Source organism: Lasioglossum baleicum, chromosome 7, assembly GCF_051020765.1.
Source record: "Lasioglossum baleicum chromosome 7, iyLasBale1, whole genome shotgun sequence".
Lineage (NCBI taxonomy): Eukaryota > Metazoa > Arthropoda > Insecta > Hymenoptera > Halictidae > Lasioglossum > Lasioglossum baleicum.
This window is the reverse complement of record NC_134935.1, coordinates 15,163,219-16,301,372: the sequence shown is the minus strand read 5'-3', so window position 1 is coordinate 16,301,372 and position 1,138,154 is coordinate 15,163,219. Positions and strand designations below refer to the sequence as shown.

The window sequence follows — 1,138,154 nt, the reverse complement described above, 5'->3', positions numbered from 1 at the left end:
GAAGACCCGGCAGCCCTCTCCTCTCCTCTCCTTTCTCGCGATTCAACGATGTTCCTCTTCTCGCGAAACTCTCGACGATTTCGTATGGTTTTCGCAAGGCGTCCCACGTTGGCGTAGAAACCGGGTCGGATCTAGTTCGATGATCGAACGCCTGCGAGTGGTAAGCGTGCGAATGCCTTCTCTCTGTGGAAAAAATCACACAGCGCCACCGCAATGTCCGCTCGCTGCGAACGTTTAACGACGGCTCTTTAAGAGCAATGGCTTCCACTAGGCTAGACGGAAAACGCATCCGGTAGGCCTGCGATAACCGTAGGCGGACCGGAAGGCTTAACCCTTCAGGGGCGACGTCGGTACACCGTACGTACTCTGACGAATATAATTATTAGACTGCGGATCACTCTTTATGCAAAATAAAAATATTTTTCATCGATTGTGGGAGAAGCTTGAATAACAGAAAAATTGATTTCATTCCTTAACGACTTTGTTACATTAAAAGGAACATTACGTCATTCTTGAGTTTCCTTAATTTCTCTCTTTCCACTTTATATTTCATCCAATCAATTTCTTCGTAAATGCATAAAAATCCGCAGTCTAATGATTAGACTGCGGATTTTATTCATTTATGATAAAAATGGATACGCACAATTCAATGCAGTGGTCATGTTAAAAAGATTTAAGGACATCGGTGAATTAGTTTCAATTCTATAAGATAGTTAAGAGAATAAAAAATTTTTTATTTGGCTCCTGTGTGTCTTGCAATCAATGCGAACATTTCCTATTTTGCATAAAGATCCGCAGTCTAGTAATCACGCGTAAAAAGCTTCCAAACGTTTGCCGCAGCCTGTAAAAATGAAATAACAAAAAATAAAACAAAAAAATTTCATTTCATTTAAATCACCAACAGACTAGGATTTGTTTCTAAGAGGAAAGGCATCCTCGCAGACTTTTATTTGTGACATTTGTGGTCGAACGTTGGATTCGGAGCGTTGTGACAGAGTCCTCGATGGAAAGCAAGGGTTGTACGACGCGAACGGAGATTCGCAAGGGCGAAGAGGTTGAACGGTCCGACCTCCCGCGCGGTGATCGTGGATCCGACTATTTTTCACGCGTTCTTCCGATATTAATGGCGCGTACGAGTCGTCGTCGTCGTCGGGGCGGCCGCGAGCTCGACGTGCGCGCGAGTACGCGAGCACGTTGGGAAGAGAGCGCGTCGGATCGGATCCGGACGGTCCCGCGCGTCGCTACTTACTGATATTTATTGCGGCCAGAAATGTGTACGGGCCGCCATAAATCTCCGCATTCACACGGAGTTCCTAATTTACATATTCTCCAGCGACTCTCTCTCTCCCTTTCTCCGTCTTTCTTCGGCGCGGCGGGCTGCGTCGGGCTGCCGAAGGAGGCTCGCCCCCTCTTTCTCGTCTTCCGGCTGTTCCTCGGGTGTTATTCGGCGACGCGGCCGTTCCCGTCTAGCAGCGGCGACACGGAATTTTCTGTGGCTCGCGGCAACGCGCTCGAGACGCTCCATCGGCTACCGTTCTCCTCGCCCCAGCTGGCGAAGCTGTCGGCTCCTGTTCGTCGACTCGTTCGAATCCGTCGCGCGAATCGGAAGATTTGGTCACGAGCGCCCCTGTAATCTGCTTCTTAATGGAGCATTAACCTTCGCCGGCCCTCGGACCAGCTCTTTCGGTTGCAATTAAGGTATCGATCGTGGCCGGAGGACCAGTGTAGGACTCTCGACGTTCGCCGAGTCTCGCGTTCCCACCGGGAATCTCGACAGCCCGGGACGATCGCGTATTAAGAATTCGAACATCCGTGGCGCGGACATCTGCCGCTGGATTTCATTAAAGTCGTTTCCACGTCCCGCGCGACATCCTCCGCTGGTCTGGCCTGGATACGCAGCACCCGCGGTCTCATTCATTATTCATTCGAGCGATTCGTCGTAGCTGCGGCGCCAATTTCGATCGCGACGAGGGTGAACTCGGCTGCCGGTAGCTGCTCGCGAGAAATCGGGACGGGATCGATCGCTGGCTGGCACCGGCGGGATAAGGATTCGGTGGTGGACGCGCGCGAAAACGCGTCGAAAAGCGAGGAGAGAAGCCGAAACCGGCTGCTCGATGCGTCGCTGTCGCGATAGTGGGGGTGGCTGCGGTGGTGGCGGTGGTGATGGGGCAGTGGCGGGTGGAGCGTCTTCCCCGAGAGCCTCGTAAAATGGAAATCAATTACATCTACGCTTAACCACTTAAACTGGTTTCGCCACGGTCCTAAAGCCCGTTTACTCGTTGCGTGGGGATGAGCAACGCGTATGGTCGGTACGCGAAGGGAACCCGGACGGTCCGTGCTGCTCGACGAACGAGCACCGACCAACACCGACGAGGCCGGACGAGGGTTCTTTCCCCTCGGAGGAACAAGGATCGAGATAAACGAGCGAGCAGACGGTTACAGAGAGGGAGAGAGAGACAGAGAGAGAGAGAGAGAGAGAGAGAGAGAGAGAGAGAGAGAAGGAGAGCAGCCGGTGAGCACCGCTAGAGGCTTCATCTCCTCCCCCTTCTTTTGCTTCTTCTTCCACCTCCTTTTCCTCCTCCTCCTACTGCTCGTTCGCCTTCTTCTCCTGCTGCTTCCCTCGTCGTCCCTCTCTTCGTGTTTTCGCTCCTCTGCTTCCCTACGTCGGTTTGCGGCTCGCCGCAGATCATTCGTATCAACATAATTACAAGCTCGGGAGCCGCCTCTCTGTTTCTCTCACCTCGCTCCACCCATCACGACGTAACACACGATCGCTTTCGCGCCCCGGTGGAACCTTCCTCCTCTGTTCCTCCCCGCCGTCCTCCTCCTCCTCCTCCTCCTCGCGTTCTTTCTCTCTCTCTCTCTCTCTCTCTCTCTCTCTCTCTCTCTCTCTGCCTTGCTCCTTTCTGGCCTCTTCTTCTTTTGCTTCTTATCTTCCTGGTTGGACGCGGTGATTCCGACGCGGCCGGATACACGATACACTTCGTGTCCTCCGACGATCCCGAGATACCGACGAATTATCGTGTACTCGTTCGATTATAACCGAGACGAAAACTTACTTTCCCACGGGACCGCGGTCTCGTCGATCTCGATAACGTCCGCGAGTTTTTCCCGTTTTTTTTCTTTTGGACGGCGCGGCGGGTCCGCGCGTCGGTCCACGGGGAACAACGGTCTTGTTCGCGCGCCGATCGAAAACCCGAGAGGGAACCGGCGTGCTTCTGGGCTGCGCCGAAGGGCGAAGGGTCGCGAGAGAGCGCCGTTGCTCGTGGAACGAACCGGCCTCAAACTGGCTGCATCGAAAAATAATTGCTCGTTGACAGGCCGTGAAATGAATTTATTTAATTTCAGATAGGTATAACAGAATTACACGGCAGTTGAAGGTGCGATGAAGCCTGGGCTGGCGTGACGAGCCACTCGATGAGATGCGGAGGCAAGTCCAGTCGCCTCGGGAAACACGGGCCAGCACGACTCGACTCGGCTTCGAGTCGACTCTCCTCGAAACCGGCGCGGCACTGGCCAATTGTATTCAGGTGTTCGACGTCGAAGTTCCTCCGACGATTTAATTCGTCGACGAGACGGACGGACTCCTCAGGTGCTGGGAATTTCGGGAATGTCGGAATCGGAGCGGAGCAACGAGAAGATCGGGCGCGTTAATGAAAATTCGTTTATTTTGATCCGTGCTACATCGAGAACACGGCCGTTGACGCTATACGCTACCATAAAAGATTTTATGTACAAATTCCAACGTCTCGAGGGGAGACGCGTTAATACTATCGTGGTATATGTTACAGCTAGGACTCTCGCACTCTTTCTCTCGCACTCTCTCACTCTCGCAAGCACGCTCTCCTCGCACACACACACACAGGATCGCGATCGCGCGTATAATACAAATCGACCGCGAGGCCGTTCGCGGTACAACGACGAGTCGGTTCCAGCTGATTCTCGCGGGAACGCTTCGATTATGTACAAGATCGCTCGAGCTCGGAAACGGAGAGCAGACTATCCGACTCCGAGACCGGCGACGGAAACACGTCTACGGTTACATTACGCGGGGACACAGAGAGCGAACAAGTACGGGCCATTTCCCTACGACTAACTTACGAGTAAGTGTAAAGTTATAGTCGAGCAACGAGGTGATCTGTGCGGCGAATAAAAATAAAAACAATGAAAATACATATGTACTTTTTCTTTAGTATGTGTCGAAATGTTGTAACGAATGTTGCTTTGTGTTCACCGCGCCGCTATCATCGATGCTCGCCGCTCCACTATAAATCCACGCTAAGGGTGGATTTATAGTGGAGCAGCGAGGTGAGCTGTGCGGTGAAAAACAAAGAAAATACATATGTACTTTTTCTTTAGTATGTGTCGAAATGTTGTCACGAATGCTGGTTTCTTTTCACCGCGCTGCTATCATCGATGCTCGCAGCTCCACTATAAATCCACCCTAAGGTTCGACGGAGCGTCGAGCTTTCCGCTGGCGGGGGAAGCGCTCGACTCCGCATCGAACCGCGACGAGAGGCTCGCCGAGGAGTTGGGAGCGATACGCAAGATATCGATACCCAAGATCCTCCGAGGCGACAGGTTCTCGTGTTTCCGCTCGCGCGGAATTCTTTGGCTGAGGCGACAGGCGACAGACAGACGACAGACAACAGGACGAGGTACGGGTCGCGTTATCAACGGCGAATCGAGAGGGTGCGCTAATTGGGGGTGGTCGGGCGAGTTCTCAACGGCGGAGGTGTGCTCGCCGGTGGTGGGTACGGCGTGTACCTGAGGGAAGGAGCGGTCGCGGTGGGGGGCGAGGACCTTCGCGAAATCATCGCGACGGGTGGCGGCTGCCAGGGCCAGGGTAGGGCCGCCGGGTAGGGAAAGGGCGCGGTGGCCGCCACCGCGGGGTACGGCGAGGAGGCCCCGGTCGCGGGCCTGGTCCCGGGGTGAGTCTGTCCCACGGTCCCGTACAGCAGAGCCGTCGAAGGCGTCATCCATGGCGGCAACGCGTGCGCCGGACTATCGTGCTGCGACTGCTGCGGCTGCTGCGACTGCGACTGTTGATGGTGATGCTGCTGGTGATGGGGATGATGCTGTTGCTGGTGCTGAGCTCCCAGGGCGGCCGCCGCGGCTGCCGCTGCGGCTGCTGCTGCCGCAGCCGGTGACGACATCGCGAGGTGCTCGTACAACCGGACCGGAGCCACGCCGCATCTCACCAGCTGCTGCTCCATCAGCTCCATCGGATCTCTGAAACAGCCATCGGAAACCCAGCCGATCAGGATTTGCTTCGCCGTTGTCGGCGTTACACGATTTTCAACCCTCCGTCGACATACCCGTGTCACAGTTTGAGGATTGATAGTGCTCGAGACCATTCTCAACTGTGCTATCTCAGTCTTTTGCAACACTTTTTCGAAGGAGCTTCTTGTAGCTATGCTAATCCCTAGTAGCATTTATGGCTAGCGTTTTATAAGGGAGGGCGGGCACCCGGAAATTCGAAAATTTATATTGTTCGGTAACAAGTTCGGCCTGACTTCGACTTCGGGTACCCGAGTATCAATAATTTGCCAATCTGAGGCTCGGTCTTTGAGCAATCGCCCAAAAAATTCGGGTACCCGCGCACCCTTAACATTTTATCGAGCCTTCGTCGCAGTATTGATCGTTGATTTTTTTGTTTGACAATTAGCAAAATTGCTTTATAATTCCTAATAAACGATCGAACCGTTGCGCCGATAGCATTTATAATTTATTCGTTGCAGTATGGTTGGTCAACCCTTCGAATTGTCGCTTTTGTATGCAGGAGAGCCAACGTAATGATTACATACCACATAAATAATAAATAAACGATGTATACCACCTTCAGCCAACTATAAACGCTACTAAGGGTCTTTCTATCGTTCTTAACCCTCATCCGTCCCTCTCGTGTCAATTTTACACAGTTTTTCCGAAATAAGTTATGCTGTTCTGTTATTTGTAGGTAAGTTCGTCCGAAACTTCGTGACTTTTATGTTTTTAATAGAAACCCGTAACCGAAAAATCTAAGATCTAAGTATTAACTCATCAATTTGAATAAAAAAAACATCGAAAAATAACTGTTTACCTTGTTATTTTATCGATTTTTTCATCACTGTGTCAATTTGACACCGAAGGACAGATTCAGTTCCTGAAATGAGGGACGGATGAGGGTTAATGGAACATCTATTTACTCAATCGACTAATTAGAAATCGAGTGCTTAAAGGACGATATGGATATTGTGGGTCGCGAAGATTTCTCGCGGATAATCGGAGAGATAATAAGAAAAGAGTAGAGGACAGCGACGTTTCCTCGCCGACATCTTGCCGACCCGGAACCCCGACGCGCTGTACGAGGGCGCGCGCGAGAGAGGGCTTAATAAGGGTTAATTAGCAGCGATTGTGCGTTCGAGTGGACGGCCGGACGCTATTGGCGGGAGCGCTGCTAACGAGCGAATTATTGGCTAGCACATGTGGCTGTGGTTGAAAAGAGCACGGCACGACGCGCGGCGGGGTGCGTTCTCGCGTGATACTCGCGATAATTAATGGCCGTTGGTATCACCGCGAAGCGGCGCGGACACGTTGCACCGTCATTTCCTACTTTCGTGATTACGCGCGGGAGTGGTACGTAAACACTGTACGATTATCGCCGAGACCATCTCGATTATTAAGACTTCATTGTCGAACGTACCGGGGAGGAGGGAGAGAGACGGTGACGGGACGAGGACGATCTCCGAGTCACGGAGACCGGTCCCACTTTTGCGTCTCTGTGCGAGCGCGAGGATACGAGAGACTCCTCGAAATAGGAGCTTCTCTGTCGGCTGGCGGAGCGAAGAACCGATAGCCCGAGAGTCGAGAACCGCGAGACGGTCCGACCCGGACCGGCCCGGCCCGATCCCACCCGCGTCGCTCCTCGAGAAAGCGATCTCGATGCCTGGACGCAGTTCGGTAGTCCCTGAGCAGCCGAGTCAAGTGGTGGAAAGAAAACCTGACACCGCGGCGCTCGTCGGATAATTTCACCACGGCCCGGCCAACGATGATACCGCCTATCGATCATCCCGGTTCCTCGAAAGCTTCCAACTCCAGGCTACCCGTCTCCCGAGAAACTTCTACAGATTCTCTTTCGCTTTGTTCGCCGATCAACGAGCTACTTCGGTTCCGCGCGAATTCGAGACTAGCCTGCCGCGAGTCGAGTTACCGGGGAAGCTGGACGCGACACTCGGATCGGACCTTGATCCTGAATCCTGGCGAGGACGACGATACGCGTGTAACCGTCCGCGACAGTGCTGGGTTAACCCTGAGCCGTACTTTGACGAGACAGACTCGTGTCTAACAAATGTGAACGTTAAGAGTTTCAGTTTAGATGAAATGAAATTTGATTCGTTTGCGATCAGCAGACCGCGGATCTCTTTGTGTAAAATAAAAATGTTTTTTATTGATTGTGGGAAGCGGGAATAACGTAAAAATTGATTTCATCCCTTAACGAATTTGTTACGTTGAAAGCATTGAAACCATTCTTGAATTTTTTCAATCTTTCACTGTTTTATATTTCGTCTAATTTCTTTATAAATGCATGAAGATCCGCAGTCTGGTAATCAGTATTTAAGCATTAAAATAAATGTAGCCATACAAAAAATATACATTTTGTTTTCCCTTTTACGACATTTTTGGGGTTATCCTTGGTTCGTCGACAACCCATTTCACCGACCGATTAACGTTCTCGTTATTCACTATAGTCTGTAATGTACATTATGTTGCAATACTTGTAGGAAATTTTCTAATGAAGAAGAAGATATTGTGAAATGTTTATGTTTGTGTGTATACGAGTGGAACATGAAAATCTTTCTTAAAAACACTTTCCAGTCAAATTATCAGAAATCGTACAGGTCCGGTATAAAGGGGCCCCACGACCTTTCAAGTGGTCGAAGCCTCTGAAAGGTCTCGATCCGCCACTGGTCGACGAAGTACGCCACTTTTTCAAGACGAAAGTCGTTGGAGAGGCGAAACAAAGTGGTCTTTTATGCGTGATACAATCCCTACGACGAAGAAAGAGCGTAACGCGACACCGAGAGACCTGCGAGTAGACGAATTTCCACGAGCGAGGTTCTTGTTTGCACGGGCCAAAGGGGACCGACGGAATATCAATTACGCGACTTCTGTTCGAAGCGTTTGAGTAACTTTTGGGGTAACTCCAGCAGGGCAGAAGCCGAATAGAAAGGAAGGCGGAAGGAAGGAAGGGAGGAAGGAAGGAAGGAAGGAAGGAAGGAAGGAAGAGCTCGACAGCGCGAAGGGCTCCGAAGAAACGAGCCCTGACTAAAAGAGTCGAGGGATTAGGGGAGAGGGGAGAAGGCCCGGGGCTAATCGCCCCGTTCGGCGTTCGTTCCCTCGAACGTGCCGGACCACACACCGTCGCGCCCCGTCCACGGCCATTTCTCTTCTCGTTCTTCTAAAATATTGCTGTCAAACCCCCAAACTCTATTAGTCGACGCGTATGGGCGTCGATTACGGCGCCGCTTCCAAAGCGATAGCTTCCAAACTGTCGAAGAGGCTCGAGGAGGAATCGCGAATCTTCGTCCGTGTTCGCGAGAACGGAAATGACGAGTCGAGTCGAGTCACGGTGAGCCTCGGACGCGTTAACCCTGGCTGCGATTCACTATGCCGCCTGCCGGCCTTGAATTACATCCTTAATGTTTTAATAAAGCTTCCTTATGTACAGACAATAAAAGCCCTAATTGCAGTGCCCGCGGCGCAGCCGACTATTACTATTTGCTCGGCGTCGAGAGCCTTCCGTAATCGTACCACCGACCATTAAATATTTCTCGTCGATCCGACGGGGGCTGGGAACGTTTTCCTCGTAACACTGTGGTTACACTCGATATGTTGTAACTACGAGAAACACCGATATATGGTTGCGCGTTCTACGGCCGAGAGACACCATCGGCGACACGTTCCCGAACGGTAGGCCATTTTTTTCGCTCGGTTTCGCGACGAACGCACGCGCCGCGACGCTCGACGAGGGTCGATCGTGTCGACGAGGCTGCTCGCGTGTCCAGTCTTTTTCCCGACCAATTCCCTCGGTTGTTCGGGATCGTCGAAAGCCAGCGGAGCACAATGTCTTTGCGTGGCCTCGCGTTCCGAACCGCTCGCTCGGTCGCGGCCGGTACCAGTCAAAGGATCTCGGAAGCGAGAGAACGTCGTGCTTCTCACGCGAGCCGCCTCGCGATCACCGGTGCGCGCCTTTTTGCGACCGAACACGCTCGCGGCTGTTACGCCTCGCGGAATAGAATTTCCTTCGTCGGTTCGATACCTTCCTGCACGAATTCTCTCTCTCTCTCTCTCCCTCTCTCTGTGTTTTATGTCAATATAAGGCAGAGGCTGCAATATAATACCTGTATATTCATCTTTAAAGCTTGAAATGGCTTATTACCGAAATACATAGTAAATAAATTAAAATTAGTAGGTACAACACTAGTGGAAGGCATACCCGCCAGGCCAACAATATTGTTATCCAATTGAGTCGAACGAGCAATGCCAAAACAAGTTTATTTTATAACGGGAGATAAAAACCTACAATGAACTATCAGTAGAAATTAAGAACAGTAAGAATATTGAGGAATTTAAAAGAAAACTGAATGAATTTATACGAAATTTTTATACTAGATGTAAGTAATTATTAAGTTAGAAATAAGTTAGTAATAAGATAGTAATAAGCTAGAAATAAGTTAGTAATACCATTGTTACAGTAAAACAAATAGCTGTGAAAGCTAAATAAAGCTGAATCTCTCTCTCTCTCTCGAAGGACCGATTCGCGGAGACTGAAGGAATAAGCATCCGATATCGCTGTGGAAATAAAGAGGTCGAACGAAGCCGGGAAAATCGGGAGAGACGATCGGGAAAGATCGGCGAAACGGAATAAAAGAAAGCGAACGCTTTCGATTTCACGTGAAACGGGTCTGCGGTTGGACGCGGCCAGCGATATTAGCGCGGAGGGGATTCCATCGAACGGGGAGCCTGTTATTCTCCGCCTCCCCCGAGGCTGACACAGGGCATTAGGTAAGTGGTAGATAATAATAGGTTACACCCCACCGATGGCCGAAGGTAGTTCATCGAGCGACGCGGCTTCGCAGGACGAACGTCGGTTCCCCGGCATCGGTTGTAGCCGCTCGTAAGCCGCGTAGCATGTTCGAAGTTGACCAGAGAAGGGAGACGGTCCACCGCGTATCGCGTTTGGAAACGTTTCTGGAAACGGCGAGTCGGGAATACGCGCGGAAATTGGAATCGGGAGGACTGGAAAGAGTCCGGTCAGTGGATTTGGCGAGCGACGAGTAGAAAGGGGGCCGAACACGATCGAGAAGAACCCGAAGAAAAAGGAGAACGGTAAATGAGAAACGACCGGCGGATCGCACCGAAACACGGGTAAGAAGAAGGTTTGAAGCGAGGAAGCGACCGAGAAAGAAAGAAACAAAGAGAAACGAGCAGAAAGAGAGAGCGAGAGAGACGGGGACGTATCGAAAGGAAGAAAGGAGGGAAGGCAACGCGCGAAGGGAGGAAGAAAGAACGAAAGGGAGAAAGGGGAAGAGAAAGAGCGAGTATAACAGTGAAGAAATTAATAGCCATAAAATATGAATAGAAATTAGCAGGTTCGGGGTGGCGTGACGCGTTTGCTCGCTCATTTCCTTTCGGCGCGTTGAAAAACAACAAAACAACACAAAATACGGTCGAGCCTGTAATTTACCCGGCTGCCGCCTAGCAGGCCGACGCGCGATCGAGCCGGCCTCCGTGTGTATGCGGCCCTCGCACACCTCCGGCCGGATCGTTTCGAGCGGTGTGTACGTGCAAAGCCGAGCGCAGCCGCGTCGTGTACGTCCGTGGTCTGTAGCGAGTAGCAAGCCGGTGTGAGTGGCCTCTCGAGAACCGGAGAACGCGTACGCGCGAGTGAGCGAGCGAGCAAACGCTCCTTCTTCGACATCGTCTCGTCTCGTCTCGTCTCGTCTCGTCCCGTCTCGACCAGACTCGACTCTCGAGTCTCGCGAGTCAGGCCATCATCGTCGTCGCACGGTAGGTATGAAAGGTAATGATCCGGTAATGACCCTGCCGTGTAGGACAGCCAGCCGATATACGCGCGGCAGCGTTCACGGTGCTCTTCCGTTTCTCCTCGCGCACCCAAACGGATCGCAGCCTGGCCGAAACCGAACCCAAAATCCCAAAAAACGCGCACTCTAAACATCTGTATTTGCGTTCTAAACGCCGGTTATATCAGCTGCCCCGTTTCCGCGACGCTGATCTTCGCCGATCTACCTCCGCGGATCTACCAATGGCTTGGCGGATCACCTAGAAGCTGTCTTGGTTGTCGTCGCGACGCCAACTTTCGATGCCGATGTCCGCGAAACCGAGAAACGAGCTGGGGATCCTTCTCGCTCGAGGACGATGCTCGAGACAGAACGGGAACGGGAACGATGGAGAGAGAGATAGAAAGAGGCCGACAGAGATCGAGAGAAAGATAGAGAGAAGGAGGAAAGGGAAGAGAGAAGGACGATGGGCTTGCGAGGGGGAAACGAGGAAGAAGACGGCCGGAGCGGCAACGGTAATGACAGGCCGTCCGCTCTCGAAGCTAATATAGATGAATGCCCTGCCCTCCTTGCCCTCCGGAGCCAGCAGAGCCAGCAGAGGGAACAACGTGAAATCGCTCTCTTTCCCCGACCCCGTCCTCGTCGTCCTCGGCTCTCCGACACTCTTCCCGACCGTTTCGACCATTTCTGACCGTTTTGTGTTTCGGCAACCTGAGAAGAACGCGTCCTCGAGCGCACCGATTGCCGATCGCGAGAAGACCACGCGATAAACGTCGACCTTCGCACGTTTCCCTCTTCGCGATGCCGCGCGATCGAGACGCGTGACTTTGATCGAAAAATAACAACGAGCCGCGTTTGTCGGGAGGATCGATACCATCCTTCGATCCTCTTGGAACGTTCTCTCTCTCTCTCTCTCTCTCCCTCTCTCTCCGGACGTTCCTGAGAGCACGCCCGTACCCGAGGAGTCGAAGCAATTTCGAGTTTCTCGCGGCAGCTGACCGTAAATTTGGAGCCGCGGGACGAGAGAGGCCGAGTCGGAACGCGAGAAGGACGGGAGGAGGAGAAGAAGAGGGACGAGACGCGACCGCGTTTTTATAAACGGTTCTTAAATTTTCGCAGTTACCGTAATATCTTTATAACAACGATTTCGGGGCTTTTTGCGGGCACGTATGCGAGCGCGGACCCGATGATGGTCGGCGAAAGGGCCGTAACAGTCGAGGGAACGGGGTACGGAGAGAGAGAGAGAGAGAAAGAGAGGAGCAGGCTAGGGCAGGGGGTGTGAGTGAAAGGGAGAAAGAGAGCAAGAGAGGATGGAGGGGACGGGAAAAAGGGCCGGAGGGGCATCTATCTATCAGCGGCGGCGTGAAGTGGGCGGGAGCATGCGCCGTATTGCCCCGTACGGCCGCTCTCTCATTAACTCCGGACGCCGCCAGAGCCGCATCCGTGCATCCGAACACGACTGCCGTAACCGCCAAAGCCGCGCGTTCCCTTCCGTTCCGTTCCGCTCCATTCCTCTTAACCGACCGAATCGAACCGTTTTCTTCGATCTTGCACACCCTCTTATCGCGACCGATGCGTTCCGGCGCGGACCCGAGCGGACTTGACCTTTGCCGGTCTTTCGATGTCCCGCGAGCCGCCTCTTCTTCGCGCGCGTGCTGGGAAAATCGCTTTCCTCGGTGAAGTTTTCGGACAGGACTCCCGGAGACGTCGAGAACTCGAAAGAGAGCTCTCGATGGTCGGCCGCTGGCCGACGGAATGACGGGGCAAGATATTTCGTGATCTCGGTTAGGCAGGTGCTGATTTGAGGAGGGTCGTGGTGGACGGGGACCAGTGATTTCGGAACGATCGTCTTTCCTCCAAACTGCCGTGTCATTAAAGTGGTCGATCGACGCGACCATACCGCGTCGCGTCGATCCGTTAAGAGTCGAGTTTAGCCTGGACAAACAACGGGCCCACGACCTTCCCACCCCGTCGGAGCGTCATCGATCGTGTTCTCCGGTGATTTCGTCGATACGAAGAATAGGAAAGCTTGTCGAGAGACTCGTCTTGCTCGTCTCGCTCGTTCGGTCTGACGTTTCACGAAAAACGTTGAAAAGCCTGTCACGCCCACCGGTTCTCGGAAACGCGTTAAAACTCGCGGCGAACGCATTAGTCGAGGAAAGGACTCTGCGGTTCGAGCGAGCTCTCGACACGCCTCCGATTTGCACGTGATTACCGGCGAACCGCTCCTTCTCTTCTTCTTCTTCTTCTTCGTCTCCTCTCTTCTCTTTGCCTCGTCCCAGCTATCCTATCCGTCTCAGCGAACTGAAACACGGCCGTCCGGTATAGCCGGCGGACGGTCGTCGAACGTTTCGACTTTCCTACGAAATCTGGGCCGCGCGACACGTTTGTCCGAATTCCCCGAGCGAAACCGGTAGAGTTACAGCGGCGGTGCTAAAATCTTTTAATTATCGCTCCATTACGGCCGAATCAATTCTGCAATCGCATCGATTGCACGATCCCCGAGGCAGCAGGTGTTTTGCCGCAGACGGCGCACACGATCGTGTCTCGGAAGGACGAGACCAGAGACGAGAGAAGAGAAGGCGCGCGATGTCGCTTTCGCGAAAGACGACTTTATTGGGCAATCGTGATAGATTCTCCGCGCCGAGGTGCTCCGCATCGCCGCGCGCCGGCCGCATTTGCATGAAACCTTGAGTCGCGATCCGGAGATCGTCGAGATCGGCCGTGTAAACGATTATAGTGGGCGTATTCGCACCCAAGAGCGTGGTCGCCACTGTTCGGCCGCGTTAATTGAAGAGAAACGAGCGGATAACCGTTTCGACGGGACTCTTCGCGATCGTTGCTCCTGCGGTCGATCCCCGACGAGACCCGCGCGACGGGATCGGTCCCGCGAGGCCAATCGAAATCGATCCGGCCGGAACGGTCGATTATCGCGCGACGCCGCGCTAGCCGGCCATCTGCCAGGATTAATGAAAACGTTGCTAATTGGGGCGTTAGTTTGTCGCCGTTAACGGCCGTGCCATCGGCGCTTTGCTCGGCATCGCGGACGCGAGCAAACGAACACGAACACGGCCAAGTGCACGCACCAGGGAAAAAGAATACTTCTCTGTCACGCGTGTACCGCCCTGCTCGTAAACGCAAACGCAAACTGAAACGCGAAGGCGCGGCTCGGCTCGGTGCGACGACTAGCGAGCGACCGAGCAGGTGCATCGTCATTCATGTAGATAGATGATCGCGGATAACTCGGGGAATCGGCCGACTGTGCGCGCACGCTTACGCCCGGGATCAAACGCGCGCGCCTCTCCTTCAACATTTAGCGTTGTATAAATTTCCACTTTTAACGAGATCTAAGAGATCGCGCGATAATTCGGCCGGCGCTATGATTAAGGTGCCGACGTTATAATGGCGCGTAATGATCGCTTCGTCCGCTCCGGCTAGCCTCCCGTCTCCTCGCGCCGTCTCTCTCTCTCGCGATCAACCCGCGAGAGAAACAAATTGACCGATTCGTCGACCAGCTACATACATCTGTTGGCATCGCATTCGCTGCTTTCTTGCTACCTACCGATCAAAGTCCGTCAGCCTCGACGAGTCCCGGAATCCCTTGGCGAACGGGTTGCTGTCGATCTTCAGTTTCGTTATCTGCAACACCGTCGTAATCCGTCGATTAGGGGAAGCCCAGTGTACGGTTTGAACGAGTTCGAAGGGAACGTTAACCGGGCATCAATATTTACGGTATTTTATTTGTTCGTTTACGTTTTCGATAGATTTCTATTTCGGAAGCAGTGCCGCCAGATCGGGGAAATCGTGGAGAATACATTTTACCACCTCGCTGATTTCCATACTAAGGGAACGTGCACAGTGGACCCGTTTTCCTGCGATTTGACCGATGTTCGACGCATCTTTCTCTTTTTTCAAGCGTGCGAAAAAGAGACACAACGTCGGACGTCGGCCGAAACGGGTCCACTGTGCGCGTTCCCTAATACGTGACCAGTCTACAGTCTTACAAGGAAAGGACCCCAAGTGTCCGACTTTGATTTTGATAATCTTTTGTGAAACGATGGTATATGGATCCCTAATGATGTGTGCAAAATATTAGGTATAGTTACTCAATAGTTTTAAAGATATGAACAATTAAAGTTTAAATTTATCATGGTATCATGGTACATCAACTAGGCATGAAACTTTAATTGTTTATATCTTTGAAACTATTGAGTAAGTACAGCTAATATTTTGCAGGCATCATTAGGGATCCATATACCATCGTCTCACAAAAAATTATCAAAATCGAAGTCGGGACACTTGGATTTCTTCCCTTGTTAGTGTGGAATGTTGTAGTATGCTCATGGTGCTGGAATGGGAGAAGGAGGAGAGGAAAAAAATCGACCAGTTTCGGTCGATTCTGGCAGCACTGTTGGCTCTAGGTGAAGGATTCCGGAGCAGAGTCACCAGATTAAGACCTGTCTCCCCCCTCTACCTTCCCCTACGTCAACGTGTCACAATATCACGTGACTGGTCCGGTACTGTCAGAGAGAGGGAAACTTTTTCCCCTCGTCTGGCGACTCTGTTTCGGAGCTAGTCCGATCCGACAGAATTTTCGGTTGATCGGCAACGTTCAGCCTAACTCGTGAACAGGAAATATCCGGTTGCAACAACGTGGAGGCTTTGAAGAAACAAGATGAATTCGACGGTGAGAAAGAGATGTTTCTGGTCGTGGTGCTCACCAGCTGATTCTGGTAGGCCGTCACCGCGGTGAAGATCGCCTCGGGGAATATGAAGGTTTTGTGCTCCTCCTTCTGCAGATCGGTGATGTGCAGATTGTTGTCGTCCGTCTGCCGGCAGCGGACCAAGTGTATCCTCGGCTGGTATCGGTGCATCGAGTTCAACACGATCTGAGAAAGAGAACGAAACGGGAAGAAACCGTGAAACCAGATATATGTCGATTCGTGATTTATAAAGTCTTAATTAGAGTCTCGGGGGAAATAGGCGGAAGCGTCGTATAAATCCTGTTCGAGTTCCGAACGTTAACAGGCGACGACGGGTAATAAGTCTTGCTCCGTTCGCGGGGAAAAGAGCGATCATCAGTCTCGCTCGCTTCAGCTTGTTCTCGCTCGCTCTCGAGCGGGCTGAGCACCGCGCATCGTTATCGTCGCTTATCTAATAATCGACGAGGAAATCGAAACGATATCGCGATTTGCATTGGACGACCGCATCGGGGGACCCCGTTGCGATTCAACCTCGTTTCGCAATTGTTTCCGTCTATTTTGCGATCGCAACAGGTACTCGGGACTAATTCGACGATATACAATGCGCACGAATTTCGGTGGATCAACCAAACGGGACAAATTCGACGATAGGTAGGGTAAAGTGCCCGTATACAGGGTGACAAGAAATAACGGTGTTAATCATTTCTTATTATAATTCTGTCAAATTGACGAATTTCGAAAAACCAAATGATAACAACCATAACATGGACCTTTAGTATTCATATATTTAAGAAGTTTCGAAAATTTCGAAACACGTTTGAGCCTCTGAATCGGCTCAAAGGGTGGCCACTTCGAAACTTCTTAAATGTATGAATACTAAAGATCTATGTTATGGTTGTTATCATCTGGTTTTTAAAAATTCGTCGATTTGACGGAATTATAATAAGAAATGTTTAACTCCGTTATTTCTTGTCATTCTGTATAAACCACTTTTTGTTGATGTCATTTTTTGATTATCGTAGAATGCTCTTTTCGACCAAAGAATTGCCAGTTGTAGTCGCATTTCCTCCCTATAAGATTCTAGGACCGAGTTTATTTATATGTTAATACAGCTTGGGAAAAATATTCTTTTTGCGGTGTGTCATTTGCAGGTTCCATCGAAAGGGGTTCTTCATATGGTACACTTTGAGTTCCTAATATGTGACACGAAATCGAACGCGAAAGCTCGGTCTTCGATTTCCTGTCCGAAAGAATACGACGCGACAAGTTTCCCCGTGTAGATCTCGGCCATGCTCGAGTAACACGTAAACCTCGAACTTAAAGACCTAACGTTTCTCGACGCGACTGCAACAGCAACAGCAACTTTCGTGACGTTCTAGCTCGCTGATTTTTCATACGTGGAACTTCGTTGACCGCGCGTCATCTTTTCCTAGATCTCGGCTAATCGATAGTTTCGCGGTCTTCCACGGAAATCTAGAGTTTTACCGTGAGCCACGAACCCGTGATTCCATCGACGATCGATTATATCGTTGGCTGGACGGTCGGGCCGGGAAACGCGAGGCACGAGTAGAGGCGACAAGAACGTCGGTGACGCGCGAAACTCGTCCTAGTTAGAAACGGAACACGAATCGTGAGAGGACGGGACCGAGTTTCGAGTCTCGAGCGGATCCGACGGCGGCGCTTTGCTACATAGGCTATCGGTGATACACCGAGGAACAAAATTGAGCCGTTTATTTTGGAAGTGGCCTAAGTTCATTTAAGTTTGAAATGAGATATTTAAGAGTTTGCGTTTCAATTAATGATACGAATGTATTACACTCCTTAAGTGTATATCTAAGAGAGTTAAATTTTAATTCCCATTAAATCAATAGCAGTTATTAAGTGGATAATATGTGTATTCTTATCAAGAATGGACTTAAGCCACTTTCAAAATTAGCAACTAGATTTGTCATAAAATTTGAAGCAGCCCAAGTCCATTCGATATAATTTAAAATGCTTCAAATTGAAAAACAGTGTATTCAATTAGTTATATTTCATTACAAAACTTGAAAAACACCATTTATGCAATTCAGCGATCTTCGAAGTATATAAATTACATAAGAATTTACTCCTCATTTGCATTTTGTGTATGCGGGAGGGATTTGAAGAAGTCATGATAGTAAGTCGATCGTATCCTTGTATTTCGCTGTTGTAATTTGTCTTGTATTTTTATAAAGTGGTGTCAATACAATATTAGCGAATTTTCTTGGTCTACCCCGATGTGTTAATAAATTCAGTATTTTAAACTCTGCATTCTTATCCATTGCATTCTCATCCAAAAAACGCATCCAGCATATTTTTAACCAATTTATCATTCCTCCGTTAGAATTCTTTACCCTTTTAAAAATTGCATCCAAAAATCTTGTTGATACGAAATCCTCTTGTTTCATCTCATTTAAAATAAAGTTATTAATTTTCCGGCACTTCTTGATAACATTATAACAATCTTGAGGTACCACCTTAACATCGAACAACTGACAAATGTGGACTTAGGCCACTTTCAAAATGAAAATTTGTATCATACTATTAACCAGCTAATTTCCTTGTTACAAAATCTTTGCGATTTTAAATATATTAGTTACAATTCGCTTCAGAATGAAAAAGATAACGTAAAAATGTGAATATTAAAATTGCTAATGCGATTTTTCTCGAAAATGGACTCAGTCCACTTTCAACATAAACGGCTCAATTAAAGAATCGCTAAAAATTCTCCGCGTTCGACTCGTTGCAATCTCGTGAAAAGAAATCGCAAGCTGAAGCCGCCGCTTTCACCGTCCCGAGTTCATCTTTTTCCGGGAAAGTTTACAAAATCGAGCGTCTCCGCAAAGTTTGAACAAACTACAAAATTCTCGTGGAAGATCGAGATCTCTTTCGGAATTCGTTCGATTCAATGAGATGCCGTGAAGCTCCCTTACAGCTGTGTCGCCAGATGAGGGAAGGGAGAACGAATCGAGGGGAACAAGTTACCCTCTCTCCGCCAGTTACCAGGGTCACGTGACGCGGAAGTTAGAGTGGGGACACAAATCTTGCCCGAGGACCTTCTTGCATCTCACCACAGCAGTATTTCATTGGAGTTTTATCTAATTTTCTAAATTAACTTTGTTCTTCGCGAGTTGCTCATTACCGATCTCGATCGGTCGAAAGCTAGACCGTATCTCGCACCTAATTGGCGAGCGGAGAGAATTAGGCTCGTTGGTCGCGCAAGATTTGTCGCGTGTCGCAGCAATCGTCGAAGGTGTTTCATTAGGTTTCGTTTTATCGGTCACGGTTCCATCGAAACGGGAGCGTTATCGGTCTGTTAGCGTTGTTATTAAGGTCGAGGATCGTTGGGAAAGTTACGGCGCCGCGTGCATCCTTGGGAAAGCGTTATTAAATGCGATTTTTATTAGCGACAAGATTATCGCTGAAAATATATCTCCGATATCTGCGGCCGGGATCGCGCGTTAACACGCTGCCAGACATCCAACGACACGAATATACTACCGTGTGCCGCTCCGGCTTCACGAAAAAAAAAAGGTACGCCGCGAACACGACCTGTCCGAATATCGCGTGAAGCGAAACACGCGTCGTTATCGCGTCGTTCGATAATTAACTAAACGTCTCAATTTTTTGTCGAGCGCCGCCCGGACACGAATCGGCAACGTATACATATAACGTTTAACGAACCGCATCCCGAGCGAAGACGACCGTGTTCGAGTCGCCTCTCCATTCCGAGTTTCCTCCTTTCGCGAAATTGTTGACCTTGCCGAGTCGATCGATAAATTCCACGTGCTGCCAAAAAATTTCATAATTCGCCGCTCGAGTCGTCCTTTCACCGGTCGCGATTCCCGGCGCTGATAAAAACCGCAGACTCGAATTTTCCTCGATGTCTCGAGATCCTCTCTCGTCGCCGATGTCCCCGATCGCCGTTGCTTTCTTAATTATTAGGCTGGCTCGAAAGCGTACAGCTTTATTTCCCATCGACACGCTTTCCTTTCCCATTACATACCATTGTTTCCGATTATCGCGCGCGCGTATTCGTCTCCAGTTTCGAACTTGAAGCTGCGTCCACACTGCAACTTTCTGTCGCGTCTTCTCCTCGGTAAAAGAAGGAGAAGGCACGTTGCTTCGGTGTGGACGCAGCTTGACGTTGAAGAAATTTCACTTTCGATAAGTTTTCTCTGTCTCCTTCTTTGTAACTCCAAAACAAAGGATTTCACGCAGCCGAAAACAGTGCACGAGGCTGTAATACGTGGTATGCAGTACCTCGGGACATTTCTGTGCGGTTCTAGCGGATGAAAAGCGGGTGAGATGATGACAATGGTAATAACGCTGCGGAACGCCAGCATAGGCGATCGACGGGCGCGGGCTCCGAAACCTAACCCAGACCTTGAATCGCTTCGTGTCAAGGAACGCGGTTAATTTCGAGCGAGAGACAGAGAGGGAGAGAAAAGAGGACAGGAGACTTCGCGGGAAGCCACGCAGTTAACGCGCGTCGTAATCGATGAAGCGGACACCGGACACCGGGCCACCTCGACACCTTGAATCGAAATTATACATACCCTCGACCGGTTAATCGACCGGTCTGGTCGCGACGCGTGGAAACTCCGGGGCTACGGAGGCGATCGTGGTCGTGGGACGCGAAAGGAAACGTTGGTTTCCTCTCGCGGGACGACAATAATTGGCGACGCGAGAATCTCGGGCTAACGGTTTCGGTAAATACTCGTGCAACCGAGCTCGGCGAGGCAGCGTGCAAACGGAAGGAGGAGGAGACCCTGTCGCGTCGCGGCGTCGCGTATTAATTTCACGGCGTAATCTCTCGTTAGAAAAATAAATTACGACCGCGGTGCGAGCGGATTAAGTAACAAAACGTTCCACGGTTCTGGGCTCCCGGGGACGCGGACAGGGACGGGTCTCTCCCGATCGTCTCCGTCGTCGTCTCCGCTCGAAGCATGCTCTCCTACGGTTCCTCCGCGCTCTCCTCGCGCCACGCGGAAACGAGAAAAACGACCATAAATCGCGCATGTAATACCGCTATCAGCGTGTATTACATAGACGCGGCGCGTCGTTTGATGAATCGTTGGATGCAAATTACGTTCGTCCGACGATGAGACCGAGATCGAGCGAGTTCGGCACGAGAACAGGCTGTACGCGCGGCCGAACCGCTATTTACCGCGATAATTTCGATTTACGGGAACGTCGTGAACGCATACGCGGCCGCGGGAACGCACGCGAGGCCCCCGACACACACACACACACACACACACACCGTCTAAGTACGCGTTACGCACACGCTAATGCTAACGCGGCAGCCTCGCCGATTGTCACGACACGAACAATAAAAACCGACCGGGTCGAACCTTTACGTTTCTATCATGTCGGATGGAAACAAACCAGAAACCGCGAGACAGCTCTACTCCTATTTTTCTTCTTTTTTTTTTCTCTCGTTTTCTTTAATGGCAGCGTTACGTCGCATCTGGTGTGCTACGTTATTACCGACGATATCGTATGATATAAATTTTATGGTAGAGGTTGGCGTCCTTTGCACAACGTTCGAACCTGGAATCTTCCGCGCTCGTGCGTTAAGTGGACGATCGTGATCTCGCCCCGCCGCAGATCGTGGATTATTGTATTATTGTACGTAGAATGTCCGGTCTACAATCTCCTCGCGACGACCTCCTCTGTCCTGCTGCCGCCGTCCACAGCGCCACCTACCGAGGCGTCGGGCTCAAGTAGAATCGGGACTAGCTCGGGTCTTATTTACGATTCAGGCGATCAGTGTCGCTCTGAAGAAATATTTTTCATCTCGGGGACGAGCCTACGGTGAAACCTACGGTGCGATCGACGGTGGATCCCAAGCACGATTAGACTGTGGATCTTTATGCAACGATAAACATTTTATTCGTCCGTTACGGGACGCTGGAACCGCGCGGAAATTTCTTTCTTTCTTTCAACAATTGTCTGTGTGAGGTACGCATTTCTTTAAGAGTTCATGTGAAGCATTCTTTGTTGTTTTAAATTGTTGAACAACAGTATCTTAGACTCTTTTTTTTTTAGAATATCGCCAATGAGATTTAGTACAACATAATGTACATTGCGGGCTATAGTGAATAACGAGAACGTTAATAACATTGTGACAAGAGAAAAAAATCCTGTCGAAACAAAAAAAAATATATGTTGATTCAATAAGATGTACTATTGAATAGTGCCAATATCATATGAACTTATTTTAATATTTAATACTATTGAATTTCAATAGCAAAACTCATTTCCGCCAATCATATAAGCGAATAGCTTATGTTTTCAAAAAAATAAGATATGGCCTCAAACCAATTCCAGTATAAATCAATACATTTCTCGAATTTTTTTAACAACATATCTGATTAAAGGAAACAGAGAAATATTACGAATAATAATGTCCGGTATTGAATCGAATAATATTTTCAATCATTTCATGATAGACAATTCAAATACATCACGATTTTCTTCTAAATTTCATACCTATTGAAAAGAATACATTGATATTCATCGAAGTAAAAAAATTACAATAACACGCGTGTTATTGAAGTAACTACTTTTTTTTCTCAGTGCAGGCTATTCTCCCATAAGCATTCCGATCGTGCGCGATAGACTGCTGTCCACGCGATGGCTCTTTTAGGGCGAATCGAGATATATATTTCCAGTCTCCCGTTCGACGGCAAACTTTACAGGCCGACGCGGTTTGTCCGGGTTTGTCGACGACGGTATTGTTTCCTCGATTGCGCAATCGCTCGTAAATTATCCGTTCACGTAGCACGATAGACGGTAGCGCGGGGACAGGTCTTGAATGGTGGAAACCATGTTCTCGGGCGCGAGTGCGCGACCTTCGGTCCCGGGATTGTTCGGGCGGAGAGAGAGAGAGAGAGAGAGAGAGAGAGAGCGCAGAAGAAAAAGAAACAGGAGCCTCGAATTTAATTCGAGTCCGGATAACGAGTACGCGGTCCCGGGGTCTCTCGGGTCCCAGTGCGTGGACCGGACCGTAGGTTTCCGAGCGGGCAACTTTATGCCCGTACGATTATAGGTGTCTGGGATCCCGGGGTGCTGCCCCTATCCGTTTTCTCTGCACCGTTGGACGGTGGGACACCCCACTGCAACCTGTCAGAACTCCAATTTGCTCTACTCTGTTCGGCTCGTCGGTGTGGATTCGCCATCGGACGCACACACCGGAGTAAAACCGAGCGGAGGCTCGCGATTCGACCACGTAAGCCAACCGAGAAACGACATTCTTCCGTTGCTTTTTATTCGGCGTAGTTTTAAACGATTCGGCCGAACGGCTCTCGCGATGTACACCCTCCTCCCGACGACGAGTCCCACGATAAGAAAACGCGCGCGGGAATGCTCGCGTAATACGCGCGCGAAAGGGAGAGGACAGCAGGGACCGCATAAATTTGTCGTTGAATTTATCAAGCTCGCTCGGCCGCAGGAAGCCGGGACGCGAAATTTAATACCGGTGTGTAGTCGCGGGATCGTGAGAGTCTCCCCGCGCGATTCCGCCTTCCCGATCGCCTCGACCCGATCTCGGCCGAAATTACCGAACCGAGGCAGCAGCAGCAGCGCGGCAGCCTCGCGCGTGACGCGAGCTTCGAGACGCGAACGACATCGATGCGAGAGATTAAAAGTGATTTATGAAGTGTCCGTCAATTTTTTCCCGGTGCACGCGCGTCCCCGGCCCTATCTTTCGCGAGTCACGAAGCCCGGCCTTTGCCCATCCCGGTTTGCGATGGCGGAAGAAGAAGCCTAGATCAGACGAGCGCGCAATAGTTTCTTAACGCTCTCGATCCTAAAGCGATAAAGAAACGACATCGATAACGGTCGAGAGAGCTTAGCGTTTCATCGTATCGATTCGTACCAGTCGACGCCTTCCAGCCGACGACTACGCCGCGATTTCGAATCGATGGAGCGCAATCTGCCCGCGGGATGGATCATAAATCCTTTTTAATCTCAATATTATGGGCGAATAAAGCCGCTGGCATCTCGAATGCCACGAGCGCGCCGCGTTAAGAAATTATTAATATCCTTCGATTTCTGCTTTTCCCGGTGCTCGCGCGCGCGTTCCCTCATATTATTCCACAGACCCCGTCGTCCACCGGTCTTTTTTCCTCTCCTTCTCTCTCTCCCGTGGCGTGTATCGCTCGCTCGCTCGCTCTGTCCGCGATGAGTCAGTCACGGTAGACTGTCCATAGAACCGATTACGGCTGCGTTCCACGAACGAAAAGAAATCGTTCTTCTTCGGTGTATTTTCAACGGAAATGTCAGAAGCACATTGAATCGCCCCGGAGACGGAAGAATTTTATTATAAACGCGTCTCTCTCCTAGTTCTTTGTTTAGACGATCCACGATCCCCGATCGACGATGACGATGCCGGACGTTGATCCTCTCGATCGACCGGGAAACAAGAAGAACGAGAAACAGCGGAGGAGAGGCGAGAAACAGAAAAAAGGAAAGGGGAAAAGAATATCCCGTCGACTTCGCGTTGTGTCGCGCGGGTCGTACCTAAAAACGTTTTTCGCTTGGCGTTTCCAGCCGCGATAATTTATATTTCACCCCGAAGTGAAAAGTCTCGGCCGATCCGAGATTCCAGACACGCGTGTATAGAGAAAGAGAGAAAGAGAGCGGCCCCCGAGTAACTTTACTCCCCGCGGGTGTCGCGAGAGAGGACTCGACGTCGTCGTCGACGTCGACGTTACACGCGCGGCTCGCCTCGACCCGGCTCTCGGCCCGACTCACCTTGTCCACGGTGTGTCGTGGTCGCAGGTGGACGCCTGCTTTTGGACCACCGTGTAGTAGCCAACACGCAGGCGGGGGTCTTATAATATCGCGTCATACGAAACGATGAAATAGTGGCCGTAGCGAAGGAATGTTCCCTACCACTTGAGTCGTCGAGTTGAGTTGACTGGCGTTGCGTGGCTCTCCCGGCTCTCCCGACACTCTCCCTGCTCTCTCCCTGCTCTCACCCTGCGCTCCCGGCTCGGCTCGGCTCCGCTCGGCACGACTGCTTTTAACCGGTGTGTCTGTTCCTCGACACTCGGCTGCCTAGCTTTTTCTCCGTCTCTTTCTCTCTTTCTCCTTCATTCTTTACTCTCCGCGCGGGTTCCTCCTGGCCTCATATGCCCCGGCCCCTCGCGCGCTTCCTCTCGAGCGCGCGTTCCCCGCGATACACGCGCGTTCTGCCACGGAGCCATTTCTCGACGAATCGCATAAAATCTCTCGCACAGACAACCATTTTTTTCTGCACGCAGCTGTACACACCGATACCCGCAGGAATTTTCGCGAGACTGTTCAAACTTCAGGCACCAGTCCCGTTCTTGCGCTTTGAAACCGATGCGAAAGTATTATACCGGAGCATCCCCGTTTTAGCTAGTTTCAAAATGGCTGCAACCTACAACTACACCGACCGATACCCGCAGGAATTTTCGCGAGACTGTTTAAACTTCAGACACCAGTCTCGTTCTTGCGCTTTGAAACCGATGCGAAAGTATTGTGTATACCGGAGCATCCCCGTTCTAGCTAGTTTCAAAATGGCTGCAACCTACAACTACACCGCGACCGATACCCGCAGGAATTTTCGCGAGATTGTTCAAACTTCAGGCACGAGTCCCGTTCTTGCGCTTTGAAACCGGTGCGAAAGTATTATACCGGAGGATCCCCGTTCTAGTTAGTTTCAAAATGGCTGATACCCTCGCGGACGCTTCGAGCTAAACGATTAAAGTACAGTGAACTCCGCGACTAATTCGTACCTAGTTAAAACAAACTCGGAATCAGTACGAATCAGATATAAATTATAATTGCCTGTTGAGTTTATTGTATTACGCGTTTGTAAGATATACCTTGTCCAACTCGACGAGCCAGTATCAGCGCGCGTCCTCGACTATGTTTACGTTCACCGCCTCGTCTCGTTGGGCAAGATACGCGGCGAATTAAGGTACTTGGCAGCAATCTGGAAGACATTTTTCTGGTCCAGTCATTGTCGCTGCGTGTTGCAAGTCCTCGAGTCCCGGGGCCCGTGTGTAAAACGATGGAGATTGGGTCGCGATAGAACCGGCGCGGCGAGGCAGGTCTTTACCGTCGGAATCGTAAGTCTGAATCGGCGCGAGAATCTCGCGGTAACGAGCGTCTAATTACGCTGGTTCGAACCGCGGTTGTTCGTTCCGAACGCGTGACCGCATAACGCGCGGATACGAGTGCGAATGCAGTTGCGATTGCGATTACGAATCCGAGGCGAACGGAACGCTGAGCGAAACAGTTTGCGAGAAGAGCAAGATGGAGAGAGAGAGAGAGAGAGAGAGAGAGAGCGCGAGAAGAGAAGTGGGAGCGAGCGAGAGCAAGAGGAACAGGCTGTGTGGAGAGAGATTCAAAAGGTGCTCAACGGGCCAAGCGTGGGCTACTCGTGATCATCATGACAAAAGCTCCGGGCAAACATCCATTCAATTTATTAGCTTATAGGCACGCCGTCGTGCCTACTATACACACCACCTACGACACCACTACCAACCGCCTATAATGCTCGTAACATTATGGCCAGTCCGCGAGTGGATGGTTCGCGCGACCCTTGTCTCGCCTCTCTCTTCTCTCCTTGCTCCCCCTGCTCTTCCTCTTTCTCTCGCCTCTTTCCGGATACACTCTTTTCGCCGTAGAGTTACACTTTTTATGGTGTTAAGTTGCTCCGGCCACGAGATATTTCACCGGGCCGAGAAAGAAACTGACTCGGCTCTGTTCCCGTCCGCTGCGCCTTTTCCTCCCGCGAACACTGAAAACGCCATCTTCTTCGTTTTGTTCCCGAGGTTCTTGTAACCCTGGACCGCGCGTCGGCTTGGCCAACGTGTTCGGTTGTTCGAGTCGAGTTCGGCGTATCGATCCCGACACGCTCGTGTCCACGGATCCACGCGAGACCGTAATTAAGCAATACGGAGCCGCGGCGGGAGTACATAGAAGAACGCTACTCTCGCGAGGAAGGTTTAACACGCGCGCGGAAAGATTGGTTTGTCATCGATCGGCCGACACGACGATGGAATATTACGTTTCACGGGCTGGCAGCTTCGACGCCCACGATTAACGAGCGGTGTTGATGATAACCACGCCTACGTGTCCCTCGGTAACGCCAGGTATCCGTTTTACGAGGCCATTCTCGATGCGCGCGAACGTCCGAAATCTCGTCAACGACGTCGTACCCGATGCCTCGCAGCAGAGAGAGAGGAGCGGAGGCGAAGCAGAGCGTGGCGGAGCGAAACTGCCGCGATTCCGCCGCGTGAAAAACGACACTGTAATCCGTGAGCATCGTCGACGTCGTTGACACCGGTCGTTCGTTAAACGGTCCGCCTTATTTCGCGCGAAACTTACGCAAATCACCGGGGCCGATCGACGTGAAACCGCGCGAACGTGCGAATTTACCGATAAACAACGCTTACGGCGCGCGCTGTCACTAAGCGGCCGTTCGATCGTCCGGCCCCGAACAACGGACAACGGTCGCGACCGTGGATTTTTCGTAGAGACCGAACCGCTCAGATCCAACATTGAACGCGCGGCGCTGGTCGCTTTAAAACTGTCTAGGGAATGCTCGCGAGAGTACGCGTCTACGGCGAAAGATTTCTCTTACCTGTCCGTGTTTGTCCATGTCGTTGTTGGTCAGCTTAACCTTCTCGAACGAGACCACCTGCTTTCGAAGCTGATCCCCGGTGAACGGCGAGTCCGGGTGCACGTAGAGACGGGCCGGTGCCGGAGGATCCGCTTTGCCCGCAACCAACCAACAGCTCCTGTGATACGCGTATCGGTACCGCTTGTTGTCCACCGGCACGATGTCCATCAACACCGCGTACTTCCCTTCCGACTTTAATCCGCTGAACGACACCCGGCAGGTGGGGAACATTCGTCTGGAAAACACCCGACGAATTTTATTTCAAATCGCTCCGTTCGTGATGGCTGCTCTCTTCGACACTTTCATCCTGTTCAAAGACTCTTTGGGATCGAATAGGAATAATTCGATTGCCGTCAGTCGATAAACACACGAAATTCGGAAAGGTGCTTCAGTTATTGATCCCTTGACGTTTCTTCGATCTTATCAATTCCTTCTTCCTTTAAAGACTGACGGCAATCGAATTATTCCTATTCGACCCGAAGAGTCTTTGAACACATCCCTTAGTCGGGAATGTATAACGCGTGTATGCCACTTGCTGATAAACTCGAGTAGAAAGTTTTAAAACAACAAGTTATGTTTCATTCAGAACGTCACGTTTTAACTTTGCACTTTGCACTCGAATGGCGAGTCTGAGGCGCCATTAATAATTGCCATACCATTATTCAAAACAGTTTCAACATTCTTAAATTTGTCTATATTCTATAAATTATAAAAAGCTCGACTGTTATATATATGAAAACAGGTTCAATTTGATGTGCACAATGTAAAAAAGATTACAGAGAACAAAAATGATCTGGGTTGAAACAAACATCTTGATTTTGGAGTTCGAATTGCTTCGAGTGTAAAGGGTCAACCCTTTGAACTCGGAGCTGTTTTAACTCGAAAATTAAACATTTCTTCCGGCCTGGAATATTTCCATTCCCAATGATTTTTTAAATTTGGTGGATACGAAATTTTGATATAATACCTCATGCAATATTTAGATGTTTAATAAATTGATTAGTAGACTGCGGATCTTTATGAAAAATAAAAAATATTTGCATTGACTGCAGGACACAGGAGCCAAATAAAAATTGCAATCTTCTTTTAATTCTCCTATCAAGCTGAAATTAATACACTGATGTCCTGAAATGTTGTTAATTCGTCCAGTGCTTTAAATTGTACGTGTCCATTTTCGTCATAAATCCATAAAATCCGCAGTCTATTGATTAGATACCAACATATCTAATAATGTAAACAATATTTTAAATAATGGTACAGCAATTTTTAATGGCGTCTCAGAGGCACCAGTCGAGTACTAAGGGTTAAAGAAACGCAAGAGTTATTTGAAAGTATATGGAAATAGAGTATATTGAGGAATTTCCACCCTGAGGAACGTGCGTGGGTTAACACCTTCAGTGCCGTATCTCTCAGAAATGGGAGACGAGAATATTTGCCAAACTTGCTCACTAATTTTCGCGTTGTTGCATTCAGTATAACAAATATTGTAATTTCACACGTCTTAACTTTTCAATGTTCGTTTCGTTCCATAAATTACTTCGATTGTACGGAATTTCTGAGACTCTGCGTCCCCCTGCCTTACAATATCGCGTCTGACTCGTGATGAAGATTCTGCACAGATTTCTTTCAATCATTTCTTTCAAACCGGAATAAAATTCTATTTTGGTTTCGTTAATTGTGCAGCAGCTGGAGAACATATAGGCATACAATTTATATCAATTTTCTCCTTTCTTCCCCCAAAATCTTCTAATCTCTGAAACCGTAAAATAAACCGCAGGGCAAGGGGCTAAACAATACATCGAACCGATCGTTGAAACCATAGTCGGCGCTCTCGCCGCGGGGAATCTCAACAAAGGACGGCGAGTCGCTTATCGCGATGATCGAAAGGACGGAAGTTGCTCGCGAGTCGTTCGTCAGACATGGAAAATTCACCGTACAACCTTATAACCTCGAAGACCGAGAAACGAGAAGAAGTATGGGGGCGCGAAAACTTGCGGAGCGCGGTTAGCCAACGGGACTGGAGCCGAGTCTAGAAGAGAGGAGTCGAAGAAAGCGGGGGCCCGGTTTCTGGAACCGTGGCGAGAGAGTCGGTCCCGAATTCTCGAGTTCTCGAGTTCGACGTGAAGGCTCGTCCAACTGCATGGTAGTCGGTTTGATTGAAAGGAGCGCCCGCAGGCCTTTCAAGCTTCGTTACGAGCGGGCGAGTCACCCTTGAACCTCGTTATATGCAGTCAAGTTTTCAACACCTCGAGCGTCGAGGCGCACGCGCCGGCAGATGCGCGTCCTCGTTGACGCGGATGCGCCCGAGCACAGCGAACACTTTCATACGGCTTCGGGGACGCTTCTCTTACTCTCTTTCTCTCCCACGGAAATCAATCGGGAAGGACGGCGAGAGAAGATCGGCTGACATTTCCAACGAGCGCTCACCGTCCCGAAAGATCCGACAGATCCTAGAGAGCCGAGGATGAGTCGATTGCAAGAATGCCCGGGCCCGTGCAACCCAAAGAACAGAGCCTGTCGAAGAGCGTGCGCGCAGCACTTCGCGGCGCTGCTCGAGGAGCTTCCTCCGTGTATCCGCGCGAGATTGTGCGCCGATGACATCAACCTCCTCCGGAGACCTCCGACCTATCGCGACGTGTCTACCAGCTCGAAAGAACTTGAGAAGAAAGGGAGGAAGGTCGTCGAAGAGCCAACGACGAAGAAAATTCCGCCGTCCGCAAAGCAAGGCGCGGTGTCGGCCGTTTCGTCGCACGTTACGACGGAGATCTCGTCGGAGAGCTCGTCGGACTCCTCCGCGAACGAACAACCGGCGGTAGGAACAACGTGTCAGACCTCCGCAGAAGAGGAAGGGAAAGTCACCGTTCGCGGGCTTGAAGCGGAAACGCAAACACCCGGATCGGAAAGCTACGCGATCGCCGAGAGACTCGATCTGATTCGTGCTCGCGCCGCGAACATTTCTGACACGTGCAAGCAGACGATGTCGCGGCTGGCGCGTATGCTCGGTATCGCGTTAGCGGGCTGCTCCTGTCGCGCAGTAAACATGCTGATCTACACGGGCGTGTTCCTCTTCCTGGCGAAATTCGCTCGGAACACCTCCTTCTACGAGCTCTTTCTGTCCAGTCAGATCTGCGGCGTCATCGTGGTCGTCTGCTGGAAGATCTCCGGGAGAGTACCGATTTGATCACCGTTCGCCGAACAGTCTCAAAGTCCCCGCCGATCACCGATTTAACGACGATCGCGTGGAACGCAACAAATTGCGAGCGCTCATTGAAAGACGGCCCGAGATCGTTTCGAGACCATCGAAACCGCAAACGCCGCGATCGTTGCCGAGTCCGGGCGACCGCAAGCGTCCAGTCACGGACGAACGAGCCCCCTCGACCGCTCCTCTTTCAGCATCGAGGAACATCGCGGAACACCGGGGAACGCCGATCATCTCGATCGGACGCGAGAGCGGATCTAGTTAGACGCCGTTCAAAGAAGAAGCTGTCGAGATCCGAAGCACCCGCAACGTCCGCCGGAAACGCTGCGCCGCCCGCCACATCCCTACCTCTCCCACACACGCACGCGCTCTCGTGTTCGTAGCGACAGAGCGACGCGATATATCATCGAGAAAATTAGCCGTCTCGGAGGGTGGTCTCCCCTGTATCCGAGATAAGTGGAAATACATTGAAAAGACTATTAAGCATCGATAGTAAGTCAATCGAGCGTTCCCCACCCCCCATTCCTAACTCCTCGCCCCATTCCGCGTTACGCTTCGAGCCCCTGCGTGGATCGCAATCCCCAACGACGCGACCCCGTTTATCTTTACACGAAATCACGACCGACGCGACGCGCGACGAGTCAATTTGTCTCGAGTCGAATCGCACCGCTGTTTTTTTTTTTTTTATTTCGCGCGATTTTACGCGATCCGCCCGATAAAACCCGCCCGCGAATCAAGCGAAATTTAAATCATAGGGAAACGAAGCGCGACGCGATTAAACGAAACGATTCGACGATTCGACGAACGATCGTTCGCCCGTATCGAGAATCACGAGAAAAAATCGCGCTCCTGCTCGGCCGCCGCGTTTCTCTTTCTCTCGTTGCGGCGCGGTTCCCGGTCAAATTAGGCAGAAACAAACAGGCTAGGCCCTCCATGGGCCGTGGCTAACGAGCCCGTAATCGCAGGAACACCTCGACCCCAAACCAACCCCGAATAGACGAGCACCAACACACCAAGCGTATGTATTGCCGCATCTGTTTCGCCGATGCCACCCCAACGGTCTCGCATTCCGCCCCGTGCAATCCCTGTGTACCAGCTAATTCGTTCGATCGGCTGACCTTAAATTACGCGGAAGCTGTTCGTCGCGCGTCGCCTGTCGCGTATCGTATTTCGTGTGTCTCGCAGGAACATCCGAGAAACATCGCAGTAGAAATTTTTACCAATTTCGAGGTCAGGCTACTTCGAAATTCACGTTGATCTCTCCTTAGCGGAACATAAATAACTAGACAGAGAATTTTATGCGTCTAGCTAGGACAAAAATCAGTACACCAAATGTAAAATCGTGAAAACGTTTGAAGAATTTGAAAATTGTTTTGTTTTTAATTCGATGAAATGATTAACAACAGAAGTGTCTACATGTAGCTCCTGTAACTTGTAATTGATACGGACAATACTTGTAAATTGACTGGGAATCTATATGCAAAATAATAAAACCATACATTTTCTGTTGTCTGTTCGTTTTTACTATACTTGCATAAATTCCGCAGTGTACTTGTAAAACGATTTCATTTTTCAAATCATTTATGTGTTATGTCTTACAGTAACTATATTTTTGTTGTTTGAAACCGTTTAGACAGAAGATCAAAATTGTACCTACACTACCGCTCATAAGTGTTTAAATACTGCTCTTTCATGATAACTTTTTTAATATTGGACCATGCGATTTGAACTCTTTTTGGGAAGCTAGAGCAATTAGTTTACTACAGGATGTGAAAAGATATTTTTTCAAAAATTGTAATAGATCGGAATTGTAGAAAAAATATACTAAAAGTTGCATTTTCAACTTTTTATGTGTTCCTATTTAGACTAATTTGGGCTAATTTAAAAAGTACGTTTTGTAGATCTGTGCCAATTAAACATATTCTGAAAATCTCGTCGAAATCGATCGACGTTGCAATACAACGAGCTACAGATGTTTAAAGATGGTGAAAGCTGCAATTTTTCACGATTTTCGGCCTGTAACTGCAATAAATCTAAGGATTCTTACATCTTTTAATGCCTGTCGTTTTCCCCCGCATCAACCGATTTCGATGAAACTTTCATAGTGCATATAATTGACACAGATCTACAAAATGTGTACTTTTTAAATTTTCATTATAGGCCCACATAAAAAAGTTGTAGAATGAAACTTATAGTATTTTTTCTACAATTCCGAGCAATTGCAATCTTTGAAAAAATTTCTTTTCACATTCTGTAGTGAACTAATTGCTCTAGCTTCCCAGAAAAGTTTCCCGAAAAAGTTCAAATCGTATAGTCCAATATTAAAAAAGTTATCATGAAAGAGGAGTGCCTAAACACTTATAAGCGGTACATACCAATTTTCCAATGGCTAGATATCGATTACAACAATATCGAAATTTATTTTGGTTCAAGGGAAATTAATTGTATGTTTAGTAGATTCTAAAGGTGTGCGAGAACCCGAAAATTTCGAGTCGGGTCGAGACGACAATTTTTTTCGAGATCGAGACGAGTTCTCGAAAATTTTGAGACCTTGGAGAATCTCGAACATTTTCGAAAATCTTGACATAATCGAGAATCCCGTAATTTCCGAGAAGCCGACTCCTCGTCCCGACCATCGAGATCTTTACATTTTCGTGTCCTCGCACAGCCCTAACTAGATCCTATTCGACTTCTTCATCGCGAGAGACATCGACGAAGGTCGCGTCGGTACGTTCTCCCGGCGGACTATCTAGAATCTAGGTAAAGACGTAGCGGATGACAGTGTGCAGTTTGTTCGGAGAACGGATAATTTACGAGCGATTTAAGGTCCTCGAGTAGTCGCGTGAATCAGCCTGCGCGCGGTTTAGGGTCGAACGAGTGTGTCGGAGAAGCCATCAAGCCCTGGGGTAGGATGGTTCGTGGCGAGAGAGAGGAAGCGAGAGGCGAAAGGGAGAGGGAGGGAGAGGGGGAAGCACGGCGGAAGGGCTCGCACAAATGGATTACGGAAGCAGTGGATATTATAGCGATCCGAACACGGCCATCCGAGTTACTTAAATGTTTGCCGAGCTAACGACTTCGCAGCGGCGCAGCAGGTGCTGTCGCCGTTATAATTATTATGCCGCGCGAGCGCGCGGCTCTTTCCTGCCGGTACGTAGTGGGTAGATTTTCGAGGATTCGCTCGCAAGGTTCGCTCGCTCGAACGAACCCGGCTAATCGTCCGAGGGCTGACCGACGGGTACCGACGAGATCGACGATCCCCTGGAATTTTCAACGCGACGGCGCACTTGTCTCCTCCTCCTGTTTGCTCGAACCGTCGATATGCACGTTGCGAGCCGTACACGCATCGTAGTTACCCGCTCGGGTTTTCGTTCTGGCCGAGGAGACCAAGTAACAGGGATAAATAGACGTTTACAGGCCTCTCTCTCTCTCTCTCTCTCTTTCATTCTCTTCGCTCCGGGTTTCTCTTTATCTGTGTTCCCAGTGTTGTCTGTATTTTCACTGCGACGTGCACGGTTGTTCGGTTCTCGGCGCGTCGTGTTTCGCGATCCGTGCACGTCCTCGCGTAACGTGCACGTTCACCCCGCGAAGCCACGTGTGAGTGTGTAACGTAGGTTGCTGGCACCTTGATGAAGGGTTCGCGTGACGAGTACCCTCTATCCGCCGGTATCCTGTCTCTCCCTCTTCGCTGACCCGCTCTCTCGTCCACACCTCCCTATATTCCGCGCGCTCGCGCTCACAGTCTTCGCCTTCGCCACCTTCTCCCACCCCTCTCTTACTCTCTCTCTCTTTTTCTCTCTGTCACCTACTTAAACTTCGAAAAACACACGAACGGCTGTCGGCTCGGTAAACTCGAGAGTACGAGTGCGCGATTTTGCTCGACTTTCCGACATTTTAAGGTGCGAATGCACTAGCTAAATAATAACTCGCGACGTTTCTCGCGAGAGCACCTTGCACAAGCGTACGGTACTGCCTTTGCAAATATTAGGGTGGATTTATAGTGGAGCAGCGAGGTGAGCTCTGTGCGGTGAAGAAAAAAAGAAAATACATATGTACTTTTTCATCAGTATGTGTCGAAATGTTGTCGCGAATGTTGGTTTCTTTTCACCGCGCCGCTATCATCGATGATCGCACCTCCGCTATAAATCCACCCTTAGAAATCTATTGTTCAGCTCTTCGAGAGCAACTGTCGCGAAGTTCAACTTGTCGGCCGCTGCCTCAGGGACGTTTAATTGTGCCAGAACATGTTTCAAGGTACACTCGCTAGCGTATCCGCAGCTTTAGTTGCTTCGTTTTGCTCCCCGCTCCGCGCCGCGCTCGGCGCGAATAAAGAGAAGATAAAGGTTCGTTATTGGGTCAGGTGGATCGGGGATCGACGAAAACTCGTTGATTATACGTTCCGAGGCTGACGGACAGGGCCCTCTGGAACAGCCTTTCCTTAAACGTTTCGAGCGAGTTACCGAGCCGCGCTCGCGCGCTCGATCCTTTCGCTCTTCATTCTCTATCGTCATCACAATGACGTCGTTCGACTCTTTGCACGCTCGAAATTGCCTTTGTTCGTCGCGCCGAAATCGAGGCCTACTAGCGGCAAGGACAGCGACGCGAAGAGTAAAGAAAGCGTCGAGGGACTCGGAACAGAGAGAAGTAGAGAGGAGGAAAGAAAGAAAGGGAAAGGGAGAGAGGCTGAAAACTGGCGGATGCTAACGTGGGAAAAAGAGAGGGCCCCGTGAGCACAGCTAGTCCTCGCGGAAGAATCGGAGGAGCGCATGGCCCCGGCACCCCGCGGGGCCAGACAATTCCACCTGATTGGTCCGAATTCGTATTGTCACTCGACGGAGTGACGTTTTCGTTTAGCCTTAGCGGGGATTTCGTGGCGAGTTTCTCGTGCTAACGACGCTATTCGTGCATCGTCGCGTTCTTGATATATCGATCGTCGCCAGGAAGAGGACGTCGGCCCACCGGCACGCCCCGGAATCGTTTCGAAAATTCTTTTTTTCGACGCTCGACGACGTCACCCGTCCGATCCGATATCTGTCCAACAACGAGAGCTCGCGATCTGCTTCGCGTGTACGCTTCAAGGCTGTTCTACTGCGCACTGCGCAACCACCGAATGCATCTACGAGCGCATGCACGCACCTCTGCGACCTTCTTTGACCGGATAAACTTCGGAATCATTCGGAGCGTGTGATTCCTGATTGCTCACGGTTGGCTCCACCGGCTAGTTTACAGCGAATACGCATCGATCGACTACTCTCTCTCTCTCTCTCTCAACTATAGCCTGGTTTCTTCAAAGAAGCGATCGTAATAGACACCCGTCGCGCGTCGTATCGCCGTCGCGCGTCGTATCGCCGTCGCGCGTCGCTAGAATCTACTCCAGCTACTAAAACATTAAAAAATGCTTTCTACGTGAAAATACACACGCAACGTTTGAAAACATTCCGAGATCGATTCGAAGGCAACGTCGCGTCAAACTCGCTGAACTTTGTTGATTACCACCTGTAATCGCGCCAACTTCCAACTATAAGCTTTGTTCCCCAGCTTTGCTTCGGATTTGTAATTTTGTAGCAACCGGCGCGTTGGAGAAACGAATTATAAGCGGTGTTATTTTTGCATGAACAGACGACAACCCTTGCTCGACGTATAGCAGAACGTGTCCTTACACCTTCATCCTTGTTTGGGCGACCAGAATATACAGAAAAGAGTATAGAAAATTTAGAAACTTCGCTGTTCAACGTCTTTTAAAGGCATTATTCGATGCGATAGCGAACAACAATGGGTGTGCAGATCAGTTTTGTAATATTTTTAGGAAAACAGAAAATTCAGCAGCGGATATAGGACTTTATTGGATGGCCAGATTAAGTCTTGTTAGTCTTGTCAGTTACACATCCGCCGCCATGGAATATGGAATAATAATCGTTTAAATATTGTCTCTGTTGTCACAGCAAACGCAGAAAATGTCTCTTTGAGAATGATCCACATAAGGATCGAAACGTTGAGAAGCATGTTGAATTAATTGCACATTTGCTGGTTTTCTATAAATGATCGAACCCTGCGCCGAAATCATAAAATTTATTGTATATTTAATTTTCGATCGAGAAGAATTCACCTTTGTTAAGACTTGTGTCCGGCACTGGCAGAGAGGGGGTTACTTTTTCGACAAAAAGGCCACGACTAACCGAAATTTTAGTTCATTTGGGTTAATTGGCTAGGCCCCCAAACAATGTTCGCCCGGGGCCCTGAAACTAAGTGAATGGGTGAATGAAATGGAGTAGATGGGTCGCCGGGTACCCGGTTGGCTGCGCAGGGGTTAATCGGTGCGATAAGACTTTTCGAGCCACCCAGCGCTATCGAGACCATCGACGATACGGTGATCTCATTTTTTTCAGATCGATCCGATCCAATGCGGTCGAACGAGCGACAGCCAGCTCGGTTCGAGCGCAAAGCGTATCGTGTAACGCGTAACGCGCAACGCATTACGCGTCGAGTACCGCGAAATCGCGTTAGACTCCGGAGTTGTCGTTTTACGAGAGGACAGCGGTTCGGAGGCGAGTTCTCCCTTGCGTACAAATATCTCGTAACACGGATGCGGTCACGCATCCTTAGAGCGCGCAGCTGCGGCCTCCAGTTTATTAGCATACCTATAAAAATGAACGCGCGCTCGCGCGGTATATCCACAAAGGGGCATAAATTGCCACGATAAATTACACCCGAAACACCCTTAAATATCTCGTAAAACGTCGCTCAATGAAATCCATTAGTTCGAGTACGCACCGTTCGAGCCGAACTTTTGTTTGAGCGGCCGCAATTTCCTCGTAACTCGAACAGAGCCGACCGAGCCCATAATGCAGAGGAGAGGCCTGCCCTCGGTTGTCACGGGAGTCTAATAATTAATATGGCAGCGAACGATATAACGATGCGTAATTGCGATCCCGAAAAATTTCATTTTCTCCGTTGGGCAGACACGCGGCCGTGTTTTTCGCTCCTCGACCCTTCGAACGTGTGTTCGCACGTACTAAATTGAGGCAATTAGGCGAGTCGTAACTCGAACGAATGCCAAAGTCGATCTCTCTCTCTCTCTCTCTCTCTCTCAAGCTTTCCCCCTGGTGTGTTTGTCGTCTTTTTTTCGTCGCACGATCCCGTCTCGCGATCTCGTCGCGATCTCGCCGGAATCGGTTAACGTCGAAGCGAGACAAACGTTCATTTACTCTCGCAATCGCGTTTCCTCGCCTCGCGTCGACGCTTCGTGCCGGTCTCGGCCATCTTCCGGTGCACCTGCGCGGCTGCGCGACTTCGCTACTGCGCCAGCCACACTACCGAGTTCTCGTCCCCGAAGAGAACACCGATTCGTTTTCGTTTGGGTTTCAGTTTCAACCAAGTCCTAGTGAATCGGTCGACCGATATTTTGCTTTGAAATACATGTAGGAAAGGCTGCGAGAAAACGGTGGATTACCCGAACCTTTAATACTGGGAAGGCGTTGTTCATCAATTTTTTAAAGATATTTCTCTCATTGCACCCGACTGCGCGACTTTCGATTGAAATTCATCAAGCTAATGGATGGCTAGGTGATGAGTTTAAAACGCTGGGTTTAAACGGACCCGGGGATCCCGTTAGATAATCATCAGACTGCGGATTTTATGCATCAGCGACGGAAATGAATAGGTCAGATATAAAACTGGAAAGGCAGCAGAAGAGTTTAACACTGTTAGTGCTTAAAAGAGACAGTAAGTACATTTTCACGTAACTTCGATTTCTCATTATTAACTTGTTCAATTATTACTAGACCGCGGATCTTTATGCAAAATAAAAAATGTTTGCATTGATTGCAAGACACAGGAGCCAAATAAAAATTTCATTCTACTTTTAATTATCTTATTAAGGCGAAACCAATACACTGGTGGCCTTAAATCTTTTTAATACCTCCACTGTTTTAAATTGTACGAGCCCGTTTTTGTCATAAATGCATAAAATCCGCGGTCTAATTATTACTCTATGCAGTCTAATAATCGTTAATAGAAAGGCGCACAGAGCCCCGAGAAACAGTGCGTTCGAGGGTTGAACGTTTGGAAAAGGTGCTCGCCTCGAATCGTTGGAACGTAGGCAAGTTTTACGGGGTACGGTTCCGTAGTTTTTGGGTCAGGCTCGAGTTCGTAAAGGGAACGGCGCGGCGCTCGAACGACGCTACACAGTGATCCGACGCGGCGCGACGGGACGCGACGTTACGTTCCGTTTCAAAGTCAAAGGATCCGAGAGAGAACCTACTGCGAGTCGAAGATACGAGTGAAATACAACACGGCTTACCTGCCGGTCTTGGTGATGATCATCTCGGTGCCAAGGTCGTTGAACTTGTCCCACAATTCCTTGGTCTCGAGGTGGCACTCGACGTCCCGAAGCTCGTCGGAGTTGCAACTGGTCCTGAGCCGGTGCTTTCGTTCGTGATCGCCGTGGACGTCCTGACACTTTCTCCCGGAGGTGACGCTGAGGTCGTCGGGCGCTGCGTGGACGGGCCCGTCGTCGACGCTGCTGCACTCCTCGACGTCGACGTCGACTTCCTCGTCCTCCTCGTTGCCAGACTTCTCGGTACCCTCGCTCTCGCCCTCGCAGTTCTCGACCTCGTCGTCGGCTAGCAGAGCCTCCTCCGTCACGACGGTCGCAGTCGCCACGATGTTCACCGGCGACGTCCTCAACCCTGCAACATCGTTCTCCGCGTTGTACGAATCCATCCGACTACGATAAGTCCGATAAAATGATACTCGCGGAAGGAATGCGAGAAGAATTCGCGAAGAAACCGCCCGATTGGTCAGGTGCGCGCACAATTCGGTCTCGCATCGCGTGACGGCGAACTTGTTCGCTCCCTTGCTCCTGCGCCACGTTATGAGACACGGACGGTACATAGGACGTCCGACATCGGCATAAAGACGCGAAGCGAGTAAACCGTTTCCCTTCCGAATATACGGAGACCGACAGAGAGGCAGATAGATACGCGTCCGAGGGCCGTGTCGCGCCGAAGGGGAATTCGAAAAGGTGAGACCGAGCCGTTCTTTATCGACGCGTTTACCATTAAGCGTGTCGATTTAACCGAGTGAGATGTACCGGAACGATACGCGCGGAGTCGAGTGTCGGAGGGGCGAAAGAGCGAAGGGGCGGGGGTAATTAATCGAAACAGGGCGCGCATCTGCTACGTAGAAGGTGGCGCCTAATTAAACCGTCAGATTTCAAGAAAGCCAATCCACCGCGCCAGTGTACACAATGTTAATTGCTCCGGTCACGATACCGATCTGTTAATTTGTACTATTCCGCGCGAACAATGCGTCTTCCGGCCTCGTATCTCAAATTGGATCCGCTACCGATACCGTGCATTTACGTACGCTCGCGCGCCACCGCCGCCGACTCTACGCACACCACCGTGTTCTTGTAGACGAATGTCGCGATACGCCGAGGAGAAAAATTACTTCTGCCGAGAAAGTATTACCCGAGACACAAGGCGGACCGGACCCAAGTTCGTGGCCTCTTTGTCTCCGGCGATCGCGCCAATTTCCTCCGGGGCACCGCGAAACGAATCGTTCCGGGCGTCCTCCGAGGAGAGGGGGACTATCGACGAATCTTCTCAAGGGTTCCTTCTCGCGAACGTGGTCGCAACGGTATCGAGAAAACGTTGCTAGCCGCCGTTACGCGCAAGCACGGTGCGGGCCACGCGTGCTCAAACCGGTTTTTCGTCAAATTTTCAACGACGCGCTTTTGACAGCGATGGCGTCGACCAATTACTTTCACCGTTTCGCTCTAGGGGAGACCCGAGGGACGACCCGAGCGCGACGCGACCGTTTTCTCGTTTCGTCGAGTGTGTACAAATATTTGATAGCGCTCGACGCCTCCGTGCAACCGGTTTCAACTCGAACATCGAAAACAAACGTTGTTCGAACGATCTTCGAGTAGATAATCGTACGAGAGAAGAGAGAAGCGACGCGGCGTCCGTGTACGGAGGGGGCGAGAGCGAGTACCGGGTGAAAATTATACCTGTTGGTCGGTCGACGATCGTCGAAAACACGGAGAGCGAATTTCGGCCGCGAATTCGCTCGACCGAGGAGAAACGGCGAGGACGCGCAACGCGCGTTAAAAAGGAAGGTAAGTTAGCGGGGCATCGCGTGCGACCCTCGGCCGTTGCGTGCACTCCCGTGCACTCCCGTGCATCTGCGTGGATCTGCGTGCACGTACGCACTCACGCAGGCCGCGCTCATTGTCATCGGCACTTGTCGCACACGCAAGTACGAGCGGGTTCTTCTTTGCTCCTCTTTGATCCTGGCTTGGCTCTCTCGCTCTTTCCCTCTATCTCCCACCTCGGCTGCCTCGTCTCACCTCGACCACTCTCTGCTCCGGGAGAGTTTCCCTCAACAATAACGATAATAACGTATCCTCCAAGGTTGGCTCGCGGCGACGAGAACGGCAACGAGCGTTGTTCGCCTCGCGAGAGTTTTTCGACGGCAAGTTTTCGGGACGAACGGTGCCGGAGCCGCACGCCGCGCCGGGTGCTCCGAGTAGGCGTGGCTCTGTTGTTCTCGCTTTCTTCGGTGCCCGAGACAGTGCTCCGCGGAGAGCAATCGGTGCAACGATCCTCCGGATCATAGAACATCGACGCGAGCGACGGTATAGCATCCATCTCGTTCTTTTTTCGACGGCTCCGATGATTTCTCTCCGTGTACAGTAGCAAACACGATTTCGTGGCTTCGTCGGAGCGAAGGCGCTGCCCCATGGAGCGATCTGTGCCCATTCCTGTTCCAAAGCGCCGCTGCTAAATAACGATAGGTGAACAGATATGCAGAATACTGTTCATTTCGCACTTTCTTCGCGTAACGCGGCCAGAGGTGTGGCTTGGTTGCTCTAGCTTTCGACGAATCGGTGCCCCACGGGGCCGCCCGTGCTCGTTGCGAGGAGCGTCGTTGCGACATCCTCGTGCGGCGATAGACGAAAATGACAAAATCATCCGGGTGCCATTGTCGCGAACTAGACGTGAATTTCGCGAAACGAACGAGTTCACTCGCAACGGCAATGGCAACGGCAACAGCCGGTCGACAGCGGCAAGCATCGGGGAAAGCCTGGCGTTAAAATTAACACCTCGACCGTGCGTGTTGCGTGTTGCGCCTCGACCTCGACGTTCTTTCACGAACATCACGCGTTCGCGGTTTTCATCTCGAATTCCTGTTTCACCTCCGTAAGCGGGCTCTCTCCCTGCACTCCCTGCGCTCCCTGTTCAGTTCCTCGCGTCCCTCTCTCTCTCTCCTGTCCCGTTCGGATCCTCGGCTCGTCCCGGTTTCTCCATCGATTCGCTCTCGGTAGCGTTTACCGCGCGACAATTGTTCCGGCCAAGGTGAGTCTCTCTCGAAACGGCTAATTTCGTTTTGCCGGCGCGAATCACGATCGTAATGGGCACATACGCGGCCAAACACGGCCGCAACAACAACCTGCTACTCGCTCCCCCGAGGCGTGCCTGTGTGTGCATTAATAATCTTCCGCAACGACACGCGAGGCGAACAGAAACGAGGAGAGGCGAGGAGAGAGGAGAAGAGGAGAGAGGCGTTGCTCGTACGACCGCGAACCCATTGTTGTGTTCCCGCGTTCTCGTTGCACAGTGAGTTGCCGATATTTGCGAACCGTCCGAGGAATCGCGTGCAGCGAATCCTGCGAACAGGAAGAAGATTTCGGGCTGGCAAACAGGAAAAACAATCGACTCGTTGTCGAAGACGTTTCGCCGAGGAAGGACCGGAGCGCGGTCGGTGTAAAATATTCGCGTAGACTTCGAGCCGATTAATTGGTCCGGGAGATCGCGCGAAGGAGTTGGCTAAACCGGAAGTGTTGGCGGTCGGCCGATCAGTGGCTCGCCACAGAGAGGTGGTCCCATGTTCCATGATCTTAAGGCAAGAAGAAATATGACCGAGCTACTGACGTCAGCTTCCTTTTGCCACGACCGACAGCCGACCACCCAGAATCCTGTCACCACCCAGCCGTTCGAAGGACGGTGCTCCAACTTGAGAGGATCGACGGAACGAGCGGAGCGACGAACCTGGAGCACTCTTTCGATTTCCGAAAAATCGCGGGAGAACGCGATATCCGCAGGATCGAACGGCGGCAGTTCGATTCAGCGTTTATCGTCGCCGGACATACATACGTCGTTGCTCGCCGTGCTCGGCCAGTTGTTATTATCGCGCGCACGCCACACCGCCGTCAGGCCGAATTGATTTCGCGTTGCCGTCTCGCTACACGGCGCTTTTGTACCGAACTCCGAGCCGTTCGCGTGCACACATTTTTCTTTTTTTTCTCCCTCGGCGTCCCAGCCGACAGCGTTGCGCGATATACGCGCTCTCGCGAGACAATGATTACACGTGACGGCGGTACGAGATCTTATGAATCTAATTGCGGGTTGGTATTTAATGTTTTCCACCTCGGCCGCTCCGCTCCCTTCTCTCTTGCTCCCTTGTTCCCCTGCCCCTCGCCACTCTCGCCTCACTCTGTTCGCTATTCTCCGTTCTCCGTTCTCGTGTTGCGGTCTCTCTCCTTCGTTCCTTCTCCGCCGACACGGCGAAACTTGTTCTTGGGAACGATTAAGAATCTCTAGATTGCCACGGGAGCCGTAATGGCGTCGTTAAGTGCGCTAATGTGATTACCGGCTGAAAGCGGCGAACGGTCGAGCGCTCCGAGACAAAAACAGGGGCAATTTACGTTCCCTCGTCGGAAAATTGGCCGGTCGTGTAACAGCTCGCCTTTTTCCACTTCGGGAACGCGCGCGCATCGACGTTTTCCGCTTCGCCGAGGCATCGGGAAAAGCGTCGAGTCGTCGCGCGTCCCGTCCAACCAATTTTCCGTCCACACGCGCGCGCTGTCTTCCTCCTCGGGCCGAAATTACACCGGCGCGACCTCAAAGATAGCTCGCCGATCGTTAATTTCGGTGCGAACAGGTAAAATTTACGCGCGATCCGTTGGCAACAATTAGCCGCTTTATTTTCTGGTCCGCGGCGCTCCCGTTTCGCCCGCTAATTATCATCGGTCCTCCCGCCAGCCGTCGTCTCCTCGACTACGCTGCCCACCGTCTATTTTCGGCCGACCGATGGATCGTGAATTTCTAATTAAACGGACGGAGAACGAGCGAGTCTGACGCGCTCGGATCAACGAACGTCCGCGAGAATCGAGCGCCGCGTCTGCACCGGAATTACATATTTCTCGCCGGTATTTCGCGGGCGGACGTGATTCGCTATCGTCCCCTTTTGTAAGCGAGTATAATCTGCTCAGGATTTTACAAAACACGGGCATCGACCGTTTCCGAGAACGCCGTCTTTCCGAGAAGCAACGCCCGAGCGGCCCGAGACGGTCCGACGGTAGAGGACCGCGGTCGGCGCGAGTTCGCATTCAAATTCAACTCGTTTCTGCTGGCTTGGAACGAACAATTCCGCGAGAATCGAGGCGAAAGAGGACATTGCCAGTCTCTAAATCAGCTGTACTCCTCGCTCTTGTTTTTTTGGAGCGATTACGATGAATAAATAATGAATAACTAAACACGACGTGCATGTTCCCGTTGTCAGACGTGCGAAAAATTACTTAATAATGAATACGAGTGTCTCGAACCGCACACAACTTGGCGTGCCGCAGATTGAGTACGACTGATCTAACTAGTAATTTCTCTAATTCTCGCTTCCGTCGATCGTCGATCGGACGGCAGGTAGAGGAACAAGAAACTTGCAACGGGCAGAAAAATGAATACAAGACCACAAGGCGCGAGATTAAAGCGACACGGGTTAACACGACTCGACCGCTGCAGGGACACGGATACGATCTTTATCGCGGTTTTTTCCCGACTCGTCCGTAGAAACTTGTCGACACCTAATCCGGCCGAGGGGACCGACGCGACGTCTCTTTCAGGAAATTGAACCTGTTAACCGGATAATTTTTGAGACTGCAGGCAGCACGATTGCACGGGGGCCAATGTCATCCATACGCGAACGAACTCGAAAACGCGTTGGAAGGGAACCTGTCCGAAGAGTCGTTGACAGGCGTGAAAGGGTTTCCTGGATGTTGCTGGTTGGTCCCGACGCGACGGGGTAACTTTCGCGCGAAAGAGGTTATCGAACCGAGACGAAGAAAAGAAAGAAACAAAGAAAGAAAAAAAAGGAAACTTACGGTGATCGAGCGCGGAATTGGCGACGAATCCTCTGCCGGTCGGACACTCCAAGTTGGTGTTAGCGGTAGCGGCGGTGTTGCCGATGCCCTGCAGGTGGTAATGCCCGAAGGACGGACCCCTGGGCGCCATGATGGCCGCGATGCTGAAGTCCGTCGCTTTTCCCCTTTCCCCTTTCGTAGGCATACCTTCTCGCGCGACGACACCTCGATTTCCAACTTTTCCGAAAGCCTTCCGACCTGTTTTTCTCGAGTGGTACGTGTCTCCTGAAAGCTGGTCCCTCTTGTTCTAGGGTCGAGCGACTACGGTCGTCTCTCGAACGCTCGATCTTTCTCCGGATATAATTGGTACGGTCGCGCAGGGATCACCACCGTGTCACTCGCGAGAAGACGCGACGCGGCTCGTCGGCCTGATCGTTTCGCGGTCGACGCGTCGCTGCCGTCGACGATACGGCGATGAACCGCGAGACGACGACGCACCTCCACTTCCCATCGACTTTCGTTTCGTTTCGGCGATCGCGAGGTGCGCGAACGATTCGAATACTCGGACGTCCGGTCGTGAGATCGACTGATCGACGTCGATGTCGAGACGTTGTCGTCGCTGCGAGAGGATATACACGCGTTGCTCGACGCGCAGAAGATATGGCCAAGACTAGGATCGGATCGTCGCGGAGCAGAACGAACGCGTCTGCGCTGCTCGACTTCCCGAACTCCACTGGGCCGCCGCTACTCCTCCCACGCGCACCGTTCGCCCCACCAAGCCGACGAGGGTGACGGCAACGGCGCTCGATCCTGGCCGCTCACGGACCTCCGATAACGCGAGGAGACGCGACCATGCCGAGCCCTCGCGTGCAACAGAGAGGGAGATTGCGCGCGCCCCGAGGGGGCGGGGCCTCGCCCAGTTCGAACGAGGCGGGCGACCGAGCGAGATGGATCTGGGGCTGGTCGAGCAAAGCGAACCGACCAGCCACGCCGCGATACGTACCAGCTGAACCGAGGGGCGGGCTTCGATTTCCTCTCCCTCCCCCCACACCGCGCCATCTCGATCACGCTCCCCGTCGACGGGCCACGCCCCCGTTTAACCACCGACACGACCACCTCGCTTCGCTACCTTCGACCATCGTCGTCGACGCTACCACCACCACCGCGATCGCGCAGCCACCTCCGCCACCTCCACCACCTCCATCGCCATACCCGGCACCGATACCGGAGGTATCTCGAAGCAGCGTGGCCGCGCAACGACGAAAGAGAGATCGATCGACCCCTCGCGCACCGGATGCCCGGCGTTCGTACCTATCTGCGTATGTACCACGACTCTACGAACAGTGGCGTAGCACTCGGTCCACCGGTTCTCGAAAGACAGCGTTTATTCTCTCTCACCAAATATTTCGCTCGCAACCTCTTCGCCCAGGAGAACTATTTGGTAGAAACATTTTTGTATTTCGATCGACTTCCATTCGAACAGAGGTGAGAAAGCATAACGAACAATTTCGTTCGGAGTCGACGATCCGCCCAACTAAAAACGATCAGGATACATTGTAAATTTACAGAAAAGTTGTGTTTGAATCGTCGCGACGAGTCGCACGAAATGCTCCAGGATCTTGAAGCGGTCTGTCCGACGAGCAAAATTGCTTCTCCCAGCCTCCGACAGCTCGGGTATCGCGATTACGCCACTGGCGTTGGCCCAGGCGTCGCGATACACATACATACGTATCCACACCGGCCGCTAATAGAGGCGTACACCGTGTTGGATCGACTTTTCAGGCGGAATCTCGCCTGGTGAATTTATTCGAGGCCGACGATTCCGTGTTCGTCGAGACGGGATGCGACGAGTCGCTGCGCTGTCTGCTCCACCGATCTCACGGAACGCTCCAAGTCGAGCGAGAGAGAGAGAGAGAGAGAGGGATGAAGAGAGAAAGGTGTAGTAGCAGTAACAAAGCGTAAAAAGGAGAAATCGCGATAAAAACCGTTGCCGGTATCTGGCCGCTCTCGTCCCGATCGATCAAACGTCGCCGGGATCGAGGCTGACGGCTCGAAAAAGGGCGCAACTTGGATGCGGCTCGCGTACGATCGCGGAGAGACCTCCTCTCCTCTCCTCGGATCGTGGAGAGCACCGGGGGAGAGATTTACGGCGTGTGTTTAGGCACTTGGCCGGTCTACGTAGCCCCCCTCTTTATTATACTAATTTCTCGGGCATGTCAAAATACCTATCGTGTACCGGCCTCCTGAATTCTATTCGACACGCTGGGTGCCCCCGTAGTCGACCGCATAAAGGATCCCCATCCCGTATAAAATATGAAGACCCGTCTCTTCCACCTCCTCGCCTTCTTCAGGTAGCTGAAAAGGACGACGCGTAACACTCGACGGGGCGAGAGAGGGAGAGAGAGAGATAGAGAGAGAAGGATCGAGGAGTGAAAAGTCTTTCGAACCGCAGGAACGAACGAGCTGTCCCAGGGACCCCCCGTTCGCTTTGGCATTCGAATGTTTTTAAGGCAGTTGCGGATGCTCCGAGGTGTCACCGTCGCCTTTCAAATTCGTCACCCATGGCGAAACTCGGCGTTTAACGGGCTACGACTGTATCCACTTAACTCGAGTTTCTTGTAGCAAAATGCGCAACCTCCCACGGGTCGAGGTTCGCCCGGTCGGAGATCCAACGTTGTATACCTGCGGTTAACCATGGACCGACGACGCCGTCGCCTCGTCGTCGTTGCCCTCGTTCCGACTCATTTACGAAGAGGCGCGCGCCATTGTTTGGACGACAACGCGGGCAACCGAATCCGCATCCGCATCCGCGCCGAGATAAATGATTTCCATTGTTCTGCGAGCCACGATCACCGACCGAAAGTCGACTTTGCTACACACTCTCTCTCTCTCTCTCTCTCTCTCTCTCTCTTTCGCGAGTAGAGTGGCGCGGTGGCAATCGTGGATGCAAATCGTCCGTTTGTTCGAGCGAATCGACGGAAACGGAAGAGAAAAGGTGGGGAGAGAGGAGACGCGCACCAGGACCGAATGCGAACGAGTCGAGCCAAGCGACTGAGAGAAGACGAAGCTGCGGGGAGAGTTATACGAAAGTCATTCATCATCGGAAGAGAGAAGAGAGGCCTGCGCGAGCTGCCTCGCCAGCCGGTAGTGGTTACCGTTGCCGGAGGAAGGTGGACGCTGGACGGTAGTGGTGGTAGCACAGGCCACCCACGCAGCGCGCGCTCGAATTCGGTGGCGAGCTCTCGATTATGTTCGATGATCGCGTCGAATCTCTCCCTCGTACAGCTACCATGCCTCTCGTCGGTTTCCTCCGGGTCGCGCAGAGACTCGGGAACGAGAGCGAACACCACTTCTGAACCGTGAACCGTGCGAGTTCGAGTTCTGGTCGACATCGATCACGCCGCCGAAAGAAAAGACGTGTTCCACTCGAGAGTTCGGTCGGCTCCCTTGCATGCGCACAGCGTATAGCACAAGCACACGGACCGAGAGCGAACAGAAGCAGCACACGGTAGGCGGAGTATAAACGAAAATGTTTCGTGGCACGAGCTTCTCTTGCAGCGTCGAGTGGCCGGCTACTCTGGAGAGGGTAAACACACGGTCTCTCTATTCCTCTCCTCTCTGGGTGTTCCTAATAATAACAACGAAATTGCCGTTCGCGGCGGCGATAACGAGGAGACGATGTCGAGGGAAGACCAGACGAGTAGTAAACACGAAGGGCGAAAAATGAACAGGACGAGTTCGGCGTGTCTTTGTGAAAGGACATCGGGTTCCAGCTACTCGAGAGCCAGACGAGAGACCTCGGCCAGACCGTCGAGAGCGTCGCGGCGCCAGCTCTCGCGTCTCAGACGCTTTCGGCCGAAGAAGCCCGCGTAGAAAATGTAAACTGTCTCGCGTCGGAACCGGCCCTTTACACATGAAAATTTCCCTCGGTTTTTACGATGGCGCCTCTCGGAAAGGAGTAAGCAGTCGGGCTGCGCGACCCGTCGCAGAGAGCAGATATACTCGAGCGAGCATCTGCCGCGAAGGATAAAGCCGCGAGATAACGTTGCCAGCCGAAAGCGAACGGGCGAGGCAACGAGCGACGATTATTCAAATTAAAACAGATACGAATCGCCGAAAAGCCTCCAGGCTCGCACAGGAAGGATTTCTCGGTTGCAGCTCGCCTCGCGAGTTCCGATATCGGTCTTCTTGCTCGGTCTTGCTCGATCTTGCTCGCTCGCTCGCGCGCCGACGAACCGAGCGCACGTAATGCGGCCACATGCCGCGCGCGACACATTCCTCCTTCGCGACCTTTTTCTTTCCTCTTCTTTTCCTTTCTTTTTTTTCCACTCCCTTCCCCTCCTTTGCTTCTCCTCCGCAGCGCGCATCAACGAGATTACAATGCGTGGGCTCTCGAAAGTAGCCAGACCCGAACGCAGAAGAAAAAGAAACGACGCTGCAAACAGATTCGGAGGATGACTCGGGAAAAGAGGACGACCGCGCGCATAGCCAACCACCCCGGAAAACCATATCCTGCCACGGCAATGTATCGCTGACGGCTATCCGTGGCAGACACCACCGCCCCGACTTTGGTAATAACCCATCAACGGCAACCTTTCGATGCACGTGGAGATGACAGAAATGGAAAAGAAAGAACCCTATACTTAACCTTTGATTATTTATTCCCCGTAACGCGTAGGAAACGTGACAATTGTATCATCATTCTACTTTTCCTTTTATCTTTATGACTGGACTGGCAATTTATGTGCGAAATACAAATCTCGGAATTCATCACAACATACAAAGAGCTATACACGTGTTTCACGTGTTACACGTGTTTTTTAATGAGTCCGAGATAATGAAACAATGTTTGTAGATTCTTCAAGTAAATTCTTCAAGCAATTTTATTCATAACTATACCCGCTATACTATACGCAATCTTTTTTCGTTGAAATATTTTTGAGAATGGGGAACACTAGGATTGTTAATAACTGAGTAAAAAAGTATTGACCTTCATTAGCCCTAAACCTAATAATTAAGAGTAATTTCACTTTATCTCCTGAAAATTTTGCTCGTTAATTATTAGGTTTAGGGCTAATGAAGGTCAAAACCTTTTTACACAGAGTTCGACATTCTTTCATATTTTGGTACAAAAAACATAATATTCCATAAAAAAAAAAACAAAGTCGACCTTCAAATCTCCGAAACACTTCCACCTGTAAAAAACATAAATACACCACATAATGTACCCCTTCAGACCAAGCAACTTCTGTGTACAAAACTTTCTCGTGCAACGCATACTTTGGAAATTATATAGGTGTGTGCAAGTTGCGTGGACCACCCGGTATAATTTCTCTACACCCCGTACGCGTATTAGCAATAATTTTCTTACATTTTTCGAAAAGGTAAAGCATCTCTCGGGCATCGATAGGCTGCCGTTAACAAATCATTATCGCTGGTATCGAGCACCGGTGCCGTCGGTGAACGAATTTGCATCGCGAGAGGCGACAGGCTGTAACGAAGCCGCCATTGGTTGTAGGCACATAGATACCGCGCGAGCAATTTTGCTGATCGCGACGCGACAGCCGCGAAATATCCAGCAGTGGTTGACGGCACGGCGCGGAGCGTCGAACTCGAGCGAACTCGATTAACCTCGCAGCTATCGTCGACAACTCCGGAGCTGGAGGAAAGTGGATCTAGTCTCTTGACGCGATAAACGCGGAAAGTCCAGGCGCGAGATCCGCGGACCGCGATAATGATCGGCACGCGAACGCGTGTTAAACAACGCGTTTAACAACACGCGTGTTAAACAACTCGCACTACGATACGTTTCCTACGATATGCACCCTGTATGTTCTCCAATGGCTGTGCATAACAGCAAAACTTTTAGGCCGCGCTCGAATGGAAGCGCGCATCGCGCGTCAGTCGTGTTTCCGAAATGGCCGATACTAATATCGAGGCGACTATTAATTACAGGCTGGCAGGCGAACGGATATAATGAAGTCGGCATTTTATTGCCGCTACCGGTAGTAAGTTCTTCCCTGGGAAGAACACCCGGTGTCTAGGAAGCGACGGAGTTGTAAATTTCGAGGAAGGGAGACCGCGTTGTCCGAGAAGATCGCTCCGGGCAGATAAAAATCTCTGGTTCGGAGATACTGGTCCATTTTCACGGCGTTTCGCTGGCTCTACGGAACCTCGTTCGAGGGGGCAACCTGTCGAAAGTCGAATTTTCTTCTCGTTTTCGAGAGCACGGCTTTGCGGATCTAGATGTAGAATAAATTGGAGTCGCGTAGAATGTGAACGAAAAAGTGATGGATGGAATTGGATGATATTGCCTCTACTCGCATTGTTGAGGTATTAGGAAAGGGATAAACACGAAAATCACGTTTCGGCACCTGTATAGATTCGACGGAGGTGTAGCTGGAAGTGTTCGACTCCGTCCGAATCGATGAAACGCTTTTCACCGAGCGCTAACGCGACAGCTTCGTTCCATCCGGCAGGCTGGAATTCCAGGAGGACCGGTGGACCCGGCTACGAGTTACAACGTGTTTCACACTTCGGGTTACTCGCCCACGCCCCCAAACAAACGTATAATGCGACATTAGAATAACAAATACCGGTTGAAGCATCCACGCCTAAGAGCCGCGGGGTGCCACGGGCCACGGCCCGTAGCTACGCGCCAACATAAATACTAATTCGCGCATAAATAAATATGTATATATCTTTGGAGCGATTCGCTCGGCAGGCCTCGGCAGGCCTCGAGAGAATCGGGGAAAATTCTGTGCGGATCTTTCGAAAGGTAGAGAGATAGAGCTTCGTCGAACCTGGCGTGTTTTTAGGCTGCTCGGAGTACGAGCCACTATCCGTACACGGTGGTTCCGCGTTTTCTGCAGACGCAGGGGAGAGCCAAGCTCGTTAATCAAGAGACAAACTCTCGGGATATTTTTCTGCGGGCTGAACCGCGAGACACCGTAAAAATTCGAAGCTTCAGAAATTGCTCTCGGCTTCCTCTTACTTTGTTCTTTACGCAACGCGGCCACCCGCACAACGCCGGGGTACGAAGTTGGAAACGCGCAACTTATCCTCCACAGTTTTTCACCCCTCGCTGCCGATGCCCCGCGGCTTGTACTTACACGATACCGAACGGCCGCTCGGGGACTCTAATCGAAATTAGTTTTTTAATTGGGGAGACTTTTTTAGCCATTAGGAGAGAAACAGCAGGGGTGAGAGAGAGAGAGAGCGAGAGGGTGGAAAAGAGGGAGAATCGAGTGGAGGAGCGCGCCTGGCGGAAGAAAACGGGATGCTCCCGCGTAGAGGCTAATCGTTTCGTTCTTTCCGCCGTCGCGCGTTAGTTTCCGGTGACCCAGTTTACTTTGGTTCTGCCCAGGTCGGTAATTAGAGGCGAGGCGGCAACGTCGGAGGTGGTGTCGACGCCATCGACGATGGAAAATTGAACCGGCACACCTTCGAATGGAAATGGTCCTGGGAGACGATCGTTCGGATCGTCGCGGCCCCGACGAGGACGAGTCTCATTAACACGGAGTAACGTTTCTTTGAACGGCGGCAAATGCGAAGACGCCTCTCGCTATTCACTATTCGCAGCGTTGAACGCGCGCCGGAGGTGAATGGGACCCGGGGAAAAGGGGGAAGCCGCGTGGGAGGGAGGCGGGAGGGGATAATGAGCAGGACCGAAGGGAGTAGCGGTGTAATTCGCGCTCAAATATTGCTCGAAGAGGCTCGACGAACCGAGCAAGAGGGAGAGAGCGATGGAGAAAGGGAGTAGCCGTGTTCCTGTGTACGCAATTTCATAATTAGCGGGAGGGGGGTGGCCGAGAGGGGCGCAAAAAGCGAACGGCGGCTGCGAGTTCCATTAGGCCGCGGAGAAAGCGGAGGAAGCGGAGCTGCTGGGAGGGCCCTATTCAACTGAAACTATTAAATGGAGCCTCCCTCTCGGCCCCCGCGCCGCCAAAAAATTATAAACGCGCTCGTTTGCCCGCGATCTATAGCAGCGAAACCGGCCAAGAGGGTATAGGTACCTACGTATCTCGTGGTCGTCTCGCCTCGAACGAGGGAGATGAGTTACGGCGCGATACTTTTTTATCGATTCCATTAAATGGCGGAAGGAGCGGCGAGTCTTTCGAACGTAGCAGACGTTGTCGAAGGATCGAACGCGTTCCTCGGGGCCGAGACCGCTCGGTACTGGTCGTCGTCGGTCGGCTCGAGCGTTTTTCGTTTAACGAGCCCTTTCACGCGTCGCGAGCCCGAATTTTTCGTAAATTTCTCCGGGAGGAAGAGGACGGAAGAAATTTACTTTGCGAGTCTTCACCCTCCGCGAACCGACTCGTAAATCTGTGTAAGGTCAGTGGAATGGGTACCGGGGAAAGGTCGGAGGTGAGGCGCGGAACGGAGTCACCCTCTTTCGAGATTGCTCTCTTCGAGCGGGACAGCTCGGTCGATAAAACAATTGCCGGGGGGATAATCGGCATTATTTACGCCGGATTCTCCGGCAGATAGGCGAGGGTAGCAGCTGGGGTGTGCGGGGATCGGCCATGGTACCCGAAGGGGCGGCAAGAGGGTTGCGTGTCGTATCACGGCTCACGGCCCGGAATACTCTTGGTATAGTAGAGTGTAGAGTATAGAGTGTAGAGCGTACAGTATAGAAGCAGCCTGTGCCTGCTTCTGCTACTACTTCTGCCTCCGCTTCCATGGGGTGGCTGGAAAAGAGAGGTCCGAAGAGAAGATTCCCCGGCAGTTATAAGCCTGGGGTGATCTCGTGCAGCGGCTTCATCGGCTTACGGCTTATCCTGGTGATCCGCCCTCGCCGTTAAACTGCTCCCAATTAGATACGTCACTGGATTTCGATGTCAACTGGCTATATAAACCCGCGATTTCTCCCTCGGGACAAAACCGACCGACCGACCTGCCTGCCTGCCTGCCTGCCTGCTGCCCGCTTGCTTTGTCCCCGTGCCTGTGTGCTTCGATGCCTACCTTCCCACAAAGCGAACCGCTCTTTTTCGATCGATGTCCTCGTAGCTAAACTTCTTTTTTCCTGTTGTTTTTCTTTTTTTTTTTGTTTCCCGCCAGGTTGCTGCAGATAACTCGATGTTCGATAAGTTGGCCAACGGACGGGCAGCCCGAACGAGAACCGCCGATAATTTCGCGGCTAGAAATCGACGCGGACAAAGGACAAAGCGTTTAAACGAGAAAATTGCATCCTAAGTAGACGTGCCCCATCGGCCGAAAACGATGCGGCGAGCGCGGTCGTATAACGTTGTCAGAGAATTGGATCAATTTCGGTGACAAGCAATTACGAGGAGCACGCGAGAGACTTCGAGTTATACAAGGTAGAATCGGTCTGCCGCTGCCAAGCAGCTCCGATTAGCTCCGGTTACCTCCGGTTAGCTCTTCGTTTTCGTCAAATCCAATAGCGTTGCGGTTCGATTGTCTTCCGGCTACCGGTTTTTGCAGAATCCCGAGCGTCCATTGTGTCGGGGACGCCGCGGCAGAACGAGAAAGACCGATGTCCACGCCAACCAAATGTTCTACGCAACCCGTCATTTCGCCGCGTCACGAGTTTAGCTGACCGATGCGACGCGAGGCGAAACGACGACGCGACGCGACACAACGCGACGTAACAGTTGCTGGTCAAAGATGGCCGACACAATGGCCGCTGTTTCCCCGAGGCGTCGCGTCTCGCCCCGTCTTCTCTAATGCTCCGGCAAACCTAAACGAGTACTGTTTCCTTTCGCGAAAACGATGACACGCGATTCCTTTGACGCGTCAGCCGCGCGCTCCTTTAAACGCCAATTTGCTCATCCGTAATCGGTCACGATCCTTTGTCCCGTGCTTTCACGCCGCAGCAGAGATCGACGGCGTCCTCTCGACTATTCTGCGGACCCCGGCTCGTTTCCGTTTCCCTTTTTAGCACGTCAGCTTTCTTCGATCGAACAACGAAGCGCTAACGAGTCGCGTTCTACTCGGAACGGTTTAGCCGCTCCTCCATTTTTTTCTCCGCAATCTTATTCTCGGTCCGTCGCACGCGAAACTGTCGACGGATCTCGTGCTCGGCCGTCCGTTATACCCGCGATTAAAACGTCGCAAATACTGATGATTTATTCCGTGTGCAGTTAACCCTTCGCGCTTGAAGCTGTTTTCACCGGAAAATCCTGATGTTTCGTCTCGCGTAGAATATCTTCGACTGAACTGCGGATCTTGGTGCAAAATAAATATATTCTTTATCAGTTGCAACAGACAATGATTCGAATACGTTGAAAGCAATATGTACATCAGTTACATTTGTTTAATCTGTGTCTGCTGCTTTAAATTTCACTAATTTTCATTATAAATGAATCATCGAGTCGATGTATAAGATCGAGTGTAGATTCGCTGGTATCAGATCCGGTAGAACGTTCAGCAATTTATTAAACACAAAGACATTCCACAACGCGCAGGTACCGTTTCGAATTCTATCGGCCGTTTAATCAGCTCGCCAATGAATCGCGGAAAATAAAAGCGGCGCAGGCCTTAAAAGCTGTTCAAACCTCTGCTAAAGAAACTGCATGATAAACATTGGATTCGATGCTCGAGTTGCCATGAATGGGCTCGTTAAGCTTGTCTCTGAATCTCGGAACGTTCGAATAATTACGTGAGCCAGTTTCAGAAGCCGACGCTTCGAGCAATCGTATCGTTTTGCGAAATCGTCGAGAGCAAAACGTTCGCGAGAGATCTCGTTTAACTTTTCTTTAGGTACCTCGAAAAAACACTCCCCTACGACGATAAACGATAGACGATAGGTTTGGGTTAGCGATCGTGGCAACACGCATCTCCGTTTACACGCTAGTACCTATTTGCACAGCGCCGCAGGCACAATTGCACGGGAAGCGAGAAGATAGGCTCGTCGATCGGCCGGCAAACGAATCCTTTTTGCCGGACGGGGTGCATGCGTAATAAGGCAGACACGGGCTTTCCCGCTCCCTTTTCTCGCGTCCCATCCGGTGCGGTATCGTCTTCGAAATCCCTCCTACTCGCCCTGAATACAGCCACCCTAACGGAAGGTAGGCGGAGTGGTCGGTCGTGTCGCGAGGGCCAAATCCTCCGGCAAATACGCCACCGTGTGGCAACTGTTCGCCTCGAGCTCGGATTCGAATTCGGACGCACAATGGCTCCGATATCGGTATGCAAATTAAATGCGAAATCGACGCGACGATCGACGCCGAGGACTGCTTCGGCCGAAGAGGGTCGCGACAGCACACGCATCGGGATGGCTTGGCTGTCCGTTCGCCTTCTGTCAAAAAAGGGAAAAAAGCTAACGTCTCCGCGCGGATGCTACAAAAGACTTTTTCGGTCCGATCTGCGGGAACATTGTGTCCAGGGGATGGATCGCCGGACCGAGCTCGCCCACAGAACGAATGACCTTTCTTCTCCTCGTTACCCAATCGTTCAGCCCTTGTTTGGATAGAGCGTAGCCTAACCGAGCGGGGAATCCTCGAGCAAACAGAGAAAGGCAAACGGTAAACTGTCAAGGGATGTGACGGGTTTGCCTGTCGAATAGCCGGTTGCTTCGAGGGGGCGGATCTCGCAGATCCGACCCCTTCCCGCGTAGGTACCGTTTCCTAATTATCGTTCCGTCGCGCGTCGCGGCGAATAGCGAGTCTGCCGTACGCGTTGAAAATAAATGCCAAGAATTAGAGCGGTCCGCCTGTCTCGCTCTCTCTCTCTCTCTCTCTCCCTTTGCTACGCGGACGAATCGCGAGAAATAAAGGACCGGGAACGTAAAAGGGAAGCCCGTAACCATTCCGAGACTTTTACTGCAGAGAGTTTTCCTGATGACAGGAAACATTACTTACACGTGCATGCGGTTGGATGTGCGCCGCTTCCGTACGCCTGACCGTACCGCACCGCTTCTAATCATGAAATTAAGTCCGACTCCAAGAGTACGCGGTGCGTAAGTTGCCGTATCGAACGAGAGACCGGAAATATCGCGGCGAATTGGACGAGCGACTCGGCCCCATGCTTACAAATTTACGCGTTTCGTCGAAGAGAGCTCGATTTTCACGAGCTCCGCTCACTCTCTCTCTCTCTCCACACAAACCCAGGCATCCTGTCGTTCTCCGGTTTCAACGGAGAATGACTTCTCCACGCGCGGAGAATGGAAATCGAGAATCATGGAACGAAAAGTACAATGGGTCGCGTTATCGAGGCCACTCCTTCCTAATGCGACGGAGATCCAGATCGCCCGCAGCGAACAACGAATTCGTAGATGCTCGTTTGTCACCTACGTTTATCTTCCCTCGCTGCGCTCTCAATCTTTCCCCGCCCCCTTCCAGCAGCATCGATCATCCGTGATTCGATGAAACACGAGAAACCGACGTAATCTCTTTATTACGCCTATACCGATCGAATCGCGATTGTATACGCTACCGTTCGTGCGATCGAAATCTAATTACGAGCTCTTTATTTCTACATTATCATCGCGCGACCCTAAATTATTCAGCTGTCGGTGGACGCTTCGAGAATCGACTGTCTCCTTTCCCCTATAAAATAATATAATAAAATACAATAAAAAGCAGTTTAACGATCTAGAACGAAAACGTCTTGCAACGAATCGTCTGAACCATTTTGTTTCCATTCTAATTATTATATTGTGCATCTTTATGCAAAACAAAAATTTTCTGCACCAACTGCAAGTGGCCATTTTAAAAGTGGCCCTTTAATAATCTTGGAAAATTGAAAATGGTACATCGACATTCTTAAATTCTGTTAATCTGTTTATTGCCTTAAATCGCACCAATTCAATTTTGTTAGATATTCATAAAATCCACAGTCCCTGATCATAGAAAACTGCACGTCCACGAGGCGGCGTCGAATATCATTTTCATCGTGCGTCTCGACGTGAAATGGAAGCGATAAGAACGGTTTGATCGGGGATGTCCGATCGAAGGAACCGTTTCTTCCATATCTGTCGGAGAAGTCGGAGTTTGTGCGAATCTTTGCGAACGGTAGCGTACATTCGAGGGTGGTGCTGCCATCTAGAGACGCGGTCGGAAACCGAGCCGCTGGTTTAAGGGATGAAACGCGAAACGCTTTCCCTGTTGGTTCTTTCCGACTTGGAAACGGCCGAAGGCGACGACGATAGAAAAAAGAAAAATCCGAAACCGAATTCACGGTAGAGGGATCTCGATGAAAATGATGGACAATGAATGGCCACGCGAAAAGGGAAATTTCGGGTAAAGAAGTTTCGGGAAGCTGGGTCGCTGGATCGACCTCCCGCCATTGGACAATATTTCACGATATCTTCTGGAATTGTTCTCGGATTGTTCTTGGATCGCGGGGCTACGGGAGGACCCCCTATGGCCACCGGCTACACTCTACACGAAAACATATACGTCACTGACGCGCTGTTCGCGGTGATTCCGATGGATCCTGGGATTCGATGGGAACAAAAGAATGTTGGTTTAGCATGGAAGGCGTGTTTGTTATTTTGATGAGGTATAATGGGATGGATCTTGGGTGTTGATGCATAGCGCGTAGCAGGGTGCCGAGTCCAGAATCCCGTGGATCCAAATGGAGATTGGTACGGGGCCCCGTAGGCCCCGTGGGCTCTCGTCCGAGACCCCTGTAGACAGGGGCCGCAACACGTCCATCACGTGTCACGGTTATGTATTTAGACATATCTCACTGCTATCTTCTGTATCGTTCTTCCTCTCGCGCTCTCTCTCCTTCTCTGTTCCTCTCCCCGTTCGCCCACCGTTCCCGTGCCTCTCGTTCGGCTCTGACCTTTCGTTTACCATTTTTCTTCTTCCTTATACGATCCTCGTATTCGTCTTCACTTGCTACCAGCTTATCGTTACGTTCCCTTCCCCTTGAATCCCTCGTAATCGAGACGAGAAACCGCTACAAAAATATTACCTTGTCCGTAAGTGATTCCGAGCTGAGGGCCCGCATACCACGAGACGATACAACGATGTTCGGCATCCTCGACATCGGGACGATACGAACATCCAAAGAATCTTCGGACCGTTGCTCTCGTTTTCGTTCGGACCTCTTCTCTCGCTCCTGCGCTTCTTCCTTTACGGTCGCCCGTCGTACGCTATATCTCAACGTTCATTTCCCGTACGGTGATGCATGACTCATCCGTCTCGTCGTGTATCCGTCTCTTTTCCTCTCTTTGGATTCGCTCTTCGCCCGTCCTTTTCTAATTCGGAATAATCGCGCGTTCGACCCAGCGATCCTCTATTGCCGCTCGTTAATATTGCCCCGTGCATTCTGTAGTCGGTAGTCACTGCCGATTCAATTTTTTACTAGCTCCACACAGAAGCCTGCTTCGAACCGGTATGCCGTCCGATCCGTTGCCTCCACCGCGCCAGTTTCCGAGAGGCTCTCGCTTCGAAAAATGAAAAACGAACTCGCGCTTCCCGGCCACCTCGCGAACATACATTATTGCGTACAAAGAATAAAATAACAGAAATAAATACTATGAACACGACGATAATTCTTAACAGTAATCTCTCGGCTGGCTCGCGAAAAGACATCGTAGAAAAGCGCAGGTACATTCGGGAAAGTTTAGCCGTACAGCTCGTTACTCGCCGTTCGCCACAGGTGCCGCCGCTTTCACCATGAAGTTGACGAAGCCGTCGACGTCCTCGAGCTCTTTCGAATAGAATTTCGCGGCGATCGTCGCACGGCCCTCGAACTTCGGCACCATGGAGAACGAACACTCGGCATCGGCGTCGACTTCCACGGTCTCCGATAGCTTCAGCTTCAGCTGCTCGTCCAAGCCGGGACCTTCGATCAGGAAACGGCATTTCTTCAGCGGTATCGGCAGCGGATTCTTGAATTTGGCTCTCGCGTTCAAGGTTTCGCCGACTCGCGGCTCGTCTTCGATCTGCAAATGCGGCCAGATTATCGTTTCCGCTTTAAAAGTGTAAGGAAGCGACGTATTGTTTGTACTCACGATGATTTTAATGTCGGGTTTCCTCACGCGGAAATCGTCCTGTGCAAAGTACTCGAAGTTCGTGTCCTTGACGGTCGCCAAACAGGCGATGTTGAACGCGCACTGGTTCATCAATCGGAGACCGTACTCTTCCCAGGACACGTCCATCCGCACCTCTTCGAGCACTCCCGGTCTCACCAAACGATCGATGTTCAACCTCTTGACCGGGTCGCCGACTCGGCCAGTGTACAGCACCGTCTCGACCCTCAAAACCACGGAGACCCGGTACTCGTTGGAGTTGCTCCTATTTTTGATCATCAACACCACGCTGGAAAAGTAAAGCGAGATCGATGTTACATCGAGCATGGTATTTCCGCGTTTTATCCAAAATAGAACGGCAATTATAATTTCAAGAAGAAGAAGAAGAATACCTGAACGGTTGCCCGATCACGATATCGTCGCGGAGCTCGAAATGGAACGTGATGTCGTTAAACTCCTCGTTCAGGTAGTAACGGCTGAACAACGATTGGCTTTGACGGAGCGCCCTCAGCATGGCAGCCCGCTCCTCGTCCGATCCTGCAACAAGAGAGGTTGCCTCGTGAGAGCGTTCGATCCGGCAACAGTAAGATCTCGCAGCTGCGGACAAACTTTCCGCAGAAAGTTTGGCAAACGGTAGTCTTTTTTGGATTGTAACTAGAAAGGGACTAGAATCTTACTAGATTTTGGATCGAAACATGGTTTTGCGATATTTCGCTTAATGTCCTTGTACGAGCTGGGTGAGGGCTCATTCACCGCATGGTGCTCTGGTCATCTCATCAGTCAAAAAAGGCTTTCAGAGACAGAAAAATACATTGAAATCTGCGGGATTTTTTCTCGATTTTTTCCCTACACTTTGGACACTCATATTATTAGATATAAACATAATGCTTTGAGATCTCGAGCAGGTTTTCAAACACTTAAATGCAAATCCACATATGGATTAATAAATCCTATAAATCGAATTATTGCGAACTCTCCGACACTCTATATAATAGTATTGATTATTTTAATGGGTCGTTACACACTTTCGAAAAAAATTACGCAGGATTAACTTATAATATCAGTACCTTTATACCAACAGTTGTTTTTTTATGCATGTCCTTTCTTAGTAATTTATGTTAAGTCTTTGTTCTATTGTAAACATTTGTGTAAATGGACCTCGGTCCGTTCATAATAAATAATAAATAATAATATAATCTCGTTATAACTTCTTGACCAGAGCACCATGCGGTGAACCTTCCTCTTTCCAATGAGCCCTCACCCAGCCCAAACTTTGCTCGTACAAGGACATTAAGCAAAATATCGCAAACCCATGTTTCGACCCAAAATCTAGTAAGATTGTAGTTCCTTTCTAGTTACAATCCGATGGTATACTACCGCCACGTGGACTTACTTTCGGGATACTTGTAGGTGTAAGTGATGTCCTCCCTGGCCCACCTTCCGACCGCCTTGGTGCTGATAAATTGCCCGATTCTGAAAATACCGTAGATATAGAGGGACCCAAGGGAATGGTATGGGAAACCGATCGTCGAGACTCACCCGAACTGGTCCTTCCGAATCAGTTTCAAGGGCTGCGTCGGTCCGTTGTACCGCCAAAACACTTTGTCCGCGTTGACTTCGGCGAAGAGGAAGGCGTTGTCGTAAGGGCGAAGGACCTCGCCCTTCTTCACGGCAGCGACGGAGGCCGGACCGCATCGATACGCGTCCTCGCTGAGCTCCTGAGGAGTCGCGTCGATCGCCTGCCAACCGGAGCAGTCTGGTGACAAATCCAATCGCTTCATCCACACCTCGTTCCACACGTGGAAGTTCCTGCGGATGAGAAAACCGACGAGAAAAATAAGTTCGCGTTCTCAAAGGAGATCGGAGTGACACGCTTCGCTACTCGCCATATCGAGTCGCTGTTCAGCTCCTCCAACACGCTGCCGTCGGCGTCCACGAAGTAATCGACGGTCAGGCTGCTCTGGGTGTCGTGGGCGCTCGAGTAATTGGTCACCACGCGGCAAGGCAGACCAAGGGTGCGGCATACGGTGGCTAGAACACCCGCGAACACCCAGCACTGTCCGTATTTAACCGGCTTCTTCGTCTTGTAGTATTGCTGCAGGATCTTCTGGGAGCCGAGCCACTTGGTCGGCGGCGTGCCGCCCCCGAAATCGTCCGACCAGTTGCCCATCACCGCTCCGTTGTCGTCCGGAGAGTTCACCTGCAGCGACAAAAGCGATAGAACCGACGAAGATTCCCGGGATAAAAGTAATTCTCGGTGTACGCACGCTCGCGGACAACACGCGCGATATCACCACGGGGTCGCTCCTGCCGGAGATTCGAACTTTCCCGACCCGAGTCATCAGATGCAACGCGCAGTCCAATATGTCCCTCTCGAACTGCGAGTACTTCCACACCGTTGGTCGCAAACGATTGTAACTTCCGCGCCATATCAGCCCGTCCTCGGCCATTACATACTCCTGCCGCTGATCTTCACCTTCCAGGTAGACCACGTCCTCTGAAACGTCGCGGCGCGATCTTATAATTAGACTATCTATCTATACCGATCTTTCGTTATTTGAGAAATGTGGCTCGTTGCCAAACATTCTCGATCGTTACCTTCCGACCACGGATTGAAGATCAGGTAGAACGGGTCACGCATCGAGTAGCTGACAGCTCCGTCCAAGTTCTTGTTCTTGGTGTCGATATCCATCTTCCATTTCCCTATGATGGCGTTGGCATCCGGAACGATCTGAGAACACGAGAGTATGTTATTCGCGACGACTCGCGATGTCGGGATTGCTTTCAACGAAGCTTGCCTTTAAACGAAGAAAATTCGATTGAATCGCGTCGATGGTCGCTTGCCAGGATCCTTCGGAGACCTCGCCCGGATAGAGGACAGGCGCCGCAACCAGAGTTCCGTGGCCGTACTGCGGCTTCTCAACCCCGTCCACGGTAAACACCAACGACATACCGTCGAGGTTCGGATTATAGTCTCTGGACAGAGTGAGGTGCACGAAGAAAGGTTGTCCGCGCCTGACGACCAGCCGGGCCTTGTCGTCTTGCCGTGACATCAAATCATATCTCGACGTCCTGTGGCTCTCTCCATTCTCCGCTAGGCACGGATCCACGTCCGCGATCGTCAGCACGGGAACATCGAAATCCTCCCCTAAACACAGCAGAACGTTAGTCCCAACAAAAACGATCGCGCCGCCTGTCGAATTACCGGATGAAGATGAGGAGAAATGATTTGAGAACGCACTATTCCCGCCGGGATAATATTCATCAGAAAATCATTCACCTTACCAAAATGGTACATATACATATATAAAGAGAACACTTCGCGGATCTCGTGAAGCGGAAAACCTCGAGCGAAGGTCTTTTCCCGCGTCGATGGAACAAGAAGCGGATTGCCGCAACTAACTAATTATATGTTGAGACGAGCAATTAGAGAATGCGATCGCGGAAAAACAAGAGCACTCACAGTAGAACCGGTACGGGAACGGCCTGAAGCGACCGACATCGTTGAAAGGCCGGTAGCGGTCGTAAAATCTATAATACATTCTTCGAGGCTCGGAGGAGGCGAACTCGTCGTCCCTTGAAAACGAACGAAAGACTGAATCCATCGATGACAGTCGCGACGAAGTCTTTTAGCTGTTCAGGGAGTTCCGCGAAATCACTCTGACAAATCGGCACCTCCTTGACTCGAGACGAAGAGGAAGGAAACACGTCGTCGTGTCGGACGATGGACGACGACGGCCGTCTCTCGAGCGTTGCGTCTTTGCGTCGAGGGTAGGGCTTTGCGAAGCGCGCGACGCAACGCGTTGCAGCGTGTGTCGGGTGGGTTGCTGCGTTCTAGGAGAGCCCCGAAGGTCGTTTCTGCATCGGCGAACGCGGCCATACATGGTGTCATCGATGACTTTGGTACCAGTAGGTGTCGCCTACTTTTCATTCTGTCAATTACTCCTTGTAATTTATTTACCGACGCCAAACGAGTCATTTGCTTCGCAGAGATGTCGATTCCTCGTATCCGTTACGCTTCGCTTAAACTGCTCGGATCGGCCGACTTCTGGGTGGAAAGTCGCGGAGAGGCTAACTAAACGAGTCAATTAAGAGTCCTTTCGTTGACAGAGTCGTTACCGCGAACCGGTGACAAGCCCACCGGTTCTGGATGGGATAATTGATCGATTTACGATCGCCGTAATCGATCCGAGTTTTCATCGAGGCTCGATTTAGAAAAATCTGAGGCCAGCTGATCGGTTCTCATACATCCATGTACGGGAACATTCGCTCCGTCAACGTTTCGAGGAACGAACGGAGATGATTTTAGATTCTGTACCCACGTGCACGACCAGCAAACCTCTCAAAGTAAAATTAAATGGAGCGCCTGCTCGCATAAGCTCGCCCAACTTTTCATTCTCGCGTCCAGAGATTCGTAGCGCGAGCAACGAATCACGGTTCCGGTAAACCGCTGGATCCGATCGCCGAACAGATAAGCGAGAAACACGCATCCTCCTTCCGGACAACCGGTTGATTACGTTACTTCGATGCTATACGTATCTATACCGGATCGGTTCTAATCGGCGAATTTATAATCTTTTTATTTCTAATCAGACTAAATTTGAAATGATTAGAGATTGTCCATCGTGGTGTCCACCCTCCGCCGTGGATATCCATTAACGCGAATATAACAGCCCGCTGGCTCGATCGCCGGTAAATATTGATCGATCGCGTAATTACGGGAGCGATAGTCGGCCGGCCGGCTAATTATGTAATAAATATCGTGTCAAACGATAGCGATACAAAGTACCCGCGGGTCGATCGCGCTTCGACCGGTTTCGTACGGAACCGGTGCGACGGTGTTTCGACGATTTAATCAGTCGGGCTCGAAATTATAACGCGTACACCACGCCCACGGATATTGTTTCATGGATCTACTTCAGGTCTAACAATAAGCGCACGTGCACGCGCGAGCCTTCGAAATCCAGATTATCCGTAACGATCGATGACGCGCGGTGGCAATTTCGTCAGACATTAATACACATTCGATATACTACCGTGCTCGAGTGCATTCAGTCAGCCCGGATGATCGAGCACCGGAAATCGATGGCTAAGATACCTTTTTGTCTCCCTTTTCGAGAGTAATGTGACATTCAGAGCCCGTTCAGGCTACTTCAGACACGGCGGAAACCGCGCGATTTTTGTTTTTGATTGTTCGACCGCGCGGATGCGTGTGAACGAATCCATATACGCTAATGTAAATAAGGTCCGCGCGTTTCAAATCGCGCGGTCGAAAACGCGCGGATTCCGCCGTGTCTGAACGGGGTCTTAGTGGATCATTCCGCGGCGCACGGTGGACCAAAATCGCGAAAAGCTGGATAGAATTCGTGTTAATTGTTAATTACAATTTTATAGAACACCGTGCGACGCCAGACGTTCGTTCGAAGGCTCGCCCGAGTGTCGCAAAGAGTCGCGCGACATATTGATAAGCATTGTGCAAAGATCGCAACAGGCGTATGTAGACAGCGCGCGAACAACAACGACACTCGCATAAAATTAGCATCCTAGATCGTGGATGCGAGCTGTTGTTGGCGTGTCGCGCGCGAAACATCGGCGGATCTCGCGCCTCGAACGAACACGGAACTCGCGAGATACCTATCTCGTGACAAATTGCAGTGTTCGCGAGTTAATCGCGGATTACTTCGACGTTATCCGCGAATATCCTGCGATCGCTCGATCGATAGAGGACGTAAAACCGCGAACGCGTCCCGTTTGGAATTTCGGGGAATGCTTGAATAATAGAACTCGGCCTTGCGTAATAAGAGGTGACGTAATGTTACACGACGGTCAGGGTACCGCTTGCGCGATCAACACTTTCATTCATTCACCCACCGCGAGGCGGATAAATACACGTCGAAATCGTAATTGCCTTGTACTCGCGAACGGGTGTCGACCGATCGGCAAGGCATCATTTGGATCGTAAGACCGCGATCGGTTGAATAAATAGGTTTACGAGGAAACGAGAGCGATCGTTCGTGAACGCGAGGCGCCAGAAGATGAGATTTCCCATCTGGCCGCGAGCCCAAGTTTATTTTCCTTGGTGAAGCACCATCAAGCAAATCTTTGAGCAACGGACGAGGCGTGCTATTCGCACGATTTTTGTTTGCTCTTAATTACGTTCCACGGGCACCAGTTGGTTGGAAATTATTTCCTCGAAACGGCCTTGCCTCGAGGCTCGCGGACGCTCGAGTCCGGAAATGAGAACGAGAAGAATGTCCGAGAACGCGACGACGTTGAAAGTGGAAAGTTTTGTGCGCGAGCTTCAAAGATAGTCGCCGCGCCTTTAACAAATTAAAGAAATATTGTACTTGGGCGACGGTGCGCGATGACATCATCGGCATGAAAAGCGCGGAACGCGGGAATTCGGTACGCTTCGTAAACGCATCGAGAGAAGATGATTGGAAACACGTTTCGACAGGATTGAGTACCGAGCACGGAACTTCTTAAAATAGGTGTTGTCGCGATTCGATGCTCAGCGCGGAAGAACAATATCGACGCGTTCACGCTGGAAATTTCGGAAAACTTTTCCTCATTGCCGACCGCTACCAACGCGAATGCTATAAACGTGTATTAATAGTAGCATCTTAACGAAACATTCCATTCTCATGATATCGCTGATGAAACGCCTTCAGGTCCGTGAAATTTTAGCCGCGACGCATGGTGGTCGGAAATCGCCAAAACGTGGCCAAAATAGGAATCTGATGTCAAAATTACAAATTACAAAATAGCGGATTCAATATGCCAAAGAAATTGTTGTTGATGTTCAAAACATGTATCGGAAAATTCTATAAGTGGAACCATGCAATGCTTATTTAACAAATTTTATTATATCTTCTAAATTGTGTTCGAGAAAACATGCTCGTAACTAGTACCGTGACACTGCATCACAAAAATAGAGCGCACGACCATCCGAGCACTTCTGGGCAGCTACTTTTTCACAAAAAAGATATTCACTTTTCGTAAAATTACAAGCTTCACACTTGTTTTTTCAAACCGTAGTTCACTGCACGAAAACTGCGTGACGACTGAACGCTATCGATTTTTGTACTCCCAATTTGTAAATAAATGATAAGACCTTTTTTGGGTTTGCCAAATCGGCATTATCTGAGTATCCAGTACGGCAAAGGCCATACGCCAAACGTGAAATTCATTTCTTGCATTTTGGCCACGTTTTAGCGGTTTCCGACCACTGTGCGACGTGCGACACGAAGACCTAGATTTTTCTGCTGGATCTCTCTCTCTCTGGACCTTCCATTCCTACCGTGTTTTTCTCTAATCGCCGCATTCACGTGCATCGCGCATACGAAAACTGCGAAGCAAACGAATAACTTGAAAATTTATCGATTCCGATAATCGCATCCGAAATCGAACTATCCCCTGCGGAGGATATTGACCCGAAAGCACGGTATCAAAGTCGAGAGAGTAAGCTAGAGCTTTCACTTGAGCGATATACTTATAGTTTATCTCGGGTATGACATCGTTGACCCTACAGTTTCCATCGGTACAGTTCTCCTCCGAGCTATCATTTTCGTAAGACATAATGGCCAGTTGACCTTGTTCGACTATGGGTCAATTTACGACGGCTGTGGTCAATCACGTCAAAGATACATCGAACTGCCAGGTGACTAATTTCTAGGGGCACAAGATCAAACTGTTCGACTTCGGCGTTATCGTATCTTCAACAGATCAAAAATAACGTTCGCGAACCTTCGATTTTGATATCCATAATGTCCTTGAAATCCAAAATGTTTGCATCGATTCTAACAAAATTTAGATGATTTCGGCGCACTGGTTCGATCAATTGTTATTTAAACACTATTTGCAAATTATCACAATATCTTTTTTCGACGTTTCGATCTTACTTTAGATCATTTTCAAGAAAATTAGAAGAATTGCGTCTGTAAATTAATGATCAGTATTACTTTTTATACTGTGTAAATTTAATAAACAAGAAGAAGAAGAAGAAGTTTGCATCGATTGCAAGACACGATTGTAAATCTTTTTAATATGTCCGTTGCTTTAAATTGTACGTACTCATTTTTGTCATAGATGCATAAAATCGACAATCTATATATAATAGTAAATATAAGTCTCTGTATATAATATGATAAATTATTATTATAAGAGGAAATTACCTGAACCCACCGTGGTGGGTGGACGCGGCAAGCACTCCGGTTTGGTGCAGGTATACCTCGTGGTGCCATCCGTTGTATCGGTTTGGGGTTTGAAGACCGCTCTGAATCGCGAGAAAAAGGAACAACACTTGCCCATTTTGGTTCGATCTGTTTGGTTCGGCGATGCGATGATTTACAACGATGGCTGTTCCACAGGTGTTTTTTCCCGACGCGACACCGCGTCACTGTTTTAAATCCGCGCGTCCGCGGTGTGCGTCTGCTATTCGCACGTGTTCGCGTTCATCTCGGCGCGCGTTACCGCTCCTCCGTAGGTGGACCGAAGCATGTATTGTCCGCAGCACGTATCTTGGTCGATTATGCGTTCGTCGGATGTCGCCTGGTTGCTCTCAACTTGGCGTACTCTTGAGAAAACCTGAATGCCGCGGCAATAATCGTCCAATCAAGGGCATCCAGTGTAAGTAGACAGACCATCGATTCATCCGCGCAAAAAATTCACGCTTCGAAACGATTTCCTTGACCGTCCACGCCGACAATCTCGGACAATTTCGAATTGCTTTCGAGGTACCGACGATCTATCTTATCGCGCCTTGTTTGAGCACGAAAAAAAAAAGACTGGCACCAATTAAATAGACTAGTCGGTGATGATATCACGAGGCATTTTAAGCGCGACCGCGAACCGATCGAGAGCACGCGTTCCGTCGATCTGCTCGCAAGTAGACGAGCGACTGTCAGACCGCGAGCTACTGGCATCCGCAACGATGCGACGAGACGTGACTCGTGTTCCGAGCTCAACCTTCGGTTGATTTTTAGGCGAGTTACTAACGATGCCTGCAATTTTTCACGTGGGAAGATATTCCATCGTGTTCTCCGCCTTCGTAATTCAATCGTGCGAAATTACCGCAGAAAAATGTCCGTCGCGCGATGATTAAGTCCGCTCGGACTTCAGACTCTCAGTAATAAAACGCGTTTCCGATGAAAGCACGGCGCTAACTTTCCTTCCATGAATTTATGAAACACAACTATTTTAAGAGTCGCTCGCTTTAGAAAGAAAAACTGTTACTCATATCCTTCAGGGAAACCGACCGCAGCGCGTATTGGGCATACAATTAGTCGTGACTATTTCGAGACTGTTAGTCGCGAATAAACACAACACGTTCTCTCCACGAGCATCACGGTTTTATTCGCAAAAGAATATTCGTATTAAATGCTGCAGATCACTGTCTGCGAGCACACCTGTATATACAATATATCAAACCTACTACTCGAACGAGTTGAGAATATTAAATTATATCAAACTCCGTGTCGATAAGGTGGCTCTGTCCCTCTCTGTTATCTTCTATTTTTATAGTAGTTTGCATGATATCATCTATTAGTACGTACAGGTATCTGTACACATAATCGCCCGATTCGTTCTGCAATCAATTTGAACGTGTTAGACGACTCTACGGTCTAAAACAGACCTGGGCGACGGTGGCCCGAAAAACACATGTTGCTACTACTCTGAGACTGTCTTACGGAGCAAGAGAAGGAAAGAAACAGCAGCATGTGTTTTTCGGGCCACCGTCGCCCAGGTCTGGTCTAAAACGTGCGACCCTGCAATTACTTACTTCTTGTACTTCTAACGTCACTGTGCCGCGTCTCCTTATGCCTTGGACATAAAATTGCATTCTCATGTGCCGGACTCCGTCTTTCACGAAGGTAACGTGACTGTAAAAATTATGCGTTTGAACAGAGCATGAATAGAGCGACGTACAAAGCCTACCTAACGTGGTTACGTCTACGCCGGTGCTCCTCTCCGTAACCTCTTATAGGTTCTCCGAGAGCATCTTTCACTTTAGGTTCTAACTTGCAGCGTTTCAGCGCTTTACTGTAAACGTTATTCGGACTTTTACTGGAGAATAGTTCGTTGAATATCGCGTAAAACATTAAACCTGTGATTCCTATGCCACCGATTATTACACTTAAATATCCAACAGATTTTGTGTTCTCTTTAACTGAAAAATAAACGATGTTGAATAACACGGATTATTCAGTGACTCGCGCCATGGGATAACCATATGAAATTTACCTACTTCCGCAAATCCAACTTGGAGCCTTTTCTCTTGCTCGACCTCATTGGTCTTTGCGAGCGTCTTCCTTGTGCAGTAGGAAGCGTTTGGCGGAACATTAGACTCCGGGTAGCAACGAGAACAAATACGTGCATTCGATAGACCGGAGACAGCTACTAGTCTCCTAAATGGAATATAATTAATCACCCTTACAGAAACCATCTCCTAAAAAATAGATACACTTTAACAAGGTTATCATCGATTTCGTTTAATAAAATAAACTTAAACGAATGTATCGATTCGTTGCTTACTACTCTAAACAGAAATTCTATTTGAAAACCTTGCTGCGAAAACCAGGAATGTTCATTTATCGGTAAAAATGTACTTGTCATATCGTTGATTGTTTGCAGTGAGAAATAAACAATTGTCAAAGTCTGATCTCACCCGGTTTCTATGTCAAGATCTTCAATTATAGTTACATTTTTAGAGTTGTCGAGTGCGTTGCACCAGAACCGAATTTGTCATAATTAAAGATCAACTTACGACTGAAAAATGTGTCGCCTGCAGAATCCTACAACGTTCGCATAGAAAAACCGATAATAAGGTATCGAAGAAGAGTCAATTCAGAGAATCCGACTATAATCCTCGATCATGTTTGCTCATTACACGATCTGCGAACGTACACGATGAAATTATAGGTTATGATGCTGAAAGACAAGACAAAACACAACATAACCTTTCGTGAAAGCGAACTGTGCTGCGTTCATCGAAACGGTTGCCCTCGACGCAATTAGAGATCAAGAGGTTGAATTTCTCGAATCAGATCAAGTGGATCAAGTTCAAATTCGCAATGAAAACTGCTCCGCATCAAAGGCTAGTGATGGTTGGTGATCGTGATGGGCAAGTATTCGCATTAGCTATTTTATCGATTATCAATTTTGATATTACTCTACGATCTTGATCATTCGAATGTTAATTAGATAAATCGACTCCTTTAATTCGTGTTTGTATTTTCTTAATCTTGCAATAAAAGTTCCAAAATCGTTACAGTTGACTACAATAAAGAACAGTGACTTACCGTATTGTTGTTTCTATTTTAGGCTGAAAGAATTATTGCGTCGGCGTTTGGTCGAATGTGGTTGGAGGGACCAAGTAAAATTAATCTGCAAGGAATTAATCAAAGAACATGGTCACGATATCACGTACGATAAGCTACTTTCTGTGGTCACAACCAAAGCGAGAACGCTCGTGCCGGACTCTGTGAAAAAAGAGCTTTTGCAAAAAATTAAGAATCAGCTTATCGCGCAAGAAGAAAAACTGAAAATGTAACGAATCAAAATCATTTATTTGTAACCTTTCATGTTCCAAGAAGAGAATCTATGGCCAACAACTGTGTTCGAATCTCGATATACCATTTCCATATGTACGACGTACGACTAAATACGTGTGATAACTATATATATGTGTAATTATAACTTGTAATCTTACGGTATAGGTAGCTAGAAATAAATTGTATGTACCACACAGAATTTAAAGCAAGCGTTGTTTCATTTATGACAGCAGAGGATTATTGCATTTGAACAATAACCTCAATAAATTCAATACTTTTAGTTATATGGGATACAAATGATATCATTAAAATAATAAATCGAACATAAGAGTAGACCCAGTCACCATGTGGCGCAGTCAAAAATCAATAACTTAAATAGTGTTTGGTTAGAGAGGAAGTTCTCTGATTTATAGTTGATGTTGAGTCAACATTGTTGACTGATTATCTGATTATTGATGATGTTGATCCGTTACCATTGACTAGATAAAAGAATAGACGTAGCATGCCGTGTTCCAAGATTACTGCATCAACCAGATGATGGATGTGGGCAAAGTGCTATAAAATGTTTGTGAAAAGATATGTGTCACTGTTTTGTCGTTCCTTACAATTCTTTGTGCAACAAGTTTGCACCATTTTTCCAAATGTTTACGAAGTAATGCATAAATATACTTGTATATCTCGCTTTTATATCGCTATATGTATACCGTTTTGAATTATCTTATGACGTGACTTGTGGGCTCCAGATACTCCGTTATCTTGGAACACTGCGTCTATAAGTATATAAGGTTTATGGTTACGATAAAAAACCAGAGAAGTGGAGTTCTAATTCTAAATCCATAGATTACCATCAGATGGAGACACGAACGACTTCAACCGCCTATAGTCGAATAGCGTTTTTCACCGAAAGCACAGGTGATTCGCGGTAGAAGTTTGTGTCAATATTTAATTTATAATATTATAATAATTACCCGGTTACTTCATATAACGCGTGAAGAATGTTGATTAAAGTGAAGGTAAGAACAATTATCAGCGATATTGGACATAAAACTGTTATAATCAGACCGGAAAATATTCTAACCTTGTTTCAGACTCTCACAGGGAAAGAGGCAAGTAATTGCAAAATGATATAATAAACCTTCCATCGATTTGCCGTTACGAGCGCGCAGTTACAGTATTTCGATGTACTTCTCAAAAAACAAGTAACGGGAACATTCTTTTCAGCGAGATTGTTTTTGTCATCCGAGAATAGAAAAGTTTTGACTTTTGATGTGTTGTTTAATAACTAATCGACTTCATCGAGTTTTCATATCCTTCTATGCATTGTATCGTTCTAACGTTGTATTATGTTCACATATTTTATTGAAAGATTAGGCAAACTCGCGAGTCTCACTGTTATCAAGAGTGTTGTTGTTCTCATAGATCGAAATAGATATAGAACCCACAGATAAAGTGGAAAGGATCAAGGAAAGGGTAGAAGAGAAGGAAGGTATACCTCCGCAACAACAACGATTAATATTCTCTGGAAAGCAAATGTAGGTATAATTGCAAGTAGAAATATTTATACAGTTGTACAAGAAAACACGTTCTTTATAGAGAGAATTAGGCTCGAGAATGCTTTATTTAAAGTCTTGCATGGTATGAAAATCCTTGAAGCAAGGCGTTACGCATAATCCTACATTACAATAAGCACAATAATATCGTGATTCCTTTCTCACTCCTTTGGTCGCGCAAACCTTACATCTTCTTGTAGCGTTAATCTTCTTCGGAGTTGACGGAATGTACTCTGGAAAGTGACTTTGCGTAGTCCTTACTGAATCTGACTCGCATAGTGGTTTCGGTCTCCTTGTCCCTGTTCCATCAATCACGATGTTTCAACGTTATTTATTCCAGCATTTTTGTTTAATTGTTTGTTTGTGAATCAAAATTATGCATCTTATAATTACAATGAAACTTATAAATTGCATGAACCGTGCAACATATTTGTGTCTTTGGGATTCGATTAAATTCTAAAGCAATCTAAAACGTGATTTGAAGGGATATAAGTATAACGGGATGTTCTGTTGTTTTTCTAGGAGCGATGACAAAACGGCGCAAGACTATAAAGTCCAAGGTGGATCGGTATTGCATTTGGTACTCGCGTTGAGGGGAGGTGTACAATTACAATAACGACATTCCTCAGTTTTGATACGCTGATACGACGAACGTTAAGAAATGTACAAGATCAGCCACGAAAATATATTCAGATATTTTCCAACGTTATTTCATGCGCACTGTGCTTGCAAGGACTCAACGATCATCTTTGTTTCTCAATATGATTGACGAACGGTTACATCTAGAATTTGAAATAAATATTTAATAAAATGATTCATCCATAGAGCCCTAGTGTCTCTCCGTTTCGATGAAACGATATAATATACTCGACAGGATCCGTTTGCGCTACGAACGCGTCCCTCTAGTCCCTCTCTCGTCCTACCGGTAGTAGAAAATCTTGGAAGCCTGTTCTGCGTACAAGCGAGACCCGATCCGTAATTCGTAATCCGCAATTCGCGACTCGCAAACCGAGTGGAGGATAGACCAACAAGGACTACAGCACTACGATATTCGACCCGCACTCAGTTCCTATGATATTTGCTGTTATGAGTGGCCAAGCTCCACTTTGTTTTGAAAAATCGCTGGCAGATATTGCAGTACGCGGTAGAAGTTCGTGATTCTTCGTGTTTCGATGTAATGTGCCGTAGAAGAGCGTGCTGCGTTGTAAACGTAATACCGCATTTATCGCAGAATGATCCTGGCGAATGCAAACTCCATGCCGGTGTCCTTGCGTGTGACTCTATAAATTTTATTTCTTCTTATAAACTAACACTATATAACGGAACAGGATAGTTTGTTTGTTTTTTGTTTTGTCTTTTCATTTTATTCTTGTCGCGTTTAATAATATCTCGTTCGAGGCAACGTTCTCTCGTGACCATTCAAAAATTACTCTACGGTCGTTCTCATTTACGTAAAAACAGTTAGCCATTGATGCGTCACTACCATTCACCTATCGATGCAAGATTGTACTCGAACAAGAAAGAAAACATGAAAATGTCGAAACAAACGATGTCAGTGTGTCTATTCTCTAAACGCAAGAACGAGCCACGTTTCTACGAAATCGGTAAATCGACACGAAGTAACGAGGGATTTCCGACGAGCTGGGATTCTTGGATCTTCGCGAACTTTTGCTCCTCCCCTCGATCAACCACCCTTAACAATTCCTCTCGCCCGATTACGCGTGTTGTCCGACTTATTCAAAGCAGTCTCCAAGAATCTCAGCGGTCGTTCCGCGAGGAATAAACAGTCGAGAATAGTTTGTGCAGTTTCCCAAATTCGCGCAACGTGTAAGCAGAACACTGTTAGACGCCAGCACTAGTTCAAAGTACGCCGAAGCACCCGCTCGCTGAACGCACCGAAGACCGAAGACAGTGTGCCGAGCCGCATACGTATAGTATGTACTTATGTATAATATATTCATTAACGATTCCTCGCGTCGCGCGTCGCGTCGTCCTCCGCGTTCCGTGAAAAACATCAAGACTGAAGCTTCCATTGTAAATCGATTTATTTACATTGCTGTAATAACATTTTAAAGCATAGTTTTATACCGCTTTTTTTTTTGTTTCTTTGAGTTCGCTTACAAGCTCACAATGAAGTACGTACACGTAACAGAATCTATCGAAACGAAAAGTTTGCGACGATCGACGATATCTACAGCGATCGCTTCTACGCGATCTGCGCGTTCAAGCACGCCATAGTTTCCCAACGTGCAGGCTGAACGGGGGGTGCGTTCGAGATTCTATTTACTTTCAATCGGATTTTTTCACATTCTATCTACCGGAAGCCTACGATGTAAAAATATTTAAACAATTCCTTTCAGATAACAATCCCAAATGATATAACTAAACCGTGTTACTGCAAAAATCTGTTTGACCGATAAAAAAATTCTAGAAAGATGCTACAAGCCGAAAAACTTTGGGAAACTATGAGGCACGAGATCGAAACGAAAAATCTTACGAAAATATAGTGTACCGTTTCTGTGTGTTTGTTTGATTGTGTGTGGCGTGTGTGTGTGTGTATGCGTGTGTAGATATAGTGTGTGATATTTACCCATGCGTCGTGCTGCGTTCGCGAAAACTTTCTGACTTTCCGAACGCGATTGTTTGTTGCAAACTGATCGTTTCTCGTAAATGCACTGATCCTTGGACACGACGGACGAAGTATCGTTCGATCGGTACGACGACGAGACGGTGCCCGTGAGAATGATCTATCGAACTATCGTTGAAATTGTTAGCGTGGTCTATCGCGCAGGACACGACACAAACTCGCACACCGTCGTTCTACATTGTACCTTACTTACGGGCTAAGTCTTACGAGCTAAGAGAAAAACGTCTCGCACCAATCAAGTACATGTTCCGCTCGACATTCGATTAATTACAACGCGACGAATCCGACGCGATTGATTGCTCGGAAAGAGTTCTCTCTCTCTTTCTCTTTCTCTCTATCATTCGTTCGTTCGATCTCTCACGCACTCACCCGCACTCTCAGCCATTCTCTCTTCATCGAAGCTTCGTGCGATCTTAACAGCGAACAACTACACTTTTTTTTGTTTCGTTAATCTACGTAAACCTACGATTAAGTGCTTTATCCTGCGGAAAACACATTGTTCCAGTTCGAAAGAGGAAAATCAAAAAGAACTCTTGTACGGTACGATTCGTTTGTTAGAGGATACGGCGTGTGCATAGAAATTTCACGAATTTATCGCATATACATTGCTCGGCGAAATCGACGAAAAATTACGCGTGCGCGCGCATAATCGATCAATCTCGGTCGAAAAGAAACGGTGAATTTGTCGATCTACGAAAGAGAACGGAAAAAAAATCGAACTTTCAGAACCTTTCTAGAGGTTCGCGCCTTCTTTTTTTTTTTTATTATCGTAATTACATCGTCGCAATGACACGTTAATGAAACATCGTTTCTTTATTGGATATAATATAACAACGTACACATAGGACTTATATAGCGTAAGATTCTGAAGCAACGTTGATCATTGAAATCGAACGAATCGCGATAAAGCGGTACACAATGTTATAGCCAATACGTAAAAGTTCGACTTTTTCGAGTGAGATCGCTATCGTCGACGATCACGAAAGAGAGCTTTGGGAAAACTCGCGAGGAGCTGCGCGACGAGCTTTCCGAAATCCGATCCTCCTGTTCCGTTCAAGAAACTCGCGCTTGTTCTTCTCGACATCGGCAACGATGACCGCGATGATCGCGAGGAAACTAAGGATTCGAGCGAATGCAAAGGACAACACAGTCCGTTCGAAACAACGGAACGGAACGAAATCGAAAGCAGCCCTTGGTCGAGGGCTTTTGGGGGGGGGGGAATCGTGTTTCCACTTCCGGGAGTAGGAACGCAACGAAAGGGTCAGGGCCGTAGAACGGATTCGTAGCTTTCACACCGGATCGATCGATCCTCGAAATTCTCTTCCACGTCCTATAGACTACAGATCGTAGACTGTAGACGGTAGATCATAGGCGAACGAACAAGTATTCTCTAAATTTTCATCGAATCTCGTACACACACAGAGACAATGTTTACACGAAGCCACCGGCGAAAAGAATAAAGGAATAAAACTGTGTTCGGTTCTCTTATAGTCTCTCATACGCGTTCAACTGTGGTAAACATCTGGAAAGTCAATACTGTAGAATCTGTAAAACTATATTCGAGTGTAAGGCACTGTCTATGCGCTCCTTCGAAGCAGCTAAAATCCATCTTGGTCGCAACGAAAAGGTCGAGTATATGCGAACAACGGACGTGTAAACAGAGTCGGTGTAACATTCCGATTGATTTTTCACCGTAACGTGTGACCCGCGTTCGTAACATTGTAATTCTCTCTCTCTCTTTCTCTCTCTCTCTTTTTCTCTATTGATATGGACATCTCACAATGTAGTCTCTAGACGCTATTTATTTGTCAACTAACGTAGAATATTCGTTTTGCGCGTCATTGGTAACGATCGCTTGTCGAACAACTGTTTCATCTTGTCGTTCTCGGTCTCGAAACGATAGCTGTACCTAATCTACCTAGTCGCACAGCACAAGCTTCAACTTACTGAAAAATTTTGCTTGCGGCCTCGTTTGGAGGACTCTGGCCCGGCACTGTGCCGTCGTCGATCGAACAAAATCTATCGTCGGTATTTCGAACACTTCGGACAAGATCAAATCAGACGATGTTTCAGCGACAACGCTTCAGCGCCGTACAGTAATGACTAGAATCGATACAAAGTCGAGGACGAGCTATTACACTCTGAACTAAATAATATGCATCTCGATCCTCATTCGCGAGGCTCGCGTCCGCGGATCAGAAGATAGGTGTATATCTCGCCGCGAAATCGTAACGGAGAGGCAAACGAAACGGTAGATAAAATAGAAGTCCGGACGATCAACGAACGTCGACGGTTCGGGTTGTTGGACGTTGGACAACTACTCTCTATTGGAAACCGACAGTGAGATCGGGAAACGATAAATAAGATTAAGTCTCATGTTACTGTCCTCGAATTTCTGGTTCCAAGGATTCGCGCGTCGGACGTTCACGCTAACAGTTTTTCACCACGCAACACAATGATCACTGTCCAAAGAAGAATCGCGACCACGTGAAATTCCTGCCCCCGTCTCTCACGACGAATTCCGTGCGGCGTGTCGATCACGCTTAGTCTTTCCACGGATATCTGTTTAAGACCGAATTTCATTGTCTTTTTTCGTACGAAATAGTTCTTGTTCGCTGTACAAGTACGGAGGTATTTCGAAATCCCGTACGAAAGGGGTTGATCGTGGAAATCGAACGTAACAATAAGAAAAAGGCGGGAGAACCCCGCCATTGCTGCTGCCGGTGCTGTTTGTTGCTGGTGCTACCGTATTCGACGCGGATGGGAAACGAAAGCCGAAAACTCGAAAGGAGAAAGTAAAGGGTAGTCGACGCGCGAGTAACTCGACAGGAAAGGAAAGAATAAAACCAGGGCGGAGCGAGAAGCAATGTTCCTCGGCGCATCAACGTTCAAATCTACGAGTCCAATTCGTTTTTCGAGCTGCGCTGCTTCTGGATCGTTTTTTGCAATTGCATGTTATGTTTCAGACGCATGTGACGCCGCAGGTCGGTTCTACGACTGAGAGTGGTGTGACATAGGATGCAGGTTGTCTGGTTGCGATGCACTTCAAGGTGCTGGGTCAGCGAAGCAAGGTGCTTGTAAACGCTTCCGCAGAGTCTGCACGAAAAACGCCCTGGACCCTGCATCACCACTTGACCAGTTGTATCGCCAACATGCTTCCGATTGCGTCCCACCCCCCCTGCAACACATTAACAGCCACGTCACCCGCCGATTCCTCATTCCTTGGTTTCTAATCAATTACATTTGATCAATCAGTCAGACAATGGGGGACAGTAACACGTGTAACACAGACTAGATATACTCGTAGGCTCTACCTGTGCTGGCTGATACTATTTTCCCTCGTTTGCGTCGCACTTCTATCCCCATCCACCCCTGTCCAATACAGCCGATCCTCTTCGTCTCTTACTTAGTTGGCGACCACCCCCGATCCTCGGCCGATCCGGAAAACTTGTTCGTTTCTTTCCTTCTTTCTTTACTCGCTAGCGTTTGCTTCATTGCTTTTAATGCTTGCTCGCTTGCTTGTTTCTTTGTTTCTATCCCCCGCAATCGTGCGACGCTAACCAGGGAAAAGCGTACCTGTTACCGCGCCTGTTGTCTCGCCACCATCGATTGTGATCGTGGATCCTCGGTTGATTCGGGATCGACCGACGATCGCACTCCGTCCAACAAAATTTTCCTTGCGTTCCGATAATCGGCAGGCGATTTGCAGGTCCTGCTTCGATCGTGAAGACTACGCGAATTTTTCTCGCGCTCTCGAGACTATTTCGAGTTAGCTAGGACCGTCCGGGGTAGTATCGTTCACGCGTAAAACATGTAATTTCGTTTTTATACCTTGTCGAGCGAGACGAGGCAGTAAACGTAGAGTTAGTAGACTGGCACAGCACTGTCTCGTCTCGTTCGACATAGAACCGTCTGAAGTCCAAGGAATTTTGTAAGAAAGTTTCGCGTAGCTTCCCAGATCGAAGGGCAAGAAATTCTGAAAGTTGAACGTGGAGAGTATCGCTTCGCCGAGCGATTATCGGAACGCGAAATGGGTGTGCCGTTCGTATCGAACGGCGTCAGCGTTCCAACGAGTTCTTCGGATTTCTGGTTCTATCGCGACAGCTATAGCATCAACCGTGTTCAGACGGCGATGCGTCTCGATTGCTATTAGTGTGCCAACATCGAACAGAAAAATAGAGAGACGTGGCAGTGAGAAGCGTGAAGATTTCCAAGCGTAGTTTGATTTACGCGACACGCGATAGGGATTGCTGGAGGTGAAACCCAATTACACCGTGCGACAACACCGTCTTTCAAACAAAACCACCACACACCGGGCTCCCGTAATCCATGACGCCGTGAAATCAGGTCTCACGGGGACAATGTTCCGCGGCGAAAAGGCTCGATCATTTGTTTCTTTTTTTTTTCCCCCGCGCTCCGTTGTCCGTCGATCGATAAATCGCGCGTTTGCTCGCAGACGCCGATCCGCTAATTTTTCTCTCTGTGTTTGTCGCATCCTCGCCATCGCGATTTGCGTTTCTCGTAACGATCTCGAGTCTCGTTCGATCGGTCGCATACTTACTTCACCGACATTTCGTTTAACGATGCGCACGACCGATTTTTACAACATTTTTACACAGCGTGATCGTATGAAAATTTTGACAAGATACCACGAGATATATATATATATTATATTATATTTTGTATTCAAGAAAAATGACTCGGTTCAATTCACATGTTTAAACTTTATTCACACATAAATTTTTTTGTTCCACTTACATCGTTAACTCGCATAAGCCAAACATAGGATTACGTAATGATATATTATAATATTTTTACGTGTATATATATGTATATATATATATACTTTCTTTCTATATATACACACATATATATATATATATTTATAGATTTATGTATATATATATATTTATATATATATATATTTATATAGATGTTTCTTATTTTTATAAATAATCAGAGAAAGAAATATCAATTCGTCTAAGGTAATAATTGGCAATCTTGTACTTATTTGTATTATGGCTTCTGAGGAATGTGCACATTCGTTTCCTTTAAATTAAATATACGTGTCTACCATGTACGTGTGTGTAAATAAACGCGTGTATGCATCTCTCTATGGTATTCCCGGTTCTTCGCAGAACTCAACTTACATCTTAACGTAAGCTAACATAAATAGAAAAAAGAAGTAGAGTAATCAACGTACAAAGAAATATATTCGTATTAGTACGTGTCTGTGTTTGGGTTGGTAGGTGGGTGGATCGATTCTGTGTGTGTTCGTGTGTGTCCGCGTGTATCGCGCTAAACATCGATTCGTGCCACTAGCGAAGTGTTGCTAATTCCGATAAAATACGTCGAAATTATATAATAAAATTGTAAACGTGCAAGTTGTGCGACGCAAAGTAGAACAAGCACGAAACGTATCGCATGCGATCGCAAAATGTAAACGCAAGCACTATTGATCCTTGCTTGGAGGAAGATTTGCTATTTCGTTAAAAGCCTCTAGAACGAATCGTTCAATTCGGACTGTTCGGGCAACTCGAGCGATAAATGGAGTCACCGCCGCCGGTCACGATTCGATTCCTATTCAAAACTGAAATTGAATAACGCGCGCGCGACTAGCGACTTGCGACTTCCCACCGATTATTGTATAGATCAGGCCTGGGCAACTGGTGCTCCGAGAGTCGATGACGTAGGATAGGCTACTCCCAACAGGCCACCGGAGCGCGATAGTGGGAGTTCGGAGGCGCACTGATTGCCCAAGCCTGGTATAGATACTACACGAGAACAAAACGACGATCAACGATCGATCGCCGAGTTGTCCCAATCTCGCGTCTGCAAACTAGCTTCGATTTGTACTTGGTCACGTCGCGATCAAGCTGTCGCGTTCTCTATAATAGGTACTGTAGGATTTTCGAAAAAAAAAGAGGTTGCGACCTCGAACTCTCCGACTTTTTATCTAATCTCCGTACGTATTTGGTCTGGCGCGATATCCCACAGTACTTTTATGTATATAATCGTATACTATATACAGAATATACGCGGTATAGTTTTCCGACTCGTTGCGCTCGATTCGCAACGTTTCGTGGCTTTGGCATACAGCAAAGATTGCATACGAAAAGGAAACGCGAATAAGAGATCGCATCGTGGATGCATCGTTTCCATTGTCGATCCAGCAATAGCCTCTTTGTAATTGCACAATAGGAAAAAGGAAATAAAAATAAATTGAAAGGGTATTCCCAGTGTGTTCAACACAAAAAACAAAATTTTTTTCTTCGCACTTTCCTCGCGGTTTCGTATCTTAAAAATCCATTTCCGGAGTTTTAATGTGGAACCGTGAGATTTCACGTTGAACGAAGAATTGCACGTGTCCGAATTGCTTCCAATCGACGGATGACTCTCGGAAGAGAGTTGCTAAACGGCGTAAACATGATTCCGCGCGTAAACAGACATCAGAGAGATTTCAAATTCTGACAAGAAAGGTATTTTGATCCCGACGAAATCGATAAGTCACTGACAAATTTCAAGAAAAAACGTGACGCGCGAGCTACTAGGAAAACCCCTCGAGCGAGGATGGCTGGCTCGCCGCGTGCCAGGGGCAAGGTTCTTTGGATTAAAATTCAGTTCTAATGGCGTCAGGCCGAAACGTAAACGAAATTCCAACGAAAAAGAAAGTGAAAATGAACGTGAGAAAGGAAAAGAACAAACAATAAAGCACAACAAAAAATTAAACGAGAAGACAGGCAACATAAAAATAATATAGAGCGAAGGTGTTATAACATTCGCGTCGACGACGCGATAAACATATAAACGAAAATAAAATTCTGTGTAGAGATATACATATACGTGACGCGTATACGTGTCCGTGCGGTACGGATACGGTCACCGGGGTATTATAGAAATATACATCTATACGTATACGCGGTTAGGACCGCGAGTACGGAAAATTTGGCGAATTTCCGAGCTTAAAATTAAAATATACGAGTATGTTCGATACACGAGCGAGCAAGTGCGACACGTGCTCACCGTCAAACAATAGATCAGGGAAAATGGCACGATCTTTGGTACTAGATTGTACATACGATTAAAAGAAAAACGAAACGTTATCGTCTCTCTCGGTACCGCCGCGCGTAGAAAAATAGTGCTAAAGCGATCGCGCTGTTTCGAACAGCGGGGCTCAGTTTCGGCTCCGTCGAGACGTTCGATGCTTTGGTAACGAATCTACCTACGGCTCTTTTCGGCGACGCTGTGTGCTCGCCGAAAAAAAACGAACCACGGAGAAGGCTGACGTGCGATCCCGAAGGGTTTCGCGATCGTGGGTTCCCCACGGAATCGCCTTAGGAACAGATCGAGATCGAAATCGAAGCGATCGGAGCCTCGAAACCAATTAAACGAATTACTGTTCGGTTGCGCGTCTCGCCCAATCGTTTCGCGGTCGTTCGATCGATCGCACGAAGAAAGATGCACATTCCTCCTTAACGCTATTAAGTACCGAACTCATTTGACTAGATAAAATAATTTGCTTTTTTTTTTCTTCCCGCCTGTGTACGTCTTTGGTTACAAAATCGTTTACTTAGGAGTTCCGCGGTTGGCCGCGGGCACACGATCTCTTCTCATTCCCGTCAACTCTTTAATCTTCGTCTTCCTCCTTCGTCTCCTTCTCCCAGTTTTCCCTCCTGTTTCTCTTCGGTTACTCTTCGTTCTCCTCTTCGTCTTTCTCTTTTCTTACATGCATATACACATATACATAAAGGTAGGTGCGACACGCGCGCGCGCGCGTACCCGCAAATGACTAGGGCGTACGTACAGTGTAAGACAGGCATCTTTTTTTTTTTTTAAATAGGTTTCCCGTCGACGACTAGAGTGGAATAGATTGTAGGTACACGATGAACGCCGTGCGCGGCGGTTGCAACGACTTTCGATTTCCCGCGAGACGCGAACGAAAATCCGATTATTTTTGAGTCGCGCGAACACAATCGTGAACCGGTACGTCCGATTATCTTATCGGAAAATTGTTCGCTGGGCGAACGCGAGTCGGACTCCGTAACTAATAAATAATCTACACGATGACAAGATACGCGGCGGTCTAAAACAAAGACTAAAATCTAAAATTCGTTCCGGAAACGACGGAGAAAATGAGAAGCAGACACGAGGGGGGGCCGTGCTGCTCGAATTAAAGGACGAATCAAATCCTTTCGCTGGCAACGACACGAACGTTCTCCGGTTCGAAGAATCGTTTGTATCGCCGACAGCGACGAATATACTCGAGGTTCGGATCGTCGAGAAAGCGATGGTCGTCCGTGCTAGATCCGATTCCTCGTAACACGTCGGATGGTTCTCCGATGCTGGTAGTTCCGTTGAAACCCACGTTCGTCAATTTGAACGTTGGTCCGACGAGTTACGAGGAATGATCGTTAGAACGGACGCACATCGGTCTCTGGAAGAAGACTCTAAACAGGGTGGGCGGCTATATATCTCTCGACTATCCTCTCTCTGTAACGTCGACGGGTGTCTCTACGTGGTGATGTAGGTGGTGGTGGTGGTGATAGTAGTTGTAGTTGTCAGAGTTGTAGTTTTCTGTGGTTTGTCGTGGCCGGCTTAGGGAGAAAATTCGCACTAAGGAATAGGACTAGAGGTGATTCGTTCGACGCTGCTCTCCCTAATGCGTATGGTGGTGTAGGTGGCGCTGGATTCGAGGCCGTCGGTGGGACTTCCGGCGTTTTGTCGGGCGATGGCCGCGGAAGAGACGGAAATTGGGGTCGGTGGATGCGGAGCGGGCGTCGCGGCGGATGCGTCGACCGGACAGCCGGGCACGACGCTCGCGGCTGTTGCGTTGCTAGTCACGACGGCGGTGGTAGCCGCGCTCGCTGTTGCGGTCGCGGAACTCGCGGCCGACCCGGAGGCGTTCCCTCCTACGGTGGCTGCGGCTGCGGCTACGGCTGCGGCGTTCGCGACTGCGGCTGCGGCTGCTGCTGTCGTCCCCATCCCCAGCCAGCCGTGCCGATTTTTTAAGTGTCTCTTCATGTGGGTGGTGCGGCTCAGCACCTTGTGACACACCGGACACTGTGTCGTTCCCTTGTGCATGTTCATGTGTTTGTACATCGAGTCCCGATTCCAAAACGTTTTACCGCAGAGTTTGCACGAATGCGACGGCTGTTCGATGACCACCGTACGAGAATCTAAATCAGATATAAACACGTTCATGTGGTAGTGCGTGCGCCCGATGCCCGATCATCGGTGTGTCTGTATCCCTATCGTGTCGCGTCGTGTGGTATTCTGTCGTATTCGCGTCCGTAATCAGTGATCTGTCGTCTGTGTATTGTCTATTTTCTGTAATCGTCTCTCTGTTTAGTAGTGTTTAGCAATTTTCGTCGCGTTCCGTCAGATCGTGGTCGTGTACGGTGCCTAGTGTTTGTCTTTCGTCGAGGAACGAAGAAATCGACCATTGAACAACACCACAAGCTACATCGATCGAGTAACGAGTTCCGGCAACGTCGCGCACGCACCTATTCCCTTTTATCCGTTTCGTTCGATAGGTACATATTTCCGTTTTATATTTTGTTCTCTAATCTGGTCTCTAATCATCGTCATCTCGGTTTCCTCGTTAATTCGTTCTCTTATTCTCGGTTTCTCTCGTTTTCCAACGGACGCGTCGTGTTCCCTATCTACATTGCACTCTCACTCGCTCACTACTACGTCTCCTTCGATCCATCAACGGTACCAGGAGATGAACGGCAAGATAAAAAAAGGCAGCACACACGATCAGTCGTATACAAGGAAGAGCAATCACGATGCGATATAAAACACGCAATCGTAAAAAACTGGTTGGAGCGATTGTCATGCTACTGTGTACGGGGTGTTCTGTGGAGGTACGGGGGAGAGATATAATCAAAATAAAAGAAATGTCAACGACAACAAAAGTAAAAAAAAAGAAACAACGTGTGTACGAACAAAAGAATATTCAATGTTCAATATTCATGCAGAAGAATACGTATTGTACAGTCCTATTTGGAGAAGTGTGCGGCGTCGATCGGTTGCAGTTAGATCGTGAATGCAAATTGAAAAGTCACACATCAAGCATTTGTTTTTTTTTTTTGTTTGGTGATTACGGCGATCGTACGACGGCGCGCACGCGCGCGCGTTCGGAGAGCGCGATCAACTATATCAACATCGATCGGCGATCAGGCACAGCGAAAACACCCGCGGACGTTCCCGCGCTTCTCGTGCGCAAGTGAACCGACAATCATGTACTCCTTCTCAAGCCGATGCTCAATCGCGTCCTACGCGAGCGTGGCTGGTGCGTGATACGGAATATGTGAATCATCGGTCGCGAACGATCATCCGCGATCCGTTCCGTCCCGCGCAGCATCAAAAAATACAAGCCATTTTCTACGTGCTGTTTATTTCTCAATGTTCGTAAATACAAAGGAAGATCTCGGGCGATCCGTTGTGTTCGCAACAAATTGTACGCTGTCTACGGTGTACGCATTCTCGTAGCCTCCCTCTCCTCTCCTACTTTCTCCTATCCTGTTCGGCACCAACGTCGCGTCATTTCGATCGTGAAGAGCGAAGACGGCAGCGGCGAGCAGCCCTGGGGAGCACGGAGAACGCTCTTCGTGGAGCATTTGTGCGCGCAAAACTAGCTCCGCGGTACTCGCAACCGCGTTGTCGAAATCACGAGGAAATCAGTCTATCCGAGAAGGAACTCTCGCCCCTTCGGGACGAAGCGCGGTCGAAAAGAAACCCGACCGAATTTACGGAAAAATCTGATCGGCGTCCTGACCGGATTCGTCGCTTCCGAAATTTGAGCAGCTGTGTATCGAGACCGTTGTGTCGATGCCAGGAGATTACTTTCGATTTTCGTGTTTCGGCGGGGCGGGGAACATTCGGTCCGGTTTCTTTTCGATAGCCGCTCGTAGAATGGAAAGCAACGGGAAGGACGAAGTGAAAGACGCGCTCCTTTTGGCCCTCGCCGGGCGAAAATAGAAAATAGAAAATCTATCCTAGGATCGCGAGGCGTTGTCGCGATTCCGGTCAGTCTCGTGCTATTTGACGCCGTGTACGTTCAACATGTGACACCGCATCGTGTACTTTCGGGTGAAGACGACTTGGCAGATCGGGCACACTGTGTCTCCCCTGTGTATGCTACGGTGGTGAGCCAAGGAATCGCCTCGACTGTAAGTGCGACCGCAGACGTCGCACACCCACCGACCTCTCTCGTCGTGCAGTGGCTTAGACCTGCGCCTTATCCTTTCGAACCCGATACTCGTCTGTTGTTGCTGTTGTTGTGGTTGTTGTTGCTGTTGCTGTTCCGACAGGAACGACAGTTCTCGCTGTAGCTGTTCGTGCGGTGGTTGTTGTGGCTGTTGTTGTTGTTGTTGTTGTTGTTGCGGGTAATCTTGCTGCAGTTCCTCGCGAGGATGCTGTCGATGATGTTGATGACGAGGACGATGATGATTCCCAATAGGCGTGGTATCGTGCTTTGGTTCTGCGCACACAATCCAAAGTGTTCCCATACACACAGACAGCCTCATACTTATGGGATATAGGTTCGGCGGGGTTGTTCGGTATGCTTCGAACCTCGAGAGCACGAGACTTTGCTTCCCGTCGCCAGTACTCGTTGCTTGTCTTTTCGTTTAGCTTTTTTTTTATTGCATTTTCGTTCGCTTTTTGTCCGTCCCGTTTGTTCTACGATGGATCGGTCGGGCTTCGGACAGGAATGGTCGGTTTATCAAGAAATAGAGAGAGAGAGAAAGAGGGAAAGATAGAACGAGAGATAGAGAAAGAGAGAGAAACTAATCAAAACGCTCGAAAAGCTTTAGAAGTTCGGAATGGTGCGAGCTTTTTCTCGGCGCTGCGAAACGTCTTTTCGGTCGCGTGTCGTCCGGCTTGTCTTTCATTCGCCCCCTCCCCACCCCCGGTTTTCCCAATCATTTCGTCTCCCGTGTTCGTGACTAACTGATGAAACTAGTTTGCATTCAGTCGTCAAGTTATTCGTGTTGTTCGCAAACGACTGGACTATACGGATCCCTACGGTTCTTTAGACTAATTCATAAAAATTGAGATCGCAACGAAATTTTTTTCCTCTGTCACGCGGTCTACCAAATGGCGTAAAAAACGAACGCGTAAAACCGACAATGTAAAAGGAAGAATGCGCGAGATCGACGGAAAGGACGGATAAGGGTGGATTCACCGCGGCGCGGTGAAAAGAAACCAACATTCGTGACAACATTTCGACACATACTAATGAAAAAGTACATATGTATTTTCTTTGTTTTTTCACCGCACAGGTCATCTCGCTGCTCCACTATAAATCCACCCTAAGAATTGAACGCGTGCAGCCACCGCGAACGACATGACAGTCCTACTGTGGTGAGGTGACAAGAAGGCAGTGTCGCCAGATCGAGGAAATCGAGGGGAATACAGTTTGCCCCCTCTCTGATAACCAGATTAATACCGTGACCAATTTACGGTCTTAGTGGAGGATGTTGGAGTATGCTCATGGTGCTGGAATGGGATAATGGAAGGGAAGTTTTGGTCGATTCTGGCGACACTGCAAGAAGGTCCCCGGAACAAGACTTGCGTTCCCACTCTACGACGCTATTCCCCCCGCCGCGGCTTGGTCACGTGACGCGTTTGGTCCAGTACTGGCAGAGAGAGAGTCTTGTCATCTCACCACAATACGCATGGAACGGATCGCGAGTTCGACGAAGCCGATCAAACCGAAGAAACGAGAAACGCGTTCGCGTCGGCTGAAAAACCTCGGATTTGGAAGCGTGAAGCGAGTGAAACAAAAGGATGCATATACATATACGTATGTACATCGTATTATGTATATATATACATAAATATATATATTTGTTCGGAGAGTTTTATTGAAACTTCCTAACAATAATTCTCAAATATCAACGTATATCTCCCTCGAGACTGTTTCGTCCCGTCTAGCAAAATCGTATACAAACATCCTGTAATAATATGAAACTTGAGTTATAAATAGGTGGAACGCGTTGACGCGTAAACATAAAAAATACGAACGGAGGTACGCAACGCATATTATACTGTTTAAGGTTTACGGAATGAAGTGAGCGTGATCGCGCCGATCTACTCGAACGTAGTAAAACGTAAAGAAGAAGAAACCTTATTCGATAAGGCCACGGTGCGGCAGCGGGGGTAAAACGATTTCAAACTCCTCGAGTCTCGATTAATTTCTACGTACTTTCTACGCGTCTTTCTGAGGAACTTTACGTATTTTCGCGTCATCTTTCGTCGATGGCACCTTACGAGTCTTCTGGCATATCAGTCTGTCGAACGCGTACAGAAGCGACGCTTGCCTCGATCTGATCGAGCGGCAAACACGTTCGGCGAGTATTTCGGTCGACTTTTATCGCGGGAACCTCTCGGACTGGTTCACAGGCTTAATCGTGTAGGACGTGAATGCGCTAAGAGCGTGTAAAACTAAGTAAAAAAGAAATATAAAAAAGATAGTACGAATAAGAGCAGGTGGGAAAAAGAAAGTTGTGGACGAACGACGACGGCGGGATTGGCAAGCGACGCAAAAACGATATCACATATCGTTGTATATCGATTAATGGATCGCACAAGGTTCTTTTTTGCTCTCTCGTCGATCGGTACCGATCCGTTCTCGCCGTTCGAACGAAAATTCCCGCGCGTTAAAACGATCGAACGGGACGATAATATCAGTTGCGAAAGTTCAATTTAGCGTCGACACTGAACGTGCACTTGTGGATCCGCAGCAAATGCGCTTTCATGTCGTAACTTCGACTGAAGATGCGCTGGCAAATCGGACACCTCGTTTGCCCCGTGTGCAAATCCTTGTGCAGTGTCAACGACATCGGATGCTTGAAACCCTTCCAACAAATTCTACAGCGAAACAACAATTCAGTGTCCGTGGACTGACCGTAGTCATCGTCCGAGACGAGGTCCGCGGTTCCAGGACCGCCGCTACCACCCCCGCCCCCAGCGGTATCTCCTGCTCTGGTATATTCTACAAATAAACATAACAAACACACAAGATCACCTCTGGCGTTAACCACTCTCTGTCGCGCACCTTTACCGTCACCTATACCTGTACATGTATACCTGTACCTCTAGCTATACCTAACTCTACGAAACGGGAGGACTGGACACAAACGCACGAACTACGCGGTACCGGTCGCAAGCATTTCGCACGAACTCTTCGACAACTTTTATTTGACTTACAGGTTTTGTAGTCGAAATTTGCCACCTTTTTACCAATCATAATCCATCCTCTCGAAATTTAATGCGTTTCATCGCGTGTAACCACGAACCAGATGTGGAATACAAAATCTTTGGAAAATATGATGGTAAAAATAGTGAAGTGTATACATATTGTAGAGGCTACTACACATTTTCTCCAGATTATGTACATTCAATTCATGTAGTAGTCTCCTAAAGAAGTTCGCAAAATACTTGAAGAAACCGTGAAGGGTTTGCCTTTTGGGTGCAAAGTATTGTTTCATTCTCGAGCCACCCACAAGATGAATTCGCAAGTGTTAATTTGGTCTGTGCAAGGATGAATCCAATCTGTAAAACGGTGAATTCGGTCCGTGTACAAAGAGTTAATTTCGAGTGGAAAGCCTGTGTACCGCGGTCCCCATAGTCTCGAATACTAGTATGCTGTGTTCGATTTACGATCTGCCAGAAGCGTCGGAATATATCCGAAAGAATTTCGATTCGATCCTAGCCAAGGTTACAAAATCTTGCGAAAATGATAATGCCGATGCAAAGCGGTGCATTCGAGAAGACGTGACCGACCGTCGACTGGCAGTGAATACTACATACTCTGTGACGCGGTGATATCGATCGAGTCGTTTGATCGTGGATTTCCACGGATTTTGGCGTAGTCTGGTTCCCTTGCCGTGCGTAGAAAGCGCAAGCTGAATAGAATAAGTCCGATCAGACCAAACAGAGAGACAGAGGGCATCAAATCTACCGAATGGATACACCACCGAAAAAAAAAAATAGATTGAAGCTCGCCAAGTTCCCAGGCTGCCGAGATACACGTCGGAAGTGACAAGAACGCCTCGAAGCCTCCATCGTCCGCCATTTGCCGATCGCTACCCGCCGTCCGTCGTCCACACAGAGTCGCCAGATCGAGGCTTGTGTGCCCACTCTACATTCCCCTTCTACGACGTTATGCCCCCGCGGCCAGGTCACGTGACGACGCTAACCGGCAGAGAGAGGGTGAGACATTCCCTTCAATTCGTGCTCCCGCCCCTGATCTGGCGACTCTGCGTCCACTATCGGCTATCCTTCTTGATGCCGACCGAGTCGCAACATAGGTTTCGGGAAAAGGGTAAGCTCTCGTCGATTACAACTGATTCGGTTCCTTTTTTATTACAGATCTGTCTATGCATCTTCTCACGTATTTCACAAAAATTGCCTGCCGCGAGACCATTTGCCGTCGAATTGCGCGGCGTCCCGTTACAACGTTTTACGCTGCGTTCGATCGACGATGTCGACGGAGAAAAGGTATATATAAATATATATATATTCGGCAAAGGAAAAGACAGAGAACGGACTGGACGGCATATATATATCGTTCGAATTCTGGGTCTCCCCGAAGAGCTACGCTACAGAGAAGGTTCGAGCGCCGGGCAACCTTCCGAGTACTACCGGATCCGCAGATCAACTATGTCAGTCTGTGAGTGCTCCCAAGAGAGAGAGCATTCGTTACTCGACTCGACGAGACGTAGCGCGCGAACTTACTTCTAAGAGATCTTCGTAACGTTGGAACGGCAACGACAAAGAACGCGTCGACTCTCGCGGAGATACCGCCGCGCGTACGGTACCCGTCCATTTTCCTTTTTCGTTGGACGCAACGAGAATACAACAAGAAAAAACCGGACGAGTACGCGATCCTAGAGATTATCATTAAAACAAAGAGTTATCCGGTCAACGAGTTCACCTCGTCGCAGTCTTATGTATACAGTCAAAGATAAATTAATACGACCTACGTGTCAACCTAAAGGTAATCCTATCGCTAACGCTGAAGTGTACAAAAACGGTTGCCGAGGAGAGCGTCATCGTCGTCGTCGTCGTCGTCGTTGTTCCTGCGAATACTAGTCTAACCGATAATTTACAATAACACGCGAGTTATAAATAAACGTTATGAGATAAGCGAACGATACGAATCCGAGAATGTCCGAGATGGATCCTCGAAACCTCCGGTGCTCCGAATTTCAAAGGGAGTCTCGTTTTCGACGGAGGAATCGCGAGGCACGCGACGCACGCGAGAACGATCACCGGCAGAGGACCGCCCCCCCCCGTTCGAACCTCGCATTTCCACGGCAACGCGCGGCCACGGGCGAGGCAAACGGTCCGTTTCTCGGCCGCGAGCGAAAAAAGAACGTCATCGTTTTCCGTATCGATCGCAACGAGAAGGCACCAAACATTTCCCCTCCCATCCTCGATCTCCAGTCCTAGTCCCAGGGTACCAGTCCCAGTCCCAGCCAACGTCCCCCTCCTCCGCCTCCTCTTACTCACTCTCTCTCTCTCTCTTTCTCTCTCTTTCTCTCCTATTATAGTTTCCTGAATTCGCGTATCGCCGGGGTGAAAGAGCGAAAGAACGAAAGGATCGAAGGAAGAAGAAGAAGAAGACGAAGAAGAAGAAGAATAATAACGATACTCGAACATAAGCACGGAGGACACCGATCGTAATTAGTTGAGTAACGATATTAACTCGACGCGGCCGGAGGGGGCGAGTTGGTGCTATGGGGGCGGGATGTGCGGTATGGCGCGCATTTTATGGAAATCGACGAAACATGGCCAGCGGCACAAACAGGCATTGCAGGGCCAACATTTGAAGCGCGTCTGCCTGAGCTTTCCACGTGATGTGACCATTCCGCGCTGCTTGCAGTGTACACATACTTTTCCGTGGCCGTTTGCTTTGCTGAGGCTATGCGGCTGACCAGATACGTACGTAATCCCTCCTGGAGAAAACACATTGGCCAAACACTTTCGGTTAGTCAGATCTTAAGTATATGTGCACATGCAGGCAACCATTAGTAAGGAAATGTCTTTTTGTAACTTATACACTTTGATTACCGTTTTTGCATATGTTCTCAATACATCTTTATCGCATCTAATTTGTATTTATTTTTTTTTCTGCTTTTGTTTTAATGACCAATCCCAGCACCAACCAATCCCGTAGCCGTGAAAGCCAGTCTAGAGTATATCAGCGATACACCAGTGAACCACCCGCGAGATGTGTTCTGTACGTAGATACATAGGTGTATATATTATATTGTACATATATATATATGTATGTATTGTATATATATATATGTACAATATACGCGTGTATTGTAGATGGAAACATAGCATCGAAGATTCACAGGTGTTCCGGGTGTGCTAACCGAATCTCTCGCATCAGTCGTTCTCTTTTCTCTCGTTCGGTCTCTCGTCGGTCTCGCGAGCTCGCAAACCTCTCTCCACTCCGTCCCCGAACCACGAAATCGTTGTCGTCGTCTACATCTTCTTCTCTGTTCTGTTTCGTTTCGTTTCGTTCCCTCCCCACCCGTGTGACCCAGCCCTAATTCGTTCATCCGATTCGCAACAACGCAGCCTGGCAAACACGATCGATTCGTGAAATCTTCTCTCTGGATCGCAAACAGGATCGTCTCGTCTCGTCTCGGAGATATTCGTTCTACTCCAAACGTTGGTCGAACAGCGTGTGTATACGTTTAGTCGGTCCGCCGTGTTCCAGCGTCAATGTTCACGTGGGGAACGTGTGAATCGGCCTTGTTGGGTAAACTCTTCCACTCGGGAACCGTGAGACACGGGCATCGTGTGTCGATCTCTTGGACATCGATGTACAATTTACGATTCACACTTTTCCGATTTATTTTTGGTTCGGTCCACGATTTCTCGGGTTGCGACGTCTCGAGCACGCCGCAATCGCAACTCACTTCCGCTTCCGTCTATATTGGTTCACTCAGCGTTCGGCTTACAGTTTTCATTCGTTTCTCGCAGAAAGAGAGTGAATGAGAGAGAAAATCAGAATGAATGAGAGAGAGAGAGAGAGAAAGAAAGTGTGAGAAAGAAAGAAAGAAAGAGAGAGAGAGAGAGAAAGAAACGGAAGGAAATCGAAAGGAGAACGCTTCGAGGAGACTTGGTTTTTTTGTCCGGTGGTTTTCGACCGGTTGCGGATCAAATGCATCGGTCGATTCGTGCTCCTGCTTGGACCGGGTAGCAACGATCGACGCGAGGATGTTCTGCTTACCTACCTGCCAGAATTCTTGTCTAAGTTGATACGAATCTCGGATCGGGTCGCGTTATCGCTTGTTATCGCGTCGAGCCGAACCGGGGCCGAAAGAAAAGACGATTACGCGATCGCGTGTACATACGAAAGACCGAGCGTGTCGCTCTATCGATCGAACGTTGATGACGGCGAGTCAGCGGTGTTCGAATTCGTTCGCGTTCGGGTTCTAGAGGCGTTATATCGATTCGACCTGATTATCGGATTCCCACGCACCCATATATCGATCTCTTCAAGTATCGCGATGCACAACGAGAAGAAAGGATAAGTATACACACAGAGAGCGAGGTATTAAAGTATAGAAGAAGAACCGTGTAAATACATGCTATTATCGACAGCACCATCACCGTTGCTACGTCAAATTAGTCGTCTGGCAAGGCTACAAGATTTTCGTAACGATAATCAATATGTTGTGACTAAGGTCTCGCAAGTTAATCTTAAGTATCGCCGTTAATAGCAATCGCCGTGTTTTCATTTTATTCCAGACACACGTAACCGTAGAGCGAACGGATCGCGAATCGCAGCGTCAACGACGACACCACAAGGAACGCGGTACGATCGTTTCGGAACTCGACTATTAGAATCTGAGCCCGCGACTCGTTCAGGCCTGACGAAATCCCGACAGCAACGGAATTCCCAACGATTTTAAGATTAACTTTGCATGCAAGCGATGCGGCATGTGCGACAGCGAATGATACACGCGCGCGCGCGCCCGCGCGAGCGATCGAATATTGCCCTGTACAGTTCTACGGTTCTTACGGAAGTAAATCACCCGATACCAGCATTGAGAAAGTATTTTAGTGTATACAGAAGAGTATGCTTACAGTTAGTGCGCATAAGGAGTATAAATGATAGGTGGCTTTGTTGTTTGAGTTATTATAGGAATGTAGATGATTGTCGGCACACATACAGCACTTGGCAATGCTCGCTAATGTCTACGGTTCAACCTACACCCCGAGTGCCTGTACACCATTTAACGTTTATTCCAAAAACCATGCATTCTGTACTCGCTATATAGTACAGTATTTTCTTTTTTTCTATACGATTAATAAGAGGTAAAGTGACTTTCTAATAACACAGCAGGAAATGCATTTCTCCAAAAAATTTCTTGCAAGACGTTCTCACGTCTGCACGGATCGTCGACGCCGCGCGCGATCGTTTCGTTAACGCGGCAGTTCATTTATATCGTGTTTCTCTTTTCGGTTTTTCCACGAGTCGAGTGACAAACAAAAACAATGGAAACAACTAAAGTGAACGAAACAGATGAATTGCAGTTACAAGATCGTTATCGCGCGCGCGTCCGATGGATCTTAATTTCCTTGGAAAACTTCTCTCTTTTCCGTTATCCCGCGAGATTCGTTCGAGTCCACGAGCGAATCAAACGCGTGCTAACGTTCGAACGCTGTTTTTGATGCTTTTATGCTTGTCGTTAGGAGTCTTTGAAAAATTTTGGTACCCGTTCGAACGGTGCGAAGCAGTTGTATTGCACACACGCTACCGAATTTCTTGCACGATTTTCCGTTATCAAAGAATAAGTTCACGCAACTATTCCCACGGATCGATCAAAGAAATTAATCCCCTCCTACACCGCACAATTCAACGTCAAACTCGACTCAATCTAATCCAAGTTACGTATAAATTATATATGTAGGTGTGGAAGGACTGTTTTGTATCCACGTGAACGGAGAATGCGCCGCACGCGCGTTGCATCTGCATCTCGATAGAATACTAGAGCTTTGCCAAAGGAGACAAGATTTTTTGTTCGGTGTGCGAACGCAACGCAACGCGACGCGACTCAACTGTCCGCGACTGTGCTCGACTTGGAGCCGACTGCGAAGGACTGTGACCGACTGTGATCGCCAGTCAATGGTTCGCGGAGAAAATTTGTCGATCGACAAATATTAACGGGCGCGATACGTGGGCACAAAACATAAAACTCACTGCCATGCCATCTCTTTTAGTTTGGGGTAACCGGAATTTCGCAAAATATTATCAATTTCGAACAGGCTTCGCCGAAGTATACTATCAAAGTACGAGTCACCGGTCGAGATCTCCCAAATGTTAAAAGATATGGCAAAGCATAGCGTTTGCATTCTGCAGACACAGGGAAAGATAGCGATTGAGAAACACTTACCCTGCACTGCTTCTTGCGTTAATCTTTCCCCGGATGTACCAGGTTTCGAAAGTAGGTGTCCTAATTCAAACACAAAATTACGATATTACATTATAGCGCGTCGCAGCGTTACGATAACACTGTCCAACAAATTGTAGTTTTTCCTCGCGCTCCGGTAATCGAGTGGTGGCGATTCTCCGTGACTATTCGACAGATCGAATAACGAATGTTCATTTCGCAAGACATAAAAAGATAATCTACCCGACTCCGTTTTCGACCAGAGGACACAAGTGTGGCGGCGGCTGAAATGTGTGGGAGACGAGGGAAAGGAAATGGAGCGTTTCGTCTTGGGCTTGAGACATCGTAAGGTAGTAGCGGGAAAGGTGTTGTCCAATTGCCCACCTGCTGGCAAGCGCAGATGGCCACCACACCAGAAATCGGAACGTGAAGAAGAAAGAAAAATTTGTTGGACGGTGCAAGATGGTCGGCTGTTAATCATTCATGTATACGCACTATTGTACTTCTTACCGACATCCGTTGATTGTTTGAGATCCAGATTATCCGAAGTAGATTGACTACTCGAATAAAACGTTTGACTGATATCGGGTTTCTGGTCTTGATCAGGCGTATTGGACGACGTGTCTTCTATACCCATCTTATTTAACGAACTGTCTCCTAAACTCTGATCCTCGTAACTACAGCTACTTCCGTCTTGTACTAAATATTCAGGCATTTCCAATTTCAAGTTCGGCATTAGAGGAATTATTTCAACGGGATCGGAACCGGTCGACGTCTGATTCTCCGAGGTTTTGTTTTCAGAGTCTTTCGCGGCCAAGGCGTTACCAGCCGCCTTCTCCGTGTTCGCGTTTGCGTTCGCGTTCGCATTCTCTCGACATTTTCGTCTTTTGCTTGGTGGAGCATCTGGTTGCAGATCGACTGCGTGATAAGGCAAAGGAGACGACGGTGACTTGTTCCTTTTGCTATCCGTTGATTTACTAGACGTGTTCTGAAGTTGAATTTCTGGCTCGTTGGGAATTTCCATCTCCTCCTGAAACGTGATTTTGACGTTAGTCAAATTTCTCCGACAATTATTCGATGGGAATGCGACTCAAACGGACGTGCCTCCACCAAACTGTCGTTATCTTTTCCTGTGCCATCTGTCAGACCTTGTACCGCCAATAGTTCCGCCGTAGTTAGAAAACTGGCTAGTTGTTCTTGAACCACGTTCACCTCTCCCTGATACATGAAATCGACCAACGCCGCCAAATCGTCAAACTTTACATTACGAAATATTATAACTGGATGCTGACACGGATTTTCCTGTGACAAATCAAATGGTATCAAGAAGGAGTTTCTGATATGTATATAAAGTAATATATATATACAACAGCCAATATTGCTCAGCTTTACCTTAAACAAATCCCTGAAATATGTACTACACGCGGACAGGAGCATCTTATGTGCCCTTATTCTCTTTCCCTCGCAGCTCAACGTTACATCGACCAAGTCCTCTTCTGTCCTCAACGTGTCGAACGCACAAGTAATGTGCTTTAAATAATTATTCCACCTAAGAGAGAACTGTTGGCTCGAACCCATGCTGCTTCTCTACAATAACATAGATATACCGTTGAAACGATCAGAAAACTTCTCCGTTTGCAGAGACCGAGAGAGAAATAAAAACGTAACACGCAATACTTTTTCGTTTTGTTCATGCGTTTAATACTCATAAACGATGTTTTACCGTTTCTTGCAATGATCACGCTCCCCAAAATAATGCGAGTGAGGTCGAGAAGTTTGTGGCTCTTAACACGTAGCACGATTACTATTGTCGATTAGCGGTCGCACGATGTGTCCGTCGGAACGATTTAGTTATTAAATGTATGTGGAAGTGGCTCTGTCGCGTTACTCTCGATACGTTCGCCGAAAAATAAAAACTGTAAACAGTAAAGCGGAATAGAATTTCATGGCACTATGGAAGGTTCACGGGTTCCGCATGTAGATGAAAAGTGGCGTCGATCTACCAAACGATTTTAACGTTATGTAATTGCATCGTACTAAACGGTCTTTATACGCGGTCGAACGACTTTTCGCAAGATTCTGTGTCACTTTAAAAGCCACACTTCTCGATTAAATGACAGCTGGTAGCCATTTTCCTTCAGGAAAACGCGTAAGATGCGCGAAAAGAACTCCACTTCCTATAGAAACCACGCGCGATGCGTGGGACGTCGCGATACATGTGTGGAACACCGTGCAGACCTTGTCATTGGTGAATTTTTCTTTCTACCGATTTCTATGAACGTGAACGTTGTTTTTATATATATATATATACATATTTTTATTCGATCCACAAAGATAACGATTGAAAAATCTCTCATAGTATCTTACAATTAATATTTTCATTGTGATTCATCGAGTATAGCTATTTTCTCAATAACTTATATATAACAAATCCTCACTATGTACATATAGATATCCGCGTAACCATTTTCTTGAAACCAAGTAGAAAGAATTTCATCGTGAACCAATAACAAGTATAGTCGTTATTGTTTATCATTTCTACAGTAATTCCTCATAACTGAAATATATAATTGAACAGAGCATTTTGTCTCTCTCACACGCAAACATATATTTTAGGGCCAGTTCACAGAGCCAACATTTTCACAGAGTAACGCCTTCGTAATTTCTCTAGATTACCACTATGCCATCATAATCATTTTCAAATTATAATCCACTTACCATAAAGTACATTTTTCCCTTCTTCAATTTGACCCCTCAGAAATGAAACAATCTCGCGAGGGAAGCATCGAAATGTTGTCTTATGTTCGAATGTGAATGATTCTTGCCACTCTTGCTATAAGACGAAATGCAAACTCCGACAAGAATCATATGCCCCGTTCGGGGGTCCGTACAGCGTCATTCCATGTAGCGACGAAACACTCAAACTGCTAGCTGAAAGTCTCGACGGATAACAAATAGAATTATCGCATTGCTTGCCTCGCCCGGCCGATTATATATAGAATATCCTACAAAATAATCTATACAATTAAAAAGAAATAAGTTCCGCAAGTTAAAAGAAAACACATTTTCGCTAATGTTTATTGATAAAATATGATGAAACCACACCATAAAAAGACACAGCCTGTCTAGATCTACAGATTTTGCCTAACATATTTTTCAACGCGGTAAATAGTTTAGAAAATATTCGAAAAAGAATGATTTCGACAATAAAATTTGTTTATTGAAAAATTTTATGGCAACCAACGGTTGCGGTAAGGAATCTTGCCTATCGGTCGAGCTCGATGAATGTTTAGCAATGCGTAGTGTCTGAGTTTTGTATACGTGTCGTACTGTTGCGTATCTAAAATTTGGTATCTATGTTTATTAATATAATATTATTGTACTGATAAAGATAATTGTAGATATATAACATAATGACATCAAATAAAGAAAAATAATTTGAACATATAGTTATAACATCTCTCTCTCTCTCAAAGACACAACTCGTTAGCCATTCGTATTTTATCGTTTTCGTGGATCTAAAGTATTTATATATATGATTCCAACATTTATATATTTATTATTGATCTATTATATTCGATTTCAATTGACGTTCCACAGTTCCACCTCTATTTAGGAATAATAGATCAGTATACACTATGGCCAATGATCAAGATGGAGGTTAGGATTATCATTGTGACAGGTGACAGATGCAAAGTTCTTATAAAGTAACTCAGTGTTTCCTGTATAAAACAATATTTCTTGAGTGCACATTATGGATTTGCCCGTAAATCAGCAGAACTTGGAGCACATCCTTGAAAAATTATCGGAAGATGAGGTTTGTATCCTTATCTTGGCGTTTCTTCCGTTTTGTTTCGTTAATAGAATCGGATCGAATAACAACTTTTATTTTGCAGATTAAGACGAGAAGAGCTTTGGAAAGTATACTTTCGAGACAATGCCACGTGGAAGCGAAATTGCAAAACATAAGCAGGGTATTACCTAATGTTATCATAGTACGAGAAGAGGGTGAGAAATTTTACAATATGATCGCACGAACTAACGAGTTGGCTAAGAATGTCAGTGCGAAAGTGAGACAATTAGATCTAGCAAGGGTAAGTCGAATAACGACAATGGCTTTCATTCTATTACAAATTTTTAACTGTAAACATTTCACCGATAGAGTAGAGTTTGCGAATGTCAAAGACGAGTAAACGATATTCTCGATTTACAATTATGCAGCGAAGGTGTGGCTATGGCATTGCGCAACGAAGATTACGAACAAGGAGCTGCACACGTACATCGTTATCTGTCGATGGATCAGCAATTATTGGAAAGAACAGCCGAAGATATTTCAATGGACCATACTAATATAAGCAGTTCTTTGATCACTTTACAGCAAGCAGCGCTACAACTTAGAACAGTAGTTACACGCAAATTCGACGAGGCTGTCAAATCGGAAGATCTAGCTTCCGTCGAAAGATTTTTCAAAATATTTCCTCTGTTGGGAATGCATTCTGAAGGGCTTAGAAAATTTTGCAGTTACTTGTGTTCGAAGGTAACGTTGCAAATAACATATGCTTTCAACTATGTTACTAAGTATTCCATTAAAGCTCAATATTCTTGATACCAGTTACATGAAACAGCACAAAAAAATTTGAAATCAGCTTTGGAAATTAAGAGCAATGACAAAAGAGCGCCTGTCATTTTTGCCGATACTATGATATTGTTATTCGAGGGGATTGCACGTATCGTGGAAATACACCAACCGATAATCGAAACATACTATGGCCCTGGAAAATTATTGATGACAATTTCTATACTACAGAAGGAATGCGATAGGTAAATACGAGTATATGCGTGTAATTCTGAAAAATAATGTAAACAATTCTCATTATCGTTCGTTTCTTCAATAGGCAAGTGAAAAAGATTATAACAGAGTTTACAAAACACAGAGGTATATCGAAAAAGTTACAAATGATAAATGATCATCTCCGAAAATCGAGTTCGGAAAGAGCTGATCCAAAAGAATTTGATTTATTACTAGGAGAAATGATTATAATGCACTCGCGAGCTGATTTGTATATACGTTTCTTAAGGAGACGAGTTAAAGTAATGCATCTATTGTATTTTATGCCAACCAATTTGTTACATTTAATCTTTTGCATACTATCAACCATCACTTTCATTGTAGAACGATATCGAAATTAGTGCACAGGACGATGCACAGTTCAAAGATTTAATGAATGAGTTTGAAAACATAATCAGTAATTCCGACTTAGCGCGCGGAATGCAAGATCTTCTGGGTACTTACCTTGCGTTGGAAAGGTATTTCCTTGAAGAAAGCGTAAATAAAGCATTGGGAATGGATACCTTGGATCAGGATCTAAAAACGTCAACCATGGTGGATGATGTTTTCTTCATAGTACAAAAATGTATAAGGTATTATATTCATCATAATGTAAAGATTCAAAATGCGTTTTCTTTATTCGAATTCGATTCGAAATTGTCTTGTTTAGGCGTTCCATGTCCAGCTGGAGCATAGACGGTATCTGTGCGGTAGTTAATATGGCTTGTGGTATATTGGAAGGAGAGTTTGCGAATGGATTAAGGAATCGACTGCGTCAAGGATATCCAGCTGGATACTTGGATTTGGCTCAAGCATATAGCGCCCTTCAAACAAGTATACAACACGGTCGCTTGCAAACTTCGGATACAGAGCTTGCTCGTCTAATGTTTTTGGTAATATTAATTACAATTTCGAAGATCTTTCTTTTCAAATACAGAAATTCATCGTACATTTTATAACCCGACACAGGCTTACTTAAACAATACCGATGTTAGCATCGAACACGTTGAAACGCTGTGTCAAAGTCTAAATGCTTTAATAGACGCAGCGTTTCCTAATATGCAAGATAAAGATAGAGGTAAAATTGATAGTTGTTTGTCTGGTCTGAAGAGTGTTATATCGATTTTACGAGCCGTTACAGACTACGGATTAGAACAGCTACGCGTAAGTGCTGTTAAACCAAGAGTTACTCCCTGGGTAGACGCATTTTTATCCGTGGATCATCATATTAACGAAGTAAATTAAACAAAGAAATTAAAAAGTGATCGCGCCCATTGTGATCCTTATTCGAATAAAGTATGAATATTTCTAGGATGATCTGTTACGATACGAAACGGAAGAACCATTTGTACAAACTCTAGTTATGAATTTAGAGGGTTTACTACGAAGTTTTAAAGACGGTTTAACCACGTCCAATTACGATGCTTTGATTGGCCTTCTCACCGCCGAAGTCACAGCCCGATTAGAAAAAGTCGTTTTGAAGTCCACATTTAACAGAGTATGTATAGCTGCTACTTATTATTTGCATACATTTAACACGCTTACTTTTTTTGAATTGTTTAGGCAGGAGGCCTCATACTCGATAAAGAAATAAGATCATTGGCAAGTTATTTAGCTGCTGCTACATCCTGGTCCATACGCGACAAATTCGCAAGACTAACGCAAATAGCTACTATACTAAGCGTTGAAAAAGTGGAAGAGTTAGCAGACTATTGCGGCGCAGACGCAATAGCTTGGAGACTAACTCCTGCCGAAGTTCGTCACGTCGCATCTCTAAGAACTGATTTTCGTCCGGAAGATATAAAAAGACTAAAGCTTTAATTTGAAGTACGTTCATCGTATTTGTTAATATGTGTATACAATTGTTTCATTTAAACAAAGGGTCAAATACTATTCCAATCAATGCTAAATGTCTTATCAATGAGAAGTCTTCTATGAATCCTAGTATTCTTTTCTATTGCAGTATTTAGAAGGGGAAATATTGATAGATTTTTAATATTAGGTTCAAGTTAATTTTCGTTTATTCACAAAATTTTTTGCATTAATGGTACATTAGAATAAAAAATACATGCCGTATTTAAATATAAATTGTATATTGTATACTTTTTACGCATGGAATTATAAGATATTGTATATACATATATATATGGATGGTTTTATCACAGTTAATTTATTTAAAATTAAATATTACGTATAATGAACTTAAATTAAGATTATAAAATAAAAAATTGAATAATAACTGGAATTAAAATTTCGTTAGAATGTTAACAACTAAGATTCTGCGATTGTAGACCTAGAAACACAATCGCATAATCCTGAATGTCCCACGATGTCCTGGTTCTTCTTGGCTGTCCCACGATGTCCCACGATGTCCTTGCTTCTCTCGGGTGTCCCACGAAGTCGCCGCCCTAGTCATCTTCCATGTAGCACGAAGTCGTCCTCCTGGTAATGCTTCGATGTTCCACAAAGTTGCGGTTCTGGTTCTGCTTCGATATCCCACGATGTCCCACGAAGTCGTCCTCTCGTTCCGTTTCAGTGTTCCATGTTTCAACTAATTGTAAGTCATTGCTATGCTGTCCCAATGTCCTAAAGTTCAATCTAGTCATTTATTTATCTAAGAATTTATTCTCTTCACCAATCAATTGATACAACCAAAACGAAATTTCCAAACTATTGTTACTTTCCAACACTTTATCTTTAAATTTTAAACAATTGTTATCGATAAATTTTTTAAATTATTTCAGAGTACAATATGCACAGAAAAAATTTAATTCTAAAATAATATATTGATATCGACACGAACATAAATTTACCGTGACAATCTACTAGTATTATAAACATTGCAGTAGAGTGACTAGTTGTGATGAACTGACAAACTATTAATTTTTAGAAGCTGTTGTGCTTGTAGTATACAACGACCTACCAGCGATACGATTTGTTTTCGCTTGCTGTATTGTTTTGTTAGCCGGTTTCTTTTCTCAGCTCGCAGTTGAAAGTACTGTATCGAAAATGTCTCCTTTCTCTTTCTAAAAAGTCCTTACGTCTACAATTTCTTTTTCTGCATCTAACAAAGTCCTGCACCAATTGTTTCTTCATTTAGATATCACGAACTTCTGAATCGTCAGCGTCTTCGTCTCTATTCTGAACATCTCTCGTCAACCATTTCTTCTTGCTCTTCTTACAAAGTTCGACATCAGGAGTTCTTTTCTCCTTATTCCAAACAAGTTTTGCATCTACGGTTACTCCTTTCTGCTTTCATCAAAATCTATCAACGTCAGCTTCTTCTTGATCACACCACTGTATCCTGTATAGGTAGTTCTGCCCGTTTAGTTTTCTCTACTCTTCACAACGTCCCACGTTAAGAAATTTTTCTTCTGTTCTTCTTAAAATCCTGCGGCTACAGTTAATCCTCTGTTCCATAACGAGAGGTTTATTCTGCTCTTCACAAAATTTAACGACGCCAGTTTTCCTTCTGCTTAGTTTAAAGTGTTACAATAACAGCTCCTTACAAAATGCGATGACGTCCAAGTTTTCTTCTATTCTTCACGACGTTCTACGACGATAGTTTGCTCTTCTCCATCCCACGAAGTCCCACGATGATATTTTGTCCTCTTGTATTACACAAACTCGCGTGGCGATAGCTCGTTCTTCTTCGTCTCTCGAAGTCCCACGACGACAGTTTTATCGTCTTCAGCCCACGAAGATACTTTGTCCTCTTGTATTACACAAACTGGCGTGGCGATAGTTCGTTCTTCTTCGTCTCTCGAAGTCCCACGACGTTGATTTCTTCTCCCTCTATCCAGCAAATTTTCGCGATGTTGGTTTCTTTTTCTTCTTCTTCTCCAGCCCACGAAGTCCCACGATGTTGTCTTCTTTCTCCTCCATCCCGCGAAGTCCCGCGATGTTGATTTTTTCTTCCTCCATCCCGTGAAGTCTCGTTCTTCCTCCATCCCGCGAAGTCCCACGACGTTGAATTCTTTCTCCATCCCGCGAAGTCCCACGACGTTGATTTTTTCTTCCATCCAGCGACGTCCCACGATGTCGAGTTCTTCCTCCATCCCGCGAAGTCCCACGACGTTGAATTCTTCTCCCTCCATCCCGCGAAGTCCCACGACGTTGAATTCTTCTCCCTCCATCCCGCGAAGTCCCACGACGTTGAATTCGTTTTCCTCCATCCCGCGAAGTCCCACGGCGTTGAATTCGTTTTCCTCCATCCCGCGAAGTCCCACGACGTTGAATTCGTTTTCCTCCATCCCGCGAAGTCCCACGACGTTGGATTCTTCTTCCTCCATCCTGCGAAGTCCCACGACGTTGGATTTTTCTTCTTCTTTTTCTCGAACACATACAGCCTCGTGATATCAGGTTCGGTTTCTCCAGCTCACGAAGTCCCGCGACTATAATTTGTTCTTCATCATCCCACGAAATCCCTCGATGACTGTTTCTTCTTCAACCCACGAAAGCTTACGTTGACAGATAGTTTTTACTCTATGACCCGCCTTATATCGACAATTTTTCTCTCATACATTTATAGCTTTTTTATGTATCCTTAAAATACGAAGTGCCACGTTAAAGATTTTTTCACGTGTTCAAAAACTCCCAAATTTTGTTTAATGTATAACGCATATGCCATCTAGAGGCATATATTGTTAATTCCCCTTTCCTTGCATTTGTCTTGTAATACAAGACTCTTGCCCAAGCTTCTCATCCATTTTTGAAATATTTATAATTTGAGTTTGAGCACCTAAATCCTATAGGAAGTACTTTTTCATAACTGTTACTATAACTTCATTGGGAGCGTTCACAGTGACTTCGAAGATGTTTATGCGTATCGTGCTATTGATTAATATTAGCAAAGTTGATAATTTAAAATGCTATTTCCCTTGTACTAATGATAACGTCATAATTTCTCTTCCAATCTATTTCAAGCTAGTTCAACGCAAAACTAGATAGAAAGCAATTAAATCTGAAAAGAGATACGATACCATTAATTCGTTTCTGCGATGAATGTATTGTAAAAGTGTTTCGACAAAGGCTTATCTTACTTTTTCTATAGGGGAAAGAGACTTTTCTGCTGGAACTCTGCATCGACGACTTCGCACGCTGTATCGCACCGCAAAAATCCGCAATCCGTGTTTAAAGCCTGTCGAAAACTCGAAAAGAAAACGCATGGCCCCTCGAATCGCCTTCTGCTTCAATACGACGCAATGGTAACTCGCAATCCCATCAAAGATCCCATCAAAGAATGTAAACGAATAATTCAGCCACGAAGTCAGTCCCTCCTTTTCGCATAGGACACTGCATAGGGTAATGATGCACCGCGGTGCATTGTCAGACACATCCTCGCCGGATCGGACCACAGGAAAAAGTTGAGTTTCATCGCGACTTCCGTTATCCCAGAGCCTTTTCCAAGAGGGTACATCCTCCAACTATCGATAGAATGACGGACAAGCCAATAGGACCACAACTCCATACGCATCCGTACCCAGATCGCCAGAGGGTGGAAGAACCACGGATTCGGACTCGGTAAGCATTACTCGATGGAGTCACGACAAATCATGTCCCTCTCGACCCTCTCTTCGTCCACACGGAACTCGATACTCGGTAAACAGGTTCTAAAACACTTGGTTAGCTTTTCCGCGACGGCAACACGAAAAATACCAAAGTAACTCACGCCTACAAAGGCCCATAGCAGAATCTCAGAGATGAATTCGAAATATTTTGTAACATAACAACCCATTCCTTGACCCATGTCCTTTAAACGAATTTTTTGAAATTTTATACATAGCGTCCTCAAGCATTTCATTCATCCTAATTGTTGGCTGAACAATCCATCGCACCATTTCGGTAATTAATTAGAAGAAACGTTTATGCTGCAGAAAACTATTCTGTAATATACGGAACTTTCGTCGGGTTAATGCACATCCCCCACCCCCTCACCTGATATATCATATATTATACATACATTGTATACTCGTTTAGAATTATACACAAGAGAATCGGCAATAGAAAATGAACTGTAGTAGAAGTAAAATGTACAGCACATTCTAACTATCTTCATGAGGAAAAGCCATCAAAGCATAAAACGCAACACTTAGAGCATTACAATAAAATCATAAGAAAGCTATATGGCAATGTGTGTCATTCTAGACGCTGTCTATATAAAAGAACTATTAGTTGTCCGAAGAAAGTAGACATGGAACAATTACGCACTCACCAAAGTCTTTGAACATTGAAACTGACTTTCCTAACACATATACTTTTAAATTATCCAATGTTAGGTAGACTACTGTGTACAAAGCATCATTCACATTCACTGTAGGCTTTGTTATCGTAAAGCTCGAGCTGCTGCATTCTCCGTAACAGTGTTCTTGTTTTTGCATAACGACAAAACGATTTGATATATGTATATCAATCAAGCACTATAGCGGACAGCAAAGATACGGTGTAATGCTATTTTATGGTCTTTTATGCACTTTCGTAACAACACGCTATTCGACTGAACTTGAAATGCAATTCATTTTTCACAAAACAGTTAATGCACATGAAAAAACAACAATTTCCATTGATCGTTAGTTTCGTTTTCATACGTAATAAAGGAATTTCCTTTGAATCAGAACGATCTTGCTATCAAGAAATAATTGATCACGTGTTAATGTTGTCTCACGGAAAAAGAAACTCTAGCACGAGCAATGAATCTGCAATAGTTAGGTCAACAGTCTCTTCAGTATCGTGGTAAAGTCTAATTAAAATTATAGTTAGGTGCTGTTACCTGATCGAAGTCTGGAGGATGTTCGTTTGCTCATTTCTCGTCTATGCATTACTTTGTACTCAAAGCACAAGCTATATTATTTCATAAGGACTTGCCATGTTTGTACTCGAACCACGATGAAATGAATCCACAGGAATATATAGTTTTTGTACTGCTAAATCGACCGTAATATGTCTTCTTCCTAACAACGTGATATAAAAATAATGTGGATCCGGGCAATACATACACGTTTCTCGAGAGAAGTGCCCTCCGCTAGATCAATGGCTCTTTAGAAAATGTCTAGTTTGAACATGATATAATTTCTTCTACTTTCCAAGGGGAAGACCAGAAAATCCACTCGCCGACAAAGTATCCCCCAACGATTCTTGTTCAAGCATTATATAAACTATCCTAACTCGGTGACCAAATAATACCATTATATACACACACATATATAGGTATATCGAAGAGTTTAACGCTATCGTGCTCTGTCATGCTTCGGTTGATTTTAGAACAAAACTTCAAACACATGTCCACCTGCTAATATATGTGTCTGTGAAAAAAAAATTCAAAATTGTTTATATCCAGCCCCCGCCCCACACAACATGTTTCTCCAAGGCACGAATGATTACACAGTAATTTCTAACAAATAAGTCTAAACTATTTGTACGCACTATATAAGAAAATATATTAAAAATGCATCACCTGGTTCAGCTAAAATACCTTATGAAGATAGCGCGCTATAACGATAATTTAAAACGAAGCAATTTTATAACACAGACGTTCCTTCTCCTATTTGTTCCTCGGACGAGTATCTCCAAATCGTGTTGAACACCTCTAAACAACCAGGAGAAACGAAATGTGAAGGGGCTCGCTCGCGTACAGGTGCCATGCTTGTTAATTGCAATATAGTTGTGTGCTCGTTTAAATATTACTGAAATTGTAGGATGATAGTCTTGCTGCTACTACACAGAAAAACGAATGGCGCGTCCCAACATGAAGAGCGATCCCGTTTCGATAATCTTATCCACTGCGATGCAGGAGGTATGTACAGCTTCGGTCCTGCAGCTTACACAAAATTGCATAGCCCATCCCCAAACGTTTTTCCCCACGTACGTCTAATATTTACATAATACGAATTGTTCAGCACGTTGTTAAATCGTTACCTTCGTTCAGAGAATTTTGTACATACACATCTGATTCATTGAACATACTATCTTTCTGAATATATCCCGAATTCCTCATAGCAAAGTATATTCGGCACGATTACATATCAGGATCCAGTTTAAAATTCTAATGTAACCAGCTTATTAGTGCGAGTTGATTTACACGAGTGTGCTTTATAGTCAGTCTAGCTGAAACATAATATTTTCTCCACACCCCTCTCCCATCCTTCTACTTAAACGTACCATAACACGTGCCTTTGGAAACCTGACCGCGATATATATCCAGTAACAGAAAATACCAGTTTTCTAGCGGTAGTTACAGAGCTGTGCATCCAAAGTACGAATGTTTCACGTATTCCTGCAGTATAAAAGACATCTGAACAGAAACTACCCAACCAACACATGTATGTAGTATATATGTATACTTAGAAACGCAATTCATAAAAATGTTATGAATATATTATTATAGTACATGATGATACCGTGCCCCGGCATGCAGGAGCAAATTTCTTTCGAACCATTCGTATACCAAACCTTCAGCAGTTCTCATATTCTCAATGACAAATGCGTGATTACGAAATCTCTCCTGTTTCTCAAGATGTCCTGATTACTCGCATAAACGCTTCTTCGTGTGGTCAAACGAACACTGCACCACTTCGTTCCATTAAGATAAGAAACCTCGTTTAGGTAGTACTACCATCGTACCATCTGCCGATAGCTGCGCCATAATGCCATTGTTTTCCTATTCGTAGCGACTCGGACGAATTGTTTTCTGCGATGAAGAAAATGATCTCAAAATACCCCCACCCACCCATCCCTCCCTTCTTCCCTCCTCCCAGAAGTTTAACCAGAAAATAACCTTTCGAACATGTTCCTCGAGATCAACGTGTTTTAATTTTAACTGTAATGTAAACTGATACCTCTCGTTTCTCTCTTTTTGCGCGACTTCCGCCAGAGCTCTCTCTCTCGTTAGCGTAATCTTACTCTGATCTAAAACACACTTTACACACATATCTTCTCGTCTTTGTACTCGAATAACGAATTCAGCATCATCGAATCTGTGAAAATAATGATCTGGTGGCGTGATGTCCACAAAACAATGTTACAATACCAGTACCACGCGCATATAAGAATCGTATACTCTGAGCCTTCGTCATGGTAATATTCGCATGCTCTTATTGAAAATGAATTGTGTGCTACTTGCGATAAATATCTGGCGTTTCTGGGTCGTCTCAAGTCGACAGACATGCAACGAATTACTCATTTTCTTTCTCTCCATACATCTCCATATACCTTCATACCTCGAGGCCCTTAGCCTAATTGAAATGGGTCACCTATGCAGTGTTCCTGGGCTAGCCAGCTTAGTCGACGTGTTCGCGTTCTATTGTCAATAAGCAGAATAACTTGTGCACCGTATAACTTTGTGATGCGAGCGTCACGTTGGGGGAAACCTTTTCTGGACCTGAGAAAATACGTTTGCACAGGTAACGGAGAGAAGGGAATAGCTCACCAAACGAGGCTCGAGTTTTGCTGCCGTTTGTCGCAATGAGCCCTGAGCGCTGAACCCGAAACTGTGCATCACAACGGCCGGATGACGTTTGGGAGAATACTTGATGCTTGGTCGAGATATGGAAGTGTGTGAACGCTAGGTGTTTTCTATGACTTGATTCGCCATGTAACTCAGCCGCAATACTTGCTGCGCAAATTTCTAGAAACAAACAGTTTGCCCCTTTCCTCATCCCATACTAATAAGCCTCTCTCACCACCACTCCTCTCATCTCATCTCATTCTTATGGTTACATAGATAGGCCACTGACGTCGGAGATGACGAGCAACAGCCTGGACGACATGTGTGCGGTATCTCTTGCGTGCGATACAAGTTTGTAAGGTGTATGCCATACTGAAAAGGATTGCTGGTATTAATAATGGTCAATTAAGAGTGTCACAGAATAAATTATCAATTTCTTTTCATGTCCACATTTATTAATCTTTTCCATCGTTCCTCTTCTGCTATATCACAATTCTTGTACAAATGTTTCAATTGACGCTTTCCATTATTCTATTAAATATTAAAACTACACGAACGAGTCTCTCGGTAAATTTTTGGAATAACAATCGGTCAGTACCGTTTCACTGCTAAATCTATCTGTTAAAGTAAATACGTATTGTTGTACAAATTTCTACGTTTCTATACAAATGTACATTTATGTATTAATGTCTCGACAGTAGCGTGGTAGCTCTGGAAAAAAATAAAAATATCCGAGATCAAATGTTCTTCGAGAGTATATAATAACAAATTCGAATAGTTCCGTTATTCGTATCTCATTTCAATACTAAAACTGCAAAGAGAAATACATTGGTTCCGATACAGGTTACAAACCAAACTGGAGAAAGGCGTAGAGACTAGAACATGGAATCCCCCTTGCGGTGTGCCCCCAGCATCACTGCAAACAGCAACCTCTCCCTCCGCCTGTCCCATTGCCATCTCAAACGGTGAGACTGCAAGTAAAAAACAGCCAGATATACACCAGGATAGTGATGCGACTTCTAGCCCCACAACACCGACACACGGTGCCGAGCATTGGTTTCGAGTTGATGTTTAATCACGACGTTGAAATGACCAGCAGCTGGCCAACGACGACGGCGACATCATCTTCGATGATTCTGGATTCTGGATCAGAGACGCTATTCAAGGTTTTTCAAACCAAGACGTCCAATTTTGGTCTTTCTTCATCGCTGCAATGGGACTTTTATTTCGCCCAACTTCGACATGAAAGAGTCCAAGCTGCTCAATTCAGGACACAAAGGACCTTGCCAAGGATCCTCCTCTTGATAAGATCTAGAGTCCACGCCGTTATAGAAATCACAGCTTGCGTAGTCTGTCTCTCTTAGGAACTGCTTCTTGAACTGCTGCCATTTTGAAATCCTGGACAACTGCTTGCTGCGCAGTTCGTGTTCGGCTTTGAAAAGAGCACAAGTCAGCACCGCCTCGACGCGTAGATCACGTTTTCGGTTTCGACGGCACATCAGCTTCTTACAACGGACTCTACTGATCCAATTGGCTAACTGTTCAGTATTACTCGGTCTGTCGATGTCTATTTCACGAGGTCTTGTCGAAGCCACCATGATGAGCCCCAGCTTGCGCTCCTCCTCTCCTCTTTTCTTCTTGCGTAGACACACCGTAACGAACTGTTCGTGTACTTTTCGCTTTGTTTTCTCGAAAGACCAGAGAACGGACAAAGCTCTAACAGCAGTCACGCCTCGCACGTTCTTAATAAACTCTGACCTAATTACTGAATAAGTAAGAAGGACACCAACCTGTATCAAGCTCGTGTTTCTTGTCGACGGAAGAGAAATCCCGTGGTAACTCAAGAGAAAGAAAAAAAAACTACTGCAAGCCAGCGAGCAAGATACGGCCTTCACCGGTTGAGGATGACTCAGGAAATGCCAGGGCGCCGCCCGATGGGGGCACCTTATATACCCCCAAGCTCCCTACTAACTGGTGTACCTCCGCGCGATCAATAGAAAATAGTTCCCAGCAAATCTATTATTAATATCATTTCCTAAATGTATTTTACAAATATCTTTACTCGGTCCATCCTCTGCTATACACGTAACATTTTCCATAGAAAATTTTCTCTACATTTTGCGACACTTATCAAGATTCTCAAACTCTGAAAATTATTAGCCGCGTAGGAATACGTTCTACGGCCACCGCCCCTCCAACGGCGTACTCTTCTTCAGCAGCGTCGTGTGGTTTTCCGTTGCGGATAATCCGCAGCGTTGCCAAACTTCTTCGCGTCGTTTCGATCAATGGTTCAGCTTTTGGAGTTCTACGTAAATGCCTATATATGCATGCATGTACCGTTATAGAAATGTCCATTTTCGCATTTTTATCGCAGATTTCGTTGGCAAAATTGAATCTTCAAGAAAACTGAACTAAATATATGTATATACGTTTTCTATTTAAAGATTTCTATCGTAATAAAATCGTATCGAATGAACGTTTCTACAACGTTGAACAAAGACAATTGTAATAATTGCAATTGTACGGTTCTCACGCAATCACGATTTCATTAAAATGTACAATAATATACGTATATGAACGTAGTGTAAATAGTGAGAATTTGGAGTAAGGTCAAAAAACGAGATACTTTGTGTATTGATTGCTATTACTGCAATTAAAATTTATTGTTTAATATAGAATCGTTGGTTTCTTTTGCAAGTATACATACTAACAATAAGACGTTACGCAAATGGAAGTATATACTTTAGAAAAATATGAACGTATAATATGTATTTTAGTTGTATGGACGAGACAGACAAGACGCGGCAACGCTGGAAAAAGTAACTGTGTATATATATTTGCCAGAAAGGACGCTTTCCTTTCTGTATAGGTATATATATACATATATTGCTTTCGTTTTGTAATGAATAGAATAGTCCTTACTGAACACATTAAATTAATCAATGAATTAAAAAAAGGTCAAATAAAAGAATGAACCACCAAAAATAAGTTATATACACATGTACATGTACAGTTATACATATAACTTATAAACATCCACGCGAGGTATATATTTATAGAATAAAATGTGTCATATTTTTTATAAAAATTCCACGTTTATTCATCCTTCTTTCATATTAATATTACAGACAAGTCACGTTAAACTATGCCCTGATGACGAATTTACTTTTTATATCGCAATGACGCAATAAAGGAAGCACGAACCACATGACTCAGTAATGACGCAAAAAGATGCGCATCGATCTGGCATTATTTAGAGTTCTTAAAAATACATATTTCCTTCAATATATTATGGACATAAGCTGCACTTTTATATTTATTATGTATAATGTATTAAATTCGTATACATTCTCGTTTTTCCGTAACAAAAACTAGCGTAATAAAAATCGTCTATTTTTTAACATATATATAACTCCATATACATAAATATAGCAAACGACCAAATGTATATATTAATTGATTTATTTCATTTACACGCAAACAAAACATAGAATCTTTACTTATGTAATGAAGTATAATTACTATAGATGGATTCTGTTTATTTTAGTTATGTACATATAAAAATTATATAATGGCAGTTCGAGTGTTGCTGTTGTACAATAAATTTACACAACCACAGCAGCATAAAGTAATACTGTATTCGCACACAGTATGTATACGAGTAACACTGTGATTGTAAGGCATATATTCTACAAAAAAATTTGTACATTCACTTGCGTGACTCTTTTTACGATGAATTCATTAGGTATTGCCAGAAAACATTTCGTTAAATTATTCTAAAATAAAGTTTTTGTTAAAAAGCATAATGATTGTTATTCATAAGTGATTCTATGGATTCTTTGATATTAAAATTTAATGCTCCTAAATATATATAATATAATGATAATTTAAATAACGACCATTGTTTCGCTATGGAGAGCTTCAAACTTATCCAAGTATTTGTGCATAATTTTAGTCGTTCTCCGTAAACAGAGTGTATGCAACATTTCGACATTTCCAACATTCCGAACATTCTGGATTCTGTCTTTAAGTTGTGTTCGATAGAACGTACAAGATCGTTTGTTTTGAGAATTAACAACATTTGTCTGTTCACTTTTTCAAGCACATTGCTAATCTCTGGTAACAATAGTGGTATTTCTTTTTGGAATTCTTGCTTTTCCTTAACATCGTATTTAGTTTTCTGTATGCCCGCCATAATGGCATTCCAAGACCTACCCGATACCATGCAAGCTAGTAACCCGTATAGATCTGGAACACCCAACTTGGCGCAATGCGTCTGCATCGCATTTTTGTCACTATTAAATATTGCTAACCACAGTTTCGAATACTCCCACCGAAATTCATTGGAAAGATCAGCATACAAGCCATGATCCAAGAGGACTATTTCTGCTTCGTTATTTTTCTTTCGAACTAAAATGTTGCCAGGATGGGGATCAGAATGTACAAAACCGACAATAAATATCATGTGACTGTACAGTCGGCCTAATTTGCTACTAACTTCGTAAGCGTTTAAGTTGTTGTTCTGGATATATTTCAAATCGTTGACTTGACCTCCGTCTATAAATTCCATCGTTAATACACGACGCGATGAAATATCCCAGTAGATCTTTGGTATTTTCAACCAATGGTAATGAGAAAATATGCTTTTAACTTTCTCTGCATTTTTCCCCTCCTGTAAGAAGTCTAATTCTCTAGGAATGTTCTTCTTAGTTTCATCCACGAGCCAATCGAATTTGAAGTCAGGAAAAACTAACGAAGTAATCTTCACTAAGGCTGACATAGTTTTTATATCCACGTAGGAATTCGTTTTAACAGACCGATGTTGAATTTTAACAGCAACAACGCTGCCATCTTTTAACACAGCTTTGTGAACTTGTGCTAAACTAGCTGTTCCCAATGGTTCGGGATCGATACTTTCAAATATTTCGTAAGGATCTTTCTTGAAGTCTTCTTTGATCACGGTCAATACATCTTTGAAACACGATTGTGGCGCAGAACTATGTAATACTCGCATAGTACTGACATACTCTGGTGGTAGCAAATAATCCAATGCCCCAATATGTTGACCTACTTTGATATAAACACCTTTATTTTCACAGCAGAGCTCTAAAAGCTTCTGTGCTCCGAATTTGTGTACTCTTGATTTTAGATCCAGATACTCTGGACTATCTCCTGTTAATTTACTCGCGTATAATTCGTTTTTATAATGTCTACCTATTACAAAAACTTTAACTGCGGCTCGTCCAAGTCTTACGATGCCTATAGATCCTAAATCGTACTCGTTAGCTCTCAGAGAGGCCAGCGTACCAAAACCGATGATTCCAAATGCAGTTGTTCTCAACAATCTTCTAGAGATAAACATTGTCAGTCGATCGTAAATAAAACAATAAGATTTCTCAATAATTTCTTCTATTCAGCCTGAAAGGAAATATTGTTCATGAAAACACTGCAATCATGACATAGATACATGTCATTTAAATAGATCTTGTCATTGGGCGAACTTACCTTAAAAACGAAGCTGATATTCACTTTTCCTTGGTAATTAGTTTTTACACGATAAAAAGTTACGTAATGTATTTGAGTTTTCTGATTCAAAAATTGTTCATTAAACTTCAAAGGTCGCGCAATAACCTAAACTATTTACATAAGAAAAGTAGGGCCAAATTTTTCACTAAAAATTATTCTATGTATATAATATGATTTACTTTTTCAGTTTCTCCTTTAAAAATACGCAATTTGTTTCATCGTATGATATTTTACGAATCTGTTTCTTTTGGAAAAGTGACATGATAACCTGTATCCATCCATGCACTGTTAATCTTTGTACACGTGGTACATACGACGAAAATTTCCATAAAACATATTCAATTTGCTTTGCATTCTGAAGTTTGTTACTACATACGTAATCGTATGTCGTATACTTACATACATCAAAATACCAAATAATTTGATGTGTATTTACATCTGTTGTTTTCTTTTTTTAGAAGTTCAAACAATTTCTTAACCTAAGCATATCGAATATGTCATATTTATGTAAAAAATTTATGAAAACATATTCCTGTTGTTCAGTATTTAATATTGCAAATATATTACAAATTTGTATTTACATTATATTACTTTAAATAACTAGAACTAAATATATAGATTATATGCGACAAGCGGGACCATTGTAAGTCTTTACTGTAAAGACGGTGAAAATACGATGTTAGAAGACTAGGCTTTGCGTCAACTTTTAAAACATCATTGACTTACTGCTTTACCAGATGCATGTTGTATCAGGGCTCTCTGAAATAAATCATATACATAGGACTTCAAACAATATAGGAAAAAGAGAATGATCTATTGGGTTGGCAAGAAACTAGTTTTGGATTTTTTATTCGAGCCATGAACTTTAGTCAATAAAATATTTTCTTATTTATTCTTCTTGGCAAAAGATCATCGAACAAAAGGGAAAATATCTTATTTATTAAAATTCATTGCTTGAATAAAAAAATTTGGGCTCTGTTTCACCTTAAAATACCGAAATTACTTTCTTGCCAACCCAATAATTCGTCTTTGCTTTGTTATTTGTGTTTCACCTTTAGTAATGGAATAGCATTCGTCAATTGCAATCCTAAACTCCTCGCGAGGACGGTGGGAGCCGCAGTTCCTTTGTATAGCCGATGTAACGCGTCGATCGCAAGCATCGTTGGAACGTTGTATCGTTGTCTCAGCGTTTCGTATTTTCTTAGATACATTATGTCGCCTAAGCAAGCTCCATTAATTGTAGCTTCTGCGAGAAGCTGGACCAACAGCGTTACATCTCCAAAACCCAGATTAACACCTTGACCAGCTAATGGATGGATTCTATGTGCTGCGTCCCTAAGAATTTAATCGTATGTAAGTATGTATATATGCATCCATTACCTGCTGGTGAAAGTTATTAAACCATAATCTATGATGTTATTTTTTTACAAACCCAATCAAAACAGTTCCTGCTTGAGCATATGATACTGAATGACCAAATTGTAAAGGAAAAGCTGCACGCGATCCTTCAACGATAGCCGATATCGACGGTTGCAATTGTCTCACTACACCCGTTTGTAACGACAAACCTTCGAGTAATTGTTGGAGGGCCCGCATGCCACTTTCAACTATTCCATCTTTCGGATACAATCTCCATAAAGCATCGTTTATGCTGTCAACAAATTCCTCTTCGGAAACTTTTAAAAGTCTCTTCGCTTCGTCCATCGGTAGCGACCATACGAGTGAACTAAGCGAATCTGTTAGCTATCGTGAAAGTAAGGGTCAGTGTGTAATATTTAGCCCGTTCAAACCAGTTTATAAGAAAGCAAGAAGAACTTGTAAAAATATGTAAAAATTACAGGTAATAATGCTATTGGACCCATTGGAAGGAATCTCTGCCACGCAACAATGTTTTCTGTTGGCTGGAACACAAATATAAATTATTGTGGATTTCAGTAAAAGATTAAGCAATATTTGAACAGCACAATCCTGACCTCTGATAATTTAAGAGTAGCAACAACACCCAGTTGATTATAATTCCATTTCACATATTGCGTACCCATAGATTGCCGTACCAGTGAATTGCCACCGTCTGCTCCAACCTGCAATAAACCAAGTACTCTTTAATGTTTATTAAAAGATTTACTACTCTATGGTGACTAAAGAAATGATCGAATAAAGGATCAGAGAGAGTGAGAGAGAGAGAGTCCTATAAAGATATTGGTAGTGCTGTGCCTGTAGGAAGGGGAATTCTCAGTTATGAGACTTGCAATATGTCTGGAAATAACTTCAGTCCTCTGCTACGCTTGAGCAGAAGTACTGAATGCACGCTTAAACTGTTTTACACTTGACCTTGCTGAAATGAATCACTTTTTAGACACTATTCTTATATTATGGTAAATGTTCCAATTCCATTCATTGTAAAGTGTAACCACAATAACTGTATAGTTTTATGCTTACGCAAGGGTGGATAGATACAATACGACTGGAATTTTAATTTAAAAAATTGTGTAAACACTGTACTTCATTTTGAAATAATATACAACCTATGTTTGGTATTCCAAGGAAAGTGTAACATGTAAATACAATTGGTTTCCTCGAAAAATGTCTTTATCAATTACAAGAATAAGTATGTGAATTAAAAGTGAAATAGTGTAAAGTACATAGAAATTTTATGTACGATTCTTCGATCTGAATGCTAGAAGAAAACTTGAGGAGAGAAAAAAGTTTGTAACAAGGAAGTTTCTCTTGATTCATGTGTCCAGCAAGAAGTAGTAGGAGCTAAATATATGCCAGTTCTGTTTTCTAAACACTGAGGAACATGTGTGCTCTTGTTCCGAACCATACAGGCAGCTGAAGTGGTTTTCAAGTACTTCAGAATTTGGAGCAGTGCACCATGTGCAGGTACCATAGCACTTTTATTTCTTAGGCATCGAACAACGAAGAAGAACCGAACGCTTGCGACGTTTTAAGTTTTTAAACGTAGCTTAAACAAATCCATACGAGTTGACATGTCAGTCCAAAAAAGAAAGCCTCTCCTAAGTAGATTTTTAAGTAGTCGCATTTCTCATGAAGAAACAAATACAGCCGATGTAATGGCAACGCCGTCTATTATCCTGAACGATACCGTAAGTATGCACGAAGCGTTGTTTAAACTTCTTTCAAAATAAGCTTGCCGAACGTAAATCATTTCAGGGAGACTGCGAACGCATTTGGATGGACGATAGAGAAAATAACAGTATAAGTTCCGAAAATAGTTCCGATTCGGTTGCTTATCACATGAGAGAAAGACAAATGACAAAGGAACAACCATGGAGCAAAGAAGAAATTGTTTCAGCTCTTTCTAATTTGCCAGTCGGGGAACATGCTCTTTTCATTGTGCCGACTCTTTACGGCGATACGTTGCATAAAACTTTAAATGAATTTTTAAACGACAACGGCAAAATAGTGACGCCAAATATTAGGAAAATTTCTATACCTCCGTATGAAAATGGGTAAAACGATTATTGTATTCGTTGTCGGTAACAATTGCATTGAATACAATTTGATTGCGTACTGTTTGTGTTTAATATAGAAGCGTACAAACTCCATTATTAAGCATTGATAATGATGCGATTAGTAGTGTGACCGTTTCGCGAGATTTAAAGAACTGGCCGAATACTTATCTCTTAGTCTCTTGTTTTCTGGGTCATGTAGAACTGGTGCAAGTTTTATTGAAAAGAAACATGAACCCTTCAGTTAGAGACTGCGACGGCAGGTATAGAATTAAATAAGAAAAGAATCATGTTTGAATATGATAAAATCGTTGTCGATAATTTATTCTATAGGACACCGTTGCATTTAGCTGCTTGTTCAGCTTCGGTGAAAATCTTGGAAGAGTTATTAGAATACGGCGCGAGTCCAGGTGAATGGGATTTCAACAAGATCTGTACACCTTTACATTGTGCTGCTGCTACCGGGGACATCGACTGTGTGAAATGCTTGATAAAGGCAGGAGCAGATGTGAATGCTGGACTCTCTGGAAAAACTCCGCTTTATTATGCCGTTTCAAGCAACGCGGGAGACTGTGTCGAAGCTTTATTACAAGCAGGCGCTTCCCCTAACAATCCTCAGGTACTTGTGTTCAAGTCTATCTTATTATGCCGGATTCAAAGCGTAACACTTGGTGGGTGTTGATATTTCTCGATTAACATTGTCTCCACAGGTTTATACGGAAACAGCGTTACATGTAGCGGCAGGTCTCGGTTCTGTTACGTGTACAGCATTGTTATTAAAATACGGGGCAGACGTTAGAGTCCAGTTTAGTTCGACGAGGTCGACGCCTTTGCATTTAGCAGCTGAAGAAGGCAGCGCGGAATGCACAAAATTATTACTAGAAGTTGGCGCGACCTGTGAAGTAAAAAATTCACGAGGTCAAACGCCACTGCACTTGGCAGCTTTATCCCAATCGGCAGAAACTTTAGACGTGCTTCTAAACGCTGGTGCGAATGTCAATACAGAAGATAACGACGGTCGTACTCCGTTGCACTCTGCTGTTGCAAAAGCTACCAGAGGAATAGAATTGGTCAGAATTTTAATGCAGGTCAGTTTACCGGTTTAAAATGTTCCGTGGAAAGTGTCTTGCACACATTTGTAACCACGTACATTTCTCCTTGAAAAGGCTGGTGCTTCGATCAACAAGCCAGACAAATTTGGCTATACACCGTTGCACATTGCTGCCCTAAACGAAAGCTCGTCGACAGTGATGATGTTATTGTCAAAAGGAGCAGACGTAACTGCTAGAACCAAAGGTGGTATTTCTGCGTTGAGTTTTATCGTTCGCAGAACGCCTGATGTGCTACCACGATTTATTTCACGCTTGGACCAAGCGATTTCTTTACACGATCACGAATTGGGCGACGTCGATTGCGAATTAAGATTAGACTTTAGACCTCTGGTACCAGGCGGTAGAGGTGAAATGGATTTAATGTTGTGCCTTGTAGAAGTTGGACAAAGACATGTATTAAAACATCCGTTATGCGAAAGCTTCCTCTACTTGAAATGGTTAAGGATCCGTAAATTTTTCTTGTTAAGTTTGATATTTCATTCCATTTTCGTTGCATTTTTCACCGCGTACATAGCAGTTACATATTTCTGGAACATCGAGAAACTCCGAAAAATAGTTTTCTGGCCAGTATTGATGTTCACCGTGACACTTGCCTGTAAAGAATTCTTTCAAATGGCACACGGTTTATGGTCCTACGCCAAAGGATGGGAGAACTGGCTCCAGTGGAGCGTTATTTTGATATCCGGCATAATATTGATCGAGCCGGTTTTTCATTGGCAGCACCATATAGCAGCGCTTGGCATACTTTTAATTTGGATAGAGTTAATGATGGTGGTTGGGCGATTTCCAATGTTCGGCCTTTATATACAAATGTTTACACAGGTCTCGATTAATTTTTTCAAATTCCTTGGTGCTTACATGTGCCTTATAATTGGCTTTTCATTAGGTTTTAGCGTATTGCATAAGAATTATAAATCGTTTGCTAACCCTTTGGTTGGTCTATTGAAAACAATTATAATGATGTCTGGAGAATTAGAATTCGAGGACGTATATTTCGACGAAAGTGCACCAATATTGTATTCCGGTACGGCACACTTAATGCTTCTGAGTTTTGTCATCTTAGTGACAGTAATTTTAACGAACTTAATGATGGGCCTTGCTGTATCGGATATACAAGAATTGCGAAGATGTGCTGGATTAGACAGATTAGTACGTAGAGCAGAGTTAGTAGCACACTTGGAAAGCATGTTGTTTTCAAAGATTTTGGATCGCGCTCCGAGTAGAATTATGGAAACGTGTAGACGAGGAGCACTTCTTTTACATCCACCATATCATTGCGCGCTTCATATACGTCCGAACGATCCCCGCGAAAATCGTTTACCACGAGAATTAATAAAAGCTACGTATCGCTTGGTGAGCGAGAAAAAGAATCGTAATACAAATATTAGAAGCACATCTGTATGTAATAGAAGCAATACCGAAGCCAGTAATTCGAAATTAAGCAGACTCTATAGCACAACTTCGACCAGCGATAACAATCAACAACAGTTCAACGAATTGGCTGCCGAATTAAAAAGGTGTTCATACAATATTGGTGCACGCCTAGACAATTTATCTAATAAAGTAGAAAGTGTCATTAGAGAGTACAATAATTGAATAAAATGCGTGGCATTTGATATATTAAATTTTTCATTAACTTACCAATAACTGAGTTTTGTATTTTTTTCCATTCTGCAATTGTATCTTTGCGGCATCTCCTTGATGTTTGGGTAATTTAATATCTTCAACTTTAGACGCATAAACTACGTTCACATTCTTCTTCTCAACCAGTTGTTTATTTACCGCGTATAGCAACAGATCATTTTCAACAATATAGGCAACTTCTTCTGATAAATGATCTTCGTTGAATTCGATCATAGCATCGGAACAGGCATCCCATATCTACTAAAAGTATCATATTTAATGCAATGTGTATTACAGTATGTAAAATATTAAAATTTTTTATGATACATCATTATATATTATTTCAATTTTGTACAATACCTGCATTTTTCGTACTGGGCAATATCGTACTGCTTCTATGTGCTGCCATGCTCCTATACTTGACAGTAAGGTACGTGTTTGTTGATTTAGAGCAACCACACGATTAGAATATTGTTCTTGTAGTTTGTATTCAACTTTGTTGCTACCTTCCAGCAACAGAATGTTCTTACATTCAAGTTTTCTATTGTTGGCTACCACAAGGAAAAAGTATTATCTATGACAGTTATTGTAACATCAATTTTTAGACAATAACAAGGTATGTATAATAATAAGGCACAACGAACGAAAAGAAACTAACCTAATGCACAGGCAAGTGTGGTTCCAACCATACCGCCACCAGTGATGATGATATCGTAATTTTCTACATCTTGAGCAGTTGTACACAAATGTTTCGATACAATCAACGATGCATTAGGAGCAATAGATCTTTTCGAAACTGATATTAAACTTCCGCAATGCGAGAATTTTTTTATCAAAGTCGCCATTTCTATTTATGCTTTGTATTGGATTGATTGTATCGTATATCGTATCTGATTGTATCACTGTATGTTATGAATATACGACGCACTTTTACGAACGTACGACGTACTAATGTATTTATACATGGATTCTATATAAATACATATTTAAATATATAATATATATTTATCTACAGTCTACAGAACATATACACGTGACAGAAATAATGGTGTAAGTTTGTAATACATACCATCTCGCGTGATCTCGCTCTCGCTTTGTTTCACTTCGTTTGGGGTGTATTTATATTATAAATAGAATGAAATTGTTGTCTTCTTTTGTTTCTTTCTTATATGTATATGTATATCTGTACATATACATATATTCAATAATCACCCCGACAGCACAGTCTGCCCGAGCCCACCGCCGGACCCAGCTAGCCGAGCCCCAGCCCGACACGTTACGGGCTAACGCAATGCTTGGCTCAGCGTTGAGACCAAATCAGGACGATTTAGCCTGGCCCCTGTGCACAAAAGGGCGCGATTTTCACCTGCCGGGGGCTCGAGCCCAGAGCCTGACGGCCGGGCTGGGATTCAGCCTGTTTTTGAGAGGGCAGCATGGTATCACACTAATGTGGCCAATCAGTGCTTCGATTGGGCCCAACTTTTCTCGCGCATGCGCGACACAGGGCGGGTCGCATCAATGTGGCAGTACTTTGCAAATGCGTAGCAGTCTCCCTTGTTACCGACAAAAGTATAATAAGTTAATAAATAAGACCTTTGAGGGCGATTGCTGCCTAGATTGACCTTTATCTGGCGTTTTTGACTACTGAAAAAACCCGTGTTTGTATTATCACGCAATGAGAACGCGAATCCCGCACCCTTGCAATCTTGCAAATCGGCTGAATCCTAGCCCGGCCGGCAGGCCCTGGGCTCGAGCCCTCGGCAGGCGGAAAACGCGCCCTTTTGTGCACAGGGGCCAGGCTGAAACCGAGCCGGTGTGCCGTCGGGGCAGAGATGGCTCAATGTGGCTCAACTGTCAAGCTGTTGTTAGTTGAGCAAATATTTTGTATAAATAAATATTTAGGTATATATATGAATAAATATGTATGTGTATCAATATACAATATATTAGTTTATAAGCGAATAAAAACGATATTATTTATACATTACTAATATTTTACAAAGAAGAATTGATAAGATCTTTTTCGTATTATCGTTTCTTCTGACAGAGAGGCTTCTGATTTACCATGGTGACGAATATATCAGGAAGATTAAATACATTGATCTTTTCCAAGTGTGCTTCGCATAGCGAGCTCATTTTGCTGATTTTTCGATATATTTGTCAAAAATGTTGCACAACGGCGATAAATTAGGAAGATATATTGCGAATTGTATATCGTAATTCGTATAAATCATTTTCAAATATTTCCGCCGATAATACAACACGCGAACCGTATAAAAAGACTGGTAAGTATTAGTTACCTATACTTATATACCTATATTATCAAACAACAAAGTTAGACGCTTTTCATTGTACGAAATAATTCGATGTTAATGATTCTAGGTATAAAAGAACAATTCTTTCTATTGTTTGAAAAAGTTTGTTTATTTTTTAATAGATAATGGCAGAGCATAGAGGCACATCATTTTACAACTCCTGTGTAAAAGTTCCAGTGGATCCTTGCAGTAGGCAACCAACTCCTTCCTACGAACGTCCCAGACTCGCAAGAAGTTGCAAAGACAACTACACCAACAAGGGAAATAAGATAAACTTTGCATCGGACAGTCGTATCGTCAGCAAATCAGAGACATCGAGTCCCAGAGAAACTGTAGACAACTTTCTAGAATTTTTGGAGAGTATCCCGGACTATGGTCAAGTTCATCACTTGTCGAATGAACAGTTTAAGCAAAAGGTTGAGTATTTAAAGAGGAAACAGAAGTTGTTATTGAAAAATTTGGAACATTCGCTTGCTGACGATGAAGAGGCAAATATATCAGGGTCATCCATATCGAAGTATGATCAGAAATCAAGAGCACAAAATAAAAATGTTACAAACGACTTGAAATTAAATGGTAAAAAATGTTATCTGGAAGAGTTCAGGATAGCTACTCCTGTACTTGATTCATCTGACAAGTTTCTTTACCTTACGGAGGATCAAGATTTTCCAACGACTAGGTATGTGCAATGAACTAGGTACAAGCTCGGTGTATTCATTTGACTGTACTTTCTATACCATGCCTGCAGACATAAGCAAAGGGATAAAGAGTCTAAAACAATATGTAACGAGCAAATACATTTGGCCGATAATAGTTGGGGACTGTGGGACGAATCAAAGAGTCAAGATAATTCGGAAAGCGACACGGATAGTATAGGAACAAGAAGTTTGCCAGCCAGTATCTCCAAAGAGTGGCATCCTACTGTACCTAAGCCATTTAGCTTTACTTTAAGGTAACATATACATAGATATATATGTATAAGATTAAAATGTATGTATATAATGTAAATCGACTGTCGAATGTTTCAGAGAAGAAGCAGAAAAGTATATGGAGCAAGTTGAAACGGGGGATACGCAGCGCAAACACTATGGGAATACCGATAAAAGTCCTTGCAGAAAGCGTCGCATAAGACCGATTCCGCTTACATCGAAAATTCCACTTTACGACAAATTATTAGCGAAAAAAGAAGAACGGTTTGATCTCGTTTGCGTTTTACTCACAGGTTGAGTCAATAAGCAATGTCATGTGAATCATTGGTTTATTTTCGAGGCCCAAAGTCAATTCAATTTCGAATTAGTGGTTTTTGCCGATTCGATTTAAAAGAAATACACAGTGTTAGCCGACGCAACCTGTCTATCTTATATAAAACAAATTTATAGCAGTTTTATTGATTCATCCAGTATATATTTCCTTTTTTTCACGATAGCAAACAGATCCAAGTTACAAGATACCGTATTTATTTTGTAGAAGTCGTCTGATTCGCGAAGAAAGTGCCTTAAACCTAATGTCTCAGGTGCGTCCGTTTCGGCTCGAATGCGATCGTCGAGCACGGAGATCTTTGGTACGATCTAGCCCAGAGATTCGCAGTAAAAGCGTGAACGTGTGCACGAAATTCAAAGCTAAACCCGTACCGAAGAATCTCTTCAGTACCGATATATACGATCGTATGCTCGAGGACGAATATTACAGGTCAATAGAATAGATCAATTGTCTAGAAACGATTGACTCTACGCAGGCATAGCTAATGAGAATCGGCTGGAATGTTCAGGCACTTGCAGAAAAGAGTCAGAGCGGCAGAGTTGATGAAGTCCTCTTCTTTGCCGCCGTCGATGGCGAGGCGAGAACGCGTGAAATCCGCGTGCACGCGTTTCGAAGACGCAAAGAAAAGTTGCGACGAGAATCTGGGCAGCAGGAATTCTCTCCGGTCGTCGAACGTTACGTCACCGCCGCTAGAAAGATGCAGATCAGCGATGTCGCTTTTGCCGCAACGAGGAAATAATTTAGCGGCTATTTTGAGGTGTCAAGTGTCACGGTGCTTATCGGAACGCTGTTTGTCTGTTTGTTGTACCGGAATCGCATCACGCTAATCGCACTCTTGTTTATGTTTCAGAGAGAAACTCGAGCGCGAAATAAAGGACAAAATGGAGGAGAAACGTCGAGAACAGGAAATAAGAATGAGAGAATCTTGGATCGGACGGAATCCCGTGTGGAGAGCTCTGAGGTCCGCGGCAAGGTACGACTCTCTTCAAGTAAGATCACCGTACGCGTATCATTTTAGCGCGAGACATTCTCACGACGAGTAGGTACCTACAAGTGTATACATTTTGAACATAAGGCACGATCATCAGAGGGACCTTAACATCCGAACCTCGCTTCGTCGCGACGAAGCGCGCGAACAAGCGGAACGTCATCGATTACAGATGGAAATGATGCTGGATCGCGTGACTCAAATACCAACTTTGTTCGAACGTCACTCTCAGGTGAATCGAGCGAACTTTGACGCACCGGATCACGGAAAACCGTTAACGAGGCTTTTGTTTCAGACTTACCAGGTGCTGATGGAAACGCAACAAAAAGACGGACCGAAGTTGCTGCAACGAAAGAAGAAAAGAAAACAACAGAGGCAACAGTCGTGCATGGTTGGCATGAACTCGTATATCGACTACGATAGCATTTGTAGACCGGATTCTGGATCACTCACCAGCTCCTCCGGAACGTTATTGTCGGCCAGTCAATCGTCAAAATCTTCGGACGCATCCATGTCGCATGCTTCCGACAAATCGACAGCGAAATCTCAGTGTTCGTTTTCGAAAAAGAGAGGAGACCGCGGTCAATTGAAGGTTTCCATAAACGAGACGGCGGAGCTGATCAACGATCAAACTGAACACAACGAGTTGCACGACGAATTACACGACGATCAACGTTCTTCTAGCGACGAGCACAATGAGAACGCGTCGCAAACCGGTAACCACGATATCGAGAGTAACGGTAGCGTCAATCGATGCTGATACATAATCATAGCAATGACGTTATATGTACAACGCTTCCTTTGGTCGTTCTGCTTACGATTTCAATACGATTATGTTTTTTGGACTTCGAATGCACAATAAACGGTTCTTTAATCAATAGTGATTTATTGTTGACGTTATAGTAAAATTTACAATGGTAAAAATATAGAATCGGAAATTACAGCGTTGGAAAGTCGGTTGAAGCGTTTCAGCGAAAAGAAACGCGTATAAAAGATGTCAAAGTCCTAAGAAAATGTCGTGTACAGTAACCTAAGGTCTAATGATGCCCAAGATCCAGTCTATGTAATAGACAACGTTTGTGTAAACGCCGGGGACTCCTTCTATGGCGCAGCCACGTTGTCCGAAGCTAACGATCCCGAACTGAACGGATTTCACGGTGTCCTTGAAGACCGTCGGTAACTGGAGCGGTCCACCGCTGTCTCCGGTGCACGCGTCCGTAATTCTGCTGCCGCCAGCGCACAACTGCTTGTGCCAGATTTGCACTTTGCCCCTGTAGACTTGTGCACAATCCGGCAAAGTGGCGATCGTCAATTTCACTTGCAGCAGGGCCTGACTGCGCATACCGCTCTCCGTCGTACCCCAGCCCGTCACTACCACCTGTCGTCGAAACAATCAGAGGAAATGGTCACGAGAACGCTTCGAGGAAAACTAAGCTTATTCAAAGCTGACAAAACTTACCCTTTTCCTTGGCAGAGTAGCGTTGAAACCGACCGGCAGGCAGATCGGCCTCACGTTCTTCGGCCTGTAATCAGCGTCTCCGTTCAATCGTAACAGGGCGATGTCGTTCTGCGCCGATCTCGTCGTATAGTCAGGATGAAAATGCACGCTCTCAAGGCCAAAGTCTTGATACCTCTCCGCGCAGGCCACCTCGAGACCCCGGTCGTCTTTGTCGCAGTCGCGTTCCGTGGACAAATCGTGTTCCCCTATCCGTACGCCGATCAGTCTCGTACCTAAAGACAATATATTGGTTGTTCTATTTTTACTGCTTCGGTGGTAGTAGTAGTAATAATAGTATCAATAAACGGGACCCTCGTCCTTCCGAGGTTCAGGTGCCGGATTAACAATAAGAACCGCGCGGTTCGGGACGGAATGGTGGCTTTAATTGCCCCCTCATCGGGGACGAAAGTCTTTTCTTTGGAAAACGGAGAGTTTTTTCCACGCTAGGCTACCCAATAAACGGGACCTCCGCCCTTTCAAGGTTCTGGGGTCTGGACAAACAATAAGAGCCGCGCAGTTCAGGATGGAATGAAGGCTTTAATTGCCCTCTAATCGGGGACAACAGCTTTTTCTTTGGAAAACCGAAAATTTCGTCGACGCTAGGATACTCTTTCGTATGATACATATTTGGTTATCGAATACTGACTTACCAGAGGGTAGCCTTGTGACGCAGTGGGCAGCGGTTAGCACGTATCGCTTGTTGATCAGCGTTCCACCGCATTTGAAGTCCGGGACACCGCTTCCGGAATCGTAAGCGAGCAATGCCATCCATGGAAATTCGAACACGCTGGTTTTGTCACCACCGATGATTTTTTGCGTGTAAACCGGACCACACGAGTCTTCGTTTATCAGATTTAAGTTCGGGTGGTTTGAAACGTCCGGGGGTGCGGGCAGGTTTATGAGATCGACCTGCGGGCTCGGAGATTCCGTTGACGTTGGGGGTGGTTCTGTCGTTATTACAGGCTGAAACCATTGTTCTATTATTCACCGCAACTCCTTTGTAGCGATCAGCTACTCAATGGCGACACATCACAGCTACGATGAAAAATCAACAGTATCGAAAACAGAAATACAGTAGAACCTCGATTATCTGTGTTAATTAGTGGAACATGATTGTATGCACCCGAATAATGCAAATTACGTCTCGTAAACGAAAAAATAGGACTTTTGAAGGCGATGGCGGCCTAGATCGACCTTTTATCTAGCGCTTTTGACTACTGAAAAACTCTGTTTTTGTATCCTGGAAAAACGATTCTACTCCATTAACGCAAAATAATTCTTTGTGGAAAGTATATTCAGACAAAGAATAATTCAGATAAAGAATTCGAACATCAGAGGTCCGGATAATCGAGGTTTAACAATCGAGGCTGTACGTTGTAGTTGTACACGGCCCGTACACAGGCCAGAGATGGGCAAAAATGTATCTAAAATTTTCAAATAAAAGATAAATGAAAGTTATCTTTTATTTGTAGTTATTTTCCTGAAATACATATTCGACACAGTGTATCTGTAAGATACTCTCCAAAAAATTTCATTTGACATCTGTAGGTTATCTGAGCTCGAAGTAACTGCGTATGCGTATTCAACGCCTCTAGCGGCGAGAAGTTATTCAAGAGGCACTATCCGTAAGATACAGCGTGAGAATTTTCAGTGTATCTTTCACAGTTATTTGAGAGTCGAAGCAGCGCCACCGTGTATCTTGCGGTTGTATCCGTCAGATTTTGGCTATTGGAAATGTATCTGTGAGATTTCAATGGGACGATTTCATCTTAACCTTCAGATGTATTTGAAGCTCGACGTAGCAAGATACTTTATTCAATTTTTTTATTCGTGACGAGTATTTCTCAGAGATGAAATCACATGTATCTTTAATCGTAATTTGTATTTGATTTCAAATACATCTTGATGCGACGTTGCCAAATCGTAACACTAAATGTACAAATGATCGGTTTAAAAACTGTGGAGCTCATAGAACAAGGGGAGCTTGTAGGCTCCTAAAATTTCTTATTTTTGAAGGTTAAACGTTACCACGGTTATGTACGAAATATTGTAAAAGTTGTGAAGTATTGTCAATATTTAATTTTGTACCTCACACCATATAGATGCATTTAACTAAATACATACAAGTCATAAGTAAGGGAAGGAATTGGTAAAAGAAAGAAATAATATGTTATTAATAAAGTAATTCAGTTTATATTTGTCAGTAATTTTTAAAACAATTTTTGCTCGTTAAATAACACGATAATTGTAGATTCTATTATAATTTTTGCAGGGTGTATAAATTATCTCTATTTATTTTTATTAATAATTTTTATTCGTTTGAATACATAAATTTTACATTTGTGCATAAATTTATACAATTTATACTAAATTATTAATAATTTAATAAATAACGCAAGGAGTTGTTAAAAGAAAGGAATAATATGTTATTAATGATATGTTTTTATTATAATTTGTGCAGGGTGTATAAATCATTTCTACTTATTTGTGTTAATAATTTGAAACTGTTTTGTTTTTTTCCATGGTCCTCCGCTAATGTAAGTCACATCTGTATGGAAATACTATTTTCTTTCTGATGAACTGATGTTTTGGATATCTTCGCTGCATCTAAAAATTAGAATTTCTTGGTGAAAAGCATTGTCCAATAAACGGGAAGATTTTTAGCATGAATATATTAGGTTGGAGGGAAAGCTATGTCGTATTTTAAATAAACAGGTAATTTTGCTTGTAAATCAAAACACATGTTAACTAGCGAGTCATGGGAAAACAGGAATTGACAGGTTATCTGAGAAATGACAACATATTGTAACAAATAATGAAAATTATATAATTGAATAATATTAAACATGTATTTTTATAAATTGAATCAAATGTTTTCTTTAACGCTAAACCTACCGAGCCTCAAAAGTAACTGGTACACACATGTTCCCTTATAAAAATGATAAGATTGATTTTATTTAGACTTTGTATGGCTCCTATTGTAAAATGTGCACTACTACAGATATCTATACAATTGTTTCTTATGAAATCAGTATTATTAACTTTCTAATTGTAAAATAAAAAATCTGGAACTGGTCATCTTGACCGCTGTTGGTAGGATTAGTGTTAAAGTTAAAATACGCTAGAATTTTCTCTCCAACCTAATAATATTTTTTAATTTTCCTTTTGTCAGTAATGTTTCAATGTCTGAGAAAATAAATATAAAATAAAAACTTACCTGAAATGACAGTGACAAGTTTCACCAACACAATACCAAGTCATCGGAAATCAGGAATTGACAGGTTAACTGAAAATGTCAACATATTGTTACAAATAATGGAAATTATATATCATATCAATAAAATAAAAACTTACCTGTGACAGTGACAAATTTCACCAACACAATCGCGTGACAGGTGGCTGAAGTTACCGAATCACTTACACACGCTTTTTATTAATTGGAATACTCTATTACAAACACGTGCACAAGCATGTGCTAAACTAACTTCACTACACGTAAACTGACGTAAACCCACGGCGATGCAACGCGACGGGCGCTCACCTGTCGCGTAAGCTTATTTGTACGGTCCCCGATATATACATAAATTAATATATTGTTATAAATATATATATATATATAAGTATGTACAAAATAAAAAAATATAAATATTTATATATATTTTTTTAATAAAAATTTATTTGTTTAAACAATTGCTTAAATAATAAACAGTTATTTGTTTAAACATCTGTTTAAATAATAAAATGTATTTGTTTAAACAATCGTCCAAATAATGAAAATCTATTTGTTTAAACATGTGTTTAAATAATAAAAATTTGTTTGATCAAACAATCGTTTAAATAATACAAATGTACTTGTTTAAACAATCGTCCAAATAATGAAACTCTATTTGTTTAAACATGTGTTTAAATAATAAAAATTTGTTTGATTAAACAATCGTTTAAATAATACAAATGTACTTGTTTAAACAATCGTCCAAATAATGAAACTCTATTTGTTTAAACATGTGTTTAAATAATAAAAATTGTTTGTTTAACCAATCGTTTAAATAATACAAATGTATTTGTTTAAACAATTGTTATAGTCCTTATTAGAGTATCCGAATATGGAATAATAATGAAAGTCACTGTAAATGTAAATACGTTCCTCGTATTACATTACATATGTATTACGACGTGGCAACGTCGCATCAAGATCTCAGTGTATTTGAAATCAAATAAAGATATCAAATAAAGATACATGTGATTTTCATCTCTTCCAGTTACTCGTCACAAATACAAGCGTCAAATAAATCGTCTGGCTAAATCCAGCTTCAAATAACGAATACAAGATGACGGATAAATCTCGCGCGACATCTGGGGATTCAAATAATCCATATGATTACGAATCTATTTCTTCAAATAAAATCTGACGGATAACTCTGCAAGCAAGTTAACGACAGATACAACCGTAAGATACATCGTGGCGCTGTATTCGACTCTCAAATACAAGTCGAAGATAACCAGAAAATCGTCGGAGAGACAGATGAATAAACTCTCCAAACCGCAGCGCTCGACAGATGAAGTTACAGATACATTGTGGCGCTGCAATCGACTTCGAATACAAGGCGAAAGATACAGGTTATTTGTATCTAGAACGTATTTGAATAATTTTGTATTTAGATACTGCCCATCTCTGACACAGGCACCTGTTTAAATTTACCTGCTGTGCGCAACAAACTATGGGAGTCCTGCCGTCGAAGCCGCATTGCAAGCTCCGCAAGTAGTCCTGAATTTCTTTGGTCAAGGGTTTCTGTTGCAAGAGTTGAACCACTGCCGGACAATTCCGCGCATTGATGCACAGACCGGGTCTATTCTCGGGCGTGGAGCACCTGTCCTCTATCCGGAAGAAGAAAACTCAATATTATCGGACATAGCTGGAAGTTTTCGCGGAGTGTTTGGAAATCGAGGTCCGTCGGATCATCGTCGGCTCATTGGCTCGTCGGATTCGGTAAACGCGTTACGTGCTTATGCGAAATTATACTCACGTGCAGTACACCACTGCAGAAGAAGAACCACCAGCACGGAGAGAAGAATGTGACGAGTCATTCTTGTGCAGATTCTGTCAATCGCGCTTCTCTTTGCTTCGGAAAGACGTTCAAAGATCAGCGAGACACTCCGCGCACTGTTTGACCGTGGATCGTTCGCAGGAGTGCGTCACACGATTCTTTCTCCCGTTATACCGATCTGATTCAATCCGATCCGATACAATTGTTTGAACAAACACTGACATCAACAAGGAAGACGAACGTCACGTTCCGAACGATCCGCTCCCATTCGACAATTGTCTGCAGCCAGTGATTTTTCAAACCGCGTGCGAAGCAGACAAACCTGTTTCGGAAACTGTTTATTTTCTGGTTCTGCGGAGAACGGATACCCGCGCGACGGTCCTTGACGTTCTAACTGCTGCCATCTGTAGACTTCCGTGAATCTTCCGAGTAAGCGAAAAAATAGTCTGCAGAGGAGGGGGCTAACAGGAAAATTCTTCCAGCTAATGAAAACGCGCGATGCAAGTTTTAAAAGTCTGACCCCTGCTCGGTTCCGGTCGCGCGGTCACGTATTCGCGGCCGTGACCGCGCTCGCTCTTTTCTTCTTCTTATTCGGCTAAACCGGTTCCGAAGCTAACGTTGTTCTTTCTTCCGAGATAATTTCGAAAAATACAGTTGCACTTCTGTAAATCCACCGATGCAGGTACACTCTATTTGCCCATTCCCATCGAACGAACCCGACAAATTTTGGTCGCGGATTACTACATCCGCGATGCGTTGCGATCGTTTAAGTATTCCCAGCAATTCCCGATAATTCCTAATAATTCCCAGCGTTTCCCAGCACGGAGGAAAAAATTACGCGTCTCAGAATGAGTCATTCGTCGCGCTTTATTTGTTGCGGTGCGGCTTCCGCGAGTATAGGAAAATAATTGTTCGCAAACAGAACCGCGCTCCCATTACATATACGCGTGTGTACACAACTGCAGACTACAAACCACTCGCTCAAAACGATAACCTCTCGAACCGATTACGATAGCGATGGATTGCAAAGAAAAACATTCTCTTCTCAACGAATTGGACACGTTAAATCTCGTTGAGATTTCTATTTAAAGAGTGTATACTTTATACTGTAGAATGTAGGTCAGGGAGAGGCAAGGGTTGGTCGGGGGTATGACCACGGTACAAGTACAAAATAGTACAAAAAAGTGCAAAATTCCCTGCGCAGAATCGGAATTTTTCATTCGAGTTTCAAGGTCTCATCTTGCTGAGTATCCAAGGCACGAAGTCGCTGACTTTGGTGTAGACGCCAGGCCATCAAGGCATACTCTTGCCGAACAGTTCCGCGCATTGATGCGCAGACCGGGTCTATTCTCGGGCTTGGAGCACCTGTCCTCTATCCGGAAGAAGAAAACTCAATATTATCGGACATAGCTGGAAGTTTTCGCGCAGTGTTTGGAAATCGAGGTCCGTCGGATCATCGTCGGCTCATTGGCTCGTCGGATCCGGTAAACGCGTTACGTGCTTATGCGAAATTATACTCACGTGCAGTACACCACTGCAGAAGAAGAACCACAAGCACGGAGAGAAGAATGTGACGAGTCATGCTTGTGCAGATTCTGTCAATCGCTTCTCTTTGCTTCGAAAAGCCATTCAAAGATCAGCGAGATACTTCTCGCACTATTTGATCGTGGATCGTTCGCAGGAGTGCGTCACACGATTCTTTCTCCTGTTACACCGATCTGATTCAATCCGATCCGATACAATCGTTTGAACAACCACCCACGTCAACAAGGAAGATGAACGTCACGTTCCGAACGATCCGCTCCCATTCGACACTTGTCTGCAGCCAGTGATTTTTCAAACCGCGTGCGAAGCAGACAAACCTGTTTCGAAAACTGTTTATTTTCTGGTTCTGCGGAAAACGGATACCCGCGCGACGGTCCTTGACGTTCTAACTGCTGCCATCTGTAGACTTCCGTGAATCTTCCGAGTAAGCGAAAAAATAGTCTGCAGAGGAGGAGGCTAACAGGAAAATTCTTCCAGCTAATGGAAACGCGCGACGCAAGTTTTGAAAGTCTGATACCTGCTCGGTTCCGGTCGCGCAATCACGTATTCGCGGCCGTGACCGCGCTCGCTCTTTCCTTCTCCTTGTTCGGCTAAGCCGGTTCCGAAGACAACGTTGTTCTTTCATCCGAGAAAATTTTGAAAAATACAGGTGCACTTGCACTTCTGTATTCCACCGATACAGGTACCCAGTAAGCAAAATGCTCGATTTTGGACGGGAATCTGCTCGGGCATAATGCTGGCCGCTCGGTCCTGGATTCTGCTCGACAGATGGGCTGGATTTCTGCTCGAGGCAGGCCTGGCTGATTGGGTACGTTCTATTTGCCCATTCCCATCGAACGACGCCGACAAACTTTGACCTCGGCATACTACATCCGCGATGCGTTGCAATCGTTTGGGCATTCCCAGCAATCCCCGATAATTCGCAGCAATTCCAGCGCGGAGGAAAAGACTACGCGTCTCATTGTTAGAGTTAGTTATTCGTCGCGATTTATTTGTTGCGGTACGGCTTCCGCGAGTATGGAGAAATAATTGTTCGCATATCGCCCAAACAGAACCGCGCTGCGGTTACATACGCGAGTGTACCGTGTACACAACTGCAGACTGTAACTACTGGCTAAACACGATAACCTCTCGAACCGATTACGATGGCGATGGATTGCGAATAAAACATTCTCTTCTAAACGAATTGGACACGTTAACTCTCGTTGAGATTTGTATTTAAAGAGTGTATACTTTAACTGTAGAATGTAGGTCGGGAAGAGGCAAGGGTTGGTTCGGGGGTATGAGAACGGTACAAGTACAAAATAGTACAAAAAAGTGCAAAATTCCCTGCGCAGAATCGGAATTTTTCATTCGAGTTTCAAGGTCTCATCTTGCTGAGTATCCAAGGCACGAAGTCGCTGACTTTGGTGTAGACGCCAGGCCATCCAGGCATACCGCAGGGCGATGGCCCGAAAGAGACCACGCCGATCGCGGACCACTTTCCTGTACCCTCCCGAGTTCTCTCCAAGGCCATCAAAGGTCCTCCCGAATCTCCTCTGCACGAATCCTTGCCCCTTTGTCCTCCGGCGCAGATTTGGCCGGCGCCGAGGTTGACACCCGCATTCCTGTAAGCCACCTGGCATTCATCCCTCTCGACGTAAGGAAGCGAGACCTTCAGCTTGACGTTCGACGCCGTTTTATTCTCCGTTTTCCCCCAGCCAGCGGCGTACAACTTTTGCCCGATGGAATCGTTCGGCGGTAGACAAATCGGTTTCACGTAGTTGGTGAACGAAACGTCCCTGGTTAACCTGAGCAACGCGATGTCGTACTTCTGGTCTTTCGGGTCTGGCCGATAATTCTCGTGCGCGATCTGTTCCTCCACTCCGACCGTGATAGGCTCGTCCGCACAGATCAGGATCACGTCTCCGTCCTGTAAGCAATCGGGGTTGGTGTTCGTGTCGTATTCTCCTAAACGGACGTTCTCCAATCTCCAGGTCTTGGGCAAATCCTTGCCCTTGACACAGTGCGCCGCCGTTAGGACGTAACGTTTGCTGATCAGCACTCCTCCGCAAGCCGTTGATCTTCCGTTCGCTAGAACATACCTAATCGTTATCACGGCCTAACTACGTTTAATTTACAACATCTAAGCTAAGGGACAACGATTTTTACGTTTCGCGTATTCCAAGAGGGCCATCCAAGGGAATTCGTCGATGTCGGTGCGTTCTCCGCCAAAAATTCTCTGAGACAAGTCCTTGCCGCATTCGGTTGGGAGCAAGGGATTGTTGGATAGGTCGTACGGTGCGTTCGGATCTGCGACGGGTCCAGGTCCAGAACTCGGATCAATCCCCGGGTAGTACGGATTATCCTGATCAGTCCGAGGAGGCATGGTAACGTTCGGTCTTCCGGTTGGACAGCACACGCGAGGATCCTTTCCTTCAAAGCCGCACTGCGATTGCCTCAAAAACTCGACCGCTCCTGGTGGAAGTGGTCGCGTTTGAAGGATGTTCAACAATACCGGACATTGTCGAATTCCAATGCACACGCCACTCGAGCCGTTCGGTGTTACGCAGCTCGATCCTGCAGATTCCGCATATTCTGAAAAACCAGATGAAACAAGGGAATTGTAAAAAATTACGTTATATGTCGAACGATCATCCTGCCGGCTGGCCTTGACGCGATGACATTGTAGACAATCAGAAAGTATCATCGTCGGCTTTGCTGTTTAGATGATTGCCTTGATACGGCGGACGGGTCTTCCCATCGTTTCGTAATTTTATGCGCACCAGTCGAAACCGCTGCGAAAGAATCGCTCGTTCTTTCGTGAACGACGCGTTATCGTTAGCGTGCGATTTCTTTACCGAGTGCAGCGATTATCTCCGATCTTCGAGACGCAGATGTTCCATATTGGTAAATTCTCTTAGTGTTGAAACCAATCAAACTAATTTTACTTACGTGCATTGACAGAGTACAGTAGCAACGCTTGGAAAAACACACTCGAGATGAACAGGTTGATCATTTCCGATGCGTCGCTTCACGCGGACAGAATGATTCTTGTATTTCAGTCCTCGAATGAGATCCTTGGATAATTCGATGCGCCAGCGAAATTCGTGTCCGTTTTGTCGAAGATCGGGATGCAGACTGACGATACGAATGGGCAATGTTAGACTAACCGGAGTCACGGTCAACTGGTTCCCCCACTATTTGAAAATGTTTCGTTTAACTAATTATTGATCCTGGATTTTTCATGCTGATCACCGGCGCCTTTGTGTTCCCTGTAAATTACCGATTTGCTATCAAATTGTTTTCTCGGTCGATCGGTTCAAATTAGCTCGAATCTATGCTCGGACTTTTCGGCTGCAATTGAATTTCAACGATCGGTCGCGCGGTTTGTCTGCGTCATCCGTAGGATGTGCTCGATAAGGAACGAGGAAAAACGAAGAGAAACGAAGGAGAACGAGGAAAAGGTCGATATACTCGTCTTTTTTACCTTTTTCTCCATCCATTCTCTTTCTTTCTCGCAAAATTCGTTGGCTCTTTTGCGGAAAAATTATAGAATAAGGGAATATTCGAATCGAGAAATTAGGTACTCTTCGTTATCATAATTTCAGGTCATTTCTACGATTCGAAGTATTTTTTAAACAATTTTCAACCTTTTATTTTTGTGTTATTTCGCTACAATTTGTTGAATTGTGTACATATACATACATAAGCTGCACCCGAAACAATTTTTACGTAGCTAAATGGAAATATTATGCATTTTAGTTTTGCAATTGCAATTGTCTATGTTGTCGTTCGACAAGAGAACACCGGTATCGATGTCCTTCGATTTTGTTTACGTTTAAATTTCCAGCTCCAGCTAAATTTTGTATTCCGCGGATAAAACTGAAAATGTCCGCGGAATATGGTATTCGTTCGTCCTCGTCGTCCACTTCGTTGTCGAGTCCACTTTCAATCAAGGAGAAGGAATTTTGCGCAAATGTGAGCATCGTTGATACATACATAAATTATGTTGTACAACGAGAACAGTATAAGTATAAGTGTAATCATTATTTCCAGCTTACGCCGCGCAGATGTTGCCGCAAATCGTATTACGTGTGCCTGGGAACTTTGGCGCATATGGTACACACGCAAATACAAAGAAATTACACGAAAAGCACACGTTTATACTCGACTGGTTCAAAATATGCGCAAGATCTCTATATGTGTGTGCGCCAATGCAAGTACAAAGAATTGCTGGTAGATGACTTTTACAGGTCGTTTATCGCTTCGGTAGCCCTATTTGCATTGGGCGCTAAACTCGTCAACGAATTAACAGAATGGAAAGTTTCTTGATATGCCTGGAACATATTTTTGAAAATAACAATAATATCCTCGAATGAAATACCGATTAATATTTTATTACGCAAACACTTGTACAATATTACACGCAGAATACAGAACAAAGAACTTATATGGTATTGCTATTAGGCGACACTTCACCTCTGGGTTCCGCCGAATTGAAATCTAAAGATTTGCTGCGATTTATCAGGACAGTATCTTTGTTCGATGCTGGCGCGTTACTTGAATCTTTATTGTCTACTCGACGATCAGAACTGTCTTCTGAGTAATTACTTTCCATCCCGGTTACATTTCCGCTAACTCTACCGCTCTCGTCGCTAGAGTGTCCACTATCGTTTGACAATCGTTCAGTTTGATTCGTTTTGACAGCTGTTGTTTCTTCATTGCTGCTATCATCGGAACTATCCAATTCGTCTGAGTCGATATCGATATCCAGTAATGTTCTCTTCTTATTCGGTTTAAATTCTTCGTTGTGTTTTCTTTTCAGTCCGGACTCTCCAGCGAGTTTGAACCCTTCCTCCACAGCGTTACCAACTCTTTCCGTTAAGGCAGATCTCTCACGATCATATGTATGATCTTTGAATTCATGTTTCGGTTCGGCGCAAAGTCGTTCCAATTTCCTTTTCTTACGTTCCACAGCTTCCTCTTCTCGCTTTCCTTGCTTCTCGATCCAAGCCTTTAATCTCTTCTCTTCGTTAATGTCGCGGAGTCTACGGCCACTCAAGTCTCTGCAAGCCTCGCGATTCGTAGTTTTCTCGATTTGTGCACCGATCGCGCGCAACATCGATCCGAAGCCTCCTTTCCCTCCGAGCAAACGTGGAACGATAGAAACGCATCCATCGTAGCAAGTGGCATTTTCATCCACAAGTTTTCCATTGTGTACGATATAAAAGTTGTCTTGCGATAAATTCTAAAACGGAGAACTTTTTGGTCAGTTGAATGCAACATTTTAAGGTTAGATCAAGTAATTGCGCTACTTACCGTTAAATCTTCAATCCGATTGCGCAATTCAGCAATTTTAATAGATGTGTCAACGGCGAAAATTTGCTTTACGCCAGATGCGGTACTTATTTGTACATTTATCATTTTGATCACTTACAGGAGAGCACTGTCAATATATGACGTATACGCAACGCTTCAAACAATGCTGAACAATGCGAACCAATGCGAACACATCAACACAAGATATTTCACCCCTACCAGTGAGTTTACTTGATCTTGATCTAGATCTAGATAGGCCTGAAAAGCGCTAAATAACAGTGGATCTCGGAACTAAACAAATTCTCTGTTTGGTTACCGACTGCCAACCTTATGGAAGATCGTGTTACTCAAATAATTCGGTGTTTTCCAGGTGTTTTCTTACACTCACAATCTACCACAATTGCTCTATTGTGCTCTATCATACAATTGCTCTCAATCTACTAGCTGACTTGTGGGCACCAGAACTCCGTTATCTTGGAACACTGCGTCCTATTATTAGAGCAGAGATATCCTCTCTGACTTGTGACACTGGCATACATAAATAAATACAGGATCTTGAAATGGGCGAGGGTGGCGTCGAACAAGCATTGATAATGGAGAGCGAAAGAGCGGATACATCGAAAAAACGAAGAAAATAATTCTATAGCAACTTGATATCACTTGATATTGCTTGATATCCTCGTGCAGAGAGGAATATCCTCTTTGATCCTCTCTGCCTGGCGTTTACATCTTCCTAACCCAAGTGGTGCGATATTTGTAACCGTTAGTATCAACTTGGTATTCATATTCAGTAAGAAATAAGTTTTATATGAAGATTATTCGCTGTGATAATTTCAATGTATTTTTCTAATTTTATATACGTCACACACACATGTATGTATTTATAATGGTGAGAACGAAAATACAGATTTTCATGTTAGAAGTGATAATTATACGATTGTATTACAGGAAATTCGATTAAACTATACAAAGTCGGCACAGCAAGGAGAATTACGGTAAGGTATTCGTTCTCGTCGGCTGAATTACAAAGGAATAAATGATAATGAATGTTCACAGTGAAAGAAAGAACATGTTCAATAAGGAAACAAAGTTCAAATAAACAGACCGTAAGCGAAGCCTGATATGTACAATTGTCTGTATGCCGATTAAAGTTCGATAGAATGCCCACAATAGCCAGTTCCTCTTTAACATACGAAATTCTCATGTACCTAAATTCATTTTATTTCGGTATGTTTGCTGTTTGCGAAATAGGCATGGGATTCTTCAAGGCTGCGAATTTGCCTTCACCTGGTACGAGCACAACATTGACCGAGTTTGCACTTTTATTCTTCCTCATAGTCACCGAAGGAGCTAGAATTTATCTCGGAAGGAAAGGAAACTTGACTGAACACGGATTACCAATTCTTATCGGAGTTGTTTTGACCGTGCCTAGCTCTTTGGCGACATTGTATTTTTTGTTCTGGCAAAACTATGTGCTCAGGCTAGAAGTAATACTTTGCAGCATACAATTAGTTTTGTTGGCATCGGAATTAATCATTTCAATCTTGTGCCTTATAGCTATTTATCGACCACCATCTCCCGAAGAGTAAGCTCATGCTGAATTCTGTATTCATTTATAAGCGTAACCCAAAGTTTCAATATTACAGAATTTTAATGTATACAATATACAGATAAAAAAGAAATGAAAACGATGAAACCTGATCCGTATTCGATTTTTATACCTTCAGTACTATGTAACAAGCACTTCTATGTGAACATTTGTCAAAATGAAACCTCTATATTAACAGTTTCTTTTTCTATATATAGAAATGATTAAATCATATAGAATATTTACATAAAGTATAAAAAAATAAACGCAATCTTAGTGAACAAGTTATGTTTTTTGATGTAAAAAGTTGCAGTAAGAATTCTAAATTTTGTCTTTGAGGTATATGTAGTAAAATATTAAACGTTCGAGTTCTCAATTGATCGCGATCGATACGTTATAGGCCTTAGGCAGTAATCGATTGAAATCAAGAGCAATTCATCGGATATGTGTTCGAAGAATAAAATATTCTTAAAGAATATACCTATTCTCTGTATTTTCATGATCAATCTTTTATACTGTTACTCGCGGCTCTACGCCTCCTAATTGCACGCAATCTATTATTACAATATATTCGTAAAAACACAGAACCAAATACTATTAATATACCAATTATTCCGATGACTGTTACCCGATGATGATATATCAAACACGACAATAATATTGCTAGACCCTGAAACAAAAGAATAAATTTCATTTATACATTTACATATTTGGCATACGAGATATAAGTAACTTTTATTACCTGTCGGATTGTCATTATTATAACAAACGTCACTGGGCCGAATTTCGAAATTGTGTAAAATATGTATAACTGGCCGGTCGCAGAACAGATCGAAATAAGTAAACAGTCGATAATGAATCTGGGATACTATAAAAAAGATGGTAACATTTTCATAAATTATAGAAAAAAACTTATTCCATTAGTCCATTTTCATTTGAATTACCTTTGTCATGAACGAAAGCATGAGAGGAAAACTCGATTGTTGGAATAAAGACATTGCGGTAAACAAACAGGAGAACATATTAACTACACACATCATTTGTACGCTCGTTGCACCGTACTCTGTAAATAGTGCATTTTGCCAGGTACTTGTAAAGCTATCTAATATTAAGTAGCCTCCTAAGAGAATGATACCAGAGACAGTAGTCGCGTTGCCTGAAAATATTCAAATGCAAAAGAGTGATCAAATTTCAAAGATAATGTGATTGATATGAGAAACATTACCATTTCTGTAATCAGAACTATCTAACATAAATAATGTCATCCCAATTGAAATAAGTATGGCTGTAACATACTCATAATACTCGTACGTAGTACGTGAGATTATTTTTCCCATGACCATAACTGGTATAATTTTAGAAGCTTTCGCCAACACCTGAAACATTTAAGTACCGGTATAATTTTTCTATATGAAAGTTTCAAAGGCTAGCAATAATACACCAACTACCTGTGTCGGAAAGCTAACATATTTTAATGCTTCGTACTGACACCAACTGCTCATGATATTTGACAAAGAACAAAACGCATATTTATAAAGCGGTGCTTTATGTTGCGGTTGTCTTTGAATCATCAAGTAAAATCCTGACATTAAAAATGCCAAAATTCGATTAACAAATACTAGAAATTGGGAATCTTTAAAACGATCCTTATTACCATTAGCATCTTCGTATTCCTAAGAAACAAATATTTTTATATCGTTAGAACCTTCAACTCTTAGAGTCGTTATTGGACTGCATTATGTATTAATGATTTTATCTCTATAGCACTTTTACCTTCGCTTATACTCACTTATATCAGTACTGAAAATAATTTCCAGACCATACCTGTGTCATTATCTTTTCTTGTAAATAACCCCATGATAAGTAGCTGACTTGTAAACCAAAGAAGCAGTACAGAAGTAATAAGGCATCTTGCATAAAAGTACGCTGATTAAGATTAGACGGCGAGGATGTATAAGAAGAGTCCAAGAGTCCCGTTTCACAGTGACCCATAAAACATGAATGTATCAATCTTGGAAGATATCCTTTCCCTGTTTCGCAAGTAAACAGTATTTTATATAACAATTTATTTTACAATTCATAATGTCTCTTTTGTTTCTTTACCTCCTCTTTGTATGTATTTGGTGTGACGAACATATTTATAGATGAGGTAACCTGGTAGCAGTACAGTGGCATAACTCAATAAATTTAAACACAAACGAACAATCCAATTGTAAGAAGAAGATTCTAAGAACTTTTCTCCGGTATTCACCAGGGACTGAAAAATTTCACTCGCTCCAAATATAAGGCTTACCGAGAGTAATAATAATATGCTATAAAAAAATCATTGTAATATATTTTCATGTTATCCAGAGTTCGTTACAATGTACAATTTATACCTGTTACTTACCAAATAATGAAATCGCTCACAAAATTTCGCATTGTTTTTATTATAATTTCACTTACAGTGTAAAATGGATAATTACTGATTGTTTTACAATATTGATGGTTACCAATTGTTTTGCAACCTTGGTCAATCGACGTCGAATGATTTTCGATTGCGAAAATGTAATATTTCTATACGAATAATTTTAAAGTAATATCGCATTACATATTGCGTATATACATGATACATAATATCTTTAAATCATAATTTCATAAGATAGAAATTTCTTCTTATGACAACGTAGAAAATTGATTAAGCATCATCAATGAAAACTACAACGTGCTACGTTCCGATTGATAATCTCTAACGATCCAAAAATGATCCGTCAAATCATTTTTTAAAGAAAATTGTGTCGTACTAACGAACGTCAAATCCATATCTAAATACTAATGGACACGACATGTGAAATGATGCATGTGAAATCTTAGTATCGATTGTTGCCGTTCGACACCCGCGAACACATGTTTTGAAATTGTACTGAATGAAACTTATTTCAAGGACAAACGTATTCCACTACCTATATACATAAGTATGCATTCGCTAATACAAAGCGAAATAAAATTTATTATTCATTCTGTTTATAATGGCATAGGGTGTGTCACGTGTAGTGATGGCGTGCAAAATCACTAACCGTGATTTATCACAGTGATCACAGAATCATGATCACGGTCGTAATTGAACGTAATTTTTTAATCTAGAGTAAATTTGCTGACTGCCATCCTCATTTTTCATCTTTATTGAATTAGTTCTGCTTGCATAATAATATAACATAAATTTAAAATTACAGCTTTCTTTTCCGTACCTTATTTCAGTATTTTAGAAATAAAATAATTCTTCCACTCGATTTCGAAACAGTGTTGGGATATTGCACGGCTTTTCGCGCATGCGCGACGATTTTAGCGTCAGTAAAGTACAAAGTTGGGCGAAAATGGGGTACCTTGGTCATCCCAATAATTTCGCAAGATTTGTTATGATTTGATTTTGAAGTATGACTGTATAACATGTGTGTGCTGTATTAAAATTTAATATGTATGTACATATAATATATAATATATAAATTTCTGAACTCTCTTCCGGTACTTTCCTACCAGTAATATAGTTTCCCACTATATTCGCCACAAAAGGACGTAGAGACCAGTAGAGACGTTCCTTGCGAAACTAGCACATGCGCGAAAAAAGCGCACAATATCTCATCACTGTCTATATAGCACGCGAACAACGATACGAACCGTCACCAGTGCGCCCAGATTATGACCGACACTGAATACCAGAGAGTATTATTCATTCTGTTTACATTGTGTTACATTCAGTTACATTGTTATAAACATGGCATGTACGCCAAAAAGACAGCCACTATCAATCGAGATAGAGCAACATAGTATATATCGACATAATTTACAAATATATAACATCCCACCATCTGGAGATATAAAATTTGAAGAGTTATTAAAATGGTGTGTTGATAGACTAAGAGGTAAAATAGGAAAACAATTTGAAAACATACAGGATATCCCAGTGGGACACTCTGTATGTATTTAATTCTTCGGTATATTAAAAATCAATAGAGTTTGTTACAGAAAATAGGAAATATTGTAAATTTATAAAAATGTTTATTTCTTCTATCCTTTTGTAAAAGCTTTATATCTTAACAAAAATGAAATTTTATTTTATAGTTCTAACAATAGTAGAGCAAATATCATCGCAATATCGTACAAGATCGACCAAAAAGTATGTACCGATTTTAATAAGTGAATTGGAGAATAATGGTATGCATGATTTTGCAAATCTCGTAAGTACGGATAATTCCCAAAGAAGAACAAAACATTTGATAAGAAATGATTGTACGTCGCACTTTATGTTAAGGTCTGCATTCTCGTTTGAGAATACACACAGACGATGGTTCTTCACACAGGAAACAAAATTATTCAAATGGAGACTTTCCTTATTAAGTGCAGACGACACAAAAAGATTCATGGATATGAATGGACTACAATTCTCTGCGGTTGGTATTTAATATACCATATATATACTCTATAATATAACTAAAATAAACTTTTCTTTTTCCTCATCATAGATAAGTCAAGAAGAAAAACAGGAAATCCAAGAAGATTTGAGGACATGCTATGCTGAGATTAAAGATGTTGAGAAGACAACATTTTACAAAGTACATTTCACTAGTGTAATGAAACCAGTTCGAAAACGACAAATATTTTTAAAAGACGGTATTGCCTATGTACCAGAAACAAAATTGTTTTGGTTAATTCTGGCTGAATTTAAGGAAATATTAAATCAAAGTTTCGCTGTAAGTGTAGAGCCATAATACATTAGTTAAATGATCTTAAAAATTTAACATTATTTTAGGGTGCACGAGAAATTGTTTCGTACACTTATGATGAGAGGATAAGAAAAATTTTAACATTACCAGAGCATGTAAATACTCAAAAACGTAATTATGGTAAATACAGAGAGGTGTTCGCGAATGAACTGGATGAGGTATATTTCAGATTTTATGATGTAAGATATATTTATAATTAAAAACACGTTAAAAATTAAAATTTCATTTTGAAATTCAATTAGCTATCAAGGATATCTTATCCGCTATGTATGAAAGTACTTCATGAAGCATTGAGAACAAAGCATCACCTCACAAATGGTGGAAGAGTTCAATATGGCCTGTATCTTAAAGGAATAGGACTTAGCCTGGACAACGCAATAAAGTTTTGGAAAGATGAACTTACAAAAACAGTTGACGAGAGAACTTTCCATAAAGAATACCAATATTATATAAAGCACTTTTATGGGCAGATAGGAAGATGCGCAGATTATGATCCATTTCCTTGTTCTAAAATATTCAATTCTACAATTGGTGTAAGAGATGATCATGGTTGTCCGTATAAACGTATGGAATCACATGTACTTCAAAATACGCTTTCTAAATGTGGATTAGTACGATCAGGTAATCGACATTTTGAATGTTTGCCAAAGAGATGTCTTATTTTGACTGCTGTAGGTACAATTAACACTAACCGTACCGGGTACAAAATGTGTCCTTCATATATTGTTTTGTAAAAATTGCAAGACTGTATTCAGTTAGATTTTTCACACAATTTTTATAATAATACATGCTCGAATAAAGAAATTTATTGAATAATTTCTAATGGAAGCATCTTTAGAATTTCAATAATTAAAAAATAAAGAATGTGAAATTGCGGGGTGATTTGCCCGGTCGTGGTACGGTTAGTGTTAATATATCTTCTCGCTGTAAACTGTAATAGGTGATTTGAAAAATTGTTGCCATTTAAGATATAGACGCAATAGTTCAACATTCAAAAGAAGGTCACTATTTGGAAGCCTGTAAAATATACTACGAAGCTACTAATAATTCTATGATAGAAAAGACATTCGATCATCCAAATGTCTATTTTGCACACAGTCTTAGAAAGATTGAAATTGTATGCTCAGGTACGTTTTATAATTCTACATGTACATTTTAAAATATTCTTCAATCATATTTTTTAATCATCTAAAATTTAGTTACTACATATATGTATACTGATTGCTTTAGATACGGAAGACTAAAACGATGTCTGGGTTATATCATTAATTTTAAAAGATATAATCTTATTAAGATTACGATTTTGCCAATCGAGGGAAATGTTGTCAAGATGATTGTCAAAATCAACAAGATTTTTGTATAGCCCCGCTTTCAAAAAAAGAGTACTGAACATCCATGTGGATTAATCCTTTATCATATGATATACTGCAAGCATGAAAATACAGGAATTTTATATTTATGCAAATATAGTAAGTGATTTGAAAGTTGTCAAACATTTTACTTACTCCGTTACATCTTTAAGCTTCCATTTACCATCAACGTATTGTGAGACTCTTAAAGGACTTGAACTTATTTTTTCGAGTTTTATTTCTCTATTGTCCACCTATTAACGAAAAGAAAACAAATAGTAACGAATGTTTAAGAAAATCTAATTCCATGATATTTACCACAACAAGCAGGCCATTTCCGTAATTTTCTACTATTTTGTCCACAATCCTATGGGCTGGTTTATCTGTACTATATACAAAACAATGTTCGGTTGTTAATAACAATAATAAACAGTGAAAACAGTAAATCACCTTAGATCATTTATAGTTTCATTTGCAAGATAATAACCTGCAATTACTAAACCTTTGCTCGTGGTATACTGATCAACCTAAAAACAATATTTATTATGAATTACGAATGATATGTAAAGTTCTAAAAAATAAATAAGAATAATAATAATATATAACTACAAAACACACACACAGTCATTAAGTTAACATTTGTCATTTATTTCTAAATGATTTTGTTTGACAAAGACACGTTTGTCAACGTATCCCGATTACCTGTGGCGGTTCGGCGTATGTAAATACCATAGACCAGGCGTGGGCAGTGATGCCGAAATCGTGGTACTGTGGTACTAAGCCGTGGTACGAGACCCCCCCACTATGCCCTACCGTTGCCCCTACTGGCCTTCTCCAACTCGCTCGCGCGCTACACTCACCAACGGATACTCCTCAGTGATGCCGAAATCGTGGTACTGTGGTACTAAGCCGTGGTACGAGACCCCCCCACTATGACCTACCGTTGCCCCTACTGGCCTTCTCCAACTCGCTCGCGCGCTACACTCACCAACGTACCTCTCATATCCTAGGAGAGGTACGTTGGTGAGTGTAGCGCGCGAGCGAGTTGGAGAAGGCCAGTAGGGGCAACGGTAGGTCATAGTGGGGGGGTCTCGTACCACGGCTTAGTACCACAGTACCACGATTTCGGCATCACTGATACTCCTATCGGATAGGAGAGGTACGTTGGTGAGTGTAGCGCGCGAGCGAGTTGGAGAAGGCCAGTAGGGGCAACGGTAGGTCATAGTGGGGGGGTCTCGTACCACGGCTTAGTACCACAGTACCACGATTTCGGCATCACTGATCACTGGGCGTGGGCACGGTTGGAGCCCCTCAAACGCCTGCTACCCCCACCAAGCTTCCTTTCGGTGGCGCTCCTCGTGGCTCCGATGCACGAGGCCTGCGCACTGCTTGCGACAAGCGAAACGCGTCCTTCCTACATAGTAACGGCGGATGCTGGTGGGGGACAGTGGGCGCTACGGTGGGGACTGTTTTGCCCATAGACATATAGAGATAGACTGCGCCGTCTTATGGGCGAGTTGAAGCCCACAATGGCGGCGCGCGGTACAAAGAGTGAGAGAGAGAGCATTAGCCGGGGTCCATATCGCTCTCTTTCCAATTGATGTATTTATTGATGTTTTATTTTTGTTTTTTGCCGCCATTGTGGGCTTCAGCGCTTCGTGCAGGCCGCGCAGTCTATCTCTATATGTCTATGGTTTTGCCTCAATTGAGGCAAAATTGCCCACGCTTGCCATAGACATATAGAGATAGACTGCGCCGTCTTATGGGCGAGTTGAACCCCACAATGGCGGCGCGCGGTACAAAGAGTGAGAGCGAGAGCATTAGCCGGGGTCCATAGCGCTCTCTTTCTAATTGATGTGTCGACACATCATATATGCACAATGGACCCCGGCTAATGCTCTCTCTCTCTCGCACGCCGCCATTGTGGGCTTCAGCGCTTCGTACAGGCCGCGCAGTCTATCTCTATATGTCTATGGTGACTTATTTATTTGTTTGTGGCACGAAGATTCTGGCATAAACTCGTCTAAATCGCGTGAAATGAATATGGTAATGGGGTTACGTGGCCCCCGAAAAGTGGACCGGAAAAATAAATCGGATGATGATCTATTCTTATATCTCGTCGGTGATAGCAACTACTGATTACTAGCAATTACTAGTCTATGTATACGAGTATTCTAAGGCTGTTACATCGAATGAAGCAACCGACAAGGGAAAAAAACATTCAAATGTATTGATCTCTTTACAAATAATACGTTGTAAAATAACAAACATTCAGCAGTCATGACTTTCATTGGTAAGTTTCAAACGATTAACTAGAATATTTAAAGTCGGCATGAAACCCATACGTACTCGCAAGTGTTTTGTGACAGTGGTGTAACTTATTTGATCATTTTAATTTATCGAAGTGGGTATATCTTTCAGCATAATTATAGTTCCATAACAATTAATAACGCGTAATATAAGAGTTCATGCGATATTTGCAATTTGTCACAACGTAAATATATCTACGCGGAAGCATGCGGTGAACCTCCATTAGCCGGTTTTTTTTTGTCGGCAGGAGTGTATCTACTCGCATTAACTTATTTATATTTACGTATGCATATCCGTACCTTGAATTTTTTAAAATTTTTATTGCAATAATTAAAAGGTGTACATATATTGTAGATTCTCTTCGTTTAAAAACATGTATTTTAGTGCGTCACACGAACACGCCGTGCAAACATTACACAGATTCTTCCGGTGCTTTCCCGCCAAGATCATTGCCCCACTATTTTCTCTTCATATATAGATACGTTACTGTTTTCATCACTGATACGGTTGTGTAGTTGTGTTAGTGAGAGTTTCGAGAGATACCTTCCCGCCTAAACAACAGAAGTCTCGGTTTTCGTGTTCATAGCGTAGGTCGACTAGGTTTCTTCCTTTTAAAGAATTTTCTTAAAGAGTTTTTGTTTCATTTCGAACGGTAAACAATATTCTATGAACTTTACAGTAATTCAAAATGTTTTCGAGTGACAATACTTCATGTGTATTTCTTGTACGTTCACAGGGAAGGCTGTGGTCACAGTACTGTCAAAAATGACTAACGTACCTTTTAAATTATACAAGCGACCGTTTACTGTGTGCATAGAGGGAAACATAGGAAGCGGTAAAACAACGTTCTTAAGTCACTTTAAACAATTTAATGATACCACGGTCTTAGAGGAGCCTGTAGAACTCTGGCGCGACATAGCTGGAACTAACTTACTGGTAAGCTTTCAGAAAATTCAATATATCAACGTTAAGTTACAAAGAAACTAAATTAACGAGCATGTATCATTGGTGTTTAGGAAATGATGTACACCGATACGTCTCGTTATGCTTTCTTATTTCAATCCTACGTGCAGTTAACAATGTTACAATTGCACACACACAAAACTCCACACCCATACAAAATTATGGAAAGATCCGTGTATAGCGGAAGATGTTTTGTCGAACACATGAAACGTAAAAAGATTTTGAATGTGACGGAAGCTGCTGTTTTAGACGATTGGTACGAATGGAGTATGAATAGTGCTAATATAGAAACCAATTTAATAGGTAACGTATCGACGATGTTTTATAGGATAATTGTGCTGTTGTAAGCTAGAAGTAAAATATTAACTGTTTGTATTAACGCTGTCTGTATTTTAAAACAGTATATCTAAGAACATCTCCGGACATTGTGTATCAGAGATTGAAAGCAAGAGCAAGGAAGGAAGAGAAGCATGTGTCGCTGGAATATTTGGAAGATATTCATAATATTCACGAAGAGTGGCTGTATCATAAAACATTATTTACCTTACCAGCACCGGTCTTAATATTGGATGGAGACAAAACTTTAGAAGAAATGGTAAACGAGTTTCAGCATTGTAAAAATCGTATTTTTGGTACTAGAATAGAAGGTAAAAGTTGCACAGGAAACATAGATGTTCCAGTAAGTCCCACGTGTTCTGAACCAGAAGTTAAAACATGAATGTCCAATTAACAATTGTAAATTTCAATTAGCTAAATGATCACCTGACTTAATTAAATATATTTTATTTTGACTCGATCACATATATATATATATAAATATATATATCAGATGTTTGAATAAGTTCGTGCCCGATTTTTATAGATGTCACAGCGGAGTGTAAAAATATATGGTCACCATTCTTTTATAATTGCAGAGAAGAATGGTAACTATATAATTGATTAATAAAGCTGTACTCTTTAAAATTTAAACATTGAATTTTATTTTCAAATCGGGGGGCACGAATTTATGCAATCATCTAATATATATATACGATCAATATACAATTTCAATCAAAATGAATTGACAAAATTTTGACATGTATTGCTTGTACGATATTAAAATAGTATATTCGAGAATATATATACATATATTAAAAATATCTTTAGTTTTATAAGCGATTACTAGTTCAATTTATCTTCAAAGACTTATGAATTTATAAATAAGTATTAAAACTTGTACAAATTTTATGTAATATGTATATCGTAAATTGCGATTATAAAAATTGAATCTTACATTTACATTTATCCATGCATTGTCTCATTTGTTTACATTGAACAGCATTAAAATAAATTTTCGGGTTTCAAATTGAATCTTTCCGGGAAGACGCTAATCTCTTTGCACAATCGTATTCTTGACAAACCCAGAGTGCATTCGTTAAATGACCAATTTCAGCGGCCTTTGTATTAGCCTGTTTCCAGTCTAAAAATATCTGATAGATTACCTGAAAACCATTATTACATTATTAAAACCAATATTAAAAGAAACCATAGCAGGCGCGATCTCATGTAGTAACTCGATTTACTTCGCTTATTCCTCTGAATGCATAATTTTCTTCAAATTGTTCGATTTGACCATCCGAATAGAATAATCTTCTGGCAACGTCTCTCCAGCCATGTCCAATATGAGTCTTAACAACGAATATATCTTCCAGAGTAACTTCGTCAGTGCATTCGCATAGATGTTTTACATTCGCAGGCATTTGTAATTCCTGTGATTTCGACTTGGACTCGTCCGACGACGCGGTATCTTTTTTAGGAAACTGATTAACGTTGCAAATGTAACTGGTTCTCGAACCAATTTTTACTCCATTGGAATTGATTATATTATAATTTACAACACGCGCTGATTGTGCTAGAGAAGTAATTAATACACGCAATAGAAACAATCGAGTCGAATCGTTCCTTTCCGAGGAAATAATTTGCGACAGTTACTCCATACTTACGGCATTGTTTCGACTTTGTTCTTGTACTACTAGTTTTGGTATTAGATTTGCGACGTTGTCTTGAATCGCAAGTGGGAGATTTTTCTTTGTCTTTTTCTGTCGTCTCAGAACGAGTATTTGTTGGCGCAGAGTCATCGACTTGTGATTTGTTAATTTCCGGTGTTGCATTCGATTTTTCATTTGTCTCGTCGTTTAAATTATGAGTGTACCCTTTAATCTCTATGCGTGGTGGTTCAGGTATCGAATCCGTTGTCAACATATGAAATCGTCGAGACAAATTGGAAAGTATCGGCATTTTATTTTACCGAATGTATTCTGTTCAAATATTAAATATCTAGGATTATGAACCTCCAAATGATTTCTGAATTGAAACCACGCGTTATCGTTTACACCAATACACTGTATTATCAATTCATTCTGCGATTGTGACTGTGACAACTGACCAACTGCTGACAACTGACATACGGGATGCAACGATGCAAGGAAGCAACAAGTTGCGGGGATGTCCTCTCTACTTTAGCGACTTTAGCCAACTTTAGCCAAAGAGTAGGGTGGAGTAGGGATACAGCAAAAGACACTGATTGGACACTGATAAGTATATTATTAGCAATTATCAGTGGCAAGAGACGACACTCCGGGCGGTACTTTGGTCACATCTATTTGATTTATAGTTTATGGTCATCAAGAGATAAGTTCATACATTTTGCCGTCAATGGCGCCACGGACGTTTTGACCAATTTATTATGTTCAAAGAGAAATAAAATATTTGTAAAAAACATTAAAAACAGTACCTGTTATTGCATGTTACCATTTCAGAAAAATTCCATAAATATTCTAACACTATTGCAACAAAGTATTTAATCGTAATTTTTTATTCGAATCAAGGCAGAGACAGCACGTGTGATCACTTGTTGGTAATTCTTGTCCCCATAAGTTGTTGATGTTTGTTTATATCGTTCATATTTTAACAAAACAATGATTGCATTAGATTCATCAGTTAAACTCGGAAAATCTCCGAAAAAACCACAAGGTGGGTAATCAGATTCATTTTACTATTAGTCTGTTTTCGAAAAATATTGTTTCGTTTGTGTACCTAACCTCCTCGAGGTAAAAATTTTTTTAAGCACACGTTATAAACATGTTATTAATTCTAGAGTCTTATCTATTACAAGAAAGATTGAATTTAATTTAAAAATGATTTCATTTCAATATCTTCTACCTAGCTATGGTCACCTTTGACATGAGAAATTCATTATCGTCGGCTAAGTATTTTTGCAGTATTTATTATATTTATGTGTATTTCGATAATTGTAGTGGAATTACGAGAAGACAGCGATGACAGCGGACAAGATAGTAGTGATGACACCATGGAAACAGAAACACAAGAATTGGAAGGTGCGGGAAATGGATTCAGAGAAACAGAATCCGAGGAAGACGAGTCTAATACTCAGAAAGTGGATGGGAATCCTAGTTGGGCAGATGCCATGCAAAAGATTCTGAGGACGAAGAAGCCAAAGCGTAAAAAAACCATAGTATTATCCAAAGCTAAAAAGCTATCCGATGTTGTAATAAAGGAGAAGAGTGAAGAGCCATCCTTCGAAATCAAGAAAGAGACGGAGGAAATAAAAACAGAGGAGGCAGAAGATGTTGATAATAGTATAGAAAAGTCATTGAAACAAGTGAAGGAGAAAAAGAAAGATCATTTGGGTATCAGACTGAAGCCGAGTATAACAGACAGAGAACGTGAGAGAATGTTGCAGAAAATTGCAACCAAGTAATTATATGTTATAGTAACAGTAGGGATAGTATATTATTTATTTGGTTAAAGCAACTGAATTATTCCGTTTTTTACAGAGGCGTGGTGCAATTGTTTAATGCTGTAAAACAACAACAAGGTGAAATTAAGAAGAAGTTAGCAGAGGCTGGCCCATTAGAGAGAAAACGAGAGCAAGTACTTAAACACATTGATAAGAATTCGTTCTTGGACGTTCTTATGGGCGGAAGCAAAAGTATTAGAGTAGACAACGACGTGAAGGATGAAGAGCAAGCAAATAAAAATGTTAAAGAGAAGGTAAATATATCGTATATTTTATAATTCTGTCGTTTATAAATTAATATAACAATTCATAAAAATTAATCTTCAAAAGGACAAAGAAACATGGAACGTCTTGAGGGACGATTTCGTAATGGGGACGAAGTTGAAAGATTGGGACCGTAAAAATGACGAGGACGAGGATTCGTCGGCGCCAGAAGATATGGACAGTGATAATTAAATTATACAAATATGTAAGATATTTTTCATCTTGTAACGATGCAATTGTTATCAAGTATGCTCATTAAAAGTGAGTAAAATTACTGCTTTGAATTTATAAAATAATTACTCTTTCTCTCTCTTCAAAAAGCATCGATTTCATATTAAATATTTAAATTTATATCCGATATCTTTCAAGCTACTCAACAACGGTAATAATAACGTGTACAATGTATAATTTCTCATATAATTTATCATATGTTTATAACGCATACATGATCCTATCTAACGTTAATTCCTATTGTTATTTTATTTACGCCACGTGATCGTGGCTGAAGAATAGTGCCATAATATTTTCTTTTTCCCGTAAAATGACACAACATATATCTTGTGTACTGAAGCCACAGCTTTGGAATAATAAAATTCAAATTCAATTTAGGGATATGGTGACATATACATAGTCTGTACATAGGACTTGATTTGTCCAACAGTTATTCTATACACATCTTACTTTTATTTGTCTTGTCCTTGTCACTTTTAATGATATCGTCATGTTACCGACTCGACACGAACATGTACAAATACAAATCATAAGCATCTCGTGCTATACTGGTATCTTGTCGCGTAGTCATCACGCTGCGTCTCGTAGTAAAATAATACAAAAAAAGCAAATGTATAATAAATAGGTTCTAGCATGATCCACTAATAACATGTACAAAATATTTAACTTGACTTACGGTGATTATTCTCTTAATATATACTGAATCTAGTGTGTAGATTAACCCTTGGACGGACTGACCTAACATCATCGTATCATTTCCCTTCGATTATTGTGCCACAATGAAATTGATTGTACATTTTGTCGTATATAAAATTATGTTTAGAACCTCGGTCGTACTATAATCCATGATTCTGTTAGGTGGTTTGCGTAGAATGCAGTAGCGTCAAACTTAAAATTACATTATCTGTACAATTTGTTACAGGCTTTCCCGGAGTATCACAGCTACTGTAACAACCGATTAAAATATTCTTTAATCCCTTTATTCGATGCTTAAAACAACAGCAATTAAATTCAGTCAATGAGTTCTACCGTCGTGTCTCATCAAAAATGTGTAATTTAGAGGATGAATCGATATAAGCACCAGTGTATTCTTCCACAGGGTCCAATCATTTCGATCTGCCTTTCGAAGAGGAGACCCGAGCGACCAATAGCTGACCATTCCACAGTGATCAGTCTTGAGTGATTATGGTGGACTCTCGACAGCCATTAGGAGAAAATATTACAGGTCTCCAGTTTCAAGAACAGAACATAACAACATCTCTCTCTCTCTCTCGGCCACTTCAAAGTAAAATATTCTTTCTAAATTTCTAGATCTCGCGTTACACGCGACTTTCACGGATGTCAGCGAGGGCTCCGAAATTCCTGGTCTCCTCGTCAGAATAATTCGACTCCGTTTCCCCTGCCTGTGACCTGCCGGCATCGTCGGAGCCCCTATTTCTAATATAATATCCTGCCGGATTAGATTCGTTGTTGCAGTTTGATTCGTTTACTTCCTGGCCTTCGAAGTGCACGTTCCTGTGACTAGACGGTTCCTCTTGGTCTACCTGCGACCTGGACCTATCAGTCTCGTTGCACCTTTGCGAGGGTTGCCCATGACCATCTCTCTGCGCATTCTCCACGTTGTTCCTGCTCTCCTGGCTGATCCTCGACAGGCTCCTAGCTAGATTTCTAGAGTTCATTACCTCGTTCGCCGGGACTGCGTTTCTGGATACTTCTCCGGGCCCGTTCATGCCCATTCTTTCGTTGTTTCTGACAGTGTTGTCGGTGGTGGAGCAATAGTTGCCATTTTCGGGCAACGTCTCGCCGTCTCGTTGCTGGTTTCCGTTCCCATTGGCTATGTGGAACGAGGTCTCGTGCTGATAAGTTCTCAACGCCTCGAAGTTCGCGTTGCTGAACACACGGGGTACCATGCCCTGCGTCATACGGTAGAACTCCAGTTCGTTGTCCACGTAGTAGCTGTCCAACGGGTTGCTGATGATCGAGGGGTTCCTGGAGACGTTCCTGCGCGGGAAACTCTGGCTAGAGAAGTTCGTCATGTAGGGGAACGCTAGCGTGTCCATGGGGTTGCCTAATATATGGGGACAGCCGTCCAGACTCTGCATCTCGATCTCCTCTTTGCCGTCGTGGCAATAGTTACGCATGTCTAAGTCGTGCGGAAGATTGGCGAACCTGAAGATAAATCGTGCCGGTAATTGTGAAACTGATGTAAGTCATATATTAAAAAGAATTTGACAAAGAGACTGTTGTTTTTTATAGTGAAATAAGTGTCTATGATTAGTGCGTGCAGAGCTTGCTCTATTGACAGGTGTTACGTTGAACGTGGATGGTTGAAGTTGCACGGGGGCAACCACTGTTGCTCGTGCTTAGTTTATAAGTTTAAAGGACTTTTCAGGATGTACCTGTGCAATAAAATGTCGGAGTACGATGGCGGCATGTCCGACTCCTCCTTTCCGTAGATGCTCTCGTACGTCGGGGGTGGGAAACAGCCTACGGACCCTAGACTATCTTTGCTGGGCGTCTCAGCGTCCATTTCTAGTATGCTACCCTGGCTGTTCTGCAGCTGGTGCCGGTTTATACTTCGTGGATTCCTCTGCGCGCGGAGGACGCTGTCGCCGAGCTCCACCAAGTCTAAACCTGTTAATCAACGAGTTCATGATCACTTGACGTTTAAGACGAAGAGGGTGCAATTGAAAATATAAAATACTGTTCCATTATTTTCCGCCTACATAAACATATTCAGTATAAAAGTTTAATGATAACGTATCACCATAAATGTATACTATGTCCATGCATTTGTAACATACCGTTTGTGTTAACATATCCAAGGTTACTCACAATTGCTCCAAGAAAATATTAAAAGAATTAACAAAAGCACGCTCTCGCGACATTTGCATCAATTGTATCGAATTAAATAATCTCCGGTATTCGATTTTACGATTCTTCGTGTGCCCGTTTCCCTTTTGCACATGCAAGGAGCTAACAGGTGCGGGGGTCGGGGTAGCATGTCAGTGGCCTTGAACCGGAAAGGAACGCCTTCTTGAAAAGCGGGTCAAAGATATAAAACGAAATAGCTTAACGCGGAGCTCCGGTTCCGAGAGAATTGATTTTAAAAATTCAGCTGTCGTAACAAGGGCGTTCTATTCTCTCCGCTAATATCGGAAACATCTTCTCATCATTTCAGTAAGTGAAGCTTAGTGTACGAATTTATCGCCTAATAAAGCCAATCGTAACATCAATATTTATGAGAGGATGAATGCGTTCATGGTAGCACAAAGTTTCTGATGCGACCGTCTGGGTATGGTCACGGTATCTAGGGGGCTAAACTTTACGAAGTGGCAATTGCGGTAAGCAAAGAACAGATTAAAATACAAACAACAAGCGCCGAGTTCTACGGAAAAAGTTGGACGTAACTAATGGAGGTTTGAGGACGTGTGTATTGCATCTCGGTACGCTAAGGGTTGTAGTATCCTAAGGACACTGAACATTGAATACGGAAGGATCTAGGATCTCCGTGTGAGGGCCAAGGGCTAGTATCCAGTTGCAATCTCACCAGTGGGATCGGTTTGGAACTGCGTGAAGATTGTGCCGTCCACAACGAGCATCCTACCGTGCGGCAAGAGGATGATGGTAGGCGTTGCAACCATCGCCTGGTCGCTGTTGCCGAATCGGGAGTCTGGTTCGGGGTCCTCAAGCCGGCAGCAACAGTACCGTCTGCACAGGGATCTGCAGAAGGGAGCGCCCCAGCAGCAGTACGCGAAGATGAAGCACAGAACCGCCAGCATCACCAGTAGGGCAGCTACCCCTTGGCCCTGCTGAGCGGCTGCGAGGGTTGGCCCGCCGGCGACGCCGACGCCTACGCCGACGCCGAACCCTAACCCTCCGCTGCTGCTCATCTCGCCTGGAACGTCGTTCGAGTCCATCAGTCTGTGTCTAGCGGGACAATGGACTGTATCAGGACACTTCAGACATGGACACACTTCACGGTCTACTGATAATCTTCCCTAGGGGGTGCACAGTTATTACTTCGTCACTTTTAGGATTGTGTAATTCTCTTGGCTCGATTTTCAATTTTTGAAGGTGGTTTCGTATTTGAGGCAAGCACAAGATCATTGTTAACTGTTAATATACATGTTTTACTCTACTCTTAGGGGTCGTCTTTGCTTCAATCACGTTTTTAACACGATAACATGTTCTTTCTTCCCTAACATTGTTCTCAGCGGTGGACATCAGTGGTCCTCAAAAAGTAATCAAGTGGTTGATTTATTATTATTACAGCCGTAAAGAAGGAGATTTCAAAAGTGATGGCTGCTCGTAAACGGTAGGTTCCTCATAAACTCGAGAGGAATTTAAACGGCAGTTAACAGGCGACGATTCTCGAACTTTTTCGGTTAAGACGCATTTAGAATCGTGCGTTCTCGCGTTAACACCAAAGTCGTTTCTCGCGAGCAATAAAAGGTTTCGATCCGCAATGCGGAGCACATGGCAAGCACTAACGTACGTGTTCCTGGCACTAGTCCAGTGATGATGAAGTTTTCTAAGTCTGATTCAACCTTACTCTCCCGTCTATCCCCGTTATCGCCGTTTTCACTTGTCTCGCGTATCCGAAAGATCACACTGTCCATTCCTCCCATGAAAGCGAGTGTTAGTTTCGGACATCACTCTCTCTTATGCTAATAGAATAAATTTCGTTCGACGCTCGGAAGAAAGGTGAGGTGAAAGTAGAAGAGTGCGGTAATCTGGTCGTATTGTAATCGGTCCCAGTGGGTCAGCAATTTTTTGAGAAAAACGTGACTGACAATGAAGGCCGTTCGAAAGTCATTCGAAACAGATGCTTTAAAAAGTCTAGAAGTTTAAAAGTCCATTTGCAAGCTAAATTTTCAATGACGAATTTTATAACGATGCTTGCTTGAATTCCAATAATTATAAAATGAAAAGTGTGAAACCGGTTGTTCGATCGATCGTAATATGATGTTAGTGTTAAAAGAAGATTATTAAACTTGTTTCACATTCAAAAAATCATTAATAGGTTTATGCGTGTATGCCCAATACGCAATTCCAGCAATACCCTGCATCAATTATGTTGTTTACTACATGCGTACAGGTTTAGAATCTATTAATATGTAGAGCAAGTTGGCAATGTAACGAAAACAGTAAAGAATAGGTTGCTATGTTTCTGTAAATGTACTATACACAATTTCGGTGACTCTATGTATCACTTGTCTTGTTTACTACGTGCGTACAGATCAACAGTCTATTAATATTTGAAGCAAACTGCGAATGTAACAAGAATAGTGAAGAATGACATTTCGTATTATCCTGTGAATGCAAAACGCACAGTTCGATCAGCCCCATGCACGAACTTACGCCCATATTATAGCGCAATACCTTGGGTGGTGATATTGTAGAGCCAAGTGGTGCCCGTCGTGGTTGCTGGTTCCGATGCCTTGCGCGTCCCGAAAACCATGTATGCAGAAAGTCCTCTCGTACCCCGAGAAACGGCGAACCCTTCTCTCCTCAACGGTTTCGAAACGCGAGGCGATCACATTGACAGTCGTCGCGTGTAACGCGTCGCATCACGCGATCAAGCTTGTATACAGCGGCCGACTATCCAATAACCCGAGAAACCAAATTAAAAATGGCGCTCCATGAAACGAGCCAATCCATTTCTCCGTTTTGCTCTTTATTTCCTCTTGCTCCCTCCCTCCGACTGTATTAATCGGAACTCAACAAGTCCCGGTGCGCCGGGCCGTTAATAACATCGTAAACAACAAACGGTGTCGCCGGTGAACAACGGCCCGATATTGTTTCCCCGTTTCTATTGACGATCCTCGGGACCAGTCCGCAACAGGATCAATCCGCGAGGAGACGTCGTGCTTGAGATCGAACGGTGTGCACTGTCATCGCAAAGACACTCTTGACCCATTTCAAATTGTCTCCCCACTTTACTTCAGACCCGTTGGTTTTCGCCGTCGACGAACCTCTATTCCATAACAGGGGACCTCCTTGTCCACCTTGTCAATACGTTTCTTTATCTGTACTTTTGACCAGCCCCCATCTCTCAACGAGCGCCTTTTTCCTCGTCCTCGAGATCTATTATTATGACAGAACATTAATTCCTTCGACCCTGTTTACCACTTTCCATCCGCTTCTCACCCCCGTCAACGTTTCTCCTCTTACCGTGTGTCGGCGTGTTCCTCCTGCTCCACGGTGTGCCAACGATTGCGATCAGACGCAATGCAGTATTTAAATAACAACAGGTCCGAGAGCGGTCCTATAAACTTTGCGAAACACTCGATAACGTCGTACGTATAGCTTCCGGCCGATATATACATATATGTATCTTAATCCTCATCGGTTATGTATCCTATATACGCTCTCTATAAATGTTTTACTTACAAGTAACTAGACATGTTCCTTGTGAACGGTGTCGCACGGTGGATCGTCCGTCGTCTATTGGCTCATTAACGCAAGGCATTGTTCAAACCACTGGCATCCCCTCGCGTTCCGTGAGTTTGACGTCACCGACTGCAGATGAAGCCGCGCCATATTATTTACTATCGATGCATTGTGCGTTCACCAGATACCCCCTTCAAACACCCTCGCCGAATTCATAGTGTTCAATCTCAGCGAAATAATCCCACATTTTTTGTATATGAATACGATCAAGCAAGAATTTAACTGACGTCGCTGCCGACGATAGTCAACAACCCCTTCGGGATTGGCATTGATTGATCCACACAGTATCGTGACGACATTCGAGTTACATCTGCACACACAACGAATTCACGGAGAGACTTTTTCACTGTTGTCGCGTCAGCTACACGGTATCTCCATTCGAATATCGATTCGAACGAAATGCTTCGACGATATTTTTAACCTAAACCCGTCTTCGGTTTTGTTCTCGTTCGATTTCCTCCACGGGCACCGCCGATCACGACACCTTCGCGCGACAACCTGGTCGCACGCTTGTTAATATGTGGGTTACCATGGGGTTTACCAGGCCAGTGTGTCAAATCTGCGACCACCGTCGAAATTCGCTGCAGTTTGTAGGGCGCAGCGGTCTCCCCACAACCCCTCGAGACACTGGCCAACGATTCGTCGATGGCCTCGTCGGTGGCGCTTCTTTTATTTTTCCCACCCCTGTGCTCCGGATGAAAGCGACTTCTTTCGCCCTCTCCCACTTCGATCCCCACCGCCCCCTTAATTCTAATCCCCACTCTTCGTTAACCTGTTAACCGGAGATGACGAGGACACTCGTCATTTGCATCCTCTTCCACAGCTGATACTTCCTTCCTCGTATACGTATATTGCATACATAGATAAATCATATCCACATCGCTAGAAAGCAAAATACAATTATATACAGAATTTTTTCAATTCTGTTACCAAAGCATTCGATTGATGCTCGGCTTTCTATATTTAACCCTTTGCACTCGGAGCTATTTCAACACGGAAACCGAATTTTTCTTCCGACCTAGAATACTTCGATTTTATTCATATGAAACTGATCCAATTTACACATACAATACTTATAAATGTTTCAGTAGTTTCTTAAACACTAATAATAATGTAACAAATATTTTGAATAATTATGCTTCCATCGCGATTTCCTTAGTACCAGGAGATTCCTCTCTAGTACCGCTAAATGACGAAAATTATTTAATGGATGCTAATGTTTGATCAATTTCTTTATGATGTTGATTTGGCGCAGCTAATTGATTTAACAAATGAGTGGTTCATATCACCGATTTTATTTATTGTTAATCAAATCGCTACACATCATTGCCGTACTTACTTGCGTGTTCACGTAGGTGTTTGCGGTCGGAAAATCACCTGATTAACCTGTTTAACCGGTCAGGTACGCGCAACAGGATAATTAAAGATAAACAATAATGATTCAGAGCGATTTACTTCGTAATGAAACATTTTTCTCATCGATAAATGAGAAATTAAATGACAGTAATTCGGTCTTTTCAAATAAAATTGTCAACAATAGAATGGTGAACTACAATTATGTTGCACCAGCTGCACACTGTTCAGCCTACGAGAAAATCTTCTAGAGTTTAGTCTCAATAGAGATACCGCTATCTTTGTTGCGTCACTCATGTTTATAAAACGATAACGTGATCGTATTAATGTGACTGTATCTTCCTTTCCAAACATGTCTCATAGCCAAAGGAAGCGAAGAGATACGGTTTATTCGAGATATTGACAGCAAGTATACAATGATTCCTTAATGGTATATACAAAAATAGAAATTTTACTTTTCAGGCAAAACCTCTAGAATCCACTTTTTAAAGGATTTGATTTCGGATACAGTTAATTCGTGGTGTGCACCCTTCAGTTCTGTGAACTGGCCTGCTATGCCCAGTTCTTTTAAGTTGTTATAGGATTCTGCTCCCCATTTTAGTGGTACCAGCTCATCTTCTGTGCCATGATATTGTACCAGAGGCGGTGTTCTTCCTCGATTCGTTTTTAGATACTGAAAAAGAAATTGTATTGTTGCCAACCAAGAAAAACGAGTACAAAGGTTGATTCTATTGTACGCGTACCTCGTATACCACTGAGTTTCTGTTGAGGAAGCAGGACATAGCAACGCAACCTGCTAGAGATGTTTTATATCTGTATGCTAAATGCAACGACAATGCACCACCCATGGAAAAACCAGCAACAGCAATATTTTCATATGGAATTCCCTTGGAAACCTCTGTGTCCATCAACTCCAATATATTTGTACACATAGAATTTATGGAGTCCAATTCCTCGGGTACATTTATGTGTATACTCTTGCGATCGAACCATACATTGCTAAGCTGGAAAAACAATTACTTCAGCTGTCACCAATTTCCACTTGCAAGTTGTAATGTAGGTATATCATAATTGACTTACCATTCTATTATTAGGCGTGTAAGGTTGAGCCGGTGCAGTAGGGTAAACAATTTTTATGTGTGGGAACTGCAAGTCTTCTTTTAGCTTCAATTCAATCCATGCTTTCATATCATCTCCAGAAGATCCTGAAGTTTCATTTTATCGAAGTTAATACAGAATTAAAAATAGCAAGCTTAATTATACCTAACACCTTACCTGAGCCATGAAAGCAGAACAAAGTGGCTCTGTGTTTCTTCGTCGCGTTAACGATATTAAACTTCGGTATCTTAATGATCCCTGACATGTCTCTTCATCCGTTGTTACATAAAAGTCGGCGAAAACTGAAAGTTAATTCAAGAATTATCGCTCCGTTTATCAGCATCGCTCGGTGTTTAGATTCACATAACCATTACATCCAACGTTCGAAGTCCATAGTTCCTAACCGAACTCAAATATTCCTATGATTCAACCTAGTCCACATTGTTGAGAGCGGAATTTCCTCTTTTCAATTTGATGTAACATTACGAAGTACACAACACTAAAAAGAATTATACACAAAGTATTTACTTACAGGTGTTATAAGGTTAGGATAATGTGGGAGGTCGGGAAAGTAAATATATATGTAGACTGTCCAGCTATATACGTAATAAAATCTGCCTTATATAAGCTGTATATATATATAAGCTTTAGGGATTGACAATGCAATTTTCGACATAAATTATTCATTTTATTCATAGACATATATATATGTCTATATATATGTCTATGATTTTATTGATCGTGTACTCGAAATATCTTGTACACCATTTCGAAAAAGATTGCACGAGATAAAAATGGAAAGTTATTCTTATATTTTCGGTTGTTTACACTGGCGCTTCTCATAAAGAATTTGAATATTTCGAAATTTTCGACTCCTGGGTAATTAATTAAAAAATTAAAAATTTTATTTGTTAGAAAGTTTTTAAAATAGTATTTTATGTAGAGGATTTTCAAAATAGTGAGAATTAATTTATTTTTTCTCGTAACGATTAAATTTTATTTCTGAAAATCTTAATGTACAGCGTGTATAAGAAATAAGACTAAATCTCGTCGTAGTGCGATTCTATAATCGGTGGAGATTTGTAAAAAAAATCGTGCAAAATGTCCTTGACCTGGATTATTTCAAGGTCAAACAGTTTTTCATTGCATCGTAGAGTAGTCGTAACGAGGAACAAAAGTCTCAAGGAACCATATACATTGTAAAATGAACCTCTCTTGAAAACGACTTTCTTTCGTGAACTATTTTATTCCATACATCTGCAGGGTGTTCTAGCATTGAGTACAACCGGGGAGGGGTAATTCATCTACATGAGGAAATAAGTCGAAGATTTTAATTAAATTATGATTTCTTGCAATCTAATATTACCTGTTTGCTCAATCTACTTCCATCGTCAAGGTAATCTTTTAAATACTATCCAGCGCAAAGTTCAAATATACATATATTTTACGTTATGTTTTAGATTATGAAAATATTTCATTCGCGGAAGTGCCCCTTACTATTTAAAATCGCTATTTTATTTGAATTGTGGAACAACGGATTATTTCAAATAGTAATTGAAATATTTTTTCTCCAAAATTTCACCTGACTCTGGAATTATGTTTGAATTTCGAACCGAGCGCACACCTGCAGCTTTTATACGTCCTTGGATCTTAAAAAGTGTACGGTATGAAATATCAGTTAGCGTCGGCAGCATTCGAACGGTTAGCGGTCGGATTGGATGTTGTTTGAATGGTTTCGCGGCGGTTCTGTTCGCAGCGTTGATCGAGTTGTTTATGGGAAGTCGTTGCTCCGCGGGACCGTTGACATAACCGTGTTCCTGCGCACGCATGTCTCGATTTCTGCTCGAGCCTCTTCCGAGATCGTTTGAAAACGCTTCGCAGACGGCCGGGTCTGTGTTGTAGTTGTAGCACAGTACGAGTGCACACGGTTGCGTTGACAAGGGATACACACTCTGGTAGTTTGTCGCGTTAATGGATACGTCGGCGGTGGCTCGCTGATTCTCGTCTCACGTTGCTCGGCCGACAGAGTTATGTTTAATGAGTCGTCGTAACGATCCACCGGAACGATGCAGCGAAGTGGTGAGTAAACGATCAGTCTCTCTCCTGTATCTTCTCTCGATTCCCGTGGAAAACCGACGGCGACCATTTTGAAGGCGCCAAATTTTTGCGTCAATACACAGCGCCGTATCTGCCCGGTCAATACGACAGCCAACCTAACCTACCAACCTATTCCACCAAGACCACCGCTGCTCTTTTAACTTAAAACCATTTCGACCGTGTCATTTTCCAAATTTCATAACCCCCTCCAAAGTTTCGCATACACGAATCTATTGAAACCAGAGGTTCAAAACGACACTTATTGCCAAAATCTTTTTAAAAAACGTCATTCATTGAAAATGAATACCAGTTATCAATGAACCTCAAAGAAATTTTCCAAAAAATGATATGTAATATTTAATATTGAATGACAATCATTGTTCATGAGAACAAAGCTTTTTAGTTACCGCATAATCAATGTCGTCGATAAAAATTGGTTATGGTTACCATTCGACTACCGCTATCATTACTACTTCGTGACTAGACGAATTTCCTTGAAATACTGTATGACATTTGCATTGTTGTAACTAGTTAACGACGCGTGACATGTCAATGCGTGACGGTGAATAATTCTTTTTGCTGGGAGGTTCGATGAGTGTACATATTACGACACCGATCCCATCGAGCGCGTTGGGCTGGGCAGTTTGAACTTGACGTGCGTAGATTTTCGTGGCATTGACCTTTTAACAGAGTTGAATGGTTCGCTATGATTTTATATTTTCGTTCTCGCTGAGGTATGACGTACATTGTGAGCCAGCGGTGTCTTCTCTCACTTATCGCCGACACTTATTCAGCCAGACTCGAGTTAGTCTAAATAACACGGTGTAGATTGCCAGCTCGAGTTAAACGGAAGGGAAATCAAAACAAACGGGCTCGGAGAGAGATTCTCTCTCGTCTTCCTGTTTATTTCAAGTGCATTCTTCGGCTGGTCTGCACTCGCGTGCACGCAACAAGAGCGATACGAAATTTAGAGTGGTATAGAGGCGACTGCAGTGATTATCGATTCTGCAGAGTCGAATAATTAATCTCCACTTAATTGTGTTTATGCTTTTTGCGGTACGTTAATAAAGTAAAATTTGCTTCGATAATTGATAGCAGAATAACAATCTGGTACATCATGTCTAGAGATAAGGAATTTTAGAAATATTTTTTTGTGAAAGTATATCAAAGACACAGTTGATTATTTTAGCGATGATGTTGCCGTCACATGTTTAGATAGTCGAGTCATACGTTGCTCTAGTCGGGCTAGTTTCCTTCTCTCGGCACATGAAACATTAAACTATTATTCCACACGAGTCGGTGAAATCATATCTGCCTTCGTACACACTGGGTTTAGAAGTAACGCAATAATGGCAAGCTTAACATCTTGTACAACCGTTGCTTTCTTTTCAAACGACGCACTCGTTCGTTTCGTAGCGGAAGAAAGCTGCGAACGTTCACAGCGGATGTTTATGCAAAATGAAATTTCTATGCGTCAACTACAACAGACAGGATAGATAGACGTTTATTATTGTTACAAGTGCATAAAATTCGCAGTCCACAGTAATCGAACTTCCTCCGATTTTTGCGCACGATCGAAGATGACTTCTTGCTCCGAGGAACGATCCGAAAAACAGGGGAATAACGGTCGGTTAGGTCGTTTGTTCGCGACGCATTCCAAACATACATAGCTTATTGCACATTCATTTGTCTGACCTCGGTAGCTCTGGCGTTGAATGAATAGCAATCTGTATTTAACAGCATCTCTGGCGTCTTCTCGCGTATTGGAGCTGCATTGCGTTCTTATCTGTTACGCATTGATAACGGATCGATTAGGTTATTGAGATGTCGATCACGAAGCTGTATTAAGGTTTCAAACGTTGTGGTTAGGATCGCAACTCCAAACGTAACTGTGACTAAAATTCCGAGCGCGTACTGCCCCTTCGCAATACCAGGCACGAACACTACAGCAATTCCAACTGAAAATTCCAACACCAACCATTCCCTTTTCTCGCAATAACGACCGTGATTCTCGGCACAAACGCAGTCGCAATCTCGGATCACAATTGGAGCGACAATTCCATGCTGCCGGGTTTTGTTTGTAGTTATTGCAATTGCGATTGCGAATGACCCCCGAGCCATGCAATTGTAATTGATCTTGCACGATGAATTCCGCGAACAAAGGCAGCTGCAATCTCAGATAACGATTCGCGCGACAATTCCATCATGTGGGTTGGTTTATACACATAATTGGAATTCATTCATGGAGTTGAAACCGCAATTCCATGCAGTTCGTAACGTCTTCAATGCAACCGCAATTGCAAGCTGAATTCTGAACGCGCTGGTAATCGCATTCAAAGTATTTCGAAGCTGGAAATTCAAGTCTAAAGCATATCGCACGAGAGAGTAACCCCGTTTCGCGCAGCTTAGAAGATGGTGGGGGCGCAGCGAGCCTATCATCTCTCACTCCACTACCCACTCCCCACTTTCTTGAACCAATTAGAGCGGAGATGCGCAAAGACGAACGAAAACTGGCCTTTCCGCGGGGTTACTCTGGAATTGCGATCAAATCACAGTCGCAATTGCAATTTCAATCTCCAGGAGAACTCTCATACTTCGAACAGACATCGCCACCGTTCCTTGGAATCGAATCATTCTATCGAGCTCGAAGATTCGATCATCGCGAGTTCCTGCGACGCGAATGGAGAACCGTGAGCGAACACGGTCGCGAACCAGAGACACACCCGTATCGCGAAAAAAGAGAATTGCGAGCGTCGTGCGTGGCTCGGATTGCGGTGGTTCGATTTCCGATCTGAGTATCGGGGTAAGAGAGGAGAGAGCATCTCTCTCTTTCTCTGGGAGCAGGGCGCACAGTGATAGATAAGTGTGGAAACTGGGATAAAAGAAATTATTTTAAAATTGGATTTATAACTAACAAAATTCAAATAAGATTAACAGGTGTATTCAATTCTGCATATTATACGCGAATAGATTGAATTTTCAAGTCGCACTGATTTTTGCCCCACTTTTTCGAGAAATCGATCATTGCGGGGCGGCCCGTAAAGTGGTGCGTAAAATCGAAAAGAGGGAAGGATGATAAAGGGACATAGAGCAGGGGAAGCGAGGGAGGGCAAGAGAGAGAGAGAGAGAGAGAGAGGTCGGTGCGTTTAACATTATAATTGTCTCGCGCCTCGAGAACAGTCGTGCACTTCTTCGCCGGCACGTGAAACACGCGGAGAGCCTCCGAGAGGCCGGCTGCCGATCGTGAACCGCGAGTGCCTCCGGTCAACATTTTAGTACACTTTCTGTGTTCGACGTGTAAACACGCCGAGCACACCTCGGCCATCGTTCCCACACCGGCGTACTGTGGCAAACAACTATACGTGTTCCTCGATTGTGCGTGTGTTCGATCACGGATCGGCAATTGCACCGGCAATTCCTTAGACTCGTCTATTTACACTGGTTAACTGAATGTGCTCGGATGAAACGCGATCGACGAAGTCCGTGTAAGACCCAAGTAAATCGGTAAAAATAACGTGACTTTAGGGACTGTCTTTTTAAATGATGATATAAATTTTTCTTCCATTCAAAATCTGCATTTCTCCAATTCTTCGTTCGAGGTTTTTGATCTCTTACAACCAGGATGTTTCACTTAAAAATTTGAATTAAGTACAGTATACGTATTTTTTTTTCATTTTATATAACATGGTTTTTTTATGTCCTATCAAATGGTCCGAATGGTTATGCGGCTATACCCTTTGATTTCCGAAGGGTGACTTCCTGGTGCAAAACCTGAAGATGGAATTTCGATTCGAGACTTCAGTTACTCAGCGTGACAGATCGATGGTCTAAAAGCCGAACTTTTTCGCCCCGGTGTCTTGAGTCTCCCCACCCCGAAGAGCCGTATCGTTTAGTCGGTGATCGATCGCGTCTTGCCAACGAGTCTTATCATTTTCCAGTTGGTGCCTCGTGGGAGCTGGGTCCGTGAATCCCAGTAGGTAGTTTTCATTCCGTACGAGTGCCCGGAAAACCCGGGCCGCGTCCCGGTTCGGTTCCCGGTAATCCAATTTGAACTTTTCCGCTTTTGTAGCAGTGCGAAACCATAGGAATCGCGACTGCACTTCGTCGTTGATCCGTGCAGACGGTATTGAGACCAACGATCGATCGTCTCGATCGCGATCAAAATTATTTAACTCGGCTCGGCGAGTTCTCTGCCGGAACTCGCCGCACATTCTGTATTCGCGTTGTCCGCGTTCATGTTCCTCCGCTCGAAGTGCAGAATTTTAAATGCGTGATCATTGGACGCGGGCAGTGTCTCTGTCTGCAAGAGAAACAGAGACTTCGTTGGGACAGTGACCTTTTCGGGGTTCTTCGTTGTTCGAAGGGGAATCGGTGATCTCGAGATCCTCGGTCCCTCGCGGAATTTTCGCGGTTCTCTTTACTTTTTGCGATATCTATTTTCGGTCGGTGTTCGCGAACGAAGCCAGAGCAGTTCGTGGTCGCGATTCGCGCGAACGCTAGGAGAAAAAGTTCGATCCGCGGGTTCTTTCGGAACTCCCGCTCTCGCCGAGTCTCATGATCGAAATGGAAACGCCGACTGTCGTCTTGGTCCCGCACAACACACGTAAGCCTTCATCTTGTAGGGTTAACACGATGATTGCCGAATTATTATTAATAGTATTATTAGACTGCGGATTTTATGACTAAAATCTGATACTGACACTTAAGGGGATAGACTCGCGTTTCCGATAATGCAAAAGATCAATCTAGGCCGCAATCGCTCTCAAAGGTCCCATTTTTACGTTTACGAGATGTAATTTGCATTGTTCTGAAACATAAAGCTGCGCATATACCTATTTTCATAAAGCTTGGCTTTTCTAAAGCTAAATAATGCAAATTACGCCTCGTAAACATAAATATAGGACGTTTGAGGGCGATTGCGGCCTAGAAAACCCCATATTTGCATTATCCCGCACCCTTGCAATCATGGAAACGAGTCTACCCCCTTACCACATTCAAACTTTTGTCTTGTACTAATAAGTGACAATGGAGGAGGGGGTATTAGACCAACATGACATTTCATTAATAACTAGCTGTTATCAATTGTTGTATTTGATTTTGTATAACAGTTATTGAAAGAAAATTTTCGTTTCGCCAATAATTTTCAACTTGCATGGTACATACTTCCTTAACCCCTTGCCGTACCATTTTCTTTACAGTTACAGTGATTAAAACGTCTTTATGTACAAAAATGTCGTAGAAATGTCGATCAGAATGTCATCAAATTTTATTTCATCTAAAATGAAACGCGTAATATTTGTCATATTTGTTAGACTTCGTTAAAAATCTTCGTCACGAGTCTGGCTCGTCAAAATACAGCAAGGGGTTAATATAGTTCGTAGCAACTGTGGTTTCCGCGGAGCGTCAATGGGAGGGAGGCTGTAAGAAAGAAATCCTCGTTGAAGACGTTTCAGAATCCAGAGGAGAGCTCGGTTTAATTGTTATTTCAATGCATTTTAATTGATCGATGCTCGACCAATTGCTTTCACGTGGTTCTGGAGATAACAGTGTCGGCGGGGCGCGTCGAAACGCTTAATAACGATTCGGCGTAATCGTGGCACGATCTTCCTAAGCTGACTTTCGCCTCGGGCCGCCTCGGGTCGGCGCAGCCCGGCGTTTCCGCGGAATCGAGCAAACACAATTTATCGGTGTTTGTCTCCTATCGGAACCCGAACGAACCGACCAATGAACGAACGAACACGGGAACACGGTGCATTATCGGTGTTTCGATTAAATCGGTCCCGCCCGAACCAACATTTCAGACGGGCCTTTTAATTGGATCGTCGCGGTTCATTACAAGTTCCGCGCAGAACGAGACATCGAACAGATACATTTAATGCGCATCGATCCGCGCTTCGTCGGATAATTTTTTACCCCGTTCTTCTTCCTCTGCTTTTTCGTCGCTTTTCCTCAAAGTTCTGTCGGAACGGGGGATCGTCACCTTGCCGGAATAACAATTACCTTAACTCATTGCCGGGGTGACCCCGTTTTCCAGACAAGATCGAAAGACATCTGTCACGGTAACGGAACGGTTTTTCCTCCGCTCCCGATTATATCGATTTGCCCCGCGAACCGGGACGTATTAACCTGTTAACCGACCAGGACCAGAAAGATCGTACTTTTTGCTCCGACGGGTCCTTGTAGCTTCTTCGACTTCTTTGGAAGTTCCTCTCTTCTCATCGCTTTTAAGAGGATGCTGTTTCATCCCTCTGTTTCTTCGCTTCTTTTTTTGGGCATCTCTCCCACACGATGAGGAACAGGCTTTACTAACGTATCTTTTTTTATTTTCATTGTTTTTAAGTATATGGATGCACTATTGTAAAAACAATGTTGTTTCTCCTACGTTACCCTACTTTGTGCTACTTTCGATGAGAATTTAATAACGATTACAAAAGGATAAAAATTTATGTTGACCTAAAAGAAAATAGTACCTTTACATTTAGCAGAGTCTGTTTGAAATCTCTTAAAGACTTCTGCAACATCATGTTCAAAAGTTCCTGTAAAGGAAACAATTCTTGCACCACGCAAACACAGTTGTCCCAGTTACAGGATCAGCGAGCACCCGCTAAATTTACGCGACAAAGAATCTCGGTGACGCCTCAATTATTAACATCGCTGCCGGGCCATTTCTGGGATGGTACAGGTTGGGTTAATAATTGAGTCCGTCGAGGAGGTAGTTATGAATCGGGACTAATTAAAATCAATCCTCTGTATCCTTGCCCGTGGTTCCCCCCGGTTCTTATCCTTGCTCCTGTTATCATCCGTTCCTATCGTGTTCTTGTCCCCGTCCTCTCTCTCTCTGTCTTTCTCTCTCTCTCTCTCTCTCTCTCTCTCTCCTCCATTTTGTTTCCGGTTTCGCGCGGATGTCGGACGACCGCATGCAACACGATAATCTGTTTTCACGACGACAACGACGACAACGACGACGTCGACGACGATGATGATCACCACGACTACGTCACCGTCGGACACCACGGCAGCGGTAAGTCTCTGATAAGGCTAGTCACATTCCAATTGCCGAGCGACACGCGTGCTAGCGCCCAGCCAGTCGTGATCGCAATACTAAAATCGCAACGCTAAATCACGGACGCTCATCGGATCACAGTGGGAGCCAAAATCGCGAACCATTGTGTTCAGTCGATCGGCGATTGTCCGAAATCGGTACGGTTTTTTTCAGTCGGTCTTGATCGGTCGAGAACGATGCACGGCTGGTTTGTAGATCGTTTTCCGGAAGCGGGTCTCTGTAATCGGTTTGTTTGAACGATATTCTTCGCTGCGCTCTGCTCGATATGATGAGACACGTCCTCGGATGGGCGTTTCCTGCGTGTCGCACAGGAAGTAGCCGGCATAGATTCTTTTAACCTGTTCAGTAGGTTAGTCGTTCTTGTTTGTTTATTGATAATTAATGCGGTTATGGTCCGATTGCTGGATTGATGGAAAATGATGTTGAATCAACCCTTACGGCATAAGAAATACGTACATTGAATAAAATTTCTATTTAAAGATTTAAAGATTTATAAAGGAAATATTATTTATTAATTATTGGGTTTTGAAGAATCACTTTTCAAAAATCCACACTTTCGAGGTTTTCGCAAATTTTCTAGTTTAGTAGAAAATACACTGTGCGACTGTAAAAATCAAATTTGAATTTTATTATAGAATTCCATCTCTCGAAAAATATGGTTGAAAGACGTTTCCTCTGCAAAATTTAAATAAAACTGCTCCGAGCCATCCAGTGGGGTTAAAGCTAAAAAAAGCAGCAAATAAATTCATTTTCACGATTTGCGAATAGGAAAATGGAAGGTCGGTAAAAAGCACGCTGTAAGTAATTCGTCCTGTATAGTGAGCAGGTTAGAAGAAATCAATTATCCGGCTCTGTAATTATTTCTGATGCATTTAATTGTTGTTCAATAGCATTCTCGGGAAACGATCGGTACAATCGTAACCGCGATTGACGAACCAGCTAGTGATCGACGACACTGACTCAGGTGTTGAGCATGTTATAAGTGTAATTTTTGTATCCATAGAATATATCCGCAAGGTGGGAGTGTGATAAGAACGATTATCACTCGGAGCGTGTATTCTTTACGCGATAAAACACAGTGGGGACTTATAGTGTTTCGCGAATCGTCGACTCTCGGATATATGTAGCAAATTTAATTCGCGAGTGTTTCTATAACCAACAGTGGTGTGCTCGGCGTGTGTTCTCTGTTGGACAGAGCTTAACAATAGAACTACCAAACAATTAAAACCCCCTAGCTGTAATTTCTTCGAAAAATCAATTCTTTACAAAATCAGGTGATCAGGGTGAATTACAACTATCAGTTTATAAGTGGTGCGAGTCCATTTATTACCCGAAAGATAAGACGATGGTCTAGTTAATCACATTCAAAAGTTCGTGTTCTGTCCTTGCAGAAGGACCTAGCAAAATTTTTCAATTGACCTGTTCGAATATCTCGAGAGTAAGATGGATTTAAAAATGATCAGATTAATTGTCTTGTTATCCGAGTAAAAGGGGATTGATCGAGTTGACCTGTCTGGTAGTTGTAATGTTAACACGGTGATCGTTGGTGCACAGAAGCTGCAGAGGGTTGCAGACGTCAGGGGACGTGCGAAACGCGACGTTTTTTCGATGATCGGACGTGATTCCGGCGAGACTGACGAAATTAATAAAGCAAACGGTAGCGATTCGCCCGGAGTCGTGGTAGGATCGTTAAAATGTCAGCGCCGACGGCGTCGAGACGTCGTTTGAACCCGGCGGTCCTCGCCAGATACAATGGCCAACAGCGCGGTCCCTCTCAACAGGTAGCTACAGCCGGAGAAAAAAGGTGTTCGTACGCGATTGTCTTCTGCTTTCAAACCACGACCATATTTTTCGCTTGGCAGTGCAAAATGATTTCCCTCGAAATTATTTTCGTCGGCCTTCTACAGCAACCCAGAATTTGTATCTTTTCTTTGCATTGCGGTCACCATTGGCGACTAGACAACGGATTTTATGCATTTATCACAAGAATGAGTAGGCGTACTTTGAAATAGTAAAGACTAAAGACACTAGAGAAGTATTTAAAATGTTTTACTATTTTAAAGAAGCAATTTTAACATGCATAACATTTTCATTTATTTTAAAAACATAAGTAAAAAGAACATAAAATTGTCAGAAAATAAAGATACTAAAAATCCGCAATTTTCAATAGGAACGCAGAAAATATGTTAAAATGAGCACACAGTTAAATTTTATAATGATCAAATTTCGAAACTGAGAAATTTGTGAAAGGATCAATGAGATTCTTTGTGTTGCAAATCGCGCTACAATTTGGAGCAGAAGTCATCGTCGTGCGAATACATTTTTCTCTTATTGCGTATCACCCGACTGTATTCTTGCATGATTGCGAGCTTTTATCGCGAACGTACCACTGAACCACATTCGCCTGTGCTTGGTGATATCATAAATTATTCAATGATTCAGCATCCATCAGTGACTCTCCTTTCGGTGGGGATAACCTGAGCTTCCTTTCGTCTGATCATAAATCATTCCATAAAGTATATGACTGAATTTATCGCTATGCGCAGCGAAATAAATAAAACCTTATTTCGTCTCTCTATTGCTTTCTCGGAATATACGCAACTCTCACGCATACTACATAAATGCAATTTATACGCGATATACATATACTAGCGTGTAAAGTGTAAACGTAAGAATCAAGGAGATTTGAAAGAATCTTAATTAGCCTTTGTTCTGTGTTCTCGGCTTAACGCGGATGATTTTTGCCGGTCGTCGCAGTGCACCATATGGCAAGGGCGGTACAAAATTCCCATGCATCTCTGTTTTTAGTGCTTGCAGATGTACATCTCGATATACAAAGCCTGAAGACGTTCTACCTTTATCTAGACACATTTTCCAGGAAGTATTTTCTTTTTCTTTCGTTCTCATATCGCGCGAACAAGGTAAATGTCCCATTACAAACTGCATAAAATATTGTTTTGTCTCGAGACATTCTTGCAGCTGTCTCCAATTTCGAATAACATAAATTTAGCATCTAATATAGGAGCGTGGAGTCGCGAATAGGGACATTTACCCTACGGATACATCGAAGGATACACCAAAAGCGAACGATGGAAGTGGGTTAACATTTCTGCGAGACGCATTCATTGATTTTAAGAGAACAACGGGTTAAAAGAATAGGGGGAGGAAAATGACTGTCCGGGGAACGTTCCGGTATCCCGGAGGACGCTTGTTCTTTTCGAGGGTCCTCAGGAGGGACTGCCTTAACGAGGCCGATCCGCATCTTCTCGTGCAACTTCATTTTTCACGGTGTCAACGGTCGTCGTCGACGTTCCCTTGCTTGGTATTCTGTCGCGACACTAGGAAGTACGCGGCAGAATGCATGGAGTATCATTCTGGCCTTAATTGGACTCCGAGCTAATAAGAGCATCGAACTATTAAGCTACGTGTATCGTTGTGTTCGCGAACGCCACCTGCATTCGCTCGCGTGCTATTTCTGCCGCCTCGATGCTCATCCCCTTTTGCGAACCGTTCTCCCTTTTCTTCCTATTTCGCGCAAAGAATGCCCCGCTGAAACATTGTCACTATGTATTCCATATTCGCGAGTCCCGATTTATTCGCGGGAAATTGTTTCTCTATAAATCGTCCTTTAATAGATAGTAGAAGTAGATTTTCAACTCATTTATTAGAACCCATTCCTTCGAAATCGACATTGATCTTCTGATTGAATCTAAAATACATATTTGAGCTGACCATTAGAAAATTACAATTTAAATAGAACGTTTATACACTCTGGATCAAAATAGACCCTAGTCCCTACATTCTTAATGCTGTCTTAAAATTTTACCAAATCTATTTTTACCGTTCGCATCGATTTCACTTCAGTTCTTGTGAAGCGAAGACGAACTTATTCCTGGATATTTCGACCCAGAACAAAGAGAGATGATTGTTATTTCTTAATGTTTTCACATAAATTTCTTATGATTTTCTAAAGGTATTGTCTGGACTAAAAAAAATAAGGGTTGGAAGTACATCTGGCCGGAAAGTGCAAGGTGTTTTTAATTGCAACATGCACTTCGCGCGTGCCGTTTTGGTTTGCTAACGATCGAGCGAGAAAAAAATCTCTAGTTAGCATGCAGCGCCACCAACGAGACGATGGTTGTCGCGCGAACTTTTATTTTACACTGTATTCGCAGAAACGGGTCGGTAAACGAGAGCGACGTTCCCCGTTTGTTTTTAAATAACCAATAACCTTCGCCATTATTTTATATGCAAATAATTCATCGTTTACTTGGTATATTTTATCCGCAGCCAAAAATGAACAGATGAAAAAACCATGATAAAATATTTCGATCAGTAAACGGTGCAATTTGAAATCGTGACATTTCAACGAAAATTCAATCTTAATATTTTTTGTACGTCAGTGAAAAGAAGGATGGCATGGTATACTTCCGTACAATATTTTTTCACACTGTTTTCATGAAAACAGTGAAGAATTTAGAAATCTGGATCGAAAACGATTATTTTATTGTCTGTCGGCTGAAGTCGAATAAAATAATCCATACCCAGAAGGTTAAAAAGTACAATATTTTCCTCAACATCAAAATCAGTAAAAAGAAAGAAAGAATAGCTGTCTGCGACAATATTGAGACTATACATAAATTGCCTACAATATCAAGAGTGCTCGAATTGAATGAAATACGAATCATCGATAAAAGTTTAAGTAGATGAGTCCTGTGCTCCTGAAAGGACTCTTCGCCGCTGTAGGCTGCGCCGATTGAGGATCCGCCAGGAGCCGGGCGTGTTTATCAGTAGTGGTAAATGGTAAAGCGCGCGACATCTCGCGAATATAAGGCAAAAAGGAAGAAAACGTCTCGGTGGAATTCGCGAAGCAGATGTGTACCGTTTCGAGTGCGGGAAAACGGTTCTAAGGGCGAGGATTCGAGACTGTCCGAGTCGTATAGCGAGGACAATATGTTTCGTGATCGTACAGGCTGCTCGCGGCGGCGTCGCGTGATTGGTCGACGCGTTTCCTCTGGACGCACGCGCAAGGAAGAGCGGCAGCCTCGTTGGTTTGCCGGACGGGCACGAACGCCGTTGTCGTGGATTTACCCCCACCCCGGCCGGTGGCTGCGTCAGGCGTGGTCGTTCGTTAGGGACCGCAGTATATCCGAGTCGGGCGCGTCGTATTTATCGGTCCGTTGTTGCCTGCCTCAGCTACGTTGGTTAGAAAGAGGGAGAGAGAGAAAGCAACGTGTGTGCGTGTGTTACCTGAGTGCTGTGTCTCCTGTGTGTACATATATATATATGATATATATATACATATACATGCGTACGTGATATAGGAGAGAGATCGCGCGCGCGCCCCCGGTGAACAGTGTGCGTGGTTTGCCAAAGGTCGTTTAACTTGTTCTACCCCCACCACCCCCGCCCCATCCCCTCGAGAAGTTGTTTTCTTTCGCTTTTTCCGTGCGGGGCCCCGTGTGTGACACACACACACACATCCACACACATATATATATATACACACGCGAAGGAGAAAAACCGCGGCCGGGGTTATATTTTCGTCAAGGGAAGCAGAGGACACAGGGTACGCGACAATGAAACAATGCACAGAAAAGTGAGAGTGAACGTGGCCACGTTCGGCCGGTTTGCCGACAGCGTGAATCACCAGCAGCGCCGGCGTTCATGAGCCCACGCACCCGCCGCGACCCGATGCGCGACTTCTCTCTCTTTCTCTCCTCCCTTGTTTTGCGCTTTTTCGTGCACTCCTTCATCTCCCTCTCGATCCTTCCCCTTCTACCCCGCGTCTCCTGCTCCGCGAGTCCGTGCGTGCACACGCTTACGTGAACTTTTCCTTTGAACCTGACAGACACGGCGCGCGAGACGCGCGTACAGTGTGAGTACCCGTTGTTTTCTTCCGAACGATTAACCCCAGGGCTGTGCGAGAACCCGACAATGTCGGCTCGGGATGGGCCGAGAATTTTATTCGAGGTTATTCCCGGCAGTCCGGATATATTCGAGAATCCCGAAATGTTCGGGTTCTCGAATTTAACCCCCTTGCTAGACGCGCGAGTTCATGGGATCGAATCGAATCCGCGGGTTTTTGCGCCCGACAGTAACACTATACAGGCGATGTCTATGACCGTGATACGGTTTCTGTTGATCCTAGCCGGCAAAGGCGTTTCCAAGGGCAAACCGTGGCTTTCCATCGCCACCGGGTCTCAGACACACATCAGTGTCGAGGACTCTCGAGCTTTTGCATTCTCTCTTTACTGTTCTTCCCCTACGGGTCCATTGTTTCGTCTACGGGTTTTTATTTTCGTTTTTTCTTTGTTTTGTTACGTCGTAAAGTCGAATGACACTGCAACGCTCGTGCCACGGCCGTGTCGCGCGCACGATAATATTTCAAATCGATCATTGTGCTCGCTCTCGCCGCCACCTTTGTTGAATTCACCATTCAACGAATCCTCCCGAGCAACAGGATCGCGGAAACCGATATCCGAGAGTGTAACAGATTTCGGCACGTTACGAGCCGAGAGAACACCTTTTATGGCAGACAACGCCCGTTCCTCTTTTTTTCTTATGGTGCTCCGCGTGATTCTGCTCCCATGGAATCGGACCCGATAAACGCGCTTATCTTTTTCACCGCAGCGATTATTAACGCGTCCTTGATTCCGCTAATTCTGCCCTCTTGTCGAATATTATCTGATCGATGGCTCGATTAACCTTTATCGATTCTGGCCGGACGGTTTTTCTTCCACATAACCTCGTTTTCAGAAAATAATCCGTGTATCGTCGAAAATAAGTTGCAAATAGTTCGTGTAGGAAAAAGAATGATCTCAATTGCTTTTTGGTTATGTCAAAGTTATGTTTTATAGGAAGTTACGGATATTGGGGCCAGAATCTTTTCAATTGTTCCTAGGTTATGTCAAAATTGTTTTTTTGTGGGAAGTTGCGAATTTTTTCTTGGTTATGTTGAAATTGTGTTTTATCGAAAATTGCGAATTCTGTACAGAATATTTTACGTTGTAACGTATTTGCCTGATTCTTTTATTCGTGTCAATAATGTGAACAATTTTATATTCCCGCCATTGAATTTCTCATGAAAACGACGGTCATTGGAAGAACAGGCTAATAGAAGGTCAACTTCCATGAAGTTTCTAGGTTGAGAATATTTGAGGGTTTGACTTGAAGTTCTAGCAAAACACAACACAGCCACGTGACTCTCTCAGGAACATTATCGCAACATTGATACACTGAAGAAAAAACAAGAATCTTACAAACACATCGCATAAGGGCAAAAACAGCTGCTCAAACCTGACCCAATTGTCAATCTCGCATTTCGCCCAGAGCAAGAAGACAAACTCGTAAAGACGGTCACACACATACACACGCGCGCACACACGGTCCTTTAAAAATAGAATAATTGGCCTGGCTTTTTACTTGCGAGAATGAAGGAGCTCATTAACAGCTTTTGCAAAATTTAGTTGGTCGCGAGAGAGAGTCGGGGGCCAATGAGTGATCCCTCACGCGGCCAGCCGCCATTGTGTAGTGTTTTGCTCGAACCTTCAATTGAACGGACGATAAATTCGCTCGTTAAGTCGAAAGAGCGGGGCTTGAATACTGTTATCGATTTCTGTTCTTGAAACGATTACGGGGAACCTTTATCCGGATAACGGTTACAGAGAAATTAAGTTTCCATCTGTTATCTGTAGACAGCGAATTTTATGCGTTTATTACAAAAGCGAGCCCATTGAAAGTCAAAGTACAAACATTAAAGAATTTTAAACATGTCCATTATTTTCAACTTGTTAAAATGATTAAAGAAAGAACGACACTTGAACTTTGCTCCTATTTATAATTATCAACGCACAAAATTTTGATTTGGCCTTAAAATTGATTCTAAACTCTCAATGGTTGTAAACGAAGTCGGACATGATGAATAACATTCTGCAGATAGGAAAACCGCAAGCGAATCAGATAATAGCTGGAAATTGCGATTCTGAGTATGTAACAGTTATTCTGAGTATAGGTCTTTAAGGATATTCTGGAGGTATATAAAAACGTAACAAAATTTTTGAAAATTTGACAAGATATAATTCTTACTAAATTAATGCAATTACCAAAGTTTGGGTTCGATTCACTGCACCGTTTAAGGATTATAGCAACTTAAAGTTTGCACATTTTAACACGTCTTCTTATGGAGAATTCATAAAATTCCACTTCAAACCCTATTTAAACCTTGAAACAACGCAACTAGAGACTCCAGATTTTTTTTATATGTAGTAAAAATTATGTAATTAATTATGCTCAAAATTTATTAGGATTCACTAACTAGTTAGAGCAAAAAAATTATAAACTGTTACAAAACGTCAAATGTATCGTGTTGTCTCTCACTAGCATGGAAACGCGACAAGTGTAGACCACTCAATATAGCTACAGAGGGTACAGTATTCGCAAAAGTTTGATGCAAAATATACTCGTGAATGTCTTTCATTGCCAATATATTGATGGATTTCGAATTTCGTGTACTTTTGTCTCCCATTGTACCTCCAGAACATCCTTAAGAACGTTTTAATCAGAACCTCTGTAGAGGGTATTCCATTTGAAATGATCCCCTCGAATATATTTCTGAAATGATTGATATCGATGGGAGACGGTTTAACGATTCGCTGTCAGTTTGCTTGGCGCTAGAGACAAGAGAAAGAGAGACAAAGAAAGCTGCGCTGGTGACGAAGAAGGAGAGATAGAGAGAGGGGTCGTAGAGGGACAAAGAGAACCGCGTTGGACCCTCGAGTAGTCACGTGACACCGGTTGGAAAATGTCGACCGAAAATCAAAACGGTTCGGCCGGCACGCAGAGCAACGGGATAAAGGCGACGATCGGCGTGTCGTCGACGGCGAGGAGCACGTCGAACAACTCCTCGTTCCTGTACAGCAGCAACTCGATGCTGAACCGCGAGAAGCCTCGTCAGGTGCCGCCGCCGACGTTGCCGAAATACACGTCGAGTTTCAACGCCGGTTCCAACGGCAGCGGTACGACGGAAAGATTGAACAGAGACCGGGACGTCGGCGGCAGCTACAGACTGGCCAGCCTCGAGAGGCTAGCCCTCAGGCAGAGGATACTAGACGGGGAAAAGGCGAACGGCGACACCACGTCGGTAAGCTCTACATTTATTCCCGCCCTCCCTTTTTCTACCGTTACTCTCCGCAAGAGAACAATGATCCTATCGAGTGTTTACTGAACGATCTGTGTGTAAATATTGAGGAATGCCAGCTCCATCTGTGGCTAGCCCATAAACAGCTAAAGCATATACTCTTCTATTTTGACTATACAAACAGTAGTTTTTTTACGCATACGTATGGTCTACGTTCGATGAATACGTTGCAAATGATATTTTTCTGTTGACATCATACCGATAGAGGCTTACAGGAAGCCTAACTACAGGAGTTAAGAGGTTAGGAGGGTACATAACCTTGTGCAATTAATAAATACATCATTTGTTGTGTTTGTTAGAATAATTGGGAACTTTTTTTTAATATCAATGAACAAGCGAAGCTATCTATCGTTGATGGTTTATTTTGTACGCGTAATGAACCGGGGATTAGTTCTTGATCCAGATTTGAAATCGATCAACTTAACCTGGAACGTTTAACGAGCCGGGTCGCGGAACTTCTAACCTCGGCTGTCGCGTCCCAAGCGCTTCTCTCTGTAAATCTAAAATCGATAAGTCTATAAAAAAAACAGGGGATCTTTAATTATAATAGGGATCAATTACCCTAGTCGGAAATTCTGCTGGATTTCATTATGTCGTCATTATCCTCTGGTGTACCAATTAGGTAAGCACTATTTCTAGGATGGTTGCGGATTTTTAGTGGAAAGTGTCGATCCATTTTCCTGTGATTTACATTGTTGCAATTCACAAATTTTCTACATTCATTTAGCATAAATTCTAAAGGAGATAACATTCGAATTTTGAACGGTCTAGTTACTTTCGCACCCCTCTGAATCTGAGTAAAACACACTAGGGATGAATCCAAAGTTAACCAGGATTGAAAGCAGTGGCAATTGGGGAATACAATAACGGAATGTATTTAAGGGATACAACGTGCTATTTCGGAAGTTTTCGAACGCAACCGTTGCAATGGCGGTCTTTTTGAACTTGTCTTCGGAGAATAGGGTTTCCTGTGGGAGTCGTTGTAGAGTCTGCGTGGAGGAGAGTTGTGTCCTGTTCTCATCGTGACTCTGTAACTCAATCCCGGTTCTCGAAGAATCAAATTTTCTACCCCTGGCGCACAGTGGTGGTCACCGCTCGTGCTTCTCCCGTCGCATGAAAGACCACGTGATCTTCCCGTTTATTCCGTTCTCTCGTGGCTCCGTGAGAAAACGGGCTATGACTCACGGAATCCAGTCGAGTCGAGTCGAGTCAGGACTCGATGCTCTGCAAAAACGACGAAATATATACCGTTTCTCGGTTCGCCACGATATACACTGCCGTACAAAAGTATACGCACGCTTTCTTAATACTTTTGGACCACCCTGTAAATTTCGATAATACTTAAATCGAATATCTTGCAAATAACAACAATATTATTATGTTTTATTTCATATATACAAGGTGTCTCAGTAAAATGAAGTCACTTAAATATCTCTTTGAAGAATGATTAAATCTTTCAATCTCATGTTCTATTCGGTGTAATTATAGGTATGTATTTCAAGGCCTTTTGTTATAATCAATTCATTAAATTCAATTCATTTAGTTCAAGATCATACAAATTCGAGTGAAGCAATTTTCGGACTTCGATTTTTGATTGAGAAAAATCACATTTTGAACATTTCTGAAATTCCAGCATGTACCCGACGGAAGACCAGTTTTTTATTGAAAATGTTCGAAATTAATTGGAGGGTACACCCGGTATATGAGTGGCCGTAGCGAACCTCGCATAAAAATGGCAAATACTAGAAAAGTAAAAGGGAACATTTCGCGCATAGTGATTCACGAACCGATCACCGGTGCGTTGAACAAGTTCCCCGACAAGTTTACGTTCCTGATAAAAATGAGCAATTAGAACGACCCGCATGTTTATTGCCGTGTTTTGCTACGATCCGTGTCCTTTTGCGTCAAACACAGAACACGGAGAAATATAGCACAAATCAAAATAATTCATAGCTGAAATACATTTAGCCAAACATTTGTTTTTTACCTGATAGCCGCAAACCTGTTTCCGACGTATTCGTACCGCATGACTAAGATTAGTCATTTCACCGGTAATCACCAACGACCTCATGAAATGTGACTAATATTAGCCATATTAGTCATTTGTGTCTTGATATAACTTTTAGTGCTCCGTAAATTTATTGTTCACCCCTTGCCTTACAATATCGTGTCTTACTCTTGATGAATATCCTGAACAGATTCTGATGAAGATGTATGTTAATAATTTCCTTTAAACCGAAATAAAGTTCGTATATAATAGATTATAATAGATATGTATAAATTTTTTCCTTTTTTAGGAAATTACGATCTACAAAAAGTCCTAATCACTGAAACCGTAAAATAAATCGTAGGGCAAGGGGTTAAAGAAACTGGTGTTACAATTTATTTAGTGCACCACTAGATTAAAAGAGCACTAAAAATATTTATTATGTACAACTAACAGGAGTGCATTGCATCAAATTTTCAGCAATTATTATTTCAATATATTTCCCCCAAAAAAATGTATTTAAATAAATTCTCGTAAATTGTACCGTGCATTTTTAGTGCAATGCACACCAGGGTCTCGAGCGACCCAGAACCGGCTGATCGAAAGTTGCAGCCAAACATCCGAGAACCATTTATCTCAAATTCTAAATTTGCAATTTACAAAATCGAGACTTCCCTGATCGTTATTTGCACGTCACTCTCGCGCAAGTGCGTTCCAGATGCAACTGCACCGAGAGTCTGCGGGATTGTTATCAATTAGGTTTAAAGATTTATGGTCGTATTAATGGAGTAATTGCACGACGTGGATGACTCATAGAGACTGATGAGAATCTCTGTCACGAACACGTGGCAAGTTTACCCGGCGTGGCCCACTCTATCACGCTGTTGTGCGCAAAAGAGTGAGGGAGAGTGTTGTTCGAGAGCGAAAGAAAAAGAGAAAGAGAGAGAGAGAGAGAGAAATGATCCGGTAGTGGGATGGAGAGAACGCTGCGAGGGAGGAACATATGGCCGCGTTCTTATCTCAATTTTCATGGGCTTTTGCGAGAGGGACTTAGCTTTTAATTCCTCTAGCCTCCCTCTCTCCCCGTCTCTCCCTCCCCCTCTCTCGTTTTCCAACGTCAAGCATGTGCTCTCGATTCTTTAAACCACGCCCCTCCAGTGTTATTTTTACTCCCTTTGGAGAGGAGAATGCTCTTTCAATCCCGGCCTATTTATTCCGGGAAACGTTCGTTCTGTTTTGCATCACAGACGATTGAACGTTCGGCTCGTTTAATTCGTTAAGTACCCACAGCAGTGAGTACACAACGACCCAGTCGTCGAACAAAGCCAGGGCACAACCGTGAGAAATGTTTACCAGCGATTACCGAACGAATCAAACTCGAAAACCACCACTGAAACTGTCTACTCGCTCCAGAACACATAACTGAACACGTGGTACACCTCTGCATTCTCTTCATCATTGAGATTTAGACGTTCTAGTACAGTCAGTCTCATAATTGATGGCACACTCTTTAAATCAAAATAGCTTTTTTATGAATGGACCAAACGACTTCAGTATTTCTACCAAGCTCAATTGATTAATTTACTAGGTGGTATGTAACGAAAATTTTGGAAAAATTGCGCCTAGTCTGAATTACAACATTTTACAACTTTTTTATTTGAGCTTGTAACACAAGGTTGAAAAATGTGTTTTGTAGATTCATATCAGATACTTGGAAACACTTGGCAATATTTTTAAATGCTTCAGATATTTTTCAGATCACGGATCCATAAAATTGCCGTAGTCTAATGATAAGGAACAGTTTGATCAGTGAAAGAGAGTTTTTCCTTATTTTTGTGAAACGATCCGAGGAATTTGCATAAAGATTCCCAGAGTCTGCTCGCAGAGACACAGTTCCAAAGTTTCGGATCGCCTGACCCACTTTTGCGAACAGAAATGGGGTTTTCCACTGTAACAGGGGACGCCGGAGCACTTGTCGCACTTTTTCCATTTAGTTTTGTAGTTTGAGAGCCACTGTTTGAAGCGCACATGGCCACCCTCGTTCAGATATTTGGTCGAAGGGCCAGGGCTCGTGTAACCACGGGGGCGAGGGTCCCACCCTCGTGCAGAGACAATAGCAAAATACACTGTAACTCGTGAGTCACGGACCTTGCGGAAGATCGAAGTGCTGTCCTTCGAATGAATATGGTGACTCTGCTGGAAACACTCAAACTTTAAACTATTTTTGACTGTCTGAAGGCTGGAGCTTCAGAATTCATTTTTAAACGCTAGCCTAAAGCACAATGCCAATAGAAAGAATGATAGATTTAAAATTTTATTTTTTATATTGAAACATTTTTTTAAAATCAATTCTTCGTAATAACGTAATATCGAGTAACTTCTTTTGAGGCTGTTACTTAAAGGAACGTTTTTAAGCTAGTTTTTGACAAAGTATAATTGTGACAAATCTTATCAAGATTTCTGGTAGACAGACTCGAATTTTTACTTTTTACCCTATTTTTTACCACGCTTATATTAGCTTGCCGAGTTGTCGTTTTTATTGTATGCCTCAAATCTTGTAATAGAATTTTAAACCACTTCCCGATGAGCTAGAGACTTGAAACTTTAAACATAGCTCAGAACTGGATAACAATGCAATATTAAAAAACAAATTTAAAAAAAACTGTGCGTCCAGGAGAAAAAAAAATTTTTATATTAACCGTCACACCTCACCGCGCGACGCTCAGTAGTACATCATCGCGTTCAGCGACCCCCACTCCGCGCGCCAGCGCTCCCTACTCCACTACTTGTTCCCACTTCGACTCATCCCCACTCCACTGGCCCACTTCGCACCGAAGGAGCTCAATTTGGTGTTCCGTTCATTCTGTTCGATTCCGTACAATTTGGACTCGCGTTAATAAATTTAAATAAAATCATGACATTAGTGACTATAAAAATAAAAGCGTGGAGCACCCATGAAGATTACGTCAATATAGTTTAGCGCTCCACACTTTTATTTTTATAGTCACTAATGTCATGATTTTATTTAAATTCATATTAAATTTTTGGGATAACCAGGAAAAAAATTATTTTCTCCTTTTTAGTGCATTTTAATATAAGCGTAGTTCTTAAAAAGTTTTTCTATATATTTTTTAGGGTCCATTTTTCTCGAATCATAGTTAATCGAACGAATCGAGCGATAAGCCTCGATAAGTAGTAAACTGTTGACGGCGATAGGTCGATTGCCAGTCGAATCGCGGTAAGAGACACTCCGATTCCGCGTGAAAGGACGGCGGAACGTTTTATCTCCGCGCATGATCGACCCTTACGACTCTTTTACCGACCACGAAACATACATCGATGATGAAACCGGCTTTGTGGATATAGGTTCCACGAAAGACAGAGAACGCCCGGGCTGTGTGCGAGTCGATAAAATGGAAATTTATGACTTCCGCGGCCTCCGTGGCTCCTAAATGAGATCATTGTTCTGTCTTCGATAAGAACGCCCTTATTAAAAGTGCCCTTTTTTCTTTAAAGTACGTACCGAGTATATACTAGGTGTTCCAGGAGAAACCGTAGTGTTTGGAAGATGGAGGAGAGGGATAATGAATATTTTAGGGGATGAGGGTAGATTTAGGAGGTGTTCTTCTCTATTATTAAGAGTGTATTCATTTTGCGAACGTAAGGAGGTGGTTTCATACTAGTCTACAGAATTTTGAGGGCACATATAATATTTTAAGGGATAAAGGGGGTAGTTTTGGTACTCAATTTTTCCATTAAACCTGTATCAATTTTACGATCGACTTACTGTGTGTAGGATGATTCATACCAGTCCACAAAATTTAGGATGCACCCTGAAAGGAGCATTGAATATTCAAGGGGATGAAGGGGTTAGATTTAGTCCGGTTCTACTATTTATAGTGCATTAATTTCGCGAATGAGTTGCAGACTCTAGAATATTTCACAGTAAAAAATCGTTTCTATCAACATGTTTAATAAAAGCCACCCTGAAGGAATTTTGAATATTTTACGAGATGAAGAAGAGGGTAGTTGTAGGTCCTCGTTGTCCCCATTAAAACGCCCATTAATGAATTGCAGCGTTTACGGGGTTTCATGCTGGTCTATAGAATTTTGGGAACAGAATGAAGAGATGTTCAATATTTAAGAGATGAAGGGGTGAATTTCCGGTCTTCATTTTCCGTATTAAATTCGTGTTAATTTCAGACATCAAAGAATTTAAATTGCTTGTTCAACCTTCTCCAATCTTTCAAACAAAAAGGTTACACCAAAAACAATCGACACGAAAATTCAGTTGTTGCATTTTTGAAACAATTGCTTGACATAGAGTACATTTATATCACTCTGTCTACGCTGCTTGCAATCGGAAGAAAAATACGTATACCGAGGAACCCCGCAGCGAAATAATCATCTAAATCCGACCAAAGAACCGTGTCAGTCCCGGTACAAGCGACTCCGCAGTGAGGCTGCAAAGAAATGTACACAAAGAACGCAGCAGCTCTCATGCAACTGTCTGCCACCGTCAAGATTAATTACAACGCTCGAAGATACCAACCGGAGAGCGAGAAAGAGGGGGGTAGTGCTAGTAGTCGCCCACGACCTTCTCTCTCTTATTTTTTCCTCTTTTCTCTTACGAAAACCTTGAGTTTCGGATGCACCGAGGGTAGAAAACGGAAACGAGAAAGAGAGACAGAGAGCACCCCTCCAGAAAATGTGCAAATGCACGCGAATGACCCTGGCTACGAATCCGTGGAACGCGAAGGGAAACACAAAGTACCCTTTCAGGAAAGCAGGCCGCGTCCCACTTTTCTCCCTATTTTTTTTCCCCAAACAAGCGGTATTTCCACCCCTTCGTGCGCCTAACCGCTCGTAGCATGTTTTAACGCGAATGAAACGGGAGCAGCGGGGCACGGCGAGCTGTGGAGGGATGAAAACGAGGGACTCCCTCGATTCGCGATTTCCGCGGAACAAGAGCCGCCGCCAATTGCAAATTTCCCCGCAGAAAGGCTTCTCCGATCCGTTTACTCCGTGCAAATTAATCATAATTAATTAGCCACAATGAATCACTTGTTGAATCAATATCATTCGAAAATCATTGTGGAGATTTGCAGGGTAGAGTAAATTCATAGAAACTGATGGATAGATAGCGGCTCTTTGTGTGAAATAAAAATTAATTATTTATACATAATAAAACAATTATCGACAAATTATAATTTATTGTCAAACCCAATAAAATTCGCGACGGAAGATTTTCCGTGGGGTTGCTCGAGTGAGAAATAACGTCGCAGAGGGTGCCTCGCGCGAGAAACAACTTCGCAGAGGGTTTCTCGCGCGGTTTTTGCGCGGGACAATCGGCGGAGAGGATTTTTTTCGCGTGCAGAAGGACTCTAGCTGGAAGAGTTGCTCTCTTGGCGGGTTTCTTGCCCCGCGGAACGGTTCCGAGAGCTTGTGTAATTGAGCGTTTTCTGGCCTGGGCGCATTCCGCCAGCTCCCTCATTAATGTAAACGTACTCTCCTATCTTCGAATTACCGGAAAGCTATCTTCGCGCATACCTCCGCGCAATTTGCAACTCCCTGGGCCATCTCGCCGAGGATTATTCCAGCGAGATGGTTCCGGCGGCGGAGGGATCATCATGGTTCACTGCTGGTGTTCGGATCATCGACTGTGCTCGACGGCCTATTTGGTCTTTTGCGTTCTGCGGTTGTTAAATAAGCTGACTAAATAAGAGACATCGGGCTAATTAAATATTGCTGTAATGACCGTGCATTCGGAACAACAATTTTTCTACTTCAATCAAATTCAACAGAAATTTTCTATTTCAATCAAATTCAACACAAATTAACACATGTAGTGACTCTTATTAATATTCAGACATTTGGGATCTAGCAGACTAATTGTAACAATGGTCCAGCGGCCCCATCCACAATTTTTATTGATATTGTGTGGAAAACACAATGTTTGTTTTAGGTTGACAGATAACCCCTAAAATTTTAAGTCGCTAACCCTTCGTATAAGGATGATATGAGAGTAAATACCCTTAAATGTATGTATCGTTTTTTTTCTCGGTTGTTAATCAAGATATTCAGATGAATAAAAAACGAAAATACTCGAACGTACCTCCTTCGTATCATATATTTTTTTCACAATTGTGATCAAATTAGTAAGGATAGAAAAAAATCATTTAATTTTTTTAGCGGTGAGGATTGCAAGCAATTCTTCGAGTGACCACTTCCAAAAAATTCTAGAAGAATGTTCTGTTACCTATCTAATATATACAAAAGTTTCAAGATGATCGGATAGGTGGAACATAATAATAATAATATTTTTTAGAAATGGAATACTATATTTTATTCTTCAGAAAGTACTATGTAGCAGGTACTGAGACAAATCCAAACAGGTGCTATATGATATTATTCTGAGTTGATTAAAGGTAAATCGTTAGCTTACGCCAGCAGCCGCTGCTGAGTGGCGTCGAATCAGCCATGAATATCTTAATTAATAAGTATTTACCCTCATATCATCCTTGTATGAAGGGTTAGCGACATTGTAGGTGGTTATCTTTCAACCTAAAACAATTATTATCCACACAATATCAATAAAAATTGTGGGTGGGGCCGCTGGACCATTTTTAGCTTGGGAAAATTGTAGTTTGTCAGAGTTGCGGAGAAAATGCTAAAAGTTGTTATTTAAAATCTTTGTTTTGTGGGCCTATATTTTTGGGGACCTTCTTTGGGACACTCGGTACATCGGATATATCGTAGTTCACAGCGTAGTCGGGAGCGTTCGCCTAATCGGCGCCTGATGGGTGTAGCAGGGGAACAATTGATGAAAGATTGACGAGACGACACCGAGGAGGCGCTTTGCCGCTTAATCTAGCAACGGCGGCTCATTTGGGAACGCCCATGTCCTCCCAGGCGGATGTTAATTGAACGAAATTAGGCGAGACGTTGCGCTGGCACGCGCCTAACGCAAGTTAGTCTTGCCGGTAGAGTTTCCACGGGGGCGTCGCGCCCTTATGAAAGAGCTTTAATTAAGGAGATATTCGTGTCCGGGTCGAGGACACGGGAAACGCGAGAAGACTCCGAGACGTGGCACTTTATGCCCGGCGAAATTCGTATAAAGTGGGTCGTCTTCGCAGAAAAATCATCGAGTCATAGCTACACTTCTTTTAGCAGTTGCAAAAAAAAATTGATGTTTCTGGAGGTCCGTGGTTTGCAATCAGGATTTTTCGGTTTAGAATCAGAACTGTGTTCAAATGAAAGGTGGACCAGGTGGACATTGGTCAGATGGTCGTAAAAATTGAAGGGCGTCAGGAAAAACCGGGCCAACAATGCGTGGAACTGTGGACAGTCGTTAGCGGGAGGTTGAGGCTTGTTAAAAATTCAAATTCTTCTGAAAACATTGCTTGTTGTCGCAAGCCCTCGATGAATCACGAGGGGTTGAACGCACTTGAAAGGTCCATCCACCTTTTATATCGCGAACCGTCCTATTTATACGTTTCACTGTTGCCTTGGCAGGTATGTTTATATACCACGTATAAATAGTTTTTCACAACAATTGAGGCTGTTGATCTACCCTTGTGTCAGCTCTGAAATTTTTTACTATACGTTCCACAATATTGTAGTATTCAAATATCCTTCTTTATGCGCATGTTGCCCTCAAATTGGAAATATTAAATTCGTAAAAATTCGTATTGAAAAACGTCACGAATAAAAAATATACATTAGAGAAAAAAGTTTAGAAAAATTTATTTCCGTCTTCAATATTTTAAGGGGTCAATATGTTTCTTCTATCGATCGTATTTGCTGTTAATAAATTTTTCAATGCTTCCGGCGCAACGGTTACGAATTATAAAGCAATTTTGCTAATTGTCAAACAAAATCAACGTTTCGATCCTAGTTTGGATCTTTTTCAAGATTTATTTGAATCGCGTCTGCAAAGTAAATACGTTACTATAATTTTAAAAAACAGGAGTCCTTTGAAGGGATCCTTTTGCACAGCTTTGACCATTATTGCTCAACTTCGGGCTCGTTCGGATTGTCCCCCAGATCGTTGGACCTTCTATTTAGAACCAATTTGCGGATTATTGGGCAATTTTTGGCAGATTCGGGCGCGGCGAAGTTTCCAGCCCGCAATCGAAGCTTCAGAAAAATTCGATTTCGCTCTATGGGAGAAACGTCATCGTTTCGCGCTTTGAAAACGAGGGTTTTTTTTCGGTCGGTGAGTCCTTCGACGAGGGCGAATCGAAGCGGATGCTGGCCCGAAGGGTCGCAAAAATTGAAGGACGCTTGCGAATGGGGGGAGAAGCGTGCGGGGAACGTTCGTCGACCGAGTTATTGGGTTACGCGGGATATATCGTGCGCCTAGCTCGGGCTCTCGGACCTAGTCGCTCACGTAGAAACCGAAGCGATCACAAAGGCGATTTCAAATTTCCCTTCTTGCTGCGATCGCGACGTGTATCGATCCTGTGGTCGCGCGCCGATCCTCTTGGTGCTGGCTAGCTTTGCTACCATTTCCGGCGGGAATCGCGCTCGAACAAAGAGATATTGGTATACCAACTTGGAATGTCGTTCGAACAATTTTTTAAATAAATTAATTTAGTGGCAAGTAGGTTATATTAAAAAAATTCGATCTCTTTAGCGAGACATTCGTGAAGCTACAGTACAATCACTTGTACAAATTATTTCTCGTTTAATACGAATGATGTTCACTCATTCAGATCAGACAGGTCCCCCTAACTCTTTTTATCAGCCCTTGCACAGCCAGTCGAAACTCCGTAGCGAGTGGATGCTCGTAAATCGGCCGTGTCTCGCGCAATTATCGTCTCCGCTCGCGCGTTCTAGATTTATAGCAAGAACGGAGGCTCACGGTGCCGTTTAATTTGCGTGGAATTCCTCGGGAACGATGAATTCCGCGTCCGTCGTACAGCGTTCGCCATTCGATCTCGCGGCGAAACTGGTCTCGCGATTTAATAGCACGAAAGTCGCGTAAATCCTCGGGATCCTCGATCCTCCGACAGAGATCGTCGCGGCTTCATTCTTTCGAAAAACCTTCGCTCCATTGAGTCCGAATACCGCTCATCCACGGCAGGCGATGTTTCATCCCTTATGCGCGTTGAATGTCACGTGAGTTATACTCGATTCATTCTATCCTTGGACTCGATGCTATAGATTTTGTGTGTGTGGTTGGAGTCTTGGAATCTTCTATATGTGGGATTCAATTTAAAATGTTTCACAAACAAATTAACGAAGATCTGCAAAGAATTCTCTAACTGACGCTGCAGACCTCAAGTTTTCACAGTTACGGAGAGAATAGTGTAAATCCTGTATTTCCAGTGATTTTCCGAGGGGAAAAATGTGTAAACTTTTTATAGCTGTTATACAAGAATTCACCCTTAAAAATTGCGTTTTATTTGAATTATTGTGTCGATATTGAAAAATGTGCAGTGAAACTCGGCGTCGATAGAATATCGCTCTTCCTCCCACTTCCCGCGTTCTTCTCGCGCTCTCTCTCGGTCTCTCGGTCTCTTGGTGGCGTTGAAATCGATTCGGTGACGCTTTTCGAAAGTTCGCCGATGGAGGTTCATCGTGAATTTCCGCCTCGTGCCGTCGCCGTGGAGACCAGCATGCGGAAAAGAGTTCTCCTCTCGCGATCACGCCGCGACTTTAGCCACGACAGAACCACCCTCCTCTCTCCTCGTTCTCTCAGGTTAATGAGATCGCTGCCTCGTGTTCGACTAAAAGCGATCCGACGGCAGCGATAAAGGGCAACCGGCGATCGATTCGTGGGCAATTCGTTGTTGAAAATAAATCCGGACAGGGTTCCCGAGATGGCCGTTTCGCTGGACGAAGAAGCGGAAACCCGCAGCCTCTCCTCTCGAAAATAGATCAAAGCTGTCTCGTTCAGCGTGCCGCACCGTTTCGACGCTTATTTACTGCTCGGTTTTTCTGTCGCGGACACCCCGGCCCCTTCAAATTCAATTTCTCTCACGCGCGCACGCTCTTCACATTTGCATCCCGAGCTGATCTTGTTAGGCGCGAGTGCGAGCATTATTCGAGTCTGTCAGAAATTTACACCTTTTCCGTATGCTAGCCTCGTACCAATTTTCATTACTTTAATTCCTTGCCCTGTAATGAGTCTGACTCGTCATGGTGATCCCAAGCAAAATCAAAATCTATGACATGTAAAAGTAAATATTAAAGTCAGTGTAGGTAACGAAATCTAGAAGTTGATTGAAATGAACTGAGAAAATATATACATATTCAAATTGGAAATAACTATCATTTCAAGTGTTAATAAGATGAAACGGCGACACCGTCAGAAATTATGTATAATTATAGCATTTACAGTAAATCGTGTATAAACGCAAAAGACTCGGGGGAATTCGTTTGCATTTATCGTAGACGGGACACTATTTTTTTTTGAGCTTCAAAGGCCGAGCCGAACAGAACAGCGCGTGGCCGAAGCGACTGCGACCCTCCGCATCTCTTTCTCTCCCGTACGCTGTCCTTCCTTGCGCCCGAAACGTACATCGTCAATTAAACCGCTAAATACAGTTGAAATTATATCGCGTTTGGTCTTATTTTAATCAGAAAATTGCCACAGATATATCGGTGAAAATCTCATTAAAAAATAAGTAATAATAAACAAGATTTAATATTAGTGTTATATTGTGAGGACGCACGGGCCTTTGAACTGTGCCGAAGATTGCGACTCTCCGCGTCGCATTAGTTAGTGGTTCATACCGTTATACCCGAGCTGAGATCAGATTACTACAGCGGAGCGGATATTTCTTTTGCGTTTATCGTGTACAGCCTTTTTGCGTTTATAGAGGATTTACTGTATATTTATTTATAAGATTATTCAATATGTTAATTTTACCTTTGAATTTTAATTTTAAAAACGCTACGGACTCTCCTGCCAACCTAATATAAAGCATGCTACCATGATATGCATAAAGAATGAATGCAGATAATGCGTTGGCAAACAAAATAGTTCAAAATTTATATTTTAGCCACGCATGACCCTCTACGAGTTCAGCGATCAATTAACGGTGCGTTGTTCCGTTGTCACCACGATTTCGCTTATAAATAAGTATGAATTAATTGATTCATAGTGTGGTGGGGGTAACGAGCGCGCTCGTTTCCGCATCTAATCGGCCATATCGCACCGCGTGTATAATAATTCGCGTCACAACACCTCGCTTTGTTGTCCTTATTGCGTACCAATGATGGTAATGGAATCGCAGAGCTGATAACGAGGCCTGGATTTTTTCATAGTGACGCGTTCTACGTTGATCTACTTCCATTCGTCCTCTATGCGACACAATCGGAATAACAAGAGGCAGACAACAATAAAAGATGTGTTGCGAGACAGTGCAGAACATCGTGTGCTAATCAGCTGGAATAGAATCATTAAAGTAACGTGATCAACAATGACAATGATGGAACAGGAACAAAATAAAAATGTACCTTCCCTTCTGACAGTTTTAATAAATGCATACTGTCCCCAGTATTGTAATTATTGTTAGCTTGTTTATGCAGATTGTTGCACATAGAAGCCGAACGAAGAACAGAAATGATTAAATTCGGTATCCCGAGCAACTACATATTCGCATCTGTTTATTATAACAGCTTTATCGTTACTTGGCCAGTCTGCGATAAAATATTTCAATGTTAATAGTGCGGTGATCATATGGACCGTAACGACTGCAACGGGGAAAAAATAGTTTTGCCAGGTTTTCGACAAATGGAAATCTTCCAGGTGACAGAGTAACGCGAAACGGCCGGAATTTTCGTCGACGAGAGACACGGTGTATCGAGTACGAGCGCGTCAACCGGATTATCCGTTCGATTCAGTCTATCAGCGTAAATTGAATCTGATCAGGATTGAATCTACACGGTGTTCGGATATTCTGAGCCTATCAGAAGCTCGTGTAGCCCGGGAATATACACTCGACGGGGATCCGGGCAGGTTCAAGGCGTGTTTACAGACAAAACTCGTCGGTGTTTTCCGTTCCTCGATAGACGTCTACGTTCCAGCAGATTCTCCTCCGAACTCTTATTCCGAGTGTTTCGTTCGACTTGTACCTCGTCTTCAGAAACTGTCTGAGGCTCTCACAGAGACGAACGATCTCAAAGACGTATTCTATCCCATAAATTCGAGAAACGATTTCCGCGAAATAGTATTTTTCTTTGTATGGTACTCTTGAAGATAATCTATTTGATCGATTGGTTTCAAACCCGCACCTTCAGCACACGTAACGATACAGTTGGTACTTCGGATGAATTCGAAATAATTTTATAAACTTTCTTTTTTAGCTGTGATCGCTATGTTCAAACTTGCACTAATTATGAACTAAATAAGAAGCAGCACTCCCACTGTTTTATTAAATATCTTCTGCATCCAATTGCTGGAATATGGCAGTCATTTTCTTTTTTCCGTCGACGTACTCGATGGCTTGTAGCGTGCACAATTTTGGTTTCTCCTTTATTAAAAAAATTCGTGGAGTCAGTACTAAGTTAGAACTACTGCTGAATTCGTTTCTTTTATTAAATTTCTTCTTCATTCCAACAGAATTGCTGGGATTGTGGTACATATGTAACAAGTTAGGTACCAGTTTCCTTTTCCCATAGGTGCCGTTGATGGTTTACAGCGGGCACAATCTTGATTTTTCATTTATTAAAAAATGTATGTAGTTTGCTTATACATGCCTGGAAATCTACACGGAAGTCCAATATCAAAAGCTGCTGTAGTTTGATAGTAAAAGAATAACAAGCCTATGGGTTCAGGAAAAAGAATTGCAGTAATCGCCAGGACCCTCGACTAGACAAAACGTACACGAAGTATCGCGACCGGAAACTCGAGCTTCCTGGCCACTCGAAGCCTCGTTTTCCCACGTTCTCGCGGAAAAATCACGCCGCCGGATTTTCCTCGGGGAAATCAACAGAATTATCGGGTCTATTTTCGCGTCCGAGCACTGTACATCGTGCTCGCTGTCACGAGTATTTGCAGCTACAGATGGAAATTGGGGATAATTAATGGAGAATTTTCGAACTTCCGGCATTCGTACCTCCGCGTTTTCCGAAGGTTCTGGTGCACGTTGTACGCCAATAATCGAGGAATCTAGAAATATTCGAGCCAAACAGTTTGATTAGATTTGCTTCTTTAATGCTTAATTAACCTGGAGTTCGATCCTCGATATTCTAAACAATTTTATGAATTTTTTAAATGTAACTAAACACTGGAAAAATAAATACCTACTGTTCATTCTGGATTTTTATTTTAATCCTAAAATATTCTGAGGTGTCAATCATTTAACAATTTCAATTATGTATTTTCATAAAGTTTTGTAAAATATTTAAAAGACTAAGAATGTAAAGAATTAGGAAAACTTCTTACAAAGATCCGAGATCATTTGCCTAGCAATTTCAGCACAGTTTCGCTTAATTTTCGATGAGACTACTTTGGAATTAGGATAGTTCAGGTTATTGTTATATCGAATGGTATCATCTGCGCCACTTTTCGATCAGTCTCTCGCCGCGGCACTAGTACATAGTATCGTCGTCACTCGAGCGACTTGTCTTTTGCACTTAAATCTCTAACACGTGCACCGTCAGCTGAAAGCAGCTTTAGCCTCGAGGGAATCGCCCAGGTTTTATCAGATTTCCCGTAGCTCTGCGCTTCACAGATTTACCTGAGAACGTGTATTCGGACAATAGCCGACAACGAAACACCCCCGTCGCAACAACTTTTCTAATTTCGAAGAAGTTTCTCGATCTTTGTTCGGCGGAACGAATGATATTATCCATGCACCATTCGTTATACAATTAAGCGAAACATTATACAATTTTCCAAGACCAACTTTGAAATTTATCGCTGTAGTCTGACAAAGCAAGGCACGAGACAAAAAGACACGTGACTCGAGTGGGAGGTCCATTAACCCCCCACTTACTGCTTAACGCGCTGTCATTGGTCGGGAGCAGCCAGTCAATTCAAGTGGGCGGGACTTTCGAGCTATTTAACAGACTAAACATTGCAATTTACCACTGGATTTTAGAAAAACCAAATTGAACCTCCACTTATGAACTCTAATGAACCCTCCAATTATTGGTTCACGCGCTGTTATTGGTCGAATTAGTATAGAAGTACAAGCACTACAAAAAAATTTATATGTTTATACAAGCATTGTATAAAAATGTCATACATATAAATGATTATTTCTCTACAATTTAGTATATTAACCCTCAGAAAACGTAACTTTTACACGGTGATTTTTAAAGGCTGTTTCACAATGACGTCAAACGAGCACTGTTTAAGTCCGCCTTTCAACAGCGACTAACAAAACGATCAACGCGATTGTTCGATCATCCCAGCATCGAGTAACGAGAACAGGACGAGTCCGCGTAGCATAAGTAGCGGATGAATCCGCAGAAGTTTCGAATATCCGTCGAGGACGATATTTTTCGCGGTCGCCGCGGTCAGCTCGAGTTTTTCCTCCTCGTAATTTGTAATACAGATCTGCGGGTCTGGCCGCACGTAACATCCGCAGGAAAATATACCACGAGGCCACACCGAAAAAGCAACAAAAAAGAACCGAGGAGATCGAAAGAGAGAGAAAAAAAAAAGAAATCGAGAGAGAGCAGCTGGTAGAACGGTCCTCGTGTTTGCTGTTTGCTCCTTCCGCGTTACGGGGAACGAGCGCGGTGTATCGCGCGGGTAGTTACAATTTAGCTTTTTAAGTGCTCGGGGAATGAATAGTCGCGATGCGCAGCCGTGAAAACTGGCAAAAAGGTCGAGCCGACGATCGGTGGTCGCGCACGAGGTTGCCGTGGAAACTAGTTTCGTTCCTCTCGTGACTCCAACGCGCAAAAAACCTGTGCTCCGATATCGTCGGCACACAATGGAGAGCCTCGAAAGCGCGTCGTCAGGCTGCGCAGATGGGTTTCGCGATCGTTGAACACCTGTCGTGCGTGTTTTCTCGGCGAGGTGCGCGCCGATAGCGCTCCGATAACAACGACAGAGCCACGCGCCCCGTTTCCCCGAGCCAGATGTTAACAGAGCTCGGACAGATGTTAACTAAACTGGAATCGACTTGGCCAGGATGCTAATCGATCCAACTAAACGCCTCCTGATCTGGGGCAATCCGATCTTCAGAAACCCATGCGAAATCTTACGAACCAACTATTACATGTTCTTAAATTACTGCCTGCTCTTTATCTTTGATTATTTTCCCATGAAACTTGCACTGGCGTATTCGTCACAGTTTTGCGAAGAAAACGATGTCCAACACGAAACAATTCTGTTCATATTTACTCGTTTTATCCACGATATTGTGGGACCTCTGCTATCCGAACTAGGGACTTGAGAGAACTTTTAAAAAATCGGAAGAACGCAGATTTCGCATCGAAGTTGAAGAGTTACATCATATACGCTGTACATGAAGATCAGCAATGTAATCTCAATGTAACCTGTGAGATCATTAACCTCCCTGTTAATCGAATTACAAAGGCCAGCCGGTCCAGAAGAGCAACCAGCAGCCGGGTCTCATCCCCGGAGCAGACTAAACAGTTCCTCGGCCGGAGGAAAATTGCAGTCGAAGAGAATAATCTGCCGACTCGTCGTCGTCGCGAATCGACAATCGATTCCCGGTTGAATAGCGGGCGGGAGCTGAAACGTCTTGTTCTTTCGAATCGCTTTTGTCCCGTGGACCTCTCCGCCACGAGTGGCTCTCGTTTCCGCTTTGCGGTGATTCCCGATCGGCGAGAGAGCGGATCCCGGTAAACTCTTAATTAGCGGCGGGCTAAATCCGATCCTCTCTTCCGTTGTCCTAGGGCATCGTTACCGTTCCTATCCGCGTACCGGCAACGACGGCGACTATATACCCCTTAACCGACATCTTATTCCGTTGATACATACTATGTCGCTGGTTTATTTATTAGGTCGTGAATCACCGGCCGCGCGTAGTGTCGAATAAAAGCACCGACCGGCCGACGACGTCGAGATTGGACCCGGGGTAACGGTACCCGGTTCTTCAGATCGGGTGTCCCATTTCTTGCAATCTCCTCTCCGACAAACGCTCCTCGCGCTGAAAGCCCCCGTAAAACGAGACACTTGCCTCCGGAGCAGCGAAATTTCCATCTCCGTCGAAAGCCGATCGCTTCCAACCCAAAACTTCCGCGTATCTACCATTATTCAGTATTTATTGTGCGGCTCCGCATCTGGGAAAGTGGATTACTTTCTTTTGAAACTTACACCGGCGTATTCGCGACAATTTTCTCATAAAATTACACCCAACACCGAACAATTTCGATCATATTCACTCGTTTATCGTCGAACTTGTCGATTAGATTCGAAGGGATTAAAACAGAGACCAGATAATGATTGAAATATCATCAGGGGACTTGAGCGTTCGGATAAAAGAGTTCCGTCTGTATCGTGGACTAAAGCGACAAATGTGTTCCGAAGTACGTCGTGTTAGGACTCGTTTTAATCGGGAAAGCGTCGCGAATACGATGCCACAGCTTTCATGTAAAAATAATGAGAATTGGTTTTGTAAACAATGGATTCATATTTTCCGGGTCAGGTTCCTGACGACAAGCAAGCGTCATAACGGTTGGTCCACGCGATCGTGAAGCGCCAGAGTCAAGCTCTAGCGTGGTGTCTTCAGATCTCGATCCCCTAATCGCGGCGGAACGTTGACTCCGTTGTCGATTCGGCTGTTCCCGTTGTCTCTCTCCCGGCGATTTCCACGAAAACTGTTGGAACGTTGATCACAGACGGAGTCCCTTTATTTGCGGGTACAATGCGACAAAGAAAATGCGGCGGCACGGGCGCGTTTTCTGTGCGACTCGTAAGAGAGACCGTCTGAGAGGAGTGCAGCATCGCGGAACAGAAACCGGTCCAGTGCGCAGAACAGACTGCAACGACGAGAGACATACAGACCCGTTCCGGAGTAGTCTCTTGGAGCAGCGAATCTCGAAGGTGGCTGGCGCCGATTGTACTATTGTCTCTGTCGGAGCGGAGTGCAGAGAGTTTCTGGGGAAGGGAGGGGGGAATGTCCGTGGGGACGAAAACGGGGCCGGTCAATAGAGAATGGCTCTACGCGATTCGATAGAGACAGGTGCGTTCCCCTGGACCGGGAACATGGTCTACCTTTTCGGGAGACATTCGGGGATGGACTTGATCAAACGGCGAGGAATGGATTGGCTTCCTTTCGTTGTATTCTGAGATATTCTCCTTTTGTACTTTCCAATTACACTGTCCAACACCTCTAAAAAAGACGATAACTATTTTAATATTGTACTATACGATTTGAACTTTTTTAGGAAGCTAGAGCAATTAAATTACTACAGGATGTGAAAAGAAATTTTCTCAAAAATTGCAATTGATCGGAATTGTTGAAAAAATACTAAAAGTTGCATTTTCAACTTTTTTATGTGGGCCTATATTGAAAATTTAAAAAGTACGTTTTGTCGATCTGTATCGATTAAATATATGTATTCTGGAATTATCAAAATTGGTCGATGTTGCAATGAGCTATTGTGATTTATTCCACTCTAAAAAACCGAACGAATTTATTTGCCAACCCAATACAACATTAAAATAGTTATCGTCTTTTGTAGAATGTCCTTGAACTTTTGTCCACTACTGTATCTACTGTGTTATACGAGGTTTACCAGTACTCTCAATTTCAGAAAACGTAAATAGGGTACATAGAGAACATAGGGTATAACGGTATGGGGGTACAAGATATAATGTGAATAGAGCATGAGAAGGTGTAGGAGTTGAAGAATAAAAAGAAAATGATGCTTGACTAGGGGCGTATGAGTAGAGCATAAGGGTGTATACGAGTTGAAGTTGAAGTGTATAGTGTCACTGGGCAATTAGGGAACATGTAAGTAGGGGGCGAAGCAAACCCAAGTAGAGAACAGTGGAGTGTAGTAAAATTGACGTTGAAGTGTAGAATATAGTAGAAAATTTTAAGGTAACTAACTGAAAAGTATACCTATCTGATAAGGCATTTATAATGAGAATATGCAAATGATGTAGGAAAATAAAATAGCCAAAAATAAATGGCTAAGTAGCTTTGAATATACAACTAAAGTAGAATAATAAAATATCTGAAGAAAGATGGACGCGCAAGTAGCTTCGAATGCGCGTTCGGATCAGAGGAACAGAGTATATAGTAGCCAAAGGAAGACCATAATCAGACCAATGTATGCAGACCGACCATCTACGCACCGCAGCAATCACGCGACGTCCGTCTCACCTACATAGAAACCCGGAACAATGGGAAATCTTCTTGGAATGTAAGAATATTCCTCCTTTCCTCCTCCGCGCTGCCGCAAACTCGCGGTCGAGGATGAGCTTTCAGACCGAACAATGCCAAAGCGTGCTCGGTGTGTCGTTACGCAACCGGCGTGCGAGTCGTCGTCGTCGTCGGTACGAATCAACGAAATGGTTAGAGGAGAATAAATCGCGCTAATTGCCCTGGACTCGATATAACTCATCATCCGGCCACCGGGTCAATAAAGTGCCACGAGTATTCACGCGACTCGGGCATCGATAATTTGTTCTGTCGCGTTTTCTGCAAACATTTACACTCGCGTAATATTCGCGCGAGGGCTCTCCTCTTCTCACCGTAAATATCCGACGCGGACTACGAGCTCGGTGCAATTTTATCAGAGACTCCTCTGCATATTTAATTGGCTGCGAATGGACTCGCGGAATGTCGCGAATTACGCAATAATGATTTTCGGTGACCGAAATCAGGAAATATAGAGGGCAAGCATTTATACTACATTATAATAATTAATACCGCTTTAGATTATGCCATTTGCGACTACAGTCACGCTCGCAATAGTATTCGGACACTATTGGAAAGACGATAAACGAGCGTTAATTTTAGCATTAATATATTCATATTTAACGGTGTTCATTTTATGACGATAATTTTTGACTCCATGCCGTTCTTCACTGATGATCCCCACAACACCCAACGTGTTAATAAATTGTTAAAATGTTTGAAAAGATAAGGATTCGTCGCAAAAAGAGGCAAATTAGGGATAATTGAAAATGGTGTTCACTTGAGGCTCCGTTTCCAGGAAAATCGAACACGAGGGCTCCTTGGCAACGCGTGATACTAAACAGGACTATGCTACTTGTCTGTCCATCGCTCACCTGTTCTACTTGCAGTTGATCGCCCGCTCATTCTAGTACGATAATCAATCTTCTCTAAAACTGAGCCTTTGCTAAGAATATTCCCTGTGAATTAACAATTTCTAGATCGGTAAGAGAATGACGTTTCCCATTTCCAAAAATTTTGTTCTTCAACGGATTTTTACACAAAATAAAAATTGGCTCGCAATTTCATTAGGACGTATATTGGATTTCATCAAAATTCTTCATCTATTGACATACGGGAACAAGTCTGCTGATAATTCGAAATAAAATTCATTGAACAATTTTGAAAGTTTGGAAATTGGTTCGAGCGTGAACATTGCCAAGTCCCATGATGCATGCGCCATGTATTATCCGAAACCATGGCGGTGCACGCACACAGGTGCAGCTTTTTTCGAGTAGCCCGCACCGTGGCCGCAGTCTGCCGTTGACTGCGGCGCGTGCACGTGTAAAACACCTTTAAAGTGCAATCGTCGGTTCGTTGACTCTGCGCCGCTTCCGTAAGCAAAGCGTTCCACCCGAAACAGAGTTTCCATGTGCGCGACGGAACGAACAACACGCCCACGTACACACCTTCACCCCCCGAGAAAAGCATTCCTGCGGAAGCAACGCCGAGCCGAAACGCTAACGAACTCCTTTGACAACGATATTACGCAGATTACTAATTAATAATTCAACGAAAGCGATCCCTGAATCTCTGCACACCGGAGGTCCCCGAAGACTAGAACTTCGGAGGGATGGGAGAGATTCCTACATCCATTTTGTTCTTCTAGATTGTAGACTTTGCATCCGACAATTATTGTTGCGGAGTCTGGAAATCCGGTGCAACTATTATTGCAGTCAGGGTTGTTCATGTCGGATGAATTTATTTCTTGTCTGTTTAAATGAATGAGTTAATTTCTTGTTCGATTAAAATTGTTACTGTATAGCCTATTTAAACAGTCAACATTCGACTGTCCTTATTTGTATGATCAGTCAGTTAATAATACATCAACTCCGAATATAGTTGATTATTAATTTAATTTTTCCTCCGAGATAATTCTTTTAAAATGACGCAAAATTTACACAAAAAATTCATGTCGTATACCGAGCAAAAATTGTCACGTCCAAACAGGACGTATTCCGAATTGGACGTACTCCAAAGCAGACGTATACCGAGGTATGTACCACTGTAGAACTGGATAGACTACCTAACAGGATGTTTTAACTGCTTCTTTGGAACCAAAAAAATAAATTATTTTATTCAGAACTGGATAGACTGCTTAACAGGATGAACTAATTTCTTTCTCGTTGCAAATGTTCATAGCACAGCCATTAATAAAATCAATTATTTTATTTGAAAGTGAACAGATTGCCGAACAAGATAGACCATCTAACCGGATGATCCAACTTGGTGTTCGATTAAAATTGATTAAAAACGTCTAATAAATTCTATCTAAAATGGGATAATGTAAAATCGTCACCGCATAGTATATAACAAAGTCAATTACTAAATTCGCAACCACAGACAGGTTTCACGGCAGGAAGATCAAATTCTTCATTTTTCCAGGAAGAAAGAAAGGCGAGACACCGTTCTCATGAAATGAAATTACGGTTCTCGTCCCACGGAGAACACCGGAAGTCGATCGTCCCATGAAAAAGCCGTTGATTACGCGTGTAACGAGCGATCGGAAAATGTGTTTGTGTCGCTCGTTTCCGCCTTGACCTTACGCACGTTCCGCCGCGCCTTAACGAGCCCCGATTCGCGCGATTTATATTCCGCTGCCGCGACCCGATAGTAACGGAACAGAACCGTGGCGATATTACGATTCGGAAAGCGTGAGCCACCACCCCTACCCCGGCCACAGAGTTACGAGTTTTCTTTTGCTCGGCCATGGTTCAGCCATTAAACCGCGACGGGGGTGGGAAATGCTCCGGGAAATTTTTCTTTCCTTTTGTTCCGCTCTCGTCTAGCCCCCGTAGAGAGCGCCTCTCTTTGACGCCGGGCTCTATGCAACGAGATCGCGAAAAGCTTCACACGGAAACGCTTTCCGCGGAACGGTCGTCTTTTTTCGCTTCTCTTCCGTTCCGCCGACGCCAAAGCTAAACTTCCGTCCCGCGATTTTCAACGAATTTTTCGTACCGAAATGGCTGGCGCGAATCCGCCGCGTTGGATTTGCCAGTTGTGCGTGCTAATTGTAGTAATTAAATTCGTGACCCTTCGCAAATTTATTGTTTGTTACGGAATCGATGTATTGGGTTGCTGGACGAGAGAAAATCATAAAATCGTTTGACAAATATAAACAATATATAAAAAATAACTTTTTAAAAAACACGCTTATATTAAAATTCACTAAAAAGGAGAAAATAATTTTATTAGACATTAGTGACTATAAATAAAAGCGTGCAGCGCTAAACTATATTGACGTAATCTTCGTGGACGTTCCACGCTTTTATTTGTGGTCACGAATGTCTAAAAAAAATTATATTCTCCTCTTTAGTGCATTTTTTTATATATTTTTTTATTTTCTACTTTTTAGTCTTTTTTAAATGGAACGCAAGATATAGAAATACCGGTATGAAATAGTACGATATGGAAATACGCGAGATAGAATGAGGGGATGACTCCGAGAGACGACGTCTCTTGATGGACTCCGAAATTATCCGAAATGGAACTGTATGAACGGAACACTACACTGACTGAGCTCCTTCGGTGTGAAATGGGTCAGTGGAGTGGGGATGAGTCGGAGTGGGAACGCGTAGTGGAGTAGGGAGCGCTGGCGCGCGGAGTGGGGATCGCTGAACTCGATGACGTTCTTCCCAGCGTCGCGCGACGAGGTGGACGGTTAATATCAAAAATTTATTTGTCCTGAACGCACAGTTTTTTTTCTTAATTTGTATTTTAATATTGCATTATCATCCAGTTCTGAGCTATGTTTAAAGTTTCAAATATCTAGCTCATCGGGAAGTGGTTTAAAATTCGGTTACAAGATTTGACGTACTTAACGACAACCTGGCAAGCTGATATAAGCGTGATAATAAAAATACAGTTGCGTTGTTCCCAACTCATTAAAATTAAGAAGAAATAGCCCACGTGGCTCATGGACGTTGATTTGTATTTTCCATAAAAATCCGCTGTCTATCCAATAGCGCGAAATGGCTTTGATAGTGAACCGGAACCGGAGGAAACAAATTCGAATGCCTCGTCCATTCATCGTCGTTCGACTGCAACTAATTCACGGTATCGCGGGAATTGAGCGTGGAATCGCACGGGGACGAGGATCACGAGTCGATGAGCATTATTATTGCCTCGGCCCTGTATTTAGTGTTTCGGACAGCGGCCACTTCCGGCCGGATGTTCATAAGACACTGCGCCACTCGAACCTGACCTGTCTTGCTATATGCAAAGCATATCGATCGCTGGCAGCGCACCGAGTCTCGGTTGGCTCCGCGATGCGCTGTTATCTTGTCTCTCTGTCCTCCTGTTTGTGTTTTTTCGACCGCGTCTGTTGATTCCAGCCCGCGAGAACACCCCACTTGCGCCTACACGCAATTATCGAGCTTGAAACAAAAGCAATCCGACTCGAGAAAAAGATTGGACCGTGGAAACACCTTGCGCGATACGTTTTGCCGACTCCTTTCGCACAAATTCTGCTCGCCATTTTTGTTGCATCCTCCGGCTGCAGCAGTCTCTCCGTAACCGTCGTACCGTCGGGTTTGCCGAGCGACAGTTACGGAAGAGGTGCTACATTCATTTTAACCCTTACATTATTAACTATGTTGGTATCGAATCAATTACTAAACAGTTAAGTATTGTACGAGGTATTATATCAATTTTTCATATCTATTAAAAGAAAAAAATAATTATAAAACTACAAATATGAAACCCGTCATTTGACCGGTCGTAGTCATGTCAATATGTTGGTATCTAATCAATTACTAAACATTTAAGTATTGTATTATATCAATTTCATATTCATACAAAGAAAAAGATTAAAATAGAATGAAATTATTCTAGTTCGAAAGAAATGTTTAATTTTCGAGTTAAAATAGCTCCGAGTGCAAAGGGTTAATATTGGACCATACGACTCGGTTCTGTTTTGAGAATTTAGAACAATCGATTTACTACGTGAAAAAAATTCCGATTAGTCGAAATTGCAGCGAATATACTAATAGTTGTATTTTACAACTGTTTTATGACGGCCTGTATTGCAAAATTTACGCTCCTAAGGGTCGCTAATAATTCCAAATAGTGCAAATTGAAACATGCAATTGAATAAACTTCTTTTGCTACTCAAACGACATACCAGTGAAGTAACGCAGAATTGGATGTACGAATCTTTCTCGTAATTTTCCGGACGGAAACGTAACACGATTTCAGCAGGAACGGTGAATTTTTGCAAACAAGAAGATCGTTCGGCAGCGAATTCGACTGCGCCAACCGAGGTCGAATCGTCCTTAGAAATCGAATTTGTGGGAGACATACTCTCCGGGGCTGAACTAGCGCAGCAACGTAGCAAATGTCACGCTCGATCTGACCGTGTTTCAACCCCCTTGTACCCGGAGACACCCCCTTAGCCGCCTTGTTCTTCCTTTAATGAAATCAGAATGGCGTTTGATCCAGTTTCGATTCCGGTTTCGTTGCAGAGACTGCATAACGAGGCGTTTGTTCGTACCTAGGCCTGTACAATTGTTACCAGACCGTTATAGCATTAACCTAGTGGCGAACATTGATCCGACCGCGCAAATTGCACCGCTCGGACATGATCGCGCCTCTGCTAGGGGCTGCATAATGAAATATGCAACGTGGACTAGAAAATCCCTATCGCAACACCCCGATTTTCACGATTTTATAGCAACTGGTACGAATAGAATCTGGTAATAGGAATTTGTTCGACGTTCATTCCGAATAACATCTTTAATTTGCTGAATTATCACAAATGTTTAGTCATTTTCTCATTTTTCAGAATTATTAAAAAATCGTACTCTACATTGAAGATAATCAATTTTCGTTTAAGTTAACACAACAACGTTTTATTTCTTACATCCTTATGTGATAAAAAAATATGGAAATATTAGATTATGTATTTAATCAAACAAAATTAACTTAATGGAGTTTTATTAACACAACTATGAGCACACAGAAAACACGTCTATTGGATTTAAATATCACACGTCAAGTGAGAATCATTCGGGCTAGAAATCATTGAACGATACATCGAACAAATAATTAACGGGTTTATAAATAAACTGAAATATACACAAATATTAAATCGATCGTTCCTTGAGTGAAACAACAGATTCATTTTGACATATTTCAACAGGAAATAAAACTAAAACGTTGCTTAACGTTCCCTGAAAAAATCTTCTCTGGTCACAGTAGGTATCTTTGCATGCGAAAGAAAGTTAGATCTACTCCATTTTATTAGGTTCGCAGGGTTGCATACCCCTTGATAAGATTGTACATCTGTATCTTCTGTGGCGGTGAACGTACACACCTTTTACATGTTTTGTACATTTTTCTATCACGTTGTACAAGAGTCTATTAGAGAGTCTATCTAAGAAAGAAGATGTCTATTAGCCACAATTTGCTAATGAAACATCCAGTTGTAGTGGGAACCCAATCTGTTGATACTTCGTAGACCCTTAGACATTCGAGTTAACGGCTGCCCGTTCAGAAAGCTAGAGAGAGAGAGAAGGCACGCATAATTGCCGTTCATGCCAGCCGTTGGACCGCGAAATCGTGTGTTTGGTAATAAGACCGAAGTAATAAAGTTTCTCGAACATTGCAAGTCACGGAGTGGATTCTACCTGGACAGCCAACAGCATTACGATCCGATTTGCACCGGCATAGTTCGCCGGATGCAATAATGATACACGATGAAATTCGGTTCTCCGAGTCGAGACGCTCGAACGATTATAATTCGCGACATCTGGAATTTCCACGTTAATGCTACTGCGAACAATTTCGCGACTCTGTATAGTCGCTGAATCGAGGGACGAGGAAATAGCTCTTCGTATCGGCTTGGATCAGGCTTGGCTCTCCTCTCTCTCTCTCTCTTTTGCTCTCTTTTGCTCTGCTTTATTAAAGCTACTCTTGATCCGCGTATCATGCCAGCGTATCCGCCCGAGAAATATCCATCTGCGCCAATAACCGTCGGCGACGCTCGAAAATAATATCGCCCCGGCTCACTTGATTCGCATTAGACTGGTGACTGAGCTCTCGTCGCCTAGTTCCGCTTATGCCACCCTTGCCGAGACGTATTCGCTCGAACCAGTCGCCTATCTTTACAATTATTCAGATATTTGATGTGCAAAAGCATCAAGATATCAGATTTTTTGTTAAAACTACAAAGGTTTAACTTAAGTTAGAATATCAATCGTTTCCCAAGCTAGAATAAGTACACAGTCACGTGCTTCTTAGGCTTTTTGGAAGCTCGTCTTAATAGATACACACATCATGATTTTTTGAGAGAATGGGTTCATTCATTCAATTGTATTCCTCACTGTATCTCGCATATTTCATTTATCCTCTTGTCATCATAACATCTTTATTCCCAAAAATGTCGTAGAAGAGAAAAGAAAATTTCTGTTTCTTGTATGGCTACATTTATTTTACTGCTTAAATATTGATTGCAAACGAATCAAATTTTGTTTCATTTAAAAAGGAAGACGTACCATTCATATTTGTTAGACTTTGTCCAAAATCTTCATGACGAGTGCGACTCGTAAAATAGAAAATAAAAGAAGAAATGCGTGGAAAATGAATAGTATGCTAACAGATGTAATGTTGTTGTTGCAGATACAGGCGAAGCGCGAGCTGTTCTTCAAGGGGGACAACGCGGGTCTAATATCCTCGCCTACGGTTCCGTCAGTGCCACCCCCGCAACCTCCGTCGCAGGCACCGTCGTCGGTTAGCACGTCGACGACAACGAGCACGACGACGACGCTAGCGTCGCCAAATACGGCGCCGTCAGTCCCGACGACCGGTTACACGAGCGTGACCTCTTCAGCGGCGTCGATCACGAAGCCCCGGTTACCCTCGTCGAATCAAATCCTGAATCAAAACGATGGCTCCGAGATCGACAGTAACAAACGAGACTCGAACCGGACCAACAACGACAGCAACAAAGAGGCCGCTGTTCTTCATCATCCCAGACCCACGCCGCTGACCAAGCCGAAGGAGCTCGACGGATACGTCGGGTTCGCGAACCTGCCCAATCAAGTCTACAGAAAGGCGGTCAAGAAGGGCTTCGATTTTACTCTGATGGTCGTAGGTCAGTCGCCCTTCGACCCTTCATTCTTATCTACTATTTTACAATCTATTTAGGATAGATTGCTGAAAGACACGGTTAACAAATTGGCTGGCAAAATCAAAACCGAATGGTTATTGAAATCAGTAGATTGCGGATCTTTCTGTGTTTATAGCAAAATTGAGTAGATGAAATACAATATCTCGTTGAAAATTTTTTCAATTGGACACGTCAATATACAGGGTCATCCGTTTTTAAACGGCCAAACGTTAACCAGCTATAGAGGACCCCAAATGGAACAACTTTTACCCCTATCACTTTTTTTGTTTCGGCCTTGATTTCCAGATAATTGCAAAAAACCATCATTTTTTGAGTTTATCGATTTTTGAAATCGATTTTTGTGAACAAAACTAATGTAATAATTTTTGTCAAACCAGATTTGAAATCAGCGTGAAAAAATCTACGGGAAATAGGACACAAGAAGTTCTTTTTTTAATGGAACTCTTCCGATCATATTCTCTCACTGTCGGTACGTGGAATTTATTAAGAATGCCTGTCTAAGCAAAATAAATTTTCTGCAGAAACAGCAACTGATATGTTATGAGTCAACGGTGTATTGGATCGCAAAACGAGTCTGCGTTCTTGATATCAATCCAATGTATTCGTTAAGAATTTTAAAACATTTGAAGAATGTTCAAAATTGTAACTTCGCTGTAAACTCGGTCAAAATTGCTCTGATCTTGAGAGGATTCTTTATGTAAATTTCAGAATGCATTCTAGCTTGCAAGTTGACCAATTTAGCAAATGTGGGGCTCATTTATAACATTTCGCTCAGTATTCGAGCTACGAATAGCATTGTAAGGCAGACCAAGGGAGAAATAGGTTGAAAAGTCCATCTAAAAACGTTGATGAGAAAGTATATCCGGAAAAGCTGACGAGCGGGGGTCTGAATGGACCCAGGCGTGACAGGCTGCGCAGCCGTCCATAACATTCCCCGGTTCCAAGGGTTAAAACCATCCACTCGGCTTTCTGCCGTGTATACTCTGTTTATTCTGAACTGAACTGAATTCGTTTTCGCGAATGGGACGCTGGGCGGAATTGCATCGCACGACGTCCTGCGACTCCCTTCATTAACGTCCATTGTGTAAATGGACGTACAATGGCCGGGTTTGTATGTATATGTCTGTGTACGTTTTCTTCTTTTTTTTTCGCTGTCCCCCTCCTCCTTCGACGAGGTTCCCGAGATCGAGAGACAAAGAGATATATCCCCGTTCCTCTCCCGGTTGGTATTTCAATTTCACCGAGGATATTGCCTTATGAACTTCCATCTGCTTAACACGTGCAGAACTCGCCCGTTTCACCCGGCTGGATTAGGGCTGTCTTCAAGTAGCAGGGGCTCTCATTTGCGTTCCCCTGGGGCGCTCGCAACCCGCTAAGCGCCGCACAGTGAGCCCAAAAACCGAACTTTTTGGACAAAAAAATACTTTATGGTATGGGCGGATGAAGTATCGAGTTATTGGGTTTTGTAGATAAGGATTCTTGATTTCTTGTGACAGTTAACGATTTTCGCGCAGCACGTCATCAAAGTATAGTCCTTCACGAACATTTAAAAAAAAATTCCAATTAAATCGATGAAAAACTGAGTTGTCGGCAGATTTTTGTCCAAAAAGATCGGTTTCTCGCCCACTGTGCGCCGGCTAGATAACTAGCCCGTTCCTGCATCGCAGAACGCATCGAAAGATTTTAAAAAAAATTCTATTCTACCTCTCCAGACCCTTTCTCCATTCATGCGACATAAAAATTGGCTGCGTTAATTGCAAGATCATTGCTTTTCTTCGGAAAGCGTACAAGAGTCTCTTTTAATTCTCAGTTGTTGACTTTTTGCAGTAACTCCATAAAATCCGCATTCAGTTCGACTAGTACAGGTTGTTCAGAATGGAATTGCCAGATGATAGGGATAAATTCCGAGAAGATGGTTTTACGTCCCACTTGTTATTGGCGAAAGCGAGAACGGCGAAAAGTTTTTCCGGTTTCAACATTCCAGGCTCGCCACTGTTATTCGGTAACAGTGAGTGCAGTGGCGCGAAAGTTGTCGCGACGAACGTTGGTCGGGATGAAAGTTTGAAATTTGAGAATATAAGCGGTCCGCGGCTATTATTAGCGCTGTTATAAACAGCGCCGTTTTCTCCGTAAATAGAGCAATTGAAGTGCTTAGCCTTGAGAGAGAGAGAAGGCGCGGCACTTTGGCCAGTTCAAGGTACCCAGACCGAAAGGTCAGGACACCGTTTGGTATTTAGAACCGTGCCCTGAAAAAAACTGTACGACTACCCGTTGCTATAAACTCTACGAACACCAAACACATCATGGTTCATGTTTGAACACAAACTGCACCTTGATCTGTACGATTTTTTTCAAAACACAAAATAATATACTTTAGGATAAAACTGTTTGCATCCGAAAGGTTGTATCTTCGAGCAATCCTCATATTTTTCTCATTAAAAAATATTAACATTTGCTGAAGATGTGGTCGATATTACTAACATTTATTCGTGTGGTTTTCAGGGGAGTCAGGACTTGGCAAATCGACTTTGATCAACTCAATGTTCCTGGCCGACATATACAGCGCCGAGTACCCAGGTCCCAGCCTTAGGATTAAGAAGACTGTAGCCGTAGAGACTAGCAAAGTTTTGCTGAAGGAAAACGGTGTGAACCTCACTCTGACTGTTGTCGACACACCAGGCTTCGGCGACGCTGTTGACAACAGCAATTGGTAACGTGGAACTTGTCTCGATGAACCTGCAACAAAGCTACTCACCCTCCGATTTTGGAAATTGAAATTTGTAAAACTAGACTGCGGATGTGTATGCAATTTTCAAATTTTGTAGATACAGAATTTTAAGAAAGTGGGACCAAATAAAATCCTGTTCTCATTGGTAACAGCCTTTGTAGATCCAAAACAAATAAAAATCTGACTAAATTCTATCGAATTTTATATTCTAGCATTTCTTGAAAATTTTTATAAGCCACAGATGTATAAAGATCGGCAGTCTATTTATAACAAATCGAAAAATCATCAAAATCGGAAGGTAGGTAACTGGCAGCTGATTTTACGGAGATGTATTCACGGATTCTAATTTCAGTTGGGTGCCAGTAATCGAGTACATCGAGTCGAAGTACGAGGAATTCCTGAATGCCGAGTCCCGGGTAGTCAGAAGACAGATACCAGATAGTCGGGTGCACTGCTGTCTTTACTTTGTCGCGCCCTCGGGCCACGGCTTGAAACCATTAGACGTTGAGTTCATGCAACGTCTCCACGATAAAGTGAACATCATACCTGTCATTGCGAAGGCAGACACCATGACACCCGACGAATGTGCTCACTTTAAGAAACAAGTATGTCCGTGACGTATACTCTCGTAGTCACGCACTATTGTGCATGGAAAATATCTATCTGCGTTTTCGGAATGACTGATTCTTGAATCTTGCGAAAATAAAGAGTTTGTTCCCACTTGTTTAGATTCTGAACGAGATCGCACAACACAAGATAAAGATCTACGAGTTTCCCGAAGTCGAGGAAGAGGAGGAGAGCAAACTGCATAAAGTTCTTCGAGATAGGGTCCCGTTTGCGGTGGTGGGCGCGAATACCGTCGTCGAACAGGACGGTAGGAAAGTTCGCGGAAGGAAGTATCCTTGGGGAATCGCGGAAGGTGCTTACTCTAATAAATTTAAAACTGGCTTACTAGAGAACATACCGAACTGGCATTCACAGATTACGAAGAAACTTTGATGAAAATACTTGACTCATCTTTTTCCTCTGGGAACTATCAAAAGTTGAGAACTACTGAAGCTAGGACAACTCTTTAAATACCAAAACTCTGTAACCTTTAATAAGAAATCTAAATGTCCAAACAGATCCCTGAGAATTGTGTTCGTTTCAAAACTACTAGCGAAAAGAGATTATAATTTTAGTAGAAACAGCTTTCGAGCGAAGTTTCATGCAAATCTGTGGAAGTCACGCAACTATGTTACCTTGTTGGAGCACATTATTGATTATTCTGAGGTTTGATGCAACTCACGTCCTTTTTCATTCGACAGTGGAGAATTTGGAGCACTGCGATTTCATCGCCCTTCGGAATATGGTAATCAGAACGCATCTACAGGACTTGAAAGACGTGACGAACAACGTGCACTACGAGAACTTCCGGTGTCGCACGTTGGCAGGCATCGGCGTTGATGGAAAGCCGACGAAAGTCTCAAATAGGTAAGCTGTGCACAATATTCAAGCCCCATCCAGAATGAGAACATTACATACTTCGACTAGAGAACGAGGTGAGCCTGCAGAACAGCTACACACCCTTCAATTTCGTTAATTTTTGGATATGTTATGGATCCGAACATTTTGAACAACTTTCTCCTGTGAACAGTAAAGGAAAAAGTCCTTCAAAATATCAATTTCTACAACGTATCCAAAAATCATCGAAATCGGAGGGTGGGCAGCCGTTCTGCAGGTTCATCGAAAACGAAACCGACTTCGGAGATACCGTCCAGTTTATTTTTGAAATTGAAAGTGCGCGTTCAGGTCAGCGAATACAGGTCGATCAATATAATACAGAACAGTACAATATATGGTGAATATAACACTACGATCCTGTAATAGGTCGATCACATCAGTTTACTTTTCCTTTTTAGCGCAAAACGTTTGACAAAATGCTTGTAGCTTGTTTTTTCGTTTTTACTGTGTAAAAATTTCGAAAAGCTTGTGCATGCAAACTATTAAGAGAATATTGTATACAGACCAAGAGTAAGATATGAGATTGTCGAATAATAATAATAATTAGCGGCCTGGTTTAAGGCGCGCGTTCATAGAAAATAAGCTAGAGAGGAAAGTGCTCCTGAAAACACATATTTCCAATGGTGTACATCCTCTACTTGAATTTTAATGCTGGTTTCTTATTGGTTAGTTTGTGCCCCCCAGGAGTGATGAACAGTTTCATGACAGTGTGGTAAGTCTTTCAATAAGGCCAGGGTATCGTGTAATATAGTTTTGTGTGCACAAGCCTTGTCCAGTTTCCATTTACTGCGTACTATACATATAGTGTCTATAGGTGTATTTAGTTGAAGGGGGGTTCACTCCATCAATTAATTAATTAATTAGCTATACGATGTTGTGTGCATTCCGTTCAGGATAGATCAACGGTGGCAGTGAACCCTCTAAAGTCAAGCATTTAGTTTCTGTAAGTAGATTGCATTAGAAAATATTTTTCATGAAACTTTGTCATTTTCGGTTTAACATCATGTTGCTACCTATAGTCAGCGTCATTAGGTATACCATAGGGTCATTCCATGCCAAATCGATCACTTTTTGCAGACACCTTCGTGGATTTTGTTCTAAATGAAATATGTTGTAGTCCATGTGAAATTAGGGGGGGTTTAAGTCATCATTTTGTCGGTTTCGAATTTTTTTAGAAATGGCAGGCCTTCCAAGTTTTCAATTTTTGCCCATTTCGGCGAAAACGGGCATCGCTTACGAATTTTTATCTCGGGATCTGTTTGTCCGATTGAGTTACATTTTTTTTGTTTTATTCGGAAAGGACTGGGCTATTACAAAATAATTTTTTCAACCTCGAAAATCAACTTTATAATGTCGAAAAATTTAAACAAATTCTTTTTTTCCGATGAGGGGGTCATACCTGAAACGGGGGTAGATGGCGGCCTTTACCAACTTATTGTGACCCCAATTTTTATGGCTCCATCTTTTTCAAGGGTGCATTCTAAAGGGCAAACTTCAAGGAATATAGCCATATTTTTTTCAAAATTTAAATCACTCTGGCCCCTCATCGAAAAAAACGTAAAGAAAGAATTTGTTTAAATTTTTCGCCATTATAAAGTTGATTTTCGAGGTTGAAAAAATTATTTTGTAATAGCCCAATCCTTTCCGAATAAAACAAAAAAATGTTGCTCAATCGGACAAACAGTTCCTGAGACAAAAATTCTTAAGTGAGTGATTTTCGCCAAAATCGGCAAAAATTGAAAACTTTGGGGGCCTGCGATTTCTAAAAAAATTCGAAACCGGCAAAGTGATGACTTAACCCCCCCCCCCCCCCCTAATTTCACATGGACTACAACATATTTCATTTAGAACAAAATCGTCGATGGTGCCTGCAAAAAGTGATCGATTTGGCATGGAATGAACCCATACTGATTCTGCTTGCTTTCTAGAACAGACTTTTCTGGGGTACCCTGTGGCCCAATTTTAACGATACTTCAGTGTAGTATGAAACTCGAAAAAATATTTAACATCTATTCCTTTTTACAACTATCGATCACCAGATTGCAGATTTTTCTGAATCAGTTTATGGGTACTGAAATGCTGTAAAAAAAGTTTCTGCTCTGGTGCTCATTTAGGGGGTGGAAATCACCCTCGAGAAGAGAGAATATTGTACAGTTCAAGTTCATTTTCACCCCCTGAATGGAAATAACAGATGAAAAAAATATTTGTATATTTTTTCACGTTTTATATTATACCACTTTATATTATAAAGGAAACTATATTCCTTTTTAATCAACGAGTACTCGTACCCATCCAAAAAAAAAGGAAATTCTGTTTTCCCCCCTTCCCGTGTAGATAGATTTCAAAGAACACAAACACAAACCAGAAAGATAGATGAGAAGAAGAACGGGGCTTCGATAATTTGATTCTTTGATGTACAGTTACCTTAATTGAAGTTATTCTCGTCTATTTTATAGGAACCCGTTGGCACAATTGGAGGAGGAGAAGAGGGAGCACGAAAATAAAATGAAGAAGATGGAGATTGACATGGAACAGGTGTTCGAGATGAAAGTTAGAGAGAAGAAGCAGAAGCTTAAGGACTCCGAAGCAGATGTATGTATCCAGTGATCTTGCAACTACATAAACATTTATACAAGTTGAAATCAAAAAGATCATTTTTCTTAAGCATGACCAGTTAGTTCAGAGACTGCTTTCTTCATGTACACAGATCAACAGATCTACAGGGGTGGCTGAAAAGTTCCCGGAATTTTTTAAAGAATTTCAGCAACATAAAAATACCGCACAAACGAATGAATCCACACACTTGACCGAATAATAAGTTTTATTACTTCATTAACAATGAAATGAACCAGAAACATTTACAACAAATGTTCGAAATTGCCTCCTTTCGATTCGATACATTTACGGACCCGCTTTCTAAAATTCCGGACGATGTGTGGATTATTTTTATGCTGCTGAAATGCTTTAAAAAATTCCGGGAACTTTTCAGCCACTCTGTAGTTCCTAGTTTTCCTAGCGTCCTTTCAACTTTTGTCGACGTAGCTGGGTATTAACTAAGGAAAAAAAATATTTTTCCAGTTGCAAAGAAGGCACGAGCAGATGAGACGCTCCCTGGAGCAGCAGGTCCGCGAGCTGGATGAGAAGAGGCGAGCATTCGAGGCTGAGAAGTTATCATGGGAGCAACAGACCGGCCAGAGTATCGAGGAGCTTCGCAGACGCAGCCTGGAGGCCAATTCAAAAGAGTGAGTATTGTCCGTGACCGGCACAGGTCCGCTTTATAGTTGTTCGTACTACGATGTTCGTCACGTTGCCCATTCTTCTATCGGTGTGAAACGGTTATTTGAGAATAGAAACCAGCCGCTTCCTGCACGAGTGGAAAGGTATTTCCCAAAAGAACACGTAGTACATTTATACATTGTTTATATATTTATAGGTAAATGGACAAACCGCTACGATCCACCTGTGTATAACAAACAGATCAATTTTGACACGGGTTAAAAGTATTGTCGAGTCGCTTGAGTCTTTGCTTCGGAAGTTTTCTATAATGTGCAATATTTCACGTGTGCAATAAAAGCATTCGCAATTCAAAAGCTTTGCAAACGTAAACAGAGTATATCGTAATTCGATTCGCTGCTATACTAATCAGCTGGATAGAATTCAATGCATATCAGAGTTCCGTAGACGTTGATCCATGGCATACAGCTTCTGCTATAATTGCAGGAAACAACTAATCATCATTAATGAGCATGTTTAGCATAACCGTCTTTCAGAACTTCGTTAAAGTCAATTTAGTAAATGTTATCCATTAACGTTGTCTCATTCGGTGGTAATTAGAGTGGTCGAATCTGTCAACGCGGTAGCCGAGATCAAACATCGTTTTCCTATATTGAATATTTTATTTTTCTACATTGAACATTACTTTTCTAGATTGTTTGTCGTGTCTGTTCGTTATTTGCACCATTTTAAGAGAAACCAGTGCGGGACAGGTCCAGAAATCTCGTGTCACGTGTCTGGAGCAAATTCGGTTTGAAAATTGACGCTTGTGGCGCCATCTGCGAAGAACAACGTCGAAATTTTGAACTAAATTCGAAATTCTTGCTGCAATGTCTCTATAAAGTTGTTAACTAATTTTGTCGAAGTTTCTTTGTTAGTTTTAGGGCCGTAGATTAGGATCTCTTGAGATACGTGACACAAGAACACTTGCGACTGTCCCCCATTTTATTTATGGGGAAGATTAAATCATTCGATCAACATAGGGTGTCTTGGTAAATGTGATACAATGAGGAGAGAAGAATCTTTTACGTGGACATTGATGTTAGATTGTTGCCATACATTTATGTTGTTATATTTTATAATTCCTTTCCGATTGTATCACAGTTAAGAAGACGCGCTTGTCCTTTGGAACACTTTTTTAAAAGTTAGCACTGAATGTCTCGTGCGATGTAACACGTACGTTGATGATATGCACAGTGTTTTCTCGATGAAAGCCTTTTAAACATACTCAACAATAAATATACTATTTATATTCATTGTTCGCTGTAGCTGAATTTAAGTATTCGATCACTGTACTAACAATTTGCTTCGGCGACCGTAGGGAGTGTTGAATCTGTTCGTCGTGCTTTTTATTGACCACTAGTGATTGTCCATTTTGGTAATTTCATAACACGAAAACAAATTTTGTCGACTGTACATTTGTATTGTTCTCTGTACTGTAAATCGTGCACTGTGCTTTGTGAATTGTGTTCGGTGTTACAAAATACAAGAAGGAGATGCCAATGAATGCAAAGATAAATAAATAAGATAAATGGGCGATTCGTTTGCAAATGAAGCTAGTCGAGAGAACGCTGTGCGTAGACGAAGGAAAGCTTTTCAAGGTACGAATGTAAATGTCATGCTTGCGCTTGTTTGTTTGTTGTGTGTATACCATATCGGGGTGTCCCTAATTTAGGACGGGATCAGTGTCTTCCGAGGGATCTGGCGGTGGCGGGGGTACATTGAGGGGTTCCCGAGGGATAGGAAGTCTCCTACGCCGTCACACCAGTTTCAAATCACCTCAAGACAGCCCTACACAGATACAGCTTGTCATACAACATCCCGAGCATCCTTAGTAGATCGTAGAGAGTCTGTCTACATTTACTTACAAAAACAGAATGCGCTGTAAACGCCGCTGTGTATCGATGGACTGAAAAAAAAGAAAAAGAACCAAACAACAACAAAAAAACAGAAAAACATTAACAACCAACAAAAAAAAACAAACCATTCCGAGCAACCTCGATCTCGATACTCGCAGAAAATACGTTCGATGCGTGGGCTTGTTTTACGATCATCGACACGATGAACACCAACGATGCGTGCAACGTTTTTTGCGTACATTTTCATTGAACAAACGAACGTTCGATTCCATCGCTACTATGAAGGGGCTGGGCAAAGTACACACAGTACTTTGTCGATTTTACTGGCGGACGAAATTGAATTAAATCGAGAAATTAATATACACAATTCGAACCGTGTACTTTTGTCTATAAATTTTGTAAATTTAATTGAAACGTTGATAGCATTGACGATGTGGCAGCGAATTTGTGTGAGACGTATCTTTTCAAGACTGTTTCCACAGTGATTTTCGATGAAAATTGTTTATTTCTTGAAGCGGTTGGAGTTAGCTTTCGTAGTAATCTGTTTAGAAAATATTTTCTTTTATTAAACTGTAGCTTTAAGTGTGTAGAAGTCATAGAAAACAGTACTTTCCAGTGGAGTTAATATTACGAATAATGGTATTTCTACATCGAAAGGCTTCGTTTTACATTCGCATTTCAAAATTGGACATTACGCGTGCACCAACCCACTAATTTGAGATTTGATTTAAGCAACGAAAGTAGACACTTCTGACCCCTTTTCATTTTCTTTCGGGAAGAGGCTCATCGAACGTGCTTGAACACTGTCGAACGTACACCCTCGCTCGAGGGTGATAAGTGCAGCTATTGTACCGACGATCGTCGAATCGTTCAAGAACTGAACGCAGACGAGAGATCTTTTTGCAGCGACTAATATAATCCTATATAGTTGACAAGATTTTTATGTACGAAACGAGCCGGAAGGAGGATCAATAGACTTTGTGCTTTTTGCGTGAGAGAAGCTGAACCTTTAGATAGATAAAAACGAAAAGCTGTGGAGCAAGTTTCATATCGAAGAGGAGAGAGAACGAAAAACAGAAAGAGAAAAGAAAAGGGAATTTTGATAGTATACTTACGTTAGCCCTATATAGACATATATTTAGAGGGGGCGTATTTTTGGCACAAAAGTTTGATAAACTTTATGTAAGAGACGCGGACGACCGTTTGTACTCCTATGAATGTCACTGTTTTTTATATTCACTGCAACTATTTTGCGTTTACGCTCGTTAACAAACGAAAAAAGAGAAAGAAACACATAACCGTCTTCTGTATTGAGCCCGAGTAACACTTAACAAGAGAGAACACGTTTGTAGGAGAGAGTGAGAGAGAGAATGAGCGAAAGAGAGAAAAAGAGAGTGAGAGCTAATTATGTAAACTTTGAGCAAGCTGTCTACACATTTTCGTTTTCCATATACATCTATATAGCGTCTTTTTTTTCTCGCCGTTTGTTAATCGTATACATTCCAAGTGTTCTGCTCGCATGCGTACGACGTGTATGATAACGATTATTATACCCATGACTCGCATATGCAATTTTTGTTGCTCGAAAATTGATAACCACGCGACACAGACAGCTTGACAAAGGGTGGTGAAAAAGTCGAAAAAAAGAGCCACAGCCGGCAAGTAACACGCCGGCCGACGGTGAACGAATGCTCGCGAGAACGACTTTTTTTTATTATACATTGTTAATTGACAAAAACATTGAATCTTTTTCGCAAATAAACGTAATGCTTTCCTAAAATATTTTACTAACCATTTTCGTCCTCATTTTTAGCCTATCTGCAATGCTCACTACCGTGATCCACGGAACCACAATGTCGGGGACGCGTTGTCGCGCCATTGCTTTTTACCTGTTCAATATTCAACAACGAGGACCAGCTCATTCGTCGCTGCACTTTTATTCTTCTTCTCTATCGTTTACTGGACCCCTTGCACTCTGGAGATACTGGAATATATTTGATCTCGTTTGGAAGAAATTTATGCAGACGAATGCTACGGTGTTTTGTTAACATGTGACACCGATTTCACCGGCGGACTATAGTCGCAGAAACAACGAGAAAAAATGACCTCGTTCCCGAATTGTAACCATCTCTTTTGTACTTGATGATTGCGTACGATCATAGGAAAAATTTTAATTGATATTGTGTGGAAAACAATGGTTTTAGGTTGAAAGATAACCCCCTAAAATTTTAAGTCGCTAACCCTTCGTATAAGGATGATATAATACTCAAACTTACCTTCTTCATATCAAATTAAATTATTTTTTTCTACCCTTAATAATTTGATCACAATGGTGAAAAAAATGTATGATATGAAGGAGGTAAGTTCGAGTATTTTCGTTTTTTTTTATCTGAATATCTTAATTAACAACCGAGAAAAAAAATGATACAGTTAAGGGTATTTACCCTCATATCATCCTTATACGAAGGGTTAGCGATTTAAAATTTTAGGGGTTATCTTCCAACCTAAAACCATTGTTTTCCACACAATATCAATAAGAATTGTGGATGGGGCCGCTGGACCAATCTTAGTCTGCTAGATCCAAAGGATCTAGACTCTTGACCTTTCAAAGATTTCCATTTCGTGTTAAGATACAACAAGGCATCGGGCACGAACTTTTGCACTGACTCATTGCAGTTTTCCATTTTCAAAGAAGTGTATACTTAATTGAAAATTGTATTTTGTGTGTCTCTTCATCATATTCTTCGAGGAACGAATAATGTTTAAAAAATGAGGAACGGATCAAAGGTGCGAAATTGTTTCGATACAAAAATGCCCACATTCGCGAAACAAGGTCGAACAAGAGGTCACACTGCCGAAATGGGCATCACATATTAAAAAAACACCGTCCACAAGTCCCTATAATAGATGAATCGTCTAACAAAAAAGAATTCCTGGTCGACAGTACACAGAGAAAAAGAGCACAACGACTCTCCGACATTTTCTAACGTTGCATCCTTTGTACTCCTGCGTTTAACATTATTAATCACCGAACGGTACAATAATTCCGTGCGTTATTTCTGTTCGAGAGTTGTGTCTGAAGCTAGACCATAAAACGCCTCGTTCGTTATGTAAAACTGTTCCGAAGTGCGCCGCATCGCTTCAATAATTCATCGACCCCTGAACTTTATGCAAATTCACATTTTTATCGAATGAATCCCGCGGCACCAAATTTACACAATATTCTGTTTTCAACAGAAAGGACAAACATACAAGAACTTTGCATCTCATTAGTCGAAAAATTTGTATACATTGTAATGCGTAAGACTAGAGACAACCAATCATTGTATGTCATCGTCAAGGCTAATATTATTTCTGACCAATTCTCACGTTCTTCACATGTGCAATACACGTTTTGCGCTCGGAACTATGTTAACTCAAAGACCAAACATTTCTTCCGACCTAGAATGTTTCCACTCAATATGATTTTATTCATTTTATGCATCATAACAATTTTTAGTGGCAGTTTAGAGTCGCTGCTCGAGTGCTGAGGGTCAACATCGAAATATGATTTTGCATAAAGTTAACAGTCTAGTAATTAACAGACAAGCGAGACAGGAGCATGTGGCTTCGATGCAATCGATAAGTCGGCCATGGAATCGTACATATCTGGAAGCATGATTTTGTTGGCATGACTAGATCTGTATATTTTGCCCTCTTGATTGCTGTTCAACACTATCGTGAACTTGAGTGCACAATTCCACCCATGTTTTTCTGTAGCTTATCAATGCGAGAACGATAAGTCTCGCGTAACTACCTCGTCCTATATGCAATGCATAATGACGCGATTCGAGTCGTTTGTTATTTTAGAACCGATCCGAGTAACCCACGTGCGTTCAATGTCGAATTTTACATTCAATCGGCACGGTCGTTTTTGCAATTGAAACGACCGAGTTAATATAGTGTGTGAACAGGAAAGCACATCAGTATTCTTTGTTAGAGAAAGAGAAAGAAAGAAAGGTGTGCAACCCCTATGGCAGTTAAAAATATAGATAAAACTGCGACTAATTACGTTAACACTGTAAGTGACGCTGCCATCCGATCTCTCGGCAGTCAGTGTCCCGTTCTACATGCAGTTTCCTTTTTTCCAGGGCCGTCGACGGCAAGGACAAGAAGAACAAGAAGAAAGGACTCTTCTAAATCCGACTGCAGAAAGGTGACGTGAACAGATTCCTTCTCCCCGTGTAATCGACCGGGCTGATCGTACATGAAGAGATGTTGTCGTCCACCTAAAAATAAGTTAAAGATTCGTCGACCGTCCTGTGAACTGCACCGCAATCGTAACCGCGTTCGATTTTTCCACTATATAGTCGAGAGAAAGAAAAATTCAAATGCATGCTGAATGATTTAACGCTGGAGGTCTTGAATTTTTTTCCAAATCGAACAGTCATTATGTGCATCGTAAACTACATACTTCCATCTATATTTTCTGTAAATTTGATTAACGTGTTCATCAAATTATAGATATAGCAGCGTTTTTTCTGAAGCAAATTCTGCGGAGCCTAAAAATAAATTCTTTTTCATGCCACAAAAATGCACCATCTACAGGAAACACTAGGCAATTTTATTGAAAATCCCTGCACAAAGTTGCAACTGGTGCACCAATTTTTCAGATTGCATTTCAGGGTGTTCGAAGATAAATTGGGAAATTGATTTCTGTTTTGGTCATCCGCGAGACGTCGGAAAATTGTCGAGTGTAGTTCAGACGGCCCGTTGACGAATAGAATGAATATGTGTTGCGTAAAAACACACACTCACACAGTCGACGAATATACTGTGTATATCGCTCCCACGTTTGTACCGCTTCCTCGTTTCCCTAAGCATAACGCGTTTATGCTTTCAGGAGTGAGATGTGAAAGAGTGTTTCTTCTATCGTGTTCGCCTGTGCTTCTTCGCGCTTCCTACTATTACTACTCAACAAATCACACTAGCATAATTCGAACTATGATATTGTACAAAATGTAGACATAACTTCAACGGACGTGGTTTTGTTTAGCAAGGGTGGTCAACAATCATTTTCCAACAGCCCATCTTCACTTTCGATTAAATAAAATGATACCTTGCTGACTGGACTAAAATGTTCTTAAAAATGTGATGAACACTTTCAAAGAATGAACAATTGCTAGACCGTGGATTTCTTAGATCGACGACAAAAATCGATAAAATATATCAACAAGTAAACAGGAAAGTTTTATTTTGCATAAAGTCACGTATTTTGCTGAGAAAAACTTCAACAGAATCTGCTAAATACGTAAATTATTAATTCTCTTTAACCCTTAAATGCACGATATTTTGTTTACAGTTTCTATTTATCAAGCATTACTAAAAAAAATGTATATTAAGGGAAAATAAGGGAAAAAATCACATCTTTGTGAAAATATTTTTTATTACAAAATTATCATATGTTGCCGTATTTGAGGTTAGAAAATCTACGACACATGAATGGCGCGAGCGGTTTGTTGCCTTGTGGTTACAAATCGCAGCCTACAATGCGTAAAAAGCATCCGAACGTTCCTGCAATGAATGTGGAGCCAGAACAGAATGCATTTAAGGGTTAAATTGGAATGAAATTCTATTTTATTGTAGTCAGTATGCAGCCATTGGAGAATACGTGGGCATACATATAAATATAAATTTTCTTTTCGTGGTAAATTGTAAACGTCGAAGGAATTCGAATCATTGTAATCGTAAAATAAATCGTAGTACAAGGGGTTTGAAATGACGACGAAAAGTTCGATGGGACAGTGTTGATCGCTCTTGTGCAATCGTGTGTACCATACATAATCAGAGTAACAAATCCAGGTGGGCATGAGTTCGAGTATGTCGATGCCGAAATCATTTCACACCGGGTAATCTCTCCGCAATGGTCCGTACACTCGAGGGGGGGGGGGATAACGTGCGATACATCGTCGACCTAAATATAGGCGTACAAAAGTCTCTGTGTCTAGGTGTAGGATAAACGAATCGCATCGATGTTTAAATATCATTTCGTATCGTTTAAGATAATAGTGCGACCGTAAGCGTAATACTTGTCCTAAGGAACAACAAATTGTACAAAGAATTATTTCGCCACTGATCGCTAATCTTCCCCAGCTCGGTATGCATTTTTTAATGATCACGACGGATCCGTTATCGAGCTTGGCGATATCGAAATCATCCTGATTACTGTCGCCGGCAACAAGTACTGAAAATTCCAATCTTCAAACGAAAGTGATTCTCTCATTGGACGTGGAAAATGTTTTCTGTAATAGTGGTTAATAAACTGCGGAACTTCATGCGTATATACAGGTTGCCCCAAAAATGTTGTACCTCTTTGAAAGGAGTGATCCCTGGAGCTACAACATTTTTGGGACACGTATATGCTCTCAATAAATTACAAAATGAAAAATTTCATTCAGTTTTGTTTTTCCGATTTATGGAAACCGCTCATTAAGAAAGTAGAATTCAACTTCAGTTTACTTGAGCTTGTTCGATGAATTATCTTCCGCAGTTTAGTAATAAAAATCGAAAGAAATCATTGTCTTCGTGTAGATAACGTCTTCGAATAATTATAAAATACAGAATAATTATCGTCGATGATCTACAGCGATTAGAAGTCAATTTTGATCGATCTTTTGCCAAAGATAGTATGACAGAGATGGAATATATCGCTCGCGATCAAATCTACCCGCCATTTTCTTTTCGTTCAACGTCGTTTCGCGACGGAGGGTTGAATGTGATTATAAAAAAAAAATGCAGTGGCCATATATATATATACATATGAATATATATTTATGTATAAATGAATCGAAGAGACCTTAAGGATAAGCCCGATTCGTGTAAATTTAAGTTGTATCGATAGCAAGGAAAACGCAAAATCGTTAAGATGAAATTGTATAAATAAATCGTAAGTGTGATTCTTCGTCTGGGTTCAGGACAGCTCTCTGTCAAACTGTTTCGTTTCGTTCTCACCGTGACAAACGACGCGATTATCAATGATCGTTTGATAACGGTGACATCCGACCGTTTAAATAACAATCGAATGATACGCGACAGGTCATCTTGTTAACCGGCACGACTTTTGTACCATCGAGAACGGTATATGAACATTCGGAAACAAATAAGTTCTATATCGACTTATCTCAAACGAATGCACACCTACGTCAACAAGTCCCAAAGTCATGTTTATACAAAACAAAAGCAGTCGCAATCGTGTCGAACAATCTGACTGTTTTTATGCAAGATTGCGAATCTAAAATCTGCAATCAATGTCTTTTTGCTAGATTATTTTAAAATACAAAAACATTTACGACAGTAATTAAAAATAATACATTCATTGATGACTTAAAGGTGTTGCGGTAAATCTGAGGTGATTGTATTTGGAGATATATACAAATAAGATAATCGAATGAGCTAATTAATTCAAACCGGTTGACGAGTAAGGGAGCTGTCCCGAATCCGTTCGCGTATACGTGTCGGTATTCGCAACAAGAATGGGCAAATCAACGGTACAGATCTCCTGTAATTTTTCTAACCAATGCATTTGAATATTTTCGTTGGCAGTCCCCTGGCCAATGGCGATTCGAGATTAGTTTGCCCACTCTTGGTTCTGTACTCTAAGCTAATTGAATTACTCGTGTGCCAAGACGAAAACGGAGAAGCATTTTCTAAAGCTAGTACGTGAAGCCATTCAGTTAATTGTAAAGTAAGATCCACACGCGGTTCTCCATGCAACCTCGGGCCCCCGAAATCCCTTCAGGGGCGAGTCCCACGTGTTACATTCCTATTTTGTACGCAGTTTTCTAGTTAAATCTCGTGTCAGCTGGACAAGCGAATTTTTTGCAAAACGAACATTTCACGAGATTTCACGATCGAACGATCTTTCGGGTTACTCTGCACTGATAATGTTAAGCTCGATTCGTCGAAGTCCAAGGCTTTTCAAGAAGCTACCATATACAGGGTAGCCTGCCCGTTACGCACACCTGCGAACTTCGTGTCTATATATTGCTTAAAAAATTGTAAACTTCATACAGAAGACTTTGCTTCTACTTGTTTCTAAAGAGGACATCGACGGAATTATTTCTAGCAATTTTTTAATTAATAAGCGATTATGGAGTCGTGGCAGGTGTGCGTGGCAGGTGGGCCACGCTATGTATATTCGTCCAGACACGCGCCAAACGCACACAGATCGCCCGTTCTCATTCTTCATGTAGAAATTTCGTTTCCCGGAAGCAGTCTATCCGGAGCTTTTTTACCTGAAACGGCAATTAGATCCACACCGCACGTCTAAAAGAAAAAGAAAGGTGGCTTTTCCTGATGGATAACAATTTCGAGCCCTTTCACAGGTTTGTCCTCTAATTTGCCGTGTAGTCCAACGTAAAAGTTCAACGCGCTAACTGGATGCATCACTGGCTGTTGTTTAGATAGCACCTCTATCGTCGAGGAGTATTACCGAAACTGTATTATACACGTGACGTTCGTTCTTATTAACCCTTAAATGCACGATGTTTTGTTTACAGTCTTTCTACTTATCAAACATTACTAAAAAAAGAGTGTATATTAAGGGAAAAATAAGGAAAACAATCACATCTTTGTGAAAATATTTTTTATTACAAAATTATCATATGTTGCCGTATTTGAGGATAGAAAATCTATGGCGCGCACCATATACAAATACATGTGAGCGGTTTGTTGCCTTGTGGCTACAAATTGTAGCCTACAAAGCATCCAAACGTTCCTGCAGTGAATGTAGAGCCAGAACAGAATGTGTAGCCAAACGGCAACACACAATGCATTTAAGGGTTAACTTAGACCCGGAAGTTTGGGGCGTAATCTTGTTTGGAAATTATCGAAGGGTGATGAATCGAACAAAGGTACTTATTAAATTTGTAAGATACGAGAGATATTTCTTTTATTCTTCTGGGATCGTGACCCAGTCTCGGCGAGATACATTTCTATCGACTTTTTGTTCCACTGTGAAAGGATTGAAGGTTGTCTGCCACACTTCACCGTCCCTTCACCGATTGCAGGATTTCTGGTCTGGGTTTAGCAATCTTCGCGGCAAGACTTCAAATCGTTTTAGTTAAGATTCGTGAGATTCGAGAAATAGTGGAGGATTAACACCTCCGTTATTTTACGGACGATAATCCGTCAGTCGAAGTGTCGAGGAACACGGAGACAAACGAGGAGATTGCGTGATAGAATACTTGAATCCTACTTTGGTTCAAGATGTAGCTGCAGGTAACGGTACAGTGAGTTGTCGTCCATTGTGGTCGTAAGCGGAATCAGAAGAACCTGTAGCAACTCTGAAATTAATTTTAGAAGGAGAAAAATCTCGAGGATTTTTTAATACTTTCAAATAAAAGGTACTCCTCGCCGAACATACAATTGCATAATGGGTCCGAGTAGATTCTTCTCACTGTACCTGTATCTTCAGATGTACATCGGATCTTGTACCCCAACGTAGATGAGGCCGTTGATATTAACACTGGAAGCCCCGAGCAGTCAAAGTTGACAAGCATTTTCAGAAGCGATCGCCTCGCTTTTCGAGGTCCCACCTGTCCGATAAATCGAGCATTCTGATTCATTTAATTGCAGCTTTGAATTGCTCTGGTAGTCCCAGCGAGAATATGCAGGTTATTAGGCGACCTAATACCATTTCGACGAGACGACGAAGGCTATAGTGCTTATCCGATCGTTGAAACAGTGTCATAACACTTTGACGCCGCCTCGCGCAAAGATCTTATCATTCTTTTACGATATACATTAATTTTTGCCGGGACAAATATTTATTTCGTTAGACATCGTCATGCCCACGTGACAGCGGCCATCAAAGTGTTGAAACTTGTCAGTGGTCCCTACGCGTACGCTGGAAGGGTTGCATACACCTAGGCGCGTTAGAAATTAGGATTAAGACTTATCAAATTATATTTTTTATTTGTTGCTATTAAAAAATACACAGTTGTTTCTGTACGCTTCGTTCAATAAACATATCGGGTACATTGACATTGGTGCTAAAAAAATTTAAACGAACTATTTCACTTCTCGAACTTCGAACAGTTCAATGGACAAGTCTAATTTTAGCGAATTCGAACGTTATTTGCGACTCTGTAATTTATGTGATATATTCTTGGACCGGCTGAAATATATTTTTAGATTAAATTGTTTACCTTTCTTTTTAACATCCGAGTGTATGCAACCCATTACGAAACGATGCTCTTTAAATACGCGTTTCGGTGTTCCGTCACGATCAATGTAGCTATTAAGATTCCGGGGATCGACGAAACGGAACTGTATCGATTATTGTATGTTGTACTTTACTCAGTGACACTAACGATATTTCTATAGGATAATCGTCGGGATCACATTGAACAGAACGGCATTCACGATCATCGATCGCACGTGTCGGGAGAAAAGTATTCGTACGCGAAGGTAGGTGGTACACGAATACTTTTCCTCTCTCTCTCGAAATTACGCGCGTGCGTGAATCACGGAAAATTCAGGCGAAAAAGTAGATAAAAGACAAAAAAAGGAAGAACAAACTATATTTTGCCGTGCCAGAGACGAAAACGAAGCTGCCGCCGCTACTTGTAGAACACATTGTAATAATATTATTAATAATAATAATAACAACAACAACAACAACAACATTAATAATAATCATGAGATCACGATTAGTATATTATTATACTTTAGGATTATGTATTCAGTAAATTATATATAAAACGATCACCAGTGTTTTTGAACCCAAAAAACGACGCCGCTATTTTGCCTGAAAATATATTACAGTAAAGTCGCGATCCAAGTCGATTCTCGGTTCTGTGCTGTGACATAGATAGTGAGGGGATACTAAACGTGCCAAACGTAGAAAAGCATACTAAATACAGTTGAAATTATATCGTGTTTAGTGTCATTCGAATCAGAAAAATGCCACGAACAAGTTCGTGAAAGTCCCATAAAAAATAGTGACAAATAAAGAAGTTTTGCAATTGGATTAGTAGTGGTTTACACCGATATACCCGACCCGGTATCGGATTACGTGGCATGTTTACACTGCTCGGCAACCGAGGCAGCTCAAGCTTCATGGTGGAAGGGGTAGGCGAACTTACTTACAATTGGAACGACCACCTCCATCGTGCTTAGATCGTGACTTTACTGTATTTCCTTTCCTAAAGCAATCAGTGTAGTAGATAAAGGCTGTGACTCGTTCTATTCACTATCTCATATTACAGACAGCTATATCTTCCTTTCAAAATCTATTACAATAAAACTATTTATTTCCAACCGTGTAGCCTAATAAATTACTAGACAGCGGATTTTCTGCACTTATGATAAAAATGAGTAGATCAAATGCAAAACAGTGAAAATATATTTATGTTATTTAAAAATATTATTGTATCATTTCCCCGTTCCACTCTAAAATTATTAAGAAAAGAAACGAATGCTTATATGCAGCTTTATGCCTCGCAATGAATTCAGACAGTTTTTATTTTGCGCAAACATCCGCAGTATAGTAATTGCAATTATATACGAGAAGATCTTTTAATAATCATGCATTGCTATATGTATGTCGTTTTTACTATCGTTCTTTTCTTTTTTGCGACCTCTCCTGGTCTACTTTGTAACAGCGAGGCGCGCAATTCGATTTCTATGATATCGCACTCTTTCTCCTGCCATATTATATATTTACAAAAATTCCGAACGAGACGCGATCTCCGCTCGAAGCATCGCACTTTGACACAGATGCTCTCACGAAATAAGAGCTTGACATCGGCCGATTCAGATGCAAAGCAAAATATATAACAAAAATGATTTTTCACGTCCGCAGTTCTGCTGAATTATTTATGCCCGATGCTAATTCTGAGATACATATATTTCCATCCAATCTGATAACTCTGAAAGTCCCTTTAAATGTTACCGATAATAGTACAGAACTCGTTAAGTATATATAATTACCATTTTTCTTTTGTTGTCTCAAATCACCATTTTCAAACGTAATTGCTATTATCACTATTCCGTATTTTCAACGGATTGACCACATACGTTGAATGACCTACTTCATATTATTTATTTTAATTGTTACATAAATGCATACAATAAAAATCCCGCAAAATTGTAATACTCCCTGCTATTTTTCAATTACATTGCAAAACATTTTTAGTGCTCGGTACCCCCTAGTGTTAATGTTATACACTTGACCCGGTCGAATCGTTACGAAAAATTATGTAAATCTGTGTAATAAATTACGTAGAGCGCATGATAATTCCTATTGGTCGGATTCGTGCATGCATGCATATAGTGGTGTGTTTTCAATGTTAGATTGTAAAAAGGTGAAAAAAATAAGTGTGACGCAAGTGTGAGCAGGACCAGGATTAAAAGTGAAATTTTCTCGTAGCTCTCTATCTAACGATTAATTCCATCACTGGCATCCGGAGGCACACGTGTTCGCTTCCATCCAAGGTGGTACCGTTCGCTTTCACGAAAATTCATTCCGTACTATGCTTGCTTATTTTCATTAGTACCGTTACATGTTACGTCAAACGCGCACCCGTGGTCCAACTTGTACACACAAATCTATAATTATTTCTCATGAGAAACCCCCGATGAAAAACGGTACGTTCGTCGGCCAGATTTCTCCCAGAATACCCGTCGTGTAAAGGCATTTTTATGGGCCCTCAAGTATGTGGATATTTCCAATTTGACCAACCCAGTCAAATACTTATATCTCGAAGAGAGCGAAATGTTCGATAATTTGAATACATAGAACATAGTTGAACATGTTGAACAGAGAAACCGATTTAACCAGAGCTGGACTTTTAAAAATAATATATGTGTATTTCATTCGTTAGAAGAATTTTATTTATTTTAATTAATTCTGTCCCTTATTTGTAGACAGCGGATTTTATGCATTTATGGGAAAAATGAGTAGGTGTAACTTAAAACAGTGAAAACATTAGAAGAATTTAAAAATACTGTTATATTATTTTCAACCTGCTAAACATATTGAGAAAGAAAAAAATAAATTTGTATGTCACTCCATTTGTTGCGATTCCGGTGGAAAATTTTTACTTTGCATAAAGATCCGCTGTCCACTTATTTGTAATGATCAAATATTATTTCTACAAATATTTTCATTTGGCGCCTCGGTTTCGAGAAAGTCGAGTTCGAAAATATTATTGCTATCTCATATTTTCAGCGTCAAGAAATATTATGTTTTAAATGACCAAAATAAAACTATTCCATTTGCGGAAACTGAAATGATTATTTAAAACATATTTTCTCCAAACCTCACCCAGCTCTGGATACACGCCGTTCATGTTCGTTCGCATCAATTGTTGTTTCTGCCAAAAATATTACGTATGCTGCATAGCATTTAAAATTGAAGGACAGGAAAAACGTCCGTATAAATGAAATTGTAAAAATATTTCACCGAACCTTTCTGACGCGGCCTGCATAATGGAACCGTAAGCCGCGAACACAATCAAACGAATTTGTTATCCCCTCCAAAACGATCCGGTGGCTGGTTGAATAAGTGGCGGCAGTCCGGCGAGCAGCATTTGCACATGGAACGTTAGTTTGTAAGTTTGCGTCCTCGGAAGGCTGATTTAGTCGGACAAGTCCGACGAGCGGGAAAGGAAGAGCAGAGGATCTTGTGAGCACGCGATAGGAAGCGAATCGGTGACCGTAATTTTCACCTGTCGAGTTTCACTTCTAACCTGAATTCACCGCCGGGCTTGCCTCTAGTAGTGGCCCGTCCGCTGCCCTCGAAGCACACATTTTTCCTGACTGAAAGGTACGAACCCGACGAAAGCAGAATTAATTCCGAGCAAACTATTCGCTGATAGCCTGTCCGTTCTGTTCGGTGCTGTCACCGTTATCTATTGCCACCAGTGGACCATTACATAAACCCGACAAAAATTTTCGACTGCTTTATTCGATCAACCGGTGTCACGTGTATCATTCTCCAAACACGTTCGCAGTTGTTCCTGCGTATTGTCATGAATAAACTGCGGATCTTTATGCTAAATAAAACGTGTCTTGACTGATTGAAATTTCAAAATTTCTTTCTTCTTTGAATTATCTCGTTAAGCTACTGCCTCCTAATACGTTCCCCCTAAATCTTGTTAACGTGTCCACTGCTTTAAATTTCGCATATTCATTTGTCTTATAAATGCCCCAAATCTGCAGTCTAGTCATGAATATACACTTTTAGCAGCCGCACGAGAGGAACATCGCCTGGGACAATTGACGAGGATTACACGGAGAAGAATATCAGGAAAAACGAGGCATCATGTGGCCGAAAGACGTCGGTATCAAGGCGATGGAAGTATACTTCCCTGCTCAATACGTCGAGCAAACGGAGCTGGAGCAGTTCGATGGAGTAACTGCTGGAAAGTACACCATTGGACTGGGGCAGTCCAAGATGGGCTTCTGCAACGATCGTGAGGATATTAACTCGTTGTGTTTGACGGTGGTGCACCGGTTAATGGATAGGTACGGCATTAAACCAAAAGATGTGGGCAGATTAGAGGTCGGAACGGAAACGATATTAGACAAGAGCAAGTCGGTAAAGTCTGTCCTTATGCAGTTATTTCAACCGCATGGCAACGCAGACATAGAAGGAGTAGACTCTACGAATGCCTGTTACGGAGGTACCGCTGCCCTATTTAATGCAGTGTCTTGGGTAGAGAGCAGCGCGTGGGATGGCAGGATAGCTTTAGTCGTCGCAGCTGACAATGCCGTGTACGCTCCTGGAGCTGCTAGACCGACTGGCGGTGCCGGAGCTATTGCAATGGTTGTCGGTCCAGATGCTTCGATAATACTCGACCGTGGGACAAGATCGTCCTATATGGAACATGCGTATGATTTCTATAAACCCGATCTGAATTCGGAGTATCCTATCGTGGATGGACAATTGTCGATCAAATGCTACCTCAATGCTGTGGATAAGTGTTATCAGACTTATTGTGACAAGGTCAAGAAAAAGTACAAGGAGAATATAAGTTTAGATAGCTTCGACGCGGTATTGTTTCACTCGCCGTACGGTAAACTGGTACAGAAATCGTTCGCCAGATTAGCTTATAATGATTTCTTGAACGTGCCTAAGAACAGAGCGGCTGAACAATATCCAGACTTAGTCAAATTCCATGACATGAAGCGCGAAGACACTTATTCCAATAGAGACATCGAAAAAGCGTTTACAACTATAAGTAAAGCAGCCTTCGAAAAGAAAACGCTGCCGTCGTTGCTTATATCGAATCAAGTAGGGAATATGTACACTCCTTCCGTATATTGTGGATTAGCTTCCTTACTGGTTAGTAAACCTGTAAAAGAGCTAGCAGGATCTAAAGTTGGATTGTTTTCCTATGGTTCGGGTCTTTGTTCCACTATGTATTCGATAACGATAACAAAAGACGAGTCCAAGTTAGCACAACTTGTTTCGTCTCTTTCATATATAAAGACTCAACTGGACGCTCGTGAAAAAGTTTCTCCCATAGATTACACAAAGGTATTGGAGTGGAGACAACAAAATTGCCATAGCGCACCGTTCAGTCCTAAGAGCAGCGTTTCTAGTATGTTCCCGGGAACATATTACCTCGAACAAATAGACGAGAAATACAGAAGGACTTACAAGAGGGTATGAGACTCGATAGTTTCGAATGTTTAGCTAACTGTTAGATAATTTACTTAACATGGTAACAAAGGAATCATCTGGGGCCTCCAGCATCACTGAGAGAAAAAGAAGTTCCATACGGTGCATAACAATGTTTCTCTATGCAATCTAAGAACGTTTACTGTTAAATCAATATTTCCTTAGTGCCAAGATACACTATGATTTTGTATTGATACGAGCACTAAGTTAATATGACCGTATATATGTTTAACTTTTAAATTATTTTATAGATACAGAAGTTACTAAATAAATTATTTTTAATATACATGTAAAGAAGATACAATTATACAAGAGAATATAAAGAGTACGAACGGTACGAATGTTATTCTTACAACAAGAATTTGTTTTATACATTTGTTTGTTATGTACATTTTTCAATCTATTTATTATGTATATTTTATATTTTTAGTAAAAAAGAAAAATATCGAAATCAGTGTGCTTTATTATTATGGAAACATTACACAAATAAAAACATGTATCATACTAATGTAAACTAAAAACAAGAGAAAACTACTTTGTATAAAAAGAAAAACCCTGACTACGTATTGTTCTTACAATATCCTTATTTATTGTATCACGGTGCTACCAGAACTGCCTTAAAAAGCGTGCTTCAGAGGCGAAATATTTTTAACGTTCAGGAATGTTATAATCAAATATATGTGTGTATATATATATATATATATATATATATATATATATATATATATATACTGTACTATATACACAGATATCGAAACGCGACAAGACTGTAAAACATAAAAAGCTAATGGAGTATATCAATTAAGTATTCAGGAAGATGTTAATAAATAATCGCTATTATTCAATCCATCTGCTGAAGTTTTATTGCGATAAAATCAATAATATAATGATATTAAAACATTGTAGAATAGTGAAATATTCACCTAAAAAAATATATTAATATATTAAGTGTTTATTTAGAGATTCGTTATATATACATGTATGTATATATGTATATAAAATCTATGAGTTTATATTTACAGATGTCTTTAATACTCCATCGAAAATCTGTGATAAAACTGTAACTACACAGCAATAATTTATGAGTATAACTTGTCATGTGTAATTTCAGGCAGGGAATGATCTATAGTCTTCAATAATATATTACCCTCTCTCTTGTACTTCTATAAAAAGTTAGTGTTGAGTATCACATCTTTTTTGAACTTTTACAAAAATATTGTACTTTTTCCCCTTATTATATACAAATTTGAACTTCGAAATTATGCAGTAGTCATTTGTTAGAGAGCCATTATTTAAAATATCTTGTAGGAGCAACCAGAACAAGAAGACAATTTCCTTCCTGCGCCAAGTCTAACAACTTCGTCTTCCTTAGTACTTATTTGTCGATTCTCGTGCCTTCTCTAAAAATAGGTGAATGTATATTTTACATTTTTATCTAGTCTAACTTATCTTCGAAGAATTGTTAACTCACTTTAAGCTCGGATGCCAAGTAAAAGAATACGAAATCTATATTGGTGTTTTCTTTGGCTGATGTTTCCACTACTTGTAAAACTTCGGGAAGATACTGACGTAGAGCTTCTGCCTCTTCTTTCTCAACCTCTCGTAAATGTTCTAAATCGCATCTATTACCTGAAGTATTATATATATGCATACAGCGTAAACAAATATTTTTAATTCTATGCAAAACGGAAAGCTTATCTTACCCACTAACACTAACAACACATGCGACGAAGTATACCTTCGCACTTCCTCGACCCAATGTTGTAAACTTAAGAAAGTCGATCTTTTCGTAATGTCGTAGACTAAAATATACAGGCGTAATTAATTAAAATGGTTCGACCGAATAAGATTTTTATGAATTATTAAATCAGCTGTTACATACCTACAATAACACCATTGGCCGATCTGTAGTAACTCTGACGTATCGTACGAAATCTCTCTTGACCCGCTGTGTCCCATATTTGCAACTACAATGTTGACGAAACAACTCTGAATTATTCATCGAAACAATCGGGATAATGGTAACCCTCTTGTTACGAGTGTGTTAATAATATAGATCGTCATAGTTGGCCGATTGTGACAAGCGTTCTGTGCAAGGCTCTTTACAACAGGTAAAACGTGTTTCTAACGCAAAATGTATGCTCTTGTTTCTTCTGTTTGCGGGATAAAAGCGTGATTGTTTTAGGTTGCTGTTAGATTAAATCGTGTTAGTATCGACGACATCCCATAACACCTGATCGCGAGCATGGATTGAGCAAGCTTACCTTGACTTTCTTGTCATCGATCAGCACGGTTTTCATGGAAAAGTCTACGCCGATCGTGCTTCCGTGTGTTTCGTTGAATGTTCCGAATCGAAATCTTTGCACGAAACATGTTTTCCCTGTGCCACAGTCACCGATTAGAACGATCTTGAACAGGTAGTCAAAACTCTCGTCGTTCGTAGTCATCAAATTATCCGGATCGCGATTCGACATTTCGTTCTGAATTGTCGACACAGTTCGCGGAATCGATGACGCTCTTCTACATACGTCCGCGCATTTAGGCTTACTGTGCAGAACTGGAAAGTTTGCGTGCAGAAAGCATGCGTGTCTGATTGGTGAATCGGGTACACTTAGTACAGTCACAGACGAAAAGATAGAGCACGCCTCGCGGACGATTTAATTACTATTCGCCAACACGTACAGCGCGGCACTTATTTCGGATCTCTATGCAAACTAAAAATCAGTTGGATCATTCGCAAGCGCATTATTCTTTTTTCTTGAATGATCTCATCGTTTTTGTCAGAATAGCATAAAATCCGGTACTTATTTCCGGAAAAATCTTTCCGTTTTGTGTTTACTCATTCAATAAAAAGCAATTTTTTTGTATAACTTTCGAAATCTCAGAACAAGTCTGCTCAGAAACTATTATAATTCTTCAACTAAATCGTGATTACGTGTGGATATCTCTAAGAAAATGAATAACGTCCAGTGTAGCAATTTTTAGCAGAATGAACTAAACAATTGATAATGCCATTTTATGATTCAGACATAGGCAACCGCCCTCTCATTAAACTTTTTAAAGCATAGCGACGATAATAATTTAGATAGGACAGTTTTAAATCCTATTCTTGGCTCTGGGAATTCAACGTTATATAACGAAGAGGTTATGTAAATCGACAAATTTGTTGTGTTCGTTGATCGTTTAAATGTAACTACGAGAACATTGTAATTTGTTAACTATCTTTATTTGAAATAATGCTAGAATTATTGAATGCAATGGAACCTGTACATGAACATAGCACATACATTTATTATAAAGAGGATCTTAAACAAGTATATATTCTATCGCTGAACAATTAAAATTACAATGGGAATTTCGGTGACTGGGGTTGCTTATTTTCCGGACGTGAACTTTGAAAGTCCTTCTAGTAAACTAACATACGCCGTATGTTCGTAGTTCGTACTAAGCTCGATCATTTTCTCTGCGAACTCGTTTGAAACACCCTTCTCTTCCAGGTAGTTCATCAACAAATCGTACAGATACTGAAAGCATAAATATTATATGAATAAATATAAAAATGATACGTATTTCAATCAAAATATGTATTAAGAGTCCAGATAAATTTATTTGTTACGTTCTCTAACTTCGATTTTCTAGAGTACAATAAAAATCAGAAGAAAAAAAGAGAATGCATTACTTTTCCAAAGATTAATATTCAAAATGGTTATCGGATGCCCCATTTTGTACTCAACTCTTTGGAGTAAAACGAATAGAGATTAGCTTACCCCGTCAATAATTTCACCAGCTACCGCGTACACTTTGTCGCTGTGCTCGCCTTCGTACAGAGTGATCTCATCTATGCCAAAGACATCGTCTGAAACCAAATAATTCTGTAAAATTTGTGTACAAACAGAGATCTTGTACGTTATAAATAGAACCTGGGAGGAAAAGGAAAGAAAAGATTACAGAGAAAGATAGCTGTGCAGAAGGATGTGAGAGTTAGCAGGAATTGTAAACAGAGTCCTTTTTTATGGCTGAAAGGCTAAAAATAAAGCATTTCTATTCTATAAATAGAACCCAATTACACTTACTATAATTATCGTTAGCACCAGATGCACCAGGCTCACTGTTGAACGAGCAGATGAACCCAAGAGTCTGGTTTCCTCTCTTTATATCTACTGTGAAGTTGGGTTTACTTTTCATTTCACCAATGTCTGGGCTATTGCTATTCATGTCAAGTTCTGGTTCTGCCTCAGAGTCCACGGTGTGGTTTATGTTGAATGAGATATTAATCCTGAATCAGAAATTATTTTGTTGAAGTTGAGGATATACTTTGTCCTAAGAACCATTTAATTGAATTTTCCTTACGTTTCATTGTCTTGTTTCTTTTCTAGATTAACATCCGCACCATTGAGAGACACTTTGAAACCATCAAGCTCGGTGGGAATAGTTTTCAACTTTTGAGCCTTCTTCTCCGCTACGATCTCTTCCGCCAGGAATTCTACCAGTTCCTTTTCAGCTAAAAAGAGTATAGTTTTTTATACAGAAACAAATAATTAATATACAAGGTGACTCAGCGATTATAACATGACTGAGATCAGGATTGTACACAGAAAAGCTTTGTCTGTATAAATAGCTTTTTAGTTAGTCTTCTATAGTTTAATTATTACTAAATTGGTATCAATTCGACGAAGTATTTCGTCATGAACGATTTTATTTTATTGCACCACAGTTGTTGGGCCATTTGATGTATAGCAAATTTCTTGGTAACAGTTAATTTTAATGAATTCGTATAAATAGTTCGTTCGTTATAGTTCTCACATAAAGTTTTCCACAAGTAGTTATACATTTGTTGCTAAAAGTATTCGTATATATATTCCTATACTGAGTGATCGAATCGATAAAATATATTTTATTATTGTAGCCAATCATTGACAATACTAAAACGCAAGAAAGCATGGGTATACCTTTGGTGTGCGTGCTTCTGCAATTGCAACAATTGCAAAGAACATGCCGATGTTTTAACATGTTTTGCGAGGCGAAAGCCGTGAGCTCGGTTTGTCGCGAGGATATTTTCCATAACGTCCGCAACTGATTTTTCGCGATTCCCGTACTAGTGGCCGACGATAGAAGATTCCTGATTGCCGTTGATCGCAACGTGTTTCTGATGATACCGTTCATTTTACTTGTTTCGTTGAGGAAAATAGTCACCACGAGTTAGCCGGTAATGGTTACAAAATGGCTTCGCATCAGAGATCAGCACGAGGACAGAAGAATGAGTACGTCATCGAACACATAAACTTTCCAAAGCAGACAGAGAGTGTCCATGCCCGGGGTTTCGCTGTTCTCGGTACAGTGCTGCCTCTAGTCTAATTTTTAGCCTGGATCAGATCTCAACTGGATCTCAACATAGCAATTTGCCCACATCCGTCATCTGGTAGACGCTGTAATCTGGGAACAAGGCTCTGAACAAGGCATGTTTATGTTTGTATATGTGAAGCCGGGTCTATAAGTATATACAAAATTAGATATAAATTTTCATATTAATTTAATGATATTTTAAAACAATATTAAATAGTCTGAGCCATATTCTAATTCGAATACGTTCGCTGGAGAATGTAATATTTGATGATAATCTCGTCAGTGACCTTCTGTACCAACGAGATAGCGTTGCTGGTTCTAATGTTTCATACTCTAGCCGCAATATGTCCTAGAGGACGTTTGAAAACAGCGAAATTTTTGAGACGAACCGATCTCCCGATATTCGGGAACGAAGTCTCGAAAATGATACCGAGCGAGGCGAGGCGACACAGGTCGTTCTATTCGCAGACCAACAGATGTCCGTCAGATGCGATTTTTCGTGAAGAGAGACGGACGAGTTGACAGATGTCGTGTCGGTCGACTGTTCGACCGAAAGTTGGCGCTCGCAGTCTTTTCGTTGTCAATAACGGACGCAGTGTCCCGGCAAAAAATTCCGGAAACATCTCGTTTGTCAAATTCGGCGACCATCCGGATGTGATTTCGTGTTGTCGCGGGTTGATTCGGACGTGCGGGTAGATTGGCAAAGAGGAGAAGCGTTGTCGTGCGCGACAAGAGGGCCATCGCTCGAAGAAATTCGCAAAACGGGCGTGCCTTGGATACTCGGCAACGAGACGGTACGAGACGAAGCGAAACGGGACGGTACGAGACGAGACGACGTCCCTCGCGCGAAATATCTACAACGGCGGCACGAGACTGTACAGGACAAGACGGGCAACGATCGCGACTACGATTGCAACTGCAACTGCAACTGCAACTGCGGCAGCCCCTGCGACAGCGACCGCGAGCCCGACCGCGACCAGGACAAAGGGGACGATACGAAGGACAGGAACGGTCTGTTCCACGGGAACGACCACGACGACGAGGATCGAGCGAAACCCCTCGAGGACGAGGACGAGGAGACGAGAACGAGATCGTGGCCGAGGACGAGAACGAGAACGAGGCTAAACCAGTGCCAGTGCCAGTGGAGGCTGAGCCAACGCGACGCATCGCCGCGCGATTTTGAATACGAGCGAACCCGTAACTGTCAACGGTCAGATTCGGAACGCTCGCGAACAAACGCCATCTCTCTTTCTCGCGTTTATCGCGATATATCGTGCTCGTTCGGTTACCCGGTGAACAGTCGGCTATTGCACGGTGGTGGCTACGTGAGGTGGCGCGAGAACGTATACTAAATGACCATGGATCACAGCATGTGCGACATCCAAACCGGATACAACATTAATATCAAGAGGACGGACGGTGAGTAGATTCGCGCACCGCAACCTAGGTATTTTTAGAAATTACCCTGAGCGACCGATCGGTCACCAAAACCAGACGGAACGCAACGAAACGGGACGGGACGGGACGAGGATTTCTCCCATTCGTACGGGTAGTATGACAAACGTATGATGCGACCTAATCTAGCCCTCGCGCATACCTAACCTAGTCAGCGGGGGGACCGGGGTATACCTCGCGTATTCTCGGCCTTAAACGAACATTTGCTAAGATCGGTGCGTGGGTCGCGCGACGAGCAACGGCTCACGGAAACGCGCGGCTCGGACCGGTTTCCCGAGAGAACGCACGCTCGAAACCATATCCGTAACACGGTGATTCGTATCCGTTGCCCGCGTCGCCCGACCTACCAATTTACTGGTCGCGTCCACGCACACCTGTTTGTTTACCCCGTCGATTTACATATGTATGTATCGCCCTTGCTGCGAGATCGGGAACGTTTCGCCGCGCCATATTTGTTTTCTCCTTTTGTTTCTCGTTTCAAATTGGCGCGTTGCGGTGTGTACCGTGGCATTGCAGCGGCGCGGTGCGATTCCGCCGGGAGAATCGGTTTAGCTGGAAGAGGAGGAGCGCGCTCGGAGATCTCGGGGCGACAAAGATATCCTTTCACCTTGTGTGCACGGTATCCGCGTGCAACGAGACCAGAACGAAACTCGTATTCCTCGAGTCATTGATCGCGCTTCTCTTACACGCTCCAGATTTCCGTGCGAGTCAATTTCATGTCTAGAAACGGCGGTTCGCGTGCCTCGAGATCTTTTTTCGGGCCACGCGTCGTCGATCGCAAACTCGAATTCGAACGACGCAAATAGAACCGACTCGGGCACGATTCTACTCTGCCCGACCAACCGAGAGGGCAAACACCAGTGTTAACCGGTTCGCGATCGATAGACAGCGTCGAGGAAACCGTACGCGGAGAGGGAGCGGATTCGATCGCGCCCGGAGAACACCGAAATCGCCGACCCCTTCTTCGTTCGCGACCGTTACTACCACGAAACACACGTTGCGTAAGAGGGGTACGGTCGAAACGCAACGCAACAAGTGGCCGGGACGCGATGCGTACGGATTTTCATAGCCGAGGAAACGATCGGCCTAACGTCGCGCGTCGACGAAGAAGGATTCTTGTCGCGCTCCTCGCTCGTCCTTGCCCGAAAGCGAGTGCGCGTGATTGGCGCGACACGCGAGCGTGGGCGCCGCATCCTTATAAGGACGTCCGAGTCGTAAGATTCCTACCGCGGCGAACCTTACCTTATATCTTATCCGATCTTGCGTCACCCGGGATCGGTTTTTCTCAAGATTCGTCGGATCGACTCGATCGTGGACATGATCGATTGGCAAGGACAAGGGCCCAGGTGCAATGCACAAGGGAAAAGGGTCACGCGTTTGCTAACACCAATCGGACGTTATTTGTTACAGGTCGCGTCCACTCGGCTGTCGTTTCCGGCGTGAATTGGGAACAACGGTCCGTCACCGTAGAATGGTTCGAGCGAGGAGAAACCAAAGGAAAAGAGGTAACGACGAGATCGGTAAACGATCTCAAGGATTCGGCTAAAGTATCTTTCTCGATGAATTTTGCAGGTGGACATCGACGCGATACTCGCGCTGAATCCCGAGCTGGCGATCCCGAAGGCGATGGCGCCGCCGCCGCCGCAGATCAACAACGCCGTCGTGTCCTCCAGAGCTAGGGTACGTACAGGCTCTCGATCAGATTGGAGACAGCCAGCCGCGCGACGCTTCGCGGGAAGACCGCTTCGCCATTCTCCGATCTCGCTGTGACGCGTCGCGACGATTGGATTTTTCCGGCGACTCGATCGTCCGGTTCATTCGATTTTCCGGTCGCTCGTTCGGCGTATAGTTTCGCCATCTTCGCACCCTCTCGCGCGAAACTTTTTCTTCGATCTGAGAGTCGAGACTCGCGATTCGTCATTCGTGATTTGCGATTCCGCGTTTTGATTCGTCCGAGAAAGCGCGCGTGGGCGGCGCGACGACTGCACCGACGAAGCCCCGTGCGCTCGTCGGCGTCGACCTTGACCTCGACGTTTCGTTGTCTCGTCGTTCCCGCTACTAACACGTTAACATCTTTTTTCCTCCATGGACGCTGCTCATTATCTCGGACTTGGGTCGACGATGGATCATCAACGACCTCGGAATCCTCTCCAAAAAAACCGATCGAATCCTAACGCGACCTCGCATCTTCGTCGCGGCCGCTATATCGGAAATGTCCGTCGGCGTTTCGTCCGGATCACACCTCCACTTGTTGATCCACCTCGATATCCACCTCAAAAACCATCTCGATCCATCTCGATCCAACAACATCGATCCGCGCGATTCCGTTCCGGGCCGGGTGGGCGACGAGTCGGGTTTCGCGGTTGTTGTTGATGCGCGGAAAAAAAACGATCTTCACGACACGCGCAGGATTCTTCCGGCGACGAGGACGAGGGGATGGACGAGTCGGAAAACCACGAGGAGGGCTCCCTTGGACGACACGGCGGTCACGCGACAAGAAACGGCCTTGCGTCCGCAACGCTTCCTGTACGAGTCACGTCTACTCTTTCGGTAAACGCGGATCCCACGCTCCGCGCTAAACTCTTGTCCTCCACTCTCCTTTCCTTATTTCCCGTTTTTTGTTGTTCTTTATTCTCTGTGTTCGTTTCTCGTTCTTCGTTTTTTTTCCGCTTCTCGCTTCCCACTCCTGGATCACCGAGGATCCGAACCGCTCGATCGCGCGAACCGCGGACACGCTGTACAACATCGCATCGCACCGCACCGCACTCCACCGAACTGCACCGCACCGCACCACACCGCAGCGCATCGCATTGCATTGCATCGCATTTTCTTTCCACCCCAGTAACATCGATCGTGCTCGATTATGCGCGAGCCGTGAATCGAGGAACTCTCGTCGCCGACAGAACTAGAAACGTATCTATCCGTTGCGCGCGTTCGGATCCTCGAACTTTATTTCTACCACAGCCTGTCGCCGTTCGTTTTCTTCTCGATCGGCTTAGTCGAATAGTTTGACCGTGGTTTCGATCGTTTCCGCGTGTCTCGCGTCGTCGATATTATTCGACTCGTCGTACCGTCGACCTCGAGTCGCGTTCGCCTGGCGAGAACGCGGATTTCGAGCGTGTCTATTCCAACGCTGTTCGATCGCGGTACGCTAAGCTTTACCACGCCACCGCATTGTCTCTGCATCTTTACAATACGTTTTTGTATTTCTTTTCCAGCATTCTACGAAGCCGTCGATTCCAGTGAAAGGTACGTTGCGCGGGTGCAAACGCCGCACTATGCGTCCCAAAAACTTCTCCCTCGGAATCGCCTACGATCGTTCGATTTCCAACAAGAAAAGCGATAACGCCGAGCTGCTCGCGTCGCGCGCGTTCACCGAGCATCGATTTTTCGACTCGCCGAGTTGTTGGCGAGCATGTGCCGTTAACACGCGGTGCATGTCCGCATCGAACCAGCCTAAGCGGACAGTCTGTTCGAGTACGAGGACGGGGTTCGTGGCTCTCGCTTCGGACTATCGACGTTTTCGCGGCACATGCACAAGAGCGCAAGGGCAAGGACCTTGATGGTGACAAACTTTACGCGATCACGTGCTGGCTCTTGCGAACCTTTCCTTTTCACGCGGTACCCTTTGTTCACTTTCGATTTGTTTCGGTATCGGCTTTGTCTTTGTCTTCGCTTTTTGCCTTTGCCTTCGCCTTTGTCTTGGAATCGATCCGTGGAGGTGAAGCGAGGCGAGACGAAGCGAGGTCGTCGCGATAGCCGTCGTTCGTCATGAAATTCGATCCGTTGAGCTACTGTTTCGGGAAAAAGAATAGAGTAACCAACGTAGATGACGGAAGCGGGGAGGACGCGCGGTCATCGCCGTCAAGCGCCGAACACGGTAACGTCGCGTTTCGTTTAATTTCGAGACCCGGACCGAGGATAAGAGATTCGTTCGATCGCTCGCGTCCGCTGAAAGATCTCGTGGTTAACGTATCGTTTGCAGCGGGCTCCAACAGGCAATTGTCGCGGCAGACCAGTCGTCCGACCAACATAATGCCGCCTTCTACGACCGTCAATGGACACGGAGATTCGGTCACCGGATTAACGGCCCGGCGAGAGCTCGAGAACATACCGCCGACGCCTACAACCGCTACAGTGTCTTTCAACGTAAACGCGCAGGGCAAACCGAAGCAGCAGCAGCTGCAGCAACAACAGCAACAACAACAGCAGCAGCAACAACAACAGATACAAACTCAACAGCAAACAGCGGTGGAGAATGGTCGAGGAAGACGTTCGAATGTCGTCAAAGAGGTAGAGAGATTAAAGAAGAACAGGGAGGAGAGAAGACAGAGGCAAGCAGAGCTGAAAGAAGAGAAAGAGGCTATGATGAATTTGGATCCGGGCAATCCTAATTGGGAGTTTCTCGCTATGATAAGGTAGGTCGATCGATATCTCTTCTTCTTCTGCTTTTCGGCTTGTGACCGTGTTCGTTTTCTCGTTCGCAGAGAGTATCAAAACAGTATAGACTTCAGACCGTTGCGAGACACGGACTCCGTCGAGGACCATCAGATCACGGTGTGCGTAAGGAAACGTCCGTTGAACAAGAAAGAGGTGACGCGCAAGGAAGTCGACGTGATCAGCGTGCCCAGCAAGGATCAAATGGTGGTTCACGAGCCGAAGGCCAAAGTCGATCTGACCAAATACTTGGAGAATCAGATATTTCGGTTCGATTACGCGTTCGACGAGACCTGCACCAACGAGATCGTCTACAAGTACACCGCGAAGCCGCTGGTGCAGACCATCTTCGAGGGTGGGATGGCCACGTGCTTCGCGTACGGTCAAACCGGCAGTGGAAAGACGCACACTATGGGCGGCGATTTCAACGGAAGGACGCAAGACTGTAAGAAAGGCATATACGCGATGGTCGCCAAGGACGTGTTCAAGTGCCTCAAGATGGCCAAATATCGGCCCTTGAACCTAGTTATATCCGCCAGCTTCTTCGAGATCTACTCTGGCAAGGTGTTCGATCTGTTGGCGGACAAGGAGAAGCTCAGGGTCTTGGAAGACGGGAAACAGCAGGTTTGTTCTTTCTCTTCTTTTCCCTTTCCTCTTTCCCCGGCACACGTTCTCCTAGTCGCTTCCCCGAACGATAACCGTCTCTAGACACGTTGCTCGTGACAATTGCAGGTACAAATCGTCGGATTAACGGAGAAGGTCGTCGAAACTTGCGACGAAGTACTGAAGCTGATCCAGCACGGGAACAGTGCCAGAACGAGCGGCCAAACGAGCGCAAATTCAAACTCTTCGCGATCGCACGCGGTCTTTCAGATTATAGCTCGATCGCCGGGCACCCATAGGGTTCACGGGAAATTCTCCCTGATCGATCTTGCCGGGAACGAGAGAGGAGCCGATACATCGTCCGCCAACAGACAAACTCGTGAGTATCAATGACGGATCGCGTCCTCGTGGACGAACCTGTTCCTCCTCACTGTTTCCTTCGTTTTCAGGAATGGAGGGCGCGGAAATCAACAAATCGCTGTTGGCTTTGAAGGAGTGCATTCGAGCGCTGAGTCGCAAGGGCACGCATTTACCGTTCAGAGCGAGCAAGTTGACTCAAGTGCTCAGGGATAGTTTCATCGGCGAAAAGTCCAAGACTTGCATGGTAATTGTCGTTTGCTTTCACTCTAATGCATCTAATTCTACAACGATTCGTCCTCATCCTCGTTCTCGTTCGCAGATTGCGATGATCAGTCCAGGGATGAGTTCTTGCGAGCATTCGTTGAACACCCTGAGGTACGCGGATCGAGTGAAGGAGCTAGCCGCGACCGATCCAACCGAAATGAAAGTTTCCCCGACGGATGAAGATCGTGAACCGACGATCGAGGAGCAATCCAACACCAGCGTTCTGTCGGACAGCGATCTGGCGCAGCTACGTTCGCTCAACGTGAGTCCTATTCGCTTCGAATCGTAAACGTGCCGCCTACGGTATCCCCGATAACCCGATTCCGTTTCCAGGAAGGGGAGATCTCTCAGGATCTGTACACTTTCCACGAGGCGGTGTCGGCGTTGCAATTGCTCGAAGAGGAAGTCTTGGACACGCACAAAATGGTCATTGAAAATACCACCGAGTTTCTCAATGACACTCGCACCATATTCAGTGGAACGCACGAAGTAGACTACGATCAAGAAGGTAAGGTTCAACGTAAAATCCCTCGCGTCTCTCCGGTACGTTCGCGTTCGCTTCCGCGCGTGTCTCTCTATCTATCTATCTATCTTTACTTTCGTTTCCGTCTTGCAAACAGTTTTCCGTCGGCAGATTTTCTCGCTCGAGCTCGAAACGCGGAACCTTGTTGCATGGAAGCTTTATCGATCGGTACCGCGCAGGCTTTCGATTACTACGCGAGTCCGTTTGCTCTTTCGAGGAGCGTCGACGAACGAGTCGACGCGAATGATTCGTAGCGTGGGTGACAGAGAAAAAAGAATGGGTGGAGGGCAGAGAGTGGAAGGCGGATATGGGCATCAGGGTACAGCGTGATCGACTATGAAATTTTGCAACAGATTCGCGCGGTAAAGGTAAGGCATATGCGAGCTGCTCGTTAAAATGGAACCGGAATTACGGCAGAACGACGACTGCTACGGATACCGATACGGATACGGATACGGATACAACTACTACGTCCACTCGAAATACGCCAGTACCAGTGAACAGAGTTACCTACGTCGCATCGCACAATTACTCGTGGTCCGAGCTAAATAGGATCGTTGATAAGGCTACAAAGGACTTGTTAAAGTCCCCTTGGAAGGACGAAATGGAATACAAAAGCGACTCCAGCTCGCACAATACCGACCACGAATCGAACGACGTCTCAGTTCGAACCGCCGACAACTCAATATCGTCCATCTATTCGAATGAGACGTTTCCGATTGCCACGCGCGTTTCGAGAAAAAACGCGTCGAATGAGTGCTCTTCTCGGAGAATGAAGGCGACCCGAACGTCGCACGGTGGGCAACTCTCGTCCAGAAAGACCAGAACTCCGGCCAAATATCACTGGTCCGGCACGTTCAACGATCGCGCGAAAAAGTATTTGAATTTTGGCCACGGTGATTGCCACGGGAATTCTTTTCGTTGGTCGCGCCAGTCTCCCGCGACGAATCGTCGGAACGACGACAACGGCGGTACCGATTACAACTACAATTTGGAAACGTGCGATACGGAGAAACCGTCGAAGAAAATGAAATTGGTTTGCTACGACGAATCGAAACTTGACGTACGAATCGGAGGCGACGAAAGCGCGACAATTGACGGCAATGGAGAGACCATTGACGAATCGGTGCACAGTGCCGAGACACGAAACGACAAGAACGACGCGAGATTTCGAGCAGCAGACCGTTTTCGTTTTTATTTTCGTTTCCGTGGTCGTCGTTCGTCGTTCGTAGTCGATACCGACGAAACCGATCGCGACGCGTCTCTGTCGAAACGTTGCCTTTTACCTCGGAAGTCATCTTACCTCGAAGCTTTCAGATTTGTTCTAACGGTCGTGAAGAACCTTCTTCTCTTTTCTCTTTTGCCCACCGCGTACGTGGCCTTCTTCCTCTACGTGAACGAAACGCGACAGCAATAACGAGAAAGCTCAATGAACCGGTACGAGATCCAATAGCTTTATCGTAACATTATAACATAGCCGCGGTGTCCTGCGCGTTCAGTTTTAGAAGTATTTTATCTTTAACGTACAGTTGTTAATATTGTAAGGTGTATACTGCATAAGTCGACGAATTAGCGAAACGATCGATCGCTTTTTACTGCCACCGACTATCGAATATTTCCGCTCACAGCGTTCAGAATTTGTTATAAACCACTTGTTGCGATTCTCGATACGTCTCTGAGAAGAGAAGATAAGAGACGAGAAGAAAAACGAAACAAAGGACGAGTCAAATTTAATATGCAATTTAGGAAGACAACTCGATTTGGTCGCTCCACCGATACGCGCGACGACCATTACTTTGTAACTAGTCGTAAGGCGAGCCAACCGATCGACAAGTTTTCACCGTAACGTCACGAACCGTTGCAGATTTGAGACGGAAAAGAGCAAAGTTTGAGACGCCCTACCCAAGGAGATTCTCGTTGCGTAGACGTCTGATAGAGAGAATGCAATTTTCCGACGGTACGAAACCATCATTCGATTCGCATTCACAAAAGTCATCTCGATCAAATCGATTGGCCGCTTCTTGTTTTAATCCTCGCGCTAGAAGCAGCTGTACTAATCGTCGTTGCCCGCGAACATAAGCGGTAGCATCGAGCCGGATACAAAAATCCTCAAAAATAATAAGAAATTGCTTCCAGTACACGAAAAATGGGTATCGAAGCAGGTTGGCGGACGGCTCAACTTCCTTTTTCTTGCCGTCCGTGATTTCTGCGATCCCCGTGATCTCCGAGTCTCCATATGTACCTTCATATGTATGTATATCCCCGATTCTCCTCGGTTCGTCCTGTTCACGCGTGACCGAGAGAATCTGGATCGATTTACGGGGATCCGAAGCACAGTTGTTATAGCCTTCAATAAACGTTATTTTTGTGGATTGGTAATCTAACGGTACATCGTGTCTCCTTCGCACTAATGCCAGAGAATAACCGATAACCGGATGAGGCGGAGCAATAACCTCCGTCTCTCCTATTCACCTTGTTCTCATCCTGTCCGAACTCTTCGTGTTGCACGCTACCGATCGTCCGCCGATTTCCGCCCGTTCGCTTCGGTACGGTTTCGGTACGGTTCGACGCGTCGGTTCGCGACAAAACTCTCTCGCCAGTGTTCACGCAAATTCATTAAAACCTTTTTCGACTCACGATCGCCGAGAATCAAGGTCTCGGAGCCGAGCACTCAAAGCGTCTTGTCTGTTGCAGCGTATGCCCAAAAATGGGAACAACTACTGGTGCAGCAGCGCGATATCTTGAACGCCGCAATAGATCAAGTGAGTCAGTTTCGTGGACAGCTGGTGCAAGAGGAACAGATCAGCCAGAAGATGACGCGAACTCGTAACTTGCGGCACAACTAAGCTGGATTCTATCGCGAAACCGACTGAGAGAACGCGAGGCGAGGGGCTAAGCAGGTTGGAGGGAAATCCGAGAAACAGAGAAACGGGAGAAAGAGAGAGATCATGGTGGAATCGATTGCAAAAGCGTACCGCGAACACTGTGAGGCAACGACTGTTCGAACGGAGAAGAAAATCGAGTCCAAGAAAATTTCGACAGGATGGCAACGATTGCACGGCCAAGAAGACTTTCCCAAAATATAGATCACCGTGACAAGACACCGTATACACAGATATTATGCGACCAACAATTCGCTCTTTGATCCCGCGACGGTAGCTAAACCACCCGGAATATCGTCCGCTGCTTCGCTCCGCATTCATCGTGCGTCGTTACTTTTTCGTTCTACCTCCGTTTTGCTTATTCGTCGCCATTCCCTTCCCATTTCCTCGTCTTCTTCTTCGTTTCTCCGCTCTTTTTCTGTTCATCCCCCGCCTACTTCGCCTTTCACCCCGCGACATTTTGAGCGTGAAAGTCCGAGCGTATCGCGCGTGTCCAGTCGCATCGAGAGCATTCCCCCGATGGCTCGATCTCGATGGGCACGAGCGTTTCACTCTTTCCGAAGGAGTAGCCGTCATCTACGGTGTCGGTCGTACATATCCGTCGAAAAACGCGCCGAGAAACCTGATTATGTTCGTGGTCGGCACGCGGCGCGTTTACCGTATGTAGTCTACATTGTATGTGGACATTCGCGAAACGAGCGAACGTCTCGCAGGAAGACGAGACCGAGAAGACGGTGATACCAAAATCTCTCGATGCTTTTAGAGCTTTCTCTCTCAAATGCAAAAATCCTCGTTCGCTTTTCGTCCGGGCATCTTGCTTGTCCACGGTGCGTCGGTGGAATCACTATCCTCGACCTGGTCGTACTAATTTAACAAGAACGAATTTTCTATTCGAGTCTGTCGATCCTCGTTCTCGAGACCACCTTTTATTCTAGCTCTTTAACCGATTCTTCTTGCCATTGCGCCGTTTGACTAACCGAATGCGAGGGAACGAACGTCTGTGACAAACTTCGATCGATACAGATCCAGATTTAAATCTAGAACGCGACGAACTTTGCGGGGGTCGCAATGAAAAGTAAAAATATAGGGTTAGCGAGCGATGCCTCTTCGCATACTAATTTAGCTGAAAGCCCACGACCAATCGACCCCTGTGGCGAGAACGCGATCCGTGAAAATTCGATTCAATGATCTAGAGTAGCCTCCACGATTATTTTAGACAACTCTTTTTTTTTTTGTTTTGCCTTTTTTACCCTTTCTTTCTTATCGTCGGATTCCCCGATAACCGCGACGCTTTTCGTACATCGCGCGAGTGAGTTTTATTTAGAAACCGGAGCTACTCTGAATCGACGATTGTCCATCGTCGTGGACGTTCTAGTTTGCGACGGTGAACCATCGAACAAGTTTTTCCCTCTTCCGAACAATCTCGTCCAAAACAAAGTGGACAGAGTACGGAGAAAGAGAGAGAGAGAGGTCAGAGAAATATCAAACGAGTGTAGAAAAAGGGAAGGAGAGGAGGTATGCGAGAAAGAGGTCGAATATTAAGAAACTCGAGAAGGTAAACAGTCTATTCGCGTTGTTGGTAAAGTATGATTTTTATAGAAATGTATTTATATAGGTAACAGCGTCGTTGCAACGCATATATGTATATGTATAGAGAGAGAGGGAGGAAGAGAACATATGTGCGTGGATGCGTGTGTGCGTGTATGAGCGCGTGTGCGTGAGAAAGAGAGAGAGACTCGAACGTTTGGCGTATCGAACGCAAAGTTTCTGTTCACTTATGATACGTATTAAAACTAAACTCGCTTAAACAAATGGTCAGAACTGCCTTTACGTGTTTTTCTCCGACAAAGCACCATCTAGATTTCGTAGTAACGGCAAACAGGAGCATTCATAGACGCGACGAGTTCGAAGTCTACTCTATACTTTTCAAACGAATCCAGCTGGAAAGAGAATCATTTGGCTTTGAATCGATGGATCGACTCGATTTCAACTTGTCGGTACCATTCGGTTTTTGAATCGCGTCCGCGCCAACGCAACAATTCGTTTGCTACGGTATGAAGTCATCGATGGCGACCGCGGTGCTGCTAGTATTTTTGATAAGAAACTCGTTGCGAGAGAAAACGGATGGAGTAAAAACATAACGAGACTGCCAAACGGCAGCAATCATCGTTCATTAGCGTTGCGCGTTTCCTTGCCTGCTCGAACGCATCGCCGAACTTCGTTTACCATGTTCCTCGAGGAATAAGAAAAATGGCAGGTCCGTTTCACCTACCGGCGAAGCGTATTTCTAAAAATCTGTATCGAACAGAGCCGTAACAAAATACACGAACAATGATTTCTAAAATAATAAGTTTATTAAAAGCCGCGTATATATATATGTATATTATATTTACATTCGTGCATCGCAAACGCCTTGACCAGCAAGCGACAATTGCGAGGACTTGTCGTATCAACGAGACTCGCTCGCGCCGATTCGATTATACGCGCGTGTACCACCTCGACACGATATCTCGGAAACCGATCCCGCCTGCGAGAAGCATCTGGACAAGAATCGCGTACGCATCTGCCGCGCGTGATGCGGGGCTACCGCTCTAATCGGAAAGATCGATACGAAACGAGAAAGAAAAACCGATTTTACCCTGTAGAGAAGCAGTTGTCGGATTCGGATCACAAACGAATGCGTCTACGCGTCGGGTCGGTCCCGCGATGACTACTCGCGTCTTTGGCAACACGCTTCGCGCATTCTTATATAAAGTGATCACAGTATCTCGTCATGTGTTTCGCACTGTAGTAGCTCATTCCCGCCCGTCGACTTCGCCTATGTATAATCGTACATTTCCGGTACAGGAGATAGAACGCAGCGAAAATTAGTGGAAGCATTTGATTCCGGCGAACGGAGGTAAAGATACACGTTGTCAAGTCGAAATTACGAGAGAATCGCTAACCGACGAAATTCGCTATTGCTCTTTGGTCTAGAAAATACTCGAATAGGGGCCGAAGACACGGCGAACGGTCGTCGTTTAATCGTCGGTGAAGGTGTCCGAGAGATCGCTGACTTCCTCGGCGACGATCGTTCTGCTTCTCTCGGGAAAGAGAGAGTCCTGACTGAGGGCGGGCACTTGCCTCGAGAACTCGCTGGTTGCCCATAAAAATAAATCGAGCGTCTGTTCGGTGCACTCGGCTATAAATCGAACGAACGGTCGGAGGTCGCCCGTGTTGGCTATTTCGAGGTTTTCGTAATAGGTGTGCCGATGCTGTTTGTGGATAATGACGGGCGGGTAGCCGGCCTGCATGAGGATCATGTTCATCAGCAATCGGGATGTTCTGCCGTTTCCGTCCGAGAACGGATGTATTCGTACCAACTTGTAGTGCGCCATAGCCGCGTACCTGCAGTAACGAAAGCGACGAAAATTAGTAGAATCAGAAATCGAGACGGTACGTACACTACTGTGCAAAAGAAAGAAGCACCCGGTATAATTAGAAGATACAATGATTTCTCTACTTTGGGCCCTCATATTATTAGTTATAAACATAATCTCGTCAACCTCATGACTGGAGCGCACTGCGTCTAACCTTCCTCTTTAGAATGAGCCCTCACCCAGCCCAAAATTTGCTCAAATAAGGTCAAACAACGTTAAGTTCCGGACCCATATTTTCAACCCAAAATCTAGTAAGATTCTAGTTATTTTCTAGTTACAATCCTAGGCTATACTAGCCCCTTAGATAACCCGCAATAACACGTTCTCAGAACTATTCAATCAAACAGCGAAACCCTTTTCAAAATTTACTGTGTTCTCGTTTGATCTTTCACGCTTTTCTATTAAATATGACCGGGTGCTTATGTGCCAGTAGTGTATGTAGCAAAAGGTATGTAGTGTAGAAACGGTCGCCTACCTAACGGGATGCATTCGAATGGCGGTCTCGCTGTTCAACCAGAGGGCGAATTCTTCCATGAGATAGTGTATGTCGCCGGGACCGGGAGGAACGTGACCACCAACGTAGACCTGAGTGCGACGAAACTGGCCGCCTTGAATCGGATCCACGTATCCGAGCACGCGCTTGTGTATCTCCAGTATGTCTTTGATGGAGATCGAGCCGACCCTGTTGACCAGAGTGCCGTTGATGTACTTCATCGCCGCGTCCAGACCCAAGATCTCGTTGTGCTCGTCGATGCTTTTACCGGCGACTGCTGTACGCGTCTCGACGATGGCTCTGGTTTGAGCCAGGTTCATCGTGTTCCCCTCGATGCCGACCGTGTGATAGATGTGCTGAAAGTAAGCCTCCTTCTTGGCGCGTATCAGGGCTACGTTCTTGTCAGGAATCGCGGCGAGCGTGTCCCGCTTCTCGTCTATGCGTCGCAGAGTTCTACGATCCAGCTCCTCGACTACGCGGGCGGTTCTCTGACTGTTGATCAACGCCTCTTCGTGATTCGGCTGATAATTTAGGGCGCGCACGTAGTACTCGTTCGCTTTGACCACGTTGTTCTGTGCGTACTCGAGAAACTCCCCATAGCTGTTCAGAACGTCGGGATGCCGAGGAGCCAGCGCAACAGCATGCTGGAACAGCTTGACCGCTTTCTTCTCCTTGCCGGACAGCTTCATCTCCAGAGCCAGCTGCAGAGACGTCAACGCTTCCGCGGTCGAGGTTGCCCTGTTGCGAGTGGTAGTCGCGATCTCACCGATCCAACCATTGGCGCGGGAGGTCGGCACGGCAACGTCCAAACTGCCCTCTTTCAACTCAAGCTCCAGCTCCAATTCTAGCGTGTTCAACGCGCTCTCCGACGGAAGCGGGACGAACGCGCGTCGATAGTCCTGTTGCTCTGAAATACGTCATTTAGATATAGCTGAGAGTTAAAAGCTATTTAATAGGTATACACTGCTGTGCAAACGAAAGAATCACCCGGCCATATTTAATAGAAATGCGTAAAAAATCAAGTAACAACACAGTAAATTTTGAGAAAGGAGTCCGCTGTTTAATAAATAGTTCTGAGAATGTGTCATTGCGGATTATCTAGTACTTTAAGTGCAATAAATCAATCATTGTACTATACATATTCTACATGAAGATATCGTTTGACATTATATCTTATAATTGTACTGGATGCTTCTTTCTTTTGCACAGTAGTGTACACAGGGAGAGTCTCCCTTCCTCGAGAGCTGGGCTCTCCTTTTACGGCGTGGAAACTCGAAACAGAAAAATTGCATAGGGATAGGTAACCGCCGTGACGAGGTTAGGGTCGCCTCAAAAAACCTCCAGCCTCCAGTTCGCTGCTTACCTGGCATCTCGGCCGACGACAAATGTTCGACGTAGTAGCGAGACAAAAGCGCACTGATGGCTGCTACAGCAATTCCCGATGCCAGTAGCAGAAACACGACCACGCGATTCACCGTCATAGCGACGCTGCTCGCATTCTTTCGATCTCCGCGGTTCTTGTTCAGAAGGACGGGTTCGTCGTGAATCGCGCAAACCAAACTTGGCCGCAACACCGACATGTCTTCGCGAGGAACGGATCAACTTGACAGCAGAGCTTCTTTCGCGTTGCGAGTTTCGACATGTTTCCAGCTACTTCCTCGACGCGCTGCCCTCGCTCTCGAATGGCAACGGGTAACGTCGCGCCGTTGCGGACGAGCGGACGAGCCTCGAGAATCTGGTCGCGCGACTCGATTCTCGAGATCCTAGCCTAGCTCACGAGTCATGTGGTTCTTCGCGATTGGCTAGGACGGACTCGGACTCGGAGCCCGACTCCTCCCTACTCGCCATAGACTTATTGTAGGATAAACTGTATTTACATTAGCACCCTAAGCTAAAATCGTAATAAAAATCTTTTTATCTTTTTTTAAAATGTTTAAACGAGCTTAACTTTCTATTATTATACGCTAATAGAGATTTTTCAGCAAAATCAAACAGTTTTAGGTGTCATAAAACTGTAATTACGAAATTAGTTATCTTATTAAAGAGAAACCAATACACTGCATGATGTCCTTAAATCTGCTTTAAATTGTGCGTAGTCATTTTTATAATAAATGCATAAAATCCGCAGTCTAGTGATGAGATATTGTGCGCTTTTTTCGCGGATGCGCGACGATTTTACCGTCAGTAAAGTAGTAAGTTATTGTTAATAATACATAAACTTCTGAATTCTTTCGGTACTTTCCTTATTCTACTAATAGTTCCCTACTACTTTCCCCACAAACTTAGGACGTACGCACGTCCCTGGCGAAACTCGCGCATGCACGAGAAAAGCAATATCTTATCACTGCTCTCAGAGTCTCAGAGCCCCCATACCATTTCGGTGCTGTGATGCCAGAAATTGCGCAACATTTCACGCGCATGCGCGACGATTAGACTCAGTATAGTATAATTCTCGATGAAATGGGGTACCTTGAGCATTCCGCAGAATTTTAAAAAATTTATATGATTTTATTCTGAAAAATGAATGCATAACAAGTGTATTTGTGTATATTCTGTAACTCGTAGGACACGTCCTGGAGTCTTCTTGTCCGGTAGAGATTGTTTCGGTGCATTCCTGCGAATATAACTGCTTCAGGGCTCTGCTACCTCATCATAGATACGTTACTGTTTGTCGCGCATGCGCGTGAAATGTTGCGCATTTCTGGCATCACTGTTTCGGTGTCGCGCCCAATGTTACCGACAGTTCGCGTATTCAGGCGTATTAGCGAGAACCGAATATTCCGTATACTTTATTTCTACGACATATGATTTGGTGTGGCGAAAATAATCCATATAAATAAACTAGGTATGTAATAATGAAGTCTGTGCCTACTGGCTCGTTCGTCGCGCCATCAGATGTGTACGCCAAGTGTCCACAGATGTCTCCAGGGGTTCGCGCAGGTACATCTGCAAGCTGCAAGTGCTGCGAGAGCAACCTTCTCGGAAAGCAGCGTTGCTCTTTTCCCCGACACTCCCCACCGTCCGTCTCGCTCACGATTTTGTGGGCGGCGGGGTAGAGAGCGGGGAGCCGCTGCGAAACTTCGTAGCAAGGAGGAGGCGAAACGAAACGAAACGAAACGAGGCGAAAGGATGCATGTGCAAGCCGCTTGCGATTCAGCGAGAACGGGGGAGGCGGGGGTAGAACGAGAGGTAAGTCGACGCGAGCGAATAATAGTCGAAACGACCCTGAAACCGAGGTCATCGTTGTCCGTTGGCCCGAACGACGCTCGAGCGCGTTCGTTCCTCCTCGAGCTTTGACGCGTTTCACGCCGCGAACGTAAACGCGCGCGACGCCTTTTTTGCGTATTATTCGGTCAACAGTCGCGCGAGTTGCAAATTCAGAGATTCGATGTCGTTTCGCCTGTGCCCGGGGGCGGCGGAGAGATAAACCGAGAACGATCGGATAATGTCGCGTTACAATGCACCGTCTCTATTCGCCGTCTCTGTCGACGATTCGTTTCGAATTGGTTGCGGCCAGTTTCTCCCGGGTGTGTCGGCGCGACAAAGTCATTCGGGTTCTCGATTTTCGGGGAAAAGCGACTACGAGCGAACAGTCGGTCTCCGCCCCACGAGCACGAACGCGCCGAGCGCAATTCGTAGCGCGCGGCGTAGAGAAACGCTCTTCTCTCCCCTTTCAAGCTGTTCGTAGCACCGACCGGTTCTGCTCTAATTGCGTTTCCCGCGTACTTCGATCCCTTCGTTCCGTGTTCGGTCGTCCATCACGGTTCCTCTTTCACGAATCGAAATTTTAACGAAACCCAGCGTCGTGGAAACGCGATCGTAATAGGAGAAGGTAATCACGGTGCTTTAAACGACGATGATGCTCACGGGACCCCAGAGTGTTTTTCTTACAATTACACGACCTATGGCGACTCTTCCGCCGCGATAGATCAACGTTTCCGGTTCGAAATGCGCGCGTTCGCTTCTCGCTTTTCGCTTTCGCGGGGAACGGACGGAGAATCACGGAGCATTCGCGCGAGCGAGGTTGCGGGGTCCACGCGTCGGCGGGTCAACGTTCTCGATCGTTCAGCCGGGTCACGTTCGGGATAAGCGCGAGGAAAAGAGAAAGGTTCGACCGATGAGGACGACCGAGACGAAACAGAACGCGACCCTTCCCGATAGCACCGCGAACAGAGATTACCCGAGGACGCGGACCGTTTCTGTCGGGTTTGGTTTTCGTGAATTTCTCGCGTGTCGAGGTTGCAGCCATCGCGGAGCTCCTCGGGTTTTATAGGAGCGGGCAACGAACGGATTCGCGTGGGCCGATACGTACGAGGAAACCGCGCCACGCGATTCCTCCTCGGCTACGACCTGTCGGGATGTCCCGCTGCGGCGGGAGAGGCGAAAACGTTCCCCTCGACGGCGACCAGAGCCGAGGTGCAGAACGGCAGAACGACAGAGCGACAGACGGCCGGCAGCGAATTGCTTGTTGCTTGTTGCGGGACGTGCAATGTGCGCGGAGTCAGACGTACTCTGACCTACTCGCGTCGGAACTGGGGATCGCCACCACCTCCGCGTCAGAGGTGGGAACGACCAGCGGTTTCTGCGCACTTTGGGAGAACCCAGTGACTCTCAGCGGCCGCCGTTCGGTGAAAGCTGAGCGTCCTTCGCTTGCAGTAATCGAGGGTTGATTCCTCTCATCGTTTCCCCTCGTCGAGCAGAGTTTTGCGTGTCGATGGTTTTTCGCGGTTCCTCGGACCACCCGAGAGCCAATCCGAGCAGACCCGCGAGCCAACGCGCGAGCTCTCGCGTTTTACGAAATATAAAAGCGAACTTTACTTTATCGAGGAAACCGTAAAAGCGGCAGAGCAATATCGGAGCGGCGTAAACTTCGCGGTCGTCCTTCCTCGAGAGCTTGGCTCTCCTTTTACGGCGTGGAAGGTCGAAACGGAAAAAAGCGGTTCGTGGAAGGCGTCTATGTCCGATCCTCGGTCGGCCGCTGGCCGCTGCCCGTCGCCCGTCGCCGCGCCGCACCAAGCGGCGGCCACTTTGTCGGCGAGTTTATTATTCGTAACGGAGAATCCGAGAGGATCGACTGGATTATCGTGAAGGTTCTCTGTTTCTGACCGCTGCGCGCTTTCCAATCGGTTCGGTTTCGTTTTACGTTTACGCGAGTCGTCGTGTTTTCGCGTCGAACGCCGACGCGGCGTCCCTTTCGAGCGCCCGGCTTTCTCCCGAATATACCGTCGAATAAGATTCGGTGCTTTCAAACTTCTAGGGACAGATGAATTAATTTCGTCTGCAAATATCGAAAATTTCAGTCTCTCGAGCAGTAGAAGAAATTGCAGCCCCGCGTCGCTGCACCCGCGACGTACTCGCAGCCTGCCGAAAGTCCAGACCGTTCTCTTCGCTCGGCGAGAAGAAGAGACGACGACTTCGAGACGGCCGATGAAATTCTCGATCGGTCCCCAGTGGTTTCCGCAACGCGTCTCGATGATTCGTTGCGTTTCGATTAGTGCGCGCGTACCCGACTAGATTTCATTTTCCCACGAGAGAAACGGAAGAGGGGAGATGGGTTTCGTCGAACGGCCAGAGGAAAGTATTCGCCAAGATTTACGAGCGGGTCTCTCGCGTCTCGCATTCTCGGTGTTTTATCGACGAGCCAATTTCGGAATAACTCGGGCAATCGTCCCAGCGCGTACAACGCGCAGCGCGCGGCGTTTCGATACTGCTGCTCGTGGAGAGTCGTTCGACGATCGATGATTTCGCGTTGATCTCTAGTTCGGAAAGAGAAGAAACTCGCCGGTGGCGTAGTCGGGTTTTACTGGGCCAGGTTCGCTTCGGAATCGTGCGGTTCCTTGCCGCCTTCCAAGGGTCCACGGTCCCTCTCGTTCCCGCTTCTTCTGCTCTCGCTCTCGTCTTCACCTCTGCTCGCTCGTCTTTCGGTTGTCACGAAATCGGACGTGGCACGGCCATTGAAACTCGAGATTCTCCGGAGACGGGCCATTCAAAATGCGCACCGTCCCGTACAATCTCTTTTTCCCTTTCTCTCGCTTTATGGAACCTCGTCTTATGAAAAGGAACGAGGGTCGAGGATTCCGAGCCCGAGGATCGAAATAAAGAAAGGTCGTTCTTCTGGAGCCGACGCAGCGGGTGTGGGTGCGGGTAAGCGAGAGCGAGCTCACGGGTACGTACGCGCTCGAGAATGGTCTCGAGAGTCGGTATTCGAATTGTCGGGCACGGATGTCCGAGACTGGGTAAATCTTTGGTTCGTTCGTCTACCTGCGGATTCTAGCGGATCGGAGCGGATAGATTCGGCCGCCGAAATCCGGTACCTTGTTGGTCCGCGCGGTCGAAACGCGACAGCTGTTCGGAACACTCGCTGCGTAGAGTGCGAACCGAATAGAAGAAGAGAGAGAGAGAAGAGCGACAGAGCGCGTCGGAAAATGAAGCGCCGAGAGCGATACGAGGACAACGCGAGACGCGACGGGGTACCTTTTTGCTCCTCGAGGCCCGACGTTAGCGTTTCGTAAACTCGAAGCGGTTCAACGCGCGAGCAAAGACCGATGACGCACGGGAAAACTCTTGCTTCGTCTTGGTCGGTACTTTTTTTCTCGCGGATGCGGCGAACCCTGATTTCAAGTACCGTGGAAAGCCCGCGCCACGAGATCGTTTAAATATAACTCGCGCGAATTCTCGCCTCTCCTCGATCCACCTCGTCCCCGTTCAGCTCTCGGTTACTACGCCGTAGACTGTAGACCGTAGACGAGCGTTTCGTTCGAATGCTCGTAAACACGCGCGCATAAAGTTGGACGACAGCGTGGAAACGGGGGAACGGTGGTACGCTGCACGTTCGAGCACCGTTCGAATCTCGATCTCGTTCGGATATCTCGCGCGAGAGCTGCCTGCTCTAGCCTACGCGACCGATCGTTTCTCAGCAGAAAATGGAAACCGTCTGCGATCGTCGCGTCGTCGACTACTCTCCCGGGCTAGGTTGGGGACTGTTGGGCGCGAGGGACAACGATGAACGGCGAGGCAACCAAGGCGAGGGCTTCGTCGAGGGCCACGACGAATCGATACGACCAAGTGCAAAGGGGAAGCGAGGCATCCCGAATTTGATTCGGCAGCCGATTCCCTCGCGGAGGGTCAACGAGAGCGCGCTAACGCTTCTCGTTTCTCGCGGGTCGCGGCTCCAGCGGCACGGTACCCCCGCGGCTTCCTTAGAAAATTTGTTCTCGCGGTCGTTCGTCGATGATTCCCGGATGGATGACCTACTTTCGAAACACGTGTCGCTTTACGATCGTCGCCACCCGGCCGAAAAAACGTGTGCCACGGTGCCTCTCAAAGAGCCCCGAGCCAGCTCCGTAGCTTCGGAACAGGGGTACCATTGTACCGGGACGACAGCTGCGTCGCGAGCATTTAAACGCCGCTTTATTTAGCGATCTCGTAGGGTCGTAGAACGTCGTCGTCGACGGCGGCGGTGGAGGCGCCGGTGGTGGCGACGACGGTCACCTAAGACCACGTCACGATTTCCGACGATATCTCTTTCCGAGACTCGCGATTCTTTCATCGCCTTCGCTCGTCTTCTCGGTATAGTTGAAGGTAACGCGTTTCCGTTCGCTTCGTAGGAGCGCCACGACAAGGGGAACCTTAATTCGCGTACACGAATCGCTTTTGCTTCTCGGAAATCGAGGGAACGCGTCAATCCGGTCGCGATCATCGAGAACTTTGTCCATTCGCCCATGACGAACCTACGGTAATCGCGTCGAAGCCCCGAAAGATTAATCCGAAAGTATTATAGTTCACGCTGCGACGGGACGGCAATCCGCTTGGTCGGCTCGCGCAATCCGTAAAGTTCTGTCGGCCTTTCTCGGCTATTCACCCTTCCCTGGTCACCTCGCAGACAAAACCAGCCCCTTCGGCCCCTTCATTCAACACCCCCGACGAATCCTCGTCCGACTCGAACTCGCGGGCTCTCGAGGTCTCGCTAAAGTTTCATCGTTGATCTGTGTGTTGACGGTCAATTGCTCTGGAGAGCACTTCGACATGGCAATTCGTAAACTTTGATGTCATTTCGGCCGTCTCAGGGTGGCATGACCACCGAATGTCCAGGTTTCAACGAATGATAGGCTGATCGATTGTGCTGGTTGTTAATTTGATGCGAGGAGCAGCGTGACTCTCGCGTTCGAACATTGGCTTGATCTTGTACGTACAATGATTCTTGCAGTGGGTATTTCCCGACCGGGGTCGAATAGTGTTATCGTTTTATGGTCGGGCCCTGGAAGCGCATGTGTCCGCCAACTGATTGTAGTAAAACGATTACCAGGGTCCTAGCCCGACGTCTGTTTCCGATTTTCCAGGGTTGACCTCGCGCCTCGCATAGGCGAGAGTCAACCAGATGAAAACTCTCGTGTCCCCACTCCACCTACCCCTTCTACGACGCTATTATGTACCCACGTTTCCGTCGCGGTCCGGTCACGTGACGCGTTCAGTCTCTGTCGTGCATGTGTCCTGGTGCCGGCAGAGAGAGGGTAACTTTTTCCCCTCGATTCGTGCTCCCCTCATCTGGCGACACTGAGTCAACATCGTATTTTCGTGTTTTTTTTTCCCCCCCGGCGTGCATACACATAGTGCATACACACTCTTCCCGTTTCTCGCGATCCAATGCGCGACGCCGTAACTCCGTTCGATCGGAGAAGATACAGTTGTCGGATAAGGGAACAGAATGACAGAATCATAGTTCTGTTCGGGGTATTCTTCTCGGAACGGCACGTTCGACGAAACTCCTTAATCGCTCGATTTTTGCATTCATGCCGTGGACGACGCGGATGGCTTCGTCGCTCTCTCTCTCTCTCTCCCGACGATTCTAGAAATAGCGGTGTATTTTCCCTCGGAGGGAATCGAACTCGCGACCTTACCAGTTACACACCTCGACCGCACCCCGTTGTATTTTTAGAAGGTAAACCGAAAGACGCGACCACCGTTCTCTCGACTCGCATTCGCGTTCGTATTCACGTTCGCCCGCAACCCTTGCCTCGTCTGCGTCCATCGCGATTCACACCCCTACAAGAACACCCCGCCGAGGATTTCCGTGAAACCCATGCGAGATTCGTTGCATCGTTATTCGTCGCAGCAATTCCCTCAATGAAAAATCTACGAGTCGAGCAGCAGTGGTTTCCGCTGCCATTCGCTGCCATCCGTCGCCGTTCGCCGCTATCTGCCGCCTGCCGGCAACAATTTTGCATTCGACGGAGGGGCAGGTATAACTGCCGAGGACGAAACCTATTTCGTAGAACCAGTTCCGTCGGAGAAGACGGGAGATTTACGACCGTTCGGGCCCCCTTTCGAATCGTGCCCGTGCTCGTCCCGTCTCCGTCCCCCATCCTCGCCCCTGTCTCCAGCTACGTTCGATTCGGTTTCACAGAGTCTCGCCTTTGATTTTCGCTGGATTCGCGGACAAACGTCATCGTTCGAGACGCTCGTTGATCTATCTGCAGTCTCGCGCGACTGGTGCGAACCATTTTGCTCGTTCATATCGTTCTCGTATCGTTCGAGTCGGCCCGTTCGTATCCTAAACGCGTTCAAGGTCGCGCCCGCCGAGCCAGACGCTTGGCGCAACATTCGATCCATCGCCGCGAGACTCGACTCTTACGACTTTAATTCTTTCGCTTCTCTCTCGCTCTCTTTTTCATCTCTCTCTCTCTCTCTCTCTCTCTCTCTCTCTCTCTCTATGATTTCCGTTTCCGTGTCTCGTTCTGCAATCGTTCCGAGCCGCTCGAAAATTAATAAGATTTATCTAGCTGTTCATCAGGCTGGACGATTGTCCACTGCCGCTTGCCTGCTATCCTCTCGGTCTACCTCCCTGTTTACCTACCTGCTTGCCTGCTCGCCTGCTTGCCTGCTTGCCTGCTTGCCTGCCTGCCTGTCTGCCTACCTACTTACCTTTCTACCTACCTACCTACCTAGCTACCTACCAGCCAACCAGCCGAGTTACCTGCCTCTCGGTTTGCCCGTTTACCTGCATGTCCGTTTCTTTCACCTTTTCTCGCGTGCCATATTTCGTGGCTCTGAAACATAACCGAATATTCGATCGAGACTCCGTGAAAATTGAAGGCATAACGGCCACGTACGAACAGGGGCGATCACAGTGGATAGCGACACAGTTGAATCACGACCATATAAAATCAGAGAAAACTACGTAAGTCGCCGATGATGGCTTTCCGGTGTGTGTTTCTCTGAAAACTCGACCGTCGAGTCTTTCGAACGCGTCATCCGTCCTTCGACGTTGCACCGTGTGTTCCGTGTTCCGTATTCCGTGATCCGTATTCTCGATTCCATAGATCTCGGTGTATTCTCATTCGAACCTATGCCCGTACTCGTCCCTGTATCCGCAAGCATTCGTATCGCTCGCGAGTAGGATCCTTCGCTTTCACCGAGGTTCCTTCGAACGCGAGCCTCGCCCGTTCACGGTTGCGTAACCAACAAACTATACGACCTGGTTCCCATAATTGCCCGATGCTCGTCTGCGTTCGTCTCCCCGACCGATCCTAAGACGTTCAGAAAACACCGTGTATGTACCCACATAAATCGGAATTCGAGGGATCCGAAAAAAGGTCCGCGAAGTTTGCGCTTTCATCGTGATCAGAGGTTAGCGAACGCGAGTCTTATTATTGCACGCCGGTCGACGCATGCCACGCAAAAAGTTTTGCTTCTCGAGAGTCTCGCGGTTTTCGAGGAGGTGTCGCGAGAAGGTAGACGCAAATAATATTTTTACGAGGGAGTCGTGGTCGCGGCGCGCGGCCAACCTCTGCTCTGACGGAGCGCGCGGCTTTCCGCTCTTTCGTTTTTACTTTTTGCTTTCCAGTCGCTTTGCCGCGAGAGGGAATGAGTTTTTTCGGTCGGTGACGCCTGTCCCGTAGCCCTCTCGAATAACTCTATGGTCGGGACGCGTCTGTGCCCATGCCCGCACCAGCACCCGCACCCGCGCCGGTCTTCGTGTCCCTCGATACCGAGAACTCGGCCCGGTGCTCGCCCTCTGGCCGCACCTCCGAGCTCCCGCGAAAAGGCTTCTCCTTGTCCGTTCCCGTTGCTTCCGTTTCGCGCGCGCGCTTCGGTCCACGCTCTTCTCCTCGTTGCGTCACGTTTATCGACCATTCCAAACCTTTGCCACCGTTTACCCATACTAGATTAAGATTAGTTATCGCCAAGCGTCGCCGATACGATTCGACGATTTTGCTAGATCGCTTGTTTCTTCTCGGAAGTTGTCGATCCAGCCCTCTTCCTTCTTCGGCCAGCTCTCACCTCGTGTTCGCCCGACCTCCGTCTACCCGCGGTCGCCTGATCTTTCCGAGACCGCGAGCGGCGTGGGACCATGACTCGTGGAACAACGACGAAGACGATGAAATAAATGAGGACCGCACACTAGACAGAGACTATGCGAGATTACCTGATCGATCCCGAGAGAATTTATCCTTGTACTTGTTGCGTTTCTCTGCGGTCGTATGAATTTTCGTGAACGACAACGATAACGAAATATGTACATGAGGACCACGGACTACAGAGGCAATGCGAGACTACTACCTGTTCGATCCAGAGCAAACCGATGCTCAGATTCAAGTTTTGAAGCTGACGATGATGACGATGAAATAAATGTGAACCGCGCACTAGACAGGGACAATACAAGATTACATGATCGATCTGGAGCTAACCGATGCTCATCTCCAAGTTTTGCCAGCTTCTCAGAGATCGGTACAATTTTCGTGAACGACGACGACGAAATAAAGGAGAATTACGCAATAAATAGAGACAATGCGAAACTACCTGATCGATCCCGAGCGAAACGATCTTCATCGATGCTCCGCTTCTCAGCGATCGGTACAATTTTCGTGAACAACGACGACGAAATAAATGAAAATGACGCAATAAACAGACGCAATGCCAGACTACCTGACCGATCCCGAGCGAAACGATCTTCATCCATGCTCCGCTTCTCAGTGATCGGTACAATTTTCGTGAACAACGACGACGAAATAAATGAAAATGACGCAATAAACAGACGCAATGCCAGACTACCTGACCGATCCCGAGCGAACCGGTCCTCATCCATGTTCCGCTTCTCAGAGATCGGTACAATTTTCGTGAACAACGACGACGACGAAATAAATGAGAATGACGCATAAACAGAGACAAGGCGAGACTACCTGCTCGATCCCGAGCGACTAGATCCTCAGCTACTCGATCCTCATCCATATTGCGCTTTTCAGAGATCGATAGAATTATCGTGATCAATGACGATGAAATGAACGAGTATACAGAGACAAACCGAGATTACATGATCGATCTGGAGCGAACCAATCCTTATCCAAGTTCCGCTTCTCAGCGATCGGTAGATTTTTCGTGAACGACGACGACGCCGACCAAACAAATGATAACCACGCACTAAAAGCCTGATCGATCACAAGCTTGCGAATTTTTGTGAACGAGTCGACGATCGCTTCGCCGCGAGCACGAGCACGAGCACGCGCGTCATTGCCAATTCTCGCATTTCCCGTCCTACAGATGGGTGCACCTATTAATAACCGAGCTCCGCGAATCGCTCGACGAACCGTAATGACGTTGCCGAGGACCTCGTTTATTCGCAGCGAGGAAGGTTAACGAATCTCTTTAACGTACGCGCCCTTGGCGAACTGCCACGCGGAATTTCAAGCGCGGTCTTCGGAAATCTCTCGATTCGTGTCCGCGTCCGCGTCCAACGTCGTCGATGTCACGCCAATGAGATTTTCTTCGCGATCGACGAACCTCAGTCTCGACCTTCGACTACTTTCCCTCGCGACACCGAATCGCTTTTTACGGATCAGCTGGCCGCGACGGACAACGAATTCGCGTCATCGCTCATTTGCATAGAATCCTTCGCGTTTCGAGATTCTTGTCTCGTCACCGACGCGAACAACGTTTCTCTCCTAGAACAAACAAATTCGACGTGTTGTGGTGAGATGACAAGCAGATTCCTGGCAGCAGTGTCGTCAGATGAGGGGAGTGAACACGAATTCAGGGGAAAAGTTACCCTCTCTCTCTGCCAGTACTGGATTCGTCACGTGACAGAGTCGTGGGGAGTAATGTCGTAGAAGGGAAAGGTAGAGTGGGGGGACAAGCAGAGTTCTTGTCATCTCACCACAGTATATTTAATTTTGGCGATTCTCCCTGAGGGGGGAGCCTTCCTCTGCAGTCTTGCATCCTTAAAAAAATAGACACGTTTAGTTGAATTCAACGTACAGTAAGATCGTTTTAGACAGCAGTCTCGAGACGATTAATGGGGTACACTCGGGCAGAGTATTTAAAAATGACTAGTAGACTAATGAAATCCAAATCCACATATGGAGTAATATATCCTTTAAATCGCATTATTGCAAGCTCAAACATACTGTATAATAATAATGATTTTTTTAATGGCACGTTACAGGAATTCAAAAGAAAATTACGCAAAATTATTTGTTAATATCGTACCTGTATTTGTTTAGTTTCGTGCTTGTCCCTTTTTATGTAAAGTTTAGGTTAAGACTTTTTTTTTTGTTATGTTTCTTTTTGTTTTTATCAGTTCTACTGTAAACAACTGTAAACATTTGTATAAAAGGACCTCTGTCCGTATAGAATAATAATAATAGTCTTCTTGAATGTTAGTCACAGCAAAAAAGTCATTAGTCAAAACTCTTTGATTTGTTAGTGATAAAACTAGACAGGATTTTATGCATTTATATAACAAATGAGTGGGAGCAATTTAAAACAGTAGAAAGGTTACAATGATTTGCGACTGTAAAATATATTTTTCTCAGCTTGTTAAAATTGTTAAAGCAAGGATAAACTGTTTACGCGGCTGCAGTCACTTGCAATTGGTGCAAGCAATTTTTATTTTGCATAAGGATCCGCAGTCTAGTGATAACTAAACGGCAAATAGTTAGTGAGAGCTCTAAGTAATTGTTAGCTATTGCTTTTTAGTGAATTAGTAGTTGATAATAATCAGTCATCAATCTTTAGCCATCAGTCACTACTGTGTGATTAACATACATTAATATTATTAATTAGTTATCACTAACTAATCAAAAAGCTTTGACTAATAACTATTTTGCTATGACTAACATTCAAGAAGACTTTTAGCCATGTTTAAATATTAGTTGATTATTGCCCTACTCTGCACTCGAGTTTCCAGAATTGCAAGGGTGCGGGATGCGCCTTCTCAATTTCTCGATAATGCAAACCGAGGCGAATTATATTATTCGGCAGCATGTAGCTGTCGCAGCTTTATGAAAATAGCTACATGCGCAGCGTTATGCTTCCGAATAATGCAAATTACGCTGCCAAATAATGCAAATTACGCCTCGCGAACGTAAAAATAGGACTTTTGATGGCGATTGTCTCCTAGATTGACCTTGTATCTAGCGCTTTTGACTACAGAGAAACCCCATCTTTGCACTATCGAGAAACGAGAAGGCGCATCCCGCACCCTTGCAATCCTGGAAACCCGCAATACGGGGACAACTTTCCGTTCCATAGCGCGCGAACACGTCGGAACACGTTTTTTCTCTTCCGGCGAGAACCGATCCCGTCGATCGTTGCCGAAAGAGACGAGTCGGTTTTCCGATAGGTCGATACGCGCATTCGGTGCACGATCGACGGGGATCCAGACAAACATCCGCATCGGCTACGTTTTCCAATGCCGCTCTCAAGGTCCGCCGTGACGACGAGTCTCGAGCATCCCGAGACAACAGCGTTCCGGATTGATTCATTCGGATTTCTGGTGGTCGTGGTCCACCAGTTCGTTGGTCCACGAATGTCGTTAAATGTCGGAGTTGACATCGTTTAACCCGTCTTCCCGTTGCTCCCGACACTCGGGCTCTCCCGGTTGTTCGTTCGTTGGTCTCGCTCGCGTCTCGCTTTTCGCGGGCTGCGAGAGTCGCGAAGTTAGCGGGCTCTCGCAGGCTCTGACTCGCGCCAGGGCCGTCGGTGCGAGGTCAACGGCAAGCGGACTCGTTGCCTGCGAACGCGCGATCTCGTCTCGCTTCACCTCTCGTCGGTTCGCTACTTGTCACGCATGGTTCCTCTTCTTGTCCGGGCATCGCGCGTCTTTTCCAAACACCGCGCGCGGCCAGCAACACGCCTTCCCCTTTTTCCTCGATGCGCCGCGCAGATATCGCTCGGGTTTGCCAACAGCGTTCCTCCGAAGAAAACCATCGCCGGGCGCGATCGCAGAAAAGCTTCGCAAGAATCCCGAAAGCCCGAGCGAACGAGCGAACGAGCGAGCAGCAATCCGATCTGGAACGTACGGTTTCGATCGGTGATCTTGTGACAGAGTTGGGCAAAATGTAATTACAATTACAATTACAAATTACTTGCCAATTACTGTAATTTGGAATTGCAGAAATACAATTACAATTACATGTAATTAATTACTCATGCAATTAATTCCTGGCCAACTCTGTCTTGTGATCTTCTTCTCGTTGTGTGTACGTACAGTCTCGCGCGGACGCGAATCCGATCTAAATCGTAGACGGTCGATCGGTCAGTTGGTCGATCGAGCGAGCGATCGAGAGAGGACGGACAAGAAAGCGAAGAAGCGCGCGCGCGCGCGCGGTGTGGAGGAGAGGCAACCGGTCGAACGGCCAGCCAGTCAGTCACGGGCGGCTATATACGTATAGCTGTGCGCTATACATATACTGTAGATATACATAGAAGATGGCCAGTCGGTCTTCGGCTATACAGCCGCGCTGTATGTATAGCTGCGCGGTTGTTAAGCTATACAGGCAGCTAGCTGGCCGTGCCGTGCCTCGTTTTCAGGCAGGCATCGAGGCTGCCCCCTGAACCGGATCGCGGCATTAACCTCCGCCGGCGTTCTATATCGCTGTACGCCCCTGCGTCCCTGCCTTCCGCGCCACTACCCTATCAACCGTCGACCCTACCATTACCACCGTGACCACCACCCTCTCTTGCGCGTCTCCCGTTTCCACCCCTTCCCACCAATCTCCTCGTTTCTCGTTTCTCGTTTCTCGTTTCTCCGTCCTCCTTCCTTCCGTTCCTCGATCTCATCGACCACCTTCGCGTCGATGATTCTTCCCATCTGCTCGCGGCTCTCTACGTCTCCCGACTCCGGCTACGACGATTTCCCACAGTCCCGCGACGTAAAAACGTCGTTGCAGACCGCGACGCCAATTTACACGGAACAGCTTAGTTGCTCGAACCTCGTCTCTCCAGCTGCATCCTCCAACAAACCCGACGGATACGCTGGCTTTTCGCTCGGGATCGAATCGGAACCGTTTGTTCGAACCCTTATCGATCGGTTAAGAGCAGATCGATGGTCGCGGATCTACGGAGAATCGGATACGAGAAGAGAGTAGATCGACGAGACTCTGCGAGACTGGCGGGTCGGTACGGTACGGTACGGTGCGGCACGGAACGGATACGGGACGGTACGGGACGATACAAGAGACAGGATGGGACGAAACGGGACGGATGATGGAACCAGACCAGGCGAACCGAGGCGAACCGAGGCGATGCAAGGCCCGTTGCGAGCCGAACCACGAGGCTGAAGCACAGCCGAGAGAGGCGAAACGAGGCTGGACGAAACGAGCAGAGCCGAGGTTAGGCGATGCGTGTAGAGAGGGGCGCGGAAGAACGGTGAACGTCGCTGAGCGGGGTCGAGAGGGGCGGAGAGAGAGGGAGAAACAAGGCGAACCGAGGTCGCCGACGGATTCGAGTTCGAGGGAAGCTGCCGACCGAACCGAGGGCTACGATCCGCGATTATTCTATCATCCGTGCATATTGGCCGAACCGTTTCGGTTTCGAAACGAACGCGATCCTCGACTACGGCGAATGCCATGCGCGGAAACATCAAACGCGCGCCGAGAGCTCTCGATCGCGTCTGTCGACTGCGCGATTCCAAGGTTAACCCCTCTGCTCGCGTAAAATCCTTCGCGGTAATTGACCGCCGTGAATCGTGTCCCTTGGTTTTCGTGCGACGCGACGCGTCCACGTCCTACCCCCCCCCCCTTCCCCTCGCGCCGCTTCCGTTATCTTCTCGTCGTCGATCTCGCCGTCTTCCCGAATCTAACCGTCGCGGAAAACGGAAGAAGGACAGCGAGCAAGATGAAACGCATCGCCGTTCGGGGAACATCTAGGAAGCGATGCGGCGATGGCGGATAATGCGCGAAACAGGGAGGAAGCAAGGACGAAAGAAGGAAACCGGTCTCTCGCGAATACAACGAGCACGTATCTCATTTGTTCTTGTACATTGGGAATCCTCTCCTGTTGCCGTTGATCGACGAGATCGACGGAAGAAAGAGTCATCGCTGCGAGGAAAAATGATGCAGATCAAAGATAATCGAGTGGGAATTAGGCTGTGTCCTAAATTGGCAAACGCGACGAGTCGCGCAGCGTGGCGAGACGAGACGAGACGCAAACAAGAGAGACCGCTCGTGAACTTTGACCTTGCGCTCGCGAGGGCAAGGCCACCGAGAGAGCCGCAACGTTTACTCGAATCGCATATCGGCTCCTCGATACACACATCGTAGCGGCGATCTATGGTGGTCGCGGTTCTTTCCTTGAAGAACTCGCCGCACCGGAACAACCATTTTCGTTTTGTCCCTCGAACAAATCCGGCACGGTGTGTTACGGTCGAGTTTTACGGCTCGAGAGTTTTTCCGGCGACCCAGGTGTGTCTGGTCTGGCTCAGTGGAGCGTGTTCTCGGCTGCCTGCTAGACCTGCCAGTGCACCGCACGGGACGAGCTCCGCGAAAATATTGTCCCCGTGATCGCTGGAAACGCGTTGGTTGATTCGCGGGAGTCATGACCGTAATCGCACAAGCGTACGTACCCGATACGAACTCGCCGGAGTTCCGTGGCGCGTCGAACGCCGCCGAACATCGAGTCGCGGTGGTGACTCGCGCGATCCCTTCCACGGAAACCTAGAATTCGAATAGACAACATTTTCCCCGTACTTTTCGACTCGGAGCGATATCACGCTTCACGATCAGGTTGGCGATGCACGATGCAGTTGGTCACGCGGTAGCGTCGCATAGTGGTCCCTTTCAGCGATTTAGCTGGCCAAAAGTCGATTTCAAAAATTTACCTAAAGTGTGAAATTGTTGGTGCTTGCTGTAAGTTTAATATATGGGGGACAATGTACTAATATTTTTTTTATCATTCAGGCACCCATGAAAGTTAAAGATTTTCGTGGTACGTGTCTTGCTGCTAAAATTCGATGAGACAGTTTTTATATGTTTCAAGTAAGTTGTTCACATTTCTTTCCAGTATAAAAGTTTTGCAAGTAAGTATGGACTATACTTTCAACAATTTCGTATCTTTTTATTGCATATCTTATGGTAATTATTTACATTTCAGCACGATTAGTATGTAAATAAGATTTGTTACGATTGTAACACTTTATGAGTAATTATGTTGTATATCTCAGGTTGCGTCCGAGAATTTTTTTAAGCGCGATTGTAATTGTCAAAGGTTTGGGCTTACAGCAAAACAAAAAAAGGTTGCACGAGTCTGCACCTTTTTTTTTACAGCATTTTGTTTATCGCGCTTGTTTAAACACTTGAGATGAAATGATGCTTTTGAAATACTTAATCAAATACAAAATGATACTATATGTGATTTGAAAATGTTGCGGGATCATTAAACATTATAAATAATTTTGGTCAGCTAAATTCAATGAAAAGGTTCGGTTCGGAAGCTTTTCGGTGCAAATGCCCAATTGTCACCACGATGTTATGAACATTTCGGATAATCTGGCAAGAAAATGTTTCGAACAAAAGTTAATCGATACTCGGTCATCTATAAATTCCAATAAAAAAATTTGACAAAAATTTTCTTCTTAAATAAAAAATATGATCACGTTAATTTTTTAAATGCTACTAAGTATTTTTTATTTCATATTGTTGTAGCTGATGTCAAGACGAACCCAATGACCTACTTAACTACGGCTTTAAGTCTTAAAATAATGCTAGAATAATTTTGTCCAGCTAAATGGCCCGTTTAGACCACTGTGCGTCGCCTCGCGTCCCGACGATGTTCCGTAGAAAGAGAGGACCGGCGAACGTTTCGTAGTGTCACGCGACACCTCGACAACTTGTTTGTACCGGCGGCGCGGAGGCACCGCGTCCCGGTCGTCGACGGTCGTTCGTCGCGCGTCGTTCGATTCGCGGCGCATCGCCGCCTGATTCTCGAGAGTCGGGCTCTTTATCGATTCGCCGTTCGTTGACTCGGCACACGCGTTCGCCTCTTTCCCTCTTTTCCTCTTTTCAGCTGTTGATCGACGAGAGACGCAGTTCCGAACCGAGACCGTTTGCCGGGGCGCAGGCCGGTGAATTCGCGCGATCGTACCATACGATCGAGGCAGGTCAACGAGCGCACGGTTGGCTGCTTTCGGCTCGCGGTTACCGAGGTTGCAGCGGAGATCCGCTTCGGTGGATTCGCTCGATTCGATTACCTTTCGATCGCACGCGCACCACCATCCAACATTTCCAATTCTCTCGACACCGCCGCGAACCTACATCGTTCCCCTCCCCCGAAAATCATTTATCTCTCGTCTACGCGACGCGATATCTCGTTCACCGTTCGATCTTCCTTCCTCTTGGAAGAATCGAATCCCAGTGATTCGATCCCGATGTGCCCTGTTAACCGGAGCGGGCCCGACCCGGCCCGGCCCGTCTCGGCGCGCGTGATCGCCGAGCCGGGCTTGTAATTACATCGTAATTTATGCGTGTTACGGTGTACCGGTCGGCTCTCTCGGTCTCCGGCCCTTCGAGCATCCTTTCCTCCGACCATTCTTTTCCCCCCTTCGCCGACACTTCGTCCCAGTTTGCAGCTGTCCCTCCCCTCTCCCTTTCTCTCTTTCTCCCTTTCTCTTCTCCGCCTCCGCTTCTGCCTCCGCCCGCGATTCCTCTAGTCGGTCTCGAGCAAGAGAGTCCGTGTCCATCCGCTGCGATCGGCCAGGGCAATTTCTACGGCGCAGTTCAACTTTCGTAGAGTCGCCGCGACGAGCCGAGGCGAGCCGAGCCGAGAGACCAGCGAGCGAGCGATTCGCAGACGAGGCGTCTGCTCGTGCGCGCTCTCCGCTACAACAGTTCGATAAGATAAATACGAAACTCGCGAAGGCTCGTCGCTGATTCATCGATAGCCGTTCGCAACTGCGTAATACCGGAATGCTGTGTTCGCGGTCGCGCGCGCGAACCAGATCCAGATCCCCCGATCCCAGACGAAAAAGATAAACGTTATCGCCGCTCGACAGATAGATATCGGTCGATACACCTCCGTTACGATCGCGATACGCTTCTCGACCTTCGCGATGGATCGATCGACCGCGTCGCGACCTTGAGCCGAAACACGGGCTGCTCTCGCGCGCGCGAGCGCGATCGCTCGACCACAGACAAGAATCCCGTCCTCGCTAAAACGAACCGAGAGGCGTCCGTGATTCGAATCGGTACCGCGTCACGTCGAATTTCGCGAATTCGTCGCCGACGGGAAAACGAAGAAGCTTCGTCATCGACGGCCATGAAACTTCGCGGATCGTTTCCAACGGTCGACGAACCGTCGTCGTCGCAGGGAGTTGTTCGACGCGGCGAGGTGGACGAGACGGGGAACATACGGAACGGAGCCGGAGGAATTTCAGTGTACATCGTCGCGCGGCGAAAAGGCCAAACGGTCCGGAGGGGCCAACATCGGTCCAGCATCGTACCCGGTCGGATTTCCTCGCGGCCCATCGGACCCCGAGAGAGAATCGACACGGGCCACCGTGCGAGTAACCCGAAACCAACCGACGAGTTTTTCTCGTCTATTTGTTCCCCGTCTGGTGTGTTGCCTCGCTCGCTCGTTTCCTCCTCCGTTTCACCTCGGAGCGTTCGTGGAAAATGCGCCACCGTCGCCGTGTCGCTAATCGTTCCCGCGACGCTGGAGAGAGACAAGATCGCGGGAGAGAACGCGTGGACACGCTCTCGAAGCCCACGAGCGCGCCTGTTCTCGGCCCCCGATTGGCTCGAAAACGTTTCGAGGTATTTTTCCGATAAAACGTGCAAACAAACGAGGGAATCGCAGCTGGCGACTGCGTCGCGATACACGACGCGCGGCATTGCCAGTGCTAATGCACCGAGGTCACCAGGAAGCCGCTATCTAAGGCACACGCGGTTGCGAGAGCTCGATATCGCTCGCGCTCTTTCTTCGTAGCGAACAGCTGGTCGAGCTGAGTCAGTGGTACGGCCTTGATTGCGCCGTAGCGGAAGATCGGTCTTGCTTTCGTCGCCGAGCGAAGCGGAGCGACGCGGGACGCCGCGCCGACTTGGATCCGTGTTGCTCTCTGGCACGCATGTACCTCGCCGTTTCTGCGTTCTGCATCGTGCGTCTACTCTCGCCGCAGACCGATCGATTCGTTTCTGTATTTTCGCCGGTTTTTAACCGACTTCGAAAAAGGAGGAGGTTATTAACCGATTTCGAAAAAGGAGGAGGTTACTCAATTCGATCTGTATGTGCCTTTTTTTTCGCTTTTTTTTCTATGTATGTTCACCGATTACGTCGAGATGGATGGACCAATCGGAACGAAACCTTTTGCATCTTGTAGAGTATGTTCCCGGGATGGTCCCCCGTGCAAAAAAAATTTTACATTTCTTTATTAATTATACGATTTTATTTGCGAAAATGTAGGGTGGTGATACCGTAGTGAACTCCGCTGAATGTTAGACATTAGGAACAGTAACTACGCGACGTCGTTACCGCTATCGATTGCCGCTTTCAGATATTTATAAATTACGATTTGGAATGTGACGGCTGACAGAGATAATAATTAGTGAAATAAAAAAAAACTTTTTAAAAAAAGATTAAACCGACTTCGAAAAAACGCACTAAAAAGTATAAAATAATTTCCATTTAATATATGTGAATACACACGAACTTAAATACAATACAATCCTTTCGGAGAGAGGCGGCGCAAATATATTATTATTTAAATATAAATATATTATAGTATTTAGAACAATTTAAGGATTTTCGTAATTTCCAGTGTCGAAAATTTTCAATTTTGCGCCGCCTTCGAAAAGATTGTATTGTATTTAAGTTCGTGTGTATTCACATGTATTAAATGGAAATTATTTTATACTTTTTAGTGCGTTTTTTCGAAGTCGGTTTAATTTTTTTTTTTAAAAGTTTTCTTTTCACCGATTTCTTCGGCGAAGATTATAGATTATAAATTGCCAGTTGTGCTCGTGCAACCGTGTCCTCATCGTCGCGAGAAAGACCTCGTGTTCTGATTAGGGCTGTATACTTCTCCGAAGCTTCGAAGACTTCGAAGCTTTCCGTTTTGATGTTTCGTAATTAAATTAAATTTAAAAGAGTGCATTCTATTAATAAATTTCGGGATCATATATATATCACGAATGTAATGAAAAAATAATACACTTTGCAGACACAAAATTTTAATGAGTTTTATTAAATTCGCTGAAATCGGATATCGCGGACTAAATAAAAAGAAAGGCAAGACAGGCTTGGCGCTTGACAAAACTCACGTGTATGTATTCAGTAGGACTGTAACTTTCCTTCGAAGGTCGAAGATTTCGAAGCTTCGAAATCTTCGACCTTCGAAGGAAAGTTACAGCCCTAGTTCTCGATCAGTCTCGATCGAGTCGCCGCTCGTTTGGCGGATCGGCCAGCGATCGCGTCACCCGTATCGCTGCGACACGAGATTTTGCAACGCGCCTCGGATCAGCCGTCTTATTCTACGACGTAGCTGCCGTTGCCCGTGGATGTCGGCATCGCGGAACTATCCCGTTTCCCTTGTCGATCGGTCTCGCTGGTTCGCAAATCGCGGCGAGTTCCCTCGCGGCTTATCGGGTCATTCGTAACGCGATCCACGCGAGTCGCAGATAACTCGTTCCGAGAAGATTATCGGTCACTCTCGAGCTCCGGCCCGAGCTCGAAGCTTCGAACGTGCGCGACTCCCAAACACCTTATCGATCATACGTCCGAAAACCGTTCCTATAATGCAGCATCGCGTTTCGGCTACGACTCGGATACGAAATATGTATCTGTAATCCAACTCGGCGAACTGCGAGACACCGGTGAAAGCTAAAAACGTAGGCGCGCGCGCGCGCTTGCACAGTCGGGGTCGAATCGATTTATTTCGATCTGCCGAAATAAAAAGCTCGATAAAGCGCGCGTGCAACGTTCGCTTTACAAGACAATAACGATCGCGCGGTGATTCACGGTGACCGATAAAGATGGATACACCGTAACTGCGTCTCGTACTTTGCCCTTGCTGTCACGAGCATAACGTCATTCCCGATGGAACGATCACGTCGTATCTCGTCCGCAGCTCGTTAGCCTGCTCGTTTTTCCCCTACCTTCCGTTTTTGCCGGTTCGTTTTGTTCCAAGCGATCGCGACGGCCATCCAATCCGCGAGAGCACAACCCTAATACGAAAGAGAATGCCGTGACGCGACGCGACGCGCATTTCCGTTGCCGGATCCGGATCCCCGACCTCGCAGCAGGATTCCGGCGTTCGAGAATCCTCGATCGCGTCGATCTCAAGCACAGGGTCACCGAGATTCTTCAAAGCAGGCCCGAGGGGCTTCCGTTCTGCGCGCGCAACTTCCTCCTACTCGGAGAAACGCGCTCACTGCTCGCACTCGACAGGGTCTCGTCGCGTAAATGGCTTTCGATTCGGCTCGGTTCGCCACGGGCCGCAACGAGCCTGAAAGCGTTCCTGGAAATTCTGACTGTTGATATTTAATCTTAAACGGCGGCCAAGAGTGGTCGAAGGAGGCCGAGATTTTTTACGGTATACTAGTTCAATGTTACACCTCGGCGGAACGATCAGTGCCGGAAGTCTCTTAACAGATTTAAGGTTTGCTTCCACGAGTAAAAACTTGCTTCCGGGTAGTCCATATTACTTAATGTCGATCAACCTTTTCGAAAAATTGTTTTTGCCAGTTAATAGTTTAACCGTCAGACAACGGACGATTTTTATAGCTATATAATTGGCAGTGCTTGGGACCGTTCACAGCTGTAATTAATAATTTTTTTAAAATTTACTTTTGACGATAACTCGTTGATTTCACGTGTAGAGTAAACATGGGCGAATTATCATCCTAGTCTCGAGGAGCGTGTGAGGGTTAAATGACAATTTGGATGTTCCCGGTGAAAAATGACTCCGGCAAAGCACTCGGAGGTTTAAGCTGCGCGTAATAACCCCTTAGAATTAGAAGATAAGATTGTTCACCGCGCGTACACCTCCGTAAAAGATTCCTGTTCACAAAATCGAACCTCGGCAATACTCGGCCAGTTTTCGTTTTCTAATAAAAATATAGAAAATGGTTTTTTTACGGCCTCGGCACCACCGTGGCGGTGCGGCGCGACTCGCTCGTGAATCACTCGTCCCAGTGAGTCACCGTGCCTCGACGGAGGTGCAAAGTATCGCGTTGGATACGCTGACGGAGCAACAACTCTTTCTCCTGCGAGCTCGAACTTTGTCTCTCGCGAGTCATGCGTTTCGGTTTGTAAGGATTGCGAGCGAGCTCGGTACGCGTTCTCTCGAAAAGGAGCAACGAATCGATGAGCACCGGCTGTCGATCGACGATCAACGATCGGCCCGAACGATGCGATGGGTCGAACGGCGAAAGGTATCGGCTGCCGTCTGCCGCGTCCACCGCTTGCCGGCTGGCGGGCCGAACGGCTGGGCTGCCACATCCAGCATACACACCACCCTCGCACTCCTCGCCTACGCTCACGCTCACGTTCACGCTCACGATCGCGTTCGCACCCACACCCCTATCGACTTTCTAGCCGGCCTTTCTCCCGCGATCGGCGTTAAACCCGATCGAACCTGGTTCAACGTTTTCGATCGTCGAATCGATCGCTCGGATAGTTTTCGGCAGCGTCTGGTACAGTAGCTGCATCGACGATCGACATGGGACGACGATACGGTATTCGAAACACGCGAGGAAAGATCGCGCGCAGAATCCCCGGGGCGAACGCGATAGTCCGCGTACGGTTACGCGTTTTCGCATGCAAAAGGGAAACCGTTTCTGCGAGGAGGGACTGCTCCGACCAGAAAGAGAGAATGAGCGAGAGAGCGAGGGAGGGGTGGGAGAGAGAAGGGAACAAGAGCCGCGGTATCGAGAAAGAAAAGAACAGAGGCACCGAGATGAACAGATGCGGGAACCGACAGAGAGAGCAGGAGAGGAGAGCGAAAAACCTTGAGGCTAGCCGGGTGGTATGGCCTCGACTTCCCTCCTCGGAGACCTTCGTCGCGTTTCCGTTCAAAGGCAGAGCTCCTCGGTCTCGCAGACGCTTTCGACCGCTTTCCGATTGCTTTCCTTCGTAACTCGAACCGGGGGAAAAAACGATTACCGACTAGTATTCGACAAGATTCGGGAGGATAGTTGTTACAAATCCTGGCCATCCGATGGCTCGCATCGATCATTCGTCGCTCGAGCGGTAATCGATTCGACGGACAGGCCAACATTCGCATGAAGAGGATATACAAACGTATTCGCGAACCGTAAACTTCCGCAGGGAATCGGAAGGGTCCGGGCGCGCGGGTTTTCGAACGCCGAGCGTTTTCTTCGCGGAATCGCGAATAAGTAGGTCGCGCGTGCAAACTCCGCGCTCGAGTCGCTCGTGCAACGCGCCGCCGCTTGCCGCTCGAGCCCGAGAGCTCGAAAGCCGCGAACTAGCGAGCTAATGTCGCAAGCTCTGACTAACGGACGCGATTTTTCTTCGCGGGACTAGTCGCTCTATCGAGACAACGCGGCTATCGAGGCTATTCGTTTCAACATCGCGCACACCCACGCACGGCTCCGCGTCGATACGGCCGCGGACAAGATCGGATACGATACACGACTCGATTCGACTCGATGCAATTCGACGAGTCGAGAAACGGTACCGACGAGAGAATTCGGAAGCGGGCCGAGTATCCCAGATCATGGTTCACGGATACAGCGACTCCGCGGTATAGTAGATCGAGCTGCGACGAGGATCGCGACGGCGAAGTAGGAAACGATGCGTCGCGCGTGGAGCGACGCGACATCGCTCGAGTCAACGTCAGGCGGAAACAAAGAAAAGACCGAAGGAGGATGAGAACGCGTACGAAGAACGAGTCGGGTTTACGACGTCCGACTTAAAACCGTCCGCGTGATTCATAGCGTTCGTCGCGCACCGCCGCGCCGCGCCGGTCGGCCAAGATCGTTCTCTCTCTCTTGGGCGACCGGTTTTGGCAGCAGTCTGCGGCGCGATACACGTGTTTCCAATAAGCTTTTATCGACGAATAAATCAGTCGCGACCTTATCGCGAGATTACGATGTTTGCACGCGTCGAAACGAGCGATCCGTCGACGGAACGGCTTCTCGCTCGGCACCATTCGTCGACCTTTGCCCTCCGTTTCTCCGTCATTTCCTCGTCCTCCTATCTCTAGTTCTATATTCCGAATCCTTCCCACGACATCCTCGTGGACCGTCGGACACCGACCAACCCGGATTATCCGTTTTCAAGAACTCTCCTTGTTCTCGGGAGAGGTGGAGCGTCTCGCGCCTGCTACGGCCGCGCGAGAAAAAAAAAAGAAAAACGAAAAGCCACCGGCGGCTCTCGTTCGCAGAGACCGCGAAGTCTTGGCCTCGAGAGCCTTCCACGAACGGGGATCGTTGTTCGCGAGAGGAAATGCCGAGTCGCGTTGAACCCTGCCGCGAGATTCGAACTCGGGACCTTGGACTAACCATTGACCTCGATAGCTATACGCTACCTCGCGGTATGCAGCCACCAGCATCCCCTACCCACGCTGCGCGAACTCTTCGCTTCAACGATCGCCATTCGTCCTCGGTTCCTCCGTTTCTCCGTCTCTCTGTTTCCCTGGTTTTCCGCTTGCTTGCTCGGAAACGAATCCGTCGAACGCTCGCGAGCGCGAGCGCGCGACCTCAAACGTGGCCGCTACGGACACTCTCGAGAACTATACACACCGACTGTTTACGTTGCATGTACGTTATCGTCGATCGGCGAATTCGAAATAAAACCTCGACATTTATTGTTGCCCACCCACCTGAAAGGGAGCGCCGTACTTCGAGGTTTCCTTCATACCGGCAACAGCAAAAGCACAAGCACAAATTTAGCGAGATCTTGTTTCGTTTCCCATTTAGATTTCAATTTCAAAAAATTGGGACATTCATTATTGCTCGCCCCCTGAAAGTGAGCGCCGTACCTCGAGGTTTCCCTCATACCGGCAAATAAAACCTCGACACCTGAAGCATGGTTTTGACGTTTCCTCGGATTTTTTCCTCTCCTTCTTCTGCGAGAGAGCATGGACGGAAGAGCGTCGCGACCAACGCGGACCTCGTACGCCAGAGATACGAGTGAAAAACACCGAGCGATTACCGCTAAGAGTACCAGGACGAGGACGAAGACGTGGACGAGAAGGAAGACGGATGGAAAGGGGACGCGAGGAGAACGGCGAGAGTTTGAGTTCTCTCGGCGAAGAAGGTGGTTTGGCAGCGGTTCTGGCGCAGACGATACTGGCGGCGGCGGGGGCGGCGGGCACGAGGGGGTCGCGAACACGCTCGCGCGCGATGTAAACAGTGCACGGCTGTTGGCAGCCCTGCAATCGGATGGGTGCAACGCCACCGCGGACCTTGAGCGATTATTTTACGACGGAACTCTCGGCACCGCTGTGCTCTGTCCGCGCGCGAAGCGGCTGCGTATCGCGTTCAAGCTTGCTCTGGCTCGCTGCTATCGAACTCGAATGATCCGAGATCGTACTGCCACAGTTCAGCGATGGTTCCTGGTGGGAATTGGAAATTTCAGCGGACGCCGAACGCGTTGTCCGTCGCCGGGTGAATCCGAAGGAAGCGAAGAAGCGGCTCGATCGAATCGAACAGAACACTATATTGGTCGTTTTTAAATATTTTTTAATAAGTTCGATAAAAAAATTATATAAATCGAATACTTGATAACAAGGTAATAAGTATTATAAACAAAGAGCTAAATACAAATGTACAGTCGTTACGAGTATAAACTTGTTAGCGCGATTAACTCCACTATCATTTATAAAGGAAACTTAAGCCTACGAGATACATGTACATAGCACGGACGCGTGGTCGCTCGGTTCTTCACCGAAAGTCTTCGACGCTCGTGTTTTTCGATGCTCGTTGAATTTTTGGGGACGCTCGCTCGCGCGCGCGCGCGCACCGTTTTCGCTCGAAAACTTCGTCTCGTTGCAGGCGATCTTGTCGCGATCGCGATTAATTCGCCGCGGTCGTAAAAAAATGTAGAAAAGGCTCGGAGGGGGGGAAAGACTGGGAACGGAGTATCGAACGGAAGGCGATTTCGAGCGAACGGTGTGTGGATGGCGACGACCGTCTCCAAAGGCCTCGCGCGGTTCTAATTATATCCGTGGAAAAATATTGGCCAACTTTCGCTGGCCATCTCGATAACGGCATTCCCTCGTCTCGCGTATACATACAAAATCGCAGTTGAAAAAATACCATTCCAGTTTGTAGGATCGTTACACGATGTATAACACGTTGGTACACGCTTTCGTATACGTTCTTCGTCCTTTCCGTTGACGCGCGATCATCGGCGGAGACCCCAGTCTGCCGTATCCTTCACGGCGGTTTACAACAATCGGCATTCACGAATACGCGCGCACGCGTTGGCGTTTCATATTGCACTTTGGTGTGTTCCTCTATCTCGACCGAATTCGGATCCTGCAAGGAAATCATGAACTCTCGGTGACGCGGTGATCTTTCACTGTTCGAGATGTCTCGTTCGAGACACGTATTCAAACCGAATGGAATATAATCGCATCGCAGCGTGCGTCGAGGATCGCGCGTCGGAGCTCGAGCGACAAAAATTGTTCAAGTTTCGAGAGGAAACTCGTCGACGAACGCGTCTCCGTCCCGGTCGGTTGCGTTTGCCGAACCGTAATCATCTCTGTCCGTTCTCTATCGATCGGTCGATCCAACGGATCCGTCGACCGAAAAGTATTCACAGCCTATTTAGTCGTAAGGGGGTTTTTCTACTTTGGTTCTCGGTACGGTGCTTGGTTGGTCCACTCGAACGAGTTCGATTCCTCCGGTGAAGAAACTCGCGAGAGACCGAGTCGTCGATGAACCGAGCGGCGATCTTCGTAATTGCGATACGCGCGCGACATTTCTTACGATTTCGAGTCTCGAGCAGAGTCGCCGGATCAAGATTTCCGTCCAAACTCTACCTTCCCCTTCCGACCTGGTCACGTGACACGTTTTCCATCTCTGTACCGGCAGAGAGGGGGCAACTTGTTCCCCTCGTTTCGTGCTCCGTCCCCTGATCCGGCGACTCTGCTCTCGAATCGGTGAAATCGATGAGATCGAACGGGAGAATAAAAGAATCTCTTCACTCGTTAACCTTGGCAATAGTGCGCGCGTCAGGATGACGCGACTTCCGCTGTCGGAAGTGGCGAAAAGAAGAGAGTTGAGGGAGCATCGATGCGAACGTGTCGAGGCTAGCTCTGGCAGTGGAACCGCGTAATTTTCGCTTGGATAATCTATTTGATATGACAGTTCTGTGTTCGACGAAGTCGCGTCGCGTCGAGTCGAAACGAACACGCGTCAGTTCGCGCAGGACAAACGTTACACGTTCAACGTTACGAGCAACAACTAGTTTAAAGATAAAAAGAAAGATGAGATCAAACGTTTGATATTATACGCAGACGTTCGTTTCGGCGTTTGGTATATGGTGTTTCGTGGCGACAGAGATCGTAGATCGGACGATAGCATTGGACCAACGAACCGGGGGGTAACCAAGCACGTATACCGTTGCGTGGTTGTGTAGTATTGTGTGTAGTCTGGTATATAGTGTAGTGTAAATAGTATAATTTTCCGTTTTTCGCCAACGATGTCGACGGGTCTCGTCCGATGCAGCCTGGTGACGCCGTGCGTTTCTTACGTATGCGTATGTGTGTATGTATGTATGCATGTACGTGTGTATGAATGTATGTACGTATGTATACATATATATATATATATATATATTACTACTCATGCATCTACGGATATTCACATCGAAGAACGATCGATCTGGCTCGCGCTGATCGGAGATCGTTCGTTAAACGGGTTCATCTCTTAAGTATTAAATTACACAGTAGAAAAAATAGTAATCCTAATATGCTACAGTGGATGTACAAAGAGACTCTCGCGTCGTTTCCGAATCCGAACGGGGGTCGATGATGTTCCTCTTACTATAAAAGTAGGTATATCCGCGCAGAGAGCGGGGCAGAACAACCGTCGTCGTCGGAATTCGAGATTGTTTCTAACGCGACTACGTACGCGTCGGAGGGGTGTCGGAGATACAGTCCCGGTCGAGGTATCGCCGCGCGATAACGAGAATCGAAAAACGAAAATGGGCTATGCAAAGATAAAGAGTGCGCGTGCGCGTTCATGTTTCGCGTTCTCGTTCCGCGCGTATCGAAACTCGGCTAGCGCGATCCGATCTCGTTCTCTTTTGTTTTTTTTTTTTTCTTCAAAAGCTGACCCAGTCGTTGCCGACGCCGATCGTCGACAGCATGTCCGTCACGTCGGGCGTGCAGGAGAACTCAAAGTGCGAGCCGCTGCTCGAGCTGGCGGTCTCGAACGTATCTAGGTCGGTGGTTATCGTCTCCATGTCGAGATCGATCTTGAAGTCGGACGGCTGTATCTGCAAAAGATCCGTCAACGAGTACAGATCCGCCAGAGTGGGATTGATCTGGGACTCTTCGAGTTTGATCAACGCGGTCGGGATGGCGGTGGGGACGGTGGTCGCGGCGTGGTCCGTCGAGCAACCGTCCTCGATCGAAACCCGGGTGGACAGACCGTTGACGAGCTCGTGCGGCGCCGACGCCGACGCAGACGCAGACGCCGCCGTCGACGGACTCCTCGAGCTTGTTGACATTGAAGGGAGACCGGCGGGAATCGCGGTCTTGACCGTGGACACCGTGACCGACACGGGTACGGGTACGCGAGGGGCTGCAGATAGAGAACAAGTGGACGCGCGGTCAGACGAATCTGCGAGCGACGCCGGCGACAAGGCTTCCGTGTCCTGTTCCGTTTCCATGTCCATGTCCATATCCATATCCATGTCCATGTCCATATCCATGTCCATCTCCGGTTCCAATTCGGCCGGTTCCTCCTTCACCAAATAGCTGGCGGAACGGCCGAGGCGACAGGTCGTTCGATCGCGAAAGCTTCGTTCCGCGATCAGTCCGGTCATTTCCTCGACGGAAGAGGAGAAGGTGACCGTCGCGTTGCCGACAGAAGAGAGAAGTCGGTCCTTCGGTTCGAAGGTTGCTTCGTAGTCTACGTCTAGATTGGCTTCTCGCTTGATCTCGGCGGTGATGTCGGCAGCGATCTCGGCTTTGATCACTGCGGCGGACGAGGCGGAGGTGCTCGCGGTAGAAACAGAGGCAGAGGCCGAAGTGGAGGCAGAAGCGGAGGCGACGCCGGAGGTCAGTCGTACCGACGAGCCACAATCGAGGAAACTGTCTTCGTAGAAACTGGCGGACTCGGGAGAATCGGGCGCGACGCAGGAAGGACTGCTCGGTATCTTGGCGGTGACGATCGGAGGGGTAGGGGTGTAATCGAGCGGAGGTCGCTTGTCCAGCGCCAATCTGACCTTCAATCGAGAAACTGGCTTGCTACCATTCGATTGCGGTTGCAATCTCTTGACCGTCGCGCCGACCACCATCCCAGCACCACCGACGCCGCCGCCGCCGCTCGTTTGCATGTTGTTGTTGGTATCGTTCCGCGCCTGTCCCAGACCTTTCGTCGCGGACAAGCCCAGACTCGACGGAACGACACTGCTGCTCGAGATCGACGACGATTTCCTCGATTTCTTTCCCCCTTCCTTGCTCTTCGGACTGGCTGAGGCGGTCGGCTTCGAGGTTTTCTTTCTCGGCCGGTACTTGTAATCCGGATACTCCATCATGTGCAGCTGCCTCAGCCTCTCCGCTTCCTCGATGAACGGTCTTCTCTCCGCCTCGTCCAACGTTTTCCATCGTCGGCCGAGGCGCTTGCTGATTTCCGCGTTGTGCATGTCCGGCTGGATCTCGCAGATCTTTCTCCGTTCGATCTGCGACCACACCATGAACGCGTTCATCGGCCTCTTTATGTGATTCGGGTTGTTCTTCTTCGTCTGAAACAGAACAAGGGGCAATCTCGTTTTAATTATGCGCGATAACGACGTCGTGTTCACTGTCGTCGTCGTCGCCACTGTCTTCGCATTATGGTTTCGCCGTCGAATTTCGTGAAGCCGCGAGAAACCAGGAATTTGTCTCGCTCTCCGCGAGAGCGCAATTTGCGTCGCTTATTGGACTGCGGCGAGCGGCGTACGCGCCGAGCTCGCACTCCTTCGCCATTATACTTTTAGATCGAGATGATTACTCGACTGGCGTTCGAGTGGAAATCGGAAGACTGGATGTGGGTTAGTAAAGTGCGACGGCGACAGCGATCGTCCAGTGTTATTCTTCATTTCGGTATAAAGAGGAATAACAGCGACGGTTGTCGAACGAATCAGAAGCGTATCGAGAATTATCGTCGCTCGCCTCGAGAGCTTCACCCGGGGTTCGATTCTCCCGTCTCTAGAAAGGTACATTCGAGTCGGACGGTGGCCGAGCGGGCGCGGGCGCGCACACGGTTCGGCGTAATTTTAAACGCGAATTACAGTTCCACGGTTCTCGCGTCGGTTATCTCATCCCGCGTCCGCAACAGGTGCAACGAAGCAACGCGTCGATTCACCGAATAGAAAGTGCTCGTTCGAGCGACTGAAATTGAACGGCGTTGTTGCGAAAAACGCGTTTCAACTGACCTTCGAGAAGCGAAAGAGCAAATTACCGTTACGATTCCAACGGTCGGACACCTCGCGAGCTATCGGGGATCGTTCAAAATTGACTTTCCCGCGACCGATCGATCGTGTCGAAACGCGACGGTACTATGTATGGGAAATCGAGACTTTGAAGTTCGAACAGCGAATGACCGACGTCAGCGACGGTATCTCGCGAACGTTTCGGCTGATCGATATTGGCTATTACGTATATGTACTGATTCATCGAGTAGAAACAGCAGAATCGCGAGGAGACGGTAAACGTATGGGAAAGAAGAACGAACCAAGGACGAAAATAATCGGTTCTTCGTTCGACGACGTTTCGTCGTTACCAAAATAAATAGGCGAAGATGCATGCCGCGCAAGAGTTTACCAGGGTTGTCCGTGTTTTCACGGAACACGTTCCTCGAACGCGACTACCGGTGTCGAACCAGTTTTCGGCGGCGAACCGGAGGAGAAAAGAAACCGAAACCGAAACCGTGACGGCGATTGCGTTTGGCGCGATTTCCACGAACGCCGCGTATCTTCGTTCCGCGTCAATGTTACCGGGACGACGACGCGACGCGCTACGTCACGACGCTTCGGCGTCTACTCGACCAGAAATCTCTGATGGCCCACCGCGAAATCGCAGAAACCGATGGAGAGTCGAACGGAATGAAATAAGAAGCTGTAAATACCTGCGTAGCATCCGAGTAGGGTGTCGCTGAATTTTTATCCACGAGCAACGATCCGAACATAGGTATCCCCGAACTGGTGGGACTATCTTGCTGTTGCGGCACCATTTTCGACTTTTCGATTCGTGCGAAACTCTGAATCACCTCACTTTTCCACTGCACACTTTCCAGAAGACGAAGTCTCCCGTCCTGTCTACTCCCGTGACGTCGAATCTCGAACCGTTCTGATTTTTTCCTCGAAGAAACTGTAACGCGAACAGTGCGATATTATCGTGTCGCGTCCAACTGTTCGACTATACGTGATTCCTCCGGCTAGCGCGGTGTTTTCGTTCGGTCTCTCCTCTGGTTTTTCTCGTGTAAACAACAACACGGTTTTTCTGGTCGGACTGGTCGACCGACCGTTCCTCGCGTGCACGACCAAGCGGGAAAACGGTGAATGAATGTGCGAAAGAGACGGTAACGGGAATGGCAGTGATGACAACTCATCGGCCGTGACAACAACAACAATGGCAGGCAGCAGCTTCAGCAGCAACTTGGCAGTGGGATAAGGATCCAACGAAGCGAATGACGCGCGTGCTACACACGGTCGGGATTCGCGTTCCACGAACAGACGAAGACACGCGGCGCTAGCAAAACTTCCTCGCTTCGGACGATCGAGAAACACGAGAACCAACCGGGTTTGCTGTACCAACGCAGAGAAACGACGATCATCCGCTGCTGTTGGCTTGTTGGTTGCTGGCCGAGTTGGGTACAAGCGCGTTCGCACGCCTACACGCTGTGTGCACGCTAGCTGTACGCCGAACTGTTCGGCTGAATCGCGGCTAAATATGTAGTGATACACGCGTGACCACGCACTGTTTTAATCGCGTACACACGGCTTCTCAAGATCCGACGATCGCTCGTCGATCACGAGATGTCATTATCGCTCGACGACGCACCGACGCAACGACGCTCGCTCGAGGAGCGCTCACTCGCTACTAACTCGCCCTCTCGATCAACTGGCTACCTCTATACAACTGCCGCTCAGCTGAGACGACCGCGTACGTATCCCCCACTGTCTCGCGTAAACACGCTGCCGTCCAGCCAATCCCGACGCGCACCTTCTTTCCTCCCTCTTCAACCCCGAAACCTTCCACGTTCTTCTCTCTTTTCTCTTTCTCTTCTTTATTCTCTCTTCTCTCCCTATCCCTCTCTCCTCTCCTTTCTCACTCTCCCTCTCTTTATCCCTCCTTCGCCTTTCCCGATCCCGCACCGATTCCCCCCCCCCCCCGCTCAACACCCCGACCGTATCGCGCCGCATCATCCCACCGCATCCCATCGTCCATCACCCTCCGGCACACCTACATACCCACTTGCGAATGTGTATCTCTGTTTTGTGTACGCGGCCGACAGAAAAGAAAACAAAATGTTTTTCCGAAGCACGTGTCACACGCGAGACGTTCAATTTCGAACGTAGAAATTTCGTTGAACGCGCGCTGCCCCCGCTTTTTCTCGTGTCCAACGAGTTTTCCTTGCCCAGCACACAGAAAACTATTGTCGCCGATCGACCGGTACCGTCCGCGAACTCGCTGAATATTTTCTCTTTGCGTCTGCAGTCGTTCAAGGTCATATTTAAATCGTTCTGCTTCGATCCCCCTCCATCCGTTCCTACCTTGCTTCTTCCTGTCTCCTTCTCCGTCTCCTCGCATCCCCCTTCATCCTAGCTTCCCCCCCTCCGAATCCCTCTCGCTCCCCTTTCTCGGCGAATTGCGAGTCCGAGTGCGCGCTGTATCGCGATCGAATTATCCCGATCTTCCGTGGGATTTTATCGCAGTCGCGATCGTCTGCGAGATTATCTCGATCGTGATGTATTACCGATACCGGTTACTGATATCGATATCGTTACCGATGCACACGATGCATCTTGTTTTTTTCGACAAACGGATGCGAATCGAAAGGTTGGTCCGCGTTTCGCGTGCAATGGGATCGCGAGCACTCGCGATTCTTGTCCGTCGCTTATCCTCCGATTTTCAAGGACTGCCTCTGTCGAGAGTTAAATAGAATCGTTCCAGAGACGACGGAATAAACGTTGTACGGTCGATCGGTGGGTGCGGCTGTCGCCGCTTAACCGGATGCTACCTGCAGCTCGAGAATACTAAACGTTCGTGTTCGATGTAATGTATTTATTTACAGCAACAGTGTGTCCTAGTCGACGCAATCGTTCCGCGGTCGTCCAAGTGGTCTCGCAAACCCGGGACAACCTCCATATCCCGGAAAGACGATCCCACAGCGAGCCTGTTTCCCTTTTCGTTCCGCTTTTCTACAGCATGCGCTTGATCCATCGATTAGGAAACGCGATCGTTCGGTTGCCACCACTGCCATCGATATAATCCGGAGATCAATCGCGGATACAATTTGCCTGGCTAACCGATTCTCTTCGCGTGTTCTCGGACCCGCGAGCAACGCTCGTCGAGCCAACGTTCCGGGGAGGGTTTCGGCGGGTAGGGGGGTCGGCGGTAAGAAAAATCGGCCGCCCACTCTTCTAAATAGCGATAGGTTGCGAAACGACCGGTTCGAGCGCACTCGGTCTACGACCACGACTATCGCCGAACACCCGCGCCGCATTTCACCCGCCTGAGTCAGCGTATATCGCGCGACCCGCGACTCGATTTGCGCGTATCCTCGCGCAATTCCCGGACACTCTGCGGAACGTAAGCACATCCAAACCGAGAACCGAGTACCGAGGAGTGTCGTCGTTCTCTTCTACCATGAAACGCTCTAGTAAGGCCGTTATTAGACTAGGCCACTGGTGGCGCGACTCGGTTGCGCCACCAGTGGCTCAACACGTCGTGGGGCATTGAAACAAATGTAACCTATTAGACTACGGTAACTGGTGGAGCCACCAAAAATAGTTGCCGATCTGGTGGACGGCATCGGCAATCGGCCGGGCAACATTTGGTGACGCCTCCACCAGCCGGGGTATTGATTTGAATGTAGCCTATTAGACAAAGCCACCAAGTTGCGCCACCAGCATCGCGAAAACATGAACAATTGACGTTCAAATTACCACCACATTTATCGTAAAATACATAAGAACACGACACAGCGTTACATCAACAGCGGGAATGAACGCTTGGTGGTACCACCAGTTACCGATTCATAAAAGCTCTTCAATTCGGTGGCGCCACCAAGTTGCGCCACCAAGTTGCCCACCAGTGGCCTAGTCTAATAACGGCCTAAATCTCCAAGTGATATATGAACATCGAAAAGTGCCCCCAAATAACTAAATTGATGTTTAGTCAGACCATTAGCTCCCGAAGAAAAGTTTCGAATCGGTACCCTTAACACACGGGTAGCAATTCTGCTCTATTTCTTCGGTTTTGCTCAACAAAAAATTACGAAAAAATTCGTCAACATTCTACCGAATGGCATACATGACAGTGAATTATTTCAGAATTTTTGGCTGTAGAATTGATTTTGAAAAAAATCCGAAAGCATAAAATTGCCGAATTTATATCGAAGGTTTCAAAGCATCACGTGTATATTGTTAGGTTCGTTGTGTCTCATCGTGATTATATTAACCCTTTGCACTATGACGTATTTTTCAATTTCAGACGTTCCAGTAAACAAAAAATCAAAAAATATCGAGTGTGACTCGACACAGGGGTTCCTGTGATGGAAACTGATGTCGAGCCACTAGGGTTGCCAGAAATGTTCCATCCAAATATAGAAGAAGTAGTGAAAACTGGAATTATGTATACATGAGGTAGGCTCAAAACATAGGAGTTCAAGTAAAAGAGGTACACAGTACATTTTAAACTGTTTTATTAAAAGATTTTTGAAAATTCAAATATGATATAGGAGATCAAGTTCAAATATAGAAGACTCATATCAAATATAGAAGATCTGGCAACCCTACGAGCCACACTCGATAAAGAACTGCAAAGGGTTAATATGTATCCACCTCTTCCGTTCTGCTCAACAAAAAATTGCGAGAAAATCGAAATCTCTTCGGTCGCACGCGATTTCGTGTTCACGTGACGCGCCGGATCTACTGACTCCGTCGTAAACAGAAGAAATCGTCCGCGAATGTCCTCGCGAGAATCGAGCAGCTTCGAAAGACCGGCAAGATACGCTCGAATGTCTGCCGGAAGACGTACCCTGTCCGTGGGAACCGAACGAAAACCGATCCGGTCTCGAAGGCTTTCGAGAGGCCCGCAGTCTCCATACTAATTCATACTCGTGCACGCGTTATTACAGAAACAAACGCGCATGACGCGACGTACGGCCTCCCATACGGAGTCTCTGCCGATTCTGTAACCGAATCGTATCGGTTGGTCGGAATAACTGGAGACTCTCCGATCCGAACCACCAGTGCGAACTTGGGCATCCAACTTCAGACTTTGCTCGAAGGAAGGATGTGGTCGAACGGAGAACCAGAGAGCAGGTGTTTTCTTCCGTTCCGAGCCATTCATCGCGCCATTCGTGTCTTGCGCGTTTTCGGCGTCGCACAGTGTGATATTTCGATCATTTAGGGCAGGCATGTCAAACTCTTTTACCACCAAGAGCCTCATTAAGTATTGTAAATTCATTCGAGGGCCGCAGGGAAAAAGCGATCTCGAAATAAAAAAGAAACACATTTCTTTCAATATCATTGCAGTTACACATATGTATAAAATAACATACGTACAAAACAATATTACGAAAATACATATATGAAGTATAAAAGCTGTTTCCTTTTCAAGTTTACTTTATTTGGACAAAACTATTTCATTTTTGTTTCGAAGAGACTTGGCGACGGTTTTCAGTAAACAAATTCTCAAAATTTTGTTGAATTTGTTCAGCTGTAATCATTTTTGAAATTGATTGTACACGTTGGCCTGTTAATCTTGACCTTTCCGCAGTTTTGTTATTTTTTAACGTTGAAAATAATGGTTCGCACCCTATATGTGCTACCACTGCTACCGAACATGGCTGAAATACGCCTAATTGCCAGTAATTACGCATAACAAATCGATCGATAGATAAGTAATTGTAGAAATGTGGAATTCCAACATCCATTTAATACAGCATTACACTGCATTTCGATTAATTACAGTTGTAAGTTAAAGTGGGTTTGAAACCCACTTTATTCGGAATTTTTATTTTAATAAAATTTTTGTCCAACTCTGGACATGCCTGATTTAGGGGAATTTAATTCCGTAATTGAAAATGTTTTAAAAATTGTGTAGTTACTCCTGCATTGAAAGCAATACCACCGTACCCCGAGTCACTACATATTGTATTTAATTGTTTATCGCATTCAGATAAGAAGAGAACTCTTCTGCCTATATACAAATGATGAAACTTTATTAATCGTCAGTGGTACTTTACCCGAGTAAAAGTGTGTGTATTCGAACTTTAATTGCCACTGTATTTATTTTAGTGATTATTCAATTTTTTATGGTGTGTTTTCAATAGTTTTACTTTTTAAATATTGTACATATAAATCATGGTTAATAATCATACAAAATCAAAGAACTTCTCAGTATTTACCAACGTTCTATAGAGTAAAACTTCATTATATGGGTGAATATGGAGTTTAAACTACACTGAAAGCTGACATTGAAGTCCTGTCCATGGGCCAAAATCATCATATTTTGAGTAGCTTCGACAAAATGCATGATAACAAAAACGAAACAACATCATTAAGGATTTAATTCCCCTCAATGACCGAATTATCACACTGTCCGTCGCGTTTTCCCGACGTAGTCGACCGGTGAAACGTTGTGAAATTGTGAACCAACAAGGAAAAACAGATATTTTAGCAACGCGCAGTCTTGATCATTCGTATGTGCGATGATTGGATTAGAATTGGCAATCGCTAAGCTCCCCAAGAGCCGATGCTAGACGATGCGATACGAGACGCGGCGCGGCGGGGCGAGGCGGTGTGGGGCAGGGCGAAGCAACACGAGGCGAGTCGTAGCGACACGACACAACGCATCGAATCTTACGACCGCGAACAACTTATCGATGGAATGTACGTGGAAACGGATATCGGTCCAGCTGTCCAACAGCAGCTGTGTACTTCACCTGTCGTCGTATCGCCGCTCGCGTGTACGCGTATTGCTATGTACGCGCGGGCAGCGGGTTGGGGGCAGGGGGTGGCGGGCAGCGTGCAGCGGGTAACGGGCAGCAGGCAACGTGCACCAGGGCAATGGTACAACATTTCGTATACGTATCGGAAATTCTGAAACTGTCGTCATTCTTCCTCTAATTGCCGTGCTCAGTCGTACTACTGGATACACTCGGCATACACTAGAGCTACATAGTACCCTTACCCGGGTGTGTGAGATACCCATGAGGTACCCGAGTATCTCATGAGATAGCCGAGCACTTGGGTACCCGGATATCTCATAAGTAGACAGCGGATCTTTATGCATTTGTGAAGAAATGTTTATTCCGGTTTCTCTTAACATTCGTCTAGAAAAATTGAAAATTGCATAAACATCCGCAGTCTAATAAGTAATTAATCATAACAAATAAATCCGCATAAAATAAGTAATTCGAATATGTTTTCTGCTTCTTGCAATTGATGCAAACAATTTTTATTTTGCATAAAGATCCGCAAACTATTCACGAGATACCCGGGTAATTTTTCTTTACCCGAATACCCGGGTATCTCACAAGTACACTGCGATCTTTATGCATTTATGGTTTCCAAAAACGTTCAAAAAATGCCAGAATATAAAATTCCACAGAATTTAATGCGACTTTCATCTATTTCAGATTTCTAAAGGCTACTACACACTGAAGATAAGATCTCATTTGTACCCACTTTCTTAAAGTTCGCCGACAAAACTTGAGAATTCCATAAACATCCGCAGTCTACTCATAAGTAACAGCTGTAGTATATACACTCGACCCGCGACGAAGCATCTTCGAACGACATCGAACCATCGAACGCGCAACTGAGAACCAGCAGCACGTTTTCGACTCCGTTCCCCCTGGATTCTCAGAGAAACATCGCGAGATGATTTCAAGACAATTTTCGCAATCGCCACGGCGAGACGCGCTCCGTCACGGTACAGAAGTCAAGGGACAATGATTTTACGTATCCGGCTATTTCGCGCCAGCTACGCTAAGCGTTCTTCCTGCTCGTCCATCCTCGAGTACTGCTCTCGTCGATTCCCGATGTATCCTGGATCCTCGTCAAGTCGTATACGCCAAAATGATCTCGATCGTTTATTACTCTACGATCTCCTCGCGTTTACCGATTGGTTGTACACTCGACGGAATTGATACGTGAAGCTGACAGTGGGTAGATGGACTTACAGGCGGAGCAGTCAGTGGCGACTTGACTAGATAGGTGGGCACAGGTAGGTAGGAAGGTAGGTAGGTAGGTAGATAAATAGGTGGGTAGCTAGATAGACAGATAACCGGCTAGGTAGGTAGGTAGGTAGGTTGGTAGGTAACTAGCTGACTGGATAACTAGTTGCTGGAACAAGCAAAGAAGCAACGCAAACAGAATCAAGAGAATTTTTCGATTACACGGCAACCACGCGGAAATCAACTCGAAATTTATCCACGATGCACCTGTTCGTATCTGCATCCGCGTAGTCTATTTATCGTTTGCACATTTTCCGTCCGTGCAGCTAACGCGTGAACGAAGATCCGACAAATATTTTAAATAAGACTAATTCCTTTGCGCTCAAGTGCAGGAAACCGGATGGAAAGTACATTTTATTGGTTTATACGAAAGATCGGACAGGTGCGGGCTGCCGACGATGATACACCTGCGCGAGTAACCGTAAAGCGCGCAGCGGTTCAACCATTCCGCCTTGCTTCGCCCCGAGCCTGCGACGTCCGTGCCAACTTTGAATAGAACAAACGTATCGAGTGCTCGAGGACCACAGACTCCAAGTCAACGTGGAGGATTCGACGTAGCCTTCGAAACTGCGAGATCGCTGGATTCGCTACTTTTCGAACGATCCAGTAACGATCGAGCCGATCGTTGCAAGGACAAGACCGTCTGCGGCTGCGGGTACCCCGATACCGCCATGCAACTTTTTGCTTTTCAAAAACAACGCACTGCAACGCGGGGCTACGCAGGAAACCTGCAAGTTCCGCGAAATGCGAGGAACGCGTGTCAGACAATTGGAAACATAATTTAAATTGCATTTAAATTGCAAAATTGCTTCGTCTTGATTTTGGATCGAACCTGTGCGCCGATAACAAACTAATTTCTATTAATTCGTACCTTGATACCGCCATGCAACATTCTACTTTTCGAAAACAACGCGTGGCTACGCAGGAAACCTGCAAGTACCGCGAAATGCGAGGAACGCGTGTCAGACAATTGGAAACATAATTTAAATTGCATTTAAATTGCAAAATTGCTTCGTCTTGATTTTGGATCGAACCTGTGCGCCGATAACATAAACTAATTTCTATTACTTCGTTACGATCGACAAAACGGAATATTTAATTAGAAACATACGTTCCGAAGGGTTTTCATTTCAAAATTTTCGCGCGTCACGCGGCGTCGATATTGCGAATCTTTCCTTGTTTTGCGATCGATAGGCGCGCGTTCGTTTCGCCGATAAAAGCAATTCGTTGACCCACATTCAATCAATATTCGATGATACTTCTGTAAACGCTTCTGGTCTGGGCTACAAGCATAAATGGTTGATACATACAATGATTTTCCTCTTATCGAGTCTCAAAGAACGCGCACCCTCGCGTCCCGATCCGCTGCGCCGTCGGTACGTCTTTGAACGCATACCGTCGGTCGGGAATGTAAATTTCTACTCATCGTTCGACGATACGGTACCAACGCTGAAATCATTCTCGTACATTTTTCTGCGACGCGCGGCGCGGCGCGGCGTCATGCTCTTTATTCCTCCAAATAGCAAACACCGCGACCCAACTCTATCGTCGGATGCCTTTTTTTTCCTCTCGATGTCCCGAGGTTGTTCCTCGAGCTCGTAAGCAGATTACAAATGGGTCGACATTTACTCGGACTCGATTATCGAAAAACCGTGAAATAAACGTTCGTAGTAGGCAAACACGGTTTGCGCGAGAAAATTTGCGCGTCGACAGGTTTATTCGGACCACGTATATTCGCAGGCTACGCTATCGAGATTCATTATCGAAGGTAAAAGCAGTGGTCACGTTTTAGCGAACAGTCGATTTCGCGTTTCCATCGAATAACGAGCATTTTAACGATTGATTTTTTTTCTTGAGGCCGTGGCAGAGCGTGCGCGTGTCCGCCGATACGTCGACGCTGTTCAGCTCGAGAGGATTTTATCAAAAGCTGTGCATACGCTTGCGATTTAAAGTACCGAGCAACAGCAACAACAACGGCGACGATGCGTTTGCGACAGCGAACGTTAAGTCGATTCGCGTTAGCTGAACTCTTCACGTTAGTTACGAGATACGCGCACCTACTCGATTTCCCTTCCGTTCGACCGCGCAAGATCGTCTACACTCGATCGAGTACAAAAACGATAAATTCTAATTACAAGACGGGAATGCCACGGCGGATGCACCGTACCCGTTCTTCGGAATCGCGTATGCGCCAACTGGAGGGTGTAACGCGTAACAGGACGCTTAGATTATCGAGCAACTCGGAGAGAAAAAAGAAATCGAAATTCAGAGTTAGGATGTAGGGAAAATTGAATTAATCGGGCAGCAACTCCGGGCTCTCGGAAATTTCAAACTGATTAGTTACTGCTCGGTAGATCTGGAAAATCGTTGGTCCGTTTTCCGTCTCCCCGGGGGACGTACTGCCTCGGAGACTAAACCGCGACCGAGGAACTACGAGTTAACTGATTTCACGAGGAATCGGTCTCGATCGCTCAAAGTGGTGTCGAACTGTTCCCGCAGGGGAATCGCTAACACGTCGAAATCCTCGATATCGATGCTAATATCGATAAAACATGTTCGAACCGGCAACAGAATTCGGCTTTAACTAATAGATATAACACCCCCGCCGTTGGCGCGCGTGTCGAGTGTCTCGTCGATTCAAAAGATCGGGAATAAACGTATCGACGACTGCATCACCCGTAACAGATTGATTTCCAGTTTACGACTCGACAAATATTCCATAAAACCGACGGTGGTATTTCGTTTAAGCGCCTAACGGTATCATTTTTCCTGACGCGACGTCGACGATGTGACGCGCGTCGCTTCGACTCCGCGTGGCTACAACATACGCCTACATGTGTATCGATGGGAGGAACAGAATCGTCGTAAGAAATTCGATCCGCCCGCCAGCAAATATATTTTCGTTACAAATTCACGAATCACCCCGTGACGAGCTAATTCTATGATTGTCACCGTGTTCCCCTAAGCAGCACCCCTTGCTGCAGCAACTGATAAATCGAGAACCGATAAATCGACCGATTTCACGAGATTAACAGGAATGCGACCGCGCGAACACCGTCATCGTCTCAATCAATTTAAAAAGTCGGAAGCGATTATAATCGGTTCGCCGGCCGAGCAGACAACGCTCTTGCTCGATTCTTGCTCCGTCCACCCTCCCATTCGTTTCGCCCCTTCGTTTCCTCAAATTTCCGCTGCTCTGCCTCCGCAGCATCCGTCGCTTCACGATTTTCCCGTCGCAAATGATCGATTCTACTTGTATTTTCGCGGAATACGAAAGCGTACGGGGATCCGAAATGTCTCGTAACCAGGAGTCGGGAACAGCGAACCGGGTGGCATGGCGTGGATGCGACACTTGTTCGATCGACGCGAGACACGCGGTGTGACACGACGCGTGTACCCGTGCATGTATCGCGTGTCCCACTGCTGGCACTGTGACCGCTTAGGTCTCTTAGTTAGACCGCTTAGACCGCTTAGATCGCTTAGACCGTTTAGACCGCCGCTCGGCCTGCCGGTTTATACGGTCGTTTATAGCGAGTTATGTACGATACGGCTATTTGTCTCGCGAGACCACCGCCATTTCATGGACATTATTAAAATGGGCTATTAGGTGATTTGCATGCCGACAATGGTAGACGCAGCTTCGAGATAGGGGGAACTCCGTAGGCGCCACGCTAAGCGGTGGCATGGCGGCGGTCTTTCGAGATCTTGCAAACGATCCCGACAAAAAAATGGGCAAGGCTACGAGAAAGCGAGGGTGGAAAAGACGATTCGACGACGCCGCGGATAAATTGGATATGGAAAGTCGACGTTGCAGTCGAATTCAAGTCGAAAGTAAATAGTATTTGTCGTTGACAGCGGTGTTACAATTATGCCCAGGGCTTCGAAGTCGGAGTCGGAGTTTGGGAGTAATTGCTGATGACTGGAGTCGGAGTCGGATTAAGAAAAAGCTATATATCGACCCCCGGAGTCGGAGTCAGCGTTGGCATTCCTTTTCTCTCCTTTTCGTAGAAGATCAGGCCGATCGGACGTTAGCAGTTCTCGTAGTCTCGCTGTTAGATCCGAATGTCGACGTAGGAGGCGACAACGATCGCTCTGTTACAATTTTCTTGTACAAATACAAGAAACAGGCGAGTACTCGCGAGTATCTTGGCCAAGGGAACTTGTCGTCGGTTATCACGTGAACGCAAGCACGTTTGCACGCCTAATGGAACCCGCTTCGTTCAATCGCAGCTACGTGTCTCTAGAATTACCGATGAATCAAACGTGACTAATAACCGACCGTTCCTCTTTCCTTCAAACGTTCTTTCACTTACAGCCGCGCGTGCACGTATTTATACGCGTTCGGTCTCCCATCGACTTGAATTCGACCGTACCCTTCGGCGTAATCGGAGTCGGAGTTGCTTTTGTTTCAACGAAATAAACGGAAACAATGAAACAGAGTAACATCCAAACCGAAAAGTCGTTCAAACTTTCGACAATGAAACGGCGATACGCGTCGCACGGATAACAGCCAACCACCACGGTTCTCGGTTGCTATCTAATCCGATGCGGTCCCTACACGCGTCAATGAAAAATATGAATACTTGTCTACGTTCGAAGGTCTGATCAGTGCGATTCCGATTTTCGATTCTGATTCCGATTGGGATCTCGAGTGTACGAAGACGACGAGGACGAGGATGAGGATGGCGACAGCGTCGGGCAGAGACGGCGACCGCGACGGCGACGGCTCCGGGTACGGCCGAGTTCGCGTCACGCTCGTTGGTGGTTACTGGGACGATACAAGGGGTTGGTGGTAGGATGCTTGGATGGGGTAGAACACGAGTCCATTCGATTGGACGAGGATGTTTAGATACAACAGGGTGGGGATAGGGATGAAGCGAGTGCCGCAAAGTCGCGGGCTTATATAAACCGACAACGAAGGGTTCAGATTCGCAGAGCAGCACCTCCCTTCGTTGAGGCACCTAGTCTGTCGAATTCGACATCTCGTCAACAGATTCGCAACCAGGTAAGTCGCACCATATATACACGATTATTTAACCTATTTATTCAATCTATCTTCCACATCGCGATCCATACACCACAATCGCTGTTTATTCTTAAAAATCTCCTGATCGAGATTGCCATTTTGAGATCACCGCGAAACGATATCTCGCGGATGTTCGAGAATCATTGAAATTGCGGAGAACTCCTCTCCGCGGTATTCGTACGCGCGGCTGCACGCGGACACTCGAAGTATTAATTTGTGCGCTGGACGTAAACTCCGACCGATTTCAATAAACTGGAAACGAAGCGCGACGAAACAAAACGAAACGAAACAAAAGAGAACGAGACGCGCTTGAACAGTGGTCGCAAGAAGCTCTGTCGATTTTGACAAGAACGATTCGCAACACGTCCGTTCCATCCGTTTCGCGACGAAACAATTAGCCGTTGCAACGACACGCGGTTTCGTTCGATACACGGAGCATTTCCGAATGGTGAGACCGACAGAGCCAGGCCAGAGTCGAGTGCATTCGTTACCGGGTGAAGCAACACGGTGCCAATATCGGCTTATGTGTACCGAATCCTCTTTCTTGCTCGTAGAATTCCTCGTAGTCCTTCGAACTTTTCCTCGAACGCGTTCGGTCCAACGTGTCTATTTCACGCCAATTTTTATTTCCTATATTGCATCGCGTCGGTCGCACTAGCTTCAACATCAGCGTCGAATGGAACTCGATCTTAGATTGGACCTAAACGTCAGTTTAGGCGAAACGATTGATCATCTCGTCTTTGATCACGATTACTCCACAATATTAAACATAGTCAACCTGGAAACATTGTCTGCTCGCAGAAGAGTATCCGACCAGAGCTTTATTTTTAACAACTTTTCCAATTTTTTAAAATCTAAACACCTAATTCGGACTACAACGAACATTTAAAAAAAAAAATTAGCCAAATCGGTCCAGCCGTTCTCCCGTGATGTCGTGACCAACGAACAACATTTGTTTTTTATTATATAGATTTAATTAATAACCATATAGATTTTTTATCCATCTCTCCTTATGCAAATCAATTTTTACGCACCTGAACGTGCTTCGAGATCACGAGCAGGTTTTCAAACCCTTAAAGCCAGATCTACCTATGGGATTAATTAATCCAATAAATCGCATTATTGCAGACTCTCTAACACTCTGCATAATCGTATTGATTTTTTCATCGAGTCTTTGCACATGTTTAAAAAAAAAATTACGCAGTATTATAGGATAATACCATGTAGTTAGTATTTTAGTTTTTGTGCATAGTAATAAATAATAATAATCTTACGGCGCGATGCACCACTCCGGTCCATCTCGATCACCGATTTTTATTTTTCGACGCGAGCAATTATCGAACCGCGAATACAGTCGTCGAAATAACACGTCGTGACGTCGCACGCGTGTCTCAACCACCCTTAGGCCCGCTACACACTGTTTTTCTAATGTGCGGTAACGGAATTGCAGTAAATATTATAACCACGGTTTAGTATTTCAGTATTTCTAGTATTCATGATGTTTCAGACCGCAATTCCGGTACCGCACGGTCGCCGCACGTTTAAACAACGCATGTAGCGGACCGAATAGTCTCCCTTTTCGAGTCTCAGCTTCGTAAGGCTGCGATCATAGTGGATCCGATGCCGGACGATTCGACCGACGTCCGACGCTTCTGTTTCTTTTTTCAAGCGTGCGAAAAAGAGACAAAAACGTCGGACATCCGATCCACTGTGATCGCAGCCTAACGCGTTTCTTCGTCTGTTAATTCATCCACGCATACAGAGACCAGTGATTTTCTTTCGCGTTCGCGACACAACCGAGAGCCACCGGCCGCCAAGTTGTCGCGCAACAGAAAAAGGATTACGCGCAAAAGCTTCGCTGTTATTAAGTAAACACGGTGGTAGCCGTTTTATCTCTTCGATCGGGAAAACGGAATTGCTACTCGACCGCTAAAAGTCGCGTAAACTCGACCCGAATTCGCCCGTTTCTCGGGAAATACTTCGCAACCGTAACCTTTGCCTCGACCGACACTGCTTACTTTATTTTCTACATACCAACAAACCGCGAGCTTACGTCCGCTACACGACAAGATTTTCAAAGGAGATTTTCCCAAGAGAGGAAACTTTACTCCAGCATAATTGTATAGATGAATTCTTCAACAGACAAACTTATGCCCGGAATTTCATCGAATTCTTCCTCTTGTGCTTTCCTCCCACCGTCTCTCTCTCTCGACCTCTTTCGATCGCCATCCAGTTTAAAATTTTCTCGTGATCCAACGATTTATCTACCGCAAAGGCTCAAACGGACACGCGCAACAAGTGCGTGCTTCTGTACCCGAAGAAATATGCGAGTCGGAGGAGCGACGCAGCTGCTTCATCGGATTCGAATTTGACGCGCGCTCGTGCCCTCCTAAACGAATCCGTCTTTCCGCGCGTTTCCTCGTCGAATCCGTCGGAACAACATCCATACGCGACAAACCGGAGGAAAGGAAATGAGAAACGGGCTACGGTAAACGGAAAACGCAAATTGCTGAATAATAACCGAACGCTACAGGAACTGGAAGTCGAGATCTTGCAAATTGATGAAAAAAAAGATATCGACGTTTTGGCGAAACGTTCTCAACAAAATTTCGAGTAAGAATTTCGAACAAATCAACCTCGCTTCCAACGTCCTTGACGGAATCAAGTACAACTCGCGTCGGGAAGTACCGTTCAACGTAACGAAAACGACGAATCCAATTATTTCGTGTTACGGCGAATCGGTACGCTCAAAGCGACTCGTGATTGCCGCACCAATAAAACGCTAATTCAACGAATATTGAAACCGATAGCAAACTGAAAGGCGTCGCTGTAATCCACACCGTGCGATTAAATCGTCCCTGTTGTTTCGATCGCGATTGATAATTATCAAACAGTTGGCCGGCGGTGGTCGCACGAAAATTAACGCGTTTCGGACGGGAGTTGTTTGACATTAAGGCCGTTGCATCTCGTTGCACAACCTCGCGGCCGCAGCTTGCAACCTCTCCGTTCTGAATCGCGGCTTCAATAGTTTGTTAGTCGCCCTGCTCGAACACGAGTACACGTCGCCCCGCTCTTCTAGTATTCTGAAACAATATGTATTCCGAATGCGGCAGTATTCCGTGCAATCTTTTTCGCTTATTCTGCTTCCTGCACCTCCTCCTTCCTCTGGTTTTATTTTTTCTTTTTCGATTCTTCGAAAATGTTACACAGCAGCGGCTAGGCTGCATAGTTAGCACTTGTTCTCGTCATTAAGTAGTTAATTGTCTGACAAGGTAATACTACTAAATAAATTTTGTCTGATTTCCAGAGAAGAAACACCGCTGAAAATGCATTACCAAAGATCAACTCCGTTCTGCATATATTTGATAGCTGTAGTCGTTGCGCTAGCCATCTCGACGACTACATTAGCTCAAGCTGCACCGTAAGTTCTTCCGCGTGACAGATTTACCATTCACCATTCTTCCGTTTAGGTATACATGCCAAGTGATCGGGAACAGTTGTGCGTTATTCGCGGGCAACGCGGTTTTATACCAGAAACGTCTTCGATAAACGGTGATCGCAATTTCTAATAGGTTCGAGTGCTCAAAGTTACACTTCCGAATTACATTGTGCGCATGTAGCATGTGCACACGTATGTTGGCCGTTGGAAGAAGAAACGGGAACGTAATAAAGACAGCGATATAGACCGTGAAATAGCAGAAAAAGGGACACGTACGGAGTATGGGCGCAAGTGAACGCGAAGACGCATCTGGCTGCGTCAGAAAGTTTAACCCAGTTCCATTTGACGAGCCGTCGTTTAATGAGAACTGGTTCCTCCTATCCGAGAAAAGTAAAGAGTGGTATTGTTACGACTTGTCGTTACTAGAATCGTGCATACCAATGAGAGGAGGAGTTACAGATTCGATCGTCTCGTAAACGCAGCTAAGATGTTTCTTCGAGTCTAGTCTCGTGCGATTCGTGAAACGACTGTTTATTTTCCGAACGATCGGCGATAGATTGGCTGCACGCTGTATCGGTTCTTCGTGAACCTCGGTGCAACGGAAGGAAAAAATTAATTGTTGAAAGACGCGCGGTCAAGTATTTCAACGAGGAATCATTTCAATTTGACAGGCAGCAGAATTACTGGGGCCAGCAGACGATTGACGATCCGGAAGCACTCATGGATCTGTACGAACGGCTAGAGCGCACGATAATGCGCAATCCCGAGATGGAGAAGTAAGTGAGAAAGAAATCGATATTCTTGATCGATCGAAACGACGAATTATTTTTCAGTAGCAAACGAGGCCTGGATCTGGGATTGAGTCGTGGGTTTAGCGGCTCACAAGCGGCAAAACACTTGATGGGATTGGCGGCAGCGAATTACGCCGGGGGACCCGGTCGGCGACGTCGTTCCGAGCAACCTTAGATCGAAACAGATCTGCTTGATGGATCGCTACGTGATCACCCACCACGATCTACACCCGAATCTTTGTAAATGTTCGCTCGTGTTCGTTCGTTCGTTTGTTCGTTCGTACCTCGTAAACTGTTTGTCTATTGCTCGTTTATGGACGCGTATGCGCGAGTACGCTCCATACTGCAAACCCGCAAATCGTAACTTGTATGTTTCCTGCGCATATCAATGCGTATTGTTCTCGATCGTAACCCATTCTTGTCCTCCGGCCTAGCATAGATTCTCTAATTCGGGATGCGAGGGCAACCTTTCGCGTTAGTGCCCCATTGCGCGCGCTAGTCCGTCGTAACTGGAAACTTGTTTGCAATGTGTCACGCCATTCTCACAATTTCTCTCGAACGTTTATTGCTTCTGAATTTCTAGTCATTATCGTACCAAAGAGACCCTTTTCTGTTAGCACGTGTGCGAAAGGATGAGAAAAAGTGAGAGAGGGAGAGAGAGTGTGTGTGTGTGTGTGCGCGCCATTGGGAGCGCCATCACAAATCGCGCATTGCACATCGCACCGCGTCTCCCATCGCTTTCGTTGTAAAATCGACATGTGCGGTTGTGACCATGAAAATTAAATGTTTAATTGCAATTTAAAATATATACGTTTGAATATATTCCTTCACTATCCTTCATCTATTCGAGCGACGCAAGCAGTGTGCATACCTGTTGATTCCCTCTCCGATTGTAAGATCACGGTGAACGTTACGCGACATCCAACGTTGCTGGACATAACGTTCGCGTGTGTGCCATTCGTTTTCGATTATACTTTAGATCGGTTTTTCCCGTGTATCGGGAAAAGCCTTTCCTACGTTATTGCGTATTGTTTCACGCGCATATATACGTGCATGTAGATTATACACATAGTATACGCGGAGTTGTTGCGAACGCGAATGCAAATGTCATGCACCCACTGTTCGGTTTGTCTTGCGAACGGACGAACAAACGAGTGCGAAGCTAACGATCGTTACGGTTAATTGAAAGACACGAGTTGCGCTGTGCGCGTTCTTATGCGTTGCGTTATTCACCTCTCTGCCTCTCTTATATTTTTAACTGTCGATGTCGGCGAGAATAAACGGTGTATATTATAAATACCTGGATCTCTATCGATCAATCCATATTTTCGAACAACCACGCGATCATTATTTATTTTCGCGTTTCCGTTCCTGTAGAAAGATTTGATCAGTTATCAGTAGACTGCGGATCTATCTGCAAAATAATAAATGTCTAGATTAACACTTTACCTACCGGAAGCCTATTAATAGGATTTTCAATGATTGTGCCGTACCAAAAGAAAGCATAGAAATTTTCTTTTATATTGCAATCTTAAATGAAACTATTCGATGATGTTATTAAGGTTGACTTGTTAGTTCATAATGAAAATTGCTGTTGCTATTGAAGGTTTCATTAAAAAGTGTTTAGCCATGTACCATAGATTCTTCAAAATTATGCAATAATCGCCGGACGGTAATGTGTTAATTGCAAGACACAGGAGCGAAATAAAAATTTCTTTCTTCTTTGAATTATCTGATTAAGCTGCAACCAATACGCTGGTGTCCTTAAATCTTTTTAATATGTCCACTGCTTTAAATTGTGCTTCGTTTTTACCATAAATGCATAAAATCCGCAGTCTAGTTATTAGTTATCAGCGAGAGGCATCTCGACCGATACCACCAAACACAATTTGGAATGAATGATTTACAACAGAACTTAAAAAATGAAACGACCGGAAGACAGTACAGTAAATGGCCGCACGTGGCGTGACGCGTCTGCTTTCCGCTCGTAACGCAATGTAATGCTTGTCGGTGGTACTGCAGGCGAGCTGCAATTTCAGTTGAATTTCTTTTACACCGCTATTTACACCGATCGAAACATTCTTGATTTTAGTGTTTGCGCAGTGTTCCCAGCGAGATTGATTTTCCGACGAAGCAACAGTGCAGTTTCGACGAACGATACCGCAATATAATATCCAGAGTATCCAGAATCTAGCAATCGTGCAAGAACGTGCGACTCGAGTTTCTTTTAGTTGTTCCGACGATACAATATTCTATTATAATAAATATTAAATATTCAGGAACACTCTTGCACCAAGAGGCGCCTTCTTTCACCCGACAACTCGTTCATTTGTTCATTGTCTCGCCGAACAATTGACACTGGTCGCCGTTCGATGATCGCTGGTTGAATTGAAACATCATCGAATGTCCGTCCGTCCGATCCGTTCACTTTTCACAGTGCCGGTGTCAGCACCACTAGCACCCCGGGCGAATTAGCACCCATGGCGCCCAACGGCATGAAAATGAATTAGCAGCTAAACAGATATAAATATAAATGAACGCAAGAATTCTTAGAAGTTTCCTCAGCTTCGCCGAGAGCTAACGACGTAGACAACAAAGTTTTGCAAATCCTTTTTTGTTTTGTATTTGTTCATTTTGTGTCTTTTTCATGTTTGAACAAGAACTCGGATTGAGCTACGTGTTTTAAAAATAACCGGAGTCTAATCAAATTTAGCTTCTCGGGCCTTTTTGTCGGAAAATAACGATCAAGTCAGCGAAATAATTTTCCAACAAGTTGATTTTCAATTGAGTGCATAGCTAGGTTAGTAAGTCTTGATTGTGGCATTGTTGATTTAAATACGTTTTGATTAATTTCAGTTTTGAAAAACTGAAATTGCAATCCATACATTCGGATATAGTTCCTGAATATATTGTGCTGCTTTATGAAGTTTAAAACGCGGCGGACACAGGGTGTGTCACGTGACGGGAGAACCGAAAGAGGGGGAGTATAAGGCAGCGGCGTACAGTGGGCAATTTGGTCGAAACTCGATTCAAAATCAAAGAACTTGCGATAGAAATGAGGTAGAGCGATTAAATTTTTTAAAAATTAAAGCTGAAACTTTGCAGAATATGGGATAATTATGGAGATTGTGTTATTGATGCTAATTAGATCTCTTTATACAGTCTCCACAGTAAACAGTCCACGGTCTCCACGTACAGTCATACAATTTGCCATAAAAATCGATTATTTTTACAATTTTAGAATCGATTATTTGTAAAAATCGGATATTGAAGAATCGATTCTAAAAATCGATTTATTTTATGAAAATAATCGATTTTTTAAATAATCGATTAAAAATCGACATCCCTACTGCAGGTCTGGCGCCCCGGGCCATCGCCCGACTGCGCCCTACCCTAACGCCGGCACTGCATTCGCAATACGCATCGCTGAGACTACTACATACATACATACGCGCAAGTGTGCGACATCCAGCATGCGTGGACTCGTTAAACTCGGTAGGTAACGGTTGAACATGGAGCCACAAACGAAGTAGCTACGTTGCACGTATCTCTCGTTTCGTTTATGACCACATGACCACTATATACCGACGCGACACGACGCGACACGATGCACGGAACAGAAAGAAATCGGAATAAAAGGAAGGCGTGTTTTTAGTATTTACACACCGTCCATATAGTATTCTTACATGTACATATACACGTATAGTTGTTATCTTTTATACTCTGTGCTACACATAGAAAATATATACGGCAACGCGGTTCGTTGGTAGATCAGAAGTGGGAGAACATCTCGATCGGAAGCTGCTTTCGGTTTTGCCTCGCGATAAGCGAAGATATGGATAGCGCAGCTGTTCGTGGATCACATTGCCGTGATCGACAGAGTAGTAAAATGGATGTTCGCGCGACAGTTATCATTCTCGGTATTGGAATCGGTTCCACGTTGTTCGCGTACACGGCATTCGCAGCCAGTCACGACGCACGTAATAACAATTCGTTGATACGTCAAACAATATTCGTAAGTATATTCCTACGATCCTATCCGATCCTATCCGATCCGAACCGAAACGTGATTCAAAACCTAATTCTATTCGCTGTCCGGTACTCGTGATCACTCTCCGTTCTTTCCATTCATTGGTCTCGATTAATCGTTTGCGACAGGTATTTCGCCATGGAGATAGAACACCGACGGAAACTTATCCCACGGATCCTTATCGCGAATACAACTGGGAGGATGGCTTAGGAGCTCTGACCAAGGTTAGGGAATCTATACATATAAGTATCTAGACATAAGTAGACAGCGGATCTTTATGCAGAATAAATAATTTTTTACCCGATTTGCAACAAATTGGAGTGAAATAGATATTTATTTTTTTTTTAATTCTTTGCACTCCATTGTCGAGTGTGACCAGGGCCCGCTCCAGGCGGGAGCAACCCGGACACTTGTCCGGGACGCGAAAGTTTAGGGGCGCCATTTTGGCTGTAAGTGCGAGAAAAATATTGATGTGTTAAATATCCAATTAATAGAAATTGCTTTTATTAAAATTTAAATAAAATGATTTGATTTTTATTGAAGATAAAAAATATGTACCTTTATTTAAAAAATATATCTTATATATTCTTAAGGGGCGGCAATTTGTTTTTTTTTGTCCGGGGCGACGTAACGGGGGCCACTATACCCGATATACCACCACCCGGGGTCCTACTCCTTGCATTTACTCACGTGGTGGTGGGCGACTCATCGTATCTTGTCTCCTGCATCCTCATTGGGCTCATCCTTTTCCGTAAGGGAAACAAAATGACCTGGTACGGACCTAGCGACGAATGTCCCTTTCCCCGCTACACACATCCGTTTTTCTAACGTGCGGCGACTGTGCGGTACCGGAATTGCGGTCGGAAATACTATGAATCCAGTTAGGCGCTGCACGTTTGTTTGAACCGTAGTTGCAGCGCCGCAATACAAAATTTACCGCAATTCCGTTACCGCACGGTTATGTTCTGTCTCACCGACACGGTCAGGTGGACGCTAATAGCAGGCTTTTCTCTGTACGTATAATTCCACCCAATCAAATTTTGCAAAAACTTCAACAGCTTATATCTAATAAGTATTTGTTTAAGACATATGGTTCCTTTCAAACTTTTTCTCTCCTCGATTAGTAGAAGATGTTGATGTAAGAACAAACTTTAACAACAATTTTAACAAACTTTAACGTAACATTATGTATGTAGAGTTTGTCGTTAAAAACATGTACGCTTCCGTTAGCTGGTTCGGTAAGAAATGTGGCTCCGCGCGATACCAAAACCGTTTAAAATTTGAAATCTGTAATCGTTGCGTAGAATGGCCTGCGTCGAATGTACAACGTCGGCCAATGGATACGCGAGAAGTATGGCTCGGTAATTGGCGGCAAGTACGAGAGCAGGCTGTCCCTGGTTCGAAGCAGTTACGCGGATCGGTGCTTGATGTCCGCGCAAGCTCTACTGGCCGGTTTGTATCCACCGACGTCCGATCAAACGTTTGTAGAAGGATTAAACTGGAGACCCGTCCCCGTACATTCAACTCCCCGTGCCTTGGATAAGGTGAGTAACTATGTACTCCGTTTTGAACATGTACTAAAATACACGTGAAATAGATATCTCGCTAAATGGGTATGTAGAATACAGAAACCGATTCCAGACGATCGTGGTCAAGGCACCCTGTCCTCGATTGGAAGAAGCTCTGAGAGAAGCGTACAGGAACGAATCTCTGCGACCGGGAACTCCGTCGAACAAATATTATCATCAGCTTTCCTCGCACACCGGACAAAACATCTCTACGATCACCGACGTCGAGTTTCTGTACAACACTCTGGAAATTGAGGAACAGCATGGTTTAAAGCTACCCGATTGGACCGACGAATACTATAATAGTAACATGCGAGACATCGCGGCTCGTAGTTTGGCCATATTTACCAGTAACAACTTGCAACAACGACTCCGCGGAGGTTCGATCGATTTCTCAGCGATTCCAATCCCATCGTACGTCCCCGAGTTCCCTCCATTGCCTTGGTTTTTCTACACCGTGCTCCAAACATTGCAGGACCGTTGCTCAAGGAAATTCTGAAGGGTATGCGAGACGCCGAAACTGGCGAAGACACCAGGCGTGTCTATCTTTACTCCGTGCACGACATAACTCTCGTTAATTTACTGCGAACCATGGGATTTACGAGCGAGTACTTTAAACCCGGCTACGGCGCGACTCTCATCTTTCAACTGTACTTTAGCCCCGACGCTGCGGACGACAAACACGCCGAAATAAAGGTACGTGACCATGTGAATTCTAATTCTATCGATAAGATTACGCGTAAATATAGTCGTTTTTCGATCTCCAATGCCGTGTTGAGATCTTCATAGTTCATAGGCACTCAAACGATCTTATACAGACTATGTAGTCGTTTCAACGTAATGCCTTCTTCCGCTACTCTGTTCTATACGATAATATGCTGTATTCTAATTTTGCAGTTAACCTACCTGAACGACACGGAAAAGTTCACAACGTATCCCATGGAGATACCAAATTGCGGCAAACCGTGTCTACTCGAAACCGCGAACGATCTATGGAAAGACGTGCTCCCCAATAACTGGGACGATGAGTGTTCGCTAGAATGATCGCTTCTATTGTGTATAATATATATGTATGTATAATATAATAAGCATTATCTCTGTTACGGAATCTCCTGAAAATTCATGTTGCAAAACTAAATTGGCGCACTCACCGTTCCCATAAGAACGTTACCAGACACTGCGCTTACACTTCGAACCTTTCTCGACGCGTTGGTCCAACCACCCGATGGACCATATTTTTACTCGATTCAAGCGCGCGAAAGACTGCGCGCAGCGCAGCATAACGCGATCAGAAGCGCAATGCGTTAGCAGACCGCACGTATCGTGCGAATCAATTCTAATTCGAGCGAAGCTGGTTAAGATTACTAAATTGGCACAAAATCGTTTAACCAGGATGTGTCCGCGTTGCTTACGCAACAAATGACACTGGATGTTTTGCATGTCTCGTTACGCAATGCGAGAACGATTATTACAGAGCAGTCTTTCCGTTGAATTCAAATACTCGGACGGAAGATGGATCAACATTGATTAATTAATCGTCGACTACATATACAGTGCGTATCGTCTCGATCGACATCTATCGCGGTACCATCGAACAACGCGAAATACGTCAATTTCTTATTATCGACCTTGCCCTCATTCTCGTTCTTGTCTTCGTCGTCGTCATTGTCGTCGTCGTCGTCATCGTCATCGTCACCGTTAATAGACGGCCGGATATACAATTTTAAGCGCGTCGATTCGCATAAATGTATCCATTTCACGACGATTAGTCATTCTACCTCTGCGGTTCCATCGAGTGCTCTTCCTTCTTCAAACTATTTCGTTATCTCTCTGCGAGATTGTACTGCTCCGTCGTTATCCAACAATAACCAAATAAATCGATGGAGCGGAAGCAAACGCGAGGAAAGATTGTGTACGTTTAAATAATAAAATAGCGCCTCTTCGATGATCGATCAGCCTCGAAGAGGACAAACAATCACTATACACGCATAGGTATGTATTTATATATGATTCATCGAGATTCAAGTCCGCCCGTACGATTAGCCAGCAAACAGTTTGGATTATTATACTTTTTCCGAATAAAACGCGTTGGACTTAGGTCGAAAGTATGAGAATGCAGCACACAATAAACATTTATTGTGAATAACTTTACATACTGGTAATTTGCTATGAGATATCGGTGTTGTCGCGTACGATAAGACGAGCGGCAACGAGAGGGCAGCAGAGTGATCGTTCGAAATCGGGAACGGTGAACGGTGAACGGTTAATGGGGATTGGGATTAGGGGAACGGGGACCGGGGAATGGGAAAACGAGAGTCGAGAACGTGGAATAGAAAGAAGGAGGAAGAGGAGGAGGAAAATCGAGATGCGCAGTCGTATCCAGTCGTATCGGTGCAGGCTTATCTACGACGTGCGAGTTCAGCGGTCGGATCGCGATCATTCGATCTCGCGATCGACGCGACCGAGCAGCACGACAAATCGAAAAACCAACCAATAAACGGTATAGTCGGTCTGAGTCGGACTTCCGGAACAATTCGAGATTGCTCGATAAAAGAAATTCGATTTATAACGATTCTATTATATAGACAGTTTTCTACTCAGTTTGATAGTCGAGCAACGTTATCGACCGACGACATCCCAGCAACAATTGCACACGCTGTCAGTTCCACCGAATGATAGCTTCAATCGTGTTCATCGTTCGCTCTTCAACACTCTTCAATCAGTAAAAGAGGTTAGTTTCTCGTTTGCATTATACTCTTAAATACGCTTTTATACATATATTCATTTCCATTTGTTTTCTGTGTGTGTGCGTACGTGCGTGTGCGTGACTGTGTGTTTTAAATAGACCCGTCTATGAAGCCTAACACGTACCGAGTTTCTTTGAAATTTATCTATTATTTATACGAGGAAACGCGTATCCTGTGGCTAGGCAGTTAGGCGTTGACGAAGGTCGACTCGCTTCGACAACGTCACCGTAGCCGTTTCTGATGGCACATTCTAACCAGAATACAGTCTCGATAATATTTTTGTCTACGATTTCTTTGCAGGATCGTTCATTGCGATCCCGGTCCGCCGCAAGATGTTCAGTTGGTTAAATAGGGAAGACAGTGACAAGCAGAATGTTTTCGAAAGTGTCACCGATGGTATCAAGAAGATATACAAAACGAAAATGCTGCCTCTGGAACTGCACTATCAGTTCCACGATTTTCATTCTCCCCAACTCGACGACCCAGATTTCGATGCGAAACCAATGATTCTCTTGGTGGGACAATACTCTACGGGAAAGACGACCTTCATCAAGTATTTGCTCGAACGAGACTTCCCTGGAATAAGGATCGGTCCCGAACCAACGACAGATCGCTTCATTGCAGTTATGTACGACGAAAAAGAAGGCGTGATTCCTGGAAACGCTTTGGTCGTCGATCCCAAAAAACAGTTCCGTCCACTTTCCAAGTTTGGTAACTCATTCCTAAACAGATTTCAATGTTCCACGGTGGCATCCCCAGTCTTGAAAGGTATATCTATAGTCGACACACCTGGTATTTTGTCCGGAGAGAAACAAAGGGTACATACATGCTTTCAGAATATACAACATATATTTGCTTGGCCATTGTGCGTAGACTTTGAATTTACCAAACTTTTTCCCTCTGGCATTAGGTCGACAGAGGCTACGATTTTACCGGAGTTTTGGAATGGTTCGCGGAACGAGTGGATAGAATTATTCTGCTGTTCGACGCGCACAAACTAGATATTTCTGATGAATTTAGGAGATCCATCGAAGCATTGCGCGGCCACGACGATAAAATCAGAATTGTCTTGAATAAAGCAGACATGATTGATCATCAACAGCTAATGAGAGTATACGGAGCGCTGATGTGGTCTCTTGGTAAAGTACTACAAACTCCTGAAGTAGCCAGAGTGTATATCGGGTCGTTTTGGGACCAGTCCTTAAGATACGATGTAAATAAGAGGCGAGTACTTTTATTTGCCTCGTATTACAATGCAATTGTGTTTATCAAATACGCAGTTGTTCTTTTTTATTCGCGGAAACGCGTTCCCACGGCGATCTTTCCCGAAAGGGAAGGTAACCGCGTTCTTGTTGGTTTCTGTCTATGAATATATTATAGTTGGATCGATTCAAACGAACCTTTGCCAATGAACCACTTATGCGTTTATGCATAATACGACAGCACATCGTTGTTACCCAAAACTTCTTCTTTCAGATTATTCGAAGACGAGGAACAAGATCTCTTCAGGGATATGCAGTCGTTACCCAAAAACGCGGTGCTTCGAAAGCTAAACGATTTAATTAAACGCGCTCGATTAGCCAAGGTGAGAAAAAAACTCGAAAATCTGCTTATCGAACGTTGTTCGGTCGCTAATCGATCGACATAGACAATGCACACTCTATTACTCAATGATATCGTCTGTACGATACGAACTGAATAATGTTCAAACGCATGTTCGTCGAACCTTAGGTACACGCTTACATAATCAGCGCTCTTAAAAAGGATATGCCTAGCATGTTTGGCAAAGATACAAAGAAAAAAGAACGTATCAAAAATCTGGGTCAAATCTATGACCAAATACAAAGGGAGCAAAACATTTCGCCCGGCGATTTTCCAGACTTGAAAAAAATGCAGGAATGCTTAGCGCGTCATGATTTTACTAAATTCAATAGTTTAAAGCCTAAATTATTGGAAGTAGTCGATAAAATGCTTTCCGAGGATATTGCAAAACTCATGGACATGATACCGCAAAACGAACTCGGTACAGCGTCAGACTCTTTAGTCAAAGGTATTTTTTTTTCTCTATATTATATCATACTTTCCTACGTGTGTCCTTCGATCGAGAGATATCGAGACGTATCGAGAAATTTTTATGGAACGAACGAAAAAAAATATTCGCACCGATGCCCAACCCATTCTCCTGCTCTGCTCACAACTAATTACGTAATCGTCAATGAACATTTCGCGGAAACATAATATCTCGAGTGTTGTGATAAAGTTGAATTGCCCGCGGTATGAAGCTCGTAACGCACACGGCTTTTTATTACATACGTAATCTATACCGGTCATAGTTACGAAGTTACGTAATTACGCGTGCGATCTTCCGTTTTCATCTTTCTTTGTTCTTACAAACTTTGTGAATTTTCAAATATCTTGTCGTAATATTTATCATATCGTGATTTAACCATTTACAATCTCGACTACAATAGGTGGCGCGTTCGAGGGTGTGGAAGATCAAGTAAGTCCTTTCGGTTACAAACGAGGAGAAGGAGTCGATGCTGGGGCGGGCGAACCAGAATGGGTCGTTAACAAAGAGAGACAAAAGTACGATGCCATTTTCCAATCACTTGAACCGTGCGACGGAAAAATTGTGGGCTCAGGTAATTTCTTATCATACGCGCTCCTTCTAAACGAAACGATAAATTTGTTTGATGTTCCATGTGTACATGTTGAATCACTTGAGCATCTTGCACAATTACGATTAAAGTATATACTGTGTATTTGCTTACGCCGAGATAGTGTACGCTCTATCGAGTATCGAGTGTATACGATTGCATCGGTGACGTATATTTAACTCGTTTCGCTGATTATTCTGCTCATTTCCAGTCGCTAAAACGGAAATGTTAAAGTCCAAATTGCCGAACAGCGTGCTTGGGAAAATTTGGAAGTTGTCCGACGTCGACAACGATGGATTCCTGGATTCCGACGAATTTGCTTTGGCGATGCATTTAATCAACGTTAAGCTCGATGGCTATGACCTCCCTATGACATTACCAGACCACTTGGTACCACCAGCGAAAAGAAATTTATAATCTTCAATTACCTATTCTATTTTTTGTAGAATACGTCCGTTGTCGATGTCAATTCACCGATACGTTTCTATTTCTACAGTCACCTTGCTTCTTACTTCTTATGTATGTAATTAAATTATAATAATTTACATCACGTCATAGTAATTTGGAAATAACGACCAACTTAGCCACACGAACAGTATTTGCTCTTTCCAATTGTTTGTCTTCTCTAGAAAATGCTTCTAACTATCCGTTTATCTGTTCTTTAACCATTTCGTACCACACAGCGCTTCTCGTAGCTTATCAATTCTATTCGTATGAGTCGGAGATGTGCAAATAAGTTTCTTGAACGACATTAGAAAATTCGTATAATATATTAAATGTAATAAATTATGATTGCTTGGTACTCAAATTTTCTTGCACGTACACAAACACAATAATACTATGCTGTACTATACATTGAAGTTCGAGCATAAATTTCGTGTCTCTTTGGTTCAACGAAATGTCTAGTAATAATTGCTTATACGCGAAAATGGCCGGAAAACCGTAAAGGTTCATGTATTCATGTATGTATGTATTATAAATCGCAAATATTATCCAAAATGATATTTCGCATGGCATACGTATGTACGATCTTCTCGATTTCCTCGAATATAATTTTTACTGAGACCATTGCATTCGTCAAGAGATTCGTTATTGTCAACTTGATCATCTTATAATTGATACCGTCGTTTTACAGAAATATCTCTACTGTTCTACACTCGACTTTGAACCGAATCACTTGATACGTAAAAATAAAAATTTTACAAAAATGCTGTCACGCACGAAATGAAACAATGAATAGGGAACAAAGATGACTCGACAAACATTTTCTGTCATTGTTACATACTAAGTTTCATCTGCACGTTAATTTTCAAGCATTTAGCACGCAAGCAAGCGCGCGCGCTCATCCATAGTTTCGCGTTTTCCGCAAAAAGTATCGCATTACTAACAGCAGATCGCATTTTTTACAATAGAAAAGAAAAGAAATAAGAACACTATGAATCTCAGAAGACAGTTACGTTTAATACATTTAATTTATTAACACAGCCACGTTTATATTTGCAAAAAGTAGTGAAATCGCATCGCATCGCATCGCATTTCAACGCATTCTATCAACACTGCCTCCAAGTGATGCGTTTTTATGTGATATATGTAGAGAAAAAACAAATATTTTTAGATTACAGTTCATACACAGACAATATTAATTTTCGATGTGCATGTATAATGAATTTAAATAAATCGTACTGCTCGAGGGGAATTATTGTATCGAAAGATAGAATTTTCCACTTGAGACATGATTCTACATATGGAGAATGAAAGAAGTCTCCCTCCTTCCCTCGATCAGTGTATGTATGGGACATTTGTAAGTCAATCCTGTCCACGAACAATTCTTTTTGACACGCGGTTTTCACTTTCTAATTCATCATATATTGTATTTACATGTATTACATCTGTATAAAAGGTTACGTACTAATTGTAATAAAATTGTAAAACATAAACACCTATAAATATATATGTATGATACGCGGAAATGATCTGAAAGGGAGGAACTACTACTATTTATACTCGAAACGTTCGCAAAATCTTGGACAGGACTGGTATCGTGATTAGTCCACGCGAACTGTTACTGGGTCAGTTTACGTGAAAAAGCAAAATATTTAATACGATATCGTAACTTTTATAACGACGACATAATCTACTCGTACTGTTCTATCTATAATATGTATAACACATGTATTTGAAATCTACAAATTCCTAATTCCAATCTAACTTTTTTATATCGGCGTCGTGTTGGTGTGGTGTCGCGATGTCGATGTCGATATGTTTATATGTATAAAAAAATTTGTTACTATATAAAAGGTATTCCGCTTTGTAACAGCTACGCGAAATATGCGATCTACGACGACGGCATAATATACATGTGGTTTTTCTGAAGCTATCTTAGCGGAAAGAATTTAGCAAACAAAAGAATTTGATTCGATGAAAAGCATATACAGCTCGAAAACAATATTGATACAAATAATACAGATTTTTTTATTTTATGTGAAAGACTTGAAGACATTTTATGTAAGCTTGAAAGACTATGATGACAATATGTCAAAAGAAAAAAATATTGGGTTGAAACGAAAGTTCGTAGTGTTTGTAAATTAAAAATTGAAAGCTAAAATTAATATATTTATTCATGGAAATTTATTCAATAACACATTTTCCATTCTGTTCTATTACTTTTTGCCATTTTCGAGGTAACTTTTCGTGTTATTGAATAAACATATGAATAAATACTTTAATTTTATCTTCGGTTCTAATTTGAAAACGCTATGAACTTTCTTTCCAACCCAATATACTTGGATATACATACAGGGTGTCCAAAAAATGTTGTACTTCCTTGAAAGGGATGATTTCTCAGATCATTTGACCTCTCCCGGCTACAGTGGACGGATTCCAGCTCGACGACAAGTTCAAAGTTCAACTGAACGTGGCGTTGGTATTGGCTGATGAGCCGGAATTCATCCGCTGTAACCGCGCTCTGATTGGTCCATGCTTTTCATTAATTTCAAAGTCGACCTTTCAAATTCACGGAGAACATTTTTGCAAAGGAAAAAGTTACTTCAAATAACGCCAGAAATCACCCCTACTAAGGAAGTACATCATTTTTGGGACACCCTGTATGTAGGGTATATATATATATTTTTTGTATATGTTGATGATCGATCACATGTCAATGGTATTTTGTATACATCAGAATTTGTTGTCATCGACACAAGCGATGGATGAACTTTGTATATGTAGGTTCCACGATTTTTGAATTTGTTTGTTGAATTGTTCTGACATCTAAAACAACTCCAAATGACACCTAAAATAAAAGTGAGAAGGTGGATTAGAAGAAAAGAAGCGGAGAAGACGTCAGATAAGTAATAAATTTGTTACGTGGTATTGTTACCAATACTTGTAACAATATTATATATTTTGTATATGGATTATTCAGTTTTCTTTATCCCCATTGATCACAAAATTTTGAAGTCGTGAATCTCGCGAAAACTGTATCATAAAGCAGTAGGCAGAAGCTAAATAAATATTAGGCGCGAAATAACCTCAAATTTGAAAATGTTTTCACATGACAAATTAAATACATACAAGGTTCCCTTAAATATTGATAACTGGTGCGTGTCCATAATTTTAATATTGAGACTTCACGTGAACAATCACAAGAGCTTTAAATTATTTTGATCACTGTCGGTATCATTTCGCTGTCGCTTCTTATATGATTTCTGATTTGCAGCATCATGGACACATAACACATCCATGGAAGCTGTACGGTTAATTTTAAGAGTGATGCTGTCCTCTGACAAGAAAAAGCATTGCAGGATGGCATATGTTAAAAGGCGATCCTGTCTGCACTATGCTGTCTGCTCATGATTGAGGACATGAGACTGATAAAGAGGCTCGTCTCATAAGTCGGAATGGCAAATTGAGTACATTGTTATAGAATTTTGTACGTTTGGTGTGGTAAGTATACGTAATTTTGTCATTGCTATATATATATGTATTAACATATATATTAATGTTTCCTTATTTTTTTTAGGTACCCTATTTTTGCTACATATATAGGAGGACACATTCTAAAAATGCCTCGTTTAGAGAGACTATCACAGTATATTCTCGTACACATATAGCATAAAGAAGAGAAGGAAGAAGACAAACTGTAAAAAACAGCACTTTTCAGTGCTAACTTTATAAATAATTTTCACGCTGTTTACACTGTCTATGCTAAGTGTAGAATAAAATGTTTTTATCTTTCTTTCCTTGCATTATATAAAATATTAAAAGTACAATAAACCACTTTTCTTTTCTTTCTTCTTGTAAATATTTGAATTATCGAAAATAAATAACATAATATTATATAATGCAGAAGTTTTAATAAAATTCCATTTTCCCTTCTACAGGAAGGTTTACGTTTACAGTTTACACCCGATTTTGCTCGATATTTACTTTTAGTGCGACCGACCTGCCCTCTACACGAGACCAAGGTTTAGCCTCGATTTGCCCTCGATTTGAATTTCTAAAATTGTAAAGGTGATTTACAAATTAGTAAGTAAATTATTTCAATTATTTGTTTCTTGGTCACATGACATTTCACAATTCGAAGACATGTACTGTAATAAACGATCATTTTCCTAGGAGGTTGTTAGTCGACAATTTCGACTGTTCAATAGTTTTGGAAGACATATAATTCTATTCTAGGATTTTCAGCATCATTTATTGATACAGCACGATATATATCTCATACAGCGTGTTATAGAGAATTGTATTTTCACGTTTAAATTAATTATTATTCGTTTCGTTCGTGTTTCTTTTAACATTTTATCTATCGAAAGCTTATTAACAGGATTTTCAATAATTAATACTGGACCAAAAAGGGGCTTGAAAATCTTCTATATCCTAACAATCCCAAATGAAATGATTAGATTACGACATATAGGAGGCTACTTGTTGGTTTACGATAGATATTGCTATTGCTGTCGAAAGGTCTATTAAATTATCCTCAGCCATGAATTATAAACTCTCAAAAATTAAGAAATAATCCTCTGCAGATAATGCGTTGATTGCGTATCAATAATCATAAATTATTAAAAAAAACGCTGCGGATGAAAGTCACGGTGAATCGTATTGCGCGCTGAAATCCTTGAGGCACACGAGGCGAACCCCGTAGCGCGTTGTTGTGATCTAACATGGCGGAGTGTAGTGTTGTGGCTGTTCAGTGTCTATGTCAATTTTAGAGTGATTCTGCTTAATAAGAACGAAGGAACTGCCATGGTCGGCGATCACGGTACGGCGGAGGATCGAGCAAAATAGACGTGCGTGTGCGAGCGTTCGTATCACGAGAGGATCGAGATTAATTGCGCTGTTGTTTGTCGCGGGAACCGTATACAGCGGCGAGAGAGCACGCAGAGTGCCGTCTTCCCAGCAACGAAATTCTCTTCGGAGCTACTGGGAGAACGAGTTCCCACGCAGGATCGATTCCACGCACTATCGTGGTCTCTTAGGGTCTTGTAACCACGACACGTGAACGCGAGAACGCGCGCGACGTGAAGTTTTCCCGCGCGTCCCGTGAGCTTTTCTTGGCGCAAGAATCAAGGCTTATGCAACGAAGAGCGCATAAACATCTATTACGGTAAACAATCCCGTTCCGTCAACCGAGGTTCAAGGCATGCGAGCTACGCGACGGCTGATCGTCGCTCGTACGGTATCGCTCTAATTGATAACGAGGAGACCCCTGTCGATATCGTTTTAAATACGGAGGTATTTTACAATTAATAAAAATAAAAAAAAGCACGTATATATATACACATATATATAGAAGTGAATGGACATAGGCTAGCAAAGTCTGTCAGTGACTGGTTGCGAACAAGCAAGGATACCCTTATGGCGTTTTTGTTCGCTCAGACCGGTATCGTTGAATTGTTCAAATCGTCCGGAGAGCGTAGCTGTCTGCACTGGTCTTAAGAGATCCCTGCTGCCAAACGGTTGCTCATGTCCTGTAAGATAGATATTCTAACAAGAAGCCTTAATGGGTTACAAGAGAGCAATTGACGTATCGATATACGCAGACCGTTGCACATTCGTCGATTCATTGAGTTGAGGTAGCACATCTAACAATATTTTCAAAAGCCAAAGAGTCGGTGAAATTGGAAAGGGATGCGAGGTTGTTGGTGATTTTCTAGGACAGCGTGCATAAGTTAGCTTACAATATGACGGATACACGCAGAAGAGTAAAGCTGTACGCGCTTAATGCAGACAGACAATGGGACGATCGTGGCACGGGTCATGTATCCTCTTCGTACGTAGATAGATTGAAAGGAATTTCGCTTTTAGTCAGAGCTGAGAGTGATGGTTCTGTTTTGTTGGAAAGTAGAATACAACCTGACACTGCATATCAAAAACAGCAGGTAATGGCATTGTTATAAATTATGAATTTAAATAGAAGAAATACTAATTTTTCGTTGTAGAATATGAGAATATATAAATTATGGATGAACTGATTACAATAATTTGTTTTTCGTTTCAGGATACATTAATAGTATGGTCAGAAGGAGATAACTTTGATTTAGCCTTAAGTTTTCAAGAAAAGGCTGGCTGTGATGAGATTTGGGAGAAGATCTGCCAAGTTCAGGGCAAGGATCCGTCTGTGGAAATCACCCAGGATATTGTAGAAGAATCGGAAGATGAGCGGTTCGATGATATGCCGGATACTGCACCCCCCATAGAACTGCCTCCGTGTGAATTAAGCCGGTTGGAAGATATTAACGAATTAATAGGAAATTGTTTATCTTCTCAGATGAGGAAAGACAAGTTGGCGTTAGCATTAGAATCTGAGGGCTATATCAAGAAACTGTTGAATCTATTTCATACGTGCGAGGATTTGGAGAACATCGAAGGATTGCATCATCTCTATGACATATTCAAGAATATTTTCTTACTCAATAAGAACACTCTGTTTGAAGTAATGTTCAGCGATGACACGATCTTCGATGTTGTTGGTTGCCTGGAGTATGAGCCGACATTACCTCAGCCAAAGAGGCATAGAGAATACCTGCGACAGTTAGCCAGATTTAAGCAAGCGATTCCTATCACAAATGCGGAATTGTTGGCGAAGATACACCAGACGTACCGGGTTCAGTACATACAGGACGTAGTTTTACCAACGCCGAGCGTATTCGAGGACAACATGTTGAACACGTTGAGCAGCTTTATATTTTTTAATAAGGTCGAGATAGTGACCCTCATACAGGACGACGAGAAGTTTCTCACCGAATTGTTCCGTCAGTTAACGGACGAGGCAACATCCGATAGTAAACGACGGGATCTAGTTCTTTTCTTAAAGGAGTTTTGTAACTTTTCTCAGAATCTGCAGCCGCCAGGGAAGGAGGCCTTTTATAAAACTTTAACAGCCCTTGGTATTTTACCGGCACTGGAAATCACATTGGCAATGAACGATGCCCAAACGAAAACAGCCAGTATAGATATATTGACATACATCGTCGAGTATTCACCGAGCGTTGTCCGTGATTATACATTGCAACAAATAAACAATACAGAACAGGACCAAATGTTAATAAACGTGATCGTCGCTCAGCTGGTCGGCGACAGCGATCCGGAGCTGGGTGGAGCAGTGCAATTAGCTGGTGTGTTGCGACTGCTCCTCGATCCAGAAAATATGTTGGCTTCCGTTAACAAATCAGAAAAGACTGATTTCTTGAACTACTTCTATAAAAATAGTATTGGAACATTGATAGCGCCGCTGTTGGCGAACACGATTGGTGATCGACCGGCAAGAGAAGATTACAGAACAGTACAGCTTTTAGGATTGATCTTAGAGTTACTATCATTCTGCGTAGAGCATCATACATACCACATCAAGAATTGCATTCTGAACAAAGATCTGCTCAAACGGATACTGGTCTTGATGAAATCGACACACACGTTTCTAGTATTGTGCGCCTTGAGGTTTATGAGGAAAATAGTTGCTCTGAAGGACGAGTTTTATAATAGATACATCATCAAGGGAAACCTATTCGCACCTGTATTCGATGCATTTGTAAGAAACAACGGTAGATATAATCTATTAGATTCAGCTATTCTTGAAATGTTTGAGTTCATTAAATTGGTAAGTATACGCGAATTTTGCTGCTCCGAAGTGTCTTGTACAAAAATCTGTTTGTTTATGTGCTCGCTTGACTTTTCCAGGAGGACATCAAATCCTTATGTTCGCATGTTGTCGAGAATTTCTCCAAAGAACTAGAAGCAATCGATTATGTACAGACGTTCAAAGCTCTGAAATTGAGGTACGAACAGCATCAAGACAAACTGAAGGACAGAGACAGAGCGGCTCTTGACAGGTACATACAGCGATCTCTGAAGGGGGTGTTGCACTATTTTTAATAGTTTACTGTTCGCAAATATTTTAAAGTAACAAGTTCATTCGCACCGACTACAGCTGTATGTTCCGTAGTACACCGATTCGAAAAGAAGTTGTGGTTTGGCGTCCAAATGACAGAATAAAAAACCGATAGCTGTACGATTATGCATTCAGCTAGGGTTTCTGATTAAAAAGAAAAATGTTTTTCGATTCGGTCTATTCCATAGGGTTGTCTTTATCGCTACATAACCTCAAATATTTTCAATACTCTGTTCTAAATTGCTCATGAATGTGCCCACTATTGACGGTAGAAAATATCACGTTTACGTTTACTTAACCGAATTCGGAAAGAACCATTGATTTTAGTTGTCCAATAGTGCTATACCCCCTTAACCCCTTGCACTACGATTTTCTATACATTTACAACAATTAGAACTTCTCTGCCGTTTATAATTTCCTATAAGAGAAAGAAACTATATATGTATTAATATTTTCACTAATAGTTAAATATTGACAACAGAATTTCATTTCTGCGGACTGCGGACTTGCATTTATGACGAAAATGAGTAGTTCAGATGTAAAACAGTAAAAACATTTAAAGAAATTACAAATACTGCTGCATCACTAAAAACTTACTAAATTTTAGCACCTATATCTTGCAATTAATGCAGAAAATTTTTATATTTTGGATGGAGGTCTATAGTCTAATTATATGGCAGGGGGTTCAATCAATTTTGCATCGATGCGCTTGAAATTAATTTGTTAATATTCATGGTTGTTCAGTGTTCCATCCATATTGAGAAATAGTCGATACAGAAGGGACCAGAGACAGTTAGACGAAGAGGAGGAAATGTGGTTCAACGAAGAGGAAGACTTTGATGAGGGTGAGGCGGTCGTACCCGCAGCAGCAGCAGATCTTGTGCCTCCGGCTTCTGCTAAGAAACAGTCGTCAACTTCAAATTCTGCACTTAATCCTGCTCTTGCAGATTCGAAAAGCCACCATCAGCAGCAGCAACAGCAGCAGTCTGTGTTGAACAATAACACTGCTAACAATAACATTACCTCGCAGCAATCGCAAATCAATAACAGTACAGCAGCGACGAACGAGTCACCGATACCTTCGGAAGTTAATCCAAACTCGACTACTGGCACGGTGGAGAAAACTGGTACTGCATTATTTAAAAAGGTATATTCTTTTGTTCGTTGCGCTACAATCTACATCGTACTTTGCCACCGAGGCCTCTGCTACCATAATCTCGTCGAAAGGAGTTAATTACTTCGGCACAGATCTCAAAGAGAACACGAGAATACTTTTGAGAAGATTTGGAGCTAGACAAGACTAATTGCCATCACTTTAGGGTAATGCAACTGCTATACTTCGTCGCGCCTGCAATAGTTCCGCCATTCTACTAATGCACGAGCGACACAAGATTGGAACTTGGAATCTCACGTTGAAGTAGAGCTAATTTAATATATTTTCTATAACAATTTTTTATTAGATCTTTCTGATGGCTCCTGCTGTTCATTTTGGCAAAACATTACTCCGTTCAGATGGAGTAACTGCGACGATTTAGCTGATTATAGTTTTGGGTGAACCTGCAGAATGGGTCTCCGATTTCGATGATTTTTGGGTATATAAAGAAATCTCAACATTTCGAACAACTTTCCCTTTCTACCACTACAGTAAATTTTGTCTAAAAGAAAAAGTTGTTCGAAATATCGGATCTACAAGATATCCAAAAATCATCGTAATCGGAGGGTAGGTAGTTGTTCTGGAGTTTCACCTAGTTTAGCATTTTGCGGTACTCTCTTCGTAACTGTGAAAAAGTTAGAGTTGTATCCCTGGACCGAGGAACACTACAAAGAACGTAGTAGCTCCTCTGTAAATGTGACTCTGCAGACCCAAAGTTTTCACAGTTACGGATCAAGTACTGTACATTCGAACATTGTCGAAGAGAGAACTCGCATTGCAGCGAGCGAGTTCGGGCTCAGTTCAAGATGCACATTAAACGGATGATTTTTCAGGGTTTGGTGGATTACGAGGCCGACTCAGACGAGGAGGACGAGGACACGGAGGTGACGCCTACGCCGAAGCGGCCGAGATTGTCATAGTAGATTGAACCGCTGCTACCATTTCTGGCTACCACTACGTGCACAAAGGACTCGAGATCCGGAGACAGTACAATCAGCCCGTCTTTTTTTCTAAACAGAAAGAGGAAGAAGAAGAAGAAGAGAACGAAGATCGGTTCTTCTTGAAGTGAGTGGACGCCCGCGTGGAGGCTCAGGTGGTTTTACAAATGAAAGTGGTGGAACAGAGTAAATTGCTATACCTCTTTGTGTGTCTCGGGTTTGTGTATATTACACGAGAGAGAGAGAGAGAGTGAGAGTGAAAGAGAGCGAACGAGAGAGAGAGAGAGAGAATATTGGTAATCGAACGTGCAGGTGGGTGAAAAGGTCCGAGAAATGGGGGCGTACACACACACGTGGCCGAGAGAGGGGGGGAGGAGAGAGAGAGAAATAAAGAAACAAACAAACAAACAGGAGAGCAAAGGGAAACACGGAAGGAGAATGGAGCCAACGCGAATACATACACGGAAAGGAAGAGAGAACTTTCTTGTGCCGGAGAAGAACGTCGTAACCGACGTTCACATAGTGAACACAAGGTCGCGTTTGCGGCCGCACGATGAAATATCGCATAACCGCCCCCGCGAATACGCGTTGATCGCTGGTTTAAGAAAACAAACAAACAAAAAGGAAAACGATTCGCAAAACAAATATATAGTCCATTCCACGCTGTCTGGATGAAACAACACCCCGTTGTACTGGGAGAGAAAGAGAGGATGAGAGAGAGAGAGAAAATCATTTCGCGATTAACAGGCTAAGAAACTCTAGCCAGGCCTAGTGGTTCTTACGAGACGCAGAGCGTTCTAAGCGCGCGCTTAGATCCCATATAACGATTCAAACGAGGAAGCAAAGCAAAACGAACGCGAGGTGGTATCGTGACTGTACGTTGTACGCATCTATCGCATCTATCATGGAAACGAGAACGATAAATGAACGAAAGGAAACCCGTTAACTATGTATAAAAATGCAATGCATACCAACAAACGAAAATTCACCATGTAAAGGTACATGATGTCCCGCACAAAAAACAACCGAGTGTTTTTGTTTTCGCCATCCATCAATTTTCTTATTCACGTGATAGGTAAATTGAAAAATTAATTAACAACCTTGTGTCTCCTCGACGCATGGACTGAGGGAACGGGGCGGGGAAGGGCTGGGGAGGGGGGGAAATTATACATAGACATCATGAAAACTTTATCCGATTCGAAAGAAATAACAAAAGAAACAAAAAAAAAGATCACACAGAAAGAAGTAGTATTTAGTTTGTATATATATGTATATTTGTAACGATTGTAAAACAACCATTCGTGGGTTAAGCAGAGTATAATGCGATTCCTTTACTATACATTCAGTTCCCTTTTAAGGTTCTTTCAACGAGCTTTTCGGTTGTCAATGTAAGTAGTAGAAATTGTACAATAAACATTTGATTTGTGTATATTCACCAGTTTGCACTTCATGCCCGATAATTATTAATCCTTGACGTGGAAACGAAGCAAAACAAAAAAAAGAAAGAGAGGAAGAACGAGAAAAAACGAAAACCAGAACGAAAGATCAAGTGTCTTGCATCGAATAAAAACCGATCTGTTCTATTAGCATAAATGATTCGTGAATCGTGTATGGGCAGAATAGAGGCCGTGTGGTGTCCCGTGTTTTGTAAAAAGAAAAATCTAACAAGCGGAGAGAAACACGTTAATTAATTGTACGCAATCCGATTCTCGTGGAATTTTTATTGTAACGTTGCGCCACTTCGTTGACACGATTTTTAATCGAAATTTGATTCATTAATTATTTTGGTATATTAATTTAATGAAATGACGAGGTGAATATAGCGAAAAATTCTTAGATGGATGCTTCACACGGAAGAATTGATTTTATCTTTTCGAAACGCGCCGATTATTGTCATATCACGACGAAGCCGAACGTTCACCGAATCTAACTCAGCTCCAGATAATGTCTACTCGATTTTCCGTTCGAACGAACTCGACTACCGTTACAACCGAGAAAGCTGATGTTTTAAGAGTCTGATAACTACATACACACACACACACTTATCTTCTTTATTCTTTGTCGTTTTGTTTGTCTAATCCGAGATTGGTCTCACCGTTGTTCTATAGACCGTTTACTTTCGATGTGCGCCCAGACTGATTTCAGTTGACCCGATGATAGAGCAAAAAAAAAAGAACGAGATAAGTATTATAAGCTAATGTATAGATTTTTCACGACGCGCGCCCCCGATAACCGAATAGAGTTTTTAAGACTGCTTTAGAAACTGTTTGTATGTTGGACATTTCGTAAATAGCATACGTGCATACGTATGCACGCATAAAACTACGCATACACAGAGCCCCCGCCGGTTTTCACGTCTGAACTGTATACCAGTATGCTCTACGGATCAAAATAAACAAACAATGTTGTGTAAACACGAGCTTATCGAGCATTTCATTTACGCTTTCGTGACACGGGTCTTTTCCGAGAGCGAAACTGAAACGAACTTTCTCTCGACTCGTTTCATTTTCATAATATTCTCACCGTTTCATTCTGAATGAAATATTTCTCTTTAGCGATAAATCTCTTTAGAATAATTCTCCTTACTTTTAAGCCTTATTTATTTTAATCTCTTCTCTCAAATTATCTCCGAAATCACAGATAAATTTCTATCGTATTTTAATGGATTCAAGAATGTATCAAATATGAACTTGCTTATACATTTATATGAGAGAAAAATTCAACTGGAATTTATCTTATGATTTATTTTTCTATGGAGGAGTCTTCTTTTCTTCAATTATATATAAATATATATATATAGATCTATATATTTTTCCCGAGCGAAAGATATCGACGTCTCAAATATACAGAGTTGTATTCATGCACGTTTGTTTTATTTGTACCCGTAGATCGCAACGGAGCCGTTCATTCGTCAGAACCAGGGACACCCTATATATATTAACTTCCGGAACACGGATTCCGGAAGTTGGTTCAGTCATGTCACAGAAGCAGAACCTGTGAATATCAAAGTAGGCAAATTCACTGGAGCTGAATACGATATATATGTACATAAAATTAAACTAACAAAATATGAAATGAAAGAGTTCAACTTGGACTGATCACAGAAAGAAAAAAATGGGGAATGGGGGGAAAGCGAGAAAGAGAGAGAGAGAGTGAGAGAGAATGAGAGAAAGGACGCGAGCGAGAGTGGATTGTAACAAAAGCTAATTATTAATATAATTAAGAGGATATCGAGTAATGTTGTTCTTTATGTGTTTTACATGTATTCACAATTTATATTCGATAACAATGGGACGAAACGATAAAAGTTAGAGAAGAATGGAACGTTCGCGTGGATTAAAAAAAAAAGATGAAAATGGGAATATGTAAGTAATGCGAGAAAATCGGAGGAAGGAAGAGGCGGTGAATCGATATCTAAGTGATACTAGAGTAAAAGAGCGCGTGTACGCTATTTAAGCTAAATTTAACACAATACTTATATGGAGTGTTTCAGACTTGTTCGTTGTCGCGACGCTTTCATTGCTGTTTTATTTAAGGGGTCTTTCTGCTTCGACTAGGCTCGTCGATTGGAATTTTTTTCGAATTTCGCGCCTCCTTTTCGCCAGCAATTTTATTTGTAACATTTCTTTCAGTTACTCTCAGTCAAAAATTCGTATTTTAATTTTATTTTCACAAAAAGAGTGCACTCGTTCCTTCATAAAATTCTAGTCATTAAGGAACCCATTAACCAGTCCAAAAAGGATTTAAAGAGAGATAACGATCTCGGTATGACGATTGCATTACATACAAGAATAAAGTTTCAAGTGTTGGACGTTTTATTCGATCTTTGAGCGCAAATGCTTTGAATCAGGAGGGAAATAGGGTTAAAAGAATTCTGTTCTTTAAACGCCTGAAGCAGGAAGATCCCTTAACGTGATCGTGCCCGTGCTTTCGCCGGTGCTTCTCGAATCTATTAATCGTAACCGATAATTACGTTGGTATGTATATTTCGTTCTCTGTTCTATCCGTACTAACGAGGTATTTTTGGTGCAAGCCGAAGCTTCCCTATGTTTCCAACAGGAACACGTTACTCGAGTATTCGAGGGAGAGGGGGGAGGTGGGAGATACAGCGTTATACTTTTCTTCGTGGAAGGATACACGAATCGCTGTAACTTTGTTTCAACCTAGTTTCCGTTTCTCGTGCGAGCAAATACCGTGAACGCCCTGCGACGGAACCCTGTCTCCACGGACTGCGAAACTTTGTGCGAATTCTACGAATTTCAGCTGGAACAAGGTCACGTTTCCATTCGACTATTTATTTTGCAGTTATTGAAATCACCAGATTGCTCTTCTGGGAAATTACCGAATGAATTTATATATTTACACGAGCACGTGGAACATACATTGCGCGAAGTTTAAATTAATTTTGTAGGTTTAAAAGATTAATTAATCTGCGAGAAATTCTTCCGACGAGTCTGCTGCGAAGAAACTGGAGATAACAAAGTGCACTCCACGGATGGAAGATGAAATGGAACTGTATTAAAGTTTAGTTTTTATTGGCGTTAAATCTGACACTTTTGAATTTGTTCACGGGGTTTCACGGATCCGATTCTCTCTTTAATTAGATGTACAAATTAATTCTAGACCTTCGCAATCGATCAATAATAATCTAGTTTTTATAGACGATCTCGTAGAAGATTCAACGATCACTAGATCGTGGATTTTATACATTTATGGCGAAGATGTGTGGGTGAAATTGAAAATAGAGAAAAAAGCAGCAATTTAATAAGTCAATGTTATGCGTACAACCTATTAAAATTATTATCAGAAATTTTTCTGTAACTCTTCTGTGTTGGTAACCTGGTATAATTCTTCTAATATATTTTTACTGTTTTAACACTTTACCCACCGGAAGCCTATTAATAGGATTTTCAATAATTGTGCTGTACCAAAAGAAAGCATAGGAAACTTTCTTTTACATTGCAATCTTAAATGAAACTATTAGATGACGTTATTGAGGGTGACTTGTTAGCTCACAATGAAAATTGCTGTTGCTATTGAAGGCTCCATTAAAAAGTGTCTAGCCATTTACCATAGATTTTTCAAAATTATGTAATAATCACCGGTCGGTAATGTGTTAAATTACACCCACTCTTTTTTGCCATAAATGCATAAAATCCGCTGTCTATTAATTATCAGTCGAATGAAAGATTATTTCGAAGATGGCGTACATGCAGAGAAAGTGACGAAGATTATTTTCTACAGTACAATGCATCACCTCTATCGCGTGTAAATATAATCAAGAGATTCACGAGTGAAGGGGCTACGAATTCAATTTGTACATTTAATAGTCTGTTCGAGCCGAAGTATTCACTGTCTAAATAGAAGTATAATATTATTCCGGGATTATTCGTTATAGCAGGTGTGTTTGATATGTAACCGAGCCCCGTTCATTGTTGAGACTAATTCCTTTGTTTTGGTGTTTCCTTGCCGATCGAGAGAGAACTCTAAAACATTCTGTGTAAGATCAGTGCCGAGTGCCGAGGTCGCAATCGATATAGAAAACTTTTACAGCCGTCGCATCGATGTAATGTTGATTACACGATTAAATGAGAGAGAAAGTGAGAGAGTGAGAGTGAGAGAGATAGTGAGAGCAAGAGAATGAATGATAAAGAGAGAGAGAGAGAGAGAGAGAGAAAGAAAAGCATTGCACACATTGTACAATACCACGTGTTAATAATATAATGCGTTCCCCTTTGTATGCACACATATGTATATGTATAGAAATATATATAAAAGAACAGAAAATCGAACGCTTTTTGTCTCTGGAAAATATTTATATATATACGTATATGTGTGCATATCTTGCGGACGCACTCATACATATATATACACAGACAAAAAGACACCTTTTTATATGAGAAGCTATTCGTAAAACGTGTGAATTAAGGACAAGCATATGGGGCAAAAAAAAATGAAGAAGAAGATACATGAATCGTTCTGTGTGTAGTATGATAATAGTTGAATGGAGAGCACGTGAGAAATATTTTACATTTTATTCCAGTAAAGCGTGGATGATCGGACAAGCTATGATTTGTAGGGATCGAGTGGAGGACTTGTGGCGGGCTGCAAGCGATTATTCGAATTTGATCGGATTTTCTGAATTCTGGAAAACTGTAAGATAGTCTTCGTCTTGTTGGTAATTGTGTATTTGAGTTGGCGCAACCGTGGCAGGAAGTGTTCGTCTGATTAGATGATGTTATCTATTGATAGTAATTTTAGAAAAAGATAAATGCGATTTTGTTGATGTTCGTCTATGATAAAATCTCAAACAATACGAGCAATCTGTTTTTTCTTTTTGACACCATGACAACGTACAAATTTTGCTTAAAATATTTTTTTATGCAGTCAACAATTTACGAGCAGTTTTAATTTATAATAAGAAACTTCTTGAAGCAGAGTCACACTATCTGAAGGGGTGCACGTAACGACGAAGGAAAGTATCTTTTCTCGAGGTCATTTCTTAGCGAGATTTCAAGGTCGTTGTTACATTTTTCAATGAAACTTGGTTCTGGAGCGTGAGATTTTGTGTCTTCGAGTTGCAGGAATTTTCTTACATTCGTAACAAAAGTTCAGGCTACAGGGGGTTCAGAAATGACCTTGAGCTACCTACCCCTAGAGATAGTGCAGAATACTATTCTTCATTTTGAATCTTCGGCCAAATGTTTACTCCGAGAACTGCAATGGAATGCTTTCTGCCAAGCGTTGTCAGCGATTTTGGATTTCGTAAAATGTCAGTGAATTTTTTGTGAAAATATCATTGTTGCGTTCCGCCACGAATTCGAAATTCCGTTCCGCGGTAATCGAACGGCTAAGGCGTGCGAGAATGATAAATGTGTGTGTTACACGGGATAGAAAGTGTGTTGTAGAAGTGCGGAGAATATTTAATTAAATAAAAACCTAAAATTAGACGAATTGGTTAACGAACGGAGTTGTATAACTTACCTCGAGACACGGCCCGCCTCGGCGGGAAAGAGGCCGTTCTGCGATTGTTACCGGTTTATTTCGTTCCACTGTCATTGTGATTTATACGATCTACGCAGCTAGACAATTATATGTACAAAAGACTTTTTCCAACGAGTGTCCGAGCTGATTATTCTTTTTCCGAAGCGTTTTTTCTCTTTCACATCGCCTCGCCGATCGCACTGTTCAAATTCCGGTCTGCAACTTCGGGTGAATAAATTTCTGACTTCTCTTAATTCTTACCCAAATGTAACTCTATAAATCTACTTTTTTCATTCTTGTCTTTATCCTTATTATTTACGAGAAAATCAATTTTCAAGAGAAATCGTGAATGTTCAACTTTGTGCAATTTTTGTGCTGTGCCAGTGAGAGCTTTGCAGTTCTAATTTGAGTGGTGGTATTCTGTGGACTCTCCCGAACAAGATGATACAGTTTAATGTTACGTTACAAGTGCAGAAAAGTTTTTAAATAATAGTTAAAGTGAAAAGAAATTACAGAAATTTTTCGGAAACTGTTTTGTTTCGAAAGATTCTTTTATTCGAGTGTTACATCTATTATCCGAAGTAATCAGTGCTTGATCTAATTTATTTCTCAATCAGGAACGTTGACTCAACGTTACAAATCCGAGAAACAGTTTATGTTGAACAGTGTTATCGCGTCGCGTTTCACAGACAGGTTGGGAAATCGGATGAGACTTTACAGAGCTAGGAGCATACTTGAACGGTAGGCTAACTGTTCCTTTATTCGTATAGTTAGTATTTATTATAAAGTAGGACTCTTCGTCCTTTATTCTAGTTTCATCTCAGCGGCACACCGACATCTCACACGCTGGAAACTTATGCAGGTGGTGATCCTGCGACGGTAGCGCTCGATAAACTTTTATTGAAATGTTTCAACAAAGTTTTCGTAAAATTACAATAAAATTCGTAAATCGGTATCTGCCCTGCCAGCCTAGAATTTATTAATTCTAGTTCAGCAGTTCGACCGAAACGTTTCTTTCTCGCAAAATGGAGTTTCCAGAATGTACTCCTAGAAAACAATCTCTAAAACATCGCCCTAAAATAATTAAATAAAAAAAATTAAATTCCCTACTTGTCAACTTAAAAACATAGTCACTAAATTCTCTTTTTGTGAACTAAATTCTTTTCTAAGAATTAATTTTCCGGACACTCATCTCAAACGAAATCATTTCTGCTTTCCACAGGTGTGCTCAATCGTTCATATCGATCTCATTTCTCACTCCAGCTACGTACAAAAAATCATGGAGTTTGCTGAAATGCCAATGAAAATGAACGTGAAAGTCCGACAAAAGAAGGTATGTAGTTCCACTGTACAAAAAATCCCGAAGTATGCTAAATCACGGTGGCCGTGACAGTGAAAGAGTCTTGCGTTCTGCATAAGTTTCAACTTCCTCGGACTCTGTCAGCTAAAAGTCTTATCTAAGATGTCCTCTTAATCATTAAGGCTTTTCGAGTAGACTCTACAAGATAAACTTGTTATATTACCCTGTTCGATTTGCGCAGGGTAGTCAAGTTTCTAGGGCTTATCACTATTTCGCATGAGTACGGACTACTTCGGCTTGCAGGCGAGCTGCCAGTGCTTTCCGCACCTGGAGGATAGAGGGTTCTAGGGGTTCAGGTAATTTTAGCTCCTGTTCCCCCTTTATCGTCGCCTGTGCGACCTTCCGGGCCGAGCTCGGCCTTGTCGAGTTCATTTCCAACCTGTGGCTCCTGGCCTCCTTCTTCAGGGCCACCAGCTTGTCCCTTCGGGCCTTCAAGTAGGCCTGCCTCTTCTTGATCTCCTCTTCCGAAATCTGCAACAGTGATCACATTCGTAAAAATGAAGATCTGGAGTGTTTTCCAAAATTGAATTTACATTTTGGTCCTCCGGTTTGGATTCATCCGAAGACACCGAAGTGGATGGAGTGATTCGGTCAATTTTTTTAGGAATTTTCGGTCCTTCTACCTCCTCCTCTTCTTCGTCTTCTTCTTCCTCCTCTATTTCTTCGATTCCTGGAGACGAGATCTCGGATTTCGGACTCTTCTCACCCATTTCTTCTCGCGAAGCTTTCAGAGCTTCCTCTAAAAGAGCTCTCTCGGTGTTATATTTCTCTGCGAGGCGTTCGTGTTCCTTGATCAACGTGGTTTCCGACGATAGATCCTGATCCTCTTCTGAATCGTCTTCCATAGCGTGCTTTCTGAAGATAAAACGTGGTTATTATAATTTAATTTTTCTAGCAGATAGCGACCGAGATTAGGCGAGTTTCTGACAGGGATTTTCCAATAATTCCAAGTGAGATTACGGTAGAGTGCGATTTTTGAGGTCGATTTTGATCTTTCAAAAGTTTAAACATTTCTACGGGAACACATTTTTAAGTTGATTCGAAGCAACCTCTCAGAATCTAGTCATTCTTTTGGATTTGTCGATTTTTTCTTATGATTTCGAATTTTCCTGTGAATCTAAATCGGTCTATCACAAAGTGCGGACCTCCATCTTTAATTTAAGCCTTCGGAAGTTACAGAATCCCAGCCGGAAAGAATTTTAAAATCGAATTGAAGCAAACATCTTCGGAGCTTACTGAATGATTTCTTCCATAACCAAAGTGTCATCGTTCGATCCATCTGCCTCGTACACGAACGATGCAGGTGTGAGGCCATACTTCTGCTCGATCATGTTCAAAGCCTGCAACTGCAGCTCCAAGTTCTTCTGCGTCATCATCCGCTTAAATATCTCGTACTCGTTCGCTGCCCATATCTGCTCGAACAAGTTCTGAAACACAGCAGCGAACAAATCGAAACATGCTAGAAATTTACAAGGGACATTATCCAGGTGAACAAATTATTTGTTTGAACAATATTTGAAAAATTCAACATTTTTGTGAAACCTAAATTTGTATAATATAATTATATATAGTATTATGTATAATATACATACTCCTTTATTTTTAATGGCACAAAAAAATATTTATGGCATAATTTTAATGGTGTCGAAGGAGGAATATCATGAAAGAACAATTTTTATTTGTCCGGTTATGTAATCGGTACCCTAATAATCGTTTCTTGATTGATACACGCATTTTCAAGAAAACATCTGAGAAAAACTTTTATTTTTTTGTGTACACAATCTGAATATGCAATAAAAAAATACCAGGTCCCATTTAAAAAAACGACTTTCGGTCAGAAAATCTCATTTCCGGTTAGTACCGGAAATTGCAACTACCCCCATTCGATAGAGCGTACTTGAATTAGTTACTAAAATTTTTATAAACAAGCCTCTAGCTCATCGGGAAGTTAGTTTAAAATAAATTGCAAAATTTGCCACCGAACAAACAAGAAAGCGACCTAATAAAAACGTGGTAAAAATCACTTTCTACCACTTTCATAGGGGTGGACGGTGGTTTAGGACACCCCGTACATTTGTATAATATGTATAATCATCTGAAATGATTCTAAAACAGGGGCCATACCTGCTGGAACTGTATCGGCATTCTCGTATACTTGTTCACGGTGCAAGCATTCTCAAACTGTTCCGGAGTGATCCCTATGTCCTCCATGAAACAACCAAGCAGCAGATCCACCAGGTTTTTGTACTCTTGATAAGTCTTCCGGTACTCGTTGCTGTCTTCGACATCCGCTTCGAATACTTGAGTAATTCGCGACAAAACGAGATAGTTCAGAAAGAAGATTGACAAAACAACACGTGAAATTAATTAAACATATGAAATAAAATTATCTTTACAATAATCGCGAATTAAAACATTTCAAACCTGTCATTTTGACAGTTCACTTAGGCTCCAGTGTCAAACAAACTATTACCAAAAAATCTCTGCTCTACAAAAATTTACGATCCAGATATAAAAAATGAGTGACCCAACAAACATCGTAGAATTTCCAGGAAAGGTCAAGATCAGCGAAATAGCGTCCTGTGTGTCATCCTAATCGTCTAAATAAGTTTGAACTTACTGAGCGACTTCTCTTCGATGAAGGTGATCAAAGGCGCCGACCATATTGGTCCCTGAAGAAACCCGATCAACGAGTCGAAGACCCAGGCGCTGTCCTCCTTGTCGTTCATTTTACTTTCCGAAATAACGATTCAATTTATTTACTTGCGATTTAGCAGCACGGTAAAATGTATACGTTCGTGTTCGTCATGGCGTAGTCATAGTGACCACGGGCAAAACACTTTGGCCGCAGACTTGCGCCGTCGTCGGTCGTCTTCGCATTTTAACTTTCCATCGTTTATTCGGGCAACAGATTTATTTCTCGTACAGAAAAAGAAAACATCGAAAAAACAACATGTTCTGCTTCTCTCGCGGTTTATTCGCTGTGTAACGCTCTCTATGTTACATGTATATTTATAATCAAAGTAAAAGAAGACGTATGGAGAGAGTAACGATATAATTGACGTTGGTCACCCAACTATTTTTTCAAATCGATGCAGAAAAATATAATGAAAATATAATTGTGTAAGTTTTGAGATATGTACAGCGGATCTACAAATTAGGGTAAAGGTGCCAGTGCCCCACCCAGTTATCGGACACAAAACAAAAGAAATTAATAAAAATAACATGAAGTATTACATAATTTTTTAAAATAACATTAATGTTTCCCCTTCGTATATAAATCAAAAGTATTCCAATAATTTCTGTTTAAGATATAGAAAACGTTATTTAAAAACCTTATTCTCCGAGACAACTCAATTTTTAGTTTCCGATTATAGAAAATGCTAAGAAACTGTCATATACCGGAGGATAATAAAATAATGATTTCATTGTGCTAAGGCACAAAAATAATTAATTTGTTATTACAAATTTCTAGTGTCCGGCAAATGGGATCAGAAGTTTGGATTAAAACTTCGTTAATATTTCTTTTGCTTTTTAACAAAAAAATTGACGATACAGAAGAAAGGCTGCTAACTAATCGTTCATCAAAATTAATGCAAAATAAATTACAGGTGCCTTCAAATTAATAAAAAACTAACATAAATATCCGGTAATTGGTACCTCTACCCTATTTGAACATAAAATTTTTGATTCTCGAAAAATTTACGATATTTTGAGTCGATTTTAAAGCTTGAAGATTCTAATTTCGCACAGCATTGTTCAGTTTCCTCCGAGACATTTTCAAATCACGTAAAAAAATAGTTGGGTGTATTATTGGGTTGGCAAGTTAAAGTAAGTTCGGAGTTTTAAGGTGAAACAATTGAATCAATGAAATATTTTCTTATTTGTTCTTTTTGACAAAAGATCATCGAACAAAAGGGGAAATCTCTTATTCATTAAAATACCGAAATTACTTTCTTGCCAACCCAATATATAAATTAGTTTGTGTACAGTACGATTCAGGCGCGCGTGGCAGTCTCGATTTTGACTTCAAATTCAGACTTCAAATTTCCTGAATATATATATATATATCAGTTTACATTGTTTTGTGGTCGTATGTATATGTACACGCACGATGCCAGTAAGAATCCGCCAGTGTCAGCGCAAAACAAAGCGATTGGCCTGATTTCTTACTGGCTCTCTCGAACGCTTGGCGAGCATAATTCGTAGAAAATCGATTACAAAATAGAAAACGCTGATACATGAGGATTACGGGGAAACTCTTATGTACAACACACACCCAGTCTCTCTCTCTTGCAAGTCCGAGTAAAATATATGTACAATGTGCAACGACTCGGTGAATCGATTCGACGATCACGAAAAGTGGATCGAACGTGGATTTCCATGAGTTATTAACTATTGGACGGCGGTGATCGGGTCCGTTCTGACCCGGAGTATCAAAATTAGTGTTATAGTCTGTTTTCTGGCGAGTGATTCTAATTGGAAGCTATTATGTTAACCTTTATGCACTATGCAACTGTATTTGAGCGAAAAGTAAACTTTTGGTTTAATAATGTTGTTGTGGACATATGTATTTATTTATATGAATTAACTTAGTGCAAACTGTTTATACAGGCTGTCTAACATGAACGTATCACCTCGGTTATAATTACTGCATTCTTCATTGAATGTTGCGTGATGATTCAATTAAAATGAACAGGGGCCAAGAAAGAGTGTTTGAAAAAAATTGGTAAATAAATTTGTAGTTGGTCCCACACACTATCAATGATGTGCATGTCAATAAAATCCACAGTCCAAAAGTTAATTGATCTTTGATCCTGGATCGGAAAGCGTTTTAACGCTGGTTATCAGCTGCAACGGTAACATTGATCACCGGGACGGTAATTATTATTCTATAATTGGAAATTGTGCTGGGAATGGTTCAAGGTGTTCGTGGACATTGTATGGGCCGGATGGGAGGGTGCGGGGGTGTACAGACTATGATGAGAATGGGATTTCGCTCTGGACAGCTCACTATAGCGGTCCTGTTCCGGCGGAGCTACCAGTAATACTGGTCTCAAAGACAAGGACTTCCGGGATCCTGCGACGCTCTGCGCTTCGTTAACGTATCCTGGATTCACCTCACCTGCAAAATACATTTCTTTTTCAACACTGCTGTCATTTTTCAAAAACAATTTTCCTCGAGAAGTCGCAGCAAATCATTTAACAAAACCGCGACTGAAAAACGAACACTAGACCGCTAAACATTCGCAGTCTAGAGATGATTATCGACCATTGGAAAATTCTTTGGAAATCAATGAAAGGATTTTCTCGCATACTGGAGTTTTGAATGACTCTTCAGGTGTTGGGAAATTTTTAAAAAAATTGTACCTTTGTACAGGGAGCCATTGTTGAAAGGCTCCGGCTGTAGCCTGACGTGTCTCGACGCCAGAATGAAAGCAAGCGCTGCTAAAGTAGCGGCATCGAGTGCCGCGATCGCTGCTAACGGTATCGCCCATCTAACGGCGCAAGCCCCTGGATTGTATCTGCCAAAGAAAAATTTATTATCGTCTTTTTCCGTATTGTCTTGAGGAAAGCTGAGTATATATATAATATAAGGGGGCTCATGCATGGTTACCTTATAGCAGAGTTGGGCATTAATCAATTAACATTTCAACCAAGATTGATTAATTAATATGTACGATTAAGAAAGGTAATCATTCAGAAAAATGAACGATTGATGAAGTTAATCGTCCATTAACGATTGAAGTAGAAATTTATTCGTCAATCATTGATTAAATTCTTGCCCAACTCCGCCCTATAGAAATTGGTATAGATTATTATATACTTTATAAATGAATAACAAAATGAAAGAAGGTCCACAAATTAATTAGTACAGCAAATGAATTGAAACAGACCGAACAATGCCCGAACAGCGAAACGTTTCGCCATTTACCGAGCAACAGCGAGTCGAATTCGATTCTGTAGTTGGAAGCAAGTTTATTGTACAGACACAGGGGATCGGATTGACAAAGTAATTGATACCTGGATGCAGCTGCACCGCAAACGGCTCGTATTATCGGCGAATCCCATCCGAGCGGATAGACGCAAACTCCGATCGCCATGGATATCGCTAGAAAAAGCAACAATTTTCACCATTTTAAGGAGGTAGACTCGATTTTCTCATTTCGCATCGATGTTTTGTCTTATTTAGTATTAGTATTAGTATTAGTATTTACTATTAGTCTTGGACAGAGTTGGGCAAAATTTTTATTTCAATAAAATCTTTGCCCAACTCTGGTCTTGGAGAACAATATGTCATACAAGACGTCCTCCTCTTCTATATGCGCGAATATTTTAGCATGTCGATTGGAGCAACGCTCTTCCGAAGGCTGTAATCGCTATAGTGCAAGGCTGCAAACGCTATCGTCGAATGGAAACGAACGCGTAACAACGATGGCATTTGCGAACAGTACCCCTACACGCGGATGTTGCACGCAAACAGAGGTCAACAGTGAAAGGTAGTGGGAACCATTAGCTTTTCCTACGCTTATTTATCATCTTTCCGCGAGGTGCTCACGACTCGGCTGCGAATCTTTCTGCGTTTATATGCGAGACTATGACATTCAAGGAAAATCTATTGTATAAGGTTATTCAGAGGCATGGAAGTAATTGTGAAATAAAATAACACGACATTTGAAATATTATTTCAGAAGTGTCCTAATCCGACAGCGAGAGGCACGGAAGTAAGTTTCATCGGAGGAAACGGTACCGCGGATGTCGGCACGGTTCCACGCGGACAGGAAACGTTCTTTTGCGATTCCACGATTGGCGGACGATTGCCACACGTTACAATGCGCCGAGAGTTGGCTTCTGGGTGAAACCGTTTTCCTCTTGGAAGAGAACCGCCTCGCATTTCGAGCCAGTGACTTTCACTGTCCGCGGTATAAGCGAGCCGGAATCGTCGGTCATGCCGTCGATCAACGACCGATCGACTGTTCTAACTTTCATCACGGCCGCGACCATCGTTGTTCTTACGTAAAACGTTTACTTTTACTTATGGTCGCTCTGCGGTGTCGTTGTTGGTCAAGATGGGTCGCGTTGTTGCCGCAGAACACTTTCCGACAGGCCGAAATAATTCAGGAAACTTACAGGAAGATAAGAGATCAAAGGATTCCCTACCTAGATCTAAAAGAGTCCCGCAGAATATAGCATCCTCAAGATGTAGAGTTCAAAGTATAAGGAAAGTTGGGGGATCAAAGGATTCTGAACCCAGATCTAAAAGAGTCCAGAAAGATATAGCACTCCTAAGGATCTACATACAGTTCAAAGTATAAGAAAACTTAGGGGATCAAAGGATTCTCAACCTAGACCTAAAAGAGTCCCGCAGGATATAGCACCCCTAAGGATCTAGAGTTCAATGTATCTGGAAAATTAGGAGATCAAAGGATTTGAAGGGACCAACCTAGTGATAAAAGAGTCTCGCATGATAAAGCACCTGTAGGGATCTAGAGTTCAATGTATCTGTAAAGTTAAGGGATCAAAGGATTCCCAATCTAGATTAAAAAGAGTCCCGGAAGATATTATAGCACCCCTAAGGATCTAGAGTTCGAAGTATAAGAAAACTTAGGGGGTCAAAGGATTCTGAACCTAGACCTAAACGAGTCCTGCAGGATATAGCACTTGTAGGGATCTAGAGTTCAATGTATCTGGAAGTTGGGGATCAAAGGATTCCGAACCTAGGCGGAACAGAGTCCTAGGCGAAAGGATCTAGAGTTCAATGTATAAGGAAAGTTAGAGGATTAAATAGTCTAGAATCCAGGAACCGATAGGCAAGACTGGTTGACTAACAGTTTCCGCCAGGCTCCTTACGATCCAGGAACTGGGGAAATCGCGAGTGCAACGAGGCGTGAACATTATGCACGTAATTCGCTACAGGACGAATCGAGCGTGTCAATGGTCGTGAACTGGGTCAACGGTACTCAGACGGCGACGCTTTACAAACGTAGCCGCGTTTATGGTCGTACGTGGACGGGCCGATTTACCATACCTCGACATTGACTACGGTCGTCCGATCGCCGCGGCCATGACAGATTATGCGGTCTTACGTTGCACAGCGCGTTGAATGCGGTAGTGTCTCGATAATAGGCACGCGTAGAAACAATGTGAAATATCTCCCGAACTATTAATTTCTTTGGCGTTGAATCAGATGATATCAAAAGATTCATAGCGTGCGACTTAAAAATAAAGTGCAATTGCACTTTGCGACTGCACCGACGTATTTACTTAAAAAATTGAACTGCTGATGATATAGAGCTTAATAAGCGATGCAATATTGCTCTCTACAATTTCTTTTCTAATTAAAGTAGAAACGGAGTTATGGCTTTGCGTAGTTACTAGATTCATCTTGTGCTACCTGTCGAGGTAAAAGTGCGCCTACGATGGAGACACTACTGTGATTTGTGAAATTGTGGCCAAAGAGAAATTTACTAGTTCAGAAATATATGTCTGATCCTTCGCCAACGAAACTTAAATGGTGGGAACGAGTCTGCGTCTACTATCGAGACAAAAATGCATCCACTACCGAGGCACTACTGTAATTTGTAAAATGATGACCAAAGAGAGAAATTTATTATTTCAGAAATGTACATATGTCTGTTTCTTCGCCAACGAAACTTAAATGGTGGGGATGAGTCTGCGTTTATTATCGAGACAAAAATGCATCCACTACCGAGACAATACTGTAATTTGTGAAATGGTGAATAATGGAGTGATTTCACCGCGGCTAACGGTGTCCCCGTAGAACACGTGCATCGCGATCGACAATGATAGGTCTGTCGCAACGAGAGCGTGGCACAGAGTCGGTTGCATCACTTCCTGACCCGGTCGCGTCGGTGCATCGCTTGCATCGCTGCAATTTTCAGCTGCGCCGCGCGCGCTGATAACGCGTTACGCGAAAATTACCGCAACAACCGAGGAGAACGGCCACGCCGACGTTATACTTTCTAAAACGATGCTAAACGCCGCTGAGTCTCTGTCTTTGCCTTTGGTCCGGTGTGTTGGTTATACAACGGAGATGATTACGTTAAACAGCCCCCTAATATTTCCTTTTGACTAAGGAGTTTCTTTAACCTTTTACGGGGGGAAAATTGTGAAGAGGATTTCAAATAGAACTGAATGAGCATGTCGTTAGCAGACTACGAATGTTTATGCAAAATAATAATTTTCTATCTTAATTACAACTAACAGGAGTCAGATAAAAAATTTCTTTCCTTTATAATTTTAATAAGTCTGAAATTCTTTTAATTTAAAAATATATTTTCTTAATTTGATTTTAATCTTTTAGCTATTGTTTGAAACTTCACTCGCTTATTTCATCGTAAATGCATAATATAAGAGAGAAAATATAAACGGTGGATAGAAATTTTCTCTTTTCCTTGGTTGAAAGTATGAACGTGTTCTAAATCGATGTACGTAAATGTGCATGTGCGAGAATTACCTGACACGACCTGCATCCATGCGCAGAGATAGAACACGGTGGTGCTCTGGCAGAAGAAGAACAGGAGCATGGCGCAAATTGTCAACAATGCGATTATGACAGCGACGCCCACCAGGATCGTGCTCGCCCTGAATGGAACGTTCACGATCGTCGATAAATCGTCCAATCTTCCGATGCATTCTTCTCCGAGTTCACCTGATAAACACGCAAAGGGAAAAGTTATTTTAAAAGATCTCAGGAATCAGCACTTTTACAGAAACACATTCTTGGGACAACATGTGCAATGATTAGACAGCGGATTTTATGCATTTATGACAAAAATGAGTAGGTGCAATTTAAAATTAGATGAATTTGGGAATGCTGTTATATTATTTTCAACCTACTACACATATTAAGGGGGTAGACTCGTTTCTAGGATTGCAAGGATGCCGGATGCGCCATCTCATTTCTCAGTTAAACAAAAGATGGGGTTTTCAGTAGTCACAAGATCAATCTGGGCCGCAATCGCCCTCAAAAGCCCTATTTTTACGTTTACGAGGCGTATTTTGCATTATTTATCGCAGCTTTATGAAAATACCTATACATATACACAGCTTTATGCTTTCAAATAATGCGAATTACACCTCGTTGCGGCCTAGATTGATTTCTTGGCTACTGAAAAATCCCATCTTTGTAATCCTAGAAACGAGTCTACCCTCTTAAGAAAGAAAATAACTGTCTATTTCACTCCGGTCTGTGTTGCAATTCAGGTAGGAAATTTTTATTTTGATTAAAGATCCGCTGTCTATGATGAATGGAAACTGGTTAATTGTTTGGATGTTTACCATTGCCACCATAGCTGCACCTGGTCCACAGACCAAACCTGCCAGGGTTCTCGTGTTCCAGGTCACCGAGCCATTCCGGTGTAACAAAAGCCACAACGCCGATGATGGCGTAGCATATGGTGAATATACCCCATAGGACACCAATCGCTTTCGAATTACGGATGTAATTCGTCGCGTACATGTGCGAGGACTCCACGTACTCTATCTTCGACCCCATTCTATCGAGAAAACCAAAATACTTTATTCCCTCCAGACTGCAGAATTCAATATTTTACAAGAATCAGAACAAGAGAAATATTTATCTCGTCAACCAAAATGTTCTTTATGGCGAACACGAACTAAACTGTGTGTAAAATAACAAGTTCCACGCCATTGCTATGATTAGACTGTGGGCGTTATGCACGCATGGTAAAAACGATATGTATAATATTTACACTACTGTGCAAAAGAAAGAAGCACCCGGTCATCTTCATATAATAAAAATCAAATGCTGTTCGTTGGTCACGACATCACGGGAGAACGGCTGGACCGATTTGGCTAATTTTTTTTTAATGTTCGTTGTAGTCCGAATCAGGTTTTTAGATTTAAAAAAATTGGAAAAGTATCACGGAAAAATGAAAAATTCGGGAAAACTAAAAGTGCTTTTAGAATCATATTTCAATACAACAAAAAAACGAACGTCGTAGCTTTTAATCAATATTTCAATAGAAATTTACATTATTGACGTCTGTTTGCATTATCGACATTATAAATATTTAATAGAAAGGCGTAAAACATCAAATAAGAACACAGTAAGTTTTGAAAAAGGATTCCGCTGTCTAATTGAATAGTTCTGAGAATATGTGTTATTGCAGATTATCTAATACTTCAAATGCAATAAATCAATCATTCTACTATGCAATTTCTACATAAAGATATTGTTTGTCATTATACATATGTATGTATCTTATAATTATGCTGGGTGCTTCTTTGTTTTGCACAGCAGTGTACACGAATAAAAATTGTAAATTTTTAAATATTCTGTTTTAGTTGCAAGCGCGTGTGCGAATAATGTTCCAGATAAGATATGGATTCTGCAGAGCTGCGCTGCATTGTGACACTGTCTTTCAGTAGAGTTTTTACTGTGCCCAAGTGTGTTACGAGCACATAAACATCCGCGGTCTAATCGTTAACTATTCATTATACGGGACAAGCTCATTAGAAAGTAAGAAACGCGCAACTAAAATAATGTATCGTATAAACGACGTACTTGTAATCCGCAAGTATGCAAAACTTCGAGACCGTGTATAACGGATTTTTGGAGACATGTGCGTCACGAGGTACATACTATTATTTTTCCGGTTCAACGAGAATTTGAAATTCTTATGTTTAAGACTTTCTCTTATCCCGTAGAAAGGGAGGCTTGGGGTTTTGATAAACCTCGCAAAACGACGTTCATGTGAGCTTCCTTCAAGCTCCAAAAATTGGAGTTCACTTTTGTTCAACACATCATCGATTGGGTAAATATTTTTACCCGACTTGAAAATTAATTTTCTTACTGAAATCCATTAAATGGAACAAATTCCGTTCTCCAAAATTCATTGTCATCATTAGACAGCGGATTTTTATGCAATTTAAAAATGTTCTACCTGACTTTCAACAAACTGGAGTCAAATGAAAATTTATTTTCTTTCTTATTATGTTTGATAGGTTGAAAATAATATAATAGACTTTGAAATTCTTTACTATTTTTAGTTGTACCTACTCATTTTTGTTATAAATGCATAAAATCCGCTGTCTAGTCATCATTGGACTGTGGATCTGTCTAGATATTTATTTCTTCATCTCTGAATAATTTTGATAAGTTCATTTCTAAAGTGCACAATCTTTTTCTCCAAAATGCATCGAATTCCTTCTTCCACTACCTTTTCCTCCAACCTTACGATTTTCAGTTTCTGGCACCAACGAAATAACCGGAAGTCTCCAAAGACACACCGCGAATGACCACAATATGTATGAGTCGTGAGACAAATCCGGATCTACCAAAGAGTAAACGAGCCATCGACCCTCCTCAATTTCCTCTACCTCCTTTTCTCGCATCGCGTTTCCATTTCTGACACTACCTGAATCACCAAAAATTACACGAAGACACTCGAATTAGCACCGAAGACGATCGCGATATGGATCCGACCGTGGGACAAATATGAATCTCCCAGGAAACTCAAGAGCCTGGGAACTTTGATCCCCAGCCGAAACACTATCAACTCTCCCCGAAATCGAATCCTTATGATCTCGGAATCACCGGAAGAGATGACTGGAATTTTAAATTAAATCAGCATTAAACTGAGTAAACTGAGATTGTGAACAACTTTTTAAAACTTAGAGAATCTCTGGAATTTTAGAGAATTAATGAGATCTTGAAGAACGGATGGAATCTTAGAGGATCTCTGGGAGAAATCCTACGCAAGTAGAAGTTAGAAGATCTTGGAAAATCTCTAAGAGAATTTCCGAGGTTTTCTAACAATTTCTTAAATCGTGGAGTAGCTCTAGGATATTGAGAAATGACTAAGACCTTGGAGAACTGCTGAAATCGAGGTTTTGGAGAATCACTGGTATTTTGGAATATCAACAAGGTTTTGGAGAATCACTGAGATTTTAAAAAACCTGTTTTGCGTCTTCAAGAAACCCTGGGATTTTGGAGAATCACTGAAAGCTTGGTATTTTGAAATATCACCAAGGTTTCAGAGGATCTCTAGTAACTTGGAAAATCGTGGAGGTTCCGGAGAATTCCTTGAACTGTAAAGAACCTATTTCAGAGAATAGCGAGGATCTCGAAGAGCCGCGGGAAACCTTGGAGAACCACTGCAGCCTCGGACAGTTGCTGGGAGAAGTCTAAATCCAGACGGCACGTACCTTCTTTCTCGCGAAATCCGTTTCAGGACACTGTCGAAACCATGGACACGACTATCTCACCGGCGACGGAGAAGTTCGTAGTCACACCTGCAGCGAAGGGCTGCACTTAAGGGTTGCACCAAGGGACCGGGGAATCGCGACAGACGGAACCGTGACAATCGGTTGCATCGGGTTGCACGTCGGCGCGAGTTGACGCGGCTGATCACCTCGAGCGAATGGAAAATACGTGTAAAGAGGACGCGAGACCGCCGTTGCTGCGCGTACACCTCAAGATGGCTGTCCCAGGTAGACCGAGCACGCAGGTAGGGGACTACAAGCCACGAGCAGAGCCGAGAAGCTGCCGAGACGAAAGAGAGAGACGGGGTTCGGGGCCCGGCTCTGAATGGGGCCTCTTACTGGAGCCTCGGAGAGAAAGGCGACAAACTGGTGGGGGTTCGATTCGTGTGCTGGCCTCGGGACTTGCCCATTATTCTAATAAAGCCGCCTCGCTGATTGCTGTGCCAATTACAGTAACGTCTCGATAAATGTAAAAGAGATGTCCACAAAACATTATTTTCAATTATTTCCGTATTAAAATTTTATTAACGTATTCGTGATAGTTTCCTTACTAAAACGAGTCCAAAAATTACATCATTGAATTGAATACTCCGTTTTCACTTTTGGTAAAAGCGATTCACTTCGTTAATTGCACAGCTGGAGAGACATGAATTGAAATGAATTTTAAAGGAGCATTCAAAAGAGTAGATTGTGTGTTCGTTGTATGAGAAAAATTGGCTTTTCCTGTTCCCAGAAAATTGATAGAGAGCGACTGCAGTTTCCGATCTCACCAATTCAATTGTTTCCGAGATTACCTGCGAACACATTCGTGATAGTTTCGACTATGTATAATACTCGAGCACAAGCTTCTTCAGCAATACATGAAACGTTGCATTAACAAAGAAAATGTGTAGAGAAAGGAAGGAACGTGTTTCACCGTGCTCGGCGTCAGAAGAAAAGACTCCAGTTTCCTTCTGACATTTAACACTGCTTACTGTTCCCGCCTACTTCGAGATTTCTTCGAATGTCTGCGACTCAACCATTAGTTGATATCACTACTCTAATCCTTTGCATTATAATATCGTGTCAGACTAATCTACTAATTCCCACATTTACTCTAGATCCATTACGGAACTCCATTACAGGATTATAATGAATGCACAAAAAATCTAAATGCAAGAAGAATTTAATAATTGAAAAATTCCTTGTAGTAGAAATAAAACAGAAATGTCAACGACCTTTCTCAGTGTCCACGTTTCCTGATACTTTTCTTCGAATTTGCAAATGCTAAAATATTGAACGTTGAGCCATTCGACTACGCGAAAAGTCAACGCGTTTCACAGACTCTCTGTAACCTGTTCTTTAGGCGTCACAGTATTGTGCATACTTTCCCGGTGACGCGTTAACACAATGCTGACTGCACGCTTCTACTTTTATCGCGATCTGTCCAATGCATCTGTACACCTTCATCATTCGCATTGTTCTTATTGGAACTCTCGTAAAATCCTTGCAATGTCCGCCTTCGTTGTAGTCCGGAAGATTCCGTCACAATTAAAGCGCTGGACACGTAAACGAACCTATTTCTCTCAAGTTTATTGACCATTAGTATAATCTGACCGTTAAGGCAGCAGACAGCGTCTTTATATTCATGTGAAAAACGTGCAACTTTCCTTGCTCCGATTTCTACAATTTTGAAAGTCAAGCGGCCGCTAATCTGACTTGTGCGTGTGCGTGAAAAATTCAGTATCACCTTCTACTGCCGTTTCATCTGTTATAATCAGTTATAATTGTAAATTGTAGTTCCATTGCTATGCGTGTGAAGATAGATATCATCATATATGTATAATTAGACAATTTATTTGGGAGCATTCCCCACACCACCGACCATCGACTGTAGGTTCTGATCCAAGCTAAAGATGTTGTACGATCTGATCGAGGCTAGAGATGATCACTAGCACGGACGAGATACTATTGGCATACTCTCTGTGCTATTGGCAGTCTCGTATCTAGACAGTATTTCAGTATCTCGTCGGTGGCACGGTCATTCAGCGACATAGGCAAGTGAACACAGGTGGGCGCGGGGATAATGTGGAACTTACAGCGATCTGAAATACCACAACACTAAGAGTTCTACCACCGACGAGATACTCGTCAAGTAGAAGAAGAATGATTTAGTATAGAATGCTCACATTACCCATCCTGTAATTGCCTTATAATACTATCACCGACGAGATACTATCTCGTCTCTTTACCTCAATAGAACCAGACGATATATGACATTGTTCACGCCCGGGGCAAATCAGCTTGGATAATACATATATTTTGATCTGAAGGAAGGTAAAATTGCAAAATGTTGTGAAAGACACAATAGGTATAGGAATAGAATTTATTGAAAAATCAACATATTTATTAAATGTGCAGCTATTAGCTCAATATTATCCTTTATTCATAAGACACTAAAAGTTCTTACAAATAAAGGATAATACCGATTGCCCAGGTCTCACTACGAGGAGGTTGCTGCACAAGAGACCCGAAAGGGAGTCAGAACGAATGCAATATTCCTTCTGGCTCCCTTTCTTACAACGATGGACTTATACTAAATTAAATGTCGAGTAATTATCGCGGAGCAAAAGGTGTGAATCGGAGAAGAAGTCTCCGATCCAGGGGGGATCGAAGGCGAATCAGGCAGAAGGCTCTGATTCTTTCAAAGTGAAAAACAAGAGCGAACTGTTAGTCGTGTTGCCGCATTTTAGGCGGATTTTTAACTAAATAACGAAGCCGAAATCGCAATTTCTTATTCTTCATTTTCGTCTTATATTATTGTCGAGAACCATCCCTTAAATTTTCTCCCACCTGTAGTCGAACACCCTATATATTCCAGAGAGCGTAAGAAAACACTGAAGTTCCACAATATTAGTTTTTATCGATACGGTAGAATGTGACACGGAATGGTAAGGGGGCTCTAGAGCCCCCCGAACGCGAGACAGAAAAATACTTTGGGTGATTGATCTACTCTTATACCTCGTCTGTGTTTATATGGTCCAAGTACACAGCATAATTCTAACCTCAAAGTGACGAAAAATGGCAAATCGCACTGTAAAAGATGCAAAATCAATTCGAGGTACGAATCCCCAGTATTTGGTGGAGAAAATTATCAGATCTCGAGTATACGATTCAAAATACTGGAAAGAAGAATGCTTTGCCTTGACAGCGGAGCTTTTAGTCGACAAAGCTATGGAATTGAGGTTAAATAACATTTTCTTTTTTCCTTTATTTTCTCATTACGCTCAAATATATATCATTTCGTTCTTGCGCTCTTTTCTGTTATATTCTATAACCTATCTTATATCTTAGAGAAAATTCAATCTGTGCGTATAATTTGTTCGATAAAAAATAACCTATGTACTGTTCAACGAAAACAGACATGTATCATATATGTACTATTACAGGTTTATCGGTGGTGTTTTCGGTGGAAATGTCAAGCCTACACCATTTCTCTGTCTAATATTAAAAATGTTGCAAATACAACCTGAGAAGGACATTATAGTCGAATTTATAAAGAATGAGGAGTTCAAGTATGTCCGTGCATTGGGAGCGTTGTATATGAGATTAACAGGCTCGTCCCTAGACTGTTATAAATATTTAGAGCCATTATTCAACGACAATAGGAAACTTAGAAAGCAGAGTAAGCAAGGTAAATTCGAGCTGATTCATATGGACGAGTTCATAGATGAACTTCTGAGAGAAGAGAGAAGCTGTGATGTTATTTTACCAAGAATACAGAAGAGGCATGTACTGGAAGAAAATAACGAATTAGGTAGGCTTTCGTATACAGTATTCTCTAGTAGGACTATTACTTTTCCGAAGCTTCGGCTCTTCGAAGAAACGAAGGAAACTTCAATGTGTTTGAAATTTCAAAGTCTTCGAATTGTATGAAGCTGTTACTTACGAGTTTCATGTTATGTTATGATTTTTGACAAATAAACATATAAATAAAAAATTTGACAGAACTTCCACAGAATATAAATACAGTATTGTAATAATTAACGAAACCTTTCAGAGGGGAAGGTGTCAGCGTTAGAAGATGACATGGATGAAGGAATAGAAACATCGGAAGACGAAGATATTCCGCCAGTTAAGGAAGACACACGAAAAAGAACGGATGATCACGAAAGAGAAAGAGACAGACACAGGGACAGAGACAAGAGGCACTCACGATCGGATAAAAAATCTGACAGAGAGAAACAACGGTCAAGAAGCAGAGACAGAGACAGAGATAGACGAGAACGGAAGCGTAGCAAATCACCGAAAAGTCATTCCTCCTCGCACAAAGATAAAGACAGAGATAAAGACCGACACAGAAGAGACGACAGGGACAGAGACAGAGACAGAGATCGGGATCGAAGACGGGATCGTGATCGAGCTCGACATTGAGTGTAAATGTCGCAGAACTTTTTTACCGAATGTAATATACTGTGCGGATTTTTATGCATTTACATAATCAAAAAAATACTTGGATTTTCTGTCTCGTGTGATATAATGCTGCTATAAATTAATCTCTGAAACAGTGAATCTGCATACAAATCCGCAGCCTCGTAATAATAGATGTTTTTTTTAATAATAAGGAAAATAAAAATTTCCGAATGCTACAAGTCTTGAATTCGTTTATTGTGTGTACAACACTTCGGTCATGATTAACGTGGTGTGTAACATTTACAGGGAATAGTTTCATATTAAAATTATAGTACTCATCGATAGAAACGCTACATAGTAGCATACCCGTACAATACGCGTTCCAAGTAACATTATTTGTTCTTCATAAACTTACGTTATTCATTCGTTCTGGAATCATGTTTTCCTTTCTCATCGATTTAAAACTTACAATGTAAATATTATTTACAAAAGAATAGAGAACATTCACCATTGCGATCGTTGATAAAGAGTTATTACAGAGTGGACACGTTTCGTGAACGATATAAAAATTTGCTTCTCAGAGTTTATACTTTCTAAACGATGCAATGGCAAATCTTCTCGAGCACCATGTAATAAAATAAAGTGGATAATGTCATAGCCTGTCTATAAATGTAATCTATACAATTACACGCGTGGTATATTTTAAATATATACATTTCCACATAGTACCATACCTCGCAGTACTTTCGTAATTAAAAGTAATGAGCAAAATTATAGTGTCGATATATGAGAAAAGAAAAAGCAACATGAATGCATCGCCCACTTTCGATGCAGTTTCCTTTGCTATTATTCGTGGTACTCCCATCTAGCCGACATAAACTGCTCTCAAACAATGCACTGCACGTTTTCAAACGTTATCTATCCGATGAATCGTGTTTTTCTTAAAACGTCGGCGGATTTAAAATAAATAATCTTTCTTCCTCTTTCTTGATCCACTTCACCAATTTGCTTGCTGATTCAATGGCATCAGCTTTGGTTACTAACGGTTCAAACGTGACGTACAATTCGAAACCCAGTGTTACCTGCAATGCATATCCAATTAGATTAACGCATGAATTATGAATAGACAGCGGATCTCAAAGATTAATCACATTCGACTTACCCATGCTAACATAGTCTCTTTGTCCAATTGTTGGAATATAAGTTTCAATGGTCGATTTGGTGCGTATAGTCTATGGTGCAGACACTGGTAAAGACCCAGCAATCTGTGAACAAAATGTTGCAATTGTAGAATTATAGTTGTTTTATGTATTCAATTTTTATGAATACGCTGGCATTAAAGCAGTGGTTTCCAACCTGGGAGGACTACTGCCAGGGGAGGCACCAAAATTTTTTGTAATAAAGTTTTTATTATGATGAGCCTTCAAACGCGCTAGATAAAAGATCAACCTAGGCCGCAATGGCCCTAAAAAATCCTATTTTTACGTCTCATAAACGTAAAAATAGGACTTGAGGGCGATCGCGGCCTAGATTGATCTTTTATCTAGTGCTTTTGACTATTGAAAAGCCCCATCTTTGCACAATCGAGAAATGAAACAACGCATCCCGCACCCTTGCAATCCCAGAAACGAGTCGATTCTTATTATATCTACTAAAAAAATAAATGGTAGGGAGGCCCGGAATGTAAACCGCTGCATTAAAGTGTATTCATTAATTTTGCACGCCAAGTACCGTTCTATCTCTTCGTCCGTTGTGTACGGAGGCTGAAGACCAGGACTCCAAAACTGAGCTGTACTTTTACATTTGTACAAAACGTGTCGCATCTCTGGCAGTCCGATGTCAGCCGTTGTGACCGGTGGCTTGTTCATGGACTCGTTGATTGCTTCCAGACAATTCGTTCGTCTCAATTTCTCGACGATTTTCTGAAACGAAGATTTGGTAAAACGTTTTTGAAAATCTTGGAAAGAATTTGGCAGACGAACCTGCAGAGCAGCTACCTACAGGTTCACCATTTAACGTTAAATCACCTGTTTCGCCTCGGACAGTATGAAGAACACGTCCCGATCGACAGTGAGCAACAACAGACACGCTTGACAGTCCTCTGCCAAATAGGATACATGCCCGTGCATGTAACCGTTGGCGTCGAACTTCGGCAGACATATCGGTGTCCAGCTCTCGGCTGTTTTAAGCGACTCTGAACTGTCGACCAAATTCTGTATTATATGCAAGTCCACCGGATGTAGAAAAAATTTGTTCATTCTCACTAACGTTACCAGTTGATTATTAGCTAGAAGTATTGCAAACACTAAATTCTGGAAAGCGTGACTGGTTAGTACAACGTTTAAGAGAGATCAAAACAGTATCCTGAACATCCGATGTACCTTGATCTTCCCGCATGTTTGGATAATGGTCTGAGCAATGGAACTTCGCATCGAAGGAAGTAGGGGTAAACATTTAATGGCTCCTAGGAAAAATGCTGGTTCTCTATCCATGAAATTTAATAGGTGATCTATCAGTCTTTCGCTGCCGGATAACAATCTTCTCAAGTCGAAATTCCTACGTTGATCATATACTCTGGTTAACTGAGACTGTGTCAACACAGAGACTATCTGATTGTACACGTATCTGAAATGAAAGACCGTTTGTTAGTACACAGAGAAGTAAATTGGTATTTCAACAGTGTACGTACGTTAATTGCAATGTAAGTTGAGGTACACTTTCAAGTGTTTTGGAGACTGCAACTAGTATCAGTGGACCTTTGACTACGAACACAAAATTAGTATCTCCCGCGTGCACAGATCTAATCATATCACTGCCTGCTTGGACGAATGAAACAAGGGCCTGCATGACACCCATTACTGTGACTAGCTTATCCTCAGAACTATATCTAGAATATATAGGTTTTCCAGCCTGGCTTAAAATAAATATATGTTTCCTTTGAGCCAGCCATATTTTGCAACGTAAGGGATCCGAATCTAAACTACTCTGACCTATTCGATGGGCGACATCCTCCTAAAACAAAATGAACATTAACCGTTTTAGTATCAGAATTCATAACACGTTGAACAGTGCCGAGCAGCGTAATCCCGCTGTTCCGTTTCTACGTCGATAAATGCCAAGCAGCATGATCTTACTGTTTTCTATACCATTTTCGCAGTTCTCGTACTACGGATTGAACATAGCAGCTGTGACATTATTTAATACGAAATCTGAACAGCATGCTCACGCTGCGTGGCACTAGAACCAGCCTTTAAACAGCTAACGACAACGAGTGGGTGTCACCCTAAAAGATAATATGGCTCCAACTTGATTCAAAACAGTTCTTATGATTAACAGAACATATCGGTAGCCTAACGATCAACGTAAGATATCGCCGACATTTTGATGGAATCTATTAACTTGAAATTGAATTGAATGTAAGGTGTTTCTTCTGGAAAAGGTTATGAAACCTACTACGTCGGAATCATCGAGAGAAGCTGTTTTCTGAAGATCTCGCGAGTTCGTCGCATTGGGTGTTATCGGAATGTCTTGGGCCTCTTCCTGGATCTCGGAGATGGTGCTCGTTGTGCTTTCTTTCATTTGCCTGTCGTCGATGCTGCTGCTGATCTCCTGCTCGTACTCCTCAAAACTGTCGGTAGTGACGAATATCGTTTCGGTCGAAGCACCTGGCTTGATCCCTAGATCCCCGATCTCATCGTCGATAGCAGCAGGCTCTTTCTCCGCCATAATAACCGATGAAACACTTTCGACCTGCCACTATTTCAAAAATCGCTCTTCCAGTTGACATTTAACGGCTAGTCGTGACGGTTCAGCCGCCATTGTTGGTGCGGCTTATTTGGAACACAACATCGAACCGACCGACAGTCCGGCCACTCTTGCACGCCCCCGCAAGAAATTACTACACAGCACACTGGACAGACTAGGCACAATTGTTTATTCACTGTTTATCAACTGTTTATTCACCCATCTTTTTGACTTTACCCACCGGCAGTTCTCTTGAAAATAACCGTGGATGTGTCAAGAGATTGTTCGATAACTGATTGTAACACTTTGCTCACCAGCAATTTTTTAATACATTGAAACTATAAAGATCAAGATCGTTCAGAATTTCTCTATTATATCAGTCAAAAGAATTTTCACGTTATTAAAAAACTTTGTGTACATTTAATAAATTATTAAACGTTCAGGTATACTATCAGTAAATACTAGGGGTGGGTGGGTATCCGAAAATTAAGTCGCGGGTCGGGTGTGGTTCCTCAATCTGATTTTATGCGCATATTATTATTCTTTCAGATTTTTATAAATGTTTTCGGATTTTATTTAAATAATATAAAATATAAAAAAAAGAAAACAGTGCATCGCATTGTACGAAAACTATTTTATTTTAAATTTTTGTGAAGAAAACACAATTTTTCAGCTCTTCTTCCTTTTTGTATAATTGAAGGAAGAGTAAAATCCAATTTTTTATCGGATTCGGGTACTCGAGATTTCCGGGTATCGCGAATTTTCGGGGCCCAACCCGAACCTGAATTTCCGGGTACCCGTCCACCCCTAGTAAATACACTCGATTTCGTATAGCAAAATGGAAAAGGTTGAGGATTGCAAATTTTACGTATAAAAGTGTTAAACTATGAGAGCTAACAAAATTATACAGCAATGCCTTTCAGAAAATGAAAGTCGTCGTATATAATTTATAATATTTATTGTTTCATTACAATAATATAGAATCCAAAAATAACTTCAGAAAAGCGATAAGTGTCGTGCGTTAAAAAACTATGTGGCTGTTGAATATACGCTCTAGCGATGCTCTCGTTCGAGCAGGAACGAGTCAAAGGCAACGATCGTCGAAACGGCGTACAACTGGAGTTAACAACAAGTAATATAACTGCATACATAGCCGAGCTACATATATTGCCAGATTGATTTGCGCGTTCTACATCGTGAATTCAAGTGCGAAAGTGGACACATGTTACGGGCATCGACTTGTCGATGAATTCGCTTGCAGCTAGACTAGTTTGCACACATATGAGATTCATGATCCTCTAATACACGTCCCCGTTTTCTCAATAAAAAATATTGACTATCATCATGAGATTCTCTCATCGAAAAGAAACCGCATCGTTGTAAATATTTTTTACAGATAAATAGTGTATTGCTTTAACGCTTATTATGATAACAACAATATCATATAACATTGCTTTTTTCAACATTGAACACAGCTTTCCGAGAATAAGATCATTCAAGCAATTATGAAAATTCATCGACGAGTCGGCGCAGCGTTGTTTAATTCTGATCTGTCTCGGCGTAATCTCTGCTCGATTACTGTGAAACCATGATCTCGTATTCGGGGAAGGCGACCTCGGCACCAGCGAATGCGATATAGCAGACGCTATGGGACGGCTGGACCTTGCCGATGGTCAAGGTGCCTTCGTGGTGCACGCGGCCGACGAAGAGCGGCTCTCCGTCTTCGGTTTCGCCACCAGGAATCGCGTTGGGAGGAATGTTGTTTCCGGTGGTTGGAACCCAGCTAGGGTGGCAGCCACAGAGGACCTGCAATAGCAATGTTTTTGTTGAAGAAATTCGATGTGTTATGTCAAATAACTACAGTCAGCGGCAATATTAAGTGGACACCCTTAAAAATCGCATAAGTTTTTAGAAATTGGTCCAAAGGACTTGAATTTTTTAAAGATGTTAGACCGGCTAGTTCGCTAGAGAATAAGTGAACCAAAATTTATTACGATTGCAATTGGTAGGAATCATACAAAATTTAAAAAATGATGTTTTGTCAGGCTGAAAATCTGCGACTTTTACGCTTAAGCTCTCATCTTTAAACGTATGTAGCTCATTGCAATGTTGACCGATTTCGATGAAATTTTCAGTATGCATATAAGTTACCGAAATCTATAAAACGCATTTTTTTTAAATTATCGTTACAGGCCCAGATAAAAAAGTTGTTATAAAAGTTGTTGATAAAAAAGGTGTCCACTTATTATTGTCGCTGACTGTATACGGAGTGAAACCACTCATTTATTGCATTCATTTGAGGGGTATTACCTGGTAATCAGACTTTCCGTGTTCCTGACCACCCCATGCAACATAGCAAACGGAGTGTGCAGGCTTCACTTTTCCAGGCAGAAGAGCACCCTCGTGGAAAGCTCTGCCTACAAACAAGGGCTCATCATCGTCCTTTCCACCTTCGACGGCAGCTGGAGGCACCATGCCACCTGTTGCATCACACCAGCACTCTTGGCCAGCTTCTAAACCTTGCACTGGTGGAGGCGGAGCAGATGGGCTCGTTGTATCTGAAAGCAGGTGCGTTGGAACATTAAGGAGTATACTTAAACGACGACGGAATCGGCAGTGCAACACAAACAGCGAAAAGAGGGTACATCGATCCTTCTTGTAGCTATAGATATAATTTCGTATGTATGTACAATGTTTGAATATTTTTCTTAATTATTCAGGTTTCACCACCGATTTAATCAGCGCACACACATGCCACAAAATATTGCAACCAGTGAAAGGAGCATTTATACATATATGTTCCAATTAACGTCGCGCTGATGACATTGAAGCGATGATGCGTGAATATCAATGGGACATAAATATCCTAATCGCTTTCTTTCAATCTTCTCATTATGGGGATCCATTGATTAAAGGGGACCGCTTGGAAAATTACATTAAAATCAATGAAAGTCTCGAGATGAAGAAAATTATGCGTCTGCGGGAGATAATGATAGGACCTCGGCATACTTGGTGCTGGTGTTAGATAAGCATGGTCGTGCACAGTTAGCAACACAGAACATAATCACGCCAAACTCAATCGAGCGTTCAAGACCATCTCCTCAAACCATTCCCTTCAGCCATTTATCAAACTTTCGAGGAATAAATTTCCATACAAGACGTTCGAATCTGTTGTCGCCAGCCAAGCGAGAACAATTGCTTTTGCTCAATGATCCCGAGTTCCGTCGATGCGCTGGATGAGCAAAGAGTATAAACAATATCCGAGTGTCGAAAATAGGTTTGCATTTTAATGCTCCTCCTCGAAATAAATTCTAAATGTACAATATTACCCCGGTGCATCCAATGGAGGGGCGGAACTACAATTTTACTAAAATTATCCCTAATTTAAATTGAATTAAAAGTATAATATAAATTGTCTTTTTTCTGGGTGCCCGAAATTATATTTTTGCGACCGAAAATTTGTAGTTCCGCCACTGATCCAATGTTTCCCAAAGTACCACACCCTCTTTGCCGAGGCAATACTGTACTAATTCAATTTTTCAGTGTTGTTTAGTTCGGGTAATCGAGGCCAAGCTTCCACATGTTCGCAGCGGTGTTAAAAAGAATTTCTGTCCCGACAAAAAAAATACTTTTCAGTGAAATTACTTTTAGCACCGGGTCTCGGAAGGGGTGGATAGTGTGCGGTACGAAGTTGCCATTTCCCGGTTGCACCCCAACCAGTGCGCACGCCCACGTAGCTCACGCCGATCGGCTTAGGATCCCGCCATTCCATGATCACGGGACCGTTTAGATCGCCATTCCTAACCGTGATCAAGCCGTCGAGCCAAGTGATCGCGAACTTCTTCGACTGGCTCTCGTTCAGTAGGTTTGGCGTGTTTACGCGCACCTGTCCGTGCAGAATCAGCCGTTTAGGGCGGGCCACTCCTTGCCGAAGCCGGAAACGCGAGGGTTCCTTCAACCCTTCGTGTCTTTGCGATACACCTGTCCAATTACGCTTTTCGGCTCTTTGATACGTCGACAGACGCGTTGGTCAACGTAATTGACGCAAATGCACTCTTAGCTTGGTTGACTCGCGAGTTATTCTAACCCATTGCTACTTTTATTTAGAAGGAAAACTTGAGTAATCGGCTGTTCAAGTAGCATAACTTTTTTAACCCTTTGCACTCCGAATTATTTTTCAATTTTGTTGCCAACAACTTCCTACCACACATTTTAAATTTACTTCAAAGGTCAGTTTCTCGACTGCTACTTATTTTAAATAATTTTGTTTACTAATTATATTAAATGTAGCTCTCAAACTTTGTTGTAATTTATATTTGTGAAACTTATATTTGTTTTTAACTAATAAATAAGAAATCAAATGAATAAAGGAAGAACCAAATACACATAATTCTTTTTCTGATGTCGAGTCACATTCAACAAAGAAGTGCGAAAGGTTAATGGAAGTAGTGATGGGTTAGAACAACTCGCGAATTTACAAGACTAAAGGGCTGAAGGAACAACGTTGTTCAACAGCGAACCTTGTCGGGCTGTTTGCCATCGTATCTGATTACGGACGCCATGTTCTCCCAACCCCCGAGCATGATCTCGTACATAGGGGAGGATGCAGACTTTTTGTTGGTCAAGGCAATGTGAGCGTTGCTCTTGGCCTTCACGTCCAGGAGGACCGCACCGCTTCTTACGTTTCGAAACTGGTAGACTAACTGATTCCGCGTTGACAGGGAGCCGTGTCCTTCACAGAAAGGAAAGAAAAGCATAATTCCCACCCCAGATTATTATCTCGTGTCCTGTCCCTGATCGTTTCAGTTCGATTTTCTTGGCCACAGCTCTTAAAGTGTCTAAAACTAAATTGACAAGCATGACTTTGCTTCTTGTGCAGGTGTTTAAATCAGGTCTAATTGAATTGGACGGTACAAAGGCGGGGGGTCAAACGTGCTAGGAACAAATCAATCATATTCGAGCAGAAAAGCTCTATCTAAGGGATGCAACTACGTTTCTCCGGTCAAGCTCCGTTTGATATACGTACAACGATCGTGATCACCGACACAGATGGCTGTGTGGACGATGGTGTATTAGTAGATCATCCATCCGACGTCCGATTAAGTACCAGGAACAAGATCGTGTTAATAAATTGTAAAAGATACTTGAATATCTGGGCGAAGAACCTTATTGTGCTGCGAATTGTCTATCGTAATAATATGTACACTATTTGCAAAATATTACTTCTATATCATTCAAAGCAGCATAATAATATACTTCAGAGGTTACTATAATAGAGAGAGCTTCGGAAAGACCCTATCCTTTATACGAAAGGACACTTGCTTTAGAGTATTGATCTAAACTACTACAAGAGAAAGCAATTCTAGTAGAACCTTCTAACCCCGAAGAGAGCATTAAAAATAGAATACCTTCAATCATCCATTCACCGGAGGCACCCCAACCAGTGCACACTCCAAAGTAACCGATTCCGAAGGGATCCGGATCGGTATAGGTGAGGAATGCGCTCGGTTCGCCTTCTTTGCCCACGGAAATAGCACCGTCGCCCCATCTGAAAGAATTATCATGTCAGAAATCACTCTTGTGACAGCCAGAATTGATTCCAGGCCGCCTAGTATCGAGTCTATCACCTTGACATTCTATAAACGTCTCGAGAATAGAACCGTTCATAATAAATTATTATCTTATTGTTAGAGAGTTCCTTATACCATTCGCATAAATTGAAAATTTTTGCTATAATTATATAGTCCAGTCAATGAATGCTCATAAGGGGGCTGTAGGAGGAAATGGAAGGAACATAATTTTTAAACATACTAAAAGTCCCTATTCCTAGGAGGTGAGCGGGGTACAGTGGGGCACGTAGAACCCCCTTTTTCGGTTTTCCGCTTATATCTCGGAAACTATGCGTCCTAGCGATAAGATCATTCTATACAAAATTGAAGCTAACAAAATGTGCCATAAGATCGATTCGATTCAGTTTTTCGCTATCTCGCATAGTTTCCGAGATATGCGTGCTCAAATTTCACGTTTTTTGTCTTATTTGACTAGCTAACTCTTCAGCACAATTAGTGCACTTTCAGCGCGGATATCTCGGAAACTATGCGAGATAACGAAAAACTGAATCAATCAATCTTGTGGCACATTTTGTCAGCTTTAATTTTGTATAGAATGGTCTTATCGCTAGGGCGCATAGTTTCCGAGATATAAGCGGAAAACCGAAAAAGGGTCCAAACAAAGACCCGAAGTTAAAAATTGTGTTCCTTCCATTTCCCTCTACAACTTTTCGTTGACTGGACTATTATGTTGGTAGCCACGTGTTTGCAATCTAGCATTTCAAAGGCTGTTGTTTGCCAGCTACACCTATGGATACAGCTCCGTTTCTATTACTTTTTATTACGCGCACTTGATCAATTCGATCTCCTCGAGTCTCAATTACAGAAATATATATGTACAGCCCTGCCTTGGAGATTTGAATGCGTGGTGAACCACGACCGCGCGCGGCCGCTAGAGGCCAACCTTAGAGCATCCGAACCATTGTATACTTCTCATTCTAGAAGCTATCAATATCGACGTTTATTATTGTATACCCCACCTGATCCAAAAACCGCGGAATTCATCGGGACTCAATATACCGGGTGTCTCTACTTCCGCGGCTTCGGGTTTCGTCTTGTTCTTGCGAATCACGGATTTGGCGTTGCTCCATCCACCGATGAAAACCTGATTGAATTACATATGTCATTGTTGTTGTTATGTGCCGGATGGATTTGTTTTGATTATATTTTGATTGTTTTTACCTCGTACATGGGTTCTCCCTCTGCGGGACCAGTGGTGAGAGCAACGTGGGCATCATTGGCTGTTTTTACCCGGAACTGAAGCTGCCCGCTGGCTACCGGGTAGAATTTGTACTCCAACTTGTCCTCAGTGGAGAGTGCTAACAACAAAAAATTGGAAAATTGTTGTGTTAATGTTGATTAACTGAATTTTCCTATTTCCACTACAATGTTAAATTCCGAAGGATCTTCAGAGAATTTCGGAGAGCAAGGGGAGCAGTTTTCGAGAAAGAACTGTTGACCTAGTCTAACACGAGGTTCCATTGATCTTCTACAGAGAATTCTCGACACAAAAACCCCGACAGCTGCTAAATCGTCCCAGTTGGACTTCTCGAAGACTGAAAAGCTACTCGATCGATCCTCTCACAGCAATGTGTGCTTCATCACCAAACTCGAAGTCTATCGACCGTGCTCTGCTAGAGTGAACAGTTACGTAACTATTGTTTTTGTAATATTATGTTGCATATCAGTTCATTATAAAACCAAAAAATAAATGCTACAATTCCGATCAATTTAATAAGCTTCAGGACTTTTGTATGTATACTACTAGAGATAGCAATTCATCATTAATTTATTCAACAATATTCCACGAACATGTATGCCCCAAATGAAATAAAAATGTCATTCCTTATTCATTCGATAGCTTCAGCGTTAGTGTTTAAGACAAATGGATTTTCTGACCGAATTCTGTCAGCCAGAGGTAGCAATTCTTCTAACGACCACCTTAAAGTACAATAAGGTCCATTTACCACGCGAAACGAGCAAACAGGCGAATTTTCAATCTACGAAAGTGGAGCAACGTTTTTCCTAGAACGTCCAGACGTCTGGACGCCAGTCTGACGATATCACGAACGAAAGTAGGACAATGCAGGACTCGCATCGATCAATATCCCGGTGGCCGCCATAATTCCACGTCTAGATCACGTCTCGCGTGATTAGAAATCTTCGCCGATGATCTCGACACAGTCGATAAACGTCTGGAGGGATTAAACGGTCTTGGTGCTCGAAGGACGAGTGCCAAGATGATGACTTCATGCACAATAATAACGTTATAACTACACTCTGAATGTTAATATAAAAGCAAAAATTGTGTGCATCAATATCGTGCATTTGTGTAGTTCAAACGAAGTAATTCATTCGGAAAGTCACGAGGAAGCCAACGACGATAATTGTAAAAAGCAAAGGACCCAGTTCAGCAAGACAAGTTCGCCACCCCTCTATTTCTAGTTCGCGGAGAATTTATGGCCGCAAGTTGATTGTCTTCAATTAAACGCGCGGGTTTTCCTCGACGGAAATGGAATGCCGGCGTCGACGAGTCAGATGCGAGTTCTTTTTCTTCTTGTTCCTACTGCCTTCGAGCAGAAACGCCGGCTGCAAGCGATTTCGTACACAGCCATAAATTCAAGTTGTTCGCGACGCATCGAATCAACTCCCAGCCCGAACCCTGATTGGTAGATATCCGTTTTTACGATTGAACGTTGCGATGGTAAACGTTAACACGTTCGGCTTTTAATTACGTAATTAGACGCGCGACTAACGTTTGTTTATTGGACTTTTTCGAACGTTTCACGCAAGCATGTTTTGTAAAAGAAGCACAACGACATGAAGTGATTTTTTACCGGAGACAGAAAAAGAACGAAAAGTTACAGGCCGATTTTATTATTTGAAAATACTGTAAATGCTTCAAATTCTTTGACAAATGACACCACGCAATAATTTCTTTTCCTGATGGATTGGGAATATTTACCTGACGGATCGAACAGAGACCACAAATGATGGCCCACGTCCGTGAAGATAAAAATCAACAGCAGTATAACAGTGTTCAATAAAAAGTTCCACGGTAACACGCTACGATAGAAGTTAGATAGTCTACGGTCGCGAGATCCCATTATACTGATTATTTACAAGATTGCAACGGGTCAGTCGTGGACACGGAACATCCTTGGCTTCATGTTAAATAGTCACGTGTCAATATTGGCGATTAACTTTTCTTTACTCGACTGTTTCACACGCGTGAACACTTATGCGACTGAATCGACTCGTTTCTCGAAATTCTATCGATTTATTAATATACACTATGAACACTTTGTTATTTATTACCACCTTAACAGTGCATTAAACATTTTAATTGACTTTGTCAGCTCAACGAACAATCCTTGTTTTATTACATCATATTGTTTATGTACACGCAAATTACGCTGCGAATTGATTTGCGACTGTAAGTCTTGATCGCATCGATTTTAATGGTCCGAGAGTTACATCATTGCGATTGTTTATAGTCGTATGATTACACGATTCACAAAATTGCGTTCGGACATTTATGTAATTTTCCCATTGTGGAATAAAGCAGCTGGTTTAAGGTCACTATTTCGGTACAAGATCACTCGATGGAATGCGCTGACCGGCACGGAATTAACGAACGATCGGTGATCGATGGAACGATCGTCCAGAAGGTTGTTTTCGCGCGTACTAGCCATCGAAGCGACTACCAATTCACCGAACACTTCGTTTTGCGGAACGAACGAAGGAACGCAACGCTTATAAATAGTGACTTGTGTCACGATGGCCGTGTTCCCGTTGCTGACATCAGCATGTCATCGTAACATTAAGAAATCAGTAATTTGGGGGTCGTCGTTTTTTAAACAGCGATTGTAGATTCTTCCGCGAGACGCTCGCCCATTCAAAACGATTCCTATCTGAAGTCTTATCTCCACTGCAGGCACCTTTTAACTTTTTTACTCGTTCGCCAAATAATTTATCGACAATTTTACTAAACATCCGTTTTTTATATCTGTTTGCAAAACATGTAAAATTGCTTGGCAAAGTCTTTCGTCAACAAACTTGAAGATCTCTCTTGAAGTTGGTCTGTCTAAGAAACGTCGTTCTTTCTTAATGGAAGTAGTGATGGCTTCGAACAATTCTCGAATTCCCATTTCATTTTTTCTAATCAATTCAATATTTAGTCTGGATCTGGATATTGGTTTTAAATGAAAGTAGTGTTGGGTTGAAACAATTCTGGAATTCTCATTTCATTTTTCTAAATCAATTCAATATTAGATACTCAGTAGAAGTTGTATTGTTAGTCTAGATCTAGATATTGATTCTTAATGAAAGTAGTGATGGCTTCGAACAACTCTCGAATTTCCATTTCATTTTTTCTGATCAATTCAATATATAGTCTGGATCTGGATATTGGTTTTAAATGAAAGTAGTGATGGGCTGAAACATCTCTCAAATTCCCATTCAATTCTTCCTACTCCATCAGATACTCGACATTATTAAAACATTGTGTAAAATCATGACCATTTTACACATTCTCACTTCGTTACGGTGAGTTTCTAGAATTAACTCGACTTCATTTAACGAAGTGATTCAAACGTGAACGTGACTTAAATTGCCACTTTCAATATATAGGGGTCACAAGTTTCCCCCACCGGTGGACCCCATAACGCTCGTCACTATAAATAACTTGTATGTTGTCCATGAACATTCTCACATCCGTTGAAATCGCAAGTCCAGCACGTCGATAACAAAATTAAAGATAATAGAAAGTCGCGTTAGACGAGGTCAGAAACGTCATCGCGCTGATGTCACTGCTGTTTCGATGCCAATTACTTCACATTACGGTACGTCGATGATTCAAACTGATCAGCACGACGAACTTTCACAGCGAGATTGTTCCGGTCGCAGAACCGCGTCGCCGATAACGTAAGTGATATTATAAAACGCGTTCAAATCATTACTTATCTCCTACAATAGTTCTACATCATTTTTCTCACGGCAAAAGTTACCAAAGAATACATTTGTCTTGTTCATTATATGTATAATATAATACAACATTTCTTTTAAATCCACTTACCGATATTTTTAAATTCAGTATATTTTTGTTATTTTCCGTAATTATCGTGTGACTTTTCTAATTGCAGCATCAATGGATGCCTGAGAGTCTTCCGATTAAAACGAGTCCAAACACGGGGTAAATCGGACGGGGTAAATTTTACCGATTCAATATGGAGGACGCTACGTCATAATAATGCACATAAATCGATCAAGATACATAAATAGTCCGATTTATCTCGTGTTTGGACTCGTTTTAATCGTGAGAATCTCGGCTATCTGTTGATGCTATAATTATGATGGTAAGCCGACAAACACTGAAAATGACATTTCTTTTATTGCATGTTTATTTTGTTCAATCACGGTCTCCCTTGGAAATGCGCCTCGGTCGCCTATATTCAACGTATGAACTACGTTTACCTCGCTTCTGTTCGTTGTTTGATTCTCTCACTTCGTCGAGGCATGCTCGAGTCAGTCCTCGAGAAAAAAGATGTCCAGCCCGCAAGAGTTTACCTAGCTGCTGGCTCCCGAACTGATGTAAATTTAACCGTGTACTACCGTAATTCGAATCCCCGCGTGTGTCTAATTACGTGTGCTTAACCAAGTTCTCGCGCGTTCTCGTGTGGACCGAGTCGCTCTTCCTATTCCATTAATAGTAATTTCCGGCCCCCGGTGCTGCAAAGATGGCAACCCAGATCGCAATCAGCCGCAGAATGTTAATATCCCGGCGAACCGATTAGACCACACAGAGCCTGTATCGCGCGAGGCGTGTTACAATTAACATAACAATGCGAAAATTAGAGTCATTGAGTCAATTTCCCATTGCGCAAGATCGGCCGGGTTATATCTCGCCGCTAACGTAATTTGTTAACGGTATGCACCTCGAAGAATTAATCTCAATCGTCGACCGACATTAATTACCGTTGCCATCGACGATACACTAATTCCTTCATCGAATTTCCCCTCGAAATTACCGGACACGTGTCACAACTATAACGTGGTCGATCGCAGCAACAGGTACTTTGTATATTCAAGATGGCTCCCGAAGCAATAACAATAAATTGCACACATGTCATTGGACTCGCTTTGGTTGCGAAAAAGAACGGCTGCAAGCGGCTAGACACGCTCACCTACGGAGTCTAGCGTCTATCCTCTCTGTCACTGACCTCGCATAGCAACCGTCTTCCTTTTGCCAGCAAGGTAGATACATGACGTGACCGGTGGCCACGAACGGCCGCTGAAATTTCAGCCGAGGAGAGATCGATTAATAACGTCCAGATTTTTCTCATCTGCGGTCCGACGAGTCCGGTTTGCGTTGTAAACATATTCGACCTTCAGCTTCCGCGGTCAGGATACGTTATACGGAAATAAAGAGGTTTCTAAAACCTGTAACACGCGCGGCTAATAATAAACTTATCATAACCTGTTCGCCGTGGTACAGTCATAATAGCTGTCCACTCCACGTCTATAATGTAAGCCAGAAACAACAAGACTAAATAGTGAGGACAGCTATCTTATTACTAGCCTGCTGATTATCGCGACAAAAATGGGCAGATAAAATTTAAAACAGAACGAGGATTAAAAGAATATAAGAACTATTCCTCGTAATTGATACAGAAAGAAAAATTATAGCACTCTCTCGAGAAAAATTGCTGTACCGTTATTCAAAATATTGTTTAAATTATTAAACAAGTTGGTATCTAATCGATTACTCTAAACATTTAAGTATTGTATAAAATTATTCTAGGGCGGAAGGAATGTTCAATTATGTATTTCGTTAAAATATAGCTCTGAGTGCAAAGGGTTAAATTCGGTGATACAAACGGTGGACGATAATTTATTATTCATCAAACGGGCGATTAAAACGGTCAAAATAAGAAGTAAATGAAATACTAGAAGACTTGGGCTATAAATAGTGTACAAAGGAGTGACAATTCGCGTAATTGTCCTCAGACCTCCAAGACGGAATTGCTGATGATAGGGGATCTCTGAGAAGTCGTGTTTTGTCGCGATGATGCTATAGCGGTATAAGAAGCAGTAACGGAACTGGACAGAGCCTAACCGTGAAGATGCTCCGTGACAGTTTCGAATTCTAGGTTAATAGATCCCGTGGCCTCGTGAAATCGCATTGTGAGTTAAGAAAGCCGGCCGGCTTGTCAAACCGGCAACGGCCGCGCCCGTACACTATATTTAGCTGAACACAAGAAAAGACAGTCTGCGAAAGCGTATAAACACGTAACGGTCCGAGGACGGCGAGGACTCCACTCGCAAAATCGATGATCGATACATCGGCTGCAATATACTCGTTGGACCCGTAAACATCATTTATAATTTACAGATTCAATATCACGTAGCCGCCGATACTTTCTTCACACAATTTTCAAGTTAGCAATTTATATATTTCTTAATATTTAGATATTAAAATAAATCATTGGGTTACGTATGCTACCAACGACAACAGTCGCAGGATTTAGGGTCCTTCGAGTTCGGAGAAATGCTGGAATACGTTAGTCAGATTAGAATCACGGAGCGCTGTGCAGCGTATGAAATAATAGAGAGCAGTGGTAATTCAAGATCATGCTTCGGTAACCTTTGCAAGAAACGGCCACGCTGGAATTCAATAGAATATCGAATCCAGTCGATAAATATAGACAAGCACCAAGAGTCACGCGAGGAATTCTCGGTTGTGCTTCACTTCCTCCGAAAATACTATGTGTTCTCATCCTTTGAAGTAGTTCGATGACAACCGCCTATTTATGAGACCAGGGTCGTTTACTGCATGAAAGTGTTACTCAAAATAATAGGATACTCGGAAATTGACCGAACTCTATCTTGAAAAAAAGGATGTTCAAATAAGGAAGCCGGTAAGCATACCAAGTGCAACGCAATTCGTTTATGCACAGAAAGAAAATTCTAACAACTTCCACTGAATCGACATTAACAAATGAAATAAAGCCACCAACATATTCGTACAGTAATTTCATAAACTCCTGTTCGGGGTAATGCGAGATTTCTCGTGTAGGTGTTGCAACTTCCGGTGTCGGATACCGGCAATTAGACAGAAGACTAACTTGATATTTATATACGTATATATTTTGATATTCAGAGAAGAAAGATGATTATTATAAACGAAAATGTGCTCACAGATAGCCATGCTGTCTTCTTTGAAGAACAATAAACGAAATCTTCGACACGAAAGGGAATCGATACACACTCTACAAAGACTGAATTCGTACTGCGTTATGCCGCGTCGTTTTGACGCTCTACGACTATGGAGGCGGTTCAGCCGCGCATGCGCACTGAAGATATGCAACGCCGGCGATTTGCAAGCGATAATTAATCTGACTAGAGGAATGGTATGAGTCAGAAATTATTGATGCAAATTCGTCTTTACTTTGCAGAAACGCTAAAAAAAGCAGTACTGCCTACAAGACATATACGAATACATACTCATCGAAAAATGTCCTAATAATGAAGCAAAACTGTAATTAAGTTTCTATCACGATATTTATAACCGCGGTTAAATAGTTCAACGTAATACCGGCGAATAATTCTTTTTAAATCGTACCATTGACGTCTAAAGATTAGTATAAGTATACCATATGTATGGACGACGTAAACAGTTTTAGAAACATATTAACATTTTCCAATAATTAATATTTATACGGACTATGGCATGTTGAATAATTAGTATATGCATTGCGCTACTTAATCCCTAAATATAGCAGCAAACTAAGCAGTGCAGTTGTTAGACTACTCCAATTATATTCGAAATATTAATGATGTCATTGTTATAAACAGTCGTCGAATCAGTCCACGTGTTTGTCATCAGTCCACATCGGAAGTAAGTTCTATATAATTCACCGGCGAAAATTTAATGTCATGAATTCAGAATTTCGGTGACCTCATTAAACAACAATCTATTCCGCGTAATAACAATTCGAATGAGTCATTCCGAATACGCGTAGGCGCCACGGAATCTATAATAGATTATGTTACTTTGTAAGATTATACACGGAATTGTTTGAAACATGGTGTCGTATATCTTGACGGCTAGTCACGGTTATTGGTAAAAACAATTAATGCAAATATAGATCTAATATCTCTATGCACGATGAAATGATAGTAACGTTATTTACATTCATAATGAATGATTATTTTCAAAATGGAAGTTTTATATGATATTATCGACTCATGGTAATGTAGTTATTCACCGGAAAACATTTTTAAAATAATTTTTATTTTATTTGATCTGAAATCGATTTCAAAGAACTCTGAAGTTCAACAATTCTACGTTTTACCTGAACATCATTGTTTCACGGTTGGTTTATTCGAAACAACCGTGCTGTCTAAAACTGACTAGGTTATGTTACCGCAACCTGACCAATAACACTTCATAAAGACCAAACAAAACTCTATTAACTAATATTTAATATCTACTACTATTTTTTTGTTTAATATATTTAAAATGTATAAACAGAGAGGATATCTCTCTGGTATAAAGTAGTGTCGATCTTTTTGGCGCCAATAAAAGTGGCGGGAAATAACGTATCAGTAAGGCCAACCTTGCAAAACCATTTTGGAAATGTCTTTTATCGAACTGTCAATGTTTGAATTATTTTTAACTTGTAAAAAGCGATTGTCTCGAAATTCCGTCGTTTTCTGTGAAGCTGTAATTAGTATTTACGTATAATAAACACCTTTAAAAGGAACAGATTTGTTGCACTATTTAAATAATGTGTGGAGACAGAGGACTGCAGAGGACTCTCTTATTCCAGATAACTCTGTGGCATTGGATGAGCTCGTCCATCTACATTTCATAATATCATAAACACACATAAACAGCAAGGTCGAAATAGTTCCCTTTGATTTCGGAGTATCGTTACTTGTCGCGAACGTTTCAAGTTAAGTTTATTATTGTTGAAAATGTATTCGCTCACTGAAGGATCGATAGATGTAAGTTTCGAAATATATTTCGTTCCTAACAAATTATTTGACTTCTTCTGTATTTACTTCTAGAAAATTATGAGCGGCGTGGATGTTGATAAGCCGGTCTTACAAATCCTGGTAAGCATTTCATATGTATGTGTAACGATTTAAATCGATGACATTATTAATGTTTATTCTGTATGTACAGGGAAACAAAAAATTAGCAAGCTCGAACAGTGGAGAACGCTACAGGCTGCTTGTATCCGATGGAAAGAGAATAAATTCATTCACAATGCTGGCCACACAGTTAAACACAATGATAACAGATAATGTGTTAACTGACTATACTATTTGTCAGATAAACAGATACGCAATCAGCATGGTCAACAATGCTGGAAAACAAAAGTAAACAATATTCATTTTTTATGTAGTGCTTCACAACTTATCATATTATTTTAATTGATATACAGCTTGTCAAATCTAGCTGTGCGGTTGACCAAAACTTAGGAATGCGTAGAAAAAAACGAAGACCGCACTCAATGAGAGAAGGATGCAACATGTGAACAGTAAGGTACACACTTTGTCAAAAGAGCGTACTGTCCATTATTTCTTACAGCAGTAAACATAGAAAACAACTGTTTATATGTTTGTGTGAATACACTTGCGTCACTTTACTTTTTAACTGAACTGTCGCCACGTGCATCGTTTAACAGGTGACGATCAGTTCTCTATCGTTGCGAAGTTCCGCCTATTTACCATTGCGCAGCGGGGTCATTTCCCCTTGCGGGGGTCATTCAGTCGCACAGCTAGATTCGACAATCTGTACTCCAGTCTTTTACAGTGAATGATTTTGTGTGTTCTCTAATTTAGACGCGTGATGGTGATATTAAATATAGAAGTAAAGGTTCCCGGTGATCAGGTTGGTCACAAGATTGGAAACCCAACCAATGCAGAACCTGAACCTGATTCTAAACCAGCGCAATCAGCACCGCTTACAAGACCTTCGCCACAAAAAAAGAATGGTAGTATTGAATTAGTAATATGATTTGTACAGTTCTTATGAGATAACAATAATTGCAAGTCTTATTGTTGTTTCGATAGATTTCATGCAAAAACAAACTTCAAATCCTGCTTCCACCAATGACATATCGACAACTCCAATTGTTGCTCTGAGTCCTTATCAAAATAGGCAAGTATAAACTACGTTATCCCGTAAGTCTCGCCGTTTTTTAACAGAAACCTTAAATACAAAATAGTTTTACAGGTGGGTAATAAAAGCACGAGTTGTCAGTAAATCCGATATCAGAACCTGGAGTAATTCTCGTGGTGAAGGAAAACTATTTTCCATGGATCTGGTCGATGAGAGCGGGGAGATTAGGTGTACAGCGTTCAAAGATCAGTGCGATAAATTCTATGATATGCTTGAGGTATTATTTTAGGTATAATATGCTCTCCGCAACAGTAAAAAGCTCGGGTCTAACACAGAGAATACTGTATCGCTGTTGCACATTCTTCAAATCTTAATACGAAATATGTATTACAGATTGGAAAAGTGTATTACATTTCCAGAGCTACTTTAAAAACAGCGAACAAACAGTTCAACAATTTGAGAAACGATTACGAGATGACTCTAACTGGAGACTCAGAAATCATTCCATGCCACGATGCTGGGAATGATATTCCTTCTCTTCAATTTGACTTTGTGCCGATAAAAGACGTTGAAATTAAAGAGAAGAACGATATAATAGGTACTTGAATGATCGTTTGATTGTGATTCATTAGTAGACTGTGGATATTATGCATTTACGACAACAATGAGTAGATGCAACTTGACACAGAATTCATTAGTGTGTATTGCTTGTATTGCATAGTAATAAATTACAGATATTTTGGGAGTGGTTAAGTCCTGCGGTGACGTACAATCGCTGACATCGCGAACCACGGGCAGAGAAATGAAGAAAAGAGATGTTAATCTTGTCGATGAAACTAACACAATGGTGAGTTACCTTTAACGATGAACAACTACCTGCAGAACAGCTACCTACCCTCCAATTTCGGATATTGTATATTATGTATCTTCAGGTCACTCTTACGTTGTGGGGCTCGCAAGCCGAGACCTTTGAAGGGTCCACGAATCCACTGTTGGCGATCAAAGGAGCACGAGTCGGTGAATTCAATGGCGGAAAAAATCTATCTACTCTCAGTTCTTCCGTTCTCCAACTTGACCCAGACATTCCAGAGGCACATAAATTACGTGGTTGGTTCAACACAGTTGGTCGCAACGAGGAAGCGAAGTCACTGTCTAGAGCACTTGGAGGTGCTGGCGGTGCAAGTGGTCCATGGCTCACGTTTAAAGAAGCTAAGGACCAGGAATTAGGCTCCAAAGGCACTGATATATACACGGTGAAGGCAACCGTGAACATGATTCGTATCGAAAATGCTCTTTACAAAGCGTGTCCTTCAGATAGTTGCAAGAAGAAGGTAATTAGTTTTGTCAGCTTCATTTTATAACAAGGAAAGATCTGATTAATTAGCAAGTTGTATTCTACAGCTGATCGATCAAGCCAATGATATGTACAGATGCGAGAAGTGCGATAAAGAGTATCCCAATTACAGATACCGTTTGCTGGCTAGCGTGAGTATGATATTATAATTTTATTACCTTTTAGCGAACAAGATATTTATGGGTATTTAATCGTTCCAGGTGAACTTGGCAGATTGGTCAGAGAATCAATGGGCCTCTGCCTTCAGTGAAGATGCAGAAAAGATATTAGGCGCCACAGCTCAAGAACTTGGAGAATTACAGGAGAATGATAACGAGGCATATCTCGAGAAATTCGGTGATGCGACGTTCAAGAGTTTCATATTTAAAATAAGAGCCAAAGTAGAAGTATTCAGTGTAAGTTACTTACAGCAACATCAAATATAACTGTGTTGTACCAGGTTCGAATAGGTTCGGAATCTTAAAGTGATTCTTATTTGCAGGATGAACATAGATTGAAAGCCACTTGCATTAATATATCCCCGATGGATTACAAAGTGTACAACAACTACTTAATAACTCAGATCAAAGAGTTAGCTGGCATCGAAAAGGCTTGAGCATTACTTATAGTTACCTTACATGTATTTACAAACCAAGTATTTTCTTATATCGTTAATATCTTGTATATTTAATAAAGTCAAGCGTATCTTTTCTAAAATTGCGAAGACTTCTTCCAAGCAATTACAGAATGGACAATGTCAGCATTCTACATTTATTTATTACCTACGTCACTGACACAGTTTTACGTAGTTCACCATCAACTATTTCGATAGAAAGCGCGGAGAACCACCGACGAGTATCTCAACAAACAACAAACTGTATGAAACTCAAGTTTTGTTTATTCTGTTTTCATCTAGATACACCATTGTTCCGACCACGGTGCATTATACAGGTGTGCCGACTTCCCTCAAAAAACTGAGGCAGATGAGTAATTCTCTGGCCGCCGCCAGACGGTGCATGGTCCCAGGTACTGTACATGTGCGAATGAGATTGCGCTGCTGAATACATACACACAATCACACTCTTCGCACACGTACGGTACCTGGAACCATGCGCCGTCTGGCGGCGGCCAGAGAATTACGACTCATCTGCCTCCAAATTTCAGCATTACAGAGATGCTAAGTCGTGGTCGGCACACCTGTATAATGCACCGTGGTTCCGACTACTTGGAAACCATGATTTTTTGGATCAACGTTTTCAACTGTTCCAGATCGACGTTTGGCTGGGACTCGCAAAGTTCCGCGACGAGCTGTAACCTGAAATCGATTTTACGTCAGAGGAGTCAATAATAAGATGGATCAAGAGCGATCTTGAAATCGATTCTTACATGTTCCCACGTCCGCCAACACGCGAAGGAAGAGCGTTGCGCCTGATCGACTCATATACCTGGAAAGCAGAAAAATCTTGTTCAATTCGGAGCGTTGCGCGCTGGTTATACTTCCGAGCGAACTCTACCTGTAAACTTCGTTCGACGATGTTTTCGTCCGATCCGGCGACCCGGGCCGCAGAGTGAGCGAAGCTGCGCGACACGCTGCCGCTGGTCAGTCGATGCAGAAGCGTCAACGAATCGTTCTCATCGACGACGAACTCGAAAGTCTGCGAAGCAAAAAGACGAAGCAAGAATGGAGCCAGACGAACCGAGAATGTCGAGAGACTACAGGGTGGTTCACCAGATAATACCACCTCGATTTTCATCATTATGGTTATTCGCAGCGAAGAATGTTTTTACATATAAGGTTGAATGGTTTCGAGAGATGCATACTCTTTGATGTTGTGAGTCTAGTAAACGATTACCTGCAGTTCGATCAACGGCGTTTGGGGGATCATATTGAGAACAGCGTGCGCGTGGGTTGCTGTGAAAATGTGCGGACACTGTTCTCCCCTAGCCGCGAAATCGCTGAGCACCGCAGCGACCAGCGACCGACCGCTCGATTCTGTCGTTCCTCTCTCCAGCTCATCCGTGAGCACCACAGAATTGGCAGTAGACGCTTGGAGGGCCATGTTGATCTGAAATTGGAACGAACGACGATCGAATTGATTCAACAATTGCGAGAGCATTCTATGCCGAACCTGTCGAAGTTTTTGCAAAAAGGAGCTCGCGTTCAAACCGATGCTCTCCGTGTTCGATATTTGGGTCAAGATGCGATCGACTATTCCTATCGTGGCCGATTTCGCGGCCACGTATGAACCGATATGAGCCATGAATATCAGCAGCCCGATCTGTTTCAGGTAGACGCTCTTGCCGCAGGAGTTTGGTCCGGTCAAGACTTTGATCAGGCTTCCTCCGTTTCCGGATCGTACATCGTTCGGAACGAAAGTCGTCGAAAACTCGAGCAACGGATGCCGCGTTTCTTTCGCGTCGATCATTTTCGACCCTATTATGGTTGGCTTCGCGTAGTTGTAGTCGCGCGCCACCCTGGCGAACGCCATCAACCTACAACCCAAGCATCTCGCGAAAGATTGGTGTGTTTCAAGTACGAATGGATATAGGGAAGGACATGGGATATAGGATATAGAACATAGGATATAGGCTCTATTCCTATCACCGACTAGATATAAAGATAGACCTGTCATCATTCACGCGATTTAGACGACTTTATGCCAGAATCTTCATGCTACAAATAAACAAATAAGTCTATTTCTGTTCTGAATCGTTATTTCGCGTGCTGGATCGCTTCATCTGCATGCAAATGTGGGCCGCAAAAATAAATTGGATGATAGGTCAATCCTTATACCTCGTCGGTGATTCCATGTCCCATGCTGTAGATTGTAGATGGAGAACGTGATCTACATGTCAAGTTCCGCGCATTGATCGATCGCTCGCAGGATGGATCCCGCGTTCTTCTTCACGTATCGCGACAATTTCTGCACGATGCGATTCTGCCGAATCGCTATCTTCAGGATTATGTCTCCCACGGTCTCGTCCAGTTCTAAAACGAAGCAGTAAACGGCGAAAGTTGGAGAACAACGTTTCGGCGACACTACACCAACCTTTTGCCGAGAAGCTTTTGTAGTAGTGCACGTCATTTATGCTAAATTTGAACTCCAAGTCTGGGATTTCCACGTCCTCCGGTGGAGTTGGCTGCCATTGATTTATCGCCAGGACGTAACCGATGTTTGGCAAATAGACCATGTTGCAGCCGGTCACCGATGCAGGAAGATGTTCCCGCAGGTCCTTCTCCCCCATTTGCGTGAGCAGCTCGGGCAGGGTGCGTCGCGTCTGGTTCACTGACGAACGATCGGATTATTCGGGATCGGTTCCGCTGCAGCTAAGAAGGTGGGATCTTGCTTACGTTTGTCCAGCAACGGGTCCACGTTGGGCTTGACCACGAGCTTCCTCTCCCACCTGCTTTGCGCGAAGTCCACTATGTATTCGATAAAATATTTCACGTATCGCATTTCGTTGGTCACGCTGTTCGTGATGCGTCTGAAAATCTCGATTCCGCCGGTGTGCCTTTCGCACAAGTCGGCGATGCGGATCACGTGCGACACGGTCTGGAAAGAAAATGAGTCGGTGAACGGTTGTTCGGTGACGAGAACGAATCCGGGAGACAGAAAACGGAGATCTGGTGTTGCCGACCTTGTGGAGTTTGTGCCAATTGGAGGGTTTCGCTCGCGGTCCCGAGGAACAGGCGAGCACGGCGCTGGACAGGCGATCGACGTGATTCAAGCAGGACGACAAACTCTCGACGATGCTCTGATTGCTCGGATTCAGCAAGAATTCGACTGCGTTCAATCTTTCCTCGAGCAGCTTGGCATCGCGAGTTGGATGCTGCATCGTTTTCCAGAGAAACAGAGCGCCGGGCTTCGAGCGACAGTAACTCTTGAACAGGGAGAATACGCTGGTGCCGCCGCTTCTCGTACTCTGGCCAAATTTGAATAGGCTAGGATGATCCCTGTCTTGCACGATGTTCAGCGCTCTGTACGTGTCGTCGTCCACCATCACCAGATCTTGCCTGGACGGGTCCGGGCGCAACGAGCATAAAAATACGTAGGTATAAAAACGTGTAAGCCTTCAAAGGTACACTCTACAAAAAGATTTGGTCGCTTACAACGCCATGTGGCCGAGGGAAAGGAAAGTAGGCTTGCCGGATAGATCGAGAGTGATCTCGTTCCAATGTTTATCAATGAAGAGCAGCAGCAGCCCGAGTGCGTGGATCATGGCGGCGGACTTGAAGTTCAGGATACTGTTCAGGAAAGTGATCCTGTCGACGTTGCTCGCGTTCCTCGGCTCCGATGCCAATTGGAGGCACCTGACTCTGTGCGAGCACCGCTCGAAGCTGTGCTCCTTCTTGGAGACGATCTTCAAGTAGTCGTTGCACGGAACATCCTCCTCCGTGGCGGATGAACACGATCGCTCGGCATCTCTCTGCGTTGCTACCGTCACGATCGCTTTCTTCAAGGTGTTGATGAACGCGGCCGGCGAGCCGGCGATCGTCACCAAGTAACGCGGTTTGTACTGCCTGTACAACGCCTTCACTACATCGAAACTCTCCGGACCGTCGATTGTGTCATCCATCACGCTCAACCTGGACATCATGAAGTCGTAGCACGCGGCACCCAGCCAACGATTGTTCCTCCAGAGTGCCGTCAAAATTACCTGCCAGACGGACAAGCGATTAATTAATATACATGTGTAATATTTTTTTAAGTTCAACTTATATAAAATGATTAAGTGAACCTACACTGCTTTGCAGAAGGAAGAAGCGTCCGGCCATATTTAATAGAAAAGCGTAAAAAATTAAGAACACAGTAATAAGCTTTCAAAAAGGATTCCGTTGTTTAATTGAATAGTATTGAGAATATGCGTTATTGCGAATTATCTAATACTTTAAATGCAATAAATCTATCATTATACAATTTCTACATAAAGATATTGCTTGTCATATTATATATCTTATAATTATTGGATGCTCCTTCCTTTTGCACAGTAGTGTATATATTTATTTCGCACAACAATTCCAAATTTTTGTAATATTGATTAATAAAAACATTAATACAAATGATGATATTCAAATACATTATGTGTTCTACTAATTACATTGTGACGAATCACTTACTAATAATAAAAGAGTGTGTACTCATACATGAAACACACTTATATTATAAAAATGATATGAACCTATAATTATTTCGTTCACTATATGTACCCTACTAGCTATTATGTATACATATACTCACCTCGTTCGAATCTTCGGACACCTCCCTCGGGTAAGGCAAGTCGGAACTGATCGGATTCGAGGCTGCGGCAGTCTCGACCCTTGCTCTCGCGGTTTTGTTCGCGTTTGAAATCGCAGACTGTTCCTCCTCGTCGCTGCTCTCCGACAGCAAACCTTCGAATTCGGAGCGTCTACGAGCGAGCGTCGGATTAACGATAAAACGCGAAAGATGAGAGATTAACCCTTTGCACTCGGAGCTATTTCAACTCGAAAATTAAACATTTCTTCCGACCTAGAATAATTCCCTTCTTTCATTTTGTGGATATTAAGTTGATATAATACCTCATACAATTCGTAAATATTTAGTAATTGATTAGATATCAACATATTTAATAATATGAACAATATTGTGAATAATGGTACGTGGATTTACTGGTGACTCTGAGTCACCACTCGAGTGCTAAGGGTTAATGGGTCGGTCGAGTCAGCGACTTTCGTGGGGAACGAGGGAGAATATCGTAGAAGGTGTTGCTCGTACAGTAGGCCGATAGAAATCACTGATCGGCGAGTTCCACCGCTTTCGGTTCCGTTGTCGAACGAACCCGATGCTCCGCTTCCTAGAAATTCCTTCGTAGCGTCGTACATTTTGCGTTCAACGATTCGCAATTCAAACGACTCGAATCCGTTGGCTACTATGAACTTACCGTGAACGATTCCGTCGATCCACGCATGCGCCTGCGCACGCGCACGGTATAGGGTCGCTTTCGCGCGGCATCAAAGAGAAAATTCAAACGCAACGAAGTACTCTGTGTTTTATTGGAGAAAACGATGCAACAAACCGTAGTTTTACTGGTTCTATTGCTGAACGAAGCCGATGCTCCGCTTTCTAGACATTCCTTCCTGGCGTCGTACATTTTGTATTCAACGATGCGCAATTTAAACGACTCGTGTATGGACTTACCGTGAACGAATCCGTCGATTAACGCATGCGCCTGCGCACGCGCACGGGATAGGGTCGCTTTCGCGCGGCATCAAAGAGAAAATTCAAACGCAACAAAGTACTCTGTGTTTTATTGGAGAAAACGATACAACACAACGTCGTTTCACCGTGTTATCGTACAACGAAGAAATCTTGTATGCCAGAATGAGGGAGCTCGCGCGTTATCGCTCTAACGTCGATTCCTCGAATCCAGCGAGCAAGGCCAGACAGGTCTTCCGACGTTCGCGGTCTAGGAACGATCGACGAACGGCCGGACTCCAAACAGCGGACTCCGAAATCCAATCAACTCGGAACGGACGGCGGCGGCCGAGGATCGAAAGAAATGGGTCGGTAACTTCTCGTCCTCGTAAAGGGTCGCAGTCCGCTAAGCGCAAAGTCGTGCGCAGGGTTCCTCGGTCGTTTCGCCGGCTCCGGCTCCACCGGAGTCTCCTCTTCCGATGTAGCCGCATCTTCGCTTCGTTCCCGACTTGCCGACCTGCTCAACGTTCGTTCGCTGTTTTCGCCGAGATTCGAAACGCTCGCGCTCGAAGAGCGACCGAAGCGAAACGCCGCTCTGCCGTGTCGATCGGAATTGCGAACGCGAAAAGCGGTTCGCTCTTATCTATACCGAAGCGTCGTCGGATGACTAGAGGGGTTAACGTAAACTGGTGCGTATCTGTTGCTCGTCGGTCGAAATTCCCCGTTCCCTAAAAGAGAGCTTGCGCTTTGCGGATCGAGGAAAAACGACGGTATGCATGCGCGCGGGCGGTAGGTGCGTTTCGCGATCGGTCCTGATCGAGATCAAGGATTCGGAGGATCTCGGAGGCCGGGTGTTATCGAGGGTATCGTTGAACGTACCTAGATCGATGGGATTTCGTCTTAGCGGCAGTTTCTCTGGATTGCGGTCTCGTGTTCGGCTGTGAGAGTTCGCTGTCGCTGCTCGCGAAAGACGATTTAGCTATCAGCGCGCCGTGTGCGAAATCCTTCCTACGGAACGAAACGATCGCGAGATTAGCGAGCCTCGGTGGGCTAGATTAACCCTGTGCGATCGTCTCATCGTCTCGTCGCGCCGAGTTCGAGGAGGAGCACTCACCTGTAATTGTCAGATCTGGGAGTGGAGTCGGACGTTGTCGCTAGCTTGCCGGATTGGATGTTGAGGTCCACGAAAGCGGGAGAACTTTTCGGGATATCGCAAACGACCTTCGGATGGACGGTGGTCTGTTTGGTCTCGAGGTGCGACGACGCGTCCGGCGCCCAGTCGTAATAGTTCGGCCGGTAGCCGCTGGCTGGTTCGCCGCGACGTTGCTTCGAGTCGGAACCCGAACCGGAACCGGAGTCTCTCTTGCGACGAAACTCGTTGTTCCCGTCGAAATTCTTTCCCGGCGACGTCTTCAGGTTTCCAGCCGGCTGCCAGGTCGGCGAAGAGGCGGTGGAAGAGGGCGCGCCGTCCGGTTCCGCCCGCGGTGCCCGTGAACTGCTCCACTCCGCGCTCGTCGGGTTGCTATAATCGCGAAACTCGTTAGAAAGCTCGTCGACAGGGATCTCGAGTTACTTTCCGGGTCTTACTTGAAATTCTCCTCCATTTCCTTGAACAAACGCAACTGCTGCCTGATGCTCGCCTTCTCTTTCGCGCGTTTCCGCTGAAACTCTTCTTCCACTTTCTGCATGGCTTCCAGCTCGCCCTTCCTCTGACGTTCCTTCGCCTCGGCCTCCCTCGACAGCTTCTCAGCCAACCTGCGCCTCTCGATCTGCCGGACCGTCGACTGGAAAGTGAAGCGTCTGCTCTTCGAGCCGATCTTTCCTTGGTGCTTCGTCTCTTTGGACGTGGACGACGTTTCCCGACCGTTGGCGAGCCGAGGAGCATCTCGCGAACGAACGAGCGGCTCACGCCTCTGCTTGGACTCGCCGTTGACGAAGTTCTCCGCGGCTCCGGTCGTCCTCGGACGTCGCTTCGACGAGATGCAACGGTAACTCGTGTCCACGGCTTGTTCGACCTCTCTCGCGGAACTTTTCTCGCGATCTTTCTTCGCGTCGCCCGTCTCCGGCAAATACATGACGCGACCGCTCGGCGCCAAATACGAGAAGGACGGAGATATCAATCTTACGGGAAAGTCGTCCGCGAACCTTTCGATCTCTTTTTCGGTTTCCGCGTTCCTCTCCGGATTTCCCTCCGCCTCCTCCTCGTCTTCGTCGTCGTCGTCATCATCCTCGTCGTTGCCGTCGTCATCGTCGTCATCGTCCTCGTCCTCGTCATCGTTGTCAACGCCGCGACCGTCGACACCGTTGTCGCAACGATTCTTCGCGTCGCCAAGCTTGTCCTCTCGTTCGCGTGTCCCGATCGATTTCCAGCAGGACGAGGAGGACGAGAATCTCGCGACGTCGATCGCGATCGACTGTCCGTGCTGCAGCGAGGTCGGCGCGCTCGTCGACAAGAACCAGTTGTCGTCGAGAACGTCGTGCGAGTGTTTCCTTCGGAGCTCGTGGGCACCGATCCCGAACGCTCCCGACATCGATCTCTTCAGCTTCTTCAGCGAATTGAAAGTCGAAAGCTGTTCCCGCGTTCTCGACTCGGGCAACGCAAGGTGCGCTGCTCTGTGATCCTCGCGAGGCAAGGACAGGGAGAAGACGCGCGTCCGAGGATGATAGTTGAAAGGAGTGGCTAAGGGCAAGGACAAAGGCAGGGGCAACGGCGAGGGAGAATCGACGCCCGCGTCGCTGCTCGACTCGTCGTCGCCCAGATCCTGTTGCGGCGTCCAAGCTGGTCTCGTCGCGGACGTTTTCGGTCTGTTGATCGTGCTCACGTCGAACGAGTCGTCGTTTCCGGCTCCGGCGTCTCCGGATATTCCGGAATCGCCGGACTTGTCGTGCGAACTGCGAGGACCGGGCGCGTGCATTGGTGGCGGCGGTGGCGGCGGAGGTGGTGGCGGCGGTGGCCTCGAAAGTCGTTCGATCCTCTCCTCGAACATCGTCTGGAACGCGAACAAACCACGATTTTTCGCAATGACTTTGACCTTGCCTACCGACCGGAGATCCCTATTTCAGTAGTAAGAATTTAAGGATCCGCGAACACGGATCCGTTCGGCACGTTCAAGTTCGACAAATGATGCGTTATTATTTTTTGATCGAATTCTTTTCGACTGTTGATGTTAGAAGTGAGACGGTAATAAAGTCGCGGAAAATTGTTCGACGTTATATCACCGTATATTAAAATACACGCGTGAAATAAATACATACACGAGTTTCTCGACATTATAAAGTTGATTTTCGAGGTTGAAAAAATTATTTTCTAATAGCCCAATCCTTTCCGAATAAAACAAAAAAAATGTAGCTCAATCGGACAAACAGTTCCTGAGATAAAAATTCGTAAGTGGGGCCCGTTTTCGCCAAAATGGGCAAAAATTGAAAACTTCGAAGGCCTGTAATTTCTAAAAAAATTCGAAACCGACAAAAATGATGACTTAAACCCCCCCCCCCCCTAATTTCACAATGGACTACAACATATATTTCATTTAGAACAAAATCGGCGATGGTGCCTGCAAAAAGTGATCGATTTGGCATGGAATGACCCTATTGTCTCACTTCTAACATCAACAGTCGAAAAGCATTCGATCGGAAAACAATAACGCGTGAGTTGTCGGACTCGATCGCGCCGAACGGATCCGTATTCACGTACCGCGTGTACCCGTATATTTTAGTACACGTTCAAATCCGTGATCTCCAGTTGCAAGCGGGTTCTACCAACCGGCATCTCCTCGCTGGCGGTACTCAAGCTCGGTCCTGGCGTTTCCAGCGCGGAAAGCAACCTCCAAGCGGCTGACGGCGAGAACCGTGGGATCTCCAGCTGCTTCTTCGGCAAAGTCGGCCGCAACTTCAGCGAAATGTCCTCGGCAACGTTTCGCCCCTGAAACAATCAAACAAACGAACATGAACAGGGACACGCGAGAAGCAGAACTCGTAACGGACCAACCAGCTTACAGAAGTATCGTCCGTATCATCGGCCGTGTCCATGGAAGATCTGCCGTCCTCCGCGTCTTGAAACTCGGTCCGCCTTTCCCGCTTGTCTCGCTTCTCCCGCGTGCCGAGCTTCTCATGGTCCAACCTATGCCGGGACTCGTTTGGCGGTACCGACAGCTCGTTCATACCAAAGTAAAAGGTTTTCGGGGCGACGTGTGTGTATCTATCAACGAGGAAACGATTAGTTATCGGTCGATGTTGGGACAAACCGTAAGCGGAACAAAGACACTTACGGCTGATCGTGTTCTGGAGCTTGACGTTCTTCTGAAGCCATCGGATCCTGCTTGTCGTCTAGCAGGCATCGTCGAACGCGACCGCCATTAGTTGAATTGGCTGAATTAGCCGAATGAGCCGAACGGGCCGACTCCATCGCGCCATTCCACCGACTGGGATCCGAATTTTCCTTGTCTCCGAGCTCCTGTCGTCGCCTGGTTTGCTCGATCCTTCTCGGAATCCATTCTCGACCGTCGGCCGCGTCTTTCGTTAACCGCGACGGCAACGAACGATCGGACACGTTCCAATCGACCGCGGCGGTTCGATCGTTGCGAGCGGGATCGGGATTCGTCGCGCGCTTTCCCGATCGATCGTCGCTCGATCGGCGGCGGTCGTTGGCTCGATCGGACGATCCTTGAACGGTGTCGACGTTCCCCGGCTCGGCGAGGTTCGAACGACCGGACGGCTTACCGTGGTCCTCTACGGTCCGCCCGAGGTGTTTGTCGAGGTTGGTCGGTCGACCCCGAGATTTCGCGTGCTGAGAAACCCGTTCGTTCTCGATCTGGATCTCGATCGGAGGTCGGTCGGGACTTTGCGCGTCCGTCCGTTCGCCGGTCGTATCTCTCGAGCGAGAACGATCGAGAACGCAAGGGTCGGCAGCCTCGCAGCGGCGATCCAACGATCGTGTCTCGGCACCGATCGATGCCGGCTGATCGACGGTAATGGCGGGGCTGGTCGTGCACGCGAGTTTATCGCGCACTCTTCTGGCTACTTGGATCAGCTCGGCTTGGAACTCGGGACTGCTGACGCTTCTCCGGAGCGTGTTCTTTCCGTCGAATCGGTCCGTTGGGGATCGTTTGCGTTGTCGATGTCGGTCGACGTCGTCGGCGATGGCCTCGGTTTCGGCCACAGCTTCGGCTTCAACTACGGCTTCGGCGTCGGCTTCGGGAAGACAAGCGTGCGATTGACTCGGTTCGAGTTCACGATATCGCCGATTCTGCGCGTCGATGCCGGACAGGTGCCAGCCGACTCGCGCCTTCTTGGTTTCGGCCCGAGTTTTGAAGAGGCGCGACCTCCTCGGAGGTGGTTGGACGTCCCGCTCGTGGCGAAAGCGAGCGTCGACGTCTCGCTGACCGACCGAGATCGAAGTCGAAGTCGAGGTCGAGGTCGAGATCGGGTCGTTGGCGAGCTCCAACAGAGCGGTCGGCGGCGCGGGAGCTTTGTACTTTTTCCTGGCTTTGTATCGACTCTCGGCGCGATCCTTGCAATCTCTGTCGATCCGACGACGATTACACATCGATCGATCCTGTTCCCCGGCGAGCGGATTCCCGAAGCCCGATCGGTCCTGTATGTCGGGCGTGTAGCGCAGATCGGGTTCGCTCCCGAATCTCTTCAAGTCGGACGGCGTCGCGTCCGATCGTCGTCGATTCGCGTCGACCTGATAGCGGCAGCAAGCACGTTCGATCCTTGTCGATCGAGGCTCCGGGACGCGCGAGGCTGAAGTGCTCCTGCAACGGAACGGTCCGTCGCGATCGCGCTGAAACCAACCGCCCGACTCGTAAGCGTGCCAGCTTTTTCGCGACTGTGCGCGGAATGGTACTTGAAATGGTACGTGGAATGGTGCGTGGAACGATGAGTGAGACGTCGGTGCGTTTACCTTGGCGAGATCGCGGGACGACGCGAACGTCGGTGCTCTACGGCCGCTTATGGTCCCGCCGTTGTGGATGATGTTGCCGTTGTCTGTCGGTCGTAATCTCTGATTCGGTGGCTCCGGAAGGACCTTCCGCGCCGCCGCCGTCGCCGAGGCCGTTGTCTGAGAACGATGCCTGGCCAGCTCCCGCGGGAACGACTGGGACCAGCCGCGGTTCGTCTCCGGAATCGGTAGCCCGCTCGATCGGCTGGACGCCGTCTGTTCGTTTCGCGAGCTGCTACCATTGTTGCCCATCTTGTAGTTTGTCGCGACGCGTCTCGGTAGGGCGACTAGTTAGGAGATCCGCGACTCCTCCTCCATTCTGCACCTGTTGGCAATTCCTCGATTATTTCGCGGAAAGACAAGGAACGGAAACCGGAGCGTCCGTGATTTTCAGTCTGTCTCGAAGCGAAGCGAAACGACGGGTAATCGCGATACCGGCGATAACGGGTTTTACCTAACGGGTTCGAATTGGTTCGGGAAGCACGATCAATCGACGAACCGTCCAATCGTCGGAACGAACCAGTGGCTCCGGCATCGACTCGGATCGGATTTAGAAACGTAGCGCGCTTGTTGGAACGCGAACGCGAACGGGAACGGGAACGCGTAGGATGCGGCACCAGTATCTACAGGCACCGCGTTGCCAGTTCAGCGTCGACGTCGCTTCTGCGTTCGGGAACGGAAAAATTCGACGTTGCGTAAAGTCCGAGAGAAAGTTACGCGAGCGCGCATCCACCATCAGGGACCGATCCGCGTTTAGTTGGTTCCCTGTCGTCGACGTCACCACCGTTTTCGTCCGCTGAATCGAGCAGCGCGACCGCGATCGGATCGAATCGGATCGAATGAATCGGATCGGATAAGATCGGACAGGATCGGATCGGTTCGGATCGAGGTCGCGGTCTTCGCGCGAAAAAGAAAGTCTTCCTGGGGCGCGGACGAGCACGAGATCCGGTAAATCCGGTGAGAGCGGACGAGCCGCGACTCCCGTCAGCTCGTTTTTGCCTCCTCGTCGTCGTTCTCTCGTCGCTTTCTTCGACGCAGCAGCCGGTCGCACCTCTCGATGACCGAAATTCGTTTCACGAGAATCCATGAAAAAAAATATCAGAAACTCGGTAAACGAACGCGGAACCGGTCTTCTCCGCGAGTATAGAAATCGAGCCGTTCGACGAGAATCGGAAACGATCGCGGACGTCGGCCGCGATTCCGGCGCGGACGCGGACGGCACGCCTTTACGCGCTCCTAACTGGCACTAGGTCTACAGATCACGGACAAGCACGTACGAGTCCAATGCAAATACCGGACAACCGCGCCGCGCGTCCACGCGTGCACTCGAGGAGACATGCCGATCTCTACGACCTACATTCCCTTGGAAGGTTTCTAAAGATCGGTGTTGCGTAAAGAGACGATCCGGTGCGTCGACGTGAGACGAGACGAAACAAGATAAAACGAGAGGCGACACATCGAAGTATTCCACAGAGCTAACGGAGGTTTAGGGAGATCGGTCTCTGCGTTTCGAATCGCGCGCCCCGGAACGATCGAACCTGTCGTTCATTTGCTCTTACGATTAGACTCGGATCGTTGACTCGCGCCGTGGAACGCTTCGATAGTTTCGCAATCTCGAAACCATCCCAAGCGCGAATCTTCGCCACGATTTCTCTCGTAACGCCACGGATGCTGCGTTCCTCGATGTCGCAGCTAGCTCTCGAACCTTGGGAGGTCGCGTCGTTCAAACCAATTTTCGACGAGATGGAAAGGAACGGGTTAACGAAACGAGACTAGAGATCCAGATCGCTAAACGTGTTCCCGCGATCAGGAATAACTCGCGAACGCGAGCAGATGAACAAAGAGAAGGAGCAAAACGTCCGACCGGTTATCGTTTAACCGGCCGTAATAGTTGCCTCTTGTCTCTTGCTCGCACCGGAATTCCGATTTTTTCCATTTACTCCGTTCTCGCGACCGACCGTCTAGCTCGAACTTGTCTCCGCGAGCGTGTGCCTATACGTACTCGTCGAATTCGCTTAGACTGGACGCATCGACTGCGACCGAATCGAAACGATTCGTCGGCTAGAACGGAGTTATCCGTTGCTGCCCCTCGGTGAAACGGGTCGGACGAATTTCCCCGTAGCTCGGGGCAAATGCTTCGCGTTCCGCCGACTCGACCTCGACAAAAAGCTCTTTGCTCGTCAAACACGAAGCTGTCGAGGCCGAGAGCGCGCCTATTCTTCAAGTTGGAGATCAGTCTGTTTGAATCCGGTCTGCCGTGTTTTACAAAATGTAAACGGATTAGTCGATCGTCATTAATTTCACCGTTTCGATAATAAAAAAGAAAGAAAACGGAACAATTGCGCGAGACGCGTACCGAACAGGACGATGACGGGAACAAGAAGAGAATGGGAAGGAGAAGGAGAAGGAGGAGGAGGAGGAAGAAGAAGAGTGGGGCAGAGAACGGCAGGTTGTCAAGAACCAGCACGGATGGGTTTTATTCGCGAAGCATGTGGGTCAGGCGCAATCGCGCAAGTGCACCGTGACGCACCCATTTCTCTCGCACCTGTGCGCATGCGCTTCACCCAACACGATCCTAGAAGTTGATCGACGATCGAGCAAAATAAAGCGGTGTCGAACGATCTAGGCACCGAAATGAAATTTTTGTCGGACAAGTCGTTAACAGAACGACGCCGCCTTCGGCTTTCGTTTCCTGTCATTTCCCGACGTTGATAGAAACCGGCGAATGTAATTTCACAGGAATTTCGGTATGCGGAAGGAAAGCTGCGAGTCGAGTCGCGTCGAGTCGAGTCGAGGCGTAGCGAGGGCAATGATTGAACGAAAGGAGGAGAGAACGGTAGGGATCGAGCGGCGGTAGCGGTAGAACGAACGTCCTCCGCATTCGCGTCTGGATCCCTGCCAACCTCTATCGCGGGGAAACGGCTGATTACGGGACGTTGGAGAGGACGAGTAGACGCGCAACCAACGACGCAGATATGAATAGAGATGTTTCTCCATCTATCTTTACAGTAATGTTCGTAATTCGCGAACAAACGCTTGTTAGATTCGAGGAATGCAAAGAGCGCGAGCAACGCGAACCGACAGGGCACCCTTAACGGCGACGGCGACGGTAACGGAGTCGGAGAAACCGCGCGAACCAACGAAAGGTGAAAGTTGCCGGCGCATACGATCGCGGGTCCGGCTGCGACGGAAAAGGTGGCTGAAATTCGAGCGTGGAAACAACTACGTGGAAGGTGTTATCCCAAAAACATTCGACACGCGGTTCGTCTGCACTTTCTCCTGTAGCGGATCCCCGATGCGCGCGAGTTCGGCGCGAATCGCACGGGATAATGACGACGACGCGCGACGGTCTCGCGAAACGAAAGGAATCGGTGACGACGCGGCGAACGCGACGGGATGGGACGGAACGGTTCGCTGACCGTGAGGACGCAAACGCATTCTCGGTGAAACCGAGGAAAAGACGGTGAATTTGCGACGCGTGAGATACCTGTGCGTTAATTGGAGACGCAGCGGCGAAAGCACGTATCGCGCGCGAAACTCTACGTATTCCGGGAAACGAAGACCGCGTAGTTCTTTGAATACGATCGTTCAATCGATAGGACGACAGAATTCTATTGGACAGAAAAGACAGAAACAGTCGTTACAACAGGGAGGACCGCTATCGGAATTTTCTCGTAGCTAAGAGTTCCGCGCTTCCATCGTCATCGCGAAGAAACTTGCTCAAACTCGAAAACGTTATTGGGAAGGCATGGGAGTTGCGTGATCGCGATGCTGCGCAACGCTACGCTACAGGGAACAGCACGGCACAGCACGCGTTCGAATAACAGCGTAAGGTTCTGCGAGAAAAAGTTGCCAGGTTTCTGGTATGCTCGTTACTAGTTCGCGGAGCTGGCGTAACAAAGATCGTAATCGCGCGTTTTCGCGATTCTCGTAACCAGCAAACCGTTCGAGTCCGTGTAGGCGCGGCTATCGGCTCGACGCTGGACCTCGCTTTGCCGAGATCGAGTGTAAACAAGGCTCGCGCACGCGGTTTTGCTAGCAGCTGGAACGTCGAGCGCGCGGAACATAACGGGTCAACGTCACGCCGCGTGAACCTCTTTCCGATTTCGCTTGCGAGCCATTCCGTTCTTCCTTCCTTCCTTCCTTTCTTTCGTTTCTTCTGTTCTTCCTTCATTGAAAACTAACGCGAAGTTGAAACGAAAATTCGGTTGAATGGAGAACAGTTTTCCGGAAGACTCGTACGGACGGCGTGAGAAAACGAAAGAAACGAAGGGTGGTAAACGTGTCCGCCGCTTTCGTTTCGCCGCGCGCTCAACGAAATTCCACGCATTGTCTTCGAACGAGAACGCGTTTTCTTCCGCGAGCATTGTTTCGCGCCGCGAAATCTAGCGTGTTTCGCTTCCGTTTCCGGCTCACGAACGCGTTGTAATCGGCGAATCGCGACCAATTTTGGATCCGCGATCTCACCTTGCTCGCGAGATTCGAAGAAAGGCCCGCTATCTAGATCGGCGAGCGAAATCGCGCTTGAAAAACGAAACATCGTACACACCGATCGTCGACTCTCCTAGCTTGTGGTTCCACTTTTCTTCTGATCGGGGAAATCGGCTCGTGGTTCAACGCGAGCCATCGGTCGATGTCATTTCGAGCCGAATCGGATCTTCCTCTCGAGCATCGGAGCACCGAACGATCTCAATGGGTGATCCATCGATCGTGCGGTCACTCTTAAACGGCGAATTATCCACTCCGCATCCGATATTTCTTTTCCCAAACACTTCAACACCCGCGGGTTCGCGGTCGCGCTCGTGTCCGCCGCCTAAAAACCGATTTCTTCGATTAAAGAATGCCGCGACACTTCGACGGTACTTTTCCAGTACTATGGTTTACGGTACGACTGTGATACTATCGGGCCTACTTTCGAATATACGACGGCGAACGGCGAACGGCGAACAGCTTGCCTTTTTCCGTCTTTTTAGCGTCGAAACACACCAGTTCGCGAGAGTTGTGCAAACATTAGAAATTCGCGCGATTACTGAGAACCAGAAGGGAGAAGGAGGAGCAGGAACAGGACAGGGGGAAGGAGAAAGAAAAAAAAGGAGAATGAAAATCAAAGATGCGAAACGGTACAACGTATCGATTGCTCGACGTCTCGGAGAGGAGTGCGAATCGCTCGCTCCCTATCCTCGAGCTCGAGCCCGAGCGCGACGCGAAATCAGGACTGTACGGCGACCCTCGAATCCCCACCCGTAAATCCTCGATCCACGGCTCAAAAACCATTCTCCTACCTTCGCTCTAACTTTACTTACCTACTCCTACCTATCTTGCCCTATTCCCCACTACCGCGGAACGCATCCCATTGCTATCCCACCGCCCCTCTCTATCACCCCGCTCAGAGAGGAACTCCTTCCTCTCCGCATTCCTTTCGATGCCGATGCCGATGCCGATGCCAATGTCAGAGCTTCTGTTCGAGAATCGTTTCTCGTTCGAACGGGATACACCCGACTCGCTTCCAACGTCGTTTTCTAGTCATCTTAAAATTATCCTTTTTTTCCCCGAGTCGGCGAAACATTTAACGCCACCCTGTAAACTGACCTAGAAACTAACCAGCTTGAACACCCGGTACTATATGTTTGTAAATATACATATAATAGCTGCAAAAGTTTATACGATATTTATTTTTCAAACAAGTAGCATCGGGGACACGATACACACTTCGATCGAAGGTGTCTCGCAAGGGCTTAGAAATCTATGGTTTTGCTCTATGTACAAGTCTGTTCTATCGGATCTAAATTATTTATGAGGTGGCCACGTCCACTGATGACGAGGAGCTTCCTCCACTAAACTTTCCCATGTTTTCCAATTCGTCATCTGCTCCACCAAGTTTAACTCCTTCTGCGCTTGCAATATAAGCTCTTCGACCTGGCCGCAACCTATCTTATCCTCTATGGTAGACACGTCCTCATTCTGTAAATTGTAAAACATCCTATTAAGCTATCACGTTTGCACGAAAATGCAATGCCGAACATCAATAAACGGTTTGTAACGTTACCTGTTCTACAATACTATTTCTTTCTTTGATCAGTGCTTCTGTGTGTCTTTTATAAGCAGATTCTGACGGTAGTCCAGCTAAAGCTTTCATAATTCTCGTGTACAACAAGGTTAGATCGCGACGGGGATTTTCGGCTACAGCGAGACCCGTCAGCCCTGTCGTCTAAAATGGAAATGTACTGTCAACATGCGAACCATTCACCGAACCAAACAACGTATTGTCATTGAAGCGGTTATGTTTCGAACGATCCTTGATCATCGTTCGATCGAGAATTTCGAAAGCAGCTTGCTTTCGTTGATCTTGACAGATGCGTTACCTTCTTTAATAACTTTGCCATGATCGTTGTCGTAATTTGATCGAACTCCGATTACGCGATCAACCTCTAACCAAATTCTACGCTTAACCTAACCTGGCGAGGAGTATTTCGATTGGTGATGCTGTCTCCATTATGTTTCCATGAAGTATAAACGTGCACGTATATAGACGAGCGTACCTCCGAATCAGAATTCACTACGCGTCTTGTATCGGAGTATTCGATGGTCATGCTTTATTCTTGGAAAAACTCACGAATGCCGCGCAACTTGCGATTAAATGTATCTCAGGTTTTTCAAGTTGCTGTAAAGCTCAGCTGTTGCAATTTTAATAAATGTTTCATCTCGGAATCACTACTTACAAAGTAACTTCGTATTCGTACCGTTGGATGGTAGCACAAGCTCCCTTAAATTACCGATTAGACCAATCGCCGCGTATGGCGTCGTCTCTTCTTACTGAAAATACTTGAAAATTCGGGATTGATCACATGATTTTCTTTTCGCAGACAACAGTCAGTCGAAAAAATTATGTGTTTATGTAAATAAATGTTTTTTCTCCTATCACATAAACTTTAGTTTCCAAGGCATTTCCGGAGACACCTGTACGATCGATCAACGATCATACAAACCTCCGTATAAATAGAGTTGCATTATCAAAAATTATCTGCCACCGCCTGGAGCCTGACCCTGTTAAACATTAAACTCAAAGAAATGATCACGGATTGAATCTTGATCATAGTCCATTCGTATCTTCCTCCGCCTCGTTCGCTGAATCCTTCCCTAGATTATAATCCACGTCCTAGTTTCTGCTTCCTAGAATCTTTCCTACTACCTATTGTTATGCATTCCACCTTAGAACGTTGTGGTTTTGCTGGTCTGCTGGTCCACTTGCACCCAAGTGTGTAATTGTACAAATAGTCGATACAGCCTGACTCCAAACTTTGGGGATCATCGGTAGCCACCTACAGAGGTCTTTGTTTTGACTTTTTAAATTAAATAAAATCTCCCTTTCATTTGAACTAATTTTAATTTCGTCGATTATACCTCGTCGATGATTAAATATTAACGAAATTTCAAAAATTTCAACCATTATCGCTAGTCGATAGGACTCTAGTGATAAATTAAGTATTGTACATACTAAACGTATTGGATCATTGACTCGCAACTTCTAGCCAGAGGAGTAAGTTGTAATAAGGAAATCTTGTTCAAAGGTAGAACATTTATTTGTATATTTTTACGAAAAAATGGTGTTTATCGGTTAGACTTGGCGACACGTTCAAGCTCGTCCTTCTTTTTGATCGCGTATGAATTCGACGAACCTTTCGCTGCGTTGATGAGTTCATCAGCTAAACATTCCGCAATTGTTTTGATATTACGGAAGGCAGCTTCCCTAGCTCCGGTACACAGTAACCAGATAGCTTGATTCACACGTCTCAATGGAGACACATCGACTGCCTGTCTCCTAACTGTACCAGCACGACCGATACGCGTAGAGTCTTCCCTCGGTCCAGAATTAATGATAGCCGTCACAAGAACCTGATCGAAATTTCCAAAAATGAATATATGCATGTACAAGATAAGAAAACAGATACAAAAGTATTACTTACTTGCAGAGGATTGTCACCCGTAAGAAGGTGAATAATTTCAAAGGCATGTTTCACGATTCTCACGGCCATTAACTTCTTGCCATTATTTCTACCGTGCATCATTAACGAGTTCGTAAGACGTTCCACTATGGGGCACTGAGCTTTCCGAAATCGTTTTGCTGCGTAACGTCCAGCAGAATGTGGCAAATACTTTGCATTCTTCTCTTTGACGGCGATATAATCTTGTAGCGACATATCGTTTACTTGTACATCGTCGCAATTCCATCGACCGAATAACTTGATTTCTGGTAATTCAGCAGAAAGCGTCACCTGTAAGGCTGTCGCAGTGGGAACCACCACGTCGTCAAACGTTTCCATGTCTGCCATGGTTTATCTGTAAAAACATTCACGACATTCAATTCTACGTGGAACAAATCGAATAGAAGTCTTGTACTACAAATACTATACAAGATAAATAAGAAATAACGTCGAGAGGAAAAGTCAATTATACACGTAGCCAACACATTATTTATAACTATCTGATCGTGTTGTGTACATATCAAGAAAATTAAATACAAAGAAAATAGAATCGTGCGTGGAGCATCGTTTTTGTAAAAGATTCGAAAACATCGAATAAAGCTTCTTTATGTCAGATGTCAATGAACAAAACGTATCCTCCACGAAAAAAGTAAGCGTAAAATTTATCCAACCGGAGTAGAAACTTTTATCGGTCAACGTTATATCGAAGAACTTTTTCTAAAGCCCACGTGTGAAATACGATTTATTCCGAGGTGAAAATTTTATTCGAATAAACACTTTTTCAAAGTTCTGTTGATACAAATGCTATGAAAACCGTGGAGACATGTGGCCATGTGGTTACGCGGATTCTAGTAACTCTTCTGTTTCGTATCTTTCGCAGCATAAAAGAACATTTACAATCACTGGAAATCTTCGAAGATTCGGCACGCTTTGAATATATTTTTGATCACAGAACCGGCAGGAAAATCCGAGTAACATTCGAATTTCTTACCGCACACTTACGTTCACGTCTTCGCTGGAATAAGCGTGAACAGGAAAAGGCCATGACAGTGATGGCGCTTCGATCAGTGATTACCGGATTTCGATCGCGCTAGTCAATTTCGATACAGGACGCAATTAGAATTCGTGTTTCTGGCGTGTCTCGATAACGTCGAAGCGACAGAATTTATTCTAGAAATAGTGTTGATCGTTTAACCGTTCGAACTCGTTCCCCGCGATAGTTGTGTAACAAGAAAAACTATACGGATCGAAAGTCCTTCGTTTGACTACGAAGTGTTTACGGCAGTTCTGTAAACGCACAGAGACGATAGGTTTGTGAGTTGCCATTTTGTGCGTGTATTTACGATTAATTTCGCTCGAAACTTGCACAACCGCGGAATTTCGATAGTTTTCCATCGGGTCGTTGTAATCTTCTAGTAGTGCCAGTACGAAATGATCGTTTTCAGTGCGTGATATGTGGTTATTATGTTGTGTTCGGGGTTAGTACCGGTTGCCGAGTAAACCGGTACGTATTTGGGAGGAAAGTTCGTGTTAAGTGCGGAAGATGTCACCACCGGAAACTCTGAGGCAATTTCCGGTTCTTCGAGGAAAACGGTAAGGTTCGTTTTCATTTGTGTGTTCGATTCGTTACGTTATAAGCGACACGACCATCAATTCGAGCATGGTAATGCAACTGCATTGCATGCATGCGTATGCAATACTTTACACGCGTATGTATGGAGCTTCGCTGGAAACAAACGGACTGTACGTTCGTTAATATACTCCGTTTCTAAGATAATTATGTTCTAAACAGTCCAACGTGTATAATCGCGGTTTAAGTATGCGTTAATTCGGATATGAGGATAACTGTTATGTGCTGCGAGCTACGACCGCGTTTAAAAGAAAGAAAATACGAAACATTTTTCATTAGAAACTTGATCGAATCGACATGCAGTCTGGTTTACGGTACGCAAACTGTAGACAAGATTGTTTTGACTGGAAAGGTAGAGGGGGTGGCTCGGTAGCTCTTTGGCCTTTCCTCGCTAGTATCCTCAATCCTTACCCTCCACTCCTCACCCATCTTTCTCTATCAGCTACTGAGCGAGCATTACTTACTTAGCCAATATTGCGGGACACTATGGAAAATGGGGAATTGACCAAATTATTATTCCTTTTAATTGGTTCGCGTGGGGAAACACAACTCATCGTTTGAACCGATATAAAAGATAATATCATAGAACATTTCGTACGAGTTAGATGGGGAATAGGCGTGAAGTGTACACCGGAGATTTGGTGGGACAGAGTCTATCGTTGGTGTGGTCCTCGGAGATATAAAGCAAAAGTAGTTGAACGAGTACTGACAGTCTAACCGTGGGGGTTCGAGCCAAGGGTGTATCCTAGCAACTCGACGAATACTACCGCTAGAGGGTAGTTGTTCAGTAACGTAACCACAATACTCGGAACCTAATGAGAGCATTTTTTTTTTATGTTATTGCTGTTCGATAACGGTAATTTATTCTTGATGCGTTTTTTCTATACTTAACAACAAGTGACAATCGCTAGAAGCGAATTTCCCTCTCTGTTATACGGACGAACAAGCTTCCGTTCAATTCTGAGGATACGCGTAATAAGTAGGCTGCAAAGAAGGCGGCCGGATGGCACGGGGGCAAGAGGAGGCACTACCTGTTCATAATTTGATTCCCCGACATTGTCGCTTCGTCCACTAGCAAAATGATATGTGTATGTACTTACCTAATTACTAGACAGCGGATCTGTATGGAAAATAACATTTTTTTTACCAGAATTGGAATGAAATGGAAATTCATTTTCTTTCTTAATATGTTTAATAGGTTGAAGATTATAAAAAAAGAGTATTTTGAAATTCAGCTCTAATGTTTTTACTGTTTTAAATCACATCTATTCATTTTTGTCATAAATGCATAAGATCCACTGTCTACTCATTACCAATCGAAACATTCCTTCCGGTTGCCTTCATTGCAGGGTGCTGAGAGAACGTCAACATATTTTTCAAACATGACTGTCGTTCTGCAATTTTATTTATACAATCCATTTCACGCTCGATCATCGTTGCTGTTTAGTCTCTGTTGTAACGACAGTGTTACGAGTTCCGATCGATACTTTTTGCTGCTTAGTCACTGCGGGCGAAGATTAGCTGCGTATCGGGAAGGGCCTGGGAAGTCGCGTTTTCATAACTAAATACATACGACGGACGATTCGATACCGCGTCAAATTGAATATTGTCATATCCGTAATGGACGACACAAATACGCAAGGGATCGTTTAAAATTTTGACAGTAGTAGGCAAGGGACACGAGGAAGGTGAGGAAACAAGCACTGGAAGATTTCGTGGCGGAAAAAAAAAGAGAAATACGTTAAGTACGTTCCAGAAGTTTGTATAGAGCAATTAGTATTTGTATTTACAAGGGGTAGAGGTGTGGGTGTGGTAGGCAGCAAGTTGAAACCCCGGAGGGAAATTCGGTCCGAGCAATAAGAACAGGAGTACGAAATTGCTGCGCGGAGATGGATGTGGATAGAAACGGAACAACAAGAGGGGAGAAACCAGTGAAAAAGGATCGAGAAGGGGGTTGACGGGACCACATGCTGCGAATACTGTGCTCCTCGGTTCTCGCTCTTTGCCTCTTCGTTCTTCGCTCTCTCTGTTCCCTATTCCCTACAGATCTCCTCGACCGTGGTCGCAGGACTGTTGTGCTTCTTTTCCGTTGTTCCACTCGCTACACCCTCTAGATTCTAGATCTAGACTTTCAAACATTTTTCGAAATTGGTCCTATCTTGTGAGAACACGGGGGTCGCCAAAAATTCAACTGTGCCAAAGAAATTGGAAAAATATCGTATTTTCAAGTACATACTCCGAATCCGCTGGTGGCGCTAGGATAATGCGAGACGGCTAGGGGACGGAGCAGGCGGACAGCGCGATGGTCAAGATGCAAAGTTGCAACAAACTAGCAAAAGTAACGGTTCACTGATTCGGTCGGGGAAAGTAAAAGGGCATAGTTTGCGATATAAACACCGATGGAGGGGGTAACGGCTTCCGTGTCCTCTGTGTTTTTGCGTGTAGGCGGAGGCCATCGATCGCGGTTGAATTCACGTGCTAAGAATTAAAGGGACAACGATAAAACGCGTTCACCGATCACACGAAATTATCGTGTTTGGGAATTGCCGGTGCTGCCAGTTTCGATGGCGAAGCGTTCGGTTCGACTGTTCTCCGACGCCATCACGCGAGACTTCGAAATCGGTTCGAGCACGGCTTTCGAAGGGACTAAATCTTTTTCGAGTTCGAATATCCGGGGTCGTTGAGAGATTTAGCGTTCGTAATAGTATCTGCGAAGATCGACGAGGCCACGCCCATCCGGGTATCGATTCGTTGACAGGGGGTCGCTTTTCATTCGCGCTTCGCCCATGCCGAACTTCCAACTGACAACAACGTCATGGTTATTAGTTATTATGAATCGCCTTTGCCGCTACTATACATTTACTTCACACTTGAACATGGTAAACAAGTTGTAGCGTTCCCCTTTCTGCCCGGCGCGGCGCTACTCGGCCGAGAGCATCGACTTTGTAGGATTTCTGATTTTGGCTTCCCTCGACACGAGGTCAAACATCAATATCGACTCGTATAACTTGTAAAGAATTACGGGTCGAAGGTTGGAATGAGTATTTCGCAAGTTGACTCGATGGGTCCCGTACGAGGATATGTTATACAGTTTAGCCTCCGTGATCGTGTGGTCGCTTCGATGATCCTTCGCGTGTCCACACGATGTACACAACAACGCCGTGAGCGGCAGGGGAGAAAATTGAACGAAATACGTTTTACCAAATAATATCAATAAGGTGACGTAGCAACACGGGTGCCTTGCATCGATTCCTAAATATGTGCATCGTCGTGTTTGTATTTATGTACATTCGAAACATCGCGCACTCGTGTCGTCCTTTCATTTCGCTGCAACGATTCTGCGTTAGGAGACATCGAGGACAATCGCGTCGGAGTATGCCCGTATAAATCTTATGACGACGATTTACCGTATACTTTATCGAAGTAGTGAGCTACCAATCTTGTCACGAATGCGTTTGAAATTGAGTCAACGCGGTAGAAAATGGTCGGCGACATCCCGCTTTTGAGACGATAAATATTGGTGCCGATACGGCGTACGTAATTTTGTTATAAAGTCGGAAACAAGATAGAAAGCTTTTACTTCGAGCAGATTAGATAACGCGGCGTAATAATTCGCCTAATTATTGCGTCGATAAGCGTTCGTTTCGTGGATAAGAAAAACGAGAAGGACGATGGGACAACGTTACGAAAGAATCGCCACGAAATGGATTTCGACGGTAGTTTCGACTGAAGCCTTTAAAAGGTCAAGTTTCTCTAAAGCTATTATTAATGGGACGGGGAAACTGCCACGTCCATTTGCTCTTAACCACGAACCACGTCGTACGGTTCATTATGGGAACTAAGAATCGTCGAGGAGAAAGAGATGGTGCTCGAGCGTGGTCGTATATGCGCGTGCGTGCTAGACAGAGACGGAGGCGTACGCATACACACAGAGAGAAAGACAGTGTGAGAGGAGGGACGGGGGAGTGAGCTCCGCGGTAGGTAGAGGGGAGCCGGGAACAGCGAGAGGAGAACGGGAGCAGAAGAATGAAGCAAGGGTTGAAGTGGCACGACACAGGAGGGGGAGAAGGTTGGGACGAGGAAAGACAATGCGAATAAAAGAAACAAGAACAACAAAGTCACGGAAGAAAACAAAAATCTTCTGTATCGGATAACGTCCAGAGAAATACGCGTATTTCACGATAGCTGTTACGAGTCGAATAGAACGTATGCAGGATACGTAATCGTGCATCTGCTCGTGTATCCTATTAACGCGATCGAAGAAACGTACACGCGATGCTTCGCGTTTAACAATATTCTTTCGAAAAAGAATCAGATCTCCCCAGTTTGCTGACAAAATGGTAAAAAATGCTGTGAACGACGACGACAGACGGACAGTATAGAGAAGAGCTGGTAGAGCGTAATAGAGGGACGAAGAAAAGAGAGAACAGTTTTGTTTAGATGTACATAGTGCATACGTATATGCATATAGGACGAAGCCGACGAGTAGGTACTGTAGGTAGGGCTGCTTCTGGTTTCGGCGAGGAATAGAAGGAGGAAGATGCGAAAGAGATGGAAAAGATGGAAGAGACGGAGGAGTTGGAGGTTGGGTCTTGCAGCTCCTTCGGGCTCGTTCGTGCTCCTTCGTATTTCTTCAAGCTCCTTCGGCTTCTTTTCTTCTTTCCGGGTTTTGCCACGCTCGCCGTGACACCACACGGCCTTCGGTGGAAGACGACGGAGGACGCCTGTGCAGAACCCTCGCCCTGTTTCTAACGGTTACCCATCACCGGAAACCCAAGATCGGGTGCCCCTTTCCTCCGTTTTCCACCTTCGATCTCTTTCCTTCGGTTTTCCCAATTTTTTCATATTTTCAAGAATGGATCCAGGCGCATCAATGATAACCTTAGACTATCATATACATATATGTATTGAATGTACATATACACTTTTCGTACAGTCTCGCATTCTGGAAAATCGGTGAAGGATGAAAATTCGTGGGTATCGATCGATCGACCGACCGACCGAACGTTTATTTCTCGCAGCGACCTCTTACGAGCATTTACATCGGCAACGCGTGCCAGGGAACGGGAATAAAGAGCGAAAGAACGATCCCACCGAAATTAAATTGATCTCGGCTGCATTTCTATAGGCGATAAATCGTTCCTCGTTGATGATGGAACGGGAGGAAACGTTGAATCGATTCCCGAGAATGTTCGCACGACGATAGGAGATGATTTCGTCGAGTGAAGTGGCGATTTGCGCGGCGACTACGGCCCTGGCCGAAGTTGCCCGAGCACGGTCGGGGACGGCCGATCTTGGTGGAGGCCCGTAGCCATGTGTTGCGGTCTGCCGTGAGTGCTTTCTGACAAGGGAGGTGCGGTGTCTGGGATTTTGCTTTACTCGTCGGAAACTAGTACTCCACGATTTTTCTGGACTGGTGGATAGAGTGCAGGCGACACCGAAGAGTGCCACTGGGGAGTCTCGTCGAAAAGTTCGCGGTGCAATCGAACCCGTGAACCACGAGACATTTTGGAAAGAAAGTGTGTGTATTTCTCGCGGCGCGGCGTCGGCCGAACGAGACGACGAACAAGGAGCTGCTGCTATTTCGTCTCTCGACTCTCGACGTGTATGAGCGAGCCTGTGCTCTTGGTGCGTGGTTGTGAGTGTGTGCGATCGAAACCAAAGCCACCGATTCAGGCCAGTCAAACACCGGTAGACACGTTCGTGAACGCAAACACCGAAAACAGAGTCGTCCAGTGCGAACACCAAGAAAGAGAGAGTACGCGCGATAATCGTATCCTCGATAGCTGCCGGATAGAGACGCGCAGGGTGCTGCGTGCAAACGTCTTTCTCTTTCTCGCTGGCAGTGTCCTCTCTCTCTCTCTCTCTCGCTCTCGCTGTGTCTCGCTCGCTCGCTCCGAGCGTTTCTGTCCATCTCACTCCGAACCTCGTTCTGACTCTGTCACCGTCCCCTTCCTCGCCCCATCCCCGTTGCCTGTAGTCCTCGTACCTTTTCCATCCTTCTGTTCGCGTCTTTCTCGATACCTCTACCTCTGTATCTTGTGTGTGCGCGCGTGTATCGGAAGATGAGCGCGCGAGCAAACGAACAAACGAACGAGTGCGCACGGGCATGCTCGTTTCTGTGTTGGTATTAGCATCGGCCCGTTCGCCGTGTTTTGTGTATTCTACTTGTAGCGAGTGTCGTCTGGACGTATCGGTATTCGCGCGAATAATGCTCGTCCATCGCATGTCCCGAGCTACGTGGATTCGTGGCTAGGATATCTGTTTGGCCGTTTGGTGGTTTGGTGGCCGGGGGACCCTGCCGACAGAGAGAGAGAGAGAGAGAGGGAGAGAGAGAGAGCCTTTCGGATAGGATCGGATCCATAGGAGCTTCAAACGATTCTCGTTGTGGCGTCGAGAAAGGAGAACTTGTGCATCGAATATACAACAACCAATTTGTATCCTCTCTGTGTGCACATCGGGAAAGGTGCCTACGTACGCGTTCGTTCGTTTGCGCGTTCGCGAACGCTTCTCCCTCTGTCTCTCTGTGTGTAAAGTTGTCGTCATCGTCGTCAGTTTTTCGAGTTTACCGAGTGCAACGGGAAGAGTGGTTTCCTTGCGATCTGTGTGTCCGCGTTAAGAGATAAAGCGGATCTCGATAGAGATTAAATGCACGGTTCGAGGGGGAACACGAACGGAGGAGGTGTGTGCGTGCTGCTGCGCGTGTACGTGTAGAGAGTGCACGAGATGCGGGAAGAGAGACGAAGGTGAATCGACGGAGTGAGAGTGAACGTGTACCAGAACGGAATCGATCGACCATCGCCGAAAAATAATACCAACGGGCGATCCTGGGAAAACCGACTCGGCTCCGATTCCTGTCGAATTTCACTGTAGGACGCGCGATGCTACGCTTCCCGTGTGTAACGCGTATTTAATCGTCGATTCGCTCGCGACTGGTGCAGCATTGAGATCGAGTGATTCGAGTTACGAGTTACGAGTACCAGTGCAACGGTCTTTCTGTGTGCGTGCGCATGTATATATACGTGCGTGGGAACAGGGTCGTGAGGTGAATTTGCCGCGTGTCACGAGACCATCGACGACGCTCTCGACATCGCGTCGGGAAATTGATTATCTTTCTTCTCTCGCGGACTGGATTACCTCGTGGAATGCCCTGCCATCGGCGAATCCGTTCCTACGACCGACAGACGTACAACATCGGGGAAAGGAGGAGAAATACTGTGAGAATGGCTGAATTTGGCCAACGCGTGTACGTCTAGTCGTCGATACGCGCGCACAATGGTAAGGAGCCCGTACTTCCGTCGATCGTATACTTCGAGTGCGTGCATGCCTGCGTGAGTGCGTGCGTACTTGTTGTTCTGTGTGCACAGGCACACGGACGCGACCCTGTGCAAGCTTATATCGTGCGCTATATACTATACATATAATAGCCACCACTTGACCGTTGCGGCGTTGCAACGTGTGTGCGTACTCGTGGTCCGAGTGTATGCGCTTCGACTTGACTCGACACGACTCGCCCCGCCCCGCCCCTCCCCACTTCGGCCCTATTCGGCTCGATTCGCCTCGCCTCGCCTCGACTCGGCTCGTCTCGCATCGCTTCGCCCCACCACTCCCAGAGCAACCCAGAGTCTCGCGGCAAAAGCGAAGCCGGTACGCGAACGTAATACGTGTCGCCCGCACACATTTTCGACTCTGTCTGTACACCCGTAGCCGTAGCCGTAGCGAAACGCTTGCTCTCTTGTCTTCTTTCGAACCGATATCATGTATTTCGCAGTATGATGCGCGTTATTACCTTTTGTTCGGGCCATTCCACCTGGACACACCAGTACATCGCTGATTCTCCGATTCAACACGATCACCGATTCGGCTGCTCGCTCTTTTCCCCAGTTTCCGTGATTCTCCGATGGTTCGTCGGACCGTCTTCTTTCTCGTTTTTCCGGGGCTAGGGTTTTCGGTAATTCACGAAGTTCAATTCGTTCCCGCATTCTCTACGTTCCACATCGCGAGTAGGCTAGGTTAGAAGCTTTCTCGAGTTGTATGAACCGTTTACCTTTAATCAGTTTCGATTCGACGCAAGAGCGCAAAGTTTTGTCAACCGTGATGCAATATTGCAGATTTATCGCTCGACGCCGCCCGACCCGAGAGGAGTGGGAGGCGTTGTATTTCAAAAACCTTCAAATATGTATTTGCCATTGTAGAGCTTGAAGACCGTTCACGGAAATGTAATATATCTTTTTTTGAACAATCGTTTTACCAATGCCGAATACAGAAAGTTTATGGTTGCGCTGCCGATCAACAATTTGGAGCCGTCGATCGATTTCAGAGCTGTCGCAATTATCCGAGGTTACACGAGTGTACATAATTATTTCCTCTCACATCGATTCGCAAAGAGGTTCGAAACGTTTGACCGGCAGCTTGTACGAAGTCTGTGAACGCTTTGTTGAAATATTTCAATAATCTATAGCGGAACGTTCGGATATTAGGGTACCTGGCCACGGGGAACGCCTGGCGCAGTTTGATCGTAACGATGTTACGTATCGTCATCGAAGCGTCGATTGCATCGTCGGCTTTCGTCCTAGCATAGCCACTATGCACATGTACACCTACATAAATACGTGCAGCGACTGGAGGTCGTTATAATGGTTGGCGAGTGCGATCGTTTAAGACTCGTGCGTTTCGCAGCTTGACTTGTAATCGCATAGCGTTAACTGTATGCTTGCGAGAAGTTGCTCGCGCCGGGAGAGCTCCGTGTCGAGGCTCGAGGACTCGCGGTGCACCTTCGGCGTCGTCCTTGCGCCTTTGTTCGGACGCGTCAATTTTTCAGAGAACACATTCCGAACTGATAAGCAACCTCGAGCGACAGGATTTTGTGCAGGTCCGATGTATACGGTCTGTGCACGTGCACCTGCAAGGTACATGTACACTGGGATGGCTCTTATTTAGTCTTGTCGAAAATTTTTGTCAATATTTCTTTTACAGCGTCCCTCAGCATTGTACCAAATTATTAAAAAAAACGCTGTGCGTAGTTTGAGCTCGATCGGATAACGGGAAAACGTGCCTCAAGACGATTCAACATGAAAACAATTAATTTAACACATTACCGACCGGTGATTATTGCATAATTTTGAAAAATCTATGGTACATGCCTGAACACTTTTTACTGGAACGTTCAATAGCAACAGGAATTTTCATTTTGAACTAACAAGTCACCCTCAATAAAAAGTCGTCTAATGGTTTCATTCAAAATTGCAATGTAGAAGAAAATTTCTATGCTTTAATATTTTAATAGGCTTTGTTGAAGTGTGGTTTCATTATTTTTTATCAGTAACCATTTTTGATCTTGCGGAACTTATTTTAGTGTTCAATCGTCTAGGGACACGTTTCCCCGTTATCCGATCGAGCTCAAACTTTGCACAGATGTTTTTTCAATTATTTGGAGCAATTCTGGGGGGCACCGTAAAAGAAATTGTGAGAAAAATGTTTGACACGAGTAAATATGAGCCGCCCTGATGTACACGTACCCACAGGCGACTACGTAGGTGTACGGAGATAGGTAGATACGCGGAGCTCCGATACGATCACTATTGTCGGTTTATAACCGAGAGAGCGGTGAGTGAACCCAAACGATCTTCGTGGAGAGTAATTAGCGGTGGTCGTTGGTGGGGTGATGGAACGACGGAACGGTGGAATGGTGGAACGGCTACGTTACCGACCTCGAGGTGTCGTTAACGAGCGGTTTCAACGGTTGTCCTTTCCGAGAGAACGAACGCGAGATGTTCGATCGATTCCACGCAATTCACGCAATCGACTCGCGAACGTGTCATTCTTCTTCGACTTCCCCAGTTATCTCGACTGATTTCCACTGAATTATTCTTTACCGATCGTTCCCGTTGACGCGTTTCGTCGTCTCGATTTGCGTCGGCGGTCGCCGGACGGATTACAGGTTGGATCGGTTTGAATTAATGAAGACGGTGCGCGCGCGTGCATGCGCGACCGCGTGTATTATTACAATCTAGAGGCGATTAAACGGCCGACGTTAGACGCATGCTCATCAGGCGATTGTCTCGTTTACAAGCGATAACCTCTTGTCGATAAAGGCATCTGCCCGTAGCATTGCTGAATCGTTATTTTCGCTGTGCCGTTAGCTATTTGTCGAGCGTCGGTGTTCGCGTTACGCGACGTTAGGTCGTAAAAATGTTTTACGATTTTCGAAATCGCGTTATTCCTTTGTGGTACATTCGGCTTAAAAACACGAGAAGTCGGTGATCTCGTTGGAAAGTAACGTTGAACCGTTACCGTCGAGCTAGCCGCGAAAGCGCGTTGGCAGGACAATGACAAAGAGGAACCGTTTCTACCGATTGGATTTGAAAAGTTGGTTGGACGCGGTCCAAAGGAATCTCGTTGTTCGCGACGGGTGCAGCTGGATTTTTTGGACAGAGTTCGAAAACACTCGCGCCGCTCTATTCAGGGTTGGGCGTGCTTTACGAGATTGCGTCCCGATAACGTCGCACTGGACGCGCTCCGAACACGTGTTTATACTTTGATGTATCGGCGACGCAGCCGTTCGCTTTTTCTTCCTTTTGGATTCTTTTGTTTGGACTCGCGACGGCGTGGCAGCGGGGCGCATTGTCACGCGATATGATTCAACGTTGTCAATGACACGAGGGTTTTATTCGATCGAAGGGAAGAAAAATTTTTAAAAAATACGAGGAAACCAAGAAATAGAGTATTTCGCGTGGAACTAATTGCTCGGATGTTCGTAACCGCTGCACCGTTTCCGATATCGATCGAAATGAAAGCATTTCAGGGAATAGGATAGGTTCGACCTCTCTCTCTCTCTCTCTCTCTCTCTCTCTCGAATGTTGCGACGACGCATAAATCTTGGAACGCTGAAACGTCGGTCGAAGAAATTGGTGTTCCGAACGAATCATGGCCAATACTTTCTCGGCACAGGGACGTCGAGTCTACGGGCAAGCACAAAATGGCTGCCAGCAGGAGCGATCGACCGTGCGTGCGTGCGAGTAAGCGAGTTAGGCGATGTTGTTTCTTCCCCTCTCCCGGTTTCTCTCATCGTTTCTTCGTAGAATCGCGCATGCACGCGCTCACGCTCGCCGTACACGTAGCCTCTTCTTCAACTTTACGCTCACGAATTTCGTTACGCTGTCCCTTTGCTGGTCCCTTCTCGTTGAACCGTGTGCGACGTCTTTTTCCCCTCTCCAGCCTCTTCCCCTATCCGGCTGTTCTCTCATTCGCTGCCCGCTACCCTCTGCGTGGCGGAGAACTTATCGTTCTGTCGCTTCCTGTTGCGTCGCTTTTCTTTTGACACGTTAACACGGTCATGCACAAGTCGCCGGTTTTCGCGGTCGCCGCTCGCATTCCTATTTTCCCGCGATTCTACCATTCCGGGAACATCGCCACTCTCCGAGTCGCTCTCCTCTTCCTTCCTCAACGTCTCTCTTTTTCTCTGTTGAGCGCCTTTTGTCTCGTTCGACACGACAGCATTTATCTGCCTGAATCGGCACGTCTCCCCGCGTATCTTCGTTAATTACGTGCAGAAACACACGCTGTCGAGTGGGAGACGCAATACGCAACCGATATACATATGTAACTTCGAAACTCCGGGATTTACGGTAACAATGTTGAATTTCATATCTCTGCCGCTCGCAGCGATGACGGGATTAACCGACTCGTGGAGGGATGCTCTATCTTGTAACAATCGTACGCAGTGTCGCCAGATCAAGAGTTGTCCCCCTATTCTACCTTCCCCTTCTACGACGCTATTCCTCACACTTCCGCCACGGCTCGGTCATGTGACGCGTCCCGTCTTTGTCGTGCATTTGTCCGGCACTGGCAGAGGGTAACTTTTTCCCCCTCAATTCGTGCTCCCTTCCCTGATTTGCCGAAGTAAAATATCAGTTCACTATTTTTTCCCAAGTTGTTACAGATATTTCCTAAACAAATATTAACGGTTGTCCTTTCATCGGAATCTCGCCGTTTCTTCGACGGAATAGGAACAATCGCGAGAGGATACGGCGGTAAACGGATCGTGTTCTTTAATAGGTCCGACGGAGAGACCATCATAACATTCGGATCTGCGATTAACCGCAGCCACAACCGCGATCACGACCGCAAACACAACGGAACTCGGGTCGCTTGACTTGCGCGAAGCTGTTGTCGAACGCGAAAGCTCGATTGAACAAAGTTTTACGTGTTTCACGAGCAGTCGACTCGTCAACGAGAAAGAATAGGGAAATACAGGCGAGGTGACGTTGCCGACGGATCTGCCCTACCAGCGAGGCTGAATCTTGGATGATTCGTTATCGACGTGCCTCCTTGATAAGATCTAGGAAGTTCGTCCCCTATCGTCGAGCAATTCGGTTTCGGATAAACAGAAGCCAGAAGGTCGCGTATCTTTGTCAACTTTCTTCGATCCGTCTCGTCCCGTGATCTTTGCGAATTGAAATTGCATTGCCAAATTCTGTTTCGAATGAAAATTTGTACTGACAACAGATCGTGGTCGTCGTCATCGTTGTCATTGTCTCTTTGTTGTGTTAATCGATGCAAGCGTAGCCGAAAGTTTCGATCTACGTCGTACACGCGCTATGCGTCGTTTCGGTGTCTCGATACCCAGATGGGATATCGCCAGACGTTATCTTGACGTTATCGCAACGTATATTTGGCTCGTGAGGCGAGACAAGACAGCTATCCGGATCATTTCCTCGACCGGTTCGCATTCTTTGATCGTCTTCCGGACGGATACGGAAAACGATATTGAAGTACGCGTAAATCGCGCGATTTAGATGTAGATTGTTCCAGCCAGGGCTTCGGAGTCGGAGTTTGGGAGTAACTGCTGATCACTGGAGTCGGAGCCGGAGTAAGAAAAAGCCATATATCGACTCCGACTCTGGCTCTTTTGTTTATAAATCATTAATAGATTTATGTATACATAAATAAATTGCTAATATTCGATCTACGGTATAGACGTATTGTATTGGGTTGGCAAGAAAGTAATTTCGATGAACTTTCATCAATAAAATATTTTCTTATTTGTTCTTTTTGGCAAAAGATCATCGAACAAAATGGAAAATATCTTATTCATTAATGGTCATTGCTTGAATAAAAAAATTGGGCTCTATTTCATCTTAAAATACCGAAATTACTTTCTTGCCAACTCAATATATTGTATACCTCAGCACTATGTAGAGGAGAAACAGTTAAAGTTATGGTAGTACAAGTATTTTCTAACTATTTCCTGAAAGTGAGAAAGTAACGGTCGTGTTGTGTTGTATCAGAGTTATCTGTTCCGTGTTCTTAGACTTTAATACAATATTTCAACTGTTTATTCAGTTTTGTTACAACTCTTAATTATTTTGAGTACACATTTTTTCAATTTGGAGAGTCGGAGTCGGAATCGGAGGAAAAAAAAGAGGACTTGGAGTCGGAGTTGGAGTTAAGAATTTTGCGTACCGACTCCGAAGCCCTGGTTCCAGCCAAAGTCGTCAGACTTTGTCCCAACTCTACCTCCCCCTTCCTCTATACTCCACACACTTCGGTCAGATGACTAATTTGGTACTGGCAGAGAGAGGATAACATTTTCCCCCCAATTCAAGTAAATTCTCCTCATCTGACTCTGGTTCCAGTCGAGAATAGACGAAAGCCCGTTATGGACTCGGGAGGGAGGTCGATCGCGGCCATCACGAACCGACGGGGTAGGATACGAGAATAGAGATACACTATGATGTTGTACGTGTGCGCAAACAACTACTTAATACCGTTGTCGTTAGCTCGAGTACTCAGGGTCCCCTTCCATTTCATATCTACCGATGAACATCGACATTTGTCGGACATCTCGTATTCCGATCGCTCTGATAATCGTCGAAAATAGGTAATCTGGCTTATTAAAGCGTTGATTCGGTCGAATTCGTCGCGAGTGTCGATAGAAAGGATAAGATACGTGTTGGTAAATGTTATCGTGATTTTGGTCGTGCACGTTTCAGGGCGGGTCTTGCAATCTTGGAAGAAAAATGAGAATCCGTGAGCACTGTAGGAAGAAAGTACATATTTCGAGTACCTCGCGATACCTTTTACGTGCGACGATAAGATGGGACGTGTCGGGACGGGACGGGACGGAAAACTCATCGAAACGAACTGGGAGACTACATATTCTGCTGGAAGCATATGGCAGCGGCGGTGATGTGCAGTCGACTAGAAAGGAAACAAGCTTTCGCCATTCCGCTTTCCTCGATCGTTCAATTATTCAAGAGAGGCTGTTGTCTAGAGTGAGCCCGCGCGACAGTTACGACGGACAAGCGTAATGAAATATTAACTTGTCGTAATTTGAATTCAATCCGACGAGATATCGTTCTATCCCGAATCGTGATACAGCCGGACACACAGATTCGCGGCGGAAGCAACCGTCGTGGACATACAAGTTCGTAGCGCTACCGTGTCCCTGTTAATTAAGCCATTGATAGTTCCGAATCAGCGTTATCCCACACGGGTCGCACAAGTTAGCTGACAGGTAAAAAAGACAGATAAGGACGAATAATAGTTTTACTTGATCTCACGCGATTTACTGTCTGGGACGACAACACCGACACTGATACCTGCAGCGACATCGACGCGTATACGCCGACACGACTGGACCGTTGCCAAATGCCACCGGTAAAATTAATCGTTCCCTAACACGAATTCCCCTCTAAGTGGGAATAGCAATTCTTAAGTGAGAAACGAACGTCCGATAGGGTTTCGGGAGATCGTGCAACCCTGATATGTATCGATAAAGATCTCGCGAGTCGCGATGCTTCCTTGGTGGTCGTGTCAAGAAATCGCGTAACGATTCTCACGATACTTTATTAATTGTTCCACGGATCGCACGTATTGCAACGCGTCTGAAAGGATTCAATGTTTTGGTTACAGATCGACGCTACGGCGAAGGGCAGGAGCACGATCGTGGTTTTAGCGTTGGGTCGGAAAGGGAGACCGAGTCCGAACCCGAGACTGAAGCTCAGTAAACGGACGAAAGGTAGATCCACCGAACGGGTCTAGGGAAGAGAGATCCGTTAGTCTGCGACAACGCGTCATTTAGCGGGAAGAAGAGAAGAGACGAAGAAAACGCGAAGAGTCGACGGTGTTGCGAAAAGTGTTGTCGAAAGGACGACGAAAGAAGACGGAGAGACGGGGGTGTCGGTGTTGGGGGAGGAGGAAGAGGAAAAGAAACGCGTGGAGAACAAGAGAGGAGGACCGTGTACCCCCGTGAGGTCCTAAACAAGAGAAGACGGAAGAGACGAACGCAAACGGAAGGTGCGGGGACCCCGCGCGACGGATAACAAGGGGGAGTCGGACAACGCGCTACCGAAGAGGATAAGGACAGAAGAAGAGAGGAAGAGAGCGCGGTGATCGAAGCAAGGTCGAACTAGAACTCGAGACCGGAATCGGATCCGGAATCGGCGTCGGGACCGGAAGCGGAACCGAAACCGAAGCCGAAACCGAGGAGAAGGACGGCCGGCGGATCATCCGAATCTAGGGAATATCGGTGGAGGACAGAGCTGCGAGACAAGTAAAGTGATGTGTTCGATGGACGACGCGCGACTGGCGGGCGGAGGTCGGGGCATAACAGACGCGTGTCGCGCGCGCTGCGATTGCTTAGAATCGGTGAGAACAGGCGGGCAGTCGGTGATCAGGCTGGCGGGCGCCGGGGAAACGTTTCAAAGGGCATGGCGACCACGCCACTAGGCGGTCGCCTCCCTAACGTAAACCGCAAAGGACCATCTCCGTTCGTCGGTGGTGGTGGTGGTAACGACGCTAATTACGGCAACGGTAACGGTATTGGCAACAACAACAACAACAACAACATCGACGACGACCGTGGTGGCGATACCGTCCATCACCACAACAATAACAACAACAATCATAGTAATAAGAACAACAATCACAGCAGCAGCACCAGCGGCAGCGGCTGCAATACCACCAAAAGCCGCGTCGGCGGACACGGGAAAGCTAGCGCGACAGAGAGTGGCAACGGCAACGACAACGGTAGTGAAATTGATCTTGTTGCTGGTGATAGTAGCGGTAGAAGCAGCTGCTGTAACAACAACAACAATAACAACAACAACAACAATCACCATCATAGCAACCGCGGCTGCAGCGGTAAGCACAACGACGGTCAAGTCGTTGGCAACTACGGTGGAGGAGGAGGGGGAGGGGGAGGAGGTGAGGGTCAGACGTCGAAGAGACAGGAGCAACATCAACGAGGACCGGTAGGAAGAGAACATCGAGAGCATCGAGATCATCGTGATCATCGAGGTCGTGATCGTGATCGTGATCGTGATCGTGACCGTGATCGTGATCGTGATCGTGACCGTGATCGGGATCGTGATCATCGGCACCATCACCATCACCATCATCATCATCACCACCATCATCACCACCATCATCATCATCAAGGTCGGGACAGGTCCTCGTCGTCGTCGTCGTCGTCGTCGTCATCATCGGGACAACAGCGAGACGCTAAAGCAAGCACGGTGGCTGCAAACACCGATGAGCTGGATCCGGCCGCGACGAATGCGACCAACAATTTCGAGTACGACGACAACGAATGGGACATTGGAATAGGAGATTTGATAATCGATCTTGATGCGGACATTGAGAAGACGAGGGACGAGAAATTGAGCTCAGGGACAGGTATGGCTTCTACGCCTGCCTCGGCAGCATCGGCTTCAAATACCTCGAATCATCATCACCATCATCATCATCATCATCATCAGCTTCAAAATTCCACGAACGGCTTAACTTCCTCCGGCCTGTCTTCGTCCGTTGCGTCGACCGGTGGCTCGAACGGTTGCGGACAATCATCGAACTCGTCGTCGTCGTCGTCTTCTTCGTCGTCCTCCTCATCGTCGTCGACGTCGGCGTCGTCCTCCTCGGTGTCGTCGTCGTCTGCGTCGTCTTCCTCGTTGCCGACCTCGGTGTCGTCCGCGTCGTCTTCCTGCGGCTTGAACTCGTCCGGACGGTCGAACAGTCCCGGCAACGGAAACGGAAGTGTGGTGGTGAGCGGCGGCGTTGCCAGTAACGGTACCGGCGGGACCGCGAACGGCGGTTCCTCGTCCATCATACCGGGGACCGGTGGTGGCAAGCATCAGCACCAGCACCAGCATCAGCATCAGCACCCGCATTCGCATCAGCATCAGCAGCATCAACATCAGCATCAGCATCCCCATTCGCATCAGCATCAGCACCAGCAGCATCAACAGCAGATTAACGCCGTCGCGAGCGGTGTGAACGCCGCGCACGGAAATCCAGGAAATCCCGGCAAGATGGCCGTTGAACACTCGGCCACCGTCGACAAAGGCCTCAAGATGAAGATCAAGCGCACGAAACCGGGCACCAAGAGCAGCGAGGCGAAACACGAGATCGTCAAGTCGAACGAGATGAACGGAACAGTGTCCGCGCAGGAGAGCTCCACCGGCGGCGGTTCGGTGGTCTCGGGCGGTTCGTCGTCATCCTCGGGCGGATCGGCCGGCTCGTCAACCGGCGCGACGATCGGACAGAACGTTCAGAACTCGGAGTGCGCCGCGGGACACGGTGGCAACGGTGCCGGTGGTGGTGTCGTTGTCGGTGGTGGTGTGGGTGTCGGTGTAGGTGTGGGTGTCGGTGTCGGTGACGGTGTTCGAATCGGTGTCGGTATCGGCGTCGGTGTCGGTGTCGGTGTCGGCGTCGGCGGTGCCGGAGGCGGTGGAAGCGGAGCTGGCGGTTGTGGCGGTGCCGGCAGTGGCAACGGATCTGTCGGTTGCGGCACCGGAACCGGCTCGAGCGGGACCGTCGCCGTCGGTGTTGGCGTCGGCGGTCCCGGCGCCGCCGGCGGAATCGTCGGTGGGCCCGGTGGCGGCAATTCAGTCCAGTCCTCCTCGTCCTCGTCCTCGACGTCGTCCTCGTCCTCGACCTCGACCTCGTCGTCGTCGTCGTCCTCGTCCTCGAACAAATCGAAGCCAAGCCATTCGACTGGCACGGCTGGTGGAACCGGAAGCGCGACGTCCTCGGCCGCGGGTTCGAAAAGGGGGTCGAGCGGGCATCGGCGTGATAAAGCGCGGGACAAGCACGAGAAGCCGCAAAACAATCACGCGTCGGCGCAGCAGAACAAACCGGAAATGAACGGTACCGCGAGACCGAGCGGCGGTGGTGGTAGTGGAAGCGGTAGCAGTGGTAGCGGTAGTGTCGGCGGTGGGGCCGGTGTCGGCGTCGGCGGTGTGACCGGTACCGGACAGAGTCAAAGTTCGAGCGGGCCAGGACCGGGGCCGGGACCAGGGCCGGGCTCGGGATTCGGAGCCGGTTCGGGGCCTGCGGGGGCGGCCGCGCAATCTCAGGGACCTCCGGCGGCCGCGACCGCCCCTCAGCAGAACCAGGGACCACCACCGAGCTCGCGGACCGTCTTCTCCGTTTCCCAAGGATCCGGTCCGCCGTCCGGCTCCGTGACGGCCCCGTGTCCACCGCCGAGTCCGGCTAGCGCGACCGCAGCCGGCCCGGCTGCCAAGCCGGAACAAACCAAACTTGCCGCGGTACCCGGCAACGGACCCTCGATCATCTCAACGACCGACGATGCCATGGATACCGCGGCCAGTCCTCCGCCTGCCAAGAAATTCAAGACTTCTGCATCCGAACCAAAGGTAACGTTTCCAACTTTTCTCGTTTTCCTTTTTCGTTCTCCCCCGGGAAACCATCGCTGTTTCCGTTTCCTTTTTATTTCATTTCGCGGTATACATAATATGCATCATAGTGTGGCTCGAGTATCGTCTCGACTGTTTCGCGTCTCCGTACGTAATACGTAAACGTCTGCGCTCAGTGGCGACGCTGATAGATTTTACCGCGAAATTTGGATGGTCGGGTGAGCGTAAGAGATGGGTGGCTGTTACGAGTTGAAATCTCAGCTCGGGGACTAGGCGCTGTTGGCTCGGGGGACGGAACCGACCGAGGGGCACGCGAAGGGGGTGAAATCAATACTCTGCGGTCTCCGCCCCCGAGAGTACACGAACGAATACATAGAGACAAATACGAGTAGCGGCCAACCATCAGTCCGTCTGACCGTGTTACTTGTTTCACTGTTCTCCGCAACTGTCTATTTCCTTCCAATTACAACTTTCTTCTACGATGTGCTTAAACGGCCTACAGACGATACGACTAATCGTAGGACAGAAGTCACTTCACCGCGATGATTGCACCGTTGGTCGCGCTGTCGTGCGACCATTTCGTGGCAAAAGTGAATGCGATCTGTCTATGCAACCTGTCGTACGACGTGTAATGCGACACATCGTGTGTAGGCCGTTGTAGTCTTCTTTTCGATTCGACGATTGCCCGACGAGTTCCCGAATCGATTTCTAATTCGAGTGGGCTCGGTCCTGTCCATTGTTCGTTGTCCGTTGACACGCGGATCGTCGCGGCTCTCTCTCTCTCCGAGCGTTATTCTCGATAACGCGCGCTCGCAGTTATCGTTCGTTGAACTCTGTTCCGACGATCGGCGGTCTAGTCGACTGCGAGTCGAAGGAGCACGACGATGTCCCCTGCTTCGCGCGCATTACGAGCGCATTACGCACAGTCAAAAGACAGATGGCGTGAAATTTCCCCAACCTCCACGTAAATCGATATTTCTATGGGTACGTACCGCGTGTTACGAGATGCCGCTGTCCGTCCCCGTGTATCCAGCGACGGCGACAGCGGCTGCTCGTTTCATCTACGAATTCCGGTACAATACGAAAGACGATTACCTTAGCACATGGTTCCACGTGCACACGTATATATTTTGCGGCGCACGCTACACGGGAGACAACAAACTTTGGCCCGGCACGCGGACGATACTGCAGTTCCCAACGCAAACCAAAGCGCCCTTATTATTTTTATTAGTCGGCATTGATTCTCGTGTTCTCGCTAGTACCGAAAGAAATAACCGGAAGTAGTCCAGAAGGTTCGAGTCTCGAAGCACTTTCCTGATCGGCGAAGGTAGAACAAGAATATGAATGAAATCGCCGTAGATCCTTGTGTTTCGGTTCGTTGGGACACGCACCGGAACCATTCTTCCAGCTCGGCAAGGCGAAGAGATCAGTTTCCGATAATTGTTCGCGTTATCAGAATTTCGACGTAGCTCGATCTTATTGAAACGCGACAGCACGGATGGGACAAAGTATATGGCACGGACGACGGCGAGCAAATACCGTTTAATCGGTAGGCTGCAGCTGGTAGGCTGGTTAGCGGTTTAAGCGCGAAATAGCAAAATATAAGCGGTGGCGTCGTTTGACGGTCGAGTAGAGATACGAGATACTATGGAAGGGGTAATGGCTCCTGTAGGGTATTACGGTACATAGGGGATATAGAGTAGTTGGATCGACATAGGACGGGATGTCCCAAGCCGAGGGGTTGAGAGGGACACGGGTACGACGCGTAAACTTTCTAGGGGGGTTGGTATTGGTCCGCGACGAGTCGGCTCGTCGTCGCCATCGATCGAGATCAACGAAACAATATCCACCCCCGCCGAAGTTATCGACTCGTTGCTTACTTCATCTCCGTTTCTCCACAACCGTTGACGAACTGTGCAATCGATCGCTCGGCTATAGCATCGTGCTTCGTCGACGTATACCGTGTAATCATAATCCGACGGACCGTGTAAATCATCGTTGTCGCGATGAAAATGTGCGGAGTAGAGCTGTTTGCGCAAGTAGTAACCGATTAGCACGTTGCACAGAGGGACGCGTTTCCGTCCCAATTCGAAAAACAGCGCAGCCGTGAATCGTTGATCGTCGATCGCGTCTCGATCTTGCATAGATCGAATGATAAATAATGCGCGCGACGTTGCAGGACATGTCCGACGTGTGCGTCGGGACCAGCGTGGGGACCATTACCGAGCCAGAATGTTTAGGACCCTGCGAGCCTGGTACATCGGTTACTCTCGAGGGTATCGTCTGGCATGAGACCGAAGGAGGTAAGTTTGCTGCAGTTATCCTACCGACCGTATACGGCTCCTACTTTAAACGTGCTTATTCGATTGCAGGTGTGCTGGTGGTGAACGTGACGTGGCGGGGGAAAACGTATGTGGGCACGCTGTTGGACTGCACTCGCCACGATTGGGCACCGCCGCGATTCTGCGACTCGCCGACCAGCGATCTCGACGCTCGGACGCCGAAGGGTCGCGGAAAGCGCGGAAGGGCCGCAGCGAACGCGACGCCGGGCAACGACTTGAGCAACTTCACGGAGACAAGGAGTTCGGTGCACAGCAAGTTGCGAAACGGCGGCGGGAAAGGACGCCGTGGCGCCCAGGGCTCGCCGGCGGCCAGCCCAAGTCCGGCGGCTTTCGTTCCACCGCGACCGGACCCCGCGGCCAAGCGGAAATCGCGGGGGCCGGAAGAAGAGGACAAGAACAAGAGACGCGCTCCGCCTCCGACGCCTCCCAGCGGCTCCCCTCCGGCGAGCCCCGTGTTGCTCGAATGCCCGGAACCGAACTGCAACAAAAAGTACAAACACATCAACGGACTGAAGTACCACCAGAGCCACGCGCACGGCTCGGCGGACGATGACGATACCAAGGAGGGTATCACGAGCATGTCGGAGAACGACGAGAGCAATATCGAGGCGCCGAGCCCAGCCACACCGGTCAAATCCCCGGCCGACAAACCGGATGGCACGCCGTTGAGGCCGTCCAGTCCTCCAAGCTCCAGTTTGCCACCGGAAACGCCTCCTCCACCGTCGCGGGTCGCGTCGCCCAGTATAGACACGACCGCGACGACGGTACACAGCCAAGATAAGAGCATCGTGAAACCAGGCGTGCTCAGATTTGGCCAGGACGATTTGCCCGCTCCGCCACCGACGATACCGAGCTCCGCGAGGCAACAGTCCGTTCAGCAACAGCAGCAACAACAGCAACAACAACAACAGCAGCAGCAGCAACAGCAGGCGCAGCAGAATCAATCGTCGTTGGGTAGTTCGAGTTCGCCGCAGAGTCCTAGTCCTCGCGCCAGTCAATCGCCCAGGCCGATACCGTCGCCTCATCCGAGCGCGAACAATATCCCTCCGCAGTTGAATATTCCGCAACCGCCTCAGCCGTCCCAAATGTCGCAACATCAACAGCAGAGTTCTCTGCTGCAGCAGACTCAGCAATCGCTTCAAACCGGCCAGGCAACGGCGGCGTCGCAGCAACTGCAATCGAGTCAGCAGTCGCAACAACTGCAGTCGGCCGTGCAGCAACAGCAACAACAGCAGCAACAACAACAGCAACAGTTGACGTCCGCGCACCAATTATCCGTGCAGCACTCGCTGTCTGCGCAACTTGGACAGTCGACGCAAGCTCACATGGTGCAACAACAGGCCGGGATGCAGCAACAGCAACAGTCCCAGCCAACCGGTTTGCAGAGTATCGCGAGTCAACATCCGGGTCTCCAGGGTTTGGCCGCTCAGGTGTCGCAACAAGCGGCGTCGGTGGTAGCGGCGTCCGGTCCTCCGCAGACGGGGCATCCGGGACAGACGGTGCAGTCGCATCTGCAGTCGTACCAGAGTGTCTCGTTGCACGCGAAAATGCCACAGTTCAAAGTGAAACCGACCGCAGCTCTGATGCCCGAGCAGGACAAGAGCAAAGATCCGCGAGCGGCGAAACCTCCGAGTTACAAGAAGAAGTCGAGAAAGTCGCCCGGAGGTAGTCCTCATCCATCGCCGTTGGAAGCGCCGATCGTCGATTCGTCGAGGGACGACGTACAGAGTCCGGCCTACTCTGACATCTCCGACGACGCGGCGCCCGTTCTCGAGGCGGAGCCGACCGACAAGTGCAAGCAAACGCAAGAGAAGGACGGGAAAGCTTCCGCGGCTGCTCACCTGCCGGCGCACTTTAGCATGTATCCGTATTACGGACAACCGCCTTATCTAGTGCCGAGCGTTCAAGAGAGTAAACCGATCGATCAGAAGCCGACCGATCTCGTTCCGAAGCAAGAGATGAAGCCGCTGAACATACCGCAAATGCCGACGATGGCCAGTTTGCAGAGCGTGGTGGCGGAAAAGGAGAAGAAGGAGTTGAGTCAGTCGGTTCCACAACCGCAACAGCAGCCGCATTATTACGGCGGTTACGGCGGTTATATGCCGCCCGGTTATCCTTATCAACCGCCGCAGTCGGTGTCGCAGCAGCAGCAGCAACAGCAGCAACAGCAGCAGCAACAACAGCAGCAGCAGCAGCAACAACAACAGCAGCAGCAGGAACAAGAATTTCACGAACAAAAGGCGAAAATCAAACAGGAGCCACAGCCACAGCAGCCGAGTTTGAAGGACAAACAGCACGAGAATCATCAGATACTAAAGGAGAGTATTGAGATGAAGAGTCAGATGAGCCCGTATCACGTGTATCATGGGTCTCAGAGTCAAAGGGCAGGTCCTCCACCGCCACCGCCCGGTCCCATGCAGGACGACCGAAGGTATTACCTTTATCCGGGTGACCAGAGGCGAAAGGAGGAGCCGAGCAAGCAGAGCCAGCAAGCGAAACCGCCTCCGCCAAGCCCGAAGCATCAACCGAAACAGGAGAAACCGCAGGATCTGGGGAAGAACGAGGACTCGAAGAGCAAGCAAGAGGGTGTCAAGCCTACGATGGAGACGCAAGGCCCCCCACCGCCGACGTCTCAGTACGCGTACATCCATCCGAGTTACATGCAGCCGCAACATTATGGCGCGTTACCGTTCGACCCGGGTCATCCGGTGTACCGTGGCCTGACTCCTATGCTCGTGCCGGGGCCGTATTCCGGTAATCCGTATCTCCACCAGCTGCCGAGGTATCACGCGCCAGAAGATCTGAGCAGACCGCCAGGCGGAAAAGCGTTGGACCTGCTCCAACACCACGCGAATCAGTATTACTCGGCGCACAAGATACACGAGCTGCAGGAGCGCGCGCTCAAGTCCCCGACTCCGAAAACGTCCGCGGCCTCGGCGAGTCCGTCGTCGGCAGGGCCGACACCCTCGAGGCCACCCAGTGGACCGCCGAGTTCGGTAGCGGGTGTGGCCGGAGGTGCCGGGCCCGGACCACCGCAGCCTCAGGGACAGCAACCAACCGCCAAACAACAGAATCAACCGGGAGGCCAGCAACCTCAACAGCAATCGGCCGTCGATGCCGGGACCGGGACATTGCCGAAAGACAATAGGTCACCCCCGCCTCAGCGACACGTACATACGCATCATCACACGCACGTGGGCTTAGGCTATCCCCTACTAACTGGACAATACCCCGCCCCTTACGGAGGTAAGCCTCTCGTCAGACCCTGACAGTAAAAGTCTCGATGCGCGACAAATATTCCCGAGATATCGCCGACGCTTCGCGGATCGATTTGAAACACAGAAAACTCGTATCTCGTATCGACGATGATACATGTATATTTGCGCCTCCGTCTCCATCTCCGCCTTCGGATCCGTCGTCCTCGCTGTCGCAGCTGTTTTCGGCCTCGGCCCTCGACTCTGGCGCCCGAACCTCAATTTTATTATCCCGCCACAACCACACACCGTCGTATTCGCCTTCGGGAACGTTCGAGGAACGCGCACGAGTCGTCGTCGTCATAGAGGAGCAGTTTTAACCGGAACTGTTGTCACGCGATTCCAAGGATTAAGCATTTTGAACGGTACCGCAAGATATTCGTGCAGCGATCGAGAACGCGAAAGAACGCAGCGACCTCGTATGTATCGTCGACGCTTGCTCGTTCAAACGTACGTACACCATATTGGTGCATACGATATAAAAGTATCTCTGTTCCGCATCGATGAAACCGACGAACGAGTTGCGACTTCTTCAGCTCGTTACTGGAAAAGGCACTCTTCTGTTTTAACCATTGATTTTGTTGTATTCGTCATTCCCGGTGGGGGCGCAAATTCCACGTATACGCGGTAAACCAGTAAACTCGTGTAAACGTGTACTCGCGATCCTGAACGTGTCTCGCGAGAACGACGATTCAACGTCTTCGACTACGATAGGAAATATGTATATAGTCGCAATCGTATTTACGACAACGGCGAGCACGAAATTGCGCTAGCTACGCCAGCGAAGTGCAAGCGAGAGATTTTTTTAACGATTCACTCGGAACTAAATAACGAGTAAGAGGTAAATAAATATGAGTACATACGGTGTGTAAATATACGCGGTTAGACGATTCGTCGGCCGACCACGAACTGGTTACTTTTTTTTCGGAATAACGTTAGGGTACGACTACGCGACGGTGAAAAGCGTAGGGACGTACGAGTCGCGTCTCGTCCAGCGAGTCGGGACTCGTAGAACGCATAATTAGATTTATAGTTCAGACTGTGATAAATTGTAATCGTCGTGCTCGTTTCCGAGTTCGGAAGACGACGAGAACGATTCGACTTGTAATGAATTCCTACGTGTTGCGCATCGATAGGGAACAACAAGGGTTAGGGTAGTGGACGAAAAAAATAGCCTTACACGACGATACATCCTCCCTCATCCGCGCGAACTTTTTCAATAGTCTTCCACCGAAGATCTCTCTTGCTAGAAGGACAAGATCAACGCGTTTGTGGAAACCTTTCCGAACGGAATCGCGCATCTCGTGAATGGGAACGTACCGTCTGGTTAGCTGTACAAAACTCCGCGACTCTTTTTTTTTCTTTTTCTTTAAAACATTTCTCGTTCCTTCTTTTCTCTCCCGGCCCCTCCCCCTCTTTCTTTCTCTCTCCCATCGCATATCATCCTTCGCCCGTTTCGCCCTTAGCCTCTTCCTCTCATCTTCTTCTGATTCTAAACTCTCGAGATTCCTGAAGTTTCGCTTCGACTTTTCTTCCGAAATAACTCGTTCGTTCCTGCGCGATACTTGGGCTGGAGTGGCGCCGAATCGGCGAGGAAAAACTCGCGACGAACGTGAAGAACGTTCGTCGGAGTTTGATAGCGAGGGTCTCGATCGAGAAGCGGCAAACGAAGAACGAGAAATGAGAAATGAAACTCGAAAACAAACGAATAGACAAATACGCGATCCCGCCCTATCGTCCACGGAATCGAAATCGAAATCGCGAGAGGAGGCAGCGACGAGGCAATGACGAGCTATAAGCTATAAAGCATTAATAGGACGGTGTCTATCTGTGTGTGTTACAGCGGCAATGCTGGCGAGTCAGCAGGCCGCCGCGGTAGCCGCATCGGTGATCTCGCCATTCCCGCCCAAGTGACCCGCGGCCCCCGGTCCCGTACTAGCTGCCGGAACAACCGGACCCACCTCCGCACAAACTCACCACACGTCTCATCATCCTCCACCGGTCAGCGGAGCGACCGCTGCGGGACATCCGCACTCAGCCACTGCCGGCAGGCAACCCTAGGATATGGCACCCTTCGAGAGTACCGCTAATTCGAGCCTGCTACTTCTTCTTCGATAATGCTCTCGACGAGATTCGCTGGCCTGGCCACCGCCTATCAATTCCATCTGCCCTCGGTGTGTACCAGCTCTCGCCGTCGGCGTTCACCGGAGTGTCGCTCTACCGTCGTTCAACCTACCATCGCTGCGTACTGGCCTTTAGCCTTCGTCATCGCCACCTTCACCACCTTCACCGCCTCCGTCTCCCTCTCTAAACAATCGCACGTCTGCGACGTCGCTGCGAGCTTCCCAATCTTCTATTACGAGTGAGAAACTCCCTGAGAAAGAGGGTGAGGTGAGAGAGAAAGAGAGAATCACAGAAGAAAACGAGAGTAGAGTCGCATCGAGAGGCTAACAGAGTCGGCGAGCGATTCTTTGCATTTCATTAGGTAAGCATATCGGTTTGAGTATCGTTCAAGACTCGCCTCTACTTTTCGAATACGAATCGATCGCCAAGACAGAATAAACAAGTTCGAAGCGAACAATTGCATTTCGACGTGACGACAACGCCCGAAACGTTGTCTCGGTGAGACCGCGAAGCGATACCAGAATATGTACTTAAAATCCGATTAGAGTGTACAACGTACTTGTACCTATTCGTTCGCAATTCTCGCTGGTCGTGGAATAAAAGAAAATATCTTGAATAGAGCATTCGATCCGAAACTGAAGGAACACGATACCGATAATCGATTGGGAAGAATGTGAACGAACAGGTGACATGTGTCCGCGAAATTGTCAGCATTTTGCAAGCGTGACGAGAGACAGTCTACGAAAGGCAGCGATTCGAGAACGAAGGTAGCGACGACAGCAATGCGTTGCTCGATGCGACAATGAAGCCGAGAAAAGTACGGGATCGATCGGATCGAATAGAACTCGAACGAGGAGTGAGAGCTAGTGACATCGTGGATAGTCGGTTGGTTGGTGAACGTCTTTGAAATATCGAGAACGTTTCCAGCAGTTTCCAGGCGGAGAATGTGCGAACGAACACGAAAACGATGTAAAGAGGAAAATGCGTTGATCTTGTCTCGGGCACCGATCTCCTCGATGCCTGTGCGGCTCTTCGTTGCGTACGCAGCGATAGCGGATAGCTAATAGCACGAGGCGAACCTCCTGGACCGCGCGCCACGAACCAATTTCAATTCTCTGCGACGCGAAACCCCGCTTTCGCCCTCGAACTTGTTCGCAGTCGGACACTCCGAGTCGGAGCAACATTTTTATCGTACGTAGAAATTTTTCGAGTAAAGCGTGTGCGAATGGAAAAACCGCCGATGCCCCGCGAAATCACCGAGAGAAACGCGTACGTGCGTGGCTGCGCGTTGTATGTTGCGTGTTGCGTGTTGCGTATTGCATATTGCGTGTTGCGTGCATGTTTTTGTGTATACCGCGTACGAATGTTTTAACGAGAATGTTGTGTATAACATTGACATTACCTACATTATAGATCGTTGTATTTTATTGTAAAAAAGAAATTTGCGGATACGCAAGCTCGACATTTTTGTAGAGAAAAATTGTGTAACTCTTGGACGACGATACGATTCTTTCAGACGATTTGATTGCCTATCGATGTACTGTGTCGGTAACGATATCAAAGCAAAAAAAAAATATGGGAGAAAAAAAGAAAAATTATAAGATACTCGTCTCGCGTAGGAGAGTATAGCAGAAAAAATCGGGATTCTAAATAATGATAATGCGACAGTATGCGAATTGTACATTGAATACGCTAGAACGCTATTTGTTTACTAAAAAAAAAAAAAAAATAACGGTAGTTAGCGATACGCGAACAACGTAGAGAGGGTGACACCTGAACGAAAGAGATCGAGAATCGGATCAAGATCGAGATCGAGAGACAGTGCGAGGATGAGAGAGGGTAGAGTAAATGCGTGCAAAAAAGTGATTGAGAGTAAAAGGGTGTAAGAGAGAGAGAGAGAGGGAAAGAGGGAGAAAAGGAGAGAGTGCGCGCGCGTGTTTGTGTGTGTGTGTTTGGTGCGTGTTGCGTGCGTGCGTGTGACAGAGAGGGAGTGAGAGAGAGTGAGAGGGGAAGAGTGAGGGGATGAACGGCCAGACAAAACGAAGACTAAGACTAATTAATGAGAAAAGGAAGAAAACCTATTAGGTATATAATTAATGCCGTCACGGTACACTCGCATAGTATCCTGGCGGCTACCTAACGTTAGTTCAGTATCAATTATTATCCTTGTATCTTTTATTACGATTATTCATTAATAATTATTGGTTACATTATTTTATTATTATATCGACGAGAGATGAAATGCGTTGTACAATTCGAACGATTGGTAAAACGCGTTGCCGAGAATCCGAAAATAGTTTTATCATGCCGTGCATACTATCGCAAATGCCAAATAAAACAGGAAAGAGCAAGGCGTGGTTTTTTTGTTTTCTATCTGTTCGTTTTTCTTTTTTTTTTTAATTCGAGTAACACAACGATTCGTTTCTATACGTAGCAGAGTGCACAGAAACGCGGTGAAACATTCTCGTCTCAGTTTTAATGAGGCGTCCGAAGGAGATACGGGCAGGCTTTAAAGTAAAATGCTGGTGCTGTGCTGTGATTTTTATAAAAACAAACGAAACATGGAGGGAAGAGAGGAAACGGGAAATTACGGACGACCGTGAGAAATTTTTTTGTGAAAATATGCAGATAGCCTAAGTACCTGGACCTGCCCTGGACTCTCCGAAAAAACGTAAACTCCTGTAGAAAGAGTGAGCAGCGAAAATATGGAAAATGAGAAAAAGAGAAAAAACGTGAAAAAGGGAAAAGAATATGATAAACGAACTTGTACGGATTGTATAGGCTGTAAAGTGTATTTGCTTTTAAACAAAATTTAATGTAGATCGTTAATCGCAGATTACGCGAAAAAAAAGGAGCTGTCTCCAATCGTCAAATATCAGAACGTTCCGTTCCATTCCATTTCGCAAACTATGCAAACGCGCAAACTCGCAAATTCTCGCAACTCCCGAGGCCAGAGCTTCTTCTCTCGCAGACCAACACGATCCCAGACTGTATCCATCATAAAAGGCTTCATTGTTTTGTTTTCGAAACCGCGCGCGCGATCACACGGTCATTCTTTCGCTCCTCGATATATCACTGTCCTTGTGTCCTTGTGTCCTGCGCCCCGTGTATATCCCGTGTTCTGCGTTCCACTTTGTACTCGAACTTTTCCATCGAATGAGAATTTGAACCCTATGAAACTACGCGAACCAAACGGATGTAATTAGCAATTGGAGACAACTTCCAACTAAGGATATACTTTAGCGAGTACTGCGTATTTGCCACGATGTTGCATAATCCATTGCGAAAATTCTTGATCGAAGAAAGAAAGCAAGCGACAACATAAGATGGACTGAAATGTAACGTAACGTAACGTAACGCAAACCTAATAAACAAGGACCCGTATTCTCGTCTCCTTTTTTTAGAATGATAAAAATAGCGAGTCGTTGCGCTTTATATATTATACACTTCGAATATATGAATATACGAGTAACATTACGTACAGAAAGCAAGTACAGAAATGCAGGCATCTTGTCGTTAAATTGTAAGATATTGTGTTCAAGCTCCAGAATGTATTCTGATCCCCTTCCTCAGACTACTATATATTAAATATATTGTGCACTATGCTCCAACTTGTCCATACGAATAAATACATTGAAAAATCTCACTAAACGATATCTTCTAGAATCTCGTTGCAGTCTGTTCGTTGAGCTTCTCGTTGAGCGTGTCGCGCGCGCGTTGAATTTCCCGCGCATTTCGCGGAATCTCTCGTGGCGCGAAAAACGAATTATTCAAATCATTAACCGCGCTACAAGCTATGTATGTCTACTTACCTGTCTCGTACCCCATTTCGGCACAAGTCCCTCGAAACTGTGCAACTTTTCAAATCAAAGTTGTGATTATTGCGAATAATCGTCGCAATTTTGCGACCTTTTAAGACTGACAAAAAATCGAACGTCGAAGGGAACGTTTTTAGATATTAATTGTAATTCTAGGTTAGGTGTTATAACCTAAAACGCTTGTTTTCGTCCAAGCATCGAACACCGATAACTTTGTTTCTATATACGACGACAAAGAATGAACTTGTTTCCGCATTATTTTTAAGAGATGCTCATAGAATTCCGTACACAGAATTATCCGATATAAGAATATATTTTATGTGAAATGGACGAAATAGAATACAAATTACAATCGGCAAATCCTGTTTTAATATCGCACGTGAGTTATGCGCCTTTCCTGAAATAAATATGTATTATTTTGCCCCGTGTCGCTTCTTCTAATGTGTTTCTCCTTGCAGGCAATATCGAAACTGTTCGATTCGATCAAGAAGAAGAGACACGAGAATGCTGCCGATAATATCTCACAAGTAAACTAATTTTTCGTGATAGCCTAGTCACAACAACGATTCGACTATCTAAGCTTTTTTTTTTAATGTTTTCGTTACCGACAGATACCCGAATTCAAGTCACTGTCGGCGAAACGAGACAGTGCGAACGTGACGGTCAGCATATCTGCTTGTCAGGCCCTTGTAGCGCTAGTTGAAAATGGACTGTGGAATATTGGCGATGCACTGTCCACTTTTGTGTCCAGCCTTTCTTCTATCAAGTAAATTTAAGCTGTTTAATCTAATCGTTCGAGTACCTCTTCTTACACGTTACAAGTTTCATCGAGTCTATGTTATGCTTTAGAAATTACACGGTTGCTGCTACGGCTATCGGGCATTTATTGACCATGCATCTGAAAGCCAACAAGGAGGACGACGCTATATATCCATTCACTCTTGACGCGCCTCAACATCCCTTCATAATGATATTGAATCAAGATAAATACAGTTGGCAATGTGTGTTGAACGAGATGGCTGGCATTATGAATCATCAAGATTCACGGTACGTAGAACAACATTTGTTCGTTCGATACACATTTGTACTGATACTAACGGTCCAAGTATTTCAGAATCAGAGAAAACAGCATAGAAATGTTACGCCCTGTCTTTCTATATATTTTATGTAATCCTTTTTCGAATCCATTGGACTGCTGTGCTCAACGTACTTGGCAATTGTTGCTTAAATCGGAACATGGCCTATGTTTGCAGACAGAAGTGTCGCTTTGGCTGTACACTGCCGAGGCTTATTCTTGTATCAATACGAATTATAGAATTTTAGAAGTTGCGGAGAAAGCATCTCGAGAGAAGAACGAAGATTTCTGTACGGCGATTGCGCCCGTGCTAGCGTCTTTATCTCTGCAACTGTTAAAACACGGGTCAGACCCAACGTTAAATTTTGACGCGTTACTCGTGATTATAGATCAATGCGATACCCGCATTGGAGATTTGATGTTAGCATTAATGGCAGAAATAATAATTGTATGTCCTGCTATTTATTTACATAGCACCTTACGAATATGTAAGCACTTTATATTGTCAAAAGCAGATTAATGTTCGTGCTCCCAGTTTTCATTTAACTAAACGATGTTGTAGGTGCGATGATAACAAAGAGAATGTCGTGCAACGACTTATTTTTGAATACCGTAACAGCAGCGATCTTAAAATGGATGGCTTACCCGTCGTTATTATGTTCGGACGCATTGGACATGGCAACAAATTTATTGAGAGAAATGTTCGTTCAACGGCGTCCTGCGTACGATAGTACGACGGTTACGAGCAAAATCTTTGAAGAGTTTACAAACTTTGACCCGTGTCTTCAGTTCTACGCGGAGATCACGCGTTGCCTAAACATCTCAAAGCCGAACGATATTTTACAGTGGTTGAAATCTATGTCGCAAGTACCGATCGATTTAAAAAACAAGTGTAAACTATTATTGTCTGGCCTCTTTATAGAAACAAATGATCCGACGGTTGCCGAGCTAAGCTGCAACGTGCTGGTCGACGTCTGTAAAGAAGTGAAAAGCTTCGAGTCGCATCTACTGTCTCTAGTATTGCATAAATTAACCAAGTCGAAAAACAGCAGAGAATTGAAGTATCTGTTGCTGGTTGTACCCGAGCTGGCAACTAGCAAAGAAAACGTGCCGATTATTACCCATACGTTGGACACGCTGTTACACGGTGACAAGCAGTTGAGATGCTTCGCCATTGAATTGTATTTGAAGACACTGAAAGAGCAGCCGATGTGCTATAGATTTGTTTCAGCTGCAATAATTCGTCTAATGAAAGCCGATCACTCCTGGTATTCGGATGCGACTTGCGCAAGGGCCATGAGATTCATTTGCGAAAATCATCCTGAGCATGGAGAAACGTTGGTACCGTTGCTATCAGAGATATTGAATCGTTCGACGGACACGAACGGCGGAACCGCGAGCGCACTCACTCTCAAAAGTATATCTGCGCTCTGCAAAGCTTCCGTGATAGATATTTCTTCGACGTGGAGGGTGTTGGAGCCGAAAATGGAGAAGGAAAAACGCGCCGTTGTCTTGGAAAGTCTCTGCGAATTGTTCGGCGACGTTGCATCGTATCCGTCGACTTTGGACGTCGAAGCATACGATCAACTGATCTTCGATATAGTGTCGAATCTATGGACGTACGCGACATCCAATAACCCGAGAGTCATCGAGTCAGCTCTCAAAGCTCTAGCTTCGTTTCGTCTAGAGCGTATTCCTCTGGAAACGTTACCGGCGAACTTTCGATCTCATCTCGTGGTGCTTGACGACTCAACCGAGAAACTGGACACCGTGCTTCAGTATGTACCCGCTAGCTGTTGGACAGAAATGCTTCGAAATGTTAATAAATTAGCCTTGCCAAGTGCTGGGAATCTCCTAATTTCTTTCGTGAACGAAGAAGTGGAGAGCTTACGATCTGGAATTTATAATTGGCCTTACGGCGAGCCACAGAATTTCAAGTATCTGCCAGAGAAAAGCGTTATAAGAGGGGTCGGTGAATATTTGAGACGGTCCGACAAATCTGAACCCAATAATCACCGTATTATCACGGAATGCTTGAGAATATTTGCTCATAGGTACACGAAACCGTTACCCAACGTTAATTGGAGTTTCCTCGAAGACACGATCAATCTATCGCCCGAAGCTAAGAAATATACCCTCGCCATCGCATGCCGCCATGCAAAGGTATCTTTGTCCGCGAAATCTTTTATGGAAAAGTATCTGTCGACGTATCAATCCGAAACTGACGCCGACCCTGATTTCAATTTGAGAAACAACGAATACACCGCGGTGTATCAGAACCTCCATGATTTGTGTCAAGCTGTACAACCGAACAACATGAAACCATTTCTAACAACCACATTAGAGTACGTACTGGAGAAGATGACGTTCGGTAACGAACGTTTTAAAAGCTTGTTTGACATTATTATGTCTTCGTATGCTCAAACTTTAAAAAACCAGCAAGCGTACGACGGAAATTTAACGCTCTTGTCCATTCTGCTGGAAACTTATTTCGATAAAGTCGACTTAACGTGTAAACGTTTCGAGTCTTACGTTACAGCAACTTTAGAATTGTCAGCGAAATACATAGAAACGATGACATCTCCTAGAGCGTGGCCCGAGGTAACACTTGATAAATTAAAAAATGCAATTACAATCAGAGCCGAACTGGCTATAAAGAAATGTTCCGAGACTTCGTTGGCGTTGTTCAATGAACTGATCGATGAAGCTATGTCTATGCCTAGGTAAGCGCAACACGAAATAACATTAAGCGTCGCAATTATTTTAATGTACCCCGAAAAACGTTTATTTTATTCCGTTTCTTCTAGTATACAGGTGTTCTTTCTTGAAACTGTTCAAAAAGTACATGTTGAAATGCATTCTGTTAAGACCGTTATAAAATGGATACTAGAGTTCATGGTAAAAATTCAGGTACTGTTGTTGGATTCGATGCAACATGACAATAGGAAAATCGAATTCTACTGCTGCGTTTTATTTATTTCTATCATCAGTTTGTCCGGTATCGACCGTACTTTAATGAAACAAAATTTGTCGGTGACGTCGGCAAATGTTCGGATTGAAACATTTACTCGAGCTCTCACGATTCTTTCCGATAGACAAGACTGGAAATGTGCGATGCCACAGGTATTGTCCTTCTTTCTTTTCTTTTTTTGTTCTCCGAGGAAGAATATTTTACATTATAAAAACCGACAAATATTTTATTATGCGTTACACATTTCAGATTATGGAATGGTTAAACCATATGAGGACGAGTATTATTTCTAATGATTACAGACTGGCTTTTCATCGTTCGTTAATATGTTTGAGGCATAATCCATATTATAAGGACGTGTGGACTAAATATTTATCAATTAAAACCGAGGTGTAAATAGGAATTGTGTGCGACGAAAGTTTCTGGAATGCAATGGAGAAGAATGTTAACGATCGCGCATCTTGTACATGAACGTTTTTGACAATGCTAAACAGATGTTTCGCTATTGTCCAAAGCTATAACTGTCAGAGTGTTCGGCCTTGATCCAGTCAACGTATGATCTTCTGGTAATTTCATCCTAGGTTCCAATATGTTTCGTTTGGTCTCAACATTCTTTTTTATGGGTGTACGACTTGGACTAGATTTTCTACTACTTGGATAGGATTTTAATAAACGAGCTCTAAAAAAACAATCGAATTTAGAATTGTGCTACGTTATATGTAAGCATTTTTGATAACTTTTAGTTTTCTTGCTGCATTAGAACCACGGTACTTACGCATCCATTAATTTAAGAAACAATCGAGTGTACACTTGATACTCTTCGTCTCCGAATTCGGTTGGATCGTGTCTAGCATGTTCGTACAAGTCGCAAAATTGATGAATTAATCTTTGCCCACTTCCATTCAACGGAGTAGCTAACGTAGAGAGCAGATAAGCTCTTAAATTTTCAGACGGATGCCTCTTGAGACAATTATCGTACTTTGTAATTTCAGCTTCTATAGTAAACGATACAGGAAAAATCACATATCCTTCGAGTTATCCTCTAATTACCGATTTATCGCAAGGAACATGAAGAAGATATAGTTACCCAAAGCTCTGATATCGTCTACCGCTTTCAGTCTATAATAATGCGGTGGAACTTGTGCACGAGGAGTCACGATAAATCGTGGATCGCTAATAAGTTGCGGTTCATACTGAATTCTTGGTATTACTTCTATTCGCCTTTCAATTTCCTTCTTTAGAGACTAAACAATTAAATGGACGTCACGCTTTTGACAATAACATTAGAAGCATCTGTAATCGTTAGACAGCGGATCTTTTAATATGTTTAATAGGTTGAAAATAATATAACTTTTAAGAATTTTTCAATTCTTTTAATGCTTTTACTGTTTCAAATTACACCTACTCATTTTTGTCATAAATGCATAAAATCCGCTGTCTAGTAATCTTTCATACCTTCCTTGCATCGTGTCCGATCGGGATATGAGGGCCACGACGTGATCGTAAAGCGAATCTCATAATTTGACGTTTCGCAAAAATAAATAGCAATAGCATTGTTAATACACCAGCCGCGATAAATATGACTATCGTTACACCAGAAAGTTCCTCCGTCATCTTTACATTATTATACCTTTTCGCTTTTTCATTCCTTCTCACTCGAAGAAGAGGTTATATATCATTTGACATCCCAGCATCATCATATGCAATTAATGACACGATATAAGCTACGATACTTTTCTAATAGCAGCTTGGCCATTAGATCTGTCTTTCAAGTTCTTATCTGCGAGTATGCCAGCGACGTTTCAGCTCACAAACACAATCAGTGCATCCGACAGTAAATGTTACATGACGCTGAACATTTAAAACATTCTTTACTATACTTGGTCAAAGAGTAGGGATACTATACAACAAGAGGCGACACTTAGTTAGAAAGAAAACGACTTCTTAGGTAGAGAGAGACAACCCGTATAACCAATTTAAAGGTCCATTCGGTAAGGATCGGTAAATTTCGGCAATGCTCGTTGAATTCTCGTATATATTTTACGATACATATTGTAATATATTTAAATTATTATATAAGAGCAAAATTATATTGTATAGACATTGAATGAGATAGTATGATGGGTGTGTGAAGTTAAAATTATAAATACATGTACATACTTATATGTGTACATGAATGTATTCATATTGTTTGTAAGTAATGTTTTCAGTGTATGCTACGATAATTTATTTTTAACATATTTGTAATAAACATTTTTGTGATATATTTCGTAGATATATATATATATATATATATATATATATATATATATATTTATATTTCGTAAAATTAACGTAAATACTTCGAAAACCAATGTTAATAAACGGTACATTCTAAATTAAAATAAATAGATTTTTAGATATTGACATGAAATAAGAATATTAAATCCAGTGCCTATACAACCACAGTCGAACGAACGACATCAAAGGATTCAAAGGTGCCGCCTCTTGTTGTATCCCTACCCTTCGACTTGGTGATGGTTATCGATAGTACTCACTATCGCGCGCGAAAGGTATCGATAATACTCACTATTGAAAAGTGTCGATAGTACACACTATCGAAAAGTATAGATGATCAAAAAACCGAAATGATACAAAATTACCACGATTGAGTTTTACAATTAGTGAGTTTTACATGGTTTTACAACGCAATAAACTGGGTTCTAGTTCATGCTAACGAGGAATAAATTGAGTTCTGGTCCGCTTGATGTATAATGTATACGAAACCTGTACATAATTCTATACATATATTAATTACCGTTCAGTGACAGCTTATAGGAGATCTTTTAACATGTTTTGTATAGGTTTTTTGAAAAATGTTTGATTTATATTAGCGATTTCCTGCAACAAGAATTTCTGCTGTTCAGAAAAATTTACATTTATTTTGATGAATAACAATACCAGCTTTCCAAAATTTTTCTCTTTAGAAAATTCAAGTGCCTTTTCGGATATTAGTTGTATGAATTTCTGTTTTGTTGAATCGTCTAGTCTGACAGACATTAAATTATGTAAAACAGGAAGATGCCATAGTTTTAATTCTTTGGCATACAACAGATATTCCCTGCAAACATTGTTAAGATTAATGAAACTCCTAATAAGATATTTGGCATTAGATGTTTTCAGATAATAATTTTTATACATACGAAATCAAAACAGAACTACGTTGATATTCAAAAGTATTTGCTATAACATTGACAATTGTTGTATCTTTTAAATCGATGTTCAGCAGAGGAACAAAAATGAACTTTTGAATATCGTCTGGAAATTTTTGTACGCTTTCTACGATAACGGATAACAACATCCTCGAAGGTCCTTCCATAACAATTATCTAGAACATTTAAATTAAGTGTGTTATGGCAATATTAATAACCATCACAGAGCGGGTGAATACAAATATTAATCACCTTTGGTAATAGTAAATCCGTATAAAAAACTGATGTATATTTCATTCTATCTTCGGTGCTCATATTATTCAAGGAGCAACAAATGTTACAGGTACCTGTCATGCTTAATTTTTTCTCTAGGCCACGAACGACCTCTAAAAATTCTTCATCGTTTAAATCTTCTAATAAAGTTACATCCAGCTTTCCATTGGGACGTTCCAGACTTTCAAAAATACATTCTACGATATCACATTTTTGAACGGCTGTTTGCCTAATTTCCCTGTCAAGGTCATTGCCAAATTGTGTACAATAAAATTGGGTCGATTGATGTTGAGTACAATTAGGCATTGCAGATGAACCGTTGTCATCGTCTTCGTCGCTTTCATCTGTAGTTACTTCTTCTATGTGCATTTCATTTTTCTCCTAAATAATATACGTCTAAATATTAATATTCTTACGCCATACTGATAGTACCTTTTACCAGCACAAACCTCTCCTATTACAACGGTCCAGAAAGAATCAGCCTGTTGCATATTCTTTTCCAATGCTTCCTTAATCGGTTTTAACTTCTCTACAGCGTACTGTGATAATACATATTGTTTTATAATATCTTTGTTACTCATGATTTTGATTGAACAATTTATTTCTTGTAGAAAATTATAAATCGCTTTTTATCGCATGTCTCCCACTAAAAACGAATTAAACAATAGTGAAGTATTTGCAACAATCAATTGTGTATTTATAAAAAGTACGTTCACATTGATTTATTATTAGACAGCGGATCTTTATGCAAAATAAAAATGTTTTGGATTAATTGTAGGAAGCAGGAACAACTTAAAATTTGATTTCATTCTTGAATTTTTAAAATCTTTTACTGTTTTATATTTCGTTCAACCAATTACTTCATAAATGCATATAAAGATCCGCAGTCTATTTATTATACATGAAAATAATTACGTTTTATTTTCAAATATCAGTGTAAAAATCACTTGAATACCATTGGATGCGTTTACGTCGCGCCTGAAATACAAACCAGTTGATTGTTGACAATACGTGTACGTGTAGGTGTAGGTACACAAAACTAAATATACACACATTACACATGACACTTTCGCGGCGATAGTCAAAATAGGTTATAATATCGAAATAATGCAGTAAATACACTATCGTGTAACATTGTTGAAAAAAATCTATTCTCACGAAGTAAGAATAATTTCCAAGTGAAATAGGAGGAAAAAGTATTTCAGTTTAAACGCTTGAGTATAGGAAATCTGTAATTCTATATTTTAGAATACTTTCTTCATCGGATAAGTTCGAGGGTATTGAATAGAAAACTTCGTGCATCGAATTACCAAATTCTCAAGTAAAATGCAATCCCTGTACGATGCATTTCATACAGTGAAATAAGCTCGTAATATAGTATATTTCAAGTTCCTCAAATTCCTTGACATAGAACAGAGCGTGATTCATTTTATCAGCCCGAAGTAACTTCTTTTTCTAGAATTTCCAAAATGTTGTGCAAAATTAACTAACGTAATTAATTTTAAATCTATTCAGGTTTCTGACAATAGTTTCAAACGTTGCAAACGTTAAGTGTAGCTCTATATTTAGGCAACGGTAATTTAGTAGTAGGTAATTTACAATTTAGTAGTTAGGTCTATAGGTTTTATTAAACGGATTTATACATTGCGTAGAAACGATTTACGCAGCAGGGTCATCGCCCTTGGTTGTTCGAGTGTAAATCAGTTGAGCATGGTGTTGCACGACTTGTTTGATGAGTCCTTTCTGTTGCAATTCAATCAGCGCTCTCCTGGCGAGCGATCCGCGGATTTTTAGTCTTTCACTGACGATGGATGGTGTGACCAGTTTGTATTGTGGCACTTCCGCCAACAATTTGTCATATGTGCTTTTGTCGAATAGGACTTGGTTATTCAATTTGTCACGTACTTTTCCTTTGGACCACTTCTGCAATAACAAATTGAAGGTGTTAATACTCATCCATTGAAGTTAGATCTAAAGCTATGCATTGAAACATTATTTCAGTCTCATTAAATCAGTTTTTTCTACTTCCATGGTTTATCAAAGAGATAAATTTTCATCAGTAAAGGATTCTCACAAAATGTTTGAAGATACAAATAAACGAAAAGAAAAATACGAACCTTCTTTTTGGCTTTACCGCCAGATCCTCCCTCCTTCTTTTTCTGGGTCTTCTGGGGTTGCTTAGAAGACCCCTTCGTATCCTTCTTAGGCGGCTGAAACGTAAAGTACAATTAGATCAAATGTCCAAATAACTTTAACTGTATTCATACAAACTGAATACGAATCAGGCTCATTAAATCAGTATTTTGCTATCACGTATATCTAGCATGAGTCTTTCATCACGAAAATCTTCGGCAGAATCCTTTGTCGTGTCAACAAACAAGCATACAAGCTGTTTTCCACGCACATACAAATATAGCGAACGTTTATGTACCCTAATTTGTTATGTTAAAATTAAAATCAAAATTATATATATCACATATTAATTGCTACGAAAAGACTTCTGGTTAAAAATATCAATACTATTTACACCATGTGGACGAAGACACTGACAAAGGTTAACCGATTAATCACAAGCGAAATTTATGCTATTTCCCATAAATTTCTTTAAACAGAAGCATCACTGTGCACTTTTAGCATAACTTTTACTTCACTCACGTGGTTACTTTAACTAATTACAGTAGAAAACAATGCGAAAAAGTATACGGCGAATACTCACCATGATGGCTGTCGACTCGGAAAGAAAAGGGAAGTACGAAAATCGCCATATCTAAATCATACTTCTATCAGCGACCTCTGTTTCACTACGCTAATCAATATTACAATTGATTAAAAATATAGATCGTTTCTGCAGAAAGAACAATCACGAACAAATAAATCTTTAGCTAAATTAAAACCAGTTTTTTCATTGGTTCATTCAAACAATTACAAATGGAAAATGTTACATGTGTCGAAACCTGATGTCGAGCTGTCATTCGCTCGAGCATGGAACACGTTACGTATAGATTCAAAACTAATTTTTGAACACTAACTTCTGGTACGCGTGCGCACACAAGTTTATACATAACTTCAGAATTATATAAAATAAATTATAGTGCTAATATCAATTGAAATATACTGCTTTATAATTTAATAACATGACTACATCTACTCAGACTTCATATATTATAATTTTTAGTGTCATGTGTGCTTCAATGGAGAAGTTTATTCGAAAACTGGTGGAAACATTTTTATAATTTTAGTAATTCCTGGAAATGAGTATTGAAAAACTCTGTATGTAGGATATCAAGGTCACTCAATTTCGAGGCTGAAAATTCGATACGAGTTTCCCCTCTGGCATAGTAATGTGTGGCTCAGGAGTGGCTGCAGCGTGTTAAGCATGGCGCTCTGCCAGGCATTTTCGGAGCCCGGTTTTCTACCTTTTTGACGCGTCCACAACATGTATTCGCTTTAAGAATACCTTTTGATGTCGTCGAATCCATCCTGAGTCTTCGTTTTTATACACAGTCTCGCACGAAAAAGGTATTTCCCACCGAACAAACTGAACCCGTGTAAGGTTAAGATACCTTTCACCGTTGCGACGTGTCAATTGTGTTTTTATTTGGTGCAAATTTTTTAACGATCTGTGTTTGATTCGAGTAGTGCGATCAACGTCTACGTGACAGGTTCTTTAAAATAGCGCGATTTTTTCGAGAGGACAGTTCAGGGTGTAATTTCGACCGGTATTGTTCGCTGATAAGCGAAGCGCTCCTGTAATCAGCTGTGCGATCAACGACTTTACTCGGAACATATTTCTAATTAACTCTGACAATTGTTCTTATCGGATCGTCTAATTCGCGTGTAAACTGTCGTATCGTCGCGCATATTGGATTAATTAAGCAATGTTTATTCAGGAAAACGTTATTTTCGAGTAACATATGTGGCACCTACAGTCATCCACAAAAGTTTACATAGACTCGCATAAATTTTAAATATGATCAAAACGATCAATCTAGCAAGTCTTTTAACATTGAATTAAGGTATCAACAATCGATCGCAGACACGTGTTAACACGACAACGTTGTTTATTGTATTTATTAACCTTTTGCACTGTAATTTTCTTTATATCTACAATGATTAGAACTGAGTTTGCATTTATAATTTCCTACAACAATAGGAAAATTTACATTATTTCCATAGCAAAGAAATGGAACTTTATTTTGGTTTGAAATTTTTATTGCAGGGCAAAGGGTGAACAAGAAAACAGGAGAATTGTTGAGATGAATGTTAAAAAATGTATATAATATTACATTAATATTTTGCAGGTCCCCCAGTGGCACCAATAACAGCTTGCAATCTTCTGGACAAAATTAAAGGTTTGTAATATTCGCTATAATTTTCACAGCTGTGTAAACACTTCTGTAAATGACTAATATTCTATTAAAAACTCCTTCCTCCGCAGGAAGAATATCATTTGTGGAAGCAGCCCTGCCAATCTTGCAAAATGCTTCCCCTATCGCACAAAGACTCGAGGAATCTGGGGAGCCGGATAAAGGAGAAACTGTTGGGATGGAAGCGTCTAATATTTTCTGACAAAAATACCAGGAATTTGTTTCTGTTTCTACTGCTGAATCTGTCCTTTGCCTTCGTTGAATTGTCGTACGGAGTATGGACGAACAGTCTGGGCTTGATCTCGGATAGTTTTCACATGTTCTTTGATTGCACAGGATTATTGTTTGGCTTAGCCGCGTCCGTAATTACAAAATGGAGAGCGAACGAGCGATACTCCTACGGATATGTTAGAGCAGAAGTCTTGGGAGGCTTTGTAAATGCTCTGTTGTTATTCTTCATTGCTCTGTTCATCATGTCGGAAGCGGTGGAAAGGTCTATCGAACCGCCGGAGGTCAAACACGAGAGACTCCTTGTTGTATCTATTTTGGGACTAGTAGTTAATTTAGTAGGAATATACGTGTTCCATCACGGACATGGGCATGGCCACGGATCAGGCCATGGCCACTCTCACTCGCATTCTCACGGTGGCCATGGACACTCTCATTCGAACCATAGTCACAGCCACGACCACCATGACATCGAAATCGACCCCTCTTTCAGCGGTACGAACTCTCAGATTATGAAAGGAGTATTCCTGCACATTCTAGCGGACACTCTGGGGTCTGCAGGCGTGATTGTATCTGCGATACTGATGCGCCAGTTCGGCTGGTTTATAGCTGATCCAATCTGTTCAATGTTGATCGCAGTATTGATAGTTTTAAGTGTGGTCTCACTAATGAAAGACTCGTGGGAGATATTGATGCAGAGACAGCCGGCGGCGATGGACCAAGTCCTACCGCAGTGTTACAACAAAGTGACCCAGCTGGCTGGAGTATACAGTGTACAAGAACCGCATTTCTGGACCTTGTGCTCGGACGTTGTTGTCGGGTGTTTGAAGTTGGAAGTGGCTAGAACTGTAGACCCAAAGTATGTCGTGGCGCACACACAGATGATATTCCAAGCAGTCGGAGTAAGGCATTTAACGGTCCAGCTGGATTACACAGCCATGTGATCTAGGAAAGACGTGAATGTCATGAAGTGTTCTTACAAGTGCTCCAAGACTGTATCTGTCTGCGGAGTCTGCCAGAAGCAAGCGAGGAACATAGCCATTGCGCAGAACATCTCTGCCATTCTGAAGCTGTGCAGACGCATCATTCTGAGCAACAGCGAATACCAACTCGGATTGCAAATCGTTTAACACCTTGAGTGCCGCGTCTCCTCAAAATGGGAGACGGAATTATTTTCCAATTATGTATCTTTAATTGAAATTCAATTTTTAAATTCGTATATTTAGCGTAGCAAATTCGATTAGAACCTTGAAAATGCAAGAAGCTTGGAAAAACACTTGATGTCGTAAGTCTTAATTTTAATCCGTGTTTCGTTGAATAAATTATTTCGATTTTGTGGAGTTCTCGAGGTTGATGAATTGACACTCAGAGTGTTAAAGACCGTCAGGACACAGGACGCGAGACATACTCTTAAGGACTGTATTTCATTTACAATTCTCATTCCTTCATTTTTGCTATTGTACATATGTAGACATTGAACGACCCATAACTCGACTATACACACACCTTTGCCGAATTCAACCGATCTTCGTTTTTACGGGATAATTAGATAATTATTGCGACAGCTAGGACACTCGCTCACCAAGAAATTCACCGATCAACTTTTGTATCTACTCATCGAAGCCTTTACATAAAATCGCATTTAAAAACCTAGATGGAAATCACTGCTGGTGCATAGTATTAGATTTTTTTACGATCACAGATCTAGCTCGAGCCGCGTTAACGGGTTTTATCTGCATTTCGTTATCAAACTTTGTCTATATCGATCTTGATAACGCGAAACTCGAGCGTTACGGTCGGATCTATCGCGTGAACGGGTTTCATTAAAATATATTGCGTTTGAAACACCGACGCGGCCGTAAACTTTTGCCGACAGCTGTAGACAGCTATTCATTACTAACGAAAGGAAATATGAAAAAATGTGTATAATATATATATTATATATGATATATGAATGCAACTTTATAAAATGTAATATAAATTGATATTCTTACGTTTGCGTGAAGTTATACTTTCCTCAAGATTACGTTCACGTTGTGCGCTCTGTTGAGTGGTATTTATTCAACGACTAATTAAATCGACTCTGGAGTGACGATGCCTGGGTCCGTTTTGATCCGGCGTTTTAAAAGGAAATTAGCTACTCATCTCCTGACAATTGAATTAATATCGCGTAATATCAAAATCACTGTACCATAGAAAATTTCTGTAAAAAAATTCACTTTACCAGACCTCAGCGAGTATGTATGATTTTTTAAAATGGTGATCCGCTTCATTTTTATCATTCTCAATGAACGAGAATTGTTTATTGCAAACCTAGGGCCGTATCGATAAGGCAGAAAATTAGTTAAAAGAGGCACGAAGAGAAAGCTTTAAATTAAAGATGGTTACAATTTCGACTTAGTCGGTAGAATTTTTGTAATATCAGAGAAAATTTGTAGGTACGGCTCTGCGTAAATCGTAGGCGTAATCAGGACATTCCATGTAGCCGAGGTATATTATGGTGTATACCTGAAGTTGTGATGATGCTAGGCCAAAATCCCATGGTAGAGAGGAACATCGATAGGAACAGATAAGAGTAACATAATACATTTTTCTATTGATCGTCGCGCGTGTGTGTGTGTAAGAGCGAAACATGACGCACATCGGACTCTTTTAACTTACGAAGTATGATGCGATTTTCCAGGATGAAAGTGACCGTTGTTACGTTTTATTGACATTATTGTATAGATCGAGGACAGAGGAGAGGAACCTCAGTGTCGACAGAGTGTAAATAATAAAGAAACATACTTGTACTTATCCTGGATTCTTTTCTATATAATAGCAACGACTAATAAAATCGCTCCGCTTCATAAGAATACTGAAAACTGTAAACGAATTCTTATTTCGTGAACTTTACCTAGAGAAGTTATACCTCTTGAAACATTTTTTAAAAATATGGCCGCATTTTTCCAACCCTCGCCTACATGATACACTCCTCAAAAGAATTAAGGGATCACTTCTGCGAACCCGAAAAATTGCTACTAGTTTACATGATCATAACTTCGTCAAAAATTGCTGTATCGATATCGTTAAACAATGGTTTGATAGCCTGAAACCTCTAGTTTCAGATGCTGCGTTTCAAGTTGTTGGTATGTTGGTTTTTTACAAAGTTATAGCAAGATGAAGACAACATTGACGGTTAACAAAAATTTTGTGCAACTTTGGAACATCACACGGGGAGCAACAAATTTTTTTTATAAATCGCGTTAATATCATTTGGAAGGGCTATCTTTCCTGTGTAAATTGTGTGGTTGTTGATTATTGTGCGATTTTTTTTATTCGAGTTATTCAACATTGAAGTAAATATGGGCTTTTTAACTTTAACTGGCCTACTTCTCAGAAAGTGGATCGAAATGACAAAATTCAAAGGTTTGCATTTTACAAACAAAATCGAAGTCAGCAAAATGATGATCCAATTTTTAGTGTGCTGTCACATCGTATTATTCGTTTCGTGTCGAATTTCCAGTTGCAGGCAATGAAAAATGATTACAACGCGGAATGACCGCAGCGAGAAATGATTGGACGGGCGTGAAACACATATTACATTTATTTGAAGGATATGTATACACATATAAATACATAAATATTTATAATAAAATCGCTGAAGCTGATTCCACGCGCGGGGAGACATCGCTGGACGACACGCGTTTGTGGTGTCAGCTTCAGGCTTCACCCGTGGTGTCAGCGTTCATCGTTAAAACGGCTCGCAAATATAACAGATCGTACATTTAAATATTTCCATTCGTCCTGTACGGCGTCAATCAATGCGTCTTTTATATACATATAGCAAACTATCAAAAATGAAAAACCGTGAGGAACGCTTGCCCATGGATATCGAACGAGGGAGCTCGCGCAAAGCGTTGCGCGTCGATTTCACAAACAACAAATTTTAATTAACTCTTTGCACTCGGAAAATTTTCTCGAAACTCCCAGCAACCCAAGCGTATCCATTCACAAAAACCTCAGTAAACCTCAAATAAATACTCTAGTTAAATTCGAAAATGGAGGTTCTACTAAATCGAGGATTAAACAAGCAAATCTGATCCAAGTCGTGTCGTGTTTGAGTTTCGTATATTATTTATTCTATTCAAATGGAAAATTATTACTACACTTAAATGAGACATTTTGTTTTCTACCATAATAATCCTCAGAATGGACTGCTGAATTACTGGCTGACTTACAATGTTTCTTTGGAAGAGACAGTCAAATGCAAAGGGTTAGAACAGAAAAATCGTAAACTTGCCGAGCCGAAAGACATGGCAGAGAACAGCCCCGGGTTACTATGATTCTCTTCTTTCGAAGGATAGTGTCTATAACAAATGTCTCCTATAGAATTGTTTAAAATCGATCTATGAAATATTGGATAATCGTCGAGTAACGCTTCGCGCGGATCCCTCGCGATTGGACGCTAAAAGGTGATCGAAAAGGTCCGCGGATCTCGCGAAGAGAATCGCGCGTGGACCGAAGAGGAAACACTGTGTGGTTCGTGGAACTGTTTTCGCGTGAAGCTGAACTGAAACCGACCGAATCGTTTGCTCGATTGTTATCGCAGGTGCGTGGCAGTTGCAGCGAGCCCCTGTTCTAATCTGCTGGCCGCAGATTCGCAGGAAGATCGCCTAAAATCGCACCCGGCATTCATTCGGCGATCGTCGATCAATAGAAATCGCGGAATCGCACGCTTATCCTATAAAGTAACGAACGTTGTGATTAATTGTTACCGGCCTAGATCGCGGTCTACGATTTTACGATTTTGGCAGTCGTGTTTGCACGTCCCATTTTACTCGAATCCTCTCATTTTTTTTTACAATACAATAGCCGTTGTTCTTAATAATGCGTAACACTCCGGACAGGTTTCTCTACACGCTACTATATAGAATATAATATCTATAAAATTTCTTCAAGTCCCCAACAAACGCGCTCTCGTAAAGCCATTCTTCGCTCTCTCGGATCGTTCGAATCGATCGTTAACATTCGATAATCGTGATTCGGAATACGATAATAGTAATGACGATAGTACAATAATAATAATCAGTGATGACGGTGATCGCGGTTAATGACGGATAATCATAATAATATATTACTCTGAGTCGTATTTTACAGTTCCATCTAATAACAACGAACGTATCTAGTTTTCGCAACAGCCTCTTTCATGCGTGTTCATCTCGCCCGTTCGGTGTCCGTCGTCGGTGTGCAAAATCCGTGTTGGTCGATCGCGAGACGATACAAAATCTTCTCCAGAAATGAAAAAAGAAAAGAAAAACAAGGACACCTAGATCCCGGATCCAGAGACAGACAATCTCCGGTCCAGCGTAGTCTACGTCGCGTTTGAATGAACTGGCGAGCTGATAGATCGCTACCAGTCTACGTGTAATCTATCGTTTAGGAGGGCGACCACGCGCCGGAAAAAGGAAATCACAGTAAGACGGAGATCCAGAAAGTGTCGGCCCATCGATCCTCTCTCTCATTTTCTCTCTCTCTCTTTCTCCCGCACCGCGTGTCCTTGATCTTCTTACCCTAGGCTGCCTCTTATGGCTAAAAATCGTCGACGAACGGGCGCCGCGTCTCTGAAATACTCGTTTCGTCCTAAAAGCTACTCTCGAACGTCCTCTAGCTATCCATCCCGAGATCCGTTTCACCGGATCGATGGCGAAAAGTCTCCCTCTCGATCCTCTATCCTCTAATCCTCAAGATCGATCTCCCATTCTCCGCGATCCTCTGCTAAGAATCCTCTATATGTCCCTTAGAACCAAGCGTTCCTCCAACTGGCCTTCACTTCTTCTTGGATTTGCCGTTCTTCTGGATCTTCGTGATCTTCAACCTGCAGTTGGATCCACCTGTGTAGACCACTTCAGCTCTGCCACCTTCTTCAGCAGCGGTTACCAGAGCCTTCACCGATTTCACGTGCACGTCCTTGGCGCTGATCTCCAATGAAGTCCCGGGGAATCGGTCTCTGACGCATTTTCCAACGCTGGAGGCTTGCGTCTCTGTTAACTCCACTCCGTCCAGGCACAGCCAGGTGAGATACTGCAGGTGTGTCAGCAAGGTCTGCACGAACACATGCTCCATCTGCACCTTCTTCGCGCTGTCGGTCACGATCAGACCGTTCGCCTTCAGGAAGCTCAAGTTGCATAGCTTCAGGTACTTCGCGATCTGACGCATCGTCTTGTCGCTGTCTTCCAACGTCACCCGCCAGAAGTTGATCCTCAACGATTGCAGATTCCTGAAATGCGAGGACAAGCAGCTGAAGAAGTGCTGCAGGATCTTGTCGTCGATGAACAACAGCGATCCGCTGCTACCGCCGATCGTGGATTTGTCCAGAGAGAGGTCCAGCTCGCTCAATGCGGTGAAGCCCGCCAGGAAAGGCAGGAGGAGCGGACCTCTCAGCGCCAGGCGATCGTTCACTGTCACCTGGAATCAGAAATAATGCTCTCAGCTTTGTCCCTCGCAATTTTACCCTCGTTTTTTCCTCCCCAAACCTGCGCTCTCTCTCTCTCTCTCGCTCTCTTTCTCTCACTCAGATACGGGTAACGAAGACAAATGGGAATTTCCCGGCGAATTCTGATCATCCGCCTGGGCTACAGTGAGGAATGGCGTACCGCGCTTCGGGATTGGATGGATTGGACTGTCAAGGTCAGAGGGCCTAGTCCGGCTCCTTCTTTTGCAAGCTGATTTTTCTTACGTTTTCTATATTCCTCTTTTCGCAAACCAAATTGATCAGTTTAGTTCGTGCCAGCATGGAATTCAGCTGTAAAATACACTTATAAACAATTTACACATAGCAAACGCAGGATTCTCTTGAAGATGATCCATACTTGGATCGAAACGTTGAGAAAAATCTTTTAAATTGCAAAATTGCTTTGTCTTGATTTTGGATCGAACTTGTGCGCCATAAACTAATAATATAAGCCACATAAACTAATTTCTATTAATTCATTACGATCGACAAAACGGAATATTTTTCAAATTGATCTTCTTGTGCAAAAATTCAAATTTTTATCCAAAGCTTATCCCGATTTGAACGATGTGCCATCAATTATGTGAACGACTGTGTATCATAAAATAATGTTGTCGATTTCTCGGTTACGAGCGTTTCACGTGTACATTAAGTCGGTTTGCTTACACGGAAACCAGTTCCTCACGGATGGACAACCACGAGCCAGACCGCAAACGAATCATCCTCGGCCTCGAATTACGTATCATCCGGTTCAAAAGAGCTCGAATGTCTCGATCCTCGGGAACTCGATACATACGATTTGAGATCTCTCTGACTAACATTCGTACTCGCCTGACACATTCCGTTTCTGGTACATGCGTAGCTACTAGCTACTTGGAGCTGTACAGACTCGAGGAACATCGATGGTCAAAGCGTGTTGCGTTTAGCATTCGCTCTTCTCGATTTTCAAGATCTTGAAGATGCACTTGCGCATTGGGCTAACCTACCATCACCGGTCAAAATGACCATTCCAGATTTTGTATTTTACGACTATTGATATAATAAAAATAATTTCATAGGAAATTATTGTATAGATATCTTTAGTGGAGCATATATTACAATAGGAACTGCACGAAGTCTAAATAAAATCAATCTTGTCATTTTTATAAGGGAATATGTGTGTACCAGTTACTTTTAAGGCTCGGTAGGTTTAGTGTTGAGGGGGTAGACTCGTTTCCAGGATTGCAACGGTGCGGGATGCGTCTTCTTATTTCTCGATAATGCAAAGATCGGATTTTTTAGTAGTCAAAAGCGCTAGATAAATGATTAATCTAGGCCGCAGTCGCCCCCAAATTTCCTATTTTTACGTTTACGAGGCGCAATTTGCATTATTCGGCAGCATGCAGCTGTCGCAACTTTATGAAACTAGCTACGTGCACAGCTTTATCGTGATTATTCCTGATTTTTGTAAAAATTGAATATATCGAAGAAAATATCGAAGAAAAATACGCATTCTTTGATAAAAAATAATACAAAATGTAAAACATACTGCTAGTAGGTTTTTTTACGAGTTAATCTTCCTTGGTTGTTCTAAAGGCATTCAGTTCTTCTTATAAACCTTCTGTTTCTCTGAATTTACATACTTTGGTGATTCCAAACTTTTGGCCGGTAGTGTATGTATATTCTGAGCAAAACAATTATACAGGGCGTCTCAAAAATGTAGTACTTCCTTGAAAGGGGTGATTCCTGAGATGATCGAAAGTAACTTTTTCCTTTCCCGTGACCGTAGCCTAATTCGTAATTACGAAACCCCGGGGGCGGAGTTGGATGAAGAGGATCCCTTTCATCGCGCGCGACGGACAGACGTTGCCAGTCGGAAAGAGGATTACTTACTTGAAAACCGGCCAGCCTGAGGAACACAATTGCGGGACAGGCGGGAGGTGGTGCAGCCCTGAGGAGTTCTGCTCCGGCGTCGTCCCGACGCCCTAATCGCGCCAAAGGACCCTCGTGCACCGCCAGATGCAGGCGAGCGTTGCAAAGGCTCAGCTCGCGGACACTGGTGTAGCGGAGAAGCTCCGAGAACACTGCTAGGCTGTCCGATTCCTGATGAAAAGCAGAATTTTTCATTACAGCTACCTATTGAAAAGAATCTTCAAAAAGTTCGGAAAATGTGCAATAACTTAAATGCCCCTATGATTCTAGAATTTTATTTCTAGCTCTCTGGCTTAGTTAAATGTCTATACAGGCAACTCCACCTTTTTAAATGCCACACCTGAGGTTTTAGAAATCTGTCTACAATTTTTTTGTGATAGGTCTTCACAGACAACTCTGCCTTTTTAAAAGCCACCCTGAGGTTTTAGAAATCTGTCTATAATTTTCTTGTTAAATCTTTTTACAAGAAACTCTGCCTTTTTAAATGCCATCCCTGAGGTTATAGAAATCTGTCCATAATTTTCTTGTTAAATGTCTTCACAGGTAATGCAGCTTTTTTAAATGCCACGCTATCACAAATGAAGGGAAAACATGGTAGAGATTCGTGTCGAAAGCCGTCGACGAGGAAACGTCGTTAATAATTACAGAGGAACGTTCTGGAACGAAAGCCGATTCGACGAATGCACACTGCCGCTTGTCGAGGCACACAGAATAGTTAACTCTGTGGATTTGCACAGTCTCGCGCAGTCTGCAGCCACACGACAAACAAGTGCCACGTTATAAATGCACGTCTGCGAAACTTGTTGCGTTTTTCCAGGCTCGCGAGCATCTTAGCCTCTCATCTGTTCGTTACATCAATTGAACATATTCATTATTTGTACAGGATTCGAACAATTCTATTTTAAGGAAAAAATTCGGACACATTGTAATCATCGAGCCACACATCAGGGAATTTGTCTGATTTTTCAGTTGCAAACTCTGGACGTGCAAAATGAAGAAAGGCCAAAAAATACGGCGTGAAAAGAAATTTGAACTCTTTACACTCGCAGCTATATTTTAACTCGAAAATCAAACATTTCTTCCAACCTAGAATAATTCCACTGTACATGATTTTTTCGTTTTATGGATATGAAATTGTTATACTACCTCAACAATACTTAAACGTGTAGTAATTGATTAGATACCAACATATTTAATAATGTAAACATTGAATTGTATAATGAATAATGAAATAGCAATTTTCAAGTGCTAAGGGTTAACTTATAACAAATATAAATAAGATAAATAAAATCGTACAAGGTGATAAGGTAATTTCCGACTGTCCATACACTTATGGCGGCGTGAATAAGGCATCTTGGCCCGTTCGACGATTTCGCACGACCGATTCCCCCGACGAAGCGGTGGGTGTTCGCTTAATCGCATCAGTAACGAGGGTAAACTGCACAGGGGGTTGGTATATGCGGCAATGTGCTGAGGGGGTGTGCGTGGGGGCTCGAAAAGCGCGTAATTCGCAGAATATCCCCGGATAAATTGTACAACCGTAAAATCCTGCTGGTGGCCCGGCGATATCACGCGCGGAAACAATGACCGGTAGGGTGGACGGGGGTCGAGTCGGCCAGATTTAATTTAACGCGCGGGGGTGATTATAAACAATGCAGCTCGTCCGGAGCCCTCTCTTTCGCTCGGCGCGCGACGTTCTCGCGTTATTGTTCGGGCTATCAGCAGCCGGGCCGATTTCCATTTAAAAGGAACGGTGCCACAACCCGCCGAGTCATCGGATTTATGCGACCGCTTCTGGTATTTTTCATGCGACGCCACTAGGGAAAACCCGTGTGCTAACCCACGGGTCGGTTTAACATATTTTCCGACGATTCTCAAAAGTCTGCACCGTTCGATGAGGCTATCATCTTCTAGCAGCGGAACCATTCAGTGAAAACCAATATGGCGGCGTTCTAACTCCTGTCAGAAATATGAACCAATGAACTCTTGCCCCATTAAAACTTACATTTCTGGCAGTTTCAAAATTTATCTAAATTATACAGTCGAACCTCGACGACTCGAATCTTAAGGGAAGAACTGCAATCTTCGAGTTTCAACTTATCGAAGTCTTCGAGTAAGAGAGGTGTACTCTACGAAAATTTGCTGATTGTAATAGCTTTTAGGAAAGAAATGTTCAATTTTTGGAGATGAGTTATTCATTATTATACATAACAGTAAATACAATAATCTACTATGAGTTTTGATTAGTGTGATTTTACTCTGCGTTAATGAATTAACAGATTGTTGATCAACGGTATTTTCAGCGGTAACCAAAGCAGAGAATACATTTTCTTCAATATCATCGCATCTTTCTACGAAACTTCGTAAAATATTTACTGTTGTTTGTTTTGGCTTGTTTAGCTTCCACACTTGTGGAAAATTCGAGGTTTTAAAGTGCAGCGGAAGGGAATGAACACAATTTTCGTCTTATAGAGGTTTTCGAGTTAAAGAGGTTCCACTGTATTTAAAAAATGTATAAATTATATTAAAAGTTGAAAATTCTTGGTCTACCAAAACAGTGGTTGAGAATTCCCCGACTAGATAAAAGGCAAACAATCAATTCACAATGCTCGAATAGATCCCGGAGTGCCGTGGAGAAGCTCGCCGAATAGATCATCCCCTAACCGTGTCCCTCGATCGCGCGGCGATAGGGCGCGTCGTTCGGTAAATTTAATTAAAGCGATCGGCGTCGAGTGTTTTGGTTGGCTGGTATGAAAAAAAGGGACGGTTTCGAACGTTCTCCACCCCACTGGGCGACCCTCTGGGCAACCCCACGGATCTGATTTATTTAAAAGCGAAGCCCGGTGAGCGCGGATCTACGCCGTGGAATAAAGCACAATATACCGAACGAGCACGAACGAACGTAGATGCTCGCCGGAAGCCGGGGCAAACAAGATATATGTCCGCGACACGGCCAAATGGATTCTCCATTATTAAAAATGCTCCCGTGAGCACTCTCGGCCGTGTGATCCAATTTACTTAAATCTCCGGGGCGAGGCACGGTGGGCGAGGCGTGCTCTCCTCTCTGTCGCATTGTGCCCCGAAACCAGTTTTCCACCGCGGGAAAATAGAATACAGGAGAAATGGCGCATTAAACGGACGAATCGATCATCGCCGAGAAGTTTAACGACCCGACCATTACCCAGAGAACGCTTCTTCGAGTGGAGCCACCCTTATTTATCGTCCCCGGGATCCGCGGCATGCAAAACGCCCCGATGATTTATAAACTACGCTTTATCCGTCATTAGCTCGTCTGAGAAACTTCTTATCCTTTCGAACTAATGGATTGACGGCGGGAATACGTCCCTGGGACACTTAATTATTTCGCTGTTCGGTCGTCTGGCAGATATTCTTCGTTTCTATTGCGAGACCAGCAGAAATACAACAGTCTAAGAACGTTAAAAGAATTTGGAACTATTGTTGCGTCGTTCATTTTTCTTCAACACTAAACCTACCACTACTTACGGTTTATATTTTTCCTTCTTACAATTATTGAAATGATGAAGTTGCTTATATGGAAATTGAGTCGGTGAATTTCTTTATCTAAGCACACATTATGATAAAAATTGCACAAAGACGAGCTAAATAGAGCCTTGTCCTTTTTTGTAAGCTGAAACATTTTGATCGCTTTTGTGCTCGGTAGGTTAAGTGTTAAGTACATGGTTAAAGGGGATTCATATTTTAGTACGTGTTAAATTTTTTTATGTAATTTTTCGTCAACATTTTTTTAAGGTGGGGAGTAGGTATTGATTTGTTATTATTGCGATACCTCGGTAAATTGAGGTAGTTATTTTCCAGTTATGACCTTGTATGACCTTGAAGGTTGCTGTGCCGTATAAAAATGAATTTGTCTAGGCACACGCTTTCATACGATATAAAAAAGAAAATCATTCCATTTAAAAAATTGAAGATCGCAATCATTTCTAAGAAAACAGTTCCAACACAAAAAATTATCCTTTTAAATTAATTATCCTGCTAAATTGCACTTGCTCACAAATGCATAAAATCCGCAGTATATTAACCCCTTGCCTTACAATATCGTGTCTGATTCGTGATGAAGATTCTGAACAGATTCTGATAAAAATTAAACTGAAATGAAATTCTATTTTGGTTTTGTTAATACAAAGCTATTGCAGAACATACAGACACATAATTTATATCAATTTTCTCCTTTTTTGGGAACTTGCTATCTACAAAAAAGTTCTAATCACTGAAACCGTAAACTAAATCGTAGGGCAAGGGGTTAATTACTATAAACTGAATTCCCGCTTAGCATCGAGCAAGCTGAAAAATAGACCATCTATTAATAGCGGCAATCTTGTTTCTCATGATCTCGAGAGTCTTTCTTCTTGCTCGCCCGGTTCATAGACATTTATTACCGTCCCGAGGAGATGGTCTCAATAATCAGATACGAAACGGATTCGTACAACGTGGAAAGGAATAACTTAAAGGAAACTAGGGCACGGAGTGATTCCGTCGAACGAAGAGGTATTTATAGGATTCCTCTCGAAATTTATGCCGGGGGTATCAGAGAGAGAGAGAGTGGGCGGGAGGGGTGGGGGTTAGGAATTTCACGGGGCCGCAAACAGTGTTCGACCCTTACCTATTCTGCCCAATCAAGAAACAATTTATTGAAATTCCTCGGTGGAGAGCAGTCGGTGTACGCGGATCCCGAGCCGCTATAAAATACTTTTCTTAGCGGGGCCAGTAGCTTCTTCCATCCCTTTAGAAACCGTCCCCGGCGATATTGCCCGGCGATAAATTACATGGCACCCCATTCCCAAGCGACAACGAAGTATCTACACCCCCATATGCGATCCTGACCACCGCCAGTACGCGGAGATTCTTGAATATTTCCATGAGAATGTGACTGACGTAGACCGGCCAGGATCCTCGGTAGCATTATGCAAACCGATTCCCCCGTGCGTTTATTCCGCGTGGGATTCTCGATGGGGGAAATGTCTCTGGCGGAAATCGGTACTGGAAACTATCCATTGTTGTTTATACCGCCTCGCTTTACGGAGTTCCCGATACGTTGGGAAGATGCTCTTCTCCACCATGCTGGTGCAACGGTTGTTTCAGAGAATTGTTCGTTGTTGTACGAAGTACAGTCGTGTCGCGATAAATGTGATACTCTCCTGCACCAGGGGTGGGCACGTTTGCCATGATTGAGGGGAAACCGTCCCCACCCTAGCACCCACGTCCCCTTCCAGTGACGTCGTTACCATGGTGACTGCCTTAGACTATACATACTTATAAATCCGGTTTCAAATAACATGTGTTCCAAGATTACTTCATCTACTGTATAGATAACGGATGGGGGCAAAGTCTGTTGAGAAGTCGCAGTGCAATTTTATTGTATCACTCGTTCATTTTTACTTTTCTCCTATTATTTTAAGTATAGCGCTAACTCATTTTGACGATTATAATTCGGAAAAAGTGCAATTTTAATATGTAGATGTTGGTAATATGTAATCTGTATTTATTTTTTCCTCACAACTTACTTTATTTTAAGAAAAGAATAACGAGGATATTATACAGAGTGGACCACATAACTCTTAACAGCTCAATATCTCGAGAACTATGCCATCGATTTTAACACAAACGGACAAAGTTGACTGGTAAACTGGGGCTCGTACGATATCAAAAAAATTTTGTTTGTGTGTAATTTTTTTTAGAGTTATGAAGGTCACCTTCATTTTTTAAAATGGAATGAGGTATTTTTTAATACGTCAATCGATGCAGCTGGACATTCGTTACAAACAAGTACTAACCTATGTATGTCGAAAAGTTAGTATAATAGTTCAGGAGATATTTCGAGGTCCTATTGTACTAAACTGAGTTCAATCTTTGGATTAAATTATAATTTGTTGTTAATTAATACCGCCAATAAGACATTTCTCTTTTCCAAGACATACTGCCAGATTGTAATAAGACTGCAACGTTTATCTTTCGCAAGACACACGGCGAGATTGAGTTTATTAATTAATTAGTACCGCAGCGGGCCTGCAAATATTTTTCTTTTCCAAGATTCATACCGACTCAATTTATAAGCTAATTCGATCGCATTTTTGCGCAGTTCAGGATACGCACGTCGCTACACGACCGTTTGTTGTTCCAATTAGACCGGAAGTTTATGCAAATGTACGCTTTCACGGGCAAATTGGACGAAATTGAAAAATCAGGAGAAACTTTCTTTCCCTCAGAAATATTTCCAGAGCGAGTTGAAAATAGAACGGAGTTGAATGGAATTCCCCATTAAATCTCGAGTTTTATTACCGTGCACCACTTTTATAATAAACTAGTCTTCCCAAATGGAATTGTTTATTTGCTCGAGTCTAGTTGCTCCGAAATGATGAAACGCTCGAAACTTTAAAGCTGCGAAGTTCATTGAATTTATATTGTAACTATGAAGCACAACGCGCATACACGTGTACCACGAATATTTCAATAGTACGAAATAATTGATACTTGAACTGGGCGAATCCGCTGTACGATGTATCAACAGTTTGTGAATTTAATTAAATGGAAGTTGACATTTAATTAAACGAAAGAACTCGTCTGTAACCCGATTGCGATTCGCTTTACAGCAAAAATATTCAATTAATTAACAATTGATCTTTGTATTGGAAATGGAAAATTTGCTTCCTGATGAAATTGATGCACACAAGTGGGGCTGCATATTTGCCAGCTTTTCTATTAAAAGTTTTTTCAATAACCAAGCTCAACAATACGCATATAAATTAATAAAAAAGGACACAGATGTGGAAATATTTTTCAGAAGCTCTCTAAAAATGGGTCGGTAAATACTACTTCGCTATGTTTGCTCGTCAAATAAATTTACCGTTTGAACGCATTTCGTTATTTTCGCAAAAATTAGAATTTAGGGGATGGTGTCTTCTCGTGCAATCTCTCTAAGGTTAAAAGGAGTAGTTCGTCATCCATTGTGCCATTTGTCTGCAGACAGGGCCAGCTCCCACGCAGCCATTAGCAGCCTTTCGGCGCGCGGTGGATTTAAATAAATAGGTCGCATTGACGTCGCGACGCCCCCGCAACACGCTCTGAATAATGGATCAGGGGACCGCTTATAAATCCCACGGGAGGAAAAAGTGCGATGGACGTTCGCCACTCGAACACGGGATAAACCGTGACCCATCTTAAGCTGCGGTTGCACGCGAAATTACAAAATTGCTAAGAACCTTTCAAAAATACCATAACATTGAATACCATTGCATAAATAAAACCGTAGTGAAAGGGTAAATAGTATGTTTGAGGACTTTTCGAAGTAATTTTTCCAGGTGTCCATCAATTTTCTTGTACATAACGTGACTGCGCGAATGGCAGACTTCATTCATGTAAATCTAATGTTATGCAGTAATATTTATCTGGTGAATCATCCTGCACAACCACCTACATACACAGTTGGGCAAAAATTTTATTTAACCCGGCGTTAGTTAGGTGAGGTCTCACAGACCCCAGAGATTTTAGATTGAGTTGAGTGGGTGTTAAACGCACTTTATTCGAAATTTTTGCCCAACTCTGCCTACATACGTGAGATATCTCGTCCATTGTACGACGAAATCGTGGTGACGAGATAACTCGTTCATTGTAGCGCAAGGATTAAGGAAAGATTGGTACCTGTAGCAAGCGATCGCGACTTCTGTCGAGCACAACCGCACCCTTATCATCCAGACGACTCGCCCGAACCCGTCTCCACCCTCTTCGACACTTTCATCATCGTGAAACAGTGTCGCAAGAGCGCCGTGAACGGGATACGAACTTTAAATCGAATCGAATGGAGACGGCAATTTGATGCTCGGTACAAAAGCTATCGGGGAAAATGGGGGAGGCTGTCGGAGGGTGGAGAATCGAACGGGGGGTGCGAGGAGAGGAGCAGCCGATCATTCGAAACTTTATGAAACTCGAGCGATCGACTACTTACGCTTCCACGGGTTTATACGAGTGTTTTACGAGCGTCGCGACGCGTATGCACGCTTGCCACGGATAATTTTGTGACTGGTGCTGCAGGCGATACCCTCGCCATTTTTCTTCTTATTTTATCGGGACTCTAGAAGCCTCTTCTCTGTTTCCTTGCTTTGCTCATCCTCGTGCTCGTATTATGCGAGGAATAAAGGTTAGCACGACATACAGCCACTAATCAAAAAAATAGGATCACGATTTTCAATATTTCTTGCGTGTTTTTAGAAAAATTTTTCATTTATAATTTTAGCTAGTTCAAAATAATACAGTAGCGTTTTTGGTAAACTTGTCGTATTTTTCGAATACGACGGGCTTACCGTATTTTTAAATTCTTGAAATGTGTTTGCAATAATAAATTCATTTATGTGATCATGTGTGTTTGTGGTCAGGCCCTATAGCCAGACTCGTGACGAAGGTTTTTAACAAAGTATAACAAATATGAATGTTACGCGTTTCATTTTAGATGAAATAAAATATTTGATTCGTTTGTAATCAATATTTGTGCATTAAAATAAATGCAGCAATGCAAAAAATATATATTTCCTTGTCCCTTCTACGATATTTTTGAGCATAAAGAGACGTTCTAATCACTGTAACTGTGAGAGAAAAGGTACGGCAATGCTCGAATCAGTAGTAGAGGCTGACATTAATGCAGCGACAGTGGAATAGGTGGTGTCTTGGTCAGACGGCCGACCTCCCCACTCTACATTCCCCTTCTACGACGTAGAAGACGCGTTCCGTCTCTGTCGAGCACGTGTCGGAATGTCACGTGACTAATCCGGCACTGGTAGGGAGGGGGTAATTTTGTCCCTTCATGAGGTGTCTCTTCTACAGGGTGGTCCGGATATCATAGTACAGTCGGACACATAAAAGAGTAAGAAAATAATTTGGTATAACCTTTTTTATACGAGCTTCGTTTTCGAGAAAAGCATGTTCGAAAATGCAGCGAATACAGCTGTTGCATATGAATCGTCTGATGCATCTGACCGTGATCTCAACCAATTCTACTTCCTGCATATACAAAAATATTCGGACAAAATTGCAATACATCAGAATTGTAGAAAAAATACAAAAAGTTACATTTCACAACCTTTTTATGTGGGTCTATATTAAAAATTTAAAAAATACGTTTTGTAGATCTGTGTCAATTAATATTCTGAAGATTTCGTCAAAATCGGTCGACGTTGCAATGAGCTACAAACGTTTAAAGATGGAGAAAATTGCAATTTTTCATGATTTTTGGCCTGTAACTGCAATAAATCTAAGGATTCTTACATCTTTCAATGCCTGTCGTTTTCCCCCGCATCAATCGATTTCGATAAAACTTCTACAGTACATATAATTGACACAGATCTACAAAATGTACTTTTTAAATTTTCAATATTGTCCCACAGAAAAAAGAATTGAAAATGCAACTTTTAGTATTTTTTTCTACAATTCAATACAAAATTTCTTTTCCCATCCTGTACTAAACTAATTGCTCTCGCTTTCCAAAAAAAGTTCAAGTCGCATGGTCCAATATTAAAAAAGTTATCGTCCTTTTAAGAGTGTCCCAATATTTTTGTGACCGACTGTACTAAAGCACGCGAACCCGGCGGAACTTTAAACTCGATTTTCTCGAAAACGAAGCGTCAAACGATAAAATGTTATTCCTTTTTTTCGACTTATTTTTACATGTAGAATCATCATCTGCCCAGTTGTACTACGATTTCCGGTCCACCCTGTATAATTGTCGCTCGGCAGTAATCTCAGCCGTGAAAGCGAGTAATGTATTTATCGGAATCACTTTACCGGAACACTTTCTCCTCTCGCTGTCGGCGAAGGTTCGCGAACGGACATTATCCATTTCCCCGGGATAAAATCGGGGGATCTGGTATATTATTCATGCGGCCATTACAGGCATTCCGAAACGGTGAACGAAACTAATTAGCGAAACGTCTCGCAGCAGCAGTAGTCGCCGCCGCCGTCGGAATTATCGATGATAATTCCCTTGTTGCAGTTCTCGCGATAGTTCGCGAACCAAAGCCCCCGGCCTTGTAAACAGGATCCCCCGGTGAGCCGATAACGACGAAGAAACAATCTCCGTTTCCCGTCGGGACATAATGGTCGAAGGGAATCGAAGTTTTCGCCCCGCGATCAGCCGGGGAAGCAAATCTAAAGTAGCTTCGAATCTCGTCCGATAGTTTCGAAACCGTTTCGCAAGCAATTTCGTCGAGTGGAACTATATTTTTAAGCCGCCTCGGATATCTGGGATCGAAACCTTTGCAAGTACTTAGCGCCAGGAGCTTCTCTGTGTAATCGAACCTTTAAGTCGAACCCTTTATGAGCTGCTGGAAACCGTAGTTTTCTGATCGTTGCAAGTTCTAGCAGGGCTTCACAGAAGTTCTACCATTTCGCTACACTGTCCTGCAGCTACAAAATGCTTTGTGCTCAAACGAACTCGTTTGTTCTATATTTACAGAAGCAATTGATATCATAATTCTGTTATTTAACAGAGTTAATCTGTTTCTTTATAAGGTGTAGCATCTTTGTAGCTAAATAAAAATTGTTCAATTAAGAAATTATTCATGGAAGAAATACATGAACACCTACCCTCTACACTTTCTATTTTGTACAAAGAGCCACAGTGCAGTCACGACAGAGTGTGATAGTGAGAACAGTGCACGAGAGGAGTCAGTTGATTTCACGTATGAGTATGTGGTACATAACATAAATAGGTCGTCTAGTTGTCCCTTCTATTGAACCTCTTAGCCTCTCCCCTCCCGCCTCTATCTCAGCGAAAAGCCATTGTTGGCGACGAGCCATTATCTCCGTTGAGGTACGAGTGCTTCAGTTTAGAGGAGAAAAGACACCCGAAAATCCTTTGGGGGAGGAGACGGTGAACACGGCCACGGGATAATCGCAGCAGGTGCATCCGTGGATTAGCCCCAAGACTGGGTAATTAATTATCGCCGATTTCGCGACTGCTACGCTGGCACAGAAAATAGAGATAAAGGCTCACCCGGGGCGTGTGTACAGTTTAGACTCTATTCCTGATTGGTTGGGGAACAAGGTCAGTGGGACTACAGCTTCAGAATGCATTTTTCAACAGTGCATATACCATTTTAGAAGAACCTGGACTCATTGTCAGTTTATCTCATTGAACGACAAATTTTTTCAAATTTTCTTGTCAAATGCACACCTTCGTATGCATTTTTAAATTGTTGTAAATGTTTGTACTATTTTTGTTGAAGGATATGATTGAAGTGGAGTTCTTCTCTAATTAAAAGGGACAGCCTAGTTAAATTGGTAACTTTAACATTAAAACTACCGAGCACTGAAAGCGATTCAAATGTTTCATCTGATAAAAATGACAAGGCTCTATTTATTTAGATTTTCTGCGATTTTTATTAAAGTACGTGCTTGGATAAATAAATTTATCGAATCAAACTGAACGCACAAAAATGTACCGCTTCCGCAGTTCCTGGGTTTTTCTCAAATCGTTTTACTTGTAGCCGTAAAGGCGACAGCTTGACTTTCCTGGATTCGAGCTTTATTTGAACAATTTTAAATCGCCTCTACTCATTTTTGCCATAAACTCATAAAATCCCTTTCCGCGGGAGTTCCACTAAAATAGATAGCTTCTCTCAATAATTTACTCAATGCAGACAATTTTTATTTTCCATAGAGACCCGCTGTCTACTCCTCTCAAATTAAATGAGCGACAGTTTACACACGGCGACTGTATAGTACTGTGAATCGCGTTTTCGCTCGAAAAACTTTCGTTTCCTTAACGATCGGCCGAGGAGTGGCGTGTGTCGAAGGGATTAGCTCGTCGGCGAGCGATGATTTGCAAAGGAAAGAGGAGATTCGTATTCGCTGAGTAAACCGAGAAAGCTCCGGAGGAAGTCTCTGGAGGAAAAATAAAGGGAGGGGCTTCGAGCGAGAACCGTTCGAGAGAGAGAGAGAGAAAGCGTCCGTGCTTCCTCCTCGGTGGCCCGGCAATTCCGAGAGTGCAGGCTCTGGTAATATCCTGCTGCACCTCGACGGCTGCCCTCCCGATGCACCACAGAGTTGCATAACGTCCCGACCGCGTTCGACGACCAACGAGAGCACAGAATTCCAACTAGCCGTCTCGATAACAACGTTTGAAAAGTTCACCGTGTCGAGGCGTAGCGTCGCACCGCTCAAATCTCCTTGAAATCTCGAACGTTCAACCGGAAGTATGAACGCGGAGGAATCCTTTATCACAGTCAGCCGCTTACTATGCCATAGCAGTGCACAATAAATGCGTTCGAGGTCGGAGTCACTCGGAAATTCCTTTCTTTAATTTTTGTTTCGGTGGGGAAGTGTTCACACTCTTCAATCTTCAATTCTTTTATTCTTTCTACTGCTTTGATCTACAACTCCTCATTTTTGTCATAAGTGCACAATATTCACAGACTATATATAATATTCACCAGTAACAGCTGTGGACACAGAGTTGGGCAAAATTTTTATTTTTATTTAAATAAAAATTTTGAATAAAGTGGGTTTTTTCCAAATTGGTTTTAAACTCACTTTAATCGAAACTTTTATTCAAATAAAATGTTTGCCCATCTCTGGCTGTGGATTTCTGTGCAAAATGAAAATTATCTGCGTCAATTGCAACAACAGCCACCGAAGAACTTTCTTTCTATAATGAATAATTTTAAACTCAGACAAATTTTGATCTGTTTCTTATCATTAGACTGCGAATCTTTATGCATTTATAGGAAAATTTTGAAAATTGAAGATGTTCCGTTACGGGAGGCTTGTACAGCAAGAACAAATTTTTTGATTTTCGTGAATTGCCAGCGCCCGGTTTCGCAGTGCTGGTTTATTCGCAGAGACCGCAGGACGTCCGAATTAAATAGGATCCGCGGACAGAGCAATCGATATCGTGAATCGCATACGGGATGTCGAAGACGAGCGACACAGACGAGAAGACGGTTCTCCGGTTACACGGTCGAGGTTTCGAAGTTGGGATCCGTGAAAGAAACTGATGGGGCATCTCCGGGTTCTGCCAGCAGTAACTCGGAGCCTCGTAAAAAGAATCGCTCGATAACTCTGCGGTTTCCAAGCGCAGTATTCGCGGGTTCTCGCAGCCGAATTTTAATGGGCAGGGAGGATCGCCCCTCAAGATTCCGCCGTTCTCATGGGCCGACGATCCTGCGGAAGATTTTTACCGCTCGTCAAACTGTTTACCCGCAAAAACCAGCTGGTCGAGCGTTCAACGGTGGTGATCCGGAAGGAAAAACCTTCGGAGAAAAACGACGACGCTCGGCAAACACACCGGCGCGGTGCTCTCGCCTGTGTTTTCCCAGCCGAATTTCCCGCGATCCTGAGAATACCGTCCGACGGTTTCCGCCGCTGAGATTGCGGATCTCGCGAGCGATTACGTTCGGCTTTCACGAGCAGATTTACGGGCAGATCGGGGAAAGATCGTTTTGACACGTACCGGTGACCTGTGCACGAACTCGAGGAAGCAACGCGTGCGTCTGAAATCACGGGAAATCGAGCGCGTATGCTGTTCTGCCAGCGTCTGTCAGTGAGGCAGCTGCATGTTACGTCCAACTTTGATTTTGGGAGAGGGATATGCATCTCTCGGTGGGTGGTTGTGCAGGATGGTTCACCAGATATTACTGGATAACATTAAATTTACATGAATGAAGGATGCCACTCGCACAGTCACGTTACGTATAAGAAAATTGATGGAGACCTCGGAAAATTACTTCGAAAGGTCCTCAAACATACTATTAACACTTTTATTACCGTAGTCGAGACACACTACCGCCCAAAGTATGTGGACACTTGCGAAATGTGTAATAGCAACGCCTAAAAGTTACTCAAGTATCCAAAATAATGACTAAAATTGATCAGTGTCCACATACTTTTGAGCGGTAGTGTATCTCGCTTCAACGATTTCGAAGAAACGATGCTATGGACGAGATATCGTGTATCATTATTACTGATATGAAGTGTTTTCATTGTAAGTTTGACACAAGTAATCGATTTTTAAGACATGTCAGCGTTGGTGGAAGGTGCTTAAAGATGATAAGTATAAAATACTCAATATTTGACACAATTAGAGTTTTTATTGTTTGTTTTGTATGGAATGCAGAGGGATAATTGTAATCGATGTAGAAGATTTCATATACAACAATAGAACGTGTAGTTTGCAAAAAAAAAAATGGCCGACGGAAGGAAACCAGATATTTCCGTAAAAATTGTTCAGTCACATTATGCACTTCACCATGCTTTCAAGCATTTCATACGAAATAAACAATAAAAACTATAATTTAATATAATTATATCCATATAATATGGAGTATTTTATGTTTGTCATCTTTAAGTACCTTCCACCAACGCTGACATGCCTTAAAAATCGATTACTTCTCTGTCAAATTTCCAAATAAAACACTTCATATCAATAATAAATAGACCGTGGATCTTTATGAAAAATAAAAAATGTTTGCATTGATTGCAAGACACAGGATTGAAATAGAAATTTCTTTCTTCTTTTAATTATCTGATTAAGCTGAAACCAATAGGCTGATGTCTTTAAATCTTTTTGTCATAAATGCATAAAATCCGCAGTCTAATAATAAAGATACACGAGAAATTCGTCCATAGCGTTGTACAACGAGATCATAGTGACGAGATATCTCGTTCATAGCATCGCTATTGTAGTGAAAGGGTTAATTATGACAAAACAATCGAAAAATAATAAGATCATGTTGAACTTCATCCAGTACAATCTTACTGAAAAATGCACTCATCCAATTTTTACATCATAGTGTCCAATTAAATTGTCAAGGAGTAGAGTATTTAGGATGTTCTTAACGTACAAGATCAAGTGGCCTAAATTGTATAGTAAGTGGATTGGCTCACCTCTATTCTGAAGGTCCATCCCTCGAGGCTGAGGAGTTTAAGGGTGGTGTTTCTGGCGAGGGCGTGACACAGCAGCCGAGAAGGATGATCGTCGAGGGCGAGTCGAGGGCTAGCTAGGTCCAGCAGCTGCAGACATGGCGCCTCTGTCAAGGCTAGGACCAGTGGCATCACGTCCGCAGGTCTGGACGCCCCAGCAGCCCTTAAAGCGTCCAAATTGCGCGCCCTTCTGACGGTCTCCCCTAAGCAGCCCGCATCCAGTCCGCCGAGCAAACACTTGGACACATTCAGGGACCTCAGCTTGCAGTTTGGCTCTCTGAAACATAGGACAAACCGGCGCCGATTAATTCGATTGTTGGGGTTGAACGAAACTCGGTTGGCTTCCACCCCTTTGTTGTGGGAAGAACTTTAATCGTTTGATGTGCGGAAGAAGATTGAATGTCAGAGCTGTGTCTTCGATCCCCTTGTGCACTGTTCTGCTCAATGGGACATCCGTGTCTTGGAAATTTAATTGGATCATGGTCGAGGGGAGGAAACCAAATATTTAAGCTAATTGTAAGTCTTCAGTATTGTTTCGGCAAAATATGGAAAATTAAATTAAATATTCGAGTTTTCAATGTTTGTGCACATCGGGTTAGCCCTCTGCACTCCCCAATTATTTTTCAATTTTGTTGCCAACAACTCCCTAACTGTTCCAAGTGTTTTATTTGAAATTTACTTCAGAAGACAGTTCCTTGACTCTGCTACTAATTTTAACCCTTTAACTGCGGGTACTTTTAGCACAGCCGTAGTCCTGATTTTAAATTATATTACTGAAGTGATATTCTATTATATTTTAAAAGATTCTTTTTATTGAATTTATTTTATTTTTATTTTAGCCGCTGTTTTGATATCAGCAAAAATTAACATGTTCTTTATATATCACACCCGCAGTTGAAGGGTTAAACAATGGTATTTACTAATTATATTAAATATAGCTCTCAAACTTTGTTGTAATTTATATTTGAGGAGCTTATACTTGTTTTTAACTAAAAGATAAGACGATTAAGTACATAAAGGAAGAACTAAATCCATATAAAAACCCGTTTTAATTACATTTTTCCTTCTCTGATGTCGAGTTACACTCGACAAAGGAGTGCAAAGGTTTAAAGTAAAACATTTGGCGTTTTGAGAATTTACACTGAACTTTAGCCCTTTATATGGCGAGGGGTTGATATTATTTTATTTTTTGTGTTAGTTTTCTATTAAAATATGCTACAATAAAGTAGTAACCGGAAATTTGTTTCGCCAGAAACTCGTAACACAGATTTTTCAGGGAAAAGAGTCCTTTGAAATAGTTATCGATAATCGAAGCTACTTCGACATCTGCGAGCATGGTAAATTGCTAGCGGAAAATTTTACCAATAAGTTCTCATTGCGTAACGAACGACTTCCTCGTAATAAAACCAGGTCCCAAGGCGGATTTCCAATCTGCCTCCAATTCCTTGTGGATTCTACGACGACGACGACGACGACGACATGTTTTCTAATAATACTGCAAACGTGGCCATTTGGTATTCAAAAAGCGTATTGCTTGGTCCTCTTTTTTCGCGAGGAACATTGAGGAGTTTATTTGATCACTAGACTGCGGATTTTTATGCAAAATTAACATTTTCTTAATTGCAAACACACTCACGCAACAATTTTTGAAATATTTTAGTACACGATGAGGAAATTTCTAAATGTTCATCAAAGATTGCATTTCATTTAACAATTGCAAGGATTGAACAATTTTCTAAGTCTGGACTTAACCGATTTTTGCCCTGAGGTGTCCAATTATTTCACTGACGCATAATGAAGGAAAATGAAGCGCGACAAATGAGGCTCTGCATTCTTAATAATCATATTTTTATCGTTGCAGCAACATTTCATGCAAAGCTACAGAAAGACAGGAAGAGACCGGAGGCCAACAGGGGGACAGAAGCGATTTAATCAAAGCAACTGACAAGATACTAATTACACGCGATCGATGGGGCTGGCCCCTTTATTAATCGAGTAGTTAGACTCTTAATAATGCATCGTTCTCGCCAAATTCGTCTGGAGGAAAGGAAAAGTCGTCGGAAATAAACTTGACTGCGATTCGAGAGACGAAATAACATCGCCCGCACGTGTTTCATGTATAATTCAAATTGATGTAAAATTCATCCGAATGTTTAAATTAAAAAAAAAAATGCATCGAATCTGTTCACCTAATATTTCGCGAATGCATGACCCTGATGGATGCATAAAGCGCGAAGAAAGTATCAAGGCATTGCCCAGGGAGCTCGCGAACCGCAATAAAGCGGACGCGTGAGAACGTCACGAAACTAAAAATGTCACGCCGAAGAATATTGCCTTCTTTTATGAAACTTTTTATTTCGCAACGCAAGCAAGACCTTTGGGAACGCCATACTAAGATAAGAATTAGTCGCAAAATAAAAATCGTCGCTTGGAATATCGCTGTTCGTTGTAAACTAAAAATTAGAGACCTTCAGAAATATATCAGGCTAAAAAATAAAAATTATTTGCAGTCATTTTAAGCTACAGCAGTTACATAGAAGTTCTCTTAATCATTTTAAGATTGGAATTTTAAGATCACTTTCAGATGTTAATTAATAGACTGCGGATCTGTATGCAAAAACAAATGTTTTACATTGATTGTAGGAAGCAGGAATAACATAAAAATTGACTCCATCCCTTAACGGTCTTGTTACATTCAAAGCAACATTATAACATTCTTGGATTCTTAAAATCTTTTACTGTTTTATATCTCACACAACAACTAAAAAATTTACCAAAAATCTAATCATTCTATTATATTAAATATTACTCAAACTTTGTTGTAATTTATATTTGTGGAACTTAGATTTGTTTCTAACTAAAAGATAAAACAATTAAATAAATAAAGGATGAACCAAATACATATAAAAGCCTGTTTTATTTATATTTCTCTTTCTCTGATGTCGAGTCACACTCGACAAAGGGTTAATGTGAATGAGGGGGAGAAGAACATTTAAAAATTTTTATTTTGCACGAAGATCCGCAGTCTAGCGATAACAGTAGCAACAGTAGGATCCTCGGACCAATACAGAAACAAGCTACTCAAGCAATCGGAAGCGCCCTAACGCTCTGGACGATGTACCCGCAATAAAGCGGACGCGGATGGCACTGGAGCAGAGAGATGTGGACGCGTGGGAACGTCACGTAACGGGCGGGTACCGGGTACAGGGTACAGGGTATAGGGTACGCGTACCTGCGTTTAATAGGAACAATTCAAGGAGGTCGATTGTCGGGATCGCGTCTGGATTTAATGGTATATACCGGTTCGGACGATATTTACTCGGCTATTAGGGTGGGCGGACGGGGGTGCGGCTAATGGCGCGCCTTTAATGGTATCCAGCACGGGTAAATCCGCTCGAGTACCCTCGACGTGTCTATCCGAGCAAAAATACACCAGCCGCTCGTGCTTTGAATCCGCGGCGAAAATAAACATTTTATTCGGCCCGCGCCCGCCAGCGGATAAGCCGACGGGCCAATAAAACTGATACCCTAAATCAAACCTCGTATCGGACCCCTTCTCTCTCTCTCTCTCTCTTTGCCTCTGTATCTCTCTATTTCTCTTTGACTCTCAGACTCTCTTTTTCCAGGTCGTCTGCTCTGCTTGGTTTACATTATTCATCTGACATTACTCATTTCTCTTATGTCTCACACCATGTCCTGTTTCTTAACACATTATCGACCGGTGATTATTGCATAATTTTGAAAAATCTATGGTACATGGCTAAATGGAATTTTTAATGGAATCTTCAATAGCAACAGCAATTTTCATTGTGAACTAACAAGTCACCCTAAATGACGTCATCTAATAGTTTCATTTAAGATTGCAATGTAAAAGCAAATTTCTATGCTTTCTTTTGGTACAGCAGAAATTTTGAAAATTTGAAATGAATTGAAGTGAACTTTTGAAAACTGTGAAAAGATTAATTGCAGTTAGAAACAACAATTGTTTCCAACCCACTAAAATTATTAAAGAAAGAAACAACTTTCTGCTTGGCTGATGTTCCTTAAAATGGTGAATTTTTGAAAACTGTGAAAAGATTAATTGCAGCTGGAAACAACAATTGTTTCCAACCCACTAAAATTATTAATGAAAGAAAAAACTTTCTGCTTGGCCCGTGTCCCTTGAAATAGAGGTACATACTTTTTGCATAAATATCCGCAACATAGTGATAATCGTTTCTGCATCAAAGGCGACACTCATCCGCAACGGAACGAATTAACTCTTTGTCTGTCTGTTTCTCTTTTTCCAGTTCGTTGCTCTGCTATCTCACTCACTCTGATTCTCTCTGTTGCTAGTTCTCTTCTAGTTCCACGTTCTTCGATTTTAACCATTCGGCAGAGGAAACGTTCTCCTACGGTTTGCCTCCGCCGGAAATAAACGGCCGCGGGAAAAGCAATGGATCACGGGCCGACGCGTTTTAGATACCGCGTTTCGCAGTCCCAATGGCGAATTGATTTCCCCTTTGAAGAATGGAACGCTCGGAACACGGCACCGCGCCACGGAAATTGTAGATTTCGGAGGGCTCTACCCTTCCAGCTGAAATTTATCGAATTATCGGATTTATTGCGATTCTGCCGTACAATCATCCGTGTCCGCTTCTACGCGCTTCGAGTCTTTCAGCTTGTTTTTGTTGGCGGTGTTCGTATCGCTGTTTACGCTGTTCGCTATCGTTTATTTGTATATTATGTCCGCGCTCGATTTTTGGTAATATTTCCACATATTTATGAACCTTCGTATCGATGTGTACTCAATTCGTTTCTTTTTCTACATTATTTTCATTATTCATTTATCGACAAATTGTTAATGTCCAAACAAAGAAATTTGTTCAATAACTACCGTCGAAAGCATCTTTAAAATTCCATCAGTTTCCATCATTTTTATTACAAAGCGTCTATGCTTCAGATTTCCCAGCGAAAATTTCATTTTGATATCTCCCGGCAGGAGCCGTTATACGGTTATACCAAAACGTCAGAAAATTCATCGATCCTGCGAGGCAGCCTCGAGGCTAAAAGATGAGAAAATAATGGCGCCTAGTCGTGCACCGTGCTACGTTCCACCTGGGACGTCGAGGGAGTAGAAATTTATTGAGCAATTCATGCGATGACTGGATCAAATCAAATCTGCTGCGACACGGTAAAGGGCCCTTCGGTTTTAATGAAGCAACAGATCAATCCAGACGGGGCTGCCATTTTTCAAGAACGCCTTTTGGAAATCATTCTGCGGGCGCTTACGAACTCGATCCAAAAACAATGTACAAAACGTAGTAAATCGATCGAGGATTGTCTCTTTTCGAATTGATAAATTTATTTTTAACCGACCACTATTCTTGTTGATTTATCTATGATAAACACATATGTACATACAAAATATAGTAACCATCCAACTGCGGATCTTTATGCAAAGTAAAAATGCAATACAAATTGTTTGTATCAATTACAAGGCTTAAACAGAAACTTATTTATTTCTTCATCACTTTAATAAGTTAGTAATAATGTTATCGTATTTTTAACATTTTACATTTTTCTTCTTTCATCCACATTGTATGTAAAAAAAGAAAAAGATTTTCCAAATAATTATAATTGACAAGGTTACATGCAAAAATAAAAAAGGCATTTTTTAAAACTTGTTTATTTGGGCCCTTAATGAAAATTTAAAATATATGGTTTGTAGATCTATGTTAGTTATACACATACTGAAAATTTTATCGAAATCGGTTGACGCAGGATAAAATGACACGCATCGAAAGATGAGATTCTGTGGATTTTAAGCATAAAACTACGATTATTACCATTTTTAACTGTTTGTAATTCGTGTGTATGTTAATCGATTTCGATGAAATTTTCAGTATGTGTATAACTAACATAGTATATAACATTAATTTTCATTAAGGGCTCAAATAAAAACGTTTTAAAAAATGTCTTATTTATTTTTGCATGTAATCTTGCAAATTATAATTATTTGGAAAATCTTTTTTGCATATCATTTAGTAAACCAATGCTTCTAATTGTTTAAAAAGCATCAGGTCGTTTTAAAGGGCGTACGAATACTTTTTACACTCACTGTATGTGTACATACAATATTGCGCAATGTATTTCATTTGCCCATTTTTCTTAAAAATGGTTGCAATCATGGACAACTTCCTCAAGTAAAAATGTTTGTCAAAAACAAAAATGTCTTTCACTCGTTGATTTTTGAAATCTTTTCTCCAATAATGGCATAAACGTGCAAAATGATAACTCACTAACCGAAAGATAACTTTAAGCACATCGGCGTCTCGCATTTTACTATCTTTCGACTACGATGCGATGTACCGCGATTTTTATGCGGCGTTTCCAAAGTCGGGAAATCGTGAATACCGTTGCGTGTTCCGGGGGTGTTCGCGGGAAATGAGCGGAATTTAAGCAACGCTGTATATCCCGGCGCGCGATAAAATTGCCGTCGTAAGTCAAAAGGCCACGAGGCTATTGCGTTTTCAGACGTGCTCCAGTTTCGACAGCTTTACTGCCGGGGATTTCGCCGCCGCCGCGCCGATAGCTGGCGGAGCCTCGAGTGCTCGACACGAAAAGACATTTTTATCGCGTTAACTCGCTTTATCGTCCGCCGTCTCTTCTACGCGGGGATGTCTCCCGCCTCTAAAACTCGTCGACGTGCCTCGCGAAATCTCGAAACGCCGATTTTTTCCCCTCGGTTTTAACGCGAAATTGATGGCGGCTTCGAAAGTCACGAAGCCCTGGCTTTTATTTTAATTTGTGAACATTGACTATGTATTTTTGACTTGTCTGATTTATTTCAGCCGTGTGCTTGAAAAAGCACCTTCTTTAACATGTACTGTGAACCACGAAAGTATTTGAACGCACTTTAAAACAGTATAGCTTTTTTATAATTGTACCAAACGACCTGATTCTTTGTAAGCAATTAGAAGCATTGGGTTATTAAATGATCTGCAAGAAAGATTTTCCAAATAATTATAATTTACAAGATTACATGCAAAAATTAAAAAGGAATTTTTTTATCTGGGCCCTTAAAGAAAATTTAAAAAATATGTTTTGTAGATCTATAGTAGTTACACACACATACTGAAAATTTCATCGACATCGATTAACATACCCGAGAGCTACAAGTAGTTAAATGTGGTGAAAATCATAGTTTTCCGCGACTTTTGTCAGTTTGCCAGTTTCTGCTTAAAGTCCACAGATTCTTAAATATTTCGATGCGTGTCGTTTTTTTCTGCGTCATCCGATTTCGATGAAATTTTCAGCATGCGTACAACTAACATACATCTACGAAACATATACTTTAAATTTTCATTGCGGACTCTAATAAAAAAGTTATGAATGTCTTCTACTTTTTCTCATTTAATTTTTTTTATAAGTCTCTTTTACTTTCTCATGTAATTCGTAGTAATAGCAATTTCTCCAAAATCTTCTTTGCATGTCGTTTGCTAAATAAATTCTTCTAATTGTTCAGAAAAGATCTGGTCGTTCGGTCCGATCATAAAAAAGTTATACTCTTTCAAAGCACGTTCAAATACTTTCACGGTTCACTGTACGTTTTATTAAATAAATAATTCCTGTTTGTCTAAAATCGAGAATTTCCCGGAATGATTAACATGAATTGCACACGAAAAATATATTTGTAGAATAATCGGCTCAACAAAGATAACCAGAGCAGATTGAAGCTGAACGCGGCGAAGTCTCTCATTGCGTGGCAGTAAGATAGAAGTCGATGGGGGAACACGTAGTCATTGTATCGCGTAACGAGATAATTGCGCTGCTCGAGAAGTTCAAGTCTTCCTCGTAGTTTCCCTTTAACTACCCCCGAAGAAGATTGTCCGTAGTTCCGAGCCGGCCTAAGTATAACCCGGCCGTCCGGATGCTTAACGACGTTAACTGCCGCCGCGTTTCCAACGATACTTTTCCACTTTCCACTTTGTTCGTTGCCGCTCTTCCGTTTGCGAGCTCGTCGGGCCTCGCCGCCCACCAAACTCAAACGAAACTTCGCGATGGAAATGGCCCTTAACCTTTCAAAAACGACGTCCTGCCCCCGTTTTCTTTCCATGTGCCAGAACATTCGTGTTGCACACGCTACCATGATCTGGTGACGATTTATTGTTAACCCTTTCACTACAATGGACACGAGATGTGTCTCGTTTCCACGATGTCGAAGACACGATGCCAGTCAACGAAAAGTTGTAGAGGGAAATGGAAGGAACACAATTTTTAACTTTGGGTCTTTGTTTGGACTAGTTAGGAGGTAAACATACTAAAAGTCCCCACTCCTTTTTCGGTTTTCCGCTAATATCTCGGAAACTATGCGTCCTAGCGATAAGACCATTCTATACCAAATTAAAGCTGACAAAACGTGCCATGAGATTGATTCCATTCAGTTTTTCGCTATCTCGCATAGTTTCCGAGATATCCGCGCTCAAAGTTCACTAATTGTGCTGAAGAGTTCTATTTCACAATTAGAGAACTTTGAGCGCGGATATCTCGGAAACTGTGCGAGATAGCGAAAAACTGAATAGAATCAATCTTATGGCTCATATTGTCAGCTTTAATTTTGTATAGAATGGTCTTATCGCTATGACGCATAGTTTCCGAAATATCCGCGCTCAAAGTTCACTAATTGTGCTGATGAATTCTTTTTAGTTCTTCTAGTATAGTTCTTCTACTAGAAGTGTAAAGATAATCCTGTTTGACTAATTTTAAGACAGTGTCACAGCCACACGACGATGTTCCCAGATAATCAAATCGTGCTGATCTCGGCGCACAGGTTCGATCAATTATGAAACACAGCAATTTTGCAAATTCATAATTGATCGAACCTGTGCACCGAGATCATCACAATTTAATTTATTTCCCAGACAATGTTACCGAAGATCTAAACACACGAGACTCAATTAAAAACTACCACAGCTCGCAAACAAGCCAACAGAAGATCATCTTACAAATTCTGGAGAACCGCCAGAGTGTCCAATCGTGTTGGCGCCCGAAGATAAAAACTGATCCACTTCACCCGACAAAGAAACTTCCGATTGAAGTGCACTGCTCGAAACTTCGACAACCAGGCATCGAAACACAAAAATGAGGTCGCGGGAGTTGGCAGTTTTTCAATTTTCCCGACCCGACCGGACCCGACCCGACGCGACGCTGCACGGAAAGGCTGTCGAAATTGCTTTAAAAAAAAATGAAAAATGCACCCTGTTGGCCGAGCCTTTGAGACGCAACAAAGTTGCACACGTTTCGTTACACGGAGGAACGCAACGACGCGAACAGAGTTGCATTCCTGCGTGTTCGTCGCGTAGCTACACGCGTCTCCGTTCTCTTAAATTTTCCAGCGGACCGGGAACGAGCGAGGTTGGTGCTTGCTCTGGAAGATACGCTTGTATGAATGGCGACAGTGATATTTTTAATTAAAAACAGGGCGACCGGACCGGGGCCTGTCCGCAGCGAGTAAATTGGACCACCGCCGAGGAAAATATTTCCCGGGATTATGCATCTGTGCTCTTCCTTCGCCGTCCGGCGCGTCTGCTCGTTCGTTTCCGGTCCCGAAGCATTCAGCCAGTAAACTTGCATGCTGCTTGTACAACATTCTGCTTGCATTTTTCAACGAACAACTGGCTAATCTGCTGAAAACACCATTCCTGTAAGACTGAAATGCTGCCATAGGTTGTACTGGAACTTTTCGGGGGCTGAAGTGAAGGGGAGGCTTTGTTTTTAAAAGCAACATTAAGATGAATCGAGAAATACAATATATCGCTTTTTTAACCCTCTGTATACTGTGACGGAGTCTATTTTGACCAGGAGCATCCAAATTGTCATTTAAGTACTCATTTTGTGGCAATTAAACTAAGGTGGAGTGGGGTAAGTCCGTTAATTGGTTATTTTTATTATCATATGAACGAAATTTCTCCAGCTTGTATTAGAAAGATTAATGTGTCTACACGAGATATCGTAAAAAGTAAATTTTCAATGTCCGTTATAATAATAAAAATTATTTAAATTATTATAATAAAAATCGTCCGTTGTCCAAGGGTTAAATAAACTACGAGGTAATCTGTTGAGGATATTATTTTTGCAAGGGTGAAATGTTATAAAACATCGTACAGAGACTTTTTAGGGGTTGAAGTGAAGGGGTGATTTTATTCCACAAAGCAATTTTAAGGCGAATCTTGCAGAATAAGAAGAAAGAAATACTTAAACGTCTCCTATTTCTTGTAATACATAGATGCAGGCAATTTTTATTCCGCATAAAAATTCGCAGTCCAGACTGACCAACTACTAATCTTATAAAGATCCACATTTCGCATCCGCAGCTGCAACCAAATTAATTATGCAGCTAATGAAAGCCGTACCAGTCGGTATAGGTACGCGTACAAGCGCGGGAAATTCGAAACATCGACCCTGTCGCAAAAGAGCATTATGATTTCCGATGAAAGCCGGCGGAACAAAGACTAAGGATAAAGCAAAGGATACAGGGCGTGCTGTGTTTCTTGTGTGCACGGGCTGTCGGGGGATCGAGGTCTGCTCGCAAACGAGGAAACAATGGGTCTTGGGCTGTGCTACAGCCGTCGCCGCCGTCGGACGACTTCCGGTGTCCCTCGTAAACGGATTCATAATGGCGGCAGTGTTTTTCTTCCTGTCGCCTTTCCATCGGTCTCCGACGGTTACAAACGGTGTCGCCTGTTCCCCCAGCGATTCTTTTTCGCTTTCAAAGTTTCTTCTCCTTTACTTCATTTCGAGCTTCGGGCACATTAAGGTAAATTGGAAAGGCTGCGTTTCCACCTTAACTTTTCGCATTGACTGTTTGCAGAAACGGTCGCAGTGTGCCAGAACTGTGCAAAGGTTGCGCGCTGGAACGAATTACGGGAACAGAAAGGTAAACAGAGTTGCAAACTGGGGTAGAAATTAAAAAGCAGATTTTTCGAGTTTCTGGAAGCTATGATTTGTATAGTCTGCATATCGTTTGGTTATTGGATACAGTGTCCGAGGATTGTGGAAGGATTGTAGTGTTTTGAACGATATAATTATAGTCTAAAATGAAAAATTGGAAAGGATTAGTGGGCTGATTGATTGAAATACAAAAACGTGTAGAGTTTAAAGAAAAATTCTACACCCTACGAAAACTGGGTCAATAAAAACAAAGAGAGGTTGTTGGGCTAGTTGACTGAAGCATAACAACGCACGTCTATGGTCTACGAAAAATTGGTAGACCTTACAGAGTTAAAAAGCTAAAAAAGGGGTTGTTAGGGAGCTTGGCTGGAATACAAGAGTGCCTAGGGCTTGCGAACACAATTCTAGGGCTCGGGAAAATAGGACCAACAAACATAATAAAGAGTTGTTGCGGTGGTCGCCGCGAATACGAGACTAGCGTTAAAAAAAAGTAGGGCTCAGGCGAAGAACGTTAATAAAAATAGAACCGTTGTTGTTGGAGTGGTTGGCTTGAACATTGAAGTGTCTGGGGTCTACAAAAAAATTATAGTACAGAAGAAAGTAGGATTACTGAGAAGAATAAAGCGTTGTTGAAGCGTCTAGAAAATAATTTTCTAGTTCACCACAAAACAGGATTCGAAAATAAACAAATATCAGCTCTGGCAGTATAGCTGATCTTATTATGTCAGCCAGAGGGGGGTTAGAGCCACTATGGCCAAAGATTGAAAGGGTTTTCCGATGCCACAAGCGAGAACTACAACAAGAACAATACCGTCCAGGTGACGGGCAGGTGAGGTATGAAATTAACACTGAATTGCATGAAAGCAACTGCCAGGTGATGGCATCCTTTTTCCATATTATAAAGACCATTGTGAGATCAACATACAGGAACGCTTATCATTATTAATTTATGAATTCTGTTTGTGAAGTTCTTTTTACGGGAACCAAGAAACCCATTAATAGATCCGCGGTCGGAAATCCCGAAGAACACAGAACTTCCGGTCTTAACAGCGAATTTCGAGGCCGAGGAAGTTCGAGATTCGCAGGAGCCATCCTTTCGGCAGCGGCGAGAAAGCGCGACGACAAGTTTTGCAATTTCGACGACCTTGCGAGCACGATGTTGATGCGAATCTCTCTCCCCCTTTCTCCCCTCCCTCGCTCTTTTCTCTTCCAGCTTCTCTACTGGACTTAAAACTCCTCGTCGTCCGACAACCGTCCATGCGGAAGAGCAGGGAACCTCGCGGAACTTTCCGCCGGAAGTTCGCATAATTTCCTGAATGGCCACTCTCGTTCGTCTCCTTAATTTCCATAACTCATTTACCGGCCGTTCGGGACGCAAATCTTGGGAACTCGCGCGTAAAAGTTCGTGCTGAAACGTGGCGGAGGTTTCGCGAAATTATTTCGTTTTCAGGTGATGGTGGTCTCGTTAATGGGCTCCTCGAATGAATTCATTTCTTCCTGACAAGACAATGTGTTAGCTGTTAGAGTATTATCTCCGTAACTGTCGCGACGGTCTCTACCGTAACTGTGAAAATTTTATCCCCACCACTGTTGGCATTTCTTTCATAAATAAAGAACAAAATTAATCAATTATTTCTTTAGAAGGAAGACTCGGTCTACAGTTAATATGTATATTGTATATTGTTGTTGTTTATTCTGTTTTTCACCTGAGCGTTCCTCATTCACGACGTTTCTTTCGAAGTGTAGAGACGTGCCTCTCAACGTGCCTCAAGTATCGTTTTAAACCTTTGCACTTGGAGCTATTTTAATTCGAAAATTAAACAATTCAAACATTTCTTCTCTATGATTTTTTAAATTTTATGGATATGAAATTGGTACAATACCTCGTACAATACCTAAATGTTCCGTAATTGATTAGATACCGATATATTTAATAATGTAAACAATATTTTGAATAATGGTACAGCAATTTATAGTGGCGCCTCAGAGTCACCATCCGAGTGCTAAGGATTAATAAACTTATAAGTGCAAATACTCACCTAATGGCATTGAAAATCTCGTGGAATCCAGTTCCCTGATGGCTGCTGACATCGCAGGTTGGCAGCGGGTGTAACAGTGGCAAACGATGACACAGCACGCTGTCGCTGTTCCTCTTGCTACTGCCATTACTATCTCTGTCTCTGTCATTCTGTGGAAGTGGTCCGTTTCCGGTAGCGGGTGCAGGACCAAGGCCAAGACCCAGAGGAAGCCGTGGTAGGGTTGCTGGCCTGGTTAGGCTACCGTAGACTGCCAAAGCACCCCGTGGCAGCGACGAGTAGCACCGGTTTAATGGTAGTGTGCCTAAAGTACTGGATGCGCAGCCACTGCTTCCTGAACCTGAGCCTGAACCTGTAACAGTTTCGAACGTGTTAGCATCAAGCCATTTTTGATACAATCAAAAGAAAAATATCAAGCTGTGTTAATTTATGGCAGGGTTTTAGGGTTTGTCATTTTGTCAATTCAGGGATCCATCCTCTTGAACGAGGACGCTCAAAACTTAATTTCACTGAAATATACTGGGTTTCCTATTTGAAGCTTTTTGTACACAATGATTTTTCAAAATGTTCCTAACATTTCAAAATGTTTCTAAAATTTCAAGGTGACCTTTGTTTTTTACGGGCAATGTCTTTGTTATAGTTGGAACTATCGTGTTTTTATTCAGGAAGGTTCCTCGTGCTCGTTTCTCATCTTCGAAGGTCATTCAATTACTCTTTAATGAGAATGAATCAAAATAGTAAACGATGAGCAACGTAATGTTGCACTGTCTCAAGAACAACTACGATTGTTCCAGGATGATCCAGCTAGAATTGGGGAAGTCGATGGCGCCACTTGCTAAGAGGACTGGACCACAAGGTGCTTACTTACTTAGCCCAGAATCCCCAGAGAGCAGGGATCTTCCAGCGATAATTCGAAAATTTCTGACAAACGTGTTCTGGTTTCCGGTGGCCGGATGCGCCCGAGGAAGTTAGTTCAGACTTTAATTGCTGGTTAAGCGAGTCCGATTGGCCGCGGATCTGCTCGCCTAACGTTGCAAGTTTACCTCGTTACCTCCCGCGGAAACAAATTGGAACAACCGCTGTTGACCTCTCTGCTCCGAATCGATCTTAACCCATCCTCGACGGTTTATCATGCTCAGCAAGTTTCGACTTCGATGCTCGTATTATGCAAATTAAAAATTGGATGCACTAGTTACAAGGCTAGGGAGCTGCGCACACATTTATTTCTTTTGTTACTCATGTTTGTACGTGCGTAGATGGAAAAGATCGGTGACTCGACTTTTTCTCACATCCGTGCTAGGTAGTTAATGAATTCTATAATTTCTGTAAATGCGAAGGCCTCGGGGGGATTTCTTCGCATCTATCGCATTTGGTACTATTTTTTGAGCTTCAAAGATCGAGTCGAACGTAGAGAAGGACAGCGCGTTTAAAGGGAGACCACGCCAACTATCCGCGTCTCTTTCTTTCTGATGCGCTGTCCTTCCTTGCGTTCGAAACTCTCATCGTCGATTAAACCATTAAATACAGTTGAAATTATATCGTGTTTGGTAACATTTTGCACTAGAAAAATGCCAGGAATATGTTGCTGAAAGTTTCATAAAAAAATAATGAAACATAAAGAAGATTAAATATTGGTGTTACATTGTGATGACGCACTGGCGTTTGAACTGTGCCGACGACTAAGACTCTCCTCGTCAGGTTAGTAGTGGTTCACACTGATATACCGAGCCGAGATCAGATTACTAAGTTGGGGGGGGGGGGGACATTTTTTCGCATCTATAGAAAATTTACTGTAATACTAATTCATCAGTAATAACTGTGGCAAGAGTTTGATACCAAGAGCGTGAAGTTTTTACATACCAGACTGAAAAAATACATCAGTTTAAAGTCTAGCTTTGCAAAAACTAGTGCGCACTTACTCCAACCCACCTTAATTTTGTATTTGGTCTAATTCTATCATAAATGTATAAAATCGCAGTCTAATCGAGGTGTTCACCATGAAGATTCGTGTCGGGGACCGATTCGTCGGTCAAGAGTTCCTTGAAGATCGTGAAAGAGTAAGACGCGCGAGGATTCCGTGCGGCTGCATAAACCTAAGCGACATTAGACAGCATAGACTGCATTAGACGGGACACGGGTGAGCCCTTAAGCGCGTTCAGTCGAGTTTACTGGCCGTAAAGCCTCCTCCGCGTGGAATTAATATGAACGAAGTGTACAAGGGAGAAAGGCAGCGCCGACACGGCTTCTACGTTGGTAAGCGGCTCGTAAAATAAGCGACAGACTCAGGGATGTGCCGGCAGGAAGCGGTTATACCAAGGGAACTCTATTAAGGGGCCTCTCTCTCTCTCTCACACACACTCCGCGTGTCTATTTCTCGAACACTGCTCCAAGATAATGGCTTGAATGACGAACAATGCGCGCGGACTGTTGTCGGTTCTGTCGCAGGGTTGAACGCATTGCGTCGAACGGAATCGGTCGACATCGCGGAACCGATGGCCACAGTATTTACCCGTTCAAATACTGATTTAATGATTCTACGTTACATTGTTTTCGTGTTACGGATTTTTTGGTTCATCCCCCGCCGCGGCGGCGAGAATTTTATCGAGAGAGAAGTACATTTTTCAGAATTGGAATTTATTTTATTGGACGAAATGGGGTGAGTTTTATAAGCGGCACTGTTTTTAACATTTTTAAGTGAGCATGGAGATTCATCCCATTGAATCGAAAATATTTAGTTAGAATGTATCTACAGGTCACATTTATCTATATAGAAAGTCTAATATTATGTTTAACCAACCAACAAACTAAAATTTACATCGCGCTTGATGGACATAAATTTTGTACTCCATTTCGTTTTCAACCGAGTGTATATTTTTCAGAAATAAAATATTTTACACGCCGCGGAACCGCGTTTGACATAGCTAATATTGAAAATCACATTTTATTTGAAGAGTGTCGCAGCTGTATGTGCGCCACTTGGAAATATTTATTTTGATTTGAGGTTTGTGTGAAACAATATTACCGAAAATGTTTGCGCTTGTTCAATGCGCAAAATAACACGCGAGACAATGCAAAAACCGCTAACGTTTGCTAAGCGTACATAAAAAGTGCGTTTGTTCGTAAACAATTCAACATTGTGCAGTGTAGAATCACATGGACGTCGATGTTGGTTGTAATAACAGTTGAAAAAGAAATTTACCATCAAGGAAATCTATATGAATTCAGTCTTGTCATTTTAACAAGATAGAACAAACAATTGTTTAATTCTTGGCAGATTACCGGTGGACAGAATATGAAAATTGTATCGTCAGCAACAAATTTCCCGAGCATTTCTGAAGCCACTCCACGTTCCACTCTCACTGCTGAAAAAGCAACTCAGCTTCCGGCGGAAGAATGTTGGCCATCAATGACGAGGCGGGTCGAGAAACAAGCAAAAGTTTTCGCGCGAAGTTTTATCGGCTGGCCGACAGCCGACTATATAAATTCTTTCGGCCCCGATCCAACCAACCAACCACCCCTCTGCTTCTATGCACTCGTAAACATTTTACGCTTTTCATTCGGAGTCGATGCGTGCAACTTCGCGATAAACTTTTTTCAGTATTCATGATCGTATCGTCGAAGACTGTTGCGGGGCGAGGGAGCCATACGAGGAAGGGGAAGACCGTAAAGCAAAAGGAGCTGGCTGCTTGTAAAACGGAATACTCTCCCCTCGATACTCTTCATCATAACGTCTGCCGTCTTTCTATTTTTATTGGCAGACCTTGATTCAGCAGATTATATATTATGCATTGAAAATAAACATGTCTCGTAAAATATCTCTTATAGAATGCCAGAGTTGGGCAAAAATTTAATCAACGATTGACGAATTTCTACTTCAATCGTTAATCGCAATTAACAATTAAACTCCTACTTTAGTCGTTAATTGATGTTAACGATTATTTATTAACGATTTAATTGAAACGGATCTACAAAACGTATGTTTTAAATTTTCAATATAGGCCCACATAAAAAAGTTGTAAAATCAATCTTTTAGTATTTTCTCTACAATTCCGACCAATTGCAATTTTCGAAAAAATTTCTTTTCACATCCTGTAGTGAACTAAGTGCTCTAGCTTCCGAAAAAAGTTTGAATCGTATAGTCCAATATTAAAAAGATTATCGCGTTTTTTAGAGCGTCCGAATATTAATGGGAGTCACTGTATATATCACACCTTTCCACCCCATGCTCGACAATAATCGATTGAACAATTCCGTTCCAACGACTCCCATTTCGAAAAGCATCACAACCTCGCGAACGCCGATTCAAACAGAAAGAAGCCTTTTCCCAAAATCTTTGAAAGGCGCTGGCACCCTAATTCTACAATTCCCATTCAATTCCGTGACCCATTTTCCCCAGAACATCCTACGTCCTTGGTCCCTAAGCTATGTAGATTGGAAATGGAGCATTCGCGATCCAGAAAGCGTCGATACTTTATGAATGTAGATTCGCGTGACTCGATTAGTCGCGGAATCGATGCGGCCAGGTCCAGCACCGGGATCTGTCCCGTGCGATTCCGGGGTGCGGAATCGTGTCCGGCCGGGAACGATAACCTTATTATAACCAGGGACATCGTCGAGGAAGCTCGGTGTGCCCGCGATAGGTTTAATTCGAGAGATGGAGAGAGAGAGAGAGAGAGCTCGGGGTTCGAGCAGAGTTAACAAACTCCTTTTCGGACGTGATCTCATAGAGAAGAGGGCTCTCGGGTACGTGCCACCGTTCCGTGAATTACCAGAACCGGAAATTCGAGGAGCTCTCGCCGATTCCACAGTGGAATATTAATTCCACGTGAATTTTTTTTCGAGTCTCGAACCCCGACGAATTTCATTAACTCCGCGTCGCTGATTCGTCCACCCTGATAACCAGACTGCAAAAACTAGATTCTATGCGGACACCATCGAAATGAGCCGCTGTGGCTCGAAACAGCAGCGAGATTACAAGTAGCCGGTATCTAGAATAGTTTCCGTGCTTTCTTGTCTCTAACAATGCAATTTTCACCTGACGGAAATGCATTTGATTTACACTGACGTTCAACAATTATTACCACGCTTATATTCGCTTGCCGAGTTGTCGTTGTTGTTGTTGTATGCGTCAAATCTTGTAATCGAATTTTAAACCACTTCTCGATGAGCTAGAGACTTGAAAATTTAAACATAGCTCAGAACTGGATGACAATGCAATATTAAAAAAGAAATCTAAAAGAAAACTGTGCGTTCAGGAAAAAAAAATTTAATATTAACCGTCACACTTGGTCGCGCGACGCTCGGTAGTACGTCATCGCGTTCAACGATCCCCACTCCGCGTGCCAGCGCTCCCTACTCCACTACGCGTTCCCACTCCGACTCATCCCCACTCCATTGACCCATTTCGCATCGAAGGAGCTCAGTCAGTGTGGCATTCCGTTCATTCAGTTCCATTTCGGAGAATTTCGGACTCCATCAAGAGACGTCGTCTCTCGGAATCATCCTACCTCATTCTATCTCGCGTATTTCCACATATCTTGCGTTTCTATATATCTTAATATTTCATACCAGTATTATTATATCTTGCGTTTCATTTAAAAAAGACTAAAGTGTAGAAAATAAAAATATATTTGTTAGAAGATTTCAAGGCGAATTCGGAAACGTATCATAAGATTTAAAAAAATTGCAAAGAAGATCGCAAAAAATTGCTTTTGAAATGTTTTTTTCACAAAAAACTTGCTATAATCACGTGAAAGTTCTTTTGAAAGCATGTATATGTGATAAAAACATTTTCGATCGGACAGCTAATAACAGAGTAATTTCTACTGATCACGATCCGTGATTCACCCTGCATAAAATATGAGATTGCACAGATTAATGTCCCTAAAACTATTTAACGTGCAACCCCACTGTTGCGGGAGCAACGTCGTCTGTTAGAAGCGTGTCAAAACTTTTGCAATGACCCAATACATCGTATCAGGGATATCGTTAGGTGCTGAAAGGGTTAATATTTCTGTTGATTTTACAGAGGCGTCCTCGAGTTAAGAGAATGGAGGGAGTCGTATAACCAGTCCAGGAAATGAAAGCCTCGTACAGAGAGAAATAGATTGAGCGACCCGGGGAGAGTACTGCTCTTGCTGCGAGGAATTTCTGGCTGTCGAGACTCGTTAGAGCCAGCCCCCGGAACGATTAGTAACGAGAGCGTACAACCGGCCTGAAAGTAATAAGAAACCGCGGCCCGCTGTGCGGGGATTAATTATTCTTCATGGCGGAGAGGATGAGCGTTATGTCTGGAATTTATGTCTGGAAATGGAGCTGTCCATTTCGTTCATTGATTGTTCAACGAGAGCTTCCATCGAATTGACTGAGTGGCAGCGCGTTTGCTACTTGTTGCTGGGCCTTCTTTGTGGATCAGCCATTTTGGGACGGACCGATATTTCCAGCGAGTTCGGATAGCAGAGGTTTTACAAAGTGGTGGATTAAATCAGTGTACGCGATCTGAATTGTGTCGTGTGAGGTATCGTATTACTCAGAAGAGCGTGACGAATATGTTGGTAAAAGTTTCATACAATAATAGTTAGAAGCAAAAGAGATTTTTCATTAAATGTCGAGAAAAGAATAATTTTCTACTTGCGTTCTGTTTCTCTCTTGCAATTGACATATACAATTTCTATTTTAACTCACAGTGGAGTAGTGATCAAAAACTGGGGATTTTATGAATTTATTACAAGAATGGGTAAATTAAATCGAAAATAATTTTCTGCTTGCTTTCTGTTTCTTGCAATTAACGTAGACAATTTTTATTTTAACCCGCAGTGGAGTCGTGATCAAAAACTGGGAATTTGATGAATTTATTACAAGAATGGGTAAATTAAATTGAAAACGATGGAACTATATAAATTCAAAAATATCCTTGTATTATTCTCTTTCTAAACCAATTAAGCAAAGAAAGAAACATTTATCTTGCAATAAATGTACAGAATTTTTATTTCGCATAAAAAGAAAGCAGTCTAGTCGACAGGGTCCAGAATCATGAATAATCGAACATGATTAATCATTCCAGAGGCAGAAACGAGTGGCTGGTCGGTTAGGTTTCACGTCGACCGCGTTTCCGTCTTATTCAAAGCGCACCTTCTCGTCTCGTGTTACGGTGGACACGTGAAACGTGGTCGCGTGTGTGTCCACCGGTGGATTAATTACGGGAACCAGGTGGAACCAGGTGGGCTTAGGTGTTCCGCGGCTGCGGTTCCGCACGCAGAAAAGCCTCCATAGAGGAGAACACAAGCGATTTATCGACGGAATTTACCGGGCAGCAATCGAACAGGACTTCTCTACCCTCCCGTGACCCTCTAACGGCTTATGGACCGGAAACAACTAATCCTGGGAGACGAATCGGGCACCTAACTTGTTCGGAACGCTCGTTGAAAAGTAAAAATTGCTTTGGTCCGCCGAGACCTCGACGCTGTTCCCTGTTAGGACAACGGGAACCGGCTTTGGAATAAATTGCTTGGAACTTTTGGCTTCATAGTAACGTCTGTAACTGATTCGTTAAACGCTATTTTAGATCGTATTCTAAAATTGTCTAAGCTGATGTCTCTAAAACTTAACCCTGTGCACTTCTTTGTCGAGTGCGATTCCACATCGGAGAAAAGAAAATGTAATTGAGGGAAATGAAACGTGTTTTTAAATGTATTTGGTTCTTCTTTTATTTACTGAACACGTGTATCACATCATTTACGTGTAACAGAAGCATTAAAACTTCTTAGTGCTCCCAACTCCTGACGAAATTGTATGGTTTTAACTATCGGCACCGACTTAAATAGTGGCAATGGTTTCTTCTTTACGATTTTTCGTCGTGTTTTGACGAAAGTTTTTGTACTAGTCCTTGTTTTTTTGTACAGATTCTCCCTCAATTTAGGGATAGACGTACCAGTAATTTATGTAAGTATACTAGACAATCGTTTTCGTCAGGAGCGTCCCTTTTTCAATTAATTACAAAGCGATAAATTAAAACTTAGACTTGTTGTTTGACACACTATTTGTTAACATCATACACTTTAATTAATTCAAATAAAATGTAAAACTATTTCGACTAAGGTAGAAATTAATAAAGAAGAATCGAACATAAAACCAAAAGAGAAGATCATAAACAGTCCTGAAGATTCTGATAATCATTGTATCGAATGTTTACTTCGATTATTCAACCACATCTAAAGAAGATTGGATTTGTTGTTCCTCAAATGACTATTATGTAAACACTTAAAATAATAGGGAGTTTGGCAGCAAAATTGAAAAATAATTCGGGATGGAAAGGGTTAATAGACAAGCAGCTGCCTCAAACAAAGCAACTCTTCGGCCCACTCCAGCATCCAAAACAAACCACCGGAATATCTAGGAAAATTTCCAGTAAAATCTCTAACAAACTGCAAACCTCTCGCAAGCTGAGACCAAGTTCTCAGCAACCCGAAACCCGTTGGGGATAACAAATTCAGCGACCCGAGAGTTGACTCCTGCCGCGTTAAGCTCAGGTTCGAGAAGTCGTTGGCGAACCTCGCGAAAGAAGGCTATCCGTCAACACGCGCCGTCACTGTTTGCGTATCACTCGAAGTTTGCGAACTTGCGGCATTAATAACGCGAACTTTCGTTCGGGAAGTTACGCGGCTGAAAACCGATCCTTATGGGAACAGAAACAGCGAGAAAATTATGATATCGATTTCGAAACGGCTATGATGAGCCCTGAATAATAAGCATGGAAGAACTACGAGCACCAATCGCGGGGAACTTTTTATGCATTTCAGACAACAGTGGTTCGATGAAATTTGAAACGGGAAATTAATGTATTCATTTTATTGAAATATTTCAATCTCTTTTTATCCCTACTTGATTAAAATCATATATTTAACCCACATACACCCCCAAGAATAGTTGCATAAAAGAGATCAGGATAATAATTCACCCATGTCTGCTCTACACGTGAAATCAACAAATTATGTTCCATTTGTAACGTCACATTTTAAAGAAATACATCTCGCAACAAAGACATAAGAGTGTCTCCTTTATTTTAATGGCACAAAAAAAATATTTATGGCATAATTTAAATGGTATCGAAGGAAGAACATCATAGAAGAACAATTTTTGCCACTTATGGCATAGATATTTTTTGTGCCATTAAAAATAAAGGGGATACTTAGGTGGCCGCTCCTTCAGCTGAAACACCCTGTATAATACATTTTGTGAACTTTAAGAATTTTTGTAGATGCAACGAGTGAAAGGATCGTTCTAACAAAAATATAAGAATGTTTATCGACCATCAGTTGAATAGAGAAATTGAGGAGTTGGACCATTAAACAATTTTTTGGATATCTCATTGCACACGAGCCAATTTATAGTCGATGAAAGCAATTGGCACGTGTTACTTTATAAAAATTGAATTTATTTCTGTTTTATGCAATTTTAATTGGATTTATTTGAAACATGTGTGTGTTTTGGAGTATTTTGTATACTTAAACGAATCAGCAGACCTCCATTCACGGCGAAGGAACATTAACCACCGTGTTGTTCTTCTCGGATACCACGGAACCAGTTAATAGTTTCGACCGAGCTCGAGTTCATCGAGTTTCGTGCTGCTGTTTGCTTATGCTGCGCGCCGGTAACCGGATCGATCGGCAATTTGTCGCTGTATGCCAGGTTTTCAAGGCATTATTAAACTCGCCAGCCACCCCGGAAACGTATGCGTGAACTTCCACTGGGTTACCCACCCCCTGCAGAGTTTATTATCGGCGACGGTGAAGCGTGGACTCTAAATTTCAATCGGAATGGTCGGAGTTTCGCAATCGCGCGATCTAAGTTGCGATTTCCATGGAAACGCTCTCTGTTGCCTATACTGCTTCTATTCGGAAAGCTTGATACAGATAGATTCTTCACGAAATAGCGAGATATTTCAGCATTTTTCCGAGTCGCGCCTTAGGGGGTTAATTTGAGGATAAAGTAATTTAAAATGTAAAAATGTTTAAAGAACAGAACTAGTGCTTCCCAAACTATTTTTACTCGCGGCGCACTTTACAGCAAATGAAAAAATTGCGGCGCACCTATTATATATACAGTAAGTGTAAAAAGCATTCGTACGCACTTTAAAATAGAATAACTTTTTCATAATTGTACCAAACGACCTGATTTTTTATAATCAATTAGAAGCACTGGTTTACAAAATTATATGAAAAATAGATTTTACAAATATTATAATTTACAAGGTTACACGCAAAAATAAAAAGGCATTTTTTAAAACTTTTTTATTTGGGCCCTTAATGGAAATTTAACATATTCTAATTGATTATACAAAAATCAGGTCGATTGGTACAATTATAAAAAAGTTATTCTATTTTAAAGAGCGTACGAATATATTTACACCCACCATATGCAGAGGTGTGCAAAAATTTTATTGAAATAAAAATTTCAAATAAAGTGGGTTTAAAACCCACTTGCAAAAATTTTTATTTTAATAAAATTTTTGACTAACTCTGTATTGTAGTAGCTAATTATTGTAATGATTGATATTGAGAATATTATCTCATATTTTTCTCATTTTTAAAAATTCAGAACGTATAAAAAGTGTACGTTTTTTTAAAAAAGAAAGTACAAATGCATTTTGACAATGAATTTACTGTTTTAATTTTTATTTTAATCTCGCATATGTACCATCGGTTGCACGGAAACACAACACAGATTGTTATAATTATTATCATCAGAGTGCCCGATCAAAATGTCACTGACAAGAGCTGCTCGATTTCAATCACAGTAACGTGAATTTTGTTTATCAGCAGCGTCATTCCACTAAATAATCGCTGAAGACAGATAATGGAAACACACGCGCGGATTAACTCTTCCACTACCGCGTCAGCCAATTTATTGTTGGCCTGAAAATGAATTTTAATGATAATGCATAAAGCAAACGAAATTCCCTTCTGATCTACGAGCGTTTACCGTAAATACGAATTCAGCGATATACGAGCCAGTGAGTAAGTGCTTCGAATAAAATATCTTTGTTTGGAAATGACTTATCAGACACATAACTTTCCGCATCTGGAACTTTATGTGGAATCATGTTTTAAGAGAGGATTTTCGTGCAGCTGGTTGAAAGAGTTTGATTTTTTTCTGATTTCCCAAAAATAACGAAGTTGCCACAGGATAAATAAAACTTTTCATGTTTTTTGCAGTATAATCACAGTATAGTCACAGCGTGTTCCACCGAACTTTAAGAAGATTATTCATTTATTCATTCAGTTTGCATTTGCATGACTGTGACAGGTGCTACACGCCAGCCGATATTTTAAGTGTTGTAATTCCGTAAAAAGCAATCGTACCGAAATAAACGTGGACTCATCTCGAAGCTTGAAAATTCTACTTTCATACCCCGTTACTTATTTTACTCTACAATATTTTTACATGATGTAACAAATGAAAAACCGCAGACCAATTTTTCCTCAAAGATGCTATCAATTGAATCCTCTGTAAAAGCAACAAAAAATTTTTTTCTTGAATGAGTCTTTCACAGATTTGAAGATTGAAGCCTCCCCTTTACAACGTGATCCAGAAAATTAATGTGCGATTTTTTTTCTCTATTTTATGGAGCAAAAATGAGGACCAAGTTCGGTGATTAAAACCATCACGAGGTGCACTGAATTAAAAATTTTGAAAGAAATCTGATACATCGTAAACATTCAGCTACACAGGAAATTCTTTCCGCTTTTCCAGTCGCAGTCTCTGGACGCGAAAAATGAAAAACTCGAGAAAAATGCAGCTTTCCATGATGAACAAACTTTAAGACGTGCAATAAATATAAGCTTGCTTTAAACACTGCGTGACGTAATTGAGACACGCGATGCATAATTGAGAAGTGCAGCTTCCCGCTGACAGAAAGAGTAGTAAAACAAAAAGGGGGGATGGAAAGATAGCAGTTAAAAAAGAAAAAGGAGAAGCGGAAACGTCATCCGGGAGTATAAGGTGTCGCTTGGCGAAATTGCATCGCGAAGAAATTGAATCCCCGCGGCGTTATTAACCGGTGTTCGGCTCGCTGTGAACTGCACTCTCTGATAATTATTTCCTCGGGACGAGGAGGATCGTAACGCGAGATCGCGCGAGCAAGAAGAAAATAGTTCGCGAGCCCTTTTGTCGCGAGACGTCCGGAGAAGCGAAAACAAAAAAAGGTAAAGCACGCGGAGCTGTGCCATCCTCTTGTCTGTTTTTAACGAATTACGTAATTATCCTGCGAGACGTGACGCGAACCATTCCTCCCGACTTTAATGAAATCCGGGAGGGAAGAATTAAACGGACCAAGACGCTCGAGATCGTTTATTATTCCCTTTGCGATTCCGCTTGTTCACCGGTGAGAGCGAATTAATTTAGATGCGACCGGGACACCGGTGACGTTCTTTGACGAGCTCGGGCCCTTTGAGCCACGAGTGCCAACCCTTAACTCGTCCACTGACTCGCCAACACCCCCTAATGTTCCCGCGAAGGATAATCAGCTTTTTAAATGGAACCGGAACGCCCCATTGAACTTTATCTACATTGCTCGGAAGTACAAGCGGCTCTTACATTTACGATATTCAAACTGTTACAGCTTGGTAAAAACAAATAATACACAGATAAACTTGGACTCATTTCAAAGCTTGAAGCCTGTACTTTTACCACCCATCGTTCAATTTTATCTAAGATATTTCTGTCCGATAGAGCAGGTGAAAAACTGAGGACTTGCTTTTGGTCCAATATGCTGCAAATTGAAGTTGGTGTTGAAATACATTTTGGATTCGCCGCAGAGGATCGATGCCTGTAATTTAACGCGCAAAGAAGCAAGAGAGCCGATGATAACCGCACGCGCGGCGCGGCGAACTATACTCGAGTGCAGTTGCAACGCAATTGAAGCACTTTGATGCAACGTTTCGGTGCAAGAAGCGCGTTGACCTATAAAACTGGCGCGCTGCTAAACAAGCATCGACAAGGACGGTATAATTACACTGGATTATTTGCAAACTATTAGAAATGAGGAACGCCATCTCGTCAACTTGAAGTATCATCTTATCGAACAGATAGTACAGTGAAGTCTTGAGGATCTAAGAAAATGGTTTAGCCACTCCCCTCGAGTAAAATTGCACGATCTAAGAAACAGCACGGACCCGAAGGTTTTTCTTAGACTTTGCAGTATTTTGATTTCGTAGGCACTCAAGTGACATGAATATAAAGCACATCTGAAGCGATTCTGCCTCCCGGTTCAGAAGATACAACAAATGTGACGCTCAGAATTTCGCATTGAAGTTAAATGTGCGATGGTACTACAATGGAAGGCTATCGACAGGAGGACGGAGAGCATTTGCGAATTATGCGAGTACGTTCGTGGAGTACCGGAACGTATGTAGCCGGAATGTAAAGAGCAAGATCAAAAGGAAAGGGAGAGCAAAGGTACGCGTCGTAGTGGCTTCTCTTGAGAAGTGGAAAGGAAAAGAGGAGAAAAGGTGGATAATGGCGCGTGGGAGAGTAAGCGTGGCTGAGCCAGCTGAGGAGTGGAAAGATAAGGTACATTTTGAAAACTAAGTAAGCCCTTCCTCCGGGCCGTGAGCTCGAAAAATAATACAATTCTTCTGCAGTCGAGGTAAGCACTCTGTTTTCGATGATTTGTCCCGACAAACGTAGTTACAATTCCCGGGAAGCTCCGAGGAAAGCTTTTGTGTTTCTTAAAACCTTCTACAAACGGTAAATAATACCGAGCAAACTGAAAAGTGAATTACAAAATAGAAATGTTCGATGAGACAAAGAAAATACTAAGCACACTTTCTCTCATCGAAAACCAGGAATTATACAATTATGCAATTATGCAAGCAGCGTTTCACTATGGAAGTTGCAAGAAAGCACGCTACTTTAATAAACGTTTTTGTCAGGAGAATATTAAATCCCGCGTCTCTATTGTTGAAATTTTCATCTCAGTGGACTTTGCTCAGCGGCGTTTACTGTAAATGCTCGAACGATCTGCTGCTTTGCAATTCCGGGGCGAAAGGAGGTCGATCGTGAAATGAAAATAAAAGATAAATCGATGATATCAATGCAGGACGAATTAGGAGCGAACCGTATCGATACTCGCGGGAGACAAACCGAAGCGAAATTGCACTCCCAGTGTCCACAGACACTGCAATATTTCGGACATCGCGAAACAAGTCCTTATTGACACAATATATTGCGCAAAAGTTCAATATATACCCTCCGGACAACAATGTTCCGCGATGATAAAATTTCGCTGGGACGTTATTGCTCGTCCTGGGTTCCAATTCAGAACTCAGAGGTTCAAGGTCTATTTAGAACCTTTTTAATCTTCAAAATCTCAATGTTAACCTGCCTCATTATTTTTCTACCGGTCAGTGCACGTTTTTTTATTAGTTTAACACGAAACCTACCACCACCGGTAAAAATGACCGGTTCCAGATCTATCATTTTACCATTATTTAAATAATAAAAATGATTTTATAAGAATTGATTGTATAAATATCTTCAGTAGAGCACGTATTATAATAAGCGTTGTTTAACGATATCGATACGCCAATTTTTGATGGAGTTATGATCACGTAAAGTGGGATTAATTTTTCGGGTTCGCACAAGTGATCCCTTAATTCTTTTGAGGAGTGTATTAAAATTTTTTTTTTCTCCTGAACGCATAGTGTTTTTTTAAAATTTGTTTTTTGATATTGCATTGTCATCCAGTTCTGAGCTGTGTTTAAAGTTTCAAGTCTCTAGCTCATCGGGAAGTGGTTTAAAATTCGATTGCAAGATTTGACGCGTACAACAACAACAACGACAACTCGGCAAGGTAATATAAGCGTGGTAAAATAACGTTCAACAAGGGGCAAAATCTATACTGTCATCGTAATATACGTAACAGTACATTTGTAGCGGTACTAAATCGTCAGCAAGATTCTTGGAAGTTCAAGGTTCGGAGAAAGAACCTTTTCAATCTTCGACAAGGGACGAGACCGCGGAAATCAGAATTTCGACTCGCCTCTCTATTTTCTTTAAACGGATAACGGCGGGATCAGGTTTACTTCTGACGGGCTGAGAGAAGTCCCCCAAGATTACCCACCCTTGCAACACACCCCCGAAACCCTCTCACCCAGCCTCGAATCGAAAGCAATCTTTCTCGAGGCGACGTCGAGTCTATAGCACCGTAGACAAATCGAATCTTTCGGTTTGACGGTTCCTCGAGAGAGGGGGGGAGAGAGAGTTCCCAACATTTTTCGATTGTTTCTCTATGATATGTGCGAGAACAACCCTCGAGGACATCGCGAAAAACCAGGCGTCCCTTGCCGAACACGTCATGTTCCTCTTTCTTAGGCGTTGAAACACTTTTTCTGAATTTAAGGGGATGGATTTGTTTCCAGGATTGCAATGAGGGATGCGCCTTCTCATTTCTCGGTAATGCAAAGATAGGGTTTCTCACAAGTCCTATTTTTAGGTTTATCAGGCGTAATTTGCATTATTCGTCAGCATGTACATAGATATTGCAGTTTTATGAAAGTAGCTAGATGCGGAGCTGTATGCTTTCGAATTATTGCAAACTAGACTGCCGAATAATGCAAATTACGATTCGTAAACGTAAACATGCAACCGATTTCAAGTCTCTAGCTCATCAGGATGTTAGTTTAAAATCAATTTGAAAAATTTGCCACCGAACAAACAAACAGACAAACAAACAAACAAGAAAGCGAGCTAATAAAAACGTGGTAAAATAGGACTTTTCAGGGCAACCGTGGCGTAGATTGATTTCTTATCAAGCACTTTTGAATACTGAAAAACCTCATGTCTTTCGCCTGTCTCACCTATGGTCGGAGTGAACTTGGAAGCCAGAGAAGTTCTCGGAGGAGGGACTCTGGGGTGTTACGTCAGGTGTTTGTAATTGCCGGGGCTGCGAGGGAGCAACAACCCCTACACTGCCGACGGGGTTAACACGCGCGACGTTGTTTACCGACACCGACCGCGACGATAACATCAACCGCGGAGACGATCCACCGTTTATCTAAGTCGACGAGACAAGAGATCGTCGAGGACTGAAGAAACTCCGGGGGTAGTTTCTCGAGTGTTAGCGGCCCCGAGAAGTGGAACGGCGCCCACGTGTTTGCGTACCGGTGTTTACCTTGCCGCCGGTGTGCCTGCGCACCTTTGAAACATTTATTCCGCTACCTGTTACCGTGCTGGGCGCCTCTGTTCACCGGTTGTCCATTATTCGGTTGTTCTACAATTTTTCTCCCGCTCTAGGTAGCAGATAGTAAGATGAGATCGCCATTCTTTTTGTTTCCGTTGAACATATAAACCTGAACTAAGAGTGCCACAGTGCAAATCGTAGTCAGAGTCTGTTAAACTTACAATTAACTAAATTCGCGACCTTCTGTTCCGTAATTCTTTTATTGTATCATTATAACCCCATTCAGTGACCATTCCTTTTGATCTGTATATCATTGGAAAGCACTGAATTTTGCGATTAGTCTATATATATATATAAAAATTAAATGCTGTTTGTTGGTAAACGCATCACTTGAGAACGGCTGGACCGATTTGGCTAATCTAACAAAAAAAAAATGTTTGTAATAGTCCGAATAAGGTTTTCAGGGCAAGAAAAATTGCAGAAGTTGCCTGGAAAAATGGAAAATTCGGGAAAAAATGAAAGTGCTTTTTTTCTATGGGACTTTTGTCTGAACTCAAGCTAATAGCGCTATTGAATTATCCAATTAAGCCTCTCTATACTCGCACGAATTCCCAAAACGATTGTTCACCGTACCATTGAATTAATGCTAAACTCCAGGAGTCCTTGCGCGTCTACGATAAACATTAGCACAGTCTCTACGCGTTGAAGGCAAGGTTATTGTTAGTAGACGGCCGGCGTAATTGAAATCCATTCAGAATTAGATCCTCTCTTCTGAAACGTCGCTTGCCAGAGGACAAAACTGGTCGCGAGACGTTAAGATCCGTCCGTCTAGGCGTCCACTCTGCTGGCAAATTTACTTGTGCTTTGCTCCCATAGGGGACTTTGGTGACACAGCCGGACAACGAGCGAAAGACGACTGGGTCAGAACATTAAGGGGTTGTTGAGAGAGTGATACAGTGAGAGCCTGAGAAAATGACACAGAGAGGCAGCGAGAGAAAATTGTGTAAATTGAGTTATACAATGTTTCATTTAAATTGACTCGAGGAGGTAGACTTTCCAGGATTGCAACGGTGCGGGATGCGCCTTCTCATTTCTCGATAATGCAAAGATGGGATTTTTCAGTAGTCAAAAGCGCTACATAAAAGATCAATCTAGCCCGCAGTCGACCTAAAAAGTCCTACTTTTACGTTTACGAGGCGTAATTTGCATTATTCGAAAGCATACAGCTCCTCATGTAGCTATTTTCATGAAGCTGCAACAGTAAGTTTATGTTTATGTAAGTTTTGTATACAGAGTAGGATAACAACTATGTCGACCTTGAATATATCCGTTATTTGTAATGGTATGGAAAAATGTTATAAACAAAATTTGCACGGTACAGAATAGGGCATATTGTGACATAAACATTTTCTGCGTGGGTAGACCCATATAGTAGATTTCAAGGTCACCTTGATTTTTTTTTAATGGAAACACCTACTTTCTGTATCGTGAATCGATAGACTATCGAATTCTGAGTAAAAATGTATTGACCTCCATATATCCTAAATCTAATAATTAACGAGATATTATCGAAACAATTTTGTTTCTTCTTTGCATAATATCTCGTTAACTATTAGTTAGTAATAATATCTCGTTAGCCTAACACTTTTATACTCGGAATTTGATACTCTATCGATCCACGGTATAACAAGTAGGACATTCCACTAAAAAAATTACGGTGACATTCACATTTCTAAAAAAAATCACATAAAAAGAAAAATTTTTTTGTTATCGTATGAGCCCCATTTTACCATTCAACATTGTCCTTCGGACATTTGACGTAGCTTTCAAAACAACAAAGATATTTGAGGTGGCAACGTTAGGTGACTCACCCTGTATAATTTTAATTTTCATGTATTTTCAATAACCCTGGAGAATAGCACTGTGGGTCTCAGAAACCCAGAGCGTCATTAATTATAACGTGACGTGCGCATGAGTGGTTTGTTTGCATTTTAGTGAAAATCGAGGTGGGATACTAAACGATTAAATATTCACGTTTCTTGCTTTCTTTTCTAAAAAAAGAACTTTGCATTTCCGAGACCCGAGTGTTAAGTACATGTCTCAAAAATAAGTGTTATGTTCCAGGGATAATTTAATTCCGTTTTCCCTGAGAACAGAGAAAGAGTTACCGAGTGCGAGTAAGAGAGAGAGAGGGAGGGGGAGTAAGGGCGAGTAAAATAGAGTGAGGGAGAGATTGAGAGAGTGTGTGAGAGGGGTGGGAGGACGTAACAAAGGTCCGTTCCACAGGGGATGATTAATACGTTATTTCGGAGCGGAAATTCAGTTGGAAAGTGTCGTTTGCACCGTGGTCTACTGCAAAGCAGCCCCGTTCGTCTTCCCCGAGACGAGGATTCGGTGTTGTCGTCGCATCCCCACGGAAATATGCTCGATCCAGGCCACGTAACTTTTTCCTGGCTACTCGTATAACAGAGAGGATCGCCCTCTTTCGGTGACGAGTTTATACGGCGAGTAGCTTCGTCAAATCAGGTGAATTCGAATGCGGGGGAAAGCGGGTTACGCTCGTAAACTTTATTCCTCCCAGTGATTTACGAGGGATGCGACGATTCACCGCGAAGCTTTGCCATAATCGGTCCGATCGCGGACCCAGTCGATCACGATTTTCATTCACCGAGCTCACCGAGAGCAGCTTCAGCTTGGCCATTAACCCTCTCTCGTCACTGGTTTGCGTTAATCATTATACTGCCGATTTTATGGGTTTGCGAGAAAACGAATTGATCGAATATGAAATTATAAAGGCTCGGTGTAAAGAATTTATGGATATTAGTACTGTACTTTGTTGCTGTGATATTAAAAGAGGAAATACGTTTTGGACAATTTTTTACGACTTGGACAATTTTTTGTATATTTTGTGTCTCAGCTGAAGGAGGCCACCTAAACATCTCCTCTATTTTTAATGACACAAAAGATATTCATGGCATAATTTAAATGGTATCGAAGGAGGAATATCATGGAAGAACAATTTCTTTTGTCCGGTTATTTTTTCATAGTTTTTTCAAGCTCGTCGTTATTTTTTTATCGGGAAAACTTCTTCTTCATTATTCAATTTTATAGCGGATGAAAAAATACAAATGTATTCAAATGAATATGCTTAACTCGTTAACAAGATGGAATAAAAAAAAATAACGATGATAAAAACTATGAAAAAATAACCGGACAAAAAAAATTGTTCTTCCATAATATTCCTCCTTCGATACCATTTAAATTATGCCAAAAATATTTTTTTTGTGCCATTAAGAAGAAAGGAGATATTTAGGTGGCCTCCTTCAACTGAGACACCCTGTATACATATAATAGTTCCATGCAAAATTCCATGTAATTAACATTTGTAAATGTAATACGTCGTTTTTTATGTAAAAAGTTGATCAAATAAATTGCTGTGTATAGATTAAAATGATTGATATTGTAATTTTTACAAATGAATCTAAGAATTAGAATGTGTTTTGTATTATTAATACAAATTTTAGAATTGATGGGTAGCTGATATTATCACCTTTTCAAATGATTATCAACGATAAAAACAATTCTCGCAGCGATTCCTGTTCCACCAGAAATTTCTTCCAGGTCCTGCAAATTGGACAACCGAAAGTAATATTTGCGAACCTATCTAGTCCACTCATTTCCAAACTGTCATCTCAAGTACGCCTTCGTTTCGTCGCGCTCTAATATGTACTCGTTTGCATGGAAATTGGGTCAATTTCCCAAAACGGAATATCAGCCAAATTTGTCTAGATTGCTTTCGGAAAAAGACCAAAAATCTGCGCTGCCGCGACAAAATGTTCCATGGTTCGTTCAAAAGCCACGTACAAAGGATATTTCTCAAGCCGATGCACAGCGGTGAAAAAATCGAAACACAAAGTTCGTAATTTGCCGAATCGAATTGGTGAAATTAATTCGTGACGTATCTGTGCATACGGTTCTATCAATTTTAACGTTTCAGCTGCAGCGGTTCAGTTCAAAGCTGATGGAAATTTATAAAATAATTCTTCACATTTGTTCTCGGAGTATTTAATCCGAATCAGTTAATACGCGAGTTAAATCTGTGAAAATAAACACATTTTTTTTGCATTGGACTTATGAAAAGGTTAACGAGCAGCAAGATTAAACGCTGAACTTTCAATAATATTATATTATCATTTTTTAATATACTGTACCATTGCAGTTTTTGGTGACAATCTGCCATTTTGTATTATGAATTTTGTGCACATTGGTACTCTACTATAATTTGTAATTGATTCGAGAAAAACGCACTGAATTTGGTTGTACTGAATGATAGATGTACTGATACATAATTGTACTAAATTTGATAACGATTGTACTACATTATTTCAATTGAAAATTCAATAGTAGATGCATAATTCAGCTATAATCTGTCGCATTAAAAATATCATTTATATACATGTGTCTATATTAACAACGGTCAAGTCAAAATTTACATTCTGATTATAATAATAAATAGACTGCGGATCTTCATACATTTATATAAAAATTGACTAGATAAAATTCAAAATTGTAGGAAGATTTGGAAAATTGAAGATGTTAATATATGATTTCTCCTCTATTAAAATTATTAAGGGAAGAAAGATGCAGATACTTGTTATTTTAATTATTATTTATATAATTAATAAATTCATTTTATGCATTTATCGCTTATAAAATTTGTCAAAAAATGCTGGAGTATTAAATTCAACAGAATTTAGTACGATTTTTATTTATTATGTATCCACAAATGCTATTGCCAATGAAAATAGAATTTTATTCGGTACCACTTTCTTAAAGTTTGTCTGCAAAAGTTGAAAATTGCATAAACATCCGCAGTCGACTGATAATAAATATAGCAGATCACCCAGTGAAATCCTAATGAAGCATTTAAAATGTTCCAATGATTATTTTCAATTACCCACCAGCAAATTTTCACCTATACAAAATAATGGGAACAACCATACGCTAATCTGTGTCGTACAATCTGCGCATCGTTTCAATAAACCCGTTGTATCACGATCCCACGATCCATTGTTCCCGACAATCGGAGCATCGCAGTCCGATGAACCGTTTTTACCGTGTCCCGACGAAACGCAACTACGAACCTGGGCATCCCGGAATTCTCTGGGAGATCGATCGCCAAGAGTTTCGGGACGGTCGAGTCATGAGGACGTCGCTTAAGCTTACTGAAGCACGGTTCATCGGTCACTCGATCAACAAGCGGGATCGCGAGCGTGAGCTTAACGAAGCCTCGGGGAGCCGAATTAATGATCGCACCGGGTACCCGCGGGTCAAACGACCCGTAACTCCACCGGCCGGTCGCCTAACTTCGATCGACTAGTCGACCTTACCCGAGGAAAAATCCTAATCGATTTTACTCCGAGGGGAACTTCAAAAAGGAACGGAATTTTCAGTGTTTCAACTTTGACCAGCTCGATTACTGCAGCAAGTTTCGATGTTGTTTGATGCATTGAATAAAGACTTTTATCCAATAAAAAAAATAAAGATCACCTGAATCTTTCTTTCACTAATCGATGCACCTTCTGGTCCTCTTTATTAAAAGTGTGAGGGGTATTTTAGGTCACTCGGTGCTATTTTAACTCGAAAATTAAACATTTCTTCCGGCCTAGAATAATTCAATTCTATTTTATGTTTTTCATTAAAGGAAACCACGGACCAAAAACAACAGTTATTCAAAAATTTTCTACGATACAAATCATTAAAAAGAAAGTTGATAATTATTGAAATTAAGACAATGCACACAAAATATAAAGAAAAAAATTCGAAGAACAAAATGGTTGAAAAATATCGATTTTTATATATTTTTGGCTATAAATAACAGTTATTAATAGACTGCGGATCTTTATGCAAAATAAAAAATGTTTACATTGATTGCAAGACGTAGAAGCCAAATAAAAGTTTCATTTTTCTTGTAATCATGTTGTTAAGGTGAAACTAATACACTGGTGGCCTTAAGTCTTTTCAATACCTCCACTGTTTTAAATTGTACGTACTCATTTTTGTCGTAAATGCATAAAATCCGCAGTCTAGTTATTAGTGTTCAATTAATTGGATCGTCCTCTAATCACCGGTCGGTAGTGCGTTAATCTGGCGATTCCGGGGGACAAAATAAAAAAGTAAAAAGGCAAGGTTTTACCCATACTGATTCCAGAGCTGGACGGGTCCTCGTTCTTCGCTCCCCAGCTTCCGGCGAGGTTCAGGGCGAGCAGAGGCCTCTCCTTGAGCAGCTCGGCGACCGAGGCCAGACCCTCGCAGCCGCATCCCAAATGGGGCAAGTGCAGCGCCTGCACTTGAACGCAGCCACGAAGTGCATCGCAGACTCGGGACACTTGCTCACCGGACAGATTCATGTCGAGGACCAGCCGGGCCAAACTGCTCGACGCGTGACTCAGTCCGCGGCAAAGGGCGTTCACCACGCACTCCAGCCTGAAACAAACCGATCAATCCCTTTGTTACAAATGCTAGCGAATTCTTGTTTGTTGTTGTTGATTTCGTTGACCCGGGCCGGGCCACTCGATAATTTGACGCGCGCGGGCGCTAATTGTCACCAAATCAACGGCCGGCTTGATTTAATTCGGATCGTTAGTTAGCTCTGCTCTGCTCCTGGCAATTTAGTTCCAGCGTGTTTGTCGGTACTCGAAAGTGCTTTGGAATTTTACTGTTTACAAAATACCGGCTCTCCAATTTTTAGAAAGAAATGATCGAATACGTTGTACGTTTAAGCAGGATGTCCAGTGGCGGACCTAACGGTAAGCGGACTAAGCGGATGCGTGGGGCCCCGGGATATCATAGGGCCACGAATTTTTAAATAAATTTATTTAATGTGTAACGGCATGAAAATTTTCATTTTCTTTTTTGTTAATAAGTTTATGAGAGTTTTCTTGCAACTTCTATATCTAACTTGAGTTTAAGGGCCCACTGGGGATGCCCCATTAGAAGTTTCACAAAATCTAGGTGGACGTACTTTCGAGATTTCAAGGTGACCTTTGTTTTTTTTATTAGGGATGTCATTGTGTTTTATCAGGAATTATCATGCTCTTGTTTAGGCTGGTTTGTGGCTTGTCTCATGACGAATTCATTCAAGGTCATTCAAGATTGTTCATCGATATTCGTTAATTTATGTTCGGTAACCGTTCTTGAATTTTATATTCACCAATATATGTGATTCACACCGGTGAATTCAATATTATTAGACTACAGCACTAGTTAAATTAATTATAATTGATCATCGTCATGTAAATCGGATAAAAAAGACTTCCAAATAAAAGTTGGTCAATAATTATACTGAATTGCAATAAAAAAATACAGGTCACTTCAATTTCTTTTTCATTAATCGATGTTTGTAAAGAGTACTACAGAACACGAAGCCTGAAGTGATTAATAAACATACTTCCAGCTCTTTGTAAACAAAAGTTGAAGAGATTCGTCCGAATTCAGGCTCGTCCCAGATACCCAGATAGATTCGCAGTGGCGTAAGTCGTTCGTCGGTGTATTCGAATGTTCGATGAAAGGACCCCGGGGGGCCATTCGATTCGATGAGCCGCGCGCGGCTTTTGTATGAAAACAACCGGCAATGCAGATCGGACGGATAGAAAAGCCGCGGCCCCGAAAGTTAAGGAAGCGTTGCAGTTTTCCAGCGAACGTTTCGCAACCGCCGCAGTTTCCTTCATCAGTGGCTGCTTGACACAGTGCAACGCCGCCGCGCCGCCGCCGAGTCGAGCCGCGCCGTTGCATCGAGCAGCCGATACACACAAGGAACTGCAGTGTTTGCGAAACGTCGGCGAAGATGCTGAAAATGTGGCCGGCACCCGCGGATCAATAGAAAACAAGTTTGACGGAAACGACCCAGATAGCCCCGGGTTATCGGGCAATCAGCAGATTCCCCGATAGATATTGCTTCCCTCCCCTCTCCTTTTCGAAAAAAACCCACTTCAATCACGCGAAACTCGAGCACGCAGTTACATTTTTCGTTTGTTTTCCTTTTTTTGAGCCTGGGGAACGAAAACAGGTAAACTGTTGAAACGGTAGCGATAGTTATATACACAATTTTGACCAAGTATCAGGTTTGTAGGTAATCTTTTGCGTTGGCGATTATTTGTGCCAGTTCCCGTCGTTTCCGAACCAGGTTGCCATCTGTAATGGTTCGAATTTCATTTTTAATTATTTGACAATCTTAGTTCTTGCCATTTTTCCATTTTTAAGGGTCGTAATCTTATTTTCCGTCATTCTTCCAATTTTGTTTCTAGCCATTTTCTACTTTTAATAGCTTCGCAATCTTAGTTCTTACCATTTTTCCATTATTAATGGTGATCACCTTATTTTCTGCTATTATGCCAATTTCAATAGCTTTGCAATTTCCTTTGCTGCCATTTCCATTTTTAACAGCTTTATATCTTATTTTCTGCCATTTTTCTCTTCTAATGGTTGCAATCTTATTTTTAGGCATTTTAAAAATTGTTCATTTCGTTCATTATCGCTCATTTTATTAAATTTCCTCCACTTTCATAAATAAGGATGCAGTACATCGTTTTTTAATTCTCCAGATTGTAAGATCGTATGTAACAAATAATTTTGAACGTGATAAAAATAAGAATAAGGTATCACCGGATGTTAAAGAATTTGTTGATGAGAAATAAGTTAAAAAAATTTTACCTTACTTCCTGTGTAAATGAAAATATAATCATGGATAATAGTTATCTAATTTAAATTACAGTCACACATAGCCTACAAGGAGTGCCAGCGGCAATCGCAGCGATACATCGGCTGATCGTTCGTCAAGCGATATGCGTCAAATAAACGTTCAAATACTTCATTGTGTTTAATTTTATTGTGTTTTATATATGAGAATACAATATACCTTCAAACCAGTGGGTTATCAAATCATTTCAACGAAAAATTATTACATTAGTTCTATTCACAAAAATCGACTTCTTGAAAAAACCAGAGATCGTAGACAAATTTTGAGACCAGATTTGAAATCAGCGTGGAAAAAATCTACGAGAAATGATATATAGCAAAAATTAAAAAAAAAATTTTCCGCCCGTGGTAACGGAGAAACCACATTTTCTTGAAATTGTGAAAGTTTAACGAATTTTCTCAAGGTTAAAAACCGTTCGTACCGTAATCTCCCTATTTTTCCCATATTCTGCAATGTTTCAGCTTTAATTTAAAAATAAATTCATCGCTCTACCTCATTTCTATCGAAAGTTATTTCTTTTTGAATCGAGTTAGGTCACTTTTCCCCACAGTGCGGCGCGGCGCGTAGTGGCGCGCGTGTTATGCAAAAAGCGTTGGCGCGCGGTGGCATCGGTCCGTTCCTCGGGAGAATTGCAAACGAGAGCGCGGATTTCCTGGGCGCGGCACGCGGAGTTTCCGCGTTCAGGATTTCGCAGGGCGCTCTCGCGATAAGCGAAAAGCGACGGTAGGCAAGGGAGGCAGGGCGGCGGCGCAGCGTTGCGAGCATGTTTCCCCGGGATCGAAAAGAAATTTTTATCTCGTTGCCGGCGATCCTCCGGAAAATGTTATTGCAGCCGGCGACGGGAAAACAAAAGCTCCTCCGCCTGTCGCGAATATCAAGCGCTCGCGCGCGCATATTCATGAATCGCGCGTTATTTGACAAATAGAACCTCGTCCCGCCTTCGATTATGATATTTCTGCGAAATTCGATCGGCATATACGTTCTCGTTTCACGAAGTTAATTAAAGTAGCCGGGGTGTGTTGCAGTTAGCGGTGCCGTTTTAATGGACGATCAAACAATTGGCCAAATCCATTTAAAAAAAAAAAATCGTCCATTGAAAACCCACCCAATGCACGCGCGACGCGTCCCGAACGATGACACCCGGAAAATTGACATTTTTCCACTCGAAATCGATTGGCCCAACTAATTCTGGAATTTCTGAGTTCAGGACGACGGGATTACACGTTTTTTTCGGTGTTTTTTTTTTTTTAGCGATCGCGGTTTCGCAACGAAGACACGCGCCGATGGTTTTTCATCGGCAACAATGTACCGGTGGGATCTGAATACCCGAATTCGCCGAGCGTTGATTTTTTTTTTTTGCGTATACATATATGGTAAAACAAACGAGATTTACTCGCGCGGAGGGTCGGTCGGGATTTTTATAGGGAAAACCGGGGGAATTTTTTATACCGAGCTCTGCGGGATTTATAAATACCATTAGACGACGCGATGGACGCCCGCGGACGAAAGGGAAATATTGCTACTGAATTTTGAAACGATGTCGACCTATTTACCTTGCCGTGTTGCACTGTATTATTGTTCGGCCGAGGATAATGCGTGGATAGCGATGTAAGTTGCTTTTTTCTTTTGAAATATATTTTCAATGATAAATCCGCGTGCTCTCTCTCTCTCTGCCTTTAAAAATGGAGTTGTGTGACAATATTGTTTAATAAACCCTTCCAGTTCTCAGAATAAATTTGAATTCGAGAAATAATTTAAAAATTTTTAAATAGAGGAAATGTACCATTGTATTTCCGTGAGTCTGCAGAATCATATTTAGTAATAATTTCCGAAATAAATTTGGACTAATTTAACAGAAAGAAATTGATGGTTTTAAATATACGCAAATGTTGATAATCGTATTAAAAAATATACCATTATATTTGGAAAAGTCTATCGAATGATTCCACGTGAAAATCAATTGCATAGCTCTCCTAGTGAAAGCATGATAAATTCACAAAGTTAGAAGGTTCTACGTTTCGAAAGGTGAATATTTGGCTTCAAAATGAATTTTCACAAAAATCAGTTTTCAGAGTAAAGTTCAGTTTACCAAAATTTATAATATTCATTGGTTATTATACCGTGCCCAGCTGAAACAGGCTGGATAATATTAAATTGAAATTGTTGTATAAAGGTTTTGGTTGAAACAGTTACGAAACGCCTTTATTCTGAATAACTGCGACGCAGAATCGAAATTTCCAATTGTTCTCTGCTTTAAAATCTTCTCTGATTTCACTGAATCATTTTTGAATGTGCAAAAAGTACAAGAAGATATTTTACGAATTTGAATACCTCTAATGGAAATGATTTTATTATGTGCTACTTTATTTTTAGATTCATTGTAATACGAAATGAAATCAATATTGTAAACAAGATATTTGTTAACATCCTACCATGCACGATGCAACGTAAATAACGCTTTGTTATAAAACAATGATACGTATCAATGGTCCTCCTCTTCCACTTGCACGTATATACGTAATCTGCAGCTGCAATATCAATTACGGAAAAATCGATACGACAATTTTGTTCTAGAACAAATAAAACCGTAAAAATATAACATTTACAGTTAAAACGAAACAAATAATAGTTGTAATATTCTTTATCACAGTTAATAAGAATAAATTGTTCTGCGTAACTGTTTCTAAACTCGATGTTGTACCAGTGTTTCTGCCCCGCGCGCATGAAAGTAAACGATGTCTGACCAAACACGTCTTTTACTACTAGCGTGAAAATGGTATCGTTAAAGTGTACGTAGCTGTTTTATTTATTGCAACACTTTGTTACAAATTAATGGTACATATAAACGTTTCTCCTGTTTCCGCAATGATTCTGTAAAACACAATGCACGTATTTAATAATTTAAGCAACAATTATCAGTATTATTGGAAATTCATAAAAATCTCATGTTATATCATGTTATAATTTCAATAATTTTGAAATAATTGGATGTTTGCTTTTCATGAATGCGTGGATAGGAATGAATCAAACCACGTCTGACCATACACGTCTTTTACTACTGCAGATGGAAATTTTACGAATATCATACGTTAAAATAATGTTACTTTTACCGCGCTTATATTATTAGCCTGCCCAGTTGTTGTTGTATGCGTCAAATGTTGTAATCGAATGTTAAACCACTTTCCGATGAGAAAGAGACTTGAAACTTTAAACATAGCTCAGGACTGGATGACAATGCAATATTAAAAGACAAATTAAAAAAAAACTGTGCGTTTTTTCAGGAGAAAAAGAATTTTAATATTAACCGTCACACCTCGTCGCGCGACACATGATAGTACGACATCGCGTTCAGCGATCCCCACTCCGTGCGCCAGCGCTCCCTACTCCACTATGCGTTCCCACTCAACTGACCCATTTCGTACTGAATGAGCTCAGTGTAGTTGTGCTGTTCCGTTCATTCGGTTCCATTTCAGACAATTTCGGACTCCAGCAAGGGACATCATCTCTCGGAGTCATTCCCTCATTCTATCTCGCGTATTTCCATACCTTGCGTTTCAATATCTTACTATTTCATACCAGTATTACTATATCTTGCGTTCCATTTAAAAAAGACTAAAAAGTATAAAATAAAAAATACATAAAAAATCTTTTTAAAAACCACGTTACATTAAAATGCACTAAAACGGAGAAAATATAATAATATTTTTAGATATTGGTGACTATAAATAAAAGCGTGGAGCGCCCACAAAAATTACGTCAATATAGTTTAGCGCTCCACGCTTTTATTTGTAGTTTTATTTGTATTTATAAATGATCGAACCCTGCGCCGAAATCATTAAATTTATTATATATTCATTTTTCGATCGAGAAGAATTCACCTTTATTTGTAGTCAATGTCTAAAAAAATTATTTTCTCCGTTTTAGTGCATTTTAATATAAGCGTGTTTTATAAAAAGTTTCGTTTATATATTTTTTTAGTAAACGATTTCGCGAGTGTGTCAATAAAAATGAATGTTCTTCGTAAACGTTTGAAGAATCGCCATTGTAACACTTCCCGAGCTGAATGCGCTCAGGTAAACGATGTCTGACCAAACACGCCTTTCACCACTAGCGTGAAAACGGTTTCGTTCCGCGGCGTACGGGTACAGTCGAAAATAACCGTGAGCCCTCGGACTCGATCTTCATTTTTCAACGGGTCGAGAATATTCCGCGTTTGAATATCGAAAGCCCGTCCGACCAAGCACGCCCGCTATCACTTGCACGCGCCGACCACTGGAAATATTCCGTCAGCTGTCAGTCACCGAGATCCCGGGCACCAGCCGGGGTTTTATGAAACGCGGCGGCCTCTTCATCAACGTCAGCAATCCTTCCAGATTAGAATCGGCTCCGAACGCCGGCAAATTAATCGAACGATACTATACCGGTCGATTTTTTTCCGACCGAAAACTGCAATCGCCCGCGAAAATCCTCGCTTGCAAATTCGCTGACTTTTCTGCTCTCTACAGAATCGCCTGTTAATTTTGCTAATTTTCACAGAGATATTCTACACAAGTTTCCAGAAAATTTTTGAATTTTTCAAGTTTGGATTCTTTCATAAAAAAGTCTATTTACATCTTCAGTTTTAAATGAGATTTAAATACGAATTCTATAAATTCAAATCAACCTGGTAAAATTATTAATAAATTGCGGATTTTTATGCAAAATAAAAATTGTCTGCAGTAATTTCAATACGTTATACAACAATTAAAATATTGACTGTCGACTTGGGTAATTATATGAATAACAAAGGAATTTATTAAATAAATTTCCTTTTGGTGTACTTCATTTATTAGCAGAAAAGTTAATTTTTTAAGTTTAACAATCGTATAATTTAGAAGATTGGTTAAAAATGTCGTCTTCTATAGTTTGCATGAAAAATTCATGGTTCCAAGGGTCGGTTTCCGTAAAAATGTTTTATTCAACGACGCGTTAAGAATCAACCCTTACCGAGGACATCTCCGAACGCTATTTTTCTTCGACGAGCACCTCGCTACAGGGTGCACCTTATTATTTAAACGTTGCATTAGCGCAACCTGTAAACCCACCATCCACAAGAAGGAAATTCTTGTCCAGCCGTAAGAAGCCGAAGGGAATGAACTTATCCTTCCGCAGTCTGTTGGAAAATTCTCGGTAACGTTGTTTTCCCCGTTTAACGAGAAACCGCTGCCTTAAACCTGCCCCGTGTTATTGTTCTCGAAGGATTTCAACATAAAGTGACTCCGCCTCTGCGTTAATTTCTTTGAGAAACTGGTTGCTTTTATGTATTCGATAATACTTGTGCTTGTACTCGATTTTCCCCTTTGCGCAACATTTTCTTGTGATTTTAGGTGACTCATAGCGGCTGAGAAGGTAGCATAGTGTTTTCAAATTTATGTTTTCAATATGTAGGGAGTGAAAATTGAAAGTGGAGAGGGGTAGATGTAGTATACAGTTTATGCTTCGTATTTTTAACAGGGAAAAATTGTGGAACTGTGTGTGGAGGAGTAACTCATCCCTAAATAATTTTTAAAAAATGTGTGTATATATCAGCCCTTAAATATCTGGGTGCAGATAAGTTATCCCTAACAAAAATCCATTAATGTAGCATTCATATAAAAATTATTATCGTGATTATCCTACCCTTATATTTATTACCCATTGAATAAAATTTCGAAGGCGGTTGGTGGACTGTAGAAAATTTTAAAAATCGCGAAACTGTGCGCTGGAGGAGTAACTCATCCTTATATAATTTTAAAAAAATGTGTGTATAGGTAAATATAACTGACTGCTAATAAAAATCGATTTATGCAGGATTTAGATAAAACTGATTACCATCATTATCCTACCCCTACACTTATTACCTACTGAATAAAATATCAAAGTATAAAGTGTGTTTATTAAAGATATCCATGGAAATTTTAGATTGCAAAGTTTATAGTGCAGAATAAAAAATCTGCATATCACCCCCATCATAAGCCAATTTATGACAAATAGAATATATCAAAATAAAGTTGGGACTTGAAGATTATATTACGCCGTAAAAACTAGATAAACATATTCTACGAGGGGGAGAATTATGCAGTTTCTCAAGTGGCAATGTGAGCTCGTAAAACCGTAGCGCATCGCAAGTAAAAAATCTATTTATGTTAGCAAAGAAGCATAAAGAATTCTCAATTTACTATATATATTGCAAACAAAGCCTCCAAATTTTCAAAATTTACAATTTGTAGACTGATCTCCACAATTTTCAGAATTTTCGAGTAACACAAAAATGTCCAAAACTGACGGTTTTTTCCGGTACCATCAAAACAGCGTTTTCCGATAAGACCAGAGCGAGTTCAGGGAATTCTGGCAAGTCCGCCAAGTTCTCGAAGCAGCCCGCGATCGAATAAGAGAGCCCGGCAGCTAGGGATCTTCAGGAAACAGCGAGAAATGAAATTACGAGGCAATCGAGGAGTTGGAACAAGCCGCGAAGCACCGGCGCGGTCCTCTTTCCGCCGCGGCGTGTTCGCTTTCGTCTCTTTTCAGCCAGGTTCATACTTGACGCCAGGGGAACAAGAGGAGTCCTTGTATCTGCGGCGATCCATCGATCGGCCGGCGTTCTTTCTCGCGCGTTCATCACCTAGGAGACCCGACGTCGATCTCGAGTGGTTCTCTCGTCGGCGTCGGCCCGAGGAATGCCGACAACGGGAAGTGGAACGAACGAAAGTGCCGAGAAAGGGGCGAAGGGCTGTCTCGATGCGCAACAATGAGCCGATGGGTTGAGAATGTTCTGCCTCAGGGCGAAACCGGCTGTTGGATGTTCGCTCTTGCATACCCCGAGGCCCTTTTGAATAGTCGCGGTGCGGTGATTCTTCCCTTATGGTAAAGGGCTTGGGATTCAAGCAGGTGCAACTCATGGAAAATTGCTGGAACTTGATTTTCTTCTTGCAGATTTTTATGGGGTGATAGAGTCATTTTATAGAGGGATGTTTTAGGAAGATTGTAGAGCAGGGCAATACACCATGTGGTTCCCCCGGTACCTTTTCATTGACCTTTTCCCCAATCTTTCATCCTTTTTCGGTCCTACTTCCGAGTTCTTAGAACTTAGGACCTGGGGCCTAGGGCTTCTCCAATTCCTCCTCAAGTTTTCAGTACCATTTCCCTAGTTCCTAACCTATGTCCTTTCCTACTTCCTCCACTATAGTTCTCAGTCTCTCTCTTAGATCCTCCTCTATTTGCTAAATCCTTCTTTAGTCCCTAGTCCTCCCTAGATCCCTCCCTAGTCCCTGGTACCTTCTGTAGTTCCTTCCGGAGCTCCTAAATCCTCCTTCCCTAGTTTCTAGTGCCTTCTCTATATTTTTCAATAGTCCCTTCTCTAGTTTATAATTTTTTATCTCTTCCCTAGTTCCTTCCATAGAGTCTTTCCCAGTCCTCCCCCTAGATTCTTTCCTAGTCTCTTCGTTAACCCATTCTATTCTGACGTTTCTTCTTTAGTCTTCACACGAATAATGGACGAGAATCATAAACTAGTTTAAAGACTACCAACTATCATAAATAAAATCCGGCAATTCCATCACAGCCCTGGATAAAATCGTCCGAAAAATGAACATCTCCGAACTGTGTCGTCCTCGACCACGATGTCACGCGGCGAGTGAAATTATGAATCGCCCGAGGAGCTTGAACTTCTCGAGAACTTTCCAAGCCAGCGGGTAAGGACTTACAAAACAAGGGACCGTCAGAACAGCACATGGTCGCCGAAGAATAGAAAAGAAAGCAGCCAGAAGGGTCCACGAAGACTGCGGTACCAAGACGAATGAAACAAAACGCGAGTACCGCGGGGGTTGGGAAAGGGGCGAAGACCGGAAGCAAGGACCACGAAAGAAGGTTTCGGGGGTGGAAAGCAGTTCACACCGGGACGGGTCCAAAAACGGTCGCCTGCTATGAAAACCAGCTCGCGTTCTCTTCTTAATTTCTCGCCACGGGCCACGACACCGGCCCTTCATCACCCTCGAACGCACCCTTTAAAAACCTAGAAGAGCCGCCCCCGTCGTTCTCTACCGTCGCATATTGTTCCACCACTTTCTCGGCTTTTTCGCAGTCGGAGACTTTATGCGGCCGCGATTCAACCCCCTCTTGACAGCCGCTCATTGTTACACCGCTCTTGCTGCCGCATTCCGCGTTTCGCAAGGGGTGGCCCCGCGCGGCCGGCACCGTTCATGCTTTGAATATCGAATCCTTGTATTTTGCTCACCGGGCCAACGGTGAAAAACACTCAGATGATGTACGGGGTGGTCATGCGGTTGTGTGTGTCGCGGTGAGTCCATTTCCCAGGAAGAAGTAATTAAAAACTGTATATTTAGCGTGAGTTCTTCGTAGGGGTGGTTTCAGAGACAAGAGAATAAACTGATTATTTTGGTGAGGTATGGGTTGTTATATTGAAATGTTGGGTCAAGAACCTAAACAAAGGGAGGAAATAATTAAAAACTGTATATTAAGCGTGGCCTCTACGTAGGGGTGGTTTCAGAGAGAAGAGAATAAAACGATTATTTTGGTGAGGTGAGGGTTGTATACTGAAATGTTGGGTCAAGACCCTAAAAGAAGGGAAGAAATAATTAAAAAATTGTATACTAAGCGTGGCCTCTTCGTAAGGGTGGTTTCTTTTCTGTTCTGGTTTCTTGTCTCTCTAAAGAGAAAAGAATTAAATTATTATTTTGGTAACAGTTGAGGATTGTTATACTGAAATGTTGGGGTCAAGAGAAGGAAACAAAGGGAAGAAATAATTAAAAACTGTACATATATTAAGCATGGCCTCTTCGTAAGGGTGGTTTTTGTGAGAAGAGAATAAAATGATTATTTTGGTGAGGTAAGGGTTGTATACTGAAATGTTGGGTCAAGACCCTAAAAGAAGGGAAGAAATAATTAAAAACTGTATATTAAGTATGGCCTGTTCGTAAGGGTGGTTTTTGTGAGAAGAGAATTAAATGTGTGATTATTTTGGTGAGGTATGGGTTGTTATACTGAAATGTTGGGTCAAGAGCCTAAAAGAAGGGAAGAAATAATTAAAAACTGTATATTAAGCGTGGTTGGTTCTTCGTAAGGGTGGTTTTTGAGAGAAGAGAATTAAATGTGATTATTTTGGTGAGGTGCGGGTTGTTACATGAGCTGAAATGTTGGAGTTAGATTAAAGTACTTAATACTGTTCTCTCGACCATATTTGTGTTCGTGAAATACTTGTGGAAACTGATTTCGTTCCCATCAATCTTGCTGCCTCAATTTTCCGATGTAAACTTTGACCCTGTTCCTAGAAGAGACACCCAGTGTACAAACTTTTTGGCAGCAGTCTTCAAGAAATTTCCACAGTTCGGAGTTCCCAAGGACGGACAGCTTGCGAGGGAATTGAAATTTTTTTCGGCAGTCACCGGTGGGATATGAGAAGCTCGTCCTGTAAATGAATCTCGGCTGCGCGAGAAACTGCTCGAAATTGCCAGTTCGTTTCCAGCGTCTATGTTCATTTTGTAAGATCCCAAGAGCTTGGGACTTGTCTCAAACGTGTCCTCGAACCTTCTTCAAGATATTCACCAGTGTATGTTTTAATAAACTTTCTCCTTGTGCCAAGACATATTCAACAAGTTCACGATTTGCATATCATATAATTCGAATTGGGATACAAATCAATTTATTTCGAGGAGTGAAATAAGTACCTAGTTTCACCTAAAAAATTATTTTTATTAAATAGGGTGAGCACGCTGAGTACACACCAACCTGGCGACTTAAAATCCCTCAACTTTACACACGCATAACTTTTGAACCAGCGATTTCGAATCATTTGTTCGTACAATAAATAATATTTGTGATCATGTTACGAGACTCATCCTGTATAACTTCTAAGTAGACTGCGGATCTTTATGCGTTTATAGCAAAATTGAGTGGATGAAATTCAAAATTATTGAGAAATTTAAAAAATTGAAGATGTCCATATATGATTTCTTCGCTATTAAAATCATTAAGGGATGAAATAACATTTAATTTGGTTTCTACTTCTTGCAATCGATGCAGACAATTTTTATTTTACATGAAGATCCACAGTCTACTTATTAGAATCTTCAAAACACAATCTTCTGTTACAAACTCGAATAAAAAAATTATGTGACAAACAACTTTCTCAATTTTTTCCGTAAGTCAGTTATGCATTTGTTCATTGCAATCCTATTGTTGCAGAAATAATACTATCTTGGAAACGTATCAAGACTTTTGCAATGAGCCAATATTTTCTTTCGTCTAGCATATCCAAACGTCCGGTGAGGGGTCAGAAAGTGAATTAAAAAGTGTACTCAGCGTTTGCATGGCACGGAGAGGAAGACATTCGCCGTTAGAGACAGAGGGTGCAGAGAGTAAAAAGATCGTGTTTACCCTGCGTGCTGGTGTGGTAGGAAGGTAGGCAGAGGGTTGCCGGTGCTCGCCGTTGCCATTTGCATAAACGCTCTGGTTCCCCTCATGTGTGCGCTCCCATTGGCCGTGTTAGGGGATCTGCTTTCCAACGTTTGTTTTCGCGAGGCAGCGGACACGCTGGGAAATCGAAACCCGGGGCAAACTCCACGCAGCCACAACAATAATTTCCGAACGTTCTCCAGATAAGTCGTGTACGCAGCTCGCGTAAAAATCTCGCAATTCCAGTTCGAGGGAACGCTTCGAAACTGGGTTAAGAATATTCTTCTTGTAAATTGCGACAGAGATTTATCCTCGGGGAACTCGTTATTTGAAAAAATGCCTCGTACGAAACTTCTTCTGTTCCGAGGGGGATCTAATCCGCTATTTTCCTTGAAAGTGTACTCGCGAAGGACGCATGAAGGTCATCCTAATTTTTTAAAATCATATAGGGCGAGCTTGCTCAAGTCGTATCACTTGAATTTTGAACGAACCATGGCGACAACAGCACATACAACGTCGATCAAATATACATCAGAGTCAACCAAGTTGCTTTACGTATTATTGTCTGCCATAAACTAGCCTCATTATAAATCCTGTCATCGAGTAAGTTTATCTCAATTTTCTCCTAATTTTCTGCATATGTTTGGTAGTTAATCTTGCAAGTAAATTATTGATAAAATTATGTTCCTTATTAAATATAATTTCAGTAGAATTCACATAATCGTTTGGTCGAAACGAAATCGTTAATCGTTAAACGAAATGTTAGGTTATGTTTACAGTTTAAAAACTTGTGCCGTGTCTTAAGTCGTACCCATATTAGATTCCTAAGTCGTACTACCTCGTCAGTCTAAATAACGTCAGCGTAGAATAAAGAAAACATAAAAAATGCGGCAAATAAAAGAAACGCAGTAATCAATGAAAAACCACGCGCGGCAGAAGTGAAACTTCTTGCAGTCTAGTAATGTTCAGAAGACAATTAAGATTGGAAATTGTAAATAATCCTAATGAGAAGCGACAACAAGATCAGAAACAACTCTCGATGCAGTGTTTGCAAGACATTTAGACAAAATTGAATCAAGAATATTTATATTATATTTTAGCTATCACACAAGCCAATTGTTTCAATGATAGAATCATAGCAAATCATTTTGAGGAGTGTATATGTGTAATGTGTATGTTCAAAAATTATTACTTTGGGAGATATTTTAATTTTAATCGAATTTGCAATTTGCGCCTACTTACGAGATGTAGTTACTGCTCAGAATGATTTTCGAAAGCGATGTTTACCAATTTGCGACCGTTTCACAGAGCAAATGTTTCAGCAACGAAGGGACGAAAGGCGCCGACCAGAGGTGAGCGACTTTACATCGCATCCGGCGGCTCCTTTCACGCGGCCTCCAACTAAAAACTCATTTCACGCGCATCCGGTCTGCCTTCAATTTTCAGAGACACGGGGACGTCAGAGACCGCAAACTTTCCTCGATACGCGCGGTCGTTATTGCTCCCCCCGGGCTCGGAATTCGCGGGAAAACACGTGGAAATCTCGGAGCGCCCTCAACACGTTCGCAGACACCCGGTGAAATTGCTGCGACCCCGAACGCGTTCTATTGTGACTACCTCCGAAAAACAAGGCAGACATCGTTCGTGACGAGACTCGCGCGTTACAGCAATAACATTAAGGGCTGGGGAAAGTTTTTTAAGGGGAGGGAAACTGCTCGTTAAGCTCTCGGACGGTCGTGGACCTCCGCTAATGTCGGAAAGTGGATTAAAAAAGTTTGCTCTGATGCTTACCTGCACGAATACACCTGCACGCTATCGGGCTCTGCTTTTACCCCCGAGATTGTCACGCGACGGAGAAGTGACATTAGTACAGACGTTAATCTAAACCTAACTCAGAGGCTAGCTGGACTTTGGGGACCAAAAATTTTCAAAGGAAATTAGCAACATGTTCATCAAGAGTCTGATTCCTACATGTACACTTAGAACTTGCAAAAGTAAGCTAATCTCTCTCACCTGTCATGCGCAGCTTCCTCCAGACAAGTAATGACAAGTTCGAAGTCATTCAGCTTCTTCTTCCCCAGAACACTCTTCAGGTGTCCAGCCAATCTCTGGGCCTCGTCAGCGGGGAACTCCTGTCCAAGCAACGACGTAATCCTCACAAGCTTGACACTCTCATTCCCAGCTAGAGCTTCGAAGAAGTCATCAAGATACCTCGGATCTGATCCTCTTTCCACTTGGAACACCACTTCAAGCGCTTCAAGAGTACAAGCTGGACTTTCAAGTATCCTGGCCCATCCCTCAAGCTCTAAAGGCGAAGTATGAACCAGAGGAGCAGGGGGTCTTTCATTGGGGGCTGGTCCGAAGCCTGGACCAGCTCCAACTAGTCTGCAAACTGCACTGATGTTACCATCCGAGGCTCCAGCTGCCTTCAGCAAAGAGAACACAGCTCTCGGAGGAACTTCAAGCGGACATAATTGGTTCAAAATCAGGTGAGTCTTGGGTCCCAATAGACCTGCCAGATGACTGATGATGCCAGTTGGCAGACCCTCCAACTCTCTTCGAAGGATGTTAGCGTACTGAGCCACTGATGTCAAGTAATAGGCAGCTAGAAATTCTGCCACCGCCATGTGGACCGGGGAATATAGATCAGGTTTGCGTCTCTGTCCGAAGGTCAAGCCCTTGGTCAGGAAACCTAATCTGGTGACCTCGATGCCACCTCCTCGAGCCCTCAGCTCAGCTTCGGTGTAGCAACATCTGCCCTCTCGCAACGCTGCCAGCGACAGCTTGCCAAAGTCCTCGAGCCTCTTCCTACAATGACCTGGAATTTCCTCGTTATAGGGCACAGGAGGGTCCAAGCTCCTTTTTACGATGCACTTCACGGCTGCTTGCACCAATGCACTCGTCTCCGAGGGGAAACTGCCCGAGTCCTGGAACAGGAAGAGCAGGAGTGGATGAGAGAGGGTTTCTGGAGTCCTCTTTTTATGGTCCCTGTATGGCTGGGCTTTTATGTGGGCGTAGGGGAACTAGGGTTTAGTAGCTGCCCTTAGCAAATCAGGGTTGGAGCATTGGGTTTATCGCTTTGTTAGCCGAGGATTTGTTCTAGTTCAGCTTCACTAGTAGGAAATTGGGGGATGATGCTGATGATGTAAATACTAACACATCACTCAATAAGTCCCCGGTCTGACACATATATGGCAACATTGTTGACAGACCCACGTGATTTCCGGATAGTACTAATCTTCAAACAGTACGTGTCAAAATTTCATGGCATTCTGACCGTTAGTTTAGAGGTTACAGTCGTTTTAGTGACCCCAGTTTTGTAATTTTCAAGACAATGGACAGAAAGGAATTTCGTGTGTTGATTAAACACTGTTTTTCGATGGGGAAAAATACTGTTGAAGCCAACCAGTGGCTTGATAAGCATTATGGGGACTCTGCACCAGGGAAATCAACTATTATTGACTGGTATGCTGAATTTAAACGCGGTCGTACAAGCACCGATGATGCTGCACGCTCTGGTCGCCCAAAATCAGCAGTTGTTCCGCAAAACATAAAAAATGTCCAGAAAATAGTTTTGAAAGACCGTAAAATGAAGTTGCGTGAGATAGCTGACACCTTGAAGATATCAGAAGGCAGTGTATTTACAATTTCACATGAAAATTTGGGCATGCGCAAGTTGCTTTCGAAGTGGGTGCCGCGTTTGCTCACACCGGACCAGAAACAACAACGCTAATTACGCTTCGAATTGCTTCCCCACCCACCGTACTCTCCAGGTTTGGCCCCCAGCGACTACTGGCTTTTTGCAGACGTGAAAAAGATGCTCCAGGGAAAGAAATTTGGCTCAAATGAAGAAGTGATCGCCGAAACTGAGGCTTATTTTGAGAGCAAAGACAAATCGTCTTACATAAAGGGCATCGGAAAGTTAGAGGAGCGTTGCAATGAATCAATCACTCTTGAAGGAGAGTGTGTTGATGAATACAGTGGAATTTCTAAAAAAAAATTTTTGTTTTTCTTAGTTAGACCGGAGACTTTATGAGTGATGTGTTACATTTTGATAAAGGCAGAACCTGATACCTGATAAAGGCAGCACAGCATGATCCATCCGAGCGGGTGCTGTCCAAGCTGCTTGACACTCTGCGGCTGCACGTTCAATGCTTCAAGGAACTCGCAAGCCTTCTCTGCGATATCATTGTGGATGAAATAAGCTACACAAAGTCTCTCAACATGAGGCCACTCGAGCCCAGCCAGGTGAATCCTCCTTTGCACAAGAGGGGACAAGGCAGCAGCATTGCTGGGCGAACAGGTGACCAGGATCCTAGCATCGGGGAACAAACGACCTTCGAGGAGGTCCACTGCGTCTCCCAAGGACGCTCTTCCTCCAACGCACTCGTCGTAGCCGTCTAAAATGAACTGCACCCGATCCTCCATCAGGTGCAACGTGCGCCACACCTGGGCCACTGCATCCCCTAACGCTGCTGTCCTGGGGAACAGCTCTCGGGCCAGATAAGTTAGCACTGGGCTTCCTCGAAGCTCTCGCAAGGGAATTATGAATGCTAGGGCTGGACCATCCCCTTGGATCGCCCATTGGTGCAATAACCGGAGACATAGGGTTGTCCTGCCACTTCCTGGACCTCCTTCGATCGCCACGCGGCGGGGAGCTTCGGATACTGTACCGTCACTTAGCTGTGAACATACGAAAACGGTTGAGTTAGGGGTTGTCGTCATTTTTCATAGAGGTTTTTAATTTTTACGGGGTGTTGGTCTTGGAAGTTTGCTCTGGTTGAATTGGGGTACTTTGGGACATTTTTCATATGGTTTTGAGTCGGTGAAAAATTTGTTTAAAATTTGGTGAGGTACTTTTGAGTATGTAGTTTAAGGTTATAAAATTTAAATTTCATTAAATGTTTAGAAAGATTGTATTGTGGTGTAATAATTATCCTTCACGGATGATCGATAGCTCAATCCACGCGAAGTGATTAAATTGTCCCGTATTTAATTGCAGCTGCTTATCAGAGCTAATTCCACGTTCACGCGTGTCCAGGAAGTGTTTTCCTGCCGGTTCGAAGGCTGCTAGAATATCAATACGTTGCGCAACAGTGAACAAGAGACCCGGTCAGCTCTCGGAGAAACGGACTGCACCGTCGAATAGGATTAGCGGTTCGCGCTGGAGGTTTTAACTTCTAATTGGTAGCCGGCCACGGGATCAGGAAACCGAGAAGTATCCAAGAAGCTGGTCACGAAGCCGCCAACTTCTCTTCTTATTGCTGGTCTAGTTGCTTCTCGTCTATCCTCGACGAACGAGCTACGTGTACACAACCGAACTGTCCTTTCGAGCATTTCTCTTATTTTTCTACGAATTCTTTGGACACCGCCAGAGATTCGTTAAGAGGTAACGAGAGAAAAACGTTCTTTTCATTTTTACGGAACGTTTAGACGAGTAACATCGCGAGACGACGGAATCAGCAGTTTTTATACTTGTGAGAAATTCAATTAGTTTTAATGTTACACTTTGAAAAATTGAAACGGCGTTCAACTCTCGGATAGCAGACTTTTTCACAGCTATAAAATGGATGTTAATAATGAAGACGATGATCGAAAGAGAGAATGAGAAAATTTATTAAATTATTATTCATTCAAATTCAAATACCAATCATTCTATTGAATCTTTGTTTCTCACAATCAATGTAACAACATTTTCATCTTGCAAATGAGGATCCTTAGTTCAGCTATGAATCAACCCTAAAGAGATAAAAAAGTTTAGCTTTGTAGCCTTTCAGGATTTTTTGGAATTTTTATAAATAACGAAGTACAGAAATTTTTATAAAGTTTGTGGATTTAGCAGAAGATTTATAGTCCATCGGATGTTAGAAAGAATATTAAACATTCAGAGCATTGATCTTAGAGGAACCAAGGAGAGATAGTTTCTCGAGGCCATTCTTCAACGCGTTGACTGCTGACCTGGCTCCCATAAAAATCGCACAAAATCGAAGCAATTTACTTAATGAGGTAGAAACTGGAAGAGCAAGATTTATTATAGCGGCTGTAACTTACGTTTGAACTTTGTTTGACCTGATATAAATTTTAATATAATTTTTTTCGCTCGATATATCACCATAAAGTTTGAGCTTCGATCTTTGAAGAATTGTATTATTTATATCGAACCACACACACCTGAATCTCACAGCTGAATTATTCCCGAAAAATTTATTGAAAACACTTCCGACATAATTATAAAAAACATTTTGTCAACACGGCCCATTAAAATGGCCCTTTCCAGATTAATTTCTACAGATTACTCTTACATTTTCGCCAAAGAAATTTCTCTTTTCGTACCCCGCGCAAAAATAAGAAGATCGCGCGCGTTCAGATCAGACTCGATCCGGAGCGTTTCGCAAAAACGTCTCGGGCTATTTTTTCGCAAAAATACTTCAGCGTCGACAGCGTGTCGAACTGTGCTAACGAGACACGGCGGCTTTTAATTGCCACGGGAGCTACGTTTTTTCGGACCGGCTGGCGAAAAAGGAGAAAATGGAAAAGGCAAGAACCAGCCAGAAAATTTCCTCCTCGTTCCCGGCACGTTCCCCTTCCCCTTCTAACCCCTCTCCGCTTGGGTCGTTCTTTTTTTCACTAACCGAACGAATTTAATCAGTGCCCGGTGATACTGTTTTTCCCCCCTCGAACGACGTGCTGTGCGCACGGACACGCGTTCCCCCATTGTTCTTGAAATTTACTGCGCACCGCCATGGAGCTAGAACAATAAACCGACTGAAAATCGTTTGTACCCGGCGACGATCGATCGGCCGACGAGCGATACGACGTCGAGCGTCGCGACGACGCTCGCGAAATTGTTTTCGACGAGTATTCCGATCCAGAAGCGAAAATGAATTTTTCCGCGATTTTTCTCGAGATTGTTTCGCGTCTCTGCACCCGAAGTTGCGTTAAAAAATTTTTCGAAACGTGCAGCTCTAAAAAATGAATTATTTTGTGGTTTTTGAAAGAATGCTTTTTGCCAAAAATTGTGTCAAAAAATTTTCCGAGGGGATGTTGTAGTGATTTAATGTTTCACTTTTCTGGAGAAAATTGTTTTGGTATTAGTTTCTAAAAGCGGGTTAGAAAGTTTTTGAAAAATGAATTTTTCTAAAGGAGATTGTTTGTATCCGCTCGTGGAATTGCGTTAAAAAATGTTCGAAATTGACGAAGTTACATCGATTCGAAGTTCCAGTTCATTGAAAGCATGGTGCACAGGAATTCAATTATGTTTCGGGAAGCTGTGCTTGGCAATTGAGCTTAATCTCGTTGTGCAGTTTTGGTACATCTGTCGGTGTTTGCGTCGGCAAAATTGCATGTCAAAAAAACAACTTTTATTTCGTTTTTGTATCACCAAAAAAGGATTAATTGACGATCTTAAAAATGCAATTTTTGCAATTTTTAATTCTTTTATTAAAACTAAGATGCTAAGTTCAATATTGCAAAAACTATTCCAAGCACAATGAACTTAGATAAAACTAGAAGCTTCAATCTTTCAAATAAGCTGAAGTTTGTGACCATCCGGTTTTTTGTTACCAAATTATAGCTGTTTAAATATCAACAATTTCGAGAAATGTTAGAATCACATATTTCCAGGTGTTACGGTACGTCTTGTATAGAAGGTGATAGGGGTCGCCTGCCATAAGTTCCAAGCAATCTAACACGGATCACAATGACTCTAGATGAAACTAGAAGCTTCAAGCTTTCAAATGGATCCAGATTTATCATTAGACTGCGGATCTTTATGCAAAATAAAAATTGTTTGCATCGATTGCAAGACACAAGAGCGAAATAAACATTTCTTTCATCGTTTAATTATCTAATTAAACTGAAACCAATACGTTGATGTCTTTAAATCTTTTTAATATGTCCATTGCTTTAAATGGTGCTTACCCATTTTTGTCGTAGATGCATAAAATCCGCAGTCTATTTATCATCGTACGATCTTTTTCTCACCAACAGACAACAGATTAAACATCAACAATTTCCAAGTCCAAATACTTTCAGGTGTTAATGGGGATCGCGTGCCACAAGTTCCAGAGCAGCGTAACACGGATTACGATTATCGAGCGCGGGTGTCTCTGGATCGTTCGATCATCCGTCACGGGTTACGACCTCGTTAACGATGTTGGCGGTACGTGATACGCCGCTCGAACATGCCCGGAGGAAACGCGCGCACCAGTACGAAACTCTTGTTTGGAAGAATGTTCCGGCAGTTCCGTTGACTGTCGTCTCGACGCGAAGGTAACTTCGAAGCTGAGCAGAGAGGAGAGAAGGCTATGGAGATTCCGCGGCAGCAGCGTGGATCTTGATACCGAGTTTCCGTGCAACGAGCTCCTTCCATAGTCCGCGAGATACGTTTTCGCTCGTTGAAACGCCCCTTCTCACAAAACCATATTTCCTACACCAAAATACTTTCTGCAACAATCCCCAGCGAAATCCACTTATATCACTTTAGCAATAAATATTATAATTCATCGATATTTTGCAAATTTATATTTTATGCGACTCGTTGCGGCTGAGATTTTATTTTATATTGCAACTCTCTGATGGAATTTTATTTCGTTATCTATACGGTTTACTGTGTTTTATTTGTACTCTGGATTTATTTATTGTAATTGTTTTATTTTATGTCACTGTTCTTTTTCATTTGATTTTCATTGTGTTTCGCTTGGCGTGTTTCTGGATTTATTTGTTTTAATTTTTCGATTTGATGAAGCTTCTGGGACGCGGTATGGCTCGCAGTGGAGGGGGTAGGCAAATTTTCTTAGATCCTAGAGCCACCGTTTTCTTAGATCAAGACTTCACTGTACTGTCAGTTTGTATTTATGCTTTGCGTTTAATATCATTTGATTTGCAACCTCTACGAATTTATTCCGATTGTTATATTTTGTTTGCAGTTCATTTCATTCGACTCGCAATATCCACGGATTTATACATTCTAATTTGTTCAACGTTACGCGTTTGTATTTTATTTACACTTGATCGTACTTCTCTCGCAATATTTGTGTATTAATAACTTCGTACTGTAATTCTCCGGCATTATAAATATGAATTGGATTATACGTTTTACACTGTGTTACGCTTAATAAAACATAAACTTATTACTTTATTAAATTGCAACGCAAATTTTGGCTTATCAATTTGCTGTGTGCGCGCGCGCGTCTATTATGCACGAAACGACAAATTACACAAACACAATACACGAGCTGATAAAATGCAAGTTAATAATGCACAAGCATGATAATAAATAAGCTCGTGGTATCGACGAATCGCAATGTGAATTATTTCAAATAATGTACGCCATTGTTCAAGAGATCTTCCAAACAGAGAAACAAGGTGTAACGCGAATCATTCACATACAGACTGTACAAGTTCTATTAACGTTATTATAAAATAATATTATCCTTCCTCAAGTACTACGGAATATAATCCTTTGGCAGCAGTATGAACGTGTATTCCATTGTTTAAGAGATGGTTCGTTTCTTCGTTAACAAGGACCGGGAAACATTCTCCGAACATTTAATGAAACTCACTCACCGAAATGGAACGCAAATATGATTCATATAACCGCCGACTCCGCAACGTTTGCCACATCGTTACAAAATAATGTTATCCTCCTTCATTAATCGTGACTCCTGCTGCCATAATTTCGGCTGGCCGTGCGCGCATTTAATTGTAACAAGTGGACTGCGGATTTTATGTATTTACGGCGACTGGGGACGCACGAGGTTCCGCTAAATGAACAATTTCATTGAAGTTGCAAATGTAACTTTTATTGTAACAAACCTTTATTTGCCTCTGATTATGACGAAGTGAATTAATTCACAGATCAAACAGATATTTCGAAATTCATAAATCTAATGACGAAATTTGTTTGTTTTTAAATAATTCATTGTGAAACTTTTAATAGCGTGGTCGGTGACGTTTCCCTGATTAAAATGAGTCCAGACACGACACACTTTGGATCATATTTACTCGTTTGACACTAACCGTACCGGCTACAAAATATGGCGGATATATGTACATCGTTTTACAAAAATTGCAAGACTGAACTTATTTAGATTCTTCACAATTTTTATAATAACAAGTGATTAAATAAAGAATTTATTGAATCATTTCTGACGAGAGCATCTTTATAATTTCAATAATTAAAAAATAGAAAGTGTGTTAATGCACGATAGAAGATTCGAGCGTCATCGGTTCGGATAGTCGAGGTTCTACTAAATCGTGGATGAAGCGAGCAAATAAAATCCAAATCGTCCCGTGTTTGGACCCATTTTAATCAGGAAAATCTCACTGATGTTCCTATAAACGTGTCATAAAACGTTATTATAAACGAAAAAGTTATGTCACTAATTGTCTCGTCATGTGTACACGGTGTAAACACATTTTGCTACATAATCAGCCAGGAAGGAATGTAGTTGATAAAGAAGGCTCTGTTAAGTATTCGAAATTGACAATCGAGTACGTCGGAAGCGATACAGACGCAGCAATTACGGGAACAATTAACAGGGGTCGAACAACGGTCGAAGTTTCAATTACTTTACGAGTTTCGCGAGTCCCATCGAAATCGTGTGACACTTAGCGTTCCACCAAAGTACGTCTCCCATTATAAAGGGAGCTATGTTCCTTCTCGACTGTCCCGCTCAGTTATGTAGCTGCTTCACCGCAAGAGACTAGCTCCTCTCCTATGATCCATTACCCATGTGATCCCAACCCCTGTTCGGTCTATTACTTGGTCCAGCACTCTCTCCTTTCTCTCTCCCTCGCTCTCTTCGTCCCCCATTAGAGACTCATGCAATTCTCTAGTATATTATTACTTCTGCTCCCGCTGTATATTCTAATGCTCCCATTACCAGATCCATCTAGCCGGGTCTTTAGCCAGGTTCCTATGATTTTCCAGCCCCTTTGCGTCCCGTCATTCAAGTACCGTTGCGCCAGATCCTTCACTGGGACTAGCCTAAGCGCCTCTAACCTATTATTCGAAACCCTTTGCGTTATCGCAAATAAACCGGCCTTTCCATCAACTGATCATTCGTGATCCCAGCTGCAGGAATTATTCATTTTGTCGACATACAATGCAGCTCAAACGTGGTGGACACTTGCCATTTTTTGAGAAACTGTCTCATAAAGCTCATCATAATGTTCTCCGTCTAGTTAGTTCATCATCTAGTGTATTCATCATAATGTTCATCGTCTAGCTAGTTCATCATCTAGTGTATTCATTATAATGTTCATCGTCTACTTAGTTCATCGTCTAGCTAGTTCATCGTCTAGCTAGTCCATTATCTAGTGTGTTCGTCATAATGCTCATCGTGTACCTAGTTCATCATCTAGCGTGTTCATCATAATGTTCATCGTCTAGCTAGTTCATCGTAATGATCGTCATAATGTTTATCGTCTAGCTAGTTTATCACACTGGTCATCATAACGTTCATCGCCTGGCTAGTTCATCAAGAGACAAAGGACCCCAACAAACCCCTAGATTTTCATGTAGAGGTCCCAACGACAGCTAAAAAGTCGCTAGATCCTGCGAAGAGGAAAACGGGAGTTTAGCTGTTCTTTTACGAGAGTTCCGGCTTGGAAAAAGCGTCGCCATTGTGACGAAATATTCCGTCGGACAGGCCTCGAACAAGCATCAGAGACCACTGAAACAGACCGTCGCGAACAATGAGAGGGATCGATAGCGGGGAATCCGTGCTTGTCGCGCGAGCGTGGAAGGAGCTTATCCTGTAACGAGCTTACGATCCTTCGTCCGGATCGTCGCCGATGTTGCAGGCTTCATGGATTTATCTTTGGGGACCAGGTAGCTCTGGCATTCACGTACGAAGAATGCCAGAGACTGCTTCCCTGGCTAAACGCTTTATCCTTGCGATTTACCGGGAACAATTGGTTCGATATTTTTCGCGATATTTTCCCCACGGGGAAAATATCTCTCTCTCTATCTCTCTCTTCTTTTCATCTATTTTTCCAAAACAATAGGAACGAAGTCTACGAGTCCCGACGACGGGCTACAATAAAACAGCGTCGATTTCATCAGAGCAACCTACTTCCTCGTATCAATCAATTGACAAACGTTAACAAGAGACCGGCTCGATTCGCTGTCAGGGAAACTGGCGTAGCTTTCATCGAGACGCCAGCCATTCTGGAAGCTCTGCAATTCCTGCAAGCTCTGCCCGTGATTAGCTCCAACAGAATTAGGGCGCCTTGATAGATAAACGAGGCGCACGCCGGGATTAGGATCGCTGATACGATGCGTAAGGCATGTAGAGGATGATGCACACGGAGCGGAAGCTTGATAAGAGTCTGATATCATTCACACCTTAAAGCTAGTCCGAGGTGGTCCGGAACTGCATTTAGGCTTGTCTGTCGGGACTGTTCATCGTAATGTTCATAGTAGATGAAGTACATCGCGATGAAGACATAATGATTAACATTTAGGTAAATTAAGGTAAAAAATTTGTAGTTTTTCATAAAGATCTGCGAATAAATTAGCCCTTAGCAGTCGAAGGTTGACTATGGGTGGATATGTTGGTGTCCAATCAGTTACTACACATTTAACACTAAACCTACCGACCATCAAAAGTGACTACGTATGGTGTTATAAAAATAACAAGATTGAATTTATTTATATTTTGTGCGACTTTTACTATAATATTGGGTTGACAAATAAGTTCGTTCGGTTTTTGTGATTTATTCCAATGTAAAAAACCGAACGAACATATTTGCCAACCCAATATATACGGGAGTCAAAAAATGTATTCAATCAATTCCCATGAAACCACCTTTACCGCGTGCTCAATTCCGCGGGCAACTTGGTGTAAACGCACCCTAAAATGTTTTAGCTGATAAAAATGACAAAATGACTTTATTTAGATATCGTGAAATTTTTATTACAATATGCGCTCGGATAAAGAAATTTATCGAATCATTTTCCATGTAAGCAACGTCATAATCTCAATAATTGTTAAAGAAAAAATCTAAAATGGGTCATTTGACCCCTAGTGGTAGGATTTAGTGTTAAGTATTATATGAGAGAGAGAGGTATTATATCAAGTTCATATCCATAAAATGAAAAATATCATATACACAATGGAATTATTCTAGGTCGGAAGAAATGCTTAATTTTCCAGTTAAAATAGCTCCGACTGAAAAGGGTTAAGTTTTGAAAACATACTAATTTTTTGTGCGACATTTTCGAAAAATCGACCGCGTGCGACGTTCCGTAGTCGAGCAGGTCGATAGCAGCGAAACGCAGACAATGCGCCACGTCGTCGTCCGGATACGCGCGCGTCGAAAAATGAGCCTCGTAACCGTGTCATCCGGAAACCCGGTGAGAAAGGGCAAGGGACGACACACGCGTACAGGTGCCGGCACTATTACTATACTATACTATCCAAGTGGTACTATCGTCGAGCACGATGCGCGTACGAATTCGTGTCAGAGGACGGATGTGCACGCGCGTGAAATAACCGGATCGTCGCGTCGCGTCGGCGGGTGGCTGGTACGCTTTTCAGACTCGTTCCAGGTGCTCCCGAGTTTGATTAAACGCCCATTGTCTGGGCAAAAGTGCCGGAGAATTTGGGCAATTCGAACGATGGACCGTTTCCGCGGGGAAACTGTCCTTCGGCCATTTTGGCTTCCGGTGGACACGGATCTGGGAAATTACCGGGAACGGACCTACTCGGGGATCCTCCAGTTTGTTTAGTTGTCATCATAATGCTAATCGTCTGGGGTTAGCTCATCATGGTATTCATGTATACTGTCTAGTTAGTTCATTATAATATTCGTCATAATGTTCCTCACAATATCCATCATGCACTTCACTCATCGTAATATCCATTATGCACTTCGTTCATCATGATATCCATGATGCACTTACTTCATCATAATATCCATTATGCACTTCGTTCATCATCATCTGTGTTCACCATAATATTGATTATAACTTTTATCATAATGTTCATCATATGAGTTTATTTCATCATGATATTCATCATGTCCACTGTCTCGTTAGTTCATCATAATATTCATCAGGATATCCATCATAATATTCATCAGGACATCCATCATTATGTTGATCAGTATATCCATCATTATGTTCATCATAATATCCACCATACACTTCGTTCATCATAATGTTCATCATGATACATATCCATTATGCACTTAGTGCATCATAAAATCATTCATCATAACATTAATGTTCCTCAGAATGTTTATCATAAAATTGGACATCACAGCCAGGTATTATTTCCAACTTCATATAAAAATGCATAAAATCCGGCATGTGTTTATAAAAGAGGAACAAAACATTCCTCCAGAAAAATCCAAAAAGAGATCAGAAGCATCCAAAAATAGTATCAAACCTGTAAAACGTCCCGAAAGAAATCTAACAAGCGTCTCCAATATCATTCACGCTACACATGCTCGCCCGGTTGTATCTTGCACGGTCCCGTTGCATTTCGCGCCGCATCGGTGGATCTCGCTAGCGTTTTTCCGGATCACCGGCGCGTCCGTTGAAGCTTGACGACGTTTTCCCTCGGCTTCGAATATCATTTACATTTTCCCGGAGACGAATGCGCCCCGAGACGAGTGCGCTCTCGCCGAGTGGAAGCGATTCCTTTGTCTCGCGCGAGCATAAGCGTTCACGGGCTGCTTGGACGAGGCTCGTCGACTGAATCGCGGACATTGTTCCCTGCGCCTTTCACCTGTTGTTGTCTCGCCGTGCTCGAGAAACCAAGGGCCATCGTGGCCCCGAGCCCCGTATTTGCCGACACGCGGCGCTGACACGACCGAATATGATGCACCGATGCACCCGCTGCACGATTTAGCACTTGTCTCTTTGCAACGTCGATTTGCGCTTCGCCGAACGATGCTTTGCGTTGATTTAGCGTCGTTTGATGTTTGGGCAGAGAATTCGGCCTGCAAACTTCGGATTATTGCAAATTTGTTGATCCCAGAGGTCTTTGAAAAGCGAGATCACAGATGGTTGAAAAATTGAATTGGTTCAGAATCAAAACATTGAGAAGTGGAGTAGAGAAATTTTTCTGCATTTTTAACTAATAAAAATTTTCGAAATTTAAGGCCAGGAATGATTACTAATTTTATGCAGTATTTATTTGTAATCGGTGATGTTCGTTTAGGTGTAAGGAATATTAATTTCTTTTATGCGAAAATGCAAACAACATGGCATGACAAAATGAAGAATATTCGGGCGTAAATATGACTCGCAGAAGGGTTTCGCATGTCGTTTAGTTTATAAAACTGTCCGGAGTAGCGCAAGCACGTTACTTAAAGGAAATAATACGCACAAAACTCGGAAGTCCGCTCTGAAAACATGCATAATACACGCTTTGAGTTTCTCTCTCGCGTACGTATCTCTGTGCTACTAAATTTCGTAGCTCGTTCTCATACATCGCCCTCCATTATTACATTCTTTTACCTAGTGAATTACGCGCACTTCCAGCTTTTTCTTTATTTAAAAAATGCATGGAGAGAGTTCCTACGCGAGCTCACCACCATTTAGGAACGCTTCATTCAGTTCGCCTTTGATGCTTTCTTACGGTTCCGTTTACGTAATAAGTTTCATTCTTTGTTGTCAGCAATGTTGCTACCAATATTCGTACGTATCGGCAATCGTCTGTCTTATACGGTCTTTCAAATTATGTAATTATTTTCCGTAATAATATAATATAATTTAATCTGTAATAATTTGTAATTGGATCCGTAATAATTTGTAATTATTTTCTGTAATTCTCGATGTGTAATAATTTGTAATTTGATCTTGAAGAATTTATCATTTTTCCTTCTCTATTCTCTCGGTGAGTTTTTATTTTTTAAATTCAGTAAAACATTCTTTTTAATGTATCATGGTTACGGAACAAGATTTACTCGTGATATTGCATGCCTAAGTCACTAGAGTTCTCCGAAGAGCTTATAACGAGGGCCGCGCTCTTTGTTCTCGTTAGTATCCGAATCTCCCGCGATCGTCGTATATTTCCGTCGCGTTAGCTCTCGGCGTACGATCGAGAAATCGAACCGGACGAGGTCCGTAGCTTCCGGTTAGCGAGAACGGAATACGTGCACACGGAAGATAAGCAGATTCCGCGTCTGGCGGATTTATCGTGGCTTCGATAAATCTTTGGTTTGCAAGGCTGACGGTAGATACTGCGCTACGGCATTAAGGCAAGGGAGATTGAGATGTTTAGCGACTAGGCGGACAGAGGGGAAATCGAAACGACCGGTTCCGACGACGACCGATACGAGTTTCGTGTGCCGGTCTTCCGAATTGACAGGCTGTTTCGGTGATCGATGCTTCCGCCTGTCTTCTCTACGATTGATTAAGCTTCGTTTGCCAACCCTTAGTAACCCTTGTAATCTCCACTGTAACGAATACTATTCATGGACGTCGGGCGAAAATCGGGTATGGGATCCTGCTCGATCTTCAAGACTGAAATATTGGATTTTAGTAATTTTTTAATGATTGAGCTACATGTTTCCTCATAAACGATTTTTATTCATTATTAATCGATTTAATCGTTGCTGGTTGGTGGATATTTTAGTAATTTTTTCATGATTGAGCTAAATGCTTCCTTGTAAACGATTTTTATTAATTATTATGAAGAAAATTTCAAGATTGAAGAATTTCTTTTTTTAATTTGATTGTTGCTAGTTGGTAGACATTTCTAGAAATTTTTTAATGATTTGACTAAATGTATCCTTATTGAAGATTTTTTATTGATAATTGTGACGAAGCATTCAAGATTGAAGTACTGACATTTTTAGTAGAGTTTAATTAATCGTTCCCTCGTAAACGATTTTTATTAATTATTAATTGATTTAATCGTTGCTGGTTGGAGTACATTTTAGTGACTTTTTACCGATTGAGCTAAATTCTTCCTTGTAAACGATTTCTATTAATTATTATGAAGAATATTTCAAGATTAAAGAATTTCTTTTTTAATATGATAGTTTTTAGACATTTTTAGAAATTTTTTAATGATTTGACTAAATGTATCCTTATTGAAGATTTTTATTGATAATTATGACGAAGCATTCAAGATTGAAGTACTTAATCAATAATTGTAAGGGAACGTCAAGTTCAATGCACTTTTTAATGAAAACTCGTCTTTTCTGGCAAACAAGTGAAAAAATCCTGGCACATTCAATAGAATTCCGATTTCTGATGGTCGCAGCATTGCAACAGAGGTTGTCAGCGTTTCGAGAAACTAAAAAAGACCTTTCGCGAAACGTTAACGAAGCAAAGTCAACCATCTTATCGAGCCGAGACAGAACAATGCCTCGTTACTGGAGCCTGAACAGGCGGTTCGCGTCCCGTTCCCGATCGTCCTGCGCATCTCTTTGCACTCGTCGCGATTAAAACCTTCTTTATTCGAGGACCGCAAGACTTACGCTCTCACGACGACACTATGCCCGGAGATATTATCGCGGACAAAGTGAAAACATGCTTGGAGACCGCACGATTCCCCTCTTCGGTCCTCTATCTTGAACTCATCCTTTTCTTCCTTTTATCTTTTTTAAATTCACAGAAGTTCCTCATTCAATTTCATTCGAGCTCCAAACAATTCTTCAGTGAAAACCTAACTGTATTGAAATTTTCTTTAAAGAAGTATTGCTACTTGCAAAGATACATTTACAAGCTGGCAACATTATGTGTCGCACGGATGAAATAAACGTATATTTATTGTTCTGTAGCTTTAATAAGTTTAACATCAACTGAATGCAACAATTTTTCATAAACAAATATCCACCGCAAGCTGTCTGTGCCAGCAAACAAACATTTTTACTTTATCAATTTTACAAGTTGTAAAAATGTTAAAATCAACAGCCTAATTGTCACTAATAAAAATAAACCTCTTAATATAAAGATTAACTTGTTTTCTTCAACTCTAAAAATTCTAAAAATGTACAAAAATCCAATTATGCCAAAAAAAATTTTTCTGCACGTCGAAAGCAATACCTTCCGTTCATAAACAAATATCGAATGAATGTTGAGGCTTTCAGTGATCCAAACACTTGAATAAAACACTTCCAGCCTCTCCGAACCCTCTCGTAAGAAATCCGTTCAGCAGAATCAGCGCGCCAGTTAATTTTTCTGAACGAGGTTCGCGCTATCGATCGAAAACGCTGTTCCCTCTCGTGGAAAACTGGAGGAAAACATCGAATTTCCGTTTCGCCTTGGGCTCCCTTAATTGCGGCCCGGATAGATCCAGCCTGAAGATATTTGTTCTATCCGATCGTTGGGGCGGTCCGCGATTTTTCCCGGGAAATTTGCATTCCTCGGGGGCTCTCGCTCGAAGAAATTTCGTACGTGGCAGGAATGTCGGACAGCCTTCTTCTTCTTCTTCTTCTTCTCATCTGATATCTCCGCGGACCTCTGCTTAGTCCGCCATTTTCATGTGTTCCAGCCAGGAGCTCGAGATTTATCTTTGATCAGCGACGGATTACCGATTTCTAGAATGGAACTTTACGAGTCTTCGTAATTGTTGAAAGACTTCCTCATTGGAGAATCCAATTATTTTTCCATGTTGCATCTATCAGAACATGACTTAATTTTTAAAAACTTTAATGAGACCCTTTTCACCCTTATTGCCCTCTTAGCAACTAAATCTCTATTCTGTTGTATACCAACGTTATTTCATTCCACATTGATACCCGGCTTCCAGTTTTTAGTATACAAACTCATGATTTCATCCCCAAACTCTGCCCCATCATGGACCTCTGTTCTTGCCGCATCATATTCGACCAATTTGCGTGGAACACGTCATCTTCAAAACTCTGACCGTGTCATCCTAGCCCTTACAATTCCTAAACCCCCATCATTCAAATTAGAACCTATATACAGGGTCTTTCCTACTTTTCCGGCAAGATTGTAGGAGCATGAGATCTACAAGTGAAAATACGAAAAAAATGTTATATGAAGTTTATTTATAAACGCTTTATTGCAATATTATAGGCAAATATTGAATGTAGCCTGAATAGGTGCGGAACAACAGATTTAAAGCTGAATAATACGGTGGGTCGATTGTGTTTACTTTGCCTGTACTTACGAGATATTTTTTAACGTACGAGGATCGTTAAAAATGTTTAAATCATCATTTCAAAATGACCACCTTCTGCATTGATACAAACTTGACATCTTTTAGAAACAAACTTCATATAACATTTTTTTCGTATCTTCGTCCATTACCAGCTGATTGTGACGCCAATTTTTATGGTTCCATCTTTTTCAAAGATTTATTTTAAAGGGGAAACTTCAAGGACTATGACCATATTTTTTCAAAATTTAAATCACTCTGGTCATCGAAAAAACGTAATAAAAAGAATTTGTTTTAATTTTTCGACATTATAAAGTTGATTTTCGAGGTTGCAAAATTATTTTGTAATAGCCCAATCCTTTCGGAATAAAACAAAAAAGAATGTAGCTCAATCGGACAAACAGTTCCTGAGATAAAAATTCGTAAGTGAGGAAAAAATGGGGAAAAATTGAAAACTTGGAAGGCCTGCCATTTCTAAAAAAATTCGAAACCGGCAAAATGATGACTTAAACATCCCCTAATTTCACACATGGACTAAAATATATTTCATTTAGAACAAAATCAACGATGGTGCCTGCAAAAAGTGATCGATTTGGCATGGAATGACGCCTAAGTCCTAAGTACTCATTAATTTTCATTCGACTAACGTAGACTACTGTATATTTCGCTAACGTACTATATATTGTCAACGTGTTAACGATTAAACTCCGTTGTATCGTACGAATAAAATACCAATTCACGGAATACAACAATTCTTTCAATTCCTCAATTCCAAGAAAGTAATGGTTAATTAAATAATTGAGAAATTCAGATATCGGCAGAAAGGTTGAATCAGAAATTTCGAGAGTTTAATGGGTTTCTGCAAATTGCTAGAACAGATTATATACATATTATACAATAATACTCGCTACAAGGTTTGCACAGCCTCTCGTTAACAAGCGCATTAACATCATACAATGTTCTCCGGTTCAATAATTCTAAACTTCCGGCGAACAGTGTGCACATTAACACAATTGGACACGAATTATGTAACCATGACACTATTGATTGTCAATTGGGTCATGACAATATGTCGCAGTGAATGTTTTACCGCGATCACCGAGTTCGTAATCGTTGCGGACCTAACTATGCAATTATGCTACAAAACATTCATTGAAAGACTCTCCAGTGAAGAGTTAAAAAAAGAATAATAAACAATCATGAGATTATGATGAAAAATTGATAAATCCAGACCGTTGTCTCTGGTACTTCACGTCAATGTTAAAATATGTTTCCATAGAAAGTTTTAAACTTTTGAGGTCTCGAGAGAAAGCTGAAGAACTACAGTTTATGATTAGACAGCGGATCTTTATGCAATATTAAAATTTTCTATCTAAATGGTAACAGTCAGGAGTGAATTAGACATTTACTTTTTTTCTTAAAACCTTTTATAAGTTGAAAATAATATAACAGTATTTTAAAATTCTTCTGTTTTTACAGTTTTTAATTACACCTACTCCTTTTTGTCACAAATGCATAAAACCCGCTGTCTATTTATGATAAGCACATTCACGATTACAAAATAATCCGCGAGACCACTTAATATTATAAAACTTCATTTACTAAAAGTAATTTCCAACTCAATTACTAAATAATTCCACATAAATGGTCTTAAATATCATCAATCGTCCAGTTAGGCAAAATGGTCGACGGTCCAAGGTAAAAAATGTCCAAAAATCCGGTTTTTCGCTTCATTCAGGGGTTGATCGAGAAGAACTAGTTTTTGCACCTAATACGTCAACTTCAGAACAGAAAACAACAACCTGGACTTTACTGCAGGGAGAGAGAGAGTAAAAAAGTGGAAGGATGCGGTTAACAGCGAGTTGCACGAAGAAGTTGCACGGCAAGATGAACTTTGACAGAGAGCCGAGGGGTAACTTGGCTTTCAGGTTCGGCAAGTTTTCGCGTCCGACGAGGAAAATCGTCGTCGCGACGTGCCGGCTGTCGGGGAAGCCCGACTTTCGCAATTACGTAGTCGATATCATGTAAATCCTACAGCCGCCGGCGGCGTGTGCGCTACAATTGACGAACGACGAATCCTGCCTTCGCTGAAACTTTTCCGTGGAAGCGCTCCCCGGCTAATATCCCGTGGGGAATTCGTTGTCACGTGCGCGCCGATCCTGGGCACAAAACACCGAAAATTCAATTTCCATCTCGGCGAGAGATCACGGAGATGAAATATCAAGTGGAGCGGATACGGTTCTTTCGTTTTCGGAGATCTGCCAGAGAGAACATGGAGACAGTTCTTATGCTTTCATCAAATTAGAGGAAAAGTGTATTTAAGAATTTATTTCCAGAAAAGTAAATGACCTAGAGGTACGAAACCTTCTGCAATTTGTTTAGGCATTGTTTAGTAATATAAATTAATTTTTGTAGTATATTGCACCTAATGGTAACTGAGCTGTATGACTTTGTCCGACCTCATGGCAAGAATAGTCTTTACAGCACCAGCTTTTAATTATTGTTAATTTTATTCATATATTAATGTAATATTAAATATATTAAATTATTTTTATTTATTTTAATTAAATATTAAATGTATTAAATTATTTTTATTTATATTATTTTAATATATTATAGTAAATATATTAAATTATTTTCATTTTTTTTTTATTTTATTTGAATATTAAATATATTAAATTACAATATTTTTATTTATTTTATTTGAATATTAAATATACTAAATTATTTTTATTTATTTTATTTTAATAGTAGTAAATAGGTTTATTTTTTGCCTTCCGCTTATTTTAATATTAAATATATTAATTTTAATTCATTAAAAAATAAAAACCCGAGGAAAACATCCCCCAAGTTATCCACCTTAGAGAAAAGGGGTAAACGTGATGAAGAGCGTGAAGGGGGTAAAAGAGGTTCCTCAAGAAATTGTCTCAGGGGGTAAAACAACTTCCCCTTCATCCCCAGGATTCAACTCCTCCTTCCAGTGCGGGTGCATCGCGAGAACCAGTCTCGGGGAAAAGTTTTACGAGCTGTTGGTGCTCGCGAGTAAGCGAGGCAGCGGGTATGATTTATGACACTCACCCTGACGGGGGCGAAGATCTGGTCTGGCTTGATGTTCTCGAGCCTGTGTTCCTGCTCCCCTTTGTGCAGCAGCTGCAGGTGTGGCTGGAAGTGCGCCGGACAGAGGGTGCCTAGCGGAAGCGGTGACGCCCACGCGGGCAGGTGGGGTGGATCCCGTGTGCCCAGCTCCCTGTAGAAGGTCTTCAGGAATCTGGAAACAATGAGTTTTCAAGTTAATTGCTGCTATACTGAGCGAATTATGCTTGGAAAATTTTCAGTGCATATGGGTCGAGTTAAGGGATGCTGAGGTAATTATCCTTTCAAGATCATGTTGTTGCATATCGTTGAACTCGTCTTGGTATCAACTATCATGCTGAGACGTTTAAAATGTATGTTGCTGATGAAAAATTATCGATGACCTTGAAATGTCCTTGAGAAGAATGGAAAGTAAAATGTCTGTGTAGATCATTGCATTTGCACCCTTGAACAGTATTGCTTTTGTCTAGGGTCTTTTGAACCAGCCTGTGTAGAGTATTAGTGAAAATTGTTTAACAACTTGTTTGATACTACAAGCATAGAAAAGAGAAAATTTATTTGCGTAATATTCTCTCACTTTGTACGTCCTAATAAAATTTGGTTCGCTTAATAGATTGTAATGAAAATTGATTTTGAAGTGGAAGAAAAAATTGTTAGTACGACTATGTCTGCACGTTGTATGTTCGTGACGTGAAGTGCACGCTGCTGGATAAGCGATTATTGAATTTCTATTATTAACAATATAATATTCCATGAAATTCTGTTAAATCGTAAAAGTCTTCTGTTGAATCTTTTCGAAAGCTTTCACGTGCAAGGAAGACATGTAAAGTGTTGCGCAATCTAGTTATAATATTTAATGAAAAGAAGGACCTCCATTTTGTTCCCGTAAATTCCGCAAACGTAACGTTTCGCCGTTTATGTAATTCAAGTGAAGCCACACAGTTACAGTACACCGCGTAACGCAATTATTAATCCATATTTATTTGAAATTACTGCTTCAATAGCTTTTCTCCTCTGAATGCAAATTTTACCATGGAAATTTAATTACCTACGAGGAGACGAAATATTATGACCCTCGAAGTGCAATGAAATAAATTCAAACGTTTCCAGTTACGCGGCGGAAGAACCCGTTCGATGTGTACACGAGCTAGAGGGAAAAATCAATGAAATGTTACTGCTAATTAAAATAAGAGATGGAACGAGCATTATTTGTATTTTACCTCGTAAACCGTAATTGCTACCTCTGGCAAAAAGTATTCTATCGAGCCAAGCCCCTGTTACAGCAATTACTCAAGTATTGCCGGACAAAAACAATTTCACTAGCAGCAACAAATTTTAATTGGAAGCTGTCTAATAGTTGATTAAAGTATTTTTAATATTCTCGGAATATTCAATATTATAAACATTGTTTCAAAGCTTTTTTAACAGTGTTCTAATTATTCAAAATTATCAACTGTAATTTTTTATTCTGGAAGACTATAATAAACCGAATAATTCACGAATGAAGGATAAAAAACGAGAAAAATAGAGACACACGGTAGAGGAGTAAAAAAGTTCAACACTTTTACTACCTGCTCGGCGAGTTAAAAAATAGCGCGGTATTAAAAAACTTTTCTATTCATTAACTGTTACATTAATTAAAAAATAATGATTGATGGATTTTTACACGAAAGAAAAAATTGCAATCAGAGTCTGCGAGACTGCACGTTCGTGGCAAGGTGACAATATTGTGGCGTTCGTGATTAAGGGTTGGTTTTTCGATTTTCCAGACGGCAAGATTAATATTCGAGGGTTGTCAACGGCCATCGAATTCGAGTCTGTCGATAACCATAGCGGACACAGGGCAAACCCATGAAATCGGCATGGCTGGACCTGTCGAAGTAATCGGCCGGAAGCCGTAAAGCCAGTCCCCATCCACGTCCGGTCCCTTTCCACGGTTGATCACCTTCGCACGGGCTCCCGGCCGAGATCATCAATCTTCGTACGGTACCGCGTATACAACGAATGCATCATTCAACGTGAAACTGCCACTTAGCGTGACTACGGTTTCGTCGCTTGGGAAATTAACCGGTCACTCGATAAGCGAACTACTTCGGCCGAACCAGCACGTTCCCTCAACGCGAATTAATCGCAGTTTTGCGTTAGAAAATCACCTTTGGAGCAAACCACCTTAATCTTAGCTTCTGAACACGTCTGAGCCTTCTTCGGTATCGACCAGAAGGTATTCACTGTATCCCTTCAAGTATTATTTATGTGTCGAGTTAAAATGATCACCCGGTATATTAAACACTGTACAATCGCACGATTTATCGCCGAAAATCGTGAAAATCTACAATTTTTACCATCTTTAAACGTTTAAAGATAAGCTCATTGCAACGTCGACCGATTCTGACGAAATTTTCAGAATATGTTTAATTGACACAGATCTACAAAACGTATTTTTTAGATTTTCAATATAGTCCCATATGAAAAAGTTAAAAATTCAACTTGTAGTATTTTCTCAACAATTCCGATCAATTGCAATTTTTGAAAAAATTTCTTTTCACATCCTCTAGTAAACTAATTGCTCTGGCTTCCCAAAAAAGTTCAAATCGTATAGTACAATATTAAAAAGGTTATCGCCTTCTTTAGAGCAGTCTTAAACTTTTGTCCGCTACTGTATGTACTGGACCACCCTGTATATGATGGTTTATGTAAATTTTCCTCTACTAATTTTATTCATAGTCTAAAAAACAAAATATTTTTCTACTGGACACAGGTGGGACTTAAATGGGACTTGAATGTGAGACTCGTAACCTAAATTCGTTAAAGGACAATGGTCCTCCAGCATGTCTACACGCTGGTAGAAAGTGATCCGGAGGTGTCGTAAGCGTCGAACAATTCCCAGATACTGAAATCTTGATTGTAGGATGTAGAAGAGCAAGATGTTCGAACTGACCTTAAGAGTCTTCCCAGGGGATCCCTTTCCGGAGACGGGGGGCCTCCGATTCCACTTCCGGCGCCGAGTCTCCTCGAGGAAGCACGTGCGCTCGATATGTAAGCGGCGGGAGCTGGCGGCGGACTGCAAGGCGGGCAACAAACGGGGCTGCTACCCCCGGGGGTCGACAGGGTATAACTCCTCTCCAATTCCTGAAACAAAAGAACAGAGAAAAGCCGTCTTAGTAAGTCTCTCGAACTTGGTTTGCTAGTTTTCCATCCATCCTCCAACCCCTTCCCCTTTAGAACTGTTCGTTTCAATACGCGCGGTATGTCTTGGACAAATAAATGTCGTCCATGTTGTTTTCAAAGACGGAAGCGGTGTTTATGAATCGATATATTATATTTGTACTGGGAATATCCTGGGGCAATGCCTCGGGACAATGTCAAAAAAGAATACTCCAGATTGTACAGGTTACATTTGTATTGTAAAGAGTAGAATGGAGAATCATTTGAACGATGGGTTTCCTTTGAATATTATCTAGGACGATTGAAAGGGGCGTGGCTAATTTGCTCCTGATTTTTTGAAACTATTAAATACTCAATGTCATTTAAAAATCTAATCGTAGATTGTAAAATTACAATATTTTCTTTTCTTTGAATATTGTATAGGACGATTGAAATGGGCGTGGCTAATTTGCTCCTGATTTTCTGAAACTGTTAGATAGTCAATGTCTTTTAAAAATCTCGTTCTAGATTGTAAAATTACGATGGGTTTTCTTTGAATACTGTATAGGAGGATTGAAAGGGGCGTGGCTAAGTTGCTCCCGATCTTCTGAAAAATCCAGAGCAGTGCTCCACAGAGTAATCCATGCGTTATTAAATTTTAATGTCTCCACAAAATCTAGTGTAAAAGATTCCAATAATTTTTCTGTAAATATTGTAGGTACATGATGATTTCAAGAGGCGTGGCCACATTGCCTTGAATCTTAATGGACCAAGGCCAGTGCCCTACGGGGCAAACTACGTCTCCATGCTCAGTCTAGGCGTGGCAACTAATGGTTGCAAGCATGCTCGACTCAACGCTCGAACCATCAACCTTCTCGTTGACCGGAGGTAATCGATGGTTAAATGCCGAGTCGTTAGCTGCGAAGGTGCTCTAATTAACGGCCCTAGGGAGCGAGTCCCTGTGCTCCATGCTCGCTTCATTTGATCGGAATCCTCCGGATTGCTGAATATATTATTCAAAATACCTGGGAAGTCACCTGTTTGATCGGGCGCGCGGTCCTGCGAGCCTGACTTACACACATTACCATACAACGATCACTCTAAAATGAATATTCGAAAACACTAGTATAATTACCATTATTTAAAAAATGTCATTCTTTCATTAGAATTACAATTTAGAATTACAGAACGGCAATTCATCTTGAAAATTTTGTTTCATAAAGATCCACAGTCTAGTCTAATTACCATTATTTAAAAAAAATTCAGCCTTTGATTAGAATTACAGACCTACAATTGATTTTAAAAATTTTGTTTCATAAAGATCCACAGTCTGAGCACTTTTAATGGAGTCAATGGAGTCTAGATCGTAGCAGATCAGTTCCGCGAGCACTCAACCAAGTTTCCAGCCGTACATTTCAGACCAAACCGGTCACGTTCGCGAGCGGGACACTTTCGTCGAGTGGCGAATTCGTTAGGTGGAGCGAATCGAGGATAATCTGCGGGACCCAGTAGCATACGTTGTCCCGAGGCCCGTTCTTCACCTTTACGGTTCTGTTCGCGCGAGCTATCGCGAATTCGTGGGAATTCGTGCGGTCACGTCGCTGATCAGCTCGCAAGAAAGCGCTTACGGTCAGCGATAGCAGCCACCATTCAATCGCAACGGTACGTGACCCGAGATAAGTCGATCAAAAACAGCGAAAGCTAAGAGCGCCTCTCGTTTTCACCTGCGCGTTCTCACCTGAGGCCGATTCACCCTTTCCTTGCAGACACGCAGCGGCATTTCCTCATCAACCCCTTTTATTTCCTCCACTTTATAAATCTCTTTCACTGTGATTAACCAGTAGATAATTATTTGTGAATCATACTTAAATTTTTTTTGGTTACTTCGTAATTGCAATTTTTTATGCAATTTCACAGATATAGAGATTGTTGAAAATATTGGGAACAGTTTCCTCAGGGGATTGAATCAACGCCATCAATTTTGAAATAATAATTTTGTTACTGCAATAATTAAATTACAATCGTCCTTGAAGGGTAAAAACAAAAATAGGTGAAATGTGAAGATTGTCTGCACCAACATTATTTGGGAAAAAATATTGAAAAAAATACAATCGACAACACTTCACTAATTTCAATGTAATCAACTGGAGGTAATCAATGTAATCAAACGTTAAAAGAAAGACTGTCAGACCAGTTCCCACGCAGTCAATTTTCGGGGCAGTTTTCACCCCATAAATTCGCATGGCGGATAAAGAAACAAGTCCCCGCTGTTCGTATCTGCTACAGACTCGGTTTCATCGGAGCCAGAAGAAGATAGCAACGTTCCTTGCGGAGTATGTGTTTCCAGAGGCACGTTTCCCGCAAGAAACACGTCGGCGAGCGTACGCGGATTAAGTTGCATCCGTATCATCTCTCCGTGGCGCATTTCGTTGACCAAGCTCGTGGTTGTCGTTTGGCCAACTTCTACCCGGGACCGGAGAACGTGGAAAAAGCCGCAGGGAGGATCAAACTGGAGGGCAGGAGGTAAATAATTAAACGTCGGGAAACGCGACCCGAATGGAGCATGGGGTTGGAACACCGGGTCGAACAAAAACGGGCCTGGGACGGGCTGGTTCGGAGGAATAAACGCGGCGCGCCCGGAAACTCGGTTGAAGAAAGTGAATTAGCGAATAAACAAGAACGTAATGGCTGTAGAGTTGTTGCTCCCCGAGGTGTGTGGAATTTTTTTTAAATTTTGGATCGCCAAAAATATAAAAATGTTTGCCAAAGTAGAATTAAAAGCTTGTTTTAGCGAGCCACAGAAAATAATATAATGAATAAACATGAAAGTGATGTTTTTGGGGTTGTTAGCACTTTGGACGAGGGGTGTGTGGATTTTTTTTACAGTTTCCAAAGCCAAAAATATAAAAATGTTTGCCAAAGTACAATTAGAAATCTGGAAGCTCACTCTACTTTAAAAGTTAGAGCTCGTTTTAGCCAGCCACAGAAAATAAAATAATGGATAAACAAGAACATAATGGCTGTAGAGTTGTTGCTCCCCGAGGTGTGTGGAATTTTTTTTAAATTTTGGATCGCCAAAAATATAAAAATGTTTGCCAAAGTAATAGAATTAAAAACCTGCAAGCTCACTCTACTTTAAAAGTTAGAGCTCGTTTTAGCGAGCCACAGAAAATAAAATAATGGATAAACAAGAACGTAATGGTTGTTGCCAAAGTAAAATTGTTGTAAAAATGTTTGCCAAAGTAGAATTAGAAACCTGGAAGCTCGCTCTACTTTAAAAAGTAGAGCTTGATTCAGCGAGCCACAGAAAATAAAATAATGAATAAACAAGAACGTAATGATTGTAGAGTTGTTGCTCCCCTGGTCGAGGTGTGTGGAATGTCTTTTAAATTTTGGATCGCCAAAAATATAAAAATGTTTGCCAAAGTAATAGAATTAAAAACCTGCAAGTTCACTGTACTTTAAAAGTTAGAGCTCGTTTTAGCGAGCCACAGAAAATAAAATAATGGATAAACAAGAACGTAATGGTCGTAGAGTTGTTGCCAAAGTAAAATTATTGTAAAAATGTTTGCCAAAGTAGAATTAAAAGCCTGCAAGCTGACTCTACTTGATAAAGTAGTGATAAATTTTGTAGTTTTTATTAAATTTTGGGATCGGTAAACATTTCAAATATTAGCATAAACAGAATTAAAACAATCCAGTGGAAATAGTCGTGGAACTTGTGGTTGCAGAATTGTAGTACACACCTGAGGCAGGGTGTCCAAGCAATTTTTAAATAACTGAAAATTTCAAATATTCGCAAATAACAGGATTAAATGGTGGAAGTGAATCTCCGCGAAAGGGAGGAATGGCGTCGGAATAATTGTCGCGAACGCATTTTATTTTCGTTCGATGATACTTCCCATTGACTTGGCCGCATCGAGTGTTCCAGGGCAGTACGGTGCCGCGCAATTACGGAGATAACGAGCCGCATTCACGCAGCGGGGTTCTATTAAAATCATGAAAATTGTTTTCAATGGAGCGCGCGTCCCCTTAACGAGCGACTTCGATGACAATTAAACTATATATATAGAGAGGATCCTCTTTGAAATCTCGGATCGATCGAGAGGTCTCAGGGGGTGGCAACACCGAGGTTCGAGGGACACCGAAATGCACCGGGCCCGCAATTAAACCCGCTAATCGTGTAACTCGCGGTTATTAATCCCGTCGAGAGAGCGTAACGACTTCGGGCCGAGTCTCGCCAGGATAATCGATCAAATTAAATAACGAAGCTGTCGGGTCCCGAACCTCGTGTCCGAGTTAACACCGGATGAATTCACTTTATCCGGTATCTGTTCCGCAATTCTTCCGCGAATTAACCTGAAATTGATCGGTATTACTTGTATCTGTCCAGTGAATAATATATTGTCAGCTTATAAAAAGAAATTTATTATACCGTTGATCTTTAACGACCTTGAATGATCTTGAACTACAGATTATCACATGGAAAGACGTATCATTCTATTTAAGAAAATGGTGTTGACCTTTTCATGTTCACAAAGAAGTTTGAAAGCAATTTTTCTTAAGAAAATGAAGGTGACCTTTACGCGATTATCTATAAAAAGCTACTGTTATCGAATCATGTACTATGTAACATTTATCTGATACAGTTTTCCCATCGCCATCAATAACGTATTAAATGCAGAATTTTAATAAGCTCGAGGTACAGTCGCTGCGGAAAGCATGATACGTCTCAAAAATGCATATTTTCTATTTTAAATGAATATTTTAGGAATTAATCGAAAATATATAGTATTATACGTCCATATAGAATACACCCAATCACACGAATTCTTACACACAATGCTGTCAATATACTTTCCGCAATCGATAAAAAAAGTCATCTAACTTTTTCTGTCATTATTGTAAATTTTATGTCATCTTCGGCGCTACACATACTTCATAAATCATTCATTTAAAATAGAAAATATGCATTTCTGAGACGTGTCAACATACTTTCCGCGGCGACCGTATCCACCATCATTATACTTTACAATTATGGAAATCATAAAAATTCATTTGTGTAAAATAATGGAATAAATTTCCTTGTCCGAGAGCATCTATTATACTCAGTATATCTAATAAATGTAGTAGTGTTGCCATTAACTAGATGCTTTTGATCCCAAAGAAACCTCTCTGCGAACCGCGCAGCTTATGGTCCACGGAGCTTTCCATGGTGTTCCATGGCGGTGGTTTTCAGCGCGTCCCCTCGGAAAATATTCGGATGCGAGGACGGATGTCGCTGGCAGACAAAGCTCGTTGTCGTCCCGGGACAATGGCTTTGCAAAACTGCGGCTCGCGGAAGGTCTCGACGTCGCAGCCAGACGAGAGGATGTTCGACGGCATTAATTCGAGGTAATTTCTGCTGCAGACGACAAAGGGCTTCCGCGAGTTCGATGGAGTACACGCGTCGTCTTGGAGGGGGGCTAACATGCGGAGGCTCGAGCGAGTATAAGCACGTTAGAGCGAGTGGGAGCGAGTGGGAGCGAGTGGGACCGAGCAGAAGCGGACAAAGGGTTTCCCTTGGCGGATTACCGGAGACGAGCGTCTTCGTGCTTGTCAACGACGCGCCCTATACCGTGTAATACGACGGGGTAACTGCGGAGCAAATACGTCGTTAGAGCATTCCCAGAGCCGGCAACTTGAGAAGAACGACGGCGATGGCCCGTTCAATTACCTGTGACGCTACTCGCGAGACGTTTACGATCATCCGACGCCTGAAATTCTCGACAGGTGCGTTGCGCTCGCGATCTGAGGCTTCTGGGAGACGGTGTTTCCTTGTACACGAGTCCTCTTGGTTTAGGAATGTTTAGGGCGAACTGTTTAGGGTACCTTGTCAATTATCGCACGCTGGCTTTCATTGTTTCGTCGTGTCGTTATGCATTTATGACAAAAATGAGTGGCTGCAATTTAAAACAGTGAAATGGTTGGAAGACATAAATATTTAAACAGATACTAACTGTAATTATAAGACAACGAGGTTTTACTTTTCATTTGTTTAGGGTACCTTGTCTATTATATCGCACACTGGCTTTCATTGTTTCGTCGTGTCGTTATGCATTCATGACAAAAATGAGTGGCTGCAATTTAAAACAGTGAAATGATTGGAAGGTCAAAAATATTTAAACAGATACTAACTGTAATGATAAAACAACGGGGTTTTACTTTTCATTTGTGCGATAAATATGCAGCATCGAATAAATTGCTAGCGAGCATTGTTCACGGCATAGTTTAAAGGAACTTGCCATTCGCGAGCACAAAGTGTTAGAACAATACGAGCACCGTGAACAATGGACGGGACGAAGCGTCTCCGTTCAGGGTCGATTGTTTCCCCCATCGATATTGAATATTAAAGCAGCCGGGGCCGATTAACCGGGAACTATTTCATCCCATTGATCGTTCAAAGTGACGTTAATTACAGGCTGCAATCTTTATTTCAGCCGTAGTCGCGTCATATCGGCTGGTCCGACGGAATTGCCGGCTGAAATTACAATTAGCGTCGTAATTCAATATTCGGAGGCAGCTGGGAGAACGAAAACGAAAATCGCCGCTTCGCGTCGCAACGGTACGTAACGCGTTATTATTTCATGGGAAGGCCTGTCGGCGACAAATGAAAAATGAACGGCTCCAATTATGGGCGGCGAACGACTTTCCGACGACGCTTCGAAATCAATTTCGCCGCAAACGCGATCCTAAAAACGTATACCGACGCACCAGTGGTCCGGATCGGAAAATTGAGTGACATTTTGTCGCAAAATGAGCAAAATGAGACCCTGTACAGAACATGTACAAGGTTTGTATTGCTTCTTAAGGATCCATCTACCTCGAAAATAAAGAAATTAATATAATATAATAAAAATTGAAATAGTAACGAACACTTGAGGATGGATATTTTGAAAATAGTATGTCTCGCAGAGGAAAGATGTCTATCTTTATCTGGATGCCCGGCTAACCTGTTTAATATTTTTCTCTGCTCCTCTATTAAAATGCAGAGCATTCCTTTACGATAGGAATTTACACTGGCAATGAAAAAGTAATTTAAATAATGTTTTAAAAAAATAATGGGTAGCGGAGGTACGGAAATTGTTAAAATCCCTCATCTTTGATAAGGAATATCTTTTGAGTTTCAAATAGTACTGCATTATCACAAATTGTACTATTTTCAGTAGACTTAGTTATGCACGATTTACTTCCCACATTCGATGACATTTTACGATAATTCTTGAACCATAAGAACCGATGTGTTTGGTTGTAAATTTCTTTGTATTTCTTGAAATATTCCTATGAAGACCAAATGTCAAGAAAAGCATCTTTGATTTTAATTATCTGGAGAAGTACTAAATAAGTAACGCGAGTAAACAATTTTAGATATTATTTGAAGACAATAAAAAATTTAAACAATGAATTACAAAATATATATATTTATTACGATAATTATCAGTAGATAGGAGTATATTTGTAATGAATTTTAGTGGAAATTTCATCCGAATATCTCTTACGGTTCAAGAGTTATAGTAAAATGTCACCACTGTGCGACGTGTACTACCTGAATCAATCCCGAAACGTCTTAGCATCATGGCTCTGTATGCACTTTTGATATAAACATTAATTGTATGTATTTCGATGAACAATTATGTTTCAAGTTTTTGTATAAAGTTGTCCAGAAAGTCTTATAATCTGATTAAATAAAGACTACTTGTGCATTAATAAATAATACTGACGATAACGAAACAAAATGTCCTGTACAATGATATTCTTAAATGGTGTCAATCTCCGTACCACTTGAACTGGCACCCACTAATTTCCGTGTCGGAAATACAGAAAATCCGCAATCAATTAATCACCTTTCCACGAACTCAGCATCGAATTAACACTGACTATCGCTCACAGTCCACCCCGAACTCCCGAAATTGCTCACTTTTCCAGACAACGAGTCTCGCATTCAATAAATCGACCGATAGATTACGCGTCGCCGCGTGGTAATTAACAACTTTCGGCGAATTAACGTCCCCCGAAAATCGAGAGTACCGTCGAGAGAGGGAATAATAGCGATCGGGGCACAATGCCGGGTAAAATGATGGTCGTCCATGATGAATCGGGTATCGAAATCGCGTGACAAAGGCGAGGACTGTCTATAGGGGTGGATGAGCAACGTTGTTAACCTCTTAACATTTTCCTGCGTGCTTGGCGATGGCGAGACTGCTTAGGTTGGCAACAATACTTCGTTAACGCTAGGTTTAAAACACTAAAAATTAGTATTGTGCATTACTTTATAAAAATAAGAAAAATGTACGTTTTTTTCCTGCGTTAACCGATTTCGATGAAATTTTCAGCATGTGTATAACTAACATAGATCTACAAAACATACAATATATTTTAAATTTTCAAGGATAGTTGCATAAAAGAGACTCGGATAATAATTCAGCCATGTTTGCCCTACACGTGAAATCAACCAATTGTGTTGCGTTTGTAACGTCACATTTTAAAGAAACACATTTCTCAACATAGACATAAAGGGATCAATGATTTTACAGTATACGTAAAAATAGTAAGTGGTGAATTTTCACCCTGAGGATCGTATAAGGGTTAATGGCCCAAATAAAAAAGTTTTAAAAAATGCCTTTTCTATTTTTGCATGTACCCTTGTAAATTATAATTTTCGGAAAATCTGTTTTGCATATCATTTCGTAAACCAATGCTTCTAATTGCTTACAAAACATCCGGTCACACACACACACACACACACACACACACACACACACACACATTTGGTACAATTATAAAAAAATTATTCTGTTTTAAAGAGCGTTCGAATACTTTCGTGACTCACTGTGTATCTATCTAACAATAAGATACCAGCCATTTAAAAAATAATATAGTATGTCCTGTAAAATAGAATAACTTTTCTACAATTGTATTAATCGACCTGATTTTTTATGAACAATTAGAAGCATTGGTTTGATAAATATAAACATCCAAAGAAATAAATTTGTTGAATAATTGCTCACAGACGCATTTTTACAATCCCAACAATAGTAAATTAAAAACATTAGAACCCGCCATGTTGACGGATCCCGTAAAACTAGTGTTACGAAAACACTTCCTCTAAAAAATGGCGGACCGTGCGTATCGGGAACGTGGACTGCATTAAATTCGTGTAATCTTAACAAACGTCGAGGGCGGACGAGCGTGACAAGGGATGAAAATCGTGGACGGGGTTGGGTGTTGAGGAATCCCCGCGCGCGTTAAAGTTCCATCACTGCCGGAAGTTAATTTAATCCCGATCCAATTAAACCGGATAGAACGCTAAGCCTGCCGGTGGGTGCAGTTGGGCGCGTCGGCAGTTAACGTGCCGACGCTGGTCGTGGCAGTTAACCACTGCGTAAATTGGAAATTGGCCTAGCGTCCAATAAATATCGGATTAGCCAATAAATCGGACGGAAAACGGCGAGGCGTTATGCCTGCTCGTACAACGCCGAATTAATGTCGCGGCGACGACAATGCCGTTCGTCTCCCGACGGTTTTTCTTGGTTTTGCAATTCTACTTCCATCAGGCTGCTGCATACGATATTCTTCTGAATAAAATCTATCGGTCCAAAACAGGCAGCATTATAATAAATATATGAATAAATTACAAGTTTTTATCGATTGAACTATGGTATAAATTGAATTTCGTTGCTCGCTGTTTATTTTCAAAATTGTCATCTTCATTTTAGAGGTTTTTCTACCATAAATTAACATTTTAACTATCGCGGACGAGATACTTCGTTTCCACGATGTAAAGTCGATATTCTTGTCAAACAACCTGTGTTCTGCACGGACAACTATCGCATACCGCGCCGAAAGTTCAAACGGAAGCCGAACGCAGAGAAGGACAGCATGAAATACGGATCGAATGTACAAAAACTTCTTTAATTTTCATTACTTTTTTATGGGACTTTCACCAACTTATATCTGATATTTTTCTGATTAAAATAACACCAAACACGATATAATTTCAACTGCATTTAGTGGTTTTATTGACGATAATAGTTTCGGGGGCGCAAGAAAGAAAGAAAGAAAAATCTTTCTCATACGCTGTCCTTCCGTTCTGTCGGCCATTGTTTTTTGAAAACTATACATTCTATTGTTGGATGAAATTCTTTTCTGTGAGTTGTATTTTTGCGTATTAGATTTTCTACGTCGATTACAATTATCTCTTTGCATTCCATACAAAATAAACAATAAAAATATTTATCCTCTTGAAGCACCTTCCACTAACGATGACATGTCTTAAAAATCGATTATTTGTGACAAATTTTCAAATACAACGCTGCATATCCATAATAAATCATCGTATCTTAATATTAATACCGTAAATAATGTATCATCGCTTGATGTTATCACTAGACAGCGGATTTTCATGGAAGATAGACAAACCTGATCCGTCTCGTTGTCTTCTTATCATTGCGCTTGATAAAACAATATATTCCCAGGACTAGCAGTAATTTCTACAAACGCTCCACCGATTCGACCGTCGCGTCCGTGTAGATTCTACAAAACGTAAATCCGTCGGAATGGGAACGTCTAAAAATTCGTAACGGTCCCCACAAAACCCATTGCGTCCATTTCGGTTCATTCGAGCATCCGTCGCAGACGCAGGTTGTCGCATTAGCCGCGATTTATGCGGCCCGTAGTCGAGCATTTTCTTCGTTAGAGGAATTCCCGCGGAAACCACTCCGTCGTGGAAACGTGGCAGGAACCTCCGGGCTTTATGGAGTCCCATGTTTTTCCATGGGAACAGCGTGTCGGAGGACGTTTACGCCCGAGCGTCACGTATAACCCGCGCGCGTTACACCAGCTACGTGCTCCTCTGAAGCGAGCGTAGACACGCGTGCTCCTGTTTAATGAAACGTCCGTCGTTTTAATTGCGTTCCCTGGTTCCAACGCTCACCTTCTCTGCCTCTTCTTGCTCGACTGTTGCGTTTTTCCAGAAAAAAAGCAACGTTTTGCATTGTCCTTTTCGGCGTGGACGCACTGAGCGCGATTTTCGATCGAAATGAGTCTGCAAAATTTGGAGCTGGAGTAATACGATCTTCGTGGTTGTAAATTATTAAAAATCTGTTTCCTTTCGTACACGAACAACGTTTCGCAGCACGTTTCTGGTTAATCTAGCGATAATTTTGCTTCCCATGGATATTCGAAGGCTGAAGTCACTCTAAAGAGCAACGATGGCATGGAAAGCGATATTATTACAAGAATGTCTATATACACGGTGATCAGAATCAAGATAGATGGTCCAGGACCTGCATCGGGCAGGATATCGCCCGGAAATATAGATGAAACGCATCAGGACTGGCGATGATGAGGACCCAGAATTTACGGGCGCTATTTAACAGCCGCCGAAACGCGGATGGCCGATCGACGATCGCAAATTTACGGTAATAACGGCGATCATTCACTGCCTCGATCGCCACGTCCGTCAACAAACCGTTCCCATTATCTGGCAATGGTTCCCGCAAACGATTTCATCAATGCATAATCAATAGACAGCGGATCTTTATGCAGAATAACCCGAAATTGCAGCAATCTGGAATGACCAGTAATTTTCTTTCTTAAAAAAATTGGTATTAATCTTTTCTAACTACAGCACACCCTAGCTAATAATATGGAAAAAAGCGGGGATAGTGTTAATGAGAGTATCGTATTATTAAATCAATTTCCAGGATATGAAATCCGTTTTTCTCCAATTTTTCTTGGTTTTTCATTTTCCAAAAATAATTCTTGAATATGTGCTTCGATATGCTGAACGTGCCAGATTTTTTAAAGAATTTCTAGATGTGATTTTAAATGGGGAAAATGGGGCAAACACTGGGATTTCCTTTGGAAATCCTCTGGAACTTCGTCCAATTCATTCGCAGACCTCGCAGCCTCCAATCAAGTATGATCTATTAAGGTTTCTTTTTAAATCTTATAAATAAATTACAGTTGGGATCACGTACTCCCCCTCACAGGCCAAATTAATTACCCTGGTCGTGACGAGGGTGTTAAACCGATAGATCCGACGACTATGATCAACCAGGGAGCTTGTGCTATTGGGAACTTCGCGAACTTCAGAAATCCGATCTTCGGAAATCTCCTCTCCCGGAAAATCCGCTCCGCGATCTCTTCTTCCGACGTACTCGGGACCACGTTTCTCGAATAATCCCGATGTTTCGCTGAGAAATGGACGTTCATTAAGCACCGAGCTCGTGTCGGGGCACTCAGAGTAAATTTTAAAATGGAACGACGGAGCAGATATGGCCGATACTTTGTTATCAGCAGGTCCGGATCGCGAGGAATCGAAGGTATGGGGGCAGCGTAATTGAAAATCGTCTTATCGTCAGCGCTAATTCCGGACGCGCCGGTGAAGAGTCCTCTCGTTTAATCAAATGGCCGTGTAATAATCCGAGCGGCTATCTTCCTTTTAATTGCTGCCGCGAACTTCCGTCGCCTTTGTTCACCGCTCCGGGATGGAACGGAAGCGGCGAGAAATCGGCCTCGTTAGTTCTTGGACCACTCGTTCGCCTGGACGCGCGCCCCTAATTAACACGCTAAGTGTCGCGCGAATTTTGAACGTTTTCTGCGAATTGAATTTGTTTCGGTCACTGCGCTGATAAGCGGTTGCGGTTACTGTTATTGGTTTGCTCGTGACTGTGTTTGCATTTAATACTGCTACCTGGTCGATTACGATATTTGTTAGTACAGTGCGAATTTTTATGAGGCAAGATAAATATGTTCTGACCGTGGCCAATCGAAGTTGAATGAAAATGTTATTTGTTCTCTCGTTAATCTTTCATGTCAAATATGATGTAATCCATTAAGGGAATTAAATTCTTCTTTCTGTTTTCACAATTTCTCTGCTTCGTGCACATACGAGGTGTGTGAAAAAAATAATGGGAATTTCCATTTAAGAGAAGCAATATGCACTGAAAAGGAGAAAATAATTTTTTTAGACATTACAGCGACAACAAATAAAAGCGTGGAGCGCTAAACTATATTGACGCAATTTTCGTGATGGCGCTCCACGCTTTTATTTATTGTCGCCAATGTCTAAAAAAATTATTCTCTCCTTTTTAGTGCATAGTGATATAAGCGTGGTTTTTAAAAAGTTTTTCTTTTTCTTTGCTTCAGTTCAAACAATTTCAACCATTAGGTCTCTCCGATTCAGACAACAGGGATCACGGGTTATGATACCAGTGGCCCAACAATTTGATGTTTGCGTCCAGTGAAAATCCCAGTATAAAATCGGGGAAATATTGCAATATTTTCAGGATTCGTCGGAATAAGTGCAGGCGGCTCGGGTGTCGATGGTCGCGATAAATCCCGCCGTGGAAATGTTTAATCTCCACCGGCTAGGTGAACTCAGTTGTTGAACGGGTCGTGCGTCTTCCGGTAAAAAATTATTTGAACGAGCTCGCCCCAATTTCTGATAGGAAAATAGATATTCCCGCGGCCGTTTTAAGCGTTATTTACGAGGGACTCGGCTTTCGGCTCTGGTGTGCCGGGCTGCGAAATTATGTGGGCCAGCGAATTGCTGGCGGATCCAGAGGAGCTCGCGGCCGAATTCCCGCGGAACGAGTTTGCAGGTGAACGATGGCCCCTGGCTACGTGCACGATTGTTATGAACGGAGACACGTGCGCGAAACTTCGCCATTTTTCTGCGCCGGTTTTTTTTTCGAACAAGGCCGCCATTTGCACGCGCGAGCCTTAGTCCTCGGCTCGCCATTCGTCAAAACACCCAACCTTTCGGTGAAATAGTAATAACTATAAAAATTATTCATCCACTGTACCTGGCCACCAGTCAAACTGTTATGGCGGAACTCCATAATTGATCTTTTTACTTATTTGTATTTTACGTCGTTTGACTGCATTATAATTGGACGAAATAACAATTCTTCATTGTGAGAATGTTCTTTCTATTTATGACGTATATTTTATTTGTGTCGTATACCAACATATTCGTCTTGCAGGTATTTTCATATGATTAGACAGCGGATTTTATGCATTCATGGTAAAAATAACGATGCACAATTTAAAGCGGTGGTCATATTCAAAAGATTTGAGAATATCAGTGTATTGGTTTCAGTTTAATAAGGTAATTAAATGATGAACACATTTTTTATTTGTCACCTGTGTCTTGTAAACGACGCAAACATTTTTTATTTTGCATAAAGATCCGCAGTCTATATATGACGTAAAAAAAGTATTCTGTTTAAAAAATTCGAGGTCATCCTCATCTCTGAGAAAAAGTAGTGGAAACACAAACAAAATGCATACGCAATTACGTTGCTTGCAAAGGGCAATGTTACTTTTTCCTTTTCCATTTATTTCTAATATTTATTATTCCCAAGAAAAACTGTATGTACATATGTTCAAAATGTAATTGAGATCGTCAGGAAAATGCAGGAGAGATTTTGTTTGTCGAACAGTGCCGCCTATGGCGGGCCTAGAGGGGTCGATTGTGCAATACATTTTCAGGAAAGAGTTATCACATTTCGCCGTCGTTCAACGTAGAGGAGCAAGTCGTGTTTCAGCCCGAAAAATATCGCGAACCGTGCGCCTCGATTGTTTCGCGTTCTCGCGAGCGTGGGTGGGCCCGTATCGCGGTCCATTTGTTTCCGCGACGACATTGAGAAACGTTGTTTCTTTCAGGCGGACCACTACTACCCGGGTCAATGTCTCGACAGTACATAAATACATGGGTCTCTGGATCCCGAAACGCTGTTCTTTTCGTGCACGCAACACCTGTGCGCCCTCCGAAAAGACGGGCTTGAAAAATGGGGCGCGCGAACCTTCGCGAATTTTTGCAATTCTCAACACTAGGTTTACGGAACACTGAAAGTGACTGTTTTACATTGCTTTAGAAAAATAACGAGAATTTCTGTGTGTCCAAATTGTTCGAAAGAAACAAATTTGTTAAATAATTCCTCGTGGGTGCATCTTGGCAATCTCAATATTTGGAAATTAAAAATATTAGGACTCGTAAGGCTCTTTAAGCCGATTAACCCTTTGCACTAAGAATTATTTTTCAATTTTCTTGCTAACAAGTCCCTACTATTTTAAGTGTTTCATTTGAAATTTACTTCAAAGGGCAGCTCCTTGACTGCTACTTATTTTGAACAATTTTGTTCACTAATTGTATTAAATATTACTCGCACTCTTTGTTGTAATTTTTAAATGTGGAACTATATTTGTTTTTAATTAAAAGGTAAGCCAATTATATGTATATAAATAAATGAGGTAGAGCGATGAAATTTTTTTTAAATTAAAGCTGAAACTTTGCAGAATATGGGAAACATAGGGAGATCATGGTAAGAACGTTTTTTAACGTTGAGAAAATTCGTTGAACTTGCACAATTTCAAGAAAATTGTGGTTTTTCCAATACCACGCGCGGAAAAAATTTTTTTTGAACATGCCGTACTTCATTTCCCGTAGATTTTTTCACGCTGATTTCAAATCTGGTCTCAACATTTTTCTACGACCTCAGGATATTGCAAAATCGATTTCTTGAAATTCTACATGTTTAACGAATTTCTCCCATAATTTCTTCCCTATTTTTCCCATATTCTGCAAAGTTTCAGCTTTAATTTTAAAAAAATTTCATCGCTCTACCTCATTTCTATCGAAAGTTCTTTGATTTTGTCTCCGGTTTGGACGAAAGGTCCACCGACTGTTGATAGGGTCATAGTGATCCCCATAAACCTGTTTTGCGAATGATTTTATGATGTCTGACACGCGCAATCTTTTCATGTTGGACACAGGTATCCCGTAGCGTCATCAACACATCGAAGAAAGCGGTGACCACTGGAAACCCGGTTCGTAATGTCTTCAGGAAAACTATATCATGGTTTCCGTCGTGGGAGGATGGGGATTATGAAAGCTTCTCTTCCTCCCCATCTCTCTCTCTTTCTCTCTCCGTTGTTGTTTATCTTCCCGCTACGATGTAATGAACCCTTTTGCAACCAGGTCACGGACTTTTCCTACCTTGCAAGAGAAGCCCTGCATCATGGGAAAACGCCGTGAGAGAGAACGGGAGAGAAGAAACTTCATATATTTTCCACCCAGACGTCCCTCGTGAATCTTCCCCCCCTCCGGAAACTTAACGCCACCGGCCAGGTGAAAGCTTCCTCTATACACACCCGTTACAGTACCCTCAGGAATATTTTTTCTTAATATATGAATGGGTGGAATTTGTTAATTGATAAGCTCTCTAAACTCTTTTCAACTTCATTCTTTAACAAGATTTTGTTATCGATTTCATTATTTTAAATTGCAGTCACATAGAGTGTGAGAACATGAGAGAAACGATATGATCCTGTTCTTCCTTTCGTCCGGAAGACACTTCCGGAAACGGAACCAAGTTTGAGGAAGTTAAGCAAAGAAACCCGCTATACGAGGTTCAATGAGACGTCGAGATATCCTCGGAGAATAATATGCAGTATAATTCCGTGGTAGTTGGGATCGGATGAGGTCATGTTTCGAGAAGAATATTTCCCCCCATTCTCGTGGATCCGGGGAATATTTTTTATAATTTACAAATACGACGGAAAGTTTAAGTTCTCGCGGGAATATAATCGCGAAGTCCCGAGAAATTGAGAGAAAAATCCATTTTCCGAGGTGGTCTCCGGGTGGGTCTCGAAAACCCCGGCTTTCCGCGTTGAAAGCAGGAACTCTGCCCACGAAGCCATAGAGGGACTCCACTTCTTACTCTGCTAACTTCAGCTATTCCTGCAATTGTTATCTCTTCCGATCCGAATTTTATTCTCATAAGAAACTGAGGTACAACGTATCTGTTCTTACTAGCATCGTGTACCGCGAGTGCTTCCGTAATTTCTACCATATTTTCTGCACGTAGTTTCACTAATTATTGAAATAATAAATTACTGGGAAATTGCTTGGTGAAATTCACAATTGTTATTTTCAGAGCAATATGCGCGTTTCAAATTTAATGTAGAGGACAGACTCTAATTTTTTTTCTTTATAAAAATAATGTTCATTAGTAGATTGCGTTTGTGATATAAATTTTTGAAACGCGAAACGGTAGGAGCTTCTACAATAATTTGGGAATAATTTTATTCCTGGTTTATCATAATTCCTCAGTTGAGGAAACAAATTTTATTTCAATCGCTATACCTTTCGATGATTTCGGTCAATTTTAATTTTGCACAAAGTGTTTATAGAACATTTCTTAGAAAATGATTGTAGATTTTTTGACAGAAGAGCTAAATGTCTTTTGGCAACCAAAATGGCCGACAGACGTTTGGCGAAGAGAATCCTGAAAGGACCACCATTTTAAACGATTCCTTATACCATTATTCAAAATATTTGTTGCATTATTAAATGTGTATTCAATCAATTACTAGACGTATTTAATATTTTACTAAATCACTGAAAGTATTGTACGAGGTATTATATCAGTTTTATATCGATAAAATTAAGAAAATCATATAAAATGGAAATATTTCAGGCCGGAAGAAAAATTCGGTTTTCGAAATAGAATATTTCCGAGTGCAAAAGGTGAATAAGCAATTCAAGACGCGTCTGAACAACTTCAACAAGCCTGCCCACACCTAAACTGATCGAAATTGCTCAACTACATCTTCTCGAAAGCGACTTCATTCAGAACCTGTCCGAAGAAACACTCAATGCCTGATAAAGGTCCGTAATCACCAGGTCAGATTAAGCCGGTGCATCGAGCAGCGACTGCACCCACACACAAGTTGCATCCAGTGCATTCGCAGAGTTTCCTTGAAGATTCCTCGGAGTTACGACTTCCTGGGGGAAGCTTAATCCCCGATGGAAAGGGATGGGAGCTGCAAGGATGAACGTGGGCAGCCGAGAGACCGTGTGCACCGTTCGTCGGTTTTTCTTCGTGTCCGAATAAAATAAGAAAAACGAAGAAAAGGAGGAAGAGCGAGACACGAAAGCGTTCCACGCTGTTAAAAGCAACTCCGTATGCATCCGCGGCGGTTGTTCCCCGGTGGCTATTCGCGTTTTACGGGGCGCTTTTAATAATTCCGTCTGTTCCGAATGGGACACGCAGTTGCGCAAATTGGCCCCATCTTTCCGGACGTGACGGCATGACAAAATGCCGGATCCGACGAGTCGCCTATCCACGGCGCTGGTCCATTATCGCGGCTGCCGGCTGTTCCAGGAAATGACAGCCGCTCTTCTTTTCCGGGAACCGCGTGGATAATCGTGTCGGAGCGATTGCGACTACTGAGGATACACTTCCGGTCTCTTAGGGGAGCTGGAGGGCACCTGCGCGGTGGGGATTGGTCCACTACACGGCCCCATATCGAGATTTTTTAATAAAGATTTCATTAAAATTTTTATTAGATTATTTGGCTCATATTTCAGGATGTCAAAACGCGATTTTCACTGGTATCACAAGTTTCACGCTGGCAACGACAGCCAAATAATTTAATAAAAATTTGAATAAAATTAAATATCAAAGCATAATTAAATAGAGCGTAAAACAAGCTTTAAAATAACATATAACTCGTTAAATTAAGGTAAATATTTATCGGTATAAAATTGCAATTAAAACGAAGGAACTAATACACACTATAATTTGTTTTAATGCTTCATTTTGATTCTGCAATTTGAAACGCAACATATTTGAAGATTGTATTATTGAATTTGGTTCAGTACAACGAAACCTTAAAAATTGACGTACGATTCTTTTTTGCCGGCCATTTTATTGAATTTTGAATGGAATGTGTCCGCCAATTTTGCAAGAATGTACAGTACTTCGCGAGGATTTTATATAACCGAACCCGGTCGTCATTTCTGTTTTATAAATCAGAGAAAAAAAAATCGTGCATTGATTTTTAAGGACTCGTTATAAAGAGCAAGCTTCAATCTTCAAATTCGTGGTAGATTCAGTCACGAAAAATATTTTGCAATTTTTTTAGAGACGTCCGAATTTGTGTTTCCGAGAAAAAACATATTTTTCAGAAACCAGTGACCTAATCTGATTGAATATGCGAAGTGTGACGGATTTAAGTGTCAAGAAATACGACACTAAGAGATAAAAATATTTCGTGGTGTCCCGAATGTCTCCAGATCGTTCATCCTCGTATCCGTCTCGTTTTCCAGGCCGATATCCCTTCATTACGTGGCGTGATTCGCTGCAACGACGTCGCCGCGCTCTAACTATCTCGTTAGTTTGCCAGTTAGCCTAGCGAGCACGCATTGCCTCGCGGAAAATCGCTCGATCAATTACCTAACGCAGACCAGCGAGCTTGCTATCGCGTTGCTATCGCGTTGCATCTGCGTTTTTTGTATAATTACTGCGTTATCGGACGCGCGGGCGGCTGTCAATGTTTTGGCAATGTTTCGCTGGGAATTCCGCGAAAACGTTGGCTTTTCTGCGCGTTGGTGCTCGATGTTTGCGGTTCATCCACTGAATATGTTTATTCTCCAATTTCGTTTAGATACAAATGCATTTTTATTCGACTAAATAACTGTCTATGATTTTTTTAATTGCGATGGAAAAAAATTGAAAGAAGGTCAGTTTTTGTGTTCTATTTAAGGGAAAAATATTGAAAAAAATTAGAACAACATTTTATCCAATGAGATAAAATGTGTAGAATAGTAAGAAAACACATTCTTAGTTTACTATGATACTAAATACATATACAGCGTAGTCCAATAAGATTTAAATATTTCCATTGTTTTGGGAGATTAAAAAGTATTGGCAAAATTTCTTATGATTCCATTGAAAAAAGTAAATGTGACCTTGAAGTTAGAATATGATAATGTAGTTTTTGACCATCAATAGCAACGGAGATATTTAAGTGTTTAATTATTTTAATTATTTAACGGTCGCAGTAAATATGAATGTACAGTAAAAATAAATTTTCATCGTCGTTTTAGGGAATTGCCAAAGATCCTAATTATTAAACATTCCAATGAAATAATCCTAATTAGCGGAGCTGCGAAAGTAATGCCGCGGATTAAGGGTTGAAACCACTTTGTGAAGATTAGCATTTGAAAGTTGGCTTGTAAATTGTAAAACGTAAAAAGAGTGTGTACATTTTTAAGCAGATTATTTAAATTCGAATTAAACGCGCGTCACCAGGAATTGTCTTTTTTTTTGGAACGCCGCTTGGGGGAATCTCGATGATTTTATGCAGTTTTTAACGAACTGTTACCGTGTTTCAACTTCGTTTAATCCCGGGAAGTTCCGTTTCCGCAAATCGGCACTTTCCACCGGTGAAATATTTTAATATGCACCCCCTCCGCCGGCCTATCTCATAATTGGGGAGATCATTAGCGCGATTCTTGCTCCCGCGGGGAATTGCGATTAGCGGACCTCCTCATTTTTGCCAATTACCGACGCAAATAAATGTTTATCCGTGACGTCGGTGGATGTTGAAGCTCTTCAAAATTGTTATGACATCAATTCATTAATCATCATTGATCCAATAATTCTGCTATTGACGCTGTGCCTGTGCCAGAAACAAATTCGCAAGCGTTTAAGTAATAATTTGGTACATTCAAAGGAAGTTTAATAATTTCCATCTGGACAACAACAACAAAATAATAATTAAACTTTTCCCTCGAGAGAGAATTTATTATTTTAAGCAAATTGAAAATTGTTCGTATCAGTATTAAACTACAGAGGCTACATAAACATTTATTTGTTCCCTGTATAATTTTGTAGAATTAAATACAGTGCGACAGTATTTTTAAATGCTGCAACACTAAATCCACCGGGCAATAAATGCGATTAAAATGCTTCAGCTTGTAAAAATGACAAGGCTCTATTTATTTAGATTTTGTGCAATTTGTATCCCAATATATGGTTGGTTGAAAAAATTTATCGAATCAATTTCCATGTAAACGACTTCATAATTTCAGTAATTGTAAAATGGGAAATATAAAACCGGTCATGTGACCGGCAGTGGTAGGTTTGGTGTCAAATATTTTATTTGCATCGGAGCTACTATTATTTTTCATGAATATAGAAAATCACAGTGTGAAAAATACATATATTCATTTTCAATGTGACAGATAGTAACGTCTAAAAAAGAAATTGATTAAGCATCCTTCAGAACAATTGTTGATTTCTAAATTTACAAAGACTTTCAAGTCATGGTTTCAATGTTAATTGCAACGCAGAGTGATCTTGTCGAAACTGAACGTTTAATTAATCGTTTCAGCCTCCATTAGCCGTGTTCCCACCGCTGGAGCAAAGTGAAAGAGGAAGAAAGAGAGCGCAGTGTTTACGTCGCGCATCGGTTACCAAAGTCGAATCTTTTTAAAAGGCACGGAAGGGCACGGCGGCAGTGTGTTTGTCGTCGGTCGTTTACCTCGTTACGAGGTTTGCGCGGCTTTAAATGTCAAGAGGCAGCCGACTCGCACCAGTCTGTACACTCGTCGCCATTTCTACACCAGCTACCCACCCACACCACCCTCCACGCTTCGTCTTTCAACAGTTTTCCCTCGCCGACAGTGTTCTCGCGCGTTTAGGAACCACTCTTTTCGTCTCTGACGTTTCTCACGAGAATTCTTTTTCAGACTCACTCTTGCCCGTACGCTTTTCCATAATTCATGCTATTGCAAAATATACCGTTTTAATCGTATCCGTTTCTGTTGGCTCTTTTATTTATGAAAAAGGAGAACTAGGATGTTTAGGAACAAAATCAAGCCTACAGAAAATATTATTGAAATTGGTCCAGTGGTTTTTGAGATACACTGGTGGTCAAAATGATGAGGCACCACAAGGTTCTCAGCAATGAACATTCACATTTGTACATATATATATACGTAGAAAGTGAATATACAGCAAAATAAGGTACTAGCTTTTATATAATAATACTAAAAATTAGGTAACTCGTTCAAACCATTTATTATTTCCACAAGGACCATCCAAATTTAGTTTCTTTTCATCCGTGAATATAAATCGTTTCCACTGAGATGTCACGGCATACACAATGAAAATTTGTGCGTGTACAACGATGCCTTATCATTTTGTCCACCAGCGTATGATGATTAACGCTTTGAAAAACCGTCTCGTAAGCGTGGCTGCCACTCCACTTTTATCGAATATATTTTTTTCGATTTCCAATGATTTCTTGTGGCAGCGAGAGGAGGAACATTGTTGAGCCAACAGTGTCAGCTTCTCGATTGCATCACGTCCCGCTCAAGGATACAAAGAACGTCGTTCATCGCATTCCGTGTTCGCACAACCGATTTGGTTCTTGCATCGCGACCTTCCCGCTAAACGCATCTTGCGTTTCGCGGCGGCGGGAAACTGAACAACGTCGTATCCATTATTTATTGCGTGACTCGTGTTGCACGCCGTGGTGTTAGATTTCCTCAAGGTCCTCCTCTTCGCAGATCCGCGTTTCCGCGTACACCTGGATCTTCGGCAGCGTCTCGCATTCTTGGGAGAGGAGGAATTTTCATATAAAAAAATTAAACTGACTTCGAAAAAACGCACTCTAAAAAAATCAACTAAAAAGTATGAAATAATTTCAATCTAATTCATGTGAATACACACGAACTTAAATACAATACAATACAATACAATCAGTTTAAAGTCCAACTTCGCAAAAACTAGGGCGGACTTATCCCACTCTACCTTATAATATATAATCCTTAATTGTTGCTGAACTCCTTCCCATGAATTTAAAAACACACCAACACATTAAATGCATATATTTAGTTAAATGGAGCACGCGACGCATAATTACAAACTAGAACGCTCCGCTGCTATATCGAAGAAGGTTTTAGAGCCAATTGTCGGTTGCAGATGCACATTGTGTGCATTATACATACGCATACACTGCGGTTGGTGTTAAAAGGTAATCATTGCACAAGCACGATGTAGTACAATAATAGAGCAATTAGCATTCAGCGCTTTTAACGTTGCACTAAGCGCGCGACAATAATTTCGCTTTCGTTCGAAAGTGCAGCGAATTAACAGAGTTCGGTTCATTTCTCTCAATTAAAAAACCAATTTTCTCGGCTTGCTCCTTTTTACCACGTTTTTATTTTTTATTAATAACGCCGAGAGAATGCCGTGCGGTTTCCCGCGGATGCGACACCCGGAATAAATAGTCGGTCGAGCCGTGGGTTTAATTAGAAAACCTCCTTCTCTCTCTCTCTCGAAACGCAGTTGCGCAAACATTAGCAAACTTTAAACACCGTGTGGCGAGCGTGGGACGCTCCGTGCCCGAAATCCTTCGAGTAACTGGGACACGGAGGCAAGTGCACATGCCAGTCAACCCGCAAAGTGTCCGTTAATTGCGGTCCTTTATCAACAATCGCCGACGATCACCGCCGCACGTGAGCCGATGCCGACTTTTCCACCTAGCGCGACGACGATGCGCTTTCTCGCGCCATTTTGACGAAAGCGCTCATCAAGAAAAATTGAATTCTGCGTTCTGCTCGATCTCCTACACCTGAGCATGTATAGAATAGCCATTTTTTGCGGGCAGCGCCATTTTTACCAATTTTAAAGAAGTTTTTCGGCTAATTATACGCGAAGTTCTTTCTCGGTTCTGTAACATCGATGCGTTCTCTCGCGCCATTTTGAAGAAAAAATCTCCGACAAAAATGGAATTCAGCGTCTGTTCGATCTCCTACACCTGAACATGTGCAGAATAGCGTTTTTCTGCAGGTAGCGCCATTTTTACCGGTTTTAAAGAAGTTTTTCGGCTAATTATACGCGAAACTCTTTCCCGGTTCTGTAACATCGATGCGTTCTCTCCCGCCATTTTGAAGAAAAAACCCACGAAAAAATGGAATTCAGCGTCTGTTCGATCTCCTACATCTGAACTTGTGTAGAATAGCCATTTTTTGCAGACAGCGCCATTTTTACCGGTTTTAAAGAAGTTTTTCGGCCAATTATACGCGAAACTCTTTCCCGGTTCTGAAACATCGATGCGCTCTCTCGCGCCATTTTGAAGGAGAAATCTCCGACAAAACTGGAATTCAGCGCCTGTTCGATCTCCCACACCTGAACATGTGTAGAATAGCCATTTTTTTTTGCAGACAGCACCATTTTTACCGATTTTAAAGAAGTTTTTCGGCTAATTATACGCGATGTTCTTTCTCGGTTCTGTAACATCGATGCGCTCGCTCTCTCCATTTTGAAGCACATTAAGCTGAAACTAACACATTGATGTCCTTAAATATTTTTTACATGTTCACTGCTTTAAGTTGTACACACCCAAATTTTTTCATTAATGCATAAAATCCGCGGTCCATTAATAATATATTAATGATAGATTTAAATTGTCATTTTCAACCCCGTCTTCCCCTACTAAACTTGAAGATCGCGACAGTATTTCTCGATTAAATCGCTTCGCAGCCTTCGCATTCTGAAATGGAACATTTCACATGCAACGACCTCGAAATTCTCGGAAAAATGGTCGAGAAAAATAATATCGCGCGTTTGTAACGCGGTTCCGTCGGCGAACCAGCACGACGATGTTCGCGTGGCTCGTTCCAGGAGCCGATTGCCGGCTAAATAATTGAAAAGCATCCAGAGTCGCGAAATCAAAGCGTGGTGGGTTCGTAGAGCCGTAGTCCGTCAGTCTGGCTGAAATTAAAGTCGAGCTCGGGGCTTGGTTACGTAAAGGGAACCGGATATCGGCCCTTGCGGCCGGTACATAAATGGCGATATTATTGCGGAGCACTGCGGAAAAATATGTGTCCTCTGCGGATCGATAGCCACGGGTTCGTATCGCCGCGTGTTCTCAGTCTCTCGGGGTCTCTCTTCTCGTATATCGAAATAGTAGACGACCGTTCGCGGTTTTTCTTCTGGCCACCCTGTATCGATGTCCTCTCTCTTCACCATCCTGCCCGGTTTTTCACATCGCGAACGCGTTTCGCCCGACCGAAACGTTATTCGTTTGTTCGACGACCCAGTAAATGCTTTTCTATTTCTTTCTCAGATCTATCCGTGTGCGTATCTCTGTGCACAGCTCTCTACGTCTGTGTTTGCTGCTTTTTTCTTGCTGTCCTCAAATTTCATTTCGCTCAACCGTTCCTCCGTTTTCTACTGTCTCGCGATTCTTTCGTACCCCCTTGATTTGTTCAATTAAAAAAGATGTGCCTGATACGTTACATTTTGATGGAAACTATCGTTTAACGACTAACACTATCAACAACATTAACAATAATGGCATTATTTATCCTCGTATGCGGAGCGAGGAGCAAAATTTCTAAACAGAGGGAAATTGCACTGGAAAAATTGCATTTTCGACGATAAAAAATATATAAAAAAAAAAATACACTTCCGCGATGTGAAAACACAGGCTTCATCCTGTGACATGAGCCCAGTTTCGAAATTTTACAATGTTTTCTCGCGAAGATACAGCTGGTCGAGCTTGAACCGAACAATGGAATTTCTAAATAGAGGGTTGGAAAAATTGCATTTTCTACTTTGAAAAAGTCTTTAAAACAAAAACCTTCCGCGATGTGAAAATAGAGGCTTCACCCTATAAACTGTACAATTTTTTCTCACGAAGTTATACCCGTTCGAAGATGCAAAAAAAACAGTCCTATCAAATATCACAGATCTTTTAATTAAAACCATGAAATTATTCAATCATTTAATGTATCAGCAACAATTATGAACAATAATTCGTACTGCCAAGAAGGGCGTAGCTGTCCAAACACCAACGGACAACCCTTCACGCCCAAAACAGGAAGAAACGGAGGGAACCATCGAGCAATTGGCAGTAGCCCGACTACGTCAAACGGAAAACGGTTCGAACTCGGTCTCAGCGTGGATTCTCGCGAGAATCGAGATATATAGAAAAGCGTGTTGCTTGTCCGGCCCAGACGTATCGACCAGTTCGAAACTCCGTCTCGAGTGTTGCGATTTCGACCTTCGAGACGTCAATCCCGTGAAATTACACGGCTAAAACCACAAAGCTGCGCACCGATGGCGTCCGTTTTATCCGAGAATTGATAAACAGGAAACGTTGAAATTCGATTCAGGAGAACTGGAACACAACTCGCTCTCTCTTTCTCTCCGTGCAAGCTTATTCACCGGCCTTCTCCGGGCGTTCCCCGCAAAAAACCATTCGCATTGTTTGAATATCATTATTCATTGTCAATCGTTTTAGCTACGGACGTACGCGCCCTTTGATACACGGCGCGCAACCGTATTTTCGTACGCGTGGAAAGAACCGGAAATGCGCGCGAGGCTAATGAGAATAAAAGAGGAGCCCTGCGAGGAAAAACTGCGAAAACAGAGGCGAAACATGCTTGTTTACTGAATGGCGATACTTTGCTCGAGAGCCCGCGAATTCCGTGTATTTACGCGGTCATGTTATCTGTGTGCAGACCTTTTTTTGGATTTTGGGAATGGAATGGTGCAAAGGTGGAAAGTGTTTTATCTGTGTGCTACAGGTTGTAGAGTGAAATGTTTAACGCGGTTTATGGCGGCTTTGTTTCGTTAACTGTTTTCTACATTGCACAGTCGGTTATTTGGCCGAAAAACCGGTACAGTATGCATATAAAATTTTTGTTGTTCGTCGTACCTAAAGGTCTGAAGAATAAGGCTTCGATATTGTTATATCTTTCAGATATGCTTTTTCTATTTGTACTTTATCGAAAGTTAAGAGATTTGAAGGTGCGCTTTGCGTTCTTAGCAGTCTCTAAATCAGCGTCCGTTTATTGACGATTTTCAAGCGTTTTAAGGAAAATTGTGTAAATTCTTGTATTACAAAAGTTTTTCAGGTAGGTGTACAGAGCACTTTCGCATGGATTTCATTTTGTTATCATCTAAATTAGTATAGTTATTAATATTTGAACATTACCAATCATTCTGTAAGTTTTTTACGGTTACAATACTTTATTGACGAATTTGTTATATTATTGAGTTAAATTGAGCACTCTTTCTTGTACCTTTACATTCGATAAAGGTTTGTGATCATAGTCCAAAAAGAATTGGCTCCGGATTGAAGAGTTATGATTAATTTAAGTAGAAATGAGCATCGAAAGTCGCAGCGTATCACGTAGTACGCCTGTACACAGAACTCTCGCGTTCGAACGCGTTCTTCCGGTCCTCCACGAGATATTTAGAGTCTTTATGGGATGCTGCAGATAAGCTTCCGACTAAATTGTCTCCTTGTAGTCAGTATTCAGTTGAGACAGTGCCAGCAGAGAGCGTCTATTACACACGCGTCTATTTCCAGTTCTAATTTTATTTAGTGTTTATACATAGTCTCAGATTCAAAGTTCGGTTTATATTTAGCGTGTTACCTTGTTTACTTTGTTCATTGTTTAAGATCACTAGTTAAATTCGTACTTGAATGTAAGAAAATCAATAGTGAGAATTTAAAAATTTCTTAAAATATGTATTGCTCATTAAAAAGTTACGTATCATCGCGATTTTCCAAGGGTTTCGGACAATCCGAGGAAAAATGTTTCCAATAAAAGTTGAACAGCATTTAAACATGTACAGATTTATATAAAATTTCGAAAAAATGTTGCTTGAACAAAAAATAAGAATCATTTTGATTTTTTAAGTGTTGAAATACATTTTTGATTTAATGATGTTATAGCTGACGTCAAGACGAATCCAACGACCTATTTTTTATGACCTTGAGCCCATAAATAATGCTGGAATATTTTTTTCCGGTTTTTCGGCCGAATACCCAACTGTGCATTGCTGCGTTTTTATTTAACACGTCGACCATCATGAAAAACAATAGAACTGCACGATTTAGGAAACAGAACTGACCCGAGGGTTTTTCTTAGATCCAGACTCCACTGTATTTGAACCATCCTAATTAAAATAAATACATTTTTTGATAAAGTTGCATTTTTAACACACACACAATTTTGAAGAAATTCCTACATTTGCGCAAGTTATGAGAAATTAGAGTGCACAGTTAGAGTTCAAAAAAGAATCGAAGCATCGATTAAATTAGAAACGCGAGCTACGTTCGACAGATCGCTACGATATCGATGGAGCCAAGGGCCGACGTACACCGTCTGTCAGAGACAATATTTTCATCCGGGACTTGGACGCCTGAATTGTATAATCGGATTATTAAATAATACTGCACAATACTACGTTCTATCATTCCGGGATAATACCCACGTAATCCTGACAGAAAATTGTTCTGGATTCAACGTTCTCTTTCAAAGAGATTAATGGGCCGGTCGAACGTCCACAAATTCCCCGGATTACCTGAGCTCCGGCTCCTTCGAATCCGGTTACAAAATACACACATCTACGCATTACTACGCTTCAACGTTACATCGTTCGTAAATACTGTTGACTGTCGGTTTTCTACAACATGCATTTGTTTATAGGAGCTGACTGCTTTGTAGGGATTCTCTGCTTCTCTAGGGAAGCTTCGGTAGGGTAGATTTGAAGAATGAAGTCTCCCCTTTACAACAGTACGAAAAAACTTGATGTACGATTTTTCTTAGTTGTTTTATTAAGGTTTAAATGAAGAGTGTACATTCAACTTTACGGAGACATAAGCTACAGCATAAGGGTTTTACATTCCCGAACTTGGTCCTTATTTTTGCCCCATAAAGCGGTGAAAAAAAATCGTACGCTAATTTTTAAGATGTCGCTGTAAAGGGGAGGTTTCACTCTTTAAATCTGCGGAAAATTCATTCAGAAGAAAAATTTTTTAATGTTCTCATAGAGGGTTCAATTTGCAGCATTTTTGAGGAAAAATGGTCTTCGGTTTCTCACCTGCTACGTCGTCTAAAAATATTTTGGAGAAAAATTAATACTGGTATGCGAAAGTAGAATCTTCATGGATTAAAACGAGTCCAAGTTTATTGCTGTACGATTGTTTTTTTACAAAATTGCAATAGGTTCAATATTGCCAATTCCTCTAGAATCAGAAATTTTAAGTTCAAAGACTTTTGGATCCCCTGTCCATATCTCTGAACTTCTATATTTTTTGCACGCTTTTTGAGGAACAAATCTGGCTTATAAAAAAAGAGTGCAATTTCGAAATTGTCGCTTTGAAACCGGAATTACTCCAGTCCGAGAGGTACCAGCTCCACAAAGGTAAAAATTCCGCAGTAACATTGTCACGCGCAACTATTTAAAGTCCATCGAACCCGAAAGCGTGATGCATGGTCGCATCGATTGGGTCGCGTGATTTCAAGTGTGGGCGTGCGTTCCGTACGCACAGACGTAGCTACAAAGCGAGATGAATCCGTGGAAGCTCGTCGACAAAAAGTGCAAGTTGCAATATTTCGTTGCGCAACAAATGGAAAGCTAGCCGCCCGCGGCGGCGATACTTGGTCCAACGCGATGGAAATCGAGCGAACGCTATTTCGAAGCGGATCCTCTCCCTCGGCCCGGGAACAGCCCGTCAGAACAGGGTGAGAGGGGGGTGGCTTTCACGTTTTGCGGGGGTGGGTACGCGGAAAAACGAATCGAACGTTACGACAAACCGTTTCATCGAGTTATGCGGCCCCGGCTCGCAATCGGAGTAAAACGTTCTGTCATGCCGGCAGTCGATAAGCTCGTACCTGCGAGTGTTATTTACGCTCGGCCCTCGCGAGCGGTACGACGTGTTTCGCTCTCTGTTTCTCTATTTTCCCTGTCACTCCTTCTCCTCCTCTGTTTCTCTATTTTTCTCCTCTTTTCCTCTCTCTCCCTGTTTCTCTATTTTCCCATCTTTCCCTTTTGCTCTGTTTCTCTATTTCCCCCTCTTTTTCTCTCTGTGATTCTCTATTTTCCCCCTCTTTTTCTCTCTGTGTTTCTCTATTTTCCCCTCTCTCCCTTTTACTCTGTTTCTCTATTTTCCCCTCTTTTTCTCTCTGTGATTCTCTATTTTCCCCCTCTTTTTCTCTCTGTGTTTCTCTATTTGCCCCTCTCTCCCTTCTGCTCTGTTTCTCTATTGTCCTCTCTTTTTCTCTCTGTGATTCTCTATTTTCCCCCTCTTTTTCTCTCTGTGTTTCTCTATTTTCCCCCTCTTTCCCTCTCACTCTCCTTTTCTTTCTCTCTTACATTATGTTTCTCTTTCTCTCTGTTTCTCTTTTGGTGGCGGCGGAAATTGTGCGAGAGAGAAGGAAAGGGAAAGGGACTGTTTCATCCTAGGCCCGTTAGGCCCGTTACTTGGAAATTTCAGCAGTCAGCGTTAATCAATTATCCGATTGACGATTACAATTGAAAAGAATGTGATCGTTAACCGCAATTAACGACTACAGTAGGAGTTTAATTGTTAATTGCGATTGACGATTGAAGTAGAAATTTATTCGTCAATCGTTGATTAAATTTTTGCCCAACTCTGCTCGCGACCTGCAACGTATAGGCTCTTTTTTTTACAACGTTCTGGCGAATTTGATTGTCCCGGCTGTGCAATTTCCGCGATAAGTTCCGGCAGTGGCGATCCAATCCTTTCTTTTTGTTCACATTTTTGTTATTTTTGTTCACGTTATTGGTTGTTCGCTTCTTTTGTTCATTTTGCCCGTTTTCGAATTGCGAAACACACTGTTTGCTATTTTCCGGGCTCGTTCTCTGGGCAGTGTTTGCTTAACGGAAATATGAAAGGTGGGGATGAGAGAATGGATGTTTGCAGGGAAATCGAGTCGCTGGTGGACAATGATTTTATATTGGAATCCAGGCTTTGGGTAAATGGTAAACTGTTTTTTTTTGTAACTTGTGGTATATTATATTTTGTTGGGAAGGGTTTTTTTTAAACTGCTTTTTGAATTATTTTTTGCTGAGGACGTAGAGAGAGATTTCAGCTGGAGCAACATCGAGAAACTTTACCGAGCGAAATAAACAGAAAAGAAGGGTTGTCCCTCTCTTTCAGTACTAAACTCAGCACATTTTTGCACAGTCTACGAATCACGAAGAAGTCCACCCAGCAAGCTTGAGCAATTAAGGGAAGCAATAACGCGGCGGCAGAATTAATACAAATTACGAGCTGCATGGGACTCATTATTTCTGCCGCTATTACGAACCCCGCTAATGAGATGCGTTTTTCCTCGTGTTTTGCATGCTCCGGCAAACTCGCAGTGATATACATATACAAGTCTTTTGATTAAACATCAAACCAAAAAGCGTCTCCACTGAATTTAAAACCGTCACACAATTATAGGATAATAAATTCGGGACGATTTAAAACCACATTATATATCATACGGTAAATAATTCCTTGTTGGGAATGATTAAAAATTAACCTATTCAGACCAGTGTTTCACACTCTACCTTACCCCTACCACGACGCTATTCCCCACTCCTCGGCGACGAGCAAACCCACGCTTCGACAGAGAGGGGGTAACTGTATTCCCCTCAATTTCCCCTGATTGGCGGACACACTTTAATTGAATAAAATTTTACGACTACGGAACCTTTCAAAAGCAGAGTTATGCTAATTCAATTACATTGTAATTCAATTACGCAATTGAATTAAACTGTATTTCAATTAAGTCGTAACTGAATTACAATGTAATTCAATTACTCTGTAATTATAATTCCTGGAGTAATTCCATTGTAATTCTGCACAACTCTGCTGAGAAGTTACATCGATAGTTTCTTCAACGCAAATACATACAGGGTGTCTCAAAATTCGTGAACCTCCCAAAAGGGGGTGGTTCCTGAGATCATTTGAAGCAACATTTACCTTTGCAAAAATGTTATCCGCAGCTTTGTTTAGGAGTTATTAACGAGAAACACGGACCAATCAGAGCGCGACCTGGACGCGAATTGCGAGTTGTCTAGGTCGCGCTCTGATTGGTCCGTATTTTTCATTAATAACTCCTAAACAAAGCCGCGGATGACATTTTTGCAAAGGAAAATGTCGCTTGAAATGGTCTCGGGAAGCATCCCCTTTCGGGAAGTTCACGAATTTTGGGACACCCTGTATAATAGAATTATAAATGATGATAAAAAGGTAATGAGCAATAATTTGATAAACAATTTCGCAATGAAACTCCAGATGGTATATACTACGTAATACAGAACTCTCGATCCAGTCCACCTTTCTTCCACGTTGCAACCGTCTTACCTTGTCTTCGTCGAGTGTTTTCGACGACTTCCCATGATCCTCCAGCCGCCTCTTTCTCTCACGGTCTTTCGCCAGGCCGTTCAGGCTTCTGTAGGACAGCAGGCGACACATGTCGCTGGTCAAGTCGGGCAGACGACTCTTGCACTCGCCGCACTGGAATTTTTGCTGCGGCATCGCAGCCTCGCCGATCTTCTCTCCAGGGAAAACCGGAACTCGCCCCGAGACCCGACACTCCTCATCATCTTCCCCGCATCCGAGACACGCTCGAAACTCGCTCGAGCGACGTCGCTTTGCACTTTAATTGCTTTCTAGAGAGCAATGGCCTCTCTTCTCGATCCTAACCACTGTGCAACAATGATCCGTCACTCGCTATTCCTCGCGGATTAAACAACAATCACCGAACACCAACCACACTGATGTTACGAAGTTCAACAGTCACAAAGTGTCATCGATGGTCGTCGATCTTTTGCGAAGATTTGCTTTGAAGATTTTTTATGAAAATCTCTTATGAAGATTTTTGATGTCGGTCTTCGACATTTGTTTGTAGAATGTGTATTTGGTTTATGGAAATTATGATCGGTTCTGAAGAATTTTATTGCTGTTTAACACTGGAACTACCGAAAATATTGAACACAACCGATGTATATTAATTTTTAGTAATAGAACCATTTTGCCTTATTGGATTATTGCAATATTGAATTCGTTCAGATATTGTACAATTTTTAACACAATATTTATTTCATTTATTGTACAATTTTTATCACAATATTGAATCTGTTTAGATGTTGTACGATTTGTTATGTATTGCACTATTAAATTAATTTATATATTGGACAATTTTCATTACAATATTTAGCTTGTTTCGGTAGTATACAATTTTCATTGCAATATTGAATTTCGTAGTAAATGACAAGTAATTTCGATCCATCCGGTAGTTCAAGTGTTTTAATACATTTAATTAATATACTCTACTGCAAACACATTTAAGATGTTTGCTTTAAGATTGAGAATGGCCTGCAAATGTTGACGGAACGAGGATCTTTGATCCTTGAAATTAGCTTGCAGCTTGTTTACTTGGTTTCTGCCGTGTAATGTAATTCTGAAGAAAGTTGTTACCGTTTAATGGACATAATGGAGGAAGTAGTTCTTTTTCAATTATACGTGTAAGTGAAAAATGTCGAGAAATGATGATAAAAATAATCTCTACAGCGTATTAGTCCGTCGATATTAAACAGCATAAAAAATTTTTGTTATACAACTTAATCACCAATTTAGGTGGTTTCCTTTAACACTAAACCTACCGACCATCAAAAGTGACTACTATACAGGGTGTCCCAAAATTCGTGAACTTCCCAAAAGGGGAGTGGTTTCTGAGACTATTTCAAGCGACATTTTCCTGTGCAAAAATGTTCTCCGCGGCTTTGTTTAGGAGTTATTATCGAAAAATCACGGACCAATCAGAGCACGACCTAGACGCGAGTTGTTTATTGGCCGACTGTGGCAACTTGCGCTCTGATTGGTCCGTGTTTTTCGTTAATAGCTCCTAAACAAAGCCGCGAATAACATTTTTGCAAAGGAAAATGTCGCTTGAAATGGTCTCAGGAACCACCCCCTTTTGGGAAGTCCACGAATTTTTTGGGACACCCTGTAGTAAAAAAGTTTGTGTAGTACTCTGTAAAAATAAAAAGATTAAATTTATTTATATTTTCTGCGATCTTTACTATAATATATACTGGAGTAAAAAAATATATTCAATATGTTCCCATGAAAACACCTTTACAATTTCAATAATAGTCAAATAAAAAATCTAAAATGGTCCATTTGACCCCTCGTGGTAGGTTTAGTGTTAAGTGGTCCACTTTTTGTATATGCTAGTTCTTTTAATAAAGTATTATGGCATATTTAGTGAATCCAGCAGACGCAGTGAGAAAGTGTCATCCAAGCAGGAAGATTGCGAGGGTTGCGTCACGGGATCTCTTCAGGGGTGGAAATCGGGGGCGATCGAAAGAAGAGAACTCGGCCCGTTGGCACAGTTCCGTGAGATCGGTGGACAGTTTCCACTTAGTTTCTTGCCCCACAGTACACAGACCCCTTTCCTTTGGTTTCCTCCGCTTTCACCGGGGGTCGGTGTGTTCCCGACTTTCTTCGCGGCCAGGCACGGCTGAGGAATGAAAAATGAGGGTGGCCACCCCCCGGTTCCTCCGCGGATATTTTAAGAAATCGGGGACAAGGCGATGACCCCCCCCTTCACCTTCCTCGCCATCAACGAATTTCACGAGAGCGAAACTTCTAGATTCTACAGATATCGGGCCGGGATCGAACAATTCCATTGAAAGCTCACGAATGGAGGACAACGCCGCGATGGTTTTCACTTCTTCGAGTGAAATGCCGATTTTCCTTGTTGGAGAGTCGAGCACTGGAGACGGGGAACCATGTCCGAGCGATTTAATCCTTTGTTCGGGAAGATGTCACTCAGAAGCACTGATATTTCAACGGAACCAGATGCTCGGGGTAATACAAAATCAGGTTTCTATCGATCAATCTCTTTTCATGATCTGAACGGCTCTGATCAGGTTCGGGTAGGAACTGTGCTAAAGTTACACGTGAATTACGGATATACGAGCCTCGTGTCGGGCTGGCTAGGGTTGGCTGGGATCCGCAAATTGGGTTTAGGAGGATGAGCATGATCCAGCGGTCCCACCCACAATTTTTATTGATATTGTGTGGAAAACATTGGTTTTAGGTTGAGGGATAACCCCCTAAAATTTTAAGTCGCTAACCCTTCATATAAGGATGATATGATTTTTTTTCTCAGTTGTTAATTAATATATTCTGATAAAAAGAAAAACGAAAATACTCGAACTTACCTCCTTCATATCATATATTTTTTTCACATTTGTGATCAAATGATTAAGGGTAGAAAAAATTATTTAATTCTTTAGGGGTGGGAATTGCAAGCAACCCTTCGAGTGACCACTTCCAGAAAGTTCAAAAACAATGTTCTGTTACCTATCTAATGTATACAAAAGTTTCAAGATGATCGGATTGGTGGAACATAATAATAATAGTTTATTTTTTTTAATGGAATACCATATTTTTTCTTCAGAAAAATCGATTAACATACACACGAGCTACAAGCGGTTAAAAATGGTGAATGTGACCTTGTAAGTTATAATTTTTTGGAGAATCTTTTTTGCATATCATTTCGTAAACCAATGCTTCTAATTGATTATAAAAAGTCAGGTCGTTTGGTACAATTATAAAAAAGTTATTAGTTTTTAAAAGGTGTACGAATACTCTGTACACACCCACTGTAAATTGAAAATGAGACATAATTGTTTCTGAAAATTTCTATTGGTCGTACTTGCGAAAAAAGGTAAAGGTCGCAATTTTGACATTCTTAACCTGTGCCTATAATGAAAGGTTAGAATTTTTTAAAAATCTAGTTTGCACGTCATTTAGTAAATCAATTCTAATTGCTCACAAAAAATCAGGTCGTTCGGTATTCACTAGGAACCAACGCGAGAAAAATCGAACGATGATCCACGGGCAACTGGCGAGTCAAAGCTAAGATTCGTCGATCGTCTTGGAACGTTTAAAAATATCCAGAGAAGGTGGGCTGGGTCACTCGGATGAGACAACGTGCCGCGGAAAATGAAAATACAAAATTCTTGGGAACTCTGGACTCGCTTACGCAATTCTGAGAGAATTTCGAAGGGCAGGGCCGAGTTGTGTAATTCGAATGTTGGAAATAGAGCTTGGGAACCTTGGAAAAAAGAATAAACGATTCTATAGAAATTGTAGAGTTGCACGAAGGAATTATAGAGTCTTCGAAAAAGTGATAAATAGCGCCAAGACAGAACTGAATAATTAACAATTGCACAGTGCTAACAATTTGCTAATGAATGACAGTACTAAAGCGTATAAGAACCTGACACCAGAAACCGAAATGGTTTCAATCCGTGTACCAACTTTGAATTAAACACGGTCATTATCGATTGTAATGAACGCCTAATTTATTGATCATTTAATTCCGTAATTAGTACAGCGGTCTAATTGCGTTCATAATTTATTCGCGAGTCCTGTCCTCCGTCATGAAGTTAATTATTAACCCTTTGCACTCCAACCTAGTGACTTATTGTATAATACACCAACAATTCCAGCACTATAATTAGTTACAACTGTGTATAAACATACATAATATAATATAATATATATATAATAAAAAAATACGGTTGCTGCAATAAAACAAAATATTTATTCCTTAGCTACGTTATATAAAACAAGTTCAAGTTTATAAATCTTCGAAAAAATGAAAATTTTATGTTGTGTAATAATTTAATGTTCATATATCAAATGTCGCCTCTCTCTCTTGTCAGCAACAACGGAGTGCAAAGGGTTAATATTTGATGCTCGGGGCAATCAATTATTTACAACCCTTTGTCCAGCGACTTTTTAATCGAGCGTATTGTTCCGGGATTGGTTTACTAAATGTTTGTTCGTTTGCACAGACGGGCCGGCATGCAGCCGATCCTTTGATTCGGTGTAATGCGATATTACAACGACAATATATTTCCTAGGTTCATCGTAATTTATTTTACCGTTGTACAGTGTAGTCTGTACCTGCTGGTACGCGAAAACCAACACCCTCCCGCGTTTGATTCTTCGTATTCATCCGACGCGTGCACGCGTGAACACGACAGTCATGCTTTGCCGCTCGCAGAAGTAATAATACACTCCCGTTGCCATGGTCGTTGGTTTATCCGCAGCGAACTATGCTGAGAATGGTAGGAGGGAAAATAAGAAAACAATTTCGAAGCTAGTCCCACCCTTTCCCTTGCCATTTCTCTCCGAGAGATCGTTAAAAACAGTTTAGTGGTCGCTGTTTGCCAAAAACAGTTCCTTATTTATCGAATTTGAGTCGAGCAAGAAACCGTGTTGCAATTGTAGAGCATTTCCTAGAAACGGTCAAATGTGGGATTTAGCATTATTTGACTCCTAAATTGTTCGATTAGTCGAAGGCAAATAATATTAGTAAATTCTACATGAAACTTTATGCGATTGCAATGCATCAGGATTTCCGAAAAATTATAAAATGCAGGGTTCTGCGTTTACCTACTCCAGGCCTGTCCAATCACTCAGTCTGTTCCCCTATTACTTAAATTGTGGGGGACGTCACCTTCCACCTTAGCCAAGGAGTGGGGGAATGAGTCAAATGTGGTTCGCCAGCCGTCAGTTTTGTTCAGACCTACCAAATATTTTATGTCGGAAAAGTTTCTCTAGCAAAACGTTGCGATTACTCCGACTAATAATTTTCAGAAAATGATATAACACAGGGATAGCATCAATTGACTCCCAAATGCTCCGATTAACCTAATTGGGGTGTTGAATGCACCGCTGGCTGAGTATATATATATAAATGGTACCGCGATTCCGCGTGTTTACCTGCCCGAATTTGAAACTTTGAACACGCTTAGATATGCCATTAATAATTAATCGTGTGTTGAAAATCCTCAAATAATAATAGAATGCAGGATATAGCATCAATTCTGAATAGGCATTTACAAAAAAGTGAAATAAAATTAATTTCACTGCTGAAATGTACAATTTCTAAATAAATTATTCGTTTCTAAAGGGTGTATAATGCTCGATTTAATCTTTATCGATTTATATAATACAATAAATAGTGTTGCATACGGATTGCCTTAAAGTTGAAGCTTGTTGAGACAATGGAGACTTCGGATGTCAGATGTTCATTCTATCGAGGTTCTGTTGTAGTATAATAGTCAGCTGATTGCGTAAGTTCGTGCCCGATTTGAAAATAAAATTCAATGGTTAAATTTTAAAGAATACAACTTTAGTAATCAATTATATAATCACCATGAGTTAATGCAATCATCTAATATTAATTTTATTTTTAGGAATGACAGCTTGACGGTCAATTTATTAGGTTGGCAACTAAATTCGCGAACTTTTGTTGCGTAATTCTTTGATTGTATCATTATAACCTCATTCAGTGACCATTCCTTTCGAACTGTATATCATCGTGAAGCTCTGAATTTTGCATGTAATTTCGTATGAAATAATCGTGCTTAAAAAATATATATAAATGACTTTGTTTGAGAAAATGTGGTGGTCGCGAACTTACAAGGAAAGGACCCCAAGTGTCAGACTTCGATTTAGGTAATTTTTTGCGAGATAATGGTATATGGATCCCTAATAATGTATGCAAAGTATTAGGTGTAGTTACTAAATAGTTTTAAAGATATAAACAATTAAAGTTTCATACCTGTGAATCACGCAACCTGCTTACACGGCTAATGGAACTTCGATAACTACAGCAACAAGGTATGAAACTTTAATTGTTTATATCTTTCATATACCATCATCTCACAAAAAATTATCAAAATCGAAGTCCTCCCTTGTTAGTTCCAAACTTAATATATTCCATATAATTTCTTCAACACAAAGTTTAATCCAGCATTGAAACAAATATCGCCAGTGAATATTCGCTCCATATTCGAAAGCGACTATGGAGTGAAAATGGGAGGCGCATGCCGTTTAATTATTGAATAATTCCGAGGTTTACGGGGCAGGACCAAAGTCAGAGCTTTCGAAGCGAATAGCAGAACCGATAGGAAAAGTGGCCAGAGCGGCAAGAAGAATCGACGCCGATCAAGAGGTTAATTTGACATTAATTGCGCGTTTCTCGCGACGCCGCCTGCATAAACCATAAACTAGCCTCTCCTCTCGACCACCTCTTAATTACCGGCGAATCCAATTACTCGAGCTTGGGGGGCCGGGTCCGCGTCGAAGCCAAAAGAAACAGAGAGTTCCTCACCATCCCCTCCACCATCGGTTCACTTCGGTCGAGAAGACGGGGTAGATATGGGGGAAGGGGATTGGAGAGACTGAGAAATCAGCCTCGATGTATTCAATTAGTCGGCGAACGACCCTTCGCGAGTAATTAGCATCGGGCCGCGAGTGGCCCGAATCGGTTTTTCCCGAGCGTTTCGCGTGAAATTTTGTTTGCTCCTTCCCACGCCGATGGCTGCGCTCGAGACGAGCTTTTATTGCCTTTCTACCCCCGGTAATCGTCGCAAGATGGTTTGTCTTTTTTTACTGAAAATGTCTGCTGAAAGAGTTCAGACTGCTCGTCGACCGGAAATATCGAAAAGAATTTTCTAAATTAAAACTATATTCACAGAAAATAGTCCACTTTATAGATTTACAAAAATTCAGCAAATTAAGATATCAAAAAATTTGAACGCCACATAGAAAACAGCCTATTTTTCTTTAACCCTTTGCACTCGGTTGTCCCCTCTGAGGCACCACTAAAAATTGCTGTACCATTATTCAAAATATTGTTTACGCTATTAAATATATCGGTATCTAATCAATTATTAAACATTTAGTTATCGTATGAGGTACTATACCAATTTCATATCTACAAAATGTTAAAAATCACAAGGAATGGAAATATTCTAGATCGGAAAGAAAGTTTAATTTTGCAGTTATAATAGCTCCGAGTGGAAAGGGTTAATACAATAATTTTTTATATTCCGGTCACTTACTGGGTTAATATTACACAACTACATCACATTGCAATTTTATGTGATAAAAATAATATGAAAATAAAGCTGAAATGTTGCTTAATGTTCCCGGAAAAAGTCTTTCTTTTTAGGGTATTTTTATATGCGAAAAAAATGTCTGGTTCGCTCCGTTTTATTTAGGCTTACTGGTTTGCATACCAAATTGATGATTAACCAAATACGTTTCCGGCAGCAACAATTTACCGAGACCTCCTGATCTCGCACTCGGAGAACGTCGTCAATCCGGTCCGCGACGGTCTCGGAAAAATAAAATTGGTCCTGTCGACGACTTCCTCGCGTCGCGTCTCGACGTCAGGCGTCTCCGGGGAGCGTCCCGACGACGGTGGCGTGTCAGATATAATGCAATCACGGGAGTGGCTCGTCCCGACGTCGACGAGTACGCGACGAGAGTCTAAGTTTGTTAGGGGAGCCGCTTCGTCCTGGATAAAAGGATTCAAGCGGAATCCTGGCCGGAAGAGGAGAGAGAGAGAGAGAGACTCGGGCGAGATACGAAAACTCTTTCGAAACTAATAACTGAAACTTTCGACCCGTCGACGATAAATCGTAAACGGTGTTACGAGCCTCGCCCCCGGAAACTTTCGTCTAATTATCGCCGGTCTGCGTTTCATTATACCTTGTCGGCGGATCCGGAACTATTATACTTCTTTCCGCGCGGGAAATCCCTCTGGGAATCTGGTAATCGCTCTCAAGTATTATTGCGTTTGATAAATACCTATGCCTCGTAGTGGTGGGGATGCGCTTTTTTCTTAGATCCTGCAGCTCCCCTTTCTTACATCAAGCTATACCGTATATACAGTTGTTTCAACAATGAACAGTACTTTCTTGATTAGACAGCGGATTTTATGCATTTATGACGAAAATGAGATGGGTGCAATTTAAAACAGTAAAACATTAGAAGAATTTGAAAATACTGTTACATATTATAATTTTCAGCCTACTAAACATATTAATCAAGAAAACAAATTTCTATTTCATTCCATTTTGTTGCAATTACACTCGGTAAAATAAGTCTCCGTACACCCTTTAAAACAGAATAACTTTTTTCTAATTGTAGCAGACGACCTGCTTTTTATAATCAATTAAGAGCAAAAATTATAATTTACAAGGTTACACGCAAAAATAAAAAAGGCATTTTTTAAAAGTTTTTTATTTGGGTCCCTAATGAAAATTTAAGATATATGTTTTGTAGATCTATGTTATAGTTATAGACATGCTGAAAATTTCATCGAAATCTTAATTTTAAGCAGAAACTGATCAAAAATCGTATTTTCACTATTTTTAACCGCTTGTAGCTCGTGTGTATGTTAATCGACTTCGATGAAATTTTCAGCAGGTGTGTAACTACTATAGATCTACAAAACATATACTTTAAATTTTTATTAAGGATCCAAATAAAAAAGTTTTAAAAAGTGCCTTTTTTATTATTACATGCAGCCTTGCAAATTGTAATTTTTAGAAATTATTTTTTACACATCATCCAGTAAACCAATACTTCTAATTGCTTACAAAACATCAGGTCATTTGGTACAATTATCAAAAAGTTATTCTGTTTGAAAGGGTGTACGGAGACTTATTTTCCCGAGTATATGTATATTAATCTTGCACACAATCGATCATTAACATGCCAATGTTTCGCAACTGTTTCAAGTAATGTTCAAAAACCAATATGTCCGACCACTTTCCAACCGAGGGTTCGCTTGGAAGAATTTGTCGTCGGGTCGTGAACTTTCGTGCGATCCCGAAGAAAGTCACAAACGTTAGTAAAGTATAATAGAGAAGAAGAGAACACACACACAGAAAGAGAGACGGAGTGAGAGAGCACAATCTTGAGGATAATAACAGTTCTCGGTGGCGATTCTTTCAGGGAAGGCGAGCGTGTCGGCGTCAATTCCAGGGAAACAGAAACAATTTCCATTACCGTGAACCGTGTCGGCGTTACGGTGGCCCGAAAGGCGTAAAATTCGCTCGGGTTCGGAGCGCGAAAAGCAGCCGTAATTATCCCTGGACGCCCCCCGCTCACCCTCTCGGCGATTCTCGTTTCACGAACTCTGCGGCGAACGAATTCGCAAGAACGTTGTCGTCGTCGCGGTTTTGTCACGGCGGGCACGGCGCGTTATTTCCTCGTCCCGAGGCAACTTTGCAGCCGTGATTTTAATCCAGATATCATTTATTTGCGGACCCTGGTAGCGGGGACAGAGAGAGAGAGAGAGAGGGAGAGGAGAGGTAGCCATTGTTCCCGCAATTTCTCGCGACGGAGTTATTGCTCGCTCTGCAAACCCGTGGCCAGGTATTAGACGACGGGTATTCGTGTAGCCGTGTTACGGCCGAGCAGAGTTTCTCTTTCTTATTGAAATGCTAATAATTCCGCCTCCTCCCACACTCGTTCTTCTCTTACTCCTACAGGCTAGCGTATACCTTCCTTTCTTCGTTTTCTTCGTTTCCGCCTCCTCGCAGTCCCCCTCTCCCACTCATTTCGAGTTATCTTCCGCGAGAGAGCGACTTCAACGTTATTGGGTCAAACGGGCGCCATTCTCTAGTACGCTCCTGTATATTCGAGCATATTCTAGTATATTCAATTTTATTTCGGTATATTCTAGTGTATTTTGGTGTATTCTAGCAGATTTTAGTATATTCTAGCACAGTCAAACCTCAATAACTCGGAAACTATGCACAAGACCAAAATTTTGTTCGTTCCTTCCCGCTGTACTTTAAAAACCTCTGTAAATCGAAATAAGACTTCCTGTAACTCGAATTATTTTCCACAAGTGTGCAAGTTAACAGCAGCAAAACAGCAGTAAATGTTTTACGAAGTTTCGTAGAAACCTTTGGTTACCGTGGAAAGTACCATTATTGTGCCATTGTAGTAAAATCACAGATTTCTTTAATACGTAAGAGTCTAGTAGATTGTATTTATCATATATAACTCATCTTAAAAAATTGTACTTTTCTTTCTTGAAAGCAATTACAATCTCAGTAAATTATTAACTCGTGCACAAACCACTGTACATTTTAGTTCTTCCCTTGAAATTCGAGTTATCGAGGTTCTGACATATTCTACTATATTTTGGTACATTCTAGTACACTGTAGGATATTCTAGTACATTTCACTACATTCCTAATAAACATTTTCTACATTGCTGATTTCTCTGAATTCCGCGAATCTGGAGTGAAATGGAAAGTTAATTATTTCTTTTTATACGTTTAATAACCTGAAAATAATAGAGCAGCATTCGTTTTACGTCAGTTATCATTTTTTGAGGATAAGGAAAACGATGGAGAAATTTCTGTCTTCATCGAACGATACACCGGGAAGCTTCCCAGGACTCGATTCCTCCGGGTTTACGACTGGCATAAACGTCTTCGACCGACCGAGACCCTGTCACGGTTCCTCGGCTCTATCGCAACAATTTTAACGAGAACACCCGTTAAGTACCACAATGTTCTCTATCACGTGCTGATTTGTTCGATAGTACCTCGAGACTGAATGGCGAATTTTTGCCGCGAGAGAAATGGGTCGCATTCGAGCTCGAGAAATCTTGATACCGCTGACGTAACCCCCGAAGTATGTTTAACAACTCTGATTAAACGATTCGAACGCTCACCGGGAATTCTGTTTCACCTTGGGTTCATTGATCGGGGTATGGTAAGTGGCTAACTTGTTGCAAAAGATTATTATGCCGAGAGACGTTGGAAAGATAATTTACAGAAGTGTGCAAATATTTCCGATTTAATAATGATTATCCCTGTGCAAAGGAAAAATTTCTTGCTGGAATAGCTTTTCATAAATTTCCTTCGAGATGGAACAAAGAAGAAACGGAAAGTCAGTCAGTAACAGCCTAACAAAGCCGGGGAATTCACTCCAATTGACGGGAAAGAGTTACCCCCTCTCTGCCAGTACCAGTGGAGTCACGTGACATGGACGAAACTCGTCACGTGACCGGGCCGTGGCGGAATGGCGTCGTAGAAGTCTTAATCTGGCGATCCTGCATTCTAATATAATATTTAGCGCATGTTTATGCAAGATAAAAATTATCAGCATCAATCACAAGAGACAATAACGTTTTTTGATCATTTTCGTAAATCAACAATAACATATTAGCATTCTAAAATTCATTTAATCCCTCCACAGTTTTAAATTGCATTAGCTTGTCTTAAATGCATAAAATCTATCTCTAATAATGTTGTTTAACTGAATCTCATAAAAAGAATTTTTTGTATAATTTGAGTTACATTGAGAGAGCCTAAATTGATATAGAATATCATATTAATAACTCTCCGGTGGGATTTATGAGAGGAATATTGAACAAATCCGTGAGAAATTGAAGGCCCTCGACGTCTAATTATATTCGAACGAGCGCCGATTGGATTTCCGGGGGCGCGTTTTCAACGAGCCTGGGAAAAGCCGTGCGGAGTTTTCCGAGGGAAATTTCGATTTAGAACAAGAGCGGCGTCGAGGAACGACGACGACGACGATGGTGAAAAATAACTGGAGGGAACTTTTGTCTTTCGATTGGGAATCGATATTCGGGGACAATGCCGCGATCCTACCACCGTTTTATTTACGATCCTGTTCCGCGATCGTCCGTAGACGGAGCTCGCCATACCTTTTGCTCAGATTTTATGTAGGTCACGTTGACTTCAACCTCGCGGCTTTCGTTCAATGATTTTACGACAGCGAAACTGTGAACCGGCGATGATCTCTTTCGCAATGTGCCAGGGAATTGCGAGAAGCTGGATTGAATTCGTATCTCTAATAAGACGGTAGATATTAATTCGATATTATTACCAGACCATGAATCCTTATGAGAAATCATGTTCTTTGTTTAATGAAATAAAGTGTGTTAACTTATGCATTTTTTATCAAAATGAGTAGTTGAAATTTAGAACACGAGATCGACGAAAAGAATTAAAAAATGCAAATGTATTATTTGCGCCTTATTAAAATTATCGAAATAAGAAATTATTAAAGCAGGATTATTGAAATAAAAGCAGGATTATTGAAATAAAAATGGCAATTTTATTTGGCCCCTTGTTGACGCAGACAACTTTTATTCGAGTACGTTGTATTCAATAAAACAATTCAACAATGAATTCAATGAATTTTTCAATGGACATTGCTTTACAACGAACATTACTGTTCATGCAATTTTTATTGGGGTCAAAGCACAATATTTCTGTGCTAAATTATTTCAGTACTTCATAAACGAGTCGTTTTGTACTTAATGAAAAATTTCAACAACAAAGTCAATGATTTTTCCATTACGTCTACGAACTGCACGAACATCTTCCTAAAATCAATGAAAACATATTGTGTCCCAAGTAAAATCACGGTTATCGAGTCAGTTCACATAAAATCGGCAGCTAAGGAGCATAAGCTGGACCATGGTCCGGCAATAAACAAAAAGCGTAATAGAGGGTGTCCGAGCCCGGTCCTGAAACATCAATTCTTATTTTAACCGATTCGGGGGAGCATAAATTCGATGCGTGGTAGAGTACGGGGCTCGAAATAAGGAAAAGACCTCCAGGAATTTGTTGGTCCAATCACGCCCCTGTTTCGACCCTGCCGTAAAATGCAGTCACATTATCGACCAGGATCAGCGAGTCCTCGCGATCCCTTCCACGAGGAACTTAATAATCCCCCGTTGGATGGAAGTTCGAAGCGGCTCAACTTTCCAAGGGGGTTTACGTCGCCGGGAAAATTTCCGGAAAACTTCTGCGCCAGTGTCTACGGTATATAAACGCCCTGGGCCACGTTATGGTCCTTGGAGGTCTTGGATCTGGCATGGGAAAGGAGCTTTCTGCACCGAAGACCTACGGTGGCCCTTGAAGTGATGCTTCTGATGGTGGAGAAGGGATTGCAAGGGGAAAAGGCAGTTTGTTATTAATTGTAATTATAATATATGTAGTTAATATTTATCCCTCGCACAATTTTCATTGCTATACAGACTGGACCACCTATTTCCAATATGAAGGGGTCTCTTCAAATGGAATGATTCTCCAAAAACCATGTTGGAAGAAAACGACCGGAAAATTGCAAACACAAAAATTCTTAGAACACTTGCAGACAGTTTGCCTATGTCATAATTCGCATAAAAACGGGCGAGATCGCGAGAGAAACTCGGCGAACGATGTTCTAGCAGGTGCGCGCATTAGCCTAATTGGTCCCGCGTTAATACGCAATTACAGAACAGTGATTCCCCGGAGCTGCGCCGAGAAAGCTCACAAGAAAAATAAGAAGAGAACGATCCTGGATAACCGCGAACGAAGATCGCAGGAATCCTAATTGTTACAAAGAAAAAGAAAAAAGTCATGGAATAACAAGTGTTTCATCGACTAAAATCGTATTGGTTACAAATAAGGATTATAAGTAACCGACAATTTTTTCTCTGGTTGGTAAATGTTATCGTTGAGAGAAATTCATTTCGATCGCTCATATCAGTTATCGATGAGAGAAATTTATTTCGAACGCTCATAACAGTTATCGATACGAGAAATTTATTTCGATCGCTCATAACTAGACTGCGGAGCTTTATGCACAATAAAAAATGTTTGCATTGATTGTAAGACACGGAGCCAAATAAAAATTTCATTCTTCTTTTAATTACCTTATTAAGGTGAAACTAATACACTGGTGGCCTTAAATATTTTTAATACGTCCACTGTTTTAAATTGTACCCATTTACCACGGTTATATTAGCTTGCCGAGTTGTCGTTGCTGTTGTTGTATGCGTCAAATCTTGTAATCGAATTTTAAACCACTTCCCGAAGAGCTCGAGACTTGAAACTTTAAGCATAGCTGAGAACTGGATGACAATGCAATATTAAAATACAAATTTTAAAAACAACTGTGCGTTCAGGAGAAAAATTTTGTTAATATTAACCGTTATTCATAGTCACTAATGTCTAAAAACATTATTTTCTCCTTTTCAGTGCATTTTAATACAAGCGTGGTTTTTAAAAAGTTTCTTTCATATATATTTTTTTGTCATAAATGCATAAAATCTGCAGTCTACTCATAACAGTTATCGATACTTTTCTTTTTGGTCCCTGATCATTTCAGTTTCTCTGGAACACTTGTCACCCGGTTCTCCCTGCTGCGCCGCTATTCCCCCACGCTTCCGCCGCGGCTGGTCACGTGACGCGTTACGTGGTGCATGCGTCACAAGGTCACGTGACTAATCCGGTACTGGAATAGAGGGGGTAACGAGTCGATTCTGATCTAGCGATTCTGCTGCAGCAGAATGGGTCCGATACGTATTTTGAGAAGCGCATTGTGCATCCACGTGCAATTGCAACTCGCGCAGATCTTACGGACTTTCGCGCGATAGTTTCGCCGGAGAGGAGCTGTTCCAGCTGCCGTATAATTTCGGGTTTCTCGTTAGTTGTTTGAGGCGAGGGACGGGGGTAGCTCGCGTTAATTATTCAGCGACGTTTTGCGCGAGCTTCTAGCCGCGACTCGGTTTAATAACGGGCCGCGATAGCGTTATCTGCTATCAAATATGAAAGACGCCGCGCTCGTACGTTAATTTTATCAGCATTAGCGCCGCGCCCGGCTCGGACAGTGAAATATTTTCCGGCACGGTGTGTCCTCTCCTCTCTCCTCGTCTCTCTCGTTCTCTCTCTCCGAGGAGTGATAAAGCTCCGTTCGGACCCGTCGCCGGTAACTAATAGGCCGCGCGAAATTAATTGGAACCACGAGGATCGAGCGCGGCAGAGGTCGCCTACCGTTTGCCTCCATTTTTCAACGTTCGAACATTTTCTCGGGCCGATACTAATGTGTCCTCTCTTCCCGGGCTTCTCAAGACGGTCCTTTATATTCCGAGATTTATTAAATAATTTTTTATTGCGGCGTCTTAATCCTTCGAGGCGGAGAAGTCTCTTGAAAAAGGATTTCTGAGGTGTTCGTGATACTTTGATTCATGGTTTTGGAGATAGTAGTGGAGCGATTGATCTGAAATTTTGCAAGTATGTCGAGAATACGTGTGGTTCATGTGTGAATTTTTGTTATTAATTTCAGACCCCTTTGTTTTTGAATTTTTTGGAAAATTGAAGTGGCGAAAGTTCGTATATTTTTGAAGGGCTTATAAGAATGCAGTGAAACAATTAATTTGAAATTTCTTAAATTTGTTATTAACCTCGAATCATTTTTTGTGGATTTCTTTGAATGTTGAAGGTGCTGATAATTCATTTGATGATATTTTTATGAATATATTTGAAGGAAAAAGGTATTCCAATGTACACAATTAAATTGCATGTTTGTAACTTCAGGAATTAGATCGAAAACTGTGAATATGTCGACGTTCGTTCTCAAAGGGTTAACAAACAAATATTCAAGCCAACGTTTAACGGAACTTGTTCGTATATTAAATGTATTTGATACCAAATTGTAGTAAATGATTATACCAGAAACGACGGAATTATGCCTCGCCTAATAAGCTCCGTAATCTACCAATAACTCGGAAGCAACGAATTCCTCGTCGACCAAAGCAGATTAAGCAGGGACACGAGTGCTCGGTTTCGAACCAGTTAGGTTCGTTTTCGGCTAGCCGTGGGTCAAACGAATCGACCGAGGAAGTAGTTACGGCCGGTAGAAGTTCGGCCATCGCTAAGTAGAATCAGACTGCAGTCAGACCACGTTTGGCTTCGGTATTCTACGGTAATTTCGATATCTACGCCACTCCACGGAATTAGAGTATCAATGACTTATGAGAGGATAATTTTCGATCCTCAAGCTTCTATGATTTCGCCCAAAAAAATTTTATCATCTACCTGTGCTCATTTTAAATCGTACTCTACTCTTCCGACCTACAATTTCATTTTTTCGAAAACCCTACTTCGTTATAAATCACAGTGGGAAACTAGAGTGTCTAAAATTAGTTAAAAAATTAATCTTCATTCAAATTTTACAAATGTGAACTTTACAAATTTGAATTGATTAGTAGCAAATTTTAGCGTCATCGACAAAAATAAGTCTAGAGCAGTGGTCGGCAAACTGCGGCTCTTTAACGTGATTAAAATTAATTTATTAATATATGTTTCTTCTATCGATCGTATTTGCTTATAATAAATTTTTAAATGTTGTCGGCGCAACGGTTCGATCGTTTATTACGAATTATAAAGCAACTTTGCTAATTGTCAAACAAAATCAACGTTTTCGATCCCAGTTTGGATCTTTTTCAAGATTTATTTGAATCTCGTCTGTAAATTAAATATGTATGCTGTAATTTTGGAAAAAACAGAAATATTAAATGATTGATTGTACGAAAATCTTTGGGTTGCATGGTTTATGATCTTCTACAATGATATTATATTAGAAATCTCCCACACCTCTTTTGACTAATGTGTAGACTGCTGGTGTTAATGAAATTTTTGTAGAAGAATTTTAAGAGAGAGAGAAACTCGAATAAAATAAAATCTTATTTTCGGTGGTAGTAGTCTCTTTAGATCTGAAAGAAATTAAAATCGTATTAAATTCTGTCGTATTTTATATCCCAGCATTTTAAAAAAATTTTCAAAAGCCATAATTGCATAAAGATCTGCAGTGTATTAATGAATTTGCCGACCACTGGTCTAGAGGAAAATGATTTTTATACAGAAACGAATCGAGACGCAGCGATTTGGATAACAAGGCGATATCAAATTATTCTGTATTGTCCATAAACGTAACTTTTTCACGTTGCGTATTGTATGAACAATGAGCGGAGCGTGTTACGAACCCGGAAACCGTCGGATCGACGTAATCGGTAGAAACTTTCGCGGTTGTTAACGATAAGTCCTCGGATCGTAAATCTCGGTGGGCCGACGTGTCCGGAGGATGGATACCACGGAGAAATGAAAATCGCGCTTCGATGCGATACTTTCTATCGGTGGAATTCCCGCTCGTTCAATTCCGTTCTGTTCACGCTCAGCTGATTCTCGGATCGTTCCCCTTCGGAACCCGCACACGCGTGTTTGAAATGCGTATTCGCGCGGCGCGGCGGCGAGATAATTGGATGTAGAGTTCGCACACTCGGTGCGTGCGCCGAGGAAAGTTCGAAAGGAAGGCACGTGCGAATCTGACCGGAGAGGATTTCATCAAATAAATGAACATCGGGCGAAGTAAGACGATGTCGTATTTACGCAGTTGTTTAATTTAATTCACTAATTACCGTAATTCTATGGAACTGTTTAGATCGCTGGGCTAGTTAGCAGTCAGAGCATCAAGCAGCATTATGGATAAAGAATATCTCTCGAAATAAATGAGCATCGAGAATAATGTGTAGAATAAGACAGAAGCCGACGTATAATCAAAGCAATTATTTTCTCGGCTCGGACAATGCCAAGATGATTTTTCCCGCAGGTTTCCCGCCGCTGGATTTTCCGCGGTGGATTTTCGCGCTTCGCGTACGTTCCGCTTATTTCCGGAAACAAATTGCGCTGGCGCGGCGCCACGGAATTTTCGGAATTTCAAATGCGACCGTCCATGCGTAAGACAAACCGCGCGAGTTTTTTTTTCGAACAACCTAGCCTAGCAGTGTTGCATGAGCCAGACACTGTGTATTTTTAAAAAATCGGGAACGGTAAGAGAGATTACAAGCGGAATGTCTGCGGGATCGATGCCGGACGTCTTTGGTCAGTCGCGTGACTCCGGAATCCGCGGTATTTGAAAGTGAAATGTCCGGCTTCTGGAAAACTGTCCATTCGAGAGCGTTCCTGGCTGCCAGATGCTCGAATTACAAGCGTGTTCGCGATCTGTCCACTCCTTTCGTTCGTCGATACTCGTGGATTTTCATGGTGCGCCGTAATGTTTCATTGTCGAGGAATTGGGGCGATTTTTCTGATTGGCCACTTGTTTCGAGGTACAAAGGTTCGGTTTTTTGACGGTGTTGGTATGCTGATTGGGGGTTTATTGTGCGAGATGTACACTGGATCAAGGGTTTGCTATTTTTTGAGTATTTTCTCATATTTAGTTGATCAAGTTCTTCCATTTAAAATAATGTTGAACTATAAAACCTCACAAGGGGGATGATTTCGATGATTTCACGGCAGAGCCATTCAAGTTTCTACTTACTAGTTTGATTTTACACATTTTTATAATAAATATTGTAGCAGAATATATTGCGATTCTTTCAAAAACGAATAAAAATAACACTGCTTCAAATTCCACCCAATTTCTCTTCTCAAAGAATCTCAATCACCTTTCGAAACGCACCAGAAAGACACCGTCGCAGCACACACAAAAATGCACAGCTCCAAATATCCAAATAAGCTGTCAAAGCTTCCTAAAACTTCAAGTCCACTCGGCGAACTTCCTCCGGAGCTTTGCTCTCTTCAAACACATGGGCACATGGGCCAAACACCTGGATCGAACACCTGGGCACGTATCACGGCTAGCAGACTTCAGAACACTTCAGAACAAGTTCGGAACCGTCGCGAATATCGCGGGAGGATCGGCCTTGGGACTTCGCGAAGTGTGAATCGATCTTCAGACCTAACTCGCGAAGGGAAAACGAATTTGCGGGACTAATTCGTGAGGAGAAAATTGATTCGCACCACTAACTTGCAAGGAGATCGATTTAAAGCACCAACTCGCGAGGAGAAAATAGATTTTCAGGACTAACTCGCGAGAAGGACTCAATCTTCAACGACAAGTCACTAGAAAACCGATCTCCAGCACTAACTCGCGACGAGGAAACCGCTCCGCAGGAGCCACTCGCGAGGAGGACGATTTCCCGGAGAGCAACTGGCAAGGAGGACGATTTCTCGAAGAGCAACTAGGAGGAAGCCGATTTCAGTAACTCGCGGCGACGACGATGGACTCGCCTCGAAGAACGTTGTCCAACGCCTCTCTCTGCCTCGATACAATCTATTTACGAGTAAAAGCACTCGCGTTGCATGCCAACGCGCGGCGTGCACTGGCGTGTGCCGGCTTTGCTCCGCTCCGCTCCGATCCGCTCGGCTTCGCTCAGAAACCGCCCTGCCTCTCTGGGACAAGTTTTCGCGGCGCGCACGTGTACCGAATCGAGACGATGACACATCGATGAATCATGGCGCCGCGTTGACTTTTGTTCGTTTGCTTTTTCGCCGATTCGCGCGCACGGAAATTTGCAATGAATGGACCGCGTTGTGGGGAGCAATTGCGAGCAAAGTGCGCGCACGTAGAGATTCTCATTAGCAGTTTGTGGTTTGGCGATTTCGCGGAGAAGTTAAGTGTATAAATAAGCAATCCCTACTGTTTTGAACACTGTGAATAATGTGAATAATGTTGAAAATGTTGAGTATGTTGATGAATAATGTGAATATGACAATGCTAGCCAGAGATGAATATGATAGACTGATGCTATGCAGGTTTCGTGGAATCAACAACAATCTTAATTCATCACTAGACAGCCGATTTTATGCATTTATGGCGAAAATGAGTAGGTGTAATTTAAAACAGCAAGACCATTAGAAAAATTTAAAAATGATGTTGTATTATTTTCAACCTATTCAACATATTAGGAAAGAAAATCAATTTCTACGTCGTTCCAGTTTGTTGCAATTCACGAAGAAAATTTTTATTTTGCATAAAGTTCCGCTGTCTATTCATCAAACCAATAATTTTGAACCCAAAGAGTAGAGAATATTGAAAGAATAATTATTGAAATAAAGATGACGATTTTATTTGGCCCCTTGTTGATGCAGACTATTTTTATTCGAGTACGTTGTATGTAATAAAACAGATTGTCATTGAAATACTCAATTTGTGGCAATCAAACTAACTGAATAGCTGTTTCATTGAGGATACATATATTGCTTTTTATGATACATTGCCAATTATAATACATTGCCTCTTAAAAAGACGATAACATGTATAATATTCGACCATACGATTTGAATTTTCTTCGGAACTTAGAAGAACAGGTTTGCTATACAACGTCACAAAAATTTTTGAAAAAAATTGCAAGTTGTCGGAATTGCAGAGAAAATACTAAAAGTTGTATATCGCAACTTTTTTATGTGGGCTTGTATGGAAACTTTAGAAAACACGTTTCTGAAAATTCTACAAACGTTTAAAGATGGTGAAGATTGCAGTTTTTCGCGATTTTCAATAACTGAAATAAATCTGAGGATTGTTGCATCCTTCGATGCCTGTAACTTTCCTCCGCATCTACCAATTTTGATGAAATTTTCAGGACATGTATAATTGACACAGATCTACAGAGCGTATTTTATAATTTTCAATATGGGTCCACAATTAAAAAGTTGTAAAAAGCAACTTCTAGTATCTTCTACAGAATTCCGACCAATTGCAATTTTTGAAAAAATTTCTTTCGACAATATATAGTAAATTAATTGCTCTAACTTCTCAAAAAATTTAAAATCGTGTAGTCCAATATTAAAAATTTTATCGTTTTTTTTTAGAGGGCCCGGATATTAATGGTAGTCGCTATAAAAACCGTAGCTATAAAAATCGTCCGTTGTCGGAGGGTTAATAATGTTGAACCCAAAGAGTAAAGAACATTGAAAGATGAACGAGGAGATGTACCACGTCAGAGCCAGTATAGATTGCCCAGAGTTTTGGCCCAGCAACTTTCGAAGACACTTTCGCGTACAGTATACACATAGCCACATACATGCACTTTTCCGTTTCGACTTTAGGTTCTTGTCTGTGGACGTGGGCGAAGCTGCACGGCGCCCACCACCTACGTGTCTCTCGACTGCGAGTTCTCACTGACCTGGGCCAACTGCATCGTCGCGAACCCGTCGTCTCTGCATCGTACTCTTTCGAGGGCGGTCCTGGGGCTAGGTCTGTGCACCGTCATTGCACCGGAATGCCCTCGCGTGGTGCTGCACATGCATCGGCAGACGACTCGCGCTCGATTGAATCAATCCACGCGGATCACTTGATTCTTGACACTTCGGGAGCATTAATCTTTGCGTCGCTGGGTGCATTCAAATCTCAAGTACTTGACCAGCGATTGTTTAAAGTCATGTTGATGTGGAGGATGATCTCCTAACTGTGGACCACCATCCATTAAAATCGAGCACTTATTTATTATTAGACTGCGGATCTTTATGAAAAATAAAAAATGTCTGCTTCGATTACAAGAAATAGAAACTAAATTGAATGTTATTTCTTCCCTTAATGATTTTAATACACGAGAAATCAGATATTGACACCTTCAATTTTAAAATTTTTCCAACAATTTTGAATTTCATCCACGCAATTTTGCTATAAATGCATAAAGACCCACAGTCTATTTATTATGCATTAATTTATTTTTTAGCTTGTTGCTGAACTTGCTTCTTCAACATCGATGTGGTTCTTTTTATTGGGGTCCAGAATATTAATCTTTGCGTGGCTAGGTTCTCTCAAATTTTGTCTTGCAGACTAAAAAGTATTCCATTTTGAATAGCATTTGATACAAGCAATGGCAAATCAGAGTTTGAGGATACATACCCTAAATTCCGAATGTTGTCTTGAACAGGAGTACAATTTACTGTTGTATTTTTTACTGGAGGAATTTTGTGCGACTCTCTTCGCGTGAAACGTGGAGAGAGAGAAATGTTTGCGGGAGATTTTTTGCCACGAAACAGGGATTTGACGTGCAACAAAACTCGCATGTTCGAGGGCGAGCAGGAGATCCCTCGGCCGGATATCGACGACCACGCGAGAGCATCGTTTGACGGATGTCGACGTCCACCGTGAAATATCGTCGACCGACGCTGCCCGATAAGGTGCGGTTTAATAACCCTTTTCTTCTGACCAGGGATTGTTCGTGATTTATGTAGTCATCCATGGACATGAAAATCACTTTTTGAATCCCACGGATATTGATACGGACGTTCTGTAGAGGAACGATGCTCCGACACATCCGGGAATCATTTTTATGTAGGTGAGATAGGCTTTATATCCAACGTAGCCGGTAATTCAATAGCGATAATTAAAAGCGATAAGCTGGACATTTATGCAATTTTTAATCTGCGAAATTTCAATCTTCTGTCGGACGATGTTCATTAGAGAAATTGATATTCCATCGAATTTATGTTCTCTCTAATTAAAAAATGCTTGCGCAGTTAAACTGGCATCAAGATTGTAGAAATAATTATTGCAAGCCTTGTGTTATTAATAGACAGCGGATGTTTATGCAAAATAAATGAATTGCAACAAGCTGGAGTGAAATAGAAATCTATTTTCTTTCGTAATATTCTTAGTAGGTTGAGAATGATATAACAGTATTTTTAAATTCTTTTAATAATTTTACTGTTTCAAATTGCACCTACTCATTTTTGTCGTAAATGTATAAAATCCGCTGCTAAGTGACATCGATTCATTTGTCATATTCAAATAAGAATATATGTAAAGAATTTTTTTCATTTAATATTTTCTAACAAAAGATTCAATGATGACCACCAGTGACCATCATAGTTGCAAATGTGTTAAGTGACAGCTAAGCAATGCGTTAACCATTTCTGCAAATATAATCAGCAGTACTTAACGCCGCATTTTAATAGAAATTTCTGCATATTCGGTTTCTGCGTCGTAAAATAATCTGGAATACGAAGTCTGTTTAACTTCTAGAAAATCGAATGTCGTAGGCTTAATCTACTTGCTTTGAAGTACTGTGAAAAATTTTTACAAAATTTTTTGAGAGGTCCTATTGTCATTCCCCAATCCTCAAAGATAAGGTACAAATATGTACCTTGATGTCTGTACATTGATTTTGCCTAGTTTATCGCAACATAATATAAAATATAAACATCGTTTAAATTTTATCGAGGAAATCGAATATAGTAGCATTAATCTACATGCTTTGAAGTACTTCGAAAAATTTTTACAAAATTTTTTGAGAGGTCCTATTGTCATTCCCCAATCCTCAAAGACAAGGTACAAATATGTACCTTGATGTCTGCACATTAATTTTGCCTAGTTTAACGCAACATAATATAAAATATAAACACTGTTTAAATTTTATTGAGGAAATCGAATATTGTAGGCGTAATCTACACACCTTGAAGTAGTTTGACAAATTTTTTACAAATTTTTTTAGAGGTTCTATTGTCATTCCCCAATCCTCAAAGACAAGCTACAAATATGTACCTTGATGTCTGTACATTGATTTTGCCTAGTTTATCGCAACATAATATAAAATATAAACATCGTTTAAATTTTATCGAGGAAATCGAATATAGTAGCATTAATCTACATGCTTTGAAGTACTTCGAAAAATTTTTACAAAATTTTTTGGGAGGTCCTATTGTCATTCCCCAATCCTCAAAGACAAGGTACAAATATGTACCTTGATGTCTGCACATTAATTTTGCCTAGTTTAACGCAACATAATATAAAATATAAACACTGTTTAAATTTTATTGAGGAAATCGAATATTGTAGGCGTAATCTACACACCTTGAACTAGTTTGACAAATTTTTTACAAATTTTTTTAGAGGTTCTATTGTCATTCCCCAATCCTCAAAGACAAGCTACAAATATGTACCTTGATGTCTGTGTACATTGATTTTGCCTAGTTTATCGCAACATAATATAAAATATAAACACTGTTTAAATTTTATCGAGGAAATCGAATATTGTAGGCGTAATCTACACACTTTGAAGTACTTTGACAAATTTTTTGGAAGGTCCCATCGTCATTCCCCGATCCTCCACATACCTCTTTCAAAACTCCAGCTATTAACATTCCCGCATTGCCCTCGCTCGCACCCCGCGAGCAAACTGGAGCAAACGAAGTATAAAAATCACGTCATGAATCACAGAGACGCTGAAGAACGGCGCCGAAGAACCGGGCAGTTCAATGTCATTGCTCAAAGTGCAACCTCGCCTCGGAAAACTCGTGGATTCTTTACCAATGATGAACGACACTTAGGTCGCGGTTCAACGAGATTACGCGGAATCGTTGCGTGTAGTTTGCTTCGTAAAGCGTATCGTTTCGTAGTAAAAGCGGCGTTATGGAGCGTATCGTTATACCGAACGCGAGAAATCCGCGTTTAAGTTGCCGCGTATACAGCGTGCTCGGCCACTCCCGCTCGTTAATCAGCTTTGAACGAATGATTAGCGCGAAACGCTCGACTCTCGTAAATGTTTCACGTCGGCGTGCACATCGACCGGTTCTCCTTGGAAGTTCAGCAAGTTCGGGGCTTCTGGGAATTCAATGCGACCGGCTAGACCGACTAGAATTATCGCATCGGGGAAACGCTATTCTCGCGATTCCGCGAATCTTCGGCGAACAAATTAATTGGATGGACGGCGGCGCTGGGAGTTGATTTTAATTGATTGAATCACATTCGTGATGTAGATTTTGAATATAATGGATGTTATTGTTTTTCTTTAAACTGAAACGATATTCCATTTGTTTGCTATCACGACGAACTTAATTAACCAGTCTGGATAACGCCCGGACAGTAGTATCTTTAATCCAGAATGTTAACAAGAATTTATTGTATCTATTTTATCAATAATATCTAATAATCGAATTATGTATAGCATAATATCTAATTTATCTTTTGATTTTAAGGGGTGGTTCTTCTCCGAGGCGTTGTTGCTCTGAGCGGATTCTCGCTCGGCCAATCCCTATGCCGCGCTCAGCTGCAGCCGCGCTGCGATTGGTCCGCGCGTTTTTCGTTAACCCTCATACTATCCTCCGGCTGAAAATTCCCCCCTTTTTCCTTTTTTACATATTGTAAAACGCTTGAATTCTTTTTGTAGATTTAAAATGTGAAGTACGAGGGGGTGAAATATTATTCTAGGATCTTTTGTCTGAGAGTTAATAACTCGTGAACGGGGCACCTCGAAGAGGATGCTCGCAAAGGAAAAATTTACTTCAAATAACTTCAAGAATTATTCCTTTTAAGGACGTGCATTTTTCGTCACTCTTTATAAATATTACACGATGATTACTGAACTGCGGATTTTATGCATTTATGACAAAAATCGGTGGATGAAATTTAAAACAGTGAAAACATTAAGACAATTCAAGAACGCCCATATGTTATTCTCGATTTATTAAAATTGTTGAAAATAGGAAGAAAGTTTTACATGGTTTCTGTGTCTTGCAATTGATGAAGACAATTTTTATTTTGCATAAAGATCCGCAGTCTAATGATCACATTGATCGATACAGAGAGTGGTCGGTACAACCGAATTCCATGTAAGAAAAAATAAGTAGAAAATACACAATAAAATTTGTTTATCAGATCTATCTATTTGTTTGTCTTTGTTTTTGAGAAAATCGCAGACGAAAGATAAGTATAAAAAATTCCGCAAACTCTTCGCTGAGGTGAAATTTACAGTCGAGGGTCAAGTTGGCGCGCCGCACAGTTTTCGGGTATCTTTTACGAGCTGCGGACACATAAAGACCGTAGTAATTAGCGAGAAGAGCCCCGGCACCGAGCAATTCTGCTCAAAGAAGCATACCAGCGGCGGCCAGGGTGTCTCCGAAATAGAAATGTCCTCGCGTGTTCCCGACAGTGTCCATTTCCGAGCCGGGGCAAAAAGGCAACAAGCATCGTCGCCCGTTATTACTTTGTGCCCGAAAAAGAAGGGAAACGATGAAAAACGAAGGAAAGCCTGCCACCTCTGCCAATAACGTTTCGCGCACCAGACACGTAAACGCGTCGAGATAAATTTACGTCGCCCGGCCGGCGACGAATGTCGACTGTATGAACAAAGCTGTATTCGCGAACGTTGTGTACGTTGCAGAAAGGATCAATCTCCAATTTTGCACACGTACAGTGAATCACGAAAGTATTTGAACGCAATTTAAACCAGTATAACTTTTTTATAGTCGTACCAAACGACCTGATCTTTTGTAAGCAATTAAAAGCATTGGTTTACTAAATGATCTGCAAAAAAGAATTTTCAAAAATTACAATTTTCAAGGTTGCATGCAAAAATAAAAAAGGCATTTTTTAAAACTTTTTTATTTGGGCCCTTAATGAAAATTTAAAATATATGTTTCGTAGATCTTTGTTAGTTATACACATGCTGGAAATTTCATCAAAATGGATTAACATACCGATTAATAAGAGTTACAAGTGATTAAATGTAGTGAAATTCATAGTTTTTCGAGACTTTTGATCAGTTTCTGCTTAAAATCCACAGATTCTTACATTTTTCGATGCGTGTCGTTTTCTTCTGCTTTTCGATGAAATTTTCAGAGCATGTGTATAACTAATATAGATCTACAAAACATATATAATTATAAATGGTGCCTCCTTTAATTTCTCATGTAATTCTTAGCAATTGCAATCTTCTCAAAATCTTTTTTGCATGTCATTTGGTAAATCGATTCTTCTAATTGCTCAAAAGAAGTCAGGTCGTTTGGTCCGATCATAAAAACGTTATACTGTTTTAAAGCGCGTTCAAAAATACTTTCGTGGTTCACTGCATAAAATAAATGTCTCTGTGTCATGCAAGATTAAAGACTTAGTTATCCAAATTCGATTACATCGAATGGAAGAATTGAGAATACATTATTTATTCGTTAACTTGATTCCTTTTTCGGTCGATGTTCCAGTTCGGTCGAGGATCATAATAAATCTCGACGACTATTCTTATACCCCATCTATTATTATTAAAAGCATTGGTTCCAGACGTGGTCCATGATTCACGTCTCGTCCCCGGAAATAAAGGCGATATGCAAATGCAGGGGCAGTTGTTATTCCACCATGTTTGTTCTCTCTTTTGCGCTTCAGTGTCGAAATCATAAATATTTCCCGTCGAATCCGTTGTCCCCCCACTCCCCGCCCAAAATAAAAGAATTCTGTTAAAATTAAAAAGCGATGCCCCGAATCTTTTTTAGTCTTCCTTTTCTCTCTCTCTCTCTCTTGGTGTTTACCACCGAGCAGTCACGATTTCATGTATTTTCCACGCGCCAGGATAACACAGAATTTATTTCGCCTTTTTGCCCGTTAGCGACGCACTGGACAAGTTCCAGCCTTTTTCCTGGTTTAATAGCTCTTCCGGGGGACGTCGAGTTGCAACATTGAAACGGGGCGCTGATAAAATGCGATAAAACAGCCGGAATTTTGAAGAGCCTCGCTGTTTGCATTTTCTCGATAGCTAAGTTTTATCTTGTTGCATGTTTCGATTCTTCGTTGCGTCTATAATCGCGGATTTTATGCATCGAGCTGGTGCACTTTAAAACGGTTCAAGGATTAATGGAATTTCAGTCCAGTTTTCTTTTTGGTCTGTCTCTTTCTTACTTAACAAATATAAACGATTTTAAAAAGATTGAGAACTTCTGGATTTTCGATTGAGATAATGTCGAGTGGAAATTAGGCTTGTTCCACGCCTAATCGATCATCTTTTGCAATCGATCTTGACCTTGTAATGTAGTGTGGGTAAATTTAGAGGGGGGGGGGGTTTAAGTCATCACTTTGCTTTGAATGTTGTAGTTTTTCCTTAGTTTCATGTTCTATTATAGTATAAAGAAGACTGTTATGAATTTCTATCTCGGAAACTAATTATCGGATCGGGCTGAAATTTTTCCATATCAATCAGGAAGGTTTCGTCTACCACAAGGATTTTTATTATAATACTATTGAAAAATGAGCCAGTCAATATTCAAAATTATGAACAAATCTAATAGAAAATCTCATGGTGCTCACAAATCTAGGTAAACGAAGACTAAATGATATTGACTGACCTTAGAAGACGAAAGTGTAATAGGTCAGTGAATTCAATCATTAATCAACGATTGAAGAATAAATTTCTACTTCAATCGTTAACCGCAATTAACAATTAAACTTCTACTGTAGTCGTTAATTGCGATTAACGATTATATTCTTTTCAATTGTAATCGTCAATCGGATAATTCATTAATGATTAACTGCTGAAACTTCGATATGAAATACGGAATATTGAAAAAAATGTAAACTTTATTCCGCTCTCTGTTTCTCTCTCTTTCCTTATTACAATTTATGGATAGACCGTGTGGCGATTAACTCCAACAATTGATTAAATCAGTCCCCGATTTTTCGACGATTTCTTTTTTTAATCAACGATTGACGATTAACTTCATCAATCGATTGAATCAATCGTCCAGTTTTCAATGATTACCTTTCTTAATCGCACATATCAATCAATCAAGCTTGATTAAAGTTTTAATTGATTAATGCCCACCTCTGTTAAACGCTCACCTAAATAAAAGCATACAATTCTACATAAAAACAGAGGTCACCTGGAAATCTCCCGTTTTACAACGAGCTACAGTTCGGGAAATAAATGCGTCCGAAACTTCGAACAGGACACCCGGTGTGTAAAATCCAGGAGAGTCTGTATATTCCAGAAGAACGTACGCCCCGACAAAGGAAAAGAGTATTTTTCTTTCACTTCAGCTGCGAGGCACACTGTGCTCAATACAGGGAGCTTCCTCTCGATTCAGATTTTGTAAAACAAGCACCGTATTTGCATAAAAAGCGGGGAGCTCGTACACGAGCACGCTAAACGGCACAGAGAAACGAAGAACAGAGAAAATCGCTCGAGGGAGAGATCCTGTTCATTGTGCTCGATGATTTTCCGAGGGTGGGGGGAGAGGGCGGAAACGAAGCCGCCGATAATTTTCTCCCGCTTGGAAGGCTTCTTTACGGTTCATTTGCATAAATACGAGGTCAAAGGCTGTCGATTAGAAGCGGCCCACCGACGGCGGTGTGCTCGTTAACGAAATTCGAGACCACTCGTCGACCGCCCTGAGCATCTCTGAACTCGTTTTTAAGACGAGGAGAACTTGTTTCGCTCCCTTCGTTTGCGTCGAAACTCCACTGGCACAGTTTCGTCGTTCCATCTACGAGCGATCGTAATATTCATCAAACAAACGGGCCTTGTGAAAGTTCTACGCGGGAAACTGCGGCGAAAATGTAGAATAACAGTTCTCGAGAGGAAAAGGTATTGTCAGGGTATGTGGAACGATACGCTTAATCAATTTGTAAACTCTCCTTTTTTGGGAGCGAACATTTACGATGAAAAAAATTTGTTCCTCATTTTTGGTAGTCTGTTTTTTGTGGAAATTATCGGATAATCGTTTTCCTGATAATAGTTTCGCTCAGATAGTTTATACATGAATAAAGAAGGTGAATAAATTCAATCTTCAGGGAGGTTAGTTTACCGATATTTAGGGTAAATGTCCACTGCCACATAAAGTTGATTATCATTTGTCAAAAATGAAGTTTTTCATCAGAAAAATTTTCTTCGTCAATTATGAGACACGGACAAAATATATAAATTTCTTTCTGTCTCTAACAATTTTGATAAATTGCAAATAATACGTGGACGTTCTTATAGATTGTCTTTTGATGAATTTTTCATTAAAATTAACTAGTGAATAAAATTGAAAGGACGGTACCAAATCATGTCTACGTCGCTGCATAAATTATCAGAAATAAATCCTCAAGTTCCCCTCAATGTAACCACTCTCGTTCTCCTAACCATGTCCACATTTTCCCTATAATTCATCAAATCTCAAACACCAATTGTCCAACAATGTCTTCATTCAATCATCGTCTATATTCTTCCCAGAAATTGTCAAAACATAAACATTAATTTCCCAAGCAATTTAGCTCTCCTCGATCATCCGTAAATGTCAAGCTCGCGTCCCTGAAGCATTTAAAACCTCTCCTCAAAAACGTTGCAAACTCTTTCAAGGGACTGATAGATTAACGAGCACCTTAGCAAGGTTGCCAACATCTGCATTCACATTTGAAACCCATCTTGAAGAAAATGTTTCCCAGGAAAGGTTCGCGACATCTCCGCCACGTTACGAACAAAGTCTCCACCTTTGACGTCGCTTCCTTACCGGAATTGAAAGGAGTCTCCATGCGCGCATCGCGTCGCATCGAATAAAAATCCTTCTGGCGACGAAACTGCCATGACGCTGCTCGTCAACGCGTTCCCGGCGACTTCATTGCTGCTCAGCCAGTGCCTCGGGAAAAGGAGACCCGCGAAATTCCGTGACACGGGAGACCCCGCACGCGTCTGGTTACATCCTGCAGATCCTTTTACCGAGAGAGAGAGGGCTCGCGAATGCAAATCCAACGCGGAACCGGGATTTCGCGATGTTTGTCTCGTCTCGCGAAGTCTACGCTGATCCCACAGGATCCAACCGAAAAAGGATTCCTCCTTCCACAGACACGCTCGTTCCACCGTAATTGCCGTCTTCTTCTCTTCTTCTCACTGCCATGAAGTGCATGCTGTACATTTCAGCAATGAAAATTGACTTGCGATTTTTCTTCAGTTTCAGTTTTTAGTAAAAGCAGGCTGTGTCAATTTTGTAAGGAAAAGCCGTAAGGAAAAACGGATTTGTTAACAAAATTGGTCTTCTTTTTTGCAATGTGTTGGCGATCGTGATTTTACAATTCTCCTGTTATTTCTGATTTTGCTCACTTTATACAGGGCGTCCCAAAATTCGTGAACTTCCCGAAAGGCGGTGGTTCCTGAGACCATTTCAAGCGACATTTTCCTTTGCAAAAATGTTATCCGCGGCTTTGTTTAGGAGTTACTAACGAAAAACACGGACCAATCAGAGCGCGACCTAGACGCGAGTTTTGTAGATCTGTGTCAATTGAACATATTCTGTAAAAATATCGGTCGACGTTGCAATGAGCTACAAACGTTTAAAGATGGTAAAAATTGCAGATTTTCAAGATTTTCGGCAATACTAAATCGTGAAAATCTGCAATTTTTACCATCTTTAAACGTTTGTAGCTCATTGCAACGTCGACCGATATTTTTACAGAATATGTTCAATTGACACAGATCTACAAAACGTATTTTTAAACTTTTCAATATAGGCCCACAAAAAAAAGTTAGAAATTCAACTTTTAGTATTTTTTCAACAATTCCGATCAATTGCAATGTTTGACAAAATTTCTTTCCACATCCTTTCGTAAACTAATTGCTCTAGTTTCCCAAACAAGTTCAAATCGTATAGTACAATATTAAAAAAGTTATCGTCTTCTTTAGAGTGGTCTTAAACTTTTGTCCGCTACTGTATGTACACGCACATACATGCACCGTTCGTACTTCAACACTATAATTTGTATCTTGGAAACTAATTACCAGATCGGGTTGAATCTTTTTTATTTCGATCAGGAAGGTTTGGTCTACTATAAGGATTTTTATTAACATTGAAAATCGAGTCTGTCAATATTAGAAATTATGAATGAATTGTACTAATTCAGATCTAGATGAGTCTCACCTCATAATTCTTTATTCTACCATAGCAAAACAATTGGAAAAATACCTTATTGATTCACGGAGACTCCATTGAAATTAACTTTAATTGCACTGAATGTATGTATAAAATCAAAGACAGCCAGCGGATGCTTCGAGAGCAGATATTACTTCTGTGAAGTGCAGTTTTAAATTGCACCTGCAAAGGCTTCTACCGGGAAACGCTCAAAGCCGTGTTCCTCCCTCCCCACCACACTCCCGGGAAAATTGACTTGCGATGTTTGCTTTGAGAGAGACACGAATTTTTAATTCCGAGTCGCTCCTCTTAAGGGGTATTTAAACATTTTTTTACGGAAAAAGTTGTAAGTCTTTTAAAAGACTGGATTATTTGTATAGTGTAGATGTTGTGAGAATTTTTGTTGTTATGAAATGTTATAAAGTGATTCAGTGACAGAGTCTTTAATAGAAATTGTTTCGATGAAGAGATGAACCGAACAACTGATTAAAATTACGAACTAATATTAACTCTGCCGTTTTAACAATTAATTTATAATTACTGGCGAGCACTGCGTTAATAATCGTAGCTGATGAGTAGTAGTCAAATAATCTTTAAATAAACCTTTAAATATAGACATTCTCCTTTAAGCTGTAATAACTTTCAAAAACCGTTTATTTATTTTTAATACATCAATTCAAGAAACAACCGAAGCACATTGAAGTCTTTGAAAACAATCTCCATGAATTTCTACAAATTTTCTCCATTCAACAGGTAATGGATAAATCAATTAAAAAATTTGGATTGAATCATGAATTTAATTCGTACACCTAATAGTTTATTAGCCAAAAATCGAGCAGCTAAACAACGATTTCTATACTCTTAATGAAAATAGAGGCACATTCCTGTACCGTACGCAGTTTTTGAAAAAGTATTGGACAAAAATCTTTTAAACACGCTCGCCATTACGAGTCCTCAGCCTATTAGCTCGAGCAATGCAGGAGTACTATTGACAGATTTCCGCGTCCCCCGATTACGCGGAATTGAAAGACTACTCGATCGCGCTGGAACAACGACAAAAGGGATTCTTCTGGCCGGCGAATGAAAAAAAAGGTGGGGGGATGGAGGAGGGTAGAGGGGATCGAGGAGCGACGTCCACGCAACGAGTTTACCGATTATCGATCGTTTTGTCTGTGGAAATCGGAGAGGACACTCGCAATCCGGCCGCGGCCGGCTTGAAAAGCGGACAGGTGACAGGTTGCGCGGATGAAAACGTTGATTGGCAGAGGCTGATACGTCCGAACGGCTGCTCGGTGCCGCACGATAACGGCGTTCGTTCGCGTTATATCAATTAAGTACCCGCCAGCCTCGAAATTGATCTACGCTTAATTGGAAACGCGGCCGGGGAGAGAGAGAGAGCTAGAGAGAGAATCAGAGAGCTAGAGTCGAAGAGAGGGAGAGAAGATCTGCACGCCCAAGCTCGCATTATCGCGTGTAATTTCGGAAATGTTGCGTCGCGAATCGACCGAGTCTTAATGGAACTAGGAAATCGTAAAGAGAACGTCGTTTTACGCACTTTCGCTTGGTTGTTACGGGAATTTGCTTTACGTCGAATATTTCTTTTCCAGCTCCTACCATTGCAATTTGTACATTTCATGTATTGTATTATGTATACAGGCTGTTTTAAAAATTTTGTACTTCCTCAGCCTTCGCAAGGTTATGTGGGCTTCAGATTTTTGAAAAGATCTTTTGTATGAATAAAATTAAATCTGTTTGTTTACTTTTTATCGTGTGTTATTCTTGATCACAAATTTATTAAAAACGAGGCTATTCATTTAAGAGACTCCACCTTACTATTTATGTGTTATTGGACCTTACGTTTGAAGTCACTCTTTCCTTTGCGAGAATCCTCTCTATACGAGACTTAGTTCAGGAGTTAACAAAAATCGCGGACCAATCAGAGCGTGGCTACTGTAAACGGATTCTGTGTAAACGGAGAAAATGTTACTTCAGGAATCTCCCCTTTCAAGGACGTTAATTTTTGGACCACTTCGGTTAATAAAAAAATTAGTTCTATATTTTCTCATGTAGAATCACCCCCTCTCCGCGTTTACACCCTGCGGACATATGGAATAAAACTTTGTACCGAACTTTAAAGTTGTTTTTTGAGAGAACGCTTGACGCGAGACCTATATGGTTCCTTTGAGACTTTGTTCTTCGCGACGAATACTACCGGATGCAATAAAACAATTGTCAAGGCCAATTTTGCGACAAAAAGTGTCGAAACGCCCTGTACACGTGCAGGAAAAAAGTATGTATATTTTGAATGAAGTATTCTAGCAATTACCTCGTGTTTTTTATTTCTCGGAAGCGATCAACAAGAAGAAGAATCGATAACAGACAAATTAATTGGAGTTTCTGTTGACTGAATGAGAGAGAGAGAAGAAGACTGCATCTGACCTGTAAATATGAATTAATTATCGACTGTCGGCTTGTTCGGCCCGCTCGGTTCGAATTTCCAAGATTGCGGCCGTCTCGGAAAGTAATAGCCGGCCGTGAATTATGATCTCCTTCGATTAATTGTTGTTCTCGGAACCACCTGTTGTTTGGACAGTCATCTCGTAGAGTAGGCGACGGCAGGGCTGACTCTCTCTCTCTCTCTCTCTCTCTCTCTCTCTCTCTCTCTCTCTCTTTGTATGCATCGATTGCGCCGATAATGGTTATCGATGGCCGTGTGTATCGATCCTTTCGGCAATCGAAGCGGAACCATCGTGTTCAGGTAACTTGTTCACCGTGTTGCGGGGGCAGCTTCTGTCTGGCCGCGAGAAGTTTTACTCTCTTGCAATTATCCGATGCCGCGCTTCTGGCACGCCTCGGTGCTTCTTTTGTTCCTCAACGTCGCCTGCGTTCACGTTCCCCTGTACAGCGTGCAATCGCAGACGAAATTACCATTATCATTTTATTTTATCGGCGGAACCCCGCCGGCTCTGAGAATTCAATATCTCGGGGAAAAACGATTGCGATCTTTCCTGATGACTGTTCTATTCTGCATTTTACATTATGCATTTTCGTCTCTTGCTGAGTTGGGGACATTCAAGCAATCTTCGATCAAAGGAATTTATTGTACGAACGGTGATCGATTTATTTATTCTTCCTCTTTTCGTGTAGTTTGAATACGAACAATGACATACATTCTTCTGTCTACGATATAGAAAAATATGTGCACCATAAAATGAACATTGTACAGTATTGACACCTATACTCGAATGTAACTATTGGATTGCCAAAAAAGTAATTTCGGCAATTTAAGGTGAAATAAAACCGAATTTCTTTATTCAAGCGATGTACTTTAATCAATAAAATATTTTCTTGTTTGTTCTTTTTGTAAATGATCATCGAATAAAAGTTCATTGTTTGGATAAAAAATTGGGCTCTATTTCACCTTAAAATACCGAAATTACTTTCTTGCCAACCCAATATTTACAAAAATATCATAAAATCAATTCTCTCCTATTTTACATTGACTAAGATCAACGTCTGGCAACTTACGAACCAGGACACACACAGGGATGGCGGGCATCAGAGTAATCGCACCGACACCGATACCTCGATGCATCCCGCACGATTCGTCGACAGGTTGCAGCTACCTCAGGATCTCTCCTCTCAAGTGAAAGACGCCTTCGCCTCGGCTCGACTCGTGTCGAGTCGGAGGAAACTCTTTGAAATCGTCTCGAAATGCACGAGTAACGAGCCGACAGGTTGGAATTTCAATTCACACGGCGGTTTGCCAGGCCAGAGGGACCCGGCGCTCGACGTCGCGTCGTCGGCCTGGTCGTTTTCTCGACGTCGCGTCGCGTCGATAACTCGATTTCATCGAAACTCATCGATTCGTCGCGGTTCGCGCGATCCGCGAGGGATCTCTTCCGAGCCGTTTCAGAATTTTCGGCTCCTTTATAGACCACCGTTACCAACAATCCACCATCCACGCCCACGCACACACGTAGCCCATGAGATTTTGCAGGGAACTTTCCGCCGACGAGTCGGACGATTTATTTGTACAATTTGTTCAGTTCAATTCAAATGTACAAAATTTAATTAGATTTTTTATTAGAGGGTATTTTTAAAGAGGTTTCATTATGCAGTCCTTGAAATATCCATTTTATAACAACAAGATTTTAAAATGTTCCTGAGGACAACATGGCATTACAGAACGATTCATCAGGAACATATATTTTCTTTAATTAAAATGTACAAGATCGAGCAATAATTTTTAATAGAACGTTCTTTATGGAATATTCATTATGCAGGTCCTGAGATATCCATTTTATAAGAACAATTTTTTAAGATATTCCTAAAAGCAACATTGCATTCCACAGCAATTCATCAGGAACATATATTTTTTTTCGATTAAAATGTACAGGATGGAACAGAATTTTAGTAAAAACGACACGTTTTACATTTAAAAAATTCACCTCAAAATAAAACGTTCACTGCAAGATTCACACAAAACATCAAACGAATGAGGAAATTATACAATACATGCTATTTTAAATTGTTCCTGAGGACAACATTGCATTCCACAACAATTCATCAGGAACGTTTTTTTAATTAAAATGTACAAAATCGAGCAAAAATTTTTAACAGAACGTTCTTTATGGAATTTTCATTATGCAGGTCCTGAAATATCCATTTTATAAGAACAACTTTTTAAAATATTCCTAAGAGCAACATTGCAATCCACAGCAATTCGTCAGGAACATATATTCTTTTTAATTAAAATGTATAGGATGGAACAGAATTTTAATAAAAACAACACGTTTTACATTTAAAAAATTCATTTCAAAGTAAAACGTTCACTGCAAGATTCACACAAAACATCAAACGACTGAGGAAATTATACAAACAACAGTCTGGAATAGAGAACAACGTTATCAAAGAGACAAAGGAACAAAGCAGATAGAAAAATGAATAGATCCGCGGATTTGTTCGATTTTCCGATCGAACCAGGAACGCACGGTCGTGTAAAGCGCTCAGGATCTAATTAGCCCCGACGATTGATGCAGAGTGCGCGACCGATCGAACGGACCAGCCCGGGAGTAGTTGTAGGAACGCGTTTGATTAAAACCCATTTATCATTCGAGCTCCGTGGTCCCGTTCCGAGGTTCTCTCGGCTGGAAATGCTCGGTAGACTCGGCCCGGCCCACAGTGCGCTGAATCGAGAAATTTGGTGACATTTTACTATAACTCCTTGAACGATAAGAAATATCCGGATGAGATTTGCAGTAAAATTCATTTAAAAATTATTCCTATACACTGATAATTATCGTAATAAATAGACTGCGGATTGTATGCATTTATGACAAAAATGGGTACGTACAATTTAAAGCGCTGTGGACATGTTAAAAATATTTAAGGACATCAATGTATTAGTTTCATTTTAATAGGACAATTAAAAGAAGAATACAATTTTTATTTGGCTCCTGTGTCCAGCAATCAATGCAAATATTTTTTATTTTGCATAAAGATCCGCAGTCTAGTAATAAATATATATATTTTGTAACCGTGTTTTAATTCATATTGTACAAATTCTACTGTCTTTAAATAATATGTACTGTATTATGGGACAGAGGGAGTATTTAAACTTGTTTATACTCGTTACTTATTTAGTACTTTTCTAGAAAAGTGTCGCTGTTTCTAAGAATTTTTATCTTTCTCTTTTTCGAATCTTCGATTTTCCTGAAAATTTTTCCTCTCCTCTTTCTTGACTCTCCGATTTTCCAGAGATTTTTCCTCACTCGTTTGCAGGCACCAAAATGGTGTGGTTCGACGCAAAGGTATTAATTCGTCGGGAGACAAGGAAAATCTTTGTCGTAGATTTACAGCCGACTGGTTCGGAGTTCACACTGCGCCAGGGAATCTCCGTAATTGGCTGAGAAGTGGCGGCGGGTAGGTCGTTACTCGTGTAGGTCAAGATCAGAGTTCATCGGTCATCCGATGGAAAGTTCGAACCTCCGACGATGCCGGCGTTGCTGAACTTCCCTTCGTTCTTGTTACGCGATCGAATGGGGTCTGACAATTTCATCGAGCCAATAACTATCACTTGCACGAGTCAATCTGTTTCCCACCTGCTGCACAAAACCGACACAATTGCAATTGCACTCAAACAATTAAGAACTAACCTGAAATTATCAACGCTGGAGAAGAAGTTTCTGACGTGAGATTTTCGTTTCATAATTTCACAGAGATGTTCAACCAAATTTTTAACTGGTATTGATATAATATTTAAAAAATATACAATTTTAATTCCAAAGTTTAGCAATTATTACAAATTAGCAAAATTTGTGCCTTTATCCTACGAATTATGATGTATTTGGTATGTAATCCAGTAGATTTGTATCCGGCGCGGATGCTGATCGAAGTTTCGAACCTCTAGGATCAGTAGTGGATAAGCTACGGTCGCTTAAAGTTGAGCATATTTCCAGTTTTTTGATAGGTGAGGGCGCCGCCATATTGGTTTGTAGTGACGACCGCGAGAGCCGTTTATTTACCTTGCCGCCCCCTTGATCTAATCCTAACCAACTCAGTAAGCGGTGTGCGACCGTCACTACAAACCAATATGGCGGCGCCCTAATCTGTCAAAAACGCTCAACTTCAAACGACCATACCTCCTCAACTATTGATCCTAGAGGATCGAAACTTCGGTCTGCATCCGCGCCGGGTACAAATCTACTGGATTACATACCAAATACATCATAATTCGTAGGAGACTAATTTTGGCACTAATTTTCAGTCCGGCAAAGTAAAGTTTACCCATCAATAAAAATAATAGTAAAATTCTAATAAATTATAGCAATCGCCGCATTGAATTTGACCGAGCGCCTGAGGCTCGAAAATTCGGAGTAGCGGATCCTCATAAATCATCTAGCCTATATAACGATCCGCAGCCAGTAATTACCTTAACGAGGCGGCGAGATCGTAAAAAGGGGAAGTTAACTTCGCACCGTGTTCCTCGGAAGGCAGGGACCGAAAGAAACCGAAGCTGTGGTGAAAGGGGTTGGAGAAGGTTGTAGGGGATTGTAGGTAGTTGAAGGGAGTGGAAGGGGGTGGAGAATCGACAGGGGCCAGAGTCACGTAGGTAATCTGCGCCCCAGAAAAGAACAGCGATGGCGAGCCATCCCTCTCGAATCCCGGCTGCCTGTTACGGCGCGAAGAAGCGAGAGCGGAACGCCGGATTTCCCGCAGGAACATTATCATTTTAGCCGGCGGGGATTGCGGCTCGATTATCGATTCGAGGTGGCTCTCGTCAAGTAATCAAGAGCCGGAGGATTCCACTCTCTCTCTCTCTCTTCTCTCCTCTCTTTCTTTTTCTTTTTAGCTCGTTGCTCTTTCTGCTACGTTTTCTGCTCACTCCTCCAGCAAACCGACGAGCAAACTAACGAAACGTGAATTCTCCTTTTTGGACCTCGTCTACCGCGATCCAACGCTAACCGAGAATTTTCCAGATCCCACCAAGCTTCGTCATTCCGATAGGAACACCCCAAGACGCGAGTGGAAAGCGAAACGAACGTGATTTGGCTAGGATTTGATGAGCTGCGGACTGCTGCCACGAGATGGATGCGGGAAATGATGTGCCGGAACAGGATTTCATCGTTTCTTGTGCCGGCAGGATCGATGTACATGGTGTTTGATGAATGAAACGACAAATAGGAACAGAGAAATTTGACCTTGACTCTTATTTCAAAAGGTCAAACTTTTGTTTTCATTGCATCGCGAAGAACAAAAGTCTCAAAGGAACTATATGCGGAGTTGGGCAAAAATTTAATCAACGATTGACGAATAAATTTCTACTTCAATCGTTAATTGCAATTAATAATTAAACTCCTACTTTAGTCGTTCATTGCGGTTAACGATTACATTCTTTTCAATTGTAATCGTCAATCGACTAATTGAATATTTGATTAACTGCTGAAACTTTGAAATGAAATATGTCAATGCTCCATCTCCGCTCTCTGTCTCTCCCTCCCTCCTTATTACAATTTATAGATAGACCGTGTGGCGATTAACTTCAACAACTGATTAAATCAGTCTCCGATTTTTCGATGATTTCTTTTTTTAATCAATGATTGACGATTAACTTCACCAATCGAATGAATCCATTTTTAATCGTACACATCAATCGATCAAACCTGATTAAAATTTTAATTGATTAATGCCCAACTCTGACTACAGGTCTCGCGTCAACTGTTCCCATGAAACACAACTTTAAAGTTGAATCAACTATTTCATTTCTATTCTATATATGATTTTTAAATACTCTGTACTGTGCAGGATTCCGCTACAATTCTTTCGTGCTCCTTACAGTGCGTCGGATAGCATGATTTTAAAATGCCTGTAGTAGTAAATCAAATTAGAAGATACTGTGGAAATTATGGGAATAAGAGTCAGAGGAAAAAATCTTTTTGGAGCAGGTGTATTCGCATTTCAGAGGACGCGAACAGCTCGGAGATCCATAATTCTCGAGCTCACTGGAAACTTTGAAAAGCAACGAGGAGGCGGCGGATAAGGGAGCCTGTTCTGTGGGGGGGAGAGTTAATTACATTTCGCCGGGTTCTTGGTTAACCCGTCTCCGTCCAAAATTTATTTCCGTGAATCCGACGGAGCTGCGGGGGCGTCTCGACGCCTCAGCCAGACGCGACGCGGCGCTTTAATCCGTGTTTACGTTTAATCCCCGTTAGAGCGGCCGACGCGTACTACTTCTGTTTGTGCACAGAGGGACACGCCACACGCCCCTTGAAATAACACGGCCGAAGATGATGTTACGCTCTCCCGGATTATCTCGCGACCGAAACTTCCATAGATCAAAGAGATTACGTCGTGGAGACTGGTGGAACGGGCACTGAGAGCGTGACGATAACGTCTCGAGCACCCCTTCGCCCTTGGTCAAACGGTTATTACGTTTTATGTTTGTTTGTTCTGGCAATGCTTTGCGTGGGATGTGTTTTGTTCCAGAATGGTGGAAGAGTAGAGGTCCTCAAGGTTTGGAGGATGTTGTTGTGGACACCATTTTGTTTTGGTGCTACTGTGTTGGAGTTGTTGTTTTTCAGCTGTTGTTGCTGGTTGTATTGTTTTGTTATTTCATGCCAAAGTTTGGCAATTTTTCTTGAACAAACTGAGTAACCTAGATTAAGGAAACTTTGCGAACTTATTTATATGTGTTTGTACTACATTTGTGAATTTTTACACACCGCTATCATGAGTCAATAAATATTTATACACAAATGAATGTAGTTCCTTCATCGACGAAGCATAATATTCTTTCACAACGAATAACTACCACAATATTAATGCCAGGAACGTATAAAAATTCGTATATATATTAAAAATATGCACAAACAAGCCCCCAAAATTTTATAAAGCTATGCCACTTACTTTTTTCTAAAAAAATTGCCAAAGTGCCTAATCATTGCCAAGTCTCCAGTAAGTCTCAACGCACACAACGACGAATAAAATCTAAAGCGGCCCCACACAAGACGATCAATATTATAGTCAATATATTGCACAATAATATTGCTGGCTCACCCACACGAGACAATATTATTGTTTATTATTATATTAGTAATAAATATTATTACTGCAGTTAACATGTGGAATAAAAAGAAACTAAGTTGTGTGGCCATTGCATTAGTTATAGCTTTAAAAAACAAGGAGAAAAAGAAGCGCAGGTGGATGAAGGAATACTTTTCTTTATATTTTCGAAGCAGATGTTCCTACTCTTGTTATCCTGTTGCTATACTCTTTGCCCTTGGTATTCCATAAAGCAGGTGAGCTCTGATACACCTCGATACATTCTAAAATGAATTTTCTTTCTTCCTCTTGTTCCTTCGTAGCCATACTTGAAAATTCAATGTTCACTTTGCGACTGTGAAGATAGAACTGAGCCAATATTGCCCACAGACGAAGCAATATTTACGGTGAGATTCTACAATAAAAAATCAAACTCTTTTTGATTGACTCAATGTATTGCGCAATCTTTCAATTTGATTTACAAACGATCAATATTATCGTGCAATATATTGACGATAATATTGATCGTCTAGGAGCTTAAAAACAGCAAGGCGCGTTTCACATATGCACTGAAACGAAATAAAATAAACCATAAATAGAATTGCTCGAGTAAACATAAACACCGATAGCCATCAAACCAGGCAGTAGATCTCGAGTCCTGGTTCACGGTTCCGGAAGAGAGCTCGGAATTTCTAACGACCGCTAGTGGGACGTTATTTATGGGTTTATCGAGACGCAAATTACAGGGACGTGGAGCGAGACGTCGCTGTAACGTATTACAGAAGAGGTCGTCTGCGAATCCCGGTTTCAGACTTTCTCGGGCACCGATTTCTCAAGGGTAATCTCGTCAGCCCGATCCCGGGATGAACGTCATCGGTAATTGATACCGTCGGCGATCATCGGTGAGCCTGCTGCAATTAGAAAGTCAAGGCTGAACGAGCCGAAGAGAGAGAGAGAGAGAGAGAGAGAGGAGGGAGAAGGTTTCGGTTAAAATTCATGCGGAACGATAATTCGAGGCAACAGGTTGGCCACCATTGATTTTTCACCGCAGCCGCCACCACCGCGGCCGCCAGACCGTGACTCTCGAGGTCGTTCTCGCCTCTAACTCGAGGTGACGGCCGATCTAAATTTCAAGACTGATCGGAAACCTTCCGATGAATTACGAATTATCGACTTTCGCCTTACCGCAGCTGTAAGTAATCGAGTTACGGCCGGCGGGCCCGAGATCGATCGGAATCGATCGAGAGACGAACCAATACGTCTCACTTTCTTTTTAGGAGGCACACTAGTTATTCTGGAATAACGAAACAGTTGGTAGAACATTATTTTATCTTCTTCAAGATTGTACTTTGGAGGGAGAATACTTTTTTTTAAAGAAATAGTAAGAAACTTTAAAAAAAAAACAACTCTTCTCTCCTAAAATTGTATCTTGGACAGCGAATATTTTTGAAGAAACAGTACTACCATTGCAATAATTATAATTATTATTTTGCAATGCGGAAAGATTTTTCTAGAACGTCGTATACTTTGTAGTTTGGAGACAGAATATTTCTTGAAGGGATATTTAGAAGAAAAAGAAACAATTCTTGTCTTCAGGAAAGATAACAGCGTTGGAATAATATTAAATAATTATTATTATTTGTGTGTGTCTTAACCCCTTACCGTACCTTTTCTGTTACAGTTACTGTGATTAGAATGTCTTTATGCACAAAAATGTCGCAGAAGGGAAATATGTATATTTTTTGTGTGGCTACATTTATTTCAATGCTTAAATATTGATTACAAACGAATCAAAGTTTACTTCATCGAAAATGAAACGCGTAACATTCATATTTGTTAGACTTTGTGAAAAGCCTGGCTCGTCAAAGTACGGCAAGGGATTAATAAGATTGAATAGATATATATCAGAATTATCAACCGTGCCAATCTTGTGAACTGCGAAAGAATTCTCGAGTGATCGAGAAAAAACCAGGCCACAGTTGCTATACGCAATGAATAAAATAAAAATCGTGTACAGTAATCTCCAGCCTGTTTCCGCGTACGGTCGTTCGCATACTCGCACGCTTGTCATCGCGACCCGAATGGATCCCTCCGGAAACTTTCACGCGGAAATCTTGATGCCTGGTGAACTGTGGCGAGTATACCGCAACAGAGAAGCCGTGTCTCTCCGCGAATAATCGGAACGGATATTAGGAAACGCTACGAATCAATGGAAAGAAGAACACGTGTGTGATTCAACGATTCAAACGAGTTCCAGGCCGACTCGCTCGATACTCGCTCGTACCCGCGATATTCGATTTTACGGTGGCCTTAATGAATTCCAATCGTGACTCTTGAGCGTTCTTCCGATTGCCGGCGCACCGATGGCCGACTAATCGAGTTACGAGCCTAACGTGGCTGCCATACGTGCCAGTCTGAATAGGCCACTCGTGTCTCGTTCCATCGAAAAGTCAATTAATATTCCACGATTTTTATGGACAAACTAATCTGCACTTATTCGCAGAGAATCGGAGAACAATTCGTACAGGGGAGCTTCTCCAAAACCTTGTTAACATGATTTGAAGTGATCTTTTATTTACACAATCATGTGTGTTGTGGTGTACTTTCATAAATTTTTATAAGCACTTGTTGGCGGTTGAAGCATCAACGAATAATTTCGAGGATAAATTCTAATTTGCTTGTTTCAATATCGTTAACAGAATTTTTTTTATTAAATTTATTTTTATTTTTTAGCTTTACGAGTGTAAAATATTGCCTCGGTCATTTAAAATATTTTTCTGATTGGTAGTTCTATAGTCCATGTATTAACTATACAATACGAAAAATATGCTAGTTTTCCGTGTAGTAAATAATTTTTACAAAATTATCCGGTCCCTCTAAATCGTCTCTTGACCATTTTATAAAATTGTCTCGTTTACAGAAGTTGTATAGCAATTTCTACTATTTTAACCCTTTGCACTCGGAGCAATTTTAACTTGAGAATTAAATATTTCTTCCGAGATGGGATATTTCCATTCCCTATGATTTTTTAAATTGTATGGATATGAAATTGGTATAATACCTCCTACAGTACTTAAATGTTTGACATATAATACTTAATAATGTAAACAATATTTTGGATAATGGTAAATTAATTTTTAGTGACGCCTCAGATTCGCCATTCGAGTGCTAACACACCTGGGAAGTCGAAAAGTGAGCTTGACATTGAAAATCTTGTTTACTTCAACAAATAATTATATAGAAAAATTTTTGCTAACATAAACAACATCGTCGAAGTGTGGATGACTCACCGACATATTCCAAGATACTCCAAACCGCAATTAGGGGACGATCTCGATTCAAGTTAATGCGTGGGCACGCTCGTCACCCATTGCCAGCAAGTAGATCTCATTGAGATCGGTTTCGTTCCGATTTACTGGGCCGGGGCAATTGATTAGGCGAGTGGATCACGCGAGGCGAGCTAAGTAGGATGAGCCACGATCGCGGACTCGTGATAGAATAATTCAACGACAAGTGGCTGTTTATGCGATCCGGGACTGCATAAACTTGCCCTCCGCTGTAAAGTATCCTCTTTATCCCGGAGTATTGTTCAATTGCCCCTATTTTTCACAATAGATTGAAAAATCTCCAAGAAAATCATGAACGGAAGATCCGCCATATCTTCCAATTAACGTAAATACCAAACTGTTTTATTTCCATCGTGTACTCTAATTCTTAAATAAAATATTTTTCTGAGAGTCCAATTATATTGTCGTCTATCTTATATAATTTCTACACGTGGTATATTAATTATCAAGTGTTGAAAAATACAATATATACAGCAAGAAACATTTGCATAGCTTCTATGGTTGAATCACAAAAATTTCTGAAGTCAAAAGACCGGATGAAAATTTTCTAAAGTTGAACAGATGAAGTTTTACATATTCAGGGTATTGTGAAAAATATTGTTGCATTTGGGACAAACTATAGCATCGTCTGAATACACAAAAATTTTCAAAAAATTGTCAGAGCTGAAGTGTTTCTCTTCTAGGACAATAAATAAGCCTGGTAGCTTAAGAGCGTGCAACCCATAAACTGCAGGAGACTCCATCGTCTCCCCCAAGTACAATGATCACAGACTACCATCTAGGACACAACATCGAACACCTAACATTGAGACTCACCAAGAACTCCCCACTGCCAAGGCTCTGCTGCGATCCGTCAGGAGTAACAGCGAGATCAGCAACGATAGAAGTGGAGAAGCTCCGTCTAGCCTGATGATGGCACTTGTGAGGCCCGTTGATCCTCTGGGTAGCATAAGTGGACACATGATTCTCGCTCAACTTGGATGTCCAGATCTCTTGTTCCCTTTGCGGGGATTGACTGATGGTGCGATGCTTGGCGAACCTGGAGATCCTCTCCGTCCTGACCCAGTCGTGATTAGGTCTAGGCTGCCGGGTTATGGTTTGAAGAGACTTCATGGCGTTGAATCTGGAGAACCCATCCTCCATCGCCGCTGCCCATAAGTGGTCTGGTAGATCCTTGGATCCTCTTTGGGTCTCCACGGACTGTCTATCCGAGGAGGAACCTAATCCAGACGTGGTCGGCGTGTTAGGATAGTATCTCCTGTAGGTGTCCTTCGAGTCCTCGATGTCGGTCGAGTAGAAGTCGCCGTCCCGGGACTCGAGGGAGCGGTTGTTGTCGTGCAGGTTTAAAGAGGAGCCGATCCCCGTCGACGTCGTCGACGTGCGGAAGAATTTCGCCTCGTTCGCTGACGTCCATATCTCGTCGGTGATCGACGAGTCGATGCCCGTCGAGGTTGTCGGGGTTCTGCGTGATGGATGAACAACCCGGTTGGATACGGTCGCTTCGATTTTTGAAACTACGTGGCCTCGCGAATGGCTTTCGCAGACAAATGGGGTGTGAAGTGTATGTGATGATGAGTGGGGAGGGGTTTATGGCCTGTTTCTTTTTTGGTGAAGAGACACCGGGTATATACAGGCTTTTGGGTGCTGTTGCGTATGGGGTGGACAGTGTTGTAGATGTGGAAGGGGTAGGCTGTTTCTTTTTTCAGGGGTTTGGGGTTGAAGTAGAGGAGAGTGCAAGTCAATTGGGCTAATAGCTAGGGCAAGTTGTGACTAATGTCCGATTTGAACAAAGAATGAAAAGCTAAATCTGCTGACTGATGATCTCTAAAGCCTACGAAGTCATCATTCTGTTTCACGCCTCCTGTCGATGACGAACATCGTCGTCGGCCAGGAGGATGGAGCAAGAATGAAAATATTTTGCCTGATCCTCATCTAACCGAAACAAGTAGTAGTCCAGTCAACGAAAAGTTGTAGAGGGAAATGGAAGGAACACAATTTTTAACTTTGGGACTTTGTTTGGACTAGGACAGGGCAGGGGACACGAAGAAGGTCCCCTTTTTCGGTTTTCCGCTTATATCTTGGAAACTATGGTTCCTAGCGATAAGACCATTCTATACGAAATTAAAGCTGACAATATGTGCCACAAGATTGATTTGATTCAGTTTTTCGCTATCTCGCATAGTTTCCGAGATATCCGCGCTCAAAGTTCACTAATTGTGAAAAAGAACTCTCCGGCATAATTAGTGAACTTTGAGCGCGGATATCTCGGAAACTGCGCGAGATAGCGAAAAACTGAATGCAATCAATCTCATGGCACATTTCGTCCGCTTTAATTTTGTATAGGATGGTCTTATCGCTAGGAACCATAGTTTCCGAGATATAAGCGGAGAACCGAAAAAAGGGGACCTTCTACGTGTCCCCCTGCACCCCGCTCACCTCCTAGGAGTAGGGACTTTTAGTATGTTTACCTCCTAACTAGTCCGAACAAAGACCCAAGTTAAAAATTGTGTTCCTTCCATTTCCCTCCACAGCCTCATTGACTGGACTATAGATGTAGCTTTCCGTTCATTTATTGTTTTGGTCCGGGGCCTCTACTCAATAAAACTGTACTCGATCCAACGAGAGGAGTCGGTAAAGCAGAACAAAACACCATCGCCTGTTCTTGGCTACCTATCAGAGAAATGTACCTTGAACTCTGTCGAACTCCAGAGGCGTTTGTTCACCTCTACCAACTCGACTCGTTGGAAGAAGTGTATATGTCATTGTACCTGTACGATAGGTTCCTCTCCCTCCAAAGGTCCTCGGGGTTGGCAGCCGCGTGGCCCGTGGCAGAGTTGTTGAGGGTGGTGTGGTGATTGGCGTAAGAGCACCTCTGCGGGAAGCCCATGCCGTCGTCGAGGCCAGCCGCCCAGAGAGACTCGAGGGGTAGGTCCTGGTTGCTAACCGGGGTACCTACCCCCCTACTGCTCCCTGTACCAGGCCCGTGTTTCCCCCCGTTCGAGGGGAACACCCTCTCGGCACCCTGAAGGACGCAGCACATACTAGTGCTACCTCCCCCGCCCCCGCCGACACCGCCACCCTCCTCCGCCTCCGACCCCCTGGAACCAGAGCTTTGCAGGCAACCTATTGTGACCGAGCTTTTACACCTGCGAGCAGGCCTCGACCCCTTTTCGAAGAGGGGCTGACGACCTTCCCTCCGGTTAGGCTCCTCTTCCTGCTCTCACCGCGATGGCCTTGACAGGCCCGCCCCACCAGATTCAGGGCCGACCCTTCATCCCTACCTCTCACTTCTCTCCTCTTCGGGTTATAGCCTCTCTCTCTCTCTCTCTCTCTCTCTCTCTCTCTCTCTCTCTCTCTCTCTCTCTCTCTCTTTCTCGCTATTCGCTTTTTACTCGTCCCAGGTTCACACAGCCTGGTTCACACCGTCGACCACTGATCGATCGCACTCAAGCTAACACTTTTCGACTACACCTCGTCCACTACAGAAGTCTCTTCAGGGTGCACTTCAGGTTCACCGGCATAGGGCTGCTAGCGGCGATCTGTTCGAGAAAATATTGGGACGGTCAGCACGGTCTCCGCCAGATTTCTGGCGATAAGATTTTTCCTACATCGGCGAGACTTTGAGCTCTCGATCGGCGAGTGCGGTGGAGGGGATTGGACAAGTTTCGGTTTGGAGGTTCTGAAGAACATAGTTGGGATTCTTAGCTTCGAGTATATTGTGTATTGGAGATTGCCTGATGTAGAATCATTTATAATTTTGTATTTTATTTGTCGAGTCTGATTAAGTTCGATAAAAGCATTTTTCAAGATCAATTTTTTTTACATCAAAATTTACTAATTGGATCTAACTTGATTAATACAGTGCTTATAATACATATCAGTAATACGTTGCATGAATTGAAAGGGATTAAGGCGTTTTGTGTCTAGTTCGACACTGATGCTGATCAGCACCGTTTACAGCTCCATTCATCAACTCTTTCGTGAAAACATTTTTCAAGCCACTTCTTCCAGACACATTAGCCTTCCTGCTGCTTTAAATCGAATACTAATTCAGATCAATCACCAGCAACTAGCACCGACATGCAAGGGCACAATAATTGTTACACTAGTACCAGGGCGTGAACTATATTGAATCAAACTTGTCAATCAATCAATGGAAGAACTGACTCCGGTAGTAGAAACTCGATTGTCACACATAAATCCTGTCAGAACTGAATTGGGTATCTATGTCAGTTGGACGTCCTGCCAGCACTTTTGCAAAGTGAGGGGGTTGCTATGCAATTAGGGGAGGTCCGTGGTCACCATAGATCAATCGGGCTGTTCCAACACTCTCTAAAGACATTTCTAGGATTTGAAAGTCCCCAAGAAAACGCAGAAAACATTTTTCCTTGAGGCCAAGTCGCAGCAATTTTAAGCAGTAGAGAAATTTGCGAAATTGGGGGGTTGGTGAGCAGTTATATACATATAGGGGAGGTCTGCGGTCACCATAGATCAATCGGGCTGTTCCAAAACTCTCCAAAGACACTTCTAGGATTTAAAAGTCCCCAAGAAAGCGCAGAGAACATTTTTCCACGAGGCAAAGTCGCGGCAATTTTAATCAGTAGACAAATTTGCGAAGTTGGGGGGTTGGTGAGCAGTTAGGGGAGGTCTGCGGTCACCATAGATCAATCGGGCTGTTCCAAAACTCTCTAAAGACACTTCTAGGATTTAAAATTCCCCAAGAAAACGCGCAGAGAAATATTTTTCCTTGAGGCCAAAACCTTCTTCCAAGTCGCAGCATTTTAAGCAACAGACAAAATTGCGAAGTGCGAGGGTTGGTGAGCAGTTAGGGGACGTCTGCGGCCAGCCGCGGATCGATCGGGCAGTTTCCAGGGAAGGAATGCACGGAGGTTCGAGCGAAAAAGACCGGTCTTTGCGGGCGGAACAGGCAAACAGCGTTATCAAAACAAACCCCCCGGGCCGTCGACCTGTTTCATTGGAGCCGTCTTTGTCGACGCGGTGCTTTCATCACGATCGAAAGTGGGCACACGGTCACGCAACTCGGCCAGCAGGCCAGGCAGAGAAGGCGCACGACCTTCTTCCAGCACACATCATCGGCTCGTAAATCGTTTGGCCACGGCGAATAGGGCCCCGGAGGCCGACGGTAAATCATCCCGCGGCCCGGATCAATTGCGACCGGCAACAACGTCGGCAAATAATGAATTACGCGGCTTTCAATTTGCTCCGGCGACTCCGAGGGACTGCTGACCAGTCGAGGATATCGAGCTATTGGGAAATTCCGATCGCTGAAACCGACTTCGGCGCCCAGCTCCTTGCCTCTCGTTCACTTTTGATTGGAACGTGTGTTTGAGTTCGGTGACAGCTTGGGAACAGGGTTGAAAAATTCGACGGATTTGTTTTCTCGATGAATGCAGTACAAATAAATTTTATTATTTATTTATTAATCATCTATAGTAAAATTTTCGTTTGTAAGACTTGATGTTAAGGAAATGTAGATTGTCTTTATCAGGGGTTCAATTTTATTTAATGTACCACAGTATATAAATTTCTAATTTTCAAGGGATGGTCGACCTGCTAAGTATAAGTGATGGGGATGGTAACGGGGATTCGAATTTGCAGTCTTGTACGACAGAGAATATTTTTTCTCCGTAAGTAGTAGACATTTTCCTTGCCTGAAAAGGTCCGTGTGCAAAGACTGCAGGGTTTTTAATAATCGCGACGCGGTCTAATTTAATAGCAAGCCTCCCAGCAGCTATAAAGGAATAAGATTTGTCTTTGCTAAGTATAAACAGCGGCATCTTGCCTATCTCACGCGCTTGCGTTAGGAAAGGAAGTTTAAACAGTGTAACATTAAAAAGCTCCGAGGGTGGGACGGGCGAAAACGGGAGCGCGGATGCTAGCGATGGGTTCGAGTGTCTCGCGAGTAGATCCAGTTACTAGAAGCAATGTATAAACTTGCTCGACTTGTGGTGCATTCAAAATAGATAATTGTCCATTATCACAATCTGTGAGTCGTGAAATAGGTCCACTATTATTTTGGTCGACAAATTCCAATAGATCCAAATAAATCCTCGTGGAAGATAAATAATCGACTCGGTAAGTTTCTATTAACATGATGACCCATTGCTCTCGGAATTATTTTTCCATTTTATTGCCAATAAATTGCTAATAATTTTAAGTGTTTTTATTTGAAATTTACTTCAAAGGACAGTTCCTCGACTGCCACTTATTTTAAACAATTTTGTTTACTAATTATATTAAATGTAGCTCTCAAACTTTGATGTAATTTATATTTGTGGAACTTATATTTGTTTTTACCATACCAAATACATATAAAGATCCGTCTTATTTATATTTTTCTTTCTCTGATGTTGATTCACACTCGACAAAGGAGTGCAAAGGGTTAAGGTAACATTATTCTCTTCGTTCGCAACAGATAAAACGTACAAAACCATATTATTTATACAAAATAGAAAGTGTGTCAAATTCAACTTGGTCGGGACAATTGACTCGGTAAATTCGATATTGTGTGTTCGATTCCATCCGTACCAAATCCATTTCTTCGTCCTCGGCTGGGAAGATATTCCGTGGATAAGCCGCGGCACGGTCGTTGCATTAGCTATCGTCAGAATCGTAATTGCACAGGGGTCGGTGATATATCGAGACCGCGAGGCTCGCTTTCACCGGAGAGCCGAAGCGAGGCTGATGAGGATTTACGAGGTAAAAATACACGGATAAGAAGTACGTGGTCCGCGGAAACGAGAACTGATGGCCGATACTCGAAAAATCGGATAATGTCGCCGGACCCGCCATTAATAACCCGCTTACCGTCGTAACGACGGTAATGTGCCGCGCGTGTGCCCATCCGTATTAATATAAATTACATCGTGGAACCGCGTTGAACCGTTATCCGCCGCGGATCCCGATTTACATTACGCCGGATGCTCGCTGACTGCAATATCCTATCTCTTCTATCTAATTTTCCGTCTTCTGCGTGAGTAAGAAGCGCCATACTTCTTAAAAATGATTTCCCCCCGTTGTGTCGCGCGTAGAAACCCCCTTAACGTCGCATTAAGGCATTTAGCTCCCAGATGGATAAGAATCGCTAGATTCTTCCAAAACGTCGCGCGAGAAAGAAGTGAAAGTAGGGATAAAATGAATAAAAGTAGAAAACGATCTTCTTCTGTAGCGTCGCGGCTGACTACCCCCTTAATGTCGCACTACGGCATTTTTTATTGCAATGTTCTCCGTTTTTCATGTGATGTTTCTTGCTCCGCTGAACAAGAATCGCTAGAATTCTCGAAAACGACTTTCCTCTGTTGAGTGGCGTGAGAAAACCTCTCTACCGTCGCCCTACGATATTTCTGACTACAACATCCTCCTGCTTTCATGTGAGTTCGCCCTTCCTAGATGTATAAGAATCGCTAGATTCCTCGAAAACGCCCTTAACGTCGCACTGATCACAAAGACACTTATCCGGGGGAGATAGAGGATCGGTATCGCGACCGGCGTTCCAGCGGCATTCTTGGCGCATTGAATCGCGGGCGGAACGTTTCCGCGCATCTTCGCGCCAGAATTCTTGTGCATTTCCCCCAGAGAACGCTCGAATCGAGTCGCTTTTCAAGAGTGTTCCTCGAATATCGAAAAATCGGGGATGGATAGAATATCTTGAAGAATCGCGGGAGGAGTAGGAGGAGCAGAAAAGGATTCCTCGAAATCGCGGCTCGTCAAGCACTCGGGAATATCGCAGGGAATCGTTGAAAGGAGGGCCAGAAAAGAGGTTGCATCGCGAGCAGGCTAATATTCCGGCTTGCACGCGCTCCGCTATGGAGGGTATAGCTGGTAGGCGCATTCATTCCGGTGTATGAAAGGCTGACTTAATAAAATGGGTCGCGACAGATCCGAGCGCGACCGAATTTCGCAACGGGGACGTTCCCTAAACGTGGCAGCATCCAGATTAAACCATCACTTGTTTGAGTAATATCAATTGTTTAAAAATTATTCTTTGAGCCGAGTTTATCTTGCGAAGAAAAGGTGTCGGTGGTGCTATTAATTAAATCTTATTTGGGACCACTTGTTCCGTGTACTTTCTTTTATGATTTTTTAATAATAAATAAAATAAATGAACCCTTTGCACTCCGAATTGCTTACCAATTCTATTTGCAACAACTCTCCACTATTTTAAATGTTTCATTTGAAATTTATTTCTAAGGACAGTTCTTTGACTGCTACTTATTTGAAACAATTTTGTTCACTAATTATATTAAATATAGCTTCCGAACGTTGTTTATCAATTTTGTTTCCAACAACTCCCTACTATGTTAAATGTTTCATTTGAAATTTATTTCTCAGGACAGTCCCTTGAGTGCTACTTATTTTAAACAATTTTGTCAACTAATTAAGTGGAAAACAATTCCGAAATGTAGAAGCGCTAAAAACCGGACTTTCTACATTTTTTGATAAAAAACTAACTGTATTCTACCGATCAGGAATTTAAAAGTTAGTTACAAGATGGCAGAAAGTTATTGATAAGGATGGTGACTATTTCACTGATTTACTACTTTAATTTTACGAAAAAAGTACTACGTTGCTTTCCGGTCCCCTTAATATTTGAACCACCGTATAGGATTTTGAGAAATGAAGTACGCAACCCATATAAAGATAGAACAAGATGGATTCGCCCAGCGAAAGACCGTTCTTTGTCAATCTAGATTCACAGGGTGCGTGCACGTCACGATTCCAAGCGAAATCATGGACGATACTGGCGGCCTGGCGTATTCGTGGCTACAGGACGATATTCATGGGGTATTAAATGGAAATCATGGCTTTACGCGCGAGCCGGCAGCTACACGGTCCGCGGAAGCGATACGATACGCCGTTTTACTTATAACCTGCGACCATTTTATAAATATTCAATGAGCACGAGCCCGGCTACGTGCTTTACCGTATTCCCAAGCTTGACTCGGTTCTTCAGCTCTTCCCTACGCCCACGCGATCCCATTCTTGTTCCTCGTCGGGATGGGATATCCTTCTTAACCTGATTCTCTACCGGGAATCCCTTCTGCTCTGATTCTTGACAGATTCTACATTATTCTTTTATTTGCTGAATTATTGCTGAACTTCTTCTGTTAATACTGATCTTTATTCGGTTCTGGATCGTCCGAGTTCCAAGTTGCTCATTTCTAGCCCTTTTTACAATTCGCTGTAGTCAGCAATTTACGGACTTACTTGTTTTAATTATTTTTCTATGAAAATTCCTGTCGAAATCGAATGTTGGAGTCTGAATCCAAATAAATGGAACTGGATTTTTATGCAATATAAAAATTGTCTGAATTGATTATACAAGGTACTGTAATAAATCTCTACAAAACATCGACTATTGTTTTCGAGGTAAACGTTCGCCATGATAGAAGATCACAGGAGACACAGGACGAAGAAATTCGAGGAATCCTCGAAACGGTCCTGGAGAACCTGCAGCAGAGATGGGAGCCTCGTAATATAGGCAATTTCCATGGAATGCCATGAACATCCCAGAGAGCTGCTGGAGAAATTTCAGGCCAAGAGCTGGATAATATCAGCCAAAAAAAAATGGACGAATAAGTTACAGATCGTAAAAATATAATGTTCCAATAAAAATAGCAATATCAATTTAAGAATGTACCACTATGATAAGAAATTAGGTACGTAAGGGTAAAAATACCTTTTTTATTGTTCCGTGTAACCTTGTAAATTATAATTTTTGGAAAATCTTTTCTGCATATTATTTCGTAAACCAATAGTTCCAATTGATTATAAAAAATCAGGTTGTTTGGTACAATTATAAACTAGTTATTCCATTTTAAAGGGCGTACGAATACTTTTTACACTTCACTGTATACGAGATCCGATAAAAATAAAAATAAATAGTTCATATTTGCGGTTCGCCGCGACGAACATTCTAAGAAATTAAATGAGGGTGAAAGGCGACAGTAGAAATTCAAGAGGAGGAGAAATGTCTGGTCCGAGGACCTTTGCGGTTCTCCAAGCACGAAAAGGAGCAAGGACCAGCTCCAGAAACCAGGTCCTCGTCCCTTTTCTCCGTTTTTCAAGCGTCGGGAACGGGGACATTTGTTTTCGCGTTGGATCCGATGGAAAGTTGTCGCCTCGCGGCGCCGTGAAAAATACTGTCGGAATATCTGCTACGTTTCGTCCCCGCTTTCTGTCTCCATTTTCTGTTTTTCTGCTCGTTCTTCCCTCCCTCCATCCCCGTCCTCCTACCCTTGTTTCTAGAACACCTAAACGTTCCGTTTTTCGCCGCACGTCTTGTCGAGCACGAATCCCCTATGGCCGACCAGAGACCGGGACGAATGAAGATGATGTTTAACTGCTCTGGGAACTCGGGAATTCAACGAGAATTTCACCTGGAGGACAGATGGTTCTGTAAACGGACCGGGGGACGGTGGAATTTAGGCGAATTGTATTTCAGAGATCGTCGGAACGAGCGGCAGACGCTTAACGATGGCGAAATGTCGAAGGTTATTAACAGTGGAACTACTGGAGAGCTTTGGAATAGAGTGTATTATGTTATCTTGTGAAGTACAATAGAAAGACCGTGTTTGGACAGATTTTGTGAATTTCTGTCGTTTACATTTCTAATGTTTCTTGAGCCCTTTTTCTCTCTCTCTTGGAAACGTACTTGTTCGCCAATACTCCTACGAAGGGCTCCAGCATACACGCCTGAACTTTTCCTTGAAAAGCTGCTTTTCTTAGCTGCCCTAACTCCAGATGTATACAACTTTGCTAAGATCACTTTCTACACAGGCCTGTATTTCTGCTTAAAACCCAAGGGCTCAAGGGATCCTAGGGGGGAAGACTGATATCCTGCTTCCCCCTCCCTTCACAAAGGGCTCAAGATAAGCCATTCATAATGGAGCCTTTTTTAGGTCCCCCTTTTGCAAGACGCAATGCTCAAGGAAGATCAAAGGATCGTTGACTTTGAAAAAGGTTGTGTGAATCAAACAATTTTTCGGAACACCTAGAAGCGCCTCCTATATTCTGGGAGTCCAAGATGAAGTCGAATAAGTACGAAGATATTTTAAATTGATGAAAAATCGTTTTGGAACCTATCCAGTGGTAGTCCAACGCTTTACTCACTGGGCCAAGACAACTTATGTGTATATGATATTTAGTTTACATACATTGGCCCACAAAAGTGTTCGTACACCCTTTAATACAGAACAACTTTTTTATAATTGTACATGAAGCATTGGTTTACGAAATGATATGCCAAGAAGATTTCCCAAAAATTGATTATAAAGGATCAGGTCGTTTGGTACAATTATAAAGAAAGTTATTCCGTTTTAAAGGGTGTACGAACACTTTTGTGGGCCACCGTATATATCTCCTAACTTGATCTATCATTTCTTCAGTACTTTCTGTTTCAAAATTTCAAAGAATCTTAGGAACAACTTAAAAAATAATGAAATAGAAGGAAAAGAAGCTTCTCAGAAACCCGACATGATCCTGAGCTTATTACAATTATCCTTTAGCAAAAGATGAATATTTGCCGAGGTGGAATGCGCATAAATACGGAAGAAGCCGTAGATAGAATCCCGGATCGATACAAAAACCATTGTTTCAACTCATTCTCCGGGACAGCGTGCAGCTATCGAAATACATTGTCCCCTAAATGGATGTAGTTGGATCGCTTTAAATCGCTTTAATTGCTCGTATCGCTGTTGACCTCGCCGAAATGATCAAGCTAGCTTCACATTGCGTTACGTATGGGTTAGAAAATTACTGCTGGACCAGTGCGATCGTTTTGCCCCGTAAAAAAGGGTCGAGGGACAAATTATTCTCTCGCGATGCCATTGTTCTAACCGACCGGTATATTTCGTTAACTTTCCTGTGTTGGAGAATCCCTGTTTGTACTCCTACATGATTTTTACAATTATTACAATCGATGGTACACGTGAATTGTCTAATTAAGTTCATGATAATCATCCAATAAATGCTAGAAATGAAATGAATGTTCTAATGTAACTTTTTTACAAGAAAAAGTTTTTGGGAATTTTCTTCCTTTTTCCATTTGTAGCAAATATTAGGGATGAGTTCGAACTTCGATTGATTGAATTCAAACTCTCTATAAGTACTTCGAAAAATAGAAATAGTACTCCTAAGTATACTCGAACCTATGCCGGACAGCTTCGAACCTTTTACAAGTACTTTGGTAAACGGAAATAATACTTGCAAGTATATATTCGAATCTTTGTTGAACAGATTCGGAACTTTTATGAATATCGTACCGGAAAAATTCTCTGATCTTTTAAATTATTATTTTTGTTGCCTTCAAAATCAATTATTTTGTCCTCCAATGCATAATTTAATTCAACATGTAAGTATAACTACAATTTCATAATCTATCAGGAATATTATTCTTAAATAGTTACGAATTTAATCAAGAAAGTACTTAAAACACTACTTGCGAAAGATTCGATTCTTTTCAACATCGAAATACTTACATATAAGAATCTTTTGGAAACTTGTAAGTACTCATTCCGAGGTTCGATATCACTTTGTATAAAATGGATACTTTTCAAATATAATCATTGAAACATTATTGCTTTTAAGTAGTAATCGAAACCCATGAAATGAAACCTGGTTATCCGAATTGACTCGGATTCGTGAGTACATATTAAACTTGATCCCATCCCTAGCAAAGATGAAGGGAATTGACTCGGATTGAGGGGAAAAGTTACCCCCTCTCTGCCAGTACTGGATCAGTCACGTGACATTGTGACGCATCACGACAGATACGGAAAGTAGAGTGGGGGGAGAAGTCTTAATATATGGTGCTGCGTGAGGAGAAGTGAGTGGGGGGCATCGAATAGAAATAAGTTTGTGACAGGAACAAAGAAAACCCGAAGCGATTGTAAACGGAAGAATCTGCACGGAATAAATCGAGAAAAAATAACCAACAGTTTCTCTATTGTTGGTGTCGAGTCTACACCGGCTCGGTATCGAAGTTGTTTAAGTTTCGCCGGCTTTACGGGCGAGCATTGTGTGTCGGCGACGCGAAAGAAGTTTCTACGAACAGTGGAAATTCCCAGGTCGCAATATTTTCGCCCCTTGCCGATAGGATCGGCGTTATAGCGTGCTCGTAGCTCGCGACTCAATGGACTATCCCCGTAGGTGGAAGTGCTCCCGTAAGGCCTTTATCGGGGCAATAGTCGGCCAACAACTCGCAGTTATCGTCAATTGTGCCAGTGAGCGGCGGCGCTGATAGGGCCGAGGGAATCACGGGACCCGCCCCGGAAGAGCCCGTCCGACCCGCCAGAAAACCGGCGAAGAGCTAACAGTCGCATTGCAATCGATTTGTCTTCAATTACTGACAGGTGAGCAAACGGTCCACCGTACAGAGCCTTTATCTCTTCGATTGCAACGGACGGCTCTGATACGAAGATAACAGCCTGGAAATCTGCATGAATCCCACTGACAAAACGTAAGAAAATATTTTTCTTCTTGAACGATTTTGTTTTAATTAAGATACTTTAGAAATATTCCTAAATGTCGCAATGTTTGTATTTCTTATTAAAATATAGTGTCCTCCCTTCGGTGTAGCAGCTTTTGTTTTAATTTGATACTGTACTAACGATATGTTTAACTTTTAACTTGTCGAAAATATTGATTGTAGATTAAGCTTGATGCCCTGGTGCTTCTTGCTCAATAATAGTGACTCCCTCCTTTGTGAACATGTTTGTGTTCATTAATTTGATACTGTACTAACGATGCATTAAATTCGTCGAAAATATTGATTATACGCCAGGCTTGGTACAAAGCGAGCAGCACAGACATTTCTCCAGATTTCAAAATCAGAATGTTCGTGCTTAAAAAGTAATGATCGCACATCTACGTAAAAATATTTTTGTATCCATTGGTTCACTAACGATGCACCAAATTGATGAATATAATGATCGTAGAAAAGGCGTGGAAAAAATTCAGTTGAAATAAGGACAAAATGGTCAATTATTCTCAGTATTTTATTATCATTATTGTTTCATGAATAACATTATGCAGTATATTAGTTTCAATCTATTATCGCACTAAGAATGGAAATAAGTTTCTATTTCACTCCAGTTTGTTGCAATTCGGGTAGAAAATGTTCGTTTTGCATAAAAATCCTCTGTCCACTAATTTTAAGATTCATTGAATCCAAACAGAGTTGGATAAAAATTTTATTTAAATAAAAATATCGAATAAAGTGGGTTTTTTCCAAGTGGGTTTTAAACTCACTTTATTAGAACTTTTTATTTAAATAAATTTTTTGCCCAACTCTGTTTGGATTTAATAAATTTTAAAATTAGTAGACCGAGGATTTTTATGCAAAACAAACATTTTCTGCCTGATTTGCAACAAACTGGAGTGAAATAGAAATTCATTTCCATTCTTAGTGTGATAACAGGTTGAAAATAATAAACTGTATAATGTTATTCTTGAAACAATAATATTATTAAAGTATTGAGAATAATTTATCATTTTGTGGGTTTTTTTAAAACCCACTTTATTCGAAATGTTCATTTAAATAAAATTTTTGTCGAACTCCGAATCCAAACTAGTAATTTTACAGTAAAAATTGCTGTCAGACATACAATTTGAAAAATGATTCGTACAAATATTTATCCGAATACATAAGACGAAATAATAATTTGCGAAGAGGGATTGGCGAATTAACGTGGGGTCAGCGTTGATGGCATTTTTATAGGGTTCGGCGGTAGTTTCGAATCGTAATCGAGGTGTTTCACTGGGAATTTATCGAGAACAGGAACACAACTATTTCCCCTGGTGAAATACAGTAGCTGTCCCGACATCGGGCAACGAAATGCACGGTGAAACGTAATTCCGATGCAACAAACCGCATCAGTTGCAGCGAAGTTACACGAGCTACTACGCCGCGTTACTATTTCCGCCGGAGAAATGCAGATAACGCCGGCCAGAGGGAGAGAGAGAGCGCTGATACAACTATTACAATATCCAAGTCGTGATAGTTATGGCACCGCCACAAATTTCGGTTAATAGCCGCTCGTATAGAGATCCCGGTGTGTGTATCGCTTGAGAAACGGGGCGCCACGTGTTGCATGGCTCGCGATACAATTATTGAGATCTGGAGTCGAGGATCTAACCGAGGATCTATAGATCAGTAACGGAACCAAGATCTCCCCTTCCAATTTTTTAAAACGTCCGACTCATTCATTTTTAAATAGACATTTTTTAATTTATCTTTCTCATCCCTTTGAATACTAGGTACAATAAAACTACTTTAGAACGCTGTATTTGTTTATAAACTGTGGCTGGTAGTAAAATTAATTTTTTAAATTGGGTACGAAACTGAAAAAAGTGTTGTTTTGAGTCAAGTAAAATATCAGATAAAAAGGGCATTTGTGACAAAAATTAGAGAATGCACAATTTAAGAAAAATTAAAAATATTTTAGATTTTAATGTCTACGAGGCTCCTCTTCCTTGCAATTGGGGAAACCATTTTTATTTTGCATAAATTCCGCAGTATACTAATAAAATCTAAATAAAATATCAGAATAAAAATTTAAGCATTTGTGACAAGAATTAGTGATTGCAATTTAAGAAAAATTAAAATATTCGTGAATATTAATGTCTACGAGGCTCCTCTTCCTTGCAATTGAGGAACCATTTTTATTTTGCATAAATTCCGCAGTATACTAATAAAATCTAAATAAAATATCAGAATAAAAATTTAAGCATTTGTGACAAGAATTAGTGATTGCAATTTAAGAAAAATTAAAATATTCGTGAATATTAATGTCTACGAGGCTCCTCTTCCTTGCAATTGGGGAAACCATTTTTATTTTGCATAAAATCCGCAGTACTAATAAAACCTAAGAAATATTCTGCATCTCGCCTTTATTTCTTTTTAACATTTATTCCAGCACATAACAAAAGTGCAAAGCAATTGACCAACATTAGTCGATGCTACGACTCCAAGAACAATGGAGTCAAATTGACCGAACTGTTAATTTCGTCGAACAAAAGGCAAGTCGTCGTAGGACAATTATACGTAACCATAGGATCGTGTCGACAACGTACGATACGCGGACTGTTCTATGGAGGGACTTCGTTACCGGTTTCCAGGTTATCTCGGCGAGGGTACACCGTAGCTGGATGCGATGTATCGCGGTTTACGAGTCTCTTCAACAGCGAGGATGGCTCTGCGAGCCACTTGGCCGTTGGTAACGCGAAAACCATAACTCCCGGGCTGTTGATCGCGTTTCCCGTCGACCGTAAACCGTTCTCGCGTCTCGTCGTAACCTCTGCCACCGGCAATCGATAATTGAAAATGGACCCTTCCCCTCGATTTAGTCCTTTGCGGTTCGACGCCTTCGATACACCGCCATCTTCCTTGGTCATGTATGAGGCACGCTCAAAAAGAAAGGAACTAATTTTCTTTTTCTAGGTTTGTACAACTGTGATGTACATGCCACTTTTCAACCATATTCGCAGCGTAGTTTTTATTTTTACATCGTAGGGTGGCAACAACCCTTAATGTTATAATCTGTGGATCATTTTGCAAAATAAAAATTGTTTGCATTGATTTCAAGAGCCTTTTGAAACTAATAAAAACATCAAATCCACATTTTCATACAAATACTCCCAACTCATTAAAACAATGGTTGAAACAAAGAAATTTATGTTCAGCTAAAGCTCCCATATTTTTTTAAAAATTGATAGTCAAACAACAACGATAAAAAATATGCATAAAACATGCAGTAAAACAATTTAAGTATACGTATAATCAGACTGCGGATCATTATGCAAAATAAAAATTTGTCTGTATTCATTCACAGTTTGATCAGAATACTTCCAGCCCATGAAAACAATTGTCGGCACAAAGAAGTTTCAGCCGCAGCCTGCTATAGTTTTGAAAAATCCGCGCTCCAACAACAACGATAAAAAAGAATGTTTGAAAGATGGAGAATTGGAGAACAACCGCGAATTCTGAAGTTTCGCCGCAGTTCGCGGATTAAACAACGAGATCGGGTTAAGGAGTCCGGCTCCACAGAGCGAAGAATTTCGTCCAGTCGGAAAAAGTCAGTTCCCTGGGGGAGGGGGACGTGTGGGAGGGATAACAACGGGTTCCTTGCAAAACTCGCGGAACAGAGTTACCAGCCACTTTAATTGCACGCGAAAGTTCGTGATCGCGAGTTCTGAGTCGGGCTAGAGGAGTAATTGCGCTTGGCTCGCGAAGCTAAGTGCCTTTTACTTTTCGAGGGATCGATACCTCGCTCGACGACCCCTGCGAGCCGATTAATAGCGCGCGACCGATCGATCGGACATTAGAGTAACGGGCAAGGTCGATGTCTATTGGAAAAATCGATCTCGACGAGTACTTCCGACGCTTTTCTACCTTTTACCTCCCGTGAGATCGTTTTTTCAATGAAGAGAATTAGTTGATGACGGTGAAGGAGGGTTGTTGCACGCTTCGTTTGCTTTTAAATTAACTGAGAGAGACTCTTTAATCGTGTGTGTGGAGATTAACTTAATTTCATTGTTTGTAAGAAAATATAATGAGACGAAGTGAGACGAAGACTTTTATTTCTTTGGGACTTAAGGATTGTTTAAAAATATTGGGCGATTTTTGGCAATTTTTAAGCTTGGCAAAATTTGGTCCATGGGTTTGGAAATCTCTGGGTGAAATTTCACAATTTTTCGAAAATGGATTCTGGACAATGGATTTTTTTCAAAATTGAAAGGTGACGATATCGATGACAGGATTTTTTAGAACATGCTGCAGTAATTATGACAATTTTCGCGCGCGTCACAAAGTGGTCCACAGATTGGAGAACCTCTGGTTAAAATTTCACGATTTTTCGCAAATGGGAAACCTGAATACCAATCATGTTTTTCTGATTTTCCATGTTTCCAGGTTTGAAGAGGGCCAGAGATTTGCTACCGAGTCTTATAAAAAAATTATAGGGGTACGTTATGTACGTTAAAATCTGGTCCACAGGTGTAAGAATCTCCAAAAGAAGTTTCACAAATTTTCATAAACCGAAATGTCCACATTCCGTTTGTCTTTTCCCATTTTTTCTGTATTCATTTCGTTCGAAGTGGAGGATGAAATCAAGTCTGCAAAAGTGCTCCGTAAAAAACATATTAAAAAATTGTCAGTAATGGACAACGATGTTAACAATTGGTTCCCAGTACTTCGGAAAAAATTCCTCGGTCATTCCTGAAGCCAAAAAACGGAATTCCCATTCCATTTGCCGCGTTTTTTTGCTCACGTTGAATACTTCTAACAAAACGGCCGCGCAGAGCGAAATCCTAGTGAAACAAGCTTGTCTGGTTTCAGAAATGATTTCGAACCGCTGAAGAGACAGGATGAGAGCCCGGGGAAAACAGGGGAAAAAGGGAACGGCTGTCGAGCCTATCGACGGGTTTCGCGTCACTGATTTTTCCCCGCGTGCCGGTTTCGACGGGAGATTTTCGATTCCCCGGCAAATTGAAATATAAATTCAAAGCGGCCGAATCCCCATTCGATTTTTCACCCCGGCGCGGAATATCGTTGCACCGCGGCCTGTTGTTTTCCATGGCATCGCTTCCGGGCCACGTTTTCCCGGGGTTTTCCGGCGCTCCTCCGTTTCTCCGCGCGGTGAAAACGAGTTTCCGCGGGGATGCGCTATCTCTCGCAACTCTTATTACTCGGCTCGTATTTCCCCTGTTGACGTTTCCCGTTATTCCTCGCCATTTCCATAGATACCGGCCTTTTCTTATCCGACCCCATCTCTCGCCTCTCCACATTGCGTCTTACATATTCATGTTTGAATCGCCCTCGAGACGCTTTCAATTGTCTTTTACGCAATCCTCGGACCCGACATGCAGTTGTTGGAGAGCTCTTCATAAAACATTTAGAGCTTGCTACTCTTAGTATAATTCCAAAAATTAGTTCTCTAACCGGACATTACTTTGAAATGCACACAATTGCAGGTGCATTATACAGGATGGTCCAGTACATTTCCAAGATATGAAAAAACCTTTATCAATCAAAGTTTTCCGGTATAAAGAGGACTACAATATGGCAGGAACAATTTTTTTACGGGTCGAAGAGTTTCGGAGATTCCAAGGACACCTCGATTTTTTTTAATAGAAACATTTTTTTTCTATGCCCTATTCGATGCAGCCTGCCATCATCTATGAAAAGGTATTCACGTGTGTATGTCGAAAAATTAATAATTAAAGAGACATTTGATGGGAATTTGATTCTACAATAATTAAGAAAAATGCATTGTGGGAAGGCTACAAAGCCAAAAATGGATCGAGACAAAAGGTAAACTGCATGAAAGGCTCTCTATGAAAATCCTTTGTGCTCACTGAAAAAGTATTCACGTTTGTATGTCGAAAAATTAATAATTTAAGAGATATTTGATGGAAATTTGATTCTCTACAATAATTAAGAAAAATGCATTGTGGGAACACTACCAAGCCAAAAATGGATCGAGACAAAAGGTAAACTGCATGAAAGGCTCTCTATGAAAATCCTTTGTGCTCACTGAAAAAGTATTCACGTCTGTATGTCGAAAAATTAATAATTTATGAGATATTTGATGGAAATTTGATCCTACAATAATTAAGAAAAATGCATTGTGGGAACACTACCAAGCCAAAAATGGATCGAGACAAAAGGTAAACTGCATGAAAGGCTCTCTATGAAAATCCTTTGTGCTCACTGAAAAAGTATTCACGTCTGTATGTCGAAAAATTAATAATTTAAGAGATATTTGATGGGAATTTGATCCTACAATAATTAAGAAAAATGCATTGTGGGAAGGCTCCAAGCCACAAATGGATCGAAACAAAAGGTAAATTTCTACATGAAAGGCTCTCTATGAAAATCCTTTATGTTCACACATAAGCGAGCTCTCTGCATGTTTTATGGTGAAAAGTCCATCAATAATTCATCCCCCCACCCCTGGCGGCAGCCGGTGCATTTACATGTTTCAGCTTTTTGTCATAATTCGCAGAGCATCGAGGACAGGATACGAGGTGCACGGAAGACAAAAGAGGAAATAATTTCGGCGTGCGTGCAATTTTCGGCTGCGTAATGCGTCAGCGATAAATAATCGGGAATCCCGGGACCCCGTAGCTAACCCAAAATCGACGCGAGGTCCTGGTTCGCTTCCTATAACCCGCTAAATCCGACGATACGGTTCGCGATCCAATTTCCCCGTTTCCCATTTCGCTCGTGAGCTTTCTTGTTCCTTTGCTCCGCCCCTTTTACAGCCCCTTTCGCACCCTCTCTTAGATCCTGCACGGGGCTGTTCGAATTTTCAGCGGCGAACCGAACGAAGAAACACGACCACGGTCTGGACAGGGGATTTAAGAACTACGGGGACGCGATTCGAAATGGGAAAATTTATCAAACACCCCGCAACCCCCCTCACATCCCCGGAATACTCTACAAGAAGATAAAACTGTGCGACAGCAGGTCGGATTATTAAATGATTGAGAAGTAATAGGACGAATTTGTGTGTTTAATAGCATAATAGTCTACATATTAATTCTAAATGCATTATCTCATACGTTCAGGTTAACACTAGAACTACCACACCAATAAAAATGACTGGTTTTACAATTTTATTTTAGAATTGTAGCTTCATGTTAGCAATCCACTAGTTCAAAAGTTATGCGTGTTTACAGTTAAATAATTTTCAGCGTTTCTCTGACTGGTAAGGGCACCGCCGAGCCGTGTTGGTACGCATTCAGCGTCGCGTCAGTCCTGCAGCCTAGTCGAGGAGCAGAAAAACGAGTCTTTGCACAGAGCCATCGGCGTAATTGGAATTCGATTCCGTAAGCATCGCCGAACAGGCCATTTAATTTCCCGGCTTTTGTCCAACTTGAATCGAATCTCCTAGTGAAACGAGGCCCTCTAAAGCCGGGACACGCGGTAGACTAACTCCTGGTGCCAATGGGGAACGACCTGAGCTCACCGTGTGATCCCGGATCGTTTATAATCCGCTGGTCCGTGATTAGCGCAACGATTGCTAATCCGACGTCGGCCAATTAAAGTTCAAACGATCCCCGTTCACTTTCCGTCCGCGTTTTCCGCCCGCGGAATCGGCAAAGTAGACTTCAATCGCTAGTTAAATCGAAGTATCACATCAGTGCAAACAGGTCGTCCCATAAATACTGAGAATTTAGTTAGATCAAAGTATTAAATGGACTAATTGGGCTAACACTGTTTGGGGTGTACCCATTAATAAAACCAAATTAACTCGACTGTCAAAAATTTTTGTATAATTTATTTTCTCTCAAGTTCGTAATTAAAATCGTTTTTCTTTTCATCCTTTTGACTGTGAAGAGAGACCTGTAGATGATTGCAAACAATATTTGATCGTCCAATAAACAATGTGATTTCCGTTTCATATTTTTGTGGAACACAAAATACTTGCACAATTCTTAGAAAAAAAAATAAAAACCGTTTAAGACAGAGATGTAGAACCTCATTCTGTTCTTTCGATTAGATCAGCGCCTCGACTAACGCGATTTCTGCGACACAGTATTTCCCGGGGAACGAAACATGCTCGTTAACCGGCGCGACGCGACGGTAACCTGCAGTTCGAAGAGACGCGACGCGCGGCGCGACTTGGCTCGTTTCATGTGCGGGTAGTTAGGATGTTATTTGCGAATCGACGGGGGCCCGGAACTCGAGCCAAGATTACGTGGTTTCGCGTGTAATCGGCTCGGAGCGTCGCCATCGCCGCTAACTCTGATCAAGTTCCGAGGCGAAAAGTTTCGTGGAATACATTGTAGACAGATACGGTGTCGCTAGGCCGGGGAAATTGAGGGGAGTACGGTTACCCCCTCTCTCTGTCATTACCAGATTAGTCACGTGACGCGTAAGGCTGCGCTCACAGTGGCTCCGATATCGGCCAATTCGGCCGACGTCCGACGTTGTGTCGCTTTTTTTTTCAACTTATTTTACGTCGCTTTGTGAACTTCTATTCAGGAGTTATTTCGCGACGGGACCTACAGTTTTTATAAGGTGGGTTCCGAACCACTTTGGGCACCACACAGTTTACAGAGCACATGGAGTATTTCCAGAGGTGCTGTGTCTCTTTTGCTGTGTCGCTCGGAAAAAGAGACAGATGCGTCGGACGTCGGCCGAATTGGCCGATATCGGAGCCACTGTGAGCGCAGCCTAACGCTGGACACGTGCGCGACAGATACGAAGCGCATCACGTGACCGTGGAAGAGTGGGGATTAGGATGGACCTCAGCTATATCGTCTTAAAAAGACGATAACTTTTTAAACATTGGACCACAGGATTTAAAAAATTTCTTTTTAATTACAATTTGCCGGGATTGCAGAGGAAACACTCAAAGTTGTTTAAAAAATTCTTTATGTGGGCCTGTATTGAAAATTAAACTGAAAATTTCATCATCAAAAATCATTGATTTCAATATCACGAGTTACTTTTGTTACAGATATCTGGGGACACTTTCGCGAAGGTTTTAAAAACCAACGTGAAAGTTGATTTTTTGATTTTCGTCCATTGTGTCAACGCACAGTGCGCCGTCGGATAGGAAGCCCGCACGATTTGATCGAACAGAGAGCTTCCACAAAGGCGGCCGACCTTCGATCCCTGATCAAACACATCAAGCCGGGTCCCTTTGTCCGCCGGTGCAAAGCCACCCTCGAAAAACGCCGGCTCCCGTGTTAAATGTCAGAAGCGTCCCGGATTCTTTCCGGCGAAGGTTGCCTCGGCAAGCCGGGAAATTGAATCGGAAGGCCGCGGCGTGCGATTCGACGTCTGCCGGCGACGGAACTTTCTATAGAACCCTGGAATTCGCGCGAGGATTCTTCTTAGGGTTCGACGCGAGCCGGAGACTCTTCAGCCGATGTCTTTCAGGGGATAGACATCTGCTTTGGAACTCGAACCGAGCGAGGATGCTGCCTTTTAGGGATTGTTCGAGTTGGGAAGTCGGTGGATTCGTGTTTAGGGTAGTTACGGGTATAATTGGGCGGTATTTCATGTGCTGTGGTGTTCGAGGGGTTTCTGTAGCACTTTTAAGGTGATTTTTGTAGGGCGATAAAGGTTATAAGATCGTCTGAAGGTCAATAAAGGCGAGTAAAGTCTTCTTAAGGGGGTAGACTTGTTTCTAGCATTGCAAGGGTGCCTGCTGCGCCTTCTCATTTCTCGATAATCGAATGGAAAGCAAACATGGTGTTTTTCAGTAGTGCAAATCGCTAGATAAAGATTTATTCGGCTTTATGCTTCCAAATAATGCAAATTACGCCTCGTAAACTTAAAAATAGGATTATTGAGGGCGATTGCGGCCTAGATTGGTCTTTTATCTAGCGCTTCTGACTACTGAAAAACTCCATCTTTGCATTATCGAGAAATGCAAAGTGCGCATCTCGCACCCTTGCAGTCCTGGAAACGAGAGTCTACCCTCTTAAGAAAACTAGAAGTGAATACGACCTTCTCTAGGTCAATAAAGGTGAATGAAACCTTCTCAAGGTCAATAAAGGCGAATAAAATCTTCCGAAGGCCAGCAAAGGCGAAGAATAAAGTCGAAAGCGGATCTCAGAGCGGGTCGCGGGGCGGAAATTTAGCAGCGTCTCGTCGTGTCTCGTTCGGTCTCGTCGGGTGTGTCTCGGGCCGAGCAAATAACCGAGCTCGCGAGGCAGGAAGGTAACGGTTAGCCGGGCGTACATGTTCATTCGGAAAACAGACGGGTCGTTAATCACCGTCTGTCACGCAGCACGGAAACGTTCTGTCAATTGCAACCGGGCTACGGGTTTGGCGCGGGCTCGGGCGGGCTCGGAGCGGGTATCGTTGCCCGCGCGTGCTTCCACGGGACCCGCGTGCTCCTCGTCGACGTAATTGGATACACGCGGCGACTCCTCTCCTCGCAACGACTTGCGAAAACTGTTCGCGACCCTCTCGCGACTCGCGAGAGCAGTCTCCAATTTTCCAGCCGCCGGCAAGAAATTTTAATCATTCGCCGCGGATCCGCGAAACTTTCCACGGCAGAACACCGGCGAAGTAACGCGATAAATCCTTCTTCCGCTCCTCCTGTCCGCGCACGCTTCCATCCAACTTTGAATTCGCATCGATCCTCCCTGCAGTCGCCAACGTTGGCTTGCGCTCGTTGCGCTGCACTGTGCGCGAATTGCTACATTTTTGAGTACTACTTTTGGGCACCGTTTTGCAAGTGGCTGTGACGGATATTAATGCCATTGTTCAATAAGAACCAATAAATGACTGGATTACTTAAATAAAAAAAACTCTGGAAGGAATCCGTAGAGGAACTGTGTAAGAACAATCTTTATTTTTACGCTACTGTTGCCTAGTCGGCCAACGACAGACTACTACCCACCGGCTACGACCGGCTACGACCGACTTCGCCCGACCAATACGCGCCTCGGACGCCTCGACCGAACACCTGCGGCCGCACACACAACACTCAGGCTCAAACGCCGGATTCGTCGAACTCGGCCCACGGCCTGCTTACAGTTCTTTCTCGCACGTTACAAACTTTGAAGACGCGCAATTTCACAGCCATCACTGTATTCGCTTGCGTATAATAATATTATTAATAATAACGATGTTAACTATGACATTTGAAGTAACTTTGTCCTTGGCGAAATTTTTCTCCGCGGCCTTGTTACGGAGTTATCAACGAAACACGCGGACCAATCAGAGCGCGAGTATTATAGACGGATTCTAACACGGCCAACGCCAGTGCCGTGCGGTGATTGGCCCGTGTTTTTTCTGAATAATTCCTTAACGAGGCCGCGGTAAACATTTTCGCGAAAGGCCCCCCTTCAAACAAATTTTTGGGACACCCTTCAAAGTTTTTCAAAATCCGCGGGCAAGTGAGTATTTAAACAGAGGAAGATACGCAGAAGAAGAAGCACACATGTATACCTACACAGTTTGCTTACTCCCTTTGCGTGCGAGGTATGGTTAACTCAGTGTCCATGACTTTTTTATTCTACGCCAGCGGGTCGTGTCTTCGTGCCCTTGCTGTTCAATTTATTTCGTGACCAGGTTCGCGAGAGTTTCTTTGTTATTTATAGACTGCGGCTGGTTGCTGCGGAAATATTAATTTTCGATGTTGTTCTGTGTCTATTACATATTCATGATTCTCTGATTTAGATTGTCTTCATGGAAGATAGAACTAGGTTCTACAACCCCTTGCTCAGTGTTCTATAAAATTTCAGATTCTACTAATTCTCATTTCTCGACCCGATCGTTTCCCAATTCCCTGTTACCGTTGCAAGCAGGTGTCCACGGACCAGGCTAATATGTAGACCACCACAATGAAGTGTACAATGCTTCGAAGCAGACCAGCTGGACGCCTCGTTAACGCCGGTCATCGACGTCACCTCGAATAAGGGCGACGGTGGCGTTCGCAGGGGTTAGTTAACGGCATACGAAATCTCTGTGGAGCGATACTGTGGTGTATTACTGCCCCTCGATGATATCCCAAAGGACTGGCTATCAAAATACCCTCGGACATTGTTGCCTGACGCGCGTAGTTAGCGCGCTAATAAACATCTTTGAAAATAATAGTAAAATCCAGCAAGTCAAGGGATAAGTTTGATTTAATTCAGGAGACACAAGAAGCCCAGTAGAAAATTCAAATTGAAAATTGTTCTACCAAAGGATTTTAGAGAACTGTAAAAAAAATGTTGCCGATAAATAGACAGCGGATGTTTATGCAAAATAAAAATTTTCTACGCGATTCGCAACAATCTGGAATGAAATAGACATTTGTTTCCTTCCTTAATATACATGTAATTGGTTGAAAATAATATAATAGTATTTTTAATACATTATGCATAAATAAATGCATAAAATCCGCTGTGTACTGATAAATTGACTGCGGATCTTTTTATGCAAAATAAAAATTGTCTGCATCGATTGCAAGGAATAGAAACTAAATTGAATGTTAATTCTTCCCTTGACGAATCTTAATAAAGGAGAAATCATATATTGAACCTTCAATTTCTAAAATTTTTCAACAATCTTGAATTTCATTTACTCAATTTTGCTATAAATGCATAAAGATCCGCAGTCTACTGATAAATGATAAATTTTATCCATCGTATTCAGAGACAAGGTCGTCGAAAGCAGAATATTTTACTGACTAAAATACAAGAATTACAAAGAAGGGAACACTGGGGAAAAATACACTCGAATAATATCAGAGCTCCGCGCGCACCGCAAGGACCAAGAGAATCAGTTGAACAATATTCAACTGCAAACGAAATAAATAAAACTTTGATCACGGCTCCAATTAGATTAGACAGAGCTGTCGGAAGCTCTCTCTCTCTCTCTCTCTTGCTCTCTCTCGCGCGGAAACTTTCCCCGGCGTAAATTGCAGAGCTGGGACGGTACCGCAGAGAAAATGAACGGATCGTCGGGTTTCCCGTGGTGTCTCCGTTATTGTATTCCATCTCGGAGAAACCAGATTTTCGGTCTTCCCTTTCGCGAATCCCACTGTGTACTCTGGAGAAACGCTCGATGGAAAACCGACTTTTCCACGAGTGGAAAATCCTCGCTCGGCCTCCGCTATACAAGTCGTCGTCACAGCACCGTCGAAATACTCGATTCGGCCCATTATGGTTCTATCTGCTATCCGTCGCGGCGAAAAGCTCTTCGACGATCGCCACCCCTCTCTAACCATTGTTCTCGTCCACTTGCTTTTTTTTTTACGCGCGATAAAACGCCGCTTGCGCTTGGCGTGTGAAAGATGGAGCTGCGACGACGCCATTAACGGATGGCAGGCCGATTGTCGAGGCGATCTGCCAGAGGTTTGCTTGTTTAATGAGTGATTGGGATATTTGTGGCGGGGACGTCGAAGAATCAAGATCCTGGCCGCCATTTTTGTTATTGTATTGTACTGAGATATTCGAGCAAAATGAGTTTAAAAACAACGTTTTCTCAATTTCCATTAAAAAGTGCCATGTACCACAAATTTTTCAAAATTATGCGATAATCACCGGTCGGTAATGTGTTAATTGCAATCGAAATTGAAAGCTGATCCCTTCGAGCGAATTCAATGATAAATTGATACGCGAACTTTAGAATGTTTTGTAATGTATACTGTATTTATATTGTTGCGGATTTGTACGATTTCAACGATCCCGATACCGATCGGCCGAGTACTTGCCGAAGAGCACACGCTACGTAGACGCTGTTCCTGGCGTGACAATTAATTTTCGTCCCCGTTAACGTCGGCGCCGTTGAACAACGTCTGCCGATGTATTCCGCCGGGAGAACGAGCGATTAAAATTAACGACGAATGGCTAAGTAACGGGAGTAATAGAGAAGGTGGGGTAGGGAGGTGGGATCTTGTGCAGCGTGTTCGCCGCTGGAATTTCGGAGTTTCGAGTTTGGACAAATGATCCACTAAGGAGATGGAGCCTCGTTCCGTCTATATTCCATCCAATCCAACTCGGCTACCATTACTCAGCTCCCGGAGCTAAGCCGCGCTACTCGGAGTAACTATGCTCCACCCTCTTGCGAATACCTGTTTACCGGCACGCCCTCCGGTACGGTAACCTTCAGTACCATTTCGAATCCTTCGATTCCCTTCAGTACCCTTCGGTACCGTGTTTCGTACGGTGCCATCGACAATGCGCTCCCTCACCCGTGATTCGACTAGGGTTTGCTTAGGTTCCTTGTTAAGAGAACCAGAGACTTCCGATTAAACAGAGTCGCGTGGCTGTTCAATCTTGCTCCGCGCCCTGTCGATTCGGCTTCGACGCCTTTGGTGACGAAGCCTTTCTTAGGGCACACCCTTCCGGAAGGTCTAAGGGCTGACTCAGGGACACCGGGAGGGGTGGTTTTCGTCTGAGAGCTGGCAATTGTCGATAGACTACGGATTCTGGGATTTGTGGAGATAACACTGCTTTGATAATCAAAATAGAACCGGGAACAATTTGCTGTATCAATTACAAGTACAAGATACAGGAAACAAGAATTTTACCATTTTCTAGCTCCTCTTCTCTGGCATCGCCAACAAGAAGGCAAACAAGCTCCGATTTGCAAGAGAAATCACGAGCTCCGTCGATCACAAAGGGATCCCCGCGACTCGTCCGAGCGGCTAGATCGGTCCCGACGCCTCTCGCTTCATTAAATCACGCGATATCAGAAATTCCGCGGGCCGGAAATCCCTCAGAGGGAAGCGAATGGTCTTCCCTTTCACGATCCATCGGTTCCCTACCGTCTGGCTCTCACCATTGATCCGCATTCGCCGGCGTGTTGCCTCGGAAAATTACTTGGAGCGTCTGTAGGAAAAGCGGATCGCCGGCCGTTTAATTTGCTTTCGACGCTATCGCACGGATTCGCGATGAAACGGCCGAGAAACGGATCGCACGCAAGACTGAGACACAGATAGACAGTCCGAAATCGTTTACGCGATTACATTTATTTTGCTACGCCGCGCCGCTGTGCCGAGTGTAAAAGGAGCCGGCGGAACTGCTATGGTTGTTGCTGACTGTTTATCGGCAATGGGACCGGATGTTTCGTGCGAACTGCGGACACCAGGAGCCGGTTCAACACTCTGACACCAACAGAACCTGTCTGCCCGTATCGTTTCGCGATTATGGTTCCTCGACGACCGTCCTGGAACCTGTTTCCCCTGATAATCGTCCGGTTTAGGGGACTTTGAGACGCTGTTGATCTTGGGCAACGATCTCGCACGTGTTTCGCAAGTCGATCTTACAATTTCATTTCTCGCACGTGTTCCTATCTTATTTGTGATTTTACCATCGTGCACTTTTATTGCGGGCTTCACGATCTTTACGAATTTTCCGGCGAGATTTTGCAATTGTGCAGTTTCATTATAACCTGCTGTTCATTGAGAGAAAATAATTTTACCGCTCCAATTATTACGCAGCAATAGAAATAATTATAATCCTTCGGCAAGCGAACAGTGAATTTTTACACAAACGCCCATTCACACGGACAATTTAATATAAAAATGACAAAAAGGGAAAGAACTCGTTTCGCGGTTTAAATAAAATCTGTTACAGTAAAAATGCATTTAAAAACGTTAAAATATACAAAGCTACAAAAAGTTCTATTTGTAAAACATTTCATTTAAAAGTCTCTGTCGTTTAGTACGAAAGAGATGGACGAACTCCGGTCAAATTTATTGGGAAATGAAAGCCAGAAAGACGGATGACGAATTCAGAAAAATTAATGGTCAAAGCCATGGAAATTGGTGACAAAGCCGTAACAAAATTGATGGTACAAAAGAAGAGAAAAATTGGCGTCAAAGTAAAAATTGATAATCAACTCGCTGAACGTTTCCGGCGACCACAGTTCGCAAACTTTTCGAAAACCCACTCTCTCTCTCGCTTTCCTCCCCTCTCTAATAGGTTAATATCCACACCATCCATGCCCAGCAATTAGACCGGACGATGACAGACGGTTTTCACGGGACGCGACAAGCCAGACCGGCTGGTCCTCGTTTTGGCCAAGTATCCCGTGCGCCATTGCGACGGCCCTACCGAATTTGGCAACGCAACAAACTCGCTGCCCCCCTACCGCGTTCATCCGACGTCAAGTGTAGAGAATGGCCCTGCTAGTAATTAACAGGGTTACAAAGCAATTGAGTAAAGCGGTCCGCCGGATTCCGCGTTTACCAAATGCATTCTGCGCCCGTTCGTTCCCACCGGAGAACGCGGCTTAAAACTATGTGCTGGCACGTAGCATAATGGCGATCGCATATACGCCGATACCTCTGAAAGCTGCACAATGTATCCAGGAATTCAGACAATTTCCTTTTTTCATCGATTTTCGGTCGCGCGGTAGCCAGATGAATTTGCTTTGTAAAGGCTCGTGGACAGTGTTGGAGAAATTGATTTTTATACGTTGGCGGCACTTCTACATTGTGTAATCTAAAGTTTCACGTTTTTTCAATGACTTAAATATTGATAAGTAGGCTCCGGATTTTATGCATTCATAACAAAGATGAGCAAGTGCAATTTAAAACAGTGAAAATATTAATAGAATTGAAGAGTATTAATATACAGTAAAGTCGCGTTTAGTGTCTGCGATCGGGTACGCGATCACTGTCCAGTGCCAACCCACTGTCATGCTGTCCTTCGATCACTGTCCGTGCAGAACACAGGCTGTTGGGCAGTAAACGCGACTTTACTGTATTATTTTCACCACATTAAGATTATTAATGAAGAATGTAAGTTTAAATTTAGCTCGTGCGTCTTGCAATTGATGCAGAAACTTTCTATTTTGTATAAACATCCGGAGTCTGTTTATAAGTCTTAGAATAATGACAATAACGGTTTTAGTTAGATTTTACAATCAAAAATGGGTCCGCGAGGAACAGATCGGGAGAATAAAGCAAGTGGTCATTCGAATAAAGCATTGACACCAGCGGATCGTAGAGTCTCCAGGCGAGTATCGAAAGATCGATAGGATAGATCTACGGAAAGGAGCAAGCAGCAGTATTCGAGCAGATTGTCCGCAGTTAGCGATATTATAAATCGGCCGGCGGGGCGTTCAAAAAAGAAAACGCTCCCCTCTCTATCGCCTCCGCCCGCACAATGTAATCCTGTGCTTCGAAAGGAGCGTGACTGCGAGAGAAAGAGGAAGAGACCGTTTCCTGTTGGATAATGGAATGGGTTCCCGATGTTATCGCGGAGGAGCGTGCAGCGGTGAATTTACGAGATATCCTACGGTGGCGAAAATGCTAAAGCAACAGTTATCCCCGGTCTAACCTCTCTCGCTCTCTCTAGTTTCTCTTGCACCCTTGCTCACAGCCCGCTACCCTCCGGGAACGGGGCTGCAAGACGGTATATCGACTACAAGCAGGTCTATATAACAAGAACCGAGAGCTCCGGATTATACTAAGCTGCGATTGGCCCCGCGGCGACCCGGCAAAAATACTGCTGCGAATCGATGCGATTGGCTAGACCCTCGTGGATCATCTTCGGTGGCTTTTGTCTTGCGATACACCAACATCTCGGTGGCGTTTGCTGCCGATCCCTGGCGCATTGCAATCCGCAAGAATTGCTTCGCCGAAGAGCTCCATCTTTACATCGCTCTTTTCACTTTTTAACAGAGACAAAAATATAACGTTTACAACGTAACTGTTTCGATATTTTCCGGATTTGTGTTGAGATGTAACAGTTAAGGATGTGTTACACGTAAAATCTGAATTAATCATCTCTCAGATTTTCTCAGAATTTTCGCATACGACTAAATAGGGAAAATTTTAGCAATGATGTCGGAAGGTTTTCGATTTTTTACAACTAGGACGTTACACTTAAGATCTGAATTAGTTACAGCGTATGAACCGAGGTGTTTGACACGTGTTAGATTGTCTTCAGAATTTTTGCACATGAGTAAATAAGAAGAATAGGGTAAAAAGTAATTATTTTTCATTGTATACAGGGTTAAAATTTTACGCGGCATGGTTTTTATCGATGCCCTATCTTATCCGGAGCTCGTTTATCATGCAATTGATGCAGCAACTTTTTATTTCCCGTGAAGATGTGTAGTCTAGCTATTACAAATGCCTCGAATGTGCGTTCCAGATGGGCGATAGACTACTTCCTGCGAACGCGTCGAACAGTAAATCTCGGGCCACGTGCTCCGGCGTTCATCAATTATGCAACAGCGACGGAATAATTCCCGCGGGAGCTAATAGGGCCGTGAATTTTCAATTATTCATAAGTCGCGGTCCTAATAACGTGTTCGGAAAGTTGGCTGCTCGACGGGCAAACAGTCCCCTTCGTTTGGACCGAGTCGCGACACCCTAACGAGGCTAGAAAGAGGGAAAAAGGGGGAGCTGTTCCCAGGAAGTTTGCGCTCGTCGAACCTCCCGATTGCAATTCTAAAGTTTTCGGAGACCATTTTCTATCTGTGATCCAGCTCCGTCGTGTTTACGCACTCCCCGAAGATCCCTGGAGCAATAGAAAGAGATGAAGAGAGATAGAGGAGAAGGTGAACCAGGAAGAACTAGCTACGAGCTCGTCTTTGTGAAGGGTTGCCGGGAGACTTTGATCGAAAAAGTTGCAGCAGGCATGTTCATAATGCTTCCGAGGGTTCAATGTTAAGTTCCGCTCGTCGCTAATTCAATGTACTTCCCCCGCAGGAGGAAGCCGGGATCAAAGGAGACCCGGCACACGGCTCTTACGAAGATAAAAGGAAGAAAGCGAGTGTCGCGTGGTTACCCAGACCAGCCTCGAGTGGCTGCTAACAAGAGGTTCGCAGAGTTTTCCGGTTGCGTTCCCCTTCAATCTTCTGGTCACCCTTTGCTAGCTACTTCTTCGGGAAAATGCGACACTTTGTTCTCGGCTGACGAGACTAGACAATTTTATATTGATTTTGCTGCACCCCCAACAATTGTCTTCATCGTTCAGGAGCTTCTTCTGCTTCTGCCTGTGCATAGACAATTTTATATCGATCCTTCTGTATCCACAATAATTGTCTTCAAAGTTTAGGAACTTTTGCTGCTTCTGCCTAAGCATAAATAATTTTATATTGATCCTTCTGCATCCACAATAATTGTCTTCAACGTTCGGGAACCTCCTCTGGTTCTGCCTGGGTCTAGAGAATTTTATGTTGATCCTACTGCACCCCCAACAATTGTCTTCACCTTCAGAATGCATTGGTTGACTGCTTTGCTAAGAAGACTTTGTAACAGGCTCGTGAACCTAGACAATTTTATGTTGATCCTCCTGGTCCTCTTATAATTGTCTTCATCTCCAAAATGGTCCAAATGGACTGTCCTGGTAAAGAGGTTTTGTAATGACTTCCTGAGCTCAGACAATTTTATATTGGTCTTCCTGTTTTCCCTAATCCTTCCAGTAAAGACACTTTGTCATAGGCTCCTGGGCCTATGCAATTTTATGTTGATCCTCCTGCACCTCTAATAATTGTCTTCATGTCCAAAATGTGTGAGCGGACTGTCCTGGTAAAGAGACTTTATAATGAGTTCCTGACAATTTTACATTGATGCTACCATATTCATTAATTGTCTTCAGTATTGACATTTATTTTATTTTTGTGGACACAAGAAAGGATTCTACTAAAAGATTCTGCTATCAGGTTCGGAAGTCGGGATAGTTTCCATGTCGCTTTGAAAATCGGTTTTTGGAGTTTGCAAATCGTAAAGGCCCTCGTCGTATTCGGTTTCCGAAGTTTCGCACTGAAGAGGAGCCGGCCAGTCGTTTCTGGAACGGGTAGAGAAAAGCTGGGGGATTCTTCTCGGGCCGGGAACTTTATTACGAGTTGGATCGCTTTGACAAGCGGTGGCCGGCTCGCGCAACCCGCCGGGAGTGTCCTATTAGCGAAACGTCGAAATTCCATCGAGAACTTTGGCCGAGCTACCAGCTCAGGATTCCAGACAGCGACCCTTAGGGTTCTCAGAGAAGTAGGGGGATGATGGGCGGAGCGGACCGAGATCGGTGTCCCTGTGTCCATGAACCGCGAACGGTGCTTCTGTATTTGTGCGCGAGTACACTGATTGCGCGTACAATATCGATCAGAAGTGTTGTTCTCTGATGGATAAATTTTGCAAATGAGAAAGTAGGAAATGTGAAGAAAGAAATTTTGAAATGGAGACAGAATTTTCAGACCTGACACCCTCTTGAGTCTTCTAGTACGTGTGGTTCATTTATGTTACCTATCATGGCGTTTACGTCCTGAACATGTTACAATAAATGTAAGAGATGAAACCAAAAATGCAAATAAAAATGTCCGGCTTCAAAAACTGTTCATAAAACGTTACCCTGAATACTAGTTACCCAAAAACATGATGGTCCTTGAAATTAAAAATGCATATGGAAATGTCCGACTTCAAAAACTGTTCATAAAACGTTACCCTGAATACTAGCTACCCAGAAGCATGATGGACCTCGAAATTAAAAATGCAAATGACAATGTCCAACTTCATAAAATGTTACCTTGAAATTAAAAATGCAAATGAAAATGTCCATCTTCAAAAACTGTTCATGAAACGTTACCCTGAATACTAGTCCAAAAACATGATCGACCTTGAAATTAAAAATGCCTATGAAAATGTCCGACTTCAGAAATTGTTCGTGAAACGTTACTCTGAATACTAGCTATCCAAAAACATGATGGTCCTTGAAATTAAAAATGCATATGGAAATGTCCGACTTCAAAAACTGTTCATAAAACGTTACCCTGAATACTAGCTACCCAGAAGCATGATGGACCTCGAAATTAAAAATGCAAATGACAATGTCCAACTTCATAAAATGTTACCTTGAAATTAAAGATGCAAATGAAAATGTCCATCTTCAAAAACTGTTCATGAAACGTTACCCTGAATACTAGTCCAAAAACATGATGGACCTTGAAATTAAAAATGCATATGAAAATGTCCGACTTCAGAAATTATTCGTGAAACGTTACCCTGAATACTAGATACCCAAAAACATGATGGTCCTTGAAAATAAAAATATCGGACTTCAAAAATTGTTCATGAAACGTTACCCTGAATACTAGTTACCCAAAAACATGATGGACCTTGAAAATAAAAATGTCCGACTTCAAAAATTGTTCATGTAACGTTACCCTGAATACTAGCCCAAAAACATGATGGACCTTGAAATTAAAGATGCAGATGAAAATGTCCGACTTAAAAAATGCAAGATGTTGAAGTTAGACATTTTCTATTCGTATTTCAATATTTTCCTGAAGACCAACTACTCCAAAAAAATGGCACCAAAATGGTTAATTTGGACGTTTTGCTTAGTACCGATGTGCGAGCACTTATAGCCGAGGATGTACACCTCGCTGGCCCCGTGGACCGCGACGGTGTCTCTGTCTGAGTTTCGCGCGCACTCGAAAGCAGTTCGGAACAGCTCGGAGTTGGTCCGCGCCTCGGGACAATGATACGTTAATTCAGTTGGCACGCTGCGGTAATGCGAAACTGTAGAAACGCGAAACGCGGGACGCGCATCGGTTGCCTGGATTACTCTCGCTCTTCTACAGGACAGAACACGCAGACTCGATCCGTCTCTCCTCGCCGACGGCACTCGAACAATTTGCAAATTTATGCGCGAACATTCACCCCCCCCTCCCAATCCCCCGCTCTTTCATATCCCTTGTCTCGCTCGGTGGATCTTGCCACGGTATCGGGCTTTTTGCAATTCAAATTGTAATTCAGTGCTCCGGATATCGGCTTCATAATTCCCGAAGAGTACTTCCTCGTCCGAGTTGTACACGCGGACCGATTTAAAATGCGCCACTTCGCTTGCGAACACGTTTCGCTGCATACGTTGAATATGCATACAACCTACAACCCGATGAAACGGGAATTATTGCAACGAGCCCAGGCTAAAAAGAAAACTGATATGAGTTTGGATCACAGAAATCGATGCTAGATAGACTTGCGATGAGGCCATCGCTGTCCCATCTGATCTTTCCCATGATCCTCTGATCATAAACTGACCCTTCCTCCCTTTTTAATTTTATTTTTGACTGTGCATCTTACACACAATTTTTATTTGTAATAAAATAAATTTTCAGTGTTAAATGCAATAAAATGCACATTGCACACGCACAGATTTTGAACCAGTGGATTCCTAACATCGAAACTTGGATTTTAGGCATTCTCTCGCCAAAAGCTACAGGATTACTTTTAAGAAAGTTAGAAATTTTTGGTCCTGCAAATTGAAGTTTAACCGGTAATATCATTGACTTAATTCTGTTCTGAATTTTACCCTTCCATTTTTGTTATAAATTCATACAATCAACAGTCTAATATGTACTGAAACATTTTAGGTTTACTCATTTTCGGTCTACTCAATTTTCTAAAATGACCTGTCCACCGACCAAGAAAACCAGGCAAGCCTCATGCACCGTAAAGAGAGACCGGAAGTGACATAGAAGATCGATACGCAAAGAAAACAAAGTAATTGTACGCAAAGAAAACAAAGTAGCCGTACCACGACACCTCGTATGTGCACGTGGCCACAGGCCCGGAAAATGTCTAATTACCGTGGCCAGCGACGTTTAATATCGGCAGGCGCCGCGACGGTACATTCTCACGCGCCATTAGCCAGCAGAAAAGTTACGATACAACCGGCCAGCACGCCGTAATAACTCGTCCATCTAACGAACCGAAACTAATATCTAAAAAGCGCATCCTAGCCCGGCTTTGAGCGAACAGTTCACTTGTGAGAACAGAGAATCGCTCGAATCGACTACGAACTGAGGCATGTTCACCCCCCGGGGCCCGGGGGTTATGTATGGATGCAATTTGCGGTAATGCATCGACACTTGGTCCATCATAACTTTACTGCAAGATTGGAATGAGAATTATTTGAAACATAAGGGTTACTAGAGTTTAGACATTGTCTTTCACTAATGAATGTAGAAATTGTCTTTCACTAATGAATGTAGAAGTTATCTTTTACTAATGAATTTAAAAATTGTCTTGTACCATTGAATTAAAAAATTGTCTTGTGGTACTCCACTTAAAAATTGTCTTGTACCATTAAATGTAGAAATTGTCTTTTACTAATGAATTTAAAAATTGTCTTGGATTATTATACTTAGAAATTGTCTTGTGGTACTGCATTTAAAAATTGTCTTGTACCATTTAATGTAGAAATTGTCTTTTACTAATGAATTTAAAAATTGTCTTGTACCAGTGAATTTAAAAATTGTCTAGTATCACTGAATTTAGAAATTGTCTTTTACTAATGAATGTAAAAATTGTCTTGGATTATTATACTTAGAAATTGTCTTGTGGTACTGCATTTAAAAATTGTCTGGTACCAGTGAATTTAAAAAATTGCCATGTACTACTGACTTATGAAATTGTCTTGTACCATTGAATTTAAAAATTGTTTTGTGGTACTCCATTTAAAAATTGTCTTGTACCATTAAATGTAGAAATTGTCTTTTACTAATGAATTTAGAAATTGTCTTGGATTATTATATTTAGAAATTGTCTCGTGGTACTGCATTTAAAAATTGTCTTGTACCATTGGATATAGAAATTGTCTTTTACTAATGAATTTAAAAATTGTCTTGTACTATCGAGTTTAAAAAATTGCCCTGTGCCACTGATTTGAAAAAATTGTTTTGCACTGTTGAATCTAGATATTGTCTTGCACTATTCCATTTAGAAAAGATTAATATAAATGTATAAATTTAGAAAAGGTTAATATAAATGCATAAAATCCTTCACTGGAGCCACGAAGAATTAAATCCTCCTCGAAGACTCGGGAAACAAAAATCGAAAAAATCCAGTCCCGAATGAAGTGTCCCTAAAAGGTTCGGAAAAGTGAAGTTACAGTCGCCCTCGGCAAAGGGAAATTCGCGAACACTCCGTAAAAAGTTCGGACCCGAAGTTTGGATCGTTAATTGTCGTCCACGGGATCGTTGCGAAAGTAGTTTCGCGAAATCGGTCGCGCGATCGGCGAACGGCAGATCGACCGTTGGAAAATCGCTCTTGGGGCTGGAAAATCTGCGGAAAAGTTCCGTCTAATCTCTTCGGTCTTAATTGAATTTCTTGGGCGGAACCGACCATAGCTAGCCTCGGTCCCAGGTCCGGTCGGGGCTACTTAATACTTATGGATTTTCTGCGGCCAAGGTAGAAATCGAGGGGAGGGTTCGCGAGGTCATTGAATGCGCACGATATCAGAAGTTCCACGTTAGGATCGGAGCTCGTCTAATAACCATTTCCTTTCTTGCCGGGAGACTATGATCCTTCCTTTCTTGGACGTGGTTGATCGGGATCGAGGAATTACTGGATCGCTTCGTGTCCGATCAAAAATGCCTTTCTGTTCGTTTAAGATTGTGTGCGTCGAAGTCTGCAAGGCAATTACTTTTTGAAATTTGATAAATCATGCTCGATTGTCCCAAAAATTTTAAGAATATCCCAGTTTGTTCATTTATTGAGACTGTGTTTTCAAAATACACAATTTGATTTTTGGAATTCTTTAAATTATAACAATTACGCTCGATTTTCCTCAAAATTTTAGAAAATATGCCCTTTTGTCCATTTATTCAAGTGAATGCTTTTATGGAATTTAATAAATCGTGGAAATTACGCTCGATTCCCCAAAAAATTTTAGAAATGTGCCCTTTTGTTAATTTATTGAGATTGCGTACATTTTTGTCCGTCAGGAGAATGAAGTAATCATAGACCTCGTTTCCTTAATTTCTTCATAGTAAATTTTCTGAAACATCCAGATGCATTTTCATGGCAATTCAGCAGAGAAAAGCATCGGCAGAACTCTCTCGAGGAAACCGTGCCAAGAAGAAACTCTTTAAAATCAAAGTCCGAGGGATCTCATCGAAGTAGGAAAATAAGATAGCGCTGTTAAACGGGCAACTGATCGCAAACGGTCGCCCGGTGAAGGATGCTCTTTTCGAATTGCAGTTTCCCTCTCTCGGTAGACGTCTGTGGAGCGGCTCATCGGGCTTCGAGCCACGTCTTCTCGACAGCAAATCTCGATACCGGGAATAAGGTGGACCGAGCGAGCGCGAATGAAACGGCCAAAGAAAAACAAGGAGCCTTAGAAAGATTCTTAGCGGAAGAGGATCGGCAGGAACTGGGGTTGAAACGGTCCCCGAAGAAACTCTTTGCTCCAAAAGTCCTGGATTCAAAGGAATCAAAAAATAAAAATATTCAATATAAATAAGCGGATGACAATTCTCCAAAGATTATAATTGTTTAAATATTGTTTAAACAAATTCTCTATTGAAAAACACACAATCTAAAAAAAAATTTGTTATCCCTTCGCCTTCTAGATACTGAGATATTCTCATCCCCTAAATAAATTCTTTTTCTTCGAATATCATTTTGCATACAACTGTACATGTTTTTTTTTCATAATCGGAAGAGTCTTTTAAACGGCCTCCTTTATCAGAAGCACCATGTCTATTCAATATTATTTTTCGGTTTTTAAATATGTGTGTAAACAAATCGTTCAAGAACCACAATCACGATTTTCCTTAAATATCTTTTTGTCTGATAATAATTTGAAGCCTATCCATTAAACATTATTTTTTAATTTTATCGCACGTCTAAATAAATTGTCCAGCAACAACATTCACGATTTTCCTCGAATATCTGCTACCAACACGGGTTTGTATGTAGGGGTCTACTCAGCAGAGAGTCTACCACGTACACACAGCATGATTTGTCAGTTGACGTAGCCGGATGTACCCAAACATCATTGGCGTCCGCTGGCCTAAGCTTCTTCCAGAGGCTCTCGAAAGGTATATCACAAAGGACGTTTTCGACGGAATTACGGATTCAGGCCCGTTATCCACGCGCAGCCAGTTCATTGATCGATTAGATACAGCACACTCGAGGGTAAAACAATCAACGGGACGCGCGCGCGATGCATTCGTTAGCCTCGTTTGGCCCGATGACACGTTCTGCCAGCGTTGTTCGGGGCTTGTTCCGCTACCGTCAGTATCAGCACGTACATCGACCTCGCTTGCTGGCAACGCGTTTAATGTTGCATGCGTTTAATGTATGCGCGCTGAACCGATATCAATTGGTAACACCGTGTCCCGGCCAATTTTTTCCGGGCCGCTGTATTTTTGCATTAATAAATCGCGGGCGACGCATTTACCAACAAATTTCGCCTCGCGCACCGATTAAAACTGTTATGGGACTCTTCAAACGGGGAAGATGTCTGTGCATTAATACTTCAACATTTATTATTTATTAGTTATAATCATTTATTATTTATTATAATATGAATTGAAGGTAGATTTTTCATGGACGGTACAAAATACAAAATATTGAATAAACAATATTTAAAAAATTCAAAGATACTCTTATATATGAATTCATTTTGCAAAAATATCTGCGATCTAGTTATTAATAATATAGAGACCTGTAATATGTAATATAATATGGAAAACAATTGCATAAAATTAATCTTGAGTGCATTTAGTATAAAATATACTTTTGTTATTGTACAAAAGCACAGAATTGATAGTTCGATTACTCTAAATGGAACGAACAGGTTCAAACATTCCACCCAAACTATTCATTTCGACGTTGGGTATCGTGCGACGCACATAATCGCGCACTCATTTTCTACAAATCGCGTCCGCGATCTCGCCGACTGCTGCGGCTACGAATTTATGGTTTATTTGCCCGGGCCGCGGAGTTTAATTAAAATTCTTTCCAGCTTTCCGGCACTCTTTCAAGCTTCTCTAGCCGGCGACGACGACGACGTTCTTTTTGTTTCGTTTCTTCGTTTTAATTTTCCTGGGTCGGAATGATTACGCGCGGCGCGTCGCCGGTTATTGTCGGCATAGTTGTTCGCGGACCATGCACGCGACACGGGACTTTAATTGCTGGCGAATCGCGACGTTGATATCCGACGTTACGACCGGTGAATCTCGGGACATGACCCAGTCTGGAATTCCTATAGTGTTCTGCCCTCGTAGAGCGTGAAAGTGTCGCATAAATTCTATATGTGTTATCACATTTATATATTATTATATGTGCCTGACCTCGTCTCTGATCTCCTGTGTTCAAAAAGACGACAGAATGCAGACGTTTGTTTGCAATGATTCTCCAAAGTTGTTCTTTATTTTGTCTATTTAAAAAGATGAATGGTAATACTTGTACCCTTCTAGTTCATTATTTTTAATAATCGTTCTTCAGCTCTTAGAACGGAGCTATTACTCAAAGGTCTCCATTCGAAGTCTTTATTCAAAGTCCTAACCCAAAGTTCCTAATTCAAAGCCCCAATTCAAAGGTTCTCACTCTAGTCTTAAGTCAGGTCCTAGCCCAGACCTAACGCAAGGTGCTAACTCAAATGTCCTCACTCAAAATCCTACCTCAAACGTCCTCACTCAAGTTTTATCTCAAGGTCCTCACTCAAAGATCCCCGCTCAAAGGACCTTACTCAAAGTCCTATCTCACAGGTCCTCAGTCAAATCTTAACCTAAGGTCTTAACTCAAAGGTCCTCACTCAAGTTTTATCCCAAGGCCCCCACTCAAGGCCCTAACTTAAAGGTCTTCACTCAAGACACTAACACAAAGATCCTCGCTCAAAGGACCTTACTCAAAGTCCTATCTCACAGATCCTCAGTCAAATCTTAACCTAAAGTTAAGTCAAAGTCTTAACTTAAAAGTCCTCATTCAAATTTTATCCCAAGGCCCTCACTCAAAGGCCCTAACTCAAAGGTCCTCGCTCAAAAGTCATCACTCAGGGTCCTAACTCAAAGATCCTCGCTGAAAGGTCCTTACTCAAAGGTCCTCACTCAAAGATCCCAACTCAAAGAACTTATATCAATCCTCAGAACGGAGTCTCTACCCGCAGTCCTTACACGCTGATTTTAGCGAACCTTCCACGCGGATCAGATAAAAATCGCGCGATTAATTTCGCTCGATTAAACGGCGGCGTGGTCGCGTGCACCGAATATCAATCACGGTAATTAGCAGCGCCCGCCGGAAGACGCGTGATTCGCGTTCACGGTAGCCCGATCAAACGCGGCTTATCCACGTCTGCGTGGAAAACGCGTATTCCGCACCCTCCCTCCCCATCCCTCTCGTTCCCCTTCCGCGGCACGAAATCGGTTAATTCCCATCGGCTCTCGATTACGTTCGAATCAGCCGGGTGATTCGCGGACCAGCAATTTCCGCGGGCCGAGATTGAGCGTTTCGCGCAGCCGAACGCACGCGAAACACGATTATCGCTTGTTGCGCGGTGAAATACGCCTATTGCTCGGCCGAATCACCGCTGGGGACCTCGGCACCGATGTTCCCGATGTTCCTCTATGTTTCCGATGCTGCGACTGCCGATGCTTTTGATTTTCGTTAGCCGCACTCAACTATCCGGACTTGATTTACCGATCGCGGATGCTCGATCGTGCCTACCGGACACGCCGCTCGATCAATCTCGCGTTGGACACCTCCGCTTCGACGTTTTTGCATCGCGTTCCGCTGGACGAACCCCCATAGATCGAGCTGGTTTCCGGTTGTATGGGGAAATTGTGCTGGATGCTCGCGGAGTACCTGTTTCCACCCCTCGGTGTTATTATTTAGCTGATGTTTTTCATGAATTTTTAGGTGCGGGCTTTTGAATGATACACTTGTAAAACGCAGTACTATTAATAGCTATTAGTAGACTGCGGATCTTTATGCATTTATAGCAAAATTGAGTAGATGAAATTCAAAAATGTTGGAAAATTTGACAAACTGAAGGTGTCAATAGATGATTTCTCCTCTATTAAAATCGTTAAGGGAGGAAATAACATTCGAGTTAGTTTCTATTTCTTGCAATCGATGCAGACAATTTTTATTTTACATGAAGATCCGCAGTCTAGCTGTTAGTATACTGCGACGTTTATGCAGTTGTAACAAAAATGAGTATAGGGGTGTGACCGATAAAAATATTCGACTCGGTCGATTTAAATAGAACACCTTGTATATACAGCACGATTTTTCATGTTCAATGTACTGTACAAGTCTGTACAACTCCAAGAAGGTTTGGCGAAGGTAAGCTTCAAACGGCAACGAATGACCTTGAATGTCCTTGAGTGACCCTCGAAGACCAACATGTTGTAATTCAATAAATTCGTGATTGAATGGGCTACACACCTGTCTATAAAATCTACATATTGGGTTGGCAAGAAAGTAATTTCGGTATTTTGAGGTGAAATAAAACCTAATATTTTTATTAAATTAATAACTTCAATCAATAAAATATTTTCCAATTTGTTCGATGATCTTTTGACATCATTTATCTTTTGGCAAAAGATCATCGAACAAACTGATTGAAGTTCATTGCTTGAATGAAAATATTAGGTTTTATTTCACCTTAAAATGCCGAAATTACTTTCTTGCCAACCCTAGATGTCACCTGTAGTGATTATATGTACATACCTTACAATTTTTCATATTCAAAATGGTTGTAAAAGGTACATAACTGTCGCAAGAAAACAAGGAAGCAAAATCGGCATAGAACAGCAGCATTTCAACTCTTCAAGATTGCAAATGGCGTGTCCTCATCGAGAATACAAGACAGCCAGACATAATTTTGAAGGTTCTCCACAAGCAGCACAGAAACGCCATAATTCCAAAAGACTATCGGATCCTCTCCGCAGTGGCAGCTAAAACAGCATTTCCGGAATTCCGAGAATTTCGCGACTGGTATTTCGAGAGGGATTCCGCCCGGCGGAAATGAAGAATGTTCTCACGGGCACTCGCTGGCGATTAGCCGTAATTTCGAGAGCTTTCTAGCATTCGTGCTTCCATCTCGCCCCGGTGCGTGTGGATCCACGCTCTCGAAATGAAGGCAGACACAAAGCAGCACCGGCGCGGCGCGCGACGTTTAACTAACTTCCGCCTGAAGGGATTTATTTGAAGAGGACCGGACCTCGCGGCGGCGACGGTGGCATTAGATTAATTCTTTCGCCAAGCTTTCGACACGGTTATTCCTGTGCTCCGCCTGCGATTTTTCCTGGGGAAAAACGGATCCTGTAGTCCTGGATGATACTGGGACCAGCGGTAAACAGCTCGCGGCTATGCCAACGTAAATAAAGTATGTCGGAGGGCTGATCGCGACCTTTTACTCGGTCATGCGCCGTAAGTTGTTTTTGAGGCGTGTTTCAACCCTTTCATTTATCACAGAATCCTATCGAAGGTGTGCCATACAATCTATTAACCTCTTGCATTACAACAGTTTTGTAATTCATAATTTCCTAGAAAGAACTACACCCTCAATTTGGTGAACATTAAACCCTTCCCCTACCTACAATATGCCACTAATTTCCTTTAAACCGAAATAAAATTGTACTTTGGTTTTGTTAATGTACACTTGTTGGAGAATATATAATAAGTTTCTCCTTTCTTAGCAAATTATTATATGAACTACAAAGCAGTTCTAATCGCTAAAACCGTAAAATAAATCGTAGGGCAAGCGGTTGATGTAAGAAAAGTGACGCAAAATTTTTTGATTGCATAATATTCTACTCGTCACAAGGATGAATACTGTTTTCTTCAAAAATTATGGCACATTACTTTCCATTAACAAACCGATTTTATTTATATTATATTTTCGATATATTTCAAGATAACACACGTAACAACATGTATACATTGATTTTGTAGTAATTATTTTACTATTCTACTATTCCAACAGTGACCTATTTAGAATGTTCACAAAAAGCAGGAACAAACGGCAAATTAATATGATTCCCAATGTGTCCCTAACAGAGGTGGGCATTATTTGGCGAAACAAATATTTCAAATACTATTTAATATTTTAGATTTTATTTTGCTGAAAGAAAATAGTATTTTAAATAAGATATACAATTTCGAAAATAATATGTTTCTATTTTAACAATCTGCAACACAAAATAACATATTTCTATTTCAACAATTTGAACCAGAATATAAAATATTTCTATTTCAACCATTTGATCCAGAAAATAAAATATTTCTATTTTCACAAAAATTCTATTTTAATAAATAAAATGTTACTTTTTGCATTGTTATAATTCTCTGAGAAACCGCATAAACATATCCGGTTTATGTCTATCTTTTCGTTAAGCAATAATATTTAAAATTAAAATTAAAAATAAATACAAAATACAAATATTCGCAATATATTCTTCAAATAAAATACTATTTTCAAAAATGACTGCCTCTCTCAAATAAATTACTTTATTTTCAAAAGTTACTACATCGAATAAAATATTTTATTTTCAAAGTTGTACGCATACTTTAAAATAAATAGGATTATATATTTATTATTAACTATTTAAAATATACTATTTTCCCCTGTTCTGGTCCCTAAGCAGCATCCAGTCGGGCCGAAATCAGGCCGAAAAATAAGCAAACGAGGGTTGGAGTCTCCGTAGTTTGCTCGCGCGTCAGGGCGGAAACTGCGTGGATCAAGGGTTGAAAGGGAAAGGGAGAGGGAGAGAGGACCGGTGGTGGCATGCGTGGGTGTGGGGGATGTTACCGGGCCGACGTCGGCAAATATTGACCAAAGCTCTCCCGAGGCGATTGAATTAACGATTCCATTAAAATCTCGTGAAGGGACTCGACCCGGTCTTCCCTTTTCCGAGTCCCTCTCTTCGAGATCGTGCCCGTTCGCTGTGAAACAAATTTCACCCTCGAAAGCTCTTCGGGAACCCACGGGAACGACCGTCTCGTCGATCAAACTTCCAAAATAGTTTTCCCAAGTCTCGTATTGAGAGAGCAGTTTGGAAATGATAGAGTTCGGGAAAAGCGCTCGATACTTTTCGAACAGGAAAAATTGGGATGTGGAGGCACGGGGGTGAAGGGGACCGCGGAGGGTTGTGGACCAAGCATTGTATCCGAAAACGAGGTTTTAACGGGTGCGTGGAGCCGTAATTTCCGCGAGCCGGTCCGCGCAAACTGGCGAGCCGCCCGAGCAATGAATTTTTCGTTAACCCTTCTGTTTCCCGACGAGATGAAACGCTTATGCTCCCATTTCGACGAATTACGTAAATCGGTGATCGACAGGACAAATTCCTAACCTGTAGAATTTTTTCTGATTTGGAACAGTGAAAACATTCGACTTCAGAATTCAGAATTAAAAAACTTGAAAATAGAACTTTTAGTATTTTCTCTGCAATTCCGACAACTTGCAGGTTTTTTTTCAAAAAATTTTGTCACCTTGTGTAGCAAACCAATTGTTCTAACTTCTCCAAAAATTTCAAGTCGTATATTGCAATATTAAAAAAGTTATGGTGTTTTTAAGAGTGTCCGAACATTAGTGTGAGTACACGCCGTTATTCAAAATTGTAGAACATAGTTTGTAGAGAGTTTATTTAATAAATTTAATATTAATGGAGATAAGCTGTGAAACAAACGGTGGAACATATTAAATTCTTGTTTAACAAGCTCCTATGGCGGACTGTACTTTGAAGCTGGGAATTTTTGAAACAATGTGAAACGGAGAGATTTGTTACGTGGAAGATTCAAGGTTTCGTATAAAACGCCCACGCACGTCGTAACACGGACGTCCTGCCCGTCTTCCGGCCAAAAATATCGAGCAAATATGGACCGAATTAACCCCGCAGACGACCATAGATCACGGGGGAAACAAAAGCAATCGCGTGACTGCGAAATTGCTGTCGCGTAAATCACGCCGGTAGCGCGATCGCAACGCGTCGGCTTAATGAATTTATTTCCGGCGGACACACAGCGAGGACTACGTTCACGGCCGGTTGATGTTAAGCCGATTCAAGGATTCGTAATCTGGCCATCTACTCGCCTGTAGATCACATTCAAGTTCATCAGAGAATGAATGGATAAACTGCTTTGTAAATCGTGGGATAATTAGAATGGAGAATCTTGCTTTGATAGAAAAAAGAGAAAACTGTCTGGTAAGAAAAATATTTGACACTTGTTTGTTCTTGGCAGCTGGCTTTTGTGTTCAGGGGTAGAAGCTACCCTCTAAGAATGCCATATTAGTTTATACAAAAGTTTATACAAAATTCAGAGAGCGAAAACTACCCTGCTTGGTTGCAAGATATTTGTAATAGAAAATTCAGAATATACGATTCACATAAAAATGCGAAGACTCATTCAAGTTCAGAGGATGAACGGATAAACTGCTTTGTGGATGATGGGATAATTAGAATGGAGAATCTTGTTTTGATAGGAAGAAGAGAAAAATGTCTGGTAAGAAAAATATTTGACACTTGTTTGTTCTTGGCAGCTGGCTTTTGTGTTCAGGGGTAGAAGCTACCCTCTAAGAATGCCATATTAGTTTATACAAAAGTTTATACAAAATTCAGAGAGCGAAAACTACCCTTCTTGCTTGCAAGATATTTGTAACAGAATATTCAGAATATACGATTCACATAAAAATGCGAAGACTGCCCTCTAAGGGTGCAAAATATATTTCCCACGAATATTTAAAAATACGCTGCATAGAAAATTCGAAGGGTGGAAACTACCTTCTGAAGGTACGTTGGGTAGAATTTCCAAAAAACACAGTTTGTAAAAAATTCGGAGACTACCCTGTGAGGGTGCGAAATATGACTGGCAGAATATTCGAAAAAGCACAGAAAAATTCGAAGAGTGGAAAGTACTCTCTAAAGATGTCAAATATGTCTGGTAGAATATTTAGAAAAATCCAATTCGTAGAAAATTCGAAGGGTAAAAACCGCCCTCTGAGGATGTGAAACACGGCTGGTAAAATATTGAGAAAAATACTGGGGTTGGGACATCCTAAATACGGGAGCAAGTCACTAAAATATGGGAAGAGTCTCGTTGTAATTTTTTGTATTGTAAAAATGAAAATGAACGAGCCAAATATAGATTCCAAAGTTCACTGTAACAAATGTAACACAGTTTTAACTATTTTTGGATCAGTTAAAAGAGAGATTGGTGCCCTAATCTCGCGATAAGGAAAAATCTTTCGATCGTAGGCAACCAAGTTCTTCATGCGAGGAGTTCATCGTCTTTCTGAATCGCCGGAATCTGGGTCAGGTATTCCCGCTTCCGGTCCACTCGAACTGCTCCACTGTCGTCCGGTTTCCTTCCGCGAATGTAAATACTGGCTTCATGGTCGACGTTCATCCTCGAAACTTTGGCATTAGAGCAACTTGGGACGAGGCCCAACCCCTCGCTTCTAAAATCGCTTATTTCCTTCGGCGGTCCCTGGCTCCGCCGCCATTCTTTCGCTTCAGAATCTCTGCTGCACGATCGATGTGTAACTAGAGGCAACTGGGTCGTGGACTTACTTGTTGTTAGCACACTGTGTCCCCTAAACCCTTTCAAATTGCAAACCTCCCTCCATTTCACCATTTCTTCGCGAACGGAACCGCTCGAGATCAAAATTGAAGCACTCCATGTTGGATCAGATTGGGGGATGTTTAACCAATCGGAAATTCGTGGAAGAAAATCGGAAAATAACGTAGCTTGGCTGATCTTAAAGCGGAGAATTTCTAGTTTTATTCAGCTTAATTTTCATTTTCCCGAAAAAATTTTTATGGCGTTGGAAAACGTGATGAAAATGATGTAGACGCAGGTAGTGGGAGAAGTTTAAACATCTGATGAGGGTACAAACAATTTTTGAGGCTCCCCTTTAAAATGATCCTTCAAAACTGAATGCACGATTTTCCAATTCAATTTTATTGCACTTTGAATGTCTTTATCCTTCCACAATGTTAAGATAATTGAAATTAAATATATTAAATTGATAATAAATTGAAAGACGAATCGGAAGAATGTAAAAAAGGTTCCGTTCATTCTGAAAATTATTCATCGGGAGATAACCGCAATTAAAAGAGCTGTTTGATATTACTCCCGACAGGGAGCAAAGTTCATGCTGCTCCATCACGCAAACTAAATCAACAAATTAAACCTCCGGCCCAACAACAATAACAGCGTCGTATAGTTGGCAAGTTTATTCCGGGCAATTTTATCGCGTAATGTTCCAGAGCCCGGTAAAAAAGGGTGAATAACTCCGTTGATTATTTAATCGTTCCAGACTGGCGCGAAGCAGTATTTCCGGGGCAAAGAAGCTCCGGACTTTTGCTTTCCCGACAAAAATTATCGCCGTTGTGCAAGGCGATTTCGCGTTTAATTAAAATGCCCGGCGCAAAGCCTATTTTTCCCTGGCGTGTTTCATTCAATTCCGCCATGGTCATTATTCCCGCGCCACTTCCTCGGTGAACGGAACGGAAAGGGTCACGTATCCGGAAAAAGATGAAAATTTCGGTCGATTGGAGTCCAGAGGGAAAAAAGGAGGAATTTTCGGTGAATAAAATTGCGCGATGTTCTACGGAATAATCTTCTTCGGGCCGATGGCGTGCCATGAATGTTTCACCGCTTGCGCGATGCGTTTAGCCGGCCTGTTCCACGCGGGGATGGAAATTACGATTTCATCATACAGCCTTTGCAACGAACAACAACCCTCTGCGTTTATTCAAGAACCACTCTGTTCGAGCAGCGAGAGCACGTTGTTGCTCCCTGCCGTGACGAACGCGTAGAACTCTCGACGTTGCGGTGACGCTACTGTGTCGGAGATTCCATGAGTCGATTGTAGATTTATAATTGGAGCCTTTGGGTTTGTAGGAAAATTGCGGAAAAATTTTTTTAATTCTGGTAGGGGACTGAAAGGAACGTGGTGGGACCACAAGGGGTGCTTAACATTCATTTTATATTAGTTCCAGAGGGAATTCATTAGCTTTTGAGAGCTTAAATCAAAGCGAGCAGTTCGCACTTCATGATAAGTACACTTACAATTGCAAAACAATTAGATACCGTGTCGAAAAATTTACTAATTTCTATTGATTGCTGAAAGCAATGTGGTTGGACGATGAGGGGTAGCTTTAGATTGATTTTGTGGTACTTCCAGAAGGAATTCATAAGCTTTTGAGGGTTCAAATTAAAGCGAGAAGATTATACTTTATGATAGGTCTATTTAGGTTTGCAGGAAAATTCAATACCATGTCGGAAAATTAGTAAATCCCAGTCGATAGTTAGAAGCCACAAGGTTGGACTTTGAGGGGTGGTTAATGATTATAAAGTTGCTTCCAGAAGGAATTTATGAACTTTTAATGGCTCAAATGAAAGCCTAAAATGCGTAGTTTGTTATCAGTTCATTTTGATTTCGAGGAAAATTCGGAGTACATCAGAACGTTGAAAAATCTTGATGGGTAGTTAACATTGTTGGATTTTGAGGGATGGTCTGAAATCGATTATTAGAGTAACATCCAGAGGGAACTTATGAATTTGAAAAAAGTTCCAAAATTATATCGAAAATCCGACAAATCCCGATCGAAAGTCCTGAGGGAAAAATTTGAATAAAAGCCCTGTTAGTTTCGAATTATTTCTCGTTCATTTTGTCACAGTATTTTCATGACGCAATTTAAAGAAAATAATTTAGTTCTTCCTCTCAAGTAGTTAAAACTCAGTATCTAGTATTTGAAATTACCTAAAAACTATATCTATAAACTAACAATTCATTCTAATATGAATGAATTTAAAACCGATCATTTTCAATTCTTACAAATTTCTAAATAAATATTAATCCCTGCACAAATACAAGTGCTGCATAATTCCGAAAGCTGTATAAGTGGATGATCAAAATTTCCATAGAGCTCGAGAGTTGAAAAAGAAAGCACGCCATATCCTAACAAAAGGAGAACGGAAGACAGACCGGTTGAATTTCAATAAGCTCTCGAGCGATTGCCTATCAAAGAGCACTTAAGTCCGCAATTCGGAACAAAAGCTTCGCGCGTCACTTAAAAAGCCGAAAAAGTGGAGCGCTTGAACTTAGACAGGATCGATGTCACAGGAACAACGATCCTGTGGAAGACAATGGCGACGGACAAACAATGGGACGGTTTCGGCGAGCCCCTCCACCGGACACGGTCACCGCGCGGCCAGTTTTAACGCGAGCTTAATCGCCAGCCAATTAACTCGTTACTTGACCTTTTAATCGAATTTTAACCCGTTCCGCTGTCACCTCCTCTCTTTCGAATCTATTTCATTTTGTCATTTGGAAATAAAATCCGCAATAGAAACAATTTTTACAATTTTTGTACAAAAAATGTCTGCTCTATCGGTGGAGGTAGATTTTTCTTCAGACTTTCATTGTTTTTAAAGAAATTTTAATGTGTATGGCTTTGTTCAAAAACTATATAAACCAGTTTAGATGTTTGTGCTATTATGTAAATGTATATCGTCGTATTTGGGAGAGTATACAGAATCATTATACGTAAAAATTATTTTTGTAGCTTTTGTGGTTCGAGTGGAAAAAATGCACAAAGTTAAAAATTGTTCAAATTGTGGTAACTTCCAAAATCTAATATTTCGATGATACAACTTCAAACGATTCTGCGAAGCTAAGAATATTTTTCTCACATTTATTTTAATGCGATCTTACCCAGGGGTGTATCCCCTTTGCAACAAGGTGTTAAAAATTGTCTCTCGACTTTTCTTCGCAATTTTATTCAACTTCAAACGCACTTTAATTTTGCGTACTACAACTTCGACAGAAAAACATTTTCACCATGTTCTCAACCCGAATACCCCATGGCTAGGAACAGAACAGTGTATCGCGGACATAATCGAACCCCTCGCACGTGCAACCCCTTTAATTAAACTCCTCGAACTGTTTCTGCGAATACGTTCGCGACTAGTTCGCAGTCGACTCGGCCGAATTCTTCGAGATCCGGAATTCTCGTAATATCTGTCGGTCCACGGATTCCAATTACATACATTTTTAGGAAAAGTAGAGAACTTCTTTCAAGCCCTCATTGAAAAGGATCAGCAGTTTCGAAAGAGCCCCTGATATTGAATCTTCGAGAATATATGTCTTGTAATATGTGGGGCTGCCTTCAAAACAATGATAATCAATGAATGCAGGACAAGAATGTCAATAAAATTTTTTTTGAAAAAGTACTACACTAGTCTGTGTTGCCTTATACAAGTTACAAGATTGAATTAATGTGGATTTTGCGATGAAATGTTAAGCATGTGTGTAACTCCTATTAGATCTACAAAACATTTAATATTTTCCTTATGGGCCTAATTTTTGCATGTAACCATGTGAATTAATAATTATTTGGAAAATCTGTTTTGCATATCATTTCGTAAACCAATGCTTCTAATTGATTATAAAAGAACAGGTCGTTTGGTACAATTATAAAAAAGTTATTCTATTTTAAAGGCGTACGAATACTTTTTACACTCACTGTAGCTAGTGTTGGCTCACAATTACCCAGTAAAGTATTATAGTAAATGACTGACACACTCGCCAGAAAAAAAGAGTTAGGCGCGCCAAGATAGAGCAAGTTCCACGCTGTCTGAAGAACAGAGAGAATCGTTACCGGGAGATTTAATTTATGGCCCCCGAAACTTCTGCCTCCGGCCATAGAGCTCTAAAAAGCCGAGCGGAGATGGAATGAAAGTAATTACCGAGGCCTTCTCTCTTCCCAAGCTTTCGTTAGTTTTCGGGACGGCGCACGCGCCCGGCTAAGCGGATTTCGGAAAATCAGTCCATTTACCCGAACGACCGGTTTGAATCGGTCTTTCGTTTAGCAGCTTACAGAGGCCGGAAAAATTCCGGCGCGGGAAAGACCGCTTCTGCTTGGACGCGGAATTTAGAGCTGCCGATTGTCCGCGAGAAATTCCGGCCTGCGAATGCGATGTCCCGACGTCCTACTTAATTCCATTATGCGCTTTTCTTTGGGCTGAACGGCGCTAAACTGGCGCATACAGTGGTGTACGAATACATAGAATTTTTGGAGCCCTGTGGGGCTTGTATAATATTAGTATTTTATGTCAATATTTTTTAGGACATAAAAGAAACAGGATTAGTTGTGCTTCTAGAATTTTTTACCGAGGAAGTATGAAATGTTGTGATGTGGGACTTTAATGTGCTCTTTTGTTAATGTCTCAGCATGGTCTACAAATTTTTTCACCTGCAGAATATAAAAATTGAGCTTGCTACAGGCAATTAACTAAACACCTCTACCACCCCCTTCTGATATTGCTTAAATAAAGCTGTTGTATTACCAGAGTTGTGCTAATTCAATTACATTGTAATTCAATTACGCAATTGAATTACATTGCATTTCAATTATATAGTAATTCAATTACGTCGTAACTGAATTACACAATTCAAACCTTTCAATTAATTCAATTGCTAAGTATTTTAATCAGATGAGTAATTGAAATACAATATAATTAAAATACAGCTCTCCAAATTATAGCCCAGGACTTTGAAGAAGTGCGATATATTTTTATGTTTTTCTTTCAGATACTTGTTTGCTGTCTGTGCGAAGTTTCAACCTCTTCTTACCTATTACTTTATTATTCTTTAATTTTTAATTTTAATTTAATTACATCATAATTCGTAATTAATGCAATTTAATTACAAAGTATTTTATAATTCTACCCCAATTGCAATTACGAATTACATCGTAATTCAATTACAATGTATTTTATAATTGTACTCCGATTTCAATTACGAATTACATTGTAATTTAATTGAATGAAGATCTGAATTATAAATTACAATATAAATGAATTACAATGTAATTCAATTACTTTGTAATTGTAATTCCTGGAGTAATTCGATTGTAATTCAGCACAACTCTGGGTGTATCACTAACACTATTACAATAAGAAGTATAGTTAGGAAGAATAATGTATCGAGTATCGATATTTTCACTAGCATTATTATTACTAATAATAATTCTTCGACACAAATAGGCTAATAAATTTTCATTCAGAATACCGAGATAGTGCACAAGAAAATAGATAACCATCACGTGATCTCGATGCGTACAAACAAAATCGCGGCACTGGATTATACCTCCTCGATACAGAAAAAGGTTCGTGCGAGATACTTGTTCAAATAACGAACACATCCAGAGAAAATTGCATTCATGCATTAAAAAGGGACACGCTATACATTAGCCTTGTATAGGGGTTGGTAGTACTAATGTTAAAACGTTCTTTTCGCCGCTCACGCATGGTCCGCACAACTTTCCCAATTAAAACCGCCCAAGCACAATATTTCACGAGAGTACCCACCCCCGACGCTGTTCCCCAAGAAAACACAAAAGAATAATTTTCTGCAAGCTCGTAAGAATATCCCCGCAGCTGGAAAGAGCGGGGTCCGCCACTCTGCGGTAATTTACCGGCGCTCGGCCGAGTCCCATGGGCAATTATCAGGAGATTATAAATTTTCCTGGGTGGAAATTAATTCGCAACATAGAGGCTCCCCCCTTTTTTTTCAAACTTGTTTTCCAGCTTGACGGGTTGAAAACAGTCGGGCGTCTGATTATCCTCACGGCTGGGAAACTGGGATAAATCAAATCCGCGGGTTTCACGTACGCGCGGCATGCTCTCTCGGCGAACTTTTAATGGGCTTCTGAATCTGAGAAAAAGGAGAACGTAACGCGCGCCGGTTCCGGGGATGAACGGCTATAGGGGGTTCGCGTGCGGAGAGGGGGTGGGGAGAGGGTGGGGAAAAAATGCGAGGCACGTCGGCCCCAGTCGATTCCGGAAGATTTAATGCAAGCTCGCCGATGCATTCGTAAATCTTCTCGCCGAGCCGCGAAAAACTCCGCGACGACTTGCTGCTTGCTGACTTACGATCGAGCTGTGTCGAGGTCCTTGATCCTGCTGCCGAGGACAAAAACCCGAGGAGGAAACGTCACTCGCGGGACTTCACTGCTCGCGCACCAACATTATTATACTACTTCCCCAACTGACGCGAGTCATTCGGTCCGAGCCGCTCGAATGATCGGGACTCGTTCCTCTTCTCGAAGGCTTGGTCACTAGTCCTGGTGTTTGATCCTTCCGGTTAGATCGATGAACGGCTGGAGATCGATGAGTGAAGGTATTAATCAATATTGTTAAATGGAACACTGGCGGTTAATTTTTGCGATCCTAGATGCTCTTCGTTTATTATTAATTTAATAATGTTTATATCGTTCACTCGGCTACTGATCAAATGAATGTTAATGGACGATGAATAATTAATTAATATTGGTCGACGGAGCACTTGATTTTCGTCGATCCCGGTCTTATACCGTTGAGGATGGTCTAGATCACTGCTGATTAATTTTTCAGATCCAGGACCCCGCTGGTTTGATATTTATTTAATAATTGAATTGTTCACTCATGTGTTGATCACATTGACGTCGGCGATGAGTGAAGATTATATTAATTAATATTGTTTAATGGAGCACTCGATTTTCATCGATCACGATCTTATATTGCTGTGGGTAATCTGGACCACTAGTAGTTAAATTTTCAGATTCTGCTCGTTGATTATTAATTTAACAATATTTGAATTGTTCACTTGAGCGCTGACTAAATGGACGTCGTCGATAGTGATTAATTAATTAATATTGGTCAACGGAGCACTTAATTTTCATCGATGCCGGTTCTATATCGTTGAGGATGGTCTAGATCACTGGTGGTTAATTTTTCAGATCCTAGATGCTCTATTATTAGTTTAATAATGCCTAAATCATTCACTCGATCCCTTATCAAATGACTGTCTACGACGATGAACTAATTTTCATCAAAGCAGCACACGATTTTGATCTAGATCACCTGTAGCTAATTATCGAAATCCTAGATCTGTTTTCTGGGTTACTAATTCAACAATATTCAACTCCCTCGATCTCTTATCAGATGAACATCTACGACAATTAGTTAATTAATAGTGACGAATGGAGCCCTCGACTTCGATCGATCTCGATCTTTCCCTGCCGACAACGATCCAGATCGCAGATGATTAATTTTTCCAGATCTTCCCCTTTATTATTAAAGTGATAAAGTTTGACGAAGAACACGATTCTATTCGATGCACAAAAGTTCCCAATTCGATTTCGCATTTACCGTCCAGACAGTCGACCGCCGGGGTTAATTACCGCTGGATCACCTATTTAATTTCCACCGTGACACCTCTTTAAGAGATTAACTTTCACCCTCGAAAATTACGGGCTCAATTTCGCGGCGACCCTGGCCGGCCCGCGAACTCGAGCCTGTTTGACGCCGCCGAGGAAAAAAGAACGTCCGACGAGCTTCTCTCACCCCGTGCCACGCTCTTTTCAATTAGGCTCGACAACCCCTCCGGTGTTCCGTAACACCTGCACTCTCACCCCCCCCCCCACGACACCGGCTGTCGATTAATCTTTTTAGCGACGCGAGAGAGAGAAAGAGAGACCGATCACTTCCTAATACGATTCAAAGAAGCTTCTTGCCCCGGGGGATCAAATTTCTCGCTGCCACTGGGATCGAGACATTCTCTACTTTCTTGGATCCTCCTGCCAATGGATCGTATCCGTTCTAAATCTCTATAGCACCACGAACAAGTTTCCATCAAGATCCTACCAACTGTTTCAGAAATTACAGCTGATTATAGATACTAGATAGATCATGCACTGTTTCTAAATCCTCCCTAGACGATCCTCCGTCTTGGAAGAAGAAATATCGATCACGTTCCTCCTGGATCACTATACAACCCTCAAACCCATAACCAAGCTACAAACTGTATCAATAATTATAATTAGTTATGGATCTCGAATAAATCGTACACTGCTTCTACGTCACCACATGCCCTCCTAAATCCTACCTAGATCCTCTCACGCAATCACAATCTAAATCCCTAAATCACTATACAACCCCAAAAACTTAAAACCTGCAATTCCAGAAAATCCAAACAATATTACAACAGAACTTAGATCTGTTATAGATCATTCACAAATTCTACATTCGTGCAGGATCCTTCAGGACCATTATCAAATCTCGATCGCCGGCACGAGATCCGAAAAGATTCACACGAAAGAGTTTCCAGTCGACGCACTTGGTGTTACTTCGATCGAGGATCGAGATCAACGTTGCACAGTGATCCACAGGGGGTTAGGACGCCGGTTAAGGGTACGGTCGGCCGATCTAGGGGATCGCGCGGGGATGATCACCGAGCGTAATCTTCGATCAGGAGGAAGGGGTCGATCGACGTCGCGTTGTACGTGGTCAGTTCGGCGTCGTGGAGCGCACTGAGTCTAACAGCCCCACCCGCTACGAGGAAACTCGACGCCGGGCGTCGCGTAGATTCATCCCCATCGGTTGCCCGGAGCAACGCCGGCGTACGCGAGGGAAGCGTCGCGACGCAAGCGTCCCAGACCAGCCAGACTTCGGAACAGGCCCAGACGACGCGTCGCGATCGGTGCGTGCTGGACGAACAGCCGAGCAACTTTCGCGATTCCAACCCCCTTTTCCTCCGTTCACCACCCTTTGCACCCCCTTTTTCCTCCATCCCCCTTTTTCATCCCCCAATCTTCCTTCACCCCCTTTTACTCCAATTCTCTTTTACTCCATCCCCCACCCTCTTTTACCCACCCCTTGCTACCACCCCACGCTTTTCTTTTCTCCCTTTGATCGGTCTTTTAATTCTAGTAATTGCCTTTTGATCGGTGAACTGGGCTACGAGCGGCTGCGACTGCTGTCTGGAAATCTTCGATTTTTATTCGACGATGGCCGAACGGTTTGCGATGGTTGGCTACATACGTTTGAAACGGTTTGATTGGGAATTGCCAGTTGCTTTAAAGTGGTTTTAAGGAGAATTTTGTGGACCAATCGGTTGGGGACTTTGGCCAAGAATTTGAGACTGTTTCAGTCGATTGTATTGGGAGTCATGATGGTTTGAAATCGTTTGAATGGGAATTTTTGTCGACGAGAGTTCGAGGTAGAATGATCAGGATGGTGGATTGGGTATTGGGAGTCTGTTTGAAGTAGTTTGAGTAGGAATTTTTTGGTGAAAGTTTGGTTTGATGATTTGAATGAAGAAATATGATGTGGTTTCAAATAATTTTAAGGAGTAATTTGACTAAAATTGATAGTTGTCAATCAGGATCGAAACGTAGAGTTTCTAATTAATTTGCAGAATTGCTGTGTTTCATCTTGATCGAACCTGTGCGCCGAGATCATCACAATTTGATTGATAGTTGTGTTGCAATTAGCAATAGCTTGGATGAAAGATTGAAAATTCACAAAATTAAAAATTGTATTGCAGTTACAACAATTTTGGAATCGAGGAGACTTGACGCTGTGTAAAATATTCAATTGAGAATCGCGATTAACAAATTTTGAACTTAAGAGTCGTGACGAAGTTAGGAGAATATATTGAGATTGCGAGTTCTAATGGAGTTAGAGAAACCTTTTAGAATTACGTATCTCGTTTAACAGTTTCAAGGTGTTTGAGTCCCGTATAGCGTTCGAATTGTTCGCATAATTCTTGAATTCCCAGTTAACAGAGCACTACCACGATGAAGCCAGAGAGTAGGAAGTTTAAAGGTGTCTCTCCAGGATACATGGTTTCTTTCCGATCGCTCCTTAAGCCAAGTTGGAATTACTTTTGAGACCGATGAACGAGAAGCGTCGTTAGGTTTTGTAACTCTCGTAGCCGGGTTCATAGTTCCCGACGACTAATTAAACTTCCACGCAAGAAAATGCCTCGGAAAATTCCTCACCCTAGCCCCAATAATTTCATAATAATTTCACCTCCGACTCGATTATCCGAAACCGCTGCGCCAATTTAAATTCCGCGACTTCGTTCCGCTATATTCTGTTTCTCGTCTGGAACCAATTCGGCTGGGGAGAGAAAAAATCGTGACCGTTGCCTCCAGGATATTTCTGAACAACGTAAAAAGGTGTGTAGGAATCGCAAAATTATGGAAATGCATTAGAAAAATTAGAAAATCGACCTACAGTACCTTACTGTCAGATAAAATTATTATTGACTTGTTTTATTATCCCAAATTTATTACAAGAAAATTTTATTTTAAAAAGAGATCAATTTCTTGAATAATTCTTTCTGGCCGCATCTTTACAATCTCAATAATAATAAACTAAAAATATTGGTTCCCGTCGTTTTCATCGTAAACGCAGTGCTAAAAATCTGAGGAACTGGCAAAGTTAAAAATCAATTTAAATAGTCCCCGACACATTTCTACGAAAATCCAGCTGCGACTTAAAAAATAATAATTTGAAGAGTCCCCAGCAAGCAGAATTTCCACAACACAGAAGCCACCGGTATTGTTAGAAATAAAGAATCGTTTAGGCGGAGGTAAGGTCGGGACAAACCGAGGCTTGCACGAAAATCTGGTTATAATTCCCGTGGCGATCAAAGTGATCGCAGCCGAGGCGAATTGAATCGGTCGCAGAGGGATGCGCGCGATTTCCCACGACATCTCTCAGCGCGTCCGGATGCAGGTAGCATGAGGAGCAGCAGCCGCAGCATCTGGCATGAGTCGCGGAGTCTCGCGCGATGAGAGGAAACTGGTCGAGCTTCTTGCAACCGTGATCCCGTTATGGTGGTCACGGTGTTGGCGATCGTTTCTCGGAACGATGCTGGTCGCCTTGGTCTGCTATCGCGACACAAAAGCGTCTGCGGAGTGCTGCAGAGCTGTGCAGAGCTGTTCTAGCGGAGAGCTATGGCTCGCTTATGGCAACAGTCCGGCACGATTCACGACACCTTTGAGCGCCGGTAGGCAGCTTTAATCATCCTCGATAGCGTTCTATCGATCCTCATACAGCCCGGACCCTCTGGCCAAACGATCTCTGCTTGGATCGATTCTTTTGGAATAGGATGCAGAAGAGGAGACGTTGAAGTGCAGACTGTGATCAGCGGACTGCGTATTTTGAGCAATTTATTTAATGAATTTAATATTTTTACTTGTATTGTGTGGGTTGGCAGGGAAGTAATTTCGGTATTTTAAGGTGAAATAAAACCGACTTTCTTTATTAAAGAGATGATCTTTAACGGATAAAATATTTTCTTATTTATTCTTTTCAAAAGATCATCGAACTGAAGGGAAAATATCCTATTCATTAAAGTTCATTGCTTGAATAGCAGGGCTCTATATTTCACATTAAAATACTGAAGTTACTTTCTTGCCAACCCAAGCTATTACATTGTTTATTTTACTGTATATTGTATAGCATTATCTATATTGTTTGTATTAGGTCAACCCATAAGTTTTTGCCGACTTTTGTGTATATACTCCTTTCAAACTTTTTCCCTTCTCGATCAGTAGAAGGTACTGATGTAAAAATAAACTTCAACAACAATTTTCTTTGTTTTAAACAATTTTGATCTGGCAAGTTTCTCTTACAAATGTCCACCGATCCCCTAGAACGGATGGTCATTACTTTTTATACACCCTGTACAGAAATCACAAAGTTAATCAATAATAAAATAAAATATAATAAAATAAAAAAGTTGAGGAGATGTCAGATGTTCTGAAAATATCTAAAACAAAGTTAAAGGTATTGTTACAAAATTACGGGACGAACTTATGGGATGATCTAATAGTTGGGTTTACTGAAATTGTGAAGATGAATCGACGAAGAATTAATTAACAAATTTCCTTGGTATATTATTTCAAAAATGGCTAAAAATTTGGATGACCTTGTTACTTTTATGGAGATTCCTCTATAATAGTCAGTGCTCCGTAAACCCAGTGTCAAAAATGTTGTTGTATTAATTCCATCTGATTATAATCATTAAGAAAAGGAATAAATGTTTGTGCAATTAATGGAGACAATTTTTATTTTCTGCAACTCCGAGTCATCACTATTATAATATTGTATCTCACAAAACAAACTTCATAATTTCAAGAATTCAAAAGTGAAAAATTTGAAACCAGTCTGAAACTAAAATTAACCTTTAGCACTCGAGTGGTGTTAAAAAATATTGTTTAGTGGTTAGTTAGTGATGTTAAAAAAATATTATTTACATTATTAAATATGTTGGTATACAATGAATTACTAAACATTTAAGTAGTGTATGAAGTATTCCATCAATTTCACTTCCATAAAATCAAAAAGAATCATATAGAATGGAATTAGTCTAGATCGAAAGAAATGTTTAATTTTCAAGTTGAAATAGCTTCGTCTGCAAAGGTTTAACACTGATTTTTGTCCTATGGCTGGCAGATGAAACAATCTCTGTTAGGCCCGCGTCTTACAGAGCAAGATACAATCCAGACGGATAGAGATCGAGACGGCTAGAGGGATAGAGAGCCAGGATAAGGAGCACAGGACAGACACGGTCGTGGATCGGTCGTGTCAGACGGGCCGATATTAATGGAGGCTCGAGTGTACTTGCACCGTGCATGAGCTATGGGTCTGTCGTCTGGTCCCGGCACCGGCGGAACGAGGCTGTTGGCGTGTTTTGATGCACGACCGGCCGCAATTCAATTATTGATCCCTGACTTATCGGCCCGTTCGATTTGATCCTGCCGAATTGAATCCGGACCGTGATCCTGCTCCTGCTCTCCTGCCAGATGCGACGGGTTCGATCCTCTGCGCTGATGCAGCGGGCTGCAAACTGCACCAAACGACCAAACGCAGCAAGTTTTTCTGGATCTTGACCATCGGTCCATTCTTCTTTACTCTTTCCGTTTCTGAACATTTCATCTTCTAAGTGAACACTTTAATATCTACTGAAGAGTAGAAGCATTGAAACAGTCATGCAGTCCGCCACAGTAATATTGGAACACTTTTAAAATGGCCGTAACTTTTATCATGGTTGGACCAAAATTTAATTTTTTCGAGAGGTTAGAGGGATTAGACAAATTGCGATTGGTTGGGAGCGTGGAGAAAATGTTCAAGTTTGCTTTTTACAATTTTGTAGAGAACAAATCTTTATAAATTGTAATTGTTTTGGAGTGGTGAAGAATTGCAGGATTTCTTTTTACAACTATTATTACCTACAATTTTGAAGAGTACTAATTTTCACAAATTGCAATTTGTTGGAGTTGTGGAGATAATTTGAAAGGTTGCTTGTTTACAACTTTTAAAATAGCCGTAACTTTTATCATGGTTGGACCAAAATTTAATTTTTTGGAGAGGTTAGAGGGATTAGGTGACGTAGATAGATTTTTTGGAAAAATTGCGGTTGGTTGGAAGTGTGGAGAAAATGTTAAAGTTTGCTTTTTACAATTTTGTAGAGAACAAATCTTTATAAATTGTAATTTTTTTGCAGTGGTGTAAAATTGCAGGGTTTCTTTTCACAACTATTATTACCTACAATTTTGTAGAGTACTAATTTTCACAAATTGCAATTTGTTGGAGTTGTGGAGATAATTTGAAAGGTTGCTTGTTTACAATTTTTAAAATAGCCGTAACTTTTATCATAGTTGGACCAAAATTTAATTTTTTGGAGAGGTTAGAGGGATTAGACAAATTGCGATTGGTTGGGAGCGTGGAGAAAATGTTCAAGTTTGCTTTTTACAATTTTGTAGAGAACAAATCTTTATAAATTGTAATTGTTTTGGAGTGGTGAAGAATTGCAGGGTTTCTTTTCACAACTATTATTACCTACAATTTTGAAGAGTACTAATTTTCACAAATTGCAATTTGTTGGAGTTGTGGAGATAATTTGAAAGGTTGCTTGTTTACAACTTTTAAAATAGCCGTAACTTTTATCATAGTTGGACCAAAATTTAATTTTTTGGAGAGGTTAGAGGGATTAGGTGACGTAGATAGATTTTTTGGAAAAATTGCGGTTGGTTGGAAGCGTGGAGAAAATGTTAAAGATTGCTTTTTACAATTTTGTAGAGAACAAATCTTTATAAATTGTAATTTTTTTGGAGTGGTGAAGAATTGCAGGGTTTCTTTTCACAATTATTATTACCTACAATTCTCTAGAGTACAGATTTTCACAAATTGCAATTTGTTGGAGTCGCGGAGATAATTTGAAAGGTTGCTTGTTTACAATTTTTAAAATAGCCGTAACTTTTATCATAGTTGGACCAAAATTTAATTTTTTGGAGAGGTTAGAGGGATTAGGTGAAGTAGATAGAATTTTTGGACAAATTGCAATTGGTTGGGAGCGTGGAGAAAATGTTAAAGTTTGCTTTTTACCATTTTGTAGAAAACAAATCTTTATAAATTGTAATTTTTTTGCAGTGGTGTAAAATTGCAGGGTTTCTTTTCACAACTATTATTACCTACAATTCTGTAGAGTACAGATTTTCACAAATTGCAATTTGTTGGACTCGCGGAGATAATTGGAAAGGTTGCTTGTTTACAACTTTTATCAACTACAATTTTAAAGTACAAATTTTTATAAATTGTGATTGGTCACATCGTGTAGAAAATTGCAAAGTTGCTTTGTGCAACTTTTATCAACCACAATTTTGCAGAGTACAAATTTTTACAAGGTTTCTAAGATAAACTGAGAGTTTGTTTGACGAGCCTTTCAAATGTTGATAGAATAGATATTTTGGCGAGTGAACGGATAAATTTTGGTTGCGAATCACTGTGCACCGCATCGATCATCGTCCAAGGGTTTAGGCGTCTTTAATTGAAGTTCCAGTTGCGCTATCGAGCCCGGATCACTCGCAGAGATTCTAGGAAGTTTAGAGTCTTTGGCTGTCTAGCTTCCGCAACACGGGAAGTTGGGTTGTCTCGGGGTGTCCTTGGAGCGATGGTGATCGAAGAAGCAATTTGCTAGAGATACTGGGAAGAATGGGGTGATGGGGAACTCTGGGGATCGTTTGGGAGCTTTGTAGAAAGTGTTAATTGCTGCCGGAGGTGTGGTGGATTGTGAATGGTCATGTTAATGTACCTTCTTGTTCTGTAGTCCAGAAAAACTGGCTTTCAAGAAGAATTTTATCTAATTTACTGAAGATTCTTCAATTCATCAGTTCTTCGAAAGTCTTCAGTTTCAGGCTTTGGAAAAATAAAATGATCATTCAGTAATTTAGAACGTGTATTTAAAGAATAATTTTATTTTATTTAAAAAAGAATATTTGGATCCTTCATGGATGGTTTTTCAGGTCTTCGAGAGACTTTTTGGTCTGCGGGGAAATGAAATGACTGGATTTTATGAAGATTTTAACCCGTGAATTTCGAGCCTTAATCGATTTTTATGTCCGCATTTTATACTCATACGTTCGGGAGCTTAATCAATTTTTATGTCTATATTTTATATTCATGTATTGGAGAGTTTAATCAATTTTTATGTCGATATTTTATATTCATGAATTTGACGGCTTCATCAATTTTTCAATATATGGAATCTAAATTTTGGTGTTTTACTTTAAATGTAGCAGAGAATTTTGGAAATTCGTGTCTGCTGTAAATTTAGGCCTTCGGTGATTATGTATTTTTGGTTTTTTAATCTTCTCTGTTGCTCCTGGACATTATTATGTGTATATTATTTTGTGATAAACACAGAGTTAATTATCACCCGCGTTTTCCTCATAAAAATATAAATAATGAACATCCTATGCATTAGAATTTCTGAAATTTGATATTTTTTCGAACAGCAATCTTGGATGCATTAAAGTTTGTGCACTAAAGTTTATTACAACAAACAGATGATTGAGAAAAATTAAAAATTTACAGAACGATATGCAATCGGATCATAGCAAACAGTGAACACTAGACAATTGGTCAAATGGGACAGCGTCGTAATAGAAAACTGATTTATGCATCGACGCAACCAAAATTACATTTTCATGAATGTAAACATCTATACTACGTATCACGCGATGTTTATACGAATGCAAATGTCACTGTTATTTATGGAGGGGTGTATCTCATTTGGACATACAAACTGAGTGACAACCTCGTCAAATGTAATTGTACATTATTCAGGGCTGGGATAATATATTTTACGATTATAGCCAGGCAGATTTTGCATGAACAAACTACATGATAACTGTGTCAGATGAAATCGTGCGTTACTCCGGATATAGGACAAAATAATTTGCAATTAACGCTCGCTAACAAAAATCCACAATGATCAAAATAAAAAATAAATATTATCCGTACAGCACACGACCTGCTAATTCTATTTTTGCAATTGACAACCTTTTAGACGTTATAACTTTTAGCAAGACCAACATTAGACTTTTACAGACTGTAGACTGTGTTCCAATTGTCCTGAAAAAAATTCAAGATCTTAAAAAAACGTTTTGAGTGACCTGAAAAAAATTTTGAAGAACAATTCAATTCTTCGAGAGAAATTCTAAAAGACCAGAGACTCCTGGAGTAATTGTTTAAAGCCAAAAGAACAATTCAGTTCGTTCAGAAAAAATTCTACAACTCAAAAGAACCCTACGGAACTCTCCTGCAAAAATTCTAGTTCTCGAGATGTTTCAGGGCGCCAGGAAAAATTGTTTAAATTCAAGAGAAAAATTGAGTTCGTTTAGAATTATTTGAGAACTCAAGAAAATATATTTAAATTCTCTTATAAAAAATCTAAAACTCTATTTCTGTAATCATTGTATGTACCTACGCATTTTAAAACCAGCCGCCCACTTGAACACACAATTTCACGTTTCTAATTTTAGCCAAAAGTGCTCTAAAAAATTGTTAGCTCGCCACAATTTCGAGTCGAATCGAGGATTGCACGATCGCGTCGCTTTTCCGGCAAAGAGCAAATTAAATAGGTGAGGGGAGGGAGCTGGAATACGGTCTCTCTTGGAAAAAGTAGAACAAGACAGAGAGGTCAGACACGGTTTCTCGTGACGAAGCCGTTCGATGCTCCATTCTATCCCGCCGAATCTCCGCGTCTGTTCCGCTCGCTTGAAATTTCCTCTAATTAAGCGTATTCTGTTAGCCGCGCGTTCCCGGGCAAGAAATGCCACGCCACTAGCAAGTTTCCCTTGAATTGTTCTCTGCCGTTGCTTCCACAGCCCCTGAAGTGTCGAATTTATCTCCAGACAACAGCGAGAGGACGACTCTTTGCACGATCGCTGGTTCCGGACGACGAAAACCGGGTTGATAAGCAGCTCACGATCGCGCGCTTGATCGACGCGAAACGCGCGGCGAATAGTCGAACGGAATTAACCACGAAATACCCTAACTGCGATCTGCCCGATGGAGCACTTTGTTTAATTCTCTCTTTTTTAGTAATAATAATATTGAAGACTGGATCTACGGTGCATTCGCCTCTAAGTGGACCTGCAAAATGTACTTTAAAAATGCCATGCAATGCAATGATTAAAAGGAATTTTTGTGTTTCAACAAATCTTATAGAAGTGGCCCTTTAAAATATACTTTAAAAATGCAATGATCTAATTGTAAGGGGATGCACTGAGTAAGTTTAAAATTATTGCTCGAATTGAACGATTTTCTTTTGGTAATTGTTAAACAAGTGGACCTTCGAAGTGAATTTTAAAAAAGTAATGATTCAAGGGGGTGCACCAAATGAGTGTAAAATTATTGGTCTGATTCAAAAATTTGATTGCAATAATTGATAAAAATGTGGACCTTCGAAATTAATTTAAAAAATGTAATGATTAGACTGCCGATCTTTGTGCAAAATACAAATATTCTGCATGGATTGCGGGGGTAGCAGGAATAAAATAAAAATTTATTTCATCCCTAATGACTTTGTTACGTTGAGAACAACATTACAATATTCTTGAATTTATCTAATCTATTGCGGTTTTATATTTCACTCAATTAATTTCTTCATAAATGCATAAAGATTCTAAATCATAAATGCAGAAAGTCTAGTAATGACCCATGGAGGTGCACGAAGTAAATTTAAAATTATTGGTCTAATTAAAAAATTTTATTCCAATAATTGCTAAAGAACTGTACCTTCAAAATGAATTTTAAAAATGTAATAATCCAAGGGGGTTGGTGCCCCAATTAAGTTTAAAATGATAGGTCATACTACAAAATTTTTTTCCAGAATTGTTAAATAAGTGGACCTTCAAAATGTACTTTAAAAATGCAATAATTTTAGATGCACAAAATATTTTTGTTTCCCCAACTTTGGGGGTTGATCTAATTCTAAGTGTGAACTCTTTCGAGAAAACTACTTCGTATAGAAAATCTATTTTCAGCGTTGCATCGAAATCGATGAATGCTACTTCAGCATGTTACTCTACAAACGCACATCTCTGTTCCGCGATAGTAATTGTAACACTGGATAGCCACTAGTTATGCTTCCTTCTCGATCACTAATGAATGAAGACCATGCCGATGGACGTTATTCGCTATGCGATACAATATTAACCGTGCGTTAGTGGTTAAGCCATGCAACGTGGAATCAGTCGAATACAATACAGACTGAATTATGTTAACACCGTGTTCAATGTAGGAAATCGTGCAGCCTCAACAACCCTAATATGTTGGGTAACTGGTTGAACAGAATTAATTTTTGATCAAGTGTGTCTGTGTGTAAATTCTGAATCGTGAACAACCACTATGTACTGAGTAACTATGCAGAGCAGTATGTGCAGTTGTAAGCAGATTGTTAATCTTTATATAAAATATTTAGACTGTGCATATTTACGTACAATGTTTATTTCTTTTAATTTCAAGAACTTGAAGAGCCATTTTTCTTCGTCAACTGTGAATTCTTTCTGGTAAAAATAAAATTGTCGCTCACGTAAAAATTAATTAAAAATATTAATAGACTTTCTCTTAAAAATCGTTATATACGTTTAACGTCATTCATTTATTCATTGTTTCAAACTACAAATCGAATGTTCTTCATTGTTCCGTACACAATTATACTCTTTCTCCAATTCTTCCTGGCAAAAATAAAATTATCGCTCGCGTAAAAATTAATTTTAAATATAAATAGACTTTTTCAAAAATCGTAATAATACGTTTAACGTCATTCATTTATTAATTGTTTCAAACTGCAAATCAAATGCTCTTCATTGTTCCGTATACAATTATCCTCTTTCTCCAATTTCGCGAAATTAATGAATGCTACAAACGCTGCGAAATTCGTAGTTTAATTAAAAGGCGCAATTGTCTACGGCAGATTTCGCAGAAACCAATTATCCCGCTGAAAGGCTGCCAATTTAGACGAGCGCCGGACGCGTTTCGTTTTCAAACGAAAAAGGAATGCAGATGGAAGTCATGATCAAGGGTTCGGAAAGAAGTCGATCCGATAGGAAGAACAAATGGACGGAACGTGGCGAGTGCTTCACCGAAGTGTTATACCGAGACAGTGGTGTCTATCTGCCGAAGGTAAGAGAAACGAAAGAGTTGAACAGAAGAGGAAAGAAGAGAGGAGAAGGCTGCCTGGTGTCTCGCCGAAATGTCCCTCTCCTCTTGACGTAGCCTGAATACCGTCTCCAGTAGCGAGCTAAATTGTTTCGTGACTCCCGCGTTTAATAGCTTAGTCCGGCTCGTGGAGAATCGAAGAAAAACAGGGGGAGTCCGATTACCGGCTCTGTTGGACTGGATCGACTAGCTAACTTTGTTCTGGGGGAACGTTCCGAACTTTTCCAATGTAGACACTCCAATGAGTACATTTTGTGACTTTAGTTTCATTTCTGAAAGAGATAATGATTAATGGGAATTTATATATTCTTTATATGAGCTTTTTTCGAAGATAGTCGCCCAAGTAGGCGTGGTTTCGGTGTTCCCAAATTAAAGAGGCGGAGCTAAGGGAGTGTCCTAAAGGAAAATCTACCCTCCCACATGCACCACATTGAATATCCCCAGAAAATTTAAGTTTAAAAACTACAGCAACTCTTTCTTCGTAGATAGTGGCCCGAGTAGGCGTGGTTTCGTTGCTTCTAAGTCAAAGAGGCGGAGCTAAGGGAGTGTACTAAAGAAAAATCTACCCTCCCTCCTGCCCTACATTGAATGTCCACACAAAATTTCACTTTAAAAGCTACAGCAACTCTTTCTTCGTAGATAGTGACCCGAGTAGGCGTGGTTTCCTTGCTTCCAAGTCAAAGAGGCGGAGCTAAGGGAGTGTCCCAAAAGAAAATCTACCACTAAACCTGCTATAGATTGTATATCTCCCCCAAAACTCTAATTCTGAAGACCACAATGAAAAGAAGTCGTCCTTGTACGTAGTTCTCTAAGCTGAGGACCCAGGTAGGCGTGGGTTCATTGTTCCCAGCCTAAGAGGGCGGAGTCGGGGCAATTCTCCAGAAGTCAATCCACACTTGTTACACAAGATTTTTCAAATGATCATCCAATAGTCCCACAATTATATAAATAGATCCAAATAGGCGTGGTTTAGTTGTTCCCGAGTCAAACCAAGGGAGCCCAAGCGGTGCCCCATGGGGCAATCTGTGTTTCCTTCCACTCTAAACAGTACTACACCTATCGGACAACAGCGAAGCCCTTGTCTTCTCAATTTAGTCAACGTTTCACCCCTGCAAGCTATTTCGAGAGCAATGGAGAGTAAAATCGACTGAAATTTTCTGCCCCGACTGTACCGATCGGGAAGGTCATTCGTCCAGGCGCAGCAACGTTCTCGTTTCCCTCCGCAGCCGCGGAGGACGTCGCGCACGGAGGCGAAAGCGGAGAAAGAATAAGAAAAAGAGGAGGAAACTAGTATTACTGCTCGTCCAGCATAAATTATATGCGGGCAGGACGTACCGTTCGCGCGGGTCCCAGCGTAAATACGTCGTACAATTACCCGAGCGGCCTCGCCGCGCGCACCTGCTCTTTATTTACCTGCAGGTAAACCGTTTTTTGCCTTGACCGACGTCCGATCGCAATCTACAGCATCCGGCAAGCGTACGCGAGAGAAGATCGCCTCTTCCGCGGACAAGTTTCACCTTCTCGCTAGCAGAGAAGCAGAGGGATCACTCTTTATTACGTCTGACTAATAACTTCCGGTGCACCACCCTGTACATACAACCGTCGCAACTTCCCATCGGCGACGCGCGATCAGAAATGTCAGTTGAATATAAATTTCCGCCTGATTCGATTTTCACCGCTCTACCGCGAGAAGGTAAACAACCAACCATCGCTCGAGCGGTGACGTCAAAAGCGGAATAAAGGAATCGACGGGGTCGAGTACCCATTCGCTCAACGATTGAAAATTACATTTCGACACGGCACTTCGGCGCTATTCTATATTTGCAATTAAGAGCCGCTCCCGTTTCTCTGACTGCGACTCCTTTGACGGCGGAATTTTTTCCGGATTAATCGAACGCTCATTCTTTGTCAAACTTCAGGGGCTTGTCTGTGTGTGTTTCAACTAAGTTCTTGAATTTTTTTAAAGCGATATCCGCGGAACTGTGATGTCGAAGTCTATTGAAACGTGTGATTATTCTGCGATGTTCTGAATTTAGACGGTGATGAGTAGACTGCGAAATTTATGCATTTATAATTTATACACAGGACAGTGAACACATTTTAAACACTTCAAAATCTTTTATTATTTCATTTTACCTATTTCAATTTATATATTAAAGTTATTAGAGAAAGGAATGATCGTCTATGTGACCCCTGTGTCATCCAGGAAAATTATTAAAACATAATTGCGTCACTCTACGAAGCTGAATTTTTTGTATGTTACAATTAAACGTCTACATAAACATCGTATAAAATAATTAAAGTCGAGGCTTGCGTCCTTACGTTAAGAAAAATTCATGAAAGTTAACGAAACAATTCTCAGCGAATCGAGAGCGTCTCTTTCGGAGCAGAGACTTTTTAGACAGAACCAATGCAATAATTTCTGCACAATGCAATTGCAAAAGGTCTTATACGCAATATAAAATTTTATGCAACACTAACAATAAGCAATGGTTATCATTTCCAGGAATTTGCAGGGGGATTATCAAGTTTCTTTTCGCAACTCGGCGCGGCGGCGTTTCCCGGACGTCCGACTGTCCCGCCTTCGACAATTGCACTCGCTGCACATTGGCAACAGCATCGAGTGCCTTTAACGCGCCGCTGCACGTACGGATGCATACTCATAGGGGCGCATAGAGCGCCGAGAATTCCGCATCGGCCGGAACCGCGCCGCGGCTGCATCTCGGCTGCATCACGGGTGCATCGCGCTTCGCCCGAGCGACTAACCCGGTTTATTGTTTCGAGTTCTGAACTGTGTTCGAGCAAATGCTCGGAAATTCTCCGAGCTCCGAAACCCCCTCCGAAAGAGTCTCCCCGTGGATCGCTTCGCCGCGGGACGATCAATTTTCTCCGAGTCCAACGCGAGTATCAAAACAGTGCCAAAATTCTCCGCCGCACGCCCTCCCGAAGGAACACAATGGATTCATTACAGCGAGAACACGAAGTTTGTAATCAACGAAACTGGATACCTCCGTGACTCTGCCTATTTTCGAAACACCATCCTCCGGAAATAGTTGAATAAATATCGCAGAACGGTAGAGTACTTGCAATGAAACGCTTTATTTTGTGTTTTATATAATATTAATTCATTTCTTTTTGTTCTTGAGAAGTGTGTTTTGTGACATGGACGGGAAGGAATTGCATTTTTTGTAGTATTTAGATGAAGAATAAAAACATGCATTTTCTGTCTTGAGGAATGCGTTGCACCTATTTTTTCAGGGCGATTTTTACGCGTGACAATTGTGGAGCCCGCGGAAACATCGTAGATCACGTGTAAAAATTTTGTAGACTGTAGAAAGATTGTAGACTTCGTATAAAAATGTAAAGCGTACAAAAACATCATAGATCCTCTATAAAAATTTTGAGGCCTATAAAAATGTTGTAGATCTTGCATAAAAAATGTAGAACCTGCAGAAGAATTATGGAGGCTGACAAAAAGAAATTGTAAACCCTATAAAAACATAATGGATACCGTATAAAGATTGTAGAGCTGAAGGAAAAATTGTGAAGTCTATATAAACATTCCATATATAAACATAAAAATTGTAGAGTCTACAGAAACATTGCAGGTCACATATAAAAATTGTAGAACCTACAAGAGGTATGTACAGCCCCAGAAAAAATTGTAAAGTCTATAAAAATTTGTAGACCTAGCATAAAAATTGTAGAGCCTTCAAAATTATAACCTGTAACCTAAATCATAACCTAAAAATTATAGAGCCTGCAGAAGACCGGTCAAACCCAAGAAAAAATGTTCAATTTTCGGAGATCCTCTACAAAAATTGTAAAGTCATAAAGCAATCGTAGAACTAAAAAATTTCAGGATGAAAACATCGATTGACACGTACAGAAAAAATATTTGCAAACAACTTCTCACCTGGTGCCCACGTCAATTTGAAACTCGATACCCCAGTTACGCGAAACACCTTGCATCCTCTTGACTATAATTTCGAAAACAAATATTGCGACAGATATTAATCGTGGATCTTTCGTTCTCTGAATCCGCGTATCAAAATCTGACGCCGTAAATTCCGTTTAAAACGACGCCTCAATCACGGAGAACGATCAATCCGCTCTGAAAACATACTCGCTGAATATACTCGCCTAAAAACCAGTTAACGGATCGCGTGCTCTCGACGGAGATTCCCGAAGGCGCGTCTCTCGGTAATCCGTCAGCGACTGTTTATAATTATGCGCATAAAATGTATCGTTAATTACGCGCATATTAAGCGTCGTTATAATTATGCACGGGAGCCCGAGATGCCATTTGTTGTTCCGGAAACGGTCCGCCGGATACAGACAATTATCCCGGGGAAAATGTATTATTTCTCTTAATTAAAGTGCTCCGGGTCCATTATTGTTTATGCTGGCGGGACATTTAGAGCGTTTCGCGGAAATCACTGCCTCCTCTTTTTCCCCTTCCCCAATTTTTAATAGAAAATCAAACCCGAAATTTCCAGAAAAAAGAGACAAAAATGTTCTTAAAATTTGCAAAATACGGTACTGCAAATTTACATTAATGGAAAATTTTCATAAAATGCCGTGATATGAAATTCGATAGTATCTAGTACGACTTTAATTTGTTTTGCATTTGCAAAGGCTGTTTGCATCGTCTATAAAAATTTCAAATTGCATATTAAAAGAATTCAAGAACAGTGCATTGACCCCTTGACGTATTTTGACGAGCCAGACTCGTGATAAAGGTTTCTAACAAAGTCTAACAAATATGAATGTTACGCGTTTCATTTTAGATGAAATAAAATTTGATTCGTTTGCAATCAATCTTTAAGCATTAAAATATAAATTGTCTCTTCTGTTCTACGACAATTAATCACTGTAACTGTAAAAGAAAAGGTACGACAAGGGGTTAAACGCAGTTTCTATCTGTTATCGCTATTTTTAGTAACTCCACGGCGGAGACAAGTGCATATGGTTAAATTTGCCAGCTGTTGTTGTCGCGTAAAAAATCGGGAATGCGATTTGTTTGCCTGGATTCGCGAGGCGTTCCGGTTCGCGGAACGGTTGCCACGTCGAACCCCTTTGTGCACGGTTCTTTTTCGTGCCATTAGTCTGAAGCGTGTGCCTCGCAATTCGAGACGAACGGTGTTTTGCTTATCGAGCCGCGCAAATCGACGCGAGTCACGCGAGACGGGACACCTCGACTCGTCGCTCCGCGCGCCGCCTCCTAATGCTCGTTTTTACGACAAAGGCAATCGCGTGACAATGCCCGTCATCCGAAGGAACGACGCCGCTGCTCGAGCCTCCTTTTGTTCCCGACGCTGTTTCCCCGCGAAGACGTTTACGCGATAAGAACGCTCCTCGCGACCCGAAGTAATGTCTTCCTCCCTAATTGCACGGTGTTTCGCGAAGATTCACCGGGATCGCGACGAATTAACACCTTCTCTGTTCTGGGGTTAATGGGGGATTCAATCTTATACATACAAGCTATAGGAAAATTGCAAAATTTTCACAATCGTCTTTGAAGCTGCAAGGGAAGCGTGAAACCTGTGCAAGAACGATGAACGTTCAAGAAACTTACAAGAAACATCGTAAGAACGATGGAAACGATTGTACGTACTTGAAGCTATATCTGAAACGTGCTAAAATATTATGGAACGAATAAGAACATGTTAAGAACTACAAAAATTGTGTAGGTTCTTGACACAACATTTTAGAGAGACCCATATAAAAATTATAAGGCCTTTGAAATTATTATAAATCCTGCGTCTCACCAGATAGGGGAGATTGAGGGGAGTTCAGCGAAGGACAGTTACCCCCACTCTGCGCTACCGGTTTAGTCACGACGCAGACGCAACGAATTGGGTGCGCGCATCACGTCACGTGACAGATCCTGGCGGAAGCGTGGGGACGCTCACCGCCGAAAAGTGAGGGAATAGTATCGTAGAAGGGGAAGGGTAGAGTGGGAGACGAGTGAATTCGTATTAATTTAATCAAAATGCACTCGACCGTCGCAATTAGTCTCTGTCACTTCATACATAATTATTGTTTAGTTAGCATACATACGATATATCGTGGGTACGAATTAATTTGTACATCTCTGCCAATACAACGAAAAAAATATTATTACAAGCTCCAGAGCTTCTGCAGATCCTATTTACTATACCCAGCGAACTGATAGAATATGTCGCTCCCAGGACAAGCATACAGGCGATTCTCAGCGTGTCTAATTCATCATCGTTCGATCCGACGAAGCACCGAGTCGGCACGAGCCATGGGCGACGATAGGTGTGCGAAGAGTAAACAACAACGACCGAGGGAACAACGCCCCCTCTCTCTCTCGCTCTCGCCCTCTCTGTTTCTCCTATTCACTCATTCACTCTCCCTCCCTCTCATTGCATGTATGAAGAGCGAAATCAACGGCCGGCCCGCAGCGAGAAGAGTAAATAAAGCTCGCGCGAATAACTGCGAAACGGTTCCAGGTCCCAGTCCCTCGTGATCCTCGACATCCCCGAGCCCCGGGACCGAGGGTTGAGGGTTGGCCACCCCCGCAACAGCTTTGCGACACCCTCGAGCGTTTTCCTCGCAACGACGCCCCAACGACCGCTTCGCGAATCACTTTTACTCGCACGAACCCCCTGCAACTACACCCCTGCAACAACTACCCTTGCTACAGGTTGTCAGAACCGATGATGGGGAGGATGCTGCCGAGATGGGGTAACTTCTGTTTGCGGCTGTGTTTGCGGATGCGGGTCTGTTATGAAAATGAAGCACGATCCTTACAAGATCCTTACACGATGCTTACTCGATTCTTACACCGTTCTTGCAGTGGTTTTTTTAATGATGAGATTGTTTTCGCAGAGACAAATATTTGGTTGGTTACAAAGCTCTTTTAGCGTTCCCTCTTTCGAAAGATTTTTATTAAAATATATCTGGAAGATTCTTTTTGTTTACTTCTATACTAGATCGATCGTCAGGACCAGGATAACCCATTTCGAAGATCACGCGAGTTGCAAGAACACGAATTGCAATTCAACCCGGTTTTGCAACCGATCATTAAAGAGTCGCAATTCTGGCTCTACAACGAAGATCCGGATCGTCGATCGTTATATAATGGAACGACCGGGAATAATTCCCGCTGTCCAATGGATCCGATCGCAAAAACTCGTGTACGCAAATGTTTGCCAGCGCAGGAACACCAGGGATCTCGGTTCGCCGAACATTTATCGCACAGCGATTCCGATATTAAGCAAACATTTACGATGTCGGTGGCACGGGAGCGCTGGAGTCCGACAAATAGAAACAATTCGTTGCCGATCGATCCGCCGCCATTTGTAAAAGGGACGTAACTGGAGACTGGGTTCGTTCGTCATTCGTTCATCATATGGTCGCCTTCCGTTCATCATATGTAGGAACAGAATGCGGGAACGTGATAAAGAACGGGAAAGACTGAATGAAAATGTATAAAATGAATCTCTGGATCGCTGAATCACTTTATACAGGTTGTCCCAAAACTGTTGTACTTGCTTGAAAGATGTGATTCCTGAGTTCAGTTGAAGTGATTTTTTCCTTCGCGAAAATCTTCTCCGTGGCGTTAAAATCTCCTCTTTTGAGAAGATTTTCGCAAAGAAGTTGCTTCAAATCACTTCGTGAATCACCTCTTTCGAGGACGTACATTTTTGAGTTCTTTGGTTCTTTGCGTGGGATGTCGTTCGAAAATTGTCAAATAAATTAATTTAGTAGCGAATAGGAATGTTCATTTATTGGGCAGATCACCCTACATTCATCGTTAGACTTTTTATGCATTTATGGCTTGTAAATATTTTCAAAATATGCTGGAGTATTAAATTCAACAGAATTTACTTTTTACAAATGCCATTACTAGACTCCAGTTTTATGCATTATAACAAAAATGACAATATTAAAAGACTTTAAGAGTATTAATATATTATTTTCATAACATTAAAATTATTAATGAAAAATATAAATTTATATTCAGATCCTGCGCCTTGAAAATAGAATTCCATTTGGTACCACTTTCTCAAACTTTGTCTACAAAGATTGAAAATTGCATAAACACCCTCGGTCTATCCATCATCTCTTCATGATTCATCAATTCAGAAACATTCGAGTCAACATTTTCGAAGAACAAAGTGTACGATAAATAATGTATAGTTGAAGATTTTGCTGAAAACATTTTAAAGAGCCTTTACATTAGCCTTTGAAGAATTTCCTAAAAGTGCCGTACCGGTCAGCAAATCAGAAGATCAGGATTCAGCAGCGAATCCCAGCAAGTTCCTGGCGATTTCATCGCGAGATCTTCTCTCGGCAGGTTCGCGCACCTTGAACGGGCTCCTTAATCACAATTTTAATCACTCGGAAAAAGTCTGAGTCGCGCGAGTCGTCTCGTCGGCCCCGGAGAAACTCGGCAGCGAAAAATTCGCGCTGCCGAGGGATGGCTCGTTCAATTCCGTTTCGATCGAGTGTCTTTGATACGTTACGCTTTACACGTTCCTCTTGCACTCGGCGAGCAAGCGGAAACGAACGATCCACGTTCGTAATAAGAAACGAAAAGGGTGCAGTGGCTGCTCCCGAGGCTGCGAACTTATCGCAAGAAAAGTGTGCTCGCGAACGATCCTCTTACACCCCGAGTCTCTCGTACCTAATTCATCCCCAGCTTAAGGGGATTAAAGCAACGGCAATAAGAGCGGTACGCGAATCCGCGCGGCCTTAAATTTCTGCGAGATTCTGCGAGACGCTGCGAACTAGATCGACTGTAGCGATGGGATCGAGCTCCTTGCAAGGTGATTCGATCCTTCACTGATTTCGAGACTGCGGATTTTATGTATTTATGAGAAAAATTGTATCGGGGAATCATAAAACAGTGTACACATTGAAAGAATATAAAGATTATGTTCGATCCAGACTGCAGATTTTATGTATTTATAGTAATAATGATTGTATACACAAGTATCTAATGATTTGACTGCCCTTAGGTGGGAATCAAACCCCATAAAATGAAATTGGTCTGTTACTATTGATTGAGGTTTGTGTATAGGGCTTGCCATCAGTAATAGCGAATGCATAAGAACCGAACGAAGGAAATTCTTATCTCGAGGGATGCCGGATCGGCCTCGAGCTCCCGAGCGCATGGGGTTAATTAGTATTTATCGCGAGTATAAGCCGGTAGATTGGCTGGGAGCCGGGTCTCCCCGTTGGAATCCCTGGGATGAATTTTATCGCTCAAGTTTCCTGCCTCTGCCAACTTTATCCCGTCCTGCACACCGTGACACAGTTTTTTACGGGGTTGCGTTCTTCAGGGGGGAAACCTGTCTATAGAAAAACCGTCTATGTCGTCGAGGATCGTTCATGCGAATTGCTCGAAGATGTAAAGTAACTTCTGGCGAATTGAAATGCACGACAGGTGGCTCGTTTAACAGGAACCAAACGCTTGCGATTTTGGGATAACAATTTGGCCTTTTTCGCCAGCCCTACAATTTTTTCGTAGGTAATATAATTTTTCTATGGTAGCAAATTGCATTTACTTCTTCACCCATGTCCCTTTTAGCTAGCCATACAATCTTAATATAGCTCCAGAGTCTCTTTCTTTTCCTCCACCTTTTTATGGCCCTTCTTGCTAGCCCTACCATTTTAATATAGCTCCAAAGATTCTTTCTTTACCTCCACCTTTTATGGCTCTGCCAGCTAGCCCTACAATTTTAATATAGCTCCAAAGTTTCTTTCTTTTCCTCCACCTTTTTATGGCCCCTCTTGCTAGCCCTACAATTTTAATATAGCTCCAGAGTCTGCTTCCTTTCCTTCACCATTTTATGCCCCTTATTGCTAGCCCTACAATTTTAATATACAATTTTAATATAGCTCCAAAGATTCTTTCTTTACCTCCACCTTTTATGACCCTTCTAGCTAGCCCAACAATTCTAATATAGCTCCAAAGTCTCTTTCTTTTCCTCCACCTTCTCATGGCCTCTCTTGCTGGCCCTACAATTTCTATGTGAGTACAAAACCACTTTGTGTTTTTCCGTTTTTCTTTGGCCTTTTTCGCTAGCCCTATAATTTTTCCATTAAAGCATCAATTTATTCGCGAGCTCTACAATTTTTCCATTGACCCTAAAACCTCCTCGGTGGCCCTACATTTTGCTCATTGTCTCCACAATTATTTTGTGAGCCCTGCAATTTTATTATACCTCGAGTCCATTCTTCCATTTTCCCTCATTCTCTAGCCCTTTTTGCTAAAACCACCTCCATCTTCTTCCATCTTTTCCTGACCCTTTTAGCTAGCCCTACAATGTTGTAAGGCACACAATTTTGTTTACTTGTCAAAAAATGTTCGGAAATAATTGTTTTCATATATATAAGTGGATACATATTTTTTTCCTGTTTCATTTTACCAAAAAAATAGTTCAGTGCAAAATTGAAATGTGGTGTATTCGAGGCTCGCGTCGAAAGACTCACGAAATCATGGAGGTTTGTAGTTCGTCGTGGAGCACGTTCTCCGGAACAAAAAAATCGTTGATTTACGGCGCGACACTTTGAAAAGTCGCGGGATCTCGCGCGCTCGCGCGCTTGTCTGATTTATTCGGAAAATTCGGTGGCTGGCAGAAGCGGCCGGGTATTTGCGGTGGATTTTCTACTTTTTTTTCGCAACGTGGAGCTCGCCATATTTTGCCAGCAAAGAATCGTTTTTCCGAGCATTGTTGTTCGTTGGATAGAAACAGAGAGAGCAAGAGAGAGAGAGGGAGAGAGAGAGCATTGTCCGCCCAGTCTGGAGATTTAAGGGCGAGACACGGGGAGTGTATTATCGTTAGCCTGCCCCGAAATCAGGATAGTTGATCGTCGGAACGGTCTCCTGAAGGATCCTTTAATCTTCGAGCCCGTGAGATATCCATGGAGCTGCTCAGCCGGTCGTTTGTCGTATCCTTTACGCCGTCGTGGCAGGATAAAGGAGTTCAGCTTAAGGGGAGACTTCCTTTTTCTTTTTCCTATTTTTTTTCGGTGAAAAATACCGATTGTTCTGCGGTTTTTGAAACTAGAGAGGCGTGACCCACTAACCTAGAACTTTTTACAGGTGCCTATCGATTTTGGCTTTTTTAGAATATAATATTTTTTTAGTATAACTATATTTTTTTTATACTATTTCAATTCTTATAATTATAGATTGTATTATTTTTGTAAGAATGTACCAATGAATACCTTGCTAACCCGTTGCAAAAATAGGATTTCCGAAAATTTTATTCAGTATAAAACTTCACTAACATTTAAAATTAAATAATCCACTCACTCCTACTATTTTTAATTTCTATAGTAAAAAATTGTATGATTTTTAGCCCTTGAAAGACTGTACCAATAAATATTGTGGATTTTTATCTTGTTTATCGGGTTAAAAAAATGTTCAAAAATAATTTTCAAGCCTCCTAGACCCACCTCTTCTCTGGACATCCTATCTATCATCCCGTGCAGTGTTCCCTCCCCTGCGCGGGGGCGACTCGTCGCACCGCAAACAATGGACGCCATTAATCTTCATGGAAGCGTCATAAACCGCGAAATAAAGGCAGCGAGACGACGCGCAAAACTTTTATCGGGAAACGGCGGCGTTCGGATTCGCGATCGCGATTCTATTTCCTGGCACGCGGTCTCGATCGCTCCCTCTCGCAAAATCACCGCTCCGATACTAATTTCCGCGGTTAGGGGGCTCGGAATGTGACTCGGAAATTTTTCGTTGCGTTCGCAATCTGTTGTACGCAATAATAGCAATCTGGAATTCGACGGTAATATTCAGTTATTCAACGAACATGTCGCTCTTGGCGATGGGACAAAAATGTTAGCTCTTATTCTGGTGCACGGAAGTTGTTTAATATTAAAATCAAGACATTGTTTCTGATGCAGAAAAATGTATGGAACTGAGCTTGGTTCCAACCACACTATTTTATTCATGCAAAACTCTCGAATTTTTAGCAATTTGTCACATAAAAATAAATTTAGTAATGCTAATTGTGGTTTGAGTATTGGTTTTGATTAATTGCTTTAGCAAGACTGTATCTGATGTTGAAAAATAATTGGGAAATTTATGAAATTACAATAATAAATTTTATTAATTTTAGCAGAATATTTCATGGAAATATTATTTATAATTTAAGCTTATATTAACAATGAATTTAAATAAATTGTAACGGGTTTTTTATGATAATAAGCTCGTATAATGACTACATGAATGAAACGGGCTAGAACTTTTAAAAAAGATTGAAGTAATAAATGATATTGGGTTAGAACGAAAATTTGTAAATTAAAATTGGATGCTAAAATTCTGATTTTATAACATATTTTCCATTCTGTTCTATTACTTTTTGCCATTTTCATGTTTTATTGAATGAACATATGAATAAATACCTTAATTTAATCTATGATTCTTAATTTGAAAACGCTACGAACTCTTTCCAACCGAATGTTAAAACAGTGAAACGAAAAGCCGAAACGCGTACGAATTTCTGAAAACCATTCCCAGTTTGGTAAACGCTTCGCGCTCCGAAATAAGATACTCTAAAGGGACGCATCCTCTCCAGATCCTCCCTTTGAATTGTCGCAGGTTCTTCGTTCGATTCCAGAATCTACCATTGGAGAATCATGCTCTCTCCGACCACTGTATCTCCATAATACGACAGAGTCTCACGCCTTCGAATTGGTCGAGAGGTCGGAATACGGGCTTCGGGATAAAGATATGCACGTATTTATGGGCCGCGATAACTCCGCGGGTTGACAGCCTGCCGATCCCCTCTCCGTTCTCGCACGATAACGTCGCCGTTCCGCGATTTTCTGTTTTAAGAACCTCGCCCTAAATATGGCCGGATCGAGAGGAAAACAAACGATTCCATAACAATGTCCAGGCGCGTGAAAACTAGAAACCGAGCCGATGCGATGGCTGAAATAATAGCTTTGTGCCTTCAAATCACATAAGCAAACTGAAATAATTAAGAAATCTTTTAATTTCTCAGAATCATTATCTGTAGCTTCGAATAGAATTTTTTATCACGCGGAGGAACAACCCCTCGAAGAAAATGGTCACTGGATTCCGAAAACAGAGGCTTCGAACTTCAGAATAGCACTCGAGTGGTGACTCTGAGGCACGAGTAAAAATTGCTGTACTGTTATTTAAAATATTGTTCGCATTGCTAGATATGTTGGTAACTAATCAATTACTAAATATTTAACGATAAACCTACAGAGCTTTAAAAGTAGCCGGTACATGTTGCGTTATAAAAATAACAAGATTAAATTTATTTGAACATTGTGCGGTTCACATTATAATATCTGAGCTACTAAATATATATTTATTTAATCATTTACCACGAAATCATCTTCATAATTTCAATAATTGAGCAATAAAAAGTCTGGAACCGGTTATTTGACCGGTGGTGGTAGATTTAGTGTCAAGTATATTGTATGAAGTATTATATTAAATATTTCACATCCACCAAATTGAAAAAATCATAGAAAATGGAGAGACTCTAGGTCGGAAGAGACGTTTAATTTTCGTGTTAAAACAGCTACGAGTGCAAAGGGCTAGATATCGTCATCTTTCAAAAGTCAGAGAAGTGTTCAAACACTGTTCCGAGTGTATTGAAATAAATTCGGTTAAATGTCCGAATAAGGAGCAGTTTAGAAATCCAGCCACAACTAAGCAGCCTGTAGGTTGATTCGACGCAATTTCAGAGACGCGTCTTCAATTAGGACAAAGGGAAGCGGTGTCAGCCAGCGGAAGCCAGAAAGTCGACGTAAACCGCGTCGCGAGCAACAAGAGAGACCAAGATGAGGGAGAGTGGCTCCCCAACCAGCACACGAGCCACCAGCTAATTAAGTCTGGTCGAAACCACTGCCGCGGAAACTTTATTAAGCTGCTGGTCGCGAGTACGTTCCTCCTAGCACGTACCAATCTACGAATTGGCTCGCCGTGCACCGGAAATGCAACTGGTGTACGACCCTGCCACCGAGAAAAATTGAAATCCCGTCTGTTCACTATGCACCTCCATCTTTCCTAACACTCCGTCCACCGGGAACCTAATTAACCTTATAATAACGATGGCCCGTCACGAGAATGCTTTTCTATTATACAATCGTTTTAACAGACATTATTACGTCATTATCAAGTGTTTTAATCAAGAAATACTATTATAATTAGGTAGAGGATTTTATGCAATTATAACAAAAATGAGTAGGTGTAATTTAAAACAGTAAAGACATTAGAAGTATTAAACAATACTGTAACATTATTTTTCACCTATTAAACATACTAAGAAAGAAAATAAATTATAATACAATACTTAAATAAGTGTTTTAATCAAGAAGTAGTAAAAACATTAGAAGAAATTAAAGAATACTGTAAAATTATTTCTCACCTATTAAACAGAAAGAAAATAAATTTCTATTTGACTCCAGTTCGTTGTTATTCGGGTAGGAAATTTTTATTTTGCAGTAAAATAGTTGTCAGTAAAATAGTTTCTAAAATATTGAAAAAAACTATTGGCGACTGTATGTAAATGTATGTATTTCTTCTAATTTTTAACTGCCGAAGATAACCGCACGACGTTCTAAAATTTTCAGTTTGATTTTCCTCGATTTTTGGCACAAATGCATAAATTGTCTAGTTTCCCTTCCCGTTTTCACCGTGCTCGACGCCACCGCTAATTTCTAGTTTATGTTTTTCGTTCAACGTCCCCGCGGCGCTCCATTTTTCTTCCGCCGTGTCGTTCGGGTTTGCGGAACCGTTCCCAGCGACAGGTTCGAGTGAAATTAATTAGTTTCTGTAATTAACCCGGCCGCAAACGCCACGGTTTGTTCGCCGGCGCACAATCGAAATTAATTGCAGTACCGTGAACAGTATCGAGGGAAATTGTTCCACCGCGAGCCTTTCGTTTCCTCGGAGCACCGTACGCTGGCGCGGCACCTTTGATCACCTGAGATCCGATCAAACGTGTTCCAGGGAACCCGAACTTCCGGAATTTACGGTAACTTATGGACAATGACAGACTTCGCGCGCAATCTTGCTTGATTTTCTAACTGGAACCTACAGACTCTCCGAACTGGTGTTGTTAATCACCAGAGTTTTCTTCCAGAAATTCTTCCAAATCAGTTGGATGAAGATTTAAAGAAAATGTATTTCTTTTTCTGATGATTCTTAATAACTACTGCACAGTATTTTAACCATTGTTGATTTTTCTCACGAATTCCAATCAATTTTGTCATAAAGTCCATACTCATCCATAATTATTTTTTACATTGTTTTATTGAGGCTATAGAAGAACTGCATTAACATTGAAAAAAGGTTTAAAATTTTTCCGACAATTTAAAAAATTATTAGGCTACGAATTTTGTGTGTTTACATTGCTTTGCGATACACCATTTTAATAAAAAACATTTTCGCACTGTAAATGACATCAAAATGTTGATGTTGAGTTCATAAGTCAATTCATGTCTTTCTAAAGACCACGTCGGCCCCGGTTCCTCGCGACGCTCGTGAACCGGAAGTCATCAGGCTCACCTCTCGATCTCCGATAACTTCGTCGACCGTCTCGCTATCTAAATTTTTCAAAGGCCGAACTCCTCGGTAGCACGGTGTATAAAGACTCGACAAGCAGGCCGATATTAATAAACGTCAGAATCGTTACGATACACGATCCATCCGGCTCGATTTAGCCGTCCATCTTCGAGGTAATTTCCTGCCGAAAGTTACTTCTCGGCGCACTCTATCAATCAGCTTTAAGGAACGATACTTCTCGGTGTAGCTGGCATCCCCTGGATAGCTTAGGGGGTCGCGATCCCGCGTGAGGATATCTCGGAAAATAGGACGAGACCCCGATGGGAATAAGCTTCTGGCCCTTTGGGAAAACAGGGTATCGCTCGGAGTCATCGAAACTGTCATAATATCCGAGGAAATGGCTGTCCCCGCCTGTCATCGTCATTTCTTATCACGCTCCGCTGGAAATCGATCCTTATAATCCTCCACGACCCGTTTCGATTTCGCGCTGACATCTTTGTCACAATGTATTTTGTTCGGGGTCTTTGGGAAATAATGTTGTCGGCGATGACCAGCGATCTTTATGCAGGACAAACATTTTATTTCAAATAAATAGAAAGTTTATTTCTTTCTATGAAATTCTGAACACCATGAAGAATTTCTAATCACTATAGATTAGTAGCGAAATAAATAGTACGTGGCTTCGGTTTCTCACAATTAATGCACAACATTTTTATTTTGCCGAAAGATCCGCAGTCTAGTGATTATATTGGGTTGGCAAATAAGTTCGTTCGGTTTTTGTGATTTATTCCACTCGAAAATACCGAACGAACTTATTTGCCAACCCAATACATACATTTGTAATGTAAAGAAACGTCTAGAATGTAATAAATTCAATAGTAAAAAGTCCAATAGAGACTAAAAATTATATAAATGTCCAGATAATAATTCTCAATATATTCATTTGTTCCTGAATTTTATCTTTCCAGTATTTCTCCTCACATCTCGAAGAACTAAAATTCGACGTTTCGTATTGAGACCGAAATGCTGTTATCGTTCAACGATTTCGCTCCGCAGATGCGGCACAATACGTCGATACTATTCTCAAACGAATCGTTCACTGGTTATTTTAGACCGTCTGGTTCCTGTTTTATTTAAAACCGATTTCCCGCGGACATTGATCACCGTTCTCCGAGTAATCAAGCGCTACCTTATGTTTTATTCGACTCGATTGTTTCGGCACTGGCAAGGAACCGTTCGCGAAATCGCGATTTCTCCGGAATCGCGCTTGTTCCATTAACCGGCGCGCTCTCGCGAACGGAATCGTTCTCCATTACGGCCGACGCATTTTTCCTGCCAAGATGCACGCCGCAACTCCACGAACAATGAGTGCATCACCATTCGCATAGTCTGTCCATGATTTCTGTCAGAATGGCAAGGGATCGTCACGGCGCAAGTTAAGGGGGTGTGTTTCATAAAAAAAAAACAAATTCTTTGTTTTCTCTAACCCTTAAGGGAGTCTTTAAAATGTAGAAATGATACAATTAAATTTTATTTGATATTATATTTATAAATATTTAATATTTGTCCAACTGGAGCATAGAGAATAAATCTATTAAATTGTATTAATAATAGATTCGAATAGATTCATTTTCTCTGTACCATTTGTACAAATATGAAATATCTATAAATATGATATTAAATAAAATTTAATTGTATTGTACTGAAAATTTAATTGTGATGTAGATCGCTTTTTAAATATTGGACCATACGACTTGGATTTTTCTGAAAATTAAGAACAATTAGTGTAGCACATGACGCGGGAAAAAATTTTGAAAAATTGGTTGAAACTGCAGATATATTAAAAGTCGTATTTTACAACGTTTTATGTGATCCCATATTGGAAATTCAAAAAATACGTCTAGAAAATCTGTGTCGATTAATTATACATATATAAATCGTGCAATTTTGATTATTTTCGCTTAAAAAATAGTACAGTAGTCCTGAAAATATTCCGGAAAAGTGGCTTCGAGAATATACAGTTGGAACGCGTAACAAACCATTTTCGTAATAATATTAATGCTAGCCGGGCACGCGAGCAGCAATACCGTTAGCCCATTGTTCCCGCGAAATAACACGGTGTGGCTCTCGTTTCCGAGGCGTTTCCATTAAACGCCGATGATCCGCGAGACGATTATCGACCAAACTCCATTCAGAAACGCGAAACAGCGAATTGGAACAGACACCGCGGACACGCCGGCTTTGCTCTGCGCGCCAGGCACTTCGCTTTCGCTAGACGGAAACTCGGTGGAAAGCTCTGATAAGTCCGACCACCGGGACTCTTTTGTGCCTTTTGTTTAGGAGGTTCGCGAATTTAACTGATGGACAAGCGATCTGACCGGACTTCAACGTAGCTTACTGGACCCGGTTTGGGATTTTTTTCTGGCAGAGTCGATGAAGATTTTTTACTGACGTTTGTGGTTGTTGCGTACTCTTTGAACTTTAATATCGTATTTTTTACGTGGGAATACAGTCAGTGGATTTCGAGATATGCGCTGGTGAAGCTGGACCTTTCGGGACAAAGCTAAACGGTGTCCGCGATATCGAGTTATTCGATGATACAATTTTTTTGTGAGAGAACAAAAAACGATTTTTTAATGCGGTTTGCGAGAGGTTGTTGTGTACTGTTCGAGCTTCTCAATACCGTATTTTTAAAATGGAAATATTGTGGACGTACTGTGAGATACATGACGTTGTATGTGACCTAAATGTGGCAAGTCTAAATGGCGATTACAGAGTTACACAGTAATTTATTTTTTGCACGAGAACGGAAAAAATTTTTTTAAAACGATCTCCGACACAGCTTATTGTACATTAATCGATCTTTCTCCTGGGATTTTTTTCATGCGAATAATGTGGACGCACCGCGAGATACGTGCCATTAAAAATGACCTAAATCCGACAGGCCTATATACTGACCGTCTATCGAGTTATTGAGTGGTTCATTTTTCCCACGGGGATAAAAAGACATTTTAAAAAGCGGCTTGGTGCATCTGATTACGTATTGTTCAAGCATCCATTTAGTATTTTTTAAATGAAAACAACGCTGACGTACTTTGAGATACGCGATGTTAAAATTGACCGTAATTCTGCATCTGGTCTACGCGTGTCGTTCATACTACTGAATTGTTCAGCGATTAATTTTTTTTATTCAACAAAAAGGATTTTAAATAGCGGTTTACTGCATTTCATTATACATTATTCAACGATTCGTTTAACATTTTTTCACGAAAATATCGCGAACATGCTTTTAAGTACATTAAAGCTGACCTAAATTTTCTGTGACAGGTTTATTCTTGCCTGTGCTACCGACTTTTTCAGTGACCGAAAATATTCGCTCCTGCCATAAAAATCTAAAAACCTGCCTCGCAAAAATCCCTCATTGAAATATGATACAGCAATTATTCGAAAATATTGCAAAAATATCCCTCGCTATATCCATATACGCCACAATCGTAGAAAATTATTAAGGGATGGAATCTCTTGTTAGCACAAATGATTTCCAATATTTTTATTTCGCATGAAAATCCGCAGTCAAAGATTTACGCTACGGAAATAAATACACGAACCAAAATATATTGCATGACACCCCTAAAACTTCGTTACACCCCCAACAATGACAAATCGGCTCAGAAGCAAATGAAAAAAATGAGCCAGGAATCTAAATACGAGCCACAAACAACGTCATAAAATTGTTTGATTCGCAGACGACAGATTATCGAGAGCAGGCTGCACCGGTGCATCCATGCACCGATGCGATTCTCGCAAACAACGCGCAAAAGGAACGAACGGTTGGTATGGTTTGTCCGATGGGGTGGATGGTGTTCGCTCATTGCGTGGGAGAATGGGGGGGGGTGTGGCAATATTCACGGTTTACGTGCAATTTCTGGTTTCGTCAGCCGTGCGCCGGGAGGGGTGGGAAAAAATTGCTGCAGCGCGCGACGGTGAATTATCACGCTTATCTGTACCCGTGTGTACTGGAATTTCCGGTAAAAGCCCGGCCCCTCGCGGAGGAGATGCAGAGTTATGTGCACGGCGATAATATGTTCGCGTCACGTGCAACGGAAGTCGGAAGTCGTTCCCGTCCGACGTCCCTGTACACGACGAGCCTGATTGCAAAAACCGCGATACACGCCGCCCGGTTTCGACCAGAATAATTACCGGTGTCTTGCCACCGTTTTTGGGACCCTGGTCCCTCTTCCTGTCTTGCGAGCTTTCGCCAAAACCTGCTCCTCGAATCCTCATTCTCCAGTGAAACCGCCCCCTGTCTTTTAGTTTTGTTGCTGTTATTAGGAATGAATTTTTCCTTGGTGCACAGCCGGGGTGATACGACTTTTGGTTTTGAAAGACTTACAGTGGGTGTACAAAGTATTCGTACAACTTTTAAAAACTAACAACTCTTTTATAATGGTATCGAACGACCTGATCTTTTATAATCAATTAGAAGTTTTATAATCAATTTTTTATAATCAATTAGGTTTACGAAATGATATGACAAAAATGATTTTCCGAAACTTATAATTCACGAGGTTACATGCAAAAATAAAAAGGGATTTTTTTAAAACTTTCTTATGTGGGTCCTCAATGAAAATTGCAAATATATGTTTTGAAATGTTGAAATGAAACGATGAAATTTTCAGCACGTGTATAACTAACATAGATCTACAAAACATGTATTTTAAATTTCCATTAAGTACCCAAATTACATCTAAATTGTAATTTTTGGAAAATCTTTTTTGCAGATCATTTAGTAAACCAATGCTTCTAATTGCTTGCAAAACATCTGATCGTTTGGTACAATTATAAAAGAGTTGTTAGTTTTTAAAAGGTGTACGAATACTTTGTACACCCACTTGTAGTTCAATTTCTGACATTTTTTGAAGGATTTTCGGTAGACATTTTTATCTGTTGTGTAGTGTGGTCGCTGATGGTGATTCAAATTTAAAAAATTACCTTTTTTAAAATTGAACCGATACGAGATTTTTTTGAGAGATTAGGATTACAACAGTAATGTATAAAAAAATTTTTGAAATTGCTCGAAATTTAGAGGTGGAAGATCAGGATTTCTAACTTCTTTATCTGTGCCTATAATGAACATTTAAATTGTGCCTTTTGCAGATCTAAATTCGTATGCATACATAAAATTTATGAAAAATGTCAACAAATGCGAGAAACTACTAATTATAAAAGAATTGTTCACCCGTTCTTTAGTACACTAACCGTAATATTATGCGAATTATGCGATTTTTGAGTGTGATCGAATAGTTTTTGCCACGGGTTGTATTTCATCGATTGCTGGAAGGGATAAGAGGAATAGGCGACTGCTTCGAGGGGGTTATAGACGCGAACAGAGTGAACAGAATGAACAAAATGAACAGGAGTCGTTCTATCCTTTGGTAAACGGATTAGTAGGTTACTCGAGGGGAGGCGGGTCTTTAAGTAGATATTTCCGTCGGGGACGAACGTGTTCTGCAATCTTGCCACCGCTCCATCTTCCTCCTCCTGCCCTGCTTTAAGAAGTCATTCTCGTGTAACGAGCTCGAAAAATCAATTCTGACCTTATCCCAGTCAAAAGTCCGATATCGGAAAACTGTACCGTCGGAAGTCCCCGGGAAAGATCGCAAGGGGAACGAAGTTACTGCACGTTTTAGTTGGACGAGTCAACATTCACGTGTTGCATGTCAATTTGCGAGTGCATCGCTTGGCAACGAATAGATGTCGTTCTTAGTGATTGGATTTAAAACGGTGGAATTTGATCTGATTACTCCTCTATAAATTGGATAAATAAACTTACAAATTGTAGAAAATGTTAAAAGCTATACAAGGTGTTCCAAAATGTCAATTTTTTTAAGGGGGGTGATTCCTGAGATCATTGGAAGTAGCTTTTGTTACGAAGTTATGAACGAAAAACATTCAGCGCTGTGATTGGTCCGTGTTTTCGGTAATAACTCCGTAACAGAGTTGGGCATTAATCGATTAATATTTTAATCAAGATTGATTGATTAATGTAAACGATTAAAAAAGGTAATAATTGAAAAATCGACCAATGATTCAATCGATTGATGAAGTTAATCGCCAATAGTTGATTTAAAAAAGAAATCATCGAAAAAGAAACATAAAAGCACGTAAACAGAGTTTGTATTATAAACCAAATGACGATACACCTAAACTCAGTTTACATTCTTTTCAGTAATCATATGGTTTTCATTCCGTATTTCATTTCGAAATTTCAGCAGTTAATCATTAATCAATTATCCGTTTGACGATTGTTTTCTGGATTTGAATGGAAAGGAATGTAATCGTAAATCGCAATTAACGATTGAAGTAGAAATTTATTCATCAATCGTTGATTAAATTTTTGCCCAACTCTGCTCCGAAACAACACCTCGGTGAAGGTTTTCGCAAAGGAAGAAATAACTTCAAATTACCTTGGGCATCGTCCTTAATGTTTAAGGAAGTACATTTTCAGAACACCCTGTATAAAGTACTCATGATTTGAATTGTACTTGTATTTCATTAACAAAAAAGAAATATATCGTCATTCAGAAAGCATGGGAAACCGACATTGTACCAACCAAGTGGAATATGCGATCAGAGTGTTAATCGACGCGCCGAAACCGCGACTTTCCAAGATCGTTCGGATAAAGTAATTAGCGCCGCGTGAGGGTTAACGATCGAGGTCACGTGCCAGGAAATAATTCAAGCACTTTCGAGCCGACAGCCATGTGTGTGTGTGTGTGTGCGTGCAGCTCCGCATAAGTCATCTCGACGCTTTCACGGTGCGGTGCGTGCACGTGCGGACGCTGCCGGCCACGATGATCCAGCTCGCTTGTGATCTATGCACGATTACGGGTTCAGGTGTGCGTGGCAAGGCCGATATTAGCGGACTGCGTAACCCCACTGTACATTGTAGCCTCAACCCCTTCGCTGTCGTGTCATGAACGCAGATCCGCTCCAAACAAAGCGTGCGACCGGCACGTGCTTGCGATCTATAGATCAATAATCGTAGACTTCTTCGGCAATCTAGGAATCTACCATCTGATTGGCACCCTTGTGTTTCCGCTGCTTCGTGTTTCGCATACTGACTTCTGCCGATAATTGTACAAAGCTAGACATTTATACACTGTCGATCTTCATGCAAGATAAAAATCTTTCTGTGTCAATTGCAAGAGATGGGAGCTAGATACACGCTTAATTCTTGAATAATTCTAGAATTTGGAGATTTAACAAACACACATAATCTAAGCAATTTAGCGAGTTAGCGTTCCACGGGGTGTCCCAATAATGTTGTACTTTCTTGGAAGGGGTGATTCCTGACGTCATTTGGAATAACTAGACTGCGCATCTTTATGCAAAATAAAAAATGTTCTCATCGATTGCACGACACAGGAGCCAAATAAAAATTGTATTCTTCTTTTAATTATCCTATTAAAATGAAACTAATACATTGATGTCCTTAAATATTTTTAACATGTCCACCGTTTTATATCGTACGTGCCCGTTTTTGTCATAAATGCATAAAATCCGCAGTCTAGAAATAACTTTTCCGCTAGAAAATTTTCTGCGTGACTCGCTGAACGAATTATTCACGAAAAAACTTGACCGAGTCGGTATATTTCAAAGTAGCCGCGCTCTTTGATTGGTCCGTGTTTTCACCACGCTTATATTAGCTTGCCGAGTTGTTGTTGTTGTTGTTGTATGCGTGAAATCTTGTAATCGAATTTTAAACCACTTCCAAGCAGCGGAGAACATTTTCGCAAAGGAAAAAGTTACTTCAAATGATCCCAGGAATTCCTTACAAGTAAGTACATTTCTGAGACATCTTGTATTGTCATTATATTTGGACATTATGAAAATCGACGATATTGAACATGATATTGAACATTTTTTAGTTTCTCACGTTCTCAAGACTTATTAGAAGGGTTTATCGTTCGTGTGGGGATGAGTCAAAGTGCAAAGGAGATTGTTCGAATCCTCAAACGTTGTCTCGTTTACCTTGCCCGTGGCTAGCCGACGACGCAAGTTCTCCGAAGCCGTCAAGTTTGGCTTCTTAAACTTCCCCAAACTCTATTCGTTTACAGAAGGGGAATCTGGGAAGGGTTTCTCAGCGGCGTAGGACGAAGGGAACGTTATTCGAATTCCGCTAAATCCTCTCGTTCCGAGACCGTGCGGGAAGAAGACGCTTCTACGAAACTTCTCTCGCCCGGGATTTGTATTTTTGGCGAACTTCTTCCCCTTTCCGCGCTAATGCGGGAGAGCCTGGGAAGATTCGGAGAATGTGTATAACGGTATCTTCTTTATTCTGTTCGCTCCCCTTTGACCTTAATACATCTTTTATGGACCTGAACTCATTTATTCCGTCACCTCGGAACCCTATATCTACAAAGAAAGGAACACAATAGAGATAACGCACAAAAGAAATGTTTTACTATGCCTAGAGAACAGGCAACGCAAGTCGCTTCCTGTGCGTTTACTCCGCCCAGTAAATAATTACTGAATCTTCAAGTAGGTGGCAAAATTTTCTTCAAGCACTGTAAACAATTCATAGATTTCCTCCAATTAAACAGTCCATATTCACCACAGTGTGTTAGAAGAATTAATTGTTAAGATATTTTCGATTAAAATTGAGAAATCCATAAAGTGAAACGTTAAAACGGAAAAATCCGCAAAGTAAAATGTCAACATGCAAAAATCCATAAAGTAAAATGTTAAAATTGAGAAACCCATAAAGTAAAAGCTCACTCGAAACCCACTCCCATAAAAGCTTCGTTGAACGATTCATTCCGCCTGTCAAGTACCCAGAACACCACCTGTTCGCCATCGAACACACACGTTCGGTTTCGCAAACACCGTCGACTCGCGGCAAGGCTGTTAGGCGTGCGCCACCCTAACGGGGTTACAGCCATTCCCCAAGGGGGGGGGGGGGGGAAGCTCTTAGCCGAAAGACACAGGGCCGGTGTAAAAGTCGATTCCTTGGCGAATATTTTTCGAGAAGTTCGCTAGGGAACGGTGTGTGTCTCTCTGCTCACGGTTGCCCATGGCGACGGGACAAGAAGGCGAGGGGATCAAAAGGAGGCGGCATTATTACCGTCGATTCAACGACAAGGCCCGATCGTGACTGTGTCTGACGGTGTCTAGACACCATCTCGTTCGGTCCCCTGGGGGGCTGCTCAATATTTATCCGTCCATCGTCTTAGAAACCCGGAGAATTTCGCGCAGAAACCGTCGAATCGCGACCGAGAAGCGGCAAAATGGATAGGATGGATAGAACCTCCAGTCTATGGTACGCTTTGGTCGAAATCGAGTTAAGCCGGATCGCATGACTCTACTGTCTTTATAGATTGTTTTAGTGTACGAGTATTATAACTGTTCGAAACTTGTATAAAAATATAGCAGAGTCAATGATCTGGTATTAATACGATCAATTGAAACATTGTAGAGCCACTGAAAAGTGTCGAAGAAGACCAAGAGTCCTGGAAAAAATTTAGAATCTACTGAAAAATTGCGAGGCCCACGAAAAAATGATACGATCAGTAGGGCTACCAAAAAAACCAGGGAAAGTTTAGTGCTATACTAAAATTGTAGGGCAAAATATTGTGAAGCAACGGAAGAATTGTAGGGCCTACAGAAAAATTAAAGGAGCCACGAATAAATTGTAGGGCTAGCAAAAGGGGACAGATAATGTTCGAAAGGTGGAAAAACGATAAGAAAGTATATAATAAAATTGTGAGGCTCACAGGAAAGTTGCAGAAGCTACAGAACAATTGTAGGGGCCTTGAAAAAATGGTGATAACCTTGGAAAAATTTGAGAGTCAATTAGAAAAGCAATAGAAAAATTGTGGGAACTCTGGAAAAAATTGTAGTGGAATACAAAAGCCACAGAAAAATAGTGGAACTATGTGGAACTTTGGATGAATTGTAGGGCTACCAAAAGAAGTCACAGAGAGGAGAAGGAAGAGACCAGAATTGCAAGTATGAGACAAAGAGTTCAGGAAAAAATTTAGAATTAATTGAAAAATTGCGAGGCCCACGAAAAAATGATACGATCAGTAGGGCTACCAAAAAAACCAGGGAAAGAGTTTAGTGCTATACTAAAATTGTAGGGCAAAATATTATAAAGCAACAGAAAAATTGTAGGGTCTACAGAAAAATTAAAGGAGCTACGAGTAAATTGTAGGGCTAGCAAAAGGGGACAGATAATGTTCGACAGGTGGAAAAACGATAAGAAAGTATATAATAAAATTGTGGGGCTCACAGGAAAGTTGCAGAAGCTACAGAAAAAGGGGCCTTGAAAAAATGGTGATAACCTTGGAAAAATTTGAGAGTCAATTAGAAAAGCAACAGAAGAATTGTGGGAACTCTGGAAGAAATTGTAGTGGATTACAAAAGCCACAGAAAAATAGTGGAACTACTTGGATGAAATGTAGGGCTACCAAAAGAGGTCACAGCGAGGAGAAGGAAGAGACCAGAATTGCAAGTATGAGACAAAGGCATGAAAAATCGAGCCAGGCCGGGGTTTATTTACCGGTGTCCTTTAAATCTCGTCCTGCGAGGACGTCCAGTGGCGCGTGCGCGCACTACAGGAAAATTCCATTCCTGCCGGAGTCGCGCGCGTGCTCGGCTCTAAATAATTTCCAAAGATCTCGAGGAATTCCTTGGTTACGACGCGAATTCATCTGAATTCGTGGCGCACAGCGCGGCGATCCGTTATATTTCTCTCGGACGACATATTTTTCCACGGCCACTCTCTCTCTCTTTCTCTCTTTTCTATATTACCCTATTTCACTCCTTTTCTCACCCTCTTTTTCCCTCTTTGTCACACCCTTTCTCTGATCTATCTCAGCCTGTGCTATCCTCTTTGTCTTTTTCTTAAAGTACGTTTGTGTTTGAGCTGCGACGAACTCTCAGAGGAGGAGATAGGAATAAAAATAATTCTATTGTTCTCTGATAAAAGTGTTCAGTTTTCTAATTTTCAGTGAATTCACAAATTCAACAATTTACAGATTCAAAACTTACTTTATAAAAATAATCGGAATGTATCTTTCAAATTTTATGCTCCCTTTAAAATAATACGTCCCCAAAGGAATAAAATTTCTTTAATAGTGGATGCATCCTTGCGATCTCCACAATCGGAAATTAAAAATATGATAATATAATAATTTTTTAGTTCTAGTACACACACAGACAGGTACTCGACAGTCTCGTACACCTTATTTTTCGATTCCCGGTCCCACCCACGCGTTTCCCCGGCCGAGGCAGTTCTTATTCTCCGTTTCCGTTTTACCCGAACGTAAGCAGTTGTTTAATAATGAATAATGCATGGAGGGGATAATGGATCAGGAGGAAAACGCGGGCGGCCGTGGCGACGATGAAAGAGCCTGTTTAAAAAGGGTTCGCAATTTCCTGAAGTGGCGCGCTCTCTCTCCCGTCGGTCGCCCTGTGTATTGCATCCGCGCGTGTAGTATGCACCTCCTTGTCTGGCTGTGTACAACGTGCAGCGCACTTCGCTGCACACCCGGCTCACAGCCGAACTTTATTAGAACACGGACAACCAGCCGGTCGGATAAACTCGCCGGCGAAAGCGCAATCTACGAGCTACCGAATTACAGGGCGTACAGGATTTTTGCTGTTTCTGGAAACCGATCCGCTAAACAAAGGTTCTCCACTTCTGAGCGCGTACAATTCTTGGGCAATCTGTGCAGGAGAACACTGTTCCTATTTCTTTCTTCTTGTACCAGTTTTCTTTTGGATGTGCGAGTTGGTTGGTATTTTTTGAAAATTATTTCATACACAGTTTGCCTTCTAAAGACGATTTAATTTCTTTCTTTAATTATAATAATTTAAATCTCCCGCCACACGAAACAATTCTTGTGGCGTTATCTTCGAAAAGGGATGAATTCAAAGAATGATAATAAATATATTTTATTCCCAGATAATGCTTGTAAATATTAAATATACACTTTATACGCAGATAATGTTTGTAAATATTAAATATACATTTTATTAGACCACGAATCAATTCCGTTCGATCCCCGTCTCCTTCTCCCGCGTAATTCGAGTCTCTGGGAACTCTCTGCTGCCGAAATTGCGCAGAAAATCTGCCCAGTGTCACTGCCGTGAAAACTACTGACACGATGTCCACAGATTCACCCCTAGAGCAGCTTAATCCGATTATCCTCGGACACGGGACCGTTTAACCTGTTAACCGGCCGGTCGCTCGGCCGTCAACACTCATATGAGCGGCATCGAGTGTTCGTAAAAGTGATTTGAACCGATTTACCCCTGTATTGACGCATTTCAAATGCAATTTACACCTTTAGGCAAACAATCAGATTGGAAACAATGAACTACGGAAACGATTTGTTTGACAATTAGCAAAGTTGCTTTATAATTCGAAAACATTTAAAAATTTATTATCAGCAAATACGATCGATAGAAGAAACATATTTAACTGCGGAAACAACGGCACTGGAATCTCTGTCGAAAATTATAAGAGATATCATATAAAAAAAAAACTCCTACAATAATCATTAAACCAGAACCGAGGAAAACAGAGAATGAAAGAAAAAATAAACCAAGAAAAGGAGAAAGAAAAATCGCCCACTCTCGGAATCATCGTAAAACCAACAAAACTGGAAAAAGAAGGTAAAAGAGAAAGAAAAATGCAACAAAGGGAGAGAAAAATCACCAGCTGCCACTGCTAGATAATAATACCCATAGTCCCCGAGCGTTCTCGCAGGAAGTGTCTCACATAGTCTCGGAAAATTTCAATCAATATCGCGCGCTGTTCTCCTCGATCATGCGGTAGAAAATTCGATTTTCCATCGAGCGGAGCAACACCATCGACTTTTATCTCTTCGGGCGCTGCAACACACAGCGGCCATAAAATATCTGTCGGTGATCGTCGTCGCGTCGGGTAAAAAAGGGGGGTAAACCGAGGCCGGTTTACTATCCGTTCCGATCGCCTATCCGTCGGTTCCCGGTCTTTTCGTGCAGCTTTTACGTTCCCCGATGCAAAACCGTTCCCCAGAAACGGGCAACTTTCGCCGAGTCGGGAAAGTTTCCCCAACCCCGGCGGATAACAGCTTCCCGCGGAGAAAATCGGTTTCGAATTTCCTCGACTTTCCCCGGACTCTGTTATCGATCCGTGTTTCGTAGCTGCTGCGAATGGTATTTAGATCGCCACTCCGGGAATTCAAATATTCTTAGGTTCGCGACGCTGTCTCTGTTCGGATTGGCCGAGCGGAATCCGAACAATTGGACAAGTACATCGGGTTTTTAATGAAATGTCCTTCTCGCCTGATTGGTATATTGTCTTACCCGTTTAATGTTCCTCTAATGAATAAAAATAATAAATTCTGAGTTATGTAGATTTATGATTTTCAAGGGATCGGCAATATTTAATTTATTGTAGTTTCGTAAAAAACAATCGTATGGCAATAAACTCGGACTCATTTTAAAGCATGAAGATTCTACTTTCGGATACCATTATTAATTTTCCCCTAAGATATTTTTAACTGATGTAGCTGATGAGAAACTGGAGACCCATCTTCCTTAAAAAATGGTTAAATTGAAACTTCTGTAAAAATATTAACGAATTTGTTTAGTGGATGAATCTTCCACAGATTTGGAGACTAGAGACTTAACTTTACAACGAGACGTTAAAAATTAATGTACGATTTTTTTTTTACTGTTTTATGGAACAGAAACGAGAACCAAATTCGGTGGTGTAAATGTCATTGTAAAGTTGCACGTACACCTTTCGCTCGAACTTTAATAAAACGACTAAAAACATTGACCATCAAGTTTTCTTATGTCGTTGTAAAGGGGAGACTTTATTCTTCAAATCTGCGAAAGACCCTTTTTAGGGACGCTTCAATCGGTAGCATTTTCGAGGGAAAACATGTCTTCAGTGTTCCACCCATCACGCCGTGCGAAATTGTCATAAGCAAAATAAATTATGGTTGATAAAAGTAGAAGTTCCAAGCTGTAAAACTAGACCAGAATGAATATTGTACTATTTTTATTAACGAAATTGTCATGGTTCAAATATCAACAATTCCTCGAGACTCGAGAAAGCGTTCAAATACATTTGTAGCTCCAATATTAAAATTCCAATTTCTCAGAGGAAGCAGCATTATAAAACAAAAACGTGTACAAAACCTTGAAGAACTACGGTAGCTCGAAATAGCCACTCCTCCACAGCTTCAATATTAAAATTCCAATTTCTGAAAGGAGAGAACAAATCCAAAAACAGTGCGTCAATCCCGGAACGATCGTGCGCGAGCGAACGTTTCTGAAGCAGAGTGCGAGCATAGAATGAGAATCGTGGGTGGTTTCGACAAGGGAAGACAGAGAAGCAAAACGACGGAAGTCTTTTATCGGCGCGGTACACGCGAGTCCGAAGCCAATTTTCGCTTCGGGGTCCAGGATCGCGGGGCGGAAAGTGGATTTTCCTTGGTCCCATTGTGCGAGGTAACTCGAAAAATTCCGGTCCAGATTCCGAATGCCCGAAATTGCCCGTGGAAACGTACAGCTACTTTCGGTTTCGAGTATTGTGCAACGGGAAGCCGGGAACGCGGCAGCCCCGCCCGCGTTTGCGGTAAATACGCTCGCTCCCCCTTAAACCCTGAGTTTTGCGACATCGAGCCCCCGATAATCTCGGCCACCTGTATATCGAGATTATCCACAAGCCGTAATCACGTGTCCACCCCCGGGGAATTCGATTTCCCCGGCGGGACCCGATCCGAAAATCCGACCGAGCGCGTTTCGCCCGGGACAAACGTGCTCCGAATCGGTCTTTACCTAAATAAACACCACTTCCACGGGGGATATCGGCTTTGGGAAGTAATGGGGCTATCGTCCTGGGACGCGTAAAAGTGTTGGAAATATTTTCCTCCTTCTCCTTTTGTTCATTTTAGTTTTTCTTAGAATTTTACAAACTGCTTATCGATGGAGAGACTTTCATGGTAGGGGTTCTCGAAAAAAATGACATATCTCATTAGAACGTAATCCTTTCTGGCTGAAATTTTTTTTACATATTCTTACAGCCATTATCCGACTACAATAAAAATTTTAAAAATTTATATTCAGTCATTCGGGAGTTAAACATTCCTAAAGACGCGCCTTTTCGAAGTGACTGACCAAGCAGTACTTTGACTAACCAAATAGAGACCTCTAAAAAACTTGGCACCATTCATTAAAAAATGAACATTTCAGGCTGAAATTTTTTGTGAACATTCTCGAAAACCTTGTCTAAATACCGTACAAATTTCCCGAATTTACATCCAGCCGTTTACTTGTTAAAAATTCCTATAGCTACGCCTTTCTCACACACCCTCCCATAACAAATAAAGTTCTGAAAATCGCCCATCAAAACTCAAATTTTCTGGGGAGAGACTAACAGCTCGGCTCAAGATGCTCATAATTAACCTATTCCTGCTAAAATTCTCTCTCAATTCCAACAACTATCTTCGACCGCTTTATCCTCCCGATCCATTAACAGCAAAGAGCAACCTATCTCTCCTATTTCGTGCACCGAGCAACCATACGACGATATAGAGTTCCGAAAGCGTTCCTTGAAACCGGAAGCAGCCTTTATCTATCGCGATGCCGCGTGGTAGCCCGGTAAAGGAGCGGAACAGCCAAGATAGGAGGTCGGAACAAAACTGAAGAGTATCGCAGAAGGATGAAGGAGATCCTTCGTTGCCAACGTCTCGATCTCTCTCTCTCTTCAGGTTCATTCCTGCGTATTGCTCTGCTCCTTTTGCTCTGTTCTCCCTCGATTCTCTTCTGCTTCATATTCTTCTCTGCCTCCAGCTCCTCGATCTTCCACTTCCTTTGCCGCGTACCTGCGGTTTTCCAAGCTCTTTGCTACCACAGCGACGAAGGAGGATAGAGACAGCCTCTTGGAACCAGTTCGACCTATAGCAACGTCTTTGCATCGAGAGCAAGGAGGCCGAGATCTGAAACATCTCATCCTCATCGGCAGACTCCATCGCGCTGGCAACCGCAGCTCGAAAAGTCTCGCGAAATTCCCGGCGACCAGCGCGCCATCTCCTTTTGCTCGGACTTCCGGCCGGCACGCCAAGTATCTCACAAAGGACGCATACTTACTTGGGACGAATCAAACGCTCCTTGGTCTCTTCAAAGCGCCATTTTTTCCCTCCATCGGATTAAAGGTCGTATCTCTGACTTAATTGTTTTTTTAAGACGTCTTTGCGCATTTTTGGTAACTAAATGGCTGAACACAGGGTTCCAAGACATTCAGGGTAGGTAGACAATGGTTTCAGGAATGTATACAAAAATTTTCGGCTTTGTAGGTTTACTTTTTAATAAGCTGTGATGTGGTTTTGGATGCTGTCAACTTTTGAGTGAAAGACGCATGTTTAGGAATTTGTAATAACTAGACTGCGGATCTTTATGCATTTATGAAGAAATTGGTTGGGTGAAATATAAAACAGTAAAGGATTAGGAAAATTTCAGAATACTGCAATGTTCTTTTGATTGTAACAAAGTCAGTAAGGGATGAAATCAATTTTTATTTAATTCCTGCTTCCCACAATCAATGCAGGATATTTTTATTTTGCATAAAGATTCGCAGTTTAGTAATAACTAAAAGACTGAATATAAAGTGTTAAGATTTTTACAGTATTTAGACACTGTTTTCAGGAATGTGTACAAAAATTTTCGGCTTTGTAGGTTTACTTTCCAATAAGCTGTGCTTTTTTTGGAAGCTGTTGACTTTTGAGTGAAAGACGCATGATTAGGAATTTTTAAGAACAAAACGATTGAATATAAGGTTACAAGATTTTTACAATATTTAGACACTGTTTTGAAGAATGTGTACAAAAATTTCCAGCTTCATAAGTTTACTTTTTAATTAGCTGTGATTTTTTGAAAGCTCCCTACTTTTGAGTAGGCGAACGACAACGTGGACAATCGCTTCAGTTCACATGCATTTTTGAAGAACTACATAAAATATAAAATAATAACGTCACTGAGCACTCAATAAAGTATAGTCAGAGGTTTGAGAAAATATTTAAAATCCCCAGTAAGTGCAATTTTGATTCAAAAGACGAGAAATCTCTCGAGAACAGCAACTTCCGAACCGTCAACGCTCCCATTGATTGGATCACCAGGGAATTGCAACATCGCGAAAGTTATAGCGCTCCGATTTCTACGCGCCCGGTATAATTACCATTTCTGGTCTAGTGTAATCTTATCTCGCAAAGGAGAACGAAGTGAAGTTGCCGTTGATAGAGGAAAGTTCCGCGGATCCGACACGGTGCCTCAAAATACGTCTGAAATTTGAAATAACACGAGTAGCGTGATTGCGGTCGGAATTCCGGGGGAAAATACGGAACTGCGAGCACACGGTCTCCATGTGCGTGTTCCCGGCTATGAGATTCCTGGAGACGAGGTTCGTAACTCTTCAAAAACTCTGCGGAGAACCGAACATCAGGGAACATTTATAGAATAGCAACATTATTGTTTCATCTTTCCTTGAATTCAATTTGCTTCGTCAAAGAAGTTCAACTGATAAATTGCACGAAAATATTCGGTAACTTTTTTAGTGTTTTTGACTTAAAAAAAATTCTAATACGAATTCATTTTTCATTTTCACGTACCAGGTACGTTAACCCCTTGTCGTGCCGTTTCTTTTACAGTTACAGTGATTAGAACGACGTTATGCACAAAAATGTCGTAGAAGGGAAAAGAAAATGTATATTTTTTGTATGGCTACATTTAGTTTAATGCTTAAATATTGATTACAAACGAATCAAATTTCATATCATCTAAAATGAAACGCGTATCATTCATATTTGTTAGACTTTGTTAAAAACCTTCATCACGAGTCTGACTTGTCAAAGTACGGCAAGGGGTTAAAAAAATAACGGGAATTTTGTAATTTCGTGGGCTATATTAGTCCGATTCGCGCCATTTTATCTTTGTTGTGTTGGTAAACATGGTCCGTGGTTTTTCGTTAATAACTCCTAAACAAAGCCGCGGATAACATTTTTGCAAAGGAAAATGTCGCTTGAAATGGTCTCAGAAACCACCCCCTTTCGGGATTTTCACGAATTTTGGGACATCCTGTATAATGGAGACTATTTTGAAGGGGATAACATTCATGTAGACGAATAGATAAACTTTGTTCCGGAAAATGAAAATTCCCATTGCTTTTGAACACACCTCGTATGTTCTTATTGGCAAACAGATAATTTTCTTTTAAATAATAATTTTAGAAGAAGAAAATTGTCGATAAGTGAAGAGTATAAAGATTATCTCGAAAAGAAATAATTCAGATAAAACTCCGCAGTCTGAAGATTAGCAATTAGGGTGCTAAAGGCTCGAAGCTTCACCGCGTATCAAAACATTGTTCCACACTGGTTGCTCTCGGCTCTATCCGATCCCCTTCGAATCGGTGAATCAAATCCCCGAGGCGTTTGCCCAGTTGCACCAACAAACGGCTCATAATGTGGACAGGCCACGTACTCGGTAGGCACGCGTGAAACAACCGAGAGATAGAGACTGCTGGTCTGCCGTGGCTTTGGGTACACCGTAAACACGGATGTTCGAACCACGGATCAGGTCCTGGGACAGGGAACGCGCTTAGATCCGTCTAGATCGGTTTGGATCGGCGTGGATCCGTCTGGCAGTCGCCTAAGTCACTTGCAGAGAAACACTCAGCTAGATGATAGAATCAAAATCGCCTGGTAGAACCTCAATTATTCCAAAATAATTTTCGAATAATGAAATAAATGAAACAGTAGAAAAAATGATCATTCTTTACTATGAATATAAAATGGGGTGTAGTACAATGAAGGCTACAGGCGATATTGACAATGATGTTGCGATGAGTATATTGTTATTACAGGAACAATACGAGGTTGGAAAGAGGACATTGTTAGTCAATGAACAATAGAATGTTGGGAAGGGGACTTTGTTGGTGAAGGAACAATACGATGTTGGAAAGAGGATATTATATACTGAATAAACAATATAGTCAAGTGAATGCAGAGTAAAACTAAACAAAGTCCAGTGTTCATCCGATAAAATATTGTTAAAAAATATAGACACAGGACCTAAAATTGTAAACAATAGAATAGAGAACGATAGGAAGTTGTTGGGAATAACATTTTGAAAACTTCTAAATGCAAATGGATGGTACAATAAAATTCAATAAATAATAGATCGAAGGCCTAGACGTGTACATACATGTAGTTGATGGATTGGAGGGCAGTGTGTAGGGTACTATACAGATTAAAATTTCAAAAGTGCAAAGCTTCAATACGATAAAATACAATTAAAAAAACAATAGATCCGGGAAAAATATAAATAGTGAAATAGAGGACAGAAGGGGATTGTTGGGAATAAACTTTTTAAAACGTCCAAAGAGCTGATACCATAAAATACTATTACAAAAGATTAATCTACGACCTAAAAATGTAAATTATGGAATAGAGAACAATAGGGAATTGTTGGGAATAAAATAGGAAAAAAATTGCAAAGTGCTAATACCATAAAGCACTATATAAAAGAATAAATCGACGACCTAGAAAGGTAAATTAATGGAACAGAGAACAATAGGGATCCGTAGATAATAGAAAAGAATTCGAAATGCAAACTATCGACACAATAGAACAGTATTGAAAAAGGAATAAACCCGTGTAGATAGTTGACGGAATAGTGTAGAATAGAACGGGGGAAGGAACGTAGAAGCGAAACCAAGCGAAGTAGAATCTAATATCCTCGCACCTCCTGTGGATAGCTTCTCTTCGGTCCCTACCCGGCTGAAGCGAGTAGCAAGGCTCCCCGAGGCCACATAATATCCTCCCGAGGATTGGACTCAGCCGGAGGAAGCTTCGACGTACCGGGAAACCGAGAATTCTTGACAGAAACAAGGTGATGCCGGTCTAGGACCTGCCTCGACGACTAAACAGTTTCCACTGTTGTGGGGAAGATACTAGTCCGGGACTGAAGAACCGACGAATTGCTACCAGCCTGATGGATGACCCTGTCGTTTGCACAGGATTCTTTCCTCTTGCTGTCGCTACACGATCCTACGAGGCGGTGAACATCTTCGTTTGAGGAAACGAACGGTAACTGACACCCTCTGACCCATCCCCGGGTCTGCCAGTCTTCGATTTTGAGAGGTACAAGATGTATCACGAAGGGGATGTTTTTTTAAAGCGGCAGTTTTGTGTGAATAAATAGTAGCCATGTTGTGGTACTTCTGAGCCCTATGTCTTTTCCTAATGATTCTATTCTCCATAATTGATGATGGTGGTTCCATTTGTCTTCGATTTTTAGGGGACAGGATGTCTTGTGAAAGGGATGTTTTATCATGGGTGGTTTTCTGTGAATGAAAGACATCTCTATTGATTTTATCGAATTCATTGATGTATAAGTGATCTTTTTGTCTGGATTTAAATAAAAATGGAAATTAATACCCTATATATTTTCCTAATGATTCTATTCTCCATAATTGATGATAGTAGTTCTATTTGTCTTCGATTTTGAGGGGACAGGATGTCTTGTGAAGGGGATGTTTCTTAAAGGCTGGTTTTCTGTAAATGAAAGACATCTCTATTGATTTTATTGAATTCATTGATGCATAATACAATTTTCTGTCTGAATTTAAAAATGAAGATTAATGGTAACCATATTGTGGTACTTGTGAGTTCCACGTTCCTAAGGACTGTTTTCAGGTTCTTTGAAGCTACCTCCATTTATCTGATTTATTCGATAGCTGTCTTGTTAACCCTCCGTTTTCCACGTTTAATAAATTATTTAATGTCAAGTCTAACAGTCCGGCATCTCGACGAATCGTAGAAATAACAAAATTTTCTTAGTGTAAATAATACACACTTCAATTAGATAATCCATTAATCCAATTAAAAGGTGTGTTCCACAAAGAAATAAAAACCGTCAAGGACACATTGAACGAAATTGCACAGCGCGCGAACGAAGAATTCCCAGCGCAATGAGATTGAAATTAATGAAACGGAATATATTTTCGGCCTCCTAAGGATCGCGTGACCCGGGCAAGTCAACGCGAAAAACGACAATGGAGTCCATTCGCGAGTGCAAAATGCGAGCCGCGGGTTAAAAGCCGTTATTAACCGAAGCACATGGTGTAGCATCACGGTTTTTCCGGGGCGGTAATACGCGAAACCTTCCGGTGCACGCGCAACGGTAATCGCCGGTGGCGAGTTGTGCACGCGTTGCACGGTGCACGTTGCACATTACTCGGTGCATAGTGCACGACGAAGCGCATTAAGACACTGCACGGTGAAAATGAGCCGCGCGGTGCACTCGATCCTATCCTGTTGCGACGCGTATCGATTTCCATGCTCGAAGACTTACGAGCTCGCTGGTATAGCGAGCGGACGCCTGTATAAATTGGCCGATCCACCGTGTCACCGAGGAATCGAGCATGGAAATACGGACGCGGGCCTGTGTATCAGTTTCGCGTGGTTTATTGCGAGTCGTAAAGTGCACGCTGCACACAATTCGACGACGCCCGGCTCTTGTCCGCGTGCCAGCCTTAGACTGATTCGGAACACCGCCGAAAACGGTGCGACGCTGCTGAAATACGATTGCTCGATGGTTTTTGGATTTACGTGGATCATCGGTGCCATTGATCGGGGCTGCTTTATGAGCGTGGGTAGACACGGTGGTTCGGAAATGTATTCGAATATATTCGAATGTATTCGTGCATGTCAGACTTTAATCGTGACAGCAAGGTTATAACCTTGAATCTCAAAGTTAAAATGTCAGCCAATTTTTTGAATTGCATTTTATTCTACTCATTACGTGGTAATATATTAAAGTACAGGAGATTATGACAAATTTTTTTCATTGTTAACCCCTTACCCTACGATTTATTTTACGGTTTCAGTGATTCAAACTTTTTCGTAGATCGTAATTTTCTAAAAAAGGAGAAAATTTATATGTATTGTATTTTTGTCTACATGTTCTCCGATAGCTGTACATTCACGTAACCAAAATAGAATTTCATTTCGGTTGAGAGGAAATTATTAACATACATTTTTATCAGAATCTGTTCGGAAAATTCATCACGAGTCAGACACGATTTTGTAAGGCAATTTTTATCCTTGCAATGAATATAACAGGATGAGATAAAAAAGATTGTTCACCTTTTCATCTTGAAATTCAAGGTCACAGTTAAGTTGCAAAAAATATATTGCAAAGTTACAATGCTGAGACAGAGCGCAATAAATATGTTTAAATTATGAAAATTCGAATTATGTGTGTCAGAATTAAATTCTGCAAGTAATGTGTTCTTCCTTCTGTTAATAAATTATACTTCCCAGCAACCCCCCATTGAAGAAACGCAACGGAAAAACATTGCCGAAACTCGCAAACAGTAAGCTTGAAATTGACAGGGACGTGGGTGAAAATTTTTTAAAAATTACAAACCGACGGAACCGTTCAAGAGAGCGCTTCAAAATTGCCAAAATACAACGGGTCGGTTGAATATTCGAATGCAATTGTCGGATGGGCAATTGCTCGTGGAGGAATTAATTCGTTGTTTCGATAGTCGAGTGGCGTGCTCGGCTCGTTCGTTACATTTTAATTATGGCATTACGTGGGCGGAAGCGCGAGGACAAAAGCGGAGAATCGTGCATAAAGGATTTTCGCGGGTAGAAACAGCGTAACGATATTTCTTCGGTGTCCGTTTTAGAGGCGAGCCTGTGCTCGTCGTTCAAATTTGCCAGGACATTATTAACGATTAACAGCGCGATCATTATATCTCTGGGATGGTTCCTCCGGTGCTGGAGGGACGAGAAACAGGATGGGAAATAAAGGACGATCAATTTTTCAGGTGAGCGCGCGGTAACGTACGCGAGTGCTGAGAGAGAAGAGAGAAAGAGCACACGCGAAAAAAAGAGAGAGAGAGACCGTTTGCGCCGAAGATTAAAGGGATTTCCCGAGGAAGGTATAAATTTGATGATAGAACGTTTCGCCGGGAATCCGGCCGAATAATTTTCATTTTCTCCGGCTGCACTTCGGCAACGCGAAATATTTAAAAGGATTATCCCGCGGCGAGCGTTTAATGGGCCAACCAGGATTTTTCGCTCCCGTTGGCCGCTAAATGCTTCCGGTTTTTCGCGAATTGGCCGATTTAATGCTGGAATCATGTTAGCGCCGCTCGTGTAATTGTTGTTGATGATTTGTAAAGGACCAGGGATTAACATGTTTGTGGGCCGTTTTGGTAACCTCGAAGCCAGGAAAAATTTGTTTTAACACGTTCACTGCCATTTTCCAGGTACTATACCCGTTCTCAAAACGTGACCATTTTGTAAAAGATTAAAATTTTTGAGGGCCATAAATTATATACACTATTCATAAGTATTAATATTTTTAAATGAAACACTTCACAGAAGTCTACTTTAAAATATGCAGCATAAAGTGGCTATAGAGATGTTGTCTAAAAAGTTCCACAAAGTTTAAAAGGAAACTACAGTTAAGTATAATAAACGAATAGATGAATAAAATTCGACGATATTTCAATCGACTGTGAAAGTAATCGCATGCAAAACGATACTAAAAATTCGAAAAAGAATCGATAAAGCTCGCCGAACAGGAACAGTAGCCCGTTCAACCGACAGAGAACCGATGCACTCGCTGTCTAATAAATAATTCCGAATAATCTACACGAGTAGATAAGTAAATCGACACTGTCATTCGAGCCACCGTCTATCTCCACCTCGACTTTCCACACCTGCTCCTCCTTTCACCTGTAGACAAGGATTCTTTCACACTTCGTTGGCATTCGACGTTCGAGGTTCGAGAGCTGGAGACGTCTCGCGATATTTGAAGGCTCTTTGCAGCAGACGCTGTCGCGCCAGTACCAAATACCAAATGTCAAACTCTGTTCAGGATAAAGAAAAACTATTTTAATTACATTATTCTGGTTGCAAATGGTTAAAACGGAAGATACAGTTTTATTTAATTTCTGTTCTTGACAATTAACTTTAACATTTTATATTTTACGTGGATCCACAGTCTAATAACTCAAGCGTCAGAATTTTATAGTTTTTAAACTGGCATGGTGAAAATTTATAGAGAATTTTATAGTTTTTCATATATGCATAAAATTCGCAGTCTCATTATAATGATCTAGATAAATGATTAAATTTAGTGTCTGGTAATATGCATCTGTTACCACACTTACATTGATTTCTTAGCATTTACATTAACTTACAAAAGAAAGTTCCATTAAATTAGTACCATAAGAACATTGATAATGTACAAATTAAACAAAATAATAACTTTCTAATTTTGGGGCATTTGCAGTGTCTCCTAAGCAAGCAATATTCGCATAAAATTAGCCAGGTTCCCCGAATCAGCATAGAAATTCTTGTCAGCAATTCTCCTAGGTACGGCCAGCGTCATTACAAACGGCATTAAACAATCATCGAGCAACGTCTTCAGCCGATTTCCGCGCATCGATCAACGGAATCGATTCGTTCGCGAATAAGATGCGCGCATGCAGCTGCATTAGCTGCATACACAACAGCAACCGTGTATAATTTAGCGGCGATGCGTCGCAATCACCGGAGGATTAATGGAGAGACGACCACTGGCTGGGACAGGGCGTTGTCTGCGGACAACACGTGCCCAAATGTAATCGACTGTGCATAGATCGAGTGCAGAAACATTTCGCTTGAAAAATCGATTTTACAAAACTATTTGCTTGTCCCAGAATCTCGTACCGAAACGTGAGTGACATCTGTCCAAATTGCGAATGGAACCTCAAATTTCTTTTAAAAAGAAATCACAGAATTATTAAAATAACACGTTTGCTACCAGCATTTGTTTCGTTGCTTACCTTCCTTGCTCGAAAGTTTAATTAAATGCAACTTACCCAATTTTGAATTGTTAAAACAGTTTAGCAGGAGAAAGTCACGGGTTCTCTGAAAATTGTGCATTCTACTATGATTTTAAACAACGAAGTGCATAAAATTATAATAATTTTACTGTTTTTAAGTAAACTGTGTCAGATTATGGATGTCACATACAGTCGGTCACAAAAATATTGGGACAAAATTGCAACAGATCGGAATTGTAGAAAAAATACTAAAAGTTGCATTTCACAACTTTTTTATGTGGGCCTATATAGAAAATTTTAAAAAATACGTTTTGTAGATCTGAGTCAATTAAACATATTCGGAAAGTTTCGTCAAAATCGTTCGGCGTTGCAACGAGCTACAAACGTTTAGAGATGGTGAAAATTTCAATTTTTTACGATTTTCGGCCTGTAACTGCAATAAATCTAAGGATTCTTACATCTTTCATTGCCTGTCATATTTTCCCCCATCAACCGATTTCATATAACATATAATTGACACAGATCTACAAAATGTATTTTTTAAATTTTCAATATAGGCCCTAATTTACAATAAAAAAGTTGTAAATAAATTCCGATCTATCGCAATTTTTGAAAAAATTTCTTTTCACGTCCTGTAGTAAACTAATTGCTCTTGCTTTCCAAACAAGTTTAAATCGCACGGTCCAATATTAAAAAAGTTATCGTCTTTTTAAGAGTGTCCCAATATTTCTGTGACAGACAAGAAAATATGACAGACTTGAAAGTGTTCAATCATAGAATAATTTCTATTGTTTATATGTTACATAATTTTTATGTAAACTTGCAAAGTGATTTAATTGTCAATTGTTTTGTAGGTTAACGTCAGAGTCGCCAGATCAGGGGAATTGATTCGAATTGAGGGGAATAAAGTAATCCCCTCTCTGCGACTGCTTAATCACGACGCAGGCGCAACACGAATCACGTGACGATACTCGCCGCAGCTGAAGAGTGGGGGAATGGCATCGTGGAAGGGGAAGGATAGAGTAGGACACAAGTCTCAATCTGGCGCCAGTTAAAATTTTCCAAAAGCCTAAGAAGAAAAATGAAGCAGTATGAATTACAGTGTGAGAAATGCGACAGCTCTTTAAACGCAGATCGCTGAGCATAAGTCTGCAGCCCTTAGCCGTCCTATCGTTGAAATACCTAATGGATTGCAGGTGGGCCAGGGTGTTCGAAGGGGGTAAGCGTTCGTCCGCATGAATTCGTAAGGGCGCATGCACGATTTACGAAATATCGACGTCCGCGAACAGCGGAGTGCACTCGAACGTGTGTAAACACGGCGGGGCGAGCTTTGTCGAGCTTTGCGGCCGAAAGTAGCCCGCAACCAAACTTTACAGTCCGCTGAAATTATTCCGACGCTTTTCCACCGCAAACCGCTCGATGCGCCAACAATTTTTCAAATGGGATTAACGACGGACGACTTTAATCCGTGCGCCTCTCGCGGCGAACACGCTTTTCGAACACGGCTTTCCTGCTGATTCCAATTTCCAGCTCTCGCACCCCCTTCTCCCTCTCTCTCTTTATCTACCTCTCTCGCTCTCTCGTATAACCAACATATCTCATTAGCTTTAAATTGCCCGTGCGATGATGGATTTCCAACAACGATTATTGTTATTGCCGTTATTATTGGCCCAGCTTCATGCATAATTGCGAGGTGCCGGCACGAAACTGTTACCGCAAAAATTTCCTTCTTCTCTAGAAACGTTTAATACTGGATTCACTAGATTCGTTCAAAATAACGAGAAAGTCTCTGTCGAAATTTTCAGCCATTTTTTATAGCATACAGTCGGGGGAAAAATTAAGTAGGCCCTCTTCACAAACTAATAACTAGACTACCGATTTTATGCATTTCAATTTTACCTTGATAAGATAATTAAAAGAAGAGTGAAATTTTTATTTGGCTTCTGTGTCTTGCGTTCTACCAATAACTTTTTAAAAATTGGACCTAACGATTGCTTTGAGATGCTAGAAGAATTAGTTTACTCAGTAATGTGTCAAAATAATTGTTTGAAAAATAGTATTCACGTAAAGGTAGATAATGATATTTAGTGAAGGTCACCTCGAAACTCTTTCAATTAAAAAAGATCTAGTACTACCATATTGTACTGATCTTCATACTGAAAAACTTTGAAGAATAAAATTTTTTCATATTTTCAAAAACAACCGAGATAATGATGTGCTAATAGGTGGATCACCATGTATATGCAATATAAATCTAGTGCATTACCAAGAACTTCACAAACCTAGTTCACTAAAAATTGTCTGAAAAGCACATGTCCATACCTCCGACAATTGTAAATGAAGTAGTCAGGAACAAGTAGTTTTGTCTCTCGTCCAGTACTTGAACAATTAAAATTCAAAATCAGCTAATATTCTATGTGCAACAATAGTGTCGGATGCGTCGGAATTCGGCAAGTGCAATAGCATCAGGCCCAGAAGGGAGTCACGGGAAGATTAATCGCGTAATAATTCGTCGCGGGGGTGGTGTATCTTCCTCTGTGCGTGCACAATACGTCGAAGGAGGGGTGTTCGGTTGTTCGGTTGCAGATATGCATAGCCGGCGGACAGTGGCCGCGCATCGATATGCACGCGTACGTGCAGAAATGCATGGGGCACGGGCGCGTGTCGCCGCATACGGGATGCAGCGGGGGTGGCCTGCATACGCGTGCTCCTCGATCACGGGAATTTACGAGCAGATGCTCGACGCAATCCGCGGTCGAATATGACGAGGTGCAGTTTATGTCCCCCGGGGAATTTTCGCGCCCTCCTACGAGGAACCAATGCTCGTTACCCCTTTATCGTCGCCCCCCCCCCTCCCTGGCTTCGCGCGTTTTCCTTGTAAACAAGTGTGACAAAAGATGCACGTGCCAACATTCTTTAACACTGAACCTAACGAGCCTCAAAAGTAACTGGAAAATGGTCCCTTATAAAAATGACAAGATTAATTTGATTTAGACTTCGTGCGGCTCCTATTGTAATATGCGCTCTATTAAAGACATCTATACAATAATTTCTTATCATATAATTGTTATTATTTCAATACGTGTGAAATAAAAAATTTGGAGCCGGTCATATTTTGACCGGTGGTGGTAGGTTTATTGTTAAAGCACGTTATTGTCAGAATGACGGGTTCTAATATTCTTAATTTGCGATTACTAAGATTGTAAAGATGCTTCCCAGAGGAATTACAATATTTACCTTCATTTCTTTAGGTATATATTATTGGAAAAATGGCCAAAAATATTGGTGGACACATTCTTTTTATGTTCATAAAATAATGTGAAATTTCTAGAGCTCCTTAAACCTACTGTTAAGTACTTTAGGGAATTAGAAAGTGGAATAAAGTGGTATCTCTGTAACTGTGAAAACATCGGGCCTGCAGAGTCACAGTTACAGAAGGTGCTACATTTTTCGAAGAGTGCGTGTAAAGGACACACGTTAATACCTTTCTATAAAGAATAAAAAGGTGAAGTGAACGCTAAAACGATTTGATTGTTTTGTAGAAAATATTTTGTAAAATTGATCAGTATGATGGAGAATTCCATTTAGTCCAATGACGAAATTACGAGTAAAGGTAGGAACCCTGCCGCTGACTGGCCAGCAATTCTTTGAAACCCCGGGGAATAAGAGAATACGAAGGCGTTTCATCGAGCGTCTGCAGATGACGGTTCGTTGGAAGTTAATTGAGCTCGTGGATATACGGCGTGGCTGAAAAACGCGATTCCTTCGTGGAGAAGGTATCTACACCTACGATCCAGCACATTCGAACAGCTCGTTATCATTTTTATAATTCCTGCACGATGGAGATATTGTTACTCCATCCTCTGTGATGTGGACGATTGTGTTTTTATCGTACCTATTGTCTTTCGTTGAAGTGTTGCTAAATTCTCTACTTGCGACATTGATGAAGGATGAGGACAAGTGAAAATAATATAATGATTTAATAAATTCGGTATGTAACTCACCCCTAATTGTGGGGTGATTTATCAAATTTCACGATGAAATCTTCATCCTCTCCACAAAAAATACTAAATCATTTAAAATTCGAATTTGTTTATAAAAGAAATGTGTATTTGTAGAAAATAGAAGAGTTTTTCTATATTGAATATTTGATGAGCATTCTATCATTTAACATTGAATATTACCGCCCTTTACCACGGAGGATTATAAAAATTAATGGGCATCGTGTTACTGAGGATTTCTATTAACATAATCCTCTTGGTTAGACGTTTCCCAAGCCACCCAGTATAAAATCTCGGCGTTCGCTTCCTTAACGAAGCAACGCCGCGAAAAACCACTTATTAATCCATCCCATTAACGTCTGCCCCGTTGAATGGCATCTTTATGCGCGGCTACGAACTGGCTGTCGTCCAATCACCGGTCGCGTGTCGTGAAAACGATAGAGCTATTCACGCGGCATCTCGAGTTTACTCTAACGACAGTCACCGAAAATTAAACACCCACAAATCACCGCTTATGCGTCCATTCTTGCCCATTATGTTACATCCACGACGTTAAAGGCGTCTTACAACACCGCTGCCATTAAATTCGCCTCTTAAAGAGAACCCGGGAACCATTTATTAAAAATTACATACATTTGAAACAATGGAACCACTATTTTCACTCTATTTTACTACTTACTGTTTTTATATTGTACTCTTTTCACACTATTTACTACTTACTATATTTATACTCTTTTCACCCTATTTACTACTTACTATTTTTATACACTTTTCACACTATTTACCACTTACTATTTTGATACTCTTTGCACACTATTTACTACTTACTATTTCCATACTATTTACTACTTACTATTTTTATACTCTTTTTACACTATTTACTACTAACTACGCTCATACTATTTACTACTTACTGTTTTTATACTCTTTTTACACTATTTACTACTAACTACGCTCATACTATTTACTACTTACTATTTTTATACTCTTTTCACACTATTTACTACTTACTATTTTCATACTATTTACTACTTACTGTTTTTATACTCTTCACACTATTCACTAACTACTATTTCCATACTGTTTACTACTTACTACGTAATTACTACTTGATACACGTTTTCTAATCAGTTATGATTAGACTGCCAATTTTATACATTCATAACAAAAACGAATAGGCACCAAATTTTACACAGAAAATAAAGACTGCCGATTTTATACATTTATAACAAAAATGAATAGGCATCAAACTTTACAGAAAATAAAAGAATTCATTTAATGATACTCTTACACTATTTTCGACGTATTAAAATCATTAAGATAAGAAACTCATTCTTATTCAACTTATGTGACCTAAAATTGACTTAGACAATTTTTATTGTGCATAAAAATCCCTAGTCTGCAGACGATTGCCCCAAGCAGAAGATAGAGAGGTTCAAAATGAATCGGCTCGAAAAAGTCGACCTTGAGACCACTCCTCCACAGTTGAAGATCTCGATCCCGAATAGTGTCGAATAGCCCAGACCAAGAATAACAGGAATTATAGTCTTCGAGTGTAGCAGATTCGCGAACATCGTTGCTCACGGTTGCTCTTGAAGGCGCACGATCTCCGGACACGACCTCGAAGAGAAGAGAGGCAAGATACCGAAGAGGCGCAGGGACTTTGCTTGAGGAACGAACGGAGAGAGCCGCACGATTTATGATTCAGCCCGGTTGGGAACCGAGCATTAGGTATGCGGTTCATAGTACGCTTTAACGCGCAAGAAAGATGCAATAAATTGTAGCACGCGTGCTAGTACGTCCGAAAGTCTCAGAAAGAGAGAGAGAGAGAGAGAGCGCGCGCGAGAGAGAGAAAGGGGAAGAGAAGAACACGAAGAGACTCACCCCTTAACGAGGTTTCCCCGACGTTTCCCTTTTTCCTTTTCCCTGTCTCAAGGACAGCGTAAATTAATTTTCGTCCGCCTCCAAACCTGCAGCCCAGACGTTTCCGACCCCTTAAACAAGATGGACGGTGCTGAGAAGGATTCACGTGATCTACGGAAATATGGGCTACCTCTGAAGAGGGTGTGTTGCTCTCACTATTACTCTTGTGGATCAAGATTGATATTTTTGTTACAGGAGAAATGGGAGGTTTCAGAGATTGAGAAATACTTGAACTGGTCTGAAGAAATTTAGACTTTCACTGATAAATATTTAGTAATACCTTTAGGATTGATCTACGATGTAGATCACTGTTGGTAACACTGAAATTAAGAAGCCACGGCAATTTCACGTGACTATCCGGTACTGGCAGAGAGGGGTAGCTTTTCCCGGAATCCTGGAAGTGCTCAGGGCTTCCGAAGGTCTTAATCCGTCACTGGATCACACCTCGTATACGAAACTTTCGAGCAGTGCATTACGCGCGGAGTGCGCGCACAATATTTCATCGATCGATCCCTCGAATCTGCGAGGATTCGGCGGATTTTCACGGCTCGGCAGAGCGCGGATGTCACTGCGTTTCATAACGCGTGGCGAGTCGTGGCAGCGTTAACCTTCCGTTTTAATTCGATCCGCGATAAGCTTCATTGGAACGATACGGCTGACAGCAAGCCAATAATTACATTGGCCGTTGGCATCGGCAGCGATGTGTTCCGAGTTGCGTGCCGAGTCAGTGGTCCTTCCAATAGCAATTACAAGTCGGAGCGGGCCACGATCCATTTGCTCTTTATCTGGATCGCGTGTACACCGAAATCGCCATCCACGCCTCTTTTCTCCGGTTCCCGGCGTTTCGCCGACGGTTTTCCGTTGCAACTCGCTATGCCGCGCCGATTAGAACTTCGCAAATTTCGTCGACACCGACACCGACGAGGCGTGAAACCGCGCCGCCCTCTGATAGAACGTAGTTGCGAGTTCGTTTACACGTTGTGCCGAATCAACCATGGTAACGAGTGAAACTAGAGCCGAGCCTCGATGAGGATCGTTAACTCTGGTTAACTAAGTTTTTCTGTAAAAATGATGAAATATCCGAATTTCGTGGTTTCAAGTGACCAATTTACACTGTGGCTTACATTTTTGTACAGCTGCTGCTTTTTAGAAAAATTTTGTTTGGTGCATGGTAATATAACACCAATTCAATGATGAAACTCTACAAAAATTTTATTTGTTTTACGTTATACACGGGGTGCTGTGAGAGCTTATAGTTAACAGTAGAAAGAATGAAACGAAACGATTGAACAGTATATTAATTGTTCAACTGTATGTACTTTTATTACATTTGTTACCATTCTTATCAAACTATCATAATCATGACATTCGATAGAAAATTCAGTGACATGGAAGTGTTGCGCAGTATTTATTCTACGGGTGCGTACTCGATAATAAAATTTGTTATTCGTCGGTACACGCTGCATTAGTTGGAATTAGTTTTATCGTAAATTTGTTAAAGGGAGAACAAAGCAGATAATACTCTATAAAGTACAGGAAACAACGTAACAGTAACGGGGCGAGGAACATAAATGTTACAGCACTTAAAATCGTTTATACGGAATTTCAGCTCGGCTCCGGGAAAATTGTGCGGCGTGATACGAATCTGGCATAATGAAACGGATTAAGCGAATTGCCGAGCGGATGCATCGAAACAATTAACAGTTATTGCATTACGATAAAACACATGTTCATAAACAATATGAAAAAAACTATGCGCTACAGTTGTTCGATAAAAAAAACTACTTAGTCGATGCACTTTAAAGTTGATTAAAGCAACCTGAGAAAATAATAAGATAAATTCGGAAATGTTATTAAAACTGGAATTTTTAGCCTGAACCAAATTAGATGTTTTAATCAATTATCATTAAATTTCTGAAACTGTTTGAATCACACCCAATGAAAGATATAATCTCAACGCGCTCTTCAGTTAATCAAACTGCCACAAGAATTCAATTAATGCTTCAACTTTTTAGTCTCAATATTGGATCTAAATAATTGAAATCCTATAAAACTGTCGAAACCTTAAATCGCAGCGGATGAAACGAACTATAACCCCGATACGCTCTTAACTTAATCAAACAGTCCCAAAAGGAATTAAAATCGATCATCGAGTACGTTATTAATATCATGATTCCGAGTCTGAACCTAATTTGATCTTCCACTCCACCCACTGCCAACCTCATTCCGGCGCGATATTAATTTCGTCCACCTCTACATACACATATATACATATTTTCGGTTTCCATCGATGGCCAGTCCGCGTTCTAATTAGAGTATCCGCGTATAATTGAGATACAGCATCCGATAAAGCTTATCTAGGTATAATTCGCTCGGCACCGCGCAATTAACGCCGATCTACTCTTTGCCACGGGGCCATAATTTCCACTCGCAGCCTCTCCCACTTGAGAGAAAGCTGTAAAGGTGCGAGAAGACACACCTTTCTCTGCCTAACGAAAAACCAGCTTGAAACGTTATAATTTCCAGAATCCTGTCGATCTGTACTCTGTCCAAGTTGGTATTTTACTTAGCAATGCATCCAAAATTCTGAAATAATTCACTGCCATGTGTCCTATTCGGTAGAATGTTCATGAATTTTTTCGTAATGTTTTGTTGAGCAGAACAGAAGAAATGGAGCACAATTCACAAAACCGTGCTCACCCAATAACTACCCTTGTGGTAGGTATATCAACTGGAAACTTGTCACAGAGGGAACCCTATCAAATAACTCAATTTCGTTGGGGGACATTTTCAAGCACGTTATTCGGCTTACCCTTTGACTGTAATTAACAACTAGGACGGACTATATCCTCCACGACCCCGCTTTATCAGCTTCGCGAGAAGAAACAGCAAAGAAACCTAAAGTTATCACTCACCGCTTTCACGGAATCGAAGTCCCCCTTCCTCAGCAAATCCATCAGCCTCTGCCGCTCCATTTCCTCCTTTGTCACGTACACCTTGTTCTCCTTGAGCCTGGCGATCTCGTAATTGTCACACAGCACATTATGAAACGCAGGCATCGGCTTCTGCTGGCCAACGTGCTCCACGATCCTCAAACCTCCATCACCTTCGCCAGTTACCTTCTCAGGCAGATCCTGCTTGAACTGCAGATTCTTCAGCAGGACCTCGTTGACCACCTCAATCCTTTCATCAACCTCCCTCGAAACAATCCTCTCATCATCAACCTTATCCAACTTCTCCGCATTAAACCGAATCTCCGTTTGATCAGCACTTAGGCGACTGCATGCCTCCTCGGCCTTGAACTTCCTATCACTCTCCAGCTCGTCCAGCGGGATGGTCGCTGTCGACAGATTACTATTCTCCCTAGTATGACAAGACTGACTCCTGTCAAGCGTCTCAGACTCGTACGGGACGTCCTCAAGGACCATAATCGGTTCTGAAGGATCCGGCAATTCTTCCTGGTCCTCCAACGAATCAGTTCTCTCCTGACTCTGTTTGAAGGTGACGAATGTCCTAGCAGGCTCCGACTGCTCTCTCCTAGGACTCATGGAGTCTCTCCTCCGTGTAGCCTTCGCTCTTCCATTCGCTAGCCCTTGGATCTTCAAACACTGACTCAAACCGACCTCGGGGTACCTGCAGTTTGAAGCCTCGCTCTTCTGATCGTCCTCTTCAATGGTCTCCAACTGCTCGTACCTGGGCTCGCCAATCCTCTCGTACACCTCCTCTTCCTTTTCGATTTCAACTTCTTTGACAGGCTTCTTCAACTCCTCCTCCTCGCCATACGCTGACACTTGCAAGGTAGGTCTCAGCAGGGACTCCAGATCATCCGCGTGGATCACCTGAGGCTGTAGACTTCGCTCGTAGATCTTCTCCACGTGATTCGGCGAAGAATAATGCGACCTGGGGTCCAGCGCTTTCGACTTGTTCTGTTCGTTCAGATGCTGAAGAGTTGTGCAATTAATTTTCTGAAGGGCTGAACAATTGATCTGCTGAAGAATCGGAGGCTGTTGGACGTTGTAGGCAGTGTTGTTTGGCTTGAAGGTAGAGTGAGGTGACCCGATCGGTGAAGTTCTTCGATCACTCTTGCTGTCTTGAGTAGCGGAGTCTCTTCTGGGCAGCACAGGAGGTTTCCTCGCTTCAGGCGGCAAGCAGCCCTGAAGATTCCTCGGCCTGGTCACTCGTAGCTCCTGTTGACCTTGCAGGGTCCTCACTCTGGCTCCCACGGCTCCGTACGCCGCGTTCTGCTCCGGTTTGCCCTCTCTCCTCTCCCTGGTGGCCGGCTCTCCGACGATCCTCGCGCTCCTCGAGCCTTCCATCGATTTACCAGCGGCGGAATCGGCTGGTTTATCACCGGGACCAGGCCGCCTACTTTCTCCGTCCTTATTTGGCGAGATCGGCTCGCCTTGGTCACCAAGGTTGCCCGGGCCCTTCGCCCCTCCCCTCATCCGCGGGCCTGTCTCTTCCTTAACGAGCGGCCGACTGCCGCTGCTGCTGTTGCTTTGATCGCCGCTCGGCGATCGTTTGAACGACAATCGTCTGCAGGGGATCACCGAAGGTATCACCGAAGGCGACGCTGCAGAGGGACAGATCCTGCCATAATCGGACTCGTTCCTGCTTTTCGGAGCCAGCCTCACCCGACAGCTCCTCTCCTGCGCTGCCTGATTCGGTACGTCGTTCTCCACTTGACCCTCTTCGTTGCTAGCTTCCGCTCTTCTGGATCTAAAACTGGAGCTCAGTGGACCCCTTTGAGGGATCCTGGAGCCAGTCGAAGGACTGTTGTCCCTGGTCCTGGTGATCACGTTGCTGGACGCGCTGAACCCATAGTCCTTGTTCCTGCTTTTTAGAGCCAGGTACTCCTTGTAGGTCCCTCTGCTGGTGTTCACACCGACGTTTACCTTGTCCACCTTGCGGTCCAGCTTCTTTTCTGCTCGACTAAGGTCGTCGTAGCTTGAGGATGTCCCGTTTAATTTATCTCTGCCTTCGTCTATCGATCTTGATCTAGAGTCCTGTCTGTAACGACGCTGGGTTTTCTGGTCTGCACTGCTGTTAGACCTTGTTAGAGGCTTCTCTCTGGTTACGGGGAAGTTCTGGCTCTGAGCCTGGCTCAGCCACTCGTCCACCCGCTTCTGAACCTCACCCTTGCGTAGTAAGACTTCGGGGACTTTGCTTCTGCTGGGCTCCACGGTTAGGGTTACTGGAGAAGGGTGGTTGTCCTCCGTTGGAGATTGCGAGACGTGTTTAGGCGAGTCTTTCTGTCTTTCTCGGGAACGCTGGCGCACCTGAGTCTGCTGGTTCACTTTGAGGACCGGTTGAGGCTTGTCCCGAACTGGAGAACACTTCGATTGCATCTTGGTAGCTAAGCTTTTAGGCTTGTCTTGCTGTTGCTTCTTCTGCTGGTCCATCATGACGGCTTCAAAGTTAGAGACACTGATGCTACCCACGTCGCTGAGATCTGAAGACCGTCTGCAATCCAAATCCTCGTACTCGTCTAGAATATTGTTCACTGATTGGGTATCGATAGAGCTGATGCTCTTGGACTTGTTCCTAACAACGCTCTCGTCGCTGGATGAGTAGTTCTGTTGCTGGGGCTGTTGACGATCGCGACTGGCTTGCCTCTTAGGTCGAGATTTAGGTTTTTGGTACCTCAGCACAGCGTTCTCATAGCGCTGAAGAGGATTCTCGGGTCCCACTTCGGAGACCTCCGGCTTGTTGCGTTTGCTACCTGGGGATTGCTTGATGTATCGGTGTTGCGTGTCCTTCTGGGTGTTTTGAACGAAGGTTGATGTCTTCGGCATGATCGAGACTCCTCCCCGGTTAGAGGGATCTGTCTCTTGGCTTGATCTATGTTGGGCTATCGAACGGAAGGTCGTGAAATTCTGACCGTACCTCGAGCCTAGGCTCGCGGAGACCGTCTCTTTCGTGAACTCTCTCCGTGTGACGTTCGATCGAGTACGCTGCTGGTCAACGGCCGGTAGCAGACCATCCTCGTCGACGAATGGAATGTTGCTGCCGGCGGTCAGGGTCTTCAAGATCATTTCGTTGCTCATCTTCACCGAGCTTACATTTTCGTCGAGGACGGGGAGGTGAGGACTTCGCGCTCCTGGAACAGACAACGAAAGGACGTTCTGGTTAGAGCAAGGACTCACTTGGATGTTCATCAATGTGAAACCGCTCGTTCAGAAAACATTGTTTAATGAATTGTCTTCCGCAGTTTAGTAAATAAACATCAATGTCCTCGTGCAGATGACGTCTTCGAATATTTACAAGATGCAGAATAGTGATCAAAAGCCAATTTTGATCTATAGGCCCGTGTTTCGAATGCATTCGACGCATGCGGAAATTGTACACGTCGACATTCGTAATTGGAAAGGCATCGTCGTCGTCGTCGTTTTGAAAGGCGCCGCGTTTCGAGACACGGCTTCCGTGAAACGGTTCTCTGTGATCAGGCTTCCGGTAAACCGGCACCCAGACACACGTTCCGCCAAACCGTAGGAATATATCCGGTATAAGCTGGCCGATATCCGGCTGGAATTAATTCGGTTTTCGGGCCTCGGCCGCATTAGATATTGTAATGGTTGCGCCACGCGCTCGTGCGTCGCATCGTTAAAGACCATAACGGCCGTTTCGAATTCAATATGCCTGTTCGACCGTTGCTTGCTCGGATATTGACTATCGCAGAAGTATGTTTGACTTCCTCGTAACACATTCATAATACTTCTCGGACGATCTTCGGCGTATTTTTTCTCAAGGTTACCGCGATTTCTAATTTGTACTGGGTGTCCAGAAATTATATGAATTCGAAGGTCGAGAGGTCAACAATTGTTTTCATTGCGACGCGACTATTTTTTTATTGCATAGTATTCTACCCATCAAGTATACCGTTGGTTAAACTCGATCATTTTTCCAAAACATTATGGTTAATATTATTATATTTTCATTCCTCCGGGCAGGTGGACTTTATATAAACTGATATTGATAAACACTTTATAATAACACAGCAAAAAACGTACTCACAAATTCACGTAAAAATGAATACTAAGATTTAATTATTAATATTTATCTTTTTCAATTGAATTGTGATATATTCGGATAAACAGCTTGGCTACAGGATCACCAGGATAAAAAAAAAACAATTATAGTAGGAATCACTATGACAAATTTCAACCCATTTTGTAAAATTGTGTGTATTGACCAAAGATTGCAATCTGGAAAGTTCATATTACGCAACGCGGTAAGGGGACAAGTTTGGGAATAGCAGAAGGGGTAGTTTGATCACGGTGTTAGGGGATGCACACGTCGGGGACCGCGGTCTCGAAAATTCCGGGCGATAAGCATTGAAACGGGGCGTTCTGCTCCGCGTCCGTGCTCCGTCCAAGTTTCAATTCGCAGGAGGGAATAAGATCACGAGCGGCGTAAATTGAATTAAACCGACGCCCCCCTCCGAGAGCGTAGATACTTCTCGCGATCTCCTAACGATTCCCACGAGGCCCCAGAACGATCTCCTAGCCAGAATTCTACTTTTAGATCGTTGGGGCGAGATATCTGTGGCCCACCGCACGGTGGAACCAGCCTGGAAAAATAACTGCATGTACTAACAATACTTGCGTCTCCTCTGTTTTTTCTACAGGAAACATTGCGTAGCAAAAAAAATCATCATTATAAATAGAGCGTTACATGCTTGTTTTTATTAGGTGTACAAATTGGTTTGCGACTCGAATTAATAGTTTAAACGCTGTTTTAAATTGAAATGTAAAGAAGCGCATTTGTAGAAAATAATATATAATGTGCAATGTAAATTATTCGTAAATAAATCCCGTGAAGGAAGAGCCACGAATAAATTTGTCCGCCTATTGTATTCTTCTGAATAGATTGCGGATCATTATGCAAAATAAGATTTGCATGCGTTCGTTGCGATAGACAGTAGTCATTCATAAGTTTTTTTTCCTTTTTAAATAATTTTAACACAATTGAAGATAGTGTATGTATAGCCTTCAATCAGTTTAATTCTTCCACCGTCTTAAATTACACCAACTCGTTATTGTAATAAATGAATCAAACCTGCAGTCTTCCTGTTTGTGAAGCATATAAATTAAATATAAATTAAAAGACAGACCATTCCTAATTATTATAGCAACGAATAAAATCGTACCGCAAGAGCTTAAATTCTCCGGGGACATTTGTCAACAGGAGCGTACAAAAACCATTCAAACAAATTGAATGGCGCTCGAGAACCAGCTATTGATGCAAGTGTTAAAAAATTGTTTACTCGGTCGAATTTCATTAGTCAACAAGCTCGACCGTTTTTCTTGCCTCGACTGCACCGGAGATGCATCCGAGATGCACCGAAGCATAAGGTTGTCGCTCGGAACGATCTCCGATCTGCAAACACGCGAATCCCTGGTTATTTGTCCCGTAACGCGATCACGATAACAGTCTCCGAGCATCACGCCTAAGATCCAGGTCAGTGCATCCGAAAAATAGGTTTTGCCAGAGGTGCATTCCGCGGTGTTGGTTTCGCAGCGGGCGAATGTACATACTTTTCAAGATGATAATTACGAGAGGAGGCTTCTTTCTCTTTCGGGTCGGTCTCTCCTCTTCCTTTCCTCTCTCTCTCCATGGGCCATCTATTTCGTTTTTTATTGCGGGCCGGGCATTGTGCGGCACCCGCATTGTCTTCAGGAAAAAGAAACGCTTTTGTCGGGCATTTAGCGGTCAACCCTCGCGGCGTGTTCACGTTTCTCGCGCTTTCTACTCTTCTCGCGGCGACGTCTTCATTGTGGGTCAATTTCAGAGCGAAAGAGAGAGGTGGAATCACAAACTCGATGCACGAGATTTTCTTAGACCGCTGCCAAAATTTTGAGTGCCAAACTTTTGTGCTGAAGCTTCCTTAAATCAAGCGAAACAAAAATTGGCAATTTTATGAATCCGGATTTTTTTAAGATTTGATTTTCGAACCAAAAATTCTGAAATAATTCAAAGCCGTGTGTACTATTAGGTAGAATGCTCATAAATTTTTTCGTTATTTTTTGTTGAGCGAAACAGAAGGAATAGAGAGCATAATTCATTAAACCGTGCTCACCCTACTATAACTATCCTTGTGGTAGGAGTACCGACTTGAGACTTGTCACAGAAAGTTTTCTTTGGGAGCTCTATCGAATAGTCTGACCACAAAACAATTTAAAAATATTCTTTATAGTTATTGCAGTACACAAATATCATCGTCCAAGGTTTAAATTCACTTTCTTTTGTATTGTTGATATTTACGTATTAAAATTACGGAAACAATCTTCCGTAGAGCACCAAAATCGGAATTCCCCGGAAGCCCCTATACATAAAATACTTCCAGAAATATTTCATCGACCCACTAAAACGAGACACACCCAGTGCACCTGCAGATCGTCGTACAAACTGCTTCGCCACATTATCCCATAAATAACCACAATAAAGCGCAAAAATTTACTGCGCCGTCTCGCGGATGCTTCGACGGAAAAATAGAATGCAACAACGACGGCGAATAAAATCGTCGTGCTCGCAGCCTTAATCGCGTCGGGTGCATAAAGATCGGTCTAATAATGCATTAGCAGCGATGCGGAGCCGGTGGAGCGCGAAATTCGCTAATCGAGAAGAATGCGACCCGCGAATCTGCATTTCCTTGATTAACAGGATCCACGCGTTCCCGGCGACCCTAATAGCGGGAGCTGAAGCTACGTCTTCACTGAAGCACCTCCACTTTAGCACTGATGCATGCCGAAACAGTAAAAATATAAACTTACAATTAGTATTTCATAACTTCTAGAAGAGATCGGCATTTCAAACGTTTCTATTTTTTAAAATTCGATTTCGAGGCTTAAAATTCTGAAAAGATTTATGGATGTGTAATCTAATAGCTGAAAAGTCCTGTTTCTTTTCAAAATTTTCTTTGTCTCCCTATTACCACCCTCTATGTCGAAACACAGGAATGAGAATTGGCACGAAGTATTTTCTTAGGATAAGCTATCGAATGGCCTCTTTGAACAGCAATGATTAGCTGTCGAGTTGTTGCTTCAGTGTGGACGCAGCTTAAGAGATACATCGAGGTGATCTAGCACGATTACCGCGATTAAACGCGGCTCTTGCGAGATCCCGGCGATATCGTCTCATTAACGCGAACGGAGAATACCGCGGCGATATTTCTGGGTTTTTAGGTTTCTCGTATGTTTTTTCTCTCTTTTTGAGACGATATTTCCACATTTCCGGTTGTTCCCCGAGAATAGGCCGCGGCAAGCAATCATTCTTCCGGAAGCAATCCGCGTAATCGCCGGCCTCCTTAACGAATATTAATCCGCAAGAAACCGATATTAGACTCCCTGGAAGACGATTACCTTGGGAGAGCCATTACTGGGACGATGATACACGACGTCCGAGCACGATCCCAAAGGGATCGACGTAATCCTCCCGATTGAAATCTCCGGGATAGGCTGCAGACTTCCGGAATTCGAGAATTAACCCTTTCAGAGATGATGAAAATTTTTGAAGGATTTGTTTGAGACGTTTACTTGCGGAAAGTACGCTATTTTAGAATGAATAAATAATATATTAATTGTTAAAAATGTCTTGCTGGTCTATTGGATCTTTTAATCAATTATATTATCCCCAATTCTCCATGTTAATTTAGGTTCTTACAATTTCTCTGGACGCAATATTAAAAAGGTTATTATACAGTGGGTGTAAAAAGAATTCGTACTCTCTTTAAAATAAAATAACTATTTTATAATTGTACCAAAAGACCTGATTATTTATAATCAATTAGAAGCATTAGTTTACGAAATGATATGCAAAAAGATTTTCCAAAAATTATAATTTAAAATGTTACATGCAAACATGAAAAAGGCATTTTTTAGAACTTTCTTATTTGGGCCCAATAAAGAAAATTTAAAATATATGTTTTGTAGATCTGTAGGGGAGTTACACACATTTTTAAAATTTCATCGTCTGTATTGATAAAAAATCAGGTCGTTTGGTACAATTATAAAAAAGGTATTCTGTTTTAAAGGGCGTACGAATACTTTTTACACCCACTGTATACATATACGTTTAAAAATATCCGAATATTAATTCACTGTGTGATTCACTGTGTCCATAAGTTGCCAATTGATCTACAACCTAAAAATAATGCCTGATCCAGACCTTGTCATCAGCAAAGCAGAATGTTCACAGAAACGTTTGGGCAGATTAAGGGTTAACTCGGTCTACGAGATTATCGGCCGCCGTGACTGACCTCTGTCCACGGCAAAACCTCTAGGCTGTCTAAAAAGCCAGCGGCAACTTCGCCACGAATAAATTTGCATTAGTTTCCCGGAGCCCCCCGGTTGAAAAACCGAGGTTCGACGGCTAGATCCTCGTATCAACGTCGACCAGCAATTACCAGCTCCACGAAGAAACTGTGAAGCTGGAGAGCCTTCTGTCCGCCTGTCCGAACGATCAACTGGGTTCAATGCGTTGTTCTGTGCGAGAGGAGCCTGCGTTATGTCCTGGTATCGAGAATGGGATCGAGAGACGTGGATGAGTGGCAATCGATTTGGACCACACGCAATTATCGAGTCGACGATCAAATTCTTGTGACCACACTGAAATGATGAAAAAAAACGTCCTCGAAGAAATTGTAAAACCAATAAGAAAATTGTAGGATTAATGGAAACGTTGCAGCACCTCTAGAATAATTGTACAACCAACAACAAAGATTGTACGAAGCTACAATAAAATTCGTACGGTTAATGAAAACATTAATTCATCATTGATTCATGATGAAATTGGTATAACTTCAGAAATATTCTGCAGGCTTTAAAAGAATTGTTTGTGTCCAAAATCATATTGTAGGGTCCATGAGAAAATTGTACAGTCAATGTGAAGATTGTGATAATCAATAGAAAAATTATAGTCAGCCCAAAAATGGTAAAATCACTGGGAAAATGATACAATGCACGAGAAAAATTGAAGGATCCACACCACAAAATTGAGAGTTCAAATTTTTGATCGAGCATGAAATGGAATGTGTTCATAGTGGATGCTGGTACGCCTAATGCGACACACTTGCTATAATAAGGCGTGAATCGCGCCTACGACTGTACCGTTGCGTGGGCAACGCTGTGAAGACTGCTTTGGTGTTGCAATTTGTATTTTTTTCTTGTGAGAAATTCTTCACTCATTTAGTACGGAACATAACTAGGTCATAGTATGAGGTGAAAATTTAATTATTGGCTGACTAGTAATTGCTACTAATTGCGTTGATCGTCACCAGAAATAAAATAAATGACCCCTGCATTTTTGCCCATTTTGCGGTGTAAAAACCGTATCGAATTTGGACCAAGTAACTTCTATAATATTTTAAAAAATTAACCCTTGGCTTGAATAATTTTCAAGTTGAAATAGATCAAATAATCGAATGAAATACTCCTTGATTCATAATTAGACTGCGGATTTTATGCATTTATGACAACAATGGACACGTACGATTTAAAGCCGTGGACATGTTAAAAATATTTAAGGGCATCAATGAATTGGTTCCAGGTCAATAGGATCATTAACCCCTTGCCTTACAATATCGTCTCAGGCTCGTGATGACAATTCTAAACAGAGTCTAATAAATATATGTATGTTATTAATTTCCTTTAAACCGAAATGAAATTCTATTTTGGTTTCGTTAATGTATAGTTATCGGAGAACATGTAGGCATACAATAGATATAAATTTTCTCCTTTCTTAGGAAATTACGAACTACAAAGAAAGTTCTAATCACTGAAACCGTAAAATAAATCGTAGGACAAGGGGTTGAAAGAAGAATATAATTTTTATTCGGCTCCTGTGTATAATAACTATATTTGAATTATAAAAAAATGTGGTATGCATTTGCTTGAAAAGTATTATACTAATCCAGGGGTGAAAAAGTGACTTACCCTATTCCTAAGGGACGCTTCAAGAAGCCCTGATCGCTCGGTCCCACGAGGTCTCACCGAAGAATGATTAATACCATTTATCGCACCCATCAAGGCAACAGAAAAAGACTTCACGTTGACATTGTCGAAATAAATGACAGGAGAGTGCGAAAAAAGGGGGACGTTACACGTCGTAGCAGGCAAGAAACCAACGTCACGGGGGCGCTCCTCGATTTATTCGCATCCGGACCACCCGGATTACATGGGGTGTAAATAAAGGCACCCCTATCTATCCAGGAAGTGTTTTTTTTTCCAGCAGACGATGTCCTTTAAACAGACGCTTCTGGACCCGAGCCAGCGGCCACGAAACGGGTTACATTGAAATTATCGACACGTATTTCACCGACACCGCTCCCACCAACCCGGACTCGGATAAATCAAGTTTGGCTTCAATCAAACATCCCCTGCACAAACAATAAATTAAATCCGACGAATTTAATAAATATTTTTCAGCCCGTACCAACACGCTGCGTGACACACTTTTGATCCAAAGTGCGATAGAACGGCGATAAAAAATCGCACATCGCTTTTTGTTGTTTTGTTATGAAGGGGGAGACTTCGGGCTTTGGCATCATGGTTCTTACGATACGGAAAAAGTTTTTCTGGATCACAGAGATAGTCGAATGCCCGTAATAAAATTGTCGGGAAGAGGCATCCTTAACGCTTCAGTTTGTTTCGTAAAAACACTTCTTAAAAAACAAAACAATGTGATAGGATTGAAGCAGAAGCTTCACAGTTTGAGGCGAGCACGGATAGATTACTCTGTGATTTTTCTTCACCGAGTTACAGACATAATTGGAGAGTAGTTGTGCTTTAAAATTGATGATCAATGAATAAACGTATAAAATTCACACATTTTTTTTTCAAAAAACAGAACAGCATACTAGAGTGAAAATAGAAGCTTCATCCTTTAAAATGAGTCTAGTTCGATCATTCCCCGATTTTTTTGTCTGTAGTTGCAGTCGATTAATCGAGAAGTTCATAATCGAAGATTCATTGACGCTCTAAATTCGCTGGTCATTGTGCAAACGCATCAAATTCACAGCTCACTGGCTGTGATGTAAGATCGATATCACTCCCAGCTGATTTCAATAGAAAAGTAAGATCGTCCTCGATGTCGGAATGCGATCACCGTGGGCACGGTCGCTCTGTTAATGAGTTAATAATCGTTGCACGCATCAATCGCGAAAACAGCGGCTCGCGTTAGGAACGCTCGTTAAGCCGGCTGTTTCGAGTGGCTTGTGCACGGTGCTTAAACCGTTTTGACCCTTCAATTGATCGCGCGACGAGATCTTTAATCTCGCCTCTGTTCCGCTCCTCTCTCAACCTTCCTCTCCATTTTCACCAGATAATTTCAATATAAACGATTAACCCTTTTATCTTCTCGATCGTTTCATTTTCCATTGAAATATTTAAGACTAAACGGATAATCCTAAAAATTAATTCAGCCATGTCTATAAGGCAACACAGAGCAACTGCATTTATTGTTTTACAGTTTCCTGAAGAAAAAAATCTACTGTCTTCCCGTCACGAGATTTTGCAACATTGAAAACTGTTTCCTCAGTGAAACTACACAGCTCCGGACTTTATTAAGATTTTTATTTTACTGCCGCTCGTCCGGGGGACGCTATAAATGCATAAACTGCAGCGGTTGATTAATAAGATTAGGAATTAATGGAGTTGAAGGCGTTCCCTTTATGACGGAAGTTTATGAGGTCGTAAAACTGTTAACTGATTAACAGGGGACGCTCTATTGCGATCAAATAGTTTTTCCGTTTGTTCCCGGTTGACGCGATTTTTATTGTATCCTTGCTGCAAATCGATTCCATTGGTAATTACGTATGTTCAGACTCGATCTCTGACGTCTTAGGAATTTTTCAGAACAGAACCGACAGACGTTGTAGCGGTGAAACGCGCACGAAAATAATGTAACGGAAGGGCGACGAGCAGAGAGGGAACGTAAAAAGTCGTCAGTCGTGGCCGGTCGTAGCTGAAGAGGGCATATTATTCCTCCTCCTTAATCTCCTCGCATATTATTAACCCCTTGCCGTATTTTAACGAATCACACTCGCCATGAAGAATTTAAACGGAGCCTAGCAAATTCTCTTCCTTCTCTTTTTAAAATCTTTCTAAAATATTTTTTAAAATTTGATTCGTTTGCAATCAATAAATTGCGGATCTTTATGCACAATAAAAATATTTTTCACCGATTGTGGGCACCAGGAGTTAATTAAAATTTAGTTTCATCCCTTAGCAGATTTTTTCCATTGAATACATCGTAACTAGAGTGCGGATTTTATGCATTTATGACGAAAATGGACACGTACAATTTAATTTGAGCTAAATAAGACAATTAAAAGAAGAAAGGAATTTCTATTTGGCTTCTGTGTCTTGCAATCAATGCAAACATTTTTTATTTTGCATAAAGATCCGCAGTCTAATCATAACGATATATTAGTTTTATATGTCACCGAGCCAATTTCTTCATGAATGCATTAAAATCCGCAGTCTAGTAATCAATATTTGAGTTACAATATTTCTCAATACATCTCTTCTGCGACATTTTTGGGGATAAAAACGTTTTAATCAGTGTAACTGTAAAGAAAATGGTACGGCAAGGGGTTAACTGGTTTAATAAATTCAATTTATTCCCAATTCACCAAAAAATCCCGATCCTACGTAAGATGTTTGGACAGAAAATTTATTCAATTACTTTCCACAAATATAAATATCAAGAGTATTTAGTCATTTTTAAATATTAGTTGATTCTTGCCCTACTCTGGTGACTACAAATTCATTTGTACACCCAACGTATTTTCCTTTATTCCGAATGCATACTTTTGATTTCGGTGCACGACTTGGTTGCGCAAGGTACGGTAAATAGTTTTTGAGAAAATGGTCGCGCGAAAAGTTAACTGTTTACAAAGCTCGCAGATAAAGCCCCGTGGATCGTTTCCGAATCATTCTCTGGCGAATAAATCGCGGCGGGCGAGGAGCGAAGCGAGCAACTATGAACAGAGGCGACCGAATTCGAGGCAATAACGAGGAGTATAAATAAGCGGCGCGCAGCGAGGACCCAGGAAACAAAAAGTGCATCGAGCATCGCGGTGGTGGCGCAATATCGTGCACCGGAGCCGACAACACGATCCGTTGTGTCGGGCACGTGGTTTATTTGCGAGGATGAACGACAGTCGACTGCTCCCCCTCTCTCTCCCTCTCGCTCTTGCTACGTGCGAGCTGCTTCACGAAAACCTGGCTGGGGAAAAAGAGAGAAAGGGAGGAGACAAAAAGGGAAAAGGGGGCCGTGGTCTCCGGGGAGCACATCTGCGGGCCAGGATTTGGGCCCCACGTGGCGAGGAGAGAGGCCAGGGGCATTTCTACTTGGAGAAAGCATTTCCAGAAAATCGGAGCCTTTGAATTGCGCCGGTGTGATGGACACACTAAACGTTGTTATTTATTAAAAAATTTAGTTCTAAATTTTCAACATGGGCCCACATAAAAAAAGTTGTAAATAACAACGGTTAGTACGGTTAAATGTGGGCCAATGTTGAAAATTTAGAACTAAATTTAAAATACATTCTGTATCAATTGTGCATATTCTGAAAATTTCATAAAAATTATACTGTGCTCCTGTTGCAATTTATGTATACAAATCCACAGTGTATCGATCACTGTGAACGGTATAGTTAATTCAAATTTATAACATCCAGTAATAAACTGGGAGTGGTACGTTTCAAAAAATCATTGTGTTCTATAAATAATTATTGTGCTTTTTTATTCATAATTACACTTACAACTTAGCATTTAACACCACTGTTTTTGTCATGTCTTTTTAGTAAAAAATTTGTTGTGTTTAGAATAAAAAGGTGTGCTGTCGGTAAAAGTGCAGTGACACTTTCAATTACTCATTTCATCGGATGGGAGCATCACCTAACGACCAAGCACCGGTGGGTCACGCAGTCGGGAACGTGTTAATGACTATGTTTAGAACCACTCTGGAGGCAACATAATAAACAGCGCGCCACTGCACCTTATTACGTCTCTGTGCATTATTTAGCGTCATCATATAATTCCGGCTACTGGATTGCGGATGTTTGTCACAATACGTTCATCGTTTCGCAAGCTTACGCGATCACCGTTAGTCACCGAGTCAACTAATGCACAGCATGAATTACTTCAATTTGTTTCAATCAATGTAAAAATATTGGGTTGGCAAGAAAGTGATTTCGGTATTTTAAGGTGAAATAAAAATTTCTTTAAGCAACGAACTCTAATCGATCAAATATTTTCCATTTTGTTCGATGATCTTTTGCCATCTTTCTGGTAGCTTAATAAAGTTGTTGGCTATTTTCATGAAGCTGCGACAGCTACGTATTGAATAACAAAATTGGGTTTCATTTCACCATAAAACACCGACATTACTTTCTTGCCAAAGAAAATAGAAAATGTTTACAATGACTGCAATACACAGGAACGAAATAAAAATGACTTTCTTCTTTTAAATTGTGCTAATCCATTATCGTCACAAATGCATAATATATGCATATAGTTCCAAAGAGATTTTTCTTGTGGATTCTAAAATTGTTTGAAGGGTGCTGCCATGTTTCCATAGAATCCAGAATTTTAAGAGGCTCCTAAAGTGGTACCAAAGACTCCGAACACTATACTCAACAACTGACCATCATCGCATATGTATCTACATGCACTATACTCACTATACCATCGAACACAAAACAAGGGTCGACAGATTGAGTCGTGCGAATGTTTTCGAATCGGTGTCGACTTCTTCTTAATTGTAGTCGCTCGCGTGTGGCACAGTTGTAAACCGTGCCGGGTATGATAAACAGCGAGTAATGATCAAAGGGAGCACGCAATATGAGCAGAAATAGCGATCGTTTCACGGAGCATTTCTATGCGCGACTCTCTCCCTTTCTCTTTCCCTCTTCTGTTCTTTCTGTTTCGCTCTGCCTCTCGGTGCAGTTGCACACAGGTCATGCACCTCAAAGGCCGGCCCTGTCAGGGCCGTGAATAGCCCATCGGCTTAGGAACCCGGTGGGGAGCAGGGAAGAAGGTTGTGAAAGGGCACGCCGAGTGTTTTCAGATGGTACTCGGGGAGAACAGACCGACCATCGAGAAGAATGGGAACGAACGACACATGGGGGCCGGAGACAGAATTTTCGTGGAAGCTGCAAATCCCCAAACATCTCTCATTTCCCTCAAATTATTAAACAAATTTTGCCATACATTAGAACCAAACGAAGAATTGCAGGAACGAGACTAATACAATAGTAAAAGTTTCATTAACACGCTCCGTGCCGAGCCGTTTTTGCTCGACAATTAAGCAAACTTATATGCTTCCTTTTATACTGCATTTTTCATTATGCCACCTTCTTTTGGTGGAAATATATTCTAGTCGTAAACTTGTTATAAAATATGTATATGTTTTAGCGCATATATGTCAGCGTGTACAAAAGTGTACAAAAGCGTGTATAAAGAATAGGATAACTTTGACAGATACGGTGGAGACCTCTGCGACAGTTACGGAGAGAATGAATATCGCTGCTATTTTTACAATTCTGTATTTCAGCCACTCATTCTTGTCATAAATTGCATAAAATCTTGAATTCTCCTTTTAATAATCTGAAGAAATCGAAAATAACGAACCAACAATACCTAATTGATGTTCCTTCTATTTCGTGTTCCAGTCTTACTCGTCACAAATTGCATAAAATACTGTAACAGTCCTCTCCGAGCCACTTATTTTATACTTCAAGCATGTCGCCATCCGGACTACCATGTACCATTACATCAGAAAAATCTGATCCGCCATCTCAGAAAAATCTCGTTAAAATCGAACTCCAAACATCAAACTCCTCCGTGAACTTATCGATAGGAAAATTCTCGAATAAATTCCCTGCCGATCCAGCAAGTTCCGAGAAAACCCGGAAGCCGGTTTTAATATAGTACTCAAAGCGGACACCTCGATCTAAGAACATCCGAGTCGGTGGGATTTTTCAAGCTCCGCGGTCGGCACAGAGGCAGAGGTTATGCGAGTTTTCCCCGGCAAAGATCAAAGGAAATCGCTAGTACTGTCGCGTATAAAAATGTCTAGAGCCTGCGGGCTACGGGAAAAACCGTCAGGAATTAAAATATTTCAGCGCGCAAACGGCCCCGAGCACGGAACAGGACGAAGACGCGTCGCGGTAGTTGCTCGCTCGTGAGTTTTCGAAATAAACCGACTTCGCCCCGGCTCCGCGTTTGCTATTAATTAAAGCTTTTTATTAGAGCTCTCGAAAATACACACCGGCCCCGGATACATGTTTCCTACTTTCTCCGGCTCTTTATTTCCCCGTGAACGAAGGAGGTTTAGAAACTGTTCGCAGTTTTTAGAACTCGCTCGCACGAACATCGAGATGTATTTGGACATTTTATATGGAAAAGTTCTGTGAATATAATGCCTCTATGTATACGTCTGCTGCACGAACTTTCTTCATTCAATTCGACAGTGTAAAGAAAACGCTCTGCGGCAAGTTTCAATGTTCAAGAAATTAAGAACAAATTCATGAACATTTTTCCCGAATTTTTGACTGCAAGATCGATTTTTAACAAATTCCAGATACTTAAGATTGTGGAGTTTCTATTGAATTTATATGTTGATGATCATAATAACACAGATCTACCATAATAATATAAACGTGGTCACCTGATAACTTCAATTTTTAAAAATTTTTCAGACCAGGCGAACACGTGTTAAAAGATCGAAACTCTCCAATTGATTAAGAAGATTAACTTCGGAGGCAAAGAAGGTTTGAAAGAGTGTCCTCTATTTTTGTTCGGCTTGGGATTCGAAGTCGAGCGATTGTTAGAGAAGCTACTTCGGTCTGTCTCGTTCTCTCTCGACTGGTATCGAACGCGATAGAAGGTGTCGAATCGAAAGAGGAGGAGTCGCGTCGTTTCGATTCCTCGACGTCGCGGGAGAAGCTTCGCCGACCTCGCCTTTGATCTCGCTTTTGTACCGGATACACTCGTTACGTACCAGCTATTTTCCTCCGTTCGAAACTGACCGACGCCACACCGACGACGCAAGTGCATTCACACGAAGATAACGGATACGACCGACGGTCATCCTCGTGGCATTGTCCGGGCTTGTCTCATTCAGACTCTCCGATAATCGCGGCCAATATGAATCGGCGATTAATGCCCGCGGCGCTGCTCTCGTTCGAAGCACTATAAAACGGCGAGGATAAATCGTACGTTGAATTTCTTTATCTCTTTAAAATGAGCAGACTCCAATCCTCAAATTTGTGCAGTTTCAATTTTGAAAACAATTTCTTAAGCGCTGCAGAAATGTTTGAATCTGAACATTTGAAGAAATCATCTTTTCATTGAATCCGCTGTTTCTAGTGCACGAGCATTTTTTAAATGAAGTCTACTGGGATTGTTGCGAAGTGGAGACTTCAATCTTCAAGTTCATGGCGTTTTCTGTAGGAGAAAATATCTTTTAAGCTCAAGAGAAATTTTCGGATCTGAAAATGTGAAGGAACCATCTGCTTTCATTGAATCTGCTTTTTCTAGTGCAAGAGCATTTTTTAAATGAAGTCTACTGGGATTGTTGCGAAGTGGAGACTTCAATCTTCAAGTTCATGACGTTTTCAGTAGGAGAAAACAGTTTTTAAGCTCAAGAGAAATTTTCGGATCTGAAAATTTGAAGGAACCATCTGCTTTCACTGAATCTGGTTTTTCTAGTACAAGGGCATTTTTTAAATAAAATATACTGGGATTGTTGCAAAGTGGAGACTTCAATCTCAAGTTCGTGGCAGTTTCAATTTTGAAAACAATTTCTTAAGCGCTACAGAAATTTTTGAATGTGAACATTTGAAGAAATCATCTCTTCATTGAATCCGCTGTTTCTAGTGCACGAGCATTTTTTAAATAAAATATACTGGGATTGTTGCGAAGTGGAGACTTCAATCTTCAAGTTAATGGCATTTTCAGTAGGAGAAAGAATTTTTTGAGCTCAAGAGAAATTTCCGAATCTGAACATGTGAAGAAATAAATGATCTTTGCATTGAGGATGCAAATCAGGAGATTAAAAAATCGTCATTCCAATTTCAACCCATGAAAACCATTAAAAAATGAAGTGGACGTCTACGTAGCTCCTGCACCTGGCAATTAACGCAAATAATTATTATTTTGTATAAAAATCCGCAGTCTAGAATCATTATGTGTTAACGACTGAAGAGGACTAAAACTTTGTCGCACAACTAATACTGTCTCCAATAAGGTAAGCAAAGTTAATAAGATCCGACACGAGACTAAGCTCTCTCATTTTCGTTAAACGGACCCCGTACCGGTGCGGGATCAACAAAATTTGTCCGTCGGATCGTTAAACGCAGATAAAAGTCCGCGAAATACGTTACGACAGCAATTACGCCGGATAAGGCCCCGGGATAAATTTATCGGCGAACTTAAACGTAAAAGGCGCAAAGTCGTCGGCGTCGGCGTTCGCGCGAGTTAGCCCGAGCCTGAGCTCGAGCCGAAAGCAGTCTCACGGTAATGAGTTACCGTGCCCATGGTACTTTCTTTATTCGCATTTTGCACACGGCAACCAGCTTTGCAAGCGTCTTCCGATCGCAAAGCAGCGTAGCACGCCCACGGACGAGCCTCCACGAGTCATTCGATCCGATCCGTGGATCGCGATCCGTACGATCTTCTGCGTAGGACTCGATTTGAAACTGGGGAAACCTGTATGTGTGTGTCGAACCACAAATTCTTTTCAAAACCCTTTTTACTTCTGCTAATCTATTTAGCAAAGGCGAGCCTGATTTAAGAAAAATTAAATAATGGTAAAAACACATCAACCATCTGCACTGTGTTCATTTAATTCGAGCGTACTTTTTACCTATATGTTTTTATTCTATTTTTTATATGAACATTTTTTTAGAGAACGGTTGAGCAGAGAGTTGTTACGTTTTTATTTTTTACTGCCATTGTATTCAATTGTTACGATGGATTCATATTTTAAACGAGATCCGTACTTGTTAACGGAAAGTTTGCTTTATATATTTTTCGTTAATGATAAATTTGTTTGGTACTTTTAAACCGCATTGTACAGCGCGAGTCTTCAATTCCCGCGGCGGAGTCGATTATTGCCGGTGTATTAACGAGCGGACAATTACCACGGAGCTTCGGCTTTAATGAAACCTTCCTACGAGTGGAGGAAGATAACGCAACAAAGTTTGATCGTTAAACTCTTAATTGGGAAAGACGAGTTAATTTGTGTTCGACGGTTCCACTGATTCTTTCGGTTCCTATCCGCTTAACGCTAACCGCAAATCTGTGCACATACATATGTACATGTCGAGAACTAATTAACAAAACATTGTAAAAAGAATTTATTTTAAAAACACACAGTGTTCTATTATTAAAAGAAAACAAAAAATGTAACCTTGTACATTATAATTTTTGGAAAATTTTTTTGCACATCATTTAGTAAACCAATGCTTCTAATTATTTACAAAACATCAGGTCGTTTGGTACAATTATAAGAAAAGTTATTCTGTTTTATAGGGCGTACGAACACTTTTGTGGGCCGCTGTAGCTATATTTGCTTGAATAAAATAAAAATACGAAATAAGAAGTAGCGAAAATTAATGAAACGGTGTACAATAATTTTTTAATGTTGGAACACGCCCCCAAAAAATCCCATAAGGCATTTCTCGACGGGGAACGAAAGGCGCCACGACAGAGGCACGAGAACCAACAGGGCCCATAGATCACCGCGCACAGGCCAGTCTACTTTCCAGGTAGAGCCGTTATCGCGAGCACGTGTAAATGTAGGCGCATAATGTACGTACCTAGGTCGGCGCACCCGCTGCGAGAGCGGATCTCTCTTGCCAGCTACCCCCGGTAATCGAGTGCGGCCGCGTTATCCTGGCAATTCCTCGCAATTCCTGGCTGCGGTGCCACTGTGTAATTTCGTCGTAGCCGGCGCATTAACCGGAGGAGCACGTTGCCAGCCACTCGTACTCTACGCCGCTGCCGGCCATCGGTGATCCCTGATTCCGCCCGGTATCACTTGCCATCAGTCCATCCCGGTGCACTATTCGTTGAACTATTGCGCTGACAACACTTCCGACACTTCACCGGAAATCGTTCGGAAAACAGAGACACGTTTAATTGGGACCACAAAATTCTAATTGGGATCCGTGGACACTTCAGTTGGACACTTTGTTTGATTGGGTTCTTGAGATGCTGATTTTTAGTGAAGTTATCTAGATTTTTGTGACGAGTATACTCTGATGAGTATGGTGAGGATATTCTGATGAGTATAGCGAGAATGCTCGATTCCGGTTCTGAAAGAGGATAAGAGGACACTAATGTATAGACACAGCGGATGTTTATGGAAGATAAAAATTTTCCACCTGAAGTGCAACAAACCGGAGTAAATTAGAAATCTATTTACTTTCGTAATATGTTTAACGGGTTGAAAATGATCGGACAGTATTTATAAATTCTTTTAATAATTTTACTGTGTCAAATTGCACCAACACATTTCTGTCATAAATGATGCTGAAATAATGCTGTTGAGACTTCACAGTTTGTCTGTATGCTCGTTAAACACACAGTTTAATATTTGTTTAAAAGACTGCAGATTTTAGATTTGGAGGAGGGCGAGATTAAGCTGTAGCAATGTTTACTGTCGCTGTCTCAATGTATGCATTTAAAGTGGCCAAGATTTTTATACAAGTGTGATTTTATAGAACAGGTCTTCTTTGATTTTAGCAGCAAAAGAAATCGTAACGCCACTAAAGCAAAATTTCGTGTTGCCAATAATATACGCAATGATTCAAACACTCCTTTCAAGCAACACATATTCTTATAAAAGCAAAACGAGGACTAGACCTCCAAAAAGAGAACAAGACAACACCGAGCTTCCTCTGTTGACTCCAAACCTCCTCCGACCCTCCACCAAATAAAATCCATTCAAAGAGAGCGGACTTGCCGAAAAACGAAACAGAAACAACACAACGTTGAGATGATACCGGATCAGGCTTCTGCCAGAGGGCTTTGTCGACTCTCCAAAAGAAAACGGAACGGAACAAAATAAAACCAAAGTTTCCTGTTGCAGTTCCTATCTCCCCAAATAATATCCATTCAACAGAACACAGCTCTCGCTCGAGCAAGGACAGAACGAAGACGAGAGAAGGACAGCACGAAGTCAAGCCGACGACAAGACGCGGTATCAAACTTTTAGCAGCCTTTTTCGAGATTCTAGCTCCGAGAAATAAATACGCTATCGTCTTCACGCTCGGTCGATCCAGGACGTATCGAGATTCACGCAGAAGAGCCAAAGACATTCCGTATCGTTTTGATTCGCATAAACACTGTGATTTGGATGAATTGATTCACCGCGCGCACGGCTCGCATTCCTCTCGCGTTGAAGGTCTCTCGTGGAGACGTAATCCCCGCTCGAGAGCACAGGAATCAATCACGAGCTTCTATTTTTGCAGACCGGGGCCAGGCAACGGAGAAGCAAGCCGAGAACACTTTGGCTGATTTTATTTAGCACCGGGCCTCTCGGGATTTTTTTTTTTTGGGGAGCTGTCGATCGGGATCCTCGGTGGCCCTGAAGCGGAACCTGCCTCTTGGGCTCCAGAAATTTTCTTTTATTTTTAGATCGTTTTAGTTTTCGTGGGAGGAATTTAGTTGAACTCGATTGTCATTGATCTTCAAAACTGTGTTTCATTTTGTTCGATGAATTTCAGGAACGATCTGAATCTTGGAATTTTACAATCCTGCCTTTCTATTTTATATTTAGTGTATTTGAAACTGCTTCTAATCTATTTTATTTTGATGGATGAATTTGAATGAAATTGGGGGACAAACACTTTTTATGCCCTTCTCATTTGCTTTTAAAAATTTAAATTTTGCCTGCCAGGGATTGTATCTTATTTTGTTTTTAGTTCGTCTTATGTTATTTTTGTCGTACGAATTTAATAAATTGTTTAACCCCCAAAGATGGTATACCTTCTCTATTCCACTTCGTTGAACGAGCTGTATCCCTGATTCCAGAATATTTCCAATCACTGTTTTATATTATTTCGCCCAAACGGTGATCCGATGGATGATTTTTATTCCACATTTTCCTGGACACTTGAATCGCAACTCCCGAAACTGTATTGTATTTTACGCTTTCTATTACACACTCGACGAATCGAAATTCCATTCGATGTTTCGCGGGTATTACATTTTACTGGACGCGCACTGGGCCAGACATTTCGACTACCGAAACTTCGTTTTGTATCGTTGTGTGTCGGCTCGCACCTATTGAACTCTTTCAAACTTTATTTCCCATATTTTCCGCACTCGGTGAATAGAAACACAGAAAACTCGTTTTCGAAAGATTTTGCGCGCGCGCGCGAGCGCGGCTATTCACAGGATTTTCGAATGACATAGCATCATCGCACTGCCACTGATAGATATCGAGGAATCGAACTTTTCACGGCCGTCTAATTGTGGCACCGGCTCTCACACTATCACCCCGACACAATAACTGACAGTTCAAATAGTGTTATCGGTCGGCGAGAACCGAGCGCACGGTCAACGCTATCGCTCGATGACACGCCGGAACGGCGAGAGAAGAATTCTGTGAAATGATGTGGAGACGTTAATATATCATCGCGTGCTTGACTTCCGGTTTTTGCAGGCCTGCCTGTGAGCGACGGCGCCGGGAGATCGACGCGGATCGCTGCACCGTTCGCGATTATTAAAAATGGATGACGAGGGATCGAGATGTACACAATTGTCTTTTTTCCGAGGGAAAAAATTAAGTTTAATGAGGGTTCGTGGTGCTGGAGGAATAATTAATGGTGGAGCTATTTTAAGATGAGGTTGTCGTTACAGAGACGTAATGGAGATGGTTGAGGTCTTTGGAAAATTGAGACTTTTATGAAAAATATGGATGTACATTTTTATCCTTCAAACTTGAATTATATTTAATTCAGTATTGAGAAGATGAGAATTAGGTACGTTATGCTGGTATCGTCTGATGCAGATGTATCAAGATAAGAAGTCCCAATTTAAGGGACACAGATGGCCGCTAATAGCTGTCCACCCTAATCCGAACACCCTGGGTAAGATATTATACTCTGATCACTAAATAATCCCCTCTACTTTTAAGTTGCACACGTAAGTTTCCATGAATAATTTCTTATTCCAAGAATTTTTTATTAGGTAATGAATTATTGAAATTGTTTTTTGCACTGTCAGCTCTACAGCAGCATTTACTATAAATGTGTCAAGATAAGAAGTCCCGAAATTGACGAAGCACAGATGGTCACTAATAGCTTTTCGCCCTAATTCAACACACCCTGGTTGAAATATTACTTTCCACCCACTAGATAGTCTGTCCCATTTTTCAGTTGTACACGTGAGATTGATTTTCATTTGTTTATATGTACGCTTTGACGGTAAATTCGATTTTTATTTATTTCATTTCGTTTTGCACGTTTATTCGTTGTAGGAAGTTATCAAAACAGTAATTTAATCGAACAGTAATGAACGAAACTCTGCAGCAAAAATCCTGCGACCATAATTCAACACTCTAACCTACCATAACCTAGTCTAATTCATATAATGACGAACCTCATATGCTCACACTAACTTCTTTCTTCTCTAACATGAACTTTAATCGCAATAAAATAATAGAGAAGGGAACACGTATTTTGCACACGTCTCGCACAATATAATTTCAGCTTCCACTTAGGCTGTTTCCTACACGCCACAATGAAACCATGTAAGCAATCGTAGCCTAGCCTAATTCATGTAATCAAAAACATTACGAATCCAAAAATTTAGCACAAGCTCTCCTCGTAGAACGCAATTCCAATTTATAGTTCAACCAATCAATTATCGACCATAATGAAACCTACCACAGTCTAGTTTAATTAATATATTGAAGAACATTATATATGCTCATTATCAACAAATTTCATTTTTCATTAGATCAACTTCGACCAGAATAAAACAATACGAAATAAATAACGAATTTACCACACTTTGTGTACAACACAATTGTAGTTTCAACTGGATTACGTTTGTTATAAGTAGGATGCAAATCTTTATGCAAAACAAAAATATTCTGCATGGATTGCGGGTAGCAGGAATAAAATAAAAATTTGTTTCATCCCCTAATGACTTTGTTACGATAAAAACAATATTCTTGAATTTTTCTAATCTATTACTGTTTTATATTTCTCCCAACTAACTTCTTCATAAATGCATAAATATCCGCAGTCTAATTATAAGCCAAAATGAAACCCTCTAACACACCATAGTCGAGTTTAATGCATATATTGAAGAACATTGTGTATCCACATGAATAAAACAACATAAATGAAGACACGAATTTAGCACAGGCTATTCTCGCACAACAAAATTTGATCTCCCATAGGCCCACGCTTATTACAGACCCAGCCGACCTAACTTTCATTAAAGTCATCAAGGGCCAGAGGTTCCTTCTAAGAATCGGTCGATGGCAATTCGTCACGGGCAAGGGCCTCGACCGGACAGATAAATCTTGATAACTCGTTGATACCCTTGTTCCACGAGGAATTAGAAGAAGTCAGTTTTTCCTCTACTCCGAAACGGGCAGATAACGAGAAGAAACGAACGCCGCGCCGCACGAGACTATAGAACGAAGAAGAAGGAGAAGACAAAAAAAAAAAAGGGAACAGTCAGAGATAAAAGTGGCCGTGTGCTCTCACGACAAAAACCAGCTAAGCTCCACGGAGAGACAATGAATTTTGGATTATATCGCGGGCACGGTTAAAGGACGACCGAGAGATTAAACAAGCTTAAGAAACGGCCGGACGAGATGGATATTCTTCTTAAGAAATTAAGGGAGAGGATGAGATCTTCGGGATGCGCTAATAAATAATTGTCTGCTAGGAGTTGTGCTGCTCGGAACGGGACACGGAAGCTGGAGACGCTGACACTGATGGCATAAGTGTTTGGAGTCACTATTGATTGAATTGGAGTAAGTATTTGAATAATTAGAACTATTCGCTTTCTATTAGTGTTGTGATAAGAATTATTTTAATTTTTGTTCACGTATTTGACTTTAATTTCGTCATTTTTATTTTCTTCGTCAATTTCTGAAATGAATTTTTGCTGTCGACATTGTTCGTTACAAATTATTATAATTAAGGAGAGGTGTATCTGCTAACAAAATTCATGCTAACAGCCATTGTTAGGAAAAGAGTATGTGTTTCATTCTGGGTTTGCTAATTGTACTAATAAAGCAGGCTACACAGCAGACCCAGTTTTATTATCAGACAGTTTCTCATTTTTCAATATCCTAATTTGGTTTAGATATACAATAATAATCGATAGTAAACATTGCACTCTCAAGAACATTTCATTGTTTGACACTCCTGTGATATTTTAGCAGTCAGATGAAATCATTCGCAGTTATATGGGGATTTAATAAAGGGACGAAAAAATTGCAACAAAATTGTTGCTGTATCACAATGTTGATCATCATAAAATACGCCTAACAATTTACACTATCCATAGTCTTAATCATTCACAAAGAAGATCCAAGTAAATACACACGAAACACTCGTGGTACATTTGTATTACTCAGGGTACACAAAGACAACGTGTATCATCAAACAATCCCATAAAAAAGTGGTCGCAAATTAACGACACAGTGGACAAACAGGAATAAAAGAAGAAGATAAGACGCGTTTCAACGGACAGCCACCCACGCACCGTGCGTTGCTAACTATTCCACGGTACAGCGAATTTGACAGTTCGTTGATAGTGTTAAGTGTTGGAGAGAGGTGTGAGAAGACACGATAGCGTGACCGTACTTTTTATTCCTTATAATTTTTTATTCACTGCACTCACTGTCGACACACGAGAACAATGATCGAGGAACTTCGGAAGCGCAAGCGCAATGCGCGACATCGATCCTCTCGATCGCGCTGGCGCGGCAAGACTGCCGCGTGGATCGGGATCGGGATCGAGGGACGAGTGACAGGGGCGGAGCAACCGGGGCCCAATCACGGGCCCCAACACTTCGTGCATGTTTCTCCTGTATTTACTCGCTGTGAAAATTCTTTACGTTAGTATTTTTTAAAAAATATTTCTCTCATTACAAGTAATTTACAATGGCTTATTAGAATGACAAGAATTTCTGTTTAACCAAATTTTTAGCCATTTAAAAAAAATATAAACTCAGAGAAATAAATTTGTTGACTCTTCACACACTTCACATTTTGAAATATCAGATTTTCGAACGTAAACCAAGAAAAGAATGAAACCGATTTTATAGCAGAACTTTTTGGCTTCGGTAAAACCGATTCGAAGCTCGGTGCGCCACTAAATATTATTTTTTGTCACGTCGAACCCGAACAATACAATGACTTAACATCGAAACCTCTGGAACGCGAAACGTTAGTCGCAGAACGGCACAGGCAAAAATGTGGCAATAAAACGTTCGCGTCGCGTACAGCTAGTGAATCAACTGCAAAAACAGTAATGCATGTTGTACAGTAGCTGCAGAAGAACGTATTACACCACCAAATCTCCGAGTCTCGAAAAATCATTGTTACTTCCACTATTATAATTTACAGTGACAATAAAAAAGAACTTCCCAAAACTCGAAAATTCACTGTTCAAATATTTTCTGCGGCCACTGTATGTGACAATTCCGTACCAATTCCAGAGACAATTTCCGCGGTAGAAAACACGGGGGCAGCGAGATGTTATGGGGGCGCAGCCGTTGCGGAAATGCTCGATATTATTTTCTTCGCGCGCTCACTTCATAAATCGTGGTTCGTGCGGGGGTGCTTCAATTTCGCGGACCTCGTTCCGTTTCCTTCCTCGGAGAATCGAGATTTCGGTTGCGGAAGACGAACGAGTATCGTGGAAGAGGATCGCGAGCGACACACACCGCGCGCCGGGTCTCTTCAATTAAATTAATGAAACGTCACAATTCCAGCAACGGGGAGCCGCCTCCGCAAACAACGTTTCAACGGAATTAAACTATCGGCGCTCCTGGGACGAGCCAGTCAACTTTGCTAGTCGCAGAATACCGAACGCATCGATAATCACGTGGAGAAACGTCGTTCTATTTTAACGGCAGTGAAAACAAGTGATTATCAAGAATTTTTAAGAAATGGAATTTATTCGCCAGAAGATGTTTTAATAATTAGGCACGTTTGGAAGAGACGCTGGTGGGGGGAGCAAGGGGCCCCTAAAAGGGCCCTTATCGTGCCCAGCACTGGTGTAGAGTCACCAATAATTCCACTACTCCCGAGGGATATTTCGCATGGAGTTGGCACAATGTAAAAATTGTTTTGCACCAAGCAACGTAGAAAAATAGAACTCATTGCCCAAGATATCTTCATTTAATTAACAAATACGATGGTTCAGAGCCACCAATAATTAAATTACTTCGGGGGATATTTTGTATGGAATTGGCACACATTGTAGAAATTCTGTTGTACCAAGCTACAGATAGAGCTCATTGCCAAAGATATTTTAATTTAATTAACAAGTACGACGGTTTTTCCAATTACATACCAATAATTGAATGATTATTTTCGAGGGATATTTTGTATCGAATTGGCACAGTGGAGAGATTTAATTGCAGGTTGTATTTATCGCTACCGTCTCTCTTGTTCGCGATCCCCAGGCCAGGGATCTCGACGAGACGCGTGGATCTCGATCAGCGAGAGTCACGAGGACGAAGAGCAGCTTGTGACGAAACGCGAAGTTCCCAGGTAGTCGGCAGGGAATGCGGCGAAGCTGGTTCCGATAGGACGGAGGTGGACCAGCTGCGTACCACATGGTTGCAAGTGTGCGTATACACTCACACCGACAACCTCCCCGAGCCGCATACATACTGTAACGTCCACGAGCTTCTCCCTCATTAACACTAAATCTACCGGGCATTAAAATCTAACTACATTACTTTATGAGAGCGTCAGGAATGCATTCATCTGAATCTCTAGCATTCGCTTAGATTTTCAGCAATTTTACCACGTTTTTATTAAATCGCTTTCTTGTCTGTCTGTTTGGTACAAATTTTGCAATTGATTTTAAACAAACTTCCCGATGAGCTAAAGACTTGAAACTTTAAACATAGCTCAGAACTGGATGACAATGTTTAAAATCGATTGAAAAATCTCACACACAAGCCTAGAAAGTATAAAATAATTTTTAATGTTATCAATGTCTTAAATTTCAGCTGAATCAGTTAACAACAGAATTAATTTATTCATAAATCCATAAATCTCCTCGTTCAATTAATATCTATTATGTTGAAAATTACGTAGAATCTCAATAAATTTCTATTGTTCTAGGGCAACATGTATCAAATACTCTTAATGTATAATACAAAATTATTTAAATAAAAAAAAGTTTTAATATACCACGTTTTTTAGACGGACTAAAAAGTATAAAATAATTTTTCCCAGCCCCATACAGATAGTCCTGAAAATTTGCGATTGTGAATTTTTAATAGCTATGAAAATACTTGTAAGATTTAAAACGAAAAACGTGCAGATCTATGGATTTACGAATAAATTAATTCTGTTATTAACTGATTCAGCTGAGAATTTAAGACATTGATAAAATTAAAAGAATCTAAGAAAGTTAATACATTAATAAAATTTTCTATCAATTATTATTTTACGACAGTCACCGTAAGTGCATCCAGGACCTCATCTGAACAAAAAATGCCAAAGAGACTGTAAAAAGATTATCTAACCAAGAGGCTTACCAACAAGATCTCGAGATCGCGCAAAAATCTTCGCCAGTACGCCCTAATTCGAAAAAATCCCCGTTGCCTTCTTCATCCCCTGCTGGCACCTAATCTCTCTCGGAAACCAATAAAAGAATCGACGTCCTTAATTCGCTGCGAGGATGCCTCGGCTTGTAACCGACTGTTTTCCTTTCGACGAGCGTAATCTTCGGCGGATATTTGTAGCGACAGCCGGCTATAATGCGCCGCGCCGTCAAAAAGACAGCTTTTGTTTCTTAATTCGCGAAGGAGGTGCGCGACGTTTCTTGTTATCGCAGTTGCGAACTGGTTCAACTTTCTTACGGGAAAACTTTCGAGTATGACGCAAAAGGGGATAAAGGAGAAAGGGAGGGAGAGAGAGACGAGAGAAAAAAAAATCAAGGAGTACAAGTCAGAGGAAAAGAGAGATACGGAAAGGAAACGAATAGAATCTCGTAGGGAGATTAAACTTTTGTTCGCAGTTTCCTGAAGCATTAATGCGACTCCGCAGTATGCTGATCTACATTTAGGTCAGCCCGGGCTTCGCCTCTCCGGGGGTCTACGATCCATAACTTTTTGCGAATGCAGTTTTGATGTGCACGCTACCTGCGTCTTTCGTGTATTATTTCGCTGGTCGCTAAATAGACAATGACGTTCGCATTTCGGTGCCGTTGCTGACGGGATGCAAAACGAGGAAATATGGCCGCGCCGTTTCCGTAAAATGCAGTTTATCCGTAAATTTGCGAAATTATTTAAAATCCCGTTCTAAACCAAGCAGCAAACTTCCCATTTAATAAAGTAAAACACCCGCTGTTAAGGTAGTTTCTCATACTGGGAAAAATATTACACAATCGCAATTTATGTGAGACGTGTGCACGATTAGGAGAATTCAAAAATGTCGTCTGTATAATCGAGGTTCTAATGAATCGTGGATTAAACGAGCAATAATAACTCGAACTGTATCGTGTTTGGTATCATATTAATCAGAAAAGTGTCTAGAATATGTTGGTAAAAGTATAATTAAAACTTGTCAAGAACAAAAAAGTTGTAGAAACTTTATCGTGGTAGCAAGGTCTGCAGATAATACATATAAATGCCCTAATTTTGTACATCGTTCCATTATTGTATTCACTGTAGAGTCAAGGGCCCAGAAAATGCTTAAGGTCTGCATCGACATAATTAACAGAGACATAATGAATTTTGTCCAGGGTTTTTGCGATGGGGGAGGCTCGCTTGTCCGTTGTAACCCGACATGTTAATATGCAAACTTGAAGCCCCGGCGTTCACAATTTGACTTGGAAACTCCGAGAGCGAGCAATGTCTATGATTGAACGACGAAGTTCACGCTAGTTGGTAATTTCAGCCGCGACACTTGAATTCCTAAGACTCGTGAGGAATTCACGGCGTTAAACAACGACGCGCCGGGACGCGGGCGTCGCGTTGTCGCGCCGGCGAGCGAGTCGCATCCTCGGCTTGTTTCGGGCTAGTAATACACAGGTGCTTCGCCTAACTTCATCACCTAGGATATCTCCGCTAGGTATTACATTTTATGCAACTACTGCGAAAGTTGCATAGTTTGGCAACGGCTGCTGCTAGCGTGCGTGGTTTTATGTTACATGAAGTGCTAACGAGCTAAGTGTTCAAAAGGATCGATTTTTAAATTGATTTCTGAAAAGCTATTTAGTGATCCATTGACGTATAAAGACGTTTTTTATGATATTGTATATATTAGGTCATTCCATAAGTTCGTGTCCACTTTTGTGTATACGAACACTTGTGGGATAACCTGATCCATTGAAGCAAAATATTGTTTAATATTAACAGCAAGTATTATCAAGAATGTGTCTACTATTACAGGAAAATATTTGTTTTGAACATGTACAAAAATGAATTTTTGAACTTACGCAAATGACAAGTTAAAAAATCGACGGGATCTCGAGTCACACTCAATTTTATTTAATTGTACAGTTTCCAATCAATTGTGTTGTAGTAGCTATATTAGTGTAAAGTCTAAACTCTAAACCAAATCAGGGGTGACGAACAGTTGTAGGCTCCCATTCCCACTCTTCTCTCCGGATTACCCCCTTTAAGGAAGAGTGGGTAGCATGCCCATCACGTGACGAGATGACAGTAAAATTTATACAGAGTATCAGACAACGTTCATATAATTTCAAGGTGTAAATCATTTCAACGTGTGCTATTTATTCTTTCAGTACATAAATAATATTATATTAACACTAAACCTACCACCACCGGTCAAAATGACCGGTTTCAGATTTTCTATTTTACAATTATTGAAATAATAAACATGATTCCATAAGGAATGGTTGTATAGATATCTTTAGTAGAACACGTATTACAATAGGGGCCGCACAAAGTCTAAATAAAATCAATCTTGTCATTTTTATAAGGGAACACGTACTAGTTACTATTAAGGCTCGGTAGGTTTAGTGTTAGATATGATATTACATAATGTTAGCAATTTATTATTGTTTTAATGGTCGGTAGTTGACGTTAAGACAGTGTCTCGAATTCTGCCGATGGAGGTTCGCAGTCTAATCGTTACAAAGTGGCGGGGATCTACAGGTAGCATAATGCGCCGCTAGCATCCGGCAGCTTAAGAAACACTCGGCTCCATAATTTCCTCCAAACAATCCCGCGTTTCTTAATCCTGGCGAGTTAAACTTCGAGTCAGCGGATTGAGCGAAGCGTCAGGTATTAATTAAGAAGCTAAAGCAACGAGTCGGCAGAGTTGCAGAAAACTCGACGTTAATGCGCTCGCTTTGCACAACTTGATCCTCAATTAGGGGGCCATACATTTCACGTTACTTTCAGTAACACAACCTCTGACCAAAAAATGACAACTCGCGATTTCCAACGTTTCTCCAAAAGGGCTGAATAATATTTAAGATACGCGTTACACCGTTCGAAAAATGGCACAAACGTTACGCCACAAATTACAGGAGACGCGTCATTAAATAGGCGTAGCACGTGGCGTGAAAAACATGTGACGCATTCACGCGAGGTCCATTCAAGGGTGAGAAGGTGATTACGCGTTGAGCAATAATAAATCCAGACGTTTTTTCTTCTCGCGAGAGAGCGGCGACGGTGTAATCGTTCGTTTCGCACGCGAACTCGTGGAAACGATTCGAGAAACGATCCTGCCCCTCTGAAGGAACAGAGGGAACAGAGGGAACAAAAAGAGGGGTGGAAACCCAGGCGACAAGGAGGAGAGAAAGAGAGCGTTAATGCGTTCGCTAGCCTTCGCGAATGGAAGTCTCGAGGTTAAATAGAGAGAAGCCACGTGGGACCGGGTCTTTCTCCCTTCTTCCGTCGAGATTCCACCATTGGGTTTTGTTATGGTCACCGGTTGGCACCTACAGAGTTGCTCCATTCAATTCCCTTTACTTGGACCCCTATCATTTCTATTAGATCAGGTTTCGGCGAACTTTTTTGGAAAGACTCAGATCGTAAAATTTTTAGGCTCGGCGGGCCGGGTAGCAAACTCGAAGATGTTTACATGGGTAATTCTACCCATAGAGCAACAAAAAACAGGTTCAGCATTTTTTGATTGGGAAGTGATATTATTACATCAGGCAAGTTACATTTTAAAAGGTTTATTAAGGGTGGTGGACGTTTCTGACAAAATTTTATGGCAGCCATATTTAAATTAGGGTTGATGCGGGGGGTTGCATAAAGATCGTCTAATTTTATTATGTTGTGCTATATGGAAAATGTATTATAAAATAGAAATTGTCTACATCGATTACGAAAGAAAGGGAGTTCCATAAAAATTTGTTCTCTCGACCCCGAAATATTTTGACGTTTATATTTTACCAGGAAAAAAGAGAATTTATATTTACTGTATACACACATATTCTCTAATATGTATCAGTTACTATTTGACTACAATAAAAGTATGTACATAGAAGTCTGACTCAATATTAATGGCCAGGGGTGAAACCCTCTTGTTTCCAATTAAATCCGACTTTCAGCCAAATAAAAACATCGTAGCTCTTCCCGGTGTCAGGACACCCTCTTCAGCGCACTCTGCGCCAATATCAATGAAAAACCATTAGCAACGCCGGCCCCGGAACAGACCTAGCCACGAGTCAAGGTCCTCCGAAGTTGAAAAAGGTCGTATCCCGAACCGGTTTTGGGGAAACACTCTCTGAAGCGGAACGGTCCCCTATAATTTACGGTCGGAGCCGAAATTGGTCCAAATATTAGCCGGCTTTCAGGGGGAATTACCGGCGCGAAGTGTTTCGATACTCACGGAGCTGCTCTTCGTGTTCGGTCTCTCGAACCACGCTCCGCCGTTTTCCGGTCTCTACGAGCGCGTTTCGGAATTCGCATTCGCGACGTGTCGCGCAATGGGCCAGTTAGCGTTCCCTCGAATTATGCCATACATATACACACGTATATGTAGATTGTGTGCAGCTGCCGCGGGGTATGAACGCTTTGAACGGCGTGAGGCGTCGCGACACGTCGCATCTCGTCGGTGTTCACTCGCGGGAAACCTGGTAATGGACTGTGCCGAATGTGTCTCGACAGTATAGCAATGGCACCCGCTTGTTCAAGGTCACCGAGAGACCCCGTTGTTTCATTGTGGAGGAGCACGAGCCCCCGGGACAATGGCTTCGAGTGGATTCAATTCGTTTCGACTCTGTCTGCTTTGGAGGTCGACAATTAGGGTCGACACTTCCCTAAGTTGAAGTAGAGCAATGTCTCGAAACAACTTTTTTTACGTAAAACGTGAGGTAGCTCTTTTGTTCTTAATTATTCATTTGTGAAACGTTTATCGACATATTCCTGATGTTTTTCTGATTAAAATGACACTAAGCATGAGGCAGTTTGAAATTTTTTTAGATTTTCAGGTTGTTCACCTGGTTGTTGATGAATTAAAATAAGTATTTAATCAATTCGAAATTTTTGAACTGTATATAATGCATTGATCGTTTGATTTGTAGAATTTAGGTTCCGTAAAATTGCTCACTTAAAAGGAAACCTCGGCTTTTGAACGTCACTGTAGCCTAGTCTAAACCAGTCCAATCGGCTAACCATGTCATCGGTGCTATTTTCACGGTGCTGATCGCGGTGGCACTGCAAACCTCGAATCCCGAGTAGGCCAATAGCAATCTTCGGCCGGATACAGATCAAATCAAATCGGAGCGGCAGCTGTGATTAGATCCGCCAGGTTTTTCACTCTATAAAGCAAACCGTTACAAGGACGCGTGCATTCGCGAGTCGATTCTTTCGCGGAGGTTTAACCTGGAACCTGCGCGATCGACGTCTTTACGAGGAGACTCGACGCATCGTTGCGTTGTATCATTTAGAAACGCCTATATCTGGCGACCCGGTCTGTCGATAACGGTCGAGTCGACACGCGAGTTCGTTTTAAAGTGGAGCGAAAACGACCCACGGACAGGAAACGAACGGTGGAATCGGTATCTCGTTTGATACGTTGAAAGCACGAAGGTCAGGGCTTCCGCTATCGACTACTCTGAATGATACTTTATCGCGATCATAAATGAAGAAATCCTGTTCTCCTCGCGTGCGGGTAACGGTTCCGTAATGGCTGCGAAATTAATGCAATTCGAAGGAGAGTTTCTACTTTGTTATTATTTGCAGTAGCTGATGATCAGGGACAAATCACAGGGTCCATTTTTTCGGATTTTTCATATTTCACATATTTCTAATGAAAATTCTGACTGAATCAACTTTTTAGATCCGACTGCTTCTGCTTCTTTTAGTGTATATATGATCTAAAATAGACTTTAAATTACAATAATTAGTATCCCCAGTACCCCCTATGTGCAAACAATGTTAATAATACCGGTATTACTGGCCCTATTCGATTTCAAAAGCTTCACATTACGTACAGTGAGTTTACTGTAACCCAAAACAGAAATGATTAATATAATTACCGAGAGTGGCAAGGTTAATTATACATTATGATGGTAGTAGATAGGATTTCTAAGGGAAGACTATGGAACACTTGCCTAATTGAAGTTGCTAATGCAAATGGAATTGTATTAAATATTTTGTATATTTGTTTTTTATCCACATAGAAAGTCTTTAGACTTCTCTCGGAAGAAAGGAATAATGAGGTTGGCTAATGACGAGTGCCCTAAATACACGCCTAACTGCAAACAGGACTTACACGAGCGGTTGAACTATGCTTCACAGCACTTCGTAATGGGATAAATAGAATTACGATACATTTCATTTGCAATTAAACGAATGGTCAATCGAATATCTTGAATCCTCTGCGCCCCTCGATCCGTGGACTTTGAAGCCGGCAGAAACGTAAATTGTCGAGCTGGAATTACAGAGTTGCCGGGTTCAATTTCACAGGGGCCGTTTCCACGGGCTGTTGGCCGACGAGTCGAATTCCATCGTGGCAATCAGCGGTAAAGAGCGGCAGCGCCTATAAGCTTTGACTTTTAAATAAATAGCGTCAACTGGCCATGTAACCGATTGCCACGGTGGTCCTTAACACAATTATACTTTTTTTTTATACAGAACAGTCTACAATGTTTTTATCGTCCAAGGTCATTGTCGTTAACAACCTATCCGAACCGCCTAAATGTCCTTGAAGTCGCTCTATATCTGATATGCGAAAATACGATCTTGTTACCAACGTCATTCGATAGACAAACACTATCACAAAAGGTCCACGATTATTTATTGACGTGTCACAACTATAAGCACAATTTTTCATCACTCGCCCTCCCTTCTACATTTGGCAGAGGGCAGCAAATCCTAAGTATGTACTTTTTGTTCACTTCAATGTTCCTCGAAAGACAGATTGCTGCCGAGCCTGTAATTATTTATAGACGTGTCACAGCTAAGGACAATGTCCCCACGCAATTTTTCCGCATCTCCCTTACATTCAGCAGAGGGTGGCAAATTCGAAACGCGGCAGTAAATTGCCGCGCTTTTGTCCCCGCGAAAGCGAACCCGTTCCTCGAGAGCGGCTGTATATTAGCTGTGGGGCGGGACAATGAGCCGTGGACCGGCAAAGAGCGCAGAAAAATCGCGCACGAGAAGAGAGAGGAGACGCTGAGGGAGGAGAAGGAGGGGCTGAAAAATCGCCGGGCGGAGGCGAGGGGGTCGCTGAGACGGTAAAGCAAAGTAAAACAAAGATGCAGCGGGCCTGGCCCGAGTCGATCCGACTCGGCCCGACCACCAACGATATACTATTCACGGTGTTCGGGGGGGCCGGCTTTGTCCCGGTAATCAGCATTGTGCCCGCGGATTCTGTGCCGAACGATGTGAGCGCCAGATGTGCACGGGGAATACGCCACGGCTTTTATCGGCTCGCCTAATTTCGCGAATACGCCCAACGGGATCTGTAAATGTAGTTTCCAATAGTATAGTCATCGGACCGCGTTGCCTCCAAATAGAGTTACACCCTTATCTCGCCTCGGGATTATACAAGGCGTGTAATTTTAATCAACGCAGCCGGGAACGACCCTGGATGCATTAGCCGACGATGCACAGGCAGGGGCGCATCTTCGCGCCTCTAGGCCCCCGACGATTTTCAAATAGTTGTTGGCATACGATATCTTTTGGAGGCCCCAATTTTTTACAAGTTGTACAACCTTTCCGAAGGCTTAACAAATTTTTTGCAGTTTTTACGATCTTTTAGAATGTTCTACAAATTTTTTAACAGTTTCGCAACCTGTCCAAAGGCTCTAACTACCTTCTAGAACGCTCTATAATTTTCCTGACGGCTCCGAAACTTGTCTACAAGCTCTACACCAACCGTGAAAGCTCTAAAACGAGTTTACAGTCTACTGCCAGGGTACAAGTTGGATACACGTTCGTAAAACAAGAAAGTTTTCATAGCGCACGTTCGTGCGAACGGAAAATTCATCAAGACGCCCATGTAAATTACAGTCGAGGCCCGTCCGTCGGGGGGTGAGATAATTCGAAGAGGGATGAACGTACAGACGCGGTTGGTCGCCACGGAATTTCAAGTTGGCACGGCCCTGTGCACGCTAACCGCGTGTAGCCATGGTATTTATCATTCGAACGTGACTTACCTCTGCCGCCAACGACGACCAACAGGAGGCAACAATCTCCGCGACTCATCCCGTCGCGTTTCCGGGAGAAACGGCCGCGAACAGGCTTCTCTTGGTCATGGACATAGTCGTTGACACTGCGACCTAGAAAACGCATCAGTTATAGAGTCACCGAGTACCGCAAAAAATTTTATTCATCCCGGAAGAAAAATGTCTTAACAGCACTCATCAATTAAGAGGATATGGTGCGAGCATTTTCAAATTTGAACTAAGTTCGCGACCTCTACATTTTCTCAAATAATGTCATTTATAGATGTACACTCTTTAAAACAGAATAACTTTCTCATAATTATACCAAATGTGACCTGATGTTTTGTAAGCAATTAGAAGCATTGGTTTACTGAATGATGTGCAAAAATTATTTTCTAAAAATTACAATTGATCAGGTTACGTGCAAAAATAACAAAAGCATTTTTGAAACTTTTTATTTGGGTCCCTAATGAAAATTTAAAATATATATTTTGTAGATCTATAGTAGTTACACACATGCTGAAAATTTCATCGAAATCGATTGACGCAGGAAAAAACGACACGCATCGAAAGATGTACGATTCTGTGGATTTTAAACAGAAACTGATCAAAAGTCGTATTTTCACAATTTTTAACCGCTTGTAGCTCGTGTGTATGTCAATCGATTTCGAGGAAATTTTCAGCAGGTGTGTAACTGCTATAGATCTACAAAACATATATTTTAAATTTTTATTAAGGGCCCAAATAAAAAAGTTTTAAAAATGCCTTTTTCATTTTTTCATGTAACCTGATCAATTGTAATTTTTAGAAAATATTTTTTGCACACCATCCAGTCAGGGAAATTGACATACCTGATTCAGTCCGTGGTCCCTGTCAGTCTCTGTAAAAACACGGCGTTCTACCTGGTGTCCCATGTTTGTGAAAGCGGTTCGTTTGGAATTCAAATCGAGGCTTGACTCAGTGCATCCCGTAATGGTTTCGTCGCTAACGATGCAAACACGGCCCCTTTGATCGCGACGAGAATCAAGCCAAGGTTAGATCGAAATGCAGAGTGATGCTGGTGCACCAGTTAAACTGTTGCGCCATTTACTTTCTATGGGAATGAGAGGAGTCAGAGGATCGGGCTTTTCCTTCACGAATTAACGGTATGAGGTCTTGAATCTTGTATAATGTTATTATCTTTGTCTGATTTCTTGCTATACGTGGATTATTCGTTGGTTTTAACGTGGGAGGTGGTTGTTGCTTGAAATTGTCACTAATTGTTCGTTGGAGCCTCTTCTTGTGCCGCAGGGTGGTCTGTTTACATTCGAAAGTTTGGTTCACGAGCTCGCCGCTAGAGCGCGCTAGTTTCATTGGTTCTGCGGAATCACTCTCCGCGGACATTTTAAATTTCGAACGGTGCAATTATACTAATTCGATATGGAAACTAGCAGATTTAATAGAAATCGGTTATAATTGTTTTACTCTATTATGTATGGAATCGTTCTTTGAAAAATTGTTACATATTTTTATGTATTTCTGCGTGCACACTCACCAGCGATTGTGCTTTTACAATTGCACATTTATTGTGATACCATCCAACTGAATAACATAATTTCAGTTATCGATCGTAAATGAATTATTGAATATAATATTCAACATTAATATTAAAAAATATTATATTCAATAATATTCAACTGAATAACATTCTTTTTAATCGAATTGAATTAAATGGAAAGAAAAATTCTTTTAGTTATACTATATTCGCAGATCTATCACATTAGATGCAATTTTGAATTCTTGTAAATTAAATAGATCATATTAATAGAATTTAAAATGCATTTATTCTATAATTGCTGGAATCGTAATAGTACTACTTTGACAAATTGTTAAATAGATTTCATTATTCATGTATATCGGGTGTTTACGCAATTACATCCATTTCATTAAATGATAAATTAAACGTCAAAGGAGAATATCCAGGCCAATAATTTAAAATGTCGAGAATACACAAAGGCGAGCATCGCCAAAAGAGAAACATTTGTAGACAACCGCAACACGTGTGCCGCAGTAGCCAGCGTGTTGCTGAACAAAAGGACGCCGCGATCCTTTGAAAACCCTTGTGATCCTTCGCCCGTGTCGGCCGACCGTGCTATCGCTTCCAAAATATCAACATCCGTCGTTTCAGGCTATTCCTCCCACCAACAACAACAGCACCGGCAAGAGAAGCTCCACAGTTTATTTAGTTTTCTTCGTCCGCGTTCTGCTAGCCATCTTCGCAGACAGCCCTTAACATGATCCGGTCTGAGCGATATTATCTGGAGCATAAATATTTAACTCGCGTCTGATTGTCCTGGGGGTAGTGCAGTCCTCGACCTTGCTGCGTCTTATGCTTGAACCTTCCCCGGAAGCGGTGCATTAATCATTTCGCTCCACTATAATCACCGGGTATTCGCGAAATCGGTGCGCTGTTAATAACCAGTAGTTGTCTTAAAAAAATTTTTTAAAGCCGCCTTCGTTTTTCCACCGGGTAGATCTTACCTATGTAACTTTGGAAAGAATAGTTCTAACTGCTTCAAAAAATTTAAGTACGTTTTCCGAATGTTGCTTGATAATCGTACCAAGTTCGAAAATTTAATAGCCAGCAGCTGTCTTTAAAAAAATTCTTAAAGCCGTGATGACATCATCGTTACTACTTCGGCTGTAACTTTGGAAAGAGTAGTTGTAACTGCTTCGAAAAATTTGATTAAATTCTCCGAATGTTGTTGCATAGCGCATCATATCTGACAGTTAACAAATCTGGTATATAGTAAACTAAGAATGTGTTTTCTTACTATTTTCTACACATTTTATCTCATTTGATGAAATGTTGTTTTAATTTTTTAAAATATTTCTCCCTTAAATGAAACACAAAAACTGACCTTCTTTCAATTTTTTCATCCCAATTAAAGAAATCATGCCGTGAAGGGTTAGTAATTGTACCAAGTATCAAATTTTAATACCCAGCACTGTTTTTTAATTCGCAAATCCATGAGTCTTCCATGAAGTGCGATTACTCGATCCAAGGACGCGAGAATGATAACGAGCCAGCATCTGCTGGTTAAAGGTAGCAAATAAATAAGGTCCGGTATCAAGCGTTTGGGTAATTGGTGGACAAGCCGCCCGACCCGGAAACCGTTGATCCTTTATCCGCTGACATTTCGAACCAGAAAATATTCCTCCCGAGAAAGAACAGCGCTCGCTCCTTTGAGCGGTCGACGTGACCGCCATTGTTCCGTTCTATGGCCAGCCATGGTCAATCTGGAGTGGCCGGAGGCTGCCGAATTACAATGAAGAAAAGAAACTGGCTTTCTCTTCGGGCGTGCACCGACTCCGAGTCGCGAACGAACACAGGTGCATGCAGATAACCGGCGCGGCGCACAATGCAACGCCCGCCGCAACCTGCCAGAACTTAAGGGGCCTTCTCTTCCTTTTTTCCCTTTTGCACACGGAACCTCTTTCGCACACGAGCTCGTAAATACAGCCGGAGAAAGAGAGCTCCGGGAAGAAACTTCGCGGAAGGAATTCGCGGAATTCCGTTATGGTGATCGCGAGGGATTTTCGTGAACTGTAAATAAACTGGTAACACGGCAATTACCTGGCTGCCGCTCTAATTCCGCGCCAGCGCTAAGCAAGCGAAACTGTCTTCGGATTCGCGACGTGTAATTGCGAGAAACTGGGGAACACCTTCGCGAGCGGATAAAGTCGTGCGTGAGACCTGCGGCAAGCGTTTCAAGCAATCAGCGTTGCAAAAAGCAATTGGTTAACAAGGATCGTTTGGAAAATTGCTGCGAGATCATCTGTCCCTCATTCTGCTAGGTACACATTTAGTTCGTGAAATGTAATTTTTATTTAGGATCCACATTAATATACGGCTTATTTTTTATCAATTTTTATAAATTTATTGCGAAGAGACTAATCCTCTCAACACTTTAAGGATACTTTACTTAACATTATCACTAGTAAAACATTTCTTTTCTAACAGACTTGTAAAATTCTTTTTCAATTTATTTAATAATTATAAGAATATGAACCTAAATTAAAACAATTCAATGTGATTGTTTCAAAAGATTTGTGCTTCATTTATTTTAAAAAGTGGTTAAAATCAGTAATTTGGTGAAGCATCTAGGTTTATTTTCTGAAGAGTATCGTACACTGAAAGTGTGCAAAATTTTGGCGTCAGTTTTGAAAACATGGTTTCGAGGAAACCGCGTTTAAAGTCGAGCCAAATTGTACTTTTGACAAGACTGATTGATGAGACTGCAAAAAAAAATCAAGTAGAATGTCAACGACGGCTATTTCGCGAATGAAAAAGCATCAAACGCTAAAGTGAGCAGTCAAACGATATTTGCACCGATTTGCTAACACTTCGTGCGTGATTCAAATGGTCCTCGATTCCCAGGAAACGACCATTGCACAGTCGGTCCCGCAAAATTCAAAAAATACTGCAGTTTGCCTAGGAAGCACCGGGAGCGAACGCGTGCACAGCCTGATGAAGTTTGACGATTTCATTTCCGGGAAGCCTGGTCGCAGACTAATGGCCTTGTAACGAGATATTAACCGAGCATCCGTGCAGTGCGTTTGGTTTATTCGAGGGTTGGTCAAAGGGGAAGTTCTTCCTTTTCACAAAAAATATCGATTCGCACTTTTTTCAAAATAGTTCACTGTAAACTTCTTTATTGGTGATATTGTAGATTATAAATTTTCTGGATTTAATCCTCCGCACTCCGAATTATTTTTCAATTTTCTTGCCAACAACTCCCTACTATTTCAAGTGTTTCATTTGAAATTTACTTCAAAGGACAGCTTCTTGACTGCTACTTATTTTATATGGTCAATTATATTAAATATTACTCAAATTTTGTTGTAATTTATATTTGTGGAACTTGTATCTGTTTTTAACTAAAAAATAAGACAATTAAGTAAACAAAGGAAGAACCAAATACATATGAAAACCCGTTTTATTTTCATTTCTCTTTCTCTGATGTCGAGGCACACTCGACAAATGAGGCAGATCCTCAATGTTGCTAGATTAGGGGAATTGACTCGAGTGACGGGGAAGAAGTTATGTACTCCCTCTCTACCGGATTAGGCACGTGACCGGAAGGAAGCGGGGGGGGGGGGATAGCGTCGTAGAAGGGGAAGCTAGAGTGGGGGGACACTCTGATCCTAATATGACACTTGATAGTCTGATCAAACAGGGTACCACTTCAGGTTTAAAATTAGACAGAGACTTTATTCAGAAATTTTTCATACAAACATCGATATTGTCATTAAAAAAGAACATCTCCTAGAAGGCACACGATCTCAGGCGAGAACAGAGTCAAACAATGATACAGCCAGCATCAGAGGGCAACAACCGATGCGATGTCTGGCTCGACACTATCCTCACCCGTTGTAAAAACTCGGTTACGAGGATAAACGAGTCGGACAGGAATGGAGATCCCGTGTTGGCCGCGGCGAAACGTACGTGTAGCCGCCATGGCTACCTGTCATCGAGGAATTGCACGTTTCTGCGGACGTCTCTGGAAAAAAGGGGACCGATCGGAATGCGATTCCATCCCGGCTGCTTCCGGCAGAACGATCCACCAATTCTCCGGAGCAAAGTGAAAATTTCTCGATAACCTCGGCGTCAAGTGCTCGCTGATTATTGCGCTTGTGGCTCCCAATGCGACGATTGCGAAATCAGCCGCCATAAACGTGCCGGAAAATTGATGTTCCAGCGTGTAAAGCGATCTCCAAATAGCACGCTCGAGTTGCACAAAAATGTGCATAACGAAGCCAAAAAGTGCGATGAATTTTAAACGACTCGATACTTCAATCGTTCGGATCTTAAAATGTTCCTTTCGAAAATTTGCTTCTTGATAAATCTGAGATTGTTAGATAATTTTTCTTGGTAAGACTAAGAAATATACAATAACTGGACTGCGGAGTTTATGCGTTTATGCAACATATTTATTTTTAGAATGTCCTTAAAACATAAACATTTGATGTTGCTATACTCTCGTATAAACACCAATTATTTTAATGTAAACAGACCGTCATGTGCAAGTGGTTCAACAATTTGGTCACTCACTGTACTCATTAACTTAAGTAGCTCTTAATTTAATAACCGTTTATTTCCATGTAACAGTGTATCTTTATTCGAAGCAAACGCGTTCTTTATGAGTATTTACATTGCTGTAAATTCCAAAAATAAGAAGTGTAGTAGGACGTCCTCTTCGAGGATACTGATGTCCACAAAATGGTGCGGCCGTGTTCCAACGCGACAGGACCGCATTGCGTACAATTCCTGTCGAGTCTCGCACACGTTCAATCGCATATTTCTCCGGGACCATTGGCGGATCTCGACGTGTCCGGGTTCGAGAATTCTCTTTCATCGATCCTCATCAGTCGGACGAGCTTCGGTGGCTGTCGGAGTCTCGCTGAAAACGGTTCAACCTGTTACGATATTCTCGACGGAGTCCTCTAGCCAGATATTCCGAGGCCTACTTTGTATCTGCAGTGATTCCGCAGGGACTCCTGGGACTTCTTCAACTCGTCTATCACGTATCGCGTGTCTTCTGCTTCAAGGTTCGAGTTGACGCTGTCCCCGTACGTGCTGACGCACACTGTTTCCGAGGGGTCCTCTTCTGAGGACGTTGGGAGGGGCTGTGTAGCAAAATCACCCAATAATTTTGTACTTACTTAGAGAAATGATGCCCAAGGTTATTCCAAGTAATTGTTTCCTTTGCGAACATCTCCGCGACTTTATTACGGAGTATTTCGCCCGTATTTCGGCTCGGCAGTCCCAACGCCAGGCTCAGTGGGACCTCTGATTGGTCCGCGTTTCTCGTTAATAACTTCGTTAAGGAGGTAGACTCGTTTCCAGGATTGGAAGCATTCTCGATAATGTAAAGATGCGGGTTTTCAGTAGTCAAAAGTGGTCAAAAGTTCTATTTTTACGTTTACGAGGCGTAATTTGCATTATCCGGCAGCATGTAGCTATCGCAGCTTTATGAAAATAGCTACAAGAGCAGCTGTATGCTTCTGAATAATGTAAATTACATTGCCGAAACGTAAAAATAGGACTTTTGAGGGCGATTGCGGCCTAAAGTAATCTTTTATCTTTTATCTTTTGACTATTGAAAACCCCCATTCTTGCGTTATCGAGAAATGAGAAGGCGCATCTCGCACCCCTGCAATCTTGGAAATACGAGACTACCCCCTTTAACGGAGCCGCGAAGAACATTTTCGCAAAGGAGAAAGTTACTTCGAACGACCTAAGGGATTTATTTGTAATTTTTCACCTTCAACTCTATGTTAACACTGCTATCAGCTTGATTCCGGGGTTGACAATTCCTCTTACAACGCCACTGGCAAGCCGCAAATGGATAGATGAAGAAGAATATTAGGTTCAACAGGAACTCTAATTTGCTAGGAAGAAATAAACATCGTGAACGATTATTTACATACGCTTGGAATGGTTTAATTACCTGCTACAAACTCTGACAGTCTTCTGTTGTGTGTCTGGGTGTATAGGAGTTCCGTATTGATCGAAGACGACTGGTCTGGATGTTAGATCCTTTTCGAAGTAGCTTTTCATTTGCTTCGAGTCAACTATGGCGTCCAGGCCCCAACGACTTACTGTCGGGACGCAGAGGCCGACCATCCATTTGAGAAAACCTAAGAGTATAACTGTACTGTAAATTCAGAAACATCCACAGTTTAACAAAGCCAGAAAATTATTACCGACATTAATTAAAAAGTATGCCAACAGTACATTTATTTTAAATAAAATTTGAAATTCGATGCGCCATGATTTAGTATAAAAAAGTGGGGAATTAATATTCCAAATGGGAAAAACAATAAATTTATAATATTATAAAATTAACGATGCAAACTACACCGACAAGTTTTGGAAAAATCGACTTATTCTGCCCTCGGGGTCTATTTTTAAATTTCCACAATTCACAATCTACATCGCTGAAAGCAGAATTGTTAAAATTCAAACACAGTTCCCCATACAAAATGTCGTCTGTTCCCTGATATCTGTGATAACGGGAAATACAATTTTTCAAGAAAGTCGATTCCGAGAAAATTAGAGCGTTTTACCCATGAGGAGCAGCAGGAACAGTAACGCGATGAGAAACAGGCAGATAACATTGGCGGGGCTGTAATGCGCGAAAAAGTCGTAAGTCATCGAAGGTATTGTGCCGTGGAAACCAGCAGCATGATAGTTTTCCAGCGACATGGGCTCGCAGCCGTTTCCATGGGCGTTGCCTTCGCACGAACACTTGCAGTGGCGCACGCAAAAGCAGCGATCCATTTTTCGTACTTTTATTTGCCTGCTGGCTACCGGTTCTCCGTCACGATTCAACAGCGCCACTGGGGAGTAAAGAAGGTAATCAAAAGAAGAAGAAGAAGGAGAAGAAGAAGAAGAACAAGACGAAGAAGAAGGTGGAGGATGAGGAGTAAGACTCGTTTTTCACGAGCGATTTATTCACCCTTAACGAAGAAAAAGTAATAAAGTCGAGGGAAATTTCATTGATTAAGTCGAAGCATTTACCGGAGCAAGAGAATTCTTTTAATGAGAGTCTGCCGTAGAGATCCAGGCTTATTTTACGATCACGATGGGGCGAAATAATTCTCATCGGGCTCTCGGCTGTAGACCAAGACGACGGGACACCCTCGGGACAGTCGGTAATCCGGAGTCGATAGGAAGACGAGTACGAGCCCTTGTTTGTAATCAGCGCCGTTATCACCGTGTAGTCCGAGCCCGTGTTGTACGAGTACACCTCGGTTAAGCGACCGAACGATCTGCGATCCCGTCAAAATTTTTACCGTTAATTAAACATTCCAGCTGTAGATGCATTTTTAATATTGAACAAATAAAATAGTATTTAGGAGCGTGGTGTAAATGAACTTGTACTGGCTAGATGGAACAGTATAATTTAAGAACATCACAATTATGTGTACTACATAAAAAATATAATTTAAAAGCATCATATTAAATGAATCTTCATACATTGATGCAATGAATAATTTTAGCAGCATCGTATTAAGTGGATCAAATAAAGCAGTATGATCGAGAGACATCATATTAAACGAGACTACATAAATTGATGAAATAAATAATTTTTAGAATACTTTAAATAAAACAATATTTAAAAGAAAAATGTCGAACATCGTATTAAACGCGTCTATATGGACAAGACGGAGTGTAGTTTGTGACAGTATAATTTAGAAACATCATTTTAAACAGATTAAATAAACTAATATTTAATAGCGTCTCGTGTCAGATGGATTGAAATTGATGAAATAAATAATTTTTAGAATACTTTAAATAAAACAATATTTAAAAGAAAAATATCAAACATCGTATTAAACGCGTGTATATGGACTAGATGGAACAGTATAATTTAGAAACATCATTTTAAACAGATTAAATAAAATAATATTTAACAGCATCTCGTGTCAAATGGATTGAACGAGATCGTACGATCCAGAGTGATCGAATACAATTTTCGGGATGCACAAAATCGATCTAACGTTCCTGTATTCACGTAAGATCTGATCGGATCGTTGCTGTCGAATGGAAAAAAGAGGCGTCACGGACAAAAGCTGGTCTCGGAAATCCAGTGGAAACATATCCTGGAAACGATCATCACCTCTGTAACTCACCCTGGTCTGAGTAGGGCATTGTAGTCGGCCGTGAGCTCGACGTCGATCACGGACACGTGCGGCGAATAGTACTCGAGGCCGAGGAACTCGCGGCTTCCGGTTCCGTTCGCGTTGTACTTGATGGCCTCGGCCGGCACCCCGGCGAAATTGCTCAAGAAGTAGCAACCGGCCTGCCCGGAGTCCCGTGCTTCCTGCCGACACGTCACATCAGTCGATCGAACACTCTGCAACCCTCGATAACACTCGTTTCGCGGAAACGGGCCTCGGGAACGCGCCACTTCCGGCGGAGCGCTCCCCGGAAATTGGCGGACGCGGAAATTAATTCGGCTCGCGAAATCGGTTTATTTGTTGAAGCAGGTCGCTCTTGTACAAAATTTTTAACCTTTTGTATGTTCATTTTGATACGTAATCTTGTTTTCTGACGGAAATATCTATTTTTTTAAATCTCAATATTCTCCGTTATTTTGTACAGTTTTACCAGTTGTTTATAGGAGATTTTGTTAATCTTTCGATTTTCAAAAAATTCATTACTCTTTGGTTGCTTTGTACGGTTCGTGAGGAAAACGATAAATCTACTGTCGAAACGAGATGGCGGATCTGGTGCAATGAAATTATCAATGATTCTCCGCAGCTGTTCCAACGTTTCTTGACGTTGTACAATAAATTTACCGTTCGTTTAAGGAAAAACCATAAATCTTTCTCTCCTCAAAGTGTTTCCTGTTATTTGTTACAATTTCGATCCATATTTCATGCGACTGATCGATCTACTTCCGAAAAAAGATGGCAGTTCTAATGCCGAGAAATAATTGATGCTGCAGTTATTTTCACAACTCTTGAAATGAAACAACAACATTTAGAAACGTCATATTAAATTCAACTTGCCGATACTAAATTAAAAAAAAGCAATATAAGCATCGTATCGAATAGATTAAATAAACTTCGATTTAAAAATATCATATAAAATAATAGAATTTCGAAGCACATGAAATGAAACAAAAATAAAACTTTACAATTTCGACTGGATTATATATTACACTCTCGGAACACTTCCAACAGATTCCAAACAATTTCAATAATATTTAATACAATCTTTTCAAGTTCTTCTGAAGCGCGTCCACTACACTGTATTATATTCCACTCATTTCCTGTACAAACGCGGAAAATCCGCAGTCCAATTATAAACGCCAAAAGCATTACTCTCGAAAATTCCGCAACAGCGGGAAAATTGAATTATAAAACGGCTTCGTAATGGCCCCGACGAAAAAGCACCGAATTAATTTTCCGCGCTGAACGAATCCGGAACCGCGCTCGGCGCTCGCGCAGCCCTTCAATCGCTTTATTAATTATATCCGTTAGATGAACAGCGGCTTTCGGTTACAGCAATCGCGTTTACACGAGTCTTTCAAAAGCGAGATTTGACGCGCCGTGCGCGTCGCCTGAATGAATAGGCGCGTCCCTTCGCGCGCAATCGTTCCAATCATGTTTATTTCAGCGAAAATTACACGGCCTTGGTTTAGTATACAATCCCGCCACGTCGAAGCCACGTTACTCCATGGGGCTCGTGATATTTTATGAGCGAACCTATTAAATTCGCTAACAAATCGCGGACGCGACGCATAATACTATTCGCGCATGCAACAACCCTCGTTGCCACCGGGAATTGCAGTGGGGGGATGCAACGATTCGATGCCGTATTATCGGTGCAGTATTGTCACTCTGACATACTGTGTCCCTTCTTAAATTTCTTGCAGTCGCGTGCAGTACTTTGCAATGTTCTTTGCAGCTTTTCCCCTCTCCGATTGCAATGACTTTAAAACGTGTTCTCAAGATCCCAATTCTAAACAACAATTCCCTGTCAAGTTTTTGGCGGTCGGCTTTACTTTACGAGATAATTGCAGAAACTTTGTCGTAATGAATGCAGACAACTTTTATTTCGCATAAATATTCGGCCTGTGACAAAAACAGTCATATAATCAACCGCATAAGCCAATTCGTGCAGCCCCCGGCCACCGGACCGTTAATCGCGGAATATCAAAGAAAAATCGTTGCATCGGCCGGGTTTTATTGCGTTTTCCCGGTTTTTGCATTTACAGCGTCGGCGACCCGTTAATTATCATTACGAAGGGTTTTCAGCGGCCGCGGAACCGCGAAAATATTGCGGCGAGCCGTGTGACATAATACGGTAAAAATTTCACCCGGGCATAAGCACGGAAAGCATGGCCGCCATTGGAAAGCTACGGTGAAATGAAACATGCGCGGGGGAAGGGGTGTAGGACAAGAGAAGAGTATTGTTTCGGCGTCAGTGCATTTATTGCGCTTGTCATTCACATACGTACCGTGTCGTGTCTCCAGTAGGCTAGTGGCTGATTTTTCAAACAGGTCCCTCTGACGTGTTCACACCGGTCCGGCTGTTTGACGAACGCTGCGTAGCCGACGCCGGCTTTGTCGCACTCGTCTCCGTTCTCGTTGATTTCGCTTGCTTGGAGGACCAGGTACTCGCCTAGCCAGGCTGCGTGGTGCAATTAGTACATTAACATTTGGCCATTACTCCGGATTTTTTCGAAATTCTTTTTGAAATTTAATACCATTGTAGCATGTAGTAATTTCCTTTGGGAATTATTATTTGAGGAAAGATTTTGGAGGTTTGATTAATTCTTTATTTTGCTTCGAAAAGGAAAGATCTCTTTAGGATTTATCATAATAAATGTTTCGACAGCAATTTCAGTCGCGAACCAACAAATTGCGTCGAGTATAATGGATTGGATTCGATTGAAATTGCATCGAGAATAATATTATACAATTTAATTTAATGCCCCGGTATTAATGTCATTATAATAATCAATATAATTTAATCATTTCCTTTGGGATTATTCTTTCAGAGAAATTGTTGAATTATTTATATGAGGAGTAGAAAGAATAAGACGCGTCGATTGTTTAGCTTTCAGTTAGCAATATCAATCGCAAACCATTAAATCAGTCTGAATAGAGGAGATTCTGAAGATTTGACTAAACTTTCATTCTGTTTGTAACCAGAACAGGCATTGTAAGCTGTAGTTATTAAAAAGAAGATTTGACAAACTTTAAAAATGAATACCTTCCCAAAAAGAAAGCTGTAAATTAATTTTTCAAACTGAAAAACCTTGATCTCCTTCGGCTCCTTTTCCAGAAAGAGACGAGGGCACAAGGAGTCGATCATTTTTATGATCCAGATCGAACCGACTCTTCTTCACCTCCACATCATTGTACACAAGTGCCATGGTGCCTTCAGGATTTCTATAGTTTCTATCCAAGGTGCCCAATCTGATGGGATAAACGTCCTGTGTAGCGTGAATTTAGTGACTCCACGATCTTCACGGACTTACTCAAACGACCTCAATCCCACTCTCACATGAAAACTTACCTAATCAACGATTCAGTCGCTAGATCCTTCCAGTAGATCGATCCATCAGCCTTGGTTCTCTTCTCGTAGATCTGCAGGTGCAGCTTGTGATCGATCACTGGCTGATCTAGCTGATAAACCGAGTACCTGAAACGACCCACAATCAATCGAAAACTATTTACTTTTTAGCAATTCAAAATTGATATTTTACCAACCCCCAAAAATTTTTGATACTTTAAAATCTTTATTTATTTTTCAAAAATAAATACATAAAGATCTACATTTTTCTACCCACCAAAATCCTCTCTACTGCCCACAAATTGCAAATTACGTTCCTCCAAGGGAAGAAGAGAATATCTCCAGCAAATTTCAAATTTCTGAAGCATACCATAATTCGCTGAAGCGCAGACAGTGCGCGGACTGCAGATATCCAAATGGATCGACATCCGGTGGATATCTGTGATCCCCACAATCCTGGCCTCCCCTGGTCTGCGGTTCTTTGAGCATATTTCCATCCCTCGCCTTGCGAATATGCTGTCTCCCTTTCTTTTCCTTCCGCTCGCTTCCATCCTGCAGATCCTCGGACAGCATCAGCAAGTTCCTCTTGAAGGGCCACTTACTGCCTCGGCTATTGTGCTCTTTCTTAATCCTGACTCCCTTCTTCTTCTTCATCTTCCTCCTCCTCCTCTTCCTCCTTTTCGCGTGCCTAGCATGCCTCTTCCCTTCGTCGCTCGGCGAATTAGCATCGCCGCGAGACACGTCCCTTTTCCGTTTTCCATTAGGTTTCCCCTGCCTGCAGATTTCGTCCTCCTTCTTCGAGGACTCCATCGAGGTTCCCAGACTCGATTCGGGCACATCGACATTCTTTGAAGAATCATCTTTCAGCATACTATTCTCTATCTTAGTTTCAAAATTCTTCTGCATAGAAGCTTCTGGGTCTTCAAGGTTTCCGGATGGGATTGATGACCTTTTGAGGACCTCGTCCTTCTTCGTCTCAAGACTCGATACAAGTTTATCGACATTCTTTGAAGAATCATCTTTCAGCATACTATCCTCTATCTTAGAATAAGTTTGAACATCCTTCTTTTTCAGCAAAGCTTGGTCTTCAAGATTCTTCGAAGAGGTTGAGTCTCTCTTCGAGACCTTGCTGCATGATCTTCCGTCGCATTGTCCATCACTCTTCTGGCAGTTGGCCTTGCTAAAGAATCTCCTAGATGACACGTCTCGTTTCAAGTTATCCCCCCTGATCACCGAGCTAATGATCTCCTTAATTAAATCGGAGTTGTCTGACTCGGCACCCTCTTCCTCCCTCAGGGATTTATCATCCTTGTTGTCTGCCAAGGGGACTTCCTTCATAGTCTTCGGCTTTGGTTCAGAGAACTCTCTTACACTCCACATGGTGCGGTTGTCGGGGACTATGATGAACTTTTTCAGATGGACCAGGGTGTGGCCGGTATCATTGCTGGAATTCCCTGCGTCTGTTACTAGGCTTTCCAGCCTTTTTATTAGGTCTGAGACTTCGAGCATGTTCTCCTTCTGCGTGGACTCATCTTGTTCGGTAGAGAGGTTCGACTCGTTTTTGGAGACTTGTGAGACGGCGGCGGACTCCGTCGCCAGGTCCTCCTATAAGATTATGGGAATCGTTTAAGGAATTTACAAAAGCTGCTATATCAGTTCCAACGAATTCAAAGTATAAAAGTGTATTTATGATAGCTTACCTGACCGGTAATCAGGGTATCGGCTATCTGAATCTGTGTGGCAGTGGTCTCAGCACCATCTTCAGTACCTTTCGAATGCACTTTAACTTCTGTAACAGTAGTCCCAGCCTCAGTAGAGTACTCGAAAGTCGTCTTGACCTCCACCAAGTCAATCTTCAACGTGGTACAATCCGAGTCCTCGCATTGACTAGTATTAATCCGGATAGTGATAGGCTTTAGATGATCTCCAAGATCACTGTCACCTTCCAAACCACTGCCATCTTGTCCAGGTACATTTCCGAAATCCAGAGCAACCTGGGGCGCGTTTCCTAAAAGATTGCTTAACATCTCCTTCGAGAAAACCTCGCCAGAAGGCATCACATACGATCCTCTGCTTGGATCTTCAACTTCAGGCTCATCGCTGTTAACATTAGATGATTGCTTAGCATCATTCACTTCAGGCTCCTGTGGGACTTGACTTGGACCTTGTTCAAGGCTAGAGGATGATGAATCCTTCATTACATTCGTCAAATCTTCATTTGTGGCAGCTTCATTGTTCTCAAGCGCATTCGAAGACTTTGCTGGTTCATTTTCAAGATTCAGAATAGCGGATTTCTTCTGCAAATGTAGCACCTTCGGACAATTATGGTCGTCGCTGGATGGCAGATTGTCCCTTCTGCTTTGATCCCCAACATCTACAGGCTCAGTCTCTTCAAAATCAGCTGACTGCTCGTCATCCTTAGCTTCAGGCTCTTCTGGGACCAAGCTAGCATCTTGTCCAAGACCAGAAGAACCTAGATCCTCCAGCAAACTCTTCAAATCCTCATTTCCTTCAGAATCAGATGACTGCTCATCATCTCTCACTTGAGACTCTTCTGGGGCCAAGCCAGCCTCTTGTCGAAGCCTAGAGGATCCTTTTTCCTTCTCTAAACTTTTCAAATCCTCGTTTACAGCAGCTCCACTGATCCTAGCTTCGTTCGAAGCTCTATCCCTCGCTTCAGACTCTTCTGGGACCAAGCTAGCCTCTTGTCCAAGCCTAGATAATCCTTTATCCTTCACCAAACTCTTCAAATTTTCATTTACAGCAGCTTCATCGATCCTAGATCCAGTCCAAGACCTCGCCAGTCTACTCTCGCGATTCGGACCAGCTTCGGCAGATTTCTTCCGCAAACGCAGCAGCCTCTGACGACCGCGCTCGCTGTTAAGCATCCTATCCCGAATCGGTCGCAAATAGAGGTCCCTCCTGCTCGATCGATCCTCCACGTTGTCGAAGGGGGCAGAGTTAAAACCCCCGGGCAAAAAATTAGCATTGTCCGCGGCGAGTGTGTCCGTTCCGTCGATAAAGGAACTCGCTGACTCCGGCGATCGATAGCTGGCCAGTCCTTCGGGAGCAAAGTCCTTTCCTGGTGATCCTGCGGCGTCGAAGCTGACGGACATCGGCCGACCAAATTCGTCGTTGTTCAAGTGAATTTTCCCGGTGAGCGAGATCTCGAAGTCTTTGCCAGCAGTTTCTCCATCGATACTCGATCTATCCGACCGGGCCTGATTCTCGATCTTCAGCTTCTCTGACAGTTTGTCCAAGTGCACCGGAATGGGCACGTCGATCAGATTATACGAATCGTCCTGCAGATTTTCCGAGACTCCGGAAGTGTCCTGATTCGATGTTTCCTCGGGAGAATCGTTTTCGTAATCTATTCCCAGGTCTTCGGGGTTGTTCAATTGTCCTTCTTCTTCTTCAGGGTCCTTCGGCTGCCTTTCTTCCGCGAGTGTTCCATCGTCGTATTCTTTGTCTTCGGGTGAGAGATAATCGTTGGCATCCACCGAGTCGGGCGAGGACGAGGCTTGCTGTTTGCTGCTTCGTTTGGAAGCGGATTTTTTCCGTTTTTGTATGGTATCTCGTTTTTTCGACTTTTGGGCAGATTTGGCTTGGGACGTTTTTACGGTATCGTCGGATTCTGCGTCGCGGTCATTGATTAAGTGGCTGTCGTTGGGATGGTCGTGGATCTTGTTTGCGTCGTCCTTCGCAAGGTGCTTTGAGAGTTTTGGGCTCTGGACGGACAGCAGACGCCGGTGATACAATTTTCCGTCACAGGTGTCTTGTTCTTCGCTGGTTCCATCATCCCCATTCTCAAAACAATTTTTACCATCGTTCAACCAGTGTTCTACGTCCTGAACAGACATCAGACGTCTCTTATGCATCCTCATCTCACACCCTTTCCCCTGCACAAGTCCTTTCTCGTTCTCCCCAGTACAAGGTGACAAAATCCTCCCAGTAACCTCTCCAACCTTCGTCACCAGATCGCTGCTCCTTGCCCTGTGCTTATTCTTACCTTTCTGAAAAGAATCATCAGGCCTAATAGTAAACTCCACAGACTCGGTCGTCAAAATCCAAGGATGCTCCAGCGTATTCCTATCCGCATTCTCTCTATACTTCCTTCTCGATCCATGCTCCTCCGAAAGATCACCACTAGTCTGTCCCCCGCTTCCATCAACACTCAACTGCACGTAATTCCTCTGCTCATGCAAGATCCTCCCGGTGTCATCGACCTTCTTCTTCATCATGTTCACCTCTCTCGTTTCAAGAAAGAATTTCATCGCCGATTCCGGGCTTTTCTTCCTCCCGTAATACCCAGGATTAACCCTGCTGAGCCCAGGTCTGCACCCAGTTCCACGCACCGATAAATCCTTGGTTTTAATCATCGAGGGCGTTGTCCGCCTCTTTTTCCTGCCTGGAAAGCCCATCCAGGTTTTCCTGTTCCTCCCAACAGGATTAGCATTCGATGAAATCGATGCCCCTAATCCCCGAACAGTCGTAGGTCTCTCAGTCTCGTCAGCGAAGGTGGTCTCATCCAAAGAGACCTCATTATTGAACTCGAAATCTGTCGCTCTCCCAGGGTCCTCAAAGGGCTTGATCGAAGGCCTGAACGTTGGATCAGTGATCAGGGTGGTTTTAGCATTAGTAGTCTCCGCGGTATTATTCTCTACAGCTGTAATAGTGGTAGACTCCACTAGGAAGATAGTAGTCCTCTCAGTTAGCGAGAAAGTACTGCCAACAGGTTTAAACGTAGACGACTGCATCAGAGCCTGCTTGTTTATCCTCTTCGCCAGTTGATCGGTTGAAACCGTCTCCTTCAGGGTTGTCAGCGTGTCTAAAGGACCGGTAGCAATTTCGAAAACGTCCACAACGATCACAGCGTTCGTCAGCTCGGAGTCTTTGGCCGTCGCAGTGGGAAATAGGATCGCCCCGGCCGAGGATGACACTTCCGGCACAGGGATCAAGAGATCCAAGGTTGTCGAAGAGCTGTCCATCAAACCGGTGAATCGACTTGGTATTAATCGTGCACCCTCGTTCCCTCGTTCAGCCACTAAATAGGGGTTCAGGTTTTTATTAGCCCCGCCATAGTCATCGACAGGCTGATCGGTGCTCTCCGGGAGATTCTCTTCAAGTTCGTTTCCGTTCCCAGCTACGTCCTCGCCGGCTTCGTTATTTCGTTGACGAAAGACGTCGTTCGGTTCGTTAAATTTATTCCCAGGCCCTTGGGAGATACTCCTTTCACTTGTCGCCTCGCTGGAGGAAGGTTTACTCGGCAACGATGGCGGAGACGTTGATGTCGATGTCGATTCTAGCACCGTCGCGTCCTCTTTTAAAGCGTCGCTGATGCGACTAAACTTCTCTTCGATCTGTTTATCCACGCTGTCCTGGCGATTGGCCTCGTTTGGAGGACCTGGTTCTGGCTTGACACCGTTCTTCTCAGAGCTGGAGGTCCCAAAGCTGGTTGCTGTTGTTGCGTTGATGGCTGATTTCGGTGACTTCGTTGACGTTAGGAGTGGAAATGTTCTTGCCGAATCTACGTACCTGATCGATGAAGTAGGGTTAGTGTTATAGATTTAGGAAGAACTACTCCAACCCACAAAAATATCTACAACCCCAAATCTCCCCAATTTACTAATCGAAATAACAGCAATACAAACACTTGAATCGTTTGATGAGCAGCCTCCCTCTTCTGCTCCAGCTTCCCCTGACCCCTTCTCCTCTTCAACATCTTGCTGCCCTTCCACCCACTATTCTTCCCACTGTTCCTCTGCTTATGTTTCAAATACCGCCTACATCTCTTCGCACCATTCGTCCTAAAATTCTTGATCCTCTCTCCGCCGTACTCTTTGTAGGACACATCCTTCAGCGTCCTCTTCTGCGGCGTGTAATTTTCGATTACCTCCTCCCTCAGCATCGATACGTTCTCCTCCAGGATAGGTGTCATCCTCGCCAACCTCCCCAGCCCCGTATCTCCCTCGTTACCATCCGATTGAAAATATCCGTCCTCGTGTTTCTCGTTAAAACTCCCGGCTATAATATCCGGCTGGCCGGCTTCCATTACACTATTTAAATTACCGCTCCTGGAACCGGACCGTCCCGCAGAAGACCTATCGCTATTCAATACACCTGTCGACAAATTTTTCAAAGGCTCGTTTAAATGCATAGCAGCTCGAATCAAGGGAGAATCGATTGCCTACCGTCCTCCTCCGCTTTGTTCCTCTTTGCACCGACCCAACCTCGATTTCGCAGGGACGGGATCCCGTAGCATTTCTTGCATCCCTTTGGATCTTCCAACCCTTCATCCGTACCGGAACTACTCCTCCTCCGACCTGCCAGCTTCTTTCCAACCATCTGCTTCGAACGGAATGGACTCTCTAAACGAATTACCGGCTGATTCGTTCGTTTAGCCGACTTCTTCGCTGCGAACTTGCTCAGACTCTTTTCATCCCCACGGGGGGTTGACTTGATCTGCATGGCGTTCCCGAGGCTGTGCGCCGTCTCTTCTCCGTGGGGGATCATGTTCTCCTCCAGTGATCTCTGGAAAGTATGATCTTCGGCGATTTTTTCACGATCTTCGACCTGTGCAGCCACTTTTACGCCATCTTCTGCAGCGTTTTCAGGACTTCCGGTTGAGTGTTTCAATTTGGTTCTTGGCTCTGCAACGATTTTCGCGCGACCTTTAACGTTCGTTGCAATTTTTGCAAGATCTTCGATCTTTACGCCATCTTTCACTCCCGCAGGGTCCTCACTACTTCCGGTTGAGTGTTTCTGTTTGGTTCTTGGCTCTGCAGCGATCTTCACGCGACCTTCAACGTTTGCTGCAATTTTTCCAAGATCTTCGATTTTTACGCCATCTTTCACTTCTGCAAGGTCCTCACTACTTCCGGTTGAGTGTTTCTGTTTGGATCTTGGCTCTGCAACGATCTTCGCGCGACCTTCAACGTTTGTTGCAATTTTTGCAAGATTGTTGACTTCTACGCCATCTTTCACTTCTGCAGGGTCCTCACTATTTCCGGTTGAGTGTTTCTGTTTGTTTCTTGGCTCTGCAATGATTTTCGCGCGACCTTTAACGTTTGTTGCAATTTTTGCAAGATCTTCGATCTTTACGCCATCTTTCACTCCCGCAGGGTCCTCACTACTTCCGGTTGAGTGTTTCTGTTTGGATCTTGGCTCTGCAACGATTTTCGAGCGACCTTCAACGTTTGTTGCAATTTTTGCAAGATCTTCGATCTTTACGCCATCTTTCACTTCTGCAGCGTCCTCACTACTTCCGGTTGAGTGTTTCCGTTTGGCTCTTGGCTCTGCAGCGATCTTCGCGCGATCTTTAACGTTTGTAGTAATTTTTGGGCGACCTTCGACCTCTACTGCGTCTCCGGGACTTACGATTATTATTTTCGCTTCGATTTTCGGTTCTGCGGATGGATTTTTCGCTGTTTCGGTTGCTACTGTTTTGTGGACTTCCGGTGAGATTCCAGCTGTTGTGGAGGGCCATGTCGATTTTGGGGTGGTTTTGTCATTGGTGTAGATTCTGAAGATTGAGAGAGGTGTGAAAGTTTTTAATGAGTTCTAGTTGGAACATGGACTGTAGAATATTTTTAACACAGCCAAGAACGTAAAGATCTAAAATAATTTTGTTAATTATCAATAAAAGTATTTAAAACATTTTAAAAAGAATTTGGAAGTGGTTAGACAGGTATTCGATTTTGACATAGAAATTAAAGGACGTAGGTCATTTTACTTTTCTTAAAAATTCCACAGGGACATAGGGTGTTCCTTTTATTTTGTATTTTCTGATACATGACTTGATTTCTATGTACATCAAGAGAAGTTCAACTTAAAACATCAGTTCAGCTTAAAGCATTTTTATAATTTCAATAATTGCGACTGGTTCGGTAAATCCAGTGATAAAGAATGCAAGATAAAAGGATCACCCTGTGCATTTTCCTAAATGGAACATTTCGAATAGAATTTTCAAAAAACGAAACATAACTGTTCACTTTGATTTTTGCTTTTGTAACACGGTTCAACATTGTCCTTCGGACTCGAAGAGAAAGCTTGTCCTTCATCCTGATTGTTCTTCGAGGGTCCACGTCGGCGTTTCTGGGCGTCTTTGACCAATTCGCTCAGACTGAGAAGGGTTGTTTTACAGGGAAGATTTTCAGACATGTTTGACTTGCCCCGCGATTGAACGTTCGTCTCGATGGCCTGGCTCCGCGCCATCGGATCGCTCTCCGAATTCGCACGCCCGCTCGCAGACAGTAACCTGTTGCAAGGTTTGTTTGCGCCGTTGCTGCTGGTGCTAGGATCCACCGGCAAACTTTTCGCCGAGGCGAAAGAGGCGTTCGAGACGGGTTTTATTTTCGGGTCACAGGAACAACAGAAGCCCTGGAATCGGTTTGCGAGTCAGTCGGGCGGCTAAATCGACGGTGAAAATAGTGTAGACTGCAATTTTCCACTTTCCTTTGACTTGCAACTACTCTTTGAACGTTTCCCTTACGCACCCTCTAGGCAAACTCGGGTGGAAATTTAGGAATTCTCAGAAAATTGGTTTTTAATGACGAAGAACACCCTGAAAAATTAGATGTACTGGAAGAATCACAGTACATGATCAAGAGAACCCTGAGAAACTAGGTGTACTGAAAAAATCACAGTATATGATGAAGAACACCCTGACGAATTACATGGTATTAAAAAGTCGTAAAAATGATAAAGAACGCCCCAAAAAATTGTGTGTGCTCAAAATGAGTCTCTGATGATGATGAAGAACATTTTGAAAAATTGTGTCTGCTTCAAGATTCATAGCAGACGATTCAAAACACTAAAAAATTACATGATAAAATTCTTTGATTATAACCTCATGTTAATAGTCACCGAAGATGGCGAAAAACATTTAAAAAAATGAACTGCAAAAATCATTTAAAAAATTGATCGTACCTGACTGAAGGGTACAGGTTCCCCCCGCATGATGGCCTGCCCGCAAGTAGGGTTCTCATTGTCAACGCTGCATCCCCTAAAGTTAGGGGTCTCGTTGTTGATCACATCCTCCCACGCCTCTGCGTTAACAACCTTGTTCAAAGTCTCTCGATCAATGATTTTGCCCGCGAAATCTCGCGACTGAAGTCGCTCTGCTGGCACTTGATCGTCAATTGATAAAACCGCAACCCTCCGATAAGCCTCTCCACTTATCAGACACTGATAAGCTCCACTCTGATAAACTAGCGTCCCTTCGAGCTACTATGGAGGCAGCACGTTTACCCGGCACGATAAGTTACCAGCAGAGAAACTCGATCGATTGAATCGTTCACGGAGAATGAACTTGCACACTCACACTTTTGAATTCCAATCCGTATAGTTGTAGCACCGGTTCCTGGCGCAGCTTGATCACGTACGGATTCTGCAACGGGAACTTCTTCATGGTCGTCGGGTCCACCGCGTGATCGATCACCACGAATTTGTCTCTCGTGTCGGTCTATCGATCACGGTGCAGGGAGGAATTTTTCAAGTAATGATTTTATTCAAGCATAGTGATCTTACTGGTCCTATGTTGTTCAGCTTCATGTTGATCACGATCTTCTGCGTGCAGTTCTTAATCGTCCATCGATCATCTTCCGAGCTGCGCTCTTCGCGATTCTTGAGTTTCTTGTCTTTGATGTTGAACGCTCTGCAGGGAATTGCGAGAAAGAATGGACTGAGGAAATTATTTACGAGTCAATCTAATATTTCAAAATAAAGCTCAGACTATTTTTTAGTATTAATCTTCAAGAGAAAATCATGATATATGTAATACATAGTTTCGTGACTTTCTAGTAGAAATAATTTTAGTGCCTGCAGTGGAGGGGATTCCCTTTTTCTTAAATCGAGTATTGATCTTTTCAAATTGATTTACTTGTCCACTGAAAAAATCAAGCAAGGCGCAAGCACAGCTCTGACTTCGATCGACGGTTGATCGAGACCATGATCACTGGGATTCTTTGTATCGCCAGTATACCGCGATCGACAGGCAGGATTCCTCGAGGGATGAATCCGTGGGACATACGCGAATTCGGACACGTGCGGCGACGGTGTCGCGGTCATTTTAGGGTAAGCGACCAGTGTCATCTGGAAAATTTTTAGAAATTCTGTTCATTTAGAGAGGTTGGTTCCAGCTTGCTTGTTTTTACCCAGAAAATCAGGAACTGCCAGCCAACCGGTGACATGTTAGGCCGTCTGTCCGAGAAATCATTCTTGGACCATTACTGGTACCTTCAACAGGCAGATATTGATTGTCTTCAATGAATAAACAATTAATTGGCTTGCGTTTCGGCTCGCCGGAGGGTTAGGTGCAGAGAAACGGCGAGATCCTCGGCTGTTTTGCTGATCGAGATGTGAATCTCGAATCGGAGACAAGACATTCAAAATCAATATGTTTTCAATTTAACATTATCGAAGCCTCTTGTAACCTAAATTAATTTTTCTTTCTTCAGTTTCAATTGTAATTTTGTTTTTTTTCAATTCCCTTTTTAGATCATTTAAATTTATTGCAGCCTGTAGCAACTTAAATTTTCTAGAAAATGTATTGTACTATCCCGTATTCATCCCTTATCTTAGCAACTCAATTTGTCATTATGGGAGTAATGCGAATAATAAAACATGGGTCAAAGGGTTGTATATAAACCATATTTATTTGCCATATGAGTTGTCAGCCATTTACATTTACAACGGTGTTTAAATAACGTGACTTTATGCTTTCGATTCGACGAGGAAACGAAGGACCGAGCTGCGTTCAACAACGTCGCGTCTCGAGACAACAGACATCCAAGAAAATCCATGTTTATCCCGTTTGTTAGACGCAAACGTCGAGAACACGTGTCGGTAACGATCCCTCGACTCGCTTAAGTACTGCTTAAGAATATCACAGATCGCAATCCTTTGCGTAAACGCACTAAAATTGTAACAACCTCCGCTAGCCGTCGGCTCACGACGATGAAACGTCTGCGGTTCGCGGAAAAACGCTCGACGATCGTGGGAGATACATATTTTGCGACGAACAGCACACTGTGATACAGTATACAGACTGCGGATCCTTGTTGGAAAAAATCAATTCGCTAACTGAATCCAGAAACATTTGTCCAGACTTAAAAATAAATTTTTTAAATTAATCATTTGAATGTAAATTTTTAATTAACCATGCCAATGTGCATCTTCAATGTTGCCTGTCAAAGTGTTGAATAAAAGATTCTTCAGCGATGCTTGCATATTTTTGTTTTGCATATTGGTCCAATTGATTGAAATTTTTTCGTAACTTTAATGCTATGACTTGTGTTGAAGATTGTATAGAAAATATATAGTAAATAATCATTTCAATAGATAAGTAATTATAATATTACGTTGTAAAGAAAGAAATGCAGGATTTTTGTTCCTTTGTTTTATTTGCAATTTTATACGAATAAATTTAACGAGTTATATGTCATTTTAAAGCTTGTTTTACGATCTATTTAATTATGCTTTTGATATTTGATTTTATTCAAATTTTTATTAAATTATATTTTATTTCAGGATGTCAAAACGCGATTGTTGCATTATTTTTTTCTATGAGTTGAAACTATTATCTTAGCCCTACACTTTGGCCTAGTTTGAACTCATAGAAAAAAATAATGAGTAAATCACGTTTTAACATCCCGAAATAAAAGTCAAATAATTTAATGAAGATTTGAATAAAATCAAATATCAAAAGCATAATTAAATAGTGCATAAAACAAGCTTTATATACAGCTCTCATTAAATTAAGGTAAATATTTATTGGTATAAAATTGCAATTAAAACAAAGGAATAAAAATCCTGCATTTCTTTCTTTACAACCTAATACATTAAAGAAAGTAGTAGTTTCAATGAAGCTTCCATCGATTCGTATTTGATCAAAATTCAATTTTTGTTATAAACATTTGGACCCCGCAGTCTAGTAACAAACAAGTGGATCAAGGAATGCATCTAATTAGAATACATTTCTCATAATTACCAGTTGCTAAATATAAACGGTGAATTATCTAATTGTGAGGTGGAATGTAAGCTAAAATATTCTATAAAAATTTCTGAAGCAGAATGTATGTATTTTGGAAGTACAAATATCGTGATAATGAAATGGACTTTCCATTTCGAGGTCGCTTTTTCGGGAGTTCAATCAATTTACGACAAAATAATTACAGAAGTGTTCTGAATACTTTGACTGCTGACATATAAATTCATCCTCACAATTGTTAAAAATGGAATAAATTGATTCATTTAGAAGTACTACAACATGTTGGAAAAATCAACATCACCAATTTCAACATATTCAACAGAATATTTCTCAGTTAAAAGCATATTTCATTTTCCCGAAATCGAGCATAAATTGTCTCTAAAAAGCTGACCCCGTCGGAAAAGGTGAGCACAGGTGAGCGGTTCGTCGTGATCGGTGTAGAGCAAGAATCCCGTATCGTTTCCAGCGAGAACCGAGCGAAACGGTGTCACGAATAAAAGCGAAGCATTTGAAAATCGAAGAGTCTCGTGCCCGTACAGAGGAGAACCGAGCGAAAAATTACAGGTGTGAATCAAAGCGCGCGCTAAATCAGCCTGGTCTCTAATCCGTCGCCGCCGGCGCAGTTTATTCTGTATTGCGTATGTGTCTCTGTGTGTGTGTGTGTGTGTGTCGCTGTGTGTGAATGTCTCCCTGTGTTGACGTGTATGTGAACTAGCCAAAAATCGAGGCTCCCCGGTTAGTGAAATCGCAGGCTAACATTTAAAACGATGGCCTCCAGGGGTTCAACTAAAAACTAAACGGAAAAGAGACGGGGAAACGTTGTTATTTACAGAGTTTACAGACTAAGAAGAGCGAAGACAATCGGTGCGCGAGAAACTAAATAATAGATCCGCTTCGTAAATGTTTGCAGTTTACGTTCCCTAAATTTTCCTCTAAATCCACCCTAGAAATTCATTCAACCCTTCTCCTTCTCCCTCTCTCTCTGTTACCCCCTCTCTCCGTTTCTTTCTAGCCTCAGCAACTCGTTCGAGGCTTTGCGAATATAATTAATTAATTCGATGCTCGTCGCTCGAACTATGCCGGAAATTATATCTCCTCCCCCGATCCTAATCAAAGCGGCATCCACCCACTCGGTAGTCCACGAAAACGTTAAGACGGTCCCCTAATTTTCTGCGGGCCACCCCCACCTCATTCATAGTTTGATGATTTTGCTCTGTTAATGCAATTTTATCGACACCGAATTTTCCTGGTGATATTTTCGTATCTATACGATCAGAACGTTGAAAATAATTTTCAATATTGATTAATTTCTACGCATTCTTTTTTAATAAAGTCCGCGATGATTCAGCTGAAGTTTGGCAGATAGATTCACTATGCGTTAAAAACGTGATTTTCAAAAGGATTTTTGGCGACTCGGAAAAATTTTTATCATTTCCTACCTTCCCGACACAGCGCTTTTCTTAAATTTTTAACAAAATAACTTCGGACCAGCAGAATGTGAAATTAAATATAAAACATTTTCCAGCTGATAGGAATTACAATAACTAAAGTTACAGGCTTAGATGCTGGTCACATACACAGACTTAAGAAGCCTCTTCGGACACCTCCGGAAAACAGGGAAGCTTTGCACTTTTTAAGCTGACAACGCTGTAAAATTTAGCGTTCTCAGGCGGATCTTGTGTGTTGCAACATCATGTAGTTCACTAGCTGATCTTTTCGATAGAGTCCACTATCGTACCAGAGCATTTTCTACAGAGTAGATGTAAGTTATTTTTCAAGCGAACTAAAGACTAAATTGTTAAAAATACTTAATGAATAAATATAGGAAAAAGTGCAACATACAAGTCTAATTGTCATTTAGATATAATTTACGCATGTATTATGTGATTAATGGGTCCGAGTGGATTCAAGCCCTTTATATTTTTGTTGTTACTCTTAATAACAATAAATATATCAATGAAAAAAATTCTACAGAGTCGCGGTAATTTAGAATCGTAGACAGAAAAATGCATTGTATGCAATATTTGTACAGATCTTAAGTCTGTGTCACATAAGAATGATACAATTTTTCCACCGACCTTGAAATTCAATGGCAACAAAACCACATCAGCAATTACCAATAAAACAACCATCGATGACGTAAGAGTGACTCGTTGCCTCTATCTTCGAGGACATCTACCGATACACTGCTCGCAAACTGAACAAATCGAAGCGCTTTGTAATTTGCTTATCCTGCGGTGTGTACGTGTGTGTTTACTCGTGTGTACGTCATCTTCAAATATATTTCTTTTTTTTTGTCTTTTTTACTTTTGCTTTGTATCATTCATTCTCATTTGTTCTCTCACGCATACACGCACTCTCCCTCTCACTCTCTCTCTCCCTTTCACACGATCGAGTCTGATATCCCGTATAATTTTTATTGCTTTCACTAGAATAAATCCTAAGGTCCTCTAAAGCGTCGTAGGGGAGAGATATTAACGTTAATGGCGCGTTTTTTTTTTTTAAACGAGTCTTGCGTCGACCAAACGAATCTCTTGGTCGATTCCCACGCGGTTGTCCTTGAAACTCTCGGAACACCAAGACAACTCCAGCGATCGATCCTTTCGGCGATCGAAGGATCGAGGACTCGATCATTGGTAGTCCTCGCGCGATCTTGTACGTCTCGCTTCGATCGTCGGCGTAGAACTCCTAAAAAAGAAACATAATGCTGATCGAAAAATTTTTATTTTGGACTGGGAACTGTGGCGGATTTATCCATACACTTAGACTGGAGCTTATGGCAATGAGTCTTGTATAATTTCTAGATAGCGGATTGTATGTATTTATAACAAAAATGAGTAGGTGTAACTCGACACAGTGTTAACATTAGAAAAATTTAGAACCGCTGTTATATTATTATATCGAACTATTAAAAATATTAACCCTTCACTGCATAGTGTATCATATGAGATACAGTTAACAAATCTGGTATATAGTAAACTAAGAATGTGTTTTCTTACTATTCTACACGTTGTTTAAATTAAAAAAAAATTTTTTCCCTTAAATAAAACACAAAAACTGACCTTCTTTCAATTTTTTCATCCCAATTTAAAAAATCATGCAGTGAAGGGTTATTGCAAATCCGGTAAAAAATTTTTATTTTGCATAAAGATCCGCTGCCTAATAATGTCCTACACAGGTATAATTAGAATTCTTGAATGTCACTTTCTCCAAAAGATATTTTTATAACTTCACCAATTCTAAAAGAAAAATTCTGTAATTCGTCGTGTTGATAGGTTCGGTGGTTCTAGTGTTAAGAAATAATTATTGTGTTGACGTAAATCCGCCACTGAGTGTCAAAGTGTGTTTCGTAGCGTAAATACTTGAGTCGATTCCCTCCAGCGCAGAATCGCTCGACAAACGCTGCAAAAATAATGGGACCCTATGGTCAATGGGGTCTCCAACTGTGAATTCGCCAACCGCAAGTTCCGAGCCGAGTCCCAATAGTCGACAAACTGTGGTCTTTCGTGAATGAGGTCTGCGATCGTCCGCGCCTGATCATCACCAGGTGGTGCACTTGTTCGGGGGGTTCATCTTGGCTCCGATCGGGCAGCGGAACGCGTCCGCGAACGCTTGGGAGTTCATCATTATACCGTTGACTCTGCAAGTATGCGATGATTGTATGATCCAATGAATATATAAGAGGATTAAATCCAATGAGTATATAAAATGATTAAATGCAATGAATATATAAAATAATTAAATCCAATGAATATATGAAATTATTAAATGCAATCAATATATAAATTGACCACAGCCACCCCAAAGCCAATGAATATATAAAATGATTAAAGCCAATGAATATATAAAATTATTAAATCTAATGAATGTATAAAATTATTAAATTCAATGAATATATAAACTGATCGAAGCCAATGAATATATAAAATAATTAAATCCACTGAATATATAAAATTATTAAGTCTAATGAATATATAAAATAATTAAATCCACTGAATATACAAAATGATTGAAGTCAATGTGAATATATAAAATGATTAAAACCAATGAATATATAAAATAATTAAATCTACTGAATATATGAAATGATTAAAGTCAATGTGAATATATAAAATGATTAAATTGAATTAATTAAATCCACTGAATGTATAAAATGATTAAAACCAATGAATATATAAAATAATTAAATCCACTGAATATATTATGAAATAATTAAATCCAATAAATATATATGTCTATAAAATGATTAAATTCAATGAATATATAAAATTATTAAATCCACAGAATATATATAAAATTAATAAAACAAATGAATATATAAAATGATCAAATCCATTGAACATATAAAATGTTTAAATTGATAGGAAGTTTAAAACGTCTGTAAAATGTATTGTAACATTGATTAGAAGCTCACCTTTCAGGCTGAGGTGTGTGGTAATCGAGTTCAACGGATAGAATGTAGGCCTCGGCAGTCATATTAGAACAGTAAGTCTGAAACAACGCACTCGTCAACAATGTCGATTCGAGATATAAATCACGAAATCCATAAATTCAATAGTCTCACCTGGGCGGCGCTTATGAAGAAAAGCTGGCTCGGACGAAGGCCCTCGAACCCGGGAAGACTTCGGTCCCTCCCGTTCGTCAAAGTGTGCCAAGTTTTAAAAGAAATCTGCAAGGCTCCGATGTCCGCCACGTTCTCGTTCCTCGTCACGTTCCAATCGAACTGGAAACGAATTTTTTCATTGATCATCCGGTCCCGATCACCTCAATCATTCATTTCATATTGAATGAGAAAAAGAGATAGAAAAAAAATTATTTTTACCTGTACAGCGACGTCGTTTCCATAAAACTGAACCTTCTTCCAAAAACTCCTGGCATACAATCTCGCAACACATTCTATTCTTGCTTCCAGCCTCTTCCAGGACTCCGGCGTGATCCAGAGCCACTGATCGACGCTCAGATCAGGATCGAGAGGTAGTCTGCGCCGGTGGAGATCGAAAGCGTGCAGGATCTCGTGACCGATTACTGATCCTAGAGTTGCGTGAGCCGAGTACGCAGGACCTCCGTCCCAGGACCATGACCAGGCCGTCATCATCGCCAATGGGATGCCTAAAACACGGGTAAAATATTTGTATTACATCAGAATACTATTAGCGTTTTTGCTTGATATTCATAATTTTATAAAAGTTAATTTATTTCAATCGCTAAAGACAAATTTTATGGTTTGCGATCAAGCTTCATCATCGAGAAGGATAGAATCAAGTTTTTGAAATTGCTTATTCCAGAGATTCTTTTTAATAGAAACATTTGAAGGAATTTCCAAGTTCCTTAGCAAGAAAGATAAGATTAATTAATTTTGGGTCTGATTTCATCGGAAACTCTCGACACAGATAATTTTCAGAAGGTACTTTACCAATTGTGTTTGTGGAGGACTCGTAGTAGGCGTTCACGCTGTAAGGATAACGGCGTCTGTAACACAGAATTTCATTATTACAAGGTTACGGAATCAGAGAGGTGAGAAATCTTTTCTCGGATTAGTCTCTTACTTCTCGGTCACGTTCCTCCTGAGAACTTTGTCGTCGACCGTGCGGACCTGCCGGAATCGCATTAACACGCTGCGGAAAAAATCGTCTGGATCGATCTTCACCTGTCCAAACCGATAAATGGCCCTGATAAACTTCTGTGTAAATTTCATTTAGAAATGTATAATTGTCGAACATCGTATCATGGAATTCTGTAACGACCTGCCAGGTCCTTGAAGATTTGAATTTCAATTTAAAAACGCTACATACTTTCATGCCAACGTAATTAACTCTAACACAAGCAAATGAATGGTTCAGCTGTAAGATAATCCAGCAGAGTTAATTGCAAGCTAGATAGTTGACGGACTTCTCCATTTCCTATGATTCTAAACACCGTCGTATGTCCTCACCTCGGCCATTTCGCGGGCCAGCAGGCTCTCGTTGTAGAAACCAGGCCACACGTGAAATCTACCCCTCAACGAGTTCAGTTTCAGCAATGCTTGCGTCCTCGTCTCCTCGTCTAACCAGGACTTCACCAAGATCCTCTCAGCGACAGTTTCCTTTACACGCTCGAACAGTCCTCCCACCTGTTCTCAGACCGATTCGATTCGATTAGCACCGATCGATCCACTATTATACGGTCGCAGGCATCCGCAAATACACTGACGATCTTCATACATTCACGATAATTACTCCCAACTCGACAAGAAAATATTGACCAATCAAAACATTTCTAACTTATTAATCACTCTCAATTTTATTACTAATGTATTTGCGACATTGTCCTCGTTAAAACGAGTCGAAACACGACACGCTTCGGAGCATATTTGTTTGTTTAATCCACGATTGAATGGAACCTCGATTATCCGAATCGATGTGGACAGTTCAATCCAAAACGATTTATTGAACAACAAATTTAATCTAACTAGACAATTATTATATATGCACCCATGTTCTAATGACTTTCCATTAACCTCTCGCCTTACAATATCGAAATTACAATAATGCTATTAATTTTCTTTAAATCGAAATAAAATTTTATTTTGGTTTTGTTAATGTACAGCTATTGGAGAACATATAGGCGTATAATAGATATGAAGTTCCTCCTTCTTTAGGAAATTAAGAATTACAAAAAAAGTTTTAATCACCGAAATCGTAAAATGAATCGTAGCGCAAGAAGGGGTTGAATCGTGGATTAAATAAACAAATGTGCACTGAAGCATGTCGTGTTTGGACTCGTTTTAATCAGAAAATTTCCACAAATATGTTGATAAATGTTTCACAAAGAAGTAATTAACAAAAATGTTTTTCTGTCCGAAATGTGCGTTGAGCTAAGAACACAAGTATCAAGACTCGAGTACGTTAGGCGTCTATAACACTTTGCGAGTTTCTGACAAGTGAAAATTGAAATTTGCATAAAGATCGAGGCAACAGGCGTTCTCGTGGATGCTCACCCTGTTCGCCAAGGTCTCGAGATGTTGTGGACTGTACTGTTGAACGTAAAGCGCCCCTACTACTTCGCTGAACACCTCCTTGGTCAGCTTGAAGCAGGACAATTCCCAATTCTTGCTGGCGGTCACGTTCACGATGTCGTGGAGCGTGTCGGTCGCGTACAACAGCAACAGTCCGTTATGAATGATCCTTTTGGCAAACGATAGGAAATTAGATGTGGGAACCGCCTCGGGCCACCAGTGAAAAGTAACGTCACACCTCGGTGAAACGAATAGGTATATAGGCGTGTGTATGTATGTGTACGTATATGTAGATATCTCTGGGGTTCCAGTGGGAAACGTACTCGGGTTTTCGGGTCGTCGGTATTATCTCCATTAGATATCCGTATAGTAATAAAAGCGATATTTCACCGAAAGGATAATAGCCCCGAGGCTGTAATAATGAACAGCTGCCCCCGAAAGCATAACGAATTAGTGGTATCGATTCTTCCCGGGGACGCCGCGCCGCCTCCGGCCGGAAGTGCGAGCTCTTTTATGGAGACCTCGAAACGGCGGTTTTTTAAATAGAGCTGCGCTTTTGGTCCGCTTCGATAGCAACAGCTTCGATGATTTATTGTTTCTCGGGTAATTAAATGAGAAGAGGTGCCGCAACATTATTTCGAACGGGGTGGGAAAGTTGCGGAACATCTTTGAATGCTGACGGTTGTTTGTAGTCGTATTAACATAGTGAATTGAGAATAATTTTTCATATTGATTAATTCCCACATATTCTTTATTAATAAAATTCGCAACCATTCGGTAAAGTTAAATAGCTTAATTTTCCACTAAAAACACGTTTCTCAAAATGACTTTTGGCGACTCGAAAGAATTTTATTATCATTTACTACTCTCTGCGAATTTGTTGTACAATAGATGGAACACGTGAGTTTACATGAAGACAATCGATTTTTAAATTAAAATCTAGCCACACTGAATTCTTGTAATTTTGATGGAACAATCCAGTGAATCAATGTCCAGCGTTCTTCAAATCATTGAAACCTGTTTGAGCACAAAATTCCTCGATCCCGTTCACAAAATAACACAATCGCTTCGGAGATCGTCTTCAGAGCATAGTTGCCGAGCCATAATGGCGACCATAATAGCAGTTTCAATTCCCGAGGCCGAGGAATCCCGTGAAATTGGGGGCAAAGTAAACTCTGTCCCCAATCAGTCATTCGAATGGAGATAGCAAAGCGTTGCGCACGTCCGTGAACAAACGAGCCGCTCGATCGTTTCCCCGGTACGAATTTTAATTCGCAAACGAGAAATTACGATAACTGGACTGCCATAGCCGCGGCGCTTGTGCACTGAATGACTGCTCGAATTAATTGTGTTTTGATCGCGAGAGAGAGAGAGGTCAGCGCGTAGGTCCGCTAGATTTGCCTCTATTATCGGGCAAACATGTATTCCGTACAGCATATGCCCAATTTCGAGTAACTCGATATGCGAAATTCTCCCGCATGGTCGGCGCCATTTTTTCCGGCAGACGGACCGTACGTAATAATAATAATCACTGTTTGTTGCCTACACAATCGACGCGATTAGTCCGGTCCCGGGTTTTGCACAGCTCCAGGTTTGATAAAATATTATTTCACGTATCGATTGAACAGTCAGCTCTCTGTTCATTGACAATTTCGATAGTTCATTGATCGGGGATTTGCTGAGCTCCCGCTCAGCGTTTTTCTTCCATCATTTATTTCTGTTTGAAAAATTGACCAATAACCTCCTTTCATTGACGGTCTTTTCCAAAATTTTTCAATTGTTCGATCTGTTGATTCTTAGTTACCTATTTAGTTGGCAGTACTCTTCCTGTCTAAAGTGCGATAAAAAGGTAAATTAAAATCGTGCAATAATTTTGTGAATGTTATTGTAGAGAGGAGACTTCAATCTTCCTGTTAAAGGTGGGGACATTTTTCACTCGAAACATTGGGTTGAAAGTTCGTATCGTTTGTAAATTAAAATTGAAAGCCAAAATTCAGATATTTACTCATAAAAATTTGTTCAATAACATATTTTCCAGTCTGTTCTATTACTTTTGCCATTTTAAGGTAACTTCTCGTGTTTATAATTTAAAAACGCTACGAACTCTCTTTCCGACCAAATACAAAGCTGTTAAAGATCGTGTCTAATTGTAAGAAAAAGGACTTGGATTTAATATAATAATATAGCAGATTGTGGGAGACGCTTCTTAAACCGCGTCGGATATTCCGGGTGTTTAAATTGCAACAGTCTTAAATTAATTAACCGGGACAATTGGGACGGGGTGCGAGAAAGTTCCCGCATCAGGGAGGATCGTGCACGGGCAGCTCGTTCGCCGCAAAGGATCGCGTTTGATAACAATAATTCCGGCGCCGGCTAACGAAGACGAATAGCGGCCCCGCCGCAATTAAATTCGTCCGGTCAGTAGGCTGTGTTTCGTTTCATTAATATTCATTCATTAGCCGATCCGGCTGCTCGAATATTTATTCCCCCGGCTTGCCAAACAACGACGCGCGCTCGCAACGCTTCCGACGAAGATGCAACAGCGAACCGATGAATTATTTCTGGCCAGGTTTTTCGTTCATTTCACACCTGAACGATCGGAAACGGAACCAGCCAAAGCCGGTTCGACCTTTTAGCCGGGTGATTTGTCGGCCGTCAGCGCAGATATCAAAGCTGCTGCAAATAAATATGATCGATTCGGCGAGCTTTATCTGGAGATTAACGGAATCGTCGGGTTATTTAATAAACTCCGGGATTTTTGCGACAAATCATTCTCTGGACGCGCGAATGTTGTTTGTGTGCTTTTGCCGGCGGTATTTTTTCCGGTAATTTATTTACCGACACGATTCCTTTCTGTTTTTGTTTTACCGATTGTCGACGATGTGCAGGTAAATAAGCAGTGTCAGTATTGTCGTTGTTTTTTGTTGGTATTTAATTTATTGGGTAAATAAATGGAGTATTTTTATTACAGTAAAGTCGCGTTTACTGTCCGCGATTACTGTCCACTGCCTACCGTGTACCCATGTTGTTTTAATAAAAAAAATGCCAGAAATAAGTTTATGAAAGTCTCATAAAAAAATAATTAAAAACAAAGAAGTTTTTGTACATTTGATTAGTACTATTAGTAGTGGCCACGCGATCCGTATTTCATGCTGTCCTTCTCTACGTTCGGCTTTCTTTTTGAAGTACGTAACGCAGTCATAAAAAAATAATATCGGTATGCGATCACTGTCCGTGCAGAACACAGGCTGTTGGAAAGTAAACGCGACTTTACTGTATTTGTTTGCACAGTTGGATTCTTGGCTGTAAAATATTTTGAAACTCTCTTGACTCCAGTAGTGATCTCATCATAGTTTAAGGCATTCCACAAATAATGTTATAACTTACAAATATTTACTGATTCGCTTTAACTATGTATCATTTTTATTCAGCTATTGTACTTTTAATTACAGCGTTACTGAGCTATTAAGGAATTTTAGCCTAAGGAAAGCCTAAGTGCTCACCACGTTAGGTCAAAACAGGGATATAGTTTGTTCGCCGGTTTAGCGTCGCGACAGTGATAGCTAGAGAGCTTTTTACTGATACTGTTCGAGAACTAACTTCTCGGGCGTCGATTACCGAACCGTACTGATTGCATTCGACCAACTTCGGCCGCGCATAGTGCTCGGTTGAATGACGTGCATCGTGGGACAGATTGCGTGTTTCCAGCGCGAAACGTCGCGGATACACCGACCGACTTCTCCGCGACAACGACGACGCCGGATTTGCATAATGCACGCTTAGCGGGCCGCGCAAACGTTCGCAGACTGTCGCGTTCGGTCCTTCGAGGCTGAAGTATTTATACGTCGTTGACGTTGCGAACTATTAATTTAAAAGTCTATATTTCATAAACAGAATCGCAAGCAGCAAAACGGTGACTTAAACCCTCCCTAATATTATAAACTATTTCAAAATTGACGATTTCATGCGGCACATCTACGTCTTGTTTCCCAAAAAATGGTTAAAAATCGTTAAAACGTAAAAAAGAAACGTAAAAATAGTTAAAAAGCGATGGTTCTTGCGCAAACACATTTTCTTAAATTAGGGTGCTATTTAAGTGGGTGTACTTCATATTAATTTCACCGATATTTTATTTTTCGTATGGGAAAGTCGAATTGACGTGCATCAAACGTGAATTATACTTGCATTTGTGAGGATTTTAGTCAACATTTATGGACCCAATGAATACTATTTTACAGTGGTTTGTTCCAGTGTATTATGTACGATGTTATGAACAATTATAGTGCAGATTTGTGGATATGTGTGAGAACAATTTAAAAGCGGCGATCGCGCGGGGAATATTAATCGGCGATTAACTTCATCGATCGATTGAATCAGTCTCCGATTTTTCGATGATTCCTTTTTTTAATCAATGATTGACGTTTAACTGCATCAATCGATTGAATCAATCGTCGATTTTTCAATGATTACCTTTTCTAATCGTACACATTAATCAATCAATCTTGATTAATATTTTATTAATGCCCAACCCTGTTTTCGAGGTAGATAGTTCATTTTTCGACAAAATGTCACTCGATTATCTAATTCGGAGCACTGTGCGCCATCGCGGATTACCCCTCGACGTTTAAATCAGCGACACGCCGCGCCGCGCTCTCATAATCGCGAAACAGAGCGTTCGGCTCGCGCGGCACAGCTCCGGCTCGGTTTAACGGCTAGGACCGCGGGCCGATGGAAATTAAACCGTGCTTTGCATGTCACAGAGATCGTTAGCAAGGGAACCGCCATCTTCTCTAACATTTACGAGCGTGGGACTCCCTTCGCGCGCGTGCATCGTGTATCGCGGCAACCCGCGGTTAATAAACGCAGCACGCCGCCATCAATTTTAATGTCTCCAACCCCGTACGCATCGTAAATCGCCTCCTAATTCGTCCATTACCCCTCTCGCAGCGGAAATTCCTACTCGAGGCTCATCAGTTGCCAACCACGTCACCAAGTTGCCGCCTTTGGCAAATTATACGCCCAGGCACCCCTCACAATTATTCAATGGTGCGATAATTTATACGAACACTTTTGGAGATTATAGGTCAGAGCGCGATTATTCGATCCTCCTTCGAACACCCTTAGAATAAATTTTAACCCTTAGCACTCTCTCGATTGGTCACTCAGAGATCAAAATTGCTGTACCATTATTCGAAATGTTGTTTACATTATTAAATATGTTGGTGTCTAATCAATTACTAAACGTTTAAGTATTGTACGAGGTATTATATCAATTTCATATTCGTAAACAATTAATATAGAATGGAGTTATTCCAACTGGATCGAACGAAATGTTTAATTTTCAAGTTAAAATAGCACCGAGTGTAAAGGGTTAACATTGCTGGGATTCCCAATTGAATTATACAGAGTGTCCCGTTTGAACTTGTGCGCGCAATTATTTTCTAAACCTGTCTAAAACTGTCAAAAATATTTCAAATAAAACTTTTCCTGTGACCTCTGTTTTTTTAAACATGGAACTGTATGTTTTCGTCTTCCAAGATCATTCAAGGTAATTCAAGGTCATTCATCAAAAATCGAAAAATAAGGACCAACCTGCTGTAAACATTAGGAGACAATTGCGTACTGAAAGTGAAATGAGGAACAATGTACAAGGTGTACAAATATTTACGGACGCCGAGGGAAGGATCATTCTCGCAGGGTTCCGCGTTCAATTTTCCCAGGTAGCCACTGGCTAAGGATTATCGATGGAGCAAGGACACGGTGTCCTGTTCGACGCCGAGATTACCGGGGAACGGCATCCTTGTACCGAGAATGGAACAACAAGTCCGTGGCATTAAGGACGATGCATGGTCTGGCGCAGATTGGCGGGCGCAGGACGCGAACGTCTCGTGCTCGTTACACGGAATATACGTTCGCCCGGTAATTATCGCGGTTTCAGGCTCAGCATTCATCCTCGCCGTTTCCCTTTCCAGTTTCTACATTGTCTGTCCTAGGACGATAATGGAACGCGGAACCGGTACCCCGAATCGCGACCGAAGAGAGAGCAGAACGGATCTTGGAATCCGGAGGACGTGTTTGCTCGTCTATCAGTCTATTCTGTCAATATTAAGGCTAACTGTGCCGGTCGCCGAAATCGATAATTCCTGGTTATTGTGGTGTGACTATTGCTCGCAGATCCTGCGCAGCCAGCGATCCAGGAATACCCTTTCGCACCGAGATCCTCCGACAAATACTCCTCTCGCTATGGTAAACTCGGCGAGATCGACCTCTGATGTCTTTGCCCCGTTGGCCGTCTCTATATAACAGCTGGGATCAATTCAACAATTTTCTAAAATTGATTCCAAAGGTCTCATTTGCTGGATAAATAATAGTCGAGTTCAAGTCTCGAGTGAAACTGTTCGAAATGTGTATAATATGTACACGGTGTATAAAAAGTAATGGTCATCCGTCGTATGGGTGAATCTACACCTCTGGATCGGTGGACATTTGTAAGTGAAACTTGCCACAAAATTATTTATGACAAAGAAAGTTTATGTTAACCCTTTGCGCTCTCGAAGCAATTTTAATTCGAAAATCAAAATCATTTCTCTTTCGACCCAGAACATTTTCATTCTATGTAATCTTTTTTACATTGTGCACATGAAATTTCATCAGTTTTCTCACATGTGACAGTTGAACTTTTCGCAATTTATAGAAAACAGACGAATTTAATAATATTGAAACTGTTTTGAATAATGGTGTGGCCATTTTTACTAATAACTATTTGTTCGCGACATGTAGCTTCTTTCAAACTTTTCCTTTCCTGGATGAGTGGAAGGTGTTGATGTAAAAAAAAAACAATTTTAACAACGATTTTCATTATTATAAATAATTTTGCGGCAAGTTTCTCTTACAAATGTCCACCGATCCAGAGGTGCAGATTCATCCCTACGACGGATGATCATTACTTGTTATACACCCTGTACATATGAAATTAGGGGTAGTTTGAGTCATCACAAGACCGCGGATCTTTATGCATTTGTAGCAAAATTGAGTAGATGAAATTCAAAATTGTAAGAAAATAACATTCGACGCAGACAATCTTTATTTTGCATAAAGACTGCAATCCAGTCATCACTGCCGATTTAGTATGAAATTGTTAATTTTAGAATAGTGCGAAATACACTATAATTCTCTGCACATGATATTAGGGATTACTTAATAATTTCATTCATTGCTAATTTGTTTATGGAATGTAAACTGTTAAATGTTTCTTCCCGGTTTCGGGGAGGATTACCGTTATCCACGCAAGCTATAAGCTCGTTCCGCCGACTTTAAAGGTTAACCGTGGATCGTTTACTTATCTGCACAGTAGCCGAGGGAAGAAAGCAATTATTATTTCCGTCGCGAATCCCACGGGCAAGTCTCAGAAGTCATCTTGAACGAACTTTTTGCGGTAGCGACAACAGTGGAACTTTTTCATCGAGGCTAGAAACGGTGCAACAAGAATTGTTCTCGAGGCAGCAACGACAATTTCCCAGGAACGTGCGAAAGCTTATTTGCTTTTCCGAAGTTTCGAGTCTGTCGCGAGTCTGGAATTTTGGCGAAGTGCTGCTTGCTAGGGTCTCATAATTCATTTGGTTGAAAAATGCGCCGGGGCAAACTTTCTGCGGTTCGAATTGCTCGCCGAACTTTACACTATTGTTTTCTTTTAATTAAATACGCGTGACTGTACAGCGTGTGCCAGAAGTGCCGAAGTTGCAAATTCTTGTAGGTCTCTAGTCACTGTAGTTAAATTATTTTAAAGGGATGGTCAGAAATGTAGGGGTAGGTTTCGGCATTATTTATAAATTAAATTAACATAATATATTGGTCATTATTTGTTTGTTAGGAACGAGGTATTGGATTAACGCAGAAATAATTGCAGCTTTTACTGTTTTTTGTTAAGCTTACTCAATTGTGTCATGAATGCATAAAATCTGCTGTCTAAGCATTATAAAGCGCACAGCTTACCGTATTGATCTGTCCTAATTAAGAAATGAAGGATTTATTTCGGAACTAGATCGCATTTTTCCAGAGAAAGAGATTAAAACCATGAGAAAATCGTGTTTCTGTCATCAATGCTTTAGTTAAAAAGGAATTAACTGAAAATTGGAATAGGTTCTATTAGATCTGGAATTGCAATTTTTTTTGTAAATTGTAGAAATGCATGTAGTTTCACAATTTAATTGTACGACAATCTTTATACATAGCAGGACCGGATAACTGATACTACGCCTTTGACTCTCGAAGCAGCTTGGTCCAGAGTTGGGCAAAAATTTAATCAACGATTGACGAATAAATTTCTACTTCAATCGTTAATCACAATTAACAATTAAACTCCTCGTCAAACTAATTAAACCAATCGTCAATCGGATTATTGATTAACGATTAACTGCTGAAATTTCGAAATGAAATACTGTTTGTTTTTATTGAGATAAATTTCTGTCAATTCTCCACACATCTCCGCTCTCTGTCTCTCTCTTCCTCCTTATTACAATATATGGATCGACCGTGTGGCGATTAACTTCAATAATTGATTAAATTAGTCTCAGCTTTTTCGATGATTTCTTTAGTTTAATCAACGATTGACGATTCATTAATTGATTTTATAATCGTACACATCAATTAATCAATCTTGATTAAAATTTTAATTGATTAATACCCAACTCTGCCTTGGCCTGCTTTATACACCTTATAGCAATGAATCACAGAAGTCAAATTTTATATTTACAGATTAATGTAAGCCTCTACTTAATTTTGACAAAATAGTCTTTGCCTGAATGTATAAATATTAGCAAATGTAAGTACGATTACCTGAAGCAAACATTTCTGTTTCATTCAATCAGTAATATCAGTCGGTTGAAAATTATATAAAATGGTCGACGTCCTCGGAAAGAGTTCGTGGACTTCTCCCGAAAGTGGCTCGAACTTATTAAGTATGAAAATCGTCGGTGTAATTATAACCGTGGCGAGGTACACCGGGTTCACTTTATTTTTGCAAACGCGAAACTCAAATTTAATGCGGCTCTATTACATTATTTATGAAGCGGATCGTAGATCACAGCTCTTCCGCAATATTCTGCTGGGACGACCTCCGAACCATTAAAACGCACTAACCTGGATTATTCGCCTATATTAACCTATTAACCCGAGGTAGACGATTTAAATCGCGCTTTGCGTTCATCTGCATGCTCCGATTAATTCAAAGTCCCTCTTTTTATTCGCCGGAGAAATTTTTCATTCTAATTTCTACAATGTACTTATTCTACAATGAATCATCGACAATAATAATTACAACAATTTATTGCGTGAGAGTCCTGTGACCAGTCGAGAATAAAAAATAATAAACATAATAATGAAAAAATTGTTAGATTTTTGTACACCCTCTTTTATTTTTGCATTTATGAAAAAAATGAGTACAGGTGGAACACAAAATAATTATTTGTAACCTATTAGAATGATTAAGAGGGGAAATGAATTTGTACGTAACTCTCTCTTTTTTCTTGTAATTCAGACAGATTATTTTTATTTTTTTGTATTAAAAATGGAACTTTCACCCGCGATAAAAATATCGGATCGGTGCGGTGGTCCGATTAAAAGATTCACAGGCGTTTCGGCCGTTGTCTGCTCGCCGTTTGCTATAAAAATATCATGGTTTTGGGCACACGGACTCGTGAAAGATTCGCGAGCCGGGAACGCGGCCTGGAATCCGGGAGACTGTGCCGAATGAATATTTCAGTCGTCGACGAATGAACACGAATCCGTTGGAAATCAGATCGCGGGGAAACGGGCCAACGTATTGTCGGGATTTCCTCGTAAACTCCGAGTCGATTCTGTACACGATTTCTTCGAGACAGAGGCGTTCCTTCGAGGCTGTGAATCAGTTAGGCTGCTGCATAGTTTCGAGAGAAAAATTGAGTATCAATAAGACCTACAGTGACTCTCACTAATATTCGGACGCTCTCAAAATACCGATACCTGTTTCAATATTGGGCAAAACGATTTCAAATTTTTTGGGAAGCTAGAGCAATTGGTTTACTACAGGATCTGAAAAGAAATTTTATCAAAAATTGCAATTGGCCGGAATTGCAGAGAAAATACTAGAAGTTGCATTCTACAACTTTTTCATGTGGGCCCCTATATTAAAAATTTTAAAAATACATTTTCGGAGAAAGGAATTTGGTTCTTCCATGATTTATTTAAGTCTTTATTGTACAACAAGATTGAAGGCTATATTGAATATAATTAGTAGACAGAGGAACTGTCCTTCGAAATAAATTTCAAATGAAACACTTAAAATAGTAGGGAGTTGTTGGCAGCAAAATTGAAAAATAGATTTGACTACACAAAGGATTAACTGCACTTTTATGTCAAGATAATAAAATTCTTATTACTATATTTCTATAAAATATTTTTTTCAATTATTGTTATTCCTTTTTACTGTGTTATAAACACGATCTGAAAACATAATCGCGACTCGCTCAGCTCTTAACATTCGTTTCTATTAAACATCTCTAGAAACAGTTTACAAATACCGACGATTTGTTTTTCCCATTCCGAGCCAACACGCTGCAAGCCTAATCTCCGAGCGCATAACGTCTCCCAATAAAAGCAGTTATGAACGGGCTCATGCATGAATCTCGAGCGTTGAAAAAGTATTCGAGGCTCAGGGATGTTAGGGTTGTATCCCGGAGAATAGTGTCGGTCGTAAAAATTGTGTCGATACAACGACGGTTACTATAGCGCTCGTTAGTTTTAATACTGCAACGGTCGTTCGAGCCGGTAAACGGCTCCCCGCTGTTGCAACAATGACAGTAATGATAATTCTGTTTAATGGCGGCGCCTCGTTGCGAAAAATAGTTGATGCTGCATTCGGGGACGGTGTATACGCGCACGGAGAGGAGGTTAAACAAACGGAAAGTTAAACAAAACCTGGATAATAGAGTACCGGTGATTCGCGGAGTTGTTTACGAGGTTTCAAAGTTATAATTAAGCTTCGCGATAACATGTAGATTGCTGAGTTTATGCATTTATGGTCAGTATAAATAGATTGTACATGAAACTGGGAACAGATGGGAAATTGATGCCTCTAATTTGTTGGAATTGTTCACTGTGAACATTTTCATTTGATATTTGATCAAATTGTCAATATTTCACAGTACACACAATTAATTTTTTCATTAATTGAAATTAATAAATAGAATTTTTAGTTATTCTAGATAAAATAACTGGAGAACTATTTACTTTACAGTCTCTTGGCAATAATACCAAAAATCTCGTCAATAAGAGCACTGACAACATTTCAATCAAGTAAAAATATTTATTCACATGTTTACACATTGAATAATTAATTCCTAAATATTTTAACTATCGACGTCTTCAGAAAATAAATGCTCATCTACATTGGAGGAGAAGTACCGTTTGAATAAAGTGGTAGAACGAATATTTTACCCACGAACATTGGATGTACGAAGGAAAAATACTGTTCTTTTATACATGTTCTACGTGCCTCGTTTAACGATGACCGCGCAATAACGAGAAATTATGATGATCATATTAGCAAGGAGGATTTAGTCCCCGCGACAATCGCGAGCATAACTCTTCGCGTTGATATTAAAATGGATCCTCTCTCTCGCGGGGGAATTCGCGGTTCATTTCACTGGGGTCGGAAGCATGAACGATTCGCGTCGGAGCTACGTCAGGCATCAAATTTTCTGGAAATCTTTTCACCTTGTGCTCCGTTCACTGTAGAAGCTTCGAGAGTTCCCAGGGAAAACAGAAAACACGATTCTACGCGCGAGTAAACCGATTCGGAGTCGAGAGGAGTACAGTGCATTGAGAAAGTTCTCGAAAATCATTTTTCTGGCTAGTGGGATCCATTCATTCCATTAATAATTAATGTAGCTTGAATTTTGCGTAAATTTTCTTTGACTAAGTACTTATCAACTAAGAAAATGTTCAAAATGTTTTTAATCAATGGTTTTACTGATAATAAAAAATGAAATTGACATAAAGTGTATGTAAAAAATAATTGTTTTGTACATTTACTGGCACAGGAGGTAAACAAAGGGATGATTTTTGACATCATTCGAAGACTAAAAAGTAGAAAATAAAAAATATATTAAAAAAAACTTTCTAAAAACCACGCTTATATTAAAATGCACTAAAAAGGAAAAAATAATTTTTTTAGGCATTAGTGACTATAAATAAAAGCGTGGAGCGCCCAAGAAGATTAAGCCAAATATAGTCTAGCGCTCCACGCTTTTATTTATAGCCACTAATGCCTAAAAAAATTATTTTCTCCTTTTTAGTGCATTTTAATATAAGCGAGGTTGTTAAAAAGTTTTTTTCTATATATATATATTCGGTAATAACTCCTAAACCAAGCTTCTTGGTAAAAAAAAAAAGTTACATCAAATAACCTCAAGAATCACCTTTTTCAAATAAGTACAACATTTTTGAACGTTTTGTATATGTATCGCTTTAGAAATACACGGAGGTGTACTGACGGAAAACTTACGGAAAAGTAACAACATTTGAACAGGCTTGGAATATGTATTGGCTGAGTTATTCGAGAATTAGACACGCTGTATGGTTCGTGTTCGTTTAGTGTAGTCAACTGTTAAAGTCGACCGATAGTATTCGATTAACGCTCGACAGGGGGGGGGGGTCAGTGGCCTTAATATCCCGTGGATATCGGGCTTAATGTCGCGGAAGAACCAAGAAGAATCGAAATCCGTCCCGAGATACGCCGATAACCCAGGTTCCCCTGAATTATTTTCTGGTTTGTCGGGGCGGCATTCTACGACTTACATTCGTTCTTATCGAGAACCGCGAAGATGGAAGGTCTTTGAGAAATTTATGCCGCGCCGTTTCGCGGCGACCCGCAACAAGGGGTTGGAAACCGCCGCCAAAAACCACCCCTATTCGCTCTCTCCCTCTCGACCGTTCCGGAAAATATTTTACTCTACCTTGTCCCGGGATATTGCTACCTCGGACCTCGCAACAATAAAGTTTCACTCGTCCTAACCTGCCGTTACTCCGAGAACGCGAGTTACGATCGTGGAATCCACGGGCGAAATATATAACGCGACCTGGTCGACGTGCTTCGGTGAAAATCGACTCTTTCGATTGCCATTCTTAGTTATTAACCTCTTGGCTACCACGGACGAGATATCTCGCGCCCAGATACTGAACGATTGACACTTTTGACGAGATATCTCGCCACTTAGCACCAGTCGTTTGACATTATAGACGAAATATTTTCTGTTCTGTGCGGTCATTTCACCCGAGATAAAGATTACATTCATTTCTTTCTTTTACAAATCAGAATATAGTTACGAATAAAATATATTTGTCTATAGTGTCAAAATATTGGTGCTAGGTGACGAGATATCTCGTCAAAAGCGTTTATCGGGGCGCAAGATATCTCGTCATCTAGCACCAGTCGTTTGACATTATAGACGAAATATTTTCTGTTCTGCGGGGTCATTTCACCCGAGGTAAAGATTACATTCATTTTTTCCTTTTACAAATCAGAATATAGTTACGAATAAAATATATTTGTCTATAGTGTCAAAATATTTGGTGCTAGGTGACGAGATATCTCGTCAAAAGCGTTTATCGGGGCGCAAGATACCTCGTCCGTGGTAGCCAAGGGATTAAACAATCAATTTTGATGCTGTTGTGCTGTTCTGTTATTGTTTTTATTATTACATTATTAATTTTTTTTGTTGCAGTGCTTCTGGAGACTACTGCTGTTATTTCGTAGTATTTTGTGTATTAGTTTTCTTCATTTTCTACAATTAATAGAATTACATATATTCACAACCTAAATGAAGCATATTTTTAATCATCGTCGACCACCTGACCAATCAAGGACGCAAAGTAGCAGTGTGATCTCTTCAGAAGCTGGCATTTCCCGCCCGGAGAAGAAGAGCCCTCAAGAACGCAAAGAGCCACAGAAGAGGTGGTAGCCAAGAGTGTTAATAGTGTCATAACCGTCGTCGAGGTAATCGATCCGAGGCTTTCAAGCGATACCGTCTACTTGTCCCGTTTGGAAACCCATCGGGAAGGTGGTCGCGTTTCTCAAAGGGAGAAAGGACTTTGACCAGGACCTAGGACCAGGGAGCATTCTGGGTTAGGTGGTGAATGTACTCTGACGGACTCCGGGAGGCAATTTACCGAGCCGTAAAGTCGCGCTTACCTTCTCGAGAAGCGATTCAGCAGTTTGCCAAGGCTGCGGAAGTAACGGGGTGCTGTTACGTAGACGTAGACCAGCTGGTCCTCGTAGCCATAAGCAGATCGATCACGGTTGCGGCTGTGATTGTAGAGATCGGCAGTGGCAGCGCCTAGAGTGGCGTTCAGCAGCGTCCCCCACCTTATCTAACCCAGGAACCAAACAAATCATTTTCCTCGTCGCTCGTTCGACTGATAAACTAAGTCTCTTTCGGGTCTACAACAGACTCCAGAAAATTGTTGCAAAAAGATCCTGATCGACACTTTTCGTGCCAGCTCATCATAGCTATTTACGTAAAGACATACGGAGAAAATACTGTATGTCTTTACATAAATAGCTATTATGTGCTGGCACGAAAAGTGTTGATCAGGATCTTCTTGCAACAATTTTCTGGAATTTTATAATTTTACGGAGAAAATACTTGTGGGAAGAGAAGGAAGCAAGTCCAGTTTTGGGAATCGTGAGACTTAGAGTGTTACAGATATTGGCCGAGTAGCAAATTTAACTATTGAGATAGTAATTCATTGAATTATTGAGAGAATAACGGATTTAATTATTGAGGGAGTAAGAAATTTAATTGTTGAGGAAATAGCAAATTTAACTACTGAGGAAGTAGTAAATTGAGCGATTGAGAAAGTCACAAATTTAACTATTGAGGAAATAGTTAATTTAACTATTGAGAACGTAGTAAATTTAGCTATTGAGAAAGTAATACATTGAATTGTTGAGAAAATAACAGATTTAATTATTGAGGGAGTAGGAGATTTAATTATTGAGGGAGTAGGAAATTTAATTGTTGAGGAAATAGCAAATTTAACTATTGAGGAAGTAGTAAATTGAGTTATTGAGAAAGTCAGAAATTTAACTATTGAGAACGTAGTAAATTTAACTATTGAGAAAGTACGAAATTTAACAATTCAGGGTATAGCTAATTTTTTATTCAGTAGAATAGGGGTTGTGTAGAAGGGTCGATATGGTAACAGGTTTGAAGCTCAGATCCCCTCGGGACGATAATCGCGGCACACATTAACGTCTACTCACATAACCGAAGCTCTCCTGGAGATAGGACATGTTGAAAGGGACGTACACCCTCTGATCGACGTCCACCCAGTTGTAAAGGTCCTTGTGCTTCGGGTAGATCTGTCACAAGGAAGCGGAAACGTTATTGAATGGCTGTGTAACGCGAGAGGGATGACCGTGTCAGTCAACCCTTGATATCGCGGATACAGATACTAGATAGGGTGGATTTGAAAAAATAAATTGAGGAGGAGATAATCGACCGATACGTCGTTTTTAGGTATTTGTTGTTGGCTTCCGGGTAACTGAGACTTTTCCAAATATTTTTCTTAGGTTGCTTAATAGTTGTATCATCGGAGAGAATTTATATTATTTATTTAGCGCTACAACTGTCAGAAAAATCTGTAGAAAATTATTGGATACATCACTTAACGTTAGAACTACCAAAAGAAATTTCTAGAGCATCATTGAATACATTATTTATTGCTGGAGTCACCAGAAAAAATTTGTAGAATACTATAGGGTACATTGTTTAATCCTAGAACTACCAGAGAAAATTTGGGCGAAATTGTTGAATAAATTGTTGTGTCTCATACTTTTATATATAAAAATCGAGTATAATCGATTAAATTGTATTTGTGTTTTAACAACGATTTTATGTAAAATAATGATCTTCATTTAAGGTCTTCATCTTATCTTCTCATTTTTCTTTCTTCGCCCTTTCATTTCTCAATCTTCAGATTGGACATGCATTTAATAAGTTCTTAGTCCTGACATCTTCTTGTCTAAGAAATTCCAATTTCTTTAAGTTCAACAAAACAAAAATTAATGTGAACTGTACATTGCTAAAATAATAAGTCTTCTTCCAGTTCAATTAAGATCACAGTGCTCGTAGAATTGTCAATAAAAAAATAGAAAATGGCGTACCTTGCTGAGGGACAAGCAGAATTGCAACAGCAAATCGGTCTCCGAGGCCCTATCCTTCGGGTCCATAGTCTTCGGCAGCAGACCCTCGACGATCTTTTGAATCCTCCGCGATCTATGCTCCTCCATCTTGTTCTGAAATCGATAAACGAGTTCGTTAGTTCGTTTGATTAAAGGCGGCGCCGGGTATAATGGAGCCGGTGATAGAATTCATCGAGCAAAAACAAACCTGGAATAAAAACACGCTTCTCTTACCACCCGTGAACAATTTCTGGCGAGTTGCCAGCCGATCGGCTGCGAGAAAGAACGCTGCTAAAAAAGCCGATCGATCGCGAAATCCAATCGCGATACCAAAAACCATGAATAATAGAATCGAAGTGAAATATGATCAATCGAAAACGTCACTCAAATTATACTCTATACTTGATTGTAAGAAAAATATATTCCACAAGATTATCTAAGAAAGACAACCTGGACAAATAAACTGTGTACTGAAAAATTAGAATCATTATTGAATACATTAAAAGTCAAGAAACAATATATTCCACAAGATTAAACAAATCCAACATAGTTAACAACATAAATACTGAACAAGTGAAATCTTTATTAAATAAATTAAAAGCCAAGAAAAAAAGACAACCTAGACAAATAAACTGGGTACTGAAAAATTAAAATCATTACTGAATATACATTCAAAGGCAAGAAAAAATATATTCCACAATAGATTAAACAAATCCAACATTAAAAGTCAAGAAAAAATTTATTTCACAAGCTTATCTAAACGAATGCAACCTGGAAAAATAAACTAGGCAATAAACAATAATTTCTACATACAAATAATTTCTTTATAAAAATCTTGAACTATATAAATGGTAAAATAGGTATGAATATATTCAGACATGAAAGTTTGTCTCCACAAAAATAGAATTGTGTGGAAGATCACAGGTGATACTTGAATGATTTCAAGAGAGGTCATTGAGAACCGTCTACATTCGAGTGGCATCGAGCACCCGGAACAATACCAGCGTTAAAAATCAACGCAATTGATTTAGCCCCAGAGCGATAAGGCAACTATCCGATCATTCGTGATGGAGGACGTTCCGCGAAGACCTATCTTCAGCATACTTTCCGGCGAAACTTTTCCGCTCGCGAAGAGGGATACTCGCCGCCGGGAATTTGCGGATGAACTTCGCGAGAATCCACCCCGTATGACTGCTAGCCGAGCCTGCTTGCTTTCTTCAACCCCTGCTCCTCGAACGGAAGTTTCGCCCCGTGCCAGGGAGAACGGAAACAGAATGCGGTGAAATACTGCTTTCCCCTAGCAACCCTTTCTCGACTTTCTATTATCATTATTGTTCGTTTTGTCCTGTCGCTTCTTTAAACATTGGAATGAACGATTACATGTTCAGTTTTGAGTGTTGCAATTCTTCATTTTCAATTATAAAATTAAATTCGCAGTCTATTAACAATTAGAATAAAAAATGTAACACTATTTCTTACTCTTTCGACATTTTCCCTGTGTCATTTAAAACCCTTATACTAAATTCGTAAAATTTACAGTGGATTAACAATTTGAAAAGGAAAGTAACAGTATCTGTAAACTCTATTGATATTCTTCCTGTGTTAGATTTAAAGCTACATTTATCATACATAAATAAAAATGGTCTATTAAAAATTGGTTAAAAAACATTGATAAATCCATTTCCTCCAAAAGTTTATCAAATTCGCAGTCTATTACCAATTTGAACAAAAGATGTAACACTATTTCTTACTCTTCTGACATTTTTCCTGTGTCATTTAAAATTCTTATATAAATTCGTAAAATTTACAGTGGATTAACAATTTGAAACAAAATGTAACAGTATCTGTAAACTCTATTGACAGTCCTTCTGTGTTAGGTTTAAAGCTACATTTATCATAATGTATATAAAAATGGTCCACTAAAAATTGGTTAAAAAACATTGATAAAACCAACAATTGGTAAATCCATTTCCTCCAAAAGTTCATAAAATTCGCAGTCTATTACCAATTGAAAAAAAATGCAACACTATTTTCTTATCCTTCTGACATTGTCCAAATTCATAAAATTTGCAGTCTGCTATCAATTTTATTTCCAAATTCTTTTCCGCTTTGTTGCGTTACACCAATTTCAACGAGAAATGCATACAAATGAAATGAAGCATTTTCAATACATCACGATCGTACACCATGGAACGTTTCACAGGTTTTCTCGCGAACAGCGTCGCGAATCAATCAAGCCCGGTCCTGTGGAAACTCGCAAGAATTGGGTCGCGTTATTTTCGCGAGTGGGCAAAAGGACGATTGAACGTCGTCGTCGCCGTCGTCGTCGTCGTCCCAACGACGGAAACCGAAGCCAGGGGAAAGGGGATCGTCGGTGGTTGGCTCGTACGCGATGACACGCCGACGGAAGAGGAAATCGAGTCTGCCGCTTTGTGCTACGCTAACGACTTCGATAACGATGCCCATCGACTCCAGTGCTCCTTTTAATTTGTCGAACCGTTAATAATGCCCATCGATGCCGGCCGCAGATGACAGACACCGCCAGCTGACTGACGGAAGCGACTGACGTATCGGAGATCACTGCATGCTCGCGAACTTCCTTCGTTTTTTAAATGATTTTAATGATCAAAGTAAGCAATATTGTAATTGACGTACATTAAGTTTAACCCTTTACACTCGGAGCTATTGTTACACGAAAATTAAACATTTCTTCCTGGCTAGAATAATTCCATTCTATATGTTTTCTTTTTAATTTTAAATGGTTAGTAATTGATTAGATACCCCAACATATTTAATCATGTAAATTGTATTTGAATGATGGTAAAGCAATTTTTAGTGGTGACTCTCTGGGTCACTTTTTGGTCATTCGTTTTCATCGCTACCTCCATTTCGTAGTCCTTTTTACAACTTTAGTCCTGCTTTTTTAAATACTGCACAAAAATTTTTCATTAAGAATGTCACAAGATATTTTTGTGCACCAGCCTAGAGGAACATGGGCATACTAAAACATTGCCATAAGCGAACGTCTCATCCCATGCTCGTGAAATTTAGTTTGCTCATAGATAATACTACAAACAATAATTCAGCCACAGATGACATATCGGAAATCACTGTATGCTCCTGAGCTTCCTTCGTTTTTTAAATGATTTTAATGATCAAAGTAAGCACTATTGTAATTGATCAATTTTAAGTTTCTCGATTGTGTTACAGTGAAAATAGAATTTTTTGGTCATTCGTGTTCTTCGTGTACAAGATCGCCACCTCTATTTTGTAGTCCTTTTTACAACTTTAGTCCTGCTTTTTTAAATACTGCATAAAAATTTTTCATTAAGAATGTCACACGATATTTTCGTGCACCAGCCTAGAGAAACACGGGCATACTAAAACATTGCCATAAGCGAACGTCTCATTTCAGGCGTGTGAGATTTAGTTTGCTCATAGACAATACTACAAACAATAATTCTGGCCTAGACACATCACCCCTGTATTGCTAAGATAGTATTTAAAAAAATCATTCTACTAGTAGAGTATGTACATACTACTTTTTGGACAGAGCAGTTTTGTCAATATGTTCAGACTGATAGAATGCAAAATATGATAGTATTCGATGGATCGAAGGTTCCTAGAGTGTTCGAGGTTCCATTTGTCAGTCTCGGTAAATAAATGAAGTCGCGGGGATAGCTCGTCAGCTCGGACACCGCCGTCGAAGTGGCTCCCGAATCGTATGGTAACTAAAGCAATATCCGTTCCCGCGCCGTGTTTTATCCGCGGAAACTGCGACGGCTGGGGGGAATTTTGCCGCAAGAATCTCGACGAGGATTTCCGGCTGTCGAACCCCGAAGAAATCTGACCGGGGGAAAAATCGGAGAGTGTCCTGGAGGGGCTCGATTAGGCGAGGAATATTCCGGCGCGAGGTCCTTCGTGAATTCACGCTCCGATTTGCCTTTAGTCAAGAGTTTTTTATTCTTTGACGGAGAACCGGAAGGGTAAATCCAGAGAAATACAGAAACTATAAACACCGGTGATAATAAGTGAGAGAATTTGAGAAAGTAAAGAAATAAGTAAAAGTAGGGAAAAGGAAAAGCGTATAAAATTAGCGCACTAGAAAGGAATTATAATGGCAAAAAATCAACAGAGGTGGAGAAAGAGAGTTGACAAAGAGAAAGTTCCAGCTAGAGTGAAAGACGCGCTAGAAGAGACGCTATAGTGAAAAAAGGAAATGAAAAGCAGCCAAAAAAAAAATGAGAGGCTTAGAGCTCGAGAAAGCGGTACTACGGAAGCAAGAAAGAGAGAAGATGAGCTAAAAACTAGAGGGGAGGATTGCAAAGGAAAAAAGAGGCGCGAGCAGCGTAATCTAGCCGGGGTTGTTTTTTTCCGCGGCGAAACCAGGAGGGTAAATTAGGTTTCTACATTTAATCGCCGGTTCATCTGGCTCCGTTGAACAGAATAAGGGTATTTAGCTAGAATAAACCTGTATAACGATGTAGCTGGAGAAAGGATAGCGGTTTGTGAAGGGAACAAGTTGGTGCAAAGTGCATTTTCGAAAAGACGATGCAATATGAAAGGGTTCCTAAAGGTACACTATGAAAAAGAATTATAAAATGGGGACCGTGTAGCTATGGAATCAGTCGATCGATGGAAATGAAACTATAAATCAAGACATTACGCGGTGGCACGAATATCCCTGTGCAAGCAGGAGCGAATTAATGAGCTGGATTCGATTAACTGCCCCCACCACCAACTTTTTACCGGAGCTGTTCCTTCGAACGTCGAAAAGGTTTTAACTGTTCCAGAAGCATTTTTTTACGTTGCAAATTCTAGGATTTTTTCTGACCAAAAAAAAAGCCCCCATTCGATTTAATTTTGGCTGGGTCAAAAATCTATTTTTCGGAGCACACAGACCTTTATAAATCAATTTATCATCAATTTTATAAATAACATGGAGTCTCCAATGCAATCGTAAAAATAAATTCAACGATCCTCTGCACTTTAGGATCACTCTTCCCGCGAATGATCTAAATAATGAATTCCCCCCAGCAGCTATACTTAGCCCGGCTTGAAAAAGCTAGAACCGATGGTCTAATCTCCGAATCGCGAAAATTACTTGGTTACACATTTACCGTGAGACCCGAGGCTCGGGGACGACCATAAATCTTGCTAAGGGTTGCGCCGAGTACTCGACTTTAGCTACGTCCTCCATCACCTTCGCAGTAATTTCTCAACCAATGTAAGTGAACTAAGGAAAGAAAATTCCTCTTGATACGGGAAGTCAAGGCGGTTTAGAGAGACGTTTTAGCGGAGGAGAAAAAGCTTAATCCATTCTCGAACCATTGGATTCGCTTGAACATTGCGTGACCAGAGTGGCCAGATGAGGGGATTGATTCGAATCGAGGGAAAAAACTAACCCCTCCTCTCCCAGTAACGGATTAGTCACGTGACGTTGTGACACGTGTACGCGGCGAAAGCGTGGGGGAAGGGTAGAGTGGGGGGAAGTCTAGGAAGAATGGCCACCTGAATATTTTATTTGTGACGACTAGACTGCGTATGTTTATGCAATTATCAATTTTTTTTAACGAATTTTAAGAAAGGGGGATAAAATAGAATCTTTTTCTCCGTGGTAGTAGCCTTTTTAGATTTGAAATAAATTAAAATCGTACTAAATTCTATCATATTTTATATCCTAGCTTTTTTGAAAACTGCCAAAAGCCATAATTGCATAAAGATAATTGCATTTTTCTCATAAATGTATTTTTGTTTTCCTTGCATATTCCAGTTGACATTGAAACGCATTCAGAGATATTAATAACGCGATATTGAAATGATTTCTGATTTGCAAAATTGAAATTTATACCGGTCAGTGTTTTTGAACCATCTCTCCTGCATTTACTGTAAATTTACTGCCACACCAAAGACATGTGCACAGTATGTTTCATTAAACAGGTACTTGATGGCGCTACACGAGGATCTACTGTAGTCAGGTGTCATGTGGGAACTTTTCCAAAAATGTTGAGCATGCTACGAGTCGGTAGAAATTTGCATGGATCGATCGCGGTATTGCAGCCTCGTGCGAGCATCCCCTAACTTCTGACGACAGGTGTCCTGGCGAGGCCAGCTTGAGAATCTTAAATCGATGCCGTATCACCGGGGAATCAGTGTCTTTGGCTTGGGGATCGATGAAAACTCGATTCCTTTCTTGCGTTGGCACGGTCTCCACTTTTCGGGAAATGTGACTGTGTTGAGGGATGTTGCTACTCGATTTGGCAACTGTTTCTGTATGGATTAGGTGTAGGATGTGGACAACAGCTGACTTTGATCGATGAATTGCTGGTAGGACATTATTGTGCGAAGCTAAAAGGGTGTAAGGTGATCGAATATACCCCCAAAACCAAATTGATATTTTTTATACTACTCGATAGGGTGCCCAGATTTGGGCATTAAGCAATTAAAATTTTAACCGAGATTGATTGATTAATTTGTACGATTAAAAAAGGTAATCATTGAAAACTGGACGATTGATTCAATCGATTGACGAAGTTAATCGTCAATCGTTGATTGAAAAAAGAAATCATCGAAAAATCGGAGACTGATTTAATCAATTGTTGAAGCTTTCCACGAACAATAACTTCAAGCATATAAGATCATGGAGATCGTATTATAGTCCAAATGACAATATACCTAAACTCAGTTTACATTTTTTTCAGTTTTGATTCCGTATTTCATTTCGAAATTTCAGGATTAATCAATTATCTGATTGACGATTACAATTGAAAAGAATGTAATCGGTATAATTAAGTGTCGGTGTAATAAAGTAGGAGTTTAATTGGTAATTGCGATTAACGATTGAAGTAGAAATTTATTCGTCAATCGTTGATTAAATTTTTGCCCAACTGTAAGGACGGTTTTATGCCTGCCAAAAAATTCATGAACAGTCTACTTAATGGCACACACGACTGTGAATTTTTTCAGAATTTTCGACTGCAAAATTGATTTTTAAAAAATTCCAGAATCCTGCAATTATACTGATTTTATATCGAATTTATCAGGTGACCATTATTGGTGATAGTTGTGTCTTATTGTTATTATAAAATTCGCTAAAACATCAAACATACAAATATGTATAAAACATTGTAAGACAATGCGTACCGTTTTACTAATGACCTTTGATGTTGAAGCAACATTAAATAAATAAATTAAAAAAGAAATATATATATAAAAATTCGTGGTCGATTAACTTGTGCTATTTTTACTACGTTCTATCTTTACCAATTTCCATAATAAATTCACAAAGTTTGCGGTCCATTAAAAAGTTGAAAAAAATCCACCACCGTTGTCAACTTCTTCCAGCATTTCTACTGTGCATTTCACCCATTTCTCCAATAAACGCATAAAAATTTGCATTTCGCGGATGCCTCATCCCGAGTGCACACTGCACAATCATTCACAGGCGAGCCCCCTGTCCCTTTTACAATTCTCTTTTTCTCCGCGTGTGTCGTATACTACAGCCTGATACTTTGTAGCACCGACGGAATGCAAAATTACAGTGGGCACAAAAGAGTGACGATTCGCTTAACGAACGCGAGCCGCAGGCGAAACCTAATTAATCGGTGGAATCCGATTACGGGTGCGGTGCGACAGGCAAGTGTGTATGTGTTTACCGGGAGCATGGGGAGCCGCGTGTGGACGTGAAAAATTTATTAAAACGTGTGTAAAATGCGGGCCACGCGGCTTACACGCCCGTTGAAACGTGGGCTTTATTAAATCCGCGGACAGCCAACGACAAAGCCTGCTTTTTTCATGCTCGGTTCTTTTTTCGAAAATAAGTGTTGTGGGGGCGCACCGAACTCTGTAATTAACTAACTGTGGCAAAGAGTCATGAAAGGCTGGCGGTTACTGGATGCTGCGTGGTTATGGCATTTTGGATTAAGTAACTGGGTGACATGAACTTTTGTAAAAATTTTTTATTTCATATTTTTTATTTCCAGCAGCTTTTTGTGTAATATCAGGGTGCAAACTGCGAGACTGGATTTTTACGCTTATTTGTATGCTTTATAAAAAACATTTCAGTAGAAATTTATTTCCAGCAATTATTTATTGAACAGTTCTTGAAGATCTTTATTAACGTTCTTCAAGATTTTTGTGTAATTTATTCCATCAGGTATACAGTGTATGGTATAACGATAAATGCAATCACAGTGGCGCGGTTTAATAAACCAACAGAATCGCAAACAATATTCACGACTGGAACGAGAAACTTGATGTAAATTCGTTTCGTTATGCATGAACTTTCAAAAATGTAGATCCTGTTACGATTTTATTTTCTCTATTACTACTGTCCCGGTGAATCGAGAATACAGTGAAACTGTGTTATACTTCGTTAAAGAATAAAGAGTTACAATTCTCATGAATTTTTTAAAACGTTGTCATGTTGGAATAATACAGCGGGGCACACTGATGAGCTTGTCAAGAAAACATATTTAACAAATCGTTCAAGAAAAATGGAATTTCATGCTTCTCCGTGGAGTAAAAACCGGGAATTTTTCCAGCTGCAGTGAAATTTTTTAATGAGCAAATTTATAATAATACAACAATAAATAGTTTAATGCTTTTAATCCTGGCATATGAAACCTCCTAATTATAGAAATAAATTTTTCTGGTATTCTGACTGTCCTCGAATAATCCAAAAAAGTTTTAACGTTTATGAAGATCCATGGCCATTTTGGGGGATGATTAGCAAACTTGTAACACAACAATAATAATACAACAATAAATAGTTTTTGCTTTTAATCCTGGCATAAAAAAGCTCCTTAATTATCGAAATAAATTTTTCTGGTATTCTGTAACTGTTGTCGAATAATCCACAAAAATTGAAACGTTTATGAAGATCCATGGCCATTTTGGGATGATTAGCAAACTTGTAACACAACGATAATAATACAACAATAAATAGTTTTTGCTTTTAATCCTGGCATAAAAAAGCTCCTTAATTATCGAAATAAATTTTTCTGGTATTCTATAACTGTCCTCGAATAATCCAAGAAAATTTTAACGGTTAGGATCCATGGCCATTTTGGGGGATGATTAGTAAAATTGTAACAATAACAATCTCACAATAAATAATTTATTCCTTTTAATCCTGACATAAGAAACCTCCTAATTATCGAAATAATTTTTTTGACATTCTGACTGTCCTCAAATAATAAAAAAAAATTGAAACGTTTATGAGGATCCATGGCCATTTTGGGGGATGATTAGCAAAATTGTAACACACAGTGTGGCAGAGCCAGTCTAACAGGCTAACCAGGCCACAGGCGATCCTCACGAGGAGTCATTCATTTAAATTTCAATTCGATCTCCATGTCGAGACCTCCCTCGGGCTGAAGTCAGGGGATCGAGGATGAAGACGTGCAAAAGGGGGTGTAAGAGGAGCACAGCGCAGGTGACGTCTGTAGTCTGCTGATGGTTGAACAGGACGAGCGGTCGGGCATTTAGCGAAATTTCGGTCGTTAATTAGAGTGCTGCTGACGTAACCGAGGGAACGTGCCAGAAAGCAGCGCAGAGGAAACGGAAAGCGCAGAATAAATCGGGGATGAATCATTTTGTGAACGGGTACTAGTCTGAAACAGCCAGACGATCGTTTCGATATCTTCATCTTAAATTGTTACGGTTTTCAAACACAAGAAAATACTAGGTAAGTAGTACCACGTGGCTGTACGATTTTCTCAAACACAGATTGTTTAAAAAAGGTCATGTAAAGGTCAACTTTGTTTTCTTAAATGGGATCAGGTATTTTTTAATACATCAATCGATGCAGCTGGAGAATTATTGCTGAAAATCGTGAAAATCTGCAATTTTTACCATCTTTAAACGTTTGTAGCTCATTGCAACGTCGACCGGTTTTGACGAAATTTTCAGAATATGTTTAATCAACGCAGATCTACAAAAAATACTAAAAATACAACTTTTAGTATTTTTTTCAACAATTCAGATCAATTGCAATTTTTGAAAAAATTTCCCTTCACATCCTTTAGTAAACTAATTGCACTAGCTTTATCCCAAAAAAGTTCAAATCGTATAGTACAATATTAAAAAAGTTATCGTCTTCTTTAAAGCGGTCTTAAACTGCAGTGTTTCTCATGGACAACAAAATTCATTTTTGCTCTGTGACAGTTGCAATATTATTGCTAATAAGACAACAAATTTCGTAGGAAATTCTCAAGGATATCACGATATTAAGAATATTTGTCCATGCTTGCAGTTCGATAGTATCCCTCGTTCCCAGCGTAATTTACGAGTCGATGGAAACATGGACCCACAAAAATTAATCCGTTTCTCTTATCTCGTCGCCAGTGCACGATAAATCCTCGGATAACCCGCTCCATCTTCGAGGACGTCCTCGACTGTCACCGGTCCTCGTATTTTCTAGTTTCTCGGTCGACCCTCCATCAGCAAACTAGCCACTGCGACAGGACAGATGAGGGGATCTAATGGATCCGAATTCGTAAATTTCTAGTTCGGCATATGTTGAGATTCAAGTTAAAAAGTAAAATGCAAAACTGACCAACGTAGTAAACATTTATTGCTAAATAGACTCGTTGTCAGTCTTAAAGGACACGAATAAAATGAATGTAAAAATTGAAAACAATTCGACTCCTTAACTGAAGAACATACAAAAAAATTACTCAATAGTTCTAAAGATATAAACAATTAATACGGCTAATGGAACTTCGAAAACTACAGCTCAAATCATGGTATATCAACAAGGTATGAAACTTTAATTGTTTACATCTCTCTCTTTAAAACTATTGAGTAACTACACCTAACATTTTGCATAAATAATTAGGGATCCATATACCATCATCTCACACAGAATTATCAAAATCGAAGTCGGACACTTGGGGTCCTCCCCTTGTTAGATTCCAGGATTTTTTGCAAGTTTTTACCGAAGTATAATTTTACTGAAGTTATTGTACAATAAAATCAGTAGTTTTGCAGTTTCTGCCACGCTAAAACGCCGAGCGGGTTGCATTCTGAAGGGGAACCGAAAATTGAGCGGCGGCGTGACAGTGTGTATTTTTCAGAGAGAAAGGGAACGAGAGAGAGGCGCCGCGACGCGGGGGTTGGCGAGCGAAGCAAGCAGTGGGCGGAGGCCCCTAGTTTTATTATAAATTTTGTTAAGACAAGGACCCCCTCTAGGAATGACTTTATGGTACGGTCGACTACCTGTAGACCAGTCTGCAGCCAACATGTGGCACATAGCAACAAACACAATAAGAAGGTTCTATGACTAATTCATTCAATTTATCAGTCAGGTATTAAGTAAGCATCTGGAAAACACAAGCGGCTCAGTCACCCCCACCATTCAAATGGGGAAGACCCAAAACGGTGGCCAGAAGACCATGGTGCGCGAGCAGTCAGTTCAGGGATGAGCAAATTTTTACTCGATGGGAGGCACATTCTCAAGGATTCTCTCCACCTCTGCCGTCCGCGCGTCTCGCTCCCCGTGGCGGCCGTGATGCTCCGAGGACGATGCTATGGACGCCACAGGGAGCGAGACGCGCGGCCGAGAAGTGGGGGTATTCCTTGAGAATGCCTCCGATGAAAAGAAAATTTTCTCATACCTGAGTTAGTTAGTCAGCAGTGTCAGCACAGCTCAGAGCAGTAAGAACCATCAGAAACCAGTGCCGTACATACAGTACATCAGGATAGCATTTTTTGAGATTGAGAAAAGGATTGAGAAGACATCAGAGCATATAGACACTGTTGAATCCTTTCCAATTTGTCATTTGGCACCACTATTTCAAAAGGCTTTACACTTCAACAGCAGTCCAGTCTTTAACAAATTTACTGTAACATTCTCGATAACGAGCTGTTTCGTCAAGACTATCTTCAACTGCGATACATGTAAGTAGACTTCATGAGAACTTCCAAAAACAAATGGAGCGTTAGTCAACTGCATGTTTACTCGAGTCCATGATAATTTTAGTGTCGAATTAGATCTAACATCGTGTTGCTATCGGTCTTATTGTATAGAGAAATGCTTCATGCAAATCGAACCTATAGTCGGTGTACAAAGTATTCGTACACATTAAAGAAACGAATTACTTCTTCAAAATTGGACCCAAGAGCTTGAGTTTCTTTTCAGACGGTAGAAGGATTAGTTTACTGGCTAATATGTAAATAATTTGTTTTAAAATTGAATGCTTAAATATTTATAAAGAAACCGATAACATTCGTCTTTAGTAGATTAATGTAGGATTCCCCCATTTTATTCACGATCGAGTTAACCAATCGATCTACTCGGGCAGGGATCAATAAAGTAATCGACTCACTCGTTTAATAAAAATAATAAGATGATTGATCTATAGATCTAGCGATAACTGTACAAGGTGATGCCCGACGCGCGACGTCAGACTCCTCAAGGTCGTCTCTTCCTCGCCTTTTCCCTCGACATTATTCGCATGTTTTTTCTCTCGACATTATTCACCTGTTCTTTCTCACTTCGCGGGACGCGCGTTTAACCTAACTAATCTTCGCGGTAATTTAGACATCCCACATTTATATTAGGTTTTTATATTGACACTACTTTTCGCTTTTCATTATTTCTCAAATGAGACCTGTATACATATATGCCCAGCAATTTGCTATCGATTTGCTACCAAAACTTGTCGACAAATTCTGGTTTCGACCCATCTGTTACCGCGTTACTTTCGGTATTTTAGTGCAAACTTTGCAGTCGCAGGTCCGTGTTTTTCGTCAATAAAGTCGCGGAGAAGTATACCAATGACCTCCGGAATCACCCGTTTCAAGGATGTACATATGTATTGGGTTGGAAAGAAAGTTCGTAGCGTTTTCAACTTAAGAATCGAAGATAAAATTAAGGTATTTATTCATGTATCTATTCAATAACACGAGAAGTTACCTCGAAAATGGCAAAAAGTGATAGAACAGACTGGAAAATATGTTATTGAATAAATCTATGAATAGATATCTGAATTTTAGCTTTCATTTCTTAATTTACAAACTCTGCGAACTTTCGTTCCAACAAAATACAGTATTTTTGGGACCCACTGTATATTATAGTCGATAAAAAATTTCGAGGTATTCTTGGGAGCGACGAATGACTGAAAATACTTTGTTTCAGATGTGTTTAAAATGACGTGGCCGTGCGGACTCGTCTTGGTACTGTTGTTGCCACAGTTTCCATCAATCCGAGAGATCGATTTTAGCGGGAACATCGATATTGATATTGAGAAGGAGTTGTTGCCAAGGGCACCGGGCAAAAACTGCGGCGAAGAGGAAGGCGTCAACTTGCAGAAATTGGATTTATCGAAGATTCCGACCCACGTGATCAAGAGCGATAAAATTCGACACGTTGATTTGTCATTCAACAGAATATCGAACATACCAAACAGTTTCTTTCTGGACGTTCCGAACATAGAGTGCCTGAACCTGACGGGGAACGCGTATTCACCGAAATCCGTCTTCCGTGGTAGCAATTCAAACAGCTTGAAGACATTGATTCTGGATCGCATCGGATGTAATGAGTACAATTGCAACAGGTGCACGATGACAGGATACTTTCCAAACCTGGAAACTCTTCACCTGAGCAATATCGAAAGTTGTTCCCTAGACGCGTCTATCGAGGCTAAACTCCCTCGGCTTGCTACGCTATATCTGAGGGGCTACGGCTCTAGCTCAGGGTCCAGATTATGGCGATTACCAACTACTTTACGACACTTGCATTTAAAAGGAACCAGGTTCAATGAATTTCCGTTGAATGCAGTCAGTAACCTCCAATCTTTGTACCTCGACGGTTTTGATTACAACAATGACTTTTATATTTCCTCGGAGATCGTCAACCTACAAGTTGTGTCGTGCAGGAATTGTTCTTTGCGCACGACTGAAATAGAAAAATTCTTCGATAGTCCCCGAAACGCTTTAAGGCTACTGGATTTGTCGCACAACTTGCTCTATCATCTGCCTGACAGCATGTTCCAGCACACGAGTAACCTGGAGAGCTTGCTTTTGAGTAACAACATGTTCTCGATAATGCCGGACGTGCAAGCTCTGTCGCAGCTACGCGGTTTAGTGTTGAGCCACAACCGTATCAATGAGGTCGCGGACAGAAAGTCGAATTCCTTGAAAATGTTGAGTCTTCGGGGCAATGGTATCTCCCAAATCAATGCCACCGCGTTCCAGGGATTAACTGCGCTCGAGATGCTAGACCTGTCGGAGAATAAATTGGCCTCCCTGCCAATTGGCTGGGCACATAGTTTGGAGAACCTTCTGACCTTAAACCTCATGTCCAACCCGTTCGTGAAATTCTCGGACACATCTTTGACGACGGCCAACAGCGAACTAAGGCACCTGCTCATGAGCGTACACCCGATCGAGAGCTTCGACGAACAAGACTTTGAACATCTCCCGGAGAATTGCACGATCCACTTCATATTAAGGGACGATACTTTCGCGCTGGATGAAACAGTTCAGGATCCATCAGATTACTAGACATGGTACTGTGTCGACGACAAGCTGGCGCCACGTCTCCGCCAGGTGTCTAGGTGCACGGTAATGCACCAGCCAAGTTCTTGCACTACCTCCTTTTACACGAAACAACTTAGCCGTTTTTTAGAGGCTTATAACTCGGCACTGGAGGCAGATGGAGAGATGTAATTTCGTACACTTGTTAAATGCTATCATGTCTCAATATTGACAAAACATTAATCTTCCAACATTAGTAGGTTCCGAGATATAGGACCTCAAAAATCGCTAAATTTGTCACTAACTGACTGACTGACGGATCATCAGAACCTTTTGGGTACTCCCCATTGACCTACAAGCTTGAAATTTGGTACATAGGTCCACCATAACAAACACTCAAAGGAATAATTATCAAAGTTTGAAATTTTACACCTTAAAGGGGTTGTATTAAAAAAAAAAAACGAAATGGGTTATGTATGGAGAAAATGAAATATGCCGCTTTTCCCATAAGGAACCGTGTAAATTCCGGAAAGAATCATCTGCTCTCTTCAAACGTTCGTATAGCGCCATTCGAGGTAGTGGCAAAAAGCTCAAACTGGTAGATTACAATAAGGTTGAAAATGACACTAAAATTATAACAAAAAAAAATCTAGGTAAAGTTTGGTTCTAATTCGCCGGCAGAGTGTTAATCTTTGATACCTACTTGATAATTGATGAAATTTCAACAAAAATCGATGAAATCCCAACAAAAACATTCTGTGAACAGGAGCCAAGTTCTTATGGCCGTAAAAAGTTGTGAGATCAAACAAAATACGGCCAAGTTCGTTAGCTTAGAAAAATAAAAATTAGTTAAAAAGAACGCTATTTAATCTTTAAAGAGTCACATGGAGGGCTAAATTATTCAAACTTGGCCGCTACCTAACACGTTTTAGGGCCATTGGTTTAAAAAGTAACGGCCAAGTTTGAATAATTTAGCCCTCCATGTGACTCTTTAAAAATTAAATAGCGTTCTTTTTAACTAATTTTTATTTCTATTTTTCTAAGCTAACGAACTTGGCCGTATTTTGTTTGAGCTCACAACTTTTTACGGCCATAAGAACTTGGCTCCTGTTTACAGAATGTTTTTGTTGGGATTTAGTTTAAGACGAAAGTGTGCTTGAATGAATGGTTCGGGTTGCGTGTTGCGTGATAGCGTCGAGTGGATGTTTAGATGATTGAGTCGAATGGAAAGGATTGAGAAAACATCAGAGCATACAGGCACTGTTGAATCATTTCCAATTTGACATTTGGCACCACGTGCAATATTCCAAACGGCTCTACTGCAACAGCAGTTCAGTCGTCCAATCTTGAACTTTATTATGACATTCTTGATAATGAGCTCTTCGTCAAGACTATCTTCAACTGCGGTACATGTAAATAGACTTCGTGCGAAGTAATCGCGTTTTTTCAAGACCATATAGAACGTCGGTCATATGCATGTTGACGAGACTGCGGCACATACAGTGAACCACGAAAGTATTTGAACGCATTTTAAAACAGTTTGTATAACATTTTTATAATTGTACCAAACGACCTGATGTTTTGTAAGCAATTAGAAGTATTGGTTTACCAAATGATCTGCAAACAAGATTTTCCAAAAATTACAATTTACAAGGTTGCGTGCAAAAATGAAAAAAGGATTTTTTAGAACTTTTTATTTGGGCCCTTAATGAAAATTTAGAATAGATGTTTTGGATGTGGTGGAAATCATAGTTTTTCGCGACATTTGAACAGTTTCTTATGTGTATAACTATACATACATCTACAAAACGCATATTTTACATTTTTATTGAGGGCTCTAATAAAAAACTTATAAATACCTCTTTTACTTGCTATTGCTCACGTGATTCTTAGCAGTTGCAATTATTTCAATATCTTTTTTGCATCTTACTTGGTAAATTAATTTTTCTAATTGCTCAAAAAGAGTCAGGTTGTTTGATCTGATCATAAAATAGTTATACTGTATTAAAGTGCGTTCAAATACTTTCGTGGTCCACTGTACCACTTGAATTACTGTCCTGGCTAATTTTAGTGTCGAGTTAGCTCTGATATCTTGTTGCTATCGGCTTATATAAAGAAATGTTTCATGCGAATCGAGTCAATACAGCCACAGTTGTCGATCCGGGAACGTGTACGTCTCTGTCCGTAAGTACAAGTGATTCTTTGTTTGAAAATAAAGAAAGTTTCGTCTCATTACTGACTTCTCTAAATAGTTTTCTATACTCCATGCTGTATATTTCTTTTCGCCGTTATAGTGGTTAGAACATTGCATGGAAGAAATAAGAATTATATTTACTTGAATGATTTAATATTTAAAAAGAAAGTGATAACATTCGTCTTCCGTAGATTTATATTAGGTTACTATGTTCAAACTACTTTTCTCACTTTTCATTATTTCTCAAATGGGACCTGCTAATACAGTAGTGGACAAAAGTTTAAGGACGCTCTAAAGAAGACGATAACTATTTTAACATTGTACTATGCGATTTGAACTATTTTGGGAAGCTAGAGCAATAATTAGTTTACTACAGGATGAGAAAAGAAATTTTTTCAAAAATTACAATTGATCGGAATTGTTGAAAAAATACGAAAAGTTGCATTTTCAATTTTTTTTATATGTGGGCTTATATTGAAAATTTAGAAAATACGTTTTGTAGATCTGTGTCAATTGAACATATCCTGAAAATTTCGTTGAAATCGGTCGACGTTGCAATGAGGTACAAACGTTTAAAGATGGTAAAAATGGCAGATTTTCACAATTTTCGGCCTCTAACCGCAATAAATCTAAGGATTCTTACACCTTTCAATGATTTCGATAAAATTTTCACAGTGCGTATAATTGACACAGATCGACGAAACGTATTGTTTAAATTTCCAATATAGGCCCATATAAAAAAATTGAAAATGCAACCTTTAGTATTTTTTCAACAATTCCGATCAATTGGAAATTTTTCGAAAAATTTCTTTTCACATTCTGTACTATACTAATTGCTCTAGCTTCCCAAAAAAGTTCAAATAATATAGTACAATATTCAAATAGTTATCGTCTTTTTTAGAGCGTCCTTAAACTTTTGTCCACTACTGTATATCCAGTAAGCAATTTTCTATCGATTTGCTACCAAAACTTGTCGACTTTCGATCCCGACACATCTGTTACCGCGTGAGATTCGATATTTTAGTGCAAACTTTGCAGTCGCAAATCCTTGCCAAACCTGGCCCTAGTGAAAAGGGGCAGGTCCGTGTTTTTCGTCAACAAAGTCGGGGAGAAGTCTCCAAATGACCTCGGAAATGCCCCGTTTTTGGGACCCCCTGTATATTAAGTTGATACAAAATTTTCTGTTTCAGATGTTCAAAATGATGTGGGCGTGCGGGCTCGTCTTGGTACTGTTGTTGCCACAATTTCCATCAATCCGAGAGATCAATTTTAGCGGGAACATCGATATTGACATTGAGAATGAGTTGTTGCCGAAGGATTCGGGCAAAAACTGCGGCAAAGAAGACGCCGTCAATTTACACAGATTGGGTTTATCGATGATTCCGACCCACGTGATCAAAAGCGACAAAGTCCGACACGTTGATTTGTCATATAACGTAATATCGAATATACCTAACAGTTTCTTCCTGGACGTTCCGAACATAGAGTGCCTGAACCTGACGGGGAACGCGTATTCACCGAAATCCGTCTTCCGTGGTAGCAATTCATACAGCTTGAAGACATTGGTTTTGGATAGAAGCGGTTCTAATGGGTACAATGATTACAACAGGTGTAAGATGACAGGATACTTTCCGAACCTGGAAACTCTTCACCTGAGCAATATCGAAATGGAATGTTCTATAGACGCGTCTATGGAGGATAAACTCCCTCGGCTTAAAACATTATATCTGATGGGTTACGGCTCTAACAGTGGGTCCACTTTATGGCGACTGCCAACTACTTTACGGCACTTGCATTTAGAGGGAACCAGGTTCAATGAATTTCCCTTGAATGCAGTCAGTAACCTGCAGTCTTTGTACCTCGACGAGTTTAATTACGACAATGACTTCTATATTCCCTCCGAGATGAAGAACCTACAAGTTCTGTCGTGCAGAAATTGTTCTTTGCGCACGAGTGAAATAGAAACATTCTTCGATAGTCCCCGAAACGCTTTAAGGCTATTGGATTTGTCGCAAAACTCTCTCTATCATCTGCCTGCCAACATGTTCCATCACATGAGTAACCTGGAGAGCTTGCTACTGAGTAACAACGAGTTCTCGATAATGCCGGACGTGCAAGCTCTGTCGCGGCTACGCGGTTTAGTGTTGAGCCACAACCATATCAGTGAGGTCGCGGGCAGAAGGTCGGATTCCTTGAAAACGTTGAGTCTTCAGGGCAATGGTATCTCCCAAATCAATGTCACCACGTTCCAGGGATACCCTGCGCTCGAGATGCTAGACCTGTCGGAGAATAAATTGGCCTCCCTGCCAATTGGCTGGGCACACAGTTTGGAAAACCTCCTGGCCTTGAACCTCAAGTCGAACTCGTTCGTGAGGCTCTCGGACACATCTTTGACGACGGCCAACAGCGAACTAAGGCACTTGCTCATGAGCGTACACCCGATCGAGAGCTTCGACGAACAAGACTTCGAACTTCTCCCTGAGAATTGCACGATCCACTTCATGTTAAGGGACGATACTTTCACGCAGGATGAAACAGTTCAGAATCGACCAGGTTACTAGACATTGCACATACTGCGGCGACGACAAGCTACGTCTCCGCCAGGTATCCAGTTTAAGACGAAAGTGTGCTTGAATGAATGGTTCGGGTTGCGTGCTGCTCGATATCTTTGAGTGGATGTTTAGGGTGAATGTTTAGGACGCGTAGGGTGAATTTGTTTCGTTTAGTTTAGAGTGAAAGTGAACTGCGAGAATGAAGAAAGAATGATTTTCGTGGGAATGCGTCGGCGAGCATGCGGCTAGTTTCTAAGTTAGTTCTGGTAGAGAATTCGTCGAGAGCGGTCTCGCGAGCTACGCGAGTTGTACCAAGTATGTCTCCAATAAAGAACAGTTCAGCTACGAACTGTTGTCATTTCTAGATTTTTTCTCTACTTTGGGCCCTCATATTATTAGTTATAAACATAATCTCGTTAACCTCGTGACCAGGGCGCAGTGCGTCTAACCTTCCTCTTTAGAATAAGCCCTCACTCAGCCCAAAATTTTCTGAAATAAGGACGAAAACCGACAGCGCGCAAACCCATGTTTCGAGCCATTTTTCTAGTAAGATTCTAGTTATTTTCTAGTCCCAAATCGAGCCTATACTACCCCCTTAATAACTCGCACTCATGGCGGACGGCTTCACCGTCAATAATTGTTGCCATCTATATCCCACACCACTTTCCCATAACGTACGTACCCACTAAGCAAAATGCTCGATTTTAGACGGCCATCTGCGTTTGCATAAGTACATATTTCATTCTGTCCTTCTCTATGTTCGACTCGTCGTTTGAAGTCTCGACGCGGTCGGCGCGGTAGACGCAGTCATAAAAATATAGCCACCCTATACTATTGAAGTCCGTTCAAAACACGGGTGTTGGGATTTCGATCGAAGAATTACTGTAGCGCTTTCTGCTGGCAGAAAAACCGGGCATCTGACACGGCAAAAGCTGCTCGGGCACAATGCTCGCCGCTCAGTCCTGGATTCTGCTCGGCAGAAGCTTCGAGCGTCGTTCTGTCAGGGCTGAGCTCGATTTCTGCTCGACGCAGGCCTGGCTGACTGGGTATATGTATATGTATAGCTGATTAGACTATTTTCCTACACAGAGTTTGAAGATGAGTCAAGGATGAAATCATGAGTTTTTATGTAGTAAAAACAGGATGCTGGGTATCTTGTATGTAGAATAAAATGACATTGGTATATAACAACCATATACATAGAGCGTTAGTCAACTGCGTGTTTACGAAACTATGACACATACCACTTGAATTACACTGTCCAACACCAAATTTTTTCAACAATTACTGTTGGCTGGTTCTTATAGAGTTTTATGTACTGAATCCGAATCTGCCCTTAATTTTTCTCCTGGACGTACAGTTTTTGAGAAACATGACTTTGAAAAAAAAAACATATTTTTCAACTTTAAACGACTATTGTGATGGTATTATAAAAGATATTGAATTATTCTTTGCAGCAAAAGATTCTGTAGACTTTCCCGAATACAGTGATATCCAATATTAATACATTATAAATGTTTCAACAATGATTAAAGACGGGGAGACACCATTTTTGCACCAATTTTTGGGGATATTTTTGAATTTATCTTAAAAAATATGGGTCCAGCGTAAAATCGAACTATATCACGTGATAGGAACAGACTTTTATTTTGAGAAACCCCCCTTTGAAGTTTGCAATGTCGACGTTTTTACCGAACCAGAAAGCAAAATATCTTCGCCCGACATGAGTTGCCGCCAGTGGTGCAGTTCCACTAGCGCGGTCGTTCGTCGGGATACGGCGCGGCGAAAAGTACCACTGGTTGCTTTCTGGTTCGGTAAAAACGTGGACGTTGCAAACTAAAAAATGTGTGTTTCTCAAAATAAAAGTCTGCTCTATCGCGTGACATACAGTGATTCGGAAAAATATTCGGACGCTCTTAAGTAGACGACAACTTTTTTAATATTGTACTATACGATTTGAACTTTTTGGGGAAAGCTACAGCAATTAATTTACTACTTGATGTGAAAAGATTTTTTTCAAAAATAGCACTTGGTCGGAATTGTAGGAAAAATACTGACAGTTGCATTTTACAACCTTTTTATGTGGGCCTATATTGATAATTTAAAAAATACGTTTTGTAGATCTGTGTCAATCACATGTACTGTGAAAGATACATCGAAATCGGATAATGCGGAAAAAATGACAGGCATTGAAGGATGTAAAAAATTGCAGTTATATGTATGCCGAAAATCTTTAAACGTTTGTAGCTTATTGCCACGTCGACCGATTTTAACAAAATTTTCAGAATATTGACACTAATAATAATAATTGACACAGATCTACAACAATTTTTTAATTCTCAGTACAGAACATAAAAAAAGTTGTAAAATGCAACTTTTAGTATTTTTTCTACAATTCCGATCAATTGCAATTTTCGAAAAAAATATTTTTTCATATCCTGTAGTAAACTAACTGCTGTAGCATCCCCAAAAAGTTCAAATCGTATAGCTCAATATTAAAAATGTTATCGACTTTATTAGAGCGTCCGAATATTTTTCCGATTCACTGTAGTTCGATTTTACGCTGGACCCTTATTTTTTGAGGTAAACTCAAAAATATCCTCAAAAATTGGTGCAAAAATGGTGTCTCTCCGTCTTTAATGATTGTTTAAACATTTATAATGTATTAATATTGGATATCACTGTATTCGGGAAAGTCTACAGAATCTTTTGCTGCAAAGAATAATTCAATATCTTTTATAATACCATCACAATATTCGTTTAGAGTTGAAAAATATGTTTTCTTTCAAATCCATGTTTCTCAAAAACTATGTGTCCAGGAGAAAAATTAAGGGCAGATTCGGAGAATCAGCGCAAAAATACTCTATAAGAACCACCCAACAGTAATTGTGGAACATGAAAGAAGTTCGTTGGACAGTGTTACCTGTCCTTGACAATTTTAGTGTTGAGTTAGCTCTGATATCGTGTTGCTATCGGCCTTATATAAAGAAATGCTGCATGCGAATCGAGTCAATACAGCCACAGTTGTCGATCCGGGAACGTGTACGTCTCTGTCCGTAAGTACAAGTGATTTTTTATTTGAAAATGAAAAGGTTCCATCCCATTACTTTTCTAAATAGTTTTCTAAACTCCTTGCTGTATATTTCTTTTCGCCGTTATAGTGGTTAGAACAGTGCGTGGAAGAACCAAGAATTATATTTACTTGAATGCTTAAAAATATTTATAAAGAAACGGATAATATCATAGTTGGGCAAAAATTTAATCAACGATTTACAACTAAATTTTTACTTCAATCGTTGATCTCAATTAACAATTAATCTTCTAGTTTAGTCGTTAAAATTGTGGTTAACGATTAAATACTTATTAATCGTTAATTGCGGTTAACGATTAAATAATTATTAATTGTTAATCGCAGTAACGATTAGATTCTACTTTAGTCGTTAATTGCGATTAACGATTACATTCCATTCAATTGTAATCGTCAATCGGATAATTGATTCATCAAAATTGAATTAATCAAAACTTGTATATAAATACTCAAAAAAATGTAAACTGGGTTTAGGTGTATTGTCATTTGGACTATAATATAAATTCTGTTTACGTGCTTTTATGTTTTTCTCGATGATTTCTTTTTTTAATGAACGATTAACTTCATCAATCGATTGAATCAATCGTCGTTTTTTTCGATGATTTCTTTCTTTAATCAACGATTAACGATTTACTTCATCAATCGATTGAGTCAATCGTCGTTTTTTTCGATGATTTCTTTTTTTAATCAACGATTGACGATTAGCTTCATCAATCGATTGAATCAATCGTCGATTTTTCGATGATTTCTTATTTTAATCGTACACATTAATCAATCAAACATGATTGAAATTTTAATCGATTAATGCCCAACTCTGATTTATATTAGGTTTCTATATTTAAACTACTTTTCACTTTTCATTTTTTTTCAAATGGGTCGGCTCCCAAAAGTATTATACGCATCGGGTTCTCGAAAGCATCCGGTTGCCTCTTCGGGACCCCGAAGCTATCCGACGACATACGAACGTATAGAGATCTCGAGAGAGAGAGCGAGTATTGAGAAAAAAAGACGGCGCAGCGTCTTCGACACGCCAAAACGATTAAACTATCTATATTATATCTACATATGGTATATCCATATATGGTATTACCCAGTAAGCAATTTGCTATCGATTCGCTACCAAAACTTGTCGACAAATTTCGATTTCGACCCATCTGTTACCACGTTAGGTTCGGTATCTTAGTGCAAACTTTGCAGTTGCAAATGCCATACCTTGCCCTCGTGAAAAGGGGCAGATCCGTGTTTTTCGTGAATATTCAAATGACCTCGGGAATCACCCGTGTCAAGGAAGTACAATATTTTTGGGGCTCCTTGTATATTACATATAATTTCGAGGTCTGGTTGGGAGTCACGAATAACTGAAAATTCTCTGTTTCAGATGTTCAAAATGATGTGGGCGTGCGGGCTCGTCTTGGTATTGTTGTTGCCACAGTTTCCATCAATCCGAGAGATCGATTTTAGCGGGAACATCGACATTGATATTGAGAAGCGGTTGTTGCCGAGGTCTCCGAGCTTACACTGCGTCGAAGAGGACGCCGTCAACTTGCAGAATTTGGATTTATCGAAGATTCCGTCCCACGTGATCAGGAGCGATAAAATTCGACACGTCGATTTGTCATTCAACAAAATATCGAATATACCTAACAGTTTCTTTCTGGACGTTCCAAACATAGAGTGCCTGAACCTGACGGCGAACGCGCATGCGCCGAAGGACGTCCTCGATGGTAGGAATTCATCCAGCTTGAAGACATTGGTTTTGGATAGAAGCGGTTATAATCAGTACATTGAATACAACGGGTGTACGATGACAGGATACTTTCCGAACCTGGAAACTCTTCACCTGAGCGATATCGGAAGTTGTTCCCTAGACGCGTCTATCGAGGCTAAACTCCCTCGGCTTGCTGAATTATATCTGATGGGTTACGGCTCTAACAGAGGGTCCACTTTATGGCGACTGCCAACTACTTTACGGAACTTGCATTTAGAGGGAACCAGGTTCAATGAATTTCCCTTGAATGCAGTCAGTAACCTGCGGTCTTTGTACCTCGACGAGTTTAATTACACCAACGACTTCTATATTCACCCTGAGATGAGGAATCTACATGTTCTGTCGTGCAGAAGTTGTTCTTTGCGCATGAGTGAAATAGAAACATTCTTTGATAGTCCCCGAGACGCTTTAAGGCTATTGGATTTGTCGCAAAACTCTCTCTATTATCTGCCTGCCAACATGTTCCAGCACACGAGTGAGCTGATGGTCTTGCTTTTGAGTCACAACATGTTCTCGATAATGCCGGACGTGCAAGCTCTGTTGCAGCTACGCGGTTTAGTGTTGAGCCACAACAGTATCAATGTGGTCGCGGACGGAAAGTCGGATTCCTTGGAAATGTTGAGTCTTCGGAGCAATGGTATCTCCTACATCAATGTCACCACGTTCCATGGATACCCTGCGCTCGAGATGCTAGACCTGTCGGAGAATAAATTGGCCTCCTTGCCAATTGGCTGGGCACGTAGTTTGGAAAACCTCCTGACCTTGAACCTCAAGTCGAACTCGTTCGTGAGATTCTCGGACACATCATTGACGACGGCCAACAGCAAACTAAGGCACCTGCTCATGAGTGTACACCCGTTCGAGACGTTCGTCGAAGAAGACTTCAAACTTCTTCCGGACAATTGCACGATCCACTTCATGTTAAATGCACCAGGTTACTAGACATGGTACGTTTATATAATTCATTTCGAGGCTTTCTATATTTAATATTTTTTGCGATGAAAAGAACCAAAGTGTATCTTCGGCAACATTGCTGTATTAATTTCTCGTTCAGTTACAGATTGATCAAGTAAAACCGACTTCGCGAAGACGGTTCTAAGGCGATCTATTTCAGTTCTACTGTGTACCGATAAGGGATCAGAGTGTAAACGTATTCGGTAACGTTACCACCAACACGACGCCAATATGGTTGCGGCGATAACCTGTCGAATCTAATCTCTACGGAGTTGCAGCTCCGCTACTTGGAACTTTGCTGCCTCCAGACGAATATTTAGAACGTAATTGCTGTTGCGGAACGACACTCGTTAAAACACCGGTCCGTTTCAGTCCCTAAAAATGAAATGAAAAAAGAAAGCACGCGATTGGCCCCGACGGAGAGCGTTTCCGTGTTCGATCGCCTTTCCGGTTGATAGCCGGCTTTATCTCCGTGCATTTCGCGGAGGAGTATAGTCCGCTCGGTGTGCATGTTTGCGGATATCCGAGTCAGCGGCTTGTTTGACGCACTTGCTTTCCCTCGGCTTCGCGTTGATATGCGACGGATTAAAAGCTTCCGCGAACCGCGATGTATCCGCGTAAGCAGTTTCCTCTGCCGATTTATCGCGACGACCCAGCTATCGTTTGCGAATCCCAGTTACCGCTTCAAGGAATTATCGCCCTTGGAACGATCTGTGGGCTGATCGTCTCTGGCAGCCATAGGAATTGGCGGAACACCCATGGGAGCTCGCCAAATATCCCATATTAACATACATTATCAATAAATTAGAGAAACCGCAAGAAAATCGAATTTATAATGTATTTTCTAAATAAACGACTTTTGTTAAAATTTTCTTTTGCGATTCAAAGGATCATTCATACACGCAACTCGAAAATAAATTCAATTTTTTGCGACTTCTGGTTTCTGGGATATCTCAAAAAGTGTGGTTTCCGCCCTTCAATGTGGATGGTTGCCGATAAATAAAGAAACATGTCAAATATCTTTCGAAGAACTGTGTCTCACGTAAGTTTCGTCACAATCACCTTGTATAACTTGAATATGTTATGAGTCATTAAAGCACTAACAAATTATTAATTAAGGAATCGTTTCACTGTCTCCCCAAAGATCGATAATTAAATTTTCCGAGAAACAAGCACCGTATCCATATCCCGAATCTAATCGACGCGACCGGGCAAAAATATCCGCGAAACGGGAGGATGGGAGAATTCAATTTCGGTGAAACATTGGGAATCGCGTTTTGGGAACGCCCGCGGGACCGCGGCCGACAAGAGTCGCAGTTATGGCAGCATTAATATTCATCGGAGAGGCAGGCGGTTCGGTATCGATAGGCGCGAGGAATTCGGACGCAGCATTTATTAAATTTAATCGAAGCCTTGTATCTAAATGAACGATCCGCGGCCGTGATAGGGGGACAGAGCGGAACAGGGACACGCCGGAAGCGCGGCTCGCGATAAGAGCTCAAATCTCCTCGGGCTTTCTCGCTCTCCTTTCCGCTCTCGGCGAGGGGATTAAATTCGCAGTGTGTATGCATCGGCGAGCTTCGTTTTCGCGGGAAATGGACAGCTATAAAATTGCGGTGGCCGAGGACGTGACGCCGTACGTCGACATAATATCCACAGGACAGGCGTGTCCTCTCGCCGATAAATTCCGCTCGAGGTCCTCGAGTGTACGCTGGAGGACACGGCGGGCGTGATTTATGCGTACATTAAACAAATTGACTGAATTATGTATACTAGACCCTTTCCTCTCTAATTTATACTTCCCTTTTTTGGATACGTTCCCTCCCCTCCTGAATTTTTCTCCTCCTTCCCTGAAATTCCAGCCTTTTCTGGATTCTTCCCTTTCTTAGATTTCACTCTTTTCTAGATTATCCTTCCCCTCCCTTCTTAGATGTCCTTTCCCATCCCTGGATCCCCTCCCCTCCATTCTCTGAAAATGTTTCTTAGGACCTTCTATCCCACCCTACCTTTTCTAAGATCTCCCTTCCTGTACCTTTTCTAAGATCTCCCTTCCTTAGAAGTTGTACTTTCCTAAGATTCCCCTTTCTTAGGAGTTGTACCTTCTCAAGGACCCCTTCCTTGGATCCTACCTTCTCAAGATCCCACTTCCTTGAGATCCTAGCTTCTCAAGGTCCCCTTCCTTGGATCCTACCTTCCTAAGATTCCCCTTTCTTAGGATCCTACTACCTTCTCAAGGTCCCTCTTTTTCTTAGGATCCTACCTACCCTTGGGATCCTTCCCTAGAATCCTCCTAAACCTCTTCCTAAACCCCTACCTTAACGTCTCTAACTCCCTCTTCTCCTCCTAGGAACCTTCCCTTTAATAGACCTTTCTGTAGACACTTCCCCATTCTTCAACAACTTCCTAAAACCCATTCCTGGTCCGATCTCAATTTTTGTCAATCCCTCCTCCAGCCTTCTCCCCACTCTTCAACCCTTTCCCACGGCCCTCCCCTAGTCCCCACCGAATTCTTTAATCCCTCTCTCTACTCCCTGACGAATTCCCCTTCATCCCCTACATGAAACCACTCGACGTCGCCTGGGATCCCGCCACGGACGCAAATCCAAAATAACGACACTGGATATTCGGCAGTATACAATCACGAGACGGTCTTCATCCGGGAGCTTTCGTGAATTTATAGGACACCGTAAATCCCCGGGAATATCGGTTGACCGGCTCCTATCGAACATGATTTAAATGCCACGCTCCAGCCTACAAACCAACCAACCGCTCCACAAATTTTTCTACCGTAACGGCTACCGAAATAAGTCCGAGCACTATCCAATAAAACAAACCTCCACTGAACATCAATTCAAGACTGTAGCAAATCGTAGTATCAACATGTTCATAGTCGAAAAAAAGGGAAATCAGGGCGGAAAAGGGTAAACCCTTCTATCGATTGCGGTTCGATCTCCCATTCGAGAGTTCTCTGGGGCGTCTTTGATACAGGAATCCTATGCAACGATTCACGGATCCGTAGGAAGAACCAGGCCAACCAGTCAGCTGGCCAGCCAACAACTATTTATCCTGCGAACGGCGCTTTATTGCCAGCCCGAAATTTCTCTATCGCTAATGCACATAGCGACGAACTGGTCGATGCCGACGCGCCGCGTCGCGACGCTGGCTGGCGCCCAGTTTAAACGACACGTCTACGGCTCTGCCAATTCACCATTGGCGCGAACAAAAGACGCTACCCCCGGTCAAAGACTCCGAAAACCGTGCCAAATTACCGAACGCTCGTATTCATTTATTATCCCTTCCGAACACGGTCCTGTGCCCTACAGATTCGACGTCTCGCGAATCAGCTGGCGCCCCTTGATGGAGAGCTCCGATAAAAAGGTTAGCGCACTCTGTGCTTTAAAGTTTTCAGATTTTTAATGCACACATATAACATGGTCTCTTCCCTACGTGATCCGAAAATATTTAATAATTATTGTTGAATGACGAAAACAAAAAAATTTCGGAAATACGTATCCCCTATTGTGTTAATTGTTTACACACACAAAGTTACATGGGCATGGATAAACAATTAATGAGAATTATTGCAAAAAACATGAATTTTTCAAAGTATTGTGTGAACAAATAAGTTTTTCTGAAATCTTTTTATTCACCCCCTTTAAAGGCTATTTTCACCTCCAACTTCGAGGGCTATTTTCACCCCGAACTTATATAAACATAAAAAATACGTGTAAAATATTTTTCAACAAACTATATACCGTAAAAATTAAAATCGACGTGTCACACTTCGATGATCGTTTTTACCACTCGTTTTTACCACTCGATCGACTTTGATCGCTTCCACAGTGCTTAAAAAATGTTCCTCCCGAACAAACTCGCCACGGAACTAAAGAACGAAGTTTCCTGTTCGTAACAGCACAGAAAAATTTAGTGTACCGAGTTTTCCAGGCAGCTCTGTGGCAATTCCTTTGACCGTATCGTATCACTAAGCCAACATTTGCCGAGATTACGAAATAAATAGTTACTCTAACACACTGGACAATTCGAAGTCAGCCATAAGACGCGCCATAAAACCAGCAACATTTCCGGAATACAATAACTACAGCCGAGAAAAGTTTCCCTTATCATACAGTCCTCGCATCGCGAAAACTTCCCACCGAAATCCCGGCAATAAAGTTAACAGACGGAGCCTCGACGAGCGGAACCACGAAGCTAGAAACGCAATTTTAAATCCGAACGGTATACATTCGCAAAATTGAATCCCTTAAACCGGCATTTCCGGTGCATTTCGATCGTGTTCGTAAATTCCGCGAGCAAAGTCTCCCTTCCAAGAGAGTTCTAAAAACGCTTGCAGGAACTACCCTTCTGCGAGCGAGCGAGAGAGGAGGAAAGACCAAAAGAGGAAGAGGATCGAATATATAATTACTTCTTTTCCCAAGCGAAGACGGGAAGCTGTCCAATTATCTAAACAGGAGCAGCGCAGGGGTGGCCGGTAGTTAAACCACAAATATATTTAGCCGCGTTTTAAGTTCCCCGTAAAAGCGCGACTGTGTGCGCCGGTTAAACTATTCCCGGGACCCCGGGAACTTCGCCTCCACGGTTTCCCGTTTAATTGCAGCCACGAAAAATTTATTTTCAACGGGTGCAAAGGGGGTCGAGTTTGTTTCTCCGGTCTAATATCGTGCAAGCCGTGTCTCGTTCCGAGAGGAATGACACGGTAACTGGGTGACGTTCGCTGTTTTATGCTGCGGATACACTGAATACCACTGTTAATTGCGTGAGACGTGTGCTGCTGCTCGTATTCCCTGCTCTAATTGGTTTTTAAATTCTTCCGCATCGTTTCTGCGATCGTTCCATGATTATAATGATCGGTGCCCGTTCTTAACCCCTATGACGTATCATTTTCTTTACAGTTTCAGGAATCAGAACGTTTTTATCCACGAAAATGCCTTTCGAAAAGAAATCTTATATTTTTTGTATGGTTTTATTATTTCAATGCTTAACTATTGATTACAAATGAATCGAATTTTATTTCATTTAAAAAGAAAGGCGTAAAATTCATATTCGTTGGACTTCGTTTGAAATCTTCTAAACTTTTTGAAACTACTGTTGTATTACTTCCATTTCGTTACAATTATTCAAAAAATAAATTTATATCTTGCAACTAATTCAGACAATTTTTATTTCGCAGAAATATGCGTCTAATCTCGACGCTTTCCACCGTCTAATCTCGAATCTTATGCAGATTGAAAAATCTCTAGGGAGTTTGAAAATTTTTCTCCGTGATTCGAACTACCCAGGATTGAGAAGTTGAAATTTTTTTTGTAACAACACCTGGAACATTGATGTACGATTTTTGTTCGTAGTTCAATTCCACTTTGAAGGGCAGTCATGTAATGGTTATTTTCACGATGGACGAAATTTCACGAAACAGACGTTTTGAGAAACCTTGAAAAATTGAAAAATGTGCCTACGTACCCTATTAAAGAACAATAAAAACAAAAATTGTACCAAAACTAATAAAAATACTGACAAGTTTATTGTAACAGTGGGACCATAAATAAATATTCCAGAGCACACAGAAACTGCATTACCAAAAATCTTCATAAAAATTGACAAAAAGAAACTTTCATAAAAAGGACATTTAAAAAAGAATATAAAATTCAGGAATACCTGTCGCTTATTAAAGATCAGAATTAATAAAAGACTGCACAATAATTTTGAAGAGCAATAACGAAATAAAAATTGTACATTATTAATTGAATTAATAAATGATTCGACAGCAATACATAAAGACATAAATTTTCTACCGAAACTTAGTAAAAATATTGACAAGCCCACGGAAGTAGTGGAGTCCAAAATAAATATCCCAGAGCACACGGACTGGATTACCAAAAAGTAGTGCAAAAAGGTTCCAAGGCAAAGATTGTACTTTCGTCCACAAAAATTCAGAAAAAGGGGTCACCGGGGCAGTTTAACGTCCCGGAAAGGGAAAAGCGGGGGTGGATGGTGAAACACAAAGCAGCATGGGCTCGGAACCGCACGTCGCAGGCTTGCAGACAATATTTCCTTGCGTGCGCCGTCGACGTCGGTTCGGGCGGAATTTAATTTGCGTAATTGATCCGCCTCGCGGCGCCGTTCGCGTCCCTTGAATGATGCACATTAGGGTGTGGTTATACTGAGCGCGATTTTTTATCGCGATGTTTAATACCACACTTGTTCCAATCCTTGTTCTTTTTCATTACTTTTTGCAAAAATTCAGTTACATTCAATCACAGTTAGACAGACAATTCATTTTAATATTTTCAGATTGTTTGTTTTAGTATAATCTCGCTGTCGTCTGTTAATAAAAAAAGCATGAATTCAATTGCTCCTTAAAAAATTTATATTTATGATTTTTGGATTACGATGGAAAGAGTAGGAAAATATTTTTGAACGATTTTAAAAAATTCTCGTAATGATATTTATCTTGATTTATCCTGATCTTCAGTAAACAATATAGCATTCATAATTCTTTTGTTCTTATATTCAAAATTTCTGTGGCTAAAAATACAAAATAGCATTTTTATAAATTCTCCTTCTGTCCCTTTTCCTATTTTAAATGTCCCCGAAACCATCAGATACGTACGATCACATCCCCCCGTTCAATAAGGCGTCTATATATAAAGCCATATTTTTAATTCAAGTATTGTATGTTTAATACAGGATATATATAATTCAAGTCGTGGAGAGCAGCCGCTGATGAGTCGTGGTGCATCTGCACTTGTCTCCCAGCGAATTCCTCGCTGCGAGTTGAATCCGTGCCGTCGCGCCGATCTATTTCGAACTTCCATCCAATTAATTATCTGAAAACCGATAGCGATGCTGTTAATATTCCCCATATCATCGGCTTTCCGAGAGGAAAAATCTCCGTCGAAGGAAAACGCACGGTGCGATGACCGGAAACACTTTTCGACACGCGAACTAGGTAAATATAAATATACTTCGCGGAATCGCGACGATAATGTCAACGGGATCTGTGACAGATTCATTCGTGATTGTTCGTGCTAAAAAATTCACCCCTTAGCGCACATTTATTGTCCGTTATAGATACAATTGAAATAACGAGAGTGGGTCATGATAAAATCCACTTCTGTGTCTGAGAGATAATTTTATACAAACCTTCATTCCAAAGAATTTTATATAAACCTGAATTCGAAATGATTTTACACAGACATTAACTCTGATCTTTAAATATGACGTATTTTATACAAACTGTGTTTAAAGAATTTTATATAATCTATAATTCTAAACAAAACTTTATGTACGTTCTAATTCTGAAGAATTTTGTATAGGTTTAATCCGAAATGATTCTATACAAAGCTTAATATCAAAGAATTTTATGTAAACCTGAATTCGAAATGATTTTACACAGACATTACTTAATTCTGATCTTTAAATATGACGTATTTTATAGAAACTTTGTTTAAAGAATCTCTTGTATAATTTTTAATTGTAAACAATTTTATTTGCGTTTTAATTCGGAAGGATTCTGTATAGGTTTAATGCGAAATGATCCTATGTTTATGTACAAAGTTTAATTCGAAAGAATTTTAAGTGAACCTGAATTCGAAATGATTTTACACAGACATTATTCTAATCTTTAAATATGACATATTTTATAGAAACCTTGTTTAAAGAATCTTATGTAATCTTTAATTCTAAACAATTTTATATAAACTTGAATGCTAAAGAATAGTCTCTAAACCTCAATTTTGTACATTGCCATATAATCTTGAATGCTAAAGAATTTTATATAATCTTTAATTCTAGATCGTAATATATGAACATTAATTCTGAAGATACAACAAAACTGAATCTCTGTTTTCTTTCCCATAACTTCAATTTTATATAATGCGATATAATCTTGAATGCTAAAGAATTTTATATAATCTTTAATTCTAGATCGTAATATATGAACATTAATTCTGAAGATACAACAAAACTGAATCTCTGTTTTCTTTCCCATAACTTCAATTTTATATAATGCGATATAATCTTGAATGCTAAAGAATTTTATATAATCTTTAATTCTAGATCGTATTATATGAACATTAATTCTGAAGATACAACAAAACTGAATCTCTGTTTTCTTTCCCATAACTTCAATTTTATATAATGCGATATAATCTTGAATGCTAAAGAATTTTATATAATCTTTAATTCTAGATCGTATTATATGAACATTAATTCTGAAGATACAACAAAACTGAATCTCTGTTTTCTTTCCCATAACTTCAATTTTATATAATGCGATATAATCTTGAATGCTAAAGAATTTTATATAATCTTTAATTCTAGATCGTAATATATGAACATTAATTCTGAAGATACAACAAAACTGAATCTCTGTTTTCTTTCCCATAACTTCAATTTTATATAATGCGATATAATCTTGAATGCTAAAGAATTTTATATAATCTTTAATTCTAGATCGTATTATATGAACATTAATTCTGAAGATACAACAAAACTGAATCTCTGTTTTCTTTCCCATAACTTCAATTTTATATAATGCGATATAATCTTGAATGCTAAAGAATTTTATATAATCTTTAATTCTAGATCGTATTATATGAACATTAATTCTGAAGATACAACAAAACTGAATCTCTGTTTTCTTTTCCATTACCTCGCAAATGGCTTACATAAATTGGCGTGAACGAGTTCATCAATAAATCTGGAATCGCACACAGCAGAGACGCGCGATTCCGTTTGTCCTTTCCCTCGACAGTGACACGAAACGACGATTTGCTGGCAACCGAACTGAAAACAGTGAATGACTGGCGTCGGGTCGAGCGAAACGCGTTATTGCCGCTTTATTACGGCAGTTTGCAAGCAAATAGATAACTCGCCGGACATCTTACACCATCGATCCTCCCTACACCGCTCGGTTACACACTGTGTGACCCACACACCCCCGTTTCTATGTTTCCAACCCCTTCTATCTTTCGCTAACCAAATTGTTCCCCCGTTCTTTGCATTTCCAACGTCGTTTCTACGTAGTCTGCTCTTCATTTACTGATTCATATTGTGAAATCGAGCGGAAGATCTTCCTCGAGCCCCGCAATTTCTCAGGTCAACCGTGGCGCGTCGTTTCCGGTGCTCTCGATCCCTCGATCCTTCATAGGAAAATCGTGGACCGTGCTCTAACAAGGGAGGTTATAGTAAATTCAAAAAATTATGGAACTGTGCACACAAGTAAAGTTATTTTTTTCGTTTTTGCATTGATTGGGTGAAATCAGACCTTGAAAAAAATATCGATATTTTCATGAAACATCTCGGGAACAACAAATGCTATTAAACAACAGTTAACACGAAAGGTGCATGGTATTATTCCGTCTACCAAACCGTGTCGAAAAACGATTTGTTAAGGGATGAAATTTTTTCAAAAAATTATGAAACTGTGCACACAAGTAAAGTTATTTTTTTTTCGTTTTTGCATTGATTGGGTGAAATCAGACCTTGAAAAAATATCGATATTTTCATGAAACATCTCAGGAACAACAAATGATATTAAAAAACAATTGACACGAAAGGTGCATGGTATTATTCCGTCTACCAAAGTGTGTCTAAAAACAATTAGTTAAGGGATGAAATTTTTTCAAGGATCGATTTCACCCCTTGCTTTAAATCTTACACTTATTTTATTAAATTCATCTGTTTATAAACTCGTGTCAGGTGAAAATAATTACAAAATTCAAGAAAATACGTCAAAAATAAATTTCTAAAATTCGCAGTTCATTCGTGAGGAAGTAAATCTTTGAATAAATGAATGGGAAGAATACAATTAATATTAGAAAATATTATGAAGAGGACCGCCGAATAAAATATTGATGTTCCTGCAACAATTAAATTGTCCAGCATCAACCGAGCCTGATCGTTAACGATTCGCTTTTCCAAGCGACTCGTCACCGAGTAGAAGGCGTGACAAGAGAGCCGGAAGTAGGATATCGCCTTTTATAATAGTCTGAGATTCTTGTGATGCCCCTTCGGATGCAGGAGAACGATCCTTTTCGGTGGAGGATCGTCCCGAGGATGCAGCGAAGTGTTCCAAATACCCGGCTCGATTCATTGGTCCGCGACACGAGGACGCTCCAGAAATAACGGGCCATCGTCGAGGACGTCGACGAGACAGGAATCGGTAACGACTCGTCGAAGCGGCGCCTCGGACGCGAAAATTAAAGACTCCTACCTGATACTTCCCTTCACGATTTACACTCTAACGCCAGGGAATTGGCCTAATCCCGCCATTCACTCTACCAAGCTTCCTGATTGCTCTTGGTACAAGACTTTCATTCTTTTGGTCCTTCAAAAAATCCTTTTTATCTCTAATTGAATCCAGATGAGTCTTCTTTTAACAGATGGGCTAGAGAATATTTTTAAGTAATTTTTGAATTCGTTCATTTTTAAGGAAAACTGTGGTGCTGCAGTTCTTAATGGAATATTGTTCATTTTTGTTTTTAAGAAATTGTTCTCCTCGTTGATTGAATTTAGACGAGTCTTTTAACAGATTCGCCAGAGAATATTTTTAAGTAATTTTTGAATTCGTTCATTTTCAAGGGAAACAGCCGTGCTGTGGTCCTTATAATGGAATATTGTACTTTTTTGTTCTTAAAAAAATTCGTTTCCTCGTTGATTGAATTTAGACGAGTCTTTTAACAGATTCGCCAGAGAATATTTTTAAGTAATTTTTGAATTCGTTCATTTTTAAGGAAAACAGCCGTGCTGTGGTCCTTATAATGGAATATTGTTCTTTTTTGTTCTTAAAAAAATTCTCTTCCTCGTCGACTGAATTGAGATGAGTCTTTTAACAAATTCGCCAGAGTATATTTTTAAGTAATTTTTGAATTCGTTCATTTTCAAGGGAAACTGCCGTGCTGCAGTCCTTAATGGAATATTGTTCTTTCTTGTTCTTAAAAAAATTCTTTTCCTCGTTGATTGAATTTAGACGAGTCTTTTAACAGATTCGCCAGAGAATATTTTTAAGTAATTTTTGGATTCGTTCATTTTTAAGGAAAACCGGTGCTGTAGTCCTTAGTGGAATATTGTTCATTCTTGTCCCGTAAAAATTCCTTTTCCTCGTTGATTGAATTGAGACGAGTCTTTTAACAGATTCGCCAGAGTAATGATTATGTAATGATTATGGTTGGATATTTTTTGTACAATAAAAGTAATGAACTTCTGTTCATTCTTAAGAAAAACAGTGGCGCTGTAATTTCTAATAGAATATTGTTCATTTTCGTCCTTAAAAAATGTTCCAGTGTAAACTGAAATTTATTTAATGATTTCTAATGGAATCATCTTTGTAATTTCAATATCCGACATCAGGTACAAAATTTTCAGGTACAAAAAATTGAAAGTCTCGTACACTCTTTGTTAGTTAATACACTTACTTGATCGTTTATACTATTAATATAAAATTGAAAGGAGCAACGTACTCAACTTGCTCTCCTCACCATTTTTCCCACTCCCTCACGAAAAATCGAAGTATCACCAGCAGCGAGGTCGTTAATATCGTGGACCGGCATCCGCCGATTCGACGTTATCAACGAGCCATGCGTGGGCGGAAATTCGTGGAAGAAAGTTGGCGTAGTTGCCTCGCGTAGTTCACGAACGATGCATCATAACTGTCGCATCGTACAACACTTAGCTTCGAATTAATTCCCGTTCGCGGGGAGCGGTAATGCTACAAGTGATTTGCTAAGATCGTTTCCGGCCGGCACACGAGAACCTCGGCTCTCGTTCCTCTCGCAGGCTTGGTACGGTTAACAGCAGAACGCGGGCCAAGGCATAATGCCAAATAACGCAACAACGTGGCTGAGTTATTAGGGCCGGGAGAGTATGCGAACGCGCACCAAGTATTCGATGAACCTTATCGCCTGACAGCTTATGATACTGACACGACGATCTCGGGGTGGAACGCTGCGATCATTGCGGCCAATTACTTTGCTTGATTTAGGCACACTACGCCCTGGAATTACCGAGACGAACGTTAGTGTGAATTCTCAAAATTGCTGTTCCCTCACTGTCATGTCCTTTTTGGGATTTTTTTTAAGGTGTCGGGAGGTTGCCCTGCATTGAACTTTTGTGTACATGTATACTATTGTTTGAAGTATATTATACATTTCTTTCAACCCGAAATTAGGCACAGTGTTAGAATTATTTAGAATTAAAAGTCTCATGATAGTGCTGTATCCTAAAATTGCTATTCCCTCACTGGCATGTCCTCTTTGGAACTTTTTTTAAAAACTATCGGTAGACTGTTCAGCATTTAGTTTTTGCATACATATTCACTATTGTTTCAAGTATATTATACATTTTTTTTCAACCCGAAATTAGGCACAGTGTTAGAATTACTTAGAATTGAAAGTCTCATGATAGTGCTGTATCCTAAAATTGCTATTCCCTTACTGACAGGTCCTCTTTGGGATTTTTTTTTAAGGTGTCGGGAGGTTGCCCTGCATTGAGCTTTTGTGTACATGTATACTATTGTTTGAAGTATATTATACATTTTTTTTTCAACCCGAAATTAGGCACAGTGTTAAAATTACTTACAATTAAAAGTCTTATGATAGCGCTGCATCCTAAGGTTGCTATTCCCTTACTGACAGGTCCTCTTTGGGATTTTTTTTTAAAGTGTCGGGAGGTTGCCCTGCATTGAGCTTTTGTGTACATGTATACTATTGTTTGAAGTATATTATACATTTTTTTCAACCCGAAATTACGCACAGTGTTAGAATTACTTAGAATTGAAAGTCTCATGATAGTACTGTATCCTAAAATTGCTATTCCCTCACTGGCATGTCCTCTTTGGAACTTTTTTTAAAAAGTATCGGTAGACTATTCAGCATTCAATTTTTGCATACATATTCGCTATCGTTTGAAGTACACTACTATGCAAATGAAAGAAGCACCCGGCCATATTTAATAGATAAAGCGTAAAAAATCAAGTAACAACACAGTAAGTTTCGGAAAAGGATTCCGCCGTTTAATTGAATAGTTCTGAGCATATGTGTTATTGCGGATTATGTAATACTTTAAATGCAATAAATCCATCATTGTACAATACAATTTCTACATAAAGATATTGCTTGTCATCATATCTTATAATTATACTTCCAAGAAGAAATTGGGCTCAATGGTCGGAGCCAGAGCTTCTTTTAACCCAGCGTATCAAAGTCGTCATTTAATAATTGAGTTTCTAGACTAATGTGTCTACAAGAAGTATGTTCTAAAAAATTGCTAAATAAATCAGTGAATTGTTCTAAACATCGATTATAAAATTATAAAAATGCTCCGCAGTACGAGTACGACATTTTAAAATGGTAATAATTTTGTGGACCGATTCAGAGGAATTCAGAGACCAGCAAGGCCACGATTAAGTGGCGCAGGATAAAGATGGCGATCGTCCGATGGCCGGTGCATCCTCGTCCGCCTCGTCCTTCGCGCTGGCACCGACAAGATGGAGAAACATTGACCCACATGGCTCTAGCATCGACGGACGCAGCGAGGTCGGCCCACGCTATAAATATTCCGTTCCATACTGTTTCATGCGACGCCACGGGTCCATGAATTATTATACCCCGGACTGCGAATTTCCAAGCGAGGCACAGGCGCCGAGGAGACAGCCGAATAAATGCGGCGATCGTTTCGCCCGCGCGCTGAAACTGCTGAAACTTTTCCACGGAACGACGCGTCGTTTATCGTTTTCCCCTTGACTCGCGATACCCCGAGGATTCGGACGTCCTACTGGGAGGACGTCCTGCACCGTAGGACGTCTCGGCCCGAGAGGGAATCGTGATTCGTGCCCTCGTAATGCCACAGACCCGACAAATCGACGTAGATCCACGATTACAGCGAAGTCTTTGACACGGATTTAACCCTTTCGGGTCTGTATTTATCATCTGAACATGTATTTATCATTGTTTGACGTTAAACAATTTTTATGGGGTCTGCAATGAATGATAGAGCATGTTGAAAATAAGTTTGGAAAGTACTGTTTTATATTTAATTCATTATTTATCGCGTCTAAAGTTTCTAAATAAATTCTAACACATTTAACATGTCGAGCCACATATGCGAGACTTTTTTTTAATTTTTAAGCTGCAGTCTTGTTGTAAAAAATGCAAAACCCGAAAAAATACAGATCTTATATTAAAGTTCAAGAGCGACCAGTCTGAAAAACTAATTCAATAATGAGGTATTGTTATCGACACTATTCCCAATTTTTTCCTATTTTTATGCTGGGGTGTGTCACGTTTTTAAAATATACTATGCAATAATAAACATTTCAACATTCCTAAATAACATCAAGTGCCCGCATTGCAGCATTTAATAAAGATTGTTTAAGATCTGAATAAATTACCGCCAGGAATTATTTTATACATCCGATAAATCACAAAAAATAATTCGTTAAAAAAATATTGCTTATCTCACAAAAGGGTTGAACGAGTTTGAAGGTTCTAATTTGAATACGGAAAGTTAGCGTGTCGATCAAACTCGGTTCCAGTGAATTTTTCTAGGAACCGTCGTCAACGAGGCTGCCTCGGATTCAATGGATTCCCTGAGACGTGACACAAACAGACGAGGAACAAAACAAGGGACGTACCGTAGACGCTGGTTTCACCGGCACGAGAGATCTCTCGTCGCATCCGTCGTCTTAATTCGCCCCCTAGCAACCCCTCAAACCCGACGGAATATAAATCAGCAACGGGAAAAGCGTCCCGTTACGTCGCGTCGACGCGATAAATTTCAATCTAACTACTTGAAAAATTGCCTTCCACTCCACCGTCTACCGGTTGATCGGGATCTAAAAGTTTTCTCCGCGGCGCGGCGTTGTTATTTCCTTCCTCCTGTACCGAGCCCAGGGGTGCGGTTAATTTATTGGACAGCCCGGTAATAACGAGTTTTTCTGGATCGCTAACGAATTTTATTAATGATTATGATTTCCCTGTTTATGGGGATGCTGCGGAGCGGACGAACATTTGTCTTGGTTGTTTGCTGAGTTGTCGTGGGTAACTAACATGGGCGTTGGGTTGCCATTAGTATTGCAGAATATTTGGTGTTGTATGATACTAGTGATTTACGAGATACGATGAATTTTTGCGTAGGTATTGCGTCTATTGTTCAGTCCAAAATTATTTTTTGCAGGTCTGAAATGTTGGGGGGAGTTGTAGACGCTATATTGATGAATATAGTTTTCTCTAGAAAATTCTGTAGCCTCTAGAAAAATTATAGAACATCTAGAAAAAAATTGTGGAGGACCATGACACAGTGTTTGAACTCCACAACTAAATTTTGGGATCCTTCAAGGAATTGTAGAGCCTCTAGAAAATTGTAGAGCCTCTAGAAAAATTGTAGAGCCTCTAGAAAAATTGTAGAGCCTCTAGAAAAATTGTAGAGCCTCCAGAAAAAAATTGTAGAGGCCCTTGACAGAGTATTCGAACCCTACAACTAAATTTTGAAATCCTCTAATGAAATATGGAACCTCAATGAAAATTCTAGTGTCTCCAAAAAATTTATGAAACTTTATAAATCGATAGAGGACCCAAACAAAACTGTAGAGTCTTTAAACAATTCTTTTTTAGCGTATGGAAAAAATTATAGGATTTTCGAAAAATTTTATAAGCCAATTGTCTGTTTATAATGAAAAGATTGTGGAACCTGGAAAAAATGGTGAACTCACTACAAGACTGAAGCTTGTAAAGAATTGCAGAGCTTACCAAAAAGTTTTGGGGACCTTGAAGAACCATTAAGTAGGCCTAGAAGAAGAGCGAAGCGATCCTGGGTCCGAAAGCCACTCCGATCGCGGGGAACTTTGGCCGAGTAATTATTTTCGCGCGAAAGGCGATTATGTACAACCGGCGACGGAAGTTTCGAGGTACCGACAAGGACAAGTTCAACCTGCATCGACGCGACGGTACGGGGGAGCTCGTGTGCACACGCAGCGACCCGATAACGGAATCGTTCACCGGGCCAAGATAAACTGCTTAGAACTTTTCGCGTGACACACGAGCGCTCTCGCTTATCGAGCTATTTCGCCGATCAAAGACACGGGAGCTGTTCAGCCTCTAATTTGCGTTCCACCTTCCACTGATCGCGAGATGCTAATGCGTATTTTATGCGAATGCTGTGCTCACTGTCGGACTGATGATGATTTGTGATTGGCGGTGCGTGAAAATGTTCGGAGAAAGAGTTACAGGGACTCTAAATAAATTATAGTGCCTTGGAAAAACTTCAAGGACCACGAAAAAATTCTAGAAAAAATTAATGAACATGTTTTCGGTTTCGGTAACAACCTTGTTTAAATAACAAAAGATGGCGACCGACGTCCAGGCTTTATTCAACGGTATAATCCATCTAATTACGTTCCCGGCGTTCCATCGATCACGCCGGACCGCATTCCGCGAATACTACTTCTCGATCAGATCGACGCGATCGTGGTTAATATCGAGATTGAAATTTCGACTGGCTGACAACTGGGTCAAGTCCCCGCTTTCTGTCGGACGGAGATCATGATTCTTCTCCCGCGAATTTACATACTGTGGAAATCTGGAAAATCTGCATGTGGATTGGCTGCCGATCGATTTTGGTGACGGCACACGTGGTCGAATGGAATTTCATTTATGTTTCGTGGTCTGAGTGCAGTGTCTGGCTCGTGGTGATCTAATGTGTTAATTTGGTGTTTGTTTTTAATTGTAAATATTTAGGAAGATGAATAGGATTGAACATTATGAGCAAATGTTAATACAAACAATTTTCATTTTGTTAAAAAATCTGCAGTCTAGTTATAGAGTTTTCCGTCTTACTGTTAGGTACAGGGTGTTTCAAGATTATATGTCGCGGACACCATAGCGCGATTCTACACCCCTGATTTAGTCGAAAATTACATAAGGAACCCTCCGCAAAATTAATCTTGAACGTGAAAAACAAGCTAAAAGAAAATCAAAACCTTTTTCCAAGATTAAAAATCCTTAAATCTTAAAAAAAATCTTTAATCTCAAAAAAATTTCGGTTTTTTTCCCTTGCTTTTCACGTTCAATGTAAATTTTGCGAGGGATTATGTCATTTCCGACTAAATCGGAAGTGTAGAATCGCGCTATGGTGTCCGCGACATAATTTTGTGACACCCTGTACAGAATAAAATATTACAGTTCATTGGAAAGAACCTGGAACACCTTCTGTAATATAGTAGTACTGTGAATACTGTATTGGAATAAAGTGGGAGAATTATCGATCGAATTAAAAAGAAAATAACAAGTTAGCGGACGGTGATAAAGCACAAGTGACGAATTAGAATGTGTATATGGTCAGACGAGTGGAAAAGGGATGATAAATGGCGAGACAAGTAGAATAATGACGTTGTATAGTCGGGTGAGTGGAAAAAGGGTGATATATGTAGCCAGACAAGTAGAATAGAATCGATATGTTAGCAAACGTGTAGAATAAATACGATTTATGGTCTGGCGAGTAGAAAAAGATGGCATGTAGTCAGACAAGTAAAATATAATCGATACATGACCATATAAGTTGAAGAGAAACGATTTGTAGGCAGGCAGGTTGACTGAAAACGATTTATTTTGATGTTGATATGAATAGAAAGGAATTATGTTTGGTCAGACACGTAAAAAATAATATATGATCGTACAAATTCGATAAAATCGATTTATTGGCTCAGGCAAGTAGAAAATGTTGGTATATGGTCAGACAAGTAGGATAGATTAATATATGATCAGGCAAGTAGAACACATTCAATATATACAATCAGGGAAGTAGAATAGATTCAATATACGATCAGACAAGCAGAATAGATTGAATATATTATATCGGACAAGTAGAATAGATTAAAAATGTTATCAAACAAATAGACCAAAGTCAATCTATAATCAGATTTTAGTTAACGACGTCTAAAAAATATTTTGAAAAAATGCATTTGGTCGCAATTGTGAAAAACAATAGTGAAAATTGATTTTTACTACTTTTTTAGCTAGAGCCGAATAACGAAAATTTAAGAAATGTGTGTTTTGTCAACTGGTATGAATTATATACGCTCTGAAAATTTCATTGAAATTGGTTAATTGGTGTACGAATTATAAACGATCGAAAGTGGTAAAAACGCCGAAAATCTTGAAGAATTGCAATTTTTACCACTTTTGATCGTTTATAATTCGCAAACCAATCAACTAATTTCAATGAAATTTTCAGAGCGTATATAATTTATACCAGTTGACCAGACACATCTTCTGAATTTTCTGAAAGTAGTAAAAATCAATTGTTACTATTGCTTTTCACAATTTCGTCCAAATGCATTTTTTCGACATATTTTTTAGACGTCATTTACCAAACTAATTCTTCTAGCCTTACAGAGAAATTGAAGTCGTTTGGTCCATTCATTAAAATGTTATTCTGATTTAAAGTGTGTTTCACGATCAGGCAAGTAGAGTAACACAGTCTATAGTCAGACGAGTACAAAAGGATGTTATATGACCCGAGAAGTAGTACGACAACGACACAAACGATGTAAAAATGATTAACATAGTCAAGGCAATATCGTAATCTACGATCAGACGAGAAGAGAATGGAGAAATGTACAATGCTCCAGTGCGGACAAATGTATCAGAATTCTTAAAATCCTTTAACCTGTATCGAACAACAGCCGCCCATTGTCGTCATAAATGCACAAAACCCGCAGGCAGCGTCCAGCAGCGATCGTAAAGAACCAGATGTAATACTATCAGTCTCGAGAACAAAGCGAAAGCTCGTGAGGCCGGCGTGGCGCGGCAAGGAAAATTCTCGAGCGCGAAATTTCTAGTTTATTAGCAACGTGGATTTACGAGACCGGTGTCGGTGTCTTCGCGAGAACGGCTGCGCCGGAACGGTGTTATCGAGTAATTTTGTGAAAATCGAGGCACGTACACAACGCAGCGCACAAACGTTCGCTCGACAACGCCGATAGCGTGATATATTACGGTCACGCCGGGTCGCGCGGTTTCGAAAAATATGGGCGAGAACGCGCGGAAAATACCGGCTCCCCGAATTTTCGAAAAGGTCGGGACCCTTTTGGCTAATCCCGTTTTAAAATTCCCTCTACCTCGGTTGCATACCCACCCCTTCAGCCACCGATTTTTACGGATCCCTGCAGCGTTGATCAGTCTCCGGCATCTTTATGCTAAATAAACATCGCGCATGTCAATTGTGAAAAAAGGTTTCATACCGCATACATAAAAATAATAGAACAATATCTCTACAGGTTTCTATTTGACCTACTCATTCTTGTCATAAATGCATAAAATCTACCGGTTACTTCAACACTGATATTTTATTCAGTTGAAATTACTGAAAGATCTAATTAAAATTTTTGCTATTGCAGCAATTATTTGATTATGAGCAGAGGATTTATTTGAGGAGTTCACAGTGTTCATAAAATTCTCAAACGATTCTAAAATAGAAAGGCTGAATCTGAAAAATTCCATGAGAGGTTTCTTTCATTTTTGGTTTATTGGATCTAATATTGAAGGGAGTAGAGTTTTACCTGATCTTTCGACAACCATAGCTTGCTACCCTTACATAAAAAGTTTCATAAAAGGATTTCTTTTATTTTTGGTCTATCCAATAAACTCTATTGGATCGAATGTTGAAGGAAATCGAATTTTGCCTGATTTCTCGACATACAAAGTTTGCAACCCTTGCATTGCAGTGCTGGTATTAGATTGCTCTGTGATTCGATGTTTCAAAAATTGTGCAATTTCTGGCAATAAAATTACATTAGTATATGCAGAGACGAAATGCGAAGCATGCGAAGAAACGTGCGATTTCCAAAAATGAATACGAGTTTAAAATTGGGCAAGGTGCCACTGTCTAATTGTTTGGAATCGTTGTAAATACGCTGTCACATCGTAGAAAGAGATTTTTCAAAATTGTAGGCAAATTATTTTGTAAATGTGCTGTCGTGGAAAGAAATTTTTACAGAATTGTAGATAAATAGGTCCCTCCCTGTTTAGTTAACGTGTCAAAAACCGTAGTAGTATACCTACCCTGATCATGGTGTAAGCCCGACTTTCCTCGTGCACCGACCGCTTCTGCTTCTCCTTGTTCGCGAACGTCTTGGCCCATCGCAATCTTTCGTCCTGCGGGTGACAACATAGTACATCATAAGAACCGCCGCGATGACATACAATACTATCGGCAAACATACGCATCGCATGCGTGCGTGCAACTGTTCCTCTACTTCGTTCCTCGTAGAGAGTTCACGTGTGTGTCAGCTCACGTTCGAACAATGCAGCTACACCGGGAGTTGGGCAAATTCTGCAGCCAATTATAAGTTTCCAACAACCAACAGATACGTTCTTTTTATCCCTTTAAGTAGAACATAACGCTTTTATTCGGAGGGTTCAAATGAGAATGCGAATTTCATTCGGAAATGTGACTTTCTTGGACTTCTTATGAAAACTTATACACACTAGGATTTCCTGGAAAAATTTAGCTACGTATACATATATATGTATAAAAATTTCTCGTTCAGAAGTAGCTGTATGAATTTTTCTCGAAATTCATCTGTATCTTCGTGAACTAATTTTCCTAATTTTTCATTCAAGAGAAATCTCATCACCACGAAAAAGTTTTCTGAAAATATTCTAATTCCTCCAAATAAAGATCCTCTCAACTTTCACTGGAAATTATAAATATAAAACAGCTACATTAATCACTTTACTAATAAAGTTCTAATAAATTCTAATAAATTTATTTCGGAAATTTAGTTACATCAGAATTTTTCTGGAAATTCATCTATATCTTCGTGAACTAATTTTCCTCACTTTTCATTCAAGAGAAATGCATTTCTCATCACCACTAAAAAGTTTTTTGAAAAAGTTCTAGTTCCTCCAAATAAAAATCCTCTCGACTTTCACTGGAAATTAAAAAATTAAAAAACAATTAATCGCTTTCCTAATAAAGTTTTAATAATTTCCAATAAATTTCTAATAAAATTCTAATGAAATTCCTTCCAATAAAAGCATTATCGTCCCACAAATCCACAAACTCTCAATCCCCATTTTTCTCAAACAAGAGACAACATAAAGTCAGTACTAAACTGCAGACTTTTATGCAAAAAAACAAAAATAACTCAAACAACATTTCGACCGCAAAATTGTCCAACTCTGTACAGCAGAACGACAGCAAACCATCAGGATAAAGCAAGCTAGTCCTCGCAGAACCCCCACGACAACAGCACCGTCCACACGAAGTATTTTGTACAAGTGAGCGATGTATCGTATTTTTTTTTTCGATGGGAAAGCTAGTCCCCATCGGTTCCGCAAGCTTCGGTTCACGGATCGAAGGAAAGCCTCTCTGCATGCAGCCGTAGGAACGCGTTAAAAGGGGGTGAAGCGTGTAACGATTCGGCAAACAAGGGTGGAGGGTGGCAAGTATCGCGTCGCGTACATGAGTCCATATAGAAAAGCGTGTTCTCTATGTACAGGTTTGCTCTCTCGCACACAGTCCTCCTTTTATCGCTCGCTTTTATATTAACTCGATTTCGAGTGGAAATTCATCCGTTCTATACTAGATTTTTATACGAGATTTATCTATACATACTAGAATTTCTTGTGGACATTCATCTATCTATACTAATACTTTTTGTGGTAATTCATCTAGCTATACTAGAATTTTTTATGGAAATTGATCTATCGATGCTGGATTAGAATTTTTATGGAAATTCATCTATTCATACGAGATTAGAATTTTTTGGGGATTCATCTATCGATACTAGATTTGAGTTTTTTTATGAAAATGCATCTATCCATAATAGATTAGAGGTTTTTGTGGAAATTCATTTATCCATAATAGATTAGAGGTTTTTCTGAAAATTCATTTATCCATAATAGATTAGAAGTTTTTGTGGAATGCGATACGAGAATTTTTTGTGGAAATTCATCTAGCTATACTAGAATTTTTTGTGGTAATTCATCTAGCTATACTAGAATTTTTTGTGGAAATTGATCTATCGATGCTGGATTAGAATTTTTATGGAAATTCATCTATTCATACGAGATTAGAATTTTTTGGGGATTCATCTATCGATACTAGATTTGAGTTTTTTATGAAAATGCATCTATCCATAATAGATTAGAGGTTTTTGTGGAAATTCATTTATCCATAATAGATTAGAGGTTTTTCTGAAAATTAATTTATCCATAATAGATTAGAAGTTTTTGTGGAATGCGATACGAGAATTTTTTGTGGAAATTCATCTAGCTATACTAGAATTTTTTTGTGGAAATTGATCTATCGATGCTGGATTAGAATTTTTATGGAAATTCATCTATTCATACGAGATTAGAATTTTTTGGGGATTCATCTATCGATACTAGATTTGAGTTTTTTATGAAAATGCATCTATCCATAATAGATTAGAGGTTTTTGTGGAAATTCATTTATCCATAATAGATTAGAGGTTTTTCTGAAAATTCATTTATCCATAATAGATTAGAAGTTTTTGTGGAATGCGATACGAGAATTTTTTGTGGAAATTCATCTAGCTATACTAGAATTTTTTTGTGGAAATTGATCTATCGATGCTGGATTAGAATTTTTATGGAAATTCATCTATTCATACGAGATTAGAATTTTTTGGGGATTCATCTATCGATACTAGATTTGAGTTTTTTATGAAAATGCATCTATCCATAATAGATTAGAGGTTTTTGTGGAAATTCATTTATCCATAATAGATTAGAGGTTTTTCTGAAAATTCATTTATCCATAATAGATTAGAAGTTTTTGTGGAATGCGATACGAGAATTTTTTGTGGAAATTCATCTAGCTATACGAGAATTTTTTGTGGAAATTCATCTAGCTATACTAGAATTTTTTGTGGCAATTCATCTATCGATACAAGATTAGAGTTTTTTATGAAAATGCATCTATCCATACCAGATTAGAATTTTTTGTGGAAATTCATCTATCGATACTAGATTTGAATTTCTTTTGGATATTTACTACTCAATATTTCTTGTAAAATTTCCATTTTTTACAATTTCTTCTACTGTACATTTATGTAAATTCATCACTATATTTGAAGGAATGAAAGGAACATCTTACTTTCATACTTCCTCCGTTAAAACGGAGTTGAAACTTTTCTTGCTGGCTCGAATGAAAAGAAAATTTTTCTTTTCCAGTAATTAATCTTCAATTACTGTCATTAAGAAAATCAAAATTCACAGAAGTGAAAATGGGAGTTCAAACTCTTCGCATTCACCCAAACAAAAAGTCAATTTCGTATTGAAAGAAAATGTGCAGGCTCTTCGACTAAGAAAAATATCTTTCATAGTTAAATAAATTACAGGAAGGTAGTGAGCGTGTAACGATTCGGCAAACAAGGGTGGAGGGTGGTAAGTATCGCGTCGCGTACCCGAGTCTATACAGAAAAGTACGTTCTCCATGTATAGGTGTGCTCTCTCGCACACAGTCCTCTTTTATCGCCTGCGTATATTTGCACGCATCCGCGCTTCCCCGATATACATATATACCGTGTGCATGTACGTAAATGTGTATAGTAAAAAACGCGCTTACGCAAGCCTCTTAAAATGGAACGGATTTCGCATTGCAGGCTAACGCGTCGACGTCGGAACGACGACGTGTAATCGCCGGACAGAAATTTTGTTCCAGTTAATATTCTAGGTTTGCGGAGGAGGATTTTGAATTAAGAGTGACGCTGATGCGTCGTTCGTGGTACTGCGAACTGCCCCCTTCGGTGTTTGTTTATTCATTCGCCGCGGGAAGATCGTAAAAATTCATTATGCGCTTTGCGATACGTCCCCGGAAGTCGTCTTGGTGTTTTAGGGGATAACTTCGGGCGGTCGTGTATAGTTAATGGTATAGACGAGCGGGATTTTTTGGAGCTTTTTTGAGAAGTTAGGGGAGTTCTTGTTTTAACGAGGAGTCGGTATTAGGGTACATATTGCACAAGTTTTCATTTTATGGTTTATCGTTGATTTTATTTAGTGGATTTAAATATTGTACCACTCGTACTAAATTTTTTTAGATCAACATCGCTTATGATAAAAATTAAAATAATTTACAAACAAGTAGTGGAGTATAGATCGAAAATATATATATATATTGTATATGTATATAATACGTTGTTTTACAGTTTTTTTTTTTTTACATATTGTACCACTTGTACTAATTTTTTTCAGCATCATCACTTACAATAAAAATGGTGCAACTTCGAACAGGAGAAATATTAAAATAATGTAAGAATAAGTAGTGCACGAATGGACTGAGGAAAATATAATAAATACGTTGTTTTTCAAACTTCAACTGTTTTAACTTGTTATAATAATTTTTCATCATCATCACTTATAATAACAATGGTGCAACTTCGAACAGGAGAAAAATTTAAGTAATTTACATATTGTACAACCTGTACTAATTTTTTTCAGCATCATCACTTAGAATAAAAATGATGCAACTTCGAACAGGAGAAAAATTTAAGTAATTGACATATTGTACAACTTGTACTAATTTTTTTCAGCATCATCACTTACAATAAAAATGGTGCAACTTCGAACAGGAGAAAAATTTAAGTAATTTACATATTGTACAACCTGTACTAATTTTTTTCAGCATCATCACTTACAATAAAAATGATGCAACTTCGAACAGGAGAAAAATTTAAGTAATTGACATATTGTACAACTTGTACTAATTTTTTTCATCATCATCACTTACAATAAAAATGGTGCAACTTCGAACAAGAGAAACATTAAAGTAATTTAAAACTAACGACATACACTTTCTTCAACGTGTTAAAATTATTCAAGAAGAAATTGAATGTGAGACTTAAGGGGCAACTTCAAACAGGAAAAAAATTGAAGTACTTTAAGACTAACGACATAATTTCTTCAACGTGTTAAAATTATTCAAGAAAACGCTGAATGTGAGACTTAGGGGATGAACGTAACGTAAATGGCTGAAATAGAGAGCCGCGGTATCAATTAGCACAGCGGGATCGATTTTGTTAATGATTCGTAGCGCGAGCAGAGATATACGGCGAGATATTCAGCGACCCTGAACGCGAACGTCGCATTAATCACGGAGATCGAGCGGCAGATCGGTGACAGTGCAGGAAATAGTTGCTAACGAGGTATTTTAACGTTGCCCGGTGCAGTCTGAAGAGCGTGAGCTTCAGACGCCTTTAAAACGATGGAAAAAGTGGTGATCGCCGAGTGCCTATTAACCGGTGAAGTAAGATTTACGATGCTGAAGAGTGCTTAGGAGCTCGAAGTTCATTCGCTAAACTTCAATTAACTCGGAGAATGAAGAAAAGAGAAACAAGGGAGGTTTCGCGGCGAGATAAGGTGTTCGTTCTTGATAATGGACTGGGAACTCTAACATAACTCGACTAAACTGCAATCAAGTTGACCTAGATTAATTGCAGGGTAAACCGAAAGCTTTCTTTAAGTTTCGGTCAAGATTTATATTATTGAAGAGGACTTCTAAAGTTGTAATTGGATGGCCTCGTTTATTTGAAAAATTGCCCTTAAATTAATCACAGAGCAAACAGACGACGTTCTCTAACTTTTAAGATTTTTATTCTTACGGGGACTTTAAAACTGAATTATTTCTTAATTTTCAATCGAGTGAAACAACAAATAAGCCTGTCTCATTAATTCTAACAAAATTTCCATCACTAAAACACCCTCTAAACCGAAAAACAGATAAACTTCAGCAAGAACAAAATTACCAGAAGGTAAATAAATGATAACATACTAATTAATTAATATTTCCGACCTAAAAAGTCCTCAAGGTGCAACGTCTGAAAATTTCAATACCTTCAGAAAAGACGTATACATGTAGAAGTTCGGAGAACTCAATTGGTTTATGACTTCACGAACTTAAAATAATATTACATCGAGCCCTATCTCGATCCCGCTTCCTTCGGTTAATTAATCCACGCACCCGGCCCCGTTAGAAGCAGACACCAATTACTGTCGTGTTATCTCGTTACAAAGGTCCTCGGAGCAAACGGGATAACGGCGCGAGAGAACGTGGTCGCATTTCATGCCGAGCGTAACAGTAATTCTACGCAATTCAATCGGTCCCGTGCATTATCATAATCGATGTTTCGTTAGCATAATGAAACGATACGCCTGTTACGAAATGGAATGGTCGCACGAACCACGCAGTCCCGCGATGCGAGCCGTACGCTCGAAATTTAGAATCGGTTTACTCTGTGCGCGGAGATTTTGCCATTTCGACAATTGAAAGTCCAATTTGTACCTCCGGGTACAATTTTGATTACACGTTTCTGTTTAATCCTCTCAGTTGTTGTGACCTTTTTATAGATTATTTTCATTTTACACTGTGGTTCAATGTTCGCGTTGCATTTAAACGAAACTGTGCCGTTCAGTGGCTCTTTTCACCATTTTACGGACTTTAATCGTTTCTGGAGGGCTTGAAAAATTTTTTCTGATGATAAAATTGACGTGGATTTGAAGACTGGAATCTACACTTTAAAACAAGCTCTTAAAATTGAATGTACGATTTTTTTAAGCAGCTCTGATGCATTTTGAATGGATCGTGTGCCACATAATGGCCCTTTTGACCATTTTGTCGTATTCAATCGCTTCTGTGGAGGTTAAAAAATTTTTTCTGAGGATGAAATTAACATCGATTTCAAGAATTCAATCTCCACTTTAAAACAAGCTCTTAAAATTGAATGTACGATTCTTTTAAGCAGCTCTGATGCATTTTGAATGGATCGTGTGCCACATAATGGCCCTTTTGACCATATTGTCGTATTCAATGGTTTCTGTGGAGCTTAAAAAATTTTTTCTGAGGATGAAATTAACATCGATTTCAAGAATACAATCTCCACTTTAAAACAAGCCCTTAAAATTGAATGTACGATTTTTTAAGCAGCTCTCTGATGCATTTTAAACGGAACGTGTGACATATAACGGTCCTTTTGACCATTTTATCGACTTAAATCGTTCCTGCGGAACAAAAGAAAATGTTACATATTACTAGCATCTTTCAAATAGTCCAGCAAATCTGTTTGCTTTTTCGAAAATCCGCCAAGAACAATAAGCCAAACACAGCTCGTTAATTCGACGCAATTGTTAAATGGAATAGACAGTTTCTCGAAATCAAGAGTTTCCCGATACTTTAATTAGACGTCCTCGAGCGGGACAGCTGAACAATCCAGAATTCAGACGACAACGCACAGAAACAGCAGATTAAAATTCTACCCTCTCGAAACGAAAGCGTTCGGGCTGAGAAGTTCTCGCGTCTGAATTGTACAGCAATTACTTGTCACTGGGTATCCACGTTCCGAGAAATCCTGCGATCCTCAATCGTGAAGTCCTTCGAAATTCCGGTGCTCTTTCTCGATGCTTTGAAACAATTATCGCGATTTGCGTCATTGCGTGCACCGTCATCCTTCCTGCATATCCTTGTGCTGCGAATTAGATTTGCTTTTTGTCGTCGACGAGAAAATTCGGATGACGTAAAGTCATTTTAACGATTGGAGACCAGGTGCAAAATTATAAACACTGGGGTGGAATTGCGTATCGCGTTGAAATATTAAATTTGTAGATAAAATTAAGATATTTAATCATAGATCTTATTCAATAATATAAGTAACCTTAAAAATGGCAAAATGTAATAAAAATTATTGAATGAATCTATAAATAAATATCTTAATTTTATCCTCGAATTTTTATTTAAAAGATGCGGTATGAATTAATGTTTGCATATGACAATTGATACATTTTGTGTTCAAACAATTTAGCAGAAGAATAACAACTTTAAATAACATTGGTTTGACTACCTTCGTTTGAACCACGAGATCGTGAATTAATTCCTGCATCGAACAATTAAAACCCATATAAAATTGCGAAACCAATTTAAATTGTTAGCTACAGAGACCTCAATTAATATTTCGACACTCCAGGTAATAACTTTTTTAAAAATTGAACCAAACGCGGTTTTTGATGTTATTACATCGTGTAAATTGTAATGATGTGTAAAAGATATATGAGACGTTTTTTGTTTTCATCTGGGCCTGTGGTGGAAATTTAAATAACATGATTTTGTAGATTTATGTCAGTTGTATACATTCTGTAAACTTCATCGGATTCGGTTACCGTTACCATGAGCAATAAATCTACAGATTCTTATCAATTTTTCAATGCCTGTCGTTCATTTCTGCATCAACTGATTTCGATGGAATTTTCCGACTATGTAAAATTGACCTGAATTTACAACACGTATTTTTTAATGTTTAATACAAGCTCGGATAAAAGAGTCATAAAAAAGCAATTTTTGGTAGTCACTTTCTCCACGATTCTGACTGAGCACAATTTTTACTAAAATTTATTCATTCATCACTCAAATTCCACCATTTAAAACTATGAAAGCAAAAGTAATCCAGAAATAATTTGAACGATTAAAAACAATTCTAAAATTGATCGAAAATTTCATTCTATATTCCTAGTTTATTTAAGAATAAGAATAGTACCACCCGACTAAAATAACTGTACCTTTCATCAACGATAAACCAAAGTTCCAGACTCAACTTCTAACAACCTCGTGTTACGGAAGGGTTAATTCTCTTTCTTGAAGCAATCCCGGAAGTTTCAGTAACGAAAGACAGATTTCTGGAGTATCAAACGGGGCGAAGAACTGATTTCTCTTGATCCTATCTCGCTCTGTTTCTGAGCTCGCCCGAAGCTGCTGATTACACCGCTTTATTTACCCGTGTCGTAAAGAAGATCGGGACACGGATAGAACCGGGATAGAGGGTCTGAGGAACGCGATGTGACAAGGTCAATTCTAGAGGGCGGTTTGAAAATTAGGGGGATGGTTGTTCGGTGTCTGCCGCGGATTCTGGCGGACGTCCAACCTGACCGGAGCTACAGTGCTGGACAAAAGTATTCGCACAAAGTATACAAAAATTGTATTATCTAAGAGCAATTTTTCACAATTTTGACTAATTGAAATTTTTGAATAATTTTTCGCAATTTGAAATAATTCATTCCTGTTCAAAGCGAATAACAAAAATAATAAACTTCAATATCGCCACCCCCCTCACTCTTCCCTTCATAATTAACCGATAGAAATTTTTAAATAATTTTTCGCAATTTTAAATAATTCATTCCTGTTCAAAGCGAATAACAAAAATAACAAATTTCAATATCGTCACTTTCACTCTTTTCTTCATAATTTACCAATAGAAATTTTAAAATAAGTTTTTGCTATTTTAAATCATTCTCGTTCCTGTTCAAAGCGAATAACAAAAATAATAAATTTCAATATCGCCACCCCCCTCACTCTTCCCTTCATAATTAACCGATAGAAATTTTTAAATAATTTTTCGCAATTTCTTAAATAATTAATTCCTGTTCAAAGCGAATTACAAAAATAACAAATTTCAATATCGTCACTTTCACTCTTTTCTTCATAATTTACCAATAGAAATTTTTAAATAATTTTTCGCAATTTTAAATAATTAATTTCTATTCAAAGCGAATAACAGGAATAACAAATTTTGAATATCGATACCGTCACTCTTTTCTTCATAATTAATCAATAGAAATTTTTAAATAATTTTTCGCAATTTTAAATAATTCGTTCCCGTTCAAAGCGAATAACAAAAATAACAAAATTCAATTTCTCTTCGCAATTTCGGTCAACAGCAATTTTTAAATAATTTTTGCATTTTTGCATCCAATATAGTACATTAATTCTTCTAACACCTCAAAAACTGTAAAATGGTATGGACCAATTTTGAAGCAGTTCTGCTATTTTAAAACGAATACTTTTGGACATCACTGTATTTCGACTTCGGGCGCCAGTTCTCGGTCGAAATTCCTGGCTCCACTTTGTCCTGGCGTCTCTATCCTCCTCTATCCCCTTCCCTGCTCTATCTGTGCTGTGTCTAGCAGCCTACTTCTTCCACAATCTCTCGAGGACCAGTCTAGCGACGGCCTTCTTCGTTTCCAGCCTTCCTTCCTGCCGATGGCCGAGTTTCCGAACACCGTCGCGATTTATGCTGTTTTCTGCGCTACACTTATCGGCCCACTGTATCGCTCTATATCCGGGGATTGCTCTTGGCTGACCCTTGGATGCAGGAAGTGTAATAATGGTAAATTACTGCGCCGAGGATTTTTATGCAGAATTTTCTGCATTGGCTACGAGACGAGTTTGGTTAATATTGTATTATGTGATGATGTTATAAAACTTTTCTGATGTTTATAGTGGTTGTATTAACTACCAATTAACGAGATTCAATCATTTTAATAGTTGTTTGTCTCATTCTATCTCTGTTATATTACATTATTTTAGTGAAAATTTGAATATATTTAATTAATTAGTAGCAGGTTGAAAACCAGTCCTTGTTGTAATAAATTATTTGAATGTTACTTTTCAATAACTCGATAGTGGCTTGTTTCCTCGATTGGTTGGTATAGTAATTTGTCCAAAGCCAGCAGAAGAGTTTAAAATGTTTATTAAAAATGTGTGTTAAATGTCATCGGATGTAATTGTATAAAATTGATTGTACAGCCGTAACGAATTTTGCAAAACGCAAATTTCGAAGGGACGCAACAAGCAATTTAATAAATTTTTATTTTCGGTTCACTGAAACTAGCATTGCGGACAACAGAATTTTATTTATTTCGCTTTGAATCTCTTTTGTTTTAATTTCCGCCGCGCGACAAAGCAATTTGCACGAAGTTCCACAATCTACTCGTCAGTAATTAACGAATTGCGAGACTTCGCACAATGGAAAGCCTCGCAGCAATTGGATTTGTGCGTTTGTCTTCCCTGAACCTAAGGACCTTTGTGTAACGTCCTGACAGAGTTCATACGTATGCGGGATCGTGCGTTCTGCTTGCAGATATTCTAGATATGTATTGTAGACGTTGTAGATTGAAGAAAACAGTTGAATTCTTCTGTTTATATTCCCGTGTCTCCTTTCGTTTGTGTATTTACTGCCGAGAAAGACGTCACGGAGTACGTGTTTATGATTTTCCGGACCATTTTCGTGTTTGACTTTGGTTCTACTGGAGCCTGACGCAGTTCTGAAGCTTTCGTTATTTATGGACTTGTGATTTATGGTCTTCTCTTATGTTTGTACGCTTTTATTCTTTGCAGAAGAACCCAGATACATATATTCTACATACTACCGGCAACTTCAACCAGTTTCTCAAACGTAACAAATGCACGAACCTTTACAAAAAAATTCGCGAATCTTCTTTGAACCTCAATTCAACAAGAAGAAATATCTTTTCATCAAATAATCTAGAAATCAGACAGTAAGAAAATTATTCGTAGAAAAAAGAATGCACGAATTTCTCAAATATATTGCACCCAGGAGAAACAACTTTAACAATTTTTTCAAGTGCAACTAATCGAAGAATCGTTACAGAAAAATAAAGAGGCATTCTTCAACCCTTAATTCAACTAGGGCAAATATTGTTTCAGCAATAATAGGGCATATACTCAAAAATACTATTAACTTCCTGTTGGACGGAAACCTCGATTCCTCCGCAGCGTTGGAACCCCATAAAAGCATAAACAGCCGCAGTACACTAATCAAAATCGCAAGCAGCAGAGCAAGTAGTTTCACGGGCCGACGACGCTGCACTCCCTGCGGATGCAGTGCGCCATAAAACGGCGCGTAAAATACACCGAACACAGTACCATCGCTCAGGGTTTCCACGGGGCAGCAAATATCAGAATTCTGACTGCCGACTACAGTGGCATTCAATAAAGGATTCGGCAGAACTATGGCCGCAGTGTTCCCGCAGTTTTCCTCGATTCAAACGATACGGCTCTGCAGTAGCACCGACGTGCTATCTTTTAAGCAATATCGGGCGTCTCGGTGCAAACATCTGGCAAGTCATGACTTCCAAAATTCGTTTGTATATTGAATGCGTGCAATGAAATTGTACAATGAATGTGTACAATGAACTTATACAAGGAATGTGTACAATGAACTTGTACAATGAATTTGTACATTGAACTTGTACAATGAATTTGTACAATGAACTTGTTCAATGAATTTGTACAATGAAATTGTACAATGAATTTGTACATTGAACTTGTTCAATGAATTTGTACATTGAACTTGTTCAATGAATGTGTACAATAAATGTCTACAGTGAATGTCTACAAAGAATTTGTACAATGCATGTCTACAAAGAATTTATACAATCAATATCTACAAAGAATTTGTACAATGAATGTCTACAATGACCTTGTACAATGAATGTGTACAATGAATTTGTATATTGAACGCATGCAATGAAATTGTATAATGAATGTATACAATGAAATTATACAAGGAATGTGTACAATGAACTTATACAAGGAATGTGTACAAGGAATGTGTACCAGGAATGTGTACAAGGAATGTGTTCAATGAACTTGTACAATGAACTTGTTCAATGAATTTGTACATTGAACTTGTTCAATGAATGTTTACAATAAATCTCTACGATGAATGTCTACAAAGAATATGTACAGTGAATGTCTACAATGATCTTGTACAATGAATGAGTACAATGAATTTGTATATTGAATGTCTACAATGATCTTGTACAAGGAATGTGTACAAGGAATGTGTTCAATGAACTTGTACAATGAACTTGTTCAATGAATTTGTACATTGAACTTGTTCAATGAATGTTTACAATAAATGTCTACGATGAATGTCTACAAAGAATATGTACAGTGAATGTCTACAATGATCTTGTACAATGAATGAGTACAATGAATTTGTATATTGAATGTCTACAATGATCTTGTACAAGGAATGTGTACAAGGAATGTGTTCAATGAACTTGTACAATGAACTTGTTCAATGAGTTTGTACATTGAACTTGTTCAATGAATGTTTACAATAAATGTCTACGATGAATGTCTACAAAGAATATGTACAGTGAATGTCTACAATGATCTTGTACAATGAATGTGTACAATGAATTTGTATATTGAATGTCTACAATGAGCTTGTACAATGAATGTCTACAATGAATTTGTATATTGAATGTCTACAATGATCTTGTACAATGAATGTGTACAATGAATTTGTATATTGAATACATGCGATGCAATTGTACAATGAATGTGTACAATGAATTTGTATATTGAATACATGCGATGCAATTGTACAATGAATGTGTACAATGAACTTATTCAATAAATGTCTACAGTGAATATCAACAAAGAATGTGTACAATGAATGTCTACATACAATAAATTTGTACATTGAACTTGAACGATAAATGTCTACATTGAATGTCTACAAAGAATATGTACAATAAATGTATGTATACAATGAATGTATATATACAATGAACTTGTACAATGAACTTGTAGAATGAATGGCTACAATGATCTTGTACAATGAATGCATACAATAATTTTGTACAATGTATGCAAAATGTGTACGAACACCTTGTATAATGAATGTGTACAAAGATCTTGTACAATGATTGTGTACAAGCATCTTGTACACTGAGTGTGTACAAACATCTTGTACAATGATTGTGTACAAGCATCTTGTACACTGAGTGTGTACAAACATCTTGTACAATGAACGTGTACAATTAATGTTTAAACTGACCTGGTACAACGATTTGAAATCCAGCAGAGCATAAATTCGAAGAACCAGGTCCCGGAATATCAGTCCGGGCTTTCAATAAAGGATTCGGCAGTGCAACAGCCCCAGTATCATAGTATTCCCGCGCTTTTCCGCGAACGATACGATACGGGTCTGCGTCAGTTCCGCAGCCGGCGGGTTTCCGATCTTATTACGTTCCCGGCGAGTATAGTATCGCAGGCTCTTCGTAATGGCAGCAGCACGGCCATCCCTCGGGGCCAACGTTCACGCGTATTCATTTCAATCCGGCCAGCAGTCGGCGAGAGCACATGTTCGATAGTATTCGAGGGCCGAATCCGATATTGGCCCCAACTCGGCAAGGAGCTCTCTCTCGGCTCTCCCGATTCGCGAAACTCTGCGCCGCGGTGAATTTCAATCGACTCCCGTGACGAATCTGTTGCGGATGAATAATGGACCAGCCCGGGACAAGATCCACGCGGTAAATGCGATGCGCAACCTTCTCGCGGGATCGATCGATCATTTGATTCCTGACGTTTTCTCGCCGTTAATCGGACCTCGCGTAATTGGCCTCTCGGAAAGCGGGTAGGGGAGATTCAACTTGCTCTGTGCAGCTTAGAAAATCTTTCTTCGACATGAAATCAATGGGGATCGGTAGATTGGAGTTTTCTCTTTGTAATACTGTTGGAAATGTTGACGCAGGATGTTTTTCTGATACAATTTGAATGGAACATTTGCCATATAGTTCTTTTGGCCACTTTGTCAACTTTGATCATTTCTACGGAGCTTAATAAATTTTTTTCGTTAACAACATTCCAAAGGATTTGAAGCGTAGAGTGTCCTCTTCACAATGACGCTGAAAAATTTGATGTACGACATTTTTGGCCCATTTTATCGCACTTTGAACGAAAGCCTGTAAAAAATTTTTTTGTTCATAAAACCTCTCCTTTTTGCAACGGCCGCTCAAAATTTGCTGTACGATTTTCTGGGGCCATTTTGTAGCGCTACGATCGAAATGTATGTCACTGGTATGCCATTGATTGCCAATTTACCAATTAGAGCGATATTGTACGAAAATTGCCGTATTGTGAAGAACGGAGTTTGTTGTTTAGCGGAAACAATTGGAGAGAATTAGCAACTGTTGTTATGGCAACACGGCAAGGTCAGGCATCTTTAATTCGCAGCAAGTTAATAGCATGAAACGAGGAGAGAGCGCGCGACCCGGATGCTCGGATGTTTGCCTGCTGGAATTTTCAAGCACGCTAGGAGACTCTTGTCGTTCGTTAGAAAAAAAATTTCTCCTTCCCGCATTCACCGAGATAAAGAGTTAGCTCTAATTCTGTTACATTTCCACGGACCGAGGGAATTTAATAATAATAGCGGCGCTTGTTAGCTGCTGAATCCCATTTTTGCACACCTTTGTTTCATTGTTTCACTCATTTTATTTCGAGCCAGGGTAAATAATTATCCCTGGCAATTCAGTGACCGCTCAGAAATTAATCTGGTACCGTTTGCAGTAAGAACATTGCTCCTTTTTTATACACATAAAAAAAAATAATGTGCACTAAAACAATGTGATAATTGAATTACTGTGATTATCTCTTAACATTTCCATTTCGTCTTAATGTTTGAAATGTTAAGCGAGACCGAATAGAGTCAACAATTTCTTTTGCATGTATCAAAGACTGATTGCACGCAATGAAACCATTACAATAATGTTTACCACTCAGAAAATTTCGCTCCGGTTCGAACCAATATTTATCGAGCGTGGCTGGCTCGCGTTAACGCTGTTGTTGCGGAAATTTTCTGCTTATTTCAGTTATATTAACATGCTCTTTACGTATAACGTCGACGTACATGTATGTATACCGCTCGAGTAAATATTTGCACGTTTTTTTTTATGAACGTGCGTGCATACGTGGTGTCTGTAGGTAATGCCTGTAACTGATACTATGATTGACAGTATCGTATTACCGTGTCCTATTTCTACGATATTACCTCGCTTCGATTCAGAGGCTTGTGTGGGCTTTTGTAATTTTATAGAACCCTCTCCTCCCTTTTTCTTCGCTCCCGCGCCCACTCTCAATTTTTCTCTCTTATCTGCAATAAAATATCGCAGTATATTCGGTGAGAATCAGAACCGACTCAAAGACGATGAATAACAAGGTAGCGAAGAGTGCTCGGGAGACATTGACGAAAGAAGCTCGAGGTGGCGACGGGCAATTTGACGCCGGGGATTTTCGTCGGCAACGATCTGACCGGAATCGGATTATCCACTGAATTGCGGATGCTAATTACAAGGCCGAGAGTGTGCTGCGACGAAATTGCGCTGGGGATGGGGCAGCTTATTGGCCCAGGACGGGCCAGATTACTTTTAGATTAAAGAGTGTCGGTTGATTGCCTTCTCTGACGCCGTCAAGCATCTTCTAGAAGCTACACTTTCGGATTCAACGCTCGATTCGATACATAACAATTTACACGCACTGATTTGTGCAAACAACGCGAGTCGGTTTATGGAGGAAATTTTTTTTTAAGTGAAACTTCTTTGCTGAGGGGGCTACAATTTTCTAGCGTTACGGAAGTGACGAAATTTCGCGAATAACCTCGAATAGTTCGACAAGTAACATTTTCATAATTAATTTACTAACTTTAAAGACTTCATTGGTGAACTTTCAAGATGTTGGAATGTAAAATGAAGCCTTGGTTACATTCCCATTTCAGTTTTATGCAGGTTTGATGCTTAAATTGTTAGTTATTAACAAATTTTGGAGAAGTGGTATGTTATGTATGTCCTTGTTGCACAGTTCGACCCTCCTTGTCTTACGCATTATGGGAACAATTGTTAATAACTAATTAATCAGAGTTAATTTGTGAATATTTGCAATTGGATAAGATAGAATCAACCTCCAGCTACTTTCACATGCAGTTTCTCGTCGGATTTTGTTCCGACTGAAAGATTTATAAACAATTGTCCAAACCCTTGTTCTAAACTAACATGAAAAATGTTGACAGGTGTCAGGTAAGTAAAACTTCTTGCAGTCTAGTAATGTTTAGAAGTAAATTAAGATTGGAAATGGTAAATAATCCTGATGAAGCGACAACAAGATCAGGAACAACATCTTGTTGTCGCTTCATTAGGATTATTTACCATTTCCAATCTTAATTTACTTCTAAACATTACTAGACTGCAAGGAGTTTCACTTCTGTCGCGCGTGGTTTTTTTAAATTATGTGAAGATTCCTTTGAAGAGGTGAGCACGTTTTACTATATTCTTTAAGAACGTCAGATAAAAATGTCTCTCCTCAAAACGATCCAAGTCGTATAACTTCAATATGAAAATTCTCCTTTAAAAAGTATGCCAATATTTTATTTTATTCGCTGTACCTGCCGGAAAGAATTCCAGGTGTATGAAAAAGAGCGTGGCAGCAATTTAAAAAATACCCACGAGCCCTGTGAAAGGGCAATTGAACGTATCAGGTTAGAAACCGCCTTCGACCTGTTACTTGGAGTGAGTATTATGCAGTTCCGCGCAAATCCACGGAAGTCCTCTCGGGAGCCGCGGGCAGTTTCGAACAGATCTTATTCCCGGGGCCCCGGGGATTATTTTCGCTGTTCTGAATGGGCCATTGTCGGAGAACGAGGCGTAGAACCGAGTGGGGAAGGTGGAAGAAAGACCAAGAGAAAGTAGCAGGTAGGCGCGTACGGGGAATTAATTACGGGATTAAAAAATTAAAGCCGTGCTCCTATTAACCTCGGCTGTAATTCCCGGCCCGCGGAACTTTTTAATAAAAGCCCCCGGTGAAACGGGCGTAGGGTTGAAAGGATTCGTTCAGACAATCGCCCGAGGCTGGTGCGGCGCTGACAACGTTGGCAACGCTCTGGCAACGGTCTAACGCTGTCCATGTCAGCGAGTGGGTGTCCCGTTGTCAACCCAGACCTAACCCCTTTTGTCCGGCAAGTTTCCCAGCGATTGTGATAACGGCTCAAGGCCGTGGGGACTTTAATACTTAAGCTCGACAAAAGAGAGTCGACGTCGTCGTGACGGCACTTCCGTGTGCCCGTTAGCGAGCAACGAGCAGAACGACGGACACCGTCGGATCCCTCGTTCGACCATCTCCGGGACACTTTATTCTTACCGAGGCTTTATGGGGATCATGCTTGTCGATCGCTCGCCGACTTGATCCGCAAGGTTTTTCGACGAGAGAACGATTTGTGGAGTGACGACAATTGGTCGGACCGCGGTTGATTTAAAACACCCTGCGGAGCACACAAAATTTTTTTTTGGGAATCAAATTAATGTGGATTTGTAGATTTGAGTCCTCTGTTTGTAATCCTGTTGGAAATTTTAATGTACCATTTTTTGCTTCGGTTTTATATCACTTTGAATCTCGTGTGTGCCATTTAGTGGTCGTTTTGGAAACTTTATCAACTTCGAGTGTGCCTAAGGTGCTTGAAAAATCTTTTCGCGAGTGAAACTTAATGCGGATATGTAAATTAGAGTCCTCTGTTTGTAATCCTGTTGGAAATTTTAATGTACCATTTTTTGCTACGGTTTTATATCACTTTGAATCTCATGTGTGCCATTTAGTGGTCGTTTTGGAAACTTTATCAACTTCGAGTGTGCCTAAGGTGCTTGAAAAATTTTTTCGTCAGTGAAACTTAATGCGGATATGTAAATTAGAGTCCTCTGTTTGTAATCCTGTTGGAAATTTTAATGTACCATTTTTTGGTTCGGTTTTATATCACTTTGAATCTCATGTGTGCCATTTAGTGGTCGTTTTGGAAACTTTATCAACTTCGAGTGTGCCTAAGGTGCTTGAAAAATTTTTTCGTGAGTGAAACTTAATGCGGATATGTAAATTAGAGTCCTCTGTTTGTAATCCTGTTGGAAATTTTAATGTACCATTTTTTGTTTCGGTTTTATATCACTTTGAATCTCATGTGTGCCATTTAGTGGTCGTTTTGGAAACTTTATCAACATCGAGTGTGCCTAAGGTGCTTGAAAAATCTTTTCGCGAGTGAAATTTATACGAATATGTAAATTAGAGTCCTCTGTTTGTAATCCTGTTGGAAATTTTAATATACCATTTTTTGGTTCGGTTTTATGTCTCTTTGAATGGTCCATGGTTCAACAGAGGCGGTTCGAGCACAGCCATAAATTCCGAGAGCCCGGATCGTTCTCGTAACTCGTCCACGACGAAGAAGAAGCTTGAAGAGACCTCCGATGGTTTATCGGACACGATCATCGGGGAACGTGATGGCGGTTGAAAGCAGTTAAAAGAACCGGAAGAATAATTAATGCCTGTCACGTAGTTCCCTCCTGGAGGAGACCGATACACGTACTCCATGGGATCGAAGTTCCATCACCGTCGGCTAAAAAGTTGCGAACTTCGACAACGTACACTTCGTTCCAACTATGTTGTACTTGGAACTAGTATCTTCAGGATTGTAGTCACATTTGTTGTTCAACCCTCAGGCTGTGCTCTAACCTTTGTTACGATAATTCCTCCTGGATCAAACTCCGTAAAAATTACACGTAGACACGAACTCATTTTTTAGTGCTTTGATCATTTCATCTTGTACAAAACATCTCATAGAATTTTGCATTCTTCTCAGCCTTTTAGATATCAATTGTCGAATAGAATAAAATTTTTAATTATTCTTAGGTACTTTAACAGTAGCATAAAATATAAAATAATTTATATAATTTATAAAATAATTTATATTTTACGTTCCTAAATATAAAATTCCAACCGAAAATAATTTTTAAGTTAGATGATAAATATAGATTAACACGATGATATTTAATATAATGAATATTTTTCTCAGTTGTCAAATGTAAATCGAGAGGAGAAAAAATTTTCTTTCCTGGGATGCAGTTGCAACAAGGATTGAATAGAATGTGGCATCAACGACTTTTATGTGTTTTCTCAGTTTGGAAGTTTCGGAATTTTTAAAGATCTCGTAGACTGTTAAAAAAGTTGTTGCAGAGGATCGATGTGGAACTCAATGCGCAAAGTTTGAAATAACTCGGTCGTAAGCAATTTTATAGCTATTTTCTGCATGGTCCTTCGCGATCATTTACGAAGTTCCAAACTATACCAGCAAGTTTTCAGCATTACTGGTTCTTGTATGGTCCGGCATGAGTATTGATTCCTCTGTGCAGTTTATAGTGCAGGAATATGGCGTTGTTCCAGTGATTGGCGTTACACGATTAAGGTTATACAGACTCGTTCCCCGTTTATTATTGTCATTAGACTGCGAATTTTATGCATTGCAGAGTAAGTAACATTCACGGAATAAGTGATTCCTTTCCAATGAAATCATCTTTTCTTTCACCACAGATGAACATGGAGTCTATCATTGACGTAAGAAATTACCATAGATTGCCATTTATTTAAAAACATAAAGCATAAAAAATTAACAAGTAGACTTTCCTTATAGTAAAGTTTACGAAACAAGAATTGTCTGCATCAAATGTAATAAACAAGAACGAAGTAGAAATGTCCTGTTTTCTCCAATGACTTGAATAAATTAGAAATAATACATCCATATTTTCAAATTTTTCTATTCTTTCGAATTGCACCTACTCATTGTCATAAATGCATCAAATCTACAGTACAATAAACCGTGCGTCCAATACATTCACTGGGAACCGTCGGTGATCAAACGTTCGCAAAAAGTATCACAGGGGTTCGATTGAATCCTTTGTCTATCGGCGAACAGATTCGACAGAGTTCAGCTGGCGTTTCGTGCATTTAAACATTAAAAGCGCCGATGGCGTTCCTGGGGCTACTGTTTCACCGTGCATCGATCTCACATGGCGCACCATGTGTGCCGGGTCTGGCTCGCGAATCGCCGATAAGCCCGGTATTAAGCGGTCCCTATGAATAATGAAGATGTTTTTGCAGAGTCGACGGCGTCTAGCCATCGCAACGGCTGCTAGCGCACTGTGCGATAGGAAAAAGTGGTATCTGTATTGCCATTCGATTCGAAGCTAGCTGATGCCAAGAAGGAACGTAAGTTAGACGCGTTTTGTTATAAAAGAAAGAGTTAAAATTAATTATTGGATTAACTCGATTTTAATCTGGCTTATCTGTCAATTAATTTAAGTAATCTCCTTCAATTAATGCCTTTTAATCAACCTCTTTAATCAACCCCCTGGTCAGTATTTATTAATCAACCTCCTGGTCAGTATTTATTAATCAACCTCTTTAATCAACCCCCTGGTGAGTATTTATTAATCAACATCTTTAATCCACCCCCTGGGAAATATTTATTAATCAACCTCTTTAATCAACCCCCTGGGAAATATTTATTAATCAACCTCTTTAATCAACCTCCTGGTCAGTATTTATTAATCAACCCTATTTAATCAGGTTCCTTTAATCAACTTCATTTAATCAACCCCCTTAAACCAATTTCATTGCACCAATCCCTAAGCATCAACCCCCATTCATTACTCTTCTTTAAGCAATCTTGGTTAATCAACCTCCTTTAACTAATCTATATAGACCAACCCCTATTAATCATTCCCCTTTAACTAATCTGTATTGACCAACCCCCATTAATCAACCCCATTAATCGATCATCTTTAACCAATTTGTTTGAACCCAACCCCCATTAATCAATCCCCTTAAACCACCTCCCATTAATTCACCCCCTTAACCCTCATCCGTCCCTCGTGTTACTTTGACACAGTTTTCCCAAAAGAAGTTGTACTGTTCTGTTATTTGTAGATAAATTTGCCCGAAACTTCGTGACTTTTACTTCTCTTTTTCAAAGCGAAATACGTAAACGGAAAACCAAAGATGTAAACGTTAACTCATTAATTTAAATTAAGAAACTTTACCAATAAATCTTTTACCACTGTGTCGATTTGACACCGAGGGACAGTTCCATTTCGTGAAACGAGGGACGGATGAGGGTCAAAGCAATTCCATTAATCAACCCCCTTAAACCAACCGTCATTAATCAATAATCTTGAACCAATGTATTCGGACGAACACCCACGATTCATCTATATAGAAGTATATTTGAATGAAAAATAAATACGTGTCAGAGTAGATACAGTTAGGAACGCATTGAAATCTCGAAAGTAAAATGTCGCGACGCAATTCCTAGCAAACCGAATGGCGAAAACCAGGGACAGGATTTATGCGAGTGCGGGCCAGAACTCGCCGCACGTTTGCTTGAGGAATTAACCGGCGGGTTTCCACGGTGAAACGCGCGCTATCTATTAACCTGCACGTAGCGTACCATAGCCTCGGCCAGAGAAGTATTCATCCCCCTGAGTCTCGACAGCAGAAGCGAACAAGGTAATCCCGCTCGTTAATTTCCTAGGGAATCGATGAATAAGAGCCGAGGCCACGTTTTGAAGATTTACTGGGCCCCCTTATGGTGACGCGATAGAACACATGGGCCACCGATAGAACCTCTCTGCTATTGATTACGGTGAAATCCACCGATAACTCAGTAACAAAATTCTATTAAATATCCATTTGACAATTCGTCATTCTGTAGTTATCGTTACAATAAAAATGAATTTTCTAAAATGTTTTAATGGATTCATAACGTGCAGAAATGCGAAAAAAAGACATTTGTATTGTTTAATTAATCTGCTTCGATAAAAATGTTTATACATTCTTTAAAATACAAGAACAAGAAAAATACGAGAAAATTTGGATAGAAGTGTTTCATACATTTCTAACATACAGAAATACGTGGATTAAAGTAATCTTACTCTATTGAAACACAAGATTAACTTTTAGTGAAATTTAACGAAGTCTGTCGTGCACATATATCGTATTTAAGTCGTGGCAATTGAATGTATCCAAAGAAATGAGTGCTTTTATTTGTGCTTTGAAAACAACTAGGTCAATCATGGCGTATCTAAAAAAAAAATGTTGAAACATGTAAAACAATTTCAAAACATCTAAAGCAAATTTAAAACATGTAAAACAAGTTCAATACATATAACACAATTTTCAAACATGTAAAGTAATTTTAGACCACTTAAGACGATTTCAGATGAAAACAAGTTTGGAAGATCTAAAATGAGTTTACAATAATGAAAAGTAATTTTCGAAGATGTAGAAGCATTTTGGAACATCTAAAATGAATTCAGAACGTGTAAATCAATTTTGGAAGATCTAAAATAATTTTAGAATATGTGAAAAGCAATTTTTTAGAACATCACGTTCTCTACAATGATTTTCAAACATGTAAAACAATTTTAAAGCGTTAATTAGAATATAAGGACACAACGATTCTGAGAAGCAAAAATTGCACAATACATAAACACTACTTTCTATTTTATATACAGTTGGTGATCTCTTCGACATCTCTACCGACAAAACTAACAATAAATAAAAAATGCCTACACTAAGAATTCCCTTCTGTCCCAAAACAATATTATCCCAAAGTCTCCGAGCTCTATTTCGGCCAATTGCCTTTATCAAAACCAGCCCAAGCGCCAACCCTTAAAATCTCCCATCCCCTACCCCATTACCACTCGCATTACGAATCGCACCAACCCCCATGAAACTCAACACTATCTCAATCCCCTGAATGGGGTAGACTCGTTTTCCAAGAATTGCAAGGGTGCAGGACGCGCCTTCTCACTTCTCGATAATTATTGAAATAATAAAAATAATTTTATAAGAATCGACTGTATAAATATCATTAGTGGAGCACGTATTATAATAAGAGTCGCACAAAATCTAAATAAAATCAATCTTTTGATTCTTATAAGGGAACATTTACTTTTAAGGCTCGGTAGGTTTAGTGTCAAAAGTCCTAATCAACCCCTTTTAACCAATTTCATGTCATCAACCCCCATTCATTACTCTTCTTTAAGCAATCCTGGTTAATCAACCACCTTTAACTAATTTGTCTAGACTTAGATCAATCCCCATTAATCATTCCCCTTTAACTGATTGACCAACCCCTATTAATAGATCATCTTTAATCAGTTTCTTTGAACCAACTCCCATTAATCAATCCCTATTAAACCAGCTCACATTAATCAATCACCTTTAACCAATGTGTTTGAATCAACCCCCATTAATCAATCCCCTTAAACCACCTCTCATTAATCAACCCTTAACCTTCACCCGTCCCTCATTTGGTACATCAATTCTTCTAATTGCTCAAAAAAAGTCAGGTCGTTTGGTCCGATCATAAGAAAGTTATACTGTTTTAAAGTGCGTTCAGATACTTCCGTGGTTCACTGTACATGCTTCCGAATAATGCAAATTATTCGGAAAATTAAATTAATGCAAATTAGCGTTATTTGGTTCGAACCCGGACTATAACGTTTCATGCCCCTCAAGCTATATTCATTTAGTGTAGAAATTGATCGAATCTGAGCGCCGAGAAAAATAATTACCATTAATGCAAATTACGCCTGGTAAACGTACAAATAGGATTTTTTAGGGCGATCGCGGCCTAGATTGATCTTTCATCTAGCTCTTTTGACTACTAAAAAACCCAACCATTGCATTATCGAGAAATGAGAAGGCGAATTCCGCGCTCTTGCAATCCTGGAAACGAGTCTACCCGCTTAACCCATCGTGTAAAAGTAAACAACCATATCATCCGAAACGTTTGCGCTACCCGGGTCAGTAAAGGTGTTAGCAAAAGAGTACGACCATCAGAGCTAGGGCAGAAGACAATGGAGACAGTAAAACACTCGACGCCGTAGACTAGCAATAAGATTGCAACGTGACGAGAGAAGACTACGGTCTAAGACTTGACGACAGAAGACCAAGACTAAAACGTGAAGGCTAGAAAGAAGACTCACCAGGTTCTCCGCGAAGAAGGTATCTTCATGGTGCTTGGTAGGCAGGTCCAGGAAGACGGACGACCTGGAACGATCGTAAAGATCGACGTCCACGTAGAAGTCGAAGAGAGGAGCACCGTTCACTCTCAACAGCCTCGACACCAGCGGCGTGATGTCGGCGGGCGCGATGCTCTTCGGGGGTAGATAGCCGCCGAGTTCGCGTAAAAGCTCGTAAACTGAAACAAGCGGTCATAAACAAGTTTTAACGAGACTCGCCAGGCCGTGCTGTACGTGTCGGGATAACTTGGATAACCTGCTTCGATAAGGAAACGAAACGGAAAACGTGATCGTCCAAACAGAAAAACAAGAAACTCTGCGAGACACCCTTTTCATCATCAATTGTGTACAAAGTGTACGGAAATTATGTGTCGCGACTGTCACTTTGGTGGAAATTAATGTAAAAAGAAAACTGTGACCTTGAAAATTGAATTACAAGGTCATAAGGTCATCAATGATTTTTTGATTGCATCGTATTCTAGTCCACCGTTCTCTTAAAAAAAGGATGGTAAAGTTTTTTCATTATGAAACTGATTTTTTTTACATCATATTTTCAATTCTAAGTTGGATGAAGTTTCTATGTATATCGTGGTATTGATAAAGCCCAATTACTGGCTTTCATTGGGTTGGAAATTATTCTTTCGCGCGTGAAATATATCGAAAATATTAATAAATAAAATCAGTTTCATAATAAAAAATGTTATCGCAATTTTATTAAAGAACGGTATAGCTTTGACTATGGTCCCTGCTGCATATTTTATTCTCGTGATGAGAAAAATTCGATGCACTGAAAAAAATTGTTGACTTTTAGACCTTCAAATTCAAGAGAATATGTATTCAAAACTCACAATACAAAACACCCGTCCGATTTCCTTACAAAAATGTTTATACGAGACTTCTAAAATGACGCTCTGGACCAGAAGACCCCCTTAAAATCGATGCGCTGATATGACGCAGCTTATAATGAAACGGAGACATCCATGGAGATGTACAGTTCGAATCGAGATTGCTTTTCTATTTGCGAGGATTTTTCATTTGGGATTGGCGGGGCTCGTTGATGAGGACGTATCATAAATTGCAAATGAGTGAGATAGTTTCGCGGACCGATATTTTATCGAAAAACATTGAGGAAACTGGTTTTTGAATTTTTATGATATTCTGAAGGTACGATTAATGGATGTGAATTTATTATAATAGTGCTAGCAGACATTGTACAGTTTTTTATTATTATACATGATTATAATAATTCTATTATTATAATGTAACAAAATAAAATATAAAATCCAACGAAAATCTGCAGGAATTCATATTATTTTTCATCTGATATTATCAGGACTACAAAAACTATAATTTTTCTTCATATTATTAAATCATTAACATTATCATAATCATTATTACATATGTATAATAATAAATACATAATCATAAAATACTTAATCATGAAACATTATTAAATAAGAAATCATAATTCATTAAAAAATATAAGGAACAGAGGGATGAGCAAATAAAAATTTTGAACGGACTATTTCATTTTTGAAAATCCATTTAAAAGATAGAGAAATAGATTCACATGTATGGTAAACTGAGAGATTTAGTCAGATTTCATCAGAATACACTGTCGAATTCAATGTTGTTAGTGTTTCGCCGTGGTTGATTTTAGGGGAGTCCATTCTTCACGCGCCATTGTCGAAGATGGTAACGGACGCACGCTCTGTAACCTAATAAATTCCATTGTTTATCGAGCGAGAACCGTGCCCCCGTAAGTTCCCGGCAACCAGCTATTTCGGTAAACACTGATAATTGCGATTCGACCGGGTTTACCCGCGAGTAATTGCCGTTTATCCGTAACCGTTCGCTCGTGCGCGCTTTAAACCGAGTCCCGACACGATAAGGCGGCAAAAGAAGGGAGCAGGGGGAAGAGGGGAAGAAGGGAAAAGAGAGGGGTCACGGAGAATCGGCAAGCGAAATGTCGCGAGACCCTTTCGCATACTCGTGATCACGCAACAAACCCCGGTTAAGTAAATGGCAGAATTCAATTTCAACTTCCCTGGGAATTTCCGAGAATCAATTCCACCTGAGTTATGACCCACGGCGGCGTCGACAAACTTGGAAATACCTTGTGTATAAACTCGAGCTGTTTTTATTTTTAAAAAAAAAACGGTGCATTCTGTTATTTTTACTTGTATAACAATGATCTTCAATATTTCCGTCGTTTTATCCTTAGACAGCAGATTGTATGCATTTATGACAAATAAGTAGGTGTAATTTGAAAGAGTAAACACAATAGAGGAATTTATAAATACTGTTCTATAGTTTTCAACCCATTATATATAAATTCCATTAAAAAATTAAATTTCGATTTCTCTCCAGTTTGTTGAGTTATAACTCAATTGTTATTGTAGATAGACTAGAATTTCAGAGAAAGGTTTTGTATTGTTTATCAATGTTTTATTAGATGGAACAATTTTTACTACTAATTAATTAGTTGTGTTCGCATGAACCATCGTGTTATTCTATATCAAAAAGTATTAGGGTGCAATCTTGAATAGTCTAATATTTTTCGAAATAGCTTTTTCTTTAAATGCAGATTTGAATTATGCAACTACGGATGGATTACTGTGAAAAGTCACATTGCAGGATGAGGATGCATGTTAAACCATGCAAAACTTTCCTGTATAGTTTTGTTCTATTTTTACGATAAAGCTATACTTATAATTCGGCCCAGTTACTGGATACATTCTGTACAATTTGAAACTATATGATGATCGTCTAATAGGCAAGTGAATAAGTGATAAAGACAGAGTAGAAAGTAGTCAGTAGAACAGGCTGACGTGTGGTCAGACAAGAAAGCTCTGAACATCACCTAAGTAAAATACGACGGTTCATCACTTGTAAATAAGTGAACGGGTACAAAAATGGGTCTGTGGTAAAAATATATTTGAATAATAATTAGCAAAACAGCTTTTTTAGGAAAACGAAGGAACTCTTACACTGTCAGAGTATATGATGATTGACGAGAATATTTTCTAATAGACAAGTAAATAAGTGAGATAAAGACAGAGTAGAAAATAGTCAGGCAGTAGAACAGGCTGTTGTGTGGTCAGACAAGAAAACTAGACTAAAATTAAGAGAGTTTATCACTTGTAAATAAATGAAGGGAAACAAACATGAATTCAGTGTAAAAATAGATTTGAATAATAATTAGTAAAACAGCTTTCACACAGGAGAAAGAAGAAATCACCCTCTCACTGTCCGAGTATATGATGATTGACGAGAATATTTTCTAATAGACAAGTAAATAAGTGAGATAAAGACAGAGTGGAAAGTAGTTCGGCAGTAGAACAGGCTGTTGTGTGGTCAGACAAAAAAACTAGAGTAACTTAAGAGAGTTCATCACTTGTAAATAAATGAAGGGGAATAAGAATGAATTCAGTGGTAAAAATAGATTTGAATAACAATTAGCAAAATAGCTTTCAGGAGAAAAAAGAAATATCAACCCTCTCACTGTCAGAGTGTATTTCCGGTGCCGCAGGTTCGCAGCATAGTCAATATTGCAGCGAACAATCCAAAGGTGGTGGAGTATTTTCCACAGCGGAGGGTGCGCAGTCATTCGTCATCCGTCTGATTTCTGTAAAGCGTATCACGCTCGGCAAACTGCAAACTGCATCGCGGGTGCAGCACGAGCGAAGAAACCGCGGCAGAGAAAGAACGAGGGAAAGAAAGAGAGAGAAAGAAAGAGAGAGAGAGGGGTCGAAGATTGTAGCTAATAAAAACGAAACAGCGCGCGGAAAATAAAAAAAGGGGAAAAACCGGCGCGAGAGATCGCGTGTCGCGGCCGATAACGATCGCAATATAATACGGCCGCTTATAATATCATTGGCGCGGCTTATCCCGTCGGCCGATCACTTCAATTCATAATAGAATTTATTTTCTAACGCGAGAATCGGAACGGGCGTGTTCAGTACAAGGAGAGAGATGCAGAGAGAGAGAGAGAGAAGGAGAGATTGTTCCCCTTGAACGAAGTTTTCCCCTTGCGGCAGGGCTGTTAGCGTCACGAACGCGCTCCATGGGAAATAAAGCACCTCGAGTGATCTCTCGAGTCGGAGATTTACTCGCGCGGAACCACAGCGCGACGAGTGGCTGCTTAATCGACGCGTTACGCGGCCTTGAGGACAACGCCGCCGCTATTATCATAAATTTATCCTCGCTGCCTTTTTTACCACCCCTCTGATTACCTCCGGATCCCCAAATGTGCTTGGTCTGATGCAAAAGTGGTGCACAGCCAATTTACATCTCTGAACTTTTGTCTTTATGCGAAATGAAATACTTCTTTTTCTATTTTGTTCAACTTGTACTGCTTTTGCGTTGTACGATCAATTTTTTCAAAATTTATCCATATTTTATTGCAAGCAGTTGTTCACCATTTTGTCTTCATGTAACTATGGCTTCTAAAAATTTTCGATAAATGCTGGAATATAAAATTTGACAGAATTTCGTATGATTTTAATCTGCATTAATTGACATATTTCAGATCTATGAAGACTGCTACGACTGTTAATAAGATTTTATTCTATTCCACTACAAATTCCATGAACGTCTGGAGTTCAGGGGCATTTATATTCTACTGGCCTGAGTAAATTCATTTCACAGTCCCTATTGTACCTGTCTGTCTGAAGATCAACACTAATACAACTTGCATGAAACACGAAATAACACTATCCCACTTACAGTATCATAGACCAAACCGATTCCAGCTGTCTGACTGCGAGCTATCTTAATCCACTTGCTTCATCACTCCTATTCTACCTGTTTCAATGTAGCTTGTTCCACTTGTCCAAACATAGATCAATTCCATTCTACCTGTGTCGGTATACATACATCAACTCCAGTCTGCTTGTGTAACCATAGACAGCCTCTATTCCACTTGCTTGACCATTCATCATGCATATTCCACGTGCTTGATCACTCACTCACCAATTCCACTTGTCTGACTGTTCACCATGTCATTACCAACGACAATCACCTAGACATACCAACAAGTTATACCATTTTAATTGTCTATTTCAGCTATTTATCAAATTTTCCAATGCTGAACGTAAATAACATTACAAACTACTCTTAAAGAAAGTATAGGATTTATATTTTTGTTTTGTGTCTGATATTTTGACACAATGTTACTATAATAAATAGACTGCGGATTTTATGCATTTATGACAAAAATAAGTACGTACAATTTAAAGCAGTGATCATATTAAAAAGATGGTAGGGCATCAGTATATCAACTTCAACTGTACAAGATAATTAGAAGAAGAAAAAATTTCGTAGGTGGCCCCTGTATTTTGCAATTGATGTATACATTTCTTATTTCGCATAAAGATCAGCAGTCTAATAATAAATCTTCGAAAACATAGCCAGTAGTTAAAATATTAATTCCACCATTGAAAAGATTACCAGAATTTCGGAAGCAAACATTCGAACAAACCACCCCTATATTGCCAGTACACCCTCAACAAATTTCCACCCTCATTTCAAAAGCGATCCGGAAACACAAATCGGCCAAATTACAACAAGACGTGAGCAACAATCGCGAATCGACAGTCGCACTCGGATATCACGCGACGCGTAATCAAATTACATTCCACCCTTAAAGCCAACCCCCTATTTATCTCTGCCGAACATTCGGCGCGAATCGATACACATTTACTTTATTAAAACCGAATGATTCGTCGCTCGGGAGACCTACGAATCCCACCGCCGGTGCATCCTGCCACGAAACGGGGGTGAAATCCACCCCTCGGTGTCTCGAGGACGACGAACAATCCCTTCGCTAGAGTAACAACCGAGTACAACAGCGTTGTCCAGACTGGCCGCAGGTCTAATTTCCAGTTTCCGGAACAGCGAATTATCAGCCGCTGCAACATTCCCCGTGGCGCGTCCTAGCATCCCCTAACGAACAACCCTTCACAGAGTGGTACAGAAGCGACGACGAATTTCGGGCGTCGCCGATCGAAAGCAATCTGGCCAGCGCGTGCAGCTTGCGTCATGCTCGGAAATATAGATGTAACTAGAATGGGTGTGAGGGGGTTCGAAGGAAGGGGTTGGAGGACGCGGTGGTTGATGTCGATTTGGTATATATAACGCGACCCACCGGCGCGATTGTTCGGTCCGATTGAAATCACGCGAAGCTTTACTTAACGGCGAACTTGCGGATTTCGAGAGCACGGATACACTACCCGGCCTCCTTCTAACCCTCTAACCCTCGACCCGACCCTTAATGGCGGCCGGGATGCTCCTCGAGCCTCTAATCGAAATTCTCCGGCGGCGTTTCTCAGACGAGAGTGTCGGGATAATTTCGTCTGATATATCGTCTCGCCGACCAGGAAACGTTTCACTCGGCTGCGGGATCGTAGAAAATTATTTATGGCACTGAGGGATGCTCTGAACTTCATTTCTTTCTTCTGTACGGTGGCTTTTGGTTAGAAGAAAAGATAGGGTGTCCAGATAACTATGATCAGAGAAGAGTGATATTTAGAAAAGAGGAATATGGATAGTAGGACTTCCTCATGCAGTAAAATTAATAAATAAGCCAGTGAAGAAAAGGCTTCAGCTTAGAGTGCTGCAGTAGAATGAGGATGGTCTGTCGACAGACAAGTAGATCAAGGATAAGCTTCGGCGATTTAGAATGAATACATTTCGGGCCCAAAGTCAAACAAGTGGAACAGGAGCGGAATCATACATGCGGAATAAAATTGCTCGCGCAAGTAGAATAAGGAGACCTGTAACCAGACACGCACAATAGAGATAATAAGAGAGAACACGGCATGGAGAGCTAAAATTTTCTGGCGCGGCGAAATGAATAGGACAGCTCGTGGGAAAAGACAAACTAAAATACCTGAAATAACACGCAGTATAATTTTAGTATAATCGGACGGGCTGTGTGTGTGTGTGTAGTCATGAAAACGTGGACTACAGATAAAACTCAGCAATATAAGCCGAATACAATGAACATACTGCGGATTTCATGCGTTTATAATAAATAAGAGTGGACGATTACATTGTTCAAATAAAATAATAAATAATTTCACCTCGACAAGAGCTTATCGAAGTAACTAAATTGATTGTTAAAGTTCAGCTGCACTCGCTTGTAACATTGTGCTTTAACACACGAAATAAATAGAATAATGGCGAATACGAATTATTGTTCAAATGAAAGATGAAATACCAAATAATATGAATTTTATTTAGAGTGCAAATAATTGAATAATTTGAGTTAAATTAACTGCCAAGTCGAATAAAGTAACATACAATTATTTTATGTAGCGAAATAACGTAATATTATTTTTCAAATAATTTATTCTGATAATGCCTAACCCTGATGTACAGTAGCGGACAGAAGTTTAACTTCTTTTCAGTAGATTATCGCATTTTATTATAGATACTAAACGTCGAACAATTCCTAATTGTTCTCAACATTTACAATCTATCTACTTGCAATGCTATATTTGCTGCAGACATTACGACTTATTTATGAAAAAGGTTAATATGAAAATGTTAATATAAGTAACAATAATTTCTTTGAAATATTCACGTGCATAAGGTATCATGGTTTCCTTCATAATGTCCAGATATTGAAACCTTTCCATAATGCCATTAATGTTTCGGATTGGTTCTGGACCGTTTCGAGAGAATGTCCACACCATTGCACAACCACCACCGTGTTTAAATGTTCCTGCGGTGCAGTTTGGATTATTTAATCTTCGCCTTTGCGACATCTGATATATCGAATCCTGTCAGAAGATACTTTATTGAATTTCGACACTCAAGAGCAATTGAGAACTATTAGACGTTTAGCATCTCTAATAAAATGCGATAATCTACTGAAAGATAGTGGTCTTAAACTTCTCCCGCTACTGTAGACATATTGAATGCAGAGAGGCAAAGAGAAATCAAATAGTCAAATAAATGCAGTCAAGTAACAAGGGAAGTTCTATGGGAGGTTTGATATTGATTCTAATTCGAGTCGGCAGTAATTAGAAGCCGTAACGAGATGCCGAGCGCGACGAGCGTACAAGGCACGGCAGCGGATCGAAAACGCGTAAACTCCGGAACGTCGGGAGAGTGGCCCGCGATGGAAACAATCCGGAAGTTCCATTTCCGCTGGCCACAGTCTTCCCCGAGCGCCTCGGCACGGGAATTCAATCGAGATACGGCTGGCCCACGGCTTCGAAATTAACCACGGACGAGCGGATTAATTCGCGTCTTCGACACCGGCGAATTTCCGGCAGACGACCGCCGTCTAGGCTGTCCGTCCAAATTCGTCGACGAAAACCTTCCTGTTCTGACTCCGAATTTATCTTTCCGAACACCGGAATGGACACTAAACTGTAGATCAGAGGAATTCCAAGGACATGATTGAAATCTAGCGTTGTTTCCTAAATCTATGCAAGATAAGTAACATTTTTCTATCGATGTTCAAGATGCATCCAGTTAATCGACCTAATTATTGGTTAATCACGAATCTAGAACCTTCCAGAAGGATCTGGTCGCTAAAACAGGAAATCGCCTGTTTTTTTTTTTGTAACCGATCAACCTATAAATAGGGTAACCGAATGAGTCTCACTCTCTTTCGGTTCACATCCGTTTCTCAGTTCAATAACGATCGAGAATTGTAATCTCTCTTTTATTCTCATTTTCAATAGCGATCGAGTAGATCACTTCATTATCAAGTCTGCGTGAATTCGATAACTTTTCTTAAAAGTACCTTCGCGGTATTTGTTAAACTGTGACAACTCTCGTAGGAGAATGAATCAAGAGTGATCGTAAAAAGTGAGTAAGTGATTTTATTAAAGTAAACGTTCGATACACGTGTGAGTTACGCAATCCCAATTCTCGTTCAAAATTAAACGCGAACTCGTTCACCGCTCAACGAGTAAATTCAAATTCCCTTTGTTCCTCGCGAAAAGGTGGTAACTTTTTTATTGGACCACACGATTTGACTTTTTTTTTTTTTTAAAAATTAGAACAATTAGTTTACGACGTGACTATTTCATCGTCATTTCAATTCATCGCCAGTTTGTGGGGAATGTCCAACGTGGTCAATTTATGAGACAGAGTCATGCTATCGAATTTGTGGGGAACATCTACAAAATTTAATCTATAAACAGTGGGAGGCCCGCAATATTTAACAATATGTGATTTACGTGACACATGTATCTACAAAGTTTAATCTACAAACATTGCGAGGACCCACAATATGTGATTTACGTGATATATTCATAAAATTTGCGGCCCCCACGAAACAATTTCTGGCTAGTGTCTACGTTATGTGTACCCCTGAATACATAACATACATACACAAAACTATTTGAAACATTCAAAACAAGTGCACCCACAATACACAATTTCTGGGAAAAGTCACTGCAATTAAAATCAAACTGACCACAATTTTAGAATCATTCCCAGCGCTCAATCTCTCCCAGTATTCAACCTCTGAGTTGTTCATACGAACAACGGAGGGCTATAAACATGAGCGCAACAATTCCATCCCACCTCGTCTCACAAACCGCTCGAGACAGTGGGATAGGTTCGCGAGCGTGTCCGGTGTTTCTCATCACGCCGTGAGCGTACGTCGGTAGTCCTCTCGGGCCGGTTGATGATCTCTCAGTGCCGTTCTAGGGTCGGATAAAAGATTGTCAAGGCGTACTAGAAAGGAGCCCATTGTTCCGCGCGGTAGGAGAGCGCAACGAGGCAGAGCGAGCCAGAGCGAGGCAGAGCGAGGCACAGGAAAACCTAGCAGAGCTGGCTCTATGTATAGACCGGGCAGCCAGCTACATTAGAGGGTTAGAGTCGTCGAGCAGCTTTTTTTAACCCGCACCGATGTTAACGCTCGACTCGGATCCGTGTCAAGGACAGTCCCGATCGGTCGACACTTCCGTGACTTTGCGCGGCCCGTTCGAAACCAGCTCGTCGGGTCGCTGGGAAAGAGATCGATCGATCGCTCGAAGGGTGAAACCATCCCCCAGAAAAACGGCCGACTGCCAGAGCTTCGCTCGGACGACGGAATTTCCGCGAAATTTTGTCCTATTTACCACGCTTATATTACCTTGCCGAGTTGTCGTTGTTGTTGTATGCGTAAAATCTTGTGATCGAATTTTCAACCACTTCCCGATGGGCTAGAGACTTGAAACTTTAAACATAGCTCAGGACTGGATGACAATGCAATATTAAAAAAGAAATCTAAGAAAGAAACTGTGCGTTCAGGAGAAAAAAATTTTAATATTAACCGTCGCACCTCGTCGCGCGACGCTCGGTAGTACGTCATCGCGTTCAGCCATCCCCACTCCGCGCGCCAACGCTCCCTACTCCACTACGCGTTCCCACTCCGACTCATCCCCACTCCACTGACCCATTTCGCACCGAAGGAGCTCAGTCAGTGTAGTGTTCCGGTCATTCAGAGGGGTGGAGTCCTATCCACCTTTCAATTAATTCGATTACTAAGTATTTTAATCAGATGTGTGATTGAAATACAACGTAATTAAAATGTATAGCTCTCCAAATTCTTTCATATACTTGTTTAGTGTATGTGCGTCCTCGTTCATAATACGTAACGCTATTTTATGTAATTAAATTACGAAGTATTATATAATTGTACTCCAATTGCAATTACGAATTACATTGTAATTTAATTACAACGTATTTTATATAATAATTGTACTCCATTGCAATTTAAGTGAATGAAGATCTGAATTATAAATTACAATATGATTGAATTACAATGTAATTCAATTCCCTCGTAATTTTAATTCCTGGAGTAATTTAATTGTAATTCTGCACAACTCTGCTTTGATGTAGGACATCGGTTAAATTGCATTATTTTTTTTGTATAGGACATAAATCGTATACTATAAAGCTCGATTCATGCATGATATAAATTCTAATTTTTTGAAATTGTCACATGCCGGGTTTTTCCTTGCAACCACAGATATATCATCCTAACATTTTTTTGCGAATAAGTCAAGATCGAATGAGAACATATTTCAAGGTCATCAAAATCGAAGTCGCCCTATTCTAAATAATTACCCCTATTTCCCCCGCTAGATTATTAGTAGAAACGTCGGATCGCTGAGAAGGATCGATCGATCGCAAGCCGAAACCAACCCCTAGAATAACTATCAGAGCTTCATTGTCGTTGGGACGACGAAGTCTCCAAGAAGTTTTCGCCCCCGAATTTTTCCGGTCCCTCGGGGGCGTCGACGCGACGGTTCGACGCGCGTGCAACGTCGCCGCGACGGGTCAAGATCGTTGAGTCTTCGTCAAAGTCGTTCTCGTCGCGGAAGAGCGCACTTTCCACTGAAAGCCGGAAGTTCGCGTCTCTCCTCGTCACGAGTGAACTGAATAGCGCCGCTGAAGAGCAAAAAGCTGGATGGTCCGCACCGGAGCGCAAGTTTCTCTTTGTGAGTGTGTGCGTGTGTTTCTGTTTGTGTGCGACCCTTTTTGCGCGCCACCCCCGCTTTAACCTCCGCGCAATTGATTTCGCGCGCTCCTGTGCGTCCCCCGAGACCCGACAGCGACAAAGTTTATTTTCGAGGCATGATTGAAGGCATTTTCGCCGCTGCTTCCGACGCCGCCTTTTTTTCATCGATCGATCCCTTCGCGGTTGATCCGATGCTCACCTCCGCGGATCGATCGGCCGGAGAACATTCCCGCTTTCCTGTGTCGTCCGTCTCCGGATCTTTTTAAGCTGAATTGAGATGATGTTAAATTAATTTTCCTGTCAGTTAGAATTTTATAAAGCTGCTTAGGAAACGGACAGTTTCCACGTGGAAGCACAGTCTATCAATGAGGAATTTCTATCTCCTCGCAGACTGAAATACAAATTCATAAGACATAATATCATATACGTATCAGACCTAGGAAGAATTTATTTCAAAAGAAAATAAGAAATAGTATTTGAAATCATTTTTAAAAACTGTTATTTTAAAATACAAATAATATTGATTTATTTGAAATAATAACAATTTTACAGTACTTATATTTCTTTATTCCCAGTTTTTCACAGTCTATTTATTAGATTTTACGTACAGAAAATGTAATAAAATGTTGAATTTGGAAAAAAGGGGAAAGAACTTATTTGCACACCTAATAATATGCAGCAAAATTCCACAAACTAAATATTGCAGATACTTCCCACACATTAAGTATTGTGTTAGTTAAAAATTGCTGATTTCCCACTTTCCATAAATTGAATATTCTGTGTCTGAAGTATTGAAGACCCTCCCTAAAGATGACAGTAAATAATTCTTTCAGCGATCACCCCTTCATCAAACACTGTCAACACCATTTTTCCCAACAATCTGCAACGCCGTCCGGGGCCGCCGCCAGGCATTTGCTCGTATCGTTCATCCGCAACACTAATCTTTCTTCCTCAAATTGTTTTCTTACCACCGTACAGATCCGGGAACTGGAAACTGTATCAAGAAGGAGTCGAGGGGGGTTATCTACGGTAACGTGAGTCTCCAGTTCATTAAATTGATTATGGTCGTCCTGTAGGTAGGGAAACAGAGACGGAGACAAAGAATGATGGAAAAAGAGGAATGGAAGAAAATGATTATTACGTTTTGTCAATTATAGGGGAAGATTGGTAGTATTAAATTTCCGGTGTAAGTGAAGTAGGAAGACCTATAGCCAGACAAATGGGACAGAAATGATAAGGGGAGAGGTAGTATGTGTGAAAGCGCAACAATTTATCATACAGTGAAATAAATAAATAAGGTATAGGAAGGGGTTGATGTTGTTGCAAGAGTACAGATGAATTTGTTCGAATTTATTTAAGAAACAAATCGACTCAACTCTTACTTGTTCTTTAGATCGTCATCTGTTTTTTCTAGAGCGATACTCACTCGTGCCTCACAACGTGCCTTCAGAGATATATTTTACATAGAATAAATTCTATTTCATATTTAATCGAGAGTGTGGTTCTTTACACAGCCATATTCCAACAGAATTTCCGCGATTTTCAAATATTGTGAACACTTCTCACAAAATTAAATATTGTGGATGCTCCCCGCAAATTAAATAAATGTAGATTCTTAGGTATAGTAGACATTTCCCACAAATTGAATATTGCGGGTACTTTCCAAAAGTTACATATTGTGGGAACCCACAAATTTTGAGAGGAAGAAAATAAATACAACGGTCTACAGCAGTGATGGCGAACCTTTTCGAAGAGTGGGTCAATTATTTTTATTTCTTTTTTAAATACTAGCCCGTGGGTCATAAGTCAGTGGCTTCAATTAAAAGGGGGAGGAAGGGTGCCAATTATTTGGAAACATCGAACATTTTCTTAAAAGATAAAGTTGACAGTTGAATCTTTTCGGTTCTCACTTTTGAAATAATCAGAAAAGGTTTTAATCTCCTTTTTGATTTATAACTTTAACCTTTGCAGGTGAATATTACAATAAACGCCTCACTTAGAAAGCCTTCGTGGGTCAGTATCTGACCCGCGTGTCATAGGTTCGCCACCACTGGTCTACAGTCTACTACTAAATGGAATAAAATTTCAATCCCACATATAAAATAAAAACTGTTCAAGTGAAACAGGGACGCCAGCAGTCGGACAAGCAGAACGAAGACAATGAGCGATTACGCTGTACAGAAAAGTGTGTCCTTCTCGCACTCCAAAATAAATGAGCCGGTAGAAAATGCTGGCATCAGCTTAAAGTATTACAGTAGAATGTGGCCTGCGGTCAGAAACAGGGAAAATGAACAATGGAAGAAATTGATTATTACCGCGTGGCATCTGTACCCGTCGTTTCACGCGGTAGACGATCCGTTTCGCCAATTACTGGGGAAGATTAATTGCGTTGTCGGAAGGAACCAACCACCCACCGACCCCCTGTCCCTTCGTCCACCCTCTCCACCAGCAGTCCCGTATCCGAGAAGAAAACGACGAAAATGAGGCGCGTCGCGAAAGCCAGAGAGTCGAAAGTCCCCAAGGGTGTCAAGGTTGGGCCAATTTGGCCTCGAGCTGAGTCCGGGGGATGATTTACTCGCCCGATGGTCGTGAAACTATTCCGCGAGCGAAGCCCAGCAGGAAACTATGCCGGGATTCGGACCTGGGCTTCGCTTGTTCCGTTTTGTGTCCTTTATCCGAACTTCGGACCGAGTCACCTTCAGAAAGAGACATTTGTCAATATTATGCTCGATCTTTCCCGCGTGGAAACACTTCTTCGACCATCGATACCAAAAGTTCACGACGTGGACGTAGTGATCTTGTTTTTGATATCTTCTCGAACTTATGGTACCAGAAAGTTGTCCCATCAGTATGCGAATTTTCTTTCATATATTCTCTGGACTCCGGATTTGATGAATTTATGACAAACATGAGTAGGTGAAACTTAAAACAGTGAAGAGATTAGAAGACTTTAAAAGAATTAATATATTATTTTCGCTTAATTGACATTATTAGTGAAAAAAAATTAATTTAGATTTAACTCCCGTGTCTTGCAATTGATGCAGAAACTTTTTATTTTATAAAGATTCGAAGTCTGCTGATGACATACGAATTAAACAATATTTAATTCGAGGAAGATTTAATAATGTACAAGATTTAAATTGTGCGTAGCACCCACAATATTTAATTTGTGGGAGGTGTCCACTATATTTGAGACGCTGTAATATTTAATTCATGGGGAGTTAACGTGTTTTATTTTTTATATAAAGATTCGAACAATACTGATGACATACGAATTAAAAAATATTTAATTCGAGGAAGATTTGATAATGTACAAGATTTAAATTGTGCGTAGCACCCACAATATTTAATTTGTGGGAGGTGTCCACTATATTTGACACGCTGTAATATTTAATTCATGGGGAGTTAACGTGTTTTATTTTTTATATAAAGATTCGAACAATACTGATGACATACGAATTAAAAAATATTTAATTCGAGGAAGATTTGATAATGTACAAGATTTAAATTGTGCGTAGCACCCACAATATTTAATTTGTGGGAGGTGTCCACTATATTTGAGACGCTGTAATATTTAATTCATGGGGAGTTAACGTGTTTTATTTTTTATGTAAAGATTCGAAGAATACTGATGACATACGAATTAAAAAATATTTAATTCGAGGAAGATTTGATAATGTACAAGATTTAAATTGTGGGTTGCACCCACAATATTTAATTTGTGGGAGGTGTCCACTATATTTGAAACGTTGTAATATTTAATTCACGGGGAGTTTCCACAATATTTAGTTTGTGAAAGAGCTCCACAATATTTAATAACAGTCCTAACACAAACGGCCAAATTGTTTCCAGGAAAAAATTTTTAGTACAGTCAAAATTCCAACCGCCAAGAGTTAAATACACAAGTTTCAAACTTTGAACATTCCATCGTAAAAATGCATCACTACGGGGACAAAAACAGCAACTCTGTCATTCTCGAATGGCACAATAGGAGTCACAAAAGTCACGAGGAACGTCAAGTGGAAAACCAACGTTGGAAACAAAACATGCCGAAAAATTCTGGAAAGGACACGTTGACGGTTGCAGCGATCGAACGTAGTTGAACAGGGAGACCTATAGCCAGAGAGATACAGTGAAGAGAGCATGCACCATACAGAAGTGAAACGTATTTATGCAATGAAATATATAAATGAGCTAATAAAGTAGAATCAGCGTGGAATGTGGTCAGACAAATAGACCAAAGCGTTAAAATTCCGTAAATAAATTTAATAGAATAATATTTGCTATGAAAGTGGAATAAGAAGATCTGTCAAAAAGAAAAATAATAATAAGAGATCACACTGGACGAAAACATAAGACTGCGTCAGACAGCAACATAAATAAAGGAGCCAGTGGAAGAGACAGGCGTCGGCTGAAATTATTGCAGTAGAAAAGGGCGGCATGTGGTCAGACAAGTAGACCAAACATAAACTTCAGCGAATTAAATGGAGTAGAATAACAGAGTTACATAAATCCATTGAAACAGTGACCACTAGACTGTGGATTTTACGAAAAAAAAGCACAACATTTTGAACATACTAAACATATTTCGAACAAATTTTTATTTCTCTCCAGTTCGTCGCAGCTCGCGAAGAAAATTTTGGCGTTTGCGTAAAGATCATCCAAATAGAATAAAATTGGGTACGCAAGTGGAATAAGTAGGCCTGTATGCAGACAAACAGAAAGATGATGAAAGAGAGGAGAAGTCTGTATGCAAAGTGGCACAATAGACGCCACAAAAGAGATTGCCGAGGACCGTCAAGTGGAAAATGGTGGAAACAAAAGCTGCCGAAAAATTGTGAAAAGGACACGCGTCGGTGGACGGTTGCAGTCGATCGAACATAGCGAAACATAGTGAAAGACGAGCCTAGCCGGCGTGACCTTCCGAAGGATCGAATGCCGAAGACGGAGGGGGTCGACTCCTGCGAACTAGGTCACGGGGGTGCTGTTCCACTCCGCAGGGTTGAAACGCACGCGAGCAAACCTTTTCGTCCCGTTCCCGGTGCGTGTACGCCTCTTTTTGCACCGCGTTATCGGCCCCGGCACGCACGCGATTGCTCGCTGCGCAAAAAAAAGCATAATCTCCGGCCCCCGGCACACCCCCGCCGACCCCCTTCTTACAACAGCAGGGAGAGAAAGCGCGAACGTTTCAAGGATGCGAGCACTGGTGACGTCATCGGCTGATGCGCATTACCGTGCGTTCGCCTGCATAATTACGCACCGGGGGTGCAGCGTGCGCCAGCAGCCGCGTTGGTTCGCACGCGGATCGCACCCCCAGGCGCGTTCACTGATCTACGCTTGTTCGAGGTCTCGCTGACACCTGCTGACATTATACTTGCCGATGGCGATGCCCTAAGCGCCACGTTCGTGCCCTAATCGCGACACCAGCCAACATTTACGGGACCTTCTGGTTCAGCGCCTGGACGGTGAGTGATATTTGGGAATTTTTTACGAGGAGATGTTAAAAGGTATCGCAAAAATTCTTTCTGGAGGTTGTTAGGGCACTCTTTGGGGTAGTAAACATAATTTTTTTTCTTGAAGATTTCTGTGTGCTTTATCGAGCTGGAATTTTTTTATTGAATCCACGTTTTGGGGGGTGAGTGGTATGCGACGGGTACCTTGTTCCATTGAAAAATTTTTAGAGCTAGTTTGTATGTGTACAATGTTATTGAAATATTTATGGCTGAATTTGGGAGGGATTGCAGAATTTTTTCCACCAAGGAACGTTTCTGTAGCTCTCACAGTTGAAGCGTAAAAAATTCACGAAGTTGTGCATTTGTGGGAATTATTTGTTACTTATCGATGACTAATCTATTGAAGAGCGAGGAGAGATACCCTAAACAATTTCATTCCTCCGAGCGATTGCAACCTGCATCCCAGGTAGCAACGGGAATTTCAAGTTTCCAAGGCTGTGGCAACGCTTTCAACATTTATTAAGACAGGCCGCAACTTCGCTCGAGATCCGGAAAATACTCGAATACTCCCCGGGCCCGTGAAACATTCAAAGTGACTTTAATTCAGATCCCGTCGCAGCAACGTAAAAGAAGTGGCTGCAGAGCGAACGGAATATTTATGGATCTACGAAGACGTACAGGTAGAATGTTCGTCTTAATGAAGCGAACACTCTTAGGATGCACCACTTCGCTAAACCTATCTCACTATTGACAAAAATTTAAAATATACATGGGAAACAATTCATTTGAATAAATTGGGGCTGAACTGTTACATTGATATTCTTAAATTCTTCTTTTTTTTTTTTATTGAATGCAATTTGAATCTCCAGGTAGAGATTATTTCGCCCTTAAATTCTTTTGATGTTTCTACTATTTTTGTGACCTACAGATTTTTACCAAAATACTATTTTACCATTCTACCATAAATTGGCAAATATTTCTTACCCGGATTAGAAGATTGTGTAAAGTCTAAACAAACAAGTTGTTACACTTTCATAATATAAATATTTTCTCGTATCTCATAAATTTGTCAGATGCTATAAATTCACTAAATCCGCAGTCCAGCAATGCCAGAATAATATTAAGATATTAAACGGATTTATATACAAATGTTTGGCTTCTCTTTCTCGCAACAGCTGCGGAAAACGGTCACTTCGCTCCACATTAATAATCTTGAAACTTGACCAACGAGAATTTCTTCGTCCCGTAAAAATTTCGCCGACGTCCATGAACGATTCCGCAGAAGGGTGAATTTGCATGAAGATCCACGGCTCAGTTCTGGGTTCGCAAATATTTACAAACGCCATTGTTCACGTTGGGTCCGACAGGAATGTACGACTGCGATCGATGTCGACGCGGGATTCCGTATAACGACGGCATCGCAATTCATTTATTTATATATTTATTTATTCATCGACGGGATAACGAGCTCGCGCCCGCCGACTATTCTATAATGAAACATTATGGAAAACAGATTCAACGCGTTTTTAGAACACGTCCGAATAGCACCTAGTCGATATTCGATGATTTATTGATATCCGACGGACCGACGGAAAAATTCCGATGGAAAAATTCGTTTCTCATTGCCCCGGGACCGAGCTGGACGCAGCGCCTGTCCGCTTGTTTTCTCAATTAAAAATGGCGTCCAGTGTTGACAACTTCCGGGGGGGAAAACGAGCGAAAATTGCTTCCGCGGGGAAACTCGTGTCTTCCGACGGGGAACATGATGGAACAACACTGGTTAACACGCTGTTTCTGGCCGTCAGTTGTTTCGACAGTCTTCGTCAGTATTTTTTATTCTATACAACGCACGCTTCCTGAAACTGCACATAATGCGGTTACAGAGTGCAAGGAGTTCGCTGGCTTTTTCAGTAGACCGCGAATTTTTGCGCAATTTTCGGTGCAATTTATAATGTACATACTAGAAACTCGAGGAATTGAGGTGAAGTAGAACTTCAGCTTTTCAGTGAATTATTCTGCATGATGCAGTGGATGTTCCAAATTCAAACAGGAAGTACACTGTATGTAACAATAAAACTTAATTAATTTCAAAACAATTATTATCTTCTTTATGCATTTGTGGTGTTACATATATTTTAACAAACATCAATGCCATTTTTACTTCATTTATGCTATAAGAAATTTCCTAAATGATACTTTAGTAACCACGATTGTTTTCCGAACGCCTGGGAATTAAATAGTTTTTAATTAACGATCCACTCTAACACGAGAAAATTGAAAACGTCAATCTCTTCCACCTCGATTCCTTTTATTGGCTTTTTCATTCTAATACTAATAGTTTCCACTGTTTAAATATTTTTCTGAAAATGATAGTGATACTCCATGTGAAGAATTGAACTGATTGCGCAAGCTAATACCTCTATTGCGGTATCAGCCGACAACACTAAACACAATACATACTAAATCCAGTATATCGGGCTGACAATCGTGATCTACGAGACAAGGAATCTTCTGGAGGACTCATCAGGGTTCTCATCGTGTGTCGAATCGCTAATCGAGCTATCGTGCTACCTATTCGTGTAAACGACTCCTAATCGACGCTGTCGAAACGATACACGCGGTTCAGCCGATAGCCTCGGCGGCCAACAATCGTGCGGATAATAATGTCAACGGCGGATTAGCCTGGCGTGCGGGGACGGCCGCGTAATTAATCGCCGGACAATTAGTGGATATCACGGTGGTCGATGGGCCTGTGTGTAACGACGACTCGTTTACAGATCTCTCCGTACGGGCTGCTTCCGGTTGCCCCGTGTGCCGGTTATGCATCCCTGAAATTCATTTCTTCTATCAGGTCGTTGCATATGAAATGTCCGATCTTGAACAGTAACGTTAAACAACCGCAACTATTTCTTATTGATCAAAGAATCACACGTTTCTTGATTGTATTATGGTAGACAATGAATTTTTTGGTTACTACGCATCTTTATGCAGAATAAAAATTGCTTGCACATAAATAGTTTATTCTTACTTTAATAATTCTAACAAACTGTGTAAAATACATATTGTAGATTAGTACTCTTAAATCATTGCAACCTTTTAATTCATTTAAAATCATTGATTTCATTTAAATCATCGTAACCTGTTTTAAACTTCACCCATTCATTCTTCCCATAAATGCATAAAATCCGCAGTCTATTGATTAGTGACCACATTCTCACGAAATATCACATAATCCTATCGTCAATATGTTGTTTCCCATTTGAAAGGAAATTTATATGTGTAAATTAAAATTGAAGATAGGATCGTAAGCTTTGTACATCAAAGTGACGTGCAATGAACCCCTGCCAACTGTAATAATATTTCTGCAATTGGTGAAACAAGTAAAATAACTAAAATTGACAGTTTGGGAGGAATGAGAGGGAACACTGTATATAAACTTAAGACTTCGTCACTCAGCGAAATAAATAAATGAGACAGCCTTCAGCTAAAATTATTGCAGTAGAATAAGATAGTCTGTGGTCAGACAAGTGGACTGAAGAAGAGTACTCCAGTTAAATTGAATAGAAATTTGACAAATTGAAGAGAACACAGAGTTATATAAATGAACTGAGTGATGGAAGGTGACTAGCCGGACAAACAGAAAACCAAGGAACACTGTAACAAAATTAGATCCCACCAAGAATCCAAAAAATGAATAGGAAGCCTGTTAATAGGATTTTCAATAATCGTGCTGTTCCAAAAGAAAGTATAGAAATTTTCTTTTACATTGCAATCTTAAATGAAACTATTAGATGACGTTATTGAGGGTGACTTATTAGTTCACAATGAAAATTGCTGTTGCTATTGAAGGTCCCAAAAAGTGTTTAGTCATGCACCATAGATTCTTCAAAATTATGCAATAATCACCGGTCGGTAATGCGTTAAAATCGAGTCTAACGTTACTATAACGCAATCGAAGGTTAGGCTGCCGTTCGCGAAAGAGAAAAATAGTTCGGCGGGTGTCGCCGGATGCAAACCGGCTAGATAAAAAGGCGCCAGGCAGACCGCCAGCAAACTGTCCACCTCCACCACCGCCACTATCAACACCGCCGGTCAAGCATAGAGAACGCGCTGCGTACGTTGGTGCTGCTGCTGCATTCGAGGGTGCTTGCTTGCGGAACATCAACTGCGAATTAACCCCGCAAAACCAACCGCACGACCCCACACTTGGTTGACGGCGAAAAAATACCGAGCGCGGCTGCGGCGTTTCAGCGGCGACAAGCTAATCGATCCCCGTCCGCCAATCTAGTCGTGCACCGCCAATTTTTTTTTTTCCGATCTTTCAACCCCCGGTCAGAATTTCAATTATGCATTTTTTTCTGACCGCTCGCGCGGTATTCTTTGAAGCCCGACGTCGGTCACGGTGATGTCGACGTTCAATTAAATCTCCACTGTGGCCTCAGGATGTAAATGTTCGGAATATTAGTGCAAGAGTTAGTCGACAATTCAGAACTTCAAGTTGGAACAGTTTATTTGACGATTTATAAAATAGTGGACGATTTTATATATGTCTGAATCGTTTGGATTCTTATGAATAGATTTTATGGATTGATGACCAAAATGAGTACATCTCAAATAAACAATTTATTTAATGATTTACAAAATAGTGGACGAGAGAGATTTTGTATATGCCTGAATTGTTTGGATTCTCACGAGTAGATTTTATGTATTCATGACAAAAATGAGTATATTAAATAACAAACAATTTATTTTATGGTTTATAAATAAGTGAAGAATTTTGTAGATGTCCTAATTGTTTGGATTCTTATGAATATATTTTATGGATTGATGACAAAAATAAGTACATCAAATAAACAATTTACTTAACGATTTATTAAATAGTAGACGAGAGAGATTTTATGTATGTATGTCTGAATTGTTTCGATTCTTACGAGTAGATTCTATGCATTCATAACAAAAATGAGTATATTAAATAACAAACAATTTATTTAACGATTTATAAAATAGTGGATGATTTTGTACATGTCCTAATTGTTTGGATTCTTATGAATAGATTTTATGGATTGATGACAAAAATAAGTACATCAAATAAACAATTTATTTAATGATTTACAAAATAGTGGACGAGAGAGATTTTATATATGTCTGAATCGTTTGGATTCTCATGAGTAGATTTTATGAATTCCCGACAAAAATGAATATATTAAATAACAAACAACTTATTCTATGATTTATAAAATAGTGAACAATTTTCTACCCATATTAAAAATATTGACATACAAATAAAACGTTGAACTCAATTTTATTTAAATTTCAGACTGGGAAAGGGGGTCGGTTCTAAAAAGTAGTGGTATATAAAATGAAAGAAACTGGACAAAGGTGGCGATGCAGCGTGAAAGAAAGAATCACGAAACACGTCGAGATAGAGAAATGAAAATGAACAACGAGTTCCATCTTGTATCAATCGGGAGAAAAAGGATCGATAGAGTTCGGTGGGACGGTTTAGCAAGCGGAACAGCGGAAGACCAGTTCATTTCTGATTAATAGGACCGGCCGACGATTCGGCGCCGATACTGATTGATTAATCGCATTGGCGGCGGCGGCGGTGGCGGCGGCGGCGCGGTATCGGCTCCACGGTGGCCAGCATTACTTCGTTTCTATTCTTAGACCGCCTACATTGACTTTCTGGGTTAGAGCGTGCGGTTGTATTGCAATGACGTGAGAGTCCGGTGCAGCGGCCACCTCTCCCCCAACCAACGGCCTCGATATTTCGGCTTTTTTCCGGCCTCGAGTGCAGTCGCGGTCTAATTCGACGCCGCCGTTTCGACCCGATCTCGTGAGAAATGCATTCATGCACACCCGTCGCAGAGCAGCCCGTCTCGGGGCCCAAAAGTTCCAGCAAACTCCAACGCAATTTTCCAGTCATCCAACACAATGTTTCAATTTGTCAGTCTAATTCGATCAGCTTTCGATCCCTGAAATGCGTTTTGACGATTCACAAAAATCTAGAAGGAACGAGGAATTACGAGGACCGTAAGGAACCCCTCGTCTTGTACAAAAATAATGAATATAATGTTAACTAGTTTCTATCGTAAGTTTGCGAAGACGTTTGAATTCGCATTGAACACTAGGGGCTTTACCCTTCCAGAGTTTATTGTCCTACGACTTTTATTCATGAAGTTGTGTGGTAGTTTAAATATTATAAATTTTTGACGAAAATAACAACCGAACGAGTTCATACTACAACTCGTCGTATGTATTATTTTATTCATATACGACTTGTTGCTCACCTATAAGGTCGGCCGATGAATGCAACAGTGCAATCCGTTCCTTTACTTCTGCTATCATGATTCCATAATAATTTCGTCGAGGTGGGAAGCTCATTTTGATCAGTGTGTGGTGGCAACACGAAAATTAATTTCGAGAGGGTTCGGTGGAAATTTGCGGTGGCGAAGGAATTACGCGAAAATCCGAGCGCGCACTCGCGAGAGAAGGCAGCAGGAATCTATTTTCGATGTATAATAGGCGTGCGCGCTATGTCGGGAACCGTGGCTGACGTTTGGAAAAAAAGATCGGTTGAGCGTGAACCGTGTAACGGATAGCTTAAGAGAACTGACCTGCAAAATTCGCTCGCGTGCAACGTGCAACGTGCACAGAGACGCTCTATAGCGCGAGTCGCTGCTGCTCTACCTGCAGTGTGCGACTTTATTCTCCAATTTAAAGGCTAAATATAATATTCGCCTGCTTAACCCGGTTCCGAACGAGCTACGGATTTTTTCCGAGCTGCGGATTCTTTTAGACCAGCGAAATCGATGGGATTAGGTAGATAAAGAGTCCGGAGACGATTTATGGTGTACAAGGAAATCTTTATTTGGTCCAGACGCTTCAGATGTCTTGCTGTGATCTTCGGAGGGGTTTATTCCGTTTATGATGTTCTGTGAAAGTTTTGTAAGCTTCAACAGCTTTTTTCATGAAATATGTTGGTACCTTATTTTTTTATATTTCTTTTGGCGAGTTAAGGGATGATGTGTGTTCTGGGTCTTCAGGATTTTAGGAGCCATCACCTCCACCTGAACTGTCTCTGAAGTTTTTAAGGGGTGTCATCCTGTTTTTCACAGCTTTGCAATTTCCGAGGAAGCTGTAATGCTTTTCTTTTTCAAAGATCATATATTCTGATACTTATTTTGTAGCATTAAAGAACGATTTTTACTGTTTTGAGGCGCCAGGAATTTTTATTGCAACTCTCATCCCCACCTGAACTGTCTTTCTGAAATTTTTAAGGGGTGTCATCCTGTTTTTCACAGTTTTGCAATTTTAAAGGAAGCTGTAATGCCTTTCTTTTTCAAAGGTCATGTATTTTGATACTTATTTTGTAGCATTAAAGAACGATTTTTACTGTTTTGAGGCGGCAGGAATTTTTATTGCAATTCTCATCCCCAGCTGAACTGTCTTTCTGAAATTTTTAAGGGGTGTCATCCTGTTTTTCACAGCTTTGCAATTTTAAAGGAAGCTGTAATGCCTTTCTTTTTCACAGGTCATGTATTTTGATACTTATTTTGTAGCATTAAAGAACGATTTTTACTGTTTTGAGGCGCCAGGAATTTTTATTGCAACTCTCATCCCCACCTGAACTGTCTTTCTGAAATTTTTAAGGGGTGTCATCCTGTTTTTCACAGCTTTGCAATTTTAAAGGAAGCTGTAATGCTTTTCTTTTTCAAAGATCATGTATTCTGATACTTATTTTGTAGCATTAAAGAACGATTTTTACTGTTTTGAGGCGCCAGGAATTTTTATTGCAACTCTCATCCCCACCTGAACTGTCTTCCTGAAATTTTTAGTGGATTTAATCTTCTTTCCAATGGCTCCACAATTATCCCGTAAGCTCCACTACTTCTCTTCATGAAATCCTCCTATATTTTATTTTTGAGTATTTATTTTGTACGGAAAGGACTGTGTAAATAAATTCTGCTATTTTTATACAGTATTTCAGTCAGTTCTCCAAAACTACACGAAGGGAATTATACAGTTTGATTTAATTCATCCGGAATCCACCAGGAATGAGCAAAAATCAACAATTTCTCTGCTATCTCATTTCCACCAGTCAGATTGTATCAGCATCAGGATATTAATTTCTAGACCGCTGCGCAAGGAACGGACAGGCTCCCACGCAACAATTCCCACGTTTCCTATGTATCCACGTGTCGAGCGATCACGAGCACGCTCAGGAGTGTATCATCCCGATCGTTATTCGCTTTATCGCGTCAAACGTGGGCAGCTAGCCGGACGTCTCTCCGCGTGATGTCCGACGCACTCGCATTCGAAACACAACGTGTCACCTGGATATCAGGTCAACCCGCGGCGGTGTTCCACTACGTATGCCGCTACGGTGTTTTAACAGTTCAAAAGGTTCGTTTGTTCTTCACGGCAGTGAAAAACTTGAATCTTGCAAAGTAAAAAATTCTTTATGGGCAATCAAGGGTTGTTCTTTTAAATATTGTTTTTCTCGTATATTCTTTTATATTTTCGTGACGTTCAAATGATCTTGCACTCCGAAGTGTCTTCTTGATTCCTTTTGTCTATTTCTTCCTTCATTAATCTCTTCTATTTATTAAATCTTCATTTCTTTTATTTCTTCTATATTCATCGTCTTCATCTTCTTTATTAAATAAACAACTCTTATTGTGTGATGTACTTCATTTTCTTGCTCTGTAATTGAGTATCAAAATTCTGCTAACTTGTTGTTCGGAATAAATAAAACAATGTAGACAACATGAAATCAGTGAAAAATTGAACGTTCTTAAAATAGTTTCCTCGGATTGAGGGAGAATCCTCTTCTGGTTCGGAATGCACAATAAAATCGTGGTCAGGTGGCATCGATCCCATCATGGGAATCCCGGTACGATTCCGGTTAGCTTCTTAAAACTCGAATCGATAAGTTACATAATCGCAGCCCGATACGTCGTGACCGTGTTTGCCTGGAAAACATAGTTACTCGATTGCCCCATTCCACGGAAAAATCGATGGCCAGCCACGATTTCGAGGCGGATAAACTCTCCCCTAGAAAATTGACTACTGGACTACCTCGCTTCTTGGTTAACATTCACCGAAAATCTTGTTTTAGCTATCGATTAGCTGCCGCGCATAAACGACGTGGAGAGGAGAGGATACTGGCAGTTTGGCAAGTTCTTACATTCGGGACGCTAGGATTCCGGCGAGCTGGAAGAGAAACGCGTGTACGGGGCTCAAGGACGTTGTCACGTGGATGACGATAACGTGGAGCCTTGGAAGTTGCTCGTGGCTGAGCTTGAAACGTCCAACAAAAAGCCTGTCGAGCTTTGTGCCCGCAAAAACGCGTTTCGATCGCTCGTTTCGTGCTACCGAGAAATGTACGTCTGTTGTTTGCGGTGATAAGATTTTCGTCGTTGTGAATATGTGGTCCGTTGCAAGATAATCATCTTTCTCAATAATGATTTAGTCTAACCATTTTCAGTAATGTTTTTGTCTAACCATTTTCAGTAATGTTTTTGTCTAACCATTTTCAGTAATGTTTTTGTCTAACCATTTTTATTACCATCTTCAGTAATGCTTTTCGCTGATCATTTTCAGCAATGTTCTTCTCTGACCATTTTCAGCAATGTTCTTCTCTGACCATTGTCTCTAACCATTTTTTATTATCATTTACAGTAATGTTTTTCTGTGACCATCTTCAGTAATGTTTTTCTGTGACCATCTTCAGTAATGTTTTTCTGTGACCATCTTCAGTAATGTTTTTCTCTGACCATTTTCAGCAATGTTCTTTTCTGACCATTTTCAGCAATGTTCTTCTGTGAGCATTATCTCTAACCATTTTTTATTATCATTTACAGTAATGTTTTTCTGTGACCATTTTCAGCAATGTTCTTCTCTGACCATTTTCTCTAATCATTTTTTATTATCATTTACTTGTATTTTTAATTACTATTATGTTAATGAACCGTACCATACATGGTACAATCGATCCAAATAGTTCAACAATGTAATGAGCGGACGTCCATCATCCAGACTGTCCACACGATTCTCATTAACTCGTACCATCAGCACAATCAATTCGTTCGGCCTGAGGTGGTTTCGCTCGGACAGACTCCGCCTTTTCCCAGGCCCGGCGAAGTGTCTCGTCGACCGCCAGAAAAACGAGCAACGTCGACCCATTCAAGAGCGTTGAACACCACCCACGCCCGGTTCTTTTCACGGCGATCGCCCGCCGTGAAGCTTTTCTCCCGCGATGCGACCCGACAAATTCTTCGTTATTATTTCCTGGTCCGCGGGGGTGTATTGTTAGCGTTGCCTGCGCCCGTTAGTCCGAACACCCCTTTTCACCCGTCCCTATATTCTCCGCTGAGGTTCTTTTTCTCGAAAAGAATGAAAAAATACGAGATCCCAACGGTCCGAGTCCCGCGAATGCGATTTAGTAAACGCGACCTGAAACGATTCTGGTCAACGCCGGTACGGCATACTCCAATCCCCAAGAACTGGTGTCTTCGCTGAATGCACTGTTCTACCGCGGCTCCTTTCTCCAGTAGCGCGAGTCAACGATTTCGGAGACAATGGGGACTATCTACTCGCTCCACGGTTTGTTCGTGCCCCTGGGAACTTGGATTGCGAATTTGATCCTTGGTGCTTTCAGTTAGGGCGTCTGGTGGAAGTGTACTTCGCAAGGATTGATTGTATTGTGTCGTTGATTTTATGCTTTTGTTCTAATACGCTGTTTTGTGTTTATAGAACGTGCCGATACTTATTTACATACCGCATGGTCGTTGGAAGATTGATGTAACTATTGTTGGATATACAGGGTGAACATTATAAAGCGTTACAGACGAATATCTCCAAAAATATCGATTATACGCAAAAATGTTTCAGATGAAAATTGTTCTTGTTGAAAGATGAACACTCCAAGGTAAGGAGAAGGTCACCTTGACTTTTTTAAATGGAAAGACCTACTTTCTGTATCATGAATCGATAGACTATCGAATTCTGAATAAAAATGTATTAACATCCACATGTCCTAAATCTAATAGTTAACGAGATATTATCGAAAGAATTTTCTTTCTTCTTTGGATAATATCTCGTTAACTATTACGTTTAGGACACATGAAGGTCAACACTTTTATACTCAGAATTTGATATTCTATCGATCTATGGCATAAAAAAGGACAGTCCATTTAAAAAAAGAAAGTTGACCTTCACCTCACCTTGGAGTGTCCACCGGAAAAAATAAAAATCTCACCAAATGATATCCCCCTCGGCACTGAACAACTTTCATCTGAAACATTTTTACCTATAATCGATATTTTTGGAGATATTCGTCTGTAACGCTTTATAATGTTCACCCTGTATATTATGATGAATAGAAAGAATATTGCCTGATTCTATTGTAATAAACATTTTTCATTTTCCTGTACAATTTAAATACAGTGGACAGGTATTATAGAAATTTCTTTTCATGCTCACAGCGTCTGCCAACAGTTATTTGCATTTTAAATAGCCATCAAAAACTTGTTAGAAATTTTATTGGTCCACTATAATGAACAAGAAGAGTCAGAGGAAAAATTAAATGGACACCTTTAAAAAACATTTTTAAAATTGAACTCGAGTTTTTTTGAGTTCTAATTTTTAAAAAGTTATTAAATTTTTATGCATGTCCATTTAATTATGTCCACGACTGTACATACTAATTCACGTATTATACAGCCACCAGAAGTTAGAAATTGTTACGACTCCAGTCTGGCGAACAAGAGGATAATCTACTTGCACCGTTACGAATTTCTTCGTGGTGTGCAGAGCCGCCATCGGTCTTTGAAATCGGAAGTCCACCGCCACGTTTCCAGCCGCGATGGATACCTCAAAATATGGCGGAAGTGGTTGACAAATAGCACCCCACGAATGGCGCGAAGTGGATGCATGTATCGTCGAGCTCTACTACTTCCTCACTGGCGCGGCGAAGTAGTACGAGTCAACGATTTCCGACGGCCAGACGTAGGTATCCATGCCGAGAGCTTTATGCACCGCAATTACGGTCAATTCGACGAATCCTCTCTCATGCCAGACTACTTCCTCAACCATCTGTCATCGTTCATCTTTGCGAAGAAACGCTTTGGAACGCACGCGAACAGAAAACTCAAGGCAAACACGCCGAGCACCATTTGTCGGCGTGGACAAAGCTCGGGAAGTGGCCCGGGAACCTAATCGATCTTGGCGATTGTCGTGAAATATTTATTCTGAGGGAAATCAGGTGCTGACATCACTTATTATTTATTGGAGGGTGAATTTTTCATAATGATCTTGTGGAAGTATTATACTGGACAATTTATTTTAAATTTATCCTGGTACCTTATTGGAATGACGATTTTAATGAAACATTTTTAGGGTTCGTTTTGAGATTGTATTGCAGTTGATATTTTATTTTAATTTTACCCTGGTGCCCTATTGGAATGACGATTTTAATGAAATATTTTTAAGGTTCGTTTTGAGATTGTATTGCAGTTGACATTTTATTTTAATTTTACTCTGGTGCCCTATTGGAATGACGATTTTAATGAAATATTTTTAGGGTTCGTTTTGAGATTGTATTGCAGTTGACATTTTATTTTAAATTTATCCTGGTACCTTATTAGAATGACGATTTTAATGAAATATTTTTAGGGTTCGTTTTGAGATGGTATTGCAGTTGACATTTTATTTTAATTTTACCCTGCTGCCCTATTGGAATGACGATTTTAATGAAACATTTTTAGGGTTCGTTTTGAGATGGTATTGCAGTTGATATTTTATTTTAATTTTACCCTGGTGCCCTATTGAATGACGATTTTAATGAAACATTTTTAAGGTTCGTTTTGAGATTGTATTGCAGTTGACATTTTATTTTAAATTTATCCTGGTACCTTATTGGAATGACGATTTTAATGAAATATTTTTAAGGTTCGTTTTGAGATTGTATTGCAGTTGACATTTTATTTTAAATTTATCCTGGTACCTTATTGGAATGACGATTTTAATGAAATATTTTTAAGGTTCGTTTTGAGATTGTATTGCAGTTGACATTTTATTTTAATTTTACCCTGGTGCCCTATCGGAATGACGATTTTAATGAAATATTTTTAAGGTTCGTTTTGAGATTGTATTGCAGTTGACATTTTATTTTAATTTTACTCTGGTGCCCTATTGAATGACGATTTTAATGAAACATTTTTAGAGTTCGTTTTGAGATGGTATTGCAGTTGACATTTTATTTTAATTTTACCATGGTACTCTGTCGGAATGGCAATTATAATGAAACGTTTTTAAGACTCGTTCCGATTTAAAATAAATTCGTATTGACTCAAAATAAAAATTTAAATAGATTCAGAATTAAAATTAAAATACATAGAATGCAAACAGACTTTAAATAAAAATTAAAATAGATGAAAATGAAAGTAGACTTGAGGTACATATTGCTTAAAAATTAAATCAATGTAAAAGGCTGACGTTGAAATTAATTAACAAAGAACACAATTACAGTCTGTCGGATCTAAACGAGCAAAAGTGGTGAGCAGAGTGTTGTTTAGTTACCGAAGCGCCAGTTTCGTGACTTCCGCGGGCATATGAATAATCGATCGACTCGGGACGCGTTTCTGTTCGAAACGGCCTTAGAAAAGAGGGCGAAGAACGCAGAGTAGCTGTGCTGCGCACACCATCGACGATTGAATATATGAATGAACACCGCTCTGCGACAGATGCATTATGGTTACGTTGCCGCGGAAACTGTCTCCTATACAGCGGAACAAACTGCTCACGATGCAACACGTGCACCTTTGTCGGATGGACGGTTCCCTGCTGGACGGAAGTCGCAGAATAAGTTTCCTAGATAGTAGAAACCTGTCCATACTGTTCGAACGAATAGTTGAAGCGTCAGCCGAAATGCCAGTTTTGCAACCAGGCTATCAATCCTTACATGGAAATCATTTTTCGAAGGAATTTCCCACTATTGACAATTTTAAAAATTCATGAATGCTGCAGCCACGTGAACTGTTGGCTACAAAAATTTTTTTATAGTTTACAGATACTATAAATAAATTCTTCAAAAATTATTTTCATAGAAAAGATACTGCAAACATGTAAAACTTTTTTCTTAGAAATTTGGAAGATTCATGGATACTGCAAATATGTAAAACTTTCTTCATAGAAATTTGGAGAATTCATAGACACTACAAATATGTAAAATTTTTTTCATAGAAATTTAGAAAATTCATAGATACTGCAAATATGTAAAACCTTTTTCATAGAAATTTGGAAGATTCATGGATACTGCAAATATGTAAAACTTTGTTCATAGAAATTTGGAAAATTCATAGATACTGCAAATATGTAAAACCTTTTTCATAGAAATTTGGAAAATTCATAGATACTGCAAATATGTAAAACCTTCTTCATTTTGGAAAATTCATAGAAACTGCATATATAAATAGACTATCCACTAAAAAAGATTTTAACTATATGAAAGTATATAAAAGTATATAAACATAAGAATTTTAAAAATTCATCGATACTGCAAAGACTAAACACTAAAAAAAAAGGTTTAATTCATAAATGCCACAAGCATGTAACCTGCGTGATGAAACTTACTGAACACATAGACAATAGTATGCAGTTTACTATGTATGTATTAATTTTCCAATAAAAAATTACTGTGTCGAAGAAAAAAATTGTCAAAGCTCACTAAAAGATTTTTCCTTCGGTAATGAGCGGTATTAAATGATTGCGAAATGCGATTCGCGAGTAGGGAAGCCCCGGTACTCTTCCACGAGAACATAAATGATGCTATTCAACACGGTTCATTTCCCCATAGACACAGTGCTAATGCGGATAAGCAGTAGCGAGCAGTTTCAAAGCGCCGTGCGGCCGAATTTCATTCGGTCGCATTTAAATACGAACAACCGGGAAAGTTTAATCAGTCCAAGCGTATTTTGCACGAGCGCCAGAGCGATTCCGGATTGAACGAACTTTGTTCGAGACACAAGGCCGGAAGAGAAAGCCCGCCGATGGAAGTTCCGACGTGCACGCGACTGCCGGACAATTACGACTGCGTCTATGTACGCCGTTGTTTTGGCGACCGATATTTATTCGATCGAATTCTGCGATTCTCCCCTGTTGCGTCGCTATAAAATTGTTAGTCGACGTAGAGTCAAACACGTTCGCTATTAGGTTCTTAAACAAGTGTACAATATAATGACTATCCCATCAAGAAGAATGTTCTCCAAGGAAAAGAATTATCCTACCACCTACCTTTGGTATAAAATTCACCCTACCCTTTTAAAACCCAGCTGAATGAGTTTTACTGGTATTTCAATGGGACTTGGAGAATCCATAGACAAAAGTATGTAGTTTAAGATGTATATACTCATTTTTCGATAAAAAATTTTTCCTTCGAAAGAAAAATTGTCAAAGCTCCCCTTTTTATTCCATTGTTAAACTTTGTCAATGTATAATTTTCTTAGATATAAAGGCGTATTTTCAATTTTTCTTATTACTACTAAAAAGACTCGGGTTCTTCGGCCTAATTTTTAAAAAGAGTTATTAGTTCTCAAAGGGTGTCCGCTTAACCCCTTGCCCTACGATTTATTTTACGGTTTCAGTGATTAGAACGTTTTTGTATAATAGATCGTAGTTTCCTAAAAAAGGAGAAAGAGTATTGATACAAATTGTATACCTATATGTTCTCCAATAGTTGTATACTAACAAAACCAAAATAGAATTTTATTTCGGTTTAAAGGAAATCTGTTCAGAATCTTCATCACGAGTCGGCCACGATATTGTAAGGCAAGCGGTTAATATTGTCATCGACCGTAAATAAAAATCGAACAGGGACGAACAACGAAACAATCGACTGGTAGAACTTACCGGGTGCAAAATTGACTGGTTTCTCCTTGAATTCCAAACAGTCTCTGTAAAACATGCCCAGCTTGTCGAACACGCCGACCATGTGACCCGTCTTGTTCGCCAGCAGCTCTGTAACATCAGGAAAAAAAGAAGAGAGAAATAAAGAGGAACAGCATTTCCAGCCGGAGAGTCTGGGAATCGAGGTTGAAACTTTAACCGTGCTGCGATTCTCTCTGCGAGAGTAAATGGGAGAGCTGTATCATTTCAACCGAGTCCGTCAAAAATATTTTCCGTCCCCGGAAACATTCGAGCCCGTCACGGCCGGGAGTAAATCACGGATTCATGCCGCTATAAAAAGATCGACGGGCAGAACTCGAGTGCTCGACGTATATATATACAGGGTGAGTCACCAAACGTTACCACCTCAAATATCTTTGTTGTTTCTAAAGATACGTAAAATATGGTAAGGACAAAGTTGAATGGTACAATGGGGCTGACACGATGCAAAAAAAAAAATTTTGTTTTTATGTCATTTTTTCAGAGATATGAAGGTGACCTTCATTTTTTTAAATGGAATGAGGTATTTTTTAATACATCAATCGATGCAGCTGGACATTCGTTATAATAAAGTACTAACCTATGTATGTCGAAAAGTTATTAGTTCAGGAGATATTTCAATTTAAATAACTCTAAAACACCATTACTGTCGTACTACGACGTCAGTGTTTACTTACTTATGTAACGTCTTATCACGACAGTAATGGTGTTTTAGAGTTATTTAAATTGAAATATCTCCTGAACTAATAACTTTTCGACATACATAGGTTAGTACTTTATTATAACGAATGTCCAGCTGCATCGATTGATGTATTAAAAAATACCTCATTCCATTTAAAAAAATGAAGGTCACCTTCATATCTCTGAAAAAATGACATAAAAACAAAATTTTTTTTTTGCATCGTGTCAGCCCCATTGTACCATTCAACTTTGTCCTTACCATATTTTACGTATCTTTAGAAACAACAAAGATATTTGAGGTGGTAACGTTTGGTGACTCACCCTGTATATATATATAGACCCAACCCTCTCCATTCACCGCCTCGAAATGGCAAAGGTTCCGTTTCGACGACGCGTTAAGGAACGATCGAACTGCTAGCTAGAGGTCCTAGAGATATAGATTTGATTCTGATTTGGATTCCGAGCACGAGAAGCTGTTGCTATTAAAATACCGACCAGGCGATTTCACTCGGTGGGGTTTATTATTTCATTGCGGAAGGTACGATGACGGGGGAATTGAAAAGGGAGAGACTGAGAGCGATGATACTTTAGTTGGAATTTTGAGGGTGTTTTAGTAATGATTGTTCTGGAGGATTTTGTCTGGGGAGGGTGAAAATAAAAACTTTTGATTTGGAGATTTTCTAGTTGGGATTTCTCAATGTTATATTAACGATTTTAAGGGAATTTTATAATCTTGCGACAGCGAAAAATAGAAATTCATGGTTCAGAAAGGAGAGAAATGGGCGATGATTTTTCAGTGGAATTTTTAAGTATTCTATTCATTATGGTTTGATTGCAATTTTACAGTCTTGCGACGATGAAGATAAAAGTTTGTGGTATGATTTAAAGGGAGGTGGAGGGGGACGGTTTTACAGTGCAATTCTCGAGTGTTCTATTCATGATTGTTTCATTGGAATTTTATAGTCTCGCGACAGCGAAAATAAAAGTTTGTGGTGTTCTCTCCGCTATCGTTTTATCGGTTTTTTTACAGTATAGCGACAGGGAAAAAATGAGGGGGGAAAAAAGGAATGATTTAATCCTTTTATATGAAGGTGTTAAATAATTCTCTAAAACCACACAAGCTTCACATGATTCGTGCATTATTAATTTGTACTATTTTTGAAGACATCCAAAGCCGTTCAAACCTTCAGAACATCCCTTTACAGCCACGACCCAAAGCACCCTAAAATACGGAGGACGTCAAAGATCGCCTCGATGTTGCCTGTCGCCACTGAATTATACATGCGAGCCGTGACGTCACCGTTGATTGCATTAAACGTTAATTCGTTTTATGGTCTCGGGAGCGAAGAACGTCGCGATAAAGCGAGCTCCGCCGTGGACGGTAACATCGATTTTCAATCTATGTGGCCACACGAGCCCCTTAAAGAGTATTAGGCGTACTTTCGCCTCGTCCTTTCAGATCGGAGACCTCTTTGACGATCGAAAAAGGACCGGATTTCAAGTCCTCCTATAGCATCATCGTTGGATCCTTCGAGCAACCATAGAGACTCGAAATCCAACGAAAAAGTTCAATCTTCTTACACTTTGCAACTCGAACCGAGTTCAACAAAAATTGATATAAAACTTTTCCGAACATGGAATACACCAGACTTTGCATATTTAACGAATGTTTTGAATCCTGTTTTATCCAAATGTATACTTATAAAAATCATTATTGAATTACATTGAGTCATTGAGTGAAATAATCTGAAGAAACATATTTATTGAAAGCAGAACAAGATATTTAATAATGTAAAATAAAAATTGTTCGTACCAATCGCAAGTTGTAGGAACCAAATAGGAATTTATTTGTTGAACGCTATATGTTGTTGAATGTTATACAAAAACGTGGGTCAAGACGAATTTAGTCATATGTAACGCAATGACTTCGAAGATCACACAAGGTCACCCTGACCAAAAATGTAAATGTAAAATAGACTTTTTAAAAAATTTGTTTTTAAATCATGCATTGTCATCCAGTTCTGAGCCATGTAACCGATTTCAAGTATCTAGCTCATCAGGAAGTTAGTTTAAAATCAATTGCAAAATTTGCCACCGAACAAACAAACAAACAAACAAGAAAGCGAGCTAATAAAAACTTGGTAAAAATTGACATGGGTGATCATGTTGCTGGTAAAATATACTGTAAACTTTTCCTCTTCCATTTGTTGAGAATACTACCGTATACGAAAAGAACACTCAAGTCACCGCGGACACCCTGTAGTGTCCCACGATTGACACGAAGGGTGTCTGTTTGGCACCTAGATCCTCAGTCCAGTAATAAAAGAGAGAAAAAGGGAGAAAGAGACGCTGGAAGTCGAGGACGTCCCACGGGAGGTCAGCAAAGGCCTCACGGAAGGCTGGATCGGCCACTTGGCCTGTGCTCGCACTATAAATATTTCATGTTAATCGATATACGTGCACGCGGAAGTGTGTCATGCACGTTGTCCTATGACTCGACACAATGCTCCACATACGGACCACCCCCCTCGCTCCCCCATCGTTCTCCTACCACGAGGAAACTTCCTAATTGCATAGAACCTCGTCGCTAACATTTTAATGACCTTGAGACCTACAAGGGGCCGACGTACTGAACGATTTTGCTTTCGATTCGCTTTGAAAGTTTTTGCCGGTGAACTTTCGAGTGCAGTGCTCTGCGAAATAAATATTGTCCGTGTGTAGGGAGATTAGTTGAAAATGTTGTCAATTTTAATATGTCGATTTTTTATAGTCCTTTACAAGCAATTAGAAATTGTTTACGGTAATTCAATGGATTACCTCTCGAAATTATCTGATCTTTATCCGTAACATAATACCTTAAATTAGATATAATTAAATAAAATAGTACCTCTCTCTCTCTCTCTCTCTCTCTAATTAAATGATCAACACTAAACCTATACAATGGTCAGAAAATACAAAGGTCAAATGACCCATTTTAGATTTTTTATTTGAGAATTATTGAAATTGTAAAGGTGTTTTCATGGGAATTCATGGAATATTTTTTTCGACTCTAGCATATATTATAGTAAATAAAAATCGCACAAAATGTAAATAATTTAATCTTGTTATTTTTATAATGCTATACACATCAGTCACTTTTGACGGTCAGAGTAGATTTAATGTTAAATAAAATATAATACCTCTAATTGAATGATTGAATCAAATAATTCCGTCAATTAAAGGATACAATAAAACAATACTTTAAACTTCATGATCAAATAATTAAATAACACCTTAAATTCAATAATTAAATAATAGAACAACAAAAGTTTGTTGTCCGTACTACATTATGTGTTACATAAATTTGCCAATTTACCGATGGATGACCGACAGTATATGGAATCGTATTTCATTGAATACATTGGTGATATTGTTGATATTTTGTGGAGGATTGATTTAAATGGAACACCCAGTATACATGTATACACAGTAACGATGGAGCGCACGGAACGTTTTTAAATGTTGAATAAAAGTCCGGCCAGGAACGTCAGAGCGGAACGAGTTTGGCAGCGCTTTCAGATTCGCGGTGATTTAGCACTTCGCACTGCCGCGATAAATTCGGCGATCTCTTACTCCGGACTGGTTTCGGATGGTTTGAGCGTGTTCCATGTCCCAGTGAATGTACCGTGGTCAACGAAGAGCTGGCATATTTTTTGGGAAATGTACTTCTCTAAAAAATGGCTACTCTTTCGATGAAACAACGATACACCTAGGCCAGAGAGAAGCCTGGTCGTGTTTTTCGCAATGTATTTTAAAAATAGCAACACATTCTGAAAAATAAAAGTACATTTAGTTCAGATAAAAATCCAAACTGTTCTCACAACGAATTTATCTAAAAAAAAAAAAATGGTACCACTTTAAATAAAGCAATAATTCATTTAAATTGAAAAAAGTGTAACTGTATTTTTCATAATGGAGCTTTTTAAAAATAATTAGTTTTTAGCTGTTCAAACTGCACTTGGTCAATTTACAAGCGCCCGAAAAAAATTGTTACACGAAAGAATCTGGTTCCACGTGAACGAAATAAACAGCCAGAACAGAAAGAAAATCCTCAAAGGGAAAGTTGCGGTGAAGGGTGGAGACAGACGAGAAAAATTGAAAGACACACAGGGAAGACGAGATCAGAGGATGCAGAAGACGAATAAGAGCGAAAATAAAAACAAAGAGAGCGCCGTCCCGAGGTTTACAACAAAAGCTGGACAGCTCTGTGCGAAATTTCAAGTTTCCATTTAAACAGAGCCGCGGGGGTGGACGTGGGGGGATTAACGAAGAAGGGGAACAGAAGGGAAAGAATCAACCACGGCGGACTTCCGGCGGCGCGGCACGGTCCGGTCGTCGAATCGCCACGTCGGTTTCGCGAAACTCGCCTCGGAATGCTCTATACTCCGCAAAACCAGCCTGCAGATAGCGGTTTCGACCCATTTCGCGCATCCGGCGGCTCTATTCGCGCACGAGCTTCCATCTGTTCTTCCCTTGTTCCGCGTTCCCGGTTTCGCTGGACGACAGTGGGCCTGGACACTCTGTTTAGCGCCGTCCCGCGACGAGGTAGCGTTGTCGAACGAAAACATTAATACAGCTCTAATAACTGAACAACTTACTATACAACCCCTGGCAAGAAGTACTCGATCACATTTCAAAATCGCATAATTTTCTTCAAATCGAACCAAACGAATTTACAGTTTTTGAACGAACATTCGGAATTGCAGAAGAAAGTAAAAGTCAGTTTTTTCAACGTTTTTATCGGAGCTTGTAACTAAACTGTAATCAATGTGATTTGTAGATCCATGTCAATTTTATTACAGTGCGCAAGACTACTGGGGGGGGGGAGAGACACAGGGTCCTCGAGGTCGAAAACTCAGTATTCGACTCCCCAGAGTACCCCCAAATGACGTGCCAAAATATCATTAAACTACAATTAATGTTATTGGCGCACTGGTTCGATCAATTGGAAAAATAAGCAAGTTTTTGCAAAATATTACATGAAATTCAATTCGACGTTTCGGTCTCAGTTCAGACCATTTTCAAGAATAGAAAAATTTCCGTATTGCGTCTGTAAGAATCAATCAAAACATTTTAAATTGTTAGGTGAACGTATTTTCACACAAGCAGAAGTAGAAATGTGTAAAACTCACATGCTTATAAAAAGTGTTAATTTAGATTATTAAAGGTTACGGAACAACGTGTTGGTTCCATGCTGGTGACATGTGGACTGAGTAAACCGTGAAGATTTGAAATGAAAACGAATCGAAGACCGAATTGAGACTGAATTGAGACCGAAACGTCGACTTGAATTTCATGTAATATTTTGCAAAAACTTGCTTATTTCTCCAATTGATCGAACCAGTGCGCCAATAACATTAATTGTAGTTTAAACAATTGTCGATCGAGATCCAGAGAACTCTTAAAATTTCATTAAATTCGGAATTCTTTCCAGGAAGACGCCCTTTTTTCGACCTGGCGACTGGACTACTAAACTAAAGAAATAATAAATCTCAAATCTGGAAACATTGACATCAAAAGAATTCCATTCAAATCCCAAATAAACTGGTAACCCATACTGCGAGGAACAATCTTGCATATCGGTCAGGAGTCGTTCTGGGAGGGCATAAATAATTCCTCGAGGACACGGTTCGCCGGTATCTTCCAGAAACGTAGAAACGTGGGCTCGTCCGTGAATGCAATTTTAATTCCCGCAGTAAAGGAAGCGGGGGTGAGGTGCGGAGGGTGTACAGGGGTCGATTTAGCCCTGTTCCTAAATGCGATAGGCCAGCAGTCTAGGCTCGGTCCCGGCCTCAGTTCCGGGCAACTGCAACTGCAACTGTTGCGTTCGATCGCGATCATCCAACGGAATCCCATTGCCGCGGTAAATCGGAGGCACCGATGCGGGCTCGAATAATCGGCGAATCGGACTGATTGATTAAACACGGGCCACGGACGCTCCCTATTGAACGGTTCGCTCGTCACGCCTGCCGATCGATCGATCGAGAGGACGACTCTCGATAGATCATTGATAGCTATGCCTCCGACCGTGTGCGATCGAAAGAGAAAAAGACAGAGAGAGGGATCCTCTCTCCTTTGTTCTACAAAGTCTCTCGCTTCGCGCCAGTTTGATTGGTTTTGCTGTTGCATTCTTTTCGAGCGCAGCCGCTTCGAAACCGTTGATTCGTGCATCTGGGTAATTTATTTGCTTGTTTGGCTTTTGGACCGTCGCACACTTGCGTGGACAATGGCTAAAAACATAAAAATCAACTTGGTACTTCAAATCTTCGTAAAAGTGTTCCTAGATATCTATTGTGAAGTTGAATAATGATGTTTAAATCAATAAACAAATATTAACTGTGCATTGATATTTCACACCTGCAAGTGAATAGTTCATGTTAAAATTCATTTATCAATCGAAGAGCGGATTAATGCTCTAAACAATCATTAATTAAATCAATATTATATCTGACTGCTATTTTCCGTGTGTAACCAGAAATTGTTGCCTTTTTCCTATGTAATCCAGTACATTTGAACGAGAAAATGCCAAAAATCCAAATTTCCATCCTAGGAAATTAGTGGTTCACAAGGTATGATTGTTTAAAGTTGAGCGATTTAAGTATGTGGTGAGTGTGGAGCAGCTAGGTAGTTTTCCATTTAGTTTCGCCAGTTGCATGCAAATCGCGGACACAACAGCAAATTTTTGACAAGCCCTGACCAAGGCCCGTTGAAACGCGCCACTGACGTAACAGGACGCGTATTATTTCATCGTAACATCGCGCTAATATGGAAAGACATAATGGCCAAGCAGTAAATGCGTTCCGTGGGAACCGGCGCAACGAAACTCGGAACGGTTAGGTTCGTTATTAAATGCCATGCCTTCTGCTGCATACTTTTAACCCCTTCCATCTCTCTCCTTCTTCTTCTTCTCTTCTTCTTCTCTTCGGTCTAATCTTCATTCAGCCGTTTCCAACGTTGACTTTCTTCGCCAGGGCTAATTAGCGGAATGTCATCCGAACGGCCACGCAATTAAGGCGTCACGCGCGGCCAGAAATTACCGCTTATCTGATCGGAACCGCAGAAAAGCCGAGCAGTAAATGCGATCCTGATGGCCGAGTCGCAAACCTAAGCCCCTCTTTGCGAAATCGCCGAGACCTTGCCAGGCGGATTATTTTTTTCCGCAGGCGAGACGCCATGCGCCACCTTGAACAATTTTCTTAATTGTTCGCCGGTGTGCACGCGCGACTTTCAGTATAGTATAAAATGCTGGGAGATTTACGCGATTAAGAACGTTGTGTGTCGAGGTTGCTGCTGAAATTATTTTCTTTTGTCGCCATTGAAATTATTCGAGTATCGATTAGGGTGGTTGACGAAGTTGGATGGCATTTCTTAACCCAGAGATGAATTGCGTAGAAATAAATTAGACAAAAATAAATTGGGCGAAATAAACATTTTCTGTTTCAATTACAAGAGCGGCGGGAGCCAAATAAAAGGACTTTTTTTAACCATTTTAAAACGATCTACTGTAAATAATTAACAAATTTGGAGTAGCCGTCAAAAATTAATAATAAACAAATCTACGAGTTAACAACCCTCCAAAAAATCAATACAGAAAATTGGTTTTCCTGGGCCAAATTAAATAATACAAATATCAAATCTGTTCCCTGACTTTTTATTAAATTTACTATAAATAATCCGAAAATGAGATGCCCATAAAAAATTTCTAAATTATTTCCATAAAACATTGGATCGTAAGAGATTCATGTCCCCGCCGTCTAAGGGTTCACAACCCTCCAAATTCAATGATAAAAATATGAAATCTGTTCCTTGACTCTTTATTAAAACTATAAATAATTCAAAACTTAAGATGCCCATAGAAAGTTGCTAAATTATGTCCACAAGACGACGATTCAGACTGGACCCATCTCACCATCGAAAGGTTAACAACCCTCCCGAAAAATCATTACAGAAAATTGCTTCCCCTGATGAAACGGTAAAAACGCGAAGCTTGCGAGAGTAATACAATAGTCGCACACCACCAGGAAATTCCGAAGCTTAGTTTCGACGGTTTCCGATGGAAAAACATTATCGTCCGTCTTGAATCCCAACAGAGAGATATCCGAGCAGTTCCCCGTTCCCCGTGATTAAATCTTGGAGTGCGTGGAATGGTTTCATATGCACGGTCGAATCTATGTATATACATAACCGTAGAAGACCGGGTTTTAAAATTCTCGACCATCCCGCGACGCCGTTCCGCGAGGTTTTAAAACATTGCGATATCACTCGGCAAACGGGGGTGAAACGGAGGTGGTTGGGGGAAGAAGATGGCGGAGAAGGGTAGAGCAGGTTTAACAGCGCAGTTCCAACCCTGCTAACGGGTCGAAACGGGCCAAGAAAAAACCGGAGTAACATCAACCCCCTCCTTACACGGCCATTACCATGAAATATACACCGACCCGAAGAGCTTCAACCCTTTATTTCCCAGCAGTACCATCCTCAAAATTTTTGCATCGCTGTACAGAAGCCTCTGCATGGGGTCATTCGTGACCCGCTATGAAAAACCCCTTCTAGAATAAAATATTCTTTTACAAGACATTAACCATTTCATGCTGTATATGTATAGGGTTGTCAAGAAAGTAATTTCGGAATTTTAAGGTAAAATAAAACCGAATTTCTTTATTCAAGCGATGAACTTTAATCGATAAAATATTTTCTTATTTATTCTTTGTGGCAAAAGATCGTCGAACAAAAGGGAAAATATCTTATTCATTAAGGTTCATTGCTTGAATGTAAAATTGGAAATTAAAAAATACCGAAATTACTTTCTTGCCAACCCCATATTTTAAATAATAACAGAAGAACTGCATACTTTAATTTTACCACTACCTTCGTTGTTTCATACAAATTACAATTACAAATTTTTATAACAATGTATGCTCGAATGACGAAATTTATTAAATAATTTCTAATGGGAGCATCCTTGTGTAATTTCAATAATTGTGAAACAAGACTCCTGTAGATCCCAATAGAGTTTACTTGAAACTTAATTTTTAATGAGCCGTGCGCCCTTCGCACGTCTAACCAGACCGTGTTAATTACACTGATGGGCTGACAAGATTGCCTTCGTAGCCCGCGATATTCCAGGCAAACCGAGTAGCCAGGTCGTTCGGTCAAAGTGCATCGATTATAAGGAAACTCCAGTGAAATTAGCTCTCCAGTGACCCGTCGCGCGGACGATCTACACTCTACACCGTCGATGCGCATTGTTCAGAGGCATCGATAGCCGGTTTCGCGAATCCTGACCGGCTGTCATCTCGCAAATTGTTCTGACGCGTGTCCGATCGAAGTCAAGGAACTGCTCGACACCGTGGCGGATCTCCTCTGTTGTCCGGTGTTTGTTGACGCGCGAACGTTATTGGTGGGACACGCTGCTTGTTAGCACTGCATAGTATCGATTCAATGGCAGGCCTCGCAATGACAATCGGCTTCGATCCGGCACGCCTCGAGCTCTCCAGCTGCAATTTGCGAGCAATTGCATACGCCTGCAATATTCAGACGCAAATCCGACGAACGAGACGAAACCGAGCGTCTGGGACGGCGATTGGACTGATTAACCCTGTGGCTCTTGTTTGCACGGGTCGAGAGTGACCCGCGAACGATTTCTTTAAACACTGACTACCCTTGGCAATTTAGGTCTTGCAGAAATTTTTGTGGAATTTAAACATATTAATCTTATTCATTTGAATTAACCCTCGTCTGTCCCTTATTTCAGAAACTCAATCTGTCCATCGGTGTCAGATTGACACAGTGATAAAAGATCGAGGAAATAACAAGGTAAACAGTTATTTTTCGGTGTTTTTCTATTGGAATTGATGAGTTAACAATTTCCATTTCAGGTTATTCGGTTATGTGTTTCCCATTAAAAAGATTAAAGCTACGAAGTTGCGGACAACATTGCCTGCTAAAGACAGAACAGTATAACTTATTTCGGGAAAATAAGGGTTAAATTAAATTTATAAGCCAAGAACACATGCGTGGGAGAGATCCAAAGCTATGTGAACACTGGAGTAATGCGAATGGCGGGTCCCAGTGCTCACCCTTCTTCGATCCAGGTCACAATTTTGAATTCTGGGACTGCTAGGTTTTTTTAGTGGGTATAAGCCTGGTACATTTGAGAGTACCGTGTCGAGAGCCCCATATTTTACCCCCGACCGTCATCTTTAGGGGGGATGTTACTGCGTCAATGCATTTTTTCCTAACAGTCGTTAAACTTAAAAAAAGGGGTTAAATTAAAACTAATTTTTAATGATTTTTCGGATTGATGCAATTTTTAGAACAAGGCTATGTACAGGGTGACATGGTATGACGTGTAAAAACTATTACAGCGTGATTGTACATCTTAGGATCAGCGAGGATCTGTAAAAAAAATTTTGTGCCAAATTGATCGTGACAGACTTTTCCAAGCTCAAATTATCTTCTACTCATCGAGAGGAACAAACTTCTCAGAGTAAACATCGGTAAAAAATGAATCGTTCTCTTGAAAATTGACGATAAAATACAAATAACATATGAACTTATTTGATTAAAAATTTTATTACAACATAACGTAATATCGCTGATCCGGAAGTATAACGACGCAACTGCAAAAATTGAAGATTCAGTTTAATTCTTCTATGAGAGTAGTTTATAGACATTGTGGGTTATTATTGCAACTTTCAAAAGTTATTTCAATTTATAAAATAATAAATACCAGCCTCGATTTACATTATGTCGAATTACAAACATCTAGTAAATGCATTTTCGAGTCCGCCAACACAATAAAGTCAATTTCACAAAATTTTACAGTTGCGTCATTATACTTGCGGAGCAGCGCCATAATAGATCAATTCTGAATCCCAATTCTGATAAAATCCGTTTAAGATCGAATAAAATTCGGTAATGTATTAAGCGACGATTTTACACCCCGTTAATATGGCACAAAAATTATTTTTTCTGCTCCCTCCGCTGAACGAGAAAAATTCCTCGAAGACATCTGTTAATTAGACTATGGAGTTCGCCGAGCAGTCGAGTTATTCGTGGTTAATCCACCGCGCTGCAGAAGAGGGGGGATTTTAAATAGGATTCGCAGCGACGCCGGAAGTTTCGTTTACGATCGCGGGTAACTTCCGGGGAAGCGCCATAAATTCGCGTTATCGAAAGTTCCGTAGCAGAACGCGAGAAAAGGGACGATAAAAAGACAAGCGCACTCGCACTGGAGCAATAACTATCCTGCTCGAGAGAAAAGAGAATAAACGTGTTAGCTGTGAATGAGAATCGACGACTCTGAAAATGGAGGATGCAGTAGTGCAAGGGAGATGCAGTGAGAGGTGCAACCGGAGGCCGTTTCTGTGTAACCCTCGGACAATGAAGAGAACTCTAATTAGCCTGACGCTGCAGTTCGATGGTCCTTGAAACTCACCTCGTCCCGGTCGAGTCTTAATAGTTTGCAACAATAAATTCTTCGAATTACCGCGGGAAATTGCCCTGCCCACAGTCTCGCTTTCGTGTCGCCTTCCACCGCGAAAATAATGACAGTCGAATCCGCTAACGACTCGCAATTCGTTCTGCCATTCTTGTGGATGTTCATTTTCGAAAAACAATTTTAAAAAAATGTGTGTAAATCCTTGGCTGTGAATCGTAAAATTCTTACATTGCCAATGGTGTTCGATAGATTTTTTCAATAAGTTTAAAATTAAAAACAATCCTGTTTTCTAGAATTACAGAAAATTTTCATTTTGGTGTAATGATTTGAAAAATTGTAAAAGAGGGTTCTCTCGTATTTTTGGGAGTTTCCCTGGGATCAGTCACCTGCATAGGTGAACCAGTTGTACCATGGACACACCTGAGCACATGTAGCTTGCCTAATGCGGTCGCCGCAGTAAAAAAACGACAACAGCCGCTGCAATTTCCGACGCGGATCTTAATGCCTGCAAATATCCTGAGCACGACACACGGTGGCGACGTTGCGCGTCCCAATTTTACCGCAAGCCGTCCTGTGCCAGGACGAGGCTGCGCCTCGCATAACTTACGTGTGCATTGCTCGCGAATCCGTCGCACGGAAAATCAGGGGAATTGAAGGAAATTGTTACGCATACTGTCTTTCTTGTGCAACAATCTCTAACTTGGAAAGTCTACTAAATATGTGTGTCACTAATTCCTTTCAGAAAGGAATAAAATTTCCATTAGAAAATGCATAGGCTTCCGGTAGATATCAATTTTATTTTTCTTCTGGGAAATAATGAGCAACGAAGAAATTCGAATCATAGCCACGAAATAAATTTCAGCACAAGTGGTTAACTAATTAAATATTTTATTTGAAATAGTTTCACTATTTTGCATTTTATCTGTCCATGATCATCACGAATACATCTTCCACATGATTTTTAAACACTAAAAATTTAACACACTTCTAGTTAAGATCCCATAAAATTATTTTTTTCAATTCCTTAAAAATATTTTCACTGTTTTCCATTCTATCTGTCCATGTTCATCACGAATACATAAATCAGTAGTCCAGTAATTAATTTTATGTTCCATATGATTTTTAAACACTAAAAATTTAACACACTTCTAGTTAAGATCCTATAAACTTATTTTTTTCAATTCCTTCAAAATATTTTCACTGTTTCGCATTCTATCTGTCCATGTTCATCACGAATGCATAAACCAGTCCAGTAATTAACTTTAAACATTAATATGATTAATATAAATTTATGTAAATAGTTAAATTAATATAAATTTAACATTAAACATTGCATGATGTTTAAACAGACTATACAACTAGTTAACATCGTACATCATTTTTTCGATTTCCTTAAATATTTACACTGTTTTGCATTTTATCTATCCATATTGATCATGAATGCATATACCAGTAGGTAGTCTAGCAATTAACTTTATATTCCACATGATTTTTAAAACAGTGTAAAAACCTGATCACAGTTAAGATTGTACGAGATCGTTCAGCAGAGAGAGTGAAGATTTTATCAGATTTTATCAGATTTTATGCACTGTGACTGCACAATGAGTGCTCGAACGTGATCGTTCCAGCGACCAGCATGAAAAATGCACCGTCCGAACGTATTCAAAACTGACGATAGCATTTGCTCGGCTACGATGGAACTAATTTCTACTCGGTCAGGATAGATTATCGAATTTGCGGTTCACCAGCGTGACGTGTATCGGTGTACAAGTTCACGGTAGTCGGATTCCACTCGTAAACCCGCGGGCGTCGAACACCCTGCAACGTAACAACGAACGGGCCAACTTTCTCGCTTAATCAGAACGGATAGTTTCGCAAGGCCTCGAAACAACAGACGACAGGTTCGTTAAACTTTTCCGGCGAGAACGGGTGCCGTTTAACAGCCCTCTCTGTTTCTGTTCCACAAAAAAGAAGTTCTTCAAGGAATTCTGCCTGTCAAACATTTAAATCAAGTGTCTTTCGTACCTTTCCTCACATCGAGAACACTTCGGGAAACGCGTGAACAATATTTCCAGCGAGTGACATTTTTTAAGAATTTTTTTTCATCGAACATTCAAATAAAAATTCTGTCAAATTGTTTTGGAAAGAATTTCTATCCGTGAAACATTCAAATAAAAATACGACGTCAGTATTCAAATAAACAACTGGAAATCCATTCTCCAAAATATCTAGATGTTATTTTGAAGAACACATCGTGAAATTGTTGGCCTGAGAAAATTAATTACTCGAGCAACGAGCAACAATTTAAGTGACGCAAAGCCGAGATCAATTCTCTTTTAAAATTGCACAGAAATGCTCTCCGATTGCAGAAAGATTAAGGAATTTGCTGTCATGTGCAAGGTTCCCTACGTGCCGGACATCCGTTTGAAGTACACACAGGCGACCATAACGTAATTACAAACTCGGAACGCGCTCCCACTATGTCATCAGATTGCCGGCGTTCTCTACCAACTGCGATTTGTTAGTTAATAGAGCGACTGTAAAGCAAGCGACCTTGCACCCGCCCCGGTGCATCTATTTTAAGAAACTCGAGTCGATCGACTTCATAAAGCCGGGGAAGCCGAAGAACTCGTGCAGCATAGTCTTTTCATCGTGTCAGACACGACGGTAGACTTAAATCGCCCTTTAATTCTCTATCGAATCGGGAGATCGCCGAGATTGCCGGCCTTGAACTCCAGAAGCCACCACTCGCAAACACGACGAATACAAAATTTATTCGAAATTCAATGAAACAACTGGAAAAAATCGTACAACAAATTTTAAAACGTTCCTGTAAATGGGAAACATTCTTCTTAAAGTCTGTAGTAGTTTCAATCGCTCGAAAAATTTTGCTAGATTTCCAAAGACGTTTTTCCAAGCCCTCGTGCTGTACTTCAGACTGTTGTAAAATTATCGGCACAATTTCCATGCAAAATTCAATAACTCGGCTAGAAAAAATCGCACATCATATTTTAAGGTGTCTTTGGAAAGCGGAAGCTTCAATCTTCAAATATGTGGTGGATTCAATCGCGATAAAAATTTTACAATGCTTCTAAACATTTAAATTTATAGTGTTTTCGAGACGAAACATGTCTTCAGTTTTCCACTCGCAGAAGCATGCAAAAACATCCTAATCACAATTAAATGACGGGATGCAAATATAGAAGTTCGAAGCTTCAAAATGAGACTAAGCTCGTTACTGTACGATTTTTTCCGACGAAATGGCAACAGGTTAAATGTAAACAATTTTTCGAATATTTTTTCGAGCCTCCCCGATTGGAAATTGAAAGTAAATTGTTATAAATTCTTTGAAACTATTGTGGTCAGAAGCGTGCCGACTTGTCTTGCTTACCGGAAGCCTTAGACAACGCCGGAATTTACGTAAGAAGAACGAAGGGGTTGCAAACTTGATTAATCCGGGCTGTTTAATGGGTCAAGTTCGTCCCGGTAAGCCGCGTTGCGTTACGTCGCTGTTCCCCATCATCGAATGGCTCGTCGATCAGCCAACAATCGCCTGGAATATCAGCACGAACTACCCTAACATCCTAATGAAACGAAAACACTTGTTCGATGGTGATTCGCGGGCAATTGTTACTGTGTTTTCATTTGCGATCACTCCACGTCAGCTGTCTTCGAGTCAGGCATTATTAATGAGAAGGACGTTCCGCGATCAATCGTTTCATAAGTTCATCCATTTTCCACTTGACCTAAAAGACTTATTATACTTCAGTTGCCCTTGCACGTTGTGCGAACAATTCGTACATTTTTTTCAATGGCATTCTTTGTCTGAATTTATGAATTAATTCTTGTGTTGTTATGAGATGTATGTTCAAAGAAGTATTTTAGAATGGAATTGTTTGTCTAGATTGAACAATTAATTCCTGTTGCATTTTGAAATGTTTGTTCGAAAAAGTTCATACATTTAATAATGATATTTTTTGTCCAAATTGAACGATTAATTCTTGTGCAATATTTAAATATTTCAGCAACAATTGATACATTTTAGAAAGGCGTCGTTTGTCTGATGAATTGATTCTTGTGTTGTCATGAGATGTATGTTCAAAGAAGTTTATACATTTTAGAATGGAATTGTTTGTCTAGATTGAACAGTTAATTCCTGGTCCACTTTGAGAAATGTTTAAAAGTTCATACATTTAAGAATGAAATTTTTTGTCTAGATTGAACGATTAATTCTTGTGCAATATTTAAATATTTCAGCAACAATTGACACATTTTAGAAAGGCGTTGGTTGTCTGATAAATTGATTCACGTGTTATTATAAAACGTTCGCGCGTTTTAACATGAAATTGTATTCCCTAGATTTAAGAATTAACTCTCGAGCCAATACGAGCTACTTGTTCATAAGATTTACCTATTTTCAGTAAAATTTTAAGAATCTTCTCAGCACTGAGCATATTAAAACCGTTACTCCCCTTCACAATTGCAGTTCCCCAAGGATCGAACTCGACGAAGCCGAGGAACCTAACCGAAAAGCAACAGCTCCACCAAGCGAACGGTGAACAAGGCGATAAACAAGATGTTCGACTAGAATGGCGGCGCAAGATCGAAGGGGATGGCAGCGAGCCCGAAGAAAATTGGCGAAACAAATCCCCGGTTGGCATCGTGTTTGATCCCTCGAGACGGATTGAACGAAAAAAGGATATCCGTTTGAAACCCGTGCAAGAGGATCAGCAGCAAGAAGATAAAGGAACCGAGGGGAAAAAAATTCTGGCGCCAAGTGTTTCGCTGGGAACAAAGCCCAGTTGACTTTCGACTCTCTGGCAAGCTTCTATCCTCGTCCTCGACCAAAAACGTGCTACACGGATCCGCGTTCTTCCTGTTCGAGGTTCCCCCCGCCTAAAAAAGATCAGCTAGCGAGCTGGAGAGTGAGAGAGAGAAAAGCATTTTTTCGCGGAACGTTGAAAGAGAAATATTTCACGCGACAACGAGGATGTTTATCCATCTCCTGGGCTACTCCGGGAAAACTGTTCCGACGTTTTCGTTCTCGTTTTATTTCAACACAGCGCAGCTAGCTTTCTCGCTGCGTCATTTTTTTTTCACTGGCTCTGTTTTTCTAAATATAGGCGAGACACGTTAACAAGGTCACTGTTCATTTTTCCAAGCGGAAGAGAGCTGCTGGAATCGCGAGGATTCGACGACGTTTGAATTTCCCGCTCAGAGAGCGTGGCGCGCGATTCGAATCGAATGACGCGCGCGGAAAAGTGAGCAGAGCGAATGATGAATTATTGAACGGCAGTCGCCAGCGACAAGCTTTGAGGACGCCGCGTGTATTTAGGAAGATGATGCCCTTGGAAGTCTTTATTTCGGGCGACCTCGAGCTTCTTTCTTATTTCGGCAATGCGGAAATTTACATAATGACGAGTCGACCTTTTGATCTTGAAATACAAAGTCGAAGTTAATTAATAGAATATGTATAGATAATTTCTTTACAGTTCAGGCAGCAACGTTTGAATCGTCTTTTGACGTTTAAACAGCTTCCCAGCGCGGACACAATTTGTAAACGATCTTCCCGCGATTAGGGGACGCAGCTGTTGCTCGAGGGGGAATTATTTAACCGCGCGACCAACGACCGTGGTCGCGCGACAGAGCGGTAAAAGCCGCGCGTTTTAAAAGTCGAGCGAGCTGTGCGGAAAGTCGGCCACAAGTTATCAAAATCCGGAGGGCGAACGATGGTCACCGGGGCGTTGCACGTGAACAAGAGAACAGAAGCACACCGGTTTTTCTTTTTTGGTAGCCAGTATGCAGAGCGTTTCGTGGACATAGTTGCCGGCAACTTGTTTTTCAAGGCCTGCGCCAGCTGACCGCGTGACGTATGCATCGTCCAGCGGCTCTTTTAATCGCGTGTGACCTACATACAGTGGCTCGTCTTCTGTTTACCCGAACGGTCGGTCGGGGCAACAGGAAATACCGGGATTTCGATAATTTCAACCCCTTTCCGCCTCTTCTACCTACCGAACCATCCCCCATCACCCCTGCGAGTTTGCTCTAATTCGGCAAAGTACGCTTCTACCGTTGCCCAAACGCAGCCGCGGAAAGCTTTCATTTATCTAGCCCGGTAGACCGGAAAGTTCTGGCCGCCGTCAATGGCCCGGCACCCATTCTCAGTCCTCTTGTAGCCTAATCTCCACTGCCTAATGCGATCCTAAATGCTATCCTAAACGGAACGCCGTTCAACCGCTTCGAGATCGATAGCGGAGTCTCTTCGACACCATTCGTTTTCTACCCTCGAACGTTAGTTTTCTTCGACTTCCTGCAAGCACTAGATCCACATTTTGTTAACACTAAACCTACCGAGCCTTAAAAGTTCCCTTGTAAATACATGTTCCCTTATAGAAATGACAAGATTGATTTTAGTTAGACTTTGTGCAGCTCCTATTGTAATATGTGCTCCTCTAAAGATATCTATACAATCATTTCTTATTAACACTCTTCACCGACCGGAAGCCTATTAATAGGATTTTGAATAATTGTGCTGTACCAAAAGAAAGCACAGAGATTTTCTTTCACATTGCAATTTTAAATGAAACTATTAGATGACGTTGTTGAGGGTGACTTGTTAGTTCACAATGAAAATTAACCATGTACTGTAGATTTGTCAAAATTATGCAATAACCACCGGTCGGTAATGTGTTAAATTATTCTTATGATATCAATAATATTAAAATAAAAAATCTGGATTCACGCTGGGCGATCAACATGTTAAAACTTCAGCTTCAGCTGGAAGAATCAGCTTAGTTACTACATCATTTAAGAGACATTGATTACAATTTTTCTAAATTCTACATAATACAGAAATGTTTGAAATCCGAGGATAGAAAGGAAACTAATTAACATATACACACGTTATTCAACATGGCTCGATCGTTACACCAATCAAAGTCAGCACGTTCATAATCAACAACAGTAATATTTACGGCGCCATAAATCTGCTTTTCATATTCCTCTGTGACACATTATACTTCGTTGTAAAGCAAAATATCAGGTTCAAACCTCATTCATCAAATCGTCGTTAAACTTTTATAGAATTTTCGTACAAGTCGAAAAATTTGTTGCAACTTTGACAGTATTTATGACAAATACATCTGCAGTGTCCAATTAACCGCAGCATGATCGCGGTACTAGAAAAAGTTAAAACTATCTCACGATGAAGCAACACCTCCACCTTGTTGAAGAATATTCTCCCCCTTTCGAAACAATGCAATTGCAGGAACGCAAGCTCAACTCTGCACTTACAATTAGGAACGAGAGAGCTTTTATTGCTCCAACAATTTTGCGTGTTTCACACCCGCTTGCGTCTACGAGTAACCTGCGTGATGGTGTGTTACTCGAGTCTGCTAAAATAAGTTGAAGTTAGGAGGTGTATGAATTAATTTGTGGCCCGTTACTGTAATTTAAAGTGGAACCATTTACACCATCATATTGGAGATTCATTAATTGAGCCGTTTATGAAAGTGGCCTAAGTCCATTTAAGTTTAAATTGAGATATTTAAGAGTTTGCGTTTCATTGAAATTAACATTATACGTATAGGATACCAATGTGTCACACTCCTTAAGTGTATCTAAGAGAATTAAATTTACAATTCCTATTAAAATAACAGCAATTATTAAGTGAATAATATGTGTCTTCTTACCAAGAATGGACTCGAGTCACTTTCGAAATTAACAACTAGATTTGTCATAAAATGTGAAACAGCCCACAAGTCCATTCGATAGAATTTAAAAAGCTTCAAATTGAGAAAACAATATTCAATTTATTTTATATTTCATTACAAAACTTGAAAAAACACCATTTATGCAATTCTTATTACCGTTCCGGCACTTCTTGATAACATTGTAATAATCTTGGGAGACAACCAGTAAATTATTTTTCTTTAATGACATTTCTACGACGCCAAAATCTCTGCCATTCGGTAAAAACGAATGTCCTGATACTATGAATTTATGTTACATTTGTCAACTGACAAATGGACTTAGGCTAGTTTCAAAATCAAATTTTGTATCATTCTATTAACCAGCTAATTTCCTTTTTACGAAATCTTTGTGGTTTTAAATATATTCGGTACAATTCGCTTCAGAATGAAAAGATAACGTAGAAATGTAAGTATTAAAATTGCTAGCTTGATTTTTCTCGAAAATGGACTTAGGCCACTTTCAAAACAGACAGCTCAATTACTTGTAAGATGAAATGAATTACATAAATCTAGTGTACTTTGAAAACCGCAGAGAGTTTTTCTTGTTCATATAATATTTTCATTCAATTTAATTGTCCTAGAAATATTAAATTTTGGGTAAAACTATCAATCAAAAGGATCCTGAATAAATTACTTAAATAACGAATCAGGATCAATTTGTTCGATAGTAATTTGATAATTCTTTGGCTGGAAAGTTCACTATGTTTTAATTTAATTACTGTAAAAATTATATTTTACTACAATTGTGTAAGAATAATTAATTTAAGATCCAAATCAAATTATTCTTTATTTCGTATGAAGTCTAGTTATTGTCACATCCGTTTTTACCGAATTCATAAAATCAAGATTTTCCCAAAAACTTTCTTTCTTATAATAATAGAATTGCAACTTACATCCTCGGGACTTGGGGCTCCAGCAAACGGATTAAGAGATTAACGAATTAACGGGAATTAACAACAGTTTCAAGTTCGTTTTCAGTTGCGTAACGCCCTCTCTTCCCTTCTGCCCAACAGAGAATGGCGCAACTTTGCGTCAGCCGTGGGTATCGCTTCGTTAACGGGCAATCTTGGCAACGATATTTTTCGAGTTTGTACACACGATCGTAAACAGAGGTCAGCTAAACATTAGTCGCCGGATAAACAATTAACTGTGCGTGATTAAGAGTAAACAGCCGCCATGATGCCACTTTAAATTTCGCCGCTCGTAATCTGTTTCGCCGTGACAATTTGCGTTTGTGCGCTCCATTGTTTCTGTGGAGTATATTCGTCAGAGGAGACAATCACTGTTAACAGTTGTGTTATGAACGAAACGAAATAAAAATCTCATTAATCTTTAAAGCGAGCAACTTCTATCTCCTGCGAATCATTATGCAAAATAGAAATTGCTTACCTGAACTGCAACGAACTGAAGTAAATTATACATTTATTTTCTCTTTTAATGAGTCTAATTGGTTGAAAACAATATAAAAATGTCATTAAATTCTTTGCGAGAGATGTTTTTTCTATTTTATGCTCATTTCACTCATATTATTCTTAATAAAAAGAAAACATGCACAACGAAAAAGTGTACTGCAAGCTCGTATATTTCATCATACAGTACAACCTCATTTATCTCGTTCGTTTTATCACGCAAAAAATGTTGAATTTTACATTACGAGGAAGAATAATGTGTTACAGAGGAATATGAACAGCAGATTTATGGCATCGTAAATATTACTGTTGTTAGTTACGAACGTGCTGACTTTGATTGGTGTAACGATGTCAGCCATGTTTAATAACGCGTGTATATGTTAATTAGTTTTCTTTCGTATCCTCAGATTGCAAACATTTCTGTATTATTAATGTCGTAACCAAGCTGGGCTGTAATAATTATTATATTGCAGATAAATATAAATTGATAACAATTGATCATTGACCCCTTGCCGTAACATTCTCGCTTTACAGTTGCAGCGATTAAAACGTGTTTATTCTCAAAAATGTCGTAATAGATAAAGGAGGTATTTTCGCGATCGCACTATTTGAAAGAATGGTAATTATTTTTCTCGGCGCTCAGGTTCGATCAATTTCTACACTAAATGTTTCATGCCCCTCAAGCTATATTCATTTAGTGTAGAAATTGATCGAACCTGAGCGCCGAGAAAAATAATTACCAATGTCGTAACAGGTTAAAGAAAATTTATATTTGTTGTATGGCTACATTTATTTTTTTTATTAATTACAAACGAATAAAATTCGAAACGCGTAAAATTCAAAACATTTTAAATGGATAATTAAACACATTTCAATGGACCCTTCAATAGCAACAGCAATTTTCATTGTGAACTAACAAGTCACCCTCAATAACGTCATCTAATAGTCTCATTTAAGATTGCAATGTAAAACAAAATTCTATGCTTTCTTTTGGTACAGCACAATTATTGAAAACTCTATTAATAGGCTTCCGGTAGGTAAACTGTTAAGATTCGGCAAGGGGTTAACCTCTGGAGGACAATTTTGTGTTGCTCGTCAACCACTAGAGAACAATTTAATTTATAAATTCTGCCTCGCACAAAAAATTAAAAAAAATTGATTCCGGAAAATCTACAATGGTGACTACAACCATCCTCGACTGCCACAAGTCAGGAGGGTTCGATGAAAGCGCAGGGACTACTCGCGGTCAGTTGGTTCCCTTTAATAGGCGATATATGAAGCCCGCATCGCTCGCCACAAATCATTGGTCTGCCGTCGAGGGAGTCCAAAAGAGAGAGAGAGAGAGGAAGAGAGAGAAAAGCCAGTAAAAGCGCGATTAACTTCGGCTCGGCATTCAATTATCCGCGGCTCGTTAACGTGGCCATCAAAAACTCGGTGAGCAACAGATTGCGAGAGAGTCCCCTCCGGAGGAAGCGGCATGAAAAGACGGTGGGGGGCACACGGCCCCCCTCACTCCTTCTTTTACACCCCCGCACGACGGAAAATCTCCTCCGGGCGATCTTTCCTCTCGCAGAAAGGAGGGATTAGTCAAAGGCGGAGCTCGCTTGCTCGCGAACGAAATTTTCAAGAGCGATCTTTTGATCCACGACCGGGTGCTCCACGCTTCCGAGGACACGACCGACTGATTTAGGTCGTCGAAGGGACAGAGACGGCGAAATGAAAGTAGGCTAACTTCGTCGAAATGGAAAAGCGACCGCCAACGATCCGCTGTGGATCGTGCGTCCCGGAGTCTGCGAATTCATTCATCGTTTCCCCATTTTCTGTAAAGAAACGCTTACTATAACGACGGCTTAGCTACCCTGGTAACACGGACGGTTAAATCTTGTCTTGAACGATTGTTGCGATGTTCCACGGAATTTTCAACTTTTAATATCAGTTTGATAATGAAAAATCTTTACATTTTTTACGAGACCGATTTAGTTTTGACCGATGGTTCCTTTACCACTTTTTGGTAAAGAAATTTTTGACCTTTTCACCTTTAAATTCAAGGTCAAGTTTGCACGCCTTTCTTACGTCAATTTCTACTTCATTTCTGTACAATTTAACAATAATAATAAGTAATAATTGCACATTATTAAGATGAAGATTTATCAATGCATAAATGTAGCTGGCTTGAACTTTAACCTGGTTAAAATATTTTAATCGGACCGTGTTCATTATTCACAAAATATTCAGCATTATAAACTTGTGCATAAATTTAGGTAATAAATCGAATCGATGAAGCACAGATTACGGGTTTTGGAGCCCGGCGAATTAATTCTTCATTCGATTACATTTTTGAAAGGTGTTTCCAGGGATATTACCGATCATTTTGAGCCGATTATTCACCGAAGTCCGAAATCCCATCGAGGTCTCATTGAAACAAATTCCTGCATTTATTCCGCGTTTATTTTCGCCTCGGATTAATTGAAGCCGTGGATATCCCACGGTGTAAAATGCTGCGCCCATCGATCGCTTTAATTGCAGCGAACCTGTCCGCGTTCCGTTAACAATACTGGCCAACAGTTTTTTTTCGGTTTCGGACGGGCGAAATCGAATACTTTCGAAAAATTGCGGAACAGTCGGCCGATACGCTCTGGGAAATTCAGGAAAATATTTTTACCGCTAAATTCTCCAACATTTCATTCCCAACGCATATCATAATCATGTATTCTACCTCCAGGAGGCGTGGTCTTCAAAAAGTGCTAAAAATTTTTATGCAAAACTGTGTCTTCAATCTTCGGAATTGTTTCAGACCTGATGAAACACATTCAAATCGAATGACCGTGCAGCTGTGCATAAATTTTACTGTTTCCAATGTTTGCCTCTCTCAATTTTTATTTTTGTGACAACAGAAGAATTGCAATGGAAGGAAAATTCCCGTTTTATTATTATTGCGCCCGATTTATGCGACTCTCGACCGACATATCGCAGCATCGGCGGCGTAAATTCCGTCAGGTTAATCGAGGAAGAAAAAAAACGGTTCCGCCATGGCGGCTGTACTCACTGTGAAGATGATCGTCGATCCTCGCCTGAAGCATGTTGAAGCTCGAGCTCGGCTGATAGGGCTGCTGATCGCGAATACCGCCGCACGCGAACTGATAAAAGTCCTTGCAAGGATCCACCCCCTTCTTCATGAACGCCACCATCCGCTTCGAGGCTTCCTCGCAAGCTTTCGACTCGCAAACACCCTCCGGACCATCCCGCTCCCTGATGCACGCTTCGTCCTGGAAAATTCAAAGTCGTTTCCCGTCTTTATCGCGCCGCCATTCTTCGGGGACTCTTTATGGTGGCGAAGCGAATCCCCACTCTCTAATTGCGTTCCTATTCCTCAAAATATTTTGACGTCCTTCCCCATATCTTCATCCTCATACTCTCTCTCTATAATTCATTAAAAATTTTATACGTGTTTCTTCATTTTCTTCAAACACCTTTTGGGAAAATGGAGCCCTACAATTTTTTATAGCTGCAATTAGATTAAAATGTTTTGGCCTCATTGCTGGGTGACAGAGAAAATTTATATTAATCTCTTATGCAGTGCTAAACAAAATAATAAGACAATTAAGGAAATATTTGAACACCAAATTTACAAATTTTTACAAGTCGTACATGTTTAAATTGTTATAATTTTGTTAAAAAAGTTCGCAGCACAATAAAGTTGACTCGTTTCAGAAAGTGAAGCGTGTACCTGAGAATTGACTAAAACCAAACCTATCCTAACAAAATATTGTTGTGTTAGAACCCAATTTTTTAATTCAAGCAATGAACTTTAATCAATAAAATCTTTTCCATTTTGTTCGATGATCTTTTGCCATCTTTCTGGTAGCTTCACAATTCCACGCTCATAAAACTTCTGGTCCTAATCGATAAAAAACTGATCTCAAATTAAAATATCAAAATTAATTTCTTGCCAACCCAATACAGCCTAAAATTTCTCGAACAGGACACCTATTTATTCTTCAGATTCAGAGATTTGGAAGAAGCTCGCCACTCCAGAGATCTGATCAAGCAATCTATTCATTTCCGAGCGAAGCATCAGCAAATTCGTTCTTTTCGAAATTTCTCAAGATATGATATCTCGCAGTCCGAAAGCTAACTCGGGAACGTTTTCCAGGCGGCGTCCTCGGAACGAGGTCCCCATTTCCCCGATAACAAATGCATTTGCCCGACGAACCCATTCAAAGCGTCCCATTCCGCGTTTTCTTTCAGCGATTCGTCTTCGTACGACGCCGTTCGCTCCGGAGTTCGACTTTTAAACGGACCGAAGAAACCAATGTTTTTCCCGCGGTTCATTCAATTCGGCCGAAAGGAGTTAGAGGTCGCGGTTGGCCCTATGTTCCGGTTTAATGCGACGACATCCGTTCTTTGGTAACCGAAAACCGCGTGTCTTTGCTGAAAGAGACGAATGGCGAATCAAGGAAACTCCATCGAAGATAAATAACGGAAAAAATTACGGAGAAATCGTGGAGGTCTCTCTGAGATCCAGTGAACATTGCTGATCGTCAAACGAAGAAGAATTATTAGGCTATTATTGTTAAAAGTAGATACTGGTGTTCAAATTATTAGCTTGATTTTTACTATATTCATTTATTGGCTGTTGCGTTAATTTTTACGTCATTCGATTGATTCATTTTTTGAATGTTTTCAGTCTTATACAAACGTGAAACTTGATCGCTTCTTATTTCTGGAATTCATTTTACACGACATGAACATTGACTCATGGAAAATAACAGGCGGTGGAGTGCACCTCCATTTTAATTATAAGACAACTTAACTATGATATTAACTCAACTCAAATTTTCGGGCTATGCAACTACTTGCGTTAATTTTTACATGATGAAAATTGACCCATTTGTTTCATTTTTTGACTGTTTCAACTCTATGACTGTACCATTAATTTTTACGTCATAAACATTGACTTCTTTATTTAATTCTCTGAATGTTGCACTATTGTTTTACGCTATTTTCACAGCTCTTTACTTTGCGAAATCTTAGCTTCGACTGACGCTGAAAGGAAACCGTTGGAACCCCGAAAGAAATTTAAAAAAGGTATCTCCAGACTGTTTATGTTAGGCCCCACAGGTTAGGCCTTAGATTAGGCCTCTTGAAACGAAGTATCAAATGGGATACTTCGAAATTTCTGCTTAGAAACGATTCTATGATCGTTTCATCTTCGTAATCTCTGTTTATCAATACGATTCTGAGATCGTTGACTCATTTTTGACAACGAACAATAAGTTCACTGTGCCGGTAACCTATTGATAATCCAACGTACACGAACAGGAGTTTGAACAGAATATTTTAAAAGTATTAACACGAGGGCCAAATAAATTATTTGAATTCTGTCGATCATCTACAGAGTCCACAGAGGTTTTCGACATAAATCTGGAATAGTTGATCTCGTCAAAGAAAAATTCTGTGACTGTCACAACCAGAAAGGGCTCCGAGGTTGTCGTCGATCGCGTACAGAGAGCATAACGTTTTTTCGACAGTGATAAATGATCCTCAGAAGCCGAAGAAGCTTCGTAGATAAGTGAAATTAATTCCGACGTGATCTTCTCCTTCTCTTATCGGTATTAAATTCCCGGAGCTGATGGAAACTGCACGCCGAGAAAGAGAGCGCGGGAAATAGATATCTATCCTCGAGGCGCCAAGTAAAATAGATGACAGCCGATGCCGGGGAACTAGTTTCATGGAGTTCCGCCAGATAAGCTTCTACCCAGTTACATTAAACTAGAAAGATCGGCACGGAGAGTTCAACTTTCGGATCGTGATGCCTGCTTGCACAATAACGACTGGGATTTTCCCTCCGAAGCAGGAAAATCGGTGATTTCAGAAAGAGTAGACTGAAGTAGAAATGAATTGGTCAAATACAAAATTGTTCAACTAATTAAGGTTGTAACTAATTAAATGTACAATGTACCTTGACCCTTTGGCAGGGTTAAACGATCTTTTTCGTTGCATCCCATAGTACACATCGCGGAGAACAAACGTCTCAAAGGAACTATAGGTCTCAAGTCAACTGTTCTCTTAAGGGGATATTACTTAATCGACTGTTTAGAAAGTATCCGATTGGAACGTATCATATTTCAATAATATTCTCTGAAAATGTCAGAGGAAAATTCGAAATACTTTCGAAGTTATAGACGATCATAGCAGGCATAGCTGATTGAACGTAAGTAGATTTTATATGTGAAAATTCGTTTGCCAAAACTTTAAACGCGTTTTTATCAAAAACTGATAACTTAAAAACCATTTAATCTATCAGATCAGTCTGAAATCCTAATATGTTCTTCTACACAACAATAGCCCCAGTATAGACCAGAATAAATAAGATTGGTTAAATAAAATGCTATTTTTGGGACCACCAACTTTGGAGGTCCACCATTTGTGAATTTTTGCTCGAACAAAATAATCGTAGTCTATATACTGGGGCCATAATCATACTTTATCTAATTGTAAGTATAATTCTTTTTTCTACTGAGCCGCAATCGTGCACGCCAGCAGATCGAAATTTTTAAAATGACTTCCATGAGGCTGGAAACAAAAACCCATAAAAGATCATTTAGAAAATTATATAAAATTTTTTTCTTGTATTTGAAGACAAGATATATGTCAAAAAAAATTACGGACTCAAAAAATGTTTTTTCATAACATTATCAGTCCCATAAAAATTGTTCAAATTTTCAACCAAGAAAGTGTAATGTCCCCTTAAAAAACAACTTGTCACCACAACAACATATCATTTTGAAACACCCTGTAGGAATAAATTGCTGTGAATTAATGTATACAATATGTACACCTGTCTCTTTAAACAGTGTATGTTGATTTCATGAATTTTTTGAGATCGCAAGATTGCCAGCCAATCGGCTGGGTAGAATACAGTTCGACATTAAAATTCCTCGTGCACCTTCGAATAATTTCTCTGTGTTTGGAAATTTCTTTCCCGGAAAAATCAAAGGCGAATCGCTCGGAAAACCGAATCAGAACGTTCGCGCGTGCCGTGAATCAGCCTGTAGGCAGAATAAATCCGCTGGTTGATCCCGATGCGTTCCGGAGGCTGCGAATCCGAGCGCATTCCCCCGGTTGACATGGAAATCTGGCCTGAGGGTTGTGGAAGCTAGGTCGAAGATTCTATTTCCAAGGGTCTCGCGGTCGTTCGAGGCGATTGCTTGATCGGGATCGACGTCGCGAAGGAACTTCCATTAACGCCGGCACACTAGGTGAACGTTAGCGAGTTCCGCGAGCTCGTCGCATAGTGTGCGCGCCGATTTGTAATTGAACCGAGCAACCATCTACGCATCTAATCGGAACTGCTAGAAAAAGTGTAACGAAAAATGATCGAGGTCGAGATTCGACGCCCTTGGGGATCTTTGACCATTTATTTGCAACATTGTGCCAGTTAAATCCTTTTTGTGGTACATTTCTTGATTATTATGTAAGGTGAAGGTATGCAAAGTCTTAGCAAACACAGTTTCTCAGTTTCTCTCAGAAATACAGAATTAAATTGATGGCGAAAAATGATCAAGGTCGAGATTCAACGCCCTAGGGCGTCTTTGAGAATATATTTGCAATATTGTGCCAGTTAATCCTTTTTTGTGGTATATTTCTTGATTATTACGTAGGGTGAAGGTGTGCAAAGTGGTAGCAAACACAGTTTCTCAGTTTCTCTCGGAAATACAGAATTAGATTGATCATGAATCTGATCAAGATTGAGATTCAACGCCCTAGGGTGTCTTTGAGAATTTATTTGCAACATTGTGGAAGTTAAATCCTTTTTGTGATATATTTCTTGATTATTATGTAGGGTGAAGGTATGCAAAGCGTTAGCAAACACAGTTTCTCAGTTTCTCCTCGAAATACAGAATTAGATTGATCATGAATCTGATCAAGATTGAGATTCAACGCCCTAGGGTGTCTTTGAGAATTTATTTGCAACATTGTGGAAGTTAAATCCTTTTTGTGATATATTTCTTGATTATTATGTAGGGTGAAGATACGCAAAGTCTTAGCAAACACAGTTTCTCAGTTTCTCTCCGAAATACAGAATTAGATTGATAATGAAACTGATCAAGATCGAGATTCAACGCCCTAGGGCGTCTTTGAGAATATATTTGCAACATTGTGCCAGATAAATCCTTTTTGTGGTACATTTCTTGATTATTATGTAAGGTGAAGGTATGCAAAGTGGTAGCAAACACAGTTTCTCAGTTTCTCTCCGAAATACAGAATTAGATTGATCATGAAACTGATCAAGATTGAGATTCAACGCCCTAGAGGGTTTGTGAGAATTTATTTACAGCATTGTGGAAGTTAAATCCTTTTTGTGGTACATTTCTTGATTATTATGTAAGGTGAAGGTATGCAAAGTCTTAGCAAACACAGTTTCTCAGTTTCTCTCGGAAATATACAGAATTAGATTGATCATGAATCTGATCAAGATTGAGATTCAACGCCCTAGGGCGTCTTTGAGAATATATTTGCAACATTGTGCCAGATAAATCCTTTTTGTGGTACATTTCTTGATTATTATGTAAGGTGAAGGTATGCAAAGTGGTAGTAAACACAGTTTCTCAGATTCTCTCAGAAATACAGAATTAGATTGATGGTGAATCTGATCAAGATTGAGATTCAACGCCCTAGGGGTCTTTGAGAATTTATTTACAGCATTGTGGAAGTTAAATCCTTTTTGTGGTACATTTCTTGATTATTACGTAGGGTGAAGATACGCAAAGTCTTAGCAAACACAGTTTCTCAGTTTCTCTCCGAAATACAGAAGTAGATTGATGATGAAAAATGATCAAGGTCAAGATTCAACGCCCTAGGTGATTTTTGAGAATTTATTTGCAACATGCAAAGTGTTAGCAAACACAGTTTCTCAGTTTCTCTCGGAAATATACAGAATTAGATTGATGGTAAATGTGACGTGGGAGAAAGGGTAAGCAAATGCACGTCACAGGTCGATTCTTACGCGTGTTATTGGAGAGTGGGCGGTCGAATCTCGTCGTCGCAGTAAATCACATTTTGTTTTCAATAGCGAAACGAAATCGTATGGCAAAGCCCCGTCTGCCAGCCGCGGAACTTCTGATCAAAGGCCATAAATCCCTGTCGAGAGGAACGCTCGAGCCCCTAAACGAGTCCGTAGCGAATCGTTCTGATTGGAGGGCCGCCCCCGACGTGATTTCGGTGGCTCGTAAACATGGAGCAGTGTTATCGCTGGGTTATCAGTTATCGAGGCGTCTGAAGGGCGTTCATGTTCGACCTTGATTCTCGATGAAACACCCTTCACACCTTCTCCTCGATTCTGATTCGACACCCCCTTGTGTATGTGGTTTCTCCGAATTCATTTCTGTTTTAAGAGGATATGTACAGAATCACATCCCCTCGACGTTTATGCGACATATAATTTTGAAACAGGCTGTACAGAAAGACTGCATAACATTGAAACAAACATTGGAAACAACGAGAAAGAAAATCCGCAGCGTACAGAGCGATTTTACAAGGGACAAACACCGGAGAACAATGACGAAACATTGAAACAGAAAGCAGTAACACGAAAAGAGTATCAAAAGGGAAATATACAATGTAAAGAACGATTTTACAAGGCACAAACACCAGAACACAATCGCCGAGCATTGTAACAAAACATCAGAGACTCGAGAAAGAAAATCTGCAACATAAAGGACGATTTCGAAAGGCGCAAGCACCAGAAAACAATGGCAAAACATTCGAGTAAGGGACAAAGGCTGAAAGAAGACCAAGGGAGATCGATCAGCGTTTAGAACAAAAGTCGTATCTTCAACGACCATGAAAGTTCGAAGACTATGCACGGTGACGAGCGTGCCGTTCACGAGCGGGCCATGTAATGGGAATTATACGGAACGGTGTAACATCAATTTTCGAAGTTTCCCGCCGGTCGTAAAAGTGCATCCCCGTTACAGAGAATTGAATTACACCGGCGTGTTTTCCAATTTATATTCCGAGCACGGCCTACCGCTCTATCTAAATCACATCCTGGGCCAAGATGGCTGTGAACGGAGGAACCTCTTTCCCACGAGCTGTGTGTATTTACATTGTACCAACCAGGATATTCCTGGTCGAGAGAGAAAGATCGTAGCAGCACGTGCGCGTCGGAGATCGACGGGAAATTTCTGCTTAGGCGGGAGAGCGTTTCGCATAATGCAAATGAAATTTGTTCACGTCGCATGGCAGCCTCCCCTCTCTCTCTCTCTTTCTCTCGTGCAAGGAATGAAAACCTTCAGAAAGCCACTTCAGTTTCCGTTTCACTCCTTTTTCAAGGATATTCACCCTTTTGACGGAAAAATTCCGATCCCGACGCCGTGTGACGCGCGGAAATTTATGTGCCGCGTCCCGGAGTTGCGAATACATAATTAATTAGTGGCGGAGAGAGGATTTGGCTGAAATCGCTTTGAGGGTGGTTTAAGTGGGTACAGGGATGGTAACGTGGCTGATAAAAGGGCGAACTGGATTCTGGGCGGTTCATTTTTTGATGTTGGCTTACGACGAGTAATTTTACAGATTTTTAATAGAGTTGTGAGAGACTGAAGATTATTTCTCAGACATCTGCTTAGATGATATTTAAATGAGTTTAGTAATAATGATGATGGTGATGAATGATGGATTGATCGAAGGGCAATAACGATGAGATTGAATTTGAAGTAGAATAGCTAAGTCATTGGTCAGAGTTTTTTTTCTATTCTGCGACAATTTTTACATAAATAGTAAATTAAGAATCACGAATATTGAGTAATTGAGATAGGAACAATATTTCATGTGGAAGACGAGTGGTTTTAGTATAGGATTAGTCAGACACGAAAAAATCTGCTGATAAATTGAACGTAGTGAAATTAGTCAGACGGGAATAAGTATCGTCTGAAAAATTGATTACGTAAGGAACAAGTAGTTTAGGTATGGAAATAGACATACACCAGAAAAGTAGTCTGCTTAGATAATGTTTGAACGAGTTTAGTAATAAAGATGATTTAGTAATAAATGATGGACTGATCGAAGGGCAATAACGATGAGATTGAATTTTAAGTAGAATAGGTAAGTCATTGGTCAGACGAGAGGAAATATTGTTTCTTTTTTTAGTAAATTAAACATCATGAATATTGAATAATTGAGATAGCAACAATATTTCATGTAGAAGACGAGTGGTTTTAGTATAAAAAATCTACTGATAAATTGGTCTGAAAAATTGATCACGTAAGGAAAAGTAGTCTAGGTACGAAAACAGTCAGACACCGAGAAAAATAGTCTGTCCATACGATTAGTCAGACCAGGCAAAATTTGTTATCAATTTTAAAACATCCCCACTATTTCCTTATTAAATATTCGTACTAAATACATTAAAAATAATGATCGAGACCCAACGAGAAATACTATCGTCACAATTAGGAACAATATCGAATACTAATCAGACATAATGAGCCATCGCAGTTTCCAAGTCGAAGACGGATTTCGGCGTCGTCGTTGAGAAATCCCGAGATTCGCAAGATAAGATCAGGATGAAGGGTAAAACCCTGACCCCCGCGTAAGGGTTGACATTCTCCTCGAAACCTTACCTTGCTGGGTACGGCTTCGTCGGGGGTCGCAGTACGTGCCGCATCTCAACGCGATCCGATAGAGCCGTCGCGTCGCACACGTCGCGTCGGTTCGCGGCCAAACGACCGAAGACTTTCATTCCAAATCCATCGTCTGTCGTCGGCTGAACATTGGATATTGAATAAATCATCGAAACCCCGAGGCACACGCGGATACCTTCCCCACGGAACAAAGATGGTTTGTATCCCACGAACGCTTCTTTTTTTCTCGCGAACGGTTTCAAACTAGGAAACGCTTTAACTCGACAATTCTGAAAAATCTGTCACTGTGTCATATCCAGCTTTTCGAATAAATGAAAAATTTGACAGATCCGCGCGTATGCAAAATCAACTGTTTATACATCATTCACAAGAGAATAAAGCTGAATAAAAATTTGTTTCTTACGTAAATAATTTTATAATTGTTTGAAAATATCGTCTCACCTCAACTTTGCGATGAATGCATAAAATCATGTTTAACTATGATGTTTTTAATGATTATGTTTCATGAATAAACAGAGGATTTTATGCATTTATGACAGAAATTGTGTAATTTAAAACATTGACAACATATTAGACAAATTCCAAAATATTTTTATATTATTTTTAACTATTGTGAACGTATTAAGAGAGAAAATAAATTTTCATGTCACTCCGGTTTGTTGCAATTCAGGTGGAACATGTTTATTTTGCATAAAGATCCGCTGTCTGTTCGTGAATTATTAATCAAAACATAGTGTTGATCAAAAATACACGGCTCCAAAAGTATCGATCTGATCTTTATCAAAGTTTGCATACGCCTTACATAATTCTTAACACTTTACCTACCGGATGCCAATTAATAGGATTTTCAATAATTGTGCTGTACCAAAAGAAAGCATAGAAAGCTTCTTTTACATTACAATCTTAAATGAAAGTATTTGATAACGTTATTGAGGGTGACTTGTTAGTTCACAATGAAAATTGCTGTCACTGTTGAGGTTTCCATTAAAAAGTATTTAGCTATGAACCATAGATTTTTCAAAATTATGCAATAATCACCGATCGGCAATGTGTTAACAAACGTATTCCAAAAAGAATTTCGATCATATTTATTTCTCTTTAAAAAAAAGGTCACAAAAATCAACTTTCCAGTGATTAAATCGCGAATACTCGATTCACGGACCAATCACGAGTCCATCGCTGTAATTAGTAGCCCCACATGCCACTTCCGGCCCTGTCGAATGTTAGAGCAGCAATCAGATTGGAGTCCCTCTAACCAGGCGCCCGGTAATTACTGCAAACTTATTAACAGTCCGGAACTAGGGGATGACGTGCCCGAAAACCACCAGTTAATTGATCGCGGATTACCTCTGAGCTTCTGTGCTCGATTAATCGTCGAGATCGATCCTCCGAATCGACTTTCAACGCTCGAAAGAAGACTCGAGGCACGAGGTTGCATTAGATATCCTTTTTCCCGACGACTCGATGCGCCCAGAGGAACTTTCGAAGAAAAAGAGTCAAAGAGTATCGAATCTAATTCAGACCTGAAAATGGAACGTCGACAGCTCCGTGTCTTGGGAGTCCCATAAACGAGAGTATGGCTGGCATGGGGCTCTGTAAGGTAGAAAGCCATTTTCGATTCAAATCGTTCGCGCACCGTAAATGTGTCCGCACACGGATTTTTATGCCGCACGGCTGACCAGGCAGATCGAACCATTGTTTAATTGGAACGCCGGCGACCATAAGCCCGAGGGGCTTCGATTTTGGTTCGTTGAGTAAATTCGACACCTTCACGGTGCTTCAACTATCCCGGACTGACGTTACTTCCGCCATTTTACGAGAGCTCGCACCCTTTTCAATTTTTTCACACTGCGGAACTTCGTGCGAATTTACATTTTTTTTTTAAATTGGCAGAATTTTTTGTATCGATCGTTGGACACAGGATTTCAAGAAAAACTTATTTTTTTATATTCATTGACCTTTGTCCTAACTAGACAGCAAACCTTTATGCAAAATAAAAATTTTCTATCTGAATTGTAATGAACCAGAGTGAAATCAATATTTATTTTCTTTCATAATATGTTTAATAGGTTAAAAGTAATACAGCAGTGTTTTAAAATCCCTCAAATGTTGTTGCTGTTTTAAATTAAATGCATAGAATCCGCTGTCTAGTCATAAGTGTCTAAAGATTCACAGTACAATAGTGATAAATACATAGACTGCAGATTAGGACTATTTCGTGACACTTATCTGAAGCCATTGAAATAAGGAACATAAAGATTATTCAATCAATGTGCATTTAAAGTACATGATAAATCAAATAATAGTAAAAAATGTGAGTAATTCCATTTTCTTTGAATTTTCATGTTATTGAATAAATTATAATGTTACTGTGCAGTCGCATATACTTATTTTCTACAGTAAAACATAACTCAATTGTTGAAGTGCTTCAAGATTCTACCCAACGCCAAATATTCAATGTTTACCTGTGCACGTGAATATCTCTTCTCCCTACTTTATCTTCGTCCTCAAGAAAAGCAGGACGTCGAGTGAGGTTCTATCTACTGTCATCTTGGTGTTGAACAAGAGAATTCTAGTTCTCTGAATATTTAACAGCTTGAAGGCGGACAGCAAGATAACCTCAAGCTACGAGAGCGATAGTCAGTTTCAGGTTATAGTAAACGCTTCGAAATGTCCCATTAAATAAATTTCTACGTGACAGTCTTAATTGTGCTAACAGTGAGTGATTGTCCACGAATGTTACCATATTTCCGAAATTGTAGAATAACAGCACACTATCTGCAGTCTAAATGGGTCAAAAAGATTCCGATTTAAACTTCTTACTTGCAATAAAACCGCCGTCAAGTAATAAATGTGCAAAATTAAAAAAAAACTTTTTTAGATGAACTCTAATAGTTTAGATAGGTGATAAATGCCATGCTAAAAATGTCCTACAGTATTTGAGAAAATACCTTTTTTTGTCCAATATGTTTTAAAGAGCGTAGGCCTCACTGATTATTATAAATCTTTCAAACTATGGCTTCGATTAGGATGAAAGTTGATAGAAATATTCTGCATACAGTAATCTGCAACCTCGCTGAACTAATTTTTCAATTATTTATGTAATTATACAATCATTCGAAGATGCTTCTCTAATCCAAACCCATTTTCATAGAAATTAAGATTTCAAAAAAATCCATGCACCTTGCGTTAAATAATACATTTCTATTTGTAAATTAATAAGAATTTTCTATTGCAGACATTCCAGTCTTGCGGAGCAATGGCGTCCAACCATCGATGTTCTAACGTATGCAAAATATAAAAACCATCATTTAACAATATCGTCTTAAAAAGAAAGAATTTTTCAACAAGCAATTTACTCACCAAAAAGTTCCCAAATTCCACCTATTTTCAGAGAGACACTTAAATCATTGTTCCCATGAAACAAATCGAACAAACATCAAAGTTCGGAAGCACGCAATAAATCCCAGCAACATTGCAGAACCAAATTTGAACGATTTTTGAACGAGAAAGAAGCTTGAAAAGACGAAAAGCGTTCGCCGAATATTTATCACGATTTGCTCGCTGGAAAGTGAGCCATTTGAACTGAAAGGCCAGCCGACGGGGTTTACGAGCGAGAAGATCGATAGATCCTTAGTCGATCGAACTTTTCTAGCTTCCGGAATTCATTTCCCTCGATCCTGGATCAAACAGTTCACAGCGTAGCCGAGTCCCGCAGGCTCGCGGAACAGAAGTTGTCGCGAGGCAGCTAAACGCGCATCGATTACAAACTATCGGGCGACCTGTCAGCGATAATTAAACCATAATTGATAACGTTACCGTGGGAACGTCGGCCGTCCGCGTCCCTGATAATTATACACGCCGAATGGAAACGCGAATTCCAACGGCTCTCCGAGCCAATTATTCGACACAGTTTCGGCACAACGACATGGCTGGTTTCTTCCTCTGGCAATTTCTTTTTTCAACCAATGGCAGAACGAAACCGGGATAATTGAACGCTCTACAGCATATCCCGAACCTGACGGTGGCGCGGCGTCTGCTAATTAATCACCGGCACGATGAAATTAATAAATTCACGTCGAACAACGATGCTCGCCGGCGTCGGATCTATTTTTGCACGCCCCTGGTCTATTCTCGCGGCAGCCGCGAGACGATCGATCGATCCCGTGCTCGCGATTGACCGGAGCCTGGCCTTTAACCTCCTTTCGAATTCGCAAACATCCATTTTCATCTGATTCATTAAGCGCCGTTTCATTGCCGGATTCGTTCCTCGGATCTTGATCAAAAATCCTGCGAACGCGGTTTTATTCGTTCCGGAATACGAAGCGCTGTTTACTCTAAACTTTCTCGCAAGCTCTGCATTGTGTCGAGAAATTTTTGTATGTTTGTCTAATTCGCAAATGCTCGATAACATTTGAGGTAATACGGGGCGAGTCAATAAAAATTACTGCCTCAAATAAATCATTATTTATCGTCTTTACCAAAATATATTTTCTGAGGTATCAAGGCGACCTTGGGTTTTTGTAATTACACTGTTCATTTTTTTGTTGTTGCTACATTGCAGTCCTTATTGAATTCGTTTTTTTAAGATCTACAATGTATTTTTTTAATCTGTTCGCAATGATTACTTTCATTCGAAAGTTGTTTGTAAAATAGTTCTAATATCAAGTGACACACGAAAAATGTTTTAACAACAACCTCCAATTAATAACATTTTTTAAAAATTGTTCTATTCATCGATGTTTAGACAGCCGACTTAAAGAAGTAAGTAAAAACATAATAAAACAAATATTTAAGAAACCAGCAACGAACTTAATTTTTCTTCTCGTAAAGGTGCAATTAAGAAAATCAGATTTTTCGAACTTCCGCTTTCGCAGCGCCGATAATTTTCTCATTTTCCCGGCAGAGCGTCTTGATTTTTCTAATTTTTCCAAAGTGCCGGGCTCCTCGGGTGCAACACACGGCTAATAATTGCGCCGAGTTTCATTTCGACAGCTCCGACAGTTCCTCCGCAAAAAATCCACGGAAAACAGCTACTTCTCGGCCGTCAGAAAGACTCGTTAATGACTTGTTCCGAGAGCGGAGCATCGAAAATATCCTGCCCGAACGAATATCCAAACCGGAAGCTGCCCCTGAGAGCTTCGATCAGCGATGATATCGATGTCGACTTTCCCCGAGAGGGGTGTACGGTGATTTTAATAACGCGAGCTTTCGATAATAAGTCTCGTACGCAAAAGCTTGCTGAGGATTCCGCTGCGGAACGGAACAAAACGAAGATCAGAGAGTTTCAACTTCTTCGGCACTAGCACTCACTATAAATTCGGTTTTCTAAATCAAAAATTATTTTATGTCATAGATGAACAATTTCAAGATGAAATTCTTGCTTCCTTTATTCATAAATAAAATTGATGTACTAAAACAAAAATGATTTAAGACTGGACTTTTTCATCAAACAAAAAATTAAATCATCTTTTTTCACTTTAACAAATTTGGCTCCGAAGAGATTACATATAAACTTAGTAAAATTAAAATTTGTTAAGAGACAATTCACAATAGAATCGCCGAACAATAGAAACAAATGACTCGTACGAAATTACGATTTTCTAATCGAACAATAGATTAAACAATTTCTTCCCCACTTTAGAAAATACGTCCCTGAAGAGGTTAGTCTGCGAACACGTGCGAATCCGGTGAAACTCATCCCGGAAAGTCTTGCAAGGGATTGATCGAGGTTCGATCGATTCGACGGCGATCGAACACGCGTCGAAGTGTACGCGACGCTCTACGATCTTCGTCCAAGGATCTTTAACTGAATTATCAGTTGCCTAATGTTTATCGGGAAGCCGTAGAACCGCATCGCTGACAGCTGATACCAATTACACGCCATTACGAGGGGAAACAAACGCGAATCGAACTCTCGGTCTCTCGATTGAAGGTTCCCCTGCGAAGGACATGGTGAATCCTCCGGTTAGGGTTGAAAACTTATGTTTCGCGAAGTAATTTGTGATTGGCTTCCTGAATCTCGAAATGTTGCATCATGTTCGATTTTTCTGTGATTGATGAGTTTAAGAATTTTTTACAGTCTAGCTGTAGAAGCTGTGGAAATGTTTCTTTCTTAAAAACTATTCTACAAACGTTCCCGAACATAATAGTACACTTTTGAAAAATTATAATCCATTCACATCTGTTTAGAACAAATTCTTAAAACTCTAAAAATGTCCGAAGATTGTCTTTCCAGCTTGAAATATCAATTATTTAAATACATATGAATGTTTATGATGATCTAAAAATGTTACTTTTCAAATAGAGTCCACTGTACCATGATCGGAACCATAGTCAGACTGTAAAAAATTTTTAAGGTCAAAGATTGTGGAACGAAAATTGCGACATAGAAAATGAGACATTATAAAATACAGTAGGACAAATTAAGACCCGATGGATAATTACCTGAGGGACATAATTAAAATGTACATTACATTCCAAAATAAATTTTTTATTTTTGGATATTTATTTTCCTTCATGATATAGTTATATTTAAACGCATATTTGTTTATATTCGGGATCCTGTTAATCGAGATCCTACTGTATTCTAATTCACACAACTCAAATTCTTCAGAAAAAATGAATCAATTTAATTCAACAAATTAAATTCAGCCTGCAACCAGCAATAATCGTTACACCTTTAATAATACAAACATTGAAAATGTCACTGGCAAATTAACAAATTTTCCAGTTGTGGCCAGCGCCATTACTGTCGCGTTTTCCAGACAATCTCGCGAATTTCGGTCGGCCGTCCTGCGAATTTAGGCCACGAGCTAGCTACTATGAATGGAGCCGGGACGATTTGTAGGCTGTCCGGCCGCTTGCCACGGTGTAACAGGTTTTGTCCGCACGAGCTAAACCGTGAGAGTTTATGTCCTTTGCCGGCCGCGCTACCTGTATATCACGCGCTCACGCGCCCGTATCGTACCACGTCACTAACGAAACGCTACGCCGCGGATCCTGCCAAGAGCTTGCAGCATCATTATGGGCTCGAAAGTGCCCTTGAACCTCTCGATAACTTTGTATTCAAATCGGACTGCTACGATCTTCCATTCGGTTGCGTTTATTCGATTCTCTGCATGCGAAGCGAGCTTGTTACCTCTTGTATTTATTAACCGATCCGAAACCGAATGTTGCAGTTTGCAAACGTTAACACGTTGTATGGGAATTAGTTGGATTGTGTATATTCAATTTACACAAAACAGTGTTCCATGAAACACTGAAGATAAATGCGAAGATAAATTCTCAGGAAATGAGAACATTAATATAAAAAGTTCACGGTGCGCGTATTAATAATTAGAATGATTTGTTAAAACAACTTTACCATTTCGTTAAATTGTCTGGTGGCGATGAAGATTGATTCGTGATGGGGATATAAGAAGATTAAAATAAAAATTCGTGGTTTACTAATTAAAATGATTTTCTGAAATCGTATTGAGATCGTAAAATTACATTGAACAATATCTCCTTAATTTTTGCATCCATAATCTTTCCTTAATTTCCATTCGACAAAATTAATTATATGTCTGAATCCTCAAGATTTAAATTGGAATTAAATTGTAAGGGTTAAAGATATTTAAAATAGAAGCACCTATATTTCTGCCAGATTTTAATTTCTTATAATTGACTTACGAATTTAGTGCGCATAAGAATCTGTGTAGATGTCTAGTAATAGCAATTAATAATAACAGGAATAACAGAGATAAAATAAATGGAGTATGTGGACAGAATAAAATTGGCAAACCGGTCACGGTCGAAGTAAATAAATCGAATGAAACGTTGGGGAGGTTTGGACAGTTAGAAATTCTCTCGGAAGCATTTTTCTCGGATGAGATACCCGGTTTGGTAGTAAGATGGTTGCGAACGACGTAGGATCAAGCCCGACGACAGAGAAAACGTTTCTGGCAGCGCCCGAGGCACACGCGCAGGAACGAGAAATATTCCAAGGAAGATTTTTCGCGTTTTTCATCCGTTTTCCGAGGCGTCTTGCTCAAAGCGTTCTCGAGCTGCCGGTTACGTAGACGAGATCAAGATGCTCCACGCATTCGTTTGATAGGGATAACTTAGGGCTGAGATTCAGCGAGTTTTGTTAATCCTTCGACCGGGGAATGTAAATCGCCGAATTTCCTGTAGCTGGGAATTCGTAGATTGTGTCCTGGCGGATTTTGGTATTCAACTTGTCTGCTTTTGATCACGATTTCGGAGAAAAATTTATATTTACGGATTTTCGTGTGTCGGACTTAAAAAATGTTTAAATATATTTGAATGGTTGTAATCTTTCAAAAATGTTGGTATACTTGGGAGAGTCAGTAATAAAATATTATTTGAACATACTGTTACATTTCGAAAAGTCTAGAGAATCTTTCAGGGTTCGATCACACACAAAAAGGTGTTAAAGTTTAAGAAACGTGCATTGACACTGCAATTTACAAAAGGATCAGGATAGTATAATGAAAGAACGTAAGAGTAAAATAAAAGCAGAAATATTAAAGATAAGGAGCGAACGCTCTTATATTTTCCCTGCAATATCAATTCTGGTTTACCTAATCCAGATAAAACATTATTCTTTGTATTCAAACAGAAACCAAGGGCCATTAAATTAATGAAAATACCAGTCGCAAACCGCGATAAAGCAAGCAGATATTACGAAAAAATACAAGGGAAGATAGGAACGGTGAAAGGGGAGATCAAGTCCCGAAGAACCGGCGGTTCATCATCGAATTAACGGGGAAACCATAGTGAAACGGCGTAAAACCGCGCGTCGCTCATCTCGATCGAGATGCCCGCGATGTAATAAGATCTCCGATAGCAATAGATCCACCTCCGTTACAAAAGAACGCCGATAAAAGCAACAATATCCGCGCGATCGAACGCCATACCATGGGCTGCCCGAACCCATCCATCGGTTTACGGTTCTACTTTTATTTTACGGCGCCGCCCGAGAACGCTATACCGAGAAAATACGGTTCCAGAATTTCGTTTTTCCATCCGTTCGCGATTTTATTCCGCTCGTCCACGCGATGAGCCGCGCACATACGTCCTTCTCGCGAAATTTCCGCAGCCGGGGATCTTCCCCGATGTTTCCGGTGTCCGGAACGGCGGGTTTTCGAGGGACTTTTAATACCGCCTTTCTCAGTTTAAGCTCCTCGGTAAACATTAAACCCGTCGCGACACCGAGACGCGCGTTCTCCGACTGCTTAATTCCGTCGAGCAGGGAAAAAGGTGCGTGGGAGCTTCTTGTCCAACGACAGTGAAAACAAGTGACTTTGAGAATTTTTTTCAGAATAACTGTTGGACGTATGGGACTAGACCTTGCGGAGATGTAAGCAGATGGTCTTGAAGTACAGGTGGTTTCTTTCTAGTTCTATTTTGATTGTTAACTGTTGGACATATGGAACTAGACCTTGTGGGGATATAAGCAGATAGTCTTGAAGTACGAGTGTGGTTTCTTTCTAGTTCTATTTTGATTGTTATAACTAAACTGCGGATTTTATGCATTTATGACAAAAATGACCACGTACAATTTAAAGCAGTGGACATATTAAAAATATTAAAATACATCAATGTCTTATTTTCAGCTTAATAGGATGATTAAAAGAAGAATAAAATTTTTATTTGGCTCCTGTGTCCTGCAATCAATGCGTACATTTTTTATTTTGCATAAAGATCCGCAGTCTAGTCATAACGATTTCCTTACGAACACTAAATCCCAAAGGGTTAATAAATAGATAAGTGCCTATCTCGTGAAATTTTTTAGAGAGAGTTAAGAAGATGAAAAAGATTGAAGGGGTGTAATGTGGTTGATTTCTTGCGACTTACCAGGAGCGAGCATTCGCGAGGCTGCTCTCCCTCCGGCAGCGTGGTGATGAGGAAGAGCACCGGACTGGTGACGAGCAAGCTGGTAACCAACAACATCGCGAACGTGAGCAGTGCTTTGTGCACCGCTTTGCTTCTTCGTAGCCAGTAACACGGAACGCAACAAATCCAAGTGCCTTGTTGCGCTGCCCTTTCGACTGGTACCTGAAGCACATACCGCACAATTGATTAGCCCTTTGCGATCAATCATGCTGTAAGGATAGAACCATGTCCATTCTAGCCCTCTAGGGTAGTGCAATAATCATCTTCAGACATTATCATATTTTTGTCACCTATTAGCTCCACCTAATCCAAAAGAGGAGTTTCCCTAAAGGGATACTAGGTTCTCTTACTAGTTGCAGCCAAACAATTAGATTTGGCACCCTGAGGGGGATGGTAACTATACTTGGTAGATCTACCTTCTAGCTTTATTCAATTTAGTAGAATGAGGCTCCCTGAAGGGGATGCCAGTTCCGCCTATTGGTTTCTCCCATTCTACTAGATTAGGCTCCCTGAAGGGGGTGCTATACCTGCCATACCTGCTAGATCTACCTCCTAGCTACACCCAGTTTACTAGGATTAGGCTCCTTGAAGGGGCTAGTTCAATCTACTAATTCAACCTGATAGTTCCATCTTCTAGTTCAATCTACTAGTTCAACCTGATAGTTCCACGTATTCTACTGGATAAGACTGCCTGAAGGGGATGGTAGTGACAACTAACAGCTCCACCTATTTTACTAGATGAGGACCCCTGAATGAGGTGAGCGTTACTTGCACTTTTACTGTAAATCGACTTGAAAATGTGACGTACCATAGGCTCGTCGGGCAGCCCAGACCCCTCCTCGCTGGCAGGGTTGGTTGCGGTCCCAGCAGGGCCGGTCGCCGCAGCTGCGACTGCGGCGGGCCCGGTTCCCTGCGTCTGAACATGTGCGCCTCCTCCGGCCCCAGGGGCGCACAGAGTGCGAGGACTCAGGGGTAGCCTCACGCTTGCCTCGCCACGAGATCTACCCCCACCGCCACGGGCCCCGCGGCCCCCGTAACCCCGGCTCACCGTACACAGAGCCACATTTGCCGGGTCCCGTGGAACACCCGCTCCCTAATGCCCGCCAATCTATCGAACCTCCCCCGTGGGAGATTTATCAACGACACCACTTCACCGAATCTATACGCTACCCCGACCCCCCCTCTATCCCGATTCCTCAACCAGCACTCAGGCCAACGAGTGCTGGGTGGCTGGATCAGCCCGCCAGGACCCACGATCTCCTCTTCCACCTCTGCATTGGTGAGCGTGTCTCGTTGCCTCTGCTTTACTATCTGCAATCACACGGTACACATTCTTTCATTAGTTCTTTGATTGTCTAGCGGACGTCTGTAGAAATATCTTCGATTTATCGGAAAAATGTTTTTCATCTTCATCGAATGGAGAAGATGGTGTGAGATGGTGAAATCTTCTAATGTAGAAGATATTCTACTGCTTCGTCATCTTTATCTGAGACAGAGAATTATCTGCTGCATCTTCATCTTCCTCTAAATCAGAAGATGTTCTACTGACTCTTCATCTTCATTTTCATCAAATGGGAAAGACAGATGAAGAAGCAATAGATCATCTTCCCTAATAGGCGAAGATGAAGATGAAGAAGTAATAGAACATTTATACAATATTCTTTATTAGATGAAATTGAAGATAATGATGAAGAGCATCTTCCCCATTCGATAAAGATGCCAAAATCGTAGAACGTGTTCATGGAACAAAGGATAATAAATAAAACAAGGAAAAAATGTTAGAAAATTGTGCGACATCTTAGAATAGAGGAAGTGTTCTATGCTATTTTACGTCCTCCACGGTATTGTTCTCATGGTACAATGTTTGCATCAAAGTCGACTGCCAAACAAAATCTTGATATCATTCAGCAAGGTTGTCTACGAAGTACTGAAAGATCCCGTCACTCGAACAGTCAACTAACTACACTCCCCTGTTCCTGAAGGATCGTCTTTTGTTTAATCTCATCATTATACCCCAACGCTCCTTATCTCCGACTACAGATCTGTCAAAGCCTCCTTCGTTTCCAGAATTGAACGGAGAAGCCCCGTGGAAGACACGCTCCAGTTGCGTGCTAATGACTCCATCGATATACCAGTCTAGTAATTTGTCATTGTCAAAACCACCAACCGATTATCGCCGCTGGTCGAGCTATTAAGTACCCTAAACGTCAGCTCTGACAACGAGAGTTGCGTGACTAGACAGAGAAGCTTCGGATGAATCGAAAGCGGTTGTTTCGAACGGTGTTGTACACAGTGTCACTCTGTATTTATCTAGGTGTTAGTGTTACTCCTATGGTACAGCCTTCACTGATCCACTAGACAATACCTTTCGGCTGGAATTCGACGCACAAAAACCGTCGACTGAAAGTGTCTGCGCCGGAATTCGCTAAACTTTTTCGGATCGCGGATCCGGTCTCCTCTTTTTTCCGGAAATGTTTTTTTTCCCACCGGTTTTTCCGGGGCGAACCGATTGCGGAATACTTTATGCTTTTATCGCCGGCGAAATACTGGGGACACTGTCACCGAGTGGAATCACTGCATTTCACCTTTATGCAGATTCATACATGGAAATACTAATCCACTGAATGCACGAAATGTGGATGCTGTTTGCTAAATCTCAGACTAAAATTCTATTGGACAAACAAGCAGATTCAAATTCGCACAATTGTTTCAATTATGTGGACTTTCATAGTAAATATTTGTGCAAATTTTGGTATTCAAACACATGATAGTATAGTTAAAACTGTTAAAAGTGTAGAGCCTTTTTCGAGACAACATAAAACAATAGCGATTTTGTTCCTTAGAAAACTAGATGATTAATCGGAGAATTTAATGATACCAGAAAGAGACCTTATGTTGGCCGAAATGCTAAATTTGAGGTTACGGTTCAAGATACTGGGCCACATAAGCTTCAATAATTAGTAACTGTTGATTAGGTAAGGAATAGATCGAAACACTTTGACTACGCAGCGGTTTTATGTTCGTGGAAAAAAGAGTGATAATTGTATTTATAACAAAACTTGTGAACGTGTTCTCTCATTGAATGTGGTTTTACGTCTCAGATACAATCTACATAGACCAGTGCTTCGATTGTGACCAACATTTTTCATACAATGGATGGTCGCTAGAGGCGCTGCGCGGAAAAAACAGTAACATATCTACTATTGGGTAGATGAAATGGAGTTCCTTGAGCACCCCGCAGAATTTAAAAAAATTTATATGATTTGATAATGAAAAATGAATGTATAACAAGTGTATTTGTGTATATTTTGTAACTCGTAGGACACGTCCTGGAGTCTTTTTGTCCGGTAAGATTATTTCGATACATTCCCGCCAATATAACTGCCTCAGGGCTCTGGCCGCTCTGCTACCCAATAGTAGATACGTTACTGTTTTTTCCGCGCAGCGCCTCTAGCGGCCATCCATCGTATGAAAAAGGTTGGGCACAATCGAAGCACTGACATAGACGCATGTCATTAATAAGGTAATATTGTACAGATGTCGCTTAGTTACATTACAATAAGTGATTTCTATATTATCGACATATATGATTACTTTGTTATCAATGTATATATGACCAACATATATGACCAACTTACAGTTACAGTTATATATTTCCAACAGTAACGTTGAAAATATTAAGAGAAATTCTGAAGGAATTGAGTTACAGAATTGTGGAATTAAAAATAGATTTTGTTAACAGACAGATAAATTCTTCCACTGAAATTTTTCAGAGGCAATTCTGAAGGATTGAGCGACAAGAACTTGCACCTAAAAATAGATCTTTTGAGCAGAGAAAAATAAATTTTCTGAAGGGTTGAAGTACAGGATACGCCACTACCAGAAATCGATTTTTTTCGGCAATGGGCACGGAAATTGCCATATTAAGAGGGCACAGCAGGCAGCGTCAACGACCCCGAAAAAAGAAAAGAGCTTCGAGTACACCCCCGGGACCGTCATTGGCCGCGTGTACCGTTTGCTATGCAAATTTTCGGCTCGGCTGGAAAAAAGTAACGGAACGGCTCGTTAACTTAATCGCGGCTGTTGTAGATAAATAACACGGATAAAGTCCCCCGGTCGTGACCAAAGCGGGCACGTGTAAGTGGACGGTTTCGGGCTAGAGCCGATTATCTCATCGATCTCGCCGGTTTTTCTTTGCTGCAACCAGACGATTTACGACCCTCGAGATTTCGATCTGATGGAATCGTTGTCCAGCTTTTCTCGAATTATTCCTGCACACGTTTCTTTGCTACGGGCCGGTTTATCCCTATATGCCGATTTACTATGATTTACGTGACGCGAACCTGTCGGGTCATTCAAATGTTATAATTTGTTAACACCAGAGTTGGGCAATAATCAACTAATATTTAAAAATGACTAATAGTCTTTTCGAATGTTAGTCATAGCAAAATAATCATTAGTAGACTGCGGATCTTTATGCATTTATTAGAAAATTCAGTAGACGAAAACCAGAATTGTAGGAAAATTTTGAAAATTGAAGATGCCAATATATGATTTCTTATCTATTAAAATTGTTAAGGGAGGAAATATAACAGTCCATTTGGTTTCTATTCCTTACAATCGATGCAGACAATTTTTATTTTGCATAAAGATCCGCTGTCTAGTCATTAGTCTCAACTTTTTGATTAGTTAGTGATAGCTAAATCACAAATAGTTAGTCACAGCTCTAAGTAATCGTTAGCTATTGCTTATTAGTTAATTAATAGTTGATGATCAGTCATCAATCTTTAGTCATCAGTCACTATTGTGAGATTAACATACAGTAATTCTATTAATTAGTTATCACTAACTAATCAAAACGTTTTGACTAATGACTATTTTGCTACGAATAATCCTCGAGAAAAAAGAAGATTGTCTTTTGCACAAAGATAAAAATGTTAAATTGATTTAAGGGATGATTACGCCCTTTAAATCAAAATTATGACACCGATAAAATCCAGAATTGTACTGATAGAAGCTGCTTATCCTGCTAAATACTATAATAAATCTACACTCTCGAGCTTCCATTACGCTACTCTATAGAAATTGCTTCGATTTTATGCAATGTTTACGGGAGCTGTTTCGATAGATAACGCGTTACTATACGCAATATAAAGGTTGTAAAACCTTTAAAATTAAAAAGCGTATCGGCGAAGAGGCTCCTAAGCGAATACCTATCGCTGCATTCAATCCTATCGGAGTTACGGAACGCCGTTAAATAAGTTTGGAGGACATGTAGTAGCTCGACATCGCTCTAAAATAATGAGGTCAATCTTTCGGAAAGTATAGACCGCGAATCTGTACCGAGCAATTTCGATCGTCAATTCGAGACGGTTATCTGAGGACGGTGGCTGATAAGATTAGGTAACCGGATCGATCACCAGATGCATGGCAAATGCATCGCAACTGATAGACAGTTAATTCGAGAGAAACACTATTTTGCTAAACCAGAATCGTATTAATTTTTCCAACTAAAAATTCGTCGTTTTTGTTCATATTTCTAATTCCATTTCTTCGTCGTGTACACACATCAGAAGAATTTAAGATTACTTCTAATACGAGAAAAAATTATTTCATCGTTCAATTTCAAATTATTTATTTCATCTTTCATTTGTCCAAATAAATCGTACTCGAATGTAACTAAAATTTAATCATTGAACTACAAAAATTAGAATAATAAAATATTATATATTATAATCAAATAATATTATATTCAAATAAAATATTATATAAATAAAACGCTAAAGAAAATAAGGTATTTCAAATAATTCGTTATTTCAAACGATTATTTGCAAACTGATTTCAAACAGAATGTGTCGAACCCTCGGGAAAAATCTGAAAATGTCTGGACAGGTGTCCCGCCGCTTATCAGCGTTGTGATAAGGGTATGCGCGACAACCGAACACGTTCGCGAAATATGGCACGGCGATGAGTATGACGGACAGCAGACACGTCGCCACGGTTTATTGATAGAACGCCACGTACGCCAATGATATATTCGTCGATTATTTTTTGCCGGGGGATAAAAATTGTTCAAGGCCGATGCGAGATTACATTTTCCAGTCAATGGAGTACGTGATCGAGGCCTCGGGAACGCCACGCCATGCCATGCCACGCCGCATGCCATGCCGGCCAGAAGAAACCTGCAAACAAACCGCGTGCGCCCAAGACAGATCGAGCATGAAACACGCGTGAACCCAGAAATAAAAGAAAAGAGTTTTTCTTTCGTTTGCCTGCTCTTACTTGACTCCCCACTCCTCTACACCACTATGACGACACACTATTTTTCGAACTTCGTAATTGTGTTACCGGTGGACGCTATAGCAAGCTTCACGCTAGAGCGATATTAGGTTAGTAGGATGCTCCTTCCGTTTCTTCTGTTTAACGGGTGTTCTCTGGTACGGTGCACTTGTTTTTTCAAGATTATTGTTAGGTTGTAAATAGAAATAAACATTCTCATTTTTTCATACGTTATTTAATAAAAATCAGAATTGTGCCCATAATTATGAAAGTGGTCTAAGTCATATATTTCTTGTTTTCACATTTGGATACATTAACATTAAACCTACCATTGCCGGTCAAATGAACGGATTTAAATTTTTCATGTTAGAATTATTGAAATTATGAAGTTGCTTACATGGAAATTCATCCAATAAACTTATTTATCCAGTCACATATTGTAATAAAAATTGCACAAAATCTAAATCAATAGAGCCTTGTCATTTTTGTGAGGTAGAACATTTTAATCCCTTTTAGTGCTCGGTAGGTTTAGTGTTAAAAGATATTAATATATTATGTGACATTTTTGTTTCGATTTTTATTAGTCTTGATTAATGAAAATTTATTATCAATGTGAAACGGATTATGATCAAGCATTTTTCATTTATTGTTTTGTTAATGTGCGCTTATGATGAACGGTTTTCATGACATAAATTAATAATAATGCGAGGAATATATACTTCCGTGACAGAAACAGTTACTACAATAATTATTCTGCTATCTTGTTGACACTTCTATTTATCATTCTGACCACCGTCTCATGCATTTATCTCATGGAATAAATTTGTAATAATAATTAATATACTGTGTCTCGGGCTCAATGTTTTCGTATCTTACAAATTCACATCAGATGCAAATTTAAAAAAAGATCAGCTTCAGATTTTCTTCCAGAAAAAGAGTCTACAAATTTTCAAAGACTGTCCACAAATTTTCAAAGATTGAGTAAAAAAATTGGAATTTTTAAATACTTTGTCTGCGACTCAAAAAAAAGTTACATTTTTTAAATTCAAATTAGGTTCAGATTTTTAAAAATCCGTTCTAAAAAAGGGGAGATACAGATTTTAAAATTTTCCACTTTCTAGCCTCGGAAATTTCTCCGAAAGTTCTGCAAGCTGGCAGAAAGTTCCTGCGACCAGAAACAGATAAAAAGTCCATTTACCGAATACGTCAGTCAGTGGCGTACTCCAAAATGAAAAATATCTACGCCATTTGTCCCGAACAGCGAGCAAGTTTTGGACAGCGTTGTACTTCGACGACCAAGAGAAGCATGAAGTACCGAAGTATTTTGGCACAGCGTGTCAAGCGACTTCAAGGCTGCCCCGAAGGTTTCGCAACGAACCCTGTAAACTCACCCCCTACACACACCGGGCTCAACGTCCGAGGACACGGCCTCCTCTCACTATAAAGTATAAAGCATAATCAATGTCCCGTAAACACATTTCAACCGAGAGACTTTCATTCGAACAAAACTCGAGCAAATCAAACAGTGGAAAGTCCTCCGAACGGTTTTCCCCTGGAACTTGCGAAACCCGTGCCGAGCCGAGCAACAAATTAGTGAATCAGAAATGCATTAAAACTTTTTGAACAGGGTCGCTCGGAACATTTTCGCTTAAAGTCAGCCCGCGGACCGAATTCCACAATGGTCGTGCGCTTAATTTGAAAATAATTTCCTCTGTTTCAAATCTATTTTTAGGAGACTTTAATTCACAATTATACAGTTAAACGGTAAGCAACAATTTATCGTCGATTTTATGAACTGGATTTATGGAAACTGGCAATTTAATCGACACCCAACATATGGTAATTACGATGATTTTATTCAAGCCTTGAATTGGGACATAATTATGATGATTTTATGCAACCCTTGGATTCAGAAATAATTATAACGATTTTATTCAACCCTTGGATTCGGACATGATTATGATGATTTTATTCAACCCTTGGATTCAGAAATAATTATAACGATTTTATTCAACCCTTGGATTCGGACATGATTATAATGATTTTATTTAACCCTTGGTTTGCAATTTAATTATAATGATTTTCAACATGTGGCAATTACGATGATTTTATTCAATCCTTGGATTATGACATAATTATGATGATTTCATTCAACCCTTGGATTCGGACATGATTATAATGATTTTATTCAACCCTTGGATTCGGACATGATTATAATGATTTTATCAAACAACAGCTTATGAAGAAATGAAACAAAAATAAATGCAAACACAAAGTGCACACAAAAATTCGAAATTGTACAATACAACATAGAAACTAAAGATAGCATGAACTGCAATGTCCAAAAGGAAAGCTACCTAATAATTGAATGGTGAATATGACAACTGACAAGTGCATTATTGCAGTCGCATGACATTCGAACGAATGATATCGACGGGAACAAATCCCGCGCAGAATTCCACCACTTTACTCCAGCAATAAATAATCTAGTAACACTGTGGTGAAGTTACGCGACGCAGATAAAAATTTCAGCGTGGATCTGATCGAGCCACGGGTCAATAGATTTGACAAAAGAAGGTCAACGGTAAATCAAAAGCCGATAGGCTGCTCGCACGAGCCTCAAAAATGAAGATCCAATAAAACACATTGTATGTATATATTTTAAAAATTCAAGGGAATCAGAGGCGAGATAGACTGAAGTAAACAACCGAAGAACACAATTCCAGAGCATAGAATAACAACAGAACAAGGTGCTACTTGTTAAACATTCATGTAACCATTAGCGGTCTGTGAACTGCTTCCGAGGAAAGCTCGTGAACCGTTTTCCAACATGTCCCGATTCATCCTCTTGAGATTTCCTTGTCCCGCGGAACCAGCAGAAAGAAATTCCTCCGACAAAGGGCTCGATATTTCATTAAATATCCCGTATGCATCGACAACCATAATCTCAAGATTAAAGATCGGGACGGCGATCGCGAAAATATTTCCTCTGAAGTGACATGTCTTCTACCATTTCTCCTCTTTTATTCCCTCTTTGTCCTTTTTACTATGCAAATATTGGTTCTTTTTACTTTCTTCTTCTGGTATTATTCTTTACATTTCTTTCTTCTCATTTTCTTACTTCTCCACGTGTGTTATATCTTTACTTTCTTCATCGAGGACATTTCTACCCTTTCTGTTTTTAGGGGCACGTGTAAGGCTCGGAAGCCAATTAGTGTAACTCCTACATTTTTGTACAATTTCAGCTTCGTTTCTCGTTGTTTATTCTACCTCTACTTCTCTTTTCAAATCTCTACTTTTTTATAAGCATGTCTTACTGTCTTTTTATCCTATTTTTTTTATATTTATTGTTGGTCCTCTTCTTTACTGTATTACAGGAATTTAAGAACGTTACAATAGTTTCCAATTACTAAAATTATTGAAAGAACAAACACGTTCCAATACGATTGACTTAAAACACTTTTACTTATGCGTAAAAACCAGCAGTTTAAAATTGCTATTTCTGTTGTAGGATCTATTAAAAAATTATGACATAATGGTCAGTAAATATAATATACAAAAATTCTTTCCGAAAAAATATTAAACTCACTGTGCGCGGCTACAACAAATATCGCGCCAAATCTCGAAATCATAAATCTTCATACATGAGACTCCATAAAATCACTTTCATGAATAATGAATAACAAAATTCTATTTTTCTGTTTCTATCGGAGAACAAGCATACAATAGATATAAATATATTCCTTTTTTACGAAGCCGTAAAATAAATCATAGTGCAGATATACACTATTGTGCAAAAGGAAGAAGCACCCGGCCATATTTAATAGAAAAGCGTAAAAAGTCAAATAAGAACACAACTTTGAAACAGGATTCCGCTGTTTAATTGAATAGTTCTGAGAGAATGTGTTACTGCGGATTATCTAATACTTTAAATGCAATAAATCAATCATTGTACAATACAATTTCTACATAAAGATATTGTTTGTCATTATATCTTATAATTATACTGTGTGCTTCTTTCTTTTGCACAGTAGTTTATAAAACAACCTATTAATTTATATCATACTTAAAATTCCCTGTCTACTAATAACTAGACTGCGGATCTTTATGCAAAATAAAAAATGTTTGCACTGATTGCAAGACGGAGGAGCGAAACAAAAATTTCTTTCTTATTTTGATTATCTGATTAAGCTGAAACCAATACACTGATGTCTTTAAATCTTTTTAATATGTCCACTGCTTTAAATTGTGCTTGCCCATTTTTGTCATAAATGCATAAAATCCGCAGTCTACGAATAACAAACGTGACACAGTGTAATACAAAATCGTACGTTACCAGCACGAGGTTCAAAAGTCCAGCTAAGCAGCTGGATCTCCCGGAACGTCACCAATCAGACAACGCTACCGTCACTTCCGGTTCACTGGTCGAAAAGTGTGAATCTCGCGGAAGGGTCCGAGGGGACAGTTCCCGACTAGTTACGAAAGGGAGGTTGTTCCCTTTGAGGGCCGGTTCGGAACGGTGTCTGCGTGGAATCTGGCGGGTACCGAGACTCTCGAAACCGGAAGTCGAGGAAACGCGGCCCTGCTTTACGGCCGGGGGTAACACGCGGACTGTCGGCCCGAACTCAACCACCGTGCCCGCGTATCTTTCTCGGCCTCCCTCGGCCCTCCTCGCCCTCCCTCGGTCTCTGCTCCACCCCCTACCCCTTCTCTTCCTCCCTCTCTATCCGTCACACAGCTCCCCTCCCTCTCCGACGCTCAAGCCAGTTCGCTCCAACCCTCGACAGCCGTCCCTCTCTGATTTTACATCCCTCCTCTCGAACATGCATCCTCGATCCCTCTTCATACCATTTCTACCTTTCCCTCTTCCTGGGCTATTTCTAGGTTTCTTTCGGTCCTTCGTATTCTATTTCTGGATCTCGCTGTCTCTTTCGTTCGCGCGTTCCTCGGCGGCAACTTTCCCTCCCGATTTTAATACGTATTCGCCAATGGTTTCTAATATAATATTTTTGTTGTGTTATTATCTTTTCTGTCGTCTACATATCTTTTTATTTTCTTCCGTAACTTTCCTAACTTTCGACTCTGTTTTCCCTCTTAAACGCACTTCCTAGTTTGTGGTAGAATTTCTAACACTGTTTTTCACTTCCTCCGCAACCCCCTAGCTCCTCGAATAATTTCCAACGCTGTTTCTTGTTCTGTACGCGCAGCCCCCATTTTAATTTATAATTTTCAACTTTGTTTCTCATTCACTATGCACGCCCTATTTTTCTTATGCAACTTTCAAACCTATCTCTCTCGTTTACCACGCAACCCCTAATTTTATTCACTCTTTTTATTTCTGTTTCTCATTTTCTTCGCTCTTTTTCTTTTTCACCCTTTAGTTAAAGTTTATGTTTCTCATTTTCGTTCAACTATTCTTTTACAATCTTTAATTGTTTTTTATAGTGTTTTCTACGCACCCCTTATCTATATTTTGTATCCTCCTGAAGTCTCTCTATTTCGCGCGCGTTTCCCAAGCACCCCTCAATTCTTCCTACAATTTTGAACTCTGTTTCTCGTACTCTAAGCACCCCATTACTATCTTTTAATCCCCTTCACGTCTCTTCCTCGTTACCTGCGCACCCTCTACTTTCTTTTGCCCTGTTCAAGTGTCTTCCTCGTTTTCTATGCACCCTCTACTTTCTATTTCTCTTTTCAAATCCCTTTCTTGTTACCGACTCATCTTTCACTCTCTTGTTGTACTATCTTCCTATTCTTCTATGTGTCTCCTAACCCCTTCTGCTTTCTTTATTATCTTCATTACTACCCTCCCTATTTTAGAGTACGTTTTCCCATGTTTTTCTCTGTTTAACACTCCCTCTACTCTTCTGTCATCTTCTACCTCCTTTGCTGTCACTCTTGTTAATTGCAAATTATTATTTGCAAAGACTTCGGCTCACTTGTTGCAACATCAAAGTTACAACATCAAAGAAGTTAGTTAACACGTTCACTGCCAACCACGAGATAATAACTCGTAGTTTGCGTTATTGCCTAGGACGCCAACTACGAGTTATCTCGTAGTTTGATTACTTGCCATATTCGTGCAGCTACCATAGTTGTGCAAAAATTTTATTGAAATAAAAATTTCGAATAAAGTGGGTTTAAAACCAACTTGGAAGAAACCCACTTTATTCGAAATTGTCATTTAGATAAAATGTTTAGCCAACTCTGGCAGTTACGATGAAATTCGCAGTATATCAGTGTAAATATGAATAGACAGCCTCAGGGAAGAGAACAAAAAATCAAGGTTGGCTTACATGCACAGAAAATTTATTAATAAATGAACAGAAAATATAATCATACAAAGTTTATTCAAAATCAACAAGCAGAAGAATATTTTTATTGTTTGTGATAATTTTTAAAACAATATTCCACGCAAAGGGATGCCTTCTCTTGACGAGATAATTCGCAAAATCTTTTTGATGATTACTATGTACTATAATTAGACTTTTTAATCATGTAATATGGCAGTTAATGTGTTAAAAAATATTTTAAAAAATTGATCTGGATATGAATGGATCTAAACCTGGCTAACGTGAAATTGTTAAAATGATTTGAATATCACTCACAAAATATTGAAACTAAATAATCCCCAACAACAACCTCCACCATTAGATCAAAACTATACCAACGCCAACTCCAACCCCCAACCCACCTCCCCGAAAAATCATCATTTCCAACTTACATCATTCTCCTCTCCCTACATCCCTTCTATTCTCCCATTATCCACACATGCAGCCTCCAGTGGCACGGTCATTACAGCAGCATTCGGTCTGCATTTTTCCCATTGCATTCCCCAGTCGCATCCGAGTATCATCCCCTCATTCCCCAGAAAAATTACTCGGTTCCCGAATCCTCCCTTCGCAGTTTCCGATTCCAGAACTGTCTCCCTCAAACTAACATCGCCTTTTCTCTATATGAAAGTTAGCAGAAGCCCGGATTTATAAATAATTAGAATGATTCCAGCATAATTATAATTATAATGATGTCAATCAATCTTTGAGATTTTATTGATTTTATGTAATCTTTGGATTCATAGATAATGATAATGATTGTATTCAACCCTTGAATTCCTAGATAATTATAATCAAATGTACAGTAATTAAGTAATTTAATCCAGTCTTTGAAAATTTGTGGATATAGTTATAATGAGTTTAGTTAATCCTTGGATTCATAGATAATGATGAATTTACTCACGCTTGGACTGAAACATAATTATAATAATTTTATCCAACACTAGGATTCCTACATAATTACAGAAATAATATAAACTAATATCTACAATGGAACTATAATACTACAGTAATCGCTGTAACGCACAAATCCCCGGTATTCAAGCGCAACGAGTGCAGCAGCGTTGCACCGCGTCCTTTTGTTCGGCACGCGGAAACTTCGTCAGCCTCCGTCGTCGACGACGACGACGCCGGGGCTGTAAATAATGGGCTTTTTTCCAGCGGCAGGGAGAGCTGGTCAGGAAAAAAACGACGTTCTTTGGATCATTGTTGCCGCCACCAGATCGAATCCCTCCAATCCAGGATAATCAGGATCGGTTGAAAGGAAAACGCGATTCAATCGTGACGATAGCTAGAAACTCGGATTTGCGGCCGATCCGGTAAACTTTGAATGCGGATTTATATGTTTGGTCGATTGATAATCATGCCACAGACGAGCTATAGGAGTAGACGAAACACCATACATATAGGATTTCGTGTCTCACCATCTGAAATACTGACATCGATAAAGGCAACCGCCGTAAACATTAATTCCTTTCTTTAATTTATAGTTTTGTGTATTTTAAGGTGAAATAAAACCGACTTCCTTCATTCAAGCGATGAACTTTCATCAATAAAATATTTTCTTATTTGTTCTTTTCGGCAAAAGATCATCGAACAAAATGGAAAATATCTTATTCATTAATGATCATTGTTGCAATAAAAAAATTGGGCTCTGTTTCACCTTAAAATACCGAAATTACTTTCTTGCCAACCCAATACATTATTTCAGTCATACATTTTCGAGAAAAATCAAGCTAGCAATTTTAATATTTACATTTCTACGTTACCTTTTCATACTGCAGCAAATTGTAACTAATATAATTAAAATCATAAAGATTTTGTAAAATGGAAATTAGCTGGTTAGTAGAATGAGACAAATTTTTATTTTGAAAGTTGCCTACGTCTCCATTTGCCAGTTGACAAATAAATATAACATAAATTCTTACTATCAGGACATTCGTTGTTATGCCGAATGGCAGAGATTTTGGCGTCGTAGAAATGTCATTATTTTAACACTTTATTTTAAATGAAATGAAACAAGAGGATATCATGTCAACAAGATTTTTGAAGTAGTAGTAGTAGTTGGAGTAATTTATATAGTTAGAAGATTTCCTGAATTGCATAAATGGTGTTTTTCAAGTTTTGTATTGAAATATAAAATGAATTGAATATTGGTTTTCCAATTTGAAGCATTATAAATTATATCGAATGGACTTGGGCTGTTTCAAATTTTATGACAAATCTAGTTGTTCATTTTGAAAGTGGCTGAAGTCCATTCTTGCTAAGAAGACATATTATTCACTTAATAATTGCTATTATTTTAATAGGAATTGTAAATGTAACTGTCTTGGATACACGTAAGGAGTGTGATACATTGGTATTCTATACGTATTACTTTAATTTCATTGAAACGCAAACTCTTAAAGATCTCAATTTAAACTTGAACAGACTTTGGCCACTTTCAAAATAAACGGCTCATTTTTTTCAACAACCAGAAAATTACAAGAAGAAATCACGGCAGAACAAAACAATAAGAAAGACTATAAAAATGCTGCAAGTCCAGAAGAAATTGAACTAAAGTCCGCTGGAGAATGATGTTATGAAGTCAGCGTAACAAAACAAGCTAATAGTTGGCAGCTATGGGAACGGCGCGACAGTCCCGTCTGAGAGGCAAGGTCAGTAGTATCGCCGAAACTCGACGTAATCGCCGGGAATCACTTACGGCGGCGGGTCTTCCAATAAAGTTTTCGCGAAACTTTCGAAAAATCGTGCGGCAAGGTCGTAGTTAGGCGAATGTGGGCCACGGCGATCTCGGAGGAGACCAACTAGGAGCAGAGATTCTGACGTCAGCTCATTAAAGCTCGTCGCGGGACGAGCGTCGTCGTCGTCGGTAGGCCGTGTTTCCAGGAGATAACGAAACCTACGTCATTGTGTCCACGACAGCCGGCACTTAGGCGAGTCTCGCTCGCGCAGCGGGCAAATATCGCTCTGGCAGGCTCGCGAAACGGGGATTAGCAGGTGGAGATCGTACGCGATACGCACGGCCGTCGATAAATCTCGGATCGTAGGACCTGGATCCCGAACCACCGGACAAAAATAACTAGAGCTGACGTCGTGGCGTTTGCATGAGCGTTTACTAATGGCTAATGAAGTCTGGGGAATGGGTAGAGACGAACGGTGAGCTAAAATATTAGTACTGTGGTAAGTGTTTTCTTTTTATTAACACTTTGCCTACCGAACGCGTATTGATAGGCGTATTACAACAATAACAAGTAAAATAGAATTTGACAGTTTGGATGAAATGAGGGGGAACACTGTATGTGAACTTAAGACTTGCACACAGTAAAATAAATAATTTCTATATCATTTTCGAAGGGACAGCCTTCAGTTAAAAACTACTGCAGTGGAATAGGATGGTCTATGGTCAGACAACAAATGCACTGAAGATGGTCTTCGATGATGCACTTGAGATTTCTCAGCAAATGGTAAAATAAGTAAAATATCATAAAATTTGCGACCATACGACTAAAATTGACAGTTTGGATGAAATGAGAGGGAACACTGTATATAACCCTTAAAACTTACACACAGTAAAATAAATAAATGAGACAGCCTCCAACTACAATTATTTCAGTAGAATAAGACAGTCTGTGGTCAGACGAGTGGACTGAGAAAGAGTACTCCAGTTATAAATTGAATAGAATATTGAAAAAATTGAAGAGAACACAGGGTTACATAAATTAACTCACTAATGGAATAAAATTGTCCACACAAGTGAAATAAGAAGGTGACTAGCCAGAGAAAGAGAAAACTGATGAAGGAACACTGTAATAAAATTAGGTCCCACCAAAAATCCAAAAAATTCCTAAACTGCATTAACACTTCCCCTACCGAAAGCCTATTAACAGGATTTTCAATAATTGTGCTGTACCAAAAGAAAGTATAGAAATTTTCTTTCACATTGTAATCTGGAATGAAAGTATTAGATAACGTTATTGAGGGTGACTTGTTAATTCACAATAAAAATTGCTGTTACTATAGAAGGTTCCATTAAAAAGAGTTTAGCCATGTACCATAGCTATTTCAAAATTATGCAATAATCACCGGTCGGTAATGTGCTAAACTATAAAACCCCTATGGGATTATTAGCAAGAATAACTTGGAATCATTTTCCCCAGCTGGAGGCGTAGAGGTCATGTGAAGGTCATTGACACTTTTTAAAACGAGTACCTATATTTTTTTCATACATATCTGCTTGTTCTTTCTACATAAAAAAGTACTATCTAAAAATATTATATTCGCAAGATATTTTGAAAAATTATGATAATAACATTAACCCCTTCCCCCACGATTTATTTTAGAATTTTCTTTGTAGTTCGTGATTTCTCCTAAAAAAGGAGAAAATTTATATTTATTGTATGCCTACATGTTCTCCAATAATTATACATTAACGAAACCAAACTAGAATTTCATCGCGGTTTAATGGAAACTAATAACATACATATTCATTAGACCCTGATCAGAATCTTCATCACGAGTCTGACACGATATTGTAGGGCAAGGGTTTAATGACTAAATTAATTTAAATTTTGAAATATTCCTCAGAGTTTTATGGCGTACTGATCTGTCGAGCCCGAGGGGTTAGCACACTAAATATCCCACTGAGCCGGAGGAGTACCTGCACTAATACCACTATCCAGCAGTTGAATCCAATCAAGACCGAGTTATAAAATATTTAGCTTCACCATTTGACTCACTTTCGCAAGTTTCCCGCGTCGACCTTCCCCGCGCGCGTCCTCAGCATTTTTAGTATCGATCCGCGCCTCGAGGAATCCCCCGAGCGAACTTGAAACTAGTCGATCGTCGGGCTATAACATCGCCGGAAAATAAAGCGCACGAAAATGGCGAGAGTCCCCGGATCGGCCAATATCCATCCGTTGCAAGGATAACCAGCCGACCAAGGTTCCAATGCGTGCGTAAGTGTACGCATACATATATCTACGTTGTGTATACTATATGTATACTATATTCTCCTCGGTGGTGGTATGTAGGTCGAGTTAATGAAATGCCAGTGAAATCTTATTTTTCCCGCGGACTACTTTATACTCGCGCCTCGGCTTTTCGCTCCCCGGTTTTTTGAAACGCCACCGCGTCCATTTGTTTTCCTGGATCGTCCACGTGGAAACATGACAGGCCCGTAAATAATGCTGGTTTACATTGGCGAAGAGAACGCGGTACCGGAAACATGTGTACATCTGAGCACACTAACAAAAAGGAGGAAAAGAAGTGGTGGTTGCAAAAAAGTGAGCTGTTGTTACTACTAGACTGCGGATCTTCATGCATTTATGGTAAGATTGAGTGGATAAAATTCAAAATTTTTTTTGTTGGAAAATTTAATAACATGATGATGTCAATTTACAGGGTATTTGCGAAATCGTAGTAAAAATAAGTCGATAAAAAGGAATAACATTTTTGACAGCTCGTTTTCGAGAAAATCTAGTTTGAAAATGCAACGGATACATGTGCTATTGCATAGGAATCGTCTGACGTGTCTGACCATGATCGACTAATTCTACTTTGTGCATACAATGGGTGTACAAAGTATTCGTACACCTTTTAAAAACTAATAACTTTTTTATAATTGTACCAAACGACTTGATTTTTTATAATCAATTAGAAGCATTGGTTTACGAAATGATATGCAAATAAGATTTTCCAAAAATTATAATTCACAAGGTTACATGCAAAAATAAGAAAGGGGTTTTGTAAAACTTTTTTATTTGGGCCCTCAATGGATAGGGAAGAAATAATATTCAACTTAGTTTCTATATCTTGCAATCGATCCAGACAATTTTTATTTTGCAGAAAGATCCACAGTCTAGTTATTACATTTGCAGGCTTATGGAGGGTTGATGAGATGTAAAATTTAAATTGAGAGTTCGGGACCTTGCTGAAAAGACGTATAAGTTTTCTAGCGAACTTAGACTCGAAGTTTTGGGTGGTCTATACGTTTTCTCTGTCTGTGACCTTGAATGACCTCGAGTGACCTTGAGTAATTATAGCCACTGAGTTCCTAATGACAGGGACTATCAACTTCAATTTCAACTCTTCCATTTCAACTTCAATTTTTCAATATCAACCCTTCAACTTCAATTTCAACTTCAATTTCGATATCAACCCTTCAACTTCAATTTCAATATCAACTCTTCAACTTCATTTTCAATTTCAATTTTTCCATTTCAACTTTAATTTCAACTTCAATTTTAACTCTCCCATTTCAACTTGAATTTCAACTCTTCCATTTCAACTTCAGTTTCTACTCTTTCATTTCAACTTCAATTTTTCAATTTCATTTCGTTAATTTCAACTCTTCAATTTCAACGTCAATTTTTCAATTTCAACTTCAATTTCAATATCAACCATTCAACTTCAATTTTAACTTCAATTTTTCAATTTCAATTAGGTGTTTAAGAAGGGGTGGTCCCGTTTGAAATAAATGTGGGTGACCTCGAAATTTCTAAAAGAAAATTATTTTAATTAGATTAAAATTTTTTAATTTACCGTCTGCTAGGCGCATACAAGGGACAGTATAGTTGTGTGTCACATCCTTATTGTTTCTCTGTCGTTCGGACGAGACGCGTGCGTTCGGTAGCCGCGGGGCTTGACAGATTGCCATCGATCCGTGTAATTAACTACGCCGAGAACGGGCCGCGAGCGCTGCCAATTTGCATAATTGGGTCGGCGTTGTTAAAACGTTATTTACCCAGCTTCGTAAATTCGACCGTGTCCTTCCACAATTAGCGAGAGCTGGGGCGGGGAGCGCGGCCGTTTCAAAACCTGGTAAAAACATTTTTAACGCGGTTTTAATGTCCCTCGCGGAACGATCAACGCGTAACGATCACTCTCTCTCCATCTCTCCATTTCTCCACTCTCTCTCTCTCGCTCTTTGTTGTGTTCTCCACCTCTCTGTCTCTCTCTCTCTGCTTCTCTCTATCTGTGATTGCTGTAACGATCACAGGACTATGTGTTACAAGGTCGTGAGGTTGCAGGATCACAATGTAGAAGCGTTCGCAGAATGACAATGGCGCGTCTACTCGCCGCTTGCGGTTGACCCGCATTCATCCCCGTCGTCATTTCCGCGGTACGGGACGTTTCGGCTTCAAGCGTCATACAGAGCGAGAGACAGATGGAGAGACAGATTGCGTTAGGTATCCGGCACTTTGTAGCCCCAGAATTGTTTCCCGGGAACAATTTTTAGTCCGCTCCGATACGGCGCGCTGCGCCCTGGGAGAGATTGTTCGGCAATCGCGGAAGCGAGACCGAGTCGATTCGAGTCGCTCGAGAGCCACTCTTCCCAGCAGTTTTAGTTTTTCTGCTGGTGGGAGTTGGTTCTACTAGAGAATTGCTAAGATACGGGGAAAATGGTTTCAACGACTCCACAAATACTGTACAGCTCCCAAAGTCTACTCTTTGTAAAGTTTTTACAGCGAGGTACCATTTTTTTATGGACAGACTATGAAATTCTACTTCTATAGACTGCAAAAATTGTTAAGCAACTATGAGGTGCAAGTGTCATTGTGCTCCACTTTGCAGTTTGTAAAATCGTTGTATCAAGGTGCCAGTTTTTCATTGGCGGACTATGAAACTCCACTTCTACTGACTACAAAAATTCTAAAAACGGGGCAAATGGTTTCAACGACTCCACAAATACTGTACAGCTCCCCTTTGTAAAGTTTTTACAACGAGGTGGCATTTTTTTTATGGACAGACTATGAAATTCTGCTTCTATAGACTGCGAAAATTGTTAAGGAACGATGAGGTGCAAGTTTTATTGTGCTCCACTTTACAGTCTGTAAAATCGTTACATCAAGGGGCCAATTTTCCATTAGCGGACTATGGAACTCCACTTCTACTGACTACAAAAATTCTAAAAATGGTTTCAGTGACTCCACAAATACAGTACAGCTCTCCAAGTCTACTCTTTGTAAAATTATTACAACAAGGTACCATTGTTTTATGGACAGACTACGAAAATCTACAATACTCTCAGACTGCAAAAATTGTTAAGGAACTATGAGGGGGAAGTTTCATTGTGCTCCACAAATTTACAGTCTGTAAGATCGTTACATCATGTTGCCAATTTTCCATTGGCAGACTATGAAACTCCACTTATACTGACTACAAAAATTCTAAAAATGCTTTCAGTAACTCCACAAATACAGTAAAACTCCCCAAGTCTACTCTTTGTAAAATTGTTACAACGGGGTACCATTTTCTTATAGACAGACTATGGAATTCTGCTTCTATAGGCCGCAAAAATTGTTAAGGAACGATAAGGTGTATGTTTTATTGGTCTTAAAATAGTAAAGTGCTTTGTTCCAACAGGTCAGAACAATTACCCGAACTCGATAAAATGGTTTTACCTCGATCGCAACAAAGTTACATAGAAATTGATTTCCATTCTCATTCGATTTAATTTGAAATAACATAACAAACTTGTCAAATCCGCAGTGAATTTCTAAAAGTGTGATACCACCAAAATTAAATTATACACTATCGTTAACCTAAACGTATCATCCCACAGTCACGTACCAACACGACCTCAATTAATCCAAAACTGCAAAGCGCCCCGAAGAACCTGGAAACATTGAATCCACCAATCGAAATCGAAAATTTCAACCGAGTACGTGACAGTAATTCGATGCACGTGAAACGGGACAGAATTAATGCGTCCCCGATAATTATTCATTCCGATGCGTCTCAAATTGTTCGGAAACGAGCCGTACAATAAATCCGTACACAAGCTATCGATTCGAATCATGGATATCAACGCTGGTTTCAACGATACCGTAACACTCTCTCTCTCTCATCATCGGGTACCTGAATCCGCTGTTTCCAGACGACGCGCAACACTCGGATAATATTCCGAATGGTAATTGGAGCACGACGGTGCCGTTGAAAATTATTTTAGGTCACGGTTTGTCGCGTTTAAGTATCGATTTCAAAAAAAAAAAAGAGGGGGGGGGAGTGGATGGCGCGAGAGAGTGAAAGAGTCGAAGAGAAACTTTATTCGGCTTTCAGTGGACCCGGGAACAATCTGTTAAAATATTCCAGCATCTTGACCGAATTTTGGTCCATGCTTTTCGCAGTGATCGCCTCTCCAAGTCTCTCCTCTCTCTGCTTTTTTTCGGGTTATTAGGCACCAATATTTGCGATATCGATTCCGATTCCAGGCGGGGGCGGACGGGAAGATCGATGGGACAATGAAAACGGCGCATCGAGGACCATCCTCCGCCTCCGATTCTTCCCGGATAATGCAAAGCACGCGTAAATAGTCAATTTCGTCGCAGCGCTCGAGCACCACGTCATTGTTGCGTCAAGAATGCATTCCTTTTTTTTGCGCTTTTGTGCAACACGCCGCTTTGGAACGCTAATGCAGCTGTCGCCACCCACGCGGATCACGCTCGCTGCTGCATCAATGAAATTATTAGGAAATGCGCTGCAACTTTGTTAGGGGATGCAACAGTATGCATTGTGTTATCGGCGGTTTTTATCCTGTCTTTTTGTGGGGATTAGGTTCTGGGAATACTTGTTGAAGGGATGACAATGTGTAGACAATATCCCACGCTTTTATAACATTTAGTAAAAATTAAATGGAAATAAAATTTTCGCGATGGGAAATGTGAGTTAAGAACGTCATTATTTTTTATTTATATCCGATCGTAGAAAAGAATAAGCAAACACCCTTTTTTAAAATGAATATCATTTTTCTAAATGGTCCAAAAAATTTCGTTTATTTTCATTGTGTAAACATATTGTTTTTAATTGCTATTGATCGGAATTGATAAGAGGAAAATAAAGATTTTAACTTCAGATGAAAAAGTTCAAAACCGCAAGCTTGAATATGAACCGATAAAAAAACGTGTCGTTTCAAATTCTTCTGTACCCCTCGAAAAAATCAAAAACTCTGGAAGCTATTAAAACTGTATTTGAAACAGGAAATCCTCTTTACAAAATGCATTTCTATTTCGACCATTGAAATATTGAATAACACTGAAAGATACGACCACATTCGCAGTCAATTTCCGGCCGAAGTGAAGCTCGCGCGTAAATCAATAAAATGTAAAAAGTAACACTTTCACATCTTTTTTTTATTCGGCCGGATAAAAAGTCGGAAGCTGCCCTTAAAAATGCAATCTACCGCGGGAAAAATCCTCTTACAAATTGTATTTCGAATAAAATAACATAGTTCCTATTTCAAGGAAAATTGACAGAATCGATCAAATTCATGTAAAACCCGAACACAGAAAGATAAAATCTATTATAAATACACTTTTTATCCTTCTGTGAAACGAGAAGTGCCATTTTTACGAAAATTCAACACCAATTCAACAACAATTTCGATTCAACACCAGAATTTGCAAAAATCCTATTCTTAATTCCAGTGAAACACAATATTTAATTGGATACAAGGACAGTTGGGATAAAAATAAAAGACAAATATGTATCAATAAAATGAGAAATTGACATTTCGAAATTTTCATCCAATCGTAGAAAAAATCCAAAAAACTGCTCGTCAAAAATTTAATCAAGATTGAAATCTCTGATAAAAGATATTATAATATATTGTATATCTAAGAAAACATAAAATGTAAAAATTCGTAGAGATTCTCCCAGATTTTGAAAAACCTCTATTCAATCTCCCAGGAAAACCTGCAAAGTTGCCATTAAAAAAACACACTTTCGAAACTGCCTTTAAAAATCGAAATTGCATTTCAATGAAAATTGCCAGAACGATTAATTTGCAGAAGAAGATTGCCAACGATAAACCTAAAACACGATCATTTCGTTCAAGATTTAATGGTGTCGGATAAGTGTCACGACGCAGGACCGAACGCTCAGCGCGGCGTCGTAGATACAGCTTGGAGGATTCCGGAAATCGCTCGGATCGATGTGGATCTGGAAGCCATACTTTCGAAACGAAACAATTCGGCGCCGAAGCTGTACTACGCTCGACGCGAAGCATCTACTTAGGTTTTAATACCGTTAGAACGTATTAACATCCTTTAGACAACCTTATTTTATAATATCCGCGTCGATCCGCTATCACGCGTCCCGGGAATGATCTGCGGACCCGAACAAGTGATCAAATCATTAAATCCACACGATGGAAGATTCATTTTCACTTAGACTGTACAGTACTGCTGCGTGTACATTAGTTATTAAATAACAAATAGCTAAAAATTGAACTCTTGACTAATGAGGATTCTTAGATTCTTCAAATATTTTTCCCAGAGAGACCTAGATTATCTGTCGAGGTCTTAAATTAGCAATGGTAGAATTGGGTAATGTATTCTGATATTTTGGTAACAATATAATTAAATTGTAAATTGACCACTTCAGGAATTAAATGCATACTCACAAGAGCAATTATTTGTAATAATTCTATTGGACTCGATATAAATAACTAACAATGTAACCCTTGGCAGTCGAGGATTTCTTATAATACAATTTCAATGTAGAATGATATTATTAGAAAAATAATATTTTTACCATTTCGCATTCTCCACGATCAAGACCAAAACCGAAACAGAAAAATCATCGCAATCTTCGATCCGCGCCGATGCACCCTTCAGTGCAATCCTAAAAAAAAGGGAGGAGGGGGAGGAGAGGTCGATGACGTCAATGGATCGCAGGTACAGCATATAAAAACGATGCAGGCCAAAAAATAAAGATTTTATTCATCCACGTACATCACGTACAGAATAAGGTTGATTAAATTCACTTCGACTATATATCCTTTTTCTTCTTTTTTAATATATATGTATGTATATATATATATTCTTCTTTATATATGTATATATAATATGTACTCGTCTGTCTCACGTTCTTCTTGACGCTTTATGCGGAAATTTTTCGAACTCTGATCGCTACGTACCTAGAGTATCTACACATGTCTTTTTTTGTCTGTTCTCATTTTTTTATTATATTTTCTCTTCATAAATTATACTCTTTTTACTTCTCTCGCTCTCTCTCTCTTTCTCACTCTCTTTCTCTCATTCTTCTTTTCTTTCTCTCCCACTCACACACACTTTTTCGTCTCGCACTTCGTTCATCGAAACTGAAAATCTCGTTCTTGAGATCGAAGCTGAATTGCAGTTCGCAAATTGCAGCTTGCAGCGCGGCGAGCACCAGCGAAATTCTTTTTTCGCGTTCTCGCGATTTAGTGTTTCCTTTCAGACCAACCCCTTTCTACGCGCACGGGAAATCCCCGCGGGAAAAAGTATCTCCTCGATACGAGCTCGCCTAAGTGCTCGAAACTATTCCCCGAAGGCTCCTCCGCGAAACTGGGAGCCCAACCTCGCGGACAGATCCCTAAATCGCGGCCGATTCGATCTTAAACGCGATCCCAGTCCCGCTTCCGAGCCTTCGTTATCAGCGGATTTGTTATGCACCTTTGGCATATTTAGGTTCGCAGGAAAAGCGTGTATAACGATTCAACTGAATGCAGTCTAATTTAGTTTCGTGTCGAAATTTTTGTTCAATTTTCTGATAAATCGAAAACTTCGCTTGCCTGTGAATCTGTGCAGATGCACAAGTGCATCTTTACGAATTGATCGTATATCCACGTTTGAATAATTCGTGAAAAATATATGACAATAAAAATTGTATATTTTTGTCACTTTGATAGTATTTTTTGTCGTTTTTATTAGAAGAAGCTTCGTAATGAGCTGAACGAATTTTTTGGTGTACCGAAAACTAGCTGTTATAGCTATTTATATTTTATCGTTGCTATAAGGAATGCTTTAATTAGATCGAGAAATTTTCTCCTTCCCTTGGTTTCCCTTAAAATAATTTTTCAAAATACGTAGTTGCAGAGAAATGTGTTTGCAGGTTATTTATTACTACTAGACTGACGATCTTTATGCATCTGTAACATTGATTATTATTATAACATATTCATAAAACATAAAGAATCGTACATGTGAACAAAAATTAATAGTATTTTTATTCTTCTTCGTCTTCTAAATCGTTTGATAATGAAGTTCTTATAAAATAATGTACTGGAATAGCAATATGCAGAATAATACACAGATTATTATTACTAGGGTGCGGATCTTTGTACATACAAAATTATTTTGTACAGAAATTGTCATAGACTAGAAGTTAAATAAATATAATATTTATAATTCTTCATAAAAACTTCCTCAAAATTTGTTCCTACAAATGGGAACATAAATTTTCTCAAAAGTCGTCTCTAAAAATAATTAGAAATAACACTTAAGCTTATAAAAACAATAAAATAAACGATCCTGCTAAAATATCAAACCTAACAACGACGCGTACAATAAAAATGAATGGACATAATTCTAACTTTAATAAACTGATGGATAAAATTTTTATTGTATAAAAATAAGAATTGTACAACGTATAACATATTTTACAATAAACTAAAACAAATTAAATAATTTTCATATCTGTACACAACGATCGTCACCAAAAAATTCACAACAAAAGAGAAAATACATTTCATTGGGAGAATCATTTTTATAAATCACTAAAAATGTGTAGTTGCATAAAAATCCCCAGTCCAATCACTATAATTACATTCTACACGAGCCCGAGACAATCTCAACGCCAGACTCCGGTCATCAGACTCCTCAGAGTCCCTCAATCGCGATGACTAGTCACAATAACAGAAGAAACAATTAAAATCGTTGTAAATTAGTTCGAAATCGAATATTCTTGGATTCCTTGCGGTCCACGCTCTCAAATGTTCATCAGGACTCGTTTCCTAGGACTTTCAATGCTATCAGAGAGGTCCTGGACCTCATCAGCTACTGATATAGTTGCTCGAATTTTGTAAAAAATCGCCATTATCAGAAATAGATTTGTGCGTAACGTAGGGAACCCGAGACTTGTGGATATGTTACTGTTGGAAGATCATTTTGCGTGGAAGTGCTTCGAGAGGACTCCGGCATATTTTTAGAAAAACGTCGAAAGTTAATCAGGATCTAAAGATAATTTATTCTTATAAAAAGATTCCAAAGGAACTAAAAATTATATCCTTTGGAAATTGTTATAGATTGATTTGATAAATTAACTCCTTGTCTTGAAGTGTCGAGTTAAACTCGAATTCGATGGATTTATTTAAAATACCTGTCTTCATCCAGTAATAAATGTCATTTATTCTTCCAGTTACTTTGTTGATGAACCAACTGCAGATATTTATACAAATTTGTATTTAGAATAACAGAGAAAGCTCTCCAGAAAATTCGGTGCATTTCCTGTAGAAATACTCGTAAAATAAAAATGTTACCTTGTATTTGCGTAAAAATCTGCAGTTTATCAGAGACCTTTGTAAGCTCAATTGTGAAATAAATTATAAGACAAGGGGTTAGAAAGGTACTTGTTGATTGAGATCAAATGTCAGCGACGATTTTGTCGCCGACAGCTACGAGGCAAATTTCAATCTTGCCACAGTGCGATTATAATAATGTGGAACGACAAAATCTAATTTAGAGAAAATGTTGAGTTGATTAGAAAGTTCGTCCCAAGACAATAAAATGATTCTGCTTTAAGCAATTGTAATTCTCCTAATTTTATTAGAATATCTATGGAGAGCATATTGGATTTCGCTTTTTTATTTAAACTAAGTGAACATTCTACTCAACCCAACATGAAGAGTAAATCTTGCTCTCCTAATTTAATTTTCTACATTTTTTACCTAGCTGGAGTCTCCGCCAAAACATTGACTTGTAATTTTAACTGCCAAAACTAGGATCTCAAAAAAAAATTGTTTTTAATCTTTTCATCTGATTTTATAAGTTCATTCAACATTAAATACTTTTGCAACAAAGTCTCATCCACCAAAATTACAATAAAAATTGATTCTTAAATCAAGGATAGTGTCATTCGCACATTATGGCAGTCAATATATCAAACTACACTTAATCAAAACCTAACCCATGATATACATACAATAATAAGGAACAGAAGACTTCAGACGAAATACAACCAACATTAAAATCCTTCTTGACCCAGAAGATGATTAAAAAATGATCCCGATGAAGTTCTCATCACCTAGGGCTCTGAACATAATCTCAACTCCAGAAACTCGAAGCTGTCTCCCCTCTTCCAGCGGGAGACGCTACTACATAGACAATATGTATATATTATTGAACATTGAAGAGTCTAAAACAGATATATATATATATATGTATGTATATATAGTTTCTTTTTCAGAACGACTCTCGGAGTTCCCTCTCCGAAGGCGAACATTCGCGAGCGTGGACCGAAGGTGCTAGATCCTCTGACGGATTGCTAGATCCTTTGACGGATTGCTAGATCCTCCTAGCGGCTCGCCGAGTGCTATGACCAGTTCTCCTAAGTTTTGGTTAATTGGTACGAGATTGGCGACTGGTCGAGCCACGAGGAGGTGGGTCTTGAGTGGTTATTGTTCCCAGAAGAAACCAATCAATCCTCTGACCCGAGGACTATGAATTCGGTGGTTGTAGTGATTTTTGCTTCTAGGATCCAACACACTTGCAAATAAAGATTCATCTGCTTAGGAACCTGATCTACACTTTGCCACATTCAGAAGATTAGGCAGAATCTATGACTCAATCATTTGACAAGTGTTAAGTCACTTAGACCTACCAACTGTAGCAATTTCAGCACTTCAATAGATGGACAAAGTCACAAATGAGGATTCATGTGATTGGACATCTGCTGTATACTTGCTCTACAGCTTCAGCAGCCTGCAGATCAATCCTCAAACACCTGGCAGCCTCCAAACCATCAATAGTCCTCGGCATCAACCTACAGCGTCTCCTAATCCCAAGTCCCAGGACTCATCACAACGAACAGAAGCGAAAACTCTTCGAACTCTTCCTCGAACAGGTTCGCAGGCAATCAATGAACGACGAACGCAGCCGAGGGACACCGACTCGACAGGACATCCGGGAACAATCGATCGGCTAGAGGAGTCCTTCTTTTCTCCAAGCCGAGTCGCTATCCATCAACTGCGATACTTCGTTCAATAAGATCAGAAACGAACGACAACGACAAGCTGAACGGCGAGAAATGATACACCACAGGTGGTCCAGTGAAAACGTGACTGCCTGTACACCTTGACAGGGGACCTTGAGGAACACAACTTGACAAAGACGCAGGGGGACCGTCGAGAACACGAAGCTGCTGGACAAATTAATTGGAAAGACGGAGAGCGGTCGCTTTTTCCTATCGACGGTGACGTTACATCGCGGTCGATCGCTCTTCGTGGGCTTTCTTCACGATTGCTAGCTTGGAGTGAGGATCCGGTGCTGGCAGACCAGTGTACGGAGGTTCTCTGGTGCCGTGGAGCATCAGGGTCCACTCGCGGAACCAACCATGCTGAGGAGTCTGCGTGTTGAAGCTCACCTGAAAGAGAGCTGAGTTAGTAGAGCGTTTTTATAGTGGTGGATTGTTGTAGAGGGTGATTGATGTTGACACCTCACCTGGCGAAAGTTCGCTAAACCTGGGATAGGGGATTGATGGGGATCCTTGATGAAAATTGTGCAGTTGATAATGCTTGGGACTATTTAGGGATGCGTTTGGCAATTTTTAATTTTGGAGGTGTTCTTGAAGGACATTTTGCATCTTGATGGAGTAGCTATCTTTGAATTTTTGTTAGCCAATCGGCGTTGAAGCTACCTTGTTTGACAGAGATTGTTGTAGACGGTGATTGATGTTGACATCTCGCCTGGCGAAGCTTCGCTAAACCTGGGATAGAGGATTGATGAGGATCCTTGATGAAAATTGTGCAGTTGATGATGCTTGGGACCGTTTAGGGACGCGTTTGACAATTTTTATTTTTAGTGGTGATTGTAAAGGTCGTGAGTTTGATCGAGTTAAGTTCACTTCACGAGTTGGTGTTTTTGTAGATTTTGAACATTTTCTGAATCTTCAAATCTGAATGATTTCTTAATGATCGTGGGAACAGAAAACATACGTGACGCAAGCTATTAACACACATCAGGTGAAATGTCAGTTTCTAAGACGGGAGGAAAAGGTCTGGCTAGCATATCGGAAGGCAATCTATCCAGCTTTATCCTGTTTCTCCCACGTCTCATCGATCAGAACGCAAACCCTCCGCTTACGCAACATTTACCTCCAACAACCAGGTTCCCTGTGGGTACTCTCCCCAAGTATGAGTCGTCATAAACGGCCATTTCGTGAAGCCATCCCTATGGTCGTCGTCCTTGATCCTCCGGCTCAGGATCATCGACCTACAATCAGACTCCGTTATTCCGTATCCTCGAAAAGCTGAACAGTCTGGTCAATGCAAGAAACGTCTAAGAAACTAAAAACCTCAATTATAACAATTGTGAATCAATTTTAATCGATTAATCTTAAGAGGACCAACGAAATTGTGCATTTTCCTACAACATATCAATTCATGTTGTCCACGTTTGAAAATCAAAATTGAAATCAAATTTGAAATAAAATGAAGATCTACAGGAGCTAGAAGATCTATAGAATCGACAGGATCTCACCTGGTGCCCATAGGCGAAGTCAAGAAAAGCTCGAGATCGCCTCGTCGCGACGCGTTGACAGATATGACAGCCTGCACGTGTTCCAGATAGTTGACCGCGTACTCGGTCCCAGCACAGGCGTCAGTCTTTATCTTCAATAAGATCGATCGGTCGCTCGTCACTTCCCTGCGAAAGGAAATTGACGTGAAGCATAGAGGAAAGTGCTGGAACACGCTAACTCGAGTTCCTGCGGGAGAAGGTTACCAGAAGGAAGGTTGCCATCACCTAATGTTAGGGAAACGGCAGTGAACGCGACAGGAGGTGGCTGGGGTCGATACTGTCATCCAGAAATAACGATCTAATGGCCAATTACCCTACTTTATTATATGCTTTTCGAATTTTCTCACCTAGAAAACTTATTTATCGCTTCATTCATCAATCTATAATAGCTAAAGCAGAAACAAGTGATCTAGGAACAATTCTAGATCCTTGATTTGTTTGCGATTAACGAACATGACAGAGTTAGTACTTTTTGGAAGCAACGAAAAAGCTCAAGGAATTACAATGAAGCAATCTTTGTGCAAAATCAAATATTTGAAAGACCTCACGGACCTCCATTCAAAGTTGAGTAAAATGGCCAAAAAATATCGTACATCAATTTTTAAGAGCTCGACGTAAAGAGGAAACATCAATCTTCAAATCTGTGTAAGACTCAATCTCGACAAAAATTTTTCAAAGTTCTTAGAAAGGTTTTAATGTGCAAAGTTCTTGCCATTTGAGAAAAAGGACATATCTTCGGTTTTTCCATCACAATATAATTTTAAAAAATCTTTAAAAAAACGAATGATAGCTAATGAAAGTAGAGGCTTTAAGCTTCAAAGTGAGCCCATGCTCGTCATTGTACGATCGTTTTTCACCAAACTAGTTTGCGTGTCAATATTTTCGCAGATTGATTATAAATAATTTGTTTAAGCTACTTACTGACTCTCCAAAACGGAGCCCCCCTCGCAATGGTTCCTCGGTGGCACTGTCTTCCATTTCTTCGCCAAGGCAACCATGGCACCAGCGTCTAAGACCCCATAACCGAACAGATGGTTGAATTCGAGACCAACCCCGTTCATCGTCCAGTGGAACCTCCCCTTGGCGTCGAATAACGAGTTCCTCTTTGATGTCAGCACAGTCAGATGCTGGATGTCTCTCCATGTCAGTTGAGGACTGCGAAAGGAATTCATGGATTCAATCTCTTTAAAGCCGGAATCCTTTTCGAGTCTTTATGGGGACACTCTTTGATCGGAGTTCGGTGAATTATATGGAGATCGAATGGATTGCACGGAGAGATGGATCGAGATCTTTCCTGGGTAGATGTATAAGCTGATCCACCGGCATTTAACTTGGAAATTTGATCACTAGATCGTCGATCTTCGAAAAGTTTTCAACCCCATTGCAACTGGAGAAAAAGGCCAGTGCAATTTTCAAAGTCGATTTTTGTAAAAAAATTACAAGACACCTGTGTCAATGAAAAAAATTACAGAACATCCGAGCCAATGAAAATGATCTATAAAGATTTTAGAGAAACAGATTTTCAATGTCGATTTGTGTAGAAAAATTACAAGACACCTGTGTCAATAAAAAAGATTACAGAACATCCGAGCCAATGAAAATTGTCTATAAAGATTTTAGAGAAACAGAGTTTCAATGTCAATTTTTGTAAAAAAATTACAAGACACCTGTGTCAATGAAAAAAATTACAGAACATCCGAGCCAATGAAAATTATCTATAAAGATTTTAGAGAAACAGAGTTTCAATGTCGATTTTTGTAGAAAAATTACGCAATTGCAATTTTTTGAAAAACAGTGTATGGAGTAACTATTTACGAGAGTCGAAGCTGCACAAGTGCCTCACTGTAACATGTAACAACGACGTCACATTGTTCGCTGGCAACGATAGTAAATTCGCCTGGTCCCAGCCAGTTCCAGCAGAACAATCGCGAAAATAGAATTTCAGTTTCTCGCAGTTGCACTGCCACGTGTGGCAACTTTTAAACTCCTCTGTTACACAGAAAGGCTGTTTTCCTCTCGAACATACATCGTCAGTGAGATTACATTTTAAATGAAAAATCTGACAATTTTTCTGTGATGCAGTCCCACGAGGGAAATTAGAGGTAAAGAAGCGGGTGAAAAATGGTTAATGGAACTCGCCCCTGGGCTTTTGAAGTCTCGTCAAACTCAGTCGGCGGAACGTGACCCAGAAATGGAAATTCAGCATTAAAAGGCCACGTTCCTGTGCTTCGGATCACTCACCGCGTTCAGCCTTGCCTAATTCAATGGCAAATGTGAGTCACTCCAATGCGAGTCACTTTTCCTTGCCATGTTCCGAACGAATTTTACATTTTAATAAAAATACTTCTAGAAATAGATTGTGGACCTTGATGCAGATATGAAAACTGAAATTGGAAGTGTTTTTTTCATTTCGCTCCATTTTTTAGAAAGTACAGTTTCCTTAAACATTTTTTCAGAAATGTTTGACTGTTTAAATATTGAGAAAATCAGAGGAATAACGTGAATGCATAAAATGCTCTTTTTCAAACGGAATTAAAATCATAATGAAGTTCATCAGTTTTTTTGAAACTTATTTTTATAATTTGCTGTTTACTTTCACATTACAAACATTGTAATGATGATTGAATCAATAACTATAATTTGCTCTGAATTATGGGATTGTTAAGCGAGAGAATGCAATTTGATTTGAATCTGTCCATAACATATTAATTTGTATAAATGGCCATTGAGATGCAATTAATTTCGTATACAAATTGAATAATACGAGGTACATTACAAATGAAAATAGATGTTAATATTAGCGATGGAGAGTTTAACGTTTCGAATATGAAATCATGGAAAACACCTTAGTGAGGTCAATTATAAATTAGATTGTGACGACCCCCCTAATATTGTTATACCATTATAATATTCTCTCCCCCTAAGAATTATAATAAGATTTCATTCGACATTTTATCTCACTTCATTTTAAAAAATTATTAAGAGTTTATTTCTCTCTGGAAAATACTAGAAATTAGAAGAAAATTTAACTCAATAATATTCTATTTTATCTATATAATATTATATTTCATATAATATTTTATATATATTATAATATTATATTTTATTCTACTTTGTTATTAAATCAATAATATTCTATTTTATTTCTTACAATTATTAACCAATGGAATAGAATTTTATTTAATCCCAGTCTACCTCTAAATCTATGAATTATGCATTTATTTAACTACCAACATATTTGCAATTAACATCGTCTACAAATTAAATAGCGGAGTGCACATCACCTATGAAGATAGTCGTGAATGTTAGAGCTAGAGAGTATGACGTTCCGAATATTGAATAATGCAAAACACAGTACTAGACACAATTATATCTGGCTTCTCACACACTGCCAACAAGTCGACAATACATATGTACATCGCATAGCACTAGTGAATCGCACATTGTGTGCAAGGTTCACGAAACAATCAATTTTATAACCCGATGCACATTTTCAGTCTACTGATGCAGAAAATCCTGTTCATCATATTTAACATTATACAGTCGAGTATTCAGTAGTACGTTCAATTATATCTCATACATACGTTCATCATCGAGAGATTAAACTGAAACAACGGAACGCGGAATCCTCCGGAATAAACATTGGCTTCAGCTTTTCATCGATGTTTATTTTCCTGATAAACAAATTATTTTTCCAAATTTTTTTTTTTGAAAAGCAAATAAACAAACAATTTACCACGCAATGTTGAGGGTTCACTGTTTGCACGATTAACAATAAAAAATGGATCGATGGGGACTAGTAAATAAATAGAAATGTGAATAAAGTCAACATGACAAGTAAACCAATTTCCGCACAGTAAATATGGAATGTTTAACAATAAACTCAGTAAAAAAAAAGTCGGTGAATACAAATAAATAAATTGAAATATGAAGATAATAATAAAGATTCAGAACACGGTGAATTGGGGTTATAAAAATGATTGGCTGCTCTTTACTTTACCGGACTCAAAATTAGTACCTTTCTCCTACGAATTATGATGTATTGGTATGTAAATATGGCGGCTACAAACCAATATGGCGGCGCCCTTACCTGTCAAAAATGCTCAACTTTAAGCGACCAGAACTCCTCAACTTTTAGAGGATCGAAACTTTGATCTGCATCCGTGCCGGGTACAAATCTACTGGATTACATACCGAATACATCATAATTCGTAGGAGAAGTTACTAATTTTGAGTTCGGTAAAGTAACGTTTACCCAAATTATTAATTGACAGGACAGTAAATGGAAATAAATAAAGTACATGTTCAATCAATTAATATATAGCAATGCACATTTTCCAAAACGAACAGAATAAAATATTTTTCACAGCAAAGGTAAAATAAATTCAATTAAATAATAAATTTAAAATTCAAAATGATGCATCACGAAAAATTTAGCAAAACATACTACTAATAAAATTACTGATGAAAATTACAATAAATTCACATGAATAACCGTAAATAGGATAACCAAATAAATTAGTGATAATATATAAAGCAGCACATTTCTTACTGAACAAAATGGAACACTTTCGGAACAGTATTAAAATGGAAAATTGCATGTATAAAGTCGTGAAAAATTCTCGCAGCAGACGCAACAATGGCCTCGTTCCAGCTTATTGTCAGCCCGTCAACACGGTCTCCAATAAACTCCAATTACACGGTTAATAACGTAATAAATCCGACTCTATGGCGCAGGTTTCTATGGGGAAAAAAGAGATCCAATATTTCCATCGGAGGCTGCGTAAAAAACCGAATTAATCCGCTTCGAATTTCAAATACCGGAGGACGCCTCGACGCGGCGCGGCGCAGCGAATAATATCTCATCTCTCGCGCAATGTCTTTCGTGATTCCATCGCGAAACGCGAGCTTTTGCGATTGAATTCGATTACACGGCCGAAGAACGTATACCCACGTCCGCCTACAGTTACCGTAAATTACAACATCATCCAATAATGTCGTGGTTCGATACTAGGCAAAGGCGTACCAGAGAAAAAGTTTATTGACTGTCGGACGTCTCGAAAAAATTCCGATACGTGGAAAGCCAGGAAGTGAACCCGTGGACATCTATATCGAAATACTTTCTGCAAAGTTCGTAGATAAATGGAATAATAAGATTATGGAGGATAGTGGAAAATATTTTCAAGATTTATATTGACATCGTGTCCCGAACGATGTAATTAAATAAAATGGTCGTTTTAAAAAATTGTTGGATGATGAAAAAATGGGAAAATGAATTAGTGGTCATTTTTCTTTAATTTATGGAAAATTGAGAGGTAAATGGTAGAAAACTGTGAATAATATCGGTAATTAACTAAGCAGATTTAAATCGACAGTGTCCCAGGCGGAGTGATTAAATAAAACTTTCGTCGTTTTTAACAATTTTTGAGGTGAAGATGGAAGGGCAGGATTCTCTTTCATAAATTGCAAAAAGCAGATATTGAATAAAAATTAGTTCAACAATAAAAATCATACATTTTTTTCGACCAGGATGTATTGCTCCGCGATAATATTGCAAAAGACTGAAACAATTGTTTTTATTCTCCATTTTTTGACATTTTTAATCATCTAGAAAGAGGTCAACAAAACAAAACTTTAATAATTTTCGACAATTTCCCATCACGAAACGATTGTCGCAGGAAACAAGTGTTTGTCGAAATGAAGTACAGCGAAGCGATTCGCAGATAAAATCGGAAGACCGATTAAACTTGGTCGCAGCGTTAAAAAGAATACAGCTAAACGCCTGCAACAACAGTTCGGAATAGTTCGGTACACATTCCCCGCGGTGAAATTGTTCGTTAACGCGTTTTCTGTTCGATTTCCCACTCGTTATGATTGCGATTCGCGAAACATCCCCATCGAAAACGGATCGGGAATGTTTCGTTAGCGGATTTTCGGCAGTCTCGCGTAAGCCACGCGATTAACGCGCTCCAAAAAACCTGCGGGAGATGCAGTTACCCTGTTACCGGTCGCAAACATCAAATTCAACGGGCTACAATTTGCGAGAGGCAGCTTTATCCGCAAATCATGACATCATAATCCGACATTTCGGTGGGAATTTAGGGTTGGCCAGCTTTGCGGACGGTGGAAATCCAAATTGGGGAAATCGAAACTGACGGGCTCAACCGTAATCTGCTCGCGGGCTGAATTTTGCATTACCAGGAGAAACGGTCGAACATCTAGTTCACCTTTTAATTGTTAATCATTAGTAGACCAAATATTTATGCAAAATAAAGCGTTTATGCAAAATATACATTACTAATCTCGATGAAACACAATTAACATAATAACATAAACATGGTACTCTGAAAACTTCAATACAAGATCAGCAATTTTATGCTTCCAGATTTTTTTTAAAATCGACTTTGCAACCGAAAATTCTGAAATAATTCACTGGCATGTGTGCTATTAAATAGAATGTTCATAAAATTTTTCGTAATTTCTTATTGAGCAGAACGGAAGAGATGGAGCATAATTCATGAAACCGTGCTAACCCTAAGACTGAAATAAATTAATTGATTCTATATATACACTTTTTATGAATCTATCTACAAATTCAATTACAAATTAACTCCAAAGAAACCTCGGATTTATTTCTCCTTCGAATACATTGTTCTCACGAAATAAATCAATGTATCTCGTAAATTAAATAAATTCTAAAAATACCACACAAAACACATACGACTTCCGCAAATATGAAACTCGGAATTCTTCAACGAAGAAGATTAGAACGTTCGTTGAAAATATTTATTTTCACGCACCGACGACTCCGCGGACTATTTTATCTTGTTTAAAATATTGGAAAGCGTATCGAACGCTAATTCTGTATTCCAACGTCGCGAATAAAATTGTCAGCCAGGCGAACAAATGAAAGCGCTTTTATAATGGTCAAACGAGGCAATTTCCCGGATTAATCGCTAAAGCGAGAGAATGCATACGTGGCGGCCGAAAATAAACGTCCGGCATTGTTCTTCGCGAGGCACAATGGCGATTCCATGCAGGAAATTGAATTTTACAAGCTCGTAGAGGTTGTTCGGCGGTCAGCTTCGACGAAATAAAACACGTGGGTGTCGCGGTACTGGTCACGAGTCGATAACTCGATAGAGACATGGGCGAAAAGCAAAACCACGTCCTTATCCCTGAGAGCTACGCGATCGAATTGCGTTAACGGCCATCTTTCACGGTGATTTTTTATCCTTTTGTTCCTGTGAACTTCGTTATCCTGAGAGGACATCGGGTAAATCATTATAGAGTTAGGAGAATGTCGCGTGTAGTGGCGAATAGAGAATGAGGCATGAATAGAGAGTCATGCTTAGGTTTCTGATGATTAGACAGCAGATTTCTATGCAAAATAAAAATGTTCAGCATCAATTGCAAGACTGGAGCCAGACAAAAATGTCGTTTGTTCAATCATTTTAATAAGTTGGGAATAATGAATGATTAAATTCTTTCGATCTCTTCTTATTGTTTTAAATTGCAGCTAGTCATTTTGTCGTAAAGGGTCTACCATTAAGGAGCGTTTATCATTTAAAATGAAACTTCTTAAGAGAAGACCCTGTAATTGCATGAAATCCTGAAAACATATTATTCATCTTTTTATTGACGTTTTAGAACGTCGATTAAAAATGTCCGTGAAAATGTCGAAAATGTTTGTCCCTGTGCGATGTTGTTGAAAAACAGCCGGGATATTTATCGGGAATTTCCTGCAGCATGTTACCGGACAAAGCAAAAAGTTGAACTGCATGATGGCTCAAAGGGCAGAAGTTTTGTTCGTGGAATAATATCGGATATGTCCTGTGACCGCCTGCCTGCGCGAGAGCCAAAGCAAATAGTGGGACAGAGAAGAAAAATATCAAGCAATTTTCGAACGTGGTCGGCGAAGTGTGAATTACTTGATCGTCGAGGAATCGCGTTTTTTAATTTGTTCTTCGGCCTGTGTTTGAAACACACCGAATTGATCCATTTCAAACATCTTCTGAATGCAACGTTCGAAACGAAAATATAAAATAATTTCGTAGCCTGTTCATTCTACTTTCTTTAACAATTATTGTTGAAAATTGTAATATTGCTGTTATTAATATTGAATTTCATGCCGAGCTAGTAAATTCAAGTCAATATTTTTTGTAATGATTTATTTTAACGTTGTTAAGTTAGTATCGTAGCTATCGAGTTAATGTTGTTAAGTTTCAATACCAATTAAGAGGTGGAACTTCTCGAAGTACTGAATTACTGTAATAATTAAATTGAAAGATCAGAACTGTAGCAGAAGGTTGAACAGTTGAAAGGTCATGGGGTTGAAAGTAGAAAAAAGCTTGGATCTCGTGCAGGAATAAAAAGGTTGGAATTTTCCACGAGAGCAGGTCAAAGAGTAAAAGAAATTAGACAGAAAAATATTAGAAATGTTCTATTAACTCACTTAGCTTCAAGGGCCAGTGCAAACACTCCGGCAGCTTCCGGTGCAGCTGCTGACGTCCCACTATGCGTCCTGGTGCATTCACCGTACAGGTCAGTGGTGGCCTAGAAAAAAAAAGCAAAAAAGCGTCACAATGTAGTCTCAGTTAATTACGGTCTTCCATTTGCTAGTCGAAATTAAAATTCAACCGTTAACCGGTTCACCTTGTTATGGGAATGTGCGCCATTTGCATTTTAATGGTAATTGCGTGACCCGAAGATCCTCTATGTTCGTGTCGGTGCATACGAGTTTGCTTGAACTATTTAAGCAGATAATTATCTCCGGTCTCTCTTGTTGCTTTTTGTGCCGACGTGATCCGGTTATATCCTTGTCGGCGATCATTATCAAAGTTTGTTGATCACTATTTCGATAGTTGTTGCTTGTATCGCGATACTTTTATCATTATAAATGATAATGCGTTTATGGTGGGGCATTACTGTATTATTATTGCAGAATATACTATTATTATAAGCATTTTTATTAATATTGTACTGTGTACTCCAAATTATTATTACTGCATATTATATTACATTGTTCTTGTTGTTATTCCTGTTCATGTTATATCGAAGTAAATTCAGTGTACGATTAATCAGTTGGAAAATTTAAAAGATGAAGTATAATAATAGTTTATAAAATAATAAGGATAACATTTTACAAAATAGTATATGAATATATATAAAAGTTCTTTTTGAAGTACATCATTGCAGAGCTCGATTGCAAGTATCGCGAACTACTTAATTAAATTGAACGCGAAAACCGGGAGGAACAATTTGAACGGAATTTAATTAATTGAGAATGTTCCCGGACTGCAAAACAGTTGAACACAGACTACCTATAACAAGTTGGTCAAGATACAAAGCGGAAACATCGTATACAATGTTTTCTCTCCGAACGCGGGCTATTTAATTTAGTTTGCAATATACCTCCACAAAGTTGCAAATTAAAAAAGTCCATTCTGCCTTTCTGACCCACTTCGACAAGAAAACCACTTCTTCGTTTTATTTCAATGCAATTTGGAATGCGGCTTGTATGAAAATCCATACACGATAAACGAAAGGAAGAAAAAGATTTTTTTAGGAAATTATGCGACAAACATTTGGCTACTTTTACATAGTGTCGCGTCGTATCTTTAGAAATTGGATTCTTTCATCAAGTTGCAAATTAAAAATTCCATTACACTTTCCCCGACTAATTTTTCCACGAAGAAAAATCCCCTTTGTGAATGGCACTGTTTAGAATGCAGCTTGCATAAAAGTTACAAAATGATAAATAAAATAATGAAAGCTTTTTGAAGATAAAATTATTTGCAAATTTAATTCTTTCACAAAGTTGCAAATTAAAAATTCCATTCTTCCTTCCTGGCAATTTTTTTCGTGAAAAATTGTCCCTCTTTCATGTGCATTGAGATTTAGACTACAGCTTGCATGGAAATCACAAAATGATCCAGAAAACGTTTCCAAAGCTGAGTTATTTAGCGATATATTTTAAATAGTGGCAAACCCCGGAGGGTGCTTTCAATGTCGATCGATTTCTGCAGGATAATAAGTGAAAATCGATTGCAAATCGGTCGATTACAGCGATTGAATGCATCGAATCCCAGAAGCGATTAAACGCTCCATTTCGGAACGACGTAATTTCTTGGAACGTGGTCATGTGACCCATGGGAACAGACAAGTTTCCGCATTAAAAAAGTTCGCTTTCGGTTAGCGATAAAGTTGCGATAAAATGGCGTCGTAAACGCGAAGGACGCGCTCTCGCCGTCCGGTCTACACGGTGCCTCTTCCGAGAAATTGCTTAGTCGCAAGTACAATTTTCCAAGTTTTTTAATACTTGTACGGCAAACTAGGACGGGGAAAATAATTCTCAATAATTTGACAAAATTTTAAAGCGCTCAATATTCAAAATGAAACTGTTTATATTTTAAATAAATTCTTGGTAAATTTTTCTAATGTCCTCTTGACACAATAAAATAAATATTCATTTAGTTCATTTTAGAAATTTCAGCCTTCAAATGTATTCTGTCATAAAATTCGTTTTTTAAATTATATTTAAGATTGCATTATCAAGAGGACACCTGTTAGAACTGCTCCTCAAGCATAAACACTATCCTCCCTACGCTATTAATATTTTTCTAAGCGTACGAGACATTACAGCGCTAATGTTTATTTTTAATTTCCTCAAAAAATGTAAGATTAGGATTTAGCGCCTGCCGTTGGTGTTGATTTCACTTTGTATTGCGTTATATGCTTCATTACTTTTTTTTTGTTAAAGTGTTATACTAATGTATGCTATATAAACCAAACAAGGTTTACGGCATGAATAAATAAATAATTAATTAATTTAATAATCATTTAAAAAATCGCTAGGCGAAATGGAGCTTAAGGATCACTATAGCTAGTAGAGACACTAGAACAAAGAAAGAGCATACCAGGGAACTCAATACCAGGGAATCTCGTTTCCAGTTCACATGACTCGCGTCCCGCACAGTTCACACGGTTCACACGATCACCTTCCCTGCGTTTCTCCATTTTCCCCCATCGTTCGAGCGTGAAATTCCCGTAGAAGCGAACGAGAAGGGGTTGGAGAAAATCGCGTGGACCGTGCTCGCCCATAAAATCTCGACTATCGAGCACAATAGCCCACAAAAACCGTGGAGAATCTATCCGGAAACGTGGCGCGATCTACGTCGTTATCGGCCAACATCCAGTTAACGACCGAGACTGCTACATAAAAGGCAGCCGGCCGATCTTGCACATTTTCCGCAACATCGACGCCGCTTCTCGCAGTCCACGTGTTTACGCGTGCTGGTAAATAGCTGTTGATACGATGCTTTTCCTGCTACAAGAAATACTAGAAACTTAACGGTAGAAACCGTATATAGAAAATTTAAGAAGTAGCATTTGCACAATATAAAAATCATCAGTTTATTAGAATCGTTAAAGGAAAATAGAAATTTGTATTTGGCTCCTGTTTCTTGCAATTGATCAAGATTTACTAAATATGTGTATATGATACAATAAATTTAATAAAATATGTACTGCTGCATTACTTTCGACTTATTGAAATGATTAAACCAAACAGTCTATGTAGGAATGAATGCAAAACTTTAAATTCGCATAAATTCGCAGTCTACTTACCACAATAGAATTGTTAAAGAAAAAAATGGTGTATTTGCCGAACAAATAAAACTGCAAAAATTGCTTCCAGCAAGATACCAGCAATTCTCAAGAACTCCTAATTAGCATGCCCATTAAAAATTCGCAGTATACAAAATGGCGAATACTTTTTACCCAAGAGACAAGTACGTGCAATATTCCGCGTGATAGTCGCCTAAATAGCTCCACGGCTGTTAAACAATGCGCAAAATCCGCGGTTCGGTCTCCGAGGAAACGATCCGGAGAAACGGTATGGTAAATATGCCTGTTCTCAGCGAATTCTCCACGGATTCTCAGCTGGAATACACATTGTCCACGTTTCACGAGGTTCGTGTTTGTGTCGAGCTGTGTGTTCAGTCTTTGTTCGATCAATCTTTGCGCTGTCAGAAGGCGATCCCAAGTGGCCGAGATGGCAGAGAGTGGCGAAAGAACAGCGACGCGGTTCTTTTCACTGTCGACACAAGCTTCTGGGACGCTGGATCGATCGATCCTCCTATGGACGATGTCCACGAAGCCGTGGTGGAAAGTTTACGAGGGTCCCGGCAAAGCTTTGGTGGGCTGCCAACGAGAATTCCTCACAGCCTTCCACGAGATAATCCCTAGCGATGGCAACGCTTTGGCCCGAGGGAGCCAGCCTCGATAACGTGGGACGCGCTCCTCTCTATCGAGGCTCTTAAGTTGGATGAACGACGACTTCTGAACAGACTTGGACTCCGGACTCGCTGACATACAGCGGTGATGTGTTTCTATCGATCAGTTGCTTCGGACAACAAAGGAACCTTCCTGCAGATCGCTGGGAGCAAACTTCAGATTTTCCAGTTCTCTTACTTTTTATTGCAGAAGTGTCTGTTTGATGCTACATTTTTTCATTTTAAAATATGTACCGTTTCATTAAGAGAATATATTTTTTATCAATTTTAATTGAAAGGCTTCTGTAGGATTCGATGCTTTAAGAGCAAGTGGAATACGACATTTTCCTCTGAAATAATTTTAAATGTAATCCCACCATGTTCCTGCCACATGCTTCCAAAATCACTCTACTGAATATTCCATTAATAACAATGACAGAAAACGAGAAATGTGAATCAGACTGAAACGTTTGAAGTGGGCGTAAGTAGTATAGCCCCACGATTGATCAGACACGAAAAAATATCACTATTACGTTCTTGTGTCTGTCCCTACTATTTTCTCCAATATTTACCCCTCTATTGTTATATATTTATTGTCAAGAATATAGTGATAATTGCGAAGAAATTATTCATGATATTTATTTCATTAATAAAGACATTTTTCTAAATACTTTTTGTCGTTCATAGAATGAATGAGCAAGTGGAGTAATACATGAAATCAAAGGAACGTTTTCCTCTCCAATTTTCACCCCTACTTGTCAAGCTCATCCCTTCTAGATCATAGTCAACCCTGTTTCTATCCTCTCTTCTTCCCACGCAGTTGCGTGTCTTTCAATGTGATCTGGCAGGAGTGCCATTCCCTTAACATTATATTTCGTTATTAATAATTTACGGCACCCGATACACCCCGTGAATACTTGAAGAAACACGCGTGGGTGGGAAGAAGATACTAACGAGGGAATATGTTCTTGTTACATAAAATTTTAATGAGTCTCATACACGAGATGGTGCTTACAAGGGATGTTACACAAGTGAGACACTTAAACCGCAATTTTGTTATAATTGGCAGTAAACTACTATTAGCCAATTTTACGTAGAGGTATCTAGACAATTGTATGTAATAATGTTTAGAATACTTTTTCCAAAAAATCGTCAGGGTAAGGCACACAAATGACACTTTGAAATTTTTATTTCAATCTAATAGTTTAGGAGATATTAAATAAAATTATTTGTTCAACCCTAATTTGAACAAATAATACTTTCATCCCTTCAACGTGAATTCTAACTGACAAGAAAAAATACGTGTCGAATATTTTTCGAAATTCTATACCACACTAAAATTTCGTCAAAATCAGCCGAACACAAGGATTGAAAATATACTTTTTCAAAAAAAATTAATTCATCAAGAATTCTTCGGAATTTCAAAGTTGAGGGTTGAAAAATGTATTTCTGGAGAAATCTTGAAATCCAGAGAGAAAAATTTCTTTTTTAGAGTGGATGTCTTCAGAGAGTTTAACAGTAACAGGAAAATTTCAGGAAAAGACGGAAGATTTTCCGCGATTTCTGGAGACATCTCGAAGCCCAGAGGGTGCACAGAAAAAGTTTCTTTTTTAGATTGAATGTCATCAGAGTTTAACAGTCACAAGAAAATTTCAGTGACCCTCGTTTCACCGAATCCGCGAAAAGTAGATTTATCCCGAACACGATTTTCGTCCGAGCTCAACGTGTTCACCCTAATTAGACATCCTTTGTTAGGCCATTAGCAGCGGAGTCCTCTGTCCGGTTGCAAACCGTGCCTCAGTGGAAAATGAATCGACTGTCCGATCCCTTTGTTCTCGAGAATCCAGGTCGTTCGGAGGGAGACTTGAACATTCCACATTCCGCAAGATTTTTATCAACATTTATGTATTTTACGAAACACTGTTGGCCTCCCGCTAATTCATAGTCTCAGTAGCTCCGACTATAAATGTATAATTACCCCAACATGTACAATGAAAATATACTGGAGAACAAACGGGATCAGAGGAACAAGAAAATTATGACCACGTCTGACCAATTCTGTGCTTATACTACTTCCTGTTCGTATAAAATGCTGTTAACGCTCGAGCAATTCAGTATTATTTTTGAAAATTGACTATAGATTAAATGGGAATTTTTCTAAATCCAACTGAAGTGAACTATTTAAAAAAATTTTAATCAATGTAGTTATTTATACATTGACAAAAATGTCCATTTAATTTTAGTAGATGTATGACTATTTTTTCGTTACCACAAAAGAGATTGTAAATGTATCATTGTTTCAAGATGTGACAGTACAAATAAAACATACTGTTAAACGAAAAGTACCAGAAAATTATGTCACGTCTGACCAATTCTGTGCTTATACTACTTTCTCTTCGTATAAAATGCTGTTAACGTTCGAGCAATTCAGTATTATTTTTGACAATTTACTATAGAATAAGCAGAACATTTATTCAACTGAAAAAAATATTTGAAATATTTTATTAAACAATTGTAGAATTATTTGTAGCATAACAAAATTTTCGTTTGATTGGATTGAACATATTTTCTCTCTTCAATTTTTTTCTGTTTACAAAACTGGCCTCTGCAATATTTTTCTATGTAGAATAGAACGACAGAATTTTTCCATTTGCACTAACAATGAACACACACAGAAAAACCGATCAGCATTTGATATTTTATATTAACTCAACCAGACGTAGCTGAACAAAGAAAAAAGCTGACAAAAGAAGACAAAAGGACTTCAAACATTTGACGCAACTGCCGGATGTCATCACGGCCTCCAGGTTTCCTTGCCAACGGAGCCAGAACAGGCGAAGCCCGAGGCTGCAAGCTCGGACAGCACGGGTTTAGTGTACTCGTCGCGAAACAATGAGTTCGAGGCTCCGTCGCAGTCCTCCACAGCTTCGCAAAGATCATGGGAATTTGCATCGGAGCGAGTGAGAGAGCGAGAGAGAAAATGAGAGAGAGAGAAAGGATCTCCACAGAAATTCCAGCCCGCTTTTATTCAAATCGCACTCTGCCATGCGCCACGAGATTCCTCGACCGTGTTTGCATGGTTAATTTATTTTTACCTGACGCCCCCGCGCTGCACAGACAAGTTGAAAATTTACCTCGCGCATCCGTTGTTCTGGAATAACCTGCACGTGCAGAAATTCCATCCGAGTTCCAGGTGAGTTGTGCAATTTTTGCATCGTCTTCGAGAAACTTCTTTCACAAATACCTCGCGCAAACATTTCTCACGAGCTTCTTTTTACGAACAAAAGGATGTTTGCTGAATCATACAACCGTGTGCCAGAAATCGACCTCTCACTATTTTAGACTTTTCTTACGATATATTTTAATATCGAGCTTAATGTTTTCAATCTTAATAATTCAATTTTTTTTTTATTTTTAATCATTCATGTGTGCTGCGGGTTTGATTGTTTATTTCTTATTCTTCTTTAGGATTTTATAATGAGCTTCACAAATTTTTCATACGTTTTATATAAATCCAGAAATGATTTTATTAAATTAGTATTTAAATATTTTTGTTATTTTTGGAGATATTGAAAAACTTAGTTTAAAAAAGTTACTTATGTTCAGGGAGATCTATAATATGGCGGTAATAATATTTTTGCAGCTGGAGAATTTTCAGTTTTTTCACTTTATTATCAGTTTAGCAATATGTCGAGCTAAAATTGTCGAGCTGTGCGTCAACACGAACACTAAAAGCATGAAATTATTACTAATTTCAAAATAACGACTTGCTACTCTCCGACCAGGTAATAAAATCATGGAAGCACTTCGAGAGAAAATCATGCAATAAATTCGTTTAATGGCGCACATGCTGTGCCGCCATAAAACTCCCAGAAAACGTTACCGGACACACTCTGGTGATTTTTATAAATCCAATAAACTTTAATTCTCGCTTTCAGCATTAAAAAAAAAATCGATCCTGGGTGCAACGAAGTTATGGCTCCCGTAATCGATATCAACTTCAGGCTCTCCAGCGGCAAGAAATCTCCTGTTAAGCTGCCAACAGGAGCATTAAACCGGGAAGAAGCATTAACGGGGTGCTAAGTCTGAGTTTTTAAAGTTCACCGCCAGGGGTCGCTCGTATCGGAACTTTCCAATCTTTCGGAAAGAATAAAACTCAGTATGAATAACTGGAGATATCTGAATAGTAAGGACACTTTAATAAATCTCGAGAATTCTCTCGAGTTGCAGTAGAAAGTTTTGGAAATCTTCGGAACGTCCCCGGAGTCGGGAATGAAAAGTTTCCACGTTTCGGATTCATTATGATCGTCTCGAAACTTTGGATTCCTTGGTAATTCTGAGTTATGGCAGTCCCCAGGGAACGGCTTGAATCCTTTGGAATAGAATCGAGATCTGGATGAAGATCTTTGTAGGTTTATGTAGTTTTAATGAAGGCTAATGACTTTTCAGCTGCATGCTCTGTTTAAAGACCATTTTAATCAAGAAATTATCCTCGGTTTAATGCAGCTCCAAAGAAATTTATATATTTGACCCTCAAATTTTAGTCTGAATTTCCGTTTTTATTAATTTTTCTCAAAAAGATTATCTTCTCTCGTCCTTTTTCTTTTAAATCACTTTGTTGTATAAGGTTTTGTGACAGTCCAAAAAATCGTCTAATTGAACAATTTTTTAAAAAATTGCTAATGAAAGAATAGTACTGAAACTTTTTCAGCACATAAACCACTATTAAAACTGTCCAATAAAAAATTTTCGACTGAACATAAACAGAGCAAGTCCGTGAAAAAAATTGCAAAGTCTTCCTTGTTATTTTGGGGACATTTTTTACGCAACAGGTAAAAAAGAGTCGAGTTACGAAGATAGGGAGGTTGAATATATCTGAAATAGTTAAATGAATGAGGAAATTAGTCACGTGTCGACTTACCACTCCAATGTTAGGGTCCTTGGCGCCGTTGCTAAATGTCGAAGCCAGCGTGCTCGAGCAGCTCTCGTCGTAATGCGCGTTTTGGCCGTCGTTGATGGCGCTGTTAATGCTGACAGTCCACATACTGGCTGCATATCCGTCGCAATTGCAGTCGTCCTCCTCGCCCCCATCACCTGACGCCCACACATAAATATTTCCCAGGCCACGCCGCCCCTGGAAAACAAAAATCCGTGTTCAAAAGCAGTTGCGTTCCTGTAATCTCTGCTATTTTTATGGGGATCCTCCAGAGGCTCGCTGTGCTCATATAAAACCAATAATCTAGCAACTATAATACAATAGATTGCAGATTTATATGCAAAATGATGTATGAATGTACAATGAATTATATATGGTTCGCTTTAGATTGTGAAACACGTATTCGAATAATTCTACTAAATCTTAAACCAATCTCTCCTTCAATTTCATCGTTTTAGAAAAGAAAATTCTCAGAAACAAACAATTTGTTTAACAAGTCTCCTGGATTGAAATCTTAAACATAGATAAGATAGCTTGTGTGCGTAGAATACATTTTTAAATGGGATTCTAACGCGTTAAAATGATCATGTTATTATCAGAATGTTCGAAATAAATTTTTAAAAAATGCTTTAAACGCGATAAGGAGTCAGAACAAAATCTAACATAAGGATTAATCTGAAGAACTGAAACAGCCTGCGTGCATAGCACTTTCAAACAAGATTTTGCAGCGTTAAATCCGTCGTCTGACTATCAGTGTTTGCGATCTTAGGGCCACTGCCATCATCCTTATCGTCTTGTCGTCATCTCGATTCCCGAAGGCGTGTCTCGGCTGATGGCCTGTTACAAGCTGTTACAACCTGTCGTAAGCCGCGCGACTGAACGATCGGTTGTTAGAGAAGATTTCGAAACGTCCCTAACAACTCCGTCGTCGTCTCGACGCTTATCGACGAACCTTCGGGAAGCCTTCGGGAAGAGAAGAAGCACTCTCGAGGCTCGGCAAATGGGAACTGCTCACTGTAAAAACGTAATACCTACGTCCTAGGATACGAGCTCGTCGGATCTTATTACCGGACAGCTGGAACGGACGCGACCGTTGGCGACTCTTGAAGTTGATTGTTTCAATGTATGGTTTCTAATACCTTCATTAACCCTCCGAGTGCTGTGTCATTCTCGACCGTGAACATCCAACTTGTCATTTAAGTACTCAATTTGTGGCAATTAAACTAACCGAATATGTAGCTGTTTCATTCAGCATATCAGAAAGACTAATGTGTCTACACGAGATATCACCAAAGTAAATTTTTAAAAAATATTAATTAGTGCTGTGAACGATCCTGAGCATTGCCAATTATATAGCTATAAAAATCGTCCATTGTCCGAGGGTTAAACAGTGCACTTTCATTTATTGGTGTTTACCCCATATGCATTGACTTCATGCATTCATAAAACAATGTGACACAGTGAACAAATTAAAAAAAATCGAATATTACAAAAGAAAATAGTCTCATTTTGCATAAAGACCCAGTCTAAACTACAATATTAGGTTGTCCCAAATGTTCGGTCTCGATTAATGTGCTCGGTGCAAATTCAGAGTAGTTTTTAAGAAAACCAATGGCATGGTTAAGACAGGGGAAGCTGAAGGAATAATAGTCCGGGATCCACGGTCCATTTTTACAATTGATTACTGTCAAGCTAATTTTCCGTGAGTATCTTCATTTTGATGAGATGCCCAACAATTTCCCATACGAAAATTCTCGATTGTGGTAGCTAACAGGGATAGCAGGGATAAAATATGTCGATTTGACGCGATTCTCAAAAATTTATTACTAACTGGGTTTTTTTTGTTGTTAAATCTCAAGATAAAAATTAACGAACAGAAGATTGTGTTGTTTGTGTATGCTGATGTAATCTAACGATATGGAATGTGCACGTAGTGAAAGAAACTTTTAGAACAACCTAATCAAATATAAAAGATTCTACTTAATTCATACATTAATAATATCATCTGTAACATTGCACCACATTTGTATTCGAGGGCTAAATTATTTTGCGAGGCAGGTAAACAACGAATATGTGTACACAGACGAGCACGCAGCTAATTAGTGGTCGAAGGGAGCAATCGGTAATTCGAAGCCACAGAATCTGCCCTCGTCGATGGCACTTTGTCTCTCGTTCATCGTCCGAAATCTCTCGAAAGGCCTCGATCGAGCAGTCTGATCGATAGTTCGATAGAGGATGACCTCTCTCTCTCTTTCTCACTCTCTCCTCGAGTGATCGAGCCCGTCGACAATTAGCCGCGTCTCCCGGTCGAACAATATTATTACGGCGCGGCGTCAAGCGACAAAAACAGCAGCGACGAACGTCCGCCTCCCTCTCTCCCTCTCCCTTCATCGCGCATCGATCTAATTATCTCTGTAATTAGGTCTGTCGAGGACCGTCGTTTCTCTCTCTCTCTCCGATGAATTATCGACGTTTTCGTTTGAAGAGACCGAGCAGCGGCCGCAGCTGATTGGATTCGAAGCAATTATTGGTCGCTCTTCGACCGACCGGTGGAAATTTCGAAAAGCTTCGCTACAGACTGGGATCGAATCACGACGAATCAGACGGGCCCGCCGAGTCCTGCGAATCTTGTGTTGTCCCTCGGGATTTTAGACGATCCCACGAATCTTTTTTTTTTGATCGTCCCTTTGCGATTGCTTCTACGTGACTTTCAACGCTTCTACTGAGACGTGTCTTGCCAATGTGAGATCGCTGTTGGTATATCGTAAATGAATGCGGATTGTATGAAATTTATACAATAACAAAAATTTTGTAAGACTTTTAACACATATTTAAAGATCCCCAGTCTAATTATGGTATATTGAGACGGAATAATGTATTCTCTTTCCTTTTTGTTTGTTTCTTTACATGTTAGTTTACACGCAAGTCGGTAAACTCTAATATTTTATCTTTTTTCCGGTGTTTTCTTTCTTATTTGTCTGTAGTATTAGTTTAGTGTACATTGCTCGATTTTTTATACTGTTTACTAGATAGACAATGGATTTCGTGCGGTTATGACATACACGATTGTCAGAATTGTACAATACGTAGGATTTAAGACAACGTTGTTGAGGCAATTTTGATCTTATTGGAACATTTGGTCGATTGAATGTAATACTATATTGTTGGGCTGAACTTCGCCTGAGGAAACCAACAATTTTTAAGGTTTTCTCAATGTAATCCCGTTGATTTTGACGAGAGAACGCCGGAAATCCAAGCTTTAATGTTAGAAATTCACTAATTCAAAAATTATGCGTAAAATTGATTTTTAGTCCTGATCATTGAATTGAGATCACAGATGTGATACATCAGAAAATGTAGAAGTTACATAGTGGTATTCACATACATATATAAGCATACAGAGGGTGCAAAAAGTATTCGTATGCCCTTTAAAAAAAGAATAACTTTTTTTTATAATTCTACTAATCGACCTGACTTTTTTCTAATCAATTAGAAGCATTGGTTTACGAAATGTTATGAAAAAAAAATTTTCCGAAAATTATAATATACAAGGTTACATGCAAAAATAACAAAGAATTTTTTAAGACTTTTTTATTTGGGCCCTTAAAGAAAATTTAAAATATATGTTTTGTAGATCTATAGTAGTTACACACATGCTGAAAATTTCATTCCCGGTTTTGTATCCAGCATTTTCCAAAAAAAAATAAAATACTGGATACAAAACCAGGGTACATAGTAAGGTTCTGTCCGACGGGCCGGACTGGCTAAGATAAACCGACCCTAAGGAGGGCACAAGGTCGAACGAATTGGAAATATTGGTGATTTCGACAAGGGTCGGATAGACAATAGCGTTAATACTTCGTTCTGTTTCCTCCGTCGCCTAATTGCTCGTTCGAGTACAAACATCGGTCACACGAGGACCGCAAAGAAAAACTCGTCGATCGTGCTTGTGGATGGGAGAGAAAGGAGGAATGTTCGCGAGGCGAAGGAGAGATCGATAGACTCGAAGGGCGCCTTGTTTACACTCGACTTAAGTGCCGGGTGAAATGACTTCCGCCGACAAGACGCAAGGAGACGCGTAGCGTCGCGACGCTGCAGAATATATTCGCGTGGGTAATTGCCGACGTTAATTACCTGCGCGGACAATGCTACCGAGCGACGCGAAAAGCCGGGCTAATTTCGATACTTCATATCCTTTGAATCTTCCTGTGAAAGACTCGACAATTATTATTATTGCGGAGGACGTGGCTGATACTGTTTTTAGTGAAAAAGTACAATTCAAGTGTGGATGGAGTAAATTGTTAGAATAAAAAGTAGAAATATAGCAAGATTCAGACTTGAATTATAACAAGAGTCAGACTTGAATTATAGAAAGAGATTCCGATTCGAATTGTGTAAAAAAGTATATTCAGACTCGAATTATATATAAAAAGTTGCACATTTCCAGATGGAAATTGCATGAAAATCTCCGATTTAGCGATAAACGACATGAGATGTCACTCCTCGAGGAAATAAGTGCACAGAACAAACCTAATAAAAGAAACGGGATTACCGGTTGATAAGGTCAAAGTTGAACAAATTGTAATCCGACTGTTGCAACGTGGATCCTTATATATTTATAGCATAAGCTATCAATTAAGAAAGAGCAATGTAAATGAAATTTTTATTAAATTGTTTATTTAATTAAATTGAAAATTGAAGGATTTTCACTCAGTAAAAAATTAGTGTTTTTAAAGTAATAATAATATCTTATTTGGTGCATTAAAAACAATAAATTATACCAAAATGAGGAAGCTTTTCTGAAGGGGAAAAATTGAAAAAAGTTAATTTTGCGGAAAATTTTATACATTATTGAGGAGAGAGAGTAATATTGAATTATTATGAAGATAATTAATATTTTACAGAAAATTTAATACTATTGAAAAGAGAGAGAGAGAGAGAGTAATATTGAATTATTATGAAGATAATTAATTTTACAGAAAATTTAATACATTATTGAGGAGTAATATTGAATTATTATGGAGATATATACGAACATTTCCTTGAGCTAAAAATAATTGTTACGAAACAGCCGTGAGAAACCTTGTTCTAGTTTCTATTTTATTTTTGCAGTCCACTACAGACCTGAGCATTATCCAAATAAATCATTTGAAAAATAAAAATAATGTTTAACATTGAAAAAAGTATTTGATCTAATTCATTATTTGAAATAATTGTGTTATCTCAAATAAAATTAGGCCAACCAAGTTCCACTGGCGATTAAAGTACACTCGACCCTAATTTCTCCCAACTCCGTAGCTAACAGAACGTGACCGTTGAATCCCGAAGAATTTTCCACGGGAAGCTGTCAGCGCGACAGCCGAAGGAGCACGCCGGAAAATTACAACAGCAAACGCGGAAAACTCGTGTTCGCAGCTTCCTTCTCTAAATGGAAAGCGGAGCAGCGAAGGGACGCGACCAAATAAAAATGTCGAGAAGTAGTTCGCACGTGGGAAATGTAAACGTCACACAGAAACGGAATGCTGATCAGTGAGAACCGAGGTCCTGGATAAAACGGTGGAAAATCTTCGAGGATATCCGAGCTGTACGCGCGCGAACTGTTATTTGTAGCGCAGTCAGACTTTTCGAGGACGTGTCTCGAAACTGAAAAGACCTAGCCTTGACGAAACAGTGTCACCTTGTTCCTGCTAGTAATAAATGGACTGGGGTGTCATCGGTGGTCCATGAATCTTATACGGTCACGGTGTTGAATTTACTCGGGTGAAAATGTCGGTTGTTTGACTGAAATACAAAATGATGTATGCTTCTGGTACAGCATACTGGCTGGATAAACATAACTTTGAATATAAACAATACTTCTGGATTAAAAAATTATGATCATACTGTCTAAAGATGAACAAACCTATCCTCAAAGTTTGACATGTTTTCATTCGCCAGTTTCACTAGAAAAAATTTCCAAAATCGCACTAATTATCTGTAGAAATAAAACAGTACTCCGGTTGGACGATTATAACTTTGGATATAAGCACTATTTTTAGATTAAAAAATGATGGTCATCTTGTCTAACGATTGACAAATCTGACCACGAATTTTGACCTTTTATGGCAAATTGTTTCGTCAGAAAAAATTCTTAAAATCGCTATATCTATCAACAACACGTTTGATCATGTACGTAGACACTGATAGAAAATATTGTGTTATTAATGTTAATATTAAGAATGTAAGAAAATGTTCTCTGTACTCCTAAAAGATCGACAAATTTACCCTCAAAGTTTGAAATTCATATGTTTACCAGGTGTCCCAGAAAACATTCTAAAAATCACGATATCTGCCAGTGTTTGTACATGAACTTTGAGTGACGAAAACTAAAAAATTGTCGATATTAATACCGAAGATTTTCGCACAAAAAAATATTCATTATATGCTCTGAACATAGCTTTATCAACCCACAAAGTTAGAAATCCGTACGTCCGCTACTTTCGTCAGAATAAATTGCCTTATCTCGAATGTCTGAAATAATTAATTCCGGCGATCGGTGTTTCACCGTGCAAGAAGCCGCGAGTAGTCAAGAGCGACGACCGAAGGGTGTTAAATCGTAACCCTTAGCGTCGACCTGATCGAAGGTCGGGTAAGGAGAGATGCCTTAGGTAGAGGTTGGTAGGGGTTGGTAGTTGGAGGATAAGAAAAACGTGACACCGACACGCACCTCGTTAACTCCGCGCACGATTGCCCTCATGGTCGCGTTCCTTGGACCGTCGACGGTCTTCCCGTCGTCCGTCGGTCCCCACGAGGCGCTATAAATGTCGATGAGGTCAGGTTCGTGTCCCATGCTGTTCGCTTCGATCAGGTCGGTCATGTAAGGCTGATCCAGCATTCGGATGCCGGCCACCTTCGAGTCGTATGCGACGCCCACGCCGCAGACACCATTGTCCCGGGCTGCTGCCACCTCTCCTGCGCACCTGGTGCCGTGGCTGTTGACAGAAACATCGATTTTCAATCCACTTTCATAAACAAACCTGAACACTTCCTGCCAATATTTTTCTCAAATGTTTCAGCAATAATGTTTAAACCTCGGGTCAATAAGTATCTTCGGTAATTATTTAATTTTAGGGCTTCCTCACCGATTTTGATGAAATTTAAATATGTTATAGATATTGGTATATATATATAGATATGCTATAGAAATATGTTTTTTCTCTCATCTCCGCAGCGTGTTTACAAGCAAAATGTTAACAAATGGTGGGCCGGGACAGAAATACGGAAAATTCAATACAGTATTAGCGATAGTTTTTCGCAAATATGTCGAAAACTAAAATCGAGCGGCGCTCACATGTACAGGAAAAAGTTGTTCAGAATGACGAGTTTGACAACGTATTTAAATTTCATCAAAATCTGTGAGAAAACCCTGAAAGTAAATAATTACCGTATTCTTCTTTCAACTTGTGTCTTTGAAATTGTTCTATATTTTTATAATATCGATTTAATCATGAAAAATAATAATAATTCTTAAAAGAAATGTGCAAAATTTCTTCAGGTTTTGTACCTCGTGACTCGAAGCATCCCACGTTTACGAAATGGGTTCGATTATTAGCAATAATAATGCAACTGCCAAAAGAGCAAGAGCGAATTTCGTTGTCCATGAGAAACACTGCAGTTTCTCTACGCCTGGTATTTGTTGTACCCGAGGACCAGGACAATAAACGATGCAGCCTTGGGTTTTCCTTTATTTCAAGTGGGCGAAAGATTTTCTCTTTCCCTGCTACATTCTTTTCCTCACTTCGAGTCCGCTAGTCGAACTGTTAAGATCGTCCTTCCGCGCTGTTTAATAAAATAGTTTAGTTAAAGAAATCTCTAGCATCTTCAATCATTGAGATATACCAATTCCCAACAAAATGCAAGCACAAATCTGAAATTTTTGCTCCCACGCCAACAAATTGGAATCGTCAAAGATTTTACGCGCAGCAATTTTATGGTTCGTCCTTTTATCGCGTTCCTTTCATTATACTCGTCGAAGCCGCCCTCGTTGCTCGGTTTACTACAAGGTTCGGATTGCGCCAATAAAATCAAGAAACGCATAAGACCCCGTAAAGGGCACAATGGCCGTCGTCTTACACGCGACACAGAGGGAGTATCGTCGTGCTCGAAATCGCCAACTTTCTCTGTTAAGTAAATAAGGCGAGCTAGATGCCGAGGTCGGCCGTGCAATATCACGGATTAACAGATTCCCAGTGAACGACCGTCCGGGAAACGTTATAATCAATTTCGCGTTCGTTTTCTCCCTTGAACTCGTTCTACCTTCGTTAATGGGGGTGGAATGGAATTACAACAGCGCGACCGGCTGCAGAGTCTGTTAAAACTCGACTGGAACTCCTCGGCGACACAGGAGAAGAACAATCTAGAGACTGGGACACTGGCGATTGATTTATTCATTAATTTCTTTCGATGGTGGAATAATAATTACAGGGAATCTGCAAGCAAAATGTTTGATATAATGAAATTGGTTTCGAGAAATGTTTCTTCTTGGTGGTCTCTCTTAAATTGTTGTTAGTTCGGCTGATAATACAAGTTCAAAATATTTATGAATGTATTTAATTGATTAATATTATAACTTTGGATATAATCGTTATCTTTGGACAAAAAAAATATATTTGTATTCTTTAAAGATTGACGAATCCTTCAAAAAAATTTCCTCGGGTATATCGGTGTGAACCACTACTAATGCAACGCGGAGAGTCGCAGTCGTCGGCACAGTTCAAAGGCCTGTGCGTCCTCACAATGTAACATCAATATATAATCCTTTTCATTATTATTTTTTTTTAATGAAACTTTCATCAATATATTCGTGGCATTTTTCTGATTAAAGAAAGACCAAACACGATATAATTTCAACTGTATTTAGTTGTTTAATTGACGATGAAAGCTTCGGGCGCAAAGAAGGACAGCGTATGGGAAAGAAGGAGACGCGGAGAGTTGCAGTCGCCGGCACAGTTCAAAGGCCTCGCTTTACGTTTGGCTCTGCCTTTGAAGCTCAACAAAATAGAGCTACCCGTCTACGACCGAAGCAACCGAATCCCTCCGAGGCTTTTGCGTCAATAGAGACATTACCGTATTTTGTATAGGCTATAGCTGACGACAAATATAAAATTATTAATATTACTGTTGTACATTTCCATATTAAAAAAATGTTCCTTATATTCTTTGAAGATCGACAAACCAACTCACAAAATTAAAAATTTGTATGTCCACCAGATTCATTAGAAGAAATTCTAGAAATCGCAGTATTCGTGAAAGATTGATAGTATAATTTGTTTTCAGCTACGAAATGATTAATATCGGAATATTTCTAAAACATTCCTGGATCTGGAGATTAATAATAGATCGACGAGTCCTTTGCAATGTAGAACAAAAAGAAGGCCAGTGGGAGTGGACCCAGCGAGATATTAAATATTTCGTTTGAATCGTAGCAAAAGGGACGAGCGTTCTCCGACTACATTCTTTGGAGATGATAATCGAACTTTCCATAGAGGAACTGAAGCGAAGGAAATGACAGAAGACCGAACTACATAGCTGAGCCCCTACTTTTTCCGATCCCTTCGGTGGAAACATGCTTGTCAGTGGCGCAGACTCGCGGAAATTGCTCCGGAGCTTACGTAAGCCCGTTGCCCTCTCCAAAGAGTCGCATTCTTGACTCGGGAACATTATTTCCCTAGTAATTCCAGGAAACATTCTTCCCAGAATCCTCTACGCTCGAAATTAGGGGGGTCGGGTTTAAGTCATCGCTTCGCTGATTTCGCATTTGTTCATAAAATGTAATTACGTTCAGAGTGCAGTTAGATCGGGTAGAAATGTTTTTTATTTTATTCCGAAAGGTTTGAACGAGGTTTTGAGAAGGACTAAAAGTAAGATGAAAGGATGGATTCTTATTTTCTCTATGAATTTCTATCTCCTTCACAACTTAATACATATGTTCCAATGAAAAGAAGAAATTTATTTATCGTAAATTGTTTAAAGTGGTTGATAAAAATCTGTATTTACGTAAAGTGCCGCAATTCACCGATAAAACGAACCTAATTCTTCTCGGTTACTTTAAATCCGCAAACTTTCATTGAAATCGACGAGTAAAAGCTTTCCCCAGAGGAAAGTCGATTTTCCATTGTCGAGGAAAAACTGTAGAATTCATCGTCTCGAACATTATCCCTCCGTTTTCTTTAATAACGATGTTATCCTCAATCACTGAAGGAAAACAAAGTTCTCTTTGCAATAAGAAAGGGGCTCACGGCGGATCATATTTTCTTGCGCTGACAGTGTAATCATTGAAGCACGAATGACGCTAATTATTACTCGGGGATCGTTAATTACACGATCGTGTCGACCTTCGTTACCGAGATACGGTTTCCCAAGTCCAGAAGGTAGATTATTTCTGCAGAGACATCGTATCCCGTAGATTATTGCCCCGCGTAAAGCGTGATTTACTTTAGGTGCCGTAGAAATCCGGGGATTATGGTCGTTCTGTGGATGAATGATGCTAGTGGGACAAGTCATGCGTGTTGGAAATGGGAATATGTATCTCGCGAACATGTAAATATAAATTTAAGTAATTTTATATGATTATTCGAATTTTGCATTTAATTTTTCCTCTCGCACAGTATGGTATAATTATTAACAACTATATCTCACTCTGTACATTATCAACGTACACTCACCTGTTAAACCAGTCATCGGTGTATCTCGGATAAGGGAAAGGATCGTTACTGCTGAAGTCGTAAGAAGCCTTGGCATTCTGTAACAAAAGAATGCAACTTATTCATTTTCTTCTATATTATTGCCGTAGCAGAGGATAAGAAGAAAATGTAAAGGGTAGTACACGATAAGATAGCTATTAATAAATAAGCGATACTCGTGTCGGCAAGTTCCACGAGGAATTATTCAACGAGACCGTGCTTGTATAACGAGAAAACCGAGTAAATTTCGAAGACGAGTAACAAGGACTTCTCATCGGCCACTAATTGGCAGTGGATACCATCCAACGTCATAGTTTGCGCTGCAAAATTCTCTTTCATTAATTTCACCGACTATCATGTCATAACGTCGGCCATTAATCTTAGTCTTCTCTAGACCACTATTCTCTCCAGTTTCCTTCGTCATTTTCCTACTGCTAATTGGCAGGAATGCTGCTGTGAAGCTTTCGACAATCTGTTTTTATTCTGAAGAAGACTGCATAAATCTTTTATGTTCGATCATAGTGCTTGAACTTCGTGCTCAATCTGTGTGCTTGATCTTTGCGCTTGATCCTTTGCTTGAGCCTTGTGCTTGAGCCTTGTGCTTGATAATTGTGCTTAATCCTTGTGATTGAACATTATGCTTCACCATTGTGTTTGAATATTGTGCTTCATCATTGTGCTTGAACATTGCATTTCATTATTGAACATTGTGCTTGATCTTTGTGCTGAATCAGCGTGCTCAATCATTCTGCTTAATCATTGTGCTTGGTCTTTGTGCTTGATCTTTGTACTTGATCTTTGTACTTGAACCTTGTGCTTGATTCTTGTGCTTAATCCTTGTGATTGACCATTGTGCTTAGTCATTGTGCTTGATCATTGTGATTGAACATTATGCTTCATCATTGTGCTTGAACATTGTGCTACATCATTGTGCTTGAACATTATGCTTCACCATTGTGTTTGAACATTGTTCTTCATCATTGTGCTTGAACATTGTGCTACATCATAGTGCTTAAACATTATGCTTCACCATTGTGCTTGATCATTGTGATCTTTGTGCTTCATCTTTGTGCTTTAACAGCTTAAGTTAAAATAATGTTCAAAGTATCAAAAAGACCCCAAGAACGCGACAGGTTAATTCTTTCCTCCTCGACAGACACCTTTCATTTCTCCAACAGAAGCACCCGGTCTACTGATAAAACTAATTAGAGAACCCAGCGAAATTTTTCCTCGTCGAGTTTCACGACGTAAACTTTCGCCCCGCATTGTCTGCCGGTCGCACAAAGTTGATCAGCAGCTGCAGCGAGAGACACGTGCAGGTTGCATTGTCTTTTCGCATCCGTGCATCACCTTTCTCAGTGGAAGACGGGTCGCATTGTCGACCGGCGGCTGTCGCATTAAACCAACCAACGACGGAATATACACCCGACCGAGATATAACATTATTTTCCCATTATTTCACCGAGTCGTTTTTCCTTATGAAATGTGCTCCACCCGCCAGGTGACATTTCGCATCTTTAACCGCAGGATCCTTTGAACGAGCACGCTTCGAACTCTTTGAATCTGGAATCGGGTCGAGCACTCGTTCTCGGTGTTGGCACAATGCTCGATCCTATTTATTCAACGTCGTTTCTGCGTAATACTGTTGGGCTTGTCCCTTTGTCGACGGGGAATATTAATTGTGAATAATAATGTTGAATCAAATTTCGTTGGTGGATGAGATTTCATTGTACGTCGCTTTTGATGACGCTTTCATGGAATAATTAGCTCCATTTTATAAATGTCCATAATTTTTAGTTATTAAAGAACCTATATTATAAAAATGGTACTTACTAATTTTTTCGAATGTAGAGAACACGTAAATCAAATCTGGCCAAAATATCATCCCACAATTTCTCAATCTCTCTTTTCCAACATTTATTCAAATAGTATATGTATATATTTAATTTTGCATTCAAATGTTATCGCATAATATTTTTTATAGCTACATCTAATCAAAATAAAACAATAAATTTAATTACCATTTTGTTGAAGATAAATGTCCGGTAATTCATGGACGGGAGTGAAAATATGAGAATGGTGATCACCAAATTATAGATGACTATTTTTCAGTAATTTAACTGTTTCTCAACCGTAATTTTATATTTTTTTAAATTGTAACTGTTTGCAATAAAATTCGAGATGAATTATCTTTTGATATTGTTTGAACTGTGCAGACTCTGTAGACACTTTTCATACGATAAAGTGGAGAATGAATTGCAGCAATTTGGGAGAAAAATGGATCGAGCATTCCAAGAAAATCGAGACGAGAACCGAAGAATTCTTCTAGATGAAAAATGGAGGTCGTACTCACGTAGTTGTACTTTAGGTCCGGATGCATGTAGTCGACACCTGGAACAGAGAAAAAGAAGAAGGTCAGTTGCGCCAGTCTTGAAGAAAATGGGGACAAGGTAGGATTACCACATTTCTCATAAAAATCAGTATCTCACCCATCAGAACTTTTAATATGATGTATATTGAAAGCTATTTAAATTGAATCGCAGGCCTTTTGAGATCCATTTGGCAGTTATAAAATTCTAAAAATCTCTAATATCTTGAAAAAACTTTTAACCAATTTAAAAATGCTGAAGTGCCCTTAAAAGAGGAACTGTGAAACGAAAATTTATTTTCCAGATACATAAAAGGGCGCTGAAAACAAGCGAGAGCACTCTTCAAGCAAGAATATTATTTATAAACGTTGATACTGTTTTCAATACATTTTTTTGCATCTGAAAACTGTGACCCAGTGCGTATCTTACAAAACAAGACGTTCCAAGATTCCCAGAGAGCCAGTAATTGCAAGCCAGAGCCGAAGTTCGCGACAAAGATTAATCCTGGCTGCAGGAGCAATTAACAAGGAACTAATCTAGCTTCCACGAGCTTGTTCCGTTCTCTGGAACCGGAAATCCAATTCGCCAATTAACCCTAGCGCCAAGGACACGCTTGGAAACCATAAACTCATCCTCGATCCCAAATCGTTCAACAATTTACACTAATTACAATACAAAAAAGTGTGCAACTACTACAAGACAGCGTAAATGTGTAAAATATTACGCACACTGGTAGAGCGATTTGCAAGCAACGTGAATTCTTGAAACAAGAGAACGCGTTCGAAATGGAAACATATTGACACGTGAATGTAGGAGCTGATCAAATTGCGGAAGACCGATACTGTCGAGACACGGAGTCACTCTCAGCTCGCTGTCGAGCCTCCTGGGGGATTTATGCAGAGGAAAAATCCCTAGTTACAAGCACATTTCGCCATTTTTGTTGCTCTTCAATTAGAAATTGTATGATGAAGCTCGAAGAATATAAAAGTAGTCACTCGAAATGAAAAGTTTCAAAATAGAAGCTTGCTTATAATCTTCGACGTCAAACAATTAATTTTTTCGACTGAAAAAAATGTCTATGGTCAGATAAAACCCTTCCGACGGGAATATTATAAAAAACATATCAACTCAATCCAGCCACTATAGTTTGCAAAATTAAAATTAAAATACGCACAACCTTTTTCTTGTCGAGATAAGCAAGAATTGCAAAAGTCAAGTTCCAGTATTTTGTAAACAAATTCGAAATCGGCAAAACGATGACTTAAACTCTCCCTAATTTCGCATGAACTGCGTCATGCAAATTGTCGCAATTTTCTCAAAACGATCACTTATGACAGATGTAGCGCAGTGAAAATGGCTACTGATAATGCAAAATTGGAGCAGGCAGGTTAACTGTTTGCGGACTCCTTGGGGCATTCAATTTGCAATTTCCCGCGATCAGCAGGACGCCGTGACGCGGTATTAGCGACGTGTTTACGGAGAGCAGTGACTGTCGTCCGAAATCGATAGAAGCGTCCGATAAGCCGCGAAAGACTGAAATCCTTAACGAACAGCGTCTCGGAACACTCAAGATTATAGTTTAACAGCTCTGGGGCGTAATAAGCCTAGAGGGACGGACAACAAATTATCGATTGCCCGGGGAACGGAAATCTGGAAACTTAATCGCGTTTCGTAAGCAGCCATTGCCACTGTAACCCCATTACGACAACGATCACTCCTCGCGTTACGACTGTGTTCCTATTACTGTTTTGTCCACGCAACACTGTGAAATTAGGTCTCGGACCGTTAATACAGGGTCTGTCCGGAAAGTAAGGGTGGATTTATAGTGGAGCAGCGAGGTGAGCTGTGCGGTGATAAAAAAAAGAAAAACAAAGAAAATACATATGTACTTTTACATTAGTATGTGTCGAAATGTTGTCACGAATGTTTGTTTCTTTCCACCGCGCCGCTATCATCGATGCTCGCAGCTCCACTATAAATCCACCCTAATGCGATCAAATTTTTGTTGGCTCTCCGATTGACCGCTGCGCGGAGTAGTATTTGGGCTGAAAACCTGGCCAAAAATCAAAATTGGAAAAATTTACATAGAAAGTTGTGGTTGCGTCCCAAAATAGATAAATGAATATGCCATCACGTGGTGCACTCCTTAGCTGTGTTTACCTAAACAGTCACTAAGTGCCTGCACTTAGAACATAGCACTTGTTCGATACACACGTCTTTGATCTCGCAGCATTCCATTCGTACGCATCTTTTTCCTGTGATAATTTTTATCTTGGAAGTGATCTGTTTGGTGAAACTTGTGATGGAAAATTGTTACAGAAGGAATGTACATTACATTAATCATATTTTTGTCAATGTTAAAATTGTTTTTATACGTGTTTTTTACCGATCTACAAGCCTGACTAAGAGCTCTTAGATTTTCATGACTTTTTTGCATAAATTATTGTTTTTTAAACGTATGCAAGTTTCGTTAAAAATAAAAACTGTAAATGTCGTAACAGGAATTTCACAAATCGAATTTTATCAAAGTTTTTCTGATGTTTTTTCAACGAATATTCTATTTTTTATTGTACATAGTCCTCGCAACGAGGAGTATCCATACAAATTACCCAGTTGACAATATATCCACAGAAGTGGATCGATCACGTCGGTCCTGATCCAATGGATTGTTGTCCGTCGGCAAGCACCGTCGAACGTGTCTGGTTCTGGTTGATTTAATGAATTTAGCTGTATCGCGAAGCCCAGGTACGAATTCTGCTTCGAATATAATTGGATTGCCTCTGCAAAACTAGGTCAAGCCACGTTCGACAACATTCGGTCAATTACCGACATGAAGAGTTTGACGAATGTTAAACAATCGGTGCATCGCGCACGATTAAACATTGTTGTTTATACAATTTATTCGATCTTCCGTCCCAGTTACGACAAATTCGAAAAGACCAGTCACACGCTGACTTCGGAAACAATTTAATTATACTTCAACAAATTTATTTACATAATTTGTTATAGAAATTCTATTTCTAACTGTTCAAGTTAAATAATGTTGAATACCGTATATTTTAAAATGCTTCTATATTTTTTTATTACAAAAATACTACCTTATTTTGCATTTAAAATGAAGCCTGAATATTAGACAATGAAATAGGAAAAGTGCCATTTTTAAATCTTCTTAGATTATATTGCAGAAATAAATACAAAATAGATGGACTCCTAATCCAAACCTAATTATAAATAATTGTAATTCCTTATAAAAAAATAATATCTTTCCCAAGAAACAATTACCTATACAAGCTGCACCATAAAACAGCCGGAAACCCACACAGAAAAGTCAACATCTCAGAACAACATAAATTGTCATAAATAAGAAACAATATCGTACGGCAACAATTAACAGAATTACGCTACGGCAACAATTAACAGAATTACGCGACGGCAACAATTAACAGAATTACGCGACGGCAACAATTAACAGAAGTACGCTACACGGCAACGTCGACAGGCGATTATCTCGTCAGGACAAGCAACCGATGCACTAAGGATTGCGAGATTCACATAATCTAAATGCGATTCCATTAATGAGATCTTGAGAAGTCTGCCGAGTCTAAATCCACGAATCTATTAGCAAATCAGGATAACAATTAAGAGACTGAAACACTGTAAGATTAAACTATAGGACATACAACACTGCAAGAAGAACGTCACCTTCTTCCTAGCAACGTGAAACCTGAACTGTCGGAACGACAACGTGACCATTGTTAATGGCTGCCGAGGTCTCGTTTCAAAGTCCACGATAGAGAAGTCGATGATCAGACCTCCTTCCACCTTAAACAATCTAAATCTCCTATCTCTCTTTCTCTGTTAGCTCTGCGCTGGGTCACGTTCACCCCCGCGATCTCAACTACCTGTTACGTCTTAGTTCTCCCACGACAACGTGACTCCAGAAGCTATCGGTAAATTAGCTAGCTTCGCTTTAGCTACCTTAGGTTTAGCTATCAGGTGACCGGCAGGGTTATTGCCGTTCTCATTCGGAAAGACAAACGATAAACAAAGTGAATCCTGCAGCATCTTGTTCAGAAAAGGCTCCAACAATTTTGAAAAATTATTATTCGCTTCTTTATTAACCCTTTACACTCCTCACATCAGAGAAAGAGAAATGTAAATAAAACGGGTTTTTGTATGTAGTTGGTTCTTCCTTTATTTATTTAACTGTCTTATTTTTTAGCTAAAAACAAATGTAACTTCCACAAATATAGATTACAACAAAGTTTGAGAGTTCATAACGTAAATGAGTAAGTGCAATTTGAAACAGTGAAAACATTAGAAGACTTTAAGAGTATGAATATACTATTTTCACTACATTAAAATTATTGATACAGAATATAAATTTATATTCAACTCCTGCGTCTTGCAATTGGTGCAGAAACTTTTTATTTTGCATGAGCAACAAAATTGTTTAAAATAAGTAGCAGTCAAGGAACTGTCCTTTGAAGTAAATTTCAAATAAGACACTGAAAATAGTAGGGAGTTGTTGGCAACAAAATAAAAAAATACTTTGGAGTGCAAAGGGTTAAGGTTTGCATTTTGGGCTTCATAATAAAATGCCTGCTGATGTCTTGCTAATTTTGGAAATTTTTAGCTGTTGAGTAGACTGAGTGATTTTATACAAAACAAAATTTGAGATTCTTGTTGTATTATTATTACAACTCAATAAAAATGTCAAGAAGCTTAGCTACCTACAGTTTGGCTACCAGATTCTTCTTCCTAAAAACTTCTTCCTTTTCCACGTCCAAACCAAAACCATTTTAAATTGGGGAACCTAGAGGATGTTATTGGGAAAGTTTTAATAGTCATGATCTCACCATCATCCATTATGGCTGTGGTCACGTTCTTCCCAGTAACACCCTGAGCCCACGCTGCCTTCACGTTCAGATCTAACTTTGGCTTGCCACCATTTTGCCCTGTATTCTTCAGGTACCATTGGTACTGGAAGTACGGGTCTGACGGGTCTCTATTCCCAGGGTTCCAAGGGTTCTTGATCTGGTATAATGGCACGAGGTTGTCAACACTCAGAGGCTTGTAGCCTCTCTTCACTCGCTTGAAGCCTGCTTGTTGCACTGCTGTGTGCACCTGGAACGTTAAAAATAATTCTTGTTAATCAATCGTGATCAGACTAAGGATTTTAGGCATTCATAGCAAAATGATGTACATGAAATTGTTTTTTTAAATTGTAGGAGAATTAAACACAAATTTGAAGATGTCATATTCTTCATCTATTAACGTGATTAAGGGAAAAAATAATAAGAAACTTAAAAAAATAAGAAAATTAATCCATAGATCCATTCTTACTTATTAATTTTCTTTTACATATTTTTTTGGTTTATATTCCTTTTATAAATTTAAAATGGCTGTTAGAATATTAGGATTTAAATGAGAGAATATTAGAATTTACATGAATACTGAGTCTCGCCAGCTGAAAGTTAAAATGTATGAGACCGGACTAACCCCAACCCCCCCCCCCCTCTCCCAGCTATTTGCACTTTCCACATTGCCAGTTGAAAGTTAAAATATATGTTACTGACTAGTTTCCCAAGCTATTTGCATTTTTCAAATTACCAGTTGAAAGTTAAAATGTATGATACTGACTAGTCCCTCGAACTATTTGCATTTTTCAGATTGTAACCTTTGGAACGGTGAATATATTAGCACTTTTAAATCTGTGATAGACAGTCTATACCCAAAAGTATTAAGATATGCACAGTGTTCGAATTTTCTAAAATTCAGAAGAAGTATATATAAAAATACAGCATTTTACATTTATTTTTCTCGTTTCCTCCACTCACGCCCACTAAAGTAATTAACATTACAGCAACAACTTATTTGCATCGAATGAATTTTTATTCGAGCCACGTTGAACAATTTACATTATTTATTCTCCGGTGTTGAATAAATTATTTTTCTTATTTTTTTCCGCTCACATTCGCTAAAACAATTAACACTGCAACAACAACTTATTTGCATGAAATGAATGTTTAATCGAGCCACGTTCATCAATTTACATTATTTATTCTCCAGTGTCGAATAAATTATTTTTCTTATTTTTTCCCCCACTCACACTCACTAAGATAAAATCAAAACATCAACTTATTTGCATCAAGTGAATGTTTAATCGAGAAGAAAATAGAATAAAATGTTTAACCAAGTTCAACGATTTACACAACGAGGTATTTAATTCTCACTGTTTAGATTACCAACTATTTTTATATCAGCCTGCACAACAAACACCCAGAGAAGTATTTACGAAAACGACGACGAGGTATTTGCATCGAGGGAATGTTTAATTGAGACGCAAATAGATAACGGTTTCAGGGTATCAGGATCGAAAGAAATCGGCTGTTTTTCGCGCGATGAAAATGCATGAGAGCGAGTAAGGGCGTTCTTTCAACGGGATAATGACGATTCCGCGCTGGAGGTGCGAGCGACTCCGTCAAAGGACCGTAATTTTATGCCAGCAATCTGTTCCTCGTTCGATTACGTTCTCGTCGCCTCGTTCGAAATTGGGTATTCATTTACATTTATATCAGCCGGCTGATGGATCGCATGCCCCTGAATCGAGCCCCGAACAAACCGCCCACGGCCGTACGATTAATTTCGCTCGGTTTACCCGGGAAATTTCCACGGGAACGTGGTGCATACCTCTCCGGTGAAATCGTTGCCCTGCACAATTCTCCGCGTGCGATTAGATAGATGCAACATTGCACATTTTTTTTATTCAATTCTAACTGTTAACTTAATTCTGCACGCCCTTTAGAAAAAGGCTTGTATTTTAAGAATTAATTTGGGGCACAATTAATTCTGAACACTGCAGATATTTATTGTTCACGGAAATAATGATTATTGCGCCTATATAGAATTTTTATTGATATAGTTTTTGCAAAAATTAAGATTTTTAAAAAAGAACCCGGTACGTGTAGAAGGTTTAAACTTTGTGGGAATGTTTATCACAGTTTAGAGATTCTAAAGATTTTTTTTCAAGCAGAAATAGTGATTGTATCCAATTTTATAATTATTATGGTCAAGCAAGTTAAATTTTTTTACGTGGAACTAGCAATGTTGATTTTAGTATAGCACTACATGAGAAATTGTTTTTCAATGTTTGCATGGGAGTTCAATTTTTCGCAGTATAATTTAATAATAGCTTGAGGCTTGAGGGTTTTGGCAATTTTTTATTGTTTTTCAAAGAAACTTCTACGTGTTTGAAATTTCAACTTTGTCAAATTGTTCATTAATCTTTAGAGACTGTAAAGATATTTCTTTCCGATCAGAAGCATTGACTGTATTTAACTTTATAATGATTCAAACAGAGCGCTTAACGAGGTACATATTTCAATTTTATGTCGTATTCAATACCTCTTGACCAAATCCACACATTGCGCTCGTGTTCACATAGTTTCCAATATACGTGGGCCTTGCCAACAAACAAAATTAAACGAGAATTCACTGAAAATGGAATGCATTAAATTCGTACTGGATTTCAATCCCAGCAGGCTTTTGTTCCAAAATTAGAGACTTAATACCTTTATGAAATACAGAACAAAATTCGTTTCGTGTCACAGGAAGTCGGGTCATGCGATTTTTTCCATATTTTTAACAGATGAAATACAAAAACATGACTGCTGATACTCAGAATAAAAATTGTCCAAGTCAACTGTACAAAACAAGAATTAAATGAAAAGACATTTCAATAATTTTTAGAAGCGAGAAATAATATAGCAAAATCCAATTTGTCCAATCCATTTTTATCATAAATTTTTTAAGTATTGTATATATTCCTTCATTTCTTGCAAGCTATATTATTATAGATCTATATGTACAATAGAAGACCAATAATTGTGATTGTTTTTCCGTATTTCATTTTTCGAAAACCAAAATTCGCATTACTCATGACATTTGTCTCAAGCATTAATTACATCAAGCTTAATAACGACTCAAACAATCCATTGAATAAGCTTAATATTTAACTTTAATTTCCTTTAAACCCGAATTAGCATCGAGACAGTTTTATTTCAGAATTGTATTACTTTTTTTCTGCCTACCGCCTACATATGGAAGGCTCGTCGAGGGAAGAATACGGAAAAAGTAATCGGAGAGTTCTCCGTCTTCCGTCGCTGTTGCCGGAGACACAACGAAACGCGGTGAGGCGGAAAGACACGTGACGGGGAAATACGCGACGGAATACGCTCCGTAGAAAAAATATTTATCGTGGGAACTTGGGGAGAATATCGCTTACCAGAGGATCCACCTTCAACCTTCTCGTGTGCGGCACCGAGCGTTTGCTGCGCGCGTGCGGCAGAGCCCTGTGCACAAAATGGTATTCCGTCTGACTGCCCAGGACCTTGAACAAAACAACACAGATTCGTTGATAAGCTGCTTTTCCAACACTATTATCGTTTGTGTAAGGCAGAGTTGGGCATTAATCGATTAAAATTTTAATCGAGATTGATTGATTAATGTGTACGATTAAAAAAGTAATCGTTGAAAAATCGACGATTGATTCAATCGATTGATGAAGTTAATCGTCAATCGTTGATTAAATTTTTGCCCAACTCTGGTGTAAGGTGGGACATACACCTGGGAGGTCGGAAAGTGACTTTGAGAATTTTATTTATTTCAACAAATGGTTGTATTGACACTAAACCTACCGACCCTAAATAATAACTGGTACATATTCCCTTATAAAAATGACAAGATTGATTTTATTTAGAATTCGCGCAGTTCCTATTGTAATATGTGCTCCACTAAAGATATCTACAATGATTTCTTATGAAATTATTCTTGTTATATCAATAATCGTAAAATAAAAAATCTAGAACCGGTCATTTTTACCGGTGATGGTAGGTTTAGTGTTATAAAACCATTTAGTACATAAGTTGTGTCATACTTTTTTTTATTATTATTATTATATATTATATACGGACCTATAGGTCCTTTTATACAAATGTATACAGTTTTTACAGTATAACTGATAAAAACAAAACGAAAACATAACATTTTTTATCTACAAAATACTAAATTTTCGTTAAAAAATGCGCAATAGAGGTGGGGTCGCAACCATGTTAATGAGACGATTGAAAATTGTTGAAAAATAATAACGATGTAAAATACAATCTCTTAAGTTGTTGGGAAACATTACTTCAGGCGTAAACATTGCTCAATCGTGAATTTAGGAACACAGACATTTTGTATAAAAATAAGGGACGGGACTATTAAATACTTAGAAATAGTGCGTGACTACCGAAGCAATCAGTGGCGCACAATCAGTCACAGTAGAGTGTCCAACTACTAATTTTTGAGGTCTCGAGTTCTCGAATCTACCTGCCAAAATTCCGAGGACCAAAATTCCTGATGGCCATACTGAAAAAAGACATCTCACAGGGATTTTCAAACAAAAGTCGGATTTCTCTTCTTCCCTTTTGAAAATAAAATAACTCCGCTAAAACAGAAAGTACAATATGAAATAAATAAAAACTACTGCTGGACTGTCAGGAAAAAATTCCGGCCACCGATAAAAATTCTACAAGAAAGATGACGAAAAGGATACCAGTGGCAAAAAGTTCAGTCCCGTAGAAAAATTCAGCTGAAAAATGCGAGAATGTAAAAAAACAACCAAAAAGAGATACATAAAATAAAAGCATTCGCTAGAAAAATGCATCGTTTCGCAGAAGGGATTCAACGAAAAAAGGAGTAAACTTAAAAAGAACAACCGAAAAAAATAAAACAATGTACGTCTAGTCAGTCAGAGGCTAAAAGAAACTTTTTCCCCAACCCAATATATTGTGAAAATATAAAAAAAAGCAGGGATCTCGTCTGAAAATAAAATAAAAATGGGTCGGGTTAAAAAATGAGAAAAAAGAAAGCTTATCTCGCGCCAAGAAAAACACAATGTTTCACCTGTGAGGTGATAAAAAAAACGAGTATAAACAGAAAAGAGAAAAAAGAAAGTGCTGAAGTGTAAAAAGATATATAATTTTGCCTAATCCATAGGTTATTTCCCGTCAAGAAATTACGGTTCGTGAGATGTTCTTGGTGCAAGTTTGTTAAATTCCTCGTCGACCAATTACACGTGGCAACACGGAGGTAAAACAACCGCGAGGAAATTCGAGAGAGGCTGAAGCAAAGCACATCCGCTACGCGGCAAACGCATTATCCGCTCCCCTCGTTCTCTCCTCATCAAGGGAGAGTGTGTTTCACGTGTCTGGAGATCTAAAGGAGTACAATCTCTCCAGCAGCCCACGGAAACAGCGCGGTAGTGGTTTCGTGGGGTGTCTTCCGGATGTGCGTGAATGTAGCAACAGAACTAACAAAGTGCCCTACTGCTGCAACAAGTTGTCACAAGCTTTTGTCTCTCGTCGTTGTTTCTGATAGATGTTTCATAGATTCGGAAACCGTGAACATTTCCCGTTGCGTATAATATAATATAATTATTGCGTATAATAATTAATATTATAGCTGATTGATGAAATCTAACCGAGACTCACTTAGACGTGAAATTAATTCAGTCAGAATTTCGTGGAATTTCATGGAATTAAATGAATTTAATTCTTGCAAACACATCGATCCGACGTCACAAAGTAAAGTCAATGATCAGGTTGGATCAGCAAAGGATGGAGATCAAGGCGTCGCTCCAACAATCCAATCGAGCCAATTACTGGCCGATAAAGTTATCTCGAGTACAGTGTGTAGACTGTTATCCGATTAATAACTACGCCATGCGATAGGGCATCGATCGGACTGACCGACGGCAGATTAAACACGCGCGCGCGCGTGCTATTTGCCCTTTCCGCGTGCTTAGTTCCATGATGCTGTCAACCCCGGCAGATGAAACAAAAATGTCTCCGTTATAAAATACACAGACAGTCCGTTCTTTCCGAGACGTCGATACACCTTCCGCGATCTTAGATCAGATCCATAGAGCTGAAAATTACGGCAGAAATATAAATAAGAATTTTTCTACATTCTCACAGATTAAGAGTCGAAGGATTTTCTTAAATTTGTAATTGTTCAACAAGAAATAATAAAATTCAGGTAAGGCTCTGAAAAATTCAATTTCAAGAGGATATAAAATTGAAGTGACTGGGGAAAATGAGAGCAAAGAAATCATTGTATAAATCACATTAACAATATACAAATGAACAATTAGCGTAAAGGTAGAGTTTAGAAGAATCCTTTTTCTGAAGGGACAACTTTACGGGGTTACTTTATAAATCCCATTAACAACATAAAAAATTCTTCCCCGTGAGAATATAAAATTAAGTCAACTGGGGAGGATGAAAGAAAAGACACTATTCTACGAGTCTCGTTAACAGTATTGAATGATGTAAAGGTATAGGTGAGAAAAATTCTTCTCCTAAGGGCTGATAAAATCGAATCTACTGGACAGAATGGAAACAAAAGGTGTGAAGGGATAAAACGATTTCCCCGGACGTTTATGGTTCGTTTCACGGGCGAGAACGACCCAATTTCCGGGTCACGCGTCACTCTCGCATCCCGAAACGCTAGAAAATGGCGGTATCCATGGCAGAGAAACGAACAACGATCGATCGACACCAACGCGGACGGATTCCAATATCGTAACAAGATTTCTCGTAACGCGCGCGGTCACGTGCGGTTTGGCATCGATAACCGCGCGCGTTGCGCGAGCAAGAGAGTGAGCTTGAAGCATGATCGCAAGCAAGTCTGCTCTCCTTTCTACGGTTCTCCTCCGGCGAAAACTTGCCGAGAGCAGCCGTAGAACTTTGACACGATGTTTTCCTCGTGACCGGCCACGGGAGAAACGTAGAATAGCTTCCCCTCGGGCTACAAGTATCGGGAAAACAATCAGGGTAGTAGTGCAGAGTTTGAAAATAATTTCCGACCGGGCGGTACGCTGGGAATAAAGCGTGTTCCTTTTTTTATTTTTGCGCCGCGACTGTGCTCGAGCCACGGGGCCGAGTTTTACACTGAAATTGTTGCATGATTGGAGTGACTGGTCTGCGACGGTTTAGAAAAATGATGGGTTCAAGTTTCCCTGAGATTTTTCCTCAAATTTTCCGAGGGAAAAAACGCGAGTCCCAATCGAATGGATAGATGGCTCGGGAATGTTGCAATTCTTCGTTTTTGTGCAATAATTTTGCGGAAGTTGAATCGAGTAAAATTTTTATTTTTATTTATCAATTTTATTAATCTGTGCAAGTTTTCCTGGAGAACACATTCATAAAAATTTTATTTCGATTTTTTCCTGCCAATATGGAATCGCGCAAACGTTTCTGGCACGACTTTATTCCTTTTAAATAGGATAATTTAATCCTTTTTTCAATAGGATAATTCGCAAATATTAAATCCATTCAACAAGACAAATATTAAACAGCTTCTACCTCGTTCATTATGCAAAAGCAATATTTACGTCCACGTGCAATGGAGTTCAAACAAATAAATAACGAGCACAAATACGTCGAGTGGCTCCGAACTCAACTCTCCAAATGGATATCGAATGAGAATTGTTTAGTTTTCCGGGGATCCATTAATTACTGTGCGTCATCGACTTTATGGAAGCGGATGCATCATCCCCAGTCGACATATCCGAGCCATCTCTGATAGTTAACATCCACTAGTTACCACTAGTTACCGTTAATCCCTTAATTAAAGGAGTACATACTAACTTTTCCGTGACAGATAGGGATCGGATTCGGAGAAACCGTGGCCGACTATGGGACAATTTATTTTACTTTCCCTTATCGTTTACAGTGTACATATTCCACTTGGCTAAGTATATTCCAGTTGCCTAACCGTTTATCTGACCGCAAAGTATACAGGGTGTCTCAAAATTCCTTCAACATTCGGAAATGGGAGGTTCCTGAGATCATTTGGAGCGACATTTAGATTTCTGACTTTACATACATTGACGAGTTCAGATTTTCAATTCTAAATCAATTGACGAGTTTAGATTTTCAATTTTACATAGCTGGACAATTTAAAATTTTCAACTTTACATGTATTGACAATTTTAGATTTCTAATTTTACGTACATCGACGAGTTTAGATTTTCAATTTTAAATCAATTGACGAGTTTAGATTTTCAATTTTACATAAATTGGCAATTTTAGATTTTCAACTTTGATCTATGATCAATCATCTTTACTCTACTTGTATGATCAATCATCTTTACTCTACTTGTACGATCAATCATCTTTACTCTACTTATACGATCAATCATCTTTACTCTACTTATACGATCAATCATCTTTACTCTACTTATACGATCAATCATCTTTACTCTACTTAGAAGGTTGTGCATGATTTCTACCTCAACTTGTCTGGCTATACTATATTTTGTCTGTATTCTACATACTTGTTGAACAGTCTATTTCCATTCCTTTTATTTGACTATATTACATCAATCTCATTTTTTACTTCTTTAACTATACATTAACTTCATTCTAATTTTGTGTCTGTATACATAATTCTCACACTATTTGTTTTCTATCAATAATTCCCATTCTGCTTATGGATCTACGAATAATTCCCATTCTCGCTATCGAGCTGTGCATAATTCCAATTCTCCCACAGAGCTGCCATAATCCCCATTATAACTGCCGGGCTGCATATAATTCCTATTCGACCTTTCCTCGTCCATATTCTACGATCCTGGATCTACACAGCAACGTACGTGCATATATCGTTATGTACGAATACTCCATTCCACTCGTCCGACCACAGGTCATCTCTATCCTCCATATCCCACAATCCCATCTACCCATTCTACTCATCTTTACAAAAACTATTCTCATTGATCTCGTCCCACAATAAACCTTTCTCTGTCTCTATAAAAGGTCGTATTCAATCCACTTATCCAACATCATCCTCATTAATGTTCTGGAATCTCCTTTCTGGTGATGTAAATTTCGATGCTACGAATGAAAGGTTAAGCGATCACATATAATATCAAATGACGTTCACGGAACAACGTTACGTTCATCAATAAATTCCTAATGAAATGATACGCCCTTCTACAGGGCAATTTCAGTTTAACGGATACAAAATAGATACAAAACGTCAAAGCCCCTCTAATGGAGCTTCTTTCTAAGAAAATGGCTCGATACATAATTGTATAGATACAAAATACTCCGATACAAATTTTTAATTAAATGTCTTCTTCTTGTCCTTTCCAAACTAAATTGAGCAGTTTCAGCTTTCCAATATTCTTCCAAACCAAATAAAACTCTCCTCCTTAGCACTCCAATATTCTTCAAAAGCGAATTGAACAAAAACATCTCTCCTCCTTAGCTTTTCAATCCTTTCTTGATCTTGATCATTTTCAAAGATGTTCCTCAGCTGTTCAACAGTCTGCCAAGTCAAATGGAATATTCTGGCACGAATTTTCACAAAAATCTCCACCCCTTAGTTCTTCAATACTCTTTGAAACTAAATGAAACCTTTCAGCTTCCCAATATTCTCCCAAGCAAAATGAAACACTCTAGCACAAATTTTCGGAAAAATCTCTCCTTCCAGCCCTCCGGTAGCTTTCCAAAGCAGATGAGACCCTTAAGGTAAGCTTTTTGTCCAAGTCACCCTCCAAGTCCTTCCTTTCTCGCACAGAGACATAAAAGGGGAGTGAAATGGTGGGAAAGGAAGGGAAACAGATGGTTCTACCCTCCGAATTAAAAGAAAAGCGACGGAAGTGGGACCGCCTAGAGTGTCCGATCGATCCACCAATGCGGTTCGACAACGTCTCGGAAAGGAGACGACGCAGCCCGTGCGACAGGGAAACAGGAGGTTCGTCGCTGCCTTATCATGACCATGCTCTGCCTATCAAGTTCCCACAAATGATATATCGTTACTCGTGCTCGAAACGATACCGACCACCGCTTCGATCGATCGAAACTATGCGAGCAACAGAACGCGGTTCATAATTGCGCGCCGTTCCTCGAAAACTTTCATCGGGCTGCCATTGTTCGCCCACGCGTGAACTTTGCATCGAACCCGCTTGGTTTTGTTTGGAGAGATCGCCGGAAATGCTCTGATCGATGAAACCCTTAGGCGACTGATAGCGTGGTCGCCCATACACTGGCAATCTTCGGAAAACTATAGTTTGTGACACTATAGCTTTTATTTTCGAAAATTTGTGGGTCAAAAAAAGGTAGCATTTTTTGGAAAAATTGAATATTGTTTCGAGTACGTTGAAATCGTTGGTACAGAGAACAAGAATTGAGAAAAATTAAGTAGAACTTACATTTCCATAGAAGAAAACGTCGAAAATATTGTTTTTTATTTTTTTTTAGCTACGAGACACCGTAGCTAAAAATATGAAAAAATCGGAGATAGTGTTAGTGAGAATACCTGACTAATAAATTAATTTCCGGATGGGTCGGTCTTGAGCTTCAATATGGAATGGTTTTTTCATTTTTTACGACCAGAGTTTGCAACTAAAAAATCAGAAAAAATTCTCGAATATTTGGATCGATATGGTAAATGTGTCAGACGTTTTAAAAAAGTTTTAGATGAGATTAAATGCGACCGAAACAGCTATCCTTACGGGCGAGGTATAGCGATAAAACTTGGTAGGAAGAGTTCTTTCTGGGTAAGCCATCGATCTTCTATTTCTTATGGATATTATATCGGATGGGGATGATGTATTAGGCGATATTATACCGTGAGTATTTATGTTAATCCTTTGAGCAGGAGGATTACTTTAGGCTGTAACCGACCAATGCTGTAGACCGACTATTGCTTTGAAGCGCATTCATGCGTCATTACTCATCACAAGAAGCCGTGTACACGCCCATGATCTGTGTAATGTAGCGTACGAAAGGGGCCGTGTATAGTATCAAAGCATCAGCCAAGGTATCAAGGAAATCGATTTCGATTGGCACAATGGATCATCTAATCGCTAACATTCCTGTATTACCCTTTGAAAGGAACTATGAATTACCTTGCATTACAAGCTAATTTGGTAGACTGAACAATGACTCCCAAATCTAATTTGATAATCATAAATAACTCAGTAATGATTCTAATTAGTGATATGCGAGATCCCAGGAACTCCCGAAACCCGATGCTTTGGACAGGATGGGGAGACGCGTATCGGGTCGGGAGGGGATTCCGAAAATGATCGGGTTTCCCGAGAATATTCGGGATTTTTGATACTGCACGGAACCTTTTAATATCGTTCTTTAATAAGAAATCCCGAACATTTTCGGGAAACCCGAACATTCTCAGGAATCCTGACAGTTTTAAGATCCCGTTCCCGTTCGGGCAGATTCGTTTGCATTTATCGTAGACGGGACACTATTTGTTCGAGCTTCAAAGGCCGAGCCGGACGTAGAGAAGGACAGCGACTCACCGCGTCTCTTTCTTTCCCATACGCTGTCCTTCCTTGCGCCCGAAACTTTCATCGTCAATTAAACCACTAAATACAGTTGAAATTATATCGTGGTTGGTCCTATTTCAATCAGAAAAATGCCACAAATATAGTGATAAAAGTTTCATAAAAAAATAAGTAATAATAAAAAAGATTTTATACTGGTATTACATTGTGAGGACGCACGGGCCTTTGAACCGTGCCGACGACTGCGATTCTCCGCGTCGCATTGGTAGTGGTTCACACCGATATACCTGAGCCGAGATTATCGTGTACGGCCTTTTTGCGCTTATAGAGGATCTACTATAAACCTGCGGTAACCTGGGGCAAATCTGGCACAACATTTCACTGATCCGCGTATCAAAAAAATGAAAGAGAGATTGGTGCATCAGCAATGGGACGAAGAGAAATGCGAAAGTGGACGCAATTGCAGCGCGGACCGTTGAAGAATTGTTTCGCAGGTCGTTTCCAGTTGCAGCCCCGAATCACGTCTCGTTCCCGTGCACCGTGCAAATTGCATTTACATGCAATCGTCGTGCGGAAGGGAGAGGACAACAAACCTGCGCACTCGTGTTTATGGACGCACGCGCTCGCTTGTGTCAGTGTTTGTGCATGCGTGCAGCAACTGCAACTGCATGTAGCTGGAACCAACACAGGATAGCCGTAATGTTGCGCTCTCGGTGTTACGCACTCGGGTGGGCGCTTGCTAATTGGATTACGTGACACGTGTAGCCCCAAGTCAAACTGGATTAAGGGATAGTTCGACGGACGGAGGCACGCTACCCGAGACAAAGCGGATACCGAAGTCAAAGAGGCCACTTTGCTATTCACCGATTAGGCTTGATCAATAGAGTGGACCTGCACTATGTCACCTGGCTATCACCAGTGATCCCAGGTGGGTGTACGTTCTTGGCGCAGGTTCTAAGAAGTAGGCGAGCAAGTGCTCCTTTTGGCAATGGCGTCACGCAATTCTGAATTCATTGCCGTTTTTTTCTTTTTTTTTGACACGTGCTTTGTCGAGTCAAGTTTTCGAGATTGTGTGAGTTTATTGCTTGTAGAAGTAGTCTCTCAGGTTTTATAAGAAGACAATTTGCATATGATATGATTGAATGATTAACACATTACCGACCGGTGATTATTGCATAATTTTGAAAAATCTATAGTACATAGATGAATACATTTTAATGGAACTTTTAATAGCAACAGCAATTTTTATTGTCAACTAACAAGTCACCCTCAATAACGTCATCTAATACTTGCATTTAAAATTGTAATGTAAAAGAAAATTCCTATGCTTTCTTTTCGTACAGCACAATTATTGAAAATCCAGTCCAATCATTGCATATGTACTCCATTTATCATTCGTAAAATGTCTGAAATAGTAAACATTGTTTCATGTTCCTCATTTCCGGGGATGCATTTTCTCTACACGATGCACGGTCGGATGCACCATCGGGTCGGAAAGTGCACCGGTTCCCGACACTTGCATGAGAAACGGGGATCGAAGCCGAGAAATCTGCATAGTCGATGCATACCCACGGGACCGTAATAAACGTAGCCGGTAACACTTGCAACGCTGCTCTACACTCTCGCGAATGCAACGCGAGATGAATTTCAGATGCTCCGATGGACTTCCGCGGACCCGAGTCCAAAGGAGGACTTTTTACGAGATAGTTGCATTCATCTATTTTGCGCTGGAGGTGTGTTGATGCAGTTAGCTCGTGGCTCGTGACAATTTTCGATAATGCAGCAAATGCGTTTAGTCAAATTCGATGTTCTTTTAGGAAAATGCATATTTGCATGTATTTCGCAGTCTGACGAGTTCACTCTGTTCGGATAAATGAAAATGTAATTAAAGGAGGAATGAATGAAATCAGAACGACTTTTTTCTCATTTCAAATTGAAAAATAAATTTTTAATTAAATCATTTAAACTTCAGTACTAATTTTATTAAATAAATTGCTTTCCCCAATTTTTCTGATTGCTACAGGAACGGTCCATGGAAAAGAAAATTAAACATTTATTATGATTTTCTAGCTAATTAAAGCTTCAAATTCTTCATTTTTCAATTTTTCTCGAACATGAAAAGTGTATAAATATACACGGAGGAACTTCAACTGTGCACTTTCACGAAGATCTTAAAAAAGGATGGAAAAGCGCAGCTTCTAAATGAAAAGATAAGATCAATAAACGAGCTGTTTAATTATTGAAACGATCCCGTAAAAACAGCAACCACGTTGACGCGCAGTAGACGGAATTGATTTTGCCTTCCATTTTTGTCACAAATTGGAACGCACGACTGCTATAGCATCGAATGAGAAGATACGTGTCTGCGAGCCGGCATAGTGAAGATTAAAATAAACCTGCGATAAGTATTCGGGAAGCTAAACCTGCATGCGGGTGTCAGGTTGCTTCGAACTGGGACGAGCAAGAGAGTTCGATTTATTCAGCTAGAACGACTATTTATCTGAGTTTAAAGATCAAAAGATTTTTATTTTTGCTAAAACTATTAAATAAATTGTTTTGTAAAATTATTATGAAAAGTGGCAGTTACTAGATTAATTAAATGATAAGGGCACGTTGTAAGTAGATTTTGCAACTTGAACTCAATAGAAGTGCACTTTGCAACAGCTTAGGATCGCTGTCACAAATTCCGCGAGTACACAAGAGAACCGAATTAAGGGAGGGCATACCGTCCGCAGGATCGTATCGCAGCAAAGTTTACCAACACAAACCTGGAACACAGCCAGCGTAACCGCAACATTCCGATCGATCGACCCATTTAAAATGATTATTTTCGCGTGGCTTCTTCCACGTCTAATCTTTTTATTGTTTACAGTCGAGCGAGCACTTTTCTGCTCCATATTAGACGAAATCCCCAGATTCCATTGTCCTCTATTTTCACCGTGGTCGTAAAAAGTTAGTGCTGCCATCTATCTAGTAATTCTTGGCATAAATTCTTGTTAGCCTCCTTTTATGCTACATTATCTGCTCTTCTTTTGTTCTCGAGCATCTTTCCCAACTTCCCTTTTATTTATAGTCTCCATCAATGTTCTATTTCCTTTTGTTCCATTATCTTCTTCTATTCTCAGTAATCTTGTTTACTCTCTTTCAGCGTCCATTTTGTTCTTTTTATTTTCTTGTATTGAGGGCTTATTATCGTGATCTGTTGCTGCTTCTTATATTCTTCCAGTTTATTGTTAGTTAGTTTCTTCTTGCCTTCTGTTGTTGTCAACACTCTTCACATTTTAGTCTTCTATTATCTAGAATGATTTACATCTTTATTTCTTCCTTTATTTTCAAGGGTTTCTTCCCCTCGTCAATTTTTATCCTCTGCTTGGCAAACGCAATTTATCGCTACTTACTCGATTTTTCTTTTTCTTTGTCCTCTCCTTGTGTTCACAACTGAGTTCCTCTTCATCTTCCTTATCAGCGATTCTTTTCGGTTTGTTCTCCTTCTGCGACAGTTTTGTTCTTTTTATTCGAAATTGTCTTCTTTTATTCCCGGTCACTTTCTTCATATTTTTCTGATTCTTTTGCTCAAAATACTCCTCCTCCCCTCTTCTTTTATCTCCATGATGTACCTGTCTCGCTTCTTCTAGTCTCGAGGATCTATTCCATTCCCTTTTGTTTTCTATTTGGCAAACACGATTTATCGGTGGTGACTCTGGAAAGCTATTCCTTTTGTTCTCAATTGAATCCTTCTTTTATTCTCAGCAATCTCCTTGTCTTCTCTTTTTAAAAGAATCCATCTTTTTACTTTCTTTATGCTTGTTAAGTCGTTTTACAGTATCAATTTTCTTTTATTTTCTGCTTAGCCACCGTGTAATCAGCTCAATATGACTGCCATTTTCATTTATTATTAATTGTCTTTACTCTCAAGCATTTTTTTCATTTTTCTCTCTCCATTAATTTTTGTTCGACATTTCTTTCTCTCCTTTAGTTATCAATTACACTCTTTTATTTTCTGTTTAACTAACGCGATCCATTCCGACTGATTGTGAAAGGCTTGTTCTTTTATTCTCAGTTATCCCCGTGCGCTTTTTATTCTTTCATTTTATACTCTTTTGTTCATTCTTTTATTCTCAATTCTTTGTTTTCTGAATTCTTTTCTCCTTTCGTTTTCAAACATTTTTCCATCCCCTCCTATTCTTGCCATCTGTTTCTGTTCTCTTGTTCTCAATATTTTCTTCATCGTCCCCTTTCCTTTTATCATTTCCACATTTTTACCCCGATAGCCACACCGTTTGGTGACTATGACAGTGTCGATCGATTACAGTGATAGTCGGTGGCCGTACGTCACGCCGGACGATTAATCGAGGAAGACGGATCCAGATACTGTGAGACAGCGTCATCGGCATTGTAAATATGGCGTTCGACGAGGATCGATTCCATTTCCCGAGCAGATAAATTACATCTGTCGCGGAGACAGTTCTTCTGTGAGCGACGACGCTGAAAATGCCTTCGCACTTTTTACTTGAATTTCTACGGTTTTATTATCCAGCCTGTTCACAGCTACTACAATAACTCAATCGTCTTCGACACTCATCAACTTACGTAAAAAAGTGAGCACAAATTACTGCAGGAGCGTTGTCCAGGTCCCTTTGAGAGCGAGAGCCACAAAGCCACGCCCACTCCGAACTCCAACGGCAAAGATGGAATACTATTATTTTTGGAGCTAGATTTTTCAGAGATTTTGGAAACTGTATTGATCTAGGATTTGGTTTGCGCTGTGTTACATCTACTTCGAGACTGTTAGGTCGTCGGGGAGCACCGTCTCGGTTCTGTAAAGGGCAAGAGCAACGAAACCACGCCCACTCAAGGCTCCGAATAGGGTCATTGCATTTTTAACATTTGTACAACATAGACGAATTTTTAAAAATATACCACGTTAAAAATAGTAGAATGAGGAATATTAATCATTCTATTATTACAAATGGCTCTTCCTGACCCCGTCCAATCAATATCTGTCTAAACAATAATTAATGTAGAGTTGTCTGTTTGACTATGATCAAAGTGTCCCACCCATTCATACTATTCTCGGATCGAACAAACAGATAGTAATGGAACGCTTGGCCGTTATTATCAGCGGATTTACGATTTCCCACGATCGCGTGGGCGTCGAAGGCGTCTAATGAATGCACAAATCCAACAAGGGAAAGTTAAAGGACCAGGGAGCTACGTAACAAGTGGCATTAGTGTAACAGTACGCTGAAAGGAACGGCGAAGCAGTGCCAGATGACTCTGCAAATGTATTATCGAAACGTAGAAGAGCAAACGTAACTCGAAACGTGTTTACGTCGGGTACACAGTCGTCCGGGGGTTCAATTTTCTTCAGCTTTGCGACCCCTTTTCTGCTCGCTCGAACGTGACTCCGCTTATACCGGGGCACATTTTTCCAAATGCACACTCGAGGAAACCGAAATACTATTGTCCACCCTAAGTTAACTAGACTGTTCTTTGCAAATATTTTACTAAAATATTGTAGTAAAATACAAAATAGAATGTTTACTGGCGTAAAAGAATTTTTTTAAAAATTGCAGTTGATCAGAGTCGTGCAGAAAATTTTCAAGATTGCTTTTCACAAGTTTTTTTATATAAGCCTATATTGTTGAAACTTCTCTTTTTCTTTAGTAACCTCAGTAAGATGAAAATAACGTATTGGCATTCTCAAATTCTTTTAACTGCGTCTACCGGTAAAATTTGTTGGAGAGAAAGATGATAGAATTCAGCAAGAAATGAGGAAAGCAACAACTGACACAGCACCCGAGGACTCTCCCTCAACACGTGCAATAAACTGGAGTCTCGAAAGTCGCGAGAGACGTCACCGTCAATTTATCCTGCGAATGACTCCCACTCGTGCTCCTCGAAGCTCTCGCGTCCTCTCGAGGGCTATTTCATACGACTCTTCCCCGAAGAAGTTTCCAGCTCTTCAAGGGGGGTTAAGACATTAAAAGAGGGTGCAGTTAAAACAAGTGAATTTTAAGAGTTTTTTACCACGCTTATACTAGGTTGCCGTGTCGTTGTTGTATACGTCTAATCTTGTAATTGAATTTTAAACCACTTCCCGATGAGCTGGAGACTTGAAACTTTAAACATAGCTCAGAACTGGATGACAATGCAATGTTAAAAAACAAATTTTTAAAAAAACTGTGCGTCTAGGAGAAAAAAATATTTAAATATTGACCTCGTCGCGCGACGCTCGGTAGTACGTCATCGCGTTGAGCGATCCCCACTCCGCGCGCCAGCGCTCCCTACTCCAGTACGCATTCCCACTCCACTGACCCACTTCGCACCGAAGGAGCTCAGTGTGGTGTGCCGTTCATTCAGGTCCATTTCGGACTCCATAAAGAGACGTCGTCTCTCGGAGTCATCCCCTTCATTCTATCTCGGGTATTTATTACTATATCCTGCGTTCCATTTAAAAAAGACTAAAGAGTAGAAAATAAAAAATATATTTAAAAAACTTTAAAAATCACGCTCATATTAAAATGCACTAAAGAAGAGAAAATAATTTTTTTCATGGTTCCCCCAAAAATTTAGTATGAATTTAAATAAAATCATGACATTAGTGGCTGTAAAAATGAAAGCGTGGAGTGCTAAACTATATTGACGTAATCTTTGTGCGCGCTCCACGCTTTTATTTTTATACATAGTCACTAGTGTGATGATTTTATTTAAATTTGTATTAAATTTTTGGGAGAACCAGGAAAAAAGTTATTTTCTCTTTTTAGTGAGTTTTTTTTACATATTTTTTTAATAACTATTGGGTATATGGGACTAGAACTTTTTGGGATTTAAGCAGATAGTCTTGAAGCACAAGTGTCATTTTTTTTAGTTTCGTATATCCAACAGTTATTCTGAAAAAGATTCTTAAAAATCGTGTGTTTTTTCGCTGCCCTTACACAGGAATCCCCGCTTGATGAGATCCAAGGGATTGTTCCAATTGCAGGGAAACGCGACCGTTTAACCCGTTTGTCAACGCTGACCAGGATAACCGGAAACTCGTCCTGTTCGCAAACTGGATCACCGAGTCCAGGTGTAATCGCGAGCAACAACTTCCTGCCAAGTTCCTTTATCGTTCCCTCCTCGTAAATCATCCATTTCGAACTGGCCAATTAGCGCCTCACTCTACCTATTAAACACCCACCCGTGGAAAATTGTAATCTCCGGGAAAATTCGTTAGTCTGAGCATGCGGAACGTACCCGGACTAAGCAGAACGAGCTCGGGAAAAATGGAACTTTGTTATGTGCGAGGAAAAAAGTTTCTGGTTGTACCTACTTCGCCGGGTTTTTAATTAATTTATGTTTGCTGGCGAGAGGGGAAGGTTTGTACATTTATTGGTGAATTTTTAAAGAATAATTAGAAGAATCTAACCCTTATGAGGAATGAAAAATTCTGAAAAAGTTTTGTAAAGTAGTTCTAACATGTACCTAGCGATTTAGAAAATGGCTCCCAAAGTTAGGAGTTCGAAGACGAATAAAACTGATTTTCTTGGCGAGTGTCGTGATGAGTTTCAAAAACAGACCCTAAAGAATAATCTTTTTCTGAACTTTATAAAGAATGACAAATTTTGAAAAAATCTTGTGAAGTAATACTAACATACATTTATTATTTGCACTTGAGTTTGTTTCGATATCTTGTATAGTGATTGAGAAAACGGTTTGTAAAGTTAGGGGTTGTGAAACGAATGAAACAGGAACTCCTAAATATAATTACAAACAAATCTGCAGCAATACCACATTCTCCAACCATCCTCACTAACTATCTAGCACTATCGATTTTTCTTCACGTAAATGCCCATCAAACACGGAGGCACAAATTAATTAGCAACGATGGAGATAAAACGCAGATAAAGGCAACTTCCGAAGGGATGAAAGAAGGCGTCGCTAATAGCATTAACGCGTTAATTGAAAACAAAGGATGCTAAATACCTATTAACAGCGAACACGTGTGGGAAGTCATTGAGGAATGAGCTGCAGTACCGCAAATCTTCATAGCTCAAGAACAATAAATATCACAGTTGAGTGCAGTGGAACGTTTTACATAAAAATATCAGAATAACATTTTACAGATAGGGCAGATGATGTGTGCAGAATGTCGTCGGATTGTCAAACAAGCACTGAATGCCATACTTTCTGCGTAGGCGTCGGAGCGAGTCGTGTCTCTATCACTGTCGCTCGTCTGACCACAGACCTGATGTTTCCACTTCGCCGGTAAAGAGAAAATGGCTTGCAATGTTAGGGATTCTGATGCGAATAGAATCGATTTTCTTGGTCGGTGTTTATACTGTTACCTTAAAAAACACACTCCAAAGAATAATTTTTTTCTAACTTCAATGGGAGATATAAAATTTTGAAAAAACTATGTGAAGTAGCATTGATATGGACTCATTATTTCCACTTGGATTCATTTGTACGTGGTCTGTCCGGAAATTATCTAACCTTATCATTCCTAGTTTATAACTATTATTGTTTATAACAACTCGTTCTCTTCTCAACACTCTCAAACATATTGTTAACCATTTCTTATTTCCCTAAAATAATGTCTACAGCTTTAAAATTGAAATTTTTCACCATCTTTAGAAAACTATTTAAGAGTATCTGTTCGCCTAGCAAACATTTAACATCGTATTCATACTATACTACTCCATCTTCTGAATTATGCATAACGCCACATTAATGTTAGCTTAAATTATGTTGATCCAAAGCAAATACACTGTTCGATATGTCCTCAAGACGAACAGGTCCCGAAATCCCAATACCGAATTCCTCGCGGGGACGGCGCAGCATTGACAAATTGCTCGCATAACAGCGGTAAAATCTCTACCGGCAGCGGCGAGTCGGTAGAACATTTATCCTTGCTCCACTTCACCGTTTGATTTATATCAACTGGAACTCGTTATCGGTTCAACGCATGAACGACCGATATTCACCGCGGGCATGAACCGGTCCGCCGGAGGCATTGATTCCTCGGGTTCGTTGTTGTCGCGAGCACCCGCATAATCGTCGGGAACGTGATCGAAACAGTCGGAAACCGGTCCGAGCCACGTCACAAATACGTAACATACGCCGGCGACGATAAGATTAATTCCGGGCGAGCCCCGGCACAAATCCACGCGAGAACGCGTCACGATAATTCCTATCGATCCGCGTTACCATTTATTTACAACGATAAAATTCCTTTTTATTGCGGAATCGTGCTGCGAACATGATCCATGTGCTCGGCGATTTTGAAGAAACACGAGTGCTGTTAAACAAAAATTAACGATAATATTTTTTCAACAGCTGTTGCAGGAGTTAAAATCTCCACAGATATACGGGTGGTTCCTTAGGTTATTCGAAGCAACTTTTTCTTTAGCGAAAATTTTCGCCTCGGCTCCGTTAAGGAGTTATTACCGAAATACGGACCAATGAAATAGTATGATATAGAAACGCAAGATATGGAAATACGCGAGATAGAATGAGGGGATGACTCCGAGAGACGACGTCTCTTGATGGAGTTCGAAATTGTTCGAAATGGAACTGAATGAACGGAACACTACACTGACTGAGCTCCTACGGTGCGAAATGGATCAGTGGAGTGGAGATGAGTCGGAGTGAGAACGCGTAGTGGAGTGGGGAGCGCTGGCGCGCGGAGTGGGGATCGCTGAACGCGATGCCGTACTACCGAGCGTCGCGCGACAAGGTGTAACGGTTAATATTAACATTTTTTTTCCTCCTGAACGCACAGTTTTTTTTAATATTGCATTGTCATCCAGTTCTGAGCTACGTTCAAAGTTTCAACTCTCTAACTTCATCGGGAAGTGGTTTAAAATTCGATTACAAGAGTTGACGCATACAACAACGACAACTCGGCAAGTTAATATAAGCGTGGTAAGAATCTGCAATCAATTTATCATGAAACAACAATTACTCTCTTCTTTCGCGTAACATTTCCAGTCCATTAGCTCTAATGCAGGTTACACCATATCCCATCTTCGTCCGTGAACTAATTCATTAACCTCTTCACGGAATTAGGCTTAGTGCTTAGCATTATCTTAGACCCTTTAAAATTGTTCAAATAATATCCTCGCCCCATAGACAAATATCTTTTAGAATGATTACAGTACGAATGCAAACAGCGATACTTTACGTTACAGTAGAACTCCATTTATGTGACCTAATTCTCCCCACTATCACCTGCGTTCAAATGGCTGGCACTCACTTTCAGATAAGTGGATTCCGCCAAAAATTTCCTCATGCATAGCAGAGCATGCTCACGAATAAATTTCCGCGAGTACAGAAATTTCGTAACGTTGATGCATTAATGCATTTTACGAAAGAATGGGCGTATGCAAGGTATTATGTAATATGTTTGCATTAAATCCAATGACAATGTACAGAGGGCATTATTGTGTGTGTTTTAAAGCAGAGTAGGTCAATAATCAACTGATATTTAAAAATGACTAATAATCTTTTTGAATGTTAGTCATAGCAAAATAGTCATTAGTCAAAACTTTTTGATTAGTTAGTGATAACTAATTAATAATATTAATCGCACAATAGTGACTGATGACTAAAGATTGATGACTGATCATCAACTACTAATTCGCTAATAAGCAATAGCTAAGGATTACTTAGAGCTGTGACTATTTGCCATTTAGTTATCACTAACTAATCAAAAAGACATTTTTAAATATTAGTTGATTATTGTCCTACTCTGTTTTAAAGTGACGAACGAACATTTTGAGTGACTGGAACGTCGAGGAAAGAATTCTCCAAACACGTTCGGTCGTGACGAATGCATGTTTCATTAATTTCAAAGGGAATTAAACTCATCAACGATTCGCAGAGCGCGCAATACGTGTTTTGAAATAATAAAGGAAAATGTCGGTGACACAACCAATTTTCTCCAGCTTGTCTGGCGTTATATAATATGTTATTCGTTTCAATGGGAATTGCATTTTCTACGACAATATTGCCAGGAAACAGATTAAATTTTCGTTGAAAAATATCGGGTTCCAAAAGACGAAATTAAATTTAAATTAATCCGTAGCTCTTTAATATCGTGCCAAAACAGTGGAAGAAATTAAAAACTTTCAGAGTGTTAATATGCTATTTTCAGCAAGATTAAAATTAGAAAAGTTAGAAAAAAAATATATTTTAGCGGAACATCTATGAATTTATAATAGAACTGTTGTATAAATTTCGACATGAAAAAGCCATTGTAAATGGTACGAATTATGTTCGTTCAGCGTGTTCATTTCCTGGACAGATCGCTCTACCACGATTGGCAAGAGACAAAATGAGAAATTCTGGTGATTACCTTGTAAACACCAGCGTTCCGTCATTTTTTTTCCCCGGCTGGACAAACTTATCGATCGACCGACAAAGATTTCATTCTCATCCCAGCATATTCACCCCATGCTACACTCTGTTTCGCCCCTGATAAGCAATTTCCTTGGCGTGGCCGCAACGGGTACGTGCTACGCTTAGCGATATGTGTCAGTGTCAGGAGATCTCGTGCTGTGACCGACACCGTATGTGGAGAAGAATAGCCCGCAGGAACCCGCGACAGCTTTCCCCAAGATCAATTCTTCGGTTCCCATCAATCCGACCGATATTTTTCCATTTTCCAGCCGATAAAATTGCAAAACCCCGACGGTTCTAATCCTGCGGCCGATTTAAGGGAGGCTTGTGACGACAGTGAAAAAAAGTGATTTAAAAAATTTTGTTCAAAACAACTATTGGATATATGGAACTAGCCTTTATTAAAAAAACAACTTTTGATCAGTTTCTGCTTAAAATTCACAGAATTTCGATGAAATTTTCTATTGATGAAATTTGTATAGCTAACATAGATCTACAAAACGTATATTTAAAATTTTCACATTAAGGGCCCAAATAAAAAGGTTTTGTAAATGTAAATTATAATTTTTGGAAAATCTTCTTTTCATATAATATAATTTCGTAAACCAATGCTTCGAATTGATTATACAAAATCAGGTCGTTTGGTACAATTATAAAAATGTTATTCTTTTTGAAAGGGCGTACGAATACTTCTCACACCCACTGTATATATGCTAAATGGAATCCTTTTAGAAATACAAATGTGGGTTTACTTAATGGGTGGATGCAGGATGAGCAACAGTCTTGCTCCATTTTCTCTGTATTTTTCGACACAGAAGTAGAATTATCTTAGAAAACAGTGAAATATAAAGCTGCGAGATTTACCAAAAAAATTGTGGAATTTATAAAAATAGAATTAATTGATGAAAAATGCAATAGGACAGTTAGAAAGGAGTTACAGCTTGCAGATAGGGTTGAATACAAAAAAGAGCCTAAAAAATACAATGTTACAACCCTACCGAAAAAATCAACATACATTGATAATAAAAGTGGACACACCGAAAAGGAGAAAGAAGTATAAGAGTATAAGGTAGAGTAAGAGTAAAGGTCACCAAGATAGTTAACAAAAAACCTATGCCACAAAACATTTTCAAAAAATCACTAAGATGCATGGAAAATAGAAATGTACATATTGAGAGGGGATATTGAATATATGAGGGTGTAGGGTTTACGAGAAAAATTGCGAAGCTCAAGACAGAATTGATCGACGAAAGGTCAACAGGACAGTTTACACGGGGTTAGGGATCGCAGATGGGGTTGAATACAAAAAAGCCTAGGGTCTGGGTTAGGTTAATCTGCAACGCTTACAAAGAAACAAGAAATGGATTTATACCGTCAATCTGAAATAACTGTAGGATCCACAAATATCTCTTAGATCCCATAAAAATAATAGACATCTCCTCTCTATTTTCTTTCCATTTTTAAAACATGAATTGGTTGAAAAAAATGTGTGAAATGTACGGTTGCAGGATTTGTAAACAAAATCTTAGAGCGCATAAAGAACGGAATCAACAACGAAAGATCGCCAGGATAGCCTGCAGGTGGTGAGGGGTCACAAATCAGATCGAATACAAAAAGCTCAAGGCCTAGAAACACTTCAGCCCTTGCAAAAGCCACGGATGTTTTCTGAATAAAAATGAATATCTACGAAAAAAATGTGAAGCCTGCGAAGACAGAATTAATCAACGAAAGGTCACCACAGAGTTGCTAGGGGTTGAATATAAAAGAGCCCCCGGGTCTAAACGAGCATCACGCTCTCTCCACACTCTCCGAAAGCAATATGTAATACAATGTGATTTCCTCCGGTGGTAACTCGATCATCGATTCAGTGTCTATTCAACAGACTCCCGAATCCCAGTATGTAGCAAACTAATCTGTTTTAGGGTCAGGATCGGTCGCACAAGGTTCGGTTTACATAAGCTTCTACTGGTTACTCAACAACTTGTTTGCTCGGACTAATTAATAAATCATCCTCGACACTACAGGCTAATCGGCTCAGATCTTGATAAGCAACGGGATCGAAATCCCTGTTGTGGGATTTGGAAACTCACTGGCCGCATTTTCCGAGCTTTCTCAATTTTTCAAAAGAGTTACTCTGCGTCGATTATCCGATATTTAATCCGTCATAAAATACCCATTGTTATCCTTTTATATTAAATCGATTATAAAATACTCATTGCTTTTTCTCGTATATAATTGATAATACTCATTGTTTTCCACGACGCTATCCGCAAGCTCCTCAATATTTAATTGATAATTTATAGGGGAAGTATTTCTTTTTTATTGCTGGGAATCCCACGTTACTCTCCCACCAACCCATTATTAACTCTTTCGCTGCTGGTGACGCAGTTCTGCGTCATTTTATATTTACGAACTCCCATGAATCGTACATTTACTGGAAGTAATTCATTCGAATTTATAGTTACTGCAGCTATCTAAAAATACATCGATCCAGCCACGCGTATCTATTGCTACGTAAAATCTTTATCGAAGTTTACATCTCCAAAGCTCTTCAAATTTTAATATTTACGTATCAACAAACATCCCGAGTTTTACTCGTCAAACTATTTTATATTGCCTTTTAAAAAATATATTCCATGAACCTTCAAAGCTCTTGAGATTTTAATATCTCCTTATTTACGAAGCCTCAAGTTTGTACTCTTAAACTACTTTATTGCCTTTTTAAAAATTGTTCAATGAACTTTTAAAGCTTTTTGAATTTTAATATCTCGCTATCTACAAAGTCTCAATTTTTTGCAATTTTAAACTTATACTACATTACGAGCTTTTTGTATCTAACTTTTTTATATGTATTAACTCGTTACAACATGATATGATTGTATCCTCACTCAGCAATTTATTGTTCAATTATTTAATCAATTGTTAATTGCTTCGATTTGGCATTTCAATTTTACCAATCAACATTTTTGAAACACTATCCACATCAACTGTGTACTGAGTGGTGCTTCAACTTTCCTGTATTTCAACACTTTTTCAAAAACAAACAACTACAAACAAGGCCAGCAATTGAACTGCTATAGAGAACCTGCATTTTTCCAATGGCATTTTAAAATCTGTTACGTATACAAGCAATGAAATAAACAATTTTCAAAGTCACATATACACATTAAAAAGGTGATTTCAAATGAAATCCAAATAATTTCGTCTTTCTCGTGTCAATAATATCTTCTCGAGGTACGAAATTATTTCTTATTTTATTTGGACAATGTGATCGAAATAAAAACTTATTCAAATAAAATATTATTCGAAAATAATCTATTTGATTTAAACGCCAAAAACAAAAGTGAATGTTTCTGTAAACTAAAAACATTAAGTATTTAAAATAATTCAGTGTTTCGAACACTTATTTGTTATCATTAGACAGCGGCTCTTTATGCGAAATAAAAACTGGAGTGACATACAAATTTATTTCCTTCCTCAATATGTTTAATAGGTTGAAAATAATAGAACAATATTTTTAAATTCGTCTAATGTTCTTACTGTTTTAATTACAACTATAAATCCATAAAACCCGCTGTCTAGTTATCATATCTCAAATAAAATGTGTCTGACTCTGCGAGAAGATACTACTCGCGTCAAAGTCACCGGTTGTGGAGGAGTAAAGGCCGATTCATACTATCCGTACAGAGACACGGATACGCGTTTGCGCGTCGATCACGATCGGCAAATATAAACAACTGAATATATTAAAAAGCGTTGAAGAATGTTTAAAACCGTTCAGTGTCTGTGTGGACTGTATAAATCGACCTTTAACGAGCTTTTGGTGTGCCTGACGATAACTGTCACGAATTTCACGAATTTAAAAGAAGAGGAATAGAAACAGTGTCGCTCACCGGTCCCAGATTGACGAACCCGTTCCTGGCGGCCACGCGATCAGCGACGTGCCTCTCCGCGGGCTGCCGCATCTTCACCAAAAACGTGTTGGTGAATACCTCGGCGCTGGTGCCGGCGACTAAGAACGCGATCACCGCGAGTAGCATCGTGACGGGCCGGCGACGTGCGTAGCTGACGTGTTTCGCATTCGCGTGCACTGCACTCGATTCGACTAGTTTGAAGGTGCGAGCCGCCTGCCGTTCGCAGCTGTCCTGGACAGGTTTCCCTCGGCGATGATCGATGGCAAGGAGACTGCTGTTTCTGGCGACGATGTTCGTCTGACTGGTGACGGAGTGGCGCGAGCCGACGTACGAGGCGAATGAGTCGCGTGCACCGATCCAAACGACACGTGCTCTCGCCATACTTGCCGCTGGCCGACTGCCTTCGTCTCGGCTCTCGATCGGCCCTCTCCGCCAATCAGAATTCGGGGTGTGCGCCCCCTACGCACCCCAATCGACGCACATGCGCGGCGAACCTCTGCCGCGAGCTTGCGCGATCGTTAGTACCGGAATATAGTGGAGGATATAGCGTTGAGGAGAGCGGTGCGGTGATTTTTGTTTCTATGTGCTATTCTCTCGTCACCGCTCCATTATAAACAGTTGCATTTTATTTAACTGGTTTGATTTAGCCGCGAAGATCGAAGCTTTGCTTGTCACGATATGCGTCAGCTTCCGAATAACATAACAAATAAAAGGATGGACAAAAGCAAAGAATAATACAGTGTTCAATGGATAGGTTAAATAACGTAAGTAGAAATGGGGAGAAAGAAAGAGAGTGAGGTTAAGTTAGATCTATTGTGATACCAAGTCCAATTTCAAGGCTGAATACGTAAAGATTATTATAGAATAACAGATATAACGAACTTCCACTTCGATATCAACAAAAGCACTTGTGTACTAGCTTCATCATTCTACGACTACCTGTTCCGTGTACTGCAAGTTTGAGTGTCCGTAGTGTTCGTAGCGCCCGCCATGCGCACACGGATGCGCAGTCGTTTCTGCAGTCCTACCGAAGTCTTTGCGTCAAGTTATAATTTCACAGTGAAAGTAATGAATGTTATTCTCTGACCGTTTCCAAGAAGACTTTCTCACCGGTTTCTATCCGCAAATCCGTTTTCTGCGAGATGATATGTCACAGCTGTACCACCGGACTGACGTCATGTGGTGTATTGATTGAAAAGTATAGTCGTAATGGCAGTAAACATGCGCGGTGAGTTACCTGGACGATAGTGTCGCGGCAACGTGGCACGATCGTTTCGGATTCGTACATATTTATTCGGATACATTTGTTTAAATCGCTCGTGTCGGCGATATTTATCTTGGTAATTGTTGCCGCTGCTCGGTCGGCTGCTCGCGCATGCGCTGATGCAACGCCCCTGGCGCAGAAGTAGTACAAATGTAAGACTAATCGGACACTGATGTGTGTTTTTATTTTTACATTGTTGTATCCTGGTTTGAGGATTTCTCAATTCATTTTCTGACGAAGCTATGTGCGATGCATCGTTGGGATACAAGATTCTTTAATAAAAACTAGTAGTAAGTTTATGTTTCGGAGTAATCGTAGTTGTGCAGTAGTATGCACCTGGTTTAGTCAGACGAGGAGCGCTGAACAGGAATATGTACCACTAAAGAAAATTAAATATATATTTATATAGAAATTATATTTGATAAAATACTGTGTATTTAGTATTTTATCCTTGTACACGTTGTATAACGTTGTTACGAACAAATAAATATATTTAGAAACCAATATAACATGTATCAATATTTATTCTTGTGCGGCTCTTATAAGTCATCGATTATCGCTGCAAATTAATAATAACTACTATCGACATAGAATAAGGAATCATCTCAAAAACGATTTCTAATATTTAAAATTTAAATGCCAGCGTTTAAAAAATATTTGTCAACTACGATCATTTATATAAACGTGATACAGTTTACATCACAGAAATACTGGTACTAGGCACGCCGGTAGTTGTAAATGAAACAACACTGCTCGGAAATCGGTCATTCAGGTGAACTTTATCCAGGACCATCATCTTTTCACAGATTTGTTCATCGGAAGTTTTGACTGCGTGCCGGATATCATTGAACACTGCTGCTGTTTCCTTTTTGCTTCCAATTTCATTTTTGCCTCTAGGCGCTTCCTTTCTATCTCCTCTGGGGTACACTGTGATGACTGAATGGATTTGGCAGTCTCTTTGAAGATGCTTAAATTACTATTTGACTTATATATAACCATAGACTCGCCAGCTTCTTTTTTTTCCAATCTGTTTGCCAGAGGTACAACTTCTCCGCCACTATTCGATGGAAAATTATTACTCGCATACAATTTCTGATCTTTCGTAATGGATAAACTAGTACTTACTGACGAACCATGGGAGTTAGGCTGAAACCGTTTATTCGACGGTGCATCAGCTTTGCTCGTTTTATTACTCACGCTAGAATTTCTACCCTGACGAAAGAACTGATCCGACAGACTTTTCGTTTTGAAGAACTTACGATTTTCAAAAGCAGTATTCCCGGTAAACGATTGCTGTGTCGTTTTGTCGCGACTCGCAGATTTACAATAGTCTGCCGAATCATTACTAATGAGCCTTGAATTTTCGTGATCGTTGGACTTATTCAATATTGTATTAGTAGTGGAAGATTTTGGAACACAATTGCTCGTAAGATTCTTAATCCCTACGGTATTAGAAATAGTTCGCTTAGAAATAGTTTTCCTGTAATAATTTGAGCCAATATTCCCATCCGAAACGACGAAATCATATTCCGATAATTTGGAGAGTAATTTATCGTCCTCCATACAAGTCGCTAGACAATCGTCGAACGAATCGTCCGGAAAATCTGATAAATCCTTTGCTTGTAACATATGGTCCCCATTCTGTGCGTTTATAACATTGTTGTTTAAAAGACATTTTTTTGTACTAGAATCTCTGGAACTGCAAATTGAAACTGAAATTGAATCATTCAAGCTCGTTTTACTGGAATTGTTAGAATACTTTCTTGAATAAGTATTTATTGCCATTGACGAGGAACTTTTAGAAGTATCAGAATTTTTTAAATTAGAGTTGATAGATGTTGTTAAGCATTCCCGAGAAAGATCTTTGTCCGTGTAAAAGAGGTCCATCTCTCTCTCTTCGATCACGACAGACAACTCCATGCTTCCTTTACTCTTATTTATTTTCAACTTCTCCTCAATTTCCTGACTGCACTTTACCATTGAATCCTCAATCGAATCATCAAAGAACTCTTTGTAATTAGAGTCTTTTTCATCAGCATTGGCAACAGTAATTTTAGATTTGTCATTATCAGCATTAACATCCATTAACAAATCTTTATCACTTTCACTGTCCAACTCTATTACTAGCTTGCTTTCGCGTTCAGTTTGGATCTCGCTGTTGCCTTTGATACTTTCCATCCTTTCTGTCAGTGCTCTCAATTCCGCAGCCAGTTTCCCAATGTTCTCCATATTTTCTATTTTTATCTGTTTTCTTTTAAGTGGCTTTTGTAACAAAGGAGAGTTGGAGTTTCTTTTCTTTTGCAACTGTCTTGTCCTCTTAGGAGTCTCTACCAAATTGGTTTGCGGCTTTGATTTATCGTTGGAGCCTTTAGGAACAGGAACTTGCCAGTCCCATGCAATTTCATTGCCCCCATCTTGAGTACACGGTTGTGAGATTGGACTACAGTTATAGTACAGGTCAGGGGACTCCTCTGTGTCGTATATGTATTCCTTCCTGCGAATCGGTGTACTGTGTCCAGACAGTCGCAACTCGGAAGCATGTTTAGGAGAGCTAACTTCTGCATCTAGCTTCATACTTTGTTTAGCCAGATCTAAAACATTCGGCTTGTACATACACCAGTTCGCATACAGTGTAGATTTTTACGTAATAAAATTATATTCCTTACCTTCCTCTGTGTTGTCAGTTTTTCTATTCCCATAATGAGCACCACGTTTTTTAGATAATTTGTTATGTTTATTCATAATTTTTTCAAAATCGAATCGTGAAATCGATCAACATACGGGTTAGCGATCAAAGGCTAAACGTAAACAGAGTCATCACTCATCACATATTTCACATCTTAGAAAAACCTTCCCAAATTTCTGCAGCAACGGTGTGAACAACTACTCTATAACTGAAACGTGTATGTATTTACACAGTGATTTAATCTATTTTATATGTTTCACAGTTGTAATAAACTTGAAATTAAAGGTAAATAAGTATGCAACTTCAGAACTTAGAAGTGTCGACATCGACAAACAAAATACATAAAGATAGGACACAATAGCACCGACGAGATATAAGGATAGACCTATCACCCAATGTATTTTGGTGGCCATCTTTGCTGAGGCCACATGGCCTCTTTTTCTTGTCATTTCCTGTATTACCAACTCGGTTTTGGAGCCCCAGGCACAGTCGGTAATTCATAGCGTGGACATGAAGTCCCATAAGATGATAGGTCTATCCTTATATCTCGTCGGTGACAATAGGAAAGCAGGGGAAAAAATCTTAGACAATATTTGAATATTGAACAATATATATATTATTATTGAGATACGTAAATATATATAAATATATATATATAGAACGCAGTGTTCCAAGATAACAAAGTATCTGGTTGCCACAAATCACGTCACAAGATAATTCAAAATGATGGATGGCGATATAAAAGCGAGGTATACAAATACATTTATGCATTACTTCGTAAAAATTTGGAAAAATGGTGCAAACTTGTTGCATAGTTATGCAACAATTAATGATTGCCCACATCCGTCATCTGGAAGATGAATAATCTTGGAATACGGCATGTCATCTGAAGCCATGATTTCGTATTTGTATTGTTCGTATTGTTGAAAGACTAATAAACTGCGACTGGTAGCTCGGAGAAAAATGATTGAATTTTCAAAATTACGTGAAATTGATTGTAAAAGTCTGTGGTAATTGTCGTGAACAAGAAGGTGCAAGTCCTCTCTTATATGTACCTCATCCGTGGTGTAACGTGCAACTACTGGCAACTTCTCTGTATATGTATTCTGTATCTCAAAAGTATACAGATGTATAACCTCCAAACACACGAAATGCTGATTTTTTCTTATAATATATTTCATTTCCACACGCACAAATTTTTGATGCTTCCAACAATATTTCGTAACTAAAAGAATTCGAGCCACAATTTATATCGAGCTGACAAGAATGTTTTATTTTAAATAACCTAAATGAGTAGATCACATTTGTATTTTTTAACAATCTGTATTTTATTTCGTTAATAAACAATGTCTCAAACAGCCGATGAAGGACGAATGAAATTAGAATCTGCTAATTTTTCCGAGGGTGATACTTGTAAAAATTGTGAAAGTTTGTGTGATCCGTATAAGAAACCAGCACTGCGTTGTAGCGGATGCTCAAGGAAAATTCACATAGGATGTCTAAAAAGAGGAAGCGTACCAGTGTCCTTTGTGGGAGATGTGTTCTTCGAATTAAATTGCTCTAGTTGTAATCCTTTCGGCGAGGAGACGGTAGCTCGTAACAGAATGCCATGGCTAAATGTAATCGTATTGACCTTATACAATTTACGAGAGAAATCGAGCGGTATCAGCAAAAGAGGCTACTTCCACTGGAAGTCAGACATCAGTACTTTTGTAGATCGTAATTGGGACTACTTGTTCAAAAAGACTGTGTAAGTTTTTATCCATACTCGAAGAACAATGTATTAATCGTCGACTGACTTGGCTTCTTATATTTCTAGTAAAAGGAAAAAGAACTGGATCGGTACCATATCTGGAACACTTTCCCATTATAGTGGTATCTTTTTCAAATCGGGAACAGTAGAGTTAGGAGAGTCTGGCTGGTGGAGATTAATAGACAACGATCCACCCGAAATTCTCATTGCCAAAAGTAGTCGCAACAGTTATAATATTATGTACAATATATTTATAAAAGTAAGATTCTATCTGTAACTTTGATTATAGATGAACAGATGATATTAGACCGTAAGAAACAAATTGGTAGCCAAACAAAGTCATCGGGTAGAATGTACAGTAGTCCAACTCTATCGGAATCAAGTATATCGGTTGGGGAAGATAACACTTATGGAAACGAGTTGCCAAAAAGCGAGGGATGCTCTGTGTACTCGCAACCTTATTCTCAGCCTAGCAAAACGTTATTCGATCTCTTGCTCGAGGAGAATGAACTAAGTACTATGCGCGCACATCAAGCACAGACAAACGTGAAGGTACTATAAGTCTATTCTTCAGTATTTTTTCATTCCAGACATGGATATCGAAGACGACTCGATACTTAACGAGCAGAGCGACACTCTGTCTTTGTCAGACCTGATAAGAGACTGCCAATACCAGTCTAATAATTTCCACTTCTCTCAATTATTGGACGATTTTACAACCGAATGGGTATCCAATACAGACACCACATCCGAAAGTAATAGTAATTTTAAGACAGACCAGATAAAGGAAGAAGAAGAGGAAGAAGATGAAGAACGAGAAAGGCTGTACGAAGTGGACAGCACTGATAGCATGAGTTCTATACAAGAACAGCCAGCGACTTCATTGTTTAATGTGGGAAACCAACGTCCGTGGCCGTGGCAAAGGAATCGTATTATTGGTAACTGCATATTCCTTTGAGATCCCATTGAGACACTCTGTACATTTGCATCTATTCTTATGCTAACATATACCGCTCTCATTTTCCAGAAGAAAAGGTACCGCGCATGACAAATCAGGAAGAAGCGTACTTGTTGCAGCAGGTGAATAAATCTGCGCTGAATTCCGCTCCCCCGGAGATCAGGCGATTTTATCGAAAATTAGCTGTGAGAAGATTAAAACGCGAATACGGTTTGCCTCTGCTGGACGTCGATAATTTTGGATTCAAAACAGATTCGTCCCACAAATCGTTGACAAATTCTGACAGAGTATTGGACCGATTCTTCGGCGACGACTTAGGTTTATTCGAGCAAAGACTGCAAGGATACAACGAGCCTACGTCTGTACACAGTCCATATACTAATCGGCTTCTGAAGCCGTTCATAAGAAGAGACACCGCATGCCGTCCTTTATGGTTAAGAGTAATGGAAGAGCTCCGTATGAAAGTTAACAAGTCGAATCCTAGGTGGAAACCACCGCCAGCAGCACCGGTTGATTATTCTTACGTTAGACCGCAGCACATCCCCGCGATCAACAGCCTGTGCAGTCAATTTTTCTGGCCTGGCATCGATCGTGAGTAAACATAGCAATTGTGAAACAGTTCCGTATTTACCAACGGTTATTTTTACGTATCGATTATAGTGGAAGAAAGAATAATGCTATACAATTTCTTTCAGTAACGGAATGTTTGCAGTATCCTGATTTTAGTTGCGTCGTGCTCTACAAGAAATTAGTCGTAGGATTCGCGATTTTAGTCCCTGACGTCGGCTACAATGAAGCCTACATTTCATTCTTTCTGACCCGGCCAGAATGGCGGAAATCTGGCATCGGAACGTTTATGTTGTACCATTTGATTCAAACGTGCATGGGAAAGGACGTTACCTTGCACGTTTCAGCTACCAATCCTGCGTTAATTCTGTACCAAAAATTCGGCTTTAAAGTGGAAGAGTTCATCCAGGATTTCTATGACAAATACATGCCTCCGAATTCGAGAGAGTGTAGACACGCTTTGTTTCTACGATTGAGCAGATAAGCGTGACATGATTCTCCGCAATACACGCGAAATATATGGAATATTAACTTAGCCAATTGTACTTCAATCGCAACATTGCTACCATCATTGAATTCGTACAATATCGCATATTAATTATTGCATAATTGACACTTTCTAGAACAGTTGGTGACCTCTTATTACAGGCGATGTATATCGCGAAGCAAATGCGGAGATTTCAAATGTCAATTGCCTAAGCCTAAATAAAGACATCGGTTCGATCTCGTACAATTATTAAAATAAGCTTCAACTTTTTATTATTCCCTTCTGAAATTTAGAGAAATTTGATATTTTACGGTAATTCCTGCCAGCCCGAATGGGAGATACAATTGGATACAACGGAAATATGTATTTAGTGGCAAAATTCATTTCTGTTGAATAGTGGCGTCACCAGCGGCGAAATCCTGAGACTCGCAAATAATTGCACAAGTCTATGTATTCTATGTATGTAAATAGATCATTCCGTGATGTATCGCGAACGAAGTATTTATACACGATATTACAGATTGTGACCAAATTCTTTCATTGCCAAGCTTTATTATCCCACAGTGATAATTGACAGCTAAACCAGCTCGGTTCCCAAATTTTGTTTTACAACTATACAATAGGCCAAACAGCCGCGTGAAAGGAACTGTTTTTTCTCCTTTTCATTCCGAAAGGCAAAAAACGAACGATAATCGAACAAAATATCTAACGGAGGCAACGAACTGAACTATTAACGAAATATAATATTCTACAGAAAATTTCCACAGTGTATGAACAAAGGTAGGCAATTAATATTATTGATTACGTGTTCAACAAAGTAGTAGTATTAAATTGTTGATATTAATAAAATCGGGTTCGCCTATAAAGCACGGTAATTGTTTCTAATGCAAATTTGCCAGCTCGGTTGAATTCCGAAGACGTACTATGTACAAACATGCGTAGAATTCTTACGTTCATGACATACACTGGCCCACGAAAGTATTTAAAATATAACATATTTACAATAGAAATGAATTCTGTATATAAGATGCTTGAGACACATGTTTCATTGAAATCGATTGACACATGTTCAATATAAATGAGTACTAAATAGTAAATCATGGATCACAGAAGTATTGAGAGTCTGTGTGAATTTTCTGTATTACTATGGTTCAAGGATTCAGGAAATGTAAACAAAGGTTGCTCATAGACAGCTGTTTCGAGCAAAACACTGTGAAGAATTTGTGTTGTAAGCGCTTGCAAAATGAACCGTAAGAAATCAGAAATGACTAAGAAGGAAAGAGCATTATCTTCACATATATCTCATGCATTGCGTATACAGAAATTTCAAGATATCTATTATCTTGTAAGTACTGTATTCATTTATAAATAGTTTGGTAGACCCAGTGTACGTATGTCACCCAGTATGTATCAACAAACGATTGGCTCGCTTCAGATTGTAAAGGAGCCAACATTTTCGTCGCTGATTCCTTTCCTTTACCGTCGATTCTGCAAAATTCTTATCCTGGCACTTTGCATACGGAACGTGCTCCACGAATACAATTTAAAATTCCGAGTGTACCGTACTTGATTCGGTGAAAGAATTTTTCAACGTTTAAATCTCCCGCGCTCGAGTGGCCGCTGACGGTTTCGATCTCTCCGAGAGAGGGGTTACTGACGTCATCAAATAAGCGCTACGGAACTGCCGTCAAGCCATTCTCGAAAGTTCCGGAAGCCGCCAGAAGGAAAGTTTGTATATATGGACGGCGCAGCTTACGCGACACTTTAGTACGTGACGAGAGGTGTTAAATGTTGTCTCGACCGATCTGTCAGAATCGAGCATCTCTTTGATCATAGTAAACGTTTTTCCGGAGAAAGAGAGGCCCAGTGTGAAAGAACTCAGTGCCAATTGGATTTTCTGTTCCGAACCGTTTCGAAAGGGAACGACAGCAGTAAGTATCGAGCGAGAATAACCGTGAAACGACGAATAGGAAAACGTCGGGGTTCTTCAAGACAGATTTTCCTGCGAGACGTTTCGCGGACGGGGAAGAAAATCTGGGCGGCGGTGATTCGTTCGCGTATGCACACGACGACAAACGACGACGTATCGTTTTACCAGCAGTGAGATTGTTCAAGGTGGAGAAATCGGGAACCAGTTGAATTTATTTTTACGCTCGCACGAAATCGTTGTAAGCCTGTAACACAGGCGGACACCGTTCGTCGCTTATACGCGCTCATCATTGCCAGAAATAGATATCGGTGAGATATGTACGTGGGTGTGCGTTAGAACGATATCCACGCGCTCCTTTTCCCATGCATATGTCGGTGGGGAAAAAAAAGAGTGAAAATAATACATCGAGTTCGATATCGTCTTACTGAGGGATATATCCTAATGGATGCACCTCGCTCGATCGTCGAGACAATCGAGGCTTCTGTTCGACGCGAGACTACGACAGTCGACAGGAAAACTCTGCTCCTCTAATGCCTTCGAATCACGAGAGTCGTGTATATAGCCTAGCCTGTAATTAGTTGTTTTGATAATCGCGAGTCACCGAGCGTTCCAGCACGGTCGAGAGAAAACGGAACAGGGAAACGGCCACTATTAGAAGTTTCGTGTGTCTTAGGTTGGTAAACTTTGGTCCCGTGCTAATTGTGCCACATATGGAAGAATCTAGATTCTAATGGGACCGAGAAATGTAACCATCTCCGGAGGAATTTCCGCGATCGTACACGGTCACCGGGGGAAAAAAAACCGTATTTCCGTGTCCGAAGGTAATCCATGTGAGATGAAAGAAGAGAAAAAGAACGTTCCTCGCACCGCGTGACGTCGAAGTCGTACTTGAAACTTCTGAAAGAGCCCGACTTTTATGGTCACACGTTGCCGGTTTAACGCAGTTTCCGAAATCGTCGATGTAAGATGTCGCAGGGACGCCCGAAAATTATGAGCACCGTGATGTAACGACGTTCCGATTAGAGCAGATTATATTATCTATGCCACGATATGTCTCGGTACGGGTGAACCCGTGTTTCAGATATGATCGATGATTTTTCAGTTTAAAGGGAGAAGAAAAAGCGTGTACGAGTACCGAATTGCCTTAAATGTCTGACAGAACCGTACGCGGTTTAATAGGAAACAATTTAAATAGATTGAGGCAAGTGCGCGTAATTGAACTTCGCGTCAATTCGAGAGGATGGCGTATAAAGTGATTAAGCGTAACTCAACAATTATCGAGAAACGTAGACACAGAGTACCTGTACATGTACTCGAATTCTCGAAACCGTCGAAACGGAGTAGATCTCGGGAAAAAATGTTGCTATTCGATTCGTTGGAAAGTTCTTTGTATGCTTTGCACTCGGTTCATTGTTCTTGGATGCAAATTTATGCGCATATTAAGTGTTTATTGTCGCAAAGGCAACATGTCGATTTTGTACTCTCTTTCTGATCATTGCAGATTGTTAACCGATGGGGAAGGATTACTATAAAATATTAGGCATATCCAAAAATGCCACAGATGACGAGATCAAGAAAGCCTACAGGAAGCTAGCGTTGAAGTACCATCCTGATAAGAACAGAAGCGCAGGGGCAGAGGAGAAGTTCAAGGAGATAGCAGAGGCGTACGAGGTACTGTCCGATGCGAAGAAGAGAGAGGTGTACGACAAGTTTGGAGAAGAAGGGCTGAAGGGAGAAGCTGGGTCGGCTGGAGGAGGGACAGGTGGAAGGACATACACCTTCCATGGAGACCCAAAAGCGACCTTTGCTCAATTCTTCGGTTCCGCAAGTCCGTTCCCGACGTTCTTCGAGTTTAATGGCCCGTTAGGAAATAGTGTATTCAGTTTTCACGACGATTACATGGACATCGACGATCCGTTAGGCCTGGGAGTTGGACCACAACGTGCACGTGGTGCGCCAGGAGCTGGCCCTGGCGGTGCCTTTAGATCGCATTCGTTCAACTTTGTTGGGCCAACGTCGGGTAGAGGAGGATCCAAAGACCATGCTCAAGATCCTGCTATAGAACACGATTTGTGTATCAGCTTGGAGGAAATTCTGACCGGATGTACGAAGAAGATGAAGATCTCCAGGCGGGTTGTACAACCTGATGGAACCACCAAGAAAGAGGACAAAGTCCTAACGATCAACGTGAAGCCAGGATGGAAGGCTGGCACGAAGATCACTTTCCAGAAGGAAGGTGACCAAGGCCGCGGCAAAGTCCCGGCGGACATTGTTTTTATCATCAGGGACAAGCCACATCCACAATTCAGAAGAGAGGGCAGCGACATAAGATACACCTGCAAGATGAGCTTAAAACAGGCGTTGTGCGGCGCCGTTGTCGAAGTTCCTACGCTAACCAGCGAGAAGATCACCTTACATCTGGCGGGAAAGATCGTGAAACCAAATTCGGTCCATAGGATTCAAGGTTACGGCCTACCATTCCCCAAAGAGCCATCAAGGAAAGGCGATCTTCTGGTTTCTTTCGACATCAAGTTCCCCGACAAGTTAACGCAAAGTGCTAAGGACATATTGTACGATACTCTGCCAAATTGAACACGTAAATCGAAAGAAACAAAAAATAACAACCGTATATGGATAATCGTCATCACAACGACAGTCCTCTAATCGTCCCGATTGATGAGAGTAAACACTCGTGTACGTTCTAGTACATAACGCGTGGTTAGAGAGCTGTGAAAAAGATATTTGTTGAGAGGCAAAGCAAATAATAATTTTATCTCGTGGCTAGGGGGGAAGAAACGGAGATGTGATTTTCACATGTTAGTCAGATTGTAAAAAAAAAACGAAAACACAAAAGAAAATCAGTTTTTTGATTTGGGCTCGCGCGCGCAAGCTCGTTTGTTGATTCTTTTTCGTTAGAGGTTTGGAACGAAAAAACGGAGTATAAACGAGGGAAAGTAAGAGAGAGAGACGGAGAGGATATAAGTTGCTTTCTTAGTACAATGACACGTACTTTGCCTCTACACGCGGGAAGAAAGATCCTAAATACTGACTAAGATTAAATATATTACATTAATTTAAATGCGGTTTAACGACGAGAGTTTGTTGCGGTGCAACTCTGTATGAATGAAGGTTTAAATTTGTTCATTCTGTACATTCAGAGTATGTAGTCTATTGCGTATGTGTTGGTGCGAATGAGACGGTGCGTGAATGGTATGTATTATGTTAATAGTATAAATGTACGGAAATGCCTGGTCACGTGTGTGTGACACAAACTCTGCAGGAATATGTCAAATGAACCACTATCGTTGGCGTTCGAGTCGTCGCATAACAATATTGTCCCGTGGTCCCAATCATTGTTTACGGTAGGATGCTAGTTCCTTTCGGTTTCTCATCGAGATACAAACACGCATGACAACGCTCCCCCCCAAAAAAGTCATAGTATTTGGAGATATTCCAAAATAACGTTGAAAATGAAAGTCAGAAACGGCATTGTTCGCGCGGTTCACAATGATCAGTGGTCACGTTTGGTCATATCGAGAAGCAGTCGTGCGCGAGTAAGAGAAGTAACTCTTTGTAATATCGAGCTGATTGTTTTTCTTATGTCGTGCGTTTTCTTATTTAATTTTAATGGTTGGTTAATTATTTGTACGCTAAAAAAATAATATCGATACAATTAAATCCACAGACACGTTCCGTAGTTTTTTCTTTGATCCTTTTGTCTCTCTCGATATTCGCTCCTACGCTGGATATAACATCGGGACACTCTTAAAATAGGCACCAAAGTGGGGTGACGTCATCGTCCTATCTCCCCGAGATACTTTCACATACAGCTGCACGGCCGAGAAACAGTAGAATCTTCGATGCAAAATACTTATACGCGCGCGCGTTTATATTTATATAAACTCACGGTTTCCCCTTCGTTTTTTTTTTCGTTCACGCGCACGCCACACACCGCAAACGCGAAACGATTAGCGTTATAACTTCCCCCCCCCGGCGGCGTAATCGTACTTGCACACGTTGCATGCGTGAACGGAGGATGGGGTTAGATAATAATAACTCGGGGATACCGGAACGCGAGTAGGTGGACAGGTCAGAAATACACATGTATCGAGCCTTTGACACGAGAGTGCTCTAATCGAGATCAATGATTCCCAACAGAAAGTTTGTAGCAATAATTGTATACCCGTTGCGATCGTTGATTCTTGAATAAACGAAACTGCGTGCGTCCAACAATAAAGACAACGTACTTACATACACCTTTAACTGGACAATAATTCCTAGGGTTGCGTCAGAGTTTCCCCGAATTTGTCCTAATTTTTATGACGTCCACAGACGTCAGAGGGATCTCTGTCATCCCCCACCAAAATTATTTGTTGATCAGTGAGATCGTAAGCAGACACTTGTTGAAGAATTCTTTTCCCAACTGGATCGAATGATTTTTACTTTTGTCTGAGAGAAGTTAGAAGGATTTCTTTCTGCTGTTCTAACTGAGATGAATCTTATTAAAATAATCTTGAAATTCACATATAAGTTGAGTTGAGAAAAGTAGGTAAACGCCCAGTTGTTCAATTGTTTTTATTGTTTCATTGTATTGAACAAAATCGGCAGTGCAGATATAGCTGATTGCTGAATACTTTAAGAAAACTCGGAAGTACGAGTAAGTATTAGAAGCGGTCGTCTGGCTTACGTCATCCTGAGCTGGGGGAAAAGAAAACAAAACACTTGAGGGACCATAAACAAAGTCGGTCTAATACAGTGGAGGACATTCTTGACTATTTGTAGAGTCAGCTTTCCTAAAAATCAACTGCTTACAAATAAGAGATATTTACTAACGAACTCCTAGAGCTATATAGCTTCATGTCGAGACTTTCTCAGCATTCTTTAGCAGAGTAGCGTTCCAGTCTGAATCCTTCAGAGTGTTTCTCTTCGCTTCTCGATTGCGGTTGCAATCTAGAACTCTAACTTGGCCAATCCACTCTAAAAGACCGAAGTGTTTCAGGCGGCAAGAGCCCAGGGTCTGCCGTCCACCCGAGAATCGGTGATCTCCGAAACGTCGACGCGCGGTGGCCCTATTTCCGCAAGTGTTGTGGGTCGAAGCTCGCCTCCAGCGGCGGGCTTGCCAACTCGACGTAGTCTTTATCGATCCATTCGTCCTCGCCGGGTGGAAATCCAATACCGCGAGACAAAGAGGTCAAGAGTGGCCGTCCGTCCGGCCCCAGGCTGAAATACTTGATCACCTGGTCGTCAAGATGCAGGCCGTTCTTATGCGCGTTCTGCGGCCCGAACAGGCGATCGTCCGACGAACGACCGTTCGTTATCGTTTTCCCGAAACGAAAGTTCTCCGGCAGACAATGATGTTGCCGGCAAAAATACTGTTGTCCCTGCTCGGAGTGGCACCATGTGCCATCTGGAAAGTATGGGTCAAGGCCAAGGTCGTTTAATTCGACTCGCGGCGTGTAATAAGACGCTATGTCTTTCCGTCGACAGAATATAGCGCAGGCCATCCATGGCCTTTCGGGCTCGTGCGGCGCCTGCAGCCCGCCACCCTTGCCGTCCAATTCTGGCAGGCTTTCGCTGAACTGTGCGCACCTAAGCGCCGCGAATTCGACGCTACTCCTACGCTTCTTCTTATTACAGAGCTTGTCGTCCCTGCATAGGACCACGTCGTATCGAGGCCCCTGGCAGCCTGCTTCCGCGTTCTCCGGCGTCGGACCGTTGCAGAACCGACGTCTGCTCTTCGCTCCAGTTGACTTCAGCAAGCAACCGCTGCTGCAAGCTCCAGGGAGCCATTCGCTCCACCCGACGGGCCTAGCTTGGGGCCCGTTAGCACCCGAAGGAATTTGCAACGCGTTCTTGCACTCGCCTCCTCTGCACTCTTGCCCAGGAGCGCAATAGGTCCCATCCAAAGCTGGTCCAGCTATATAGTAGCCGCTTCGGTGAGGTGTCTCGCACTGCAACGCCTCGCAGGCTTTGTACAAGGTTGCTACCGTCGCGTCCTTGTCTCGCAGCAACACCTCGCACTGTCTCTTCGATGTCCATATTCTTCCGGGTAGATTGAAGAATTTAGTATGGTCCAAGTGGCTACTTGGCTGTCTGGAGGGTCTGTCTTGCAGGCAGGGTTTTGTGTAGGATAACTTCTCGGCTACCTCTCGGCTGCAGGATGACCAGACTGTCTCCCCGTGGGTGCCTCGGCTCGGGGACATTATGTAGCCGTCTTTGGGGCACGGATTTCCTGTCGAGTCGTGGTGCATACCTAGACTTTTTGGGAAGAGATTGGTTTTTGTCCTGGCTCTGTCGGATGTTCATTCGTAGACTGTGGATCTCTATGCCTTCATTTTATCTAGACATTTGGTAAACTTGGAAGAGCAGGACAATTGAGAATGAGAAAACTAATACCCTACCTCAGGGAGTTCCAACACGTAGCTCGCGAACACACACGGCTCCTTCCCCCACTCTTAGACTTCATCTTTGCCGTAGAACAGGGGTGGGCATTTTTGTCTCAATTGAGACAAAACCGTGCCCACCGTAGCGCTCACTGTCCCCTTCCAGTAAGAGCCGTTACGGTGGGGCAACGAAGACACGAAATAGTAGCGAACTCGACGAAGGTGCACCCTGCGCGGAAGAAATGTTGGTGGGGAAAGCAAGCGTTTGGGGGGCCCCAACACAGCCGTAGAACTTTGTCCCTGTTCCCCTGCCGCTATGCCGCCCTACTAATGGTGGGGACGTTGCGGTTCTCGGAGGGAAACAATTTGGAACTCCCTACCCTACCTGATACATCTCAGCCCCCCCATACAAAATTATCCCCAACAATAACATGTACAAAGATCCACAGACTAATAAAAAGTCTATAATCATAGTCCTTCGTTTTAGCACATCATGTACACTTACTTGTGACCAATTTCATGCGCGGCAATGTAGACGGACGTAAATCCCGCGGACGGGAACGGCTTGCCATACTGATTGGTGACACCCAGCTCAGCTATAACGCAGGAATACTGATCGATGCATACTCCACCGACTGTCGCAAGTCCCATGGTAGCACTGTTCTTCTGTCCAGCCTCTTCAGCATAGAAATCCAATCCAGAAACATAGAGCCCCATGTCCCAATGATCAGGGTGGAACTCATCTTTGGGGTTCTTCTTCATAGCATAGTTGCAGAAGGAGTCTAGCAAGCTACCCCTGTCGCCGTTGAAGTGGGGCAGGTCTCTGGGTTGCTTCTGCATGATCTCCAGTCTCACTAGGGAGATATCGATGATGATCCCTAAACTCGGATGATGGTAGATCGCCTGGACGCCGTTTATGTAAGCTAGCATCATGTCCCGGATGTGCTCGTCGTTTCTGTCGAAGAAAGGAGCGAAGAGGTTGTAGCCAGGTTCGTCGAAGAAGACTGCTAGCTCCAGAGTTAGTTCCTTTTCAAGTTTGTTGCGTCTGAGCTCTTGCAGGTCTTCTTCTGCGAGGACGGTGTCGATGAGATTGTCGAGTTCGTTGCTTCTGAGACGTTGCAATTCTTCTTCATCAAGGTCGGTGTCGATGGAATTGTCGCGTTTGTATCGTTTCAGGTGATCTGCGGGGAAGATGGACGGAAGTTGGGCCCGTTTGACAATGTGCGGTTCTCCAAGCGAGTCTGAACGTTGTCTGACATGATGATCGTTGAAAAATGGGATCTCCTCGGTTTGCAAAGGTGTTATTTCGAAGGTGACGTTGTCCAGGAAGACCAGGCCATGCTGTGGTGACGAAGGACTTGCTCTTAGAAAAATATTTAAAATGACTCAAAAATTAATCGCGAGAAAATACTGACCATGCCGTGCTCCTTGCAGAGACTAATGGCTGCCGAACTGTACTCGTTCCTGTGCAAATAATGGCAAGAAGACGGCCCCCTCAGGTTCTCCAGCACTTCCAGGTTGTCTTCGTCGTCGTGTTTCCAAACTTGAAAATTCGGCGCGACGATTTTATCGTTTCTACGAAGTCTCAAGTCGACGGACCGATCGAAAGCCTTAAAACTTAGCGGCACCTGCAATTGATTTATGCAGGGAATTTCCAGAAGTAAAAGCGAGCGAGAAATGTGAGAAAATGTATTCGGTGACCTCAGTATGATTTGCTATATTTCCATTAAGCATCCATTATTTAACACTTTACCCACCGACCGTTAATTAGTAGTCTTATACGATCAGCAGTAACAGGTAAGGATTTCCTTTTTCATCGCTTCTATCAATCTGTATTAAATTATATGAAAAAAGCAGATAACCGCACACTCTATCGCCAGGGTGTATTAACAAAAAATGAAATAACAGAACTAATCAGTAATTGGTATAGATACACGAGTTCTACTCTAATTGTTTGCACTTGATGTTACAGATTTTCTACCGGTCGGTTTCATTGAAACGTTCTGTCCGTACATCTTAATCATTACCGTAAATGGTCACGGTGGCAATGTTTTATATTAACGAGTATGGTGAACGTCTACCTCCGTATGGTCTTCCGTGTTCCATAATGGTAGCAGAACGATTTCCGTGTCGCGACTGTCCCACCCGACGACTGCTACACCCAGCGAAGCCAATAGTATCGTTTTTAACGCGAAGGCCATTTTATGCTCGTTAGTTTTCAAGTTCAAGTACAAGCGAGAATGACGGACTTGTTCTTATATACGCGAGTGGGTGCATAACGCGTTGCGAAACCCCTATGTCGTTTATCATTGCAAAAACCTGCACAATATGAGCTGCATGCTGGCACCTGTATCGCGGGGGTCGTTCACACCGAGATCGGAATGAATTAAACAATGCTAGGCCCTAGAATTGCACGCATCACTGACTTTTACCCTCACCACGGTTGCCTTCGCGTTTCCATAAATACTGCACTAAATTTCTTGTACACAAATAAAGGTGCCATACCTTGAAATAGTTCAGAATGCTCAATATTACTATTTAATTTAAAAAGTCTACCAATTTAATTTATAATAACAATCCCGAAAGAAATCAATAGACTATAATGTTACACAAGATAACTTGTACTAAGATTTATTAAGAAGCCTTCTAGTGTTAAGCATCGATTTTTAAACGATTATATTAAATCGTAACCAGTGGTAACATATACATAATTATGATCAAGAACTTTTGTCCTGGACACAGTCTGGATGTAATTCAATGTCCAGGACTATTTAGGCTAGTGTCTATGGTGTTTGCTATCATAGGCTCCTCTTCATCATTTTCCCAGTAAAAGAACTGTGTAGAAAACGCCTGAAAATATGTGCACACTAATTTCGAACAAATAGTTTCCTTTACAATTTATGAAATGAATAATCTGAAGAAAGTATATATTAATATTATCTGCGCTGGTATGGAAATAACATAAGCACTCTGAGCGCATTGTGGATGCAGTATGCAACACCAGTATAGTGTAGAAAACATTTTTAAGAATATAATGAGCTCATTGTGATGGATCGGTTAAGAATGTAGTGAGTTAAGTGAAAAAATGTGGTATATTTGAATGCGTTTGTTGCTCGATGTACAAAACTGATGCTATTATAGGAAATATAATCTGTTCTCAGGTAGAACTTTGTACTCTGATGCGTTATATACGTATATATATACTATACATACATACATACATATCTAAAGATACCGTTTTACAGCTTTTCTAGAATTTCTCGACGTCACTCACTCGAGGAAAATGAATGACTGCTACCTAGACGTAACTAGATCCATTACAACAAAATTCTGTTCATAATCGTATTCGATTACAGTTGGCATGATCGTACAAAACATCTCGATGGATGATATACGCTTAAAAATGTGTCCACCGTTCTATGCTTGTGTTTGTCCATTCTCTCTCGCCGCGCTCCAACAATGCAATCGAACCAAGAGATAATTGATTTATCACAATACACGCAAGTTACCCTTATTTCCACATGGTAGCCATGATTCGTAAGACTTTCGTGTCGCGTCGCGTGACAATATATAATTACGGTCGCCGGGAAGGTGGGAATGAAAGAGAAAACTATCTGTATCTGCTTGTTACAAAAACCTTAGTATTAAAATATTTCAATAAAAACAATAAATAATCATGATCAATAAAATTAATAGAAGATTCGGCAGTGTATATAACACGCTAAACTTGGCAGGTGCCTACATCGTTATTTAATCGTTTATGTGTTAAATGTATACGTTCGGGGGCAGGGAGACTCGGATGGGGGGGGGATTATTAAATAATTCGATAACTAATTACAATTATATACGGCGAGCCGGTCAAGTTATTCTTTTTTTTACAAGATTCATCGCATGACGATCGCTCTCGGAATTGTGTTCTCGTTTTTTCCTGTTTTCGGTTTTTCTTTCTCTCGCTTTCACTCACTCTCTCTCTCTCTCTCTCTCTCTCGCTCTTTCTCTCTTTCTATACAACATTCCGATACTGCTATATATACGACACAGTGACTAAAAATTCTTTTATACATAGACGCGCATTATTTGATGTTGCGTCGCATCTATTTACAAATTCATTCTCGAATTCGCCGGCGGCGGTCTGAAACGAGCACCGCCGACAAAACCGCCCGTTTTCTTTTTTTATTTCTTCTCTTTTCTACTCGATAAACTCACAGAGATCATTCTTTGGATGCATACTGCACAATCTTACAAATCAGTGGGTAAATTTGTGCCGAAAAGAAAAATAAAGAAGCGAATTAAACCTCGGTGAAATGACTATTCTTTTCACTGTCTGCCACCGTAACGTTCTAACAGCGGCAGTGAACACTTCGATATAAAACCTTCCAGAAACGATGGAAGATTGCTGATGGGGGGCCGTCGCAAATGACACCCTTAGATTTTCACAAAACTTCATTCGCGTACGATTCTTGACCTGATCGCAAAAGTGCCCATATACTTTTAACAATTGAAGTTAAAATTACCCCATAGTGTGTACAATTGTCTAACACTAACAACTTTTAAAATCAAGAGAATTCAATCGTGTGAAATTCAATTCAATTACAAAATTATTTTACAATTAACATACTAATTTTATTTAGTATTTGAATTAATTATCAATTTCATTGAATTGGAATTATCATATTGAATTAATAAAATTCGTATTGATCGAATATGTACTTCTGCGATTGTATGTACATATTGTTCATAGATCCTTAGATATCTTAGATATCTTCGATCGTAATAATTTTTAAATACCTTAAATTACGTATTATTAATAATCAAAATTAAGCATTTTTCATTGCTATCCGTATATAAAATATAATGTAATGTTTGTACAATAAGTTTCCTCATTACTCGCGTGTTATATATTATCTGCTACGATTCGAAAAAACAATTAAAATACTTTTAAAACGTTTTTAAGAGGTTTGCATCTCAAACCGGAACGGTTCAATTGATCTAAATAAAATCGATGAAGTTCGATAAAAACTTAAAAGTACATTTGAAGCGGTGCCCCCTAATGAGAGTCGCGTGTATAAAACTTACAGCGAGTATTTGCTACGAACACACATAGGTTTTGGTAGCTTCTGTCCACATTGTTTTGTTTACCAACTATCGTCAACGTGCAACATCCATAATGCATGGCACATTCTTTCGCACGGCGATTATTCTCTTCTACTTTTTTCCCATTAACTGCGCTACATAACACGTGACAGCGATGTACCATAATTACAGACGCGCATTACAAACCGTTCGATTATCCTTCTGGGAATATAATCTCTATGGTATAATAGCATATATTTACGAAGGCAAACACATTCTCACCGTATGTCATATATCAAATAGTTAATATTTAATCCCTAGACTCGATTTATCTGCTTTTTTTTTTTAAATCATTGCCCAGAAAACTGCAGCGGGCTAATAATATTAAGTGTTAAAATGCTTATCAGTGAGTAATGTATAACAGTGTGACTTCGCGTTTTTCTCTTCATCTTCGCGCGTTTCTCCTCGATATACGCGGGGTGTATACAGCTAAGTATTAAATAGCTTCTTTACCATTGAAATAGAACTTCAATTTCGCAGTACATTTAGCCTCGTGAATTTCCACCGCGACAGTAAATATATATACACTACCGCTCACTGAAGTTTGGCCAAGAGAGAAAATTTTAAAATGTAATAATTTAAAACGTTTCGCTCGCTTCAAGAAAGTTCATATTATTACATAGTAATCTTAGATAACCTTTCTACAGAACTAATGAGGGTTTTTCGAAGAAACATTACGATAAACATTATTGCCGTATTACGTACGGATATTCGGCCGTGATAATTTCTAAATTGCCGTCCGCGATTAAATTTGCTCGCTATTTCAGGTGCTGTTTTTCTGCGATTTCGTTTACTTGTCGATCGAAGAAATCGATCCACTGCTGGTGTAGTTATTCTCGACGAGCCCGAACGTGTACGATCTTGTAATTCGACTGTATCTCGAAATCTTTATCCCTAATCGACTATCGACGTCCATAAACGCATTTAGGAATTCCTCTCGTAAAATGTTTATTGTAATGTTTCTTCGAAAAACCCTTCATTAGTTATGTAGAAAGATTATTTAAGATTACCATGTAATAATATAAACTTTCTTGAAGCGAGCGAAACATTTTAAATTTTTTAAAATTTTCTCGTTGCCAAACTTTCGTGAGCGGTAGTGTGTACATGTATACATATTGTATATACATATATTTCCTCGTGAAATATAACGAAAAAAAGTGAAACAAATGATCACGAGTTCTCTCTCCCACTTTCTCTCAAATCCGAGCTCAAACATTATTTCCTCCAGCCTAAAATAAAGATCTAATAAAGAGCTCTCGAATGCGGTTGTTCTCCCGCATTCTCAGCCAAGCATCCAATGTACTGCAACATTGTACTGAATTATTTAATAATAATCGTAATCATAATAGTAATAATAATAATAATAAAATTACTTTAACCATACTACAGGGAGCAGGGGGAGAGTAATAACATTGTTATCATCAAAAGAAATGATACATCATCCTCAATCAAGAAACGCAGACGGCATATTCTCTCAATTCTGCAAACCTAACAACCGTAAGAGAAATCCTTAGTTAAAAAGCTTCATACTCAATGTGATTACAAGTATAAAAGTCGGATTAAGATTGTTCGTCATTCGAAGGCCACTGTCCTGAATGATTCCAATCCCAATCCTTGCCTTTAGGACGAAACTTACTGGTGCCTCCAGAGTTATTCCAATCTCTATGAAAAAACTTTTTCTTAAAATGATGCCGCTCGGGGTCCGGCTGGCGTTGATATTTCAGCGGCACCGAGGATGAGCTGTTGCTGGTGCTGTTGGAGGGATTCGGTGGCCGAGGGCTGGTTGGTGAAGGTGTTCGAGGAGGTCCTAGCGCTTCATCTGGTGATGGAATCACCGGTGGTGGTCCTGTCACAGTACTGTCAGAGCCTAGACCACTGTCGGGACTCGTGTTCACTCCCTCCGTAGACCTTCTTCGCTTGTCCAACTCGGTAGAGGCGAACGCGACTAGTCTGTCGAACCCAGAACTGATTCTATCCTGCCAATCCGCTTCTCCATCTGAAAAACACACTGCAATTAACAAACTACATCGATCAAGCGTAGCAATTAAAGGTTTGCGAGAACCTGAAAGTGTCGGGTTTTTAAAAATTTCAGGATTCTCGAATATATCCGGATCCCCGAGAATTCGTCCAGATCACCGGGTACCCGACATTTCGGGTTCTCGCACACGAATCCAATATTCTGACGAATTTTCATAAAAATAAGCCAAGAACATTTTTCAATCGCAGTACATACTATCAAGTAATTTCTCGTACATCAATTTTGTACGTATGTGCACGCGTATGCTTGTATAATGTTCTGTATCGAGGAAATAATAAAAAGAAATGGAACAGTAGAATTAGAAAGAAGAATAGTGTTTCTTGTTGTGTGCACTGATGGAAGAAAAAGGTTCAAAGAAAGTGGAGAATGTTGTAACAGTGAAATAGTTTTTATTTATTTAAATGTGTAACTCTACTTAAAGCATACAACTTATGCTTACATATATCTGCTGTATATGTATATGTACATGTTTACGAGAAAGGAATATACTCATGCGAGAAGAGCATGCACTAATAATTACGAAAACCCATTGACTAAGGTACAATAATGTTTCGAAATCGTCAACATGCTTTCGTTTCTCCTTCTGGGTTTCTTATATGTACGAGTAGGTATGCTGTAAATGTTAAACAACTTTGTTCGGCGTGACCAGTTTCCGAGTTTGGCTTATTTTCATGGAAATATTTCTTTTTTTTTACTATTTATTCGGTATCCTCGTTCTTGTATGAAATAGAAATGCAGATAAAAAAATGATACGTCTTGTGATATGGCTGTAATAACGATAATTTAAAAAAAATGGAAAAAAAATTTTGAACAACCCCTGTGGGACAACTCACCAGCAACCACGAACCAACCCACAGGCAGCCGTACATTTTCATTTCTCCCTCTGACTTGTGTCTCAATCTCTAATAAAACAAGCTTCAAGGGTTGTGAGTGAGATTGAGTATGTGACAGACAGAGCTAACCAACAAACAGCTACAGTGCATCTAACAAATACAGCAAACAACAACAAAAATAAATATAAATAAAGATCGGGTACCAGCTCCGTAAGAATAAGTTAAACCATAGACAACAGTTCTAAACCATTAGTGCATAAAGAAAAAAAAAATAATAAGAGATGCATAGCAGAAACTAACAGTGTTTGGAAATAAAAAAATAAAGCAGAGTGTTTAGTAAAGGGTTTGTAAAGTATAGGAATATATAAAAAAATATATAAAAGAGTATCTATCGGGAGAATAAGTAAATTATACTTTGGGTGTGGGGATCGAACTACTGGTAATAGAAATAAAATGTAAGTATAGTGCTTAACTTGTAAATTTGGAGAACTTTCCTAGTTTATTGCCAGCTTCATAATTTATTTCATTTATGTTGGACACTGTTCAAGTCAGTATATTATTCATTTATAAATAGATCACAGATCTTTCTGCGGAGAATTCCCATTTTCGCAGATATACAGTTTTATAAAACAAATTAAAATATCTCTTTTGCCGCAATATAGCGAAATCAAAAATAAATGAAACAACTTTATAAATGAATGCATAAAGATCCACCGGTCTACTTATAGGAGTAACTTTATCATTTCTTCTGCCAGCCGATACAGAAAGCACACTAGAAAGAAACTTGGGTGTGTACATTCCAAAGCATTTTCTAATTTGGTAATCGTAAGAAAACGCGCGTGATAAGGAAATATATAGAGAAATTACGGAATGCCGTTTTGTGTGCTTACCGTCGTCGCCAATACCGTTTCGTTGCCTCTGCGTGGTCATTTGGGGTTCATCGACTAGTGGAGTAGACGTATTCGAGTGCGGTTCTACCAGAGGACTCAATGGTGCTCCACTCGTACTTATCGACGACACGACTGCCTCTGTTTTCACTGGCATCGACGGCTGTGATTGACAAATGGCCGTTACAATGCCATTCGTAGTCGTGCTACCATTACTGTTACTACTAGTTGCATATCTGGGATATGGTTGAAATCTACAGCAAAGCAAACATGTATCACACGCTGTTCTCAAAAATCAGTATTAGAAAACGGTGAACCTGCAGAACAGCTACCTACCTTCCGATTTCGAGGGTATATGAAATAGTATAATGTACATACAGTAAATCCTCTATCGACGCGAAAGCCTCGGGGAAGTTCGTTTGCAACGATCGTAGACGGTCACTATTTTTTTTGAGCTTCAAAGGCCGAGCCGAACGTAGAGAAGAACAGCGCGTCAAAAGTTCATCGTCAATTAATCGCACGGGCCTTTGATGAGTTGGGGCCTCAGATTACTACAGTGAAGGGAATATATTTTTTGCGTCCATCGTGTAGCACCTTTTTACGTCGATAGAGGATCTACTGTACTTGAAAACATTCAAGATAAACAGTTAAAAGTTATGTACCTTCAATAGACAGTATAAGTGAATGGTAGAGTTCCGTTTCTAATGTAGTATTGGCGAAGTCAGACGGTAGCGAGACTAGTAAGCTGAAGACCATCGGATCAAATCCCGGTTGTTTATAATTTTTTTTATTATTTTTTCGTAGTTTCACTTATGATTAAATATTATCACTTATAATTATAGTTAAAAATTATATAACAAAATTACCATAAACTTCTTGCAGCCGCGACATTGCAAAACGAAGTGACTGTACTCGATTGCATTCAATTATTCACCATGAACTGGTATGCCTGGAGTGCCGCCAAATTAATTGCAATCCGCGAAATATTTTCTAATGCGAACCAAATAGCTTTCCCTGACGAAGTAAAAAACAAGAAATACGCATGTAACAAACAATCATTTATTCAATGCTCCTGATGTCGAAGTTTTTTACGTTTTAAGTGTATGTAGGACGATTACCATCCCGAATCATGTACATGGTACATAATTATAAGTGAAACTATAAAAAAAAAATAATAAAAACCATTGTGAACAACTAGGATTTAATCTGATGATCTCCAGTTTGCTAGTCTCGCTAAGTTGGAAACGGAACTCTGCCATTTCAAACTTATACTGTGTATTGAAGGTACGTAACTTTTAACTGTTTATATCTTTAATGTTTTTAAGTATCTAAACTTAATATTTTAGAAACATGTATACCACCACCGTGCAAAAGTACATTAAAATCGAAGACGACCACGTCGGGTCTTTTAGATTTCTGATGGCCATCAAGTCGTTTCGTCCCACTGTGCGCCGCTAATGTGCAAAGGAAAAACATGTTCAAAATATCAATTTCTACAACATATAAAAATCATCGGAATCGAAGGGTAGGTAGTTGTTCTGCAGGTTCACCTAAAGAAGTGAGAGAAGAAAGATAAAGAGTCGGGAGAAATTGCAATACCTTCGATTTGTAGAAAGCATCGATTCGGTTTTGGCGTTGTGATTGTTTAATATACGAGCGTGTAAAGACGCCGCCAGTCCTTCCACCGGTAGTACTTCACCATTCGATCCAGCCTGGGACGAGTGCAAAGGTGGCGGAGGATGGGATTGTGCAAGAGACTGAGAAGGATTGTCAGTGAAGTATGATTCATGGTATGGTTTTATGTCTGCGCGAGGTAATTGAACTGGTGTGTATCTGCAGAAGAAGAAAGTTGTAAATTATAGTGGAATCTCTTCGCAATTATTTTCCGATATACAGGATGGAGCATTTGAAACAGATCACATGACTGTCTTGTTTGCTATTGATGATAGAAGAAAATGCATCGTCGATACGTCGTGCGTTACGAAAACACACACGTCTCATTTGTGGTACGAAGAAGAGCATGCAGAGAATAGAATAGAAATATTCTAGAGACGTGCATCTTCTTATATCGCACATAGAACAACAAGCGAGACATGGATCCGTTTGAAATGCTGTACCCTGTACATGTACAATACCTCTGCGCCTGTGTTACTGGTGTGAACAATACGGATGATCTTGAAGTGGCAGTTGGTGTGCAGGTCGAAACTGCAGAAGAAGTCGGTGCATAACTTGCTACGTGCGCGAGAGTCGATAGACCAGCATCGCCCTCCGCGCTAGCAGGTCTGCTGATGGGTGAATATACGGTTTCCGGTCTTATCATCGCGCTCATGTCAACAGCAGCGTTTATTATCGATTGATTGGATATCTCTAGGGTCCTCTCTATTTCTCCGCTGACCAAATCGCCGATTGTTCTAGTGCCCAGCAATCCATTTCCTCCTGCTACAATACGATTGTCATGACTCGGTTGCCTGGAGTCGATTGTTGGCCTATCAGATGGTGTTAAGTGAGATGAAAGGCGTTCTTGGGAGAGATGACGGCGAAGTGCTAACTTTGCAGGTGAAACCTACAATGATATTCATTCTTGAGTAATTCCTGAGATCATGATAGTTTGGTGGACATACAAATTAATGGTTATAGAAGAGAGAGAGAGAGAGAGAGAGAGAGAGAGAGAGAAAGAGAGCGCGTTAATGGTTCCAACAATAGATTACCTGTGTATAGTCTGGAGTAGAGACATTCTGCGGTAACGCGATACGCTGCTTTCGATCGGTCTCAGTCTGATTTTGTTGTAATTGCATTTGTTGCTGTTTATTTCTATTTTGTTGATCTTCGTTCAAGACACTTGTGATTATACTCTTTAGTCTATCCTCGAAGTTCGCGACCCTGGGAGGCTCCTGGGTCCTATTCGCTGTCTCTTTATTACTCGTTTGCGGTAGTGAAGATGATATAGACGATGACGAAGTTGTAGAAAAGCTAAGAGACGCTTGTGGCAGTCTGGTTCTAGAATTGCTACTTGTACTAGTATTTTGCCTATTTAACATGCGACCAGCCTCTATCTGTCTGCCCGTTTCCAAGATCTTCTGCGCCAATATCTCCGGATTATTCTCCTGTATCTTGCCGATATCCGGGACATCCGGCCATTCTTGTGATCTGGATCGCCCCTCTCTACTTTTCCTCGTCGATCCACTCTTCCCGTTTTGTTGCTGATGATGGTGCTGACTTTGCGAATGCTTAGTACCCGCCGCTTCTCTCTGCTGCTGGACCATCGCAGCAGCTTGCTTCTCGTTGCTCGCTCTTTCTAACACATTCAGCTCGTGCTCCAATTTGGATACCTGTTCGATAAGTTTTAATTATAGATCACCGCGCATATTTTCATCATCTGTTTTTATCGAGTTCAACGAAAAGTTCGTGCGTCTTTTATGAGATGTCTCTGTATGCATCTGCTGCAGAAGTTATTTGTAGTTATTCTTCTGTTTTACGTAACCTTAATTATTCTTCCACCTTTTGTCATAATTATGGTGCCAATACACTAACAAGTGACTTACGACATTGTTTGCAAGAGCGACTCTCGCGACAGTTGCTCTCGCAGAGCAAAACAATGTGTACAATAATTAAAATACTCGTGGAACGGTGGGAGATTAAATAAATCAATTTCACGATTAAGTACATCACTTTCTATAAAAACAATACAGTGGAATTTATTTAGAAACGCATGAAAACTGTCCGTTCAACCAAATATAAATTTTTCAACACAGTGACTGTAAACACTATTTACCTGGCAGTGCAGTCGTTTGCGTTGAGAAAGAGTAGCAGATATCTCCTTCAATATGTAATCCTGTGTGAGTGGTTGCGGCGGATTGACTATACCGTTAGCATTCGTCAGACTGCTATACTTCTCCTGCAACTCTTGATGTCTGAGCGCCGTCAGTCTTGATTGCTCGCTTTCCATGGACGCGACTTGCGCTTGCAGTTTACTCGCTTTAGCCTGCAGCTGCTTATGTCTAAGCACGATCTCCTTAGCTTTGGCAAGTAAGTCTCCAGGCGACGTAGCGTTTATACCTAGCTCAGTCATTCTCGCTTTCAATAAAGCTACGCTATCGTCAATTAATACTTTTATTTGTTTCTCCAGCTGTGCCGCTCTCGACTGCAATTTCGAATTTCTCTCTCTTTCTTTCGCGATGTCTGTATTCACCGATACTCTGTACTGAGGCGTTCTCATTGATTCTAACATGAGCATGAATTGGTCCCTGCGAATAAACGGTTCATTGATAAACAATTCTTCTGTGAGACAAAGGTTGAACAAGCTATGTATGAAAAATACCTGTACAAGTCCAGAAGTATCTGCAAAGCATATGGAGTGGCGGACGGAGCAGGTGGTATACTAAGTTCTTCGTGTACAGAGGTGGAATGTGACTGCAAAGAGAGCGATAACGAAGATAGCTGTTGATCCACGCAACCAGGCGCGGGAGGTGGCTTCTTTCCCAGAGCTTGCGGAGACGTGCTGAGTAATGTTTGACTGTGCAGCAGGTCCAAACCAGAGATATTAATCGCTTTCTTGGGCTTGGACTTCTTGACGCCTCTGCCTCTTTGTCTGCCTCTGGCAGGTGGCCTCGTCATGCCGTTCGCTTTCCTATTCAATTTCCTACGAATTTTATTTGGCTGCCGGCGACTCTTCATTGTACCGTCATCCGCGTCCGAATCGCTGTTCGTCCCTTGCTGCTCTGAATGATTTGGACTTTCCAGCTGCCGTGACAGATCACGCTTAGCTCTGTCACCTCTCTCGCCCCTACTTGTTACCTTATTATTACTGCTGGCAGTGTTGTTTATCACAGAATCAGAATTTTCGTCGCCACCTTGTTTGTTATTCTTTAAACGGTGGAAATAACGTTCTAGTTTAGTACGGTCGATTACGTGTAAATAATAAGACACTGGTTTACCAGTCCAGGAGACAGAACCTTTCAACGGTGACATTTCCGAAACATGCATAATCGTACCGATATCTGTAAACAAAGAGAACTTGGGCTCGTGATCACACATTTTTAGATTATCGTTCGTGCAAACCAGCAAAGCAATATATATTCATATATATATTATATATTGTATATATTACCACTAAGATTTCTATCCGTTATGCGAAAGTTTAGGGGGCAGAATGATTTCGATGATACTATACGTGCACCGTCCCGCAGGTCAGCAAACCGTTCTTTCAGCTGGTGATCCACCGTCGGACCGAACGCAAAATTATTGACAAATACTATTGTTGCTCCGGTAATGCTTTCACGATGTTCGTCAGCTAAAAAATCGCCTTTTACCAAACGATACTCGCCGCATCTTTTCCCGTACCAATTCAACCATTTACGAAAGTTTACTTCCATACTCTAATGTTTGACAGAAATAAGAGACTTGTAGATATCAAGAATTGTGAAGATACAAACTGCGCACTAAAAGAATGGCATACTTGTGCATATCTTGACGGTACGTCGGCCCGTTCCACGCCAACACAAATTTTGCACAACGTCGCTGCTGCCATTTGTAGAACTACTTGGCCAACGCCAGATCCCAGATCAACGAACACATCGTCTTCAGTTATCTCGATTTGATCAATCATCTGACAGACGAGTTCGTAACTGGTTTCCCCATACACTTCCGGCGAGAATGGTTCATACTGATTTAGCTTATCTGGTTCCACTACAGCTTGATTATACGTTTGCTGAAGTATATGTCGCAATAAACCTCGACTAGGTCTTTTATTTAACCTTTGGGATGGTAAACTAGTGCCCTTTTCCTGCAGTAAATTAGTTTCAGGGTTTCCAAACAAACAGAGAGATTATCATTACTAGACTGCGTATCTTTTTGCATTTATGCCTTGCGAAAATGTTCAATAAATGCTAAAATATAAAATCCGAATTTATTTTCGATATATGAAGTGAGAATAAAATTTTATTCAATTCCACTTTTGTCAACTCTGTACAGAGATTGGAAACTGCATAAACATCCACAGTCTAATCACGCTACGCCATTGCTAAATGTTGTACTTACCAATTGAACTAAACTATCGATTGCTCTGTTGAATCTGTCACATAAATTTTTCATACTCTCATAGTCCCTGGTGTCATAATTGCACAGAATGTTATTCTCAAGCGGTAATTTCAAGTCCGGCAAATCTTCGCAAACCCATCGCATTGTTTCAACAACATCGAGTGCGCCATCGTGTCGATCCTATAAGTAATTAATAGACAAGATTTATTTGCATGACAGATACAAGGTGTTTTTAATGGTGCTTTGAAATAACAAGTGTACATACGAACGTGACAATATTTTTATTTTTTGCATTATAAACTCAAATGTACATATACATATACAAGGTGCTTTTAACATGTATAATTTCACTCTGGCGCTAAAGGTAAAACCAACAAAACAAACAAACAAGACATGTTAAATTTTGCAGTATTTCCACAAAGAAGAAAATCTTTCCTAAATTCAATGGTAGAAAAAAGCTGTTTTACTGCCAGCACAATATTTTGACAGAAGCTGTAACTTTCCCTTGAGTAAACTCCGTGGATGTTCCTTGCAGGTAAAGCATTATAAATGAAGGACAAGTAATATAATGAAAAAAAAGTTTATAGCATGCTGTAAAGTATATCTTCTCTGCCCTGATATTTCCTACAGCCATAAATCACTGTACCTAAATTTATTACACCATAATACACATTTACTCAATGCTCATTCACCTACTGTTGTGTAGGGGGAAAAAAATTTCCTTGAAAAAAAAAGTAAGTCTGGGACACTGTATACAAATAAACTGTGGTGCTGTGTAGGAATTTAGAATGAAATTTCACATAGGAGTGTAATACAACAGTGTTTTTGCTCGATTGCACATTGAACAGACATATTTATTATTTATCTTGTGGAAAAAAAAACATGTTATTTTGTCTTGATTTTCTTCATGTTGCTCCTCTCTCACTTCCTTTCATTCATGTACACAACACATACAGTTAATTTGAATTATTACAAGGTAGAGAGATCACAGAGGTGTGAAAAGATATGTAAATACGTCTAATTATAATAAACAAGGCAGCATATCTTGTGATGTCCACTTGCATTGTTTCACACTGTCCTGTCTGTTTCTATATAGAAATTGTTTTATGAATCTCCGTGTGTGAAGCACGTTAAATGGACATATAAAAATGTTATGTTATTGTAATTTTAAAGTTACAAATCGTTTTCTTTTACAGTGAAATGCATGCAGATTGTAAAGTGATAATCTTATAGAAATACTTTTGTAAATACAAAAATTTTATTTAGATTAGTCCATTGCAGTTGTATATTTCGAGTACAAGTGCTAATACAATGATGCACATATCAAAAATAAATAAAAATAATAATATAAACATTATTCAGCAGCTTATGTACAACTTTAAATGCCCAATAACAAAATTCACCAAAACCAATGGTTCATCTCCTGAGTTTTTCACAACAAACAATTTCTGTTCTATTGCAGGCAGACCTGGGCGAAATTTATTGGAAACAGGTTAATTAAATTTTGTTATTCGATAAATAGATTGTTTCTGAAATAACTTTAAAGAGTAATTCAAAAATAATGTTATCTAAAAATGTTGTTAAACGCCCAGGTCTGGTTGCAGGGTCTGGTATGACTTTCGTGATATACTTCAAAACATGTCTACGATAGCTGAAAAGGTAAAAACATGTGACTTGTGTCGTTCGAGCTTGTAACCAAAGAATTCGCGTCGCGCGATGAACAGTACGATCAGCTGTGTGCGAATGGGGGATAAATGGCAGGGTCATAGGTGGTAGGCGTTCGCGGCGGCACATAAACGTAGCGCATCGGTCCGAATCGGGACTGCCGACGAAAGAAAGAAGGAAAGAAAGAAAGAAAGAAAACGACGGAAACATGAAAAACGATTACACTTACAGATCCAGATCCGGAAGTGAGGGGCCATTGATAGACGATCGGTTCTGCTCCGGCTGGCGAGTGCAGGCGCAGCTCCATTTTAGCAGGGCCGTCGTCCTCGTCCCCGTCGTCGTCGACGTCCACTTCTCTGGCAAACCGTTTCCTCCGCAAAGCCCAGGCTCTCAGGGTCGCGTGACGTAACCACTTGGAAAGGAGATTACCGTTTCTCGGTAGAACGGAGAGGATGTATCGTCGACTCTCGTCCTCGTCGCCAGCACTAGGACACTACCACCACGTAGACGACGCTCGCGGAGGACCCCCCCGCTCCGCGGTCACTTCCCCGGACATGAAAACCGAAGACGAAGGGGGCCACCTTCAGCGACCGTCGACCCACGAGGACGGGAGCGTCGCCTCACCAGCGAAACCAACCATCAACACCCCGACGAGAAACGGATTCAAGGGCTATGCCACCGGGCCACGCCGAAAACGGCCACCAGGAACACGGAACACGAGGCGCACACAACAGAAAAACACTGACAGACTATTGTGCTAGCTCGAGAAACAGCGGTTTGGGGGGGGATGACGACATCAAAACATGGCGTCATGCCTCTTCCTTCTACCGTGTCGTGCTCGTGCGGCAGCACATCCGGGTGTTCCGCGCCAACCCCGGCACTGCGCATGCGCCGACATCAACCGTTGAACTTTCGACCGCGCAGACAACTTTCTTGTTACGTTCGTGTAACTTCGAAATGTACCGAACACAGCAATTTCGATTGTATTTGCCAGAAACTCTGCCTAACCTAAAATAACTTCTACAATCAATCACATAACCACCGTACATTGTCATTATTAGACTCCGGATGTTTATGCAAAACAAAAAGTTCGTGCATCAATTGCAAGATGCAGGAGCTAAATATAAATTTATATTCTTCATTAATAATTTTAATGTGAAGGAAATAATGTATTAATCGTCGGTCGGGCGCAGTTCGGATATGCACAGGTTCGGGCGCAGTGTATCACAGTGTATCTGGCAGATCAGTCAACAGATTTCAGCTTTTTTATGAACACCTAAAAATTTTAAAATGAATTTAGTAATATTTTAGATTAATTAGATGTAAATTATAGTATAAACTGCCTCATAGTTATACTTTGGTAATGAAGTTTGCACCTTGCACTATAATTGAATTAATTTCAGAACGAATAAATTGATATTATCAATGCCACTGATTTTATGAAAATCATTTGTAATTGAAATATTTTTTATTTTTTACTGTTTACAGTATTTGTACATTTGTTGTTATAAATTCTCACTCACAAAGCGGTGGCTTATCAATCTTCATCTTCAATTGTCTTTTCAATGACCATTATAAAGAACGCATAAAATACTTGAATAAGATCGTTCAAATTGTGTCGCGCAATAATAACAACCGCACCATCTATTAACAATCCTTCGAAACTTTTACAGTCATGTGATATTGTATATATATACATATACCACATACACACAACAGTATTACTATATATATATATATATATATATATATATATAAAATTCCCATTCATCGAACGCAGTGTAATTCAAAAACTCTTTTACGAGCGATGCATTATTCATACGCCTATACTACATACAATTTATTTTATACATAGGAGACTATCTCAGATCTAAATATACGCGTTTTTTACTGTATTCTTTTTTCAACTTCTTCTACGTAGATCTCTATTAGAATAATTTTCCTATTGTTCGAATATGCGAGTATCCTGTAATACACGTAACTGTTCATATGGCTCGGATGGAACAGTACCGTTATAATTCGCTTGTTGTCAATGAATAAAAGGACTATGATCGATACTTCGATAATATCTGCAATACCTATATATATGGCGCGATAAAAAAAACTTGATAACGCGAGGATTACAAAAGTATTGTTTACGGTGTAGAAACGATTAGAATGTTGCGCTTGTATGTTACAAATGTATATATATTTATATACATTTGGAAATATTCGATATATGAATATATACGCGGGTGCTATATATACTTTAGAGGGAACGAATGTACCGATATTGATATTTCTAGAAGAGCAATTACGTTTACGGTATGACCTATTGGTAGGACCAGTAGGACATGGTATTTGTCACGTAGGCAGTCGCATACAAGATCCAGCGCCTCTGTAGATGATGCACAGAACTTTTCATACTAATTAAGACCTGTTAATCACGAAGAAAAGTGTTATGGAACGCCGGATGTACGATCAACGAGGATCTCGAGCATGAGATCGAAATAAAACGAATTCGTGTATTTGTAGAATATCAACAGAGAGAGAGAGAGAGAGAGAGAGAGAGAGAGAGAGAGAGAAGAAGAAAAAGGGGTCTGCTGAATGTTCTCCAAACACATGAAATCAACGGCCAATGTTTTGATACACCACACGGAATTCATGCGAACTAAAGAGTACAGTTACCGTTGAATGACGTGTTGCGCATATTTCTCGTTTGTAAATTGTAAATATATTGTAACTAGGTTAATTAGATAATATAACGAACGTGTAGCCATGGCCGAGGAACAGAAATTAGATCACCGTGCAAAAAAACGAATCAAAGAAGTTAAACGGAAGGCAAGGCCAGGTAAACACGCCATAACCTAACATTCTAACCTGTACGTTGACGTGATTATTGGGCGTTAAAATTAATTGTAACAAACAACTGTTCTTCACGATTTATTTTATATTAATAGTATGAGACTAGAAGTAATTGTGACACCGTTTGTCTTCTCGTGACGTTCGTCGTTATAAACTGAATTTGGAAAATGCGACACAAGCTCGAAACTGTCTTTGCCGACCTTGGATGATGTAACTCCAAATTTACTGAAAGTATCACGATAATATCTATGTAACACTGTAACATGACGTGCTTACAAGTAAATAGTTCATTGTTTCAATCTTATGTATAACAATCAATCGATATCTCTTACGATGTAATGTCAGTATAAATAAGTAAACGAGTTTCGATGTTCATGAAACTTTCAATGTGCTTTGACATTTATGTTTACAAAGTGTCTTTTATCGAAGCTTCTCGCGATCGCCTTTCTTATTTTCACGATAGAATCCCTTTTTGTAGAGCTCGGGGATAAAGCGGCATGGACTCAGCATGGCTACAATCAAAAGTTCGAGTCCTTCTGGAATCTTAACGACAATGTAGATCGCATAGAAGAATCCAAAGTATCTACAGAAGAATTTATAGAGAAATACGAGAAACCCTACAAGCCTGTGATAATTCAAGGTGTTCAAAATGGCTGGAAAGCCCAATACAAATGGACTATAGAGGTTCATAAGTAGTAATGCTGAACTTATATTCTTGAAACTCAGGATCCTTTATATAGACATCTATATACTAACAATGTTATTTTCTATTAAACTGCAGAGATTAGTAAAGAAGTACAGGAATCAAAAGTTTAAATGCGGAGAAGATAATGAGGGATATAGTGTTAAGATGAAGATGAAATACTATATACATTATATGCTAAATAACGACGATGATTCGCCTTTATACATCTTTGATAGTTCCTTCGGTGAACATCCCAGACGAAAGAAATTGTTAGAAGATTATGTTATTCCTACATACTTTCGCGATGACCTTTTTCAATATGCTGGTGAACATCGAAGACCACCATATCGTTGGTTTGTTATGGGACCAGCTAGATCTGGTGGGTGTTGTTATTATGCTTATCAGTAGACAGCGGATCTTTATGCAAAATAAAAATTTTCTACCCAGATTGTAATAAACTGTCTAATGAGTTTAACAGCTCGAAAATAATGTAACAGTGTCTTTAAATTTTTCGAATGTTCTTATTGTTTTAAATTACACCTACTCATTGTCATAAATGCATAAAATCCGCTGACTACTTATCAGCTTTAGGGAAATGCACTCCGTTCATTCAGAAAATGAATGAACAAATGTAATTGCAGGTACAGGCATTCACATAGATCCATTAGGGACCAGTGCATGGAATGCACTAATTTCAGGACATAAACGGTGGTGCCTCTTTCCTACACACACTCCCAGAGAACTTCTTAAGGTATCTGCATCCGAGGGTGGTAAACAAAGGGACGAAGCTATTACGTGGTTTTCCATTATCTATCCTCGCACGAAGTTATCCACTTGGCCACAGGATTGTTTGCCAATCGAGATTTTACAAAATCCTGGCGAAACAGTGTTCGTTCCTGGTGGCTGGTGGCATGTTGTTTTAAATCTTGACGAGACTATAGCGGTTACACAAAACTTTTGTTCTCGTACCAATTTTCCAGTAGTGTGGCATAAAACGGTAAATATTGTGGACTTGTTATTTTTTCATTTCGTCAGAAAATGTTTCATACATTTATCTTACTTTAGAAGACTCGATAGATGAATGCACCTATGCACTAATTTTCACGGAAAACTAGTATCCATCCCTTTTTAGAGTTCAATGACGGTGTTAACAAACAAACAATTCTAAAAAATTACTGTATTCTATTTTCGAAGACCATGTAAATTAGAGCATAGGTGAATACTTTTATTTTTTATTGTGCGGACCGTGACTGTGAATTGTTTAGATTGAAATTTTTTAGGTACGAGGAAGACCAAAATTATCACGTAAGTGGTTGAAAGTACTCAGGGACGAAGAGCCGGAACTAGCAGCGCTAGCAGAAACAATAGATGTGAAAGAAGACACGGGCGTTGCTAGTGATTCTTCTAGCGGTTCGTCTAGTAGTTCTTCGAGTAGTAGTAGTAGTAGTCAATCAGAAGATGATAGTGCAGATGATAGTGGTCAAGAATCATTGACGGCACACAAAAAGAAGAAGAGGTATATATGATACCAACGTTTCATACTGTTATTAGTTCATTTATTCTTTTTATAATTATAAACATAATTAGACATAATACTGTTTTTAAATTTTTTAGAAGAAAACTAAATAACAGCCAACCCTGACAATATCAAGCATTTGGGACCTACAGAGACCTCAGACTGTACAGTATTAACCAACAATTATTGTTTGTACTAAGAGTAAATATAATTATTACCACCTTCATGTTCATAATAAAATAAATGCTAGATAATACCAAAGTTATTCTTATTAAGTAAATTCGTTAAAATCCTACGCTTAGGTGGTTCACGATAATGCACGTAATCTTCGCTGAACTTTTATTTTTAAACTGTTACATCTTTGGATTTGGTAATATTTTTTTATCTAACATAGAAAAGATTCTTCTGGCTCATTGTTTAAAATTCTCACTCACTTATAAATTCTATTCTTATCCGAAATCTATATGCGAGAAGGCAGTAAAACGCACGCGTAAAATCTAAATTAAAACAAAAAAGAGAAGAAAAAACATTTTAAAAAACACGACCACACTCCGTGTACGTTCAGGAACATAAAAAATATCAAGCAACAAGTCAGGTGCATTGTCACTCTTGGACACTGGTTATTCACGGTCTTTGTAATAAATTAATACAAATTAACAAATAAATAGACACAAAAAGAATGTATAGTTACGAAATAAATATAATATTTCAATAGATGTTTTTTAACTTTTCAACGAGTTGCTTCTCTGGAAAGTTCTTGCGTCTCTCTTATAGTAGCTCCATAGCCTCACCGTTCCGTCACTTCACGTTGACACGGTGACCATGCAAAGCACCAAATTGGAGTGTAAACAACATAGAAGCAAAGTAACAAAAAATTAAATTAAACTCATGTTCAATAGATCTAAAAAAAAATTATGAATTATTTGCGAGGATGTTACCCTCCAACTAGCTCATTCGATTAAACACAAAACGTTTTTTTATACATACAGATATACATTCGCAACTGCAATCACACTATCAATGGACTTACAAACTGGCATTTAGTTACATTTCAAAAAGCAGTATTTCATACACACGGTTCTGGTAGAAATGGAAATGAGTAGATTAGGAACAGTAGATATTAGAGTGGAACTTTAAATCGATGCTGTCTCTTAACAAGAGGTTTACACTAGTCTATCAATCGTTAACAGCAAATAGAAGCGGTAATAGAAAAAATAAATTAACAATGTAAATATATAATTTACATTTGTCAACTTTTGGCTTGCATAGTTTTATCATTATATCGAATGACAAATTTGTAGTAAGTTTTTGGGAATGCATAAATATATATAAGCGCGTTAACGAACAAAATGTTCCGAGTATACAAAAATTATGTAGACGAACAAGCGATATTATTAAGTACTGAAACAATGAAATAACTTTGTCGTTATTAGTAGTCGACCGTTAGGTAATAATTTTAATTGGCGACAAACGCGTTAACATTTCGAGAACTACAAAATGTGTTCAGACAAACATGCGCATTACCACATTAACAACTTATAAATGCAAAATAACCATCATATACAGCAATATAAAAATATAAGTTAAAGGGAAACTGCGGAAATGGACATGGTTATTGAAGGATCAGGGATACGCCACAGCTTCACCTCTCCAGAGCTGCAATCAACATTCGATTGTTATTCTATCCAAAAAAGTATTTACAAATACTGAACCCAAGCACACACTTCATTGTGAAGTCTAAATGGGAAAAATATTTACAAAAAATTACCACCCTCCGATCTCGATGATTTGTTAATATGTTGTCAACTTATCGGAGGGTGGTAACTTTTTATAAATAATTACCTGAAATCGTTAAGTATGCTTTGGATCAGTCCAATGAAAAAATAATAACACCAATTTTGCGTTTCAATAACCAATAGTCGCGTCTTGTAGAGCATCTATCAAAATCGTGTGAAAAGCAAAATTGGTGTCGGCCAGTGTAATTTCAGGAAGTATACTTACTTGCTCGCGGTAAAGACATGCTGCTGATTGGTTATCACAGCATTGATAGCGGAACCGTGTGCCCGAACTTCCCCAATTGGCGCACACTCCCCACCTTGTTCCTTTGGTACAGACCACGCTTTCAAAACTCCCCCCCGACAACCTGAGACCATGATCGTTCCACTGTTAATCATACATAATCCCAAAATCCAATCTTTGTGTGCATTGTTCAGCGATTGGACCAGTTCCATCCTATGTAGATCCCATCGTTTGATGCACATGTCTCTCGAGCCTGCAATAGACATTTTTGTACACTCTATCCTGTTACGCAAAATGATAACTAGAATGCAGATCTTTATCCAAAATAAAAATTTACCAGAGAAAAGTGTAGAATCGCACTCGGTTAAACACTGAACGCCGTCGTAATGCGGTGGCGCAAGGCACACTGACTGACCAGACATATTAGGCTCAACTAGCGATATCAAATGATCCTTGCTGCCAGCGATCACTCTACCGTCATTTGAAACAGCTAGGCACATTACTGCAGCTGTATGAGGCGTACTCAATCTCCCTACATGCGTCAACTTTCTAAGATCCCATACTCTAACTTTGTCGCTAGCCGCAGCATACAGTTCTTGTTCATCCAGGCTAAGTACCAAGTCATTGATAGCAGTTTCACCCATTGGGACTTGAGTCGACAGCGCGATTTGTCCGCTTTGGGCTTGACCAGAGGAGAACAAAGTTTTTATGCAGATGTTGCCTGCTCTCAGATCCCAAACTTTTATATAAGCAGAAGACACGCTGAATAACAAGTTCTGCACTGGTGAGTACTTCATTGCAACAACATTGTTAGGATGACCGGTTAGAGAGAAGTTTTCAATTCCGGTTCTCAAGTCCCATACCTTTACAGTTCGGTCTGAAAGTGTTGTGTTACATTGAGTATCTTGTAGAAGCAAGTTGAAGGGGATAGTCTCGTTTCTAGGATTGCAAGGGTGCGGGATGTGCGTTCTCATTTCTCAATAATGCAAAGATGGGGCTTTTCAGTAGTCAAAAGCGCTAGATAAAAGATTATTCGGAAGCTTACAGCAGCACATGTAGCTATTTTCATAAAGCTGCGACAGCGACATGCTCGTAAACGTAATACTTGCATCGTAAACGTAAAAATAGGACTTTGAGGGCGATCGCGGCCTAGATTGATCTTTTATCTAACGCTTTCGACTACTGAAAGACCCCATCTTTGCATTGTCGAGAAACAATCCTGGAAACGAGTCTACCTCCTTAAGAAAGAGTATAATGGGATAAGGTGATCAAAATTGTCCCCGAACTACATTGATCTTGTCCACCTTATTCGGTTATATACTTTGTTTCGATTTCTGTGACTCATACCTTTCGATCCACTGAATAATTGATCTCCTGTTGCGCATATAGCCAGAACAGCTTTACTATGCCCCTCTGCCACGTGGGTGCATTGCAATACGGCTCGCGGTGGCGTCTGAAAAGTTCCCAACTTGTTATGAGTACCTAGCAAACTTGTTGTACTTTGAATATTTTTACCTTGCCTTGATAGTTAGAAATAATGCCCTTCATAGGCTGCGGGTCTGTCGACGCGGGTTGCCTACTCGCTGTCAGCCTGGAGAATACATTCTCTTCTCTACTGTTGAACCGGCGGTAAGTGGTCGGTGATCCAGGAGGTGACGACACATCTGTATGTGCTACCTGTTCCCTAGTTGAGGGTTTGTTATGTTAGCGTGTTAGTTAGCCGGGTTCTTGGCTACTCTAATCCAGGCTAAGTTATCTCGGTTCGATAGAAACAATTTTGGATCATGCAAGTGCACTGAGACAGAGTTATAAATCGTTTCAATTAGTAAAAACATCGATCAACGGTAAGTGTATTAATATTTGTAATTTTTTTATATTACCGAATATATCGGTATAAAAGAATACTGAATATTAATCAGAAATCATTCAACACATACATTGTGGTTTGTTACATGAGGTAGTAAAATAATTTTAACAAACAAACAAACAAACAATGATCCACTGAAGGGTCTTCGTGTGTATTGCCGTAGTACAGTGCACGTTAAGTACTTGTGCGTTTATTTATTAACTGACAATGTATACAAAATATCTGCTTACATATATACAAACTTTTTGTCAACCTTCTTGCGAAGCTTTGTGACATTTATACATATTTATACTGCAAATGCATAGAAATATATATAAATATAATACATAAAATTGTACTTTGTTAGGTCAAACTTATTTGAACACCTATAATAATTGCGAAACAATATATCATCGTTATCAGCAACTTGCCCGAGAATAAACAAACAATTAGAAAGAAATTTTGAACAATTCATCAATTTTTCTATCAATTATATCTTTCGTCTTAACATAACAATTTTTGTATGAGTTAGTAACCTTACTTGCGATTCGTTAATTTAAACAGAACCGAACGATTTGAATTCTCCCTATGTAAAATTATAAAACAACTATTTATTATTAATGAATTAATATATTAGCTTTCTGGATATTTTCATTTGTACCGCAATACTTGCGACAAAGACATTTTGCATCGTAATAATCCGACTTTCTTTTGGCTACAGTTCAAGGGATGATACAATTGTAATCATTTTGGTGAAGGCACCGATAAATGCACTTGTTTCGAATGATACACATCTGTTTTTAAGAAAAGAATTTGGCCAGTAGTGCGTAGAACAGAGCGTCAAGACAGAGATACGTAAGAAATACAAATATAAAGATGTGCTGCAGGATTATCACTCACATGGAGCCTCCACCAGGATGTAATGGTCGTCGGAGCGGCCTTGGTGATGTACTATCGCGTCGAGTTAAGGTAGGGGATCCTCCGATAATATTGTGCTGGCTTCTTGTCAATACCAGTCCTCTGGTCAACGAGAATATTGGTTAAATTATATACAACATATTTGATTAAAATACTATCTACCTACAACCTTTCTTTTTTTATACGAATTTATACTCACTTCAAACTACCTGGCGCGCTGGGTACCCTCGTAAGTGGATGATTATGGTTCTGACTTTGTTCCTCTGTCTTTATATTGTCTTGATTTGCTTGTACTCCGTAAAGAAGTTCTTGAGGCTGTGTGGTTCTTCGCCTAACTTTATTATTACGTTGTCTTTCTTCTCCCATTATCACTTGACTATAAGTTTCGCTGATGTTTCAAATTACAATTGAAATATTAATGACATGCAATTACCAATGTATGGTAACGTTCGGGGCATTAACAAAGAAACATTAGGCAACTTACTTGTCTGGTGAGGAGCTCCTCGAGCTCGGAGGGCTGTAGTTCATAGTATTATTGTGATGACTATTCGTGAGAGATAGAAGATCTCTGTCTCTCAGTACATGCTCCAACAACTGATGTTGCACATCGCTTTCCTGTGCTACTTGGTTTAGCCGAGACGCCATGTCTCGAACCTCGAGCTGCTTTTGAGCTGCCACGCAACTTTGTTCCACGGTGAAAGCCAGCATTCTTTGCAACAAGTATTGAGCCTCGTCCACAGTTTGAACCGTGGATATGAGAGCTTCGACACCTGGTTCACCCTCTGTTTCTCCATCGCCTACTTCCATCATGTCTCGTTGGCATTCGGAAATGCTATCCTATGGAGAACATCTTAAAGAACGCAGCAGACACTGTGATATGTGATACGAGAAAAGATACTTACCTGCAAATAACTAATTTTACTTTTCACATTGTCGATCTCTTCGTCAACGTCGCTCGGGTCTCCTCTTCTGTTCGTTAAATCGTTCCTGTGTTTCTGAAGCTTCTCGAGCTCTCTGCCTAGTTCCTCGCGTTCCTGAAGTAGTCTTTCCATTTCTCTCTCTGTTTCTGCAGCTGCCTGCTTAGCCAACGCTTGTTTCGCAATTGTTCGTTCGAACGTCTGCCACCTCTGCTTCAACGCTTTGGGATTAACTGGTTTAGGTGGCGTTCGACCTGCCACCTTCTGACTAAGACCTCTATCTCGTTTCCTGAGCGCTGTGACCTCTTCTTGCTTACGCCTCAACACCACCTCTTTCATTCTCTTGTCAGCCTCCAGAGTTCTGATCATGTTTGCATTCTTCCTGGTCTCTTTACGCAACTGAGCTATTTCTCTGTTTCGCCTCAACTCGTTCTCCTTGTGCCTCTGAGCCTCTTCTCGCATTTTGTTCAACAGCTTCACCTTTGCTCTCTTCATCTCCGCAAGTTCGTTTCGCAATCCTCTTAATCTGTTCTCGTTTTGAGACTGACTCTTCAACAGCCTCGCGTGCTCCTTTTTAGCAGATTGCAAGAGTCGTACTTCTTTCTGCATCGCGGTCAGCTTCTTCTCGTATTCGTCGCGTAGTTTCTTCACTTTCTCCGTCGGCGGTGTTGGCTGTTGCTGCAGAGAATGTAACACCTTGTCCCTTTCCTCTTGTGTATCTTTGATGCGAGCCTGCAACTGCGTGAGCTTGTCCTCGTAATGCTGCTTCATAGTCTGTAGCCGTCGTTGAGAGAGCTCTAACTCCTGGATCAATCGCTGCTTCATATCGATGTCCGATGTTAGAGCCTCCAACTCACGACCCATAGCTGCCTCCTCTTCATCCTCTTCTGCAAAATATCGAACATCTATTACGAGTATGTTCATTCGAACTATGTTATCTTGATATTTCTTGGGTTATACCTTTCCTGTCGGAATCATTATCCGAATCATCCTCGCTCGCTGACTCCTGGCCAACCTCCGCATCATCGCCTTCTCCTTCCTCTTTATTGGCAGTGCTACCGCTATACGATTGCTGTTCTTTCAACGCGGTTAACGTTTCGATCTCCTTCTGCACGTCCTTTTTGGCGTCGTTTAATACTGATGTAGAATCACTTTGAAATACATATCCAGAATCACCGTACGGATTCGCTGCATTCACCTACACGAAATAAAAATTACACTGTGAAATGACTAGGTGTTCAATCCACAATTTAGTAGAACCTCGATTATCCAAATTAGTTGGTGGAACTTTTACTGAATTGATATGTGAATTTTAATGTACCTGCATCTGCCGCTTCTTTAACTGTTGATACATAGCCTCTGCTTCCAAGAGGCGTGCCCTTAGCTCCTCTATTTCTTGAACATACCCTTGCACTAAACTCGTTACGTCACCGTTTCCACCTGTAGATGATACCCACTGACCAGCAGCCTTTTCTGCCAGCAGAAGAACGTTCTTCGCAGTTAATGCCTCAACTGTTTCTGAAAGAGCTTTGACTCTAGTTCGTAGACTTTGTAGCTCACTGTTCAACATCTGATTTTCGTGCCAGGCATCGTTAACGCCGTCTTCACCAACAACTCTTTTGCCTAAGGTAACATGTAAAGCATTACAGTCGATATGCAGGGTGTTCAGGCTGTTGCTGGCCAGCGTTTTTCTTGCAAACAATAAATATTAGAAAAAAATGAAAGAGGAAAAAGTTACAGTTTTTTTCAAGCAGCAAGCCTCTTTTTCCTACAGAAAACAGCATTCATTTTTCTTCTTTCATTGTCTTTTAATATTTATTACTTACAAGAATAATGCTAACTAGCAATAGCGCGAACATCCTATATGATCAATAATGTTTTAATGATTTCGTATCTTATGCACACATACCTTGTCTATACTCCATCAATTCTAAGTGAAGTTGTTGTATCTCTCTTCGCAAAGAAGCTATTGTTCTCGAACTCTTATCTTGATTAATCGTAACTTTGTTCTTTATATTTCTCGCTCTGTTCGCGTATTTCAACGTACTTAGAGTCTCCATAAAATCTCTGTCACTTGGTGATACACAGGCTATCATAACAGTCTGACTATTCCCTGGAAGTATCAAGCATAATTTTAGTTAATACACTGGTTCGATGCATGCAAGCACGATATTTAACACGTTCGCGACCACCTTGATAGTTGCAATATTCTATTATAGGCAATCTATTCTCTTGTAAAATATGAAAAAAATGTGTCACACATACGTGATACTGGTCGCGAACGTATTAAGGTTCTCGAGCTACGTGTACAATAGGTACTACACTACCTCCAAGAGAGTCTTGAAGTAGCCTAGTTAATTTGGAATCTCTATATGGTACATGTAAAGCTTTCTTTGTTTTGTCACCGAGTGCAGAAATCACGTTACCCAAGGCCAACTAGAGTATGTAAATCAGAAAGGAATAATTATTTAAATTCGAAATACTATTTCCTTTAAGTGGAAGTGCCATCAAACACCATACCAATCCACAATTTATAGATATTCCTTCCTTTGCCCTGTCTCCTGTAGCCCCAGTTCTTTTTAATCTTTCCGAGCCAGCTAGATCTACAAAATGAAATTTCGCAGTTAACGTTTCGAACTCATTCGCCGGTTCCGTTCCGCTTGTGTCGATGTCGGCGTCTGGATCTTCCACTTTGATGCATCTTTGCTGCCTTATGTATAATGTAAATATTGCGTGTGATCTCGACGACTGTGTGTTCATTTGTGTGGACCCAGTTGTGCGCGATAGTGCCCCTAATCGTAAATAGTCTAACGCTTGTTCCAAACTGGTTACAACACGTGGTTCAACGCCAGCTAAATGAATGTTTCCAGATGTGTCTTCGTGAATGCGAGCACCACCTCTCGGTCCACCTGGCTCCAACAGATCTTTCAAGTCTTCATTGTACAACTCCAAAAATTGTGCAGTAACCTGTTGGAATATTACTATATGAATTATAATACCAGAAAAATGGAGTAGATCAAGATATAGTAAAGACTATTACATACTTTAAATTCGGGAGCCATTTGTGCACGGTCCCTAGCATGCTGTTGCTTCTCCTCTATTCCATCGAACAGGTGCTTAATTGCTCTAGGAATTATGCCAACAACAGATTCATCGACTTCCACATCAAACCCTGTACCCATTGAGTAAGTTTTGCCAGAACCAGTCTGACCGTAAGCAAGGACTGTTGCATTGTATCCATCCAAAGCACCTTCTACCAATCGTGCAACACATGTGTCGTAAATTGTGCATTGGCCGATGCCCGTATCAAAAACATAATCGTATGTGAAGGCCTTATCTGGTCCAAGAAAGACCTGGGGTTCTCCTGGAGGGACTTGAGTGCATATTCTACACATGTCGATCACTTCACGCGCTACCTGAGGCCTTATTCTGCGATTAAGAACAAAACATTTGTTTACATAGTAGAAATAGCATTCTGATTTCAATTATAAATCAATTGATCGTTTTGAGGGGAGTACAAGTGGTTTCTTGTTGGACTAATTTCGAAAAAATATTACACTGCATGATCTTTTTAAATTTCTTAACACTAAACACTAACTTAACACTAAATAGTATTATAAAAATAACAAGATTAAATTTATTTATATTTTGTGCGATTTTTACTATAATATATACTGGAGTCAAAAAATATATTCAATAATGAAAACATTTCTACAATTTCAATAATTGTCAAATAAAAAATTCTAACATGGGTCATTTGACCGCTCGTGGTAGATTTATTGTTAAATAATTTTTTTAATAAAAAGAATTTCGAAAATATTTTTGAATTAATAAATAAATCAATGATACGTGATATTTCCAGTACTTCCAACATTTTTCTGCGAAATATCGACAAATATCGTTTAATATTTAATGTCGACTTGGACCGATTTAGTCATACTTCGATTGTTTATAACTTATGCATACGTAGCACAATCGACCGGTGTAGCTATACGAGAGGCATATTACGTGGGAGATATGCAGCCTGCACTGTGCGCATCAGCTGTTATCAGGTGTCATTCACGGAAACCCCGCGAGAACCACTGAAAGGTTGGGAAAGGGAGGATACGCAATACGAGATGAATAAAAACAGAGATGAACAGGTGCAAAAAGAAAATACAAACAAACGGATATTATGCAATAAAAAACGAAGGAGAACGTCGCGGTGGAAGGGGAAAAATTCATTCATCGGGAATCGAGATATGCGTGCATTATACAACCGGTAATGATGCCTACGCATCCAACTCTTTAAAAGGAGATATTATGTGATTTAAGTTTGCATCGAGCTACTGCGTAGAAAAAACGTACCGATGAAATAACGCCGAGTTACTTCGCCGCGAAAAATCGCTGGCGCATAAAATGAAAAAATTGAGATAAAGATTTGATTATGGTGGCGTGTTTTGATGTGAATATTCAGAACTATATACATATACGCATAATAGCCGTGCAGCTTCTTCGATCCGAATCACCGCGTACGAAACGTCGCAATCCGCACTGTAATTATTCAGCTACGAGAAACCCGGAACCCTTTCAAAATTGCGAAACGGTCTAGATAGTAGAATTTTCTAAAATCGTGAAAGTGTGACACGGGCCGATACGTTTCACAATTCTAATGATTGAACTGGTAGCAGCGCGGTATATCGATGCAAAAACATAAAAAAAAAACAAGAGGACCAGATAAGATATACATACCGGGCAAACATGTCCCGCAACATTAATATATGCAGATCGCTCACGAATAAGACGATAATTAAAAAGCAAATGATCGCGCTTTGAATTCGAACGATATTTCGCGGGCGTTCCCCGGATTATAATTAACGAAATATTGCTGGTGGAGGAAGCTGTCACCGCGTAAAACGTCTTAGTCCGCGATTATGCGGTTCGCACTCAGGAGGAATGTCTTCGTTCAAAATTTGTTGGAAAACGAGAATTTCAGTTGTTCGGGGATACTTACCGTACGGCGACGCGTACACTCGTGTCATCAGCCATCTCGACGACGTTTATTGTGCAATTCTTTTAGACGTGACAGCGCTCGACGAGTTCGACAGGAAAAAACGAACGAGTACCCGCGGTACGATTAGGCCAAAATAATTAGGCGACAACGGTTAGAATTGCTCGGTACTCGAGTATCCTGAATGCGCACGCGTTATCAGATGCGGTGCCCGTGAAAATTCCGCATTTTTCGCCGTGAACGCGCGCACAGACGACCGTGAAATCCACTCAAACATCTCTCATAACGAAAGGAAAATCGCTATCCTAGTCGCGTCGGTCCAAGGACTACACAGATCTTGGACTGAAATCAGACGTGACGGACATCTTTGGTTCTTTACGGCACAAATGCCAGTCTAACGTCATCTGTTGACAGCTACGAGAACCGCAACAATGCAATCGATCCATTGTTTTTTTTCATTGCTGGTAAGGAAACTGAGAATTTTTTCAAAATCAAAATCGAACCGTCAACTTCGGCAAGCACAATCAGGCTTGTTTTATTCGACTTGCAAGTGCTTATTTTAAAAGAAAGATAACACAAAAATAGTAAATACACCATGTGTGTCGAAATAACAGCACTAGTTCGAAGTATGTACTATTAATTTTTAATTGACAGTGCAAATTCTATTCGTAAAGGAATTCTCCCCGCCGGCATGTACCACCGGTGGTACTACGTATCCTCCGTGGGTATCCCCACTGATACTACTAACTGAGTAATAAAATTGTTTTGCGATAGATGGTACTGTATGAATTGTTCACAGCGTTTATCACTGATCCCGCTGAATGCAACAAAATATCAATGAAAAGAGTTAATATTGCATAATAACGATACATTAGATCACAACAGATAATTCGATACCGCTCAAATAGATTGTTTCACAATATTGATATCCTTCATTTTCCGCAATCTTGATTTGCCGTATCTGCGTGAGTCATTATTTACTGAAGGTTCGGCTGGGGATTTTATCCTAGTGACCACAAAGGCCACAAGAATCTTTGAGTAGAGTTTTGAGTTGTTTCCATTCATTCTGCAGATTTTGAAGTTGTGTGTATTCCATAAGAATTGAAATATGATTTTTTCTTTCGAAATATAAATTGTAGAATTCGAAATCTGTGATCGATTGTCCAGAGTCTCAGTAATTTACAGAGATAGAGATTAAACGGAGCAGAGCGCTAAAGCCGATCACTTGTTGGACATCAAATTGACGCAACGCTTCGCATAACTTGTCAAGTCAATATCTTCCGACGGATTTTCTCGCGAAATAACGCTCGTTCGTCTCGTATTTCTGTTCGATATTATTTTAAATTCATCAACGTGCAATTCTTGCTGGAAATATATCGAGAATCATTTTACCGTCTTCTCGTGCACAAGTGTTGGGCTTTCCGAATCTCATTCTAGCCGAAACTGTAAATAGTAAGGAAAAACTGTTGAAAATAGGCGATAATTCTGCTTGTCTCGTCTAAGTTTGCATGTACTGATTGTCTCTGTGTCGTGTACTCATTGTGCGCGCTTTATTAATCCGTTTCGTAGTTTCATTTCTTCTTTTTTTCGTCTTTGTTTGTTGACAGTCCTAATCAATATCGGGTATGTAAAGGTGACTTTTTATGCTTAAATCGCGACTCCCGACGAATGTGCGGATTCAAACGAATTCGACACGGTGCGTTACGCGTTCGCTACGGTTCTACAGTTTTGCGAATATTAACGCGACGTCAAATATAATGCCGTTAGCGAATCTGACAGTTCCCTGGTCCGAGCAAAATGTGCATGAAAAGGTAACTTATTTCACTTGTCAAAACGCCTGATTATCTCGAACACAATTTTATTTATCATTCGCCTCTACGACGATCGTCTCTATTGTTTAGGGCAGCGTAGAGATCCTGTCAGCAGAATCTCAGGACGAGGCAATGATTACTCAGGGCAATGCAGCTGAGCCGCGTTCAAATGGGTGTTCGGAGTCCCACGAAATCGAAGTGAGAGAGGTGGTACGAGATGGTCACGAGAAGGCAGATCCGTCTCAGTTCGAACTTCTTAAAGTACTTGGCCAGGGATCCTTTGGGAAGGTATTCGCATATCCTACGTATTAAAAAGAATGTCACGTCTGCTAAGCTATGTCCTTACGCCAGCAATATTCTTGGGTTATTTAGGTGTTCTTAGTGAAGAAAGTTGTTGGTAAAGATAGTGGAACGCTTTATGCCATGAAAGTTCTGAAAAAGGCTACGCTGAAAGGTGTTTATTGAGTTGTATGTAAGAGAGTGGCTCTGAAAGCTTTACTGAGAGAACTAGGATACAAGAATGCTCACTTCATTATATCATACCTGCGCGTAAAGAGTTTCAGAGCGATTCTCAACGATCTACGATCTTTTCTTCTTCTTTCAAAGTGGTTTAATAATTTGATATTGCCCCAGTTCGGGACAGAGTTAGGACAAAAATGGAGAGAAATATATTGGTGGATGTTGAGCATCCATTTATTGTTCGACTGCATTATGCATTCCAAACAGAGGGGAAGCTGTATTTAATTTTAGACTTTCTAAGAGGCGGTGATCTGTTCTCGAGATTAGCTAAAGAGGTAGGTTTCAATTGTTCGAGTAAATTTGTCCTAAACAAGCCACAGCACCTTCATTGAAATTTGATTGCAGGTGATGTTCACGGAGGATGATGTGAAGTTCTATTTAGCAGAGCTTGCTCTTGCATTGGATCATATACATAAACTTGGAATTATATATAGAGATCTCAAACCGGAAAAGTTTGTATTACTTTACTTAACAGTAAACTGTGGATTTTATGCATTTGTGACAAAATTGAGTAGATAAAATTTTAAAAAAGTAGCGAGAAGATTAAAACGATTAAATCGATGAAAGATACAATTTTCTATTTGGTTTCGATTTGTTGCAATTGATAAAGAAATTTTTTATTTTTCCTAAAGATTCGCAGTCTACTTATCAGTAGTTGCAGCATTCTATGGCAATACATGTTTAACTATAGTCTTCCCGTTTGCAATAGTATTCTACTGGATACCGAAGGCCATATATCTTTGACTGACTTTGGTCTAAGTAAGCAATCTTTAGACGACTGTAAGGCGTATTCCTTTTGCGGTACCGTGGAATACATGGCGCCGGAAATTGTTAATCGTAAAGGGCACTCGTTAGCCGCCGATTGGTGGAGCTTTGGTGTTCTTATGGTTAGTCGTATCAGCCGCAGGGAATTACTAAAAACAACTTTACCCTTTACTAATTGCAATATGTAAATTCTCAATTTTCAGTTTGAAATGTTGACTGGAGCTCTTCCGTTTCAAGGCGTCAATCGCAAGGAAACAATGACGCAGATATTAAAAGCCAAACTCAGTATGCCATCGAACATTTCGCCAGAGGCACAAGCATTGCTCAGAGTACTGTTCAAAAGAGTCCCTGCAAACAGACTTGGATCTGGTAATTTAACTATGTTTATAATTGAGAACACTGCAGCAAGAAGGGTGCAGCTACGATGGATGAAATTTATTATGCTGATGTTACTTCAGGTGGAGTGGAAGAAATCAAAAGTCACAAATTTTTCACGACAATCGACTGGGATGCTCTTTACAAAAAAGAGATAAAACCCCCTTTTAAACCAGCTGTTGGTCAAGACGACGATGCAGTTTATTTTGATAGTGAATTTACATGTAAAACGCCTAAAGGTAACGTGTACAAGCGATTCGCTCGTTGTAATGCCTACGACGCACTGATTAATTTCGAGATTATGTATACACGCAGTTACAGAAACAAATAATATCATCGAATATTTCAGATTCTCCTGGAGTACCTCCAAGCGCTAACGCCCACGAGCTGTTTCGTGGCTTTAGCTTCGTCGCACCGTGCCTTCTCGAGGATCATCTGAAAACTCCCGAATACAAAATCTGTGATAGTCTCACGGCAACATTTTCGACATACGTGAGACCGGTCTCGATAACCGACGAGTACGAGTTCAAGCAAGAAATCGGCAAAGGAAGTTACAGCACCGTTTACTTAGCCCTTCACAAAGTATTCAAGACAGAATTTGCAGTGAAGGTATAATGCCCCATATTTTATTGTAACTAGACGTGTCGGAGTTCCCGCACAGCACTAATTGCATCGTATCAATTCCTGTTACACACTGATCACGATCTAACCACAGGTTATCGAAAAATCGAAGAGAGATCCAACGGAAGAAATCGAAATTCTGCTCCGGTACGGGAGACACCCGCACATCGTAACGTTAAAGGCTGTTCACGAAGATGAAAAACGAGCTTACCTTGTGTTAGATTTGTTGCGAGGCGGAGAGTTACTCGACCGCTTATTACAAAGGCGTAATCTTACGGAAAGAGAAGCTGCCGAAGTCATGTACACAATTACTAGCGTAATCCATTACCTACACGAGAATGGGGTATTTATTTACCGGCTGTTTATTCAGTTTAGCATCGATTTACCTGTGTTATATGTTATTTGTATAAATTGTCAGGTTGTTCACCGGGATTTGAAGCCATCGAATGTTTTGTATTCGGAGCCAGGGGCTGATCCAGCGACCCTTTGCTTGTGCGATCTCGGATTCGCAAAACAACTGCGAGCCGAGAACGGTTTACTAATGACTCCCTGTTACACTGCGAATTTCGTAGCGCCGGAAGTATTGAAACGGCAAGGATACGATGCGGCATGCGACATTTGGTCGCTCGGTGTTTTATTATACATTATGCTAGCTGGGTAATTAAATGAAGATCGATTAATCGAAAATTGGGAGATTATCCGGTATTGATCATTTTGTTTTTGTGTACTAGATACACTCCGTTTCGCAATAGTCCCGGGGACAGCGCGACTGATATATTGGATCGCATTGGACCCGGTTATATAGACACCGAGAATGGCATATGGTGTCAAATCTCGAACGAAGCGAAGGAATTGGTGAAGAGAATGTTACACGTAGATCCCAACCGAAGGCCTACCGCAGCTGCCATTTTAAAGTACCCGTGGATCATGAACCGCCATCGTCTTCCGCAAAAAGCATTACCGTACACTGTCGGAGATCCACACAGCCTAAAAGTATGCTTCGTTTGTTCGTGGTGCAATCTGTTTCGTACAGAAATGTAATTCTTTGTTCTCTTCGTTTTCAGAGAGCAGTAGCGGAAACCTACAGAGCAATGTCTAGTAGTCCACGATCTCCTCACATTGGTCCCGTTGTTATGTCCGAACTGGCCCGTCGAAGAACGCAAGCGAAACCCACATGCCCAACGTTAGATCTTAGATCCTAAAGGAGGACCTCGGATTGAATGAAATCTGCCACGCACACGAGAGTACATCACGCTAAAAAAAGTACAAGGGGAAGACATCTAATGTCGCTACGACTATTATTCTTATTAAATTGCTACTTCTACTACCTATTGTTATTCTAACGTTTAGTGAGTGTGAGTGAGCATCTGTATCGGATTAATGAACATGTGATACATATTTATTTATATATCTTTCTATTATATAAAATACTTCCGTAGTTCTGTCGCGCAAAAACTTCGAGCGGCGGAGCCTTCTGACGGGAACCGAAAATTGAGCAACGTGACAGTGTATTTTTCAGAGAGAGAGAGAGAGAGAGAGAGAGAGAGAGAGAGAGAGGCGCCGCGGGGGTTGGTGAACGAAGCAAACAAGGGGCGGAGCCCCCTAGTTATATATATATATATTTTTTATGTTAAACGTGTGTGCATGTATTCATACATGTGTGCATTGCCATACCGAGATTTAACATGCCCTAATCTTAGCAACCAAAACATAGTAATTTAAAAATATTGACATATATATTGTACATTTTTTAATTCTCATTTTAGTTATATATTTTTATTTTTGCGAAGCATTTACGATATACATACATGGCTGACATATATACAAGAAAAAAAAGAGACTATATTTTGTCAATCTAAATCTAGCATTTCTTGTGCAATGTTCAAGTGTAGCTAGTAACATAATGATTTTATAAGAGTGCCGTTATATATATATATATATATATAACAGCTATTCTAATTCTAATTATCAGAATCAATTAATGCTGTTCCGGATTAAAGAGAAACTCTGTATGTGTATAGAATAGAATACATATTAAATTCATATTTTCGATTTTAATACGATACGCGGAGAATGAGAAAACTATATAGATACTCGGGAATTGTCAGAAAACAAATTTTAAATCTATAATCTGTATTGTAAATGATTCTCATTTCAATATTCAAAATGATATATGTGAAACAAAGGTATATATATTTAATAAATGCAAAGATAAAACATCGCCGCTTTATTCTTTGCTTTCTATTACGTCGAACATTATTGTATTTATTGCGATAGACTAGACCCACGTTGAAATTACGTTACTGTTTGCTGAACGGTTTACGTAATTATTTACATAAGCTATGGCACGATATCGACATATCTTGCGAACCAGCGGCGAGCATTTCGCAGACGCTAAACGCGAGACTTGTTACCGTTATCAAACATATATATTTTTACAACAGCATTATCTACCAATTTAAAAGCAAAAGCTTGTAAAGAGGGCGTTAGGCAGCGAATTAAAATGCGAAACAAATTAGCAGGTCCTTCGAAATATTCTTTTTACTATAAACAATAATTACATTTTCAATCGCATAAATAAAAATCAATTTTTACAATCTCCAACCTAGCGCCGATGTCTTTAATCTAATAAATTCTAATAATCTGAAAACTTTCTCTGAAATCAGCATACATCTCTTACATATAATTTCAAAATTAAATGCAATATGTACTACTTAGATATTGGTCGTACAACTACATGCGCATGCGCTCGTTATTAAACGAAAACGTGTAAGTATGTACATATATACGTATACACCTATGTGCAACGTAGCTTGAGTTTCGTGCTGTTCCTTTTCCAACAATTCCGACTGCGGACCTCTTTGGTTTCGTTCGTGTTTACACCCAACACGTTCCTAGCGGTTCTCTAATTTTAATCCCTGAATTTACGCTTTTCTTGAAGGTGAGGCAATTTTAATTAACTGGATTAATCTCCCCTTCGCAAAGCCGAATAGAAAGTGGATGGTTGTGCGGTGTTTAGTGATGTCAAATTTTTGCGTTTTTCCGTTCGCGTTTCGAGGAGAACGAAACAGAGTGGCACGGTCGGCTTCTTGTTTTCGGTCGGACGATGTAAATTGTTATAAATTAAACGCGCCAGGATTGTTTCGCGGTCGACGAATGGTCCTGTAAACGGAGCCCGCACGATCTGCGGTATGTTTTCCTCTTGAAAATCAATATTTCGATGAGCCTGCAGTCGAACTTTACCCCATGGCTCTGGACATGTTCCGAACGACACCGGTTTCGACGCCGGTACACCGTAGCTGCACTTCCGTTTGATATTGCGCGTCCGTTTTTCCGCTGACGTTTCTGCAATTATAAGATTTCCGGCATTTCGATCAGCTGTTCCTTCTGCATAGTTGCGTTCGTGGTCACCGCTTTGACACTGCTTACCTCGAGTCTGAACTTTCTGTCCGGAAATATGTCGACGTGGTTTTCCGTTGTTGATCTTTTTACAAATCCTTAGCGATCTCGTTCCTATAAACCCTTTCGTTTTTTTTTGTAGCCTCCAGGGACTTTTAGATGACAGTACATAATTCTTTTAAGTATGATATCATTTTCCATTATTAGAGCAATCACTACAGGTACGAAGTGATTCTGCAGCTTAATCCAATTTGCTTGTCACGTAGTCATAGGTGTTACAGTTTTAATTCTTTGTGGTGGCTTTTAACGCTTTTCACGTGAATAAGATATGCTTATAGTCTGTCCAACGAAATATCTGAGAAAGGTTAAACTCTGTCATACTCAAGTGGCTATGTTTACATCTCATTGGACAGACTTTAAAGTCGATAGCACGATTTATAGTGTACATGCGTATATAGTTGGCGTAATTGTTTTTAGGTGTGTATAACATGCTTCAGAAAGGTCCACGTCCATTAGTTCTGTGTGGTCCATCGGGAAGCGGTAAGAGTACGTTGATCAAGAAGCTGTTCGAGGATTACCCAGACACATATGGTTTCTCCGTTTCACATACCACCAGGAAACCCAGGCCAGGAGAAGAGCATGCAAAGCATTATTATTTTACAACCAAAGAAAAAATGGAGAAACAGATAGAGCTCGGCGAGTTTCTCGAGACTGCCACATTCAGTGGCAACTTATACGGCACTAGGTAATCATTTGTGAAAATTGATTACAAGACTGCAGATCTTTATGCAAAATAAAAATTGTATGCATTAATTGCAAGACATGGGAACCAAGTAGGACTTTATTTCTCTCTTCTCTCCAATGGTTTTATTCAGTTGTATGAAATGTATCGATACTCTTACATTCTTGTAATCTCTTTATTGTTTGAAATTACACCCATTCATTTTTGTCATAAACGCATAAAATCCGCAGTCTATTGATTACAGAACGATTCATGTTACAGCAGAGCTGGGTACAATACTATTTCGAATAGTAAAGTAGTATTTTATTTGAAAGATTCTCGAAATAGTGAAAATTCTATTTGAATTATATTAGTCGAACCTCGATAACTCGAATCTCAATGGAAGAAATATTAAAGTCTTTGAGTAAAATTGGTTTAACCTATGAAAAGATTGAATAATTTGCCGTTTGCAATAGTTTTAGAGGAAGAAAAGATCAATTTCTGGAGATGAGTTATTTATTACATAGTAAATATAATCTACTAAGCTCTTACATATTGCCATTACATATTAAAGAAATCTGTGATTTATAGAGGTTTTTCAAGAGCAGCGGAAGGGAATGAACAAAATTTTCGTCTTATAGAGGTTTTCGAGTTAAACAGGTCTGAGTTATCGAGGTTTGACTGTATTTTATTTTTTCTCTGATTTATAACACTTAACTATTATTTCTGTTTAGTAAGAAAGCAGTGGAAGATGTACAAAGGGAAGGTAAGATCTGTATACTGGATATCGAGATGCAAGGGGTGAAACAAGTGAAGCAAAGCTCTCTGAATCCGTTGTACGTGTTTATCAAGCCACCGTCCATGGACGAGCTAGAGAGAAGGTTGAGAAACAGGCAAACGGAAACGGAAGAGGCTTTGAAAAACAGATTATCTATTGCAGGAACGGAAATAGAATACGGTATATACGGTGTATGCGTTCAATGTCTATAGTAATAGTGCAGAAGCAAGATTATAGCATTATACGTTTTATAATCATTCTAGGTGAGAAGCCCGGCAACTTTGATTTAATTATTGTAAATGACGACTTTTCTAAAGCATATGAGAAGCTGAAGGAGTTTATAAACGAGAATATACAACAAAAATTTGCTGCAGGTACAGTGTAAAGTAGAAATACGCATGTATATATATATATTACATACGTTGTTTCGAATCGTTCAAATATTTGCAGACTGTTAAATTAATGCTTCCCGAAGGAATATATTCGCCCAACATTAGACCATAATTATTTTTATATATCGTTATGTAACTTATAGTAATAAGTAACGGTACATACCTATGTCCAGGGGGGAGAACGAATGTAGACACATAATTTTGTACAGCGGTAAGTTGATGGATAATTACACTGCGGATTTGATTGGGAAATCTATTTTTATCTACTTTCTGCTTTCTTTTATAATTGACTGAGAAAATCGTTATTTTGCATGAAGATCCGCAGTTTAATTATAAACATCGGAGAGACTACCCAGTCAGCCAGGCCTGCCCGAGCAGAAATCGAGCCCAGCCTAGCGAGCAGGTAACGGGCATTATACTGGCCCAACGTCGCTCGAAGCTGCTCGAAGCTCAAGATGCTCGATTTTGGACGTCTTTCTGCCGGCAGAATGCGCTACTTATGCGCGCACAGTTGCCCGTCCAAAATCGAGCACGTTTGCTTACTGGATATGTGTGTGCAGGATGCCTAAAGTCTTGTATGCGCCGAATTATACTATAACTAATTTAACGAACGATGCTTAACTATAAACTGCTATAAAGCAGAGATATAATATGCGTTTAGTTTTTAATAAAATAGCGAACAGAACGTTCGAGAGTCGTAGGATATGCTTGTAGCTGGTTTTAGATACTTAAAAGAGTATAGTTGTGCACAAGATAACGTAGACCAGTGTTAAGTTATTTTATTGATCTTGTTCGCGCCCGTATAGATCAAGGTGTTATTTGTTACAAACAACAAACGCATAGTACAATTCTTCAGATTACTATTTATTGCTTAAGTTATTGTGTGCAACTTTCTATTTTTTTAAGAGTAACTGGAGAACAGAAAATTGTACCCCGAGTTTCGTTGCTTGAAAATGTACATTCGCGCAAAGTTTCGCGGTCTACTTATACGCATGACTAAGAAATGTTACTCCATTGCGAGTCTTATCGCTCTTTGTTGATTTTACGGTTACTTACACAGCGAAGCAGAACGTGTGCAATCCTAGGCGCTAGATGATCATTCGATCAGTTTAATTTACAGCGAATAAATGTTTGCATGTTGTACGAGAGTGTTAGCGGATTAATTTCGATTGTTCTTGTCAGTACGCACGAGTGAAATGATTTTCAAGAACTGATTCGAACAAATCTGACTGAACGTACGTGGACGACAGAATCGAAGACAAGGGGGAGGTGAACAAGAGTCGGGAAATTAATTATAAAATATTCTAGACGTAGAGATAACTGAGATTATCCACCAAACGAAGTTGTGTTCCAACTCATTAATTAATAAGTTCTATCGTCTTGATCGTATGTCTTATCCGGTTGTAGAGAGAGAACGCGAATGCGCGGACATTCCTTTAAGAATATTCGTTCATGGTTAAAAGATAGCGTTCTCGCGTGCATTGCTACGCACAATGTAATACTACTGATTCGCGAAAGACGAACTATTTTCTTGACTGAATTGACCTTGGTGAACTGTACGGTTGTACCATTGTAATTAACAAAAATACGAGTACAGTAGACTTCCGTATAACGGGGTTAATACGCGTTGTACGAAAATTTTCTTATACGGGAGCCTAGTGTATTTAGCGTAGAACAAATGATGTACATTACCGTTGTTATAGATTATAGAACATTGTATTATTGTTGTAGCGTAATGAATAAATATTTCAGTCAAGCTAACATGACTTGTCCAATTCGATGTTCCTCCAAAATGACTGGTAATGGAATTTTAGTAACAGGTCATATTAAAAATTAACTGGACTTTTCTGCCTTCTATGAAGATGACTGTGTTAATGAACTAGAAATTAGAGTTTCCTTGTGTATAAGAAATAGTTCAAGTATTAGTCATTGACGTAGTATTATGAATCATCATATTTTCGTAGACACCTGTTCACCTGTTCAGATTACAGCGCAATCGATTTACGGTCATGCGCACGAGATCGGGAGACTGACTGTATAAGTAGAGATGCAGCGCCGAAAATCGTCAGTCCACCGTGGTCCACCGTCCACTTCCGGCTGTCGAGCTGGACGGACTTCTGGGATCTTGAAGAGGGGTATTGGTAGTTCCTTGAAGGGTCTTTGATTCTGCTGAATAATTTTAGACATATCCTTCCTTCATCCCTCTTTATATTCTCTAGTGATTTTCTCCTTTTCTAGATTGCATCCCTTTTTTTTCAATTTTCTCCTTTCTTAGCTTCCCTTTTTCCTCTTTCTCGATCCCCCTTTTTCAGCGACCCCGTTCCTTCCTCCGTTTCATAATCCCCTCTCTTCAATGACCCTTTGCTACCCTTCCTTTACTTCCTCCTTTCCCTTATCCCTTTCCTTATCCTCCCTCACCCCTGATACCTTCCCTATTTTCAATTCCTTCTTATTCTGATCCTCTCTCGACCCGAATCTCCTCCCTATTTTTTTAATCTCTGATCCTCTCCTTTCCCCATGACCTTATCCTTCCCCCAAACCTCTTTCTCCCTTTATTCCCCTTCCACATTGCTGCCAACCACTTCCACAGGTGGTTGAAAGTAGCCGAGGCGAACGTTCAAATACTTCTCAAATACAGTGCAGACGAAGTATAGCCGAAAGAGAATATAGATAGGTTCTTCCAATAAGACAAACACAACAACAGTTTCTCCTCGCCAATATCTCATGTATGAACACAAAAAGTCACTGCAATTTCCACACAATATCAGATAAAATACATTATCAACCTTCCCTTACTTTGTTCGTGAATGCACCCTCTTTCAAAAAACTTCTCAATCTCCTCAACCGTATGAACCATCCACTACTGATGACGCTTCGAATAATCCCTCTTCGGCCATTCCCCATGGTGATGCCTAGTCTTATGCCTAGGCACCTCGCTGACCTCGATCGAAGCGATCTTCACGTCCTTCGCCTCCTCTTTCTTCACCTCATCCTGAATAAGGTTATCCCCGTAACTCCTAGGAATGGATTCCTCCTTTGGCTCCACCATCGTCTCCTTCATCTCAGAACCAATCTGATTCTTAGTGTTCCCAGTAGGCTTCTTTGAGAATATATAATTGATCACCTGAGGACGTGGAGCAAAGATATTCTCCGACGGAAAAGGCTCCACAACTCTTTGACCTTGCGCGTCCTTCATCAAAGGTATATTGTCTTCTATTCTCTGAACTCCTTCAGCTCTTTGTGCCTGGCCCGCTTGGTACCTAACCGATCCGAAGTTCTCCAAAGCGTTCCTTCCGGTTAGATCCCTGGCAGCCAGCCTCCTCATCGCTTCCGGCACCCTCTGAAACGGCTCTTCGCGAACTTCCTCGTACAAATTGCGGTCAAAGTCCCTTCGGTCCTTGAACGTGTCCCGCAGACCTATCCCGATCCCACGATTCGACTCCTCAATGCCATAACTCGGCTCGGGGACGATCATCCTGCGACGATACGTGGAATCCTGGTACTTAGTACGGTCCAAATAGTTTTCCAGCGTGTTCCAGTTCTCCAGGTCGCGAGAGATTGCTCGTCTAGCTAAGTTCGATAGCTCCTTAATGTCCAGAGGCTGATCCCGAGTCTGCGCCGCCTGGCGGACCTCCTGTAGAGGATTTCCTGGTGGACTTTGCGGGTTTCCCATTCGGATACCGCCTTCCGGGTACACCAAATGCTGCGACGGTATTTGATACGTCTTCTCTAGCACTGCATCCTGGTCGAAGAACTGTTTCTCCTGGTAATTCCCTCGGGATTCGTCGTTACCGTCCGGATAATAGGCTTCGTAGAACACGGGGCCTCTGTCCAGGTCATAGCTCTCGTAGCTGTTGGGAAATCACGAGCTGTAGTTAGAATTATGCGAATTGAAATACGTTATACGGTGGTATTTCCGTAACTGTCGTATCTGCCGAACTTCTAGTCAGATCGGGGGAATGAACTCCCATTGAGGGGAATGCAGTTTTACCCTCTCTCTGCCAGTACTTAACATCAATTGGATGTGCGCATCACGCCACGTGACCGGCCAGAAAATGGGAGAATAGCGTCGTGGAAGGGGAAGGATGGAATGATCTGGCGACAATGATTCTGGACCCGATAGGGCCCCTCAAACGCTTGCTCCCTTCTTTCCAAGGGAGATTTTCCAAGTGGTGGACATAAAATTTGGACAATTATGGTAGAGACCTTTGCGACAGTTACGGAGATAACACTGTAGAATTAGATACAAATACGGTAACATGTCTAGCGTGTAAAGAAGAGTCAAGCGTACACAACGAAGCGGAAAAACGCAGCGCACGGAATAACACGATTAAAGAGTGGCGCTCGGTGATTAACGGGCTAATTACCGCGATAAAATTTCGCACGATTTTCCGCGTCACGGTGTGAATTACTTCGACGTGATTCAATTTTTACGCGACCCGATCGGCTTATTTGATGATCCCCGCGTAATTCGAAGACAATCTATATACAGAAGCGCCGAGCGTGTTTTTAATCAATACCTCCGGAATGAGAGTACGTGTAATGGGAGGATTTTCTGCTGGTGTCGCACCGCGACGATTTTTTCGACAGTATGAAAACAGAGTTGCCCCGGGGCTTATGAAATTTTCTCACGTCCCCGCTGTCATTCGTCTCCTCTTTTCCGCGAGACAGCGAAACAATTTTCCTTGAAAAAGAAACTGCACAGGGAGCTCCTTAGGATTCAGATCGAGGATCCTGGAATTCGAAGGGGCCGCGTTCCACCGTCTGGAATTCTCTCTTTCTCTCTCTTTCTTTCGGACCGGGAAAAACGATCCAGAAAGAATTGCCCCGGTGTATTCTCATCCCTTAAGACTATAAGAATATCTGCGGGCTCTCTCCGTGTTCCATGTCGGTCTCCACCCGTCTCAATCTTTGTTTATTGTTCCTGCGCGCATCGTCCGCAAAGATACCAGAGTGAAATACGTACCGGTGTGCCTCCGGGCTCCAAGCAGAGACGGATGATATTCCTGCCGGAAACGAAAATACAATTAATTAACATAGCGCTCGCTCAGATGAATCTTAACTCTCCCTCTCCCTTTCTCTCTCCTGCTCTCTCAATCGCGAAACTGAGCATTTAGAACGGGAGTTAACAGCTTGTTCCGCTTCAAGCGAGATGCACATTTATTTATGCGCAAAATTAAAGGAGCACTAGATTTTTATTGAAATTCTTTGTTTAGATATTTTATCCAATCTAGAATATTTTCGTCGTAGACGACTGCAGTTATGCAATTTTCAGCATATATCAGCCATTCGCTGCAACCCTTCAAGCACTACAGCAACCCTTAATATTTTTTCCTCGATTCTGACCAATTGCAATTTTTCCAAAATTTCTTTTTAATGTCGCGCAGTAAACTAGTCGCTCTCTAACGTCTCAAAACCGTTCGTGTTGCTTGATCCACTTTAAAAAAGGTATTATTTCTTAAAGAGAATCACTGTATGTATCGGCCAGACAATTGCAAAAATTTTCACGCCCGACCTTTCGAGTTTTCGAGATTACTTTACAGGTAAACCAGTTTCCACAAGAATAAAGCTTACAAAATCTTGGGAGAAAATGTTTAAAAATGTAGAAAATAAATTGATGGTTTATTTTCAAATTGAGCACGGACTTCTGCAATCATCTGACAGATGTATCAGTATTCTAACGCAGGGGGTTGAATGCCTTTCAAGTATTACGACAACTTCCGGCAAGTATGGCGACGGTACAAGTGTGGCCAGGTGCTGTAGTACGTACCTATCACAATCGTAATCGGAATAATGTGGAGCAGCCACTCTTTAAGAGACATGGTCCTATCTCGTCGCTCTGAGAACTGAACTCCTCTGGGCGAGACGTGTGCGCGTATTTTCAGATCTGCCCGAAATAAACCGCCATTTCCTTCGCTGCTCGCTGACTAATTCCCCAACAGAAAGCCTCCGCCGCTGGAAATCTTACGAATTCAACCGCACGAATTATTACAGCGAAATTATTATAACGTCTAAGCTAATTGCGGTGGTATCGGCATTATCTCTTTCTCTTTCTCTCTCAGCATCCTTAATTCACCGGGCTTTGTTTGCATACCCGCTGGTCGTGCTTTATAATGTGCCTCATTGGAACGAGGTCGTGCATTTTTATTCCACTCGGAGAAATGAATGTTTGCGATATCGGAGCTGCGTAAACACGATACCGGGTCCCCGGATCGGCCCAGGCATTGTTTTTCTTTCCAGGGGAACACTTATATTCCGAAATTCCATGCATAAAGCAATTCGGTGAGTACGCTGACATTTATTATTAATAGACTGCGGGTTTTTTTCATGCAAAATAAAAATGGTCTTCGTGTAAAGCCTGATGTAGCTCATCAAAATGGAAAATTTGATTTGTATCCTGCGGAAAGCTCCTCCAAATTGAAAACGAAACGCTGCAGCGCGCGGCGATGAAACGCGGAGAATCGACGAGCACCGGCGAATTATTGAATTACAGCGAGCGAATATGTCGGTAATAAACTGCTAGTTTTGCGAACGATAAACAAATTATATCTCGCCGATCGTAATTTCATTTCCCCTGTAACCTGCTCGACGATATTACATACCATTTCTACGCCACCGCAGGCGAGAATGCGCACGAGAAACTCGCAAATTGAACGCAATTTAACATTTATCGGGAGAATCATTCGGACCTAGCCAAACAATCGTGCCGGTGATTATGAAAGTGGTGGAAGTCGAAGATACACAAACACATTGATCTTTACGACTAGACTGCGGAGTTTATGCATTTATGACGAAAACAAGTTGGCGCGATTTAAAACTGCAGGAAGGTTGAAAGAATTTAAGAGCGTCCAGCAATTTTTATCGAAAAGTCGTCGACAAATTCCCACTTACTTTGTACATGAACGTGTGTACTCATTGAACTTTTACATATTTTTATATATTGCAGATTGCCTCTCACGTAAAAATTAAACAATTTTCAAAATGAGGATTTACCCGGTTTTCAAGGTCTTCAACTAGCCTCTTGGATTGCTAAAAAGAGATAGAATGCGTTTGATTGTTGGTGAATGAGGCGAACTGTAAAATCCCGTCAAAGCGAACAATGTCGTCGACGTAATAATTCGGGAACAAATAACAGCGTCAAAGTTTTCGCTAAAACAATACCGCGGAATCGAAACGGTAAAAAGCTGAGCTTCATCTCCTTTTATCGTTTTCCGGGAGGAATCGACGAGATGTTTTTCTCCCCGAATTTCTCTTTGTCCTTTTGCGTGGAAATACTTCGTACGATTGAAGACTACGAAATATTGGAAAGTGCACCCCTAGCATTGAATCGTTCTGCTTCCATGCTATGACGTTTCATATTCAATCTGAGGGAATGACAAACGAGGAACCTTGAAAGGTCTGAAATTTGCATGAAGTCGAATGCTCCTAATGTTCCTCTAGAGCCTGAAGTTGCATCCTGTTTTATTCAAAATTCAAACGGAATTATGAAAAAAAGAAAGGCAAAAGCTTTAGAGACCTTACAAAGAGTCCTCGTACCACTATCTTTGATGAAGTCTTTTCTGAAATTTTGGGAACTATCAAGCAACTGTAGCATCCAGAACAAGTGATTACAAGGACCTTAGGGAGTCTGAAGGATGTCGATCCTGGAGAGACCGCCTAGAAGCTGGACGACCTCTTTATAGATCCTAAAGGGTCTCTAGACGGATCTTCTAGGTCCAATAAGAGGCTTGAGGATATGGGAGGAGTCTTTGTACATTCTACAGCATCCTTCGCTCGAGAAATTGTATATGTTCGTTCTTGTATACATACATACATATACTCTGAAGATCGTCTCGTGGACGATAAAGCAGCCTTAGGTGAATCTGTTGGGTCTAGCAACTGGTTCGAGGACGTTGGAAAGTTCTTCTAGATGGTATCTTGGATCCTGGAGACTTTAGAGAGACTAAAGTATCACAAGAATCTTACGAACATCAGGGCTAACACTTTTTCTGAATTTAGCTGCCCTCTAAAAAGATCTGCGCAAGGTCTTCCGGATTTTGGAGGCCTTAGAGAGCCTAGAGAATCCTAAGAATATGCTCGAGGAGTGCTATAGAACCTAGACAATCTTCTTATAGATAATAATGGAACTTTAAGTGGATCATCCAGGTCCAATAACACATTTGAGCCCTACGAGGCTTCTTGGATGTTAGACTTTACGAGCATCGGATGTTCTAAAACTTAGCTATCCTCTTCATGGACTTTAAGAGGATTCTAGGTACCTCAGCAAGGTATAATAATAATGTCGAAGATCTTGAAAGGGTCTGCTTCTTTCACTCAAAAAGAATTATATATGCTCTGAAGATATCTTCGCATAATCTTCAGCATCTCAGAGTCCTTGGAGAGCTCTAGGCCGTAGAACCTAGACGACCAAATGCCTCTGCCAGGTCCAATAACATTCCACTTTTAAACACTCCTTTTACGTTCTCCATCGCGGAAGAAAGATATCACATCCTCTGAAGAAGCTTTTTCCAGTCTCCTTGATCTCAGGGTCTCCAAAGAATCTAAAGCATCCTATGATCTTCGGAAACTGACTCGGACAATTTTCTTTGAAACTCAAGAAGGACCTTCGACGAATCTTCAATGTCGGATGCCATTCTTCAACTTCAAAGGAACTACTGAGAAATATCTTAGACAACAAAATCTTCCAGAATCTTCAACGGACCAAGGTCAGGTTTCAAAAATGCGTTAGCCACAGCCCCGACAAGGAAAATCGTCCCGCTCTTTCATTGTATAAGGTTGTCTTTGCCTCGACCTGCTTGGAGTCGGAGGGAGCACAAATTGAGGGCGAACAGTTACCCTCTCTCTGCCAGTACCGAAGTAGTCATGTGACCGGGCCGCGGTGGGGGTAATAGCGTCGTAGAAGGGGAAGGTAGAGTGGGGACAAGTCTTAATCTGGAGACTCTGCTTCCTCGTTGCTCTTCATTGTGGTCTACGAAACTTTAGCCAACCTTTCTCATTAAAAAAAGCAATGACAGACACAGCCAAGCCGGACACCAACACGAAGAAACTGAACTGCAAGTCGCTCAGTTGAAAGGCCACGAAAATTCGCGGTTCGAATTCACGATGTGTGCGCGAGTATAGTTCCTTCTTCGCTGACATTCGCAGGATAGAGATGGTCCTCCAGAATGGTGGCAGCCCGGCTTCGTTCAGTCTACTGATCAGCTCGTTCAATCTTTCGCGCAAGATCGAGTTGCTCGGGAGGAGGCAGGCTAGGAAGAACTTGGCTGCAATGGTAGTAATTAATAATTAGTTGAAATTCTGCTCTGGAATGAAATTGTTTTCTGCAAGCTAAGCCCTCAAGGATTTAGGACTGGAACTCTATTGGAGTCTCTTGAAGAGGCTCCCGAAAAAACATTTCTCTTCAGAATTTCTTTAGCAATGGTTCAGTAGCAGCATTTAAGCAGAATTATTGTTTATGACTTATTTACATTTATTAAATGAAAATTGTATTTAAAAGTGATCACATTAGATATTTTGAGCTTGAATAAATTAATTCAATAAAATTTTCCAATGAAACATTTTGTTTAAGATCGAATGCTTGTAGGTTAGATAATTCGATTCGATTAAAATGTCATTTTAAAGTTCCTGTTGGATTGATCATTTCTGTTTAATCGTTCCCATGAAACATATGTTTAAATTCAAATATTTCTGGGATGGATGATTTAATTGAATATCAATCTGATTTTAAAGTGCACCTTAAATGTTCCAATAAATCATTTTAATTGAAACCAAATGTTGCTGGAACGAATGATTGAATTTAATCTAAACCTGTTATTGTTATGGGTATAATCTAATTATGGACATAATTATTACTCGAATTGAGCAAACATAGTTCATATTTTAAAATTCATCTTCAGTTGATCGTTTTTAATAAAATGTTTCGTTAAAAAAGTTTGTCAAAAATCAAATATTCTTACGAGAGAGAGAGTGAACAATTTCAAATAAAATAAAAACTCAATATAAAATTGATTTTGAGTTGATCATTTTTACGAAAATGTTTCATTAAGAATGAACTAATTAAACAATTATTTGTGACAGAAGAGGGCATCAAACATGTTCATACTTTTTGTATAAAATATAAAATAATGTTTGTCGAATGCTGTACAAAAGCCTAATGCGACCATAAAGAAGAGCGGTTCCATATCCCCACAGACAGACTGTCTAAATCTTTAATCTGCTAAATCGACACCCCTTTGAAAGGCTTTGGAGACGCACCTGGACACTCTTCCACCTTGTGGAGCATGTGTGTCCCAGTTTCGTCGACGAAAGACTGCCGCACGAGCGGATAATACTGTTCTCTGAGGAGTCCGCTCATGTTACGATAAAGGGCTGCTTGCTCGACGTTGTCCAAAGCGTGTACCAACTTTTTCTGGAGTCTCTTCAGGATTGGATTCAAGTCGGTATCGTCGGCATGGCCGAATAAGTCTGTGGTGCTGAAAGAGAAGAATCCTATGGGCAGTCCAGAGTCATCTAATTCAGCTAAACTATCGATGTCCTTGTAAAACATGTCTCTTGCGAAGGCTTGGTAGAGGACACCGTTGAATATGCCTATGATGGTCACGCTGCTGAAGAAGACGCCTATTAGAAGTCTTCTCTCTGCGCTGGATGATGGCAGGGACTTTGGGCAGCCTGCTGCGATGAGGAATAGGTTGACGATGGTTGTTGCGATGTTGAAATGTCTGCAACTGAGATTTATATTCGTTGTTTATCCCTTCAGGAAATATTTAATCATGTTTATCTTCTCTCTCTTCGGGGAATTTTTATTTAATGCTGACGAGGGTCAATGAAATATGATTTTAAAAAGTGTCTTCTTGAAGAGGACAATTTACTGACAATTTACGAAGCAAGGAGCGGACCTGATCCTCCCGGGGCGATCCTTCGAAATGGAGGAGATGCTAGATTCAAGAGAAAATAATCTTCTTTCGGAGAATCTGAGAACTCGAGAGGATTCACGTTTCGTGAAACACGAGCAGGTTTTCCTTTTCCGAAAGATTTGAAAGGAAATGACGATCGCACCTTCGTGATGTAGATCCTTGAATGTAATTCCAGATGACAGCCACGAGGATATGAGACAGGAGCAACCATAACCATACGGAAGGATCAAATATGTGATATATTCGGAAGCCTTTCGGTATCTTGCCTGCTTTAGGAGCTATCACGCACACCCTGTCGAAACCTATGGTTGTTGTAAAGTCTATTAGGCTCATGTCGGCTATGTAGGTCTTGACGAAGAAGAAGGCGAAGGATGCTACCACCTTGTGGTATATTAAATCACCTGGAATGAAAAATTAAGTGGAATATAGGACAGTTTTAAACTTCGATTTGTTGATGTAACTAACAGAGATTTTTGAAAATATTGTTAGTGAAAAATTGTTAAAAATTGTATGTAGGTCATTGCTGAAACTGCCCAATAAAAAGTCACCAACGCAAAAGTAACGAATACGAGGGTGTAAAAAATCGCCGAGTTTTAAAAATATTAACAGCGAGAGAATTGGATATCACTGAAAATTTTTGTGCGCGTAACTCGATATCAGAACTTCCAAATAAAAAATAACGAGTGCAAAACTAAATAATACAAGCGTGCAAAAAATCATTATAAACAATATTTAAAAACATCGCCAGGGATATTAATTAAAATTATTGGGGGTCGAGAATGATGAAAGTTTTATATCCAGGAAGTTTAATTGAAATTACCAATGGCTCCGGTGAACGTTCCATTTTTCATCTGGTGGCCATACCTCTCCTCTGTGTTCGGCTCGACCACATTCACCTGAAAGTTCAGTTTTCTGGCGAGCACGCCCATCAGAACACCGCTCGTCCCATTGTAACCTCCGGAATACGCGTAAATCGAATTCGGCTCGATTTTTCCCCGGACCTTGTTCGCCTCGTGCACCTGGTCGAACATGCTGACGTTGAATCTGTACCCGTTGAAGTTGATGGTGCGCCGGTATGTCATCGTCGACAACAAGTGCAGCAGATGCATTTTCGATCTTGGCCTGATGCTCTCCAATTTCCCCCAGGCTGAAATAATTTAGTCTTAATCATTTCCCTTCCCAACTCTTGGCAACATAAATTGAAAAGTCGACATTCTGAAATCTCTAGAGCTTTCTAATTGCGTTCCAGGCACTATTTTCCCTGATTTTAATTTTAATTTATCTTCGTTCGTCAGAATTTGTAACAGAGAACACGCAGAAAAATATTAAGCAACTTTCTAAACTATTTTCCACTGTTTGAATGGTACAGAAAAGATGTTTAAGCATTAATCGTTTATTTAATCCTAGCGTTGATAAAAGAGTTCTTCAACATTTTAATTTGTATGTTCAGAAATATAACAGAACAGGATATAAATCAGAATTAATATTAAATTTATATTTTACTTATTTTTCCTTAGTTATCCATGGTAACATGCACGTGGATATTCACTCGTTTTCAACTAATTAACTGCGATTACCAAGATCGAAATACAATATCATTAGTTTCGTCAATTGATTGCCATAACATTTATAAAATTCAATCATTAAATATTACAAAATATTGGGTTGAAATGGATTGGGTGAAATTCGCTGCTCTTTAAGCAACGAACTTTAATCGCGATAAAATATTATCCATTTTATTCGATGACCTTTTGCCATCTATCTTGCGACAGCTACATATTGAACAAGAACATTGGGTTTCGTTTCACTTAAAAATACCAAAATTACTTTCTTGCCAGCCCAATATATTCGTAACTCTGTTGTATGTATATTTTCGTATTTCCCGGGAAAATCATTTTTACCTCGTTTCATTACTCGAGGAATAGCATATTCCATTTCTCTTTTTTTTTTAAAGTCCGATCGGTGCAAAATAATTCTCGATTGATGGTTCACAAGAGGAATGTTTGTACTTTTTCATCGTTTTCTGTCTGCCAAGAAATATGTTCACAGTTCTGCCAAGCATTTCTACGTTTATCCGGGAAATATCTTTGCCTAATTAAGTGGTGACAGAACCAGTTACAATTATTTTAAAATTATGTAATATTCGTTATTAATATTCATTAACCGTGCAACTCGGTTCGTATTCATTCTACAAATCCTGCTCTTTTCAATTTCTGCTGCTCAGAAATTTGTAAACTCATCGTTTCCACATTTCCCAGTGAATTATCTCCGAATAATTAAATGGCGTGCAATCGACCGATAAAAATTATCTCATTCACCTGTCACGTTGATGCCGGCGAAAGGATTGTAGGAATGTATTTCGCATTCCTCGACTTCGGAGAGTGGTTCGTGGAAAAATACATTTTGAATGCGATGCTGCAGCCAGAGTTTTCTCAGTATCCGATCGATCCATCTTCTCCTCTCGGTCCTCGGTTCGAGTGGATCATTCCAAATCGCGAACACGATGAAATGCTCCCTGCCATTCCACTCGAACGGCGCTCCAGAGTCTAACAATTCCTCGAACACCGCGCCGTTGCCCAGAAAAATAATATTCACGTTCCACAGGTCGAAACTACGCTTCTCCTCGGTCCTCGCATTTCCTTTTACGTGCCATTTGCGATCGAGACCACCCACTGCGGTCATACGACCCTGAATACCCTGTCCCTTGACGAGATTATGGCACCGTGACCTCGAATATGGATCGGGAAAGTTGGAACTTAAGGCTTCCGAGTGAATCTTTAACGACACTACAGCTTCGCAGTTCTCTGTCGTCGTTTGTAACAGAATATTGTAAAAGTCTTCGAGAATTTCTGAGCTGTTGGCAAAAACACCATGGAAGATTATAGTCTTCGTCTTTGACAGCGCGCAGAGGACCTGGGACCAGTAGTTTATGGCTTTGGAGAAGTTTTGATCGAGCTTGCAACCTTCCGAATCCATTGAAGAGACTTGCTGGAGAATCATTCCCAAAAGTAGAATTTTCAAAAGCATCTGCAATTAAATTTTTATGTTCGGAGCGAATTTCTTAGGTTGTATAAATGTTTCGGTAGTGGTTCTTGATCAACGCCATCTTGTCGGGACCGAGAAGACGCAAGAAATTATTCCATTACACATTCTTTTTACTCCAGTACACTTCCTGAAATCCTTTGATTAGAGCTGGGTCTTTTAGTTTGTATGATGGTGCTAGTTAGGCGACGCCATGTTGCCGGAACGAGGAAAATGCAGGACTTTGACCAAGTCGTCTTTAGGAATTAATTATAGGAAAACCAAACGAGATAGAGCTAAACGACTTATTGCAATAAATTCAGACATGATTCAACTTTGTACCGAAATATTTGTAGCCTACTGAAATTAAAAGTGTTTCCACAATAAACAACAGTAGCCAGCTAGTCCTTAAGAAAACGATTCTTCTCTAAAACTGTAAGAAATGTAGAGCGATTTGACACAAGGAAAAATGATTGTAGAAAGATAAGAATTCCTGTGGAAGAGAAATTATGATCGTCACAGCTGGAAGATCCAGCAGGGTCATATCTTAGTTAAACGGTCGATTCAATATAAAATGCGAGTATCACTCCCAACGGGGATATCGAGCCCTGAATCACTGTCACCTCGAAGCTGAAGATACCGCGGGCTATCGGAAAAGGATATCACACTGGCATAAGCGATCGCACTTTGTTTACCCTGATCCCCAATTTGCTCGCGGCGTCTTCCTGAGACAGTCGATCAAAACTTACTGCCGGGGCTGGCCTCCGGGGCTTGTTGACTCAAACACCCGTTGGCTTTTTGATCGGCGACCTCGTCCGCGGCCGCAGATCAGATAAATCGCGGCTACCCGATCGTATCGGTGAATCAGGAATCAGGAATCGCGTGGGATGAACTCGTTCCGACGGGGAAACAGCCGGCGCTATTCGCACCCTTATCGCCGCCATTCCAGTGAAAGTGTAATAAAGCTGACGAACGATGACACCGTACCTTTTTCCTCTTTGCTTCACCCTGCTTTGATTTTTTCCCCCCAGCGTTTCACACTTTGACGGGGAGCAGAGTAATAAGTCTGGGAACGATGGAAGTCCAATGACACTTTTTTTTATTTTTATTCATTTTTTAATGACAATTTCACCGTCATATTTGCGACACTTTTCTGGGTGAAACGAGACCGAGCACGATACAATTCGGAACATATTTCCTCGTTTAATCCACGATCATGTGGAACCTCGATTTTCTGAACTAATCCAGCGAAATTCACGTGACGATTCAGATGACGGTTCGCATAATCGAGGTTCGACTGTACCGTGAATGAAACAAGTAAATTTGAAGATAATCGTGTCGTGTTTGGACTCTTTTTAATCATGGAAGTGTGGAAAATGTGTTGTGAAAAGTTCCATAGACAAATTGTTAGAAACAAAAATAATTATCATTCAATAGAAAAATATATTTATGGAATTATAATACCACGATAAAAGAAACATACACTTTTTAACAAAATAATAGAGATTGCAACCTATTAGGTGATCTAATCCAGATTATCTTTTGGCACGTCATAGCTCAATTAGGTTTGGATCGGTATAAATTGCAAGAACGTGTTATTGTTTTTTCAGCGAGAAATTCTTTCACCTGAAGCTTCTCTTGTTCAATACCTTCTCTTTTTCCAATACCCTCGGGGGATGTCGAAATTGTAGCAATTTGTTCTCCACGCTCACTGATTCGCTAAACTACACCCAATGGCGTAGCTACTGCAGATTGAATTCATTTCATTTAGCAGAAATTACCTATTTCCCCCGATTGAAACAAAGAAACTTGGCACCAATGTTCACGGTGATACTATCGTAATTAAAAATAATGCAAACAGCAAATGGAACATGCTTAACACATACGTAATTGTATTGAATCACCAGCAAAGCGATTCTAATCGTAATAATAACTCTAATTACAGTACAGCGATCTAGTATAATTGTTAAAAGTTTTACGCTTAATCATTCTGTGTGATTGTGCAATTTCAATCGCAATGAAACCATCCATTGTAAATGAACTATATAATTGTATAATATAATATAATAATATAATGTATAGTATGATTGTATAGAATTTCGTTTTGTTGCAGGCTGCAGTTTCAAATGTTCATAAAAAGCTTTAATGAAAAGAACAGTGGTTAGTGTTTTAATGAGGGGTTTCATTTCAGAGTGAATTAAACAAGCATTTTTTAAAATTATACCGTAATGAACATAAACAACGATTAAAAATGTTATTCACAACCAGACTGTGCAACTTTGATACAAAATAAAAATTGTAAAATTGCAAAATAAATTATTTTTACTATACATATCATATATAAAATATTGTATACAGTTACTCGAATTAATATTCGGACGCTCTAAAAAAGACGATAATTATTTTAATATTGTGCTATACGATTTGAACTTTTTCTGAGAAGCTAGAGCAATTAGTTTACTACATATAAACTATATAAAAATCGTTTTATGGCAACGATAAAACGAGGCATCGGCAATGTTCGTCAACATAAATTGTTCTGTGGCATGTTCACAGAGTTGGAAATATCATGATCCAGTGACAAACGATCGCTCCACAAGAGTTGTAAATTTGCATAGAGATTGTCTGCTAAGCAAATACGTAATATTCGGATTATAAAGGTTTCCGCAACGATACTGAACAGAGCTTCATTAATTATGCGACGTTTGTTCAACGAATTTGATGCAAGAAGGAGTTGAACAACAGAACGACGTTCTTTCATCGCACCAACCATTGTTATCAAACGATCTAAATAATGAAAAAGAACGAGAACAATTATTCGTACGAAGGGAAAATTATGTGAGTAATTTAAGAGCTAATTATCTGGCTCGCATGCAGTTAATTTTTTATCAGTACCCGTTTAAATGCATTTATTTTCCGAGTAATTTAACAGTTAATTGCTGTGCGATCTCCAGTGTTATTGGTAAAAGCGTTGATGTTAATCATCTATATGAATGGGGCAGTTCCCAGAAGTTAATTACAGGACTAATTTATAAGAAATTTAATAATTCTTGGTCATCACAGTAATCTCGAACACAAAGTTACCGTGATTATATGCTACGCACTATGAATGTACTTTAAGCGACTTAGACGTTCAAAGGATAAGTCAGATTTAATTAATGTTGCCGGATGTCATCGTCGCCTTTAATTAAAATTGAAATTGCGAAGAGCGTCGTTGAGCGACCGATGGAAAAAAATGATTAATTAACCGGTGATAAAAGCGGTCCAGTTGCAGATACGTAATTATAAGCAACTTGAATTTCAATACACAATCGCAGGCAAGGTCTTTTGCGAATATAATTATGACAGCGATAATTGAACGACAACCACTTTTAGATGATGAAATTCTGATTTGGGGATGGCTCCTTTGAATTGTCAATGACGAGCTAGATTTTTAAAGACCAAACTTTCTACTCCAAGAAATTACAAAACGTTACTTTATTAGAAGACTTGTACAAATTCTATGTATACTGGGGGCAGAGGTGGGCATTATTTGCCGAAACAAATATTTCAAATACTATTTAATATTTTAGTTTATTTTGCCTAAAGAAAATAGTTTAAATAAGATATACAATTTCGAAAATAAAATATTTCTATTTCAACAATTTGATCCAGAAAATAAAATATCTCTATTTTAACAATCCGAAACACAAAGTAAAATATTTTACTTCTTGCATTGTTATAATACTCTGAGAAACCGCATGAGCATATGAGGTTTATGTCTATCTTATCGTTAAGAAACGATTTACTCATTAATGTTTACACGATTACACTCATAAATGTACTGAATCCGAACCATTATTCTCAGCAAGAATATTTCAAATTAAAATTAAAAATAAAGACAAAATACAAATATTTGCAATATATTCTTGAAATAAAATACTATTTTCAAAAATGACTGCCTCAAATAAGTTATTTTATTTTCAAAAATTACTACATCAAATAAAATATTTTATTTCCAAAGTTGTACACATATACTTTAAGATAAATAGGATTATATATATGTATATTTATTATTTACTATTTAAAATACCATTTTCCCCAGCTCTGTCTGGGGAAACACAAGATGGCCGACGACAATTTGTCAAAATGGCGAATATTTGGCTTCATCTCAAAGAGATTTCATCATGCAAGAAAATTAATCTTCGAGGTATTTCCGCTCCTAAAATGTGTAGCGTATGAGTTGGTTTAACGCAAACGAATTCTTTGTGGAAAGTATTCAGACGATAAAGGATTCTAACATCAGAGGCCTGGATAATAAATCGAGGTTCTACTGTATTCTCTTTGCTTACGGAATGGATTAAAATTGTACAAGAATACAAATTACAAAATAAGAGATACAAATTGCACCGAGCAATCATGTCGAGTCGCAAGTAATCGTCTCCCGAAATTTCGGGAATGGGTGTGAGGTAACAACGTTGGAAGGAAGCAAAAGGGACAGGAGAGAAGAAAAAACAGAGGGCTAGAAAGGAAAGGGTGATTACCCAGGAATAGTCCCGAGGAATTAGGGGACGAGGTAAAAAAACAGGCTCGTTTCCGTCGGCCGATTGTCCAGCGACGTCCGAAGCAACAATCCTCGACTTAATGACTTGTCACGCGACTGACGTCGAGGACCCCGCAAATTGCGATATAAACGTACCCTCAATTTGCTGGGGGCAAACACACGTTGGCCCGTGGAAAAAAACTCCACCGTTAAGTTTCTCTCCGAGAAACTTAAGTAGAGGAACGTCGTTCCGACCGAACGGATGTCGTTCCTTGCTGGACGTCGCTGAAATCTCGGAAAGGTGAAGTGTTCAGTCAAACTTGTAAAACTCTAACTTCACGCTGTGTCTGTAAATCGTTGAAATTCATTTTTATTCAAGAAATTACTGGAATAAAATTACCAGTTCGTTGAAACGAATTTACTTTCGTTGCTGTTTGCTCTGTCACTGTGGATTTTGTACATTTATGACAACAATGAATGGGTGAAGCACAAAATTGTAAGAGTAGTAGACGATTTTTAGAATATTGTTACATTATTCTTTTATGGAGAATTGTTCATGAATTTGCTTAATCAACAAGGCGAATAACGAGTATGTTTGCAGTGTTTCTCGAATTTTTCAGTCGATCCATCGACGGTAAAATTGTTTGCGACAAAGTAATTCGTCCCGGAAGCTGATCGATTGCATTAATTCTGTCTAGAATCCACGCGTTAATTAGTGTGCACTTGGTATACGTGTCGCGTGTCCGGAAAATAAGAATTGCTTTCAACGAAACCAGTGTGGAAAAGAATAACGAGCCGGCGAACAATGGGATGACGCTTTAAACGCGAACGCGAGCGATACAATGAGACGAAAAAATGGAGAAAGTCATCAGGCTTGTTTTATTCTCACCTGCAATTTGCTTCCAGTACAGTCGTCCCTCAATCGGTAGAGCACTTTTGTATTAAAAATATCGTTTCGACATCGTTAAACAGGAAAATCGCTCTGTTAGGCTCGCAGAACATGAAAGCTTCGAAGCGAGAGGCATGATGCAAAGAGAGCACGAAGTATTTTAAATGAAGCGTGATGGAACCGGTACTTAGATTAATAGAGTAATTAACTAATGGCGTTTAATGGGAGGGTCTCTTGATAAAGAAGAGGCAAGAAATATCAATCGATGAAAATGCAAATTGAAAACTAAATTATAATTTAGCTCAATTAATTAATAATGAATTCTTTTCGCAAGAAGGAAACAAAATTCTGTACTATTCAGGTTTCTAATTTTTTCTACTATTTTTAAACGAACTTTTTTATTGGAACACATTCGCATAAAAATTGTATGAAGGCTAAATAATTAGTTAGCGTTTATACAAGAGATTGTAATACTCGACACAGTTTCAACACGTGGGAAAGATGGCGAGCGGAACTCGATGGCGCGGATAGCGACAATAACGACATTAAAATATGCCGGGCATTGTAACACGCTTTTATTTTTTTGCAGTCGATCCCCAAGGGTTTGAATATTACATCGCCGAAGGAAAGTTTCCCGGAAACGAGCGTAGTTGTCAAAGGTAACGATTCCATTCTTTCTGTTTCGCGGAGTCATCGTTCGGTTTTTGAGGACGGCCGTTCCGCGGTTATTTCCCAATGAAAGATTCGCCACGAAACAACTGGTCGGGTCGTTTGTCTGTTTTTTCGATCGCAAAGTTCCGCGAGATAATGAGGGACAACGTCGCTCTCCGGCTCCCGAAGTTGCTCCTTTTATTGCCCCGAGGAGCGTCGAACCAGGTGATTTACGACAGTTTCGTGTGTTCCCGCGTCTCCGCGGCCATTATCGATCTGTTCGAGGACGAGAATCTTCATGTTAGATTCCGATCTGACGAGCTTACTTATCTTTATAGGCTTCCGGCGAACCGCTGCTTGAATATTTACATGGTGACGCCGCCACGATTGCTTCACTTCGAGACAGGAACTGAGGAGGACGATTTACTTGAGAACGCTCTTCCTGCGGCGGCCATTTTGGTACCGTCTTCTTTCTTGTCGAACGGCTCTTGGAGAACGTCTTGGATCAGGATTGAAACTGAATTTAATGTGACAATTATTTTAATGTTCACTCTTGTTGGACAACTCCCGGCGAATGTGTTGGACAAAGACGGAGAACGAATTTAGTGTGACAACTGTTTTAATGTTCATTCACGTTGAACAACTCTGGGAGTATGTGTTGGATCAGGATTGAAACTGAATTTAATGTGACAATTATTTTATATATAATGTCCACTCTTGTTGAATAACTCCTGGAGGATTGAGAATCAATTGAATGGGACAATGATTTTATGAGTGATTCTTGATGTTCATTCTTGTTAATCAGCTGTTATTGAATCTGGCAAATGGATAATCGAAGAGGACATGGTCTTTTGTGACTCACAGTGGATGGAATCATGAAGATTGGTTTTCGGTGTGCCTTTTTACCGAAATCGTAAAACTGAAAGTAAAAAAGAAGATTTTATGGTGTCTATAGTGAATGTTGCTAATGTCTCCAAAGAACTATTAAATGAGGACAGCATTTTGAAATTTTCTTAGCAAGCATGAACGCTAAAATGCTAAAAGGAGCAATTACAAAAATGGTGTCTACGTAACGTTGTAAAGGGTAGAACTATTAACGAAAATGTGAAAAGAGCGCGGTACCAGTAATTTTCTATTATAAACGACCATAAAGAGTAACATTATACAATAATATAACACGAACCTAAAATCAATAAAACAATTTATCCCTTACCCTGAACGTTTCCAACCAGCACCTCGGAACACCGCGCTAATAAAAATGCGTCTTCATTACCTCGCCTTGAAATCCAGCCATTAAGTCCTATAAGATGTAAAAATGCGGAATAACTATGCTCGCAAGCCCCCAGTGCACGGGAACAACAATGTGAACAAACGATGCGCCGAGCATTGAAACAGCATTACTACCCCAAGACCATGAAGACCACCATATACTCGATACTGTTTTGCATAGCGTTCCAAACGGGATCAACCACGCCTCAGCGGATCGCCTCTCTCCACAAACAGCTGTACTGTTCCACAGAGTGTCGCTCGGACAATGCGGAAGCAGAGAACTTGAAGACAATCCTGAACTTCATCAACGAGTCTCCGGAGTTCGGTCCTTTGACGTTATCGGTGATCTTGCCGGAATTTCGCTCGAGTTTCGTTGACGTCCTGCTGAAATATGCTAGCGACACCACGATCGAGAGATCTCGTTCGATGTTTCCTATTTACAAAGTCAGGTCCCGGGATTTGTCCTCGGCGAGCGCTTGGATGAATCGTTCGCACATCACCTGGATCATCTTCGTCAAGGATCTATACAGCCTTTACGTGTACACATATTGGCAACCGGGGCTTTGGAAGAGTAGCAATCAGTATCTCATCTTCATCACGAGTAGGAGAGTTGTGGAGTCCTGGAGGAACTTGTTGAAGAAACTGTGGACCAAGTATAGAGTCTACAGAGCGATCATTATACCCTTGAATGACGATTTTGAATGTCTAGTTACGTTCAAGCCGTTTGAGGTCTATGGTGAGGAGTTTGGAGACGTGGAGAGGTTTTGTCTTCAAAAGAATCCTGAAGTACTTGAAGATGATCAGATGGCAGTGTTTAAGTCTACTGAAGAACGTCAGAAGATATTACACGAGAACAGTCGTCTGTTCGAAAGCTTTCGCAATCTAAACAACCATCCCCTAAACGTGATAGTCTTCGAGTCCTTGCTGATGGGGTACAGTTACGATGAACAGCACAGGTTGAGACTGTCCGAGGTAGATGGAGACGTGGTCTATTCCCTGGAGAAGGCTCTAAAATGCAAGTTCCATGTGACTTTCATGAGGAAGCTTGATTTTCTAATGGAGGATCCATTCGACAAGTCTTTGAAGGAGATCGAGAGTGGTAACGTGGAGATAGTGATCACAGGGTTCTTCGTCAAGCTGTATACCAGACATACACAGTTCCAGTTCACGTCGTCTATGTATGAGGACAAGTTATGCTTTCTGTCGCCGGACTCTGGATTGGTCCCTAAAGCCTATATGCCTTTTATGCCATTCGAGAAGGACGTCTGGGCCGTACTTATGGTGTACAATGTTCTGATCAGTTTGCTGTGGTATTGCTTGAGGTATGCTAGCCTGATGTTCCGTCGGACGAAGGTGGTGGAGGTTGGAGAGCCTAATCTTCAAGCTGCAATGAGTTCAAGTCAAATTAGGCCTGGGTTAGGGTCTAACCAATTGAAAAGGTGTCTACAAAAGCTGGAAGCTGGCTCTTCAAAGGATTTGGGGCCTGGAGAAAGACCACCGGAAGTGGTCCAGAGTCAAATTGGATCCTCTTCGTTTAATCATTTCAAGAGACATCTAAAAGAGCTGAATGGTTCTTCGGTGACCTTGGAGCCCAGAAAAAGGCCACCGGAAGTGCCACAGAGATTGTTAATGTTCTCCCACTTTGTTGAAATCCTCTGCTACCCCCTCCAGAAGGGGCAAACCCCTGCACAAAGATCACTGCTCGTTGGAACATTATTTTTCGGACTCATTGTCAACGGCGTCTACCAAAGCTGTCTAGTGTCTAGCCTAAGTAAGCCGTTTCACTATCCTCAGCTACAAACCTTGGAGGATGTGATAGACTCTGGCAAAATACTGATCACCAAGTATGCAAACCTGAAGACAGCCTTTCTGGATGACACTCCAATTGGCATGAAATTCGATCGGATGATCCACGTGATCAGCTCACGAAAGAAGACGAAAGATATGGTTGCTTTCGAGAAAAAGATTGCTATTACTAGATACTATACAATGTTAATTGGAGACTTTGCCTACTACGATAAGGATGGTAATCCATTGATCTATGTTGTTGACGAGTGTCCCATGAATTATCGCGTTTCTTATGTTCTCAGATCTCAGTCCCCCTATGCTGAGAGAGTGAACTTTGTTTTGCTGAGGTTGAACGAGGCTGGGCTGCCTACGTTTTGGTTCGAGAACTCGATTTACAAGAAGAAAATCATTAAGACAAGGACGAAGCTGAAGAACGAAGAGAGGAAGATCATTCTTACGCTAAATCATTATTCTCTTACGTTTCTGCTGTTGCTGGTTGGGCTGATTAGCGCCACGATCATTTTCGTCGCTGAGGTCTATGTGGCTAGACGATGAAGAGCGCTCATTTTGTTTTCATGGTACACTTGTGTATATGATTTTGGAAATGTTTACTATGATTTAATTGTTATCTGTTAATTTCCTCTTACAAATAATCTAACTCTATGATTCGTTGATTTGCAAATAAAATAGTTCTAGACCACATGCGACGAGCTGAGGATTAAAATACATCTACGAATTGATGTACTATCTAAAAATAATCATTTTAATGCAGTATTTTACCGACAGAAACTGCGTGGTCGTTCAGAACGCTTGTTTCACATGTTTTATCCAATACAGAATATTCTGCTCGTAAAGGGAGATATGTTTTATTGCAGTCATAAAAGATCCGACAATTTTGCTTCTGGAATACAAACGGATCCAAGATGGCGGACGACTCACCTTAATATTTCGACGCGTTATTTCGCCGTCCCGCTCGCATTTAAGAACAGAAAATTGAGAGGCAGCGAACAAAGACTTCGCTTAAGTTTCGAGAGGCATAAACATATTTCTTGGATAAATGAATCGGAATATTCCTCGAGAGAAACAGGGAGAGAGAAGTTATTCCGATGTGCTTTATTTCATTGGTGTTTATAAAACTTTCAGATAATTATCTCGAGGAGCACCTGCAATTCAAAGAAAGTTCCTAGATAAATTTTATCCATTACGGAATTGCCAACTGGCTGTTCACTAACTTCTTTGCTAAACTGCGTTTATTACGCGAAGTAAACGGACGCTGGAACAACATGGTCCATGAACTGAAATTATTACGCAGGTTATTTTATTATCCTTCCTTTTGTATTGTTAGTATAGTTACAGTTTTTTGTGAATTAGAAATCGTTCCAATAAAATGTTATAAAGCCCAGAATAAGGGGAGGTCTAATTCCGACAACTAACAGTGTAAAACTTACTGTGAACAGAAATAAAAAATGGCTACCACAAGGGTTTTAGACGCTGCGCTCACCTGATGATTTCAATTAGATTTCTTTAAAGTGTCACCTAATTTTCGGTGTTAATAAAATGAAAAAAATTATATACCCAAGTGAACAATACATTATTCCCCACTTTTAGTCGTCTTCAAACTTTAGTATTAGTAAAATAACATTCCTGTTCGTTCCCCCTCAACACCGTCAGCCACGTTTGACGCAGAAAACAGCGGCAATAAGTTCCTAACCTAAAAAGAATTGTTTAGCTGAATAAACAATCAGCACCACCTCCTAACACCACCGTTTCCCAGGATCTTAAAAATTTGTGCACAACCTAAATGCTTCCGGAGCCAATCAATCGTCAAAAGGTCAGTCGCTTTGCACCAAAAAGCAAATTAGCGAAGCTCCGGCATTTATTCCTATTTAATTAGGTTCTCAACTCGTAGTCGTCACTTTGAGAACTGAACAGCTGTTTACCGTTTCCATCGACGCCCACTCGACAACGTTTCTCGTCGAAACATGTTTCCACGTCTTCCGCTTTTTTTTTTCGACGGGCGAAAGATGGACGATCTTGTTTATTATTAACGCGACTCGACGACGTGGAAAAATATCCTGACGGTAGTACTTTTGACGTCGTCGGTGTTTGAAATCGAGGCTGTCGATGAAATCGATTCAAAGGACTCGGAAAGAGGGACAAATCGAGGAATTCCTGGGATATACGCGTCTACCGGCACGTGTCGATGGGTCGCTGGCCGGTTTCATCGAAAGTGTAACCTTCCCGTTAACATACATAGTTAGCGTGTAGTTCTCACCTCGCGGCCCGCAAAACCATTAATTACCAGTTTCATTATGCGAGACGGTTGTAACTTATTGCGTGCATTATGCAAACTCCGCACTCCCTCCCTCTGCTTGCGGTGTCATGAATTTCATGCGCGATACGTCATTACTCGCTCGCCTCGGCGCATAAATTATTAACGCTGGTGGGGCGCCAACTGTCATAAGCCAATGTCGAAAAAATTCAGCGAAATTTATTATCCCGCGCGGCAAAACAAAATTGCGACGGGAAATATGTGCAGCAGGATTCTACGGAAAATGGGAAATATTGAACAAACTTTATGCTACGCTGCAACGCGAAGGTTGTAATATTTAACTGGATTCTGGAAACTTTTTAATTAATGTGCCATGTCAAGGTGATGTCAATCATTCTACAATTCGGCGTTGACTCCAATAGACATTTTTAAAATGCGTTACCCAATGTAATTTTCTAGTTTACGAATACAACTGTTGCTGAAAAGTAAAAAATTCCAATATAAAAATAGTAATAAGCGAAATTGATACATATTTTTGTTAGGAAAAACGGTGTCTCGAGGTTTAATATTTGTTTTGTGCTCTCCATCAACATGACACCTAACGTGCAACACAGTTGAACAAAAAGGTCTGCGAACTTTGCACTGCAAAACAGAAAGTAAGGTTGGGTAAGAAGTTTTCTAGGTCAATCAAAAAGTACAGGACCTCCCTGGTAGGACAAAATGGACGACACGAGATTCCCATCCACCCTGTGTGAATCACGTCTCTCACAAACTACACCGAAGTCTTCAGGAAACCGTGAGAGGAACGTGCGTGAGTCGTCGCAGAGGAAATTCGGCGAAGAAGATTCAGGCCGATTCGGGCAAGAAGAGAGATTGAGGTTGATTACACGCTCGGCGTGACGATTAGGAACAATGCGGTGCTCTATCAAGAGGAGCACTTCCGCAGCACCGCCAGCAACTACAACTTAATCGTGCTTACAAAGAGCATTGGTTCCGTAGGAATGAACTACGTGCCACGATTCCGAAATTCGTCTATCCCCGACCAACTCGCATAATTAATTCGTTTAACAGCGTTGTTTAACTGACAATCTCGTTCCTGGCTCTGCGAGCTGTTGTCGGACGGCTAAACAACTGTGCAAACTCCAACGCCGTCGATTATACCGTTATACCGACACTCTGATCTATCTGCGATCCTGTAATCCGGCGAACTTTTAATCGCTTCGCAAAATTGTTCGTAAATGATTCCCGTGTCTGTGCCCGACTACCCTGCGAAATTTTCATGTCAGTTGTAAAACAGGAGATTGTTGGAAATTGCATTTTAAGTATTTTTTGGGTAAATACTTTTTGATAAAACTTTTTGACAAAACTTTAAATGACCTCGGGAACCGCCCCTCTCGAGGCTGGACGACATTTTTGAGACACCTTGTATATACGTATCTTTTTCATTTCCGACCGTGGTATTTCAAAATGGTGTAAAAAGGGAAAATCCAGAGTGTAGGTCACGATGCAATTGTTTTCCAGTCCGTATTGATTATCCTGCAAGGAAGAGTGCGAAGTATTTTCGCGAAAAAGGTAGTCCTGCACGTGTTGAGCAAACCCTGTTTCAGAGAGGAGAGCGTGAATAAAATACCAACACGAAAAATCGAGAAAGGTACAGGTGGAATCAAGAGACATCGCTAATTATTTATTCACGTGGTTTTTGATCGCGAATAAATCCACTTCCGAACTTGTAATGCTTTTTCCGCCACAGCACCATATTGTATTCTGTACTTGTACGGTCGGTGAAATAACGCAAATTTGCAAAAATAAAAAGTGTGTATTAACCCGAATCGTTTTGATCAAGTCTGAGAGCTTCGATTTTTATGGCATTTAATCTGTAGCGTTGTTAATTTCTATGTTACCGCATTGCAGATTTACAGGACGAGAATGAACTCGCGAAAAAGCAAATGTTGCGAGTAAACGTTGCACATTTGATATTCTCTCGTTTTACTTTCGTAATCCTGTGCATCATGAATAAGGCAATTGGCACCAAAGGGTTGCAAGCAACATTTTTGGAATATTTTCTACTTGAGAAAACAAGCTGTGACGTTAAATTTAATATTGTAAATAATTTTGGTCGGCCAAGATTGTACAAAAGTATCATTTAAAGGCTTGAAACATCAGGTGACAAATAAACGACTGAAAGAAATTAGGTCTCCAAGAAGTCTACAAATCTGCAAAAATATCAGATTGGAGAGTAATTAAAAAAATTGCTTAATCATAAGAAAATGAGGAAGCGCGTTCTAATTGCAATGTGGTAAAAACAGAAACGCATGTACGAATGCAGAAAATGCATGTTGCTGACGAAATGCGTTCGTCGCTGTAAATCGGGGCAGTTAAAGGGAGTAGACTCCTTTCTGCAGGATTGCAAGGGTGCGGGACTCTCGATAATACAAACATTATCTCTCGATAATAATATATTTTTCAGTAGTTGGGAACGCTAGATAGAAGATCAATCTAGGGCGCTATCTCCCTCAAAATTCGGCAGCGTAATTTGCATTATTCGGAAACATACAACCTATTCTCATAGCTACATGCTGCCGAATAATGCAATTTACGCCTCGTAAACGAAAAAATAGGACTTTTGAGGGAAATAGCGGAAATCAAACTTTTATCTAGCGTTTTTGACTACTGAAAAACCCCGTGTTTGTATTAGCGAGAAACGAGAAATCCTGGAAACGAGTCTATTAGTCGGACGAGCATTATTAGCAAATTTTGTAATGACGCGTATTTTCCGAAAGCCAGTTACCGTGCCAGCATGAAATGAGACTTTTGTCCGAGAACGTCTCCCGTGACCTGCCTCGGATAAAGACCG

General features: G+C 41.6%; 71 protein-coding genes, 5 long non-coding RNA genes and 1 pseudogene across 153 annotated transcripts; 33 read left to right on the top strand and 44 right to left on the bottom strand.

Moving 5' to 3' along the window:
* Window positions 1-1,647: 1,647 nt before the first annotated feature.
* On the bottom strand, window positions 1,648-49,724 carry LOC143210967 (uncharacterized). The gene is made up of 6 exons (XM_076428332.1): window positions 44,813-49,724; window positions 38,951-39,338; window positions 27,417-27,690; window positions 15,785-15,952; window positions 14,626-14,702; window positions 1,648-5,232 (listed from the first exon to the last, which is right to left on the bottom strand). Exons 1-6 carry the CDS (start codon window positions 44,994-44,996, stop codon window positions 4,698-4,700), a joined length of 1,626 nt encoding a protein of 541 aa, XP_076284447.1. The 5' UTR covers window positions 44,997-49,724; the 3' UTR covers window positions 1,648-4,697.
* A 5,404-nt stretch (window positions 49,725-55,128) lies between these two features.
* Tg (transglutaminase) lies at window positions 55,129-68,946 on the bottom strand. 2 transcript variants are annotated; one of them, XM_076428318.1, is made up of 10 exons: window positions 63,205-67,863; window positions 62,540-62,889; window positions 62,340-62,472; window positions 62,009-62,238; window positions 61,628-61,941; window positions 61,281-61,550; window positions 61,135-61,214; window positions 60,134-60,278; window positions 59,724-60,030; window positions 55,129-59,654 (listed from the first exon to the last, which is right to left on the bottom strand). In XM_076428318.1, exons 1-10 carry the CDS (start codon window positions 63,344-63,346, stop codon window positions 59,349-59,351), a joined length of 2,277 nt encoding a protein of 758 aa, XP_076284433.1. In that variant the 5' UTR covers window positions 63,347-67,863; the 3' UTR covers window positions 55,129-59,348. The 2 variants fall into 2 exon arrangements, with proteins under 2 accessions (XP_076284433.1, XP_076284434.1); XM_076428319.1 differs by lacking the exon at window positions 63,205-67,863 and adding an exon at window positions 67,916-68,946 and having other exon boundaries at window positions 55,131-59,654.
* A 123-nt stretch (window positions 68,947-69,069) lies between these two features.
* LOC143210986 (mitochondrial import inner membrane translocase subunit Tim21) lies at window positions 69,070-70,648 on the bottom strand. The gene is made up of 5 exons (XM_076428371.1): window positions 70,507-70,648; window positions 69,984-70,188; window positions 69,678-69,909; window positions 69,523-69,622; window positions 69,070-69,327 (listed from the first exon to the last, which is right to left on the bottom strand). The coding sequence occupies exons 2-5, from the start codon at window positions 70,183-70,185 to the stop codon at window positions 69,196-69,198; spliced, it is 666 nt and encodes a 221-aa protein (XP_076284486.1). The 5' UTR covers window positions 70,186-70,188; window positions 70,507-70,648; the 3' UTR covers window positions 69,070-69,195.
* An 81-nt stretch (window positions 70,649-70,729) lies between these two features.
* Window positions 70,730-71,492, top strand: E(y)2 (enhancer of yellow 2). Its single transcript, XM_076428377.1, has 2 exons — window positions 70,730-70,863; window positions 71,064-71,492. The coding sequence occupies exons 1-2, from the start codon at window positions 70,814-70,816 to the stop codon at window positions 71,290-71,292; spliced, it is 279 nt and encodes a 92-aa protein (XP_076284492.1). The 5' UTR covers window positions 70,730-70,813; the 3' UTR covers window positions 71,293-71,492.
* A 656-nt stretch (window positions 71,493-72,148) lies between these two features.
* Window positions 72,149-73,669, top strand: Nedd8 (Nedd8 ubiquitin like modifier). Its single transcript, XM_076428378.1, has 4 exons — window positions 72,149-72,306; window positions 72,382-72,399; window positions 72,713-72,825; window positions 73,366-73,669. Exons 1-4 carry the CDS (start codon window positions 72,289-72,291, stop codon window positions 73,457-73,459), a joined length of 243 nt encoding a protein of 80 aa, XP_076284493.1. The 5' UTR covers window positions 72,149-72,288; the 3' UTR covers window positions 73,460-73,669.
* Window positions 72,877-98,783, bottom strand: LOC143210972 (uncharacterized). Of its 12 annotated transcripts, none has more exons than XM_076428348.1 (6): window positions 98,638-98,783; window positions 97,312-97,506; window positions 97,024-97,221; window positions 96,430-96,949; window positions 95,923-95,982; window positions 72,877-73,142 (listed from the first exon to the last, which is right to left on the bottom strand). In XM_076428348.1, exons 1-6 carry the CDS (start codon window positions 98,647-98,649, stop codon window positions 72,910-72,912), a joined length of 1,218 nt encoding a protein of 405 aa, XP_076284463.1. In that variant the 5' UTR covers window positions 98,650-98,783; the 3' UTR covers window positions 72,877-72,909. The 12 variants fall into 12 exon arrangements, with proteins under 12 accessions (XP_076284463.1, XP_076284460.1, XP_076284462.1 ...); XM_076428345.1 differs by having other exon boundaries at window positions 96,415-96,949; window positions 98,638-98,782; XM_076428347.1 differs by lacking the exon at window positions 72,877-73,142 and adding an exon at window positions 73,744-74,123 and having other exon boundaries at window positions 96,415-96,949; window positions 98,638-98,782.
* On the bottom strand, window positions 80,420-84,691 carry LOC143210988 (uncharacterized). Its single transcript, XM_076428373.1, has one exon. It carries the CDS (start codon window positions 84,689-84,691, stop codon window positions 84,104-84,106), a length of 588 nt encoding a protein of 195 aa, XP_076284488.1. The 3' UTR covers window positions 80,420-84,103.
* A 398-nt stretch (window positions 98,784-99,181) lies between the features above and the next one.
* On the top strand, window positions 99,182-104,684 carry Cog4 (conserved oligomeric Golgi complex subunit 4). Of its 4 annotated transcripts, none has more exons than XM_076428320.1 (11): window positions 99,182-99,269; window positions 99,520-99,736; window positions 99,816-100,013; window positions 100,082-100,456; window positions 100,532-100,740; window positions 100,815-101,010; window positions 101,093-101,340; window positions 101,418-101,640; window positions 101,717-101,983; window positions 102,060-102,245; window positions 102,311-104,684. In XM_076428320.1, exons 2-11 carry the CDS (start codon window positions 99,674-99,676, stop codon window positions 102,566-102,568), a joined length of 2,223 nt encoding a protein of 740 aa, XP_076284435.1. In that variant the 5' UTR covers window positions 99,182-99,269; window positions 99,520-99,673; the 3' UTR covers window positions 102,569-104,684. The 4 variants fall into 4 exon arrangements, with proteins under 4 accessions (XP_076284435.1, XP_076284436.1, XP_076284438.1 ...); XM_076428321.1 differs by lacking the exon at window positions 99,182-99,269 and adding an exon at window positions 99,296-99,442; XM_076428323.1 differs by lacking the exons at window positions 99,182-99,269; window positions 99,520-99,736 and having other exon boundaries at window positions 99,872-100,013; window positions 100,141-100,456.
* On the bottom strand, window positions 101,716-112,135 carry LOC143210996 (uncharacterized). The gene is made up of 4 exons (XR_013009361.1): window positions 111,980-112,135; window positions 111,042-111,160; window positions 105,790-110,561; window positions 101,716-105,710 (listed from the first exon to the last, which is right to left on the bottom strand). It is a non-coding gene; the product is annotated as an uncharacterized LOC143210996 (long non-coding RNA).
* On the bottom strand, window positions 111,098-111,973 carry LOC143210991 (uncharacterized). Its single transcript, XM_076428375.1, has one exon. The coding sequence runs from the start codon at window positions 111,785-111,787 to the stop codon at window positions 111,392-111,394; it is 396 nt and encodes a 131-aa protein (XP_076284490.1). The 5' UTR covers window positions 111,788-111,973; the 3' UTR covers window positions 111,098-111,391.
* Window positions 112,136-113,937: 1,802 nt separating the features above from the next.
* Window positions 113,938-115,833, bottom strand: Adck1 (aarF domain containing kinase 1). The gene is made up of 2 exons (XM_076428333.1): window positions 115,695-115,833; window positions 113,938-115,607 (listed from the first exon to the last, which is right to left on the bottom strand). Exon 2 carries the CDS (start codon window positions 115,549-115,551, stop codon window positions 113,983-113,985), a length of 1,569 nt encoding a protein of 522 aa, XP_076284448.1. The 5' UTR covers window positions 115,552-115,607; window positions 115,695-115,833; the 3' UTR covers window positions 113,938-113,982.
* Window positions 115,834-116,244: 411 nt separating this feature from the next.
* On the bottom strand, window positions 116,245-123,667 carry Coq6 (ubiquinone biosynthesis protein COQ6, mitochondrial). Its single transcript, XM_076428351.1, has 9 exons — window positions 122,993-123,667; window positions 122,582-122,893; window positions 122,284-122,474; window positions 121,942-122,181; window positions 117,689-117,796; window positions 117,554-117,616; window positions 117,148-117,458; window positions 116,768-117,050; window positions 116,245-116,474 (listed from the first exon to the last, which is right to left on the bottom strand). Exons 2-9 carry the CDS (start codon window positions 122,766-122,768, stop codon window positions 116,430-116,432), a joined length of 1,428 nt encoding a protein of 475 aa, XP_076284466.1. The 5' UTR covers window positions 122,769-122,893; window positions 122,993-123,667; the 3' UTR covers window positions 116,245-116,429.
* Window positions 117,578-122,187, top strand: Pyx (transient receptor potential channel pyrexia). The gene is made up of 6 exons (XM_076428317.1): window positions 117,578-118,822; window positions 118,890-119,188; window positions 119,269-119,451; window positions 119,522-119,807; window positions 119,899-120,276; window positions 120,355-122,187. Exons 1-6 carry the CDS (start codon window positions 118,706-118,708, stop codon window positions 121,894-121,896), a joined length of 2,805 nt encoding a protein of 934 aa, XP_076284432.1. The 5' UTR covers window positions 117,578-118,705; the 3' UTR covers window positions 121,897-122,187.
* Window positions 123,668-123,994: 327 nt separating the features above from the next.
* Window positions 123,995-127,366, top strand: LOC143210964 (uncharacterized). Of its 2 annotated transcripts, XM_076428324.1 has the most exons (9): window positions 123,995-124,208; window positions 124,361-124,917; window positions 124,987-125,190; window positions 125,267-125,431; window positions 125,706-125,927; window positions 126,007-126,270; window positions 126,349-126,471; window positions 126,574-126,718; window positions 126,782-127,366. In XM_076428324.1, the coding sequence occupies exons 2-9, from the start codon at window positions 124,364-124,366 to the stop codon at window positions 127,244-127,246; spliced, it is 2,142 nt and encodes a 713-aa protein (XP_076284439.1). In that variant the 5' UTR covers window positions 123,995-124,208; window positions 124,361-124,363; the 3' UTR covers window positions 127,247-127,366. The 2 variants fall into 2 exon arrangements, with proteins under 2 accessions (XP_076284439.1, XP_076284440.1); XM_076428325.1 differs by lacking the exon at window positions 123,995-124,208 and having other exon boundaries at window positions 124,342-124,917.
* On the bottom strand, window positions 127,353-134,925 carry LOC143210979 (melanization protease 1-like). The gene is made up of 6 exons (XM_076428363.1): window positions 134,551-134,925; window positions 133,009-134,401; window positions 132,684-132,859; window positions 128,635-128,947; window positions 127,946-128,217; window positions 127,353-127,864 (listed from the first exon to the last, which is right to left on the bottom strand). The coding sequence occupies exons 2-6, from the start codon at window positions 133,067-133,069 to the stop codon at window positions 127,517-127,519; spliced, it is 1,170 nt and encodes a 389-aa protein (XP_076284478.1). The 5' UTR covers window positions 133,070-134,401; window positions 134,551-134,925; the 3' UTR covers window positions 127,353-127,516.
* Window positions 130,409-131,577, bottom strand: LOC143210998 (uncharacterized). Its single transcript, XR_013009364.1, has 3 exons — window positions 131,339-131,577; window positions 131,202-131,270; window positions 130,409-130,591 (listed from the first exon to the last, which is right to left on the bottom strand). It is a non-coding gene; the product is annotated as an uncharacterized LOC143210998 (long non-coding RNA).
* Window positions 134,926-135,774: 849 nt separating the features above from the next.
* Window positions 135,775-137,650, bottom strand: LOC143210978 (CLIP domain-containing serine protease HP8-like). The gene is made up of 3 exons (XM_076428362.1): window positions 137,509-137,650; window positions 136,726-137,151; window positions 135,775-136,647 (listed from the first exon to the last, which is right to left on the bottom strand). Exons 1-3 carry the CDS (start codon window positions 137,570-137,572, stop codon window positions 135,935-135,937), a joined length of 1,203 nt encoding a protein of 400 aa, XP_076284477.1. The 5' UTR covers window positions 137,573-137,650; the 3' UTR covers window positions 135,775-135,934.
* Window positions 137,651-138,399: 749 nt separating this feature from the next.
* Window positions 138,400-138,888, top strand: LOC143210993 (uncharacterized). Its single transcript, XM_076428376.1, has 2 exons — window positions 138,400-138,534; window positions 138,613-138,888. Exons 1-2 carry the CDS (start codon window positions 138,445-138,447, stop codon window positions 138,886-138,888), a joined length of 366 nt encoding a protein of 121 aa, XP_076284491.1. The 5' UTR covers window positions 138,400-138,444.
* A 44-nt stretch (window positions 138,889-138,932) lies between these two features.
* LOC143210980 (splicing regulator SDE2) lies at window positions 138,933-140,017 on the bottom strand. The gene is made up of 2 exons (XM_076428364.1): window positions 139,876-140,017; window positions 138,933-139,804 (listed from the first exon to the last, which is right to left on the bottom strand). Exons 1-2 carry the CDS (start codon window positions 139,978-139,980, stop codon window positions 139,004-139,006), a joined length of 906 nt encoding a protein of 301 aa, XP_076284479.1. The 5' UTR covers window positions 139,981-140,017; the 3' UTR covers window positions 138,933-139,003.
* A 1,018-nt stretch (window positions 140,018-141,035) lies between these two features.
* Window positions 141,036-143,776, top strand: LOC143210990 (transmembrane protein 216). The gene has a single exon (XM_076428374.1). The coding sequence runs from the start codon at window positions 141,036-141,038 to the stop codon at window positions 141,462-141,464; it is 429 nt and encodes a 142-aa protein (XP_076284489.1). The 3' UTR covers window positions 141,465-143,776.
* On the bottom strand, window positions 141,966-145,195 carry LOC143210977 (adenosine 3'-phospho 5'-phosphosulfate transporter 1). 2 transcript variants are annotated; one of them, XM_076428361.1, is made up of 9 exons: window positions 143,853-145,195; window positions 143,567-143,775; window positions 143,288-143,493; window positions 143,118-143,136; window positions 142,912-143,045; window positions 142,689-142,839; window positions 142,408-142,619; window positions 142,206-142,331; window positions 141,966-142,133 (listed from the first exon to the last, which is right to left on the bottom strand). In XM_076428361.1, the coding sequence occupies exons 1-9, from the start codon at window positions 143,882-143,884 to the stop codon at window positions 141,966-141,968; spliced, it is 1,257 nt and encodes a 418-aa protein (XP_076284476.1). In that variant the 5' UTR covers window positions 143,885-145,195. The 2 variants fall into 2 exon arrangements, with proteins under 2 accessions (XP_076284476.1, XP_076284475.1); XM_076428360.1 differs by having other exon boundaries at window positions 142,912-143,136; window positions 143,853-145,193.
* Window positions 145,196-145,205: 10 nt separating this feature from the next.
* On the top strand, window positions 145,206-148,112 carry LOC143210974 (DNA primase large subunit-like). 5 transcript variants are annotated; one of them, XM_076428353.1, is made up of 7 exons: window positions 145,215-145,362; window positions 145,562-145,890; window positions 145,963-146,190; window positions 146,250-146,381; window positions 146,466-146,844; window positions 147,192-147,350; window positions 147,454-148,112. In XM_076428353.1, the coding sequence occupies exons 1-7, from the start codon at window positions 145,215-145,217 to the stop codon at window positions 147,465-147,467; spliced, it is 1,389 nt and encodes a 462-aa protein (XP_076284468.1). In that variant the 3' UTR covers window positions 147,468-148,112. The 5 variants fall into 5 exon arrangements, with proteins under 5 accessions (XP_076284470.1, XP_076284468.1, XP_076284469.1 ...); XM_076428355.1 differs by lacking the exon at window positions 147,454-148,112 and having other exon boundaries at window positions 145,206-145,342; window positions 147,192-147,382; XM_076428354.1 differs by lacking the exon at window positions 147,454-148,112 and having other exon boundaries at window positions 145,963-146,052; window positions 147,192-147,382.
* On the bottom strand, window positions 147,464-148,554 carry LOC143210989 (ER membrane protein complex subunit 8-like; annotated as a pseudogene). Its single transcript, XR_013009360.1, has 5 exons — window positions 148,275-148,554; window positions 148,023-148,099; window positions 147,891-147,960; window positions 147,729-147,826; window positions 147,464-147,648 (listed from the first exon to the last, which is right to left on the bottom strand). The product of XR_013009360.1 is annotated as an ER membrane protein complex subunit 8-like (transcript).
* A 1,024-nt stretch (window positions 148,555-149,578) lies between these two features.
* Window positions 149,579-152,147, top strand: Dnk (deoxynucleoside kinase). Of its 2 annotated transcripts, none has more exons than XM_076428367.1 (4): window positions 149,579-149,865; window positions 150,619-150,818; window positions 150,899-151,148; window positions 151,247-152,147. In XM_076428367.1, exons 1-4 carry the CDS (start codon window positions 149,853-149,855, stop codon window positions 151,561-151,563), a joined length of 780 nt encoding a protein of 259 aa, XP_076284482.1. In that variant the 5' UTR covers window positions 149,579-149,852; the 3' UTR covers window positions 151,564-152,147. The 2 variants fall into 2 exon arrangements, with proteins under 2 accessions (XP_076284482.1, XP_076284483.1); XM_076428368.1 differs by lacking the exon at window positions 149,579-149,865 and adding an exon at window positions 150,153-150,534.
* On the bottom strand, window positions 152,059-153,468 carry Imd (death domain-containing immune deficiency protein). Its single transcript, XM_076428369.1, has 3 exons — window positions 152,828-153,468; window positions 152,408-152,736; window positions 152,059-152,326 (listed from the first exon to the last, which is right to left on the bottom strand). Exons 1-3 carry the CDS (start codon window positions 153,120-153,122, stop codon window positions 152,186-152,188), a joined length of 765 nt encoding a protein of 254 aa, XP_076284484.1. The 5' UTR covers window positions 153,123-153,468; the 3' UTR covers window positions 152,059-152,185.
* A 91-nt stretch (window positions 153,469-153,559) lies between these two features.
* LOC143210981 (RRP15-like protein) lies at window positions 153,560-155,581 on the top strand. The gene is made up of 4 exons (XM_076428365.1): window positions 153,560-153,857; window positions 154,142-154,601; window positions 154,682-154,898; window positions 154,975-155,581. Exons 1-4 carry the CDS (start codon window positions 153,803-153,805, stop codon window positions 155,098-155,100), a joined length of 858 nt encoding a protein of 285 aa, XP_076284480.1. The 5' UTR covers window positions 153,560-153,802; the 3' UTR covers window positions 155,101-155,581.
* LOC143210969 (uncharacterized) lies at window positions 154,894-163,076 on the bottom strand. 3 transcript variants are annotated; one of them, XM_076428336.1, is made up of 7 exons: window positions 162,935-163,076; window positions 161,536-162,477; window positions 161,317-161,417; window positions 160,525-161,229; window positions 158,690-159,069; window positions 157,539-157,773; window positions 154,894-157,308 (listed from the first exon to the last, which is right to left on the bottom strand). In XM_076428336.1, the coding sequence occupies exons 5-7, from the start codon at window positions 159,057-159,059 to the stop codon at window positions 156,459-156,461; spliced, it is 1,455 nt and encodes a 484-aa protein (XP_076284451.1). In that variant the 5' UTR covers window positions 159,060-159,069; window positions 160,525-161,229; window positions 161,317-161,417; window positions 161,536-162,477; window positions 162,935-163,076; the 3' UTR covers window positions 154,894-156,458. The 3 variants fall into 3 exon arrangements, with proteins under 3 accessions (XP_076284451.1, XP_076284449.1, XP_076284450.1); XM_076428334.1 differs by having other exon boundaries at window positions 158,690-159,037; XM_076428335.1 differs by having other exon boundaries at window positions 158,690-159,037; window positions 161,317-161,410.
* Window positions 163,077-163,396: 320 nt separating this feature from the next.
* Window positions 163,397-164,408, bottom strand: LOC143210985 (lysophospholipase-like protein 1). Its single transcript, XM_076428370.1, has 4 exons — window positions 164,224-164,408; window positions 164,029-164,153; window positions 163,692-163,952; window positions 163,397-163,621 (listed from the first exon to the last, which is right to left on the bottom strand). The coding sequence occupies exons 1-4, from the start codon at window positions 164,309-164,311 to the stop codon at window positions 163,400-163,402; spliced, it is 696 nt and encodes a 231-aa protein (XP_076284485.1). The 5' UTR covers window positions 164,312-164,408; the 3' UTR covers window positions 163,397-163,399.
* A 595-nt stretch (window positions 164,409-165,003) lies between these two features.
* Window positions 165,004-174,984, top strand: LOC143210997 (uncharacterized). 2 transcript variants are annotated; one of them, XR_013009363.1, is made up of 3 exons: window positions 165,004-166,125; window positions 173,046-173,164; window positions 174,761-174,984. It is a non-coding gene; the product is annotated as an uncharacterized LOC143210997 (long non-coding RNA). The 2 variants fall into 2 exon arrangements; XR_013009362.1 differs by lacking the exon at window positions 165,004-166,125 and having other exon boundaries at window positions 170,753-173,164.
* Window positions 174,985-175,029: 45 nt separating this feature from the next.
* On the top strand, window positions 175,030-230,973 carry Pnut (septin 7-like protein pnut). 5 transcript variants are annotated; one of them, XM_076428326.1, is made up of 11 exons: window positions 175,030-179,084; window positions 181,868-182,348; window positions 210,354-210,828; window positions 213,367-213,574; window positions 213,945-214,197; window positions 214,322-214,511; window positions 214,900-215,065; window positions 215,766-215,807; window positions 217,552-217,687; window positions 218,174-218,337; window positions 220,044-220,352. In XM_076428326.1, the coding sequence occupies exons 2-11, from the start codon at window positions 182,010-182,012 to the stop codon at window positions 220,201-220,203; spliced, it is 2,133 nt and encodes a 710-aa protein (XP_076284441.1). In that variant the 5' UTR covers window positions 175,030-179,084; window positions 181,868-182,009; the 3' UTR covers window positions 220,204-220,352. The 5 variants fall into 5 exon arrangements, with proteins under 5 accessions (XP_076284441.1, XP_076284446.1, XP_076284443.1 ...); XM_076428331.1 differs by lacking the exon at window positions 220,044-220,352 and adding an exon at window positions 218,529-220,037 and having other exon boundaries at window positions 175,031-179,084; XM_076428328.1 differs by lacking the exon at window positions 220,044-220,352 and adding an exon at window positions 224,358-230,973 and having other exon boundaries at window positions 175,032-179,084.
* A 3,562-nt stretch (window positions 230,974-234,535) lies between these two features.
* On the top strand, window positions 234,536-241,118 carry Hmgs (hydroxymethylglutaryl-CoA synthase). Its single transcript, XM_076428359.1, has one exon. It carries the CDS (start codon window positions 234,536-234,538, stop codon window positions 235,886-235,888), a length of 1,353 nt encoding a protein of 450 aa, XP_076284474.1. The 3' UTR covers window positions 235,889-241,118.
* Rab19 (RAS oncogene family member Rab19) lies at window positions 235,257-238,371 on the bottom strand. Its single transcript, XM_076428372.1, has 5 exons — window positions 238,162-238,371; window positions 237,780-237,864; window positions 237,601-237,699; window positions 237,369-237,526; window positions 235,257-237,297 (listed from the first exon to the last, which is right to left on the bottom strand). Exons 1-5 carry the CDS (start codon window positions 238,369-238,371, stop codon window positions 237,190-237,192), a joined length of 660 nt encoding a protein of 219 aa, XP_076284487.1. The 3' UTR covers window positions 235,257-237,189.
* Window positions 239,102-241,060, bottom strand: P32 (complement C1q binding protein P32). Its single transcript, XM_076428366.1, has 5 exons — window positions 240,847-241,060; window positions 240,248-240,398; window positions 239,971-240,173; window positions 239,665-239,753; window positions 239,102-239,421 (listed from the first exon to the last, which is right to left on the bottom strand). The coding sequence occupies exons 1-5, from the start codon at window positions 241,058-241,060 to the stop codon at window positions 239,272-239,274; spliced, it is 807 nt and encodes a 268-aa protein (XP_076284481.1). The 3' UTR covers window positions 239,102-239,271.
* A 1,401-nt stretch (window positions 241,119-242,519) lies between the features above and the next one.
* Klp10a (kinesin-like protein 10A) lies at window positions 242,520-253,589 on the top strand. 6 transcript variants are annotated; one of them, XM_076428313.1, is made up of 13 exons: window positions 242,520-242,659; window positions 244,106-244,200; window positions 244,268-244,375; window positions 245,105-245,245; window positions 245,914-245,944; window positions 246,681-247,113; window positions 247,183-247,756; window positions 247,865-248,114; window positions 248,185-248,339; window positions 248,415-248,621; window positions 248,693-248,867; window positions 250,747-250,839; window positions 251,577-253,589. In XM_076428313.1, exons 1-13 carry the CDS (start codon window positions 242,593-242,595, stop codon window positions 251,726-251,728), a joined length of 2,481 nt encoding a protein of 826 aa, XP_076284428.1. In that variant the 5' UTR covers window positions 242,520-242,592; the 3' UTR covers window positions 251,729-253,589. The 6 variants fall into 6 exon arrangements, with proteins under 6 accessions (XP_076284428.1, XP_076284429.1, XP_076284426.1 ...); XM_076428314.1 differs by lacking the exon at window positions 250,747-250,839; XM_076428311.1 differs by lacking the exons at window positions 250,747-250,839; window positions 251,577-253,589 and adding an exon at window positions 249,236-250,740 and having other exon boundaries at window positions 245,105-245,221.
* Window positions 253,590-254,099: 510 nt separating this feature from the next.
* Fic (FIC domain protein adenylyltransferase) lies at window positions 254,100-257,437 on the bottom strand. Its single transcript, XM_076428337.1, has 3 exons — window positions 257,040-257,437; window positions 255,659-256,583; window positions 254,100-255,151 (listed from the first exon to the last, which is right to left on the bottom strand). Exons 1-3 carry the CDS (start codon window positions 257,254-257,256, stop codon window positions 254,785-254,787), a joined length of 1,509 nt encoding a protein of 502 aa, XP_076284452.1. The 5' UTR covers window positions 257,257-257,437; the 3' UTR covers window positions 254,100-254,784.
* Window positions 257,438-285,669: 28,232 nt separating this feature from the next.
* Window positions 285,670-290,364, bottom strand: LOC143210829 (uncharacterized). The gene is made up of 2 exons (XM_076428045.1): window positions 289,189-290,364; window positions 285,670-287,824 (listed from the first exon to the last, which is right to left on the bottom strand). The coding sequence occupies exons 1-2, from the start codon at window positions 289,291-289,293 to the stop codon at window positions 286,178-286,180; spliced, it is 1,752 nt and encodes a 583-aa protein (XP_076284160.1). The 5' UTR covers window positions 289,294-290,364; the 3' UTR covers window positions 285,670-286,177.
* An 11,013-nt stretch (window positions 290,365-301,377) lies between these two features.
* On the top strand, window positions 301,378-306,592 carry Dh31 (diuretic hormone class 2). Of its 2 annotated transcripts, none has more exons than XM_076428074.1 (4): window positions 301,378-301,537; window positions 304,866-304,979; window positions 305,669-305,773; window positions 305,834-306,592. In XM_076428074.1, the coding sequence occupies exons 2-4, from the start codon at window positions 304,885-304,887 to the stop codon at window positions 305,961-305,963; spliced, it is 330 nt and encodes a 109-aa protein (XP_076284189.1). In that variant the 5' UTR covers window positions 301,378-301,537; window positions 304,866-304,884; the 3' UTR covers window positions 305,964-306,592. The 2 variants fall into 2 exon arrangements, with proteins under 2 accessions (XP_076284189.1, XP_076284188.1); XM_076428073.1 differs by having other exon boundaries at window positions 305,831-306,592.
* A 2,813-nt stretch (window positions 306,593-309,405) lies between these two features.
* LOC143210843 (testicular acid phosphatase homolog) lies at window positions 309,406-311,645 on the top strand. The gene is made up of 4 exons (XM_076428066.1): window positions 309,406-309,803; window positions 309,947-310,042; window positions 311,123-311,362; window positions 311,440-311,645. The coding sequence occupies exons 1-4, from the start codon at window positions 309,624-309,626 to the stop codon at window positions 311,503-311,505; spliced, it is 582 nt and encodes a 193-aa protein (XP_076284181.1). The 5' UTR covers window positions 309,406-309,623; the 3' UTR covers window positions 311,506-311,645.
* Window positions 311,646-312,850: 1,205 nt separating this feature from the next.
* LOC143210830 (EH domain-containing protein 3-like) lies at window positions 312,851-318,987 on the top strand. The gene is made up of 8 exons (XM_076428046.1): window positions 312,851-313,378; window positions 313,988-314,117; window positions 314,434-314,951; window positions 315,044-315,357; window positions 315,610-315,718; window positions 315,865-316,183; window positions 316,605-316,775; window positions 317,002-318,987. The coding sequence occupies exons 3-8, from the start codon at window positions 314,466-314,468 to the stop codon at window positions 317,205-317,207; spliced, it is 1,605 nt and encodes a 534-aa protein (XP_076284161.1). The 5' UTR covers window positions 312,851-313,378; window positions 313,988-314,117; window positions 314,434-314,465; the 3' UTR covers window positions 317,208-318,987.
* LOC143210850 (uncharacterized) lies at window positions 318,231-321,631 on the bottom strand. The gene is made up of 2 exons (XR_013009343.1): window positions 320,364-321,631; window positions 318,231-320,082 (listed from the first exon to the last, which is right to left on the bottom strand). It is a non-coding gene; the product is annotated as an uncharacterized LOC143210850 (long non-coding RNA).
* Window positions 321,632-321,931: 300 nt separating this feature from the next.
* On the top strand, window positions 321,932-329,690 carry Flfl (serine/threonine-protein phosphatase 4 regulatory subunit 3 flfl). Of its 2 annotated transcripts, XM_076428037.1 has the most exons (6): window positions 321,932-323,176; window positions 323,296-324,894; window positions 324,975-325,126; window positions 325,930-326,030; window positions 326,133-326,332; window positions 327,172-329,690. In XM_076428037.1, exons 1-6 carry the CDS (start codon window positions 322,979-322,981, stop codon window positions 327,256-327,258), a joined length of 2,337 nt encoding a protein of 778 aa, XP_076284152.1. In that variant the 5' UTR covers window positions 321,932-322,978; the 3' UTR covers window positions 327,259-329,690. The 2 variants fall into 2 exon arrangements, with proteins under 2 accessions (XP_076284152.1, XP_076284151.1); XM_076428036.1 differs by having other exon boundaries at window positions 325,930-326,332.
* Window positions 329,691-334,038: 4,348 nt separating this feature from the next.
* LOC143210835 (cilia- and flagella-associated protein 36) lies at window positions 334,039-338,660 on the bottom strand. The gene is made up of 5 exons (XM_076428055.1): window positions 338,241-338,660; window positions 337,745-337,920; window positions 336,857-337,047; window positions 336,154-336,475; window positions 334,039-336,091 (listed from the first exon to the last, which is right to left on the bottom strand). The coding sequence occupies exons 1-5, from the start codon at window positions 338,347-338,349 to the stop codon at window positions 335,828-335,830; spliced, it is 1,062 nt and encodes a 353-aa protein (XP_076284170.1). The 5' UTR covers window positions 338,350-338,660; the 3' UTR covers window positions 334,039-335,827.
* A 146-nt stretch (window positions 338,661-338,806) lies between these two features.
* On the bottom strand, window positions 338,807-349,194 carry Lhfpl (LHFPL tetraspan subfamily member 5 protein). Its single transcript, XM_076428061.1, has 6 exons — window positions 348,815-349,194; window positions 345,923-346,140; window positions 345,099-345,293; window positions 341,645-341,732; window positions 340,991-341,145; window positions 338,807-340,745 (listed from the first exon to the last, which is right to left on the bottom strand). Exons 2-6 carry the CDS (start codon window positions 346,137-346,139, stop codon window positions 340,513-340,515), a joined length of 888 nt encoding a protein of 295 aa, XP_076284176.1. The 5' UTR covers window position 346,140; window positions 348,815-349,194; the 3' UTR covers window positions 338,807-340,512.
* Window positions 349,195-351,873: 2,679 nt separating this feature from the next.
* Window positions 351,874-353,502, top strand: Prp38 (pre-mRNA processing factor 38). Its single transcript, XM_076428060.1, has 3 exons — window positions 351,874-352,095; window positions 352,300-352,667; window positions 352,911-353,502. The coding sequence occupies exons 1-3, from the start codon at window positions 351,932-351,934 to the stop codon at window positions 353,282-353,284; spliced, it is 906 nt and encodes a 301-aa protein (XP_076284175.1). The 5' UTR covers window positions 351,874-351,931; the 3' UTR covers window positions 353,285-353,502.
* Mon1 (vacuolar fusion protein MON1 homolog) lies at window positions 353,498-357,229 on the bottom strand. The gene is made up of 7 exons (XM_076428047.1): window positions 356,717-357,229; window positions 355,953-356,275; window positions 355,645-355,888; window positions 355,291-355,575; window positions 354,995-355,185; window positions 354,426-354,528; window positions 353,498-354,345 (listed from the first exon to the last, which is right to left on the bottom strand). Exons 1-7 carry the CDS (start codon window positions 356,987-356,989, stop codon window positions 354,205-354,207), a joined length of 1,560 nt encoding a protein of 519 aa, XP_076284162.1. The 5' UTR covers window positions 356,990-357,229; the 3' UTR covers window positions 353,498-354,204.
* Window positions 357,130-360,656, top strand: LOC143210849 (uncharacterized). Of its 2 annotated transcripts, none has more exons than XR_013009341.1 (3): window positions 357,130-357,450; window positions 357,989-359,648; window positions 359,728-360,656. It is a non-coding gene; the product is annotated as an uncharacterized LOC143210849 (long non-coding RNA). The 2 variants fall into 2 exon arrangements; XR_013009342.1 differs by lacking the exon at window positions 357,130-357,450 and adding an exon at window positions 357,457-357,854.
* On the bottom strand, window positions 357,949-370,971 carry LOC143210832 (uncharacterized). Of its 4 annotated transcripts, none has more exons than XM_076428049.1 (8): window positions 370,816-370,971; window positions 363,799-363,935; window positions 363,597-363,721; window positions 362,416-362,555; window positions 361,528-361,739; window positions 360,653-360,893; window positions 359,318-359,565; window positions 357,949-358,813 (listed from the first exon to the last, which is right to left on the bottom strand). In XM_076428049.1, exons 1-8 carry the CDS (start codon window positions 370,823-370,825, stop codon window positions 358,583-358,585), a joined length of 1,344 nt encoding a protein of 447 aa, XP_076284164.1. In that variant the 5' UTR covers window positions 370,826-370,971; the 3' UTR covers window positions 357,949-358,582. The 4 variants fall into 4 exon arrangements, with proteins under 4 accessions (XP_076284164.1, XP_076284163.1, XP_076284165.1 ...); XM_076428048.1 differs by lacking the exon at window positions 370,816-370,971 and adding an exon at window positions 365,582-366,321; XM_076428050.1 differs by lacking the exons at window positions 360,653-360,893; window positions 361,528-361,739; window positions 370,816-370,971 and adding exons at window positions 362,034-362,060; window positions 365,582-366,303.
* Window positions 370,972-372,467: 1,496 nt separating this feature from the next.
* Rpa-70 (replication protein A 70) lies at window positions 372,468-375,855 on the top strand. The gene is made up of 12 exons (XM_076428044.1): window positions 372,468-372,627; window positions 372,691-372,738; window positions 372,809-373,005; window positions 373,471-373,622; window positions 373,702-373,789; window positions 373,865-374,027; window positions 374,144-374,348; window positions 374,485-374,597; window positions 374,683-375,081; window positions 375,152-375,235; window positions 375,305-375,499; window positions 375,586-375,855. The coding sequence occupies exons 1-12, from the start codon at window positions 372,598-372,600 to the stop codon at window positions 375,697-375,699; spliced, it is 1,788 nt and encodes a 595-aa protein (XP_076284159.1). The 5' UTR covers window positions 372,468-372,597; the 3' UTR covers window positions 375,700-375,855.
* On the bottom strand, window positions 374,991-381,099 carry LOC143210827 (mutS protein homolog 5-like). 2 transcript variants are annotated; one of them, XM_076428043.1, is made up of 11 exons: window positions 380,324-381,099; window positions 379,195-379,742; window positions 378,723-379,098; window positions 378,436-378,637; window positions 378,134-378,370; window positions 377,934-378,072; window positions 377,213-377,576; window positions 376,937-377,149; window positions 376,598-376,738; window positions 376,470-376,528; window positions 374,991-376,398 (listed from the first exon to the last, which is right to left on the bottom strand). In XM_076428043.1, exons 2-11 carry the CDS (start codon window positions 379,680-379,682, stop codon window positions 376,305-376,307), a joined length of 2,313 nt encoding a protein of 770 aa, XP_076284158.1. In that variant the 5' UTR covers window positions 379,683-379,742; window positions 380,324-381,099; the 3' UTR covers window positions 374,991-376,304. The 2 variants fall into 2 exon arrangements, with proteins under 2 accessions (XP_076284158.1, XP_076284157.1); XM_076428042.1 differs by having other exon boundaries at window positions 376,937-377,576.
* A 250-nt stretch (window positions 381,100-381,349) lies between these two features.
* LOC143210823 (uncharacterized) lies at window positions 381,350-392,706 on the bottom strand. 6 transcript variants are annotated; one of them, XM_076428031.1, is made up of 9 exons: window positions 392,504-392,706; window positions 391,750-392,013; window positions 385,528-387,525; window positions 385,256-385,457; window positions 385,023-385,181; window positions 382,847-384,249; window positions 382,374-382,781; window positions 382,139-382,267; window positions 381,350-381,776 (listed from the first exon to the last, which is right to left on the bottom strand). In XM_076428031.1, the coding sequence occupies exons 3-9, from the start codon at window positions 387,450-387,452 to the stop codon at window positions 381,584-381,586; spliced, it is 4,419 nt and encodes a 1,472-aa protein (XP_076284146.1). In that variant the 5' UTR covers window positions 387,453-387,525; window positions 391,750-392,013; window positions 392,504-392,706; the 3' UTR covers window positions 381,350-381,583. The 6 variants fall into 6 exon arrangements, with proteins under 6 accessions (XP_076284146.1, XP_076284145.1, XP_076284149.1 ...); XM_076428030.1 differs by lacking the exon at window positions 392,504-392,706 and adding an exon at window positions 392,113-392,456; XM_076428034.1 differs by lacking the exon at window positions 392,504-392,706 and having other exon boundaries at window positions 385,528-387,044; window positions 387,165-387,525; window positions 391,750-392,455.
* Window positions 392,707-392,853: 147 nt separating this feature from the next.
* Nd-13b (NADH dehydrogenase (ubiquinone) subunit ND-13B) lies at window positions 392,854-393,724 on the bottom strand. The gene is made up of 3 exons (XM_076428072.1): window positions 393,563-393,724; window positions 393,247-393,408; window positions 392,854-393,161 (listed from the first exon to the last, which is right to left on the bottom strand). Exons 1-3 carry the CDS (start codon window positions 393,581-393,583, stop codon window positions 392,988-392,990), a joined length of 357 nt encoding a protein of 118 aa, XP_076284187.1. The 5' UTR covers window positions 393,584-393,724; the 3' UTR covers window positions 392,854-392,987.
* A 1,034-nt stretch (window positions 393,725-394,758) lies between these two features.
* On the bottom strand, window positions 394,759-396,317 carry Rps5a (ribosomal protein S5a). 3 transcript variants are annotated; one of them, XM_076428064.1, is made up of 3 exons: window positions 396,185-396,317; window positions 395,165-395,537; window positions 394,759-395,093 (listed from the first exon to the last, which is right to left on the bottom strand). In XM_076428064.1, exons 2-3 carry the CDS (start codon window positions 395,528-395,530, stop codon window positions 394,809-394,811), a joined length of 651 nt encoding a protein of 216 aa, XP_076284179.1. In that variant the 5' UTR covers window positions 395,531-395,537; window positions 396,185-396,317; the 3' UTR covers window positions 394,759-394,808. The 3 variants fall into 3 exon arrangements, with proteins under 3 accessions (XP_076284179.1, XP_076284178.1, XP_076284180.1); XM_076428063.1 differs by having other exon boundaries at window positions 396,174-396,293; XM_076428065.1 differs by having other exon boundaries at window positions 396,080-396,219.
* Window positions 396,318-396,454: 137 nt separating this feature from the next.
* Window positions 396,455-423,640, top strand: LOC143210822 (uncharacterized). 4 transcript variants are annotated; one of them, XM_076428026.1, is made up of 5 exons: window positions 396,455-396,775; window positions 411,729-415,471; window positions 417,651-417,774; window positions 417,844-421,059; window positions 422,911-423,640. In XM_076428026.1, exons 2-5 carry the CDS (start codon window positions 412,526-412,528, stop codon window positions 422,979-422,981), a joined length of 6,357 nt encoding a protein of 2,118 aa, XP_076284141.1. In that variant the 5' UTR covers window positions 396,455-396,775; window positions 411,729-412,525; the 3' UTR covers window positions 422,982-423,640. The 4 variants fall into 4 exon arrangements, with proteins under 4 accessions (XP_076284141.1, XP_076284142.1, XP_076284140.1 ...); XM_076428027.1 differs by having other exon boundaries at window positions 396,455-396,780; XM_076428025.1 differs by lacking the exon at window positions 396,455-396,775 and adding an exon at window positions 403,949-404,090.
* Window positions 423,641-424,905: 1,265 nt separating this feature from the next.
* LOC143210841 (protein C1orf43 homolog) lies at window positions 424,906-432,902 on the bottom strand. Its single transcript, XM_076428062.1, has 4 exons — window positions 432,511-432,902; window positions 432,143-432,299; window positions 431,831-432,050; window positions 424,906-431,734 (listed from the first exon to the last, which is right to left on the bottom strand). The coding sequence occupies exons 1-4, from the start codon at window positions 432,667-432,669 to the stop codon at window positions 431,542-431,544; spliced, it is 729 nt and encodes a 242-aa protein (XP_076284177.1). The 5' UTR covers window positions 432,670-432,902; the 3' UTR covers window positions 424,906-431,541.
* LOC143210824 (focadhesin) lies at window positions 427,248-431,498 on the top strand. Its single transcript, XM_076428035.1, has 8 exons — window positions 427,248-427,388; window positions 427,468-427,536; window positions 427,621-427,775; window positions 427,859-428,056; window positions 428,124-428,572; window positions 428,647-430,807; window positions 430,892-431,207; window positions 431,305-431,498. The coding sequence occupies exons 1-8, from the start codon at window positions 427,335-427,337 to the stop codon at window positions 431,449-431,451; spliced, it is 3,549 nt and encodes a 1,182-aa protein (XP_076284150.1). The 5' UTR covers window positions 427,248-427,334; the 3' UTR covers window positions 431,452-431,498.
* LOC143210838 (uncharacterized) lies at window positions 432,766-435,995 on the bottom strand. Its single transcript, XM_076428059.1, has 6 exons — window positions 435,573-435,995; window positions 435,435-435,497; window positions 434,969-435,165; window positions 434,499-434,900; window positions 434,238-434,422; window positions 432,766-434,155 (listed from the first exon to the last, which is right to left on the bottom strand). Exons 3-6 carry the CDS (start codon window positions 435,098-435,100, stop codon window positions 433,867-433,869), a joined length of 1,008 nt encoding a protein of 335 aa, XP_076284174.1. The 5' UTR covers window positions 435,101-435,165; window positions 435,435-435,497; window positions 435,573-435,995; the 3' UTR covers window positions 432,766-433,866.
* Window positions 435,996-436,128: 133 nt separating this feature from the next.
* On the bottom strand, window positions 436,129-437,302 carry Rps25 (ribosomal protein S25). Its single transcript, XM_076428071.1, has 3 exons — window positions 437,236-437,302; window positions 436,637-436,729; window positions 436,129-436,442 (listed from the first exon to the last, which is right to left on the bottom strand). The coding sequence occupies exons 1-3, from the start codon at window positions 437,236-437,238 to the stop codon at window positions 436,179-436,181; spliced, it is 360 nt and encodes a 119-aa protein (XP_076284186.1). The 5' UTR covers window positions 437,239-437,302; the 3' UTR covers window positions 436,129-436,178.
* A 550-nt stretch (window positions 437,303-437,852) lies between these two features.
* On the top strand, window positions 437,853-441,906 carry Znt86d (solute carrier family 30 member 7). Of its 2 annotated transcripts, none has more exons than XM_076428056.1 (3): window positions 437,853-438,038; window positions 438,821-438,871; window positions 438,958-441,906. In XM_076428056.1, the coding sequence occupies exon 3, from the start codon at window positions 439,000-439,002 to the stop codon at window positions 440,056-440,058; it is 1,059 nt and encodes a 352-aa protein (XP_076284171.1). In that variant the 5' UTR covers window positions 437,853-438,038; window positions 438,821-438,871; window positions 438,958-438,999; the 3' UTR covers window positions 440,059-441,906. The 2 variants fall into 2 exon arrangements, with proteins under 2 accessions (XP_076284171.1, XP_076284172.1); XM_076428057.1 differs by lacking the exon at window positions 437,853-438,038 and adding an exon at window positions 438,059-438,535.
* Window positions 441,907-442,682: 776 nt separating this feature from the next.
* Window positions 442,683-755,691, bottom strand: LOC143210821 (uncharacterized). 3 transcript variants are annotated; one of them, XM_076428021.1, is made up of 13 exons: window positions 755,567-755,691; window positions 751,719-752,337; window positions 749,546-750,043; window positions 729,633-732,817; window positions 535,921-536,111; window positions 532,968-533,157; window positions 514,873-515,481; window positions 512,812-513,725; window positions 497,809-498,098; window positions 475,436-475,784; window positions 462,429-462,741; window positions 447,480-447,689; window positions 442,683-445,561 (listed from the first exon to the last, which is right to left on the bottom strand). In XM_076428021.1, exons 4-13 carry the CDS (start codon window positions 732,762-732,764, stop codon window positions 444,923-444,925), a joined length of 6,837 nt encoding a protein of 2,278 aa, XP_076284136.1. In that variant the 5' UTR covers window positions 732,765-732,817; window positions 749,546-750,043; window positions 751,719-752,337; window positions 755,567-755,691; the 3' UTR covers window positions 442,683-444,922. The 3 variants fall into 3 exon arrangements, with proteins under 3 accessions (XP_076284136.1, XP_076284139.1, XP_076284137.1); XM_076428024.1 differs by having other exon boundaries at window positions 497,815-498,098; window positions 751,719-755,684; XM_076428022.1 differs by lacking the exon at window positions 749,546-750,043 and having other exon boundaries at window positions 751,719-755,684.
* On the bottom strand, window positions 616,178-729,574 carry LOC143210844 (uncharacterized). Of its 4 annotated transcripts, none has more exons than XM_076428069.1 (3): window positions 669,160-729,574; window positions 666,936-667,761; window positions 616,178-616,361 (listed from the first exon to the last, which is right to left on the bottom strand). In XM_076428069.1, exon 1 carries the CDS (start codon window positions 669,610-669,612, stop codon window positions 669,271-669,273), a length of 342 nt encoding a protein of 113 aa, XP_076284184.1. In that variant the 5' UTR covers window positions 669,613-729,574; the 3' UTR covers window positions 616,178-616,361; window positions 666,936-667,761; window positions 669,160-669,270. The 4 variants fall into 4 exon arrangements, with proteins under 4 accessions (XP_076284184.1, XP_076284185.1, XP_076284183.1 ...); XM_076428070.1 differs by having other exon boundaries at window positions 666,936-667,753; XM_076428068.1 differs by having other exon boundaries at window positions 666,936-667,792; window positions 669,275-729,574.
* Window positions 755,692-789,903: 34,212 nt separating the features above from the next.
* Window positions 789,904-971,033, bottom strand: LOC143210826 (neprilysin-1). Of its 4 annotated transcripts, none has more exons than XM_076428039.1 (19): window positions 970,726-971,033; window positions 960,919-961,421; window positions 960,072-960,272; window positions 941,612-941,831; window positions 917,210-917,317; window positions 884,336-884,550; window positions 859,937-860,029; window positions 814,810-814,941; window positions 813,907-814,005; window positions 812,833-813,011; window positions 798,588-798,774; window positions 797,544-797,720; window positions 797,158-797,252; window positions 797,025-797,080; window positions 796,434-796,720; window positions 796,176-796,334; window positions 796,026-796,102; window positions 794,974-795,251; window positions 789,904-794,299 (listed from the first exon to the last, which is right to left on the bottom strand). In XM_076428039.1, the coding sequence occupies exons 2-18, from the start codon at window positions 960,919-960,921 to the stop codon at window positions 795,152-795,154; spliced, it is 2,388 nt and encodes a 795-aa protein (XP_076284154.1). In that variant the 5' UTR covers window positions 960,922-961,421; window positions 970,726-971,033; the 3' UTR covers window positions 789,904-794,299; window positions 794,974-795,151. The 4 variants fall into 4 exon arrangements, with proteins under 4 accessions (XP_076284154.1, XP_076284153.1, XP_076284156.1 ...); XM_076428038.1 differs by having other exon boundaries at window positions 797,158-797,258; window positions 970,726-971,031; XM_076428041.1 differs by lacking the exon at window positions 917,210-917,317 and having other exon boundaries at window positions 797,158-797,258.
* LOC143210837 (podocan-like) lies at window positions 826,464-830,191 on the top strand. Its single transcript, XM_076428058.1, has 2 exons — window positions 826,464-826,728; window positions 827,969-830,191. The coding sequence occupies exon 2, from the start codon at window positions 827,980-827,982 to the stop codon at window positions 829,333-829,335; it is 1,356 nt and encodes a 451-aa protein (XP_076284173.1). The 5' UTR covers window positions 826,464-826,728; window positions 827,969-827,979; the 3' UTR covers window positions 829,336-830,191.
* On the top strand, window positions 831,362-834,418 carry LOC143210833 (podocan-like protein 1). The gene is made up of 2 exons (XM_076428052.1): window positions 831,362-831,492; window positions 832,693-834,418. The coding sequence occupies exons 1-2, from the start codon at window positions 831,427-831,429 to the stop codon at window positions 834,061-834,063; spliced, it is 1,437 nt and encodes a 478-aa protein (XP_076284167.1). The 5' UTR covers window positions 831,362-831,426; the 3' UTR covers window positions 834,064-834,418.
* Window positions 836,956-840,967, top strand: LOC143210834 (podocan-like protein 1). Of its 2 annotated transcripts, none has more exons than XM_076428054.1 (3): window positions 836,956-837,110; window positions 838,521-839,857; window positions 839,971-840,967. In XM_076428054.1, exons 1-2 carry the CDS (start codon window positions 837,045-837,047, stop codon window positions 839,850-839,852), a joined length of 1,398 nt encoding a protein of 465 aa, XP_076284169.1. In that variant the 5' UTR covers window positions 836,956-837,044; the 3' UTR covers window positions 839,853-839,857; window positions 839,971-840,967. The 2 variants fall into 2 exon arrangements, with proteins under 2 accessions (XP_076284169.1, XP_076284168.1); XM_076428053.1 differs by having other exon boundaries at window positions 836,957-837,110; window positions 839,965-840,967.
* A 13,387-nt stretch (window positions 971,034-984,420) lies between the features above and the next one.
* Amon (prohormone processing protease amontillado) lies at window positions 984,421-1,053,488 on the bottom strand. The gene is made up of 13 exons (XM_076428389.1): window positions 1,053,350-1,053,488; window positions 1,052,219-1,053,263; window positions 1,028,868-1,028,972; window positions 1,025,440-1,025,707; window positions 1,020,565-1,020,602; window positions 1,018,194-1,018,270; window positions 1,014,197-1,014,461; window positions 1,007,476-1,007,688; window positions 998,735-998,835; window positions 991,201-991,434; window positions 990,241-990,405; window positions 989,856-989,973; window positions 984,421-989,125 (listed from the first exon to the last, which is right to left on the bottom strand). Exons 2-13 carry the CDS (start codon window positions 1,052,618-1,052,620, stop codon window positions 988,961-988,963), a joined length of 2,151 nt encoding a protein of 716 aa, XP_076284504.1. The 5' UTR covers window positions 1,052,621-1,053,263; window positions 1,053,350-1,053,488; the 3' UTR covers window positions 984,421-988,960.
* A 248-nt stretch (window positions 1,053,489-1,053,736) lies between these two features.
* LOC143211007 (uncharacterized) lies at window positions 1,053,737-1,056,599 on the bottom strand. Its single transcript, XM_076428390.1, has 2 exons — window positions 1,056,170-1,056,599; window positions 1,053,737-1,056,094 (listed from the first exon to the last, which is right to left on the bottom strand). The coding sequence occupies exons 1-2, from the start codon at window positions 1,056,243-1,056,245 to the stop codon at window positions 1,054,296-1,054,298; spliced, it is 1,875 nt and encodes a 624-aa protein (XP_076284505.1). The 5' UTR covers window positions 1,056,246-1,056,599; the 3' UTR covers window positions 1,053,737-1,054,295.
* Window positions 1,056,600-1,057,119: 520 nt separating this feature from the next.
* On the top strand, window positions 1,057,120-1,060,212 carry Atac2 (Ada2a-containing complex component 2). Of its 2 annotated transcripts, none has more exons than XM_076428243.1 (6): window positions 1,057,120-1,057,939; window positions 1,058,009-1,058,157; window positions 1,058,232-1,058,456; window positions 1,058,533-1,058,880; window positions 1,058,973-1,059,491; window positions 1,059,596-1,060,212. In XM_076428243.1, the coding sequence occupies exons 1-6, from the start codon at window positions 1,057,536-1,057,538 to the stop codon at window positions 1,059,949-1,059,951; spliced, it is 2,001 nt and encodes a 666-aa protein (XP_076284358.1). In that variant the 5' UTR covers window positions 1,057,120-1,057,535; the 3' UTR covers window positions 1,059,952-1,060,212. The 2 variants fall into 2 exon arrangements, with proteins under 2 accessions (XP_076284358.1, XP_076284357.1); XM_076428242.1 differs by having other exon boundaries at window positions 1,057,122-1,057,939; window positions 1,058,970-1,059,491.
* Window positions 1,060,213-1,060,396: 184 nt separating this feature from the next.
* LOC143210947 (dnaJ protein homolog 1) lies at window positions 1,060,397-1,065,577 on the top strand. Of its 3 annotated transcripts, XM_076428279.1 has the most exons (3): window positions 1,061,073-1,061,885; window positions 1,062,558-1,062,705; window positions 1,063,386-1,065,577. In XM_076428279.1, the coding sequence occupies exon 3, from the start codon at window positions 1,063,397-1,063,399 to the stop codon at window positions 1,064,474-1,064,476; it is 1,080 nt and encodes a 359-aa protein (XP_076284394.1). In that variant the 5' UTR covers window positions 1,061,073-1,061,885; window positions 1,062,558-1,062,705; window positions 1,063,386-1,063,396; the 3' UTR covers window positions 1,064,477-1,065,577. The 3 variants fall into 3 exon arrangements, with proteins under 3 accessions (XP_076284393.1, XP_076284394.1, XP_076284392.1); XM_076428278.1 differs by lacking the exons at window positions 1,061,073-1,061,885; window positions 1,062,558-1,062,705 and adding an exon at window positions 1,060,397-1,060,734; XM_076428277.1 differs by lacking the exon at window positions 1,062,558-1,062,705 and having other exon boundaries at window positions 1,061,090-1,061,885.
* Window positions 1,064,711-1,071,732, bottom strand: Stl (ADAMTS metallopeptidase stall). Its single transcript, XM_076428223.1, has 4 exons — window positions 1,070,349-1,071,732; window positions 1,069,683-1,069,895; window positions 1,068,773-1,069,608; window positions 1,064,711-1,068,142 (listed from the first exon to the last, which is right to left on the bottom strand). The coding sequence occupies exons 1-4, from the start codon at window positions 1,070,466-1,070,468 to the stop codon at window positions 1,066,954-1,066,956; spliced, it is 2,358 nt and encodes a 785-aa protein (XP_076284338.1). The 5' UTR covers window positions 1,070,469-1,071,732; the 3' UTR covers window positions 1,064,711-1,066,953.
* A 154-nt stretch (window positions 1,071,733-1,071,886) lies between these two features.
* Window positions 1,071,887-1,085,994, bottom strand: Gpp (DOT1 like histone lysine methyltransferase grappa). 4 transcript variants are annotated; one of them, XM_076428208.1, is made up of 12 exons: window positions 1,085,089-1,085,986; window positions 1,083,195-1,083,374; window positions 1,082,614-1,082,940; window positions 1,082,266-1,082,533; window positions 1,081,477-1,082,155; window positions 1,080,931-1,081,402; window positions 1,079,867-1,080,487; window positions 1,079,294-1,079,721; window positions 1,078,758-1,078,991; window positions 1,077,162-1,077,412; window positions 1,075,037-1,075,396; window positions 1,071,887-1,074,888 (listed from the first exon to the last, which is right to left on the bottom strand). In XM_076428208.1, the coding sequence occupies exons 1-12, from the start codon at window positions 1,085,164-1,085,166 to the stop codon at window positions 1,074,875-1,074,877; spliced, it is 3,912 nt and encodes a 1,303-aa protein (XP_076284323.1). In that variant the 5' UTR covers window positions 1,085,167-1,085,986; the 3' UTR covers window positions 1,071,887-1,074,874. The 4 variants fall into 4 exon arrangements, 3 of the variants coding, with proteins under 3 accessions (XP_076284323.1, XP_076284322.1, XP_076284324.1); XR_013009355.1 differs by lacking the exon at window positions 1,071,887-1,074,888 and adding an exon at window positions 1,076,272-1,076,421 and having other exon boundaries at window positions 1,075,255-1,075,396; window positions 1,085,089-1,085,985; XM_076428207.1 differs by having other exon boundaries at window positions 1,071,887-1,075,396; window positions 1,085,089-1,085,994.
* Window positions 1,085,995-1,087,193: 1,199 nt separating this feature from the next.
* On the top strand, window positions 1,087,194-1,090,165 carry Psr (bifunctional arginine demethylase and lysyl-hydroxylase PSR). Its single transcript, XM_076428271.1, has 6 exons — window positions 1,087,194-1,087,689; window positions 1,088,182-1,088,387; window positions 1,088,485-1,088,767; window positions 1,089,030-1,089,385; window positions 1,089,669-1,089,904; window positions 1,090,003-1,090,165. The coding sequence occupies exons 1-6, from the start codon at window positions 1,087,617-1,087,619 to the stop codon at window positions 1,090,028-1,090,030; spliced, it is 1,182 nt and encodes a 393-aa protein (XP_076284386.1). The 5' UTR covers window positions 1,087,194-1,087,616; the 3' UTR covers window positions 1,090,031-1,090,165.
* On the bottom strand, window positions 1,089,923-1,100,996 carry Klp31e (kinesin-like protein 31E). Of its 3 annotated transcripts, none has more exons than XM_076428206.1 (16): window positions 1,100,598-1,100,996; window positions 1,098,649-1,099,033; window positions 1,098,125-1,098,571; window positions 1,097,932-1,098,040; window positions 1,097,514-1,097,717; window positions 1,096,926-1,097,227; window positions 1,096,565-1,096,802; window positions 1,095,590-1,096,491; window positions 1,095,172-1,095,524; window positions 1,094,887-1,095,075; window positions 1,094,670-1,094,789; window positions 1,093,439-1,093,607; window positions 1,093,271-1,093,376; window positions 1,092,261-1,092,800; window positions 1,091,906-1,092,176; window positions 1,089,923-1,091,560 (listed from the first exon to the last, which is right to left on the bottom strand). In XM_076428206.1, exons 1-16 carry the CDS (start codon window positions 1,100,630-1,100,632, stop codon window positions 1,091,488-1,091,490), a joined length of 4,443 nt encoding a protein of 1,480 aa, XP_076284321.1. In that variant the 5' UTR covers window positions 1,100,633-1,100,996; the 3' UTR covers window positions 1,089,923-1,091,487. The 3 variants fall into 3 exon arrangements, 2 of the variants coding, with proteins under 2 accessions (XP_076284321.1, XP_076284320.1); XM_076428205.1 differs by having other exon boundaries at window positions 1,089,923-1,090,705; XR_013009354.1 differs by lacking the exons at window positions 1,089,923-1,091,560; window positions 1,091,906-1,092,176 and having other exon boundaries at window positions 1,092,627-1,092,800; window positions 1,093,444-1,093,607.
* Window positions 1,100,997-1,101,589: 593 nt separating this feature from the next.
* On the top strand, window positions 1,101,590-1,106,904 carry LOC143210924 (ribosomal protein S6 kinase 2 beta). Of its 2 annotated transcripts, XM_076428218.1 has the most exons (13): window positions 1,101,591-1,102,405; window positions 1,102,496-1,102,693; window positions 1,102,778-1,102,859; window positions 1,103,039-1,103,199; window positions 1,103,270-1,103,376; window positions 1,103,634-1,103,811; window positions 1,103,893-1,104,058; window positions 1,104,148-1,104,303; window positions 1,104,414-1,104,673; window positions 1,104,780-1,105,028; window positions 1,105,104-1,105,342; window positions 1,105,417-1,105,678; window positions 1,105,750-1,106,904. In XM_076428218.1, the coding sequence occupies exons 1-13, from the start codon at window positions 1,102,238-1,102,240 to the stop codon at window positions 1,105,885-1,105,887; spliced, it is 2,364 nt and encodes a 787-aa protein (XP_076284333.1). In that variant the 5' UTR covers window positions 1,101,591-1,102,237; the 3' UTR covers window positions 1,105,888-1,106,904. The 2 variants fall into 2 exon arrangements, with proteins under 2 accessions (XP_076284332.1, XP_076284333.1); XM_076428217.1 differs by having other exon boundaries at window positions 1,101,590-1,102,405; window positions 1,104,780-1,105,342.
* Window positions 1,106,905-1,107,469: 565 nt separating this feature from the next.
* On the top strand, window positions 1,107,470-1,111,736 carry LOC143210954 (guanylate kinase). 7 transcript variants are annotated; one of them, XR_013009359.1, is made up of 6 exons: window positions 1,107,474-1,107,626; window positions 1,108,227-1,108,305; window positions 1,108,562-1,108,829; window positions 1,109,540-1,109,774; window positions 1,109,847-1,109,957; window positions 1,110,034-1,111,736. XR_013009359.1 is itself a non-coding variant. In XM_076428301.1 (6 exons), exons 2-6 carry the CDS (start codon window positions 1,108,269-1,108,271, stop codon window positions 1,110,039-1,110,041), a joined length of 648 nt encoding a protein of 215 aa, XP_076284416.1. In that variant the 5' UTR covers window positions 1,107,479-1,107,626; window positions 1,108,227-1,108,268; the 3' UTR covers window positions 1,110,042-1,111,736. The 7 variants fall into 7 exon arrangements, 6 of the variants coding, with proteins under 6 accessions (XP_076284417.1, XP_076284420.1, XP_076284416.1 ...); XM_076428301.1 differs by having other exon boundaries at window positions 1,107,479-1,107,626; window positions 1,109,540-1,109,763; XM_076428305.1 differs by having other exon boundaries at window positions 1,109,847-1,111,736.
* A 112-nt stretch (window positions 1,111,737-1,111,848) lies between these two features.
* Window positions 1,111,849-1,115,864, bottom strand: LOC143210946 (uncharacterized). Its single transcript, XM_076428276.1, has 3 exons — window positions 1,115,746-1,115,864; window positions 1,114,942-1,114,981; window positions 1,111,849-1,113,826 (listed from the first exon to the last, which is right to left on the bottom strand). The coding sequence occupies exons 1-3, from the start codon at window positions 1,115,795-1,115,797 to the stop codon at window positions 1,112,836-1,112,838; spliced, it is 1,083 nt and encodes a 360-aa protein (XP_076284391.1). The 5' UTR covers window positions 1,115,798-1,115,864; the 3' UTR covers window positions 1,111,849-1,112,835.
* Window positions 1,115,865-1,117,218: 1,354 nt separating this feature from the next.
* LOC143210803 (uncharacterized) lies at window positions 1,117,219-1,124,430 on the bottom strand. Its single transcript, XM_076427995.1, has 5 exons — window positions 1,123,207-1,124,430; window positions 1,121,709-1,122,035; window positions 1,121,031-1,121,289; window positions 1,120,230-1,120,699; window positions 1,117,219-1,119,238 (listed from the first exon to the last, which is right to left on the bottom strand). The coding sequence occupies exons 1-5, from the start codon at window positions 1,123,913-1,123,915 to the stop codon at window positions 1,118,934-1,118,936; spliced, it is 2,070 nt and encodes a 689-aa protein (XP_076284110.1). The 5' UTR covers window positions 1,123,916-1,124,430; the 3' UTR covers window positions 1,117,219-1,118,933.
* Window positions 1,124,431-1,130,185: 5,755 nt separating this feature from the next.
* LOC143210929 (uncharacterized) lies at window positions 1,130,186-1,134,933 on the top strand. Its single transcript, XM_076428225.1, has one exon. It carries the CDS (start codon window positions 1,131,346-1,131,348, stop codon window positions 1,133,581-1,133,583), a length of 2,238 nt encoding a protein of 745 aa, XP_076284340.1. The 5' UTR covers window positions 1,130,186-1,131,345; the 3' UTR covers window positions 1,133,584-1,134,933.
* Window positions 1,134,934-1,138,154: the final 3,221 nt, after the last annotated feature.

Coding starts and splice junctions, on each gene's coding strand:
- LOC143210967 (XM_076428332.1), bottom strand. CDS start 44,996: ATGCCTACGAAAGGGGAAAGGGGAAAAGCGACGGACTTCAGCATCGCG. Junction 27,691..38,950: donor ATCATCACCAAGACCGGCAG/GTAAGCCGTGTT, acceptor GGTGTTTTCCAG/ACGAATGTTCCCCACCTGCC. Junction 15,953..27,416: donor ACATGGACAAACACGGACAG/GTAAGAGAAATC, acceptor TCTCTTTCTCAG/ATCGTGTTGAACTCGATGCA.
- Tg (XM_076428318.1), bottom strand. CDS start 63,346: ATGGATTCAGTCTTTCGTTCGTTTTCAAGGGACGACGAGTTCGCCTCC. Junction 62,890..63,204: donor GTTCCCGTACCGGTTCTACT/GTGAGTGCTCTT, acceptor TGCTGTGTTTAG/GGGAGGATTTCGATGTTCCC. Junction 61,942..62,008: donor CGCGCGTGTTGTCCGCGAGC/GTGCGTACACCG, acceptor TTGTCGCTGCAG/GTGAACTCTCCGGACGACAA.
- LOC143210986 (XM_076428371.1), bottom strand. CDS start 70,185: ATGGTTTCTGTAAGGGTGATTAATTATATTCCATTTAGGAGACTAGTA. Junction 69,910..69,983: donor AGTTGGATTTGCGGAAGTAG/GTAAATTTCATA, acceptor TTTATTTTTCAG/TTAAAGAGAACACAAAATCT. Junction 69,328..69,522: donor TGACGTTAGAAGTACAAGAA/GTAAGTAATTGC, acceptor AATTGATTGCAG/AACGAATCGGGCGATTATGT.
- Nedd8 (XM_076428378.1), top strand. Junction 72,826..73,365: donor ATATTCTCTGGAAAGCAAAT/GTAGGTATAATT, acceptor TTGTTTTTCTAG/GAGCGATGACAAAACGGCGC.
- LOC143210988 (XM_076428373.1), bottom strand. CDS start 84,691: ATGAACGTGTTTATATCTGATTTAGATTCTCGTACGGTGGTCATCGAA.
- LOC143210972 (XM_076428338.1), bottom strand. Junction 95,983..96,414: donor TGTCGGTAAGAAGTACAATA/GTGCGTATACAT, acceptor TGTTTGAATTAG/GACACCTACTTTCGAAACCT. Junction 86,976..95,922: donor AACGCAAGAAGCAGTGCAGG/GTAAGTGTTTCT, acceptor TTGTGTGCGCAG/AACCAAAGCACGATACCACG.
- Cog4 (XM_076428320.1), top strand. CDS start 99,674: ATGGATTTGCCCGTAAATCAGCAGAACTTGGAGCACATCCTTGAAAAA. Junction 101,011..101,092: donor TCTTAAGGAGACGAGTTAAA/GTAATGCATCTA, acceptor CTTTCATTGTAG/AACGATATCGAAATTAGTGC. Junction 102,246..102,310: donor TGAAGTCCACATTTAACAGA/GTATGTATAGCT, acceptor TGAATTGTTTAG/GCAGGAGGCCTCATACTCGA.
- LOC143210991 (XM_076428375.1), bottom strand. CDS start 111,787: ATGGTGGCTTCGACAAGACCTCGTGAAATAGACATCGACAGACCGAGT.
- Adck1 (XM_076428333.1), bottom strand. CDS start 115,551: ATGTTTATCTCTAGAAGATTGTTGAGAACAACTGCATTTGGAATCATC.
- Pyx (XM_076428317.1), top strand. CDS start 118,706: ATGTCAGTCCAAAAAAGAAAGCCTCTCCTAAGTAGATTTTTAAGTAGT. Junction 119,452..119,521: donor GTTAGAGACTGCGACGGCAG/GTATAGAATTAA, acceptor TTTATTCTATAG/GACACCGTTGCATTTAGCTG. Junction 119,808..119,898: donor CTTCCCCTAACAATCCTCAG/GTACTTGTGTTC, acceptor TTGTCTCCACAG/GTTTATACGGAAACAGCGTT.
- Coq6 (XM_076428351.1), bottom strand. CDS start 122,768: ATGGCGACTTTGATAAAAAAATTCTCGCATTGCGGAAGTTTAATATCA. Junction 122,182..122,283: donor GCCCAGTACGAAAAATGCAG/GTATTGTACAAA, acceptor TACTTTTAGTAG/ATATGGGATGCCTGTTCCGA. Junction 117,797..121,941: donor AATACAAAACTCAGTTATTG/GTAAGTTAATGA, acceptor GGTTTATTGCAG/GTTGGAGCAGACGGTGGCAA.
- LOC143210964 (XM_076428324.1), top strand. CDS start 124,364: ATGGCAGAGCATAGAGGCACATCATTTTACAACTCCTGTGTAAAAGTT. Junction 125,191..125,266: donor CCATTTAGCTTTACTTTAAG/GTAACATATACA, acceptor CGAATGTTTCAG/AGAAGAAGCAGAAAAGTATA. Junction 126,271..126,348: donor TTGAGGTGTCAAGTGTCACG/GTGCTTATCGGA, acceptor TTTATGTTTCAG/AGAGAAACTCGAGCGCGAAA.
- LOC143210979 (XM_076428363.1), bottom strand. CDS start 133,069: ATGACTCGTCACATTCTTCTCTCCGTGCTGGTGGTTCTTCTTCTGCAG. Junction 128,218..128,634: donor CGTCACAAGGCTACCCTCTG/GTAAGTCAGTAT, acceptor TATTGTCTTTAG/GTACGAGACTGATCGGCGTA. Junction 127,865..127,945: donor CTACTCTGCCAAGGAAAAGG/GTAAGTTTTGTC, acceptor TTTCGACGACAG/GTGGTAGTGACGGGCTGGGG.
- LOC143210978 (XM_076428362.1), bottom strand. CDS start 137,572: ATGATCAACCTGTTCATCTCGAGTGTGTTTTTCCAAGCGTTGCTACTG. Junction 137,152..137,508: donor ACTGTACTCTGTCAATGCAC/GTAAGTAAAATT, acceptor CTGGTTTTTCAG/AATATGCGGAATCTGCAGGA. Junction 136,648..136,725: donor CCTCTTGGAATACGCGAAAC/GTAAAAATCGTT, acceptor GGTATGTTCTAG/CGAACGGAAGATCAACGGCT.
- LOC143210993 (XM_076428376.1), top strand. CDS start 138,445: ATGTCCGCGGAATATGGTATTCGTTCGTCCTCGTCGTCCACTTCGTTG. Junction 138,535..138,612: donor AGAAGGAATTTTGCGCAAAT/GTGAGCATCGTT, acceptor CATTATTTCCAG/CTTACGCCGCGCAGATGTTG.
- LOC143210980 (XM_076428364.1), bottom strand. CDS start 139,980: ATGATAAATGTACAAATAAGTACCGCATCTGGCGTAAAGCAAATTTTC. Junction 139,805..139,875: donor ATCGGATTGAAGATTTAACG/GTAAGTAGCGCA, acceptor TCTCCGTTTTAG/AATTTATCGCAAGACAACTT.
- LOC143210990 (XM_076428374.1), top strand. CDS start 141,036: ATGCCCACAATAGCCAGTTCCTCTTTAACATACGAAATTCTCATGTAC.
- LOC143210977 (XM_076428360.1), bottom strand. CDS start 143,884: ATGCGAAATTTTGTGAGCGATTTCATTATTTG. Junction 143,776..143,852: donor GTGAGCGATTTCATTATTTG/GTAAGTAACAGG, acceptor ATTTTTTTATAG/CATATTATTATTACTCTCGG. Junction 142,332..142,407: donor TGCTTTCGTTCATGACAAAG/GTAATTCAAATG, acceptor TCTTTTTTATAG/TATCCCAGATTCATTATCGA.
- LOC143210974 (XM_076428352.1), top strand. CDS start 145,215: ATGGCATGTACGCCAAAAAGACAGCCACTATCAATCGAGATAGAGCAA. Junction 146,382..146,465: donor TCGCGAATGAACTGGATGAG/GTATATTTCAGA, acceptor AAATTCAATTAG/CTATCAAGGATATCTTATCC. Junction 146,845..147,191: donor ATGTGGATTAGTACGATCAG/GTAATCGACATT, acceptor TTGCCATTTAAG/ATATAGACGCAATAGTTCAA.
- Dnk (XM_076428367.1), top strand. Junction 150,819..150,898: donor TAGCTGGAACTAACTTACTG/GTAAGCTTTCAG, acceptor ATTGGTGTTTAG/GAAATGATGTACACCGATAC. Junction 151,149..151,246: donor TATAGAAACCAATTTAATAG/GTAACGTATCGA, acceptor ATTTTAAAACAG/TATATCTAAGAACATCTCCG.
- Imd (XM_076428369.1), bottom strand. CDS start 153,122: ATGCCGATACTTTCCAATTTGTCTCGACGATTTCATATGTTGACAACG. Junction 152,737..152,827: donor AACAAAGTCGAAACAATGCC/GTAAGTATGGAG, acceptor TTACTTCTCTAG/CACAATCAGCGCGTGTTGTA. Junction 152,327..152,407: donor CATTCAGAGGAATAAGCGAA/GTAAATCGAGTT, acceptor AATGGTTTTCAG/GTAATCTATCAGATATTTTT.
- LOC143210981 (XM_076428365.1), top strand. CDS start 153,803: ATGATTGCATTAGATTCATCAGTTAAACTCGGAAAATCTCCGAAAAAA. Junction 153,858..154,141: donor ATCTCCGAAAAAACCACAAG/GTGGGTAATCAG, acceptor CGATAATTGTAG/TGGAATTACGAGAAGACAGC. Junction 154,602..154,681: donor TTGCAGAAAATTGCAACCAA/GTAATTATATGT, acceptor CGTTTTTTACAG/AGGCGTGGTGCAATTGTTTA.
- LOC143210969 (XM_076428334.1), bottom strand. CDS start 160,603: ATGGTTTTCGGGACGCGCAAGGCATCGGAACCAGCAACCACGACGGGC. Junction 159,038..160,524: donor CTACAATATCACCACCCAAG/GTATTGCGCTAT, acceptor ACGACGTTCCAG/GCGAGATGAGCAGCAGCGGA. Junction 157,309..157,538: donor TCCGACATTTTATTGCACAG/GTACATCCTGAA, acceptor ATTTATCTTCAG/GTTCGCCAATCTTCCGCACG.
- LOC143210985 (XM_076428370.1), bottom strand. CDS start 164,311: ATGTCAGGGATCATTAAGATACCGAAGTTTAATATCGTTAACGCGACG. Junction 164,154..164,223: donor GTTCTGCTTTCATGGCTCAG/GTAAGGTGTTAG, acceptor ATGAAACTTCAG/GATCTTCTGGAGATGATATG. Junction 163,953..164,028: donor ACACGCCTAATAATAGAATG/GTAAGTCAATTA, acceptor TTGTTTTTCCAG/CTTAGCAATGTATGGTTCGA.
- Pnut (XM_076428326.1), top strand. CDS start 182,010: ATGTCGACCGAAAATCAAAACGGTTCGGCCGGCACGCAGAGCAACGGG. Junction 213,575..213,944: donor GCTGTTGACAACAGCAATTG/GTAACGTGGAAC, acceptor TTCTAATTTCAG/TTGGGTGCCAGTAATCGAGT. Junction 214,198..214,321: donor GTGCTCACTTTAAGAAACAA/GTATGTCCGTGA, acceptor CCACTTGTTTAG/ATTCTGAACGAGATCGCACA.
- Hmgs (XM_076428359.1), top strand. CDS start 234,536: ATGTGGCCGAAAGACGTCGGTATCAAGGCGATGGAAGTATACTTCCCT.
- Rab19 (XM_076428372.1), bottom strand. CDS start 238,371: ATGTCGAATCGCGATCCGGATAATTTGATGACTACGAACGACGAGAGT. Junction 237,865..238,161: donor TCGATGACAAGAAAGTCAAG/GTAAGCTTGCTC, acceptor TCAACATTGTAG/TTGCAAATATGGGACACAGC. Junction 237,700..237,779: donor GGCCAATGGTGTTATTGTAG/GTATGTAACAGC, acceptor TGTATATTTTAG/TCTACGACATTACGAAAAGA.
- P32 (XM_076428366.1), bottom strand. CDS start 241,060: ATGAACGGTATCATCAGAAACACGTTGCGATCAACGGCAATCAGGAAT. Junction 240,174..240,247: donor AAGAAACAAGACAATGAAAC/GTAAGGAAAATT, acceptor TTTCTGATTCAG/GATTAATATCTCATTCAACA. Junction 239,754..239,970: donor TGGTGCTAACGATAATTATA/GTAAGTGTAATT, acceptor ATTTGGTTTCAG/ACGATGTCTTTGGCATAGAT.
- Klp10a (XM_076428310.1), top strand. CDS start 242,593: ATGACCATGGATCACAGCATGTGCGACATCCAAACCGGATACAACATT. Junction 244,201..244,267: donor GAGAAACCAAAGGAAAAGAG/GTAACGACGAGA, acceptor TGAATTTTGCAG/GTGGACATCGACGCGATACT. Junction 244,376..245,104: donor TCGTGTCCTCCAGAGCTAGG/GTACGTACAGGC, acceptor CGACACGCGCAG/GATTCTTCCGGCGACGAGGA.
- Fic (XM_076428337.1), bottom strand. CDS start 257,256: ATGTCGGTGTTGCGGCCAAGTTTGGTTTGCGCGATTCACGACGAACCC. Junction 256,584..257,039: donor GTCGTCGGCCGAGATGCCAG/GTAAGCAGCGAA, acceptor GACGTATTTCAG/AGCAACAGGACTATCGACGC. Junction 255,152..255,658: donor ATTCGAATGCATCCCGTTAG/GTAGGCGACCGT, acceptor TCGTTACTGCAG/GTACGCGGCTATGGCGCACT.
- LOC143210829 (XM_076428045.1), bottom strand. CDS start 289,293: ATGGTGCCGCAACAGCAAGATAGTCCCACCAGTTCGGGGATACCTATG. Junction 287,825..289,188: donor CCTACTCGGATGCTACGCAG/GTATTTACAGCT, acceptor GTTCTGTTTCAG/ACGAAGAAGAACAACCCGAA.
- Dh31 (XM_076428073.1), top strand. CDS start 304,885: ATGCATTACCAAAGATCAACTCCGTTCTGCATATATTTGATAGCTGTA. Junction 304,980..305,668: donor ACATTAGCTCAAGCTGCACC/GTAAGTTCTTCC, acceptor TCAATTTGACAG/GCAGCAGAATTACTGGGGCC. Junction 305,774..305,830: donor CGCAATCCCGAGATGGAGAA/GTAAGTGAGAAA, acceptor ATTATTTTTCAG/TAGCAAACGAGGCCTGGATC.
- LOC143210843 (XM_076428066.1), top strand. CDS start 309,624: ATGGATAGCGCAGCTGTTCGTGGATCACATTGCCGTGATCGACAGAGT. Junction 309,804..309,946: donor TGATACGTCAAACAATATTC/GTAAGTATATTC, acceptor CGTTTGCGACAG/GTATTTCGCCATGGAGATAG. Junction 311,363..311,439: donor CTCCCCGTGCCTTGGATAAG/GTGAGTAACTAT, acceptor ATGGGTATGTAG/AATACAGAAACCGATTCCAG.
- LOC143210830 (XM_076428046.1), top strand. CDS start 314,466: ATGTTCAGTTGGTTAAATAGGGAAGACAGTGACAAGCAGAATGTTTTC. Junction 315,719..315,864: donor AACGCGCTCGATTAGCCAAG/GTGAGAAAAAAA, acceptor GTCGAACCTTAG/GTACACGCTTACATAATCAG. Junction 316,184..316,604: donor GTCAGACTCTTTAGTCAAAG/GTATTTTTTTTT, acceptor CGACTACAATAG/GTGGCGCGTTCGAGGGTGTG.
- Flfl (XM_076428036.1), top strand. CDS start 322,979: ATGACGGATACACGCAGAAGAGTAAAGCTGTACGCGCTTAATGCAGAC. Junction 323,177..323,295: donor CTGCATATCAAAAACAGCAG/GTAATGGCATTG, acceptor TTTTCGTTTCAG/GATACATTAATAGTATGGTC. Junction 325,127..325,929: donor GACAGAGCGGCTCTTGACAG/GTACATACAGCG, acceptor ATGGTTGTTCAG/TGTTCCATCCATATTGAGAA.
- LOC143210835 (XM_076428055.1), bottom strand. CDS start 338,349: ATGAACGACAAGGAGGACAGCGCCTGGGTCTTCGACTCGTTGATCGGG. Junction 337,048..337,744: donor TGCCGATACAGTTCCAGCAG/GTATGGCCCCTG, acceptor GCTGTGTTTCAG/AACTTGTTCGAGCAGATATG. Junction 336,092..336,153: donor CCAAACCGGAGGACCAAAAT/GTAAATTCAATT, acceptor TCACTGTTGCAG/ATTTCGGAAGAGGAGATCAA.
- Lhfpl (XM_076428061.1), bottom strand. CDS start 346,139: ATGGGGTCGAAGATAGAGTACGTGGAGTCCTCGCACATGTACGCGACG. Junction 341,146..341,644: donor TGCGGTGCAGCTGCATCCAG/GTATCAATTACT, acceptor TTTCTTTGGCAG/ATACAATCCAGGGGCTTGCG. Junction 340,746..340,990: donor CAATGGCTCCCTGTACAAAG/GTACAATTTTTT, acceptor TGTATTTTGCAG/GTGAGGTGAATCCAGGATAC.
- Prp38 (XM_076428060.1), top strand. CDS start 351,932: ATGGCAAATCGCACTGTAAAAGATGCAAAATCAATTCGAGGTACGAAT. Junction 352,096..352,299: donor GACAAAGCTATGGAATTGAG/GTTAAATAACAT, acceptor GTACTATTACAG/GTTTATCGGTGGTGTTTTCG. Junction 352,668..352,910: donor GGAAGAAAATAACGAATTAG/GTAGGCTTTCGT, acceptor GAAACCTTTCAG/AGGGGAAGGTGTCAGCGTTA.
- Mon1 (XM_076428047.1), bottom strand. CDS start 356,989: ATGGCGGAGAAAGAGCCTGCTGCTATCGACGATGAGATCGGGGATCTA. Junction 355,186..355,290: donor TACTGTCCGAGGCGAAACAG/GTGATTTAACGT, acceptor TCTTCGTTTCAG/AAAATCGTCGAGAAATTGAG. Junction 354,529..354,994: donor ACGGACGAAGAGATAGAACG/GTACTTGGCGTG, acceptor TTTTGTTCACAG/ATTGCTGGGTCTTTACCAGT.
- LOC143210832 (XM_076428048.1), bottom strand. CDS start 365,723: ATGGGATCTCGCGACCGTAGACTATCTAACTTCTATCGTAGCGTGTTA. Junction 362,556..363,596: donor TTCCGCGGTTTTTGGATCAG/GTGGGGTATACA, acceptor TAATTCTTTCAG/ATGGGGCGACGGTGCTATTT. Junction 361,740..362,415: donor CGGTGAATGGATGATTGAAG/GTATTCTATTTT, acceptor CTTTCTGTGAAG/GACACGGCTCCCTGTCAACG.
- Rpa-70 (XM_076428044.1), top strand. CDS start 372,598: ATGTATTCGCTCACTGAAGGATCGATAGAT. Junction 372,739..372,808: donor AGCCGGTCTTACAAATCCTG/GTAAGCATTTCA, acceptor CTGTATGTACAG/GGAAACAAAAAATTAGCAAG. Junction 374,028..374,143: donor AATTCTATGATATGCTTGAG/GTATTATTTTAG, acceptor TATGTATTACAG/ATTGGAAAAGTGTATTACAT.
- LOC143210827 (XM_076428042.1), bottom strand. CDS start 379,682: ATGATGTCCAGGTTGAGCGTGATGGATGACACAATCGACGGTCCGGAG. Junction 379,099..379,194: donor TCCCTCGGCCACATGGCGTT/GTAAGCGACCAA, acceptor GGACCCGTCCAG/GCAAGATCTGGTGATGGTGG. Junction 377,577..377,933: donor CAATGCGCGGAACTTGACAT/GTAGATCACGTT, acceptor CTTGGGTTGTAG/GTTGATGGCGTTCGCCAGGG.
- LOC143210823 (XM_076428031.1), bottom strand. CDS start 387,452: ATGGGCAACAATGGTAGCAGCTCGCGAAACGAACAGACGGCGTCCAGC. Junction 385,458..385,527: donor GCTCCAGAACACGATCAGCC/GTAAGTGTCTTT, acceptor CCTCGTTGATAG/ATACACACACGTCGCCCCGA. Junction 381,777..382,138: donor ACGAAATCCCATCGATCTAG/GTACGTTCAACG, acceptor AACGTTGAGCAG/GTCGGCAAGTCGGGAACGAA.
- Nd-13b (XM_076428072.1), bottom strand. CDS start 393,583: ATGGCAAAGTTATTAAAGAAG. Junction 393,409..393,562: donor TGGCAAAGTTATTAAAGAAG/GTAACGCATCTG, acceptor TTTCCATTTTAG/ACGACAGGGCTGACGGGTCT. Junction 393,162..393,246: donor GAAATAGTATTGTAGAACAG/GTAACGTTACAA, acceptor TACAATTTACAG/AATGAGGACGTGTCTACCAT.
- Rps5a (XM_076428064.1), bottom strand. CDS start 395,530: ATGGCAGACATGGAAACGTTTGACGACGTGGTGGTTCCCACTGCGACA. Junction 395,094..395,164: donor CGGGTGACAATCCTCTGCAA/GTAAGTAATACT, acceptor AATTTCGATCAG/GTTCTTGTGACGGCTATCAT.
- LOC143210822 (XM_076428026.1), top strand. CDS start 412,526: ATGGCGACCACGCCACTAGGCGGTCGCCTCCCTAACGTAAACCGCAAA. Junction 415,472..417,650: donor CTTCTGCATCCGAACCAAAG/GTAACGTTTCCA, acceptor GCGACGTTGCAG/GACATGTCCGACGTGTGCGT. Junction 421,060..422,910: donor ATACCCCGCCCCTTACGGAG/GTAAGCCTCTCG, acceptor TGTGTGTTACAG/CGGCAATGCTGGCGAGTCAG.
- LOC143210824 (XM_076428035.1), top strand. CDS start 427,335: ATGGACGAAATAGAATACAAATTACAATCGGCAAATCCTGTTTTAATA. Junction 427,537..427,620: donor CTGCCGATAATATCTCACAA/GTAAACTAATTT, acceptor CGTTACCGACAG/ATACCCGAATTCAAGTCACT. Junction 431,208..431,304: donor GGAAATGTGCGATGCCACAG/GTATTGTCCTTC, acceptor TACACATTTCAG/ATTATGGAATGGTTAAACCA.
- LOC143210841 (XM_076428062.1), bottom strand. CDS start 432,669: ATGACGGAGGAACTTTCTGGTGTAACGATAGTCATATTTATCGCGGCT. Junction 432,300..432,510: donor TCGGACACGATGCAAGGAAG/GTATGAAAGATT, acceptor TTAATTGTTTAG/TCTCTAAAGAAGGAAATTGA. Junction 431,735..431,830: donor TTTCTTAAATTAATGGATGC/GTAAGTACCGTG, acceptor TTGTTTTTTTAG/AGCTCGTTTATTAAAATCCT.
- LOC143210838 (XM_076428059.1), bottom strand. CDS start 435,100: ATGAGTAACAAAGATATTATAAAACAATATGTATTATCACAGTACGCT. Junction 434,423..434,498: donor CGGATTTACTATTACCAAAG/GTGATTAATATT, acceptor TAAATGTTCTAG/ATAATTGTTATGGAAGGACC. Junction 434,156..434,237: donor CGTAGTTCTGTTTTGATTTC/GTATGTATAAAA, acceptor CAATGTTTGCAG/GGAATATCTGTTGTATGCCA.
- Rps25 (XM_076428071.1), bottom strand. Junction 436,443..436,636: donor GCGGTAAAGCCAAAAAGAAG/GTTCGTATTTTT, acceptor TTGTTATTGCAG/AAGTGGTCCAAAGGAAAAGT.
- Znt86d (XM_076428056.1), top strand. CDS start 439,000: ATGCTTCCCCTATCGCACAAAGACTCGAGGAATCTGGGGAGCCGGATA.
- LOC143210844 (XM_076428067.1), bottom strand. CDS start 669,612: ATGGAGGAAAAAGGGGGTGCAAAGGGTGGTGAACGGAGGAAAAGGGGG. Junction 667,659..669,274: donor CTGATCGAAGATTACGCTCG/GTGATCATCCCC, acceptor ACGTCCATTTAG/TCAGCGCTCAAGTGAACAAT.
- LOC143210821 (XM_076428021.1), bottom strand. CDS start 732,764: ATGAGCAACGAAATGATCTTGAAGACCCTGACCGCCGGCAGCAACATT. Junction 462,742..475,435: donor GAGATTTTCAATGCCATTAG/GTGAGTATTTGC, acceptor CCTATGTTTCAG/AGAGCCAAACTGCAAGCTGA. Junction 445,562..447,479: donor TCAGGCTGGCCGGTTTTCAA/GTAAGTAATCCT, acceptor TTCTGATTCCAG/GTGACAGTGAACGATCGCCT.
- LOC143210837 (XM_076428058.1), top strand. CDS start 827,980: ATGACGTGGCCGTGCGGACTCGTCTTGGTACTGTTGTTGCCACAGTTT.
- LOC143210833 (XM_076428052.1), top strand. CDS start 831,427: ATGTTTCATGCGAATCGAGTCAATACAGCCACAGTTGTCGATCCGGGA. Junction 831,493..832,692: donor GAACGTGTACGTCTCTGTCC/GTAAGTACAAGT, acceptor TTTCTGTTTCAG/ATGTTCAAAATGATGTGGGC.
- LOC143210834 (XM_076428054.1), top strand. CDS start 837,045: ATGCTGCATGCGAATCGAGTCAATACAGCCACAGTTGTCGATCCGGGA. Junction 837,111..838,520: donor GAACGTGTACGTCTCTGTCC/GTAAGTACAAGT, acceptor TCTCTGTTTCAG/ATGTTCAAAATGATGTGGGC.
- LOC143210826 (XM_076428038.1), bottom strand. Junction 884,551..917,209: donor ACCAGTCAATTTTGCACCCG/GTAAGTTCTACC, acceptor CGCTTGTTTCAG/TTTACGAGCTTTTACGCGAA. Junction 860,030..884,335: donor CCTTCTTCGCGGAGAACCTG/GTGAGTCTTCTT, acceptor TGTCACCCGCAG/GACGAAAGATTGCGATGGGC.
- Amon (XM_076428389.1), bottom strand. CDS start 1,052,620: ATGGCGAGAGCACGTGTCGTTTGGATCGGTGCACGCGACTCATTCGCC. Junction 1,025,708..1,028,867: donor GGTTGAAGGTGGATCCTCTG/GTAAGCGATATT, acceptor TTAACGTTCCAG/GTGCACACAGCAGTGCAACA. Junction 990,406..991,200: donor GGCTCCGTTTTGGAGAGTCA/GTAAGTAGCTTA, acceptor TTCCTTTCGCAG/GGAAGTGACGAGCGACCGAT.
- LOC143211007 (XM_076428390.1), bottom strand. CDS start 1,056,245: ATGAATAAACATAACAAATTATCTAAAAAACGTGGTGCTCATTATGGG. Junction 1,056,095..1,056,169: donor AACTGACAACACAGAGGAAG/GTAAGGAATATA, acceptor CGAATGTTTTAG/ATCTGGCTAAACAAAGTATG.
- Atac2 (XM_076428242.1), top strand. CDS start 1,057,536: ATGTCTCAAACAGCCGATGAAGGACGAATGAAATTAGAATCTGCTAAT. Junction 1,058,158..1,058,231: donor CGAAATTCTCATTGCCAAAA/GTAGTCGCAACA, acceptor CTTTGATTATAG/ATGAACAGATGATATTAGAC. Junction 1,059,492..1,059,595: donor TTTCTGGCCTGGCATCGATC/GTGAGTAAACAT, acceptor AATTTCTTTCAG/TAACGGAATGTTTGCAGTAT.
- LOC143210947 (XM_076428278.1), top strand. CDS start 1,063,397: ATGGGGAAGGATTACTATAAAATATTAGGCATATCCAAAAATGCCACA.
- Stl (XM_076428223.1), bottom strand. CDS start 1,070,468: ATGGCCTTCGCGTTAAAAACGATACTATTGGCTTCGCTGGGTGTAGCA. Junction 1,069,896..1,070,348: donor ACACGGAAGACCATACGGAG/GTAGACGTTCAC, acceptor AATCAATTGCAG/GTGCCGCTAAGTTTTAAGGC. Junction 1,068,143..1,068,772: donor GCGCATGAAATTGGTCACAA/GTAAGTGTACAT, acceptor CTTCCCAAAAAG/TCTAGGTATGCACCACGACT.
- Gpp (XM_076428207.1), bottom strand. CDS start 1,085,166: ATGGAGCTGCGCCTGCACTCGCCAGCCGGAGCAGAACCGATCGTCTAT. Junction 1,081,403..1,081,476: donor ATACTTCTGGACTTGTACAG/GTATTTTTCATA, acceptor GTTTATTCGCAG/GGACCAATTCATGCTCATGT. Junction 1,080,488..1,080,930: donor GCAAACGACTGCACTGCCAG/GTAAATAGTGTT, acceptor CTTATCGAACAG/GTATCCAAATTGGAGCACGA.
- Psr (XM_076428271.1), top strand. CDS start 1,087,617: ATGGCCGAGGAACAGAAATTAGATCACCGTGCAAAAAAACGAATCAAA. Junction 1,088,388..1,088,484: donor AATACAAATGGACTATAGAG/GTTCATAAGTAG, acceptor ATTAAACTGCAG/AGATTAGTAAAGAAGTACAG. Junction 1,089,386..1,089,668: donor CAGTAGTGTGGCATAAAACG/GTAAATATTGTG, acceptor GAAATTTTTTAG/GTACGAGGAAGACCAAAATT.
- Klp31e (XM_076428205.1), bottom strand. CDS start 1,100,632: ATGGCTGATGACACGAGTGTACGCGTCGCCGTACG. Junction 1,093,377..1,093,438: donor TTTCTAACTATCAAGGCAAG/GTAAAAATATTC, acceptor GGAACTTTTCAG/ACGCCACCGCGAGCCGTATT. Junction 1,092,801..1,093,270: donor ATTATTCAGTGGATCGAAAG/GTATGAGTCACA, acceptor CAACACTTTCAG/ACCGAACTGTAAAGGTATGG.
- LOC143210924 (XM_076428217.1), top strand. CDS start 1,102,238: ATGCTTAAATCGCGACTCCCGACGAATGTGCGGATTCAAACGAATTCG. Junction 1,103,377..1,103,633: donor AGAGATCTCAAACCGGAAAA/GTTTGTATTACT, acceptor CGTTTGCAATAG/TATTCTACTGGATACCGAAG. Junction 1,104,304..1,104,413: donor TACATGTAAAACGCCTAAAG/GTAACGTGTACA, acceptor CGAATATTTCAG/ATTCTCCTGGAGTACCTCCA.
- LOC143210954 (XM_076428300.1), top strand. CDS start 1,108,269: ATGATATCATTTTCCATTATTAGAGCAATCACTACAG. Junction 1,108,830..1,109,539: donor GGCAACTTATACGGCACTAG/GTAATCATTTGT, acceptor ATTTCTGTTTAG/TAAGAAAGCAGTGGAAGATG. Junction 1,109,764..1,109,846: donor AGGAACGGAAATAGAATACG/GTATATACGGTG, acceptor TAATCATTCTAG/GTGAGAAGCCCGGCAACTTT.
- LOC143210946 (XM_076428276.1), bottom strand. CDS start 1,115,797: ATGTCTCTTAAAGAGTGGCTGCTCCACATTATTCCGATTACGATTGTG. Junction 1,114,982..1,115,745: donor TCCGATTACGATTGTGATAG/GTACGTACTACA, acceptor CGTTTCCGGCAG/GAATATCATCCGTCTCTGCT. Junction 1,113,827..1,114,941: donor TGGAGCCCGGAGGCACACCG/GTACGTATTTCA, acceptor ATTTCCCAACAG/CTACGAGAGCTATGACCTGG.
- LOC143210803 (XM_076427995.1), bottom strand. CDS start 1,123,915: ATGCTTTTGAAAATTCTACTTTTGGGAATGATTCTCCAGCAAGTCTCT. Junction 1,120,700..1,121,030: donor CAAGGATCTACATCACGAAG/GTGCGATCGTCA, acceptor TATAAATCTCAG/TTGCAGACATTTCAACATCG. Junction 1,119,239..1,120,229: donor CAAGGTGGAAGAGTGTCCAG/GTGCGTCTCCAA, acceptor CTACCATTGCAG/CCAAGTTCTTCCTAGCCTGC.
- LOC143210929 (XM_076428225.1), top strand. CDS start 1,131,346: ATGCGCCGAGCATTGAAACAGCATTACTACCCCAAGACCATGAAGACC.